Below are 1051197 nucleotides of genomic sequence, written 5' to 3'. Positions count from 1 at the left end.
TTCACTTCTGCTCCCAGGGCCAGAAGCAGTCTAACTTCCTGTTTATGTTCAAAAGAGTGTAAAATATTGAATTGGTTGATAAAGCTTATGTCATGGTCCAAAGTGTAAAATGGTTTAGAGCAGAAGTTTCCAACCTGGGGTTCATGGATCCCTTGCTTAATGGTATTGGTCCATGGCATAAAAAAGTTGGGCCTGCTTACTTAGAGGGATATGGGGCGTATGGAACTAACTTGGTTGGCTTGGATCATTTGAGTCAAAGGGCCCCTTTTCCCTGCTGCATGACTCTACGACTTTATGACTACTCTCAAGGCCTTTCCTCTTTTCATCAGTTCATTGAAGATAATGAAAGATAGGGATGGAGCAAGTCTGCCCAACCCCTTGATGACTGCGGTCTTATACCAACCCTCCACGGTTTTAGCACCAAGATAAATCTTCCCAGTTGTTGTACTTCTGCTGTTGTGTAGGAAAATTCTCTCCATTACATCACTTATTTAAAAATAAACATTTGCTCTATTTGTCACACGAACTTCGAAACACACAGTGAAATGGGCCATTTGCTTCAAATCAAGTCAACAAGGATTGTGTTGGGCAGCCTGAAAGTGTCGCCATGTTCCGGCACCAACACGCCATGCCTACAGCTCATGAACCCTAACCCTAAATGTACATCTTTGCAATGTAAGTGGAAACTGGAGCACTGGTAGGAAACCACCACAGTCACAGAGAGAAAGCTCTTTACAGACATTGTCAAAGTATACAACTCTGAAATTCTTCTTCTCCAGACAGCCACGAAACCAAGAAAGAAAAGAGACAGCATGATCATTAACCCTCAATTCCCCTTCCCACACACATAAATAAATGAGAAAGATCGGGCAAAAAACACCGAATATTAAAACAAACATAAGACTGGAAAAAAGGTCCACACTCCAAGTTGATCTTACATCTGGGGCCATAAAGTGTCACACTAACTGCTATGCTACCATGCTGACCCAAATTTGTATCGTCCTTTTCTATCTTCTTAGATCCCCATCCTTGAGATAGTGTAGTCAGTGAGATATTAGCCTGTCATCTGAAGCAAGGCGATAATTGTCTCCAGTAAAACCTCCTGGCTCAACTCCTGAATGTTTTGGATTTTCTCTGTTTCTTTTTTTCTATGCTCCCTGTACTACATGAGTAACATTTTAATCTGGTTCAGCATTTAGAATTGAATGGAGTACATTATAAAACCTCAGCAGAGCTTGCACAGATCTGTGCTTCAGCAATTTAGATGCAAAACCCAACACTGCATTTGTAATTTCAATTTCTGCACCAGTTTGCATTCACATTAAAAAGTGATGGGTTTCTTGTGTTGTACTGAATGAATCCAAATTGTTTTATATTTATGAGATGTTTTCCACCAGTGGGTAGAAAACCTTAAATTCAGTGCTTCCTTTGTAAATTTAGCTGTATAGTATTGTAGTATGTAATGTCCTTTTCTCCATAATAATTTATATCTCCATTTGGAACATACTGTTCAATAATTCATCTGCTCTGCTGCTCGACAATTATTGGGTTGGCCCAAATACATTAACCATTCTGTTCAGGGGATTATGTTATCACTGGGTTCAAAACCTCATTGGGGTGAAAAGTGAGTGAAAAGAACTAATTCCTTGACAGAATTCTGCAGAACTATTAAGTCTGACTAAAACAAATTGGATTTAGCTCTTAAGAAGGTCTACTTATCAGTATGGATTGGGCGCAGTGCATCTTGCTGTTTTAACAAAGTTAGGATTAATCAGTCAGTGATCATTCATTCAAATAGTATAACAGGGAACTGTTTATAGGTTTGAATCATTGCAATGATTTATCAATTAGAGATGGTTGAAAAGAAATGATTCCCAATTGGTGACAATGACCTTAGCTATTTGATTTATTTTAACTGTAGGGTATGTTTCTGTGCTTTGAAACAATATGTTGTGGAGATGCTTAAAGGGTAATGTGATTTACAGTAAATCCTACAAAGAAATTGATGCCATTTCATCATTCTATGTCCTGTGTTGTTGAATGTGATCGCTTGTTAATATAATTTAACTAAAGTAACAAATATGTCATTAATATTAACATAGTATATTTCTTTACAGTGCTCTATAAGAACAGAAGACTATAAGACAAAGGAGCAGAATTAGGCCATTGATCCTATCAGATCTGCTCCGCCAGTCTATCGTGGCTGATTTATTATCCTCCTCAACCCCATGCTCCTGCCTATTCCCCATAACTTTTCATCTCTTACTAATCAAGAATCTATCAACCTCTGCTTTAAATATATCCAATGGTTTTCAGAACCTTGGGGTGAACTCCATCTGGTCCAGGTGACATATCTACCTTAAAATCTTCAGCTTCCCAAGCACCTTCTCCTTAGTAATATGACTATGCTTTCTTATTCCCCTGACCCACTACCACTTTCCTGTGATTCCTATTAGTAGTGGAATTTTAGTCCTCCACTCCAGTCCAGCTATTCAGCCTGTTTCCTTTCTCCTCACTACCATAGTCACACACTGGTCATTTTAACTTATGCAGCTGTGTCCCTCATACACAGCTATCCTAATTTAATAGTCAGTGAGTGTCGAACTAGAGAATACTCCAATTCGTACGATCTGTTATCATGTAATTTATTTCCCATGGTTGAAGGGTTGGAAAATTGGCTTCTATAACTTTCTCTGTTTGGCTGGAATTTTATGGTTGGTACATAAGCTCACATTTACAGCATGTCTATCTCCCATCATCAATTCCAGCAAGCTTCCAAGACCTCTCGAATGACTTCCACCACTAATCCTGACCACAAAGTACCTGCTACTTAATTGGTTCCAGCTGGGTTTTGCTCAGCATGAGCTAGCTAGAGTTGGCGTATTTCACAAAACTAAGCACCGTGCAGATGTGCTGAGGTAATGAAGAGTGTGCTTCAAGCTGTGTGTTCACTAACATTATAATATTAACATCACAGCACAAGTCACTTGGAAGCCTGCTTCAGGATCTCAATTTCCCTTTTTTTATTCCTGCCCAGTTTAACCTCTCCAAGGTTTCCTACACCATTTCCAGAAGAGATAAGGGGAGAAAATCTGCAGTTCAGCTGTTCCCCATGAGGTGGCCACAGACTCTCACATTTCAGAGTGTAGCTCTTCCTAGAAACACCTTCGTTGAAATGAAATATTCTTATAATTAGCTGTCTCTGTCCATGAAAGATCAATATGTGTCACCCAACTGCATGGTGTAATCACCCAGGATAGGGTTTACTCCGTACTGGACTCAATAGTTATTGGTTCTACATTAGGGATTTAACTGATAAATGTAAACTAATCACTTTGATTGCAAAAATTTTGCATCTGTTTGAATAATTTTTCTTAATTAGTTGAACATCACTCCTCAAGGTTGCTTTTCCAATTCAGCTAATTGTCAAAGAATGGCTAGGTGTTAAATAGACCATCTCTATCTAAAAAGGAATTCTATCTAACTATCTAAATACTGAGGGATGGTATCTATCTTTATCTTATAAATTGAGTACAGAAAAAGTTATACTTCTGGAAGAATAATGGAAGGAAATGCAACATCAGATAATTGGCATTTTGTCATCTCGTCTTACACTCTTCCCCCAAATCAATCTCTTCTTTCTAATAACCTCATGTATTCTCCTTTATGTTGTCACCCTAAAGAAAATTGTGATCAACAACATCTACAAATGAATGCTTTCACCACATGTAGGAACATGTGGGAACATTGACCCTGGACCTTCACTGTTATCCAAACCCAACATTATGGATAAGGACAATGAGTGGGCTTATAACATACTGATCTGGCACTGCCTGTCCTGATGGAGGGTCTCAACCTGAAACATCTGCCGTTTATTCCTTTCCATAGATGCAGCCTGACCTGTTCAGCTTCTCCATCATTTTTGTGTGCTGCTTTCGATTTCCAGTATCTGCAGAATCTCTTGTGTTTATTACTGCCTGTTATTGCCTGCATCAGGTTAATTTCTGTCTTTTTCCAAGAGTCAAGATCTGTGGAATTTGTTGTTGTATCACCTTTCCCTCCGTTCTTATTTTTACACTCACACACAGGGTTGTGTGCCAAAGTCTTCTCAACAAGGTTTACAGGGTATATGATTCATTGGCTGCCCATCTGGTCCTGCATGATTGGTGCAGCTTGGTGTCAATTCACACATACACTGCACACTGAGCACAACGGATAACTCACTTCTTTTCAGCGCTGTACAGCTAATGAATACATTAGCTATTTCCTGTGCGTGCCAGATTTTATAGTTTTATCCATTATGTGGAGTGCCTGTCAGAAGGTGATACTGAGACACAAATTGTGTTTTGGGGCTTGTATCTAAGGAAAGATGTACTGGTCCTGGAGAGAGCCCAGCAGAGGTTCACAAGTATTATCCTGGAAATACAAGGCTTAATGTATGAGGAGTGTCTGAGTCAATGATGTTCAGAAGGACGAGGGTGGGATATTATTGAAACCTACTGACTGCTGAAAGCCTGGATCAAGTGGGCATATCTTCTTGACCTTTTGGTTTTCAAGCAGGAGGTGTCAGAAAAGTTACCACAGGGATAAATGTCTTGTGGCAGCCAAGCATTCACAGCAACTTCATGTTTTGATCTGTGTATAGAAGATGTTTCCATTAGTAGGAAAGCATGGGGTATGTGGGCACAATCTCAAAATAAAGGGACGTCATTTTAGAACTAAAATGAAGGAGATATTTCTTCAGCCCGAGGGTGAGAAAACTATGGGATTTGTTGCCACAGACAGCCATGGAAACCAAGTCTTTATGTGTATTTAAGGTAGAGATTAATAGGTTCTTGAGTGGTAAGGGCTTAAGGGTTATGGTAAGAAACAGGATGAATGGGGTTGAAAATTAATCAGCCAAATCTGAATGATAGAGCATATTGAATATGGCCAAATGGCCTAATTCTGATCCTATATCTTATAGTCTTATGGTGCAGATGTTAGTGACTTTTTGTGGCAGGTGAATATGGTGGAATGTTTGCTGAGTGTATGGTTGATCATTGTCTACATTATTAACATTATTAAAGACTGGAGACTTATTTTTTTGGAATTATTTTATTTTCTGCCTCTAATGTTTTGTCTCTTTGAGGATTGTGGCACTTTTATCATTCAGCTCAATACTTCTTTATAAATATTGTCAAATATAAAGTCTATAAAGGCAAGTCAAATACTTAGGAAGACAGGAAGAACAAAAACACAATTACTGAATGAGATGGATAGGAGATTTTATTCCTTGCAACGTTTGCAGTGCAACTCTAGATAAAGTTGATGGACAAATGACTGTGAGTTTTAATTATGAAAACAGAAAATGCTGGAAACACGCAGCAGGTCAGGAAGCATCTGTGGACAGAGAAACAGTGTTTACATCCCAGGTCGAAGACCTGCTGTCACAAATGTTTCCGATATGTTTGGAATGGAATAAAGGAATATCTCACTTCCAGATGACGCTGTTGCCAATTATTCTGAAAGAATGCACACAGGGAAAATAGCACTGCTCTTGAAAGTCTCTCATATACTGGTTGATTCACCTTAACTGCAGTGATACCTCCTCACCCAGAATATCCTGATAACCTTTGAATGGAGACAAAACCAGAGGCAGAGTATAACCTTTCAGAGCTGTCAATCTTCATGTTCTTCTTTGGCCTTCGTTGATCAGAGTTGACAGCGGATATTGTGTCCTAGCTGTCTAGATACTCAAGCCAGGGCAGTAAAATATGGAGAGCAAACTGTTCCCCATGTAGCAAGCTCCCCCTCTTCACACATCTGATGAACTCGAAGGAACGGACGAGACCAAAACAGTTTGTCACCAGCAGTGTTGCAGGGGTTGCCAGAAAGTGGTGAACTCAGTGTAGGACTGCCTTAGGAACTTCAGCTTGGGACTTTTCCCTCAGAGTTTACTCCCAAAGCCTTCCCCTTGAGTGGGTATAGCCGCAAGGCAGCGGAGGTTTGAGATCCGAGTTTTCCTTCTAGATGAACTGCCAGCCACAGCTGACAAGCCCCATCTGCCCGAAGCGACTGGTTTTAAGACATCAGTAACCTGATTTTGCCCCTTCTACCGGTTCCACCAGGCTTAGTAGCTATGCCTTACGTGAAGGCCAGAAGCTGGTTGTCAGAGGCTATTTGAGGCACACGCCATTGGGAGCAATTAATAAGTAGTGAGAGCTTATCTCCATTACGACCCCCCTGCTATAACAACCTTAAGCAACCAATCTTAATTCCAGTGCTTCTGTTATCCAGTGATACTTAAAATGATAATATTGCTTTAAATTGATAACATATATATTTTAAATATATAGATATGTAGCGTGATATGATAGCATAGTTGTTTGCACCACTCTTTACAGTGGCAACTGTAGATCAGGTTCAATTCTACTGCTGTTTGTAAGGAGTTTGTACGCTCTCCCGTAACCACCTGGACTTCCTCCAGGTTCTCTGGTTTCTTCCCACGTTCCAGAGATGTATTGTTAGGGTTAATAAGCTGTGGGCATGCTATGGTGGTGTCGGAAAGGTGGCCACCCTTGTGGGCTGCCCAAACACATCTCCAACGCAAGAGACATAGTTCACAGTTGTACATGTGACAGACAAAGCTATTCTTTCTCTAAAAATTGTGTATTTCATCTTGTTTAAATTAATTGTGTCTATCTAATCTCCAAGGCAGGGAAACTGCATTCAAATCGATGTGGATTCTGATCCTTTAACAGTTCTGGCTGTTGTAGGAGGGGAGAGGTGGATTCCCCACTGCATTGCTAAGCAATCCCAGCACAAATGGACTCTGTCGACAGTGTCTAAGTGGAGTCCAGCAGTGAGGTAGTAAGACTGATACAGTAGCATTGCTCCCTCAGTCCTTTCCTGACACATGGCAGTTTCAATTAAATCTAGGCAGGAATAACTTACCTTGGAGCAACTGTGCTCTATTGATTCCATGAGGAGATTTCATCTGCAGCCAGTGTTTAATTTGGCCCTGTAAAAAGAGAGAGAGAGAGAGAGGAGAGGAGAGAGAGAGTGTGCGTGTGTGTGTGTTCGTGTTCGTTCATGAGTAATCCATGCACCCTGTAACCAATGGTGATATACTGGGCTGTCACCCGTGATAAATATATCTTTTGGAAGATTTGCCCTGGTTGGAATTTCCCATTAAAAGATACATTAGAATTGTCATTAAAGTGTCACGGCATATGGAAGGTAATTCAACCAAGATTTCAAAGGTTATTTTTTCTCTCTCTCAGTCTTGCATTGGTGTTGTTGTCATTGTTTATTTTGCACACATGTAAGTTATAATTTATGCTAATTTATGTTTATGTTAACTTACGTCTGTCCTCTTGTAATGTACTGCCGCTGCAAAATGCTAATTTTCATGACATTTATACTCAACAACAATAAACACGAACTTGAAAAGTTCACCTGAATGCCTCAAAGCAAAACTCCATATTTTATTTATTTAATTATTTAGAGATGCATCACTTCTGGCCCAATGAGCTGCCCAGTTATACCCATGTGACCAATTAACCTGTACATCTTTGGAATGTGGGAGGAAACCAGAGCACCCAGAGGAAATCCACACAGTCACAGAGAGAGCATGCAAATTCTTTATAGACAGCAGTGGGTAATGAACCCTGGTCATTGGTACTATAAGCATCACCCTAACCACCGTACCACCCCGCTCTGTGTACATGAATATATTTTGGAAGAGTAAATTTGAAATGCATGCTCTCATTAGAGAAGAAAAGCAATGACAAAGTACCAAAGGAAAAATCCCAAACACATGTTCCCTGCCAGAAGAAGTGTCATTTTCTTTTCTGAATCTGGAAGCTGACAACCACACTTCAGTCCCTGCCAATGGATTTCCTCGAGGTGTTTGTACTGAAAGCTGCACATTCTGCACTGTTTCCTTTAGGCATTCATGGTCTAAAAAGACCATGAAATTGGGGCTGAGAGGAAAAGTGGATCAGCCATGATGAAATGGTGGAGCAGACTCGATGGGCTAAATGGCCTAATTCTGCTCCTATATCTTATGATCTTATGGATGACGTAGGAGATAATGCTTTATTAACAATCCAAATTATGTCTCTATGTCCATCCAGGAACTGAAGAAAGTGTTATTCGTACAACAGTTATACCCCTCAGTGCTGTATCTGGCGTTGAAAATAGAGTCATAGAGACAGAACACTACAGCACAGAAACAGGCTTTTTGGTCCATCTACACTGTGCCAACTATTAATCTGCCTAGTCTTATTAACCTGTGCCTGGAACGTTATCCTCCATGCCCTTCCCATCTACGTACATATCCAAATTTCTCTTAAATGTTGAAAACAAATTCGTCCCACCACTTCTGCTGGCAGCTCATTCCACACCCTCACCATGTTCTGAATGAAGAAGTTGCCCTTAAACATTTCATCTTTCATCCTTAACCCATGACCTCTAGTTCGAGTCTTACACAACCTCTAATACCCAAGTATTAGTCAATCAACCAATCAATTTATTACAAAAATAAAGCAGGCTGCTGGTGCAATTCAGCAGGCTGAGCAGTATCTGTGGGGGCAAAAGCATGGTGAATGTTTCACATTATGATCCCCTACAAAAGGGCTGAGAAAGTGGAGGGAAGAGGGCAGTATGGAGAGGTGAGAGGTATGGGTGAGTCAGGGATTGGTAAGTGACATGTGGGACAGATGAGTCATCTTGATGATGGCTCTGGGGAAACTCATGTGGTCAACGAACACATGCAAACTCCACACACAGGCAGGAATGAAGGTCAGGATTAAACTCAGATCACTGGAGCTATGCCATCACAAGAATTAAGCTACAGGCAATAAAATTTTTGAGCCAAAAGGCTCATCAAGAGAATGTTGAAATAGGGAAGTCCAGAGAGAGGGGGGTTGTTTAGTTATGCTGGAAATTTCATCACAACAGCGAGGTGGGTAGACAGTGTCCACGGAGGGAATACTAATTTCTATGGCGTGCTGATCTGAGTCCAAAAGTCCCTGTAATTTCTTAGTCACATGTAGAGCAATTGGCATACCAAGCTGTTGTGCATCTAAATAGAATGCTTTCTATAATGCTCTGACGAAAATTGGTGAGAGTCAAAGGAGACAAATGAAGCTTATTTACCCTCTTGAAGAAGTAGAAACAGTGGTGAGCTTTCTTGATCATGGTGGTCAACATCGTTGGACCAGGACAGGCTTTGGTGATGTTTACCCTTAAGAAACTGAAACTCCAGGGACGCTAACATTTCACTGGGCATTATCCTGTCCTCCTCCTATGAAATTTGACATAAATAGGAGTATTCATTCCTTCAGTAATGTGAAAATCCTGGCGGAAGTTTGGTAATATGACAGTCAATCTAATCCAACATGGACAAGTTATTATACCAAGTGAAATGGAATGCCTTAATCTCTAGGCATAAACTAGGTGATAAGTCAACAGTTAGGAACTAAAATGAAGAGGCCTAAATCACAATCTTATGTTAGATATCTGTCGATTTTGGTACAGCAAGAATTGGGATTGGTAAAACGATTCGGTGAAATATGAAAGTTTAATTTAAGCAAAATCCTTTTCCTTTTGTTTGTGTATGTAGTTCATTGCCTTTCAGATTTTCATGGCAAGCTGGCTTTCTCGGGTATTGGCTGTTCTGCAGTAGTTGCCTGAATGGGTGAGCATCACAGTTGAAAGTCATTCTTTTCCTCATGTGACGCTGACAGAAATATCTAAAAAAGACTTGAGCTTTCTGGAAAATGAAAACGCAGTCTTTCCAGGTAAGGCAGAGATTCACTTGCACTTCTTCCAGCCTGGTCTACTGCTCAATGTGATCTCCTCTGCAGCAAAGAATCCGAATGCAGAGTGGGGGCCGACTCACAGGTAACCTAACTCAATCTACAGCAATGGCTCTGAGATTCTATTTGCTTGCCGTGTTAGTTCAACATCTCACTCCCACTATGACCTCTCTACACTTTTATAATGAGGCCCAATGTAAACTCAAGGAAGAACTCCCTATTTTTCCTCTGCACATGTTGGAATCACATAAGACCATACTGTAAGACATAGGAGCAGAATTAGCTCATTCAAGTCTGTTCCACCATTTCCATCATGGCTGATTTATTATCCCTCTCAATTGCATTCTTTGGACTTGTCCCCATGACCCTTACTAATCAAGAACCTAACAGCCTCCAATTTAAACATACCCAATGGCTTGGCCTCCATAGCCATCTGTGGCAATGAATTCTACAGATTCACCAGCCTCTGGCTAAAATAATTCCTCATTATCCCTTTTTTAAAGGGATATTCCTGTATTCTGAGGCTGTAACTTCTGGTCCTAGACTGCCCCACTATAGGAAATATCCTCCCAACATCCATTCTATTTAAGCCTGTCAATATTCAATAGGTTTCAATGAGATCCCCATTTTTCACCTGTGCTTATGCAACAAGATTGACCCTGAGATTCAAGTTGCCTGCCGTGTTAGTTCACCATTCCACTCTCACTCCAACCCCACTAAACGTGGCCTCCAACACGAACACAATCAGTCCCAATGTAAACCCAAGGAAGAAAATCTCATTTTTCCTCTGCATATGTTGCAGCTTTTGGGTCCAGTATTGAAATCACCAACTCAGATAAAATGCTATATTTTTCTTTTTATAATAAGACTGGTTAGTTATGCTTCAGTTCTTCTCTCTATTCGTGTATAGTGCTCTGCTGGGCATCTCCCAGTAGAATAGACTATGGCTACGTCCACACTAGACCGGATAAATCCATAACTGAAGCTTTTTCTCTTCGTTTTGACCCTCCGTCCACACTGAAACAGTGTTTTCCTCCCCCGAAAACGGAGCTTTTCTAAAACGCTCTCCAGCGTGTTTAAATCTGAAAACGCCGGTTGGGCGTTGTAGTGTGTACAGGGTAACCAGAGGTTTAAAAATACCTATTGTCCCTTTCATCAGTGAAGAGACTATGGCTGTAGGAAATGTTTCCAGGGTGTCCCCTCTGTGGGAGTGGGGAAGGTGTTGGTGGGGCCACCCGGGGGTCTGTGTGTCCGTATGTGTAGCTATTGTAGTGGCTGTGAGGCTGGTATTGTGGCGGTGAAAAGTACTGGGGGGGAGCCATCATACTCCTCATCATTGCAAATTCCTCTGTAACAGAGTTAGTCAGTTATTCAGTGTTCGTTGTCAGCCGGGTCATACTGTCCGTGAACTCCCTGTCGGTTGCCTCCATACTCTCCAGTACTTGTTTTTTTAGCTTTAAGTCCTCCTGTGTGAGAGCCAACAGCTGTCCATCGTTTGGCAATTTCCTTTTAAGTTTTTCTAGTCTGTAACTGGACAAACGCACACCAAGTGTACAATTTCCTCTTCGCTTGTTTTCTGTAGATGTGTCCTGCGCATGCCCAGTAGGAGGAGATCCGTCCAAATACCCGTTTTTAATGTGGACGGAGGTATTTTCAATCACGCCTGGTGTGGACGCCTATTGTTTTTACGCGAAACCGGCGTTTTCAAAGTTATCCAGTCTAGTGTGGACGTGGTCTATACAACGTCAGCCCAACTTCACAACATTATCAACACATTACACCAACAAAGAAGCTCAACTGGCAATCACTATACCATTTCACCTGATTGCAGATATTCCTTTGTTACACCCATTGCCCTCTCCCACTTTGCATTCTACCTTAATATATTTGCTTTGTTTTTCTTTCAGACCTTAGCTGAATCATTTGCTTTCCAAAGGTACAAATGCAGCCTGATCTGCTGAGTTGTTCCATCATGTGCTGATCTTATTTTAAGCTTTCTGCAGGTTATTTTTCCACATAGCCTGGGGAAAGTGGCTAGGTCGTGGGGTAAACACAATAGATTAGTGCTTGACCCTCGTGTAGTGGCAATACCGCTTAGACCAAAAGAACAGCAGAAGATCTTCTCGAACGTAAGAGATGCTGCAGCGTTTGGACCTCCTGAGCAACACACACAAAATGCTGGAGGATGCTGTCTGACTTGCTGAGTCCCTGCAGCATTTTGTGTGTGAGCACCTTCTTGATCTGTGTCTTCCTAGATCATTTATTTAAATGCAAATTAATTAATTGATTAATTATTCTTATTCAGTGGAACACTGAAGGTGCTTAATGCTAGTATTTTATCAAAGATTGCTTCAGTTAGTGCACTACATAGAGAGACATGAATAGGACTAATAATAAAGCACTTGCCTCCACATTCTTCCAGATGTATAATATAAGAAAATCAGCCAAAGTGAAGAGGTCCATGTATAGGAAATACATAGAAACTTAGAAAACCTACAGCACAATACAGGTACTTCGGCCCATAAAGCTGTGCCAACCATGTCCTTACCTTAGAAATTACCCAAGTTTACCCATAGCCCTTTATTTTTCCGAGCTCCATATACCTGTCCAGGAGTCTCTTAAAAGACCCTATTGTATCCACCTCCACCACCGTTGCTGGCAGCCCATTCCACGCACTCACCACTCTCTGCGTAAAAAACTCACCCCTGACATCTCCTCTGTACCCACTTCCAAGCACATTAAGACTGTGCCCTCTCGTGCTAGCCATTTCAGCCCTGGAAAAAAGCCTCTGACTATCCACACAATCAATGCCTCTCATCATCTTACACACCTCTATCAGGTCACCTCTCATCCTCCATCGCTCCAAGGAGAAAAGGCTGAGTTCACTCAAGATGTTCTCACAAGGCATGCTCCCTAACCCAGGCAACATCCTCTGCACCCTTTCTATGGTTTCCACATCCTTCCCATAGTCAAAGTCTATTCCCAAGGCAGAGCAATAATAGTCACAACATAAAAAACATGATCTGGCTATCCTTCAGACCACAAGACAAGGGAACAGAATTAGGCCATTCAGCCCATTGTGTCTTCTCTGCCATTCCATCATGGCTGATTTATTATCCCTCCTAACCCATTCTCCTGCCTTCTCAGTAACCCTTGACATCCTGGCTAATCAGAGGAGCCTGTCCCTGTGCCGTACTGTTCTATGTTCTATGTCCTATGTCCCAGCATCTGCAGTCCTGAGCATCTCCAACTTTCTAACGTAGCAAGATGAGATCTCACTTGTGTATAAGCACGTCCGGCATGCATGAAAAGAGAACCTTAAGGTGACTCACTGTTGACGTGATACAGGGAAAAGTGTGAGCTAAGCACTGAGAACGCACCGGGAATGTGGAGAAAACCAGGGCACCCAGAGGAAACCCATGCAGAGAGAATGCACAAGCTCCATATAGACAGCGGAAGGAATTGAACTCCAGTTGTTGATCAAAGCATTTTGCTCACTGGTATGCTGTCATGCTTCCAACAGCTTCTAGTGGATAAACAAACAAAAGTTTTTAAAAATATGTGGTTTCTCATAGAAGGCCACATTTTTTAACTGCTTTATCCTGTGGATCTTTTCTGGATGCTTCAATACAATGACATTTTATATAAGAAAGACTTGAATTTCTAAAACCTTTCACGACCTTGGAATGTCACTAAGTGCTTCACTGTTGACGACGTACATCTTAAACCATTGTTGCAAACGGTAATAGCAGACATACAGCAGACTATTCATGCACAGCAACCAGATAATCTGTCTCTAACATGGTTGATTGTGAGGAGAAATATTGGCTGGGACACCAGAAATACTTCAACACCTAAAATAGTGCACAGGGACCTTTGTGCTTACCTGAAATGATTAATGCAGTATCGTTTTATTACCTCATCCAATAAACACCAAGGTTGGCTTTTAAAGGCCTGTGGATTGTAAGCAAATGGAAAGAATAGAAGAGGAATATCCTGACTACACAAAATGCTGGAGGAACTCAGCAGGTCAGGCAGCATCTAAAGAAATAAATAAGCCGTCGATGTTTCGGGCCAATACCCTTCATCAGGAGGAATAGATTCAGACTGGGATGTTAGGAAAAGATGAATTTCAATAAGGTGACACCGAAGAAGGTGTAGGAAATCCAGTGGGGACAAAGTATTGATTAAATAGAAGGCAGGGGATTGCATGGTAGCTTAGCGGTTAGTGCCACACTTTTCAGGGGCAACTGTAAGGTTGGGGTTTGATTCCAACTGTTCTCTGTAAGTAGTTTGTATGTTCTCTCTGTGATCGTGTAGATATCCTCTGGGTGCTCTGGTTTCCTCCAGCATTCCAAAGGCACGCCGCTAGGTGCGCCACCATAGAGTCACGGAAAGTGCAATGCTATTACAGCCTGAGGGGTCTCAGAGCTCAGAGCTCAGTTCAGAGCATGCTATGTAACTCTTGTGTATATAACTTCTTATGTGCAATAAGGAATTTGTACATTCTCCCTGTGACCTGATGGGTTTCCTCTGGGTTTCCCCCGTTTCCTCCCATAGTCCAAAGATGTTCCAGTTAATAGGTTAATTGATTATTATAAATTCTCCTGATGAAGCTAGGGTTAAGTAGGTGGATTGCTGAATGGTGTGGGTTGTTGGGCCAGAAGGGCCTGTTTCCCACTGTATCTCTAATATAATGATACGAATAATAAAGGTTAGTGATTTCCGAACATGCCATATTGCCGTCAGAAGTGTGGCAACACTAGCATCATCCTCACTGATTTGATTTGATACATTGCACGATCTATTCCAACCTACACGTAAAAATAAAATGAGTCTCCATCATTGAAGTGAAGTTTTATTTGGCATTCTAATTTACCTAAAGGGACAAGTTAAACCTGCCTTACACTATTAGCGTTATTCCTGAAACTCCAAATACACTGATGTTTGTTGCAAAATGACTCAGACCCTGCATTTGTAGCTTGGCACTCAGATCAAAGACTGTCTTTTTACCGAAACCTGCTTTGAGAAAGAGCCCTGTTGTTCACCCTTTGATACAAGCCATAGGTTACAGCTGTCAACACACATGACATTTTGTTGGATATGGTAACGGATTAATGTAGGGCTTCATTCAAACTTGTTGAAAATGGCCGTGTAATAGTATTTTAAGTGGAATCTCCATAAAGTTATTTATCTTCTTCAGCATTCTTGGCTGTTTTTAATTAAAAAATAAACCAATATAACAACATAATACAAAAATTGATTTAGCTCTCATGAAATTTAAGATATTTTGTAAAACTAAAGCTGACAATGATAAATGCCTGTAAATTAGCACCGTACAATCTGTGGCCACTTTATTAGGAACCCCCTGTACTTAATAAAGTGGCCACAGAGTTATTTTGTGGTCTTCCACTGCTAGATCCCATCCTCTTCAAGGTTCAACATGTTGTGTGTTCAGAGATGCTCTTCTGCACACCACAGTTATTTGAGTTATTGTTGCCCTCCTGTCAGCTTGAACCAGTCTGGCCATTCTTCTCTGACCCCTCTCATTAACAAGGTGTTTTCCCCCACAGAACTGCCGCTCATTGGATGTATTTTGTTTTCCACACAATTCTCTGTAGCCTCCAGAGATTGTTTTGCATGAACCTCCCAGGGATCAGCAGTTTCTGAGATATTCGAACCACCTCATCTGGCACCAACAATCATTCCACGGTTGAAGTCACTTAGATCACATTTCTTCCCCATTCTGGTATTTAGTCTGAACAACAACTGAACTTCTTGACCATGTCTGCATGCTTTACGCATTGAGTTGCTGCCATATGATTGGCTGATTAAATATTTGCATTACGAGCAGGTGTACAGCTATCCATAATAAAGTGACCATTGAGTGCATGTTCTGCTTCAACACATCCTGTAGCAGATTCGATCCTTCTTTTCCACTCCAACACTGTTTTCCCTGATCCTTTCCGGTCCCGTTCCTTTCCTTCTTCCCCCAAATTGGCAGTGGGAATGAGATATTTTGAGTGGGCAATGATATCCATTGAGTAACATCCTGCTTATCATGTGACCTTATTATTTTCTAACCTATTGTGCTTTCACTTTCAACAAATTTGGGTGATGGTCTGGATTCAGGAGCATTCTAAAGAAGGTGGATGAGCTTAGAGCATGGATTGATACCTGGAACTATGATGTTGTAGCTATTAGTGAAACATGGTTGCAGGAGGGGTGTGATTGGCAACTAAATATTCCTGGATTTTTTAGATTATGAGAACACTCAGTCCTCTTTTATTGTCATTTAGAAATGCATACATGCATTAAGAAATGATGCAATGTTTCTCCGGAGTGATATCGCAGAAAACAGGACAAACCAAAGACTAACACTTACAGAACCACATAATTATAGCATATAGTTACAGCAGTGCAAAGCAATACCATAATTTGATGAAGAACAAACCATGGGCACGGTAAAAAAAAGTCTCAAAGTCCCGAGTTGATCGACTCCCGAGTCCCCAATAGTGGCAGCAAAAGGGAGAAACTCCCTGCCATAAACCTCCAGGCACCGTCAACTTGCCGGTGCCTTGGAAGCAGCCAACCACAGCCGACACTGAGTCCATCCATCTGAAAACTTCGAGCCTCCGACCAGCCCCTCCGATACAGCCTCCCGAGCGCCATCCTCTGCCGAGCACCTTCGTTCTCGCTCTGGCCGCTGAAACAAGCAAAGCCGAGGATTTCAGGCCCTTTTTGCTCTGGAGATTCTGGTTACCACACAGTAGCAGCGGCAGCAAAGCGGGCATTTCAGAAGTTTTCCAGATGTTCCTCCATACTCTCACGTCTGTCTCCATCAAATTAGGATTGTGCATGGTCCCCTACTTGACAGATAACAGATATTCATCATCGGAAAGGCTGCGCGCGCTGCCGTCGCGTCGCCATCTTCTCCTCCTCCTCGTTGCTTCAGGTGTGATAGAATTGGAGGAGCAAGAGGGGGAGGTGTTGCATTGCTTGTCAGAGAAAATATATTGGCAGGATAGATTAGAGGACTCTTCTAGGGAGGCTATTTGGTGGAATTGAGGAATGGGAAAAGTGTAGTAAGGCTTATAGAGATGTATTATAGACCACCTAATGGGGAGCGAGAATTGGAGGAGCAAATTTGTAAGGAGATAGCAGATATTTGTAGTAAGCACAATTTTGTGATTGTGGGAGATTTTAATTTTCCACACATAGACTAGGAAACCCATTCTATAAAAGGGCTGACAACAGGAATTCTGCAGATGCTGGAAATTCAAGCAACACACATCAAAGTTGCTGGTGAATGCAGCAGGCCAGGCAGCATCTGTAGGAAGAGGTGCAGTCGACGTTTCAGGCCGAGACCCTTTGTCAGGACTAACTGAAGGAAGAGTGAGTAAGGGATTTGAAAGTTGGAGGGGGAGGGGGAGATCCCAAATGATAGGAGAAGACAGGAAGGGGAGGGATAGAGCCAAGAGCTGGATAGGTGATAGGCAAAAGGGGATACGAGAGGATCATGGGACAGGAAGTCCGGGAAGAAAGACGGTGGGGGGGGTACCCAGAGGATGGACAAGAGGTATATTCAGAGGGACAGAGGGAGAAAAAGGAGAGTGAGAGAAAGAATGTGTGTATAAAAATAAGTAACAGATGGGGTACGAGGGGGAGGTGGGGCCTTAGCAGAAGTTAGAGTATAAAAATAAGTAACAGATGGGGTATGCTCTGTCCGCCAGAGAAAGCAGGATCTCCCAGTGGCCACATATTTTAATTCCACATCCCATTCCCATTCTGACATGTCTATCCACGGCCTCCTCTACTGTAAAGATGAAGCCACACTCAGGTTAGAGGAACAACACCTTATATTCCGTCTGGGTAGCCTCCAACCAGATGGCATGAACATCGACTTCTCTAACTTCTGCTAATGCCCCACCTCCCCCTCGTACCCCATCTGTTACTTATTTTTATGCACACATTCTTTCTCTCACTCTCCTTTTTCTCCCTCTGTCCCTCTGAATATACCTCTTGCCCATCCTCTGGGTCCCCCCGCCTCGTCTTTCTTCCCGGACCTCCTGTCCCATGATCCTCTCGTATCCCCTTATGTCTATCACCTGTCCAGCTCTTGGCTCTATCCCTCCCCCTCCTGTCTTCTCCTATCATTTTGGATCTCCCCCTCCCCCTCCAACTTTCAAATCCCTTACTCACTCTTCCTTCAGTTAGTCCTGACGAAGGGTCTCGGCCTGAAATGTCGACTGCACCTCTTCCTACAGATGCTGCCTGGCCTGCTGCGTTCACCAGCAACTTTGATGTGTGTTGCTATAAAAGGGCTGGTTGGTTTGGAGTTTGTAAAATGTGAGCAAGATGGTTTTTTGCAGCAATACATAGAGGTACCAACTAGCGAAGGGGCAGTGTTGTATCTCCTGTTAGGGAATGAGATAGGTCAGGTGATGGAGGTATGTGTTGGGGAGCACTTCGGGTCCAGTGATCACAATGGCAGTAGTTTCAATATAATTATGGAGAAGGTTAGGACTTGACCCAGGAGTTGAGATTTTTGATTGGAGAAAGGCTAACTTTGAGGAGATGCGAAAGGATTTAGAAGGAGTGGATTGGGACAATGTGTTTTATGGGAAGGATGTAATAGAGAAATGGAGAAAATTTAAAGGTGAAATTCTGAGGGTACAGAAACTTTATGTTCCTGTTAGGTTGAAAGGAAAGGTTAAAAGTTTGAGAGAGCCATGGTTTTCAAGGGATATTGGAAACTTGGTTCGGAAAAAGAGAGAGATCTACAATAAATATAGGCAGCTTGGAGTAAATGAGGTGCTCAAGGAATATAAAGAATGTAAAAAGAATCTTAAGAAAGAAATTAGAAAAACTAAAAGTAGATACGAGGCTGCTTTTGCAAGTAAGGTGAAAATAAATCCAAAGGGTTTCTACAGTTATATTAATAGCAAAAGGATAGTGAAGGATAAAATTGGTCCCTTAAGGAATCAGAGTGGACAGCTATGTGCGGAGTCAAAAGAGATGGGGGAGATTTTGAACAATTTCTTTTCTTCCGTATTAAAGGAGAAGGATATTGAATTTTGTAAGATAAGGGAAACAAATAGGGTAGTTATGGAAACTATGATGATTAAAGAAGAGGAAGTACTGGCACTTTTAAGGAATATAAAAGTGGATAAGTCTCCGGGACCTGACAGGATATTCTCTAGGACCTTGAGGGAAGTCAGTGTGGAAATAGCAGGGGCTCTGACAGAAATATTTCAAATGTCATTAGAAATGGGGATAGTGCCAGAGCACTGGCGTATTGATCATGTTGTTCCATTGTTTAAAAAGGGTTCTAAGAGTAAAACCTAGCAATTATCGGCCTGTGAGTTTGGCGTCGGTGGTGGGTAAATTGATGGAAAGTATTCTTAGAGATCGTATATATAATTATCTGGATAGGCAGGGTCTGATTAGGAACGGTCAACATGGATTTGTGTGTGGAAGGTCATGTTTGACAAATCTTATTGAATTTTTTGAAGAGGTTACTCAGAAGGCTGATGAGGGTAAAGCAGTGGATGTTGTCTATATGGACTTCAGTAAGGCCTTTGACAAGGTTCCACACGGAAGGTTAGCTAGAAAGGTTCAATCATTAGGTATTAATATTGAAGTAGTAAAATGGATTCAGCAGTGGCTGGATGGGAGATGCCAGGGAGTAGTGGTGGATAACTTTTTGTTAGATTGGAGGCCAGTGTCTAGTGGTGTGCCTCAGGGATCTATACTGGGTCCAATGTTGTTTGTCATATATATTAATGATCTGGATGATGGGGTGGTAAATTGGATTAGTAAGTATGCGGATGATACTAAGATAGGCAGTGTTGTGGATAATGAAGTAGGTTTTCAAAGCTTGCAGAGAGATTTTGGCCAGTTAGAAGAGTGGGCTGAAAGATGGCAGATGGAATTTAATGCTGATAAATGTGAGATGCTACATTTTGGTAGGACTAATCATGATAAATGGTAGGGCATTGAAGAATGCAGTAGAACAGAGGGATCTAGGAATAATGGTGCATAGTTCCCTGAAGGTGGAATCTCATGTGGATAGGGTGTTAAAGAAAGCTTTTGGTATGCTGGCCTTTATAAATCTGAGCATTAAGTATAGGAGTTGGGATGTAATGTTGAAATTGTACAAGGCATTGGTAATGCAAAATTTGGAGTATTGTGTACAGTCTGTGGTGGCCAGTGCTATCATGGTTGCTGTTGTGTGCTGGGGCAGCAGGCTGAGGGTGGCAGACACCAACAGAATCAACAAACTCATTTGTAAGGCCAGTGATGTTGTGGGGATGGAACTGGACTCTCTCACGGTGGTGTCTGAAAAGAGGATGCTGTCTAAGTTGCATGCCATCTTGGTCAATGTCTCCCATCCACTACATAATGTACTGGGTGGGCACAGGAGTACATTCAGCCAGAGACTCATTCCACTGAGATTCAACACAGAGCGTCATAGGGAGTCATTCCTGCCTGTGGTCATCAAACTTTACAACTCCTCCCTTGGAGGGTCGGACATCCTGAGCCAATAGGCTGGTCCTGGACTTATTTCATAATTTACTGGCATAATTTACATATTACTATTAACTATTTATGGTTCTATTACTATTTATTATTTATGGAGCAACTGTAACGAAAACCAATTTCCCCCGGGATTAATAAAGTATGACTATGTCTATTACTAAGACTAGTTCTGCTCACCGAATTAAAAGAAAGATGTCAACAAAATTGAGAGAGTACAGAGAAGATTTGTGGGTTTCATCTCCTAAGTTACAGAGGAAGGTTGAACAAGTTTGGTCTTTATTCTTCAGAACGTAAAAGGTTGAGGGGGGGGACTTGATAGAGGTATTTACAAATATAGAAACATAGAAACATAGAAAATAGGTGCAGGAGTAGGCCATTTGGCCCTTCGAGCCTGCACCGCCATTTATTATGATCATGGCTGATCATCCAACTCAGAACCCCGCCCCAGCCTTCCCTCCATACCCCCTGACCCCCGTAGCCACAAGGGCCATATCTAACTCCCTCTTAAATATAGCCAATGAACTGGCCTCAACTGTTTCCTGTGGCAGAGAATTCCACAGATTCACCACTCTCTGTGTGAAGAAGTTTTTCCTAATCTCGGTCCTAAAAGGCTTCCCCTCTATCCTCAAACTGTGGCCCCTCATTCTGGACTTCCCCAACATCGGGAACAATCTTCCTGCATCTAGCCTGTCCAATCCCTTTAGGATTTTATACGTTTCAATCAGATCCCCCCTCAATCTTCTAAATTCCAACGAGTACAAGCCCAGTTCATCCAGTCTTTCTTCATATGAAAGTCCTGCCATCCCAGGAATCAATCTGGTGAACCTTCTTTGTACTCCCTCTATGGCAAAGATGTCTTTCCTCAGATTAGGGGACCAAAACTGCACACAATACTCCAGGTGTGGTCTCACCAAGGCCTTGTACAACTGCAGTAGTACCTCTCTGCTCCTGTACTCGAATCCTCTCGCTATAAATGCCAGCATACCATTCACCTTTTTCACCACCTGCTGTACCTGCATGCCCACTTTCAATGACTGGTGTATAATGACACCCAGGTCTCGTTGCACCTCCCCTTTTCCTAATCGGCCACCATTCAGATAATAATCTGTTTTCCTATTTTTGAAACCAAAGTGGATAACTTCACATTTATCCACATTAAATTGCATCTGCCATGAATTTGCCCACTCACCCAACCTATCCAAGTCACCCTGCATCCTTCGCACAGCTAACACTGCCACCCAGCTTCGTGTCATCCGCAAACTTGGAGATGCTGCATTTAATTCCCTCATCCAAGTCATTAATATATATTGTAAACAACTGGGGTCCCAGCACTGAGCCTTGCGGTACCCCACTAGTCACCGCCTGCCATTCTGAAAAGGTCCCGTTTATTCCCACTCTTTGCTTCCTGTCTGCTAACCAATTCTCCACCCACACCAATACCTTACCCCCAATACCGTGTGCTTTAAGTTTGCACACTAATCTCCTGTGTGGGACCTTGTCAAAAGCAAGGGGGATAGATAGAGTTGACGTGGATAGGCTTTTTCCATTGAGAGTAGGGTAGATTCAAACAAGAGGACATAAGTTGAGAGTTAAAGGGCAAAAGTTTAGGGGTAACATGAGGGGGAACTTCTTTACTCAGAGAGTGGTAGCTGTGTGGTACGAGTTTCCAGCAGAAGTGGTTGAGGTAGGTTCGATGTTGTCATTTAAAGTTAAATTGGATAGCTATATGGACAGGAAAGGAATGGAGGGTTATGGGCTAAGTGCAGGTTGGTGGTACTAGGTGAGAGTAAGAGTTTGGCACGGACTAGAATGGCCGAGACGGCCTGTTTCCGTGCTGTAATTGTTATATGGTTATATCTCACTTTCATCACTGGATGAGTAGAAAACCTCCAACACTTCCTGAACCATCCCATTGACTAACCCTCACTTGTGCGTTCCTCTCTATGCCAAACAGATCCTTTTCTCCCAGTAGAAGGAAAGCCAGTGAGCCTCTGGCGAGCAAGGAAAATGCTTCAATGGTCACTTCAAAATCAGCCTGAAGAAATTAAACATTACTTCTGAAAGCTGGGAAGACATTGCATTCCATAGATACACCCGGAGGAAATCTGTTCAAGAGGGAGCTGCGACTAATGAGAGCGACCTCCACTGTGCCTCAGAGAACAAGTGGCAGCTGTGCAAGGAGAGACTGAACAACCAAAAGATCCAACCACAGTCACCACTTACTCTTGCCTACATTGCACCAGAATATATGGATCCTGGATTGGCCTCTATGGCCACATGGGGACCCAACAATAGACAACCCCTGAGGGGAACATCAGACTCGACTCCAGTGACCGTGATATTACTGCTATAAATCTGCTACATCTGCGGATTTTGAAACCAGTGATGTGAAACTCTGCAGAAACTGCCCATTTCTTTTTTTCAATTTGTGCTGTTGAAAATCATTAAGCCCAGTGGAGAACGAGCCAAGGTGTCTGTCCTTCTCAGAATGGTGGAAACCTGGCAGAGTTGTGGATTATTGACAAGGATATGATCAGAAGAGTTGTGAACATTTAATCCACACACTCATTTCTATGCCAGCAAAGCACAAGAAGCTGCGCCTAATGTGTGTTGTTTCCATCCAAGAAAACCTTAGATTGTGCAGCCACCAAAAGATAACCCCTCAGGAGATGTTCATACACAACTCAAGTGATCACACCTCTACTACTCCATTACCTTGTGCGAATAAACTATACCTCCCAACTCCCTGCTCAATAACCTTTTTTCTTCTCTCTTGGCATGATCATTCTGACCAACTCTCTCCCTGAGCAATGTCCCCAAAGTGCAGCACCCCTACCTGTCCCAACTGCATTTCCTCACTGAGTCATACACAACTATCACATGGAAACAGGCCTTTTGTCTAGTTGAGTTTCTGCCAACCATTTACACGAATCTTCCATTCTTCCCATTTCCCCGAAGACATAAACCTGCAAACTGAAATTTTCTGCACCTTCTTCATAGGATATCTGGCCACATAGGTGTAATTGGCAGAATGGCCACATTCACACTTCCACTCCACTCCCCAGTTCACATATTAAACACTGCCACTCGGCTTCAACAAGCCAAAATAAAATTTCCACCCTTGAACCCATACCTTTGTCAGAGAGAATGGGTTGCATCTTTCACAATTTATGGACATCCCGAGGCTTTTCTTGAACAGATAATGAAGTAACTGCACAATGTAGTAACATAGAAAAAGCTGCATTCCAATTTCTGCTTCGGAAGCTCCCAATAACAGCAAATCATGTCATTGGCATTGATTGAGCGTTAACTACTCATCTGGTCATTAAAGATAATTACTCTCCTTGTCTTTGAATTAAAATTGTGTGATCTTTTCCATCCTGAGAAAGTGGAAGAGGGCTCGCTCGACTTCGAGAGTGCAGCACTCCCCCGGGCAATACAATGATGCTTCAGTTCCAATATCTGGATTGAGACTTGGACTCAGAACTCACAGGGGCAAGAGGGGCACCAACTGAGCCAGAGCGGATAATGAGAGACAAGGTATCAGGAACATTGAGCTAAGTAGAAGGGAGAACATGAACTCTGACACACCATGAGCAACTTAATGGCTATTTTTAAATTTTGAGACACAACATAGTAACAGGCTCTTCCAGATGAATGAGGACATTCTGCCAATTACACCTATGTGGCCAATTATCCTCCTAATCTGTGCTTCTTTAGAATATGGAAGGAAACAGGAGAATTTGGAGGAAACCCATGTGGTCACAGGGTGAACATACAAACTTCTGACAGATGTGGTCAGAATTGTACCCAGGATGCTGGCACTCTAATAGTGTTTATGCTAACTGCTAGGCTACAATGGCACACCATCTAATTGCCTAATATTACAGGTGAGCTCTCCTTCTAACACAGTGAGAATATATGAGTAACACGTGTAAAAATGCTGGTGAACGCAGCAGGCCAGGCAGCGTCTATAGGAAGAGGTACAGTCAACGTTTCGGGCCGAGATCCTTCGTCAGGACTAACTGACAGAACAGATAGTAAGAGATTTGAAAGTGGGAGGGGGAGATCCGAAATGATAGGAGAAGACAGGAGGGGGAGGGATGGAGCTAAGAGCTGGACAGTTGATTGGCAAAAGGGATGCGAGGCTGGAGAATGGAGAGGATCATGGGATGGGAGGCCTAGGAAGAAAGATGGGGGGGGGGATATAATCAACTTTCCAGCTCTTAGCTCCATCCCTCCCCCTCCTGTCTTCTCCTATCATTTTGGATCTCCCCCTCCCCCCCCCACTTTCAAATCTCTTACTATATCTTCTGTCAGTTAGTCCTGACGAAGGGTCTCGGCCTGAAACTTCGACTGTATCTCTTCCTATAGATGCTGCCTGACCTGCTGGGTTCACCAGCATTTTTTGTGTGTGTTGCTTGAATTTCCAGCATCTGCAGATTTCCTCGTGTTTGCAAGAATATATGAGTATTTTTTTCAATTGTAAGAATGTCAAAAATAGCACAGCATAGGATTAAAGTGAGAGAGAGGAATTTTGAGGGTGATCTGAGAGGTAAGTTTTTACACAGAGAATGGTTGATAGCTGAGACATGGTGGTCGATTCAGTTGTGTTCAAAAGGAATGTAGAGAGACATATAAGAATACAGGATACAAGAGTGCTGTAGAAGGGCAGAAAACTCAGCAATGGGTGTGAAAGATCTGCAGGAACACACAAAAAGCAGAAGGAACTCAACAGGTCAGACAGCATCCATGGAAACGAATAAACAGTCAACGTCTCAGGCTGAGACCCTTTGTTAGGACTGGAAAGGAAGGAGAAAGATGCCAGAATAAAACAGTGGGGGGACGGGAAGGAGGATAGTTAGAAGGTGATAGGTGAAACTGGGTGGGTAGGAAAGGTAAAGGGCTGGAGAAGACGGTCCAAAGGCCTGTTTCCGTGCTGAACAGCTATGACTCTTATGGGAACTTCATTTCTGACAAAGGGTCTCTGATTTGAATTGTTCACTATGTTTCTCTCTGCACAGATGCTGCCCAAACTGCAAAGTATTTCCAAAGTTTTCTGATTTTATTTGGGATTTCCAGCATCTGCAGTGTGTTATCTTCCTGATCCTGGCTTGCTTTTCTGTAGCTCAGTTTTTGTCTGCTGAGGGGTGCAACCTAACCTGGTGGGTTATCCCAACATTTTCCTTTACATCAGAGTTTTGCATCTCACAGCTTTTATTCTTTTCCTTTCACACTCACTCTGTTTAGACGTCCTCCGGACTGGTGAATGGCCATTAACAAGCCTTCATTAACTTTTGCTTGTCAGCACTAATCTGTGTCATTCATTTTCTCTTGATTCCGCCCTATCGATGACACACACAAAATGCTGCTGGAACTCAGCACACCAGGCAGCATCTATGAGAGAAATAAAGAGTTGATATTCCCGGCTGACACCCTTCATCAGGACTGGAAAAGAAGGGGAAGAAACCAGAATAAGAAGGTGAGGAAGAGGAAGAAGGACAAGCTGGCAGGTGATAGGTGGAAAGAGTAGAGAGCTGAAGAAGAAGGATTCTGATAGGACAGCCTAGTAAACCATGGGAGAAAGGGAACAAGAAAGGGTACCAGAGGGAGGAGATGGGCAGGTGAGGAGAAGGGGTAAGAGGGGAGTCGGAATGGGGAATGAAAAAGGAGTGGAGGGGGAGAAGGGAAAAATTGCTAGATGCTGGAGAAATCAATGTTCATGTCATTGCGTTGAAGGCTACCTAGCATTTTGTGTGTGTTACTCTGGATTTCCAGCATCTACAAAATCTCAACAGACATAGAATGCTGGAGGAACTCAGCAGGTCAGGCAGCAGCTATGGAAAAAGAGCAAACAGTTAACGTTTCCGGCCGAGACCTTTCTTTAGGACTCTAGAAAATCTCACGTGTTTATAAGGATGTTTTGTTCTCTCAATCCCTTCACCTTCTTGGCTGGAGTTCTTCCTCTTACCAGTGGTGAAGCAAGTTTATTGCCCCAGCCATTGCCTTAATTTCTCTCCCCATGGTTGCTGCAGAAACTTCCAGGATTTTCGTTTTTTATTTCAAATTTCCAGGAACTACCTATTTTCTATAGCTATTGGAATTTTATTCCTGCCCCCAGCCCCACCCCACTCCCCATGTTCTGATGCATTTTTTTACTGAGCAAGGGCCCTAGGTAGAATCAGATGCTGCAGCTGATAGGCTGTAGGCAATTACAAATAAGAGAAAATCTTCAGATGCTGGAAATTTAACCAACACACACAAAATGCTGGGGTAGGTCAGCAGGCCAGGCAGCATCTATGGAAAAGAGTACAGTTCGACGTTTCGGGTCAAGACCCCTCGTCTCAGTCCTGTTGAAGGGTCTTGTCCAGAAACGTCGACGGAACTCCTTTCCATAGATGCTGCCTGGCCTGCTGAGTTCCTCCAGCATTTTATGTGTGTTGACTGTGGGCAATTGTTTGCTGTGAGGGCACCTTGATATTTGCCATTTGCTGAAGAACCTCTTTCAGATTCAATCTGTTCGTGCTTTTATCTGCAGCACGTTGAAGAGTTCAAGACCTGTAAGCTTTCTGCTAGAGTCATCCAAATTATAGACTTGACATCAGAAGCCTATGATTTTCACCTGTTCGAGAGGTTAGAGTTTTATAAGTATTTACAGTAATCTTGGAAATTGAATGTTACTTTTATATTGAAGTAAATTAAATCCAACCAAGGCTGTAATTCTGTGGTTGGCATAGAGTGACTTTGTTTTGGATTAAACTGAGCTTACTTACTTATTATGGCACGGAAGGAGATTGTTCAGCCCATTGACTGCCTGCTGGCTCCCATAAGAGCAATTCTGTCAGTCCCTTCCTTGTTTTCCTGCCTCTTGTAAATTATTCTCTTGCTCCCACCTATCTACTCATGGCGTCACGGCAGCATAGCGGTTAGCGCCATGCTATTGCAGCTTGGGGCTTTCCAGAGTTTGGAGTTCAATTCCAGCACTGTTCTATAAGGAGTCTGTATGTCCTCCCCGGGGAATGCATGGGTTATGTCCGGGTCCTTTGGTTTCTTCCCACAGTTCAAGGATGAACAGGGTAGGTTAATTGGTTATTGCAAATTGCCCAGTGATTAGATTACCGTTAATCGGGTTTGTTGGAGATAGCTGGGGCAGGATGGCTCGAATGGCCAGAAGGGCCTACTTTGTGTTGTATCACTAAATAAATAAAATAAATAAATACTATTACCCTTCTACTCCATGCCATTTCCCTACAGTAAGAAACAATGTTACAGTAGCCAGTCAATCCAGCAACACATCCCTGAGATGCTCCTGGCCAAACCCAGACAGTAATAGCCATGCCTTCAAATGGAGCAAGTTATGAGTGAATTTGAGATGTTACCATTCAAAAGCAAGACAGATACTTATGTTTACAAAGAACACACAGAACGTGCAACACACAAGCATTTACAAGTCAGGCATCATCTATGGAGGGTAATAGTCGATATTTTGGACTGAGGTCCTTCATCTGGACTGGAATTTGCATAGTGTATTGCTAACACCTGGTATCCACCATTATTCATTTCTGTTCTGATCTTTGTTAGCACTGCTGTTCATTGACTTAACCACATCGTCTCTCCTTCACCTATTGCTCCAGTGCTTACAAACCCAAATTGGCTCCCTGTTCAGCAATGGCTCAATTTTATAATTTTCCATCTTGTTTTTAAGTCCCTTCATGACCTCACCCTCCTCTACACCTGTGGTCTGTTCCAGCCCCCCAGTCCCATGAAATATCCCAGATTCTTTAATTCACCCAAACTTAGGGAGTCAGACAGCAGAGGAACACACTCTTCAAATCACAAATCTCTGCACACCATCAAACACCTACTTACAATAATCCTACATTACTTGGAATTTAATCTCCTCACATCCTTATCAACAAGACCCATATTAGAGTGGTCAATTAAGTTATCAGCAGAACAAGCCAGGAATGGAGGGTTTGAGGAGTAGAACTGAAGACAGGAAGTACAGTAGGGCTGGAGAAGGTTGGAGAATCTGAGATGACATAAAAGAATCAATGATGTATCACATTGCCATTCCAGTGGTCTGACATATATTGAATACATCAATTGTATGTGAGTGAGTTTCTCAATCAGATGATCACTCAATTCCAGGGACTTCAGCATCAATCTTACACTGGCATTTCTATTGAGGATGGTTGGCGGGTTGGAGATAGGTCTCTCCCAAAGGAGGTTCAAAATGTTCCTTTCCTCTGCTAGCCTATATACGTGGGCAGGGTGCAGCACCTGCTTATCCCTCCGATCAAAGTCACAAGAAGCCACGAAAGCAGGTGATGGATGGTCGTATGAGCAGCTGGCACATAACTCGAATCCTGGTTATGTGACAACTGACGCCAGAGAGATATTCTCTGAAGAATACTGATAATGGCTGGAGTCACCATCTTGTAAAGACGCTACCTAGAAGAAGGGAATAGCAAACCACTTCTGTAGAAAAATTTGCCATGCAAGGACCATGATCACCAACATCATATGACACAGCACATAATGAACAAACTATTGAGCTGACATCTTTAAGACCATAAGACCATAAGTTATAGGAGCAGGTGTAGGCCATTTGGCCCATCGAGTATGCTCCGCCATTCAATCATGGGCTTTAAAAAAGATGAAAAAACATTTTCTCTCTTCAAGGAGGAGCACAAAAGCCCAAAATCAAGATCAAGATCTTCCCCTAGACTATCAGAGTTTTAAACAAGTCACCTCTTTCACATCCCCTGCCCAGTGGTGCTGCCATGTTCTCAGACTCTTATTTCTCTCTCACTGGGCTATTCGAATTTTCTTAGCATTTCTTTTCCCATGATATCAAACTGCATTACTGTACTTTGTATCATTCTGTAGTTCTGTGCTTGTCGCTGTATATATTGTTGTATTTGTTATTACCATGTAGAGTATACATTACGCTGTGAGCTTCATGCAAGCAAGACATTTCATTGCACCCTGGTGTAAGTGACAATAGGCTAATCTGAAACTGAATCTGAATATGAAACAGAAGGCATAAAATCCAGGGGCCAACATACTCAGGAGGATGCAAGAAATCCATTGGAATCACTTTGAAAAAGGTTTATATTCTCCCTGATATTCTGCCAATTTTTCCTCAACTAATACTTAAAAGCAGATTACCTGATCACTACCCATGAGCGCACACTCTGCACAAATTGAGTGCCAGGTTTTTTACATTTTGGTAGGGATTGGAATTCAGAAGTTGTTTATTGGCTAGAGAGCGATTTGAAAGCTCTTATGAACTTAACTACGAAAGACATATACCGAATATTATTTTTACTTTTCCTTTCAAGGAAGCGTGCAAGTAGCCAGAAGATATTCTTGGCTCATACTCATAAGAGGAAGTAAAAGTGAAAGCCAATCCCAGTGGATATGTTCTTTATTTCTACTAGTGGCTGAATTGTGGTAGATCTTTCTGACAGGGTGACTGTATATAGGACATCTCAGTAGCCTAATTAGACCTCATAATACCATTACTGACAAAAAAAAGAGTCCTGATTAATTTCTCCTACCTGTGTACTTACGTAATGGAATAGTGAAAAATATTTTAAGTATAATTAATATCTATTCACTGGAGTATTTTTGTGACTACAGTACTGCATTCAAACACTGGGCAGTTAGGAGCCATTCAGTTGCATCAGGAAAAGATAACTTTTTACTACTTATTACTAAAAGTAGCATACTCATGGCAATAATATTTTAACTTAGAACATAGAACATAGAATAGTACAGCACAGTACAGGCCCTTCGGCCCACAATGTTGTGCCAACCCTCAAACCTTGCCTCCCATATAAGCCCCCACCTTAGACTTCACTAGTGTATCTGCCTCTACCACTGACTCAGGCAGTGCATTCCACGCACCAACCACTCTCTGAGTAAAAAACTTTCCTCTAATATCCCCCTTGAACTTCCCACCCCTTACCTTAAAGTCATGTCCTCTTGTATTGAGCAGTGATGCCCTGGGGAAGAGGCACTGGCTATCCACTCTATCTATTCCACTTACTATCTTGTACACCTCTATCGTGTCTCCTCTCATCCTCCTTCTCTCCAAAGAGTAAAGCCCTAGCTCTCTTAATCTCTGATCATAATCCATACTTTCTAAACCAGGCAGCATCTCCTCTGTACCCTTTCTAATGTTTCCACATCCTTCCTATTGTGAGGTGACCAGAACTGGACACAATACTCCAAGTGTGGCCTAACCAGAGTTTTATAGAGCTGCATCATTACATCGCGACTCTTAAACTCTATCCCTCAACTTATGAAAGCTAACACCCCATAAACTTTCTTAACTACCCTATCCACCTGTGAGGCAACTTTCAGGGATCTGTGGACATGTACCCCGAGATCCCTCTGCTCCTCCACACTACCAAGTATCCTGCCATTTCCTTTGTACTCTGCCTTGGAGTTTGTCCTTCCAAAGTGTACCACCTCACACTTCTCCGGGTTGAACTCCATCTGCCACTTCTCAGCCCACTTCTGCATCCTGTCAATGTCTCTCTGCAATCTTTGACAATCCTCTACACTATCTACAACACCACCAACCTTTGTGTCGTCTGCAAACTTGCCAACCCACCCTTCTACCCCCACATGCAGGTCGTTAATAAAAATCACGAAAAGTAGAGGTCCCAGAACAGATCCTTGTGGGACACCACTAGTTACAATCCTCCAATATGAATGTACTCCCTCCACCACCACCCTCTGCCTTCTGCAGGCAAGCCAATTCTGAATCCACCTGGCCAAACTTCCCTGGATCCCATGCCTTCTAACTTTCTGAATAAGCCTACCGTGTGGAACCTTGTCAAATGTCTTACTAAAATCCATATGGATCACATCCACTGCACTACCCTCATCTATATGCCTGGTCACCTCCTCAACTTCACAGTTTATTTTTTAGTGAGTTAATCAATTATCAGAAGTAGTAACGCATGACATTCACAGTACTTCCACCGGAATGATTTCATCACTTGGAGAGAGATCACCCTTTCTGGATGGGAAGCCCAGGATTTACAGTGCAAGTCCAACAGATGCCATTTGACAGCCACAGGGCCACTGGATATTTTTGTCTTTCATGGTTGGAAAGAGCAGAGGCAAAACTCAAGCACTGCAGAGGTCTCCGAATGGTGACTTGGGAGACTTCCAGAAGTAAGCTGGGTCAAGGAAGAGGTTAAGGGGAATTTTTATGAGCTTTGCAAATGGAAGGGTGATGGAATTAGCTATGGTTGGGTTGTTTTTGGGTACAGGTGTTCAGACATTCTCTGGAGGGCTATTCCTACCCACTTACCCCATATTAATTTTGGTAACCTCTGTCTGTGATAGTCACAACAAATATTTATAATGACTCTACAATTTAGGAGCAAGGGTAGGTTCATCTAGTCCATGCCAAACCATTTAAATTTCCTATTCTTGCCAGGACCACAGCCCTCCATACCCTACCATTCATGTACCTATCTAAGTTTCTCTCAAATATTGAAGTCAAGCTCCCAGTTTGGCAAAAGAATAAATCAAGGAAGGTAGTGCACCCGTGGCTGACAAGAGAAATTAGGGATAGTATCAATTCCAAAGAAGTAGCATACAAATTAGCCAGAGAAAGTGGCTCACCTGAGGACTGGGAGAAATTCAGAGTTCAGCAGAGGAGGACAAAGGGCTTAATTAGGAAGGGGAAAAAAGATTATGAGAGAAAACTGGCAGAGAACATAAAAACGGACTGTAAAAGCTTTTATAGATATGTAAAAAGGAAAAGACTGATAAAGACAAATGTAGGTCCCCTGCAAACAGAAACAGGTGAATTGATTATGGGGAGCAAGGACATGGCAGACCAATTGAATAATTACTTTGGTTCTGTCTTCACTAAGGAGGACATAAATAATCTTCCAGAAATAGTAAGGGACAGAGGGTCCAGTGAGATGGAGGAACTGAGCGAAATACATGTTAGTAGGGAAGTGGTGTTAGGTAAATTGAAGGGATTGAAGGCAGATAAATCCCCAGGGCCAGATGGTCTGCATCCCAGAGTGCTTAAGGAAGTGGCCCAAGAAATAGTGGATGCATTAGTGATAATTTTTCAAAACTCGTTAGATTCTGGACTAGTTCCTGAGGATTGGAGGGTGGCTAATGTAACCCCACTTTTTAAAAAAGGAGGGAGAGAGAAACCGGGGAATTATAGGCCGGTTAGCCTAACGTCGGTGGTGGGGAAACTGCTGGAGTCAGTTATCAAGGATGTGATAACAGCACATTTGGAAAGCGGTGAAATGATCGGACAAAGTCAGCATGGATTTGTGAAAGGAAAATCATGTCTGACGAATCTCATAGAATTTTTTGAGGATGTAACTAGTAGAGTGGATAGGGGAGAACCAGTGGATGTGGTATATTTGGATTTTCAAAAGGCTTTTGACAAGGTCCCACATAGGAGATTAGTGTGCAAACTTAAAGCACACGGTATTGGGGGTAAGGTATTGGTGTGGGTGGAGAATTGGTTAGCAGACAGGAAGCAAAGAGTGGGAATAAACGGGACCTTTTCAGAATGGCAGGCGGTGACTAGTGGGGTACCGCAAGGCTCAGTGCTGGGACCCCAGTTGTTTACAATATATATTAATGACTTGGATGAGGGAATTAAATGCAGCATCTCCAAGTTTGCGGATGACACGAAGCTGGGTGGCAGTGTTAGCAGTGAGGAGGATGCTAAGAGGATGCAGGGTGACTTGGATAGGTTGGGTGAGTGGGCAAACTCATGGCAGATGCAATTTAATGTGGATAAATGTGAAGTTATCCACTTTGGTGGCAAAAATAGGAAAACAGATTATTATCTGAATGGTGGCCGATTAGGAAAAGGGGAGGTGCAACGAGACCTGGGTGTCATTATACACCAGTCATTGAAAGTGGGCATGCAGGTACAGCAGGCGGTGAAAAAGGCGAACGGTATGCTGGCATTTATAGCGAGAGGATTCGAGTACAGGAGCAGGGAGGTACTACTGCAGTTGTACAAGGCCTTGGTGAGACCACACCTGGAGTATTGTGTGCAGTTTTGGTCCCCTAATCTGAGGAAAGACATCTTTGCCATAGAGGGAGTACAAAGAAGGTTCACCAGATTGATTCCTGGGATGGCAGGTCTTTCATATGAAGAAAGACTGGATGAACTGGGCTTGTACTCGTTGGAATTTAGAAGATTGAGGGGGGATCTGATTGAAACGTATAAGATCCTAAAGGGATTGGACAGGCTAGATGCAGGAAGATTGTTCCCGATGTTGGGGAGGTCTAGAACGAGGGGTCACAGTTTGAGGATAGAGGGGAAGCCTTTTAGGACCGAGGTTAGGAAAAACTTCTTCACACAGAGAGTGGTGAATCTGTGGAATTCTCTGCCACAGCAAACTGTTGAGGCCAGTTCATTAGCTATGTTTAAAAGGAAGTTAGATATGGCCCTTGTGGCTACAGGGGTCAGGGGGTATGGAGGGAAGGCTGGGTTCTGAGTTGGATGATCAGCCATGATCATAATAAATGGCGGTGCAGGCTCGAAGGGCCGAATGGCCTACTCCTGCACCTATTTTCTATGTTTCTATGTTTCTACATGCATTGCTTGTTCTGGCTTTTCATTTCACACTCTCATAGTCATCTGAGTGAAGACGTTTCCTCTCATGTTTTCCTTAAACCTTTCACCATTCACACTTAAACCATGACTTCTCGTCGTAGTTCCACCCAACCTCAGTGGGAAAAGCCTGCTTGCATTTAACCCCTCATAATTTTGTATATATCTCTCAAATCTCCTCTTAATCTTCTACATTCTAAGAAATAAAGTCCCAAACTATTCAATCTTTCCTCATAACTCAGGTCCTCAGACCCAGCAACGTCCTTGTAAATTTTCTTTCTACTCTTTCAAACTTATTTACACCTTTCCTGTAGGTAGGTGATCAAAACTGCAGACAATACTCCAAGTTAGGCCTCACCAATGTCTTAAACAACTTCAACATAACATCCCATCTCCTGTACTCAGTGCTTTGATTTATGAAGGCCGTGTGCCAAAAGCTTTCTTTATGACCTTATCTACCTATGATGTCACATTCAACAAGCTACACACAAATAACAACAGACCCAGCACTGATCCCTCCACTAGTCATGGGCCTCCAGTCAGAGAGGCAAGCATCTGCTGCCACTCTCTGGCTTCTTCCACAAAGCTAACGTCTAATCCAATTTACTACCTCATTTTGAATGCCATGCTACTGAACCTTCTTGACCAACATCCCATGTGGGACCTTGTCAATGCCTCGCTGAAGTCTGTGTAGGCAACGTCTACTGCTTTGCCCTCATCAACTTTCCTGGCAACTATCTCGAAAAACTCCATAAAATTGGTTAGGCATGACCTACCATGCAGAAAGTCATACTGACTATCCTTAATCAGTCCATGTCTATCCAAATACTCATGCATCCAGTCCCTTAGAATACCTTTCAATAACTTTCCCACTAATGACGTCAGGGTCACCACCTATAACTCCCTCATTTACTCTTAGAGCTTTTCTTAAACAGCGGAACAACATTGGCTATCCTACGATCCTCTGGTATCTCACATGGCGCTGAGGATGATTTAAATATCTCTGTTAGGGCCCCGGCAATTTCTGCATTTGCTTCCCACAAGGTCCGAGGGAACACCTTGTCAGGCCCTGGGGATTTATGCACCCTAATTTGTCCCAGGACAGCAAACACCACCTCCTTTGTAATCTGTATAGGGTCCATGAAGTCAATGCTGCTTTGTCTCACTTCTATGGACTCCATGTCCATCTCCTGAGTAAATACAAATAAAAAAAATTATTTAAGTTCTTCCCCATCTCTTTTCACTCCACATATAGATTACATTCTGATCTTTCAGTAGAAAAATTTTGTCCCTTGCAATCCTTTTGCTGTTAACATATTTGTAGGATCTCATAGTATTCACCTTTACTTTTTCTGCTCCGGCAACTTCATATCTTCTTTTAGCTCTCCTGATTTCTTTCAGAAGTGTCTTCTTGCAATTCTTGTACTTTATAAGTGCCCCATTTGTTCCTATCTGCTTATACCTGCTATATACCTCTTTTTTTTTTCTTAACCAGGGCCTCAGTATCTCTTGAAAACCAGGGTTCCCTACACCTCTCAGCTTTACCTTTTATTATGACAGGCACATACAAGCTTTGTACTCTCAAAATTTTACGTTTGAAAGCCCATGACTTACCAAGAACACTTTTGCCAGAAAACAGATCCCAATCCACTCTTGCCACATCTTTTCTGATACCATCAAAATTGGCCTTTCTCCAATTTAGAATCTCAACCCGCAGACCAGACCTAGCTTTTTACATATTTACTTTGAAATTAATGGCATTGTGATGACTAGGTGCAAAGTGTTCCCCTACACAAACTTTTGTACTTGTCCTGTCTTATTCTCTAGTATCATAATAGTAGATGAAGTATCACACACTGTCTCATTGGGACTTCTATGTACTGATTAAGGAAACTTTCATGAACACATTTGACAGACCCTATCCCACCTCGTCCTTTTACAACATGAGAGTCCCAGTCAATATGTGCAAAGTGGAATTCACCTACTATGACAACCCTAAGTTTCTTGTAGCAGTCTGCGATCTCTCTGTAAATTTGTTCTTCTAAATCCCTAGGACTGTTGGGTGGTCTGTAAGATAGCCCACATGGTCACACTTAACGTGGTTATACTTTCTTATTACTCAGTTCTACCCATAATGCCTCATGGAGTTCTCCAGTCTGTCCTGACTGAGTACTACCACGACATTTTCCCTGATAAGCAATGTCATCCCTTCCTTTAATCCCTCCCACTCTGTCGCGTCTAAGACAACGGAACCCGGAATATTGAGTTGCCAGTCCTGCCCTCCTGCAACCAAGTCTCATTAATGGCTACAATATCATAATTCCAGATGTTGATCCATGCCCTGAGCTTATCTGTCTTTCCTATGATACTTCTTACATTGAATTATGCAGTACACAGCTCAGAACATTAGTTACATCATGCTCAATCTTTTCATTTTGGACTTTGTTTGAGGTCTGTCTCTACAATCTCTCCAATATCTGTTCTGGCACTCTGGTTTCCATCCCCCTGAAACTCTAGTTTAAACCTTACCTTGCCGCACTAGCAAACTTTCTCACTGGGATATTAGTCCCCTCCAGTTCAGGTGCAAACCAACTCTGTAGTCATGTGTTAGACTGTTTAATCTTCCTATTTCTGGCCTCACTGGCACGTGGCATGGGTAGCAAACCTGAGATCACAACCCTGGAGATCCTGTCCTCTAACTTAGCATTTAACTCCCTTAGCAGATCCTTATTGCTCTCCTGCCTAAGTCATTACCATGACCTCTAGCTGTTCAACCTCCCACTTAAAAATTCTGAGGTCTTGATCTGAGATATCACAGATCCAGGCACCCAGGAGGCAACGTACCATCCAGGAATCTCATTCCCCAAACTAATGAATCCCCTATCACCAAAATCGCCTCTTCAATCTGCTTTCCTTCTGCTTTCCTTGTGGAGAAATTACTTTAGTCAGAGGGTGGTAAATCTGTGGAATTTGTTACCATGAGCAGCTGGGGAGGCCAATTCATTGAGTGCATTTAAGACAGAGATAGGTAGGTTCTTGATTAGCCAGGGTATCAAAGGGTATGGGGAGAAGGCAGGGGAGTGGGGATGACTTGAAGAATTGGATCAGCCCATGATTGAATGGCGGAGCAGACTCGATGGGCCAACTGGCCTACTTCTGCTCCTATATCTTATAGTTGTAGAACCAGGGAACTGACCTCTTGAACTTTCCTCTCCCAAAAAGTATCCAAAGTGGTGCTCATTCAGCTTTGTTTTTTCTTAAATGAAAGGCCTAAAGCTGCAAGGATTACTCCAAGAGCAGCCTCAGCAACACCATGAATAGTTAAAACAAACTGTATTTCAGAACTCTAAGCCTGTTACGATAGAAGACAAAATGCCTTTTTCGTTCTTTTTGTGATTCGTGCACAAGAGCACTTAGATGCCTCCGAAGTCCATTTCTATGCCGCATTCCTCCATTTAGATAATAATCTGGCTTTTGATTCCTCTTACCAAAGAGCATGACCTCACACTTCCTCACATTAAATGCCATTTAGCAAGATTTTACTCAATAATCCAACCGATTCACATCCTGTTGCAGAATCCCAGTATACTTATTGCAGCCTGCCCTCCTATCTATTAGCATATGATCATTCCAGTTAATGTACATTAATTTTCAATTTAAGAATTTCTGTCCTTCCTGAACCCCTGTCCAGCACCATGCACAAATACTCCATCCTGTGGGTTTCCACTGAATGAGGATGAGTTTAAGTCTACAATCGGACCATTGTGATCTCATTTCTCTCAGCAACCATTCTTTTAAAAACCCGGTGAACCACCGCTTTAATTTCGTCGCACGGCTAGAGTAGGGTTTCCCAACCTGGGGTCCATGGACCCCTTGGTTAATGGTAAGGGTCAATGGCATAAAAAAGATTGGAAAACCCCTGCTCTAGAGTTAGATGCAGTGGTCAGTAGATGTACTATTTCTGGCCTCTTGGAAAAAAAACAGACCAGGCAAGATTCCCTCATCCCATTGGCCACCATTTTCCATTGTTGACAAATAAGGGTGAAAGGGTTGATCCTGAAAGGCGGCAACTTTGCCAATTTATCAGAGGAGGCCTTCAATTGCGAGGACCAGATGGAAACTTCAAGGTCATGAGGAGAGGTTATTTGACCCCTCTTATGGGTAAGAGCACAAACCTCTGCATATCCTTAAATGACTTTTCAATTGCCTTGTTCCTTCCAGACATGGATGTCTTTTTTCCCCATTGCTTGGCAACCTGGAAATAATAGCTTTGAAACCTGCTGGTAAGTGCGTCAGTAGTGATGTGGATAAGTTGAGCATGAGTAAGGTACTGATTCCCATCACTCCACCAGCGCAAAGTGGACGTATCCCCATACTTTAATCTGGTGAACATCTGTCACCAAACAGCTGAGTCATAGGTAACACAAAAAATTCTGCAGATGCTGGAAAGCCAGAATAACGCACACAAAATGTTGAAGGACCTCAGCAGGTCAGGCAGCTATGAAAAGGAATAAAGAATCGATGTTTCAGGTCAAGACCCTTCATCAGGACTGAAAAGGAAGGGGGAAGAAACCGAAATAAGAAGGTGGAAAGGGGGGAAGGAGTAATGATAGAAGGTGGGTTATAAATAATGCTCTTAGCAGCATGTATTGGAACATGCGTTTCAGAAAAATTTTGTAAAAAGGGAAATAAAAGATAGAGAGTACCCTCTGCTGTTTAGCTCCGTATACAGTGCAGTGTAATGTACTAGAGCCATTGGCCATTAGTAGAAATGTTCCGAGCTTAAGGCTCTTTCTTTCATACATTTGAACTATAGATTGCCTCACGGGCACTGGCTCCCTAGTCCTCTGGTTACAGAGAGAGTGAGTTAGCTGAAACCAGACCTTCCATTAACACGCTCGATTTGCCTGCTTTTATGCAACATTAGAAACCACTCAGGCTTGTCTGCTGTGATTAAAATCCCCCAAGTGCTTAAAGAAAAAAAAATCTCAAAGTTAAATAAAAATAAAGAGCATGTCAAGAAAAGGATTCATAATGACAAGCAACAGAGCAGAAACTGGTTAAACTTAACTCATGATTTTACACCTGTCATAACGCCAACAGGTGGTGATGCTACGCTACAAAACAATCTGCCTCTCAGAACAGATTGTAGCACAAAAGCAGATCTTTGTTTTCAGTGGATGGACTCAGCAATGAGCTGTTTAATTTCTCTGAGTATTAATTAGAGGCCTATAATGGTACTTCAGAAAACGCAAGTTACTAGTACAGTTTGGTAATTTTCAAAGTTATTCAAAATGGGCAGCACAGTAGAGTACTGGTTAACGCAACATTGTTACAGGTCGGCGACCCAATTTCAATTCCCACTGTTGTCACTAAGGAGTTCGTACTTTCTCCCTGTGACTATCTGGGTTTCCTCCAGGTGCTCCAGTTTCCTCCTACATTCCAAAGTTGTACAGGTTAGTAAGTTAGTTGGTGGCATGGGTGTAGTTGGGTGGCACGTTCTCATTGGGCTGGAAGGGCCTGTTACCGTGCGATATCTCTTAATAAAATAAAATAGTGAACCAACTCCCTCATCAGCATCTGAATTTGTGACTGCAGCCTCAGCTGCAATTCTTGGGAACAGAAATCCAATCATTTTTGGATTACTCAAGGACTCTTAGCTAATGATGCTTTGAAAGCAGGAAGCAGGAAGTTGCCCAAGATATTGGAGACAAGTTAGCAAATATCCAACTTTATTTTATTTAGAGGTTTAGCACACAATAAATCCTTCTGGGCCTTCGAGGCTTGCCACCTAGCAACCCCGATAACCCTGATTTAAGCCTAACCCAATCACAGAACAATTTACAATGACCAATTAACCTACCCTATACGTTTTTGGACTGTGGGAGAAAACCAGAGCATGTGGGGAAGACCCATACATTCCACAAGGAGGATGTACAAACTCCTTACAGAGGATGCCAGGATAGAACTCTGAACTCCAACTATAATAGTGTTGCTAAAATACTTTGATACCTTTCTTTTCTTCAGAGGGATGTCAGGATCGCTGTGGAGTCAATGCAGTATCCCAGCTTAAGTTCAATTCTGTAGTTATTGTCAAGTGCCTGTCTGGGATTTGCAACTCTGAACACGTACGTGAAAAAATACTACTTCTCCTTTCAAATGCAGTTACTCTATGTTTCCTGACCCCTCTTCCATCATCCACTGATCAGCCTCCCAATTACAAGCAAACAGACATAGACACAAACACACACACACATACGCACGCTCACATAATCACATACATACACACACGTAAACACACTCACACACACATACACACACACGCATACACGCATTAACACACTCACATAATCACACTCACACACACACATAAACACGCTCACATAATCACACTCACGCATACACATAAACGCATTCACATAATCACACACACACATATAAACACACTCACATAATCACACACACACACATATAAACACATTCACATAATCACACACACATATAAACGCACTCATACACATATATGTACTCTGATTCTCTCTCACACATACCCACAGACACACACACACACACACACACACACACACACACACACACACACACACATACACACACTTACACTCAATTTACCAGACATTATGTCAGGAAGAATCTTACCAGTCTTTTCTTTATTTGCCGTTTCATGTATTTATAACTAATCAACATTTCCTTATTAATCGTGAAAGAATTAAAGAGAGAAGGGAAATGGATGGTAACTTAATTCACATTCAGTGATTGATCCATTACATAATGTACTGGTTGGGCACAGGAGTACATTCAGCCAGAGACTCATTCCACTGAGATGCAACACAGAGCGCCATAGGAAGTAATTCCTGCCTGTGGCCATCAAACTTTACAACTCCTCCCTTGGAGGGTCAGAAACTCTGAGCCAATAGGCTGGTCCTGGACTTATTTCCATCTGGCATAATTTACATATTATTATTTAATTATTTATGGTTTTATATTGCTATATTTATACTCTATCCTTTGTTGGTGCACCTGTAACGAAACCCAATTTCCCTCGGGATCAATAAAGTATCTATCTATCTTATTCAGGTCACAATGATCTGGTTGATATCAGCTGGTGGGGAATAGCTGGTGAGGAAGGTTAACTTGCGAAACCCAAGTTTTAACCAGTTTCTTCGGCTTGTATCAAGTCTTATTGACAGGTACAGGACCACATTAAGTCCATCTATCACCTTGCAGTCTACCGAATTCCACAACAATTTTCTTCTTGGCATCCTAGGTTTAGATTCAAAGTGAAGCTGGTAGTGAATTTGTTACACAAGGAAGTATTTAAGCAGCAGTATGGTGAAGATCATTTTGTTGTCCTGAAGCTATCTTAGCCTATCTTTTCTCAGTCTTTTCCAGCTACTACATGGTGAATCTGCAAAGTTAGGGGCTACAAGAGGCTCTCATCATCCTATCCATCCATGGCCTAGGAGCAAATAAGCATTCTGCCCTTAAACCTACTTCTCTGAAAACTATAAAAAGGGATATAAATATGAAAGAGCAACACACAAAATGCTGAAGGAACTCAGCAGGTCAGACTGCATCTATGGAGGGGAATAAACTTTCAATGTTTTATGCTGACACCCATTATCAGGACTGAAATAGAAAGGGGTAGAAACCAAAATAAGAAGCTTAGGATGGAGAAGGAGTACAACATGAAAGTTTATGATAGTAAATATGAAATATTCTACATATAATATTATTTCAGAAAAAAATACTCTATTTATGAACAAACGTGAAAGTTTAATATATCACCCAAGTCTGGTCCACTGCTTTTGGGAGATTAAAATCCATCCCAAAACAAACCTGATTTGTTATTTTTGGGTAGTGCAGGAAATCTATGTGGACCAAGATCGGTTTAATAGATAATATCCCTTTACTGACTGCAACCTGTTGAAAACAACTGCCCTTATGGAAATTAGCCCAATTGCATTCAGCAGGAATTTATGAGGGAAAATTCAAGATTTTTGAGTGATGCACCAATATTTGCAGATGATGCAAAAATTGGCAAAGTTGTGGAAAGTTAGGAGGATCATCATTTAGCAGGGTATAGATCACTTGGACAATGCCCAGAAAAATGGCAGACAGAGTTTAACCTGGGTAGGTGTGACTTTGGATGGTCAAAAGCAAGATGAAAGTTTACAGAAATGACAGAACTCTGAGGAGTATTAGTGTACAGAAGGATAAATCCCTAGCAATTTGAAAATGATAAAGAAGGTCTATGGCATACTTGCTTTCATTGGTCAAGATGTAGAATATAAAAGCTCAAAGTTCAAAGTAAATTTATTATCAAAGTACATATATGTCACTATACACTACATTGAGATTAGACAATAGAACATAGAACATAGAATAGTGCAGCACATTACAGGCCCTTCGTCCACAAAGTTGTGCCGACCCTCAAACCCTGCCTCCCATAAAACCCCTCACCTTAAATTCCTCCATATACCCGTCTAGTAGTCTCTTAAACTTCACGAGTGTATCTGCCTCCACCACTGACTCAGGCTGTGCATTCCACGCACCAAACACTCTCTGAGTAAAATATCTTCCTCTAATATCCCCCTTGAACTTCCCACCCCTTACCTTAAAGCCATGTCCTCTTGTATTGAGCAGTGGTGCCCCTGGGGAAGAGGCGCTGGCTGTCCACTCTATCTATTCCTCTTATTATCTTGTACACCTCTATCATGTCTCCTCTCATCCTCCTTCTCTCCAACGAGTAAAGCCCTAGCTCCCTTAATCTCTGATCATAATCCATACTCTCTAAACCAGGCAGCATCCTGGTAAATCTCCTCTGTACCCTTTCCAATGCTTCTACATCCTTCCTATAATGAGGCGACCAGAACTGGACTCAGTACGCCAAGTGTGGCCTAACCAGAGTATTATAGAGCTGCATCATTACATCGCGACTCTTAAATTCTATCCCTCGACTTATGAAAACTAACATCCCATACGCTTTCTTAACTACCCTATCTGCCTGTGAGGCAACTTTCAGGAATCTGTGGACATGTACCCCCAGATCCCTCTGCTCCTCCACACTACCAAGTATCCTGCCATTTCCTTTGTACTCTGCCTTGGAGTTTGTCTTTCCAAAGTGTACCACCTCACATTTCTCTGGGTTGAACTCCATCTGCCACTTCTCAGCCCACTTCTGCATCCTATCAATGTCTCTCTGCAATCTTCAACAATCCTCTACACTATCTACAACACCACCAAACTTCGTGTCGTCTGCAAACTTGCCAACCCACCCTTCTACCCCCACATCCAGGTCATTAATAAAAATCACGAAAAGTTGAGGTCCCAGAACAGATCCTTGTGAGACACCACTAGTCACGACCCTCCAATCTGAATGTACTCCCTCCGCCACAACCCTCTGCCTTCTGCAGGCAGGCCAATTCTGAATCCACCTCGCCAAACATCCCTGGATCCCATGCCTTCTGACTTTCTGAAGAAGCCTACCGTGTGGAACCTTGTCAAATGCCTTACTAAAATCCATATAGATCACATCCACTGCACTACTCTCATCTATATGCCTGGTCACCTCCTCAAAGATTTTCCAGCAGATAGTTGCAGATAAATAAAGACAATAGAATTTATGAAAAACTATAAATAACAAACACTGACAAACAACCAATGTACAAACGAAGGCAAATTGTTCAAATCATTTTTAAAAAGTAAATAAATAATACTGAGTTGTAGAGTCCAGGAAATTGAGTCTATAGATTATGGAGTCAGAGTTGAGACAAGTGAAGTTATCCATGCTGGTTCAGGAACCTGATGGATATAGGGTAATATTTGCTCCTGAACTTTTTCTGTGTGGGTCCTAAGGATTCTGTACCTCTTGCCCAGTGGGAGTCAACAAATCATACGACCCCTAAGTCCATAAGATACAGAAGCAGAATTAGGTCATTTGGCCCATTGAGTCTCCTCCGCCATTTCATCATGGCTGATCCAATTTTCCTTTCAACCCTAATCTCCTCCCTTCTCCCTGTATCTCCTCATACCCTGATCAATCGAGAATATATCTTTGCCTTAAATTTACATAAAGACTTGGCCTCCACAGCTGCCTGTGACAAAGAACTCCACAGATTCATCACTCTCTGGCAAAAGATGTTCTTCATCATCTCCATTCTAAAAGGATACCTCTCTATTCTGAGGATGTATCCTCTGGTTTAGACTCTCCCACGATAGGAAGTATCCTCTTCACATCCACTCTATCATGGCCTTTCACCATTCGATGGGTTTCAATGAGGTCACCCCTTATTCTTCTGAATTTCAGTAAATACAGGCCCAGAGCCATCAAATGCTCTTCATATTACAAGCCATGCAAACCTGGAATCAACACACATCAAAGTTGCTGGTGAACGCAGCAGGCCAGGCAGCATCTCTAGGAAAAGGTACAGTCGACATTTCAGGCCGAGACCCTTCGTCAGGACTAACTGAAGGAAGAGTTAGTAAGAGATTTGAAAGTGGAAGGGGGAGGGGAGATACAAAATACAAACCTGGAATCATTTTGATGAAACTCCTTTGAAGCCTCTTAGTTTCAGCACATCCTTTCTTAGACAGGGGGCCCAAAAATACTTGCAATACTCCAAGTGAGGCCTCACTGGTTCTTTATAAAGTCTCATAGTTATATCTTTGCTTTTATATTCTAGTCCTCTTGAATGCTAATATTGCATTTGCCTTCCTCATTGCACACTCAACCTGCAAATTAACCTTTAGTGAATCCTGCACAAGGACTCCCAAGCTCCTTTTGCACCTCAGTTGTTTGTATTTTCTTTCTATTCAGAAAATAGTCAACCCTTTCATTTCTTCTGTCAAAGTGCATGACCATACACTTCCTGACACTGTATTCAATCTGCCACTTCTTTGCCCATTCTCCAAATCTAACTCCTTCTGTAGCCTCTCTACTTCTTCAGAGCTACCTGCCCTTCCACCTGTCTTCATATCTACTGCAAATATTGCTTCAAAGCCATCAATTCCATTGTCCAAATCATTGACATATTCTGTAATAAGATTTGCTCCCAAGACAGACTCCTGTGGAACACAGCTAGTCACTGGCAGCCAACCAGAACAGGCTCCTTTATTCTCACACTTTGCCTTCTGCCAATCAACCACTGCTTTATCCATGCTGGTATCTTCCCTGTAACACCACGGGCTCGTAGCTTGTTAAGCAGTCTCATGTGTGGCACCTTGTCAAAGGCCTTCTGAAAATCCAAGTACACAACATTAGTCAATTCTCCTTTGTCTATCCTGCTTATTATTTCTTCAAAGAATTCCAATGACTTGTCAGGGAGGATTTTCATTTGAGAAAACCATGCTGACTATGGCCTATTTTATCATGTGCCTCCAAGTACCCTGAGACTTCATCTTTAGTAATCGACTCCAACATCTCCGCAATCATTAAGGTCAGACTAATTGGCCTATATTTTCCTTTCTTCTGCCTCTCTTCCACCTTGAAGAGTGGAGTGACATTTGCAATTTTCCAGTCTTCCGGAACCATTCCAGAATCTAGTGATTCTTGTAAAAGTATTACTAATGTTTCCATAATCTCTTCAGCCACCTTGTTTAATACCCCGGGGTATACATATTCAGATCTGTGTGGTTTATCTGTCTTCAAACCTTCAAGTTTCCCAAGAACCTTCTCTCTGGTAATGGTAACTTCACACATTTCATGACCCCTGACACCTGAAACTTCCACCATACTGCTTGTCTCTTCCACGCTGAAGACTGATTCAGAATATTTATTCAGTTCATCTGCCATTTCCTTGTCTCGCATTACTACCCCTCCATTATCTTTTTCTGGCAGCCTGATATCGACACTTGCCTCTCTTTTACACTTTATGTACCTGAAGAAACTTTCGGTATCCCCTTTAATATTATTGGCTAGCTTATTTTCATATTCTATCTTTACATTCTTACTGAACTTTTTTAGTTTCCTTCTGTTGGTTTTTAAAAGCTTCCCAATCCTCTAGCATCCCACTAATTTTTGCTCTATTATATGCCCTCTCTTTGGCTTTTATGTTGGTTTGACTTCTCTTGTTAGCCACAGTTGAATCATCTTGCCTTTAGAATCCTTCCTTCTCTTTGGAATGTATATATCCAGTGCCTTCCGAGTTGCTTCTGGGAATTCCAGCCATTGCTGCTCTGCTGTCATCCCTGCCAGTGTTCTTTTCCAATCGATTCTGGCCAGCTCTCTCATGCCTCTGTAATTCCCTTCACTCCACTGTAATACTGATACATATTTGAATTTAGCTTCTCCTTCCCAAATGTCAGGGTGAATTTGATCATATTTTAATCACTTGCCGCTAAGGGTTCTTTTACCTTAAGCTCTTTAATCAGTTCTGGTTCATTGCACAGCACCAAATCCAGAATCCACCAACCTGATTCTCCCAATCTACCCACATATTGAAATCACCCATGACTATTGTAACATTGCCCTTTTGACATGCATTTTCTATCTCCCATTGTAATTTGTTTAGTCATAGTCATAGTCATAGTCATACTTTATTGATCCCGGGGCAAATTGGTTTTCGTTACAGTTGCACCATAAATAATAAATAATAATAGAACCATAAATAGTTAAGTAGTAATATGTAAATTATGCAGTAAATTATGAAAAGTCCAGGACCATCCTATTGGCTCAGGGTGTCTGACCCTCCAAGGGAGGATGTTTACCACATCCTTACTACTGTTTGGGGGTCTGTATATAACTCCCATCAGGGTCTTTTATCTGTGCAGTTCCTTAGCTCTGTCCACAATGATTCAACATGTCACCTTTTTCTAATGAGTTGGTGTCATTTTTTTTTACCAACAGAGCAACACCGCCCCCTTTGCCTTCCTCCCTGTCATTTCGATACGATGTGTATCCTTGGGCATTGAGCTCCCAGCTGTAACCTTCATTCAGTGATTCTTGCAACGTCATACGTGCCAATCCGTAACTGTGCTACAAGTTCATCTACGTTATTTCATATACTGCGCACATTCAGATACAACACCTTCAGTCCTGTATTCACCCTTTTCAATTTTGTCCACCTTTTATATGATAATATGAATTGATTATGAGGAACAAGGACATGGCAGACCAATTGAATAACTACTTTGGTTCTGTCTTCACTAAGGAGGACATAAATAATCTGCTGGAAATAGTAGTGGACAGAGGGTCTAGTGAGATGGAGGAACTGAGGGAAATACATATTAGTAGGGAAGTGGTGTTGGGTAAATTGAAGGGATTAAAGGCAGATAAATCCCCAGAGTCAGATGGTCTGCATGCCAGAGTGCTTAAGGAAGTAGCCCAAGAAATAGTGGACACATTAGTGATAATTTTTCAAAACTCTTTAGATTCTGGACTAGTTCCTGAGGATTGGAGGGTGGCTAATGTAACCCCGCTTTTTGAAAAAGGAGGGAGAGAGAAACCGGGGAATTATAGACCTGTTAGCCTAACATCGGTGGTGGGGAAAATGCTAGAGTCCGTTATCAAAGATGTGATAACAGCACATTTGGAAAGCGGTGAAATGATCGGACAAAGTCAGCATGGATTTGTGAAAGGAAAACCAAGTCTGACGAATTTCATAGAATTTTTTGAGGATGTAACTAGTAGAGTGGATAGGAGAGAACCAGTGGATGTGGTATATTTGGATTTTCAAAAGGCTTTTGACAAGGTCCCACACAGGAGATTAGTGTGCAAACTTAAAGCACACGGTATTGGGGGTAAGGTATTGGTGTGGATAGAGAATTGGTTAGCAGACAGGAAGCAAAGAGTGGGGATAAACGGGACCTTTTCAGAATGGCAGGCAGTGACTAGTGGGGTACCGCAAGGCTCAGTGCTGGGACCCCAGTTGTTTACAATATATATTAATGACTTAGATGAGGGAATTAAATGCAGCATCTCCAAGTTTGCAGATGACACGAAGCTGGGCGGCAGTGTTAGCTGTAAGGAGGATGCTAAGAGGATGCAGGGTGACTTGGATAGGTTAGGTGCGTGGGCAAATTCATGGCAGATGCAATTTAATGTGGATAAATGTGAGGTTATCCACTTTGGTGGCAAAAACAGAAAAACAGATTATTATCTGAATGGTGGCCGGTAAGGAAAAGGGGAGGTGCAACGAGACCTGGGTGTCATTATACAGCAGTCATTGAAAGTGGGCATACAGGTACAGCAGGCGGTGAAAAAGGCGAATGGTATGCTGGCATTCATAGCAAGAGAATTCGAGTACAGGAGCAGGGAGGTACTACTGCAGTTGTACAAGGCCTTGGTGAGACCACACCTGGAGTATTGTGTGCAGTTTTGGTCCCCTAATCTGAGGAAAGACATCCTTGCCATAGAGGGAGTACAAAGAAGGTTCACCAGGTTGATTCCTGGGATGGCAGGACTTTCATATGATGAAAGACTGGATCGACTAGGCTTATACTTGTTGGAATTTAGAAGATTGAGGGGGGATCTTATTGAAACGTATAAAATTCTAAAGGGATTGGACAGGCTAGATGCAGGAAGATTGTTCCCGATGTTGGGGAAGTCCAGAACGAGGGGTCACAGTTTGAGGATAAAGGGGAAGCCTTTTAGGACCGAGATGAGGAAAAACTTCTTCACACAGAGAGTGGTGAATCTGTGGAATTCTCTGCCAAAGGAAACAGTTGAGGCCAATTCATTGGCTATATTTAAGAGGGAGTTAGATATAGCCGTTGTGGCTAAAGGGATCAGGGGGTATGGAGAGAAGGCAGGTACAGGGTTCTGAGTTGGGTCATCAGCCATGATCATACTGAATGGCGGTGCAGGCTCGAAGGGCCGAATGGCCTACTCCTGCACCTATTTTCTATGTTTCTATGTTTCTAACTCATGCTATTGGCTCCAATTTTGCCTCATCAATATCCTCTCCTCACTACACATTGCCTCTACTTGTAAATCAGCTACTTCCTCTTTAGCACTATCATCCACTTTTCCTACAATACTTCTTGCATTTGAATATATGCAACCCAGGACACTAGTTGTCCCATGTTCAACCTTTTGATTCCTAACTTTGTCTGAGGTCTTACCAACATCTGCCTCCACATCCTCTCCATTAACTGTATGGCACTTTGATTCCCGCCTCCCTGCATCTTTCGTTTAAACCTCACCGTGCATCATGTTGCCGTTATATAAAACATTATTTCAGCTGCATTTGTGTCACAGAGAGGATGTGGAGTCATTGGAGAGGATTCAGAAGAGGTTCACCAAACACTAACAAGAGAAAATCTGCAGATGCTGGAAATCCAAGCAACACACACAAACTGCTGGGGGAACTCAAGCAGGCCAGCTAGCACTTATGGAAAAGAGTACAGTCGACACTTCAGGCCGAGACCAAATTCTGTCTGGGTTAGAGATTACGAGCTGTAAAAAGAGGTTGAACAAACATAGATTGTTTTCTCTGGAGCATCGGAAACTAAGGGGACACCTGATAGAAGTATGAGATAGGATAGGCAGTCTGAGTCTTTATCCCAGTGTAGTAATGTCAAGTACTAGAAGAAAAAAATCATAACTTTATGCTGAGAGAGTGAAAGGAGATTTACAAGAGAAATATTGTTTCACAGAGTATGGTAGGGTGCCTGGAACGTGCTGCCAGGACAAATGATAGAAGCGGATTTAATAGGCATTTTGGAAAGACACAAAATGCTGGAGGAATTCAGCAGGTCAAACAGCGTTTAGGGAAATGAATAAATAGTTGACGTTTCAGGCCCAGGCCTTTCTAGACTGGAAAGGAAGTGGGAGGATGCCTGAATAAAAAAGGTAGGGGTGGGGTGGAGGAGAAGGAGAATAGGTGATAGGTGAAGCCAGGTGGGCAGGAAAGATAAATGGCTGGAGAGGAAGGAATCTGACAGGAGAGGAGAATTGACCATAGGGGTAAGGGAAGGAGGGTGGGACCCAGGTGGAGGTGATAGGCAGGTGAGAGGAGGTAAGAGGCCAGAATGGAGAATAGAAGAAGAGAGGAGGAGGAGGGATTTTTTATACCAGAATGTAGACAGATACATGAACATGCAGAAGATAGAAGGACAATGCATAGACAGTTGGAATTAGTTTGAATTAGCACAATGGTTGACACAGATGTTGGAGGCCAAAAGGCTTGCTCCTCTGCTCCACTGTTCTAATGTTGACAATTTGACTATCGGACAAAGAATTTGCCTTTTTTCCCCCCTGCTTCTGTTGACTTGGGCACTGCGGACAATTCAATTCATGCTCCTCACATTGTTAGAGGTGTAGGTAGAAATACTGATTACCTCATTCGGAGTACAGTAGTCCTTTAAAATCACCACAAAGCCTCCTGCCAGGGTTACTGAATGCACGCAATTACTTTATATGAACAGTCGACAAGAAGCTGAGTTATATCTTAGGCAGTAACTAAGTGTGCACAATAAATAAGAAGGGATGCACAAAGGACAAGGGTGTTCGAGGGACTGCTTGCAAAGTCTGACGGTTCAACAATCGCATTCCAGCTTCCCGGAGGTCAGTAATAAGGAAGGCAAATGCAGTGTTAACATTCATTACAAGGGGATTAGAACATAAAAGCAAGGATGTAATACTGAGGATTTATAATACGTTGGTCAGACTGAACATACTGCAGAATATAGTGAGCAGTTTTGGACCCTTTATTGAAGAAAGCATGTGCTGGAGAGAGTCCAAAGGAAGTTCATGAGAATGATCACAGGAATGAAAGAGAGGAATGTTTGATGCCTCCGGGCCCGTACTCACTGGAATTTAGAAAAATGAGGGGGGATCTAGGCCTATCAAATATTGAAAGGCCTGGATAGATTGATGTGGAGAGGATGTTTCCTACAGTAGGGGGGTCCAGGGCAAAGAAGGAATAGCCTCAGAATGTAAGGACTTCCCTTTAGAACAGAGATGAGGAAGAATTTCTTTAGCCAGAGGGTGATGAGGCTGTGGACTTCATTGTCCCGGATAGCTGTGGAGGTCAAGTCATTGGCTATGTTCAAAGCAGAGCTTGATAGGTTCTTGACTAGTAAGGGTGTCAAAGATTACAGGGAGAAGGCAGGAGAATGGAGTTGAGAAGGATAATGAATCAGCCATGATAGAGCAGAAACATTGTGGAATAGCCTAAATTCTGCTCCTATGCCTTCAGATCTTATGCTCTTGTGGGAATCCCTGCAGTCACAGGGAGAACACACAAACTCCTATGTCCTCTGGTCTTATCGCCCTATGCATGATAGGAGTCCAACCAACTGGTACACTGTTCGTTAATGTGACCAAGAAAGATCCAAACATATCGGATATATCAATTCATGTGAAAATCACAGGGAGCATGCACTGCATCAACGGGGACATCAGTCACCCCAGGCGTAGTAGAAGTGTTGAGAGACAGATTGAAATGTAGTCAGATACATAACTTTAGCTGTGCAAAGGAAACTTTCTGGAGTTTACAATTAAAGTTTAAAATGCCCTTGGAGTTCAAACACACTGTTTTAAAGTTCATTTTATTGCAAGGTACGAATGAATTGGCCTGTTCTGTTAGTTCCAAATCCAAAGTAAATTATCTGAGTATGTATATGTGACTAGATACTACCTTGAGGTTCATTTTCTTGCAGCTAGAATGAAGAAGTGCAATAGAATCAATGAAAAACTACACACAAAGACTGACAACCAACCAACATGCAAAAGAGGGCAATGTATGTAAACACAAGCAAAAGCAAATAATAAGTAAATTAGTAAGTAAAATAAAAATAAGTAGTGCAAAATAATGAACAGAGTAAATACTGAGTTAGTGACAGCAACACACATCAGAGTTGCTGGTGAACACAGCAGGCCAGGCAGCATCTCTAGGAAGAGGTACAGTCGACGTTTCAGGCCGAGACCCTTCGTCAGGACTGAGTTAATGAGTTGTATTATCCTTGAACATGAGTCCATGGGTTGTGTTCAGAGAGCAGTTCAATTTTGAGATGAGTAAAGTTATCCACATTGGTTCAGGAGCCTGATGGTTGACAGGGAATAACTATTCCTGAACCTAGTGGTGTGGAACCTAAGGCTTCTGTACCTCCATCCCAATGGTAGCAGTGAGAAGGGAGCATGACTTGGATAGTGGGGGTCCTTGATGATGGTTTTCTTATCGCAGCGCTCCTTGTAGATATGGTCCTTGTAGAAGCAGTGGATGTGCAACATCCACCACTTTTTCTTCTCCGAGGATCGTCACCTTGTCATGGTAGAGAAGCTTGTGTGGCCTGAGTTCCTGAGAGAAATGTTGTATGGATCTTAGCTCCCAGTAGGGTCAAGCAGGAGGTTTCAGAAAAAGAGTAAGCTAACTAAAACCTCAATGGTTGAGCTGGCAGGAGATGATGACATTACAATGGCAGTAAAGGCACAGCAAGGTAGCAGCAGTGAAGGGTCCTCAGTTATCTTGAATGCCGTGCCACTGGACCATAACCCCAATCAGTCAAGGACCGTGTGGTGTCTGCCCATGTATCAGCCTTGGAAAAATATCGGACTGGACCTGAGTGATCACACCACCATCCACCAACTTTTCACAAGAGTATTATGAAGTTCAAAGTACATTTATTATCAAAGTATGTATACTTTATGCAATCTTGGGATTTGTTTCTGTACAGGCATCTACAAAACAAAGAAGCATTAGAACAAAAGAGGACCATCAAACACCCAGTGTGCAGAGAGAACATAAACAAATCATCCAAACAATAAAAGTAAATAAAGAGCAGTCAGAACTGAAGCTGATGAAAGTGATTCCAAAGCCCTTTAGTTGCAGGCCACAGCCTCAGTTCAGTGCAGCGATGAGTAAATTCGTGGAGCAGTGAGCTGAACTAGCTCATCCGTCACCTCTGGCCCCAACACCCTGATCCTTTCAATCTGACCCGGCACTTGAATCGTACAAACCTCGGGTCATTCGTTGCTCTCCGACCTGGGCCTTGTCACTTCAATATGCTGTCAGGCCCGAGCCCCGCCTCCCCAATTCGGTCCATTCCGATTCGGCTCAGATCTTAAATCGAAAAAACCTCAGGTCTTTCCTCACTCTCAGGCCTGGGGTCAACCTCGACTCTGCCTCACCTCAATTCGGCTGCATTGAATTGCCTTAAGTCTGCTTCAGCAATGGCCACATATTGGCTCATTCCCCATTGTCTGGCCTGGGCTCCAGCACTTTGATTCATCCTGTACTTGCTTCACTGGAACTGTCCTGCACCTTCACGACTTCAATTCACATCCGCAAAAATGACAGGTCGTACAGACATTGCAAAAGCTCATCTCCTACAGGGAAGTTACAGCCTATTGTTTGCAGTGACTGTTTACCAGAAACAGCGTGATTAATGAAGTGTTTAGTTGATTTCTTCGTTTTATTTGCCATCAGCAAGTGGTCCCTGAGCATCATCTCCGCATGGGTGGTCCCAAGCCTGGCTGTGAAAGCAGGAGGTTTGGGCAAGACCACAAGACCATGAGACATAGGAGTGGACTCAGTCCATTGAGCCTATCGAGTCTTCTTCGCCATTCCATTGTAGATGATCCTGGATCCCACTCCAACCTCACACACCTGCCGTCTCTCCATATCCTCTGATGCCCTGCCCGATCAGGAAATAATCAACTTCCGCCTTAAATATATGGACGGACTTGTCCTCCACCGCAGTCTGTGGCAGAGCATCCACAGATTGACCACCCTCTGGTTTAAACAAAATTCCCCCTTCTCTCTGTTCTAAAGGATCGCCCCTTAATTTTGAGGCTGTGCCCTCTAGTTCTGGATATCCCACCACAGGAAACATCTTCTCCACATCCACCTTATATAGTCCTTTAAACATTCAGTAGGTTTCAATGAGATCCCCCGCATTCTTCTAAATTCCAGTGAGTACAGGACCAAAGCTGCCAAATGCTCCTCATATGTTAACCCCTTTATTCCCGGAATCATCCTCGTGAACCTCCTCTGGACTCTCTCCAATAACTACACATTCTTTTTGAGATATGGGGCTCAAAACTGTTGCCGATACTCTAAGTGTGGCCTGACTAGTGTCAGCCCCCATCATGTAAAAACCAGGAACTACAGAAACAACAACAAAAGCTCCAAAGACCTCATCCCAGGGAGAGGAAGGATCTTCACAGGGCTACGCCTGGGGGCAACTTGAAAGACTGGCCCAGGATAGAGGAATTGGGCGATCTGCTACCTGCAGACTATGCTCCAGCAGGGCTGATGGGCTTAAGAAGAAGAAGAAGAAGAAGAAGAAGAATCTGCTCAAATTCCTCCTTAACTGAATGGAAGGAGGTGTGGTGGGAGTCATCCGTCTAACTCACTGGGATCACTTCAGAAATTGATTCTGGTCCAAACTGGCAGTGGTACTGAAAAAACATGGATATTTTACGGCTGTTAACAGCAGTACATCGTGCTCCAAGGCAGCAAAGTGGGAAGCACTTAAAACAGGGGTCCATAATTAGCAATGCAGAAGGAAGGTAAAAAGACTAACTACCAAGATAATTACTGTTGGGAAGCAGCATATGATGACAAGGGAGGAGAATGTATACACTATAAATGCTTTAATGATGGATCAAACAGAGATTGCCCTTTACAGAATGAGTCAACATTTTTACAAAGTGTCAACTGAAGTAGGGAAACTGTTCACATATCAATTGAAATGAGCAGCTTCAGTGGCAGTTACACCAGGGATATAAAGTTAGGAAAATTCCATCCACAGAGGTTGCTGCTATGATTGCATAAGTCTGAAGAGGGAAGTAGTAATGTGATCTGGGAATTTGGTCCCAAAAAGCTGACTTAAATCAAATTTTATTATAGTAAGGTTCAATTCCAGGCCAATCAGCTGGAAATAATCAGATCTTAATTAAAAACACAATTGTTTTTAAATGCTTTAAAAAGCATTTTAAAGAAGGCTATGGACTCCTTGTGCTGTCTTTTGGCAAACAACAAGGGTGACAATATGCTTGCAGTAGAGAAAGGTGAAATCAAACCTGATTGTTCCTCAGTAACACGTCCTGGAAAGTGCTTGGAAGCTGTGAATGACATAACTCAGCCTGGTTGACTTCCAGTCAATTACCAATCCAGCACATATTTGTGAATAATTGAAACATTGGGTATTGATCACTGAAGCCTTCAATGGAGAAGTGGAATGCATATGGCAGGGAGAAAGGTCCTTAACCTAAATAAGGATACCCCTGATCTGTAATGACCCGAAGTGAAAAGAAGGGTGCTTTTGACTTACAGGGTTTGATGCTTAACCGTTTACCCAATAATAAAGTCGCTTTTCATAAACAATTTCCCCATTCTGTTTCAGTCATACAGTTATAGAGTCATGGAGTTATAGAGCACTACAGCCTGTTAGCCCATGCTGAACTGTTATTCTGCCTAGTCCCATCAACATGCACCTGAGCAATAGTCCTCCATGCCTTTCCCATCCAAATTTTCATAAATGTTGACATTGAACCCGTCTACCATTTTTGCTGGCCGCTCATTCCACACTCACCCACCCTCTGTGAAGCAGTTCCCCTTAAATATTTCACTTTTCACACTTAACCTGTGCCCTCTAGTTGTAGTCTCACCAAATATCAGCAAAAAAAAGCTTGCTTGCCCTCAGCTATCTATACCTCTCATTATTTTGTATAGCTCTATAAAATCTCCCCTCATTCTCCTGCACTACAGGGAATGAAGTCCAAACCTGCTCTATATTACACTATAACTTGGGTCCTGGCTAAATTCGTGGCTAAATCCTTGTAAATTTTCTCTGTATTCTATCAAGCCTACTGATATCTTCCCTCCAGGAAGGTAACCAGACCTGCACACAATACTCCAAATTAAACCAACATCTTATACAACTTCAACATAATATCCCAACTCCTGTACTTGATATTTTGATTCAGGAAGGCTAAAAGCTCTCTTTATGGCCCTATCTCCCTGTGGTGGCACTTTCAACGAATTAAAGTGTGGAAACTGATAGGAAAATGCCATTTTCTCATTGAGACCAATAAATATTGACAGCGCATGAGCTCCCAAGGGTTTCCATATCTTAGATGTGTGGATGCATTTGTGCCTATTATACCATGTGCTAGTTATCTGAGAAGGATTGAGACACATATTTATCATGAGTACAGCATTGTGAATATCTATGAGGCCACTGATTGTGACGATCATGTTGCAATCAGTCAGTACTTCCATGGGTGTGACACTTTGCAACTATGCTCGAATTGTGTATTTCAGCCTGTGTAAATAGGCACAGTTTGTATTTGATTTATTGGATGTGTTAGGGTATCTTCTGGAATTATGGAACATATCAAACATTAATTTTAACAGCAACCAGTCTTCTGATCTGAATGTGGATTGTAGATTGAATTTAAAATGCAGCTCAGAACAATGGTGTTCTTGGAGCTGCCAACTGGGGTTGATTGCAACCAATACAAAAAAACATTGACCTGAGATATCTGCATATGTATCAATGCAGCTCAGATTATAGCGGTGATTAACATTCAATTTGGGGTGTCTTGAGTGTTGATGTGAAGATCTAGATGTTTAAAAATCATATGTAACTCAAAGGAAGCAAAATGAATGCATTGTAGCAATAGAATAGTCCTGTTGTTACCTTTGATATTTATCATATAAAAATGTGATGTAATATTGGGTAAGGGAGAGTCTGTCCTGTGACTCCAGATGCTATCAGCTTGTATGCGCCAAATAAAGCTTTTTATACTACCAGTTCTGTGTCTCTCTGGTGGCTTTCGTTGACAGTCACAATAGGCAGAGACTGGCTAAATTGCCAGACATGGTCAAATAGGACTAGCTTACATAGGTATCTTGATCAGCATGGATCTGTTGGGTTGAATGCTTGATTCCCTGAATCTATTACTCTATATAACATGCCTGTTTTTCAAGGTTTGATTTAAAGACTCAGCCAACCTCATGAGTGCATAGATCCACAGATAGCAAGTCAATGGATAATGGTGACCAGGTGAATATTGAAATTAGCCTAAACAGTTAAGGGCAATTGGCCATGCTGCAGTTACTCCAAGTTCATGTCCAAAGTTCACCGTTCACTGGTAGATAGTCTTTTTACCTTCCTTCTGCATTGCTAATTATGGAGCTCTGTTTAAGTATTTCCTACTTTGCTGCCTTGGAGCACAATGTACTGCTGTTAACAGCCATGAAATATACATGTCTTTCAACATCACTGCCAGTTTGGACCTGAACCAATATCTGATGTGACCCCAGTGAGCAGCTCCAAGTCATGACAGCTGACTCCCACCACACCTCCTTCCATTCAGGTAAAGAGGAATTTAAGGGTAATTTCCTTCCCATCTGCTATCAAAGTTTATGAACCCATGAACACCACCTTTTTGTTTCTCTTTTGCATTATTTATTTTTTTTTGTAACTTATAGTAATTGTGATGTCTTTACACTCTACCAGCTTTAAAATGTTAAAATATAAAAACAATCTATTTTGTATCATATGCCAATATTAATAAATCTGATATGTGGTAACATTTTCAAACCAATTGATTACAGAATATCTGATTTATATTTATAGAAACCAGATATGAGGTACATTTTCATTAATAATAAATCCAAATCAGCATCTGTACTACAATAAGTGAATTTCTTGGCAAAATCTCAGCTATTAATTTTGTGGGGACAACATGTAATTTTCTGAATAAGGAATATTCTGCTTTACTTCTGTTCCTTAAAGGTTTCTTGCTGCAGAAGCTCCAGCTTGAAAAGCCCTTTTGTCATCTGCCTGCTGATTTACTGCTGGGTTCATTTCCATGTGTCACCATGATACCCAGCATTGAAGCCGCTCTGCTGAACTGCTCTTGCACTCAGTAAGATGATTTGAGGTCTGCAAGCTGCAACATCTGTCAAGGTCACTTGATCAAAGTCGAAGCAAAACTTTTCAGTGGGGAATGAGGTTTTAAATCTTTTCCTTTTGTTAATTGGCTGCAGCCTCCCAAATCCTTTTTATTGAAACGGATCACTAGCAGAAATTCTTCTTCTCTGGTTTGGTCCAATTTCCCACCAACCTGTGACCACAGATGGTTGTTGTACATTCTAAAGTTTTGTTAAGCCGACATTCAAGGTCAGTGGATGCACACGGTCACCTGCTGCCCCTACCTGATTTCAGGCTGGGCACCTTTCACCCTTCAAAGGCACAAGAAGCTGCAAATGCAGGGATTTGGACCAACGCACCATAAGGCTGGTGGAGCTAAGCTGTCCAGGCAGCACTTATGGAGGGAAATGGTTAATCAATATTTCAGGTTGACACCCTCAGGTGAAGTGTCTCGACCTGAAATGTTATCTGCTCATTTCCCACCTTTCAACTTTCGCCTGGCTTGTAGCTAAGAAATTAATTGGTCATAAAATTTTCACGCTCCATTTCAAATCCCTCCGTGGTCTGGCTACCCCGCTTTGCTCATTTTCTATTTATTTTTCTAATCCTGCATCGTTCCACAACTGGTAGCCAGCCCTTCAGAGGATGAAACCCTAAGGTCAAGAATTCTTACCCTCTTTACTTCTTGTAGTATAAATAAACATGTAAGCATGAAGTTATCCTCTTCAGTGGGAAATACAGAAAGATATAAAACCATCAGACCATAATATACACTTCTTTTACACAGAGAATGGTGAGTGCGTGGAATGGGCTGCTGGCGATGGTGATGGAGGCAGATACGATAGGGTGTTTTAAGAGACTCCTGGATAGGTACATGGAGCTTAGAAAAATAGAGGGCTTCGGGTAAACCTAGGTAATTTTTCAGGTAAGAACATGTTTGGCACAGCCTTGTGGGCCGAAGGGTATGTATTATGCTGTAGGTTTTCTCTGTTTCTATATAGGAGTAGAATTAGGCAATGTGGCCCATCAAGTCATGACTGATCCTTATTTTCCTTTCAGCCCTAATCTCCTGCCTTCTCCCTGTATCCTTTTATGCCTGACCAATCAAGAATCTACCAACCTATGTCTTAAATTAACATAAATACTTGGCTTCCACAGCTGCTTTGGCAATGAATTCCACAGATTTTCCACTCTCTGGCTAAAAGATTTCTGCCTCATCTCTTTTCTAAAAGGACATCCCTCTATTCTGAGGCTGTGTCCTCTGGTCTTGGACTCTCCCAGCACAGGAAACATCCTCTTCACATCCACTGTATTGAGGCCTTTCAACATTCGATAGGTTTCAATGACGTCGCCCTTCATTCTTCTGAATTCCAGTGAGTAAAGGCCAGAGCTATCAAACACTCCTCATACATGCCTTTTAATCCCAAACGATTTTTCTGAACCTCCTTTGAACCCTCTTCAATTTATGCACTTCCTTTCTTAGATAAGGTACCCGAAACTGCTCACAATACTCCAAGTGAGGCTTCCTCAGCGCTTTATAAAACCTCAACATTACATCCTAACTTTTACCTTTTAGTCCTCTTTAAATGAATGCTAACTTTGCATTTGCCTTCCCTACCACTAACTCAACCTGCAAATTAACCTTTAGGGAATCCTGCACAAGGATTACTTAAAGAAAGAGTATTACTTTAATGGTAATAGATCAGGAACTGTTGATATACAAAGGGATCTGGTGTCTTTGTAATGGGGAAACAAATATGTATGTGTGCAGCATGTAGTTAAAAAGGGCAAATTTAATGGAAGATTTTATTGGAACTGGTTTTGAGTCAAGGTGCAAGATGTCTTACAAGGTTTTGGTGACATGTGGAATAGTAACTGCATTTTCAGTTTCCTTATGTAAGAAAAGATATTGTTGCCAGGAAAGGAATTCACTGTATATTCATCAGGCTGATTCCTGGGATGATGTGCCTGTTGTATGATGAAAGATTTGCATCAACTAATTCCCTAGAATTTGGAAGAATAAATGCAGATCTTGTTGAAACATACAAAACTCTGACAGAGCCCGACAGGCTGAATGCCAAGAGGATGTTTTCCTTGGGTGAATGGTCTAGAACTAGGGGGTCATCTTCCTGTGATATGGGGTTAACCATATTGGACTGAGATCCTGATGAAGTGCCTCGGCCTGAAACATCGTTTATTTACTCACCTCCATAAATGCTGCCCGACTTGCTGAGTTCCTCCAGCATTTTGTGTGTGTGATTTCCAGCATCTGCACAATCTCGTACATTTAAGACTGACATTATTTTTTATTAATTAGAGATACAACGTGGTAGCATGTCCTTCCAACCCAATGAGCTCACAATGGGCTAATTGCACCAATGTGACCAATTAACTTAACAACCTTTGGAATAAGGGAGGAAACTGGAGCACCCGGAAGAAACCAACGTGTTCATGGGGAGAAGGTACCAATTCCTTACAGACAGCGGTGGAATTGAAACAGGGTCACTAGTGCTGCAAAAATGTAGCGCTAACTGCAATGCTATCATGATAAAGAAATCTTTCCCCACTCCCAGGTTGATGAAACTGTGAAATTCTCTACAGCAGAAGACAGCAGAGGACAATTTACCAAACATATTTAAGAAGGAGACATATGGATTTCTGGACACAAAGGACATCAAAAAATATGGGGAGATGCAACAGAAAACTTGTCTGACAAATCTGTTGGAATTCTTTGAAGAAATAACAAGTAGGATAGTCAAAGGAGAATAGGTTGATGTTGTGTACTTGGACTTTCTGAAGGCCTTTGACAAGGTGCCATACATGAGGTTCTTAACAAGCTACAAGCCCATGGTATTACAGGAAAGATTCTAGCATGGATACAGCAGTGGCTGATTGGCAGCAGGCAAAGAGTGGGAATAAAGGGATCCTTTTCTTGCTGGCTGCCAGTGATTAGTGCTGTTTCACAAGGGTCTGTGTTGGGACCGATTCTTTTTAGAACATAGAACATAGAGCAGTACAGCACAGTACAGGACCTGTGGCCCACAATGTTGTGCCGACCCTCAAACCCTGCCTCCCATGTAAGCCCCCATCTTAAATTCCTCCATATTCCTGTCTAGTAGTCTCTTAAACTTCACTAGTGTATCTGCCTCCATCACTGACTCAGGCAGTGCATTCCACGCACCAACCACTCTCTGAGTAAAAAACCTTCCTCCAATATCCCCCTTGAACTTCCCACCCCTTACCTTAAAGCCATGTCCTCTTGTATTCAGCAGTGGTGCCCTGGAGAAGAGGCACTGGCTATCCACTCTATCTATTCCTCTTACTATCTTGTACACCTCTATCATGTCTCCTCTCATTCTCCTTCTCTCCAAAGAGTAAAGCCCTAGCTCCCTTAATCTCTGATCATAATGCATACTTTGTAAACCAGGCAGCATCCTGGTAAATCTCCTCTGTATCCTTTCCAATGCTTCCACATCCTTCCTATAGTGAGGTGACCAGAACTGGACACAGTACTCCAAGTGTGGCCTAACCAGAGTTTTATAGAGCTGCATCATTACATCACGACTCTTAAACTCTACCCCTCAACTTATGAAAGCTAACACCCCATAAGCTTTCTTAACTACCCTATCCACCTGTGAGGCAACTTTCAGGGATCTGTGGACATGTACCCCCAGATCCCTCTGCTCCTCCACACTACCAAGTATCCTGCCATTTACTTTGTACTCTGCCTTTGAGTTTGTCCTTCCAAAGTGTACCACCTCACACTTCTCCGGGTTGAACTCCATCTGCCACTTCTCAGCCCACTTCTGCATCCTATCAATGTCTCTCTGCAATCTTTGACAATCCTCTACACTATCTACAATACCACCAACCTTTGTGTCGTCTGCAAACTTGCCAACCCACCCTTCTACCCCTACATTCAGGTTGTTAAAAATCATGAAAAGTAGAGGTCACAGAACAGATCCTTGTGGGACACCACTAGTCACAATCCTCTAATCTGAATGTACTCCCTCCACCACCACCCTCTGCCTTCTGCAGGCAAGTCAATTCTGAATCCACCTGGCCAAACTTCCCTGGATCCCACGCCTTCTAACTTTCTGAATAAGCCTACCGTGTGGAACCTTGTCAAATGCCTTACTAAAATCCATATAGATTGCATCCACTGCACTACCCTCGTCTATATGCCTGGTCACCTCCTCAAAGAACTCTATGTTATATATCAGCGATTTGGATAATAGAATTGATGGCTTTGTTGCAAAGTTTGCAGATGAAAGGATGTGCTGACGTTGGAGAGGGTACAGAGAAGATTCACTAGAATGATTCCGGGAATGAGAGGGTTAACATATGAGGAACGTTTGTCCACTCTTGGACTGTATTCCTTGAAGTTTAGAAGAATGAAGGGAGACCTTATAGAAACATTTCGAATGTTGAAAGGCTTGGACAAAGTGGATGTGGCAAAGTTGTTTCCCATGATGAGGGAGTCTAGTACGAGAGGGCATGACTTAAGGATTGAAGGGCACCCATTCAGAACAGAAATGCCAAGAAATTTTTTTAGGCAGAGGGTGGTGAATCTATGGAATTCGTTGTCACGGGCAGCAGTAGAGGCTAAGTCATTGGGTGTATTTAAGGCAGAGATTGATAGGTATCTGAGTAGCCAGGGCATCAAAGGTTATGGTGAGAAGGCGAGGCAGTGGGACTAAATGGGAGAATGGATCAGCTCATGATAAAATGGCAGAGCAGACTGATGGGCCGAATGGCCGACTTCTGCTCCTTTGTCTTGTGGTCTTATGATAGGTGGAGGGGCAGGTAGTTTTGAGGAAGTAGAGAGGCTATAGAAGGACTTAGGCAGATTAGTAGAATGGGCAAAGAAATGGCAGATGGAATAAGTGTACAATCATGTATTTTGGTAGAAGAAATGAAAGGGTTGACTATTTTCTAAATGGAGAGTAAATACAAAAAACTGAGAGGCAAAGGAACTGAGGAGTCCTTGTGCAGGATTCCTTAAAGTTTAATTTTCAGGTTGAGTCTGTGGTGAGGAATACAAATGCAATGTTAACATTCATTTCAAGAGTATTAGAATATAAAACAAGGATGTAATGTCGAGACTTTATAAAGCACTGGTGAGGCCTCACTTGGAATATTGTGAACAGGTTTGTTCTTCTTATCTTAGAAAGGATATGCAGAAACTGGAGAGGATTCAAAGGAGGTTGACAGGAATGATTCCAGGATTGAATGTCTTGTCATATGAAGAGTGTTTGATGGCTTTAGGCCCGTACTCACTAGAATTCAGAAGAATGAGGGCTGATCTCATTGAAACCCAACAAATAGTGAATGGCCTTGACAGAGTGGAGAGGATGTTTCCTATGGTGAGATAGTCTAAGACCAGAGAACACAACCTCAGTTTAGAGGGGTATCCTTTTAGAATAGAGATACAGAGAAATTTCTTTAGTCAGCGAGTGGTGAATCTGTGGAATTCTTTGCCACAGGCAGCTGTGGAAGCCAAGTCATTATGTATATTTAAGGCAGAGGTTGATAGATTCTTGATTGGTGAGGCCATGAAGGGATATCAGGAGAAGATAAGAGATTGGGGCTAAGAGGAAATGTGGATTAGCCATGATGAAATGGTGGAGCAGACTCAATGGACTAAATGGCCCAATTCTGCTCCTATATCTTATGTTCTTATGGTCTATGAAGGAATATGGCACTGGGATGCAAAATTCATCAATGACCCTATTGAAATGAGGATCAGATACAAAGGGGTGAATCACCTCCTCTTGTTCCTAATTCTATGATTCTCTGAGCAATGGAATATGTTATACTCAGTGTCTAATCATATCAAAGTCAAGCATCAGCCATTGCATTAAGTCATTTCTATTTAAATTAACTTTACCATTATCCCCTTGAGGCATAAATAAATATTGGCTTCAAGTATTAAATTTTAACTTATGCAAAATGATAGGAAATGCGCTAATGGTGTGTCTAACATCTAAATTTCTCAGTGTACCATACCACCTGAACTCTGAGAAATAAAATTATTGACTACAGCCTTTTCTGCAATATAAGGGATGGATGTAATCTGCAACATTGGAGATGTATGTCTATCCCAGGATCTCTATACCTTCTGCCCAGGCTTCTGCCCTGGAGAGGTCACTCTGGTGCCGCTGTTCCCAGCAACAGAACCAATCAGTGACCCATAGTGCGCACTCCTTTGTCCAGCGAGACAGATAGATGATATGATGATCATCATCACTTCCTCTGTAGCTGTAACACTTTATTCTGAATTGTTGCTGGTTTTCCCCTTGTTCTACTTCAATGCACTCAGTAATGATTTAATCTATAGGAACAATATGTAAGACACGATTTTACAGTGTACCTGTATCCGTACTTGTGTCAATAACATATATACTAATGCTAATACAATAAATCCACAAACAATATCCCATTTGTGTCATGTCACAGGAAAGGCATTTAGGTAATAAAACAGAAAATGGTGCAAGTACTCAACTGGTCAGGCAGCATCAGAAGAGATATAAACAGAGGTAAAGTTTATGTTGATGCTAAACTTTTCCAGTATTTTCTGATTTATTTTAGATTCATTATACCAGCAGTGTTTTGCTTCAGGCTTTTGCACTGTGAAATCTAATTTGTGGAATGCGGTTTCAAAACTGGAGAATTTTCCAAAATCCTATCGAATTATGAAAGTATTATGTCCTCAACATATGATGGCTCCACCTGTAATATTTATATTCAGTGTTTATGAATTATCGATGATGTTTGAATTCATGATTTTTATTTCCTCAGTTAACATGTATTTCATTAGAAAGTGTATTTACTATCCATACAACCGGGGAAATTGGGCAATGAATATTAAATATTTTGGCAGGATGTCATGCAGCCATTATTGGATCAGTGGAACTGGTTCCCCTGACGGAGTTTCCCATTCATCCACTTAGATTAAGGCTGTAACTAGCGCCTAGACTCAGCACCAGGCCAATAAAGAATGACACTTTCTTTAACTGGTGACATATGATGTTTTATTAATGAACAGACAAGATTGAAATGGTATTACTGTGCTTGGCTGACCTTGCTTCAACCCTGTGAGACTAAAGGCCCAGCGACTGAAATAACATATGCCCCACTGTAGAGTCGCCTGGCAACATGTCAGTTAATCATTATCATCTTTTCTGTTTTTAAGAGATAATGACTTGGGCCATTTATATGCCCACTTACTAGCAATGATCTCAAAAGGAGCTCTAACAATTTTTACAACAGGAAAAAAGGAACATGTTTTACAACAGAGTGATACTATTTAATTTTTATAATGGTTAAAAAATATACCCTTAGCAGACTAGGTATTATACCAGTTCTATTAAGCGGTGAGATCTCCCTGTCATCTGTCTTCATTGCAAAGACAAGTATTTATAGAGAACAATAAACACCTAGGATTTGTTGCACAGAAATAATCTGATCAAGGGCACAGTGGATAAATAACTGTAAGGCATACCCCATATGTTATTTCAGACTTGTGATTCTTTTTAATTCATATGCCATCTTACTGTGAAATTGTAAAAAGAAATTGTCAGTGGCAAACTAGGGATTGGGATTGTGTGGGGACTGAGCAATTAAAAGGTCACATGGCTGGATTAGCGCAATGCTATTAATGCTTGAAGCATCCGAGTTCAAAGATGAATTCTCTCGTCCTATGTAAGAAAGTTTTGACACTCTTCCTGTGAGTATGTGGGTTTCCCCTGGATGCTCAGTTCCTTCCCACAGTCCAAAGACATACTGGTTAGTAGGTTAATTGCTCATTGTAAATTGTCCTGTGATTAAAGGCTAGGATTAAATAGGTGGATTACTGGGCAGCATGGCTCTTTGGACCGGAAAGGCCTCTTCCATGCTGCATCACTAAATAAATAAAATAAAAACTGAATTCCCTACTTCGAACCAGGAGTCTTGACATGATGCTGGTTATGGGAAGAGCATCTCAGGTCCAGCTGGACATGAAGGGAAGACAGGGTATGGCAGGGGTGATTTTGGGGTGGAGCTGCCTGAGGGATGGATGATGATGTTAATGTCCTGTCCTGGGGTTGGAGGACTATGTAGAATGTGGCACGGGTGGGAGGAAGGGAGGAACGGAGTTTGTTTCACTGCTGTTTGCTTTGTGGCTTGTTGTGTTCTGTATTGTGCTGCCAAGCAATTGTGGGAATGCTGCTGTATGTTGGTACCAGAATGTGTAGCGACAATTGTGGGCTGCACATCTTTGGGTGTGTTGGTTGCTAATGCAAGTGATGTCTCAATGTACATATGATGAATAAATCTGAATCTGAGAATGATGAGCATAGTTAGTCTGGAAAGGCTGAGGGATGAATTTAAGCCAGATGTTGGCGGGGTGAGTGCAAACTTCACCTAGTGAAGGGTGGAGGTAGATACGGGGAGAGGCAAAGGGATGAGTGCTGTGTTTGGGTTATGGAGATATCTTAGTGAGGACAGAAAGGGGTAGTCAATCTTGGAGTCACAGGCAGGAAAGGCTATGAGGTTGTCTGGGGAGAAGCAAGTCTGAGGGAAGGTTGGTAAGTGCAGAAATTAGGGTGAAACTCAGGGCTAGGGCAAACAGAGCTGGGATGAATGGGGAGAAGGTTGACTGTGATGCTGATGCTGGAGGTAAGTGGGAAGGTAAAGCAGGTGGAAGAACAAGAATATTGATATTTGCTTTCACTGAGAAGAGGCACCTGAGCCATGAAAGGTGGCTCATATCTGCCAGGGTGGTAGATTTTGATCAGAAGTATGTCTATGCAACTGGGAGAGTTTGAAGCTTTTATGTTCTGGTGATACACTGTGAGGTTCATTTTTTTGAACTTTTCAGTAAAGAAATCAATGATGCAAAAGTCGCTGGTGTTTGACTATGGGTACACACATTGGTGTACAGTACTTCAGTGATCACAGGTGAGGGTGATACTGGTTTTGGAACGGAAGCAACAAAATTTTAATATATTTTCAAGTGTCCTATAAATTAATTTCGATCCAGCAGTGATCTTGCCAAAGATGAGTTGTAACATAACAGCAAGGTAGATTGAGAAGAGTGTTGGTGTGATGATATAAACTCGATTGACTCCATTCTGCACTAGCATCAGTGCGAGGGGATGCTTGGTCAGATCTGCAGTTTGCATGTCATTGTGTAGCAGACCAAGATGATAGATTTTAGAGCATAGCCAAAGTTGAGAAGGATTCTTCATAATCCCTCCTGATGGACAAAGTAGAAAGCTTTTGTAAGGTCAAGAAAGATCATGAACTGTTCATTGGTACGTTTTGCAATCTGATGTTTTAATCCAAGGTTCTTTCAGCAGTCAGGAAAAAGACACAAAACATGTTGCTTCAGCACTCTACTGGCTTTCACACACTTAGTTTGTGTTTATCTGTGTTCCGTTGTTTGTACTTTTATTTTATGGATATCTTGTGACTGTCTTATAAGGATGATGTAATGGTCTTGCTGAGGTCACATGATGTAATTTTCCCACTAGTGAGGTCACATGATGAACTGTTCTCAACAGGTTTATAAAAGGAAGACCCCTGGTGACGCAGTTAGTTTTCAGTTAGATTGTCAGTCAGATACTCCGCTACGCTGCTTATTAATCTCATGACTCAGTATAGTTTTAAAACTGACTTTTACTTTCTATTGTAAGGTACAGGATTGTTGGGCTGGCAGTTTCACCAATAGCTGCCAGGTTTGTTCTTGTACCTTTTCAGTAATATTGGAGAGTGAAGACAGGAACCTGAAGGAGTCATTTGGTGGTTTTGGAGAGGATCGACCATTACTGAATTCGTTCAAGTAAGAGTTATCTGCATGAGATAACCTCTGCTAAAGTAGAAAAGGTTGTGCAGTATCTAGTCTATTCTACAGAGAAAAAGGTCAGTGCCTTTAAACCGTTTTATTTCCATCGTCGTGAATCCTGCGGACAAGGCAGGTTCCGGCTGGGATTGGCAGTAACATTGTGTCTTTGAGGAATTCTTTACTTCAGGAAGGTCTCTCCTAATTGACTGTATAAATCTCTTGGTCTCTCAAATTTACCATTTGAAGAACTGGGTTTGAATTTACTACTTTAAAAACTGTTTTCGCATTTACCACTTTAAGAACTAGTACTGAATTTAGCAGTTTGTTGAATGGCCGCATAGCAGTTTACTTCCGGTTAAGATTTTCGTTTGTTTATTTTTTTACTAATATTGAGCAGAGTTTAATAAACGTTTGTTTGTTTTTATAAAACCTGACTCAATTCTATATTTATTGTTGCTGGTCACGTGACAATGCTCAGCTGGTTTGTGTGTGGCTCTACCAGCTTGAGTTTCTTTTGTACGGATATATTTTTCTAAAATAGCAATATAACAGTTCCTCACTCCTAACTCCCATCCAATGATGTCGAAGCCAAAACTACGTTTTCTGTCAGACAAATTGGAAGAGGGAGTCCTTATCACTTTTGTTGCATGCTAAAGCTCCCACCTTGTCTGCAATTAAAACAAGTCCATACATTTCGCAACCATGCTCTCCAACTATGCCAATTACATTCTTCTTGGATTTGTTAGACAGAAAAGATCATGACCACTGTAATTCTTAATGACCAGAATCCATGTGATACCACAAGGAACTCTTTGGCACTGGGAGGTGGAAGCCTCAGATGAGCTTCCCAGTAATTATTCCTGTGGCTGACACAGTGAGATCCCTGTAATTACTTCCATTTACGTATCCATTAATGCGTATTTTATTCCAAATGTGTATTTTAACTCTAACTCTATTTTTATATAATTCTTTATAATTATTGAATGTTTTTGCTTTTGTTACAAGTCATGCCAACACACCAGAGCAAATTCGTAAAACGTAAATGCATATGGTGAGTGAAGCTGATCCTTGAACCTTCTTGAAGATGCTGACAATTATGACGTCTTTACGGTCCTTTGGGATGTTCTTTTTTCCCCAGCTGAGATGGTGTATGAATAGCATAATTTTAATTAATACTCTATATATCATATAAGTTATCAAATAAACATTTGAAAATTCTGTGATTAAAACATGAGCTGAAATATATATTTTCATTCTTTATTTTAAAGTCTTGCATTTTTGAAATGTTGTTGTAAGAAAATTACATTGCACATGAAATAAACACAAGAGGTTCTACAGATGCTGGAAATCCAGTGTAACACACAAACAAAATGCTGGAGAAACTCAGCAGGTCAGGCAGCATCTATGGACATGAGTAAACTGGCAATGTTTCAGGCTGAGACTGTCTTTCAGCCCTGAGATCAGTCCATAGATGCTGCCTGACCTTCTAAGTTTTGAGAGTACTACACATGGAGCATTTTTTTAGGAGAGTATAAATTCATGAGCACCGGTTCTTGCTTGAAACATAATTAAGTATTTCTTTAGACATCGTTCAACAAGGCACTATATGTATGGAGTACTTCATCACAAGGCTAGTTCATAATTATTTGGAATTCAAGTCAGTCAGGGTGATTTCGCATAACTGCACTGAAGAAGGCAACAACGTCGGAAATGTACTGAATCATTTGCTGAACCACTGGGATTTCCACACTAAACAGCAGACTTGCAGAAACCTCAAAGCTGATGTCAATTTCAGAAAGCAATGAAGATGAATGTCAATAGCTGAGCTGTCATTTCTTTAGCGATATCCATGCTTCTGCTCGTTTATCTGCCATCCAGTTTCAGAAGAAGATTCCTTTGGGTATACGGAGATACGTGAAGACAAAAGAGACTGCAGATGCTTGAATTTACAACAAAAACAGAATGCTGGAAGAACTTAGTGGTCGACAATATTTTGAGTTGAGACGTTGCATCAGGACAAAGTTCTCTCTCTCTCTCTCTCTCTCTATTCTTGAATCATTGAGTGTGTGCCTTCAGGCTTGTGTACTTTCTCCCTGATGGTAACAACGAGAAAAGGGCATACCCTAGGTGATGGGGGGGGGGGGGTCTTTAATTCCTCAATGATGGATGCTGCCTCTTTCAGGCATCACTCCTTGAAGATATCCTGCATGCTTGGGATGCTAGTGCCCATGATGGAGATGACTAAATTTACAACTTTCTGCAGCTTAATTCGACGCTGTGCAATGGACCCCACCCCACTTATCAGATAGTGATGTAGCCAGGTAGAACGCTCTCCACAGTATAATCTGTAGGCATTTACAGAAGAGTCTGAGGTACCTAGAAGAAGGTCAGGGGCTAAAAAGGTGAATTCTATTTGGAAAAACCTCAGGCAAAGGCTTGTGCTGTGTAAGGATTATGACTGGCTATTTTGCAACCGATACTGCAACTGACCAATTGCCCCTTCTTGCACACAAAACAGTAGGCTAAAAATTATTGAATGCACTAAATGTGTGGTGTAGTAGCATATACGTTGAAGTCTGGGTCTGAAATTCGTTTCCACAGAAGCCACTGGAATTGAATTTTCAAAGTGGAGTTCAACCTTATTATATTGTGCATTTAGCTCATCCAACACAGGATGGATTTTAGTGCATTTACAAGCAGAAACCTCCAGATTGCGTATTTATCTGCAAATAGGGCCATCACACTCCAGATGTCACAGAAAGGCAGAAACAACAATAGCAATTTCATGCTTATGTCATCTGATTAGGAGCTGGAAATTTACAAGCACCTGTTAATCTGCAGGTTTCCTTCAGGGAGTTCCAGTTACAGGAATTGGATTTTGTGGTCTTAAAGGTACAGGCCCCATGAGATGTTGCTGCATCTTATCAGCTTAATAATCGATGGTGCCTTTTATGACCTTACCCTCACAGGGGCAGATTTTAAATTCATGTGATTGCATGAACCAAAAATGGCCTCAAGAATTAAATAATTGATGCTGCACAAAATTAAAGGAAACAAACAACAGGAAGATATAAAAGCGGATGTCCATTACAGAAACACTCAGTCAATATCCTGCCTCTCTGCTACAGAGGAAAGTCCAGTGGAAAAGTTACTCTAACAATACTTTTTAACATTTTTCGTCTAGCTTAGAACTTATGCTTTCACTTCTATGAAGTGTTTAATTTTTCTCCACTATTATCAAACTTTTTTCTTTCTCTTGAACACAAGAGATACTGTTGATGCTGGAAATTTAGAGCAACACACACAAACTACTGGAAGAACTCAGCAGGTCAGGGAGCATCTATGGAAGTAATATTTAAGGATAAAACCCTTCATCAGAACACTTCTTTCCCTTGCTCTTTTTACACTTGTTCCTGCTTCTCTTCTGCCAATAAAAAAAAGGATCTATTAGAATGGGATTTGTTAAGGTCATACAGGGATGTTAGGTATGGGGAACTTGTAATCCTTGTTAACAGCAACATAAACATGGCAATTAAAATCAAAATCAAGTTTATTGTCAGATGCACAAGTACAGGTGTAATGAGAAATCATGCAGCATCAGATGCACAACGTCCACAATAAAACAAATTATACATCTCTTTAAAAGAATTAGTTCAAAATTTCAAAGTTCAAAGTATAATTTATTATCCAAATATATACAGTGTATGATGTGGCAGGACCTCTACCAATGGAAATGTAAGGCTCCCCTTCCCTCTACTAGTCTGCAGGTCACTCTTGGACAAGGTGTAGCACCTGCTTGCCCCCCCCCCACACCCCAATCAGGGTCACGTGAAGCCATGGGAGCAGGCAGTGGATGGTCGTATGAGCAGCTGGTGCATATCACAAGTCCTGGTTATGTGACCGCTGACATCAGGTAGACAATCTTTGAAGAGTATAGATAATGTCTGGTGTCTCCTGTCTTGTGAAGACACCGCCCAGAAGAAGGCAGTGGCAAGCCACTCCGTAGAAACATTTGCTAAGGACAATCATGGTCATGGAAAGACCATAATTGTCCACGTCATATGACATGGCACATAACCAACAAATGAACGATCCAGGGGATTCTGGTTAATTGGAACACATCGGGATCAGTACATTTCGGGCCAGTTAACTGACTGCCCAGATAGCCAAAGTTTCATGGAACTAGATAAAAAATATAAAAAGGACAAGCTACTGTGTAATTGAGTAACAAATTTATGTATTTAAATAAAACGAAGAACAAATTAGAACAGTACCAATGCCATGCATTATTTCCTAATAGTAATCAACAGAGGAATTCATCTGCTGTGTTCTTTTGATGGACTGTAAATGAACAAAATCAGCGCAGGCACCTAAAGCAGACAGTATAATGCAGACCTTCATACAATGCTTTCAATGATTGCATCCTCCAAATCTTCATTTTCATTGTAACATTCAAGATGATTTTTGATACCTTCATAATTCCTAATTTGTTGGAGGTGTGGAATCGTTTCATTTTCACTCCCAATTGTTTCCGGCATCTCCAAGCCTGAATGATTGAAACCACAGTGAGCAAAACAGTTCCGAATTGCTTTTCTGTTTAATTCTTGCCAACTACCGGTGACAAAAGTTACTGTTTTTTTTAAACATAAACCTATGCAACTGACGCTATATAAAAACTGATTGCTCTAAGCATGGTGTAGTATCCAATGGTCATGCAAATACATGCAACTGAAAATAGCCAGAAATTGTTCAGCAACAGTCTCCTGCCCCAATTAAGCAGCACATTATCCCACATAAATGAAGGGAAACCTGGTTAATGAACTGTTGCCCGATTAACTGATGGCCCAATTAACTGGAATCCATTGTATATGTTACCATATACTATCTTGAGATTCATTTTCTTGCAGGCATTTAAGGATTTTTAAAAAATCAAACGAATTTACGAAAAGCTACAGTACTGCGCAAAAGTCTTAGGCACATATATGTAGTTATTTTATGCATTGCACTGTACTGCTGCTGCAGAAAGAACAAATTTCATGACATATGTAAGTGACGATAAACCTGATTCTAATATGGCTCTCTGTTGTGGACTGACTGTGGCAAGGGGGCAGGGAGAGGGGAATCATGGTTGGGAAAAGGCAAAAAGAGAGGGGAGGGAGCAGGAAGCACCAGAGAGACATACTGTTATAAACCGATTGACATTGCCTGTTGTCCCAGGGCTGGGTGTGTCTGTACCTGCTCCACACCAACACCTCCCCCACCTCTGGTACTCTTTCTGTGCCACCTGTCCCACACCCTTCTGCAGTGCTCCCCCCTCACCATTCACAACATCCTTTGCTCCCGCCAAATTTACAAACTCGCTCCCTGCTCCACATTGACAAATATATATATTTATATTGCTATATATGTGTGCCATACTGAAGTAGTGGTTAGTGATTTACAGGATAGGCCAAGAGCAAATAGTTGAAAAGAAGTAGTTGTTCTTTAATCTGGTGGTGTGGAACTCCGATGTCCTCCTTCCCGACAGTAGCTGTGAGACGATATTATTGGCCTGATGGTGTTCATCCGTCATTCGTCTGGATGGACTTGATGGATCGAATGTCTACGTGATGATGGATATCATCATAATCTGTAAATGGAGCCTGTTCAAAGTAGATGGTGACCCGGAAGGCCTCTGAAAGGAGAAATAGACTCTAACTTCAGGCTACCGTCCAGAATTATCCTGGACTCCCCATTATCCTAGTCATTAATCTGCTTCTAACAACCCAGGAGAGATGCCATTGACCTAGAAAAAGAAACACCAGAACATTAAAAAATACAATTAAAGACTTTTTCTGCTTTTTCCATGCATTGATTACAGTACAAATACATTTAGCAGTACGCCCACTGACCTGAATTAAATGTAAACAAACTGTACACCCAATTTCACTGTTTGGTTTACGATAATTGATAGCTTCGTCAGTAATAGCATTAAAAGTAAATTAAATGATTCATTTTCCTAGTTTACCATTGCTTAACATTTCCCCATAGGTGTTCCCTGCTAACTTTAATTCGTTCCATTTTCAAATGAAAGGGTGATTGAGTTAGATTAGTATTTACTTGAGCCTGTCACAGGCCCTTCTCTTCAATGTGAATGGAGCTCGAATGTCTGGAGATGTCCTGCCTCAGTAAATGCCTTCCACTTTTTGTGGGGTTTTCCATTCTTGGGCATTGGCATTTCTATACCAGACCATAATAACATGGTAACCTCTGCTGTGCAACTACCAAATTTGTCAAAATTTCGGATGACATGCCAAATCTGTGCCAATTTCTAAGAAATTCAGGGTGCTGCTGTGCCTTCTTTGTAATGGTACTTCTGTGCCAGTCCCAGAACAAATCCTCTGATATGGAATTTGATATTACTGACCCTCTCCACCTTCAGTCCCCCAGTGAGGACTGGCCCATAGACCCCTGACTTCTTCATCCTGTAGTCAATAATCCACTCTTTGGTCTGCTGATGTTGAATGAGAGGTTGTTGCCATGACACCGTTGAACTAGACTTTCAATCTTGCCCCAGATGGAATATTGGAAGAACTCAGTGCCATATGCAGCGACTGTGGAGACAAAAGGTGCATGTCAATGTTTTGGGTTAAGACCCTGGGTTAAGCTTTGATCTCTCGCTGTGTTTTTCAGTCACTTTTAAGGCCCTCAGAGCTGATAGCACTCAGACAGTGGAAAATCAAGATCAGGATCTTACCACTGGCAATTTGAATTTATTCAGCAGTCCTTTGTCTGCACTCGACTTGCTTGACAAAATGCTCTTTGGATGTCAGTAGTTAACCCCCATGTAGCCAGCACAAGTTCCTTCAGCTGCTGCCTATTTAGTTCTGTTTTACAGCAAGCAACAAGTAGTTTGGTTGCTTCATCTCATGTTCCTACCATCCACTAGGTGAAATCCAGAATGTTTTGTTCTGAAATGTAGAGATGAAATTGGACCCTTTCAGTAGTGTGAAATGTCAGCATTCTGGTAAAGGGCAAAGTCTAATTTCACTCTCCATAAATTCAGATTAGCCCTGAAGGAATCTCAGCCCCTTGCATCTTCAATCTAGCTCAGTTATCCCCCTCAAAAGTCCTTTCTCTCAGCTGCAGCATTTTCCCATAACAATAGCTTAGCATTTCTATGCTGCTCTTAACTTGGCAAAACAGGTGCTTTATAATGAGATTAATATACAAAACATAGCACAAACCCAATGGGGAAATATTGGACACCATGATTACAAGCTTGATCACTTAGGTTAATTTCAAAGAAAATCCTAAAGTACAAAATGGTGCAAAGATTTGGAGAGATTTAGGGAGGAAATTCCAGAATTCATGGTTTAGGGTATTCAGCCCATCGAATCTGCTCTGCTATTCTATCATGGCTGATCCCGGATCCCACTCAACCCCATGCACCTGCTTTCTCACCATATCCTTTGAAGCCAATACTGATCAGGAAACGACCGACGTCTGCCTTAAACATACCCTTGGACTTGGCCTCCACTGCAGTCTGTGGCAGAGCATTCCGCAGATTCATGACTGTCCTCCTTACCTCTGTTCTAAAAAATCGCCCTAAGTTTTGAGGCTGTGCCCTTTAGTTCTGGATACCCCCACCACAAGAAACATCCCTTCCATAGCCATCCAGTCTAGTCCATTCAATATTCAGTATGTTTCAATGAGATCCCCACACGTTCTTCTAAATTGCAGTGAGTACAGGCCCAAAGTTTCCAAATTCTCCGCACATGTAAACCACTTCATTCCTGGAATCATCCTCGTGAATCTCCTTGGGTGTCTGTCCAGTGACTATACATTCTTTCTGAGATACGGAGCCCAAAACTGTTCACAATACTCTAAGTGCAGCCTGATTTGTGTCTTATCAGGTTCAGCATTATCTCCTTGCTTTTATATTGTATTCCCCTTGAAATAAATGCCAACATTGCATTTGCCTTCTTTACCACAGGCTCAACTTGCAAATTAACCTTCTGGGAATCTTGCACGAGGCCTCCTAAGTCCCTCTGCACCTCTGATGTTTGAAGCCTCTCCCCATTTAGATAATAGTCCGCATTGTTGTTCCTTTTACCAAAATGCATAATCATACATTTCCCAACACTGTATTCCATCTGCCACTTTTTTTTTTGCCCATTCTTCCAGTTTGGCCAAGTCCTGCTGCAATTGCCTTGCTTCCTCAGTACGACCTACTCCTCCACCTATCTTTGTATCATCTGCAAACTTAACCACTAAGCCATCAATCCCATTATCCAAATCATTGACAAACAATATGGAAAGTAGTGGTCCCAATACTGACCCCTGAGTAACACCACTAGTCACTGGCAGCCAACCAAAAAAAGGCCCCTTTTATTCCCACTCACTGCTTCCTTCCTGTCAGCCATTGATCGATCCACGCCAGAATCTTTCCTGTAATGCCACAGGACTTTATCTTGTTAAGCAGCCTCTTGTATGGCACCTTATCAAATATCTTCTGAATATCCAAGTAAATGACATCCACCACCTCTCCTTTGTTCACCCTGGTTGTTACTTCCTCTAACAGATTTGTCAGGCAGGATTTCCCTTTACAGAAACCTTGCTTGTTGCTTATTTTATCATTAGTCTCCAAGTACACTGAAACCTCATCTTTACTAATAGACTCCATCACTTTCCCAACCACTGAGGTTCGGCTAACTGGCCTATAACTTCCTTTCTTTTGCCTTCCTCTCTTTTTAAAGACATTTGTAAACTTCCAGTCCTCCAGGACCATATCAGAATCAAGTGATTCTTGAAAGATCATGACAAATGCATCCGTTATCTCTTCAGCAACCTCTCTCAAGACTCTGGGATGTAGTCCATCTGTGCTAGGAGACTTATCCACCTTAAGACCTTTGTGTTTGCCTAGCACTTTTTCCCTTGTAATAGCAATGGCTCTCTCTCCTGCTCCCTGACACTCACAGACCTCTGGCACACTGCTAGTATCTTCCACAGTGATTTCAGATGCAAAGTACTTCTTAAGTTCATCTGCCATTTCTTTATCCCCTATTACTACCTCACCAGCACCATTTTCCAGTCGTCCAAAATCAATTCTCACCTCCCTTTTATTCTCTATATAACTGAAAAATCTATTAGTATCCTGCTTTATATTATTGGCTGGTTTGCCCTCATATTTCACCTTTTCCTGTCTTATAGGTTTTTTAGTTGCTTTTTGTTGGATTTTAAAAGCTTCCCAATCATCCAACTTCTCATTCACTTTTGTTACTTTACATGCCCTTTCCTTGACTTTTATGCAGTCCTTAATTTCCCTTGTCTGCCACGGGTGCCCAGCCCCGCCATCTGAGAACAGCTTGTCTTGTGGGACATATCTATCCTGTGCCTTGTGAACTATTCCCAGAAATTTCAGCCATCTCGGCTCTGCTGTCATCCCTGCCAGTATCCTCCTCCAATCCACCTGGGCAAGCTCCTCTCTCATGCCTCTGTAATTCCCTTTATTCCATTGTGATACTGATACATGTGAGGTATGCTTCTTCCTCTCAAGCTGCTGTATGAATTTAATCGTATTATGATCACTGCCTGCCAAGGTTCCGTTACATTAAGCACCTTAATAAAATCTGGGTTATAACACAACACCCAATCTAAGATAGCCTTTCCCCGAAAAGGCTCAAGCAAAAGCTGCTCTAAAAAGTCATTCAACACCAACCTGATGTTCCCAACCCCTTGCATATTGAAGTCCCTTATTACAATTGTGACATTACCCTTATGACATGCCTTTTCCAGCTCCCTTTGCAATATCAATCCCACATCTTGACTACTATTTGGAACCCTATATATGTTTCCTATAATGGTTTTTTCACCCTGGCAGTTTCTTAACTCCATCCACAAAGATACAACACTCTCTGTCACCTCTTTCTAAAGATGTAATTCCATCTCTTACCTACAGAACCACGCCACCTCCTATGCCTTTCTGCTTGTCCTTTTGATACAAAATACTTTCTTCGATGTTGGCTCCTAAATCTGCACTTCTTTCAGCCATGACTCAGTGAAGCCCACAACGTCATACCAACCAAACTCTAAGTGCGCCACGAGTTCGTCCAGCTTGTTGGAAATGCTATGCACATTTAAATACAGCACCTTCAGTCCTGCATTCTTTGCCTTTTCGAATTTTGTCTCTGTGGTACAATTTAATTCTTTGTTCTTTCTGCATTTGTACCCAATCATTGGCTATTCCCTCTTTTCATTCATGTTACACCCATCATCTACTTATAAACCTGCTGGCTCATCCTCAGCTCTATCATATTGGTTCCCATCCCTCTGCCATATTAGTTTAAACCATTCCCAACAGTTGAACTGCAGCGGTCAGTGATGTCGCAGTGAAATTCAGTGGTGCAGAAGGATGAAGAGGGGATGACTGCAGTATCATCAGACTATTACAGAATGATTTTTGTCCTTTTTCATATCACTTTATAACTTTTTTCCCTTTTTGTTTCTATGCTGTACTCTATAACTCTATGAATTTAGACCATAAGATTTACATTCCAAATTCCAGAAGACATATATTCAAGAGAGTGACCTCTCACTCCCTCTCTCTCTCGATGGTGAGTGAGAGTCTGTTAGTCCTCAAATCGGTGAACTTGACCAGCGAGCTGTTAGCCTCCCCTCTTGTGTTTGCAGGAGCAATACCTCTCTCTCCCTCGTTAGTAAGAGAGAGAGCCTGTCTGAGATGTTGAAGTGTGGGGATGGACAGTAATTTTCAATGGTCTCCAGATCATGGTGACTTGAGGACTTTGCTACTGTTTGCATGGTAGGTGGTGGGGTTCATGATTTCTGCTGGAGCAAGCTGGCAGGGGCTGATGTTTTGGCTGCTGCTTGTGCGTGGGATGAGGAGTGGGGGCTTTGGGGTTCTTAAGTTTTCTATCTTTGTTTTTTTTTCCCTGTTTCATGGATGTCTGTAAAGAATAAGAATTTCAGGTTGTATATTGTATACATTGAACCATTGAATACGGTTAGGGTTAGTGATTTGTGGGCACGTTATGTTGGTGCCAGAAGCATGGAGACACTTTGGGCTTCCCCCAGCACAATCCAGACTGTGTTAGTTGTTGATGCAAAATGAAATATTTCACTGTATGTTTCAAAGTTTTTGTGTATACAGTATGTGATAAATCTAAAGCTAATAATTAATTTTTAATCTTCAAAATATAAATCTTAATTTTTAAAATTTTGATTTTAATCTTAAAACTTTAATCCTTAAAATTTAAAGGTACTCTTTAAAAAGAATGGTTGAATTTGACCACTTCCATGTGCAAGGGGCAATGTTTAGTTAAAGCTGAAACTATTTCTTGATTTTCCAATGGGAACACACAAGATATTGCTGATTTAATCAGACCATAAAATTCACAGGTTCAAGCCTTGATTGGTACTGGTGACACGACCAAATCAGAACAGTAATGAGGATATCCAGAGTCCCCCATCAAAATCAGAGAAAATTACGTAACTCTTGCCACCAATGAGTAAGCATTGGAGATTGAACATCCCTCCCAGCTTTAATATGGACTGCAGGCACTGGTGAAGGTCGCAAATAAAGGCTGGCACTTCAATAAATACCAAAACTGCCAGCATTGCTTTAATTGGACTTAAAGTCCCTTTCAGTGAGATAAGGAGAGAATGGTTCCTTTTAGAATGTGAAGTAAAAAGGATCAAGAGATTTTCCTCTTGCAGTTAGACAGTGAAAATGGCCTTTTATGTGTCCCTTTATGAAATGAAGATAGGATTTCAGTTAGAGAGACTCAGAATCTTATCGTGCTATTCCAGTATTTGGTTCTCTTGAATTAGCTTTAGAGTTAACATGTTTACTTACTATTAGATAGCTCATACACAGGACTTCCACTCCTGGCAATTATAAGTGAAAGTAATGTTGAAATCCATCATTAAGACCATAAGACAAAGGAGCAGAAGTCGGTCATTCGGCCCATCGAGTCTGCTTCGCCATTTTATCATAAGCTGATCCATTCTCCCATTTAGTCCCACTCCCCCGCCTTCTCATCATAACCTTTGATGCCCTGGCTACTCAGATACCTATCAATCTCTGCCTTAAATACACCCAATGACTTGGCCTCCACTGCCGCCCGTGGCAACAAATTCCATAAATTCACCACCCTCTGGCTAAAAAGAATTTCTTCGCATCTCTGTTCTGAATGGGCGCCCTTCAATCCTTAAGTCATTCCCTCTCGTACTAGACTCCCCCATCATGGGAAACAACTTTGCCACATCTACTCTGTCCATGCCTTTCAACATTCGAAATGTCTCTATGAGGTCTCCCCTTATTCTTCTAAACTCCAAGGAATACAGTCCAAGAGCGGACAAAGGTTCCTCATATGTTAACCCTCTCATCCCCGAATCATTCTACTGAATCTTCTCTGTACCCTCTCCCACGTCAGCACATCCTTTCTTAAAAAAAGAAACCAAAACTTCCCACAATACTCCAAGTGAGGTCTTACCAGTGCCTTATAGAGCCTCAACATCACATCCCTGCTCCTATACTCTATTCCTCTAGAAATGAATGCCAACATTGCATTCGCCTTCTTCACTACCGACTCAACCTGGAGGTTAACTTTAAGGGTATCCTGTACGAGGACTCCCAAGTCCCGTTGCATCTCAGAACTTTGAATTCTCTCCCCATTTAAATAATAGTTTGCCTGTTTATTTCTTCTGCCAAAGTGCATAACCATACACTTTCCAACATTGTATTTCATTTGCCACTTCTTTGCTCATTCTTCCAATCTATCCAAGTCTCTCTGCAGACTCTCTGTTGCCTCAGCACTACCGGCCCCTCCACCTATCTTCGTATCATTAGCAAACTTAGCCACAAAGCCATCAATTCCATAATCCAAATCGTTGATGTACAATGTAAAAAGAAGTGGCTCCAACACGGACCCCTGTGGAAAACCACTGGTAACCAGCAGCCAACCAGAATAGGATCCCTTTATTTCCACTCTCTGTTTCTTGCCAATCAGCCAACGCTCTATCCACGTATGTAACTTTCCCGTGATTCCATGGGCTCTTATCTTGTTAAGCAGCCTCATGTGTGGCACCTTGTCAAAGGCCTTCTGAAAATCCAAATATACAACATCCACTACATCTCCCTTGTCTAGCCTACTTGTAATTTCCTCAAAAAATTGTAATAGGTTCGTCAGGCAGGATTTTCCTTTAAGGAAACCATGCTGAGTTCTGCCTATCTTGTCATATGCCTCCAGGTACTCCGTAACCTCATCCTTGACAATCAACTCCAACAACTTCCCAACCACCGATGTCAAGCTAACAGTTCTATAATTTCCTTTTTGCTTCCTTGCCCCCTTCTTAAATAGCGGAGTGATATTTGCAATCTTCCAGTCCTCTGGAACCATGCCAGAATCTATCGACTTTTGAAAGATCATCGCTAATGCCTCCACAATCTCCGCAGCTACTTCCTTCAGAACACGAGGGTGCATTCCATCTGGTCCGGGAGATTTATCTACCTTTAGACTATTCAGCTTCTGGAGTACTTTCTCTGTAGTAATTGTGACAGCACACACTTCTCTTCCCTGCCACCCTTGAGTGTCCGGTATACTGCTGATGTCTTCCTCAGTGAAGACTGATACAAAATACTCATTCAGTTGCTCTGCCATCTCCTTATCTCCCATTACAATTTCTCCAGCATCATTTTCTATTGGTCCTGTATCTGCTCTTACCTGTCTTTTACTCTTTATATACTCAAAAAAGCTTTTAGTATCCTCTTTGATTTTATTTGCTGGCTTCCATTCATAGTTAATCTTTTCCTTCCTAATGACCTTCTGAGTTTCCTTTTGTAAGCTTTTAAAAACTTCCCAATCCTCTGTCTTCCCACTAATTTTTGCTTCCTTGCATGACCTCTCCATTGCTTTAACTTTGGCTTTGACTTCTCTTGTCAGCCATGGTTGCATCCTTTTTCCATTCGAAAATTTCTTCTTTTTTGGAATATACCTGTCTTGCACCTTCCTCACTTCTCGCATAAACTCCAGCTACTGCTGCTCTGCTGTCCTTCCCGCCAGTGTCCCTTTCCAGTCAACTTTGGCCAGTTCCTCTCTCGTGCCACTATAATTTCCTTTACTCCATTGAAATACCGACACATCGGATTTTGACTTCTCTTTCTGAAATTTCACAGTGAACTCAATCATGTTATGATCACTGCCTCCTAAGAGTTCCTTCACCTCAATCTCTCTAATCACATCTGGTTCATTACACAACACCTAATCCAGTACAGCCGATCCCCTAGTGGGCTCAACAACAAACTGTTCTAAAAAGCCATCTCACAGACATTCTACAAATCCTCTCTCTTGAGATCCAGTGCCAACCTGATTTTCCCAATCCACTCGCATGTTAAAATCCCCCATAATTATCATAACACTGCCCTTCTGTCAAGCCTTTTCTATTTCCTGTTGTAATTTGTAGTCCACATCACTGCAGCTGTTTGGAGCCTGTATATAACTGCCATCAGAGTCGTTTTACCCCTGCGATTTCTTAGCTCAACCCATAAAGATTCTGCACCTTCCGATCCTATGTCACCTTTTTCTAATGATTTGATATCATTTCTTACCAATAAAACCACGCCACCCCTTCTGCCTACCTTCCTATCCTTCCGATACACCATGTATCCTTAGACGTTCAGCTCCCAGAGACATGCATCCTTTAGCCACGTCTCAGTGATGGCCACAATATCATACCTTAAGGACCCATACCATCCTCTCTTCTCGATGCTGCCATTGAGAAGGAGGTACAGGAGCATTAAGGACCACTCTACAAGGTTCTGGAATAGTTATTACCTTCAATCATCAGGCTCCTGAACCAGGTAAATAACTTCATACTTGGCATACCAGTTTCCAGTCATTGCTCCCCCAGCTCCTCTCCTCTCCCTTGCTGACTGATGCATTTGCCCCTCCTGACATTCTGTCCTACCAACTACCTCATTAAGTTAACTTTATTGATTTACATACAGTACTCCAGAAAAATGATTACAGGTCCATTGCATGCGATATCAAAATTTATAAATGATAATCTAAATTGTTTGTGTGAGTGAGAAATCAAAAGAAACCAAAAATAACTCAGAATTGTTTATCTTATTTAGATAGTACTGTGGCTTTTCTGTGGTCCAATTCTGTTATAAAGATAAAGTACTTGGCCATGAATTCTCAGACTCGCAGACATTGGGCCTCTTACCTCCAGTCCCTGACCCAGGCTTGCAGACCTCTGATACAATATCACAGGGGGAATCATACAATCTCCCCACAATCAGGGCCTAGATCTCTGGTGCTATGAGACAGCAATGCAAATTATTGAGTCATTATGGTATCCTCGAACTGGGACAGCTATAGGAGAATATTCCCCGGATTTTAACATAGATATAGAGATCCATGCGAGTCTGGAGGTCGAGACCTGGAACTCAAAGTCAAATTCTGGGGTCGGCAAGTCCTGGGGTCAATATTCAGAGATCAGCAAAGTCCAGAGGTCAAAGTTCAGGGTAACAGACTGAAGTCAGTGAGCCTGGAGGTTGAAGCCTGAATATCGATGCCCCAGGGAGAGCATGTCAGGAGGTCAGAGGTCCGTGAGATTTGAAGCTGGAGGCCATTTGTCTGCGGGTCTGAGAGTCTGGCACCAAATATTGGTGGTCAGAGGCCCAAAAGTGGTTTGTCCTGCAGATGGAGGCCTGTCTGTGTGTGTGAGTGAGTGGGAGAGTGCGAAAGGGGCTTGCTTTGCTGGTGTTGTTCATTTTGTTGTCTGCAAGATGTGATGGACATGCTACGTCAGTGCTGCAATGTGTGTTGACACTTGTGGCCTGCCCCCAGCACATTCTTAGGTTGTGTTGGTTGTTAACACAAACAACGCATTTCACTGTATGCTTCAATTCACACATGACAAATGAATGAATCAGGATAGTTTGAATAGGAATATAATTCCTACTTAATGGGCTCTAAGGTTTGTTTTGGTGGATTTCCATTAGACCAGAAGACCATAAGACATAGGAGCAGAATTAGGCCATCTGGCCCATCGACTTTCCTCCGCCATTCAATAATGGCTGACCCTTTTTTTCTATCTCCTCCTCAACCCCAGTTCCCGGCCTTCTCCCCCTAACCTTTGATGCCATGTCCAATCAAGAACCTATCAATCTCTGCCTATAATACACAGAATGACCTGGCCTCCACGGCTGCATGTGGCAACAAATTCCACAAATTCACCACCCTCTGGCTAAAGAAATTCCACCACATCTGTTTTAAAAGGGTCCCCCTCTATACTGAGGCTGTGCGCTCTTGACCGAGACTCTCCCACCATGGGAAACATCCTTTCCACATCTACTCTGTCTTGGCCTTTCAACATTCAAAAGGTTTCAATGAGATCCCTCCTCATCCTTCTGAATTCCAGCAAGTACAGGCCCAGAGCCATCAAACATTCCTTATATGATAACCCTTTCATTCCTGGAAACATCCTTGCGAATCTCCTCTGGACCCTCTTCAATGCCAGCACATCTTTTCTAAGATGAGAGGCCAAAAACTGTCCAAAATACTCAAGGTGAGGCCTCACCAGTGCCTTATAAAGTCTCAGCATCATATCCTTGCTCTTGTATTCTAGACCTCTTGAAATGAATACTAACATGGCATTTGCCTTCCTCACCACCGACTCAACCCTCAAATTAACCTTCAGGGTGTTCTGCACTAGGACTCCCAAGTCCCTCTGCTTCTCAGATTCCTGGATTTTCTCCGGGTTTAGAAAATAGTCCACACATTTATTTCTACTACCAAAGTGCATGACAATGCATTTTCCAACATTGTATTTCATTTACCACTTTCTTGCCCATTCTCCTAATCTAAGTCCTTCTGCATCCTACCTGTTTCCTCAACACTACCTGCCCCTCCATCAAGTTTCAAAGAGCAATCTGCAAGAAATTGGATCAAGAATAGATGACGGTCCTGCTCTGCTATTTAATATCGTGCCTGATCTAATATTTCAGTTTACATGCTATTCCCAATTAACTTGCTTTTCCCTAGTGTCCACAAAACTATTGCCTTGTAAAGGATATCATTGACTCCAAGGTAAAAATAGACCATTGGAAAATGGCCATTTTCAATGAGATGAGAGCAGGTCTTGGACTCAAAGCGTGGCTGGCAAAAAATGTAATTGAGGAATACCTGTCTTTTAAAGGAGCATGTTTCAACCACTATCTTAGGACGTTCCGATGAGGGAGAAGGATAAGGAAGTTAATGCCAGAGATGGACAGAAAAATAAAGAGTATATTACAGATGCCAGGCAATTAGCACAAGTGAAAACCAGGTTAGTTGTTGGGGAAGTTCAGAGGGGAAGTGAAAAAGGAAATGTGAGAGGCACATTGGATGTTTGTTGGTTTTTGTTATGCATTTATTTTGTGGATTCTATTGAGTTTCTTTGTTTTGCAGCTGTCTACAAGAAAATATATCTCAAGACTGTCCTTGGTATACTGTACATACTTTGATAATATATTTACTTTGAACTTTGAGAGCATAATAAAAGTAAAAAAATAAAAAATCTTCTACATGCATCTGTATGGAAAAAGTCTGTAAAAGCAGAGACCGAAGACAAAATCTATCCTTGGAGACAGAAGGTAGGATTGAGGCAATGGAAAAGGATTTTACATCAATCTTCTGGAAAAAGATGCTCCAGGAGTCTCTGTAGGACAGAGGTTCCCAGTCTGGGCCCACTGACCCCTTGGTTAATGGTAGGGGTCCATGGCACAAAAAAGACTGGAAACCCCTGTTGTAGAGGATAATGTCTTTTGAGATTCAAAATGTTCTTACAGAAACATCTGCATGATGTTTCTGTAAGAACATCTTGAATCTCAAAAGACATTATCCTCTTGAGATTACAAAAGGAGCTGCTAGGAAAGCCATCTCAAAATCAGAATCAGATTTATTAACATTGAAATTTGTTATTTGGAGGCAGCAATACAGTGCAAAAATACACAATTGCGACAAATCACAAAAATAAGTAAACAGTGCAAGAAGAAGGAAAAACAAGATGGTGTTCATGGGTTCATGGGCTATTCGGAAATCTAATGGAAGAGAGAAAGAAGCTGTTTCTGAATCATAGAGTGTGTAATCTTCGGGCTCATGTACCCTCTCTGTGATTATAGTAACAAGAAGAGGACATATCCCAGAAGGTGAAGGTCCTTTGCAAGGAATGATGCCTACTTGAGGCATCATCTCTCGAAGATGTCCTTGATGGTGAGGACAGTAGTGCCCATGATGGAGCTGGCTGAGTTTACAACCTCCTGCAGCCTCTTGTGTTCCTGTGTTTGGAGCAGTCACTATGCTCTCTAGCATACACCCGTAGAAATGTGTAAGAATTTTCACTTCACCTAGAGTGAATAAGTCATCCGGTCCAGATGGTAAACATCCTAGGTTACAGAAAGCAAGCTTGTAGAGGGCTTTGCTATAATCTTCCAAACAACTTAGAGGATTATCTTTCCAGATATGCTGGAAAACTTTAAATATATATAAAAAAAAGAGTAAGGATAAATTCAGTAACCACACACCATTCAGTTTGACTTTTGTGGGGGGAAAATGTACTTGAAAAAACATTCAGCGACAGAAGTACTGGTGAAACGAGCAGACAAAATAAAATTTCATAATGAGAGGTGTGAAGTGTTACTTTTGGTAGGAAGAGTAAGAAGAGACAGTATAAATTGGAAGAAATAATTCTAAATGTGATAAAACAATAGGGAGATCTGGAGGTAATATGCAGCATTGTTGAAAAGTGAAGGAAAGGTATAGAAAGTGGTTTCAAAATAGTATGAAAGATCTGAAGCTTTATATATATAGTGAGGTATAGAATACATTAATAATGCAGTCATGAACTTTAATAAAATATTAGTTTGGCCACAAAATAATTCCAAACAGACCTCAGTTGTATGAAGAAGCTGGGGTTATTCTTTAAATACAGGAGGTTGCAGGGAAATCTCACAGAGGTACATAAAATCATGGTAGGTATAGACAGAATGATTCTTAAGGTTGTCATAGCTGGGGGAGGTAGCAGGGGATAAGCTTCCATTACCTACTAAATGCTCTCAATGACGTACACCTCACAACCAAGTCCAGGTCCTGGCCTTTGCTGGTGGCTTAGCTACTAAGCCTGCTGGAACCATCTCTACTGACAGGAGAAGGAGCAAAGGTATGTTATTGGTGGCATAAAACCAGCCATTTTGGGCAGATGGGTCTGTGGTTGGCAGCTCATCTAGGTGAAGGAGAACTCTGATCGCAAACCTCCGCTGCCTCGTGCTGTACCTACTCATGAGGAAGACTTCGGGAGTAAACCCGGAGGGAAAAATCCAGAGCTGGGGTCCCTAAGGCTGGCAATTCCTGTGCACTGCTGGTGCCAAACTTTATCGGCCTCTGCCGTTCCTTTAGGGTCACCAGATGCGTAGAGAAGGGGAGCTTGATACATGCTTAATAGCTTGGTCTCAATATTGCACTGCCCAGGCTTGCGAATCTACTCAACATCAAGGTTAAACCGGACAAACAGAGACCTCAGATAGACAGAGTAAATAGAGAGAAACTGTTTCCACAGGACGACTGGTCAAGAACTAGGGGGCACATAATGAATGTGATTGGCAAAAAAATCAAATGTGCAAGAAGGAATTTGTATAGAGATTTTGGAATGCTTTGCCTTTGATGAAAGCAGCACATTCAATTCAGAGCTGCACTTAAAAGGGAGCTGGATAAGTTTTGGAAAGAAAGTCCATTCAAGGCAATAGAGAGAGGAAGGGGTTAGAGGGACAAATTAGATCGCTCTTACATAAAGCCATTGCAGACCAGATGGACTGAATAGCCTCCTGTGTTGTGATTTCATAAATATAATCTGCCAAGTGGAGAAGGGGATTCCAAAAATCTACATCACTTTGGATGAGAAAATTTCTCATTACAATTCTTATCTTGTTAGCCTTGGTTTCAGATTCCCAGTTAGAGGAAGCAGATTTCACTCTCTAGTAAACCTTTAAGAATGTTCTACATTTCATTTTCTAAACATTAGGAAAATGTAGTTTTATTATACACAGCCTTCTCATCCCAAGCTGACCAAGTTCATCTGTATCCTTTTTTGATCAGACAAAAATGAGCACGGCTTCTGATACCGACTCTCAAAATCCCTTTGTAAGTGCAACAAGGTTACCTTAGACTTGTACTCTGACTTCCTTACAGTGAGGCTTAATATTCAATTTTCTTTCTTAATTGCTTGCTATATCTGTATGTTAACTTCTTGTGGTGGTTTCCAAGGATCAAAGATTCTTCCAAATGTCAATGCGTATAGTTGCCCTCTTCGAGAAATATCATCTTCAATGCTTCCCTCCAATATTCTGTAAGATTCAAGGTTCAAGTTTGTTTATTGTCATTCTTCAGAACATGAGTGTAAAGGAGAATAAAATGATGGCTACTCTGGATCTGATGCAGCACAAAGAAATACAGGATGCATAAAGAAGATCATAAAATACACAATAAATATAAATACTTAAGATTAGTTTACAGGCATAGACTGTTTGTATGTACATAAAGTGATGTTTGGTACAGGAGTATTTGTACATTATGTGATTCTGACAGAAAAGGATAAACTAGTAGTGGTGGGATGGGTTAATGGGTGGAAGTTTTCATCATCCTGATGACTTGAGGGAAGTAACTGTTTCTATGACTGGTTGTCCTGGCATGGATGCTCATCGTCTCTTCCCTGATGAGAGTGGGACAAGCAGTCTAGGAGCTGGGTTGGTGGATCCTTCATGATATTGCTGGCCTTTTTCCAGCCCTTTTTGCATATTGGTGGGTCTGGTGATGCGTTGGTAGTTTTAATTACCCGTTGTAGAGCCCTCTTATCTGCCACAGTGTAGTATCCGTACCACACAGTGATGCAGAATGTTAGGGTGCTCTCTACCACATCTGTAGAAGGTCATGAGTATTGATGTGCAGCTTCCTTCATCCTCCTCAGAAAGTAGAGGTGTCAGCAACCTTTCTTGACTGTGGAGTATATGTTCTGAGACCATGAGAGGGTATAGCTTCAGATATTGCCAGTTGCAACTTTCTTGCCACTTCTGGTGCAAGCCCTTCTGTCAAGTTTAGTGGTGACATATTGCATGGGATCTATAGCTTATTTGAATGGGTGTTTCAGACTTCAAATGCCAAATGTTAACTGTTTGAGAGCTGGTCCTGGCTCTCTGATTTCTTTCATAAATATAGCTGCGGCCCTCTGACTAAAAGCCAGACCAGATTTTCTTTTTCACTGTGATGTCTGCTCTTACCCCCACCCTTCACATCATTTCATGGAGTAGACAAGGGGAAATGAGAGGTTACTCATCATAAAACATGGAGTAGGAAGGGACTATGGATCCTTTTGATCTTGTTCTGCCTTTTGTAGCTGGCAACTCACAAAGTGATATCCCAAACCTTTATCTTCCCTTCCGTCAGTAAGTTATAGTGGGCATGCGTGGATCATGTACACTCAGTGGCCACATTATTAAGTACACCTGTACACCTGCTCATTAATGCAAATTTCTAATCGGTCAATTACATGGCAGCGACTCAGTGCATCGGAGCATGCAAACATAGTCAAGAGGTGCAGTTGTTTTTCAGAGCAAGCATCAGAACGGGGAAGAAATGTGATCTAAGTGATTTTGACCATGGAATGATTATTGGTGCCAGATGTTGTGTTTGAGCATCTCAGAAAGTGCTGATCTCCTGGGATTTTCACGCACAATAGTCTCTAGATTTTACAGAGAATGGTACAAACCTCCCCTCCCCGCCCCCCCCCCCCAAAAAAATCCATTGAGCAGCATTTAGAAACATAGAAAATCTGCAGCACAATACAGGCCCTCTGGCCCACAAAGTTGTGCCGAACATGTCCCTACCTTAGAAATTACTAGGCTTACCCATAGCCCTCTATTTTTCTAAGCTCCATGTATTTATCGAAAAGCCTCTTAAAAAACCCTATCGTATCCGCCTCCACCACTGCTGCCGGCAGCCCATTCCACACACTCACCACTCTCTGAGTAAAAAACTTACCCCTGACATCTCCTCTGTACCTACTCCCCAGCACCGTAAAACTGTGTCCTCTTGTGGCAACCATTTCAGCCCTGGGGAAAAGGCCGCTGACCATCCACACGATCAATCCCTCTCCTCATCTTATACACCTCTATCAGGCCACCTGTCATCCTCCTCCGCTCCAAGGAGAAAAGGCCGAGTTCACTCAACTGTGGGTGAAAATACCTTGTTAATGAGAGGAGTCAGGAGAGAATGGACTGTGTCAAGCTGACAGGAAAGTGACACTAGCACAAATAGGCATGCATCACAACAGTTATCGTCCCCTTGGACCACAATGTTGTACCAAACTAATTAAACTAGTAATTTAGTAAACTAGTGGTTTAGTAATTAAACTAGTAGAAGCCCGAAGGCACACACTCAGTGATTCAGAAACAGCTTCTTCCCCTTTGACATCTGATTTCTGAATGGACATTCAACACAAGAACACTATCTCACCACTCTGTTTTGCACTACTTATATTAATTTAACTATTTAATATACATTTATATACTATCTATAATTCAGTTTTTTTTCTATATTCATCATGTATTGCATTGTACTGCTGCAATGGAAGAGGACTGGGAGACTTTTAAGGAGCAACAGAAGTTAACTAGAAAGGTAATACGGGGGGGAAAAGATGAGGTGCAAAGGTAAGCTAACCAAGAATATAAAGGAGGATGGTAAAAGCTTCTTTAGGTATGTGAAGAAGAAAAAATTAGTTAAGACCAAAGTTGGGCCCTTGAAGACAGAAACGGGTGAAATTATTACGGGGAACAAGGAAATGGCAGACGAGCTGAACAGGTACTTTGGATCTGTCTTCACTAGGGAAGACACAAACAATCTCCCAGATGTAATAGCGACCAGAGGACCTAGGGTAACAGAGGAACTGAGGGAAATTCGCATCAGGCACGAAATGGTGTTGGGTAAACTGATGGGACTGAAGGCTGATAAATCCCCAGGGCCTGATGGTCTGCATCCCAGGGTACTTAAGGAGGTGGCTCCAGAAATCGTGGATGCATTGGTAATCATTTTCCAATGTTCTATAGATTCAGGATCAGTTCCTGCGGATTGGAGGGTAGCTAATGTTATCCCACTTTTTAAGAAAGGAGGGAGAGAGAAAACAGGCAATTACAGACCACTTAGTCTGACATCAGTGGTGGGGAAGATGCTGGAATCAATTATAAAAGATGAAATAGCGGCATATTTGGATAGCAGTGACAGGATAGGTCCGAGTCAGCATGGATTTACGAAGGAGAAACCATGCTTGACTAATCTTCTGGAATTTTTTGAGAATATAACTATGAAAATGGACATGGGAAAGCCAGTGGATGTAGTGTAACTGGACTTTCAGAAAGCCTTTGATAAGATCCCACATAGGAGGTTAGTATGCAAAATTAGAGCAAATGGTATTGGGGTAGGGTACTGACATGGATTGAAAATTGGTTGGCAGACAGGAAACAAAGAGTAGGGATTAATGGGTCCTTTTCAGAATGGCAGGTAGTGACTAGTGGGGTACCACAAGGCTCAGTGCTGGGACCGCAGCTATTTACAATACACATTAATGATTTAGATGAAGGGATTAAAAGTAACATTAGCAAATTTGCAGATGACACAAAGCTGGGTGACAGTGTGAAATGTGAGGAGGATGTTATGAGAATGCAGGGTGACTTGGACAGGCTGGGTGAGTGGGCAGATGCATGACAGATGCAGTTTAATGTGGATAAATGTGAAGTTATCCATTTTGATGGCAAGAACAGGAAGGCAGATTGCTATCTGAATGGTGTCAAGTTAGGAAAAAGGGAAGCACAATGAGATCTGGGTGTCCTTGTTCATCAGTCACTGAAGTAAGCATGCAGGTACAGCAGGCAGTGAAGAAAGCTAATGGCATGCTGGCCTTCATAACAAGGGGAGTTGAGTATAGGAGCAAAGAGGTCCTTCTGCAGTTGTACAGAGCCCTGGTGAGACCACACCTGGAGTATTGTGTACAGTTTTGGTCTCCAAATTTGAGGGAGGACATTCTAGTTATTGAGGGAGTGCAGCATAGGTTCACGAGGTTAATTCCCAGGATGGCGGGACTGTCATATGTTGAATGATTGGAGCGACTGGGGTTGTATACACTGGAATTTAGAAGGATGAGAGTGGATCTGATTGAAAAATATAAGATTATTAAGGGATTGGACACGCGAGAGGCAGGAAACATGTTCCCAATGTTGGGGGAGTCCAGAACCAGAGACCACAGTTTAAGAATAAGGGGTAGACAATTTAGAACGGAGTGGAGGAAAAACTTTTTTACACAGAGGGTTGTGGTTCTGTGGAATGCTCTGCCTCAGAAGGCAGTGGAGGCCAATTCTCTGGATTCTCTCAAGAAAGAGTTAGATAGAGCTCTTAAAGATAGCGGAGTGAAGGGATATGGGGAGAAGGCAGGAAAACGGTACTGATTGTGGATGATCAGCCATGATCACAGTGAATGGTTGTGCTGGCTCGAAGGGCTGAATGGCCGACTCCTGCTCCTGTTGTCTATTGACAAAGTTAACAAATGTCATGGCATATGCCGGTGATATTAAACCTGGTTCTGATTTTGACTAAAGGAATCCCTTTTGCCTCCACAATATCTGCATGCTCTCATTCTCTGCACATTCAAATGCCCATCCAAAAACCTCAGAAACATCAGTAACACTTTTAGGTACCCAGCACTCTCTGTGTAAAAACTTGCCCTGCATGTCTCCTTTGAACTTACCCCTTCTCACCTTAAATGCACACTCCATTCTTTAAGAGACAGTTCCACCATGGGAAGAGGTTACTGGCTGTCTAGTCTTTCCAGGTCTTCCATCACTTTTCAAACTACTATCAGCTCTCCCCTCAGATGCTCCATGGAAAAGAACACAAGTATTCCCAATCTCTCTAAAGATCCTAATCCTAATCTCTAATCTCTAATCCAGACAGTATCCAGGTAAACCTCTTGCACACTCTCTCAAAGCCTGTGCATAATTCGTGTGATGGAATAACAAGAACTGAATGCAATTCTCCAGATACAGCAAACTAGAGTTGTACACAACAGCAATATTATTCCCTGACTCTTGAACTCATTCCCTTAAGTAATAAAGACAATGATACCATACACTATTTTCAAAGGTTTCAATAGGTACATTTAATGGCAGAGAAATGTATACAATATACATCCTAAAATACTTTTTCTTCACAAACACAGAGGAGTGCCCTAAAGAATGAAGGACAGTTAAATGTCAGAACTCCAAAGCCCCCCCACCTCCCCCCTCCCACGTGTAAGCAGCAACAAAGCAAAGATCCCACCCTCACTCACCAGCAAAAAAAATATTGGCGCCCCCCCCGCCCCCACCGAGCACTCAAGCATGCAGCAAAGCATCAATAAAGACACAGACTTGCAGTACCCCAAAGACTACTCGTTCACCCAATACTTGACATACCACAAGCTCTCTCTCTCTCCTTAATAAGGGAAAAAGAGATGTCTCCATTTCACAGCAAAAGAGGAAGAGAAATAACAAACAACTCGCTTATTTACGATGTTAAAAGTCCGAGCTTTTTCCGAGCTCTGTGCCCAAAGAACTCGGGTCTGGGCACACAGCTAGAGATCTTCCGAATCCCACAACACACCGACTTCCTGCAGAGGCACTGACCTCGAGTCTTCCCGCCTCCAGAGCCACAACATCCCGAAACTCCAAAGGTGAGCTAATCTTCTAGGCCACGCCCTTGGCATATCGAATAACGGCCAGTCGTGACCCCGAGAGTAGGTCCCATTCCTGCAAAGACCCACCATCAACCTTTCTGCAGCATCTCTTGCAAAAGGTACGCTGTGAAAACAAGTGAGCCAAGCATCATCAGTGATTTGTTCGAAAGAACTGTTTCAATCCAGAAGCATGCAAGAAAAGCTGGAAATGGCATTTTAAGAAGGGAATACTTCCCCAAAGACCTCTTCTGCAATCATTATGCTGTCCAAACATGTTTTACCTAGTTTCTTATCGCAAACAGGAGAAAATCAGTAGATGCTGGAAATCCAAGCAAATGCTAGAGGAAGTGAGCAGAACACGCAGAATCTGTGGAAAAGAGTAAATAGTCGACGTTGTGGGTCGAGACCCCTTATCAAGACCTGTTGACTGTACTCTTTTCCATAGCTGCTGCCTGGCCTGCTGTGTTCCTCCAGCATTTTGTATGTGTTACCTATTTTCTTTGTTGTTTGTAAATCTTTCTTAACTGTAAATATATTTGGATTATTTAGTGTTATAATAGTTCAATCTTCCAAATCAACAAGTGATTCATTGGGAACTCTGTACACTCTCCATTGAACAATTCATCACACTCAGGATAACTGTTAGATTTGAGTTATATTAATTCTACCCTGCAGCTGATAAAAAATGAAGTGTCTTTTTCTTCGCTTAATATAAAGAGCGAACTTTAGAAGGGGAAAAATAACCCCCAATTTCCACATTTAACCTGAAGACTGATTGCATGCATGCAATTCTCCTGACATCTGCTATTATTTATTAACTTGTACTAATTGTTTAATTGGACAGAACTACCACGCACTTTTGAGGTTTGTTCACAGCTGTGAGATTTCCAGCTACCATGGAAAAGAGGAAGGGAACTCAAGAGCAAATGGAGCAACTGGTAGATGGGTATAAAAGAAGAGAAGAAGATATATTTACATGTTTGTGTATTGGACATACAAGGATGAATAATTCCCTATACAGAATGAATATGCATGAAACTGGCATCTGTAGGGAGTGATCTGTCCAGAAACAGTGCAGCATATATTGTTTGACTGCAGGTGCAAAGGAAACATCTAATTGCTAAATTATGATCCTTGGAATAGACACATTTTTACATGGAAAGTTTGTTAGGATATCACTGCTACAGTAATGTATATAAGTGCATATTTGTCTTTCTGAAAAGCAGTAGACTTTATGATATTATTTGATTTTTTTGGGGGTGTGTGGAATTTAGTGGATATACTTCCTGTCTCTTTACTCCACACTCCAACTCAGTTGGTGGTAGTAATGCACCTGATGTTCATCTGCCAGCTGCCATTAAACCTTACAAAAAGAAGAAGAGCAAGTGAAGAAGCTGACTAAAACTCCAATTACTTTGCATTACTCACAACTATTATTCTTGCTGTTTGATAGGACAGGCTTGTTCATAGCCTGCTTGCTGAGTTTATCAAATGACAACAAAACATTTGAGGCTTTGGTTGCCTTTGCCTGATAAACAACAGGCAAAAGGACCAATTGCAGTACCGGCAGGCTCTTCAGGACAGTAAGACCTGCGCACTGAGCCTAGAGACAAAGGCTGAGCTTGTTTGGAACTTCAGGAGCTTTAAGCTGTACCTAAAACATTGAGTGAGGGTCTTCAGGCTCCTGTAACTCTTCCCTGATAGGAGCAGTGAGAAGAGTAATGTTCACCAGTTTCCAAATCAGCTGCTTAGGTCCTTCTAGCCTCGAGCAGCATGGCAGAGACTAACGAAGCAGACCTGCAGCCTGCTGCAGATGTACTTCAGATATCCACAATAGATCTGGAGGAACCTTTGCATAAAAACCAGACAGGGGCTCCACCAGCGCTGCTGCACTGTGACCCTCCATAGAATGATACACCCCAGTGGCTTCGTATGCAGTATGATACACATTGGGTGTCGGCGGAGGGGAAAGAGGATGGTGATGAGAAAGGAAAGCTGTGAGGGTGATGAACACTCGCTGCTCACATCACGTCTCAGGCCACATTCCCAGGTTTGCAGAAAGTGAGTGCATGCAAATATGTGTGGCGGCGATTCACCGCACTACCCCAGCCCTTTCTCCCACTACTACTGATGCAAAGCAGTCCAGCAAACAATACACCATCCATTTCAGTCCAGTTCATTCATCAACCAAGAATGGACTTGTTAATGGTGAAAAGTAACAAAACGTATGTATTTCAGTTGGAGGACAGGAATATCTTAGGCTCTCATCTATGTGCCATTGGGAAGCACATTTTTTAATATATTTGCTCATTTACTGAATGTTACTAGAAAGCCAGCACTAACTGATAGTAACTAAGCACAAGGGCAGTGCGGTCGCATAGCGGTTAGTGTTACACTTTTACAACGCCAGCGATCAGTGATCGGAGTCCAATTCCTGCTGTTGACTGTAACGAAGTTTTACATTCTCCACATTACAACATGGTTTCCTTCTGCTGCTCCAGTTTCTTTCCACATTCCAAAGACGTACTCATTAGGGTGGTAAGTTATGGACTTGCAATGTTGATGCCAGAAGCATGGGGACATTTGCCATCTGCCTCCAGCACGTAGTCGTCATGTTTGTTGTTGGTGCAAATGACACATTTCACTGTATGTTTCGATGTTTCAATGTAACTGTGAAAATAAAGCTAATGATTACCTGTAATCTAATTCCTCTACATTAATGATCGTTATGAAGTTGGTGGTGGGTAGTTTCCTGAACTATTTCAATCCACAATGTTGACAGGAACAAAGTTCCAAAATATAGAGCCGGTGATACTGAAAGGATAGGAAAGTACCTACCATGCGGGTTAATGTGTAAGCTGGCAAAGGAATTTGCTGTCTTTGTCCTTCTATATAGCACTATCATGTTTCATTCAAAGAAAACCTTTCTCGTCACACGAGGTGATGTAAATCCCTTTCATTTGGTGAGACCCCTGTTCGAATATCCGACATGCTCTTGGTTGATGACCTTGGATTGTGGAATCAGGAAAGTCTTGACAAAAGCCTGCCCATTGTTGGGATGTAATTGGCCATCAGTTCATGAGGCAGGCAGCTGTGTGACAGCCTAAGGTGGTAGACAAGTAGAGGGTGCCGTCAGGGTAAGAAGGGATTTGTGTGGAGTTCCCTCTTATGCTAGAATCTGTCTCTCAGAGAAGGCATTTGCCTCTATTTTGGTAGAGAGCATGGAGAACAAGATGAGGCAAAGTTCAAGGGGTGCAGCATTTTACCTTAGATGCCAGACTTGTCTAAGAGCAGAATGTGATGGTTATGGCAAGATGTGCATGGATTCATTTGACAGCAATGTTTGTTCCACAGAACTAGCCACTCTGTCACACTGTTATAGAAAAAGCCAATGTCACAATGCCCTGCAGCATCATCCCACTCTCCCCTGAAGGTTGACAGATCTGTTTTCTTTGCATCGCAAATGTGCTTGAAAGACCTGTCAGAACATTGCAACCTCTCCCAGCATGCAATAATTATCTTTCCCATTGACAGCTCCCCAGAGCAGAACATCTGTGACCAGCACACCAGCGCATGGAGAGGACAAGTAAGCATGCCCTTTATTCCGGTGTGTCTCAGGAGGACTCATGTCCTTTGAGGATATTTCATCTGTGGCAACCAAAGTACGTGCAATGAACTTCTGTCAGCGATCAACGATATGTATCAGTATTTGCAAGGTAATAATGTCACAGCCTCATTTTATGAAGATGATTGTCTTTCTCTTATTTTAAGATGAAGTCTCTGCTTTTGAATTATAAATACAAACAGATTCTGCTGAGTCCCTCCAGCATCTGTTGCCTGCTCTGGATTTCTAACATCTGCAGAATCTTTTGTGTTTATGATTTGTTGCTCTTCTTATCCTGGCTTCCTCTCCAGTACTGATGAAGAGTCTCAGCCCCAAATATCGACCCTTCATTCCTTTCCATAGATGCTGCCTGACCAGCTGAGTTACTTATCTGTTATATAAAATAAAGGCATCTGTTAGTCTTGCGAGACCATGGATCTGCACCTGGAAAGTTTTCACTCTTCAGAGCGCAGGCCTGGGCAAGGTTGTATGAAAGACCAGCAGTTGCCCATGCTGCAAGTCTCCCCTCTCCACGACACTGATGTTGTCCAAGGGAAGGACATTAGGACCCATACAGCTTGGCACCAGTGTCGTTGCAGAGCAATGTGTGATTAAGTGCCTTGCTCAAAGACACAACATGCTGCCTCGGCTGGGGCTCGAACTCACGAACTTCAGATTGATAGTCGAATGCCTTAACCACTTGGCCACGTGCCCACGGGCCCATATATGTTATGTATGATTACATATGAGTTATATCTGCATATAGGAGGAAGATTGAAAATATGGCTGAGTGGCGTCATAACAACAACCTCTCACTCAATATCAGCAAGATCAAAGAGTTGATTATTGACTTCTAGAGAGGGAAACAAGAGGTCCATTGGCCAGTTCTCTTCGGAGGATCAGAGATGAAGAGGGTCAGCAACTTTGAATTCTTCAGTGTTATCATTTCAAAGGATCTGTCCTGGGCCCAGCAAATGAGTGCAACTATGAAGAAAACACGGCAGCATCCTTACTGCCTTAGGAGTCGGCAGAGATTTGGTATGACATCTAGAACTTTGACAAACTGGTATGGAGCCACCAATATCCTTGAATGGAAAATCCGGCAAAAAGTAGTGGATTCAGTCCAGACCAGCACGGATAAAGCCATCCGAACCATTGAGCACATCTACATAAAATGCAGTCAGAGGAAAGCAGTATCCATCATCAGGGTTCCCCACTACCCAGGCCTAGCTCGCTTCTCACTGCTGCCATCAGGAAGAAGGCACAAGAGCCTTAGGACTCACACCAGCAGGTTCAAAACCAGTTACTCCCCTCAACCATCAGGCTTTTGAACAAAAGAGGATAGATTTACTCATCCCATCATTGAATTATTCCCACAACCAATGGACTCACTTTTAAGGATACTTCATCTCATGTTCTCGATATTTATTACTATTTATTTACATCTGCATTTGCACAATTTGTTGTCTTCTGCGCTCTGGTTGAACACCTTAATTGGGCAGTCTTCCACTGATTCTGTTATAGTTACTATTCTATAGATTTGTTCAGTGTGCCCACAAGAAATTGAATCTCAGGATTGTATATAGCGATATATGTGTACTTTTATAATAAATTTATCAAAAACAGGTTTGTTATCACTAGCATGTGTCGTGAAATTTGTTAACTTAGCAGCAGCAGTTCAATGCAATACATAGTAGAGAAGAAGAAAAAAAAGAATAAAATAATAATAATAAATAAATAAATTACCATATACATATATTGAATAGGTTAAAAATCATGCAAAAACCAGAAGTAATACATATTAGAAAAGTAAGGTAGTGTTCAGAGATTCAATGTCCATTTAGGAATCTGATGGCAGAGGGGAAGAAGCTGTTCCTGAATTGCTGAGTGTGTGCCTTCAGGCTTCTGTACCTCCTACCTGATGGTAACAGTGAGAAAAGGGCATGCCCTGGGTGCTGGAGGTCCTTAATAATGGATGCTGTCTTTCTGAGACACCGCTCCTTGAAGGTATCCTGGGTACTTTGTAGGCTAGTGCCCAAGATGGAGCTGACTAAATTTACAACCATCTTCAGCTTCTTTCGTTCCTGTGCATTAGCCCTCCCCTGACCAGACAGTGAAGCAGCCTGTCAGAATGCTCTCCACAGTACATCTATAGGAGTTCATGAGTGTGTTTGTTGACATGCCAAATCTCTTCAAACTCCTAATAAAGTATAGCCGCTGTCCTGCCTTCTTTATAACCGCATCAATATGTTGGGACCAGGTTAGGTCCTCAGAGATTTTGACACCCAGGAACTTAAAATTGCATCCTGACATAGGTGTTTGTGTTGTCCAGGTGGTCTAAGGCAGTGTGAAAAGTCATTGAGATTGCATCTGTCGTTGACCTTTTGTGACGATAGGCAAATTGTGATGGGTCCAGGTCCTTGCTGAGGCAGGGGTTCCGTCTAGTCACGACCAACCTCTCAAAGCATTTCATCACTGTAGATGTGAGTGCTACTGGGCAATAGTCATTACGAAAGCTCACATTATTCTTCTTGGGCACTGGTGTAATTATTGCCTTTTTGAAGCAAGTAGGAACTTCCACCCATAGCGGTGAGAAGGTGAAAATATCCTTGAATACGCCTGCCAGTTGGTTAGCAAAGTTTTCAGAGCCTTACCAAGTACTCCATCAGGACCTTCCAGCTTGCGAGGGATCACCCTCTTTAAAGACAGCCTAACATTGGCTGAACAAAGTTCAAAATTACTTTGAACTTTGAGTTCCTCTAGCATTGTGTGTGTGTTGCTCTTTATATTTGAATTATACATGATTTGGTTCCCAGTTTGTTGAAGGGTCTCCTAATGTCCTACTCGCAGGAATGCTGAGATATAACTGTTTCACAGCTTCCTCCTTGCTGGCTGTTATTGTTCTGTAATCCATAAAGGAGCTGGTCTGGTTTGCTTCCTCTTCCATTTCTGCTGCACATTATTCTTGTTGAGAAAAAGAGTAGACCCCAGTGCAGGGTTAATGGGAAATGTTAACTGAATGGATGAAGCACCTTTGGCAGGGATGAGACAAAGAGCATTTGTGTCTGCGTGGATGATAAATGAGGGGGAGAGGAAGGATATAAAAAGTAAGGGGCAGTTAATGTTCAGGCAGTGGAAAGACAAAGAATATTTGTTTATGGGTGAATGCTAAATGATGGGGAGAGAAGGGTATAGAAATTAAAAGGCAATTAATGTTCAAGTTCAATTCTCATTCAACCATACATGAATATCGTCAAACAAAAGAGTGTTCCTCGAGGACCAAGATACAACACACAGATACCAACAGCACATAGCACATTGCACAAATAGCACATATGGTTATGAATTCATAAAAACATATTGTTACAAAGGAAAAATAATAAGTCTCTGAGTAGCATGACTATAGTCCCAGTCGAGCTTGTCTTTCCACTGAGTAGACACTGCAGAGCAGCAACAATGGGTGGAGCCAGGCGCCAACCAGGCACGACTCCAGCATGCCTCACAAAGACTCCATTACACCACCTTGGCATCCCCTCCCTTGGTCGGCTGCGACAGGCAAGTCCACAGCTTCATCCTAGTCCTCACAACAACGGAGTCAATGTAGCTTCCTACCATCAATCTTTCCAATGAACCAGTGAACCAAACTTGCAGTACACCACATTTCCAACATCCAGCAAAGTCTTGAGATCCCGACAAAAACATCCAAGACAATCACTCGCACTGCACACCATAACGGTGTGCAACAATTCCAGGCAACTGCACAACAACGTTAAGCAAAAAGTCCAGCTCCATTGCTATTGAACAACTCGCTGATGGGATAGTCCTGCAGTACTTGATGTTTCTAGTATCCAGCAGTGATTTGTATTCTTAAAATAAAGATGTACAGGCTGAATAAAATGCATCCTTGATTGGGCCCAGAGTGGTTGCTGCATCTGAGTACACCGCCATCTTACAGGAATGAGGGCTAATGTGGTAGATCAGTAATATGATTTGGGTGGGAGTATGTTGATCCACACAGCAAGACATAGGCAAAGGTCCATTTGTTGACCTTAGTTTTCTTAACCAGCATAGGTCATTGAAGTATTTCCTACTGAATTCAGGCACATGCAAAATGCTACAATGCCTTGATCTCCGGCCATACCAAGTAAATATCTTACTCCAGTTATAAGTCAGAAACTCTGCCCTGGACGGTCCCAAGCCTGGCTGTGAAAGGCAGAGGGTTGGGCATGGGGCTAGCAATTCCATCCTGTAAAAACCCAGAGCTACAGAAACTTCAACAGTAGCTTCAAAGACCTCATCCCTGGGAGAGGAAGGATTTTCGCCTAGAATATACACCTGGGGACAACTTGAAAGACTGGCCCAGGATAGAGGACTCTATCACATTGCTTTTGATGGCCTATACCCCAATAGTGGTGATGGACAGAAGAAGTCAGAAGTCAGAATACTACAGAGCAGTGCAGGCTCTTTGGCCTATAATTGTTGTGCCTACTCCACAATTATTCTTACTCTTCCGTCCTACATAGCCCATATTTGTCCATTTCTTTTTCTTTCATATATGTGCCAATGTACAAGTCTCTTAAATGTTCCTAATGTGTCAACCTCTACTGCCATCCCCAGCAGTGCACTCCAGGCACTTGCTGTGTTTACTCTGTGTAAGAAACAAATCTACATCTGACACTTCCCTAAACTCTCCTCCACTCCCTCCAAAGGATGTCCTCTGGTATTAGCCATTGCTGGCCGGGTAAGGGCCGGTTGTCCACTCTACCTATGCTTCCCAATTACTGGAAAAGGCCATTCCAAATTTTTAACATCCCCAGAAGAACCTTAAGGTAGAAATGAATGCAGCCTTTTGCTAGACCTGAATTTAAATCTCTTCTTTCCAGCTCTTTCAAACCCCATCTTCAGATCAGAACTTTAAATGGCAATCGAGAATGTCATTTTAGCTAGCCGTATATAGAATGTCAAATCCAGAAGTAAAAATTTAGGAATGAATCTGTGATAAAATATCACAGGCAAATGTATCAAACGTCATTCTGACTATCTCATGCATTGTTACAACCCCTCCCCATCACACTCAATATGTTTGTAAGTTCATGTCAAGACCTAAGATTGAGTATTGAGAATTAAACAAAAGAAAATGTCCAAGATTGCTAATGGGACAGCCAGGAAACTGCATGACAAACAACAACATCATCTACAACATATATCCATTTTAATACAGTAAAATGTTCCTAGATGCTTCATAAGCACATTAAAAAACATAGTCCATATAAAGACAGGCTTGTCAGAGGAGTAGGTTTAAGTGACAATCATTGACTTTCCTTTTTCACAGTTCTGAAGAAAGGTATTCAGTGTGAAACATCAACTGTTCCTCTTTCTACACACACCATCTGAGTCTTTACAGCTTTGTCTGTCTTTGTTATAGTAGGTTTAAATAAAAGCTTAAATAAACAGTGAGGGTGACAAAAGTGGACATTTTTCCAGAAATAAGCAGTTGCAAAGAACTCAAAAATATGATGTTTTCTGACATTGTTAAAATTGAATTAGAATCCCTTTACTTCCTTCAAGATTACCATGTAAAACTTGTTCTGGACTGGAAACTTCCTATTTTGCTCAATCAAGATTCAAGATTGTTTATTATCATTCTTCACCACGTAAGTGTAAAGGAGAATAAAATGATTCTTTTTCTGAATCCAGTACACTAGAAAAAACACAATAAATATAAAGAACACAATAAAAAAATTTTAAAAATCAAAACAAATACAAATATAAAAACAATCCTACAAAAACACAATGGACAAGTAACTGTTACATACGTAAAGTAGACTGATTGGATGTACATTAAGTGAAACTAGGGTATATGTATGTAGTGGTGGTTTCCAGTAAGACAGATGCAGCAACTTCTCTGGGTCCAACCAAAGGTGTTATTGTCATTTTAAATGTCTTCTTTATGATTGCAAGACACAGCTGGACCTGAAGAACTTTAAGAACTGCAGGTCTACCACAGCAGCGAGTTGTTCGATAGTGGGGGACCTGGAGGAGATGGATTTGGTGTGGACCATGCTGCTGCCTGCTATAGAAAAGCATCAGAGTCAGTGTGTGAAGATGTTGTGCAGTCAATCAGCAAGTGATTGTCTTGGATGTTTATCTTGTGATCACAAGACCCTGTTGGACATTGGTAAGATAAAATACTGCAAATCTGGTTCATCGGTTTATCGAAGAGACCGATGGTGGGGGAGCTGCATGGACTTGGTTGTAGTGCAGGCTAGGCTCCATGCCACGGTTTCACCTCTTGCAGCCACCCAGGCAAGGATACGCCAGAAGTAACCTGGCACAGCGTAATTCTGGATGGGGTGCTGCCCTCCAGTGTTTGCTCAGTGGAAGACAATCTGGATTGTGTGGCTGTGGACTGCTGCAAACTTCTTCTTGCTGACAACATCCATGCATCATCAGTCTACAGGATATAACATTCAGGGACTTGGGCTATGTTATATTTTTTGTGTAACTGTGTGCTTACTATCTTATATGTGCTGTATGTGCTGTGTATGACTGTCGGTACTGTGTTTTGCACCTTGGCCTCAGAGAGCCGCTGTCTCCTTTGGCTGTATTCATGGATATTCATGTATAGTTGAATGACATTAAACTTGAACTTGCTGTTCATATTGAATTAGAGAAAAAGAGTTGAAGGCTTAAAATGCAAAGCATTACCAAAACAGAAAAAAAAATTAGGAAATAAATCAAGATTTTATTTTGTTTGAAAAGATTGCTTATTTGACCTAGAAGGAAAGATTAAAAGGGATATAATATTCAGAGTGATATAGAAAAATTGGATTTAGATAGGCATAGAGTCTTGATTTTTGTGCAAGAAAAAGAACATTTTTATTTATTCAATCTTAGGACAGTCAAGGAAGCAAGGGAATACTAATGAAATGAGGAAATGATTACTGCCATAAGATAGAGTCAAAGGAGAATGCAGATGCTGGAATCCAAAGAAGCAAACAATCCTCTGAAAGAACTCACTGGATCAAGCAGCACCTGTGGGAGGAAACAACTGTCTACATTTTGGGTCTAAACTCTAATCTTGACCGTGAGTAGAGAGGGAAGATGGCCAATATAAAGAAAAGGGGCAGTAGTTACACAAGAACCATTGGATGATTGGTGGATTGTGGAAGGGGGAAGGATGGGCTAAGGCCTGGTGGATGACTGGAAGACTGTACAAGGGTGAAGGATGAAGGGACAAGACCTGGTGGATGATTGGTCGACTGTGCAAGGGTGAATGATGAAGAGATGAGGCCCGTTGCATGATTGGTGGACTGTGGAAAAGTGAAGGATGATAGGATAAGGCCCATTGGATGATTGGTGGACTGAGGAAAGGTGAAGGATGGGGATGAGGCCTGGTGAATATTTGGTAGACTGTGGAAGGGTGAAGAACAGATCAAGCCAGATATGAAAAAGGGGAGAAGTAGAGTTGGGCAGCAGTGGATAATAAGTGGAGGCAGACCATAAAAAAGGCAGAAGGAAACAAAAACTTAGTTTGTAGTTTTGATCCAAAACGACAACAAATCCTTTCTTCCCACATATGCTTTTTGATCCATTGAGTTCCTCCAGCAGTAAAGCACAGGCTGCAGGTTTTAAAAAAAGTTAAAAAAAAACAGACAACAAATCATGTTTGGGCGCTGACTTGGTAAAGGGGCTTGTAAAGGATGTCAGGTTCATATCCTGCAGGCAGAACACACAAATGTTGCAGTAGCATATTGTTATCCTTGTAATATCAGAGTTTGAAAATGGGTGACTGAATTAAAATACACTCTTATTCATCCAACTATCTGGCCTTTTATGCACAGCCTATTAAAAAAACTCACTTTCCCTTTACTAATTGCAATCCAAGCTTTGCAAGGATTGATAAGCTGTCCTGATTTAAATAAAATGACCACAAAAGGACCACAACCTTGCCATTGGGTTTGGAGACTTGCATGCCTGAATGACCCAGAGGGCTATGCTGGCTTGAGTCAGGGATTTATGTTTTGGCTCTTTGTAGGGTCACCCATGCCAAACCGGTCAAAGGGTAGAGGCCAGACTAAGAGTGGTCCACCGGTCCTTAAGGTTCAAGGATTCAGCTGAGGGAAAACAATCCTGGCTAGTCAAACAAAACTGATATGGAAACATCAATGAAGAATCCTTTCTATATCTGTGTGTGACGATACTGAGGCTCGACACAGGACTTGCATGGCTTTGTTCTTTTGTAATGTGCCATGTTGTATGACGTGAGTGATCATGATCTTTCCACAACCATGATTGTCCTTGACACGTTTTTCTACAGAGGTGGTTTGCCATTGCCTTCTTCTGGGCAGTGTCTTTTCAAGACGGCTGACATCAGCCATTAATCAATATGCTTCAGAGACTGTCTGCCTGGCATCTGTGGTTGCACAACCAAGAATTGTCATACACACTAGCTACACAGACAATCTTCCACCACCAGCTCCCATTTGTTCACATGACCCTGATGGGGGGGCGGGTGGTGGGGAGTGGGGAGGGGATGGATGTTGCTTAGCAGGTGTTACACCTTGCCCAAGAGTGATCTGCAGGCTAGCGGAGGGAAGGAGTGCTTTACATTTCCTTTGGTAGAGATGTATCTCCACCCGGCCACGCATTGCGTACAGTAGTGAAGACTGACAGGAAGCTACTGGCATGATGAAGGAAGCCCTAAACTCCACAAAGGTGGAGGACCTTATGGGCAGTAAGTACTACAAAAGAACATTCTTATGAGTGTAAATAGATGTTAAAACGTGGGTGATATGCAGGGATCTCAATGAAGGACTATCAAAATGAGGAGGCCTACAAGTCTGCAATCAATGGCCAATTCTTCATGAATAGCTGGATAGGCCAATCACTGATGATCACTAGTGTGTTGGCACGTGGCCAAGTGGTTAAGGCATTGGACTAGCGACCTGAAGGTTGTGAGTTCGAGTCCCAGCCGAGGGAACGTGTTGTGTCCTTGAGAAAGGCACTTCATCACACATCACTCTGTGACGAAACTGGTGCCAAGCTGTATGGGTCCTAATGCCCTTCCCTTGGACAACATTGGTGTCATGGAGAGGGGAGACTTGCAGCATGGGCAACTGCTGTTCTTCCACACAACCTTGCCCAGGCCTGCGCCCTGGAGAGTGAAGACTATCCAGGCGCAGATCCATGGTCTCACAAGATGATCACTAAAGTTTCCTTACTAGTGCAAATTCTCTAGACATGAATTAGTCCATGCTTGGAGTATATGGAACATCGACCATTGCAGCACAGTACAGGCCCTTCAGCCCATGACCTTGTGTTGACCCTTTAACCTATTCTAAGATCAATCAAACTCCTCCTTTCCCATTTTCCTATCATCCTATCTAAGAGCTCCTTTAATGCCTCTGATGTATCTGTCTCTACAACTCCCTTGGCAGTGCATTCCTGATATTCACTACTCTCTCTGTTTAAAAAAAGCTTGCTTCCGACATGTCCCCATACTTCCCTCCAATCCCCTCTTTTCATCTTGCACACCTCCATCAAGTCTCCTCCCATTCTCCTTCGCTCCAAAGAGAATGTGCAGTAGATTGGTTCTGTTCAAGCATGCAGTCATTGCTTTAGAATTAAACCTCTTTGTCAAAAAAAAAGGAAAAAGTTGTGTGCTTTATCCAAAGGAAAGTGCCATAAATCCAGTAAATGCTGTTCAATTCGAACCCAGGCATTAACTCTCCAGTGTCTGTGGCATGAGGTTGGGTCATGCCAGGCCAAGAGGAATAATCATTTGATCAGCTAATTAGGAATGGTGAAGCCAGCACATAGAGAGCCCTGCATCCAGCTGGCTGCTCCGCACAGCAACATCACAGTCCCCACCGACATTGGGACGTCAAGCACTGGATCTCAATTATTGATATTGGTATTGTCACATAACCATATAACAATTACAGCACGGAAACAGACTATCTCGGCCCTTCTAGTCCGTGCCGAACTCTTAATCTCACCTAGTCCCACCGACCTGCGCTCAGCCCATAACTCTCCATTCCTTTCCTGTCCATATAGTTGTCCAATTTAACTTTAAATGACAACACCTAACCTACCTCAACCACTTCTGCTGGAAGCTCGTTCCACACAGCTACCACTCTCTGAGCAAAGAAGTTCCCCCTCGTGTTACCCCTAAACTTCTGCCCTTTAACTTTCAACTCATGTCCTCTTGTTTGAATCTCCCCCACTCTCAATGGAAAAAGCCCATCCACGTCAACTCTATCTATCCCCCTCATAATTTTAAATACATCTATCAAGTCCCCCCTCAACCTTCTATGCTCCAAAGAATAAAGACCGAACTTGTTCAACCTTTCTCTGTAACTTAGGTGATGAAACCCAGGTAACATTCTAGTAAATGTAGCTAGGTACAACGAAACTCTTCTTGTGCGTACTGTGCATACAGATCAACTCATTACATAGTGTATTGAGCTAGAATAAGGTAGCAGAATAACAATGCAAAGTGTAAAAGCTACTGAGGGAGTGTAGGGTCCTGCCTTTAATAAAGTCAGGGCCATCCATGTGAAGAGCTGAATAAGCATCTGCAAAAAAGAACATCAGTACCAGGAAAGGGAGAGAGTAAGGCCTTGGCCAACGATCATCAAGGATACTGAATATCAGACGTCCGGACTGTCTGTCTGCAGGCATTATGGATGCATTGCTTCTGATTGTCCAAAGTTCCCTACTTCCTGGAAAGCTCCCGATGTGTTGGAATAATCACAAACGCAAGGTCTTTTTTCAAGAAAAGGGAATGCAGAAAGCAGGAAATGATATCCTAACTTGCTAATTATTTTTGATTAGAAAAATTAGCAGTTCATTATTAAGAAAATAGCAACAAAACAGAAAATCAAAATGCAAGCAATATTAGCATGGTTTTATGAAAATTATGTCTGACAATTATATTAAAGTTCCTTGAGGACCTGATCAGCAGACTGAGTAAAACAGGACTAGTAGATGTAAATGCATCTGGATTCCAAAAAGAATTTATGAAGGTATTACATAAAGGATATTTCCCAAAGGTAATGCTCATAGTATCAGAGATATTTTATTAACAAGGAGTGAAGGTTGACCAACAAATAAGAAACAGAGAGTTGGAATGCAGGATTATTTTCAGAATGGTGAAAAAGAACTAATGTGATGCCATTGCGATCAGCCTCAGCTCCCTACAACACTGGATTCATGAATTACATGCAACAGACATACCATCTTAAGTTTCTGATTCAGAGCCAAGGTCATAATGTTGGGCCAAGTAACTGTTTCATGCTGTATATTCCGTATCACTCCTGTAAGTAAGAAAGGTAAAATTAAAAAAGGAACTATTGATCTCATAAATGTGTTCTTAGCAAACAGTTGACATAAGAAACCGTTTACTAAAAATATATATACATATAATTAACAGCTGGATTGGATTGCATAATTAAGTAAAATATCCTTGAATCATGTATCATTTATTATATAGAATGTTAGTTCCAAACTTTCCCACATACCTTCAAAAGTACTTTGATGTATTAGGAAGGGCTCCTGGAAGAATGGCAGGGATGAATTTGGACCTTAAAATCCTGAAGGGCGAGAATCGATTTGAGCACTGAGGGAATCAATTATATCAGGAGTCTTTTTTTATTCATCAAAGGACTCAATGTAACTAATGCTCAACTGCACAGTCAGACAGAATGTGTAATAGTATTGGGGCACTGGATAACTAGATGAACAACTACTTAATCAATATAAATGACATACAATGATACAATACAAATGTGAGTTTGCTTACGTTGGAACTGGGTGAGTCTGTTTCATAATAATTGCTGCAGCTTGCTCTTTACAATGGAGAGGACCAGTAGACATAAAATACAACAGATGGAAAGGATAACTGTGTGAGAGCAAAGGATACTCAGAACAAGTAGTTTGAACTGAATAACTAGGTAAACATGAGCAAAAAGAATAAATGCGAATAACCTAACATTTCTGTCCACCAATGAACACAACAGGCATGAGATGCCTTTTCCCTAATTAATTTCAGAAATGGCATAGTTAGTTCAAATTGGATCAGTACCCTGCTAAAATTGCAAAGCCAAAGGAAACTACTGAGATTGCTCAGAAGAATCATAATGACTTAAAGAGGCATCTCAAGAAAGGTGCAGCTGTTATGCGCAAAAGAACTGATGAAAGTTCATTGACCGGAAACATCAGCTGTTTCCACTTCTACAGATGCTGGCTTACCTGATGGGAGATTTGAGCTTTTTTTTCTGTTCTTATTACAAGACCTTAAGGAGCAGAATTTGGCCACTTGGTCCATCAATTCTACTCCACCATTATTTTACGGCAGATTTATTTTTCCTCTTGATGCCATTCCCCTGCCTTCTCCCCATGACCTTTGATGTCCTTATTAATCAAGAGTCTATCAACTTTCATTTCCAATAACAGCCTCCACAGCCAGTTGTGGCAATACATTCCATAGATTCACCACACTCTGACTAAAAAAGTTCCCTCTCATCTCTGTTTTGAAGAGATATCCTACTATTCCGAGATTCTAGATTCTATCCCTAGATCTCTAGGTTCCTAGATTCTATCCCGAGATTCTCTCACCATTGGAAACAACCTTTCCTTGTTCAATATATCGAGGTCTTTCAAAATTCGGTAGGTGTCAATGAGATTCCTCCTATTTCTTCTAACCTCTAGTGAGTACAAGCCTAGAGACATTAAACGCTCCTTATACATGAATCCTTTCATTCCCTGGATAATTCTTGTAAACATCCTCTGAACCTTTTCCAATGCCAGCACATTCTTCCTTAAATATAGAGCCTAACAATGCTCACAATAATCCAAATATGGTCTGACCAATATCTAATCAGCTTTACCTTCTTGCATTTGTATTATAACCCCCTCAAAATGAATGCTAACATTGCATTTGGCTTCCTCAAAGAATTCCAATAGATTTGTCAGGCAAGGTTTCTCCTTAAGGAAACCATGCTGACTTTAGCCTGTTTTATCATGTCCCTCCAAGCACCCTAAAACCCCATCCTTAATAATGGACACCAATATCTTCCCAACCACTGAAGTCTGGCTAATTGGCCTATAATTCCCTTTCTTCTGCCTCCCTCCCTTCTTAAAGAGTGGGGTGACATTTGCAATTTTCCATTCCTTGGAAACCGTTCCAGAATTTTGTGATCTGTGAAAGGTCGCGACTTATGCTGGTACAGTCTCTTCATCTATCTGCTTCAGAATCCTGGGGTGTCCATCTGGTCCAGGTGACTAATCTTCCTCAAATCTTTCAGCTTTCCAAACACTTTCTCTTTATTAATAGTAAGTAGATTCTCTTCTGCCTTCTGACTATCCCAAATTTCTGGTATGTTGCATGTGTTTCCACAGTAAAGACCAGTGCAAAATCCTTATTCAGTCTGCCCGCCATTTCTTTGTTCCCCACTATGACCTCTTCCCTGTCATTTTCTAGTGGTGTGATGTTCACTCTTGTTCCTCCTTTACTCTTTATATTTCTTAAAAAAAACACTTGGTACCCCTTTTATGTTATTGGCTAGATTACTATATGTCATCTTTTCTCTCCCTATTGCTATTTTAGTTATCTTCTGTTAGTTTTTAAAAGCTTCCCAATCCTCTATCTTCCCACTAATTTCAATTAACATCAAGAAGGTATTGTTATCTCAAAGAAGCTCCAGCAAATGTTCAGGCTGGATTTCACAATCACTGTGATTAGCTACATTTTAAGCCTTTATTGTAACAATAAATCCAGAATAAGATCGTGCCAACGCGCAAAATCACTAAGGGTGACACCTTCCAGAAGGTTAATGAAACCACTTTTTTCACCTCGTTTTCCTTTCAGATGTGGTTCTGCTACTGCTAGAGCCTGTTATCTACATTTTGGTGGTGTCTTTTTTGGGCCAATTGAAGGATCTGGTGCTATGCTGTCTCTGAGAAGGATCTGTGAGGCTTCTAGCAAAGTGTGCATCTTGAGGCCAAGAAGCCTGAAGACTGGGCGTTAGCCCATGATTGACTCCATTTCTTGTGGAACTCGCCAATTACAGTACTGAGTACTGAAATCGTCAGGGCGGGTGTGGAAGGCGAACAGGAGTTTATCGCCATCTTACAGCCTTGCTGCTGCCTGAGAAAGGCATCTGGGTGTGATGTTCTCTCTCTCCCTCTCACTCACTGCTCCCAAGGGAAGGTCCCTGCCTTCAAATGAGCTCTCTTTCCCTCGACGCTGTCAGAGGATAGTGCCGAAGTCCTGGATCTTGGGCAAGGTTTAATCAATGCGATGTGTGGATTGCACTGTGATGTGTTTCTGGTTTCTGCTTGTTCATTTTTTTTTTGATGCTATTTTGGGCAATTTTGATTGGGGCAGCCTGATTGTAACAAACACTGAGCTGAGCTGAATATGCCTGGACTCTTTCAATATTGTGTTTTTTGCTTGCTCTTTTTGATCCCATTTGTGTGTGTGAGGGGGGCATTTGATTTTTTTTTAATGGGTTACATAGTTTTCTTTGTTTCGTGACTCTGCGGGGAATATGAATCTCAGTGTTGTATACTGCATGCATGCTTTGATAATAAATATACTTTGCATCTTTGAATCTGTGAATATAGTCTTTTAATCAAGCAGTGTGAGGATTTGAACTTTTGTAGCAAAATGGCACAGGTTTTAATTTTCCATTCTTAAACAACTTCAGTTGCATAACATCACCTTTTAATAGCCTAATTTAACACCCTGGAAAAGGTTTCACTGCGAATGTAACAGTTCTTCCTGTAGAAGCAGTGTGTGGTTTATGTTTAGAGATAACGGGTGCTTTGGGATGTGAACCATCCAATCAGGGGAGCGGGTTTTTGTGTTGTGTGCCTGATGCCGGTGCGAGCTAGGGTCTTTTGTTCAGTGGAAGAGGAAGAGAGAAGATGCTGGAGAGAATCGGTCAAAGGATTAGACCCGATGGGGGATTTGATGGAGCAAGTTGAAGAGGTCTTCCAAGGATCGTTGAATCTGACTTTTAGAAGAGCTGAGCTCCAACTTGTGCACACTTGACTGTTTAATTATAGTGGGCCGTTTTTGTTCTTTTTTTCATTTCTTTTATTTACTAAGCCTTTAGATAACAATCATAAATATAATTCCTTCAATTGTATGCAGTTTATGTCTGTTATTTCTTGGCACTGTAACAGGATTGTAAATTATATATCATCCACACATACCGGGATTTGGGGTGGGAGAGCAGTCCCAATCGCACGGATTTGGCGGGACTGGAGTGTGCATTCCCTAGACGTACACATCGAAGGAAACTTGGGGGGAGGGGTTCACTAGAAACCATCAATAATGAGGAGCTCAGTAGCTTTGTTATTAATGACCTGTATAGCCAGGGTTGATTGGTGTTTCCAAATTAGCCCAATCTGACAGCATGGCTTCTTTAATCATTAGTATTATTTGCCACATGTGCATCAAACATTGAAGTGTGCAGTGAAATGTGTTGTATGCATGAAATCAAATCAGCAAGCATTTTGTTGGGCAACCATTTGCAAAATCAGTATAGCAACCCTCATCTCATTACCCCTAACTGTATATTTTTTTGGAAAGTGGGAGGAAACCCATGGGCAGAATGTACAAGCTCCTTACAGACAGCGGTGTGAATTAAACCCCAACTGTCAATCGCTGGCATTGTAAAGTGATATGCCAGCCATTACGTTCCCATTCCACTTTACTTCACCATGTACCAGCTTCATGACAATCACTGGAAATACTAGGAGATGCTGTAGCTTGTCTTTCCATGGATAACATTGGAGAAATGCATTGAATGATTGGACCCTGCATCAGAGGCCTCTGCTGAAATAAAACACTATGTTTTTTAATAGAAACATTATTTAGTGTCACGCAGGTGAGAAACTGCTAGAAAGTTCAGCAGTCTAATGAACAAGGAGGCAATTAAAAGAGAGGGAGAGTACGGCGCGAGCTGAGACACGAGCTGGGAAGTCACCATGGTAACAGCTCAGAGCGGTTGAGCTAACGGATGCTGGAATTTTAGATGGATTATAAAAAGTTGATCCTTCAGTCTGATAACGGCAGAGGAGACGCGACACGAGAGAACAGCGGAAGCTACCCGAGAAACCACTGGTGGAGTTTAAGACCACCACGCGGGTGGAGGCGATGGACCAATTAATTTCGACCCGTGATTACCAGTGTGGGTAAGAGCTTGCCTGTGGGGGTCTGCTGGTGGTGAACCCGTGCCGTGGGTTAGTAGACCGTTCTCTAGAAGGGGCTCTGTCCACCTGTGTCTGTGTGGGGGTAACACAAAGTGACTCTGAAGACTTCAGAAGCAAGAACAACTAAAGCTGCCAACTTGAACATCAACTCAATTAACTCTCTCTCTCTCCATCAATTCAACTCAACGCAACACAAAGTGAACTGAACTGCTTAAACTTACCTGACACCGTAAGACTGATATTTACCTCCTGGACTATTATTTTTATATCCACACACATATTTACGAATATATATATAATAGTTTATAACCTGTATCATATTATTCGGTTTGATGATATTAATTCGTAGTAGTAATAAATATAGTCCTAATTTATAGTAAACTAGACTCCAGGTGTGTTCCATTTCTGCTGGTCCTTTTCAACCCGTCACGGTGTTTCTGACATTAAGAACAAGTGAAGTATTCCAAACAAAACAAACCTTCTTCTTTATTTTTTTATTTGTTTCAAAGATACAACACAGTAACAGTCCCAAGAAGATCTGCAGATCCTGGCAATCCAAAACAACACACACAAGATGCTGGAGGAACTCAACAGGTCAGGCAGCATCTATGGCAATGAATGAAGGGACGAAATGTCGACTGTTTACACCTTTCCATAGAGGCTGCCTGGCCTGCTGAGTTCCTCCAGCAGTTTTTGTGTGTTGCCATGGTAACGGGCCCTTCTGGCTCAACAAGCCCAAGCCCATGCTGCCCAATTACAACCATGTGACTAATTAACCTACTAACGCATACATCTTTGGACTGTGGGAGGGAACCGGAGCACCGGGAGGAAACACATGCATTCACGGAAAGAACATGCAAACTCCTTAAAGACTGCAGCAGGAATTGAACCTGGGTTTCTGGCACTGTAATGGCTTCACACCAACTGCTTCACTACTATGCATAGAATTCACCCTCTCCATTCAATAAAATCCAGAAGGATAACAGCAGCCCCAGGTCCACATGGTCAGTTGGAAGCAGTGCACTTAAACAAGATGCCCGCATTTTCATGCCACATACATACACCTGCATTTTCCTGAGTAGAATAATAGACCAATTCAGAATCAGAATCAGGTTTACTACCGTGAAATTTGGTGACTTTGTGGCAGCAGTACAATGTAATACATAATAATAGAGAAAAAAACACGAATGACAGTAAATATACAGTTATATATATTTGAAATAGTTAAATTAAATAGGTAGCGCAAAATAAAAAATGGCAAGTCGTGAGGTAGTGTTCATGGGTGGCTCAATGTTCATTCAGAAATCAGATGGCAGAAGGGAAGAAGCTGTTCCTGAATTGTTGAGTGTGTGCCTTCACATTTCTGTACTTCCTTCCTGATGGTGGTAATAAGAACAAGGCATGAGCTGGGCAATGGGGGTCCTTAATGATGTTTGCCTTCTTTTTGAGTCATTGCTCCTTGAGGATGTCCTGGGAACTGTGGAGATTAGGGCTCATGATGGAACAAAATAAGTTTACAACTCTCTGCAGCTTAGTTCGATCCTGGACTGAAGCATGACAGAAATGTCATTTCTTCACTCCTCTCAGATGTTCATGGGTACTATGACCAAGGTAAGTCATTATCCTCTCTCTGCCACAGTTCAATGAACTGAACAATGACTAAGGGACCATACATTATCTCTGATGAAATGTGTGTATGTTTCTAATTAGCATGGTCATTGAATCATTGCGAGACCCTGGCAAAATAAAGGATGGCAGATAAATTACATCTCATTTCGCTTCCTATTGATGATATTGTAATGGTGGTCTTTAAATTGCAAACCATTGATTTCCCAGTCTTGTTGAGACAGTGACAGAAGCTGTGTTGATACCAATTGCATCATTTCCTTTAACATTTCATTAAAGTTCACTTGACAGAGCTCTGAAAGATGATCACTTATTTTTATAGCTTTCTCAGTTGAACCTTGAGTGACACCAAAATAAAGTGAAAATGGGAGATCCATAGTACACTAATGAAATTTTGCAGGTACTTACAACCCTTACTCATCCAACCTTTTATAGCACCACCATAGTTATATATAAACCCTTAAGTGTGGACAGTTTCTATTTTAAGGATAATGTTCCATTATTAAAATTCTAGCAAATACAAATGCAGAGAATTCTGGGGATAATCACAGGTCAGAGAATTAATGAAGAGAGAAAGAAAGTTAATCTGAGTCTCCATGCAATTGACAAAGAAATACAACTTAATAGTGATCATTTCAGTCAAGGTTTAAAATATGTTTTTATTAATTCTTCTACATATTAAAAGTAAAATTTCTAACAAAAAGACTGGAGATCTTGAAATTATTTCTGAGTCAGAAATAAATTGATTGACATATCAACCCATGGCCTCCTCAACTGCCCCAATGAGGTCACGCTCAGGTTGGAGAAGCAACACCTTACATTCTGTCCGGGAACTTTGATTTTTCGAACTTCTGGTAATTCCACCTCCCCATCTCCACCATTCCCCATTCCTGTTTCCCTCTCACCTTATTGGCTTTCCTGCCCATCACTTCCCTTTGGTGCTCCTCCCCCTTCCATTGTCTTCTACCTTCTCCAATCAGATTCCCCCTTCTCCAGCCCTTTATCTCTTTCATAAATTGACTTCCCAGCTTTTACTTCACCCATCCCCCTCTCCTGGTTTCACCCATCACCTACTACTTGAAGGTCTCATCCTTTTTTCCAGTCCTGATGAGGGTGCTCGGCAAGAAATGTCAACTGTTTACTCTTTTCCATAGACGCTGCCTGACCTGCTGAGTTCCTCCAGCATTTTGTGTGGGTTCCTCAGATAAAATGTCCTCTTGTCTCTTTTTGACAATATTCCTAGGCCAAGCCTCAATGCCACCTCAATGGTAATGTTTCCTTTTTCTACATCAAGCAGTTACGTATCTTCTCTAAATTAGATTGGAATTTAATAGTTTATTTATAGGCCGTACCGTGTCATGCATTGGAATCTATGAGAACTGCCTCAGATACACAGAAGGATTTGACCGGAAATATGAAGTGGACAAGCATGCTGAGTGACGGGTGTTTGTGATCCAAAGGTTCTTCAGAAGGCAAGAATGAGGTATAAAACACCAGAGGCTTGCAGGTAAGTTAAGAGGGGGTAATTTCAAATGTGATGTGATTGGCAAATTTGTTTGTTTGTTTGTTTGTTTGTTTGTTTTTTTACACAGAGTGTAGTGGATGTCTGGAATCCGTTGCCTGGGACGATAGTAGAGGTAGGTACATTATTGACTGTTAAGGGACGTTTAGAAAGGCACAAGGATGTGTGGAAAATGGAAAGAAATAGACATTGGGTAGGCAGAAGAGAGTAGTTTAGTTGGTTCCCAATTTAATTGACGTTGTCAGAGAGCCAATTTCCATGCTGTGTTCTATGTAAAATTATTATGTTCTATATAAAATTTATAGCTTTTGATCATTTTATTAAGGGTCACAAGAGTGGAAAACAAACAAAAAAGAGGAGCCAAGAGAATAAGGGAAAGAACAAAAGAAAATGCAGCTGATATTGTCTCATATTTAGACTAGAGATAATGAAATTCCAGTGATAACAATGAATCTATAATATAGCCAGACTCAAGGGGTGTGACACCTGCTACTGAAAACTAAGTTTCTAAAAAAAAGAAACAACTGCATCACAATTATGAGAAAATTCACTGAATATTTACATGTATATAGGTGATTATATAAAAATACAAGCAAGCAGAGGGAAGTTAAACTACAAGGAAAAATACAAGAAAAATATCAATTCTATACCTCATTTAAACATGGGGGAGAGAGAATGCTGGTGAAAGAAAAAGAGAGTGATAATCAAAGGGAGAGAAAGAGTGATGGAAAAGAGAGAAAGGAAATAAGAGAGTAATGGAGAAATCAAAAAAGAAAGGATGAGTGAGAATGATGGCAAGAGAGAAAGAAAGAGTAATAGTGAAAAAGAAAGAAAGTTTAAAGGAAAAAGGTGGAAACAGCAAAACAGAATCAGATTTATTATCATTGATGTATGTTGTGTATTCTGGTGTTTTGTGGTAGCGGTACAGTATAAAGACAGAAAGATATATGAATTACCAAAATAGATGAATGTTGCAAAAAAAAAGGAATAATGAATAGTCTTCATGGGTTCATGAGCCATTCAGAAACCTGAATGGAGAGAAGAAGCTCTTCCTAATTTTCCTTTACCCTACTTGCCAAGGCCTTCTCATGCCTCCTTCTTGCTCTCTCAGCCCCTTCTTAAGCTCCTTTCTTTCTACCTTATATTCCTCAGTAGACCCATCTGATCCTTGCTTCCTAAACCTCATGAATGCTGCTTTCTTCCACCTGACTAGATTTTCCACCTCACTTGTCACCCATGGTTTCTTCACACTACCATTCTTTACCTTCCTCACCGGGACAAATTTATCCCCAACATCCTGCAAGAGATCCCTAAACATCGACCACATGTCCATAGTACTTCTCCCTGCAAAAACTTCATCCCAATTCACAGCCGCAAGTTCTAGCCTTATAGCCTCATAATTTGCCCTTCCCCGATTAAAAATTTTCCTGTCCTATCTGATTCTATCCTTTCCCATGATAATGTTAAAGGCCAGGGAGCGGTGATCACTGTTCCCCAGCCTCAGCCTCAGAGAGAACTGTGACCTGACCCGGTCAAAATATATTTTTTATTTGTAAACAATATATTTACAATATTACTCAAATATTACTGAAATATTAAATACACAACACTTCTCCCTGCTTAGCTATAAGCTCACACTCAATATAGAATGCATGTCAACTATAAACACATGATACTGTAAATAATGCATCTGTTATCTAGACATCCACAGCACAGTCAGTCAGTTTTAACTTGTCCTGTTCCAGCTGATAGTGACTGCAGAAAATGGTTCTGACAGCTTTGAATACCTTTCTTCTGGACGTGTTTGCATCGTTAAAAGTGCATGGCAAGCTGCTTGCTCTGCTGATCGATCCCAGGCCACCAGAAAAAGCTTTGAGCCAACACTTTCATTTAGACCATACTTAGATGATCAGCAGGTAGGTCCACCAGCACTTTAGCTGTCAGCTTGAGATAGCACAGCAACTCTCAATCCCCACCTAGGCAGCCTCCATCAAGGGCAAGTTTATCCCACCACTGCTAAAATGGGGCAACTGCAATTTCTCTGCATATTCTAGATATTTTTTTATGGTCATGTAGACCTGAAGCTGTGGGGGGTCTTTTCTTGTTTCCCTTAGGATCATTTCTGCCATAATAGAGATACTTTCAAAATACATCAGGGAGAATACGTCAAGAGGAGTGTCATCTTTTGTGAACTTCTCAATTACTTCCTTTTCCAAAGGGCGAATGGGACAACCCATCACCATTTTGATGGTTAGTTGTCCTCTTGAATTCAATCTTGTACTTGTCTCGGCCAAGAAACAGAGCCCGTCTCTGCATTCAAGCTGCTCCTGTTAGTGGAACACCCTTCCGTGGATTGAAAATGGACACCACTGGTTGATGGTCAGTAATGAGAGTGAACTGTCTCCCATGCCAGCACTGGTTGAAACATTTTACACCCCAAAAACCTCACCCAAGGCCCCTCAAGGTCCATAATTTTTCTCAGCTGTGGTAAAGGATTCTAATGCAAAGCTGAGGGGGTGTTCACTTCCATCACTCACAACATGCAAATTGGCTGAACCTAAACAGAAAGCAAGGCATCGCAGGCAACCTTCATTGGATGCTGTGGATCATAATGCATGAGTACAGTGACTGACATCACCATTTCCTTTACCTTTTGGAAAGCCACCTCACACAGATCTGTCCACTGGCATTTCTTCCTGATATGTAGTAACAAATTCAAGGGGTGGAGCAGAGTAGCCAGGTCTGGAGGGAACCTGTTATAGTAATTGACAAATCCTTAAATGGACCGTAACTCTGACATGTCCTTTAGCCTTGGGGCATCCACCACTGCTTAAATTTTCTCTGCACGCTTGTATAATGATTGTGCGTCAATGGTGTGACCACAGCAAGTGACTTTTGGTTTAAAAAGTTCACAATAGTTACATCATGCTCTGAACCCATAATCTTCTCACCTTTTTAACACTTTCTTGAGATCTTGTAGATTTTTGCTGTCATCCTTATCAGTAACAATAATGTCACCTAGGTAACTCTGAGAGTCTGGGCAGCCTCGAAGCAGTTGGTCCATAGCTTACCGCCAGAGTGCAGTGCAGATGCTATTCGAAAAATAAATTAGAGCGATAAAGCCCTTTGTGAATGTTTACGGTGACAAACACTTTGGACTCTTTTTCCATCTCCATCTGTAGGTTGGCCTTAGCTTTTGCCTTTTTGTTGGGTTTGTGGAACAATCTATGTTCCGTGCCTATTCTGGTATCTGTCCCCCACTTTTCCTTCGCTACATCGACGACTGCATTGGCGCTGCTTCCTGCACGCATGCAGAACTCGTTGACTTTATTAACTTTGCCTCCAACTTTCACCCTGCCCTCAAGTTTACCTGGTCCATTTCTGACACCTCCCTCCCCTTTCTAGATCTTTCTGTCTCTGTCTCTGGAGACAGCTTATCCACTGATGTCTACTATAAGCCTACTGACTCTCACAACTATCTGGACTATTCCTCTTCTCACCCTGTCTCTTGCAAAAACGCCATCCCCTTCTCGCAATTCCTCCGTCTCCGCCGCATCTGCTCTCAGAATGAGGCTTTTCATTCTAGGATGAGGGAGATGTCTTCATTTTTTAAAGAAAGGGGCTTCCCTTCCTCCACTATCAACTCTGCTCTTAAACGCATCTCCCCCATTTCACGTACATCTGCTCTCACTCCATCCTCCCACCACCCCACTAGGAATAGGGTTCCCCTGGTCCTCACCTACCACCCCACCAGCCTCCGGGTCCAACATATTATTCTCTGTAACTTCCGCCACCTCCAACGGGATCCCACCACTAAGCATATCTTTCCCTCCCCGCCTCTCTCTGCATTCCGCAGGGATCGCTCCCTACACAACTCCCTTGTCCATTCGTCCCCCCCATCCCTCCCCACTGATCTCCCTGCTGGCACTTATCCGTGTAAGCGGAACAAGTGCTACACATGCCCTTACACTTCCTCCCTTACCACCATTCAGGGCCCCAAACAGTCCTTCCAGGTGAGGCATCACTTCACCTGTGAGTCGACTGGGGTGATATACTGCGTCCGGTGCTCCCGATGTGGCCTTTTATATATTGGTGAGACCCGACGCAGACTGGGAGACCGCTTTGCTGAACATCTACGCTCTGTCCGCCAGAGAAAGCAGGATCTCCCAGTGGCCACACATTTTAATTCCACATCCCATTCCCATTCTGACATGTCTATCCACGGCCTCCTCTACTGTAAAGATGAAGCCACACTCAGGTTGGAGGAACAACACCTTATATTCCGTCTGGGTAGCCTCCAACCTGATGGCATGAACATTGACTTCTCTAACTTCCGCTAGGCCCCACCTCCCCCTCGTACCCCATCTGTTACTCTTTTTAATGCACACATTCTTTCTCTCACTCTCCTTTTTCTCCCTCTGTCCCTCTGAATATACCTCTTGCCCATCCTCTGGGACACCCCCCCCCCGTCTTTCTTCCCGGACCTCCTGTCCCATGATCCTCTCGTATCCCCTTCTGCCTATCACCTGTCCAGCTCTCGGCTCCATCCCTCCCCCTCCTGTCTCCTCCTATCATTTTGCATCTCCCCCTCCCCCTCCAGCTTTCAAATCCCTTACTCACTCTTCCTTCAGTTAGTCCTGACGAAGGGTCTCGGCCTGAAACGTCGACTGCGCCTCTTCCTATAGATGCTGCCTGGCCTGCTGCGTTCACCAGCAACTTTGATGTATATGGCCTTAGCTAAGTCTGTTTTGCTGAAATGTTTCCCTTCAGAAAGGTTTACAAAGGTATCCTCTATCCTGGGCAGAGAGTATTGATCTGTTTTCAGTATTGGGTTGATGGTGACCTTAAAATCACCACAGATCATGACACACCCATTCTTCTTACAAACAAGAGAAAATCTGCAGATGCTGGAAATCCAAGCAACACACACTTCGGCAGGACTCTTGGCCTGAAATGTTGCCTGTACTTTTTTCCCCCACAGTTGCTGCCTGGCCTGCTGAGTTCCTTCATCATTTTGTGTGTGTTGACCCATTCTTCTTAGCTACTGGAACCACTGGCATTGCCCATAACTGAAGAAATACAAGGAACTGAATGGGCTTATAAAGCTTGGATGTGACCTTTTCATTTACCACTGTTTGATATGTTTGACTTTTTCATCCTTGAACACTGCTGTGGCCTCATTCAGTACTTTTCTTGATTCACTTTTATTTGACTCTATTGCAGGTGACATGGCATGCAAATGCTGGTTGGATTTCTAATCAAGATGTAGTTTTCTCAGCCACACGCATCCCCACAATGCTGGCCCTCCTGTTTTGACCACATAAAGCCCAATATGGCTTGTTGGTTACATAGAAACATAGAAAACCTACAGCACAATACAGGCCCTTCGGCCCACAATGCTGTGCCAAACATGTACTTACTTTAGAAATTACCTATGGTTATACATAGCCCTCTATTTTTCTAAGCTACATGTACCTAACCAGGAGTCTCTTAAAAGATCCTATCGTATCCACCTCCAGCACAGTCGCCGGCAGCCCATTCCATGTACTCACCACTCTGTGTAAAAAACTTACCCCTGACTTCCCCTCTGTACCTACTTCCAGGCACCTTAAAACTGTGCCCTCTCATGTTAGCCATTTCAGCCCCAGGAAAAAGATTCCGACCATCCACATGATCAATGCCTCTCATCACCTTATACACTTCTATCAGGTCACCTTTCATCCTCCGTCACTCCAAGGAGAAAAGGCCAAGTTCACTCAACCTATTCTCGTAAGGCATGCTCCCCAATACAGACAACATCCTTGTAAAACTCCCCTGCACCCTTTCTATATTTTCCACATCCTTCCTGTAGTGAGGTGACCAGAGCTGAGCACAGTACTCCAAGTGGGGTCGAACCAGGGTCCTATAGAGCTGTAACATTACCTCTGCCTCTTGAACTCAATTCCACAGTTGATGAAGGCCAATGCACTGTATGCCTTCTTAACCAGAGTCAACCCGCATAGCAGCTTTGAGTGTCCTATGTACTCAGACCCCAAGATCCCTCTGATCCTCCACACTGCCAAGAGTCTTACCATTAATACTAATTCTGCCATCATATTTGACCTACAAAAATGAACCACCTCACACTTATCTGGGTTGAACTCCATCTTCCACTTCTCAGCCCAGTTTTGCATCCTATCAATGTCCCGTTGTAACCTCTGACAGCCCTCCACACTATCCACAACACACCCAACCTTTGTGTCATCAATAAATTTACTAACAGATCCCTCCACTTCCTCATCCAGGTCATTTATAAAAATCACAAAGAGTAGGGGTTCCAGAACAGATCCCTGAGGTACACCACTGGTCACCGACCTCCATGCAGAATGTGACCTGTCTACAACCACACTTTGCCTTCTGTTAGTAAGCCAATTCTGGATCCGCAAAGCAAGGTCCGCTTGCATCCCATGCAAACATACTTTCTCACTAAGCCTTGCATGGGGTACCTTATCAAATGCCTTGCTGACATCCATATACACTACATCTACTGCTGTATCTTCATCAATGTGTTTAGTCACACCCTCAAAAAATTCAATCAGACTCGTAAGGCACGAACTGCCTTTGACAAAGCCATGCTGACTATTCCTAATCATATTATGCTTCTCCAAATGTTCATAAATCCTACCTCTCAGGGTCTTCTCCATCAAATTACCAACCACTGAAGTGAGACTCACTGGTCTATAATTTCCTGGGCTATCTCTACTCCCTTTCTTGAATAAGGGAAAAATGTCTGCAACCCTCCAATCCTCTGGAATCGCTCCCATCCCCATCGATGATGCAAAGATCATTACCAGAGGCTCAGCAATCTCCTCCCTTGCCTTCCACAGTAGCCTGGGTTATATCTCCTCCAGTCTCGGTGACTTATCCAACTCAATGCTTTCCAAAAGCTCCAACACATCCTCTTTCTTAATGTCTATATGCTCATGCTGTAAGTCAACCCTACAATCACCAAGGTCCTTTTCCATAGTGAATACTGAAGCAAAGTATTCATTTAGTACCTCTGCTATCTCCTCCGGTTCCATAGACACTTTTCCACTGTCACACCTGATTGGTCCTATTCTCTCACATCTTATCCTCTTGCTCTTCATATACTTGTAGAATGCCTTGGGGATTTCCTTAATCCTGCTCACCAAGGCCTTCTCCTGGCCCCTTCTGGCTCTCCTCATTTCATTCTTAAGCTCCTTCCTGCTAGCCTTATAATTTTCTAGATCTCTAACATTACCTAGGTTTTTTGAACCTTTTGTAAGCTTTTCTTTTCTTCTTGACTAGATTTTCAACAGCCTTTATACACCATAGTTCCTGTACCCTACCATCCTTTCCCTGTCTCATTGGAATGTGCCTATGCAGAACAGCATGCAAATATCCCCTGAATATTTGCCACATTTCCCTGAGAACATCTGATCCCAATTTATGCTTTCAAGTTCCTGCCTGATAGCTTCATATTTCCCCTCACTCTAATTAAACACTTTCCTAACTGGTCTGTTCCTATCCCTCTCCAATGCTATGGGTAAAGGAGATAGAATTGTGATCACTATTTCTAAAATGCTCTCCCACTGATAGATCTGACACCTGACCAGGTTCATTTCCCAATACCAGATTAAATACAGCCTCTCCTCTTGTAGGTTTATCTACATATTGTTTCAGGAAACATTCCTGAACACTCCTAACAAATTCTACCCCACTTAAACCCCTCGCTCTAGGGAGATGCCAATCAATATTGGAGAAATTAAAATTTCCCGCCACAACAACCCTGTTATTATTGCATCTTTCCAGAATCTGTCTCCCTATCTTCTCCTCAATCTCCCTGTTACTATTGGGTGGTCTATAAAAAAAACACCCAGCAGTTATTGATCTCTTCCTGTTCCTAACTCCCACACACAGAGTCTCAGTAGACAATCCCTCCATGACTTCCTCCTTTTCTGCAGCTGTGATACTATCTCTGATCAGCAGTGCCATGTCCCCACCACTCCTGCCTCCCTCCCTGTCCTTTCTGAAACATCTAAAGCCTGGCATTCTAAGTAGCTATTCCTGCCCCTGAGCCATCCAAGCCTCTGTAATGGGCACAACATCAGAGCTCCAAGCACTGATCCACGCTCTAAGCTCATCCGCTTTGTTCATGATACTCCTTGCATTAAAATAGACACATCACAAACTATCAGTCTGAGCATGTCCCTTCTCTATCACTTGCTCATCTTCCCTCTCTCCTATCTACAAGCTTTTTCAATTTGTGAGCCAACCGCCCCTTTCTCCATCTCCTCAGTTTGGTTTCCAGACCCCAGCAATTCTAGTTTAAACTCCCCCCAATAGCCTTAGCAAACCTCCCTGCCAGGATATTGGTCCCCCTTGGATTCAAGTGCAACCCGTCCTTTTTGTACAGATCATGTTGTTGTATTTCACTGTTACAGATATCACTCCCACAGGAGTTATCTCTTCTGTAGTATAAGTTCTTAGTTGGATATCAGTATCTTTGAAATGCCATTCAAACTCATTTTGTGGAATGACTGAAATAGCTGAGCCAATGTCCAATTTCATTTTAATTAATTTGCTGTTCACTTCTGGTGCGTTATATTGCTTGTTTCCTGTTAGTTTTCACATTATAAATCTCAAGGCTACTCAGACCGATATCGGTCTCATTATCTGATTTTTCATCAACAGCATGCAGAGTAGTGCTCTTTTTGAAACTGCAGCTTGATATTTCATTTATTTGCTTCCCTATGCAGTCCATTTAATTTCATCTGCCTGCCATGCTCTTTGTACAAGTCCTACTTAGTTGTCATTTCTACAAGTTCCACCTTTATGCCTGCCTGGTTTGGCCTGGTGTATGTGAGTCCCTGCCACAACAGGAAGACAATTTATTCAGACAGGCCATTTTCTGCTTCGACCCTGCAGTTTTTTTTCACGCTCACTTTCAGTCCTGACTGCAACTCAATTGTGTCGCTGTTTGCTACTTCCATAGATAGTGATTTCAACTGCTCTTTTGAATGTGAGTTGTGCTTTCAGTAAGGTGCTGTTTTTGAATGCTTTCTTGTAAGATTCCTTAAATGAAATAATCTCTCAGTGCATCATTAAGTCCATTACTGTACTGACAATGATCAGACAATTTATTCAGTTCAGGCATGTACACTGAAATGGACTCAACTTCCTATTGATTCCACTTATAAAACCTAAAGTGTTCTGCAATCCACAATGGTTTTGGTCCTTACCTGCATCTTTCATGATATCAGCAAAGATCATGTTGGTTGGTTTAGTTAGAGCAGTCAAACTTCTAAGCAAACTGTAGGTAGTCAGCAAAACTGGCATTCGTTTCTCAACGGCTATTTCATTTGCTTTAAAATACTGCTCAATTTGTTCAGTATACAATATTCAGTTTTCTCTTGTGCAATCGAAAACATCTGTCTTTCCGCTGTAGCCAGCCATTTTTTGTTTTTTTATTTATGGTTATTATCACCCAGTATTCACTGTTATGAACCTGTGAAATTTGCCTGTTTTCTACCCTTTTTTAAAACTTGTCCATCTCTTCCCTTCCAAAGAGCACATGCTGCTCTGAAGAAAAAACATGTGCTGTGCTTTTTTGTAACTTGAACAACTCGTTGCACTTTTTTGAAGCTGTGCCTCAAAAGCTATGTATTCACCTCGGGTTCACTTGAAACTTTCGCTTCGTCACTGAACGTTTTACAACTCTAAAACATAAAACTGAATGAAAAGCATGGAGTCAGGAGATGTGTGTCTCAGTTTTGTTTTTACTTTAGCAAGGTGTCCACTTATGATGTGGTGGCTTAATGATGTATGCCATTCATATACTTGTACATATAACTATAATGTATTATTTAAATGAACAAAGAATGCTTTATCAAACAATATATTAACAATATTGCTCAAATATTAAATGTACTACAATAGTAAATACAAAAGTTCTGATTACTTAATGGTAAAGGAATAGTAAATTACTTCTGAGACAGAAAGGTGTGATTTGGCAAGTAGTAAGACCATAAGACCATAAGATATAGGAGCAGAGTTAGGCCATTTGGCCCATCGAGTCTGCTGCACCATCTCATTATGGCTGATCCATTTTCCCACTCAGTCCCAATCTCCTGCCTTTTCCCCTTGATATAATGACTAATCAATAATCGATGAACCTCTACCTTAAATATACCCAATGACTTCGCCTCCGCAGCCACCTGTCACAATGAGTTTCACAGTTTCACCGCTCTCTGGCTGAAGGAATTTCTCCTCACCTCCGTTCTATGGACACTCCTCTATTCTGTCTCTATGTCCTCTGGTCTTAGACTCCCCCACCAGATGGAACGGCCTCTCCGCATCCAGTGAGTAGAGGCCCAAAGCCACCATATGACAAGCCATTCAATCCCAGAATCATTTTTGTGAACCTTTTTGAACCCTCTCCATTGTCAGCACATCCTTTCTTAGATAAGGAGCTCAAAACTGCTCACATTACCCCACGTAGTAGTAGTACAATCACTCCAGTTGAGTATGATATTCTCCTTAGGGGCTGTCTATTGGTAGGTCTTCAAATGGCTGTAGAGTCCAATCTGGGATCCACATATTTGCATAGTATGTGGTGGCTGTGGTTAGTGTTTGGGTCTTTTTGGTTGTACAGTCTTCCTTTATGCAGCTAAGGATTGTTCTCTGCAGAACAGCTTGGTCTCATGTAACTCTGCTTGCTCCTGAGCAGACTTCCCCCTGGTCCATCTACTGAATGCAATATCTTCCCAGTTTAGATCAATATTTTGATGTTGACTCGTAGTCATTTCATTTGCCCACCAGGAATTCACTGACTGTCCTTCAACCCGGAGGACAGAATCTGTTTGGGGAGTAGTGAATCAGGTGTTCGGGTGACATGATTGATATATAGATAGGTAGGTAGATAGATAGATATACTTTATTGATCCCGAGGAAAATTGGGTTTCGTTACAGCCGCACCAACCAAGAATAGAGCATAAATATAGCAATACAAAAACTACAAACAATCAAACAACAAAATGCAAACTATGTCAGATGGAAGTAAGTCCAGGACTGGCCTATTGGCCCAGGGTGTCTGACCAACCACGGCAGGAGCTGCAAAGTTCGATGGCCACAGGCAGGAACAACCTCCTGTGATGCCCAGTGTTGTACCTTGGTGGAATATGGCCGGAGTCCAACAGCAAAAAGTTCAATATCCGGTCTACAAACACGTTCTTCGATTGTAATATGACCCGGATTGCACCATCTGTTGTTAACCAGAACAGTAAGCCCCCAACTCCTTTACGCTTACCGCTCTCAGTGCACTTCCGGTCAGCCCGAACAGTCTGGAGGGCATATCAGCGTTGGTATTGCCTTATCATAGTGGAGAGATGCTGTTCATTTTTGCTCGTCCAGTACGCTGGTGTCAGTGCGAAGGGTCTCGGCCCGAAACGTCGACTGTACCTCTTCCTAGAGATGCTGCCTGGCCTGCTGCGTTCACCAGCAACTTTTATGTGTGTTGCTTAAAATTCCAGCATCTGCAGATTTCCGTGTGTGTGTGTGTGTGTGTGTGTGTGTGTGTGTGTGTGTGTGTGTGTGTGTGTGTGTGTGTGTGTGTGTGTGTGAGATCAGTGCAAACTTGGTGGGTGAGTCGGAATGACAGTGCTCCCTTCATCTTGTTCTCCTTGACCTTCTTGAGGCGGGTTCCCGAGAAATAGGCATCTGTAATGCATTCTACACATCAAGTACACTGAATCAGAAAGGAATCACAGATGAGCAGAGTGTATATTTAGTGCAGAGCCACTGACAAAGAAGCTTTCCAGGACAATGAAGAGTGCTCTACTGGAATCTTAACTTAAACCTTTCTAGATGTTGGAGGGATATTTGTGGATTGGAAGGTAAGCCATTGATTGCAGCTTGTGCCTTGTTTTTGTATCCATTGTGTTGATACGACTTGTCCAACTAAGACCCAGCTGAGAGATAAGCCAGAAAAAATACTGTTGCAGGATGTAGGGATTGCCTTTGAAGATAATGAATACTTGCATTTGTCTAACCTTCACAACTCTGTTATCCCAGAGCATTTTAACTAATAAAGTTATTTGAAGTCGAGGTGCCTCTACAATATAGAAGTCATGACAGCCAGTTTGCATACTGGGAGATCCCATATTGTAGCAATGGAATAAATCATGATGGATAAAAACAGACGGGGACTCCAGGGATGATCTATATTCCAGAGAGCACTGCCCTGTCTGGTTTCAGACTAGTGCTGCACTATCTTTTATGTTTATCTCAGAAACCGAATGAGGCCATGGTTTTATACGCAGCAATATTGCACTCAATTATGAAAATTATTTCCACTTATAAAGCTCCTTCAAAAAAAACACTTGGATACAAGCTATCAGGGTCTGGCAACTTGTTTGCATTTATTCTATTAGGTTTCCAACACTTACAAAATGCTGGAGGAACTCAGGAGGTGAGGCAGCGTCTGTGAAAAAGAATAAACAGTTAACTTTTCGGGCTGAGACCCTTCACCCGTCCTGATGAAAGACTTTGTCCCAAAACATCAATGCTTTATTCCTTTCCATACATGTGAAATCTACTGAGTTCATCCAGTATTTTGTAATGTCCAGTCCTGAGAAGGGTCTCACCCAAATCATCGACTCTTTACTCCTTATTATGGACGCTGTCCGTCCTGCTGAGTTCATTCAGCATTTCATATGTGTTACTCCCTGGTTTCCTTGACTAAGTAAGTCTAGGGAAGACAACCTCTGGCCCCACCAAACTTGTGAGACTGGGGCGTGCTCCATCCCACCCCAAACCCCAGTTTGTGTGGATGCTGTCACATGCTACCCTGTTAAAAATTAATGCCATGAAATAACAGGCAGTACACGGCATACAATTAAAGGAATTATATTTATGAATCTTAACTAAAGGGTTAGTAGAGAATAACAAAAAGAAAAGGGACCATTCTAATTAAACAATTGAAATGTGCACAAGTTGGAGGTCATCTTGAACTGCTCTGTCACTCACGCTGTGGGCCCTCGGTCAACATGAACGCACACACCACCTTCCGAACGTCGCTCGCAGTCCATCTCAAACAGACGTGTCTCCCACCAGATCGTACGCTACGACCGGTTCTCCTCGGCGTCTTCTCTCTTCATCTCCTGCGGAACAACAGCCCCAAGCACAACCTTAGTGTCCCTTACCAGAGAAAACCTCCCCTTCAATTCGACCATCCTAATTGGATGGCCTACATTTCTCCTCATCTCTTATCTTCAACAATAACCCAAACATCAGCTGAAAACAAGCAGCTCTCACCAAACAGCACAAAATGAAATACATACAGAATAACGGTAAAACGTATGAACCAGGGCATTACACTGCATTTCCAGAATCCGCAGAATCTCTTATATTTAAGTTTTCCAATACTTTACCTTCAAGATAGGGACTTAGACAAGTTCTTCCTTTGAAATGAACCTCTGACCATGTCTGCAAGCTTTCATGCACTGAGGTGCTGCCCCGTGGTTAGCTGATCCCATTTATTATCCACGTATTATTTGCAGTATCCCTCACCTGGAAGATGGTTGGTAGTGGTTTTATATTCATGTAAATTATCTTCCATTTCTCATTATGAATTCACCATTCTCTTTCTCCAGGGATTCTTTGGTTACCTTAACTACCCTTCAGTTTTAATATCAATGGAAACTCTTGCAATATGTTTTTATATTGGTCTCATGATCAATTTAATTCCTTTTTACTTTTATAGCCCTCAGCAGCAACCAAGGGTGGTTCATCATTCGCATGCCTCAGAGGCCACTTTATTAGGTACACCTGCACACCCTTAATCCAAGTATCTAGTCAGCTAATCACAAGATAGCACCTCAATGCATAAAAGCTTGCAGACATAGTCAAGAAGTTCAGTTCAAACATCAGAGTGGGGGAAGAAATGTCACTTTGTCTATGAAATGATTATTGGTGCCAGGCAGGGTGATTTGTGTACCTCAGAAACTGCTGATCCTGCCACTCTCTAGGCAAAAGAGCCTTGTTAATGAGAGAGGCAGAGGGGAATTGGTAGAGTGGTTCAAGCTGATAGAAAGATGATGGTAACTCAAATAACCATGTGCTACAACAGTATTGTGCAGAAGGGCATCTCTGAATGCACAACGTATGGAGCCTTGAATTGGATAGACTACAGCAGCAGAAGACCATGAACATACACTCTGTTGCCACCTAGTAATGTGACCACCAAGTATAAGGTGCTGCTTTCTGAGTGTAGTTAAGAAATAATTGCCCCGTTCATCCATTGACCTTTCCTTTCCTTTAGCCTGTATCCCCAGCCTACTCCAGACAACCCTTCATTTGCAATGTTGTTGTTGCCCTTTCTTAAATTGAAGACATTGGTTTTGGATACGAGGTGTTCATAAATGTGGTAGTTTGTTCAAAGAAGGAGGTGGACAAAAAGTGGGAAACTATAAGCCATCTGCTGCTGGGTAGATATGGACATTGACGATCGATAACCTAGTACAAATAAGCTAGTCCTTTGAAAATCTAAATCAAATGTGCCATAGCTTTATGAAGGGGAAATCATATTTGACAAAGTTTCTATAGTTTGTCTCTGGATATAACAGATATCATCAATGGAGCGGAACCTGCAGATACAGTGTACTTTGATTTCAGTAAGGTAATCCAAAAAGGTGCTTATAAGAACCTAATGTAATTATTGAACGATCTTGGGTGAACTCTGCTAACCACTATTAAAGACTGGTTTCCACATACAGTCCTGTGCAAAAATCTTAGGCGCATATATATAGCTAGGATCCCTAAGACCTTTGCATAGTACTGTAGTAATTTCATGTATTGCACTGTACTGCTGCCACGACAAAAAACAAATTTCATACATATGTGAGTGATGACAAACCTAATTCTGATATGGGTCTCCGTTGTGAATTGAGAGTGGGAAGGGGGCAGAGAGAAGGGAATCAGGATTGGGATAGGGGAAGAGAGAAGGGGGGGGAGTGGGAAGCACCAGAGAGACATTCTGTAATGATCAATGAACAAATTGTTTGGAATCAAATGACCTTGCCTGGTGTCTCAGGGCTGGGTGTGTCTGCACATTCACTACTCTCTGGCCTTGGCACTCTTTCTCTGCCACCTGACCCACAACTCTCCAGCAGAGCTCTATCCTCACCACTCCCAATATCCAGTGCTCCCAGCAGGATTTCAAACTTGCTCTCCACTCTACGTTGGCAAATATAGTACTGTGCTAAGCTCTAAGGCATTCTAGTTGTACTGTATATATGTGCCAAAGACCTTGGCACTGTATTTTATTTGTCAATATGGTGTGGAAAGCAAGGTTGTAGGTGTTATTGTGAGTTCCAAGAAGTAGGTGTTTTTTTGGACTGGAAAGACATAGTTAGTGGTATGCCCCTGGGCTTCAATAGTTATAGTAATGACATGGTGGAGGAGGAGGAAGCAGAGTCCAAGGCACTAAGTTTGCTGATGACATGAAAGCAAGAGGGAGGGGATGCCACATTAAAGATAGTTGGACAACAACAGGATATAAATGGGCTGGCTGGGAGGGAAACAACTTGGCAAATAGAGTTTAACGTTGGAAAGTGTGAGGTATTGGTATTAGTATTAATACTGTCACATGTGCCGAGATACAGTGAAAAGTTTTCCTTTCATATTGTTCACACTGACTGGATCATTACACAGAGCACTGAGGTAGTTCAAGGTAGAATAACAATAAAGAATAAAGTCTACCAGCTACAGAAAAAGTGCAAAACAGGTAAACAATAAGTTGCAAGATCATGAAGAAGTTGATTATGATGTAAAGAGTCCAACTAATTGTACCAAGGAACTATTTGATAGTCTTGTAACAGTAAGGTATAAGCTGTCCTTTGAGCCTAGTGGTACATGCTTTCAGGCATTTGCATCTTCTGCCTGATGGAAGGTAAGAGAAGAGCGAATATCCAGTGAGGGTGGAGCTTTTGATTATGTTGGCTGCTTTACTGAGGCAATGAAAAATATAGACAGAATTCATAAAGGAGAGGCTGGTTTCCAGGATGTGCTCAGCTGTGTTCACAGCTGTCTGTGATTTCTTGTCATTACGTCGAGAGCAGTTACCATACAGAGTTGTGATAGAATGGTTTCTATGGCTCATTGATAAAATTGGTAAGGGTTGATAGAGACATGCCAAATTTCTTTAGTCTTCTGAGGAAACAGAGACATCGGTGGTTTTCGTGTTTGCTTGGGACACGGGCTATTGGTGATGTTCATTCCTACTTGAAACTCTCAGTCTCAATGCCATTGATATTGATAAGAGCATGTGCACTACCCCCTTTCTGAAGTCAAGGACCAGCTCTTTAGCTTTTGCTAACTTTGAGGGAAAGGTTGTTGTCATGACACCATGTTACTAAGCTCTCTATCTCCTTCCTGTACTCCAACTCATCATCATTTGAGATACAACCCACTATATCTCCAAACTTATTGATGGAGTTAGATGAGAATTGGATCACATAGTCATGAGTGTACAGGGAGTAGAGGAAGGTGCTGAGGACACAACCTTGTTGTGCATTGTTTAGAATAATTGTGATCGAGTTGTTGCTGTCTATCCCTGCTAAATGCTGTTGGTCAGAAAGTCAAGGATCCATTTAAGGAGGGATCATTGACTCCCAGGGTCCAAAGTTTGGTGATGAGTTTGCTTGGAATTATGACATTACAGGCGGAGCTGTAGTCAATAAACAATAGTCTGACATAGGTGGCTTGATACTCCAGGGATGAGAGTAGTTCCAGGGAGATGGCATCCGCTATAAACCTGTTTTGGTGGGAAGCAAATTGCGGTGGGTTGAGGTTGTTTAGTAAACTTGAGTTAATGTGTGTCATGACCAGCCTCACAAAGTACTTCATGATGATAGATGTCAGAGCCACTGGGTGGTCCAAGTTTCAAAGTAAATTTATTATTATGGTACAGATATGTCACTATATACAACCCTGAAATTCATTGTCTTGTGAGCATACTCAATAAATCCATAGAATAATAACCATAACAGAATCAGTCAAAGACTGCACCAACTTGGGTGTTCAACCAGTGTCCAAAAGACAGTAAACTGTGGAAATACAAAGAGAAATAAATAGTTCTTAAATAAATAAATAGGCAATAAATATCGAGAACATGATTTAGATTTTAGATTTAGATTATGAGGACACTCCGTCCTCGTTTATTGTCATTTTGAAATGCATGCATGCATTAAGAAATTATACAATGTTCCTCCAGAGTGATATCACAAAAAAACAAGACAAACCAAAGACTAATACTGACAAGACCACATAATTATAACATATAGTTACAGCAGTACAAAGCAATACCATAATTTGATAAAGAGCAGTCCATGGGAATGGTAAAACAAAGTCTCAAAGTTCCGATCAACTCCCAATAGACCCCGATAGCAGGCGGCAGAAGGGAGAAACTCTCTCTGCCATAAACCTCCAGGCACCGACAACTTTCAATGCATTGGAAGCACCCAACCACAGCTGACTCTGAGTCCGTCCGAAAACTTCGAGCCTTCGACAAGCCCTTCGACAATGAGCACTGAGCACCATCTCTGCCGAGTGCAACAAGCAAAGCCGAGGATTCAGGGCCTTCCCCTCTGGAGATTCTGAATCACACGGTAACAGCGGCAGCGAAAAAGGCTTTTCAGAAGTTTCTCTAGATGTTCCTCCGTTCTCTCACGTCTGTCTCCATCAGATCAGGATTGTGCACGGCACCCTACTTGACAGATTACAGATATCATTCGCTGCGTCGCGCCGCCACCTTCTCCTCCTCCTACATGAGATGAAGAATCCTCAAAAACAAGTCCATTGGTTGTGGAAACATTTCAATGATGGGGCAGGTGAAGTTGAGTGAGGTGGTCCCCTTTGGTTCAAGAGCTTGATGGTTGAGGGTAATAACTGTTCCTGAACCTGGTGGTAAGAGTCCTGACGGCAGCAGCGAAAAGAAACCATGTCCTGGTTGGTGGGGATCCCTGATGATGGATGCTGCTTTCCTGCCACAATGTTTCATGAAGATGTGTTCAGTGGTGGGAAAGACTTCACCAACAATGGACTGGGCCATATCCACAACTTCTTGTAGAATTTTCTGTTCAAGGACATTGGTGTTTCCACACTAGTGGTGATGCAGCCAGTCTATGTACTCTCCACTGCACATCTATAGAAGTTTGTCTACTTTTCAGTTGTCATGTTGAAACTTCACAAATTCCTAAGGAAGTTGAGGTGCTGCTGTGATTTCCTTGTAATTGCTCTTACATGCTGGGCCCAGGAAAGGTTCTCCAAAATAATAAAGCCAGGGAATTTAAAGTTGCTGACCCTTTCCACCTCTGATCCTCCAATGAGGACTGGCTCATGGACCTCTGCTTTCCTTCTCCTGAAGTCAATAATCAGCTCCTTAGTCTTGTTGATACTGAGTAAGAAGTTGCTGTTATGGCTCCCTTCAGCTATATTTTCAATCTCCCTCCTATATACTGATTCATCAGTACATTTGATTCAGCCTACAACAGTAGGCATCATGAAATAAGGCTTTGGAGCTGTGCTTAGCCACACAGTCATAAGTGTAAAGCGAGTAGAGCAGGGGGCTAAGCACATAGCCTTGTGGTGCATCTGTGCTGATGGAGATTGTGGAAGAGATATTGTTGCCAATGTGAACTGACTGGGGAGTTCAAGTGAGGAAATCGAGGATCCAATTGCACAAGGAGTTATCTTGGATCTTATTGATTAATTTTGAGGGGATGATGGCATTGAATGCTGAGCTGTAGTCGATAAACGACATCCTGATGTATGCATCTTTGCTGTCCAACTGTTTCAGGGTTGAGTGAAGAGCAAATGAGATGGCATCTGCTGTAAACCTATTGCTTCAGTAGGCATATTAGAGCAGATCTGAGTCACTTCTCAGGCAGGAGTTGATATGTTTCATCACCATCTTCTCAAAACACTTCATCACTGTGGATGTAAGTTCTACTGGATGATAGTCATTGAGGCAGGACACCTAGCTCTTCTTGGGCACCGGTATAATCAAAGCCTGTTTGAAACAGGTAGGTACCACACTCTGCAGAAGCAAGAGGCTGAAGATCTCAGTGAACACTCTAACCAGTTGAGCAGCACAGGTCTTTAGTATTCTGTCAGGTTCCCCATCTGATCCGAATGCTTTTCATGGGTTCACATGCATCAGCCTTACAGACTGAAATCATCAGGGGATGTGGGCATTTGTGATGTTTCCTCTATGCTTTGATGGTTAAAGTGAGCATATAAGGCATTGAGCCCATGTGGAAGTGAAGCCCTGCTGTTGCCTGTGTTGCTTGATTTAACATTATACAGTAAGTGGTGATAGTATTCAAGCCCTGCCAAGTTTCTTCCAGAATTGCCACTTTGCCCATGAGAAGGCTTTCCAGAGATTGTACCTGCGTCTTGTGACTTTCTTGGTCGCCAGACTTCTTCTTCTGATCTGGCCCTCAGCAGATTGCGATCTCATTGCTCATGCAGTGCTTCTGATTGAGAAAGACTCTGAACGATTTCTGTGGGGCCATGCTCATCTACAACTGTTTTAATGAGGTCTATGACAGCCATAGTGTATTCATTCAGGGGGTAATCAATAAGTTACACTATCACGTGTTTATTAGCTACCCAGTGGTCTTCTCAAAGCAGGTGGAAATCACAGACTGAAGTAGACAGAGGTTAAAAATGTCTGCAAGCACCCCTACCAGATGATATATACAGGATCTAAGGACAAGGCCAAGGGTGCCATTTGGGCTAGATGCTTTCAACAGGTTTACCCTTCAGAAGATTGATCTTAAATCTGCAATGGTGACTATAGGTTCAAGTGCGTTGGAGGTAGTCAGGATTGGTGGTTACATATTCATTCCTATATGCTCAAAAATGCATAGAATGCACCAAGCTCATCGGAAGGGATGTGCTGCTGTTGGTAATGCTGCTGACTCCTTTTTGAAGCCTGTTATGCCAAGTAAGCCCTGCCACAGCTGACGGGGTGGCATTGACTACAAGTTGGCAGTGGAGCCTGGTGACTCCTGGTCATGTAGTTCAGTAGGAGGAATCAACAGTCACGGTACTGAGGTGGTCAGTCCAATCACTTTACAGCACCAGCGGACACTACTGACTGTAAAGAGTTTGTATTTTCTCCCTATGACTACATGGGTCCCCTCTGGGTGCTCCAATTTTCTCCCAGATTCCATAAAAGATGTACAGATTACGGTTAGGATCAGTAAGTTGTGGGCATGTTCTGGTGGTGCTGGAAGCATGGTGGCACTTGTGGACTGCCCCCATCATTATGTTCGGAATATGTTGGTTCTTGATGCAAAAACAATGCATTTCAATGTGCTTAGATGTTTCAATATACTTGTGACAAATAAAGATAATCTTTCACCCTCAGAGTGTTGGAGAGGCCACACTTGGTGCTCTGCAGTTTCTGTTCCAATATTTGAGAGACCGTAACAGCACTAAAAGTCATCCAGGCAATGTTCGCTAGGACAGTTCCTGGGATGAAAACACAATCTTTGGATGAATGGATAAAAATGTTGTGTTGGTGTTCATTGGAGTATTGAAGAATGAAGGCTGGTCTTATTGAAGCATCATCATGGGAATGACAAGGCAGAGGTGTTTCTGTTGGTGGGAGAATCATGAATGGAGTGACGTGGTAACAAGAAAAAGAGTGGTCAATTAAAACTGTGGTCCGTGCAAACTTTCTCGCACAGTGGGACAGTGAATCTGTGGAAACTTCTTTCTGGAAGGTTGCGGTGGCTGGATCATTGGGGGTTTTATAAAGGATGTAGGTATTTTGTTTTGAATGATTGGGTATTTGAGTGCTATAAACACTGGGAAGAGGAGCTGAGGCTTGGGGCAGAGCAGCTTAATCATATGGGATGGACGGACAGGCTTAAGGTGCAAAATGGTCTACTTGTCATCAATGTTCTTGCATTCTTTATTGTAATGTAATATCTTAAGATATCTAATGGTGTTCCATTGTTTAAGAAGAGCTCCAAGAGAAAGCTGGAAATTACAGGCTGCTAAGCCTGATAACAGTAGTGGATAAGTTACTGGAAGTTATTCTGAAGGACTGTACAGATTTAGGGATTGTTAACATGGCTTTGTGCATGGTAGGATGTGTCTAACCAATCTTTAAAAACTTTTGTGGAAACATTATTAAAAGGCAAGGCAGTGGAAATGGTCTACTTGACTTTAGCTAGGCCTTTGATAAAGTCCTGCATGGGAGTTATGTCAAAAAGGTTCAATCATTTGACATTCAGGATGGGAGAATTTCTACCACCATAGAAGCAACAGAGAAAGCGTCAAGATGGCTCTGGATAAAGAGGGCAGATCATGGGTTGCTGTTAGGGCACAGACCGGGTTCTGGTCAACCTGGTCAGGTCGCCTGGTCGAGGGTATATGATGTTGAAAGACCTGAAACACCAGACAACCCCAGGTGACATCACTGATGATGTGCCCTAGCTTAGCATCTTGCAGATGTTTCTGTAAGAAAGAAGGTTCAACATGGGCTTCATGGGAGATGCCAGAAAATGGTAGCTAATGGTTGCCTCTCTGACTGGAGGCCTGTGACTAGTGCTGTGCTGCAGGGTTCGGTGCTGCGTCCATTGTTGTTTGTCATCTAGATCAACAATCTGGATGATAACGTAGTAAACTGGATCAGCAAATTTGTGAAAGACACCAAGGGTGGGGGCATGGTAGACAGCGAGGAATGTTATCAAAACTTGCAATGAGGTCTGGACCAGCTGGATAAATGTGCTGAAAAATGGTGGATGGAATTTCATACAGATAAAGAGTTACACTTTGGGAGGCCAAACCTGAGTAGGACTTACTTGGATGAGAAAATCTACAGATGCTGGAAATCCAAAACAATACACACAAAATGCTGGAGGAACTCAGCAGGTAAGGCAGCATCTATAAAAAAGAGTAAACAGTCAATGTTTCAGGCCGAGATCCTTCATCAGGACTTACATTGTGAGCGGTGAGGTACTGAAGAGTGCGGAAGAACAGAGGGATCTGGGAATATAGATCCGTAATTCCTTGAAAGTGATGTCACAGTGAGAGAGGGTTGTAAAGAGAGCTTTTAGATCATTGGTCATCATTAATCAAAGGATTGAGTACAGAGGTAGGGATGTTATGTTGAAGTTGTATAGGATTTTGGTGAAGCCTAATTTGGAGTATTTTGTGTAGTTCTGGACACCTATCTATCGATATGATTGAAAAGAGTGAAGAGAAAATTTACAAGGATGTTGCCAAGATTTGAGGACCTGAGTTGTAAGAGAAGGTTGAATAGTTTAGGACTTTATCCCCTAGAAGATTGAGAGGGATTTGATAGAGATATACAAAATTATCAGGGGTGTAGATAGGGTTAATGCAATCAGGCTTTCTTTCCACTGAGGTTGGATAAGACTCGAACTAGCGGTCATGGCTAAGGGTGAAATGTGAAATACTGAAGTGGAACATGAAGGGGAACTTCTTCATTCAGAGGGTAGTGAGAGTGTGAAATGAGCTGTGGGCAGAAGTGGTGGGTGTATGTTTGATTTCCACATTTGAGAGAAATTTGGATAAGTACATGGATGGGAGGGGTAAGGAGGGCTATATTCCTGGTGCATGTCATCGGGACTAGGTAAATTAATAATGGGCTGAAGGGCCTGTTTCTGTCCTGTACTGTTCCATGGCTCTTTCACTGTGTAATCTTACACCAGTATTAGCAAACTACGTTTGACACAGTGCCATCTACAGAAATACTTGTTATTGACTGGAGTGTCTAGATCTCGCAATCAAACCCTTTCTGTTAAGTTTGAGCACACCCTTCTATGTCAATGGCAAGAGTGCCAACCACATATTCCCCGAGTCAGGGGAAGTTGGTTCAAGTTTATATTGCTGTGAAAAGTCAACAACTATCTTCTTTCTCAATAATGGTGCAGCCATTGCCTCACAGCATCAGAAACCTGCATTCAATCCTAATGCCAGGCGCTGTCTGTGCATTCTCCCTGTGACTGCTTGTGTTTCCTCTGAATGTGCCAGCTTTCTCACGCACCCCAGGTTGGTCAATTGCAAATTTCTCCAGCTTGTCGGTGAGTGATAGAATCTTGGGAGAAATTGATGAGAATATGGAGATAATAAAGTAATGTGATTAATGTAGGACTAGTGTAAAATGGTCAGTTTGTACTCAATGGACCAAAGGGCCTGTTTGCATACTGTATCTCTTCGTGGACTGGGAATGTCTAAAAACTGGGAAGACATTGCACTCTATAGATACACCTGGTGGAAATCTGTTCAAGAGGGAGCTGTGCCTAATGAGAACAACCTCTGTGTTGATGCAGAGAAAAAAATGGAAGCTGCAACAGGAGAGACTGAACTACCAAAAGACCCAACCACTAACCAGAGCCGCCTTTTCCCCTTTCCCACACTGCACACTGTGGATCCTGGATAGCCCTCCTCCACAGCTATAGACAATCCCTTAGGAGAACATATACTCAACTCGAGTGTTCACTCTGCTAAATTCCTCCCTGACTCTAAGACCAAATCTGCATTTTTTTAGGTTTTAATGCAAGTAAAATAGTCTTTTTCATTATTATTTAATTGTAACAGCACGATCATTCAGCCACTGAGTACATTCTACAGTGATGAAGAGAAGCACACTCAGTCCATTCCCTTACTCCTTCCCCATAGTAGCGTGATCATTCAAGTTGAGAATGATGTTCTCCAAAGAGGTTGTCTATTGGTGCATCCTCAACTGGCTGTAGTGGTCGATCTGGGAGCCATATATTAACATAGAAACATAGAAACATAGAAAATAGGTGCAGGAGTAGGCCATTCGGCCCTTCGAGCCTGCACCGCCATTTATTATGATCATGGCTGATCATCCAACTCAGAACCCAGCCTTCCCTCCATACCCCCTGACCCCTGTAGCCACAAGGGCCATATCTAACTTCCTTTTAAACATAGCTAATGAACTGGCCTCAACAGTTTGCTGTGGCAGAGAATTCCACAGATTCACCACTCTCTGTGTGAAGAAGTTTTTCCTAATCTCGGTCCTAAAAGGCTTCCCCTCTATCCTCAAACTGTGACCCCTCGTTCTGGACCTCCCCAACATCGGGAACAATCTTCCCGCATCTAGCCTGTCCAATCCCTTTAGGATCTTATACGTTTCAATCAGATCCCCCCTCAATCTTCTAAATTCCAACGAGTACAAGCCCAGTTCATCCAGTCTTTCTTCATATGAAAGACCTGCCATCCCAGGAATCAATCTGGTGAACCTTCTTTGTACTCCCTCTATGGCAAAGATGTCTTTCCTCAGATTAGGGGACCAAAACTGCACACAATACTCCAGGTGTGGTCTCACCAAGGCCTTGTACAACTGCAGTAGTACCTCCCTGCTCCTGTACTCGAATCCTCTCGCTATAAATGCCAGCATACCGTTCGCCTCTTTCACCGCCTGCTGTACCTGCATGCCCACTTTCAATGACTGGTGTATAATGACACCCAAGTCTCGTTGCACCTCCCCTTTTCCTAATCGGCCACCATTCAGATAATAATCTGTTTTCCTATTTTTGCCACCAAAGTGGATTCGGGTGGAATCGCTTAATGGAGAGCACCTGTGCGTGACATGGAAAGGGTGATGCACGGGCAGCCACCAGACGGTCTGTGCCAGGATCCAGTAACAAGACAAATGGGGACCCTTCACTGCCATTGTGATGTGCCATCATCTTCCACCAGCTCCACAACTGAGATCATGGTTGGATTTCTCTTTGTCTGGAACCTCCTCCTTGATCTTACTGTTATGGATGACCCCACCAGGAGCTAAGTTCCAGAGGCACCACTCAGGAACTTACAAGCCTCTTCAGCACTACAAGGTGATGATCCTCAGAGAATATTTCAGCCCATTGATTAGGGAAATGAGGAAAGGTCATCTTTCTCCATAGCCTGTCCCTCAAGATCTATCTAGATCTTTATTGAAAGTTTCAAATAACTCCGTTTCCACCAGCTGTATAGGGAATGAGTTCTCATTAAGAGCCACATCTCCACAAAAATAAACTTTTCCTCACATCTATCCTCTAACTTTTACCAAATAATTTTAAACTGTGCCTTCTAGTCTCCAAACAATCCATTTTTGCCAACAGCATAGGAACTGAAAATCTAAAGACTGTGAAATTAAGGCAAGGAATATAAAAGGTATTTATTCCATTACCATCAATGACCATACTGATGCATTATGCTGGGTCATGATAATCGAGCCCATTAAATTCTACAGATTTGTGTAAAGCTTAAAGGGGATAGTAAAAAGATATCCTTAAACAGTGTTGTTACAAAGTGGTATGATCAATATACTGTCAAAAGGGAAATGCTAGAGATACTCAGCAGGTCAGGCAACATCTCTGAGGGGAGAAACAGATTAACAACCTGTCCTGAAAGGTCATCATCCTAAAATATTAATTCTGTTTCTCTCTCCACAAATAGTACTGATGAAGGGTCTCGGCCCAAAACATCTAATCTTTATTCCTTTCCATAGATGCTGCTTGACCTGCTGAGTTCCTCCAGAATTCTGTCTGTGTTACACTGGATTTCCAGCATCTGCAGAATCTTTTGCATTTATGTTCCATTTTTGTTTCAGATTTCTTACATCTGCTGTATTTTTTAAATTATTAATTATTGAAAAGGAGTTGTGCAGTTCCTAAAGTGGGGAAGCATTGGAAAAGTTTGAAGAAGACCAAAAGGATAGTGCTACATCACATGACCTATGTGCGGCATATCCCTGTCATAAATTTTCTTTATAATGTAAAAATTCAATAATAGATTAGCATCAAGCAACAAGCCTCCACCATCCCTTGTGTCCAGAACAACCTCCTTGCTTTTTTTGATCTGTATCTTTGTGATATTATTTTCCAACAAATGCAGGATTTAAAGATTAATGTTATCCAATGCTGATTAATCTTAAAGGAGCATTTAAAATAATGTTTGACAAAGATCTTTTTATTTGCTTATGTAAAGACAGCTCAAAGGCATAAAAAAGGAATCCCGGTTTGCTTGTTTAAGCTTTTATTGTGATAAATAGACATATTTTTCAATTCTGCATTGATTTCCTGCCTTATCATCGCACTCGCCCACTCCTCACCAGTACAAATTACTTACATGGTCATATTCATGAAACTGGTATCTCTTGAAAGAGTGCGATAAAGATTGGAAGAGGCATAGGATGTAGATAAGAATAATTAAATCCGATTAATTAAATAATTGTTAAAAAAAAACAATGGAAGATTACAAAGATTTGTGTACAAATTATCAGACAGAATTGTGTAAATATTTTCCTTGAATGGCAAATACGCAAAGTGCTTAAGATCAGGTTATTAATGAGTAACTTGTACTGGGACATTATTGTAAATCAAGAAATCTGTCTCCAAGATCAGTGAAATTGATATATTAATCCAAAGTCCCTCAGAATGACTTTTAAAGGTTATGCATGATTTACCTTTCATTTATAAAATTTAATGTTGAAATAATTATTGTTTAACTGTAATGTTTCTTTCTTCCTAAAAGGGTCCGATGTTAGATTGTGATTGCTGTTTAAAAATAACACCAGAAAAGATTAAGGGTCACTGAATAGGTTGTGCTCTCTTTGCCTCTGATATATAATGGGTTCCAGTCAAGCATATAGGAAGTGGCAATTCTAATAAAATATTATTATTGTATTTTAGAGACTGATTTTAAAAATTCAGGAGAATAAAAATTATGAGAATTTTCATTGCTCTGCTTTATATCAATTATTTGATATTAAATGTCTCGTAAATTTAGTTTACAATAGAGGATACCTTATAGACTGGATATCTGCATACAGTTATAAAGTGTGAATTGTGAATATTGTTTTAGACACTTCTAGGAATATTGCTTGCCTTGTGCCTCAAAAGAATAATGTAAATAGAATCATCTTCAGTTTTATCTTGGATATCTAGAATAAACTGGCAGTGAATGAAGAGTAAACTTAAATCTCTGGATTAAGAGGCAACATGAGAAATGTCACCTTGGTCCTCATGATGGTTTTTACATATATCTGTACCAAGTCGTGTATTAATCATCTAGGCAATATGAATTTCTTTCTACTTGGCTGAAAAGGATAAATGTAGATATTTTACATCATGCACCTCTTTCAGCCAGAACATACAAGGTTATTGTCAGTGCATAAAAGGACTTTCTTCTATACCACCACAAGAAAGTGATCAATATAGCCCTTCAAACATTTCTTTCCCGCAACACAAAGGTGAGATAATTAAAGAACTGCACATATACTAAGAAAACACTTGACATTCTTTGGCTGGGGAGGGATGATTGTTGGGCTACATATACCTAATCAAAAGCCATATAAAACAGTTTAGTTCTCAAAATGTTTGCTATGGTAAAAAGTGAAAGTTCGTTCTTAAAATCATATTGATTAGCAGATCAATAACACACCCTACAACACCACTCCACCAACATGTACTCTATCACTTCCTCTCATAGTCACATTTTGTACAGGCACTCCTGCACAGTGCATCATTTTATGTACATGAAATTAATCTATGTATATAAGTTGTCACATATATTTTATATTTATTGTGGTTTTTTTTATTATTGTGTTCTTTACCTGCTGCAGCAGATCCAGAACAACAATTATTTTGTTCTTCTTCACACTTGTGTACTGGAAATTACATTAAACAATCTTTTATCTTAAATCTTGAAATTATACAAGGAGGTCCTGGGTCCATCATACGGTCCATTAATATCCAATTTTTCTCATCCTATTCTTATCCCTGTACTAAGTGAAATCTTCTTGTTTACATATTTATTCAGTTCCCTGTAATGATATACCATTGAACAAACTTCCATCACAGTTGAAGGTGGTGCAACGCAAGAAAATCTGCAGATGTTGGAAATCCAAGCAACACATACAAAATGCTGCTGGAACTCAGCAGGCCTGGCAGAATCTATGGAAAAGAATGAACACTTGATGTTTCAGGCCGAGACCTGTCATCAGGACTGGAGAAAACAGATGAGAAGTCAGAGTAAGAGGAGAGGAAGAAATACAAGGTACGAGGTGATAGGTGAAACTGGGGCAGGGGAGGGGTGAAGTAAATAGCTGGGAAGTTGATTGGTGAAAAAGATAAAGGGCTGGAAAAGGGGGAATCTGATAGAAGAAGACAGAAAACCATGGAAGAAAGTGAAGGAGGAGGTGCATCAGAGGGAGGTGATGAGCAGGTAAGGAGATAAGGTGAGAGAATGAAATGGGGATGGGGAATGGAGAAGGTGGGGGGGGGACATTACTGGAAGTTCAAGAGATCGATGTTCATGTCATCAGGTTGGAGGCTACCCTGATGGAACATAAGGTGTTGCTCCTCCACCCTGAGTGTGGCCTCATTGCAGCAGTAGAGGAGGCCGGGGACTGACATGTTGGAATAGGAATAGGAAGCACAATTAAAATGGGATATCCCACTGTTTCTGCTGGATGGAGTATAGGTACTCGTCGAAGTGGTCTCCCAATCAACATCATCATGATGGTACATTGCATTAAAAAAAAATCTTCACTTGGCTTTTTAGACAAGTGTACACAGGTTACTAATTCTCATGTCAATGGAATTAAGTTCCCCTGGTCTTCCACTTCATGATTTCCAACACTCCAATAAATTTCTCCTGCACTTACTCCGCTCTACCTCAACCTTTTCAATCTTTCCACCTAAATGAAATCCTACATTGTGGATACCCCTCGCCAACAGACACTTCTCCCACCTGTTATTCATATTGAGACTGTGACACCCCTTTTAGTACTTCGAGGCCTTAAGTGGAACAATTCTCTGGAGAGTGGTTTATGGATGTACTTTATAGTTCCTTTCCTTTTGTATCCAATATTTCTCTGTATAAGCTCAAGGATCTCATAAGATTTTTGAAACTTTACCTTCTCCAACTGGCTAACCCTGTCTAACCATTCTCCCTCATCTCTTTATACTTCTCTCCACTTTGAGCCCTGATGCATCTTTGACCGAAAACATTGACAACTCCTCTCCATTATGAATGCTGCTTGACCCTTTGATTCTTTCCAGAAGATTGTAGCTTCGGATTCCAACATCTGCAGTCTCTTGTGTCTCAATTGGCTAACCTTTCAAGGCCACATTCTAACAGTTATGCCCAGGTACCCTTAGTTTTCCCTGTTCCTTTTCCAGCTTCCAATCTGAAGATTCAGTTTCTATGATCACTTCTTGGTCTTCCTAGTAAACTGCAATGCTTCCACTCTTCGGTATTTAATTCCATCTCTTTTGTTATAGTCTACTATGCTAGATTGTCTAAGTACTTAAAATATGTATTTCAAAGGCCTAATTAGTTCACTTCTGCTGAATTTTTCCTTGGACCCTGAAACATAGAAAATTTGGTTCACCTAAGGTGCGGGAACAAAGTTAACATTTCAGATTGGTAACCTATCATCAGAACTGGCCAGTGCTATTGAAAAGTGAACATGGAACATTAGCTGTATTTCCTTCTGTTATCTGTGATCTGGTCTGCTGTGTGCTTCCACTACTTTCTCTTTTTATTTCATATTTCCAGAATCAGCAATATTTTGGTTTGGAAGTTTGAGTTAAGATTGGTTCCTGGGGATACCCTTTAAAGACAAGCACTTTGTTCTGCAGGTAATTGGTCACTGATGATTTGTCAGAAATTGCAAGGATTTCAGCAATATCTCCTAATCTAACTGCATATTATAGATTTGAATATTCCATGGATAATTGCCTACTAGGCAGAGCAATAAATCTTGGATTCACATTTCCACTTCTCCCTAACCCTCTGGCAGGTAAATTGTTTGCTATTTTGCATGCCACCCAGACTGATTATTCCAAACATTCATACATTGAAGAAGTACAAAATGAAAAGCAGTAACATAATGCAGAATATAGTGAAACAGTTGCAGAGGAATCACAGTGCAAGTAGGCAAATAAGCTGCAAGGGCAATAATATGATAGATCGAGAGATCAACTGTTCATTTTTATTATACAAATGAGAAGGTGTCCATTAAAGTGGCTTAAAACAGTAGGGTAGAAACTGTTCATGAATCTGGTGGTGTGCTTTCAAGCTTTTGTATCTTCTGCCCAATGGGAGGGGGTCAAAGAGAGAATGATTTGGGTGAGAGGGATGTTTGATTGTGTTGGCTGCTGCTCTCCTGGGGCAGTGGGAAGTGGAGACAGAGTTGCTGGAGGGAGGGTTAATTTCCATGATAAACTGGGCACTGTTCACAATTCTCTGCAAATCCTTGTGGTCTTGGGCAGAGCAGCTGTCATACCAACCTTTGATGCATCCACACTGAATACTCTCTATGGTGCAACTAGAAAATTTAGAGAGGGTCATCAGTAACATGTGGAATTTCCTTAGCATATCCTGGAACCAATAGGAAATATTTATTGTCCTTTGCGAAAGAGCATGTGGAAAGTTACCTCTCCCAAAGTCTCATCTTACGTATTTGATACTTGTGATGTAACAAGGTCAGAGGACAATTGTATTAATAGTTGGTGTATTAGGGCTTTCCTACCACTGGGCTGCTAAAATAGAACTTTTTTTTTCATTTTTCAGGATTCAGGATTCAAGTTTATTTATCATGTGTGTACATCAAAGCAAACAAGTGCAGCTAGCCCATGTGTGGGACCACCTATTCTGATGCCACAGAAGCAAGTCTTCTTCATAAGAAGAAATCATCTTCTGAACATTTCAGAGACAATGACAGAACACCCTGACCTTTAGCATAGCTTTGGGCAAGGATAGGAGCAGATGGTATAGGAAAGTACTTAATTGGGCAGGTTGAATTATCATGTTATTAGGCTGGAACTCAGGAGTGTAAATTGGGAACAAATATTTTCATGGAAACATGGAGGTCTTTTAGGGAGCACTTTCTGGGAGTTCTGGATAGGTTTGTCCCACTGAGGCAGGGAAAGGATGGTAGGATGAAGGTACCATGGTTTCTCAAGAGCAGAAAACACCTGATCAAAAGGAAGAAGGAAACAAGGATCAAATAGGGTTCTTGAGCATATAAGTTTGCCAGGAAGATGCTTGCAAAGGGATTTTGGAGAACGTTGGTGAGTAAGATTAAGGAAAACTCCAAGGCATGCCGTGGAGTAGGAAGAGATAGGTAAGGTCCTTCTCGAATACTTTGCTTTGGTATTCACCTACGAGAAAGACCTTGATGAAAGTGAGATCAGCATAGAGTGGGCTAATATGCTGGAACTTTTGAGTTCAAGATTGTTTATTGCCATCTCCAGTACACTAGTGTAAAGACAAACAAAATAATTGTTACCCCAGATCAATGCAGCACAAATTAAAACACAATAAAATAAAGAATACAATAATAAAAATACAATAAATCTATGTGAATACATAGATAGCTTATATACATAGATTATTTGATGTCCATAAGGTGATGCAAGGCACAGGAGTATCTGTACATAAGGTGACTGACAGGAAACGATAAAATAATGATGCTTCGGAGCATGGAGGAGTGGGTTGGTAGGTGGAGGTGTTGATCAGCCTTATTGCTTGTGGAAAGTAACTGTTTATGAGTCTGGTGCTCCTGGCGTGGATGCTACATAGCCTCCTCCCTGATGGGAGTGGGATGAACCGTCCATGAGCAGAGTGGGTGGGATAATCAAAATGTTACTTGCCCTTTTCTGACATGTTTCTGCATATAACATTAGGATAGATAAGTCCCTGAGTCTGAACAGAATATATAGCAGGTTACTATGTGATATTGCTAAGCCTTTTTCTATTATCTTTGCATCCTCACTAGCCACAGGAATAATACCAGATGTTTGGAGGATGTTACTCCTTTGTTCAAGAAAAGTAATAGGGATAATTGTGGGAGTTATAAACCAGTGAGTCTTACATCAGTGTAGGGAAAACTATTGAAGAAGATTCTTAGAGACTGGATTTCCGGACATTTAGAGAAGTGCAGTCTACTGAGGGGTAGTCCACATTGCTTTGTGGGGAAAGGGCTTGTCTCAAGAGCCTGATTGACTTCATCAAGGAAGTGACCAAACAAATTGATGAAGGTAGAGCAGTGGATGCGGTGTATATGGATTGTTGTAAGGCTTGTGCACAGAAGGCAGAGTGTGGTAGTAGACGGAACTTGTTCTACCTGGAGGTCTGCAATAAGTGGTGCTCTACAATGATCTGTTGTGGGCTCCTGCTCATTATGATTTTCAGAAATGACTCAGATGAGCATGTGGATGAGTGAGTAATTAAGTGTGCAGATGACATGAAGGTTGAAGGTGTTGTGGATATTGTATAAGGTTATCATAGGGTACAATGGGACATTGATAGGATGCAAAGGTGGTCTAAGAACTGGCAGATGGATTTCAATCTGGAGAAGTGTGAAGAGATACACATTGGAAGGTCAAACTTGAAGGAAGAGTACAAGGTAACTAGCAAGGTTCTTAGCAGTGTGGAGAAACTGAGGAATCTTGGGGTCCATGTCCTTAGATCCCTCAGATTTGCCATGCAAATTGATAGGGTGGTTAAGGCGTATGTTACGTGGGTTTCCATTAATAAGAGGACTGAGATCAAAAGCCATGAGGTAATGTTGCAGCTCTATAAAACAGTAGTTGAAAGGAAGGAAGTGGAAGTTTTAGAGAGAGTGCAGAGGAGATTTACCAGGATGCTGCCTGGATTAGAGAACATGTTTTATCAGGAAAAGTTGAGTGAGCTCGAGCTTTCTTCTTTGGAACAGTGGAGAGGTGACTTGATAGAGGTGTATTAGATGACAAGAGACGTAGGGGTGATGGAAAGACATACTTCTGGGACATTTAAGAGACTCTTAGGTAAGCACATGGATGAAAGAGAATGGAAGAGTATGTGGCAGGGAAGGGTTAAATTGATCTTGGAGTAGGGTAAGATATGTCCAACACCTTCAGATGCAGCTGCCAAGGGATAATGTGGAGATGATGAAGAAGCTAGTGACCGATCCCTGTGGAATCCGAAAGTGCAGAACAAACAACCTTTTCTGCCTTTGCTTAGCTCCCATTGGATGGTGTAAGAATAGAGCAGAGCACCTCTAAAGTGGATGATGCAGATGAGACACTGGAAGAACATGGTGCGATCAATTGTGTCAAAGACTATGAGAAAGCAAAGATGAAAAAGGAAAATGTGCAGCAGTGACAGTCCCAGAGGATTTCACTTGTGACTTCAGTGCAATGCTGGGTGTGAAATCCAACTGGACAGATTTAGATATGTAGTTGTGAGCGAGGATTTTTTTTTTTGGGAGGTGACAATAAATTCGAGGTCACACCTCACTTTTCTTTTAAAAATAGAATACCCAGAATTGTGCTCTGTATTGCAAATGTAAATCCACCAAAAATCCATAGACAACTTGTTTTGACATATTGTAAAACGCTCTTTAAATAAATCCCAGCGCATGATTAGTTTCATTCAGAACCACTTCACATTGAATGAGATTTCGGTGAATGATCGAGAAAACACATAGATATGGACCTTCCTGTGTACCAGATCCTTTGCCATATTATATATGCATTCATAGCTCAATCATATGTAGCCTTGTACCTGTATTTCAATCTATCGGTCGACCTTTAGCCCATTTTAAGGGTTCCCGGTGGGTGCTCTGTTGGACCAATCGCTTGCTCATAGTTAATGTTGCCCGCATATCTATCATATGTGTGTAGAAGAATAATTCTCATGTATATGAATAAAGCGGGTAATTACTCGGACGTGTGCTGAGAGCTCACACAAATCTCTCTCTGTCATCACTCCTCCTTCCATCGTCCACCCCCTCTCATACCCCCCGCCACCACTTCCCCATCGTCCTCAACTGTTGCCGAGCTAAACCTTACTTTAAAATAAAACGTGGATCTTGAAAATGTGAGAGAGAGGGGAAGAGAGAGAGAGAGAGAGAGACAGAAAGGCAGATTGCAAGTGTGGATGTGTCTGCGTGGGGGGGTTATGATGTGAGTGTCTGCCTGGTGTATGTGTGTGAGAGAGAGAGAGATAAAGATAGGGAGAGAGAGCGAGAGAGAGAGGGAGGGAGAGAGAGAGAGAGAGAGAGAGAGAGAGCGAGAGAGAGATGACTGCGAGTGAATGGCTCAGTCAGTTCGGCTCTCTCTGAATGGCTCTGTCAATTTCCCCGAGTCCGAGCAGAGCGCAGGCGCCGGGACCTACCCAAACATCTCAAGGTGTACTCATCGCGTTGAAGATGGCGACAATTTGAGGTTGGAAGGTTGGGGGGGGGGGGTTAGTGATGGCCGAGGGGAGGGAAAGAGAGAGAGAGTAGAGGGCGAGTGAGGAGAAAGCAACAGGGGTCAAAGCACGAGGATGATACCCCAGGATCAGGACAAGGACACCGGCGGAGGCAGGCAGAGGGGAGAAAAAACGATGATCGCGGTGTATTCCTAAAGGATCGTGCTCCTCGCACTAATAGTGGGTGCGCGTTGGACATTTTTTGAAATCTATCAGGTAGCCTGCAATTTGGGGAAAGGGAGGGGTGGAGAAAAGGGAGTCTATCCATAGTGGGAGTGGAGAGAGAGAGAGAGAGAGAGAGAGGGGAGAAGGAGGATTTATTTATTTATTTAATTACCAAAAACATCTCCCTTTTTGTTTTTGTCCAGATGGAGGATGCATTCTCCAACAAAATGCAATGGATTATTTTTGACCAGGAGATGAGGGGCAATTTGCGCCCCTCTTTTGCAACTCACCACACAGCCATACTGCAAAAGTGACATTGGGAATTAGGAGAAATTGGAAAGCCACCCTATTTCCCCACCTTTTTCCCCCCTCCAAAATATGATCAGGGGTGCTTGGATGTGTAATGCCGTCTTGAAAATCTGTTTTGCACCCACAGCGAACGAGAAACCCTGCGTCGATACACAGAGGGCAGAGAGATGGCCAATGTCTTTAGCGTCTCGGCTTATTTTCGCCCTGGTCTTGTCTGATTATTTTTGCACTTGTGCTGGTGCGAGATTGAGGAGCGGGGAAACGGCGGGGAGAATCTGGAGTGACCCCTCGGGGAGTCGTAACCTGGCCACATCACACGCGGGGGATCAGAGACAGGGGAGCGGTCACTGTGATCCCTCGCTAACCAATTTGACTGGACCTGTCGAAGACTTGGAATCAGTCTGTCGATTTCCCAAGGGTTTGGAACGCGCTTGCCTGTGGTCTTATTTCAGTCATTTTAGGCTCTCTTTTTGCCACTCTTACACCGTTGCTGATCTTTTGCGAGAATATGTCAACCCGAACGGGTTAAACTGCAGTTTGGATATGCGGATTAGAGATGATGGAGAGGCCCTGTCTGTCTGCAGCGAGTGTATCAGGGCTTATCAGATGGAGGACCAACATGCTCAGGAAAAATTTGAGGAATTCGAGTTACTGCTACACAAGTACATGGAATCGGGCTACTCGGTCAGATCTTGTCCAAGCGACTGTATGGTAAGGTTAAAATATTGAACTGTTGTTCGTTTCTTCATTTAAGATTTAGCCTTTTAAGGTAAAATGGTAGGATCTTTGGGGCAGTAAGATACGTCTTTTTGTCCACTGTTGTAATTTGCTTCTAAATCTTAGGATAGAGCTAAAGCCCTTACAGTGGAAAGTCAGAAACTGTCACAGGCAGGTAGCAGCCAGTTTGGATTTTACAAGGGAGAAGGGGGAGGGATTATACCTGGGGAGAAAGATAAAGACTTTCCATTGGAATGAGATCCTGGGAAAGAGGGCAAAGGAAGGCCTGTGACAGATGTTATTTAAGGTCGACTCTCAGGGTTTGAGTATGTCTGTGTGTGTAGGAAAAATAAGATGTGAAATCAAATTCTGTACAGAAATGCCTATAATATGGTTACAGAGATGGAAAAGGCTGAAAGTAAGAATAGATAACAATCTTTACTAAAGGTTTATTTTGATTTAACTTTTATGAAGTTCGTCTCCTTCACATGAGCAACCTATCAAATGTATAACACTAATGTTTGTGTTGCTTTCAACGTGATGGCATATTATTCTGTTTAGAAAAAGTGAATGGTGTGAGAAGTGTTGGCAAGTTATTGGGTTGCCAGCATCACAAATAGGACTCAGTTTAAAAAGCAGCAATGAAAACAATGAGTGCTGTACATAAAAACATAAATGGATTGTGAGCTGGTTCTGAACAGGTTGCTATGAAACTTTCTTTTTAAGCACTGTTTTTTTCTGATTTGTGATGTCAGCTGTGAGAAATAGGAAATGTGTTGCATGCAGATGTGATAGAGATGGGTCCTAGAACACAGCTGAGGAAAATGTATTGGTTTCTCCTTTGAGATGGAGGAGATAATTTCTTTAAAAGTTGAAATTACTGGGAAAATGCAAACTCAAGATATCAGTTATATTTTTCTAATTTTTTTTTCTTTCATTAATTAGCACCCATCTCAGATGGTCTGTTTTATCTAAAACTAGTTTTGTTACAGAATAGGCTAAGTGGCCGTAATCATCTGTACTGGAATTTGCTGCTACTAGACTTTCAGGATATGAATGACTTTGCAGAACTTGAACAGGGGAACATGTGGCAGAAAGAAGAGTAAAGTTTCTTTCAGCTGGTTGATGCATATTCACTTTGCGTGGCAGTATCCATGTTCTGTACAGTACAAGAGCACAAGATGTCCAAACAATGATCTGTAGGATCCTTTTGGTGAGCCAATACTGAACACCTGACAAAACTATGAAGAAAAGATAGATTGTGATGTTGCTCATCAGTCTCCAATGTCGATTCTTCACCATGTTTGTCACGTTGGAGTTCATGCCTTCCAGTAAACTTGCATGGCCGGGCTCACTTTATGAGCAGCTTTGAATGCCATACCTAAGGAGGGATGTTCTGGAATTGATGGGAATCTTGACGAGATTTACAAGAGGTATTTGATGGCTCAGGGCCTGTACATGCTGGAGATTACAAGAATGAGGAGAGATCTTTTTGAAACCTACCAGATACTGAAAGGCCTAGAAAGAGTGGATGTGGAATGGAGGTGTCTAATAGTGTACGATGAGAGGGCATAGCTCCAGAATATAAGGACATACAATTAGCACAGAGATGAGACGAGATTTCTTTAATTAGAAGGAAATGAATCTGTGGAATTCATTGCCACAGATGGCTGTTAAGTCTTTGGGTATATTTAAAGCAGAGGTTAATAGTTTCTTGATTAGTATGGGGAGAAGGCAGGATAATTGGGGTGAGATGGTAAGTACATCTGCCGTGATCAAATGGCCAATCATGGGGATCTCAAAGGTAAATTCTTTACACAGAAAGTGGTGGGCGTGTAGAATGCCCTGCCAGGTGTGGTGGTAGAGGCAGATATATTAATGCCAATTACAAAACTTTTAGACAGGCACATGAATCACATGGAGGGCTATATTGGAGGGAAGGATTAGATTGATCTTAGAGTAATTTAACTTTGTGCACCGAAGGGTCTGTATTGTGCTGTTGTTCTATGTAGACTGAATAGCCTAATTCTGCTCCTGTAGCTTACCATCTTTTGGATCCTATTTCCCCATCCACTCCCCTCTCACTAAAATACCTCCGCACCAAGTCAACCAGTACTTTTTTTAGAGCCTCACCAATGACTTGCATGTTTGTTACCAGCTCAAATCGTTTGGCTGCCCTTTTGATTCCATATGTGTTTGGAGCAATTCTGAGTTGATTGAAGTTGCAGAAATCTACAGGGGGTTGTGTGCCAGGTGCTGAAAAGCTTTCAGCTGAACTTAGTTCTTCTGCACAGAACATTTGATTCCAGGCAGGCATGCTTGTAGGGATTCCCCTTGAAGTGCAGCATGGCTGGCAATACAAGGTGATACACACCCGGCAAGGATGAGCAGTCTGTGTCTCTATTCATAGAGGGAAGGTGGCTGAAATGTGGTGTTCTAGAGGGATTTGGCATGGTGAGAGATTTTAATAAGAGAGAGTGCGGAGACAACGATTCCACTTGGGGAGAGGACATAACTGAATGTCAATATAAGATGGTTCACAAAGATACTTAACAAGGAATTATGAAGAAATCTAAGTTTATATAAATATACACACATATACACTCAGTGGCCACATTATTCACTTTATTAGTTACACTTGTACACCTGCTCATTAATGCAAATATCTAATCAGCCAATCACGTGGCAGCAACTCAATGCATAAAAGCATGCAGGCATGGTCAAGAGGTGCAGTTGTTGTTCAGACCAAACATCAGAATGGGGACGAAATGTGAACTAGCTGACTTTGACTGTGGAATGATTGTTGGTGTCAGATGGGGTGGTTTGAGTATCTCAGAAACTGCTGATCTCCTGGCATTTTCATGCACACCAATTTCTAGAGTTTACAGAGAATGATGTAAAAATAAATAAATAAATAAATAAATAAATAAATAAATAAATAGATAAATAGATAGATAAATAAATAAATAAATGAGAAGCTATTCTGTGGGCAAAAATATCTTGTTAATTAGAGAGGTCAGAGGAGAATGGTCAGACTAGTTTAAGCTGATAGGAAGGTGACAGTAACTCAAATAACATGTGTTACAACAGTGCAAGAGAGCATCTCTGAATGTAGAAAACTTCAAAGCTTGAAGTGGATTCACAGCAGCAGCAGAAGGCCTCACTGGGTTCCATTCCTGTGCCGAATAAAGCGGCTGCTGAGTGTAGATACATTTAAAGTGAAGTTGGACAATATATGAGAGATAAGGAACTCAAATGTTGGACTGATGAACTTACCAAATGAAAGATGGAAGGAGTATCAAGTAGAGCATGCATGTGCTGGCTGGACCAATTAGTTGTTTTTGTGTCTATCTCTGGTTAATCATTCCAAATAATTAACGGGGGCCATTGGGACTAGAGCAGAGTTCTTAAAGAAGAAGGGGAGGGTATCAAGGAGAAATGTCAGGCTGCATGCAGCATGATGTCTGGAAATATTTTCTCCTACCTGAACGTCGGCAAAGAACGGTATCTGAGGTATCTATGCTTCAGTCTGCTACCTGCTGCAGTCACAACTGCAGCATTAATGCAGGGCAGGGACTGCATTGGCAGAGGCTGTCCAGGTGTCAGGAGCAATGAATCTTTAATAACCTGACTCCGTTCAGGGTAGTCTTGAAGATATTTGCAACATCCCACACTAAGTGTCCACTAGATAAGGAAGATCAGTGATGTCCTGCATTAAGGAAGAATGAATGCATTTTATTACTTCTTGCCAGAAACCAACTGGCAAGGATCATTCACGTGTCTGCAGATATTTTCCCCATGGTGCCACTGATCGCAAACACATTGCTTTCGGTGCACAGCATGCAAGCCCTAGCAGACAGTGGAGCAATAAAGGACTGCTTTCCTTCAGCGTCAAGCTGGAATGTGACTAAGGATAGTGAATAATACGGGTCTGTGGCCAGCACTCTGGCAGCAGGCATGATGTCTTTATTCTGCAGCAGTGCACTGCACTAAGAGTCACTGGCAAACCAAATGGTAGCTAAAACAATGAAAAAGGTACATCCAGTGCCAATGTTGCTGAGGATTCTGGTGGATAACCTACACATACACTCAGTGGTCACTTTACTAGGTGCACCTGTACACCTGCTTGTTAATGCAAATATCTAAATAACCATTCGTGTGGCAGCAACTCAATACACAAGAGCATGCCAGCCTGGTCAAGAGGTTCAGTTGTTGTTTAGACCAAACTTCAGAATGGGAAAGAAACCAAGATCCAAGGATCAGCTACATACATGTACATGTATTAGGAATTTGCTGTGGTGTATTGGCACGATGTACAACAGAAAACAATAGCATGCAACAATTATAAGAATAAAGAATGATATAAAAATAAACTTAGAGGTTAAAGTACAGATATTGAATGAAATGTGCATAAATACATAAATACAGTATGTATTTGCAACGTAAACAACATTATAAAAAGTGGTTTAAAGTGTTTACAATGCAGTGCAGTGACTGAGGCAATACACGGAGGGGGTGGGAGCTAACTAGAATGATTGATCAGATTAACTGCTGGGGGAAGAAACTATAAAGATGGCCTGAAATTTTTCTTTTAATAGCCCCATAGCACTTTAAATTGTCATTAAATTTTGTCCCTAATTAATCAAATGTGTTACCAAACCATGATTTACATTGATACAGATGCAAAACACTGATCGTGATCATCAAACTCTTGCTTTAAGTCTGTTTTTGATTAATACCTGGCTAAAAATACATGATGTTCTCAAGCAAGGAACAAATGGAACGACCTAAGCTGATGAGCACAGGTGATGAAATGATCCCATGGAGCTTAGTTAACTTCATCGGATATTGTAAAATGTGCTTGTATTGATATAATGATTGTCATTTTTCCTTTCAGAATGTGAGTTAAGTCATTTTAAAGTGTGGTCAGGGTTGTAGCATCACTTAGCTAGCTGCATGGAAGGGTGGGTCTTAGAGGGGTGTGGGCCGAACACAAGAAATTGGGGCTAGCTGGGTGGGCACCATGGTCAGTGTAGACTTGTTGAGCTAAGGGGCCTAGATCTGTGCTGTCTTATTCTGTGATTAATTTAGGAAAATGTAATCAAAGTGACTTTGACTGTGGAATGATTGTTGGTGCTTGACAGAATGGTTTGTGTATCTCAGTAACTGCTGATCTGGGATTTTCAACGTACAATATTTTCTACAGCATGGTGTGATAAGGCAGAACCATTCAATGAGTTCTGTGAGTGAAAGCGCCTTGTTAATGAGAGAGTTCAGTGGACAATGGCCAGACTGGTTTAAGCTGACAGGAAGGTGACAGTAGCTTAAATAACCACGTGTTACAACTGTGGTGTGCAGAAGAGCATCTCTGAATTTAAACCATGCCAAACCTTGAAGTGGATGGGCTACAGCTGTCAAAGACCACAAATATACACTCAGTGGCAACTTTATTAGGTACAGGAGCTGTGCTTGTGGGAAGCATGCCTTCTGTACCTATAACCAGCTGAAGAATGCCTCTCTTTCCCTGACTTGCTGAGGGACGTTTCTGCTGCCTACTCTGTCCTGAACGAGCCTTTCAATTCATGTTAGTCTGCTCCATGATCCATTACTCACATGAAGAGGGCAGAACCCTGTCAATTAGCAGCTGCAGGAGAGAAGGAGGAGGAGAAAAAGACAGTGGGGGTCAACAAGAGGAATGCCGTCTGTCAGGATTGTCCATGAAGAACACATCCAAGTAAAATATAGCACACTTACTGTCCTTTCCTTCCCTACGTCTAAAGATCGTTTCATCATCAGAACTTCAGAGGTATTTACAGCCCAGAAGGATTCCATTTGGCCTAACCTGTTCATGTTCTCTAAAAAAAAAGTTGCTCCAGGTAATTTCATTCTTTACCTTTTGGTCTTATGGCAGTAGGGTCACAGTCCTTGAAAGTCCATTTTTCTTCAATTCTCACCTCATCCCTCGACAACCTTGAATGTATGTATTAGTTATTTTGAGGAGTAAGTCTTGCTTTCACTGTATTTAGACCTCTCATAATTTTATATAAATCTCCCCTTAAGCACTCTGCTCTGAAAAAAATAACTCTCCAAGGCAATCTTTTCGAATAAGCAAATAGCCCAACCAATATATCCGTAACATCGTTGTAAATGTATTCTATAGTGTCCTTGGTGCAATCACATTTTTCTATGACCTGAAGCGATCCTCTAACTGTGGTCAGATCATTATTTGCATAGTTCTAGTCTAACCACTATGCTTTTATATTCCGAGCCTCACTATATTAGGCAAGCATCTATTGTCTTGGTACCTACCCTTGCATTCTTATGTTTCCTATAGTGGAGAGTCTAGGACCAAAGGGCACAGTCTCATTCTCAGAATATAAGATCAAAGATGAGGAACAGTTTCTTTAGCCAGAGGATGGTGAAGGAGAATGGGGTTGAAAGGGATAATAAATCAGCCATGATGGAATGGCAGAGAAGACTCGATGGGCCAAATGTCCTAATTCCGTTCCTATTCTTATGATCTTATCTTTCTTTGACTAACTTGCCCTGCTACCTCCAAGGATAAACTTTATTCCTTTGAATTATCCCATTATTTATTTTTTCCTTTGAAGTATCCAATTATTTACTGTCTATTTCTTGTTTCCCTCCCCAGAAGCATTACTTTTCATTTTCTACGCTGTGCTTTCTGCCACTTTTCTCCTACTTGACCATTTCATGGACAGCTAGCGAATACCTGCATCTTTTTCACTATCAACCACCATGTACATTTTTTATTGTATGTCCAAACTTTCTTATCACATTTCATACAATTATTTCTGAATCCTTTCACCATACGATGAACAGATGATAATTCAGCTATAAGTCTGATTATCCTGCAAAATCTGACTCTTATCTCTGAAACACCTTTGAAATATTACCCTGTACCATTTGTGATTGAAATAATTCTAAGTTTACATGCCATTTCACATGAATTCCATGGGTTTTACTTTATGTATACCATCATCTGGGACCATGCCAAATGGCCAGATGACATGCCCGTAGACCACATCAAGTACATTGCCATTTTCAGGCCTCCTTTTAAACACCTCAGAATTTTAAACTTAAGTCAGTTAGACACATCCTTCACGTAACAAAATCACGCTAATTCTCATTGTTAACTTGGCCCTTTCTAGATAATAATTACTGTTCTACGTCAAAACATTTTCTAAATATTCGTCCATCACCATTGCTATGATCTCCATTCCTTCCCTTAAGAGCCCGAGGTATATTTTATCTGGACCTGGCGATTTACTATTAAAGATTCTTAATTCCTTGATACCTCCCTTTTTCTAGTAATTGACTTACTCTTTAATTGCAATGTTTGTATTGTGCTGCCTTATCTGTCAAGTAATGCAAACTGTTCAAGCAGAATATTCCCTTTTTTTTGCCTCACAATCAGGTTTTATTTTCAGTTTATGATAAACATGTCTCTTTATTATTCACTTTACCTTGATTCTTTGATTTATTTTTCCAGGCTTTTTTTGTGCATTCTCTTTGCTTGCTAACTCCCTATTGAATTTCACCCTGGCACATTTTATAATCTCCTAGGGTTTTGCAGATTTGCACTCTCAGTTCCTGACATAAACTTCATTTTTTTTTATCCTCCCAAGTACACCTTACTAGAAAAACTCATCATCATTTTTACTGGTGACATTAGTGCACAACTCTTCACCATCTCCCCTTTGAATGCCTCCCACAGAGATTGGTTTGCCTTCAACAAGATATTTCTAGATCAGCTTGTCACATTACAGCCTCATAAAGTTTCCTGACTCCAAATAAGAACTTTTACTGTTTACCAACTGATCTGTTCTTCTACAACTATGCTAAATCTAACTGAAGACCACCCAAGTACTCTTCTACTGATGCTCTTCCAAGTGCAGATTTTATTGTTTCTTTTTTGAAAACTTTCAGTGCTGCCTCCTTTACTATGTGTCAAGCAGTAATTCAAAGAATTTTCTTCATTGCTCCTTAAGAGCTCTACCCCCATGATACATTTTCTCACCATTTCTGTCCCAGCTAGATTAGCCATACTTCTAATTATTGTTTTTTTTTTGGTATATCTCAGAACCTTTTTCTATATATTTGCTTCTGCATCTCTCTATGAACTTGTCATGGCCTACAAAAAGTTCAGAATGAGGGAAAATCTTATTGAAAACTATTGAATATTGAAAGGTCTGGACAGAGTGGATGTGGAGAGGATGTTTCCTACAGTAGGGGAGTCTAGGGCCAGAGGTTACAATCTCAGGATTGAGGGATCTTCCTTTAAAACAGAGGTGAGGTGCAGGTTGATGGGAGTAGGCAGTTTAAATGGTTTGGCATGCACTAGATGGGCTGAAGGGCCTGTTTCTGTACTGTATATTTTAAATCTCTATGAGGAGGAATTTCTTTAGCCAGAGGGTAGTGAATCTATGGAATTCATTGTCACAGACGGATGTGGAAGCCAAGTCATTGGGTATATTTAAAGAAGCAGTTAGGTTCTTGATTAGTAAGGGCGACAAAGGTTATGGGGAGAAGGCGGGCAAATAGGGTTGAGAGGGATAATAAATCAGCTATGATGAAATGGAGGAGCAGGTTCGATTGGTTGAATAGCCTAATTCTGCTCCTATGCCTTATGGTCTTATAACACATAGATGGACATGCAACTGCCCTATTTTTGGTTCCTTAATTTAATCCATATTTTAATATCTCTAAGCAGTATTTTCTACCAGAGCTAAAAGTTTTGAGTAAATATTGTTACCCACACCACTGTGTTACGTACAGTGCCTCTTTGTGTAAAACCCTATAACCAACAATCTTGAACTTCTAGTTGTCCTTTAAGTTAAAATTGTTTGTTTCCCTTTTTGAGCCTTTGTTTCCATGTCTTCCAAAGTACAACAATTTATCCCTGACTATTTATCAAGCTCCGACTCTCTCTCAACTAAAACTACTCTCAGGTTCCTATTCACTTGCTAAGATCGTTCAATTCTTAGCCATTGACACTAGGACATTTTCCAATGAGACTAAACACATGAGATTCCACTGGAAATCCGTAATAACAGGCACAAAATGCTGGAGGAGCTCAGCAGGTCAGGCGGCATCCATTGGCGGAAGAAACAATCAAGGAGTCATGGCCCAAAACCGCAACTCTTCTCCTTGGATGCTGAGTTCGTCCAATATTTTATGTGTGTAGTTGCAATGAGTCAATTGATCTTGGTTCTGTTGAGACTCAACCTATTTGGCTTACAGGATTTTCACCTTCCCAAGGATGTGTAACGTAAGGATCCAAATCCTCTGCTCCATCTCTCCAGCCATGGAGCAGGCCACGGTATGCTTCCATTTCTGTACTTACCAGGACATAGTGCAAACGGAATAGTAGAGATTACAACCTTTGATCCCTGAATTTTTCATCCGATTCCCAAATCTATCTAATCAGCCTTTATTTATTTAGGCTAGGACCTCTGACTTTTCTCCCTTCCTCCTCTATAATCTTCCTGATCCATGTACCATCCTGCAATCATGCCTGTGGCTTCAGAGCAGTCAGTCTTCCCACCCGACAATCAGATCCACTGCCACCATATCCCTCTTATGCTGCACTCTCTTCAGGGTCATCTCTCCCACCACACTGAACAGATCCACACCCATTCTGTCTTGGTCTCGGTCTTGAGGTCACCTCGCACATCTCTCCAATGGAAGAATAAAGAGCACTACAAAATAAACTTAACAAAACAAAATTATAAATTAAATCAAACTCTAAAATGCTGTCACAATTTTTTTTTTAACTCCCCACACAGTTCCACAATGCCCCTGTACAGTACAGCCACAGTGTCTTTCGTGTGATGACTGTCGAGAAGTGAAGCAGACTGCAGATAGTTCTGGAGGAGAACCATCTGCAGTGAGAGGGATCAGTTATAGACTACATGGTCTGGGCATGAGAGGCACCATCCTGATGTGGACAATTGACAAACAATAGCTAATGTGCTTATGGCACGGCGAAGGTAGGGGGACAATGATTCTTCTGAGGGAGGACAACATTTAATGCTTCCTGGAGATACTGTCACTTTCCTGGAGCAGTAGCTGACCATTCCTCAGCATTACACATAAAATGCTGGAGGAACTCAGCAGGTCAGATAGGATCTATGGAGGGAAATATATAGATAACGTTTTTGACCAAGATCTTATATCAGTATTAGAGATGCAGAAGGCAAAATAAGAAGGAGGGCATAGAAGAAGTACAAACTGGCATATGATAGGTGAGAAACACACACAAAATGCTGGAGGAACTCAGCAGGCCAGGCAGCATAGTGGAAAAAAGTACAGTCGACATTTCAGGCCGAAACCCTTCACATCACCTGTACTTTTTTTCCACAGCTGCTGCCTGGCCTGCTGGGCTCCTCCAGTATTTTGTGTGTGTGTTTTCCTTGGATTTGTAGCATCCGCAGATTTTCTCTTGTTCGTGAGACCAGCTGTGCAGGAAGTTGTGTGGGTGGGGGAGAGGGGATGTTATGAGGACCTGGGGGCTGATAGATGAAGGATGTAAAGGGTTGAAAAATAGGGAAACTGACAGGAGACTAAAGAGAAGGAGGAAGATGATGGGCTGGGTGAGGATGGGGGAGGAGAAGGATCACCAGAATGGGGAAAGAAAACAAAAAAGAAGTGGGCGGTGGCTGGGAAACAGGGAGAGGTGCTTACCTGAAGTTAGATAAATCGATGTTCATGCTGTTAGATGAGAGACTGCTCCCAGATGGAATATGCAGTCTTGCTCCTTCTACCTGCATTAGTCAGAGGAAAGATTGCTGGATGGATGTAAGAGTCTGTAAGTCCCTTTCCACACTGCACTTCTCATTTGCCCAGACTTGCCCGCAGCACTGTGATCATCCTCTGTAGATAGCACGCAGTTCTTCACTGTTGCCGTGGGCTTCATTGGAAGCTGCTTCTCAGCTGAGTCCTGGTGTGTGTGTGTAACAAGAGTTAGCGAATGCAACTGTGCTGGCTGATTACTAAATTCTGCTCAAAACACGGTGGCAGGCGCTGTGTTGGGCTTAGTGCTGGACTGCTGCACACCCCTTGTCAATGCAGACCACAGCATCCACTCCAACAGAGGGGAATTTGTTTTTTATTTATTTCCAGATACAGCATGGTAACAGGCCCTTATGCCCAACAAGCCCATGCAGTCCAGTTACACCCATGTGACCAGCTAGCCTGGTAACCCATACGTCTTTGGAATGAGGGAAACATAGAAACATAAAAAATAGGTGCAGGAGTAGGCCATTTGGCCCTTCGAGCCAGCACCACCATTCAGTATGATCATGGCTGATCACCCAACTCAGAACCCTGTACCTGCCTTCTCTCCATACCCCCTGATCCCTTTAGCCACAAGGGCCATATCTAACTCCCTCTTAAATATAGCCAATGAACTGGCCTCAACTGTTTCCTGTGGCAGAGAATTCCACAGATTCACCACTCCCTGTGTGAAGAACTTTTTCCTAATCTTGGTCCTAAAAGGCTTCCCCTTTATCCTCAAACTGTGACCCCTCGTTCTGGACTTCCCCAACATCGGGAATAATCTTCCTGCATCTAGCCTGTCCAATCCCTTTAGAATTTTATATGTTTCTAAAGAAAGTGGAAGAAATTGGATCACTCAGAAAAAAACCATGTGGTCACTGAGTTAACAGACACATTCCTTACAGATACCAGGTCGCTGGCGTTGTGCTAACCACTGTGCTCTGTGCCGTCCATAGTTTTTATCTGATCTATTTTTTTTATCCCCTCACTCTGGACTTTGAGCCCCTCAGAAATGGTGTTCCCAAAGTTTTAGATTACACCCATTGTGAATCAAGACCCAGACTGTTGATGAGGTTTTGAAACAGTGATGCTCTGAACTCACTTTGATTACTTTCCTGCTGTTCTTCGCTGCCGGCCTTGTTTACAGCACCCAGCTCAAAAAATATTTATTCATTTCTTTATTTAGAGGCACAGCCCAGGACAGACCTTTCCAGCCCTTTGAGTTGCACTGCCCAGCAACCCCTGCTTTAACTGCAAACAAACCATTTACAAGGACCAACTAACCTGCCAACCAGTACAAGTTTGGACTGTGGCAGGAAACTGGATTATTCAGAGAAAACCCATGCGTTCCAAGGAGGAGACATTCAGACTGCTTACAAACGCACATTTTGACAGAGGTGTAACCAAAAGATTTTTACTCCTCACGTATGTGAAGGACGTAAGTAATCAAGTCAATTCCACACTGTCAATTCAATTCAATTCAGATGACGTCAGAATTGAACTCTTAACTCTGATCAAAAACTATAATAGTGCTGTACTAACTGCTGCTTTACCGTGCAAAGAGACACAAGAGACTGCAGGGGTCTAGAACAACAGATAATCTGCTGGAGGAATTCAATGAGTCAAGCAACATTGGTGGGGGTAGGGAAAGGCATTGTTGATGTTTCAAGTTGCAAACCTGCATCAGGACTGAGTGGAGAAGGGAAATGGCCAGTATAAAGTGGAGGAGGGCAGAGCTGGTAGAGGAGCCCATTGCAATTGGTAGATCAAGGAGCGGTAGAATAATGATAGGCAGGTTAGTGCTAGGTAGTGGAGGGGTTCAAGGATGGAGCTGAGGAACAGTGGTTGGTGAGTGATAGATAGAGGTAGATAGATTGATAGAGAGAGAGAGAGAGCGCACGAGAGAGAGAGAGAATTGTTACTGAGAGGCAGATGAAGCAAGGAGGGGAAGGGTGTGTGAAGACTTGAGACAGCAGAGCTACTAGTTCTGGACTCCATTGAAAAGGTGAGAATGGGAACCATAGTCTGAGTCTAGGACCAAAGGGCACAGCCTCAGAATAGAGAAGAGGATGGATTTCTTTAGCCAGATAGTGGCGAGTTTGTGGAATTCATTGTCACAGATGTTTGTGGAGGCCAAGTCATTAGATATCTTTAGAGTGGAGTTTGATAAATACTTCATTACTAACAGCATCAAAGGTTATTGGGGAGAAGGCAGGAGAGCATGTGTGTGTGTGTGTGTGTGTGTGTGTGTGTGTGTGTGTATTGATGAGGGTGGGGTGGGGGTGGTATTTGAGGGAAAGGCGACAGAACTGGGAAGATGAGGTTGTGGTGTGTGGCAGAGTTTGACTGGAAGTTCCTCAACTTAACTGCCAGGTTGTGATAGATGTAGCATGTAAATCAGCAGAAAACTTGGGGTGAACGGGATGTGAAGTGGAAGGCTGGATGTGAAGATATGAACGTTGTTAGTAGCTTCAGTCTCGCCAAAGGCAATGTCCAACATCCTATTGCTAGCCAACAGAAACTCACTTGACTCCCTTCATTCTGTTCCCTGAGCATTAAAGATGAGGAAGAGATATTGCTGTGATCATCAATCAATCTGTTTGGTTGTCATGGCTTTTGTGGTGGAATGGCTGTCTGAAATAGGAGTGAGGTGTGCATCTGGAAGAGAAAATGTATGAGAAGGTATTTGGTGTAAGCCTGAATGGTAGAGACAGTTGTTTATCGAAAGGAAGTGTGAGGAATCAATCATTGACTGAGGCTGGTGCTGTTATTGCTCTCCAAGGTGAGGTTATTGAGTTTATTTTGTAACGCCACATCCTGCTTTTGACCTTCTCAACTATCTGTTTCTTCTGGCTTGTGACTTGTGCAGAAAGAATATCTCTCCTCCTCACCCCTTCTCCATCAAATCATGGGTTAAGGGTGGAAGGTGAAATGATGAAGGGGGTCCTGAGTCACTGATTGACCACTGGGTTGCCGAACATGTGAACATAAGGCATAGGAATATGGTATTTAGCCCATTGTGTGTGTGTGTTTTTTTAAATAGAAAACAAGCTATAAAATTTCTTGCAGTCTTTCTAGGACACCCTATGCTTCCTAGATTTGTATGGGATTTATACGCAGAATGCACTCTAGAGAGACCACAAATCCTGTGTGGATGAGCCTCTCAATGCAGTCACAGCCATCTGCTATTCTAGGGGTGAAGTCTACAACACAGAACTCAATCTGTGTTATCACTCTCTCCATATATTTACTTATTGCAGTTCTCTCCCATTATTGTGCATTAAGATGGGTTATGTAACTAAACACATCTCCATTGAGATTATGTTGGACTGTCTCACTTCCAACATGACGCTGCCTCATTCCCAGATTTTCAAGGTGATGTTTGCATCTGTAGCCATGAAAATAAGACAGCAGGCAATTTAATGAAAGACATAACCAATGATTTGGTTTGATATCAAGCAGGCGCTGTTCTACATTCAGGAAAATACAGCATTACATGGCTGATCCTTAGAAGTCAAATTTGTAGGCCAAGCATCATTATGTTATAGAATTGAACAGCTGGGAATTGGTATTGATCAGGGATATATCTTGCTAGTAACCTGTATTAAGCAATAACACTTAATGATAATTCAACCTGATGTTAGAGAGTTCAGTTAGTTAAGCATGCAAGTTTTGAAATGTATTGTGTGATCAGATGCAAGTTTGCTTTTATGATAGATTTTATAACCTCTCCCCAAATTTCTGTGTATTCAGTGACGCACAGCCTATTTTGCAAAGTATAAGGTCACATGAAAATAGGACCAGGAATAGGCCACTCAGTCCTTCTAGCTTTGCCCATCATTCAATTTGACCATTGTTGGTCTACGGTGGTCTTAACTCCTCTTCTGTGCTTGTTAGATCTTTCAAATATTTAACCATCACCACCTCAGATCTGTCTAGTGTCCTGACCTGCACCAGTCACAAGATCAGAGAACTCCTGAGAATCACTGGCCTCTGACAGAAGCAGTTTTGTGTGACAGGCTCTTCAGCCCAGCTTGTCTGTATTGTTCGGAGAGCTCAAAGATCAAAGTTCAAAGTAAATGTATTATCTAAGTACTTACAGGGAATAAATACAATAGAGTTTTACAAAAAAAACTATAAATGAACAAATACTGAGCAGCACCAATGCGCAAAAGAAGACAAACTTTATAAATAAAAATAATGCTGACAGCATGAATTGTAAAGAGTCCTTGAATGTGAGTCACAGGATCAGTTGAGAGCAGTGGTGGATGAAGTTATCCACAAAGAATCGGGACCCTAACGGTTGTAGGGTAATAGTTGTACTTGAACCTGGTGGTGTGGGACATCTAAGGCTCCTGTACCTCCAACCTTATGGTAGTGGCAAGGAGAGGGCATGATATGGATGGTGATAGTTAGTCCCATCTGCCCATATTTGCCCCATAGCTCTCTAAATCACTCTGATCCGTATACTTAACTAGATGGCTTTTAAATGTTGCTATGGTACTGACCTGATTAGCCCCTTACTTTGTAGCTCTGTCTACAAAATGTGAAAGAAATCTATGACAAAATTTGACAAAAGAACACTGAAACTTAAAAATCAACTTTGGGGTATGTGGGATGGTGCATTGATATTCACATTGGAGTATAATTAGTTGCATGAGGCTCAGTCCTCACTGACTTTTCCAACTGAAGTGCACATGAAACAGCAGGCTTTTCATGTGGTTGGCAAAATGTAATCCGTGCTGGGACCTCAACTTCTTACAATGAATATCGAGGAAAGTGCAAAAAAAAAGTATGGTCGCTAAGAATGCTGATGATGCAAAGACAAATCGAGAAGTTCTGAAGAGGCCGTGAAGGGCTAAAGCTGAAGAACATCTCTGAATGTGTAACACATGGAACCTTGAAGTGGATGGGCTACAGCAGCAGAAGTCTATCAACATGCACTCAGTGGCCACTTTATTAAGTACAGAATATCAGACCATTGCTGGGTCTCGACCCAAAGTGACAACCATCTCTTTGCCTCCATAGACACCACTTGACTCAGTGAATTCGGCCAGCAAATTGTTTTCAACAATATACAATATTGCCTGCTGATTGAAATAGGATATAGATGCATTGAAAGCAGTTCAGAGAAAGTTTGCAAGACTGATGCTTGAATGGGTGGGTTGTCTTCTGAGGAAAGGCTGGATTTTTATCCGCTGGAGATAGAAGAGTGAGCGGTGGTGTGACTGCAGGATCCTGACCTTGTGGATGTGGATAGGAACTCGGGATCGATGGATTTAAAAATAAAGAGTCATCTATTAAACATAGAGATGACGTGACTCATATTTCCTTTCAGAGGATCTTGATTCATTGGAGCTCAGATGCTGACCAAAATAGTCATTGCACAAGTTTAAGGCATGGTGACAGATTCTTGATAAGCAATGGGATAGGAGAATACCTGGATAGACACAAAGGGTACTTCATGTTATAGGCGGATCAAATGTGATTTTGTTGAATGAAGAAGCTGGCTTGAGGGACTGAGTGGCTCCTAATTTGTATGATTTTATGTTTGGCTGTAGGAAGACTTGGTAGTCCTCAGGTTTATAAAGAGACACAGAAATATTGTTGAATAACATAAATATGTAAATAGGCACCTCAGTAGCATAGTGATAAGCGTGATGCTATTACAGTCCGGGGCGTCAAAGTTCGAAGTTCAGTTCCGGCATCCCCTGTAAGCAAGTTTGTACGTTCCTTCCCTTGTGCATGGCTAGTTTCCTCTCACAGTCCAAAGACATGCTGGTTGGTAGGTTAATCGGTCATTGTAAATTGTCCTGTGATTGAGCTAGGGTTAAGTCAGTGGGTTGCTGGGCGGGTGTGGCTCACAGGGCCGAACGGTTCCATTCTACGCTGTATCTCTGAATAATTGTGTTCAAGAGACAAATACGAGGAAATCTGCAGATGCTGTGTGTGTTGCCTCAAGAGACAAATAAAACTACAATATATAGTTCTGGGGTGATAAAAGTTTATCTCAATTGTCCTTTCAAATATTTATACTTATAATATAATGGTTGGCTTGGAGTTGGAAAGTGGGTGGGTTGGGTGCTTTCCTTTCTAATTTTTCATTTTTAATACGGGTGACTTGCTCATTTGTTAAGACATGTATTATTGCTATTTTTGTCTGTATTGCAATGATCCTTCTATTCACACTATTGATTGTTTTTTCTTCTACGCTGTAGTTTATAGAAAATCATAAATAAAATATTTTTTAAAAAGAGACAAATAAATAGTTTATGGAAAGGGAGAGTACCAATCAATATGATAAAAAATAAGAGAGAAGGCTGATTTTAAAAAAATATATCAGAATATGGCTTGGAGGGATCTGGGTGTGTTTTGTTCTGTGTGTCTGCAGGTAGCTGTTAGTAGTTAGTCCCCTGTTGTACTCTAGACTTTGCAACAGCTTTCTGACTAATCCTATTCCAGCTATTTCCAAGTCTAATGTGGCCAGATAGTGGTTATAATGATGTCGGGAACTGGAAGATGGAAAATATAGTTGGAAGGGGGTGGGTCTGGTAATAGTATTGATTCAGCCTATGTCTGTACAGGATCTGAGGCTGGGAGCCACAGTACAGTGAAAGGAAACATGTTCAGAACTCAAGGGAGGAATACCAGAAGACCACTTGGGAATGGGGTACGGTAGCATAGTGATTATTATAATGCTATCACTGCACCAGCGACACAGGTTCAATTCCCACCACTGATCGCGAGGAGTCTGTACGTTCTCCCTATGACCACGTGAATTTTCTCCAGTTGCTCTGGTTTTCTCCCACATTCCAAAGATGAATGGGTTAATAGGTTCAAAGTTCAAAGTAAATTTATTATCAAAGTATGGGGTATGTTACCTATTAGTACTACCCTGAGATTCATTTTCTTGCAGATATTTATAGTAGTTATGATTATTATTTTGGTTATTATTTTAGATTATGAGAACATTCAGTCTTCTTTTACTGTCATTTAGAAATGCAACCATGCATTAAGAAATGATATAATGTTTCTCCGGAGTGATATCACAGAAAACAGGACAAACCAAAGACTAACACTGACAGGATCACATAATTATAACATATAGTTACAGCAATGCAAATCTGTACCATAATTTGATGAAGAACAAACCATGGGCACAGTAAAAAAAGTCTCAAAGTCCCCAAGTCGATCGACTCCTGAGTCCCCAATAGCAGGCGGTAAAAGGGAGAAACTCCCTGCCATAAACCTCCAGGCACCGTCAACTTGCTGATACCTTGGAAGCAGCCGACCACAGCCGACACTGAGTCCATCCGTCCAAAAACTCCGAGCTTCCGACCAGCCTTCCGATACAGCCTCCTGAGCGCCATCCTCTGCCTAGCGCCTTCGACCTCGCCCCGGCCAGTGAAACAAGCAAAGTCGAGGATTCGGGGCCTTCTGCTCCGGAGATTCCGGTTACCACACAATAGCAGCGGCAGCGAAGCGGGTATTTCAGAAGTTTTCCAGATGTTCCTCCGGACTTTCATGTCCATCTCCATCAGATCAGAATTGTGCACAGTCCCCTACTTGACAGATTACCGATATCATTCACCGTCGAGGCCGCGCGCACTGCCGTCGCGCCGCCATCTTCTCCTCCTCAATAGAGTCAATGAAAAACTACATACAAGCTAAGACGGACAAACGACTAACATGCAAGAGAAGGCAGATACTAAATACATACATACATACATAAATAATGAGAATATGAGATGTAGAGCCCTTGAAAGTGAATCCATAGGTTGTTGAATAAGTTCATTGTTGATGTGAGTAAAGTTATCCACAGTGGTTCAAGAACCTGATGGTTGAATTGTAATTTCTGAACTTGGTGGTGTAGGACCTAAGGTTCCTGTACCTCCCGTACCTTAAGACCATAAGACATAGAAGCAGAATTAGGCCATTTGGCCCACTGAGTCTATTCTGCCATTTGATCATGGCTGATTTATTTCCCCTCTCAATTTCATTCTTCAGCCTCTCTTCATGTCCTTTGCCACCTTTTCCTATAAAAAAAAGTACCACTGGGGCCCCAGAAGCAAATGAAAAGAACCAGGCCAGGTTTAGGCAAAGTTCTGGCCTCATTATCACTTCTAAATTTCTCTTAAGTTCCCTTCTTGAAACTTTTACCTATCTTTTACCCTCCATTTGCAAACTACCCCTCAGAGCTTTAGGTCACTATATCACTTCATTTGATACAGTGTTGAATTTTCTTCAGTAACACTCCCATGAAGCGCCTTGTTTCCCTGTCTGGTGGAGAGACAGGAGAGGCAGCAGTACCATCTCTGTTGTAGAGAGGACCAGTACTCAAGCCGCGAGGAAGCAGGCCAGCTGAGGAGGAGATGCTGGAGGTGGTGTAGCGTGGCAGCATGGCATCTGTGCTCGTCAGGTGGTGGTATCTCCTGTCGATGCTGCCCTCCAGTGTTAGATGGTTGGAATTACAGGTTGGACTGCCAGGAACCGTCAACTTGGGTGATGTCGTTCAGGATCTTGGACAAAAAATGTGCTTTCTTGCATGACTATGTTCTTTTTTTCTTCTTACTCATTATTTTGAAAGGGCATGCACTGCATGTTTTTCACCTTGGCCCTGGAGGAATGCTGTCTCGTTCAGCTGTATCCATGGTTTGAATGATAATTAAACTTGATTTGATTTGATTTTATTTGTGCCATTTTTATCCATTGTAGGTACTACGTAAACTTAGGTAGCCGATTTTTGAGATAGTACTGAGGAACAATGATTGTGGCAACTCACACAAAATGCTGGAGGAAATCAGCAGGCCAGACAGCATCTATGAAAAAGAGTAAACAGTTGACATTTCAGGCCAAGAACAATTGTGATTGTCTAGTTGTAAAATTGATTAAAATGGTTTAACTGTAACAGTTTGTGATTGGCTCGGTCAAAGAGAGTTACCAATGAGCAATGTCGGGCACTTGATTAACTGGGATATGATTGAAAACACTATTGTCCCAGAAACTGGGAATGAGTAAAGACATAAAGAGAAATAAACATGATTATAGTTCCAAAATTATAACAATTTTGTGATGTTAATTTTTGTTCTATACTATGCATGGCAATTAAAAGAATAGACCCCAACAATGAGTTTTCGGCTGAAACCCATTGACCAGATTTAGAAAATTTAAAAATAGACTCGGGGATGGTTGTGAATGACAGGAGAAACTAATCTAATTAAGAGTGTCTGATGATGCTAACAATGACTGCTTGATAACTGCTGGAATAATGTTGCTGCTTTGAAATCATCCCACATTTTTATTCTCTGTATTTTTACACCAACTGTGATTATTTTTTGGAGTGTTTCATTCAGTTTCAGACCCACTCTTCAGCAATAGGATGACTACCATCAGGGTCACAAGAACAGCCATAGTGAGTTTGGTATGAAATAGTTTCCAGTGAATTGACAGGAAATTATATTGCTGATTATTGCATTATTATTCAAATATATTGCAATTAAGGGTCATCGTGAGTTTCTCTGGCTGATGTAATTGTAGAGCTGCTTTGAACAATTATATTTACAATCAAATCTCTATTGATTATTAGAAATGATGAATAATATTTGGTACATGATACCATTCAATTGGCCGACAGCCACATTTGTCAACTTCTGGCTCCTTTGTAACAAGGGTTTATACCCATTTATTTATTGAGATAGAGCACAGAATCCGGCCCTTCAAGCTGTACTGCCCAGCAACCCCTGATTTAACCCCAGCCTAATCACAGGACAATTCACAATGACCTACCAACCAATACACCTTTGGACTGTGGGAGGAAACTGGAGCAGCTGAAGGAAACCCATACGGCCATGGGAGAACATACACACAATGGTGAGATAAGGTTAAAATAATAGTCAGTTGTAAATGTACAGAAAATAACCTTCCTTATGTTTTTAATACGGCCCACCAATGATTTGCCATTGAGAACAAAAATGGAAATCAACATCTCACTTCAGTGTAAATATGATCCAACCCCAGTTTCTAGTACTATTCGCAAAGCCTGCCTTGTTTTTAATCTTCTGCCCATGTCTTAGTTAAAGACCCTTTACTAGTTTAACTCTTTACTAGTTTAATTTCTCATTCAGAAACAATCCTGTTTTAAAATTCTCAGCTTTGTGTTACCCCTCTATGGCCTTATACCCTCCCGTTTCTCTGAGCTTCTCCAGATTGATAGCCTTTCAAAACATCAGCATCAATCCAATTGTGGCCGTTGATGCTTTTCCAGTCTTTATCACTTCATCACTGTGGATCATGCCTTTAGTCACTTAGCTCCATTGTTCACTGGTCACAGAGTATGCAGCATGGAAACAGGCCTATCACCCAGTGAGTCCATAGCAACCACCCACTGCCCATCTGTACTAACCCCACTTTATTTCCCTCACATTCCCAATAGCTACTACCCCAGCCCCCACCACCCCGCCAGATCCTACCATTCACCTACACTCCGGGGACTTTTCACAAGGGCCAATTAACCTGTCAGCTCGCACAAGTTTGAGACGTAGGAGGAAACTAAGGCATATGGAGGAAGCCCACATGTTCAGAAGGAGAGCATGCAAACTCCACATGGGGGATCAAGTTTGACTCAGGTTGCTTATGCTACAAGGTGGCAATTCTACCAGTAGTGCCAAAGTGCCTTTTCCACTATACCATCATCTTTTTCCTCAAAATGCTCAGCCTCTTTACCCCCAACTCCTGCTTTCAAATGCTACCACTTGGACCAAACTTTTCTGTTGGTTGACTATCTTTTTATGTGGATCAGTGTCAGATTTGATGATGCTCCTGCAAGGTGTTCAACGACTATTTTGTATCAAAGATACAACATAAATATAAGTTGTTATTATTGCTGGTATTAATATTTCATGGATCTTGTCAGCCCAAATTTCATTTTGCTATAATAATCAGAGCAATTAGTTGTAGAACAAGAATGACTTAAACAGTTGTGCTTTAAGAGAACTTGTTAGGCGTGCTTTATAAATGGAAGTATTTCAAAAATTATTTTTTCTATATGTCTTTTAATATTATATCTTCCCATATAAGGGTGGCACGGTAGTGTCGTTGCAGTGCCAGTGACCCAGGTTCAGTTCCATCTGCTGTCTGGAATAAGTTTGTACATTCTACCTGTGACAACGTGTGTTTTCTCTCTTGGCTTTGGTTACCTCCCACATCCCAAAGACGTACGGAATGTGGGATTAGTATGTTGTAGGCATGATATGTTGTCACTGCAAGCATGGTGACGCGTGGGCTGCCCCCACAACATCTCAAGCCATATTGGCTGTGAAGCAAATGATGCATTTCACTGTATATTTCGATATACATGTGACAAATAAAGATCATCTTTAATATTTAATGTCTGTACCTTAGATCAGCTATATTTGATGCTCATGGCTGGATCTATACAGCACTGGATAATGCCACAGACTGCCTGTGCATAAGACTCTGTGTAATGCAGTCCTGATCATGTAGAGATCTGTATTATGCTCAACAATGGCATGAGACGTACTCTCTTAAGCATTCCTGGACTGGAGGATAACTTGCTTCTCCATGCTGGTTTCATTTGTTCCAAAATGGCTGATAAGTCTCGTGCATTATCTGCAGACTTAACAACTAGTGGGGGAAAGAGGTTCTTGGCATAATGTTTGGGAAGGTGGGGACACCGATGCCTGAATTGAGCACCAACTTCCAGTGGTGGGGAGATCACGTGCACAAAAACAGCAGTTTATTTCTTCCATCAACTTGCTTGGCAGTGTTACACCTCTCCTGAAAGAAACATAAGGTGCTCAATGCCTTGTGAGATGCTCCTTCAGCATTCCTATTGGCCATGGGCCAGCAATTCCCATGAGCTAATGAAGATGTTATATTTTCCCAAGAGGAACATCATTGAAGTGTTTTTTCTTCAACTCCTGAAAATCTCTTACTATGAGGAAGCTGAAAGTAGACGTCCTGATTTAGACATGTGGATGACATGACCCACTCAGTAGAGCTAGCTAAGTATGCCAGAGCCTTGAAGCTGAGGATATTAGCTAACATTGGTTTTCTTATCCAGTTAGTCAGTTTTTTGGAGTCAGAATTAGTGGAATCTCTCTTGTGTTATGAGATGTGAGCTATAAGTCATCCATGCTACAGAAGAATTTGAGAGAGGATCACCATTGTCTGGTAGACCATGAATTTTGCGCAGTTTGAGTACTTGCTCTTCCCATACACTTTTCCTGGGACACCCAAAAGCTGTGCTGGTGTACTGGAGACAATAGTGAGTTTTGCACTTGAAGAAAGCCTTTGCTGAAAGGTAGCACCCAAGCTAAGGGGAGAGATCCATGTTTTCTATGTTCTTAGTGTGTCATGGGGACAATGGCAAGAGAGCAGATTGATAGAGCATTTCTGCCTGAACGTCCTCCATGAAAGGCCCATTTTCTCATACGATTCGGTAAATAGGTCAATGGTGACTTGAATCTTGGCCTTAAGTGAGCAAATGCACATTATCTTTGTAGTGAAACGGGTGTGACTTTGGTTCTGGAATGGAATTAAACAAGGATGAACAGTTTCCTCTTTGACTGTATGGTCGATGGCTGTGTTTAGTATTGTGCAGTATCCAGTATTAACTTTATGCAACTGTCACTGACCATGTGCACAACTGGACAATGTCCAACATTGCCCGTGTTCTGCACCTTATTTTGGTTACACTTAGTGGTCACCTTATTAGGTACGCTTGTACCTCTGATTGTTAATGCAAATACTAATCAGCCAATCATGTGACAGCAACTTAATGAATAAAATCATGAAAGCATGGTCAAGAGGTTCAGTTGTTTGTTCAGACCAAACATCTGAATGGGGAAGAAATGTGATCTAGGTGACCTTGACCATGGGTTGGTTGTTGGTGCCAGACAAGATAGTTGCCATATCGCAGAAACTGCTGATCTCCTGGGATTTTCATGCACAACAGTCTCTAGAGTTTACAGAGAATTGTGTGAAATACAAAAAAAAAACATCCTGTGTGTGGCAGTTCTGCAGTCAAAAATACCTTGTTAATAAGAAAGATCAGCGAGGAATGGACAGACTTGCTATAGCTGACAGGAAAGTGTTAGTAGTTCGAATAGCCATGTATTCTGCACAACAGAGCATCTCTGAATGCACACCACATCGAACCTTGAAGAGGATGGGCTACAGCAGCAGAAAATCATGAGCATACTGTACACTCAGTGGATACTTTATTAGGTATGGCAGATACCTGATGAAGTGGCCACTGAGTATATTATGCATGGTATTAAGAGAAGATGGATATTTAAAATAAAATGAAATTTTGGAAAATACTCAGCAGGTCTATTGAAGATTTTCAGACCATTCATCTCATCTCCAAACATTGAATGTATTATATGCTGGAGATTTGAAATAAGATCTATTTTCATCTCCAGGATGTTAAAGATTTTGCTTCCATCTGGATGGTTGATGTTAAATCATAAGATATTGGAGCAGAATTAGGCTATTCGGTCCATTGAGTCTGCTCTGCTATTTGATCATGCTGATTTATTTTCCCTCTCAAATCCATTCTCCTACCTTCTCCCCATAGCCTTTGACCCCATTACCATCAACCTCTGCTTTAAATATACCCAATGACTTGCCCTCCACAGCCATCTGTGACACATTCACCACTCTCTGCTGAAGAAATTCTAAGTTCAAAGTAAATTTATTATCAAAAATGTATATGCCACTATATACTGAAATTAATTTTCTTGCAAGCATTCACAGTAGAGCAAAGAAGTACAATAGAATCAATGAAAAACTACACACAAAGACTGACAAATGGCTTATTCTTCCTCGTCTCTGTTCTAAACGGATGCCCTTGTAATCTAAGGCTGTGCTCTCTGGTCCTAGACGCTTCCATTACAGGAAAGACATTCCCATGTCCACGCTATCTAGGCCTTTCAAATTTCGATAGATTTCAATGAGATTCCCCCCCCACCCCCATTCTTCTAAACTCCACTGAACACAGGCCCAAAGCCATCAAGCAATCCTCATATGTGCAGTCAACTAAAATACAACATCTTGTTGAACTGGTGATGTTCTACATTATGGTGATATGAACGAATGGTGTCAAACTGTGTATTTCATTCTAGTGCATTTGTGCTGCATGTCAGCTATCTCCAAGCCCTATAATTCTGTTTGATCATTGTTTAGGTCTCTAAATATGAGAAGGAGCAATGTCTTTCACAGTGAACTGCCCTTCAGTTTCAAAGAAGGAATTCGCTGTGATGTTGATGTCAAAAGTTCCAATATTAATAGAAGGAGACTTCACTCACTAGGTAAAGGTAGTGTTTTCCATATTTTGTTCATTATCCCACCCAATTCATTGGAGTTTGAGTCACAAACATTCTTCTGTTAAAGTGGAACACCATGCCAATACCTGCTGCTGAATCTCTGACTATCTTCCCTACCGTGCCTATCAGAATTGGGCAGGATTGCAGTGATACTGTTACCTCTCATTCTGAAGGAGTGTGTGGCCTCAACGCTACACTTCCCAATCACAGCAGGGATCCATTATGTAGAGAAACACAAAACCACTTCCAGCCATGCTGTGGCACACCCCACTGGCGTTCTCAGTTAAAGAGAGCTTTGTTGCTGTGAACGTTAGGACAATTAAAGAGCCAATTGAACCAGTGCTGGAGCAGATTACTGGGCAAGGATCAAAGATCAATGTTATTCACCATTTACACTTACATGTATTAGGAATTTGTTGTGGTGAGCTGGCACGACATGCAATATACAAAACAACATTCAACAATTATAAAGTATAAAAATTATATAGAAATGAAGTTAAAAGTACAGATACGGAATAAAATGTGCAAAGTTATAGTAAATAAATACCAGCATGTATTTGCGATACAAATAACATAATAAGAGGTGGTTTAAACTGTTTAAAATGCAGTGCAGTGACTGAGGTAGTAGATACAGGTGGATGGGGGAGGGGTGCTAACTAAAATGTTTGATCAAATTAACTGCCTGGAGGAAGAAGCTTTTGAGATGGTGTGGTTTTTGTTGTGGGGGGGGGGGGGTAATTGATAAGTTCGTGCTCTAAGGTAGAAGGGGATGAGTTATACAGCTCTCATTACATGCATGTGCAGTTCAACTCTTTGAGTGAAAATGCAGAAAGTTTGAAATTAATAACTCATCTCCTTCTACCTTAGGCCACGAACTTATCAATCACCCCTGCTGTGGACCACTTTCTGGAGGTCCAAGCCACCGACTTCTACAAAGAAGGGATCCGTATGTTCCACGACTGCTGGACTAAGTGTGTAAATATAGGAGGGGACTATGTTGAAAAATAAATGTGCTAGGTTTTCTAAAATTAACTCCTTCTACCTTCAGCCACAAACTTATCAATCACGCCTCGTAATAGATCTATAGTGCTTCCCGGAAGGAAGCTTTAGGAAAATGCAGTTTGTAGAATGGGTAGCGCCTACATTCTGTTGCTAGAAATGACAGCAATCTCAGGCTAAACAGAAATTAGAGGAGCCACACCTATCATTCCACCTAGCTAGTCTACAATCTGACCACATGAACATAGAATTCTTCAACTTCTAGGCAAACTGCTTTCCCTTTGTCACTTTTCTCTCTCCTCCTGATTTACCTCAGTTCCATTCACACTGTCTCTTCTCCTCTACCCACCCCATCTACTCATCAACACCTAATCCTTCCACAATGTCCCCTCTGTTCTTACTTGCCTCTTCATCTCCCCCATAATTCCGCGTGCTCTACCTTCCTACCCTATCTGGTTCCATTATCTGTAGCCCATTGTCACCTACACCTACCACATATCGGCTTCAGTCACACCCTCACCTGGATCCAACTGCCCATCATTCCCCTACCTGGATCTACCTGTCAATTGCTAGCCCTTGGTTGACCCTTTCCCTTCACCTCTTCATACCAGCTACTCTATCTTTAAGCCTCAATCTGAAACATTGACTGCCCATTTCCTCTAGAGATACTGCCGGACCCACTGGATTCCTCCAGTATCCTCTGTGTTGTAGGAGTCTAAGAAAATCTGTAAATAGTGCTAAGGCTGTTTCTGGACAAGCTGACTATTTCACAAATCACTTTGTGAACATGGTCTAACATGGTCACATTAGCAACTCTGTCAACACTGGACAATTTTGAGGTGTCAAAGTTTCAGTCACACACTATGTACTTAAAGTGTCAGATACATATATGCAAACTCGAAATAAGTGGGCCACAGGGGAGACTATCAGAAGTATCCTTGGATTTCCATTCATTCTCCTTATTCTCATCTTTCTTTCTCTTCTTCCATTGCTCTTTTTAAATATTTCTCTCATTTGCAGTCCAGCTTGCTGTAATTTTTCAACCCCATTGGGACTCTCAGTAAATGCTAAGTTATCTCACTGATGATTAAAACAATAACAGCTGTTAAAGCCTTGTAAATGAAAAGTAACATTAATAAAAAAAAGGTGCTGGGAACTTTTTATCACAGAGAGAAGACTGCACATTTCATTGTCTTCCCCTTAAATGGACAGTCCGGATTTATTTAATCGTGACCATCTAATATTCGCAGTGTCTTGTAAATGAAAAGTAACATTAATAAAAAAATGCTGGCAACTTTTTATTACAGAGAGAAGAATGCACATTTCAAAGCCTTCCCCTTAAATGGACAGTCCGATTTATTTAACTGTGACAGTCTAATATTGTCAGTGTCTTACGGTATACCCTGCAGTTGCTCTCCATCTCTGTTGTAAATCTCAATGGTGATCTTATTAATTGGTACCGTTAATAGTCTGGTTTCTCACCTCGCCTCACTTTGTCTCCCTAGACCTGGAATAAGTTCTTATTTGAAGCTGTCTGTTGCTACTCTTTTATAGAGCCCTACCGGGACAAGGTAGTCATCTTAAGCCATTAGCACCAATAACTATGGTGAGGATTCCTTTAAACAATGTGGAGTTGCCTCTTCATGCTCCCCCAGGGGGAAAGCAAGTGAGAGCGGATAATGAGGCAATGTGTTTTCGACACCAAGGCTGAAACAGTGGTAGCTGAGCTAAGCATTGCACACGAATGCCAACCTTTTCCCCAGAGATTGCTACATGTAGCGGGTGCAAACACATGGAAACCTGCAGAATTGTTTGAGCACTTACTTTGTCACTTCGAGCACGCCACTCATCTTCTGGTGTATACTCTGTATTGAGTGCAGAGCTTTTAAATTGATTTATTGATTCACTTAGTGGGGGTTGATAATTTGTAGTTAGTTACGTATTTCAGCATTGACTAGGTCCTCTCTGTTTGACTGGCAGACATTTTAATGAGTCTTTTTCCCTGATACTGCCCTTTATTTAGAAATCTAAATTATCTGCAACATTTCTATGTCAGTTCTCATCACTCTCAGAAAAAGATTGAAGATTAAAAATATGTGTTGAGCTGTCAGTCTCTATCTTTGCTGCATACATTTCATCCATAATCTGCTCCCACATTCTTCCAAATCACTGGTCAACAGTATGCCCTCAGTCCACCTCTGTGAGATCTTTATTTATCTCCCTGTCATTCACTTTAGGTCATTTTCGCTCTGCATTTATCTGCTTCTGAATCTCTTTCCTGTGAACCCTTGACTACACAAGGCAGATCTTCACAGCAAGGACTGGCAGACGGGAGCTTCATGTACTGACTGATGTGGAAGATGACGGGATCGGACTCCTGCCCTCTTTCAAAGTTCAAAGTAAAGTGGTTACCAAAGTTCACATACGTCACTCTATACTACCCCAAGATTTGCTGACTTGCAGGTATTCATGGTAGAACAGTAGAATCAATGAAAAACTGCATGCAAAGACTGACAAATAACCAAGGTGCAAAAGAAAACTAACTGTGCAAATACAAAAAAAACAAACAGATAACAAACAACCAAGAAAAAATTAAAACATGAGTTGAAGAGTCCCTTGAAAATGACTTCATAGGTTGTAGAATCAGTTCAGTGTTGAGGTGAGTGAAGTTATTCACATTGGTTCAGAAACCTGATAGTTGCAGGGTAATAACACCTTTCAACAGCCCAACGTTTCCCTCCACCCCACCCCCTGCAACAATTAAATGTCCACAACAAGGCCCTAGAAAATGTGGACAACCTTCTCTCTCACAGGAGCCACCTATCAGCAAAACACCATCATTGGTAATAAAATTCACCTCACATTCCCTCCTCTTTTTGCTGTTTGAGGACTCAACTTGATTTGCCTCAAAACTAAAAAGACCTGGCAAAAGTATACAGAGGGATATTAGTTGAGAAGATCAGGACCTCATATCCAGAACAAAGCTGTCTTCTATTAGGAAACAGTAGTGATTCCTGTTATCCTGTATAATTTTAAGACATGAACTGTCTAAACAAGCACCTCAAGGCACCGGGGATGGGGAGGTGCGGGATGATGCCTCCAAAGCTATTTCTATACAGCAAAATCCTTAAATTTTTGTGCAGTAAATACATGAATATGTAGGGAAAACTCATAAGATCAGACAGCATCCGTGGAAAGAGAAGCAGGCCAGAGCTAATATCTGTGAGACCATTGAGGAGCTCAGTATCTGCAGGCCTGAGTCCAGGTCTGCTGAAGGCTGAAGTCTGGAGGCCTATTTTGGGGTTAACGGGCTGTCTATGTGCTTGGGTAGGAAGGAGAAGCTACTCTTGTCTTGTTTTTTTGCTATTGTTGTTTGTTGCTTGTTGTGTTCTGTGTTGATTTACACTGTGGGCATGTTCTGCTGGCACAGGAATGTGTGGCAACACTTGCAGGTGCCCCCTAGCACTCTCTCGGGTGTGTTGGTTGTTTATGCAAATAACACATTTCACTGAATGTTTTGATGTACATGTGAAAAATACACTTGAATCTTGAATTTTGAAGAGTTCCTGTTTTAGAGACCCAATCTCACAACACGATTTTCTCTTGACTGGTGTTTTGAATAAATGAGATTTATAAACAACCCACTTTTGCTTAAAAGTTATTAGGAATCAATAATCTTTCACTAACCTTGCCTTTGATCTCTATTACAACCTCAAGGTAATCTCAACTGTGCCCCACCCGCACTGCAGTCTCTCATAGTGATGATTTTCTCTTTGTGATGGTCACAACTTCATGAATTTGTAATAAACGTGCATAAGATTATTGACCAGATTTCTGCAGTTGATATTTATATTCTAGAATGCATTCTGTGAGCATCTGTACAGTCTGTGAAAATGTACTTTGTAGTTACAGGCCTGAAAATCAGTAGCCTTGCTCTAGAACATCCAACTTGCCAATCAGTGGTTTGGGGAACTTCCAGAGCTGCAATGTTGCCAGACTGGGTGTCCAACATCTGCACATCTGTTGCATATTCAGTGGAATCAGGAGCTGTCACGTTCTGAATCTTTGATCAACATGCTTTCTTTTTATTCACTCCCAGAGGATATCTGCCTCATCAGGCATTCTATGGGCTGCACATGTATCAGAGAATTGACAGCTGTTATGTTTGTAAGTGGCAAAACACCTCCATCACTTTTCCTGTTGAAAGGAGACATCAAGTGGGCTAGACTAGCAGCTTTTCAGTATGTGACAGAAATTCAGCTAATATAAAAGGTGGCATGTGATACCTGAACAACATTAGGATTTTTTTGTATCAGTTCTTGGCCTTCAGGGGAATCAGCTTATGCTAAGATCCAAGCATGGTGTGTTTGCTGCCATTATCGTGCCTCGGCATATAGTAGTGTGATCACTGTCGAGTATGATGGTCTCCAAGGGATGGTCTTTTGGTGGGTCCTCAATAGATTGCTGGCTGTGGAGGCTGATCTGGGATCTGCATAACCAGGGTGGATGGGTGAATTCCCTTAATGGAGAATGCCTGTGTGTGGCTTTGTTTAAGGTGGGGAGGTGGTCCTTGACAGATCACGGTGAAGGTCCAAGGGCATGGAATACAAGGCAACTGGGAACCGGTCCCTGCTGCAGCCTTCCTCCTCCTTTACTGCCATTGTGATCTGTCATCATCTTCACAATAGAGGACTTTGTTTGAAACCTCCCCCTTTTGAACTTACTGCCATAGGTTACCCTATGAGGAGTTAAGCACCAGACGGCTGAACTCCAGACGGCGTCACTCTCGGGATCAGGAACTCTCAAGCCTCTCCATCGCAACAAACTACCGATCATCAGAGAAGGCCACAGCAAGTAGTTGCTTCAGTGCCCACATTATTGGAGCATTGGATGGGTATGAGCAGAAAAGGAACCATGGCTGTTGCCAATATCAGAAAACATTGTGTCATCCTCCCTAATCATCTTAACATTAGTTTATTGCCCCTCTTGCTTGCCACAAATTTCACCATTATGCCTTCTAGTTTAAATACAATGAAACAATACATGTAGAGATGTGTGAGGGCTTGGCGTGTATCCAATTGCTTGCCTCAAAGATATAAAGCAACTGGATAAAAACACAAATGGATCTTGGTTGAAATGCAGGAATAACAGAGGACAGGGTCTTCATGCTCAGAACAAAGCTGTCTTCCCCTTCTACTTCTGAGTCATGAACTATATAAAAACTATCTCAGCAATATCTGTGCACAATGAGCCCTAGTAGATAATTGAAGTCTTTATCCTGGTTGATTTGTCCTACAGGAAAGGTGAACTCTTATCTTCACTTTGCTGCCATTTCCAGCCCAATTCTCCTCCTTATTTGCCACTGGTCCTTGTTGGTAATAGATTATTTGGTAACTCTTCATTCATCTGGCATCTATCTTCTTTACTAGAGTGTTGCCTTCAATCACCTTTCACTCCCAATTGCTGTGGGATATCCAACTCTTTGTAATACATTGAGCAGCAATGCTATGAACAAGTTGTCCATTCCATAAGACCATAACACCACCAGACATAGGAGCAGAAATAGGCCATTTAGTAGTCTGCCATAGTACTATCATGGCAGATTTATTATCCCTCTCAACCCGTTATCATACCTTCTTCACGTAACCTTTGACACCTTTACTAATAATGAACTTTTCAACCTCCCTTTAAATATACCCAATGACTTAGCTTACAGAGCCATCTGTGGCAATGAATTCCACAGATTCACCACCTTTTGGCTAAAGAAATTCCTCCTTATCTCTGTTCTAAAGGGACATCCTTCTATGCCCTCTGGTCTAGGACTCCCCCAATATAGGAAGTATCCTCTCCAAGTCCACTCTATCTAGGCCTTCCAAATCACCACTGCTTCCCCTTCTGAGGCAAATGGTCAGCTGTAGGAGCTGCAAATTCAGCTAGATTTTGTGATTTTCAGCCAATTTCTCCAGACAAGATTCTCCAGCTCCTGGAGCCCATGTAAAAGGAAGAAAAGGGTTGCATGGTAAAACTCAGCACATTTCTCTCCAGAAATATTGCAAACAAACATCCCTCTGCTTGAGGCCAATACCACTTCAGTTTGATGAAGGGTCTCTTTAAGCACTCATCCAGGTACATTTATGAGGAGGCGTTTACCCCTTCACCATGTTAGAAAGTGAACTCCAGGCCTTCACATTTCACTAAGCACAATAATGTTTTCTCACTAAACCTTTTACTGATTAACTTCAAGCTTAATGGTCCAACCTGGATGAGCTTCCCAGTTTGGATTGTGCGCAGTTTTCCCCAAGTGAACATTTAGAAGGCTAAGCCATTGTCTTCAGAGCACAGACAAACACTGCAGTGATGCTTTTGATGGTAGCCCTTTCCTCAAAGATCTGAACCAAACTACTTATAACATCACATCCAAAGATGCCTTGATGAAGGGTCTCACCCTGAAATGTCAACTCTTTATTCCTCTTCATGGACGTTGCCAGACCTGCTGAGTTCTTCCAGCATTTTGCGTGCGTTACTCTGGATTTCTAGCATCTGAAGCATCTTTTGTGTTTACCACTTCAGTTTTGCCTGCTGTATTAAATCGGGATCGACATTCAGTGATTTTCAATTAAGTCCAATGTGATTTCCTCTGCCAGTAGATATTGAGTGAATATTTGGTGGCTTTGTGCAATCTGTTTGAAGAGCTGCAGTAATAATGAGAAGGAGCCCAATATAGGCTGTTTTATAGGGCAGCAAAAAACCATTATAACCATATGTTACACGGTTTGGCTGGGTTGTATAAGGTCCAGCAGTATGAAGGAGAAAGCACATTGATATAAAAATGAACTGAAATATAAAATGTCAGCTACAACAATTATTAATAGAGTTTTATTGTCTGTGAACAGTAGGTGTCACATTTATACAGTTCTTGACCTCTGTAAGTTTAAGTAATAATGTATATGTTTGAATCTCACACTGTAACTCATTAACACTGTAATAGGCCTAGGCAAACCTCAAATTATGCACCCTATTTCAAACACCGTAATTGCATTTGTAGTTATACAGTACTGCGGTTCCTTGATGAATTATTTTGAAGAGCAAGTAAGAAAAATCCAGCACCTTGTCTTGTCAGACTGCAGGTCCTGTTTCTCGCTATAAACTGATCATTAGTGCGAACTGAATCCATTACTGTCTGATTGCTATTTGTGCCTCTTGGTCAGACGCTGCCTTCCAGATGAAAGTGATTAATATAATCACCAATTTAATAGGACAGACAAAAATTATGCACTTCTGAGACCTGTTCCTGTCATGCTTTGTTTGTGAGTGTCTGTCTCCTTGACTGCCTTTCCCTCTATCATGCTTCAATGTTGTCTGCTTCTTTTTTTTCTCTTTGCCATCTTATTGCCTGGGCTCCAGCATATTTGAAATAGAGAAGCGTCTGTTCATCCGTCGATGTAGATGTCACAATTCCTGATTCTCTAGTCGTTCCTTTCTCTTCTTCCCTTTCCTGTCTTTACATCTTAGTATGTTACCTTTCGCAAGGTTACAATATAGGAAAGCTACAATGACCTGTCAGGTCAGCGTAAAAGGTTATTGGCTGCAGTGCACCATCACTGCAGGGCGTGTGTGCGCCCAAGGCAAAGCAGTGGACAGGAAAAAAAAATCATTGCCCACCCAGCAAACTATGTTTTACAAATCTCCCGTCTAGAAAGCACTATAGGGTTATCAAAACAAAATCTGTATGCCATCTTAAAAGGTTCTTCCTCCAGGCAGCTAGTATGATCAACTATTCTAGTTAGCCCCCATTTACCCCCTCTATCTGTGACCCCCATCTCTGCTCTATAAACACTTTAAACCACTTTTAAAATGCTGTTTATATTGTACGCACATGCTGGCATTGAAGTATTTATGCACATATTATTCCATGTCTGTATTTTAACCTCTACTTTTATATGATTCTATATTCTTTAGAGTTGTTATTTTATGTTGCATGTCGTGCCCTGACCAACGCCCTACTGCAAATTCCTAATACATGTATTTAGGTAATGACGCTGGTCCTTTCTTCCTTTTTAGTTTTATTTTATCTTCTGTGTCTGTTTCTGCAGCACCCTTCCTTCCTCCGCTGAATACTTTGCAGCCTCCATGTGAGGATGATACAGAGATAAAGGTGCAAGCACCAGAATAACTACAATGACCAAAAACAACAATTACAATTCTCTGTAGTTGGAATTTTCTCCTGAGAGTCGGCCATGATATCACCATCCAGCTAAATAAGCAGGTTAACACTTGCGCAGGCAGAGCTATGGCTATCTAGTCTCTTCTGAGAGTTCAATCTCTACGGGATGTTGGCATTCACCAACTATGTTCTTAGCCTTTTAACACTTTGCATAACAACATCATGGATGGCATGTTTGAAGTACAAATCACAACTTGCAATGGGTGAGGACCACGCTATTTATACACATGTGGAGAGCTAATCAGCCTCCGAAATTCCTGGCCAACCTTTATCGATGTGCAACAGAGGGCAAACTGACATACGGAATGACAATGTGGTAGTCTGGCTGCAGCAAAACAGATCACAAAGCTCTCCGATGGGTGTTTAGGATGGCTCAGCACATTATTGGGGCTCAACTACCAGACCTGGAGACAATCTGCAACTCTCAATGCCCAAAGCGTGTCATAATATCATTAAAGACATATCTCATCCTGACACTGTTCGATCTCCTGTCATCTGGTCAGAAAGCAGAAATATCTTAGCCAAAAATGTAAGACTGAAAACAGCTTCTTCGCAAGGGCTGAATAGTGCTATATCCTGGCTTGCCAATGGCCTTTGAGTTTATGGACTATCAAAGTCACTTGTTGCATGTAAATATGGGATTTTTAAAAAAAACGTAATTCATACATTGTGTTTCATGGACTTAAGTTGCACCACAATCTCATCTTTTGAACAATGACAATAAAGTTCTATTCTGTTCTATAATGTTAATGTTTATTAAGCAATGTCACAGTCTACCATAATTGTAGGTCTTGAGTTTGTCCAGGATAAAGGAATTGCCGAAAAATAACTGCAAACACTTCCCACCCAGCAAACTGTCTTTTTCAAAATCTCCCTCTGGAAAGCATTTTAAGGATTTCTTCCTCCAGGCAGTTAATCTGATCAACCATTCTGGTTAGCCCCCACCCCCATCCCCACCCCCTCCATCTACACCATCAGTCATTGCACTGTAAACACTTCAAACAACTTTTTAAGTTATTTAAGCCTCACTTTTATTATTTCTGTTTTTGCTTTATTTTAATTTAACTATTTAATATACGAGTTTGTATATATACTTGCTGTAATCGATGTTTACTGTATTTTTTCTATATTATCATACTGCATTGTACAGCTGCCACTAGGTTAACAAATTTTATGACATATGCTGGTAATATTAAACCTGATTCTGATTATAATGCTCACTACATTGTAAGTACATGTTGCTGTTTATGTATTTATCCACATTTTAATCCACATCTGCACATCAACCTCATAACTTTATTTTTATAAAATTCTTTATTTGTTATAGTTGTTGAATAATGTCGTGTTTTGCTGCATGTTACACCAACAAACCACAGCAAATCCCCAATGCATGTCAATGAGTATGGCGAATAGTGTTGATCCTTGATCCTTTACAAATTTGTATCTTTGACAAATTTTACAATATTATTAATTATATTATTCAACAATTGTTTGCCAGGATTTTACTTGCCACTTTAAATCTTTGATCAGAGCACTTATTTCTGATAGTTGACCTATATTGCCTTGGAAGCTAATTGTGTGTATAGCTCTCTCGACCAGGAGCTGGATAGATGTAGAATGAAGTTCCAGGGGTTTCGAGCAATAATCGGGGCTTCTGTTCCAATGTAGCAGTCAGAAATCAGAGGTAATTTTTTTTTAAGATGAAAGATTGAAACTGATCACTCACTGCCCTCTGGCAGTTGTTGAAGGAGAACAAGGGACATTGGTTAGATGGCACTTGGAATATGGTGAGCAGGTTTGGGCCCTTGATCTAAGAAAGGATGTGCTGGCATTGGAGAGGATCCAGAACAGGTTCACAAGAATGATCCCAGAAATGAAGGGGTAATTTATGGGGAGAGCTTGATGGTAATGAACCTGTACTCACTGAAGTTTAGAAGAATGAGATCGATCTCACTGAAATCTATCTAATATTGAAAGGCCTATATAGAGTGGATGTGGAGAAGATGTTTCCTACAGTTGGGAAGCCTAGGACAAAAGGGCACAGCCCCAGAATACAAGGATGTCCCTTTAGCACAGAGAAGAGGAGGAATTCCTTTAGAGATGGCGCTGAATCTGTGGAATTCATTGCCACAGAGGGCTGCGAAGATCATGTCATTGGGAATATTTAAAGCGAAGGTTGATAGGTTCTTGATTAGTAAGGTTGTCAAAGGTTATGGGGAGAAGGCAGGAGAATGGGGTTGAGAGGGATAATAACTTAGCCATGTTCTGACCAATATCTAACCTTCAACCAACACCACATTAGATTATACCACTGCTATTGTGCTGCTCCTTCTGAGAGTAATGTGTTAATTAGCTGTTATGTTTTCTACATTATAACATCTTATACACCTTAAAAATCCTTCACTTGCTCTGAAATGCCAAACATCCCAGGGCCTTTTCTTTGTTTCAATGGACACAATGAATAATTGAATACCCAATTATCAAATGCATCCTGGCCAAGGGACTAAGGCATGTTGTTACATGAGCTAACAGGGACTCCACAGAGGGTAGTCAGAATGCTGCAGAAGATTGAGCATTGTGATTTAAACACAAGAGGTTCTGCAGATGCTGGAAATCTAGAGTAACACATACAAATCCTGGAGAAACTCAGCGGGCCAGGCGGCATAAAGTGTCAAATTTTAGGGCCGAGACCCTTCATCAAGTCCTGATGTTTACAGCGACTCTTTAATCCTCTCCACAGATGCTGCCTGACCCGCAGGGCAATGTGATTTTCTTTCTTATTCAATCCAGCTACAATGTAAATGGGAGGCAGTGTTCAATTAAGAGGAAGAAATGGCACACAGATAGTTAGATGTACAGATGCAAAATCATCAAGTGCCAGCAGGTAGCTAAAGAGACCATTGAAATTAGACTGCTGGAATATTGAAAAGCCACAAAGCAGAAACACAAAATTAAAACAGGAAGTTCTGTGGATAAACAGCGGGTCAGTCAGCATCTGTGGAGAAAGAAACAGAGCAATTCTGAAGCAGGGTCATTGTTTTGCAAAGATTTTTTAAGATTAAAGATTAGCTTTATTTGTCACATGTACATTGAAACAAGCAGTGAAATGCATTGTTCGCATCAAGTCAAAATTGCTGGGGGCAGCCAGCAAGTGTGGCTATCCTGGCACCAACATAGCATGCTCACTACTCACCCTAAATCTAACCTTTGGAATATGGGAGGAAACTGGAGCACCAGGAGAAAATCACAGGGAAAACATACAAACTTCGCTACAGATAGCAATGGGAAATGTACCTTGATCTTACAGCAGGCAATGTACTAGCATTACGCTAACCACTATGCGACTTAATCCCCCATGGAATTGAAATTTTAATTATTTAATTAAATGCCAGGGTCCGGGATATTTCTGATTGTGTCCAAGATATCCTGAAGTGGGAGGGTGAGGAGCCAGAGGTCGTGGTACATATAGGTACCAATGACATAGGTAGGAAATGGGAAGGGGTCCTGAAAGGAGAATATAGGGAATTTGGAAGGGAGTTGAGAAAAAGGACCGCAAAGGTAGTAATCTCAGGATTACTGCCTGTGCCACGCAACAGTGAGAGTAGGAATGCAATGAGATGGAGGATAAATGCGTGGCTGAAGGATTGGAGCAGGGGGCAGGGATTCAAGTTTTGGATCATTGGGACCTCTTTTGGCGCAGGCGTGACCTGTACAAAAAGGACAGGTTACACTTGAATCCTAGGGGGACCAATATCCTAGCGGAGAGATTTGCAAGGGCTACTGAGGTGACTTTAAACTAGAATGGTTGGGGGGGGGTGGGAATCAAATTAAAGAGACTAGGAGAGAGGAGGTTAGTTCACAACAGGGGGATGGGAACCAGTACAGAGAGACAGAGGGGTGTAAAATGAGGGTAGAAACAAAAAATAGTAAGGTGAAAAGTAAAAGTGGCAGGCCGGCAAATCCAGGGCAAAAATCAAAAAGGGCCACTTTTCAACGTAATTGTATAAGGGCTAAGAGAGTTGTAAAAGTGAGCCTGAAGGCTTTGTGTGTCAATGCAAGGAGAATTCGTAACAAGGTGGATGTATTAAAAGTACAGATTGTTATTAATGAATATGATATCGTTGGGATCACAGAGACATGGCTCCAGGGTGACCAAGGATGGGAGCTCATCATTCAGGGATATTCAATATTCAGGAGGGATAGACATGAAAGAAAAGGAGGTGGGGTGGCGTTGCTGGTTAAAGAGGAGATTAACACAATAGAAAGGAAGGACATAAACCGGGAAGATGTGGAATTGATATGGGTAGAGCTGCATAACACTAAGGGGCAGAAAACGCTGGTGGGAGTTATGTACAGGCCACCTAACAGTAGTAGTGAGGTTGGGGATGGTATTAAACAGGAAATTAGAAATGTGTGCAATAAAGGAACAGCAGTTATAATGGGTGACTTCAATCTACATGTAGATTGGGTGAACCAAATTGGTAAGGGTGCTGAGGAAGAGGATTTCTTGGAATGTATGCGGGATGGTTTTTTGAACCAACATGTCGAGGAACCAACTACAGAGCAGGCTATTCTAGACTGGGTATTGAGCAATAAGGAAGGGTTAATTAGCAATCTTGTTGTGAGAGGCTCCTTGGGTAACAGTGACCATAATATGGTGGAATTCTTCATTAAGATGAAGAGTGACATAGTTAATTCAGAAACAAAGGTTCTGAACTTAAAGAAGTGTAACTTTGAAGGTATGAGACGTGAATTAGCAAAGATAGACTGGCAAATGACACTTAAAGGGTTGACAGTGGATATGCAATGGCAAGCATTTAAAGATCGCATGGATGAACTACAACAATTGTTCATCCCAATTTGGCAAAAGAATAAATCAAGGAAGGTAGTGCACCCGTGGCTGACAAGGGAAATTAGGGATAGTATCAATTCCAAAGAAGAAGCATACAAATTAGCCAGAAAAAGTGGCTCGTCTGAGGACTGGGAGAAATTGAGAGTTCAGCAGAGGAGGACAAAGGGCTTAATAAGGAAGGGAAAAAAGATTATGAGAAAAAACTGGCAGGGAACATTAAAACTGACTGTAAAAGCTTTTATAGGTATGTGAAAAGAAAAAGATTGGTTAAGACAAATGTAGGTCCTCTACAGACAGAAACAGGTGAATTGATTATACAGAGCAAGGACATGGCAGACCAGTTGAATAATTACTTTGGTTCCGTCTTCACTAAGGAGGACATAAATAATCTTCCAGAAATAGTAGGGGACAGAGGGTCCAGTGAGATGGAGGAACTGAGGGAAATACATGTTAGTAGGGAAGTGGTGTTAGGTAAATTGAAGGGATTAAAGGCGGATAAATCCCCAGGCCCAGATGGTCTACATCCCAGAGTGCTTAAGGAAGTAGCCAAAGAAATAGTGGATGCTTTAGTAATAATTTTTCAAAATCTTTAGATTCTGGACTAGTTCCTGAGGATTGGAGGGTGGCTAATGTAACCCCGCTTTTTAAAAAAGGAGGGAGAGAGAAACCAGGGAATTATAGACAGGTTAGCCTAACATCGGTGGTGGGGAAACTGCTAGAGTCAGTTATCAAAGACGTGATAACAGCACATTTGGAAAGCGGTAAAATTATCGGACAAAGTCAGCATGGATTTGTGAAAGGAAAATCATGTCTGACGAATCTCATAGAATTTTTTGAGGATGTAACTAGTAGAGTGGATAGGGGAGAACCAGTGGATGTTGTATATTTGGATTTACAAAAGGCTTTTGACAAGGTCCCACACAGGAGATTAGTGTGCAAACTTAAAGCACACAGTATTGGGGGTAAGGTATTGATGTGGATAGAGAGTTGGTTGGCAGACAGGAAGCAAAGAGTGGGAATAAATGGGACCTTTTCAGAATGGCAGACAGTGACTAGTGGGGTACCGCAAGGCTCAGTGCTGGGACCCCAGTTGTTTACAATAGATATTAATGACTTGGATGAGGGAATTAAATGCAGCATCTCCAAGTCTGCGGATGACACGAAGCTGGGCGGCAGTGTTAGCTGTGAGGAGGATGCTAAGAGGATGCAGGGTGACTTGGATAGGTTAGGTGAGTGGGCAAATTCATGGCAGATGCAATTTAATGTGGATAAATGTGAGGTTATCCACTTTGGTGGCAAAAACAGGAAAACAGATTATTATCTGAATGGTGGCTGATTAGGAAAAGGGGAGGTGCAACGAGACCTGGGTGTCATTGTACACCAGTCATTGAAATTGGGCATGCAGGTACAGCAGGCGGTGAAAAAGGCGAATGGTATGCTGGCATTCATAGCAAGAGGATTCGAGTACAGGAACAGGGAGGTACTACTGCAGGTGTACAAGGCCTTGGTGAGACCACACCTGGAGTATTGTGTGCAGTTTTCATCCCCCAATCTGAGGAAAGACATCCTTGCCATAGAGGGAGTACAAAGAAGGTTCACCAGATTGATTCCTGGGATGGCAGGACTTTCATATGCTGAAAGACTGGATGAACTAGGCTTATACTTGTTGGAATTTAGAAGATTGAGGGGGGATCTTATTGAAACGTATAAAATCCTAAAGGGATTGGACAGGCTAGATGCAGGAAGATTGTTCCCGATGTTGGGAAAGTCCAGAACGAGGGGTCACAGTTTGAGGATAAAGGGGAATCCTTTTAGGACCGAGATTAGGAAAAACTTCTTCATACAGAGTGTGGTGAATCTGTGGAATTCTCTGCCACAGGAAACAGTTGAGGCCAGTTCATTGGCTATATTTAAGAGGGAGTTAGATATGGGCCTTGTGGCTAAAGGGATCGGGGGTATGGAGGGAAGGCTGGTACAGGGTTCCGAGTTGGATGATCAGCCATGATCATACTGAATGGCGGTGCAGGCTCGAAGGGCTGAATGGCCTACTCCTGCACCTATTTTCTATGTTTCTATGTTTCTCTTTTCACAGATGCTAACTGCTGTGCCATTTTCCTCAGCATTTTCTGTTTTATTTCTGCTGTATTCGAGCCATTTTCTCAGGCAGAGGAAGCTGTAGTTCAGTAGGTCTAACCCCAGCTGAATTCTGTGCTCAGTTGTAGGCACTGCACTTTCAGATCTGTGGGCCTTGGAGAAGATTCAGCTCAGATTCACCAGATATATGTCAGGACACAGAGCCCTACATTGTGAGGCAGGTTTTTAAACATGGCTCAGTGAATGTTTGAGGAGATGGCCTGCTCAGTGTGTTTAGAATCTTAAAAGAACACTTTAATTCTTCTGCAACTCATTGGTATGTTCTTCTAGTTCATAAGGATTGTTCCTGTGTTTGGAAATCCCTTATCATTTGTCATTTTTTTGTAATTCAGAAACCTTTTATAATTCAGAAATCAGAAATTGTCTGTGAGTGCTAAATGTGTGTTAAGAGTTATTTGTCTAAATTTAAATGTGTATCATTAAAAATAAAATAAACTGTTTAAACTATTTGTTAGCTGCAAGTATCTCATCCTTGATACAGAAGGGAGACCAACCAGTTAAGCAGTGCGTACTGGGAGCTAAACCCAGCCACAGAGACGAAAGGGGGTGGAAGCTTTTGCAGCAAGCAAGAGTTCATGATCCAATGGGCCACTTGAGAAAGAAATTAGGAATTAATCAAAGTTTTATGGAAATTCGCAACCCTAATACAGAAGAGCTGCAGTCACTAGGTCAAAAATTCATTAGGTCAGTGCAGAACAAAGATGTGAAAACAACCCTGTCGATCTCATAAACATCATAGCTCCTGCACCTTGTTTGTCTAACCTGCACTGCACTTTCTCTGTAACTGTAACACATTATTCTGCATTCTGTTTTTACTTTCCTTTTGTTGCACTTATATAAGACCATAAAGCCATAAGATAGAGGAGCAGAATTAGGCCATTTGGTCCATCGAGTCTGCTCCGCCACTTTTTTATGGCTGATCCAATTATCCTTTCAGCCCCAAGCTCCTGCTTTTTCCCCATTTCCCTTCATGCCCTGATCAATCAAGAATCTGTGAACTTCTGCCTTAAATATGGATAAAGCCGGCCTCCACAGCTGTCGGTGGCAATGAATTCCACAGATTCACCACTCTCTGAGTAAAGAAATTCCTTCTCACTTCCATTCTAAAAAGACCACCCTCTATTCTGAGGCTTTATCCTCTGGTCTTAGACTCCCCTTCCACAGGAAACATCCTCTCCACATCGACTCTATCAAGACCTTTCACCATTTGGTAGGTTTCAATAAGGTCACGTCTCATTCTTCTGAATTCCAGTGAATACAGGACAAGAGTCGTCAAACGTTCTTTGTATGACAAGCCATATACTGTATGGAATAATGACTCTGGTTGGAATGTAAACAGAATACATTCACTGTATCAGAGTACACATGACATTAATAAAGCAATTACCAATTACTTACCACACATTGAGAGGATTGAGAGAGTTATGGACGGAAGTCTCATGGTAGCCATCTACTTTCGAACTGTCAAAAGTGTCCTTTCTCCTCGCTCATGGAAATGTAAAGGATCTTTAAGACAGTATTTCAAAGAATAGCATGAGGCTTATCAAATTATAACCTAATTTTCCCAGGTGAGTGCAGCTCTGGGGACTCTTGGTATGTCCATTCACATAATCATTCCCATTCTCCACCACCAGCTCATATTGGGTGTAGGTCAAGTTTATTGCCATTAAGCTGTATACATGAATATCACCAATTGAAACAACATTCCTCTGACCAAGATGCACAACGCAGTACTTATAACTCACATGCAATACATAAGGTATTAATACCACAAATAAATTAACAGATAATACAGGAGGGACATTTATGACACAAGTCAAAAAGTATACAGTGTAACGCGACTGGCACTTCATATGCGATGAGACCTGGGTGGTGGCAGGAAGTTCAATAGACTCATGGCCTAAGGAAAGATGTTCTCCGTCCTAACAGTCCTTGTCCTGATGATACCATGAGGAAGGGAGAGGGGAGGGAGTTAGAAGCATCAGAGAGATGTTCTATAATAATCAATAAACCAATTGCTTGAAATTAAATGACCTTGCCTGGTGTCTCAGGGCTGATTGTGTCTTCACCCATGTCACCCCCAGGCCCTAGAACTCCTTCTCTGCCACCTGTCCCACATCCTTCCTGCAGTGCTCCACACTCCCCATTCCCGACACCCTTTGCTCCTCCCAGATTTACAAACTCGCTCTCTGTTCCACGTTGACAAATGCAATACTGTGTGAAAGCCTTACACACGCTTGCTATAGATATGTGTCGAAAACCTTTATACATTGCTGTAAATATGTTGCTCATTGCCAGCAAAATGTTGCTTCTCCCTGACAGACACAATCACAAAGAAGACATGCCAGCATCATTAATTTCTTAGAAGATTAAGCAGGTTTGGGATATTTGGCACTGAACAGGCTAACAAACCTCTACAGGTGTACTGTTGAAGGTATCGTGGATTGGTATGGCAGTCTGAATGTTCAGGAACAGAAGGAGCTGCAGAATATTGGACTCAGCCCTTTACATTGCTGACACATCCCTCCCCACCACTGATAGTATCCACAGGAGGCACAGCCTTAAAAAGGCAAAACCTATCACCAAAGATCCCCACTATGCAGGTATATTCTCAGAGCTACCATTGGTAGGAGATACAGAAGCTTAATGTCCCACACCAGCAATTCAAGAGCAGCAACTTTGCTTCATTCATTCAGTTCTTGAACCAACCTGCACAATCCTAATCACCACCTCAGTATGGCAACATTGTGTTCACTTTGCATTACAAAGGGTTTTTTTTGTTCTCGCTATGTGCTTTCTTGTAAAAATTGTCTGTAATTGATGGTTAATTTATATATTTTTCCTTGCGAATACATATATCTGATGCAATGTGCCTGTACTGCTGCTACAAGTAAGTTTTTCACTGTACTTGTAAGTGTGGCACAGTAGCGTAGCGGTTAGTACAACACTTTTCAGTAGGTGACCCGGGTTCAATTCCCGCCGCTGCCTGTAAGAAGTTTGTACATTCTCCCCGTGACCGTGTGGGTTTCATCCAGGTACTACTAACTGGACGGGAAAGGCAGTTTCCCGGAGCAGATAGCCTTCACCACATTGCGTCCAGATATAAATATATGGTCTGACACCAGTAGAGAAGTGGTTATTGGTGAACTCACAGTCCCCTGGGAAGACAACATCGATGAAGCCCATGAGTGCAAGTTAACCAAATATGCAGAATTAAGATCAGAGTGCAGATACAGGTCTCATGCTATCCATTCGAAGTAGGCTGCCGTGTGTTTATTGCATTCACTTTCCAGAAGTGGCTGCGTGACCTTGGCTTCACTAGAAGAGAGATCAAGTCAACCAGCAGGGCTGCAGCTGAGGCAGCAGAGAAAGGATCAGCATGGGTGTGGACCAAGTACGTCCAGAGGGGCAGATAGTCAGACAGTGTATACGTATCTTGCAAACCCTTCAGTAGTTGCATAGACACCTGGAGAGTAGACTATCTGTTGGATGGAAGTGACCAACAACTCTGATAGAGGCAGATGCCAAGTTTTTAAGCTCACCAGTGGGAGGTGGTGCTTTAGCACTGCTGGCCCACCACCTCGAGGGAGTCTTGATCATAAGCGGGCCGAAACTCCTGAAGACAGGTGGCAGATCAACTGATGATCCCACTGGTGATAGCACAGGACAGTTAACATCTTAGTCCATGTGTATTTTTTTAACTCTTAACTCCCACAGTCCAAACATAACTGGTTGGTAGGTTAGTTGGTCATTGTAAATTGTCCCGTGATTAGGCTGGGATTAAATGGGTGGTTGCTGCCAGTGAGACTCAAGGTGCCGGAAAGGCCTATTCTATGCTGTATCTCAATATGTGTATAATAAACATAACTTCTGATGTTACACTTTGCATCACATTATAATAACTACACTACAAATTGTACTTGGTTATCTGTAGCAAAAAATAGGATGTTATGACTGGTGCTTTATACATACACATCAGTTTTTTGTCTTTTAAATAGATGAGCTGTAGATCAGCTGTGATGTAATTCAGTGGAAAAGCAAACCCCAGAGGGTGAACAAGCTACAGCTGTTCTTAATCTTCTGACCTTCCCATTCTGTAAGAGTATAATATCAATAGCAATAACATATGGAATGAAGTACAGAAAATATCCCTCATAATGATAGCCCTAAAGTTTTCTTTTATGGAGAGACGATCACGGTCTCTGCATAAAAGCTTCAGTTCACTTCTGCTACTGATTTTGACTTTATGTTTATAACTGCATTTACTAGAAAGCAAATGTCCATGAAGACCAGCTATAACTTTCTTCACAGATGCGGATTTACATTGAAAGGTGCAATAATAGTATGATTTCCACCCAGACCATGCATTCAGTCGAACTGGTAATCAGGTCAGTGAATCAAACCTTACTCTATACCAACCTGCACTACGACCTTCTGCATGGATTACCACTGGAATCAGAATCGGAATCAGGTTTATTATCACCGGCATGTGACGTGAAATTTGTTAACTTAGCAGCAGAAGTTCAATGCGATACATAATCTAGCAGAGAGAGAAAAAAATAATAATAATAATAAATAAATAAAACAAAACATACAAAACCTACTACCCATCCCACAATCCATTTGACCCAATCCTGTCAGGAAGGGGTGGAGGAGCATCATGGCTAGGACTGCCAGACTAGGTAATGGCTCTTCCCCCAGGCTGTGAAACTAATGAATACCCTGCCACCACTGAGATCTCATCACTGGGGCAGCAAGCTGTTTACTGTTTACTGTATGGTTTACTGGTTACCTGTGCTGTGCACTTCACATGCATTTTGAATTATATTTTATTAAATTATTTGTGGTGATATTTTGTTTCACGTGCTGTGTGTGCTATATGTATTGCAGGTGTACTGTCATCCAGAGGGATGTTGTTTCGTTTGGTTATATATATGTACAGTCAGATGGCAATAAACTTCAACTTGAACTTGTACCTGAAAACAAATTAAAACACCTATAAATAGGAGCTTAGCTTTTTAATGGTTATTGTGATTGTGAAGTTACATTTTATGCAGTGTTAAAAGATCAGGGGGACATAGGATCAATAGTTAGATAAGAACTGTATGTTCGTGTTTTGAACCATGGTTTATGATAAAATGACAGAGTTGTCATTGATGAGAAGAAAATATCTTAAGAAAGCTGTGTAGACACCAAAGGATGAACAAGACCAGGGGTAGGGAGATGGGAACTGTGCACAGTGCTTCCCATTGTCTCTCCCAACAGTGGGTGAGATAAGAGTTAGAAAATGATTCAAGTGTGATTGGTTGGAGCAGAAGAAATAAAGAATATGTACGGGCAACTGATGGAAGTGAAAACGTTCCATTTATTTGGCTATTGTTCCTAATTGATCACTGGTCCCTTGGCCGTCTTTCCAGACCTTAAGGAGAGCTTGTCTCTTGGCTGTAGAGCTCAGGTTAAGATACTCCACACAAATATGATTCAAATGACCCGTCCACCCTTTTTCTGCTGTTTGCTGGGATTTGGAAATAGCTGTATGAACAGGGTCTGGGACAATCATTCAGTTGGGTAGTTGTCAAGTGTCTGCTCCAAGAGTACATGGCTATCAGCCAGGCAGCGAGGACACATCGATAGATATTTTTATATAATCGGGTGACTGAAGAACAGGATTATTGGGAGTGTAACTGTAACTTGCCACTGCCTCATATCTGGCCTTGTCTTCAGCTAACATTGTTAATGGGCTAGATTTTTCCAGTTCAAAGCACTCCAAGAGAAGATTAATGATTAGTTTTAGTTGTCACATGTACAGTATTGTGCAAAACTCTTAGACACATACATATATAGCTAGGGTGCCTAAGACTTTTGCACAGTACTGCATTTGTCACGTAGTGTGGAGAGCGAGTTTGTAAATCTGCGGGGGAATGGAGTGCCATTGAAGGGGTGTGGGACAGGTGGTAGAGAAGGAGTGCGAGAGGGCTGGGGGGGGGGGGGGTGGCACGGGTGCAGGCACACCCAGCCCTGAGACAGCAAACAAGGTCAATTGATTCCAAACAATTGGTTTATTGATTATTGCAGAATGTCTCTCTGGTGCTTCCCACTCCCTCCACTCTCCATTCCCCTTTTCCCAACCATAATTCCCCTCTCCCTACTCCCTTCCCACACTCAATCCACAATAGAGACACATATCAGACTCACATATGTCATGAAATTTGCTTTTCTTTTGCGACAGCAATACTGTGCAATACATATAATTACTACAGAACTGTGCAAAGGTCTTGGGCACCCTGAAGGCTTATGCACAGTTCTGTATATTGAAACTTACAGTGAAATGTGTTGTTTGCATCAAATCATATCAGCAAGGATTGTGACGGGGTCAGCTCGCAAGTGCCCCCATGATTCCAGTGCCAACATAGCATGCCCACAATTTGCTAACTTTAGCCCAAACTGTACCTCTTTGAGATGTGAAAGGACACTGGAGCACAGAGAGGAAACCCACATCTCACAAAGAGAACATACAGCGATAGGAATCAAATCCCATCTGTGAATGCTGGCACTGTAAAACGATTGTGCTTGCTGCTCCTCTAGTGTGTCACCCAGTATTAAGTGAGGATTCCAACACCTATGGAATAATTCAGCTACTTGTTGTCACTGGGAGAGACTCTTTGCTTCAAGGAGTGTAGAGAGCCCTATAGGGTCAGTCTCAGTCTCTACTTCTCTGATTTTACTGTCTCCACAAGGTAAGTTAGTTTGAAACGGATATAAACCCAGACCAGCTGTGGTTTATCTTGGTAAAAAATACTTCTCAGGAAGCAAAGTCTGCTGCAGGAAGTCTCTCCCCGAGGCCCTGTCCTAAATATTAGGTATGGGTCCATTATTATAATAGATAGAATAGCTTGTGATGATATTGGTGCAATGCAGCACTTACCCAGTCTTAACAAAGAAATACAAGACTGCAACTTGAATATTGGGTCGGTATAGTCAGTGACCTAAAGGCCTATACCTAAAGTTCATCCCCTTTAATGCAACCGAGGTAGGTCACAGAGCCTTAGAATACCTTTGAGATTATTGCCAATTTCTACCACATCTCCAGGTCTACCTTATCTGTGCTGGGGCATAGATAGGGTCATGCACAAGTATTTGTATCAGGGTAACAGAATCAAAAATGAGAGGCCCCAGGCCACGGAGAGAGGGGGAACATTTAAGCGTAACAACTTCTTCTCTCAGAGGGTGATGCTTGTATGAAATTTGCTGCCAAAAACAGTGGTAGAGATGAGAACATTTAATAGACATTTGGACAAGTACATGGATTGGAAAGGTCTGAGGAATACGAGCCAACACAGTTTAGATGGGATCTTGGTTAGCATGAATACATGGGCCGAAGGGGATTTTTCCTTGCTGTGTTACTCTGTGATTCCATGACCCTCTTTAGTTGGCAACAGCAGTCTGAAACAAGCCTCTCAATCTTAAATATGAAAAGATCGACGTTTTTTGGACTGGATTCAATCCCATCCCGGATTCACCAGCTTTTGGCAGAGATGTCACGAAGAATACTTCCTGTTAACAGTCCTGAATGGCCAACCTAATTTCAAGGTTGTACCTCTTGCTCTGGATTCTGCAGGCAACAGAAATACTTTCTAATTAACCTATTAGTTTCTATAATAATCTAAAACTCATTAATCCTACCATTCCTTGATCTATTAACTTAAGTATTCTCATAATTTCGAAGTCAAAAGTTTAAACTGAATAACATTCATTCTGCTTTGGTGGTAGTCCAGGGTTATGAAACAATGCAGTTTGTATGGAGGAATGCATGTTGTTCAAAAGGACACCTAGGGTGCACCAAGTTGATCTTTGTACTGCTGATATTCCCCTGGTAGATTGCTCTCAGAGACACATCCAATATTAACCTCCCAGCCTTTATATTCATCTTTAAAGACTGCCTCCATCATTAAGGACCTTCAGTAGACAGGACATGCCCTCTTCTCATTACTGCCATCAATGATGATGTACAGGAGCCTGAAAACATAACAGCTCCCTCCCCTCTGCCATCACACTTCCGAATGGTGAATTAACCCACAAACACTACCTCATTTTTTGCTCTCTTTATGCACTACTTTTTTAGTATTTCTTATCTCGACTTATTGCACTTTATTTATGTATTGCACTGTACTGCCCCCAAACAACGAATTTCACGATTACAAGCAGTGATAATAACATGACTCTGATTCTGAATTTACCTGCGAGGACTTACAGATGGAGCTTGTCAGCCTGAAGAAATGTCTATGCCCACCCCAAACCTTAGAAGTTATTGACTGGATATTTAATTATTTAGATATTCAGATATTTAGAACCACTTTGTATTGTAACTGATTGGTTCGTTTACTCTATGCCATGTCAATGACGTAGGTGATCATGGTCTTTCCAAGACCCTGATAATTCTCGGCAAATTTTTCTACAAAAGTGGTTTGCCATTGCCTTCTACTGGGCAGTGTCTTTACAAGACAGGTGACCCCAGCCATTATCAATACCCTTCTGAGATTATCTGCCTGGTGTCAGTGCTCGCGTAACTAGGACTTATGATATGCACCAACTGCTCATATGACCATCCACCACCTAGTCCCATAGCTTCATGTGATCTTGATCCGGGGACTAAGCAGGAGTTACACCTTACCCGAGGGCAACCTGCAGGCTAACAGAGGTAGGAGCACCTTACACTTCCTTTGGTAGAGAAGTATCTGTAATTAGTTTATTAGTGTCATATGTACTGGAGTAAAGTGAAAAACATTGTCTTGCATTGCACGCAGATCATTCCAAACATAAGTGCATTGAGGTAGTGAAAAATGAAAAGCAGTAATGGAATGAAAGATATTATTTTACAGTTACAGAGAAAGTGCAGAGAAGGTAGACAGATAATGTGCAATGGGCAAGGCAACGTAAATTGAGAGATCAAGAATTCACCTCAATTGTACAACAGGCCAACCAAGAATCCTCAAGAAGTAGTAACAAGGTAGAAGCAGTCCTTCAGCCAGGTGTTGCATGGGAATCCCTTGAATGCATTCCCTCAGAACTCCATCAAGAGGGAACAGAATCATTGTTGTTGTAGAACAGAGGGATTTCGCTGTTTAAGTACGTGGTTTGCTGAAAGTGGAGCCACAGATAGACAGAGTGGCGATGAAGGCTAACGGCAGACTGGCTTTCATCAGTTGGGATGTCATGTTGTATTTCAACAAGGTGCTGGTGAGGCTGCATTTGGCAGATTGTGTTCAGTTTTAGTCAGGCTCAGATTCATTTATTTATCTCGTGTACATTGAAACATACAGCGAAATGTGTCATTTGTGTTAACAACCAACACACCCAAGCATATGCTGGGGGTAGCCAGCAAGTGGGGGGGGGGGTCATATCCTTTTTCAGGCACCAACATTGTATGTCCAATGTTCAGTGGAACGATACAAGCAGCAATAACAACAGCAAAACAACAAAGAAACAAATCCCTTCCCCACCCTCCCTGCTACAGTTCTGTCCAAAATTCTTAGGCACATGTATATAGCTAGGGTGCCAAAGACTTTTGCGCAGAACTGTATATTTGTTAAAATAGGAAGATGGCTGTGAGACAGAAATAAGTGTACTTAGCTTTGTATTAGCTCAGTAATATTGTGTCATTGGGTAACTGGAAAGACATAATACACTGTACTGTGCAAAAGTTTTAGGCACCTTAGGTAATATATAGATGCCCAAGACTTCTGCATAGGACTGTACCCATCAATTCACATTCACTGAAAGGCCTCCAACCCTAGTTCAAGTATCTCCAAGCCTCCAGTTCTTGGCCCCAGACTCTCAGACTCACAGACGTCAGGCCTCCAACTTCAGACTTTGCCCCAGCACTCGTTGATCATGACCTTGAGTTCCAGGCCTCTACCTCTGAGCTCACACAGTAGTCGTCCAGCTAGAGCAAGGGTCTCCAAGCTTCTTTATGCCATGGACCCCGACCATTAACTGAGTGGTCCGTGGACCCCAGGTTGGGAACCCCTGTGCGAGAGGAAAGGTGGTACAGGACGGGAAAGAGTATAGAAGAGATTTATATGGCTGCTGCTGGGACTTACAGAGAGAAGTTCAAACAGGCTTGGGCTTTTATCATTGAAGTGTACGAGATGGAGAAGTGATCTTACGGAGGTATATAAAACCAAAAGGGGCTCAGATAAAGTGAATACAATGAGATCTTTGCCCAGGATTGGAGAATTCAGAACTCAGGAGCACAGATACCAGGTGAGAGGGTAAAGATGTAATGGGGATCTCTGGGACAATTTTTTTTTACATGAAGTGTGGTATACAAAATGAGCTGTTTTCGCAAGTCTTTGAGGTAGGTACAATAACAACTTTTAAAAGATAGCTGGACATCTCCGTGGATAGGAAGGATTAGAAGTTTATTGGCTGGTCAGTGGGTGGGGATCTTGGTTGGCAGGAAGAGATATGTTTCCATGCTGTCTATCCCTATAACTCTAAGATTCAGTGCTACCATTGTACACAATCAGTTTGATGTCGAAACGCTGGTCTCTCTGCAAAGGATATGACACAACCACCGCCCCCCCCCCACCCCAACTGTGTTTTATTGTCCAGATCTTGCTCTAGCAGTAAAATTGCTTGGCCATTGATTAGGAAGCATATTTGCAGGTGAGCTCTGTAATCTCTCCTGTTCTGAGAATCACATACAAATTGCTCGAGGAACTCAGCAAGTCAGGCAGCCTGACCTGCTGAGTTCCTCCAATGTTTTGTGTACATTGCTCAAGATTTCTAGCATCTGCACAATCCCTAGTGTTCAGTTCTGAGAATCACTCAGTGTAGTTCCTCCCTAAACAATTCCCTGCTCCTCCATCTTGTTAAGTGCTGTTTCTCTTCATAATTCCACAATCAATATGCCTTGCTGCTGGTGTTGAGATTTGCAATGACTGCCTGCAACAATGGACCTTACTTACAACTAGCTGTGTGTAACTGTCCATAACTGATGCTGCTGGCAGGCATAATCTCATTTGGTGTATGTAAAGGTGTTCTTAAATCCGTGACCTTCTGTGGCAGAGCAGCGGCATCACCATTTTGCAGAATGATAGCAGACCGGTTGTGACTGGGATTATTTTTCTCACATTTAGTTGGCAGGCAGGAAGTTTTTTGTTTTCCATTTGCCATGCTGTTTTTTCAGCACCTTGGGAGACGGTTGGAAGTCCAACCCCATTTTTGGGGCACTCTCAATTCATGATGTTATGTTGTTACATTTTGTAATTTCAAAACATTAAACTAATTCAGAGGAAGGCTGGGAATATGGGTCTAACGTCAAGTTCACTTTAAATGAGGTGCGCATGTATCATATCACGTGGTAGAGTGATGACAGATACGATTCATGTATTTATACTTAATGAATCCCATAATGAATTATTTAAATGAACAAAAATGCTTAATCAACGACATATTTACAGGATTTCTCTAATATGACTGAAATATTAAACACACAGCGCATGTTCTCATGGGTACAACCAGCAGTGATGCCCAACTCAGTTATAACTCTGATGATACATCAAGCCTATCTCTTCCAGAGCTATTCATGGGTGGAACCAGTATTGGAACCACACCCCTTGATCTGTCTCTGTGGTGGACTGATTTCCTGTTTTAAAGTGTATCTTCTTCTTCTTCTAAGCCCCTTGGGGCTGAGGATAGTATTGTTCCATTCCAGTTCCATGGGTACCAAGCCCTGTGCATGAACTGGAGGTTCTTCCACAAATGGGGCAGTTGCTGGGTCATTGGGATGGGGCAAGTCTGCAGGTAGTTTGAGCTGTCGTGTGCTCCCTTCTACTGACTACACATGGTCAGAGCAATCACATAGGTTTTTAAAGGTGAAAGGCGAGATATTTAAGGGAAACGTGAGGGAGAACTTCTTCACAGAGAGTGATGTAAATATGGAGTGAGCTGCTAGAAGAAGTGGTGGTTACGGGTTTGATTGAAGCATTTTAAAGAAATTTGGATAAGTAAATGGATGGGAGGGGTACGGAGGGCAATGTTCCAGCTGAGTGTTGGTGGGACTGGTGAGAATAACAGTTTGGCATGGACTAGATGGGCTAAAGGACCTGTTTCTATGTTGTGGTGCTATATGACTTTATGACTCTATGAGATTTTCTCCATTTTAAGTGATCAAGTGCCAAATGTCAGTGACCAATTTTTATTTTCTCCAAGAAGGCTTCAGAGGTTCCCTGAACGCACATTTCTGCCCCACCCCCCCCCCCATCTTCTTGTATATCTCTTATCGTAATGAAGCTTGAACTACAGTGTTTGATTTGGCCGTCTGATGCCACTTATGGAAGATGTAGAGCTGATTGTCCACAATAAAAGTCTCCGAATGCTGGATGTTGGCCTGGGTGAAGATATTGACACTTGTTTACCTACCTCGGCAATGAATCAGGGCAATTTTGTGGTGACGCCTCTTCTCCAGCTCTTTGAGGTATGTGTTGTAGGTAGACTGTGATTCTAAAGCCCACAGGAAGGTAAGGATCATGAGTTATGTTCCAAATTTTAGATAAATCTTTGATCACTCTCTTCCTCAGTTGATCGAAGGTCAGCTGATGCTCAGTCACACAGCTGAATTTTGGCATCAGTGTCTACTTTTGCTGAGAGGTGACTCCTGAGCTGTGGGAGGTGACCCACATTTTGTAGAATCTCATTGCAGATATTCTTCGGTATTCACCAATGAGAGGGAACTTGATGATGGTGAGGACAATATGAGTGAGGTTGATGTTCTGGAGCATGTTGATATTAAGGGAGAGGAGGTGTTGGAGTTATTAAAATACATTAGGACAGATAAGTCCCCGGGGCCTGACAGAATATTCCCCAGGCTGCTCCACAAGGCGAGAGAAGAGATTGCTGAGCATCTGACTAGGATCTTTATGTCCTCGTTGTCCACGGGAATGGTACTGGAGGATTGGAGGGAGGCGAACATAATCCCCTTGTTCAAAAAAGGTAGTAGAGATAGTCTGGGTAATTATAGACCAGTGAGCCTTACGTCTGTGATGGGAAAGCTGTTGGAAAAGATTCTTAGAGATAGGATCTATGGGCATTTAGAGAATCATGGTCTGATCAGTGATAGTCAGCATGGCTTTGTGAAGGGCAGATCATGTCTAACAAGCCTGATGGAGTTCTTTGAGGAGGTGACCAGACATATAGATGACGGTAGTGCAGTGGATGTGATGTATATGGATTTTAGTAAGGCATTTGATAAGGTTCCACACGGTAGGCTTATTCAGAAAGTCAGAAGGCATGGGATCCAGGGAAGTTTGGCCGGGTGGATTCAAAATTGGCTTGCCTGCAGAAAGCAGAGGGTCATGGTGGAGGGAGTACATTTGGACTGGAGAGTTGTGACTAGTGGTGTCCCACAAGGATCAGTTCTGGGACCTCTATTTTCGTGATTTTTATTAACGACCTGAATGTGGGGGTAGAAGGGTGGGTTGACAAGTTTGCAGATGACACAAAGGTTGGTGGTGTAGATGGTGTAGAGGATTTTTGAAGGTTGCAGAGAGACATTGATAGGTTGCAGAAGTGGGCTGAGAAGTGGCAGATAGAGTTCAACCCGGAGAAGTGTGAGGTGGTACACTTTGGAAGGACAAACTCCAAGGCATACAAAGTAAATGGCAGGATACTTGGTAGTGTGGAGGAGCAGAGGGATCTGGGGGTACATGTCCACAGATCCCTGAAAGTTGCCTCACAGGTGGATAGGGTAGTTAAGAAAGTTTATGCGGTGTTAGATTTCATAAGTTGAGGGATAGAGTTTAAGCATCACGAGGTAATGATGCAGCTCTATAAAACTCTGGTTAGGCCACACTTGGAGTACTGTGTCCAGTTCTGGTCACCTCACTATAGGAAGGATGTGGAAGCATTGGAAAGGGTACAGAGGAGATTTACCAGGATGCTGCCTGGTTTAGAGAGTATGCATTATGATCAGAGATTAAGGGAGCTAGGGCTTTATTCTTTGGAGAGAAGGAGGATGAGAGGAGACATGATAGAGGTATACAAGATATTAAGAGGAATAGATAGAGTGGATAGCCAGCACCTCTTCCCCAGGGCACCACTGCTCAATACAAGAGGACATGGCTTTAAGGTAAGGGGTGGGAAGTTCAAGGGTGATATTAGAGGAAGGTTTTTCACTCAGAGAGTGGTGGTGCATGGAATAGACTGCCTGAGTCAGTGGTGGAAGCAGATACACTAGTGAAATTTAAGAGACTACTAGACAGGAATATGGACGAATTTAAGGTGGGGGGTTATATGGGAGGCAGGGTTTGAGGGTCGGCACAACAATGTGGGCTGGAGGGCCTGTACTGTGCTGTACTATTCTATGTTCTATGTTCTATATTAATTATTGTGGTGAAAGATTATTGTAGTATAGCCAAATTGGTAGAGGACTTTCATCCTGTGATGTATTCCATAAACCACATCTGAGAAAGAGAAAATCAGCATATGGAGCTCAGAAGCAAGTGTTATTTAATTTGATAACTGGCCTTGTTCCTGGGGTAGTGATGATGGAGGCTGGACAGATGCCTGCCTAACCTGTAAATTACTTTCAACCATTGGGAAGATTGGAGGGGAGGTACAGTAAAAAAAAAACTAGGTAATGATAGAGATCTAGAAGATAATAAGGCTAGCAGCAGGGAGCTTAAGAATGAAATTAGGAGAGCCAGTAGGGGCCATGAGAGGGTCTTGGCAGTCAGGATTAAGGAAAACTCCAAGGCATTCTACAAGTATGTGAACAGCAAGAGGATAAGAAGTGAGAGAATAGGACCAATCAAGTGAGACAGTGGAAGTATGTGTATGGAACTGGAGGAGATAGCAGAGATACTTAGTGAATACCTTGCTTCAGTATTCACTACAGAAAAGGCTCTTGGTGATTGTAGGGATGACTTGTAGCAGATTGAAAAGCTTGAACATGTAGATATTAAGAAGGAGGATGCGCTGGAGCTTTTGGAGAACATCAAGTTCAATAAGTCACCAGGCCAGGGCCAGACAATGTACCTCAGGCTACTGTGGGAGGCGAGGGAGGAGATTTCTGAGCCTCTGGCAATGATCTTTGCATCGTCAATGGGGAAGGGAGAGGTTCTGAGGATTGGAGGGTTGCGGATGTTGTTCCCTTATTCAAGAAAAGGAGTAGCGATATCCCAGGAAATTATAGACCAGTGAGTCTTACTTCAGTGGTTGGTAAATTGATGGAAAAGATCATGAGAGGCAGAATTTATGAACATTTGGAGTGGTATAATATGATTAGGAATAGTCAGCATGGCTTTGTCAAAGGCAGGTTGTGCCTTACAAGCCTAACTGAATTTTTTGAGGATGTGACTAGAGCATTAGATGTAGTATATATGGATTTCTGCAAGGCATTTGATTAGGTGCCCCATGCAAGGCTTATTGAGAAAGTAAGGAGGCATGGGATCCAAGGGGACATTGTTTTGTGGATCCAGAACTGGCTTGCCCACAGAAGGCAAAGTGTGGTTGTAGACGGGTCATATTCTGCATGGAAGTCAGTGATCAATGGTGTGCCTCAGGGATCTGTTTTGGGACACCTACTCTTTGTGATTTTTATAAATGACCTGGATGAGGAAGTGGAGGGATTGATTAGTAAATTTGTTGATGTCACAAAGGTTTGGGGTGTTGTGGATAGTGTGGAGGGCTGTCAGAGGTTACAGAGTGACATTGGTAGGGTGCAAAACTGGGCCTAGAAGTGGCAGATGGAGTTCAACCCAGATAAGTATGAGGTGGTTCATTTTGGTAGGTCAAATATGATGGCAGAATATAGTGTTAATGGTGAGACTCTTGGCAGTGTGAAGGATCAGAGGGATCTTAGGGTCTGAGTCCATAGGACACTCAAAGCTGCTTTGCAGGTTGACTCTGTGGTTAAGAAGGCATATGGTGCATTGGCCTTCATCAATTGTGGGATTGAGTGTAAAAGCCAAGAGGTAATGTTACAGCTATATAAGAACCTGGTCAGACCCTACTTGGAGTACTGTGCCCAGTTCTGGTCACCTCACTACAGGAAGGATTTGGAAACTATAGAAAGGGTGCAGAGATTTACAAGAATGTTGCCTGGATTGGGGAGCATGCCTATGAGAATATGTTGAGTGAACTTGGCCTTTTCTCCTTGGAGCAACGGAGGTCAAGAGGTAACGTGATAGAGGTGTATAAGATGATGGGAGGCATTAATCATGTGGATAGTCAGAGGCTTTTTCCAAGGGCTGAAATGGCTAGCACGAGAGGGCGCAGTTTTAAGGTGCTTGGAAGTATGTACAGAGGAGATGTAAAGGGTAAGTTTTTTACGTAGAGAGTGGTGAGTGCATGGAATGGGCTGCTGGCAACTGCAGTGGAGGCCGATACAATAGGGTCTTTTTGGAGACTCCTGGACAGGTACATGGAGCTTAGAAAAATAGAGGGCTATGGTAAGCCTGGGTAATTTCTAAGGTAAGGACATGTTCGGCACAGCATTGTGGGCCAAAGGGCCTGTATTGTGCTCTAGGTTTTCTATGTTTCTATGTTTCTAAGGAAGACTAAGAAGAGATTCTATATCCTTGTATTGCATTGGGACTGGGTCTGGAATCAATTAGCTACTTGTGCTGCTGTCACACTGCTGGTAACCTGGAATTAATCGTGATTTCGGACTCTCTGTGTGGAGTTTGCATATTATCCCTATGACCTTATGAGTTTCTCTCAAGTGTTCTGATGTTCCTCTGCATCACAAAGGTATAGTGTGCTGATTGGTAGGATAATTGGCTGCTTAAAATAACCCCCAGTGTAGCTCAGCTGTGGGAGAGTCAGCAGAGAGTTTCATGGACATTTTTCCTTTTTGCCTTTCTCCTAGTTTCTGACTGAAACTTCCTGCCGGGGGGCTCTGGGAGACACAGGAAATCCATAATGCATTGGAATTAAGTTAATTCCATTTGTAATTTGCATCCTTGGACAAGAATATTAGAGGATAAGCTGCAGTAGCCAATCTTGTACAGTTCAACTGATCTATGTGCAGCTTTAGCTTCATGGCTGTCAATCTTCCCAAGCAAAGACCTGTCATATTGAAATCATATTGCTCACCTGTACAGTGGATTGGCTCTTTAATCCATGTCTAGTCAATGGATCGTCTCCAGCGACATTAAAGGCTTGTTTGTTCATTATGTGCCATGTTGTACAAAGTGAATGATCATGGTCTTCCCATGAGAGTAAGAGCTCGGCACGGACTAGAAGGGCCGAAATGGCCTGTTTCCGTGCTGTAATTGTTATATGGTTATATGATTGTTCTCGGCAAATTTTTCTACAGGATTGGCTTGCCTTTGCTTTCTTTTGGGCAGTGTGTTTACAAGCTGGGTGACCCCAACCATTACCAAAATTCTTCAGAGATTGTTTGCCTGGTGTCAGTGGTCACATAACCAGGACTTGTGATATGCATCAGCTGCACATATGACCAAACACCACCTGCTCCTATGGCTTGATATGATCCTGATTAGGTGGTACGGGTGGGCTTGCAGGTTCTGCACCTTGCCCAAGGGTGACCTGCAGGCTAGCAGACAGAAGGAGTGCCTTCCACCTCCTTTGGTAGAGATGTAACTCCATCTTGGCCATCCATGACATTAAAGGACTAGAATGGTTGGGGGTGGGAATCAAATTGAAGAGACTAGGAGAGAGGAGGTTAGTTCACAAATAGAGAAAGCTAGTAGACAGTGTGTGAGGGAAGATAGGCAGAGGACAGAGAATGGGAGCACTCAGACCGAAGATGTAGGGGAGAAGGAAGAAAAAGATAACAAAGTTGTTTGCTCCATTAGAAATGAACAGAGCGTCAGAGGTGGAGAGTTTCTTAAATGCATCCATTTTAATGCTAGGAGCATTGTAAGAAAGGTGGAAGAGCTTAGAGCATGGATTGATACCTGGAAATATGATGTTGTGGCTATTAGTGAAACATAGCTGCAGGAGGGGTGTGATTGGCAACTAAATATTCCTGGATTTCATTGCTTCAGGTGTGTTAGAATCGGAGGGGCAAGAGGGGGAGATGTTGCATTGCTTGTCAGAGAAAATATTACAGAGGAGCTTTGGCAGGATAGATGAGAGGACTCGTCTAGGGAGGTTATTTGGGTGGAATTGAGGAATGGGAAAGGTGTAGTGATGCTTATAGGGGTGTATTATAGACCACCTAATGGGGTGTGAGAATTGGAGGAGCAAATTTTTAAGGAGATAGCAGATATTTGTAGTAAGCACAAGGTTGTGATTGTGGGAGATTTTAATTTTCCACACATTGACTGGGAAGCCCATTCTGTAAAAGGGCTGGATGGTTTGGAGTTTGTAAGATGTGTGCAAGATAGTCTTCTGCTGCAATTATATAAAGGTACCAACTAGAGAAGGGGCAGTGTTGGATCTCCTGTTAGGGAATGAGATAGGTCAGGTGACAGAGGTATGTGTTGGGGAGCACTTCGGGTCCAGTGATCACAATACCATTAGTTTCAATATAATTATGGAGGAGGATAGGACTGGACTCAGGGTTGAGATTTTTCATTGGAGAAAGGCTAACTTTAAGGAGATGCCAAAGGATTTAGAAGTAGTGGATTGGGACAATTTGTTCTATGGGAAGGATGTAATAGAGAAATGGAGGTCATTTAAAAAGTGAAATTTTGTGGGTACAGGATCTTTATGTTCCTGTTAGGTTGAAAGGAAAGGTTAAAAGTTTGAGAGAGCCATGGTTTTCAAGGGATACTGGAAACTTGGTTCAGAAAAAGAGAGGGATCTACAATAAATACAGGCAGCTTGGAGTAAATGAGGTGCTCGAGGAATATAAAGAATGTAAAAAGAATCTTAAGAAAGAAATTAGAAAAGCTAAAAGAAGATATGAGGCTGCTTTGGCAAGTAAGGCGAAAATAAATCCAAAGGGTTCCTACAGTTATATTAATAGCAAAAGGATAGTGAGGGATAAAATTGGTCCCTTAGAGAATCAGAGTGGACGGCTATGTGCGGAGCCAAAAGAGATGGGAGAGATTTCTTTTCTTCGTATTCACTAAGGAGAAGGATATTGAATTGTGTAAGGTAAAGGAAACAAGAAGGGTAGTTATGGAAAGTATGATGATTAAAGAAGAGGAAGTACTGGTGCTTTTAAGGAATATAAAAGTGGATAAGTCTCCAGGTCCCGATAGCAGGGGCTCTGACAGAAATATTTCAAATGTCATTAGAAATGGGGATGGTGCCAAAGGATTGGCATATTGCTCCTGTTGTTCTATTGTTTAAAAAGTGTTCTAAGAGCAAACCTAGCAATTATCGGCCTGTGAGTTTGACGTCAGTGGTGGGTACATTGATAGAAAGTATTCTTAGAGATGGCATATATAATTATCTGGATAGACAGGGTCTGATTAGGAACAGTCAACGTGGATTTGTGTGTGGAAGGTCATGTTTGACAAATCTTATTGAATTTTTTGTTGAGGTTACTAGGAAAGTTGACAAGGGTAAAGCAGTGGATGTTGTCTATATCGACTTCAGTAAGGCCTTTGACAAGGTTCCACACGGAAGGTTAGTTAGGAAGGTTCAATCGTTAGGTATTAATATTGAAGTAGTGAAACAGATTCAGCAGTGGCTGGATGGGAGACGCCAGAGGGTGGTGGTGGATAACTGTGTGTCAGATTGGAGGCTGGTGTCTGGTGGTGTGCCTCAGGGATCTGTACTGGGTCCAATGTTGTTTGTCATATATATTAATGATCTGGATGATGGGGTGGTAAATTGGATTAGTAAGTATGCAGATGATACTAAGATAGGTGGAGTTGTGGATAATGAAGTGGGTTTTCAAAGCTAGCAGAGAGATTTAGACCACTTAGAAGAGTGGGCTAAAAGATGGCAGATGGAGTTTAATGCTGATAAATGTGAGGTGCTACATTTTGGTAGGACTAACCAAAATAGGACATGCATGATAAATGGTAGGTCATTGTAGAATGCAGTAGAACAGAGGGATCTAGGAATAATGGTACATAGTTCCCTGAAGGTGGAATCTCATGTGGATAGGGTGGTGAAGAAAGCTTTTGGTATGCTGGCCTTTATTAATCAGAGCATTGAATACAGGAGTTGGGATGTAATGTTAAAATTGTATAAGGCCAAATTTGGAGTATTCTGTACAGTTCTCGTCACCGAATTATAGGAAAGATATCAATAAAGTTGAGAGAGTACAGAGGAGATTTATTAGAATGTTGCCTGGGTTTCATCTCCTAAGTTACAGGGAAAGGTTGAACAAGTTGGGTCTTTATTCTTTGGAGCGTAGAAGGTTGAGGGAGGACTTGAGAGAGGTATTTAAAATTATGAGGGGGATAGATAGAGTTGACGTGGATAGGCTTTTTCCATTGAGAGTGGGAGAGATTCAAACAAGAGGACATGAGTTGAGAGTTAAAGGGCAAAAGTTTAGGGGTAACATGAGGGGGAACTTCTTTACTCAGAGAATGGTGGCTGTGTGAACGAGCTTCCAGCAGAAGTGGTTGAGGCAGGTTCGATGTTGTCATTTAAAGTTAAATTGGATAGATATATGGACAGGAAAGGAAAGGAGGGTTATGGGCTGAGTGCAGGTCAGTGGGACTAGGTGTGAGTAAGAGTTTGGCATGGACTAGTGGGGCTAAGATGGCCTGTTTCCAGGCTGTAATTGTTATATTGTTATATGGTTAAAGGCAGATATCTTATATCTGCTGAGGTAGAGGCATATCACTGATGAACCAATGTAAATTAATCAGCATTAGCATGGTAGTGTGGTGAGCACAAAGCCTTACAGCACTAGAGATCACTGATCAGGGTGCATTTCCTATTCCAGTCTGTAAGGAGTTTGTACTTTCTCCCTGTGACCGCATGGGTTTCCGCAAGGTGCTCTAGTTTCCTCCCACATTCCTAAGTGTTAGCGAGATATGGGAATGCTATGCTGGTGCTGGAAGCGTGGTCATATTTGCAGGCTACTCCCAGCATAATCCCTGGACTGCGTTGGGTGTTGATGCCAAACAACACATTTCACTGTATGTTTCAGAGGGATAATAAATCAGCCTAAGACTTTTGCACACTACTGTGGTAATTTTATGTATTGTTGTGTACTGCTGCCTCCAAAAAAAAACTAATTTCATGACATATGTGAGTGGTGATAGACCTGATTCAGTTATGGGTCTCTATTGTGGACTGAGAGTGGGAAGAGGCAGGGAGTGGGGAATCACGGTTGGGAAAAGGAAAAAGGGAGAGGGGAGGGAGCGGGAAGCACCAGAGAGACATTCTGTAATCATCAATAAACCAATTGCTTTGAAGCAAGCAACCTTGCCTGGTGTGTCAGGGTTGGGTGTTTCTGCACCCACGTCATCCCCTGCTCCTGTCACTCCATCGCTGCCACCTGTACACACCCCTCCCGTGGTGTTCCACCCTCGCCATTTCCAGCATCCTTTGCTACCACCAGATTTACAAACTCACTGTCCGCTCAACATATAGTACTGTGCAAAATTCTTAGGCGCCCTAACTATATATATGTGCCCTAGACTTTTGCACAGTACTGTATATGTGACAAATAAACTAATCTTTCTTTCTTTCTAACTTATGAAACTGACCTCAGGACTAAAATATAAATTTAGTATCCGGTTACAACAAAATCTTTAGAAAGGTACCACCTTATCCAATGGATCACCTAACCTCTCCAGCATGAGAACTAGTATCTGTATTATTCCTTCTGATCTGAAGTCTTGTTCCTAATCAGAATCTGTTTTTGTTTGTGCCTGGATTACTAATGGGGCTGCATTCCTTGCAGCAGTTGATACAGGGAGAAAGAAAGCAAGAGGAGGAAGTAAAGAAGGATTGGAGGGAGCAGGGTGCTCCTAATGTGGCCTTCTATATATTGACGAGACCTGATGCAGGCTGGGAGACCGTCTCGCTGAACACCTACACTCTGTCCGCCAAAGAAACCAGGACCTCCCAGTGGCCACACATTTTAATTCCACGTCCCATTCCCATTCTGAAATGTCTATCCACGGTCTCCTCTACTGTAAAGATGAAGCCACACTCAGGTTGGAGGAACAACACCTTATATTCCGTCTGGGTAGCCTCCAACCTGATGGCATGAACATTGACTTCTCTAACTTCCGTTAAAGCCCCACCTCCGCCTTGTACCCCATCCGTTATATATCTATTTATTTAATTCTCTCTCTCTCTCTCTCTCTCTCTCTCTCTCTCTCTCTCTCTCTCTCTCTCCTTTTTCTCCCTCTGTCCCTCTCACTAAACCCCTTGCACATCCTCTGGGCTTCCCCCCTCCCCCTTTCTTTTTCCCTAGGCCTCCCGTCCCATGATCCTCTCATATCCCTTTTGCCAATCAACTTCCCAGCTCGTAACTCCATCCCTCCCCCTCCTGTCTTCTCCTATCATTTTGAATCTCCCCCTCCCCTCCCACTTTCAAATCTCTTACTAGCTCTTCTTTCAGTTAGTCCTGACAAAGGATCTTGACCTCTTCCTATAGATGCTGCCTGGCCTGCTGCGTTCACCAGCAATTTTTATGTGTGTTGCTTGAAATTCCAGCATCTGCAAATTTCCTCGTGTTTGCATTGGAGGGAACATCTTTTTCTAAGAAATGAGAGTCAGATTACACAAAACAAATGACCCAAAACAGAAAAGCTACCTTAATAAAGTTCATTGAGAGATAAGATTTGGTTTAGGATGGTGGAGAGAAATAGGTAACTCTTTACAGAAATGCCTCAGGGTATTTTATCCCATGTGGGATACTTCTTGCCTGTCAGAAAGGAAATTCAATTATATTCATTTCAATTGCATTTAATTCTTGTCTCCCCATTGTAGGAAGATGTAGGAAAGGGTGTGAAAGAAGTTCGCTGGGGATTTATCAACTACCTGGATTAGAGGGCGTGTATGATAAGGAGAGATTGGGCAAACGGTTTGTTTTCACTGTAATGGGGGAGGCTGAGGGAGGAACAGATAGGAATTTATAAGACTACGAGAGGCATAGAAAGAGTAAGTAGCCAGTACCTTCCTCCCAGGTTTGACATGCATAATACTGGAGAGCATGCATACTAGGTGGGTGGGGTTAAATTCAAAGGTGGTGCATGAGGAAGTTTTCTCACAGAGTGGTGGGCACCTGGAATGCATGCCAAGGGTCGTAGCAGAGGCAAATGCGATAGTGGCATTTCAAAGGCTCTAAGAGACAGTATATACAATCATATGCACAGAGTGGAGGATTATGGACATTGTGCAGGAGAAAGGATTAGTTTAGTTAGCCATTTAATTGGAAGAAGATGCAGGATTACATCATGCTGCAGTGAAAGAGAGCCTAGGTTCAGTACTCAGACTCTAGGTGGAAAAGGGGGAGGTCATAGGCCTTCCTTTGTAGAAGGAATGGGGCAATTTAGAAATCATAGAAAGTACAGTACAGTAACAGTTCATTCGGCCACCAGACCATTTAAGCTGCCTTGTCCCATCAACCTGAACTTGGATAATAGCCATCTATACCTACCCCTATTATCCATGCAACTATCCCAACTTCTCTTAAACATTGAGATCAAGCTTGCATATACCACTTGCGCTAACAGCTCGTTCCACACTCTCACGGCCCTCTGAGTGAAGAAATTTCCCCTCATGTTCCCCTTAAGCTTTTCACCTTTCACCCTAAACCCATGACTGGTTGCAGTCCCACCCAACCTCAGTGGGAGAAAGCCTGCTTGCATTTACCTTCTCTACACCCTTTAAGTCCTTAGACCTTACTTTCAATTGCCGCTGAACTTGATAACTTGCAGTTTTAAGATGAGAGAATGGTGGGATGACTTTCTGTTTCTGGGTAGGCTGATGATGCCCACCTCTCTACGAGTCAATACCACCTGTCTTTGATCCTCTAGAAGAAGGGTTTCAGATCAGAATCAATGAGGATGTGGCTTGGTGTCATGCAGTAGCCCTCTGGACAGATGGTGTCTGCATACTTATAATCCTGTATGAGTATAATCAAAAATTATTGCAACACCATACAGTGAAGTTATTACGGAGTGAAGTGGAATAGACAGCAACGCTCTTGCACCATCCGTTTGTCATCCACTCTAATGGCAAATAGGCTGTTTGGAACTGATTTTTTAAAAGCTGCACAAATACTTCCAGTTGGCTCATCTACTTCCATTAGATTTTATGCTAAAACCCACACTAAAATGAATGCAAGTGGGGAAGGAACTCCAGTAATCAGGACTGGAAGCAGCCCATAGAGATGAAAGGGACGATATCAATCAAATGCTTTTTTGCTGATACTGCATCCCAATGATTCTAGGGATGCATTGTAAATTTCTGTTTCATTCCTCTTCTTACTTGCCTGGGGAGAGTCCAATTAAACTGAATGCGTTCTTAAAAGTTCAATTTTTTTAACCTTTCCTTTTATTTTAAAGAATTAAGTTCACCAGCTCTATCCTTGATATTAATTTTTCTTGAACCAGCAGTCTGATTTGAAGAGAACAGCTTTTGTTTTACATCCTTGACATAAGACAAGCAACAGTTCAGGTTAAAACAGAGCAGTCTACATTTTCAAGCAAGACATCTGTTCAAGTACTCTCTCTCTCTCCAGACACTAAACAGACATTGTATTCAGTGACAAAGAGATATTGTCTACCTCCAACCTCGAAGGATGCTGCGTGCAGATTTGCAGGTGTTACGTTGTTGATTCCATCTACCCTAGTCATATTGCCGTAGAGAGATGAAACACTGAAAGACCATAAGCCATTGGAGCAGAATGAGACTCTTTGGCCCATCAAGACTGTTCTGCCATTCCATCATGGCTGATTTATTATCCTTCTCAACACCATTCCCCTGCCTTCTCCCCATTACACTTGATGCCCTTACTAATCAAGAACCTAACAACCTCTGCTTTAAATATACCCAGTGACTTGGCCTCCACAGCCATCTGTGGCCATGAATTCCACAAATTCACCACCCTCTGGATAAAGAAATTAGAAATCATAGAAATCATAGAAATCTACAGCACATTACAGGCCCTTCAGCCCATAATGTTGTGTCGACCATGTAACGTACTGTACTCTAGAAACTGCCTAGAATTTCCCAAGCGCATAGCCCTCTATTTTCCTAAGCTCCATGTACCTATCTAAGAGGCTCTTAAAAGACCCTTTTTTATCCAATTCCTCCTTACCTTTGTTCTAAAGGGGCAGCCTTGTATTCTGAGACTGTACCCTCTGGTCCAAGACACCCACAGTATTCGAAACTTCTCTCAATGTCTTCTCTATCTAGGCCAGGGGTTCCCAACCTGGGGTGCATGGATCCCTCAGTTAATGGTAAGGGTCCATGGCATAAAAAAGGTTTCAATTGGATCGCCTTCATGCTGAAACAGATCTTCTGGCCCATCGGGTCTGTACCCACCATTAAGCACCCACCTCCGGTAATCCTACATTCAACCCATTCTTTTTATTCTCCACACATTGTTCATTTATTTATCTAATGAGATACAGTGTGGTGTAGGCCCTTCCGGCCCTTCGAGCCACGCCGTCCAGCAAACCCCCCACTTAATCCAAACCTAATTGACAATGACCAATTAACTTACCAACCGGTACGTCTTTGGACTGTGAGCAGAACAGCAGAGCACCCAGAGGAAAGCCATGCAGTCACGGGGAGAATAGGCAGAAGCTGGAATTGAACCTGGGTCTCCTGTACTGTAAAGCATTGTGCTAACCAGTATGCTACCATATCTTCTACTTAGCTCCTCTTGTCCCACCTCCCAAAAAGATAGCCATACTCAGAACCATACCAGGGCAATTTTCAGTTGCTAATAAACCTACCAACCTGTGAACCAATGAGATGTGAGAAGAACCTGGATTATTCAGTGGAAATCTACATGGTCTTAATGAGAACGTATAGATTCCATACAGACAGATCCTGAGGTGAGGTTTGAAACCTTGATGCGATGAGGAACCAGCTTAACACGATTCATTGAACCTGGTGGGTGTTGCAGAGTAACTAGATAATACTTTCTAAACAAAGTATGCATTTGTGTACAATGGCTACTATTGCCCAGCCTGCATTGAACAATAACTAACTTAATTCCACATATAAAATAGTTAAATGCTTCACGATGAACCAGATATTTCACTTCCTGCTTTGGTATTTGAGAGCTCCTTTAATCTGGTTGGCTGTTTAGCAAGCTCGATGTGTCCTTTGTTCTTGGAGTCTGTAACATTCCTTCAAGCATAAGGATATTAACCTATTGCCTCTAGTAGCATGCCAATCTAGCAGCCATATTAAGAAATCTGAGAGATACCAAACAGGATTATAATGAACATTTTAATCATTTTACATGTGGGAGTGAGCTTTTGCTGAATTATCATATTTTTTGTTATCTTTGCTTGTGACAATTTAAAATCATGAAACTTCTATCCTGGAGTGAGAGGTATAATGCTCCACATGTAAAATTAACTTTTCCGAGCCAGGAAGGATGTTCGTTCCAACTATGAATAATAACGCCATTAAAAGCCATTAAAATTAATGAGGTTCTGTTGCAGTAAGAGCTCCTCAAACCTTACAGGCATAATGCTAAAATTATGGTGACATTAACCTTCGAGGCACATGTCAAAATATTCAAAACAACGAAATTCACCATCTGTAAATTGGGATAGTTGATGTAACAGATAGATAATCTATAATACAGTCATTGGCCACTTTATTAGGTACACCTGTACAGCTGGTCATTAATGCTAATATCTAATCAACCAATCATGTAGAAGCAATCAAATGCATAAAAGCATGCAGACATGGTCAAGAGGTTCAGCTGTTGTTAGGACCTAAACATCAGAACGGGGAGGAAATGTGATCTAAGTGACTATGACCATGGAAAAATTTTTGGTGCCAGGCAGGATGGTTTGAGTATCTTAGAATATGCTGATCTCATGGGATTTTCATACAGAACGGTTTCTAGGGTTTACAGAGAAAAGTGTGAAAAACAAAAAAAGAAATCCCATGAACAGTAGTTCTGTGGGTGAAAATGCCTTGTTAATGAGGGAGGTCAGAGGAGAATGGCCAAACTGGTTCAAGCTGACAGGAAGGCCACAGTCACTCGTATAAACACATATTACAGCAGTGGTGTTCAGAAGAACATCTCTGAATGCACAACATGTTGAACTTTGAAGTGGGTAGGCAACAGCAACAGAAAACCATGAACCTGCACTCAGTGGCCACTTTATTAGATACCTAATAAAGTGGCCTCTGAGTGTATATTTTTGCATTGAGTGGATATCGTAAAGAGAGCTTTTGGTGCATTGGCCTTTATTGATCAAAGTACTGAGTATAAGAGCTGGAATGTTATGATGAGATTGTATAAGGCATTGGTGAGGTCGAGTTTGGAGTATTGTGTTCAGTTTTGGTCACCAAATTACAGGAAGGATAATAATAAGGTTGAAAGAGTGCCGAGGTTTACAAGGATGTTGCCGGGACTTGAGAAACTCAGTTACAGAGAAAGGTTGAAACATAGAAACATAGAAACATAGAAAATAGGTGCAGGAGTAGGCCATTCGGCCCTTCGAGCCTGCACCGCCATTTATTATGATCATGGCTGATCCTCCAACACAGAACCCCGCCCCAGCCTTCTCTCCATACCCCCTGATCCCCGTAGCCACAAGGGTCATATCTAACTCCCTCTTAAATATAGCCAATGAACTGGCCTCAACTGTTTCCTGTGGCAGAGAATTCCACAGATTCACCACTCTCTGTGTGAAGAAGTTTTTCCTAATCTCAGTCCTAAAAGGCTTCCCCTCTATCCTCAAACTGTGGCCCCTCGTTCTGGACTTCCCCAACATCAGGAACAATCTTCCTGCATCCCTTTAGGATCTTATACGTTTCAATCAGATCCCCCCTCAATCTTCTAAATTCCAACGAGTACAAGCCCAGTTCATCCAGTCTTTCATCATATGAAAGTCCTGCCATCCCAGGAATCAATCTGGTGAACCTTCTTTGTACTCCCTCTATGGCAAGGATGTCATTCCTCAGATTAGGGGACCAAAACTGCACACAATACTCCAGGTGTGGTCTCACCAAGGCCTTGTACAACTGCAGTAGTACCTCCCTGCTCCTGTACTCGAATCCTCTCACTATGAATGCCAGCATACCATTCGCCTTTTTCACCGCCTGCTGTATCTGCATGCCCACTTTCAATGACTGGTGTATAATGACACCCAGGTCTCGTTGCACCTCCCCTTTTCCTAATCGGCCACCATTCAGATAATAATCTGTTTTCCTATTTTTGCCACCAAAGTGGATAACCTCACATTTATCCACATTAAATTGCATCTGCCATGAATTTGCCCACTCACCCAACCTATCCAAGTCACCCTGCATCCTCTTAGCATCCTCCTCACAGCTAACACTGCCACCCAGCTTCGTGTCATCCGCAAACTTGGAGATGCTGCATTTAATTCCCTCATCCAAGTCATTAATATATATTGTAAACAACTGGGGTCCCAGCACTGAGCCTTGCGGTACCCCACTAGTCACCGCCTGCCATTCTGAAAAGGTCCCGTTTATTCCCACTCTTTGCTTCCTGTCTGCTAACCAATTCTCCACCCACACCAATACCTTACCCCCAATACCGTGTGCTTTAAGTTTGCACACTAATCTCCTGTGTGGGACCTTGTCAAAAACCTTTTGAAAATCCAAATATACCACATCCACTGGTTCTCCCCTATCCACTCTACTAGTTACATCCTCAAAAAATTCTATGAGATTCGTCAGACACAATTTTCCTTTCACAAATCCATGCTGACTTTGTCCGATCATTTCACCGCTTTCCAAATGTGCTGTTATCACATCCTTGATAACTGACTCCAGCAGTTTCCCCACCACCGACGTTAGGCTAACCGGTCTATAATTCCCCGGTTTCTCTCTCCCTCCTTTTTTAAAAAGTGGAGTTACATTAGCCACCCTCCAATCCTCAGGAACTAGTCCAGAATCTAACGAGTTTTGAAAAATTATCACTAATGCATCCACTATTTCTTGGGCTACTTCCTTAAGCACTCTAGGATGCAGACCATCTGGCCCTGGGGATTTATCTGCCTTCAATCCCTTCAATTTACCTAACACCACTTCCCTACTAACATGTATTTCGCTCAGTTCCTCCATCTCACTCTGTCCCCTACTATTTCTGGAAGATTATTTATGTCCTCCTTAGTGAAGACAGAACCAAAGTAATTATTCAATTGGTCTGCCATGTCCTTGCTCCCCATAATCAATTCACCTGTTTCTGTCTGCAGGGGACCTACATTTGTCTTTACCAGTCTTTTCCTTTTTACATATCTATAAAAGCTTTTACAGTCCATTTTTATGTTCCCTGCCAGTTTTCTCTCATAATCTTTTTTCCCCTTCCTAATGAAGCCCTTTGTCCTCTTCTGCTGAACTCTGAATTTCTCCCAGTCCTCAGGTGAGCCACTTTCTCTGGCTAATTTGTATGCTTCTTCTTTGGAATTGATACTATCCCTAATTTCTCTTGTCAGCCACGGCTGCACTACCTTCCTTGATTTATTCTTTTGCCAAACTGGGATGAACAATTGTTGTAGTTCATCCATGCAACCTTTAAATGCTTGCCATTGCATATCCACCGTCAATCCTTTAGGTTAGGACTTTATTCCCTGGAGCGTAGAAGAATGAGGGGAGATTTGATAGAGGTATATAAAATTATGTTGGGTATAGATAGAGTAAATGCAAGCAGGCTTTTTCCACTGAGGCAAGGGGAGAAAAAAACCAGAGGACATGGGTTAAGGGTGAGGGGGGAAAAGTTTAAAGGGAACATTCGGGGGGGCTTCTTCACACAGAGAGTGGTCGGAGTATGGAATGAGCTGCCAGATGAGGTGGTAAATGCAGGTTCTTTTTTAACAGTTAAGAATAAATTGGACAGATACATGGATGGGAGGTGTATGGAGGAATATGGTCTGTGTGCAGGTCAGTGGGACTAGGCAGAAAATGGTTCGGCACGGCCAAGAAGGGCCAAAAGGCCTGTTTCTGTGCTGTAGTTTTTCTATGGTTTCTATGGACATTTTGGCTGCACTGGTTAAATTCTTCTCCTTGGCTAACTAGAAGTGGTAAGAACTACACCATGACTGGGCTTGACTTGGATGTTCACTTCTTCAGTTGAGGAGCTTCAAAAGTAGGATTAGGTGAAGGTCATGAGACATTCCTTCCTAAGTTAGATCAGGTTCAAACCCCACAACATCAGCCCCTTTTTTTCATTCCTCAACTCTGTCATCATGTAACAATTTGGAAGATTGGAACTGAGAAAAGTACATCAATTTCTATGCACTATATCAAGCAGGACCATTTACTCTGGAAAGTCAAGTTTGAAGACAGAACACAAGGCCGATGGCAGGATTCTTAGTAGTCTGGTGGAACAGAGGGATCTTGGGGTCCATGTCCATAACTCCCTCAAGGTTGCCATGCAAATTGATAGAGTTGTTGAGAAGGTGTAAGATATGTTGGCCTTCTTTTAATCAGGATATTGAAGTCAAGAGCCACAAGGTAATGGTGCGCTCTTAAAATTCTGGTTAGGCTTCACTTGGAATATTGAGTTCAGTTCTGGCACCTCATTATAGGAAGGATATGAAAACCTTGAAGGTATACCAGGATGCTGCCTGGACTAGAGAACATGCGTTATGCAGATAGGTTGAGTGAGCTTTTCTCCTTGGAACGAAGGAGGATGAGAAGTGACTTGATAGAGACATAAGAGATGATAAGAGGCATAGATGGAGCGGATAGCCAGCGACATTTTTTCCCAGGGAAGAAATGGCTAATACAAGGGAACATAATTTTAAACTGATTGGAGAAAAGTATAGGAGGCCGTCAGAGGTAAGTTTTTAACACAGAAAATAATGAGCGTATGCTGCCAGGGGTGGTGGTAGAGGTAGATATCATCATCATTATGCTGTATCATATGGCATGCGCAATCATGGTCCTGACCATGACTGTTCTTGGCAAATATTTGTGCAGAAATGGTTTGCCATTTCCTGCTTCTGGGCAGTGTCTTTACAAGAAGGAAGACGTCGGCCATCAGCAGTACTCTTCAGAGTATAAGGCAGATCTATTACATTCTTTAAGAAAGTTACATGGATATTAGAAACATCAGGGGCTATGTAGGAGGGAAGAATTAGATTGATCTTTGAGTAGGTTAAAAAGGTCATCACAACATTGATGTGGGCCAAAGGGCCTAGACTGTGCTGGAATGTTCTATGTCTAATGTTTTTATTTTGTTCTATTTACCAAGAAGAAGCTGCAAGTCTGCATGGTTACAAAGTGTTACCTGTCAACATGTTTCACATTTACGAAGGACCCTGCCAAATACTCACAACTTTATAGTCCTTTAATTACTTATCACACATGCACATGTCAGGAAGAATGTCAAACAAGCAACAAAAGGTACCTGGGAGGCAATCAGAAAACAGGAGAAATCTGGCTGTATTTTGCATGGATAGTTGTGGAATACCATATTTTCAGATTCCACAAACAGGCACATACAAACCTGAAAAAGATAATATGGCAAGAAAGATGCTATAAAGAGGAAGGTTTTTTAGTTCAGATAGAATCAAATTTCCACATTATGATAGTTTTGGTCTCTGTAAACAAACTCATTCCACATTCAGCTTTACAACGAAGGAATGCATGATTGGCAGCACCTCAAGGAAATTCCTGGAATGATGGGCTGGAGTTAAGTGGAAACTCCCAAAATTATAGTGGGCTGAAATTTATGTAGAAATCACCCCTTCAAAATAGTCTGCAATCCAGAATAAGGATTTTTGAGGCACCAGAATAAAGAGGATTTAAGATTATAGTTCTGTGGTACTTTTAAGAAACGCGTTTTGAATATCTTCTGAATCCAGCACGTTCTGATAAATTTCCAAGCCTTTGAAGAATTTTATTTCTGCAGGATAATAAATATATTGAATAGATTTACATCAAACCCTGTAATTCTTTTAAAAGAAGCCAGATTAATATGTCACTATCAACAAGAATGACAGTAATAACAGTATGGATGGAAATGATCAAATGCTCACAATATGAAAATAAATTTGCAAAACGATGGCTCAGAAACTGCTGTGACAAGGGACATGTCAAACCAATGGAATAGGATTAGATAGCTATTTTGAGTTGTGCACAATTTATTTTGGAGGGGAGCAGGAGCAGGATTAAACATACTCTCATCCATTTCACATAGATTATCCTAACAGTTCAGCTGGTTTAGCCGATGAGTAGTGGGCACAGAGGCTGCAGGATTGAGTCCTGTTTTTAAGTGAAAGGAAATGCATTTTAGGAGCTTACTTTATGAAGGCGGGTTATAGAGTATGTCCTGTATTCCCTTTGAATTTATATTGTGTTTCACTTTATTCAGTTGTGGCCCCACCCTTCCACCAATGCATAAAAGCTTTTCATTTTTGTCATTAAACCCCCTTTCTTTACTCAGGGGGTCTGCCTCTCTGTGTGAAATCTGTAGTGTTGTACATAATCCAAGTGTAATGTTTAAACTATTAAGGATTGTTTTTAAGGTAGAGATAAGCAAGCAGGCTTTTTCCCACTGAGATCAGATGGGGTTACTACTAACGGTCATGGGTTAAGGGTGAAAGGTGAAATGTTTAACAGGAACATGAGAGGAAACTTCACTCAGAGGGTTGTGAGAGTGTGGAACGAGCTGTCAGTGCAATTGCTGCATGTGAGATCAATTTCAATGTTTAAGAGAAGTTTGGACAGGTACTTAGGTGGTTGAGGTATGGATAGCTATGGACCTGGTGCAGGTCGATAGAAATAGGCAGGTTAAATGGCTTGGCACTGACTAGATAGTCTGAAGGGCCAGTTTCTGTGCTGTACTTTTCTATGATTCTATTAGGTACATGGGGTACCTAATAAAGTGGCCATTGCTGTAGCCCATCCACTTCAAGTTTCAACATGCATTCAGAGATGCTCTTCTGCACACCACTATTGTCACGCGTAGTTATTTGATTTACTCTCATCTCTCTGACAGCTTGAACCAATCTGGCCAGTCTCCTCTAACTTTCCTCAAGAACAAGGTGCTTTTGCCCACAGAACTGTCACTCACTGGATTTTTTTTTTTTTTGTTTTTGGACCATTATCTGTAAACTCTTGAGATTGTTCTGCGTGAAAATCCCAGGAAATTTGAAGTTATTGAGATACTCAAACCATCCCACCTAGCACCAACAATCATTCCACGGTCAAAGTTACCTAGATCACATTTCTTCCCCATTCTGATGTTTGGTCTGAACAACAACTGAACCGCTTGACCATGTCTGCAAGCTTTTATGCACTGAGTTGCTGCCACACAATTGGCTGATTAGATATTTGCATTAACGAGCAGGTGTACAGGTGTACCTAATAAAGTGGCCACTGAGCGTACCCTCGGAGTGAAATGAGCAAAGGCAAAGGATACAGTCAGCAGTGTTAATGTTTGATTTTAAATCATCTCTTGTCTGAGCAGCAAATAAGATATCATGCATTGCATTTAGAAAATGAATGTTAGATATTCAGAATTCTCTCCCCCAAAGGGCTATCAACAATTGGAGTTTTCAAAATTATTAAATTATGGTCAGGGAACATGGAGTAATAAATTAAGCCAGACCAAGTTTTTTCAGACTACTGTTCAACTAAGGTCTAATCAAACAAGGCTGTGAGAGATTATTTATAGATAGACTTTCTGCTATTTCACAATAGCACCCCAGCACACTGCATAAACTGAACTGTTCTGAAAGGCAAGTAGAGCATTCATGAACAGAAATTAAATGGCCAATGAATGTGCTTCTTTTGTTAGTGGTGAGGCACGTATGTTACCAGAATGGTAAAACGCCTTCATATGCCTATCACAGCTGGAGGAAGGAATGCACTTCCTATGATGTCATACCACATGACACTGGGATATCGCCTGTATTAATTAATTGATCCCATGACATCGTAATTAGTGTCAGCTCCCCATGAGGTAAAGGAAATTAGCCAAGGATTCCATTTTATTGCCATATTGTGGAGTGCACAGGTGTGCACATTGGAGTACGGAAAAGATTGGGCTCAGCTCAGAGACAAAATTATCACAGCACAGAAAGAAACTATGCCAAATATTTCTTAAACTAGGTATCAAGGATTTTTCCACATGCTGCTTATCTTAACCTGAAAGCTATTTTCTTAAAAGCTGCCATGCAATAATCTATTGAAAGCAGCGGCTGTATTCCTCCATCCTTACAGGCAGTGAGACCCAGATCATAAATACTCTCTGCAGAAGGAATGATATTCTGCAAAACTCCCATTGTCCCTGTTGCTCATTACTTTGTTCCTCGTCCTTGAACAAACTGCTAACATGAATAGCTTCACTCTAGTTGCTGTATCTTGTCATTGAAATCCTTCAGCCTTGGAATTATTTCATTAAATCTTTTCCACACCCTCTCTATCACTTTACATTTAACTTAAAATGTGGTTATCAGGATTGGATGCAAACCTCCAATCATGTCCTCCCCACTCTAGAAAGGTTCATAATGGACTCCCTGATAGTGCATTCAATTCATGAAGCCCAGAATCCTTTATATTTTATTGACTATTTTCTCTCTCAAAAGATCCTGCCACTTTCTAAAATATACAGTATTCATGCCTGTACTGATCTTTGAGTTGAGTTGTTCTCCAGTTTTGGCTGGATCAAATTCCATTTCAAAGTCAAGATTATGGTCATATGTACAAGTACTTGCATGCACAGGTGCAATGAAAACCTGCACCAGTATCGCTGGCACATCACATTAGAGACAAAACATTCACAAGGAAAACAAAAATAAACATAAGTTATTTAAAATTATATATGAACGAATACACTTAGAACAGAAATTCCATTTTTAGTGCAAAGAGATTATAGTGGTGGGATGATGAAGTCTTGAATAGGGTTGTGCAGATTGTTTCAAGAACAATGTGGTTGAAGGGAAGTAGATGCTCTTGAACCTATGGTGTGGAACTTTGGGCTTCTGCACCTCCAGCCAAAAGGTTGTTGTAAGAAGATGGCATGGTCCAGAAGGTGAGGACCTTTGATGATAGATGCTGCCTTCTTGGGGCAGTGTCTCATTTACATATTTCCAGCAGCGATGTGAGATGTGCCTGTGATGGACTGAGCTGAGTCCACTATGCTGTGTGCATTCAAATTGCCATTCCAGCCCATGGTGCAACTGGTCAGGATACTTTCAACAGGACATGAATTGAAGTTTGTTAAAGTGTTTAGTTATATGCTTACTGTACCACCAATTTTGCAGTCATTTTTAATTTAAAAGATTTTTCTGGACTTCCATATCCAAGTAAAGGATTGGTTCATTTGGCTCTTTGAAACTCTTGTTTCGGGAGTCTATAATCATGCCTTCTTCTTGGTTCCACTGGAATGTTGAAGTCAGGAATGAGATGTGGGTGAATTGGAATTGCTGCTTTGCCACTGGGCTCAATGCTAAGGGGCCCTTAGTAGAAGGACTGGATGTGGATTCCCTTTGCCTCCAATTCTTCAACCCCTCGCCATCTACGGCTGTGGTTTGGCCTCACACATTTAATAGGTACTATCAATCAAGGTTGAACTTTAAGTGCAGGCAAATGTTTTTTTTTAATTCCATTCAATCTTAATGTTTTAATTAATTTCTAGCATCATAAAGATGTTTATAAGTAACTATGAATTTTTAATATTTTAATCTCTTGCTTAAATTATTTAAATCATTTGATCCGTTTTCAAAATATATTTGTTCATCAGTGATACCGAATAGCAATTCAAATTCCAGTTTTTATTAGTTATAGTTTTTCATAAACTCCATTATATTTCTTTATTTTCATGTAAATGCCGGAAAGAAAATCTCAAGGTAGCATATGGTGACATGCACTCAATGGCCACTTTTTAGCTACACCTGTGCACCTGCTCATTAATGTGAATATCTAATCAGCAATTCATGTGGCAGCAATCAATACATAAAGCATGTAGACATGTTCAAAAGGTTCAGTCCAAACGTCAGAATGGGGAAGAAATGTAATTTAAGTGACTTTGACCATGGAATGACTGTTGGTGCCAGGCAGGATGGCGTGAGTACCTCAGAAACTGCTGAGCCTCAGGGTTTTTCAGGCACAACAGTCAATAGGGCTAACAGAAAAACAAAAATCATCCGGTGAACAGCAGCTCTATGGGTGAAAATCAGAAAGGTCAGAGGTGAATGGCCAGCTTGGTTCAAGCTGACAGAAAAATGGCATCCGTTAGTCTTGCGAGACCATGGATCTGTGCCTGGAAAGTTTTCACTCTCCAGGGCGCAGGCCTGGGCAAGGTTGTATGGAAGATCAGCAGTTGCCCATGCTGCAAGTCTTCCCCCTCCACGACACCAATGTTGTCCAAGGGAAGGGCATTAGGACCCATACAGCTTGGCATCAGTGTTGTCGCAGAGCAATATGTGATTAAGTGCCTTGCTCAAGGACACAACACGTTCCCTCGGCTGGGGCTCGAACTCACGACCTTCAGGTAGCTAGTCCAATGCCTTAACCACTTGACCACGTGCTCACACACGGAAAATGACAGTACCTCAATTAACCACATGTTACACATGTCAAACCTTGAAGTGGATGGGCTACAGCAGCAGAAGACCACGAACATACACTCAGTGACCATTTTTTTAGGTACAGCGTGTATCTAATAAAGCGGCCACTGAGTGTATGTGCTTTGCTAATAAATTTACTTTGAAATTTGAACTTGGAGAGCAGTGGTTTGGGGACAAAATCTGCAGGCTGAAGTCTAGTTGCTTCTTGCAGACCCTCCATGTCATGGAATGGCCATGGATAGCTTCTGTCGTATTGAGCTTGATCCAACCAAAAATGTGTATCAACATAAGCAATAGTCCTTGTACTGAGTACCACACACTTCCAGTCTGAAGTGCAATGTTTCACCACATCTCTCCACTTTTTTTTTAAATCCGTGCTGCCTGCTTTGGTATTCACTGCATGGCAAAGATGCTCTGTCCAGCACATAAAAGAAGAGCAGTCATCTGAGCAAAAGATGTGAGGAACTGATAATGAAAGTTTTCTATGGGTAAAAAAGAAGAAACTACTTGCAGGAAATAAAAAAAATGCTGCAGTACGGTTGCAGTGCAGTGGTTAAATTGCCAGACTAGTAACTGACAGACCTGAACTAATAATACAGAGATCACATCCCACCATAGAGACCGTGGAATTTAAATTATCTGGAAGGCTGTGTGAATATACAGCATCCGGTCTTATTATTGATGTCCATGACTACTAGATTGTAATTAAAAACTGATTTAATTCATTAATATCCTTCAAAGTAGAAAATCCAACATCCTTATCCGGTCTGGCCTACCTGTGACTCCCAAACCATCCAGTCTGGTTAATTCTAAAATACCCACTTAATTGGTCCAGCAATCACACAATATTGCTACATTTAAACTGACTGGGCTTTCTCAGTCAATTAATAGTCTATCTCCTGAGTCCAGGCTGAAGACAGAGTGCCCATCCTATTTTACTTCACAAGCAATGGTGATTTCAATTGTTGTTTCTAAAATTCAATTTTAGAGGTAATATACTGTACACTATCATCAGTTTCTCAGTAAATCAGGAGTTCCCAGCCTTTTTTATGCCATGGACCAACACCGTTGAGCAAGGGGTCCTTGGACCCAGGTTGGGAACCCCTGCAGTAAAGCAAAAGTGAAGCTAGAGGAGCATAAACAAAAATAAATGCTGGAATTACGAAGAAGGTTAGGCAGCATCTGTGGAAGAGAAACAGAGTCAACATTTCCACAACCACCGGGTCCAGGAACAATTATTACCATACAACTATCAGACTCCTGAAACAGTGTGGATAACTTCACTCACCTCAACAGTGAACTGATTCCACAACCTATAAATTCATTTTCAACGACCTATAGCTCGTTATCGATATTATTCATCTTTAATTGCATAATTTGCCTTCTTCTGCATGCTGGTTACTTATAAGCTTTTACTTATGAATAGTTTTTCATTAAGTCTATTATACTTCTTAATTTTCTTGTGAATTCCTGGAAGAAAATGAATCTCAAGGTAGTGTATTGTAACATAGAAGTACTTTGATAATAAATTTACTTAGATTTTAACTTTCACTTTGAAAGCCCTTTCTTGAATTATTCTGACAAAATGCCTGCAGTCTGAAACATTAACTCCCATGCTGTCAGACCTGCTGAGTGTTTCCAATACCCTTGTCGAACTGGAAATAATTTCAGAACTTTCGGTGCTGAACATATGACTCCTGCAAGATATATTCCTGAACAAGTAGCACTTCTAGGTTCCCAGCATCTGAAGTTCTTTTGACTTTTGTTTACTGTTGAAGTTAGGGGAGATTTCATACAGTAGATACAGGAAACTGACAGCATAAATTAGGAGATACAGCTTCTTTTGGCACGTGGGTCATTGACTAGGGAACCTAGATTTAAGACAATTCACCAGAAAAAAAACATAGTGGGGGAAAGAAATCAGTAGTGTTGCTTTTATGCAGTGAGATTCTTTGCAACGGAAACCACAAGAGTGGTAAAAGCAGGTTTATTAGTAACTTGGAAAAAAAAAGAAAATATCACAAGTCTTCACAAAGGTAAAACAGGTGAATTAATTGAACTGGTTTTACAAAAAAACCGTAATAATGTTGTTAGTTGACTGGCTGATCAGGGCTATAAGGTTCATTGTCTCTGTCAGCTGGGAATGAGAAAGAGGGAGCTGAGTGACCCAAGGGGATATTAAATTAATTGCTTCAAATGGTGCCCACTTCCTGCACTTCCAAAGGAAAAAAAATGCTCACAGAGAGAAGAAAAATAAGGGCAGTTGATAATCTACAGAGGAATGTTTTTGTGTCTGAGGGAAATTATGTCCTATTAACGGATTTGTAGTCTTGTTAAAAATGGAACACCACAGAGTGTGTGCAACAGGATATGTGAATCCCCGAGGATGGCAATGTAACCAGGCAACACCAACCAGTAACATTAATGCATGAGACCCAGTGTGGAAGTGCACTTCTCTGTTAATGAGATCCACCAACTCCAACCAGGTACATCTGTTGTAGCAAACAAAGCAAATAATTATTCTCACTGCAGTTGTCTGGGTCCTCGGGGGGGAAAAGAGGAGTACAGGCATCAAGGGAATTTTATCCAGACGTTTGGAGTGACAAATATTAGAGAGAGAAATGCATTATACACAGTAGGCAGTGAGTTGTCCTGCTAATCCTTCCTATCTCTTATTACCACAGCAATTTACTTCAGATGTACTTTTGTCCGCTGTATAGCATCCTGCTCCGACTGAAACACAATTAAAGGGTTAGCATCATCATGGTGAAAGTGCTTGGCCTACCATTTATAATTTGTACGCAATCAGAATAAGCCCCATCATAACACACAGCTATGTGTGACATTACTGTGACAACAATGACGCAAGCCGTACCTTATTTTTCTCCCGCCTCATATCAAAATAGATCGCCAAATGTTGTTTCTGCAGTTACTTTTTCTCTTTAACCGGAGAAAGGTGTGATGACCAAGACCCACAACAATCACAGTTATAGTTTCAACTACAAAAAAACCCCCTGAGAATTAAAAGAATAGCCGATTAATTTTAAACTCGGTGCCTCTCTTTCATTGAGCTAATTGGGAACAACAGTCGCACAGATTTAAAGAATTTGATTAATGGAGGTTGAATTTTAACTGGAGTATATATAGAATTATATAGAAATTAATGCATTGATTTAACCAGTCCGAGATGGTTTTTATGTTCAATTAGGGTAATAGTCCTGATCTAGGATGTCCATCTTCCTCACAAATCTCTTTAGACTGCTTTCCTTCATTCGGGGCTAAACATTGACAAGATTTATGCTTTAATCATTACTGAATTCTGTTGCCTGCAAAATGTACGCATAGACAAAAAAACTTCAGAATCAGAATCAAAATATGTCATGAAGTTTGTTGTCTTTGTGGCAGTAGTGCAATGCAATACATAATAGTAGAGATAAAAACCTGTATTACTGTATGGAGTATATAGTATATATAATTGTTAAATTAAATAAGTAGTGCAAAAATAGAAATAAAAAAGTAGTGAGGTACCGTCCATGGGTTAAATGTCCATGCAGAAATTGGATGGCTGTACCTGAATCACTGAGTGTGTGCTTTCAGGCTCCTGTACCTCCTTCCTGAAGATAGCAATGAGAATGAGTCACATCCAGGGTAATGGGGATCATTAATGATGGATGCCGCCATTTTGAGGCATTGCTCCTCAAAGATGCCGTGGAATACTACAAAGCTAGTGCCCACGAAGTTTAAAACTCTCTGCGGCTTATTTCGATCTTGTGGAGTAGCATGCCCCACTCCCCATATCAGATGACGATGCAGTCAGTTAGAATGCATGGTACATCTGTAGAAATTTGCGAGTGTCTTTGGTGACATACCAAATCTCCTCAAACTCCTAATGAAATACAGCCACTGTTGTACCTTCTTTGTAGCTACATCGATATGTTGCATCCAGAATAGATTGTCTCAGATGTTGACACCCAGAAACTTGAAAATGCTCACTCTTTCCACTTCTGATCCCTCTGTGAGGGTTGCTGTATGTTCCCTCATCTTACCCTTCCTGAAGTCTACCCCTGTCTGAAAGAATCTCTTCATTTAATCCTGTCTGTGTATTCATTCTGTACTAGTGAAAATCATCTCACCAGGTAATTGCACAGAGTTCCTCCCAATCCGAAATTAATAGCTGGCAAATGAAGGTATGAAAAACCAGGTACACTGATATTTCTGCTAGGCTGCAGATGTTGTGGCAACAAAGCTTAAAAAAATCTCCATGTCTTTTTATATTTACTGTATCTCATTTCTTCATAATTTGAAACAAACTCTGTCAAGCCATCCTGAGAAGTATTGTTTCAATGAAAAGTCAAGCAATCTTTCAAAACAATCTTCTTGTCTCTCACATCCGTCAGCATCTGCACTTGACCCAGATGCTGTCACTTGTGGCACCCACCGGTTTACATTCTATTTGTTTTGCTGTTTTATCAGGTTATAAAAGAGTAATTTTGAAGGCAATTTGAAATTGTGTTATTCTAAACATCAGCAAAAATAGTCTCTTTTTATAAGTTCAAAGCCTCCTGCAAATCACTACCTCATACAGTATTTAAGTTTGCAAAATCTGCCCTTTCTTGAGGACATTGACATAGGTTGGGGACTCAAAGATCCCCTTCATTTCCTAACATTGCACCTAAGTTTTAGCTCACTATTTCAGACTGTCCTTTTGGTGGGTTACTTGACCATGAGGAGTGTTAGAACTGAGCCCAGTCTTGTTCTCACTCAAGATTACCTCGTGCTTTCCAGTACTGCTTTTCCACTAACACCTGTGAGAGGATAGCTTCTTCTCTTTGCACTTGCCATGAGAATACCTGTGTAAATGTTTTTGGAACTCAAGATATGATGCCAGATCAGAGCATTTCACAAGGGCTAAGACCAGGGTTTACTGACTATCTTGATTCTGCAGCGTATAGTGCATTTAACAAATATTCAATTGTAACAGACCTACCGAAGCCTATTTAAAACCCGAAGTAGATTCGGATACAGCTTCACTGAGCACCTACGCTCTGTCCGTGAAAAAAAGTTGGATCTCCCAGTGGCCACCCATTTTAATTCCACTTCCCATTCCACTCCATAAGACCAAAAGATATAGGAGCAGAAGTAGGCCATTCAGCACATCGAGTCTGCTCCGCCATTCAATCATGGGCTGATCCAATTATTCCAGTCATCCCCACTCCCCAGCCTTCTTCCCATACCCTTTCATGCCCTGGCTCATCAAGAACCTATCTATCTCTGCCTTAAGTACACCCAATAACTTGGCCTGCACAGCCACTCATGGCAACAATTTCCACAGATTTACAACCCTCTGACTAAAGTAACTTCTGCACATCTCTGTTCTAAATGGACGTCCTTCAATCTTGAAGTCGTGCCATCTTGTCCTAGACTCCCTTACCATGGGAAATAACTTTGCCATATCTAATCTGTTCAGGCCTTTTAACATTCGGAATGTTTCTATGAAATCCCTCCTCATTCTCCTGAACTCCAGGGAATACAGCCCAAGAGCTGCCAGAATTTCCTTATACGGTAACCGTTTCATTCCTGGAATTATTCTCATGAATCTTCTCGGAACCCTCTCCAGAGTCAGTACATATATCCAAAACTGCACACAATACTTCAAGTGTGGTCTCACGAGTGCTTTATAGAACCTCAACATCATATCCCTGCCCTTATATTCTATACCTCTAGAAATAAATGACAACATTGCACTTGCCTTCTGCACCACTGACTCAACCTGCAGGTTAACTTTTAGGGTATCCTGCACAAGGACTCCCAGGTCCCTTTGCATCTCAGCATTTTGAATTCTCTCCCCCTATAAATAATAGTCTGCCTGTTTATTTCTTCCACCAAAGTGCATGACCATACACTTTCCAACATTGTATTTCATTTGCCACTTCCTTGCCTATTCCCCTAAACTATCTAGTACTCTCTGCAGGCTTTCTGTTTCCTCGACACTACCCACTCCTCCAACTATCTTTGTATCATCGGCAAATTTAGCCTCAAATTCATTAATCCTATAGTCCAAGTCATTGACATACATGGTAAAAAGCAGCAGTCCCAACACCGATCCCTGTGGAACTCCACTGGTAACTGGCAGCTAGCTGAATAGGATCCCTTTATTCCCACTCTCTGTTTTCTCTCGATCAGCCAATGCTCCACCCATGCTAGTAACTGCCCTGTAATTTCATGGGCTCTTATCTATAGTTTCCTAGCTCAGGTCTATAGTTTCCTTACTGCTGTCTCCCGCCTTTCTCAAACAGCAGAGAGACACTTGGAATTTTCCAGTCATCCGGTACAATGCCTGAATCTACCGATTCTTGAAAGATCATTGTTAATTCCTCCGCAATCTCTCCAGCTACTTCCTTCAGAACTCGAGGGCGCATTCCATCAGGTCCAGGAGATTTATCCACCATCAGACCATTAAGCTTCCTGAGCACCTTCTCAGTCGTAATTTTCACTGCATATACTTCACTTCCCTGACCTCCTTGAATGTTGGTTATACTGCAGATGTCTTCCACGGTGAAGACTGACGCAAAATACACATTCAGTTCCTCAGCCATCTCTGCGTCTCTCATTACAATATCTGCAACGTCATTTTCTATTGGTCTTATATTTACCCTCAACTCTCTTTTACCCTTTATATACTTAAAAAAACTTTTGTATCTTCTTTTATATTAGTCACCAGCTTCCTTTCATACTGATCTTCTTAGTTTCCTTCTGCAAGTTTTTAAAAGCTTTCCAATCCTCTGTCTTCCCACTAACTTTGGCTTACTTATATGCTCCCTCTTTTTCTTTTACTTTGGCTCGATTTCACTTGTCAACCACGGTAGTGTCCTTCTTCCATTTGAAAATTTCTTCTTTTTGGAATATATCTGTCTTGCACTTCACTCATTTTTAGCAGAAACTCCAGCCATTGTTACTCTTCTGTCCTTTCTGCTAGTGTCCCTTTCCAGTCAACTTTGGCCAGTTCCCCTCTCATGCCATTGTAATTTCCTTTATTCCACTCAAATACCGACACATTGGAAATTAGTTTCTCCTCAAATTCAAAGTGAACTCATTCGTATTGTGATCACTGTTCCCGAATCATTCCTTAACTTTAAGCTCTCTTATCACCTATAGATCATTGCACAACACCCAATCCAGCTCAGCTGATCCCCTAGTGGGCTCAACAACAAGCATTTTGTAAAAAGCCATCCCTTAGAATTCTACAAATTCTCTCTCTTGAGGTCCAGTACTAGCTGGGTTTTCCCAATCCACTTTCATGTTAAAATCCCTAATGATTATCATGACATTCCCCTTCTGGCATGCCTTTTCTACCTCCTGCTGTAATTTGTAATCCACATCCCGACTGCTGTAATTTGGAGGCCTGTATACAACTGCCACTAGTGGCCTTTTCCCCCCTCCATTTCTTAACTCGACCCATAGAGACTCTACACCTTCCGATTCTATGTCACCCCTTTCTAATGATTTAATATAATTTCTTATTCACAGGGCCATACCACCCCCTCTGCCTTCTAACCTTTCTTTCTGATACACCATATATCCTTGGACGTTCAGCTCTCAATGGCAGCCATCCTTTAGCCAAGGTTCAGAGGTGGCCAGAACATCATACTTGCCAATCTTTAGATGAATTTCAAGATCATCCATTTTATTTTTTATGCTGTGTGCATTCAAATAAAACACTTTCAGTCCAGTATTTGTTGCTTTCTGTTTTAACTGCACTGTGCTTCTATTGCCCTGTAACTCATGCCACTGGCTGTGATTATGCCTCATCTCCTGCTTATCTTTCTATCATCTCTGTTGCACGCTATCTTTGATTTATTTCTGTTTCCCCCTTCCTCAGCCCTATCACTCTGGTTCCCATTCCCCTGCCAAATTAGTTTAAACCCACCCGAACAGCTCTATTAAACCCGCCTGCTAGGATATTGGACCCCTTTGGGTTCAGGTGTAGCCCGTCCTTTTTGTACATGTCGTACTTTCCCCAGAAGAGGCCCCAATGATCAAGGAACCTGAAGCCCTGCCCCCTACACCAGTCTCTCAGCCGCACATTAATATGCCTGATCATGCTATCCTTGAGCTCGTTAGCATGTGGCACGGGCAGAAATCCTGAGATTACTACCCTAGAGGTCCTGCTTTTCAGCTTCCTACACAGCTCCCTGAATTCTCCCTTCAGGACCTCCTCCCTTTTTCTGCCAATGTCGTTGGTACCAAGAATTCTGGCTGTTCACCCTCTCCCTTCAGAATACTCTGCACCCGATCCACACATCCCGTACCCTGGAACCTGGGAAGCAAAACACTATGCAGGTATCTCTATCAGGCTGACAGAACCTTCTGTCTGTTCCCCTTACTACGGAATCCCCTATGACTACTGCATTCCTCATCTACTTCTCTCCCTTCTGCACCACTGAACCAGGCTCAGAGCCAGAGACCCAATCGCCGTGGTCATCCTTTGTCAGGTCACACCCCCCAACAGCATCCAAAATGAGATAACGATTACTGAGGGGGATGACCACAGGGGTGCTCTCTACTATCTGATCTCTTCCCTTCCCTTCCCTGACAGTCGCCCACTTGTCTAACTCCTGCAGCCTCGGGGTGACTAACTCCCATAGCTGCTACCTATCTCCTGCTCACTTTCCCTAATAAGCTGCAGGTTGTCAAGCCGCAGCTCCAGATCCCTAACATTCTGATGTCTATCCAAGGCCTCCTTCACTGTCGTGATGAAGCCACACTCAGGTTGGAGGAACAGCACCGTATATTCCTCCTGATGGCATAGAACTGATTGCATAAACATTGATTTCTCAAACTTCCAGCAATGCCCCCCCCTTCCCCATTCTCCATTGTCTTCTCCCTCTCTCACCTTTACCCCTTGCCTTCCCATTACCTCCCTCTGGTGCTCGTCCCCCTTTTTCTTTCTTCCTGGGCCTTCTATCCTCTCCTATCAGATTCCTCCTTCTCCAGCTCTGTATCTCTTTTGCCAATCAACATTCCAGCTCTTAACTTCACCTCTCCCCCTCCCGGTTTTACCTTGTGTTTCTCCTTCCCCTCCTGCCACCTTTGAACTCCACTCCTCATCTTTTTTTCTCCTGTCCTGCTGAAGCATCTCAGCCCAAAACGTTGACTATACTCTTTTCTTTAGATGCTGCTCGGCCTGCTGATTTCCTCCAGCATTTCGTATGTGTTTCTATTGAAATCTTTGCTTTTTCTTAGTCATAGAGCCATTGACACAGCTCAGACACAGGCCATTCAGCCCATCTACTATTCTGCCTAGACCTACAACTGGACCATAGCAGTCTACACTTCTCCCATTCATGTACCTATCCAAATTTCTCTTAAATGTTGCAATCAAACCCACACCTACCATTTCCGCTGGAAGCTAGTTCCCGAGTCTTACCACATTCTGAGTGAAGAGGTTCACCCTCATGTTCTTGGGAATAGGGTCCTAATCTATTCAAACTCTCTCTGTGACTCGGTTCCTCAATTCCCAACAACATCCTTGTAAATTTTCTCTGCACTCTTTCAATCTTCGTCACATCTTTCCTGTAGCTAGTTGACTAAAACTGGACACAACACCCAAAATTGGGCCTCACCGATGTCCTATACAATTTCAACATAGCATCCCAGCTCCTCTGCTTAATACATTGATTTATGGAGGTCAATGTGCCAAAAGCTTTCTTTATGACCCTATCTACCTGGATGCATTAGTGATAATTTTTCAAAACTCGTTAGATTCTGGACTAGTTCCTGAGGATTGGAGGGTGGCTAATGTAACTCCACTTTTTAAAAAAGGAGGGAGAGAGAAACCGGGGAATTATAGACCGGTTAGCCTAACGTCGGTGGTGGGGAAACTGCTGGAGTCAGTTATCAAGGATGTGATAACAGCACATTTGGAAAGCGGTGAAATGATCGGACAAAGTCAGCATGGATTTGTGAAAGGAAAATCATGTCTGACGAATCTCATAGAATTTTTTGAGGATGTAACTAGTAGAGTGGATAGGGGAGAACCAGTGCATGTGGTATATTTGGATTTTCAAAAGGCTTTTGACAAGGTCCCACACAGGAGATTAGTGTGCAAACTTAAAGCACATGGTATTGGGGGTAAGGTATTGGTGTGGGTGGAGAATTGGTTAGCAGACAGGAAGCAAAGAGTGGGAATAAACGGGACCTTTTCAGAATGGCAGGCGGTGACTAGTGGGGTACCGCAAGGCTCAGTGCTGGGACCCCAGTTGTTTACAATATATATTAATGACTTGGATGAGGGAATTAAATGCAGCATCTCCAAGTTTGCGGATGACACGAAGCTGGGTGGCGGTGTTAGCAGTGAAGAGGATGCTAAGAGGATGCAGGGTGACTTGGATAGGTTGGGTGAGTGGGCAAACTCATGGCAGATGCAATTTAATGTGGATAAATGTGAAGTTATCCACTTTGGTGGCAAAAATAGGAAAACAGATTATTATCTGAATGGTGGCCGATTAGGAAAAGGGGAGGTGCAACGAGACCTGGGTGTCATTATACACCAGTCATTGAAAGTGGGCATGCAGATACAGCAGGCGGTGAAAAAGGCGAATGGTATGCTGGCATTTATAGCGAGAGGATTCGAGTACAGGAGCAGGGAGGTACTACTGCAGTTGTACAAGGCCTTGGTGAGACCACACCTGGAGTATTGTGTGCAGTTTTGGTCCCCTAATCTGAGGAAAGACATCTTTGCCATAGAGGGAGTACAAAGAAGGTTCACCAGATTGATTCCTGGGATGGCAGGACTTTCATATGAAGAGAGACTGAATGAACTGGGCTTGTACTCGTTGGAATTTAGAAGATTGAGGGGGGAACTGATTGAAACGTATAAGATCCTAAAGGGATTGGACAGGCTAGATGCAGGAAGATTGTTCCCGATGTTGGGGAAGTCCAGAACGAGGGGTCACAGTTTGAGGATAGAGGGGAAGCCTTTTAGGACCGAGATTAGGAAAAACTTCTTCACACAGAGAGTGGTGAATCTGTGGAATTCTCTGCCACAGCAAACTGTTGAGGCCAGTTCATTGGCTATGTTTAAGAGGGAGTTAGATATGGCCCTTGTGGCTACAGGGGTCAGGGGGTATGGAGGGAAGGCTGGGGCGGGGTTCTGAGTTGGATGATCAGCCATGATCATAATAAATGGCGGTGCAGGCTCGAAGGGCCGAATGGCCTACTCCTGCACCTATTTTCTATGTTTCTATGTTTCTATGTACCTGTGACACCACCATCGGTGAATTATGGACCTGTATTCCCAGATCCCTCATTTTACCACACTTCAGTGGCCTACTGCTCACTGTAATAGACCTACCCTGGTTGGACCCACCAAAGTGCAACGTCTCGCACTTGCCTGCACTAAGTTTCATCTGCTGTTTTGTATAACTCTATAGGATCTCCCTCATTCTTCTATACTCCAGGAAATTAAGTCCTAACCTATTCAACCTTTCCCTATAACTCCAGTCCTTAATTCCCAGCAAGGCAACATCCTTATAATTTCTTTTTCTGTGACACAGAACAAATAAAAGAAAGTAGTGGTTTATCAGTCTTCTTCAGAAGCTCTGTGGAGGTTGTTGGGGTAGCAGGTCTAAATCATTGCAAGTTGTCCAGATATTCCATCACTATTAGTTTGGAACTGAAACAGAAATATGACTTTGAGGTTTACTGCCTTATTACTCATTCACAGCTTACAAATTGCGGGGAAAAATGTTGTTAGCCATGGTTCTGATGGTAAGAGCATCACTGCTGAAACAGAACCAGTTGAAGTCCCACTGCATTGAGCCCCTGATGCAGGTTGACATTTCAGTAAGGCACGAGAGGAGAACTTGCCGTGTTAGAGGTGCCAGGTTTTGAAATGAGGTCATTCCTGTCTCTCAGTTAAATGTTAAAATATTGAAGAGGAGCAATGGAGTTTTTATCAATACGCTGGCTGATATTCACCATTGAACTTACATTAACAATCAAATATCTTTTCATTGCAGAAACTGACTGCTGGTTTTTATTTGTCTGGTCTTTGACACCCTTTGCAACCAAGAATCTATCAACCTCCACTTTAAATATGCCCAGTGACTTGGCCTCCACAGCTATCTGTGGCAATGAATTTTCTATTTACCATGCTCTGGTTAAAGAAATTCCTTCCCATCTTTGTTCTAAAGGGAGGGATATGTGTGGCTGTGCCCTCTGGTCCCCTACTAAAGGAAACATCCTCTCTATATCCACTCTGTCTCGGCCTTACAATATTTGATAGATTTCATTGAGATATCCTCCCCCACATACACCCCCTCCGTTCTTCTAACCTCCAGCAATTAAAGATCTAGAGCCATCAAATACTCATAATACATTAACCCATTCTTTTCTGGGATCATTTTCATGAACTGCCTCTGTACCCTCTCCAATGCCAGCACATCCTTTCTTCGATAAGGGATCCAAAATTATTCACAATACTCCAAGTGCAGTTTGGCCAATGCCTTATAAAGTCTCACCATAACATTCCTGGTTTTATAGTCTCATCCTCTCGAAATGAACGCTAACATTGCATTTCATGATTCAGGTTTGTTTAATGTCATCTCCAGTACATAAATGTAAAGGAGAATGAAATAGTTTTTACTCTGAATCTGATGCAGCACAATAAAACACAAATAGATAAAGAACACAATCGTAAAACACACAATACATGCATAAGATAACTTATATACATAGATCGATTACATGTACATAAAGTGACGCTGGGTACAGAAGTCTGTACAGGTGACTGACAGAAAATGATAATGTAGTGGTAGTTGAGGATGCGGAGGGATGGGTTCATGGGCGGAGGAGATGATCCATCTTACTGATTGGGGAAAGTAGCTGTTTTTGAGTCTGATGGTCCTGGGATGGATGTTACGTAGCATCCACCCTGATGTGAATGGTGAGACAAGCAGTCTATCAGCAGGGTGGGTGGTATTCTTCATGATATTGCTGGCCTGTTTCTGGCACCTTCCTGTATATATGTCCTTGAAGGTGGGTATGCTGGTGCAGGTGATGCACTGGCCAGGTCTGACTACCTGTTGTAAAGCCTTGCAGTCTGCTGCAGTGTAGTTTCCATGCCAAGCAGTGATGAAGCTCTTTACTGCACATCTGTGAGTGTAATCCAACTCCCTTCAGCCTCCTCAGAAAGTGGAGGCATTGCTGATTGTTCCTGATTGTGCTCTGGGACCATGAGAGTTTGTGCAAAATGTACACTCCCAGGAGTCTGCCACTGCTTGCAGTTTCAACTGCTGTGCTGCCAATGTAAAGATGTGCATGAGTGATGCGAGTTCTCCTGCAGTCAATAACCATCTCCTTTCATCTTGTTGACATTGAAGGAAAGGTTATTTGCTTGGCAACCACCGCATATTGAGTGTACTATTCCCCTCAACCATCCACCCCTCACACTCACCCCTTTATTTTGGCTCCAACCTATCTCCAAAATTTAAGTGCACCTGGACTTTCATTCAATCTCAGCACATCCAATTAAATTGGAAATGTCAATTTTACTGCAATATTTGGAGAGACAGAATAATATAGTCAGACTCGTAATTTTTTATTAACCCTTGGAACCTTGTTTTATTGCTTCTACGTATGCTTTGCATTCTCCACTCACTGCAACAACGAGGGCATGCAGAAGACAACAAACTGTGCAAGAACAAAAATAATAATAAATAAATAAGCAATAAATATCAAGAGCATGAAATGAAGAAGTGTCCCTGAAAGTGAGTCCATTGGTTGTGGGAATATTTCGATGATGGAGCAAGTGAAGTTATTCCCTTTGGTTCAAGAGCCTGATGGTTGAGGGCGAGTAACCTGGTGATGTGAGTCCTGAGTAATGTCATGGCGGCAGTAAGGAGAGAGCATGACTTGGGTGGTGGAGGACCCTGATTCCTGCAACAGCGTTTCATGCAGATGAGCTCGATGGTTAGTCATGGTGAAAGGTGTCTATGGAGGCAGGCAAGCAGGCTAGCTGGTTATGGAATTAATGTTTTTCTTGATAATTATCTGGATGACTTCAACAGGAGTGGAGTGGCCAACATTACAAAGTGTGCAGATGACCAAATTTAGGGTGTGGCATACCACAAGAAGGAAATTTATAGCATGCTATAATTTGAATCAACCATTCAATAGGAGGAAGGAGAGGAGGCTGTCCATGAGTGGAAGAGGCTAAAGTGCTCAGACCTGGCAGATGAGTGTAAGGAAGCTGGCTGGAGGACCATCATCTACCCTGTGGACGTAGGACGCCAGGGCTTCACCGGTGCCTCGACAACAAGGTTACTCTGTGATATGGCAGTGATTGGAGCGAGGCTCAGGAGGGCCATCAGAGGCTTGGCTGAAGAGGCAGAAAAGGGCACCTTTTGGCTGTGGCTGTTTGGGGAACCGAATAACCCCATTGGAAGCTGCAGAGTGTGGCAGGGAGGCGCCCCAGTCACTGCTCAGCCACCAGCAGATGTCGCGGGACTAAGGAAGCGGAAATGTCAATGAGCGGTGGTTCCTGGCTGATGACCTAAAGACACTGTTAGAGGTGTGGCAGGCAGCAATGCCAAGCATGAAATAACATCTTTCTGTAGATCTCATTGAGAGGCTGGTAGAATAGTCATGCAGGGGGCAAATTGGTTTCATTGCAGCAACAGGAAGGAGTACAATTTGGCTGAAAAGACAATGAGAGCACAATATAAATGAAACAGTCTGAATGATGTGTTGGAGCAGAGCGATTTGGATGGACTGATGATATAATATTAACAGGAAATGTTGAGTGAGAGGTTAGCAAAACTCATGGGATCTTGAGCTTCATAAGTGGGTGAAAAATACAGAACACAGATTACATTGAACCATTGTGAAACAGTAGCTAGTTCACATTTGAAAGTACTGACTAGAGTGGTTCCAGAGATGAGCAATATTGGCTATGAGGTTGAAGCTGGATTTGTTTAGTTTGAGCAATGAAGGTTGAAAGGAGATTTGTTACAGTACACTTGATAAGTTGTGCTGGGTGATAGAAAGAGGCTGTTTCTCTTAACAGTGCTACAAGGACCCGGACATACAGATTTAAAGCAACAGTCTAAAAATATAGGAGGGATGTTGGTAGTTGTACAATGGAACTCTCTGTGAAATATGGAAACAAAATCAGTCGGAGTTTGAAAGGGAATTGACTGGGTGTGTGGAATATAATTTGCAGGGTTACAAGAAAAGAACAGGGGAATGGGTCTTTCTGTATGGCCCTTCAAGGAGCTAGCATTAATTCAATGGTTAGGATGGTCTCCTTCAGCGAGATAACAACTCTATGATTTTATAAATCAATACAGTTAAACTTGACCACCAATTGATTCTTCCAGCTTCCTTTAATAACATAAGAAACTCCAGAGTCAATTATCTCTCAATAGTATCATCAGAGGTAACAATGGCTTGAGACATGCTCCGTGTGAATAGGTCTTTTCGGTTTGGAGTGGTAGATCAGGAGTGGTGAATTAATAGAGATGTACAAGACGAAAGGAGGCATAGATTGAGCGAATAGCCAGAGACCTTCTCCCAGAGTAGAATAGCTAATAAGTGGGGGCATAATTATAAGGTGATTGGAGGAAAGTATGGGGGTGGGATGTCAGAGCTAAATTTTTACATAGAGAGTGGTGGGTGTGTGGACTACCCTGCTGGGGTAGTGGTAAAGGCAGATATATTAGGAGCATTTAAGAAGCTCTTAGATAGACACATGGATGATAGAATAATTGAGGGCTATGTAGAAAGGAAGGGCTAGAGTGATCTCAGAGTAGGTTAAAAGGTTAGCACAACATTGTGGGCCAAAGGTCCTGTACTGTGCTGTAATGTTCAATGATCTATGCTCCATATACAAAAAGACTCAAAAATCTCCTGAAAGAGTATTGGATTACAATATGCCTCTTGACTGCGTTGTATTAGCTACTGAGCTGGAGATCTTACATGTGACTAAAAGCAGCCAACAGCAATTTCAAAACAAATAGAGGAAATACACTCAGTGGCCACTTTACTGGGTTCCTCCTGTACCTAAAAAAGTGACCACAGAGTGTCTGTTCATGTTCATGGTCTTCTACTGCTGTAACCCATCCACCTCAAGATTCAATGTGTTATGCATTCAGACATGCCCTTCTGCACACCACTGTTGTAATGCTGTTTATATGAGTTACTGTCGCCTTCCTGTCAGCTTGAACCATCTGGCCATTCTCCTCTGACCTCCCTCATTAACAAGGCATTTTCTCCCACAGAACTGACACTCACTGTACATTTTTTTTTGTTTTCGCACCATTCTCTGAAAACTCTAAAGACTGTTGTGCGTGAAAATCCCAGGAGATCAGCAGCTTCTGAGATACTCAAACCACCCTGTCTGGCACCAACAATCATTCCATGGACAAAGTCACTTAGATCACATTTCTCCCCCATTCTGATGTTTGGTCTGAACAACAAATAAATCTCTTGACCATGTCTGCATGCTGTTATGCATTGAGTTGTTGTCATATGCTCAGCTGATTAAGTACTTGCATTAATGAGCAAGTGTACAGGTGTACCTAATAACGTGGCCATTGCGTGTGAAACTGCAGTGAAACCTCTTCAAGAAACAGCGGGGTGCATTGTCCAGAGCAAGTAACTAAGTGAACGATGGTTATATGGCAATTGCATGGGTAAGCCAAAACAGATAAGCACCATGATGATGGGGAACTTACCCAATCATCTTCCTTCTGGCTACATTTTGCATGTCCACACTTTTCAGTCTTGATATTATTTAATTTTAATTGCTTTTATTCGGTGAGATAACCAGCCCACCAACAACACTTAAGGCATCATAAAGAGGTTGCCTCATTGATTTGGCCTGGGGGGTTTTATGAAATTGACCTGAAAGTTGGCAGGAGGGACTTTGAGAAAGGATTGAACAGCTTGAGAGCCGATTACACCAACAAAGGGATAATGACCTTTTAAAGTGCAAGAGACTGTTAAAATGATGGATTAAAAATCTTTATCTCCTAACCTCTTATGTAACACTCGTGTGAGATTAGATGGGTCAGGACTGAGTGCTTCTGGTATGATTGCCAAGAGTCAGTGAGTTTACTGAAGATTCAAGGGTGGGAGAATTTTGTAGGAATGGAGGGTCAGGTATATTGTTGTCATAGGCATAGGTACACAGTGTATACTATTAAAATTAAAATTAAGTGTATACCATTAAAATTAACGCTTGCAGCAGCAGCCGCACAGCACATCATGAGGACAAACACATGTTAACATCAACTTTATTAAGCACACTTGTAAATTCTATGAAACTTTCAATGCTTTGTATTCCAAGGACAAGCCCTCAGAATTGAGGGATCTCCATTTAGAACAAAGATGAGGAGGAATTTCTTCGGCCAGAGAGTAGTGAATCTGTGGAATTTATTCTCACAGGTGGCTGTGGAGGCAAAGTCATTGGGTATATTTAAGGCAGGGGTTGATAGATTCTTGATTATTCAGGGCATGAAGGGATACGGTGAGAAAGCAGGAGATTGGGGCTGAGAGGGAAATGGATCAGCCATGGTGAAGTTGTGGAACAGACTCGATGGGCCAAATGGCCTAATTCTGCTCCTATATCTTATGGTCTTATGGACTTTCATTCAAAATAAACAACACCATTGTAAGATTGAGAGAAGAAAAATATAGTCTGATAGTGTTAATAATTTTCAAGTTGGTTCAAGTACCTAATGGAAGTGGGAGGCAGATACGATAGGGTGTTTTAAGAGACTCCTGGATAGGTACATGGAACTTAGGAGAAAAGAGGGCTATAGGTAACCCTAGGTAATTTCTAAAGTAAATACATGTTCGGCACAGCATTGTGGGCCAATGGGCCTGTATTGTGCTGTAGTTTTTCTATGTTTCTATGGGACAATGTTGTTAAATGTTGAGGTGTGGGTCTTCAGTCTTCTGTACCTCCTGCCTGATGGCAGCGTCAAGTAGAGGACAAAACCTGGATAATGGAGGTCCCTGATGATGGATGTTCTGATGATGATGATTGTAGAGGCTTTTCAGTGTTTTCATTTTAAAGATGCATAACTTGAAGATGTGCCATGTAACATATGACACATGGGAAATCTTGGATTTTTTTTGTATTAATGTGATGGGAGTAATCTCTGTACTCAGAGGATATTTGAGCTTGTGATTTCAGGGTTTGGTTGGATCGGCTGGAATTGTTCTGAAAAAGGACACTTATTTGAAGTCTGCAACAACCCAGGGACTGAGTTCAATTCTCATCTATACAGAGTCTGCACAATCTCCCTGTGCCTGAGTGTGTTTCCTAAGGATGCTCTTGTTTCCTCCCACATCCCAAAGACGTACAGGATGATCGATTAATTGTCCACAATAAATTGTCCCTGGGATGTAGGTGAGTTTACAGTCTGATACGAGTTGATGAGAACACAGGGAGAATACACTTGGAGTACTGTGTCCAGTTCTGGTCACCTCACTATAGGAGGGATGTGGAAGCATTGGAAAGGATACAGAGGAGATTTACCAGGATGCTGCCTGGTTTACAAAGTATGCATTATGATCAGAGATTAATGGAGCTAGGGCTTTACTCTTTGGAGAGAAGGAGGATGAGAGGAGACATGATAGAGGTGTACAAGATAATAAGAGGAATAGATAGAGTGGATAGCCAGCACCTCTTCCCCAGGGCACCACTGCTCAATACAAGAGGACATGGCTTTAAGGTAAGGGGTGGGAAGTTCAAGGGGGATATTGGAGGAAGATTTTTTACTCAGAGAGTGGTTGGTGCGTGGAATATACTGCCTGAGTCAGTGGTGGAGGCAGATACACTAGTGAAGTTTAAGAGACTACAAGACAGGTATATGGAGGAATCTAAGGTGGGGGCTTATATGGGAGGCAGGGTTTGAGGGTCGGCACAACATTGTGGGCCGAAGGGCCTGTACTGTGCTGTACTATTCTATGTTCTATGTCCTATGTTCTATAAAAAATGAGGTTAACGTAGATGGGTGGTCAATGATTGGTGCAGATTTGGTGGGTTGAAATGCTTGTTTCAGTGCAGTGTCCTTTGATGACTGTTTACATAATGCAAATAGAACAAGTTGCTCCCATCAGTGAGTTCAAGAACCAGGAGGCACAGATCTGGACATTAGGGAGAAGAGTGAGAGGGGAATGAGAGAATAGATTAGGTGTGAATGTTCCTTAATTATGGCTTTCTAAATGCAACTGAATGGCTTTTTCCGGAAAATATACTTTTAGGCTAAGATAGAAAGTAGGGGGAATTGGAATGCTGATCCAGGAGCTAGCTTTGAGCTTTCTATATTCTGTATTGTTTTCCATAATTCCTTATGATATAGAAAAAACCCATCAAGTCTATACCAGGTCACAAAATAATTCCAGTCCCTGTAACCTATTTTACCCAACACCCTATCAAGGATAAAGGGTCAATTTTATTTGCCATATATTGTTTCGAAATCTTCTGTGCGAAGGAGGTGTAATAGGCAACAAAAACAATTACATTCAACAATTATAAGAATAAAGAGTTATATAAAAATAAACTTAGAGGTAAAATCAATGGCCATCCCTCAGATTCTACTACTCACTGAGGGCGATTTACAAAGGCCATACACGACCTGCATTTCTTGGAGATGCCTGAGGAAAGTGATGCAGCTGGTCATAGAGGAAGGTGCAAGCTTCATGCAGAGATCTCTGGAGATCAGGACTGAACCCAGGTCGCTGATGCTGTGAGACAGCAGCTTTACTCACAGTACCACTGTGTCACCAGAGTTGATGAACTGAGTGGCCTTTGTCTGTGTCCCAATGCTACTCGACATCACTGTTTCATGGGTACAATGATAACTTCCACTTATATAGCATTATTAGTGTAGTAAAACACTATTAAGTGCTTTGAGGTGAGGGTTAGTATACAATATTTTTCAAAAGAAAGTGCACTAGGGCAGATATAATGAGCTGGGTATTAAGCAACAGAATATACTTCAAATATATGAAAGGGGAATGTGAGAATTTTGTTTTGAACAGAGTGGGAATGAATGGAGACTCACTGCATGTAAAGCTGGGGAAACAAATGAATATTTCAGTCCAGTGACCTTCTTTCGTGAGACAGTTTAGGCGAGTGCACAGGCAGGGTAAATGGGGAGAAATGGAACAAAATGGCTGTGAAAGAGTGGAAGTCAGGTGATCTTGATGATAATGAACGACCAAAGGAGACGAGATGGGCTTCAAAGCGAGAATGGACGGCCATTCACCTGAAGTGTTAATTCTTCATCTGTATACGGATGCTGCCGGGCCCACAGAGTATATTCCAGAGTACCAGTTTAAAAGCAGCTGCCACACTATAGATTTGGCATAAACGAGAGCAGCAGAATCATTACCAACAGCTGCTGCGCAGAAAAAGGGTGGCAGTCATTATGACCTGATACTCAACACCCTGCCAGAACCATCACACACTTGGTGGGCTGCGTGGTCCTTCTCTGTTCGTCACTGCTGGCCCAGGGGGACTTTATTTGAATTTTATGAGATAAGGCTGTCAAATTGCATAGCTCTCCATGAATTTTTATAGCCAGCAGCCATCGGAAATTGTGCCAAGAAGCTATGCTGTTGTGTCTCTATCATATCGACGCAGTATTTGGGTGGCAAGGTAGTGTCGTGGTTAGCATTATGCTATTACACCACCAGCAACCAGGCTTCAATCCCCACTGCTCTCTGTAAGGAGTTTGTCCATTCTCCCTGTGGCCACTTGGGATTCCTCCGGGTGTTCTGGTTTCCTCCCACATTTCAATGACGTGCAGTTTAGTTGTTTTTTTAGATTAGATTATGAGGACACTCAGTCCTCATTTATTGTCATTTAGTAATGCATGCATTAAGAAATGATACAATGTTCCTCCAGTGTGATATCACAGAAACACAAGACAGACCAAGACTAAAACTGACGAAAACCACATAATTATGACATATAATTATAACAGTGCAAAGCAATATCGTAATTTGATGAAGAGCAGACCATGGGCACGGTTAAAAAAAAAGTCTCGTAGTCCCGATAGCCCCATCATCTCATGCAGACGGTAGAAAGGAGAAACTCTCCCTGCCATGAACCTCCAGTGCCGCAAACTTGCCGATGCAGCACCCTGGAAGCACCCGACCACAGTCCGACTCTGAGTCCATCCGAAAACTTCGAGCCTCCAACCAGCCCTCTGACACCGAGCACCGAGCACCATCTCTGCCCAGCACTTATTTAACTATGTATTTACGTTTATTTTGAGATTCAGCGCAGAACAGTCCCCTCTGGCCCACCGAGCTGTGCCACCCAGGAACCCACCTATTTAACACTAGCCTAATCACAGCACAATTTACAATTTACGATGACTAATTAACCTACCATAAGACGATAAGACATAATGGCAGCATTAGGTCATTCAGTCTATCAAGTCTGTTCCTCCTTTTCATCAACCTCATGCTCCTGCCTTCTTGCTATAGCCTTTCATGCCCTGACTGATCAAGAAACTATCAACTTCCACCTTAAACATATCCATGGCTGCCATTGCAGTCTGTGGCAGACCATTCCATAGATTTACTCCTCTCTGGCTATCCTCTCTCGTTGCCTCCAGCCTGTCAGCCATTCCACTATCCATGACAGTATCTTTCCTGTAACGTCATAGGACTTTATCTTGTTAAGCAACCTCATGTGTGGCATGTTATCAAACGCCTACTGAAAATCCATGTAAATGTCATCCATTGCCTCTCCTTTGTCCATCTTACTTGTTACATACTGAAAGAACTCTAATAGATTGGTCAGGCAAGATTTCCCTCGACAGAAACCATGGACACTTTCACTTATTTTATCATCAATCTTCAAGTACCTGAAACATCATCCTTAATAATAAACTCCAACACTTTCCCAACCACTGAGATTAGACTTACTGGCCAATAATTTCCTATCTTTTGCTTTTCTCCCTTCTTAAAGAGTGGAGTGACATTTGCAATCTTCCAGTCCTCTGGGACCATGCCAGAATCAAGTGATTTTTGAAAAATCATGACTAATGCATCTGTTATCTCTTCAGCAACCTCTCTCAGGACTCTGTGATGTAGTCCATCTGACCTAGGTGACTTATCCACCTTAAGACTTTTGCGTTTGCCTAGCACTTTTCCTTTGTAATAGCAATGGCTCTCACTCCTGCTCCCTGACACTCACAGATCCCAGGCACACTGCTAGTGTCTTCCACAGTGACGACTAATGCAAAGTACCCATTAAGTTGAGCTGGTATTTTTCCCCCCATTACTACCTCACCAGCATCATTTTCCAGTGATCTAATATCAACTCCAACATCCTTTTCACTCCTTATAGAACTGAAAAAACTTATAGTATCCTGCTTTATGTTATTGACTAGTCTGCCCTTATATTTCATCTTTTCCTTTCGTATAGCTTTTTTAGTCTCCTTTTGTTCAATTTTAAAAGCATCTCAATCATCCAACCTCCTACTCACTTTTGGCACCTTATATGGCCTTTCCTTTATTTTTACTCAGTCTTTTTGACATATCTATCTTCTGAACTATTCCCAGAAACTTCAGCCATCATCCCCACCAGTATCCTCCACCGATCCAGCTGAGCAAGCTCCTCTCTCATGCCTCTGGAATTCCCTTCATTTCATTGCGATACTGATAGATGTGAGTTATGCTTTTCCCTCTCAAATTGCAGAATGAATTCAGTCATATTATGATAATTGTCCCCTGAGGGTTCCTTTATGTTAAGCTCCCTAATAAGATCTGGGTTATATATACAACACCCAATCTAAGATAGCCTTTCCCTGAGTAGGCTCTAGCACAAGCTGCTCTAAAAAGCTATCTCATAGGCATTTAACAAATTCCCTCTCTTGCATTCTGACACTAACCTGCTTTTCCCAGTCCCCTTGCATATTGAAGTCCCCCATTACAATTGTGTCATGACACTTATTACATACCCTTTCCACCTCCCTTTGCAATCTCCCCACATCTTGGTTACTATTCGGAGGTCTATATATGATTGCTATAATTTTTTTTACCCTTGCAATTTCTTAACTCCACCCACAAATATTCAACATTCTCTGACCCTATGTCACCTCTTTCTAAAGATGTAATTCCAACTCTTACCAACATGCCACACCATCACCTATGCCTTCCTCCTTGTCCTTTTGGTACAAAGTATATCCTTTGATTTTAAGCTCCCAACTATAGCCTTCTTTCAGCCACGACTCAGAGATGCCCACAACATCATACCGACCAAGCTCTAATTGCGCACGAGTTCATCCACCTTATTCCGAATGCTACACACATTTAAATACAGCACCTTCAGTCCTGCATTCTTTGCCCTTTTGAATTTTGCCTCTGTGGTACAATTTAACTCTTTGCTCTGTTGGCATTTGCACCCAATCATTGGCTTGTCCTTCCTTACATTCATATTACACCCATCAGCTACTTGTAAACATGCTAGCTCATCCTCAGCTCTGTCACACTGGTTCCCACTCTCCTGCCATATTAGCTTAAACCACTCCCAACAGATCTCTTAAATTTTCCCACAAGAATATTGGTCCCACTCGGATTCAAGTGCAAACTTTTCCTTTTGTGCAGGTCCCACCTGCTCCAGAAGAGGTCCGAATTGTCCAGAAATCTGAAACCTTGCCCCCTGCTCCAATTCTTCAGCCATGTATTAATCTGCTATTCCTATCCTCACTGTCATACTAGATCTAGTATTAGGTATCGAACTGAGTCAGGTCACAGGTCTCTCAGTGGATGAGATTCTGGGGGACAGTGAGAACCGTTCCCTGGCCTTTAGCATTATCATGGAAAAGGATAGAATCAGATAGGACAGGAAAATTTTTAATTGGGGAAGGGCAGATTATGAGGCTATAAGGCCAGAACTTGGAAATGTTAATTGGGATGAAGTTTTTGCAGGGAGATGTACTATAGACATGTGGTCGATGTTTAGGGATCTCGTGCAGGATATTAGGGATAAATTTGTCCCGGTGAGGAAGATAAAGTGAAGGAACCATGGGTGACAAGTGAGGTGGAAAATCTAGTCAGGTGGAAGAAGACAGCATACAAGAGGTTTAGGAAGCAAGGATCAGATGAGTCTATTGAGAAATATAGGGTAGCAAGAAAGGAGCTTAAGAAGGGGCTGAGGAGAGCAAGAAAGGGGCATGAGAAGGCCTTGGCGAGTAGGGTAAAGGAAAACCCCCAAGGCATTCTTCAATTGTGTGAAGAAAAAAAGGATGACAGGAGTGAAGATAGGATCAATTAGAGATAAAGGTGGGAAGATGTGCCTGGAGGCGGTGGAAGTGAGCAAGGTCCTCAATGAATACTTCTCTTCGGTATTCACCAATGAGAGGGAACTTGATGATGGTGAGGACAATATGAGTGAGGTTGATGTTCTGGAGCATGTTGATATTAAGAGAGAGGAGGTGTTGGAGTTATTAAAATACATTAGGATGGATAAGTCCCTGGGGCCTGACGGAATATTCCCCAAGCTGCTGCACGAGGCGAGGGAAAAGATTGCTGAGCCTCTGGCTAGGATCTTTATGTCCTCATTGTCCACGGGAATGGTACCGGAGGAGTAAAGGGAGGCGAATGTTGTCCCTTTGTTCAAAAAAAGTAGTAGGGAGAATCCGGGTAAATATAGACCAGTGAGCCTTACGTCTGTGGTGGGAAAGCTGTTGGAAAAGATTCTTAAAGATAGGATCTATGGGCATTTAGAGAATCATGGTCTGATCAGGGACAGTCAGGATGGCTTTGTGAAGGGCAGATTGTGTCTAACAAGCCTGATAGAGTTCTTTGAGGAGGTGACCAGGCATATAGATGAGGGTAGTGTAGTGGATGTGATCTACATGGATTTCAGTAAGGCATTTGGCAAGGTTCCACATGGTAGGCTTATTAAGAAAGTCAGAAGGCATGGAATCCAGGGAGGTTTGGCCAGGTGGATTCAGAATTGCCTTGCCCGCAGAAGGCAGAGGGTCGTGGTGGAGGGAGTACATTTGGATTGAAGAGTTGTGACTAGTGGTATCCCACAAGGATCGGCTCTGCAGGCAGATACACTAGTGAAGTTTAAGAGACTACTAGACAGGTATATGGAGGAATTTAAGGTGGGGGTTATATGGGAAGCAGGGTTTAAGGGTCGACACAACATTGTGGGCCGATGGGCCTGTACTGTGCTGTACTATTCTATTTTCTATGTTCTATGTCACATGGCACAGGCAACAATCCCTAGATTTACTACCTTTGAGGTCCTGCTTCTCAGCTTTCTTCCTATCTCCCTGCATTTTTTTTTCAGGACCTCCTCCCTTTTTCTTCCTATGTCATTGATACCAATATGTACCACAACTTCTGGCTGCTCACCTTCCCTTTTCAGGATACTATGGATGCGTCCAGAAACATCTTGGACCCTGGCACCTGGGAGGCAAACCACCATTCATGTTTTCGTTTTTGTGTCCTCAGAATCACCTATCTGTCCACCCTTACTATGGAGTCCCCTATCAGTGTTGCCATTTTTTTCAGTTCCCTACCCTTCTGAGCCACAGGGCCAGACTCTGTGCCAGAGGCACCGCCGCTGTTTATTTCCCCAGGTAGGTAATCCACCTCCCCCCACCCCCCAACAGTAAAAACCAGTACGTCCTTGGACTGTGGGTGGAAATTGGAGCATCTGAAGGAAGCTCACACAGTCAATGGGAGCAAGTACAAGCTCATCTCAGACGGTGCTGGAATTGAACTTCAAACTCTGATGCCCTGAGCTGTAATAGAGTCAGGCCAACCGCTACGCTAATGTAGCACCTAGTCACATGGGTATAATTAGGTGAAGTGGGCTCATTGGTCTGTAATAGCTGTTACAATGCTGTATCTCTAAATAAAATAATTATCTTGAATTTGTTGAAACACTTTCCCTTGCACATGTGCTGTTTCTGGTCTTTGAAGCCTGAATTTATTAACATCGGAAAGAATGTTTGCATGGACGGAGAAGTGTTAATAACAGAGGCAGACTTAAGCAGGGGACATATGCAGCCGAATGTGTGGTTTTGAATTCCTTCAGGTGGCTGGTGAAGATTGTCAGGAATATCAACGCGATACGTGGTTGCACCATCCAATACTCCAGAAGGCTCGGTAGCTCCACGTTGCTTTCCACTCCCCTCATTGGTTTGAGGCTCCCTTGCCACCAGCCAGTCAGCAGCTCTGCATTGCATGCCTAGCCCCTCATTGGTTTGAGGCTCCCTTGCCACCAGCCAGTCAGCAGCTCTGCATTGCATGCCGAGCTCCTCATTGGTTTGAGGCTCCCTTGCCACCAGCCAGTCATCAGCTCTGCATTGCATGCCGAGCCCCTCATTGGTTTGAGGCTCCCTTGCCACCAGCCAGTCAGCAGCTCTGCATTGCATGCCTAGCCCCTCATTGGTTTGAGGCTCCCTTGCCACCAGCCAGTCAGCAGCTCTGCATTGCATGCCGAGCTCCTCATTGGTTTGAGGCTCCCTTGCCACCAGCCAGTCATCAGCTCTGCATTGCATGCCGAGCCCCTCATTGGTTTGAGGCTCCCTTGCCACCAGCCAGTCAGCAGCTCTGCATTGCATGCCGAGCCCCTCATTGGTTTGAGGCTCCCTTGCCACCAGCCAGTCAGCAGCTCTGCATTGCATGCCGAGCCCCCTCATTGGTTTGAGGCTCCCTTGCCACCAGCCAGTCAGCAGCTCTGCATTGCATGCCGAGCTCCCGTCTGGCTGGCGATGCTGTCACTCGCGATGATTTAAGCGGCTGCTGTTACTGCAGTTGCAGCTGCTGCCGTGCCATATGAAGTCACGGAACAGGGTTCAACTGCGATTTGAAGGGCAGTGATTTGGAGAAAGGTGTTTGATTACAGCTAGATGATCTTCAGCTGCAATGCCCAATAATAATAAATAGCCATAACCAGTTTATTGACCCTACAAAAGTAAACTTTTATTTAAGACCTGTGCCTAATTAATACATTACAACTGTGTCACTGCTTATTATAAATATTTGGAAGCATGATTGAATGGTGCAGGTGGAGTGTTTCTGTGAGGTGGTATTATGATTTCATTCCATTCATTCGGGACAAAGTCATGCAGATTAAATCTGTAAAAATCACATTACATCTGGTAGGGTAGAATCAGATTTTCCTCACAAAAAAAAACATCTTTCAGAAGGTCAGAAAATTCTAACATATCACAAAACGTTTTGAAAGTAAAGACCTCATCTTCATGGAAAACTTCCAGCTTAAAGGAGTACAGCTTTCATTCATTATTAAGGAAAGATCAGCTAATTATTTCTGTCTGTTTGCCAAACATTCAGTACGATGATGCGCAGTACAACTAAATGCGTAGCTGCATTTTGTAAATATTACCATGACAAAATAGCCACGGGTGTTTTAACCGATCACAGAAACAGTGTCCCTTTAACTAGTAACATTTCAAAGCACAGAGGGGAATATGAGCTCCGACCCCATTTGCACTCACGCAGATAGCAATGATACAGAAAATGTTCTTTCTGCTGAATTATTTAATTTTTTTTAAACTTTAGACATTTATGTATATTTCTGAGAAAGCAAGACTTTGTAAACAATCTCAGAATTGAACTTGTCTCCTCTTTCTGTCATCTCTCTGTGTCACAAGAAATTCTACATTTAGACCTTTGTTACTATGAACTCTCCCAGACTCTATAGTGTATGAAAAATTGATAACGGCATAGAATACATTGCAGAGTAACACAATGTTCCAGGAAATCCTGTTCTTTCACAGCTTGTTCCATTTACCGAACAAAACTTGAGAGCTTTTCCTTTCATGAATCCTTGACCAGCTGGCATCTGTAATAATTCAATATTGGGGCCATGGTTATTTGTTGAGATACAGTGTGGGATAGGCCATTCAGGCCCTTCGAGCTGTGCTGCCCAGCAATCCCTCAATTTAATCCTAGCCTCATCACTGGACAAAGTACAATGACCAATTAACATACCAAGCAGTACATCTTGGAGTGTGGGAAGAAACTGGAGCACCCAGAGAGAACCCACACAGTCATGGGGCAACGTACAAACTCCTTACAGGCAGTGGCGGGAATTGAATCCAGGTCGCGGGTACTGCAAAGCATTGTGCTAAACACCACGCTAAGTTGTGTGGCTGATAGTAGTGAGAAAAGCTTCAGGAAGTTGTCCTGGTCTCCAGCAAAAAAAAAACAGCAAATACAATACAAAAGGCTTTTCTTTAATAGCGGAGGCATGGGACCTGAGAGCAGGAAGGTTACTCTGGAATTTTATACAGTACTTACTAGAATACACCAGAAGTACTATATGCATTTCTCGTCTGCATGTTATAGTAAGAAGTATTACTGCATTTGAGAAGCAGAAGAAGTGATTGAGAAGGATGCTGCTGGCATTGGAAAATTGCAGCTTTGAAGAAAAGTTGGATCAGCTGCACTATCTCCCTTAACAGAGGGATCAAAAACCAGATAGCAACAGGTTTTAAATAATTGATAGACATATTAGATGTCCGGAACTCACTGCCTTAGAGGATGGTGGAAGTAGAAATTGTCAGTGGATTTAGAAAGCATTTGGTAATTTGGATCAAGAGGCATGATCTGTAAAAGTACTAATCTAATGCTGGGAGGTCACATGAGGCTGGGGAGCTGAACCAGCACAGAGAAAATGGGTTTGTGTATTGTCTGTGCGTCTACGACTCATTGATTTTTCTTTGTATAAAGTGTGAGATATTTCCATACTGGGATTAAAGGCAGAAAATCCTGGAAATCAGAAGACCAGGCAGCATCTATGGAGAGAGGGAATCTCCACATATATTACCAGATCTGGTGTATCTTTCCAGAGTTTTCAGATTTCCAGAATCAACATTTTAATTTCCTTTTTTTTTGCCTTTCCACAGCATAGCCTCTGCAGCCACATTCCATGTAGATCTCATAATGGAATCAAATGGAGGTTCTACACAACATCAGATTCAATTCACCAAGACAGGTTACATTTAAGTGTACCTGCCTTTGAACAGTATCATAAAGCTATGAGTATTGCTGAGGTATGATATGTTTAGCACAGAGTACAGTGCCCACTCAGTGCATGTCCATGTTTTGTGGCCTTGGCAAGGAAAGGGAGGGGTACAGCTTTATACTTAAATGTCGAGGCAGAGTAATTCATATGTTCCTGGGAGTAAGAAGAAACCATTGTCATCCATAGCGAACACATACAGTCAATATCTCCAGTCTGAGGATCTTTGACCTCAGAGTTGATGAGATGGACTCTGAGATTCAGGAGGGGGAGGACCTTACATTACAATCTGTCCACCAGCAGGGAAAAGAGAGTCTGTTTCCAAGGAAGCATGGTTTGAGGATCCAGAAAGTAGTATTGAAGGAGCCTCAGCCATTGCAGTTGTCATTTACTTTCATTGAATTGATGAAAGTAAAGTTAAAAATTGGCTAGGATCCACATTCAAAGGACAATCACAAAGATAACCTCTGGATTGTCATATGAGCTATTGCAACGTAGCAGAAAAGCAATGAGAACCGAGGACTGGATGTATGACTTAAAGTTCAAAGTTCAGGGTTCAAAATAAATTTATTATCAACGTATGTAGAGTATTAAAGTCATCCGTTAGTCTTGCAAGACCATGGCTCTGCACCTGGAAAGTCTTCGCTCTCCCGAGCGCAGGCCTGGGCAAGGTTGTATGGAAGACCGGCAGTTTCCCATGCTGCAAGTCTCCCCTCTCCACAACACCAATGTTGTCCAAGGGAAAGGCATTAGGACACAGCTTGGTGTCACAGAGCAATGTGTGGTTAAGTGCCTTGCTCAAGGACACAACACGTTGCCTCGGCTGCTGCTCGAACTCACGACCTTCAGGTCACTAGTCCAATGCCTTAACCACTTGGCCACATGCCCACACACGTCACCATATACTATCCCCGGATTCATTTTCTTGCAGACATTCATAGAAAAGCAAAGAAATGCATTAAAATCAATAAAAACTTCACACAAAGCAAGACTGACAAACAACCAATTGGCAAAAGAAGACAAAGTATGCAAATACACAAACAAAAAAGCAACTAAATAAATCTGGAACATGAGTTGTGGAACCCTTGAAAGAAGTTCATAGGTTGTGGAATCAGTTCAGTGTTGAGGTGCGTGAAGATTCGGGAATCTGATGTCTGAAAGTTAATAACTATTCCTGAACCTGGTGGTGTGGTGTAAGGACGCGGTACCTCCTTCCTGATGGCAGCAATGAGAAGGGAGCATAGCCTGGATGGTGGGGGTCCTTGATGATGAATGCTGCTTTCTTATGTTAGTGCTCCTTGTAGACACAGGGAAAGGAGTTTCCATTCATGGAACACTAATATCAATACTGAGAAAAGAGGGAGATGCTTCATTGGCGAAAGCTTCACTTGCACCTTATTGTCTGCATGCATTGTACTTTTCTCTGTAACTTTAACATTTTATTCTGCATTCTATGGTGGTTTTCCATTGTGCTTCCTCAATGCATGAATCAGATCTGTATGGATGGCATGCAAAACAGCGATTTTCAATGCATCTTCATACATGTAGTAATAATGAGCCAATTTACCAATTTACCATTTTGGTTGGGGTCGGTGTCCAAGCAAACTAAATAACTTGGGCAGTGGATAAGGCTTTAAACTAGGTAGTTACTGAGCAATATTATGAAGAGGGGAAATTTAACCGGAAAGGTTGACGTGGTGATGCAAGAGTCCAAATAGATTAAGTAATCAAGTATCTTCCAAGAAGAATAAGGGCATATAACCACTTCTTTTAACACCAGAGCAGAACAAAATTCCAGCTTCTTTATCTGAATTTGTGTGGCATTCATAGCAAGGTGGATAAATTAACAATACAGGTAGAAATAAATGAATATAATAATCTTAAAGCCATCACAGGGACATCTTTGTAAATTGGCCAAGGTTGGCATTATATATTCCAGGATACATAACTTCTAGGGCAGATAGTCAAGGTGGAAAAGAGGAGGAGCAGACCTGGTAATAAAGGAAAAGATTAGAACAATTGAGGAAGATAAACACAAGAAATTCTGCAGATGCTAAAAATCCAGAACAACACGTACAAAACGCTGAAGGCACTCAACCGGTCAGGCAGCATCCATGTAGAGGAACAAAGAGTCAACAATTTGGGCCAAAACCTTTCATCAGGTCTGAAGGGGAAGGGATAGAAGCCAGAATATGAAGGTGGGGAGAGGGGAAGCAACGCAAGCTAGAAGGTGATAGGTCAAATCAGGTGAAGGGGCAACGATTTAAGAAGATGATAGATTAAATAGCTAAAGGGCTGAAGAATGAATTGATTAGCAGAGGAGAGTCGACAGGGGAGAAAGGGGAGGAGGAGTGGCATCAGAGGAAGGTGATAGGCAGGTAAGGAAAAGTAAAGAGGTAAGCAAAAATGGGGAATGGAAGAAGAGGGAAGGTGGAGGAGAAGAAATTCCCAGAAGTTAGAGAAATCGATGTTCATACCATCAGCTTAGAGACTACCCAGATGGAATATGAGATGTTGCTCCTCCAACTTGAGAGTAACCTCATCATGACAGTAAAGGAGACCATAGATTGATATGTCAGAATAAGAGAGGGAGAGGAAGATAATTGGGAAAATGAAAAAGAATCTAGTTGGGTAGAAATATGAAAGTGTCGTGGGGGAACAGAACACATTAAAGGGAGCCGTATATTTGGTATGGGCAAACCAATTTAGCAATATAATTCTCAAATAGAGTGCATATGCATTAGTTTTCTACAACAGTTTGTTGAAGCTGCAATAGTAAAGCATATCTTTTTAGATTTTCTATTATGGAATGTGAAATAATTAATTTATAATGTGTTAGTTAAAAAGCCTGAAGAGAAGAGTGATCTTATTATGGAATTTTATATAAAGTTTGAAAGATAGAGTCATAGAGAACTACAGCACAGAAACAGGCCTTTCGGCCCCTCAGATCCATGCTGGACCATTTAAACTGCCTAGTCCTATCGAACTGCGCCCAGAACATAGCCCTCCATTTCCCTCACATCCATGTACCTATCCAAACTTCTCTTAAGTGTAGAAATGGAAATCACATCCACCATTTGCACTGGCAGCTTGTCCCACATTCTCACAATCCTCTGATTGAAAAAGTTTCTACTCATATTCCTCGTAAACGTTTCACGTTTCACCCTTCACCCATGAGCTCTGGTTGTAAACTCACCCAACCTCAGTGGAAAAAGTCTGCTTGCAATTACTCAATCTATACTCCTCATAATTTTGTATACTTCTATCAAATCTCCCCTCAGTCTTCTATGTTCTAGGGAATAAAGTTCCAAACTATTCAATCTTTCCTTATAACTCAGTTTCTCCAGTCCCAGCAACATGCTTGTAAAGTTTCTCTGTACTCTTTCAGTAAACCGTTTTGGAAGTATGGAACCTGGTCATAAACCTAAACAAATTAAACTGCAAAAGCATGAGATGTGAATTGGTTATAAGAACATAAGGCCATAAGACATAGGATCAGAATTAGGCCATTCAGCCCATTCAGTCTTCTCTGTCATTCCATCAGTGCTGATCCCAGATCCTATTCAACCCCATACACCTGCCTTCTCACCATATCCTTTGATGCCCTGACCGATCGGGAAACTATCAACTTCCACCCTAAATACATCCATGGACTTGGCCTCCCTCTACTGCAGTCTGTGGCACGGCATTCCACAGATTCACCACTCTCTGGCTAAAAAAATTCCTCCTTACCTCCATTCAAAAAGGTTGCCCCTCAGTTTTGAGGCTGTGCCCTCCAGTTCTGGATACCACCACCATAGGAAACATCCTCTCCACATCTACCCTAGCTAGTCCTTTCAATATTCAGTAGGTTTCAATGTGATCCTCTCACATTCCAGTGAATACAGGCCCAAAGCTGCCAAATGCTCCTGATATGTTAACCCCTTCATTCCTGGGATCATCCTTGTGAACCTACTCTGGAGTCTCTCCAAATGACAACACATCTTTTCTAAAATATGGGGCTCAGGCTGTTGGCAATACTCCAAGTGCAGCCCGACCAGTGTCTTATAAAGCTTCAGCATTATCTCCTTGCTTTTTCTGTTCTATTCCCCTTGAAATAAATGCCAACATTGCATTTGCCTTCTTTACCACAGGTTCAACCTATGGTAGTTTAAGAAACTGCATTAAAATATGAAAGTGACTGAGCAAAGTCTAACATTTAAAGAATTAATACATTTACCCTATGATGCAATAAGAGCTCATAGGAAAAGTGCCTCATCTATGGATACCAGGAAATGTTACAATTAATATTAGAGCAATGGCAAAGAATTATGATGCCAAAGAAGCAGTAAGCCTGGGGGGCTGGATGAGCAGGTCATTTTTCAGCTGCAGAAAAGCTGCAGGGAATATCAACGTGACATGTAGTTGCACCACCCAGCGCTCCAGATGGCTGAATAACAACACCCCTCTGCACTGGTCCAAGGAACATTCATCAACAACCAGTCAGCAGCTCTGCTTTGGGTGCTGAGTTCTTGTTTGGCTAGCAATGCTGTCACTAGTGTTGATTAAAACTGAGGAAGAGCAATACACTGAAAAGTAGAACATGAAAGCAATCTACCTAGAAACATAACACACAGCATAGAAGTTTCTACAGCTGCTTGAAAAGGAAATGATATGTTAAAGTTAATATGCAATATGAGATAGACTACAGATTGAGATGGGATATCTATACCAGGGAATAATGATGGAGGGACTCACGAGAATCAGGAGATGCCACCTATCAGAATCAGAACCAGATTTAGTATCAACGGTATACATTGTCAAACAGGTGTAGAAATTAAAGACCGAGTTACTTTAAGTAACCATAAATATCAGGGGTGATTGATAAGTTCGTGGCCTAACCTAGCACATTTATTTTTCCTACATTTACACACTTAGTCCAATAATCATGGACTATACGGATCCCTTCTTTGTAGGTCAGCGTCTTGGACCACCAGAAGTGGTCCACAGCAGGGGTGATTGATAAGTTTGTGGCCTAATGTAGAAGGAGATGAGTTATTAACTTCAAATTTTCTGCATTTTCATTCAGAGTTGAACTGCATGTGCATGTAACGAGAGCTGTATAACTCATCTCCTTCTATCTTAGGCCACAAACTTATCAATCACCCCTGCTGTGGACCACTTCTGGAGGTACAAGATGCTCTCGTTACATGCACATGCAGTTCAACTCTTTGAGTGATAATGCAGAAAGTTTGAAGTTAATAACTCATCTCCTTCTACCTCAGGCCACGAACTTATCAATTACACCTGCTGTGGACCACTTCTACAAAGAAGAGATCCGTATGCTCCACGACCGCTGGGCTAACTGTGTACATGTAGGAGGGGGCTATGTTGAAAAATAAGTGTGCTAGGTTTTCTAAAATTGACTCCTTCTACCTTAGGCCATGAACTTATTAATCACACCTCGTTTTGATATATATACATATTAAATAGTTAAGTTAAAATAGGTAAGTTCAGAAAAAAAACAGAAATAAAAAAGTAGTTAGGTAGTGTTCATAGTTTCAATGTCCATTTAGAAATCGGATGGCAGGGGGTAAGAAGCTGTTCCTGAATCACTGAGTGTGTGCCTTCAGGCTTCTGTACCCCCTTTCCGATGGTAACAGTATGAAGAAGGAATGTCCTGGGTGGTTGGGGTCCTTAACGGAGGACACCACCTTTCTGAGGCACCGCTCCTTGAAGATGAATTGAACACTACGGAAATTAGTACCCATGATGGAGCTGACTATCTTGAGAAACACACACAAAGGTGTGGGAGGGTCTCAGCAGGCCAGGCAGCATCAATGGTGGTAAATGACCAGTTGATGTTTTAGGTCATTGGGATGAAGGGAATTCTTTGTGTCTGTTTTTATGGGAAGAAACTTAGGAAAACTCCTGGAAAGGATGGAGAACAGGTCAAGGGAAAATAAGCTCAATGAAATTAGCATGAGTTAAAGTAATATCTAATAAAGTAATAGAACTTAAAAATCCTGCCTTTTGATCACTGGTGGGATCACTGTACTGCTGGACAGGGTAGCTGTCACTTTACCCAGAGAACTTTACCCATGTTTCCTGTGTTTTGGATATGGACTTGGATTGTAGACTTTCTTGCACGTCTTCTAGTTTTTATATTCTGTGTTTTTCGCCTGATCTTTGTGCAGGGGAGGAGTATTCGGGTGTCGATGTTCCTGTTCCATTTTTGTTTGTTTTTTTTATGCGGGGAGGAGGGATTTGGGGATTGATGTTCATGCTGCCATTCTTTTATTTTGCTTTTGTGGCTATCTGGAGAAGAAAAATTTCAAAGTTGTATGCTTTGATAATAAATGAACCTTTGAACCTTTAAGATAATATTTGACAAAGTAATAGATAGTGGATGCAACGATTGGCATATATTTTCAAAGTACCTCCCATTGAAGGGAATATAACAAATATAACCCTGCTATTTGAGAGTAAGAGTGAAAAGGGGAAGCTTTAGAGCAGTTAGGTGGATATACAATAGAGAGGAAATGATGAAATTCATTATTAAGGAAGTGGTGACAAGGCACTGACAATATGATAATGGAATTGACAGAATACAAATGGATTCATGAAAGGAATATCATGTTTGAAATGGAGTTTAGTTAAGGGAAGAACCACTGACCCACCAAGAGAGATTAAACAGTTTAGGCCTTGACAGAGGGAAATGGGCAGTTTACATTCAGTTCAAGACTCTTCATGTAGATTGAAAAAAGTAGAACATCTATTTTCCTAGGAGGCTAAAGAAAAGTAGCAAGTGCCTCTGATGCTGACCAATTTTTGTAGATGAAGCATAGAAAGCATCTTTCTCAGATGCACCCAGCACGGAATGACAACTGTATTGCCTGAGAAAGCATTCTTCTCCCAAGAGTCCATCATTTAAGAATATCAATCTCAATGACATATACAAATTCCTTTCAGACTTTTACAGATGATGTTTCTCTGGGCTAAGTTATCTTGAACGAATAGCTTGCATCAGCCATTCAGTACTGGGCAAAGGACTTCCTTTAAGCAGAAAAGTCATTGAAATATTCTCCACAACAGTGTTGCTAAGAGATTAAAGGGAAAGATAGTATTGGACCAGTCATAGGCTATATTCAGCGATATTTGGATACTTAGGCAATCAAAGGATTATAAGCTGGTGCAGTAAAGTTTTGCAGAGGTAAAAGATGATCTTCTTGAAAGGCCTAGTTTGACTCTATTTTCCTCATTTTTACTTTTATTTTTTAATTTAGGCATACAGCACAATAACAGGCCTATCCAGCCTCACAAGCCTATACTGCACAATTAGGCCAATGTGACCAATTAATCTACTAACCCATATTCTTTGGACTGTGGGAGATAACCAAAGCACCCAGAGGAAACCATGCGGTCACGGGAAGAATGTATAAACTCTTACAGACAGTATGGAATTGAACTTGGGTTGCTGGTGTTGTAAGACATAGAGCATAGAACATAGAACATAGAATAGTACAGCACAGTACAGGCCCTTCGGCCCACAATGTTGTGCCAACCCTTAAACCCTGCCTCCCATATAACCCCCCACCTTAAATTCCTCCATATACCTGTCTAGTAGTCTCTTAAATTTCACTAGTGTATCTGCCTCCACCACTGACTCAGGCAGTGCATTCCACACACCAACCACTCTCTGAGTAAAAAACCTTCCTCTAATATCCCCCTTGAACTTCCCACCCCTTACCTTAAAGCCATGTCCTCTTGTATTGAGCAATGGTGCCCTGGGGAAGAGGCGCTGGCTGTCCACTCTATCTATTCCTCTTAATATCTTGTATACGCCTATCATGTCTCCTCTCATCCTCCTTCTCTCCAAAGAGTAAAGCCCTAGCTCCCTTAATTTCTGATCATAATGCATACTCTCTAAACCAGGCAGCATCCTGGTAATTTCTCCTCTGTACCCTTTCCAATGCTTCCACATCCTTCCTATAGTGAGGCGACCAGAACTGGACACAGTGCTCCAAGTGTGGCCTAACCAGAGTTCTATAGAGCTGTATCATTACTTCACGACTGTTAAACTCTATCCCTCGACTTATGAAAGCTAACACTCCATAAGCTTTCTTAACTACCCTATCTACCTGTGAGGCAACTTTCAGGGATCTGTGGACATGTACCCCCAGATCCCTCTGCTCCTCCACACTACCAAGTATCCTGCCATTTACTTTGTACTCTTCCTTGGAGTTTGTCCTTCCAAAGTGTACCACATCACACTTCTCCGGGTTGAACTCCATCTGCCACTTCTCAGCCCACTTCTGCATCCTATCAATGTCTCTCTGCAATCTTCGACAATCCTCTACACTATCTACAACACCACCAACCTTTGTGTCATCTGCAAACTTGCCAACCCACCCTTCTACCCCCACATCCAGGTCACTAATAAAAATCACGAAAAGTAGAGGTCCCAGAACAGATCCTTGTGGGATGCCATGAATCACAACCCTCCAATCGGAATGTACTCCCTCCACCACCACCCTCTGTTTTCTGCAGGCAAGCCAATTCTGAATCCACCTGGCCAAGCTTCCCTGGATCCCATGCCTTCTGACTTTCTGAATAGGCCTACCATGTGGAATGTAATAATGACATCATAGCTAAACTCTATGCTACCATACTGCTCAATGTTTTTTTCTTCAGTACCCTTAAAATTCAATCTTTTGTGACTGAGAAATCACCATTAATGGCTTTGAGTAAAAAAATAATTTCTTTAGGCCTCTTTGTTTGGATGTCTTGCTGAGATATGTACAGTGGCATTCCACTCTTCATAGTCTTGTTTCTTCGATCGTTGATATGGCTGAATTCTAGTTTCTGGGGTATTATGAGATGTAAAGGACCATTCTGCCTAGAATTGATGAAAATGGCCATTGCTGAAGGTGAGAACCAATGCTTTCTTTTCAATCTGTGCACAATTTTTCTTGCTTTGTGTTAAAGTGAAAGAAGCTTTGAGTATAGGTCCCTGCGACTTGTACCCATATCACTGACCCAGCACTGTGAGCAAAGGTACTGTAGGAAAGTCTTATTGCTCTTTTTCTCAGAGTGAATCAATAATGACCCACTGCCCACTGCTGAGACTCACCCAACACTTCACAACTCATGTTCCCTGTGTTGTTTTCATTTGCACAACTTGTCTTCTTTCACATAGTAGCTGTTTCTCAGTCTTTGTTTATGTATAATGTTCCTACATAAAATTCTTCTGTATCTTTTTTTCCTGCAAATGCCTGTAAGAAAATAAATCTCAAGGTAGTATATAGTAGCAAGTATGTACTTTGATAATAAATTTACCTTGAATTTTGAACGTATCATATGATCTCTGTTGTAACCCATCCCAATAACAAACCTCATATATGATGAGGACACGCAGTCCCCTTTTATTGTCATTTAGTAATGCATGCATTAAGAAATGATACAATGTTTTTCCAGAATGATATCATGAAAACACATGACAAACCGACTTAAGAACTAACAAAAACCATATAATTATAACATATAGTTAAAACAGTGCAAAGCAATACCGTAATTTGATAAGAAAAGACCATGGCACAGTAAAAGTGGCAAAGTCTCTCGAAAGTCCCATCACCTCACACAGACGGTAAATCTCCAGCGCCACCAACTTGCCGATGCAGCATCCTGGAAGCATCCGACCACAGTCTGACTCCGAGTCCGTCCGAAAAATCTGAGCCTCCGACCAGCTCTCCGACACCAATGCACCGAGCACCATCTCTGATGAGTGCTTCGATCCCAGCCCCGGCAACGGGCGATATGCAAAGCCGAGGATTTGGGGCCTTCGTCTCTGGAGATTCTCGATCGCACAGTAGCGGCGGCAGTGAAGCAGGCATTTCAGAAGTTACTCCAGATGTTCCTCTGCACTTCTCATGCCTGTCTCCATCAAATCCGGATTGTGCACAGCCCCCTGGTTACGCATAATTGATATTCATTTAGAACAGCCGCGCACACAGCGTTGCGCCGCCATCTTCTCCTCCCTTCCTCATTAACTGAAGGAAATATATTGATCATAAGACCATAAGACACTGGAGCAGAACTAGGGCATTCAGCTCATCGAGTCTGCTTCACTATCTCATCATGGCTGATCCCAGATTCCACTCAACCCCATACACCTGCCTTGTCGCCATATTCTTTGATACCCTGACCAATCAACTTACGTCTTAAATATATGCACGGACTTGGCCTCCACTGCAGTCTGTGGCAGAGCATTCCACAGACTTACTACTCCCAGACTAAAATAAATCCTCCTTACATCTGTTCTCAAAGGTCACCCCTCAGCTGTGAGGCTGTGCCCTCTAGTTCTGGATACTCCCACCACAGGAAATATCCTCTCCACATCCACTTTATCTAGTCCTTTCAACATTCAGTAGGTTTCGATGAGATCCCCACACATTCTAAGTTCCAGTGAGTACAGGCCTAAAGCTGCCAAACACACCTCATATGTTAACCCCTTCATTCCCGGAATCATCCTTGTGAACCTCCTCTGGATTCTCTCCAATGAAAAACACATCCTTTCTGAGATATGGGGCCCAAAACTGTTCACAGTACTCCAAGTGCAGCCTGACTATTGTCTTATAAAGGCTCAGCATTATCTCCTTGCTTTTATGTTCTATTCCCCTGGAAATAAATGCCAACATTGCAGTTGCCTTCTTTACCACAGGCTCAACCTGTAAATTAACCTTCTGGGAGTCTTGCATGAGGCCTCCTAAGTCCCTCTGCACCTCTGATCTTTGAACCTTCTCCCCATTTAGATAATAGTCCGGACTATTGTCCCTTTCAGCAAAATGTATTATCATACATTTCCTAACACTGTATTCCACCAGCCACTTTTTTGCCCATTCTTCCAATTTGTTTAAGTCCTGCTACAATTGCAGTGCTTCCACAGAAGTACCCACCTCTCCACTTATCTTTGTATCATCCACAAACTTTGCCACAAAGCCATCAATTCCATTATTTAAAACATTGACAAACAATGTGGAAAGTAGCAGTCCCAACACTGACCTGTGAAGAACACCACTAGTCACTGGCAGTCAACCTGAAAAGGCCCCTTTTATTCCCACTCACTGCCCCCTGCCTGTCAGCCATTCCTCTATCCATGCCAATATCTTTCCTGTAATGCCATAGGATTGTATCTTGTGAAGCAGCCCGTGTGTAGCACCTTATCAAACGCCTTCTGAAAATCCAAGTAAATGTTGTCTATTGCCTCTCCTTTGTCCACCCTAGTTGTTACTTCCTTGAAGAACTCTAACAGATTTGTCAGGCAGGATTTCCCTTGATAGAAACCATGCTGGCTTATTTTATCATTTGTCTTCAAGTACCTTGAAACCTCATCCTTAATAATAGACTCCAACATTTTCCCAACCACTGAAATTAGACTAACTGGCCTATAATTTCCTTTCTTTTGCTTTCTTCCTTCTTAAAGAGTGGGGTGACATTTGCAATCTTTCAGTCCTCCAGGACCATGCCAGAATCAAATAATTCTTGAAAGATCATGAACAATGCATCAGTTATCTCTTCAGCAACCTCTCTCAGGACTCTGAAATGTAGTCCATCTGACCTAGGTGACTTATCCACCTTAAGACCTTTGAATTTTCCAAGCACTTTCTCCTTTATAATAGCAATGGCACTCACTCCTGCTCTGTGACACTCACAGACCTCTGGCACATTGCTGGCATCTTCCATAGTGAAGACAGATGCAAAGTACCCATTAAGTTCATCTGCCATTTCTTTGTCCCCCATTACTACCTCACCAGCACCATTTTCCAATGGCCCAATATCAACTCTTACATCCCTTTTACTCTTTATATGACCGAAAAAAACCTGATATATTGCTTTATATTATTGGCTAGTTTGCCTTCAAATTCACTTTTTCCCTTCTTATAGTATTTTCAGTTGCCTTTTGTTGGATTTTAAAAGCTTCCCACTCACTTTTGTTACCTTATAACCCCTTTCCTTTGCTTTTATGCAATCCTTAACTTCCTTTGTCAGCCACGGTTGCCAACCACTACTATTTAGAACTTCTTCCTCTGTGGGCATGTCTATCCTTCACCTTGCGAACTATTCCCAGAAACTTCAGCCATCTCTGCTCTGCCACCATCCCCGCCAGTATCCTTCTCCAATCCACCTGGGCAAGCTCCTCTCTCATGCCTCTGTAATTCCCTTTATTTCATTTGCGATACTGATAAATCTGACCTATCATCATCATCATCATCATCATAGCTTGTCACACCAGACAGCCAGCCACTCTAGTGTTGTTTGGTTGATGTTGAGCAGGTCAGTGTCAGCTAAGTCAGATGAGAGTGGGCAGTTGCGCAGAACGTGTTCAATATTCTGCACCCTTTCGCCACACTCACAGGATTCGCTGGTCCTTAAACCCCACTTCACCATATTGTCTCCCGTCCTGCAAACCCCCACTCTCGCTCTGCTGAGAGTGCACCACTTCCGTCTGTCAAGCAGTGCCCCGTCTGGTAACATTTCTGTGGGGTCTTGCACTGTATTGTTTGGTGGGGTTCTGGCTTCTGTGTGTTGCCAGAGGTCAATCCTGTATGTTTGGGGGGGATGTTCCGTGCGGTAGTTCCTCCACTTTAGCAAAGTTTTTTCCTCGATTTTAGGCGGTTGGAAACCGGCACATGATGATGTAGTGGGTGCCGTGGATCCAAGTTCTGTTTACTTTTTTTCAATCTGACCTATGCTTCTCCCTCTCAAATTGCAGTATGAATTCAATTATATTATGATCACTGCCTCCTAAGGATTCCTTTATGTTAAGCTCCCTAATAAGATCTGGGTTATTACACAACACCCAGTCTAAGATAGCCTTTCACCGAGTAGGCTTAAGTACAAGCTGTTCTAAAAAGCCATCTTCTATGTATTCAATAAATTCCCTCTCTTGCGATGCAACATCAACCTGATTTTCCCAATCCTCTTGCATATTGTGTCATTACCCTTATAACATCCCTTTTCCAGCTTCTTTCCAATCTCAGCCCCACATCTTGGCTACTATTAGGAGGCCTATATATGATTCCCATAATGGTTTTTTTACCCTTGCAATTCCTTACTTCACCCACAAAGATTCAACATTCTCTGACCATATAGCACCTCTTTCTAAAGGTGCAATTCCTCTTACCAACAGAGCCACACCACCCCCATGCCTTCCTGCCTGTCTTTTTGATATGAAGTATATCCTTTGATGTTAGACTCCCAACTATTGTCTTCATACGACTTAGTGATGCCCACAGCGTCATATCAACCAATCTCTAATCGCACCACAAGTCCGCACACCATATTATGAATGCTACACACATATAAATACAGCACCTTCAGCCCTGCATTCTTCACCCTTTTCAATTTTGCCTCTGTGGTACAATTTGATATTGAGGCAAGTTCTGATCGGAACCTGCCACCATATTGTACCTTTCCAAGAAGGCCTGACTTCTGTAGCATTTTGCAGTCACTGCATGTTTGCAATCTGTGCTACCTTTTCTTCAACAGGTTATAATCCATCCGCATCCATCTTTAGGTCCCAATCCATGTCTTCATTTTGCAGGAATGCAGATTTGGTCCATTTCGAAATAACAATGTGCCTTCTAGAGCCACTGGAGAACGTTCAAGCACTTTCAAGTGCTCTTCCTCAGTGACACTGGCAATCAGTAAGTCCTTCTGATGGCATAGATGACGGTATCAAGTCGGTTACACTTTGGAAGATCGTAGGATCTCATTCCACCCAGCATGTTAATTCATGTTTGACAGCCTTTGAGTATTTATTATCAGGTAGTTTAGGCTTACTATGTCCTCAACATACAGGATATGCATGGAACAAGTTAAGCTTGCTAAGATGTTTGTCCCTGCCAAAAACACTGGTATGTTGGCAAAGGGTACTGTTCATCAGCACTGATCTGGTCCAGGCGATTTTATAGTCACCATAGAGATAGACAGTTTTGTCAGAACTTGGAACTTCTGCTGTTGGCATCAACCAATTATTTTATTTCACTTTTAACTTTCCTGCTCTTCCTTTACATATCTGTGTCCTGTTGTGCTCGAGTGACTCCGATCATTGCGACGCTCTGCCATAATAACTGACACTTTGATTTTTGGCCCATATGAAGAGTAGCGTACATCAGCCTTGAATATATTTAATGATTGCACATTCCAAGTTACCTATATAAAAAATGCAAAGATTTTCAATTCTCTAAGAAAAGATATTTCTCCTCAAGTGTGCTAATTGACAGACCCCTTTTTTAATCTGTGCAGTGTCAGTAACCCAAAATGCATTATGTAATTACACACTCAAAATGCTGGAAGAATTCAGCAAATCAGATAACATCTACGCAGGGGAATAAACAGTCGACATCTCAGGATCAGGACTTCATTTCTCCAGTATTTTGCATGCTTTGCTCAAGATTTCCAGAATCTCCTGTTGTTGTATTATAGCAGATGTACAGTTTTTCTGCTTCTCAGATTCAGTTCCTTTAGCTCAAAGGAACTAGGTTCCAGAAGTGATATGAAGGTACAGTTGCAAATATAGATCATCATTAATGCTACCAACTGAGGATACAGATTGTTTCATTGTGACTTTCAAAAACCCAGGCTGACCATCCTATGGACTGATGGCATTGGGTGAATACTGGCTGAATTTACTCAAACACAACAAGACACAGATATGTAAAGAAAGGTTTTGGAAATTAAAAGTGAATTCTTAAATGCCTCCTTTCTCAATCGTTCCTTGTGTAACAAGATTTCCATCCCAGAAATCAAATTAGAGAATTTACACAACACTGCTCCTACTCTCTCTCAGTCTCTAGGTTTCAGCAAAGCCCTCTATAATTGTTTACATTTGTGCCCCCACCGCTTTGAATTAAAGACTAATATAGCATTTGGCTTCCTAATGGTTCCTGGTTATTAACTTTCTAAATCTTGTGTACCAATACTCCAAGAGTTGTTAATGGATTTTATCAACCCTGTTTGATTTATTCTTTCCTGTGATTATGACTGTATTTACAATGAAACTGGCTCTTTAAAGCACTGAACATTAGTTGTACTTTGGTCTGTATGCTGCCTTTTGTTGCTTGGCCCAATTGAGTTGCCCAGCTGTAACTTTGTGTACTTTGCACTTAAAGACTGAAGATGTTGATAACAGACAATAGAGGCTCTCTTTGTCTGTTGATGAAATATTAGCCTGCAACGGAAGTCCCCTGTTTCCCAGTACCATTCACAATTTTAACCACACAAAACGTATCCGGGAGGTGCGCTAAATCTGTTGATGGAAAATTTGGAACTGTGTGTTTCTAAGCTCAGCTAGAAAGTAAACATTAATTGTAATTTCTTTTTATTTGGCAAGAAGCAGAGTCAGAATCAGGTTTATTATCACTGACATGTGAAATGAAATTTCTTTTGTGGCCGCAGTACAGTGCAAAGACATAAAAACCTATTATTTACAAATATTTAATAAAACAGTGCACAAAATGAATAACAAGGCAGTGCTCATCAGCATTCCTAAGGCATTGAGTGTGAGTTTTCAGGTTTCTTTACCTCCCTCCTGATGGTAGTAATGAGAAAATTGCATGTCCTGGGCGGTGAGTGTCCTTAATGATGGATGCTACATTCTTGACTCTGTGTTAGGGCAAAGGAAAAAAATACTTGCATTTATTTAGCAACATTTGGATTCTCAGGCACAGACAGAAAATAGATTGCATGCTTCCTACAGATTTAGTTTGTTATTGTCACATGTACCAAGATATAGTGAAAAGTTTGTCCTGCGTACTGTTCATACAAATCAAATCATTACACAGTGCATTGAGCTAGAATAATGTCCAATAATAACGTTGTGGAATAAAGTGTAAAAGCTACCAGAAAAGTATAGTGCAGGTAAATGGTAAGTGCAGGATCAAAACAGTTAGATTGCGAGGCCAAGAATCCATTTTAATGTACAAGGTCCATTCAAGAGTCATACAACAAGGGGATAAGAGCCTGGTGGTGTGTGCTTTCAGGCTGTCAGGTGGTTACACACAACAGCGGATGAAGTTCTCCTTTAAGGATTGTCATAGAGAATGCTACCCCAATTTATGCATAGCAAGCTTCCACAAACAGCACCATGTTAATAATTGGATCACATATTTTAGTGATATTAGTTGAGGGACAGATATTGGCCAACATTCATTCCAATATGTGCTCCAGTATTGTCACAGTGCTCACTGTGACTACCAGGCTGGATTATTTAAGTCGCACAGTTTGGCATTTAGTTTAGTTGGTCCCATGGCTTGAGATGTTTGATGTTAACATGGGGTAATGTTCAAAGCATCAGTACTAGCCACAGTAACTCCAGGGTTGGAAAGAAGATCAACCCACCGTTAATGCCAGAAATGTTTTTTGAAAACTCGAAAATGTTTACTGATGTGCAGTACTGTGGAGAGCATTCTGACAGGCTGCATCGCTGTCAGGTATGGGGGATGGGTGCTTCTGCACAGGATCGAAAGAAGCTACAGAAACTTGTAAAATTAGTCAGCTCCATCCTTGGTACCAAGTTCCAAGACATCTTCAAGGAATGGTACCTCAGAAAGGTGACATCCATTATTAAGGAGCCTCAGCACCCAGGACACACCCTCTTCTCATTGCTACCATCGGGAAGGAAGTACAAAAGCATAAAGGGACACATTCAGTGATTCAGGAACAGCTTCTTCCCCTCTGCCATCCGATTCCTAAATGGACATTGAACCTATGAGCACAACCTCACTTTCCTTTTTTATATTATTTGTTTTTGCACAATTTTTAATTTAACTATTTAGTATACATATATACATTTGCTGTAATTGATTTACTTAATTTTTCTATATTATCATGTATTACTTTGTACTGCTGCCACTAAGTTAGTAAACTTCATGACATATGCCGGTGATATTAAACCTGATTCTAATTCTTGTCGACCCATGATTCTATGTTTAAGTACAGTACAGGCATCCATTGGTCAGATTCCACCCTACATACTGCTGCAAGGGTTGTCCCAGAAGTTCCAAAGAATGAGTGGCGATTTCACTGAATTATATGAAACTCTTAAGAGATTTGACAAGACAGATACAAGGATGATGCTCCCTCTGGCTGTGGTGTCTAGAATCAACGGTTCCAGTCTCCAAACAAGGGGTTGGCTTTCAGGACAAAGAAATATCTTCACCCGAGTTGCAATGAATACTTCTGAACCATATTCTCTGCCATGGAAACTGGTGAATGCTCAGTTACTGAGTATTTAGACAAAAGAAATTGGGCCAAATGATGGGCCAAATGACATAATTCTCATGGTCTTATGGTCTTACACCTTTATAGGCATTTAAAGATAATTTATACTCACTAGCCACTTTATTAGGTACCTACTATCCTTAATAAAGTGGCCACTAAGTGTCTGGTCATGGTCTTTTGCTGCTGGAGCCCATCCACTTCAAGGTTCGATGTGTTGTGCATTCAGAGATACTTTTCTGCACACCTCTGTTGTAATGTGTGGTTATTTGAGTTACTGTTGCACTCCTGTCAGCTTGAACCAGTCTGGCCATTCTCCTATGATCTTTCTCATTAGTATGGTCTTTTTCACCCATAGAAATGCTGCTCACTGAATGTTTTTTGTTTCTTGCATATTCTCTATAAACTTTAGAGACTGTCGTGTGTGAAAATCACAGGAGATCAGCAGCTTCTGAGAAACTCTAACCACATTTGTTGGCACTATCAGTCATTTCCCAGTCAAAGTCACTTAGATCACATTTTTTCCCCATTCTGATGTTTGATCTGAAAAACAACTGAATCTCTTGACCATGTCTGTATGCTTTTATGCACTGAATTGCTGCTACATGATTGGCAGATTAGATATTTGCATTAATGAGCAGGTGTACAGGTGTACCTAATAAAGTGGCTGTTGAGTATAAACAGGTCAATGCAGGAAATGGCACTGAGAGAAAAGATCAAGCACACTCAAACACCAGGAGCTAAATGTTGTATTCTTGTTATTGTTTCTGATGTTTTATTACATGATATCTCTTGCAGGAGCTAACTTGATCCTTTGTTTTCCACATCCATTCTTCCCCTGTATCTTCCCAACAAACAATTCTGTTGGCCTCCTGTTTTTGCAGAAATGTAGATATATTCGTGGAACACAATGTCCAAACATTAGGACAAGCTTGCAATTCCATGAGAGCTAAGCAGGAATTGATTTAGGGATTGGTCGGCAGCATCCAGCTGCCTGCTTATTTCTCAAGAAATGGATAACTGATAATAAGATCAGGTGGACATATATTTGTCCTGCCTGGTTTGTTTTTCAGGGTTGCTTTTAATGGGCACCATGGTAGTATAACGGTTAGCATGATGCTGTTACAACTTGGGGCATTGGAGTTCAGAGTTCAGTTCTGGTGTCCTCTTTAAGCAGAGTGCGTATGCCTCCCCGTGGAAGGCATGGGTTTTCTCCCAAGTGCCCCAGTTTCCACCCACAGTCCAAAGATATACCAGGTATGTTAATTAGTCATTGTAAATTGTCCACGATTAGGAAAAGGTTAAATCGGGGTTGTTGAGAGTTACTGGGGTAGTGCAGCTTGAAGGGTCTATTCCACCCTGTATCTCTAAGTAAATAATATAAGTCTATACAGTTTAAAATATGTCTTAGAATCTTTTTTTCAGGTGTAGAGTCATCATAGCCACTGGGTCTGTAAAGATGTTGCAAGGGTTTTGTGGGGCCAAGAGGACACTAATCAACCAAAGCCTGAATAACTTTCTGCCATGTCGACATGAAATGCTTCAGAGCAGCTTCAGCTGTTTGTTGCTTGAAATTGACTAGTTAAATGTAAAAATAAGACCAAAACCTGCCAATGTTTCAGACCTCCTATCTATATCCGTGAGGTCAGCTGCCATTGAATGTTACGGCAGCAATGTCCAAATGGGTACTACCATCACCACCGAGCTAAAAGAAAACAACCTGATTCCCGATGCTAAGCTCATCAATAATCCAGCCTGACACTGGTGCTGTATAGGGGATATGACACGTTGCTGGAGATGGTGTCTTTCAGAAGAGGCATTCACCTGCGGTAGTGTCCACCTACTTAGGTGGACATAAACGATCCCATAACACCTGTAGAGGAAGAAAAGGTGACTTCCCTCAAGAACTGGCCCATATGTACCAATACCACTGAACAGCAGATAAGTTGGTCATTAGCACACTGCTACTTGAAGTTACTAATGATCATATTTCTATCATTGTATCATAGAGCCATGCGTTACGAAAACAGGCCCTTCAGCCCACCAAGCCACTGAATGCCCAGCACTTATCCCATTTCATTCTCCCCATCAACTTCCACTGGATTTTAACACTCACCTACATACATAAGAGGGGGAATTTACAGAGTGAAACTATCATCCTAATGTGCATGTGCTTGCGACATGCGAAGGAACTGGGAGACCAAATAAATTCCACATGGACATTACCTGAGATCAGAATTGAACCTGGAATGCCAGAGCTGTGTAGCAAAAGCTTTACTAGTTCTGCTCCAACGTGTTTCCAGTACCATAATGGTGACTATACTTCAGCAGTGCATTGGCTGTGAAATGCTTCTAGTTGCCTTGAGATTGTTCAAGAGGCTTCAGAAATTCTTTTGATATATTCTTCCATTAAATCCGGACCTCCTATCTGAATTAACTATTTGGTTTAAATCTATAAGAGGCATATCAGGGGTTAAATCCGCTACCTTCTGTTACCCCTGAAAGTCACCTTTGCATCTTTGGTTTTAAAAGGAATCATGAGGCATAACATCAACTGAGTGACTCATTGATGACAATAGGTGAGGTGCCACCATAATTCACTCATAAGTCATGAGTTGTCTCTGCTTATAAAGAATGGCTATAACTTAATACCACAGGTGTGATATCTTATTGCAGCTGCCGGAAAGTAAAGCTTACAAGATATGATCCTGGACATTTTGGATAGAACACAATTGTACAAATTAAGGATTTTTTTATTGATTATTCCTGGGCAAATGCTGATGGCTCATGAGCTTTTCCTGAACTCATAATCCATTCTCTCTGACAGTGTATTAGGAAGGTTCATTAGATACCTGCTGTCTGGGTTTTTGCCAACAGGATGTAATTACAGTCTCATTCTTTCTTGCTACTCATGCTGCAGTGTCAATCCCATTCTATCTCAGAGTTGCTCAGGCTCTCCAATGAGGAATGGCTTTTTCTGTAAACAGCCATTTCCTGCTTCTTAATCTTGCCATCTCTCTTCCTTGTGCCACTGAAGAAGAGTGGTATCTGTTGTGAAATTTGTTTTGTGGCAACAAAAGCTGCAATATGTAATAATTTAAAAACTATAAATTACAATAAGATATGTATATATGTAGAAGGAAAGTAGTGAGGTACTGTACTGTATATGGGTTCATTATCCCTTCAGATGTTTGATGCTGCAGGGGAAGAATCTGTTCCTAAAATGTTGAGTGTGTGTCTTCAGATTCCTGTACCTCCTCATGCTATCATGGCTGTGAAAATATACTGCAAAATAGCACAGAAATAGGTCCATCCATCCCTTGCATTCATCCCAACAATGATGCCTGTTTTTGCTAATCCTATTTGCCTGCATAGGCTTGTTTTCCCTCAATGCCCTTTCTATAAAACTGTGTGTCCATATGCCTTTCAAATGCTTCTATTGTTTGCATGATTTGTGTTTGTTTTCCCTCTTTCTCCACTCATTGGGTGTTGGTCATTTTTTATTTGGGTTGTTACGGGTTTCTTGCTTTGTGGCTGCCTGTAAGAAGATGAATCTCAGGGTTATATAATTTATACGTTTGAAAGTTTTCAACTTCCTGCAGCTTTTTCCAATCCTGTTCAATGGCCCTTCCACACCAGACGATGATACAACCAGTTACTTCTCCATAGTACTTCTGTAGAAATTTGCAAGATTCTGGAGTTAAGCAAATCCAATACTGAAGTAAATAAGAAAGACACACAAACCCACATGTTCTGAGAGAGGGAATAGGGTGAGAAGGAGGATTGCACATGCAGGAAAAATAAGACAGCTTTAATTTATACGTGTTTCACCCAACTCTGTCTCACTCTCCATTGTTTCTACACTATCAAATTGGATATTAAATTGAATCATTGAATTTTATTCACAAGAGGAGGCTATTCAGTCATTGCGTCCAAAAACAGACTTGAAGTTACTCCTGTTTCCCAGCCCTCGGTCCACAACCCTGTAAGTTACAACTCTTCAAGTGTTCGTCTAGGTACACTTATGGGGAGGGCTTTCGTGAGCTCTTACCTTCGTCACCATGCTAGGCAGGGAACTCTAGATCTTCACTTCTCACTGAATGCAATAATGTTTCCTCAACTTCTTGCTAAACATTTTACCAATTAAAGCTTAACGGTCCAAACTGTATGAGCTTTCAGTTTTCGATTGTGCACAGTTTTCCCCAAGTGAACATTTAGAAAATCAAGCCATTGTCTCCAGACCACAGAGAAATGTTGCTGTGATACTTTTGATGATAGTTCCTTCCTGAAAGATCTGAACTGAGCTATTTATAACATAATATCCAAAGATGTCCTGTTGCAGGGTCTCAGCCTGTATTCCTTTCCGTAGATGCTGCTTGACCTGCCAAGTTCTTCCAGCATTTTGTTCTGTTACATCACATCCGAAGCCCTGTGTCTGGTCCGATTTCTTTTTTACCTTAACAATGTTTTACTGCATTCCATCAAATCTCTCATCCATGTCATTGCGATCTTCACTGCCACCTTTACAAATGCTTTCCTGATTAGCCTGCCACCTTATATCCTGCTGTCTATTTGCCATCAAGATCGAGTCACTGCTTTCTCCTTTATTGCCAAATCCTGTTCATACATCAGCGCTCTCCTTGTTCATCCACATCAGTTACCCTTCAATCCTCTATTCCCTTATGTTTAACATTATAAAAGACATCCTAACTGAGACAGCATACATGGAGGGCTCCTGTCAGTACCAGCTCTGTAATAAAGCTTCTCTGCTAATCTTCATGTGCCATTGAAGTGTGATGGTATTGGGTTCCCTGTACACAAATGCCCTGAACCCAAAAGAGGATTTTAAGCCCTATCTGATATAAATATTTGATAGTGAGCCTCACTATAGGGAGGTTATACTGTATCTACCTATTTATCAAAGACTAACTTGGTCAGTACAGCAAGGTCTATCTGCCTAGACCCCCTGTTTGAGTGGTGAGTTCCCCTCCACCTCCACACAACCAAGGCAGAGATACTTCCAGCTGACAAAGTAGTTTAAACATAGTTTATTTTATTTTAATAATAACACATTTAAATTTAGACAAATAGTTTTTAGCACACATTTAACACTCACAGAGAGTTTCTGATTCATTAAAGATTTCTGAATTACAAAAGATTTACAAACTACAAAGGATTTTCAAACACAGGTACAATCCTTACAAACTAATTGTGGGTTGCAGACAATTGAGTTATCCATCGCAGGAACCAAAGGCTGAAGAATGAATTCCAGTTCTTCTTTCTGATCATTTTCTATCATTCTTCTTGTCATTCCTAACAACCCCAATGCTTTCTAATATTTATACTGTTGCTACTAGATGACAGCATCTGCACGTCATATTTTCCAGATACCTTTGCTGGGACTAGGTAATTCTCACAGATGATCTAAAAGCTTCTGCGGACAATTGCAGAAATAACTTAGCTGTAGTTGCCCGGAATAATGCAGGCCAATTAACAGTAGAGCTACTAGGACTTGATGTTTCAATCCCATCAAGTCCTAGTAGCTCTACTGTTAATTGGCCATGCATTTGGCCAATGCAGACAAGAAGACACATAGTCACCTCACTTTGCATACCACATCCCTTAGCAGTGAAGCCTGGTGTCCTTTTAACTTTAAACAGATTACTGCTTGCAACTTACATTGAGAATTGACCAAGGAATATTAGGCAGAAGTTTAACTTTATTACAAATAACCCCGACCCTTTGAATGCTCATCTGTATAAATCCCAAGGTAAATTCAAAACTATTTCAATATATAACTATTTCAACTAAATATTAAGCTCTTTATTAGAGCTAAGGACCCCTTAATATTATGATTTTAAAAGTAATGTCCTGCCAAAGTAAGTAGTCTATTTCCATGGCCTCGTTCACAAAAAGATATAAGCTAATTGTTTCTCTATCTCTATTCTTGTGCTTCATTGTGTCTGGGCAAATGACCCCAATGAAATGGTGTTCAGTTTTATTCCAGTTTTCTAGTGTTAAGTTCATTCCTACTAGATCTAGCCCAGAGCATTTTCAAAGATCTGTAGTTGTGTAGAATCAATCTATAAACGTAGGCTTAATATTGGCAAGTGGTTGGAGAAACTGGCCTAAGGACATATATCAATGCAATCACCTTGCCCTCAGTTCTCAACTGATGTAAATAACTACAACTTCAAAGTCTCTCAGCTTACAGCCAAATCATTTCAAATAACAGACTGAAATCAGAGTTAGATCAGAGGTTTCCCACAGCAATCCTGTCTCTGTACCCATGATGAACAGAATACCAGCTAAGTAGTGACACAGGAGACTGCAGATGCTGGAACCTAGAGCAAAACAAAGATACTGGAGGAACTTGGTGAACCAGGCAGCATTTGTAAAGGAAAATGAATAGTCAATAGTTCATGATGAAGCCCTCCATCCAGTCCAAGAGAAGGGGTTCAAACTGAAATATTAACTATTTTCCTCCATCTACAATGACTTTAGCATCTTGTTTTTCACACCTTTCTGACACGTCGGTTCATGGCTTCCTTTACTGCTGTGATGAGGCTACCCTCAGGTTGGAGGAGCAACACCTCATATTCTGATGGTACGAACATCGATCCTGCATCGACTTTCGGTATTTTTTCTCGCTTCTCTTCCCTCTTCTTCCATTTCCCACTCTAGATCCCCTCTTACCTCTTTTCTTCTCCTCACATGCCTATAAATCTCTGCCTGGTATCCCCCTCCTTCCCTTACCTCACTGTCCACTCTCCTATCAGATTCCTTCTTCTTCAGCCCTTTATCCTTTCCACCTATCAACTCCCAGCTTCTCACTTCATTCCCTCTCACCTAGTTTCACCTATCACTTTCTAGCTTGTACTGCTTCTACTCCCTCCACCTTCTTATTCTGACTTCTTCCCCCTTCCTTTCGAGTCCTGATGAAGTGTCTTGGCCCAAAACATTGACTGCTTGTTCCTCTCCGTAGATACTGCACAACTTGCTGAGCTCCTCCAGCATTTTGGATACATTACTCTTGTTTTCTCATTCCAGAGGATATGTGTATCACAAGAACCTGGAAAGAAGCAACACAATGGAACATATCCACAGTAACCTTCTTACTTTCGTAATTGATGAAATAATTTTCTTGTCAATACATGCACTTTTGCTTTTCTTTTGAACGTTGTAAACGTTTGGTTTGAATTTGTTTTTGTGGGATTGGAGGGTTCATGGAGAAGTAACTGACAGAGGAAATTGACCAAGGAGCACTTCTAAAAGAAAGCAGCATTCATTATCAAGGACCCCCACCGTCCAGACCATGCTCTCTTCTCACTGCCACCATTGGGAAGGAGCTACAGGAGGTTTAGGTCCCACAGCATCATGTTCAGGAAATTATTACCTATCAACCATCAGGATCTTGAACCAGCATGGATAATTTCACTCACCTCAACACTAAAGTGATACCACAGCCTACAGACTCACTTTCAAGGACTCCTCAGCTCAAGTTCTCAGTATTATTTTATTCATTCGTTCGTTTATTCATTCATTCATTATTTGTTGCCCTTTTGTATTTGACATATTTTGTCTTTTGTGCATTAGTTCTTTGTTTGTCTTTGTGTGTAGTTTTTCATTGTTTCTTTGTACGTGCTGTGAATGCCCGCAAAACAATGAATCACCGATTAGAATATGGTGACATATACATACGTTGATAGTAAATGTATTTTGAGCTTTAACTTGGAACTTTGAAATTTTGTATGGAGAAACTTTCATAGATCACAGTTCATTTCCCTTTTCAGAATGTTACTCAGTAACCTTGATCCAATGGAGTCTATTTGAAATGTAGTTCCTGCAATAATGGATGTAGTGTGAGTCTAATTCATAAAGAGGAAGCTGCCATAGACAGTAACCTGATACTAACCAGTCAATGTCGCCAGTAATTTGGATTTCACCTATTGCTAGTTCACTGGAAATTAATTCCATCTAGCAACAGTACTAAGTCAAGCAACTCCACAAATCAAAAACCTCAAATTGGCTGAAGACCTTAAGACATGGGAACAAAATTCGATTATTCAGCCTATTGAGTCAAAGTTATCACCTCTTTATCATTGTAAAATATTATATTAAGTCATTGAGTGGTGTCATGTTTCCAAACGAGAATGAGCCAAGTGAGAATAATGAGCAGTGAGAGAGAGAGAGAGGGGGGGGGGTGGAGAGAGAGAGTGAGAGAGAGAGACTGATTGTAAAGTGCTCCAGATGCTGGAAATCTAAGCAGTCAGAAGGATCACATGTGCTCCATGGGGAAGTAAACAGGGTTAAGTAATGCATTTCAGGTCAAGGACATTTACTTTGTTTCCTTCTGCTGGATATTATCTGCCCTGAGAGTTCTCCATGCCTTCTGTTTTTTCTGCATAAGGAAAGTATTCAGTCCACTGTGCCTGGTTAACACTTTGCAATAACTAACCATTCAGTCCCATCCTTTCTCTGATTCTCATAACCATGGAAGATATTTCTATTTTAAAAAGTGTACATTTTCAGAAGTAGACTGAATCTACTTTCGACATCTATTAAACAGGCTATTTCAGATTAGAGTGATATCAACATCTGCTCATATAGAGCAGAATTTGGCCATTTAGCCCATACAGTTTGCTCTGCCATTTCATCATGGCCGATTTATGATCCCTCTCAACCCCATTCAGAATCAGAACTATTATCACCGGCATGTGTCCTGAAATTTGTTAACTTAGCACCAGCAGTTCAATGCAATACATAATATAGAAGAAGAGAAAAAAAAAAAATAATAAATCAATCAATCAATTATAGTATACGAACATAGAACATAGAATATAGAATAGTACAGCACAGTACAGGCCTTTCGGCCCACAATGTTGTGCCGACCCTCAAACCCTGCCTCCCATATAAGCCCCCACCTTAGATTCCTCCATGTACCTGTCTAGTAGTCTCTTAAACTTCACTAGTGTATCTGCCTCCACCACTGACTCAGGCAGTGCATTCCATGCACCAACCACTCTCTGAGCAAAAAACCTTCCTCTAATATCCCCCTTGAACTTCCCACCCCTTACCTCCTCTGTACCCTTTCCAATGCTTCCACATCCTTCCTATAGTGAGGTGACCAGAACTGGACACAATACTCCAAGTGTGGCCTAACCAGAGTTTTATAGAGCTGCATCATTACATCGCGACTCTTAAACTCTATCCCTCGACTTATGAAAGCTAACACCCCATAAGTTTTCTTAACTACCCTATCCACCTGTGAGGCAACTTTCAGGGATCTGTGGACATGTACCCCCAGATCCCTCTGCTCCTCCACACTACCAAGTATCCTGCCATTTACTTTGTACTCTGCCTTGGAGTTTGTCCTTCCAAAGTGTACCACCTCACACTTCTCCGGGTTGAACTCCATCTGCCACTTCTCAGCCCACTTCTGCATCCTATCGATGCCTCTCTGCAATCTTTGACAATCCTCTACACTATCTACAACACACCACCAACCTTTGTGTCGTCTGTAAACTTGCCAACCCACCCTTCTATCCTCACATCCAGGTCGTTAATAAAATTCACGAAAAGTAGAGGTCCCAGAACAGATCCTTGTGGGACATCACTAGTCACTTATAATATTATATTCACATATAATGAATAGATTAAAAATCATGCAAAAACAGAAATAATATATATTTAAAAAGTGAGGTAGTATTCACGGGATCAATGTCCATTTAGTAATCAGATGGCAGAGGCGAGACTCTGTTCCTGAATCGCTGAGTGTGTGCCTTCAGACTTCTGTACCTCCTACCTGATGGTAACAGTGAGAAAAGGGCATGCCCTGGGTGCTGGGGGTCCTTAATAATGGACGCTGCCTTCCTGAGATACTGCTCTCCTACCTTCTCTCCATAATGTTTGATGCTGTTGCTAATCAAGAACATATCAAACTCCACTTTAAGTATACCCCCAGTGACTTGGCCTCCACAGTCATCTGTGACAATGAATTCCACAGACACTTTACTTTCTAGATAAAGAAATTCTTCCTCATCTCTTTTCTAAAGGGGCATCCTTCTATTCAGAGGCTGTGCCCTCCAGTCCTAGACTCCCCCACTATAGGAAACATCCTCTCCATGTCCACACTATCTAGGCCTTTCATCATTTGGTAGGTTTCAATGAGAATCCCCCTCATTCTTCTGATCTCCAGCTTGTAAAGGCTCAGCGCCTTTAACTGTTCCTCATAGATTAAGCTTTTCATTCTCGGGATCATTCACACGAACCTCCACTGGACCCTCTCCAATGACAACATTGATAAGGGGTTTCAGAGGTAAGCAATGTTGAGACATCCCAGTGTCTGAGATGCCTTCCATAGCTCATTGAAATCAAAGTAGTGGACATCACATCTGCGATGCTACAATGACCAATGACTTGGAGACGTGGCAGAAGCCTCCATTCAGAGAGAAATTTGTGCATGAGGGCAGACAATGGAATGTACCTCAGTGCTGGAAACCTCGGAAGACAAAAATCGGGAGGAGAAGATGGCGGCGTGACGCAGCTCGCAGCGGCCACTCGGGTGGTGATGTCCGTTATTTGTCAAGTAGGGTGCTGTGCACAATCCTGATTTGATGGAGATGGATGTGAGAGCACGGAGGAACATCTGGTGAAACTTCTGAAATGCCTGCTTCGCTGCTGCTGCTACTGTGTGGTCCAGAATCTCCGGAGGAGAAGGCCCCGAGTCCTCGGCTTTGCTTGTTGCTTGGCGTCTGGGGTGGGGTCAAAGCGCTCGGCAGAGGATGGTGATCAGAGAGGCTGTGTCGGAGGGGCTGGTCGGAGGCTCAAAGTTTTCAGGCGGACTCAGAGCCCGCTGCGGTCGGGTGCTTTCAATGGTGCTGCATCAGCAAGTTGGCAGCACTTGGAGGTTCATGGCAGAGAGAGTTCCTCCCTTCTGCCGCCTGTGTGAAATGATGAGTCTATCGGGACTTTGAGACTTTTTTTTACTGTGCCCATGGTCTGCTCTTTATCAAATTACGGTATTGTTTTGCACTGTTGTAACTATATGTTATAATTATGTGTTTTTGTCTTGGTTTGTCCTGTGTTTTCTTGTGATGTTATTCTGGAGGAACGTTGTATCATTTTTTAATGCATACATTATTAAATGACAATAAACGAGGACTGAGTGTCCTCATAATCTAATCTAAAAAAAGACTAAGCATGCAAATGTGTCATTCATCTGGGAGCCTGTGTTGGATGTAGTGTCCCTGAAGAATCTGTGCTTCACTGATGAATATGTTTTTGCATCCTAATCTCAAGTCTCTAACACACCTTGGGTGTCAACCAACACCACGACAATGCCTCCATTAATGGAATGTTGCCATTGGGGTTACTACTGAGGATACCATGGAATCCCCGTATACGATCTTATAGAATTATCTTGCACACTAGGCAATCTACACTAGACAATCATCTCTGTTAGTTCAAACATATGCTGTGTACTTTGGAGGGCTTCTCAGCATTTCTGAAACTGTCTGCTTGGATCTCTCTCAATATCAGAAAAGTGTCTCTTTAAATTGTGAGGAAAACTGCAAGCTGGCATAATATCCACCTATATCTACTGAAACTGTTCCACCTTGCCCGCATTATGGGGTTGTGAACTCTGATTTTTTTTTGGAAGTAGTGGAATTGTGCACTGCATTATGAGTTAGGTATGCATTAGCTGCAAGGAAAATGTCATGTGTGCCAACATGGCCCCTGCATAGAAGTGCATGATGCAGTTTCAAACAACACTATTTAACATGGGAATGATTGTTAGTTGCCCTACTCCAGACAAGGTCATATTTTGCCATCAGCACTTTAAGATTAGGCTTCTAGTCTTCTGCAATTAATAATGTTAATCAAAGGATTAATATAGGCCAGGGATCTTAAAAATTAAAGATTAGCTGTATTTGTCACATGTACATAAAACATACAGTGAAATATGTCTTCACATCAAATCAAATCAGTGAGAATTGTGCTGGGCAGCAGCCAAGTATCGCCACACTTCCAGCGCCAACATAGCATGCCCACAACTCACTAATCATAACCTATACATCTTTGAAATGTAGGAGGAAACCCATGCAATCATGGGGGGAATGTACAAACCCTTTACAGTCAGCGGAAGGAATCACACCTCGATCTTAAAAATGGCACTGTGAAGTGTTGTTCTAACCACTACGCTATTGTGACATCCTCTGGTTAACCTATGGTTAACCTCCCCATTCCTCAGTCCAGTGCCATCAGATTTTCCTATATCCACCTGATAAAGCAGATCAAGCAACAATTTAATACATCAACTTATTGCAATAATAGAGAAGATAAATAACACAATATTCTTTTCATGACTGAACATTGTCTAAACTTACCCTGAAAAACAATGTCTGTTTTTGGGTTCAGTTCACTCAAGGGGTTTGGCTGAATCCTGTGATCATCCTTTGTACCCATCAGTACAGGTTTCCCCCGCCATCCAAAGGTAGAGCGTTCCTATGAAACGGTTCGTAAGCTGGAATGTCGCATAGAGCAAGTGAAATCGGCAATCGCTTCTGATCTGGGCAGACATTTATGTGCTGGGTGGCACCTAATTAGTTAGCTTGTTTATTTCGGCTTTTTTCTTAAAGACGTGCTGGGTGCCTCCGGGCTACCGCTGCATTCTCCACGAATCGGTATCTGTCCGTGGCCTGGGGTTTGGGGTGGTGGGACACTGAGGTTTCGATTGTTATCCTTTCCTCTTCCAATTGCATCAGCTCTTCATCTATCAGTTCTTGGTCTTGGGATGGCAAAACCTCTTCAACATCATCTTCGTCAACTTCCACAAGCCAAACTCACTTCGTCCTTACTTCGTTCACCACGATCGAAACGCTTAATTATGTCTAGTTTTACGCTAAGTGTAACACCCTTATGAACTCTTTTAGGCTTTTCCGATACCTTAGAACTCATCTTGCTAATGGCTGCTCACAGGCACATGTTTAAGCAATGCCGGCGAGAATGTTGTTCTGAATCCGGGGGAGAGTGGCTGCTCGGGGCGCACGCTGCCTTTTTTCACGCGCTAATTTTTTCGTAACAGTGAAAACACCTTCTGCTGGCGAAAGCAGGGAACTAATGTAGGTCTTTTGTAACAGCTAGGTTTTGTAAAGCGAACGTTCGAAAAGCAGGGGACACCTGTATTTCCCAACTTTCCATCCAACCAACCATTCAAGCTGACCTTTTGGTCTCTGGGTCCCCAACCCCTCTGACTTCAGACTGTTTACGCTACCTCCATCCTCTGCCATTAATTTAATTCATCCTCTCTGTCACAGATCATTCAAAATCCTCTCTCATTCTACTTATTTTCCTCACTGATCAAGCCTGGTTCACTGGTACTGAACTCTTCAACCATGCTTTTGCCCTACCTCCCAAATCTCTGGACTTAGTCTAGATTCTGCATAGTGCATTTTCAAAATGTGAAAGTATGCAGTACTCCCCATGACCAAAATAACTGTACGGTATATTCAGGCACATTCCTCAAATTGTGCACACTCTCAGCAGAATGTCAAGTTTCATTTATTAGAGTTATTTTTCTGGAGTGATAGTACACAGCTTTCTGATACAAAGCCAAGCATGCTATCCACTGGGCCACAGTCAAAGTTATAGAGCTATGTCGTATGGAAGCAGGCCCGACAACCAATTTGTCCGTGCTGACCAAGATGGTTATCTGAACTAGTTTCATTTGTTTGTCCGTGCCCCTGTGAACCAGTGGTTCCCAAGGGAGGTGATATCAACCCCTGGGGGCAGTGGGGATTTCTAATATGAAGATAAAGGGGGCAGTGGAAGTTACAAGGGTGGCAACTGAGAGTAATAGGCTTAATTTAAGAAATGAATTATAAGCATTTGATCCTCAGTGCCTCAGAATTGATTACAATGATCACATAATCACCTCATTCCTTGCTCTTAGACTTTCTGAAAGCACATTATAGTTGTTGAAAAGCCATAATAAGACCTTAAGATATAGGAGTGGAATTAGGCTATTTATTCATAGTCATAGTCATAGTCATACTTTATTGATCCCGAGGGAAATTGGTTTTCGTTACAGTTGCACCATAAATAATTAAATAGTAATAAAACCATACATAATTAAATAGTAATATGTAAATTATTCCAGGAAATAAGTCCAGGACCAGCCTATTGGCTCAGAGTGTCTGACCCTCCAAGGTGGGAGTTGTAAAGTCTGACGGCCACAGGCAGGAATGACTTCCTATGACGCTCAGTGTTGTATCTCAGTGGAATGAGTCTCTGGCTGAATGTACTCCTGTGCCCAAACAGTCCATTATGTAGTGGATGGGAGACATTGTCCAAGATGGCATACAACTTGGACAGCATCCTCTTTTCAGACACCACCGTCAGAGGGTCCAGTTCCATCCCCACAACATCACTGGCCTTACAAATGAGCTTGTTGATTCTGTTGGTGTCTGCTGCCACAGAACACAACAGCAAACATGATTGCACTGACAACCACAAACTCATGGAACATCCTCAGCATCGTCCGACAGATGTTAAAGGACCTCAGTCTCCTCAGGAAATAGAGACGGCTCTGACCCTTCTTGTAGACAGCCTCAGTGTTCTTTGACCAGTCTAGTTTATTGTCAATTCATATCCCCAGGTATTTGTAATCCTCCACCATGTCCACACTGACCGCCCTCAGGTCTACCACCAGCTCCTTAGTCTTTTTCACATTAAGCTGCAGATAATTCTGCTCACACCATGTGACAAAGTTTCCTACCGTAGCCCTGTACTCAGCCTCATCTCCCTTGCTGATGCATCCAACTATGGCAGAGTCATCCGAAAACTTCTGAAGATGACAAGACTCTGTGCAGTAGTTGAAGTCCAAGGTGTAAATGGTGAAGAGAAAGGGAGACAAGACAGTCCCCTGTGGAGCCCCAGTGCTGCTGATCACTCTGTTGGACACACAGTGTTGCAAGCACACGTACTGTGGTCTGCCAGTCAGGTAATCAAGAATCCATGACACCATTTGGCCCATCGATCTGCTACGGTGTTTCATCATGGCTGACCTAATTTTTCTCTCAGCCCAAATCTCCTGCTTTCTTCCCTGGCCAATCAAAAAGATGTGACATTTCTGTATTTGGCATATCATGAGAAATCTGGACTGAGGAAATGTGTTATTTCCAGGCATGGCGTGCACATTATTGCCATTCACTACTGTAGTACAGTGTTAGCTAGCACGATTTCTACTCAAATCACGCAAAGATGTAATTCCTTTGCATTAGGATATCATGTTCAATAGGGTAAAATTCAGAATTTGCCCTTTCAGTCACTTTGTGAAAACCTTCAGAAATTGAAAACACTTCAAAACATTTTTGCCAACAGTTCACAACAAAACATTGATGGTTCGCGTGCTTCATAAAACATTTCATTGCTCATTGTTAAATCTGGAAAGCCCCATACAATTGGAAAGAACTGATTCTGCCAGTAGTAGGGGTGGTCCTGAGTACAGTTTTGCAGAATTCACTGGACCAAAATAATTAAAGTGATTCCACTCAACAACAACTCGGTTCAAAGAAAAATGGTGAAATGTCTGAGAATGTGAAAAACACATTGACACAGAATTTAAACGCAAACAACAGTCCTGACGAAGGGTCAGGACGAAAGGGTCAGTCCTGACGAAAGTCCAGTGTCTGAGATGCCTTCCATAGCTCATTGAAATCAAAGTAGTGGACGTCACGTCTGCGATGCTACAGTGACCAACGACTTGGAGACATGGCAGAAGCCTCCATTCAGAGAGAAATTTGTGCATGAGGGCAGACAATGGAATGTACCTCAGTGCTGGAAACCTCGGAAGACAAAAATCGGGAGGAGAAGATGGCGGCGTGACGCAGCTCGCAGCGGCCACTCGGGTGGTGATGTCCGTTATTTGTCAAGTAGGGTGCTGTGCACAATCCTGATTTGATGGAGATGGATGTGAGAGCACGGAGGAACATCCGGTGAAACTTCTGAAATGCCTGCTTCACTGCTGCTGCTACTGCGTGGTCCAGAATCTCCGGAGGAGAAGGCCCCGCGTCCTCGGCTTTGCTTGTTGCTTGGCGTCTGGGGTGGGGTCAAAGCGCTCGGCAGAGGATGGTGATCAGAGAGGCTGTGTCGGAGGGGCTGGTCGGAGGCTCAAAGTTTTCAGGCGGACTCAGAGCCCGCTGCGGTCGGGTGCTTTCAATGGTGCTGCATCAGCAAGTTGGTAGCGCTTGGAGGTTCATGGCAGAGAGAGTTCCTCCCTTCTGCCGCCTGTGTGAAATGATGAGTTTATCGGGACTTTGAGACTTTTTTTTACTGTGCCCATGGTCTGCTCTTTATCAAATTACGGTATTGCTTTGCACTGTTGTAACTATATGTTATAATTATGTGTTTTTGTCTTGGTTTGTCCTGTGTTTTCTTGTGATGTTATTCTGGAGGAACGTTGTATCATTTTTTAATGCATACATTTTTAAATGACAATAAACGAGGACTGAGTGTCCTCATAATCTAATCTAAAAAAAGACTAAGCATGCAAATGTGTCATTCATCTGGGAGCCTGTGTTGGATGTAGTGTCCCTGAAGAATCTCTGCTTCACTGATGAATATGTTTTTGCATCCTAATCTCAAGTCTCTAACACACCTTGGGTGTCAACCAACACCACGACAATGCCGCCATTAATGGAATGTTGCCATTGGGGTTACTACTGAGGATACCATGGAATCCCCGTATACGATCTTATAGAATTATCTTGCACACTCGGCAATCTACACTAGACAATCATCTCTGTTAGTTCAAACATATGCTGTGTACTTTGGAGGGCTTCTCAGCATTTCTGAAACTGTCTGCTTGGATCTCTCTCAATATCAGAAAAGTGTCTCTTTAAATTGTGAGGAAAACTGCAAGCTGGCATAATATCCACCTATATCTACTGAAACTGTTCCACCTTGCCCGCATTATGGGGTTGTGAACTCTGATTTTTTTTTGGAAGTAGTGGAATTGTGCACTGCATTATGAGTTAGATATGCAATGGCAGGCATTTAAAGGTTGCATGGATGAACTACAACAATTGTTCATCCCAGTTTGGCAAAAGAATAAATCAAGGAAGGTAGTGCACCCGTGGCTGACAAGAGAAATTAGGGATAGTATCAATTCCAAAGAAGTAGCATACAAATTAGCCAGAGAAAGTGGCTCACCTGAGGACTGGGAGAAATTCAGAGTTCAGCAGAGGAGGACAAAGGGCTTAATTAGGAAGGGGAAAAAAGATTATGAGAGAAAACTGGCAGAGAACATAAAAACGGACTGTAAAAGCTTTTATAGATATGTAAAAAGGAAAAGACTGATAAAGACAAATGTAGGTCCCCTGCAAACAGAAACAGGTGAATTGATTATGGGAAGCAAGGACATGGCAGACCAATTGAATAATTACTTTGGTTCTGTCTTCACTAAGGAGGACATAAATAATCTTCCAGAAATAGTAAGGGACAGAGGGTCCAGTGAGATGGAGGAACTGAGCGAAATACATGTTAGTAGGGAAGTGGTGTTAGGTAAATTGAAGGGATTGAAGGCAGATAAATCCCCAGGGCCAGATGGTCTGCATCCCAGAGTGCTTAAGGAAGTGGCCCAAGAAATAGTGGATGCATTAGTGATAATTTTTCAAAACTCGTTAGATTCTGGACTAGTTCCTGAGGATTGGAGGGTGGCTAATGTAACCCCACTTTTTAAAAAAGGAGGGAGAGAGAAACCGGGGAATTATAGGCCGGTTAGCCTAACGTCGGTGGTGGGGAAACTGCTGGAGTCAGTTATCAAGGATGTGATAACAGCACATTTGGAAAGCGGTGAAATGATCGGACAAAGTCAGCATGGATTTGTGAAAGGAAAATCATGTCTGACGAATCTCATAGAATTTTTTGAGGATGTAACTAGTAGAGTGGATAGGGGAGAACCAGTGGATGTGGTATATTTGGATTTTCAAAAGGCTTTTGACAAGGTCCCACATAGGAGATTAGTGTGCAAACTTAAAGCACACGGTATTGGGGGTAAGGTATTGGTGTGGGTGGAGAATTGGTTAGCAGACAGGAAGCAAAGAGTGGGAATAAACGGGACCTTTTCAGAATGGCAGGCGGTGACTAGTGGGGTACCGCAAGGCTCAGTGCTGGGACCCCAGTTGTTTACAATATATATTAATGACTTGGATGAGGGAATTAAATGCAGCATCTCCAAGTTTGCGGATGACACGAAGCTGGGTGGCAGTGTTAGCAGTGAGGAGGATGCTAAGAGGATGCAGGGTGACTTGGATAGGTTGGGTGAGTGGGCAAACTCATGGCAGATGCAATTTAATGTGGATAAATGTGAAGTTATCCACTTTGGTGGCAAAAATAGGAAAACAGATTATTATCTGAATGGTGGCCGATTAGGAAAAGGGGAGGTGCAACGAGACCTGGGTGTCATTATACACCAGTCATTGAAAGTGGGCATGCAGGTACAGCAGGCGGTGAAAAAGGCGAACGGTATGCTGGCATTTATAGCGAGAGGATTCGAGTACAGGAGCAGGGAGGTACTACTGCAGTTGTACAAGGCCTTGGTGAGACCACACCTGGAGTATTGTGTGCAGTTTTGGTCCCCTAATCTGAGGAAAGACATCTTTGCCATAGAGGGAGTACAAAGAAGGTTCACCAGATTGATTCCTGGGATGGCAGGTCTTTCATATGAAGAAAGACTGGATGAACTGGGCTTGTACTCGTTGGAATTTAGAAGATTGAGGGGGGATCTGATTGAAACGTATAAGATCCTAAAGGGATTGGACAGGCTAGATGCAGGAAGATTGTTCCCGATGTTGGGGAGGTCTAGAACGAGGGGTCACAGTTTGAGGATAGAGGGGAAGCCTTTTAGGACCGAGGTTAGGAAAAACTTCTTCACACAGAGAGTGGTGAATCTGTGGAATTCTCTGCCACAGCAAACTGTTGAGGCCAGTTCATTAGCTATGTTTAAAAGGAAGTTAGATATGGCCCTTGTGGCTACAGGGGTCAGGGGGTATGGAGGGAAGGCTGGGTTCTGAGTTGGATGATCAGCCATGATCATAATAAATGGCGGTGCAGGCTCGAAGGGCCGAATGGCCTACTCCTGCACCTATTTTCTATGTTTCTATGTTTCTATGTTTCTATATGCATTAGCTGCAAGGAAAATGTCATGTGTGCCAACATGGCCCCTGCATAGAAGTGCATGATGCAGTTTCAAACAACACTATTTAACATGGGAATGATTGTTAGTTGCCCTACTCCAGACAAGGTCATATTTTGCCATCAGCACTTTAAGATTAGGCTTCTAGTCTTCTGCAATTAATAATGTTAATCAAAGGATTAATATAGGCCAGGGATCTTAAAAATTAAAGATTAGCTGTATTTGTCACATGTACATAAAACATACAGTGAAATATGTCTTCACATCAAATCAAATCAGTGAGAATTGTGCTGGGCAGCAGCCAAGTATCGCCACACTTCCAGCGCCAACATAGCATGCCCACAACTCACTAATCATAACCTATACATCTTTGAAATGTAGGAGGAAACCCATGCAATCATGGGGGGAATGTACAAACCCTTTACAGTCAGCGGAAGGAATCACACCTCGATCTTAAAAATGGCACTGTGAAGTGTTGTTCTAACCACTACGCTATTGTGACATCCTATGGTTAACCTATGGTTAACCTCCCCATTCCTCAGTCCAGTGCCATCAGATTTTCCTATATCCACCTGATAAAGCAGATCAAGCAACAATTTAATACATCAACTTATTGCAATAATAGAGAAGATAAATAACACAATATTCTTTTCATGACTGAACATTGTCTAAACTTACCCTGAAAAACAATGTCTGTTTTTGGGTTCAGTTCACTCAAGGGGTTTGGCTGAATCCTGTGATCATCCTTTGTACCCATCAGTACAGGTTTCCCCCGCCATCCAAAGGTAGAGCGTTCCTATGAAACGGTTCGTAAGCTGGAATGTCGCATAGAGCAAGTGAAATCGGCAATCGCTTCTGATCTGGGCAGACATTTATGTGCTGGGTGGCACCTAATTAGTTAGCTTGTTTATTTCGGCCTTTTTCTTAAAGACGTGCTGGGTGCCTCCGGGCTACCGCTGCATTCTCCACGAATCGGTATCTGTCCGTGGCCCAGGGTTTGGGGTGGTGGGACACTGAGGTTTCGATTGTTATCCTTTCCTCTTCCAATTGCATCAGCTCTTCATCTATCAGTTCTTGGTCTTGGGATGGCAAAACCTCTTCAACATCATCTTCGTCAACTTCCACAAGCCAAACTCACTTCGTCCTTACTTCGTTCACCACGATCGAAACGCTTAATTATGTCTAGTTTTACGCTAAGTGTAACACCCTTATGAACTCTTTTAGGCTTTTCCGATACCTTAGAACTCATCTTGCTAATGGCTGCTCACAGGCACATGTTTAAGCAATGCCGGCGAGAATGTTGTTCTGAATCCGGGGGAGAGTGGCTGCTCGGGGCGCACGCTGCCTTTTTTCACGCGCTAATTTTTTCGTAACAGTGAAAACACCTTCTGCTGGCGAAAGCAGGGAACTAATGTAGGTCTTTTGTAACAGCTAGGTTTTGTAAAGCGAACGTTCGAAAAGCAGGGGACACCTGTATTTCCCAACTTTCCATCCAACCAACCATTCAAGCTGACCTTTTGGTCTCTGGGTCCCCAACCCCTCTGACTTCAGACTGTTTACGCTACCTCCATCCTCTGCCATTAATTTAATTCATCCTCTCTGTCACAGATCATTCAAAATCCTCTCTCATTCTACTTATTTTCCTCACTGATCAAGCCTGGTTCACTGGTACTGAACTCTTCAACCATGCTTTTGCCCTACCTCCCAAATCTCTGGACTTAGTCTAGATTCTGCATAGTGCATTTTCAAAATGTGAAAGTATGCAGTACTCCCCATGACCAAAATAACTGTACGGTATATTCAGGCACATTCCTCAAATTGTGCACACTCTCAGCAGAATGTCAAGTTTCATTTATTAGAGTTATTTTTCTGGAGTGATAGTACACAGCTTTCTGATACAAAGCCAAGCATGCTATCCACTGGGCCACAGTCAAAGTTATAGAGCTATGTCGTATGGAAGCAGGCCCGACAACCAATTTGTCCGTGCTGACCAAGATGGTTATCTGAACTAGTTTCATTTGTTTGTCCGTGCCCCTGTGAACCAGTGGTTCCCAAGGGAGGTGATATCAACCCCTGGGGGCAGTGGGGATTTCTAATATGAAGATAAAGGGGGCAGTGGAAGTTACAAGGGTGGCAACTGAGAGTAATAGGCTTAATTTAAGAAATGAATTATAAGCATTTGATCCTCAGTGCCTCAGAATTGATTACAATGATCACATAATCACCTCATTCCTTGCTCTTAGACTTTCTGAAAGCACATTATAGTTGTTGAAAAGCCATAATAAGACCTTAAGATATAGGAGTGGAATTAGGCTATTTATTCATAGTCATAGTCATAGTCATACTTTATTGATCCCGAGGGAAATTGGTTTTCGTTACAGTTGCACCATAAATAATTAAATAGTAATAAAACCATACATAATTAAATAGTAATATGTAAATTATTCCAGGAAATAAGTCCAGGACCAGCCTATTGGCTCAGAGTGTCTGACCCTCCAAGGTGGGAGTTGTAAAGTCTGACGGCCACAGGCAGGAATGACTTCCTATGACGCTCAGTGTTGTATCTCAGTGGAATGAGTCTCTGGCTGAATGTACTCCTGTGCCCAAACAGTCCATTATGTAGTGGATGGGAGACATTGTCCAAGATGGCATACAACTTGGACAGCATCCTCTTTTCAGACACCACCGTCAGAGGGTCCAGTTCCATCCCCACGACATCACTGGCCTTACAAATGAGCTTGTTGATTCTGTTGGTGTCTGCTGCCACAGAACACAACAGCAAACATGATTGCACTGACAACCACAAACTCATGGAACATCCTCAGCATCGTCCGACAGATGTTAAAGGACCTCAGTCTCCTCAGGAAATAGAGACGGCTCTGACCCTTCTTGTAGACAGCCTCAGTGTTCTTTGACCAGTCTAGTTTATTGTCAATTCATATCCCCAGGTATTTGTAATCCTCCACCATGTCCACACTGACCGCCCTCAGGTCTACCACCAGCTCCTTAGTCTTTTTCACATTAAGCTGCAGATAATTCTGCTCACACCATGTGACAAAGTTTCCTACCGTAGCCCTGTACTCAGCCTCATCTCCCTTGCTGATGCATCCAACTATGGCAGAGTCATCCGAAAACTTCTGAAGATGACAAGACTCTGTGCAGTAGTTGAAGTCCAAGGTGTAAATGGTGAAGAGAAAGGGAGACAAGACAGTCCCCTGTGGAGCCCCAGTGCTGCTGATCACTCTGTTGGACACACAGTGTTGCAAGCACACGTACTGTGGTCTGCCAGTCAGGTAATCAAGAATCCATGACACCATTTGGCCCATCGATCTGCTACGGTGTTTCATCATGGCTGACCTAATTTTTCTCTCAGTCCAAATCTCCTGCTTTCTTCCCTGGCCAATCAAAAAGATGTGACATTTCTGTATTTGGCATATCATGAGAAATCTGGACTGAGGAAATGTGTTATTTCCAGGCATGGCGTGCACATTATTGCCATTCACTACTGTAGTACAGTGTTAGTTAGCACGATTTCTACTCAAATCACGCAAAGATGTAATTCCTTTGCATTAGGATATCATGTTCAATAGGGTAAAATTCAGAATTTGCCCTTTCAGTCACTTTGTGAAAACCTTCAGAAATTGAAAACACTTCAAAACATTTTTGCCAACAGTTCACAACAAAACATTGATGGTTCGCGTGCTTCATAAAACATTTCATTGCTCATTGTTAAATCTGGAAAGCCCCATACAATTGGAAAGAACTGATTCTGCCAGTAGTAGGGGTGGTCCTGAGTACAGTTTTGCAGAATTCACTGGACCAAAATAATTAAAGTGATTCCACTCAACAACAACTCGGTTCAAAGAAAAATGGTGAAATGTCTGAGAATGTGAAAAACACATTGACACAGAATTTAAACGCAAACAACAGTCCTGACGAAGGGTCTCGGCCTGAAACGTCGACTGCACCTCTTCCTACAGATGCTGCCTGGCCTGCTGCATTCACCAGCAACTTTGATGTGTGTTGCTTGACACAGAATTTGCTCTGTATTTGGATGAGTCAACTTCGTCAGGCAACTAATTTTTGCTTCTTGGTTAAGTTCTTTTCATAATAGATGAAAGCATGATTGAAGAGTTGTTATTTGCAGGGGGACCAGAAACAGATATAAAGGGGGAATCGTTATTTTCTGTTGTTGAGCAATTTTTCGAAGAGAAGAACATTCCGCTCACCAGCATACTTGCTTGTGCAGCAAACGGGACAGCACCAATGACAGGACTGAACTTTGGGGTTATTACTTTGGGGATATTACATTCACTGTGTAATCACAGACAATATCTTGTCACAAAAAAAACCTAAGTGATTGGCTGCACCAATGATTAAATACTGCTATCACAGCAGTAAATAAAATCAAGTCCCATGCTCTCAATTCTTGACTATTTTGAGAGCTTTGTATTGAGGATGATGAACAGTTTGAACACTTGCTGGTGTACACAGAGGTCAGATGGCTCTCAAAAATGTCTGAAACACTTTTATGCGCTTTTTGAAAATGTGATCAAATTCTTTGAAGATTCAAATGCTTCATTCAGTAATCAACTCAAGAATATTAGGCATGGCATTGCTTATTTGTCAGAATTATTCACAAAGTTTAATGAAATCAGTCTTTAATTGCAAGGAAATTATGTAAACCTCAAAAAAGTCAGATCAGTTGCCTCCACATTTCAGTCCGAGTTAACTCCATTCATGTGTCACTTTGCCATAACGACCTTTTCCAGTTTCTGAGCTTCTCTGAGTTGGAAGAGAAAGAGAGAACACTAGATAATGATCTTTCAGTATATTGTGCCCACCTGGGTGAGCTGCATATGACATGTTAGAGAAATTTTAAGATCTTCTCTTGATCCAAGTTCCAGATTAGGTAATAAATCCATTCCTGAACGCTTGTGATGAGGAAGTAACAGGAAGGATGGATCTCACTGCAAACTGACTTTGAGCTGACGCCTAGGTTCAAAAATCATAGCAGGACTTTTGATGCAGAAAATATTCTCTGAATGTTATCTTGCACTGTGGAAAAAAGCCAAGATACTCTTTGTTGCCTTTTCAACAGCATATTTAGTGGTGTGCTGTTTCAGTACAGTCACCCATCAAAACAACAAAACAGACTGCAAATTACTGAATGGGATGTGAGACTCCTTTTGAGTGACAGTCAGCCTAATGTTGAGAAGCTGATATGACTGCACCAAGCCCGTCCACCTCATTGAAAGGTGAAAAAGCAATGAAGTACTGAATAGTTGGACTACTAATGTACACTCCAAAATTGTTGATGAAATTTGTTTTTATTGTAATTAAATAAAGAAATAATATTGTTCGTAGCTTTAAATAGATTTTTTTTTAAATTGCTATTATTTGCCTCTGCTTTAAATTAGCAGTTCTTATTTTCTTTCACTCTGCATCGTATATCAAGTTCTTTATAATTTTTACATAATGGCCAGAAAGAGAGCTTGAGTGGGGAGGGCGAACACTGGTGATGTGTTCTAGGAGCCAAGGGGGTGGTAACCCCAAAAATGCTTGGGAACCTTTACCCATCCAGGTACCTGTCCAATAGGCCTCTAAGTGTTACAATGGTACCTGACTCTACACAGAGAAGATTAGGTAGCAGTAACAAACATCCTCTTCCTGAGATTTTGCTCGATACATTCTTTCTTTTGAGGTACTGATTAGCAGTTTCTGATCTTAGTTATGTTTCCCTGTTTCAGTGATGATTGGTAATTTATTTGGATCAAAGGTCAAAGTTCAAAGTAATTTTAATTATCAAAGTACATATATGTCACCATCTACAACCCTAAGATTTATTTTCTTGTGGGCATACTCAATATATCCAATAACAATAATGGAATCAATGAAAGACTGCACTAACTGGGTGTACAACCAATGTGCAAAAGACAACAAACTGTGCAAATACAAAAAGAAAAAATAATAAATAAATAAATAAATAAACAAACCATAAATACCAAGAGTATGAGATGAAAAGTCCTTGAAAGTAAACCTGTTGGTTGTGGGAACATTTTTATGATGAGGCAAGTGAAGTTGAGTGTGATTATCTCCTTTGGTTCAAGAACCTGATTGTTGAGGGGTAATAACTCTTCCTGAACCTGTGGTGTGAGTCCTATGGCTCCTGTACATTCTTCATGATGGCAGCAGCGAAAAGAGAGCATGACCTAGGTGGTGGGGGTCCCTAACGATGGATGCTGCTTTCCTGTGACAACGTTCCATGTAAATGTGCTCAATAGTGGGGAGGGCTTTACCCTTGATGGGCAAATAACTTTTGAAATATATAAATCTTTCATTGTCTTTTACCTGATCTTGACATTGTTCATAATCTGAAAATTAAACAGAATCAAAGCTGTCTCCTTTCCATCATTGTAAAATATTCTATTAGGTCATCGCAAGAGCCCAATTGTAAAGTGCTCCAAATATTGGAAATCTGATACACTCAGCGGGACAGGCTGCGGATCATTATAGGAAGACAAGAGCAAAAAAGAAGCAGCAGCAGGTCATCATCCCACTGACTCCATTCTACCACTCATCAAGGTCAGAATTAGCTTGAAGATAGGAAGCAGAGAATGGTGTTTGAATGTCGATTCCCCAGCTGGAGGGCTGTGACGAGTGGGGTGCCCCAGGGGTCAATGTTAGGACCTCTGTTATGGAAATGATTTGGATATGAATGTACATGGCACAATTAGCAAATTTGCTGATAATACAAAATTAAGGCACCTTGCTGATAGCGAAGCAGGTTACAATGAAATTCAAAGAGATCAGTTAGAGACGTGGGCTCAGGATGGCAAATGGATTTCAACATGGATGAGTGTGAGGTGAAGTATTTTGGACAGCTAACCAGGGTAGGACTTACACAGTGAATGGCAGGGCACTGAAGAGTGTTATGGAACAGAAGGACCAAAGAGTACAAGTGAACAGTTTACAGCAAGCAGAGTGGCAAAGAAGGCATTTAGCATGCTGGCCTTCATCAATCAGGCTAGTGAGATTAGGAGTAGGGATATCGTGTTTATTTATTTATTTAGAGATATAGTGCACTTACTTAAGGTTTTGGTGAGGCTGCACTTGGAGTACAGTTTGGGTCACCCTGTCCTGGGAAAGACATTTTCAAGCTGGAGATGGTGTGGAAGAGATTTACAAGGATGATGTCTAGATTAGAGGACCTGAGTTTTAGGGATAGGTTGGCCACGTGGATCTTTATTCCCTTGAGCACAGAAGAATGATGGGTGACCTCAGAAATTTATAAAATCATGAGGGAGATGGATAAGGTGGATGGGGGTCATAGTCTGTTCTCCAGGGTTGGGGAGTCCAAAGGTAAGGATGCAATCAAAGGTGTCTGAATCAAAGCTGTCCAAATTGGCAGAATCAAAGGTGGTGACAAATCAGCGTATGGGAGGGAAGTCAAAACTCTGGCTGAGCGGTGTCACAACAACAATCTCTCTCACAATGTCAGCAGACCAAGGAGCTGATTATTGACTTCAGAGGTCCATGAGCCAGTCCTCATTGGAGGATTAGAAGTAGAGAGGGTCAGCAACTTTAAGTGCCTCAGTGTTATAGTTAAGAGGATCTGTCCTGGGTCCAGCATGTAAGTGCTATTATGAAAAAAGGACAACAGCACCTCTACTTTCTTAGAAGTTTGAGAAGATTCGGCATATCATCTAAAACTTCAACAAACTTTGATAGATGTGTGGTGGAGAGTATATTGACTAGTTGCATCACACTCCTGAATGGAAAAGACGACATAAAATAGCGGATACAGACCAGTCCATCACAGGTAAAGCCCTCCCCACCATCGAGCATGGCTACAGTACTTAAAACACTGTTGCAGAAAGCAGCATCCATCATCAAGGACCCCCACCATCCAGGTCATGCTCTCTTCTCACTGCTACCATCAAGAAGGAGGAATAAGCTCTTGAACCAGTGGGGATAACTTTATTCATCTTCACTAACCCCATCACTGAACTGTTCGCACAACCTATGGACTCACTTTCAAGGACTCTTCATCTCATGTTCTCAATGTTTATTGTTTAATTATTTATTGTTTATATTTTTTTCTTTCTTTTTGTGTTTGTGAGTGTTGTTGTCTTTTGTCTATCCTGTTGAATGTGGTCTTTCATTGATTAGTGTCATTGAGTCATAGCACACTACAACAAAAAAGCTTTGGTCCATCTAGTCCATGCCAAACCATTAATCTGCCTAATCCCTTCGAGTGGCACCTGGTCTTTTGCCTTCCATACCCCTCCCATCCATTACCTATCCAAACTTCTCTTAAATGCTGAAGTTGAACTTGTATCCACCACTTGCACCGGCAGCTTGCTCCACACACTCAGCGAAGAACTACCCTCACATGTTCCCCTGAAATATTTCACCTTTCATCCATAACACATGACCTCTACCTTTAGTCATACCGAACCTCGGTGGGAAAAGCCTTTTCAGCTCATCACTTCTGCCCCTTACTATGAGACTTTTATCACTGGTTCAATCTCCAAGGCCGGAAAAACATCCTTCCCGCGTCCAGCCAGACTAAAGCTGTAAATAATATTACTGGTACTGTTTTAATAGACACCTTTACATTGTTAGTAACACTTCCAAACAGCTGTATTCAAATCCTTTCATAATAAAGGTCGTGAAACCATTTGCCTTCCTAATTGCTTGTTTTTTGCGACTTCTGTAGAGCCATATCTAGGTCATTTAAATATCAACATACTTAACTTCACAACATTTTAAACAAATAATTATTACCTAGTATCAGATAATAGGAGTTGATACCAGTCAAAGCCGACCAACCTGAGAAGAATCCATTTGTTCCCACTTTTCTATGTGAGATATTTTCAAAAGTCTTCAGTAAATGCAAATACTCCACATCGATTCATTCTTCCTTGACTAATCTGCTGGTTACATTCTTATAAGAGTCCAGCAGATTCATCAAAACTTGTGAGTCATTCTTTTCAGAAATCCATGCTGACTCTGCACAATCCTATTCCTTTCAATGCATTCTGTTATTGCTCTATTATTGTAGATTCTAGTATATTCCCTGCTGGTGATGGTGGGTCAATAGTTACTGCCTCATCTCACTCCCTCATTATTTTCAACTCTATGGTCATTTCTGCTTTCCTATATTCAAAAGAAAAATTTCAAAACCCAAACAAAAAAATGGAAGTTAACAACCACTATCTCTAAAGCCACCTTTCCAAAACCCTGAGATTGAACTTATCCAACCCTTGTGAGTTATTAGTTTTCTGCTTTTCTAGAACTATTTTTGTCTACTAATTTTTCCTTCAATTCTTCAATTTCAGTTTTCAATATTTCTGGTAGATGTTTTGTGCTTTGTTATGTGATGACGGACGCGAAGTATTTGCTTACTTCCTCTGCCATTTCCTTACACCCCATTATAGATTCTCTCATCCAGCCTCAGCTGAGAGAGAATTCTTCCATATTTCTATGGAGAGATAGACAGTTTTAAATAATACATTTCCATTCAACGACACATTATCAAATCTCTTCTGCATGGATATAGTTTACCTAGAGAGTTTTCAGTATTTTCTGTTTTCTCTGCATAAAAGAAGGCATTTGGTCTTTTGTGACCCGGATTTGAAGAAGTTCAGCATTTGATCCTATTCCTCTGTTTCTTCCTCATAAACAAGCAGACTTTTCATTTTTTTTTTAATTATGTGTTCCCTTTTGAAAGATAACATTGAATCTGCTTTCAGCACCTTTTGAAGCAGGGTAATTCTCACCACAACGACTGTGAAAAAAAGATCCATCTCCTCTTTAGCTTTGTTGCCATCCCTCTTAAAAGTGAGCTTTCCAATTAGTAAACAGCTTTACCAATCAAAACAGTTTCTCAATTACCTGTCAAAATGGCTCGTTAAAAAAATACTGCTATTAAATTTCTTAATCTTCTCTCTTATTGGGAGAATAATTTCAACTCTCTAGTTAACTGAAATCCACCACCCTTACACTTCTATTTTGGTAAACTTCTTCTGTGCCCTCCACAAAGCTTTAGAATAGCCCACAAACATGGTTTCCAGATTAGCCAGAATATTTCACCTGAGGAGTAGTCTTGCCATTTGTAGATTTAGCACAAGAGAGGATGGTTGCAAGAAATAATTCAGGAACCCTAATTAGATAGATAGATAGATAGCTAGATAGATAGGCACACTTCATTGATCCTGAGGGAAATTGGATTTCATTACAGCTGTACCAACCAAGAACAGAGCATAAATATAGCAACACAAAAACCACAAACAATCAAACAACAATATGCAAACTATGCCAGATAGAAATAAGTCCAGGACCAGCCTATTGGCTCAGGGTGTCTGACCCTCCACGGGCGGAGCTGCAAAGTTCGATGGCCACAGGTGGGAACAACCTCCCATGATGCCCAGTGTTGTATCTCGGTGGAATACGGCCGGAGTCCAACAGCAAAAAGTTCAATATCCGGGCTACAAACTCGTTCCTCGATCGTAATATGACCAGGATTGCACCATCCGTTGTTAACCAGAACAGCAAGCCCCCAACTCCTTTATGCTTACCGCTCTCAGTGCACTTCCAGTCATCCTGAACAGTCTGGAAGCCCTCCATGGAAAAGTCTTGGTCACGTATGTTCTCGTGCAGACACGTTTCAGGAATTAATTCAGGAGAGAAAAAAAACTGAGATCAATTGTAGAATAGTAAATAGAGAGTCTGAGATATTAGATGCTTTCAGTAATCACAAAAAGAAAAAGCAACAGCACTCATGAAGTGTGTGCTTATAATGCTAAGGCCGTGCGCTGAGGAAGGGTGGTCAGGTAGGAGTTGACTCAATTAAGGTCTGGTAGAGCCAATGTGTTTCTTTCATTAAATGATTCTGGAGAAAGAAATTCAATCTCTTTCTCCGGGATGGTGGTGGGTGAGGATAGGAGAAGAACGAATTTACCTGAGGTAATTAGCCATTCAGATTCACATTCATTTATTTATCACATATACGCTAAAAGAAAAGCATTCGCACAATGGTCAGCAGAACACCATGGAACACAACAAGCAACAGGAAACACCAGCAAAACAAGTCCACATACTGTACCCACATGGGCAGCCCTCCACCCCCCAGGACAGATTAAGACCACCATGTACATAAACATTACACTCCTGATGTTTAACTGAGGTTGGAAAGAAGGCCAAGAATATCTTCAGAAGGTAAGTTGCAATTGAGAAGGCTTTGCTTGTCTTTATTGTCGCAGTTGTTCCTGGAGTTAGTGGAAGATTTGGCCAGGTAATAAACAAACAGTAAAACAGGGTACAGTGATTTAATTGCCCAAGCATTCCAGATATTTATAGAAGAAACATCTTCCTGTGTTATTACTAATTATTTTGCCAACTTAAATAATAGGATTACTAGTTTGCAGTGGTATATATTTTGCTTAAAGTTGAAATGAAAACAGGCAATTATGGGGACATACAGTAATTCGTCAGCTTCTGAAAATAGAAAAATTGTTAACATTTCAGTGAAAATCCTTGTCAAAACTCGCAACTTGCTGCTGACAAAATATCATCTTATTGTTTTTCGGCTCAGATGTTGATGGATCTGCTGTGCTTTTACTTTGTAATTGTAATATTACTTGCATTCTTCAGCTCTGTCAATGAAATACACAATTTTTTTTAAGGTGGAGATTGGCTTCCATGCAGATCCCTGATGGACCATTAGAACAAGGGATTTCTTAGCCTTGCTTATGAGAATGTGAGCTTTAGCAGTATATTTAAGGGACATGATTGATTTATTGATTACATTTCAGCTGTGCGCAATGACCAAGCAGGTCGTTTTTTGAATTGGCATAGCCACTAAAAGGCACTTAACCGCAGAGTTGCTCACTGGGCTCGGAAACTATTTTTGGCATCTTTGTTTCCAGGATAGGAATCATTGATTGAGTACTGTAAATATCACTTTCAGACAGCCAATACGGGGCACTTGTGTTGGAGATACTGGTAAGGACAAATGATTAACTCTGTGAGGTATTAAGAAGCAGAAATGTTCAAATCCTGAATTTAACAATCAGTTTTCATTTTCCACCGATGATGAACCAGTTGGTCTAGCTTCTCCGTGGATTGTCACCTTGTTGTGGTGGAGAAGCTTGTGTGATCCTGTGATCCTGAGAGCAATGCCGTCTGGAGCTATACTCCTGGTAGTTACACCCATGGCGGTAAGGTCGAGGGTGAGGTCCCTGACAAAGAACAATCCAACCAAGCCCTCAACGGTGGAATAGGAGGACGAAGTTACTTCGAACTCAACGGCTGTGAAGGCGGATGAAGGCTGCAACAAATCCATCAGCTCCAATCACCGTGGTTTCCATGCCATTAGAATCAGTTGGTTGATTTGTGAAGTATCGTGTGCTTCTGGAGTGCAACATCAAGTACACGTTAAACAAATACACGCACAGGCGTCTTCGCTCTGTGGGCCACTTCTTCAGAACGAAGACCATCATCCTCGACCTCGAGGGTAGCCACCACGACAGGTTGATCTAGAAATTTGATCAAGAAGTTCTGATTATGTCAGCTTAATGTAGCTATAAACAAAAGGTGAATTTTTGACTCAGGTGATGGCACTCTGATAATATCAAGTTCAAGTTTAATTGTCATTTTGCCATACACTAAAATAAACAGCGTTCCTCCAGAGCCAAGGGGCAAGACACAGTACAGTCACACACAATACACAGCACAGATAGTTACGACAGCACATACAGTTGCAAAATTAATATTAGCCCAAGTCCTTGAGTGATTTGGCCTGAAGATCGGTGGTGCATGGGATGTTGGCCTGGAGCCACGTCTCTGCAAGAACAAGCAAGCAGCAGTTCCTCATCCCACACTGGGTCAGCCACAGATGAGGGCAAATTAGTTTGTCTGACATTGGTTCAGCCCAAGATGAACGCAATCTACCTTGTCTTCTAGGGAGAGGACACTGGGGAGCAGCACTGACAGGAGAGCTGGCCGACAGAGGGCAGCCCCCGACCCAGCATTGATTCTGGCATGTCCACCCTGCACCCATGTTCTCTCCAACACTGCCTCCTCTCCTAAGTGCCCATAACAGGCGATGGCTCAGCATGAGGGCCTGGTCCACAAAACAACCGAGGACATGCAGCCATCAGTCTCACCAGTGAATCAATAAACTCGACTTATTGCATTTTGTATTACCAGTGTCCTGCGGGGAAAAGTATTGAAGAGACACACTTGCACCACTTGTTGGACTCAGAGAGGCTGCAGTCACCAAGTGCGCCACCATCTTAAATTGCACATGTGCTTCAAATGTATTTTCCTTGCCAAATGCACATTAAATGGAAAAGGAGAGAAGGGGAAGGGGAGATAAATTACCGGAAGTTAGAAAAATCAATGTTCATGCCATTAGGTTAGAGGCTACCCAGACAGAATATGGAAGGTATTCAACAGAGTGGTCCGCCATTCTACATTGTGTCTCACCGATGTAGAGGAGCCATACCAGGAACACCAGATACAGTCAATAATTCAGGCAGAGTCATAGGTGAAAGGTTGCCTCACTTGTAAGGACTGGTTGGGTTCCTGAATGGTGAGGCATAGTGGCACATGCAGGTATTTGGCCCACTTGCAGGGATAAGTGCCAGGAGGAGATCACTGGGGAGGGAAAAGTGGACAAGGAAGCCATGTAAAGAGCGAACCCTGTGGAAAGCAGAGTGTGAGGTAAAAATGTGTCTAGTGGTAAGATCCCATTTCAGAAAATGTTATTTAAGCACTGAGATGTGAAGAAATGTTTTCAGCGAAAGGGTAATGAAATCATTGGAATTCTTCACTGATCCCACTGTTGAGGTTCACTCACTGAGTATATTCAGGCCAGATCTTGGGATGCCAAGTGAAAAACTGGAAATATGGTTAATGCTGGAAAGGAACCCTGAATTAAAAGATCAGTTATGATCTTTTTGAAGGCAGAGCAGGATCGAGGGAACCAAATGATCTACTCCCACGTGCATTCCTTGTGGTGTTCTGTTATTTAAAACCAACATATCCATGATCCTCTGAGATCCGAACTTGAGATCCTGATCTACATCTCAGCAAATGCCAGCTTTCAGTCCTGGTTTTCTTTGACAGCACTTGAAAGTTATTGTGAGGAACCGAGAGAGAGAGAGAGAGATGGAAATTGGTAGAAAGGGAAGAAAAAGGAAAAAAAAGAATTGCATTTGTACAGCACCAAAGATGAAACCGCATTGATAGTGATATATAATTTAAGTCTCTATGTTCCTTGACCAGACAGAGACATCACTATTTTGCTGCTGATAGGTACTCAGCAAGATATCATGTACGACAATGAGCTGATTTCTATTTAGTAATGCTGTTCATGGGATAAATACTGGTTGAAACTCCCCTGATTTTCTGGGATAATGTCATGAGATCCTCTATCATTATCTGATTGAGCTGATGGGACCACAGTAAATGACACCATGACTCTGTGCCCACTTTCCTCTTCGTCTAAGAGGTGAGAATTTTCTCTTGGAAACAACTCGGAGGCGAAAGTCATTCCATTCCTCATTCCCTTCTCATTTGCCTGTCCAGGGTACAGCAATAATAGAATGAAGGACCAGATTAATGTATTAAAAGAATAAACAAGGGGATATAATTCTGAAAGTGGCACAGTGGCAAATCTACTAGAGCTGATGCCTGGCACTCTGTGTTCAGTCCCAGTCTCCATTTCTAATTGTGTGAAGTTTACATATTCCACTGGGTGTTACATTCTTCTCACATGTCGCAATGCTGTGCGGCACCTAATCTGTAGGTGAGAAAGCAGAGAAATGATAAGAATGCAGAGAGAGTAAAATTGAATTATTGCAAATGGGTGTTTGGTGGTCAAAGCAGACTTGGTCAGACAAAGAGCTTGTTTCTGTGCTCTATGTCGCTAATTCAGAAAGAACTGTGAGGATAGGTGCAATGGTCACTAAAGGTGGTAGGGCAAGGTAAGAAAGCGATGACCAAAAATGTAAGGGATTCTAAACTTTATAAAATGTAGCCAAAGAGGACAAGTGCAAAGTTGTCAAGAAGAACCTTGACTGAACAATCTTTCAGCTTTCATTGGTGTACTGTGTCCTGTTTGTCATAGTCATAGTCATACTTTATTGATCCTGGGGGAAATTGGTTTTCATTACCGTTGCACCATAAATAATAAATAGTAAGAAAAACCATAAATAGTAAAATAGTAATATGTAAATTATGCCAGGAAATAAGTCCAGGACCAGCCCATTGGCTCAGGGTGTCTGACCCTCCAAGGGAGGAGTTGTAAAGTTTGATGGCCACAGGCAGGAATGACTTCCTATGACGCTCTGTGTTGTATCTCGGTGGAATGAGTCTCTGGCTGAATGTACTCCTGTGCCCACCCAGTACATTACGTAGTGGATGGGAGACATTGTCCAAGATGGCATGCAACTTAGACAGCATCCTCTTTTCAGACACCACCGTCAGAGAGTCCAGTTCCATCCCCACAACATCACTGGCCTTACGAATGAGTTTGTTGATTCTGTTGGTGTCTGCTACCCTCAGCCTGCTGCCCCAGCACACAACAGCAAACATGATAGCACTGGCCACCACAGACTCATAGAACATCCTCAGCATCGTCCGGCAGATGTTAAAGGACTTCAGTCTCCTCAGGAAATAGAGACGGCTCTGACCCTTCTTGTAGACAGCCTCAGTGTTCATTGACCAGTCCAGTTTATTGTCAATTTGTATCCCCAGGTATTTGTAATCCACCACCATGTCCACACTGACCCTCTGGATGGAAACAGGGGTCACCTGTTTCCAAACGGGGTTTTGGAAAAGATATAAGGTCTTTGGAAAAGATGCTGAAGAGATTTACTACAAGGATTGCAGGAATGAGAAAATATAGTTCTATAGATACACTGGAGAAGACGGGTTTGTCATCAGTGGAACAAATCAGATTATGGGAAATTCTGATAGAAGCATTTAAAATCATAAAGGAAATGAGCAGAGTAGATGTAAGAACGCTTAGATAGAGGGGCCAGGAACAATGGGATTTAAAATGAGGTTGATTGGTAAAAACATCAAAATTAACCAGAGAGAGGAAGAATTAGGCAGCGACTGGTTAGAATCTTGATTACAGAGAAAGTATAATGTTCAATGTGGCATCAAAAAGGGAGCTGGGTAAATATCCAAAAAAAAGTCTTCAGATTTTTGGGGACTCATGGAGTGTTGGTGGATGAGATAAGCAAGACAGCTATTACAAAGGAATGATATTGACTTTCTGGGATGAGTGGCTTCCTTCCTAGTAACTCCTTGAATATTGTTTCAATGGAAAATAACTAAGGCAAGAAATAAGAACCAGAATCAGGTTTGTTATCACTGACATGTTAAGAGATTTGTTGTTTTGTTGCAGCAGTACAGTGTAAGACAAAATATTACTATAAGTTAGAATACAGATGAATAAATAGTGCAAAAGAGGAATAACAAAGTAGTGTCCAGGATTTTGAGAGTGCTTAGTGATGGATGCTGCCCACTTGAGGTGCTGCCTTTCGGAGATGTACTCAAAGGTGGAGAGGCTTGTGCCCGTGATGGAGATGGCTCAGTCTACAACCGTCCTCAGCCTCCAATGATCCTGTGCATTGGAGCCTCCATACCAGGCAGTGATGTAATCAGTAAGAATGCTCTCCCTATACTTCCGTAGAAATACATCTCCTCAAACTCCAAATAAAATATAGTCTTTAACTCAGTGAAATACTGCCATATGAAACTGTATCACCCAATCGGTCTTTGCTGCCTAGTTAGTGTCATTCAACCCAATGCAGATTGGGGGACCGCTTCGTCAAGCACCTCCGCTCCGTCCGCCACAACAGACAGGATCTCCGGGTAGCCACCCACTTCAACTCTGTTTCCCATTCCCATTCAGATATGTCCATACATGGCCTCCTCTACTGCCATGATGAGGCTAAACTCAGGTTGGAGGAGCAACACCTCATATACCATCTAGGTAGTCTCCAGCCCCTTGGTATGAACATAGAATTCTCCAACTTCCGGTAATTCCCTCCCCCTCCCTTCCTCTATCCCTATGTCTCCCTGCCCCCTCCCCCAGCTGCCTATCACCTCTCTCATGGTTCTGCCTCCTTCTACTACCCATTGTGTTTTCCCCTATTCCTTCTTCACCTTTCCTGCCTATCCCCTCCCTGCTTCCCCTCTCCCACCCCTTTATCTTTCCCCTTACTGGTTTTTCACCTGGAACCTACCAGCCTTCTCCTTCCCACCCTCCCCCACCTTCTTTATAGGGCCTCTGCCCCTTCCCTCTACAGTCCTGAGGAAGGGTTCCTGCCGGAAACGTTGACTGATCGTTTCCACAGATGCTGCCCAACCTGTTGAGTTCCTCCAGCGTGTTGTTAGTGTCATTCAGATGCATGGGAGGGATACGTCTGTAAGGCGTAGCCTGGGAAAGAGGAGATCAACCAAAATCCTATCCTTATGATGGCTCCCCCACCCCAGCCTTGGATTAAAACTCCAGCCAGGCTTCTCATGTTACCACAGCCAAAACCTCAATAAATAACAAAGAAATCCTCTGCCTCATGCCTCCCCTGTCCTCAACATTCAGTACAGGCCCCAATTGCCTACTTGATGCAGTGAAGCAAAATTGTACCATGTTGGTGTAAGCTGAGGAAATACAGCTGTTTTCTGTTCTAACTTATCAATCAAGCAAGGCGTATTATGTCACAGATCTTAGACTGGCACAAAACAATAAAGATCCTGTATCAGCTATTTGCTAGAGCTGTCTAATTATTCCTATTCTCCAGCTTTTTCTTACAACTCTGTAATAGTTTTCCTCGTTTATTTATTCTGTTTCCATTCAGGAATGGTTTATAGGTGAAATTCCTGTCTGTGTTGTTGGCTAGCCTTCAGGTAATGTCGGCAAGGTACATCTTTTCATCTGATGCATTATTCTTCATCTCTTCTGATCATCCAAGGTCAGCAGAGAGCTTTTTGACATTTCTCTAGGGAAAAAAAAAGTACACACAAGTATTTTCATTCATATTTAAATGACTCTTTTGTTTACAGTATGACAAAAGGATACATTCAAAATATTCTTCATCCAACAGACAAACCACTGGCTTTGACAAAACAAATATTCTTCTTCTTAAGCAAAGATAACTTGTTTCCATACTGAATCTGCAGGTAATGAGGAGGCTGATGAGGTCTTTGTGGAAACCGTAGACTCTGTCACCATAGTCCGGGTCTTTGAGAGAGTGCGATTGTTGTTCTACCATTTGCACTGGGCTTCTGTGTGGTCCTGGCATATAAATCTGAGTTTCTTGTGTTGTACTGAATGTTCCTTCTCGATTGTGAGCATGTGGGCCAATAATTCTCATGGATCAGTGAGGATGTTACATGTCTTCAGACAGAATTCGAAAAATTCTCAAATCCTTATCTTTTTTCACCTGACAACCTCGTCCTCTGATGGAGCTTGGAATAAAGTCTTTGTTGCTGAAGTGCAAGAGTTGTCCAAGACATATCTTGGAGACATTTGATTGAACTGCTCAGGAAACATTGGATTACGTAGAGGAAGAGAAAGGTTAAAGGAGTGAGTGGGGACTGTCAGCTCTTTTTGCATGTCACTGTCCTGAGAAGACATTATTTCATTGTTTATTCTTTCCTTCTTTCTTTTTGCAAGTGGCGATGCCAGGAGGGAGAGTGGAATGCTCCTCTGGCAGGATGTGGGAAGGCAGGAAGACCTCTAGTGTCCCTGATGACTATCACAGCAAGAAGTACGTCCAGCTGCAGCTTCTAACAGACCATGTTAAGGAGTTGGAGCTAGAAGTGGATGAATTCTGAGGCTGAGGGGTTGATAGACAGGACAAAAGGGGATGTAGTTAAACTCAAGGTACAGGACCCAGGTAACTGATTGACTGTCAGGAGGGGGAAAGGGGTTTGGCTGTCCATGCAGAGTACTCCCTATGCCCATTCCCGTCAGCAACAGGTATAGGGTAGAGGAAAGCCACAGCAAATTAGGATGGATAAATCCCGAGGGCCTGACAAGGTGTTCCCTTAGACCTTGCGGGAGACAAGTGCAGAAATTGCAGGGGCCACAGCAGAGATATTTAAATCATCCTTAGCCATGAGAGAGGTGCCAGAGGATTGGAGGATAGCTAATATGGTTCCGTTGTTTAAGACTTGGGGATGATCAACGTAGCTTTGGGTGTGATAGCTCATGCCTAACCAGTTTTATAGAGTTTTTCAAGGGAGTTACCAGGAAAATTAATTAAGGGAAGGCAGTGGATATTTTCTACATGGATTTTAGCAAGGCTTTTCATAAGGTCTCAGATGGGAAGTTAGTTAAGAAGGTTCAGTTACTTGGCATTCAAGATGAGGTAGTAAATTAGATTAGACATTGACTTTGTGGGAGAAGCCAGAGTGTGGTAGTAGATGGTTGCCTTTCTGATTGGAGGCCCGTGACTCATGGTGTGTCACAGGGATTGGTGCTGGGTCTGTTGTTGTTTGTCATCTATAATACATGACCTGGTGATCATGTAAATTTGCTGACGACACCATGACTGGGGGTGTGGTGGACTGGGAAGAATGCTATCAAAACTTTCAGTAGGATTTGGACCAGCTAGGAAAGTGGGCTGAAAATAGCAGATGGAACTTACTGCGGACAAGTGTGAGGTATTGTGCTTTGGGAGGACAAGCCAGTGTAGGAATTTCACAGTGGATGGTAGGGCACTGAGGAGAGCAATGGGGCAGAGGGATCTGGGAATTCAGATCCATAATTCCTTGTATAAAGTGGTGTCACAGGTACTGTAGATAGGGTCATAAAGAAAGCTTCTCTGCATTGGCCTTCATAAGTCAATGGATTGAGTACAGGAGTTTGGATGTCATGTTGAAATTGTATTAGAAATTGGTGAGGCCTAATTTACAGTATTGAGTCCAGTTTTAGCTACCTAGCTACAGATGAAAGATGTACATAAGAAAGATGTAAATAAGATTGAAAGAGTGCGGAGAAAATTTACAAGGATGTGGTCAGGACTTGAGGATGTGAGTTCTAGAGAAAGTTTGAATAGCTTAGGACATTATTCGAATGTGTGTTCTAATGTTCTAATGCTCATTGTTGAGGTGAGTGAAGTTATTGATGCTGGTTCAGGAGCCTAATGGTTAAGGGGTAATAACTGTCCCTGAACCTGGTGAAGTGGGACTTAAGGCTCCTGAACCTCCTTCCAAATGGTAGTAGAGAGATGAGACCATGGCCTGGAAGGAGGGTGTCCTTGTTGATGGGTACTGTTTTCTTGTGGAACCACTCCTTGGAGATATGTTCAATGGTGAGGAGGGCTTTTCCTGTATTGGGTTGTCGTGTATCCACTACTGTTTTGTTGAGTTTTCCCTTCTTGGACTTTGGTGTTTCCATATCAGGCCATGATGCAACCAGTCAGAATATTCTCCACTGTGCAACTATAAAAGTTTGTCAAAGTTTTAGATGACATGCCGAATCTGTGCAAACTTTTAAGAAAGTAGAGGCACTGTCATAATGTAATGAACTTACATCCTGTTCCCAGGGCAGATCCTCTGATATGATAACACCAAAGAATGTAAAGTTAGTGCCCCTTTCCTCTTCTGATCCCCTAATGACGACTGGCTCATGGACATATGTATCATGACCACATACGAATCCATCACTGTGCTTTATTGTGAGGGCTCCCTTGGTTCAATGCCTGACTGAAGTTATTTCCAGCTTCGAGTCCTCTCAAGAAAGTTGAACACAAAATTCAAGGCTGACTCACGATGCATAAATGAGCAAAATGCTGCACAACTTGAGGAAATAAACCAAGGAGACTAAAAAAGATATTTTGGTACTCTTGCAAAGAAGGGATGTGTTTCATTGCACATTCACACTCAGAATGCTGGAGGAAGTTGGCAGATCAGGCAGCATGTATGGAGGGCAATAAACAGTCGCGGTTTCAGGCTGAGACCTGGCATACAGTAGATGCTGGCTCACCTGCTGAGTTCCTCCGGCACATGATGTGTGTCACTCGAGATTCCCAGCATCTGCAGAATCTCTTGTGTCATGGCAATATTTATCCATTGTCAGTGAAAGTAAAAAACAAATGATTTAATAATAATGACTTTGAGCTGTCAGAGCTTGGCATCTTCAAATTGACAACGATACTTACAATAATCCTGCAATAACTCCAATCAGACACAACGTAAAGCACCCCAGATTTTGACACTCTATTGACGTGCACAATATTTGTACAAATATGAAGAGGATTTTCTGGCACAGAGAGGTAAAAGAAAGATTACAATTACCCCACTGTATCTCAGCAGGAGATAGTCTTAAAAGAGCTGAGGGAAGAAAAAGAAATCAGAAAGCTGTGTTGAATTCCTAATTCGTGAAATATTTATAAAAGATAATATTAATATTTGTCAATACATCAACTCACATGTGAGATAGAGTGATTGGAAATCCAGTATGTGAAACCTACCATTGTGCTCTCTAACTACTGTTATTGTTATTGTCTCCTGCAATAGCTCCTCCAGTGGAAAATCAGTCAGATGTATAATCTGTTAGTAAGTGTTGTACTTGAATACCATTGATAGTTGCAAGTATGCAAAGCCTAAGAATTGCACAAAACTGTTTTGCACAGGTGATAATTAATTTAATGCTAAGTTAACCAAGTCCACACATATTTCTGAATTAAGGGCAACTGTTAGTGAACTGTGGACTTTTGATGCAAGAGATCCCTCTAGCCTAGTATTGTTTCTTCAGTGTCCAAATAATCCAAATGTCATCGATAGGGTAGTAGAGCAAAGTTGACTATTCATTTCCGAGATACTATCAAGAGGCAGTGCTTCAAGAAGGTGACATCTGTCACTAAGGACATGCCCTCGTCTTGTTACTACCAGTGAGGAGAAGACTGAAGATCTACACTCAACATTTCAGAAATATCTTTTTCCTGTCTGCCATCAGTTTTCTGAATGGTTCATGAACTCATGAACACTACCTCGTTACTCTTTGTTGCACTATTTATTTACATTTGTAACTTATAGTAATTTTATTCCTTTGCACTGTACTGCTGCCACAAACAAATTTCACATATTTAACTCAGTGATAATATTTCTGATTTCAAAGAACAGCAATTAATAAGGCTGCAGGGTCAGACTCATCTCTCTTAGAGTCAGAGAAACAGTGTTGGAGCCTTGGTGCCCAAGCAAACCTGCAGTTGACTAGACCCTTACCTCATATACCAGGTGGTTCCAGCAGATCTCCTCAAAATCAGGTGAATAGAAAAGCCAACAGAAGTCTTCAAAGACGTGCACCGTTCCATATCTATCAGATCTTTCACTGATGATCTTGGAAGAAAGGAGCCTCGATATACATACTGCATCCAGGTTTCCATCACTGTCAGAAACTTTGTCATCCGTTTCCTTTGTTGAGATATCAGGATCAGTTTAATATCACTGGCATATGTCATGAAATTTGTTTGTTATGTGGCAGTAGTACATTGCAATACATAATAATATTGAACTGTAAATTATACTAAATATAGATATATATTTAAAAAGTTAAATTAAATAAGTAGTGCAAAAAGAGAAAATAAAAGTAGTGAGGTAGTGTTCATGAATTCAATGCCCATTTAGAAATCTAATGGCAGAGGGGAAGAAGCTATTCCTGAATCATTGAGTGTGTGCCTTCAGGCTCCTGTACCTTCTCCTTGGTGGTAATAATGAGAAGAGGGTATGTCCTGGATGATGGGGGTCCTTAACGATGGATGCTGCCTTTTGGAGGCATCACTGCTTGAAGATGTCCCGGATGCCAGGGAGGCTGATGCCCATGATGCAGCTGACTGAGTTCATAACTTTCTGAAGCTTTTACCGATCCTGTGCTGTGCCAGTCCCCGCCCCCAATAACAGATGGTGATGCTGCCAGTTCGAATGCTCTCTATGGTAAACCTGTCAAAATTAGAGAGTGGCTTTGATGACGTACCAAATTTCCTCAAATTCCTAATGAAATATAGCCGCTGTCCTGCCTTCCATTGATACATTGGGCTCAGGAGAGATCCCTAGAGAGGAATGTGAAATTGCTCATCCTTTGTACTTCCGATCCCTTGATGACGACTGTGTGTGTGTGTGCCCTCGTCCTACCCTTTCTGGAGTGTGAATATGTGATATATCTGATATTTGAAGGTATATATGATGCTTGCTGCTGCCATGATGAAGCTCTGCTGGTTGCTTGGTGGTAATTGGGACATCTCCATTCACATTTGGAATTGACACTTGATTACATTGTCAGGCTCACAAAGTGCTTACAAACACCTAAGATTTAAAAAAAAAATGACAGAAATACTCAACAGGACACGTGGCATCTGTGGAGAGAGAAGCAAAGAAAATGTTTCATATCAATGACCCTTCATCAGGACTCAGAAATATTGGAAACAAGGATACAGAGAAGGGTAGATGTGGATAGAACAAAGAGAATGGCTATGATAAGTAGATAGACTGGAAAATGCAAGTGGTGGCTGTACCAGGTAAGAGGAGGTGAAAGTTCGTTTATTGTTGATCTTTTGCAAAAGAATACATAAATAGACAGAAACAATTGGAAAAAAAGGAGGGAGAAGTCTTCAAATCTGTTTCTTTCTCTGTAGGTACTAACTGACCACCTGACTATTTCTATCATTCATTGTTTTTATTTCAGATTTCTTGCATTTGCAATACTTTGCCTCTGTTTGAAGCGTGAGGTGTTCAATTTAGGCAAATGCAACTAGGGCACAATTATATGTAATGAATGGAGCGATGTTGAGAAATACAGAGGGGCAGAGAGATTGTGGAATGTACAGTAAGCTAACAGGCCCTGCATAGAACAGGACAGTCCAGGAACAGGCCCTCCGGCCCATGAGGTCTGTGGGAACCATGATGCCAATTTTTCTGCACATAGTTCATTTCCATCTATTTCTTTCCTGCTCATGCGTCTATTTGAAAGCCTCTTAAAATTGTTATTGCTCCTTCCTTTATTATCTTAAAAAGCAGAAAAAAGCAGAAAATCAGAACATGGAGTTTTGTTAGAACTGTATATAACACTTCAAGGCCACATTTTGAGTATTGTGTACCATTCTAGTTGTCATGTGATGGAAAAATGTGTGATTGTCCCAGTAATACTGCAGATTCTCACTGCAGAGGGAATGTTGCCCAGATGCGAGAAATTAAGCTATAAGGAAAGGTTGTATGCGCTGTGTTTGTTTTCTTTGGAGCAGAGACAAATGAGTGAAGACTTAATTAAGGTGCATAAAATAGAAGGAACCAAGTAGAACACGCTGGTGCTTTACGCCGAACATACTGGTGCATTTCTACACTGCCATCAGAGAGAGCATCCTCACATCAGACATTACTGCCTGGTTTGGTGCAGCAGCCTCTCACAGTATGCAAAAACTACAGCAAACTTGCAGGACGGCAGAAAAGGTGATTGGCTGCAGTTTACCATCGCTGCAGGGCTTGTATGTGTCCAGGACAAAGAAGCTGGCAGGAAAAATCATTGCAGACACTTCTCATCCAGCAAACTGCATTTTCCAAAATCTCACTTCTGGAAAGTGCTATACGGCCATTAAAACAAAAACTCCAAAACTTCACACCATCTTAAAAGTTTCTTCTCCCAGACAGTTGTTAATCAATTATTCTACTTAGCTATTGCACTACAAACACTTTCAACCACTTATTTTAAAATGCTGTTTCTGTAGTAAAAATATGCCGGTATTTATGTATTTATGCACATTTTGTTCCATATATGTACTTTTAACTTTATATAATTTTTGAATGATCTTTACAATTGTTGAATCTTTTTTTGTCACATGGAGCGCCAACATCCCACAGCAAATCCCTAATATATGTAAATGCATACAGTGAATTATGTTGATCCTTGTTAAACTTGATCATTGATCCCAGACATAATAAGGTTATATTTCCCATAGTTGCGAGGTCGAAAACAAAAAGCAGGAATTTAAAGTGAATGGTAGATGGATTGAAATGAAAGTGAGGTCAGGAAATCACTACCTGAATGTATGATAGAGGCAGAGACTGACAGCACATTTGTGAGGAACCTAAATATGCTCATGAAGAACTGTGAAACTCCTTTTCACTGAGCATCTCTGGAAAGCCTAACAGCCACTTGACTCCGTGGCGAGAAACCCACCTTTCCCAGGCTCTGTATGTTTAGGGTGTTTACTGCTTTGGTCCCATCAAACCCATGAGGTTGGGATGTCTCAGCCACCCAAACCCCGGTTTGTGTGAATGCTGTGTGATTTACTGACCCCCTGCAATCACCCATCAGCAAGAAATAACAGAGAGTACACTGCATACAACTATAAAGTACACTGCATACCATTATAAAGAATGTATATTTATGAACATTAACTTAACCAAAGAGTTATTAAAGAAAAGAAGGAAAAAGCAAAATGGGACAATTATGATTAAATAGTCATATGTGCACATAATTTGGAGCTCATCTTGAAGTTGTCTGTAATTCACGCCCTGGGCCTTTGGTCTACTTGAAAACCCACACTACCTTCCAAATGTAACTCGAAATCCATCTTGAACAAACGGGCTCTCCAACGGGAGCATTGGTCCTTCCTCCTCGAAGCCATTCATCTGCACAAAGCACCTTGTGCAACAGGGATGGCATCCTCAGCCATCTTCCCTCCTGTCTTCTCCCAGCTCCTGCCAAAAAGACCTCGACCCACACCCGTGTCTCTCACAAAAACTCTCCGCCCAGCATTCTCTAGAACCTTCTAGCAGTTCCACCATCCTGACTGGTTGACAGCACATTCCGAAGTTGAACAACAAAGCCCCTCAGCTCAAACCCAAACAGACCGAAAGCAGAACAAACTGCTCTTATAGAACTGCTAAAATGAAAGACCTACACCACAGCAGTAACAAAATCTTAAGCGGGGCATTACAACTGTAACTCACAGTGTATGGCATACTGATGCAGCTAGTAGAGCTGCTGCCCCTTAGCTGCAGTGACAAAAAATTCAATTGTGATCTGTGCTGCTGTCCATGTGGAGTATGCATGCTCTCTCTGTGGCCACATGGACTTCCTTGGGATGCTCTTGTTTCCTCTCGTATCCCAACAATGCAGAGGTTAGTAGGTTAATTAGTCCATGCATGTAAATGAGTGGCAGAATTTGGAGGAAGGATAAAACGGGCTTGGGTTAGGATTAGTACAAGTGTGGTGCTTAATGGTCAGCCCGGACTCAGTGGGTCAAAGGATCTGGTTCCTTTCTGTATAAGTGAATTTAAATGGAGTTGCCAGATGTTCTTCAAACAACACAGGCATGATGGGGGCCGAACAGACTTTTAATATGTTGTAATTTTTCTATGATTATTCAATGCATGGATGTCCAATGCAAAGTCAGCATGGATTTGTGAAAGGAAAATCATGTCTGACGAATCTCATAGAATTTTTTGAGGATGTAACTAGTAGAGTGGATAGGGGAGAACCAGTGGATGTGGTATATTTGGATTTTCAAAAGGTTTTTGACAAGGTCCCACACAGGAGATTAGTGTGCAGACTTAAAGCACATGGTATTAGGGGTATGGTATAGATGTGGATAGAGAATTGGTTGGCAGACAGGAAGCAAAGAGTGGGAATAAACGGGACCTTTTCAGAATGGCAGGCAGTGACTAGTGGGGTACCGCAAGGCTCAGTGCTGGGACCCCAGTTGTTTACAATATATATTAATGATTTAGACGAAGGAATTAAATGCAGCATCTCCAAGTTTGCGGATGACACGAAGCTGGGCGGCAGTGTTAGCTGTGAGGAGGATGCTAAGAGGATGCAGGGTGACTTGGATAGGTTAGGTGAGTGGGCAAATTCATGGCAGATGCAATTTAATGTGGATAAATGTGAGGTTATCCACTTTGGTGGCAAGAACAGGAAAACAGATTATTATCTGAATGGTGGCCGATTAGGAAAAGGGGAGGTGCAACGAGACCTGGGTGTCATTGTACACCAGTCATTGAAAGTGGGCATGCAGGTACAGCAGGCGGTGAAAAAGGCGAATGGTATGCTGGCATTCATAGCAAGAGGATTCGAGTACAGGAGCAGGGAGGTTCTACTGCAGTTGTACAAGGCCTTGGTGAGACCACACCTGGAGAATTGTGTGCAGTTTTGGTCCCCTAATCTGAGGAAAGACATTCTTGCCATAGAGGGAGTACAAAGACGGTTCACCAGGTTGATTCCTGGGATGGCAGGACTTTCATATGAAGAAAGACTGGATTGACTAGGTTTATACTCGCTGGAATTTAGAAGATTGAGGGGGGATCTTATTGAAACGTATAAAATTCTGAAGGGATTGGACAGGCTAGATGCAGGAAGATTGATCCCAATGTTGGGGAAGTCCAGAACGAGGGGTCACAGTTTAAGGATAAAGGGGAAGCCTTTTAAGACCAAGATGAAGAAAGACTTCTTCACACAGAGAGGGGTGAATCTGTGGAATTCTCTGCCACAGGAAACAGTTGAGGCCAGTTCATTGGCTATATTAAAGAGGGAGTTAGATAAGGCCCTTGTGGCTAAAGGGATCAGGGGGTATGGAGGGAAAGCAGATACAGGGTTCTGAGTTGGATGATCAGCCACGATCATACTGAATGGCGGTGCAGGCTCGAAGGGCTGAATGGCCTACTCCTGCACCTATTTTCTGTTTCTATGTTTCTAATGCTGTCCTCCCTTCCTGAATTATCCCATTTTCCCAGTCCTGACTTCCACTTCCACATGATCCAACCTAGTTCTTCAACTCCATGTTATGCAATTCTGCTCTCCCATCTATTTTGACCACCCTCTACTCTGCCACTCCACATTTTCCAACTCCCCTCCTTCTCCTACTTGACATTAACCCATCCTATTCTCCAGTTCCACTGTATCCAATACTGTAGCACAAACAAAAATGACTGCAGATGCCAAAAATCTGGAGAAAGTCAGAAAATTCTGGAAATACTCTGCAGGCGAGGCAGTGCTGGAGAAATGGAAATAGTTTTTCAGGTTACTACTTCAGGCTGATGATCTTTTATCAGAATCAATACCAGAAATATTAGCCTGAAGGAGAAATGGTACCTTGGACTAGAAGAAGCATTGACCTAAAACTTAACCCTAATTTTATCTTTATAGATAAAATCAGCCTGGTTTGCTGACTGTTTTTACCGTTTTCTTTTTATTCAGTACTCACTTTCTACATTACCCATTTTCCATTCTCTCTTTCAACATTATTTAATGCCTCCCAGTCACCAACTATATAATACTGCTTTTTATTCCCCTTCAGCCTTGATGCAACCCTAATCTCTCCCACCCCTTTTGTCAGCATTGCCTACTTGCTGTGTCTAATCAGTCTTCCCTTTATTTTAACACAAGTCAGACTCTCCCCTTGCACCGAACACACCTGTGAGATGATCACTCGCACCCCTACAAGGACAGTATACCTTGCCTGCCTGTGTAAGCTTTTTTATGAGCACTTGTTTCATCCACCAAGTTCCTTTCTTGCACAACTTTGAAAGGATTGGTTTCTTAGAGCAGTTCTCAATCATAGTCAAAGTAAAGGAAGCTTTATTTATTTTTTGTTAATTAATTTGTAGTTGAAAGTTCCAGGCATCTCTGACTCCATTTCCTGTGGGTTTCTATGGCAACACTATAGAACCTCTGATTGCTGCCAGGCCATTGTAATACAAATGAAGAGGGATCACAGTGCCGCATTCTGATTATCTATTTAGAATCCTATTGGGAAAAGCTCTGTGCATTCTGGCTGTTGACAAAATCTGACTGCTGTCCAGTTGACGCAGCGTTTGTGTGAATGCACATTTTAAGAAGAAATCTTCATTGGCCCTCTTCTAAGAAACTGACAAGATAATTTTCATTGGCGAATTGGATTAATTTTGGGCAAAACAATGATTTGAAATCAATCTTCTTTGTGTGGATCTGGAATGTAGATGTTATCTTAGTATTCTCTCTTTGTACTGAAACAGTTGCCCAGCAAAGCCTCTCATATAATCTCTCTCAGCTCATTTTCATTACTGTAGTGAGAAGGTACTGGAGTTGATCCTGGTGCCCCAGGTTAGGGATGAGGAATGCCCATGTCTGGGCAAGGGGTTGCAGATGGTCTGGGGATCATCTCTGATTCTGCTCCACTGTAGTTTAGACTTGCAAGTGAGAAATGGTACCTTGGACTAGATGTGTAATGAATTGAACAACACCACATGTGTCAGGGGAGAAAGTCTGGGGAAAATTATTTTAAGTTGTGTGCTTGAGTGCTGGCCAATTACTGCTCAATGTTTCTATCAGTGATCTAGCCCTGTCTTTGCATCAATGATGTCAGTGTGGACAGGAGAAGGATTGATGTAGTTAAACTTTGATTAGATGTACTCAGTATCTGCATCTGGCAAACTAGCTGCACACAACAGGACAGGAGAACCCAGGGTCAAACAAGTGCTGCATCAGCTTATTTCACCTTTTATCTAATTGACAGCATGCTTAAAAGTTAAGTACAGCAAACTGGAAAAATCTCAGGTCATAGTGAACGGATGCAATTGTAGGCCACTTTACCCATTTTGTCTGCTCTGCTGTGCACTAAATACGTAATAGATCTTCTACCTTCGTACCATCTCCTTGCACAATCCCTCACTTCCTGAATTCTTTATTTTCAAGTTTGCCCTGAGATAGAAGGTGGCCACTCAACCAAGTCGACACCAAAGCTCAGACCAAGTGCACCGATAACATGCACCCACTCACTTCTCTCTCACACACTCATCAACTCTACCCTGATGCTCCAGCCAGCCACTTATACTTGGTGGAATTTACAGAAGCCAATTAACTATCAGCAAGCGTGTTTTTGATACATGGGAAGAAACTGGAGCACCCAGGAGAAACCACATGGTCGCAGGAAGTGCACGCAAGCTCCAGGCAGCCAGCGCTGGAAGTTAGGATTGAGCACAGCTTGTTGGAGCTGCAAGACAGCACCACCATCTCCTGCCTCACTATCCAAAAATTTATCAGCCTCTGTCTTGAATGATTGAGCAGCCAATCCGTTGAACTGAAAATTCCAAACATTCACAGCTGTAAATTCAAAGATTCAAAGTAAATTTATTATTAAAGAATGTATAAATTATACACTTTGAAAGTTGTCTGCTACAGGCAGCCACAAAACAAGAGACCGGAAAAACCCAATCAAAAAAACCCCAAAAACCACTATGCAGAGAATGAGAAAGAAGAAATACACACATCATGCAAGCAATGGAAGCAAGCCAACAGCATCCCAAACCAGACTGAGTCCCAGGTCTGCTCCTGGAGCAGCCAGAGTATACCCGTGCCAAGCCTCGGTCCCCAGTTCATCACACCAGCGAGGCAGAAATGCACAGCAGCCAGATCAGTTCACAGCCTCAGCACCATGGAGAAAGGAATAAACATACACGGAAGAGCGAGCAAAATCAACCCAACCCTTGGGGTTCCAGTCTATCTGGGCTGATATTTAAATTGTCCCAGCACCGGGTAGTGCCAGGCTCTAGGACCCGAATCCAGCTGCCTCTATATGCGTGGGCTGCCCAGCCCGAAGCCGTTTGCAATCTCACCAAATTGGCTTGGCACTTGGAGCGATCCAACCTCACACCCACTTTAGGCGGATGGGCATCGAAACTCTTCTGCATCGACTCCTCTGCTAGTGATATGAACTCTGCTCTATGTACAGCTCAAACACGCTGAGCCTTGCAATGTTCCAGCATGGCTCATCCCCCGAACCAGCCTTGCCTCCACCTCTCTCATCACTGTCTGCATTGATACTTCACCACAATTTGCTTCAGAAAAGATGCTATAAGCACTGTTTTTAGTCAAATCTCTTGCCTTATAATCTACCAGTAAGCTGTTGCAAGGCGGGAGGAGAGTGAGCAGCGCACCGCGCGTGCGCAGCCCTCTGGTGAAAAATGATATCGTATCCGTTAAATAGGGGCCGTGGACAATTCTGATTTGATGGAGATGGATGTGAAAGCACAGAGGAACATCTGGAAAAATTTCTAAAACGCTCGTTCACTGCTGTCATTACTGCGCGGTTGGGAATCTTTCGGAGGGAAAGCCTCAAAATTCCCGGCTTTGCCTGCTGTTGGCGACCAAAATGGAGGTCGAATCATTCGGACAGAGATGGCACTCAGTACTTGGTGTTGGAGAGATGATCAGAGCTCGAAGTTTTCGGATGACTCAGAGTCGGACCGTTGTCGGGTATGGCAGGGAGAGCTTTTCTTCCTTCTCCCGTCTGCGTGAGATGTGGGACATTTGAGAGACTTTGAACTTTTACTGTGCTCATGGATTTCTTCATCAAGTTATGGTATTGCACTGTTGTAACTATATGTTATAATTATGTGGTTTTGTTAGTTTTTTCAGTCTTGGTCTGTCCTGTGTTTTGTGATATCACACCGGAGGAAATATTGTATCATTTCTTAACGCATACATTACTAGATGACAATAAAGAGGACTGCGTGTCTTCATAATCTAATTTTCAGTAGCACCATCTTAACCTGGAAACCATTTGATGAAATTGATGAAATTTCTCTTCGAATCCCAGTCCAAAATGACTGATCCCTTTGTGACGGTATTGGGTTCAGAGTCCATATATCCCTAAACTCAAAAGGAGATTTTAAGCCATATTCAATACAGGTAACTGCAGGTACTATCACTATAGGGAGACTATACTGTATCAACCTTCTCTTCAAAGACTAGCTTACTTCACTGACTAGTCTGTATGGCGAGGTCTAGTTGCCAATACCAAGGGTTTGAATGGCTGCTTCCCCCTCGCTACCAAGGAGATACTCCACTTAACAAAGTAGTTTCAACACAGTTTATTTTTAATGATGCACACTTAAATTTAGGCAAATAGTTTTTAAACACACATTTAAAACTCAGAGATGATTTCTGATTTATAAAAGATATCAAAATTACAAAAGGTTTATGAATTACAAAGGATTTACAAACATGGGTACAATTCTTATGAACTAAATGGAGAACAAGCTGTCCATTGCAGAAGGCTGAGGAATGCATTTTAGTTCTTCTTTCTGTCAACTTGTCTTTCTGTTATTCTCTTTGTCATTCTGAACAATTCTTACAATTCCTAATAATAACTTTATAATATTTATACTGTTTTACTACTAATCAGCATTATTTGCATGTGACATTTTTCTGATACCCTTGTGAGAACAAAGTATTTCACACAGAAGTCAAAAAGCTTCTGGCGACAGAGATCCTAAACACCCAAGATTAATGCCGTGACAGCTGCCTCTCTGAGTACAGAAATATACAAATTATTAATTATTCACAAATACCTTTGACCATGTTTGATGTGCTAAGTAACAAAATCATTCCAGTCTGCAAGCTTCCTTGTACTTAGTCACAATGGTGCAAATAACTTGGCCAGTGTTGTCTGGTTTGATACAGGCCAATTAGCATCACCACATTGTTTTACATTGAATAAGTATGAACTGATAATACCTCTTTGTTTATTTGTTTAGAACAAGAGGCTGAGCAAGGATTATGTGTGAGAAGTTTAACTTTGCTACAAACAGCTCTGATCCTTTGGAAAGGTCATGCCACTGTGATAGAAAACTGAAATTAGCAATACACTTCTCAGGCCCTGAAAAGTGAATATCTATAACACCTTATTCCAAATGTTCCAGACTGTCAGGCAGGGATATCCTCATCTGTTCTGAAATTAGATCTAAATAGGAAATGTAAGCATAATTCTATTCAGGCTACTCTCATTCAACTCCCCCAGCCCCAGAATGAATCTTGTCCCCTTCCTTACACATCTTCCCAAGGGTAAGATACTCCATTCTTTCAGTAAAGAAACCAAAACTGTAATAATTCCAGGCTTGAGGGAGTTTAGTTACCTGAACTATAACTTTGACATTGACTAGTCATAGACTAAGAAAGCGGAGACTACTCTCCTTGGAATAGAGAAGATTGAATAAGCAAATCAGAAAGATGTACTTAAAATCACCAAGCCAAGGGACAAGATTGTTAGTGAGAAACTGTTCCCACTGTCAGAGGGGAAGGAACCTGAAGATGAAGAATGAAGGCCGCTGACTGAAGAGTCTAAATGATAGGAAATTCTTTTTGATTAGCATCTGGATTGTAGATTCATGGGAAGAAGGAGAGGCAAATTAAATCATGGGTGGTCCAAAGGGAATTAAGGACATGTTTAACATTAAAACATTTGCAGCGCAATGGGGTGAAAGTGGAGGAGTTAAATCAGCAGCTTTGCTCTTCCAGAGAATTGAGACAATCTTGATAGACTGAATAATCAACTTTGTGCTGTGGCCAGGCTGCAATTTTATTTAGAAAACTCCACACAGTATTCCAGGAGTAGTGTTCTCAATCTCTATGTAATTGCAGTAAGACTTGTCCACCTTTCTATTCAAGTCACTTAGCAATAAAGTTTAACAAATCATTTGCTTTATTGAATGCTGTACCGGCATGCTTCCTTTCTGTGCTTTGTGTAAAAGAAGTCATTCAGGCCCCTCTGAATGCAACCATTTTAAAACAACATTAAAAAATACATCCACTTTTTCTTTTATGGCTGCCAGTTTCATTCTTTCCGTGTTTCACTTCATCTGTTATGTTCTTGACCTGTTCACATTTCTTTGCAGACTTTCCTATCAGCCAAGTTTCTACACTGGCTTTGTAACATTAGCAAAAGCTGATAAATTGAGCTCTGTCAGCATGGAATCATTCTGCAAAGTGGTAGGCTATTGCTCAATGTACTCTCAGTGGCCACTTTATCAGGTACACCTGTACACCTCCTCATTATTGCAAATATCTAATCAGTCAATCACGTGGCAGCAACTCAATGCATGAAAGCATGCAGACATGGTCAAGAGGTTCAGTTGTTGTTCAGACCAAACATCAGAATAGGGAAAAAATTTAATCTAAGTGATTTCGACTGTGGAATGATTGTTGGTGCTTGACGGGGTGTTTTCAGTATCTCAGAAACTGCTGATTTCCTGGGATTTCCACACACAACAGTCTCGAGTTCCTAGAAAATGATGAGAAACATGAAAACCATCCAGTGAGCAGCATTTCTGTGGCTGATAGTGCCTTGTTAATGAGAGACTTCAAGGGAGAATGGTTAAACTGGTTCAAGCTGACAAGAGGGCAGCAGTAACTCAAATAACCATGCGTTACAACAGTGATATGCTGAAAAGAATCTCTGAATACACAACACATTGAACCTTGAAGTGGATGGGCTGTAGCGACTGAATACTATGAGCAAAGTACTTGATAAAGTGGCCACTGGATTTACTTTAAATGACCATGTGATTCAAATTTGCTTTTTAAGCCTGCTTTGAGTTTTAAGATTGGTTTTATTTGTCACATGTACCTTGAAAAATACAGTGCAATGTGTCATTTGCATTCACCCCCAACACAGTCTGAGGATGTGCTGGGGTCAGCCTGTAAGTGTCGCCATGCAAGTGTCGCCATGCTTCCGGTGCCAATATAACATGCCCTCAATCTTCTAACACTAACATGGAGAACATGGGAAGAAACAGGAGCATCCAGGGAAATCCCATGCAGTCACGGGGAGAACATACAAGCACCGTACATACATTGTACGGTGGCAACTGAACCCCAATCACTGGTACAGTAAAGCAGTACAATGAACAGTATGCAACCATGACACCGTCTTGCATAACGTGTTTATTTACTTGGAGATATATTGCAAAATAGGTCCTTCTGGCCCTTCGAGCCCCACCAACCAGCAACCCCCCGATTTAACCCTAAACTAATCATTGCACAATTTACAATGACCAATTAACCTACTAACTTCTAAACACTAACCTTATTCAAAGGAAGACACAGGAGTCTGGGAAAAAGGTCCAGCTTCATCTCTACCTTAAGTGAGACATATGCGTATCATGTGATAGTGTGAAGGTGTGTGCAATGAACGTATTTTTACATATAACCCAAAATTAATTAAGCAAACAAGAATGCTTAATATATATATATATATGTACACACACATATACAGGATTACTCAAATATTATTGAAACATTAAATACACCAAAGACGGTGGGAGGAAACTGGAGCACCTGGAAAAAGGACTTGCATTCCACATGGAGGAGGTATAGTCTTAGAGATGGTGTCGGATTTGAACTCGGAACTCCAATGGCCCAAACTGTAATAGCTTCGCACTAACTACTACACTACTGTGGCATAAAAACGTAGCGAAGGAAAATAGGAAGTATTCAGTTAATCCTATCCTTAAGTCTGTTAATCTGATCAACTACATTTGTACCTCAGCTTCACTGAATTGTCCTGATTCCAACTCCTTTATACTTTGAACTGATAAGAGCTAATGAATCTCAGTTTTGGTATCTACAGTTGACCAGTATTTCCAGAATAGTTTACCTTCCTTACTTTTGTTATACTTCCATGGGATTTTGGCGTGCCGGGGCGGAAATAGGCTCTAAACAGGAGATGTAAAGTGCTCCTTCCCCCCTATTAGCCTACAAGTCACTCTTGGGCAATGTGTAGCACCTGCCTAGCCCCCTGATCGGGGTCATGTGAAGCCATGGAAGCTGATGGTGGATGGTCTTATGAGCAGCTGGTGCATATCACAAGTCCTGGTTATTCCTCCACTGATGCCAGGCAGCCAGTCTCTGAAGAGTATTGATAATGGCTGGGGTCACCTGTCTTGTAAAGACACCGCCCAGAAGAAGGCGATACCAAGAAAGTTCTGTAGAAAAATTTGCCAAGAATAATCATAGAACCATAAGACATAGGAGCAGAATTAGGCCACTCAGCCCATCGAGTCTGCTCCGCCATCCCATCCTGGCTGATTCCTGATCCCACTCAGGGTCATGGAGAGACCATGATTGCCGACATCATATGACACGGCACATTACAAACAAACCACAGGATATCCAAATGCAGTAATGAGAAGGTGACCGTGTACGTTTCCTCCAGGTGCTCCGGTTTCTTCCCACAGTCCAAAGAGGGACTGGTTGGTAGATTAATAGGTCATTGTAAATTGTCCCATGATTAGGCTAGGATCGGGGATTGCTGGGTAGTGCAGTTTGAAGGGCCAGAAGGGTTTATTCCATTCAGCACCTCGATAAATAAATAAATATTGGAAACGAGGAAATCTGCAGATGCAGGAAATCCAAGCAACACACACAAAATGCTGGGAGAACTCAGCAGGCCAGGCAGCATCTATGGAAACGAGTATAGTCGATGTTTTGGGCTGACACCCTTCAGCAGGGCTTCAGCAACTGACTAGATTACTGCTACTTCTGTGTTCCCTCGCTTGTCTTTTACTTGTCTCCTCACTCCGAAAACAGGGTGACAAATAAATACTGCTACCTAGTAGCTTCTGTGAAATAGTTTTGATGCTGACCTACAGTGCTGACTGTGTGGAGTTTGTAGGTTCTCACTGGGACTGTTCTCGTCTATGCAAAGCACCTGCTGATATTTTCCTATATTAAAAATACCATTTCAATGTCAGTTGAAATGTCATAGCAATCATTCTGTCTGGTATGGCAACTGCTCTGCAAGTGACCACAGGAAACTACAGAGAGTGGACACAACTCAGTACATCACAAAATTAGCTCCCCTCTAAGGACTCTGTCTATATTGCTCACTCCCTTAGTAATGCAGCCAGCATGATCAAAGACCCCAACCCACCTCAGACACTCTCTTCTCCTCTCTGCCACCAGGCAGAAAATACAAACACTTGAAAGCATGTAACACTAGGCTCAAGTCAGCTTTTATCCCACTGTTATCAAACTCTTGATACCTCTTGTAGAATAAGATGAACTTCTTGCCTCACAATCCACGTCATTATGATTTTGTACTTTATTGTTCACCTGCACTGCACATTCTCAGTAGTTTTTACACTTTGAGCTGCTTTGTTATTGTTTTATCTTATTCTAGCGCAATGTGCTGTGTAGTGATGTGACCTGTATGAACAGTTATACAAGACAGACTTTTCACTGTATCTTGATACATGTGACAATAGTAAACCGATACCAATATCAATACCAAATGTTAGATGGGGTGAATGAAAGAGAAAGGAATAAAATGACAACATTCTGGGCTTGTACTTGTTGGAGTTTAGAAGAATGGGGGGTTGGTGGTCTTTTTGAAACCGATAGAATATTGAAAGGCAGAGATAGAATAAACGTGTAGATGATGTTCCCAATTGTGGGGACCTCCAAAACCAGAGGGCATATCCTCAGCATAGAAGGACATTCAGCGATGACGTGGAATTTCTTTACCCAGAAGGTGATGAATTTGTGAAATTCATTGCCATAGATGGCCATGGGGGCCAAGGCGTTGGGTACATTTAAAGTGGATGTTGATAGGTTCTTGATTAGAAAGTGCAGCTGTTACGTTTTGTAACTTCAAAACACTAAACTAATTCAAATGAAGGCACGAGAGTAGGAGATGTGGCTCTAACTTTGCACTTACTTTAAGCGAAGCACGCACGTATCATACGGTAGCGTGAAGACATATGCAATTCAAGTATTTATACATGTAACCCGTAATGAATTATTTAAATGAAAAAGAATGCTTAGTCGGCCAATATATATATACAAGATTACTCAAATATAACTGAAATATTAAATACACAATAGCTTCAAAGGTTACAGGGAGACAGCAGAAGATTGGAATTGAGAGGGATAATAAATCAGCGAAGATGGAATGGTGTAGCAGATACGATGGGCCAGATGGCCTAATTCTGCTCCTACATCTTATGGTCTTACAGTCTTGTTCTTGTAACTTGCACTTCTACCAAACTTGACATTGAAGCAGACATGAATTTGTGGTGCAGGTTGAAGCTGCTTTGCAGTTATTGAATGACTGGTGTGTTATGCGTTAAGGTATAATTGATGGATCATGTGGGCACAGTGTTGGCACTCGCGCTGCACACATTGTTGAAAAATTTAAACTTACAACAATTGTAACTGTTTACTTTCCAGGCTAGGAGTTGTTCAACCTTTCTCTGTAATTTAAGAGATGAAACCCAGGCAACATTTTAGTAAATCTCCTCTGTACTCTCTCAATTTTATTGACATCTTTCCTATAATTCGGTGACCAGAACTGTACACAATACTCCAAATTTGGCCTCATCAATGCCTTATACAATTTCAACATTACATCCCAACTCCTATACTCAATGCTCTGATTAATAAAGACCAGCATACCAAAAGCTTTCTTCATCACCCTATCCACATGAGATTCCACCTTCAGGGAACTATGCACCATTATTCCTAGATCCCTCTGTTCTACTGCATTATTCAATGCCCTATCATTTACCATGTATGTCCTACTTTGATTAGTCCTACCAAAATGTAGCACCTCACACTTATCAGCATTAAACTCCATCTGCCATCTTTCAGCCCACTCTTCTAACTGGCCTAAATCTCTCTGTAAGCTTTGAAAACCGACTTCTTTATCCACAACTCCACCTATCTTAGTATCATCTGCATACTTACTAATCCAATTTACCACTCCATCATCCAGATCATTAATATATATGACAAACAACATTGGGCCCAGTACAGATCCCTGAGACACACCGCTAGACACTGTCCTCCAATCTGACACACAGTTATCCACCACTACTCTCTGGAGTCTCCCATCCAGCCACTGCTGAATCCATTTTACTACTTCGATATTACTGCCTAATGATTGAACCTTCCTAACTAACCTTCCGTGTGGAACCTTGTCAAAGGCCTTACTGAGGTCCATATAGACAACATCCACTGCTTTACCCTCATCAACTTTCCTAGTAACCTCTTAAAAAAATTCAATTAGATTTGTCAAACATGACCTTCCACGCACAAATCCATGTTGACTGTTTCTAATCAGACCCTATCTATCCAGATAATTACATATACCATCTCTAATCAAAATTCTGGCGGAACTCCTCAAGTCAGACAGCATCGAAGAAGGAGAATAAACAATGTTTTAAATCAAGACCCTTCATCAGGACTGGAGAAGAATAAGAAGGTGGGGCGGGTTGAGAGGAAGAATTGGAACCTAGTCAGTTAAAGGTGAGATCAGGTGAGGGGGAAGGTGGATGGGTGGGGGAGGGCGTATAAAGTAAGAAATTGGCAAGGGATAGGTGGTAGAGGGAAAGGATACTCCTTTCTGTCCCACCACCTTTTTATCCTGGCTCTGCCCCCTTCTTTTCTGGTCCTGATGAAGTGTCTGAGCCCATTGGCTTCAACAGCACTGGGCGATGTCATTCCTAAATTTATCTAATTTCTTATGATGTTATTTCTGTTTGTCGAGTGAATCAGCAGAGTTGGAAGTAGTTAGTGGATATGTGGAGTGTCGGCTGTAAGACACCTTCGTCCATCCAGCAAATGGCTCTATCTGGTATAGAGAGACTGGGAATTTAGCCAAGACATCAATGTAGAACACTGTCTCATGACTTAATGCAGAGAGGAAGAAATGAATGAATACCCATTCAGAGACTGATAGGTGCCCTGTGTCATTAACAGAATGTTTCCTATATATCAGTGAGACCCGACATAGATTAGGAGGCTACTTCATTGAGCACCTACGCTCCACCCGGCAGAAAAAGCGGGATCTCCTGGTTGCCACCCATTTCAAATCTCCATAAGACCATAAGACATAGGAACAGAATTAGGCCATTTGGCCCATTGAGTCTGTTCCACCATTCAATCATGCCTAATTCTTTTTTTTACCTTCCTTAGCCCCATACCCTTACCTTCTCTGCGTAACCTTTGATGCTATGTCCAAACAAGAACCTATCAATTTCTGCCTTAAATACACCCAACGACCTGGCCTCCACAGCCGTCTGTGGTAAAAAAAAAATTCCACAAATCCATCACCCACTGGCTAAGGAAATATCTCTGTGGTTCTGTTTTAAATGGATGCCCCTCTATCCTGAGGCTGTGCCCTCTTGTCCTACACTCCTCCACCATGGGAAACATCCTTTCCACATCTACTCTGTCTAGGCCTTTCAACATTTGAAAGGTTTCAATGAGATTCCTCCCCACCCCCCATCCTTCTAAATTCCAGCGAGTATAGGCCCAGAACCAGCAAATGTTCCTCCCTTTCATTCCTGGAATCATCCTTGTAAATCTCCCCTGAACCCCCTTCAATGCCAGCACATCTTTTCTTAGATAAAAAGCCCAAAACTCTTCCCAATACTCAAGGTGAGGCCTCACCAGTGACTTATAAAGCCTCCCCTGCTCTTATACTCTAAACATCTAGAAATTAATGCTAATATTACATTTGCCTTCCTCACCACTGACTCAACCGGCAAGTTAACCTTTAGGATGTTCTGCACAAGGACTTCCAAGTCCCTATGCATCTCAGATTTTTGGATTTTCTCCTAATTTAGAAAATAGTCTGCACATTTATTTCTTTTTCTACTAAAGTGCATGACCATGCATTTCCCAACATTGTATTTCATTTGCCACTTTCTTTCCCATTCTCTGAATCCGTCTAAATCCTTCTGCAGTCTACCAATTTCCTCAACACTACCTGCTCCTCCACCAATCTTTTTTTTATCATCTGCAAACCATCTATTCCATCATCTAAATCATTGATATACAGCATAAGTAGAAGCTGTCCCAACAACGACCTCTATGGAACACCACTAGTCACAGGCTGCCAACCAGAAAAAGGATCCTTCTATTCCCACTTACTGTCTCTAACCAAACCGTCAATACTCTAACCATGTTTATAACTTCCCTTTAACACCATGAGTTCTTAACTTGATAAGCAGCTTCATGTGTGGTACCTTGTCTAAAAATCCAAATATATACAATCTACTACATCCCCTTTATCTATCTTACTTGTAATCTTCTTAATGAATTCCTACAGATTCTTTAGGCAAGATTTTCCCTTAAGGAAACACAGCTGATTTTGTCCTATCTTGTCCTGTGTCACCAAGTACTCCATAATCTTATCCTTAACAATTGACTCCAACATCTTCCCAATAACAGAGGTCAGGCTAGCCTGTCTATAATTTCCTTTCTGCTGCCACCCTCCTTTCGTAAAGTGTGGAGTGACATTTGCAATTTTCTCGTCCTCCAGAACCATGCCAGAGTCCAATGATTATTTAAGGATCATTACTAATGCCTCCACAATCTCTATCATTACTTTTTTTCAGAACCCTTGGGTTCCTTTCATCTGGTCTGAGTAACTTATCCACCTTTAGGTCTTTCAGCTCTTTGAGCACCTTCTCCCTTGTAATAGTAACCGCACTTACCTCTCTTCCGTCACAGCCTTCAACCCCTGGCACACTGCTCGCGGCTTCCACAGTGAAAACTAATGCAAAATACTCATTCAGTTCGTTTACCATCTTGTCCCCCGTTATTATTTCTCTGGCTTCATTTTCTGGCATTCCTATATCCACTCACACCTCTCTTTTATTTTTTTATATACTTGAAAAGGCTTTTTCTATCCTCCTTGATATTTTGTGAGCTTGCTTTCATTTTTCATCTTTTCCCTCCAAATAATTATTTTTGTTGCTTTCTATAGGTTTTTAAAAGCTTCCCAATTGTCTATCTTCCAGCTAATTTTTGTTTTGCTGTACGCCCTCTCTTTTGCTTTTACATTAATTTTGACTTCACTTGCCAGCAACGATTGTACTATTTTTCCATCTGAGTTTTTTTTTGTTTTTGGAATACATCTATCCTGCAGTTTCCTCATTTTCCCCAGAAACTCAAGCTATTGCTGCTCTGTTGTTATCCCTGTCAGCGTCTCCTTCCAACTTATTTTGGCCAACTCCTCTCTCATACCACTGTAATTTCCTTTACGTCACTGAAATTCTGCTACACAAGACTTTACTTTCTCCCTATCAGATTTCAAGTTGAACTCATTCGTATTACGATCCCTGCCTCTACCTCTGACTTCTCCCCTTCCTTCCCAGTCCTGATGAAGGGTCTTGACCTGAAACAGTAAAAGGCTGTTTACTCTTATCCATAAACGCTCCCAGGCCTGATGAGTTCCTTCAGCATTTTGTGTGTGTTGTCTCCAACAGAATGCTCTTAATGTATATCAATGGGAAATGGTTAATGATGTAATTCATGAAATTGTCGATCAGTTGATCATCTTGTCAGCCAAATTAAACAGCAAGCAGGACTTTGCCACCAGGTGAGCGATCTGGTCATTTTTCTCACTGGCAATTGGCAATTCCCATTTCACAAAAAAAAATGGCCAGATTCCAAAAGTCTGCCGAGCCATTTTCTCTCTTTTCTACTTGATTTTTCATAGTAAACAGTAAAAAAATAATACAATTGGCACTGATGCCAGACTTAAAAGGCATTTAGTCAGTGTGTGGGAGCTTTTCATTGCACCATATTTCTGTGATTATTTGTAATTAACAGCTAATTGTTTTCTAGCAGTTTGCTTGGAGTCTGTATAAAAACTAATGAACTTTCTGCTATAGGTTGTAAAATTTGCCTTTGGATGGTGCTTTGCAGAACCTGAAGACTGTCCAAAGCACTTCACAATGAAGGAATTTGCCAGAGTTCCTAGAGGGCGAAACAAACAGGGTCAGTAAAAGGAATCTAGAAGATGCAAACGATTTGAATTTCTAGAAAGTCACTGACAAAATGCTGCACTTAGTTTTCAGTACAAGGATACATAGAGCAAATATAGAGAGGAGAGTAACTAAAGACAACAAACAGAGGAATGGGATAAATGGCTCTTTATCAGATTCACCGCAAAGTATCACCGGAATACACACAAAATTCTGGGGGAATTCAGAAGGCCAGGCAGCATCCATGGAAAAGAGTAAACAGTTGATGTTTCGAGCCGAGACCCTTCATCAGGTCTGATGAAGGGTCTCAGCCTGTAACGTCATCTATACTCTTTTCCATAGATGCTGCCTGGCCTGCAGAGTTCCTCCAGCATCTTGTGTGTGTTGCTCAGAATTCCAGCATCTGCATATTTTCTCTTGTTTGTGATTAGTATCATGGGAATGAGTGCTGGGAGCTCAACCATTTATAATCCATAATGATGACTTAGATGAATGGATGGGTAGAATTGCATCATGGCCTGGTTTGGAAACACACAGCAATGTAACCAATGACCTTTCTTGTTGCTGTAGCAATTAGATGTGCAGTCCACAGCCTCCTGTTGTGCCATGATGAAGCCACCCTCAGGGTGGAGGAACAACACCTTATATTCTGTCTGGGTAGCCTCCAACCTGATGGCAAGAAGGCGATTTCCCCTTCCAGTTAAAAGCAAATTTCCCTCCCCCTCTTGCCTCTTCTATTCCCCACTCTGGCCTTTTACTTCTTCTTATCTGTCTATCATTTCCCCCCTGAGTCCTCTCCTCCTTCCCTTTCTCCAATGGTGCACACTTCTTTCCTATCAGATTCCTTCCTCTCCAGCCCTTTACCTTTCCAACCCACAAGGCTTCACCTATTACCTAGCTATCCTCCTTCCCCTTCCTACCACCTTTTTATTCTGGCATCTTCCGCCTTCCTTTCCAGTCCTGAAGAAGTGTCTCAGCTCGAATCGTGGACTGTTTGTTCATTTCCATAGACGCTGCCTGACCTGCTGAGTTCCTCCACTGTTTTGTGGGTGTTGGTACGGAGCGGTTGTGTGTGTGATCAGCGTAAACCTCACAATATTGATTGTGGAGGAAACAATGTCTGCAATACCTGTGACTATACAGGAAGGTTGTTAGTCTCTCTTTAGTTAGAGATGGTAATTGCCAGGCACAAATATTCATCAACTTATGCCCGAATATTAGTTGGTGCAAGAACAAACAGATATGCTGGAAATGTGAAAAATAGTAGGTGAACACTGCTCTGCAGAGCTCCTGCTGTTAAGTCTTAGTTTCTGATAATTGAGCTCCAGGTATTCGCTTTTAGACTTGGATAACTACTCCAGTGTAGAGAAATTTGCCCCACTACCATCCTGGTTTATGGGGATAAAGTTTTCTCCCTCTCTGCATTACTGAGACTGGTAAAATATTTAGCTTTTATTCCTTTATCTCAGAGAAACCAGGTTACAAGCCATTGTTGCACAAAAAAAAGAACTAATTCGATTCTTATAATGAAATTCATGGGACTTCCTTAATCTTTCCACTCTGCAGCTTTAAGCTGAGCCAGGATTCCCTGACTAAGAAGACCATTAATTGAAAAAGAAATTTTTTTTTGCTGCTGGGAGAACATGTACGTTTTGTCTTTTACCATGAGGGAAATGCTTGCATATGATGTTGTGGCATAATGACATATGCCATTCACATACTTTATGTACATAACCCGCAATACAAAGAGTGCTTAGTCAAACTATCTGTTTACAATATTACTCAAATATTAAATATGTAACACTCCTCCCTGCCTAGCTATAAACTGTGTATATAATAGATTTATTGTATTGTATATTGTAGGGCCGGCTGGTGGTGTAGTGGACATTGAGACAGATGGTCCTGAATTTGAGTCCAGCCTGCTCCCAACCTGGGCAGCAGCAGTATCTGTGTGGAAGAAAGGCTTTGCAATCTACTTACATACAGTGTCTATAAAAGGTATTCACCCCTTGGAAGTTTTCATGCTTTATTGCTTTACAACATTGATCACAGTTGATTTAATTTGGCCTATTTTGACACTGATCAACAGAAAAAAAGATTCTTTCGTGTCAAAGTGGAAACAGATCTCTACAAAGTGATCTAAATTAATAACAAATATAAAACATAAAATAATTGATTGCATAAGTATTCAGCCCATTCAAGTCAGTATTTAGTAGAAGCACCTTTGGCAGCAATTACAGTCTTGAGTCTGTGTGGATAGGTCTCTATCAGCTTTGCATAACTGGACACTGCAATTTTTCCCCATTCTCCTTTACAAAACTGCTCAAGCTCTGTCAGATTACATGGGGATAATGAGTGAACAGTCCTTTTCAACTCCAGGCACAAATTCTCAATTGGATTGAGGTCTGGACTTTGACTTGGCCACTCCAGGATATTAACTTTGTTGTTTTTAAGCCATTCCTGTGTAGCTTGGACTTAATGCTTGGGGTCATTGGCTTGCTGAGAAAACAATTCTTCTCCAAGTCACAGTTCTCTTACAACCTGCATCAGGTTTTCCTCCAGGATTTCCCTGTATCTTGCTGCATTCATTTTACCCTCTACCTTCACAAGCCTTGCAGGGTCTGCTGCTGTGAAGCATTCCCACAGCATGATGCAGCTACCACCATGCTTCACAGTAGGGATGCTGTGTTTCTGATGATGTGTGGTGTTTGGCAAACATAGTGTTTAATCTGATAGCCAGAAAGCTCAATCTTGGTTTCATCAGACTTCTTCCAGCTGACTTCAGAGTCTCCCACATGCCTTCTGGCAAACTCTAGCTGAGATTTCATGTGAATTTTTTTAATAGTGGCTTTGAAAGCTGCAACTGTTGAAGCACCTGGGCAACAGTTGTTGTATGTGCTGTTTCTCCCATCTCAGCCATTGAAGCTTGTAGCTCCTCCTGTGCTCTCATAGTTCTCTTGGCAGCCTCCCTCACTAGTCCCCTTCTTTGCATGGGTCACTCAGTTTTTGAGGATGTCCTATTCTATGCAGCTTTACAGCTGTACCATATTCTTTCCATTTCTTGATGATCGACTTAACTGTACTCCAAGGGATATTCAGGGACTTGGAAATTTTCATGTATCCTTCTCCTGGCTTGTGCTTTTCAGGATCCTTTTCCCAGAATTGCTTGGAATGTTCTTTTATCTTCATGATGTAGGTTTTGCCAGGATACTGATTCACCAGCAGTTGGACCTTCCAGATACAGGAGTACAATCAATTGAAACACCTTGACTGCACACAGGTTTATATATAGCTAGAGCACCTTAACTAATTATGTGACTTCTAAAACCAATTGGCTGATGACTTGGTGTGTCATATTAAGGAAGGGTGGGTGGGGGGGGGTAAATAATTATGCAATCAATTAGTTGTGTTTTATACTTGTGATTAATTTAGATCATTTTGTAGATCCGTTTTCACTTTGACATGAGAGTCTTTTACTGTTGATCAGTGTCAAAAAGAAGCAAACTAAATCCATTGTGTTTCAATGTTGTAAAACAATAAAGCATGAAAATTTCCAAGGGGGCGTGAATACTTGTTATAGGCACTGTATCTTGTCACAAAAACCCTATGAACAACTACAGAATCCATAGGGTCACCATGATTCGATGATGACTCACACTCAACAAACAGCATATAGTATACTATACAATACAACTACTATACACACTTCCACAACATACTAAGTTTTAAATTGTCCCAATTAGGCTTAAATATTTAATCACTGTAGAGCGTTTCTTACTCCTACTTTTACTCTTGTGGAATAACTTCTTTCCTGACAAGGTTGGGGGTGGGGGTGGGGGGGAGGTGGTTTCTCTGCTTGGAACTTTGGTGAAACTTGTAGCTGTGAAACAATCTCAGGTTTTGGGACCTCCTCCGTGTTGGTTGTAGGAGTTGACTCTGGGACTGTGGGAAGTGGTTCTGACAGCTCTGGAGCCCTTTGTTTTCTCACAATTGACTCTGCACTCCTCAACTGATCGATATGTCATCTCCAGGTGACATCAAACACAATCTCCAATGTGTAGGAGAAGGGTCCAGTTCTCTCCTTAATCTTTCCAACTCCTCGCTTTTGGTCACCGCTGTAGACTCACACCAGAACTGCTTGTCCAGGAGTGAAACATCAAACCTCCTTGTTTGAGGAGCCCTCAATATTTCTCAGCTGTTTGTCCTGCATATTCCTTCTGAGATCGGATTTGAGCAGATCCAAGTGTGCAAGGGACAACCCGGATTCAGCATAGCTGGTGAGCTGTTGGTTAAGGAGTGTGCTGCACTGTGATATGCAAGGACAAAATAGGTGAGCTTCTGATGCACTGTCAGAGTAGCGTGTTCTGCTGACATTCTTCGCCGTGCATTCTTTAGACTCTGGACAGACCTTTCCACCAAGCCATTTGTAACTGCATGGCATGGTGCAGATGTAATATTTCATTTTCGAGAATGACTGAAACTGTTCCACTACAAACTGTGATCCATTGTCACTAAGTGGTCTGGAACACCAGTCCCTAAAAAAGAGGATTCTCAACACTTCGACGTTGTGTGAGGCTGTAGTGGAGGCTAATAGGAACACATCTGGCCACTTTGTAGCTTCATCCACTACTCTTGACATGAAATAGTGACTATCCTTGTCTCCCCATAGATCCTGCCTGGCCTTCTGAGTCACTCCAGCACCTTATTTAATTATTTGGAGGTACAGTGTGGTAACAGGCCCTTCAGGCGCTACTAGCCCTTGCCACCCAAGTACACCAATGTGACCAATTACCTTGCTAACTCGTATGTCTTTGGGATGTGGGAACAAACTGGAGCACCCGGCAGAAATCTGTACAGTTACAGAGACTATGGAGTGGGAATTGAATCCAAGTTGCTGGCACTGTAAAGCATTATGCTAACCGCTACACTACAGTGCCATCTTGTGTGTTGCTACTGAATTCTGTTAATGCAGGGAGGGTCTGTAATATATCAGTGCCTGTCTTATTCAAAACGGGTTTAAATCCACAGAGAGAAAAACAGAACCGATAGTTCAAGTGAATGATTTTTCATCAGAACAAGAAAAAGTTAAAAATAAAATATTTTAAGCTGCAGAGAAAGAAGAGCTGTGGAGTGGTGCTAACTAAAGGAAAGTGTTGAAAATCAGTCAATAACAATAGGTTGGCAAATCTTTCGATCCAGTAACACTATTTATTTTAGCTCAAGGTACCTAATATGAATAGGCAAGTGAATAAACGGTGGCTGTGTGCTTAATTTTTAGACTACTGGGCTCTTCTCTTAACTCATAGATCTAACATGGAGATGTGAGAGCTTAGATATTATCTGAACAGTTTGATTTATAACTGTATGCCTGTTGTCTATCAGATTTTTGGTATGAATATTATGTAGGATAATTCTGAACATCAGTAAATATCTCTTTACAAGTTTAGGTTGGTGAGCATTTGCCATAATTTTTAACCATTAAATCTCAATTTATTTTCCGATAGGTCCATCATATACAATATTTCTTTCTGTTTTTTTTTGTTATGGTTGTTTTACATTTGGTTGGCAGTCAGCACCAATTAAGTTCAAAGTTAAACTGCATTTATTATCAAAGTAAGTATACCTCATACAAACTTGAGGTTTGTCTCCTTACAGCCAGCTACAAAGAACCCCAGTAGAACCCATTAAAAGTAAGACAGTCAAACACCCAATCTGCAAACAAATCATGAAATAAACAAAGCATACAAACAATAAAAGCAAGCAAATTGCATTTAGCACTGAAGTGAGTCACAGACACAAAGCCAGGCATCGCTGCAGCTGATTCAGGAGCTCATCATTGCAAGCCACAGTCTCAGGTCATGTAGCAAAGAGATGAACTGGTCTGTCCCTTGTCTCTGGCTCCAACACTCTGATGGCCACATAGGCTCAGTGGCCACTTTAGGACCTGATGAAGGGTCTCCCAGCCTGAAAAGTCGACTGTTTACTCTGTTTCCATAGATGCTGCCTGGCCTGCTGAGTTCCTCCAGCATTTTGTGTGTGCTGCTTGGATTTCCAGTGTTTGCAGATTTTCTCTTCTTTGTGCTCCTCTGACCTCTCTCATCAACAAGGCATTTTCTCCCACAGAACTGCCGCTCACATTGTTTTTGTATGTTTTTCACACCATTTTCTGTAAACTCTAGAGACTGCTGTGAGTGAAAATCCCAGGAGATCAGGAGATCTGAGATACTCAAACCATTCCGTCTGACACCAACTATTATTCCATGATCAAAATCACTTAGATCACATTTCTTCCCCATTCTGATATTTGGTCTGAACAACAAATAAATGTCTTAGCCATCTCAGCATGCTTTAATGTATTGAGTTGCTGCCATATTGTGTACAGTTTTGGTCACCGAATTATAGGAAAGTTATCAATAAAACTGAGGGAGTACAGAGGAGGTTTACTAAAATGTTGCCTGGGTTTCATCTCCTAAGTTACAGAGAAAGGTTGAACAAGTTAGGTCTTTATTCTTTGGAGTGTGGAAGGTTGAGAGGGGACTTGATAGAGGTATTTAAAATTATGAGGGGGACTGATAGAGTTGACGTGGATAGGCTTTTTCCATTGAGAGTGGGGGAGATTCGAACAAGAGGACATGAGTTGAGAGTTAAAGGGCAAAAGTTTAGGGATAACATGAGGGGGAACTTCTTTACTCAGAGAGCGGTGGCTGTGTGGAACGAGCTTCCAGCAGAAGTGGTTGAGGCAGGTTCGATGCTGTCATTTAAAGTTAAATTGGATAGATATATGGACAGGAAGGGAATGGAGGGTTATGGGCTGAGTGCAGGTCGGTGGGACTAGGTGAGAGTAAGAGTTCGGCACGGACTAGAAGGGCCGAGATGGCCTGTTTCTGTGCTGTAATTGTTATATGGTTATATGGTTATATGAATGGTTCATTCGATATTTGCATTAATGAGCAGGTGTACAGCTATACCTAATAAAGTGGCCACTGAATATATTATAGGACCAGAGTGTACAGCAGGCTACAGGATGTGGAGATAACAGAAATCATTCCCTGAAGGGTATTGAGGAATTATGAAAATTTCATGGGTATTGCTTGGTTGGCAGACTTATTAAATTCAAATTCCCTTGGTGGAATAGGAGCTCAGTCTTTGTTGGTCCCTACTTGCAATGCATCCTAGGTCTGCCAGAGTCAGAAACAGAGTAAAACTTCATCCATAGTCATCATCAAATACTTCTGGGTCATACATGGTCTATGTTAGTTCAAAGGTTAAGATATTTACTCACATTTGGGAAAACACAGACTTATTATAAATAGTCAGCATGGCTCTGTGTGAGCAGGTCATGTCTTCAAATTCAAGTTCAAGTTTATTGCCATTCAACCATCCACATGTATACAGCTAAACGAAACACCGTTTTTCTGGGGCCAGGCGCAAAACACAATACATATAGTCACACACAGCACATACCTCTAAGATCCAGCATATACAGCCATAAAATATTAACACATGTGATTGAGTTTTTTGAGGAGGTGACAAAAATGATGTTGAAGGTAGGACAACAATCCTACTCTCAGCAATAAACTTTGTCACCTTCTCAAAAAATCCAGTCAAGTTTGTAAGGCATCTCCTGTCCCATACAAACCTATGCTGACTATCCCTGCAGAAGTTTTGCACACTTGGGCTTTGATAACGCACTCAAAGGTAGACCGATCCATAAGATTCAGAGCAGTGGGATCCATAGCACTTGGTCAAAGGGATTCAAAATTAGCTTGGTCTTGGAAGAGAGAGTAGTAGTGAAAGGGTGTTATTCTGACTAAAGGTCTGTGAACAGTGGCATTCATTTAGAATCAGTGCTGCCACCTCTGGTGTTTGTGATAATATAAATGATTTGCAGGAAAGTGTAACTGAGTTGATTGGTAAACATGCAAATGACACCAAAAATGTGGAGTTGTAGATAATGAGGAAAATTATTAAAGGACACTGCAGGATATAGATCTGTTGGATTATATAGGCAAATGGAGCTTAATCCAGACAAATGCAATGTATTGTACTTGGGGAGTTCAAATGTAAGAGAGAAGTATACAGAGGCAGTATTAGGAGCAGGTATAATTAAATTTTAAAAGTCACTCAGACATATACATGGATAGGAAAGGTTTAGAGGGATGTGGGCAAAATGCAAGCAAATGGGGCTGGCTCAGGAGGCACTTTGGTCAGGCTGGGTAGGTGGGCTTGGTTTCATGCTGTATAACTCTATTATTCCGAGCCTCAACGCTCACACCAACAGGTTCAGGAATAGTTATTACCCCTCAACCATCAAGCTCTTGAACCAAAGGAGATAACTTCACTCAACTTCGCCTCATTGGTGAAATGCTCCAACAACATGTAGACTCACTTTCAAGGACTCTTCATCTCATGTTCTTGATTTTTATTGCTTATTTATTTATTATTCTTATTTCTTTCTTCTTGTATTTTCACAGTTTGTGTCCTCTGTATACTGGTTGAATGGCCAGGTTGGTTTGGTCCTTCACTAATTCTATCATGGTTATTATTATATTACGAATTTATTGAGTATGCCCACAAGAAAAAGATACTCATGGTTGGAAGCGTTGACATATACTGTATGTATTTTAATAATAGGTTTACTTTGAACGTTGAAATTTGAACTCTAAATGACGGGACATGTAGGAGTATAGCTGTGGAGAGTACTCTTGAATAGTAAGTCTATAGTATGCTGAACGCACCAACACAGGTGAATAATGTGGTAAAGAAGTCATATGGCATGCTAGCCTTTATTGGTTGAGGGATGTCGGGAAGTTATGTTGCAGATGTATAACAGATTAATTAGAACACATTTGGAGTATTAAGCATAGTTCTGGTTGCTGAATTATATGAAGGATCTGGAGGTTTTGGAGAGGGTGTAAGATGTTACCTAGATTAGAGAGTATGAGCTAATGGCAGAAGTTGGACAAACTTGGATTGTTTTTTTCTGGAGTAGTAGAGGTTGAGAGTCAACCTGATGGAGCATACAATGTCAAAAGAGGCATGGTTAGTGTTGATATACAGTGTTTTTTTCCCAGGGTAAAACATACCAGAGGGCATAGGCTTACAGTGAGCGGGAAAAAGTTTAAAGGAAGTTAACAAGGCAAGATTTTTTTAAAAAACAAAACACCTGGAATGGGCTGCCAGGAGAACTAGTGGAACTAAATAGAAACATAGAAACATAGAAAATAGGTGCAGGAGTAGGCCATTCGGCCCTTCGAGCCTGCACCGCCATTTATTATGATCATGGCTGATCATCCAACTCAGAACCCTGCCCCAGCCTTCCCTCCATACCCCCTGATCCCCATAGCCACAAGGGCCATATCTAACTCCCTCTTAAATATAGCCAATGAACTGGCCTCAACTGTTTCCTGTGGCAGAGAATTCCACAGATTCACCACTCTCTGTGTGAAGAAGTTTTTCCTAATCTCGGTCCAAAAAGGCTTCCCCTTTATCCTCAAACTGTGGCCCCTTGTTCTGGACTTCCCCAACATCGGGAACAATCTTCCTGCATCTAGCCTGTCCAATCCCTTTAGGATTTTATACGTTTCAATCAGATCCCCCCTCAATCTTCTAAATTCCAACGAGTACAAGCCCAGTTCATCCAGTCTTTCTTCATATGAAAGTCCTGCCATCCCAGGAATCAATCTGGTGAACCTTCTTTGTACTCCCTCTATGGCAAGGATGCCTTTCCTCAGATTAGGGGACGAAAATTGCACACAATACTCCAGGTGTGGTCTCACCAAGGCCTTGTACAACTGCAGTAGTACCTCCCTGCTTCTGTACTCGAATCCTCTCACTATAAATGCCAGCATACCATTCGCCTTTTTCACCGCCTGCTGTACCTGCATGCCCACTTTCAATGACTGGTGTATAATGACACCCAGGTCTCGTTGCACCTCCCCTTTTGCTAATCGGCCACCATTCAGATAATAATCTGTTTTCCCATTTTTGCCACCAAAGTGGATAACTTCACATTTATCCACATTAAATTGCATCTGCCATGAATTTGCCCACTCACCCAACCTATCCAAGTCACCCTGCATCCTCTTAGCATCCTCCTCACAGCTAACACTGCCACCCAGCTTCGTGTCATCCACAAACTTGGAGATGCTGCATTTAATTCCCTCATCCAAGTCATTAATATATATTGTAAACAACTGGGGTCCCAGCACTGAGCCTTGCGGTACCCCACTAGTCACCGCCTGCCATTCTGAAAAGGTCCCGTTTATTCCCACTCTTTGCTTCCTGTCTGCTAACCAATTCTCTATCCACATCAATACCTTACCCCCAATACCGTGTGCTTTAAGTTTGCACACTAATCTCCTGTGTGGGACCTTGTCAAAAGCCTTTTGAAAATCCAAATATACCACATCCACTGGTTCTCCCCTATCCACTCTACTAATTACATCCTCAAAAAATTCTATGAGATTCGTCAGACATGATTTTCCTTTCACAAATCCATGCTGACTTTGTCCGATGATTTCACCGCTTTCCAAATGTGCTGTTATCACATCTTTGATAACTGACTCCAGCAGTTTCCCCACCACCGACATTAGGCTAACCGGTCTACAATTCCCCGGTTTCTCTCTCCCTCCTTTTTTAAAAAGTGGGGTTACATTAGCCACCCTCCAATCCTCAGGAACTAGTCCAGAATCTAACGAGTTTTGAAAAATTATCACTAATGCATCCACTATTTCTTGGGCTACTTCCTTAAGCACTCTAGGATGCAGACCATCTGGCCCTGGGGATTTATCTGCCTTCAATCCCTTCAATTTACCTAACACCACTTCCCTACTAACATGTATTTCGCTCAGTTCCTCCATCTCACTGGACCCTCTGTCCCCTACTATTTCTGGAAGATTATTTATGTCCTCCTTAGTGAAGACAGAACCAAAGTAATTATTCAATTGGTCTGCCATGTCCTTGCTCCCCATAATCAATTCACCTGTTTCTGTCTGTAGGGGACCTACATTTGTCTTTACCAGTCTTTTCCTTTTTACATATCTATAAAAGCTTTTACAGTCAGTTTTAATGTTCCCTGCCAGTTTTTTCTCAATCTTTTTTCCCCTTCCTAATTAAGTCCTTTGTCCTCCTCTGCTGAACTCTGAATTTCTCCCAGTCCTCAGGTGAGCCACTTTCTCTGGCTAATTTGTATGCTTCTTCTTTGGAATTGATACTATCCCTAATTTCTCTTGTCAGCCACAGGTGCACTACCTTCCTTGATTTATTCTTTTGCCAAATTGGGATGAACAATTGTAGTAGTTCATCCATGCAACCTTTAAATGCTTGCCATTGCATATCCACTGTCAATCCTTTAAGTGTCATTTGCCAGTCTATCTTAGCTAATTCACGTCTCATACCTTCAAAGTTACCCCTCTTTAAGTTTAGAACCTTTGTTTCTGAATTAACTATGTCACTCTCCATCTTAATGAAGAATTCCACCATATTATGGTCACTCTTACCCAAGGGGCCTCTCACGATAAGATTGCTAATTAACCCTTCCTCATTGCTCAAAACCCAGTCCAGAATAGCCGGCTCTCTAGTTGGTTCCTGGACATGTTGGTTCAGAAAACCATCCCGCATACATTCCAAGAAATCCTCTTTCCAAGAAATACCATAACAAAGTTTCAGAGGTATTTCAATAGGTACACAAACGGACAGGGAATACATAGATATAGACCATGAGCAGGCTGAAGTGATTAGTTCGATTTGGCATCATATTTGGCACACATATTATGAGCTGAAGGACTTGTTCTTGTAGTATTCTGTTCTATGTATTCCTGTCAGTTCTATAAGGAACTCTAGATCAGATATGGCCTGGTTCAGATTCTAAAGAATGTTCTCTTCAAAGCAGTGACATAGAGAGATGACTTATGCAATTTTCCTGCTGTTCTAATGTCCAGTTACGTTCCAACATTCTGCTACAGCCATCTGGAAACTTGTGAATCTGCTTGACAACAAGTCTGCCCACTTCTAAAAGCACAGTAATTACCGATAATATGATTGAGTTGCTGTGAGCCATAATAGCATACCATAAAGTTGATGGAGGTATAATTCCTAAAATAAATCTTCTGGTTCTGCCAAGTTTTTTTAAACACTCTCCTTATCTTTTATGACTGGGGTGGAAATGAGGCAGATTTTGATCTTTAGCATTTGAGCCATAGACATTCTGTGGGTGGGACACAAGTGAAGAATTATGGTGGGAGGATGATAAATAGTAGAAGGAACACAAGTAGATAATTATGGTGGAGGTACTTAAGGGCAACACAGTAGCATGGTGGCTAGCGTCATGCTACAACAGTGCCAACAACCCGGGTTCAATTCCCACCGAGTTTATACATTCTCCCCTGACCACATGGGTTTCCTCTGGGTGCTCCAGTTTCCTCTCAGATCCCAAAGACTTAAAAATTACCAGGCACTAGGTTTAATTGGGAGGCACAGGCTTATTGGTTTGGAAGAGCCCGTCACCATGCTGTATCTGTAAATATTTTTTTTTTAAGTAGCAATAATGTATCCTCTTGAGTGATATCCTATCCAACAACTTGGTACTGTGCTACATGTAAGGACCCAGCTAAAGGAAGGATGTGATTAAATTGGAAAGGGTACAGAAAATATTCACAACGATATAACCAGGATTGAAAGTGTTGAATTATAAGGAGAGATGGAATAGGCTGGGACTATTTTTTACAGGAGAGATGGAATAGGCTGGGACTATTTTATACAGGAGAGATGGAATAGGCTGGGTCTATTTTTTACAGGAGAGATGGAATAGGCTGGGACTATTTTATACAGGAGAGATGGAATAGGCTGGGACTATTTTATACGGGAGAGATGGAATAGGCTGGGACTATTTTATACGGGAGAGATGGAATAGGCTGGGACTATTTTTTACGGGAGAGATGGAATAGGCTGGGACTATTTTTTACAGGACCATTGAAGGCTGAGGGATGATCATGCAGAACATATAAAATCATGCGTGATATATATACAATGGCATGTCGCAATCTTTATCCCACATTAGGAGAATCAAAAACTTAAAGGCATAGATTTACTGCAGAAGGGGAAAGATTTAAAAGGGACCTGATGGCAAACTTCTCCACACAGAGGTGAAAAGAGGTTAAAAACATAGACCGTAAGACCATAAGATTTAGGAGCAGAATTAGGCCATTTGGTCTATCGAGCCTACTCTGCTATTTCATCATGGCAGATGCAGTTTTCCTCTCGGCCCCAATCTCCTGCCTTCTCCCCGAATCCCTTCATGCCCTGACAGGTCAAAAATCTATCCACTTCTGCCTTAAATATATGTAAAGACTTGACCTCCATAGCTGCTTGTGGCAATGAATTCCACAGATTAGCCACTCTCTGGCTAAAGAAATTCCTCCTCATCTCCATTCTAAGAGGATGGCCTCTATTCTGAAGCTGTCTTCTCCGGACTTTGACTCTGCCATCATAGGAAACTGCCTTTCCACATCCAATCTATCAAGGCCTTTCACCATTCAATAGATCTCAATGAGGCCACCCCTGATTTTCTGAATTCTAGTCAATATAGGCCAAGACCATCAAACGCTCTTCACATGACAAGCCGTTCAATCCTGGAATCATTTTCGTGCTCCACAAGTGAGGCCTCACCGGTGCATTATAGAGTCTCAAAATTACACTCCTGCTTTTATATTCTAGTCCTCATAAAATCAATGCTAACATCACATTTGCCTCCCTCACCTGGACTCAACCTGGAAATTAATGTTCAGGAAACCCTGCACAAGGAAACCCAAGTTCCTTTGTACCTCAGTCTTTTTTTTTGTATTTTCTCTTCATTTAGAAATAGTCAATACTTTCATTACTTCTACCAAAGTGCATGACCATACACTTCCCGACATTGTATTCCATCTGCCATTTCTTTTCCCATTCTCCTAATCTGTCTAAATCTTTCTGTAGCCTCTCTACTACCTCAAAGCTATCTACGCGTCCACCTAAATTCTTATTGACTGCAAACTTTGCTACAGAGCCATCAATTCCATCATCCAAATCATTGACATGTAACATAAAAAGAATCAATCCCAACACAGACGCCTGTGGAATACCACTAGTCACCAGCAGCCAGACAGAAAAGGCTCCTTTGATTCCCACTTTTTGCCTTCTGCCAATCAGTCACAGCTTTATCCATGCTAGAATCTTTCCTGTAAAACCATGGAGCGTAGCTTGTTAAGCAGCCTCATGTATGGAATCAAACAATCCTCCTTTCTCTATCCTTCTGGTTATTTCTTCAAGGAATTCCAACAAATTTGTCAACTAAGATTTTCCCTTGAGGAAACCATGCTGAGTATGGGCTATTTTATTATGTGTCTCCAAGTACCCTGAGAACTCATCCTTAATAGTCGACTCCAGCATCTTCCCAACCATTGAGGTCAGAATAACTGGTTTATGGTTTCCTTTCTTCTGCCTCTCTCCCTTCTTGAAGAGTGAAGTGACATTTGCAATTTTCCTGTCTTCCGGAACCATTCCAGAATCTAGTGATGCTTGATAGATCATTACTAATGCCTCCACAATCTCTTCAGTCACCTCTTTCAGAACCTTGGTGTGTACATTATTTGGTCCAGGTGACTTACTTACCTTAAGACCTTTCAATTTCCATAAGACATAGGAGCAGAATTAGTCAATTTGGCACATCAAGTCTGCTCTGCCATTCAATCATGGCTGATCCTTTTTTCCTTTCCTTAACCCCACTCCCTGGCCTTTCCCCCATAACCTTTGATTCCATGTCCAATCAAGAACCTATCAATATCTTCCTTAAATACACCCAATGACCTGGCCTCCACAGCTGCCTGAGGTAACGAATTCCAAAAATTCACCAACCTCTGGCTAAAGAAATTTCCCTGCACCTCTGTTTTACCTACTATCAAAACTTTATGTTTCTTGCAACAGTCAGCGACCTCGCTACAAATTTGCTACTCTAAATTCCATGGACTGTTGGGTGGTCTATAATATAATCTCATTAACATGGTCATACCTTTCTCATTCCTCAGTTCAATCTATAAACCCTCACTAGATGCATAAGTCACATGTATCAGTATTGCAGTGGAATAAAGGGAATTAGAGGCATGAGACAGGAGCTTGTCCAGGCAGATTGGAGGAGGATAGTGCCCAGGATGATGGCAGAGCAGAGATGGCTGAAGTTTCTGGGAATCATTCACAAGGCACAGTGTAGATATGTCAAATGTCACAGAAGAAGTTTGTCAAATGGCAGGGGTAGGCCACCATTCCTGACAAGGGAGGTTAAAGACTGCATAAAAGCCACAGAAAGGGCACATAAGATAGCAAAAGTGAGTGGGAAGTTGTATGATTGGGAAGCTTTGAAAATCCAACAAAGGCAACCAAAAAAGCTACAAGAAAGGAAAAGATGGAATATGAGGGTAAACTGGTCAATAATATAAAGTAGGGTAATAAAAGCTTTTTCTGTTATATTGAGATTAAGAGGGAGGTTGGACCACTGGAAAATGATGCTAGTGAGGTAGTAATAGGGGACAAAGAAACAGCAGATGAACTTAATGGGTACTTTGCATCTGTGTGGAAGACAATAGCATGTGCCAGAGGTCCGTGTCAGGGAGCAGGAGTGAGAGCCATTACTATTACAAAGGAGAAGTTCTAGGCATACTCAAAGGTCTTAAGGTGGATATGTCACCTGGACCAGACAGACTACATCCCAGAGTCCTGAGAGAGTTGCTGAAGAGATATTGGATGCATTAGTTATGATTTTTTAACAAACACTTGATTCTGGCATGGTCCCGGAGGAGTGAAAGATTGCAAATGTCAATCCATTTATTAAGAGGAAGGAAGGCAAAAGAAAGGAGATTATAGGCCAGTGGTTGGGGAAGTGTTGGAGTCTATAAATAAGGACGAGGTTTTGGGGAACTTGGAGACGAATGATAAAATAGGTCAAAGCCAGCATGGTTTCTATAAAGTGAAATCTTGCCTGACAAATCTTTGAGGAAGTAACAAGCAGGGTGGACAAGGGAGAAGCAATGGATGTCATTTATTTAGAATATCAGAAGACATTTAATATGGTGCCACACATGAGGCTGCTTAACAAGATAAATCCTATACTGACATGGATAGAGGAATGGCTGACAGGCAGGAGACAGCTAATGGGAATATAGGGGGCCTTTTCTGCTTGGCTGTCAGTGACTAGTGGTGTTCCTCGGGGGTCAGTATTGGGATTGCTGCATTTTACATTGTTCGTTAATGATTTAGATAGTGGAATTGGTGGCTTTGTGGCAAAGTTTGCGGATGATACAAAGTTAGGTGGAGGGGTAGGTAGTGTTGAGGAAGCAATGCAATTACAACAGAGCTTAGACCAATTGGAAGAATGGGAAAAAAGTGGCAGATAGAATACAGTGTTGGGAAATGCATGATAATGCATTTTGGTAAAAGAAACAATCGTGCAGACTATTATCTAAAAGGTTCAAAGAAGGTTGAAGCATTAGAGGTTCAGAAGAACTTAGGAGTCCTTGTGCAAGACTCCCAGAAGATTATTTTTCAGGTTGAGTCTGTGGTAAAGAAGGCAAATGCAATGTTGGCATTTTTTCAAGGGGAATAGAATATTAAAGCAAATCAATAACGCTGAGCCTTTATATGGCACTAGTCAGGCTGCACTTGGAGTATTATCAACAGTTTTGGGTCTCATATCCCAGAAAGGATGTGTTGTCATTGGGGAAGAGTCCAGAGGAAGTTTACAAGGATGATTCCAGAAATGGAGGGGTTAACATATGAGGAGCATTTGGTAGCTTTGTGCCTGTACTCATTGGAATTTAGTAGAATGCGGGGGGGGGGGGGGGGGGAATCTCATTGAAACCTACCGAATATTGAAAGACTAGATAATTTGGACGTGGAGAGGATGTCTCCTGTAGTGGGGGAATCCAAAACTAGAGGGCACAGCCTCAGAATTGAGGAATGACCTTCCAGAACAGAGGTAACGAGGAATTTTTTTTTAGCCAGACAGTCATGTATCTGTGGAATGCTCTGAGACAGACCGAAGTGGAGGCCAAGTCCACGGATATATTTATGTCGGAAGTTGATCATTTCCTGATTGTTCAGGGGATCAAAGAATTTGGCGAGAAGGCAGGTGTATGGGGTTGTGGGATCCGGGATCAGCCATGATAGGCTGGTGGAACAGTCCCAATGGCCTAATTCTGCTCCTATGTCTTATGGTCTTATTGTGTAGAGGAGCTCTTCAGTCTGTCTGACTGAGCACAGTGACATTTTCCATGACTAGTAACGTCACCCCTCCACCTTTAATCTCTACCACTCTGTCATGTTTAAAACAATGAAACCCCAGAACAATGAACTGCCAGTCCTGCCCTCCCTGCAATACACACAAAATGCCAGTGAAACTCAGCAGGCCAGGCAGCATATCTGGAAAAGAGTATAGTCAACATTTCGGCCCCAGACCCTTCAGTAGGGTTTCGGCCCGAAATGTCGACTATACTCTTTTCCATAGATGCTGCCTGGCCTGCTGAGTTCCTCCAGCATTTTGAGTGTGTTGCTTGGATTTCCAGCATCTGTAGATTTTCTCTTGTTTGTGATTGCCCTCCCAGCAACCAAGTCTTACTAATAGCTATATTTTCATAATTCCATGTGCTGCTCTATGCCCTAAACTCCTTTCCCACAATACTCCTAACATTGAAATATATGCAGATCTAAATATTAGGTGCAGCATGCTCAACCTTTTGATTCCTCCCTTTGTATGTAAACTCAACAACCTATTTAACACCAGCCTAATCACAGGACATTGCCAGTAATGTAGAGGCATCAACACTGGACTTCAAGGCGAATGGTCCTGTGTTTGAATCTGGTAGGCTCCTTTCCATCTTTGTGGGTTGAGTGCTGAGCTAGCAACTCGGTCTCGTTAAAAAAAAAGCTGTCCGATGCACCGCAAGGCATGAGAAGGAACAACAACAATCACAGGACAATTTATAATGACCAATTATTCTATTAACTGATATGTCTTTGTTCTTTGGAAACCAGAGCACCTGGTATGTGGTCACAGGGAGAGCATACTACCTCCTTGCAGATGGTGCCGGAATTGAACTCCAAACTCCAATGGCCTGAGCTGTAATAACATTTTCTAATAATATTGTATAATATTAAACATAATAGTAGCTGTGGTGGTGTAATAGAATGCAGATGCTTAAAACTGGGGCACAAGCAGTCCACTGAAGGAACTCAATGGGTTGAGCAGTGTCTGTGGGAAGGAAGGAATTGATGACGTTCGAGGTCAAGATCCTACGTCAGGACTGAGAGTTGAGAGGGGAGCTAACCAGTGTAAAGATAGCGATGAGGCAGGGCCCAATAGGTGACAGGCAGACTATAGAAGGGTGAAGGATAGTGGGCAAATGGAGCCAGGTAGGGATGGAGTCAGGTGAAGGCAGACCCAAAAAAGACAGGTGGGGGGGGATGGACATGGAAACGGCTGGAAGGTTGATAAGTGGGAACATAGCAATTACACCGGGTCCAGAATTTGCAGACAGGTGGAAAATTAACTGTCCAGCGCTGTTCACCACAGGACATACTTTGCCAATCAAAAATCAACACCATACTTTCTGGACCATATATCCTCAGTGGCCACTTTGTTAGGTACCTTCTGTACCAAATAAAATGTCCAATGAGTGTATTTTCAGTGTGAAATCTGTAGTATTGAGGTGCAATCCAAGTGCTATGTTTAAAGGAGTCCTTTAAGATAGAGATAAACTATTCCCTTGGATGGGAAAATGATGTTGGAATTGTTTACTCCATGAGGTCCAGGAGGTACCTAATAAAGTGGCCACTTTATGTTCATGGTCATGGTCTTTTGTTGCTGCAGCCCGTCCGCTTCAAGGTTTGACATGTACATTGAGAAATGCTCTTCTGCACACCACTATGGTAATATGTGGTTATCTGAGTTACTCTCACTTTCCCGTCAGCTTGAACCAGTCTGGCCATTCTCCTCTGACCTCTCTCATTAACAAGGTGTTTCTGCCCACAGAACTGGATGTCTTTTTTTTTTGTTTTTCACACCATTCTCTGTAAACTCTAGAGACTCTTGTGCGTGAATATCCCAGGAGATCATCAGTTTCTGAGCTACACAAAACCACCCCATCTGGCACCACCAATCACTCCACGGTCGCAGTCACTTGGGTCACATTTCTTCCCCATTCTGATGTTTGGTCTGAACAACAACTGAACCTCTTGACCATGTCTGCATGCTTTTATGCTTTGAGTTGCTGATTAGATATTTGCATTAATGAGCATGTTTTCAAGTGGCCACTGAGTGTACTTATGAACTGCTCTATTCAAGGGTTGTCTAATGTGCTATCATTTCTGGTCAGTGTTAGAAGTGTAATAAACGATTTTCAGATCCATGGAACTTATCACCTTTAAGTCAAGTAGCTGAATCCAGGTTCAGTTAAAAGGTGTAGGTCTGGATACCTCTCCGGACATGGAGTGTTGGGGAGATGGGTTTAATTCATCTCAAGGAGCAGTTCAGGAATTCTCATCCTGTCATGACCCAGTCCCAGATTACTTCAACCGGCCTAATTAAAAGTGATGGGTAGGTTTCCAGTGGGAGCCCAGCGTCAAGAGGGAGACTGCTGTTGCCATGGAAATAAAAATCTGGCTGTGCTGAGCAGGAAGTCTGCTACAGCATACAAAGGAGTGGCAGACATGGTTCAAGGCACGCTGGATGTCCAGGGAGAGTCAAACTAAGAATAAGCCTCAGTGACTTCAGTGAGGCATCAGTGACCCTGAACAATGAAGAGGGGCTGCCATAAAAAGGCCTGCTTCCTCCTGTGTGCCGATAAGTGCGCTTCCTGTCAAAGCAACAAGGCCTACATCTGGCCTCCATCTGGTGGTCTCAAGGTCGGTGATGGCCTGGACAACAGGCAGTGTGGTTAGAGACAGACCCCACCCTTGCACCCCTCTCCCCGTGCCAGTCTGGCAGAAGCCATCTAAACCCATCCCCATGACATGACCTTAAGGAAGCCTTCTCTCAAGGTGTTATGTGCAGAAGGAGAGGGTGTGGGAAAATAGTGGAGATATAGAAGTTTGTTTTTTGGACTGTTTTTCTCATCCCTTGTGTGCAGAAATGTTTGCTCTCATTCAGGTTCATGTTGTGAACGGGAGCTTGCATTATACTTAATTCTGAATTTTGTTCGAGGGATAGGGAGCAGCTCTCTTCTCACACTGTTGATTCCGATCGCTGCATATTCCTGTTAACCTAATTTTTTTTAATATACAGTATTTCTGTTTTTGCACATTTTTAATCTATTCAATATACATAATTGATTTACTTGTTTATTTATTATTATTATTTTTAATTTGTTTTTTGTTTTTTTCTCTCCTAGATTATGTATTGCATTGAACTGTTGCTGCTAAGTTAACAAATTTCACACCACATGATAATAAACCTGATTCAGATTCTGATTCCTTTAATCTTTCTGTGGGAATGCCGGCAACAGGCCACTGTGCAATTATCTGCATTTCGACAGTTGGAAACACATTACTGGACAATTTAGTTATAAACTCTCACATGTGCACTGAGATTGGTTTCTGACATTCGTACCAGACAACTTTTAGCTACAGATGAGCTCCATTTTCCGTGGGAATTCTATACATCTGCCATTAAATCTTTAGGGCAGGACAAGGCCCACTCTGGATTAGACGGAGCAGCTGTTTAATTGCAAGAAGTGAAAGACTAATCAGGAAATTAAATAAATTGTTAGGAGGAGCCAATACCATTGAATGAAGTTATCACATGGGGATTATTTTGTTTTGCTTCTGATCTGCATGGGTAGCATAACCATACAACTACACCACCCCCATCAGCCGCCTGACAAATATCCCAGACCCAATCCAGTATCGAACAGCCCAATATCCCAAGTCCTACAAACACCATCCAATATTCCAGCACCTTAAATATCCCATTATCAATAAACTTCAACCCAATATCCAGAGCCCAGAAATGCTACATCCTGGACTGTCCCAAGTCTAATGTGCCTACAGACTTACAGATCTTCATCCACATGGTCCACAGTCCTCCACACCATCTGACAGTCATGAAGTGCCACATGCCTCTCTGCTAGGGTTTTCTCAAGGTAGGGAACAGAGTGCCAAGGTTTCTCATTGGGCTGGGCCCTACTGCATTGTTAATCAAATTAAGCAATGATTACAAATTTTAATGGAAGTGTTCATTCAGCAAACTGATTGCCCACGGCTGTTGGTCAGTTTGCAGATCCCAATTATAGTCTCAGTGACCCCAGAGTTGCAACCTGCATAGGTTTTCAATTTCCTTTCACAGTACAGAGAACCAGAGGAGGAACAACCATTCAAGCTCCCTGCTGCAAACACAGTCCTACTTCTGGCTGACTTCCTCTATAATTGCTGGTTACTTGAGATGACTCGACACTAGACATAATTTACCAGACGTGGATTGTGCATAAGTACAAATTGCCCTTAATTTAGAAGTGGATTTGAGCTTACCACAACACGCAGTGGGAAATACTACAGGAAGGAAAATTGCTGCAAGTAATGTTTGTCAAAATAACTTGTGACTGACTTGCTGTGTGCTTTTGGCTGCACTCAGTTTTTATTTTGATTAATGGTGCAAATGGTAAGTGATATTGCAATTACTTGGGGCCCAGTTCTAGCAAAGCCACGGTAAAGTTATATGCGTTCCCAGTGTTTAAGTAAAGGAAGAGACTAAAGAGATTTTCCAGTTGTTTCCTCTCCTTCTGTAGTCATCATCTCATTGTTAAAGCTTTAAGAACCCAATGGCTGGCTCCATTGGTTACTCATATTTGAGCCTAGTGAATAAGTAATGACAGGCCAAGGGAAAACTGGACGTTGGAAATCACAACCCAGTTCGACTAGCATCATTAGAAGTAAGAAACAGTTCGCCCCATTGATGGCTGTCTGTGAGGTTTATTAATCATATTTCACATTTGGTTACTCATATAATCATATTTGCATGGGACAACTATCAGGATAGGAAACTGTTTCTTCCCCCAGGCAGTAAGACTATTGAACTCCTGCCACTACCTAGGTCTCATCACGTACGAAGGGCCAGTTGTGTTATTCTGTTTAGTTTTTAACTTAAGTCATAAATACACCTTATTATTTGTTAATTTATTTGTGGTAATACTACTTCATGTGTTCTGTGTGTGAGTTATACGTATAGTGTTATGTACCTTGGTCCGGAGGACCATTGTTTCATTTGGTGGTATGACTGAATGCCAGAAAACTGAACTTGAACTGCAACCTGATATTTAAGACTAGCGAACAACTAATGGGATGTGGTTGGAGAACAGGCCGTAGCAAATCACAGCGTAGTTAGGTTAGCATCTGTAGAAGGAGGAGACTGTTTAGCCTATCGAGTCATTAACTGTAAAGCAATCCAATAATTTCCATTCCCCTGTAAATTAACCTCCTAGAGTGCCCACTTCAGGACCCCATGGAGTATTATTCTTTGATCAGTATCTTCAGTGATTCCTGAAACACACACGCTTAAATCTCACCACAGCATCTATAGTTTTTGAACCCAGAATATAATTAAAAAGCTAATAAAACAACTGAAGACTGGTTCATTAACATGCTTTGAGAAATGAAATCTACAACCCTTAGCCAATCAGGTTTATATTTGACTCTCAGCTGCCCACTGAAATGGGCCAGCAAGTTATTTTGATTCAAAAGTGAATAGAAATGGGCAATAACTACAAACCTCGCCGGAGAAGCCCACACCCTATGAAAGAATTTAAGGAAAGCTTTAGTGTAGTGTAGAAGAGATGTAGTCAGTACTATACTATGAAATAAAGGCATTTAATTCAATCCCTTTGTGGCATCCCTGTGAATATCTTTTGTTCTAATTTATGGTGACGAAGCATTTAATGGAATCTGCATTTAGGTTATTACATTTTTTTATATGTTCTTAGAACTATAAACTAAAAATCCCACAGCGAGGGTGACAGGGCATCTGGGATTTGTATGGATAGAGCCACCAACCATGAATCTTCTTAACAAATCAGATTGGAGGACTTTAAAATTCATGGAAAGGAAATGACAAAAAAAAACTCAGGTGGGGAGAATTCAATGCAACATCGGAAGAAAAATGAAAAAAAACAGAATGCTGAAAAAATTCAGGCAGCATCTGGGTAAAGGGAACAGTTACTGTTTCAGTTCTGAACAAAAATTAAAGGAAGTAAGCGGAAGTGAGGGAGGGAGAGAGTAGAAAACGGAATGGGATAGTTATTCAGGTTGGAGGAACAACACCTTATATTCCGTCTGGGTAGCCTCCAACCTGATGGCATGAACGTTGACTTCTCTAACTTCTGCTAATGCCCCACCTCCCCCCCGTACCCCATCTGTTACTTATTTATATACACACATTCTTTTTCTCTCCCTCCTTTTTCTCCCTCTGTCCCTCTCACTATACCCTTTGCCCATCCTTTGGGATTTACCTCCTCCCCCTTTTCTTTCTCCCTAGGCCTCCTGTCCCATGATCCTCTCATATCCCTTTTGCCTATCACCTGTCCAGCTCTTGGCTCCATCCCTGCCCCTCCTGTCTTCTCCTATCATTTTGGATCTCTCCCTCCCCCTCCCACTTTCAAATCTCTTACTAGCTCTTTCAGTTAGTCCTGACAAAGGGTCTTGGCCTGAAACGTCGACTGTACCTCTTCCTAGAGATGCTGCCTGGCCTGCTGCGTTCACCAGCAACTTTTATGTGTGTTGCTTAAATTTTAAATGTTTTCGTTCTCCAAGTTATAGGAATGTTAGTGTATTAATTAGCGCAATCACCTTACAGCATCGGTAATCACAGATCGTGATTCAATTCCCCCCATTATCTGAAATGTTTTGTATGTCCTCCTCGTGGTCACATAGGCTGCCATCAGGTTCTCCAGTTTCCTTCTACATTCCAAAAGACATACGGTAGGGTTGGTGAGTTGTGGGCATGCTATGTTAGCACCAAAAGCATAGTGATACTTGTGTGCTTCCACCAGCATATCCTTAGACTGTGTGGGTTGTTGACGTAAATAGACACATGTAACTGTGACAAATAAAGCTAATCTCATTTTCCTATATAGGATGAAACATGGCACTAGTCTCATTGTTACCCTGATGAAAGTTAGTAGTACTTGGAATTTTCTGTCTCTTTGGGGTCAGGAGAATAACTCCAATGTTTTACTGCTATCCTGCCCCTTTAAGACCATGGCTAGGACATTCAGTAAGTTTGTAAGAATGAGTTGAGAGGCAATTTTATGCTTTTGGTACTTAATTCTTCCCTGGAATGCAGACTGAGCAGCAGAGCCGACTTTTATCACCCACTGCTTATTGCTTGAACTGCGAATAGAGTTAAGATTCAATCGTGTTTATAGGTCTGAAGATATACATAGGACCAACTTCCCAACAATCCAGCAGTGAATCAGATAGTTTTTACAACAATTCAGTCATTTGAAGTTTATTGATACCAATACCAATGTTACATTTTAATTCCTTAACCATAAATTCCCCATGCGCTGCGGTAGAACTCTTTTTAAATAGTTGGGGAGATTAGATGGCATGGTAGCTTAGTGGTTTGTATAACTGCTTTACAGCATCTGCAATCACAAATTGGGATTCAATTCGTGGCGACAAGACCCTGATTCTGCCCCAGCACAATCCTTGTGGATATGATTTCTTGCGTGGCATGACAGTGTAACAATCCAGGTTCAATTCCCAGTGCTGTCTGTAAGGACTTTGTACATACTCCCCGTGACCACGTGGGTTTCCTCCAGGTGCTCTGGTTTACTCCTACATTCCAAAGACATACGGATTAGTAGGTTGGTTGGTCACAAGCAAGAGAAAATCTGGAGATGCTGGAAATCCAAGTAATACAGTCAAAACACAAATACGAGGAAATCTGCAGATGCTGGAAATTCAGGCAACACACACAAAATTGCTGGTGAACACAGCAGGCCAGGCAGCATCTATAGGAAGAGGTACAGTCGACATTTCAGGCCGAGACCCTTCGTCAGGACTAACTAAAAGAAGAGATAGTAAGAGATTTGGAAGTGGGAGGGGGAGGGGGAGATCCAAAATGATAGGAGAAGACAGGAGCGGGAGGGATGGAGCTAAGAGCTGGAAAGTTGATTGGCAAAAGGGATACACGGCTGGAGAAGGGAGAGGATCATGGGACGGGAGGCCTAGGGAGAAAGAAAGGAGGGGGAGAGCACCAGAGGAAGATATAGTGAGAGGGACAGAGGGAGAAAAAAGAGAGAAAAGGAAAGGGGAAAATAAATAAATAAATAAATAAACAAACAAACAAACAAATAAGGGGTGGGGTAAGAAGGGGAGGAGGGGCATTAACGGAAGTTAGAGAAGTCAATGTACATGCCATCAGGTTGGAGGCTACCCAGATGTTGGAGGCATAAGGTATTGTTCCTCCAACCTGAGTGTGGCTTCATCTTGACAGTAGAGGAGGCCATAGAATACACACAAACTGCTGGAGGGACTCAGCAGGCCATGCAGCATCTATGGAAAAGAGTAAATGACGTTTTGGGGTGAGACCCTTCATCAGGACTGGAGAAGGCCAGTCCTGGAAATGCCACTGGTTACTTGTTTTCCATGGATGCTGCCTGGCCTGCTGAGTTCCTACAGCATTTTATGTGTATTAGATTAGCGGTGCAGGCTCATTGGGCCAATTACTGTGCTGTACGTCAAAATAAAAGCAATTTTTAAAAATGAATCTCAGGGTTGGAAAACAGGGCAAAATCATTGGGTTTCTCTCTCTTTTGTGCTGTAAAAGGGTGAAGGATTTGATAGAAACCCTATTTTGGAAAGCGATTGCCATCAATTCTTCCAATGTGATTGGATTTCCTTTCCAAACCCTTATATTTATAAAACACTTTCCAATTATCTTCATTCATTGCCATTCATTATATGTTCCCAGGAGCAACGATCAAGTTCCTGAGGCCTCTCACCTGCTTCTGGAATAGACAATCTGGATCAGCACGGTACAAATTTTCCCAGTGGGATATTTTGAAGTCCAGCTTTTTAAATACACCAAGGGATTTTGCAGAGCCTTGTGCAGCAGAATGATATTTTCAATAGATTTTTTTTAAACCTCCTTTCAATATGCTGTACCGTAGTTATGCAATTCACAAATGCTCCTCAGGCTATAGCAGAATTAACTGTTCTCCAACAAAGCCCCACCACTGCTACGGCTGTTTGGATTAATCACCTGCGGAAACATTATTCATTATTATTTTCATTGTATATTTTATTCAGATCTCCTACCTGCAGTGTTTTTATTCTGAATTTATTACAGGGTGATTTTTAATTCAAGACTGAGTGATGTGGTATAAGCATCTTTGAGTCCAAAACATTGTGGGCAGCAGCAATAGGTCCTCTATTTTAAGAAAAAAAATATTCAGCATCCTTGCTGCAGTAATCTGCATTCAACCAATTGTCCATCTGTGATGAGCTGATTATCTTTTTTGGAATGGGGGGGCAGGAAGAAGGTGGTGGGGGCACAGTCCATTCTGTGCTGAATTTATGATGGTATCTTGTTACCTCCAGCAAAATCCAATGCATTCTTTGACGCTCTCTAGCATTTCTCAACTTCGGGTCATACAGAACACTGCTGTGTCCTAATCCATGTAGATCTGGTCAGGTATAAAATTAGACTCCAGCACTATTGGAACAACAAATAACCTGCTGGAGGAGCTCAGCAGATCAATAGAGCAACTCAGCAGATCAGTCCGAATGCTGGGTTTTGAATTAAAATGATGACAGTTCCTGTACCCCCACATTTGCTGCTCGGCTCACTGGGTCCTCCAACGGGTAGTTAATTGCTCCAGCTTCCAAAATTTGGATTCACTTGTGGGTTCTTGCATAATTTGGTTGTTGGATAGCTAAATTCGAACTTGCTCATCTTCAGCATCTTTCAGTTCTTGTTGATCTAACAAAACCATTAAACATAGAAGCAAAATTAGGCCATTTGGCCTGTCAAATGTCAAATGTCTTTTGGATTTACAGTGCCTCGATTTTAATTGGTATCTTTTTCCCCATAATCACCTCCAACCCTAAGATGCCCGACACCCCCATACTCTTCCAGATCTAACTCCTTATACATCCTCAGTTTCAATCTCTCTCCCATTGCTCTCAGCCACCACTTTTATCCTGCTTTAAATCTGCTCTTTGACCAAGCCTTTGCTCATCTGCCCTGACATCTCCCTACTTGGCTCAGTGCAAAATTGTGTTAGCCCATGTTCCTTTGAAGCACTTTGAGACGTTGAATCTGTTAAAGGCACTAAATAAATTAATGGATATGTTGTAAGGACATGTCCCTTGCTTGTGCAAATTTGTGGGTCGATTTATTCAAGTCCTTAAAATATCAAAAAGTTTTGATGGAAGAATTTCAGCAAAAAAAAGGTATCCAGTTAGAGAATGTGAATAAAAGGAAACCAACTTAAACTGAGAGCTAAGTTTTTTTGGCTTGGAAATCTGGGTTAATTGAAATTCTCAAGACTAGAAGACAAAATTTCATGGTGCAAGGATATTGTTGACTCTCGTGCTGAAGCAAGAAAATAGATATGATGTTCAGATCAGGTGTGATTGAATGAAGTGCAAATTCAGTGGCCAGTTTATTAGGTACTGCTGTTAATGTTTACATTAACCTGCTCATTAATGTAAATATCAAATCAGCCAATTATACAATTATACAAGTCAATGCATAAAACCATGCAGATGTGGTCAAGAGCTTCAGTTGTTGTTCAGGCCAAACATCAGAATGGAAAAGAAATGTGATTTAAATGACTTTAAATGTGGAGTGATTGTTGGTGCCAAATGGGGTGGTTTGAGTATCTCAGAAACTGATGATCTCCTGGGATTTTCACACATAACAGTCTCTACAGTTTACTGAAAATGGTGTGAAAAACAAAAACCCATTCAATGGATGGAAATACCTTGTTATTGAGAGGTCAGAGAAGAAAATTAGCAGACTGGTTCAAGCTGACAGAAAGGCGAGAGTAACTCAAATATCCATGCATTGCAACAGTGGTGCTCAGAAGAGCATTTCTGCATGCGTAGCACATCGAACCTTGAAGTGGATGGGCTACAGCAACAAAGACCATGAGCATACACTCAGGGCCACTTTATTAGGTACAGGAGATACCAAATAAAGTGGCCACTAAAGTGTTGGTGGTAGGCAAATATCAAAAGACTAAAAAGGCAGAATCTCATGGTATAAGAATATTGTTGAATCTCGAGCCGAAGCAAAAAAAATAGAATTGTCGTTCAGATCAGGTATGATTGAATGAAGTGAAAACCTGACTCTCAGCTGTCTCTTGGCACAGTACTCAGGTAAACCTTGAAATGAATGGGGTAGACCAAATGAATTAAATAGCTAATGTATGTATGACACTGTGCTATTTTAGGAGCCCGGTTGGAAACTTCAGAGGCTTATTACCTGTCACTAAAGCAACCAAGAATTTGTACTTCAAGAATGAGATCTGAGCTTTGACGTGCTTTTAAAGTTGAAATTTGAAGTTCAAACTTGAAGTTGAAATGAGGAGATCTTTGCTTTGATGCTGTCATTTTTGCTTGGGATTGTCTGCTTTAATATGAAAAGGGTAGGATCTACCTTAAGGAGCCTACTTGCCAAAGATTTTTAAATGGCTGTCTAACTTTCAGCCCCATAGGACAGGAAGGAGAATCCAATTCTTCATCCTCCTTCTTCAGCCCCTTACCTCTTCCAAATATCCCAACCCAGCTTCTTATTTCAGATCCCCTGCCCAACCCACCCACCCACCTTAACCCTCACCTGGTCTTAGCTGTCACATGCCCGCTTGTACTTCTTCCCCTCCCCCTACCTTCTTATTCGGGCTTCTGTCTCCCAGCTTTCCGGTCTTGATGAAGGGTCTCATCCTGAAGCTGGTTACTCCCTTCCATAGATGCTGTCTGACCTGCTGTGTATATCCAGCATTTTGTGTGTGTTGAAGAGGAGTCCGGGTGCCTGTCGAATCATCAAATTGATTTTAGATGCAATGTTCTAGTATATAGATGGCTATTTTTTAGTTATCCCTCTACTAAACCCATCTTGTAGAACTGTGAGTGAGAGCTACATCCACTATGCTGTTTTCAGGTATTGGCTACTGTCAACAAAAAGAGCTTTATAAGACCATAAGACACGGGAGCAGAATTAGGCCATTTTGCTCATTGGATCTGCTCTGCCATTCCATCATGGCCGATTTATTATCCCTCTCAACGCCATTCTCCTACCTTCTCCCCATAACCTTTGACTGACTGATTAATCAAGAACCTGTCAACTTCCATTTTAAATATACCCAATGACTTGGCCTCCGCAGTCATCTGTGGCAATGAATTCTACAGATTGACCACCCTCTGACTAAAGAAATTCATTCTCATCTCTGTTCTAAAAGGGCATCCTTGTATTCTGTGGCTGTGTTCTCTGGTCCTAGACTCCTCCACAATAGAAAACATCTTCTCCGCATCCACTCTATCTCATCCTTTCAGTGTTTGATAAAATCTCACAAAAATAGTATCAGAGGAAACAGTCTCCACAGTAATCCACATAAAAATTGCTGGTGAACGCAGCAGGCCAGGCAGCATCTATAGGAAGAGGTACAGTCGACGTTTCGGGCCGAGTCTGGCCTGCTGCGTTCACCAGCAACTTTTATGTGTTTTGCTTGAAATTCCAGCATCTGCAGATTTCCTCGTGTCCACAGTAATCCAATGCCTCTCACCCCTTTTCTGATACAATTACTCCCTCTCCCCTAAACACAACAGATTCTTCATGTTGCTAGAAATCCTGAGGAATACACACAAAGTATTGGAGGTCAGGCAGGTCTGCAGGCCAGGCGCCATCTATCTGAATACCAATGAAGGGTCTCAGTCCAAAACGTCGTCTGTTTATTCTGCTCTATAGATGCCGCCTAACCTGCTGAGTTCCTTCAGCATTTTGTGTCTGTCCAACCCTCTCTCCTCTCTTTTCTTTTTATTTCACTTCTGAAACTTCCCCTGGGGCTTCTGTTGCAGCAAGAGAAACAGCCTTTGCTTCAAATGAATGTGCTACTTGAGAAGGTTTGGCAGATACTGGAAGCTGGCCTAATTAATATTAACAAGGCTTGAGTGCCAATTTAAGGCTGGTGTCAAAAAAAGAGACACATATAATTTATAAACCAATGCCCCTCTTCTCTCCCCCCTTTCCTTAAACTCCCTGCCCTTTAGTAAGGTGTAAAGATTGCAGATGAAATATTGGCTTTTACTGCAGGAGGGATGGAGTTTAGAAGTTAGTTAAGTACTGTACTTCTGTAAATGTACTGAGCTTTGCACATACCATACTCAGATTACAGTATACAGTTTTGACCTTATCATTAACAGGATATTTGTGCCCAGGAGACAGTGGAGAGATGGTTAATTGGATTTATTCCTGGAATGAAGTGGATTGTCTAAAATGAGATTGGGCCTGTACTATCAGAAATTCAGTATGAGGAATGACCTTATTGAAAAATATAAGATTCTGAGAGGGCTTTAAAAGTAGATACCAAGAGAATGCTTCCTCTCATGGGAACATCCTGAATTAGGGACCATTGTCTCAGGATAAAGGAACATTTAAAGGAATGAGGTGATGGGAATTTCTTCTCTTAGAGAATTGTGAATCTTTGAAATTCTCTGCATCAGTGATTGCTGGTTGACTGAAGCAGAGGGAATCTTCTAGACGAAAGAGCAAAATCAATGGGTTAAGGAGATCAGCGAGGAAAAGGAAGTGAACTCAAGAGATTCTTCAGATTCCGGAAACCCAGGGCAACACATACAAAGTACTGGAGGAACACAGCAGGTTAGGCAACATCTATGGAGAGGAATAAACAGTCAAGGTTTTTGGTTGAGACCCTTCGTTAGAACTGGAAAGGAAGGATGAAGAAGCCAAAATAAGGTGGTGGGGGGAGGGAAATGAGTACAAGCTAAAAGGTGATAGGTGAAGCCACGTGGATGGGGAGTGGATCTGAATTGAGAAGCTGTGAGGTGATGGGTGGAAGAGGTAAAGGGCTGAAGCAGAAGGAATCTGATAAGAGAGGAGAGTGAACCATGGGAGAAAGGGAAGGAGGAATGGGCAACAGAGGGAGGTGATGGGCAGGGTTCGCACCATCAGGTTGGAGGCTACCCAGACGAAATATGAGGTGCTTCTCCTCCAGCCAGAGAGTGGCTTCGTTGCTGCAGTAAAGGAGGCTGTGGACTGACATGTCGGATTTGGAATGGGAAGTAGAATTAAATTGGGTGGCTGTTGAAGTCTGCAGTCACTTCAGCAGTAATCGTATTGAATGCTGGTGCAGCCTTGAGGAGCTGGGTGGTTTACTCCTGTACCCCTGTACCTATGTTTTAAGCTTATGTTCCCCACTGACCCTTCTGTCATCTTCAGAGCAGAAGACATTCCAGATCTAACACTGTCAAACTTATTAGACTCTCAACTTCTGCAGCTCACAAATGGCCTCAAAGAAACATAATCCAAGCTAACGTTCCTTTGATGCACTATTGGTGTTGCTATCTGTTAAGTGGGACATTAAACTAGACTCCTCTTGCACACCCCCTCACCCATGGATATAAAAATCCCATGGCAATACTTTGGAAGCGAGCAGCTGAGTTCTTTCCTGACAAAATTTGTCTCTCAGCAAACTAACTTCAAAGTTCAAAGTAAATGTTATTATCAAAGTACATTTATATTACCATAGATGACCCTTAGATTTATTTCCTTGTGGGTATGCTCAAAAAATCTAAAACATGGTGGTTATCACAGGATCAATGAAAGGACATCCAACAAGGGTGTTCAACCAGAGAGAAGAAGATAACACGCTGTGCAAATGCAAATATAAACAAATAACAATAAATGCTGAGAACATGAGATGAAGAGCCCTGGAAAGTGAGTCCATGGGTTGTGGGAACACCTCAATGATGGTGCAAGTGAAGTTGAGTGAAGTTAAAGCAACACACATAAAAGTTGCTGGTGAACGCAGCAGGCCAGGCAGCATCTCTAGGAAGAGGTACAGTCGACGTTTCAGGCCGAGACCCTTCGTCGACTGTACCTCTTCCTAGAGATGCTGCCTGGCCTGTTACGTTCACCAGCAACTTTTATGTGTGTTGCTTGAAATTCCAGCATCTGCAGATTTCCTCGTGTTTGAGTGAAGTTATCCCCTTTTGTTTAAGAGCCTTATGGCTGAGGGGTATTAACATTTCCTGGACCTGGTGGTGTCAGTCCTGAGTCTCTTGTACCTTCTACCTGATGGCAGCAGTGAGAAGAGGGCACGATCTGTGGGCTGGGGTCCCTGATGTTGGATGCTGCCCTCCTTCATCCCTAGAAAACAGTTGGGCAGCCCTGCTGTACAAGTATCTGCTGCCGCCCTCCCAAGTAATTATATTGCAGAAACATTTAAATGCTTTTGGAACATCTGCAATTGAAAAGGATGTTACACGTGTACCTTCTTGCTTGTTTTACCTAATGTGTATCTTCTAGCCAATTGTCAAAATCATTCTGTAAACTGATCACTCCAGAGTCAGTCATGTCAAATGAATTGTCGCATGCAAAAATATGGCGAGGCATGCGTATGATGAAAATCTTGCTTACAGTTCTCTTTCCCCCATTTTGCAGAAACCTTCTCCTCCCCCAGCAACAATCCTTCTATTTGTTTATTTTGTTTTTGTGGAGATACCTAAGGTTGTTATAGCCAGGGGGTGGGGTAGTGGGGATAAACTCTTACTACATATTAAATGCTCCCAATGGTGTACGCCCTAAATAGCCTCTGACACCAAGTCCAGCTCCTGGCCTCAACATGCTCCTTAGCTACTGAGCCCAGAAAAACCATTTCTACTGACAGGAGAAGGGGCAAAGGTGGGTTACTGTCTCCTTAAAACCAGTCGCTTCAGGCAGCTGGGGTTTGACAGCCATAGATGGCAGCACATCTCAGAGAAGGAAAACTCTGAACTCCAACCTCCACTGCTTTGCAGCTATACTCACTCATGGGGAAGGCTTCAGGAGTAAATTCCAAGGGAAAAATCTGGAGATGTCATCCCTAAGGCGGCCCTGCACTGAGTTCAATGTTGACTGGCAACTCCTGCAATGCAGCTGGTACCAAACTATATTGGTCTCTGCCGTTCCTTTGGGTTTATCAGATCCATGGAGACGGGGAGCTTGCTACATGGGCAACAGCTTGCTCTCAATATTTCACTGCCTGGCTTGCATATCTAGGCAGCTAGGTCACAGCAACTACGTTCGACCCTGACCAATGGAGGCCTCCAAATTGAGATATAGCATGGAATAGGCCCTTCTGACCCTTTGAGCCACACCGCCCAGCAACTCCCCAATTTAATCTTAGCCTAGTCATGGAACCATTTACAATGGCCAATTAACCTACGAACCAGTAAGTCTTTGGACCATGGGAGGAAACCCATGCGGTAACGGGGAGAACACACAAACACCTTACAGGCAGCAACGGGAATTGAACTCGGATCACTTGTACTGGAAAACGTTCTGCTAACCACTACGCTAGCGTGAGCTAATGTGTCCTCCATGTCAGCTGCCCACTAATGACTTTCTTGCTGTTGCCCCTAGCTGCGCATTACATTTGCTGTGCCGAGGATTTTCCTGTTCCATTGCAAAACTGGAACTCCCACTTACATTCTGTATCAGGAAAAATGCTATTGGACTGAAGTATCCGTGTTAGGCAGGAGCTATAGTCGCAAATAATAGTGTAAACATCATCCAGAAAGTCACACAGCTGCAGCATCTCCTCCATATCCAAGTGCTTTGTAATTACTCACAGTGAGTGTTCGACCTGCTAGTATGGATCATCAAGGATTGGGGATCAAGACACAACTTTGTTCACCACATGCGTTTACATGCATTAGCAATTCGCTGTGGCGTGTTGGTCAGAGCGTGACATGCAATAACAAAACAACATTCAACAACTATAATGAGTAAAGAATTATATAAAAATAAAGCTAGAGGTTGAAGTACCAATAAATGTCCATAAATTCACTAATACCATCATGTTCTGAGAAACAGTGTAGTATATTGATTTAAGCTATGGCTGCTTTTACTGAGTTTCCTGAACCTTTAAATCCAACTCATGAGGCCATGAAACTGGGGCTTTCTTGTTTATTTATCACACTTGAAGCTGGCCACAAGAAATGTTTACTGCTGTAAATTGTCATTAACTTGGAAAAGCAAATTTATTAGCATGAGAAATCAGCTGTGTGAAGATCAAGAAGAGCACTGATTTTAACACTGCGTTCCTGTACATGGTTCTAAGTCCATAATCAGGTTCGCAGACGGCACCGTGGTGGTTGGCCTGGGGGATGACGAGACGGCCTACAGGGACGAGGTCCAGCACCTGGCCGCGTGGTGTGCCGATAACAACCTGGCACTTAACACCTAGAAGACTAAGGAAATCATTGTGGACTTCAGGCATGCTAGGATCCACATTCACGTCCCCATCTACATCAATGGAGCTGTAGTGGAGTGTGTATCAAGCTTCAGATTCCTTGGTGCCCACATTTCCGAGGATCTCACCTGGTCCCTGAACTCCTCCACCCTGATCAAAAAGGTGCAACAGCGCCTTTATTTCCTGCGGAGCATGAAGAAAACTCACCTCTGTCCCAGGATACTGACGGACTTCTACCACTGTACCATTGAGAGCATACTCACCAACTGTATCTCAGTGTGGTATGGCAATTGTCCCGTATCAGACCACAAAGCACTCCAGCGTGTGGTGAAAACTGCCCAGTGGATTATCAGCACTCAATTGCCCACCATTGAGAACATCTACCATAAACGCTGCCTGGGCAGGGCGAAAAGCATTATCAGGGATGCATCTCACCCTAACCATGGACTTTTTACTCTCCCCCCATCCGGTAGGTGCTACAGGAGCCTCCGCTCCCGCACCAGCAGGCACAGGAAGAGCTTCTTCCCTGAGGCTGTGACCCTGCTGAACCTCACATCACAGTGCTAAGCAGTATTGCACCCATATTGTACTGTCTCAGTACTTTTATATTTGTGTGCTGTAGCACTTACTTTTTATTCCCAGTTATTTTGTAAATAGCACTATTCTTTGCATTTCTGGTCAGATGCTAACTGCATTTCATTGGCTTTGTATCTGAACTCGGCACAATGACAATAAAGTTGAATCTAATCTAATACTCTACCCTCAGGGTCAGTGGTAGACACCTCAGCACTCATGATGAAATCAGAGTAATGAGCATGAAGGTTGACAAGGAACTGAGTGGGCAGTGAGGGGGAGGAAGTCAACACAGAGTTGAGCACTGAAGACCAAAACTTGTGATCTTAATCCTGTTCATTCTTGTTCTAGGAGTGTGTTCTTTACCAATACTATTTCAACTGATATTTACTTACGGTATGTTATTGATTGGTAAGCATTTGTCAACATCAATATGTGCCATGTCATATAAGGTAGACCATCATGGTCTCATGACCATGACTGTTCTTAGCAAATTTTTCTACAGAATTGGTTTGCTATTGCTTTCTTCTGGGCAGTGCCTTTACAACATGGGTGAACCCCCCCCCCCACACACCCACACACACACACACACCCATTATCAATACTCTTCAGAAATTGTCTGCCTGGGGTCAGTGGTCACATAACCAGGACTTGTGATATGCACCAGCTGCTCTTATGACCCTCCACCACCTGCTCCCATGGCTTCCCGTGACCCTGATCGGGGTGGGGGCATGGGGGTAAGCAGGTGTTACACTTTGCCCAAGGGTGACCTGCAGGCTAGTGGAGTTAGGGAGTGCCTTACACCTCCCTTGGTAGAGACGTATCTTGATCCTACCACCCATGGCAAGCATTGGAGCCTTGAAAATTGATGATTTTATGCAAGATGGTTCATCTGCACAGTTATTCCTGATCTGCAGATTATAATCGGAAGAGATAACAAAGCACAGAAAGCTCATGTGTTTCAAGGTATAGGTCTGAGGATAATATTATTGAATTGCCTCAAAGCTCATGACCAGTCGGTTGTACTCCTCTCTCAGGAGATGTGGAAGCATTTCATACTCATTTCTATTGAGTGCAGCATGGTGGATAACCAGGCGGACCCAGCATAGTGTGCTCAAAGTGCTGGAGGAACTCAGCTAAGAGAGTTGATAGTTTATCAATTTTAAGTGTTTGAAAATTAATGTGAATTCTTAGTAAAAATCAGCATTTACTTTGGGCAATAAAGAGCCAGTGTTTCAGCTGAGACCTTTCATCAGGCGTGGAGGGGAAGGGGGAAGAAGCCAGAATAAGAAGTTGCGGGAGGGGAAGGAGTACATGCTGAAAAGTGATAGGTGAAGCCAGGTGAGGTGAAAGGAAAGTGGGTGGGGGAGGGGTGGATTAAGTGAGAAGGCAAGAGGTGTTAGTTGGGGAAGGTAAAAGGCTGAAGAAAAAGGAATCTAATAGAAGAGGAGAGTGGATCATGGGAGAAAGGGAAGGAAGAGTGGAATCAGAAGGAGATGATGGGTCTGTGAGGAGAAAGGGGGACCTGGGTTCAATTCTGATTTCTGGTGTTGCCTATATACTTACTTCCTGTGATCATGTTGGTTACATCTGGGTGCTCTCGTCTCCTCACATATTGCAAAGATGCACAGGTTGTTCAGTTAAATCCCTGCTGTAAATTACCCCCCGGAGTGGTGGGTTGCAGAATTGTCGAGGAGTCGGTGGGTATTTGACAGAGAATGCTTTACAGGGAAAATAAGTGGGGTAATGGGATTGCTTTGAAAGCTGGCATAGACTCAATGGGGTTACTATCCCTCATAAATTTCGTAAAGGAATATGATAGATATGGCATAGAAACTGAATGACAGAGGCCAAATTTATTCTTTTCCACTTCCACATATCAACCAACCGGGTACAGGCTTCTGGCTGCCCATAATGTTTTAGTTACAGATTTCAAATTATGTCTAATAAAAGATTAAAGAAGAGCTTAGATTTTCACCAAGAATTCACATTAATTTTCAAACACTTAAAATTGATAAACTATCAACTCACTCAGCTAACAGGAACACCCTTTGACTGAGATCAATGTAGTTATTAACATTTTACATCGGGAAATCATTCTAGTCTGAGATCCAAGACTTTGTTCAAACTCTTATTCCTCGTCTTTTGAAATCTGAAGTCAGAGCATTGAATACATTTGTAGCACATGACAGAAAGGATTTCCACCATTTACTTTGCCCAGCCTAAAAAGAATCACAGTTAGTCTTTGTTAGTCGACTATTTAAAGTTCCCAGCAGAACTGAGATTCAAGTGGCTAGTGTGATATTGGGTATGAAGGAACATGGTTGCATTTGCCAAAGCCTCTTTATTGTAACTCCAGGATTTTTGTGACAGGATTTCCTCAGGGATGTGCTTTTCACTGTACTGTATGTTTGTTGAATATGAACCAATGAGTTTTCTGTCATGGGCTGCCACTGCAAACTTCAGCAAAGCCTGGGGTCCACAACTCAATGTACCTCCCATGCCCAACGATCAGACTGGGGGGTTGCAGGCCAAGAGTTTAAATGTGAGTGTGATAAGAACAAGAAGCCCTCATTAGATCTCCAACTGATGCAAAACTCTGATATGATTATTTTTGCATGATAAATTTAACATAGAAAATCCATAGAGACACATCTTCAATTGCTTGGTTCTGAAATAGACAACACTATACAATCTAGAAGGAGGTGCCTCTCCTCCCTCCCTTTCTCCCATGGACAATCGTCCTCTCCTGTCAGATTTCTTCCTCTTCAATCCTTTACCCCTTCCACCTATCACCTCTCAGCTTCTTACTTCATCCCCTCCCCCACACACCCACAATCCCCCTCACCTGCTTTCTCCTGTCACCTACCAGCTTGTACTCCTTCCCCTCTCCCGCCTTCATGCTCTGTCTTCTTTCACTCTTCCTTTCCAGTCCTGATGAAAGGTCTTGAGCTGAAACATTGACTGTTTATTTCCCTCAATAGATGCTGCCTGACCCGCTGAGTCCCAAACATAAATGTGTGTGTGTTTTTCTCCAGATTTCCAGCATTGGCAGAATTCCTTGCATTTATGACTGTACAACCTAATTTCTGGACTAGATTTTTCACTCAGTTCAACAGCAATCTTCTCACCACATCCCCCATGATTAGTTAGTGACTCCATCGAATTTGGCCCCACCTCTTCCAGTGATAAAGCATATATTGGTATCCTACATCAGGTTTAGACTGACAAGCGGTACTAATGTCTGTGACACATAAGTGGTAGATAATGTCCCCACACTTAAGGGTTTCATGATCCAATTTCTGCCAAGAAAATGCCTGACTAATTCATAGAATCATAGAGATATTTGGCATAGAAGAGGGCATCCAGCCAAAACTAGACATTAAATTAATCCCACTTGCAGGCTGCCCAGCACGATACTCACTGATTTGATTTGACGCGAATGAAACACTTTGCTGTGTGTTTCAATGTTTCAATGTACGTGACAGATAAACCTAATCACTTTAGATCTCTTTAATCTCTCGTTTTCCAGCTCTTGCCCATAGCTCTGCAGGTTTTGCTTCTTCACATCCTCATCCAGGTACTTTTTAAAACATAGTTAGAAGTTACGCCACCACCACCCTTTCCTTAAACTTCAATGGCATCACTCAGTTAGGTCTTCACCATCTATGCTGGGTGAGGGTGGGGCTGCAGGGTCACCAGTAACAAAACGCCATTTTCACAGATGCTGGAAATCTAGCACAACATGCACCAAATTCTGGAGGAACTCAGCAAGTCAGGCAGCATCCACAGAGGGGAATAAACAGTCAATGTTTCAGGCCAAGACCCTTCATCAGGACTTTGTGTGTTGCATATTTTCACAAGCACAGGACTCATATTTGTTTTTCAACAAGGATTAAACGCAGTTGGAGTCATACAGCAAGAAAATGGGTCTTTTGGCCCATCTGGTCCATGTTGGCCAAGATGCTGATGCAAGTTGGTTCCATTTACCTGCATTTGGCCTATCCATGTACCTGCCTCTTAACAGTTGTTGTTGTTCCTGCTTCAACCAGTTCCTCCATTAGTCCATTCTATATAAACACAAGCCTCTGTGGAAACAAAGGCAAATAGGACTAACTCAATTAGGCACCTTGGTTAGCATTCATGAGATGTGCTTAAGAGCATGTTTCTATCCTGTACCACTCCACAACCCTGTGATTCTAGGAATTATCAATTCGGTTGTCACCTGCCTCTGGTGCTCCCCCCCCCCCTTCCCTTCCTTCCATGGTCTTCTGTCATCTCCTATCAGATTGCTCCTTCTCCAGTCCATTATCTCTTTCACAAATCAACTTCCCAGCTCTTCACTTCACCCCACCCTTCCCCCACCTTCTTGTTCTGACCTCTCCCCTTCTTTTCCAGTCCTGATAAATGGTCTCAGCCTGCAATGTCGACTGTTTGCTCTTCTCCATGGAATGCTGCCTGACCTGCTGAGATCCTCCAGCATCTGTTCTGTTAATACTTGTGCACATGATTGCAAAATCTACCAACATGAGCACCTCATCTACAAGTCTTAAAGCTTTATAAAATGAATAACAATGTCTCTCCTGGAGCACACAGAGTCCTTTCATTCAAGCCATCTGCCTGTTGCATTGTTACTGAGGATAAAGAAAGACATGAAACCGTTATTCATTATGGAAGTAAGATGTTAATTGCTGTCCTTGAGTCCGGACCATAATGACTCCCAATACTGCATTTAGCTGGACTTTATCAAAGAGAAAGCAAGGCAAAAAAACAGGGTTAATTTTACATTATTGGCTTGGAGCCTAACTCATTGGCTTTCCCTATTGGGATCTCCAGCAGCTAATTTTAACGAAGGAGAACTTGTGGGCTGTGTCCCTGCAGTTTCCCAATATGTGCAAGCAGTCTTTGATGTTCCCTGTTGGTATTGCAATCTTGAAAGAGTACCTGAGAAGTAGAAAAAGAAAGTTATTTATGAGTTATTGCAGCTCATTTGAAGTAAAAAGGGTGAAAATGTAAAACAATACTGCTCTAGTTCCCAGTAATTCAGGCCACAGCCGACATCACTGCCATCTAAAGCCATGGTTCCCACTTCCAAAGCTGCAAACTCTCTTACCTTCCTTTGCATTTCTGTCATAATCGTGGTGTATGCTCCTGCGTAGAAATCCAGCCCATGAGGGCCAAAGGGTAAGATGGGCAACAGGTCTGAATCACCTCGGTCACAATTCATCAAGCCGCAGAACTTTCTGTGACCTTTTCGCACTGCTCTTCCCCTCTGGTAGCTGGCCAGCCTCTCAATCCAGATGGCTTCCTGGAGGGAAGCAAAATGGGAAAAATTGTTAATGATGACCTGTAGTTAATTTTCTTAGGACTCCTACGTTCTAAGTACTTCTCGCCACAAACAGTGTGCCAACTCCTCCTTTTACATGCAACAACCCACCTTCAACAACCTCTCCACTGCATGTGTATTGGCAGAATAATCTGGCTGGCTCTTACTTCAACCCAGGCTCTTTCTCTGTCACCAGTCTGACCCTCTCAGGCTGAACCAGACTAACCACAGCCTCCTGATAGTGGTTAACTGCAAACTTGCTTCAGTTCTTGTATAAACGACAATAGACCATAAGAGCATAAGACATAGGAGCAGATTTAGGCCATTTGGTCCATTTCTCATGGCTCTCAACCACCATTCTCTTGCTTTCTCCCCGTAACCTTTGATGCCCTACTAATTAAGAACCTATCATCCTCCACCTTAAATATACCCAATGATTTGGCCTCCGCGTCTATCTGTGGCATTGAATTGCACAGATTTACCACCCCCTGTCTAAAGAAATTCCTTCTCATCTCTATTCTAAAGGGACATCCTTGTGTTCTGAGGCTGTGCTGTCTGATCCTGGACTCTCCAACTAATAAAAACATCCTCCTACATTCATATTATCATGGCCAATCAATATTCAGTAGGTTTCAATGAAATATACCCCCACTCATTCTTTTAAACTCCAGCAAGTATAGGCCCAGGCTCATCAAACGCTCCTCATATGTTCAACCTTTTATTTGTAGGGTCATTCCAGTAAACTTTTTCTGGACTTTCTCCAAAGCCACATATCCTTTCTCAGATATGGGGCTCAAAACTGTTCATAGTACTCCAAATGTCATTTGACCAATACTTCATAAATCCTCAGCATTATATCCTTCCCTTTCTTTTCCAGTTCGCTCAACATGAATGCCAACATTGCACTAATCTTCCTTATTACTGACTCATCCTGCAAGTTAACCTTTAGTGATTACTGCATTACAACTCTTTGTCCATTTGCACCTCTGATTTCTGAATTCACTTCCCTTTAGAAAATAGTCTATACCGTTATTCCTTCTACCAAAGTCCATGACAATATACGTCCCTACACTATCTACCAATGGCCACTTCTTTGCCCACTCTCCTATCTATCCAAGTCCTTCTGCAGTGATTTGTCAACACTATCTGCCCCTCTGCCTACCTTTATATCATCTGCAAACTTGGTCACGAAGTCATCAATTCGTCATCCAAATCATTAACATACAACCTGAAAAGTAGTGGCCCCAACACTGATTCCTGTAGAACATCACTGGTCACAGGCAACCAACCAGAAGAGGCTCCTTTTATTCCCACTTTTTCCCTTCTGCCAGCCAATTAATCTTCTGTTCAACTACTGATACTGCAATAACAACTATTACTTCCACTTGTAACATAATGAAAATATTCTGATATCTTTACAAAAAAAATGTTATCAAGTAAAACTTGTCACTAAGCTAGTTAAAGAGATCTTAAAAACGCAAACACGAGGAATTCTGCAGATGCTGGAAATTCAAGCAACACGCATCAAAGTTGCTGGTGAACGCAGCAGGCCAGGCAGCATCTCCAGGAAGAGGTACAGTCGACGTTTCAGGCCAAGACCCTGATCTTCGGACAGATTACCAAAAGCCGAGTCCAAGAGTTGGAGAGAAGAGTTCAGCCTCAATTAGCAGTGCTAAAACCGTGTGTATAATAGCCACTGCACCTAACGCACTTCCAAAATTTGCTTCCACATTAAGTTGTAGGAAGTGTGTTAATTTGTAGCATAAGTTAAAGAAGCAAATCGAAGTTAAAATAACTGTATTTGACAGAGGTATGAAATAAAATCAGAAAGTGCTAGAGAGACTCAGCAGTCAGGCAGCCTCTGTGAAAGGAGAATCATAAAAACATAACAAACAGGAACAGAAATAAGAAATAGAAGGGGAGAGCCAGCCTTGGATAGCTAAGGAAATAAAAGAAGGCATTAAACTAAAGACTCATACAAAGTTCCCAAGAGTAATGGGAAACTGGAAGACTGGGTGAACTGCCAAGCTAGTAACAAGGAACTGAAAGGTAGATTATGAAAGAAAATTAGCAAAAATATAAAAACGAATTGTAAATTTTTTTATAATAATATGAAGTGGGAAAGGGTGGGTAAAGTGAACATAGGTCACTTGGAAATGAGAAAGGAACATTAGTATTTGGTAAAATGGAAGTGGGCGAGGTCTTGAATGACTACTTTGTGTCAGTTTTCATGGCACAAGATGTTTCTAACATGCCAAACAGATATTATGGATACAATGGGAGCTCAGGACCTCGACATAATCATTGTCACTAAAGAGGTAGTGATAAGTAAACCAGTGAGCCCAAAAGGACGAGTCCTCTGCTCCTGATGGGATGCATCCCAAGGTACTGAAAGAAGTAGCGGAAGTTATAATAAATTCATTTGTTTTAATTTACCAAAATTATCTGGATTCTGAGCAGGCCCCGGCAGACTGGAAGACAGCAAACGTCACGCTACTTTCAAGAAGGATATATGTGCCTTAAAAAAGTACCGTCCAACATTAAGGACACCCCATTACCCAGGACATGCCCTTTTCTCATTGCTCCCACTAGGAAGGAGGTACAGAAGCATGAAGACACAAATTCAGTGATTCAGGAACAGCTTTCTCCCTCTTCCACCAATTTCTGAATGGACATTAAACCCTTGAACACTACCTCACTATTCGTTTATTTCAGTCTTTTTGCACTACTTACTTAATATAGCTTATATATATATATATATATGTTTACTGACATTCACAGTTTCTCTATTATGTATTGCATTGTACTGCTGCGGCAAAGTTCACAAATGTCATGACATCTGCCGATAATATTAAACCACTCAACCTGATTCTGATAGGCAAATGGTAGGTAACTATAGGCCAGTTAGCTTAACACCTGTAGTCAGGAAAATACCTGTAGCTGTTATTAAGGAAGAAATAGTAAGACATCTGGATAGAAGTGATTCCATCAGGCAGACACAGTGTTGATTCGTGAAGGTCGGGTCCTGTTTGCTAGAACCTCCTGGAGTTCTCCAAGAATATAATGAGTGCAGTGGACAGAGGGGAACAGATAGATGATGTAAACTTTGATTTCCAGAATCATTTGATAAGGTGCAGCATTAAAGACTTGCCTAGAAGGATCACACTAAATGGACATCCTTAACTAGTTCAGCACAACATTGTGGGCTGAAGGTCCTGTACTGTTCCATGTTCTTTGTTTTACATAGGAACAAGCCCTTCTACTTATTGAGTCTGCACCGACCATCACACACTGATCACGTTTTATTCTTCCTACATTCTACGTTAATTCTTTCCAGTTTCTACCACTCACCCAAACACATTGGCAATTTCAAGTAAACCAATTAACCTGCAACCCCTATGTCATTGGGAGGAAACCAGAACATCTAGGGAAAAGCCAGGTCACAAGGAGAAGATGCAAAATTACATATAGGCAGCAGCACACAAACCCTGGTTGCCGGAGCTGGAGAGGCTGTACCATTGTGCTAACCCAGTTAGTTTAGTCACAGAGTCATAGAGCATCACAGCACAGTAACAAACTCTTCAGCTTTGCTAGTCCATGCTGAACTGTTATTCTGCCTAGTCCCATTGACCCACACCTGGACCATAGCCGAAAAGATCACTTCCATCCACGTACTTATCCGAATTTCTCTTAAATGTTGCAATTGGACCCATATCCACTACTTCTGCATGTAGCTTGTTCCATACTTGCACCTTTCTGAGTGAAGAAATTGCCCCTCAGGTTCCCCTTAAACATTTCACCTTTCACACTGGGCCTATGTCCTCTAGTTCTAGTATCTCTCAATCCCAGTGGAGAACATTTGCTTGAATTTATCCTATCTATACCCCTCATAATTTTGTATACCTCTATCAAATCTCTCCTCATTCTCCTACACTCCAGCGAATAAATTCCTAACCTATTCAACCTTGCCCTATAGCTGAGGTCCTCAAGTCCCGGCAACATCCTTGTCAATTTTCTCTCTACTTTTTCAGTCTGTAAGTACAGAAGGTGACCAGAACTGCACACAATACTCCAGATTTACCCTCACTAACATCTTATACAACTTCAACATAACATCCCAACTCCTGTACTCAATACTCTGATTCATGAAGGTCAATGTGCCAAAAGCTCTCATCAGAAGTCACATCAGATGTTATTAATTGCCTTTGATCAGACCTCCTTTCATACAGGTGCAGCACGGTAGCATAGCGGTTAAAATAGCGCTGTTACAGCATCAGCAATCTGCATTCATTTCCAGCTGCTCTCTGTAAGAAGTTCGTAAGTTTTTCCCATGACTTTTCCCTTAGGTTTCCTCCGGGTGCTCTGGTTTCCTGTCACATCGCAAAGACATGTGGCAAAGTAGGTCAATTGGTCAGATGGGTGTAATTGAGCAGCGTAAACTCGTTGAAGTAGAAGAGCCTGTTTTGGTGCTGTTTCTCTAAATAAATAAATACCGTGCTGGAACTCAGTTGAAGGGATTCAAACAAGGAGATGACAAAATTCCAAGGTAGGAACACCATTTAAGAAGATTCTAAACGAGCACTTGGATTGCCAAGGACTGAGGCTGCAAACCGTGTGATGGTAAATGATGGTCAACCTGAACACGATGAGCTAGTAAGTCTCATTCTGAGCAGTTTGACTTCACGCCATGGCTCTTTAGGATCTGGGTACCATGGGCATTGACTTGGAAGGTAGCAATACATTTCTAAAAATCCTGAGAGGAAAGTAAAGGGGGAACTGGAGAGGTAGTTTACAAGGAAGAAGGAGTAAAGTTGATGCCTTCATTACGGAGAAAACTTACTTCCCTTTTGCAAATTTGTTTAATGCATCTCCACTTCAGCCTATGACTACTGAGGCTTAATTTTAGAACCAGATTCTATTGATACTCGATCACAGAAGCTTTAGATCATAAGGCCCTTTGGTTTTTCTGCCCCTTAATATCTAATTGAGTTCCTTTTTTTTTTAGTTTGATTAAGGAGACACCACTCATTGAATGCTTCTTATTTTCCATTGATTTGCATTTAGATTTCTCCCTAATAAGGAGCTCACTCAGAAGTGGCTGTGTCTATTATATCTCATTACTGGAAAACACAGAGGCTTGGTACAACATTAATTACAAGATTGTCATTTTGCTTCCACAGAATATTTGCACATATAACACAGTATATAATAATGAAGTATGAATTATATACAAGAAAAGAAAATGGAATGGGGTTAACATTGATGAGACATCACTTCCCATTAACTCTTAATGTGCCATTGATGTGGAATTGACCTTTATCACTGGGTATTTGTTCTCATCAGCAAATCTTCCTGTTTCACTGGATTATACTGGATCAGGAATGAATGATCAGCTGGGTAATTAGAAAAGGTTTTTCAAGTAAATACAACCTATAAAATATTGAAAGGCCTAGAGGGAGTAGACGTGGAGAGGATGTTTCCTATAGTATGGCAGTCTAAGACCAGAGGGCACAGGTGTCCTTTTCGAACAGAGATAAAGAGGAAATTCTTCAGCTAGAGGGTAGTGAATTGGTGGAATTCATTGCCACAGACAGCTGGGGAGGCCAAGTCATTGGATATACTTAAAGTGGAGGTTGACAGGTTCTTGATTAGTAAGGGTGTCAAAGGTTAAAAGAAGAAAGCAGGAGAATGGATTGAGAGATATAATATATCAGCCACAATCGAATCAATTGGGCCAAGTGGCCTAATTCTGCTCCTATATCTTATAGTCTTATGGTCTAAAAGTACATCTTGCACACCCACACCTGCCCATACACCTCCTTCCTCACCTCCATTCAGGGCCAAAGGCCCTGGGAGGCAACATTTCACCTGTGAATCTGCTCGGATTATCTATTGTGTCCAATGATCCTGATGCAGCCTCCTCTACATTGATGAGACCCGTCGTAAATTAGGAGACCGCTCCATCCACCAGAAGCGGAACTTTCAGGTAGCCAAACATTTAAATTGCAATTCCCATTCCTGTTGCAACATGATAGTCCATGGCCTCCTCTTGTACCAGGGTGCAGGAGCAACGCCTTGTATTCTGTTTGGGTAGCCTCCAACCTGATGGCATGGATATTGATTTCTGCTTCTGGTAAAAAGTTTATTCCCCAACCCCCTCCTCTATTCCCCACTCTGGCACTTCACCTCTTCTCACCAGCCAATCACTTCCCTGCATCAACACCTCCTTCCCTTTCTCTTATGGTCCCCTCTCCCCTCCTAGCAGATTCCTTTTTCTCCAGTCCTTGACTTAAAATGCTTTTTAAAAAAGGAGGGAGAGAGAAACTGGGGAATTATAGACCGATTAGCCCATCATCAGTGGTGGGAAAAATGCTAGAGTCAGTTATTAAAGATGTGATAACAGCACATTTGGAAAGCGGTGAAATCATTGGACAAAATCAGCATGGATTTGTGAAAGGAAAATCATGTCTGACGAATCTCATAGAATTTTTTGAGGATGTAACTAGTAGAGTGGATAGGGGAGAACCAGTGGATGTGGTATATTTGGATTTTCAAAAGGCTTTTGACAAGGTCCCACACAGGAGATTAGTGTGCAAACTTAAAGCACACGGTATTGGGGGTAAGGTATTGATGTGGATAGAGAATTGATTGGCAGACAGGAAGCAAAGAGTGGGAATAAACGGGACCTTTTCAGAATGGCAGGCAGTGACTAGTGGGGTACCGCAAGGCTCAGTGCTGGGACCCCAGTTGTTTACAATATATATTAATGACTTAGACGAGGGAACTAAATGCAGCATCTCCAAGTCTGCGGATGACATGAAGCTGGGCGGCAGTGTTAGCTGTGAGGAGGATGCTAAGAGGATGCGGGGTGACTTGGATAGGTTAGGTGAGTGGGCACATTCATGGCAGATGCAATTTAATGTGGATAAATGTGAGGTTATCCACTTTGGTGGCAAGAACAGGAAAACAGATTATCTGAATGGTGGCTGATTAGGAAAAGGGGAGGTGCAACGAGACCTGGGTGTCATTATACACCAGTCATTGAAAGTGGGTATGCAGGTACTGCAGGCGGTGAAAAAGGCGACTGGTATGCTGGCATTCATAGCAAGAGGATTCGAGTACAGGAACAGGGAGGTACTACTGCAGTTGTACAAGGCCTTGGTGAGACCACACCTGGAGTATTGTGTGCAGTTTTGGTCCCCTAATCTGAGGAAAGACATCCTTGCCATAGAGGGAGTACAAAAAAGGTTCACTAGATTGATTCCTGGGATGGCAGGACTTTCTTATGATGAAAGACTGGATCGACTAGGGTTATACTCTCTGGAATTTAGAAGATTGAGGGGGGGATCTTATTGAAACGTATAAAATCCTAAAGGGATTGGACAGGCTAGATGCAGGAAGATTGTTCCCGATGTTGGGGAAGTCCAAAACGAGGGGTCACAATTTGAGGATAAAGGGGAAGCCTTTTAGGACCGAGATTAGGAAAAACTTCTTCACACGGAGAGTGGTGAATCTGTGGAATTCTCTGCCACAGGAGACAGTTGAGGCCAGTTCATTGGCTATATTTAAGAGAGAGTTAGATATGGTCCTTGCAGCTAAAGGGATCGGGGGTATGGAGGGAAGGCTGGTACAGGGTTCTGAGTTGGATGATCAGCCATGATCATACTGAATGGCAGTGCAGGCTGGAAGGGCCGAATGGCCTACTCCTGCACCTACTTCCTATGTTTCTATGTTTCTATCCCACCCACCTGGCTTCAACAACTATCACCTTCCAGCTAGCCCCCTTCCCCTCTCCCTCCCTTTTTTATTCTGGCATCTTTTCTCTTCCTTCTCAGTCCAGAAGAAGTGACTCGGCCCAAGGCATTGACTGTGTATTCATTTTCATCGAAGCTGCCTGACATGCTGAGTTCCCCCAGCATTTTGTGTGGGCTGGTATACGTTCTGCTCCAGTTTTCAATTCCAGTGAATTTGCTGTCCCAACCAGTGACCAGTTTCTAGAAACATATCTCTATTTAATTATCATTAGAAAGGTCCCCATTGACTTGTACAATTAGGGGTGAACAATAAATTCTCTTCTGTGCAAGATGGGATTGAATTTCTGGGTAGACTTTAGAAACTCAGCCATTCAATCCATCTGGTGGTCAAAGGCTGCAACTACATTGTGACATTTCAAGTTGCAGAACTGGATGGAAAATGTCTGCATTAACAGGGGTGGATAAGTATATAACAATCCCAAAGTACATCAAAATAGAAAAAGCTTTGACGACCACCTAACCAATGTATCCAGCTTAGTCGGTTGTTAACTATGGAAAAAGTTATGAATATTTCTGACATACAGAGTTACGAAAATCCTTCATAATGTTTAAAAATATTTTAAAATCTAAAGCACAAAAGATATGTCATATGCCTATAAACATTTACTTACAGACATTTTATAAACAAAATTGAATTGATTACTATTTCCTTCAAATGAAAATGAATAAAAATACTGCTGATGCGGGACACTGAAATAAAAGCAGTGAATGTTAGGAGTACTCAGGTAGCATCTGTAGAAAGAGAAATATTTAACACTTCAGTTCTGGGACACTTTGTGGGAACTGAGATAGAGGGAAACAAGTTAGTCTTGGGAGCAGAGAAGGTAAGGGAGTGTTGGTGATGCCCAAGTTTCAGGTTACTTGTCACTAACTCCCCATCAAACTCCTTCTCTGAACCTTTGACCTGTGGCCTGCTGTGCTGTTGCAGCAAGGCCCAAAGCAGTGCTGAGGAATAAAATCTCGTCTTTCATTGGAATGCAGTGTAGTGCGCAGGGCTCAGTAATGAACTCCTCAACCTTGGATAACCAACGTGGTCTTTCTGTGTGTTGTCAGGAATGGTTACTTGTGTTTGCCGTTCCTCTTTCCCTCGATTATTTCATTTGTATGCTCGGGCCTGCCGGGCATGTCCCAGTAGACCAGACTGAACAACGTTACCCAGACTTCACAACTTCAGCAACGTGCTCCACAGACAAAAATGCTGAATTGCCCAGCACAACCTATTCTTAGTACTACCATCAGAGAAGAGGTATAGGAGCCTGAAGACACACACTCAACATTTTAGGAACTGTTTCTACCACTTCACCATTAGAATTCTGAACGGTCCATAAACCCATGAATACTACCTGACTGTTTTGCTCTTCTTTTCAACTACTTACTTTTAATTTATACATCTAATTGTCATTTATAGCAGGCGTTATGTATTGCAATGTAGTGCAGCCACCAGACAACAAATTTCATGACATGTATCAGTGATGACAAACCAAATTCTTACTCTGATTATGGTTGCATTATTTTATCCCGTCACAAGCTTTCCCTCTGTTTCACCCATTGCGCTCGCCCAGCTTATCTGCTACTTTGTTTTCTCCTCTTTGTCAGTTCTGACAAAAGGCCTTCAACTTAAAATGTTAACTCTGTTTCTCTGATGCTACCTGACCTGCTGAATTTTTTCAGCATTTTCTGTTTTTATAACTGCTTACCAGAATACTTCATGCCTGTCCCCTCTTTTAAAATAATTTGGGAAGCCATAGCAATGCCAAATTTAGACTGGTATAGCACGTTTGTACAGATTACTCATTTTTAGTGATGGGGGAACTACCACAATTCCATGCACTCTCTCTAGTCTCCATGTCAAGCACCAGAATGCATTCAGAAGAGGAACGTAAATGTTGACTGCAACATCTATCTTTGCTGGAGAGCTGGAACTTTCTGACAGTTACACGCAAAAGACAAATAGATAATTGCTGAGAATTCCCTTACAAAACCTAATGCGTCAGGATTACCAACAGAAGATAGCAAATATTAATCGAAAACAAAGACCATGATAAAAAGAGATGATAAAGTTTACTGCATGGTTTACGTGGATTTTAAATAATGTAAAGAAAGTTAATTCTAGTAATCTGCGAGAATGCAATATCCACCATTCCATTTCATTAATATCTGCGTAAATCAATTGGACTAAATGCCCCATTACTGGGCAGCTAATTGAATAAGTCCAATATTTATGCAGAATAAGTGCCGTGACAGATTAGCCACAACTGCATTTAATCTAGTGCACAAGTTGCTACCAGTAAGGATCATGCAACTCTACAAAGTGAATTCACACAGAAAATATCAACCGTAGAACACAAGGAGCAAAATCTGTTCAAAGGCTATTTGAATGTCCTACAATTGTCAAAAACCTAAAATTGTAACAGTCACCACCCATAATCCATTAGAAACTCTCTGTATCTCTGAAAGTAATCTCTTCTTTTAAAACTGATCACTTAAAAGTGACTCTTTTATTTTCAGCAATCCTTCCACTGCAGTTTCTCAGGCACCAGCTTCTTTCTGTAATATTTGTAAGATGTTCGGTGCACACAGTGAGCAGTAGCCTAAGTTACATGGCTGAGAGAGAAGGTGCATCAATGCCCACTTCCTTCTGTCCTTGGCCAGTGTTTATACACGCACACATAATTCAACAATTTCCTCACAGCATGGCGGCATGGTACGCAGTAAAACAGGAACCACGTTTTTATTTAATTGCTCCTCAGTTCAAGACACCAGGTAAGCCCAAACTGATGCTCCAGCAAAAACTAACTAAAACAGGAGAGACTGCAGGAGGGCGCTACAGCAGGTAGTTAATACTCCCCAACGCATCACTGGCACCACCCTGCCAGCCATCACATATATACAGTAAGCTGCCAGAAAACGGCCCGCAATATCACCCACCCTGCTTATGAACTGTTTGTCCCACTCACATCAAGGAAGAGGCTACGTAGCACCCATGCCAGGACCACTTGACTCAAAAACAATTCCTTTCCCCAGGCAGTAAGGCTGATCCACACTTCCTCCCTTAACTCCCCCCACCCACTACTTTATCATTTCCTGTCAGAATGCCCTCGTGTAGAGATACCCCTGTACCTAGTATCACTTCATGTACTGTACAATCAGTCTTCAGTCTGCATGTAAGATAAAGCTTATGTATTTATATTTATTGTTTTTAGTGTGTTCCTTATGCCTATTGTGTTTATTTATATGCTGCATTGGATCCAGAGTAACAATCATTTCATTCTGCGTTACACTTGTGTACTGAAGAATGGCATAAACTATCTTGGATCTTGAACTTAAATCTTACACTAGATATCCTACTGGTGAGCCAACCCTGTTAATTTGCTTCCCTGTCTAATGCTACATTAGCTGAGGTTTAACAACCACTCTAATGGCCCAGAATTTAGAATGCATAACCATTACAAATCTGCCAAGATTTTAAAAAAACTAAATTCATTTTAGTTTTGTTGAGTTTTATCTCAAAGATAAAGATAAAATCAAGAAGGCATAACTACACAACCCAGTACATTGTGTTCATAATTTCACAAGTGCCTTCGTTTCGAGCTTTGCTCCTTTTTGAGGATGTTTGACCAACTGACTTATCCTTAAACTTTTTCCTCGTGTTTGGTGATGGTCCTTCTGTAAAAATTGAAATGCTTTGTGATTCTTTGTTATATTTGCAAGCTATTGTATCGCAGTAATAATGTAATAATTGTACATTTAACTTAAAGTAACCAATAAGCAATTATCAAGGTAATAACAGCCAAAACTGCTGTTTACATTTTCTTGGCCTTTTAGAATGAAACAGTTGCAGGGATGAATCTTTCTTGCTATCGTTTGAAAAGCAAATGCTTCCTGAATATTACATATGGAGAACACACAATTCATCCGCTGCTGGAAACCTATCAGTTCGAAACCTGTCTAATCTCAACCGTCCGTCACAAAAAGCGGGATTTCCCGGTGGGCACCCATTTCAATTCTACTTCTCATTCCCATTCCAACATGTCAGTCCATGGCCTCCTCTACCGGCAGGATGAGGCCACACTCAGGTTGGAGGAGCAACACCTTATATTCCGCCTGGGTAGTCTCCAAACTGATGGCATGAGCATCAGTTTCTTGAACTTTCGGTAATTGCCCCCTCTGCTGTCCTTCACCATTCCTCATCCCCTCTGACACCTTCTCTTCTTACCTGCCCATCACCTCCCTCTGGTACTCCTCCCCCTTCTCTTTCTTCCCTGTTCTTCTGTCCTCTCCTATCAGATTCCCCCTTCTCCAGCCCTTTATCTCTTTCACCAATCAACTTCCCAGCACTTCCTCCTCCTCCTCTCCCAAGAAGGGGTAGCACCTCTGGTGAAGGGGCTTGACGTGCCCATTTTGGGGCAGCTCCCTCATCTTTGGTCCCCTCTGGACACTTAGTCCCCACCTGTGGCTCCAAGTAGCTGTCTGCATCGACAGCGGCCACACCCCAATACACCGCTTCGGCAGGAGGGCTAATCCGGGTGAGGGTAGCCGGCGGCCTCGTACCCCGGAGAGAAAGGGATACGGCTGCCCTAACAGCTCCAGTGGACTGGCCGGATGAGATCTACGGTGAGGTCCAATGTCCAGGAAAGCATTACTGCAACACTGCATGGAGAGCGAAGGGCGTGACAAAACCTGGAAGAACTGCAACCAAAGAAAGCCTCAGTCCATGATGCTTGTTCATGCCACTGGACCCTGCCTTCTGAGGTCGAGAGAGTGAAACTACCCATGTGCAACAGCTTTTCCACTTTAAAAACTCTTCAGCACAGATTTCCTGTCACTGTTGGACACGATAGACAACCATCACCTTAAAACTGCTAATAATCAAATCAATGTGACTAAGTCTGGAAGCATCAAAGGAATTAGGCATTTTAAATGGTTCAGCACAGACTTGGTGGGCTGAATAGCCTCTTGCTGTTCTTTTCTATGACTTTCACTGATTTGTAGACAAAGCTGCTTACAGAGTAAAGAGACGTGAGCAGTCGTAAGCCATCTGGTCATTCGGCAATGATGAAGGAATGGGATGTGAAAGAGAGCTTGCGTCATGTGGGTTCTCATCTCTTATTTCTCTTTTATCTTTGATCTTCTAGATATTGGAGGTGTCGGAGCTTAATTTTCTGTAATGCACATACATGCTGACTTCAATACTGCTGCTGTTGGAATACAAATTCTAGGATGCTGGTGAATGTCAAAAGTTCAAAGGTCAAAGTCAATTTATTATCAAAGTACAGATATGTCAATATATACTCCCCTGAGGTTCATTGTCTTGCAGGCATTCATGGTAGAACAAAGAAATACGATAGAAGCAATGAAAAACTACACACAAGAACTAAAAATACAACTAAAAGACAAACTGTGTAAATACAAAAAAAGCAAACAATAATAGTAAATCATACTGAGAACATGTGATGTAGAGCCTTTGAGAGGGAGTCCATAGATTGTGCAATAAGTTCAGAGTTGAGGTGAATGAAGTTATCCATGCTGGTTCAGGAACCTGATAGTTGAAGGGTAATAACTGTTCCTGAACCTGGCGGTGTGGGATCTAAGGCTCCTGTACTCCTTCCTGATGGCAGCAGGGAGAAGAGAGCATGGCTTGGATGGTGGGGTCCTCGATGATGATTGATGCTTTCTTGCGGCAGCACTCCTTGTAGATGTGCTCAATGGTAGTCGGTCGATTCTATGCCACTTACAGCACGATATCCTGCTGTCTCACTTCATCAGCCCAGTTTCCTGAGGGCCAGTGAAAATGTCACCTGTCAAAGAAAACAATTTTGGTGCAAGAGATCTAAACTACAAGACTATCACAGCATTAGAAAGTAGCTTTATATTATAAATACAGCAGATTCTGCAGATGATGGAAATCTTGAGCAACACACACTAAATGCTGGAGGAACTCAGCAAGTCAGGCACCATCTGTGGCAGGGGTTCCCAACCTTTTTTATGCCATGGATCCCTTCCAGTAACCCAGGGGTCCTTGGAGCCCAGGTTGGGAAACCCCTGATCTATGGAGAGGAATAAACAGTCAATGTTTCGGGCCTTATGTGATGCTCTGTGTAGGATTCTTGCTTGCTGTTTCATTTTCTTATACAGATGCACTCTCATTTCTCTGCAGAACTGTAAACCAAAATATGTCAATACCTGTGGGAAGGGGAAGGTAAAAGACGCCTCTGATAGGCAACCTAAGCACTGCATTTCCTCTGGACTAAGTGCATTGGTGTGTAACAGCGCTGTGACTGTCGTGGCAATGTGACTGTGATCAGAATGAGCTAATAGCAGGTGGCTGGCACTGGGGACACATGGCATGAATGCAAATAAGCAGAACGATGATATCATGGGTTTAAGCTGTACGTGTTCCTCAACATTAACACTGAGTTAGAGTCAGAATTGGCATCAACTAAATTCAAGTCCGCTTTGCATTTGGAATTAAATGCTTTCAGAATGAGGTGTGGACGATCTGTTACAAAGTACTCGTGGCAATAATAACACGGACTGGTTTAGATCCCGCTTCTATCTACTTTCCACAAAGAAAAACCTTTAGTGTGGTACTAATGAAGCACAACATTATTGAAGGAGCAGTCTTTTGCATGAGACAGAATCAGGACACCAACTCTGTCACTGGAATATAGTAGATTCTGGGCACTGTGCCTGCATTAAAAGCTGAATGAGATGATAAAAAAGAACAGTGGTGTTTTCCTTGATGTCCTAGCAAGTATTCATTCATCAATTAATAATAATTTATCTAGTCCTATTACATGACTGTCAGTGGGTGTTGACCACGAGCTAATTGACTTGTGTTTCCTATAGGGCAGCATTATCTAAAAGCACATTTTGGTTACTACACTATGACATACCAGAGAGCTACAGCACAGACAAGGCTGCTCTGTACTTGACTCTCTGCTCTGTACTCTGTGCTCTAGCAGGGTGCCACAGTTGAGAATTTTCACAGAACCTTTCAAAAGGTTTTAATAGGCACATTTAATATGTGTACAATATACATCCTGAAATAATTCTTCTTCGCAAACGTCCACAAAAACAGAGGAGCGCCCCAAATAATGAATGACAGTTAAATGTTAGAAACCCAAAGCCCCCCCCGCTTCCCCCTCCCATGCATAAGCCGCTGCAAAGCAACGACTCCCCCCTTCCCCCACCAGCAAAAAAGCATTGGCAGCCCTCCCACTGAGCACTCAAGCATGCAGCAAAGCATCAATAAAGACACAGACCCCAAAAACTACTCGTTCACCCGGTAATTCAACATACCACAGGCTCTCTCTCTCCCTAATAACGGAAAAAGAGGTGTCCCCATTTTCCATTCTACCTGATTGAAAGTTTCACTGACATAACCCTCATGCCCAGGATCTGAGATGAATGCAACAGGGAAGCATACTGCTGACAGAAAGAGTGACTAAATCCCCGCAAATATTTTTACCCAGTTCTTAATTAGGCTCTGTAGACTTTTTAACAACAATGTGTGGGTAAGAAGTGGCTCTGCAATTTTTAATGCAGAATGGTGGCTTGTTGGTGGTTAAAGTGTGCAGGTAACTCCCCAGCCTTCTGCTGCTGGCTAATGGCTCTTTTCGTAGCCATGAATCTGTTCAATGCTGTTCTTTAATCTGCACGCCCCACCCCCAGCTCTTCTTCATTCACTCATGTCCTTGCTCCTCTTTTCTTTTCTCCTCTTCACTGGATCATGACCACCGACCACATCGTCTGCCTAGTGAGCATTGCTGTTTTGCTTTAAAACATTTTTCCTTGTTCTTTTCCCAAGCTCCACTCCTTCTCGCAACACACATCGAAGTTGCTGGTGAACGCAGCAGTCCAGGCAGCATCTCTAGGAAGAGGTACAGTCGACGTTTCGGGCCGAGACCCTTCGTCAGGACTAACTGAAGGAAGAGTTAGTAAGAGATTTGAAAGTGGGAGGGAGAGGGGGAGATCCAAAATGATAGGAGAAGACAGGAGGCGGAGGAATGGAGCCAAGAGCTGGACAGGTGATAGGCAAAAGGGATATGAGAGGATCATGGGACAGGAGGTCCGGGGAGAAGGAAAAGGGGGAGGGGACCCCAGAGGATGGGCAAGGGGAATAGTCAGAGGGACAGAGGGAGAAAAAGGAGAGTGAGAGAAAGAATGTGTGTATATAAATAAATAACGGATGGGGTACAAGGGGGAGGTGGGGCATTAGCGGAAGTTAGAGAAGTCGATGTTCATGCCATCAGGTTGGAGGCTACCCAGACGGAATATAAGGTGTTGTTTCTCCAACCTGAGTGTGGCTTCATCTTTACAGTAGAGGAGGCCGTGGATGGACATGTCAGAATGGGAATGGGAAGTGGAATTAAAATGTGTGGCCACTGGGAGATCCTGCTTTCTCTGGCGGACAGAGCGTAGGTGTTCAGCAAAGCGGTCTCCAAGTCTGCGTCGGGTCTCACCAATATATAAAAGGCCACATCGGGAGCACCGGACGCAGTATATCACCCCAGCCGACTCACAGGTGAAGTGTTGCCTCACCAGGAAGGACTGTCTGGGGCCCTGAATAGTGGTAAAGGAGGAAGTGTAAGGGCATGTGTAGCACTTGTTCCGCTTACAAGGATAAGTGCCGGGAGGGAGATCAGTGGGGAGGGATGGGGGGGACGAATGGACAAGGGAGTTGTGTAGGGACCAATCCCTGCAGAAAGCGGGGGGGGGGGGAGGGAAAGATGTGCTTAGTGGTGGGATTCCTTCTCTCTCGCTCTCGATCCTCCCTGCTTCCCACACGCATTGCCACACCAACACTCTCACCAGTTCACATGCTTAATTTTCTGTTCGGGCAAAGGAACCAAACATTTTCAGGTACAGCCAGGCCAATCTGCTCTGCCAGCCCAACACAGATCAACCTGTCCTTGCAAATGACAAGTTGTGATTTACTGCGGGATGAGATGCAAATTAAATATCCAAGAAGCATTTGGTTGAGGTGAGGTTAGTGGAGAAACTGCAAAGTAATACGAACAAGTACTCCATTTTTTTAAGCATGATTGAGAAAGAACCTATAAATATAACTTTGAATAGAGATATGTGATGTAAATTTAAAGAGGAAAAAAAATCTTTGTAATTATTCCCTTTTTGCACTCTTTGTTACAAAGGCCTGATTATACATTGAGAGCACTGCCGCCAATGATTGCTGGATAGTGATCAGTAATCTTGTGGTGTTAGTTCATCTCTTCCTATCGCTAGTTGTCGAACTCTGAGTGCATCATTTCAAAACACTTCTGGAAACCTACTCTTTAAAATTTGGACTATATATAGGGTTACTTAATGCCTGTTGATGTTGATTACTTTTACAGTATATAATTTGGTATATTCGATCACATTTATTTCTACATAATGTTTGTCTTATGATTTTTAATCTTGTCTCTTATTTTGTAACTATATTGACTTATCTTTACTATCAATGTAAAACACTTTGTACCTGCATTTTAACGTATGAAACTACTACTACGTCGACTCAGGCCTAGGGGTCCGGCATCGGGCACGATGACGGACTCTCCACTTCTCCCACTCCCTCATCAGTGTGTTCAGTTCACCTACATTAGCCGCGCCACTGTCTTCTGGGAGCGTGTTGACCATAGTCTTGGGAGGGCACCCAGGGTTCATCCTCCTGTGCTTGGGCTCCCAGATGATGACTAGGCTGGCAGGTAGCTCGGGGTGACGTAGACAGTGCCCCGCTAGTTGCAGTCTTCTCACCTCAATTTTGATGGTGAGCATCGGTAGGTCGTCATAGAGCTCGATGTTCGTCATGTGCTGTTGCCAACACACGTCGAGAGCCATCCGGAGCATTCGTGTATAGCAACCATCCAGAGACTTTCGCATCGTCTTGGTGAGTGTCCACGTCTCGCATCCATACATGAGAATGGACTCTGTGACTGCTATGAAAATCCTCTTTTTAAGTCAGGTTCGAATTCCAGATTTCCTTTATGTCGTTCATAGCCCTCCACGCCAGCGTCTTCCATAACGTATGAAAGGTGCTACATAAATAAAGTTATTATTATTATCATTATTATTATCTGAGCTGTTCCAGTTTGAGAATAGGATCCTCTAATCTGTGATTAATTTCCTGTCACTTGGAAGATTCCAATCCTCCAGCTGTGAATGGGTAGAAATGGACAAACTTTCTATATGTGTGCAGTAGAGAATGTCTCCAACATGAGGAAGACTGGCTTCAGCTCGGCCTGGTACAAAAGGAAGTGGATTCGGTCCTGTGCATCATGGGTAAAGCTCTCCCAACCATTTGAGCATATCTGCATGAAACACTATCCTAGGAAAGCAACATCCATCATCAGGGGTCCTCACCACCCAGGTCATGTTCTTCTCTTGCTGCTGCTATCAGATAGAATAAACAGGTGCTTCAACACTCACACAACCGGGTTCAAGAACAGTTACTACCCCATAATCATCAGGCTCTTGAACAAAAGGGGATAACTGCTCTCACTTGGTCATCCATTTGCGATGTTTCCACAACCAATGAACTAACTTTAAGATCTCCTTATCTTATTATTTTTGCTCTTGTTATTTATTACTATTTATTTATATTTGCGTTTGCACAGTTTGTTGTCTTCTGCACTCTATTTGACCTTCCACTGATCCTGTTATAGTTAAGATTCTATAGATTTGCTGAGTATGTCCAGAGGAAAATGAATCTCAGGGTTGTATGTGGTGACATATATGTACTCTGATAATGAAGTAAAATTTACTTTGAACTTTTGCTTTGAAATTCTGCACCTAGGCCTCCAGTATTTCAAAACCAACCCTGTATGAATAAGAATTGCTTGGAGTGCTTCAGTGCAGGCTGGGGCTGGTGCTGAATCAACAGGAAGTGGAAGAACTTAACTTGAAAAATAGGTAGGTCTATGTGACAAAGCTCTGTCAAGCACACCTCCTCTGCGGATTCTGGTCCAGACTTATCAAGTGACCTCATACCTCACCCCTAACTTGTTTTAGAATAAGGAGACCTAGTGAGGAGTGGAGATTGAGGTTTCTCCAAGAACCTACAGTATTCAACACTCTCAATAATCACATGGCACCGATTGATGTCTCCTGGTGTTTGATTTTTATTTAGAGATCCAGCAAGGTGACAGCCCTTTCCAGCCCAATTCCACCAATTAATCTGCTAACCCATACGTCTTTGAAATGTGGTGAGAAACCACAGCGCCCAGAGGAAGCCCATGTGGTCACGGGGAGAACATACAAAATCCTTACAGACAGCGGAGGAATTGAACCCAGGTCGATAGCACTGTAATAGCTTGACACTAAACACCAAGCTACCCCTCGACAGCATTCTCCCTTGCTCAAAACATACACAAAGAGGATAATTACATTTTAATCTCATTGCGTTTAAAATGCTAGCGTTTCTCTAGGCATTGCATTTTGAAAAGCATGTTACTGTATATCGTTTGATATGTCTATGAGTCATGGTGGAATACTGTTTAAGCTCATCTTGGTTTTATCGAATTATTGAGCATCAAGGTATATTGGACTGAAGGGCATACAGTTGATTTCCCTCCACTGGGTCTTCCCTTGCTCTGCCGTGGCAAGACGGCAGCCAATATTAAGTATGTTAATAGCAGTTCAGTTTGTATTTCAACCAATCATTCCTTTCAATCCAAACTACACACGGCTCACCCCACTTAGTGCTGAACATAATGTTTATGCTGTTAATTATGAAAGCTGTCAATTTTCAAGCTTGCACTGTTTGGGTATGCATTACATACTTACACATGCTTTCCAAGGGTGTTCCAACTGTGAGATAATCATTAACATTTCCTTTCCAGTTCTCCTATCTGTGTGTTCATTAGCAGAGATTGGAAACCACAGGAAGGGCGAGTGGGCTGGGTAGGGGGATTTGAAAAGGACTTTTTTTTGTCTCAAATCCAGCTGGCCTGTAATTTGCATTGAACACCAATTAGCAATTTTATCTGCATAAAACTGACAATTATGAGTGTTTGAATCAGGCAGGGAAATAGAAGCAAGAAAAAAGAGCTTCAGCTCCTGACGTAATTGCATTGTCTGTCTGATTGGCTCACAGCCAGTAGCCCTGGGTTTGTACATGGGTGGTCCAAGGCAACTGGGTACATCAGCAACAAGAATTTACCATTCGGCTCCTCAAGTCATGCTTTGCTATCCAGTTTTAGATCCGGTTCTGGATTCTGCAGACCTATTCACAGCCTCAGTGAAACTGTGCACCACAGCGTTACACTATGAGATGGGAGTAACTGGTTTTGATATCATGGTAGCATTTGACCAAGCTGGGGAAGGCTCTATGTGCATCAAGGGGAAAACACTCCATTAGTTGGGCACATACCCCCTACAAAGGATGGTGGTTGTAAATTTTGGGGGATCAATCATCCTTGCCCCAAGGTATGACTGTTGGGGTTCCTCAGGGCAGTGTTCTGGGCTCAACCATGTACAGCTGCTTCTTCAATGACTTTCCTTCTTTCACAAAATCAGAATTAGGCAGAATATTATTTGTTCTTGTGGCACTTCGTAAATCAGTCATAAAGACCAAGTTTTATGCCCCATCCTTGACTTCCTATGGATCAATACCACCAGATCCAATCCAACCCTGAACATACATTCCATACAGCGGTACAGTATATATCATCTACAAGCGTGCACTACAGCTACTCACCCAGGCTAATCTGAGAGTACCTCCTAAACCCCCATCTCAACCATTAAGAGGGACAAAGGCAGCAGGCACAATGGAGCACTGCCACCTGCAGTTTCCTCTCCAAAACACATCCTGATCTGGAAACATATCCCCGCTTTTTTTCATTGTTGGATCTAAATCCAGGGACTCCCTGCCCAGTAGCACTATGGTTCTACCTTCAGAATCAGAATTATTATCACTGACATATGCTGCGAAATTTGTTTTGTGCCAGCGGTACAGTGCAATGCATAAAAAAATTGCTATAAATTTAAATAAGAATTTGTTTAAAACGAATATAAAAAAGAGAACAAAAAGTGAGGCCACAATAAGAAATGTACAAAAAAGCTATTCGTGCAAAAAGAAAGCAAAATAATGAGGTACTGTTTATGGGTTCATTGTTCGTTCAGATGGCAGGGTGAGGAAGTGTTGGGTGAAGGAGATGTTCCTAAAACGCTGAGTGTGTGTCTTCAATGGACCAAATACATCAGGTCAGAAGATAGCCCACTATTAGCTACTCAAGTGTAATGAGTGATGTGCAGTAAATGTGGGTCTTGACAAAGGATGCTAGATCTGATATAGAAATTCCTTGCCTCAATTGCAATAAGGCATATTCTCACAATCAGCATGCTGAGATGATTCACCGGATTGATTCTGGCGAGCTTTTGTTGCTGGTTTATAGTTTGAAGAGAGATTAATCAGATTAATCCTATAAATTTCAGGAGTATGAGCAGTGATCTCACTGAAATGGACACATTTTTTACAGGCCTATGGTTAGATGTGAATTTGATAAGGCAATCACGAATCAATGGTCACTATGCTAAAATCTTCTTCTTAGGCAATCCCTCGACTCAAGGATGGCCTGCTTCTCTTCCAGTTTTGTGGGTTCTGATGTGGCTGATGAAGATAGTATAGGGACAATGGACTCATCCTGAGAGTAAGCAAATGGGTGGGTAGATTGTGAGGTGGTCTATTTGTATTTTATAAATTCCATAGGCCCATCTGATAAATCCCTCCTCAAACGATACACCAGCTGCAAAATCTCATCAGAACCTTGCACACAGAATGCTGGAGGAACCCAGCAAGCCAGGCGGCCACCTATGGAAAAAAGTACAGTTGGCGTTTCGGGCGGAAACCCATCAGTAGGACTGGAGAGAAAAAGCTGAGGAGTAGATTTAAAAGGTGGGGGGGAGGGGAGAGAGAACCACCAGGTGAGAGGTGAAACCTGGAGGGGGAGGGATGAAGTAAAGAGCTGGAAAGTTGATTGGTGAGATGAGGTGAGAGACAGAAAAGGGGATGGGAAATGATGAAGAAGAGGGTGGGGGGGCATTACCACAAGTTCATAAACATCAGAAATTGATGTTCATGCCATCAGGTTAGAGGCTGCCCAAACAGAATATGAGGTGTTGTTCCTCCAACCTAAGTGTGGCCTCATCACAACAGTGGAGGACGCCATGGATGGACATATCGGAATGGGAATCGGAAATGGAATTAAAATCGGTGGCCATTGGGAGATTCCGCTTGTTCTGGCAGATGGAGGGTAGATGCTTGACTCACCGATGTACAGGAGGCCACAGTGGGAGCACCGAACTCCGTACATGACTCACGGGTGAAGTGTTGCCTCACCTGGAAGGACTGTTTAGGGCCCTGGATGGTAGTGAGGGAGGAGGTGTAGGGGCAGGTGGAGAGAGGAGGTGTAGGGGCAGGTGGAGGGAGGAGGTGTAGGGGCAGGTGGAGGGAGGAGGAGAAGGGGCAGGTGGAGGGAGGAGGTGAAGGGGCAGGTGGAGGGAGGAGGGGAAGGGGCAGGTGGAGGGAGGAGGTGAAGGGGCAGGTGGAGGGAGGAGGTGTAGGGGCAGGTGGAGGGAGGAGGTGAAGGGGCAGGTGGAGGGAGGAGGTGTAGGGGCAGGTGGAGGGAGGAGGGGAAGGGGCAGGTGGAGGGAGGAGGTGTAGGGGCAGGTGGAGGGAGGAGGTGTAGGGGCAGGTGATTTCCAGCATCTGCAGATTTTCTCTTGTTTGTGGTTTTCTCACTGGAATCAATCTGGTTAGCACATCTATAGCAAGTACATGCTTTGTTATAACTGAAGCAAGGTCAGTACATTAAACAAACTGCCCTCCCCGCTATTGACTCCATCAATGCTTCTTGCTGCCTTGAGAAAGCAGCCAACATTATCAAGGACGCCTCTTATGTTAAACATTCTCTCTTCTCCCTCCTTTCATTGAGGAGAAGATGAAAAAAAAACTTGATACCACAAACCATCAGACTCAAAGACAGATTCTGTCTGTTGTTAGAAGAGTATGAATGAATCGTCTCTCCACGACACTGAGTCTATGAAGACTGCCCCAGCTGCTGTACTCGGTACTCGCTAATATGATGAACTAATGCTGAGGTTTGGGGCCTGCTCCACACTGCTCCTGGATTCGGATTTAAGGACCCATTTTGGTTTGGATGTTGTTGCTCGCCTCTTTATTTTGTATAATCTATTTTTTCCCCTTACTCTGCGTGCCAGGTGTTGGTCCTTATTTTTTTTTTAATTGGGTTATTTCAGGTTTCTTGCTTTGTGGCTGCCTGTAAGCAAACAAATCTCAAGATTGTATAATTTATACATTCTTCGACAATAAAGGTACTTTGAAACTTGGAACCTCTCATACGCTAAGGGTGAACTCTTGATCTCACCGCCTCTCTCATCTTGGTACTTTCCCTTTGCTTGCCTATCTGTACTGCACTTCTTCTGTAGCCATAAGATGATGTCAGAGTGGCACACAGCAGTTAATGTTACGCTTTTACAGCCCAAGGCATCAGAGTTCTGAGTTCTATTCCGATGCCGCCTGTAAGGATTTTGTATCTTCACCCCGTGATCGCATTGGATTCCTCCAGGTGCTCCAGTTTCCTCCCACAGTCCAAAGATGTTCTGGTTGGTAGGTTAATTGGTCATTGTAAATCGTCCAGTGATTGGGCTAGTGTTAAATAGGCGGGTTGCTGGACTGTGCAGATCATCTCCTTATGCTGCATATCCTTGGGAAAAGCTGTACTTGTGAAGACGGAAATTGAATAGAGTTGCAGAGAAAATGGTGCTTTTGGAATGCTGAAAGGAGAGGGGAAGATGAATCCAATGCTAAAATCCCTCTGGAGATGATAGAAATGAAGAAGGAAGATCTGTTGAGTATGGAAGCTAGTGGGATGGAATGTGAAGACCAGGGAAATCTAGCCTTGGTCTAGCTGAGAGGAGAAAGGGTGAGGGCAGAAGTGAAGGAAACATTTGACACAACTGAGAGTCCTGTCAAGCATGGTAGAAAGAAAAGATGTCTCACAGGCACTGGTGCAGTAAGTCTCAAGTTCAAGTTTCAAGATTAGTTTTCATTCAACCATTCATGAATATAGCCAAAAGAAACAACATTCCTCCAGCGCCAAGATGCAAAACACATTAACAACAGCTGGCAGCACATAGTACATACAGCACATATGTTTACGATTTCAGAAAAACATACAGTCACAAAGAGAAAAATATATATCATCCAAATCCCCGAGTTGTCCTGGTCCAATTTATTCACCCACCAAGTGAACACCAGAAGGTAGTACTAAGTGAACACTGGAGGGCACTACTGAGTGAACACCAGAAGGTAGTACTAAGTGAACACTAGAGGGCACTACTGAGTGAACACCAGAAGGTAGTACTAAGTGAACACTAGAGGGCAGTACCCATCAAACACCAGAAGGAAGTACTAAGTGAACACTAGAGGGCAGTACTGAGTGACCACCAGAGGGCAGTACTAAGTGAACACTAGAGGGCAGTACTGAGTGACCACCAGAGGGCAGTACTAAGTGAACACTAGAGGGCAGTACCGAGTGACCACCAGAGGGCAGTACTAAGTGAACACCAGAGGGCAGTACGGAGCGAACACCAGAAGGTAGTACTAAGTGAACACTAGAGGGCAGTACCGAGCAAACAGTACGCAACAAGCCCAGGCAAGAATACAGCAACAGTACACAATAAGTTCAGGTTCATTGCTATCAGGCACCTCACTGTTCGGATAGTCCTGCAGTACTTAATGTTCTTAGTATCCAGCAGTGACTTGAAATCATAAAAGAGATGCACAGGATGAACAAATACACCTTTGATTGGGTCCGGAGTGGTCACTGAGTTTGACCATCTTACTGGAATTAAGATCACGTACTGTAGATTCAATCTGTTCTCCCAGTTGTATCAGATCGCATACAGTGGAGATTATGAAACTGGGAGAATGGAATGGAGTCCCCACAGGAAGCAGGGTGGGGGGGTGCAGGGGGTATTCACCTGGCAGTTGGAGAGGTTGTGACAGATATTTCTCTGACCTATTCTTTGAGGTGGAAGTGAAGATCTAAATGAAAGAGAAAGGAGCTCGATATGGGCCATCTGAGAGTGAGAGCAGAGCGGGAAAATGTTTGTGTTGAGCAAGAGAACCTTTTCGGAGGACCTCATCCTTCAAGACGTGGAAGCATTTTATCGGAGCCATTCCTGAGTTTGCAGCTTCTTGGCAGCTGCTGCCTATCCTCACTGGCATGTAAATTGAAGCTTGACTTGTCACACAGGCACAAAGTCTGCTTCAGTGATGTGTTGCAGAGAGATGACGCCATTCAGATCATGCCCTTTAAGTGCTGCGTGTGTAACTCAGGAAGTGCATTGGCATGGGGTGAGAGTGTTTTCTCTCCTTGTACTGAATAGTCCAGTGTTCCAAAGAAAGTTCTGTACAGCACAGAAACAGATTCTTCAGCTGCATTGGTCAATGCTGATGTTTATGCCATGTATCAGAGCTCTCCTAACCCTATTTTGTTTTTAATCATGGAAATCTAATTTCTCCATAAGTGGATCAAATCACAGAAACTTATGATCTACATCCATAGGTCCCTGAAAACTGCCACACATTTTGAAGGCATATGGTGTGCTGGCCTTCATCAGTCAGGAAATTGGGTGCAAGAGCCACAAAGTAATACCGCAGCTCTCTAAAACTCTGATTAAATCACACTTGCAATGTTGTGCTCAGTGTCTGGTCACCTCATTATAGGAAGGATGTGGTAGCTTTGGACAGGATGCAGAGATTTACCAGGATGCTGCCTGGATTAGAGAGCATGTCTTGTGAGGAAAATATGAGTGAGCTGGTGCTCTCTCCTTTGGAGTGACGGAGAATGAGAGGTGATCTGATAGAGGAGGTGTTTTCGATTATGATGTACCAGAGGACATCCATTTAAGTTGAGTAGATGAAAAAATTAAGGGAGATACCAGAGGTTTAAGATGGTGGTGAATATCGGTAGCTCACGTTGAGGTACTCAGTGTTGCAATGTTCAGCGACCTTTGGAATTAGCTTGCAGGCTAATTGCCAAGCTCAGCGAACACCACAAAATCGGATATCAGAGGTGTCTTGTTTCCACAGAGTGGTGGGGGCCTGGAATGCACTGCTCAGGCTGGTAGAGACAGTTACAAAAGGGACGTATAAGGACTCTTAGGCACAAGGATAGAAGAAAAATGGAGGGTTATGAGCTGTGTAGTAGGGGATGGTTAGATTAATCACTGGGTAGTTTTAACTTGGTGGCACAACATCACTTCCATCAGCACTCCTCTCCACAACTGCTCACACGTTCCACGTCTGACCCACTGACTGATTAAAGAAGTTCCTCCCTGAATTCTCTGTCAGAGATTGTGAGGTACAAATGTGAACAGGCATCAACCAAACCAGCAGCAGCAGGCATTGGGTTCTGCTACTTGAGGTAGGATCAGCTCACAGAAAAAAAGCCTGGGCCAAAATTTTATGGAGCTGGGCTGGGCAGCCCCCTGTACAGTCTATTCCACAATGCAACAGAGTGAGTTCTGCAGAGTGACACTTGTCACCAATGCTCCTCCACCCAACCACTAACTATTATGCATTCTCCCTATACTTCACTTTCCTTTTTCTCTTCCTAATTTCCTGACTCAGTCTCCTGTCAGTGTCACACACCCATGCAGCAGCTTGAAAACACCATCCCTGCCTTCAGTAATGTGATGACAAGGACATTCCACGGTTAACTGGCCAAGCGTCTATGTCAATACTACACCAACAAACTCACAGATCCTGCTCGACCTCGTAGAGTTAGTCCACGGAAGAGTGCAGCCTAGGAATACGCCCTTCGGCTCACAACATCTGTGCTAGCTATGACGCCAATTTAAATTGCACATCTGCCTGCAAATGGCCCGTATTTCATAAACCTCTGACTTTGTTCATGTGTCTCTCTAAATGTCTCTTGAAAAATGTATCATATCTAAATGCCTCTTAATCATTGCTATCATACTGGGCTCCCTCCAGCAGTTTGTTTCTTGCTCCATAAGTTAATGGGTATCTGTTGAAGACAGGGCTTCCATTAACTAACAATGTGTTACTCCAGAACTAACCAATGATTGCTGACCCGGAAATGTTAAGTGAAAACCAAACTCAAAGTTCAAAGTAAAGTTATTATCGAATAAATATGTCACCATACACAACCCTGAGAATCATGTTCTTACGTGCATTCAAGGTAGTTTATGGTGACAAATACAGTACAGTGCAAAAGTCTTGGGCACATATATATAGCTAGGGTGCCTAAGACTTTTGCACAGTACTGTAGTAATTTTATGTATTGCACTGTACTGCTGTAAAAGAAAACAAATTTCATGATATATATGTGAGTGATGAAATCCTGATTCTGATATGGGTCTCTATTGTGGACTGAGAGTGGGAAGGGGGAAGGAAGAGGGGAATCATGGCTGGGAAAAGAGGAAGTGAGAGGGGAAGGGGGAAGGAAGAGGGGAATCATGGCTGGGAAAAGAGGAAGTGAGAGGGGAAGGGGGAAGGAAGAGGGGAATCATGGCTGGGAAAAGAGGAAGTGAGAGGGGAAGGGGGAAGGAAGAGGGGAATCATGGCTGGGAAAAGAGGAAGTGAGAGGGGAAGGGGGAAGGAAGAGGGGAATCATGGCTGGGAAAAGAGGAAGTGAGAGGGGAAAGGGGAAGGAAGAGGGGAATCATGGCTGGGAAACGAGGAAGTGAGAGGGGAAGGGGGAAGGAAGAGGGGAATCATGGCTGGGAAAAGAGGAAGTGAGAGGGGAAGGGGGAAGGAAGAGGGGAATCATGGCTGGGAAAAGAGGAAGTGAGAGGGGAAGGGGGAAGGAAGAGGGGAATCATGGCTGGGAAAAGAGGAAGTGAGAGGGGAAGGGGGAAGGAAGAGGGGAATCATGGCTGGGAAAAGAGGAAGTGAGAGGGGAAGGGGGAAGGAAGAGGGGAATCATGGCTGGGAAAAGAGGAAGTGAGAGGGGAAGGGGGAAGGAAGAGGGGAATCATGGCTGGGAAAAGAGGAAGTGAGAGGGGAAGGAGCAGGAAGCACCAGCAGGACATTCTGTAATGATCAAATAATCCAATTATTTGGAATCAAATGACCTTGCCTGGTGTCTCAGGGCTACCTATGTCTGCAGCCGCGCCATTTCCTGCCCCTCGCACTCCCTCTGTGCCACCTGTCCCACACTCCTGCCATGATGCTCCACCGTCACCATTCCCAGCATCCTTGGCTCCCGCCAGATTTACAAACTCACTCTCCGCTGCATGTTGACAAACACAGTACTGTGCAAAAGTCTTAGGCAGCCTGTCTATCTATCTTTCTATCTATATACCTCAGACTTTTGCACAGTACTGTACGTATTTTGATAATAGATTTACTTTGAACTTTATGTTGGGTTTGCAATTTCTGGGTCAGCAATCAGGTTTAAAGCATAGGTCAAACATTAAAATGAATCAAGTGAGTTTGCATTGGAAATAAAGTAGGATGTTCCAGGTCTGTCAGCGCAGACCCCGAACGGGTGCATTCCCATCGAATACATCCTCTGGCTAATGCTGAGTTTCATAGCATTCAGATTAATTAAGCATCACAAGACTCTGCTTCATTTTGAGATCTGTCCCTGCTGAGTTATTAGACACTGTCTTGCATTTTCTGTTGCTTTATCACCCTTTCATTAAAACGATAAATTTAGGTCATGTCTGCTGCAGCGGGCTGTCCTAATTGGCATCCATCATTACACCATTCTACTCTGCATATACAAACCAGACGTAGTGTCTCAAAATACAATGCTTTTTTAAGTAGGTCTACTTAACAAATAAAAATATTGCATTTGGAAATAATTCTCTTCATTTCCTTACAAGAGAAGTCCTCAGAGAGCCATCATCTTCACTGGCTGACCTTCGTTTACAATGAAGAATCCAGTCTTCTCTTTCCCCTCCTGTCTTATCTCCTCCCTCCTGTTTTGACATTGCTGATTAATTCTAAGCTATGGCTGCCATAGACCATGGTTCCTCATAACCGGGGGAGCTAGTGGGGATGAGCTCCAACTGCCTATAAAATGCTCCCATGCTCAAATAGACTCTGACAACCAAGTCCCGCTCCAGGTCTTCATGTGTGCCTTAACTACCACGCCCAGCGGAACCACTTCTACTGACAGGAGAAGGGGCAAAAGTGGGTTACCATCTCCTTAAAATGGCAGCTCATCTAGGAGAAGGAAAACTCTGATCTCAAACCCCCACTGCACTGTGGATATGCCCACTCATGAGAAAGGCTTTGGGAGTAAACCATGAGGAAACATACAGAGCTGGAGTCCCTAAGGCAGTCCTATGTTGAGTTCAACACTGACCAGCCACTCCTGTGATGCCAAACTGTTCCTTCGAATTCATCAGCTGTGAGCTGAGCGGGAGCCTGTTTCATGGACAACAGTTTGCTCTCCATACTGTACTGCCCTGGCTTGTGTATCAGGTAGACAGCTAGGATGCAATATCGATGGTCAACCTTGTCCAGTGGAGAGCCTCGTGGCTGGTTTGAAGTCTGAGCTCAGGCTGTAGTCCTGCATCTGGATGTCTTAACAGTATGGAGTCATGGAGCTGTGTGACACACAGATTGGGTCCTTCAACCCAGCTGATACATGTCGAACAAGATTTCCAGCTAAGTTAGTCCCATTGGCCAGCATTTGGTCCATTTCCCTCTTAACCGTTCCTATCCATGTACCCGACCAAATACCTTTTAGATGTTGTTAAGGAACCTGCTTCAGCCACCTTCCCCTGGGAGTTCATTCCATGTACTAACCTCCTTCTTGGTGAAAAGAATGCCCTCAGGTTCCTGTTAAATCTCTTCCCTCTGACCTTCAGCCAATGCCCTCTCGTTCTTGATTTCCAGCCCATCTGGTTCTATCTCCTCCCCGTCTGGTTCCACTTATCAGCTACCAGCCCCTATCCCCCATCCCACCTCCCCTCCTTCCCCTTGTACTGTTACTAAGAATCTTTCCTCTTCCATCTGAGCCCTGATGCAGGGTCTTGACCCAACATGTTGACTTACACTTTGTGCTTCCACAGATGCTGATTGCTCCTTTTATTGCACCTTGGCAGTGCGCTTGGCAACTTATAGATAGATACCTTATTGATCCCAAAGGCAATTACAGTGTCACTGTAGCATTGCAAGTGCAAAGGTTTACAAACATTAGAAGAGAAGTAAGAAGGATAAAAAATAATTTGCCTCAAACAGCCTAACAGGAAGGGGTCATCACTTCTCCGCCTATAGTTGACTCATTTTAAAGCCTAATGGCCGAGGGTAAGAATGACCTCATACAGTGCTCTTTGGAGCAGCACAGTTATCTTAGTCTATTATTAAAAAGACTACTACTTAGTCTATTACTAAGAGTGCTCCTCTGTTCAGCCAAGATGGCATGCAGAGGGTGAGAAACATTGTCCAGAATTGCCTGGATTTTCAGAGGGCACTTTGTTCTACTACAGCCTCCAGTGTGTCCAGTTTGACTCCTATAACAGAGCCAGCCTCTCTAATCAGTTTATTGAGCCTGTTGGCATCACCCGTGTTGATGCCATTGCCCCAGCACATCACCGCATAGAAGATTGTACTGGCGGCAACAGACTGGCAGAGCATGTGAGGGAGAAGCCCGCAAACTCCAAAGGACCTCAGTCTCCTCAAGAAGTAGAGGTGACTCTGGCCCTTCTTGTACACAGCCTCTGTTTTGGTGCTCCACTCAGGTCTGTCATCCAGGTGCACCCCCAGCTACTTGTAGATCCTCACCACATCCATATCCTCACCATCAATAGTAACAGATGCAGTGCATTGACTATATCTCAGCAATTAATACCGTCATTCCCAAAATCCTGATTGAGAAACTGCAGAACCTGGGCCTCTGTACTTCCCCCTGCAATTGGAACCTCAACTTCCTAACCAGAAGGCCACAGTCTGTGCAGATTGGTGATGACATCTCCTCGCTGATGATCAACACTGGTGCACCTCAGGGGTGTATGCCTAGCCCACTGCTCTACTCTCTATATACCTATGACTAGCTCGTGTTCGTGTTCGTCCATCGTTGTCGATGATGACCTCGACACCAATTGATGGTGTCGAGACTAGCGCGTGATTTGGATTTAAGTGAGGGAGAGTTGCACAGCGTCAGCCTCACTCTCTCTTCCCAATTCCCATCTGGATCCAGTGGCAAGACAGAGTCTAGATGGCTGGAGATGGGACTAGGCGCAGTGGATGACCAAGACATCTTCTGTGTCTAATCGTGCTCTATGCATTCCACGACGCTTGCAGAGACCGCCTTCTTGACCGTTGGACCTTCCATTGGTCTCGTCTGCTCAATCTGCCGGAGTCTGTCTTCACATGCTGGGATAGACAATTCTGTATGGCTAGGCATACTTCAAATACCATCTATAAATTTGCTGACAATACAACCATTTTTGGTAGAATCTCAGGTGGTGACGAGAGGGTGTACAGGAGTGAGATATGCCAACTAGTGGAGTGGTGCCACAGCAACAACCTGGCACCCAACGTCAGTAAGACGAAAGAGCTGATTGTGGACTTCAGGAAGGGTAAGATGAAGGAACACATACCAATCCTCATAGAGAGATCAGAAGTGGAGAGAGTGAGCAGTTTCAAGTTCTTGGGTGTCAAGATCTCTGCGGATCTAACCTGGTCACAACATATCAATGCAGTGATAAAGAAGGCAAGACAGAGGCTATACTTTATTAGGAGTTTGAAGTGATTTGGTAGGTCAACAAATACACTCAAAAACTTCTATAGATGTACCGTGGAGAGCATTCTGACAGACTGCATCACTGTCTGGTATGGAGGGGCTACTGCACAGGACTGAAAGAAGCTGCAGAGGGTTGTAAATCTAGTCAGTTCCATTTTGGGTACTAGTCTACAAAGTACCCAGGACATCTTCAAGGAGCGGTGTCACAGAAAGGCAGCATCCATTATTAAGGACCTCCAGCACATAGGCCATGCCTTTTCTCACTTTTACTATCAGGTAGGAGGTACAGAAGCTTGAAGGCACACACTCAGTGATTCAGGAACCGCTTTTTCCTCTCGGCCATCCGATTCCTAAATGGACATTGAACCATTGGGCAGTACCTCACTTTTTTAAAAACATACAGTATTTCTGTTTTTTGCATGATTTTTAATCTAATCAATATACATAGAGTATATAAAGTATACTGAATAAAATTTATTTATTTATTTTTCTTCTTCTATTTTATGTTTTGCATTGAACTGTTGCTACTAAGTTAACAAATCTCACGTCACATGCCGGTGATAATATACCTGATTCTGATTCTGATTAGTCTTCCTAAAATCCATCAGCATCTCCTTTGTCTTACTGATGGTGAGCTGCAGATGATTCAGCTTGCACCATTTGACAAAGTCCTCCGCCAGGGCTCTGCGTTCATCCTCCCATCTTCCCTTTATACACCAAACTATTGCAGAGTCATCAGAGAATTTCTGCTGATGACATGACGTGTATCTAAAGTCCGATGTATACAAGGTAACAGGAAGGAAGTCAGTATATTCCCCTGTGGAGCCCCAGTGCTGCTTACAGCCATGTGTGACAGCTCTGAAGCCGCATAACTATGGTCCGCTAGTCCATGGAAGTGCCAACCTGCACGGAATGGAGCTTCTCCCCAGCATTGAGGGCTGCATGGTATTGAAAGCACTTGAAAAATCAAAAACTATGGTCCTCACTGTGCTTCCCTGTTTATCCAAATGGGAGTAGGCTCTGTGATGACAGCAACATTGGCTCCAACGTGCTCCTGGTAGACAAACTGCAGGGGATTGAGGGCTGATCTGACCAGGGGTAGGACAGCCTCTCTGAGGTCCTCATGATGTGTGAGATCTGGAATCACTAGGCAGCAGTCATTCAAGACTTCCAGTTGGCCCTTCTTGGGTACACAGTTGGGACCCCTTTCCAGACTAAGACTCAGACCGAAAATGCCTTGGAAAACTCCAAATTTCTGCTCAGCACACTCCTTCAGGACCTTGGGGTTCACATCATCCGGTCCCAAAGCTTTGCCATGACAGAGTTTTCCCAGAGCCCTTCTCACCTGCTCAGCAGTGAAGGTGATTTCATGATGACTGGGGAGTTGGTGAAAGGTGGGACTGGGGGTATCATTTTGGTATCATGACATGAAGTTGTGTTCCACCTGATGCCCATCCGTCGATCATTTGACAAGCTAATAGCAGCTTAGTGCTATGTCCTGAAAAATGAAGCAATTTGTTCCTTTTCATCCTACCCTTGTACTTGGAGGGAGCTATTGAAATCTTTCTAATTAGGATCATCCATTAGCACAGACTCATGAATTTTCACAACATGGAAATAGGCGTTTTGACCCAACTCATCTATCCCAGCCAACATGTATTCCTCAGCCTGCCCCATTGCTTGTATTTCGCCCATATCACACTGAACTTTTCCCATCCATGTACCTGTCCAGGATCTTTTTTAACTTTGCAATCGTAGTTGCCTCTGCCATTTCCTCTGACAGCTAATTCCATATACCTACCTGCAGTACCTCTGTGTAAATGATTTGCCCCTCACATCACCTTTAAATATTTCCCCTTTCATTCTTAATGTTTGCTGCTTGCTGTTGTGTGCTGGGACAGCAGGCTGAGGGTAGCAGACACTAACAGAATCAACAAACTCATTCATAAGGCCAGTGATGTTGTGGGGATGGAACTGGATTCTCTCACGGTGGTGTCTGAAAAGAGGATGCTGTCTAAGTTGCATGCCATCTTGGACAATGTCTCCCATCCACTACCTAATGGACTGGGTGGGCACAGGAGTACATTCAGCCAGAGACTCATTCCACCGAGATGCAACACAGAGCGTCATAGGAAGTCATTCCTGCCTGTGGCCATCAAACTTTACAACTCCTCCCTTGGAGGGTCAGACACCCTGAGCCGATAGGCTGGTCCTGGACTTATTTCATAATTTACTGGCATAATTTACATATTACTATTTAACTATTTATGGTTTTATTACTATGTATTATTTATGGTGCAACTGTAATGAAAACCTATTTCCCCCGGCATCAATAAAGTATGACTATGACTTAAATCTATGGGTAAAGGACTGTGACCATCCATTGTATCTATGGGTTTCTACACTACCTTTTCACTGTGGGTGATATTGATTCATAATCAGAATCAGAATCAGGTTAATTATCACTGACAGATGATGTGAAATTCAAGGTTTAAAGTAAAATTTATTATCTGAGTACATACATGTCACCACATACAACCCTGAGATTCTTTTTCTGTGGGAATACTATGTAAATCTATAGAACAGTAACTATAAACATCAGGAACTTTTAACTGTAAACAAGCCGTGCAGATGCAGGTGTAAATAAACAGCAGTAAATAACGAGCATGGAGTAACAATATAACAGAGGCCTTTAATGAGTGTGGTTATCCCCTTTTGTTGAAGAGCCTGATGGTTGAGAGGTAGAAACTGTTCTTGAGCCTGGTGGTGTGAGCCCTGAGGCACCTGTACCTTCTACCCGACGGCAGCAGCGAGAAAAGAACATGGCCTGGGTGGTGAGGATCTTTGATGATTGATGCTGCTTTTCTATGGCAACGTTTCATGTGGATGTGCTCAATGGTTGGGAGTGTTTTACCCGTGATGTACTAGGGAAGCTTGTGTTTGTGTTGGTGCCAGCTAATTCTACAAAGCCCGACAGTCCCTTTTGATCCTGCACATTAGAGCTTCCATACCAGGCAGTCGTGTGACCAGTCGGAGTGGTGTCCACTGTACACCTGTAGAAATTTGCTAGAGTCTTTGGTAACATACCAAATCTCATTGTGTAATTCATCTCAACACTTTTCCTGGTGCAAACTCAGCATCATTAAAGCATTTTCTGAGATCAAACACCATCAGGCTTGAAAACATCAAATGAAATGCAGCAAGTGGTCACTTTCAAAATATATCACCTCCTATCTCATTTTCCTTTAATCTTGTGTTTCTGTGCGTTAATCACTGCAGTGGGCGAAGTAAACACACAACAGATAGTAGGTTACAGAATTTGAGACTAACCTGGGAAATGCATAAGCCAGCCAAACATACGTTTTATTCCAAATCTTTCTTGAAACAATCCAAAGCTAATTCTGTTGTTATAACCCTTCCAGATACATAAATCACTCCTCTTTATCCTTCTTTCTTCAAATAATAACCAATCATGCTTCTATTCTATGGTATTTCATTATTTTTCCATAAATACCTACAAGAATATAAACCTCAAGGTTGATATGGTAACATACACATACAGTACTATGCAAAAGTCTTAGACAGAGACAGACACACACACACACACACACACACACACACACATACATACATACATATATATATATATATATATATAGAGAGAGAGAGAGAGAGAGAGAGACAGAGAGAGAGAGAGAGAGTGTGCCTAGGACTTTTGCACAGTACTGTATTTGTCAATGAGGATCAGAGAGCAAGTTTGTAAATCTAGCAGGAGCAAAGGATGCCGAATGCGAAGGATGGAGCACCGCAGGAGGGGTGTGGGACAGTTGACAGAGAAGGAGTGCCAGGGCAGGGAATGGTGCCGATGTAGACACATCCAGCCCTGAGACACCAGGCAAGGTCATTTGATTCTAAACAGTTGGTTTATTGATCGTTACAGAATGTCACTCTGGAGCTTCTGACTCCCTCCTCTCTCCCTTCCCCTTTTCCCAAATACGATTCTCCTCTCCTTGCCCCCTTCCCACTCTCAGTCCACAATAGAGACCCATATCAGAATCAGGTTTATCATCGCTCACATATGTCATGAAATCTGTTTTTTTTTGGTGACAGCAGTACAGTACAATGCATAAGATTACTACAGTACTGTGAAAAAGACTTAGCTACCCTAGTTATATGTATATTACCTAAGAGTTTTGCATAGTATTGTACTTAGAAAAAATTTACTTTGAACTTTAAAGTGTGGGATAACCAAAGTTAATATACAGCATCAGCATAACATCCGACCTCTTATCTGCTATACCCCTAGTGATAAAGGCAAGCGTGCCATATGCCTTCTTTACCACTATATCTACTTGTGTTGCCAAAGGTTCATACAAAGGTATGAACTTTGACCCCAAGTTCCTTAAGTATATCAATGTTGAATTATTTGCCTTTTCATCTATTATGTACCAGTCTTGCATTTTAGGCAATTATTTTTTCGACCTCTTCTACCTGCTTTCATTGTTATTCTTTATTTGTGTTTTATTGAGTGCACTGATTCAAACCTGGAACTCTTTGTCCAGGTGAAGGGTCTCGGTGTGAAACATCGATGCTTTATTCCTTTCCACAGATGCTGTCTGACCTGCAGAATTCCTCCAGCATTTTGTGTGTGTTACACTGGATTTCCAGCATCTGAACAATTTCCTGTGTTTACTCTTTATCCAGCAAAACTTTGGATGGATCTTCATCCCACGGACTGATTCGGTTCTCTAGCCCCTACTCTAGGGCTATTAGGAATGAACAGTGAATTCCATCCATGCTATTCTTACTTTATTCACATCCATGCATGAGTTTTCAAACCATTCTGTGTGGAAGAAACCTATGTGGCATGAGTGTTAGTAGCAGGGTAAATAGGTGGTACTTCACTGCGAGAGATTGATCTTCCCTTAATTCAGTTGATTATCTAGTCACACTCGTGGTAATGATATAGTGAAGTATTTATGCATCAATCTATCTGTCATTTTTAATTATGTATTTTCTTGTAAATAGAAACCAGAGCCAACTTGAAACCAGCATTTTCACCATTGAAGCAGTGATGTTAAATTTATCTCAATATGTACATTGTCTGGATCAATATATTTTCATTATATCCTCTTAATCTCGTTATTTGCTCGATCATCTCAGTTAAATTACGAATACCCATCTATTTCTTCAATTTTGAGACTTGTCTTGTTGCCGTGGAGATAATTAGCAGCATTGTACTGTTAATTAGTGTGAAGTCTTTCATTAGAACCTGGGCCGAGTCAACATCCCATCTGTTGATTGGCTCAGAAGAGCTGATGTTTTTAATTATTTAGCATACTGCACCAGTATTGTGTTTTGGTTACATTCATTCATGGGAATTGGGCATGGTTGCTTATTCTACCACATCAAGGGAAAGGACAATACATGACTCACATACTGCGCGTGTGATTATACTCTTTCATGAAAGCTGAGGGCGGAGTTGATGTACACAAATCTGACACATCTGTCTGTTGTGTATTTAATACTTAAGTAATATTTAAGTAATATTGTAAATATATTGTTTGATTAAGCATTCTTTGTTATTTGCATAGTTCATTACTGGTTATATGTAAAAGTATGTGAATGGCATACGTCATTATACCACCACGACATAAGTGTGCGCCTCTCTAAAGTAAAAACAAAGCATACATGTTTTCCCGGGCTCCTGTGTTTTGCTTATGATTAATTTCTGGGGTTACAAAACATAACAGTGGTGACAGGTTTCAAAATGAACCCGATATGACTGCTCACCTGTTGAAACGCAGCATGACGTTCGAGTTAAACAAAAAGATGTAGCATGTTTTCTTCAGAAGGGGAGAAAGAGACATTAGAGCTTTTTTTAAAAAAAAGCACAGCACCTTCTTTTTCCTTGAAAGGGGGAGAGAGTCAAGTTAAAAAAAATGTAGAAAACTGATGAAATTCATGGGTTCATAAACAATGTACTTCTGATAATAATAAAAAAAAATTAAGAAGCGGAAATAGCTGGCTATGATGGAAAGATAGACGCATTCAATTGTACAAAAGATAACTGGGTGATGTACACTGAATGATTTGAACAATATTTTGAAGAAAATGAAACAAGCCAATGAAAAGTGAGTGCCAGTGTTACTGAGTGTAAAAGGTGGAAGAAACTACAGTATGCTTAGAAGTATAACTTTTCCAACCAAACCAGCCAAAGTAAGCTTTGCTAATATCATGAATGTAATGCAGGAACACTAGAAGCAAAACCATTGTTGATTGTAGAATAGTTTGGTTTTCATAAGCAGAATCAAAGGGAAAGGGAGTCTATTACACCTTGAGAGGCTGATTTGAAGAGATTGACTGAGTATTGCAAGTTCACTGATAGGCTTAATAATGAACTGACAGATCAATTTGTGGAATGTTACAAGAAAGTATTCAAAAACAGCTGCTAACTGAAGCACAACTCACATTTAGAAGAGCAGTTGAAATTGTTGTATGAATGGAAACAGCAGACAGAGATGGAACTAAGTTACAGTCAGGAATGAAAGTTAGCATGAACAGAACTGCAATCTCTAAAGAAAAACCTACCTGGCCAAACAACTGGTGATACCATTGTGGGAAGGGCTCAAATTCACCAGACCAATGTTGGTCTAAAGTCAAAACTTGCGGAAAATGCAACAAGTAGGACACGTACAAAGAACATGTCAGGCAGACAAAATTAAATGGACTGCACAGGGAAGAGGATAAGATAAAAAGTCAAAGAGCTCTAATCTGTGTTGATGAAAAATCTGAGAAGGAGGCAAGAGACTCAAGACTAGGTAGCCTTGAAGTTTACAATATGAAAGCTAACGAGACAAGCAACATGGCTTATACCAGAAGTGAAGGCCAAATTAATTAAAATGGAATTGGAAACTTGCTCAACTGTTCCAGTCATTGCACAAAATGCATTTGAATGGTATTTCAAAGATATGAACGGGAGCCTACAGATATCCAATGAAGAACTCATACTGGAGAAAAGATAACTCCTCTGGGAATGACATTCATAGCCATGAAATGCAACAAACAACAAGCCACATTGGGCCTGTCTGTGGTAAAATAGGAGGGCCAGAATTGTGGGGACATAATTGGCAGAGACAACTAGAGAACCATCCACTATTTGCATGCCACATCTCTGGCAACGGGTCAACTGAAAGTGAATTAAGAAAAGTACTAGATGATGCCACAACAGTGATCAAGATGGCTTTGTAAAACTCAACATATCAAAGGTAAAATAGTGCTAAATGAAAATGGCACACCCAAGTTTTGCAAAGTCTGTTCCTTATACCATCTGTGATAAAGTAACTAGTGAGCTAGATTGAATGGAGGCTGAAGGAATTCTTTCCAAGGTTGAGTGGAGTCCATGGGCAATGCCAGTGGTCCCAGTAGCCATGAAATATGATCGGGATCTGTGGTGAGTTTAAGGTCACCATTAACCCAGTACTGAAAGTAGATCAATACCTTCTACCCAGGACAGAGGATATTTTTGCAAACCTTTCTGGAGGAAAACCCTTCAGCAAAGTGGACTGAGCTGAGGCCTACCTACAGATGGAGATGGAAGAAGAGTCTGAAGTGCTTCTCAACATAAATACTCGCAAGGGGCTTTACTGCTAAATTAAGCTTGTTTCTGGAGTAGCTTCTGCACCTGCACTCTGCCAGAAAGCTATGGACCAGGTGTTGCAAGTCTGCCCAGGCACTCAGTGTTACCAGTAAGGATGACAAGGAACATCTACAACATCTCAGGACAGCGCTAAAAAGAGTAAAAACTTATGGGCTCAGAGCACAATGCAACAAGTGCCAATATTTAAGCATTACTTACCATGGTCACACAATTAATGCACAAGGATTACACGAGTGTGCTGAGAAATTTCAAGCAGTGAATGATGCCTCAAGGCAAAATGATGTGTCAGAGTTGTGATCGTTTTTAGGATTTGTTGATTACTAGAGCAGGTTCTTGCCAATCCTGGCTTCTGTGTTCCACCCCTTGAACTCACCACTGTGGAGCAGGAAGAAATGGCAATGGACAAAACAGTGTGAGCTGGCTTGTTAAAAGATAAAAGGAAATAGAGACATTAGACACTGTACTCACACATTATCATCCACATTGTCCAGAGAATCTTGCCAATGATACTTCACCTTATGGGGTAGGTGCAGTTATATCACGTATTTTATGATGGAAGTGAACACCTCCAAGCCTTTGCATCATGTTCCCTTAATACAGCAGAGAAAAATTGCACACATGTTGACAAGAGGCCTTGAGTCTGGTTTGGGATGTAAAACGTTCCAACCAGTACTTGTATGGGAGGGAGTATACTCTCAATACTGATCATCAACCACTGGTGTCCATTTTCAGTCCATAGAAGCTTGTTCTACTAACAGCAGCAACACAAGTGCGGAGATGGGCTCTGTTTCTCAGAGGACACAATTACAAATAATCATGGAAATGCTAATGTATTGTCCTGTTTATCTTTGGAAAAGGAAATAACTGAAAATTTCACAAAAGAGGGCACTCCTCTTGACATATTGTCCCTAAGGCAAATCAAAATTCGCCCTGTAATGTCAGTGATGATCTTAAGGGAAATCAGAAAAGATCCCACTCTTTCTCAGGTCTACGTGGGCACCCAAAATGGCTGGAATGTGCAGCAGAAACTCCTGTTTTAAGCAGCTCTGGGATGGACTTGCCCTTGACAGAAGGTGCCCATGTGGGGATTGAGAGTTTTGTACCATCCAAGCTGAGTGCTAAAGTATTGGACGAGCTGCATGCCCGTCATTTAGGCGTGGTTAAAATGAAAGCATTGGTTCAAAGCTTTGTCTGGTGGCCTGGGATATATCAGAGATCGAACAGCTGTTCAAGATGCCAACATGTCCAGAAGAGGCCAAGAGCAGTGCCTCTCCATCCTTGGGATTGCATTGCCTTGGCAGAGGATTCATGTGCATTTTGCCAAACCATTCATGGGCACAGATTTCTTGATAGTTGTGGCTGCAGCTAGAAAGTGGGCAGTAGAGTTCCAAATAGCCTCCACGACAGCCTCATACACTGTTAATGTGTTGAGAAGCCTTTTTTCAAGGTCTGAAGTTCCAGAACATTTAGTCAGTGATAATGGACCGGTCTGTTGCAGAACAGTTTCAGTCATTCCTGAAAATGAATGGAATAAGACATATTACATCTACACCGTACCACCCAGCTACAAATGGCTTGTTGGAAAGATTTATCCAGAATCACATCAGTGCAAACAATGTCAGCAGAAGACACTACACTATCACTGAATCAGAAGCTCGCCAGTTCACCCCTTGCATATTGCAGTGCCGCACACTCCACAATCAACAGCTCACCATCCGGGCTGCTTCTGCTTTGTCCCTTGTGCTCATGTTCCGATCTCCTTAACCCCAATGTCAGTAGGAGTATGCAGGACAAACAGCTGAGGCAAATCGAAGATTCCACAAACAAAGAGAATCGATGTTTCACTCCTGGACAAGCAGCCCTGGCGAGGGACCACAGTGGTGATCAAAAGTGGGTACTTGGAAGGATTAAGGACAGAACTGAACTACTTTCCTGCACAGTGGAGATTATATCTGATGTCATCTGTAGATAGTCATAGTCATAGTCATACTTTATTGATCCTGGGGGAAATTGGTTTTCGTTACAGTTGCACCATAAATAATAAATAGTAATAAAACCATAAATAGTTAAATAATAATATGTAAATTATGCCAGTAAATTATGAATAAGTCCAGGACCAGCCTATTGGCTCAGGGTGTCTGACCCTCCAAGGGAGGAGTTGTAAAGTTTGATGGCCACAGGCAGGAATGACTTCCTATGACGCTCTGTGCTGCATCTCAGTGGAATGAGTCTCTGGCTGAATGTGCTCCTGTGCCCACCCAGTACATTATGTAGTGGATGGGAGACATTGACCAAGATGGCATGCAACTTAGACAGCATCCTCTTTTCAGACACCACCGTGAGAGAGTCCAGTTCCATCTCCACAACATCACTGGCCTTACAAATGAGATGACACATCAATCAGTTGAGGAGAGCCAATGCTTTCATTTTAACCACACCTAAATGACTGGCATGCAGCTCGTCCAATACTTTAGCTCTCAGCTTGGATGGTACAACAACTCTCAATCCCCACATGGGCAACTTCTGTCAAGGGCAAGTCCATCTCAGCGCTTGGTTATGTATGTACTTCTCTTTGCCACTCTCGCATAAAACTGCGACCGGTTAATCACAGCTGTTATAAATAGTCTCTCCCATCTCAGCCACTGAAGCTAGCAACTCCACCAGAGTTGTCACAGGTCTCTTGGTGGCCTCCCCCACCAGTCCCCTTCTTGCACAGAAACTCAGTTTTTGAGGATGGCCTGCTCTAGGCAGATTTACAGCTATGCCATATTCTTAACATTCCTTGATGATTGACTTAACTGTACTCCAAGGGATATTTGACGACTTGGAAACCTTCTTGTATCCATCTCCAGCCTTGTGCTTTTCAACACCTTTTTGCGGAGTTTCTTGGAGTATTCTTTTATCTTCATGAAATAGTTCTTGCTCAGACATACACTGGACCTTCCAGATGCAGGTGTACCTTTTGCTGCAATCAATTGAAACACCTTAACCGCACACAGGTCTTCAAAAACAGATCTCCATCGAACTAATTATGTGATTTCTAAAACCAATTGGCTGCACCAGAGATGATTTGGTGTGTCATATTAAAGGGAGAGGGGGTGAATACTTATGGAATCAATTATTTTGTGTTTTATATTTGTAATTATTTTAGATCACATTGTAGAGATCTGTTTTCACTTTGACATGAAAGTCTTTTTCAGTTCATCAGTGTCTAAAAAGCCAAATTAAATCTATTGTGATTCAATATTGTAAAACAATAAAACTTGAAAACTTTCGGGGGGGGTGGAGGGTGGAGTTGAATACTTTTTATTGTCAGTGTAAGTTGAAATGCATTCTATATTGAGTTGAAATTTATAGCTAAAGAGGGAACAGTGTTTTGTATTTAATATTTCAGTAATATTTGAGTAAAATTGTAAATAATTGTTTTATAGTCAGTCACAGTCATAGTCATACTTTATTGATCCCGGGGGAAATTGGTTTTCATTGCAGTTGCACCATAAATAATTAAATAGTAATAAAACCGTAAATAATTGAATAGTAATATGTAAATTATGCCAGGAAATAAGTCCAGGACCAGCCTATTGGCTCAGGGTGTCTGACCCTCCAAGGAAGGAGTTGTAAAGTTTGATGGCCACAGGCAGGAATGACTTTCAATGACACTCTGTGTTGCATCTCGGTGGAATGAGTCTCTGGCTGAATGTACTCCTGTGCCCAACCAATACATTATGTAGTGGATGGGAGACATTGCCCAAGATGGCATGCAACTTGGACAGCATCCTCTTTTCAGACACCACCGTGAGAGAGTCCAGTTCCATCCCCACAACATCACCAGCATTCTGTATTGTTTACATAATTCATTACTGATTATATGTAAAAGTATGTGAATTGGCATATGCCATTACACCACCATGACTTAAGTGTGTGCTTCTCTAGAGTAAAATGAAGCATAATGGTTTCCCGGGCTCCTGTGTTTTTCTTGTGGTTAATTTCTGGGGTTGCAAAACGTAACAGTGGTGACAAGTAAGTTTTATAATGAACCCGATATGACTGCCCACCTGTTGACATGCAGCATGACGTTGGAGTTAAACAAAAAGTTGCAGCATAAGTTTTCTTCAGAAGGGGAGAAAGAAATATTCGAGCTTTTTAAAAAAAGCGCAGCTCCTTCCTTTTCCTCGGAAAGGGGAGAGAGAGAGAGTCAAGTTAAAAAAAAGTAAAAATCAGACGAAATTCATGGGTTCATAAACAGTAAGTACTGTATGATAATAATCATAAATTTTTAAAAAGCAGAAGTGGCTGGCTCCGTTGGAAAGACAGACACATTCAATTGCACAAAAGTTAACTGGGTGATGTACACTATGACATGTGTGTGCACCTCACAAAACAAAGCGTACATGTTTGCCCGGGCTCTTGTGTTTTTGTTTTTTAAATAATTTCTGGAGTTACATAACGTAACAGTGGCAGTGGCAAGATCTTAGGATATCATATTCTGACAACATCCCTCTTTGTTGCTCAGCATATATCCAAGTTGAAGGATCAAGCTGTGACGTGGACAGACAGCAAGATAAAAGCAAATGGATGCAAGACGGGTCAGTATTGCCCTGTTGTGGAGCATCTTGGAAAGTGATGCAAATGCATCTGTGCTCATCACTGCAAAGTACAACCTTTCTTGATCTTTATGCACAAATACTTCTCAGCCAGGGCTAAACAACTAGGGGTGTATCTAGTGTGGTAGTTCGGAAAAATTACTATAGACTTTACAATGAATAAGAGGCCCTGTTTTTCTGTATTGATGTCAGCCAGTTCTTAATAGGCAAGAACTGGCGCACATGGTGCCAAAATGATTGTGGTATTTGCACTCAAGTTTAATCCCTCAGCTATTTGCATAATAATTTGCTGATACTGTACATGCATTTTGGGAGTGTTTTGAGGTGTCACCAGATACAAGACTCTGTGAATAACGAAGAGCTGTGGATAAGAATGTGGAAAGAAAGAGTCAGGAATCCAGAAATTATTGTTGAGACCACAAAAATAAATTCACTTACCAATAATCTGTAGATTAAGTATTTGTTTGGATACTGCCAAATTTGTAATGACCAGTGTGCGTAAAAATCTTGCGCTGTGCAATTTGTTGCCCAGTGGCAACAACATGTGCACGCTGAATAATTTCTTCAACAACGTGTATAAATAAGCCAGTTCTAAAATTTGCAGACAAATCATCCCAAACTCTACGTTGTCAACACTGCCTGCATCAGAAACCCGAAAAGGAAATGTGATTGTGTACGATCGTGAAACATGCTTAACATTCCAGCAAGGTAGAGGATGACAGCCTTGTGTGAGCAGTTTAAATTCCTTTGTGTGCCAGTAGCAAAAGATGTGTGTGTGCGCACATGCACACACCTTAGAGGAAACAATGCTCCCAAGTGCCAGCACAGCATCTGGCATTGGAACTCAATGCCAGATGTGGGGTGAGAGTGGCAATCTTAAGCTCAAAACAGCTGATGCCATTCCTTTTTATGTATTCATCAATTTCATGTGACGAACTCAGTGGATCAGGCAGAAGCTGTGGAGGAGAGGAATAGTCAACATCTTGGGCTGAAGCCCGATATCAGGATTTATACAGACTGATACAGAATCTCTTCCCTAAATGTCAGTGATCCCTCTGCCTCCACAGATGCTGCCTGACCCACTGAGTACTGCAGTTACTTACTCAGCTAATTTATTCTGGTTTACGGAATCTTGTCTTTAATTTAACTTGCATTCAGTTTGAGAAGAGTTAAAAATCTCCAAAGTACAGTACAGTGCAATAGTCTGAGGCGATTATATATGGTTCAGACCTTTGTACAGTACTGTAGTAATTTTATATTGCACTGTACAACTGCCATAAAAAAAACTAATTCCATGACATATGTGAGTGATGATAAACCTGATTCTGATATGGGTCTCTATTGTAGATGGAGTGGGAAGGGGGCAGGGAGAGGGGAGTCGTGGTTGGGAAAAGGGGAAGGGAGAGGAGAGGGCGTGGGAAGCACCAGGGAGACATTCTGTAATGATCAATAAACCAATTGTTTGGAACCAAGTAACCTTGCCTGGTGTCTGAGGGCATCATTCCCCACCCCTGGCTCACCACTCCTTCTCTGCCACCTGTCTCCTCACCCTTCCCACAGCACTCCACCCTTGCCATCACCAGCATGAGGGAGGGAGAGGGAGATATATATGCCTGAGACTTTGGCACAGGACCGTAACTACAAATTTCATCTTTCCTGCAAGCTCAGATTGACCACGAGGATTTGATGTTAAGTTTGAAATTTATTTAGTTATTTACTTAGCCCTCCGAGCCATGCTGCCCCTGCAACACCACAACCCCAATTAACTCTGACCTTATCACAGGACAATTTACAGTGGCGAATTAACCAGCCTAGTATATTTCGGGACTGTGGGCGGAAACCGGAGCAGCAGGGGGAAACTCACACATTTCATGGGGAAGTCAAATAGAGACTCCTCACAGAACGACTCTGGAATTCAACTCCGAGCTTCGCAATGCCCCGAGCTGTAATAGTGTCCATGCAGACCGCTATGCTACAATGGCGACTGTAATACCAAATCCAAGTGAATTTGACCTCTGTGTAATCAACCCAAAAGGCCATGTGCTTTTATTAGTGTCCTGTATAACTGTCCAGCAACTTGTGGGTGGTGGCTGTCAAGATCAGGCAGGGGTAGAGCACAGAACATGGAACACGGCAGCACAGTAAAGGCACTTTAGCCTATGATGGTACTGAACTTTTGAGCTAGTCCAAAACCAATCTAACTCTTCCCTCCTATATTGTCCTCCATTTTTCTATCATCCACATGCCTAAGAGTTTCTTAAATGCCCCAAATGTGTTTGTCTCTACCACCACCCCTGTAAGAGCATTATATGCAGCCATCACTCTCTGTTAAAAAAAAACATACCTCTGGAATCCCCCTATACTTCCCTGCAATCACCTTAAAATGATGCCTCCTTGTCAGAGTCATAGAGAAACACAGGACAGAAACAGGCCCTTCAAACAATCTAGTCCATGTCAAAAGCATTCAAACGGCCCACTCCATTTGACCTGCACCTAGACCATAGTCCTTCATACCCCTACTATCCAGGTACCTATCCGAACTTCTCTTAAACTTTGAAGTCAAGCTCGCATGCAGGACTTCTGCTGGCAGATCATTCCACACTCTCATGACTCTGAGTGAAGAAGATTCCTCTCATGTTCCTCTTAAACTTCTCAACTTTCATTCTTAACCACGACCTATGGTTGAAGTCCCATCCAACTTCAGTGGAATAAATCCGCTTGCATTTATCCTATCTATACCCGTCATAATTTTGTATACCTCCATCAAATCTCCTCTTAGTCTTCTTTGTTCTGAAGAATGCAGTCCTAACCTATTCAATGTTTTCTTATAACACAGGTCCTTCAGACCCAGCAACATCCTTGTAACTTTTCTCTGTACTCTTTCAACTTTGTTTACATCTTTCCTGTAGGTAGATGACCAAAACTACACATGCTACTCCAAATTAGGCTTCACCAATGTCTTATACAACTTCAATATAACATCCCATCTCCTGTACTCAATACATGGACTTATGAGGGCCAGTGTGCCAAAAGCTTTCTTTACGATCCTATCTACCTGTGATACCACTTTCAACAAATTATGGACCTGTTTTCCCAGATCCTATTTATTCCACTATATTCCTCAGTGCCCTACCGCAAGGTCCTACTGAAGTGCAAAACCTCACACTTGCCTGTATTAAATTCCATCTGCCATTTTACCACTGATGCACATCCCTCTGCAAGCCTTGATAACCTTCCTCACTGTCCACTACACCCCTCCAGTATTGGTGGCATTTGCAAATTTGCTTATCCACTTCTCCACATTATCATCCATATCATTGATAAAGATGTCAAACAACAAAGGACCTAGCAACAATCCCTGCAGCACACCACTAGTCACAGGCCTCCAGTCAGAGAGGCAACCATCTACAACTACTCTCTGGCTTCTCCCTCTAAGCCAATGTCAAATCTAATTTACTACCTTATCCTGAATGCCAAATGACTAAACCTTCTTGACCAACCTCCCATGTGGGACCTTGTCAAATGCTTCACTAAAGCCCATGTAAACAACATCCACTGCCTTGCCTTCATCCACATTCCCGGTAACTTCCCCTCGAAAAACTCTATAAGATTGGTTAGAAATGACCTTGTTTAGCCATTTCTGCCATGGGGAAAATTCTCTGGCTCTCCACTCAATCTATACCTCTTATCATCTTGTAAATCTCTATTAAATCACCTCTCCTCTTTTGCTCCAGAGAGAAAAACCCTAGATCACTCAACCTATCCTCACATTACATACTCTCTAGTCCAGGCAGCATTCTCGTACATCTTCTCTGCACTCTCTCTCGACAGCTTCCACATCCTTTTTATATTGAGGCAACTAAAACTGAACACAATATTCCAAGTGTGATCTAACCAGGTTTTATAGAGTTGTGACATTACCTCACAGCTCTTCAACTCAATGCCCTGACAAATGAAGGCAAGCGCTCCATAAAGTAGGCAACTTATCTTCAGGAAGTTTCTGAGCTACACAGGTAATTGACAATCCACAGGGGACTAGCTTCCAATTGGGAGATTCCACCCTGAATGCACAATTGGCAAACTCTGGTGGCTAGCTGATCTTCTGGGATTTGCTCAGTAGCTTCCCCACCCCTAAGGGTGCAAATTCCCAGTGGCTGCTCCTGCTACGATGATGATTGACTCTGTGAGAGGAAGGTGATTCACCGTGCCTGTCAACTTCCAATAAGCTGCCGCTACCAGTGACTATGTACCACATTGTGTTGCAAGAGAGACGAAGTGTGTGTGAATAGGAGATGTACCTGTCATTGTATGGTGGCAGCGTGTAAACACTGTGAGATATAATTTAAAAAGTGACAGCTGAGACAAGCCTGAGAGCACAGCCAAGCAAATCATGTCTTCTGGATTTTGTAAGGCAGTGAGTGTTGGGGGGGTGGGGTACGATGGTGTGATGAGAGACTCAGTGGTTTGTGGTGCATTTATGCCTGTCAGACTGAGTTCCAGTCTCCCTGCCAGCATTTACTACAGTAACAATCTGCATCCCCTTTAAAGGGAGTGGACCCATGAAGTAGGACAGGTTAGGATTATCTGACGCCAGCCACTCACAAGACAGTGCGCCTGCTGAGACAAAAAGCCAATGAGCAGCACCATGCACATTGGCTACGTTCCATAAACAGAGAAATGAGCAGGCAGTGTAAGGTTAGCATGGTGCCTGCATCTAAACAAATGGTAGTGGTTGTCACGTTCGTGTCCACTTTTCAGAAGCTGACTGATCCAGCTCTCATCCTCTCTGAAACGTGTCCTGCCAACGAGAAAAACAATGAAATACTTTAAACATGACAAAAATGGTAAAAGTATAATAAGTGTCTGAAGAGCTTTAAAAAAAAAGCTTTCATTTAAAAAAAAACATAACCTCTGTTTTTTATTTTGTAGATGGAACAAAGAATGCTACTAAATTAATGCATTTATTTAAAGCATAGCATATTGTGAGACAGAATTTGAGACATGGGTTGTCTGTTTCACACTCTGCGGGATTTAATAGAAAGTTATAGTGGGTGTTAGCAATATCTGAGAACAAATTCTGAAGGCTTGCTATTCGCTCTTTGTCCTTACAAGATTTCAATCAGCCAGGGCTTGTAGTTCTTGATTGTTCTCATCTTGTAACACTGGCTTCACCCACCCCCCCCATCTGCACCTTTTAAAGTTTGTTATAATTAACGACAGCACCAATAAAACTTTGCTTAGAAGTCCTCTCTTGTCAACAGTTATTTTAAGGAGGGTGTAGTCAGAGCTTATAAATGGGATCTTGGAACTTCCCTATTATAAAGAGTGAATAGCTGTGGCATATTCTTGGAAGAAGTTTTAGAGCAGGTAAAACATGAACTTGTCAACTTCTGAGGATGCCGGAATCATAAACACTGTTAATGAGATAATTCCTGGCAAAAGCAATTGGCAAACACGGTAAGGGTGTTGGTGCAGACTAGGAGACTGGAAAATATCCAAAACAATTAAGTATTTGTAAAGTACCATAAGTTTGATTGCAGATGCATTTTTGGATTGGTATCTGGATATAATTATAGGAAACATTATTACGCAGAATTGATCAAAATGTATTTTTTCACTATCTCTAGGCTTTGCAAGTTTTGTTCCAAAGTCTTTTATGGCAATTTGCATTCTTACTGATTTCTATTTCCTGGCAATGTTGTAACATTTGGCACATTGTCAGTAATACCACATGCAACCTGCTAGTCATTTATAAATGGCTTTGAGTCTAGCAAGCATCTGCCACACTCTAGATGTCACACCCTGGATGTCACCACACACTTTAAAGTGCCAAAAATAAATTTAAATAGAAAGACGATGTTGGACTAGAAATTCTGCAGAACAGAGAAAGGCAGCATCAAACTAAAAGGGCACGGTATTGATCTGTTGGAACAGAATTCTACGGAGCATAAGAATTACTTTGGTTTCTTGAGAAATGAATTTTGTTCATGAAACTATGTACAGTAAATGCAACACAAATACGAAAGAGTAGATGTTTTTCTTTGTAATAGAGTCAACAGCTGCAAACATTTTTACCTGGTGTAGGTGGGCCAAAGGGCCTGTTTCTGTGCTGTACTTTTCTAAATGAAACATTTAATGTGCCATCAAGCCAATACATTCTATCTACAAAGCACTAACGGCACTCATGCAGCCGCTTTGAGCAATAAAGCCGTCAACTGTTTGGTAGAACGTCACCACTCAGTGTCCAGTGGCAGGAAGACCTTACATTTCAGTCCTTCCCCACAAAGCCCCCCACAGAATTTTCACAACCAACACACACAAAATGCTGGAGGGACTCAGCAAGTTGGGTAGCATCGATGGAGAGGAATAAACAGTCAAAGTTTTGGGCCAAGACCCTTCATCAGGACTGGAAGGGAAGAGGGAAGAAGCCAGAATAAGAAGGTGGGGAGAGGGAATATAACCTGGCAGCTGATAGGTGAAGCCTGGTGAGGGGGAAGGTGCATAGGAGATGAAGTAAGAAGCTGGGAAGTGATAGGTGGAAGAGGTGAAGAGCTGATGAGGAAGGAATGTGACAGAGGAGGAGAGTGGACCATGGAAGAAAGGGAAGGAGAAGGGGCACCAGAGGGAATTTATGGGCAGGTGATGAGAAGAGAAGGGCGAAGGGATCCAGAAAGCAGATGGAAAAAGAGAGAAGGGGGAGGTAGTAGAAATTACCAGAAGTTAGAAGACATGACGTTCATTCCATTGGCTTGGAGGCTACCCAGACAAGATACAGGTATGAGGTGTTGCTCCTTCAACTGAAGTGTGGCCTCAATGTGGCGGAACAGGCTATGCACTGACAAGATTTTCACACATTTTACAGGGAAACGTCTTTCTGCTACTTGCTTCACCAAGTAGTTCCTTGTATAAAACCACTGAGCATCAGCAAACTGATGCCATCAAAGAGCTAGTGAGCTCAGAACCATTTTTAGTCTCTCCTTACACATACTGTTCCTGCGAAGAGTCAGGTCAGGCTAGCAACTAAATACTTATACACCATAACATTTACTAGCAATGTCACAAGATATGCAGGTTTTAGAAGTTCATGAGAGTAATTACCTTCATAATAAAACACAAGAATATAAAAAATAGGAGCAGGAGTAGGCCACTCTGGCCCTTTAAACTTTACCCACTATTCAATATAATCATAGCTGATCTGCCCCATTCCTCATAGCTTAGGTACCAGTTCTCCCTCGCCTTTGTTTCCCTGATCTTACAAAAATATGTCTAAATAAAACTGGAATAAGGAGAATGAACACCTTGATTAACATCCCATTTTTTAAATAATTTAGTGAAAAATATGAGGAAGGAACTGGAAAAGTTTGTAAATCTATGGCATTCAGTATGAATCCGAATGATTCAGAATCTCTTCTTCGAGCTCTGTGCATGCTTAGATCTCAATTTGGCTCACAGTGTGTGACCAATAAATTATTTATTCATCTTTTGTGACTAAAGAACATGGTATTTTTCCATGAAATGTTTAAGGTGGCTTTGGGGAAAACTCTTGACAACTTTCCAATTTTCTTTTCAGCAAAAATATGCAGTGGTCACCTCATTCTCTTAGAAGAGTGTTAGTGCCTGTTAACAGAGCCACAGGTGCATTGCCCGTGCCAGGTAAAATGATTAGTTAAAATAACCCGAGAAAATATGCAAGATAATAACAAGTTTCCAAGCGCATATATACAGAATTTACTGGAGTGGATGAGAAAGCATCAAATCATGGACGGTATAAAATAAGATACCACATTTAAGTTTGTTTATTGTCATTCTTCAGTACACAAGTGTAAAGGAGAATGAAATAATTGCTTTTCTGCGATGCAGCATAAAACACACATTAATCATGAAGAACTCAATAAAAAGGACAAAAGTATATATATACATAAGAGCAATCCTATAAAACACAATGCAACACACACAAAATGCTTGAGGAACTCAGCAGGTCTGTCAGTGTCTATGGATATCAGAATCAGGTTTAATATCACTGGCATATGTTGTGAAATTTGTTTAGTGGCAGCAGTACATTGCAATACATGATAATAAGGGAAAGAAAATAAATAAGTAAATCAACTATAGAACTATAGTAAGTATGTATATATATATATATATATCTGTATTAAATAGTTAAATTAAAAATAATGCAAATACAGAAATAATATCTTAAAAAGTGAGGGAGTGCTCGTGGGTTCAATGTCCGCTTAGGAATCAGAAAAAAAATCAACATTTTGGGCCGAGACCCTTCTTCCGAACCAAGGCCAACAAACATTGTGCAAGCAACCGTTATACACTGTACATAGACTGATTGTATGTACCTAAAGTGATACTAGGGTGAAGTGAATGTAGTGGTGGCAGGGTGGGTTAATGGGTAGAGGCGTTGATCAGCCTGTTGGCATTGAAACAATGCTAATGCTTACTGACTTATTAAACTAATTAAAATCACTGGCTTGAACTGTTGCTGAATATTTTTGACACCTACTATATAACAGGTGTTAAAACAGCAACCTTTATTGGTTGTTCAGTAGTTAAACTCTAAATATTAGGAATGGCTGTTTGTTATTATCTTGGATAGCTAGGCTTCAGTTCTACAAATCTCTTAGTACTGTATTTAAATTTACAAAGGGGATTTCCTACACTCAGCTCATACAGGTGCCATGTACTGTAGCTCAGGGAGAATATAGCCTATTAAAGCATGGAAGGCAGCCCGTGCGCCAGACTGTTACCACATCTTTAAGCTGAGCACCGAGAACATTCTGTATTGGCACAGCTTGTAGTTCAATGATTAGCCCAGCACTACTTTTACAGCTGAAAACTGATCTCTCTCCCTTCCAGTGAATGTGGGAGGTGTTTCTCTGGATGTTCCAATGATTTAAACTCCTTTCTTTGAATGCTTGTGATCATCTTGATTCCAACATGCTTCTCCTCATCTGCCGTCCCTTCATGCGGGCTGGGATGTGATATCAAATTGGGTTAAAAAAAGAAAGGCATTATCTTTCTGATTTCCAAACCGTGTCTGGCCCACGCACTTTTCTGAAGAGAGAGCTATGAAAACTGCCTGGTGCCCAGCTGTGCTCAACTTTCCCTCTGATTCTGTTCTTACAGCTACACGGACCAAACATTGCTCTGAGCAGGAAATTTTTAAACGGCCTGACAACTAAACAGCACTTTATAATAACATTATATAAAAGGAAATTCCAACTGCGCAGCAAGAGGCTATGTGCATGGGAGCATTTCAGTTACTGCCACATAGCTTAAAGGGAACAGTGGTTGTGTTGGGAATTGGCTTCAATGACTATCTCTTGAAAGTTGGAAGCACAGGCTGATGTCTTTGATGATTTTATTGCCAGCAACATCGGCGCCAATACTCCAACTACTCCACCCACACACAAATACTGTACAAGAGTCTTAGGCACATACTGTATACATAGCTAGGATGCCTTAATACTGTATTTGTTAACGTGGAGCGGAGAGTGAGTTTGTAAATCTAGCAGAGGCAAAGGTTGTTGGGAATGACAAAGGTGGAGTGCCACAATAGTGATGTGGAACAGGTGGCAAAGAAAGATTACCGGGGGTAGACGGTGGCACAGGTGCAGACACAACCAGCCATGGGACACCAGGCAAGGTCATTTGATTCCAAACAATTGGTTTATTGATCATTACAGTATGTCTCTCTGGTGCTTCCTGCTCTCTCCCCTCACCTTTCCCCTTTTCCCAACCATGATTCCCCTCTTTGTGCCCCCGTCTCGCTCTCAGTCCACAATAGAGGCCTATATCAGAATCAAGTTTATCATCATTCACATATGTCATAAGATTTGTTATGTTTTTACGGCAGCAATACATAAAATTACTACAATGCTGTGCAAAAGTCTAAGACTTCTGCTCAGTACTGTAAACTCTCATAACTTTCTTGTTAAATGCTCAACAACTACCTTTGTATTTCCAACGAAGTTGTTAGTTGATACTTTTGAAAATTATATTCCATAAGCATACTTGGAACTGCTTGAAGTTCACACGGTGTAGGATGCTTGGTGTTTAGGATATTTTAAAGGCAGGGAACTCTTCTACAGACAACCCCTTTGAGACCTACTGTAATGTGACTGGGCTAAAGAACAGAGAGTATATAGACCAGGAATGTCTGTTGGAATATAGGATGGTAGTGTTGGAATAAGCTCACAGCAGGATGTTTTAGAAGTTATTATGTCATCTGATATGGACTGATGCTGAAGGCCCTCCTTTTGTTTGTCATCCATGTCCCTTCATTTCCTTTATTTCTTTAATATGCGTGTGTCTATCTAAAATCCTCTTAAACTCCACCTAATTCCCTAATTTCCCTTTGTGGTAAACCATATATATGTTGTAACTGGGTTAACTGTCTGGACGCGCCCCTCTGCTGACTGCCCCTGTGGCTCCTCCCACAGATTCCTGAATAAAAGTGATTTCGTCTTGCCCCTCCCCCTCGGTCCGGGGGCAGACACTCTCCATGGAGGTCGTATTGTACAGCGAATAAAAGCCTTTCAGTATTTTACCCAACCTCAGTCTTTTGGAGTTATTGAAGGTGTTTCACCCTTCTAACCTTATGAACTATTTCCAGGCATCTACCACTGTCTGAGTAAAAAGAATTTGCCCCTTTAAACTTCTCCCCCCCCCGCCCCCAATCTTCAATGCACGTTCTCTAGTGTTTGACATCTCTACCCTGGAAATATAGATTCTGACTGTCTTCCCCATCTAGACATCTCATCATTTAAAAAAAACTTGACACTCTAAGGAGAACAAGGCAAGTTGCCTAACCTGTCCTTATAACTCAAACCCTCTAACCCAGATAAAAAATTGTTCACCTTTTCTACAACCTCCACATCCTTCCTATAACGGTCAACAAGGACTGAACACAATACTCCAAGAATGGTTTGACTGAAGTTTTGTATAGCTCCCTACCAATGAAGGCGAACATGCCATATGCTTTTACAACCTTACCCACTTGTGTAGTCACTTTCAGTGAGGTGTAGACTTGGACCCCATGATCCCTCTGCACCTCGGTATAGAGGCTTACAATTAAGCATATACTTTCTCCTTCATTTGATCTGCCAAAGTGCAACACCTCATGCTTGCCTGGATTAAGCTCCAAACATCACTTCCCTGTAGCCATGTCTGTAGCTGATCTATATTCCTCTGTATTCTTTGATAGTTCTTTACACTGTCCACAACTCCACCAATTTTAGTATCTAATATGCACATGCTAATCCATCCATCTACAATTTCATCCAAATCACTGAGATATATCACAAACAACATGAGGTCCCACACCAATCCTTGCAAAACACCATTGGAAGTGGGCCCCAGCCAGAAAGACAGCCTGCCGCCCCTACTCTCTGTCGACAATGGGCAAGCCAGTTCTGAATCCAGACCTACAATTTCCCCTGAATCCCATGCATCTTTATCTTCTTAATCAACTACTATGAGGGACCTTGTCAAATACCTTACTAAAGTCCCTGTAAATAATGTCCACTGCCTAATCCTTATTAAGCACCTTTATCACCACCTCAAAAAACAAAGCCAAGTTTGTAAAGTATCCCCTGCACTACACAAAGCCATGCTGACTGCCCCTAAGCAAGCCATGCCTTTCCAAATAAACATAAATCCTCTCCAATCAGCAGCTCTCAAATAGCTTACCCAAGGCTAGCTGTATTATCCATATTTCCCTTATTGAACAAAGGTACAGTATTTCCAGTGCTCTGGGACCTCATCTATTGCTAGTGAGGACACAGAGATCTTTGTTAAATCTCTTCTCTTGCTTCTTTCAATATTCTGCTTGGTAAGTACTGAAACTAAGTACTCATTTAGTACCTCAGCTATTTCCCTCCTTTATTATTGAATGGAACTATCTTCTCTTTAGTTATCTTCTTTTTCTTAATATAAGCATAAATGCCTTGGGATTCTCCTTGATCCTGCTCATCAGATGAAATTCACGGCCCTGTCTGGCCTTCCTAATCACCAACTTCAGCATTTCCCTGATAAAGGCCCAGTCTGATTTTAGCCTTGTAAACATTGTATATGCTTCCCTTTTCTTCCTGACTAAATTTAGGACCTAGTTTCCTGTACCTTGCCAGCTATGTGCTTACTCCTAACTAGAACATTGCCAATCCTGAACTCTGAGCAGCTCGCCTCAAAGTTCAAAGTAAATTTATTATCAAAGTATGCTTATGTTACCATATATTACCTTAAGATTCATTCACTTGAATCATTTACATTAAAAAAGAAATACAATAGGATTTTATGAAAACCTGTAGATAACCAAAGACTGACGAACCCCAATGTGCAAAAGAAAACAAACTGTGCACATAAAATTAATACCGAGCACTAAAACGAGACCTTGAAAGTAAGTCTGTCGGTCAGTCGGTTGAAAGTAGTGGTGAATGGAGGTATCCATGCCAGCTCAAAAGCCTTTTGGTTGTTGAGTATCAACTGTTCCTGAACATGGTGGTGTGCTACCTCTATCCGATGGTAGGAATGAGAAGAGGGCATGGTCCAGATTGTGGGGTCTTTGATAATCGATGCTGCTTTCGTGTGCAGCGTTCCATGTCAATGTACTCAACGGCAAGGAGCACTGGACGCCTCAGAGTGTCCACACTTCAGGGGTCAGAAGTGGAAAAGGTGAACAGTTTCAAGTACCTGGGTGTCAATAGAGAATCTAGCCTGGGCCAAACATATTGATGCAATTATAAAGAAGGCACAACAGCAGCTATATTTGATTAAGAGTTTGAAGAGAATTTGTTTGTCAATGAAGACACTCACAAATTTCTACAGTTCTACTTTGGGGAGCATTCTAACTGGTTGCTTCACCATCAGGTATGGAGGGGCCACCGCACAGGAGTGGAAAAGTCTGCAGAAAGTTACACAGTCAGCCAGCTCCATCACGGGCACTAGATTCCCCAGTATCCAAGACAGCTATAAAAGGTAATACCTCAAAAAGGTGGCACCCATGATTAAGAACCCAATCATCCAAGACATGGCCTCTGCTCATCGCTACCAGCAAAGAGTGACATGCACTCAATGCTTCAAGAGCAGCTTCTTCCCCTCTTCCTGATGGACAATGAACCCGTGAACACTTCCTCGGTACTTCTCCCTCTCTTTTGTACTATTTATTTAATTTATTTCTATATATACTTCCTATTATAATTTATAGTTATTATTACTATGTATTGCATTGTACTGCTGCTACAAAACTACAAATCTCATGACATATGCCAGTGATTTTAAACCTGATTCTTATTCTGACTTTCTGTAGACATTGGTGCTTCCAGTTAGGATACTCTCCATTGGGCATCCATAGAAGCTTCTGAAAGTTTTTGGTGACATACCAAATCTATGCAAAATTCAAAGAAAGATGAGGTGCTGCCGTATTTTCTGTGTTAATAATTCTTAGGAGCCGGTCCCAGGACAGACCCTTTGAAGCAACTCCCAGATGTTGTGAAAAGGAATGAATTGCCAGTGTCGCCAGTGTGACTTTGAATTGTTTTTTGTGTCTGGGCTTAGAACACTACAGCGCTGTACAGGCCCTTTGGCCCACAATGTTGAACCAAACTTTTTGTAGATGTTTGCAAACACCTGAAAGTATATCGGTTCACTGAAACTCTATTAAAGAAGAAATAACCCTTCTTCATTCTTATGCAAATGAAGTAACATTGGCCACTAAAAGTTCTGCTCAGCTGGATTGATTTCATTTTGTTGGTTCTGCATGTCGATGTGCTGTCTGCTGGAAATTAAAACAGGAAATACTGGAAAGACACAGCAGCTCAGGAAGCATCTGTGGAGAGAGAAACTGTCTTAATGTGTTAAGACGAATGCCACTGTCATGAAACTCACTCCATTTTCCCAATTTCCAGCATCTGCAGTTCCTTGATGTACCTGAAGTGAGGTTGGGCTCTCTCGCTCCACCTACAGCACAACTGCTGGCAGAGCGACAGATATGGAAAGCCAAATTAATTATTAGGAGACAAAATAGCAAATTCACTCGGCATGGAGCCACTGCCAGTGCTCCAGGCAATGCCTCAGCAATCAAAATAATCTGCTGCTTGACTGATTTCACACTTTTCAACTGGTCTGTTTCTTTGCTTTTCTGTGACCATCACCCTGCTTCCGTAGCCAGTTCCATCGGAATTACTAAAGTGATTTGTAGTCGGTCAGTGTGCAGTTTTGCTCTCTGTTGCACCTATGTCATCTGAGCTATCAACACCCCTCACTCATTGCCAACCCCCACCCTGACTGCACACCACTCACAGTGGGTGCCTCCTCAAAGGAACCCGCATCTTGGATATCCTCGGTGTAATTACTGGAGCTTCCTTGCACCCATCATCTGGCATGAAATAGAGTCATCAAACACTGCAGCAAAGAAAGAGGCCCTTCAGCCCATCTAGTCCATGCCAAACTATTAATCTGCCTATTGAGCTGCACCCAGACCGTAGCCCGCCCATCCATGTACCCGACCAAATTTTTCTTAAATGCGGAAATCGAACTTGTATCCACCACTTCCACCAGTAGTCCTTTCCACACTCTCACTAGCCACTGAGTGAAGAAGTTCTTAATGTTCCCCTTAAATATTTCACCTTTCACCTTTAACCCATGACCTTTAGTTCTAGTCTCACTCAACCTCAGTGCAAAAAGCTTGCTTGCATTTTCCCTGTCAAATCTCCCATCATTCTTCTATGCTCCAGAGAGTACAGTCCTAATCTTCGCATTCACAAATCTCCCACTCAATCCTCCAACAAAGGTGGCATGGTAGCGAAGTAGTTAGCACAATGCCTCACAATTCCAGCAACCCCGGTTCAAATCCCTCCCCTACCTGTAAGGAGTTTGTATGTTCTCCCTGGGGACTGCAGGGGTTTCCTCCCCCAGCCCAAAAAGATGTACTAGTTGGTAGGTTAATTGGTCATTGTAGATTGTCCTGTGATTAGGATAGGGTTAATTCGGAGGGTTGCTGGGTGGTGTGGCTCGAAGGGCCGGAGGGGCCTGTTCTGCACTGTATCTCAATAAACAAATAAACACAATGGCAGGAACTCAGGCTAAATTTTAATCCTCCCCATTCAGAGACCATGCTATTGTTCTGGGTGTTAACCTTAGCTCAGTCAGAGGCCATCCAAGCCACGCCCTGGTCGTTATGGTATGGGGTAGTCTTCTGGGTTTGGCTGATAGTTGGAAGGCAAAACTTTTCCAGATTTCATCAACAAATCTAACGCTAATTACATTTGTCTGGTAGTTTCTGAGTTTAAACATCACACAGCAGTTTGTTTTCACATGATCTAATTTATTCATTATACTCACCAGCAAACATTCATCTCAATCACCCACTCAAAGCAGCAGCAGCAAGGCTTTTCATAGTCCTAGCTGACTACTAGTGAGCTTTGTTTCCCTTAGCATCCATCATTGGCTAAGAATTAAATGAAGGGTTAAAAGCAGCTTGTGGAACTGAACTTGACAGATGATGCTGATAGTCACGAGACCCACAACACCAATTCTTTAGTCAATAAAGCACAGCAGTGCCTCCACTTCCTGAGGATATTGAGATGAGCAAGGCTCCCCACCCCCATTGTAACCACATTCTACCAGAGCACCGTCGGGAGAGCCCTGGCCAGCTGTACTACCGTCTGATATGGGATCTGTGAGGCATCTGACCACAAGACCCTACAACGGATTATGAGGCAACTGTGGGAAACATCAGTGTCTCTCTCCCACAACCCCCATCCATGACATACACCAGAAGCCCTGTATTCACAGTATGGCCAAGGACCCCTCTTATCCATCTCACAATCTCTTTGATCTCCTGCCATCGGGCAGAAGGTACCACAGCGTACGAACAACAATTGTTAGATTGGGTAGCAGCATCTTCCTTCCAGCTGTGAGTCTTTTGAGCACCTGCTATCACCCAGTACATACTATTTATGACTGCATCAATAACAGTAATACGGTTCTATGTTTAACTATAGGTCATGTATGTACTGGTATATCCACAGAATAATTTATATATGTTAATATTATTTTATGGGCTGTACATGATAAATTGACTGTGTTTCAAAACTTGGTCCCTGAGAAATGTTGTTTCATTTAGCTGTATACATGTGCACAGCTGAATAACAATAAATTTGAACTTTAACTTGAATGTTTATTATCCACTGGACCCACATTATAAGCTGCATATTGCTCAGTCCTTAAGTGTCTGAGCCCAAAAACATCCAGCGGGACTTGTTGAAGCAATTTAAATGGGTTTCAGGCACAGTCTCACCCTCAGAATGAATGATTTAAAATTAGGCATTCATGCTATGATCAATCTGAAACGGATGTCATTGTTTGGCTATAAGGCCTTTTCTATTCATCATTCTTCTCCACTTTCTAAATATCAGCTATAAACAAACAAACATATAGGGCGCAGATTTCTTGTAATAATGTGAATTTCTGCAGGAAAGTCCTGTTAGCTGATTCTGACACATGCAACACAATTTGTTTAAAGCTAAACACTGTTTTGTCTCAAACTAACAATTCCTACTCAGTGTTGCTCATGTACGTGCAATGTATGCAAATAATTATGGGAAATGTTATATAGTGATGCTCCAGATTTGTTCTGTTAGCTATGACAGTTCATCCTTTGCCAGTTGGGGTTCTGTTCACTCCAAGCAATTATGAGGATCATATTGTGGAATCATTAATGGGAGAGTCTAGGACCAGAGGGCAGAAGACATCCCTTTAGAACAGAGATGAGCAGGAATTTCTTTAGCCAGATGGTGGTGAATCTATGGAATTCATTGCCACGGCTGTGGAGGCCAAGTCATAGGGCATATTTAAAACAGAGGTTTATAGGTTCTTCGATAGACCATAAGACCATAAGATATAGGAGCAGAATTAGGTCATTTGGCCCAGCGAGTCTGCTCCACCATTTCATCAAGGCTGATCCACTTTTCCTTCGATCCCAATCTCTTGCCTTCTTCCCGTATCCCTTCATGCCCTGACCAATTACGAATCTTTCAACCTCTGCCTTAGATATACATGAAGCCTCGGCCTCCACAGCAGCCTGTGTCAAAAAACAAATTGCACAGGTTCACCATTCTCTGGCTAAAGAAATTCTCCTTATCTCTATTCTAAAAGGACGCCCCCTCTATTCTGAAGCTGTGCCCTCTGGTCTTAGATTAGTAAGAGTGTCAAAAGTTACGGGAAGAAGGCATGAGAATGAGGTTGAGGGAGATAATAAGTCAGCTGTGATCAAATGGCAGAGCAATTCAGCAGGCCAAACAGCTTAATTCTGCTCCTACCCTACGTGTAATGGTCAAATGGAATCACAGAGAGGCCACAACTGCCCAGTGTCTACTTCCCCCATAATAGACCTTCCAATCCTTTCTCCCTTCCTGGAGCTTACCTGAGGCACATAACATTTCCCAGTTGTCACCGCTAATTTATCATCCTATTAAAGGTTAACAAACTGAGGCCCTAGAATACCTCTCGTCACTTAATGTGTTAGCCTTTGATTAATGTCGTTTGCTGACGCAATAAGCCCTCAGGCTACAGAAGGAGCTGTCTGATAATATTAGCATCATTTGAATTATCACTGACCTCCCACATGGTGCATTGACTTGAGAGTCAGCAGACCAGCGGGAAGGCAGACAAGTGGAAGCACCATTTCACGGCCATCTCGGAGCTCCAGAATTGGGTCTTTGGTCAATAAATAAAAGCTGTTTACGAATCCAGTGAAAATGCTATGAACTGCCCGTCTGGTTAACAGTGTTATGTTACTAAATTCACCATTTGTCATTTGGTGACAAATGGCGCGCATTCTGCTTTGTCTTTTCTTGGTGTACCCCCACTGAGAAAATCCCATCTTAATCTCTAACAGCTTATCCATTTCATGGTACACCACTGAAAGCTGGTCCAGTCTCTGTAGTAATATGATTTTCATGATCTCCTGACTGATGTCTCAAATCTCAGCCAATCCAAAACACTGCTGGTATACCCTAATCTCATCAAGTCCCATTCACTCAGTGCTCCTGTGCATGGTGACAGAGTAGCCCATCATCTGTCGACATCTTTCCACCGATATACACTCAGTGGCCACTTTATTAATACCTCCTGTACCTAATAAAGTGGTCACTGAGTGAACATTCGTGGTTTTCTGTTGCTCTAGGATACATAGGACCTCTTCTGGGGTAGGTGGGACATGTACAAAGGGACGGGTTACACTTGAATCCAAGGGGGACATATATTCTTGGGGGCAGGTTTACTAGAGCTGTTGGAGCGGCTTAAACTAATGTGGCAGGGAAATGGGAACCAGGATGATAGAGCTGAGCATGAGCCAGCCAGTTTACAAGTAGAAGATAGGTGTAACATGAACGTAAGGAAGAACAAGTTAATGATTACATACAACTGCAGACAGAGCAAAGAGTTAAATTGTACCACCAAGGCAAAATTCAAAAGGGCGAAGAATGCCGGACTGAATTAGAGATTGAATGGTATAACGTTATGGGCATCACTGAGTCATGGCTGAAAGAAGGTCATAGTTGGGAGCTTAACATCAAAGGATATACTTTGTATCGAAAGGGCTGGTAGGAAGGCATAGGCGGTGGTGTGGCTTTGTTTGTAAGCGATGGAATTGCATCTTTAGAAAGAGGTGACATAGGATCAGAGAACATCGAATCTTTGCTAGTGGAGTTAAGAAACTGTAAGGGTGAAAAAAACATTACGCGAGTCATATATAGGTCTCCAAATAATAGCCAAGATGTGAGGTTGAGATTGCAAAGGGAGCTGGAAAAGGCATGTAATAAGGGTAATGATACAATTGTAATGGGGACTTCAAATAAACAAGGGGATTAAGAAAATCAGGTTGGTGTCAGATCACAAGAGAGGGAATTTTCTCAATGCCTATGAGATGGCTTTTTAGAGCGGCTTGTGCTCAAGCCTAGTAGGGATAGGGCTATCCTAGATTGGGTGTTGTGTTATAACCCAGATCTTATCAGGGAGCTTAATGTAAAAGAACCCTTAGGAGACTGTGATCATACTATGATTGAATTCATACTCCAACGTGAGAGGGAGAAGCATACTTCACATGTATCTGTATTGCAATGGAATAAAGGGAATTACAGAGGCATGAAGAGGAGCTTGCCCAGGTGGACTGGGGAAGGATACTAGTGAGGACGACGGCAGAACAGAGATGGGCTAAAGTTTTTGGAATTAGTTCATACCTCGCAGGATAGATATGTCCCAGAGAGGAAGAAGCAGGGGTAGGCAACCATGGCTGACAAAGAAAGTTAAAGACTGCATAAAAGCCAAGGAAAGGGCATATAAGGTAGCAAAAGTAAATAGGAAGTTAGATGATTGGGAAGCTTTTATAATCGAACAAAAGGCAACTAAAAAAGCTATAAGAAGGGAAGAGATGAAATAAGAGAGCAGACTAGCCAATAATATAAAGCAGGTTACCAAAAGATTTTTCAGGTGACTAAAGAGTAAAGGGTGTTGAGAGTTGATATTGTACCTCTGGAAAATTATGCTGGTGAGGTAGTGTAGCCCCCTGGCCACCCTGACGGTCGCTCGGCTCACTGTCATCTAGGGAAACAGCCCTCGGCCCCGCCAAACTGGGTAATAGTTTGTGTGGATGCTGTGTGATGTACCCCACCCCGCCCAAATAACAGACAATACACCAGATACGATTAAATGCTTTACAGTTTATAGATATTACTGGAACTATATAATTAATAGAGAATAAAATATAAAAGGAAAATAAAAGGTGCCACACTTATCAAAGTTCAATCTCTTCATGCACAGTTGGAGTTCGGGACCCTTCTTCTTCACCCTGCGACCCCTTGGACCGCCTCAACCGGCCGCCTGGGACCAACAACAGTGGTCGACCAGACGCTCCACACAAGTCCGTCTCTGTCCCCACTCCTTGCCGAACGCCCCGCTTGGGGTCCGACCCCGTTAGCGACTCACAGCACCCGCTCCATCCTCTGTCTCTCTCTCCTGCCTTCTGACCCAAAACCCTGCGCATACAGTATCTTCAGATACACCAAAAACATAACAACTATCCCAATTGGTTCATTCGTCCTCATACCAATAGATAATACAAAACAAACTGCTAGCGGGAAGGACTTTCTCAGCGTTTAACATAACAAAGAAGCATTCCTAGGTATAACATAACAAAGAAACCATTTTAATTAGCCTACACAGTAACATAAACGACAAAACTCCCTTACAGTAGCAATGGAGGACAAAGAAATGGCAGATGAACTAAATAGGTAGTCTGCATCTGTCTACACTGTAGAAGACATTAGCAGTGTGCCAGAGGTCCGTGAGTATCAGGGAGCAGGAGTGAGTGCCATTGCTATTACGAAGAAAAAGTGCAAGGCAAACTCAAAGGTCTTAAGGTGGATAAGTCAGCTGGGCCAGACGAACTGCATCCCAGAGTCCTGAGAGAGTTTGCTGAAGGGATATCAGATGCATTGGTCATGATCTTTCACGAATCACTTGATTCTGGCATTGTCCCGGAGGACTGGAGGATTGCAAATGTCACTCTACTCTTTAAGAAAGGAGGAATGTTAAAGAAAGGAAATTATAGGCCAGTTAGTCTAATTTCAGTGGTTGGGAAAGTGTTGGAATCTATTATTATGAGGTACTAGAGACTAATGATAAAATAAGTCAAAGTCAGCATGGTTTCTGTGAAGGGAAATCTTGCCTGACAAATATGTTAGATTTTTCCGAGGAAGTAACAAGCAGGGTGGACAAAGGAGAGGCAGTGGATGTCATTAACTTGGATTTTCAGAAGGTGTTTGATAAGGTGCCACACATGAGGATGCTTAACAAGATAAAATCCTATGGCGTTATAGGAAAGACACTGGCATGGATGCTGGAATGGCTGACGGGCAGGAGGCAGCGAGTGGGAATAAAGGGGACCTTTTTTGGTTGACTGCCAGTGAATAGTGGTGTTCCTGAGGGATCAGTATTAGGGCCGCTACTTTTCACATTGTTTGTCAATGATTTAGATAGTGGAATTGATGGCTTTGTGGAAAAGTTTGTGGATGATACAGAGATAGCTGGAGGGGTAGGTGGTGCTGAGGAAGCAATGTGATTGCAGCAGGACTGGGCAAAAAAGTGGCAGATGGAATACAGTGTTGGGAAATGTACGATATGCATTTTGCTAAAAGGAACAATAGTGCGGACTGTTACCTAAATGGGGGGAAGGTTCAAACATAAGATGTGCAGAGGGATGTAAGAGTTCCTAAGACTCTCTAAAGGTTAATTTACAGGTTGAGTCTGTGGTAAAGAAGGGAAATGCAATGTTGACATTTATTTCAGGGGGAATAGAATATAAAATCAAGGAGATACTGCTGAGCCTTTATAAGACACTAGTCAGGCTGCACTTGGAGTATTGTCAACAGTTTTGGGCCCCATATCTCAGAAAAGATGTCATTGGAGCGAGTCCAGAGGAGGTTCACGAGGATGATTCCAGCAATGAAATGATTAACATATGAGGAACATTCAGCACCTTTGGGCCTATACTCACTGGAATTTAGAAGAATACGGGGGTTCTCATTGAAACCTACAGAATATTGGAAGGACTCAATAGGGTGGATGTGAAGAGGATGTTTCCTATAGTGGGGGTATCCAGAACTAGAAGGCACAGCTTCAAAATTGAGGGGCGACCTTTTAGAGGTAAGGAGGAATTTTTTTAGTCAGAGAGTAGTAAATCCGTGGAGTGCTCTGCCACAAACTGAGGTGGAGGCCAAGTCTGTGGGTAGATTTAAGGCAGAAGTTGATTGTTTCCGGATCGGTCAGGGCATCAAAAGATATGGTGAGAAAGCAGGTGTTGAGTGGGATCCAGGATCAGTCATGATGGAATGGGGGAGAAGACTCGATGGGCTGAATGGCCTAATTCTGATTCTATGTCTTATGGTCTTATGGTATTCCATCCTCTTCAAGCTTAGATGTGTTGTGCATTTATAGATGCTCTTCTGTAACTGAACAAATCTGGCCATTCTCCTTTGACCTTTCTCATTAACAGGGCATTTTCACCTACAGAACTGCTGCTCATTGGATGTCTTATTGTTTTTCACACCATTCTCTGTAAACATTAGAGACTGTTGTGCATGAAAATCCTAGGATATCAGCAGTTTTTGCGATACTCAAACCACCCCGTCTGGCATCAACAATCATTTCAGGGTCAGAGTTATTTACATCACATTTCTTCCCCCATTCTGATTTTTGGGCTGAACAACAACTGAACCTCTTGACCAAGTCTGTATGCTTTGATGTGTTGAGTTGCTGCCACACGATTAGTTGATTAGATAGTCGCATTATCGAGCAGGTGTACAGGTGTACCCTATAAAGTGGCCAAGAGTCTAAGTGTCAGGTATTAGTCCGTGTCTGTTGGAGACATGTTCTGGGATTAAAGGGCTTTGCACATGCGTGGGTGGGAGGGAGAAATGGAGCTTGCCTTTTGCTCTTGTTGTTTGTTGCCTGTTATGTTCTATGTTGCTCTGCTAGGCATTCTAAGTATGATATGTTGTTGCCAAAATGTGTGGTGACACTTGTGGGCTGCTACCAACACTCCTTTGGGTGTGTTGATTGTTAACACAAATGACACATTGCACTATATATTTTGATGTACACATGACAATTAAACTTGAATCTTGAACCTTGAAGCTCTTTCAGTTCTGGTTACTAGCTTGTTGCCAAACCATTGGTGATTATAGCAACCAAGATCCTAAATCAGCCAGCTTCTCTCCTAAATAAAACTGACATTTCTCTGCTTTTTAGAAAGTGTCAATTGAAATCTAGCTTTTTCATCTGTTTTAATATCAACTTATTAGGTTCTGTGTCAATTTAACTTGATAAAGCTTCTCTGAAATGCATTTGGATGTTTTACCAGATTAACCACGCTTTAAAAGTGTTATTTATTATGGTTGAATGAACATAAAAATTGTGGTCATGGACGTAATGTAACATATGGTAATAATATGAATTCTATTGGAATAATTAGTAAAGATTACTAACAAATGCAAGCAAAGGGTTGGTGGCTCTTAGACACATGAAATTGCTGGGAATGAAGGCATAAGGATCACGTACCGGCAGAGGAGATTTAGTTTATTCCTCATAAACTAAAGGCTTGTTCCTGTGTTGTACTGTTCTATGTTCTTTGCTCTATGTTTCTGGCAATGGAAAGGCTGAATATTCAGGTAGTTTTGCATGTGACGGTGACCTTCTCCAACCAAGAGCATGGGTCATTGGCGATACTAAAAAAAATTACACCATGTTTTGGAAACAGACGTCTGCTGCAGGACTCACAGATACCTGTCAGTGAACTTGAATTCAGGCCATTACACATCACTTGGGTGTTACATCGCATACAATATACATGCCATATAGATGTGCATACAGTCTCACACAAACTCCTCTCCCACATCTCATTTAGAATTTCACAAATTCTGGAATCTGACACCAGCATCTTGGTCTGATACAGTGTAACACACACAAAATGTTGGAGGAACTCAGCAGGTCAGGCAGCACCTAAGGAGTGGAATAAACAGTTGCCGAAGCTCTTCAACAGGACTGACAAAGTGATTGGATTCTCCATAAGGAAAGAGAGGGTCTGTTGCTTAGCTTCACAGCTCCTTGCAGACAGCACTGGAGATAATTGCTTGAGAGAAGGTAATCCAAAAAATGAGAAAAAATAAAAAATAATTTGTGGTTTATTGTACAGACTCATTCTCAGAAATTGGGAGGGTAGTATAATCCAACAAGAAGAATGAGCTAGTATTCCTGCACGGAATATTGAATAGAAACTGGCCCTTTCAACCCAACAAGTCCATGGCAACCAAAGTTCCCACCTAAGCCATTTTCCTGTATTGGGCCCATATTCCTCTAAAAAAAACTTTGCTATCCATCTACCTGCCCAAGAGCCTTCCAAATACTTTTACTGTACCTGCCTCAAATACTTCTACTGAAAAATTTATCCATATACTGACTACTTTTTGAGTGAAAATTTTTCCCTCTTAGGTTCCTAGTGAATCACTCCCCTCTCACCCTAAACATATCCTCCAACTCTCTTGATTTCCTCAACCCTCAAAACAATACGGTGTACCCTGACACTGTCTATGCCTCTCGTGATTTTTACACCTTTGTAATATCACCTCTTATTCTCATATGTTCCAATGTAAAATTTCAAGTCAACTCAACCTCTCTCCTTAACTCACTCTCTTAAATCCCTTGAACGTCCTCTCTGTACTCTACCCAGTTTAATAACGTATTTCTTACTGTATAGTGACCAAAACGAAACACAATATTCCAAGTGCAGCCTCAGCAATGTCTTATACGGCGCAATGTAACATTCCAACTCCTATAGTCATTCAGCTGACTGATGAAGACCAGTATTTATTGCTGCCGTCCACCTGCAATGCCACTCGGGGAATGGTGCACTGATGCTCCTGGGTTTCTTTGTTCTACTACTCTAACTGGCCTTGGCAAGTACTTTGATAAATTTGTGAAACTCATGTATGGCGTGCAGTAGAAAGTCAGACCCATTCATTTTCTGTTCAAAATAGAAGAGCCTCATTTGAAACAAATCGGGCTTACACCTTGGTTCAAGATTTAAACAAAGAGTTTTTCACAATGCTCAGTGCAGTAATTGTGATGAAATAATCAGTAAAAGAGAGAGATTTGGATGTCTGAGAGGTATTTTTTAACTATACGTTACACTTGCTGGCATTTAGGGCAACAATGGAAGTCCTCCATCTTCATGGCAGTGTTCAGGGCTTCTTTCATCACACCAGTACCTTCCTCTCAGTTTTCTCTCCGGGTTGTTGAGGCACGCAAGCTTCCAAACCACAATAAACTCATAAGCCATAGGAGCAGAACTAGGCCACCCAGCCTATTGAGTCTGCTCCACCATTCCACTAGGACCGAACCTCTTCTTCCCTCTCCTCAGCCCCACTCCCCAGCGCTCTTCCCATAACCTTTGATGCCATGGCCAATCAACAACCTACCAATCTCCGCCTCAAATACGTAACTACCCACTGGCTAAATAATTTTCTCCACATTTCTGTTTTAAATGGATGCCCCTCTAACCTGAGGCTGGGCCCTCTTGTCATTAACTCCCCCACCATGGGAAATATCCTTTCCACATTTACTCTATATAGGCCTTTCGACATTCAAAAGGTTTTCAATGAGATCCCTCCTCATCCTTCTAAATTCTAGTTAGTTCCTCATATTCCTGGAATCATCCTTGTGAACCTCTTCTAAACCCTCTACAATGCCTCTACAATGCCGGTACATATTTTCTTGGATAAAGAGCCCAAAACTGTTCATAATATTCAAGGTGAGGCCTTACCAGTGCCTTATAAAGCCTCAGCATCACATCCCTGCTCTTACATTTTTGTACACTCTTGAAATGAAAGCTATTATTGCATTTGCCTTCCTCACCACCGACTCAACTTGAAAGTTAATCTTTAGGGTGTTCTGCACAAGGACTCCCAAGTCCCTTTGCATCTCAGATCTTCGGATTGTCTCCCGGTTTAGAAAATAGTCTGCGCATTTATTTCTTCTACCAAAGTGCACGACGATGCATTTTCCAACTTTTGTATTTCATTTGCCTCCTTCTTGCCCATTCTCCTAATCTGTCTAAGTCGTTCTGCAGCCTACCTGACTACTTGCCCCTCCACCAATCTTTATATCATCTGCAAACTTGACAACAAAGCCATCTTTTCCTTCATCTAAATCATTTATATACAGCATAAAAAGAAGCGGTCCCAACATCCTTCTAAGCTGTAGTGAGTACAGGCCTAGAGTCACCAAACGCTTCTCATACATTAACACTTTTATTCCAGGGACCATTCTCATAAACCTCTTCCTTACCCTTTCCAAAGCTATTTGGACTTCTGCCATTACAAGCCCAATTGGAACCATGGAGACTATAATTTAGAAAGAGTTTGGCTTTCCCTTCCACAGAGTGCCAGCAAAAATGCAGTGACAGTGCTTTCTAAAACAGCATCAAAGAATATGATTCAGATTTTCAATGGTTTAATAACATCATTAATCCTGTTGTCCAGGCTTCCTTTAAAGCTCTGGATGAGAAAAGGATTTGTCTGTGTCAGTCAAAGGGAATGGAGCTTTATGTCATGTGGATAAATGCACTCTCCATGCAAACTAATCTGTCTAACAAATATTTTGTATGAATTCATGCAAGAAGACATAAAAATGTTCTGAAGATCATGGAGAACAAATGATTTAGAGAATGAAGAGCAAAATAAAAATTAACATTGGTGAAAAAATAACTTTGCGGAGTTCATGGGACTGGCAATATACATTCCAAGTTTGAAGGAGGTATCTTTGAATTTCGTCAATGGATTGATTGACATCTTCCAAAGTTCCATGGAATCCAGAATAGCTCCCATGTATCAGAAAGCACCAAATATGAGCTCTGCTGTTTGATGAAGGAGTCAGACTTACACAGGGATCTACAGAAAAGTTAGTTTTATGTCAGTAGCAGAGAAAATGCTGGAACCTATTATACTTTATACAGTGATATTCGATTCTGCGCTTCCCGATCCCTGGATTACAAATATTAAATATTTAAAATAGTAAGAATGAGTAAATATTAAAAATTTAAATTATAAATTTTTGGAGGGTTCGGCCCGGATCCAGGTCAAGATCCATTCAGCAGTCTTATCACAGTTGGAAAGAAGCTGTTCCCAAATCATCCGTACGAGTCTTCAAGCTCCTGAGCCTTCTCCCAGAGGGAAGAGGGACGAAAAGTGTGTTGGCTGGGTGGGTCGCGTCCTTGATTATCCTGGCAGCACTGCTCCGACAGCGTGTGGTGTAAAGTGAGTTCACGGACGGAAGATTGGTTTGTTGGATGTTCTGTGCTGTGTTCACAATCTTCTGTAGCTTCTTTCGGTCTTGGACAGGACAACTTCCATACCAGGTTGTGATGCACCCTAGAAGAATGCTTTCTACGGTGCATCTATAAAAATTAGTCAGGGTTTTAGAGGACAGGCCAAATTTCTTTAGTTTTCTCAGGAAGTAAAGGCGCTGTTCGGCCTTCTTGGCAGTGAACTCTGCTTGGTTGGACCAAGTGACCAAATGACCAAGTCATTTGTAATATTTACTCCGAGGAACTTAAAGCTTTTGACCTGTTCCACTTGCACACCACTGATGTAAATTGGGTCATGCTACTCCATCTGAAGTCAACAACCAATTCCTTCGTCTTGCTGACGTTGAGGGATAGGTTATTGTCTTCGCACCATGCCACCAGGTTCTTAATTTCCTCCCTCTACTCAAACTCATCATTACCCGAGATACAAGAAGAGCACTCTGATACAATGCAGGTGACACACATATTACAAGGAAGTTGCATGCTGAGGAAATAGTCTATATTGCAATGTTCTTTAATGCAAAGCATCACTGCCTGTATATACACCAAGAACCATAAGATTAAAAAAAATGTGGGGTTTTTAAAACATAAATTCCATGGAAGAAAATGTTATTTTGTATTCAAACTTTTGAATAGTGACTTGTGAATTCTGTAAGACCAAGCTTCTGTGACTCAGGGAGGGCCTGCAATATGACCGGACAGAGTTAACATGGACTTCTGATAGGAAACAATGGATAACAATTCTGATATTTTTGATGCTATGTTTAAATTGGTAAAGTGGTTTATTCTTGCCATATGTACCGAGGTATAGTGAAAAACTCTGTTTTGAATGCTATCCATACAGATCATTTCATCATTTCAGATACTACAAACTACAAAGAAAAAGCAATTAGCAGAATGCAGAATAAAATGTTACAGAGTGAGCAGTTTCAAGTTTCTTGGTGTTAAGATCTCTGAGGATCTAACCTGGTCCCAGCATATCGATGCAACTATAAAAAAGGCAAAACAGTGGCTACATTTCATTCAGAGTTTGAAGAGATTTGGTTTGTCACCTAAAACACTCGAAAATTTCTATAAATGTATCATGGAGAGCGTTTTGACAGGCTGCTTCACTGTCTGGTGTGGGGGGGGGCACTGCATATGACAAAAAGAAGCTACAGAAAGTTGTAAAATTAATCAGCTCTATCTTGGGTAGTGGCCTTTGTAGTATCCAAGACATCTTCAAGGAGTGGTGCCTCAGAAAGGTGTCGTCCATTATTAAGGACTGCCATCACCCAGGACATGTCCCCTACTCACTGTTACCATCAGGAAGGAGGTACAGAAGCTTAAAGGCACCAACTCAGTAATTCAAGAACAGCTTCTTTCCCTCTTCCATCTGACTCCCAAATGGACATTGAACCCATGAACACTACCTCAATTTTTATAATATTTCTGTTTTGTACTGTTTTCAATCTATTTAATATAGATGTTTACTGTAATTGATTTAGTTATTTGTTTTCTTCTTTCTGTATTATCATGTATTGCATTGTACTGCTGCTGCTAAGTTAACAAATTTCATGACACATGCCAGTGAAAACAGCCTGATTCTGATCCAGATACAGGGAAAGTACAGTACAGACAGTCAATAAGGTGCAAGATCATGACGAGGTAGACTGTGAGGTCAATAATCTTATAACAGTGCATAGAAACTGTCCTTGAGCCTGGTGATATGTGCTTTCAGGCTTTAGTATCTTCTGCAAGAGTGAAAAGAGTATGTTCAAGCTGGATAGGTCTTTGATTATCTTGGCTGCTTTACCAAGGCAGCAAGAAGTGTCGACAGAGCACAGGTAGCGATTTGCTGTATTAGACTTCTTCAATGAAATATCACAAAGGGGGCCTGAAGTGTTGAATCAGGTTCACAGGTCTGGCAAGTGGGACAGGAAATGCACTGATTTCGAATAGGTATATTAATAATTTATTTACAGACAATAAAAATTTGACCAAACATTCATGTTCTCCAAGTTACAGACACTACAAAGCTGAATACTCAACAGATCTACTTAGTTAAAAGTGCGCACAGAGCATACCTTCCCAAGGGTCTCACCCTAAACAAAGGAAGAAGAGAGCAAGCCTCTTCCACGTGCTACTTTATATACCTAGGACACTGTATTTGGAATGGGACACCAGGCAGTTGTCCAATGGGAAAAGCAGCTGCAGCTTCTAAACTAACCAATCACAATGGAAACGACATTCGACAAACAGAATAAGGCACGCTCCCACAGGGTGGGGCCATTAAGCAAAATTAGTGCACCTGTGATTGAGGAAATATACAGCTATGTACTGGGACTCCAGGAGGAACTGTCTTGCTCATCTCAGGAGCTTCTACATCCACCAGTTGGAGCATTAATTGAATTATAATCTGATTTGTATTGCTTCTGGCATTATGGTAGCCTTTCATTATTGCCGTTGGTGTTAGACTTCTTTACAAATTTACAGTTTATGTGAGACGTCCACCTGAACCTATCCTCATCCAATATTCACAAATAATTGAAACAAATTAGGTGTCACCCATGGAATGAGAGCTAGTTCTACTGAGCCAACAGTGACACCCAATTTGTTCTACATGTGAGTGAATATTGGGCAAAGGCAGGGTAAATATCAGATGCTCACAGTGGGAAAGCTGGCGTTTGGACAGCTGTGTGGAGGGCCGCTGCAGATGTGAAAATATAGCATGGGAGGGTCCATGTTTTCAGGCCTAAAAGAAAATACTTGTCAGGATAGGGAAAAGCCAAGAGCTGAATATGAGAAGTGAGCAAATCTACTGTGAAGAAGTTTCAAAACATCAATGGAACCTATTTGGAAAGAAAAAAAAAATTGGATGAGTACTTGAGTTGGTTTCAAACCAAATAAGTCTGATATAGGGAGTTTAAGTAGTCATACACAGGGTCCCTGACCCTCTTAGTGAAAGGCTCTGCTGTAGTGATATTCTGTGGTTCTCATGACCCAGGGTGCCATGGATCAGTTCTTGCTCACCCAGAAAAGGTGTCTGTTGTCCAAAAACTCTTTGCATTGCAGAGCCAGAGGAAAAGTCCTAGTGTTCTACCAAGTGGGACTGGGTAGGGGGGGAGGGGAGAGGGAGTGGATTTGATAAATGGAGATGAGGAAAGGAGGAATGTTGATTGAGGAGGAAAGTGATGTTGTTGTGAGTGTGGACTAAGGAAGGGAGGTTAGGTTGAGGGGAATGTAATTTGAAGAAGGAAGGTGAAGATGGAGGGAGAGTGTGGATTGAGGAGGGGAGCTGACGTTGAAGGAACTGTGGATTGAGGAAGGGAGGGGAGGTTAGGAAGAATGTGGATTGTGGAAGGGAGGGGAAATTGGTGCAATGGGGTTTTGGGAGCAGTGGTCATTTGGATACGGACTTAGGGCTTGTTGAAGATAGGATCACATGTTGAGCATAAATAATCAGGATCTTGCAGATTAAAGTTGGCATTTGAGGGAGAGTGGCTGATGGGGCCTTGCAGTGGAGCCGGTCCTGATGAAGGGTCGGAACGTTGACTGTTTACTCTTTTCCACAGATGCTGGCTGGCCTGCTGAGTTCCTCCAGAATGTCGAGTATAGGGCCTTGCAGTAGCTGGTTGAACATTCAGATAATGGATCCAGGGTTGAAACTAATGTGGGATGGTGAGTGGTGATGGGGGTGAGCATTGAGCAATTACTTACAGAAGGACCCACGTGGAAGATAATGACCAGCTCACATAACTACATCAAAGCAAGATTTTCTTTTTGTGCTGTGTCTGTGCCTCTTCTGAGCAGAAGAACTGGGCATAATTGCAGGTATCACACAGCTTGTCACAGCTACATGTCCCCAGTGGTTTTCTTCCATTTGTGGGTCATTTACACCGACGAGCCCCCAGCCCCCTCCCTTCCTCAATCCACAGTTCCTTCAACGTCAGTTCCCCTCCTCAATCCACACTCTCCCTCCATCTTCACCTTCCTTCTTCAAATTACATTCCCCTCAACCTAACCTCCCTTCCTTAGTCCACACTCACAACAACATCACCTTCTTTCCTCAAGGAAGGAAAACAGAGCTAATGCTTCAGTTGAAGGCTCTTGGTCAGGATTGGGGGGAAGGTCAGAAAAGAAGCTCGTCACGCTTCCTGGAGGGTGGGGAAAGTGAGATGATGTGTCTGATAGGGTGGAGCAATGGCTATAAACTTGAACCAGGTTACTGAGAGCATGGGAGCAGTTAGAGGGTGAGAAAAATAGAGAACAACTGCAGGACTGTGATATGCAGAGCAGGAAGGTGTTCCCTCTGGATTAGGCTGAATGTGTCCTCCACCTCAAAAGGGGGTGTGGGGGGTAAAAAAAGGAGAAGGAGAAAACAGCTAACACATCTAGCATCTAGATGCTAGGTGTACCTAAATTTCTCAGTCAGTAGGTGGTTAGGCGGGAGGTCTGGTGAATCTACAGAAATATACAAAATATTGGGCTGTCCCAGGCCTAAAATTCTGATGTCCAGCAGCACAGCAAAAAGACAAACCTGGGCAGAAGTCTGTGACTTGTTTCTGTTTCGAAAGATGGTAGTCCCGATCAGGGCCACTGATGTAAGCACCGCAAGGAGCTGGTGGTAGATCTGAGGAGAGCTAAGGCACCGGTGACCCCTGTTTCTATCCAGGGGGTCAGTGTGGACATGGTGGAGGATTACAAATACCTGGGGATACGAATTGACAATAAACTGGACTGGTCAAAGAACACTGAGGCTGTCTACAAGAAGGGTCAGAGCCGTCTCTATTTCCTGAGGAGACTGAGGTCCTTTAACATATGTCGGACGATGCTGAGGATGTTCTACGAGTCTGTGGTGGCCAGTGCGATCATGTTTGCTGTTGTGTGCTGGGGCAGCAGGCTGAGGGTAGCAGACACTAACAGAATCAACAAACTCATTTGTAAGGCCAGTGATGTTGTGGGGATGGAACTGGACTCTCTGACGGTGGTGTCTGAAAAGAGGATGCTGTCCAAGTTGCATGCCATCTTGGACAATGTCTCCCATCCACTACATAATGGACTGGTTGGGCACAGGAGTACATTCAGCCAGAGACTCATTCCACCGAGATGCAACACAGAGCGTCATAGGAAGTCATTCCTGCCTGTGGCCATCAAACTTTACAACTCCTCCCTTGGAGGGTCAGACACCCTGAGCCAATAATCTGGTCCTGGACTTATTTCCTGGCATAATTTACATATTACTATTTAATTATTTATGGTGCAACTGTAACGAAAACCAATTTCCTCCGGGATCAATAAAGTATGACTATGACTATGACTATGACAATCCAGTCTGTAGAAACAGAAAGAAGATAAGACTCATGGAGAGGTGTTGCTACAGACTGTGACAACTCCACATGCTTTCCCATATGGAAATTCTGGAAATGTCTTTCCATATTTTGCATATTCACAGCTCAATGGGAAGAAGAGTCTCCACAGATAAGACCATAAGATATCATCATTGTTATGTGCCATTTTGTAAGATGTAGGTGATCAAAGTCTTTCCATGACCATAATTGTTCTTGGCAAATCTCAAGGTTGTATAATTTATTCATTCTTTGATAATAAATGGATCTTGAATCTCAAATCTTGCTGGGCAGTGCCTTTACAAGACGGGTGACCTCAGCCATTATCAATACTCTTTTGAGGTTGTCTGCCTGGCGTCAGTGGTCACTTAACCAGGACTTGTGATATGCACCAGCTGCTCATACGACCATCCAGCACTTGCTCCCATGGCTTTACGTGACCCTCATCAGGAAGCTAAGCAACTGCTACCTATTGCCCAAGGGTGACCGCAGGCTAACAAAGGGAAGGAGTGCCTTACACCTCCTTTGGTAGTGATGTATCTCCACCCCAACATAGGAGCAGAATTAGGCCACTTGGCCCATTCCATATTTTATCCCTCTCAACCCCATTCTCCTGCTTTGCCCCCCAATAGTCCTTGATGCCCTTACTAATCAAGAAGCTATCATACTCTGCTTTAAATATACCCGTTGATTAGGCCTCCACAGTTGCCTGTGGCAAAACCTTACATATCTAAGTTATTGAGGCCCTTTTATAACCTTTGTAGTTAGCTCCCAAACTCTTTGGGTATGTCTGTGTATTTCCTGTCTTCTGTCCTTCCACATGCAACAGGAAACCCAATAAAATCCTTTTGTTTACTCGACTGATGTTGGAAGGAGCATTGTCAAAACCAAATTTGCATCATGCAGAAATGAATTAAGGTTGGAAATGAGTTTACAAATTAATTCCACATTGAATTTACTAGTAAGCATTTGTCAATTCAAATATTTCATATTTCATTTACCTGTCCTTAAACATAAGAATTAATTAATGCTTACTAGTAAAATATTTATGATTGTAATATTATTACTTGTATTTAAAGAATAAATTGAGAAATAATCCATCATACAAAACCATTCTTTTTGCAGTAGCCACATCATAATTAACTAGTTTAGAATTGATTATTTGATCAAGTTGCAAAGACTTATTAGGTCAGAGGAGCATGAGATGTAATATTGATTGTAATCAAGTGATATTAGGCTTTTAAGTTGATCTAACTGAGCTCACTAAAGGATGGAGAGGCACAATTGCACTTCCCTTCACACAGTTATAGGAGTACAGCGCAATGACTTTATGAGGGGACGTGCAGTTAGGTCCCATCTATGAACTCCATGAAGTAAAACATAAGCCTGCTTAAAAGGTTAAATGCAGTCTACTCTTTCAGGAAGTTGGGAGAATGGTTGGGTTGCGTTAGGAATGAAGTGCTGAAAGGAAGAGGAAGTTAGTTCACCAAGTGAGAAGGGGTGTGAAAGACCAGCATCCTGCTCTTGCAGCGACCATTTCTAAGTTGCATTGGCCTTTTTCTAAGCAACCTGCAACATTGTAGGGTGGTAACTCTGTAGAATTCATTGGCACTGTCGGCTGTGAAGGACAAGTCATTGGCCATACTTAAAGCAGAGGCTGGTTGGTTCTTGATTAGTAAGGATGTCACAGGAGAATGAGGATGAGAGAGATAACAAATCAGCCGCAATTAAATGGTGGAGAAGACTTGATGAGCCAAATGGCTTAATTCTGCAATATGATATGGTCTTCTGGTCTTATGGTCTTATTACTATTAAGTAATAATACTAATCGTTTTAATAAGATGATTGTAGAATTCTTACAAAAATAATGGAGGCTAGATTATTGGAGGTATTTAAAGAGGAAAAAGATAATTTGAGAGCTTGAGGAATGGAGAGTCACAGGGAGGAGTTGAGGCCTGGGGCATGTCGGCCATGATCATATTGACTGACAGGCAAGCTCAAAAAAAGCAAGTGGCCTACGCCCATTATTCCTGGTATTTTCTTGCATGTTATTATATATCTGTTATAGGACCCTAGTGAGCACACTACAAATATTGTTAAACAGACAGTACATGACCTAGCCGTACTAAGGTTCTAATGGTGTTTTGGAGGTGGAGGTGCTCTGCCATTTTCTCATCTGTCACGATATGATGCCTGTTAGGTAGAGGCAGCAAAACTGGCCCTCCATTGGGAGTGGAGCAGCCACAGAAGAAAATTGGTAAGTTGGTTTATTATTGTCACACCTACTGAAGAACAGTGAAAAACTTGTCTTGCATACTGTCTATACAGATCAATTCATGAGAACAGTGCATTGAGGTGGTACAAGTTAAAACAATAACAGACTGCAGAATAAAGTGTTACATTTTAAGTAAAGTGTGGTGCAGGTAGACAATAAGGTAGATTGTGAGGTCAAGAGTCCATGTTATTGTACTAGGTAGCCATCCAATCAGTGCTTCTATTCTTAATATTCAGTGCTGTAAAGTACAAGTTTCTCAACATCAGGATTTCTCAAGATTCGTCTTAATAATGAAGCACTTCAATGCTCTGTGCTCAGCCTGGGGACACTGTTATAATTACCTTGATTCCTGTGATAGCAAGAGCCACACAATGTTCTGGCAACTTTGTGACTTGCCATTTCTCTGATTTCCTAGCCGGACATTGACAAAATTGCCTGTTAAGGTGATTCATTTTGTTCCTCGCAGTCTGTAACTTCTTTGTGTTCCAGGTGTAATTTGTTATCCCAGAAATGGAAAAATAAGTGAAAATGTGAAAATATTGATTTCTGTCTCAATCCTGGAAGGAAAGAGGTGAGCAAGTTCCTGCTACATTTACCTGAGCTGCTTGCATTAGGCTGTTGAGCCTGTGCTTTAGAAAGCTGTAGATGGTGGAATAATCAGGGAGTTAATGTGATGAGACTTTTTGATGAGGATGGAGTGGACCCAAATGCTGGGGTATCCGAAGCAAGGTTCAAGACGTGGTATCAACCTGGATCTGAGCACGTGAGAGAGAATAGCTTACAGCAGGGGTGGCCAACCTTTCACATTCCATGCGTCAATTTTTTCACGCACGAGTTCAGATGCGATTTTTTTTCATGCACGAGTTCTATATTAACATATTTTTACATGAATTGAATGGGGGTACAAGAGTTGTATGGTGCATCTGAACTCATGAGTGAAAAAATTGACGCATGGAATGTCAAAGGCTGGCCACACCTGGCTTACAGGGAAATAATTGGGGAAGCATCAAATGGGAATGAACTAAGAAATGGCATAAACCTTTGGCCAAATGGTCTCTTTCTAAGTCATAATTGTTGATTTCCTACAATTATTCGGTAGTTTCATGATAATCATCACTGATGATTGCTCTCTTTATGTCCAGATTTACTTAATCATTTGAATTTAAAAGTTCCCAGTTTTCACTGTGGGATTTGAACTCAACTAATGCAATAATTTAACCCCTATGTTAATCTACTGTAAAATATTTCAGCAACTGGCACACATGGAGGAACAAAGGGTGCATATCATTGTTTGCTAGTTTGGAAGAGTAGTCATTTTGGTGGTTTAGAACTGAGCAATACAAGAGAATGTCTTTTTCACTGAATGGGAAAACTGTAGATAACAGAGACCAAGTTGAGAAAGTAGGAGGTCATTCACCTTGGATCTGAGAAAAAGAAATAGAACATTTCTCCTTAATAATGCACAAAAGAACTAAATCCAGTTGCATATTGATATTGTTCCCCTTACCTCAAGAAAACAGATAAAAATCCTAAGCCATGTCTCTCATTATATACACATCAGAAACATATAAACAGTTAAACTAATGGAAAAGATGCATAATCTTGACTTTTCTTCTTTTAAATTAAGAATATTGAAGGCAATATTTTAAAATGGTGCAAACAGCCATGAGGAAAGATACAGAGGAACTACTTTCTCTGTTGGTAGAACCTAGAATGGGAGGGTCATAATCATTAATTTAGAGTTGAATTATTATTCAGTGTTTTTTTTGATGTAATACGTTATGGGTATCGACTCCTTACCCCAGGAATCAGATGAACTGCCCAAGCACAAGGCTTCCACATTTTAGGGCAAGTTTTAATAGCCAAATAACCTACCAACCCAAACGGAATGTAACAGGAAACAGGAACAAATTCCACACAGACGGCAATAGAAGTGACAATTCAACCAAGGTTATTGGAGCTTTGAGGCAGCAGCTCTACTAACTATACCACTGTGCCACCCAAAAATTGGCAGCAGAGGGATAATATTGTCCAGGATGGTGTGAAAGCTATTTTTCTTTAAAAGTAGTTTTAGTCTGTAGTGTTCATCTGAAGATTTAAATAGCCAAGTTTCATGTTCCATCTAAAGCTGGTGTAGAAATAGTACAGTACCTTATTGAGATGTCAACCTAAGCTAAATGCTCAAAATTGAGGCATGAATCCATAACTTCTGGCTGAGATTCAAGGGTGCGACTCCTAAGTTTTTGCTTTAGGTGTGTTAGTGTTTATTGTTTGAAGTTGGCTCAGTATTGCATGAGTCAGGTATTTATGAATTCAAGATTCACTGTGAAATGTTTGAGCTCCTAATCTTCTGCAGATTATTATATTGTTAGACAAGATGTATTTTAGGTGAGGCCTTAAGCCAAGGCCCTGGATACCTAAGTAAATGGATGAGAAGGATCTCTTGGCACTGAAGAGCAGGAGAGTTCTCAGAAAGCTTGCCTTTCAGTTTGGGTCAGGGCTGACCAGTTCTGATAAAAACTTATCAATCTTTAACATTAACTGAGCTTTTCTCTCTTCTCAGACATTGTCTGACTTGCTGGGTATTTCTACCGTTCTCTTGTCTTTTTCAAATTTCCAACAACTGCAGTGTTTTTCATTGATAAGTTTCGAACTCTTTATTTGACTCAGTTGTGATCAGTACACTTCATCAGGCCAGAATACTACCATTAGCATCATTCTGTTGCTACTTCTCAGTCACCACCCTGTTAAAGACCTTCATTTTGTTGTCTCCACACCTCCCCTACTCTGTAATCTGAGACATACTTTTGCTTCTCTGAAGTATGATGGAAGATCTTCAACCTTGCCTCTTTCACCATTATTTCCAAAGTTTTCTGTATTTGTTCAGAGTCCCAGTGTCTGTCTTGCTTTCCATATTCTCCTTGTGTAGTGACCAATGTTCCCCCTCACCAATACCAGCAAATGCCAACCACTGCCAATTTATCAATTTGTTACACAATGTATGGTAATTAATTGGATTGGAAGTGCTATCTTTGTATTTGTGTAAGTGACTACACTTCAGATGGAGGTCCCACCTTAACCCCTAATCCTCCTCTCTGTGGCCACCTCTTCAGTAACATAGTCCTATTTCCCATGAATCCGCGAATCTTGGTGAAATGGCTTCAGCATCCAAATCAGTTTTTATGCTTCTCATAAGGAAGGAAACCTCAATAATATTTTAAAGATTAGAGATCAGATGAGCTTTATTTGTTCCATGTATATCGAAACAATGAAATGCAACGTTTGCCTTAACAACCAACACAATCTGAAATAGTGCTGGGGCTAGCCCACACGTGCCTCCATGCTTCCAGCACCAACACAGCATGCCTGCAACTTGTTAGCCCTTACTAACCTGCACATCTTTGGAGTGTGGGAGGAAACTGGAACACCCAGAGGAAACCTACGTAATCGTGGGGAGAATGAACCAATTCCTTACAGACAGCATCGGGAAGGGAGGATGGATCGATCTTGTAATTTGTTTGACATTGAGGGACAAATGTAATACCCATTCAGTGCATCAGAAATTGGGTAAAATCCACTTTCCAGATATTAAGACCAAAGCAGCCATAGAGTTTAAATTCAGTTAGTTAAGTAATCTGGAATTTAAAAGATAGTGTTATTAATAATAAAGTGACTGGGATTGGATTGTAAAACACATCAAGTTCATTAATATCCTTCATAGATTGAAATTTAATGTCCTTGCATAGTACGTGACTCCAACTGGGATTCATGGAAAAGTATATGTCCCTTAACTGCCCTCTGAGGTAGGGGCACAATAGATACTGGAATATGGAGCAACACACAAAATGCTGGATGATCCTCCAGCGTCTTGTGTTTCCTCTGAAGTAGCCCAGAAAGCCTTTCAGTTGCTGGTGATGCTGAACATTGTGGGCGCTGTAAAGTGTGACGAAACTTGTGGGCTGCTCTCAGCACGTTCTTAGAGCGTGCTGATTGTTAACACAAATGATATATCTTACTGGGTCTTTTAATATCGTCACCATCATTAGTTGCCGTGTTGTATGACGTGGGCGATCATAGTCTTACGACCATGATTGTTCTTAGCAAATATTTTTACAGAAGTTATTTTCCGCTGCCTTCTTCTGGGCAGTGTCTTTACAAGATGGGTGACCCAAGCCATTATCATAACCAGGACTTGTGATATGCACCAGCTGCTCATACGACCGTCCAGCACCTGCTCTTATGGCTTCACGTGACCCTGATCAGCGGGATAAGCAGGTGCTACACCTTGCCCAAGGATGACCTGAGTGGAGGGTTCAACAATATACAATCACTTGTTATCCACCCCCAGACTACATCTGAGTACTAGATGAAACAAATCACACTGCAACAGTTTTGACATTATTTGGCAATCTCAGGTCTTGGATTATGGAGATTTAACAGCCTTGTTCGATTGAAGCAAAATTATGGATTCTCATGAAGGAAAGCCAATCTTCCTCTACAATGTCTCTTCATTAAGTGTACAGCTCAGGGTGATAATGATTGAACTACAGAGAGGATCTTTATGACAACCTCCTGTAAGATGTAACTAAGCCTTGCTAATATGAAGGACCATAATTTTAAGCTGATTGGAGGAAAGTATAGGGTGGGATCTCAGAAGTAAGTTTTTACACAGCAAGTGGTAAGGGCGTGGAATGCAGTACTGGGGGCGGTGGTAGAGGCAGATACATTCGGGATGTTTAAGAGACTCTTATATCAGCACATAGATGATAGAAAAATGGAGGGCTATATAGGAAGGAAGAGTTAGATTGATCATAGAGTAGATTAAAAGGTTGGCATAACATCATGAACTGAAGGGTTTGTACTTGCTGTAATGTTCTATGTTCTAAGCTCTTAATGTCATTGGTGAGGTAAAATGACTGAAGTCGCATGTGTCATGTAGGATTGAAAGGAGTATTATAATTGACCTCACTTCTCGTGCATTAGGAAGTCAAGGACTCATTTTCCCCCATCTCTGAAATCTCTGCACAGCTAATGAATCTCCTCTTCTTCATGACTGCATAACCTTGTTCCACCATTCACACCAGTGACTGCAGCTGCCTTAGGATCCCCACATGCCTCCCTAAACTTATCCAGTTCTCCACCCTTTTTTCGCCATATTCCCCAAAACCTGCCGAACATTGTCTTCTTTGTATGAGTGAAAAAGTTTATGAAGTGCCTTTGGAAATTGCTACAGCTAAGAGCACTCTATTGCTGGTGTTGGCAAGATTGGCAATGATGCTGTTTATCATCAGTACCTCATCACCATCCAGGCCATAATCTTTTCTCACATAAGCTCCCGGACATCAGGAAGGACGTACAGGAGCCTATGTCACACATCACCTGGTTCAGGAATACTTTTGCCCTACAAACAACGGGCTCCTAAACCGACGTGGCTAACTTCATTCACCTTAACTCTGAACAGATTCCACAGCCTATAACTCACTCGCAAGGAGTCTACAACTCATGATCTCAATATTTTTTATTATTTATAAAATTTCTTCTTTTACACATGAAGTTTCCATTTCTGATCTCTAATATCCACTATGTACATCAGTGGTCCAATTCTTGTAGCTATCCTACTAGATATCCACTTGTCTTCTCAGTAATCACCCGCTAGGACTTCCTGTTCAATCTCAAAGCTCCTTGCTGCTTCACTTGGCAACTGGCTGAACTGTTTATTCTACACTTCCCTCCACAGGTCTGATTTCAGGAGGTCTATGCGAGATCTCAGATTCCTGTTCATGAACAGCATTGCAGGTGTTTCATTTGTCATCGCTTGAACGGAGTTCTGATACACAATAAGAAAATTGTCCACCTTGTGCCGTCGAGGAATGTTCTCCTTGTCCATCATTTTCATGGACTTGTTGAAGGTTTGAATAAACCTTTCAGCTAACCCATTTGTTGCTGGGTGGTGAGGAGCTTACTTGAAATGTCTGATGCCATTTTTCTTCATGAACAGTCGGAATTCTTTGACGTTTATTGTGGTTCGTTGTCACTCACAATTTGTTCTTGTAAGCCACTTCTGGTGAAGGTAGTCCTCAGAGCGGAGATAATGTTTGCTGAAGTGGGTGACTTCATTGGTATAATCTTCGGCCACTTCGAATGAGCATCCACAGCAATCAGGAACTAACAGTCCATGAATGACACAGCAAAGTCAATACATACTCTTTGCCATGGTGATGGCGGCCACTCCCACGGGTGCAACAGTGCCTGTGGGGAAGCATTTTGAACTTTTTGGAATCCTAAACAGCTTTTGGCCAAATCTTTAATCTTATCTATTCCCGGCCACCACACATAGCTCCGGGCAAGACTCTTCAGTGTGTCTGTTCCCTGGTGTCCTTCATGCAGATTTTCTAGCACTCTGGTATGCAGTTTAGAGGGAAGTACAATATAAGATCCATACATCTGGGTTCTTTGACATACCGACAGTTGGTCTCATCTCACTGAGAACTCTGCAAACATAGGGTTACCATGAGCTGCCAATCCTTGCATGGTGATTTCATAGACATTTGACAATGTCAGGTCATTCCTTGTTTCCCGTTATGTTTCGGAATTTGTTACCGGCAACTGGTCCACCAATGTGGTGTGGAACTTTTCTGCTGGGTGGCAATATGAAGAATTTTCTTCAGTGGCCAATAGTGCAAGACATGACAAGTCATTAGCGTTGTTGTATTGCTTGGTAACTTTGAGCTCAATCTCACAAGAGTGGGCTCCTAAGAACATTGCCCAATGTTTTAGGGCAGCAGTTATCACTGGAATTCCCTTCCTGGGACTGAAAATGGACACAAGGGGCTGGTGATCTGTCACTAGTGCAAACTTTTGACTGTAGATGTAGTGGTGGAACTTCTTTATTCCCCATCCTAGACTAAGGGCCTCTCAGTCAATCTGTGCATAGTTGTGTTCTGTGCTCACCAGTGATCTTGAAGCAAATGCAATCGGGTGCTCAGATCCATCTTATATAATGTTGTCAGTACACTGAAGCAGGGACCCAATCGCAGACCAAATACTGTGCACACTGATATTTACTGAGTAGCAAATCCTGAGGGGCAACAAAGTCGGCGTCAAAGTTCAGACGGAGATCAAAAATTCCAGAGAAATCCGAAAACCAGAATTGAGAAACAGGCAGAGTCGATATTCAGATGGACAGAGTTCAGAATCAAATGCTGGAAAGGCTCAGGAAAACTCACTGGCACAATCTGGCAACAAACAAGTGAAAACATAGAACTGAAGTACACTGAGCAATAAACAGGGAGGCAGATGATAGGTGGAGCACAATGAGACAGAAGTGGCAGCAAAACAGGTAATAATGAGAAACAGGTGAGAGGCGGAGTACTCAGTAATACAGGGTCTGGAGTAGAACAGGAGCGGGGACAGGAGCATATGGGGCATGTAAACAAACAAGAGCTCATGGCAGTATAAAACCACAGACTGATGGCTAGGGGGAAAACACACAAAAAGACAAAGTTCAAATGGAGGTACTGACAAATATGTGACAAAACGGCTCCAATGCCATAAGGGGATGCATTGTACCCCACTCTGATGGGCAGTGATGGGTCATAATGGGTGAGCATTTCATCGGATGTTATTAGTCTCTTTGTTTCCTGAAATGCTTTTTCACAACTTTCTGACCATTCGCACTTTGCTCCTGTCTGTAACAGTGCGTTCGACGGAATTAGCAATGTTTAGGAGAAACTGGTGATAGTAGTTTACAAGGCCCAAATATAGCCTGAGATTTTTCAGGTTAGGGTGTCTGCAACACTGCTTCAATCTTCTCTTGTGACTTAAGCAAGCCTTGCTTGTCAAAGACACGTCCACAATATGAGATTTCATTCTTGAAAGACTCACATTTCGCTCTCTCTTTGCGCACAGACCATATTCGCTCAGCCTGGTAAGCACTTTACCAAAGTTCTGGAGAAGCTCTTCCTCATTTTTGTCAGTCGTAATGATGTCATCAAGGTAACATTGTGTTCCTGGGAGCTCTTGGTCCATTACTCTTTGCCAAAATATGCTGGACCTGATGCAACACCAAAGATGAGATGATCATACTGGAACAGTCCCTTGAGTGTGTTGATTGTGAGGACTTACTGCTTGACTCCTCAATCTCCACTTGCAGAAAGGCTTGTGACAAGTCAATCTTTGAAAACCTCTCCCTGCCTGCCAAAGATGCAAAAGTGTCTTCTGTTTGTGTCAGGGGATACTGCACCGTACGCAGCACCAGGTTGATGCTCACCTTGAAATCCCCCCATATGCGAATGGCTTCAGCCTTCTCTTTCTTGATCACTGGGCTAATGGGCATGGCCCAATTGCTCCATTCAGCCTTGGAGAGAATTCCAGAAGCATCCAATCTCTGAAGTTCAGCTTCTACCTTAGGACATACATAGTGCGTAAGGCACTGGACAGGCTCTATGAAATCTTGATGTTGCTGTTTCATCCAGTTAATTTCTGGTCTTCATACCTTTGAGTTTACCAATCCCTTTCTCAAACAACTTCTCATTAGCATTAAGTAGCAGTGCCAGTCTCTGGTTACTGCTTCTATTCGGGCTGCTGTTGCTTGTTGCCACACTGAAAGCTTCGATTGAGTGCCAGTCTAGTTGGATTTTTCTCAACCACTCACGTCCGAGAAGTGCTGGCCCTCCACTTTTCAACACAAAGCTCTAACTGCTGTGTTTGGCCTCCATACCTCACCTTCACTTTCAGTTTTCCTTTGGGGCACACTTTTTCACTGAGATATTTTCCAATGGTATCTTAGAAAACAGCCTGTTGTAGTCAAGCTCTGGAATTATGGACAAAGCTGACCCTGCATCCAGCTTCATTTTCAATTTTACACCAGACATATCTATTGTGATCCAGATAATTTTGTGATCTGCTTCTGTTATACTATGCAGTTTCAGGCATGTCAGTTCACCTTTGTCAGACTCTATGTTGTCTGATTCTGTTTTACATTCAGTAACTTTATGCATTTGCTGACGTTTTATGTTTTGAGACCTTTCACTCAGTTATGCTTTTTGTCTACGTTATACATTCTCTCTACGTGACCTTGTGATATTTTCTGCAGACTTTTTCTTTGAACTAACACTCATTTACATCATGGGAGGATTCGCCACATCAACAACATCTTTTGCCTTTTTGCACCATTTGGGAACATTTTGTGCATTTCACCTGCCAACCTCCTTTTCTATAATTCTGCTGCATCCTTTGTAAAAGGAATTGCAACAATTTCATCAAATGTCTTGCTTGCTGGCTTTGTAAGGGTTACTAAGTTGCATAAGAGACCGAATTAGCAGGTTTCTTCCAGGACTTTCAATAAAAGCAGGCACTCTAAGAGAAATAGATGGGCAGAAAGAAAAACCAATGAGAGAAGGAAAAAGGAACCAAAAGACAAAGTAAGAAATAAAAATCTCTTAACAGTAATTTACTACATATAGAAAAGAAGTAGCACACACAAAATGCTGAAGGAACTCAGCAGGCCAGGCCATGTACTATATGGAAAACAGTACAGTCGACATTTCAGGGCGGGACTCTTCAGCAGAAGGGTCCAGCTGAAGGGTCTTGGTCCAAAATGTTGACTGTAATTTTTTCATTAGAAGCTGCCTGGCCTGCTGAGTTGCTCCAGCATTTTGTGTGTGTTGCTTGGATTTCCAGCATCTGCAGATTTTCTTTTGTTTCTGTACAGAAAAGAAGTGGTGTATTTTAAGATGTTCCCATTTGAGCCAGAGAAGCTCAGTGCATTATGGAAATATAAATCACTGTTATGAAAGTCCTCAGAAGTTACAATTCCAACTTTCTACTGTTAGATTAATTGATAATTCATGTGCAAATGCAGTAATTTTGTGAGACTCTGAAAGTGGTGTTGAACGTATCTTGCCGTTTTCACAAGGGAAGACGTAAGAATGGCACAAATTTGTCACATTTTGTGACAATTTACAGGGTTTAAGTCACTGGAGGATTTATTAATTAATAATACAAGGCAATGTTAACCACTGTCAGTACAGCCTTGGAATAAAGGCCAGGACTAACTTGCTCACTGGTACAGGGAGATATTTACATTTGAACAGGCAAGGCTTTTGGGGACCAGTAACATGTCTGCATTGTACTGTTTAAATAATAACCCATTATTTTTGTGAAAGAGAACATTCTGAATAAATTTTAACATGAGCCTGTCACAGCTCCAGAGAGTAGTAGATGTTCACATTGTGAGCTAGAGAAAGGTCGTAATCATTGCTTTCTCCTTACCTTGTTTCATATTTGATTATGGTGCAGCTTTGTGGGTAAGCACCACCAGGAACTGAGATCTACCTCTCCTCACTCGTTTTACTATAGATTCTGATGGCCAGAGCAGAGGTATTTTTAACGCCAACAAGCCAAGCTAATACTGGTTCAAAGTCTTTAGAAGTGGGGCAATAGAATTTCAGCATTATAACCTTCCCGTGAAATAGAAAGGAACTGAAATTTGAAATGGAGGAGAGTGTGTAAATACTCTTTGAGAGATTGTAGATGTTGGAATCTGGAGCAATGAATGCTGCTGGTGGAACTCAGTGAGTCAAGCAGCATCTGTATAGGAAGAGGAATTGTCAGTTGTTTCAAGTTGAAATTCTGCATCAGAACTGTTATAAGTCTTCGTCCTGACGAAGGGTCTCGGCCTGAAACGTCGACTGCGCCTCTTCCTAGAGATGCTGAGAGGAATTGTCAGTTGTTTCAAGTTGAAATTCTGCATCAGAACTGTTATAAGTGTTATTGTCATCTAGCCCTGGCGAATTTCTGCGCCCTGTTGTATTTCCCCACAGGAAACAGGCAACACCTGCATTTTTTTCCCATTCTCCCCTACCATCCAAGTGAAGCAGTGATTCACAGTAGCATAACACCTTCCTGCACCAGCCATCAGGGGTCAATTCCCACTGCTGTCTGTAAAGAGTTTGTACGTTCTCCCTGTGACCACATGAGTTTCTCCCAGATGCTCTGATTTCCTCCCAAATTCCAAAGGTGTACAGGTTAGTAAGTTGTGGGTTTATGCTTTATGGGTGCCAGAAGCATGGTGACACTTGTGGGCTACCCAGGACATCCTCAAATTGTGTTGCTCGTTGACACAAACAGCTTATTCTACGGTATGTTTTGATGTTTTGATGTACAGGTGACAAATAAAATTTATCTTTATAATCTTTGTAATGACCTACCTTCATATTTGTAGAATTTCTTCCGGTTCAGTACACAAATTATGGTCTTTTCAAAACTGCAGAAGCCAAACACATATTGGAATGTTCTGTTCAGTTTGCCAGGGAGGCCTTCGGCAGACTGAATTTTGAGATGGCTCCCCCCACACCCCCACTATTCTAATCAACTTTTACCGAAGCACCATCAGAGTGTTCTGCCCAGCTGCATCACTGTCTGGAGTGAGAAGAATTGTGAGGACTGCTGAGAAGATGATCGGAGTCTCTCTCCCACCCATCAGAGATATTTATCAGGAGCACTGCGTACACAGGGTCCTTAGCACTGTCTATGATCTCTCCTATCCATCCAACAATCTCTTTGACACCCCCCCCCCCCACCACCATCTGGCAGGAGGTACTGTAACGTTAGGACAAGAACTGTTCGGGTGGGAAACAAGTTTCTTTCCCAAGCCCTAAGACCAATGAACTCCCTGCCACCACCCCAGTCTCATCACACACAAAGCACAAGTAGAGTTTTACTGTTTACTCTTTAACTTGTGTCATAAATACGCCTTATTATTTGTTCATTTATTTGTGGTAATATTACTTCATGCGTTATGTGCGTGAGTTTTATGCACTGTGTTGTGCACCTTGGTCCAAAGGAACATTGATTTGTTTGGAAGTATAGATGTGTACAATTGAATGACAATAAACTGAACTTAAATTTGAGTTGCCTGGCACTTTATTTCACCATCCCAATGCCTCTCCGACTATCATGTCCTCTTGCACGGCTTCAGTGTAAGCTTAAGGAAGGGCATCTCAGCTGGGAGTAAACAAGTTACGGTTATTAATATTGAGCCAATGGTTTCTGATAATGACTCTGTCCATTTTATTTAGTGATACAGTGTGAAGTAGGTCCTTCTGGCCCTTCAAGCTCTGCCGTCCTAGCAACCCCGACAACCCCAATTAACCCTAACCTAGTCACGGAACAAGTTACAAATATCAGTTAAACTACCTGGTACTTCTTTTGACTGTGGGAGGAACCCAGAGGGCCTGGAGAAAACCCTGCATTCCACATCCTCCCTGTGGAATGTGTGGGTTTCCTCCATGTAATCCTGTTTCCTCCAAATCAGAATTAGCCAATTCTGATGAACAGAAATCAACTGGAAGTATTCTGAACAACAGTTCCACGTTGTTGTTTTTTTCTTCCTCTCACCCATGTCCGCGTGCACCTCCTATTTACATTTCTTCCAGACAGATCAGGTGCAATTAGCAAGCCTTCACCACTTTCTCTCAGCCGACACCAACACCATCTGTGCCTTCAGGCTCTCTCAGTTTACAGCCGATTAAATTTGGGAAGTCATGTTGCAGCTGTATAAAAGTTTAATTAGGCCACAGTTGGAGGATCATGTGAAGTTCTGATCACTGATTACAGCAAGGATGTGGAGGCTTTGGAAAGAATATAGTAAAGGTTCACCAGGATGTTGCTTAGATTAGAGAAGTTGGACAAACTTAGATGGATTTTCACTGGAGCGTCAGAGGCTACGCGGCAAACTACAGAAGTATATAAAATGTACAAAAGGCATAGTATAGATAGGTTAGATAGTCAGTGTCTCTTTCCCAGGATGCAATGTCAAATAATAAAGGGTATAGGTTCAAGTTAGGTGGGAGGAGGGTGATTAAAGGAGATATGCAAGGCAATTTCTTTAAATAGATAGTGGCAAGAGTGTGGATCACACTAGCTGGAAACAAGAGAAAATCGGCAGGCGTCAGAAATCCAAAGCAACACACACAAAATACTGTCGGCTGGGGTGATATACTGCGTCCGGTGCTCCCGATGTGGCCTTTTATATATTGGCGAGACCCGACGCAGACTGGGAGACCGCTTTGCTGAACACCTACGCTCTGTCCGCCAGAGAAAGCAGGATCTCCTAGTGGCCACACATTTTAATTCCACATCCTATTCCCATTTTGACATGTCTATCCATGGCCTCCTCTACTGTAAAGATGAAGCCACACTCAGGTTGGAGGAACAACACCTTATATTCCGTCTGGGTAGCCTCCAACCCGATGGCATGAACATTGACTTCTCTAACTTCCGCTAATGCCCCACCTCCCGCTCGGACCCCATCTGTTACTTATTTTTAGACAGACATTCTTTCTCTCACTCTCCTTTTTCTCCCTCTGTCCCTCTGAATATACCCCTTGCCCGTCCTCTGGGTCCCCCCCCCTTGTCTTTCTTCCCGGACCTCCTGTCCCATGATCCTCTTGTATCCCTTTTGCCTATCACCTGTCCAGCTCTTGGCTCCATCCCTGCCCCTCCTGTCTTCTCCTATCATTTTGGATCTCCCCCTCCCACTCCAACTTTCAAATCCCTTACTCACTCTTCCTTCAGTTAGTCCTGACGAAGGGTCTCGGCCTGAAACGTCGACTGCACCTCTTCCTAGAGATGCTGCCTGGCCTGCTGCGTTCACCAGCAACTTTTATGTGTGTTGCTTGAATTTCCAGCATCTGCAGAATTCCTGTTGTTCACAAAAAAATACTGCAGGAACTCAGCAGACCAGGCAGCATCTATGGCAATGAGTACAGTCGACTTTTCAGGCTGAGACCTTTCAGCAGGACACTAGCTGGTGCCAGTAGGGTTGGTGAAAGCATAGTTATGTTTAAGAGCCATTTAGACAGGCACGTGAACATACAGTGAGTAGAGAGGTTTGTGTACAGTTTAATTTGGCATCATGGTCCACAGGCATCGGGGGCTGAAGGATCTGTCCCTGTGCTGACCTGCTTTTTACTGTATGTATCCTGTCACAGGTACTCCCTGTGTTCTCTGTGCTCAGCCTCTTTCTCTGCAGCTTAAAATATACTTGACATGTAATTTTTTAACAGTTCTGATCATTGACCTGAAGCACAGATGAACAAAAAAACACTCCACATCTGGGAGCAGCAAATGCTGGAAATACTGGACAGGTCGGGCGCATTCTGTCAAAAGAGAACAAAGTTAACAGTTCAGGTTGATGACCCTTTGCCAGAACTGGTAAAAGAAAGAATGAGCACTTTGTACAATAGGCATCCCTCTAATGTTATGTCCCTTTTTTTTTGGCTTATTTCATTTTTATACATGTCTGAGCTGGTATGTTCTTGTTGATTTCATTGGTTTTTTTTGGAAAATTTTGAAAATAAGGTATTAAAAAATAGAGATCAGTTGTAAAGTACAGATAAAAACAGACCTCCTGATGTTATGTTAAGAAAAATGCCTGTGATTTGCAGCAACTAGAAACTGCTATAAACATTGCAAAGAATTGTCATCGACCAGTCATTCTGAGAAATCAATGATGGCAATTTTTTTTAAAAAAAGGAAGCCCTTGCAGCAGCTCTTTCATATTCTCCTTATATTGCAAAATAATATGTGACCAGGCAATTAATTTTTTGAAATGTATGGCCTGTAAAAAAAATTTTAAAAAGGAAGAAAGAAAACAAGTTAGTTTTCAATATCCTTGAAGGTTGGGGGTAGGGGGAGTGAGGAGTTCTGTTTCTGTGCTGTAGTGTTCAAATATTCAATAACTCAATGACAAAGAGATTATCTCTGAGAAAGTGATAGCAAATGCATTTCTGTGGCTTTTCAAAACAGATACTGCTTCTTTGTGCAGCTTCTGGCTGGTCTGTAGGAAATACCCAGCAGGGTTGACGATACCATTAGAAAACCTGAACAAAAATCACAGATGGATGACCACCAGAAAGGGAATGAGAGAAAAAGCATGGGAGAATTCAACACTGAGTTCGGCAGGTTGCTACATGTCAACCTGGCATCGGGCATTATTGTACCGTACAGGGGGCCACAGGCAGTTTGATCAGAATGTGAGTGGAGTGGGGAATAGTGGCAGGCAAGCAGGAAGCTCAAGCTCACTCCACCAGACTGAACACAGGCATTTCAGAAGGTGATCACCCATCTCCATTTAGTTACTTCAATGCAGAGGACACCCCATCATGATCGAAAATTTAATTCATGGCTCTCATCAGAAGAGGTGCAAGTGATTTGCTGCTTTACCTGGAAACACTGTTTGCACCCTGAGATGGTGGGGAGGGAAAGCGTGAACGGGCAGACATTGCGTCTCCTCTTGCTACATGGAAAAGAGCCATAAGGTGGGCAGTGGATGGTGGAGACTGGACAGCAGACCAAGGAGTTGGAAAGAGAGCGATTCATTCAAAACCTTGAGAGTAAGTGACACATTTCACTGCATGTTTCGATTTACATGTGATAATTAAATATGAACCTGGATCTGAAAAGCAGAAGGGTTGGAAATGTATGATGGATGTGAAATCTTGCTGAAGCTAGCAGAAGTTGTGAAGGGTGATCCATGAATGCAGAGGGTGTTGGAATGAATCTTAAGGACCAAGGTGTTCTTGCTCTATCTAGGAGGTGAGGGTGTGAAAGCAGAGGTGTGACTCATTGAAGAGGTGCAGTCAGGGGCTCTGCCCACTGTGGTAGAGGGGAATCTGAAATTCAGGAAAAACAAAGGTATTTCAGAAGTACCTGTGCAAGAAGTCTCAACGTCAGTGCAAATGTGACGGAGGTGGAGGAACTGGGAAAATACAAAGGAATCCTTAGAAGTACACATATGACATGGTGGTGTAACGACATATGATATTCACATGCTTTAGCATATAATCCACAATGCATTATGTAAACAACAGAGGATGCGTACTCAAACAATATATTTGCAATATTACTCAAATATTATTGGAATATTAAATGTACAACTCTTCTCCCTGCTTAGCCATAAACTCCAACTCAACACAGAATGCATCTCAACTATGTACACCGTATGCGATATAGTACAACAACTATACAGACATCTGCGGGTATAGTAAATTTCAAATTGTCCCATTCAGGCCTAAAGATTTAATCACTGAGGAGGATTTATTTCTTTTATGGGTCTTTCTTGATGGGGTGGGGGTTGTGGGGGGGGGGGTCACTCTGATTGGCAGGAGAAACAATCTCGGGTTCTGCAGCCTCCTCCATGGTGGTTGTAGGAGTTGACACTAAGACAGCAGGAAGTGTTTTTCAAGATATTAGCAAAGCTCATTTTGGCTGGTTTGGTTGAAGTAGTTAAGCTTAAAAGCAAACTGTAAGTTTTTCCACCCAATGCACTCATCAAAACTGCCACTCCTTTCTCATTGGCTATTTCATTTGCTTCAATATACAGCTCAATTTGCTCAGTATACATGAGCCAGATATCTGTTGTGCAATCGAACTTGTTTACCTTTCTGATGTAGCCAACCAGTTCTGCTTTTTTAAAAAATATAACCATTATCACCCAATACTCACTGTTTATGAATTCATGAATTTGTCTGTTTCCTGCCTTTTTAAAACGCAACCGTGTTCTCTCTCTTCTTTCCAAAGAGATATCTGCTGCGCTGCTAGTTTTAGTTGATTGTTTCTTGCTGCACTTTTTTTTTCCTTGAGCATCTCACTGTGCTTCAACAGGTAAGCAGTCATCTTGGGCTCATTGAAAACAAAATTTGTCACCATTGTTATGTTTTGGAACTCCAAAACAAAAACTAATTGAAGGTAAATACACAGAAGGTAACTCATGTAGCTTTGTTTTTACTTTAAGTGAGGTGAGCCCTTTTAATGTGGTGGCTGAGTGATATATGCAATTCAGGTGCTTTTACGTACGACCCACAATGTATTATGTAATTATTAAAGAATGCTTAATAAAACAATATATTTATAAAATTATTCAAATATTACTAAAGTATTAAATGCACAACACAAGGTGGAAGAATATATTGTCAAGATGGCTGTTGGAGTCTTTGGGCTTGTAATTAACGCTTGAGCTGAAGATGGAGTGATCCAGAAAGGGAAATGATGACATTGAAAGATATAAATAATACACACAAAATGCTGGAGGAACTTGACAAGTGGGTAGCACCTTTGGAGAGAAATAAACAGTCCATGTTTCAGGCCAAGAGCCTTCATCAGGACCGGAAAGGAAGGAGAAGGTGGGGGGAGAGGAAGGAGTACAATGTAGAAGGTAGGGTGAAGCCAGGTACTGTAGGTGGCTGGGACAAAGGGATTGAAGTGAGATGCTAGGAGGTAATTGGAGGAAAAGGTAAAGAAAATGAAAAGGCTGAAGAAAAAAGAATCTGATAGGCGAGGGCAGTGGACCAGGGGAGAAAAAGAAGGAGGAGGAGCACCAGAAGGAGGTGATAGGCAGGTGAGGAGAAGAGACAGCGTAAGGGAAGTGCCAGATGGGAATGGAAAAGGAGATGAGGGAGCGGATTACCAGATGTTGGAAAAGATCAACGGTTTCCCGCTCTTCAGATGCTGGCTGACCTGCTGATTATTTCCTGCAGCATTCTTCTCAATTTCATTTTCCCTACCCTTCCCAATATCAGAGGTCTGTACAGCTGATTGCAGGGGGCCATTTTTCCATAAGTAGATTTTATAAGAATATTTTATTCAAGTATTCTAGCCCTCGTGATCCTGAACTTATTCTGCATTTATATCAATATCTTGTGCGAGGTCAGCAGCACACACCATGGTGTACTTTTCATCTCCCCTCACCATGAAATGCTGAGACCACTGGTAACTCAATGATGTTCCATACAAATTGCGCAGTAATGTAACTGTTAGTGCAAAGCTGTTACAGCATCAGCAACCTGGGTTCATTTCCTGCCATTGCTTATAAGGAGTTTGTACTTTCTCCCCGTGACCACATGGGGTTTTTTTTGGGTGCTCTTGTTTCCTCCCACATTCCAAAGATGTACAAGTTAGTTGATTAATTGGTCACATGGGTGTAACTAGACGGCACAGACTGTTCAGGCTGGATATGTCTGTTACTGTACCGTATCTCTGAAAATCTATAGTAAGCATACTTGAGCTATAGAACCTGAGGCAGCACACTTTATCATGACTGAGCTATGCATAACTTTGTTCATGCTGAGTTGCTCATTTACAAATTGGTTATGATTAAAATATAGTCTAAATTTCTCCCCTCTGATCAAGATGCACCATATTTCAAGTTTATGAATTAAACAAATCATTCATTTGTAAATTTATTAGATAGAAGGTAAATGGTAGCAAAGTGGTTTACATAATTGAACTAGAAATTCAAGAGAACTAGTCTAATCTTCTGGAGATGTGAATTCAAATCCCGCCATGGCAAATAGTCAATTTAAATTTACTTAATAAAATAAATTGGGAATTAAAATGCCAGCAGCCTACATAGTGACCATGTAATTCCTGGTTAATTGTAAAACCCTTCTCATTCACCAGTGTGCTTCAGGGTAGGCATAAGCATTGTCCTTATGTGACTTCAGGCCACAGCAAGGGGGTCGTCTGAAGTGGTCCAGCAAGTTGTTTGAAACCACTGTGTGTAAGTCAAGAAGCCAATTTGCCACTAGGTCTTCAAGGCAAATTTAGAATGATGCACAATACACAATGCATTAAAACAAACTCTCCCATCAATTATCCCAAAAAAACTTTTTTGAAAAAGGTCTTTCTTTATTTTAATTTATCACTAATTCTAGTGATATAATTTCTAATGTAATTAGAATAAATAAATTTTCTAATGTAATTTCCATATAAGTAAAATAACCATTTTTATATTCATTCAGCGTATTGTAAATTAGATACTGTTTTTTATGTAGATATTATCATTAGTAGTTTCATTTAAAGATTTATCTGTGAGTCAGATCCAAGATCAATCATTGGTAATTGCCTCCCATCCATCGCTGTCTCTGCACTTCTCCGGGAGATGCAGTCCTGGCCTGTGAAAAATTATCTTCACATCATACTCTCGGCCAAAGCCTTGTTTTTGTTATGATGTGATTATAGAAATAATTCATATTTGCATTAAATTCAGTGTGCACGCCAAATTGAGAATGAATTCTGGCGGCCTTTGTCAGGTAAAACCTGTGATCAGATATTGGGGTGGCACGCTAGCATGGTGGTTAGCACAATGTTTTACAGTGCAGGCAACCCCAGTTCGATTCCCAGCACTGCCTATAAGGAGTTTGTACATTCTCCCCTTGAATGTGTGGGTTTCCTCTGGGTTCTCTGACATCCTCCCGCAGTCCAAAGACGTACCGGTTGGTAGATTAATTGGTCATGGTAAACTGTCCTGTGATTAGGCTAAGGTTAAATTGAGGGTGGCCGGATGACAGTGCCGGAAGGATCCATAGGGCCTGTTCCACGCAGTATCTAAATACATACATACATACATCCATCAATCAATCAATCTTTAAGTCTGGCAGAGCCATTGTGCCAAATATTATTGACTCCCTTCTCAACAAATTGTAATTGAACAGCTTAGTTTCCTTAAAATCCTGATAATGATGAGCATTTGTTATTCCAGTGAGAGTACAGGCGAGAGAGGAGTGTTTTGCTACTTTTGTTTCATTGTTTATGTTTAGACATCAGAAATAATTATTGTTTGTAGAAATTTATATTTCTCAGTACAAATGTTGCATTGTCTCATTGCTTGGAGTATAACAAATTATGCAAAAACAAAATGACATAAGGAGCTTCTTTAAAAGATGTTTCAGATGAAAGCTATTATAATGCATTCTATTTCCAAACAAGACTGTGGCTGACAAGGCCACATGATTAAAACACCTGCTCTCTGTTTAATTTATATATCAAAATCATTGCAATGGCTGAGCAAATCATTAATTATTTTTCCACATTATTTCACTGAAGATTTGTATCTTTGTCACACTTGCTCACCCACAAGAAGCAAGAACAGCTTTCTTTTTTTGCAACAGGATGCAAGTTACCCCAGTGCCACATGCACTACAAAATTTATACTGTATATTGTGAGCTGAAAGCCCAGTCCATTCTTTGTCCAGTCTGGGCTTATACTCACTGGAGTTTAGAAGCCTGAGGGGTGATTCATTCAAACCTATCAAATGTTGAAGGACCTAGATAGAGTGGATGAGAAGAGGATTTTTCCTACAGTGAGGGATTCTAGGACTAGAGGAATAGCCTCAGAATAGAGGGACAATCATTTAGAAATGAGATGAGGAGGAATTTAGTTAGCCAGAGGGTAGTGAATCTGTGGAATTCATTGCTACAGACAGCTGTGGAGGCCAGGTCATTAGGTATATTTAAAGCAGAGGTTGATAGGTTTTTGCTTAGTCAGGGTGTCAAAGGTTATGGGGAGAAGGCAGAAGAATGGTTGAAAGAGATAATAAATCAGCCATGATGGAATGATAGAGCCCACACAACAGGCCAAGTAGCCTAATTCTACTCCTATGTCTTGCAGTCTTATGGAAGCAAGTTTTAGAAACGAAAATGAAAATTTGTTTTTATCGCATATTCCACATTGTCCCATCAAAGACAAACTTCACTCCCCCATCACTGAACTTTCCCACTGAACTGGACTCACTTTCAAGGACTCTTCATCTCATGCTCTTGGTATTTACTGCTTATATAATTTATTATTATTGTTGTTTTTTCTTTCTTTTTGTATTTACACAGTTTGTTGTTTGTTTTTTTTGTTGCAGATTGGTTGCTGTCCATTCTGTTGGGTGTGGTCTTTCATTGACTCTATTGTGTTTCTTGCATTTACTGTGACTCCCCACAAGAAAATGAATCTCAGGGTTGTATATGGTGACTTCCATAATAAATTTACTTTGAACTTTGAATTTTGAACTTCTTTCCCCTGCTGCCTTAGCTCTAGAAAGGCAATTAAAGAACAAGGAGATGGTAAACCAGAAGTGTGAGAACTAGAAAGAATCACAGAAAATATCAGCACAGGTCTGGGCAGAATGGAGCTAACTGGATAACTTCCCAACAATTACGTTTGAATTAATATTTTAGAATTGAGCAGAGTGCATTTGATGACTGTCCATCAGTCATTATGTTTTTGAAGAAACTATCCAGTTTCCATGGGGTTACATTGTAGTATGATTTTGTGATTTGCTTCGAAAATCCTTTGCTGCATAAATAGATTTTTTTCTGCTGTTAAATGGTGTTAAGCATTACTGAGAGAAGGGGGGAGAATGGGATTGAAAAAAAACTCAGCCAGGATTGTATGAGAGCAGAATTGATGGGCTACTCTTATATCTTATGAGGTCCTATGAGGTGTGGTCTAAAGTTTTTTTCTTTTTCCATATGTTTCCCCAAATCTCCAACTCAATGGCGGATGTAGTGGTATTACTGTGTAATGCACAATGGCCTAGTTTGTTCCAAACAATTCTCCTGACATGCCAATGTAAAAGTCAAAGTAAATTTATTATCGAAGTACGTATACATCACTATATACACCCCTAAGATTCATTTTCTTACAGGCATACTTAATAAATCCATAATAGAATAATAGCCATAATAAAATCAATGTAAGACCACGCCAACCTGGGTGCTCAATCAACGCGCAAAAGACGATAAGCTGGGCCAATACAAAAAGAAATAAACAATCATAATAAATAAACAAGCAATAAATATCGAGCATGTGAGATGAAGAGTACTTGAAAGTGAATCCATAGGTGAGTCAATGATGGTGAAGTTGAGTGAAGTTATCCCCTTTGGTTCAAGAACCTGATGGTTGAGGGGTAATACTTTTCCTGAACTTGGTGATGTGTCCTGAGGGTCCTGTACCTTATTTCTGAAAGCAGCGGCAAGATGAAAGCATGTCCTGGATAGTAGGGGTCCGTGATCATGGATGTTGCCTTCCTGTGACATTGTTTCATGTAGATGTGATCAGTGGTTGGGAGGGCTTTACCTGTGATAGACTCGACTGTATCCTCTACTTTTTGTAGGATTCTCCATTCAAGGTCATTGATGTTTCCATATCAGTCTGTGATGCAGACAGTCAGCATAGTCTCCTCTACACATCTACAGACATATGTCAGAGTTCCAGATGCCATGCTAAATCTCCAAATCTTCACAAGCGCTGAAGGAAGTGGAGGTGCTGCTATGCTTTCTTCTTTTCTTTTGATTTTCATATCACAAGTTCGTGCATGTACAGGTGACATTGCATTCACAAGAAAAAAGACATAAATTACACACAAATTTTACAAGAAAGAAAACAATTAAATTTAAAGTAAATCAAAGTCCATTTAAGTGCAAACTTGATGAAAGTGATCATAGTGTTGGTAAACTGCAGTGATTAAGGTTGTGCAGGTGAGTTCAGGGACCAAATGGCTGAAGGGAAGTAGCTGTTCTTGAACCAGGTGGTATGGAACTTCAGGCCACTGTACCTCCTGCCTGATGCTAGCTGTAAGAAGATATCATGGTCCAGATGGTGGGGATCTCTCAGGATAGATGATAATGCTGACGCGAAGCAATGGTTCCTGCGGATACTTCTGATTGTGTATTGTGCTCCATTAACAAGTTTGCGATGTTTTCTTCAAGGCTTTAAACAAAGACTTTGTTCTCTGTTCTTTGAGCTGAATTTAAAGATTTCACAGCACCATTTAGAGGCACTGCAGCAGCATTATGCCTTAAGTCCCCGCCAATATTTATCCATGATATATCGATGCCACTGCTTGTGGGATCATGCTGTATGCAAAATGACAGCATGTTTCTTACAAGACTTCAGGTGTAGTTCCTTAACTATAAAGTGCATTGGGATCTTGTGAGCTGGGGAAACACAATATGAAAATCAAACGATGATTTCGTTCCTTCAAAAGATAATGTTTACAATGTCTTTGACCCAGCAGTTAGAATAGCAGAATTACTTCAGTTTTTCTGAGGGTCCCTGTGCTCATGGGAGCAAACTGAAGGGCGACTTAGAACTTGAGATCAAAGTAATGGGTGATTTATTTTAAAAAGCAGTGTGCATCAGGAGACCAGTCAAAGCTGATCCATGAATTTAGTCGAGCTTTTACATTCTCTGTTGATGAGATCACCAGTAAAACAATTTGATAATAGAATGGTGGCTTCAGGAGGATTTAATTAAGTAACAGATTAGGTCCTGATAACAGAGGAAAATGATCATCTACATTTCTAACAGTAAATCCAATTTTCTATTACAACAATGGGTGCACACGAGAACATAATTAATAAAGTTCCTGAAACTTGTGTGTTGTCGCTGCTGCATTCCACGTCTCCACTCCAAGGCTTTGTCTGCAGTTCCCTTTAACCATATTAGCACCATACACATTCCTATTTATTAGTTGTTAGGCGCACTTTTCTTTCAACTATCTTAAGGCCCACCGTTTGTCGGGGTCGGCCATGGATGTTGCATCTCAGCTGTCTACGTGATACACCAGCCAGGGCAGTACGATATGGAGAACAAGCTCATGCAGCAGTCTCTCCCTCCTTCGAATCCAAAGGAACTGCAGAGACCGATACAGTTTTGCACCGGTGGCATCACAGGAGTTGCCAGTCAGCATTGAACTCAACATCGGACTGTCTTAGGGACTCCAACTCTGGATTTTTCCTCAGGGTTTACTCCTGAAGCCTTCCCCATGAGTGGGTATGGCCACAAGGCAGCAGAGTTTGAGATCAGGATTTTCCTTCTCCTAGAGGAGTTGACAACCACAGCTGGTGAGCCTCATTGGCCTGAAGTGACCGGTTCTAAGGCACCAGTAACCTGCCTTTGCCCCTTCTCCAGTCAGCAGAAACGGGTTAAGTAGCTTAACCACACATGAAAGCCAGGAGCTGGACTTGGTTGTCAGAGGCTACTTGAGACGCACACCATTGGGAGCATTTAATAGGTAGTGAGAACTCAGCCCTCGTTTCCCTCACCCCCACCCTGGTTATAACAACCTTAGGAACCTCATTCACCTATAACGGAGGTAATCGTACAAAAGCAGAATATCATAAACATAAGAGATTTTGCAGATCCTGGAAATCCAGAGTAATCACAGACAAAATGTTGGAGGAACTCAGTAGGTCAGGCAGCATCTATGGAGGGGAATATAGAGTCAACATTTCAGACCACGAGTCCTGACCTGCTGAGTTCCTTCAGCATTTTGTGTGTCACTCACAAGAACAGTGTGTTTGTAGAATAATTAGTGGGATTTGGTGTCAATTAGTTCCTTCTCCTCCAGCAGATAAATTAGGAATGAACTTTAGCACTAGTGGAAAAAGCATTGGCACAAGCTTTCTGGGCACCACGAGGTTCCTTCCATAAGAAGCAAAGGTGAAGAGAAGCAAGATGACCTTGCTTCTTTCAAACTTTGCTTTTAGAAACTTCTATCAAGAAAGATATCCTGAAGTGGGAGGGAGAGGAGCCAGAGGTCGTGGTACATGTAGGTACCAATGACATAAGTAGGAAAGGGGAAGATGTCCTGAAAGGAGAATATAGGGAGATACGAAGGGAGTTGAGAAGAAGGACCACAAAGGTAGTAATCTCAGGATTACTGCCTGTACAACGCTACAGTGAGAGTAAGAAAGCAATGAGGTGGAGGATAAATGTGTGGCTGTGGGATTGGAGCAGAGGGCAGGGATTCAAGTTTTTGGATCATTGGGACCTCTTTTGGCACAGGTGTGACCTGTACAAAAAGGATGGGTTGCACTTGAATCCTAGGGGGACCAATATCCTGGCGGGGAGATTTGCAAAGGCAACTGAAGTGACTTTCAACTAGAATGGTTGGGGGATGGGAATAAACATAGAAACATAGAAACATAGAAAATAGGTGCAAGAGTAGGCCATTTGGCCCTTCGAGCCTGCACCGCCATTTATTATGATCATGGCTGATCATTCAACTCAGAACCCCGCCCCAGCCTTCCCTCCATACCCCCTGATCCCCGTAGCCACAAGGGCCATATCTAACTCCCTCTTAAATATAGCCAACGAACTGGCCTCAACTGTTTCCTGTGCCAGAGAATTCCACAGATTCACCACTCTCTGTGTGAAGAAGTTTTTCCTAATCTCGGTCCTAAAAGGCTTCCCCTTTATCCTCAAACTGTGGCCCCTTGTTCTGGACTTCCCCAACATCGGGAACAATCTTCCTGCATCTAGCCTGTCCAATCCCTTTAGGATTTTATACGTTTCAATAAGATCCCCCCTCAATCTTCTAAATTCCAACGAGTACAAGCCCAGTTCATCCAGTCTTTCTTCATATGAAAGTCCTGCCATCCCAGGAATCAATCTGGTGAACCTTCTTTGTACTCCCTTGAAGAGACTAGGAGAGAGGTTCACAAATAGAGAAAGCTAGTAGACAGTGTGTGAGGGAGGATAGGCGGGGGACAGAGATCGGGAGCATTCAGACCGAAAATGTAGGGGAGAAGGAAGAAAAAGATAACAAAGTTGTTTGCTCCATTAAGGATAAACAGAGAATAAGAGGTGGAGAGTTTCTTAAATGTATATTTTAATGCTAGGAGCATTGTAAGAAAGATGGATGTGCTTAAAGCATGGATTGATATCTGGAAATATGATGTTGTAGCTATTAGTGAAACATGGTTGCAGGGGGGTGTGATTAGCAACTAAATATTCCAGGATTTCTTTGCTTCAGGTGTGATAGAATAGGAGGGGCAAGAGGCGAAGGTGTTGCATTGCTTGTCAGAGAAAATATAACAGCGGTGCTGTGACAGGATAGATAAGAGGACTCGTCTAAGGAGGCTATTTGGGTGGAATTGAGGAATGGGAAAGGTGTAGTGACTTCTATAGGGGTGTATTATAGACCACCTAATGGGGACCGAGAATTGAAGGAGCAAATTTGTAAGGAGATAGCAGATATTTGTAGTAAGCACAAGGTTGTGATTGTGGAAGATTTTAATTTTCCACACATAGATTAGGAAAGCCCATTCTGTAAAAGGGCTGGTTGGTTTGGAGTTTGTCAAACGTGTGCAAGATAGTTTTTTGCAGCAATACATAGAGGTACCAACTAGAGAAGGGGCAGTGTTGGATCTCCTGTTAGGGAATGAGATAGGGTAGGTGACAGAGGTATGTGTTGGGGAGCACTTCGGGTCCAGTGATCACAATACCATTAGTTTCAATATAATTATGGAGAAGGTTTGGACTGGACCCAGGGTTGAGATTTTTGATTAGAGAAAGGCTAACTTTGAGGAGATGCGAAAGGATTTAGAAGGAATGGATTGGGACAATTTGTTTTATGGGAAGGAGGTAATAGAGAAATGGAGGTCATTTAAAGGTGAAATTTTGAGGGTACAGGATCTTTATGTTCCTGTTAGGTTGAAAGCAAAGGTTAAAAGTTTGAGAGAGCCATGGTTTTCAACAGATATTGGAAACTTGGTTTGGAAAAAGAGAGGGATCTACAATAAATGTAGGCAGCTTGGAGCAAATGAGGTGCTCGAGGAATATAAAGAATGTAAAAAGAATCTTAAGAAAGAAATTAGAAAAGCTAAAAGAAGATATGAGGCTGCTTTGGCAAGTAAGGTGAAAATAAATCCAAAAGGGTTCTGCAGTTATATTAATAGCAAAAGGATAGTGAGGAATAAAATTGGTCCCTTAGAGAATCAGAGTGGACGGCTATGTGCGGAGCCAAAAGAGATGGCGGAGACTTTGAACAATTTCTTTTCTTCAGTATTCACTAAGGAGAAGGATATTGAATTGTGTAAGGTAAAGGAAACAAGAAGGGTAGTTATGGAGAGTATGACGATTAAAGAAGAGGAAGTACTGGCACTTTTAAGGAATATAAAAGTGGATAAGTCTCCGGGTCAGGACAAGATATTCCCTGGGACCTTGAGGGAAGTTAGTGTGGAAATAACAGGGGCTCTAACAGAAATATTTCAAATGTCATTAGAAACGAGGGTGGTGCCAGAGGATTGGTGTATTTCTCATGTGGTTCCATTGTTTAAAAAGGGTTCTAAGAGTAAACCTAGCAAATATCGGCCTGTGATTTTGACATCAGTGGTGGGTAAATTGATGGAAAGTATTCATAGAGATGGTATATATAATTATCTGGATCGACAGGGTCTGATTAGGAACAGTCAACATGGATTTGTGTGTGGAAGGTCATTTTTGACAAATCTTATTGAATTTTTTGATGAGGTTACTAGGAAAGTTGATGAGGGTAAAGCGGTGGATGTTGTCTATATGGACTTCAGTAAGGCCTTTGACAAGGTTCCACACAGAAGGTTAGTTAGGAAGGTTTAATCGTTAGGCAGTAATATCGAAGTAGTAAAATGGATTCAGCAGCGGCTGGATGGGAGTCGCCAGAGAGTAGTGGTGGATAACTGTGTGTCAGATTGGAGGATGGTGTGTGGCGGTGTGCCTCAGGGATCTGTACTGGGTCCAATGTTGTTTCTCATATATATTAATGATCTGGATGATGGGGTGGTAAATTGGATTAGTAAGTATGCAGATGATACTAAGATAGGTGGTGTTGTGGATAATGAAGTAGATTTTCAAACCTTGCAGAGAGATTTATGCCAGTTAGAAGAGTAGGCTGAAAGATGGCAGATGGAGTTTAATGCTGAAAAATGTGAGGTGCTTCATTTTGGTAGGACTAATCAAAATAGGACATACATGGTAAATGGTAGGGCATTGAAGAATGCAGTAGGACAGAGGGATCTATGAATAATGGTGCATAGTTCCCTGAAGGTGGAATCTCATGTGGATAGGGTGGTGAAGAAAACTTTTGGTATGTTGGCCTTTATAAATCAGAGCATTGAGTATAGGAGTTGGGATGTAATGTTGAAATTGTATAAGACATTGGTGAGGCCAAATTTGGGGTATTGTGTACAGTTCTGGTCACCGAATTATAGGAAAGATGTCAATAAAATTGAGAGAGTACAAAGGAGATTTACTGAAATGTTGCCTGGGTTTCATCTCCTAAATTGCAGAGAAATGTTGAACAAGTTAGGTCTTTATTCTTTGGAGCGTAGAAGGTTGAGGGGGGACTTGATAGAGGTATTTAAAATTATGAGGGGGATAGATAGAGTTGATGTGGATAGGCTTTTTCCATTGAGAGTGGGGGAGATTCAAAGAAGAGGACGTGAGTTGAGAGTTAAGGGGCAAAAGTTTAGGGGTAACATGAGGGGGAACTTCTTTACTCAGAGAGTGGTAGCTGTGTGGAACGAGCTTCCAGCAGAAGTGGTTGAGGCAGGTTCGATGTTGTCATTTAAAGTTAAATTGGATAGATATATGGACAGGAAAGGAATGAAGGGTTATGGGCTGAGTGCAGGTAGGTGGGACTAGGTGAGAGTAAGAGTTTGGCACGGACTAGAAGGGCCGAGATGGCCTGTTTCTGTGCTGTAATTGTTAAATGGTTATATGGTTATGAAGATCGAAATGATTAATTTGGCCCTTTAATATCTCTTCCACAATGTCTCAAAACACATACAGTAAACCATCAAACACTTGCCTAGCCAAGGGGTGGTTGTAATACAGGAGAGACAGCAGCCTCTTTGTACTCAAGTTCCAACAAATAGCAATGTGATAATGACATAATTTGCTTTTCAGTGATACTGAAATATTGAAGCGGAAACCTCTTGATTCACTGATGAGAATGGTGCCAATTGAGCTAGAGCTGACTCTACATTCAATTGTAATGGCACAGACTGAAATACTTGGCCCATTAAATCAGTGCTGGCTCCTATTGACCAATTTCATATCACTTCCTTCCTCATTCCCCCACCCTCCCCCCATTATCCTGAAAATTATCCTCCCTCGAATGCCTACCTAATTCCATTTTAAATGCATGGCTATTTCTGTTTCCGTCACCTCTTTTGCCTGTGAATTCCAGATGAAGATCATTTATCTTCAACCTCACAACTGATCTGCTGTGTCATAGCCACTTTTCTGCAGTGAAGTAGCCTCATAACCCTTGATTTCCTTTATTTGTTATGTGCTATGTCATATGGCATGGGTGATCATGTTCTTTCCAAGACCACAATTGTTCTTGGCAAATTTTTCTAGAGAAGTTCTTTGCCATTGTCTTCTTCTGGGTAGTGACTTTACAAGATGGGTGACTCCAGCCATTATCAATACTCTTCAGGGATTGTCTGCCTGGTATCAATGGTCACATAACCAGGACTTGTGAAATGCACCAGCTGCTCACACGACCATCCACCACCTGCTCCCATGGCTTTGTGTGACCCTGATCTGGGGACTAAGCAGATACCACACCTTGCTCGAGGATTATCTGAAGGCTAGCAGAAGGAAGGAGCATCTCACACCTCCTTTGGCAGAGATGTATCTCTACCTCACCAACCATAGCATCTCAACAATCTACCAAACTCTGTCTCAAATAAATTTAGCGACTAAATTCCTCCTGGACAGAAGATTTTGAAGATTTGTGATGTAGGTGGAGAAATGCCTTCTCTGTCTTAAATGGCTGACTCCTTATGCTGGCAATCATGACCTTTGATTCTTAACACACAAGCCTCTGGAAACCAATACTGTAACTATCCTCTTAATCTCCATAAAGAGTTAATGGGAATTGACTCTTTCCCATTAAGCTCTCCTCATGGGACAAACTCACAATCTGCAGAATTAATCTACTGAGGTTTTGCTGCATTCTCTCTGTCACAAGGATGTACTTAGTGAAGAAAGGAGACTAGAACGAAATATAATATTTTAAATATTGTATCATCCCTATCAGGCTTATTATCACTGACATAGGTTGTGAAATCTTTTATTTTGAGGCAGCAGTACAGTGCAATACATTAAAAAGTATATTATAAGTTACAATAAGAAATATAAAAACAAATAAGTGGGGCAAAAAGAGAACAATATAGTGAAGATGTGTTCATGAATACATGGACTGTTGTGAAGGGATCGTACAGTATGGCCAAGTGAAATAGGAATTGATATGAAAGGTGAGGTGAGTAATGAATTAAAAGTATTATATATGAATGCATGGAGTATAAGAAATAAAGTAGATCAGCTTGAGGCACAGTTGGAAATTGGCAAGTATGATGTTGTGGGAATAACAGAGACATGGCTTCAAGTGGACAGGGCCTGGGAAATGAATATTCAAGGATATACGTCCTATCGAAAGGACAGATTGATGGGCAGAGGGGATGGAGTGGCACTGTTGGTGAGGAATGATATTCAGTCCCTTGCGAGGGGGGACATAGAATCAGGAGACGTAGAGTCAGTATGGATAGAACTGAGAAATGCTAAGGGTTGAAAGACCCTAATGGAAGTTATCTACAGGCCCCCAAACAGTAGTCTGGATGTAGGGTGTAAGTTGAATCAAGAGTTAAAATTGGCATGTCGCAAAGGTAATGCTGCAGTTGTGATGAGGGATTTCAACATGCAGATAGACTGGAAGAATCAGGTTGGAACTGGACCCCAAGAAAGGGAGTTTGTGGAGTCCCTCCGAGATGGATTCTTAGAACAGCTTGTACTGGAGCCTACCAGAGAGAAGGCAATTCTAGATTTAGTGCTATGCGATGAACCTGATTTGATCAGGGACCTTGAGGTAAAGGAGCCATTAGGAGGTAGTGACCATAATATGATAAGTTTTAATCTACAAATTGAGAGGGAGAAGGGAAAATCGGAAGTGTCAGTATTACAGTTGAACAAAGGGAACTATGGAGCTATGAGGGAGGAGCTGGCCAAAGTTCAATGGAACAAGACCCTAGCAGGGATGACAGTGGAACAACAATGGCAGGTATTTCTGGGAATAATGCAGAGGGTGCAGGATCAGTTCATTCCAAAGAGGAACAAAGATCCTAAGGGGAGTAAGGGGAGGCCAAGGCTGACAAGGGAAGTAAAGGACAGTATAAAATAAAAGAGAAGAAGTATAACATAGCAAAGATGAGTCGGAAGCCAGAGGATTGGGAAAATTTTAAAAGCAACAGAAGATAACTGAAAAGGCAATACATGGAGAAAAAATGAGGTACGAAGGTAAACTAGCCAAGAATATAAAGGAGGATAGTAAAAGCTTCTTTAGGTATGTGAAAAGGAATAAGATAGTGAAGACCAAAAGTGGGCCCTTGAAGACAGAAACAAGTGAATTTATTATGGGGAACAAGGAAATGGCAGACAAGTTGAACAGGTACTTTAGATCTGTCTTCACTAGGGAAGACAGAAACAATCTCCCAGATATAATAGTGGCCAAAGGACCTAGGGTAATGGATGAACTGACGGAAATTTATATTAGGCAGGAAATAGTGTTGGATAGACTATTGAGTCTGAAGGCTGATAAGTCCCTGGGACCTGATGGTCTGCATCCCAGGGTACTTAAAGAGGTGGCTTTAGAAATCATGGATGCATTGGTAATCATTTTCCAATGTTCTGTAGATTCAGGATCAGTTCCTGTGGATTAGAGGGTGGCTAATGTTGTCCCACTTTTCAAGAAAGGAGGGAGAGAGAAAACAGGGAATTATAGACCGGTTAGCCGGACATCGGTGGTGGGAAAGATGCTGAAGTCAATTATAAAAGATGAAATTACGACACATTTGGATAGCAGTAACAGGATAGGTCCGAGTCAGCATGGATTTACAAAGGGGAAATCGTGCTTGACTAATCTTCTGGAATTTTTTGAGTATGTAACTATGAAAATGGACAAGGGAGAGCCAGTGGATGTAGTGTACCTGGATTTTCAGAAAGCCTTTGATAAAATCCCACATTGGAGGTTAGTGGGCAAAATTAGGGCACTTGGTATTGGGGGCAGAGTACTGACATGGATTGAAAATTGGCTGGCTGACAGAAAACAAAGAGTAGCGAATAACGGGTCCCTTTCAGAATGGAAGGCGGTGACCAGTGGGGTACTGCAGGGTTCAGTGCTGGGACCGCAGCTATTTACAATATACAGTATATTAATGATTTAGATGAAGGGATTAAACGTAACATTAGCAAATTTGCCGATGACACAAAGCTGGGTGGCAGTGCGAAGTGTGAGAAGGATGTTATGAGAAAGCAGGGTGACTTGGACAGGCTGGGTGAGTGGGCAGATGCATGGCAGATGCAGTTTAATGTGGATAGATGTGAGGTTATCCACTTTGGTGGTAAGAACAGGAAGGCAGATTATTATCTAAATGGAGTCAATTTAGGAAAAGGGGAAATACATCGAGATCTAGGTGTTCTTGTACATCAGTCACTGAAAGCAAGCATGCAGGTACAGCAAGCAGTGAAGAAAGCTAATGGCATGCTGGCCTTCATAACACGGTGAATTGAGTATAGGAGCAAAGAGGTCTTTCTGCAGCTGTACAGGGCCCTGGTGAGACAACACCTGGAGTATTGTGTGCAGTTTTGGTCTCCAAATTTGAGGAAGGACATTCTTGCTATTGAGGGAGTGCAGCATAGGTTCACAAGGTTAATTCTCGGGATGGCGGGACTGTCATATGCTGAAAGATTGGAGCGACTGGGCTTGTATACACTGAATTTAGAAGGATGAGAGGGGATCTGATTGAAACATATAAGATTATTAAGGGATTGGACAAGCTGGAGGCCGGAAGCATGTTCCCACTGATGGGTGAGTCCAGAACCAGAGGCCACAGTTTAAGAATAAGGGGTAGGCCGTTTAGAACGGAGTTGAGGGAAAACTTTTTCACCCAGAGAGTGGTGGATATGCGGAATGCTCTGCCCCAGAAGGCAGTGGAGGCCAAGTCTCTGGATACTTTCAAGAAAGAGATGGATAGAGCTCTTAACCAATTTCCCCCGGGATCGATAAAGTATGACTGTGACTAAGATAGCGGAATCAAAGGTTATGGGGATAAGGCAGGAACTGGATACTGATTGTGGATGATCAGTCATGACCACAGTGAATGGCGGTGCTGGCTCAAAGGGCTGAATGGCCTACTCCTGCACCTATTGTCTATTGTGAAATCTGATGGCAGAGGGGTAGAAGCTGTTTCTAAAATGTTGAGTATGTGACTTCAGGTTCCTTTGCTTCTTCCCTGTTGGTAGAAATGAGAAGAGGGGATATTCTGGATGTGAGAGGCTTTAATGATTGATTCCTCCTTCCTGAGGCACCACCTTTTGAATTTGCAAGTGCAATTAATGGAGCTTTATCTTACTGGAGTGAGATGTCTCTCATCTTGACTCCCAAATTCCCTTGTAATAAAGATCCACATAGGGCTTGCCCTCCAAGTTGCTTGCTGTACCTTATATGATTTAGTATATCTGTCATGTTCTTCACTCGCCCAATCAACATCCTCCTGGAGCCCCTCTACATAGTCCTTACAATCTACACTTCTGCCTACCTTTGCCTCATCAGCAAATAATACATTTGACTGCTTCATCTAAGTCGCTGATATAGATTGTGAATGCTTGGGGGTCTTGCATAGATCCATGTCGCACACCACTAGTCACAGCCTCCCAACAAGAAAATGACCCAGTTATCCCTACTCTGTTTTCCATCTACTAACCAATGTCATAGATTTATGACCTGGCCACCTCTGTCTTGGATGGCTGACTCTTTATTTTGAGACTGATTTTATATTCCCCATTGAAAGGAAATCAATAAGAGTAAGTTGCGTAGGAAATCAATGATATGACATGTCATTCTTCAAGATCAAATCAAAAGTCAAAGTAACTTTATCATCAAAGTATGCATATGTCACCAGACATAGCATTAAGATTCATTTTCTTGCCGGCATTAACAGGAAAATAAAGAAATACAAAACTACACACGCAGAATGCTTGAAGACTCAGCAGCTCAGGCAGCATCCATGGAAATGAACATTCGACACTTTGGGCCGAGACCCTTCTTCAGGACCTGAAATACAATAGAATTTGGGGTGGTGCGGTAGTGCAGTGGTTAGCATAGTGCAATTACACATCCCAGTGATGCAGGTTCATTTCCCACTGCTCGCTGTAAGGAGCTTTACATTCTCTCTGTGACCATGTGGGTTTCCTCCAGGTCGGTAGGTTAATTGGTCACTTGGGTGAAACTGGTCAGTGCAGGCTCATTGGGCTGAAGTGGGCTGTTAGCATGCTCTATCTCTAAGTAATAATTTATGAAAAAACAATACATAAATTAATGATTGACAAACAACCAATGTGCAAAGAACAAATATATATATGTATATATATCTGAGAATGTGAGATGTAGTGTACTTGAAAGTGAGTCTGTAGGTTGTGATGAGTGAAGTTATCCACTTTGGCTCAGGAGCATGATGGTTGTAGATTAATAACTGTGGGACCTTAGGCTCCTGTATCTCCTGCCCGATGATAAGGGAGCATGGCCTTGATGGTGGATGTTCTTGATGATGGAAGCTGATTTCTTGTGGCAGTGCTCCTGATAAATGCATTTGCTGATGGGGAGGGCTTTGCCTGTGATGGGCTGGGCTGTATCCGCTCCACCTCTGATCCCCGAATGAGGACTGGATCATATACGTATCTTCAGATTCTCCCTCCTTTAATTGATATCAGCTCTTTGATTTTGGTGACATTGAGTGAGAGGTCGTTGTTGTGGCTCCATTCAACCTCCTATGTGCCAACTCATCATCACCTTTGTTGTAGCACATGGTTCCACATCCTTTGAGAATGGACTCCATCAGTGCAGTATATTACCCAAAAACCCATGCATTTTGTGTTCTTTTTTGGGAAAGTTTTAAGTCCAAGATCAAATACATCACCTAACAAACACACATTCCAAGTCCAACATTTGATATCTATGAAACTACTCAAGTGAAACCAACATACTGTAATTCTACACTCCGTCCAATGGTACTAGGGTAGCATCTCAGCTCGGAGAGCCACTGTCCCACAGCAACACAGACACTGGTTCAATCCTGATCTGGGAAACTGTCTATGTGGCATTTGCACATCGTCTATGAGACTGTACACACTGATTTCTTCCCACATATCAATGATGTGTGTGTTGATAAGTTAATTGATTGATGTAAGTTAGCCTAAGGGTGTAGGTGAGCTGTAGAATCTGGGAGTTGTTCCAAAAGACTGTTGAGGGAATTAAAAATGGGGATTAATGTGTGTTTAGAGTAAATGGTTGCTTGGCAGTCAGCATGAGGTCACTGGGCTGAAAGGCCTGCTTCTATGCTGTATCTCTCTGTGACTCTATGTTCTTTCAATAGTCTTGCTGCTACTCTTTTCCTGTGGCTACCACAGCAACAATGATAAATCCAGTTAGGCTCAGTAATCCAGGCTCTGGATTCTTATTTGGTAGGAGACAATCAAGAGCAAATATATACTGTTCAGATCTGATTCAGTGCTTCCCATAATTTCCACTGACAATGGGCCAAACTGCCTACTTCAGCATTGACCAAACCTTGGTAGTTTCACTGTTGGGTTGGAGGCTAGATGATTCTTCTGCACAGAGGTTTCCTTCAATGCTCAATTCCTGGATGCCAAACTTTCTTGTGCACCAAGGTCTAGTCAGGTGTTTGGAGGAAAGACTTCTGAGTGATTAAGTAAAGTGGTGGAAAATTTTTTAGATCTCTAGCAATGAGTTTGAATTATATTGATCTATAGCTTTAAAATGAGGAATGAGTTATTTCTGCATGCCATGGTATGGTTGTCGTTCAACCATAAGCATTCATACAGCCTTTGGAGCCAAGTCACAATATCTGTCATCACACACAGCAAACGTAGTTAACATCCAGCACCTACAGTCCCTGAGTGGCATAGCCTGATTCAATTATACTTTGCTCTTTAACCAGACAATACCTGTTTTACATCATAGAGACTGATTAATGCCTATCAAAAAGAATAAGGTGTTTATGATATTTGGAGATCATAGACGTCAAGCGTAAGACAAAGAAAGTAACCATTTTATTACTCCATCAGAAGATAAAATATAACCTTGGAAAGCAAACATCTGCAGTGTATTAAATTAAATATTGTATGCAAATATTTGAAATATTTTATTTCCCATTTGATCATTTTGGGGTTAGCTTTGCTCCAAATTTAATTACATCTGAAAGCTATAGAAATAATTGTGCTCTGATATTGCTTCATAGTTTGTGTAAAGTGCAGATGTGTTTGATGCAGTTACCACGATATTTAAATTCCATTCAACTGCTCAAGAGAATTCTTGCAAAAAGTGTCCAGCTACAAGATTGTCCAAGTTTCACAACCTTCACAAAAGTGCTGTGATGTTGAATTACATGCCATTAAAAATTGTTCATCCATGGACTTAGATCTAGTTCTTGCCTGAAAATAACATTGTTGGATGTCTTGACAGTGTGCAGCCCAGAACTCAATCTAACTTTAACAGAAACTAGTTTCTATAACACTTGTATGCAACAGAACAACAAATTGACAACATTTCTTATGTAGTCTACGAGCATAGACAATGATGGAATAAAATATTTTCTGTTTCTGCACTTGATTCGAGAATCCAACCAGTAAATCCTATGTTCCAAGTGTGAGTAAGTGTTCAATAACCATGCTCTAATCACAATAACAAACACATTCCACATTTGCAGTATTCTCCCTTCATAATACCTCCATCAAGGCAACACTCACCTGGGACTTGTTTCCATGGTGGTCATGTATCAGTAATTTCTTCAAACATCAGTCTAAACTATAATCTGTGGCAGAATTTTAATCCCATCCTCTGGGCCTGAATTAAATTTCAGACCCAACAGTTGATTGGATGCTGGCTTTTGGCTTTCTGACTGCCCCACCTAGAATCCTCCTTGTGTCCAGTTTGTTTTTCGAGTTTTCCTGGGGAGTGTTAGTAACCAAAATTTTTTCATTAGTAATCGAAGATATGATACTTAAAATCCAGGCTTGATGATGCAAACCATGACCCTCCTGAAAACAATGTGCAAGTGTTCGATGAGGAAACTTGTGATGGCACTTGGTATAGATTGTCACCATTTTGACAAGGTGCCCAAGATGAAATGTGATGTGTGCAAGCATACAAAGCAGAGGTATCGCCGATTACAGGTAAAACAGATTAAGTTACAGTGTATTCTAGACACTTTTTAAATCAAGGATCAAGGAACAACTTTAAGGAACAACATAGTCAAACGTTTGTAGATTTAGATTAGATTAGATTAATATATATTACAAAGGGTAGATTTATATATATTAGGAACGACATTCAACTATTATAAAATTAAAGAATTATAAAAAAAATAAAGTTAGAGATTAAAGTATGGATTAGGAATTAAATGTGCATAAATACATAAATACCATCATGTATATACAACGTAAACAGCATTGTGAAAAGTGGTTGAAAATGTTTCCTATGCAGTAAATCACCAGCCACTGGTGTAGTAGCATCTGCACTGGACTTCGAGGCAAGTGGTCCTGGATTCACACTCTCCATCTGTGCTGGGTTGAGTGTTCAGCTAGCAACTCGGCCTCATAAAAAACAGTCATGACTGCTAAAGAAATGGCACGGTTGCCAACCAAAAGATCAAAGACATAGGAGCGGGATGAGGCCATTCAACCCATCGAGTCTGCTCCACCTTTCCATCATGGCTGATCCTGGATCCCACACAAACCCATGCACCTGTCCTCTCGCCATACCCCTTCATGCCTTGACTGATCAGGAAACTATCAACATCCACTTTAACTATACCCATGGGCTTGGCCTCCACTGCAGTTTGTGGCAGAGCATTCCACAGATTCTCTACTCTCTGGCTAAAAATAAAATTCCTCCTTACCTCTGTTCTAAAAGGTCGCCCCTCTATTTTAAGATTGTGCCCTCTAGTTCTGGATACCCTCACCATAGAAAACATTCCCTCCACGTCCACCTTATCTAGTCCTTTCAACATACACTAGGCTTCAATGAGATCTCCATGTATTTTTCTAAGTTTCAAGCCCAGAGCTGCCAAACACATCTCCCCTTCATTCCCGGAATCATCCATGTGAACTTCCTCTGGACCCTCTCCAATGACAACACATTCTTTCTGAGATATGGGCCCAAAACTGTTGACAATATTCCTAGTGCAGCCTGACTAGTGTCCTATAAAGCCTCAGTATTATCTCCTTGCTTTTATATTCTATTCCCCTGGAAATGAATGTCAACATTGCAATTCCTTCTTTACCACAGACTCAACCAGTAAATTAACCTTCTGAAAGTCTTGCACGAGGACTCCAAAGTCTCTCTGCACCTCTGACGTTTGAAAATTTCCTCATTTAGATAATAGTCAGCAATATTGTTCCTTTTATCAAAATGCATTGTCATACATTTCCCAACGCTGTATTTCATCTGCCACTTTTTGCCTATTCTTTCAATGTGTCTAAGTCTTGCTGCAATCGCATTGCTTCCTCAGCACTACCTACCCCTTCACATATCTTTGTATCATCTGCAAACTTTGCCACAAAGCCATCAATTCCATTATTTAAATCATTGACAAACAATGTGAAAAGTAGTGGTCCCAATACTGACCCCTGAGGAGCACCACGAGTCACTGGCAGCCAATCAGAAAAAGCCTCCTTTATTCCCACTCGCTGCCTCCTGCCCGTCTATCCATACCGGTATCTTTCCTCTATCAATGCACCACGAGGAGCAGAAAGGAACAACAACAACAAACTAATAGAAAGAGGTGGAAGGTCTAACTGGAGTAGTTGATCATACTAACCACCCAGAGGAAGAACCTTGAAAGTTTTTAAACTTTTAAATTATTATGTTTTAATACCCCTATAGCACTTTCCAGAAGGGAACTTTTGGAAAAGGCAGTTTGCAGGGTTGGTAGTGTCAGCAATACTTTTTCCTGTCCACTTCTTTGTCCTAGACATATACAAGTCCAGTTATGATGATAGACTGCAGCCAATGACCTTTTCAGCCAATCTGACAGCTTGCTGTCGTTCATCTGTTTTTCGGACAGCAAAGCTCTGCAGAGGTTAGTGCTTCTTACTCACAGCTCTAGGGACCTTATTTCCATTCTGATCTTGTGGCCTGCCTGGAAGGAGTCTGCATGTGCTCCCTGCGGCTGTCACGTCAGTACTCCTGTTTCTTCACAACATCCTAAAGGCATGCTGGTTAGTTGGTTTACTGGCCATTGTAAATCTTTCATAGTGTAGGTGGGCTGACTGTAAGGATTTTGTCCGTTCTCCCGGTGACCACATGGGCTCCCTCCACATGCTCCGATTTACTCCCACGTTCCAAAGACCTTTGGGTTGGAAGGGTAAACGATCACATGTGTGCAACTGTACGGGCACGTGGCCAAGTGGTTAAGGCATTTGACTAGCGATCTGAAGGTGGTGAGTTTGAGCCCCAGCCGAGGCAACGTGTTGTGTCATTGCTCTGCGACGACACTGGTGCCAAGCTGTATGGGTCCTAATGCCCTTCCCTTGGACAACATCAGTGGCATGGAGAGGGGAGACTTGCAGCATGGGCAACTGCCTGTCTTTCATACAACCTTGCTCAGGCCTGCGCCCTGGAGTGTGAAGACTTTCCAGGCGCAGATCCATGGTCTCGCAACTGTACGGCATGAATGTCTCTAAATAAATTAGTCAACAATTTGATGTGTTCTGATATATTTTGCACTCCTGTTTTCACGTGACATTACCCACTTCACCAAACAGCTCTTGAAATGATGCCCACTATTTCCGATCACAGTGCTCCATGTCTTGTAGCAATGGCCCCTCTTCCCCAGTGTCTAAGGAGAAGTACCGGTGTTAGAAGAGATTCTTTCAGAGCTGTCTGTCAGACACTATTACCTACTCCTTAGTTCTTTAGCAAGCTTTGCCGCTGTAGTTAGACATATAAGGCCTTGAAATTGTGCAGTCTTATCGTAGGTTATGACGCATTTGTATCAAATCACCTTGTCAGCTTTTAGTGGAAGTGTCAATCCAGGCAAAGAAATTCAAACAATCAACGAAATCTAAAAGCAGACGCTTTACTGCTGCCAGAAAACAACTCATTTCATGTCATATAAGTCAGTGTTAATAAATCTGATTGTGATGATCCTGCTTCTAAATCGTTGGACTGCAACTCCTGGCCTGGTGCCCCCTCACCATAGTTGGCCCCTGCAGTGCACCCACATACACCCTCATGTGGACAGAATGAGGAGGCCGATTTCACTGACCCTCCAGACATATAAATCTAGCAACAAGATCCAGAAGGCAACAGGGCAGTGGACGGTTAGTGCAGAGTCCTCATTAAGGGCAGTGTTCCACCACTCTCTGTGTATAAAACCTATCTCTGAATCCCTCTACGCTTCCATCTAATCACTTTAAAATTATGCCCTCTTATATTAGCCATTTCCATCTTGGGAAAATAGATGCTGGCTGTCCACTCTATCTATGCCTCATGATATTAATCAGCATTTTAATTGGGGTTCTCTTTCTAACTTACCTGATTTTACTCTTGCGGATTAGCGAGAGTCACACAGTATCAAAAAAGAGTCTTAGACTCGTTGTGTCTGTTCTGACCATGAAGCACCCAATTACACAAACCCCATTTTATTCCTCCAATATTCCGATCAATTTTTCCCAGATTCTACTATTTGCCTAATACCGGAGGTTGTTTTACAGTGACCAGTTGACCTATGAACCCATACATTTTGAGGACGTGGGAAAGAAAAGGAGCATCCAGAGGAAACACATGTGATCAAAGGGGAACTGTGCAAACTCCACACAGACAGATGGTAGCTCAGGGCCCATCGGAGCCGTGAATCAGCCGGTCTACCAGCTATTACACTATGCTGCTTTGAAATGTTTATTAAGTTGTTTCTATTACAATTACCAACTATTTTTGGAGCACTTAGATTATTTCATGCAGTTCTGGCCAACCCCCTTACAGAAAGGATGTAGGGACTTTGGAAAGGGTATAGCAGAGGTTTACGAGGACGTCTGCCTGGATTAGCGGGTATGAGCTGTATGGCTAGTTTGGACAAACTTGAGTTTTTTTTTCTCTGCAATGTCAGAGACTGAGGGAAGACCAAATAGAAGTTTATAAAGTCCTGAAAGGCATAGAAATGGGAGACAGTTAGAATCTCGATGTCGAAATGTCAAATACTGGAGGATGTGCATTAATGGGAAGGGTAAAGTTTAAAGGAAATGTGAGGGGCAAGTTCTTTATGCAGGTGCCTGGAATGGACACCAGGGATAGTGGTGGAAGCAGTTACGGCAATGGCATATTGAGGATTTAGATGGACACATGAATGTGCAGGCAGTGGAGGGATATAGATCATTTGCAGGCAGACGAGATTTAGTTTAATTCTGTAATGCATTTGGCACAGACTTCATGAGCTCAGGAGCTCGTACCTGTTCTATGTTCTTAATTTTATCTGAAAACAAAACACGCTGATTTCCATACCATTTTTACACCTGTCCGAATATCCTTCTCAATTTCCCTATTTTGGGCAAGCAATTGGCGGTATAATAACCTCCTTAAATGCTGATTCATGCCATCTTTATGCACAGTTGCATTTGACAGACAAGGCAGACATAAACACAGTAGGCTGTACTTCCACCCCCACACATAGTGTTTGGCAATTTCATCTGACGAAGATCAGAGTCTGGATAAGACAGTGAATTTCTTGTGACGGGATTTCATGGATCCAACCAGAGGTATTTCACAGAGGAAAATCTTTGAAGGGAAACCCACAAGCGGCCTGGCAGGACTTTTCTGAGTAAGCGTTTGAAGGGTTTGACAGCGCTGTGATTGCGTGGAGCCCATTAGGGAAATCGTGTCAGATTCAGTAGCACAAGACTTTCACCAAGCATGAATTATAAATGCAGAGAAAAGCTTGGAACTAGAAAAGACCATTCATTTCATTAGCCCGTCTTTTCATGGACAATCTATCATGTTACGTGTCATATCTATGCCCAGTCAGTGGCAGCTTGGTATATTTTGATTTATTTGCACAGTAACACACAAAGATCAGCAATTGTGGGCACCATCCGACCCACTGTACATTTAATATGACAGTCTAAGTTCAAAGTTCAAGGTAAACCTATTATCAAGGTATGTACGTCACTATATATTACCTTGAGTTTCATTTTCTCGCAGATATTCACAGTAGAACAAAGAAATACAATAGAATCTATGTAAACTACACACAAAGACTGACAATGTGCAGAGAAGATAACCTGTGCAAATTAAAAATATAACAATAGTAGCAATTACAGTACTGTACAAAAGTCTTAGGCACATATCTATAGCTAGGGAGCCTAAGACCTTTGCATTGTACTGTATTTGTCAACATGGAACAGAAAGTGAGTTCATAAATATGGCGGGAGCAAAGGATGTTGTGAATGGTGAGGCTGGAGTGCGACAGATGGCAAGAAGGAGTGCCAGGGGTCTGAGATGGTATGAGTACAGACACACCCAGTCCCGAGACACCAGGCAAGATAACCTAATCCCAAACAATTAGTTTATTGGTCATTACAGAATGTCTCTCTGATTCTTCCTGCCTCCTCCACCCTCTCTTCCCTTTTTCCCAACCATGAATCCCTCTCTCTGCCCCCTTCCCACTCCCAGACCCATATGGACAGACCCATATCAGAATCACCACTCACAGATGTCATGATTTTTTTTTTTGCAGCAGTACAACGCATTACATAAAATCACAACAGCACTGTGCAAAAGTCTGAAGCACCCTAGCAAAGTATATGTGCCTAAGACTTTTGCACAGCGCTGTAAATAAGTAACACTGAGAACATGAGTTGTAGAGTCCATAGGTTGTGGAATCAGTTCAGAGTTGAGGTAAGAGAAATCATTCATGCTGGTTCACGTCAGAAACTCCAAGTACATGTTTGGATGGGCCTGCTGGATTGGTTGACAAAGAAATGCACATTCAAAGTAAAGAATAATACAAACAACTAGAGCCAAATTTTTGCACAACCCACATCTAGTTTCCAGAAATTCTGGCCTTTGTCTGGTATCCTCTGAGCAACTTGGCATCAACCAGCAAAGAGGCCAAAACACTGACATTATGTTGAGAAATTAGTTCAGAGAATCTTCATAACTAATGACACAGAAAATAGTCATTTGAGTTATTATGTTAATACCAACTAAGAAAGTCATCTAAAGTTACTTTCAGACTGTTGGTTCATTATTTCATACGTCAAGGCACATGTCTTTACTTGCTCATTCAAATACATCTTGGAATTGGAACTGGCTTATTATTGTCACATGTTTCAATGTTCAGTGGAAATTATGTCTTCCATACTGCTCACACAGATCAGATCATTCCACAGTGCTTTGAAGTAGAACAATGTAAAAGATGACAATGCAGAATAAAGTGCAACAGCTACAGAGAAAGTGCAGTGCGGGTGAACAGTAAGGTATAAGTTAGTTTGTGAGGTCAAGAGTAAATAACTTAAACACAATAATTTTAAAATTCTACCGATCTTTCAGTTGGTCCCAGAAACCCATCACCCTCTGAATAAAACAAACACAGTAGCATAGCGGTTAGTGCAACGCTATTGCAGCTTAGGGTGTCAGAGATCAGAGTTCAATTCTGCTGCCATTTGCAAGGAGTTTGTATACCCTCCCCATGATCTGTGTGGGCTTCCTCGGGGCGGGGGGGGGGGGGCTCCCATTTCCTCCCACAGTCCAAACACATAACGGTTAATAATTGGCCATCGTAAATTGTCCCACGATTAGGCTGGAGTTAAGTAAGTGGGTTGTTCGTTGGGCCAGAAGGGCTTATTTTGCTCTGTATCTCTAAATAAATAAATTAAGATAAATAAACAACTCTTCACTTCCTTTCTAATTCTCCCACTAATTATTTTAAATCCTTGCTTAATGATTTTCTCTATAGGAAATAGGCTTTTCTAATCCATTCTGTTTGGCCTTCCTTAATTTTACAAGCACAAGTAATTCTTCCTTGGATATGTTCTGTCGGAATGTTATCATTCTGCTAATTAACATTTCTAATTTTATCACACCATTCTAGATTAACACGTTGTTGTGTTTCATTGTACAGGTAATATATTGGAAATATCACTGAGCCCATGCAGAGCGAGGACTTATGGTCCTATGCTGTTGCTGGCCTTTGTCTCCAAAGTTCTTCCTATAGACACAGTTGTGTCTTGGGTTTGGATTTTGGAATGGAGTACAAAAAAAAGAGAAAGAAGGACATCATGTATCAGGAGAAGGTGCCAAAGGAGGAAATAGAGGCAATGTACTGTCCATGGAGAAGAAGTCTTTTCATCTCCTAGCTTTCCTCTATTTCAGTACTTAAGGGATTTTGTTTCCCCTGAGGAGACTTTCACTGAGCTTTGTCACCTGCTGTAGCTGCAGCTCAGTCCTTGAAGCAAAACGTGAATAATGAAACCCCTTGTTCATCCTGAGGCTGAGATGCTCAGCTGTGTAGACTCCACACAACTAGTACTTCACTGTAATGGTTCTTAGATTGAAAGTTAACCCAGAGATTGACAAATGGCACAGCTTCTCCTACCACCTTTCATGCAAGTCAAGGCAAGAGGACGAAATGTGCCACTAATATAGATATATTCTATAGATATAATTAGATATTCTATAAATATAAAACAAAAGAGAAATACAGCAAAATTGCATTCCCTAGTGTAACGATACTGAGAAGCTTGATGGAGGCAAGCCAGATAACATGGCATGTGCAGATCGTCCCATGATAGACCAATTATACTTGAATGCTGGAGTTCAGCATTCAGAATAGTGAGAGATGGCTTAATTGAAACATATGACATACTCTTGACAGGGTAGTGTGCTGAGAATGCTTCCGAGGAAGGGAGGTGGCTAATTTAAAACCAGGAGTTATTGTTTAAAAGTAAAGGGCAACCGATTTCAGACAGACAGGACTGTTAAAATAAATGTCTGATAAGATAAACACAAGTAATTCTACAGATGTTGGAAATCCAAATCCAGAGAAACACACACACACACACACACACACACAGAATGCTGGAGGAACTCAGCAGGTCGGGCAGCATCAATAAATCAGGACTAGAGTGCCAATAATAAACCAGTTCCAACCAATTCCAATTCCGAGATGTATTTGAATGGACAAGTAAAGATGCGTGATGCAAGGTGTACTGCAGACGCTGGAAATCTAGAGAAAAGCACGCAATGTGCTGGAGGAGCCCAGCAGGGCAGGCAGCATCTATAAATGGGAATAGCAGTTGATGTTTCAGCGGAGACTGTCACGATGTTCAGTTATGGCCCAAGTGCAGAGCGAGAGACACTGAAGTGGGTCGATGTTTCACAGATTTTAATGCAAAGAGATTTAGAAAACAAGAAATACTAGGCTAATCGGGGCCATTAACTAAAACCCTCAAATGGAAAACAAAGCCAACACTGTGGCTGAAAGGAATAACTAAATATAAAGGAATACCGCTAGTCTTCAGCGTCAGTTGACTTAACAGTCCAATTTCTCAGGCAAGGCCGAATGCAAACAGGCAGCGAAACATTGCTGTGCTTTGCTCAAGTCTTGACAAGCTCTACAACAAAAAGAATGGAGTTAAATACCATCATAATGAAATAATAATTAGCTGACATGTGCATATTCACAAGAACATTTGCCGTATCTGCTGCACTGCTGAATCCGTGGTTGTGACAGAGACCCTTTTTCAGTAAAGTTGTGTGCCTTCACTTATGAAATAATGAGCCATGACTATCAGTCCTGATGAAGGGTCTCGGCCCAAAATGTCAACTGTTTATTCCATTCCATAGATGCTGCCTGACTTCTGAGTTCCTCCAGCACTTTGTGTGTATGTTATCTAATGATACTGTTGATGCTTTGGTTTTTATCTTCCAAAATTCTCAAGATTCAAGGAAAGATCTGTTACATGAAAAAATAACAAATGTAATTCCTTTATTGAAAAGGTTGGGAGACAAGAAGTAGGAATCAATAAACTTAACTTCTCTCGAAGGGAAAGTGTTAGAATCTATCATTAAATTAATAACAGTGGGGCACTCAGAAAAAGTTAAGGTAATCTGCCAAAGTCAATTGGAAATATCTGATGACTAAATTATTGAAGTCCTTTGAAGAAGTAACATGAGTTGTGGGTGAAGAAAAATCATCAGACACAGATTTTCAGAATTCATTTGATAAGGAGCTCATTTAAGAGTATGGCACGAAATGAAAGCTAATGGTGTGGGAGTTAATGTATTAGAATGGACAGAAGATTAGCTGTCTAACAACAGGAAACACAGTGTAGGCATAAATGTTTCCTTTTTGGTTATTAATATAACATGATTAGTGCATCACAGGGATTGGTACTCAAGTTTCAAAATAATGTAATTCTGAATAATGATCTGGATAAAAGCACCAAGTATTTGGTTGTAAAACTTGCTGAAGATAAAAAGTAGGAAAATAAGTTGTGAAGAGAACACAAAGAGGTCAAAAATGGAAATACTCTGATTGGCCAGTTTATTAGGTACTTTGTAAAAAGTGGACACTGACTGTATGTTTGTGATCTTCAGTTGCTGCAGCCCATCCATTTCAAGGTTCGATGTGTTGTGCATTCAAAGATGCTCTTCTGCACACCAGTGTTTTAAATCATGGTTATTTGAGGTATAGTTGCCTTCCTTTCTGCTTGAACCAATCTGTCCTTTCTGTTCTGACCTCCCTCATTGACAAGGTGTTTTCACCCACACAGATCTCACTCATTGGATGTATTTTTTGGTTTCTCGCACCATGTTCTGTAAACTCTAGAGATTGTTGTATGTGAAGATCCCAAGTGACCCGCTGTTTCTAAGATACTCAAACTACTCTGTCTGGCACCAGGAATCGTTCCACAGTCAATGTCACTTAGGACAGATTTCTTCCTCATTCTGATGTTTGGTCTGAACAACAACTGAACCTCTTGACCATGCCTGCATGCTTTTATACACTGAGTTGCTGCCACATGATTGGCTGACTGGATATTAGCATTAATGAGCATATGTAGAGGTGCACCTAATAAAGTGGCCGCAGAGTGTCGGTAGGTATGTTTTATCGGTAATTAAAGATGTAGCAAAATGGAAACTTGTCCGTTCTGGCTGGAAAGAAAGGTATTTGGTAGCTTACTAAATGATAAGTAAAAGATGAGAACATAGGAGGAGCCCTCAGTAGGAAAGTTAACAGAATGCTATCATTTGTTGATAATGGTATGGAATTCAGAGTAGGTTTGTTTTAGTTGTATTGAGCAGTGATCAGACCTCATCTGAAGCACAGTGTACCATATTCATTTCCTTATATAAGGAATTTATTCAGTGTGTTGAAAGCAGTTCAGAGGCAGTTATCAAATAGATCGTGTGGAATAGGTAGATTGTCTCACGAGGAAAGGTCAGACTGAGTATTGTATCTGTTGGAGTTTAGAAGAATGAAGAGTAACTTAATTGAAACATGTACCATAAAATCATAATAAGTCTTGACAAATTAGTTGTCAAAAGGATATTTCCCTGGGTGTAAATCTAGAACCAAGGGTTTCTGATTAAAAATAAAACATTTATATTTATTTATGCTGCATTCTCTGGAAGTCAGAATTCAACATTAAGTTTATTATATGCATAAACACACATATGCATAGTTGAAGAGAAAAACTTATTTGCAGCAACATCATAGACACAGAGCATCAGATACACATCATGCTCAGGAAAACCTTCAATTACATTTAATATTACAAAACTATACAAGAAAGAACAGAATTAGAACAAAAGGAAAGACAGTTGTAGTGCAAAGTGGACAAAATGTGGTGATGATTAGGGTTACACACACAAAATGCTGGAGGAGCTCAGCAGCCCAGGCAGCATCTATGGAAAGGGAAATAGAGTCGGGCCAGGATGCAGAATCTCTTCTGTTAATGATTCAGGTTGGTTCACAAATCAGATGGTTGAAGGGAAGTCACCGTTCTTGCGCCTAGTGGTGTGGGACTTCAGGTTCTCCTACCCAGTGGTAGCTGTTAGAAAATGGCACGGCTCAGATGGTGGGGTTCTTTGATGACAGCTGTTTCCTTCTTGAGGCAACGCTTCATGTAGATACAACTGGCGAATGCACAATATTAAAAACTGATTGCATTTTCTTTAAACATACCAAGCTGGAGATATGGGTGCATTTGGGACAACTCCTGAACTGAGTAAACTCAAGAGCATCAGTCACCTTTTGTGCACCTTTCCTGGGATTTGGAATATAGGAAGATGAGCAGTTAGTGCAAGTGAATCAAACTAATTTCTAACCTAGTGATTTCAGTCCTTTTTTAAAATTTCCATGTGAAGCAGGGAGCCCAAGGATGAAGTGACATGTACGTTGAGTGCTTTCCTTGAGCCTCTGGTTCCTCACACTAATTCACTGTTGCTTATGTGTTTTATTATTTTCCAAGATTTGCAAGTGTCACTGGCAAAGTAAGCATTATTTGGCAATTTGTGCAGCAATAAAATGGCATTTTATTCTTTGCTGGCATATGTATACAACAATTCTGTGGCAGCTGCTGGGGCAAAATGACTTTCTTCAGTCATTCTGGATAGAGCACTACAGGAAAGGAATGATCTTGAACTGTTGGCACATTGTCCTCTAGTGGAGAGCACTGGAACTAGGGAAACAAAACAGTTTTTCATTTTGCTTCTTCAGGAACAACCCTGGGACCGGGGTCAAATTTCATCTCCTGACCATACATAGTGCCCTAAGACCATAAGACCACAATACATAGGAGCAGAATTAGGCCATTTAGCCCATTAAGTCTGCTCTGCCATTCCATTATGATTGATTTATTCTCTCTCTCAATCCCATTCACCTACCTTCTCCCTTTAAACTTTGATATCTTTACCAATCAAGAATTTATCAACTTCTGCTTTAAATATACCCAATGACTTGGTCTTAACTGCCACCTGTGGCATTAAATTGCACAGATTCACCACACCTAGCAACAGATATTCCTCCTTATCTCTCTGCTAGGGGAGCATCCTTTCCACATCTACTCAATCTAGGCCTTTCAATCGTTGATAGGTTTCAATGAGACCTCCACTCATTCTTCCAAACTCCAGCAAGTATAGACCCAGAGCTTTCAAGTGCTTCTCTGACCTTAACCCTTCCATTCCTGGGGTCATTCTCGTGAGCCTCTTCTGGATTCTCTTAAACGCTAGCACATCCTTTCTTACATAAGGTGCCAAAAACTGATCAATGTACTCCAAGCACAGTCCAACCAATGCCTTATAAAACCGCAGCATTACATCCTTGTGTTGATATTTTAGCTCTCTCGAAATGAATGCTTTCCTTGCCGTTTACTGCAAGTTAACCATTAAGGGATCCAGCATACGGACTCCCAAGTTCCTTTGCTCCCCTGATTTCTGAATTTGCTCCCAGTTTAGAAAATAGTCTATGCTTTTATTCCTTCTATCAAAGTGCATGGCCATACATATTCCTACACTATATTTCATCTGCCACTTCTTTGCCCATTCTCCCAATCTGTCCAAGTCCTTCTGCAGACAGCAGTGTAGATGTTATCTGGGTGATTGCCTTCATTGTTTTTCATTTCCTAAATTGCCTTTTACGTATTTGTTTACTTTCTTGAGAACTTTCCTGTTTTCCATAAACACTTACTCTGGTTTTTGAACTGCTGTTTTCTGTAGGAAATAAGTACAAATAGTGATAACTTCTGTAGGTTATTGTAATCTGCAGTCACTAATTCCCAAGATGTATTAGTACCATTTCTTTGCAGGTATTCTTAAACAATTATCTTCATCAATGAGTGGGCAAAGATAGGACCATAATGATGTAATGACAACAAGTTTACCTCCATGCCAATGAAACAAAAGAGCTGGCCATTGACTTCAGAAAGGGAGGTGGTGCACATGCTCCTATCTACATCAACAATGTGGAGGTTGAGGGGGTTTGAGAGCTTCAAGTTCCTACTTGTGAACATCACCAGAAGCCTGCCCTGGTCCAACCACTTTGATGTTGTGGCCACAAAATCTCACCAAAGTCTCTACTTCCTCAGGAGGCTAAAGAAGTTTGGTTTGTCCATGTCAACCCTTACAACTTTTATTGATGCCCATTAGGAAGCATTTTGTCTGAATGAACAAGGGTTTAGTATGGCAGCTGCTCTGCACATGGCTTTGTAGGAGGGAAAAGATGAAATATGAAAGCAAGATAGCAAACGATATCAAAGTGGATAGTTTTTTCAAGTATGTAAAAAGTAAAAGAGAAATGAGAGTGGATATAGGACCGCTAGAAAAAGAGGCTGGGGATATAATAACAGGAGAAAGGACATGTCAGGTGAACTAAATGAGTCAGTCCTCACTGTGGAAGACACTAGTAGTGTGCCAGATGTTGAAGGGCGTGAAGGAAGAGAAGTGAGTGCAGTTACTATTATAAGAGAGTAGGTGCTCAAAAGGCTGAAAGACCTAAAGGTGGATAAGTCTCTTGGAGCAGATGAACGGAATCCTAGGATTCAGATAGAGGTAGCGGTAGAGATTATGGAAGCATTAGTATTGATCTTTCAAACATCATTGGACTCTGGTATGGTGCCAGATGACTGGAAAATTGCAAATGTCACTCCATTCTTTAAGAAAGGAGGAAGGCAGCAGAAAGGAAATTGTAGACCAGTTAGCCTGACCTCAGTGGTTAGGAAGATGTTGAAGTCAATTGTCAAGGATGAAGTGATGGAGTACTTGGTGACACAGGACAAGATTGGACAAAGTCAGCATGGTTTCCTTAAGGGAACATCTTCCCTAATGAACCTGTTGGAGTTCTTTGAGGAGATTACAAGTAGGATAAAGTGGATGCAGTGGATATTTTGGAGTCTCAGAAGGCTTTTCCAAGATGCCACGCTTGAGGCTGCTTGCCAAGTTACGAACCCGTGCTATTACAGGAAAGTTACTGGTGTGGTTAAAGCATTGGCTGATTGGTAGGAGGCAGCAAATGGGAATAAAGGGATCCTTTTCTGGTTGACTGCCAGTGACTAGTAGTGTTCTGCAGGGGTCAGTGTTGGGAGTGCTTCTTTTTATGCTGTATATCAATGATTTAGATGATGGGATCGATGGCTTTGTTGCCAAGTTTGCAGATAATATGAAGACTGGTGGAGGGGCAGGTTGCACTGAGGGAACAGGTAGGCTGTAGAAGAACTTAGACAGGTTCAGAGAATGGGTAAGAAAATAGCAAATGGAATACAATGTTGGAAAGTACATGGACGTGCACTTTTATAGAAGAAATAAATGTGCAGACTATTGTCTAAATAGGGAGGAAATCCAAAAATCTGAGATGCAAAGGGACTTGGGTGTCCTTGTGCAGAATACCTTAAAGATTATCTTGCAGGTTGGGATGGTGGTGAGGAAGGGAAATGCAATGTTTAGTATTCATATTAAGAGGTCTAGATTACAAGAGTAGGGATGTGATGCTGAGGCTTCACCTTAAGTATTGTGAACAGTTTTGGGCTCCTCATCTGAGAAAAGATGTGCTGGCCTTGGAGAAGGTTCAGAGATGGTTCACAAGAATTTTTTCCGGTAATGAAAGTTTTATCACATGAGGAATGTTTGATAGCTCTGGTTTGTACTCACAGGGATTTGTAAGGATGAGGGGGGATCTCATTGAAACTTTTTGAATGTTGAAAGGACTATATAGAGTGGAAAGGATGTTTCCCATGGTCTGGGAGTCTGGGACAAGAGGGCACAGCCTCAGGATAGAGGGGTGTCTATTTAAAACAGTGATGAGGAGAAATTTCTTTAGCCAGAGGGTGGTGAATTTGTGGAATTTGTTGCACAGTCAGCTGTGGAGGTCAGATTGTTGGGTGTATTTAAGGTAGAAGTGGATAGATTCTTGATTGGACACAGCATCAAATGTTACAGGGAGAATGCCAGGGAGGGGAGAAAAGGATCAGCCGTGATTGACTGGAGCAGACTCGATGGGCCAATGACCTAATTTTGCTCCTGTGTCTTATCATCTTGGAGACTATAAGAAACTGTAGAAACTGCAGAAAGTAGCAAACATGGCTCAGCACATCACAGAAACCTGTCTCATTTTAACCTCTGTCTATGATCCTTGTTGCCTCAGTAAAGCAGCCAGCACTATAGAAGACCCCAGCTACTACACATTCCCTCATCTCCCAAGATACAAAAGCCTGAAAGCACACACCACCAGGCACAAGGACGGCTTCTAACCCACTTTTATCAGACTCTTGAACAGACCTCTATTATGGTTATTATTCTATTATCGACTTATTGAGTATGCCCGCAAGAAAATGTATCTCAGGGTTGTATATGGTGACATATATCTACTTTGATAATAAATTTACTTTGAGCTTTGAACTTTTAATAAGATGGACTCTTGATCTCACACTCTACCTCATTATGATCTCACATTTTATCATCTGCCTGCATTGTATTTTAGTAGCTTTTACACTTTTATTCTGCATTGTTATTAGCTTACCTCAATGCGCTATGTAATGATTTGATCTGCATGAATAGTATGCTTGATAAGTTTTTCATTGTATCATGGTATTTGTGACAATAAACCAATACCAATAGACTCCATTTACAAGCACTTGGTTTTGACCCGAAACATTGGTAATTCCTTTTCCCCTGCAGATGTTCCCTGACCCACTGAATGATTCCAGCAGATGGTTTGTTGCTCTAGATACCAGCATCTGCAGTCTCTTGTGTCTCTGAGAGATGCAGATGCTGGTATCTAGACAACAAACCATCTGCTGGAATTCAGAAGGATAACCCTGATAGAGCCACTCAGAAAAACATTAGATGCCAAGAAAGTTATTCTGATGGGGAAAATTTTAAAGAAAGTGTGCAAGATAGGTTTTTACTCATAGAGAGTACTGCGTGTTTGAAATCCACTACCAGGGGAGGTGGCAGAAGCAGATGTGAAAGCAAACTCTAGGAGACAAAAACAATTCAAACTTCAAAGGAAATTTCTTTTCAAAGTACAGGTACCTTGAAATTTATTTTCTTACAGGCATTCACGGCAGAGCAGAGAAATACAATAGAGTCAATGAAAAGCTACACACACACACAAAGAGAGATCAGCAACCAATGTACAAAAGAAGACAAGTTGTGCTAACAAAAAATAAATAACTAAACAATATTGAGAACACGAGTTGCAGAGTCCTTGGAAGTGAGCCCATAGAATATGAAATCAATTCAGAGTCGAGGTTGAAATTATCCACTTGGTTTCAGGAGCCTAATGGTTGTAGGGTAATAACAATTCCTGAATCTAGTGATGTGGGACCGAAGGCTCCTGTATCTCTCTCCTGATGGCAGCAGCAAGAAAGGAGTGTGTCCTGAATAGTGGTTATCCTTGATGATGGTACTGCTTTCTTGTGACAGTACTCCTTGTAGATGTGCTCAGTGGTAGGGAGGGTTTTTACCTGTGATGGACTGGCTGTGTCCACTACTTTTTGTAGGATTATCCATTCATAGGCATTGGTGTTTCCATACTGGGCTGTGAATACACTCCTCTGTGCACCTAAATAGTGGTTTGTTGAAGATGCTTGGCATTTAGACATTTCAATAAATGGACAAGAAATAGAGGGGTGTAGAACGTGCAGGCAGACAGATGGGTTTAGTTAGGCAGGCATCATGGCTAGCCCAGACATGGTGGGCCAAAGGGACAATTACTGTGCTGTACTGGTCTACGTTATATGTTCTAGCGGCTAGCACAGACAGAAGCAAATTGGAGGAAGCTGACAGTCTTGCAGTCCCCTGGATACTGCTGCAAGCAAACTAGACCAAAATTACAAACTAGTCCTGCAGTTGAAATACTCTGAAAATGTTATGCATAACTTAGACTCTGAATTCCCTGCCATGAATACTTCAGGGCTTTTATTTTATTTTATTTTATTGACTGATTGATTGATACCTTGTGTGCAGCAGGACCTTCTAGCCTTGGAGCCGCACCGCCCAGCAACTGCAAATTTAACCCTTGCCAAATCACAGGATAATTTACAATGACAAATTAACCTACCGGTACGTATTTGGTTTGTGGGAGGAAACCAGAGCACCCAGAGGAAACCCATGTGATCACAGGGAGTATGTATAAACTCCTTACAGGCAGGGGTGGGAATTGAACCAGGGTCACTGGTACTGTAAAGCTTTATGCTACTATGCCACCGTTTTAAATTGTCTTTATTTTTAATGACTATTATACTAATATTTCAATTACTTTGTTATGTTCTGAATTTTATCTGGCATTCTGTAAAAATGCTTAAATGAAAATTTGTACTCATTACTCCTGGTTTGAGATCTGCAAGAGATCTTTACAGTAATATGATTGGCTGCTCAGTCTGCTTGATGACCTAGTTTCATACATGCAAGAGTTCTTGAATATGATCAGCTGTTCAGCCTGCTTGATGACCTGGTTTGTTATCTGTAAGAGACCTTTAATATGATTGCTATTCAACCTTACTTGGTCTCTATAAGAGCCTTTGACATGATGGTTGCTCAGTTTCCTCGATGGCTTGGTTTGCTAACCGTATGAGTCTTTTCATATGATTGGCTGTTTAAGTTGTTAGATGACCCGGTTGGATCTTGGCTAGGGTTTTTTAACATGATGGCTGCTCATCCTGTTTATTGCCCTCACAGTTCTTAGAGGCCAGAAGTCTTCTGGAACTGGTGTTTGGTAGCAGCACTCATTTTTTGTTTTTAAAGTGAAATTCTCATCACAGCATACTTAATATTTGCTGAAGGGTTTGCAGTAGCCGCTGTCACTTCGATACCATTGCAAATTCTGGGCTCTTATCGAAACGCCAGGTGTTTTCACTCAGTGTACAACACATGCCAGTTCTAATGATTATCCTTGATGGAGATGGCAAAGGCTCGGGCCTGTGCCTCAACTTTCACTGTGTGATGCTTCTTCCCTGCCATCCATCTGTGCACTGTCTTCTGTCCAATGTTTAGACGTTATTACGAAAATCCACTCAAAATTAGTTCAAACCAGGGAACATGTCTACAGGGACAAGAATCCTACTCATTACCTATGCCTATCTACATTATTCATCAGCTAATGTAGACCACAGGTGGGAATCAGAATGATGCTTTACCCATAGATACACAAGAGACTGCAGATACATTGATAAATTGGTGTGTTATTGCCACATGTACTGAGTTACAGTGAAAAACTTTGTTATGCGCATCATCTGTACAGAACATTTCACGCATCAGTACATTGAGGTAGTACAAGGGAAACCAATAACATAATGCAGAGAAAGTGCAGTGTAGGCAGACAGTAAGGTGCAAGACCATAATAAGGTAGATTGGTAGGTCAAGAGTCAATTTTATCGTACTGGAGGACGATTCAATAGTCTTATAACAGTGGGATTGAACCTGTCCCTGAGCCTGATGGTACATGCTTTCGGGTCTTGTAGTCCTCTGCCTGATGGGACGTGGGAAAAGAAGTAATCGTTGTGGAATGAGCTTCCAACAGAAGTGGTTGAGGCAGGTTCGATGTTGTCATTTAAAGTTAAATTGGATAGCTATATGGACAGGAAAGGAATGGAGGGTTATGGGCTGAGTGCAGGTCAGTGGGACTAGGTGAGACTAAGAGTTTGGCACGGACTAGAAGGGCCGAGATGACCTGTTTCCGTGCTGTAATTGTTATATGGTTATATGGTTATAATCTCCAGGGTGGATGGAGTCTTAAATTATACTGGTTGCTTTACCAAGGCAGTAAGAAATGATGAAAGAGTCCATGGAGGGGAGGATGGTTTCTGTAATCTTCCCAACTCTCTGAAGTTTCTTGCAGTCTTCGGCAGGACATTTATCATACTAAGCAATGGTGCATCTGGAACATAGAACATAGAATAGTACAGCACAGTACAGGCCCTTCGGCCCACAATGTTGTGCCGACACTCAAACCCTGCCTCCCATATAAGCCCCCACCTTAAATTCCTCCATATAACTGTCTAGTAGTCTCTTAAACTTTACTAGTGTATCTGCCTCCACCACTGACTCAGGCAGTGCATTCCATGCACCAACCACTCTGAGTGAAAAACCTTCCTCTAATATCCCCCTTGAATTTCCCAGCCCTTACCTTAAAGCGATGTCCTCTTGTATTGAGCAGTGGTGCCCTGGGGAAGAGGTGCTGGCTATCCACTCTATCTATTCCTCTTATTATCTTGTACACCTCTATCATGTCTCCTCTCATCCTCCTTCTCTCCAAAGAGTAAAGCCCTAGCTCCCTTAATCTCTGATCATAAGATGCTTTGTATGATGCACCTATAAAAATTGGTCAGGGTCAAAGGGTCATGCCACATTTCTTTAGCCTCCTGAAAAAGATGATCTGCTTTATCAATCCAGATAAAGGGACTCTACCTGAAATGTCAACTATCCATTTCGCTTCCAAGATGCTACCTGCTCCACCGAGTTCCTCCAGCATTTTGTTTTACTTCTCTCCCAATTCCAACATCTGCAGTATCTTTTGCTTCCATAGCACCTAGAGACATGGTTTAACAATATGTAGTCTGAAGTTCAAGTCCCAGCACGGCTGCAGTGCAATTTAAAATCGGATGAATAATCTAGAGTTGACAAAGAATAGCTGATCTAAGAAATGAAAGCCATGAAGCCATTATTTTGTCTTAAACTTCAACCTGGTTCACATATATCCTTCATGGGAGTTAATTAATGTCCTGATGTGTCCTGATGTAGCAATCTTTATTGTCTAGGTGTTCCAAAGTTAAATGTTGAGCCAAGGTGATGGTCTCCACCATGGACCTGCTTAGCAAAGTTAAGTTGTAGTGGATCAAGATTATCTGGTGGCTAGAGCCGATATCATGACCAGCCTCTCAAAGCCCCATCTCAGGTTCAGCTGCAGAATCAGACTGAGATTTATTTGTCACACGTACATCGAAACATACAGTAAAATGCATCATTTGTGCTACCAGCCAACACACTCAAAGATGGGGCAGCCCACTAGTGTCGCCACACATTCCAGTGCCAACGCGACATGCCCACGATGTTCAGCAAAACAACATAAGCAGCAGCAACAACAAAAACAAAAAGCAAGGCAACAGTTCCCTTACAGATGAACAAATTTCCATTATATTACTAAATTCATAAGTCTGAAGTACATGCAAGCATTAATTCCTACGAACAGTGCAACTAGTTTTCTCTCCATCCACCTTTAGTAATTGTTCAAAGTTCAAGGTAATTTTTTTATCGAAGTACAGTATGTGCTTACATGTCTTATGCATTCATTACAAGATTGTGGAGATATGGTTACCATGGAGTCATAGAGCAACACAAAATGGAAGCAGGCCTTTTGGCACATCTGGTTCATGCCAACCAAGTTGATCACATTCATCTGTGTTTGGCCCACATCCCTTTAAACTTTTCTTATCGACGTATCAAGTGCCTTTAATGTTGCGAATGTCCCTGCTACGATCACTTCCTCTGCCAGCTCATTCCATATACTGACCACCTTCTGGGTGAAAAGGTTGCCTCTCAAGTTCCTATTAAATATCTAGCCTCTCTACTTAAACCGAAGTCCTCTTGTTGATTTTACAACCCTGAGAAAAGACGTACACGTTCACCCAGTCAGTATCCCCCTCATGAATTTAGACACCTCAAACAGTTTTCCTGCATCTTCTGATTTAGGGACATCTTTAAAAATTAAATAAATTTTTACCCAGGAATGTCCTATGTGTAACTCTGGGTCCACAATAACATGTTTGACTATTTAGTGCCTTCTGCAAAAGGAGACTCTGCGGTTCTGTTCAGGACACACAGGGAAGTAAACACCACTCCCAGAAAGTGATTAAAAAGCAATCAATATGTGCTGACTTGACAGGGACAAGTAAACAGAGCAATGGACTCCTGCAAAGGATATACATGAAGTATTGTAATACCTGAATTGTCATTACTAAGACTAGCTGTACCTCTTTGAACTCCACACCATAAACTAAATTTAGATTGCATAGCTGCTTCTGTTGCCCACACATACCTGAGGAAGTTAAGATTTAAGAAGTGAGACATCTAGTTCCAGTAATTAAAAAGGTTGAATTGGTGGAGAATAATTACAACTTGCTCTAATTGAGGGTTGAGAAACTGTTACAATCATATCATCAGTGATTTTAAAGAAGAGGAAACAGGGAACAGTTTATTACTTGCTGGACTCCGGTATTTATTTGTAAAAGGGCAGAAATCCTAAAAATAACACTAAACAAGGATGAACAGTCCTGCTGATTTTTAAGTCATTTTGCTTTGTACTATTGTCTACCTGCAGACAGAAGCTAATAAAGGGTGAAACATATGGGTCCATTCCCAAAAATGAAGGAATTACACTCGGTGACTAATTTATTAGGTACCTCTTATACCTTCTGTACCTAATAAAGTAGTCACTCAGTACATTTTCCTTCATTAGGTATCTCATGTACCAAATAAAGTGGTCACAAAGTGTATATTTGTGGTCTTCTGCTGCTGCAGGCCATCCACTTCAAGGTTAGGCATGTTGAGAGTTCAGAGATGCTCTTCCGCACAGCACTGTTGTAACATTATATTTGAGTTGCCATCACCTTCCTGTCAGCTTGAATCAGTATGGCCATTCTCTTCTGACCTCTCTCAATTACAAGGCTTATTTTACCCACAGAACCGCTGCTCACTGGATTTTGTTTTTGTATTTCACACCATTCTCCGTAAACTCGGGAGAATATTGTGAGTTAAGATTGTGAGCTATTGTGAGCTAAGTTAACAAATTTCATGGCATATGCTAGTGATAATAAACCTAATACTGATTCTGAGTGAGAATCCCAGGAGATCAGCGGTCTTAGAGACTCAAACCATGTCACCCGGCACTAACAATCATTCTTCGGTCAAAATCATTCAGATCACATTTCTTCCCTAGTCTGATGTTCAGTCTGAACAAATGAACCTCTTGACCATATCTGAATCCTTTTATGCATTATGCTACTGCCACATGGCTGGCTGATTTCCATTAATGAGCAGGTGTACAGGTGTAGCGAATAAAGTAGCCAGTGAGTAAATGAATCTATTCCTTCAAAATAAGGAAAATAATTGCAATTGAAAAAGGGGGCAAATTAAAAGGTGATTAGGAAATTGAACTGTTACAGATTAGATCTTGGTGTCATGTTCTCGTTGGTTGAAGAGGGAGGTCAGAGAAAACTGTTGTTAAAAGATTCATACTGCCTTCATGGATATGCGTCTGTTTAACATTGCAAGGAAATTACTTTATTAGAAAAAAAACTTATTCAACCTCCAAAAAAGAATATTAATCAACATTCCCTTCAAAGAAAATTACAAAGGAACATGATTCTGGGCTGGTGTTGTTTTTTTTTTAATAAAAGTATTATCAAAAGCACATTTGCGCAAGCTTTATGAATTTTTGTTTAATTCTGTTCATCTTTATTGAGGTTTAACAGTAGCTTACTGTTTGCGTAAATATATTGCAGGACAGATGCAAGCCTTGCAATTTCCTGGGAGTAAGCCAATTAAGCTTGGACAAACAATATGCTTCCCCTTCATTATGTTTCCCCTGCACTCGTATTCCCAGCTAAATTGGCACGGTACCAAATCAGCATTATGTATGACAGGTGCTATGAGTTTAAATAGGGAATTAGAAAATTTTTGAGGATGCTGTTTTATCATAATTTCAGAGTTGCTTTTTTTTGCGCTAGGGTTTAGGCTCACCACAATATGACAGAGCAGGCAGAGGTGGTGTGTGGGGGTGGTGGATGTGAACGTGATATCCAGGACTTCTGCAATTTCTAACTGAACTGTGACGAGTATCCAGCAGTAAAATTGTCTATTTTTGCCGACCTGGGATACATCTGGAGAGAATATTTTATGGTCTGTAAAATTAGAAGTGAAGATCTGCTACTTAGAGGGATGTCACTGCTAATTGTGGTGTTGGAAGTGTTTGGAGGTTGTGATACTGACAGTGCTTTAACACCCTATGTATTTAGTGTCCGTGCAGTCCTAAGATTTCTTTGCAGTGATGTTATGTGTGAAGTCCACATCTGGTAAAAGCACCCCAGCAGATTCCTGAATAAAATTGAGTGTAGTTTCATCTCATATGATTCCTGATTTAGACCATATCTGGATTTAGGCCACATTTTGCATTATTAGGCTAGCATCGGGGTAAGTAAAACTCTTCAACAAGCCATCTCAATGTAATGCAAATGTCCGTTGACTTGCAATTATAGAACACCTCACCATGGAAAAAAGGTCCTTCAGTCCATCCAGTCCATGCTGAACTATTATTCTGACTAGTCCCATCAACCTGCAGTTGGACCATAGATCTCCATAAACCTCCCATTCATGTACTTATCTAAACACCTTGCAAATGTTGCAATCAAAAATGTATCCACACTTCTGCTGGCAGCTCAATCCACACTCTCACCACCCTCTAGTTGAAGAAATTCCCTCAGGTTCCCTTTAAATGTTTTACCTTTCAACCTTATCCTATGACATCTAGTTCTACTCTCACTCAACCTCTGTGGAAACAATCATGTTTGCATTTACCCTATCTATGCCCTTCATAATTTTGTGCACCTTTAACCAGTCTCCCCTCCTTCTCCTACACTCCAGGGGAAATAATCCTAACCTATTTAACCTTTCCCTATAACTCAGGTGCTCAAGTCTCAGCAAATGTTGCCTAATGCACAGCACTGAGGTACTCTGAGACCACAGGTTATTATAATAGTGGATAAATCACTAAGACTAGACTAGCAGCCAGAAGTCAGGACAATTGATCCAGAGACTTGAATTATATTCAAGTGATTGAATAAGAAATGGAATTTTTTTTAAAAAACTAGTCTCAGTAAAGTTACCATGAAATCATTGGATTTCTCGTAAAAAATAACTATCTGATTCCCTCTTGCTCTTCACACACACACAAAAAACAATTGCCCTTATCCAATAAATGCTGGAAGAACTCAGGTCTGTCAGCATCTATGGAGAGGAATAAAGAGACTGCGTTTCAAGCTGAGATTTTTCATCAGGACAGGGTCTTGGCCAGAAACATCAGCTCTTTATTCATCTCCATAGATGCTGACTGACCTGCTGAGTCCCTTCAGCATATTGTGTGTGATTCTCTGGCTTTCCAGCATCTACAGTACTTGTTGTGTCCTGATCTAGTCTTGCCCACAAGAGGCACCAAGCCCATCAGTCCAGTTGAATCTTAACTACTTCAGTTCAAAGATACCCATGGATGGGCAATAAATGCCAATATTTCCAGCAATAAGACCATAAAACATAGGAACAGAATTAGGCCATTCAGCCCGTCAAGTCACTCCGCCACTTCATCATGGCTGATCCCAGATCCCATTCAACCCCACATGCCTGCCCTTTCACTGTATCCCTTGATGTCCCAATCAATCAGGAATCTTTCAAATTCCACTTTGAATACACCCAAGGACTTGGCCTCCACCACAGTCTGTGGCAGAGCATTCCACAGATTCACCACTCTTAGACTAAAAAGTTCCTCCTTACTTCTGTTCTAAAACGTCACCCTTCAATTTTGAGACTGTGCCCTCTAGTTCTGGTTACACCTACCACAGAAAACATCCTCTCCATATCCACCCTATCTAGTCCTTTCAACATACAGTAGGTTTCAATGAGATCCCCAAACTTTCTTCTAAATTCCAGTGAGTACAGGCCCAAAGCTGTCAAAAGCTCCTCATATGTTAATCCCTTCATTCCCAGAATAATCCTTGTGAATCTCCTCTGCACCCTCTCCAATGAGGATACATTCTTTCTGAGATAAGGGGCCCAAAATGGTTGATAATACTCCAGCTGTGGCTTGACTAGTGTATCATGAAGCTTTAGCATTATCTCCTTGTTTTTATATTGTATTCACCTTGAAATGAAGGCTAACATTGCATTTACCTTCTTTACCAAAGACTCAACCTGTAAACTAACCTTCTGGAAGTCTTTCATGGGCCTCCTAAGTCCCTCTGCACCTCTGATGTTTGAATTTTCTCCCCATTTAGATAATAGTCTGCACTATTGTTCCTTTTACCAAAAGGGATTATCATACATTTCCCAACACTATTCTATCGCAAACACAAGGAAATCTGCAGATACTGGAAATTCAAGCAACACACACAAAATACTGGTGAACGCAGCAGGCCAGGCAGCATCTATAGGAAGAGGTACAATCGACGTTTCAGGCCGAGACCCTTCGTCAGCATTTTGTGGGTGTTGACTGTATTCTATCTGCCACTTTTTTGCCCATTCTTCCAATGTGCAATATACACATCCAATGAATGAATATAAATACATTTATTACAATATCCTATTTTTATTGATTGTATTCGTAGTACTATCTTGAATAAATCATTCCTAGCTATAAAGGTTACAAAGGACACAAAGGTTGGTGGTGTTGTAGATAGGGTAAAGGATTGTCGAAGATTGCAGAGAGACATTGATAGGATGCAGAGGTGGGCTGAGAAGTGGCAGATGGAGTTCAACAGGGAGAAGTGTGAGGTGGTACACTTTGGAAGGACAAACTCCAAGGCAGAGTACAAAGTAAATGGCAGGATACTTGGTAGTGTGGAGGAGCAGAGGGATCTGGAGGTACATGTCCATAGATCCCTGGAAGTTGCCTCAAAGGTAGATAGGGTGGTTAAGAAAGCTTATGAGGTGTTAGCTTTCACAAGTCGAGGGATAGAGTTTAAGAGTCGCGAGGTAATGATGCAGCTCTATAAAACTCTGGTTAGGCCACACTTGGAGTACTATGTCCAGTTCTGGTCGCCTCACTATAGGAAGGATGTGGAAGCATTGGAAAGGGTACAGAGGAGATTTACCAGGATGCTGCCTGTTTAGAGAGTATGCATTATGATCAGAGATTAAGGGAGATAGGGCTCTACTCTTTGGAGAGGAGGAGGATGAGAGGAGACATGATAGAGTTGTACAGGATATTAAGAGGAATAGATAGAGTGGATAGCCAGCACCTCTTCCCCAGGACACCACTGCTCAATACAAGAGGACATGGCTTTAAGGTAAGGGGTGGGAAGTTCAAGGGGGATATTAGAGGAAGGTTTTTTTACTCAGTGGTTGGTGCATGGAATGCACTGCCCGAGTCAGTGGTAGAGGCAGATACACTGGTGAAGTTTAAGAGGCTACTAGTTAGGTATATGGAGGAACTTAAGGTGGAGGGTTATATGGGAGGCAGGGTTAGAGGGTCGGCACAACATTGTGGGCCGAAGGGCCTATAATGTGCTGTACTATTCTATGTTCTATATACTACTCAGTTTTCTAAATATACTGGAAACAACTGAATTGAAATGAAAGAGTAGTAAGAGCAGGCAGTGCTTACTATTAGTTGAATGCATAGAGTGATGCATAAAAAATAACCACGATTTCCTGTTGTCACGATGGGGGTGCTGGGAACGGACCCAAATGCGAGACACAGACACTGAAGTACAAGGAACAGGACTTGACTGGAGTAGGGATGTGACAGGATTCAGGCACGGAGCAGGGACAAGAACACAAACTTGGGCGAGGGAAAGCAGGACCAGGACTAGGAACCATGGACTAGGAGACAAGGCTTCGACTCCAAGCTCGAGACTGGACAAGGATCCAGAACCTGGGTCTTACCTCAGGCTTGGACCCCAGAACCAGGCAAGGATATGACATGGCTTCAGGACAGGACATGGCTGGGGTCTAGAGGCCAGAGCTTGGAGACAGGCTGGGGTCTTTGTTCTTGAGGCTGGGGCCTTGGGTCTTGAGCTTGGCTTGGGATCTTCAAGGCTTGTGTTCTTGGAGGAACTCCTGGGCAAGACATGGATCTTCACCCCACAGAGGCAAGTACAGGGAGGGACAGACCCAACCGCAGGGTAACGGCAAAAGGCCTGCTTACCCGACAGAGGCAAGGGACCAGAAGGGACAGAACCAACCACAGGATGACAGCAATCACAGCCTGGCTTACCCAACAGAAGCAAGAACAGGAAAGGAGCTCTATCCAGGTTGGCTCTGAGTCTCAGGGCAGCCAGCAACCTTGGCTGGCTACAGAAATGGCTGAATCCAAACTACAATGACTGCTCCAATGAGTGGCAACAAGGCTTCATGAAGCAGTGGTCCTCCAACCAGGCCTAGAGATCACAAATGGTTTTACTAGTCTTCCATCAGCAGGCTTCTCCAAGGGGGACTGACAAGACAAACCAGCAGCCCACACTCAATCCCAAGGCTACTTATATTCCAAGCCTCAAGATGGGAATCAGGTGCCTATGATTAACTCAACCAAATGAGGGACAGCTGGAAGACCCAGAGTCCTGAGTCCACGGACCGGACCGTGAACCGGAATGCGGACTTCACGGACCGGACCATGACACCAGGAGTTTAGTTGTTTGAAGAAGTTAAGACAATTTTCCTCAAATTGTCATGGATATTTTGGACTGGTGATCAATCTAGGAGTTAGCATGACTAGCTATTGCAAAGCATGGTGAATGGGTAGAAATGGACAGTACTGTGCAAAAGTTTTAGGTATATATATATAGCTAAGGTATCTAAGTCGTTTGCATAGTACTGTATTTCTCAACATGGAGTGGAGAATGGGTGTAGGACAGATGGCAGAGAAAGAGCGCTGAGGTATGTTGGTGGTGTGGGTGCTGACATACCCTGTCTTGAGACACCAGACGAGGTCGCTTGATTCCAAACGATTGGTTTATTGATCATTACAGAATGTCTCTCTTCTACTTCCCACTCCCTCTCCTCTCTCTTCCCCTTTTCCCAAAACAATTACCCCTCTCCCTGTTCCCTTCCCACTTCCAGTTCACAGCAGAGACCCATATCAGAATCATGTTTATCATCATACACATACAATGAAATTTGTTTCTTTTGTTGTGGCAGCAGTACTGTGCAAAAGTCATAGACACCCTGCCTATATTTATGTGTACTGCACTTGCCTTCTGCTTCTGGTTAGGAAAACAAGCTGCTCCCATAAGGAAGAACGTTGCTGACTTTAACCTTTGTCAAAAGTTCAAAGTAAATATTTTATCAAAGTACGTATATGTTACCATGTACTACCCTGAAAAGTGAATGGCTGAAGGATGTCACTGCTAATTGTGGTGTTGGAAGTTTCTTGCAGGCATTCACAGCAGAACAATGAAATAGAATAAATTCAGTGAAAAACTGCACACCAAGACTGACAAACAGCCAATGTGCAAAAGAAGACAAGCTGTGCAAATAGATAAAAATAAGTAATAACGATGGTAAATAAATATTTCTGAGGACATGAGTCCACAGTTGTGGAATCAGTTCAGTGCTGAGGTGAGTGAAATTATCCACACTGGTTCAGGAGCCTGATGGTTGAAGGGTAACAGTTGTTCCTGAGTCTGACTGGGTGGGACGTAAGGCTCCTCCTGCCTTCGGTGTGGGTGCACAGTATGTGGCAAGGTTAGATGTTAGCTCATGTGCTGTGCTGACCACTGGATTCAAGACATGACTCCATTGAGGGAGCTCAGCCTTTGCTGAGCTGAGCAGTTGAGTATACTTCTTCTCAGGTCCCTCACCCACCGTGGCTAGTGAAGGTGCTCATTTGAATGGGGTTGCCAACATGGGAGATGAAAGTGAAGGTATCCCTGGGGTTCCCTTTAAAAATCATTATCCATATAATTAATTAATATTCATTAGTCAGACATGTTTTAAATGAGTTCATAATTAATTTATTTTAAAATTAAATTTTATTTTGAATATTTCTGAACTGTGCTAAAAAGTCACTGACCATCAGGGATAATAAGGAAAAGCTAGAAAGTTCTTAGACAGAATCAGCTCTCAAAAGCTTCTGAGGACAGAACAGGCCATCTGCCATCTGACACCTAGCTGATTCTCATAGACCACTCCACCCCACCCCACCCCCACCTCATGGGTTGCCCATGGGATTAAAGCTTTGAGCAAGAGTCAAATATGATTCAGACCAATAAAATTGCAGTTGTTTGCGGACGGGATTAGGTGTGCACTGAGGTATTCACTTTTTTTAATTTCATGTATCATCTGTCCAATGAGCATTTAATGTAGCTCAGAAATCAGTCGTTTTATTTCAGACTGGAACATTTTGTCTGGATGTCATTTTCAGTGAGAGAGGACTGCCAGTTGTGTAAGTGCTACAGATGCTTTCTTCTCTCAGGTTGAACCAAAGCGGTGAACAGCCAATATGCAAGCACAATGAGTATTATACAAAGCCAGGTGGTAGGTGTTGATTAAAAGTAACAATGAACTACTGCTCATGCTGTGAGTAAATTTTGGCTTTATAGAGCCTGTTCCAAATTCTGTTCCCTTCTGAGAGCTTAACAACTAGGAAATTTCATATCATACAAGTTACATTCTTTTCAATGGGTTTATTTCCTATCTATTTCAAGTACATGAATTTTAATGTCAAATTACAAAGTACTCACACGAATTCACCATTATCAACTGGAATGATTTTTATGTCAATGCCTCTGTGTATTCCCTTCTTTGTCAGGATTTTAAAATGCAGCCTTGGTGCCTTGTAGTTACTTTTTAGCTTCTTTCTTTTTTGCCCTTTGTGTTTTTAACTTTGGTAGTAGTCTTTAATTTCCATTCTACATTCTGTACAGTGAAAACAGATGGAAGAATAATAGTAACATTGAGAATTGTGAGGGATAATGGATTGAGTACAGTAGGCATTAAATACTATAAGACCATAAGACGTAGGAGCAGAACTGGGCCATTCGTCCCATGGAGTCTGCTCTGCTATTCCGTCATGGCTGAATTATTACCCCTCTCCACCCCATTCTTCTGCCTTCTCCCCAGAACATTTGACTCCCTGATTAATGAGGAACATATCAACCTCTGCCTTAAATATACCTGATGACCTGGCCTGCACAACGGTATCTGACTGAATTCCACAGATTCATCACACTCCGGCTCCAACAATGACCACTCTGCTTACACCTTCTTTCTTTTTATTGACCCTGTACTGATTTCAGCCTGCCAAGAGAAAGCTGAAAGCTTCTGAGCTCTTTTTAAACTTTGCCCTGCGTTAACATCGAATGACCTCTCACACTGATTTCAGCCCGCCGAAAATACCAGTTTGAAAATTCTCCGAATGTGGTGTCAACTTTGATTTGACAGTAACATCAATCTATCTGAGTCATAAAGTCATAGGTTAAACTCCTGCTCCATAAATCTGAAAACATAAATTCTGTTACCAGCGAGAGAAAATCAGCAGATGCTGGAAATCCAAGCAACACACACAAAATGCTGGAATAACTCAGCAGGTCAGGCAGCATCTATTGAAAAAAAGTACTGTCGACGTTTAGGGCCGAGACTTTTCAGCAGTCTTGTCAAAGGGTCTCAGTCCAACATGTCGATTGCATTTTTTTCCATAGATGCTGCCTGGCATGCTGAGTTCATCCAGTATTTTGTTTGAGTTACGTAAATTCTGCTGATTATTTTGTGCTGTAGAGTCTTGTAGAAGAGGCAGTAGAGTGAGGTGCTGTAGCAATTTACATCTATCCTCTTAGAGGGAGGCAAATGATTCTATGGGATGATCTGAGATTGAACAATATACACAAGAAGCTGAAGGAACTCAGCAGGTCGGACAGCATCTGTGGAAACAGTCGATGTTTCAGGCCAAGATCCTTCATCAGGACTGAGAAGGAAGGGCGAAGATGCCTGAATAAGAAGGTGGGAAGAGGGGAAAGAGGCTAGCTGAAAGGTGATAGATGAAGCCAGGCGGGTGGGAAGACCAAGGGCTAGAGAAGAAAGAATCTGATAGGAGAGGAGAGTGGACAATAGAAGAAAGAGAAGGAAGAAGGGACGCAGGGGGAAGTAATAAGCAGGTGAGTAGAATGAAAGGTCCGAGTGGGGATAGAGGAAGGAGGGATGAAATTTATTCACCTGAAGGAGAAATCGATATTCATGCCATCAGGTATGTTCTCTCGACACATTGGAAAATGTTTTAAGTGTGAACTATGACAGCAAAATCAATCACTTCTTCTGGATAGAAAAGGTTTAAGGGGGATGTGGACTAAGTATGGACCAATGGGATTAGCTTTGTTTTTAGTATTGGTATTGCTTTATTATTGTCAAATGTACCAAGATACAGTGGAAAGCTTGTCTTGCATACTGTTTATTCCAAACAAATTATGACACAGCTTTGAAGTAGAAAATAGTAAAACAATACCAATGGAGAATAAAGTGTAAAAGCTTTTGAAAAAGTGCAGTACAGATAAATGATGAAGTGTGAAATCATAATGAGATGGATTATGAGGCCAAGGTTCCACCTTATTGTACTAGAGATCTGTGCAAGAGTCTGACAACAATGGAATTGAAGCTGGCCTTGAGCATGGTGGTACATGCTTTCAGGCTTTTGTATCTTCTGTGAGATGGGAGTGAAGCGATGATAGAATGTCTGGGTTGGTTTGGATGAAACACGGTCGTAGGAAAGCAGCAAACATCATCATCATCAAAGGTCCTTACCAACCAGGACATGCTCTTTTCTCACTTCTCCCATCAGGTAGAAGGTACAAGAGCCTGGGGACTCGCACCACCAGGTTCAAGAACAGTTACAACCCCTAAACTACCAGCCTCTTGAACAGAAGGGTCAACTACACTCACTTGCCCATCTATTGAGATGTTCCCACAACTAATGATCTCATTTTAATGACTCTTTGTCCTGTTATTTCATGTTTTTGTCATTTGTTTTTACTTATTTATATCTGCATTTGCACAGTTTGTTGTCTTCTGCACTGGACTTGATCTTTCATTGAATCTTGTTATAGTTACTATTCTATAAATTTTCTGAGTATGCCTGCAGGAAAATCCTTTGGGTTGTATGTGATGACATGTCTGTACTCTGATAATAAAATTTACTTTGAGCTTTGAGCTTTGATTACACTGGCTGCTTTACAGGGGCAGCAGAAAGTATATACAGTGCATGGAGGGGAGCTGGTGGCGTGATCATTAAGCCTTTTGATCAGCATGAACACGTTGGACTGAAGGGCCTATTTGACCCAATATATACAATGAATACTAAAGGGCTGTATGACTCTTTGAATCTGGGTAAATTGCTTTCTTTCTATGGCAGAGCAAATGCACTTTAGAAAACATACTTCATTGGTCATGAAGTATCTTAAGGCTTCCTGAAATTAAGATTAAAAGTACAAAGTTCAGAATAAATTATTATCAAAGTATGTATATGTCACCATATGTTACACTGAGGTTCAGTTTCTTGCAGGCATTCACAGTGGAACAAACAATAAAATAGAATCAATGAAAAATTATAAACAAAGACCGACAAATAGCCAACGTACAAAAGAAGACAAACTGTGCAAATACAAAACAAAAACAATAAATAATTAAATAAATACATACATAATATGTATACATAGATAGATAAATAAATAGATAGCTAAATAGACAAGTAAATAAATAATTGATACCATGAGATTTAAAATCTTTAAAAGTGAGTCCATAGGTTGACGAATCAGTGTCGAGAGTTGTGTAATTATATTTTTCTTTCTTTCTTAAATGGCAGATTTTTCTGAGGAAAATCAACTCTGGTCAGGTGGCATTTTCCAGTTTTGAAGATGGTGCAGAATAGATTAGGGTAAAAGCAGAGATTAATGAGAGTTATTACAAGAAGAGACAAGAGAAAACAGGATTGTTTTCATTCAAGCAAAGTAGGTTAAGAGGTGATTTGATAGATGAGTCCAAGATACAATTACTCCCAAAAATGAGCAAAGGCTATCTCCACTGGTCAGTGCATTGGTTACTGCAGGATGTAACTTTAAGACAAATGGAAAAATTGACTGGTTTGGACAGTGTCTATATTTGGAATTGTGACACGGAAAGCCCTATGCTTGGCTTTCAAATGAGAAGCTGCTAAATATTTGAGAAAGAAATAAATTGAAAGGACACGTGGAAAGGGCAAGTCATTACCACAAAATAAATAGCATTCTTAGCAAAATGGCATCGGCATAATAGGATGAACAGCTTCCTTTTGTGCAGAGGAAATAGTGCTTCTACCCACAATTAATCCTGCAAGTTCTAGATTGTTTCCTTATTAAGTGAGGAATAGTTATTTGGATTGATATCAAGCTGAGACTGAAAAATTTCCATTTCCGTCAAGTTCATCCCATCAAGCTGCAATCAGAATTCCTGTTCCACAGGAGGGATATGACAAATGAACGGCAGAAGAATTAATCCATAAAAACAATGGGCAATGCAGTGGGAAGGGAAATACACTGAAGTAATTTTGCTCTCTACTAGACCTACTCAACAGGCCAGAACTCTACAATTCCTTCTTACCATTCTCGGCTAGGTTGTTGGATGTATTTAAGGCAGAGATTGATAGGTTCTTGATTGGACATGGCATCAAAGGTTATGGGGAGAGGGCCGGGAACTGCGGTTGAGGAGGAGAAGGAAAAAGGATCAGCCATTATTGAATGGCAGAGCTGACTCGATGGGCCAGACGGCCTAATTCTGCTCCTATGTCTATCTCACCATCCAGGAAATGCCCTCTTATCATTACAACCATCAGGGTGGAGGTCCAGGAGTCTGAGATTGCACACAACATGTCAGGAACAACGTCTTCCCCCCTGCCATCAGATTTCTGAACGAACTACGAGCCTATGAACACTGCTTCACTATTCTGCTCTCTTCTCCACTAAATATTTTTAATATATTTCTTATCGGGACTTTTACTAATTTTTTAAGTACTGTATGTGATGGATATTCACATTCCAAGATCTAGGAAGCTTATTGCTAATCTCAACTTTCTAGGGCAGCAGCATGATCTTTCCAAATGGGTCAGGGTTGTTAGTGGCAAAGTTAAACTTCTAACACATATTCTTTGCTCAGATTTCTGTTGTAAACAAGAACCAGTGTTCAGTTCTCAATGTTAATGGCAAGTAGTAATCATTTTGAAGTTAAAGGAACAGCTTTGCAAACAACAGTGTTACAGAAGAAGAGCTTCTGGCCCACAGTGTTGGGGAGGTGAGGGTAGAGCGGTGGCTGCTGAGGTGACCTTGTACAAGTTGGGATATTTGTCTATTCAGAGAGTCATCCCTAGGAGCATTAATTGCGAGTATTTAGACCTTTGTCGCCAAAAACTGTTAGGTCATTTGTGTGAACTTCTTTGTCCTAGCCAAGGTATCTCAAAAGCATCACATACAGATGATGTCATCTAGTAGAAAATAATATAAGCATTAGAATGCATCGAGGGTTTTTTGGAATGGCAAGGAGAGTGACAGAAAGACAGGGTGACAAAAAGAACTATAATTCATTCCTCAGCATTTGGTTTCTGCCATAGACAACTCATTGGGCCCCTTGTTAAAACAGGACAAAAAAGGGATGCAGTTTTGTTCTCTCTAGGACTGAAGGTGAAGGAGAAGGAGTGGATAGAATGAAGGAAATGTCTGTGATAAGGTGAGTCAAAATTGCTTAATGGGGGCATTTATCAGCACAATGACCTTCTTGGTCCGTGCAATATGTTGTTAGTACGAATGTTGTGGGAATGTAGGCAATCGGATAAGAATAAACTCAGCCAACATGATACAATGATTCTAAAAAAAGCTGGAAAACCTGAGTGGGTCAAGCAGCATCTATGGAAAGATAAACAGTTAACATTTCAAATGAAGAACACTTCATCACACCTGAGAAAGATAGGAGGGCACTGGGTGGAACTATCTTGTCATGCTTTCCTATATTCATTAGAGTCATATACATATACTATATATATGTGTGTGTGTGTGTGTGTGTGTGTGTGTGTGTGTGTGTGTGTGTATATATACATACATATACACACACACACACACACACACACACACACACACACACATATATATATATATATATATATATATGTAGCCTGGAGAAAAATACACACGCAAGACAGCAAATACCTTTTCGGGTCTTAAAATGATGCAGCACAGAGTGTCATAGGAAGTCATTCCTGCTTGTGGCCATCAAACTTTACAACTCCTCCCTTGGAGGATCAGACATCCTGAGCCAATATGCTGGTCCTGGACTTATTTCATAATTTACTGGCATAATTTACATATTACTATTTAACTATTTATGGTTTTTATTACTATTTATTATTTATGGTGCAATTGTAACGAAAACCAATTTCCCCCGGGATCAATAAAGTATGACTATGACTAAATTGCTTTATCTATTTCAAATGTTTTATTGCAAAAAGAGGGTATCAAAATAAAAACAACAAAATAAATTAAAACAGTTCCCACTATTACAATCTCAGTTTAACTTCAGACCATACCCTTTTTACGTATGCAGTATGAAAATAATTAAAACAAAATATACAGAACCAATATGGTAGTGGCAAATGTTTGGAACACACGTGCTTAACTTCCAAACACATATAGGCTAGACCTTGAATTGAGTTCTCCTCCCTCACGCTAGTAAGCCAATTAAGGAACTTTGCAATCACGCAATCCAGCACTGATCAATTTACTCGCGAAAATCTGAAACTTCCACATTTAAAGCACTTCAAATTACTAATATTCTAGATTTACAAACAAGTATAAATGAATTTACATGGATATTATCAAATATTAATCAGCTTTCCTCACCAAACTTGGGAAAAGCGTTCGAACGTCATCCTTTCTAGAACAAGGCAATTCTTCATTCTACTTCACCCATGCAAAATGACATCACCATTTTCTCTTAAAGGCACAGGCAGATATTTTAGCATTACCAAGATGAATACATAAGTGCACTTTAGCAATAAAAAATGATTTTAAACAGTCACCTGGTTACATACAGTATATAACATAAACACATAAGATTCTACAGATGCTGGAAATCCAGAACAATACATACAAAAGACTGTAGGTAGTCAGCAAGTCAGGCAGCATCTATGGAGAGTGAAAGTTTCAGGGCTAAGGCCCTTCATCAAGACAGGAAAGGAAAACGAAACAGGCCAGGATAAGAAGGTGGGTCGGGGAGGGGGGTTGGTGGGGAAGGAGTACAAGCTGACCGGTGATAAGTGAATCCAGGTGAGGAGGAATGTGGGTGGGTGGTTGAGGAGCGTGAATTGAGAAGCTGGGAGGTGATAGGTGGAAGAGGTCTGAAGAAGAAGGAATCTGATAGGAGAGGAAGAGAAGGAGGAGGGGCACCAGAGGGAGGTGAGAGGCAGGTGAGGAGAAGAAAGGAGATAAGAGAGGAGCCAGAATGGGGAATTGAAAAAGCGAGAAAGGAGAGGGAGTAGAAATACCAGAAGATGGAGAAACTGATATTTGTGCCAACATGTTGTTATTATATTCTTAATGTGTATTTACCAAGCTCCTCCCAAAGCGTCAAATTCAAGTTCCCATGTTTTCCCAGCTTGAGGCTGAATAGAATTATTACGGTAATTAGCTGCTCTTCACATCGTAAACAGACATTAAATGTAATCCCTATTAACCAGTATGTTAAACATAACTACATTCTAGTGAAAACTTTTCAGTGTTGTTTGCATTTTGCATTGATGGCTTTGAATCTTCACATGAGTTTTGCAGAACTTAGAATGTTTAATGCTTTGCAATGATTATGCAGATAATCATTGTGACATTTGAGATATTATATCCAAGATATTTATCAGGAGTGCTGCATACGCAGGCCACTTAGCATTGTCAAAGATCCCTCCCATCCGTCCCACAATCTCTTTGACCCATTGCATCAGGCAGGAGATACCATAATGTTAAGACAAGGTCTGTTTGGATGAGAAACAGCTTTCTCCCTCAGGCTGTGAGTCTACTGAATACCTTGTCACACCCAGGTCAAGTATAAAGTGCCAGTAACACTATACTGTTTAACTTTGTAACTTGCGTCATAAATGCAACTTATGCTACATGCCAATCTTCTGGAATATATTACTTTATTATTTGTTAGTTTATTTGTGGTAGTATTAATTTCTGTGTTATGTGTATGAGTCATACGTACTGTGTTGTGCACTTTGGTCCAGAGGAACATCGTTTCATTTGGCGGTATACATGTATACGGTTGAATGACAATAAACTTGAACTTGAATTTTTATGAAAAGATGGTATAAGGGTAACAGGCCTGAGCATTAAATATTTGTTAGTATGACTGGACATGGCTTAGGTGTCGCTTCCCTGGCAAGTTTCATTTCTAAGAAAAACTTTTCTACTCTTCTTTTCTCCACGGCAGCAACGAGTTGGACTTGATCAGCTTTAGGAATTTTACTTATCTTTGAAGGGGCTGCGCTCTACGCGTAAGGGATATGCTTTGTTTCCTTCCTCTAAACCAGAGCTGCTCATGATAGTTTGACCACTCGTATCCCAAATTCAGCCCAGATCAACTCATTCTGAGCAAACTAGAAATGATTCCAAAATGTTCCATTTGAATGGTTTTGTTTATGGACAAACGGAAAGTGTAGGTGATTAAACAGATTGTGAGTGTTGGCTGCGCTTATTTACTCCCTGAATCTGGAAATCACTCCACTGCCAGAAATGAATCATACAATCTAGACCATTGGTTCTCAACGTGTGGGCTATATGCACTCCAGGAGCCCATGCCAGATTTCATTGGGGCCGCAAATAAAAAACAAGAAACTGGGGGCCACAGGAGATTCTGAATGGGCCATGATAATTATATTGTTTTAAAGAAATATTACCAAAATATATTAATTTTAGAATGTCTGAGAAGAAGAATTATTTCAGGATGTATATTGTACAAATGTATATATTTCTCTGATATTAAATGGAACTATTAAAATAAAAGAATAAATAAATATATGTAATTTAATTGGAATCCTGAGTAAAATAAATGGGAAAGTATGCTAGATAATGCAAATGAGACAGGAAGACTACTTAACCTGTGTGTGGGAGGGGAGCATTTGTTATCTCTGGCCCTGCTTGACGATGCACAAATCACTGTTTACATCCTTCAGGGTGGCCCAGTGAGCCCCGCTCTACATCCACCCCCAAATCACTGATTATAGAGTGAGCAGGCTGGTGTGACCCAGCAGGATACCCTGCAACGTGCTTCGCTAATGCATGCAGAGGTCTGATGCTTATCAAAAGGTAACTGTCTTATTTGCCTTGCGGTATTTCTAAGTGATAAGTAGCTTGGAGAACAAATTGTCACTGCTAAGTCTGACATATTTTAGCTGTCAGATATTTTTGAAAAGCTAAATTTATTAAATAAAGAGTTATAAGGAAAACACAGCAATCTCATATCATGCGAAGAGGCTATCACCTCTTTCCTTGGAAAACACAAACTTTTCCGCAGCAATATTGGACGTCACGGGATTATGCAATTTCCTTCACTGGCCACTCTTATAATAGAATTGCAAGGTGATGATCTGATATCATATCTTGATCATTTGAAAAAACTGTGCACTGATTTGGAATTTTGGTTCAGAGACCTTCTCGAGATGCATATTCCAGATTGGGTGGTGGATCCCTTTGGGGTGAATTTGAATGATGTTGACACCACACTGCAAGAATGCCTTATGGAGCTGCAGAATGATATAACAGCTCAAGCAAAATTTCTAGATAAGTAGTGATATTCAAAATAAGTTTCCATAGCTCTGGGAGAAAGCAAAGTTGTTTTAATTGGATTTCCCACCCCCTACCTAGTTGAATGTGGCTCTAGTCAAGCTCTTCACCTGCTATAAAAAGCTTGCAACCATCTTGATATTGTGAAAAGAGGTGATTGTAAGTTATCTTTAACCAAGTTGCAACCAGAAATTCAAAAATTCACTAGTTTGCATCACAAGGATCTCACTAAATACCCAAGGTAACAATATTATGTGCATTTCAGTTGCTGTTTGTGAGAATATTATGTATATTATAAATAAAGAATCCTATTCAGAGCTTTGAAATAGTTTTATTTTTCACATATATCTGTAACATTATATTTAACATATAATACTCTCTATAACCTGTTAAAACATAAATATTGACCGTATGTTAGTATAATTAGTACAGTTGATCAAAAAGTAACTTTAACAACTAACAGAGACTATGGTGCATGGGGCCACAGAGATAAATGAAAGTCTCAAGAGGACCACAGGCAGATAAAGTTTGAGAAACACTGATCTAGACTAAAATTTTATTGCAATATTAATACAATGATTTACTGTTCACTTTTTATGAGACCATTACAAAGTAAAAGACCCATTGGGATTGACTGAAAGAACAGAAAACTTCCAGTACCTCAACTGGAATTCAGTCCTTTAAAAAACAATGTTAAAAGTTAAGCAACACATATAAAATGCTGGTGGAACGCAGCAGGCCAGACAGCATCCATAGGAAGAAGCACAGTCGACGTTTCAGGCCAAGACCCTTCGTCAGGTTAAAAATTAATTTTCCTGTTCATATGTCCCTGGTGTGTTGCACTATGTTCTTTACATGGTCTCATCAAAACACTAACTTCTGCTTCTATATCAAATGCCTAGAGTAAAGGGAGAATTTCTGGGCAAATAACACGTCAATTATTTATTAAGACCATAAGACATTGGAGCAGAACTAAGCCATTCGGCCCATTGAGTTTGCACCACCATTCCATCATGGCTGAGTTATTTTCTCTCTCAACCCTATTCTCCTGCCTTCTCACTGTAAACGTTGATGCCCTGGTTAATCAAGAACGTATCAACTTCTGCTTTGAATATACCCAGCGATTGCACCCCCCCCCACAGCTAAAGAAATTCCTCCTCATCTATGCTCTAAAGGGACAGCCTACAATTTAGTGCTACCATAAAGGGAGAATTGTTGGCAATTAACAGGCCAATTATTTAATTGTTATATGTATATTTGTTCTTTTGGGGCACCTAGGCACAACTCGAGTAGCAGCAGTGCTCTCAATGGAAAGGATTAAATATTCCATTTTCTGCCTGATACAGCTATAAAGCACAACTGCTTCCAAGGTCAGTACAGTCAACAAAGATGTCTTAATTCGTTTAAACGAACTATCGCTACTAAGAACTGACAGAAACAACACCAATTGCGGTTGGAAGCACCCACATAGGATATCTCAGAGGAAGCGCAGTTGCAGAGCAGGGTTACAAATGCATTTAAGGAAACAGGGTTTTAAACTCCCTATACTGACTATCTAGCTGGCAAACGTGCGGTCTCTGTTGAATAAAATCGATGATCTCAGAGCCAGGGTGCTGAATCAGAGGGACATTAGGACCACGTGTGTCCTTTGTTTCACGGATCCTGGTTAACCCCCTCCGTACCGGACGCAGCGATTCAGATCGACGGGTTTACTATATAGCATCAGGATAGATCTCAAGAGCAGAGGTATCAGTGCTGTCCCAATTCTGCTCACCAGACCTGGAATACCTAGCAGTGAAGTGCCGTCCTTTTTACCTACCACAGGAGTTCTCCGGGGTCATTTTGGTAGCAGTGTACATTCCACCTCAGGCCAATCTCAGGCAGGCTTTAGATGTTCTGAGCAATGGAATCAACATGCACGAAACAGCACACCTGATCACCTTCACCATCGTTTTGGAAGATTTCAACCAGGCCAGTCTGAAAAAAAATCACTAACCAATTACCATCAACAGATCACCTGCAATACCAGAGGAAACAACACACTGGACCATTGCTACACCACCACCAAGAATGCCTACCATGCTATTCCACGCTCTCACTTCAGGAAGTCTGATCACCTGGCTGTACTTCTACTCCCTGAATATAGGCAGAGACTGAAGACTGCAGCACCAGCAGTGAGGACCAAGAAGGTTTGGACACGGGAAGCACAGGAGAACTTACAGGACTGCTTAGAATTGATTGATGGGACTGCTTTGAATTGATGGACTGGACTGTATTCAGGGATTCATCTTTGAACCTGGATGAGTCTGCTGCAGTTGTTACTGACTTCATTAAAACCTGTGTGAATGAGTGTGTGCCTACAAAGTCTTACTGTACATTCCCAAACCAAAAGCTGTAGATGAACCAGGAGGTAAGTCTTCTGCTGAAGGCTAGATCTGTGGCATGCAAGACTGGCAACCCAGGCCTTTACCAGAAAACCAGGTATGATTTGCAGAGGGCTATTTCAAGGTTCAAGGGCGAAGAGACAATTTCAAATGAGGTTGGAGGCAACATCGGATGCACGGCAACTCTGGCAGGGTTTGCAAGACATTACTTCCTACAAATCGAAACCCAATAGCATGAATGGCAGCAATGCTTCACTACCAGATGAACTCAACGCCTTCTATGCCCGCTTTGAAAGGGAGAACACAATTACAGCTGTGAAGATCCCTGCTGCACATAATGACCCAGTGATCTCTGTCTCAGGGGTCAATGTTAGGCTGTCTTTAAAGAGAGTGAACCTTCGCAAGATGGAGGGTCCTGATGGAGTACCTGGTAAGGTTCTGAAAACGCGTGCCAACCAACTGGCGGGAGTATTCAAGGACATTTTCAACCTCTCACTGCTATGGGTGGAAGTTCCCACTTGCTTCAAAAAAGGCAACAATTATACCAGTGCCTGAGAAGAATAATGTGAGCTGCCTTAACGACTATCGCCCGGTAGCACTCACGTCAACAGTGATGAAATGCTTTGAGAGGTTGGTCATGACTAGACTGAACTCCTGCCTTAGCAAGGACCTGGAGCCACTGCAATTTGCCTATCGCCACAATAGGTCAATGGCAGACACAATCTCAATGGCTCTCCAAATGGCTTTATACCACCTGGATAACACAAACATCTATGTCAGGATGCTGTTCATCAAATATAGCTCAGCATTTAATACCATCATTCCCACAATCCTGATGGAGAAGTTGCAGAACCTGGGCCTCTGTACCTCCCTCTGCAATTGGATCCTCGACTTCCTAACCGGAAGACCATAATCTGCGGGGATTGGTGATAACATATCTTCCTCGCTGACAATCAACACCGGTGCACCTCAGGGATGTGTGCTTAGCCCACTGCTCTACTCTATATACCCATGACTGTGTGGCTAGGCATAGCTCAAATACCATCTATAGATCTGCTGACAATACAACCATTGTTGGTAGAATCTCAGGTGGTGACGAGAGGGCGTACAGGAGTGAGATATGCCAACTAGTGGAGTGGTGCCACTGCAACAACCTGGCACTCAACGTCAGTAAGATGAAAGAGCTGATTGTGGACTTCAGGAAGGGTAAGATGAAGGAACACATACCAATCGTCATAGACGGATCAGAAATGGAGAGAGTGAGCAGTTTCAAGTTCCTTGGTGTCAAGATCTCTGAGGCTCTAACCTGGTCATAACGTATTGATGTAGTTATAAAGAAGGCAAGACAGTGGCTATGCTTCAGTAGGAGTTTGAAGAGATTTGGTATGTCAAGAAATACACTCAAAAACTTCTATAGATGTACCATGGGGAGTATTCTGAAAGGCTGCATCACAGTCTGGTATGGGGGATGGGGGGGGGGCACGGGGTGCGACTGCACAGGACCGAAAGAAGCTGCAGTGGGTTGTAAATATAGTCAGCTCCATCTTGGGTACTAGCCTACAAAGTACCCAGGACATCCTTCAGGAAGCAGTGTCTCAGAAAGGCAGCGTCCATTATTAAGGACCTCCAGCACCCAGGGCATGTCCTTTTCTCACCATTACCATCAGGTAGGAGGTACAGAAGCCTGAAGGCACACACTTAGCGATTCAGGAACAGCTTCTTCCCCTCTGGATATTGAACCCTTGTACACTACCTCACTTTTTTAACATACAGTATTTCTGTTTTTGCACATTCTTTTAAACTATTCAATATACCTATACTGTAATTGATATAATTATTTATTATTTTATTATTTTAATTTTTTTTCTTTTCTATATTATGTATTGCATTGAACTGCTGCTGTTAAGTTAAGAAATTTCACGTCATATGCTGGTGATAATAAATCTGATTCTGATTCTAAACCATTGATCATCATTGCGGTGTTTCAGTATGTAACTCAAAAATATATTATTTCAGTTAATCCTATTCCACTTTGGTTCATCATTAATTTTCATTTTCAGATTCACCATTCATGAAGAGCATGTATTGCCTATTTTTTTTCTTTTCAGCGTCAGTGTGGCATTTCAGACTTGGCCTGTAGTAATTTTATCTTCTCATCCCAGCCTATATATGTTTCTTACCTAGGTATATTTACCCATGCTCTTTGACCCAGGTGGTTACACTCTAATCAGACAACAGTGTCTTGTCTGACTCACTCTGCAACAGCTTCTTAGCTGGCCTCTTCTGATTCATCTCCCTGTCTAGATCAGCATCCCTGTCAGATCTGGATAATTTGCAACAAAGTCCAAGTCATTGATGTAAATGTCAAATAGCAACGTCACCTTGGACAATTTGGAACATCTTGGGACATCTAGGGTCATCTTGAGACCACGTCATCTTTGAGAACAAAAAAGAAACTTGCACTTCAGAGTCACAGGAGCACAAAGTATTCAAAGGGTTGGTGGGGTGGAAGACCGTCTACTACCAAACTGATTCAACCACGGAGGAAATGTCTGCTTGCTCAGGTGGTTACCTGCATGGATACTGCAGAGCAAATGGCCTCTATCAGCCTATAGATTTCCATAATACCAAGACGTGCACTTAGTAATCAATTATTAGATACAGCGTGTATATAATAAAGTGGATACTGAGTCTGATATGTTCTATGAGGAGCCTAAGGCTAGAGAATATAATGATATAAAGTTTATAATCCACCATTGAAAACATCAGAGAATCTATCAATAAAAGGGGCTTAGAAATCAGTTATAAAATTAAAGTAGTTGCAATATTATAAAACTTGCACTGGTGAGTGGTAATTAAATGGGACTTCTGAGTCACTCAAGGATCTAACTGAGCAAATCTCGTATTTCTCTGGCAGTGCAGATAAAAGTATTCCTGATCTTTCAACACCCATCCATCAAGTCTACTGGATCTCCTAATAAGCCTCAAATACTAGCATAAGACAAAAGCATTTGGCTGTTCATGACATATCTTGTGCTAATCCTTTTCTGTAAGCTTGACATTTAAAGTATGTTAGTGTCTGGAAGCCTTTCCAATTGGCACATGCCAGAACATTGAAAGCAATGTATTGGAGCCATGATAGCCACATGTTTTCTACCAGTGACACCCAGGACTTTAAGGAAGAATGCCAAGAATAGCACATGACATTATGCCTTATTCTCTCAAATCTTTCCGATTAGTTTGTAACACAGTAATTTCCCAAGGGAAAGACAGATTTGATAGCCAGAATCAAATTCTGACCACATCTATTTTCATTTGGCTCGATATTTGTCTTATGTTTTACTCCTTCCGAGATACTAGGATAGGTGTCTCTACCAGCCACTTGCAGGATTTTATCTCTGCAGTTATTGCCATAGCACATAGCATTCAATGAAATATCATTGATCTTGCCAAACTCCAGAAAGCATTTGAGAGGTTATCTCAATGCCATGAGGTCCTCATGTTAAAGGGTACACAACGGTGTCAATAAGTGTCTTATTGCACAATAATACCTTCTTTCATGGCTAGTTATTATGGGAACTTCTGGCCTAAGACTCTTTTGGAGTGTGATTTGTGTAGCAGTCTATGCCACTCAATCACTGTTAAGATTCCCAGTAGGACAAAAAGTGCAAGACAGAGGTGCAAGAGTTCACTCAGAATAATTAGGAAGAATGAGGAAATCAAAAAAGTATGTAGACCCAAAATTCAAGATTAACCCCAGCCTTTACTAATACAGATTTCTTAAGGGTTCAGGAAAATATTGACGGGTCTGGCAATGTCTACCTATACTTCACACAATACTACTCACCTGAGTCCCAGAGAACTCCGACCTTCCCCAGGTTTTACTCAGAATCATCAGCTTTGTAGCGGTCCAGGTGTGCTGAAAATTCTTAGCCTTACCAGAATTACCTGAGGGAGGAGAAGATGGCGGTGCGACGCAGCGTGCGCGACCTCTCCGGTGAATGATATCATATTTGCAAGTAGGATGCCGGGCACAATTGTGATATGATGGAGACAGACGTGAGAAACGCAGAGGAACATCTGGAGAAACTTCTGAAATGCCCGGTTCACTACAGCTGTGCAATCGAGAATCTCCAGAGGGGAAGGCCCCAAATCCTCGGCTTTGCCTGTTGCTGGCGGCCGGGACCGGGGTTGAAGCGCTCGGCAGAGATGGTGCTTGGTGTCGGAGGCTCAAAGTTTTTGGACGGACTCAGAGTCGGACTGTGGTCGGGTGCTTCCAGGATGCTGCATCGGCAAGTTTGCAGCGCTGGAAGCGCATGACAGGGAGAGTTTTCTTCCTTCTCCCATCTGTGTGAGATGATGGGACTTTTGAGAGACATTGAGACTTTTTTTTTACCGTGCCCATGGTCTGTTCTTCATCAAATTACGGTATTGCTGCACTGTTGTAACCATATGTTATAATTATGTGGTTTTTGTCAGTTTTTCAGTCTTGGTCTGTTTCTGTGATATCACACTGGAGGAACATTGTATCATTTCTTAATGTATACATTACTAAATGACAATAAAAAGAGGACTGCGTGTCCTCATAATCTAATGTCTGCTAGTGAAGACCATCAACTTCACTCAGTGATTGAGAGAATCTGAACTCCACTTGAATTCAGTGACATAGTGAGTTTAGAAGATCAATACTTGGTCCTCAGCTCTGGAGGAAATTGATCAGTAAGCTAATAAGGCACCCATCTTCCAACCAAAAAAAAAGCAGGTACTTATACATTCTTTGATGATAAATGTACTTTGAAAGTTGCAGGTCACCAGGGTAGTCAATCCAGCTCAGAAAAACAGGCCCTTTGGCCCAAATGGTCTATGCCAATCAAGATGCCCCATTGAAGCATTTGCTAGCATTTGGCCCATAACTTAAACTTTCCCCATGCAGGTACATATCCAAATGTCTTTGAAAGGACAGGCATCAACCATTTCCCCAAGCAGCTTATCCTTTTCAGAAAAGTCAAAAAGCTGCTTCTTAATTTTCACATAAGTCTTTTCTCTGTCACCAGCAGAGGGACAAGAACATTTAGTCACTGCACTCCAGCCATCTTGGTTTAAGAATGGTAGAGATATATTGCACATTTGCCCCCTGTGAGTCTGTCAGTACCTCCAGTTGAACTCTGTCTTTTTGTGTGTTTCCCTCTAGCTGTCAGTCTGTGGTTTTGTATTGCCATGTGCTCCTGTCCCCGCTCCTGCTCTACTCTGGCCCCTGTATTACTGAGTACTCCGTCTCTCATCTGTCTCTCATTATTACCTGTGTCTCATTGTGCTCCACCTATTAATTGAGTAAGAAATCCCGAGATACAAACAAAGTCAGAGTTCAGGCAGAGATCAAAACATCCAGAGAAATCCAAAAATCAGAATCAGGCAGTTTCAATATTCAGAAAGATAGAGTTCAGATACAAATGCTGGAAAACTCACTGGCATAATCTGGTGAAAACACAGGACTGAAATACGCTGGGCAATAAACAGAGAGGCAGATGATAGGTGGAGCACAATGAGACACAGGTAATAATGAGAAACAGGTGAGAGACGGAGTACTCAGTAATACAGGGGCCGGAGCAGAGTAGGAGCACATGCAATACAAACCACAGACTGACAGCTAGAAGGAAACACACAAAAAGACAGAGTTCAACTGGAGGTACTGACAGAGTCTTACTGTTTATTGTGGTGGCTCACCAGGATTTGATTATGAAACATTTACTGTGTCTCTATACTAGATCTTTTCTACAGGCCAAGTTTCATGAGGTAGCTGAATCGGTGAATGTGTCCCTGGAAAAGCTGAACCAGCCAGTATGGGGGCCACAAAAGACTGCAAAGGCCTCTACAGATACTGCCATTGAGTTCCTCCAGCAGTGTGTGTTATTTTTTGAGGCATCGGAGGACTCCTCAGATATAATTGGCATTTAAGAGGCTATTAAACACATGAATATTTAGGAAATGTTGGATTATGGATCATGTACAGGCAAAAGTGATTTAATTTAACTTAGAATGAGGCTTGGTGCAGATATCATAGGCCAAATAGCCTGTTCCTGTGCAGTGCATATGTTCCATGTTCGATGGCTGATCAAGTGATTGGGATTGCAAAGTATGACTCATTGTGAACAAATACCGTAGCATAGTGGTTAATTTCCTGGACTGGTTTTCAGAATGAATGGGTATGATGACATAATGGTTAAATTGTTAGATTAGTATCTAAAGTCTTGGACTATTGACCTGGAAATATGAGTTGAAATCTCACCATGGCAGCTGGTGAATAGAAAGCTCACATCAGTAGCAAGAATTTTTCACCGATTGTAAAAATCCATCTGGTTCACTAATGTTTCTCGGCAAAGGAGGTGTGCTGAAAGCAAACTGCCAGAAATATAAAGCAAAAACAAGAAATGCTCGTTTCTGAGAGTAAAGGTCATCAGCTGGAAACATGAATTCTATTTCTCTCTTCAGTATTTGAGCACTTTCCGCATTTATTTACAGTTAATGGAAACATGGCATATTCCCATAATAAATAAATAAATAAGCAGCTCAGAAGATTGCTTCCCCCTTTGACAGAAGCCTCCTGAAAATCTGCAATAACCCAAACGCTGAGTAGCTGAGGGTGGTGCTTAGAGATGGATCAATTTCTATGGTGTATTTCTGCTCAGTCCAAGTCTGCGGCGTGACCCATTTCCATCATCCAAGCCGGCTCTAGATCACCACAGATTGAATGCACACTCAATTAAGCAGCATCAGGCAAAGGAGCAACAAAAAAAAATGCCCAATTTCTTCCTAAAGTCATGGGAATCAGAGAAATTTACAACACAAAGATTATATTTGGCCCATTGTGTGCATGCTAGCCAAAAATGTACTTAAACCTCACTTTCTTCATTTCCCTCCGTCATCCATGTACTTCTGAACCTCCCTCCACCTCTCTTTCAGAGGGTGAGTTCAAACCTCTTCTAATACTTCTGCCAATTATCTTAACATCAGTGACCTCTTAGCTTTTGACCCCTCTATTAAGGGAAATAGTTTCTATTTATTTATCTAAGCGCCTCGTACTTTACACAGTTAAATCTCACCCAGTCTCCTGTTCTCTAAGAAAATAACCCCAGCCTAACCAGTCTCTCCTCGTATTTCTCCAATCCTCATCACATCCTTGTAATTCTCTTCTGCATCCTCCCTAGTGCTATTGTATCCTTCCTGTGGTGTGGTATATTGTGGTTCCAATTCATCAGTAAGCAGCAGGAAAGTTGCAACACCACCTACTTTAAGTAAGTGAACATCACTCCAGGAAGCCACAGGGAATTCTCCAACATCTAATGACACTTCCTCTGTACAGGAATTAACTGAAGATAGGAACAGATTTAACAGAAGTGTGATTAGTACCATCTGCTTATGTGGATAATAAAGCACAAGAACAGACCATATGGCCTCTTGTCTGTTGTATTTAAAGATCTTCTTTCTTTGGGCTCACCATGTTGTATCTCTACAATGAGCCCGCACCACCCAATTACACACACGTGACCAATTAACTTACTAACCTGTATAACCTTGGAATGTGGGAGGAAACCAGAGCACGTGGAGGAAATGCACGGGTCACGAGGACAACATAGAGACTCATTACAAACTGTGGCAGGATTGAACCTGTTCGCAGGCACTGTCATAGGGTTACACTGGTCATCACAGTAGCAAGCCTCCCCAATTTAAAAATTGGGAAGGTGATATTCTAGATTAAGTGGCCACTTTATTAGGTACACTGGTACACTGGATCATTAATGCAGATATCTAATCAACCAATCATGTGGCAGCAGCTCCATGCATAAAAGCATGCAGAAATGGTCAAGAAGTTCAGTTGTTGTTCAGACCAAATATCGGAATGGGGAAGAAATATAATCTAAGTGACTTTGATCATGGAGTAATTGTTGGTGCCAGACAGGGTGGTGTGAGTATCTCAGAAGCTGCTGATCTCTTGGGATTTTCACACACAACAATCTGTAGAGAATATAGAGAATGGTGCAACAAACAGAAACTATCTAATGTGGCAGTTCTGTAGGTGAAAACGCCTTGTTAATGGGAGAAGTCAGAGGAGAATGGTCAGAATGATTTCAGCTGACAGGAGGGGAACCGTAATGCAAATAACCATGTATTACCACAATGGTGTGCAGAAGAGCATTCTTGAATGCACAATACTTCAAACTTTGAAATGGATGGACCACAGCAGCAGAAGACCATGGACATAGAGTGAACCAACCTATCCATCTTATACTTTTGAAGATTCTTGGAACTGTAACTCATTGTGAATCACAGCTTCCACTCATTATTGTTCACTCTTAAAGCATTTGGGTGAAGACAGAGCATTGACTTCCAGTGATATGCTGCTAGAAAGCATAACAGGTTCCAATCAGCATTTAGAGATGGGACAAATGGTGGAAAAGCTTCTATATCAGGGGTTCTCAACCTGTCTCCATGAACCCCTTCGCTTAATGGTATTGGTGCATGGCATTAAATAGGGTTGGGAATCCCTTGATCTATTACATGTTAAGTTTTCAAACCGTTATGTTGCAGAACAAGGAGAGCTCTCTCTCTCTCTCTCTCTCTGCATTTCTGCCTTAGTCTGATTGCAAGGTGCTATCTGGTATTGTTTTTCATGAATACTATTGTATTTTTTTATTTTCCTATGTATGCCTGCAAGAAAATGAAAACTCAAAGTCATATATGCCGACATATATGTACTTTGATAATAGATTTTCCTTTTCTTTGACTTTGGGAAGTTCTGAGACAAATTTATGATTTGATACTTGCTCTTTTAAACTATTAAGAGATGTCAAGGTGGCAGGGAAATGGGCAGCCTTAACAAGTGCTTCTTTAAATTTCAGCAACGCACATAAAATGCTGGAGGAACTGAGCAGGCCAGGTAGCATCTATGGAAAAAAGCACAGTCAGTGTTTCGGGCAGAAATCCTTTGGCGGGACTGCAGAAAAAAAAACTGAGAAGTAGATTTGAAAGGTGGGGGGAGGGAAGAGAAAAACACCAGGCGATAGGTGAAACTTGGAGGGGAGGGATGAAGCAAAGAGCTAGGAGGCTGATTGGTGAAAGAGACAGAAGGCCATGGAAGAAAGAAAAAAGGGGGGGGCATTACTGGAGGTTTGAGAAACCGATGTTCATGCCATCAGGTTGGAGGCTACTCAAACGGAATATAAGGTGTTGTTCCTCCAACCTAAGTGTGGCCTTATCACAACAATGGAGGAGGCCATGGATGGACATATTGCAGTGGGAATGGGAAGTGGAATTAGAATAGGTGGCCACTGTGGAGGATGGAGAGTGGATGCTCATTGAAGCGGTCTCCCAATCTACATCAGGTCTCACCAATATACAGGAGGCCACACTGGGAGCACCAAACACAGTATATGACCCGAACAGATTCTTTAAATTTCATCTGCTTTCTCAGGTTGTTACCTGCATGGATACCGCAGTGCAAATGACCTCTATCATCCTATAGATTTCCATAATACATGCGCTCAGTAAGCAATTAGTAGGTACAGGACATGTATAATAACGTGGCTATTGAGTCTAATATGTTCCATGAGGAGCCTAAGACTAGGAACTTAATGATATAAAGTTTATAATCCACCATTGAAAACATCAGGGAATCTATCCATAACAGGGACTTAGAAATCAGTTACAAAATTAAAGTGGTTGCAACATTATAAGATTTTCACTGGTGAATGGTAATTAAATGGAATTTCTGAGTCGCATAAGGATCTAATTGAGAGAATCAAATATTTCTCTGGCAGTGCTGATAAAAGTAATCCTGATCTTTCAACAGCCATCCATCAAGTCTACTGGATCTCCTAATAAGCCTCAAATACTAGTACAAGGTAAAAACATTTGGCTGTTCATAGCATATCTTGTGCTAATCATTTTCTGTAAGATGCCCAGATGGCAAGGAAGTGGGCTACCTCAACAAGTCCTTTAAATTTCTTTCAATTTGCACCAGCACCAACCATGTTCTTTCTTGCATAATTATTACGACAAAGAGTAAGGCCAGTTGGGTCATTGAGTCCATGCAGGGATTTCCTTATAGTCTTACACTATTCTCTCTTCCAAGTCGATTTACTCTCCTATTATTCATTTTTATTGTGCTATTTATCTATACAAAGGGGCAAATTATAATTGCCCAGTAACCTACCAGCATATCTTTGGATCCAGGTGGAAACCAGAGCAAACCTCACAAACCCACAAACACTAAAGCTAAGTTTAAGTTATAAATCTTGAATCGTAAACTTTAACCCACACAGTCACGGAGAGAGAATGCAAAGTCCACAGAGGTAGCACCAGAGGTCAGGATTGAATTAGATTACTTGAGGCTGCAGCACCGTATCAGGGACTAGAGGTTTAATTGCCGAACATACAGTCGCGTCTTATGTGCAGGGGTTCCCAACCTGGGGTCTACAGATCCCTCGGTTAACGGTAGGGCTCCATGGCATAAATAATGTTGGGAACCACTGCCTACATGCCATGTGATCAGCACATTCTAACACCTAATGGAAATCTGAAATCCATGTTTCTGTGTGAGTGACATGTTTACATAAGGCGATGAACACACAGCAAAGCAGATTTGTTGCTGCAATATTAGCATGGGAATTCACAACAGCGCAGTAGTGTGGGCCTTGTCAATTAAAATAGCTCCCAACAGAAGGAAGTCCCACCGTAACCTGTAACTATATTTTACGTAATTCCTTATTCTTTATAATTGTAGAATGTTGTCGTTTTTTGTTGCATGTTGTGACAACACATCACAACAAATCCCTAATGCATGTACTGTACATGGCAATAACGTTAGAAAAACCTAAAAACCTGCAAAAAGTAGTAGATAGAGCCCAGTCCCTGACAGGAAAAGCCCTCCCCACCATTGAGCACAGCTGGAAAGAGCAGTGCTACAAGAAAGCATCACCCATCATCAAGGACTCGCAGCAGCCAGCCCACATTCTCTTCTCTAGGATAGGTACATGGAGTTTAGGAAAATGGAGGGCTATGTGGTCGGGTATTCTCGGCAGTATTTAGAGTAGGTTACGTGGTCGGCGCAATATTGTGGGCTGAAGGGCCTGTAGTGTGCTCTATGTTCTATAAAACGGACTTGTTGTATTCTATAATACCAATGCCCAACAGGATCTTGTGATCACAAGAAAAATGTCCAAGACAATCACTTGCTCCATTTGTTAGACTACTCGCTGCATTTGTGCTCCGATTACGATGCCTTTCCGTAGCAGGCAGCAGCACAGTCCGCACCAAGTCCAGATCCATTGCTTTCACGCAACTCGCTGATGGGGTGGACCCGAAGTACCTGATGTTCTTGGTAGCCAGCAGAGTCTTGAAATTGTTTAAAAAAAAAGAAATAGAAGATGAATAATTGCAGTTTTGGTTGGACCCAGAGTTACCACTGCGACCATGGACTCTGCCATCATAGCAGATGTATCAGTAATTTTAATGTTATACATACTATCGATTCAAATTTGCCAGAATGCTTCCAGCAGCAATTCCTGATGAGAACAGCAGCTTTAAGGGAGCATGTTAAGAAGGGGTAGGGCATTGGCACAATCACATTCTTCCCGTCCTGTAGCAGTCAAAGCTACAGGCAATGCTTAATGTGTGTGGCCTAACCAATGTTTTATAAAGTTGTAACATGATGGAATCAGAATTGGAATTGGGTTATCTTTTTTCACGTGTATTGAGATAGCGTGTAAAGGCTTTCTTCCATATTGTTCATGCAGATCACATCATTACACCATTACACACTGAGCTAGAACAGAGTAAAACAGCAACAATGCGGAATAAAGTGTGATAGCTACTGAGAAAGTGCAGGGCAGGTAAGCAGTAAGGTGCAAGAATATAACAAGGTAGATTGTGAGATCAGGAGTCCAACTTATTGTACTAGGGAATAAATCAATATTGTTATAACAGCAGGATAGAAGCCGTTCTTGAGGTGTTTGCTCTTATATTCCATGCCGTGACTGAAGGAGGCTTATCCGTTTGCGTTGCCACTTTCGGGGATCTAGGTACTTGTACCCTCTAGGCTCCTCTGTTCATCACTGTTTGCCAGGATCCTACCATTTACTGTATCTGTTTGCTCTCCCAAAATGTGTTTGTTAGGATTATATTCCATTTGCCATTGTTGTGCTCACTTTGCAATTTATCTACACCATACTGTAGCCTTCCACAACCTTCCATACCGTCTACAACACTACACACTTACTTATCATGACCCCTGCATTCGCATCCGCATAGAACACAAACATTAGAAGTCCTAGCACTAACCCCTGAGGTAGAAATCTGGCCACAGCCTTCAGATCAGGAAAGCAACCCTCCACCACAACCTCTGCCTTTTATTACCAAGCCAGTTTTGGAAACAGTTTGCCAACTTGCCTTGGCTGTGACTTTCTGGGACTTGTGATTGTAAACAAAAAGACATAAAGGATGAACAGTTGCACTTTTGGTTGAACCCAGAGTAGCCACTTCTAAAGCGAAAGAGTTATCAGGACAGTCAACCAAAGGCTTGCTCAAAGAGGTAGTTTGTAATAAATATCATATCAGAAACTTAGAGAATTCCAGAGCTCATTAAATTAGCAGTTCAAGCCAGGATATAGCTTAAGATGGAGCAATTTTGGAGCATGGGCGGACTAGGGATTGGAATTAATCATATCAATCTAATAGCTTGTTTTGTTGAGTCTATTTTTGTCTTCACTAGCTGGTATAATTTACACATAATTTATTTTCTGTGTGTTAGACCATGAGACATCGCAGCAAAATTAGGCCATTTGGCCATTGAGACTGCTCCACTATTCCATCACGTCTGATTTATTATCCCTCTCAACTCCATTCTCCCGCTTTCTCCTCGTAACCTTTGATGTCCTTAATAATCAAGATCCTATCTGCCTCCACTTTAAATGTACACAGAGAGTTGGTCTAATGATATAGATGACATGAAATTTACTGTTTTGCAGCAGCAGTAACGTGCAATGGCATATAAAATATTATAAATTACAAATAAATAACAGCGAAATAAGAAAAGAAAATGGAATAAACCGGTAGTGTTCATGGGTTCATAGACCTATCAGAGATCTGATGGCAGAGGGGAAGAAGCTGTTCCTAAGTAATTGGGTGTGAGTCTTCAGTCTCCTGTCCTTCCTCCCCAAATGTGGTCATGAGAAGAGGGCAGATCCTGGTTCATGGGGATCGTTAGCGATGAATGCCCTCTTCTTAAGGTACTGCCTCTTGAAGATGTCTTTGATGGTATGGAGGGTTCTGCCCATGATGGAGCTGGCTGAATGTATAACACTCTACAGCCTTTAGTGACTCTGTGCAGTGAAGCCTCCATGCAATCAATCAGAATGCTCTCCAATGTACTTTTATTGAAATTTTGCGAGAGGCTATGGCAACATACCAAATCTCCCAGGCTCCTAACAAAATAGGGTCTGAACTTTTGTGTCTGCAAGCAAGTTTCTTATTGCATCTTTATTTGTGCACATGACAATCAACTTGACTTACAGGGATGGACGAGGAATCTCATCAGTCTTTAGGCTCTGCAGCAGATTGTAAAACAATGGAGAAATCAAACTAGGGAGGGATTTGAAAACAGTGAAATGCTTGAATCTGAAGTGTTGCTTAACTGATTGAGCAGGCTAGTTTGTAATGAGAGAAGTGATTCAGGAAAGGAAACTCAAGTGCAGCCTGCATTCTGGCCATCAGTTTTTTGGTTGATCTCAAGCTTCAAGGCTAATAGAATAAGGGAGGACAGCTAGGGTGTAGTGTGAGCCCAGAGGTAACCGATGGAGGATTTCAGTGACAGCTCGCCTGAGGGCAGGCTGGAGCCAGGGAACCTTTCAGAGTTGGAAATAACCATTGTTAACGATGGCAAGGATATGTGCCTGAGGCTTAACTCTGGATCAAACATGACATCAAGGTTGAGAGGAGTCAGGTTCAGTTGTAGGAAGCTGCTAGTGTAAAAGAATGAGCTGCTGGCAACGGAACCTGAGTGCCGAAGATCTTGAGTGCCATTTTTGATCAACTTGTTATTTAGCTGGAGGAAATTTCAGCAAATATCAGACATTGGGCAAATTTATTACTCAGAAAAAGAAGTAGTGTCAACAGGTGGCGTGGTGAGGTGAAACTGAAAGTCCTTGTGAAAACTGACACACTACATCCTTGAAAGGCATTGCTAAGTAGTAGTGTGTCACTGAGATCTATACCCTGTAGCCACTTTATTAGGTATGCCAGTATACCTGCTCGTTATTGCAAATATCTAATCAGCCAATAATGTGGCAGCAACTCAGTGCATAAAAGAATGCAGACATGGTCAAGAGGTTCACTTGTTGTTCAGAGCAAACATCAGAATGGGGAGAAAATGTGATCTAAGTGACCTTGACCATGGAATGACTGTTGGTACCAGGTGGGGTGGTTTGAATATCTTTGAAACTGCTGGGTTTCCTGGGATTTCATGGGATTTCCTGGGACTGCCTCTAGAGTTAACAGAGAATGGGGCAAAACAAACCCAAAAAAAAAACATTCAGAGAGCAGCAGTTTGTGGGCAAAAATATCTTATTAATAAGGAAGGACAGAGCAGAATGGCCAGACTGGTTCAAGCTGACAGGAAGGTGACAATAATGCAAATAACCATGCATTACAAAAACAGTGTGCAGGAGAACATCTCTGAATGCCCAAGATATCAAATCTTGAAGTGGAAGGATGACAGCAGCAGAAGACTCAAGAACATAAAGTAGCAGGGGCTACTTTATTAGGTACCTATTAGGTTCTTACTATGTACCAGGAAGTACCTAATAATGTGCAGCATAGGACCAGTGATTGAATGGAAGAAATGTTATGGTTGTGGGAAGAGATGTCTTTGCTGATTACTTTCCACCCCTAGACAAATGAGAGTGCAATCCCAGCCAGAATGAAGGTGATGCCGAGGAGCTAGAGGGCAAGGAGGAATTGAATATGACAATTATACAAGTAGCATTCCTCATAATATGAAGTTATATCAATGTACTTGAAATTCGAGCTGATAAAAATTAAATATTTAACATTGGGAGGATGCCAGATGCATAAACATAAAAGAAAAATATAAAAAGGTTTTTGAATATTGGAACAGAGGTAACAAAGTCATAACTATGCAAGCAAGGAGTTCTACAGATTCAAGATAAAGATTAGCTTCATTTGTCACCTGGACATTGAAACCTCAAAACATACAGTGAAGTGTATTGTCACACACACACAAAATACTAGAGGAACTCAGCAGGTCAGGCAGCATCTATGGAAAGGAGTAAGCAGTCAATGTTTTGGTCCAAGACCCTTCATCAAGATCTAATGAAGGATCTTGGGCTGAAATATCAACTGTTTACCCTTTTCCATAGATTCTTATTGACCTGCTGAGTTCCTCCAGCATTTTGTGTGTGTTACTTTAGAATTACATTATCTGCAGATGTTTTCGTCTCAGTGTATTGTTCACATCAAAGCAAATCAGTTGGGATTCTCCTGGGCAGCCAGCAGTTGTCACCATGCTTTCATTCCAATGTGGCATGTCTACAGCTTTCTAACCTTAACCCTAACCAAATGTTTTTAGAATATGAGAGGAAGCTGGAGTACCTGGAGGAAACCCATGCATTCATGAGGAGAATATCCGAACTCCTTACATTCAGCCATGTGAATCAAATCCCAATTGGTGATCATTTGCACTGTCAAGTGATTGTGCCAACCATTGTGCTCATGTGTTGCCCCATTGGGAGAATGATAAACAAGTAATCCGGGGTCAATTTTGTGAAGTCAAATATGTTACATTTGAAATGCTCAGCAGGTCAAGCCACAACTAATCCAAACAGAAACACAGCTAATAAATCAGGTTAAACCCCTTCATCTGTATGACATTAACTCTGTTTCTCTTTCCACAAATACACACTGACCTGCTGACTGTTTCCAGCATTTTCTATTTTTGTTTAGATTTCCAACAACTGAAGCTTTTTGTTTGATTTTCATGAAAAATAATCAGAAAGGCTTGTGGAATGCTGGGTTCTGTATCTAGAGGAAGAGAACAAAATGTGATAGGATGTTATTGTACTTATATTTAGACCACTCACTATGTACCATTCCAGGCATTGACACCTAAAGAAAGAGATATTGGCCTTGGAAAGAGCATACTATAAAGTTACTAGAATAATGGCCGGACACTTAAATTACTAGGAAAGATCACCTGAACCTGAACGTTGAAGGGTTAAGAAGTTATTGCATTATCAAACAGGTTTTCAAAATATTGAAGGTTACTCACAGGATAGGCAGCAAGTAACTATTTCCGTTGTTTGGAAAGTTGGTGACTGGGAGAAGGGGGAATAATATGGAAGTCTGGTTTTCAACTGTGAAGTTCATAGTCTGATCTTTTTTTTCCAGAAGATGTTATAAATAAGGATCTTCCCCACAAATAATTCAAGGGCAATTAGATTCAAGGTTGTTTAATGTCATTTCCAGTACACAATTGTAAAGGAAAATGAAATCATTGTTACTCCTGATCCAATAGCTTATATACATAGGTTGATTGTATGTCTATAAAGTGATACTAGGCACTGGAGTGTCTGTACATGAGGTGACTCTGACAGGAAATGATAAAGCAGTGGTGCTGGGGCGTGTGGAGGGATGGGTTAGTGGGTGGAGGTGTTGACCAGCCTTACTGCTTGGGGAAAGAACTACTTTTGAGTTTGGTAGTCCTGGTGTGAATGCTATGTAGCCTCCTCTCTGACGGGAGTGGAATAAACGGCCTATGAGCAGGTTCAGTGGGATCCTTCGTGATATTTCTGGCCTTTTTCTGGCACCTTTTTGTACATATGTCCATGAAGGCAGGTAGCCGGATGCCAATGATGAGTTGGGCAGTTTTGTCTACACATTATCGAGCCGTCCTGTCTGCTGCTGTGCACAGTTTCCTTACCAGGCAGTGATGCAGCTTGTTAGGATGTTGTCTACTGCGCATCTGTAGAATGATGTGATTATTGACTCTCTTTGGCCTCCTCATAATGTAGAGGCTTTGGTGAGCTCTCTTGTTTGTGTAGGATATGTTCTGGGACACATCCTACACAAACATGAGACAGTTAGTGTTTGTAGCTGTGGTTATTTAAGAATATTAGGAAAATGATGAAGTCATGTAAAATCCGCAATACAAGAGGCCATCTGGCTCATCATTTAAGTTTGTTAGTTAAAATCCTGGTGCCAAGACAAACTCCATCTTCTATCACTAGCTCCAAATCCTGCACATTACAGCTCATCAAGTACACTGTAAGACCACCTTAAATTTGGTCTTCTTTCAGGCAGTGAGTTTTGGATTCCTACCAAACACTGGGCAAAATTTCTTTTCTTAGTTCCACTCCACTTCTTCCACGAATTAACCTAGTGTGCATATTGCATTATCCCTCTGTTTTGGTGAAATATGTCATTCCCACTTACTTCATCTTGTCTCCTTGCAATTTCACACCGCACAACTAAACTATCCTTCAGCTCCTCTATTCCAAAGAAAAAGCTAGAACCTTTCCACTCTTCCCTTGTACCTAAAATGTTCCAGTCTTTTTGAATAAGAGAAGCTGGACCTGGTGCTAATTTCAAAGCCAAGGTACACATCTTGAAATCAATTAATCATGTTTAGGATCCCAGAGGAACTTTGTAGTGATGAACATTAGTGGTTAAAGACATTGTTCAGTGAAGACTTCATATTTTGTTATCCTGAAACTTTAAGTAATATTGCAGTGTTGTGGATCACTGTTAGTCCCATAAACCATCTGTATTTCATATCATGGATTCACACTAGACATACAGGTGGATTTATATTGATCCAAATGGCCATAGTGTTGTTGCCAAAAAGCAGTGTGCGAGAACACCGATGAATCATGAGGGGAAATGATAAGTTGAATCAAATTAAGCACATATTACCTTTCACTCCTCCTGTTGAGTTGATCACGCAGTTGCGCGGCAAATGAGAAAAGCAAATTATATCAAAGTATACATAGTTCTGCAATGCTAAAGTGTGAATTAAGGGAGAATCATCCAGCTGAGAGCACAGAATATAGATACTATTTTATTTTACTTGGCTGTGTAGATTACAAATATAGTATCTCAGCTTCCAAAGGGTGTGCATGCTAAACTCAATACTGAAACTCGCTTGAAAATGTACATGCAATTTTTGGGATAAAATTCTATTGCCTAGAAATTGGAGTGCAGCCTCTTCTGATAGACTTATGCTGCACATTACGCTGATGGCGAAAATGGTCTCGTGGATAAAGTTTGCACAATCAACAACAGGGTTGTACGCATTGATTCATAAGCCAATGGGACTTGTACAGCTTCTTTCAGGAGGTGAATATGGAACTCCTAGCTCACATCATTCACTTGCTGACTGCTGGAAAGGCAGTCGGTTCATAATAAACCTTTCTCCAAGGTTGTGGCTAACCAGCTTCAGAAAAGGCTGCCAAGAAACTGAGGACAAATGCAAGGGAGGGATAGAGGAACAATCCCTCACTTCTTTTGGCACTTCTCCATGGAATCCAGTGGACCAATTGAACTGAACACATTTCACATCACTACCCAGGTACAGAAGAAACAAACTGACAGGATTTGTAACATCTTGCACTGAGGATAATTGAAAGGACGCACTCTGATGCTTGTGCACATGAATAGACTATTGAAAAATGAATCTGCTAATGTCAGTGAGTGAAACCCTGAGCCATATGCTCATTACTAATCAGCTCGGGGTTTGTGGTGTTGTTCTTGAAGCTTAATAAATCAAAGTTGAAGGTTGAACCTCACCAATATGATTCAGTAATGACATCTGCAGGTGTGAAATTGGCAAATTTTAGCTGAGCAAAGGGGAATTGAGCACTAAAGCTACCAGACCAATTTGCTCAGAGTCAGCAAGCCCAAGGAGTTGATTATTGACATAAGGAGGAAGAATCAAAAGATTCATGAGCCAGTCCTCTTTGGAGGATCAGGGGTGGATAGGGTCAGGTACTTAAGTTCCTTGGTGTAATCATTTCAGAGAACCCGTTCTGGGTCCAGCACATAGTGTAACTTTGAAGAAAGTATGGCAGTGCCTCTACTTCCTTAGGAGTTGTGAAGATTCGGCATGACATCTAAAACTTTGACAAACTTCTATAGATGTGTGGTGGAGAGTACATTGACTGGCTGCATCTCATCCTGGTATGGAAACACCAATGCCTTTGAATGGAAAATCCTATAAATAAAGGATACAGTTCAGTCCTTCATGGGTAAAGCCCTCTCCACAATTCACGACATCTGTTCCGAGCATTGTCACAGAAAAGCGGTATCCATGATCAGGGACCCACACCACCCAGGTCGTGCTATCTTCTCACTGCTGCTATCAGGAGAAAGGTACAGGAGCCCCAGGTCTCACAGTGCTAGGTTCAGGAACAGTTATTACCACTCAACCATCAGGCTCTTGAAAGAAAGGGGATAACTTCACTAAACTTCACTTCACTTCCACCATTACTGAAATGCTCCCACAGCCTATGGACTCACTTTAAAGGATTCTTTAAATTCTTGATATTTATTGCTCATTTACTAAGTATTATTATTTATTTATTTTTGTGTTTGCACAGTTTATTGTCTTTTGCATACCGGTGCACACACGGCCGGTGTGAACTTTCATTGATTCTATTAAGGTTATTATCTAATTATAGATTATTGAATATGCCCACAAGAAAATTAATCTCAGGGTTGTATATCAGAAACAGGTGTAATATCACTGGCATATGTCACGAAATTTGTTGTTTTGCAGCAGCAATACATTGCAATATAAAATAATTTTTAAAAACTATAAACTACAGTAAGTAATATATATACACATATTTAAAAAGTTAAATTAAATAAGCAGTGCAAAATGAGAAAAATAAAGTAGTGAGGTAGTCTTCATGGGTTCAATGTCCATTCTGTAATCTGATGGCATATGGTAACATATAAGTACTTTGATAATAAATTTACTTAGAAATTTGAATTTTGATGGTGTCAAGTGATGCAGAAATTACCTTTAGCCTAATCTAAAATGGGTATGTAGGATCAGTATAGATCGGTAAAAGATCAGCACAGAGATGTGAGCTGAAGGACCTGTTTACATGCTGTATAACTCTATGGCTCCATGTCATATGTACCTTCTCCAGGAAGACAGTTATTGATTCAGGCACAAAAAAAATGTGGGGCCACCAGTAGATTTGACTGTTGATGACATCACAGCTGAGACAAATGGTGACTTCTCATTTCCTATGTTGAAGGTAGCCCAATTCTCCTCCAGTTTAGACTTAATTTAAGCAAACCATTCAGATATTGATGATCTCTTTGTCCTTTTCATCTCTAAAACTGAAGGACATGATGTAAGATTGTATCTTACAATCTTAAACTAATAAACTAATATGGCAGAGGGATAGGAACCAGTATGATAGAGCTGAGGATGAGTCGGCAGGTATACGAGTAGATGCTGGGTATAACATGAATGTAACAAAGGGCAAGCCAATGATTGGGTACAAGTGCAAAAAGAGCCAAGAGTTACATTGTACCACTGAGGCAAATTTCAAAAGGGCTAAGAATACAGAACTGAAGGTGATGTATTTAAATACGCATAGCATTTGGAATAAAGTGGGCAAACCCATAGCGCAATTAGAGATTGGTCGGTATGACGTTGTGGGCATCACTGAGCCGTGGCTGAAAGAAGGCCATAGTTGGGAGCTTAACATCAAAGGATATACTTTGTGTCGAAAGGACAGGCAGGAAGGTGTGGTTCTGTTGGTAAGAGATGGAATTACATCTTTAGAAAGAATTGAAATAGGGCCCAAGAACGTTGAATCTTTGTGGGTGGAGTTAAGAAATTGCAACGGTGAAAAAAACATTATGGGAATCATATGTAGGCCTCCAAATAACAGCCAAGGTGTGGGGTTAAGATTGCAAAGGGAGCTGGAAAAGGCATGTAATAAAGGTGACAATACAATTGTAACAGGGGAATTCAATATGCAAGGGGATTAGGAAAATCAGGTTGGTTTTGGTTCGCTAGAAAGGGAATTTGTTGAATGCCTTGGGGAGAAGCCTGTGCTTAAACCTACTCGGGGAAATGTTATCTTAGACTGGGTGTTGTGTAATAACCCAAATTTTATGAGAGAGCTTAACGTAAAGGAACCCTTAGGCGGCAGTGATCATAATATAAACACGAGGAATTCTGCAGATGCTGGAAATTCAAGCAACACACATCAAAGTTGCTAGTGAATGCAGCAGGCCAGGCAGCATCTCTAGGAAGAGGTACAGTCGACGTTTCGGGCTGAGACCCTTCGTCAGGACTAACTGAAGGAAGTGCTAGTAAGAGATTTGAAAGTGGGAGGGGGAGGGGGAGATCCAAAATGATAGGAGAAGACAGGAGGGGGAGGGATGGAGCCAAGAGCTGGACAGGTGATTGACAAAAGGGATAGGAGAGGATCATGGGACAGGAGGCCCAGGGAGAAGGAAAAGGGGGAGGTGGGGAAAAAACATTGACTTCTCTAACTTCTGCTAATGCCCCTCCTCCCCCTCGTACCCCATCCGTTATTTATTTATATACACACATTCTTTTTCTCTCTCTCTCTCCTTTTTCTCCCTCTGTCCCCCTCACTATACCCCTTGTCCATCCTCTGGGTTTCCCCCCCTCCCCCTTTTCCTTCTCCCTGGGCCTCCAGTCCCATGATCCACTCCTATCCCTTTGGCCAATCAACTGTCCAGCTCTTGGCTCCATCCCTCCCCCTCCTGTCTTCTATCATTTCGGATCTCCCCCTCCTCCTCCCACCTTCAAATCTCTTACTAGCTCTTCTTTCAGTTAGTCCTGACGAAGGGTCTCAGCCTGAAACGTCGACTGTGCCTCTTCCTAGAGATGCTGCCTGGCCTGCTGCGTTCACCAGCAACTTTGATGTGTGTTGAGTGATCATAATATGATTGAATTCATACTGCAAATAAAGAGGGAGAAGTATAACTCAAATGTATCAGTATCGCAATGGAATAAAGAGAATTAAAGAGGCATGAGGGAGGAGCTTGTCCTTGGTGGATTGGAGGAGGATGCTGGTGAAGATGATGGCAGAGCAGAGATAGCTGAAGTTTCTGGGAATAGTTCACAAGGTGCAGGATAATATAGGTCCTACAGAGGAAGATGTTCCCAAATGGGTAGGCAACTGTGGATGACAAAGGAAGTTAAGAACTGCATAAAAGCCAAGGAAAGGGCATATAACGTAGAAAAGTGAGTGGGAAGTTGGATAATTGTGAAGCTTTTAAAATCCAATAAAAGACAACCTAAAAATCTATATGAACAGAGAAGATGAACTATGAGGGCAGACTAGCAATAATATAAAGCAGGATACCAAAACTTTTTTTCAGTTATATAAAGAGTAAAAGGGAGGTGTGAGTTGATATTGGACCACTGGAAAATAATGCTGGTTGAGGTAGTAATGGGGGTCAAAGAAATGGCAGATGAACTTAGTGGGTACTTTACTTCTCTGTGGAAGACACTAGAATGTGCCAGAGGCTCATAAAGTGTTAGGGACCATGAGTGAGTGCCATTGCTAATACAAAAGGGAAAGGTGCTGGCAAACTCAAAGATCTTAAGATGGATAAGTCACCTGGGCCAGATGGACTACATCCCAGAGTCCTGAGAGAGGTTGCTGAAGAGATAATGTTGGCATTGGTCATGATCTTTCAAGAATCACTTGATTCTGGCATGGTCCCAAAGGACTGAAAGATTGTACATGTCACTCCACTCTTTAAGAAGGGAGGAAGGCAAATAAAAAGGAAATTATATACCAGTTAGCCTAACCTCAGTGGTTGGGGAAGTGTTGGAGTCTATTATAAAGCATGAGGCTTTGAGGTACTTGGAGACTAATGATAAAATAGATCAAAGTCAGCCTAGTTCCTGTAAAGGGAAATCTTGCCTGTCAAATCTGTTAGAGTTCTTTGAGGAGGTAACAAGCAGGGTAGACAAAGGAGAGGTAGTGGATGTCATTTACTTGGATTTTCAGAAGATGCTTGATAAGGTACCACACAAGAGGTTGCTTCACAAGATAAAATCCTATGGAGTTACAGTAAAGATACTGGCATGGATAGCAGAATAGCTGGCAGGCAGGAGGCAGTGAGTGGGAATAAAAGGGGCCTTTTCTGGTGACTAGTGGTGTTCCTCTGGAGTCAGTATTGGGACTGATACTTTTCATATTGTTTGTCAGTGTTTTAGATTATGGAATTGATGGTTTTGTGGCAATGTTTCTGGATGATACGAGGATAGGTGGAGGGGTAGGTAGTGCTGAGGAAGCAATGCGATTGAAGCAGGACTTGGACAAATTGGAAGAATGGGCAAAAAAAGTGGCAGATGGAATACAGTGTTGGGAAATGTATTATATTGCATTTTTTGGTGAAAGGAACAATAGTGCTGACTATTATCTAAATAGGGAGAAGGTTCAAACATCAGAGGTGCAGAGGGACTTAAGAGTCCTCATGCAAGACTCCCAGAAGGTTAATTTACAGGTTGAGTCTGTGGTAAAGGAGGCAAGTGCAATGTTGGCATTTATTTCAGGGAAATAGAATGCAAAAGCTAGGAAATATTGCTGAGCATTTTAAAAACATTAGTCAGACCACACTTGGAGTATTGTCAACAGTTTTGGGCCTCATATCTGAGAAAGGATGTGTTGTCATTGGAGAGGGTCCAGAGGAGGTTCATGAGGATGATTCTGGGAATGAAGGGTTAACATATGAGGAGCATTTGGCATTTTTGGGACTGGAATTTAGAAGAATATGGGAGGATCTCATTGAAACCTACTGAAAGTTGAAAGGACTAGACAAGGTGGATGTGGAGAGAATGTTTCCTATGGTGGGGGTATCCAGAACTGGAGGGCACCCCCTCAAAATTGAGGGGTGACCCTTTAGACAGAAGTAAGGAGGAATTTTTTTTAGCTGGAGAGGACTAAATCTGTGGAATGCTCTGCCACAGACTGCGATGGAGGCAGAGCGGATATTTAAGGCAGAAGTTGGTCGTTTCCTTGATTGATCAGGACATCAAAGAATATGACAAGAAGCCAGGTGTATGTGGTTGAGTGGGATCTGGGATCAGCCATGATGGAATGGGGGAGCAGACTCAATGGGTTGAATGGCCTCATTCTGCTCCTATATCTTATGGTCTTGTGGTCTTTTGTACTATCAACTGAATAGGCCAGGATTCTCAAGCCTGCGAGACTTTTCTTTGGGATAGTCTGAATGATGATGCCGAAAAAGTATTATTTTCGAATTTGTTTGACAGCTGAAGTCCAAAACCAAAGATGTTATTAAGGAACAAGAGTGGGAACTACAAGTAGGAAGAAGAAAGGATATAACTAAAATAGAAATGGTGCAGAAAAATTCATGAAGTTGTCACCAATAGTTTTTGCTGGACAGTAAATCATGGTCTCTTGTTGGGGGCGTTGCTGTTGCTTGCTTGGTGGGTTGTGGGCTCTGATTGTTCCTGCTGAAGTAAGTGGGAAAGGGGGAGGGGGGTAGGGTTGATGCTTTGCTGCTGCTTTATGCATAGGAGGGAGAGGGGGGCTTTGGGGTTCTAACATTTTTCTGTCATTCATTCTTTGAAGTTCTCTTCTGTTTGTGTGGGCGTCTGCGAAGAGTAAGAATTTCAGGTTGTATGCTGTATACATTCTCCGATATTAATTGGATTCATTGAACCATTGAAATTGGATTGGATGGTATTGTTCTTACTGGAGTGGATGAGATTGAGGAATGACTTTATACAGGTTTATAAAATTATGATGGGCATGGGAGATAGCATAGCCTTTTCCCCAGGGCGGCAGGATCTAAAATTGAGAGGAGAAAGACTTAAAAGGATGCTTTCACTCAAAGGATGAGGGATGTGGGGAATGAGCTGCTAGATGAGATACAGGTTCAAGTACATTTAAAACACATTTGGACAGGAACATGGATAGGAAAGGATTTAAGGACTTGGGCCAAGTGCAGGGAAGTGGGATTAGCTTGGATAGGCATCTTGGTCAGCATGACCAAAGGGCTTATTTCAATGCCATATAGCTATAAATCAATGCACAGATGTGGATTCCTAGACATTTATCCACTGTCTTGTTAATAAATACAAAATATAAAAATGTGACATGACCTTCATCAATTTTGCAGTGGAAGGAGACAGAAATTGGGAAAAAAAAACCCAGATCATGATGATGGCTCAGAACTCACCATAAAAGCAGACAGATATCGCTAAAGAACAAAGAAGAAATGCATACAGAATATTGTGATTTTCTGTAAATGTACATGTGAGACCACACAAGAGGTTGTTACACATAAAAAAAAACCGGAAATGTTCAATGGGTCATGCTGTAGCTGCGAAGAAAGAAATAGACTTAATGTTTTGGTTCTATGATTCTCAACGTAAAGTTCTTCTCTGCTAAAAATCTGTTGATGATGGTTTGACTTTAAATATTAACTCTCTTTCTCTTCCCTCTGATGTATCCTAACCCGCTGAGGGGTTTAAACATTTTGTTAGTGTTTTTTTTATTTCCGCATTCTGTATTATGTTATTTTTATATTGTCACTAGGTGGTTACACAACATCAACTAGGGTAATTAATTATTATGGATTGAGAATTAATTAAAAGCCAGGAAACAGATTAGAATTCTATAGGGCATTTTTTCTTTGCTAGATTGTAAGCAGTGAAGTGCCATGAAGAGCAGTCCTTGGATATGAACTACTTACAGACTGTCGCTGAAGTTTAAATGGGCCAAGTGTTACGTATCCAAGTTTATTAGCAATGCAAAGATAGAAGTGGTAAAAGTAAGCTGCTGGAGGAGGCAAAGGCGGTATGAGCGAAGTAAACACAATGAGATTGAGTAAGGTGATGGTAAATCAGGATAATAAAATAAAATGTTAAGTTATCTTTAACGGGAAGAACAGAAAAGTAGTATTGATTGTGTTCAACGAGATTCCGACTTCCAAGGTCATTAGCGTACCGGTACAAAGCAAACAGGTTTGCAAACTTTTGCTGTAAAGTAGAACATAGAAGAGTACAGCACAGGAATAGGCTATTCAGCCCACAATATTGTGCCGAGCCAGATGAAAAGGAAATCAAAAAAACACCAAGCACTAATCCCTCGTACCTACACCACGTAGGGAGTAGGAGGTGGTTAGGTGCTTGAAAAGACGAAGTGCTTAGGGATGGTGAAATGCCAGTTTAGACAGTTTAACTGTTAGTTTGCAGCAAGCAAGCAATGGAAATTTAGTTGTGCACCACGATGAAGAACAAGCTGCCAGTGCAAGTGGCAGATGAGGGTTCGATTTCAACATTTCAGAGAAATTGGAAGAGGTACATGGATGGGAGGGGTGTGGAGAGCTATGGTCGGGTACGGCATGGACTAGATGGACTGAAAGGTCAGGTTTTTTGCTGTAGTGTTCTATGACTCTATGGCTCTATTGTGGTCTACTGAATGAGCATTGTATGATGAAACATCTTCCCTTCATTGCCACTTGATTACAAGGAAGCTGGATGGCACTGTTGTGCATATACAGTCTTCTCTGTGTATTAGCATACTTGATGCCCAGAGGAACCGAAAGGAAATTTTTGGACTTGTGAAAATCAAAGAAAGCCACATTTTCATTTGGTCTTGTTTTTCTTTGTGAATTGATTGTGTAGTCAACAAAAATGAGATGGAACATCATTGAATTTCGAAGCAAATCTTGCTTCAATTATGCCCTGGTGGGATTACACCTGGAACACACTGTACAGTTTTCCTCTCCTTACCTGAAGAAAGATATACTGTACGTGACTGGGAAAAGCTGCAGCCAATGTTCACCTGATCAATTTTTTGGTATAAAAGAGCTTGCCTGAGGAATGAATGAGCTCAGTTAACCTCGTGAAGATCTGAGAGCTTAATATAGTGAATGACTTCAGAACAAATAGTCAGAGCTCATAACGCCAGGTTGATTTTTGGATTGTGAGGACCAAAATTATCTTCAAACAACGTAATTCCTTAGGATTCTCTGTCTCAAAGAGCTATAGAAACTCACTTTGTTCAGGCATTCAAGACCAAGATAAGAAGATCAGAAGAGAGTACAGGAAAGTGAGCTGCCTGGCCTATAGCTGTTTGTATTTCTTACGGAGCTCACGGAAATCTAGGTCTCTCAGGTAAAAGCTGTCAAAGAGACTGCTGAAGGGAGATCTTGTTTTAAATTTGAATCTCTGTTAAAGAAAGGTGAAGGGCTAGGAGATAGTGAAGTGTACAAAGCCAGCCACTAATGATTGTGTTGGCACAAAAGACTGCAAAGGCTCAAATCTGGAGCAGCACACAAAATGCTGGAGGATATCGGCAGCATCGATAGAGGGAAAGGAATTGTCCGCATTTTTGATTGAAACCCTTCGTCTTGACTCAGATGACCTGAGAGACCAGGATTGAACGTAGGTCACCAAAGTATAAGGCAGCAGCTCTACTAGCTATGCCACTGTGCCACTAGTAGGGCTATCTGCAAATAATTTCACCTGACTATAATTTCCATACTGTTTTCTTCTACCACTTTGGCTCCCATACCCCCCAGCCCCACTTTTAATATGCAGCCATGACAACATGATAAAAATGATTTCCTAACATGATCACAAATGAAATGTTGAATAACTGAAGGATGCCAAGTGTGGACACCATATAGAGGAGGGCATGAGGAAAGGCACTGGCAATTGCAGACCTGCAAAGCCAACAGCAGAAGGAGAGAAATTATTGCAAAAAGAATCTGACGGACACAGTGGATGAAAAACACAAGAAATTCTGCCGATGCTGGAAATCCAAAGAAACACACACAAAATGCCAGAGGAACTTAGCAAACCAAGCAACATCTATGGAAATGAATAAGCAGTCAACGATTCAGGTTGAGACCTTTCATCTGGACTAGTAACTTGGAAAGCTGTTGGTAAATCAGAGACAGCATGGCTTTGTCAAGGACATGTCTTGTCGGTCAAAGCAATCAGAATGATTTTCTTGAGAACATAACAAATTATAATGATGGGGGTAGGGCAGTAGATCTACTTATTTATTGGGAGACAGCACAGAATAGGCCCTTCTGACCCAACAAGCCTCGTCACCCAGCAATCTCCCGATTTAACCCCAGACTAATCACAGGAGAATTTATAATCACCAATTAAACTACCAACCAATCCGTCTTTGGACTATGGGCGGAAGCTGAAACACCTGGAGGAAACCCTCCTGATCACAGTGGGAGCGTACAGACGGGAACTGAACCTGGGTCGCTGGTATTGTAAAGCGTTGCGCTAACGTTACTGCGCCGCCCAATGACATGAATGATTTGTATGTCGATGCAGGACATGTGATCAGTAAGTTCACAACTGACACAAAAATTGGTGTAACTGTTGACAGTGTGGACAGGAGCCTTCGGCAACCTAGTGATACTTATGTGTTGATGAAAGGACCTGAAAATGGCAGATGGAGGTTAATCCAGATAAACATGAGCCGATACATTTTGGAATACTCATAAGGCTTCAACAAGCACCATGAAAGATGAGATCTGAGGAAATATTGAAGAACTATGTGCTGATCCAAAAATCTGTGTCAGTGGTAATGCAAGTAAGAAGGCACATGGAATATTGGCCTTCATTCATCTTGGCAATGTATACAAAATCAGGGAGGTAATGCAGGGGTTAGACCTCAGATGGAGTAGTGTGTGCAATTCTGGCCACCACACTACAGGAAGGAGGTGCTAAAGGGCGCAGAGGAGATTCACCAGGATGTTGCGTGGGGTGGAACATAAGAGGACGTTAAGAAGGAACGTTATTGAAGTATATATAATGATGAGAAATATACATAGCACAGACTATCAGAGGTGGATAAAACAAGAGGACAAATATTTAGGGTAAGGGGTAAGAAATTTAAATGAAGTCTGAAGGGGACTTTTCTCACCCAGAGGCTGCTGAGTGTCAGGAATGCACGGCCTGAGAGAGCATTGGAAGCACAGTTGCTGACATCATTTAAGAAGTGATTCATTGAGCATTTGGATTGCTTGGGTATAGAAGGTTACAGGTTAAATCAGATATCCCACCTCTCCTGGAAGTTCCGGGAGTCTCCCGCATATTGATAGTGGCTCCCTGATGCCCCAAAATAATATACAATATCCCGGAAATCAATTTTTTTGAGAGGGAAAGTGAGCATCCTGATTGGTCTCTCTTCGTGCAAAGAGTGGTCCCCAACCACCAGGCCACGAGGGAACGATATGATTTGGTGATATGAAACGATATATGTCAGCTGCACCTTTCCTCATTCCCTGTCACGCCCACTGTTGAACTTGAACGCACGCGAGGTCATCAGTGACCCAAGACATGCAAAGGAGTGGGGCCGTGACCCAGTTGTGAATGTCCCCGGTGAATCATCCATGTCAGCGCAGGAAAAAGATCAACTCCTCGAGCTTGTAAATGATGGTGGGCTGAAAAGTATGTTTGACATAACATCTCTGCCGGCATTCTGGATCAAAGTCAAGGCTGAATATCCTGAGATAGCCACAAAAGCACTGAAAACATTGCTTCCGTTTCCAACATATCTCTGTGAAGTGGAGTTTTCTGCAATGAATGCAACGAAAACTAAATTGTGGAATAGACTGGACATAAGGAACCCATTCGAGTATCACTGTCTCCCATCACCCCTCGATAGGACCGTGTTGTTGCAGGAAAACAAGCCCAGGATTCCCACTGATTCAGCGATATTGGTGTGTTGCAATGATTTTATATGTTCATACGAGGAAAATATGCATTGTGTGTTTAATATCCAAACGTTACTTAAAATTTTATGATGCTATTGACTTATAAGTGACTTATAATTCAGTGGTCGCCAAGCTCTGGGCTGCGAAGAATACAGCTGATTGCCAATTGCGTTGCCTCTGATCTGGGCCGACATTTACGTGCCGGGCGGCACCTAATCAATTAGTTTGTTTATTTCGGCTTTTTTCTTAAAGATGTGCTGGGTGCGTTCTGGCTACCGCTGTACTGCTGCATTCTTCGCGGCCCGAAGGTTTGTGACCTCTGTTATAATTGACTTTTCACTACATTCATGCGAGGAAAATATGCGCTGTGTGTTTAATATTAAATTCATTAGATAAACCCCTTTAGAAACGAAATTGAGTGTATTTGCCACTTACAAGTGACTTATAGTTGACTTACCACCTATATTCCGGTCGCGTTTAACACCAACCCCTCCCCCGCCCCCTCCCCCCCCTGGGGTCAGCCGGTCCGCAGTGCAAAAAAGGTTGGGGACCCCTGATTTAAACTAGCTGGCTGGCTGCCAAGGAGCTACGCTATTGATGTCCTACGTGATGAGGCCAAGCTCCCTGTAGACTTGCTTAAATTTGTAATAGAATAAACATGATAATATAATATAAGTACATATTTTAATGTCACATTTCCTACATATACCCAACTTGGTTTACAGATTAGACAAAATCACTAAACAAAGTATTCCATACACCTTTGGAGGTCGATGGGGGGGGGGGGTGGATATGGGATTGCAGGGGGTGGGGGTGCTACCTCCCTGAAATGAGTTTTTGCAGGGTGGGATGTCTGAGTTAAATGCTAGAAGATGAACTTAATTGGAATGGGTGCCCACTGGTCAGCATGTCCATGGTGGGCCGAATAGCCTATTTCTATCCCGTATGACTCTTCACTCACTTCTACTTACAGCAAATATTTGCCTCAAGTGACAATAAGATATTAGCTTTATTTTGATTTTAAAAAGATACAAATATTAACAAACATGTTGTAATGCGTTCACCAGCAACTTTGATGTGTGTTGTTGTAATATGCTCCTGTTTTTCAGTCATATAAAGTGAATTCTAATGCAATCATGCAAGACATGAATCACACTATGAGTCAGCATAATTTAAACAAATTAATAATGGTTCACTTTATCTCAAAGACTTTGGATTCCATTCTTTCCCTTTATCACCAAGAGGCCGATGTTAGGATAGCCTGCTGTTGGATATCATAATCCTTATGTCAGTGATCCAAATGAACTTATTCTTCACTGGGTTGTGTATTGAATGATCAGTTTAATTTTATTCAGAGTGTCTGTTGTGCAATGAAAGTGGCCTTCTTAACAGAGAATGTGTTCAGGGAGCACTTGAGACCACAGAGGGGGGAGCATGGAGAGTAGATCTCACAGAACTCCTGTCAGAGAGTGGAGGAAAGGTCAGCGTATCTTGAAGAGACTTTGCAGTGGAGTAATACAAGGGAGACACGAGACAGCAGATACTGGAATCTGGAGCAATAGTCAGTCAGCTAGAGCAACTCAGTGGGTCATGCAGCATCTGTGTGTGGGGGGTGGGGGAGGCAAGGAGTTACCAACATTTTGAGTTGAAACTCTGCATCAGGATTTATGTCAGTCTTTGTTATATGTGGTTTTTCATGAATTCTAAATTACTTCTTTATTTTCCTCTAAGTGATTGTAAGAAAATTAATCTCAAAGTTGTAGAAGACAATAAGACCTGTGAGCAAATTAGGCCATTCAGCCCATCAAGTCTGATTCACCATTCCATCATGTGTGATTTATTAACTCATTCAATCCCATTCTCCTGCCTTCTTGCCATAACCTTTAATGCCCTGATTAATCAAGAATCTATCAACCTCTGCCTTAAATATATCCAATGATTTTGCCTGCACAGCCACCTGCGGCAAAAAATTCTACATATTCAACAAACATCTGACAAAGTAAGTTTTACCTCATCTCTGTTCTAAATGGACTTTCCTCAATTCTGAAGCTGCGCCCTCTGGTCCTAAACTCCCCCACTATAAGAACCATCCTCTCCACATCTACTTTATCCAGATCATTCAATATTCAGTAAGCTTCAATGAGATCCCCCATCATTCTTCTAAACTCTAGCAAGTACAAGCCCAAAGCCTTCAAATGCTCCTCATATGATAAACAAGAGAAAATCTGCAGATGCTGGAAATCAAAGTAGTACACACAAAATGCTGGAAGAACTCAGCAGGCCAGGCAGCATCTATGGAAAAGAATAAACAGTCAATGTTTCAGGCCGAGACCATTTATCAGGACTGTGAAGAAGAGATGGTAAGTCAGACCAAGAAGGTGGGGGGAGGGGTGGAAAAAGTATAATGTGGTAGACGTTAAGTGAAACCGGGAGAGGGGGAGGAGTGATGTAAAGAGTTAGGAAGTTGATCAGTGAAAGAGATAAAGGGCTGGAGAAGGGAATCTGACAGGAGAGGACAGAAGGCCATGGAAGAAAGGGAAGGAGGAAGAACACCAGAGGGAGATGATAGGTAAGTGAAGAGATAAGGTGAGAGAGAGAAATGGGAATGGGGACCGGTGAAGGAGATGTGGTGTCAATTACCAAAAATTGGAGAAATCTCACATGATAACGCTTTAATTCTCGTGAACCTCCTTTGGACTGTCTCCAATGCCAGCACATCATTTCTTAGATAAGGGGCCCTACACTGCCTGCAATAGTCCAAGTGCGGAGTTTTGACCATATGCTGTATATAGTATACATACATTGATAAAAACTTTACTTTGAGCTTATGTAGGATTTCAGCCCAAAATATCAGCAATTCTTTTCCTCATACAGATGTTGCAGGACCTGCTGAGTGTATCAAGGAGCTTTCTTGTCAACACAGAACGCAGCACTGTACAGGCCTTTTGGCCTACAATGTTGTGTCACCCTTTTTATCCTACTCTAAGATCAATCTAGCCCTTCCTTCCTACATAGCCCTCCTTTTTCCCATCATCCATGTGCCTAACTATGAGTGTCTTAAATGCTCCTGATGTATCTGCCTCTACCAACTTCTCCTGGCATGGTGTTCCAGCATTCTCTGTGTAAAGAACTTACCTCTGACATCCCATCCACACTTTCCTCCAATCACCTTTAAATTATGTCCCCTTGTATTAGCCATTTCCATGCTGGGAAAACGTGTGTGGCTGTCCGTTCATTCTATGCCTCTTATCATTTCTATTGAGTTCAAAGTTTAAAGTAAATTTATTTTCCAAGTACTTAATGTGTATCTCACCATATATGTCACCTTGTGACTCATTTTCTTGATAGCATAATAATTTCTACAATGACATCTGATTTTCTCTTTGTCTACTTTAAAAAATCATCAAGTTTACAGCTTCACTGATAACTAGTTCTGCAAGGTTTTTTCCAATCATTTATAGGATGAGTCAAAGTAATTACACTTAACCAGTCTTGGTGTCACCCACAAACTTGCTGGTCCTGGTTGCCACATTATGATCCAAATCATTATTATAGATGCGATGAGGACCCAGCACAGATTCCACCAACACACCCCTAATCACAGGGCATCAGTCAGCAAAGGAACCAGCTATAACCACTCTCTGGCTTCTTCTGTTAAGTCAACGTAGGATCCAGTTTACTACTTCATCCTGAATGCCAAGTGTCAGAACCTTCTGAACCAGCCTCTCATGTAGAACATTGTCAAAGACCTTGCAAAAGTCCATGTGGACAATGTCCACTGCTTTTCCTTCATCAGCTTTTCTGGTAACCCTCAAAAAGATTGATTTGACATGTCCTATCACACCCAAAACCCTGTTTGACTATGCCCAATCAGGCCCCTTCTATCCAAATATTTATATATTCTGTCCCTTAAAGTATCTCCAATAATTTACCCACTACTGATGACAGGCTCACCTGCCTATAATGTCCCAACTTATTCTTAGAGCCAACCTGGAGCAACAGAACAATGTTATCTATCGTTCAGGCCTCCACTACCTCAACCATGGTGAAGAGCATTTTAAATACCTTTGCCAGGGCTCTCACAATTTCCGTACTAGCCTCCCACAAGATCCAAGGTGACAGCTTTTCAGGACCTAAGCACTTATACACCCTAATTCTCCTCAAACCAGCAAGCACCTCCTCTTCTATAATCTGTAAACATTCCATGACCTCACTATTGTTTTGCCTTGGTTCTATAGACTGTCCATCTCTCAAGTAAATACAGATGCAAAAAATCTATTTCAGATCCCCCACATCTCTTTCAGCTTCATGCATAAACGACCATGTAGAACTTCAAGTTGACCAATTTTGGCCCTTGCTATCCTTTTGCTCTTAATATATCATTGGAAGCCCTGATGATTCTCATTCACTTGTCTGCCAGAGCAACATCATGCTTTCTTTTAGTCCAGCTGATTTCCCTCTTAAGTGCTTTCTTGTATTTTTTAATACTCCTCAAAAGCTTTGATTGTTCCTTATTTCCCATTATTCCCTCCCCATCTGGTTCCACTTCATCACTCACCAACCTCTATCTCACCCTTGCCTGTGGTGCTGCTAAATACTTCCCTCTACACTCAATACTAATGGAAAGTCTCGACATGAACCCATCCTTTTGCCTCCACAGATTCTGAATGATGTACTGAGTTCTTCGAGTGTTCTTTTATTTTTCTGTTCAAAGAATACTGCGAATAATCTGGTCACTATATTGCAGAAAATTGGAAGGGCACAGTGGAGATTTATAAGGCTAATGCCAGGATTAGAAATCGCTGGCTTTCGAAATCAGAGTTGTTTTCTCTGGAACAAGGAGAGCTGAGTGGAGAATTGAGATGTTTAAAAGTACAAAAGACCCATTGAATAATGGGAAAGATCTGTTTCCCTTAGCAGAAGAACAAAACCTATGGAGCATAAACCTGACACATTAATAAAGAGATGAGGAAAATTGTTTCTGTCCAAAAGAATTCATTGCTGGAAAGAGTCAGCAGCCCTAGTAAAAAGCACTTAAATGTGTATCTGAAAACCTGGAGTTTGCAGACTTCCATTACAAGAAAAGAGGATTAGTTGAGTTATGAGAATGGACAAGCTGGGACTGTTTTCTCTGGAAGAAAGGAGTCTGAAAAGTGACTTAATCGATGGATATATAATCATCAGGGGTAGGGGAGCATAGAGTTAAGGTGAGATAGTCAAGATTTAAAGGTGACTTGAGAGACAGGTTTTACATACAAAGGCTGGTGGGTATATGGAATGAGCTGCCGGATGAAGTGATACAGATGGGTATGACTACAATGTTTAAAAGACACTTGGACAGGTTCATGGATAGGAAAGATTTATGGGGATATGGACCATGTGCAGGTAAATGGGACTAGCTCAGCTTGGCATGTTGGTAGGCATGGATGAATTTGATCAAGGGGCCTTTTTCTCTGCTGTGTAACTGTATGGCTTCCATAATACTTCTTTAACTGGCACAGACACAATGGGCCAAATGTTACCCTTCCATGTCACACATTCGCTGTCATTTTATAAAAATGATAAGTAGCAATTAGACAGATTGTCATTGGCCTGGTTTCAGTGGACAGGAGATACCAAGCCAACTTGACACATTTTTAAATTCCAGTGTGGGTGCTGAAATGGAAAAGCTTAGTCAGAAGCACAACTAGTTCTGATATAAGTCTTCAGCATATCAGCTGGGTTTTTCTCAAATCCCATTGATTTTTACATTTACTGCATTTACATTTACATTATCAGCAAAGCCAGCAATAATAATTACAATAGTAAAGTTGATGTCTGGTGGTCTATCTAGTTTTTTCCATCTTAATATCACATGGATTGAGTCAAATTGGATGCAACAAAGCTGGGCGTACAGAGGTGAAGTTTGGTGGAAGACACTTGGCTGAGATGCATTGTCCTTCCAATACTTTTGGCTGTACAATCAGCCAAGTTTTCAGTCTTGGCCATTGTACTGGTATCCTTGATTTTGCCATCATTAAGGATGGTAATGTTCGTGCAGCTTTCTAATAGCTCTTTAACTCTCCAACACAACATATGACAGGATATGGCAGAACGATCAACTCTGTTGTTTTTGGCTCTGTGCACAGCTTGTGTTCTACCTGCATGCAGTCTTCAGTGATACCGTCAACAGATTTGAACCTTGCTTTTAGCTTTGCTTATCACTGCTCTTATCACGTTCATCTTCGGTCCTTATGGCTGGTTAATGGTTTAGTGGCGATAATATAATGAGTCTGTTGACTCGAAGTTACAGACTGTGCAGAACAATACTATTCTACTGCTAACGTTGACAGCAGACAGAGCCACTTGGATACCCCGTTATCAGCTGTCTGAATCCGGGCACATAGTGATGCCCTCTGTTGCTCAGGGCTGACCATGGATGTTGTATCGCACCTGTCTACATGATGCAAGCCAGTACACAACCCAGGGCAATACAAGCTGTTGCCTAGGTAGCACACTCCTCCATTCCTCCATCTCCATGCAGCTGACGAATTGATGAATCTGAAGGAACAGCAGAAACAGATACCATTTGGCACCAGTGGCATCACAAGAGTTACCTGTCAGTGTTGAACTCAACAACATAGAGCTGAGAGACACACACACACACACACACACACATACACACACACACACACACACACACACACATATGAACTTTGAAGTTTTAATTGTGGGTCTGCTATGTTGGTGCCAGAAGCATTGTGAGCTGCTCCCAACACAATCCTTGCTGATTTGATTTGATGCAGAACAACGCGCTTTACTGCATATTTAGGTGTACACAGACATCCCACCTCTCCCGGAAGTTCCGGGAGTCTCCCACATATTGATAATGGCTCCCTGACACCCGGAAATTATATACAATATCCCGGAAATTGATTTTTTTTGAGAAAGAGAGGGAGAGGGAGAGCGAGCATCCTGATTGGTCTCTCTTCGTGCTAAGAGTGGTCCCCAACCACCGGGCCACAAGGAAACAACATGATTTGGCGATATGAAATGATATGAGTCAGCTGCACTTTTCCTCATTCCCTGTCACGCCCACTGTTGAACTTGAACGTACGTGAGGTCATTGTTCACACGAGGTCATTACGCATGCTTCATCCATGTCAGAACGGGAAGAAGATCAACTCCTCAAGCTTGCAAATGACGACGGTCTGAAAAGTATGTTTGACGTAACATCTCTGCCGGCATTCTGGATCAAAGTCAAGGCTGAATATCCTGAGATAGCCACAAAAGCACTGAAAACATTACTTCCATTTCCAACATATCTCTGTGAAGCAGGATTTGCAATGAATGCAACGATAACTAAATTGCGGAATAGACTGGACATAAGGAACCCCCTTTGAGTATCACTGTCTCCCCTCGCCCCGCGATGGCACCATCTTGTTGCAAGAAAACAAGCCCAGGGCTCCCACCGATTCAGCGATATTGGTGTGTTGCAATGATTTTGTATGTTCTTACAAGGAAAATATGTGCTGTGTGTTTAATATCCAAACGTTACTTAAAATGTTATGATACTATTGACATATAATTGACTTATCACTATATTCATGCGAGGAAAATATGCACTGTGTGTTTAATATTAAATTTGTTAGATAAACCCTTTTAGAAATGAAATTGAGTGTATTAGCCACTTATAAGTGACTTATTGTTGACTTATCACCTATATTCTGGTCGTGATTAATACCCCCATCCCCGGGTCAGCTGGTCTGCGGTGCAAAAAAGGTTGGGGACCCCTGCTAAGTAGACCTATCAGTTTTCTCTGTGGGCGGGCTTTACAGTCGACCTCAAAAATAATGACAGTGTTGCTCGCTGCACTGTTTGCAACAGTGACTTTTCTTTTGCCCATGGAGGGTTAAAATGTAAAAGACATGTTGAGGTGAGTTGAACAAGTGTCATCCATTCATTAGCATAGCTAACGTTATTTAAACTAGCTGGCTAGCTGCTAAGGAGCTACACTATTGATGTCCCACGTGATGAGGCCAAACTCCCTGTAGACTTGCTTAAAGTTGTAAAAGAATAAACATGATAATATAATATAAGTACATATTTTAATGTCACATTTTCTGCATATATCCAACTTGGTTTACAAATTAGACAAAATCACTAAACAAAGCATTGCATACACTTTTGGAGGTCGATGGGGTGGGGGGGGGCGCGGGATATGGGGTTGTGGGGGGCGGGGGTGCTACTTCCCTGAAATGGTGGTGCTAACTCCCTGAAATGAGTTTTTGCAGGGTGGGATGTCTGTGTACATGTGATAAATAAAGCTAATCTTTAAAAATTGGCATGCTCCTGGTTAACTTTGTTGGATCCTCTTTGTAGTTTCAATGCCCTGTTCCAAAATACTTGGATTACTACAGCTGTGCACTCCTTCTCAGCTGTCAATCCTGTAATTTTCCCGCTTTATCTCCCTGTTCAGAGAACTGTTGCCTTGCTCAAAACAGAAAACACTTACTGTTGTCATGTTAAGATTATTCTTTGACATAGTTATTTCACTGAAGCTTTCTTGAGAGTGGGAAAGTTTCTGCCTGTATTTACTGGGTGGTTTTCAGGGATGCTTTGTGAAGGGCAGATCATGTCTAACAAGCCTGATAGAGCTCTTTGAGGAGGAGACAAGGCATATAGATGAGGGTAGTGTAGTGGATGTGATCTATATGGATTTTAGTAAGGCATTTGACAAGGTTCCACACGGTAGTCCTATTCAAAAAGTCAGAAGGCATGGGATCCAGGGAAGTTTGGCCAGGTGGATTCAGAATTGGCTTGCCTGCAGAAGGCAGAGGGTCGTGGTGGAGAAAGTACATTCGGATTGGAGGATTGTGACTAGTGGTGTCCCACAAGGATCTGTTCTGGGACCTCTACTTCTCGTGATTTTTATTAATGATCTGGATGTGGGGGTAGAAGGGTGGGTTGGCAAGTTTGCAGACGACACAAAGGTTGGTGGTGTTGTAGATAGTGTAGAGGATTGTTAAAGATTGCAGAGAGGCATTGATAGGATGCAGAAGTGGGCTGAGAAGTGGCAGATGGAGTTCAACCCGGAGAAGTGTGAGGTGGCACACTTTGGAAGGACAAACTCCAAGGCAGAGTGCAAAGTAAATGGCAGGGTACTTGGTAGTGTGTAGGGGCAGAGGGATCTGGGGGTACGTGTCCACAAATGCCTGAAAGTTGCCTCACAGGTAGATAGGGTAGTTAAGAAAGCTTATGGGGTGTTTGCTTTCATAAGTCGAGGGGTAGAGTTTAAGAGTCGCAAGGTAATGATGCAGCTCTATAGAACTCTGGTTAGGCCACACTTGGAGTACTGTGTCCAGTTCTGGTCGCCTCACTATAGGAAGGATGTAGAAGCATTGGAAAGGGTACAGAGGAGATTTACCAGGATGCTGCCTGATTTAGAGAGTATGAATTATGATCAGAGATTAAGGGAGCTAGGGCTTTACTCTTTGGAGAGAAGAAGGATGAGAGGAGACATGATAGAGGTATACAAGATATTAAAAGGAATAGATAGAGTGGATAGCCAGCACCTCTTCCCCAGGGCACCAATGCTCAATAAAAGGGGACTTGGCTTTAAGGTAAGGGGTGGGAAGTTCAAGGGGGATATTAGAGGAAGGTTTTTTACTCAGAGAGTGGTTGGTGCGTGGAATACACTGCCTGAGTCAGTGGTGGAGGCAGATACATTAGTGAAGTTTAAGAGGCTACTAGACAGGTATATGGAGGAATTTAAGGTGGGGGTTATATGGGAGGCAGGATTTGAGGGTCAGCACAACAATGTGGGCTGAAGGGCCTGTACTGTGCTGTACTATTCTATGTTCCATGTTCTATGCCTTGTCTGATTTTTGGAGGAACCTTTAAAAGGCAGTATGAACTAATATTAGGTAGGTTCTAAATCAGGCAGCCATGCTGCTCCCTTTAGCATCACACTGGGTTACTGTTTCCAATAAAGTAATTCCTACCCCAAGCAATCCACTTCCATGAGCCACAGACCATTCTGGAGATGACAGCATGGCCTCAGTATAAAGTGGCTGCACTTCCCAGAATTTCCCTGTTTAAAATTTCTTTCTCTTGATGGAATTGAATCACAGTGTGAACTGACATTGCAATTCAGCTCTCAGCATCTGCTGCCGACTAATTCCAGAGCAGTCATGTTCAGTTATCAGTCTTCTTTTCTCAGGGCTTCCTAGAGAATCTCTGTACTGAATTAAGGAAACAAGTCATGCATAGCTCTGAGGACACCAGAGAAATAGGTTTGTTCAGCTGTCTGTGATATGCAGAGGTTTCAACTGCCATAGCTCTAACTTCTGATCTTCATTTCACAAATCTCTCAGCCCCTCTTCCCTCTGTTAAAGATGCTCCTCAACATTTAACTCACTCCACCAAGTTTTTTTGTCAACAGGATATTTATTTTGATGGCTCACGCCATTTCCTCTGATTATGTTGTGAGAAGCATCTTGTGATACTTTATGATATTAGAAGTTACATGAATTCAAAATATTGTTTGTGTGTGCAACATATTGTAGCCAGGAGTGCAATAAATAAGGAATAATTTGTAATTATTATACAGCAATACTCTTGGAGGGCATTGTTCATAGTGAGTCACAGGATGTCGTAAAGCTTGATGCCTGAAGGGCGACAATCAATGTGTGACAAGTATATAAGAAACCATTTTTACATAGTGTAAGCTTCAAAAATGCTACAAAATCAAAGAAATCAGACTAAAAAAAAATCACTAAAAGTATCTTTTCTGAGGTAAGTTGTGTTAGATTATCTCCGCAAACAGTGAAGGGGCAAGCAATGGTGAGGCGAGTTCGGGGGATGAGTCGAAACGGCGTGTCGCAGAATTGTTGCAAATGGAGTTCCAATACCCATATAGTTGGACCGGGAGTGAGGCTGGATCACTCTGGGCACGAAAGGAGAAGTCAGGGCCCGGGAACAAAGTTCCAATGCCCATATAGTTGGCCCGGGAGTGAGGCTGCATCACTCCGGGTGCCGAAAGGAGAAGTCAGGGTCTGGGCAGGGGAGATTCAGTGCTCGTACAACTGGCCAGGTGCGAGGGTAGATCGCTCTAAGTGGCAAGCAGATTTGAAGAGCTTGAGAGTGGCTTTGGGCTGGGCAATGAAATTTGGGCCTGGAGCGAGTTGCTGGGTGGCGTGGTGTAGGCCCGAAGCCTTTCGCAGCAGTAGTGACTGGGTCTTTGTGCAAGGCACAATATGCTGCTTGGAAAATGTAAATGCCGGCCCAGATCAGAGGCGAGAGCAGATTTTGCTCACTCTCCACGATGTTCTCTCCTCTTCCCAGAGCACCGAAGCCTATCATCAATTGGTCAATTTAAATACCAGCCCAAATACACTGACAAGGCGGGGTGTCAAGATCTGGGACGAAAGCCAATTTTGCTTGTTCTATGCGATGGTCACTAATCTCTCCGTGACGCTGAAGCTATGAAGACTGCCCCAGCTGCTGTGCTCCATGCCCGCTAATATGATGAAATGATAAGCGAGGCTTTGGGCCTGCTCCAGGCTGCTCTGGGGTTCGGACCTGAGGACTCAACTTTGGTTCAGAATGCTGTAATTCGCTTCAATTGTTGGCACATTGTATGTTTTTCTTTTCATTCTCTTGTGCATTAAGTGGAAGTCTTTTATTTTTATTTTTATTCTTTTTTTCTTTAATTGGATTCTCTCAGGATTCTTGCTTTGTGGCTATCTGTGAACAAGCAAATCTTAAGATGGTATAATTTATACATTCTTTGATAGTAAATGTACTTGAATCTTTGTATGACAATTAGTAAATGAAACCAAGCTTCCATTGGTGACAAAAGTGATATTGATTCAAATATATGACAGTCAGAGAGGATGCCTGTGATAATGTGACCAGGTTTTTGCTGTGGTTACATTAGCCAAAGGTCAGTGAGCAGACCTAGTCATCCTCCTGTGCATTCCCTGCAGCTGCAACACTTTCTGCAATTCGGCAGTAGCAATTGACCCCAAGGCCTGGTTGAAGCAGTCTTCCCATGGGCAAAGGAGATTGCATCCAGCAACTATACCTCAGCTCGACTAGCTGAGGTAGATCATTGTTGTCAAAGGCTTTAAACTGGTTTTAAGTGTCTCTGATGATCAGAGGTATTTTTTAAAAGTTCAAATTAACTTCGTTAATTAAAAATTTTTTCAAAACAAAATAAACATTAAAAATCTTTAATTACTACATATTAATTATGAAGATAAATGAATAAAAATTAAATAAACTACTGTTATTTTCATCAAAGTCAAAGAGTCAAAGTAAAATTTATTATGTATATATGCTATCATATACTATACTACCATGATAAATTTTCTTGCAGGCATTTTCAAGAAAATAAAGAAATTCAATAGAATTTATGAAAAATTATACGTAAAAAGATTGACAATCAATATGCAAAAGAAGACAAATTGTGCAAATAAAATAGATATATAAATAACACAGAGAACTTGAGTTTCAGAGTCCATAGGCTGTGGAATAAGTTCAGAGATGTGCTGAGTGAAGGTATCCACAATGGTTCAGGGCCATGATGATTATAGTGTAATAACTGTTCCTGAACCTGGTGGTGTGGGACCTAAGGCTTCTGTACCTGCCCAATGGTGTAGTGAGAAGACAGCATGGATGGTGGGGGTTCTTGATGATGGATGCTGCTTTCTTGTGACAGCACTTCCTGAAAAAATGCTATCAAGATCCGTGACCCGATTCAAATGAGTGGAATTTTCTGTTGGATACAAAGTCCATCAGCTGCTCAGCTCAGTTTTGAGAGCCGTGGCAGAGGAAGGTCAGAGGAGCCAACATCTGACCCTTCTCTGTCTGACCACCTCATTGCATGGTGTGGCTGTTGGTGTCAGAGGTAAGCTGTCCAACATTCTATTCGCTTTAGAATTTTTTGGTCCAATTGCTGGATTGAATACAGATGACAGCAGTGCACCAATGATCTTAAAAATCTGGATTAGCCCAGAACCTGTGGTATTTGTTATGTGGAGTGCAAATTTCATTTTGCTGAAATCACCACGAGGAATGAGGAGGAATTTCTTAAGCCAGAGTGTGGTGAATCCGTGGAATTCATTGCCACAGATGGCTGTGGAGATCTAGTCTTTGGGTATATTAAAGTGGAGGTTGATATGTTCTTGTTTAGTCAGAGTGTCAAAGGTTATGTGGAGAAAGCAGTAGAATGGGGCTGAGAGGGATAATAAGGCAACCATGATGTGGAACATACTTGACAGACTGAATAGTTGAATTCTGCTCCTATGCCTTAAGGTCTAATGGAATTCAGCCCAACTTGTAGGCCTAACTTCAAGACTAACATTCGTTATGTTGAAGGTGGGTAGTTCAGCAGGTAGTGAATGTGCATCTGATAATATCCCATCTCTGGCAGTGGATGAGATTACCCTGTGCAGGTCTGCTCCCTGACACCTAAAACTCCTACACATTGCTGGGAATCAATTGAAGCAGTTCTTCAAAGCAGCACTTCAAAAGATAAGTTTAAAATCTGGAAGAATATACTTCTAATCCTTCTGGTACTCAGCTTTCCTCAGACATTTACCTGTGCATTTCCTGAAGATGAACTTTTGCAACTCTGCTGTAGCAATTTATCTTGATGCCAATTTGAGCCTACACATACAAAATTAAGTCATGATTGAATGGTGGAGCAAACTGGATGGACTGAATGACCTAACTCTGCACCTATGTTTTATATTCAACCCATCCCTCAAGGCTGGTTGGCTTCCCTGTCGGGTCCTTGTCTTGCTTTCATTAGATCTGGATATAGGTAATCTGGATTAGAGCTTCTTTCAAATGTTTTAAACATTTCCTCCAACCCTGGTAACCCCTACTTGGACTGAAAAATCAATCAAAAAATACAAATTAACAACAGCACAGAAGCAAGGTGGCAAGTTGCCACGCAATTTGTGACTCTCCTGATTTATCTTAAAGTACACTAAATGGCCACTTTATTAGGTTTATCTGCACTCCTGCTTCTAAATGCAAATATCTAATAAGCCAATTGTTTGGCAGCAACTCAATTTTTAAAAGCATGGTCAAGAGGTTCAGATGCTGTTCAGACCAAATGTCAGAATTGGGAAGAACTGTGATCTAAGTGACTTTGACCATGGAATAGTTGTTGCTGCCAGAGAATGTGATTTGAATATCTCAGAAACTGCTGATCTCCTGGGATGTTCACACACAATAATCTCTAGAGTGTACAGAGAATGGTGCAAAAAAAAAAATCCATTGAGCAGCAGTTATGTGGGAGAAAATGTTTTTTTGATTGGAGAGTTTAGACGAGAATGGTTGAAGCTGACAGGAAGGCGACAGTAACTCAAAAAGAAGTGTTACAATAGTGGTGTGCAGAGCAGCAACTGTGAATACAAAACATGTCAAACCTTGAAGTGGATGGGCTACCACAGCAGCAGAAGAGTATGAACACTCAATTTAGAGTACAGGAGTTACTTAATAAAGTGGCAACTAAGTGTACATTTATATGAAAACATGCATTTAACCTTAACCTTTTACACTACCCCAGATCATTTGAAGGAACGTTATCAAGCAAGTGTTAATATTGGGATAATGAAGGAAGCATTATGTCATTTAACATTGGTAATTTTTAAACACAAATGGAAAAGTGAGGGGAGGGGGTTGAGGAAGATCAAGCACTGAAGGCTGAAGGCATAGCTAACAACAGTGAATGAAGAATATTCTAGAAACCTGCATAGATGGGAAAAAAAATCAATACGCAGATAGATTGGAAAAATCTGGCTGGTGCTGGATCCCAAGAGAGGAATGTTGTAGAATGTCTATGAGAGGTCTTTCTGGAACATCTTGTAGTTGAGCCTACTAGGGGAAAGGCAATTCTGGATCGGGTGCTGTGCAATGAACCAGATCTGATTGGGGAGCTTAAAGTGAAGAACCCTTAGGAAACATTGATCACGTAAAGTTAGAATTCACCATGTAGTTTGAGAGAGAGAAGCCGAAGTCAGATGTATCAGTATTATAGTGGAGTAAAATGAATTACAGAGAGCGGAACTAGCCAACATTGATTGGAAGCAGACAATAGCAAGGATGATGGCAGAGCACCAACGGCTGGAGTTTTTGGGTGAAATTCAGAAGGTGTAGGATACAAACATCCCAAAGATGAAGAAATAGTCTAAAGGGAGAATGAAGCAATCGTGGCTGACAAGGGAAGTCGAAGACAGCATAAAAGCAAAAGAGAGGGCATATAATACAGTGAAAATTAGACCATAAGACATTAGAGCAGAATTAGGCCATTCAGACCATCAAGTTTGCTCCACCATTTGTTCATGGCTGATTCATTTCCCACTGAACCCCATTCTTCTGTCTTCTCCCCATAACCTTTCACACCCTGACTAACCAAAAATCTGTCAACCTGTGCTTTAAAAACACTCATTGACTTGACCTCCACCACTGCCTGTGGCAACAATTTCCACAGATTCATCACCTTCTGGCTACAAATATTCCTGCTTATCTCCGTTCAAAATGGATGTCCCTCTTTTCTGATTTTGTGCCCTCTGGTCCTTGACTCCCTCACTAAAGGAAACATCCTCTCCACATCCAGTCTATCTATGCCTTTCACCATTTGATAGGTTTCAATGCGATCCCTCACCTGATTCTTCTTCTTTCCAGTGAGTACAAGCCCAGAGCCAGCAAATGCTCCTCATATGAAAAACCTTCCATTCCTTGGGTTATTCTTGTGAACCTCCTCCGGATACTCTCCAATTTCAGCTCATCCTTTCATAGATAAGGGGCCCAAAGCTGCTCAGAATATTCCAAGTGAGGCCTCATGAATGCCTTATCAAGCCTTAGCATTACATCCTTGTTTTTGTATTCTAGTCCTCTCAAGATGAATGCTTTTACCTTCCTCACCACTGACTCAACCTGCAAGTTAACCGTCAGGGAATCCTGCACAAGCACACCCAAGTCCTTTTGCACCTCAGTGTTTTTTTGTATTTTCTCTCCATTTAGAAAATAGTCAACCCTTTCATTGCTTCTACCTAAGTGCATGATCATGCAGTTCCCAACACTGTATTCCATCTGCCACTTCTTTGCCCATTCTTGTAATTTGGCTTAGTCCTTCTGCAGCCTTGTACTTCCTCAAACCTACCTGCCCCTCCGCCTATCTTTGTATCATCCACAAACTTGGCCACAAAGCTATCAATTCCTGCATCCAAATCATTAACATACAACATAAAAAGAAGTGGTCCCAATATTGACCCCCACTGAACACAACTAGTCACCAACAGCCAATTCAGAAAAAGCTCTATTTATTCCTACTCTTTACCTCCTGCTAATCAGTCACTACTTCATCCATGCTAGAACCTTTAATATCATGAGCTCGTAGCTTGTTAAGTAGCCTCATGTGGGCAATTTGTCAAAGGCCTTTTGAAAATCAGAGTACACAACATCGTCTGATTCTCCTTTGTCTATCTTGCTTGTTATTTCCTCAAAGAATTCCAACAGATTTGTCAGGCAAGATTTTCCCTTAAGGAAACCTGCAGACTTTGGCCATTTTATCATGTGCCTCCAAGTATCCTGAAACCTCATCCTTAACAATCGACTGCAACATCTTCTCAACCACTGAGGTCAGACGAACTGGCCAATAATTTCCTTTCTTCTGCCTCCCTCTGTTCTTGAAGAGTGGAGTAAGATTTGAAATTTTCCAGCGCTCTGGAACTATGGCAGAATCATTATTAATACCTCCACAATCTCTTCAGCTTCCTCTTTCAGAACCCTCTGGTGTAGTCCATTTGGTCCAGGTGACTTGTCTACCTTCAGACCTTTCAGCTTTCCAAGCACCTTCTCTCTAATAGTAGCAACTGCCCCTTGAATTTCTCGAACTTCTAGCATACTACTAGTGTCTTTCACAGTGAAGACTGATGCAAAGTACTTAATCATTTTGTCCACCATTTCATTATCCCCCATGACTACTTTTCCAATCTCATTTTCGAATAGTCTGATATGTACTCTTGCCTCTCATTTACTCTTTATATATTTGAAAAATCTTTTAGTGTTGTCTTTGAAAGCATTACCTTCATATTTCATCTTTTCGCACCTTATGGCTTTTTTAGTTGCCTCCTGTTGGTCTTTATAGACAGAGTGCATGGAGGGAAGCTAAATTCCATGATGTTCATCAACAATTCTCTATAGTTTCTTGTGGTCTCAGGCAGAGCAGTTGCCATACCAACCCATGATGCATCTGGATAGGATGGTTTCTATGGTGATTTGATAAAAATTGGAGATGGTCAAAGGGGATCTGCATCCTTCAAAAATAGCAGCATTTGTGAGTTTTCTTGGCCATGGCATTTATGTGGTTAGATGAGAACAGGATATTGGTGATGTTCACTTTGAGGAACTTGAGGTTTTCAACCCTTCTGACCCCAGCACTGTTACTGTAGGCAGACATTTCTGTATCTCCCATCCCACCTTACTGAAGTCAACAACCAGCTCTTTTGTTTTGCTGATATTAAAGGATATTCTCATGATCATCATGCTACTAGGCTCTCTACAGTCTTCCTGTATTCTAACTCATTGTTACTTGAGTTATGACCCACTATAGTAGTGTCATCTTCAAACTCATAGTGTTAGAGGCCATCATGGGTAAAGCCCTCCCTGCCACTGAGCACATCTACATGAAACATTGTTGCAAGAAAGCAGTATCCATCATCAAGGATCCCCAACATCTAGGCCACGCAGTCTTCTCACTGCTACCATCAGGAAGAAGGTACCAGAGCTTCAGGACACATACCATCTCATTCAGCAATGGTTACTACATCTCAACCATCAGACTATTGAACCAGGGTGGATATCTTCACTCAACTACATACCAGTGATAATCTGTAATGGCAACTTAACCTACTGAGTGTTGAACCTTTGGGATGCGGAAGAAAACTGAGGCACCCAGGGGAAATCCACTCAGTCACGTGAAAAATGTGCAAACTCTGAGCAGACCATACCATGGATCAGCTTTCACTCTCAGCCACTTCAGTATTCAAGATTCAAGTTTACTTATCACGTGCACATCAGAAAATACAATGAAATGTGTCATTTGCATTAACAGCCGACACATCCAAGGGTATGCCAGGGGCAGCCCTCAAGTATTGCCATGCACTCCGGCACCAGTCCCACCTTCACTTGAGCTGTGAAGCAGCAGTTCTACCAGTCGGAGTCAGAGCAGCAGGCCCTTCTTGTTCATGTCAGCCAAGATGACCATCTAAGCTAATCCCATTTGCTTCTGTGTTGCCCATGAAGGGGTCTGAACTTGGAATTTTAAAATATTGGCACTGCTGGACTGGAAAATAGTATGGGTCAGCAATCTAAGTCATGAACCATGTAACAAAGCCAGCGGAGGTAGCCTTCACAATCAGTCGTATGGGATCAGAAGCCAAATCCAGATCTGTTTGTACAACAATTGATTGACATATTCAAAATCTCTTCCCCCGCACCCCCCCCCGGGTAAGTGAAATGGTGGGAGCATGCCCCACATTGTTATTAAAGTGATTTATCTGCAAGAAGGAGAAAGCAGGAAGGAGTCAGCAGATGGGTGGAAGAATATGGAGAATACCAATGGCGCATCAAGCAGCAGGGAATGGGAGACGAAGGGAGAAAAATGGGATAAAAGTACATAATATTTAGAGGGAATTTAACCGCACAAAAATTGATTTTGAAAGCAATGTAATTGGAAGTGCCTAAAGCAGTATATTAAAGAAGCATTTACATTTGGCCATGAATGCAATGTAACTGTTTAATCACATAATTTTTAAATACAAGGTTTTACTCCCTGCTGACAAGATGTGTGTGGAACTTATATAAACAATATGACGGTCTGACAAATATTAATGAGCTTTCCGTCCTACAATTTTTCTTTGAAATTTTGGCTGCAATGTTGGCACAACATGCTCCAGTACCCAAGGACAATGGAACAGAGGCAATATGAGAGATGTAAGGAAAGAAAAGCTTCTATATAAAGGATTTGTTTAAGGAAGAACATTCGGGCTGATTATCCAAATGAATGAGAAAAACAAATCTTTAATGAATTTTATGGATAATCCCTGATGGAATGTTAAGTTGATACATTTAATGTGTGTAAATGCTGCTGATATTGTTTAGGTTGTAATGTCAGAATCAGAATCAGGTTTAATACCACTGGCATATGTCCTAAAATTTGTTGTTTTGCAGCTGCAGTACAGAGAAATACATAAAATACCTATAAACTGCAAAGAGAAGTATCTGTATAATTTTAAAAAATAAAGTAGTACAAAAGTAGTGAGGTGTGAGGTTGGTTCATCGTTCATTCCTGCGTATCTCCTCTCTCTGCGTGTCCTCTTCCTTCCCTTTCTCCTATGATCCATTCTCCTCTCCAATCAGGTTCCTTCCTCTCCGGTCCTTTATATTTCATACCACTTGGCTTTACCTGTCACCTTCTAGCTGTTCCCCTTCCCTTTCCCCCGCATTTTTATTCTTGCATCTTCCCCTTTCCTTTCCGGTCCTGAAGAAGAGTCTTGGCCCAAAACGTCGACTGTTTATTTCCGTAGTTGCTGCATGACCTATTGAGTTCCTTCAGCATTGTGTGAGTGTTACTTCAGATATCTGATGTTCCAATATGTTTTTCCTCAGTCATCCAAAGGTTGTGTTTGTGTGGTGAAGGTAGTGGTGAATCTAATATCCAACCAGGACACTCCCAGCTTCTTTATAGACACCTAAGACACCTATAAGATACTTAAAATAGGTTTTCTAATCCTTCCAGTTCAGTTCATGAAATTTCACAATGCCTAAGTTGTCTAAGGAAGGGTAGTGGCTTCCCTTTTGGGATCAATAATTTAGATGAAAATGTGGATTGGTGATTCTGCAAGTTTGCAGGTGACACTAAGATTGGTCATGTTGCGCACAGTATAAAAAGGACTATTAAAGAATACAACAGGCTAAAACTCACTCTCCTCCAGCTGCTCCAGCTTTCTCACACATTCCAGAGACAAACGGGTTAGTAGTTAATAGATCATATGTGTGTCATTGGGCAGTGTGGATTCATTAGTTCAGAATGACCTGTTGCCTTGCTGTATCTTTAAATCAATAGAAATAAAAAGGAACTGACCCATACAAAACTGCTTCAGTAGTTTCATACAAAAGCTGGTCCCGTCAAATCTTCCAGCCACTGTAGCACAAACTGGCAGTGTGTTGATTCCATGAATAATATATATATATATATATAGGCATCTGTTAGTCTCATGAGACCATGCATTTGTGCCTTGGAAGGTTTCCAGGGTTCAGGCCTGGGAAACGTGGTATGGAAGACCAGCAGTTGCCCATGCTGCAACTCTCCCCTCTCCACACCACCGATGTTATCCAAGGGAAGGGCATTCAGACCCATACAGCTTGGCACCGGTGTCGTCGCAGAGCAATGTGTGGTTCAGTGCCTTGCTCAAGGACACAACACGCTGCCTCAGCTAAGGCTCAAACTAGCGACCTTCAAATCACTAGACGAATGCCTTAACCATTTGGCCACGCGCCAACACGTGAAAAATTATTCATGAATAATAGAAATACATCAAAAACAGGTTAAGACATTGGTTATCCAAGTTTCTTTCATTCAATTCCCATTAAATTAATCATTGTCTGACATCCATATACTTTTGGCTTTTCAGTTATTTTGGAAAATGTCCACTATTGTTTCATGTGGGCTTTATTTTAGGGTCAGAAAGATTTTCTGAAGGGCTGTTGACTAAATGTCAGATGGTGAGGAGGAAGGGGGTCATGCTGGACACACATATCAGAATGAATTATCCCACCAGCATTTTTGCTGCTCCTGACAACAAAAGTGTTTAAATAAGCACAGGCAGCCCTCCGGTTATTTTTCTTCTCTCCGTCCTCCAGAGCTACCCACTCACCTTAGAGATCTATTGTGATAAACGTATAGAACTGCAAATTCTGGAATACAAAACAACCTTAGAAATTCTGAAAGAACTCAGCCTGTCCAAGTAGCATCTGTAGAAAGAGAAATCAAACAAAGTTCTGGGTCAGAAAATCGAAAATCTGTTCTGAGGAAGGAGTAATGACTTGAAATGTTGACTGGATTCTCTTCTCTCCCAGATGTTGCCTAACTAGCTGATTTTTTTTCTGCATTTCCCATTTGGTTTGGTTCAGAATGCTGTGTTTGCTTCAATTGTTTGCAAGATTTGTATTTTTTTTCTCTTGCGCATTGAGTGTAAGTCTTTTATTTTTATTTTTAATTCTTTAAGTGGATTCTTTCGGGTTCGTTGCTTTGAGGCTAGCTGTCAGCAAGCAATCTCAAGGTTGTATAATTTATACATTCTGTGACAACAAATATATTTGAATTTTGAATCTTTAAATCTAGTTTGTTGTCATATGTGCGAGTACAGTGAGGTACATTGATAAACTTCACAAACATGTAAGTTCAGACAACACAGAGAACATAATTAAAGTTCAACATAAATTTATTATCAAAGTATGTATGTGTCGCCAAATATTACACTTAGATTAATTTACAAAATACTGGAGGAACTCAGCAGGCCAGGCAGCAGCAATGGAAAGAGTACGATCGATGTTTCGGGCCAAAGCCCTTCATCAGGACTGGAAAAAAAGACGTGGAGTCAGAGTAAGAAAGTGGTGGGAGAGGGAGGAAGAACCACAAGGTGATAGGTGAAACGGGAAGGTGGGGAAGGGTGAAGTAAAGATCTGGGGAATTGATTAGTGGAAGAGATACACTGAGAAGGGGGGGATCTGATAGGAGAGGACAGAAGGCCATGGAAGAAAGAAAAGGGGAGGGCCATCAGAGGGAGGTGATAGGCAGGTATGGAGATGAGCTGACAGAGGGTAACTGGAATGGGAAATGTTTAAGGGTGGAGGGTATTACCTGAAGTTTGAGAAATTGATGTTCATGCCATCAGGTTGGAGGCTGCTTAGACAGGATATAAGGTGTTCCAACTCCTCCAACCTGAGTGTGGCCTCAACGCGATGGTAGAAGTGGCCACAGTCTGACATGTCAGAATGGGAATGGGAAGCAGGATTAAAATGGGAGGCCCCTGGAAGATCTCACCTTTTCTAGTAGACAGAGTGTAGGTGCTCAGCGAAGTGGTCTCCAAATCTGTGTTGGGTCTCCCCGTTATACAGGAGGCCACACTGGGAGCACTGGATACAGTAGATGACCCCAAAAGACTCATGGGTGAAGTGTCACCTCACCTGGAAGGACTGTTTGAGGCACTGAGTGGTAGTGAGGGAGGAGGTATAGGGGCAGGTGTAGCACTAGTTCTGCTTGCAAGGATAAGTGCCAGAAGGGAGATCAGAGGGGATGGACGAATGAACAAGGGAGTCACAGAGGAAGCAACCCCTGCGGAAAGCAGAAAGCAGGAGGGAAAGATATGCTTGGTAGTGGGATCCTGCTGGAGATGACGGAAGTTATGGAGAATTATGTGCTGGATGCAGAGGCTAATGGGGTGGTAGGTGAAGACAAGAAGAACCCTATCCCTGGTAGGGTGGCGGGATGATGGGGTAAGAGCAGACGTGCGTGAATTGGAAGGGACGCCGTTGAGGGCAGCATTGGTGGTGGAGGAAACAAAGCCCTTTCTTTGAAGAAGGACTACACCATCTTAGTTCTGGAATGAAAAGCCTTATCCTGAGAGCAGATGCAGCGGAGATGGAAAAATTAACAGAAGGAGATGGCGTTTTTACAAGCAACAGGGTGGAACGAGGTATAGTCCAGGTAGCTATGGGTTTATAATAAACATCAGTAGATAAACTGTCTCCAGATAACGAGACAGAGGCATCAAGAAAGGCGAGGGAGATGTCGGAAATGGACCAGGTAAATTTGAGGGCGGGGTGGAAGTGGAGGCAAAGTTGATAAAGTTGACAAGCTCCACATGAGCACAGGATGCAGCACCAATGCAGTCATTGATGTAGCATAGAAAAAGTTGGGGAGATATAGGGTTGTCAGAGGTTACAGCGGGGCAACGATAGGATGCAGAACTGGGCTGACAAGTGGCAGATGGAGTTCAACCCAGATAAGTGGTTCATTTTGGTAGGTCAAATTTGAAGACATTATATAATATTAATGGTAAGACTCTTGGCAAGTGTGGAGGATCTGAGAGATCTTGGGGTCTGTGTCCATAGGACTCTCAAAGCTGCTGTGCAGGTTGATACTAGAAGGCGTATGATGTGTTGGCCTTCATCAACTGTGGGACTGAGTTCAAGAGCCATGAAGTAATGTTACAGCTATATAAGACCTTACTTAGATCCCACTTCAGTTCTGGTCACCTTATTACAGGAAAGATGTGGATACTATAGAAAGAATGCAAAGGAGATTTACAAGGATGTTGCCTGGATTGGAAAGCATACCTTATGAGAACAGGTTGAGTGCATTTGGTCTTTTCTCCTTGGAGCAACAGAGGGTGAGAGGTGACCTGTTAGAAGTGAAAGAATGAATGAAATTTATTTCGGTCAGTACAAACATAAAAAAAAGCATCATTTTCAACAATGATTTTATTAGGACAAAATTACAACAAAAAAAATAGATATTCTTTAAAACAGACCAAAAGGGTGTAGGCTGAAGCTACAGCTTATTACGCCTACCCCTCTTACTTATACAACAACATATCTGGCATCAATCATCATATCAAAACAAAAAAATTGATAATCCTTTAACACAAAATCCAATTCCAAGTATCATTTATTTACATTACTCCCATTCATTTAAAATCATGTATTTTATATTTGTTCAATAAATTATTTTTACATTTTTTTAAACTTGTTAAGTGTGGTGCATGGTTTTAAATTCTCACTACAACTATTTCATAGATTCACCCCTCTGACTGAAATACAATGATTTTTTTACATTTGTTCTTATCCTTTGTTTTTGAAATATACATGTCTCTCTCAAATCATTAGATTAGATTATGAGAACATTCAGTCCTCTTTTATTGTCATTTAGAAATGCATACATGCATTAAGAAATGATACTATGTTTCTCCGGAGTGATATCACAGAAAACAGGACAAACCAAAGACAAAACCACGTAATTATAACATCTAGTTACAGCAGTGCAAAGCAATACCATAATTTGATGAAGAACAAACCATAGGCACGGTAAAAAATGTCTCAAAAGTCCCCGAGTCCCCGATAGCAGTGGCAAAAGGGAGAAACTCCCTGCCATAAATCTCCAGGCACCGTCAACTTGCCGATGCCTTGGAAGCAGCTGACCACAGCCGACACTGAGTCCATCCATCCAAAAACTTCGAGCCTCCGACCAGCCCCTCCAAGACAGCCCCCCGAGCGCCATTCTCTGCCGAGCGCATTCGACCTCACCCCGGCCGCTGAAACAAAGCAAAGCCGAGGATTTCGGGGCCTTCTGCTCCAGAGATTCCGGTTACCACACAGTAACAGTGGCAGCAAAGCAGGCATTTCAGAAGTTTTCCAGATGTTCCTCTGTACTCTCACGTCCATCTCCATCAAATCAGAATTGTGCACGGTCCCCTACTTGACATAACAGATATTCAACACCAGAGAGGCCGCGCACGCTGCCGTCGCGTCGCCATCTTCTCCTTCGAAATCATGTTGACTTTCTCTCATTTTAAACAAGTGTATAAGGTGATGAGAGGCTTTGATTGTATGGATAGCCAGAGGCTTTTTCCCAGGGCTGAAATGGCTAACATGAGGGGACATAGTTTTAAGGTGCTTAGAAGCAGGTACAAAGGGGATGTCAGAAGTAAGTTTTTCCAGACAGAGAGTGGTGGGTGCATGGAATGCACTACCAGTGATGTTGGTAGGTCTTTTAAGAGACTCTTAGATAGGTACATGGAGCTTAGAAAAATAGAGGGCTATGCAATATGGAAATTCTATGCAGTTTCTAGAGTAGGTTACGTGGTCAGCACAGCATTGTGGGCTGAAGGGCCTGTAATGTGCTGTAGATTTCTTTGTTCTATGTTCTATACCAGTTTAGCCTTGGAACATAGACTGTTCCCTGTAGCCGACAAACAGGCAGGCATAGCTGGGACCCATGCAAGTGCCCCTTTTATTTGAAGAAAGTGGGAGGAGCTGAAGGAGAAATTATTAAGAATGAGGACAAGATGGGGGAGAGTGGTGGTGGGGGGGAACTGGTTGGATCTGGTGTCCAGAAAGAATCGTAGAGGTTTGAGGCCTTCCTGGTGTGGGATGAAGGTATATAGGGACTAGACATCCAATTTGGAAATAAGATGATCGGAGCCAGGGAACTTGAAATCATCGAAAAGATCAAGAATGTGTGAAGTGTCACGGATTAGGTAGGAAGGGACTGAACCAGGGCAGGATAAAACTGAGTCAAGGTATGCAGAGATAAGTTCAGTGGGACAGGGAAAAGCAGAAACAATGGGTCTACCTGGACAGGCAAGTTTGTGGATCTTGGGTAGGAGGTAAATGAAGGGCACTTCATCTTTTTTTCCAGTCTTGGTGAAGGGTCTCAGCCCAAAAAGTTCACAGTGCTCTTTCATACATGCTGTCTGGCCTGCTGAGTTCCTCCAGCACTTCAGTCTGGATTTGCAGATTTCTCTCATTTGGGCTTAGATTCATTTTCTTGCAGACATTCACAGTAAAACAAAGGAATACAACTGAATCAATGAAAAACTGGAGATAAAGACAGACAAACCACCAATGTGCAAAAGAAGACAAATTGTGCAATCTGTTATACATAAATTAGGCAAGGCAGTGAAGAGAGAAAGAACAGAATGGCCAAAACAAGACAATAGTGTAAAAGAAACTTCAGCAACGTGTCCATGGTAGTGCAATGGGAGTCTGTAGTGTTCCATTGCTGAGGTAGGATTAGAGTTGTGCAGGTCATTTCAAGAACCTTATGGTTGTTGGCAAGCAGCTGTTATTGAACCTGGTGATGTGGGACTTCAGGCTTCTTCACCACTTGCCTGACAGCAGCAGCAAGGTGGAGGCATGTCCCAGGTAGAGGGGTTCCTTGTTGAATTAGTTGTTACTTCAAAGTGCTGGTAATTTCTGTCATCCCACAGTATATATGGCTATCTCAGGTATGTTTGTTTCATACTGTCCACTGATCCCTCAGTTAACAGTAGGGGCCATGTCATTAAAAAAATCTGGGAACTCCTGTACTAATCCATTAAATTGGCTTAAATATCATAATCATAAACACAAGAGATTCTGCAGATGCTGTAAATCTTCAGCAACACACACAAAATGTTGGCAGAATTCAGCAAGTCAGGCAGCATCTATGGAGGGGAATAAATAATCTTATTGAAAGATTGGATTCGGGCCAAAAAGGCAACTGTTTATTCCCCTCCAGAGATGTTGTCTGACTTGCTAAGTTCCTCCAGCATTCTGTTTGTGTTGATAAATGAGCCATAATTTTTCTGAATCAATAACACAATGTATTCAGTTTTTCACAAATTTCCAGAAGTAAATTACATATAGATTATGACATGTTTTTTGCTGCACCACTGACCAAAAAAACAGATGTTTGTATGTTATCTTGGCAACTGAAACAGACTAATTATCAGGTGAATAATTTAAATTGCAGATTTATAAATGGCATAAGCAGGTTTAATTGTGGAATGGAAATATGTAATTTACACCAACTGCTTGTGTTCACAGTTCAAAGCAAATTTACTATCAAAGTACATGTATATCACAATATACTACCTTGAGATTCATTTTCTTACAGGCATCAAGAAAAACAGAGAAATACAATAGAATCAATGAAAAACTGAAGACAAAAACTGACAAACAACCAATATGCAATATGCAAATGTATATAAATACATACATACATGGTAGTGTAATGGTTAACACAATGTTTTACAGTATAGGCGACTTGGGTTCAATTCCTGCTGCTGCCTGTAATGAGTTTGTGTGTTCTCCCTGTCACTGCTTTGCTTTCCTCCGGGTGCTTCGCGTTCCTCCCACAATCCATTGACCTACCAGTTGGTAGGTTAGTTGGTCATTGTAAATTGTCCCTTGATTAGGCTAGGAGTAAATTAGGGCATACAAAGAAGCAAAAATTAGTGGGAAGACAGGATTGGGAAGTTTTTAAAAGCTTACAAAAGGAAACTAAGAAGGTCATTAAGAGGGAAAAGATTAACTATGAAAGGAAGCTAGCAAATAATATCAAAGAGGATACTAAAAGCTTTTTCAAGTATATAAAGAGTAAAGGACAGGTGAGAGTAGATATAGGACTGATAGAAAATGATGCTGGAGAAATTGTAATGGGAGATAAGGAGATGGCAGAGGAACTGAATGAGTATTTTGCACCAGTCTTCACTGAGGAAGACATCGGCAGTATACCGGACACTCAAGGGTGGCAGGGAAGAGAAGTGTGCGCAGTCACAATTACGACAGAGAAAGTACTCCAGAAGCTGAATAATCTAAAGGTAGATAAATCTCCCAGACCAGATGGAATGCACTCTCGTGTTCTGAAAGAAGTAGCTGTGGAGATTGCGGAGGCATTAGCGATGACCTTTCAAAAGTCGATAGATTCTGGCATGGTTCCGGAGGACTGGAAGATTGCAAATGTCACTCCGCTATTTAAAAAGGGGGCAAGGAAGCAAAAAAGGGAATGATAGACCTGTTAGCTTGACATCGGTGGTTGGGAAGATGTTGGAGTCAATTGTCAAGGATGAGATTATAGAGTACCTGGAGGCATATGACAAAATAGGCAGAACTCAGCATGGATTCCTTAAAGGAAAATCCTGCCTGACAAACCTATTACAATTTTTTGAGGAAATTACAAGTAGCTTAGACAAGGGAGATGCAGTGGATGATGTATATTTGGATTTTCAGAAGGCTTTTGACAAGGTGCCACACATGAGGCTACTTAACAAGATAAGAGCCCATGGAATTACGGGAAAGTTACATACGTGGATAGAGTGTTGGCTGATTGGCAAGAAACAGAGAGTGGGAATAAAGGGATCCTATTCTGGTTGGCTGCCGGTTACCAGTGGTTTTCCACAGGGGTCCGTGTTGGGGCTGCTTCTTTCTACATTGTGCATCAATGATTCGGATTATGGAATAGATGGCTTTGTGGCTAAGTTTGCTGATGATACAAAGATAGGTGGAGGGGCCAGTAGTGCTGAGGAAACAGAGAATCTGCAGAGAGACTTGGGTAAATTGGAAGAATGGGCAAAGAAGTGGCAAATGAAATACAATGTTGGAAAGTGTATGGTTATGCACTTTGGCAGAAGAAATAAACGGGCAGACTATTATTTAAATGGGGAAAGAATTCAAAGTTCAGAGCTGCAACGGGACTTGGGAGTCCTAGTACAGGATACCCTTAAGGTTAACCTCCAGGTTGAGTCGGTGGTGAAGAAGGCGAATGCAATGTTGGCATTCATTTCTAGAGGAATAGAGTATAGGAGCAGGGATGTGATGTTGAGGCTCTATAAGGAGCTGGTGAGACCTCACTTGGAGTACTGTGGGCAGTTTTGGTCTCCTTATTTAAGAAAGGATGTGCTGACGTTGGAAAGGGTACAGAGAAGATTCACTAGAATGATTCCGGGAAAGAGAGGGTTAACATATGAGGAACGTTTGTCAGCCCTTGGACTGTATTCCTTGGAGTGTAAAAGAATGAGGGGAGACCTCAAAGAAATATTTCGAATGTTGAAAGGCATGGACGGAGTGGATGTGGCAAAGTTGTTTCCCATGATGGGGGAGTCTAGTACGAGAGGGCATGATTTAAGGATTGAAGGGCGCCCATTCAGAACAGAAATGCGAAGAAATTTTTTTAGTCAGAGGGTGATGAATCTATGGAATTTGTTGCCACGGGCAGCAGTGGAGGCCAAGTCATTGGGTGTACTTAAGGCAGAGATTGATAGGTATCTGAATAGCCAAGGCATCAAAGGTTATGGTGAGAAGGCGGGGGAGTGGGATTAAATGGGAGAATGGACCAGCTCATGATAAAATGGCGGAGCAGACTCAATGGGCCGAATGGTCGACTTCTGCTCCTTTGTCTTATGGTCTTATGGTCTAAATTGGGGCACTGCTGGGCAGTGTGGCTCGAAGGGCCAGAATAACCTATTCTGTGCTGTATCTCAATGAGTAATGAACAAACACATGAAGAAATAGAAATAATACTGAGAACATGCAGAGTCCTTGAAACTGAGTCCAGAGCTTGTGCCTTCTTTCGGTGATTTTAGATGGTTCATGGCGGCTTAGCAATTAAGTCTCTCAACAAGCAACCAGACTTTTGAACTACTGATCGAGGCACACGTTCAAATCCTACTATTAGAGCTGGGGATTTAAATTCAAGTAATTAAATAAATCTGGAATTTAATAGCAAATCCCTGTTTTGGTAACAGAATACACAAAATTACTGCTTTGTCTGGAGAAAAAACGTCTGATTCACTGATGTCAGTCTGGAAAAGAAATCTGCCGTTCATTCCTTGTCTAACTTCTATGTGACTCCCAATGGCCTCATCATTTCAGGGACAATTACAGATGAACAACAAATGGTGGAATTGATTACAATATTCACATCCTGTGAAGAATTGCATCTATGAAAAAGACATTACTTTTATTTCCATACTTCCATATTTGAACCATTTGTGAAGAAGCCCAATTTGTAACTTTGTGATCACCCATGTCCATCACTCTGCTAAAGTCAAAGGATCAACCCTTGTGCAATGAGGAATGTAGAAGAGCATGCCAGGAGCTGGGGTGGGTATAGGTAAAGTTGAGGTGCCAGTTTGGTGAAGCAGTGGCACTGGTTTGCACCATATCAAACAGTGAGTTTAGTTGTCAGTAGACCATGCTAAACGATCACAAAACATGTAAATCTAATCAAATCTCTGCAGTTCTAGAACATTCAGTAATGAATAGTGGCAGTCAAATGAACAGCTGAGATGGTGGGGTCTCCCATAACATCACCAGCTTCAATGAGACACAGCTGAAGCAATTGTGCCTCAGAAGTGATAAGGAGCTGACCCACCCATGCCCCTTAAACATCGCTAAAGCCAGCCCTTGCCTAGTTCAATTGACAGTGCTAGAAACAGCAAAGGCTGTGATTCCTGGCAAAAATCCCAGCTTCTGTGTGATCTGCACTACTAACCAAGGAATTATGCTTCAGTTACAAAATTGGAATCTATCCAGCAATATGGAGAATTGCACCAGTTTGTCTCATTCAAGGGGAGGGCAATTCCAATCCATCTCATTAACAGCCCATTAGTCAATCATCAGTAGCATGATGGAAGATGCTGCCGACAACATGATAAAACCTGTTCAATACAAAAGCTGCATAGAACGTATAGAAAGAGGTCCTTTATCCCACAATGATATTAATCCAATTTATCTCATCTGTCTGCACATGGTCTATATCTCTGCATTCCTGCCATTCAAGGAGTGTCTGATAGCTTGAGTCTGTATTCACTGGAATTTAGAAGAGCGAGCTGAGGGGAATCTCATTGAAACCTACAGAACATTGAAAGGCCTAGATAGAGTGGGTATGGAGAGGATTTTTCTGATAGTAGGGGAGTCTGGGACCAGAGGGCACAGACCCAGAATACAAAAACTCCCTTTAGAACGCAGATGAAGAGGAAGTTCTTTAGCTAGAGGATGATGAATCTGTGGAACTCATTGCTATAGATGGCTATGAAGGTCAAGTGAATGGGTATATTTAAAGAAGAGGTTGATAGGTTCTTGATTAGTGAGGATGTCAAAGGTTACGAGAAGAATGAAGTTGAGAGGAGTAGTAAATTAGGCATGATAGAATGCTGGGGTAGACTTAATGAGTCGAATAATGACCTAATTTACTGCTATGTTTTATGGTCTTATGTTCTTATGGTTCATGTTCCTGTCTGAATGCTTTTTAAGCATTCCAATCATCTCTGCTTCTGCCACCTCCCCGGCACTGCAATTACCATTCTCTGTGCAAAAAACTTGCCTTGCACATCTTTAAAATTTCTCCCCCTTTCACATTAAACCTTTGCCCACTAGCATTTGATAGTCCTACCCTAAAAAAGACTCTACCTACCCATTCTACAGTGTGCCGCTCTTAAACTTCTGCTAGGTTGACCCTCAGCCCCAGTGCTCCAGGTCCGGAAAGGAAGCAACTGAAGAAAATGGCTCACCATCATCTCTCAAGCATAATTCGAGACTGTGAATAAATGTTAGCAGCCAGAAGAATTAGAAACATAAGAGCAAAAGAAAGGGAAGCAGGATGGAGCTTTTACCTCAGTGCCACTTTCCTGTCTTAGCTTATACTCTTTAATGATAACTTCTAAATTTCAATTTCATACTTGAACTGAGTGTCCAGAGCACGACTGGGGAGAAAACTCCGAAGATTCCTTTGAAATTGTTGGGTGAAGTAATTTTTCTCATCCCACTGTCTTGAAAGGTGGATTCTTTATTCCAGAATGTTATCCCTGCTCCAAGATATTTTAGCCAGGGAACATCAATTTCATGCTGTCATGTTCCAAGTCATAATGTGCTTCTCTCTTACTCCCTTAAATACACAAAAGTATGTCGCCTTTATTACCTCTGCTTTATATGACAAAACTGCCATTGCAGGTTTTTAGAACTCTGATTATACCACATTTTACAATATTTTGTTCAGTTCTGGTCACCTCATTTTTGGAAGGATGTGGAAACAGTATAGAGAGTGCAGAGGAGATTTACCAGGATACTGCCTGGACTAGAGAGCACGTTGAATGAGGAAAGGTTGAGCAAGCTAGCCTTTCTCCTCCAGAGTGAAGCAGGATGTGGGATGGTATGTTAGAGATGTAAAAGATGATGAGGCCTAGATGGAGTGGGCAGCCAGCAGCTTTATCCCAGGGTGGAAATGGTTAAATGAGAGGATGTTTACTCTCTCTTTTGCATGTATATCCTTAAGAAGGGATACCAAAACTGTAAACAATATTCCGGATGTAAATTCAACAGGGCTTTCTCTAATTGGAGCAGGATGCCTCAACTCCTGCACTCGAGTCTTCCTGTAAAAAAGACCAATATACCATTTCCTTTCCTAATAACTCTCAGTACTTGAATGGCAACTTTCAACAATTCAAGTACAATTAATTACCTCTGAACACCACCTTTCAGTCTCTCATCACTTAAAATATACACCACCTTTTTATGTTATCTGCCAAAGTGGAAGACCTTAAATTTTTCCACATGATAGTTAGCTGCTGTAGCTTTGTTTTTCCCTTAACCTGTCTTTATCCTCCTGTCTCCATCCTCTTGGGCCCTCTTTAAAGGCTGCCTTTGCATCATCAGCAAGCCTGCAAAAACTATTGTTAAACTTGTCATCCAAGGTATTGCTATAGATGGTGAGCAGGTTGGGCCCCATCCTCATTCCCTATGATATTCCTATTAGTGATAGCCATCCACCCCAACACTTTCTACTCCTCTTTTCCTGTCCTTTAACCAATCCTCTGTCCAGCTCAATATATTACCCACAATACTGCATGCTCTAATTTACATTAATAATCTTTTTTGCACTAAGCAATAACAACTTCAAAGACAGGTTTTTTTTATATTTAGAGACGCAGTACAGTAACAGGCCCAACAAACCCATGCCACCCAATTATACCCACGTGACCCAATTAACCTACTAACCTTTTGAATGCATATATCTTTGGAATGCAGGAGGAAATTTACATGATCATGGGAAGATTGTGCCACCCTCAAGTTAAATTAATCGAATATGATTTCCCATTCAGAAATCCATGTTGACCCTGCCAGATCTTATCCTCATTTTCAAGGTGCCCTGTTAACATTTCCATAATATCAATTCCAACCAGGGAACACACACCAGTCCTCATAGAGGGATCAGAAGTGGAGTGGATGAGCAATTTAAAGTTCCTGGGTGTCAAGATCTCTGAGGATCTACCCAGGGCCCAACATAACGATGCAGCTATAGAGAAGGCATGGCAGTGGCTATGTTTCATTAGGAGTTTGAGGGGATTTGGTATGTCACGAAAGGCACTCGCAAATTTCTACTGACGTACCGCGAAGAGCATTCTAATTGACTGCATCACCGTCTGGTATGGGAGTGGTGGTGTGGTACTGCACAGACAGGATCAAAGTCAGCTGCAGAGAGCTGTAAGTTAGTCAGCTCGTCATGGGCACTAGCCCCTGTAGTATCCAGGATATCTTCAAGGTGCAATGCCTCAAAAAGGACCCCCAGCACCCAGGATATGCCCTGTTCTCAATGCTACCATCAGGAAGGAGGTGCAGAGGCCTGAAGGCACACACTCAATGATTCAGGAACAGCTTCTTCCCCTCTGACATCCGATTTGTGAATGGACACTTAAACATGAACAACATCTCAATACACTTTTTTTATTTTTGCACTACTTATTTAACTGTTGTTTGTCCATCATCGTCGTCGATGAAGACCTTGACACCATTATGATGATGATGGTGTCAAGACTAGCACATGATTTGGATTTAAGTGAGGGAGAGTTGCGCAGCGTCAGCCTCACTCTCTGTTCCCAATTCCCATCTGGATCCAGTGGCAAGACAGAGTCGAGACAGCTGGAGATGGGACTAGGCGCAGTGGATGACCAGGACGTCTTCTGTGTCTTGTCCTGCTCTATGCGTTCCACGACGCTTGCAGAGACCGCCTTCTTGACCGTTGGACCTTCCACTGGTCTCATCCGCTCAGTCCACCGGAGTCTGTCTTCACATGCTGGGATAGACAACTCCCTATCTCACCGAGGGTTTGAGACCCGTCGGCTACCCTCACCTGGTTTAGCCGGCTTGTCGAAGCCGTTGCCCGGGGTGTGGCCGCTGTCACATGCAAACAGCTACGGGGAGCCACAGGTGAGAGCTGAGTGCCAGGTGGGGACCAAAGGTGGACTAACCGGCCTGAAAAGGACGTGACATGTTCCCCCACCAGAGGTGCTACCTCTCCCTGACACCCCATACACTCCAACATTTAACTATTTTATATATACACACACACACATAACACTGAAATATATATATACTTACTGTAATTCACAGTTGTTTTTCTCTATTATTCTGTATTGCGTTGTACTGCTGCTGCAAAGACGACAAATTTCATGACATATGCCAGTCATTTTAAACCTGATTCTGATTGTGATTTTCCATCCTACTCTCATTCCCTGATTTATCTGTCTCTCCTTCCTTAAGTAGTAGGGCTACTGTTGCTGCCCTCCACTGTCTGAGAGTTCCTATCAAACTTACCCAGCTTCAGTGTTGCTTCAATTGAATCAGAGTTCACCCTTCCACTTTGAAATGATTCATGAAAACCAACAAAGAGGAATGAAACACTTTAAGGAAAGGACTTCCCCAACTGAAATTTTAAAAAAACTCTTTTGCCACACCAAAGTTCAGGCTTGTAATCCATCAATTCCAATATTATTTTTACCAAATATGATTATTCAAAAGACAGACATTAGAATGCACTTAGGTAAAAGAGAAGGAAAACTAGCTCCGTTGGGTCCAAAATTGAGCTGAATGGGCTTTAGTATTCTTGGCTGTAATGTCACGCTACAATAAATTACTTCAAGCTTTGGAGAATAAACTTAGCTTAAGGGCATGGGTCCTTATACCTGACCACGTGATAGTTTTATGCTTTGAAAGTGCTATCCAATATTAATGCTTTAGAAGAAGTGCATGAAGCCATCCAGCCTCACGGTAGGGTAATGGTGAGCACAATGCTCTACGGTACCAGCGGCCGGGGTTCAATTCCCGCTGCTGTCTCTGAGCAGTTTGTACGTTCTCCCCATGGCCGCGTGGATTTCCTGCGGGTGCTCTGGTTTCCTCCCACATAGGTTAATTCGTCATTGTGAATTGTCCTATGATTAGCCTAGAATCAATTCAGTGGTTTCTGGGTGGCATGGCCCAAAGGGCCTATTCTGCACTGTATCACAATAAATAATGAAATAAATAAATATGCCATTAGACTTATGGACTTTTGTTAAATATGTTTTTTTTCTCTCTTTTCTGACCTCTGACCCCCCAACCCAAATATCCCCTCCTTTGATCTTTTAGGCAGTCTACAAAGCATGGCTGTGTTCGGAGTATTTCAAAGCCTCACAACTTCTGTGTCCTCGCAGGATTCCTTGTAAGCAATACTGCCTGGAAGTCCAGGCCCGATGTCCATTTATTCTACCAGACAACGATGATCTAATCTATGGCGGGTTGCCAAGCTTCATCTGCACAGGTACATATCTGACAGCAATGTGCAATAAAGGTGATATAGCTCTAACTTAATGCTTGTAATATTTGCAAAAGTATCTTCTAAGTGCTTCAATCACTACCTCCAACGTCCCTAAGTACAGCCAGCATCTTCATATTACTCCTGGACAGAGATTTGCAGCAGATTCCTCACAGTTGATCATAACCTCCTCCCCACATGCAAAACATTCAAATGAATATTAAATCAAATGCAATGTACTTCCGATGCCTGGAATCTAAAATTACATGCTGGAAGAAATTAGCAAGTTGCTTTCTAAGTTCTTATCCTCAAGTATTTCCTTCCACAGATGCTGCCTGTCCAGATTTCTCACATTGAATCAAAGCTGAGAACTCGTATTAGATTAGTCATGAATTGTACCTATTCCTACATTCTTATTATCACCCAGCTTTCTGAAAGTAGAAATAAACGCCAGAGATTATCACTCTGCAAGTCAGGCAGTATCGGTGGAAGGCAGTATAGTAAATGTTTCAGATCCTCCTGGACCACTAGTCAGAATTTTCTAATGAGGATCCAGGACTTGAAATGCTAAGTGTTTCTCATACATTAGTGCTGCCTGAGCTGCTGAGGGTCTCCATCATCTTCTATTTTTACCCAGTTCCGTCCTTTGCCTCAGCTCATCTAGTCTGAAATTCTCATCCACATCTTCCCAACCTCTAACCTGTAGACTTAACTATTCCAATACACCACTGGCTATCAATCTGGTCGCTGTAACCCTGGAACTATCCAAAAATTCTAAACACAAGAGATTGTGTAGGTACTGGAAATCCAGACCAACACACACAAAATTCTGGAGGAACTCGGCAGGCCAGGCTGCACCAATAGTGAAGAATGAAGTGCTGAGGTTTCAGGCCAAGTCTTGCTGATAGATTCCTTTTCATAGAGGCTGCCTGACCTGCTGAGTTCCTCCAGAATTTTGTGGGTGTTACTCTATTATCCAAAATTCTTTGTTTTATATCATATCTCAACCCACATTACCATTGCTCTTGTGTTCCTTATACCTCTATTCTTGCTGGTCTCCATTTATAGGCATCCATTAGTCTCGTGAGACCATGGATTTGCGCCTTGGAAGGTTTCCAGGGCGCAGGCCTGGGCAACATGGTATGGAAGACCAGCAGTTGCCCATGCTGCAAGTCTTCCCTCTCCACGCCACCGATGTTGTCCAAGGGAAGGGCATTAGGACCCATACAGCTTGGCATCAGTGTCGTTGCAGAGCAATGTGTGGTTAAGTGCCTTGCTCAAGGACACAAAACGCTGCCTCAGCCAAGGCTCGAACTAGCAGCCTTCAGATCACTAGACAAATGCCTTAACCACTTGGCCACGCGCCAACACTGGTCTCCATTAGTTTAAGCAAAACTTTCATTTTAAAATTCTTGCTGCTGCTTCTGAAGGTGGCCAGAGTCTCATTCTTGTTCATTCGGTACACAACCACTTGGGATGTTGTTACTCATCCAGGTTTGACTTCTTGAGCTACCAAGTTCCTCAGCTCTGTAATTCTTTTCTAATATTTCCACATGCAACCCCCCTCCCCACCCACCCCACCTGGCTTTTCCCCCATTTAAAGCGCTGTTTAAAAGCTACCTCTGTAATTAATATTTTGGTCATATCTCTTTAAGTACATTATTGTCAATGTTTTTATTAAGTAATATCCTGTGAAGAACCTCAGAAAATTGTTGGTATGTTAACAATGGTATCTAAATTAAGATTATTGTTGCTGTTAACTTGAATAATTCCAGCCTACGCTGTGTTAACCCAAACAAGTGCAATTCCCAGCAAGGATCAATGGATTCTATTTTAGTTTATCTCACTCAGTTGAAGTTATGAGTTTTAAACTTAAATATAGCACTCCAGATCTGCATTGGTTCAACCTCATTTCATGCCTTGTCTTTAAAGGTTTTTCTAAAGCAAATACGTTTAGTGAAAAGCTGTCAAGTCAATCAGAATTATCGTCACACTTAGAACATAAGACATAGAACTTACAAATAAGGAATATCTAAAGAAAATGCTGTTAATAATTCTCAACATGATCCCACATCAGATGAAAATCAAAGCAAAACTTCAAGTGATGGACGTCTACAATACAAACAGAAAATGTTGGAAAATTCAGCAGCTTAGGCAAGAATTGAGTAAAAAGAAGCAGTTATGAAGTCAGGGTGGTGTTGTAAAGTCAGGCTGCATTGTTCGTATAGTCAGCTAGATGATATATGACCCAAATTTCACATTGGCAACCTGCCATACAGACCAAGGAGTTTAACTAACTACTTAATGGCTACATCATCTTCACCTCTAATTGACACTCTGTCGAAAAGAGAAAGTGAGTAAGTTGCAAAGAGTGTGGGATCTGACAGTGAGAGGAAATAAACAGAATGCCTATAAGAAGCTAAGATGATGTGGCCATTAAATAGGCAGCTAAGCTCCTTTGTCTGCCTGACAAGTTGCCATGTGAAACTTGGGTGATGCTGGCTGTACAAACTATAATAGTATGACCATACAGCATCATCTAGACTTCATAATGTTCTTTTGCTACAAATGTTGCCTGAGCTGCTAAATTTTCCAACACTTCCTGTTTATATTAAAAAGCTGCAATCAGGAAGAATGCATAGGAGCTTTAGGACTCACACCACCAGGTTCGGGAACAGTTATTACCCCTCAACAATCAGACTCTTGAACCAGAGGGAATAACGACACTCAACTTCACTTGCCCCGACATTGAAATGTTCCCACAACATATAGACTCACTTTCAAGAACACTGCATGCCTTGTTCTTAATATTTATTGCTTATTTGTTTTTCTTTTTGTATTTGCACTGTTTGTTATCTTTTGGACACTGGTTGAATGCCAAGATGGTGTGGTCTTTCATTGATTCTATTATGGTTATTATTTCATAATGGATTTATTGAGTATACCCACAAGAAAATGAATCTCAGGGTTGTTTATGGTGATATATATGTACTTCGATAGTAAATTTACTTTGAACTTGGAACTTATATATTTTAGGTGAATGAGTTCTTCACGGCCTTCCAGCTGGGTACAGGTATCGATTATAACCAACGTTTTGAGGACAAACTCTGCCATCTTCATCAGGGATGATGCCTGGGCACGTCTAGTCCAGTGGTGTTTATACCCCCGTCGTCCGTCCCTCCTGACTGGATAGTCCTCATCCAATCATGTTTCCCCTCTCCCACCTTGCTTACAATAGAATTCCAGTTCTTTCTTGGAGCGTGACCTTCATCTTCATTAAATTCTTTTCCTCTAGTTTTATTTCAAAGGCTTCTTTTACCAGGCAGTCCCAAAAGCCATTGGCACGGCACAGAAATTTTGTGCCAAAATCAATCCCATTGCCATTGTGAATGCAGAGTTCTGCTACGACCGATTTTTCTGGGTAACCTAAACAGATACACCTTCTGTGCCCTTTGATGTGGGTTTCCACCATCTGTCCTATCTGGCCGATATATGCTGCTCTGCATTCACAGGGAATCCTGTAAAAGCCAGCCGACCTGAGTCCCAGGTCATCATTGACCCATATAAACTGTAATATGAGCTTCCTTATGGATTTGTCAATGGATTCATCCGGTATTTCTTCAGGATCATGACAATCCGTCCAGAAATCATGGAAATATAGGGGAGACAGGCAGTAGTGATGGGTTCCTCCTCATTGTTATGTTTCCTGATTTTTCTGTCAGCCCTTTTACCTCGTGAAGGAAACTAGAGGAAAAGAATTTTAACAAAAACAAATGCCTCGCTCTAAGAACTGGAATTTGATTGTAAGCAAGGTGGGAGAGCGGAAGCCTGATTGGAAGAGGACTAACCAATCACGAGGAATGGACTATGGGTGTATAAATACCACCAGACTAGATATGCGCAGGCATCATCCCTGAGGAAGATGGCAGATTTTGTCACTGAAACATCAGTTGTAAATACCTGTACCCGACTGGAAGCTTGTGAAGTGTTTCTTCAACATATATGCCGGGAAAGCGCTGGATCTTTTTTATATTTCAGGAGTCCATCATCTGAAGTTATTGTTTGATTTTCATCAGATGTGGAACCATGTTGAGAATTTCAAAAAACTTTTCCTTACATACTTCTTACTTACCTTAGTTTAGATCTCATTCTTGATTACTGAAGGCTCGATGGTTTATAAAACGTTTCAATACCATATAGAGCATGCTGAACAAAAACAAAATTTCATTTTAGTTTTGGTGCTTCTAGCTTTTGAAGTAGTAGATACCTTCTCATTTGTTTACAATCAATTGAACAAGATGTGATGCTGGAGCACCGTGTGTGAAGTTCAGCACTCTGCAACCTCAGTGATGTAAAAAGAAGCAGTAAGCAAGATAAATTCTGCAGATGCTGGAAATCCAAAGCAAAATATATACACAAAATGCTGGAGTGACTCAGCAGGTCAGGCAGCATCCATGGAAATGAATAAACAGTTGATATTTTGGGCTGAGATGTTTCTCCTGGACTGAAAAGGAAAGAAGATACCAGAATAAAAAGATGGGGGGAGGGTAGGTGAAGGAGGTTAGCTAGAAGGTGAGAGGTGAAGCCAGATGGAAAGGAAAGGCCAAGGGCAGGAGAGGAAAGTATCTGATAGAAGAGGATAGTGGACTTAGCAGAAAGGGAAAGAGGAAGGGACCCAGGCAGAGGTAATAGAAGAGGTAAGAGGCCAGTGTGGGGAATAGAAGAAGTAGTATATGGAGGAATTTGTTTTTTACCAGAAGATTTTCATCAGGTTGGAGGCTACCCAGACAGAATATAAGGTGTTGTTTCTCCACACTGAAGGTAGCCTCTTTGTGGACTAAAAAGAGAAATCGATATTTATGCTATCAGGTTGGAGCCTACCCAGCCAGAAGCAGAAATCAATATTCATGCCATCAGACCAGAATGAAAATGAGCTTGTACCACATAATTCAATGAAATATGGAAGTGACATGAATTTAATATTCCTCACTGTTCCTTCACAATCCAGCTGACTATGGGGACTACATTTACGGGATGACAGTTTTACTTCTTGGGTCATCAATCAGAAACACTTAGTAGCCACTTTATTAGGTACACCTTTACACCTGCTTATTAAGACAAATATCTAATCAGCCAATCATGTGGCAGAAGCTCCAAGTATAAAAGCATGCAGACATGGTCAAGGGGTTCAGTTGTATCTATTTTGTTACATAGTTCTGATGAACACCATTATCAAGGATATAAGTGTATTATTTCACACTTGCCTGGATTAGGTTCTAGTTAATATTTTTTCTGCCCAACTGACTGCAATACTTATATCTTCCTACAGTCTCACTGTCAACCAGTTGAACAGTCTTCTCATCATTAACTAGAGTACAGTGTTGCGTATTGAATATTTCAGTAATATTTGTGTGGGCACTTGGCCAAGTGGTTAAGGCATTGGACTAGCTACCTGAAGGTCATGAGTTCAAGCCCCAGCCGAGGCAACGTGTTGTGTCCTTGAGCAAGGCACTTAATCACACATTGTTCTGCGACGACACTGGTGCCAAGCTGTATGGGTCCTAATGCCCTTCCCTTGGACAACATTGGTGTCGTGGAGAGGGGAGACTTGCAGCATGGGCAACTGCTGGTCTTCCATACAACCTTGCCCAGGCCTGTGCCCTGGAGAGTGAAGACTTAACGGATGCCTTTAATTTGAGTAAAGTTGAGTAGGCATTTTTTATTCATTTAAATAATTCATTATAGGTTATATGTAAGAATATATGAATTGCATACATTATGGTGCTACCACGTGATACGTGCGTGCTTCGCTTAATGTAAAAACAGAACCTGTTCTCTTAGGCTCTCATCTTTTTCTTGCAATTAGTTTAGTGTTTTGCAACATCACATGAGTGAGGAGAATACGCAGGGAGCTTTGCAAAGAGGTTCAATTTCAGTTCAATTTCTAATCTCAATTGAAATGAATGTGACATATTCTGGGTCACTCTGTAGCAGAATGCCACCATTTTAATATTTTGACGAGCATGATGACTGACAAGTAAACTCGTTAAACTCAACAACAGTTTTTATTGCAACAAGCACAAAAACAAACTGGGCACTGTGACCCGGGGAGAGAACCCACTCGGTCACGTTACACACCCCGGTTACAGTCAGGGTGGCCCACAAACTCCCATGTAAATAACTGTATAATCCAAGCTAAAATGTAACAATAAATGAACTTGAACACCCCACCATAATCCCATGAAAGCATTTTAACACAAGAACAATAAATAGCACTGGTCATTATCAATACTGAGGTGGGCTGTCGACCACACCCTCTGGAGTGCCACACTACCCCCACCTGAGGTGGCAGCCATCCCTGTCAATCCCAGAGTGCACAACAACGTCCAAAAGTCCCGGTGGTGGTCAACGTTGGGGGGTTTCTGGAGCTCCCCCCAGGGGAAGCACTCTTTAGTGAGGCAAGAGGCAGGGCACCCAGAGCATCACTTCCTTCCTTCCGCCTCGCTGGACCGGTGGTGGCCAAGTGCTGATACGGTGCCAGCCAGTCCCGATGCAGCACGACCGCCTTCTGCTGCTCGGGCAGCCACATCCGATATACCACATCAGAGATGTGGTTGAGCACCTCTCCTGGAATAGTCCCTTCTTCTGGGAGGGGCTGTAGATCCATAATGGGGCCCCCACCACATATTGTTGCACTGGGGCCCTAGACTGGTGGCCCGGCCTCTTCTGGGACGTGCAAGCGTCACAGCAGTGCACGAACAACTCCTCGTCCTGCCTGTACCCAGTCCAGTAGAATCAGTTTGCCCAACGTCTTTGCAACCCCGAAATGGCCTGTGCACCAACCACAGCACCGCAGTGCAGAGCCCTGGGGGGACCACAAGCTGCAGGAGATGTCTGTCACCATCGGACAACTGCCACTGCCAGAACAGCAACCCACCGCACATCCCCAGCGGTCCCCACTGAGAGAATAGGGCTTTGGTCTCTGGATCCAGGGTGGAGCTCTCTGCTCACTCAGCCGCCATCCCGCGCTCAGCCATCCCTCACCTAGGCCAGCACAGGATTGCTCATCCGCTCGCTGCACAGCTGCTGGTCAGTGGTGGCAAGGCCCACCTCACCACCAGCTGCCACCTGAGGCATCATCACCATCACTCATCCCTGGTTCTGCTGTGTTGCCTTGGGCCGTTGCTGTTGTGTTGCATTGCAGCGGGCTGCATGACTGGTGGTGGTTGTTGCTGTGCCCGCCTAGTCTGCTTTCTGGAGCGGCCCTGCCGGAGATCCACGGCTTCTGTGCCAAGGTAGAGTGTTGCCCCCGGCACATCCACATAAGCCCCCCAAGTTGGACAGCAAGTCCAGCCCAATGATGCAGGAGTCCCGGATGTCGGTGAGCCACACCTCGTGCTCCTCCGTGTTTCTCCCCGCTGCGATGCGCAGCCACCTCTTCCCTCCCATCACCGCACAGTCGCCAGTGACCGTCGCCAGCTGGACCATTGTCACTGTCCACCCAGGCGGGGACGGCTGGTCCGTATTGTGGGGGACACCTGGATGGATGGTGGTTATGGTTGATCTGTGTCCACCAACGCACGGCATCTGATGCCCTCCACTACGCACTCCACAGGCCTTGATCGCCACCCAAACGGCCTGCCCGGAGAGGTGACAATGGAGGGATTCTGCTGGAGGTTTTGGGCATTTCCCGAAGGCTGCGCTGGGCTCTGGTGTGGGGTGGTCCTGAGCCACGTGGCCTGCCTCGCCACCCCAGTAGCAGAAGTCAGTCCATGGCATACAGCAGGGCCAGCGTGGCGCTGGTCGGACCTGTCTCACAGGATCCTCCACGTCAGTTTCCTCCTGCGCCTTGGTGACACAAGTCTGGGGTCGCAGCATGCCGGGCGATTCTCCAGTGCTTTAAGGGGCTAAAATTGCTTCTGCCCTCTCTGCCTGTGCCAGTGCCTTGGTCAGCGATGATGGTGATGTCAGGCAAAAGTGCTGCCGAAGGCACTCCGGTGTCAGCGCCTTTACAAAGGCGTGAGGACAAGCTGTTCCTCAGCCACGGTCGGGAACTGGGGGTAGCCATGCCGAGCACAGTGGTGGAGGTCTGCTGCTGTGAATGCCCCTAAGTATTCTTCCACATGGCGATGTCTGCTGCCCAGTTCTTCCCTCATTGCTTCCTCTAATGGCCTCAGCTCGAAATGCCATTCCAGCACCGCAGTTAAGGACCCTTTAGTCAGGCTGCTCAGCCAACAATAGGTTGAGGAGGGCCCGCAGGGCATCCTAATCTGATGCCAGGGCAAGATGTACTGCCATCTCGCTGAGGCTCCACTTGTCATGCCATGCAGCAAGCTTGACTTGCACCAGGTAAGGCTCCAGGCGGCTGGTACCATTGTATCTGGGGCGCTTCATGAGTGGACCTAGTGGCGTGAGTCGCTGAGGCCCGTTGGTCTTCCCCTTGCTCTGGTGGCGTCAGTGGTGCCTGCCATTTTGCCCATCCTTCCAGGGCTGCGGTGTCTTGGGTTCCCCAGTACAAGTCGCAAGGAAGGGGGGCGATGTCCCCGGGTTGAGGAGCCTGGATACACTCACTCCATCGGGGTTCCCTGGGAAAGCACGATACTCGGTTCCCAGTCCCTCCCTCTGAGTCCCACCTTCATAAACCTGTCCTGGTGTGCGGAATATATTGAGGCATACTGCTCACTCCCTTGACTTATTCCCCGGGTCTTAATGCACTCTACCCAACGTCATTGGGTGCATTTAAGGCAGAGATAGATGTGTTCTTGGTCAGTCAGGGTGTCAAAGGGTATGGGGAGAAGGCAGGGGAGTGGGGATGACTGGAAGAATTGAATCAGCCCATGATTGAATGGTGGAGCAGACTCGATGGGCCAAATGGCCTGCTTCTGCTCCTATATCATGGTCCTATGGTGTTATGGTCATAGCTCTTCAATCCCCTCGTCAATTTCTAATCCCACTCCTGATGCCAATGTGTCGAGAATTTGGTCCAAAATGAGAGACAGGTAAGCTTGTTAAGCTCAACAACCATTTTCACTGCAACAAGCACAAAACCAGACTGAGCACTATGACCCAGGGAGAGAACCCACTCGGTCATATACAGACAGGGGAAGTGACTATTGCACACACCAGTAACAGTCAGGGTGACCCACAAACTCACAGGCGAATAACTATGACCCAAGCTCACAGTAAATGATGCTGGTCCTTAGGAATGCTGGGAGGTCTTTTGACCATGCACTCCACTCCCTCCACTGAGCACCACAATATGACCATTTCCATGCTGAGTGAAACATATTAATTTAAAACTCCGCAAACTTGTAGATTACTTCTTTGATCTGAACATGTCACAACCAATATTCCCTCTAATTTCCATTGGTCAGTATACGCAAAAATCTTGTGCTGTCCAATTTTTTGCCCAGTGACAACAGGTGCACGTTGAACTGTATATAGAGGGATATTCATTTTAGCAGCTAGCAAAACACCATCAATAAGAACTTTGATCTCCTCTGGGTTTGATTGTTTTCACTTTCATTCATCTGTACTCTCGTGTACAATGATGAAATATGCTTAACATGCCAAAGCGGTAGAGGGTGACAACCATTTATGTGCAGTTTAAATTCCTTTGTGCATTTGTAGCAGTTTTCAGAAAAAAAACTTTTCATTTTCCTATTACTTATCATGAAAATCATCATTTGGTCATGAAATCTAAGGTGGTCATTTGGTCCATTGTGTGAGTACAGATTTTCATTCAGTCTGCCACAAAAGGCAGGATCTCCCATTTCAATTTAACTACTAATTCCACATTCGAACATCATGACACAGTACTTTGAGTGCACATCCAAAGACTGTGTAAATGTGAAGACGCATTCTGCGTCTTCCATTAAAAGCAATAAATCCCAGATCTCAATGACCTTGTAGATATTTCTTTTTTCTCACCTTCTCTCCATTCTTATCAATCATTTTAAATCTCTGTCCCTTTGTTTTGTACTCTGCTTCCTTTGGATATAGGTTATTCCTGTTTATTCCATCTAAGTCTAAGCCGAATATAATATTATGCAATTGACTTAAGTCTATATTCTGTCCTAAAGGCTACAACTCCAGGTTTATTCAATCCTTTTACAACATCCATGTACATCTCCACTACACCTTGTCAAATGTAATCACTTCTCCTACAATTTGAAGATTTAAACTCTGGTCTGAATGTTATCTACAGTTCTGGCATGCCCTCCCTGCTCATCTGTTCTTTGTCTCATTAGTAAAAGTGTCCTGTATATCTTTTTAACAACTTTATTAACCTACCCTGTTATCTTTGAGGGTCATAAGGTATTTCTCCTCCTCAAGATGTGGCATCCTTCCATTTATTATTTCCTTTCTTTGTAACTCTTCAAATACTTGCCTGGATTCGTCCAGTTAACTTTTTTTTTACCCCAACTAACACCAATAAGATTGAAAGAGTACAGAGAAAATTCACAAAGGTTTTGCCAGGACTGTTGAATTGGTGAGGACTTTATCTCCTGGAGTGTAGGAGAATGAGGAGAGATTTGATAGAAGTATACAAAATTATGAGGAGTATAGATAAGATAAATGTAAGCAGGCTTTTTTCACTGAGGTTAGGTGAGACTAGAACTAGAGATCAGGGATTAAGGGTGAAAGGTAAAGTATTTGAGGGAACCTGAAGGGGAACATCTTCACTTAGAATGTGATGCAAGTGTGGAGCAAGGTGCCTGTGGAAGTGGTGGAGAAGTTTGGATAGGTATATGGATGGGAGGAGTGTAGAGAGCTATGGCCAGGTACAAGTCAATAGGACTAGGCAGAATAGAAGTTCGGTATGGACTAGATGGGGCCAAAGGGCCTTTTCTGTGTTATAGTCCTCTATGACACTCTAACTTTATAACCAGAAAACTCATATCTTCCTAAGGTCAAAATCTTCCATCCTTTCCATCTACCAAATAAGCAGTTTTTTACCATTAACAAATCTCTGCAAAATGATCCTTACATTTAGGTCTAAGTCATTAATAAATACTACAACATCAAGATTCAAAGTATTAAACCCCATGGAATTTCACTGCTGACTGCTTTCCCATCACTGAAACAAGGGTTTGGGGTGCCATGGTAGTGTAGTGATTAGCAGAGCACTATTACACCTCTGGGCGTTCTGGAGTTCAGAGATAAATTTCAGCAGCCTCTGTAAGGAGTTTGTACATTCTCCTCCCCACCCACTGTGGAATGCATGGATTTTCCCCAAGTGTTCCAGTTTCCTCCCACAGTCCACGGACGTGTGGATAGGTTAATTGGTCATTATAAATTGTCCCTTGATTAGGTTGGGGTTCATCAAGTTTGTCAGGGGTTGTTGGGGCAGAGTAGCTTGAAGCACTGGAAGGGCCTACTCTGCTCTGTATCGCTAACTAAGTAAATAAGTTTGTCATAAACCTCTGCTTCCTGCTACTGGGTCAGGATTGGATCTGATTTGCCACTCTCCCTTGGGTTTATAACTTTTGGATGAGCTCATGGTATGATATAATTTGTCAAAAGCCATGCGAAACCCAGGTAGAATGCATTATATACCCTGCCCATATCCATCCTCCCCATAATTTCCTCAACTAAGTTAATGAGAAACAATCTCCCCTTAACAAGTTCACATTGACTTGCATTCAATACCTTTCTAAATGACAATTTATATCGACCTAGAATAGGCTCTACTTATTTACACACCACAGAAGTGATTAATTACCCCACTAACTACCTTATAATTGCTTAATTTATATCTTCTTCCCTTTTTAAACAATAGTACAAGTTTAGCAGCCCTCCAAACCTCAGGTACCCTACCTGTAGCAAAAGAGGGTTGAAACATCTTGGCCAAAGCTCTTTCTACTCCCCCCCCCCTTCTCTTCTTATTCTGGCTTCTACCCCCTTCTTTTCCAGTTCTGATGAAGGATTTCAGCTCAATACGTCAACAGTTTAACCCGCTTCATTAATGCTGACTGACTTGCTGAGTTCCTCCAGCACTCTGTTCCTGAGAATGAGGTTTCCTTTACACCACCATTGATTCTGCACTCACTTGCATTACCTCCATTTCCAGCACATCTATACTTAACCCATCCTCCCACTGTCATCGCAGGGAGAAGGTTCCTCGTGTCCTCATCTTGCACCTCTTCAGCCCCCATATCTAAAACATCATTCTCCATAACTTATACTGCTAAACACATCTTTCCCTCCCAATAACACCACCCGCCCCCCCACCACCACCACTCTTCTTTCTTAGGATTCACTCTCTTTGTGAATTCCTTGTCCAGTTGTCCCTCCGCACTGATCACTTTCCTAGCACTTAATCCTGTAAGTGTAGTAAGTGCCACACCCGCTCATACGCTTCCTGTCTTACCACCATTCAGAGCCTCTAAAAGTCCTTCCAGGTGAGGTGACACTTTGCTGGTGAGTCCACATGACATGGTTGCAGAATTAGGCCATTCAACCCTTCGAGTCTGCTCTGCCATTCTATCATGGCTCATCCCGGATCCCACTCAAACCTACACACCTGCCTTCTCGCCATATCCTTTGATGCCCTGATCAATCAGGAAATGATCAACTTCTGCTTTATATATACACCAAGGGCTTGGCAGCCTGTGGCAGAGCATTCCACAGATTCACTACTCTCTGGCTAAAAAAATTCCTCCTTACCTCGGTTCTAAAAGGTCCCCCCTCAATTTTGAGGCTGTGCCTTCTAGATCTGGATACTCCCACCACAGGAAACATCCTCTCCATATACATCTTACTTAGTCCTTTCAACATTCGGTAGGTTTCAATGAGATCCCTCACATTCTTCTAAATGTCATGAGCACACGCCCAAAGCTGCCAAATGTTTCTCATATGTTAATCCCTTCATTCCCAAAATCATCGTCGTGAACCTCTTCTGGACCCTCTCCAAGACAACACATCCTTTCCGAGTTATGGGACCTAAAACTGTTAGCAGTACTCCAAGTGTGACGAGTGTCTTATACAGGCTCAGCATTATCTCCTTGCTTTTATATTCTATTCCCCCTGAAATAAATGCCAACATTACATTGGCATTAACCTTCTGAGTGTCTTGCACGAGGGCTCCAAATTCCTTCTGCACCTCAGATGTTTGAACCTTCTCCCCATTTAGATGACAGTCTGCACTACTGTTCCTTTTACCAAAATGCATTATCATAAATTTCCTAACACTGTATTCCATCTGCCATGTTTTTGCCCATTCTTCCAATTTGTCTAAGACCTATTGCAATTGCATTACTTCCTCAGCACTACCTACATCTCCACCTATCATTGTATCATCAGCAAACTTTGCCACAAAACCAGCAATACCATTATTTAAAACATTGACAAACAATCTGGGAAGTAGCAGTCCCAATACTGACCCCTGAAGAACACCACTAGTTCCAACCAGAAAAGGCCCCCTTTATTCCCACTGGCTGCCTCCTGCCTGTCAGCTATTACTCTATCCACGCCAGTATCTTTCCTGTAATGCCACAGGATTTTATCTTGTTAAGCAGCCTCATGTGTGGCACCTTACCAAATGCCTTCTGAAAATCCAAGTAAATGACATCCACTGCCTCTCCTTTTTCCACCCTGCTTGCTATTTCCTTGGAGAACCCTAACAGATTTGTCAGGCAAGATTTCCCTTTACAGAAACCATGCTGACTTTGACTTATTTTATCATTAGTCTCCGAGTACCCTGAAACCTCATCCATAATAATAGACAGCAACACTTTCCCAACCACTAGGGTTGCACTAACTGACACTTCCTCCATTCTTAAAGAGTGGAGTGACAATTGCAATTTTCCAGTCCTCTGGGACCATGCCAGAATCAAGTGATTCCTGAAATATCATGCCCAATGCAACTGTTACCTCTTTAGTAACCTCTCTCAGGACTCTGGGACTTAGTCCATCTGGTCCAGGTGACATGTCCACTTTAAGGCCTTTCAGTTTGCCTAGCACTTTCTCCTTTGTAATACCAATGGTATTCACTCCTGCTCCTTGACACTCGCAGACCTCAGACCTCTGGCACACTGCCAGTGTCTTCCACAGTGAAGGCAGATGCAAAGTACCCATTAGGTTCATCTGCCATTTCTTCTCCCCCATTACTATCGTACCAGCATCAATTTCCAGTGGTCCCATATTAGCTCTCACCTCCCTTTTACTCTTTATACGGCTGAAAATCTTTTGATATCCTGCTTTATATTATTGGCTAGTTTGCCCTCATATTTCACCATTTCCCTTCTCATAGCTTTTTAGCTCCCTTTGTTGGATTTTAAAAGCTTCCCACTCACTTTAGCTACCATATATGCCCTTTCTTTGGCTTTTATGCAGTCCTTATCTTCCCTTGTCAGCCACAGTTGCCTACACCTGCCATTTGAAAACTCTTTCTTCTGAGGGATATATCTATCCTGTGCCTTGTAAACTATTCCTGGAAACTTCAACTACCTCTGCTCTGCCATCATCCCTGCCAGTACCCGCCTCCAATCCACCTGCCTCTGTAATTCCTTTTATTCCATTGTGATACTAATACGTCTGATTAATGCTTCTCCCTCTCAAATTGCAGTATGAATTCAATCATATTATGATCACTGCCTCCGCAGGGTTCATTTACATTAAGCTCTCTAATAGGATTTGGGTTATTACACAACACCCAGCCTAAGATAGCCTTTGCAAGTAGGCTCAAGTAGGCATTCAACAAATTCCTTCTCTTGCGATCCGACACCAATCTGATTTTACCAATCTCCTTACATATTGAAGTCCCCCATTACAATTGTAACATTAACCTTATTACACACCTTTGATGTTAAGCTCCCAACTATGGCTTTCTTTCAGGCATGGCTCAGTGATGCCCACAATGTCATACCGACCAATCGCTAATTGTGCCATGAGTTCGTCCACTTCATTCCAAATGCTATGTGCATTTAATTGCAGCACCTTCAGTCTGCATTATTCACCCTTTTGAATTTTGCCTCTGGTACAATTTAACTCTTAGCTCTGTCTACATTTGTACCCAGTCATTAGTTTGTCCTTCTTTACATTTATGTTATATCCATTATCTACTTGTAGACCGGCTGGCTCATCCTCAGCTTGATCCTACTGGTTCCCGTCCCCCTGCCATATTAGTTTAAACCACTCCCAACAGCTCGAGTAAACCTACCCACAAGAATATTGGTCCCCCTTGGATTCAAGTGCAACCCGGTCCTTTTATACAAGTCTCACCTGCACCAGAAGAGGTCCCAATTATCTAGCAACCTGAATCCCTGCCCCCGGTCCAATTCTTCAGCCGCCTCATTAAGTTCCTATCCTCACTGTCGCATGGCACAGGCAGAAATCCCGAGGTTATAAGGTTGCTAGGAAGGAACTTAAGAATGGAATTAGGAGAGCCAGAAGGGGCTATGAGAAGGCCTTGGTGAGCAGGATAAAAGAAAACCCCAAGACATTCTACAGGTATGCGAAGAGCAAGAGGATGAGCCGTATGAGAAAAGGACCAATCAATTCTAGATGGTAGAAATGTGTGCATGGAGTCAGAGGAAGTAGGGAGGTACTTAATGAATACTTTGCTTCTGTATTCACCAGGGAAAAAGACTTTGGGAATTGTGGGGATGACTTAGAGCAGACTGAAACGCTTGAGCATATAGACATTAAGAAAGAGAATGTGCTGGAGCTTTTGAAGAGAATTAAGTTAGACAAGTCATCAGGACTGGATGAGATATACCCCAGGCTACTCTGGGAAGTGAGGGAGGAGATTGCTAAGCCTCTTGCAATCATCTTTGCACCATCAATAGGGACGGGAGGAGTACTGGAGGATTGGAGGGTTGTAAATGTTGTTCCCTTGTTCAAAAGAGGGAGTAGAGATAACCCAGGAAATTATGGACTAGTGAGTCTGACTTCATGGTGGGCAAGTTGTTGGAGAAGATCCTGAGAGGCAAGATTAATGAACATTTGGAGAGACATAATCTGATTAGGGATAGTCAGCCTGGCTTTGTCAAGGGCAGGTTGTGCCTTACCAGTCTGATTGAATTCTTCAAGGATGTAACAAAATACATTGATGAAGGTAGAGCAGTGAATGTAGTGTATATGGATTTCAGTAAAGCATTTGAGAAGGTTTGAACCTTCGCCCCATTTATCAAATTTGAACCACAGGGGGACCAATATCCTTTCAGGGAGGTTTGTTAGTGCTGTTGGGGAGGCTTTAAACTAGATTTGCAGCGGGATGGGAACCAGAGTGCCAGAGCTAACAGTGTGGCTGGGGTGAAAATAAATTATGTTGAAAGTTTAAGCAAATAGGGGAAGGCGGATGAGTTGAGGGCGTGGATTGACACGTGGAATTATGATGTTGTAGCAATTAGTGAAACTTGGCTACAGGAGGGGCAGGACTGGCAGCTTAATATTCCAGGGTTCCGATGTTTCAGATGTAATCGAGGCAGAGGAATGAAAGGTGGGGGAGTAGCATTGCTTGTTAGGGAAAATATTACAGCAGTGCTCAGGCAGGACAGATTAGAGGGCTTGTCTACTGAGTCCTTATGGGTGGAGCTGAGAAACAGGAAAGGTATGGCCACATTAGTGGGATTGTATTACAGACCACCCAATAGTCAACGAGACTTGGAAGAGCAAATCTGCAGAGAGATAGCAGGCAACTGCAGGAAACATAAAGTTGTGGTGGTAGGGGATTTTAATTTTCCATACATTGATTGGGACTCCCATACTGTTAGGGGTCTAGATGGTTTAGAGTTTGTAAAATGTGTTCAGGAAAGTTTTCTAAATCAATATATAGAGGGACCAACTAGAGGGGATGCAATATTGGATCTCCTGTTAGGAAACGAATTAGAGCAAGTGACAGAAGTCTGTGTAGGGGAGCACTTTGGTTCCAGTGATCATAACACTATTAGTTTCAATTTGATCATGGACAAGGATAGATCTGGTCCTAGGGTTGAGGTTCTCAACTGGAAGAAGGCCAAATTTGAAGAAATGAGAAAGGATCTAAAAAGCATGGATTGGGACAGGTTGTTCTCTGGCAAAGATGTGATTGGTAGGTGGGAAGCCTTCAAAGGGGAAATTTTGAGAGTGCAGAGTTTGTATGTTCCTGTCAGGATTAAAGGCAAATTGAATAGGAATAAGGAACCTTGGTTCTCAAGGGATATTGCAACTCTGATAAAGAAGAAGAGGGAGTTGTATGAAATGTATAGGAAACAGGGAGTAAATCAGGTGCTTGAGGAGTATAAGAAGTGCAAGAAAATACTAAAGAAAGAAATCAGGAGGGCTAAAAGAAGACATGAGGTTGCCTTGGCAGTCAAAGTGAAGGATAATCCAAAGAGCTTTTACAAGTATATTAAGAGCAAAAGGATTGTAAGGGATAAAATTGGTCCTCTTGAAGATCAGAGTGGTCGGCTTTGTGCGGAACCAAAGGAAATGGGGGAGATCTTAAATAGGTTTTTTGCGTCTGTATTTACTAAGGAAGCTGGCATGAAATCTATGGAATTGAGGGAATCAAGTAGTGAGATCATGGAAACTGTACAGATTGAAAAGGAGGAGGTGCTTGCTGTCTTGAGGAAAATTAAAGTGGATAAAACCCCGGGACCTGACAGAGTGTTTCCTCGGACCTTGAAGGAGACTAGTGTTGAAATTGCGGGGGCCCTGGCAGAAATATTTAAAATGTCACTATCTACGGGTGAAGTGCCGGAGGATTGGAGAGTGGCTCGTTGTTCCGTTGTTTAATAAAGGATCGAAAAGTAATCCGGGAAATTATAGGCCGGTGAGTTTAACGTCAGTAGTAGGTAAGTTATTGGAGGGAGTACTAAGAGACAGAATCTACAAGCATTTGGATGGACAGGGGCTTATTAGGGAGAGTCAACATGGCTTTGTGCGTGTTAGGTCATGTTTGACCAATCTGTTGGAGTTTTTCGAGGAGGTTACCAGGAAAGTGGATGAAGGGAAGGCAGTGGATATTGTCTACATGGACTTCAGTAAGGCCTTTGACAAAGTCCCGCATGGGAGGTTAGTTAGGAAAATTCAGTCGCTAGGTATACATGGAGAGGTGGTAAATTGGATTAGGCATTGGCTCGATGGAGGAAGCCAGAGAGTGGTGGTAGAGAATTGCTTCTCTGAGTGGAGGCCTGTGACTAGTGGTGTGCCACAGCGATCAGTGCTGGGTCCATTGTTATTTGTCATCTATATCAATGATCTGGATGATAATGTGGTAAATTGGATCAGCAAGTTTGCTGATGATACAACGATTGAAAGTGTAGTAGACAGTGAGGAAGGTTTTCAGAGCCTGCAGAGGGACTTGGACCAGCTGGAAAAATGGGCTAAAAAATGGCAGATGGAGTTTAATACTGACAAGTGTGAGGTATTGCACGTTGGAAGGACAAACCAACGTAGAACATACAGGGTTAATGGTAAGGCACTGAGGAGTGCAGTGGAACAGAGGGATCTGGGAATACAGATACAAAATTCCCTAAAAGTGTCGTCACAGGTAGATAGGGTCGTAAAGAGAGCTTTTGGTACATTGGCCTTTATTAATCGAAGTATTGAGTATAAGAGCTGGAATGTTATGATGAGGTTGTATAAGGCATTGGTGAGGCCGAATCTGGAGTATTGTGTTCAGTTTTGGTCACCAAATTACAGGAAGGATATAAATAAGGTTGAAAGAGTGCAGAGAAGGTTTACAAGGATGTTGCCGGGACTTGAGAAACTCAGTTACAGAGAAAGGTTGAATAGGTTAGGACTTTATTCCCTGGAGCGTAGAAGAATGAGGGGAGATTTGATAGAGGTATATAAAATTATGATGGGTATAGAGTGAATGCAAGCAGGCTTTTTCCACTGAGGCAAGGGGAGAAAAAAACCAGAGGACATGGGTTAAGGGTGAGGGGGAAAAAGTTTAAAAGGAACATTGGGGGGGCTTCTTCACACAGAGAGTGGTGGGAGTATGGAATGAGCTGCCAGACGAGGTGGTAAATGCGGGTTCTTTTTTAACATTTAAGAATAAATTGGACAGATACATGGATGGAAGGTGTATGGAGGGATATGGTCCGTGTGCAGGTCAGTGGGACTAGGCAGAAAATGGTTCGGCACAGCCAAGAAGGGCCAAAGGGCCTGTTTCTGTGCTGTAGTTTCTATGGTTCTATGTTTTATGGTTCCCCATGCCAGGCTCCTTCAGAAAGTAAGGAGGCATGGGATTCAAGGAGACCTTGCTTTGTGGATCCAGAATTGGCTTGCCCACAGAAGGCAAAGGATGATTGTAAGTGGTTCATATTCTGCATGGAGGTCAGTGATCAATGGTGTTCCACAGAGATCTGTTCTGGGACCCTTCCTCTTTGTGATTTTTATAAATGGCCTGGATGAAGAAGTAGAAGGGTGGGTTAGTAAGTTTGCTGATGACACAAAGAGTGGGGCTATTGCGGATAGTCTGGAGGGTTCTTGGAGGTTACAACGGGACCTTGATAGGATGCAGAACTGGGCTGAGAAGTGGCAAATGGACTTCAACCCAGATAAGTGTGAAGTGGTTAATTTTGGTAGGTCCAATTTGAAGACAGATTATAGTATAAATGGTAAGACTCTTGGCAGTGTGGAGGATCAGAGCGATCTTGGGGTCCGTGTCAATAGAACACTCAAAGCTGTTGAACAGGTTGATAGTGCTGTTAAGAAGATGTATGGTGTCTTGGTTTTCATCAACCGTGCGATTGAGTTCAAGAGCCGTGAGGTAATGTTACACCTGTATAAGACCCTGGGCAGACCCCACTTGGAGTACTGTGTTCAGTTCTGGTCATCTCACTACAGGAAGGATGTGGATACTATACAGAAAGTGCAGAGGAGATTTACAAGGATGTTGCCTGGATTGGAGGGCGTACCTTATGAGATAGGTTGAGTGGACTTGGCCTTTTTTCCTTGGAGCGACAGGGGATGAGAGATGATCCGATAGAAGTGTATGAGATGATGAGGGGCATTGACCATGTGGATAGACAGAGGCTTTTTCCCAAGGCTGAAATGGCTAACATGAGGGGGGTATAGTTTTAAGGTGCTTGGAAATAGGTACCAAGGGGATGTCAGTTGTAGGTTTTTCACACAGACAGTGGTGGGTGTGTGGAATGCACTGCCGGCAGTGGTGGTGGAAGTGGATACAATAGGGTCTTTTAAGAGCCTCTTAGATAGGTACATGGAGCTTAGACAAATAGAGTGCTATGTGTGAGGGAAATCTAAGCAGTTTCTAGAGTAGGTTACATGGTCGGCACAACATTGTGCTTCTCAGATTCCTTCCTAACTCCCTGTATTCTGTTTTCAGGACCTCTCTCCCATTTTCCAACTATGTGGTTGATACCCATATGTATCACGACTTCTGGCTGCTCACACTCCCTTTTCAGAAAATTGTGAACACGTTCAGAAACATCGCAACTGGGAGGCAAACATAACTACAGAGTCTCTTATTACTGTTGCCATCCTCTTCTGTTCCTTACCCTTCTGAGCCACAGGGCCAGACTCAGTGCCAGAGGCATGGCTGCTGTTGCTTGTAATTTCAGTTACAGCTATTCTGTCATTTTAATTGTAATGGGGAATATTATGAAGAGAGAATAATACGGTTAGTAGCTTTGGCCAATTTAGCAATTATTGGTGGAGAGCGCCAGCCCTGTGTGCAGACATATTGTCCTAAAGTGCATAATGCTTCTCACATCAAAATAAATTGATACCTTATTCATCAATATGAAAAAGAGCAGAAGACATTTGAACATGGGATATATTTTAACTGAGCTTGGAAGATATCTCTATTTTCCAAATGAAAAAACCAGTAATCATTCTTTTTATAATATCGTTTTTCCACCCATTATGATGTAGTTTCCTTGCCAGCACTATACATTATGCATGGGATGGGCAATGAGCTGCTTTCCTTTTTATACACAGCACAATATTTATTGAATTGCAAAAACTGGTGGATGCACAAAGCAAAGATTTTTTTTAAACACAACAGATTGTTCATATGCTGGAAATCCAGAGGAACGGACACATTTTGCTGGAGGAACTCAGCAGGTCAGGCAGCATCTATGGAGAGGAATAAACAAAGACACTAGAATAAAAAGGTAGGGGAGGGGAGGAGAATGGAGATAACTAGAAAGTGATAGGTGAAGCCAGTTGGGTGAGGAAGGGAAAGGGCTGGGGATGAAGGAATCTGATTGGAGAGGAGAGTGGACCACAGGAGAAAGGCAAGGAAGAGGAGACTCACAGAGAGGTGAGAAGAGATAAGAAGCCAGAGTTGGGAATAAAAGAAGAGAGGATAGGGAAGAAATTTTTTACTGGAATGAGCAATCAATATTCATGCCAGCAGGCTCCCCAGACAGAATATAGGGTCTTGCTCCTCTACCCTTTATCAGGATGAGGAAGGAAGGTGGAAGAAGCGTATTTCCATAGTCCAGCACTGAAATCAATCCTCCAACATTGTTTTTTTGGATGCTGCTTTCACATTTAAATCACAATGGCTTGGGTAAATACCAACAACTCTGAGCATGATCTTTGGAGCAATGCAAGGGAAGTTGGACCAAGTTGGCTTCGAGGCACTGGTCCAATCACGTTACTCAGAGTTCAACAGTGGACAGAGTCACCTGCAAAGCAAGTAAATTACTTGACAGTTTTTCCCAGGACTGACCCGACTGCCAGATCCCCAGCACAACACTCTCCCTAAGTCTGTGTGTCTGATTTCATAACTCACCTTTTCCATGGAAATTCTGATTTCTATTTGTTTCTGATTCCCTTAAGTGCAGGTCTCCCACTCCCAATATCCACAGACTTCTCCAAGCACAAATGGCACAAAGTGCAAAACACTATTCAATTTTATGATTGGCTGCCAGTGACTAGTGGTGTTCCTCAAGGGTCAGTGTTGGGACCACTTCTTTTCACATTATATGTTAATGATTTGGATGACAGAATCGATGGCTTTGTGGCCAGGTTTTCGGATGATACAAGAATAGGTGGAGAATTAGGTAGTGTGAGCAAGCAGGGAGTCCGTAGAAAGACTTAGACAGATTGAGAAAACAGGCAAAGAAGTGGCAGATGGATATGGTGTAGCAAAGTGTACGGTCATACACTTTGGCAGTGGGAATAAAGATGTAGACTATTTTCTAAACAGAGAGAAAATTTCAAAATCTGAGGTGCAAAGGGACTTCGGTGTCCTCATGCAGGATTCCCTAAAGCTTAACTTGCAGGTTGAGTCAGTGGTAAGGAAGGCAAACGCAATGTTAGCCTTCATTTCAAGATGACTAGAATACAAGAACAACGATGTAATGCTGAGGATTTACAGGTACTGGTCAGACTGCACTTGGAGCATTGTGATAAGTTTTGGGCCCCTTATCCAAGAATAGATGTACTGGCATTGGAAAGGGTGTGGAAGAGGTTCACGAGAATGATTCAGAGAATGGAAGGGTTTGGTTGGCTCTGGGCTAGTACTTGCTGAAATTTAGAAGAATGAGGAGGGATCTCATTGAAGCTTTATTGAATATTGAAGGCTTAGATGGGGTGGATGCGCAGAGGATGTTTCCTATAGTGGGTGTGTCTAGGACCACACGGAACAGCCTCAGAATAGAGTGATGTCCACTTCGAACAGAGTTAAGTAGGCACTTCTTTAGCCAGACGAAGATGAATCTGTAGAATTCATTGTCTTCGACAACTTGGGGGGTGGGAGGCAAAGACATTGAGTATATTTAAAGCGAGGCTAATAGGTTCTTGATTAGTCAGGGTGTCAGAGGTTATGGGGAGAAGGTAGAAGTATGTGGTGAAAGGATAATAGATCAGCCATGATGAAATGGAACAAACTCATTGGGCCGAATGGCCTGATTCTGCTCCTATGTTTTATGGTTTTGTAGTCTTATCAAATGAAAAGGCTTGAATAATAGCCAGAGAGAACAGTGTAAGGATTAGGCAAATTTCAGAATTCAGTGAAAGAAGAACCAAGAAATTTATAAGGAAATGTATGTAGCTAATGTAATAAAATACTTTTTAAAAAGATCACTAAAAAATGATTAGCCAGTGTTAACATGGTCTCTTATGGACAGAAACAGGAGGAATTACATTGGGGAATTAAACTAAGACACAGAAAGCCTCTCAGGAAGAATAGAGAACAAATATTGGATGAACTAGCATTCATAATAAAACATATCAGAGACATTAATTGGACTGAATATCAATTAACTGCCAGGTCTTTATTGCAAGAGAGGACCATAAGACCATAATGCACAAACAAAATTAAGCCATTCGGCCTATCGATTCTGCTCTGCCATTTTATCATGGCTGATCCATTTCCCTCTTAACCTCATTCCCCTGCCTTCTCCCTTTAGCCTTTCATGCCCTGACTAATCAAGAACCTATCAACCTCTAGCTTAAGTACATCAATGAGTTGGCCTCCACATCCGCCGTAGCAATGAATTCCACAGATTAACCACCTCTGGCTAAAGAAATTCCTCCTGATCTCCATTCTAAATAGACATCCCTCTATTCAGCTGCTGTTCCCTCTGGTCCTAGACACCCCCAACATAGGAAAAATCCTCTCTACATCCACTCTATCCAGGCCTTTCAACGTTTGATAAGTTTCAATGAGATCCCCCTTCATTCTTCTAAACTCCAGCAATTACGGACATCAATCGCTCCTCATACGATGACGTTTTCATTCCCCGAATCATTTTCATGAACATCCTCTGAACCCTTTCCAATGTCAGCACATCCTTTCTTAGATAAGGGGCCCAAAACTGTTCACAATACTCCAATTGCATCCTTACCAGTGCCTTCTAAAGCCTCAGCATCACATACTTGCTTTTGTATTTTTGTCCTCTTGAAATGAATTAGATTAGATTAGATTAGATTCAACTTTATTGTCATTGTACTGAGTACAGATACAAAGCCAATGAAATACAATTAGCATCTGACCAGAAGTGCAAAAGTATAGTGTTATTTACAAAATAACTGTAAATAAAAAGTAAGTGCTACAGCACACAAATATAAAAGTACCGAGACAGTACGATATGGGTGCAATACTGCTTAGCGCTGTGATGTGAGGTTCAGCAGGGTCACAGCCTCAGGGAAGAAGCTCTTCCTGTGCCTGCTGGTGTGGGACCGGAGGCTCCTGTAGCGCCTACCGGATGGGAGGAGAATAAAAAGTCCCTGGTTAGGGTGAGATGCATCTTTGATAATGCTTTTCGCCCTGCGCAGGCAGCGTTTATTGTAGGTGTTCTCAATGGTGGGCAATTGGGTGCCAATAATCCACTGGGCAGTTTTCACCACCTGCTGGAATGCTTTGCGGTCCGATAAGGGACAATTGCCATACCACACTGAGATGTAGTTGGTGAGTATGCTCTCAATGGTACAGCAGTAAATGTCATCAGTATCCTGGGACAGAGGTGAGCTTTCTTGATGCTCCGCAGGAAATAAAGGTGCTGTTGCTCCTTTTTGATCAGGATGGAAGAGTTCAGGGACCAGGTGCGATCATCGGAAATGTGGACACCAAGGAACTTGAAGCTTGATACACGCTCCACTTATAGCTCAGTTGATGTAGATGGGGATGTGAGTGTGGCTCCTAGCATGCCTGAAGTCCACAATGATCTCCTTGGTCTTCTGGGTGTTAAGGGCCAGGTTGTTGTCGGCACACCACGCGGCCAAGTGCTGGACCTCATCCCTGTAGGCCGTCTCATCATCCCCTCTGATCAGGCCAACCACTGCGGTGTTGTCTGCGAACTTGATTATGGAGTTAGAACCATGTACAGGAATGCAGTCATAGGTGAAAAGGGAGTACAGAAGAGGGCTCAGCACACAGCCTTGAGGCACGCTGGTATTCAGGGTGAGAATGGAGGAGGAGAGGTTGTCTAACTTAACAGACTGGGGACTGTTAGTCAGAAAGTCCAAGGTCCAATTGCAGAGGGATGAACTGATACCAAGCTGGCGAAGTTTGGCGATCAGCTTGGAGGGGATCACAGTATTGAATGCCGAACTAAAGTCAATGAACAGCATTCTGATGTAAGAGTTGGGGCTGCCCAGGTGGGACAGGGCAGGATAAAGTGCTGTGGAGATGGTGTCCTCTGTAAACCTGTTGGTGCGATAGGCAAATTGATGGGGGTCCAGGGTAGAGGGCAGACAGGATTTCAGATGTGATAAAACCAGTCTCTCAAAACACTTTACAATGATGGGGGTGAGTGCAACTGGGCGGAAGTCATTCAGGCCCGTGGCAGTGGAATGCTTTGGCACTGGCACGATGGTGGTAATCTTGAAGCTTGTGGGGACAACTGCCTGGGCCAGAGACAGATTGAAGATGTCTGTGAAGACCATGGCCAACTGCCCTGCACAGACTCTGGCCAGGTATTCCATCCGGACCAGCTGCCTTCCGTACATTCACCCTGCTCAGGGTGGCGTAAACAGTGGAGGTGGAAAGTGTGAGAGGCAGTTCACCAGGTGGGAGATCCGCTTTGAGGGTGGCCTCCTTGTTCTTTCGGTCAAAATGAGCGTAGAAATAACTGAGCTCATCAGGGAGGGAAGCAGAGCTGGAAGGGGGCACAGTACTAGGTGGTTTGAAGTCTGAAATAATCTGTATGCCATGACACATGCACCGGGGGTCCAAGGAGTTGAAATGCTCCTCGATCCTCTGTGTGTGTGTTTAGTCTGAGAAATTCCCCTCCTCAGGTTGGTGGTATCCAGACCTGAAGGCTGAATCTCTGGCTTTGAGCAGGAGGCGAACCTCTCTGTTCATCCATGGTTTCTGATTGGGGAAAATTTTTATTTGTTTTTGTGACGTCACTCTATCTACACACTTGTTGAGGTGCTCAAGGACAGAGTTGGTATATAAATCAATGTTAATCTGAGAGTCTGTGGTAGCATGGGCAGCAAACGCACTCCAGTCTGTGTGCTGGAATTGGTGCTGAAGAATGCTAACATTGCTAACATAAAATTAGAATACGAGAATAAAAAGGCCTTAATGGAATTAAACTGTACATGGTCCTGGAATATTGTTCATGGGTTTGATCTCCCAACTTAAGTAGAGTTATTCTTGTCACAAAGAGAGGTTCAGCACAATGAGTTCTTGGGCATTGTATCAGGCAGATTGATTCTACACTATATCAAAGAAAATTTTTGTACCATTTCCTGTAAACTCAAGAGACTGTTGTGCATGAAAATCCCAGGAGATCAGCAGTTTCTGAGATACTCAAAGCACTCCCTCTGGCACCAACAATCATTCCACGGTCAAAGTCACTTAGATCACATTTCTTCCCCATTGTGATGTTTGATCTGAAAAACAACTGACCTCTTGACCATGCTTGCATGCTTTTATGCATGGAGCTGCTGCCACATGATTGGATTGGCTGATGAGATATTTGCAATAATGAGCAGGTGTACAGGTGTACCTAGCAAAATGGTCACTGAGTGTATACACACTCTTGAATTCAAAAAGAATGCAAGCCAGTTTCACTGAAACTTAAAATAGCTTTAAGGCTTAACAATATAAGTAAAAGATAATGCTTACCCGTTCAAAATATAATGTCAACAACTTTGGGCGAAAATGAGAAAACATTTCTTCACCAAATATGTAATGAAATTTTGCAATATTCTAACTAAGAAAAGGTGGATTCTCTGTTGCTGAATATTTTCAAGACAGACACTTTTTGATGTTGGGGGAATGAAGGAACATGGGATTAGTGCAGGATGATACTGAGGGAATTGATCAGCCATAAACTGATTGGGTGATGGATCAGTCCCAAGTAGCTGACATTTTAATGTGTCAATGTTCTTGAAATAAAGAAGTACGGGAAGGCAATTTGCAAATGTGATCTTAATTTTGAAGATCTCTTTCACTGTTTGTATGTGTTGGCTTTGCATTAGTGATTATTTCTGTCAGCATTTTACCCCTCGTTTCTGATTGATGAGCTGCAGGGAATTGTTTCCTCGGGATTGGTAGCCTGCTGCATTCGTTCAAAAATTAAGTGTGAACCCGGTCAGTGTTACTCTTTTCCATAGAGATTCAAAGGTAAAACCTTAGCTGAGCGCTCCCAATGGATGCTAAGGTTGCCCCTCCCTTCCGATCAGTTAACTTAGCTACCGTGAACTGATATTGGGACATTCTTATCTGAGTTTGTCATTAAATTCAGATTTACAGTAGATTCACACTTACTTATCATTACATCAAAATATGTAGTTAAATACTTCATTTGTGTCAACAACCAGCATAACCAAGGATATGTCATGGGACCCTGCAAATGTTGCCACACGTTCAAGAGCCAACATAGTATGTACGCAATGTTCAGTAGAAAAACACAATCAGCAACAAACAACACCACAAAACAATACAGTACCAGCAAAACAAGCCCTTTTCCCATTCCCCCCCCCCGCACCCACCCACCCACCCATTAATGGACCCAGACAGGCCTCCAGCCCCTGGGTCTTCATTCTTTGTCCCCGGATTCTCAAACTCACAGATGTCGAGCCTCTAACTTTGGACGTCACCACAGGATTTTGATCACAGGTTTGACCTTTGGGATTTGACTTCCAGACTTGCTCAGACCTTCGAATCAATTGACCTAGTTAATACACAGGGTCAACAAGAAAACAGTAAATATGTGAAAAGGGTATTCAATTATCTTGTCTCCTTATTCGTTGCTGCACTTTGCAATGTAGTTGAGCTTGATGTGTGAAGAAGTAGGCTGACTGACACAGTAATTACAGATAGCCCAGGGTTCTGGCGCTAAAGCGGGGTTTCCCAGTGTGGGGTACATCAACCCCTTGGTTACTGGTGGAGATCCATGGCATTAAAAAGGTTGGGTACCCCTGCACTAAAGGAATCTTACTCTGTGGAAAGAGGAACAATTAATATTTCATGTGGAAGAATTTTCACCTATTACATTAAGTCTGTACTCTCTGAGACACCTGATGCCATGAAAATTCTGACAAAGGGTCTTCGATTTGAGACGTTAACTCTGCCTTTCTTTCCTCAGATGTTATCCGAGCTGCTGAGTATTTTCATGTATTTAGAGACAGAGCACAATAACAGGCCCTTCCAGCCTAATGAGCCTGTGCAGCCCAATTAACCAATTGACCAATTAACTCAAGCGACCAATTAACATTCTAACCCGTATGTCTTTGGATTGCGAGAGGAAATTGGAGCGTAAAGAGGAACCCCACAGAGTCTCAGGGAGAATGTACAAACTCCTTACAGACAGTGACAGGAATTGAAGCCTGATCTTCAGATCGCTGGCACGGTAAAGCCTTACGCTACTATGCTGCCCTACAGGTAGCATTTACAGCTTTTATTTTCAGCATTCCACTTCTACGTTTCTTTTAATCTGCAAATGCTCACCCTGCTTTTATTTCTGATTGCACTATCAGTTTGTGTGTGAAAGCATCGCAAACTTCCAAGATTCTGTTATTAACATGAAATATTTTACAGTTTTGATGGCCCAGTTATGTCCTGAATGCATTTCTTATGCCAAAGTATCTGCGAGATTTTAAATTAGCCTCATCAATAGTAAGGTTTAGTAAGTATACTAAATTTTGCTGGATGTCTATAAGACTATAAGGCATAAGAGCAGAACAAGACTGTTTGACCCATCGAATCTACTTCAGCATTCCATCATAGCTGATTTATTATCCATCTCAACCCCGTTCTCATGCCCTTTCCCCATAAAACACCGATCGGGTGATGGAACAGTCCCAAGGAGCTGAACGTTTTATGTTCCAGTGACCTTGAAATCAAGAAGCACAGGAAGGCAATTTGCAAATGTAATCTCAAACTTGGAGTATATATGTGTTGGCTTTGCATAAGTAGCACTTTCTGACAGCATTTTGCCCCTCTGTTCCTGATGGATGAGTTACAGGGAATTGTTTCCTGGAGGTTGGCAGTCTGCAGCATTTCTTCAAAAATTAAATGTGAATCTGAGCAATCAATGTTACTCAGTTCACAGCGATCCAAAGGGATAACATTAGCTGATCACTCCCAATGAATGCTTAATTATCAAGGCACACTTACTAATCAAAACACACTTACTAACACACTTAATTATCAAGAACCTGTCAACCTCCACTTAAGATATACTCAATGACTTGGTCTCCACAGCCGTCTGTGGCAATGAATTTCACTGATTCACCACCCTCTGGCTGAAGAAATTCCCCCTCATATCTGTTTTAAAGGGAAGTCTTTCAATTTTGAGGCTGTCCCTCCAGTACAGGACTCCCCCAGTATAGGAAAAATCCTCTCCAGGACCACTTCATCTAGTCCTTTCCATGTTCAGTAGGTTTCAATACAACTCCCCCTCCCCAACCATCATTCTTCTCAACTCCGGCGAGTATAGGCCCAGGGCCAGCAAATGCTCCTCATACATTAAACCTTTCATTTTTGAGATAAATCTCATAACCCTTTCCAATACCAGCACATCCTTTTGTAGATAAGGGGTCCAAAACTGCTCATAATACTCCAAGCACGGTCTGACCAATGCCTGATAAAGCCTCGACATAACATCCTTGATCTTATATTCTAGTCCTTTTGAATGACTATTATCTCATTATGGAACACCAGCACAAAACAAGTAAAAATCACCATAAACAATTGTCGCTCACTAATCATGGAAAATATATAAAAAAGTGACTCGCTGCGTTCCTCTTTAGTTTGCGAGGCCCTCTATTGGTCAGGGTCGACCATGGACATTGTGACCCAGCTGTCTAGATACACTAGCCAGGCAGTACGATATGGAGAGCAAGCAATTGCCCATGCAGAAAGCTTCCCCTCTCCACACAGCTGATGAATCCAACCAAACGGCAGAGACTGGCGCCCTTTAGTACCAGCGGCATCGCAAGAGTTGCCAGTCAGCATTGAACTTAACGTAGAACTGCTTTAGAGACTCCAGCTCTGTATTTTTCCTCGGGGTTTACTTCTAAAGCCTTCTCTGTGAGTGGGTATAGCTGCAAGGCATCAGGGGTTCGAGATAAGAGTTTTCCTTCTCCTAGATGAGCGGCCAACCATGCCCGAACAGCCTCATCTGCCCAAAGCGACTGGTTTTATAGCATCTGTTACCTGTCTTTGCCACTTCTCCTGTCAGCAGAAATGGTTCCACCACACTCAGGAACTAAGCCTCACATGAAGGCCAGGAGCTGGACTTGGTTATCAGAGGCTATTCGAGATGCACACCATTGGGAGAATTTAAAAATCAGTGGGGGCTTATCCCCACTACCTCCCCCCACTATGACAACCTTAATTTAAGTTTACTAATGATAAAATCACACTCTGCACAGAATAAGCCTATTTGACCACTTCTGCCGTGCCAGCTCTTTGAAAAGGAAATCTGATTAATGAAACTTTCTTACTCAGTTCTCTGAATTAGAATTATATTAATCCAGGTCATTTTTGAAGGTTCCTTTTGAAATATCCTTTCAGGAAGGGCATTTCAGATTGTAACATCTCTTTACACTATAGCAACTCGCTGCAATGAAAAGTTTTTCCACATATTAGTCATAGAAACAGTCCCATCAACCCATCTAGTTCATGCCAGCCTGATTTTCTGCCTAGTCTCGTCTACCTACACCTGCACAATAGTCCCCCATGCCCTTCTCATCCACATGAATATCCAAACTTCTCTTAAATTTTACAATTGAACTTGCACCCATCAATTTCACTACCAGCTCAGTCCACACTCACACCACCCTCTGAGTAAACTTGCTCCTGGTTCTTTTCTCATCATTCTAAATATGTGCTTTCTGGATTGTTTGATGTCATGGAAACTAAAGTTTGAATGCATCAACCCATCAAGTTTACTCATTAAATATGTCATGTTCAAGGAAATTGAAATGTGAAAACTTAATATCTAAGACATAGGGCCAGAGTTAGACCAGTCCATTTAGTCTGCTCTGCCTTTTCATCATTGCTGATTTTTATTCCTCTCAACTCCATTCTCCTGTCTTCTCCCTGTAACTTTTGACACCCTGACTAATCAAGAACCTTTTAATCTCTGCTTTAAAGATATTCAATGACATGCCCTCCACAGCTGTCTTTGGCAAAAAAATTCCACTGATCCACCACCCTCTGGCTAAAAAAATTCCTCCTTATCTCTGTTCTAAAGGGATGTCCTTGTATTCTGAGTCTGTCCCCTCTAGTCCTGGACTCTCCCACTATAGGAAACATCCTCTTCAGCTCCACTCTATCTTCAATATTTGATAGGTTTCAATGAGATTCTCCATCATTCTTCTGAACTCCAGCAAGTACAAGCCCAGATCTATCAATGCTCATGCTGTACATTAACCCTTTCAATCCCTGTGTTCCTTCTCATGACCTGCATCTGGACCCGCAGCAATGCCATATTTTTTCATTATTTCTTGCCATAAGTAGGCAGTCCAAGGGATGAAATAACAGAATGTCTCAGCAATTAAAAATGCAAAAAGCTGAATTAAATCATTGCTGTAAGGAATGAGATTTCGTCACCTTGCATTTTGCCAACTCTAAGATGTGAACGGAAGCACATACTCATTCCAAAGAAGCCCTAAGCTACTTTAGATATTTATGGGGTTGAGTTATTCTCTGATCTTGGCAACTTACTTGCAAATGTTTCATCACCTTAAGAGGAGACATCATCAGTGTGCTGTTAATTGTGGTGTGTCTTCTTCTTGTTTTACGGCGGTTGGCACCCAGCTTAATGGTGCATGACCGCATGATGAGGATATCTCATTGCTGATTGGTCTACAAAATCCAATGTGGGGACTGCAGCAAATATTACATTGGCCAACCTGGGAGAAAACTATCCACAAAGATCCATGAACATCAACTGGCTGTAAAGTAGCATGACCAACTCTCCCTAGTCTCTATGCATGATGATCAAGAGAGGCACAAATTCATCTGGGCATCAGTGAAAGCCATGGCACAAGCAAACATGCAGCATGCACGAGAATTCCTAGAAGCAAGATATTCCATAAATAATTCGGTAAACGGAGGTGCAGACCTTGATCCTATTTATGAACCAATGCAGACAAAATTTCACACCACAACACGCGAAGTTCACCATGCAACCAATCAACAATGAGATCTCCTCCTTACATCACAATTGAATTTCCATAATGACAACCAATCATCTGCTTGATAAGTATATAAAGGGCAAGCATTTGGAGGACATAACAGAATTAACAGTGTGCTGATGATGTCTCCTTGTATGGAGACAAAATGTTTGTAAATGCATTCCCAAGATTGGAGAACAACTCAACCCAACCAGCAACCACACGAGTTACACTTCTTCCAAATTAGGCATTTATATTTATTGTGATATCTTTTATTATCATGTTCTTTATCTTATTGTCTTTTTAAAAGTTGCATCAGATCAGGAGTAACAATTATTTTATTCTCCTTTACACTGTGTACTGGAAAAAACTTTGAACAATCATGAATATTGAATCTAATGCTGGAATCCAGTTTAAGATGGTACTGGTGATGCACAGTGACAGCTTGCTGGCAGAAAATACAACTACTAGCTAGTTTATTACTCACAATCAAAAGCCTGTAATTTCCCTTTTGGAGTTGAGCTTTTGAACTACCAGTACAACCAGGCATTTTTGTTGTATGAATTGAAGTCTCAAAGGTTCATAGATTCATTTGTTATCAAGTATACATCTCTGAAATTCTTCAGTTCTCTGGGTAGCCATGAAATTAGACAGGAAGAGAAAGGCAGCACGATCATTGACCCCCAAATCCCTCCTCCAGCACAAAAAATATGGACAAAATGGATCAGGCACATTGACCCCCAAATCCCCCACCCCACACAAAAAGGCAAGAAGACCAGGCGAGAAAACACGGAATGTAAAAAACTATAAGACTGAAAAAAAAGTCTATAGTTCAAGTCCATATCCAAACCACAGAAAAAACCTGGGCAACACCCTCTGGACATAGTGGCAGGCTCTCCCCTCTCTGGTACAAAGCAACCAATCAAAAGGAAAGCAAATAGGTGTATTCTGGTCATAGGTGCAGAATTGTTGTGACATGGTGCGTAGGGGCTCAGTCGAGGTGGTGGGAGCCGGGCCAGACTGCGGTGAACAAGTCAATGTTCGGCTGCTGTAGCACACTTGGAGACAATTCAAAGTGGCAGATCTGAGGCAAAGTAGAATCGAGGTGGCAGGGCCCAGGCCCAGAGCATATCAATACAGCAGGGCCCTGAATCCAGGAGCGATGAATGATCCAACGTTTTTCCAATTTAAGCACCAGGCCAGTTTGAAAAGGTCAGGGTGTAGGAGCCAGAGGCGAGGACGGGCCCTGCTTAGCTTGGCACTCCTGAGGTTTACTCATCTCTGCACTGAACTGAGGCTGCAGCTGCTGGATCAGTTCTGACTGGCTTCGTGGCTGTGTACTCACTTTCATGAACTTCAGTTCTGAATTTATTTGCTTACTTTCTTTGTTGGCATGATTTGTTTACTTTTTCTGCACATTGGGTGTGTTTTTTAAATAGGTTCTATTGGGTTTCTTTGTTTTGTGGCTGCCCGTAAGGAGACAAATCTCAAGGTTGATTTCAACCTCAAATCTCAAACATAGAAGCAGAATAAGGCTATTCAGCCCATCGTGTCTGTTCTGCCATTTCATCTTGGCAGATCCTATTTTCCTCTCAGCCCCAATCTCCTGCCTTCTCAATGTATCCCTTCATGCCCTGACCAATCAAGAATCTATCGACCTCTGCATTATATATACATTAAGACATGGCCTCTACAGTTACCTGTGGCAAAGAGTTCCTCAGATTCACCATTTCTGGCTAATAACATTCCTCCTCATCTCCATTCTAAAAGGACACCCCTCTATACTAAGGCTGTGTCCTCTGGTCTTAGACTCCCCCACCATAGAAAACATCCTCTCCACATCCACTCTACTAAGGCCTTTCACCATTTGATAGGTTTCAATGAGGTCACCTTCATTCTTCTGAATTCCAGCGAATACAGGCCCAGGGCTGTCAAACTCTCTTCATATGACATGCCGTTTAATCCTGGGATAATTTTTGTGAACCTCCTTTTAACCCTCTCCAGTTTCAGCACATCCTTTCTAAGATGAAGGACCCAAACCTGCTCACAATACTCCAAGTGAGACCTCACCAATGCTTTATAAAGTTTCAACATTACATCCTTGTTTTTATTTAGTACACATACATTGATAATAAATGTTCTTTGAACTTTGAACTCCTGTGTCCTCTAGTTCGTTACACAGGGCTGGAGTTAATCAGCGAGTTGGAGTTTGAGGCATTGTAACTTGACAACTTCACAAACGGTACGACTTGCACAATGCGCGTGCAATTAAACACTACCTGTAATTATTTAACTAATAATACCAGCAGCACCCACAAAATGCTGGAGGAACTCAGCAGGCCAGGCAGCATCCAGGAAAATAGTACAGTGGACGTTTCAGGCTGAAACCGTTTGGCAGCATTTACAGATGCTGTCTTGACCATTTCCTTTGTATTGATACCCAATCTCTTGCCATTGTACTCAATAAGAATGGAAAAGAAATCAGTGAAAAGAATGTATGTGTTTATACAGAGTATAATTAGTTGTTATGTTTTATCTCCCTGTCATTCATTTACAAATCTTCCTGATAAAATGTTCAAACAAAATTTCTTATAAATGTATGTATATGTTACCATATACTACCCTGAGGTTCATTTTCTGGAGAACCATTGTCTCACTTGGCAGTATACATGTCTGTAGTTAAATGACAATAAACTTGACTTGACCTGACTTGATTTTCTTGCAGGCATTCACAGTAGATGCAAAGCAACACAATAAAATCAATTAAAAACTACAGACAAACAAAGGCAGGAAAAACAACCAATATGCAAAAGAAGACAAACTGCAAATACCAAGAAAAACAAATAATAAGAAATAATATTGCAGAAGAAGAATATCTAGAAGTTTTGTGAGCTGCTTGCAAAATGTCGCCATGTGTCACCAGCACCATATTGATTCCTATTCACTCTAAAGTGGCAGTAATGCACTATCATTCTAAACCTCTCTTAAGGTCAGCACAAGCAATCCAGTAAGATTTTCTATTGGGTAATTCCCGCTCTTTCTTTCATTACATTTTGTTACTAACACACATCCACAAATCTTGATATCATAATTTCTTCGTGAAAACAGTAGAAATATACACTCTTTCTCTGAGATTAATGAAACTCTATTGCCTTAAACAATCTACTTCAATGTTCTTGAATAATTTGTTTTGAGTAAACAATTTTTTTCTTTTTTTGCCTTTATATAACAAATCTCATCTCTTACACTGTTAACAGCTGTGTTTATAAAATGGTATTCCCTCATGTGTTTTAATGTTTGAATAAAATAGCCTCACAGAGAAACAGGCTTCTTTTTATTTCCAAATTGGTTTTAATCCAGCAACTCCCCTCCAGAGAAAGTGTTCCTCATGCTAATTACAGATGCCATTGAGCATCAATTTCCCTGTCAAAAGAATATTTTTGTCTTTGTGCTTACACTTGGCTATTCTGCTATTTTTGCTGTGACGTAATAGTCTATTTAACCTATTTTCTTGCCTGTTCCCTGTACCCATCTATTGCATTACTTCTGTTTCAAACATGTCATATAACGTTACTCAGGTGGTCTTTTAGGATTGGGTCCTGATCCTAATCACTAAGCTTAATTTTTTTTAAATACTTCTGTATTTTTTTCTTTTTATTCATCCTCCAATTACGCCAAAGAACTTGTTACTTTTCCAACTTTGATCATTGGTATTCTTTTTAAGCACCTTACAGTTCCTCGCAACTTGACAACACTGTTTGTTTTGGTTAAGTAGGGAGTGCCCACAAATTACAATATACTTACAGGAAAGTGAGACCGTCCATCTTGAAACTTAGCATTTTCCCTGAAAATAAATCAAATGATGGAGAAGAATACACTAGAATCACTCATTATTCCTCAAGTATATCAAAGGATGTCACATTCTGTTCAGAAGAGTATTAAATTTCTCTTGTCTGTAGAACATTTGATTCCTATTCTGAAGCCCATACCATATAGTGATCACTATGTGAAGAGTTTTATGCCCACTGGCTAAATTCTCCCTAAGCTACTTCAAAGTAAGTTTGTTATCAAAGTACATATATGTCAATACATATATATGTCACCATATACAACCTTAAGATTTATTTTCTAGTGGGCATTCCCAGTAAACACAAAGAAACAATAGAATCAATGAAAAACTGCACCCAAAGAAAGACAGACAACCAATGTGCCAAAGAAAACTAACTGTGCAAATGAACGAAAAATCAATAATAAACAAATAATATTGAGAACATGAGTTGTTGAGTCTTTGAAAGTGAGTCCACAGGTTGTGGAATCAGTTCTGTGTTGAGTTGAGTGCAATTATCCATGCTGGTTCAGGAGCCTGATGGTTGAAGTGTAATAACTATTCCTGAACCTGAAGGTGTGGCATCTAATGCTTCTGTACCTACTGCCTCATGGTAGTAGTGAGAAGAGAGCTCAGCCTGGATGGTGGGGGTCCTTGTTGATGGATGTTGCTATCCTGAGGCAGTGCTCCTTGTAAATTTGCTTGATGGTGAGTAGGGTTTTTCCTGTGATGGACTCGACTGTATCCACCACTTTTCATGGGCTTTTTCTATTCATGGGCATTGGTGTTTCCATACCAGGCCATGACGCATCCAGCCAGGATACTCTCCACAGTGTATCGATAGAAGTTTGTCAAAGTGTTAAATGACATGCCGAACCTGCGCAGACTTTCAAGAAAGTAGAGTTGCTGCCATGCCTTCTTTGTAATGGCACTTACTTTTTCTACTCCTAAACGTTGTTAATTTTTATTCCACGTCTTTCTTTCAAGGTTGGGCATCATCAAGGAGTAAAGAGCACTACAGCACAGACACAGCTTCTTCAGTAAAATAAATCCAGGCCGCCACGGTGTCCACCTAGCTAGTCTCAATTTCCTGTATTTGTCCGACATCCCTCCAAGCCTTGTCCTCCACCTACAATACCTATCTATGTTTCTTGAATAATACTATTGTGCCTGCCTCGACCACTGCCTCTGGCAGCTCATTCAGTATACTCACCCCACCCTCTGCATGAAAAAGCTACCCCTCGAGTCCCTTCTAACTCTTTGCTGCCTCACCCCAAATCTAAGCCCTTATAGTTTGGACCAAACGTTTATTTTGTCACTGTAACCTAAATCTCTCACAATACTTATATGATGCCAATAGTCCCACGATTTATCAACTGGACACAGTTCCAGAACCTTTGATATTTGAATTTCAAGTTTATGAGTCCAGGTCCAACTGACAAGTTGATTAACACACACATACACACAATTGATATTTCAGGCCAAGATCCTTTACCAGGACTGGAAAGGGAGGGGGAAGAAGCCAAAATAAGAAGGCAAGGGGAGGGAATGGTGTACAAGCTGGCAGATGACAAAGCCGGGTGGGGGGATGGGGGGGATGAAGTGAGAAGCTGGGAAGTGACAGGTGGAAAAGGTAAAGGGCTGAGGAAGGAGGAATCTGATCAGGAGAAAATTGGACCAGGGCAAAGGGAAGAATGCACCAGAGGAAGGTGCTAGGCAGGTGAGAAGAAGAGACGTTAATATTGTGTCATTGAGGTTTGAGTCTCAGATAAAAGGCTAAAGTGAAACTCCACCCGCCTCCTCAACATGTCAGGACTCAATAAAGAAAGGCATGAGCTCTTCTAACACATTGAGGTCCAATTGTACCACCAACAATACAGTATATTACTGAATTATTGATTCATTTGATGTTCAGTGTACGGCATATCACGAATAATAGGCCATTGGGTACATTAATTGGCCCCTTCATCACGTGTCCACTGGAGGTTCAGAGGCCTGTTTCAGGGTTGGCAGACACTCGTGTGGGTGTGTGGTTGGGAGAGAGGACAGGGGTTTGTTTTGCTGTTGTTGCTTTGATGCTTGTTGTGTTCTGTTTCATTCTGCGTTGTTCTGCCAAGCATTTTGGGTACGCTATGTTGGCGCCGGAATGTGCGGTAACATTTGAGGGACACTTAAATTATGTTGGTTGTTAATATAAATGACACAATTTGCTGTCTGTTTTAATGTACATGTGATAAATAAATCTGAATCTGTATCCCATTTTGAATATGTATATGAATATAAATATGAAGGTATGAAAGAGATTATACATAATTGAAACAACACACATCAGAGTTGCTGGTGAACGCAGCAGGCCAGGCGGCATCTGTAGGAAGAGGTGCAGTTGACGTTTCAGGCCGAGACCCTTCGTCAGGACTAACTGAAGGAAGAGTGAGTAAGGGATTTGAAAGTTGGAGGGGGAGGGGGATCCAAAATGATAGGAGAAGACAGGAGGGGGAGGGATGGAGCCAAGAGCTGGACAGGTGATTGGCAAAAGGGGATACGAGAGGATCATGGGACAGGAGGTCCGGGAAGAAAGACAAGGGGGGGGAACCCAGAGGATGGGCAAGAGGTATATTCAGAGGGACAGAGGGAGAAAAAGGAGAGTGAGAGAAAGAGTGTGTGCATAAAAATAAGTAACAGATGGGGTACGAGGGGGAGGTGGGGCCTTAGTGGAAGTTAGAGAAGTCGATGTTCATGCCATCAGGTTGGAGGCTACCCAGACGGAATATAAGGTGTTGTTCCTCCAACCTGAGTGTGGCTTCATCTTTACAGTAGAGGAGGCCGTGGATAGACATGTCAGAATGGGAATGGGATGTGGAATTAAAATGTGTGGCCACTGGGAGATCCTGCTTTCTCTGGCGGACAGAGCGTAGATGTTCAGCAAAGCGGTCTCCCAGTCTGCGTCAGGTCTCGCCAATATATAAAAGGCCACATCGGGAGCACCGGACGCAGTATATCACCCCAGTCGACTCACAGGTGAAGTGTTGCCTCACCTGGAAGGACTGTTTTGGGCCCTGAATGGTGGTAAGGGAGGAAGTGTAAGGGCATGTGTAGCACTTGTTCCGCTTACAAGGATAAGTGGCAGGAGGAAGATCAGTGGGGAGGGATGGGGGGGACGAATGGACAAGGGAGTTGCGTAGGGAGCGATCCCTGCGGAATGCAGGGGGGGGAGGGAAAGATGTGCTTAGTGGTGGGATCCCGTTGGAGGTGGCGGAAGTTACGGAGAATAATATGTTGGACCCGGAGGTTGGTGGGGTGGTAGGTGAGGACCAGGGGAAACCTATTCCTAGTGGGGTGGCGGGAGGATGGAGTGAGAGCAGATGTACGTGAAATGGGGGAGATGCGTTTAAGAGCAGAGTTGATAGTGGAGGAAGGGAAGCCCCTTTCTTTAAAAAAGGAAGACATCTCCCTCATCCTAGAATGAAAAGCCTCATCCTGAGAGCAGATGCGGCGGAGACGGAGGAATTGCAAGAAGGGGATGGCGTTTTTGCAAGAGACAGGGTGAGAAGAGGAATAGTCCAGATAGCTGTGAGAGTCAGTAGGCTTATAGTAGACATCAGTGGATAAGCTGTCCCCAGAGACAGAGACAGAAAGATCTAGAAAGGGGAGGGAGGTGTCGGAAATGGACCAGGTAAACTTGAGGGCAGGGTGAAAGTTGGAGGCAAAGTTAATAAAGTCAACGAGTTCTGCATGCGTGCAGGAAGCAGCGCCAATGCAGTCGTCGATGTAGCGAAGGAAAAGTGGGGGACAGATACCAGAATAGGCACGGAACATAGATTGTTCCACAAAGCCAACAAAAAGGCAGGCATAGCTAGGACCCATACGGGTGCCCATAGCTACACCTTTAGTTTGGATGAAATGGGAGGAGCAAAAGGAGAAATTATTAAGAGTAAGGACTAATTCCGCTAGACGGAGCAGAGTGGTGGTAGAGGGGAACTGATTAGGTCTGGAATCCAAAAAGAAGCGTAGAGCTTTGAGACCTTCCTGATGGGGATGGAAGTATATAAGGACTGGACATCCATGGTGAAAATAAAGAGGTGGGGGCCAGGGAACTTAAAATTATTGAAAAGTTTAAGAGCGTGAGAAGTGTCACGAACATAGGTTGGAAGGGATTGAACAAGGGGGGATAAAACCGTGTCGAGGTATGCAGAAATGAGTTCGGTGGGGCAGGAGCAAGCTGAGACAATAGGTCGGCCACATTTAATTCCACATCCCATTCCCATTCTGACATGTCTATCCACGGCCTCCTCTACTGTAAAGATGAAGCCACACTCAGGTTGGAGGAACAACACCTTATATTCCGTCTGGGTAGCCTCCAACCTGATGGCATGAACATCGACTTCTCTAACTTCCGCTAAGGCCCCACCTCCCCCTCGTACCCCATCTGTTACTTATTTTTATGCACACACTCTTTCTCTCACTCTCCTTTTTCTCCCTCTGTCCCTCTGAATATACCTCTTGCCCATCCTCTGGGTTCCCCACCCCCTTGTCTTTCTTCCCCGACCTCCTGTCCCATGATCCTCTCGTATCTCTTTTGCCAGTCACCTGTCCAGCTCTTGGCTCCATCCCTCCCCCTCCTGTCTTCTTCTATCATTTTGGATCTCCCCCTCCCCCTCCAACTTTCAAATCCCTTACTCACTCTTCCTTCAGTTAGTCCTGACGAAGGGTCTCGGCCTGAAACTTCGACTGCACCTCTTCCTACAGATGCTGCCTGGCCTGCTGCGTTCACCAGCAACTTTGATGTGTGTTGCTTGAATTTCCAGCATCTGCAGAATTCCTGTTGTATACATAATTGAAAGGTACTTCTTTAAATCACATAAAATTTGATCTCAGGTAGTCTACTTTCTGAGTCATTTGTACTTTGTCCCCAAACTTGAATAGATTTTTGTCCTTTTACAGTTTCTAAAATATCAGTTCTTTAATCATCAGTTGTCAATAATCATTTACTGGCCTGAGGGCATATGTTTCATTAAGAATGAATACATATGTCATTTGATCAAGTCTATGTCCCTCATTGGGAATTGTTAGTATTCACTTAATTTAAAATGCATACTCAGTACATTATGTAGATTAGAATGAATACGAACAATTGAAAATTACATCTGTATGTCATTAAAACGGTACCGCATAAGATATTGACCACAAATGTCAACAGAAATAATAGAGTATAAGACAGATGAGTGCACCTGAATGTTCAATTAAACTCTTCATAAATCCCATACATACTACAGAAATTGCAGTCAATTAAAATACCTTTATTTTAATATATACCAAAATTATATTTTTACACACCCTGCTGAATGCATCTTTTCCTGTTACATCCAATTCTGAAACAAAGAAGATGAGAATCAGTCCCCACACAAATGTCTCTCACGTTACTTGTCTAAACCTGCCTTTCCATGGAATTCACAGCAAAGTTTAGTGCTGACAAATCTTGGACTTCAGTGGCAGAGGAAATGGATCAATGTCCGTGATCATCAGGAAGATAGCCAAACATTGCGTCCTCTCCCTTTCATGCCAGTTATTTTATACAGTTACCCTGAGATTGCATTTAGCAAATTTCTTTCAAGATTTGGCTGGCCTCATGTTGTGTCCCAGCAGCAAGGAGGTGGCAGCTGCAGTCTCGGACAGCAGCAATCAGGGACCATCTTTATGCAGTAGTCAATGAAGATCACCCTAATGAGTTTTTTAAGTATATCTCCTATCAAGTTAGTATTTTTTTCAGTATTAATGGTACAAGCAGCAATCAGCAATAAATAAAGATGTAATCCACTGCACTTCCACTGATGGCTTCAAAATTACTCGGTGGCCACTTTATTAGGTATACCTCTACACCTGCACATTAATGTAAATATCTAATCATATGGCAGCAACTCAATGCATAAAAGCATGCCGACAAAGTCAAGAGGTTCAGTTGTTCAGACCAGATATGTCTCTTTGACCATGGAATGATTGCTGGTGCCAGATGGGGTGGTTTGTGTATCTCGGAAACTAATGATCTCCTGGAATTTCTAGAGTTACAGAAAATGGTGCAAAAAAGTAATTTTAAAAAATCCATTGAGCAGCAGCTCTGTGGGCAAAAATGCCTTGTTAATGAGAGAGATCAGAGGAGAATGGCCAGACTGGTTCAAGCTGACAAAAAGGTGACAGTAACTCAAATAACTACACATTACAACAGTGGTATGCAGAAGAGCATCTCTGAAGACACAATATGTTGAACCTGATGGGCTGCAGCAGCAGAAGACCACCGACATACAGAAATACTCTCAGAGACTACTTTATTATGTACAAGAGGCACCTAATGAATTGGTCACTGTTGTGTCTGTACACAACTACATATATATTAAATAAAAGCATGGACAAAGGAGATGGCTTTAACTGGTGTATTCACATTGCAGCAACAGAGAGAGAGACAGAGAGAGAAAGAACAATGCACATGCACAAATAACAGGTAGTGCTAAGGGAGGGGGGAAGTCACTGTTCTAAAATAAATAGATCCATACATTACAGTCACTGAGTGTATATTCATATGTAAACTATCCTTCCAATTCTAATGGTTCATCCCATCCACATTGATAGACTAAACAGATCTACTTCTGATTTTTGGGATCGATTCTTTTGCTTTTCAGCTCTTCCTTTGAAACTTTAAAATCAAGATCAAAGTATTGAGTACCAGAGTTGGGATATTATGGTGAAGTTGTATAAGATGTTGGAAAGGTCCATTTTGGAGTATTGTGTGCAGTTCTGGTCTAAGATTGAAACAGTGCAGGGACAATTTACAAGGATGTTGCCAGGACTTGGGGATCTGAGTTATAGGGAAAGGTTGAATAGGTTAGGAATTTACTCCCTGTAGCAAAGGAGAATGAGGAGAGATTTGGTAGATAATGGGGAGTATAGATAGGGTAAATCCAAGCAGACTTTTTCCACTGCGGTTGGGTGAGACTAGAACTCAAGGCTATGGGATAAGGCTGAAAGGTGAAATGAAGAACATGAGGGGGAACTTCTTCACTCAGAGGGTGATGAGAGTATGGAACGAACTGCCAGGAGAAGTGGTGGATATGGGTGCGATTTCAACATTTAAGAGAAGCTTGGATAAGTACATGGATGGGAAGGGCATGGAGGGTTATGGTCCAGCTGCAGGTTAATGGGATTAGGCAGAATGATAATTTGGCACAGACTAGATGGGCTGTAGGTTTCTATGACTGCATGACTATACCATCTTTTCAGAATCTGCTGTTGGTCTCCCTCTTGCCGTGGCAGGAGCGATTCCTCGCTCCCTTGCTAGAGAGCGAAAGCCTGTGGTATGTTGAACTGTTGGGGTGAACAGTAGTTTTTAATGGACCTTAGATCATGGTCTCTGTTGGGGGGCTTTGCTATTCCTTGTACGGCTGGTGGTGAGGGGGGGCACGGTGCATTTTGCTGAGGCAGGTGGGGGAGGGAGTGGAGAGTTGATACTTCTACTGCTGCTTCTGCGTGGGTGGGGAGGGGGGGGCTTTAGGGTTCTAACATTTTCCTATCATTCATGCTTTGGGGTTTTTCCTTTTGTGTCGAGGGTGTCTGTAGAGAGTAAGAGTTTCCGGTGGTATACTGTATACATTCTCTGATATTAAATGGAACTATTGAACCACAGAATCTCTTCCTATTTTTCCTTCACTCTCACTCCTTCATCTAGCTCGCTTCATGTTCAGCTCTCGCCTCCTTGTTTCCCGTGCCCATGCCCAGTTTGCTTGCGAGAAGTTAACCTTTAATCTCTAATATTCTTTGACATCTATATATATTGCTGATCCGTGTTGAGCCAACTGATCTTAGCCAGAATAGAGGAATGGAATTTATGATTTTGTTCAGAGGCCTTTGGCCAGGAAATGGGGAACAAATGCAATGCCATTTCTAACCTCTGATGCTGTTGATACAGACCTGAGTCAACTTCAGGATGGGATTGCAATGCAGTGTTCTGTGCAGTGAAATAACAAGTTGGCTGTTAGCTCCTTATATTCTTCCTTTTCATATGCCAGAGTATTAGTCAGATGGAACAAGCCGCAGAGTTAATGTGAACCCCTAGTCGATGCTAGCCAGTGACAGCAGCCTCGCCTAACCTTGCAGGCAAAAAGCCAGCTGGTGCTGCAGTAACAGCCATTGGCTTTGCATTCTTTCTGGCCATCGAACATACCATGATGCTTCAACTCTGGCAGCATCAACATAGCAGCAGATGCCTCAAGATTTCCTTGTATTCTAGCCGGAGAAAAAGAAAAACGCTATGCTCTGTAACTCCATAAATTAATCAAAAGAAAAAACACTGCATAACCAGGATAAACGTGTACTCTTCATTTTTACTTTAAGTGAGATGCATACATATGACATGATAGGGCAATGACATGCATATGCCATTCCCATACTTTTACATAAAACTTGTAATGAATTATTTAAACAAAAAAGAATACTTAATCAAAGAATGTATTGACAATGTTACTCAAATATTACTGAAATATTAAATACACAAGTCATGTCTTACCAACTGGATTGTTTTTTTTTGACAAGGTGACGAGAGATTGATAAGGGTAGGGCAGAGGATGTTGTCTACATGGATTTTAGTAAGGTGTTTGACAAACTCCCTCATGGGAGGCTAATCCACAAGATTAGCATGCATGGGGTTTGCGGCAATTTGGCTGTTTGGATTCAGAACTAACTTGCATATAGAACACAGAGGGAAGTGGTCAAAGGGGCTTACTGTATTTGAGCTGGAGGTCTGCAATTAGTGGTGTTCCGCAGGGATGTGTGCTGGGATCTCTGCTGTTTGTGATGTATGTACATAAATGACCTGGATGAAAATGTAGATGGGTGGGTTAGTAAGTTTGCAGACGATACCAAGATTGGTGGAGTTGTGGATAACTTAGAGGACTGGCAAAGAATACAGCACAATATAGATCAATTGCAGATATAAGTAGAGAAATGGCAGATGGAGTTTAATCCAGATAAATGCGCGGTGTTGCACCTTAGAAGGGCAAATGCGAGAAGACTGTATGCTGTTAAGGGCAAGACTTTTAACAGTGTTGCTGAGTAGAGGAACCTTGGGGTCCAAGTTCATAGCTCCTTGAAAGTGGCTACACAGGTCAACAGAGTGGTTAAGAAGGCTTATGGAATGCTTGTTTTTATTCATTGATGCATTGAGTTCAAAAGTCAGGAGGTTATGTTGCAACTTGATAGAATTCTGGTTAGGTCACGTCTGGATTATTGCATAGAGTTCTGGCCGCTCCATTGGAGGAAGTAGGTTGAGGCTTTTGGGAGGGTGCAGACGAGGTTTAACAGGGCATGTGCTATCATGGGACACTGGGGTTTCTCCAGGGTGGTGCTGGCTGAGGGGAGATCTGATAGAGGTTTATAAAATTATGAGATCCAAGCGTGAGCTCAAGGGATGACCCAAGAACACCATAGCTGGTGAGTTGTTGGTTGTGCTATGGTGCTGCATTACAATATGCAAGAAGGAAACTGCTGAGATTCTAATTCAGTATCAATGTAGTGTATTCTACTGACGTTGCTAACAGTGTTCTCTTTATACTGTGGACAAACCTTTCCGCTAAACCATTTGTAGCTGGCTGCAGTATGTCTTATTCCATTCCTTTTCAGGAATGACTGAAACTGTTCTACAACAAACTGTGGTCCATTGTCACTATGTGTTCTGGAACATCAGTCCTTGAGAAGAGACTCCTGAACTAATCAACAGTGTGCAAGGCTACAGTAGAGGCTTTTGGGAACACTTATGGTCACTTTGTCGATGCATCCATTACAACCAAGAAATTTGTGCTCATGAATAGACTGGCAAATACATATGAGCCCTCTGCCATAGCAATGCAGGCCATGCCGAACAGTGCATGGCAAGATGCTCGATCTGCTGATTAATCCCAGGCCACCAGACAAAGTTTTGAGCCAATGCTTTCATTTTGACCGCACTTAGATGACCTACATGTATAGTAGTCCCTTCTCTTAGCTTGAATGGTAAAACAACTCTCAAACCCCACATAAGGGAAACCCCCCCCCCCATTAAGGGCAAGTTCATATTGGTGCTGGTAAAAATGGGGAATCTGGAATTCCTGCTACACATTCCAGCCATTTTGGGTGGCCACGTAGACATGAGACAGTGTGGGGTCTTTTCTGGTTTCTCTTTAGATCATCTCTGCCATAATAGGGAGACTCTCCATTTGCATTAGGGAGAATGCATAAACAGGAGTGTCCTCTTTTGTAATTGTTTCGGGTATTTCCTTATCCAAAGGTAAACAGGAACAATCTATTAGCATTTCCATGATTAGTTGTCCTCTTGAATTCAGCCTTTTAATTGTGTCCTCTGAAGGGATACATCTCTGTATTCATGCTGCTGCTGTTAGTGGAACACCCTTCCTTGGATTGAAAATGGACACCAGTGGTTGATCAGTAATGAGGGCAAACTCTCTCCGGTACAGGTACAGGTTGAAATGTTTTACACCCCAAACCAGACTCAAGGCCCTCTGCCAATCTGTAAGCAATTTTTCTCAGCAGTGGTAAGGGAATATGTTGGCTGAACTGAGGCAAGGCCCGCGACCCATCGCCAAGAGCAAGGAAGTCCCGAGGTACAATCGACTTAAGTGCTGGGCCAATTTGAAAAGGTCGAGAACAGGCCAAATCGCGGCAGTGGGGTCATGGGCCCAGAGCTTACTGAAATGATTGAACCCAATGTTAGAATGACCATTTAGGTCCTGGGCCAGATTGAAGAGGTCAAGGTGTCGGAGCCTGAGGTTGGTGTCGGGTCATTTCAGCTCGCTGCTCCACTCTGCACTAAACTAAGGGTTTGCAGACGAACTGTCTTTGTAGATTCAGTTCAGAACACTATATGCTTATGTTTATTGTTTGTATGAGTTTTTAAATATCTCTGCACATTGGGTGATCGACAGTCTTTTTTTAATGTGTTCTTTTGGGTTTCTTTGTTTCATGGCTGCCTATTAATAGACTAATCTCAAGGTTGTAAAATGTATACTTACTTTGATAATAAATATACTCTGAACTTTGAACATTGTTCTGTTTTGTAACTCCATAAATTAAGAAAAACACGGGGAAACTGGGATAAATGTGTACTCTTCACTTTTACGTAAGTAAGATGCACTTATATGATGTGGTGTTGTAATGGAGTATGACATTCACTTGCTTTTACATATAACACATTTCAAATTATTTAATCAACAAAGGATGATTAATTAAGCAATATATTTACAATACTACTCAAATATTATCGAAATATTAAATATAAAACAAAACACAGATGTGTTTTGCCTCTTGACTCTATGCCCTAACCTGTGGAGGGAGGTCTGGGTGCAAGGACTGGCCTAATGCTCTTCAGTCAATGCCAAGGTAAGTGAAGATATTGAAAGGAAGGTGTGCTATGACTTTATATTGCTTCTGATTGAGTTCTTTGGGTTCTTTTTTGTGCAATAGGGCTACTGGAAAACCATATAACCAATGCAGAGCCAGAATGCTGTGATGTCAGATGGAATACCTGTGATCCATCCTGGGATAAAGGTTACAATATATCTACCAAATCCATGGACTCCCTGTTGCATCATAAGTCTTCACTGCCCGTTTCAGCAGCACCTCGACTGTGCAACAGCAGACTCAAGCTGTGTGTTTTGGTATTAATTCTTCTACACACTGTGGTGACATTTTCTGGGTTTCAGAACAATAGCAGAGTTGGCATGGAGACAGTAAGTGCACTGGATGACAGTTCTGCGAGTGAAGAGTAGAAAAAGATGTCTTCTTCCTTTCTTTTTTTGTTTCAACAGTTCGTACAGGGCCATGGTACTGAACAGCAAAGAAGCTCGAGGAGTTTACAGAAGACCACCTAATCAAAGAGTTGGGCTGCGGGCAGCCATGTGTTACAGTGCACAGCAAGGCTTAGAAGAAAACAAATCTGGCCATGGCAGATCCAGAAATGCTTATCTGCTCTGATAAGGAAAGATGGTTTAAAATGTTAACTGATACAACAAGGGTAAAATTAATTTGGGAAAAGCATAGCTGTCTCTGGGACAGATACTAGAAATAGACAGTAAATCTAACTCCATCTGTTCCACACGCCACTAAGAAGGTTTAGGATGTATAGGCGCACTGAACAATTTCATTACAAGATTTTTTTTCTTTTGCCTTCTCAATTTGTAAGCAAGCTAAACTCTAATACGGTAGCCTTCAACAAGTTCTTTGTGGTGTTTACTCCTACAAACACAACTTAGTTGTCCCAGGGACAGATAGCAATAATCCTGTGCTTGAACCAAGAATGTTTTGCATATGTCAGGAAGTTGGATAAGTGTCTGAATCCCTGAATCCCCAAACAACTCTGGTAATATTTCTCCTCATGACTAAACCCAGTGCTGATCTGTCATCTCATTTTTAACAGCTAGTTAAAAACTGTTATTTATTGTCATGAGGAACACCAGCAAAGGAACTGTGAACATCTCAGTTGCAGGAAAGGTAGGCAAACATTCTAACACTCTATGATTGGTAGATTGGTGGAGCTGCCATTAATGCAACCTCCTGCCTACCAATGTCCATAAAATGTGCTTCCTCAACTCTTAGCATGATGCTGGGCATAGATATCATGGCTACCCATCTCAAGACTTTGGAAATAAATAGCAGATGTGTGCCCTAGAGGTAGCTTATCACCTTATGAATGCTATGAGTATTGATGAAAGTGGGGTGGCACTGGAAGTGGGTATAGGTGGGGTTACTTGGGTACTTCCATTTTAAGAAAGAAACACCAAAGGGTATTTGAGTCCGTTTCAGAGCGATGTAGTAGTAGATATGTGTGTCCTACCTACTGCCTGTAAAAGCCTGGGAATGACAAATGGAACTCCAGAATGCCGGTTTGATACCAGTGCAAAACCATTGCAAACGGTGATCTAAGGTTCCCCTGACCCACAACATGTGTCTTCGGATGCAGTGCATGGTCAAAAGTAACATGGCAGCAGCCAAATGAACTATTAAAATACGAATGTATGCTTTTATAAATAAAAATAATCATAGATAACAAAGGCAAAAACGTAAGATTTTATAATACATTTTCAGTTAAACTGTTGTTTCTAGTGTTGCGTTAGATTCTTAAGAACCTATGATTCCACTGTGCCCTGCACTTCCACTGAATCTCAGCACTTGGGGAATTTGAAATGGGTATTTCCATCACTAAGAATACCTGATGAAGAGCTAAAACCCATAGTGCAGGACATTGCCTAAGTTTTACACAATAAAATACTAATGAAAAATATAACAAAACAGCCACAGAAATTAATATAAGGGAGTTAATATCTTCATGCCAATATAATGTGCCCCTTTTAATTGACATTTCTTTGCAGTTAATTGATATCTGTTTGTTGGTAACAAGTTTAGACATTCTTGGTTCAATTTTTAGAATGTGCAGGCCTACAACAGAAATCACAGATAAGTTGTCATCAAGCCAAGTGAGGCCTCAAGGATGTTTGGTGTAGAAATTCAAATGCATTACTGATGATTTCAACAGGTTGGAGGTTGCCGTCATTCACCTGGCTTGGGGTAGCCATGATATACCGGGCTTGGAGTAGCCATGTTGTTCCCTGAATTGGGAATTGAAATAATGCACCATATCACTGGCTGGGAGTAGCCTGATTTGATGTTCCTGGTTTGAGGTTAGCCATCATGTACTAATCACAATGCTTGGCAGTAGCTATTATGTACCTGATTTTGGGGATAGCTATGATGTACCTGGCTTCGGTTTATTTATAATGCACCTGACGAGGAGATTCTTGATGGTCACTCTGGATGGCAAAATAGGAAATTTCCTCTCCTCCAATATTGGCGCTCCTCATCTTGAAAAGCAAAAAATTTGTTCTCCCTTCTCATTATCATACAAAACTGAAGGAACTCACAGGAGTAATGCACAACGAAATGCAGATCAGTTGCCATCAAGAGCAGCTTTCAAGCAAACCGTGAAATGAAATGTCTTGTTAGCACCAGAATTATACCATTATTTTGTTGGGGAGCTGCAGGTTCTAGCTTCTCTTTAATGCAATCAAGCAAAGGGTATGATATATCAAAGCAGATCCATTTATGTAATTGTGTTTTGGATGCCAATCACTTGATTTTTGTGCCATTAATAGATAGCAAATGGAAGCAGTAATCAGGACCAGTTTATTCATAATAATCTTGGTGATCCATAGTTATTCAAAAAATTCTTATTGTTTTTCTGGCATGAAGTAAACTCTCCTGCCTTGTTTTAGGGTAAAAGCTTCTGTGACACTAAATTGGCACCTGAAGTCCACTGGACCAGGCTATTACCATGATTTAATAGAACATCATCTTCCTCTGAATCTTACCAGAGCAGCACAAGGTGCAGTTGGTTCCCAGATGCATGTTGCAAAGTGAAATTGCAGTATGCTTGCACAGAAATTCATCCCTGGACTGTATGTAGCACAAAGGTGGACTCTGCTCTGGAAATTATTCCATTAACTACAATAGAATGAATTTCAGAGGCAAGCAGGTATATACACACATAAATGCTACTATAATGCACATGTTGTATTATCAACTGAAGAAGCAGTTCTCTGAGATCTTCTTTCAATAATGAATGTTTCCTTTTTTCTCTCTTGGATCCCCCTTGGACATTTTTTCAATTGCATTATTTATTGCCACATAATAATGCCCATTAAATTTCTTCTGCTCAGCTACTCTCACTCATCCCATCCCTGCCTTACTCTACAGATATATGTAATAATTTGTTCCCCTCCACCCATTGTGGTACATCAGGTTGCAATCTTACTGTTTCTTTAGCATTTGTCTGTTTTGTTACGAGGCCAAGTTGCCAGCTTGACACTCAACCCAGCATGGATGGAAAGCGTGCAAGGATGTGTCCAGATTCAAACCTGGGACCAATTCGCCTCGAAGTCCAGTTCTGATGCCACTACACCATTAGCCGGTTATTCTACTGATATCCTAGCCTTAACTGTCTCCTGGATCAGTCCACAACAATGGTCTCACACTTAGGTAGATCCTGATAGTGGTCCCAATTTTCCATTCTTCTTTCATCCAGGATACTCCTCTGTCATACCAGTTGGAGTTTAACCTCACTAATCTTACATCCATTCCCATCGCACAACCAGCTTCCCTGCGAATACATTGCACAACATCTCCATAGCATCCAATAACGTGTAGTAAACATCTTACGGTACACACGCGTTGTAGATTACCCCATTATCGTGACTGAAAATTTGTTGTGGAGAAATAATCACCTTGCACTTTAAAACCTGGAAACTGTAAGTGTCAGCTTCAGGTCAACTCTGTGTCATTTCATATCATTTGAGTAAAAGTTTGGCTATGTTATGCTCAGTATTTTATCCAGGTGACAAAATAAAAGCTGGAAATATTCATCAGGTCAGGCAGCAGCTATGGAAAGAGCTAATACTTCAGGTGCAGGACCCTTTGTGAAGACTGTGAAAGAAAGTTAGCTTTAAGGAACAGAAAAGTGGAAAGGACTGCAAGGTCCAAGGAAGGATATCTGATAAGTTAAGGTCAGGATAAGATGCAGATGATAGAGTCATAGGTTAATAAGAGCAATTAAAGAGCAAAAATATAAACTTAAAATTAGTGAAATGCGGAACCATCGGAACTGTGCTGCAGGTTAGGCTGCGCTAATGTAGAGAGAAATACAGAGCTAATGTTACAGATGGAAGACCCATTGCAGAACTGGCCAGTTCTGATGCAACTTACATGAAATTGTAGAACTTAATGTTAAATCCAGGAGGCTACGTCATTACCAGATGGAAGAGAAGGTGATTTGTCAAGCTTATGTTGTGACTCATGCAGGATACCACAGACAGACAGGTCAGAGTCGGAATGAGATGTACGGTTAAATGGTAGGTGACAAGAAGCTCAGGGTCATCCTGCCAACTCAACATAAATGGCCTGCAAAGTGAGCACCCATCTCCATTTGTTTTTTGTCATTGAATGAGACAATATAGTGAACATTAAATACAGTGCACTAGATTAGAAGAAGTGCAAGCAAATTTAATTTTACATTTAGAAAATTGTTTACATCTCTGGGCAACGGGAAGGAAAGAGGTATAAATAAAGATGCTGCATTTCTTGCAGATGAATGGGAGTATGCCATGGGAAGAGCAGTAGCTGGTGTAGTTGAAAAAAAAAGGACAAGTGAGTTGCAAAAGGAATGGTCCCTTCAAATTTTTGAACAGTGAGCAGTGGGGACTTTGTATGTGGTGACAAATTCTCACTGGTGTTGGCAGAAATCGTGGAGGATGTGAAGGTTAGTGGTGTGGATGGGAGAACCATGTAAGTTCTACATGTGTTCTGTACAGGGGGAGAGCAGGTGAGAGCAGAAGTGTGGGACATACATGAAATGGAGTCCAGTGCTTGATCAGCTATGGTAGTGCAGGAAGGAGACATGATTCAGAAGGAAGACGTCTCCGAGGCATATGTGTAGCAAGTATCATCATCAAAGTAGACATGTCAGATGGCACAGCAGCAGCAATGGAGTGGAGTCCTTATAAGAAGCAGGCTGAGAGGAAGTAACCTTGAGATAGATGTGAAAGGCTGTGGGCTTGTTATGGATGTTTATCAAGATGAGATTAACCTAGTGCCTGAATGCGTAGATAGTGTTAGGTGAGCGCCAAGCAGCCAGACTTGAGGTGAAACGGATGACTGGGATGGAGTAATGGAGTGAGAATTTTGATGGTCTAATGATATATGACAGCATTTGTTGAGCACACGTGCATGGAGGATGCTCTGTACTTGGGTCCTGTTTCAAGTTTGCCTCAGTGCCATGGTCAGGCAGTGATAGTAAGGTCTGATGGCTATTTCAGTTGTGGATGTCATTGTCTAGAGGCAGTATTGGGTCAGATTTTAACTTTATATTTCTACCACACTTACCTAAATCTAACCCATGAAGCTCTTTGCTCCTCATCATCGCTGCTCAAGTCTGGTCACAAATGTGTGTATTCAGCCTTTATCACAAAGTGAACATTGACACCTTTCCTGATCTTTCTGTATCTTCCCCATTTTAGACAAGTCATCTTATTCACCTCCTCCCTTTGGCTTTTTAGTCACCAGCTTTGAGTTCCTTCTATTCGTTATTTTCTTTTCCCAACATCACTGCATTGAGGGAGAAGTATTTCTCTTCTGGTGATTTTAATACCTATTGTCAAGTACCAAATTTTCATCTTAAAGAACTGCTCAATCTTCCCTAGAGCTCTTGCTCCATCTCAACTCTCATGTCTCTATTGGTAGCTACTCTTTGGCAAAGCTGGAATCCACGGCTTCAGTCTTCCTTAATTATTATCTTGAACATAGAGCATTGGCATGTATGTAACCACCATAGGTATCCATCACCCTCTTGTGACACATAAGGTGATGGATACCTGTAATGGTTACATATAAGATAATGCTTTTTAAACCCATTTGACTCATTGACTTTGGAATATACTGTTGGAAAATGACTGAGATGGGAGAGAGTAGATTTGCCTGCTGCCAAAGATATTCTTTTAGAAATATATTCATTTATAGGTGTGATCATTGTTAAAAAGAAAACATTAATATTTCATGCTTATTTTCTTTGAAATTATGGTGGTCAGCCATCTTCGTGATCAACTTGATGAAAATTAGCAGCACAATCCCATCGGATAGGGGCATTTAGGATTCTTTCCCAAACAATTAAAAGTGATTTTAATCAACACCCAAGGGCATTTGAATGAATTATAAACTGTAGAAAGTTTGTAATAACCAAGAGCTAAGGTAGTACAAGTAGAAATTATTTGGAGAAGGTTTATTCCCCCAAAACAGATGCTGAAGCATGAAGAGTTCAAAGATGTTTTAATCTGAGTGATGTGAGGTGTGAGGATGTTGAAATGGTTGAGTCAGTCTGTGATTTAGGACAAGTGGATCTTACCAAAGAGACAAAGTGATTGCATCAGTGATTTTCCTTATAATCAATCAACCAGTTCTCCTTTATAAACTGCTTGTGTTATCAAATGTCAAGTTAAAATTACTTGCAGGTCTATTAGAGAATAGACGTTACATAAACGAGAGAAATCTGCAGATACTGGAAATCAATGTAACACACACAAAATGCTGAAGGAACCCAGCAGGCCAGGCAGCATCTATGGAAAAGAGTAAACAGCTGACGTTTCAGAATGAGGCCCTTCATCAGGACTGGATGAAGAGATGGGAAGTCAGAGGAAGAAAGTGGGGAGAGACGAGCAAGAAGGGGAAGGGAATGGTATGGACTCCTGTCATATTGGTGAGATCCGACGTAGATTTGAAGGCCGCTGAGCACCTATGCTCTGTCTGGCAGAAAAAGTGGGATCTCCTGGTGGCCTCCTATTTCCATTCAACTTCCCATTCCCACTCAGGTTGGAGGAGCAACACTTTATATTCCGTTTGGGTAGTCTCCAACCTGATAACATGAACGTTGATTTATCAAACTTCCTGTAATTGACCCCCACTCCATCCTTCACCATTCCCCATTCCTGTTTCGATCTCTCAGCTTACCTCCTTACCTTCCCATCATCTCCCACTGGTGCTCCTCCCCTTCCCTTTCTTCCATGTTCTTCTGTCCTCTCCTATCAGATCCTTCCTTCTCTAACCCTTTTATCACTTTCACCAATCGACTTCCAAGCTCTTTACTTCACCCCCCCCCCCGGTTTCACCTATCACCTACTACCTTGTGCTTCCTGCTCCCCTCACCCCCTTCATATTCTGACATCACTTTTTCCTGTCCTGATGAAGTGTCTTGGCCCGAAATGTTAACTGTTTACTCTCTTCCATAGATACCGCCTGGCCTGCAGAGTTCCTCCAGCATTTTGTGCGTATTAGATGTTACATAATTCACAGTGAGAATCATCCATTAAAGTCAGCTGAAGACAACGTGATCTTCCTGATGTATGTGATCCCTCCACCCACTTCTTATGGTTATCATCTCACCTCACCCGGCTACTTTCATACTCCTCTTCTTTTGAATACTTTCACCTTCACCCTCCAGCATTTGATTGGCTGGAAACTCTGATGGTTTGGCACCTACCCTTTTAGTTAGTCTGAATTGCGAGCCAGGATTCCATTGTGCAGGCAGGGTTTGCAACCAGAATCAGTAATCTGGATTGGGGGCGAACACATATGTGGTAAGAATCAGGGCCAAATTCTGGAAACACCGAGGGTCAGAAATGTGGATGGGTTTGCGACTAAGGCCAGGAGTGCTTGCGTATTTCCTGCTTCCTTTAAACTCACTGGAGGGTCCAATGAAAAAAAAATATTATGCTACTGTGTAACATAAAAAAACTGAAATAAACATGTGTTTGAATGTTAGGGGTGACAATCAACAGTCTGGAAAATCTGCCAACCTAGCACCAACATGATGACGGATTCATACATGCATCTGCTGCTCGTTCCATCCCGGACATCCAGATGTCTTCAGGCATCAGTATAATAATCATATTATTGTATAGAGTCTATCATTATTATGTCAGTGTGCCATGAAAGTCTTTCCTTTTGAGGTGATAAAATGGGCCAAAATGTATGGCTTGTGGGTTGATGCATAATCTGTGCAAACTCATTTTTAGCCTTTTGCAGTATTAGAGATACTTAAATGCAGAAATAATCTAAACATGGAGCTTTGGAGTTTTTATTTAGTCTAAAATGTTTCCTTTACTTCTAAATCCTAATCTCTAAACATTGCTTTTCCTAGTGCCTTTCTCCCCTGTCCAGCAGAAGACAACAGAGCTCCAGAAACTGCTTCTCCGCATACCCAACGCCTTTGGTTTTTCTCAGATTTCTTGAATATATGCCATCCCACAAAAGGTTCATCATCTAGCTGGGAATACTCAATGATGGGCAAATTGAACCAGTTACAACCATTTGACTTTGCACTCTCTCTGCCGTTAGATCATTATAAGAGAGGCAGCTTTGAATAGGTACCAATATTAGGACATCAAAAGCATTGCCTCCCTGTGACCTCAAACCTCTGTTGTTGATCTCATCAGTGTTTAAACATTGCTACAGGTTAAAGCAGAATGTTCATGATCTCTGAGTCCAATTCAAACTTAAGCTGAAATTCTGACTCCATATCTTAAATACCATTGGTAAAAACCTACCAGCCCCTCTATAGGAGTAGCAGGCTCCATTCCTGCTGCTGTTTAAATCCATATCTATGTCTTAGCACAATCCAAACATGATATGCTATTGCTATTTTGTCAACTTCCAAACTCCATGTGTTAAAAACTCTGCAACTCTGCTGCTCATAGTTTATCTCATATGCTGTGAGATTTGTTGTTCAGCGGTATTAATACAGTAAAAATCATAAAAAATTATGACAAGTTACAATCAATTAATCATTCAATCAACCAATAAATAAATAAATAGTGTGAAAGAGGAATAGAGAGGTAATATTCATGTACCATTCAGAAATCTGATGGCATAGGGGAAGAAGATGTTCCTAAAACATGGAGTGGGAGTCTTCGGGGTCCTGTACCTCATCCCAGATCATAGTAATTAGAAGATGTCATATCCAGGACGGTGGGGGTCACTCATGATGGATGCCACTTTTTTGAGGTGTCACCTTTTGAAGATGTCCTCTTTGAAGTGGCAACTTGTGCCTGTGGTGGAGCTGGCTGACTCTGCAGCCTTTTTCAATACTACGCACTGGGGCCTCCATGTCAGGCAGTGCTGCAACCAGTCAAAATACTCTCTGCTGTACCTAGAGTATGTAGAAATTTGCTAGAGTCTTTGGCGACATACCAAATCTCCACAAATTCCTAATGAAGTAGAGACACTGGTGTCCTCTTGTCGTGGTTGCATCAATATGTTGGGCCTAGGGTAGATCTTCTAAGATGTTGATGCCAAGGAACTTGAAGCTGCTCACGCTTTCCACCAATGGCCCCTCAAGGATGTCTGGTGAGTGTTCTCCCAAGTTCCCTTTTCAGAAGTCCACAATAAATTCCTTGACATTGAGTACAAAGTTTTTTTGTGACGCCACTCAACCAGCAGAACTATCTCACTCCTACATGCCTCATCACCAAGATTTAATTCCAAAGACCAGCTTAAAAATCTTGACTCAAGCAGTACTAAGAGAGCACCAGACCATTGGAGGGATTGCCATCTGAATGAGGTATTACGTCAAAGACCCTATAAGACCTTTCATGTAAATTAAAATATCATATGATATTATCCAAAGAGAAACAGGAATGCTCTCCATTTTACCCCGACCAATATTTATTCTTCAATAAAATCAAACAGATTACTTGTTCATTACAATTTCAATATTTGTAGAAGCTTCTTATGCAGTACTTGACTTTCCTATTCCTCTATTATACCAATGACTGTTTGAAGAAGTGCTCAATTGATTGTAACTTGCTTTGGAGCATGAGGACGTGAAACGTATTTTATGAATTCAAGTTTATATCAACGTCCATTTCTTCAGGACCCCAGATTTAAAATTTACATCCTTCTGCCTGAACACCTCCTTGCACTCAACCTAGAAATCTAAATCTTCAGCCATGCTATTATGAAATATTCAGTCATCTCTCAATGACTATCATAAATAATAATTGTGGCAATATTTTCATATATATAAGCAAATATGATAAAGCTGTATCAATAAAAAATTCAGTGAGGTGCATTTAAAAAAGTGAATATGAGTATTTGGTTAAAAAAAAAGCTTGCTATGACCCCAAATAACTCGGCAACCTCTTTCCCAAGCAGTATCATGCCCACTAAGATTCCCAGAATCTAAACATTCCCATTCTTTCCCCTTCCTCATATCACTGCTCAAGCTACATTCTGAATTTCTCCAGAATCAAAGTCAGATTTGTCATCACTGACTTAGATGATGTGAAATGTGATGCTTTGCCGCATCAGGACTGTGCAAAGGCATAAAATTGCTACAGATTACAAAATTAAATATATAGTGTGAAAAAAAGGAATAATGAGCTTGTGTTCATGGACTATTCAGAAATCTAATGACAGGGAAAAGAAGTGGATTCTGATTTGCTGAGTGAAGTATTTCTTTATTTGTTGAGCTACAGTGCAGAACTGGTCCTCTCAGTCCTATGCGCAGCACAGCCCAGCAACACTTGATTTAACCCGAGCTTAATCATGAGACAATTTATAATGACCAATTAACCTGCTAACTGGACTGTGGGAGGAAACTGGAGCACCCGGAGAAAGCCATACACTCCACGGAGAGGTCCATAAGACCATAAGACATAGGAGTGAACTAGGCCATTCAGCCCATCGAGTCTGCTCCACCATTCTCATGGCTGATCCCAGATCCCACTCAACCCCAAACACCTGCCTTCTTGCTATATCCTTTGATGCCCTGATCGATCAGGAAATGATCAACCTCCGCCTTAAATATACCCATGGACTTGGCCTCCACCGCAGTCTGTGGCAGAGCATTCCACAGATTTACTATTCTCTGGCTAAAAAGAAGAAGAATAGTGTTTCTGGTCTAATCAAATTTTTTGAAGATATTTCCAAATATTCATTAATTGAGAAAATATTCCCAATTTTATTCCATAATGACATGTTTTATTTATGGCATGTTTTATTGCATCATGGCTGATTTATTTTTCCCTAACATCCCCATCCGAGACTCTTCCCCATAACCTTTTTGCCCTTATGAACCAAAAACATCTCAGTCTCCACTTTAACTGTACCCATTGACTTGGCCTTTACAGACATTTGTGGCAATAAATTCCACAGATTCCCCTCCCTCTGGCTAAAGAAATCCTCCTCATCTCTGTTCTGTGGGATGTCCTTTTATTCTGAGGCTGTGCCCTCCTGTCCTAGGCACTTCCACTGCAGGAAACATCCTCTCCATGTCCACTCTATCCAGTCCTTTCAATATTTGGTGCTTTTCAGTGAGATCCCACCCCCTGTACCCCTCCCTCACACACACACACACACACACACACACACACACACACACACACACACACACACACCTACCCACCCTCGTATTTTTCTAAATTCTAGTGAGTATAAACCTAGAATCATCCAGCACTCCTCATGATGGGATTCATCCCTTGGAGAGAAGATGGCATGTCCCAGATGGTGAGAGTTTTTAGTGGTGGATGCTGCCTTCCTGAGGCACCACCTCAATGGCCTCCATGTCCTCAATGGCAGGGAAGGTTATGCCCATGATGGAGATGGCTGAATCAACAACTACCATGAGCTTCTTGCGCTTCTGTGCATTGTTGCAAGCAGTCACAATGCTTTCCACCATACATCTACTGAAATTTGGACGAGACTTGGGTGAAGTACCTAATCAGAAACCCCTAACAAAGCAGAAATACTGGTATGCCTTCTTCACAGTTCCAAGAATTTTCTCCTCGCATGTTAAAGTTACTGTTTTCTTACACAGTTGAACTGAACATGGCATAATATAATTGATTAGTTTGTTATATTAAAATTTTAGTTTAATATGTCAAGGCAGCCTGCTTGCTACCTGTTCCTTCAGTTCACATACTTATTTAACCCTGCCACTAGAGGGAGTACTTATGTTAATTGACTATTTTTAATTCAGCAAGTAACATTCCTGTCCTGTCAACAAATAACACAACATAAAATATAGGCAAAATATGAGTACATATTTTTTGGGACACATAAGGAGATCAAATTAACTTCTGGGTTAACCAGAACCAAGACCTGGATAGAGCTCAATATGATCAGGTAACCAATTTCTTTGTCTACTAATCTATTGATTATCATCAAGGGCAATTGGATACATAAACTCAAATGAACTTCTGGCATTGAGACACAAGAGACTGCAGATGCTGGAAATCTGATTTTCAGGTTGCAAGGTCACAGAATTATTTTATTCCTTTCTAGACTAATACTAGACTCCACTAGAAAGAGGAAAAAAGTTACAATTTAATATTAAACAAGTGGCAACAGAATACTTGGAAAATGATTATAGGATTGCAAGTGTCAACAAGATTTATGAATTAGAGATTGTGTTTGACAAATCGGTGAAGGTTATTTTGACTTTGTAACTAGAATAATAGTTAAAGGAGGAGCAATGATTAGGCATATACGGGCATTCAGAAAATCCTCAATAAGTTTCCACAGAAGAGATCAAAAAACAAAAACAGAATCAGAATCGGGTTTACTATCACTGGCACATGTTGTTTTGCAATAGCACAGTGTGATATATAAAAGATTACCATAAGTTACAAGAAGAAATACATAACTAAATAGTGCCAAAGGAGAGCAATATAGTGATGTAGGGTTCATGGGTTCATGGGCCATTCAGAAATCTGATAGCGGAGGAGAAGAAGCTGTTCCTAAAATGTTGAGCATGTGCCTTCAAGCTCCTGTACCTCCTCCCTGATGGTAGTAATGAGAAGAGGGCTTGTCCTGGGTAGTGAAGGACCTTAATGATGGATGCCACCTATTCAAGGCACTGCCTTTTAAAGGTGTCAGTGGTCAGGAGACTAGCACTCACGATAGAGCTGGTTGAGTCGACAACCATCTGCAGTATTTTTCAATCTTATGCATTGGAACAACCAGTCAAATACATCTCGAATACTATGCATCACTTAGATATGTTTTGTAGACAGAACCAGGTACATCTGTCGAAATTTTCCAGAGGTTTTGGTAACATACCAAGTCTCCTCAAGCTCCTAATGAAGTATAGCTGCTGGCGTGCCTTCTTTGTGACTGCATCAATATGTCGCACCCGGGATAGATCCTCTGACATTTTGAACCCAGGAATCTAAAGCTGCTCAATTAGATATTAGGAATAATGTACTGGTGAAGATTGAGGGCTGGTTAATGTACAGAGAGAGTAAAAATGTTGGGGCTGGGAGGCCTTGATCAGAAAGGTGCTGCAGGAATCGGTTTCACTAATATGGGTGAAATGGATGAGGAACCAAATGAAGTATATCCAATTGTGCTTGTAATACCAAGAAGTAGATATTTTGAGGTGGATTTAGAGAGGCTTCAGGGGATAGAAGCAGAAGCAATGAATATCCAAGAACATGACAGACAGAATGTAGTATTGAAAAATGGGAGATCATCCACTTTGGTAGCAAAATTGAGTATTTTTGAACGGCAAGACTTTGTGAAATGCCTGCAACTGGAAAGATATAGTTGTCATTGTAAATGAATCCCTGAGAGTTAACATACAGGTTCAGGCAAACAGATCTTCATCCAAGCATACAGTCATTGAGATATGGATATAAGCCCTTCAAGCCTAGCTGTTCAATGCTCTCCAAGAAGTCTATCTGAGCTACTTGTCTGCGTTTAGCCCATATTTCTCTAAAGATTTTCTGTCCATGTACCTGTCCATACATGCTGTAAACATGTAATTACATCTGCCTCACTGCATCCTCTGGCAGCTTCTTCCATCAACCAATCACCCTCTGTGTCAGGAAGTTGGCCCTCCAGTTCTCTCCTAATCTTTCCTTTCTCACCTTAAATCTGGTTTCAGACTCGCCTACTCTGGGAAAAAGATTATGACCATTCACCTTATCTATGCCTTCCTGATTTTATGTACCTCTATAAAGTGATTCCTGAACCTCATACACTCTAGGGAAAGAAATCCCAGCTTGTCCAGCTTCTCCTAATTACTCAGCTCTCCAGAACCACTAACATCTTGGTGAATCTTTTCTGCACCCTTTACAGCTAAATAATATCCTTCCTTTTGAGTGCTAACCAGAATTACACATAATATTCCAGGTGTTGTCTCCCCAGAGGTTCGTACATTTTCAACCTGACGTCCCTACTCTTGTTACTCAATGGCCTGACTGCTGAAGGTCCCGTCCTCAATGAAGAATACCTTCTTCACCACCCTGCCCACATGTGTCACAATTTTCAGGAAAGCTAAGTACTGTGCAAAAGTCTCAGACATGCTAGATTTTTTATATGGTTTCAGATGGTCTGGCCTCCACAGAGCCCTGATCTCAACATTATCGAGGCTGTCTGGGATTACCTGGAGAGACAGAGCCAAGTGGGACAGCCAAAGTCTGCAGAAGAATCCTGGCAGGTTCTCCACAACGCTTGGAACAACCTATCAGCCAATTTGCTTGTAAAACTGCATGACAGTATATCAAAGAAATGGATGCAGTTCTAAAGGCAAAGGGGGGTCACACCAAATATTGATTTGATTTAGTTATTTACTGTTTACTGCTCTTTATGGTAACTTTTTTGATGTTTAGAAACTTCTCATTTCATTAGTTATGAAAGCAGCTTCGCTTTACAGAATTTTTTAATGTGCCTGACTTTTGCACAGTACTGTATGTACCTCAACACCTCTCCTGTCCTAAAATCTGAGTTGTCGTCTAACTGTAATTAAATGCAGTTCTAATCTGATTGCAGCTGGAATGTCTTATAATGATCTAGTTAAGGAAGGATATCAAAGAACATAGAACATTACAGCACAGTACAGGCTCCTTGGCCCAGCATGTTGTGCCAGCCTTTTAACCTACTAGAACATCAGTCTAGTCCTTTCCTCCTCCATTTTTCTATCATTATTTTCTATTTTTATATTCTTACAATATATTGCAACAAAGGCTCATCAGATTGATTCCTGGCACGCAGGGTTAGTCCCAGGAGAAGAGAGTAGGCAGGATAGGTCTGTGCTCTCTTGACTCCAGAAGAATGATAGGTATCCCTTTTGAAACCTGCAGAACCCTGTTTGACAATGTTCCACTTGACTAGGGTGTCTAGGAGTCAAAGTCAAAGTCTCAAAGTAAGGAGCAGCCTTTCCAGGAATGAGGTTAGAAGAAATTTCTTCAACCAGAATCTTTGGATTCCTATATCTAAAAGTGCTATGGAGCCACAGTTGATGACAGCCCTTTATGGGAACCAATGGATTTGGGAGCAGGAATGTAAGTGGTGTTGTGGTAAATCATCAGCTGTGATTTTATTCAATGGCAAACTGAAGGGTCTATTCTTGATTCTATTTCTAATGTAAACTTAATGTGGAAACAGCAATAAATAACAAAAGGCTTCAACTTTTATTACAGAGGTCAGGAGGATGGCAGATGTGGGAATGAAAAGATTGACACTGATCTGCACTGATAGCAAGGTTAGGATACACTGTTGGGGCAGAATCAGGGAAATTTTCTGACCCTGGTATCCCGTTGTTTTGATACACAATGATAGCATCAATACCAGAATTTAAAATAAAGAAGTGTTTCATGCCATGCACACTGACGAGCACAAAAAATTAATTAAAAGAAATACTGATGTACGTGTAAACCAGAAAGTTAGGCATATTCATTTGAAAAGTATCAAGCCCCTTCAGAAATAAGTAAAGGCATTTCTATCTATCACATCTAATCCAATGGACAGTGCACAATGTACATTCTTGTAGATCTGCCCAGTTAATTTACACCACTTAGGGTAAAGTTATGAATAATGCTTTCAAAGATAATATCAGTATCCCGGATCCCACCCCTGATTTTTGGTTTAATCCTCAAACACCTCAACTCCTTGTGGTGTCCTGTTACTGCTTTGATGACGGTATGCCAATGTAGTTTGTGTAGAGGGAGAATATTCACAGATCATGCTGCTTCTGTATTAGATTCTGATGCCTTTTGTGTATTCTTTAAGACTGAAAGTTAGGATGAGAAGTCCATTTCCCACTACAGATCTCCAGAATTCCTCCATAAGTTCGTTTCCACCTGCCACGAAGAGCTTTTCTCCATCGTAAATATTGTCAGTGATTTCATCGTTTATAGACCACCATCCAAGTGACTTCCCAAAATGTACCACTTTCTGTTTTGTTCTAGAGAGCTGAAGGAAGGGAGTAATGAGAGGGAGGAGGGGGGAAGGTGCACCAATAATGGCGTTGCAGGGGTACGGCCCTGCCCAGAGTGGAACTTAGCCATAGGGACCAAGAAGATCCCAGGTGCGATTCTCATGCTGCGGTATCGTCCCAGGGAGCTTACCAATGTGATTCTTTTCCATTGTGTGTGATTTCAAATCCATGGTTTTGTGATTCCATTACTGTAAAAGATTACTTCTGGGATTGAGATGAAATGTCCTTTAAGGAGTGCGTTTGCAGTTCTGCACCATGTCCAGATATACACAATAAGAATTTCTATTTTCTTCGGAGTGTACCATAAATAAAGGCATGTTCAACATGGTCTAAGCATTCCTCTCCTTTTTTTGTGTGCAATATTCAGAGTTCTGATATTATTTATACTCCAATCCCTACAGTATCAAGTATCCAATCTTTAGACCTCAACAAATTAATAAGAATTCTTATTTCTTTAATAGATAAAGAGATAAATAATGTGTAGTGTGTGGAACCAGATGATGGAATCCAACTCCATTTCCTGCTCATTAACCAGTTAAGCAAACCTACCTCCCCTACGTCGACTCCGTCTACACTTCCTGCTGCCTCAGTAAAGCAGCCAACAGAATCTAGGAACCCTCCCATCCTATTCATTCTCTCTTCTTCCCTCGCCTGTCAGCCAGAAGACAAAATAAAAAAGATTGAGAGTATATATATCACCAGGCACAAGTACAATTTCAATGCCTCTGTTATCAGACCTCACATAAACTAAAAGAACTCTTAATCTCCCAATCAAACTTGTGAGGCCCTAGCATTTCATTGTCTCCCTGCACTGCACTTTCTCTAACTGCAACACTATATTCTGCATTCTGGTTTTCTTTTCACTATCTCCATGTACTTATGTCTGGCATGGTCTGCCCTGGATGGCGTGCAAACAGAAGATGTTCGCTGTATCTCAGCATGTACGAAAATAATAAATCAATACCAATACTAACAGTTGATTTCGGCCAGTTCAGAAGCAGAAATGCGACTGGTCGCCTAGTCCCGAAGTTAGGAGATGAAAGATAAGTCAAAGTTTTGCTTCTGATCACAATGAGTGACTATCTGGAAATTGAATCGTTTAATATCACTGATGTATGTCATGAAATTTGTTGCTTTGCAGGAGCATTACAGTACAATACCCAAAAGAAAGATATGTATAAATAGATAATTAGTTCAAAAAGAGAACAAAAATAGTGAAGTATGGGTGGGTTCATTGTCCATTCAGAAATCTGCCGGCAGTAGGGAAGAAGCTGTTTCTAAAGCATTGAGTGTGTGTCTTCAGACTCCTGTACCTCCTCCCTGATGGTAGTAATAAGAAAAGAGCATGTTCTGGGTGATGGGGGTCCTTAACGATAGATGCCATCTTTTTGAGGCATTGCCTTTTGAAGATGTCCTTGATGCTTGTGGAACTGTATGCTTTACCAAGCATAACAATTATGTGTGCTTGCAACACCCTTCCCTAATATTGTAAGTATCCTGACAACACCCATTCAAAGGCTCATTTTATTGTCAAAGTATGCATGTACAATGCAACTCTGATATTTGCCTTCTCCCGATAACCATGAAATACAGAAAAACCACGGGAGTCCTTAAAAGAAATCACCCCCCCCCCGCCACATGGAAAGGAAAATTGAAACAAAACTCTCAAACCCCAAACCCCCCCACCCCTCCCTAGGACAAAAACCAACAGATTCCCCATCCAGAAGATGACAGTCAGAACATCAAAAACCATAAACCCCCAACCCCCTTCCTCTCAAAAAAAAGCAACAACATCAAAATCCTAACACCCTCCCCGCAAAGAAAAGCAGCAACAATAGCTTCATCTCCCCAATCCATCTCCCTCCCAAATAAAAACAATGACAATAACAGTGTTGAGTGGGTGATGAATTAGCAGACAATATTAACTGAAGCCTGTCCCTCTTCTTCCCTCCTTAGACAGCTACTCAGGATCAAGGATAACTGCTTACACTCTCATTCTCTTGGTTCTGACTTGGCTGATGAGATGTAAATGCCATTAGGACCTCATCAGCCAAATCAGTAAGCACTAGATGAGGCACGTATGTGCTTCATGAAGCTGTTGAGTCAGAATAAGTTTTGGGTATTGTGCACTCCTCCCATGTTTTATGAATGGCCTGTGATTGCTCCACATGTATTTACATAAGATGCTCAGTTCCTTCCTGAATTCTCCTTCTACATTCTGAAACATCAAAGACCAGTGATTCACTAGAGTTTGTGAAGATGTTACACCTTTTCTTTAAGGAAATTTCAAGAATGTGCTTAGGCATTATCTTTCTACTCAAGACTTGGACCCGAATACTTGTTTCACAAATCTGATATTAGTCTTATAGACATTATGACCTGTCTAAGTATGATCAGAGCTCTGGTTTCTTCCATCTTTGCATTAGGTTTGGAGAAAATTGTAAAGACATAATTTCTCTCCATTGGTATTGAATTGGTTTATTATCATGACATGTACCAAAATAGAGTGAAAACTTTTGTTTTGCATTTCATCCAGACAGAACATGTCATACATTATTATACCAAGGTACTAAAACAAAACAATGCAGAATATAGTGCTGCATGCAGTGAACCACATTCTGCAGATTATTGGTGTTCCTGAAATATACAGGAGGCTGGGAGTCACAGATGTTCCACAGACTGTTGAACTTAGCACCACCTTTGAGGTCTTGGATCTTCAAATAGAACTAATTTCCTCAGGTGGTCAAATGCTGAGCTGATGCAGTAGATAACATTGGGAGAAAAGGAAGTGAGAGGAGGACAATGGCTAAAGAAGAGCCTCCTTTTCTTTGATCAAAAATGAGCCCTTATTGTTTGTTTTGTTAATATCTTCATTTCCTGGCTTCATTCTCCTGCAGACTGAAATCAGTGTAAGAGTAATGAGTGACTTAAGAGGCTAAGATATTGCTATGATCAAAGTAATGATTTATATGTCCTAGAAAGGTGGCTATAATCATCATGAACTATGAAAATAAGCAAGTTAACTATTTATTTTCTGTTCAAGCAACTGGAGAGATGACAAAAGAGAATAAAGAAGATCTACAATGGTTTCTCTTCCCTTATTATACTATACTATCTGTGGATGTATCCAAGTCCAAATCGGATGCCTTCCCCTTTCTTAGCTACATGCTCACTCTCAGTAATATCAAGAGAATACTCGGGCTTAGTTTACACTGATGTTATGCAGCTCTCCCTCAGCACCATTCTTCTCATTGACCTCCATGGTCTCCAGAAGGTGCTTGTTAACAATAATGGGCAACTCAAGATTTGTTCCAAGACACAGAGACAGCCAAAGCATTATCTTTTACCATAACAACCAACTCTGCCCTGCCCAGCCACCACTTACATTCCCCTACCCTGGAACACTAATTTGCCTGAACCAAGCCTCATATTTAACCTGTGGCTGCTCTTCCAACACCATGTGCTGTCTGCCACAAAACCAAGTAAATTTATTATCAAAGTACATATATGTTAGCATATGCTGCCATGTTATTTATTTTCTTGCAAGTATTTCCAAGAAAATAAAGAAACACAAAAGAATTTATGTAAAATTATACATAAACAACCAAAAATCTTAACAATCCCTTCTCATTTCCTCTCTCACAGTTCATAGCTTATTTCACTCAAGTAATTTTATAATTTTAAAATTTTAAAATGAAGCGGAGATGCTTCCGCCTCAGAATCAAAATCAGATCTATTGTCATTGAATTCGATTACATGAAATTTGTTTTTTGGTGGCAACAGTACAATGCAAATGTATACAAGTTACTATAAATTATATATATAAATAAATAGTGGGATTAAAAAAAGAGAATAATGAGGTAGTGTTTATATTTTCATGGACTTTTCAGAAATCTGATAGAGGCCAGGAGAAACATTGAATGTGTGTCTTCAGGCTCCTGTACCTCCTCCCTGATGGTAGTAACAAGAAGAGAGCGTGTCTCAGACAGTGAGGGCCTGTAGCAATGGATGTGCCTTTTTGAGGTACCGTCTTTTGAGGATCTCCTCACTGGTGGAGGGGCTTGTGCCCATGATGGAGCTGGCTGAATCTACAACCATCTGCAGTGTCTTGTGATCCTGTGAAATGGACGTTCCATACCAGGCTGTGATGCAGCCAGTCAGAATGCTCTCCACCATATGTCTATAGGATTGTCAGGCAGTGAGTTCCAAGCCCCAACGCCACGAAAAATATCTCTGACTGCATCTTTAGAAAGCCCTCTAACTATTGATATCTGAACTGGGGAAATAGGTCACTGTCTTTCACATTATATAGGTTTTCATACTCAATTACATTGGAGGATCATGAAAACTACGCTGCACCAGAAAGCAGGGTATAGAATCATGAAATTATAATGGCACACGTTAAAGCCATTGAGCTGATTCAGTTTTACCAAGCCGAATAATATTCTGGCAGTGGCAAGAGCCAGCAATCAGCTCCCTTTTAAGAGGTACAAACATGATGCTCAATTAATGGCATATCATATTAGTTGGTACACATTCATCCTAAAATTATCAATGGATGGTCACAGACTAAAGTGGAAAAGATTTTCATAGATGCTGCCTGATTACTTAATATCTGACATATGATATATACCAAAAGCTTGCGTAATTTTTGGGGGTAAAGTTGATTGGTTGTCTTTAGCATTTGTCTTAATGCACCAGCAAACTTCTGAGATTTCATATCTTCATAATATCGTACATCAAAATATTATCAACCCTTCTATTCTCCCAAGGTAACTAAGAGGTATTGAGTAAGTGGTGGTTCACCACATTTAAGATGGGCAATTCAGAGAAAACTAACTTTCCAAGCATGCCTACCCCTGTTTCCATTCAAAGTTATAAAGTACTTTAGCTCTATTTCCCTTATGAAAGAGTAAGTAATTTTTATTAATTCATTACCAAATGTGCCTGGAAGAATTCACAGTTTAAATTTCTTAGACTTAGACATCCCATGATTCACTGAGATCATGTAGAATTTCCCTTTGGCTGGAGTATATGAACCTTCCCTAGCCTGGTAGTTTAATTTTGAGCTCAATTATTCAGTCTGTGAGGCAAGTAATTACTGCAGAATTATTATTTGAACTCATCATGAATAATGCACTCTGACAAATAACAAATACTGTAGCAGGTTTTAACTCAATCATGTTTCCAGCAGAGAAACTGTAGTTGAACTAAGTCTGGGACCATGTCCAAAATTTTCCTGCTTTAGAAAGCTCCATTGCACAAACACTGAGAACTGCGGTCACTGACCTAAGCTAATGTTTCACATCATCCATTAATAATGTGTGAAAAGATATTTAGAAACATCAACAAATAAAAGACATTTGCCTCAACATTTCTTTACACATTGCTTTGTATGTTTTTACACTTTTGTAACAACTTGTCTGGCAACATTTTTCAGTATTGATTGATGTCAGAAATCAGGTCATAAAGTTGAAGAGCAGAATGGTGATACAAAGGGTATCTATTGGGCAAAACACTTGAATTGGTCAAATACAAAAAAAAACTCACTAAAAAGAAAATAGAACATAATTAGTTTTCCCAGTTAACTTAGTTCCCCTTATCTGTTGTCTGCCCTAAATTGCTTTAACTAGGGTCCTAAAGGAAATAATTATTCAATCAAATGAAGCAATACCTAAGTGAATGTAGTAGCCTCCAAATTGATAGCATGAACATTGTTTTCTTTAACTTCCAGCAATTTCTTCTCCTTCCCCTTTCTCTCCATTCCCATTTCCCTCCCTGGCTCCCCTCTTACCTTCTCATCTGCCCATCACCTACCACTGATGATCCACCTACTCCCCTTTCTCCCATGGTTCAATATGCTCACCTAACAGATTCCTTGTTCTTCAGCCCTTTACCTCATCCACCTATCACTCCCGAGCTTCTCACTTTACACATCCTCCCCCACCTACCCATCTTGCCCCTTGCCTGGCTTCTCTTATCACCTGCCAGCTTGCAGTCCTTCCCCTCTTCCCACCTTCTTATTCTGGATTCTGATAAAGGATCTCAGCCTAAAATGTCAACTGTTTATTCCTCTCTGGATTTCCTCCATCATTTCGAATGTATTACTCTATGTTTCTAACATCTGCAGAATATCTGTGTTTATAAAGCGAATGGATTCAGTTGAATCTGGTGAAGCAGCTGAATGAAGTTTAGGAAAAAAAAACAATATCCCAGTGGGAGTTCAATTACAGATTAGCTTTATTTAAGATTGAAACATCGAAGCATATAGTGAAATGCTTTCTTTGTGCCAAATCAAATCAACAAGGACTGTACTGTGAGCACAGTAACCCTAACCCTAACCCTACGCTTTTGGAATGTGGGAGTAAACAAAAGCACCCAGAGGAAACCTCCATAAAAACTCCTCACAGACAGAGGCAGAAAGTGTTTGCACTGAATGCCACGATACAGTGCCGTCCTCCAGCATATTCCTCATTAACAGGGTTAAATGCACAGTGGTCAAGCAGGAGAAATACTCAATAAATGGTTTTGAACAATGCAGCTGGATCTAAAATCTTGAATTCCATTGCCCCATAGTCAGTGGGAATACTTTCACCAGGAGGAGTCCAGCAGTGAAGAAGCTGCCTTTCAAGGGAAATTAGTAATGAATAAATGCATTAAATAAATTATTTTACACTCCTATGCACTCCGCAAAAGCATAAAAAGCTGCAGGTGAAAACAGAAAATGCAGGAAATATACAGTAGATACGTGACGGGGAAACAATGTTAATTTTTCAAGTGAAAGGTTTTCTCTTAGACTGGAAAAGTTAAAGTAAAAGATAGCTTCAAGGTGTAGATAAAGGAGGGGAAGGAAAAACAGAAAGGGACAGCATATGATTGTTCAAAACATGGAAGAATGGGAAAAAGACGCAATAAAGTTATTAGTGATAGCAAAAGGAGCAGCAGAATAGGAGAAGATTAATAAAATTTGACTTTACCACTGGAAGACCAGATAACGAATGCTGTAGTTGTGACATACAGAGCCAGATCTGCTGTTTGGACAATTTAGACACCGGTTCAGATAAAACCGGAAAGGCGGGGTGTTGGGATCAGAGGCAAGTGTCAGGCCGATTTCACTCGCTCTTCCGCCATGTTCACTTCTCTCCATGGTGCTGAGGCTGTGAGACTTCCCCCGGCTGCAGTGCTTCACGTCCATGAGCTTCGTGGCAATTTGCCCCACTAATAGGACGAACTGATACCGAGGATTTGGACATACGGATCTAAGGGCTCAATTTGGTTTGAAATGCTGTTGCTCGCGTCTATGGTTTGCATGATTTGTGTTTTTTTTCTCTTTCTCTGTGCATTGGGGGTTGATCTTTACTTTTTTAAATTGGGTTCTTTCAGGTTTCTTGCTTTATGGCTGCCTGTAAGCAGACAAATCAAGGTTGTATAATTTATACATTTTTTGATAATAAATGTATTTTGAATCTTTGAGTCTTTGAATTACAATTTTCTGCTCTGCAGGCATTGCCTGGACATCCTGCTGACTTTTCACCAGAATAAATACACACTGTGGAATACCTAGTGCCAGTGGCTCTTTCAAAGCTGCTGATGATTCATAAACCTTTACATCCACTGAGAAGGAACATTGCCCAGCGGCAAAGCAGAGAGAGTGGCAGTACTGCCTGGTTGTCAGTGCCCTGGGGATCGTAGCGCAGTGGGGAAATGAGGATATCCTGTAATAAATTGCAGTCAGTAAAGAGATGACAAAGCTTTCATTATGACCATAATACATAGCAGCAGAATTAGACCACCTGGCCCATCGAGTTCAATCATGGCTGATTTGTTTTCCCTCTCAACTTCAGTCTCCTGCCTTTGCCCTGTAAGCATTGGCTAATCAAGAGCTCTGCTTTAAATGCACCCTATGATTTGGTCTCCACATCCACCTATGGCAATCATTGCCGCAGATTCACCATCCTCTGGCTAAAGGACTTAATTCTCATCTCTATTCTAAAGAGATGACCTTGTAATCTGAGGCTGTCTTCTCTGGGTTTTGACTCCTCCTCTTTGGGAAACATCCTCTCCATGTCTACTCTATCTAGGCTTTTCAATATCCAATAGGTTTCAATTTGATCCACCTCATTCATCTGAATTCCAGCAAGCCATGTGTGCCCTGAACTGGAGAAGAAGAAATTTTCAGTGGAGTGCCATTCCTTTTTCCTCTGGCTACTGACATGTGGTTTCACATTACAAACAACACACACAAAATGCTGGTGGAACGCAGCAGGCCAGGCAGCATCTAAAGGAAGAAGTACAGTCGACGTTTCGGGCCGAGACCCTTCGTTAGGACTAACTGAAAGAAGAGATGGTGAAAGATTTGAAAGTGAGAGGGGGAGAGGGGGATCCGAAATGATAGGAGAAGACAGGAGGGGAAGGAATGAGGCTAAGAGCTGGAAAGTTGATTGGCAAAAGAGATACAAGGCTGGAGAAGGGAGAGGATCATGGGACGGTTGGCCTAAGAAGAAAGAAAGGGGGAGTGGAGCACCAGAGGAAGATGGAGAGCAGGCAAGGAGTTATTGTGAGAGGGACAGAGAGAGAAAAAGGGGGGGGGGGGAATAAATAAATAAATAAATAAATAAATAGGCGATAGGGTAAGAAGGGGAGGAGGGGCATTAACGGAAGTTAGAGAAGTCAATGTTCATGCCACCAGGTTGGAGGCTACCCAGACGGAATATAAGGTGTTGTTCCTCCAACCTGAGTGTGGCTTCATCTTTACAGTAGAGGAGGCCATGGATAGACATATCAGAATGGGAATGGGACGTGGAATTAAAAATGTGTGGCCACTGGGAGATCCTGCTTTCTCTGGCAGACAGAGCGTAGGTGTTCAGTGAAACGGTCTCCCAGTCTGCGTCGGGTCTCGCCAATATATAGAAGGCCGCACTGGGAGCACCAGACGCAGTATATCACACCAGCTGACTCACAGGTGAAGTGTCGCCTCACCTGGAAGGACTGTCTGCGGCCCTGAATGGTGGTAAGGGAGGAAGTGTAAGGGCATGAGTAGCACTTGTCCCGCTTACAAGAATAAGTGCTCTGAGGGAGATCAGTGGGGAGGGATGGGGGTGATGAATGGACAAGGGAGTCACGTAGGGAGCAATCCCTGCGGAAAGCAGAAAGGGGGGGTGGAGGGAAAGATGTGCTTAGTGGTGGGATCCCGTTGGTTTTCAACCTGTACTTGACACTATATTACATATGGGTGTGGATTCATTGAATCTCTTCTTGTTTTCATAAAATGCTGTTTTGGCATAAAATTTCAATTTCTCCTCATTTGCTGCCTCATACTAGATTTCCTGTTAAGGTGAAGTCTGAGTGCGAATAGGCTGTGAAACAACTTGTCCATGTAAGTTTGACAATTGCAACAATGAGAGCCAAGCCAGGGTCTTCAATACTGGAGATTGTTTTCGGCATTATGAACAACACTCAGAGAGAGATACCCATTTGTACATCAGGCTATAAAGGGTCGTAATGAAACACCTACTGTATATGTCAACATTATCCCATTTCCCAATTCATCCCCTAATTTGTCATTTAATCTTAATTCCTTAATCTTGTTATCTTTAAGTTCCTAGGTGTCAGCATCTCAGAGGCCCAACATATTGATACAACCATAAAGAAGGTCCACCATCAGGAGTTCGAGGAGATTTAGTATGTCACCAAAGACTCTAGAAAATTTCTACAGATGTTCCATGGAGAGCATTCTGAATGGTTGCATCACCATCTGGTACGGAAGCTCCATTGCTGAGGATTGAAAGAGCCTGCACTGTGTTGCAAACTTAGCCGACTCCATCACAGGTACAGGCCTCCCTATCACCAAGGACATCTTCAAAGGGCAGTGCCTCCAGAAGGCAACATCTATCATTAAAGGTTCCCACTGCTGTGCATTTCAGATACCAGTAATATTTGAGTAACATTGTAAATATACTGTTTGATTAAGAATTATTTGATTGTTTATATAACTCATTATGGGTTATATGCAAAAGTACGTGAATGGCATACGTTATCACGCCACCATGCCATATTTGTGCACCTCACTAAGGATCAAACGAAGTGGACACCTTAATCCCCGATTCCGTGTTTTTCATTCAATTCGTTTTGGAGCTACTGAACATAACAGCCATGACCAGTAAGATTTAAAATGAACCTACCTGTAGAAGTGCAGCATGCTTTTTACTCCACAAGGGGGAAGAGAATTAAAAAGAAAACAGCACAGCACATTTTTTACTATGGAAGTGCAGTGAGACATTTGAGTTTTTTAAAAAAGGTAGAAAACAGATGAAGTACACAGGTTAATAAACAGTGAGTACCGGGCGATAATGATAACAGCAGTTGAGAAATTAGTGCACTTGGCTACGCCCATACCTCAGGTTTTACCAGCTTGAGCTGAGCAAAAAATTTTTTTTAAATATTATTAATAATGAAGCAGAGATGGCTGACTACATCATAAAAATAGACGTGCTTGATTGCACAACAGATAATTGGATTTGGTATACTGAACAAATTGAGCAGTATTTTGAAGCAAATGAAATAGCCAATGCAAAGGTAATGCCAATTTTGTTGGAGTGTAATAAGTTGAAATGTATATAGAATGCTTATGAGTTAAACTGCTTCAAATAAACCAGTCAAAATTAGCTTTGCTGATATTGTGAAAGTAGTACAGGAACATTTAGAACCAAAGCCATTGTTGATTGCAGAATGCTTTAGGTTTCATAAGCAAAATCACAAGGAAAGGGAGTCCATTTCAGTATACATGGCTGAATTCAAGCGATAGTCTGAGCATTGTCAGTTCAGTAGTGATGCACTGAGGGATTGTTTAGTTTGGGAATCTTACAGGAGAGAATTCAAAAATGGCTCCTAAAGCGCAACTCGGCTTTAAAAGGGCAGCTGGAATTGCAGTACTAATGGAAATTGCCGTCAGAGATGCAACTGAGTTGTGGTCAGGAATGAATGGGAGCGTGAACAAAATTGCAACATCCAAACAGAAAACTGCCTGGTTGAACAAATTCTGTCAACATTGTGACAGGGCAGGTTTAAAGGCGAAACTTGCAGAAAATACAACAAAGTAGGACACATAGAAAGAGCATGCTGGGAAGACAAAAATAAACAAACTGCACAGGGAAGAGAAAAATATGAAACATCAAGTTGCAGTTTAAAAAAGACCACTAATCAGAATCATAAACTGCATTTGAATTGAACTGAATTGACTTTATTTCTTACATCCTTCACATACACGAGGAGTAAAACTCTTTATGGTATGTCTCCATCTAAATGTGCAATCATAGTAATTTAGAATAATTTATAATAAATAGAACAGTCAATGTAATATAGAATACGCTCAAGTCAGCGTGAGTTCATCAGTCTGATGGCCTGGTGGAAGAAGCTGTCCCAGAGCCTGTTGGTCCTGGCTTTATGCTGCGGTACCACTTCCCGGATGGTAGCAGCTAGAATAGATTGTCGGTGGGATGGCTTGGGCCCCCAATGATCCTATGGGCCCTTTTTACACACCTGTCCTTGTAAATGACCTGAATCATGGGAAGTTCACAACTACAGATGCGCTGGGCTGTCCACACCACTCTCTGCAGAGTTCTGCGACAAAGGAACGTACAGTTCCCATACCAGGCAGTGATGCAGCCAGTCAGGATGCTCTCAATTGTGCCTCTGTAGAAAGTTCTTAGGATTTGGGGGTCCAAACCAAACTTCCTCAACCGTCTGAGGTGAAAGAGGCGCTGTTGTGTCTTTTTCACCACACAGCTGGTGTGTACGGACCACGTGAGATCCTCAGTGATGTGGATGCCAAGGAACTTGAAGCTGTTTACCCTCTCAATCCAGATCCATTGATGTCAATAGGGGTTAGCCCGTCTCCATTCCTCCTGTAATCCACAACCAGCTCCTTTGTTTTTTTCGACATTGAGGGAAAGGTTGTTTTCTTGACACCACTGTGTCAGGTGACTTCTTTCCTGCAGGCCACCTTGTTATTGTTTGAGATAAGGCCAATCAATGTTGTGTCGTCGGCTAATTTAATTAGTAGATTGGGGCTGGTGGGTGGCGATACAGTCATGGGTATACAGGGAGTAAAGGAGGGGACTCAGTACGCAGCCCTGAGGGGCTCCTGCTTTGAGAGTCAGAGGGGAGGAGGTGAGGGAGCTCACTCTTACAACCTGCTGGCGAACTGACAGGAAGTCCAGGATCCAGCCGCACAAAGCAGGTTCAAGGCCAAGGTCTCTGAGCTTCTTGTCGAGCCTGGAAGCAACTATGGTGTTGAATGCTGAATTGTAGTCCAAGAACAGTATTCTCACATAAACATCCTTCTTCTCCAGATGTGTAAGGACGGTATGTAGAGCAGTGGCTTTTGTGTCAGCTGTCGATTGGTTGTGTCAGTAGGTGAATTGTAGGGGGTCCAGTGTGGGTGGTAGCAAGCTGCAGATGTAATCCTTGACCTGCCTCTCAAAGCATTTGCTTATTATTGAGTTGAGTACGACAGGACACCAGTCATTCAGGCATGTTACCTTGGTCTTTTTTGGTACAGATACAATGGTGGTGAAGCAGGAGGGCACTACACTGGGAGAGGGAGAGATTAAAAACGTCCGTGAACACACCTGCCAGTTGTGCTGCACTCATCCTGAGTACTCGCCCTGGGATGCCGTCTGGTCCTACAGCCTTGCGACTGTCCACTCTTTGGAAACATCTGCATCCCTCAGCCTCAGAGATGACCAGGTTGCAGGTTGTAGCAGTGGCTTTCCTCGGAGGCTCAGAGTTAGTGACATCAAACTGAGCATGAAAGCAACTGAGCTCGTCTGGGAGAGAGGCCGCGATGTTGGCATCACCACAACATTTGGCTTTGAAGTCTGCGATGGTATGCAGCCCTCGCCACAAATCACGTGTGCTAGTCGTTGTGGATCTTGACTCAATCTTCTCTCTATATTGTTGTTTTGCGGCCTTGACTGCTTTGCGTAGATCATGCTGCTTTTCCTGAGCTCTAGTTGATCGCCAGCGATGTAAGCCCGATGTCGCTCTGTAAGTGCTGCTCGCACGGAACTATTGATTCAGGGTTTCTGGTTTGGAAAGACCCTGACTGACTTCTGGGAGGACAACATCATTGATGCACTTCCAGATGAAGCACATGACTCCATCAGTGAACTTGGAGACATCCTCATCATGGAAGACATTCCAGTCATGCTACTGATAAAAAATCCGAAAAAGATCAGAGTGAAACAGATTGGGTAACCTTGAGATTTACAATGTGAAAGCTAAAAGGAGACACGCAATATGGCTTACTCCAGAAGTGAACAGCAAATTAATTGAGTGGAATTGGACACTGGCTCGGCTGTTTCAGCCATTGCACAAAATGAGTTTGAATGGCATTTCAAAGATATTGAATTAAAGCCTGCAGACATCCAACTAAGAGCTTATACTGCAGAGAAGATAGCTCCTGTGCGAATGCCATTCATAACAGTGAAACACAGCAACCAACAAGCCACAATGTGCTTGTACATGATAAAAGCAGGAGGGCCAGCTTTGAGGGGCCATGATTGGCTGAGATAACTACAACTTGATTGGAGATCCATCCATCAGTTGTATGCCACATTCCCTGCAATAGAGTCAACTGAAAGCAAATTAAGAAAGGTACTGAATGATGCCATAGCAGTGCGCAAGGATGGCATTGGAAAGTCAGACTTATCAAGGGTAAAATAATGTTAAATGAAAATGCTACATCCAAGTTTTATAAAGCCCGTCTAGTTCCCTTTACCATCCGTGATAAAGTAGACAGTGAGCTAGATCAGATGGGGGCTGAAGGAATATTTTCTGAAGTTTGACTGGTGCCTATGGACAATACCAGCGGTCCCAGCAGCCAAGAACAATGGATCTGTTAGTATCTGTGATGATTTTAAGGTCACCATCAATCTAGTACTTAAAGTAGATCAGTGCCCTCTTCCCAGGATAGAGGATATTTTTTGCAAACCTTTCTGAAGAAAGACACTTCAGCAAAGTGGATTTAGCTGAGGCCTATGTGCAGAAAGAAACAGAAGAAAAGTCCAAAGTGTTTCTCACCATGAGCACTTAGATTAGATTATGAGAACACACAGTCCTCACTTATTGTCATTTAGAAATGCATGCATGAATTAAGAAATGATCCAGTGTTCCTCCAGAGTGATATCACAGAAAAACAGGACAAACCAAAGACTAACACTGACAGAACCACATAATTATAACGTATAGTTACAGCAGTGCAATGCAATACCATAATTTGATAAAGAGCAGACCATGGGCACAGTAAAAAATAGTCTCAAGGTCCCGATCGACTCCCGAGTCCCTGATAGCAGGTGGCAAAAGGGAGAAACTCCCTGCCATAAACCTCCAGGCACCGACAACTGCCGATTCATTGGAAGCACCCGACCACAGCCGACACTGAGTCCGTCCGTCCGAAAAATTCGAGCCTCTGACCAGCCCCTCCAATACAGCCTCCCGTGTGCCATCCTCTGCCAAGTGCCTTCAACCTCGCCCTGGCTGCCGAAACAAGCAAAGCCGAGGATTCGGGGATCTGGACCACACAGTAGCAGCAGCAGCGAAGCGGGCATTTCAGAAGTTTCTCCAGATGTTCCTCCGTACTCTCACACCTGTCTCCATCAAATCAGAATTGTGCACGGTAGCCTACTTGACGCAGAACAAATATCATTCACCGGAGTGGCCATGCGCGCTGCGTCGCACTGCCATCTTCTCCTCCTCCTTACAAAGAGCTTTACCACTATAATAGGCTTATTTTTGGAGTAGCATCTGCACCTGCACTCTGCCAAAAAGTTATGGACCAGGTGTGCAAGGCTGCCAGGCACTCAGTGTTACCTGGATGGCATCTTTGTTACTGGTGAGGATAAAAAGGAACATCTCCAAAATCTCAAGACAGTGTTAAAAGGATTAGAAGATTATGGCTTAGAGCATGACACAAGTGTGAATTCTTTAGACCAAGCACCACTTATTGTGGTCACACCACTGATGCATAAGGATTGCATAAATGTGCTAAGGAAATTGAAGCAGTGGTGGATGCCCAAGACCAAAGGATGTGTCATACTTGTGGTCCTTTTCAGGATTTGTCAATTACTATAACAGGTTCTTTCCAAACCTGGCTATTGTGCTCTGCCCTTTGAACTCATTATTACAGACAGGGGGAAAAATGGCAATGGTCAAAGCAGTGTGATGTTTGCCACTGTACTCATACATTATGATCCACTTCGTCCAGTGAAGCCTGCCTGTGATGGTTTACCTTTTGGTTTAGGTGCAGTCCTGTCACATGTTATGAGAGAGGGAAGAGGATGCTCCATAGCCTTTCCATTATGATCCCTTAACACTACTGACAAAAATTATGCACAGAGGGGCCTTGAATATGGTTTAGGATGCAAAACGTTTCTACATGATCTTGTATGGGAAAGCGTTACCTTCATTACCGATCATCAATCACCAGTATCAATTTCCAGTCGGAAGAAGGGTGTTCCACGAACAGCAGTAGAGATGGGCTCTGTTCCTTGAAGGATACAATTTCTTTTTTTTTTCACAGATTGAAATTTAATCAGATTTTTATTTCCTAGCCCTAAATCTCTCAATATAAATCCCATATGTTTGATGATTTTACTTTTTTCTTCTGAAAACATTGACTCCCTCAGTGACAGGGTTCAGTTAATTGCACTCTGGTACCTTTTCAAAATGGCCTGAACGTCAATAAGTGGCACAGAGTTTGACAGTGAAACACAACACAGCTAAACCTGGTTTTCCTCTCGACCCACTATCAAAACACACCCAATTTCAATATCAAATTCAGGAGGACAACTAATTATGGAAATACTGATGGATTTTCTCATTTACTCTTGGAAATACCTGAACATTTTTCGAAAGGGGTCACTTCTCTGAACCTATTTCCCCTAATACAAATCAAAAGTCTCCCTATTACGGCAGAGATGATCCAAAGGGAAACCAGAAAAGACACCACACTGCCTCGGGTCTACGTGGCAACTCCAGACCCCCCATTTTCACTAGCACCGCAATGAACTTGCCCTTGAAAGGCATTGCCTTAGGTAAGGGTTGAGAGCCGTTGTACCATCCAAGCTCAGAGCTAAGTGCCATTCATCTAGGTGTGTTCAAAATGTAAGCATTGCCTTGAAGCTTTGTCTAGAGGCCTGGGAGAGATCAGCAGATCAAGCAGTTTGCCATGCACTGTTAAGGATGCAAACACACCCAGAAGATGCCAAGAGCAGCACTTCTCCATCCCTGATGAGCTGAGAAGCCTTTTCTCAAGGTCTAGTGTTTCAGAACACTTAGTCGGTGACAATGGATCATAGTTTGTTGAGGAACATTTTCAGTCATTCCGGAAAAGAAGTGGAATAAGACATATCACATCTGCACCGTACCAGTCAGCTACAAACTGCTTATTGGAAAGGTTTGTTCAGAGTCTAAAGATTGGACTTATAGTGTCAACGGAACACACTACATTAACACCGAATCAGAAGCTTGACAATTTCCTCCTTGCATATTGTAATACAACACACTCCACATCCAATAGTTCACCAGCTATGCAATTCCTGCATCTTACCTTGAGTTCACACTTGGATTTCCTCAAACCCAGTCTCAGAAGCCGTATACAGGACAAACAGCTGAGACAAATTAAGGGTTTCTCAAACAAGGAGGTTAAATGTTTCTCTCCTGGACAAGCAGTCCTGGCGAGGGTCTACAGAGGTGATCAAAAGTGGGTATTTGGAAAGATTATGAGTGGAACTGGACCACACTCCAACACAGCGGAGATTGCATCAGATGTTAGCTGGAGATGACACCGATCAGGTGACAAAAGCAGAGTCAATTGTTAGAGAAGAAAGGCATCTAGAGCTGTCAGAACCACTTCCTGCAGTCTCAGAGTCAATTCCTAAAACCACCACTGAGGAAGCCCCAGAACCTGAGATTATTTCACAGCTACAAGTCTCACCTGCCAAGCAGAGTGACCCCTCCCTCTCCTTTGTTGGGAAAGACGTTATGCCACAAGAGTGAAAAATCCACTACAGTGATTAAATTTTTAGGCCTAAATGGGACAATTTAAAATTGAAAATTACTATGTTGTGGATATCAATATAGTAGTTACTGTATATAGTATACATATAGCACATCCAAACATACACAAAGTATATAACCCTACACTATTTGTGTATGTGTATATATATATACACACACATATTTTTCTAGTCATCTTATATACACAGTATAAGATGATTAGAGAGCAATACGTTACATATTTGAGTTGAGATGCATTCTATATTGAGTTGGAGTTTATAACTAAGCAGGGAGAAGTGTCGTGTATTTAATATATCAGTAATATTTGAAAAGTATTGTAAATATATTGTTTGATTAAGTATCCGTTGTTTACATAATTCATTATGGTTGTGTGTAAAAGTATGTAAATGGCATAGGGCATCATACCACCACGTCAGATTTGCATTCCTCACTAATTTACAAACGAAGTGGGCACTTTATTCCCCGGCGCCATGATTTTCTTTTCATTAGTTTTGGAGTTGCAAAACATAACGCTCACTATCCAGGACATGCTCTCTTCTTATTGATACCATCAGTGAGGAGGCATAGAAGCCTGAAGACACAAACTCGATAATTCAGGAATAGTTTCTTCCCCTCAGCCATCAGATTTCTGAACGGTCCATGGATCCATGAACATTACTTCAATATTCCTCTTTTGCACTCTTTATTGTCATTGTTTTAAGTTAAAGTGATAGAGTCATAGTACATTACAGCACAGAAACAGGTCCTTCAGCCTATCTAGACCATGCCAAACAGTTGTACCTATCCAAATGTTTCTTAAATATTAAAATCAAACCTGCATCCACCACTTTGGTTGCCAGCTTGTTTCACACGATCACCACCCTCCAAGTCAGAAGATCCCCCTCATGTTTCCCTTAAATATTTCACCTCTCACCCTTAATGTATGACCTCTTGCTCTCGTCATTATTTCATGTCTTGCACTGTACTGCTGCCACAAAACAACAAACCTCGTGACATACAAATGTCAGTGATAGTAAACCTGTTTCTGATTCCGATTCTGACCTCTACAATTAAGCAAAGTAGTTTTGCCTCAGTCATTGTTAGAGGTTTCTACATCAAATATAATTTTCAGCCATTCTTGACTATTTCAGAAGGTTACATAAATATTGCTGCACTATGTGTGTGAAAAATTAATGAACTTCAATTCAAGATGTATTAGCTCTAAGTGAACAACTGAGGGAGTCAAGGGAAGTTATAAAACAGTTATTTTACTTGCATGGCTAAGTATAACATTTTATAGAAAAACGTTCTATTTTATGATGTTTCTTAGACATCGCTTCACATACAACTTTGATCTTCCATGACTCTTGTTACTTCACCAAATGTGGTCTGAACATCAGTCCCATCATCACAATTATCTGATATACCAGTTGATCAGAAAATAACGATGCACTTAGTCACAGAATCCTCTCCAGGTCCAACAAATGGTGCAATTGCTTGTCTTGCACATTTTTCTTATGAACTTGAACTTGAAAATGTACTGCAGCTACTGCTCTTGAATGAGCTAAATTTCAAGACTGTTCCCTCTTCGAAAAAGAGCAGAAAATTCACCCTGTTCAACTTCCTCTTCAAAGTCAGTTTTGTTTTCATGCAACACACACACACACACACACACACACACACACACACATACAAAATGTCAGGCATCATCAATGGATGGGAATAAGCATCCAATATTTCATCAGGGCTCTGGGCTTCAGGTGGAGATCAGGTTGCTTGCTCCGGATTTCCAGCATCTGCAGAATCTCTTTTGTTCATACTTCATTTTTGTGACTTGTATAGTTATTTTTTTCAATCATTACAGGTCTTGGAAACCACTAATGTTTTAAATAATACTTTTTATAAGATTTGTACTTTTTAGCAAACTTGTGTAGGTGGTGGTTCATCCCCACTCACTGGCAGAAAGTGGTATAACAGCTAAACTAATGGTTTATCCCTTTTCTCATTTCTCATTGGAGAACATTACCCACATGATGTCATTATTTTAATATGTAGCCTATCAATTAGTTTATCTCTATCTAAGCAATTTCTTATCTTATCTATAAAAGTGATGGGAGATTTCAGCAGCACCATCTTTTGTTTCTTTATTTTCGTTTGCTTTCACCATTCGTTTACCTCTTGGTATAATTTTGCAGCTCTTTCTTTAATTTGCTTAATATTTGTTTTTTTTGTACTTTAAAATAAACAGTAATCTTCAAATTAAGATTACTCATTATTCTTATCTTCCGGAAGAACCCTAAAGATCAGAAAATAAACAGAGATCCAACAATGAGTTCAATCTTGACTTTACAGCAGTTATAGCTATACTATATGATTCATCAAAAACTTCTCAAGGACTGGCCTATATTCCATACTTTGGATGAGCCAGATCTATTGTATTTTTGCACAACAAAGCATAAGTCTAACTTTCCTCAATGTTTATTGAACTCTAAAGCAAATGCAATTCTGGAGTAAAAGCATTATGCATACTGTTCCAAACATGACTAAGGTACTATGAGCATCTCCAAAATAATAATAAAATTAGACAATGCTAGTAATACTGCAGTTGAACGGAGAGCATCAAGGCCAATAACATTTTATGCTGCTTCTAATACTTCCTGATTGTATTTTGGATATCCGGCCTCTTCTCCTTTTGTAATTAGAGGATAACAGATTAAATGGAGGTAATGTGAAATGTCAGAAGCCTTAGTATCTTTAACATTGAAAGCATGCCAGTCAAAAGGCAGTTTGGATGAGTTTAGCCATATACTTTCCAGTCCAGGGAAATCATAAGTCATAATAGATTGGAATCTGATATGACTTTCATTGAGACCATAGGACATAAGAGTAAAATTAGGCCATTCAGCCCATCAGGTTCACTCCTCTATTTGCTCATGACTGATTGATTATTTTTCTCTCAACCCCATTCTCTTGCTTTCTCCCATAACCTTTGACATCCTTACTAATCAAGAACATAACAATCTCCACTTTAAATATATCCAATGACTTGCCCTCCGCAGCCGTCCATGACAATGAATTCCACAGATGCACCACCTTCAGGCAAAAGAAATTCCTCCTCATCTCTCTTCTAAAGGGACATCCTTGTATTCTCAGGCGGTGTCCCCTGTTCCGAGACACTCCTCATTAGAAACATTGTCTCCATATCATATGTTTCCTATGGTGGGGGAGTCTAGGACCAGAGGGAAGGGCCTCAGAATAAAGGGACATAAATTTATAACAGGGATGTGGAGGAATTTCTGTCGTAGTAGGGTAGTGAATCTGAGGAATTCATTACCACAGACAGCAATGGAGGCCACGTAAATGGATATATTTAAAGTGGAGGTTGATAGTTTCTTGATTAGTAAAGGTGTCAAAGGATACAGAGAGAAGGCAGGAGAATGGGGTTGAGAAGGATAATAAATCAGCCATGATGGAATGGTAAAGAAGACTTGATTCTACTCCTAAATTGCCTTATTCTGCTCTAATGTCTTATGGTCCTAAAGTCTTATCCTTTCCATCCAGGCCTTTCAATATTTGGTACAATTCTACGAGATTCCCCCTTCATTCTTCTAAAGTCCAACAAGCACAGGCCTAGAGCCATCAAACATTCCTCAAATATTAGCCTAATCATCCCCACGATCATTCTAGCAAACCTCCTCTGGAAGATCTTCAATGCTAGCATATTTTCCTTAGATATGGAGTGCAAAACTGCTCACAACACTCCAATATGTTCTGTCCAATGCTTCATAAAGCCTCAGCATTACATCCTTGCTTTTGTATTCTAGTTCACTCGAAATGAATGCTAGCATTGCTAACATTCCTCAGTACTGACTCAACTTGCAATTGAATTGTCAGTGAACCCAGCACTAGGAATCCAAAGTCCTTTTACATTCCACTTTCTAAATTATCTCCCCATTTGTAAAACAATCAATAGAAGCTCCTGGTCAAGATGGCGCTAGCGAACGATGATTCCTCAGGTGACATCTTTCAGATAGCCAATCTCTTCAATTATTTCACTTTCTCTATGTTTTCTGCTTGTTCTTTGTCTTGATTGTGTTACTGCATCTCTTGGAACCTGTGATGTGAAGTTTGGAATTCAATCGAATGATCTTGCGTTCTGCTGTGTCCGAAGGGGATTGAGAGCACAAGCTGGCTCATGGAGAAGACCAGAGACAGGGTCCTGAAGCGGACCAAGAACAGGAGCTGCTTCATAGAAAAGACCAGAGACGAGGTGCGGGGTCATCTCAAAGCAGCGTAGAAGATTGAAAATCGAGGTGAATGCGGAGGAAGTCAATGGTTACTCTCAATGGAAGCTATGGGGCTGGTCACCCGGCCTGCGGCATTAGCCTTCAGATCCAGCATGGCGGTTACTCTTCGCAGAAGAACTCAATTTGTGCGGCTGCTCTCCTCGAAAGCTGACAGAACGAAGCTCTCGATATTCTGAGATTTATATGATTTTTGGACTGTACTTTCTGTTGGTCTCCTTCAGTTTTTGGTGTTTTTTTTTTCTGATTGCTGATTGGTGGAAAGGCAGTATGTTACTTTTTATGCAAGGAAGGACTTGGGGATTAGGGGTCTGATGTCCTTGTTGATATCTTTCTGTGTTGGTAAATCTGCTAGTGTTTGTGTGTGTGAGAGAGGGTTGATGCATCAATAGTTTTGATGCTATTGTCATTTTTTTCTGAGAGGGAAGGGGCTGTGAATTGGATGTTATTGTCACTGTTTTTTTGCAAGAGAGGGGGTTAGGGGATAGGGGTTTGCGAGTTTTGTTTCTTTCTCTTTTTCATGTCAGGGGTGTGGGGTGATGTCTTTTCTTTTCAACAACTCCCAAGGATTTTCTGCATTTTATGGCTATCTGGAGAAGATGAATGTCAGAGTTGTGTTGTACATGCATACTTTGACAATAAAATGAACCTTCAAACAAGCAAGTCACAGTTATTTAATATGAAAAAATGAAACTGCTAAAATGATAGTGGAGTAATAAATCATAATCAAGTCAGAATATAAATGACTTAATATATCTTTAAACCTATTGAGTATGATTGGTTGCCATGATAGTGATCAATCACAAACAAGAGAAAATCTGCAGGTACTGGTAATCCAAGCAACACACATAAAATGCCGAAGGAACTGAGCAGGCCAGGTACAATCTATGGAAAAGAGTAAACAGTCGACTTTTCAGGCTGAGACCCTTCATCAGGATTAGAGAAAAAAAGATGAGAAGTCACAGTAAGAAGGTGGGGAGAGGAGATAAAGAAATACAAGGTTGTAGATGATAGATGAAACCGGGAGGGTGAAGTAAAGAGCTGGGAAGTCGATTGGTGGAACAGATAAAGGGCTGGAGAAGGGGAGAGGACAGAAAGCCATAGAAGAAAGGGAAAGGGGAGGAGCACTAGAGGGAGGCGATAGGCAGGTAAGGTGATAAGATGAGAGAGGGAAACCTATTCCCATTCTGGCATGTCCCTCCTTGGCCTCCTCTACTGTTGTGATGAGGCCCACATGCAGGTTGGAGGAGCAACACCTTATATTCCGTCTGGGTAGCCTCCAACCTGATGGCATGAACATTGATTTCTCGAATTTCTGGTAACACCCCCCTCCCTTCACCATTTCCATTTCCCTCTCTCACCTTAACACCTTACCTGCCCATCACCTCCCTCTGGTGCTCCGCCCCTTACACTGATTTCTCATCTTTACTTCTCCAGTCCTCATGAAGGGTCTTGAGCCGAAACGTCGACTGTACTCTTTTCCATAGATGCTGCCTGGCCTGCTGAGTTCCTCAAACATTTTGTGTGCCTTGCTGCAATAGTGTAGCAGTTAGTGTGATGCTATTACAGTTCGGAGTTCAGTCCCAATGTTCTCTGTAAGAAATCTGTATGTCCTGCACGTGGAATTATGGATTTGCCCTGGGTCCTCCAGTTTCCTCCCACAGTTCAAAGGTGCACTGGGTAGGTTAACTGGTTATTGCAAATTGCCCCACGATTCGATTAGAGTTAAATCGGGGTTGTTAGGTGTTGCTGGCGGTGCGGATTGAAATGCCTTTTCAAGATAGTCTTCTTAGTACATATGCTGTATTTCTCATTAGCAAATTTGTTCTTAATTTATTTAAACTTCATGGAGCCATTTCTTTATTTGACACTTTCCCTTCCTCTCTGAATAATTATTAATGTAGATTCATTTGTAAATTCCACCAATTTCTACTCAAGACGTCTGAAGTCACATTACAGATGCTTTGGTATTTTTGATATGTAATTACTGTAGTAATATCGAAATTTTTTTGGTCAGCTGGGGGTCATCACCCATGATTGGCAGCTCACCTAGGGGAAGGAAAACCCTGATCTCAAACCACTGCTGTCTTGAGGCTCTCCCCACTCGTGGGGAGTAAGCCCAAGGAAAAATCCAATGCTGGAGCCCCTAAGGCAGTCCCACAGGTATGGTGAGAAATCTGTCTTGTTTAGTCTTTCAAAGAAACCAGATTCATAGCCTCAGCTTGGTATAGTTTGTACTTATGTTGGAGGGAGACAGAAACTAGAAAATTACACTCTGTTAACTTAGGAAAGTTTCAAAGGTATTATTTACAATAATGTAATAGTGCACTTAAATATATTCATGGTAATCAGGCAAATTGTCAACATTCTTCTATGAATGTGAAGTCATGCTTGGCAATTTATCGGAGTGGTTGGTTCTGTGGTTAAATGGAAACTGATGGATGTAGATTAAAGTATGGCGTTTGATAAGGAGTTCTAGTGTTAAATAAAAGTTCTTGGTATAGAAGCCTACCCTGGCAAGGATGGATGATTGGCTATCTTAAAGGAGAATAGGCATAACTGAGCCCTTTTCCTCTGCTTAGCAAGATGCAATGTGTAGTGTGCAAAGGAGCCTCGACTTTCTTAATTTATATTAATGACTGTGATGAGAACACCAAAGATCTGGTTCCTAACTTAGCTAATGGCACTGATAGGTAAGAAACTATGTTATGATCCAGGCTACAAAGAAATATAAACAAGTTAAATAATTGGGAAAAGATGAGGAAAATGTACTCTAAAGAGATGAATCAGCATATAGAAGATTGAAAATCTGGCTGAATGGTGCCACAATAACCTCTTACCCAACATCAGAAAAACCAAAGAGCTGATTATTGGCTACAGGAGGAGAAAACCAGAGCCAGTCCTCATCAAGAGAGGATCAGTGTTAAATCCTCAGTGTTAACATTTCAGAGGATCTGTCCTGTGCCCAGCAGGTAAATACCATTACAAAGAAGGCACAACAGCGCCTTTACTTTCTTAGAAGTATGCAAAGATTCAGTATGTCATCTAAGGCTTTGACAAACTTATAAATACACAGTGGAGAGTGTGCTGACTGGTCACCTCACAGTCTGGTATGGAAACACCAATGCTCTTGAACAGAAAACCCATAAAAAATTGTGGATACGGCCCAGTCCATTACGGGTAAAGCCCTCCCCACCACTGAGCAAGGAACAAGGAACACTGTCACACGAAAGCAGTACCCATCATTAGGGACCCCCATCATCCAGGCCAGGCCCTCTTTTCACTGCTACCATCAGGAAAAAGTACAGAAGGCTCAGCACCCACACCACCAAGTTCTGGAACAGTTATTACCCCTCAACCATCAAGCTCTTGAACCAGAGGGGATGACTTCACTCAACTTCATGCACCCGAACACTGAATTGTTCCCACAACCTATTGACTCACTTGCAATAGGACCCTTCATCTCATGTTCTCAATATTTATTGCTTAATTATTTTTTTTTTAATTTTGCATTTGCAGAGCTTGGTTGCCTTTTGCACCTTTGTTGCTCGTCTGTCCTGTGCACAGTTTTTCATTGATTCTATTGTGTTTCTTTGTATGGATTGTGAATCTCAAGGCATTACATTGTCAGATACTGTATATATGTACTTTGATCATAGATTTACTTTGAAATTTGCTTTATTTGTCACGTGTACATCAAAACATACACTGAAACTTGTTTATTTGCATCAAATCAGATCAGTGAGGATTGTACATAGCAGTCCATTGCAGAACATTACTGACCTTTACCATGGTATCATCACCTCTCAATCGCTGACCCCAGCTACATCTCTTCAAACGTGCAGACATTGACTCAGGTCACAATATATTGAATACTCTGGGAACGACACTAACCACAAGATACTCTGTACTATTCTGTGAACCACAGATTATTCAGCTTACTCACCAATGTTCAGAACATCATTATAAACATACAGGAACAGACCCTATCAATAATATATTTAATACACAGGGACAGACATAGTCCACAATAAATACACTAATCGGACTCAGACTTCAACTGCAATATTTCCATCAATTATACAGCAACCTTAGCCACAATTTATACAATATTCTTAAACCCCATTAAATTCTAAACTCAGAAAATGACTCAACCCATAAGACCATAAGACATAGGAGCAGAATCAGGCAACTCAGCCATCAAGTCTGGTCCGCTTTTCCATCATGGCTGATCCTAGATCCTGCTCAACCCATAGACCTGCTTTCTCGCCATAATCTTTGATGCCCTGACCGATCAGGAAACAATCAACTCCTGCCTTGAATATACAGACTCTGCAACCATCGCAGTCTGTGGCAGAGCATTCCACAGATTCACTTCTCTTCAGCTAAAAAAATTCCTCCTTACCTCCATTCTAAAAGGTCACCATTGTTGGGAACTTAACATCAAAGGATTAACCATTAATTGACCGTAATTTAACCAGTCCTTGTGCAAAACTCCCAGAAGGCTAATTTAAAGGTTGAGTCTGTGGTAAAGAAGGCAAATGTGATGTTGGCATTTATTTTAAGGAGAATAGAATATAAAAGCAAGGAGATAATGCTGAGCCTTTATAAGACACTAGTCAAGCCGCACTTGGAGCATTGTCAACAGTTTTGGATCCTACATCTCAGAAAGGATGTGTTGTAATTGGAGAGTCCAGAGCAGTCTCTGGGAATGATGATTCTGGGAATGAAGGTGTTAACATAAGAGGAGCATTTGGTAGCTTTGGTCCTGTACTCACTGGAGTTTATGGGGGGATTTCATTGAAACCTACTGAATGTTGAAAGGACTAGATAGGATGGATGTGGAGAGGATATTTCCAGTGGTGGGGGCATCCAGAACTAGAGGGCACAGTCTCAAAACTGAGGGATGACCTTTTAGAATGGAGGTAAGGAGGAATCTTTTTAGCCGGAGAGTGGTGAATCTGTGGAATACTCTGCCACAGACTGCAGTAGAAGTCCTGTCCATGCTTATACTTAAGGCACCAGTTGATCATTTCCAATCAGTTAGGGCATCAAAGGATATGGCGAGAAGGCATGTATACGAGAATGAGTGGGATACGGGATCATGATGGAATGGTGGAGCAGACTCGATGGACTGAATAGCCAAATTAGGCTCCAATGTCTTATGGTATTATGGTCTGATGGACTCCTAAGCCCCTCTGCACCCTTATGTTTGAACCTTCTCTCCATTTAGATGATAGTCTGCACTATTATTCCTTTTACCAAAATTGCATTATCATACATTTCCCAACACTGTATTCCATCTGCCACTTTTTGCCCATTCTTCCAATTTGTCTATGTCCCGCTGCAATCACATTACTTCCTCAGCACTACCCAGTCCCTCAACCTATCTTGTATCACCCGCAAACTTTGCTACAAAGCCATGAATTCCATTATCCAAATTATTGACACATAACATAAAAAGAATCAGCCCAACACTGACCCCTGAAGAACACTACTAGTCACAGGCAGCCAAGCAGAAAATGCCCCCTTTATTCCCACTTGCTGCCTCCTGGCAGTCAGTCATTCCATAATCCATGCCAGTATACTTCCTGTAATGCCTAGGGATTTTATGTTGTAAAGCAGCCTAATGTGAGGCACCTGATCAAATACCTTCTAAAAATCCAAGTAAATGATGTCTACTGCCTCTCCTTTGTCCACCCCGCTTGTTATTTCTTTGAAGAACTCTAACAGAGTTATCAGCCAGCTATGCTTTGACGCATTAGTCTCCAAGTACCCTGAAACCGCATCCTTAATAATAGACTCCAACAATTCCCAACCACTGAGGTTAGGTTAACAGGTCTATAATTTCCTTTCTTTTGCCTTCCTCCCTTCCTAAAAAGCTAAGTGTCATTTGCAATCTTTCAGTCCTCCGGAATGATGCCAGAATCAAGTAATTTTTGAAAGGTCATGATCAATGCATCTGTTAACTCTTCGGTGAACTCCCTCAGGACTCTGCATTGTGGTCCATCTGGTCCAGGTGACTTGTCCACTTTAAGACTTTTCAGTTTGCCTAGCACGTTTTCCTTTGTAATAGCAATGGCACTCACTCCTGCTTCCTGACCACTGGCACAGTGCTGGTGTCATCCACAATGAAGACAAATGCAAAGTACCCATTAAGTTCATCTGCCATTTCTTGGTACTCTATTACTACCTGACCAGCATAATTTTCCAGTGGTCCAATAACAACTTTTACTTCTCTTTTACTCTTTAGATAACTGAGGAAACTTTCAGCATCCTGCTTTATACTATTGGCTACTTTTTCCTCATATTTCATCTTTTCCTTTCTTATAGCTTTTTCAGAATCAGAATCAGGTTTATTATCACTGGCGTGTGTCGTGAAATTGGTTAACTTAACGGCAGCAGTTCAATGCAATACATAATATAGAAGAAGAGAAAGATAATAATAAATAAATAAATCAATTACAGTATATGTATATTGAATAGATTAAAAATCATGCAAAAAACAGAAATAATATATATTTAAAAAGTGAGGTAGTGTTCAAGGGTTCAATGTCCATTTAGAAATTGAATGGCAGAGGGGAAGAAGCTGTTCCTGAATCACTGAGTGGGTGCCTTCAGGCTTCTGTACCTCCTACCTGATGGTAACAGTGAGAAAAGGGCATGCCCTGGGTGCTGAAGGTCCTTAATAATGGACGCTGCCTTTCTGAGACACAGTTCCTAAAAGCTGCCCTGGGTACTTTGTAGGCTGGTACCCAAGATGGAGCTGTCCAAATTTACAACCCTCTGCGGCTTCTTTCTGTCCTGTGCAGTAGCCCCCGCCCCCCCCCCAACCCGTGCCAAACAGTGATGCAGCCTGCAGAATGCTCTCCACGGCACATCTATAGAAGTTTTAGAGTGTATCTGTTGACATACCAAGTCCCTTTAAACTCCTAATGAAGTATAGTTGCTGTCTTGCCTTCTTTATTATTGCATCGATATGTTAGGACCAGGTTAGATCCTCAGTGATCTTGACACCCAGGAACTTGAAACTACTCACTCTCTCCACTTCTGATCCCTCTTCGACGATTGGTATGTGTTCCTTCATCTTACCCTTCCTGAAGTCCACAATCAGCTCTTTCATCTTACTGACGTTGAGTGCCAAGTTGTTGCTGTGACACCACTCTACTAGTTGGCATATCTCACTCCTGTACACCCTCTCGTCACCACCTGAGATTATATCAACAATGATTGTATTGTCAGCAAATTTATGGATGGTATCTGAGCTATGCCTAGCCACACAGTCATGTGTATACAGAGAGTAGAGCAGTGGGCTAAGCACACACCCCTGAGGTGCGCCAGTGTTGATGATCAGCGAGGAGGAGATGTTATCACCAATCTGCACAGATTGCAGTCTTTCAGTTAGGAAGGCGAGGAGCCAGTTGCAGAGGGAGGTACAGAGGCTCAGGTTCTGTAACTTCTCAATCAGGATTGTTGGATTGATGGTATTAAATGCTGAGCTATAGTCGATGAACAGCATCCTGACATAGGTGTTTGTTGTTCCTGGTGGTCTAAAGCCATGTGGAGAGTTCACTGAGATGCATCCGCCGTTGACTGTGGTGGCGGTAGGCAAATTGCAATGGGTCCAGGTAATTGCTGAGGCAGGAGTTCAGTCTAGTCATGACCAACCCCTCAAAGCATTTCATCACCGTGGATGTGAATGCCACCAGGCAATAGTCATTAAGGCTGCTCACATTATTCTTCTTAGGCACTGGTATAATTGTTGTCTTTTTGAAACAAGTGGGAACTTTCACCCCTAGCAGTGAAAGGTTGAAAATGTCCTTGAATACTCCCGCCAGTTGGTTGACACAGGTTTTCAGAGCCTTACCAGGTAATCCTTCTGCCTTTCAAGGGTTCTCCCTCTTTAAAGACAACCTAACATTGGCCTCTGAGACAGAGATCACAGGGTTATCAGGTGCAGCAGGGATCTTCACAGCTGTAGTTATATTCTCCCTTTCAAAGCGGGCACAGAAGGAATTGAGTTCATCTGGTAGTGAAGTATCACTGACATTCATGCTATTGGGTTTCACCTTGTAAGAAATAATGCCTTGCAAACCCTGCCAGAGTTGTCGTACATTCGATGTTGCCTCCAACCTCATTCAATATTGTCTCTTCACCCTTGAAATAGCCCTCTGCAAATTATACCTGGTTTTCTGGTACAGACCTGGGTCACCAGACTTGAAGGCCACAGATCTAGCCTTCAGCAGTTGATGTACCTCCTGGTTCATCCATGGCTTTTGGATTGGGAATTTACAATAAGTCTTTGTAGGCACACACTCATCCACACAGGTTTTAATGAAGTTGCTAACAACTGCAGCATACTCATCCAGGTTCGAAGATGACCCTCTGAATACAGTCCAGTCCATCGATTCAAAGTAGTCCTGTAACCACTCCTGTGCTTCCCTTATCCATACCTTCTTGGTCCTCACTACTGGTGCTGCAGTCTTCAGTCTCTACCTATACTCAAGGAGTAGAAGTACAGCCAGGTGTTCAGACTTTCCGAAGTGAAGGCGTGGAACAGCATGGTGAGCATTCTTGATGGTGGTACAACAGTAGTCCAATGTGTTGTTTTCTCTGGTACTGCAAGTTATCTGTTGGTGGCAATTGTTTAGCGATTTTTTTCCAGACTGACCTATCTAAAATCCCCCAAAACGATGGTGAAGGCATTAGGGTGCACTGTTGCATGCATGTTGATCCCATTGCTCAGAACATCTAAAGCCTGATTGACATTGGCCTGAGGTCGAATGTATACTGCTACCAAAATGATCCCAGAAATCTCCTGCAGTAGGTAAAAAGGATGGCACTTAACTGCTGATACTCCAGGTCTGGTGAGCAGAATTGGGACAGCACTGATATATTTGTGCACCAAGAAGAGTTGATCATGAGGCATACTCCTCCAGCTCTGCTTCTCAGAGACTCTATAGATCTATCCTGATGATGTAGAGTAAACCCTTTTACTATAGTTGCCTTTTGTTGGATATTAAATGCTTCCCAATCATCAAACTTCCCACTCACTTTTGATACATTTTGCCCATGTTACTCACTATGCCCTTTCCTTGGCTTTTATACAGTCCTTAATTTCCACTGTCAGCCACAGTTGCCTACGCCTGCCATTTGAGAACTTTTTCCTCTGTGGGACATATCTATCCTTCGCCTTCTAAACTATTCCCAGAAACTTCAGCCACCTACGCTCTGCCATCATCCCCGCTAGTCACCTCTTCCAATCCAGAATCAGAATCAGGTTTATTATCACTGGCATGTGACGCGAAAATCATTAACTTACCAGCAGCAGTTCAATGCAATACATAATCTAGCAGAGAGAGAAAAAAATAATGATAATAATAAATAAAATAAAACATAAAAAATAAACAGGTAAATCAATTATGTAAACACAAGGAATTCTGCAGATGCTGGAAATTCAAGCAACACACATCAAAGTTGCTGGTGAACGCAGCAGGCCAGGCAGCATCTCTAGGAAGAGGTACAGTCGACAAAGGGTCTCAGCCCGAAACGTCGACTGTACCTCTTCCTAGAGATGCTGCCTGGCCTGCTGCATTCACCAGCAACTTCGATGTGTGTTGAATCAATTATGTATATTGAATAGATTTTTTTTTAAATGTGCAAAAACAGAAATACTGTATATTAAAAAAGTGAGGTAGTATCCAAAGCTTCAATGTCCATTTAGGAATCAGATGGCAGAGGGGAAGAAGTTGTTCCTGAATCGCTGAGTGTGTGCCTTCAGGCTTTTGTATCTCCTACCTGATGGTAACAGTGAGAAAAGGGCATGCCCTGGGTGCTGGAGGTCCTTAATAATGGACGCTGCCTTTCTGAGGCACCGCTCCCTAAAGATACCCTGGGTACTTTGTAGGCTAGTGCCCAAAATGGAGCTGACTAGATTTACAACCCTCTGCAGCTTCTTTCGGTCATGCCAAATCTCTTCAAACTCCTAATAAGTATAGCTGCTGTCTTGCCTCCTTTATGATTACATCAATATGTTGGGACCAGGTTAGGTCCTCAGAGATCATGATGCCCAGGAACTTGAAGCTGCTCACTCTCTCCACTTCTGATCCCTCTATGAGGATTGGTATGTGTTGCTTCATCTTACCCTTCTGAAGTCCACAATCAGCTCTTTAGTCTTACTGACGTTGAGTGCCAGGTTGTTGCTGCGGCACCACTCCACTAGTTGGCATATCTCGCCCCTGTGCGCCCTCTCGTCACCACCTGAGATTCTACCAGCAATGGTTGTATCATAAGCAAACTTGTAGATGGTATTTGAGCTATGCCTAGCCACACAGTCATGTGTATACAGAGAGTAGAGCAGTGGGCTGAGCACACACCCCTGAGGTGTGCCAGTGTTGATTGTCAGCAAGGAGGGTATGTTATCACCAATGCATACAGACTGTGGTCTTCCACATTTGCAAGCTCTTCTCTCATGCCTCTGTAATTCCCTTTATTCCATTGCGATACTGATACATCTGACTTGTGCTTCTCCCTCTCAAATTGCAGTATGAATTCAATCATATTATGATCATGCCTCCTAAGGGTCCCTTTACATTAAGCTCTCTAACTAGATCTGGGTTATTACACAACACTCAGTCTAAGTTAGCCTCTCCCTGAGTAGGCTCAAGCACGAGCTGCTCTTAAAAGCCATCTCGTTGGCATTCAACAAATTCCCTCCCTTGCAATTGAACAGCTACCTGATTTTTCTCATCCCTTTGCATATTGAAGTCCTCCATTACAATTGTATCATTACCCTGATTACATACTTTTTCCAGACTCCCTTTGCAGTCTCAACCCTATATCTTGGCTACTATTTGGAAGCTTATAAATGATTCCCATAGTGTTTTCTTTACTCTTACAGTTTCTTAACTCCTCCCAAAGACTTGACATTCTCTGACCCTGTCACCTCTTTCTATGGATGTAGAAATTCCATCTCTTACCAACAGAACCACAGCACTGCCTATACATGCCTTCCTACCTGTTCCTACCTTCGATTTTTAAGCTCCCACCTATGACCTTCTATCAGCCACGACTCAGTGATGCCCACAGCATCATACCAACCAATCTCTAATTGTGCCATGAGTCCATCCACCTTTTTCCAAATGCTATGCGCATTTAAACCTAGAGCATATAAGGGGCTTAGCAGAATAAGTTCAACACTTGGGCATGAATTCTATCTAGAATACATTCAAAATTCAGACAATAACCCTAATCATAATATTTCCAACACTCACACAGTAAGCCTAACAATATATTCAGCAATCAAACACTGACAATAAATTCAACATTTGTATAGGAGCCATAACCCATTATTTTCAACTTTCCGGTACTGATTTTAACCACTGAAGATGTCCTGACGTACGGTCAGCACTCAGACGCTGTCTGTAACCACAATTTATTCCACAATCTTATGCTGACCTTCACTATTATATATTTATTGTTCAGATTGTAACCAAAGCGACAGTATAGAAACAATCAGACAATTTCCTAACATTAACAACAGGAATTCTGCAGATGCTGGAAATTCAAGCAACACACATCAAAGTTGCTGGTGAACGCAGCAGGCCAGGCAGCATCTGTAGGAAGAGGTACAGTCGACGTTTCAGGCCGAGACCCTTCGTCAGGACTAACTGAAGGAAGAGTGAGTAAGGGATTTGAAAGTTGGAGGGGGAGGGGGAGATCCAAAATGATAGGAGAAGACAGGAGGGGGAGGGATGGAGCCGAGAGCTGGACAGGTGATAGGCAAAAGGGATACGAGAGGATCATGGGACAGGAGGTCCGGGAAGAAAGACAAGGGGGGGGGGACCCAGAGGACGGGCAAGAGGTATATTCAGAGGGACAGAGGGAGAAAAAGGAGAGTGAGAGAAAGAATGTGTGCATAAAAATAAGTAACAGATGGGGTACGAGGGGGAGGTGGGGCCTTAGCGGAAGTTAGAGAAGTCGATGGTCATGCCATCAGGTTGGAGGCTACCCAGACGGAATATAAGGTGTTGTTCCTCCAACCTGAGTGTGGCTTCATCTTTACAGTAGAGGAGGCCGTGGATAGACATGTCAGAATGGGAATGGGATGTGGAATTAAAATGTGTGGCCACTGGGAGATCCTGCTTTCTCTGGCGGACAGAGCGTAGATGTTCAGCAAAGCGGTCTCCCAGTCTGCGTCGGGTCTCGCCAATATATAAAAGGCCACATCGGGAGCACCGGACGCAGTATATCACCCCAGTCGACTCACAGGTGAAGTGTTGCCTCACCTGGAAGGACTGTTTGGGGCCCTGAATGGTGGTAAGGTGGTTAAAATAACTCCCTTGTCCATTCGTCCCCCCCATCCCTCCCCACTGATCTTCCTCCTGGCACTTATCCGTGTAAGCGGAACAAGTGCTACACATGCCCTTACACTTCCTCCCTTACCACCATTCAGGGCCCCAAACAGTCCTTCCAAGTGAGGCAACACTTCACCTGTGAGTCGACTGGGGTGATATACTGCGTCCGGTGCTCCCGATGTGGCCTTTTATATATTGGCGAGACCCGACGCAGACTGGGAGACCGCTTTGCTGAACATCTACGCTCTGTCCACCAGAGAAAGCAGGATCTCCCAGTGGCCACACATTTTAATTCCACATCCCATTCCCATTCTGACATGTCTATCCACGGCCTCCTCTACTGTAAAGATGAAGCCACACTCAGGTTGGAGGAACAACACCTTATATTCCGTCTGGGTAGCCTCCAACCTGATGGCATGACCATCGACTTCTCTAACTTCTGCTAAGGCCCCACCTCCCCCTCGTACCCCATCTGTTACTTATTTTTATGCACACATTCTTTCTCTCACTCTCCTTTTTCTCCCTCTGTCCCTCTGAATATACCTCTTGCCCATCCTCTGGGTTCCCCCCCCCCTTGTCTTTCTTCCCGGACCTCCTGTCCCATGATCCTCTCGTATCCCCTTTTACCTATCACCTGTCCAGCTCTTGGCTCTATCCCTCCCCCTCCTGTCTTCTCCTATCATTTTGGATCTCCCCCTCCCCCTCCAACTTTCAAATCCCTTACTCACTCTTCCTTCAGTTAGTCCTGACGAAGGGTCTCGGCCTGAAACGTCGACTGCACCTCTTCCTACAGATGCTGCCTGGCCTGCTGCGTTCACCAGCAATTTTGATGTGAATTTCCTAACATTACTTAGATTCTTTCACTTGCCTCAATATATTCCAGACATAGGTACTTAACCATAATATTTCTATCAAGCAGGCATTGATCCAAGTGAAAATGTCTTCAATTCACAGGCATTGATCTTAATTTAATTAATTTCAACAATACATCCCAACACAATACCAGCACCACTCAGTGAAGTTAATAACAATATGTTTGGCAGTGGCTGACCTGAACCACAATGTATTCAACATTCATGTAATGTATTCAGCAATTAATCAGGATTTACTCAGCACTTGGATACCAACTCAAGCCCCTTGTCAGTACCCAATGACCTTCACCAGAACAAATTCAATTCCCAGGCTCTGGACCAAGACAAAATATAATTCAATATTCATTTACAAGCTCTCACATTCAAACAGAGAGGCTGAACATAATATTTCCATCACAAAGATATCTGCCCTTACCATGCTATGTTATCAGACTTTTACCCTCAAGTAACACACATAAAAGTTGCTGGTGAATGCAGCAGGCCAGACGGCATCTCTACGAAGTGGTACACAGTTGACGTTTCAGGTCAAGACCCTTCGTCAGGACTAACTGAAAGAAGAGCTAGTAAGAGATTTGAAAGTGGGAGGGGGAGATCCAAAATGATAGGAGAAGGGGGAGGGATGGAGCCAAGAGCTGGACAGTTGATTGGCAAAAGGGATATGAGAGGATCTTGGGACAGGAGGCCTAAGGAGAAAGTAAAGGGCGAGGGGGGGGAAACCCAGAGGATGGGCAAGGGGTACAATGAGAGGGACGGAGGGAGAAAAAGAATGTGCATCCTCTGGGTTTTCCCCCTCCCCCTTTTCTTTCTCCCTAGGCCTCCTGTCCCATGATCCTCTCATATCCCTTTTGCCAATCAACTGTCCAGCTCTTGGCTCCATCCCTCCCCCTTCTCCTATCATTTTGGATCTCCCCCTCCCACTTTCAAATCTCTTACTAGCTCTTCTTTCAGTTAGTCCTGACGAAGGGTCTTGACCCGAAACGTCAACTGTACCACTTCGTAGAGATGCCGTCTGGCCTGCTGCATTCACCAGCAACTTTTATGTGTGTTGCTTGAAATTCCAGCATCTGCAGAATTCCTCGTGTTTGGACTTTTACCCTGTTTAGTATTCACACTGACGTTAAACACAATTTTCACCACTGACACTAACCACAATATATTTAGCATACTTTAACTACAACGTATGCAAAGTGCAGATGTAGAAGTCATATATTTATGATAGTATCAACAATCTGCTGTAATTGAAACTCAGTTATTGATTCTAACTACTATAATTTAAAGAAACAGACACCGATGATTAATACTTCATTTGGAGTTTGGGGAGATTTGTCTTCATCACGAAAGGCTCTTGCAAATTTCTATAGAGGTATGGTGCAGAACATTATGACTGGTTGTATCACATGCTGGTATAGAACCTCCTATAAACACAATCACAAGAGGCTCCAGAGAGCTGCAGAACCTTCCCTACTATTGAGGGGATCTTCAAGAGGTAGTATCTCATGAAGGAGGGATCCATCAATAAAGAACTTCACCATCTGGGACATGCCCTCTTGTCCTACCACCAGGGAAGAGATTCAAGGGCTTGAAAATAAACACGCACATTTTAAAAACAGCTCTTTTCCTCCATTGTCAGATTTCTGAAAACAAGAAATTCTGCAGATGCAGAGCAACACACACAAATGCTGGAGGTACTCAGCAGTCAGGCAGCATCTATGGATCTTAACAAACAGTTGACGTTTCAGGGCGAGATGCTTCTTCGTGACTAGAAAGGAAGGGGTAGATGCTAGAATGTCCACCATTAAAAAGTAAGGAAAGGAGGACTAGCTAGAAGGTGATAGATGAAGCCAGATGTGTGAGAAGAGTAAAAGTCTGGAGAAGAAGGAATCTGATACAAGAGGAGAATGGAACATGGGAGAAAGGGTGGAAGGAGAGGCAACAGGGGGAGGTGATAGGCAGGTGAGAAGAGGTAAGAGGCCAGAGAGGGGAATAGAAGAAGAGAGAAGGGAGATGGAAAAAAATTACTGGAAGGATAATTCAATGTTCATACCATCAGGTTGGATGCTGCCTAGACAGAATATAAATGGTCCATGAACACAAGCTCATTATTTATCATTTGCACTATTTATTTTTTTTAAAACTTTAAGTAATTTTTATTTCTTGCACTGTACTGCTGCTGCAAAACAATTAATTACATGACATGTCAGAGATAATAAACCGGATTCTGATACAAACACTCAGCTATTTAAACTATATGGAACACCAATCACTCATTTTATCCAGTCTGTTTGATAAAGACACACTTAAACCAAACTAACATATTTGCTTAATGGACGCTACCCTAAACATAAAATACTCATTATTCACTCACCAATGCTAAACCTACATGAATACCACCGACCAACGTTTACTCTCTAGCCACAATATGCTCAACAGTCTCATTGACAATAACCACAAAGTATTCACTGGTCAGACACCAACCAGAACCACAATATGTTGAACCCTCAACGATGGTCTTAACCACAAGAGGTTCTGCAGATGCTGGAAATCCAGAAAAACATACACAGAACGCTGAAGGAACTCAGCAAGTCAGGTAGCACCTATGGAAAGGAATAAAGAGTCAACTTTATGGACTGAGACCATTCATCAAGACGGGAAAGTAAGGGATAGAAGCCAGAATACAAAGGTGGGTGAAGTGGAAGAAGTATGAGCTTGGAGGTAATAGGTGAATCACTTCATTTCTCCTTCCCTCTTTTTCCTTTCCCTATTCTGGCTCCCCTCTTACCCCTTCTTGTCTCCTTGCCTGCCTATCGCCTCCCTCCTGTTCCCCCCATCACATTCCTCCTTCTTCAGCCCTTTATTTTTTTCTACCTATCACCTCGTAGCTTCTCACTCCCCCCGCCAACCAATCACCTACCTTGCCACTCACTTATCTTCACCTATCACCTTCCAGCTTGTACTCCTTCCTCTCCTTGACCTTTTTATTCTGGATTCTTCCTCCTTTCTTTCCAGTGCTAATGAAGAGTCTCGGCCCAAAACATCGACTCTTTATTCCTTTACATAGATGCTGCCTGACCTGCTGAGTTCTTCCATCCTGTTATGTGTGTTACTCTGGCCTTAACTGTTATTACAAACACATATCAATTAAATAAAAGCATGCACGCAAGGAATGGCTTTAACTGGTGTCTTCACATTGCAGAGAGAGACAGAGGTAACAATGTGCATGAGTAGACAATAGCACATCCACAGACAACAGATCAATATATAGTGCTAAGGGGAGGATCAATGATCTAAAAGAAATAGATCCATACATTACATTAACCAGAATTATTTTTAACATTGAGATGCAAATTTCAACAACAAAATTTGCATCGATCACTCAGTGACTGAACCATATATTCAACACACTTTAATCTGACACATAAGAGATTGTAGATGTTGGAATCTGGAGAAGAAAATAAACCACTGAAAGAACTCAAGGGTCAAGCAGCAACTGTGGAGGCAAAGGGACAGGCAGCATTTCAGGTCAGCTGTATAAAGGAAGGAGCCAGTATATTAGAAATGAAGGTGGGGGGCGGTGTTAAAGAGAGCTGATGTGATAGTTCGATACAGGCAAAGGGGGGTGTTGGGTGGATGAGATAGGAATGGCAAGAGAGAGGAGAACCAGATAGATTGGTATGTGGGTAATGGGTAACTGGAACCAGGTGAGGTAACGATAATGGAACTGAGAAGCTGCTTCTGCTTGGAAGTCATTTCAGCTCCCCTTCCCACTCCCACACCAACTTGTCCACAGTGACACCAAACACAAACTAGAAGATCAATGTACCAATTTCCTCTTTCTTAACCTACAAGTCAATGGACTGAATATTGAATTTTTCCACTTCACTCTTCACCCAGAGGGTGGTGAAAGTGTGGAACAAGCTGTGAGCGGAAGTGCTGGATGCATTTAAAAGATGTTTATATAAATATATGCACGAGAGGGTTATGGAGGTCTATGTTCCAGATGGGACTAGGCAGAATTACAGCTCAGCATGGACTTAATGGGCCGAAGGATCTGTTTCTATGCTGTAGAGCCCTATCACTCTACGACTATTTCAGGTAACTCACACCCCCTATGTTCCCATTCCGCTCTTACTGCTCCACCCTGTTTCTCTTGCCTTTGTTCATATTTTCCATTCCTCCTCCTTGCTACCAAAGTTCATCACCTTCCCCCACCTGGTTCCATCTGCTTATCACCACGTACCTTTTCACTTTTAGTTTTCTCCAGGTTCACCTTCCTACTCCCTCGCAGTCTGCCACCTGGCCTTATCTGTGCACCTATCACCCTCCGAATTACTCCTTCTTCTCACTTCCACGCACTGATTATCTTCCCTATACTCTCTATCCGGATGCATGGTCCAACCCAAAATATCAGCTGGCCCTTTGCTTCCATAGATGCTGCCTGATTTGCTGGCTTTGTCCAGCAGTTCTGTTTTTTTTTAACTCAGGTATTGCTCCCAACAACAACATAGCCAATAGTGGAACATGATACCAACAATATCATATTGAATGACTTGGTGTAGACAATAACCAAAATACTGTCTATTCAACACTCGGACACCTAGAATAATACGCTTCTCTGTAACCGTATTCACAATATACACTCAGTAGCCACCTCATTGTACACCTGCTCATTAATGCACATATCTAATCAGCCAATCATGTGGCAGCAATTCAATGCATAAAGGCTGAGGTCGAATCATTCGGATAGAGGTGGCGCTCGGTACTCGGTGTCGGAGGGCTGATCAGAGCTCGAAGTTTTCGGAGGACTCAGAGTCGGACTGTGGTTGGGCATGGCAGGGAGAGTTTTCTTCCTTCTCCCATCCGCGTGAGATGAGGGATTTTCGAGAAACTTTGAACTTTTTTACTGTGCCATGGACTGTTCTTCATCAAGTTATGGTATTGTTGCACTGTTGTAACTATATGTTATAATTATGTGGTTTTGTTAGTTTTTCAGTCTTGGTCTGTCCGGTGTTTTTGTGATATCACACCGGAGGAATATTGTATCATTTCTTAATGCATGCATTACTAAGTGACAATAAAAGAGGACTGTGTGTCCTCATAATCTAAAAAAAAATCATGCAGATATAGTTAGTTGTTTTTCAGAGCAAATACTGTGTCAGGATGGGGAAGAAATGTGATCTAAGTAACTTTGACTGTGGAATGATTGTTGGTGCCAGTTGGGTTGGTTTAAATATTTCAGAACATTCTGATCTCCTGGGATTCTCACACACAACAGACTCCAGTGTTCACAGAGAATGGTGCGATGAAGAAAAAATCATCCAGTGAGTGGCAGCTCTCTGGCCGAAAGTCCTGTTATTGGGCTGTAAACACAAAATACTCTGCAGATGCTGGGGTCAAAGCAACACATAGAAAAAAAAAATAGGTGCAGGAGTAGGCCATTCAGCCCTTCGAGCCTGCACCGCCATTCAGTATGATCATGGCTGATCATCCAACTCAGAACCCTGTACCAGCCTTCCCTCCATACCCCCTGATCCCTTTAACCACAAGGGCCATATCTAACTCCCTCTTAAATATAGCCAATGAACTGGCCTCGGTTCTGACGAAGGGTTCCAGCCCGAAACGTCGACTCATCGTTTCCACGGATGCTGTCCAACCTGCTGATTTCCTCCAGCGTGTTGCGAGTGCTGTTACTGGGCTGATTCTCTAAATACTTTTTTGGAAAAAGAAACAGAGAACAGCACAGCGACAAGTTCCACACATCCCAATGTTGTGCCAAATGACACCTAATCCATTCCGTTTGTAAGTAATCCATATCCCTCTATTCTCAGTATATTATCCTGTTATCCAAGAGATTCTTAAGCACCTCTGTTTTCCCCTTTCATGGACACACCAACGTGAGAAAAACTTGTCCCATGCATCTGCTTCGAACTTCTGCACCCCCCCCCCCCACCACTTCTTATTTATGCCCTCAGGCATTAGATATTTTAACCCTGGGAGCAAAGAAACCAACTGTATCTCTGCCTCTCATCATTTTATAAACTCCTAACAACTCATCTCTCATCTTCCTTTGCTCCAGAGCAAACAGGACTATTCACCATCCAGGACATGCCCTCTTCTCATTACTACCATCGGGGAGGAGGTACAGAAACCTGAGAACACACTCAATGTTTTAGGAAGATCGTCTTCCCCTCTGACATCAGATTTCCAAGCGGTCCATGAACCCATGAACACTATGTCACTACTTCATTCTCTTCTTGCACTATTTAATTATTTTATATATTTCTTATTGTAACTTACAGTAATTTATCATGTTTTAAACTATACTGCTGTTAAAAAAACTACGAATTTCATGAGTGACAGTACAGTGCAAAAGTCTCAGGCACATATATACGACCTGGCTTCCACAGCTGCCCGTGGTAACAAATTCCACAAATTCACCACCCTCTGGCTAAAGAAATGTTGCCGCATCTCTGTTTTAAATGGACTCCCCTCAATCCTGAGGCTGGGTCCCCCTGTCCTAGAGTCCCCCACCATGGGAAACATCCTTTCCACATCTACTCTATCCAGGCCTTTCAACTTTCGAAAGGTTTGAATGAGATTCCCCCTTTATTCTTCAAAAATCGTGGAAGTAAAGACTCAAAGTCATCAAACGCTCCTTGTATGAAAACCCTTTCATTCCCAGAATCATCCTCGTGAACCTCCTCTGAACCCTCCCCAATGCCAGCACATCTTTTCTTGGATGAGAAACCCAAAACTGTTCATAATACTCAAGGTGAGGCCTCACCAGTGCCTTATAAAGCCTCAGCATCACATCCCTGCTCTTGTACTCTAGATCTCTTGAAATTATTGATAACATTGCATTTGCGTTCCTCACCACCGACTCTACCTGCAAGCTAATCTTTAGGTTGTCAAGTCCCTTTGCATCTCAGATTTTTGGATTTTCTCCCCATTTAGAAAATTGTCTGCACATTCATTTCTACTACGAAAGTGCATGACCGTGCATTTTCTAACATTGCGACTTTCTTGTCCATTCTCCTAATCTGGCTAAGTCCTTCTACAGCCTACCTGTTTCCTGAACACTACCTGCCCCTCTGCCAATCTTTGTATCACATGCAAACTTGGCAACAAAGCCATCTATTCCATCATTGATATACAGCGTAAAAATAAATGGTCCCAAAACCGACCCCCTGCAGAACATCACTAGCCACTGGCAGCCAACCAGAAAAGGATCCTTTTATTCCCACTCACTGCTTCCTATCAATTAGCGAATGCTTAAATCATGTTAATAACTTTCCTGTAATACCAAGGGCTCTTAACTTGGTAAGCAGCTTCATGCGTGGCACCCTGTCAAAGGCCTTCAGAGAGTCCAAATATACAACGTCCAATACATCCCCTTTATCTATCCTACTTGTAATCTCCTCAAAGAATTCCAACAGGCTCATCGGGCAAGATTTTCCCTTAAGGAAACAATGCTGACTTTGTCCTATCTTGTCCTGTGTCACCAAATATTTCATACTCTCATCCTTAACAATTGATTCCAACATCTTCCCAACCACTCAGGTCAGGCTAACTGGTCTATAATTTCCTTTCTGCTGTCTTCCTCCTTTCTTAAAGAGTGGAGTGACATTTGCAATCTTCCAGAACCATGCCGGAGTCCAATGATTCTTGAACGATCATTACTAATGCCTCCACAATCTCTACCATTAGCTCTTTTAGAACCCTAGGGAGCAGTTCATCTGCTTCAGGTGACTTATGTACCCTTAAATCTTTCAGCTTTTTGAGCATCTTCGTCCTTGTAATAGTAACTGCACTCACTCACATCTTTCAACATCTGGCACACTGCTAGTGTCTTCCACAGTGAAGACTGATACAAAATACTCATTTGGTTCATCTGTCATTTCCTTGTCCCCCATTATTATTTCTCCAGCCTCACTTTCCAGCAGTCCTATATCCACTCTCATCTTTTATATTTTTTACATACTTGAAAAACTTTTTTACTATCCACTTTGATAATGTTTGCTAGCTTTCTTTCATATTTCATCTTTTCCCTCCTAATGATTCTTTCAGTTGCTCTCTGTAGGTTTTTAAAAGCTTCCCAATCCTCTATCTTCCCCCTAATTTTTGCTTTGTTGTATGCCCTCTCTTTTGCTTTTACATTTGCTTTGACTTCCCTTGTCAGCCACAGTTCTACAATTTTGCCATTTAACTATCGATTCATTTTTGGAATTAATCTATCCTACACCTTCTTCATTTTTCCCAGAATCTCATGCCATTTTGACTTTTGCACAGTACTGTATTTGTCAGAGCAGCAGAGATCTAGTTTTGTAAATCTGGCGGGCACAAAGGATGTTGGGAATGGTGAGGGTGGAGTGCCGCAGGATGGGTGTGGGGCGGGTGGCAGAGAAATTGAAATATCTTGATTGTCATTGCATAGTACAATTTGTCATGCACCAATACAGCGAAAATGAGTTTGCAACTCTCATACTCAATGCTATAAAACAACAAATACAATAAATAAATGAGAAATAAAATCAAGTAACCAGCCAGTACAAGCAATGGCCAGCAGTACAAAAACACAACTCAGATGCATGACAGCCATAAAACCAGTATTAAAGTAGCAATATAACAAATTTTTGGATGATGCTTGATCGATTGGTTCAGAGCAATTATAGCTCTGGGGAAAAAGCTATTTTTCAGTCTGGAAGTGTGGGCATAGAAAATCTTATAATGTCTGCCAGACGGAAGAAGTTCAAACAGATGATTGCATGGGTGTGTATTGTCCTTACAGATGCTTGTAGCTTTCCTTAGGCAGCGAGAGCTGTAGGTGTCCTCCAGGGCTGGGAGCTGTGTCCCGATGATCTTCTGTGCACTAGAGACAAACCGCTGAAGTGCTTTCCTGTCAGCTGCTGTACAGCTGAGATACCACTCAGAGATGCAGTATGTTAAGATGCTCTCTATGGTGCAGCAGTAAAATGTCACCAGCATCTGTTCAGGTAGACCAGCTTTCTTCAGCGTCCTGAGGAAAAACAGGCATTGCTGTGCTTTCTTAACTATTGTTGTGGTGTTAGTGGACCATGTAAGGTCTTCTGAGATGTGTATTCCCAGAAACCTGAAACTGGACACTCTCTCCACTAACAACAGGAATTCTGCAGATACTGGAAATTCAAGCAACACACATAAAAGTTGCTGGTGAACGCAGCAGGCCAGGCAGCATCTGTAGGAAGAGGTACAGTCGATGTTTCAGGCCGAGGCCCTTCGTCAGGACTAACTGAAGGAAGAGTGAGTAAGGGATTTGAAAGTTGGAGGGGGAGGGGGAGATCCAAAATGATAGGAGAAGACAGGAGGGGGAGGGATGGACCTCCTGTCCCATGATCCTTTCGTATCCCTTTTGCCTATCACCTGTCCAGCTCTTGGCACCAACCTGATGGCACGAACATCGACTTCTCTAACTTCTGCTAAGGCCCCACCTCCCCCTCGTACCCCATCTGTTACTTATTTTTATACACACATTCTTTCTCTCACTCTCCTTTTTCTCCCTCTGTCCCTCTGAATATACCCCTTGCCCATTCTCTGGGTCTCCCCCCCTTGTCTTTCTTCCCGGACCTCCTGTCCCATGATCCTCTCGTATCCCTTTTGTCTATCACCTGTCCAGCTCTTGGCTCCATCCCTCCCCCTCCTGTCTTCTCCTATCATTTTGGATCTCCCCCTCCTCCTCCAACTTTCAAATCTCTTACTCACTCTTCCTTCAGTTAGTCCTGACGAAGGGTCTCGGCCTGAAACGTCGACTGCACCTCTTCTTAGAGATGCTGCCTGGCCTGCTGCGTTCACCAGCAACTTTTATGTGTGTTACTCTCTCCACTATGTCTCCGTTAATGTAGACTGGAGCGTACTTGTCATCCCGTAACTTTCTAAAATTGTTAATTAGCTCCTTAGTCTTTGCTGTATTAAGAGACAGGTTGTTCTCTGAGCACCAGCTCACTAAGTTCTGTACCTCCACTTTGTACGCTGATTTGTCTCTGTTGGAGATCAACCCGATCACTGCAGTGTCGTCTGCGAATTTCACGATAGTAGTGGTGTTAAATGCAGGTACACAGTCGTAAGTGAAGAGGGAGTAGAGTATGGGACTCAATGCACAACCTTGTGTATTGAGAAGGAGTGCTGGGGCGGAGCACCACAGGTGCAGACACCCAGCCCTGAGACACCAGGCAAGGTCATTTGATTCCAAACAATTTGTTCATTGATCATTACAGAATGTCTCTCCGGTGCTTCCAGCTCCCTCCCCTCTCCCTTCCCCTTTTCCCAACCATGATGCCCCTCTCCCTGTCCCTTTCCCACTCTCAGCCCACAATAGGGATCCATATCAGAATTAGGCTTATCATCACTCACATATGTCTTGAAATTTGTGTGTTTTTTTTTGCAGCAGTACGGTGCAATACATAAAATTACTACAATACTGTGCAAAGTTCTGAGGCAGTCTAGCTACATACATGTGCCCAAGATTTTTGCAGAGAACTGTATGTCAGTGATAATAAACCTGAATTTTATTCTGAATCTCTAAAGGTGGACACATATAGCAAACACACAGACACTAATGTTAATTACAATATTTTTCTAATTCATACTCTAACCACAAGTACAACGTTCTCATCACTCAGGCACTGACACTAAACCACAATCTACTCAACATGCACCTTAACCACATTACTTTTGTCTTTCAGTCATTAATTCTCACCTTAATATAGGCATTACTCAGATACCAACTCCAGCTACAGTATTTCTATCACTGACACACTGATCATCTCATTAATAAATTCAAATCTCACTGTCACTGAACACAATACACACTCAGTGGCCACTTTATTAGGTACACCTGTACACCTGCTCATTAATGAAAATATCTAATCAGACAATCATGTTGCAGCAACTCAACGCATAAAAGCATGTTGACATGGTCAAGAAATTCAATTATTTTTCTGAACAAATATCCGACTGAGGAAGAAATGTGATGTAAGTGACTTAGACCATGGTTATCGGTGCTAGATGGGGTTGTTTGACTATCTCAGAAACTGCTTATTTCCCAGGATTTCCATGCACAGTAGTCTCTAGACTGTGGCAGTTTAGTGGGCAAAAATGCCCTTTTAATGAGAGAGATCGGAGGTGAATAGCCAGACTGGTTCAAGCTGACAGGAAGGTGACAGGAGCTCAGATAACCATGTGTTACAACAGTGGTGTGCAGAAGGACATCTCACACAACACGTCAAACCTTGAAGTGGATAGGCTACGGGAGCAGAAGACCAGAAACATACACTCAGTGGCCACTTTTTCAGTACTTTTTCCTGACCTAATAAACTGACCACAGAGTGTATATTCAGCACAAAGATACTGACCATACCTAATATACCATCAGCACTCTGATCCTAAACAACACCTAGACATTAAACACTTAACATTCAGACACTGTCTTCGTGCACACTCAGTGAAATTTAACAATGTAGCCTTAACCATAAAGTGTTTAACTCACAGGCACTGAACCAAGTCCCAAAGTACTAAACACTTAGACATTAAAGCAAACAACATTAATGAAGTGAATCATGCCATAACGTGTTCAACAATTGGACGCTGAACCTACCCATGACATATGAGACAGTGGCCCTAGCAATAGTTTCTATCAATCATGCACAGACCAGTCTTCAGCACTCTGAGGCTCTGTAACCACACAGTCCAACAATGGAACTGAACATTTATTTCCATTACTCAAGCACTGACACTCAGCTCTCTATTTATTTGATAGTTATCACTCAGACGCTCACCAGTACCTCATACCTATCACAGACTATTGAATGGTTCCATAGGACTGTAAGATGGAGTCCCGACTTCACAATCTACCTCATTACGATCCTGCGCCTTATCGCGGCACAATAGCATAGCAGTTAGCACAATCAATTTACATTGCAAGCAATTATCAATCAGGGTTCAATTCCTGTCTCTGTCTGTAAGTTTTCAAGTTCTCCCTATGACCACATGGGTTTCCTCTGGGCGTTCTAGTTTAATCCCACATACCATAGATGTACAGTTAATTAGGGTTAGTAAATTGTGGGCATACTGCGCTGGCGCTGGAAGTGTGGTGACACGAGTGGGCTGTCCCCAGTGTAATCCTCGCTTCTCTCTGTATATTTCGATGCTTCAATGTACATGTGACAAATAAAGGTCATCTTTATCTTTACGTGCACTGCACTTTCTCTGTACTGCAACACTTAATTCTGCATCTGTTATTGTTTTACCTTGCACTGCCTCACTGCACTGTCTAATGAACAGACCTGTGTGAACAGCGTGCAAGACAAGCCCCGCAGTTCAATATACACTGAGTGGCCAATTTATTAGTAACCTCCTGTACTTCTCCTGTACCTAACAAATTTCTCAGTCTCTAACAGCATCTGAGCTAATCCCACTGACCTGGTTTCACCTGACCAGCAAAATGACTCTTCCTCAACTCTGCCTGCAGTTTAACAATCTTCCCTCCTTGTAAATTCTGATGAAGAGTCTTTCACCTGAACCATCGGCCGTTCCTCTTCCCACAAACGTGATCAGACCTGCTGACTACTTCCAGCATTTTGTTTTCATTTTAGATGCCCAGCATCTGTAATTTATATTTAATTTAAATTACCGGAATACCAGTGAACAGGCGGCACCAGTTGGATCTGTTGACCCTAAGGCTATTAGTGAATCAGAATCAGGTTTATCATCATTGACATATGTTGTGAAGCATATGTCAGTTCATTTCTGAAACCTACCTCCACTTTCTCAATCACTCTGCCTCCGTCTCTGCAGAAAAATTGTCTACCGGCGTCTTTTATAAACTTACTGATTCACATGGCTATCTGGACTACACTTCTTCCCACCGGTCTCCTGTAAAAGTGATTTCCCTTTTCTCGGTTCTTTTGTCTGTGGAAGGGCATTCAGGACATCACCAACTACAGGACAACGTCACCTGACTGTGCGAGTGATGCCACCCTCCCAGATGCGCTGAACAACTTCTACGCTCATTTTGAGGTGGAAGCTGACGTGGCGGCGAGGAAAACCTCCCCTCCTCCAAACGACCAGGTGCTGTGTCTTACCGTGGCCGATGTGAGGAGAACCCTGTCAACCGGCGGAAGGCTGCTGGACCAGACAATATTCCTGGCAGAGTGCTCAGAGGATGTGCAGACCACCTAGCAGAGATTCTCACTGACATCTGCAACATCTCCCTGAGCAGTGCTGTTGTCCCTACGTGCCTCAAGGCCACCATTGTCCCCGTGCCGAAGAAGTCTTCAGTGTCCTGCCTCAACGACTACCGTCCCATTGCACTCACATCCATCATCATGTAGTGTTTTGAGAGGCTCGTCGTGAGGCACATCAAGACCCTGCTGCCCCCCTCACTGGATCCCCTGCAGTTCGCGTACCATCCCAACCATTCAACAGATGATGCCATTGGAATCACCGTCCACCTGGCCCTAACCCACCTGGACAAAAAAGACACGTACGTTCGAATGCTGTTCATAGACTTCAATTCAGCATTCAACACAATCATTCTGAAAACTGAGCCTACTGGGCCTGAACACCTCCCTCTGCAACTGGAGCCTAGACTTCCTGACTGGGAGACCTCCGTTAGTCCGGATCGAAGGAGCATCTCCAACACCATTACACTGAGCACGGGGCCCCCCAGGGTTGTGTGTTCAGTCCACTGCTGTTCACTCTGCTGACCCACGAATGTGCTACAACACACAGCTTGAACCACATCATCAAGTTCACCGATGACACAACTGTGGTGGGTCTCATCGGCAAGAACGATGAGTCAGCATACAGAGAGGAGGTGCAGCGGCTAACGGACTGGTGCAGAGCCAACAACCTGTCTCTGAATGTGAACAAAACAAAAGAGATGGTTGTTGACTTCAGGAGGACACGGAACAACCACTCTCCACTGAACATCGACGACTCCTCCGTAGGGATCGTTAAGAGCACCAAATAAGTGTCACAAAAAGGGATTGGGGGTATGGAGAGAAAGCAGGTACAGGGTTCTGAGTTGGATGATCAGCCATGATCATACTGAATGGTGGTGCAGGCTCAAAGGGACGAATGGCCTACCCTGCACCTATTTTCTATGTTTCTATGTTTCTATACAGACACTGAGCCTAACCACAACAAATACTACATTCACACAGTGAAGCTAACTTCAGCTCTCCTGGTTCAACAATCACAGAAGTGCAACTAGTACAGAACAGAATCTCATTAGAGTGCAAAACTGAAAGAAGTGTGGATTACCTTCAACTACCTTCAGTCATTGTCTTCTGATTAATGAATTTTAAGGTGCAGTCACCATAATGTTTCCAGCAAACTAACACCATGGATGAAGGCTGCCACAAACCCTCCTCCAATCAGCCACAACTTAACAGAACAAGAAAAACAGCATCCTTCATGCTTCAATCTGACCACCAGGGGGCACCAGAGTCCTCCAGACTTAGACATTCCTCCTCCCCTGATCATGAGCTGAATATTTTCACCTGTGTATCATTTTCCTTATCGGAATGCCTGTGCCTGGTTTTGTTTCTCTATTTATGCTGCCTCTGGCTTGTTCGTCTTTGCACAGTCTTGAAGTTACCCATCCCGTGTGCAGAGATTTTAAAGTCCCAGTTGTGTTCTCTACAAAATAATCCTCAAGTAAAGATTCTTCATTCAACTCCATCCTTGTCTCTGGTCTCCTCTACACTTGAGTCCACCTGGTCTATATCTCTCCTGGCAGTCCACGAGTAGGAGATACGGAACTTTGTCATAACAACCCCAGTTCAGCTCAGCCTGGCAACCACCCCTGTTACAGCATCACAGCTTTGGTTATTTTCTATTTCATTCTTTCCTTATTTTGTTAATATCTTCCCTTGAATATTTATTTACTTATTTATTGAGATACAGTGTGGAGTAGGCCCTCCAGTCCTTGAGCCGTGCTGCCCAGCAAGCTCTCAATTTAATTCTAGCCTATTCACAGAACAACTTACAATGACCAATGACCAATTAACCTACCAACCAGTACATCTTTGGTCAGTGGGAGGAAACCGGAGCACCTGGAGCAAACCCATGCGGTCACGGGGAGAGCGTACAACCTCCTGACAGGTAGCAGTGGGAATTGAACTTAGACTGTCTGAACTGCAAAGCATTGTGCTAACCACTACACTACCATGTGTTCTGGAACAGCTTCACAAATACCAGGCACCATCTAAAATCATTGTCAAATGGCTTGGAAATGAATCCTTTGGCCCACTAAATCCACGCTGATCATTGAGCATCGACCTGCCTTCCATCTCATACAAACCCTATTTTATTTCCCCTCAGATTTCACTCAAACCCCACCGAATTTCAACATTCAGCCACACACTTGAGCCATTGATAATAGCCAGTTCACCTGCTAACCTACATGTTTTACAAACACAAGAGATTCTGTAGGTGCTGAAAATCCAGAGCAACACACACAATGCTTGAAGGACTCAGCAAGTCAGGCAACATCTATTGAGGGGAATAAACAGCAAAAGTTTTGGGCTGAGACCCTACATCATGACTGGAAAGGAATGGAGAAATGGCACTGGGGTGGGGGGAAGGAGGACAAGCTGGCAGGTGATAGGTGAAGCAAGGTGAGGAGGAAGGGTGAGTAGGGGAGGGAGGATGAAGTGAGAAGCTGGGAGGTATTAGGCGGAAAAGATAAAGGGCTGAAGAAGAAGAAAACTGATGATAGGAGAGGAGAGTGGACCATGGGAAAGTGGGGAGGAGGAGAGGCACGAGAGTGAGGCTATGGGCAGGGAAGGAGAAAGGAAGTGGTTGGATCTCTCTCAGAGTTTACCTTTGTGGCTCAGATGGGAAGGGGGAAGAAGAGGCACAGTGTGGTGATAGGGGATTCATTAGTTAGGGGAATGGACAAGAGGTTCTGGTGGGCAAGAACAAAATTCCTGAATGGTATGTTGCCTCCCGGGTGCCAGGGTCCGGAATATATTGGATCAAGTCCTCAGCATTCTTAAGTGTGAGGGTGAAAAGCTGGAAGTTGTGGTCTATGTAAGTACCAATGACGTGGGTAGGACAAGTGACAGGGTTATGCACAGGGAGTTAGATGCTGAGTTAAAGGGCAGGACCTCCAGGGATGTGGCACATGCTAGTGAGGCTAGAACTAGGAAGATTATACAATTTAGTACATGTCTAAGGAGTTGGTATTGGAGGAAGGGCAGAAGATTTTTGGATCATTGGGTTCTCTTCCAAGGAAGTTGAGACCTGTACGAAAGGGACAAGTTTGCACCTGAACTGGAGGGTGACTAATATCCTATTGGGAAGGTTTGTTAATGCTGCATGTGGGGTTTAAACTAGAGTTGCAGGGAGGTGACATGTAGCTGAGGTTGTGGAGGCAGATGTTGGTAAGACCTCAGACAAAAGTAGGAATCAAAAGGTTGAGTATGGTGCGACAAAATCAAAACGGGTGAATACAGGCCTGAAGGTGGTGTATCTGAAAGTGTGCAGTATACGGAGTAAGGTAGATGAACTTGCAGCACAGTTACGGATTGGCAGGTACGATGTTGTAGGCATCGTGGAATCACGGCTGAAAGATTATAGCTTGGAGCTTTATGTCCAAAGATACACATTGTATTGAAAGGACAGGCAGGAAGGCATTGGGGGTAGTGTTGCTATGTTGTTAAAAAATGAGATCAAATCATTAGAAAGAGGTGACATCGTATTAGAAGGTTTTGAATCATTTTGGGTAGAGCTAAGGAACTGCAAGGGTAAAAAGACCCTGATGGGAGTTGTATACAGACCCGAAAACAGAAGTAAAGTTGTTGCCTACAAATTACAATGGGAGATAGAAAATGAATGCCAAACGGGCAATGTTACAATAATCATTGGGGACTTCAATACACAGGCAGATTGGGAAAATTAGGTTGGTGTTGGATTATAGGAGGGGAGATGTCTAGATTGCATACAAGATGGCTTTTTAGAGCAGCTCATGGTTGAGCCCACTAGAAGATCAGCTATTCGGGATTGGGTATTGTACAATGAATCAGAATTGATCAGAGGGCTTAAAGTAAAAGAACCCTGAGAGGAAGTGATCATAATATGATCAGTTTCACCCTGAAACTTGAGAAGGCCAAGCTAAAGTCAGATGTGTCAGGATTAAGTGAAGTTAAGGGAATTACAGAGGCTTGAGAGAGGAGTTGGCCAGAAATGATTGGAAAAGAGCAGTGGCTGAGATCGCGGCAGAGCAACAATGGCTGGACTTTCTGGAAGCAATTCGGAAGGTACCGGATATACATATCCCAAAGAGGAAGAAGTATTCTAAAGGCAAAATGACACAACCATGGGCAATAAGAGAAGTCAAAGCCAACATAAAAGCCAAAGAGAGCAAAAATTAATGGGAAGCTTTTAAAAACCAACAGAAGGCAACTAAAAAAGTTATTAAGAAGGTAAAGAAGGAATACAAAGTAAATCAGCAGAATAATATTAAAGAGAATACCAAAAGCATCTTCAACTACATGAAGGGTAAAAGAAAGGTGTGAATGGATATTGGACTGCTGGAAAATGATGCTGCAGAGGTAGTAATGGGGGACAATAAAACAGCGGACAAACTGAATAAGTATTTTGCATCTGTCTTCACTGTGAAAGACACCAGCAGTATGGTAGAAGTTCCAGGTGTCAGGGGGCACGAAATATGTGAAGTTACCATAACTAGAGAGAAAGCTCTTGGGAAACAGAAAGGCCTGAAGATAGATACGTCACCTGATCAGATGGTGTACAATACAGGGTTCTGAAAGAGGTGGCTGAAGAGATTGTGGGGGTATTAGTAATAGTCGTTCAAGAATCACTAGCCCTGGAATGGTTCTGGAAAACTGAAAAACTGGAAATGTCACTCCACTCTTCAAAAAGGGAGAGGCTGAAGAAAGGAAACTATAGGCCAGTTAGACTGACCTCAGTGGTGGGGAAGATGTTGGATCAATTATTAAGAATGAGGTCTCAGAGTACTTGGAGGCACATGATAAAATAGGCCATAGACAGCATGGTTCCCTCAAGGGAAATCTTGCTTGACAAATCTGTGGGAATTCTTTGGAGATTTTAATTTGTAAGTTGAGTCTGTGGTGAGGAAGGCAAGTGCAATGTTCACATTCATTTCAAGAGGACTAGAGAATAAAAGTAAGGATGTAATGTTGAAATAATATTAACCACTGGTGAGGCCTCACTTGGACTATTGTGAGCAAATTTGGGTGCCTTATCTTAGAAAGGATGTGCTAAAACTGGTGAGGGTTCAAAGGAGGTTCATGAAAATGATTCCAGGATTGAATGGCTTGTCATATGAAGAGCGTTTGATAGCTCTGGCCCTGTATTCACTAGAATTCAGAAGAATGAGTGGTCACCTTATTGAAACCTATCGAATGGTGAAAGGCGTGGGAGTGGAGAGGATGATCATGGTGGGATAATCAAAGACCAAAAGACACAGCCTCAGAATAGAGGGGGCTCCTTTTAGAATGGAGATGAGGAGGAATTTCTTTAGCCAGAAGGCAATGAATCTATGGAGTTCTTTGCCACAGGCTGTTGTGGAGGCCAAGACTTTATATAGATTTATGGCAGAGTTTGATAGATTCTTGATTGGTCAGGACATGAAGGGATATGGATGAAGACAGGAGACTGGGGCTGAGAGGAAAATTGGATCTGCCATGATGAAATGGCAGAGCAAACTCGATAGACCAAATGACCTAATTCTGCTTCTGTATCTTATAGCCTTATTTCAGCTTTGGAAATGAAATTGCATTTAATTCCACTGGTAGATGATGGATGCAAAGAGCTCTCTTAATTAAAGTTATGCCATATTCTAGCTCTGAAGCCTTTAGAATTCAGCTGAGTCTGTACTAACATAAACAGCCTCTTTTCTGTGGCCTCTGAAATATGTTTTTCATAAGCTTTCAAAATAGTCACAGAAGTAAAAGTCATCCAAATTTAATATGTTGACTTTAAAACTCTAAACTTATAAACATACATGTAATGATTAGTAAAGAAATATAAGATAATTATACTATTGCTTTCATATCTGTCCTAGTCTGTGTCATTTCTTAGAATCCTTGCATTTTGTTTTGGAATGACCTAAGAGGGCAGGCATCATTCATATGAAGGTGAAGCAGTATCTATGGAAAGGAAGAAACAGTTGACATTTAGGGTCTACAAAGCAAAGCAAGGGGCTAACTAGGTAAATAGTAGACTTAAACAAATTAAACAAACACGTCCTCAAACCCGACCTCCGCTAATAGCGGATAAAATCCACGAAGGGAATGTATGTGTGATCAGAGAGAGAAAAAAAATAGTTACATTAAATGAAAATATTGAATGAAAGATCTCCAGGTCTGTTCAAATTTAACTGAAGTATCATAAAGATTACTTCTGATTTTTTTCCAAATTTAGACACATTATCATTTGAGAAAACCTAAAAAATGTAGTTGGGGCATTAATCTCCTTCCAATGTTGTAGATTTTTTTTACAGTAGGTTTTTTTTGGGGGGTGGTTTCTGGGTTTTTTTTCTCGTTCTATCGATATATATGGAAAATGAGTATACAACTATATTACCTTGTTATTTTATAACTAACTTACATTGTTTGCATTGTTTTTTTGTATTAATATTACTTGTATATTTATATCTTAACAATGTATTGGTTGCTATATGATTTACCTTTTGTGTACTAATTCAATAAAAAGATTTAAAAAGAAAAGACATTTAGGGTCAAGACCCTTCATCAGTCCTCATGAAGGGTCTGGGCCTGAAATGTTGTCTGTTTATTTCTTTTCATTCAGTAGATCCTGCCTGATCTGTTCAGTTCCTCCAGCATTTTGCAATGTGTTGCTCTGGATTTCCAATACCTGCAGGATTTCTTGTGCCTCGGATGAAGGTCGTCCTTTTGTCTGTGGATTTGCGTATACATTTTCTGTGTGTGGATGTATATCTTTTTGATACATGGCATAATAATTTATAACGACATTCTTTATAACATTATTTACTGAGTAATGTCACGTTTATTAGTAGCATCTGAATTTAATTAGTCAAGTGCCTCCAGAGGTGGAAGCCAAGGAGCAAGTATGGCTGCAATTTATCGCAAAGTAAACTGGCATCCGAGACAGAGGTAAACATGTTTTTTTTGGCCAACTCTGCAACCAGTCTTCCTGCAGGCCAGAAAAGGAACTTGGCTAAATTCATGCTGAAACATCTGAGGAATTTGTACAAGTGCAAACTTGACCTAACTAACAAATGCAACTCTAAAGCAAAAGCCACATTATTGTCCAGAGTACAATTCCCAGTACCAATGGGGAAAGAAGATTGATATACTGTTCATACTTAGCAAGATGGCAAAATTAATTGTTATTAAGTATTATTCTATGCTTAGGAGTATGACAGATTTATATTTTAATATAATGTTCAAAAATAACAGTAACCACTTGTAGAGGCGGCCATGGACTGATACGTGGGAATGAGAATGGGAAGTGGAATTAAAATGGTGGCCATGGGAAGATCCCACTTTTTCTGGTGGACAGAGCGTAGGTGCTTGGTGAAGTGGTCTCCCAATCTACGTTGGGTCTCACCGATATATAGGAGGCCACGTTTGGGAGCACCGGATACAGAAGATGACCCCATCAGATTGGTGAAGTGTCGCCTTACCTGCAAGGACTGTTTGGGACCCTGAATGGTAGTGAGGGAGGAGGTGTAGGGGCAGGTGCAGCACTTGTTCCGCTTGCAAGGATAAGTGCCAGGAGGATCAGTAGGGAGAGACGAACGGACAAGAGAGTTGCATAGGGAGCGATCCCTGTGGAAAGCAGAAAGTGGGAGGCAGGGAAAGATGTGTATAATGTGCTGTAAGCTTTCACTGCTAATGTAACGTAATGGCCTCTCTGTAATGATAGAGACAGAGGAGATCAAGAAAGGGGAGAGAAGTGTAGGAAATGGACCAGGTAAATTTTAAGGGAAGGGTGGAAGTTCGAGGCAAAATTGATGAAGTTGACGAGCTCAGCATGGGTGCAGGAAGCAGCACCAATACAATCGTTACTGTAGTATAGGAAAAATTGAGGGGTGACATCAATGTAGGGTTGGAACATAGACTGTACCATGTAGCCGACAAACAGGCAGGCATAGCTGGGACCCATGCAAGTACCCATGGCTACAGCTTTTGTTTGAAGGAAGTGGGAGGAGCCAAAGGAGAAATTACAGAGAGCTGAGGTCAGGTTCCGCCAGACTGAGGAGAGTGGTGGTGGAGGGGAACTGGTTGGGTCTGGTGTCCAGAAAGAAATAAAGAGCTTTGAGGCCTTGCTGGTGGGGGATGAAGGTGTATAGGGACTAGACATCCATGGTGAAAATAAGATGTTCAGGGCCAGGGAACTTGAAATCATTGAAACAACATGTAGAAAAGACTTTCAAATAAAGGAGCAATGAAGATTAGAGCTGAGTGTGTGGTCAGAAATGGATCAGGTCAAAGACCATGGATGGTTGTGTGACTAGTGAAGAGGGAACGCCAGAGACAAGCAAAAACCTGACAGAATGTAGTTAATGGATAAGTGGGGCAGGTTTGGTTAAATACAGAATGTTGTATAAATCGATGTATTGCAATGTGATAGGGAAAATGGGAGAGGATTGCAATATTATGATCCAGAGTTTCAGATTTCAGGATCATTGGGACCTCTTCTGGGGCAGGTGGATCTGTACAAGAGAGACGGGTTACATCTGAACTACAAGGGGACCAATATCCTTGCAGGGAGGTTTGTTAGTGCTATTGGGGGGGGGGGTAAACTAGATTTGCAGGGGGATGGGAACCAGAGTACCAGAGCAGATAGTGGAGCAGGGGTGAAAATAAATGATGTTAAAAGTTCATGCAAAGTCACAAATAGAAGAGTTGTGTGTGGTGGTAATAATCTTCTGAGGTGTGTCTATTTCAATGCAAGGAGTTTGTGGGGAAGGCTGACGAGCTGAGGGCATGGATTGACACATGGAATTATGATATTATAGCCATTAGTGAAACTTGGCTACAGGAGGGGCGGGACTGGCAACTTAAAGTTCCGGAGTTCTGATGTTTCAGACGTGATAGAGGCAGAGGAATGAAAGGTGGGTGGGTAGCATTGCAAGTCAGGGAAAATATTACAGCAGTGCTCAGCCAGGACAGATTAGAGGGCTTGTCTACCGAGGCCATATGGGTGGAGCTGAGAAACAGGAAAGGTATGACCACACTAATGGGGTTGATTATAGACCACCCAATAGTCAGCGAGAATTGGAGGAGCAAATCTGCAGAGAGATAGCAGGCAACTGCAGGAAACATAAAGTTGTGATTGTAGGGGATTTTAATTTTCCGCATATTGATTGGGACTCCCATACTGTTAGGGGTCTAGACGGGTTAGAGTTTGTAAAATGTATTCAGGAAAGTTTTCTAAATCAATATATAGAGGAACCAACTAGAGAGGCTGCAATATTAGATCTCCTATTGGGAAACGAGTTAGGACAGGTGACAGAAGTGTGTGTAGGGGAACACTTTGGTTCCAGTGATCATAACACCATTAGTTTCAACTTGATCATGGATAAAGATCGATCTGGTCCTTGGGTTGAGGTTCTAAACTGGAAAAAGGAAAAATTTGAAGAAATGAGAAAGGATCTAAAAAGTGTGGATTGGGACAGCTTGTTCTCTGACAAGGATGTGATTGGTAAGTGGGAGGCCTTCAAAGGAGAAATTTTGAGAGTGCAGAGTTTGTATGTTCCTGTCAGGATTGAAGGCAAAGTGAATAAGAACAAGGAACCTTGGTTCTCAAGGGATATTGGAACTCTGATAAAGAAGAAGAGAGAGATGTATGACATGTATAGAAAACAGGGAGCAAATAAGGTGCTTGAGGAGTATAAAAAGTGCAAAAAAACTTAAGAAATAAATCAGAAGGGCTAAAAGAAGACATGAGGTTGCTTTGGCAGTCAAGGTGAAGGATAATCCAAAGAGCTTCTACGGGTATATTAAGAGCAAAAGGATAGTAAGGGATAATTGGTCCTCTTGAAGATCAGAGTGGTCAGCTATGTATGGAACCAAAAGAAATGGGGGAAATCTTAAATGGTTTTTCTGAGTCTGTATTTACTAAGGAAACTGGCATGGAGTCAATGGAAATAAGGCAAACAAGTAGTGAGGTCATGGAACCTCTACAGATTGAGGAGGAGGAAGTGCTTGCTATCTTGAGACAAATTAGAGTTGATAAATCCCGAGGACCTGACAGGGTATTCCCTCAGACCTTGAAGGAGACTAGTGTTGAAATTGCAGGGGCCCTGGCAGATATATTTAAAATCCTGATATCTATGGGTGAGGTGCCGGAGGATTGGAGGATAGCTCATGTTGTTCCGATATTTTAAAAAGTCTCTAAAAGTAATCCAGGAAATTATAGGCCGGTAAGTTTGACGTCAGTAGTGGGTAAATTATTGGAAGGAGTACTAAGAGATAGGATCTACAAGTATTTGGATAGACAGGGACTTATTAGGGAGAATCAAAATGGCTTTGTGCATGGTAGGTCATGTTTAACCAATCTAATAGAGATTTTCGAGGAGGTTACCAGGAAAGTGGATGAAGGGAAGGCAGTAAATGTTGTCTACATGGACTTCAGTAAGGCCTTTGACAAGGTCCCGCATGGGAGTTTAGTTAGGAAGATTCAATCGCTAGGTATACATGGAGAGGTAGTAAATTGGATTAGACATTGGCTCAATGGAAGAAGCCAGAGAGTAGTAGTGGAGGATTGCTTCTCTGAGTGGAGGCCTGTGACTAGTGGTGTGCCACAGGGATCAGTGCTGGGTCCATTGTTATTTGTCATTTATATCAATGATCTGGATGATAATGTGATAAATTGGATCAGCAAATTTGCTGATGATACAAAGATTGGAGGTGTAGTGGACAGTAAGGAAGGGTTTCAAAGCTTGCAGAGGGATACAGACCAGCTGGAAAAATGGGCTGAAAAATAGCAGGTGGAGTTTAATACAGAGAAGTGTGAGGTATTGCACTTTGGAAGGACAAACCAAGGTAGAACATACAAGGTAAATGGTAGGGCATTGAGGAGTGCGGTAGAACAGAGGGATCTGGGAATACAGATACAAAATTTCCTAAAAGTAGCGTCACAGGTAGATAGGGTCGTAAAGAGAGCTTTTGGTACATTGGCCTTTATTAATCAAAGTATTGAGTATAATAGCTGGAATGTTATGATGAGGTTGTATAAGGCATTGGCGAGGTCGAGTTTGGAGTATTGTGTTCAGTTGCGGTCACCAAATTACAGGAAGGATATTAATAAGGTTGAAAGAGTGCAGAGAAGGTTTACAAGGATGTTTCCGGGACTTGAGAAACTCAGTTACAGAGAAAGGCTGAATAGGTTAGGACTTTATTCCCTGCAGCGTAGGTATGACGGGTATAGATAGAGTGAATGCAAGCAGGCTTTTTCCATTGAGGCTAGGGGAGAAAAAAACCAGAGGATATGGGTTAAGGATGAAGAGGGAAAAGTTTAAAGGGAACATTAGGGGGGGCTTCTTCACACAGAGAGTGGTGGGAGTGTGGAATGAGCTGCCAGATGAAGAGGTAAATGCAGGCTCACTTTTAACATTTAAGAAAAACTTGGACAAGTGAATGGATGAGAGGTGTATGGAGGGATATGGTCCAGGTGCAGGTCAGTGGGACGAGGCAGAAAAATGGTTCGGCACAGCCAAGAAGGGCCAAAAGACCTGCTTCTGTGCTGTAATGTTCTATGGTTCTGTGGTTCTATGGTTCAGAGCTAATAAAGAGATAGATGACGGCTTCATAAGGTTGCTGCATGAATTATTTGGTTGGTGAACAATCTCTCTTTAGCGTTTGCTCCCTATTGGCAGTTGCCAAATAGCAACTCCACATTTATCAGCAAGTGGCTTCCTCTGCAATTTTGTGCTTACCATTAAGCCATAAACCATGGAACTATTAAAAGAGACTCCAAGTTAATTGTAGTTTGCTGTTCCTTCTGCTTCTGGAGGATAAATGAGCATTCAGGAGCATTTAATGAAAATTTGTGTGTGATGCCCATTGTGTTTGTAACAATGGAACCCATTCCCACTATCAATTAAATACATGTATAGTCACTGATGATAAGAAGAAAGAACTCTGTTGATGTTCCAAAACACTCTTAGCCTTTTGTATGTGTGATCTGAGGACAGACCCATAGTTTGTGGCCATGTGATTAATGAGCTAGATTTTCCCATATAAAAACTAATGTCATCAGAAAGAATATTTTCCAGAATGGGTAATGTTGATTTTCTGATTTGTCTCATTCCAGTATTAATACAAATAAACATTTCGTAGCTATTAGCAAGGTTTTGCAGTAATGTCTACTCTCTGGTTTATGAACTGTGATACTGAATGAATGTGTCAACGGGAGAACAACCTTGGGAATATTGTAGCTCTTTGAAAACCATTTCAGACATACTGTATGAAATATAAAGTCTAAATTAATGATGTGATGGAGGAGATGATGAAGACTGAGGAACAATTCCAGATTGTTTTAATGCTCCTGATCTCTGAAGCAGGTGGCAAGTCTGGGTTGTGTTATGTTTTGTAACTCTGAAACATAAATCTAATTGAAAGCACATAAAATGGGGTGGCATAATGACATATGCCATTCACCTAATTCTATATTACCCTGTATTGAATTATTTAAACAACAAAGAATGCTTGATCAAATAACGTATTTACAATTTTACTCAAATATTATTAACATATTAAATACAGAACACTCCTCCCTGCTTAACTATAAACTCCAACTCAACATAGAATTCATCTTAACTTATTTACACAATACATAACTACTATATTGATATCTACAGCATCACAGCAAAGTAAATTTTAAATTGTCCCATTCAGGCCTATGGACTTAATTGCTGTGGAGGATTTCTTACTCATGTGAGATAATGCCTTTCCTGACAAGATGGTGGGGGGGGGGGGGCGCAGGGGAAGCATTTTGCTTGGCAGAAGAGACTTGTGGCTGTGAAACAATCGCAGTTTCTGGGGCCTCCTCCATGGTGGCTGAATTCTAGTGAATCCAGGTCCACAGCCATCAGATGCTCTATATATGACAAGCCATTCAAACCTGGAAGCATTTTTGTGAATTTCCTTTGAACCCTCTCCAGTTTCAGCACATCATTTCTTAAATAAGGGGCCCAAAACTGCACACAATACTCCAAGAGAAGCCGCACCAGTGCTTTATAAAGTCTCAACATTACATCCTTGTTTTTATATTCTAGTCCTCTTGAAATGAATGCTGACATTGAATTTGACTTCCTCACCTCAGACTCAACTTACAAATTAACCTTTAGGGAATTCTGCACAAGGACTTCCAAGTTCCTTTATACCTCAGTTTTTTTCACTTTCTCTCCATTTAGAAAATAGTCAACCCTTTCACTTTTCTACCGAAGTACATGCCCATACACTTCCTGCACTGTATTCCATCTGTCATTTCTTTGCTCATTCTCTGACTTTGTTGCATCTCTACTTCTTCAAAACTACCTGCCCTCCACCTATCTTCAAATCATCTGCAAACTTTGCAAAAGAGACACCAATTCCATTATCCAAATCATTGACATATAACATAAAAAGAATCAGCCCGACACAGACCCCTGTGGAACACACTAGTCACAGACAGCCAACCAGAAATGGTTCCCTTTATTCCCACATTTTGCCTCCTGCCAATCAGCCACTGCTTTATTCATGCTAGAATCTTTCATGTAATATCATAGGATCATAGTCTGCTAAGCAGCCTTGTGTGTGGCACCTTGTCAAAGGCTTTCTGAAAATCCAAGGAAACAACATTAACCAATTTTCCTTTCTCTATCCTACTTGTCACCTCTACAAAGAATTTCAACAGAATTGTCAGGCAACTTTTTCTCTTGAGGAAACCATGCTGACTCTGACCTGTTTTATCATGTGCCTCCAAGTACCCTGATACCTCATCCTTAATGATCGACACCAACATCTTCCCAACCACTGAGATTAGACTAACTGGCCTTAAAGTTTCATTTCTTCTGCCTCTCTCCCTTTTTGAACAGTGGAGTGACATTTGCAATTTTCCAGTCTTCCGGAACCATTCAAGAAGTTAGTGATTCTTGAAAGATCATTACTAATGCCTCCTCAATCTCTTCAGCCACCACTTTCAGAACACTGGGGGTGTACACCATCTGGTCCAGGTGACTTATCTATCTTCAGACCTTTCAGTTTCACAATGACCTTCTCATTCTTCTAACTTCCCACTAATTTTTGCTCTACTATATGCCTTCTCCTTTTTTTTTATGTTGTTTTTGACTTCCCTGGTTATCTTTCCTTTAGAATACTTCCTCCTCTTTGGGATGTATATATCCTGTGCCCACAGAACTGCTTCCAGAAACTCCAGCCATTGCTGCTCTGCCATCATCCCTGCCAGTGTTCTTTTCCAAACAATTCTGGGCAAATCCTTTTTCATATCTCTATAATTCCCTTTACTCCACTGTAATACTGATACATCTGACTTTAGCTTCTTCTTCTCATATTTCAGTGCAAATTCAATCATTTGATGATCACTGCCCCTAAGGGTTCTTTTACCTTAAGCTCTCTAATCAATTCTGGAGAGGTTCTAGACAATTACAAAACTAAAATGCAACATCCTTATTCAAATAAAAATTGAGGCAGGAGGGAACCGTATGCTAGCTAGCATATGGACAGGATGGATAAATTGAAAATATATTTGGATGGCCTGAATGAATTTAATAACTTGCAACATTAATGATTGCTTTTCATTATAAGGCAGCATGGGATTGATCGGAGGTAATATATGAATAAGGGAATAACTAACTAATAGAAAACAGAAATGAAGATAAAAAGATCAACTTTATTTAATAAATGGGTCATTGTCAGATTGACAATGGGGAAAAATTATGAAGTTACTCACTTTGGATGGAAGTGAGAAGACGTAAATTATGATTTAAATGGATTGAGACTGAAAAATGTTGCAACATAGTAGGATGTTGAGCTCTCTGTACTTGAAACACAGAGGTTCAGCTGTTTCGGCAAGAAATTAGGAAAGCTAATGGAATACTGACCATTAAGTGGTGTGGAGTGGCAAAGGCAGGGAAAACCTGATGCAACTTTGCAGGTCACAGCTGAGATCTACCTGGATTCCTACATACAATTTTGATCTCTTTTAGGAGATTACTAAAAGTGATATAGAGAATGTTCACTAGGTGATTTCCAGGAAGAAGGGATGATGTATATAGTTGTGTTTGTACACATTAGAGGCTAGAAATTTGAGATGCAGCCTTATAGCAATGAGTGAGCTTCGGAGAGAGATTGATAGAGTAGACACTGAGTGCATGTTTCCCTTAACTGAGTGAAAGAATTCTGAGTTAGGGGACTCACATTAAGATGGATATGAGGAATGTTGTGATGCTGAACAATTCTCTATCACACTTAGTTGTAGCAGCAGAATCATTGAATATGTTCGAGCGCTATGGGGAGAAAGTGGGAAAGTCATGGTAAGGCCAACACTGGATCTGCCATGACCTTATTGAATGATAGAACAGACAGGAAGAAGAAAATACTGCACCCACTCATTCTAAACGTTTCACAATAAACAATCAAATGGAGGGACTCAGCAGGTCAAACACCCTGGGGGGGGGGGTGAGAGGAGGGGTCGATGGCAGAGGAGTGGAAGAACAACTGTCAATATTACAGGTCGCAACCCTGCATCAGGACTTCTCTAGTGTCTTATTGTATATCTCTATTTTAAATGTGTTCCTGATCTTTAAATCTGTGTTCTCCACTGCCTGTGGACAAAACTCATCACATCATTGAGACTGGACAGTCTCTCTTCTGGTGGACTTTTTCTATACTTTTCACTGACACTCAGCATAATCAATGGCCCCACTCGCCCTGTACATTTTCTCTTCTTCCCTCTCCCATTGGGACAAGAGACAAAAGACAGAATGCATGTTCCTCCAGACTCAAGGTCAGCTTCTATCTCACTGTCATCAGTCTCTTGAACAGTCCTCTTGTAAGATAAAATGGACTCTTGACCTCACAATGTAGTCATTCTGATCTTGCACTCTATTGTTTATCTGCACACTGCACTCTGTAGCTGTTACGCTATATTCTGCCTTTATTTTTACCTTGTTCTACCTCAATGCACAGTGTAATGATTTTGGTCTGCATGAACGGTATGCAAGACAAGTTTTTCACCGTACCTTTGTACATGTGACAATAATAAACCAGTACCAATTTAAACATGAAGATTAGCTTTATTTGTCACGGTTACACAAAAACATACAATGAAATGTGTTGCTTTTGACATCATCGTAGTCTGTGGATTGTGGTGGGAACAGCCCTCAAATGTCATCAAGTTTCCAGTGCTATCACAGCATGCCCACAATTTACTAATCTTCACCCTAACCGTACATCTTTGGAATGAGGGTGGAAACCGAGGCAGATGGAGGAAACTCACTCAGGCTCGGAGGGATCATACGCCCAATCAGTGATCGCTGGTGCTGTAAATTTAAAGTAGCCCATCAGGGAGAGAGATGGCCGTTGAGAATGCCTTCAACTCATCTTTCATTTGTCTCAGATCAAGAGCCCAGTCGGTTTAATCTCTCCTCAGACTACAAACCTGTTACACCTGGAAACATTCTGGTGAACCTTCAATGCAATCCCTATATTGCAAGTATATCCTTTCTTTGGTAGGCAGATCAAACCTGTACACAACTACCAAATGCTGTCTCACCAGGGATCTGTAGAGCTGGAACAAAGCGTCTCAAGTCTAGCCTTGACAGGATGGGGAAAATTTAGAGCAGGCGTTCCCAACCTGGGGCCACAGACTGCTTGCTTAATGGTATTGGTCCAAGGCATAAAAAAGGTTGGGAACCCCTGGTTTAGAGGGATGTGGTCCAAACACAAACACATGCATTACGTTAGATGAGTAGCTTGGCTGGCAAAGATGAGTTGGGTGAAAGGGCCTGTTTCCAAACTGTGTTATCCTATGACCTTGTGACTGATAATGAAACTTGTTCTAAAAAGTAAATGTGTCTAAGCAGTTGATAGCACCTATTATTTGACTAGATATTATTTCATTCTTGATTACTTGCCTGATTGTTACCCCCAATGCTCTTGACATGAGTTGGCAACAGCACATGACGAACATCGAGCTCTATGACGACCTACCGATGCTCACCACTAAAATCGAGGCGAGAAGACTGCAACTAGCGGGGCACTGTCTACGCCACCCCGAGCTACCTGTCAGCCTAGTCATCATATGGGAGCCCAAGCATGGGAGGATGAACCCTGGGTGCCCTCCAAAGACTATGGTGAACACACTCCTAGAAGACAGCTGCGCGGCTAATGTAAGTGAACTGAACACACTAATGAGGGAGAGGGAGAAGTGGAGAGTCCGTCATCGTGCCCGACGCCGGCTCCCTAGGCCTGAGTCGACGTAATAGTAGTAGTACCCCCACAAGAAAGTGATTGTATGTATATTTCAGATAAGGGAAGTATTAGCTCCACTCCACTTGTCTGACAGAGCTAAGTGGGCATAATTGGAAAGATTAATCTCAAGAATTGTTCATTTAACTGGAACTGGACAATGCTGATTTAAAACACAAAATAATCTGCAGATGCTGATTTACCTGGCTGGCATGCCTGCGCAATAGTTAGCGCAATGCTTTATCACACCAGCGATTCATGATCGAGTTTCGGTTCCCACCTCCCCACTGTCTGTAAGGAGTTTGTACGTTCTCCCTGTAACTGCGTGGGTTTCCTCTGGGTGCTCTGGTTTCTTCCCACATCCCAAAGATGCTTGGGTTAGTAAGATGTGGGCATGTTATATTGGCGCCAGAAGCACGGCAAGACTTGTGGGCTGCCCCCAGCAGATCCTCGGAGTGGTTTGGCTGCTGACACAAATAACCCATTTCACTGTATCAGAATCAGGTTTAACACCACCAGCATATGTTGTAAAATTTGTTAGTCTTGTGGCAGCAGCACAATGCAACATGTCATAAATATAGGGAAAAAATTATATATATAAAATAACTGTAATTTAGTTTTTTTAACATATATATGTATGCATATTAAATAGTTAAGTTAAAATAAGTAATGTGAAAACAGAAATTATAAAATGTGAGAATTATAATGTGAGGTAGTGTTTATGGGTTCAATGTCCATTTAGAAATCAGATGGCAGAGGGGAAGAAGCTGTCCCCGAATTCCTGTCTGTGGCTTCAGGCTTCTGTACGCACCCACCCCCCCCAGTCAGAAGAGGGCATGTCCTGGGTGGTGGGGGTCCCTAATGATTGACACCACCTTCCTGAGGCACCACTCCTTGAAGATGTCTTGGATACTACAGAGGCTGGTGTCCATAATGGAACTGATTAATTTTACAACTTCCTCCAAATTACTTCAGCCTTGTGCAGTAGCCCCCACCCCCATGCCAGACAGTGATACCGCCAGTCAGAATGCGCTAAGTGGTGCATCTGTAGCAGTTTTCATGTGTTTTAGGTGACAAATCTTCTCAAACTCCCAATGAACTATAGCCACTGTCTTGCTTTCCTTATAGCTGCATCAATATGTTGCAACTAGGTTAGGTCCTCAGAGATATTAACACATAGAAACTTGATATTGCTCACTCTCTGCACTTCTGATCCCTCTATGAGGTTTGGTATGTGTTCCTCATTTTACTCTTCCTGAAGTCCACAATCAGCTCTTTGGTCTTGTTGACAGTGATTGCAAGGTTGTTGCTATGACACCACTCAACTAGCTGGTATATCTCAGTCCTGTACACCCTGTGATGAAATCCTAAGGTTTATCCATTATGGACTGTGCCTTTAAGAACCCTGCCTATGGGAAAGAGAAAGCTGTACAGCACAAACAGTTTGTTACAGACAGAGAGAGAGGTGAAGGCAGCTTACAGTTTGTTTGGGATTTATGCATGGACACTGCCAGCTTCTGAGTTCCTACAGAGAGAGAGGGGAGGAGCTACATGATGGACAGCTGGTGATCGGCACAACAGAATTTAAACTAGCGTAGTTACTTGATTTGCAGGACATGCAGATGCACCAAGGTGTGGCGAAATTACCACTACACTTTCAGGTACCCACGAGTGTTGGACTAAGGATCGATTAAGAGGAATCGATCTGTGATTATTAACGTGTGAAGGAGCAACCCTGTGAAGTCTACCAGTGTGTCTAACCCTTGCTTGGGTTGGTCGATTATCACTTGAAGACGGAGCTCTTAAGCTGGTCAAGTTTGGCTAACTTGGAAGTTTGGGAGGACGACGGGAAGAATCGACGGCATCTGCTTACTTAGATAACAAATCACCTCTCTCTCTCTCTCTCCTCAATTCTACTCAACTCTATATCACGAACTGAACTGACTTCATTTACATACCATCATAAGACTGTATCAATTACCACCTAAGTTTGAAGAAGTTTGGGTTTTGTATTTATACATCTATATATGCGTAAACTCTGCTAACCTGTTTGATTTATCTGGTCAAACACAAGGAAATCTGCAGATGCTGGAAATTCAAGCAACACACACACACAAAATGCTGGTGGAATGCAGCAGGCCAGGCAGCATCTCTAGGAAGAGGTACAGTCAATATTTCGGGCCAAGTCCCTTCGTCAGGACTAACTGAAAGAAGAGATAGTAAGAGAGTTGAAAGTGGGGGGGGAGGGGAAGATCTGAAATGATAGGAGAAGACAGGAGGGGGTGGGATGGGGCTAAGAACTGGAAAGTTGATTGGCAAAAGGGATGAGAGGCTGGAGAAGGGAGAGGATCATGGGACGGGGGGCCTAGGGAGAAAGAAAGGGGGAGGGAAGCCCAGAGGATGGGCAAGGAATATAGTGAGAGGGACAGAGGGAGAAAAAGGAGAGAGAGAATAAAATAATAAATAAATAAATAAATAAATGATGGATGGGGTACAAAGGTGAGCTGGGGCATTAACGGAAGTTAGAGAAGTCAATGTTCATACCATCAGGTTGGATGCTACCCAGACGGAATATAAAGTGTTGTTCCTCCAACCTGAGTGTGGCTTCATCTTGACAGTAGAGGAAGCCGTGGATAGACATATCAGAATGGGAATGGGACATGGAATTAAAATGTGTGGACACTGGGAGATCCTGCTTTCTCTGGCAGACAGAGCATAGGTGTTCAGCGAAACGATCTCCCAGTCTGCGTCAGGTCTTGCCAATATATAGAAGGCCACATTGGGAGCACCGGACGCAGTATATCACCCCAGCCAACTCACAGATGAAGTGTTGCCTCACCTGGAAGGACCGTCTGGGGCCCTGAATGGTGGTGAGGGAGGAAGTGTAAGGGCATGTGTAGCACTTGTTCCACTTACAAGGATAAGTGCCGGGAGGGAGATCGGTGGGATGGGATGGGGGGTACGAATGGACAAGGGAGTCGCGTAGGGAGCGATCCCTGCGGAAACCGGACGGGGGGAAGATGTGCTTAGTGGTGAGATCCCATTGGAGGTGGCGGAAGTTACGGAGAATTATATGTTAGACCCAGAGGTTGTTGGGGTGGTAGCTGAAGACAAGGGGAACCCTATTCCTAGTGGGGTGGCAGGATGATGGGGTGAGAGCAGAGGTGTGTGAAATGGGAGAGATGCGTTTGAGAGCGGAGTTGATGGTGGAGGAAGGGAAGCCCCTTTCTTTCAAAAAGGAGGACATCTCCTTCGTCCTGGAATGAAAAGCCTCATCCTGGGAGCAGATGCGGCGGTGACAGAGGAATTGCAAGAAGGGGACAGCATTTTTGCAAGAGACAGGGTGGGAAGAGGAATAGTTCAGGTAGCTGTGAAAGTCCGTAGGCTTATAGTAGACATCAGTAGGTAAGCTGTCTCCAGAGATAGAGACAGAAAGATCAAGAAAGGGGAGGGAGGTGTCGGAAATGGACCAGGTAAACTTGAGGGCAGGGTGAAAGTTGAAGGCAAAGTTAATGAAGTCAACGAACTCAGCATGCATGCAGGAAACAGCGCCAATGCAGTCGTCGATGTAGCGAAGGAAAAGTGGGGGGCAGATACCAGTATCGGCTTGGAACATGGATTGTTTATCTGGTTTTATGTTACTTTATTATGTAGTTACTAATAAAATAGAGTTAGTTAACAGCCAAACCAGACTCCAGATGTGTTCCATTTCTGCTGGTTCTTTTAACCCGTTACGGGATACGTAACAAAATTGGGGGCTCTGCCGGGATACAAACAAATTTTTTTGGAGCTATTCTAAAATTGTCTCGGGACTTTTGATTTGTTTGAGTGGAAAATCAGCAGCAATGGAGGTTGAGGTTAGCAAGTTTCTGGCAGAACCAACCCCTGATGCTTTGGAGGATGCTAAGAGGGTTCTGCTGGTGGAAACTGCTCACAAGTTAAAACTTAAGGTGAACACTAGAATGAGGAAGGCTCAGATTCAGGCATTAATAGCGGAGCATTATATATCCAAGGAAAAATTTGAAGAGGATGTGTTGGAAATGTTTGCTGAAAGGAAAACAACTGAGGCTGAGTTTCAGATATAGCATGAGTGGCACCTAAAACAGCTTGAGGCTGAAGAGGCAGAAAAACAGAGAGAGTTTGAGAGGGAGAAATGGCAGCGAGAAAGGCAAGGGTCAGGCTGTGGTAATGAGCTGTTTGTACCATTTAATGCCAGCCAAGGATTTAAGTTGGTACTTCCATTTGATGAAGCAAAAGTTGATAAGTACATCCTGCATTTTGAAAAAGTGGCCCAGAATCGGCAGTGGCCAAGGGATCAGTGGGCTGTCCTGTCACAAAGTGTGATTAAGGGGAAAGCTCAACAAGCGTATTCTGGTCTGACACTTGAAGAGTCAAATGGATTTAGCACAGTGAAAGATACTGTGTTTCAGGTTTATGAGTTGGTTCCGGAGGCGTATAGGCAAAGGTTTTGAGATTTGAGGAAGTCTTGGAACCAAACGTATGTGGAGTTTGCCCATGAAAAATAAGTGTACTTCAATCGTTAGTGTACCTCAAAAGGGACGAATGAGAATTTTAAAAACTTAAGAGAGTTGATTTTGATTGAAGAGTTTAAAAGCTGCGTCCCTGCTGAAATAAGGAAATACTTAGATGAAAAAGAGGTTGCGAACCTTTCAGCATCTGCTCGGTTAGCAAACAAATTTGCCTTAACCCATAAGGTTAAGTTTTTCTTGAATAAGAGCTACCAAAAGTGTAACAGAGATAACTCACAGGTTAAACCAGAAAGTAAGTCGGGAACTAGTGACAAAAGTAAGGAGGAAGGAAAGCAGTCAAAAGAAAAAATTTCCAGTTTTATGTGTCACTTTTGTAAGAAGCCCGGTCACGTGGCATCTAATTGTTTTACTCTGCAAAGGGAAAAAGGAAAATAAGATAATCCCAAATGCTTGTGTTCAGTCGGTTGAGACACCGCTAAGGAAAGAGGGGTCTGACTGAGTTCAGGCGGGATTGGAACGGGTTATTTCAAATGGGTTTGTGTCTGTAAAGGAGGGGTCAACCCCGGTCCCTGAGAGAATCTGGCTAGATACTAGGGCTTTTCAGTCACTGACATTGGTCAGTGTTTTTGAATTTGGTGACGAAATGAAAACTGATGAAGTGAATACTATCAAAGGTATTGGAAAGGGGACTGAGTCCGTGCCTTTGCATAAGGTAATTTTGAAATGCGATTTGGTATCAAGACCCGTTAAGATAGGGGTACGATTTGAATTATCGATAGACAATGTTGTTGTATTGTTCGGTAATGACCTTGCAGGTGGGGATGTTTATCCGGCAGTGCTGCTACGAGCCAACCTGCTGCTGACAACCCACAAATAGATAGTGATATTTACCCCGCATGCGCAGTAACCCGAAGCATGACTAAAAAGTCTGCTGATGTAGATAGTTCTGGGCGGGGGGGATGGGAGTGGCTCAGACCATGACAGATTATCAGAGACTTTTCTACCTTCCATGTTCCAACAGGACTTAGCTGATAAGGCTGAGAAGAAAGGTTTATCTTTGTCCAGAAAGGACTTTATAAAGGAACAAAACCAAAATCCTGAAATTGTGGCTTTAAAAGGAACCACCCTCTCTGATAATGAGATTCAGGGGGAGCCAGTGGGATATTACCTTAAGGAAGGGATATTAATGAGGAAGTGGAGACCATCTACGGTGCAACGAGTGAGGATTGAGCCATTGTGCATCAGGTAGTGGTCCCAAAAGTTTACAGGGCTGAAATTTTAAACCTGGCCCACAAAATGTCTTTAGGTGTGCATTTTTGGAGTGAAGAAGGCAGTGAATCGGATTATGAAGGATGAAGGAATTCTACTGGCCTAATGTAAGGAAAGATATTGTGACTTTTTGTAGAGGCTGTCACACTTGCCAAGTTGTGGGGAAACCTAATCAGGTCATCCCGAAAGCCCCACTTCGGCCGATACCTGCTCTTGGTGAACCTTTTCACTGAGTCATAGTGGATTGTGTTGGCCCACTGCCAAAAACTGCAGCTGGCCATCAGTATTTGTTAACTATTATGTGTGTTGCCTCCAGGTTCCCCGAAGCCATTCCTCTCCACAACATTAAGGCTAAAACTGTGGTGAAGGCTCTCATCAAGTTTTTTACTATGGTAAAGATAGAGATTCAAAGAGATTCAATCCGACCAAGGCAGTAACTTCACCTCAGGGTTGTTCCACGGATGGTTGGTGAACTGAGAGTTAAGCAAATTGTATCATCTGCATATCACAGCGCGACAGCGCGTGCGGAAACTTCGGTGATGAATATCTGTTATTTGTCAAGTAGGGGACCGTGCACAATCCTGATTTGATGGAGACGGATGTGAGAGTACGGAGGAACATCTGGAAAACTTCTGAAATGCCTGCTTTGCTACCGCTGCTACTGTGTGGTAACTGGAATTTCAGAGCTGAAGGCCTCGAAATCCTCGGCTTTGCGTGCTTCAGCGGCCGGGGAGAGCTCGAAGGTGCTCGGGAGGCTGTATCGGAAAGGCTGCTCTGAAGCTCGGAGTTTTCGGACGGATGGACTCAGGGTCGGCTGTGGTCAGCTGCTTCCAAGGCATCGGCAAGTTGACGGTGCCTGGAGGTTTATGGCAGGGAGTTTCTCCCTTTTGCTGCCTGCTATCGGGGACGCGGGAGTTGATCGACTCGGGACTTTGAGACATTCTTACTGTGCCTATGGTCTGTTCTTTATCAAATTATGGTATTGCTTTGCACTGCTGTAACTATATGTTATAATTATGTGGTTCTGTCAGTGTTAGTCTTTGGTCTGTCTTGTTTTCTGTGATATCACTCCGGAGAAACATTGTATCATTTCTTCATGCATGTATGCATTTCTAAATGACAATAAAAGAGGACTGAGTGTTCTCATAATCTAATCTAATCACCCAGAGTCCCAAGGAGCCTTGGAAAGATTTCATTCTACTCTTAAGACAATGGGTAAAACATACTGTGTGGAAAATGGTAAATACTGGGATGAAGGTGTGCATTTAATTTTGTTTGCTCTCAGACACTCGATTCATGAACCATCAGGGTTTAGCCCATTCGAACTTGTTTTCGGGCACAGGGCCAGAGGAGGTTTAACTTTACTCAGGGAGCAGTGGTCTAATAAGGAGGTATGTGTAAGTGTGCTCAGTTATGTTTTGGAATTCAGAGATAGACTTAACAAGGTTTGTGACCTTGCAAAGCAGAACTTGCAGAACTCTCAGAGGAAGATGATGGTCTGGTATGACAGAAAAACTAGAGAACAGATATATCATGTTGGGGATAAGGTTCTGGTTCTGTTCCCACTCTTGACCAACCCACTCCAAGTGCAATTTAGGGGACCATACCAGATATTTTAAAACATTGACTCTTTGAGTTATGTTGTTAAGACTCCCGACCAAAGGAAGGCTACTCAAGTGGTACACGCTAATATGATAAAGCCTTATCATAATTCAGAGGCAGCATCTGTGAGTACTGTTGTGAAAACAAGTGGAGTCGTGGAGAATGGTAACGAGGTATTAGATAATTTTAACAAGTTAAGTATAGTCTCAACAAGGCTCAGGAATTCCGTTGTCCATCGTCTGGAGCCTGACCAGCAAAATCAATTGAAGGGATTAATTAGCAAGTATGAGGATTTGTTCCCTGATGTTCCGAAGTAGTGCACAGCTGCCATGCATGACATAATTGTAGGTCAAGTTGACCCAATTAAGCAACATCCCTACAGAATGAATTTACGAGTAAAATGGGTGAACAAGAAACTGGATACATGCTGACGAACGGTATCATTAGGCCATCTACCTCAGACTGGGCGTCACCCTGCGTTATTGTGCCTAAACCAGATGGCAGCATGAGATTCTGTACTGATTACAGGGAAGTTAATGCAGTGACCAAAACAGATGGTTATCTTATTCCGAGAGTGGATGACTGTATTGATAAGGTGGGAAAGCCTCAATACCTTACAAAGATTGACCTGTTAAAAGGGTACTGGTGTATTCCCTTGACAGAAAGGGCTAGAGAAATCTCTGCATTTGTCACACCATCTGGACTGTATGAATATAATGCTTTACCCTTTGGAATGAAAAATGCTCCAGGGACATTCCAAAGAATGATTAATTCTGTGATTTGAGGTTTAGAAAATACAGAGGCTTATATTGACAATTTGGTTGTATGGAGTGACATGTGGGAAGAGCATATCTCGGCAGTAGAGATGCTGTTTGACGGGCTTTCCAAGGCCAATTTTACTGTTAACCTCGCTAAAAGTGACTTTGGCCGTGCCACTGTTACTTATCTGGACTATTGTAGTAGGCCAGGGCCAACTGGCTCCTGTGCAGGCCAAGGATCAAGCTATTGCTGAGGTTCCTGTTCCAACAGGCAAGAAAGCTTTAAGAAGATTTTTAGGTATGGTTGGTTACTACCGTAAGTTTTGTAAAAACTTTGCAGATATCACTCTCCCACTAACGAAACTACGAGGGAAGAGTGAAAGATTTGTATGGAGTGAGCTTTGCCAGGAGGCCTTTGAACCACTAAAAACTATTCTATGTTAACAACCTGTGCTCAAAGCACCTGATTTTACAAAACCATTTTCTATAGCGGTAGACGTAGTGACAAAGCTGCCGGGGCAGTATTGTTACAAAAGGGTGATGATGACATTAAACATCCTGTAGCTTATTTCTCAAAGAAATTTAATGAGCACCAGAAGAATTATTCATCTGTTGAAAAGGAGTTGCTATCACTCATTTTGGCCTTGCAACATTTTGATATCTATGTATGTCCTGCGCTGAAACTGCCTGTGATTTACACTGACCATAATCTATTAGCGTTTCTGAGTAAGATGAAAGATAAGAACAGAAGGTTACTAAACTGAAGTCTGATCTTGCAAGAATATGACATGGAAGTGTAGCCCCCCGGCCAGCCTCAGGGTCGCGCGGCTCGCTGTCGTCTAGGGAAACAGCCCTCGGCCCCGCCAAACTGGGTAATTAGTTTGTGTGGATGCTGTGTGATGTACCCCACCCCGCCCAAATAACAGACAATACACCAGATACGATTAAATGAGCTTCAGAGTAGCCTCTCCGATACAGCCTCCCGAGCACCTTCGACCTCTCCCCAGCCGCTGAAACACGCAAAGCCAAGTGCTGCTAGGCTTCCACAACAAATTAACTCTAACTGTATGCCTTTGGATTGTGTGAGGAAAATGGGTCAAGTAGCTTAATTCTGCTCCTATATCTTATGGAAACCAGAAAACCTGGAGGAAACCCACATGGTCATAGTGAGAACATATGAACTCCTTACAGCAGGAATTGAACCTCTATCCTACAGGTGATGTTGTAAAGCAATTTGCTAACCATTATGATACTGTACCACCGAGTACAATAGCTGTCATCTTATCCTGAAATAGTGCCCCTATTTCCAGGTTTTCCCTGTGAGAACAAACATACATCACCATCTACTTTGTCACTTCAACAAGTCTTATACTTTTTAACGGGATTATCTCTCATTCTTCTGCACTAAATAAGTTTAGACCCAAGCATGTCAACCTTTCCTCAGATGACAATGCTTTCCATCCCCAGGTTCACCTTGGATTCAGCCCAGTCCAAGATCAGGTGTGTGGCAGGTGTGGTGATAGGGTGTGCTGGACAGAGCATTGTCTGGTGGTAGATAGATTGTGGCAATGATTTGGATTAGGTGAGTGGCTATTGCTTGGCCAAGAACAAGAGTCAAATGGAGGCATAATGTGTCTGAAACAGGACAGAGTAGGATGTCTCTAGAGGTTGAAGGGTGAGTTCGAGGAGGAGTTTAAAGTGGGGGGGGAGGGGAAGAAAGAGTACCAAGCACTGTTGTTACATAGTAAGGGGGAATATCTCCTTCTCTCAGATGCATAAGTATATTTGAAATGTACACTCACTGAGAGACATCACATATATGCACAATGTTTTGAGTACAGACCATCATATCAAGCTTAAAGGCCAGATGAAGAAACTGAAGAACAGCTTCTTCCCCACTGCTCTTAGTCTTCTGAGCAAATCACCACTTTCACATCCCCTTCCCAAAGGTGCCACCACATTTTCAGACTCTTAATCCTACCTCCCTCTCTTAGTTCATTATTGTCACTTTCATTGTGGTCTCATGACCATGAGAGTTCTTGACATTTTTTTCTACAGTAGCAGTTTGCCATTGCCTTCCTCTGGCCAGTATCTTTACAGGATGGGTGACCACAGCCGTTATCCATACTCTTCAGAGATTGTCTGCTTTCTGTTAGTGGTCGTATAAACAGGATTGTGATAGGCACCAGCTGCTCATACAAACATCTACCACCTGCCCCCATGGCTTCATGCAACCCTGATCGGGGGGGGGGGGGCTAAGCAGGTGCTAAACCTTGCCCAAGTGCAGCCTGCAGACTAGCGTCTTACAGCTCCTTTGGTACACTATCTCCACAGCACCAGCCATACTGTCACTTTATCATTTCTTTTAGCACTACAATATTTGCCTTCTATTATTTAGAGCTTGTCATATTTAGATTAGATTAAATTATGAAGACATGCAGTCCTCTTTTATTGTCATTTAGTAATGCATGCATTAAGAAATGATACAATTTGTTCCTCCAGAATGATATCACAGAAACACAAGACAAACCAAGACTAAAAAAACTGACAAATACCACATAATTATAACATATAGTTACAACAGTGCAAGAAATACCGTAATTTGATAGAAGAATAGACTATGGGCATGGTAAAAAGTCTCAAAGTCTCTCGAAAGTCCCACATCTCACGCATCCTGGAAGCACCCGACCACAGTCCAACTCTGAGTCCGTCTGAAAACCGAGCCTCTGACCAGCTCTCTGACACAGAGCACCGAGCACCATCTCTGCCGAGCGTTTCGACCTCAGCCCTGGCAACAGGCAATAAACAAAGCCGCGGATTTGGGGCCTTCCCCTCTGGAGATTCTCGATCGCACAGTAGCTGCGGCAGCAATGCAGGCATTTTAGAAGTTTCTCCAGATGTTCCTCCGTGCTTCTCACTGCTGTCTCCATCAAATCAGGATTGTGCACGGCATCCTAGTTCACAAATATGATATCATTCGGAGTGGCCGCGCGCACTGCGATGCGCCACCATCTTCTCCTCCCCTTTGTTGTTGTATTTATTAATAGCATGTATCCTGTATGCTTCACCAGGGCAAGAAACTTCACTATATGTAACAATAACCAAATCTGAATCTGAATCTGAATCCTGAAAATTACTCTTTTATTCCCACGTTCTGTGCGCAGGGCTCAAATGCAATGCCTAATCTTAGTAGCCCAATTTATTTTAAATAGCCTCATTTCTGTAAATCCACTGGCCCACTCATATTTACCCAATCTCTTGAAGCCTCAAAACACTCCAATTGATTTGTCAAAACAATTTCCTTTAAATCTATTTTGACCCATACTCGAAGATTTAGCTACAGCTTCTTTCTCTCCACCATTAGATTTCTGAACAGTCCATGAACTCTCATTATTCCTTTCTTTTCTGCACTATTTATTTATTTTTTTATAATTTATAGATTTTTATGACTTTGTATTGTACTGCAGCCACAAAATAACAAATTGTATATCACATATCAGTGACAACACCGTTAGGGCATATTCTGGAGTTAGGGTATGTAACAAATATTAAGTTCAACAGCGGCCATTCCTCAGATCTGAATGTGGATTGCAGATGAAATTTAAAATGCAGCTCTAAACAATGGTCTTCCTGGAGCTGTGGACTGGAGTTAATATCAAACCACAATACCATTCATTTTGGGTGTCTGGAGTGTGGGTGTAAAGAAGGAGGTGTGAAGCAATATGTAATTCAAAGGAAGCATTGTAGATACATTGTAACTATAGAATTGCCCTGTTATTAGCTTCAATCTTTGGTTTATAAAGATGTCATGAAATATTGGGTCAAGAGGCATCTTCATCCAAGAGTGCCTCAATATGATGTCTGCTGTTCATTTTTGTTGAATAAAACATTTCCATAACCACTAGATTCAGTGTCTCTCCAGAGACATTGTCCATGTTATAACAAATGCCAAGATGGTGTAACAGTTAGTATGATGCTATTACAGCTCAGGGCATCAAATTTTGTGTTCATTCCCTGCATCCTCTGTAAGGAGTCTCTGTATGTCCTCCCCATGGAATGTGTGAGTTTTCTGTGGGTCCTCTGGTTTCCTCCCACAGTCCAAAGATGTACCGGGTAGGTTAACTGGTCATTGTAAATTATCCCATGATTAGGTTAGAGTTAAATCAAGGTTGTTAGGGTTGCTAGGATGGCATGGGTCTATTCTACAATGCATCTCTAAATAAAAATAAAATAAATAATACATCAGATTCTTATTCTTCCCAATCATGATTTTGATTTTCTAAGTGCTTTGATGTCAGGCTAACTAGTCTATAATTCCCTTTACCCATTTTTCTACATTCCTGAATGATATCTTGCAATTTCCCACCCTTTAATCCAAGAGCATATTTCCATAATCTATGGAAATTTAAAACCAATTAATCCACTGCAAAAACCCTCCTTATCAATGGAGGCCAAATTCAATAGTTTTACTGAGTTTTAACTCACTCATTATTATCGTAATTCTTTACAAACTTGAATTTCTTAAAGATTCTCTCCCTTAGATACAAAGCATGTACTTCTTTTTCTACCATTTTCACATTCCCCTTATAACTTTTCTCTCTTTGCCTGCAAGGGACACAATTTTACTGTTGCTAGTTACACGTTACATTCCTCTGAAGGATTGTTACAGTCTGTTTTCATTTCATACAGGTATAAGTGTTATTTTCTCTCTCCAATTCATTTCCATTCTTTCCACATTTCCCAAGTGCCCCCAACTCTCAAGGGAGACTCAGGTCTTCCCTCAGCCTACTTTTACTTTTGTTTGCCAATGGATGCACAGTAAATCGACAGTACTTCACACCAAAGGAATGTATATAAATTCAGAATTATGAATTATGCATCTAGAAAAGAACAGTGTTTTGATGTTTGCTAATGCTTATCAGCCGGTTAGAGAAGGAATGTGATACAATCACGATAAAAGGAATGGGAATCAAAGGAGAGACAGCAGGGAAGTTATAGGGGATGTGGGGAAGATAAAGGGTGCAAAGGTGAGGGAGAGGCAAGAGAAGATGGTCACCGAGACATAAAGAGAAAAGGACACACACGGAGAAAGGAACATGACAGAGGGTATACACGGACGACCGATAAGGAGACAATGCACAATATCTTCTGTTTCCAGTTTACCCACCCGAAATGTTATTTCTTTAAAGAGGTACTTTATATGTCAAACATGGAAGTGTCCTTATACTGCTTTTTTAATAGTGAAAGCAACATATTGAGCTATGGCATCTCTGACTAACACACACAAATATGCAGGGCTTTAGCCCAAAACATCAACCATTTCTTTTTCATCGGATGACCAGCTGATTTTGTTTATTGCTGAATTTTTGAAGGTTTTATAGAGAAAGTTGATCATCAAGAATCAGTGAACAGGGAATGTGGAGAGGTTATTCACTGATTGCTCCCCTTCCACATTAGTGGATGTTGTCAACAGTGCAATTGCTTGGCACTTAATAATAACTTACTTCCTAATGCCTCTTATGGGCTCACCAGCACCTCCTGATTCCAGACCTCATCATAGCCTGGAGCCAACGAGTGAGACATGAGAGCGCCTGAAGAAGTTGTCCAGGACAACCAGCTGATTCCAGCCATCTGCTTAAGCTATGACTTTCTTTTCATCATAAGGTAAAAGTTGGAATGTTTATGTACAATATTTAATTCCATTCCTAATTACACCCTATCCTTGTTATATGAGTCTTCAGACTATACAGATTCACAGTTATGCGAGGAACCTATTTCTACCAACATCTCCTTATATACGTCCAAAACTCATAGTTATGCGAGGAGCCCAACTTTCCTGCCAATACAAGTCACGTGCACACGCTTCACAGTCTCACTGTCGGGGTGAGAAGCACCACTTTTCCGCCAATACAAGTCAGGAGTCAGGTGCGCGCGCCTCACAGTCTCACTCCCGCCAGTCTCGCATTGGTTTTGGCAAGGCGTGGATGTGCGATCTTGCGCTCTTCAACTTCCGTTGGTTTTACCTGTGGTGCAGTGATTTTCTGCTTGAAATATTTAACTGTGCCTCCTAAGCGTCCAATGTCATGTCCTGGGCCATCGGCCGAGCAGCAGAGAACCACTTTAAAATTTGAAAAAAATTTGGAAATTATAAACAGCGGCATCAGGTAAAGGTAACACAGCTCTGGGACACTACTGTCAGGAACAGAATCTTGCCTTTAAAGTTCTTTTGTTGCTTGACAATGCGCCAGCCCATTCTAAACATTTGGACATCATTCATCGTAATATAACAGTGCGTTTCCTGCCACCTAACTCAACATTGCTGATTCAACCACTCAACCAAGGTGTGATCCACATTCAAGGTGTATTTTTTTTACAGTGAACTATCTCTCAGGTGCTGCAAGCAACAGATGATTTTGAAAATCCTGAGAGTTTACCAACAGTGAGGGAATGGTGGAAGTCGGAACACTTGGCACAAATGGCGATGGACATGGACCCAAGTTTAGAATGGAATCAGCATTTCAGTTGTTCCCTGCCGTCAACCCTTCTTCCCTACAAGCAAATTTATGCTGAAAAACAAAATGTTGCCAAGCAAAGAACCCTCACCACTTTCTTCAAACCGGTGTCATCTCCAGCTGCCGGCAGTTCTAAGAGTTCTTCGAGTCTTCCTTCACTCCTTGCTGTGCTTGATGATCCTGATGACCCACAACCGTTCACCTTATCCATGTAAAGCTGCCCGACACCACAACAACCACTCATCTCCCAGAGCGAACATACCTCCCACTCTTGGTGAGTACTGTACACCCTAGTATGTTAAATTTCTATGATTTATTACATTGAATATTACCTTAAATTAATGAAATATAATACGAACGTTGCCTTGTGGTACTGCATTTGTGTCGTATTGGTACAAAGATGTGAATAAATAACAGATAAAACATATTTAGGAAGCCCTCTGGAACGCAAACCTATTTTCTCCATTTAAGTAATTATTCACATTATGCGATTTCACATTATGCGATTTCACATCATGCGTTGACTACGAGGAACATATCCCCCGCATATAACGAGGATAAGGTGTACTCAATTTCATGGAAAACTACAGATAGGAATTGATATACAGGTTTCCTCCGCCATCCGAAGGTACAGTGTTCCTATGAAACAGTTCGTAAGCCGAAATGTCGTAAAGCGAAGAAGTAATTACCATTTATTTATATTGGAAAATTTTGTGAGCGTTCGCAGACCCAAAAATAACCTACCAAATCATGCCAAATAACACATAAAACCTAAAATAACTGTAACATATAGTAAAAGCAGGAATGATATGATAAATACACAGCCCATATAAAGTAAAAATACTTTTCCACAATGGTTACTGAACTGTTCTCCGTAGCGAAAATCTCACGCAAGCGCTGTTGGCAAAAACACGGCGCAAGCGCTCTCCAGTAACCTTTAAGCTATGGAGCTGCCTATCGTACCAAACAACTCGTAAAAATACACAGCCCATATAAAGTAGAAATAATGTATGTACAGTGTAGTATCACTTACGGGAGTCGGGAAGACAGCGCCGAGCACACTGATAATGTTGTGTTAGGCTGAGTCGGATTTTGGATGGTGCAGTGGCCCCTACGCTCCGGGCCGCCGAGCGATACATTGCCACGAAGCATGCAGGGGTCCAGCGGTAGCCAGGAGGCACACAGCACAACTTTAAGAAAAAAGCCGAAATAAACATGCTAATTAATTAGGTGCCGCCCGACACGTAATTGTCGGCCCAGATCAGTGCCGATTTCCGATTGCGTCGTCTCTGATCTGGGCCGACAATTATGCGTCGGCGGCATCTAATTAATTAGCGTGTTTATTTCGGCTTTTTTCTTAAAGATGTGCTGTGTGCCTCCAGGCTACCATTGCATTCTCCGCGAATTGGTATCTGTCCGTGGCCTGGGGGTTGGGATGGTGGGACACTGGGGTGTCATCTCGTCATCGTCTGTTTTCATTAGAGCAGGCAGCTCATCTTCTCCTATGATGGCCCGCCTTGATGTCGAAGGTTAAGGTTCGTCGTCTGCTGTGGCTGATGTGGAAGGCTTGCTTGATTACTGAGCCTCGCGCATTTTTCTATCACACAGTTCTTTGTAAGGTCTCAAACCATCCTGCAAATGTCTCCTAAACCAATGTACCCTTTCAAAATTAAAGTCGTACTTTATCATTACTCATTCGGTTTCGATTGTTATCCTTTTTTCTTCCAATTGCATCAGATCTTCATCTGTCAGTTCTTGGTCATGGGATGCCAAAACCTCTTCATCATCATGTTCGTCAGTTTCCACAAGCCAAACTCACGTTGTCCTTACTTCGTTCACCACGATTGAAACGCTTAATTATGTCTAGTTTTACACTAAGTGTAACACCCTTACGAGCTCTTTCAGGCTCTTCCGATACCTTAGAACTCATCTTGCAAACGGTTGCTCACAAGCACGTGTGTAAGCAATACCGGCGAGAATCCGGGGGAGAGCAGCTGCTCGGGTCGCGCGTTACCTTTTATCGTGCGCTGATTTTTTCGTGCGCTGATTTTTCCCGCACGCTGCTTTTTTTTCGTAACAGCGAAAACACCTTCTGAAAGCGAAAACAGGGTACTAATGTAGGTCTTTCGTAACAGTGAGGTTTCGTAAAGCGAACATTCAAAAAACGGGGGACACCTGTATAACAAATATCAACATAATAACATAGGGTGCCACGGTGCTGTAGTGGTGAGCACACAACACTATCACGGCTTGTAATATCTGTAAGAAGTTTATGCGTTATCTTGTTGACCACGTGGCCTTCCTCTTGGTGCTACAGTTTCCTCCTAAAATCCAAAGACATACTGGTTAGTAGGTTAAAATGGTCATTGTAAATTGCCTTGTGATTAGGCTAGGGTTAAATAGTTGGGTTGCTAGGCAGCTCAGCTCATTAGGCTGGAAGGCCCTGTTCCCTACTGTAGCTCTAAGTAGATAAATAAACAAACAAATGAATAAATAGACACTCCTTTTACAAAACTTCTAAGCAGCAATCATCTCCAAAAAGAGGAAGTTTAACCATCTGCACATGGCATTCAATGGAACTGCCATTCCCATTTTTGCACCATCAATACCCTGGGCCCATATTTGATCAGAAACTTAAATGAACTAGCGACATAGATAATATGGCAATATTGTGCAGGCAAGGAGCTGGGTGCCCCACAGCAATTGACATACCACGTCATTATCACTGTCTGCAAAATATAAGGCAGGACCATGATGAAGCATTTTGCATTAGTTTGGATAAGTGCAACCCTAACATCAGACTCTGGTTCAACCATCTGGTTCAAGAGCCTGATGGGTGAGGTGTAATAACTGTTCCTGAACTTGGTGGTGTGGGGACAGAGGCTACTGTACCTTCTTCATGATGGCAACAGGACCTGGGTGGTGGGGGTCCCTGTTGATGGATGCTGCTTTCCTCAACAACACTCCATGTAGATACGCTCAGTAATGGGGAGGGCTTTACCCTTGATGGCATAGGATTTTCTGTTCAAGGACATTGGTGTTTCCATACCAAGCTGTGATGCAACCAGTCAATAAATTCTCCACCACACATCTATAAAAGGCTGTGAAAATTTTAGATGTCATGTAGAATCTTCGCAAACTTCTAATGAAGCAGAGGTGCTGCTGTGCTCTTTGTTTCTCTTTGGAAGAGGAAGAGAGATGGTTGAGTTAAAATAAAGGCAGAAAATGGACAAAATTCATGGGTTCCTAAACTTTGAATACCAGGTGGGAATAATAAGAAATAAAAACCAAGCAGCAAACAGGGTCAAGGTGGAACCAGTGTACGTAGCTCTCTGGGTCAACATCTTCCAGATGGCAAATGAAAATAGCTTTTTCACTTCTTTTCTGTCTGTTTTTCAACTTAATTAAGTTTCTTGGACTGTTACAAACCTGCAATTTACAGCTTGGAGCGATCCAGCATATTGCTGGCTCCGAGAAGATTCTGGGAAACGAACACGTACTCAGACCGCCTCGATGCAAAGAAACTTCAAGACAGGATGCAAGCCGATGTTTGACTCCACTTCACCATTTAAAGTGTCCAGCAATCTCCTATTGAAGCATCAAGGAAGATTGAGATATCGAGGTTAATGTGGATGCTGAGCAAGAATTTCGGCACCGACTGCCTTCCTTTTGATTGCTGCTGGAGATGCAGTCTGTGAGCGGCCTATCGTTGTGTGGCTCACTGTGGTAGACGGTAGGCCTCTATTCCTCATGTGGTATCCCTCTATTTCAATGAAGGTTGGTGATATCCGAGGATGATATCATGGTTCTGTGTTTATGAATTGGACTACTGCATTTATGGACTGTGGACTTTTCCAGACTTATGGTTTTCATATTGTGTGTTTGTTTTTTTCCTGTTCCTTTTCTATTTTGTTGTGCGAGGGGAGGGTCTTTGATGGTTGATGTTCTGTAAGTGTTTGGTTAGTTTTTTCTGTGAGGGAGAGGTTGTTTGGGTGTCGATTTTCCTGTTCTGTGTTGGGTGGGGGGAGGGGATTGAGGATCAGGATGCCATTCTTTTTTGTATGGGGCATGTTTGATGTTTCTCTCTGAAAGATTTACATGTTCTTTCCTTGTTTCGTGGTTATCTGGAGAATACAAATTTCAGAATTGTATATGGATACTTGCTTTGAGAATAAATGAACTTTTGAACCTTTGAACCTTTGAAAAGGCTGGCTACATTAGAAAGAGAAATAAGTTTGATTGCACAAGAGCTAACCAGGGACACACATGGAACAAACTCAGCAGTATTTTAAAAGAAATGGAATAGCCAATGAGAAGCAAGTGCCAGTTTTCCTGAGTGCAATGGCAGAAGAGCATACCATTTGCTTAGAAGTTTAATTTCTCCATCCAAACTAGCAGAAATGAGCATTGCTGATGTCGTGAACATAACGCAGGAACATTTCTAACCAAAGTCGTTGTTCATTGCAGAATGCTTTAGTGGATAACTGGAATCAAAAGGAAGGGGAGTCCAATCACAAACAAAAGAAAATCTGAAGATGCTGGAAATCTAACGATCACACACAAAATGCTGGAGGAACTCAGCAGACCAGGCAGCATCTATGGAAAGGAACATAAACATTTCAATGTATGTGACTGAACTGAAGAAATTAACTGAGTACTGAGAGTGTTTAGTTTGTGGAATCTTACAAGAAAGCATTCAAAAATGGCTCCTAACTGAAGCACATTTAAAAGAGCAGTCAAGATCACTGTTTTAATGGAAACAGCAAACAGATGCAATTGAGTTGTAGTCAAGAATGAAAATGGGCATGAACAAAATTGCAACATCCAAACAGAAACCTGCCTGGCCAAGCAAATTGGAGTACCGTCATGGAACAACCTCACATACACCAGACCAATATGTGTTGAAAATGCAACAAAGTAGGACACATGTCGGGCAGACAAAAGTAAGTGGACTCCACAGGGAAGAGAAAAAGATAATAGGTCAAGTTGCACTTTCGAAAAAAGCACTAAACTGCATGTGGAAAAATCGGATAATGATGAGACTGACACAGGATTGAGATTTGCAATATGACAACTAACAAGACACAAGCCATATGGCTTACACCACCCGAAGTGAATGACAAATTAATCACAATAGAATTAGACACTGACTCAGCTGTCTTAGTCATTCCACAAAATTAATTTGAACAACATTTCAAAGGTACTGAAATGAAGCCTGCAGATATCTAACTAAGTACTTACACTGGAGAAAAGATAGCTCCTCTGATAAGGACATATGCATCAGTGAAATACCACAACCAAGTCACCTTGGGCTTGCATGTGGTAAAAATAGAAGGGCCAGTATTGTGGGGCCTGATTGGCTGAGACAACTACAACTTGCTGGAGATCCATCCACCAGTTGCATCCTACATCCCCTGCAAAAGAGTCAACTGAAAATGTATTAAGAAAGGTACTGGATGTTGCCAGAGTAGTGTTCAAGGATGGTATTGAAAAACTCAAATATGTCAAGGGTAGAAACATAGAAACATAGAAACATAGAAAATAGGTGCAGGAGTAGGCCATTCGGCCCTTCGAGCCTGCACTGCCATTCAGTATGATCATGGCTGTTCATCCAACTCAGAACCCTCTACCAGCCCAAAATGGTGTTAATTGAAAATGCCACAACAAAGTTTTACAAAGCCCCATCTGGTGTCGTTTACCATCCATGATAAAGTAGCCAGTGACCTTGATCAGATGGAGGCTGAAAGAATACTTTCCAAGGTTGAGTGGAGACTATGGGGAACACCAGTGGCTCCTGAAGCCAAGAAGAATGTTTCTGTCAGGATCTGCTGTGATTTTAATGTCACTGTCAACCCAGTACTGAACGTAGATCAATACACTATGCCCAGGATAAAAGATAAGGGAATTAAGGGTTATGGGGAAAAGACAGGTAGGTGGAGCTGAGTTTATGGACAGATCAGCCATGATCTTATTGAATGGCGGGGCAGGCTCGTTGGGCCGGATGTCCTATTCATGCTCCTGTTTCTTATGTTCTTATGTTCTTATATCATTGCAAACCTTGTAGAAGGGAAACAATTCAGCAAAGTGGACTTAGCTGAGACCTCCCTAGAGATGGAGATGGAAGAAGAGTCTAAAGTGCTTTTCAACATAAGCACTCACCAAAGGCTTTATTGCTATAATGGACTTATTATTGGAGTAGCATCTGGCAGAAAACTATGAACCAGGATCTGCAAGGCTACCCAGGCACTCAGTTATTATCCGTAACATAAGGTTAACAAAGAACAGCTACAAAATTTCAAGACGGTGTTAGAAAGATTATAAGTCTATGGGCTCTGAACATGATGCGACAAGTGTGAATTCTTTAACCCAGGAATCACTTACAGTGGTCACACCACTGACTCACAATAGTTACATGTTTGCTGACAGGATTCAAGTTGTGGTGGATGTTCCAAGACTGAGGACGTGTCACAGTTGTGTCCTTTTTAGGATCTGTTAATTACTATAACATGTTCCTGCCAAACGCGCTTATGGTGCTCCACCCCTTGAACTCATAACTACAGATTGGGAAGAAATGGCAATGGGAAAATCAGAGTGATGCAACTTTCCAAAAGGCAAATGAAATGGTGATGGCAGACATTATGATCCACATCATCCATTGAAATTTGACTATGACACCTTGCCGTAAGGTCCAGGTAAAATCATTTCATATTATGATTCAAAGATTCAATGTATATTTATTATCAAAGAGTGTATCAATTATGCAACCTTGAGAACTATTTGCTTACAGGTGGCCATAAGGCAAGTAACTTGAAAGAACCAAATTAAAGAGGAAAAAAATAAAAAGACCAACACCCATTGAGCAAGAGAAAGGGGTAAAAAACACAAATCACGCAAACAATTGAAGTGAACAACAGCATTCCGAACCAAATTGAGTACTCGGATCCAAAACCCAGAGTAACCTGGAGTAGGCCCAAAGCCTCACTTATCAGTTTATCATATTAATGGACATGAAGCACAGCAGCCAGGGCAGTCTTCATAGCCTCAGTGCCCTGGAGAGTTGAGTGATCATTGCTGAGAGCGAGTGAAATCGGCCTTCACCTCATATCCCAACACGATGTCTTTTCAGGCTATCTGGGCCGGCACTTGTTAACCAAACAATAGACAGCGAAAGGCTCCAGCACATTGGAGAGAGGAGTGAACATTGCAGAGAGCGAGCAAAATTAGCTCCGCTTCTGATCTTGGCCGACATTTAAATTGTCTAAACAGGGGATCGTACCTCACACTGAGACCTGGCTACTGCGAAGGGCTTGGGGCCTAGACCACACCGCCCAGCAACTCACTCTGGTCCCAGAATTCACCACCCAGCCTAAAGCCACTCTCAAGCTCTTCAAATCAACTCAGCACCAAGAGTGATTGAACCTTGCACCCAAGCCAGTGGTACGGGCATCCAATCTCCTCTGCCCCGACTTCTCCTCTCTGAATGGTTCACTTCATCGGCAGCAATTCTGCAACACAACATCTTGGCTCGTCCCCCAGACTTGCCTCGCCATCACTCACCTCTTTACTGTGGCGAAAATTTAACACAACTTACACCTGAAAAGATGCTTTCAGTGATGTTTTTCTCAAACTTTCTGCATTTTTTAACTACAAGTGAGCTGTCGCAGATAGTGCCATCTTAACTGCAAATTGAGTGATGAAAGTGAAGGCCCATAACCTTTCAATCACATTGCCTTCCCACTACAGAGAAAAATGATGCACAGATTGGTGGAGAGGCCTTGAGTCAGGTTTGGGGTGTAAACGTTTTCCAGTACTACTTGTAAGGGAGAGAGTATACCCTCATTACTGTTCATCAACCTCTCATGTCCATTTTCAATCTATAAAAGGGTTCTCCATCGACAGCAGCAGCATGAATGTAGAGATGGGCTCTGTTTGTTGGGGACAGGGTTACAAGACCAAATTCAAGAGGACAAATAATCATGGAAATGCTCAAAGGGAAAAACCTCAAAAATTTACAAAAGAGGGCACTCCTCTTGACGTATTCTCCCTAATGCACATCAAAATTATCTCTATTACAACAGGATGAACCAAATGGAAACTAAGAAAGACATAACACTGTGTCAGGTGTACATGGAAATCCAAAATGGCTAGAATGTGCATCAGAAATTCCAGTTTCCCCATTTTTATCAGCACCAGGATGAACTTGCCTTTGGCAGAGATTGCGAGTTATTGTACCATCCATGGTGAGAGCTGAGTGCTGGAGGAGTTATGTGACAGTCATCTAAGTAGCATCAAAATGGAAGTGTTGACACAAAGCTTTGTCTGGTGGCCTGGGATAGATTAGCAAATGGAGCAGCTTGCCATGCACTGTTTGGAATGCCAACATGTTCTGAAGAAAGCTATTTAGAGCGTGTCAGAACCACTTACTGCTGTCCCAGATTGAACTCCTGCAATTAGCACAGCGGGGGGGCCCCCAGAAAAGGGGATTGTTTCACAGCCACAAGTCTCACCTGCCAAGCGGAGTGACTTCTCTGGTCAGGAAAGATATTATCCCAGAGGAGTAAGAGTAATTCTCCAATGCAATTAAATCTTTAGGCCTGAGTAACACAATTTAAAATTCGCTATGCTGTGGATATCTATGCAGTAGTTGTATTAAATTTTATATTGTTCATGATAATTGAATGACGACATATGAAAAGGGTTTGATGGCTCTGGGCCTGTACTCACTAGAATTCAGAAAAATAAGGGATGACTTCATTGAAGCTAATCAAATGGTGAAAGGCTTTGATAGAGTGGATATGGAGAGGATGTTTCTTAAGATAGGAGATTCTAAGACCAGAGGACTCCACCTTAGAAAAGAAGGGTGTCTTTTTAGACTGGAGATGAGAAGGGATTTCTTTAGGCAGAGAGCGGTCAATCTGTGGTATACTTTGTCACAAGCAGTTGTAGAGGCCAAGTCTTAATGTATATTTAAGACAGAGGTTGAAAGATTCCTGATTGTTCAGGGCATAGAATATAGAACATATAACTTACAAAACATACAGCACAATACAGGCCCTCCGGCCTACAAAGCTGTGCCGAACATGTCCCTACCTTAGAAATTATTAAGGTTACCCACAGCCCTTTATTTTACTAAGCTCCATGTACTTATCCAAAAGTCTCTTAAAAGACCCAATCGTATCCGCCTCCACTACTGCCGCTGGCAGCCTATTCCAAGCAATCACCACTCTGCGTAAAAAAGACTTACCCCGACATCTCCTCTGTACCTACTTCCAAGCACCTTAAAACTATGCCCTCTCATGCTAGCCATTTCAGCCCTGGGGAAAAGCCACTGACTATCCACACAATCAATGCCTCTCATTATCTTGTACACCTCTATCAGGTCACAACTCATCCTCTGTCGCTCAAATGAGAAAAGGCCGAGTTCACTCAACCTATTCTCATAAGGCATACTCTCCAATCCAGGCAACATCCTGGTAATTCTTCTCTGCACCCTTTCTATGGTTTCCACTGTTACCTGTCCCGTGAGCATGATGTAATTCTCTCGTGAGCATGATGTAATTCTCTCGTGAGCATGATGTAATTGTGTCATGATAGCAGGGTGATGTGATGTCACATGATGGCATGTTCCAACTGGAATAAAGGGGAAATAATATCTTGCTGTGTAGGTGTTTTTGTTGGGAGTCACAGTTGGTGGTTATGCAATCACAGAAGGAGAGAGAGAGCGAAGAATTTCCAGCTGTCGGTTGAACTGAAAGAGTTGGGTAGAAATCAATGGCGTTCTGTGTGTCTCAAAGAGATTGATGTGAATTGTGGCACACACTTTTGGTTAACCCCAAAGGTCAGTTACTTCGAGAAAACTTACACTTCGTAGTATCTTCGGACAAGGCATTTCTCGGCTGGAATCTGCATCAGCAGTTTTGTCTTTTCTTCATTGCTGGTTCAGGAAGGCTCTCCTCTCATTTATTTCATAAATCACTTGGACTCTTTGAACTACCACCTTAAGACTGTGCTTAAGTAAGACCTGTTAAGAATTGTCTTTATGTTCGACCGTTTGATAACTATAGACACATAACACTGTTAACTTCCGTTTAAGTTAGTTGTTTGTTTACTTTTCAATATTTTTGAGTAGAGGTTAATAAATTTTGTTGTTTATTTATAAAAACCTGACTTAATTTCATATCTATAGCTGCTGGCACATAACACCACGTCCTTCCTGTAGTGAGACAACCAGAACTGAGTACAGTACTCCAAGTGGGGTCTGACCAGGGTCCTATATAGCTGCAACGTTACCTCTCAGCTCCTAAACTCAATCCCACGATTGATGAAGGCTAATGCACCGTATGCCTCCTTAACCACAGAGTCAACCTGCATAGCAGCTTTGAGTGTCCTATGCATTCGGACCCCAAGATCACTCTGATCCTCCACACTGCCAAGAGTCTTACCATTAATGCTTACCATTCTGCCATCATATTTGACCTACCAAAATGAACCATCTCACTCTTACCTGGGTTGAACTCCATCTGCCACTTCTCAGCCCAATTTTGCATCCTATCGATGTCCCGTTGTAACCTCTGACAGCCCTCCACACTATCCACAACACCCCAAACCTTTGTGTCATCAGCAAATTTACTAACCCATTCCTCCACTTACTCATCCAGGTCATTTATAAAAATCACAAAGTATAGGGGTCCCAGAACAGATCCCTGAGGCACGCACCGCTAGTCACCAGCTTCCATGCAGAATATGACCCATCTACAACCACTCTTTGCCTCCCGTGGGCAAGTCAGTTCTGGATCCACAAACCAATGTCCCCTTGGATCCCATGCCTCCTTACTTTCTCAATAAGCCTTGCATGGAGTATCTTATCAAATGCCTTGCTGAAATCCATATACACTACATCTACTGCTCTTCCTTCATTAATGTGTTTAGTCACATCCTCAGAAAATTCAATCAGGCTCATAAGGTACGACTTGCCTTTGACAAAGCCATGCTGACTATTCCTAATCATATTATGCCTCTCCAAATGTTCATAAATCCTGCCTCTCAGGATCTCCTCCATCAACTTACCAACCACTGAAGTAAGACTCACTGGTCTATAATTTCCTGGGCTATCCCTACTCCCTTTCTTGAATAAGGGAACAACATCCGCAACCCTCCAATCCTCCAGAACCTCTCCCATCCTCATTGATGATGCAAAGATCATTGCCACAGGCTCAGCAATCTCCTCCTTCGCTTGCCACAGTAGCCTGGGGTACATCCCTTCTGGTCCCGGTGACTTATCCAACTTAATGCTTTCCAAAAGCTTCAGCACGTACTCTTCCTCAATATTTACATTCTCGAGCTTTGCAGTCCACTGCAAGTCATCCCTACAATTGCCAAGATCCTTTTCCTTAGTGAATACTGAAGCAAAGCTTTCATTAAGTAGCTCCGCTATCTCCTCCAGTTCCATGCACACTTTCCCACTGTCACACTTGATTGGTCCTATTCTCTCATGTCTTATCCTCTTGCTCTTCATATACTTGTGGAAGGCCTTGGGGTTTTCCTTAATCCTGTCCACCAATGCCTTCTCATGGCCCCTTCTGGCTCTCCTAATTTTCCTAATTTCATTCTTAAGCTCCTTCCTGCTAGCCTTATAATTTTCTAGATTCCTATCATTACCTAGTTCTTTGCACCTTTCATAAGCTCTTCTTTTCTTCTTGACTAGATTTACAACAGCCTTTGTACGTAGTGGATCTTGTACCCTACCGTCCTTTCCATGTCTCATTGGAATGTACCTACTCAGAACCCCACACAAATATCCGCTGAACATTTGCCACATTTCTTCCATATGTTTCCCTGAGAACACCTGTTTCCAATTTATGCTTCCAAGTTTCTGCCTGATAGCCTCATATTTCCCCTTACTCCAATTAAACGTTTCCCTAACCTATCCCTCTCCAATGCTATGGTAAAGGAAATAGAATTGTGATCTCTATCTCCAAAATGCTCTCCCACTGAGAGATCTGACACCTGACCAGGTTCATTTCCCAATACCAGATCAAGTACAGCCTTTCCTCTTGTAGGCTTATCTCCATATTGTGTCAAGAAACCTTCCTGAACACAGTTAACAAACTCTACCCCATCTAAACCCCTCACTCTAGGGAGATGCCAATCAATATTTGGGAAATTTAATTCTCCCACCACAACAACCCTGTTATTATTACTCCTTTCCAGAATCTGTCTCCCTATCAGCTCCTCAATGTCCCTGTTACTATTGGGTGGTCTACAGTGGACCCCAACCACCAGGCCGCAAAGCATGTGGTACCAGGTCGCGAGAAAACGATATGATTTGGCGATTGGAGTCAGCTGCACCTTTCCTCATTCCCTGTCACACACTGTTGAGTTTGAATGCAGGTGAGGTCATTACCCGCGCGTCATTCATGTCAGCGCGGGAAGGAGATCAACTCCTTAAGCTTGCAAATGACAGCGGACTTAAAAGTATGTTTGACATAACATCTCTGCCGGCATTCTGGATCAAAGTCAAGGCTAAATATCCTGAGATAGCCACGAAAGCACTGAAAGCGTTTCTTCCATTTCCAACATATCTCTGCAATGAATGCAACGATAACTAAATTGCGGAATAGACTGGACATAAGGAACCCCCTTCGAGTATCGCTGTCTCCCATCAACCCTCGATAGGACTGTCTCGTTGCAGGGAAACAAGCCCAGAGCTCCCACAGATTCAGCAATATTGGTGTGTTGCAATGATTTTATATGTTCATACGGGGAAAATATATGCTGTGTGTTTAATATCCAAATGTTACTTAAGATGTTATGATGCTATTGACTTAAAAGTGACTTATATAACCATATAACAATTACAGCAGGTGAACAGGCGATTCTGGCCCTTCTAGTCCGTGCCAAACGCTACTCTCACCTAGTCCCACCGACTTGCACTCAGCCCGTAACCCTCCATTCCTTTCCTGTCCATATACCCATCCAGTTTTTCTTTAAATGATAATATCGAACCTGCCTCTACCATTCCCACTGGAAGTTCATCCAATACTTACTTCAAGCTCCCCTGTCCTCCCCTGATAATTGACTTATCACTATATTCATGCGAGGAAAATATGCGCTGTGTGTTTAATATTAAATTCGTTAGATAAACCCTTTTAGAAATGAAATTGAGTGTATTAGCCACTTATCACCTATATTCCGGTCGTGATTAACACCACCCCCCCCCGAACAGAATCGGCAAAAACGATTTGTGGGAAAAAATCGACACATACACGCACGCGCACTGGTGCCCGCACAAGGCTTCATGGTCATTGTAGTCTTTCTCTGGGTAAACACAACGTAGTTGACTGCTACTCTTGTACGTTGGCAACCCTCCCCCCCTCCCCCCACCCCCCCCGCCCCCCGGTCAGCCGGTCCGCTAGAATATTGTCAATATTGAACCGATCAGCAGTGCAAAAAAGGTTGGGGACCCCTGGTCTATGGAGTCTCTGTGTGTGGAAGTTAGGAATAGGAAGGGGTCAATAACTCTACTGGGTGTATAACTTCCTCCTTTTCTGCAGCCGTGACACTATCACTGATCAACAGTGCCACACCCCCAACTCTTTTGCCTTCCTCCCTATCCTTTCTGAAACATCTAAGGCCTGGCACTTGATGTAGCCATTCCTGCCCCTGCAATGTCTCTGTAATGTCCACAACATCATTTCTCCAAGTTCTGATCCACGGTCTAAGCTCATCTGCTTTATTCATGATACTCCTCGCATTAAAATAGACACATCTCAAACCATCGGACTGAGCGCATCCCTTCTCTATCACCTGCCTATCCTCCCTTTCTGAAGGGATACGGGGGGGAAAGGCAGGAATTGGGGCTGAGAGGAAAACTGGATCAGCCATGATGACATGGCAGAGCAGACTCAATGGGTCAAATGGCCTAATTCTGCTCCTATATATTATGGACTTCATTAAGTTCATGTTCCTTGTGTTTTTGTTTACTTCCTTTTGTTTTACTGTTTGTGTGATTTGATCAAAGCAGTTCAGCACTGAACAGTGTCCGGAGCTGTGACCTGCAATGATTGGCAAGTGCTGAACTGATTCTGTTGCTGTGGCCTGCAGCCATCACGCTCCTGAACGGCTTCACTCATCTCACTGGCTCCATGACTGTGGACTCACTTTCTGGGAATCAGTAGTTCACACTCCTTGTGCTTTTGTCGACTTCTTTTCTGCTATTTGTGCAATCTAATCTGGGTGCTTCAGCACTGAACTGACTCGACAGCGATTGGCACAGTGCCAAGGACTCAGTCTCAGGGACAGAGATTAGTGTCATTTGTTTACTTTTTATCATTTGCACGGTTCGTTCTTTTTTTTAATACATTGGGTATTTGATGGTCTTGTGTGGGCTTTTTCTTTGAACGGGTTCTCAGAATCAGAATCAGAATTATCTCATTGCCAGTATGTGAAACATAACAGAATTGATTGTGGTTCATTGCCAAGCATAAAATGCAGGAGAGACGACACAATAGCAACTGTAGTCGCGTGCAATCGCGCTACTAAAGAAACACATGGAGGCAGAGAGAGCCGAACTCAGAATGCCTTTACTGATTCAAAATCGCGCGCTTAAATCTCCCCTCCCATGGGCCCCTGCGACCCGCGGGGCGGACGTGACGTCAGACTGTCCCCGGAAGGTCCGCCACAAGCAGGTAGTTCCAAATGCACTACTGCGTGTCTGCCCGTGGCTCCCGATGGCCGTTCGAGTCCTGCGTGTGCGGGCCGCCACTCTACCCCCCCCACCCCCCAAAACGTCCATCGGGGGAGTGGAGCCCCCAGTCTGTGCGGCTTGCCTGGGTGGCCGGCCTCGCCGGCGCGGTGTGGGTACCCTCACTGGTTGCTCAATGTCCAAGTGTGCCAGATTGAGGCGATCCACTGTAAAAGTCTCTTCCTGGCTGCTCACCTCCACGACACACGTGGGCCGCCACACACCTAACAATTTGCAAGACAATAGCGCAGCCATGAGCAATAACCATTTAACAGAATGGCCACATGCGCACATGTCAATAATCAAACTTAAATAAATGTGAACATATGGAACAGACTCAAGCAACACACATCAAAGTTGCTGGTGAACGCAGCAGGCCAGGCAGCATCTATAGGAAGAGGAGCAGTCGACGTTTCAGGCCGAGACCCTTCGTCAGGACTAACTGAAGGAAGAGTGAGTAAGGGATTTGAAAGCTGGAGGGGGAGGGGGAGATGCAAAATGATAGGAGAAGACAGGAGGGGGAGGGATGGAGCCGAGAGCTGGACAGGTGATAGGCAGAAGGGGATACGAGAGGATCATGGGACAGGAGGTCCAGGAAGAAAGACGGGGGGGGGTGGGGGTGACCCAGAGGATGGGCAAGAGGTATATTCAGAGGGACAGAGGGAGAAAAAGGAGAGTGAGAGAAAGAATGTGTGCATAAAAAAGGAACAGACTAATATGGAACAGACTAAATAATTAGCAACAGAACAATGAGAGCAGGATAGACCCCTTGTTATACAGGGACATTTAGGATATTACATCCGAGTGAGTTTAGTTGAGAAGTTGGATAGCTACAGCATAGAAGCTTCTGAGGTGACGTTTAGTCCTGGTGGTGATGGACTTGTAGTATCTCTCTGATGGGAATTTAGTGAATAGGTGACTGCTGGGGTGGATGGAGTCAGCAGTAATATTTTCAACTTCTTTCTTCGCTCTGGCGATGAACAGGTCTTTTAATGTCAGTAGCCGATAGTCTATGATATTCTCTGCTGAACAGACCACTTGCTGCAACCTGGCCTTGGAGAGGGAGGAGATGGTGGGAACCAAACGGTGATGGAGGCGGTCTCAATGATGGTTGAGTAAAAATTCATGATATGCCTTGAGATGTTAAGTTTCCTAAGCTGGCATTGGAAGAACAATCTCTGCTGGGCTTTCCTCATGATGAGCATAAAGTGCTTGTCCCACTTCATTGTATTGGTAATGCTAGTCCCCGGGAATTTGAATAACTCGACTTTGAACTTTGGACGTATACTGTGTTGTGACTTTGAACTAAGTCGGCATAGAGACACTGAAGCCAGTGGATACTGAAGTCTTTATTCAACCCAATAAGCAACCATCATTGTCGAGACACTCTTGGAAGAAGAGGTCTGCCTGACCCAATATTACATAGCATTTTTACATGCTGAAGATCAAAGGTAACAGCAGGACAATTCTACAGTTACAATATATCTACAATGCTTCCTTTAAATTACATATAGTTTTCACACACTCTGTCTTCACACCAGCGCCCCAGACACCCAAAATGAATGATAATTCCCCTGAGCCTTTGTTTCTCGAGCTGCATTCATACATACTCAGACATCTCAAATGAATGGCTGTTTCCTGGTTTGCAATCAATCCCAATCTGCAGATCATAGTTCTGAGCTGCGTTTTAAATTCAATCTGTAATCCACCTTCAAATGTGCTGCTTCCTCCTTTAAGAAATGAGGAAGGCAGCAGAGAGGAGATTATAGTCCAGTTAACCTGACCTCAGTGGTTGGGAAGATGCTACAGTCAATTGTTAAAGATGAGGTGATAGTGTACTTGGTGACACAGGAAAAGATAGTAGAAAGTCAGCATGGCTTTCTTCAGGGAAAATCCTGCCTGTTGAACTTGTTGGAATTCTTTGAGGAGATTACAAGTAGGATAGATAATTGGGAAGCAGTGGATGTTGTATATTTGGACTTTCAGAAGATCTTTGACAAGGTGCCACACATGAGGCTGCTTACCAAGTTAAGAGCCCATGGTATTACAGGAAAGTTACTAACATGGTTAGAGCACTGGCTGCTTGGTAGGAGGCAGTAAATGGGAATACTGTAAAAGGATCCTTTTCCTAGTTGGTTGCCAATGACTAGTGGTGTTCCACAGGAGTCGATGTTGGGACCACTTCTTTTTATGTTGTATATAGTGATTTAGATGATAGAATAGATGCCTTTGTTTCCGAGTTTGCAGATGATACAAAGTTTGGTGGAGGGGCAGGTAGTGTTGAGGAAACAGGTAGGATGCAGGACTTAGACAGGTTAGGAGAATGGGCAAGCAAGTGGTAAATGAAATACAATGTTGGAAAATACATGGTTATGCACTTTGGTAGTAGAAATAAAAATGTGGACTATTTTCTAAAAGGGGAGAAAATCCAAAATCTGAGATGCAAAGGGACTTGGAGTCCTTGTGCAGAACACCCTAAAGGTTATCTTGCCGGTTGAGTCAGTGGTGAGGAAGGCAAATGCCATGTTAGCATTATTTCAAGAGGTCTAGAATACAAGAGCAAGGATGTGATACTGAGGATTTATAAGGCACTGGTGAGGCCTCACCTTGAGTATTGTGCACAGTTTTGGGCCCCTCATCTTGGAAAAGATGTGCTGGCAATGGAGAGGGTCCAGAGAAGGTTCACAAGGATGATTCCAGGAATGAAAGGGTTACCATAAGAGGAACATTTGATGGCTCTGGGTCTGTACTTGCTGGAATTCAGAAGGATAAGGGAGGATCTCATTGAAACCTTTTGAATGTTGAAAGGCCTGGACAGAGTGGATGTGGAAAGGATGTTTCCCATGGTGGGAGAGTCTAGGACAAGAGGGCACAGCCTCAGGATAGAGGGGCGCCCTTTCAAAACAGATGCGGAGAAATTTCTTTAGACAAAGGGTGGTGAATTTGTGGAATTTGTTGCCACATGCAGCTGTGGAGGTCAGGTCGTTGGGTGTATTTAAGGCAGAGATTGAGAGGTCCTCGATTGGACATGGCATCAAAGGCTGCAGGAGGAAGGCCGGGAACTGGGTTGAGGAGAAGACAGGAGAAAAGGATCAGCTATGATTGAATGGTGGAGCAGACTCGATGAGCCAGATGGCCTAATTGTGCTCCTATGTCTTATGGTCTTCAAATCTGAAGACTGTCTGCTGTTGAAATTAATATTTGCTATATACTATAACTCCAGAATACATCCTAACAGTTGTATATACTTCGGTAATAAATTTACTTTGAAGTTTGAAGATTAGGATTAGTGTAAATGGATGGCTGGAGGTCGGTGTGGGATGGGTGAGCTGCTGTGTCTCCTAATGCCTCTATTCCTCAGATGTATACAAAAGGACAGAACTCAATGTGGCCTGCCAGACTGGTTTTGTCTTCAAGTACTCTGAAGAGTACTGGGGCAGTGAAGGTGGTAGTGAACCTCATCATCCATAGCAGGCTAGTGGAGAGCAGCCAGTGAGTAAGTGGGGCCAGTGAAGGAGTGGAGTTTTGAGGCTTTGGTTCGAGAGGTTTTGGCAGTTAGATTGTGCAATCAATTCAATCAAGATTTGAACAGCTCCGACTAGGCAGAAAGCAGTTGATTAGGCAATCAAGATTTGAATAGCTCAGACTCAGCAGAAAGCAACTGATTGGGCAATCGAAAATTGAAAAGCTCAAACAAATAAAAAGAGGGGTAGCTCAAGCGGAGCGGCCAGTGGAGAGCAGCGCTTTGAGACTTTGGCTCGAGAGGTTTTGGTGAGAAGAGGCGGAGGGTGAGCTTGCTCCCACTGAGGTAAGGCCGGATAAGTTTCTCTAATTAATCTAATTAACTTAGCAGTAGTTAATAGAGGCAGTAGATAGGGCATTCCAGTGCTCCGATTGTAGGATGTGGGAAGTCAGGGACAGCACAATTGTCTCTGATGACTACACCTGCAAAAGGTGCATCTAGCTGCAGCTCCTGTCAAACTGAGTTAGGGAACTGGAGCTGGAGCTGGATGAACTTCGGATCATTCGGGACGCAGAGGCAGTAATAGATCGAAGTTTCAGGGAGACAGTCACCCCTAAAAGTCAGGAGACAGGTAACTGGGTAACTGTCAGGAGACGGAAGGGGAATAGACAGAAAGAGCAGAGCACCCCTGTGGCCGTTCCCATCACAATAAGTATATTATAACCACATAACAATTACAGCACGGAAACAGGCCATCTCGGCCCTTCTAATCCGTGCCGAAATCTTACTCTCACCTAGTCCCACTGACCTGCACTCAGCCCGTAACTGTCCATTCCTTTCCTGTCCATATAGAATATAGAATATCTTTATTGCCATTGTTGTGGAGCAATGAAATACAGTTTAGCAGCTCAACGTTTTGCAGCATAACAAAGAATATATACATAAAATAAACTCTAAGACCTCAGGAGTGCAGTCCAAGATTAATAATTTATGGATTGGAGGGGGGCGGGTAGGACTATTGCACGCCTGCCATTCCTGGAAGTGTGATGCATTTAGCTGCCGCCGTCTTAGGAGGGGGGCAGGAGAAGGGAAGGGGGTGTTATACATTTCACTGCTTGTGGGTAGAAGCTGTTAAGGAGACTCTTTGTTTTCATCCTTAATGCTCTGTATCTCTTCCCAGAAGGTAGAGGGGAAAACAGGTGATGTCCAGGATGAGTGGGATCCTTTGAAACACAAGTAGCCTTCTTTTGAAGTCTGCCAGTATAAATGTCTCTGAGGGAGGGTAATGTTGTGCCAATAACCCGCTCTGCTACCCTCACCACCCGCTGCAAGTCCTTCCTGTTCTGTTCTGTGCAGCTGGCAAACCACACTGCACAGCAATACGTCAGGAGGTTCTCTATTGTTGTCCGATAGAAGTTGATCAGCAGGTGATGAGGGAGGAGAGCGTGCTTTAGCTTCCTTAGGAAGTAGAGCCTCTGTTGGGCCTTCCCCACCTGATAAGAGATATGGGCAGTCCAGGTGAGGTCAGCCAAGATGTGGATGCTGAGGAACTTGAAACTCTCTACTCTCTCCATCTCTTTCCCGTATATGTGCAGAGCAGAGTGCTCGACGCGCTTTGATTTCCTGAAGACTACTATCAGCTCCTTGGTTTTTGTGATGTTCAAGTCCAGGTTATTATGACAACATCATTCTGTCAAATGTTGTACCTCCTCCCTATCCAATTTAACTTTAAATGACAACATTGAACCTGCCTCAACCACTTCTACTGGAAGCTCGTTCCACACAGCTACCACTCTCTGAATAAAGAAGTTCCCCCTCATGTTACCCCTAAACTTTGGCCCTTTAACTCCCAACTCATGTCCTCTTGTTTGAATCTCCCCCACTCTCAATGGAAAAAGCCTATCCACGTCAACTCTATCTATCCTGCTCATAATATTAAATACCTCTATCAAGTCCCCCTCAACCTTCTACACTCCAAAGAATAAAGACCCAACTTGTTCAACCATTCTCTGTAACTTAGGTGATGAAACCCAGGTAACATTCTAGTGAATCTTCTCTGTACTCTCCCTATTTTGTTGACATCTTTCCTATAGTTCAGTGAGCAAAACTGTACACAATACTCCAAATTTGGCCTTACCAATGCCTTGCACAATTTCAACATTACATCCCAACTCCTATACTCAATGCTCTGAATTATAAAGGCCAGCATACCAAAAGCTTTCTTCACCACCCTATCCACATGAGATTCCACCTTCAGGGAACTATGCACCATTATTCCTAGATCCCTCTGTTCTACTGCATTCTTCAATGCCCTACCATTTACCATGTATGTCCTATTTTGATTTGTCCTACCAAAACGTAGCACCTCACATTTATCAGCATAAAACTCCATCTGCCATCTTTCAGCCCACTCTTCTAACTGGCCTAAAACTCTCTGCACTGAGTCCAGATTGTTTTGTATACAGTTGGTGGGGACCACATACCAGGTACAAGTTGTAGTGGTCGCATCTCTGACACCAAGACTGGACACTCAGCTCAGAAAGAAAGGAGGGAAAAGAGGAGAGCAGTAGTGATAGGGGATTCAATAGTTCGGGGGACAGATAAGAGGTTCTGTGGGAGAGATCAAGAATCCCGGATGGTCTGTTGCCTCCCTGGTGCCAGGGCCCGCGATATCTCGGATGGAGTTCTTGGTATTCTCAGGAGAGAGTGTGAGCAGCCAGATGTCGTGGTCCACGTGGGGATCAATGACATAGATAGGAGTAGGGATGAGGTCCTGAAGAAGGAATATAGCGAGTTAGGAAAGAAGTTAAAAAGCAGGACCTCAAGGGTGGTAATCTCGGGATTGCTGCCTGTGCCATGAGATAGAGAGGGTAGGAACAGGAAGTTATGGCAGATGAATGTGTGGCTAAAGAGTTGGTGCAGGGGGCAGGGGTTCAGATTTCTAGATGATTGGGATCTCTTCTGGAGAAGGTCTGACCTGTACAAAAAGGACGGGCTGCACCTGAACTGGAAAGGGACCAATATCCTGGCGGACAGGATTGCTAGAGTTGTTGGGGAGGGTTTGAACTAGTTGGGCAGGGGGGTAGGAATTAGAATGTGAGTGCAGAGATTAGGGTAGAAGGACAAGGGCATGATGCTATGTGTTCGGATTTGGTGAGGAAGGACAGGCAGGGACGAAACACAAATGTAGCCAGTTAGAGGGGTTGAAATGTGTCTACTTCAACATGAGGAGTGTTAGGAATGAAGGGGATGTGAACTTAGAGCATGGATCAGTACGTGGTACTACGATGTTATGGTCGTTACTGAAACTTGGCTGGGGGAAGGGCAGGATTGGCTGATGCAGGTACCGGGGTCTAGGTGTTTTAAAAGGAATAGGATGGGAGGTGGAAAAGTAGGGGGAGTAGAAATACTGGTCAGGAATAGTATCATGGCTATAAAAAGGGAGGATGCTGCAGAGGGAGTGACCACTGAGTCGGTGTGGGTGGAAGTCAGAAATAAGAAGGGATCAATCACTGTGCTGGGAGTAGTCTATAGGCCCCCAAATAGCCCCTCGGACACCGAGGAGCAGATAAGCAGGCAGATTTTAGAATGGTGCAGGAAATACAGGGTTGTAGTTATGGGTGATTTCAACTTCCCTCATATTGACTGGCACCTCCTGACTGCAAGGGGATAGATGGGACTGAAGTTGTCAGGTGTGTTCAAGAAGGATTCCTGACACAGTATGTGGACCGTTCGACGAGAGTAGAGGCCATACTGGATCTAGTTCTGGGTAATGAACCTGGTCAGGTGGCAGACACCTTGGTGGGGGAGCATTTTGGTGAGAGTGACCACAACTCCCTTAGCTTCAGCACAGCTATGAAAAAGGATAAAAACAGACAAAATGGTCAAGTGCTTAACTAGGGAACGCCTAACTATGAAGGGAAGAGGCAGGAACTAGCCAGAGTAAATTGGAAACAGATATTCAAGGGTGAAAGCACAGAAGTAATGTGGAGGAAGCTTAGGGACCACTTGTGCTGGGTTTAGGATAGGTTTGTCCCAGTGAGACAAGGAAAAATTGGTAGGAAAAGGGAACCCTGGCTGACGAAACATGTGAAGCGACTTGTCAAGAGGAAGCAGGCGTATGTTAGATATAAGAAGCAGGAAGCAGGAGGGGCTCATGAGAATTATAGGGTAGCCAGGAAGGCGCTTAAGAAAGGACTTAGGAGAGCTTGATGGGGACATGAGAAGGCCTTGGCATGTAGGATTAAGGAGAACCCCAATGCATTCTATGCGTATGTGAAGAACAGAAGGATGACAAGAATGAAGGTGGGGCCACTAAAGGATAAAGAAGGCAACATGTGCCTGGAGACGAAGGAGGTTGGGGAGGTCCTAAATGAATACTTGGCTTCAGTATTCACAAGCGAAAAGGATTGGGGTCGAAATAGAACAGGCCTGTGTGCTGGACAATGTGGAGATTAAGAAGGAAGAAGTATTGGATCTTCTTAAAAACATCAAGATTGATAAGTCTCCAGGGCCGGACGTGATATACCCCAGGTTGCAGTGGGAAGTGAGAGAAGAGATAGCTGGAGCAGTAGCTATGATCTTTGAATCCTCTTCGGCTGCAGGGGAGGTGCTGGAGGATTGCAGAATGGCAAATGTAGTTCCCTTGTTTAAAAAGTTAATAGGGAGAATCCTGGGAATTATAGACCGGTGAGTCTTGCGTCGGTGGTATGCAAACTATTGGAAAGGATTCTTAAAGATAGGATCTACGAGCATTTGGAGAAGTACAGTCTACTCAAGGATAGTCAACATGGCTTTGTGAAGGGAAGGTTGTGCCTCATGAACCTGATAAGAATTTTTTGAAGAGGTAACAAAAGAAATTGATGAGGGTTGGGCAGTAGATGTGGTCTACATGGATTTTAGCAAGGCACTTGACAAAGTCCTCCATGACACACTCATCCAGAAAGTCATGAGGCATGGGATCAGTAGAACATTGGCTGTTTGGATAAAAAATTGGCTTACAGGAAGAAAGCAGAGGGTAGTAGTAGAAGGAAAGTATTCTTCTTGGAGGTCGGTGACTAGTGGAGTGCCGCAAGGATCTGTCCTGGGACCCTGATCTCTGTGATTTTTATAAATGACCTGGATGAAGAGGCAGAAGGATGGGTGAGTAAGTTTGCGGATAACACGAAGATTAGAGGAGTTGTGGATGGAGCTGTAGGTTGTCAAAGGTTACAAGAGGATATAGACAGGATGCAGAGTTGGGCAGAAAAGTGGCAGATGGAGTTCAATCTGGATAAGTGTGAGGTGATGCATTTTGGAAGGAGAAACTAGAAGGCTGAGTACAGGGTTAATGGTCGGTTACTTAAGAGGGACCTTGGGGTTCAAATCCATACATCCACAGGTTGATAGGATAGTTAAGAAGGCCTATGGGATGCTAGGCTTCATTAATAGGGGGATTGAGTTCAAGAGTAGAGAGGTCATGTTGCAACTCTACAAATCTCTGGTGAGACCACACTTAAGAGTATCGTGTTCAGTTCTGGTCACCTCATTATAGGAAGGATGTGGAAGCCATGGAGAGGGTGCAGAGGAGATTTACCAGGATGTTGCCTTGGTTGGAAAACAAGTCTTATGAGGCAAGGTTAGCAGAGCTGCGACTTTTCTCTTTGGAGTGTAGAAGGATGAGAGGGGACTTGATAGAGATCTACAAGATTATGACAGGCATAGATCCGGGTGGATAGCCAGTACCTGTTTCCCAGGGCATGAATAGCAAACACCAGAGGGCATATGTACAAAGTTAAGGGAGGGAAGTTTAGGGGAGACATCAGGGGTAAGTTTTTTTATGCAGAGGATTGTGGGTGCCTGGAATGACTTGACAGGGATGGTGGTGGAGAAAACATTAGGGGTATTTAAGAGCCTCTTGAACAGGTTCATGGATGAAAGAAAAATGGAGGGTTACAGGGTAGTGTGGGTTTAATACCTTTTTTTGAGGATATGGGTTGGCACACATAGAGGGCCGAAGGGCCTGTACTGTGCTGTGGTGTTCTAGTGTTTCTCTGAGTTAAGGGAATGGTTCAGATTGTTTCAGAGCTTCACTGTGAGCCTTAAATATTTGGAGGCAAGTTAGTGCAGCAACTTACTGTACTGTATTAAAAGAACTTTGCAAATACACAACCTTCCACATGCTTCAGTGGTTGAGGGAATGATGTTTCAAAACTCAGCTTCAGAATACTGTATGTGGATAACACTCGTCATACCTTCACAAGATAGATTTCAGCGGAAAAGGGCACTCACCTTGTCCAGGACAACAAAGGCTAGCAGATACCAATGCCCACACGGAGAACAGCTGAAGTTAAAGATTATAACCAAGAGGAAATCTGCAGATGCAGCCTGTCCTGCTGAGTTCGTCCAGCATTTTGTGTGTGCTGCATGTTAAAAATCTTTTTTTTCCTCAGCTATATTATAACTTACCTCAGCCCTAAAGCAGCTGCAGGAAAAATTGATCTGAGATGATTCCTGCGGCATGTTTATTTTTATATATTCAGAGACAATTGTAACTCAGCATGTGGGGAGTTAGCTGCACGGTTTCCCCAGCATAGGGCATGGTATGCTGGTAACAGGCTGGGTATCGAGTCACTTAGCACTTCGACGCAGGACAAAGGCTCCGGAAGTCGCAAAAATGATCACACCAATGATGCGACCATGCATTTTCGTCCGATTCGCATCAGCTAATTGTGCATTTGTAAACAAAAAAAAGCTTTTCTTTCCCCAAAGGTTTCCTGTAAAGTTGCGCCGGTTTACTCCATGGTTGACGTCGACGTGCAAGCATTTTATATCGAATAAAATATGCACGTTGACCTTTACCTTCTTTCCAAAATCAATGCCCTCATCCCCGCCGAACGAAGTTGAAAATAATATTGTTCACCGAATTGATCTCTTAATGGACGGAACAATTGACCAATAGGGAAACGGAGCCAATCGTGAGGCGGGCTGTTGCTGATTTGATCGACATGTGCCTCAGTCAGTCTCCCTGAATTGACCACCACTCACTTGTGAGCGACTTCAGCGTAGTAAGGTGCTGCTGAGAACAAATCGGAGTTAAGAGAAAGTCAATTACATTTTGTGTTTTAGAATTTAAAAAAAAACTTCTTGGTTTGTAAGTTCTAAAAATGGCAACGAAAAGTTTCGAGGGAAAACTTTTAAACTGCGAGAAAAACCTTTCCAAAACTTGCAATTGCAGGAAGCAGTGCAATAACTGTGGTATCTTCCTGAGTTTCTTTGTGCTGTCGCTGTGCCTTCACCTGGTCACTCTAGTTTGCTACTTGGATCTCCGATCCGAGGTTAGACGGGAACTGAGGCTGCAGAGCAGGAGCGAGGTTTCAGGCGCACCAACACCGGATGGTACCCGTCCTAAGAGCAAGCCTGAGTGGGAAACGCGATCAGCTGCTCCTGCCGCTCCCGAGGTGAGTGGGGTCCCTTTCCCAATCTGCTGACACCGTCCCTGGAATGTGGCACTGTGTTTTCTGAATGGAGCTTTAGTAATGCAATTCAGAGTCTTTTTGATGTGGGCTTTTATTCAGCTAAGTAATTTGTTTGCAGCATTTATACAATTAGATTGGAATTTCCATGATCAAAACAATCAATAATCTACTGCACATGAAATTCCTTTAAAACGAGCTCTGAGGTTTACTTAATCATTTGGAATGTTACTGCAATTTTATTGAAACGTAGCGTTTATTGGAATATTTCTAAATCGTTTTCTAAGCTTTGCTTTAGTTCGCCTTTTGAATGTTCCCATCCTCCGGCTCCAGAACTTGTCATCATCAGATATTCCTTCTCGCGGACAGGCACTTTTGTTTTCCTCCATTACATACTCCTTTTGTGTAACCAGCTAGAAGTCGGGTTGTTTCTTTTTTACTTTTGCTACTCAGTTTTTCTGGAAAAGTGGCTCAGTTTCCGTGGAGAAATGCCAATATGTGGACTTTGGAAGGAGTGAAGAGGAAAGGACCTTGAAGCTCCTCCGGACGTGGATGCAAACTCTGTGGGTGCAAACTCACCTGATGTCAACGTAGGCAGCATTTAAAGAAATGGAAAAGGGTTTGCACAAGGGCTGGGCGAGTTGCTGTCTCATAGCTCCAGTAAACCGGGCTAAATCTTCCCCGCTGTGGCGTTTGCACCTTCTCCCATGTGCCTGCATCACTTTCCTATGTGTTCCAATCTTGTCCCCCATCCCCATCCCAAAGAGGTGCGGGTTGCTAGGAAGTTAACCATAGTGAAATAGCCCTGAGCTCGCGTGGTAGAATCGGGGAGGAGGGGGGTCTAAGGAGGATAAAAGGAGATTGGTTAGACTTAATACAAATAGATGCGTTGAAGGTCACATGAACTTGCTGGGCCAAGAGGCTGTTTCTCTAAGTTCCTTTGCAGAGATGCTAGGAAACTACACAATTGATATTGTTCTTTTCTTCACCCCCTTTTTTTAAGAAGGGAAGCAGGGGTAAGCTTGGTAACCACAAGCCAGTGAGTTGTTTATCAGTGGTATGAAAATTATTGGAGAAAAGACAAGGATTTATCACAAAGCAGAGGAAATCTGCAGGTGCTGGAAATCCGAGCAACACACACAAAGTGTTGGAGGAACTCAGCAGGCCAGGCAGCAGCATCTATGGAAAATAACTACAGTTGACATTTTGGCCTGAAACGTTACTGGCCTGTACTCATTTTCCATAGGTGCTGCCTGACCTGCTGAGTTCCTCCAGCATTTTGTGTGTGTTGAAGGATTTATGTACATTTGGAAAGGCAGGGGCTGATGGGGGTTGGTCGGGGGCAGTCCTGCCTTATTAATATGACTGGATTATTTGAGGAGATGATAAAGATTGATGAAAGCAGGATAATAGACTTTGTCTGCATGGACTTTAAAAAAGCATGTGATAAGCCTTTTTGGTTGGTTGATTCAGAATGTTACGTGGACATCAGGCTAGCTGGCTCAGTTTGGATCCAAAAGTGGCTTGGTGACAAGTAACGATGAAGCATGCTTTTTTTTTGTTTGAATCTTGTGACTCGTGGTGTACTACAGTGATCAGTGTTTAGACGCGAACTGTTTGTAATGTATATGAATGTTAAATGCAGTGGGTATGATTAGTAAGTATGCAGGTGACACGGGTGTTGGTAGAGCTGTGAATAGTGCGGAAGGTTGTCTAAGGATAATGATATAGTTTGGATGGAGAGTTGGGCAGAGTTTAATCCTGGCAAATGTGAGGTAATGGAATTTGGGAAGTGAAATAAAGGGATAACTTCTCAGTAAATGGAAGACATTAAGGAACAGAGATCTTTGGGTTCAAGTCCTGTGTTCTGTCCATGTTTTCCTACATAGGTCGGAGCACAGAATATAAGAGTTTGGAGTTTATTTGGATCTTGAGGAAACACATGGAATGTGTGTGTGTGGGGGTTGTTCTGCTTGCTACACTACAGGAAGGATGTGAACCCTGTGCAGAGAAGGTTGCCCGGAGTGGAGGACTTTAGTTATAAGGAGAGATTGGATATACGGCCTTTGTTTTCTCTTGAAGAAGCAGGGGTGGGCACTGACTTGTTAGTACACCAGCTTAAAAGAGGCACAGAAAAGTTAGATGGTCAGATACTCTACTGTCATAGTAGCGGTATAGATTTAAGGGGAGAGGGAGGAGCATTAAAGGAGATTTGAGGAGAGCATTTTTTTTTCTACCCAGAATGGCTGATATTGGGAACTTGCTGCCAGAGGAATTGGAGATATCAGATATGGTCACTGCATTTAAGAGTCAACTAGACAAGCACTTACATAGACAAAGCAAAGCAGGATATGGATACAGAGTTAATGCAGGCAATTGAGATGGTCTGTATAGACTTGATGGGCATAAGGGGCAGTTTTTCTGTGCAACGCTATGACTGTATGGCCCTAAGACGGAGGATCAGCAGAAATCTGGGATGCAGCAAGATTTGGTTGTTTGAGAAAGGAGGGGGGAGGGGAAGAAGCATCATGGAACTTTTTACTGAATTACTCAACAGAAGAAAACACTGATATATGAACTTGCCAGAGAACTGAACAAAAGGGAGCCTCCACACTGTACCTCAAGGCTTCATTGTGCTTCTCCATTTCCTTGCACTAACATTCAAAGAAACCACATCCGAATCTTGGTGTCGAAGCTGCCAGGAACTGGGTTAGAGACCATTCCAGCTGTAGCAAATATTACAGTAGAAAGGAAACGTACCACTCCGTTGCTGGTTTGCTCTTAATTCTCCAGAGTCTCCTTTCCTTGTACACTTTAGTTATTTTTCTTCTCCAAATATGTGTAAAAATACTAAAGTGTCCCATGTTAGATATGTTCAGTTTTTGAAAGTAAAAACAATGTTCAGAGTTGCAAAGATTTTTAATTACAGAAAAATGATGCCCTACGATTTACTTTGTTTTAGCAATTTTTTTTATGCTTCTTATTTTGGAGATATTTTCAAGTTTTCAGAGTTGCTAATTGCAGGAATCCACATCTGAGAGCATATACGTGGTGTTAATCCCACTAAGGTGAAGGAATGAGATCTGTGTGATGTACAGACAATAACTTGCTATTTCTGAGGTTACTTGGCACAACTACATGTTGACAGACTGTAGCAGATCAATGCAATCACAGGCATTTAGAGTAAACAAAAATTGTGAACAACTTTTTCTGTGGTCCACTCTTCTCTCATGTCAGATTCCTTCTTCTCCGGCCCTTTCCCCATCACCTCCCAGTTTCTTACTTCATCCACCCTCCACAACCCACCTGGCTTCACCTATCACCTTAAAGCTTGTACTCCTTCCCTCCCCCCGGACCTTATTCCAGCATCTTCCTCTCCTGTACCGAAGAAGGGTCTCAGCCCGTAAAATGGACAATTTATTAAATTCCACAGATGCTGTCTGGCCTGAGTTCCTCCAGCATTTTGTGCGTCTGTTGCTCTGAACTTCCAGCAATGGCAGAATCTCTTGAGCTTAGGTTGAATAAGCGTACATTGTTGAAGGCTGTTCTGTGGTTGTGTAATTATTGGAGTAGAAGATGTTTAACTCTTTTGAGATGCTTAACTCCTCCGGACTTAACAGGCTTCCGCTAGAAGGGTTTGGCAGTAAATCAACAGAATGATATTTTGATTAAATTACCTCACTGATAAAATCAATGCTTAATCTTCTGAGGCAAAATTAATACAAGTAGTCCTGATCAAAACCCAATTTGCACAGGGGATGTTGTGGGAAATAGTTCGGCAGTACTGCAGTTATGGCCCTCAAGTAAGGGAGGGTAACTCTTGTAAAGTGGTTTCTGTTGCAAGAGGCATAGATAGATAGTGGTTGAAAATAAGATCAGCGGTAGCTAAGGTGCACAGCAATAATGAGAAAGAAATCCTCACTTGTGCAAGATACTGTAATAAAGGCAGGAAATGCTGGAACTACACAGCAGGCCAAGATGTATCTGAGAATATAGACATGTTTTGGATCTTTCATCAGAAATGGAAAGAGGAGAGAAAATGTTGTAGACCCAGAGTGTTGGCGGGAGAATTAATAGATTGAAGACAGCTTAAATAACAGGAGGAAAGTTGACCCAACACAATAGGAAATCACTTTATTGAAAGGTCGTTGTAAATGAGAGAACTTCACCCAGAGAAAGGTTACTGCATTTCAAGAAATAGATGGGGGAAACTATGTTATAAATAATAGACTTGTATTTGATAAACAAAGTAAATTGGATTTTGTGAAAATTGATTAATAGCAGTCATTAAGACAGATTTCAAATAACTTGATTTTATGAGAACTTTCACCCACATTTGGTATGATGTTTTACTTGCTGGAGATTGTAAATCATTTTTTTTTTAAATAATTATTGAAGACGAGAAGTCACAATATTTTTAAGAGGAGTAGGAAAAATTCGAAGGAGAGTACCGAACTCAAGGAATGACGTTTGAACAGTGTCACTAACTGAGGTGATTACATTGTTTTCCTCTCTGCCGGTGACCTGCTGAATATTACCAGTATTTTCTGCTTTCATTTTTCTTTCTGTATCGCTGTTCTGAAGTTTCAGATTTTATCCCAATGTATCGGTCCCTGCCGTTCCTTTGGGCTCGTCAGATGCATGGAGAGGGAGATCTTGCTATGTGGTCAACAGCTTCCTCTCCAGGTGGTACTGCCCGTGCTTGCATATCTACACAGCTAAGATGGAACTTCCATGGTCGACCCTGACCAACCTAATCACATAGCTGTTGGTGCATAGACAACATTGTAGGTGAATTCATGCTTGATTCACTCTGCAAGCACGTCAGAACAGAAGGTCAGAATTGGATTATTGTCACTAGCATATGTCGTAAAATTTGTTGTTTCGCGGAAGCAGTGCGGGACATAAAATTAGTTTGTTACAAAAATAAGTGTAAAATAGTGCAACAGGCGAGTAACGCGGTGATGTTCACAAGTTCATACATCGTTCTGAAATCTGATGGTAGATGGAAGAACCTGCTCTTAAAACATTGAGTGTGAGTCTTCAGCTTCTGCACCTCCTCCCTGACGCTAATAATGAGAAGAGGGCGTGTCCAGGGTGGTGAGGGGCCTGATTGACGAATGCTGCCTTCTTGAGACACTGCCTCTTGAAGATGTGCTCAGTGAGAGTAAGAATTGTGGGCTGAGTTTATAATCCTTTGCAGCCTCTTGTAATCCTCATTGTGGTGCAACAAATCAAATGCTCTCCACTATACATCTGCAGAAGGAGTCTTTGACGTACCAAATCTCAAACTCTTAATGACGTAATGTTGTGATGGCATCAGTATATTGGTCTAAGGTGAGAAGCTGATACCCAGGAAGTTGAAGCTGCTCATCCTTTCCACACTGACCCCTCAATGAGTACTGCTGTTGTTCCGACTTCCACTTCCTGATCCACTTTAAGAAGAATGTATAGAAAGTGATGAAGAAGCCCATGCAATAGATACATTTAACATTCCTCAGTTTGATTCATTAATAACTAGATTGCCTGGTCATTGACATCATTGCTGTTTTATGCAGGTTGTTAATTTTGTTGGACTTCAGTTTACTTCAGGTATCAAAAATACTTTGAGACACCTTGGAATATCCTGAGGATATAAAGTGTTTGATAGAAATGTGGAACAGGAAACAGGCAACTTTTCAGGTTGGAGGTCTGGCAAAGACATTCCAGTGTGAAACATTGACTGATCCTCTCTTCACAAACAGTGCCTGATCAATTATGCATTTGCAACAGATTCCATTTTGATTTCCTTCAAAATCCAGGATCACTAATGTCCCCATTGCTCCCTACCAGTGTCTGGGCTGAGTAGTATGCCTTCAGTGCCTGGAGTCGCTGTCCTGTATCATTAGTGCTAACAATGATGGGATACTGCCCAGTTCATCATAGGTAAAGCCCTCCTGACTACTGAGCACATCTGCAAGCAGCGTTGTCACAGAAAAACTGTATCCGCCACCAAGGACCCCCACCGTGCAGGAGCAAGGAGTTGCAGAAGCCTTGGGTCCTATACCACTAGTTATTATCCCTGAACCAGAGTGGTTAACTTCACTCACCCCAACATTGAACTGATTCCACAACCTATGGACTCGGTTCAAGGACTCTACACCTTGTGTTTGCAACATTAATTATTATGATTATTATGCATTTTTTGTATTTGCACAGTTTGTCTTTTGCATATTGGTTGTTCGTCCATCTTTGCAGTTTTACATTGATTCTATTGTCTCTTTGTGTTTACTATGAATGCCCACTAGAAAATGAATCTCAAGGGAGTATGTAGTGGCATATACAGCATATACTTTGATAATAGATTTGCTTTGAACAATCATTGATCCACCTTCATTAATAGTATCATTTGTAACCTTGACAGTGTCTTCAAATAAATTTCTGAACAAAACAATCTGTTTCAGTTTGGTTCACTGAAACATTTGATGCACATTTTCCAAATAGCAATGTGCTGAAACCTCAATTGTAATGCCTGAAATATGAAGGGACACATCAATTCAGCTATTTTAAATGTGAGCATTTGTATGTTTGTATGTTGTGTATATTGATATAACTTTTGTTTACTGTCTAGCTCTTCCTTCAGTTAGTCCTGACGAAGGGTCTCGGCCCGAAACATCGACTGTACCTCTTCCTAGAGATGCTGCCTGGCCTGCTGCGTTCACCAGCAACTTTGATATGTGTTGCTATACAAGTTAATAGATCATTCTTTAAACCATGTGATTTAGATGTTCAACAGACAAGGTTATTAACGACAGTATCTTTTATTAATAATGTTCATTTAGAATAGTAAACCATCCTAATTTATTTCATATGATCTTTTCCCGAGGGTAATTTGACATAGGAATGTAAAGTGAAACTTTTGTCAGTGTTGTAGATTATGGGGGTATACTGGCAGCTATGAGATTGGGGTTTAATTTCTGCTACAGTCTGTAAGAAGTTTGTACATTCTCCCTCCGACTGCATGGGTTTTCTCTGGGTGCTCCGGTTTTCTCCTACATTCCAAAAGACGAAGAAATTAGATTTAGTAAGTTGTGGGCATGGTGACTCTTGTGGCTGCACGTGGCTCATCTTGCTTCACAAAGCAAAGTCCACAATGCAGGGCCTGAGCTGTCAAGCAAAGCCACAGGGTTGGAGTAATTAAAGTCACAGAGCACAATGGAAGGATATAACTATCTGAGGATTGTACAGGACAGAAACGAAGCCTTCAGCCTTGTTTCCGTGTCAACCATTCTGCACTAATCCCATTTACCCTTCTAAACCTTGGAGATTCAAGAACTTACAGGCATAGGTATCAGCAGAGGCTGGCATCTGAGGTACAAGTGGGCAGCTGGAGGAACTCATTGTGTCAGGCAGTGTCTGAAGAGGGAAGTGAACCATCGAGAAGACAGTTCAGATGAAGAAGTGCTACCTGGCCCTTTGAGTTCCATCAGGAATTCATGTTTATTTCCGGTTCAAGTACAGTGGCATACAAAAGTTTGGGCACCCCTGATCAAAATCTCTGTTACTGTGAATAGCTAGTGAGTAAAAGATGACCTAATTTCCAAAAGGCACAAAGTTAAAGATGACACATTTCTTTAATATTTTAAGCAAGATTACTTTATTATTTCCATCTTTTGCAGTTTCAAAATAACAGAAAAGGAAAAGGGCCTGAAGCAAATGTTTGGGCACCCTGCATGGTCAGTACTTAGTAACACCCCCTTTGGCAAGTATCACAGCTTTTAAATGCTTTCTGTAGCCAGCTAAGAGTCTTTCAATTCTTGTTTGGGGGCTTTTCACCCATTCTTCCTTGCAAAAGGCTTCTAGTTTTGTGAGATTCTCGGGTCATCTTGCATGCACTGCTCTCTTGAGGTCTATCCACAGATTCTCGATGATGTTTAGGTCGGGGGTCTGTGAGGGTCATGGCAAAACCTTCAGCTTGCGCCTCTTGAGGTAGTTCATTGTGGATTTTGAGGTGTGTTTAGGATCATTATCCTGTTTTAGAAGCCATCCTCTTTTCATCTTCAGCTTTTTTTACAGACGGTGTGATGTTTGCTTCCAGAATTTGCTGGTATTTAATTGAATTCATTCTTCCCTCTACCAGTGAAATGTTTCCTTTGCCACTGGGTGCAACACAAGCCCAAAGCATGATCGATCCACCCCCGTGCTTAACAGTTGGAGAGGTGTTCTTTTCATGAAATTCTCCACCCTTTTTTCTCCAAACATACCTTTGCTCATTGTGGCCAAAAAGTACTATTTTAACTTCATCATTCCACAGCACTTGTTTCCAAAATACATCAGGCTTGTCTAGATGTTCCTTTGCAAACTTCTGACGCTGAATTTTGTGGTGAGGACGCAGGAAAGGTTTTCTTCTGATGACTCTTCCATGAAGGTCATATTTGTGCAGGTGTCGCTGCACAGTAGAACAGTGTACCACCACTCCAGACTCTGCTAAATCTTCCTGAAGGTTTCTTGCAGTGAAACGGGGGTTTTGATTTGCCTTTCCAGCAATCCTACGAGCAGTTCTCTCAGAAAGTTTTTTTGGTCTTCCAGACCTCAACTTGACCTCCACTGTTCCTGTTAAATGCCATTTCTCAATTACATTACGAACTGAGGAAACGGCTAACTGAAAATGCTTTGCTATCTTCTTATAGCCTTCTGCTTTGTGGGCATCATTTATTTTAATTTTCAGAGTGCTAGGCAGCTGCTTAGAAGAGCCCATGGCTGCTGATTGTTGAGACAAAGTTTGAGGAGTCAGGGTATTTATAAAGCTTCGAAATTTGCATCACCTGGCCTTTCCTAACAATGACTGTGAACAAGCCATAGCCCTAACTAGCTAAATAAGGTCTGAGACCTTGGTAAAAGTTCTCTGAGAGCTCAAATCTCTTGGGGTGCCCAAACTTTTGCATGGTGCTCCTTTCCTTTTTTTCACTCTAAAATTCCTCAAAACAAAAATAATACACTAATCTTGCTTAAAATGTTGAAAAGAATGTTTCATCTTTAATTTTGACTTTTGGAGATCAGTTCATCTTCTACTCACTTAACTATTCACAGTAACAGAAATTTTGACAGGGGTGCCCAGACTTTCGCATGCCACTGTACATGCCTAGACTTTTGTAAAGCACATAGAACAGTACAGCTGAATACAGGCCCTTTGGCCCACCATATTGTGCTGATCTTTTAACCCACTCTAAGATCAATTTAATCCTTTCCTCCTACATTTTTCTGTCATCCATGTGCCTCTCTAAGTCTCTAAAATGTCTCTAATGTGTCTCTCTCCACAACTAACCCGGCGGTGTGTTCCATTCATTTACCACTTTTGTTTTAAAAAAAACAACCTACCAGTGGCTTTCCCCTTTGTACTATTGTCCAGTCACCCTAAAGTTATGCCCTCATAGGCCATTGCTGACCTGGGGAGAAAAGAGCTGGTTGTCCACTTTATATATGCCTCTTATCACCTTGTACACCTCTATCAAGTCGCCACTCTTCCTCCTTTGCTTCAAAGAGAAAAGCCCTGTCTCTCCTCACAAAACACAATCTCTAATCCAGGCAGCACCCTGGTAAATGTCCTCTGCCACCTTTCTAAAGCTTCCACATTTCTATAATGAAGAGACCAGAACTGATCGCAATGCTCGTGTGGTCTTTTTTTTTCTTTACACGGTTCCTTCAGCCTATCATCTTTTCCCTGTCTCAGTAGGACAAACCTATACCAAACTCATGCAAGTGCTCCCTCTATACTTCCACATTTCCATCATACGTTTCCCTGAGTAGACCTGTTCGCAATTTATACTCCCAAATTCCTGCCTAATAGCATCACAATTTGCCCTCCACAATTAAATGCTTTCCCTAACAACTGCTCCTTATCCCTGTCCAAGGCTAAGCTAAAGATCAGGGAGTTGTGGTCAATGTCTCACCTACTGAGAGATCTGTCTCTCAACTAGGTTCAGTGGTTAGTACTGTTATGTCATCAGCAACAATGAATATAGCATTGAGTCAGGTTTTATAAACAAACATAAACATTTATTAAACTCTGCTCAACAAAAGTAAACAAACGACTAACTTAACTGGAAGTTAACTGCTACACGGCAATTTAACAAACAGCCAAACTCTGGAACAGTTCTTAAAGTGGTAAATTTGAACACAGTCTTAAAGTGGTAAATTCAAAAGTCCAAGTGATCTATACAGTCAGTAAGGAGAAACTTCCCTGAAAACTGATTTCTTTGAAGAAGTGACGTTACTGCTGATCCCAGCAGAGGGATGCCTTGTCCGAAAGATTCACGACGAAGGAAATAAAACGGCTTAAAGGAACTGACTTTATTCCTGGAGGGTGAACACTACACAAACCTTCTTGATCTTGCAGGGGTTATCTCAGATGCAGGCCACTTTTCCTGAACGAAGATTCAATAAGCTCGATCCTTTATAAAACCACTGAACGACACCAACTTTACTCAGTCTTTCAGGTTCCCGTACTTTGGTAAGGTCTTCACTCTCCAGTACTAGACTGTAAAGGTAATACAAAGGTGCAACAAACAAGAACTGGCAGAGATTGGCGAAACTGCCGGCACAACGTTTTTACCTTACAATAGAAAGTAAAACTCCACTTTCAAACAAAACTGCTTCATGAGACAAATACGCAGCAAAACTAACTGACGAATTAACTGACGAACTAACTAACGAATTAACCATGTGACAACAGGGTTTTCCCTTTACATACCTGTTGGAACATGTCATCATGTGATCTCACTGGCGGGAAAATTACATCATGTGACCTCACACTGGCAGGGAAAATTACATCACCCCACCATCACAAGACAATTACATCATGCTTGCAAGATACTCCATTACATCATGGTCATAAGACAGTTACAAGATACCCACGAGGTAAGTAACAGTGCTAGGTTTAAAATAAATAACAGTAATTGTTTCAAGTGTAAGGGATGATGTTCACAGCAATGGTCCAGTACTGTGATAATGTTTTCAACTCTACCATATGTGTTTGTTTGCTTAAATTGTGTTATAATTATATTGCAGATTATTCCACAGCAGCCTAGATTACATTCGATGATAGCCATTTCAGGAATTGGGTGATACTGTGAAGCTACATCTCTTAAGTCCCTTATGTTCAATACACTTCCCCCTCTTCTCCCCAGCCCCCACTCTGCCTTTCTTAAAGTTTCATAGATGCATTCATTAATTACTGAGAGAGGCAGATCTAACTTTCCAAAAAAGACACATCTTTCCTTTCATAAAAATCCTCAGTATAAAAGCTTTTGCTTTGTACAGATGACACTCCCTCCCTTACTACTGAATAGGAAATGAACAAATTTTCTCATGTTTTGTGTTCCCTCCTGGGAGTCATTAAGAAATATAACTTCTCCCCTTTTTCAGCATAACATAAACCAGGTAACCCAAAAGGAAGTTGGGTGGGGTGGGGTTGCTAGTTTGGCTTTAGCGGGTGCAAAGGCAGTGTTAGGTGAATGTATTTTGCTACTTACAGTACACTGTATTGGCCCACCTAACACACACCAATAAGCCAGAATCAATAATGAAAAACACAGGAACTTTTAAGTCAAGAAGTAAAGAATGGACTTGATGGAATTCTGAAAAAACGAATTTCTCACGCAAACACGAGGAAATCTGCAGGTGCTGGAAATTCAAGCAACACACATAAAAAAAAAATGCTGGTAAATGCAGCAGGACAGGCAGCATCTATAGGAAGAGGTACAGTCGACATTTTGGGCCAAGACTGTTCGTCAGGCCTAACTGAAAGAAGAGATAGTAAGAGATTTGAGAGGGGGCAGGGCAGATACGAAATGATGGGAGAAGACAGGAGAGGGAGGGATGGAGCTAAGAGCTGGAAAGTTGATTGGCAAAAGGGATACGAGGCTGGAGAAGGGAGAGGATCATGGGACGGGATGCCTAGGAAGGAAGAAAGAGGGAGGGGAGAACCTGAGGAAGATGGAGAGCAGGCAAGGAGTTATTGTGAGAGGGACAAAGAGAAAAAGGAGAGGGGGGAGGAAAAAGGAATAAATAAATAAGGGATGGGGTACGAAGGGGAGGTGGGACATTAACGGAAGTTAGAGAAGTCAGTGTTCTTGTCATCAGGTTGGAGGCTACCCAGATGAAATATAAGGTGTTGTTCCTCCAACCTGAGTGTGGCTTCATCTTGACAGTAGAGGAGGCCGTGGATAGATATATCAAAAATGGGAATGAGGCGTGGAATTAAAATGTGTGGCCACTGGGAGATCCTGCTTTCTGTGGCAGACAGAGCGTAGGTGTTCAGTGTTGGGACTCGCCAATATTTAGAAGGCCGCATCGGGAGCACTGGACACAGTATATCACCCCAGCCGACTCACAGGTGAAGTGTCACCTCACCTGGAAGGACTGTCTGGGACCCTGAATGGTGGTGAGGGAGGAAGTATAAAGGCATGTGTAACACTTGTTCTACTTACAAGGATAAGTGCCGGGTGGGAGATCGGTGGGAAGGGATGGGGGGGGACTAATGGACAAGGGAGTTGCGTAGGGAGCGATCCCTGCGGAAAGCAGAAAGAGAGGGGTAGGGAAAGATGTGCTTAGTTGTGGGATCCCGTTGGAGGTGGAGGTAAGAGTTAATTTGTGGACTTGCCTTTATGTAGTTGCCTCGCCACTTTGCAAAGTACCTTTCAGTGCATGGATTCCTTTTTGAAATGTAGTCATTATGATTCACAGCAAGTCAGTTTAGGAAACATGAAGGGCATAAGATCATAGAGCACCACAGCACAGAATCAGCCATCTAATCCATAGTGAACTCCTATTCTGACCTACACGTTGGCCACAGCCTCTCCATCCACGTACTTATCCAAACTTCTCTTGCATGTTGTATTTGAACCTGATCCACCATTTCTCCTGGCAGCTCATTCCACACTCTTGACATTCCCTGAGTGAAGAAGTTTGCCCTCAGGTTCTCCTTAAATATTTCACCTTTCACCCTTAACCTGTGATTTCTAGTTTTAGTCTCACCCAACCAGGGGGAAAAAGCCTGCATGAACTTGCCCTATATATACCCCTCATAAATTTGTGTACCTTTATCAAATTTCCCCCAATTCTCCTACACTCCAGGCAATAAAGTCCTTGTTTCCCTATTACTCGGGTCCTCATCCCAGCAACATCTTTGTAAATACAATGTACTCTTTGAATATTATTGATAATTTTCCTGTAGTTGGGTGACCAGAACTGCACACAATACTCCAGATTTGGTCTCATCAACAACTTGTACAACTTCGACATTACGTTGCAACTCCTGTGATTTATGAAGGCCAGCCAGTGTACCAAAAGGTCTTTTTGCAACCCGATCTACCTGTGATGCCACTCTCAAAGATTAATAGATCTATATTCCCATATCCCTTTGTTGTACCGCACTTCTCAGTGCCCTACCGTTCACTGTGCAAGACCTACCTTGGTTGGTTCTACCAAAGTGCAACAACTCGTACTTGTCTGCATTAAATTCCACCTGTCACTTTTCAGTCCATTTTTCCAGCTGGTCCAGATCACGTTGCAAGCTTTGATAACTTTACTCACTGTCCACTATGTCTCCATTCTTGGTGTTATCCATAAATCTGTTTGATTCCCTTTACCACATTGTTATCTAGATCATTAATATAGATGATAAACAAAAGCTGAACCAGCACTGATCCCTTTGGCACTCCACTAGTCACAGGCCTCTAGTAAGAGATACTGTCATCTACTATCACTCTTACCCACCATCACACTCTGTCTACTCCACTAAGCCAATATTGAATCCACTTTACTAATTCATCCTGATGCCAAGCGCCGTAAACTTCTGGACAAGCCTCCTATGTGGACTTTGTCAAAGGAACGGAGAATCAAAAGTGACAAGAAACTGAAAGTTCAGAGTCATCTTTGCAGACTAAATGCAGATGCTCTGCAAAGTGATTACCCCAATTTGCATTTGTTGTTTTTTCCCCATTGTGCAGGAGACCAGATTGAGAACATTGAATGCAGTACTCTGGACTGGGGAGAGAAAGTACAAGTTCTGGAAGGACTGGATTGTGGGAAAGGTAGAGGTGAAAGCACATCTTGCACAGGGAAGATAATGTATAGGAGCAGAATTAGGCCATTCAGCCCATTGAGTATTTTCCATGATCCAGTCATGGCTGAAATGTCATAGGAGATTTATGTAGTTAAATGAGTTGACCATGAAATCACAGAGGGAAAGTATCTTTGAAATGCTGATAAGGGAGCGGAAAGGAAAATGCCTGTAGGTGGAATTTTGTTGGAGCTGGTGGAATTTATGAAGGATGATCCACAGAATGTCCATTGAAAGTGAAGGCTGTTGGAGTGATAATAGAGTGAGCTATCACTCTAGAGTGGGCATGGAATAGATGAGATGCATTCAAGTGCTCTGTGGTAGAGGAGAACCCAGGTTCAGGAAGAAAGCTCAGAGGTGTCATATGGAAAGTCTCATTAGAGGAAACTGTGGATGTAGGAGAAGAAAAAGGAGAGAGCATGAAATTTTGTTACTAGCCCTTGGGAGAATCTAGGACCAGAAGGCATAGCCTCAGACTTGAGGGATGCCCCTTTAGAACAGAGATGAGGGGGAAACACACACAAAATTCTTCCTGGCCTGCTGTTCCTCCAGCATTTTGTGTGTGCTGCTTGCATTTCCCGCATCTGCAGATTTTCTCCTGTTAGAGAAGAGGGGGGATTTCTTTAGCCAGTTGCTGGTGAATATGTGGAGGCCATAATCAATGGGTATATTTAAAGCAGAGATCGATATGTTCTTGATTAGTCAGGGTTTCAAACGTTATGGGTCGAAGATAGGGGAATGGGGTTGAGGGGGAAAATCAGACATGATGGAATGGCAGAGCAGACTCGATGGGCTGAATGGCCCAATTCTATGTTTTTATGGTGTGATGTAAACAGGGAGATGCAGAAAAGGAAGCGAGGAGTCAGAGATGGGTAAATGGAAGTGAGAGCAGAGTGGAAATTTACAAGAAAAAGTTCTGAATCAATGCAGGAAATAGCACCTACATAGTCATCAACGTCTCTTTCTGCGCCCTCCTTATCATCGATGAGATAGTGCGGAGGCACCATCTGCTTCCCGGACCTTGTTGCTTTTGGGTGGGACATGCACTTGTACTTTTACTGGTCAGGAGCAGAAGCTATTGACAAGGAATTGATACTTATTATTGCTACGTGACAATAAAATTTATAGAACTGGCAAAGATGGCCTGAGTCCAATGCCTTGCATTCATTTCAGTGCTGGATATATTCATTCCTCTGATTTTGTGGATGTCAATGGAACAGAATAGAGGCTAATATCAGAGCTGAATCCATTGGAGGGGGGAGGGTTAACTCTCTGCATCTTATCCAAGGGAACGAGCAGCATACACACAAAGTGTCAACTCTCACCTCTGTAATGTTTTTCAGCTCAGTGGATACCTCAACCTGAAAGCCTTGTGCACTCTGTCAACAAAACCTTGATTTATTAAGCTAAAATTGGAAAGAAATAGTATAAAAGCTCAGCAGATCAAACATCATCTGAAAGAAAAAAAACGTGTAAAGTTTCAGGTCAGTGGCTTGCACATCTTTTATTAAAATGAGAGCTCAATCCCACACTATTGCCCTGCAGTAACCCCTACTTGCTGTATTCATCACTAGCCTACTAGTCTTATTCTCCAGAGAATTTAACTGTATTGTTTCAAGCCTCCCCTATTTAAATATCTCTGGTAATGGTTTCTGTGTTAAAAGTTCTATGTAAATGATGGCATTATTAGTGCATGCAGATCAATTGCTAGATTTTATGAATTAAGCTTTGAAGGAATTTTTTTGGCAGTGATGGCCAGCATATAGTCCCTGCACAACAAGCTGTGTGAGCTGAGAGCCATAATCTCCTACCAATGGGAAACAAAACACTGTAACATATGCCTTACTGAAACCTGGTTGTCAGAGGAGGTATCAGACCAAGCCGTCGAACCCATTGTGTTCTCTGTGTTCCGAGCAGACAGGTCTAAAGACTGCACTGGGAAAAGTAAAGGTGGGGGAGTATGTTTCATGGTGCGACCCAGTTAGTGCACACACCCTCAAATCCTTTTGCTCCCCAGATCTGGAATGCCTTATGCTGCTATGCTGACCTTTCTGGTTGCCTAGCGAATTCATGTCTGTTATTATTACAGCTGTGTACATCCCACCACAGGCCAATATCAACCTGGCTCTCAATGAACTACACAAAACCATCAATATCCATAAAACCACACACTCAGAGCTTACCCGATGTGCTGGCAGAACATCGAGGTGAGCACACGGAGAAGAAGCATACTCGACTACTGCTACTGTCCCTTCCACAACACCTGCAAAGCACTTCTCCGCCCTCCGTTTGGAAAGTCTGACCTCTCCTCCATCTTGCTCCTGCCCACCTACAGGCAGAAACTGTAACAGGATGCGGCCATGGTGAAAACTATGCACTGCTGATCCAACCAATCAGGCTCAATGTTACAAGACTGCTTTGATAATGTCACCTGGGAGGGATTTCGAGCTGAGGAACATCTACGAATACATGGAGCTGGTCACAAGCTCCATTCAGAAGTGCATTGAAGATACTGTTCACCAAATATCGGTCCAGGTTTGTTTGGGTGTGCCTTGGATAAATAGTTCAGTGCGTGTTGCTCTCAGAGCTAGGGATAAAATCTTCACCTCCGGAGAACAACAGGAGCTCGAGAGGCCACTATGCGTACCGCCATCAAGGTGGAATAATGGCAACACGGATAAAATTCAGTCACAACGTTGTGACAATGACACGCGTAGAGCACGGCAAGGACCGCACGCTATCACGGAACTCGAGAGAAAACACAGCAGTACAGCCAACGTTGCTGCCTCACTCCCCGATGAGCTAAATGTTTTTTTTAACGTTCGATTCGAGGTTGACAAGTCTGTCTGAACTCCTGAGCAGAGCTGCTGACGAGACTTGCACCTTGGTCATTGCTGAGGCTGAGGTACATAGAACATTCCAATCTGTCAACAGCTACATTCTCCTCAATGTGTGCAGAATGGCTTACTGGTAGACATTTTTAACCTCTCCTTCTCCCAGTGTGTAGTGCTGTCCTGTTTCAAATCATCCACCATTATTGCTATACCTAAGAAAACCAAGGTAGCATGCCTGAACGATTGGCACTCTGTCGCACTCACCTCAATTATAAGCAAATGCTTTGAGAGGCTGGTTAAAGACTACATCTGCAGCGTGTTACCACCCACACTGGACCCCCTACAGTTTGCCTACCAATGGAACCGGTCAACTGATAATGCCTTAACCACAGCACTACACACTGTCCTCACTCATCTGGAGAAGAGGGATGCATATGTTAGAATACTGTTCCTGGACTACACTTCAGCATTCAACATAATTCCCTCCAGCCGACAGGAAACTTGGGGACCCTGGCCTGCACACCACCTTGTGATACTGGATCCTGGGCTTCCTATTGGATTGCCAACAGGTGGTAACGATGGGCTCCCTTGCCTCTGCCTCTCTGACCCTCAACACAGGTGCCCCCCGGAGTTGTGTCCTGAGTCCCCTCCTCTACTCCCTTTGCACCCAGGATTGTGTTGCCACACACAGCTCCAATCTGCTGATGAAATTCATAGACGGCATGACTTTGATCGGCCTTATTTCTAGCGGTGATGAGACAACCTACAGAGGAGTGGCTGACACCCTGACACAGTGGTGCCAAGATATTAACTTCTCCTTCAATGTCCAAAAAACAAAAGAGCTGATTGTGGATTACAGGAAGAACAGAGACAGGCTTGCTGTGATCAACATCAATGGGTCTGCAGTTGAGAGGGTGAGTAGCTTCAAGTACCTCGGTATACACATCACCAAAGATCTGACCTGGACAGTACACACAGGCTTTGTGGCAAAAAAAAAAGCACAGCAGCGTCTCTTCCACCTCAGGTAACTGAAGAAGTTCAGCATGAGCCCCCAGATCCTCGAGGCCTTCTACAGGAGCACCATTGTGAGCATACTGACTGGCTGTATCACTGCCTAGAACAGGAACTGCACCAACCTCGGTTGCTAGGCGCTGCAGAGAGTGGTACAGACAGCCCAGGGCATCTGTGTGTGTGAATTTCCCTCCATTGAGGATATTTATAGCAGCAGGTGCAGAAAGAAGGCCTGGAAGTTCATCGGGGACACCAGTCACCCAAACCATAAACTGTTTCAGCTGCTTCCGTCTGTCAAATGGTACCACAGCATTAAAGCCGGGCCCAACAGGCTTCTTTCTACAAGCCATTAGACTTATAAATTCACATATCTTTACATTGCAGCAGAGTCATAACACAAAGATATTTACTCCCTCACGTTATGGGACAGATGTGAGAACTAAATAAGGGGGAACGTCGACCCAGACCATGAGAGGCCTGCGTCGGGCATTTTCATGCCTTATAAGGCGCAGATTGTAAATCTGCAGATTGGAAGTAAATAAATTCAAATATCAGGTTAAGTGAAAATAACATGTCGCTGTAGAGTCATATAGCATGATTTGCAGTTTGTCATTTGATTTTTGTCTATTTATAGTTCATACATTTATTTGTATTTCTTTCCCTGTAAATGTCTACACAAATGAATTTTAAGTAATATATGGTAACGCATGTGTACTTTGCTTATACTTTTTTTATTTTGACTTTGACTTTGCTCTTGAATTCCCTGTCTGAATAAATACCTGAATATATTTCTTTCTTCCTCTCAGTGTTGATGCTATAGGTCAAGGACCCAGGAGGGAAACTGAGTTTGTCTGGTGCATGGATCAGAGGTTGCACTCTGATGTAGATTTATTGACTTAGACTCTGGGAATTCATGTATCTTCTTCCCTGTGGCGCAGGTCTCGCCGTCTCTTTGAGTTCAAATGCAGCCACTCCTTGGTCAGACTGGGGAAGTCCCATGTTAGCCGAAATTTCCCATAAATATCTCAAGGATTTCTCAAGATAAGAAAGTTAGTTACAGAAACACAAACATCTTCAGGAGTTATAGAATGAATTAGAAGCTACTTATTTGGTAGTATAGCTGTGAGTGCAAGGCGTTTGTACGTTCTGTGACTGTGTAGGTTTCCTCCGGGTGCTCAGGTTTCCTCCACATTCCAAATACATATGGAGCAGTAGGTTAATTAATCACATGGGTGTAATTGAATGGTGGGCTCATTGGAATGGAGAGGCCTGTTACTGTGCTGTATCTCTGAATAAAATGAATACATTCAATAAACAATCAGTTTTCAATAAAATCTGCTTAATGTGACATCCTGGCAGCACTCAAACTGTTTTAATGTAGTTGCTGGTTCACAAGCACTTAAGATATTGATTTTGGAAACTGGTAAGTCCATCTATTTTCACTTGTAAAATGCTTTATAAAAACTGTGTAGCATCCATTGATACTTTTAAGGCATCAATATTAGCTGTATCAGTTGGAAGACAAAAGCAAATGTTCACGCTAATCGACCCTGATTGAAATGATTTGTTTCGGACTTGTGGAAAGCTGGTTTATGGATAGTTCCCTGGAATTAAGTCATGATGTAGCCTGAGGCCTGCTGGCAGCAGGAAGTATATTCTCCACATGGATGCTAATGCTTCTGTCCTGGCTAAATCTGTTTCTTGCATCAACACTTCCAGGCATGGAGGCTTTTATAACTTAAGCACAAGGAATTCTGCAGTTGCTGGAAACCCAAGGCAACACACACAAATACTGGAAGAACTCAGCAAGCCAGGCAGCATCTGTGGAAATAAATGTTTTGGGCTGAGATCCACCTCCTTTAGGAGTCCTGAAGAAAGGTCTTGGCCCAAAACATCAGCTTGTATAATGTGGTAGATGATTGGGTCAGAGCTGCTGTGTTGTGGCAGTGCTCCATGTAAGTGTACTCAGTGATGAAGAGGGCTCCACCTGTGATGTACTGGACTGTATCCACTAATTTTTGTGCACTTCCTATCCCTGGGCATTGGCACATTATTTAAACAGCATCTCTGGGGGTCGGAGTGGGTGGGTGTTGAGGGAATTGTAAACATTTTGGGTCAAAACCCTCCTTTAGTCCTGATGCAAGATTTTGACCTGAAATGCTGACAATTCTCTCTCCGAAGTTTCGGGCCGAACCCCTTCTTCAGGACTGAAAAGGAAGGGTTGAAGTCAGAGCAGGAAGGTGGGGGGAGGGGAGGAAGATGTACAAGGTGGCAGGTGATAGGTGAAACCAGGAGATGGGGAGCGGATGAGGTAAAGAGCTGGGAAGCTGATTGGCGAAAGAGATAAAGGGCTGGAGAAGGGGGAATCTGATAAGAGAGGACAGAAGACCATGGAAGAAAGAGAAAGGGAGGGGAATCAGAGGAAGGTGTTGGGTGGGTAAGGAGATGAGGTAAGAGAGGGGAAACAGGAATGGGAAATGGTGAAGGGTGGTGTGGGGAAATTATCAGAAGTTCAAGTTAATCGATGTTCATGCCATCAGGTTGGAGACTACCCAGATGGAATATAAGATGTTGTTCCTCCGACCTACATGTAGCCTCATCGTGACAGTAGAGGAGGCCATGGACTGACATATCAAGATATACTTTCGCCCTCCTGGCCTCCCTTTATATATGATATGTCAATTAATGGCCACACTCGGGTTGGAGGAACAATACCTTGTATTCCAACTGGGTGGCCTCCAACCTGATGGCATGAACGTCGATTTCTCGAACTTCTGGTAATGCTCCACCTCCCCCTTTCAACATTCCCCATCCCCTGTGCCCTCTCTCACCTTATCTCCTTGTCTGCCCATTGTGCCCCTCTGATGCTCCATTCCCCTTCCCTTTTTCTTTCGTCCATGGGCTTCTGTTTTTTCCTGTTGGACTCTCCCTTCGCCAGCCCTGTGTCTCTTTGCCTGTCAATTTTCCAGCATTTCACTTCATCCCTCCCCCTCCCAGTTTCACCTATCACTTTGTTTCTCTCACCCCTCCCCCACCTTTCAAATCTACTCCTCAGCATTTTTTCTCCAGTCCTGCCCAAAGGAAAAAAATCGACTGTACTGTTACATAGATGCTGCCTGGCCTGCTGAGTTCCTCCAGCATTTTGTGTGCGTTGCTTGGATTTCCAGCATCTGCAGATTTTCTCCTGTTTGTGATTTGGATACCACCTTACTACTGTTTTCTATTTACTTTTTTTGCACTACCTCTTTAATTTAACTATTATTTGTGTGTGTATATATATTTTTCATTCAGTTTTCTTTACTCTCTAATACGTATTGCATTACACTGTTGCCGCAAAGTTAACATTCCATGTAATACTGTATGTTGTTATTAAATGTGATTCTGAACTGTACTTCCTCTAACTGTAATACTTTATATTCTGCATCCTTTTACTGCTTTTTCGCTTGTTGTACCTTAATATACGTTTGTTTTGAAATGATCTGCATGAATGGCTTACAAAACTAAGTTTTTCACTGTATCTTGGTATATGTGACAGTAATAAAACAGTTGGAGTCCCAAACCTGATGAAAATTTTTACTTTGTTATTGTCTCACCAAGTTAATTAAAGGAAAAGATCTATTGCTCTGCATTGTCAAGAACCATGCAGGTTCAAAAGGTGGTAATAGCAAACATCTCATGTATTTCAGTAAAGGCTGATTTATATTTGTGCATCAAATGTACGCCATAGGTACAGCATAACGCCGTACCTATGCTGTACTCTACGCTGAACCCCACGCCGTAGCCTAACGCGCGCCTCTCCCAAAATGTAACTACGCGTCAAGGCAACGCAGATCACAAGTGTGATTGGTCTGCTTGGTAGCATCGCATTTCATCCTAAGCTGCAATAGGGCGACTGAAGGGCAGGGAAGGAACTCTGGCTGCAATGCCTTCCATAAACTTTACAGACCTCCGAAATTATGGAGGACCCTGTGCTTGACGCCAGTTTGTAGCTAGCTGCTACAGCCTGTTGACTTCCACCTGAAGCTAAAGCTCGAATGGTGATTGCCAGTCTCTGAGTATACTGTGCGTACACTGATGCGAAATACATGGTTGGAGACAATGAACCAAATCGTCAAATGTACCTGCCGCCATCCGAAAATATTTGAAATGCATTCCCTTATCCATGTCTCTCAGTGACCAGACAAGCACAGAAAATTCACCCTCCTTCAGTTTCAGTTGCCATTGTTGACGTTTGAGTTTCTTTGTGTTGAGTTTCAACACGAAGAAATGCAACACAGTGGCATAGAAACCCCACCGCTAACTAGCATTTTGGCAGTGAATTGCAGAGTGATGCAGACACACCAACGAACAAGTATAAATGCTCACAACGGCGTAGCCCACTTGCGTAGGCTATGGCGTAAGCTACTACGCACAAGTATAAATCAGCCTTAAATAGCTTTGCCAACTGTCCTGTGTTTGCTGAGACATCCCGTATATTGGGCTAAATTGGTTTGTCCCATACGCCCTTGTCCCTTATTTTCCCCTGCTAACGTAGAGCGTTCCTATGAAACCTTTCATGCCAAAATGGCGTAAAGCGAAGAAGCAATTACCATTAATTTATATGGGAAAAATTTTTGAGCGTGCCCAGACCCGAAAAATAACCTACCAAATAACATATAAAACCTAAAATAACACTAACATATAGTAAAAGCAGAAATGATATGATAAATACACAGCCTATATAAAGTAGAAATAATGTATGTACAGTGTAGTCAGGAAGATTAAGCCAAAACTGATTTGTGAGGGGAAAAAATCAGCACGTATATGCATGCGCACGTTACGCATGCGCACACAGGTGCCTGCACAAGGCTTCATGGTCATGGTAGTCTCTCTCAGGGTAAACACAAGTGTCCCGTATTTGACTGCTACTTTTGTCTCTTATTTGGGAGTGAGAAAGTTGGCAACCCTAGCCTTAAGCTTTTCTCATGCTTCACACTTTGAAATGCATGGTTTCCCGAGAGCAGCCTTGCATGTAGTACATCCTCCTGCCCCCCCCCCCCCATTAGCACTCCCATTCCTGTAAAAGCTCGGCTCCAGTACATCAAAGAGGGAATGCTTTTTGTTACAGTGGCAGTACTGCTGTGGAGGTTGAACACAAAGGCCTGCATGGATGTTAAACTTGAATAGAGTACTTGGGATGCTCAGAGAGAAGTTCAAAGAATCCAAGTGCAATGTAAATTTATTATCAAGGTGTGTATACCCTGTATTACCTTGGGGTTTATTTTCTTGCAGGCACCCAGTGGAAAATAAAGGGATACAGTAGAGTTCATGAAAAACCACACATAACAAACATTCGATCTGCTAAAGAGGATAAATTGTGCTAAATAATAAAAATGGCAAACAAGAATGTGATTTGCAGAGTGCTCAAACGTGAGTCCATAGGCTGTGGAGTTATTTCAGTGCTGAGGCCAGTAAAGCCACGGTGATCGAGGAGACTGAGGGCTGTAGGGGGAGAGAGCAAGAAATCTGCTGCCATCTCCCTTTTATCCAGGATAAGGATGGCATAGTAGTGTTAGTGATTGGGGTTCACATCCTGCCACTCTCTGTAAGGAGTACTGTACGTTCTCAACAAGACCATGTGGGTCTACTCCAGGTGCTTTAGAGACAAGGAGAGGTTTACACCAATTTTTCTTTCTTAGAACCTAAGATAAGCAACACAAATTTGAACCACTGAAGCTTGCTGAAATCGAAGACAAATTACTGACTTGGTGAATCTCCAAGTGCTAAGATGTGTGCACATGGATGTCATGTTCAGACAGTGGCAATCAGGCACAACATCCCAAGATGCTCAGCCAGTCTGTCAAGTACCACATGCAGTTGAGCCTGCAGGCACGCATTAGCCACTTCGGATCCCACAAAGCTAGGGTGTGCATGGGGGTAGGAGGGAGTTATCCACAGCAGTGAGAGACTGCAAAAGAAGAGAAAATATTAACAATCTGCTGGAGCAATTCAGCAGGTCAAGCACAACTACTGAAGCACTGTAGCATAGTGGTTGGCATAACATTTTACAGAGCCAGCTACCCAGGTTCAATTCCTGTTGCTGCCTGTATGTATATATGTTCTCCCCATGACCATAATGGGTTTCCTCCGGGTGCTCCAGTTCCTTCCCACCTTCCAAAGACGGTTGGTAGGTTAATTGGTCATTGTAAAATGTCGCGTGGTTAGGCTAGGAATAAATCAGGGGATTGCTGGGGGGGGGGCGCAGTTCGAAGGGCTGGAAAGGCCCATTCCACGCTGTATCTCAATAAATAAATAAATTTTGTGAAACTGTCATCAATTCACTGTGCAGCTTGCTTTTATTTCTCAATTTATTCACGCGTGCAAGGAGAACAGTTTAGCCCTTCACCGAGCAGATCTGAAGCCTCAGTTCAGAATTGTCAGTTTTTATACAAATATTGACCCAGTCAGAAACATTGTGCACGTTCAAAATCCTCATTGCATACATTTAGAACAAATCACAATGCATTCTTCAGCTGTTAGTAACCAATAAAAACTAGACGTTACAGCCATTTATACACTTGTGTTAGTAAAAGAATTGTCGAACAGTTAGTGCGTGCTGTGCAATCCTTTGTTTGATTCTTTGTCATACTGTACAGAGAGGAGATCAGCTCGAGGCCCTTGCTCGCTGCACAGTGTCTGCATGCTATCATAACCCTCGCCTTGCAACAATTTCCACAAAAGGAATTATTAATGTTTCGGGTCACATTCCTGAACCGTGGCCAATAACCAGGTTTTCCTACAGCAGGGAGCATTTCAATCCCAGTGCTGGCACCTGGACACATTGGTTTCTCTCTCTCTCTCTCTCTTTCTCATTTTATTCCCTATCTTGCTGGTTGTTTTCTTCCCTTTGCTCATTTAACCACTTCTCACAGCTTTGGAGACCAGCGACACCATACTGATGCACTTAATCGCAGCACTCTGCAGAGAGTGGTGTGGGCAGCCCAGCGCATCTGTAGTTGTGAACTTCCCATGATTCAGGACATTTACAAGGACAAGTGTGTAAAAAGGGCCCGTAGGATCATTGGGGACCCAAACCATCCCACCCATAATCTATTCCAGCTCCTACCATCCAGGAAGCGGTACTGCAGCATAAAAGCCAGGACCAACAGGCTCCGGGACAGCTTCTTCCACTAGGCCTGTTCTGTTTATTATAAGTTACTATGATTGCACATTTAGATGGAGACGTAACAAAGATTTTTACTCCTCATGCATGTGAAGGATGTGAGAAATAAAGTCAATTCAATTCAAATTCATTAACCATTTTCATTTTTTTCTCTCCACGTTCTTATTCATTTCCAGCACTCATCTACACAATTTGAGTATATTTACAGTGGCCGATTAACCTACCCGCATCCAAATCTTATAGAGGGGGAGGGATGAAGGGGAGAGGAGTGGCATTACTAGTCAGGGAAAATATCACAGCTGTGTGTAGACAGGACAGCCCAGAGGGCTTGTCTACAGAGGCCATATGGGTGGAGCTGAGGAATGGGAACGGTGTGACCACACTAATAGGGTTGCATTATTGACCGCCCGATAGTCAGAGAGAATTGGAGGAACAAATCTGTAGAGAGATAGCAGACCGATGTAAGAAACTGAAAGTTCTAATAGTAGGGGATTTTAACTTTCCACATATTCACTGGGACTCCCACACTGTGAAAGGGCTAGATGGCTTGGAGTTTGTCAAATGTGTTCAGGAAAGTTTTCTAGATCAATATATAGAGATACCAATGAGAGAAGATGCAATACTTGATCTCCTATAAGGGAACCAGACAGGTCAGGTGACAGAAGTATGTGTAGGCGAGTTAGTTTCAAGTTAATTATGGATAAGGATAGGTCTGGTCCTCGAGTTGAGGTTCTAAATGGGAGAAGGGCCAATTTTGTGGAAATGAGAAAGGATCTATGAAGAGTGGATTGGGATAAGTTGTTTTCTGGCAAGGATGTGTTCAGTATGTGGAAGGCCTTCAAAGGCGAAATTTTGAGAGTGCAGAGTTTGCATGTTCCTGCCAGGATTAAAGGCAAAGTTAACAGGTATAGGGAACCTTGGTTTTCAAGGGATATTGGCGTTCTGGTTAAGAAAAAGAGAGAGGTTATAGCAGGTGTAGGCAACAAGGAACAAATCAGGTTACTTGATGAGTATAGAAAATGTAAGAAAATACTAAAGAAGGAAATCATGAAGGCAAAAAGAAGACATGAGTTTGCTTTGGCAGATAATGTGAAGGTAAACCCGAAGGGTTTCTACAAGTATATTAAGAGTAAAAGGATGGTAAGGGACAAAATTGATCCCCGGAAGATCAGAGTGGTCGTCGTCTGTGTGTGGAGCCTCACGAGATGGGGGAGATCTTAAACAGTTTTTTTTGCATCAGTAATAATAATAGGCATCCGTTAGTCTTGCGAGACCATGGATCTGCGCCTGGAAAGACTTCACTCTCCAGGGCGCAGGCCTGGGCAAGGTTGTATGGAAGACCAGCAGTTGCCCATGCTGTAAGTCTCCCCTCTCCACGACACCAATGTTGTCCAAGGGAAGGGCTTTAGGACCCATACAGCTTGGCACCAGTGTTGTCGCAGAGCAATGTGTGATTAAGTGCCTTGCTCAAGGACACAACACGGTCCCTTAGCTGGGGCTCGATCTCACGACCTTCAAGGAACTAGTCCAATGCCTTAACCACTTGGCCACTTACTCAGTATTTACTCAGGAAATTGGCATAGCGTATGTGGAAGGAAGGGAAACAAGTAGTAGTGTCATGGAACATATAGAGATTAAAGAGGAGGTGCTTGCTGCCTTACGGCAAATAAAGGTAGATAAATCCCCCAGGCCAGACATGATATTTCCTCGGACCTTGAGAGAGACTAGTGTAGAAATTGCAGGGGCCCTGCAGAAATATTTCAAATGTCCTTAGCCATGGGTGCGGTGCCAGAGGATTGGAGGGTAGCTCATGTTGTTCCATTGTTTAAAAAAGGCTCCAAAAGTAAACCAGGTAATTACAGGCTGGTGAGCCTGACATCAGTAGTAGGAAAATTATTGGAAGGTGTTCTGAGAGATCGGATATGCAAGTATTTGGACAGCCAAGGGCTGATTAAGGATAGTCAGCATGGCTTTGTGTGTGGTAGATCTTGTTTAATGAATCTTGTGGAGTTTTTCCAAGGAGGTTACCAAGAGAGTAGATGAAGGAAAGGCTGTGGATGTTGTCTACGTGGACTTTAGTAAGGCCTTTGACAAGGTCCCACATGGGAGGTTAGTTCAGAAGGTTCAGACACTAGGTATCCATGAAGAGGTTGTAAACTGGATTCAAAATTGGCTGTGTGGGAGAAGACAGAGAGTGGTAGTGGATGATTGTTTATCAGACTGGAGGCCTGTGACTAGTGGTGTGCCTCAGGGATCTGTGCTGGGATCATTGTTGTTTGTTGTCTACATCAGTGATCTAGATGATAATGTGGTAAATTGGATCAGCAAGTTTGCTGATGACACTAAGATTGGAGGTGTTGTGGACAGCGAGAAAGGCTTTCAAAGCTTGCATAGGGGTCTGGATCAACTTGAAAAATGGGCCAGAAAATGGCAGATGGAATTTAATGCAGAGAAGTGTGAGGCTTTGCATTTTGGAAGGACAAATCAAGGTAGGACATACACAGTAAATGGTAGGGCACTGAGGAGTGTGAAAGAACAAAGGCATCTGGGAGTTAACACATAATTCCCTGAAAGTGGCATCACAGGTAGACAGCGTTGTAAAGAAAGCTTTTGGCATCCTGGCATTCATAAATCAAAGTACTGAGTATAGGAGATGTGATGTTATGGTGAAGTTGTATAAGACATTGGTGAGGCCAAATTTGGAGTATTGTGTACAGTTCTGGTCACCTAACTATAGGAAGGATATCAGTAAGATTGAAAGAGTGCAGAGAAGATTTACTAGGATGTTGCCGGGTCTTCAGGAGTTGAGTTACAGGGAAGGATTGAACAGGTTACGACTTTATTCCTTGGAGCATAGAAGAATGAGGGGAGATTTGATAGAGGTTTACAAAATTATGCGGGGTATAGACAGAGTAAATGCGAATAGGCTCTTTCCACTTAGATTACGAGAGATAAATACGAGAGGACATGGCTTTAGAGTGAAAGGGGAAAGGTTTAGGGGGAACTTCTTCACTCAGAGGATGGTGGGAGCGTGGAACGAGCTGCCATCTGACGTGGTAAATGCGGGCTCACTCTTAAGTTTTAAGAATAAATTGGATAGATACATGGATGGGAGAGGTCTGGAGGGTTATGGACTGGGTGCAGGTCAATGGGACTAGCGGAATAATGTTTCGGCACAGACTAGAGGGGCCGAATGGCCTGCTTTCTGTCTGTGGTGTTCTATGGTTCTTTGGGAAGGAGGAAAGTCTCTCGCACCTCATGGGTACAGTGACTGTTCGACTCCATGCAGGCTGCATCCAAGGTCAGAGTTGAACCCAGGTTTCTGGAGCTGTGTGATACCAGCCATGCCAATGTGCCACCCTGAACTTCATCCCACAAGAGATTCTGCAGAGGCACGGGAAATCCAGAGTAACATAGCGTTTCAACCTGAAATGGCGAATCTTTATTCTTTTCCTTAAATGCTTCCTCCAGCGCTTAGTTTGTGAGTGAACTTCATCCCAAATGGATGAAGTGGAATGTTGTGTATTTAATGGGTACACTTCCTCACAATACCTAAATATAGCTTTAGATACAAGTTTCCTTTTTTAAATAAAAGAGTCACTGAGAATTTAATTGATATCTGTAAATTGTTGTTTTTCCACTTGCCCATATATTTTCTGTAGGCTTTTGCACTCCTACTTCCTTTGTAGTAACAATCTGCAGAATATTTAATAGCTGTCTTCATAAGACAATCGATTTACAGCTCCTTAAGTATTCAGAGGGATAAATTGTTCGACAACATGAGCCAAATTAAAGTTCTGTCCAAATTTATTACCAAAGTACGTGTATGTCACCATATACGAACTTAATAATTCAACTTCTTGCAGCCATTCACAGCAGAACAGGGGACTACAATAGAATCAATTTTTTAAAAACTGCACACAAACAAAGACTGACAAATAACGAATGTGTGAAAGAAGATATACTGTGCAAATAATAAAAATGGGAATGCCGAACTCTGAACTCAAAGTGCCTGGAAAGACAAGTTGGGAAAAGGCAGGGAAAATAAAGCTTTACATTACAATTATAAATTTTAAATAGACAAAAATGAGCAATTAAAGAAGTAATGGGATTTTAATTTTTACCCAAAGGATTTGATTGGTGCTATTTAGGAATTATCATGCATTAACCGGAGAAGCTCTTACTCTTTTTATTTCCTTGAATATGTTCTATTAGTGTCAGGTAGGTATAGGAACCTTACACAGCACATTATATTTAAATGGTAAATCTGTCAGTAAGGGACCATTATGAAGCATTCAAAGAAATACAGCTTTCACTTTCCTGGTTTCTATGTTTAGTTATGCTGGTGCAGCTGGTGAAACTTTGTCAAGATTTCCATTGAATAAGTTGAATGGTGTTGACTTCATTATTTCGCCCCAGTGTGTAGTAATCTCTCCCGATTGCCAGATGAGGCTATACTAGTCAACAAGGAAAAGTTACAAAGGAAAATTAGGAAAAATGACTTGTTTGACCTACTGTGAACAATGGGTGCAGTAAATATAGGTGCAATTGATTTCCATTTAGATTTGAGCATTTCTGCCGCTGTCAGTAAAGAGTCTGTATGTTCTCCCTGCGGGCGCATGGGTTTCCTCCCTCAGCCCAAAGACGTAGCGTTTGGTATGCTAATTGGTTGTTGTAAATTGTCCTGTGATTATGCTACGGTTATATCGGGGGTCTCTGGACAGCATAACTTGAAGGGCAGGAAGGACCTGTTCTCTGCTGTAGCTCAGTAAATACATAAATAAATGAAATTATTGTCACTGGGTCTAAATGCTGAACCTACCTACCCATCAGCACTTTTGGAATACTTTCATTGGAAGGACTGCCACAATTGAGAACTTGACTCTAGGACAATAAATAATGATGCCCAGTTTCTGAAAAATTCAAAGGTAATTAAAATGAAATATCACCATATCTGTGGATGATTGCTTTTTCTCTGGTTCTGTGGGTTATGACGAGACAGAAGAATCCTCAGATTGTGCAAGTGTGGCTGGTTGTTTGGGATACCAGAACATTTCTTCTGCTGTTTCTTTTGGGATTGGGTCTGCATTAGTATCCTGGTTTGCATATTATCATCAAGCAGGTGTTTGAAGTAAATTTATTTTCAAAGTACATATACGTCAACATGTATAATTCTGAGATTAATTTTCACAGTAAGTACAAGAAACACTATAGAATCAATGAAAGTATCCAATTGGATGGACAACAACCTTTGTGCAAAAAAACAAGAAACTGTACAAATACTAAAAAAGAGAAACATTGAAAAAAAATCAATAAGCAATAAATATCGAGAACTGGATTTACTTTCAAGGACTCTCTCTCTCTCTCTCTAGAACATGACGTGCAGAATACTTGAAAGTGGATCCTGGTGAAGGTTCTCAGCTCAGCAGGTCGACTGTCCGCTCCCCTCCCGCCACTTTCTTCCTCTGACTTCTCATCTCTTCTTCCAGTCCTGATGAAGGGCCTCAGTCTGAAACATTGACTGTTCACTCTTTTCCATAAATGCTGCCTGGCCTGCTGAGTTCCTCCAGCATTTTCAGTGTGCTAATTTGGATTACCGGCAGATTTTTTCATGTATGTGAAATGAATTTATGACAGACTAATGACGTAACTAAGCAGAAAGTTTATACAAATGGAGCTTATATTCTTGTAACCTTTCTTTGAATAGTTAATTATGTGGGCAGTGGGAAAGTTATCGCTCTTGTGTTTGTCTAACTTGTTACTGGAGATTCACTGTCACTGGACCCTGTCACTTTTCAATGGCAGGGTCCTTCAAAAGTCTTCCTTAACCTGGTTCAACTTCACTTGCTTTTTTGGTAATTGAAGTCACTGAAAATGAACGTCGAGAGGTGGGAGGACATTGCAAGCGATCGCTCTCACTGGAGGCTGGAACTATGCAGGGGTCTAAAAAGAGGAGAAGAGAAGCTGAGGCTTGCTGCTGAAGAAAAGAGCACTCATCGGGAAAACAGCACCAAGACAACACTGGAGGACAGTGCCTTCAAGTGCAATCGTTGCAGCCGAGACTGTCACTCCCATGTGGGCCTCTAGAGCCACAACAGACGCTGCTCTAACACAGTCTGAAGCGAGACTTTCCAGGCGCAGATCCATGGTCTTGCGAGACTAATGGATGCCACCACCACTATTTATCTTATTAAGCATGGGAAAGGTGGGCAGTCCTGTCGTATGTTTGTGTGCAAGGTGGGGGTCAACTTGGATGAAGGGTTGGGGTGGGGCCTGGTTTAGAATTTTCTATTTATGGGTGTGGAGCTGCTTGTGACTGCGTGGGGTATTGCTAAGGGTAGGTGGGGTTGTATAGCTTTGATGTTCAGTGTTAATGAATCAGAATCAGGTTTATTATCACCAGCATGTGACGTGAAATTTGTTAACTTAGTAGCAGCAGTTCAATGCAATTCATAATCTAGCAGAGAAAAGAAAAAAAATTGTAAATAAACATGTGAATCAATTACATATATTGAATAGATTTTAAAAAGTGCAAAAACAGAAATACAGGTGTCCCCCGCTTTTCGAACATTCACTTTATGAAACCTCACTGTTACGAAAGACCTACATTAGTACCCTATTTTCGCTTTCAGAAGGTGTTTTCACTGTTACGAAAAAAAAGCAGCGCACGATAAAAGGCAGCGCGCACCCTGAGTAGCCGCTCTCCCCGGATTCGGAACGGCATTGCTTTAACATGTGCCTGTGAGCAGCCGTTTGCAAGATGAGTTCTATGGTACAGTATCGGAAAAGCCTAAAAGAGCTCGTAAGGGTGTTACACTTAGCGTAAAACTAGACATAATTAAGCGTGACTAAGTAAGGACTAAGTGAGTTTGGCTTGTGGAAGCTGACGAACATGATGTTGAAGAGGTTTTGGCATCCCATCACCAAGAACTGACAGATGAAGAGCTGATGCAATTGGAAGAAAAAAGGATAACAATTGAAACCGAATGAGTAATGATAAAGTACGACTATTTTTGAAAGGGTACGTAGATTTAGGGGATATTTGCAGGATGGTTTGAGTGCTTACAAAGAACTGTGTGATAGAAAAATGCGCGAGGCTGAGCAGTCAAGCAAGCCTTCCACATCAGCCACAGCAGACGACGAACCTCGACCTTCGACATCGAGGCGAGCAGTCATAGGAGAAGATGAGCTGCCTGCTCTAATGGAAATAGACGAGATGACACCCCAGTGTCTCCCACCCCAAACGCCAGGCCACGGACAGATACCAATTCGCAGAGAGTGCAACGGTAGCCGGGAGGCACACAGCACATCTTTAAGAAAAAAGCCAAAATAAACATGCTAATTAATTAGGTGCCGCCGACACGTAATTGTTGGACCAGATCAGAGACGACACAATCGGAAATCGGCACTGATCTGGGCCGACAATTACGTGCCAGGCAGCACCTAATTAATTAGCATGTTTATTTCGGCTTTTTTCTTAAAGATGTGCTGTGTGCCTCCTGGTTACCGCTGCACCCCTGCATGCTTCGCGGCAATGTATCGCTCGGTAGCCTGGAGGGTGGGGGCCACTGCACCACCCAACCTGCGACAACTCAGTCTAACACACCATCATCCGTGTGCTCAGCGCTAGCTTCCCGATTCCGGTAAGTGATACTACACTGTACATACATTATTTCTACTTTATATAGGCTGTGTATTTTTACGTGTTATTTGGTATGATTTGGCAGCTTCATAGCTTAAAGTTTACCGGAGAGCGCTTGCGCCGTGTTTTTGCCAACAGCACTTGCGTGAGATTTTCTGCCGACGGTGCTTGCGTGAGATTTTCGCTACGGAGAACAATTCAGTAATGATTGTGGAAAAGTATTTCTACTTTATATAGGCTGTGTACTTATCATATCATTCGTGCTTTTACTATATGTTACTGTTATTTAAGGTTTTATGTGTTATTTGGCATGATTTGGTAGGTTATTTTTGGGTCTGCGAACGCTCACAAAATTTTCCCAGATAAATAAATGGTAATTGCTTCTTCGCTTTATGACATTTCGGCTTACAAACCATTTCATAGGAACGCTGTACCTTCTGATGGCGGGGGAAACCTGTATTTGCATATTTTTTTAAAAAGTGAGGTAGTGTTCAAGGGTTCAATGTCCATTTAGAAATCAGATGGCAGAGGGGCAGAAGCTGTTCCTGAATCGCTGAGTGTGTGCCTTCAGGCTTCTGTACCTCCTACCTGATGGTAACAGTGAGAAAAGGGCATGTCCTGGGTGCTGGAGTTCCTTAATAATGGACCCTCCTTTCTGAGACACCGCTCCCTGAAGATGTCCGGGATACTTTGTAGACCCAAGATGGAGCTGACTAGATTTACAACCTTCTGCAGCTTCTTTCGGTCCTGTGCAGTAACCCCTCCATACCAGACAGTGATGCATCCTGTCAGAATGCTCTCCACAGTACAACTATAGAAGTTTTTGAGTGTATTTGTTGACATACCAAATCTATTCAGGCTCCTAATAATGTACAGCCGCTGTCTTGCCTTCTTTACAACTACATCGATATGTTCGATCAGGTTAGATCCTTAGGAGTTTTGGCACCCAGGAACTTGAAACTGCTCTCTCTCTCCACTTCTGATCCGTCTACGAGGATTGGTATGTGTTCCTTCATCTTACCCTTCCTGAAGTCCACAATCAGCTCTTTCATCTTACTGACGTTGAGTGCCAGGTTGTTGCTGCGTCACCATTCCACCAGTTGGCATATCTCACTCCTGTACGCCCTCTCGTCACCACCTGAGATTCTACCAATAATGGTTGTGTTGTCAGCAAATTTATAGATGGTATTTGAGCTCTGCCTAGCCACACAGTCATGTGTATATAGTGGGTACAGCAGTGGGCTAAGCACACACCCCTGAGGTGCACCAGTGTTGATCAAGGAGGATATGTGTTACGAGAATACACATAAAATTAAGATGTTTGCTGGCCTGGGCTAGCATCAGTGGCATCAGCAGTTGGTCTGCCACCTGCCCTCAGGGGAAGGAGAGATAAGGAACAATGGAGCAGCGTCTGGAGATGTGTAATGAAGGGATGTGGGAGGGAGAGCTGTCTGGAGCGGCTCCCCCCTTTGAACCCTGAACTGTTTGAAGTGATGGACAGGCGATACCCCAGCAGGGGGATAAAAAGGGACAGGTTCGCTAAGACAGACACACACGCCACCCGAGGTAACGAGACCCTGGAAGCGGTGCGCTTCTCACGAGTGGGTGAGAAGTACCGGACAACGACAAGGGTGGAAAGGTACGATCAGCGGGAACCCGGTGTGTGTCCGCCCTTGCCTGGGTGCCGGGTTCACTGCAGAGGATCGACCGCATCTGGAGGAGGGGTCACAGTCGGTGACCTCAGGTGACATCACCAAGGACCTGCCCAAAAGCTGTTTGTGAGCCATCTCGCTGGTCTGTGAGCCATCCCGCTGGTCTGTGAGTGAAGCAGTGTTCTGAATGATCAGTTGTTCCTATTCTGTCTCTCTTCCCCCACCTTGTCCATCGCCATGGCAACGATTACTGCGAACTGAACTACAAACTGGACTGAACTTTGAGTCATTTTGAAATTGGTCATTTACCCCTAGACAACGATAGAGCTTGATTGATGCTGTTATCTTAATTCTGTGCACATGTGTGGTTATCATTGTTGAATTGTTGCATTTATTATCCTTTCGATTACTGTGTTGCTTGTTTCTTTAATAAAACTTTCTTAGTTCTAGTACTCCAGACTCCAACTGAGTGATCCATTTCTGCTGGTTTGGCAACCCAGTTACGGGGTACGTAACATATGTTACCACCAATCCGCACAGATTGTGGTGTTCTGGTTAGGAAGTTGAGGATCCAATTGCAGAGGGAGGTACAGAGGCCCATGTTCTGCAACTTCTGAATCAGGATTGTGGGAATGATGGTATTAAATCCTGAGCTATAGTCAATGAACAGCATCCTGACATAGGTGTTTGTGTTGTTCAAGTGGTCTAAAGTCGTGTGGAGAGCCATTGAGATTGCGTCTGCCGTTGACCTATTGTGGCGATAAGCAGATTGCAATGGGTCCAGGTCCTTGCTGAGACAGGAGTTCAGTCTAGTCATGACCAACTTCTCAAAGCATTTCATCACTGTCAATGTGAGTGCTATCAGGCAATAGTCATTAAGGCAGCCCACATTATTCTTCTTAGGTACTGGTATAATTTTGTTGCCTTTTTGAAGCAAGTGGGAACTTCCGCCTGTAACAGTGAGAGGTTGAAAATGTCCTTGAATACTCCCGCCAGTTGGTTGGCACAGGTTTTCAGAGCCTTACCAGATGTGAATGAATGGGAAATATTTTCTCTTATTTCTTTAGCTTTTGTCTTTTTGAGGGAAGGATTGTATGTGAAGAATGGAACTGCCTTTCAAAAAATATCTTGTTACTCAATAACTTCTAGGAGCTAAAATATTCATTAGACAAGTGAGCAAACTGATATTTAGGGTCTGGATTATTTCATGGAATTGATGGATTAAAGATTATTTGACATCTGTACATTGAAGCATGCATGTGTCATTTGCATCAATGACCAACACCTTCTGAGGATGTGCTGTCGGCATTCCGCAAGTATCACAATGTTTCTGGCAGCAACAAAGCATGCCCACAACTTACTAACCTATACTACTTCGACTAGATCAGGTGGATGTGGAGAGGATGTTTCCTATGGTGGAGGTATCCAGAACTACAGGGCACAAAGGTAAGAAGGAATTTTTTTAGCCAGAGAGTAGTGACACAGACTGCTACAGACGGCGGTGGAGGCCAAGTCCGTGGGTATATTTGAGGCAGAAATTGATCGTTTCCTGATCGGTCAGGGCATCAAAGGATATAGCGAGAAGGCAGGTGTATGGGGTTGAGTGGGATCTGGGATCAGCCATAGTGGAATGGTAAAGCAGACTTGATGGGCTGAATGGCCTAATTCTGCTCCCATGTCTCTGAAAGGAAAGCAGAGTAAAATACATTGCTTCTAAAGACTGACTGTAAAGATTAAAGATAAAGATTAACTTTATTTGTCACATTTACGTGGAACCATACAGTGAAATGCATTGTTTGCTTCAAATCAAATCAGCGAGAATTGTGCTGGGCAGCCTGCAAGTGTTGATAAACCTCTGGTGCCCACACAGCATGCTCATAACTCGCTAACTCTAACTGTTTATCTTTGGAATGTGGAAGGAAACTGCACGAAATCCATCTGGTCATGGAGAAAATATACAAACAAAATTCCACATGGCTGATGGTGAGTATTGAAACCTAATTGCTGGTGCTGTAAAAGTGTTATCCAAACTGCTACATGAAAATTGCTATAGCAACTATAATGATCTCCAGATATTGCAATTGAAGTATTTCCTGCTATTGTCATGTAGGAAAATAGGCAGTTTGCTTACGGAAATTATGGAGTTCAAACTGCAACAACGAAGAGATGCTAGGGCAGAAAGTTACAAATAAATAATTACAGTTATTGGTATTTTCACATTTAGTGGGGTGGTAATCGGAAGATTGGGTTTTGATTCTGCTGTTGTCTGTAAGCAGTTTGTATATTCTCCCTGTGACCATGGGAGTTTCTTCCTTTGGGATTCCAAAGATGCATGCGTTGGGGTTAAGGTTAATAAGTTGTGAGCATGCTATGTTGATGTGCTGGAATCATGACAAAACTTGCAGTCATAACTGACACGAACACAATCCTCGGACTGTGTCAGTTGTTGGCACAAATGACTAAACTCACAGTATGGTCTGATGTTTTAATGCACGTGATAAATAAAACTAATCTTTATCATTAACAACAGAATATGTAGATTAGACTACATTAGATTAGATTCAACTTTATTGTCATTGTGCCGAGTACAGATACAAAGCCAATGAAATGCAGTTAGCATTTAACCAGAAATGCAAAGAATAGTGTTATTTACTAAATAACTGCGAATAAAAAGTAAGTGCTACAGCACACAAATATAAAAGTACTGAGACAGTACAATATGGGTGCAATACTGCTTAGCGCTGTGATATGAGGTTCAGCAGGGTCACAGCCTCAGGGAAGAAGCTCTTCCTGTGCCTGATGATGCGGGAGCGGAGGCTCCTGTAGCGCCTACCGGATGGGAGGAGAGTAAAGAGTCCATGGTTAGGGTGAGATGCATCCTTGATAATGCTTTTCACCCTACCCAGGCAGCGTGTATGGTAGATGTTCTCAATGGTGGAAATTGGGTGCCGATAATCCGCTAGGCAGTTTTCACCACACGCTGGCCACTAATCAGAAACAGTGAGAGGGACAAGTGGGAGCCGTCCGTACAATTGTTGTGAGACTATGGTATAGTACGTGATGGACTCTCAACGTCAGAGTCTACCTCACTGCAGACAGTCAACCTGCACTGCACTTCCTCTGGAAATTTATACATAATTTCGCACTCTGATTTCCCGTGTTGTGAATCTGATCTTAGTTATCATGTCTTTTACATTTTAACCCACCATGGGCAATAGAAAAGTCACTGTTGCAAACAGTGCGGCGAACAACACTGTCATTATTTTTGAGGTTGACTGTAAAGCCCATCCACAAAGAAAACTGATCCGTCTACTTAGCATGAAGAGAGACCAATCAGAATGCTCGCTCTCACTCTCCCTCTCCCTCTCAAAAAAACTGATCTGCGGGATATTGTGTATAATTTGCCGGCATCAGAGAGCCACTATTAATATGCGGGAGACTCCCGGAACTTCCGGGAGAGGTGGGATGTCTGACAATGGGAGCCGCCTGTAATGATTCAAAATTCACAAGGATGGTCTAAAAGCTTCTGAAGACAAAGAACCCAGACAAACAAAGTTAGTACTGTGTTCTCAAAGATCCCAAATATTGATAGATCAACCATGCTTGTGACCGTGTTTGATATGCTAAGTAACTCCAGTCAAGATGGTGCCTGCGTACAATGCTCCTTTGGTCAACATCTTCTGGTTAGATCATGAAACCATATATTTCGCCTTCTTTGTCTTTTATGTTTGTTTTTTTGTCTTGGATGTGATTCTGGAACTGTTGGAAACTGTGATTTGCTGTTTGGAGACTGTTTGGGTGTTCCAGTGCTCTGCGGTCTCCGACAAGATTCTGGAAGGCAGAGTCACCATGAGTAAACCTCATGGTGGGCAGTCTGCGCGACGGCACGCAAGCCGATGTTTGACTCCATTTTGCCGATTAACGCTTCCATTGTTTGAGGTGAATATGGAAGTTTGGAGATTGTTTGGGTGCTTCAGTACTCTGTAGTCTCTGAGAGGATTCTGGGAGACAGGCAGCATGCGCAACCTCTGCTGTAGGTCAAGGTGCAAGCCGATGTTTGACTCCATTTTGTTGATTAAAGCCTCCATTGTGCATTGATTGAAGCGATGAGGAAGATTGAAACATCGAGGTGAGTGCTGGCTGCCTATCTTCTGATCGCTCTGTACCAGTGAGGCCTGTTGCTGTGCCCGGATAATGTTGCCCAGGCTTTCTGCATTTCGGATGTGGACTCAGATTACAGTCAAGTCGAGTCAAGTCACTTTTTATTTTCATTTTGACCATAACTGCTGGTACAGTACACAGTAAAAACGAGACAACATTTTTCAGGACCATGGTGCTACATGAAACAAGACAAAAACTACACTGAACTACGTTAAAACAACACAAAAACAACACTAGACTACAGACCTACTCAGGACTGCATAAACTGTATAAAACAGTGCAGGCATTACAATAAATAATAAACAAGACAATGGGCACAGTAGAGGGCAGTAGGTTGGTGTCAGTCCAGGCCCTGGGTATTGAGGAGTCTGATGGCTTGGGGGAAGAAATTGTTACATAGTCTGTTCGTAAGAGCCCGAATGCTTCGGTGCCTTTTGCCAGATGGCAGGAGGGAGAAGAGTTTGTATGAGGGGTATGTGGGGTCCTTCATAATGCTGTTTGCTTTACGGATGCAGCGTGTGGTGTAAATGTCTGTAATGGCGGGAAGAGAGACCCCGATGATCTTCTCAGCTGACCTCCCTATCCGCTGCAGGGTCTTACAATCCGAGAGGGTGCAATTTCCGAACCAGGCAGTGATGCAGCTGCTCAGGATGCTCTCAATACAACCTCTGTAGAATGTGCTGAGGATGGGGGGTGGGAGATGGAGTTTTCTCAGCCTTTGCAGAAAGTAGAGATGCTGCTGGGGTTTCTTTGCTATGGAGCTGGTGTTGAGGGACCAGGTGAGATTCTCTGCCAGGTGAACACCAAGAAATTTGGTGCTCTTCACAATCTCTATGGAGGAGTCGTCGCTGTTCAGCGGAGAGTGGTTGCTTTTCCGCAGTGTTATAGATTTTTATATTCTGTGTTTTTTGCCTGATCTTTCTTAGAAGGGAATTTGAGGCTCGATGTGCCTGTTCAGTTTTTGTTCTTTTTTTTGTGCAGGGAGGTGGGGTTTAGGGGTTGATGATCAAACTGGCTTTCTTTTCTTGCTTTGTTTCATGGCTATCCAAAGAAGAAGAATTTCAGAGTTGTATACTTTGATAATAAATGAACTTTTGACCCTTTTGAATGATATCAGTCTGGTCTGCAGGCACCCTTGGATTCAGTTCGCATGGTAACTTAGGCCACATTGCCTGTTTTAATATAGGCCAATTAATAGAACCCCATTGTTTTAAGTTTGGCTGAAGCACACAAGAATGTCTCATGGTCACATCACCTTGCAAACCATATATTTTGAACAGTCAGCTGCCTGCTGCGGGCAGCAGCTGAGATATGCAGTCAGCACTGCTCATTTGCAAAGATGTCATTTTAGCTTCAAACAGATCCCAGCTGGCAGTTTACATTAGGAGTTGAAGACTGGATATCGATTATCAGATGAAGATTAGCTTTATTTTTCAAATGTACTTTAGCATCCACTGGTTGGGGGAGGTTGAAGACCTAATTAACAAAGTATATTTGTGATAAAAGAAGTCAAACTCTACATTTGAGTCTCGGCCCAAAACATCGACTGTACCTCTTCCTACAGATGCTGCCTGGCCTGCTGCGTTCACCAGCAACTTTGATGTGTGTTGCTTGAATTTCCAGGATCTGCAGAATTCCTTGTGTTCGCAAATGTAGAGTACTCATTTGTCCTAAAGGGCAACAAAGCTGAATAGAATAGTGGAAGTTGTGTTAAACTATAACCTGCCGAGGTCTGGCATATCTCTTGCTCAGTTTAATGGAGTGCATTCCTGTTTGGGATTGCTATTATTCAGGTAGAAGGCAGTGGATATATGAACAGTGGATGGATGAAATCCGATCTCTTTCTCTGCCCCACCCACGCTGTCAATACCTTGACCTTGCGCCTGCCTCTGGACTGCAAATCAACCCTTGACAATAGAGGTGCGAAGTGCTTCTTCCCTGCTTTCTGAAGGTCATCAGTTTTCCAATTGTGACAGTGCACCTGTAATTACCCTTTAAGTTTAGTCTATCTTTTTATAAATGTATCCAATGTTTTGATAGAAAAGTGACATATTGCTGTACAATCTTTATCCTTGCCTGTTGAAATAGCCACAAAGCCTGACTGTAAGAAGGCTGAGAACTTTGTACAAATTAAATTACAATGCTATTTGCCATAGAACTTAGAAAATAGAACAGTACAACAGAGGAACCAGCATTTTGTGTGTGTTGCTTGAATTTCCAGCATCTACAGATTTTCTCGTGTTTGCAACAGAGGAACAGTTACTTTGGCCCATAATGTTGTGTCAAATGAATTAAATTTGTATCATTTATTTTATCTTTGTTGGCTCGATTTAGTAACTTTTCTGGTTATAAATTGATAATAAGAGTGAACTATTTCCCCTAAATAAGCAGGTTCCTATTTATGGATGTTTACCATTTAAATTGGTTACTGACTCTTTTACATATTTAGAAACCGTAGAAACCATAGAAACTACAGCACAGAAACTGGCCTTTTGGCCCTTCTTGGCTGTGCCGAACCATTTTCTGCCTAGTGCCACTGACCTGCACACGGACCATATCCCTCCATACACCTCCCATCCATTTAGGGGTTAAAATCACGAAAAAGCATAAAGATTTATTTAAAACTAATTTTTTACCTTTAATTGATCAGATTAAACTTTTGTTTACTAAATGGTCACCAATGTCTCTGTCATTGATCGGTCGGATCAAAGCTATCAAGATGATTATTTTGCCTAAATTTTTATATGTATTTCAAACAGTACAAATTTTTATTCCAAAATCCTTTTTTGATAATATTGATTCAAAAATGTCCTCATATATATGGTAGAACAACAACCCTAGGTTAGGTAAAAGACATGTACAGAAATCTAAAAAAAGAATTGGGGGGGGAGGTGGGTGTTAGCTCTCCTGAATCTTAGATTTTACTATTGGGCAATTAACATTCGATATTTAAAATTTTGGTTGTGGGACTTGGATGTAATTTCAAGTCCACATTGGGTAAATCTTGAATGTAATTCTTTACAAGGGTTTTCATTGGGTTCTATTTCAGGGACTTTGCTTCCTTTTACTCTTTCTAAGTTGTGTAAACAAATAGATAACCCAATAGTTAAATATACTTTATGTATATGGTTTCAATTTCAAAAATTTTTTGGGTTGAACCAATTTATTTTAGCAAGTCCTATTATATCTAATTTCTTTTTTCAACCCTCCACTATGGATTAAGCATATTTAGATTGGAAAATCAAAGGTATAGTACGATTTTGTGATTTATTTTTGGATAATTGTTTTATGTCCTTTGAACAACTATCTAATAAATATAATCTGCCTAGATCTCACTTTTTTAGATATTTACAGGTTAGAAATTTTTTAAGTACTGTTTCTCCTAACTTTCCAAATTTATATTCAATAGATATTTTGGAAAAAATTTTAGATTTAAATCCTTTTCAGAAAGGTGTTATAGCAATTATTTATAATACAATTATGAATATATGTCCTGATGTATCTAATAAAATTATTCTGATTGGGAAAGAGAACTTAAGATCACTGTACCGTTTGAAAAATAGGAAAAAATTCTTCAATTACTTAACTCATCCTCTATATGTGCTAAACATGTGTTGATACAGTTTAAACTAGTGCACAGGGCTCATATGTCCAAAGATAAATCATCTCGTTATTACTCTTATATAAATCCTATATGTGATAGATGTCATTCCGAGATAGCTTCTTTAACTCATATATTTTGGTCATGTCCTTTGTTGAAAAAATATTGGGAAGATATTTTTGATATTATCTCATCTGTTTTGAACATTGATTTACAACCTCACCCAATTACTGCTATTTTTGGGTTACCAATGATAGAATCAAATCATTTAACCTCTTCAGCTTGTTGGATGATTGCATTTCTTACATTAATGGCGAGAAGATCCATTTTGCTGCATTGGAAAGAGATTAATCCTCCTACCACATTTCATTGGTTCTCTCAAACTAGGCTGTGTTTAAATTTGGAAAAATTAGAAGTGTTGTTTATGATCCCTCTATTAAATTCGAAAAGACCTGGAGGCCATTTATTCAACATTTTCATATGACGTAATTTGAGCTTTTCCAAACTTATTTTATTTCTTTGTAATATTGGTTGAGAGGAACGGAGTCGTCGACACCAAGGTTTCCTTTTTTTTATGATGTTACATAACAGCCCATGTCTTCTATTTTAGTTTAGTTAATTTACACTGTTTAGATTTTTTTTTGGGGGGGAGGGTTATAGTTTTTTTTTGTTTTTCATGACTTTTTAAAGATATTTTTCTTTGCTTTATATTGTTCATCTCTATCCTATATGATTGGGAGTTTTATCATTTAAGTGTCAACTGGCTTTATAATTAACTATGCCAATGTATTCCTAATAAATTTGTACCATTACTATGCTATGTGTATTATTATGAAACTAATAAAAAGATTGAAAAAGAAAGAAATTTGTAATCAAATTGCCAACTAATCTAATAACCTTCTGCTTAGCTAAAAGTTGCTAAAAATCCCTAATATATCTGCCTCTCCCATCACTTGGGCAGTGCATTTCAGGCACCAACCACTCCCTGTGTATATCAAAGAAACTTGCCCCTCACATCTCCCTTGAACTTGCCCCCTCTCACCTTAAGTACATACCCTCTGGATTTAGACATTTCAACCTAGGAAAAAGTTACCATCTGTCTTCTCTATCCTACTCCTACTCTTATAAACCTCTATCAGATCTCCCGTCAGCCTCTGCCACTCCAGGGAAGACAACCCAAGTCTGTCCAACCTCTCGTTATAACACGCACCCTGTAAACCAGGCAATATCTTGGTAAATCTCTTCTGCACCTGCTCCAAAGCCTTGACATTTTTCCGATAATGGGGCAACCAGAAGAGTATGCAATACTCCGGAAGTGGTGTAACTGAAGTTTTATAAAACTGCAACAGAACTTCCTGGCTTTTGAACTCTTTGTCTTGACGGATAAAGGCAAGCTTGTAATATGCTGCCTTAACCACCATATCAACAAATGTAGCTTCTTTAAGGGAGCTATGAACTTGGACCACAAGATCCCTTTGCTCATCAGCACTTTTCAAGGGTCTTGCCAGTGTGCATATGATGTATCAAATTGCATCACTTCACATTTGGCTGGGTTAAACTCCATCTTCCGTTTCTCTGCCCACATCTGCAACTGATCTATATCCCGCTCTGTTCTTTGCCAGTCCTTTATGCTGTCCACAACATCCAGAGTCTTCATATCATCTGCAAATTTACTAACTAACCCATCTACATTTTCATCCAGTTCATTTACATGCATCACAAACATCAGACGTCCTGGTATAGATCACTATGGAACACCACTAATCATAAACCTCCAGCTAGAGTAAGTCCCTTAAACCAATTCACTCTGTTTTCTATGGGCAAGCCAATTCTGAAACCAATCCACCAATTCACCATGGACTCCTGCATCTTGGTCTTCTGGATGAGCCTCCCACAAGAGACCTTGTCAAATGCCTTACTAAAATCAAGTGAGATAATAACTACAGCTCCACCTTTATCTATCATCCTTGTCACCTCATCAAAATACTCAGTTAAGTTAGTAAGACACGACTTGGCCTGCACAAATGATGCTGGCTCTCCCTAATTAGACCATGGTTTCCCAAACACTCATAAATCCTATCCCCAAGAGTTGTCTCTGTAACTTCCTTGCCACTGACGTGAGACTCTCTGGCTTCCAGGATTATCTGTGATGAGATTATTTTTATGGTTCATCAATAATAGGTAAGGGTTGACGGGAGCATGTCAACTTTTTCTTATCCTGCAGAAGAAATGGTCATTGGTGAGATTTCATGGCACGTAGCCCTGGAAGCTGAGGGCCCAACTCTCCTCCCAGCCAGATAGAAATATTCCTGTGGAACTATTCTGATTAAGCACATGGGTGTCCTTGTCAATATTTACTCCTCAATCAACACTTCATAATGGAGGTCATCTGGTCTTCATTGTGGTGTGCTTTGGTTGTCCTTTTGCAGTACAAAGAGGAACTGCATAGATAGAAGAACTGCATGAAGGAGATGCAACTGATTATTCTGGGAATTGACTTAAATTAAGCATATATTGTAGAGAGTTGCAATAACCTAACCAAGTGCTAGTTCCTTAAGCTTGTAGCAACTACCACTAACCATAATGTTTCATTTGATAGCTAGTATACAGGTTTCCCCCACCATCCGAAGGTAGAGCGTTCCTATGAAACGGTTCGTAAGCTGGAATGTCGTAAAGCGAAGAAGCAATTACCATTTATTTATATGGGAAAATTTTGTGAGCGTTCGCAGACCCAAAAATAGCCTACCAAATCATGCCAAATAACACATAAAATCTAAAATAACAGTAACATATAGCAAAAGCAGGAATGATATGATAAATACACAGCCTATATAAAGTAGAAATACTTTTCCACAATCATTGCCAGCACTGTCCTCCGTAGCGAAAATCTCACCCAAGCACTGTTGGCAAAAACACTCTCTCCAGTAACCTTCAAGCTATGAAGCTGCCAAATCATACCAAATAGCACATATAATACACAGCCGATATAAAGTAGAAATTATGTATGTACAGTGTAGTATCACTTACCGGAATTGGGACAGCGCAGAGCACACTGATGATCGTGTGTTAGACTGAGTCGTCAGAGTTTGGGTGGTGCAATGGCCCCCACCCTCCGGGCAGTGACTCGATACCGATCCGCGAAGCATGCAGGGGTGCAGCGGTAGCCAGGGCGCACCCAACACATCTTTAAGAAAAAAGCCGAAACAAACATGCTAATTAATTAGGTGCCGCCTGGCACGTAATTGTCGGCCCAGGTCAGAGGCAACGCAATGGGCAATCACCTCTGATCTGGGCTGACATTTACGTGCTGGGCAGCACCTAATTAATTAGCATGTTTATTTTGGCTTTTTTCTTAAAGATGTGCTGTGTGCCTCCCAGCTACCGCTGTATTCTCCACAAATCGATATCTGTCCACGGCCTGGGGGTTGGGGTGGTGGGACACTGAGGTATCATCTCATCGTTGACTTTTTCCATTAGGGCAGGCAAGTCATCTTCTTCCATCTCTGACTGCCTCGATGTCAAACATCGAGGTTCGTCGTCTGCTGTGGCTGATGTGGAAGGCTTGCTTGACTGCTGAACCTCGCGCATTTTTCTATCATACAGTTCTTTGCAAGCACTCAAACCATCTTGCAAATATGACCTAAAGCGACGTACCCTTTCAAAATTAAAGTCATACTTTATCATTGCAGTGAAAATCTCACGTAGTTGCTTCACGTTCAGTTCCTGGACGACCTCACTTTCGCTATTGAATTCGGTTTCAATTGTTATCCTTTCCTCTTCCAATTGCATCAGCTATTCATCTATCAGTTCTTGGTCATGGGATGCCAAAACCTCTTCAACCTCATCCTCGTCAACTTCCACAAGCCGAACTCACTTTGTCCTTACTTCGTTCACCACGATCGAAACGCTTAATTATGTCTAGTTTTACGCTAAGTGCAACACCATTACGAGTTCTTTTAGGCTTTTCCAATACCTTAGAACTCACCTTGCTAATGGCTGCTCACTGGCACGTGTTTAAGCAATGCTGGCTAGAATGCTGTTCCGAATCCGGGGGAGAGTGGCTGCTTGGGGCACATAGCACGCTGCTTTTTTTATCGCGTGCTGAAATTTTTTGTGCGCTGCTTTTCTTCGTAACAGTGAAAACACCTGTTAGCGAAAACAGGGAACTAATGTAGGTCTTTCATAACAGTGAGGTTTCATAAAGCGAATGTTCGAAAAGCGGGGGACTCCTGTATGAGTAACATACATGCGTCCAACACCATAAATAACAATAGTCCATGTGTTTCGGAGAGGGTAGGGTAGGGATGGAACATGGAACACCAATCAGTACAGCACAGTGCAGGCCCTATGACCCACAATTGTTGTGCTGACCTTTTAACCTATTCCAAGATCATTTTAATGCTTCCCTCCCACATAGCCTTCCATTCTTCTATCATCCATGTACCTAGCTAAAAGTCGTTTAAACTTCCCCAATTTATCTGTCTCAATTACTCGTGGCATTGCATTCCATCCAGTTACCATTTAAAATAAATTGACCTTTCCCACGCCCACATATTCCTCCATACACTTTAAAATGATGCCTTCTCATATTAGCTATTTCCATCCTGGGAGAAGGGTATTGGATACCTATTCGATCTATGCTTCTTATCATCCTATACTCTTCTATCAAGTCAGCTCTTATCCTCCTTCACTCCAAAGAGAAAAGGCCCAGCTCACTCACTCAAGTTCCCCTCATAAGACATGCATTCTAATCCAAGCAGCATCCCAAGGTCCTGTAGGAGTGTGCTGAGCAGCCATGCGGAGTTCTCCAGTGCATTTTCAATCTGAGTCTCAGATTGGAAAGGGTCCCGACTGTGTGGAAAAGATGACGTATGGTCCAAGTGCCCAAAAAGGACCAACCAAATTTCTTGACTGGCTACCAGTGGCCCTGACCTCATGCATCGTGAAAACCTTAGAGAGGCTGGTCCTGGCTCACTTCCAACCACTGGTCAGATCAACCTTCAATCCCCTGAAGGTTGCCTACCAGGAGCACAAAGGAGTCAATGATGCTGTCATCTACCTGCTGAATAGAGCCTACTTCTGTTGGGATAAGCAGGGTAGCAATGTGAAGATCATGTTTTTTGATTTCGCTTGTGCCTTCAATACCATACAGCCCTCATTACTGGGGGGAAAGCTCCGTTCAGTGCAGGTTGGCACTTCCATTGTCTCCTGGATAATAGACTACCTGTCTGGCTGACTAATTTGTGCAGCTTCAGAGTTGTGTCAGACATGGCTATAAGCAGCACTGGGACCCTACAGGGGACTGTATTTGCTCCCTTCTACACACAGATTGGCTTCCTTCCTGTTTACCTTGTATACCTTGGGACTTTAGATACAACAGGTCATCTGGAGAAGTTATTTGATGGCTCAGCAATAGTTGGGTGTATAGAGGATGAATACAGGGCCCTGGTGGAGGACTTTGTCAAATGGTGCAAGCTGATTTATCTGCAGCTCAACATCAGTAAGACAAAGGAACTGGTGATAGACTTTAGGAAGATTAAGACAGCACTGCTTCCTGTTACTATTGTTGGTGAGAATGTGGATGTGGTGAGGACCTACAGGTAGCTGGGGGTGCATCTGGATGACAGACTTGAGTGGAACATCAACACAGAGGCTGTGTACAAGAAGGGCCAGAGTCACCTCTACTTCCTGAGGAGACTGGGGTCCTTTGGAGTATGCAGGCCTCTCCTTCACATGTTCTACCAGTTCTTTGTTGCCAGGATAATCTTCTATGCAGTGGTGTGCTGGGGTAATGGCATCACCACGGGTGATGCCAACAGGCTCAATAAACTGATTAGAAAGGCTGGCTTTTTTTTATAGGAGTCAAACTGCACACACTAGTAGAACAGTGGTCCCTATGGGAAATCCTGGCAATTCTGAACAATGTTTCTCACCCTCTACATGCCACTTTGGTTGAACAGAGGAGCACTTTTAGTAATAGACTTACACAACTGTGCTGCTCCAAAGAGCACTATATGAGATCATTCTTACCCTCAGCCATTAGGCTCTATAATGAGTCAACCTGTAGCCAGGGAAGTGATGATCCTCTCCTGTTAGAGTATTTGAGATAACTTATTTTTTATTGTTTCTTATTTCTCTTCTAATATTTATATATCTGTGTACTTGTAATGCTACTGTGACACTGTAATCTCCTTTGGGATCAATAAAGTTCCTATCTTTCTAAGTCTCATCTGCACCTTCAGCCAAAGCATCCTCATGTTCCTGTGGTAAGATGACCAGAACTGAAGACTCCAAGTGTAGTCTACCAGAGTTTTATAGAGCTGCAACATTACCTCGTAGGTCTTGAACTTAGTACACCAACCAATGAAGGCCAACACACCATACATCGCCTTAACAACCCTCTCAACTTGCACGTCAACTTTGAGGTTGGGCAATTTTGCTGTAATCCTAAATGCCTAGAAAATTGTCTGTATTGTAATTTTCTGTATTTGAAGTCATGCCTTGTCTGCATATGATCGACTTTTGCTTATTTCGATGACCCAACAGAAATGCTATCTGATGAATTGTTATTGACCTGATATTGTTTCTGTCTTTGTAGCTGCTGCCCACCCTGTGGTGTATCTCCAGCATTTTCTGTTTGTCTATTGCAATTTATCCCAATTTTTCTGCTAAAGTTATTGACAAGGATCCTGAATTTTACCTGTAAGTTTCTGCTGTCATGAACATGAAGTACTCGAGCTGCTTTTATAAATAAATCTCTTTAGTTGATTTGAAATCTGTGCTACTTGAGATATGATATTCGTAAGTTTCTGGGAATGGCTTCTTGATGTTGGCGCAGGTCGGCTGAGCACAGAAATTCTGCAGCACCTGAATCTGCTTGGAAACAGCTTCTGATTTATGGGGATATTCTGAGAAACTGGAACACTCAGGTTTCAGTTTCCTGATAAAAGCGAGTTGGAGAAGGTGCATATTTATATTATTAGTTCAAAATGAAGAATATGATTCAAACTGATTTACCATAAAGAGAAGTTAGACCAGTGTTCTAGCAGAGATACTGCATTTTTTTAGGAGTTAATTTGCGTTGCCATTGGCACACGAAGAAGAATGTTTGTTTTGATGTGCTGCAGGGGATGGGTGTTTTCTCACATTTTGAGCAGAACCCAGCCAGCATAAAATTGAGCTCCTTCGCTCTCTCTGTTGTAGCCAGCCATTTTAGTTCCACTTCTCATCCCACAGGGACTCGTGTGTCCATGGCCTCCTCTACTGCCAGGTTGGGGTTTCATGCAGATTAGATTAGATTCTACTTGATTGTCATTGTGCCCAGTACAGATACAAAGCCAATGAAATGCAGTTAGCATCTAACCAGAAATGCAAAGAATAGTGTTATTTACAAAATAACTGTGAATAAAAAGTAAGTGCTACAGCACACACATATAAAAGTACTGAGACAGTACAATATGGGTGCAATACTGCTTAGATCTGTGATGTGAAGTTCAGCAGGGTCACAGCCTCAGGGAAGAAGCTCTTCCTGTGCCTGCTGGAGCGGGGGCTCCTGTAGCGCCTACCGGATGGGGGGAGAGTAAAAAGTCCATGGTTAGGGTGAGATGCATCCTTGATAATGCTTTTTGCCCTGCCCAGGCAGCGTTTATGGTAGATGTTCTGAATGGTGGGAATTGGGTGCCGATAATCCGCTGGGCAGTTTTCACCACACGCTGGCCACTAATCAGAAACAGTAAGAGGGACAAGTGGGAGCTGTCCGTACAATTGTTGTGAGACTATGGTACAGTACGTGATGGACTCTCAACGTCAGAGTCTACCTCACTGCAGACAGTCAGCCTGCACTGCACTTCCTCTGGAAATTTACACATAATTTCGCATTGTTTTCCAGTGTTGTGAATCTGATCTTAGTTATTGTAGAGGTACTGAAATTGGTGATATAAAGGTCTCAGTTCATCATGACAAGCAGGTATTTTCCCGGAGAAACCCTCGGTAGAGCCTCCCCAACTGAAAATACACCAGTGTTTTTGCCCTGAGCAAAGATAACAGCAGGTGATTCTAAATAATTTCAATAGCTGCAATTGCATCTACAATACTTAAATATTCTGAGTCTGATGATGCCTTCTCTGAATTCCACATCTACAATGGGAGCCGCCTGTAAAGAGTCAAAGTAATTCACAAGGATGGCCTAAAAGCTTCTGAAGACAAAGAACCAGATAAACAAGGTTAATGCTGTGTACTGAAAGATCCCAAATATTGATAGATCAACCACACTTGTGACCATGTTTGATATGCTAAATGACTCCAGTCAAGATGGTGCCTGCATACAATACTCCTTTGGTCAACATCTTCTGGCTAGATCATGAAACCATATATTTTTCTTTCTTTGTCTTTTATGTTTGTTTTTTTGTCTGGGATGTGATTCTGGAACTGTTGGAACCTGTGATTTGCTGTTTGGAGACTGTTTGGGTGTTCCAGTGCTTTGCGGTCTCCGACAGGATTCTGGAAGGCAGAGTCACCATGACCAAGCCTCATGCTGGGCAGACTGCGCGACGGCACGCAAGCCGATGTTTGACTCCATTTTGCCGATTAAAGCTTCCATTGTTTGAGGTGAATATGGAAGTTTGGAGATTGTTTGGGTGCTTCAGTACTCTGTTGTCTCTGAGAGGATTCTGGGAGACAGGCAGCATGCGCAACCTCTGCTGTAGGTCAAGGTGCAAGCCGATGTTTGACTCCATTCTGTTGATTAAAGCCACCATTATGCACTGATTAAAGCGATGAAGATTGAAACATCAAGGTGAGTGCTGGCTGCCTATCTTCTGATCGCTCTGTACCAGTGAGGCCTGTTGCTGTGCCCAGATAATGTTGCCCAGGCTTTCTGCATTTTGGATGTGGACTCGGACTACAAACCTTTTTTTCTGCAGTGTTATAGAGTTTTATATTCTGTGCTTTTTGCCCGATCTTTCTCAGAGGGAGATCCGAGGGCCGATGTGCCTGTTCAGTTTTTGTTCTTTTTTTTGTGCAGGGAGGTGGGGTTTGGGGGCTGATGATCAAACTGGCTTTCTTTTCTCTCTTGGGTCATGGCTATCCAAAGAAGAAGAATTTCAGTCTTCCCTTGGCAGCTCATGGAGTAAGGCGCATTTGTCGCGGCTCCATCTTTTACAACTTACTTTCCACTGTTAGATTTGTTTAAAGGTTGAAGATTTATTACTTTTGCTGAAGAATTTACGATTCAACTACAACGGCTGATACTCGATCTGGAATTGAATTAAGAGGTGGCAAAACTTTTCCCAATGCTGAACCAACAAAGAAATCAGAGGAAGAGCCTATTTCAGAAAGAATGTTCTCTTTAATAGAAGCTATAAGTGCTAAGATCAGTACGGTGGACACCAAGATCGATAAACTGACGAATGCTAATGAAAAGCTTGAAAAAACTATTTTCACTGTTCAGGAATCTTTGAAGAATCTGGAAGGTCAATATCAGATGCTTAAACAGAGCACTCATAGAATTGAAAGAGAACAGGAGTCAATAAGTCAAAGTGTTAAAGAACAAGAATTGAAGTTGTCTTCTATGGAAAAGAAAATTAATGAGGTTACTTCGGAGTTATCAAGAACTAAGAAGAAAACAATCGATCTGGGAAGCAGAAGTCGCAGAATGAATTTACGCATACTGGGTTTGCCTGAAAATACAGAAACTGGTGACCCATTAAAGTTCTTTTCAAACATGTTACATTCACTTTTTAGTGAGATTCTTGAAGCTGTCCGATACTGGACAGAGCCCGTCAAATTTGACGTCCTAAGCCTTCAGCCGAAATAAAACCTTGTTCTATAGTATAATGTCTGCATTATTTTACAACCAAAGAAGCTATTCTTCACGATGCAAGGAAAAAGGATAAGCTAATTTATAACGGAGCAAAGATTTGTATAGTTGAAGATTTTACCCCAGAAATTTATGCTGAAAGAATTAAATATTGGGAAGTCATGGCTGAACTTTATACAATTTACTGTCGTCCCTCTCTGCGTTATCTGGCTCGTCTGATAATTTCTCCACCTAATTCTTGTTCAAAAGGGATTGACTCCCCAGAAGACGGTTGGAAATTTATATAGGAGTTTAAGCCCATTTCGTAAGCAATTTGAATAGTTAATCCTTAGCTGGGAGCTGTTTGTAGCGGCTTCGATTAAAGTCCGCTCCATGTTTTATGAGTGCCCAGACATGGACTTGGTTGATTTTCTTAGATCTGTTGTTTGCTTTAATAGTTATTATAGTTTTGGATTTAATATATATATATATATATTTACTTATTCTTTCTCTGATTTGTAAGTCCTTAACATTAGTTGTACTATGTTAGTTGGTTGGATTTATCTTTTTTGAATACAGGGTTACGTATTTTAAATGAATCTAAGATGGCTGTTGTTAGTTCAGTGTTAACTATTGTTAGACATAATATGAAAATATTTGGAATTTGCTTATTTCTTTGTATCCTTTGTTATGTGTTTTTGGTGGTGGTAACGTATTACCTTGTAAGCAGGGGCTGCTATCTGGAGACCGGTCAAGGGTCATTAGAGTAGCCTGCTGTCTGCCTATTGGATGGTTTCCGGGCTTTTGGGGGAGGGGAGTGAGTCTATTAGATTAGGTTTTTTTTCGACTGGGCAGTCCTGAGAGGTTTTTTTTGCCAGTTATCTTGCTTTTCTTTCTGACCGAGTCATGCCTTGTTTTCTCTTCGGATTTAGTTTGCGCCTGCGCATTAGCTTACTTTATAAAACTTTAAATTAAACTTTAAATATGGATCTTAATAAAATTAATATAATATCTTCGAATCTGAATGGTATGAACCAACTTATTAAGCGCAGAAACATTTTTAAGAAATTAAAAACACTTCATGCGGATATTATTTTTGCGCAGGAGACTCATACCCGTAGGCAGGATGAAGATCGTTTTTTTAAATTTTGGAAGGGACCCTTATTTCGTTCTTTAACAGTAAATAAAGTAAGAAGGGTATCTATTTTCATTAATTCTAAAATCCCTTTTGTACATTTTAACACCGTTACTGATTTAATTGGAAGATATTTAATTGTTACTGGTCTGTTATGTGGTCAAAGGGTGGCTTTGGTGTGTGTTTATGCACCTAATATAGATAGCCCTGAATTTTTTAAGAAGCTATTTTCTGTGCTGCCGAATTTAAATGAATATAAGTTGATTATGGGCGGTGACTTTAACTGCTGTCTCAGTCCATCGATTGACAGATCACCTGCCAATCCGTCGCTTCCTAATAAAGCTGCAACTTGTATTAATTCTTTTTTATTAGAATACAGTCTGGTTGATATTTGGAGATATATGTATCCTAAAGATAGGGATTTTTCTTTTTTTCACATGTATACGATAAATACTCAAGAATTGATTATTTTTGCTGGACACGCAATTGGTGCCCTCTGTTGCTGATTGTGCGTATGATGTCATTGCGTTGTTGGATCATGCACCCATGGAATTAACTTTGTAGTCTCTGGTAATATACTGAAGGTAACTCAGTGGAGATTTAATGCTATATTGCTACAAGGTTCAACCTTTTGGAAGTTTTATGAAAGAGCAAATTTGTCTATTTTTTGAATTAAATACAACTGAGGGAATGTAAAAATTTGGTTATTTGGGACACAATGAAATCTTTTCTTGGGGGACAGATAATTTCATACTCAGTAGGTTTAAGGAGGAAAACCAATGGCCGAAATTTTAGTAATTACTAATAGGATTAAAGAAATAGACAAAGTTTATTCAGTAATGCCTAGTGAAGGAAAGGGTGAAACTCTAAACACAGCATGATTAGCTTTTGACTTTTGCCATTGAGCAGCAACTTCTTAAATCTAAATGTCAATTTTATATACATGGGGACAGGTCAGGCAAATTATTGGCTGGTCAATTAAAAGCAACTATGGCTAGAAGACAGATCCTGAAAATACGAAGACCTGATAGAACTGAAACGGTAGATCCTTATGAAATTAATAAGGTATTTATAGATTTCTAGCTAACCTTTACAAATCTGAATCTTCGGACAATATTACTTTTATGAATAGATTTTTGCAAAAATTCAATATACCTAAAATTTCTATCCAAGATATGAATACATTAGATGCACCTATTACAGTGGTCCCCAACCAACGGGCCACGGACCGGTACCGGGCCGCAAAGCATGTGCTTCCGGGCCACGAAGAAACAATATCATTTGGTGATATGAAGTGATATGGGTCAGCTGCACTTTTCCTCATTCTTTGTCACGCCCACTGTTGAACTTGAGCGCACACGAGGTCATTATGCACTTGAGGTCATTACCCACGCGAGGTCATCAGTTGGTATGAGTAAAAAACAAATGTCGCTTGAGAAATTCTTTGTAAGAGGTAGAAGAGAACATAAAAGGTCTAACGATGATGATAACGCAGAGGCAGCTGGGGCAGACACTGCAAAAAAAAGAAAGCTTCCTTCAACAGAAAATACGATGAGCCATACATAAAATATGGCTTTATTGCGACCGGTGACTCACACGCTCCCAGCCCCCTGTGTGTGATATGTGGAGACAAGCTGTCTAATTGCTACAGAGATTTCCTTCAGGAAAAAAGTTACCACTGGCAGCACACTTCAGTGACGAGGAGTGGATAGCAAAACTCACTTATCTGTGTGACATCTTCAACCTGCTCAATGAACTCAATTTGTCACTTCAGGGGAGAATGTCAGCTGTCTTCAAGTTGGCAGTTAAAGTGTCTGCTTTCAAAGCAAAACTGGAACTGTGGGGATGGCGAGTGGACAGGGGTATATTTGACATGTTCCCAACATTAGCTGGGATTCTGGGAGAGACTGAGGCTGCACCGTCTTCCTCACAGCTGGTGAGTGGACACCTAACTTCGGTATCGACAGAATTCGAGCGTTACTTCCCAACCGCAAATGACCCAAGACATGCAAAGGAATGGATCCATGACCCATTTGTGAGTGTCCCCAGTGAGTCATCCATGTCAGTGCGGGAAGAAGATCAACTACTTGAGCTTGCAAATGACAGTGGGCTGAAAAGTATGTTTGACATAACATCTCTGCCGGCATTCTAGATCAAAGTCAAGGCTGAATATCCTGAGATAGCCACAAAAGCACTGAAAACGTTGCTTCCATTTCCAACATCATATCTCTGCAAAGCAAGATCTTCTGCAATGAATGCAGCGAAAACTAAATTGCGGAATAGACTGGACATAAGGAACCCCCTTCGAGTATCGCTATCTCCTATCACCCCTCGATGGCACCGTCTTGTTGCAGGAAAACAAGCCCAGGGCTCCCACTGATTTACCGATATTGGTGTGTTGCAAGATTTTATATGCTCATACGAGGAAAATATGCGCTGTGTGTTTAATATCCAAACGTTACTTAAAATGTTATGATTCTATTGAGTTATAAGTGACTTATAATTGACTTATCACTATGTTCATGGGTGGAAAATATGCACTGTGTGTTTAATATTAAATTCGTTAGATAAACCTTTTTAGAAATGAAATCGAGTGTATTATTAGCCATTTATAAGTGACTTGTAGTTTCACCTATATTCCGGTCATGATTAATACCCCCCCGTTGGCCGGTCCGCAAGAATATTGACAATATTAAACCGGTCCGCAGTGCAAAAAGTGTTGGGGACCCCTGCTATAGACCAATCTCTTTACTGAAAGTGGATTTTAAAATCCTTTCTAAGATTTTGGCTAATAGACTTGAGAGCATTTTACCTGGTGTTACTTCCAATGATCAAACTGGATTTATTAAAAATAGGTATTCACATTTTAACATTCAAAGATTATTAAACATTATTCACTCCTCTCCATCTAAAGAATCTGAATGTGTTTTCTCTCTTGATGCTGAGAAAGCTTTTGATAGGGTGGAGTGGTTTTACTTATTTGAGGTTTTGGAGAGATTTAATTTTGGTTCAGGATTTATTTCCTGAATCAGCTTAACCTATCAAGCCCCTATGTCTGCGGTTATAACTAATAATCAAAAATCTCCTTACTTTAGATTATACAGAGGTACTCAGCAGGGATGTCCTCTTAGCCCTTTATTATTTAACTTGGCTGTAGAACCCCTTGCTATTGCTCTTAGTGATTCCAATACTATTCAGGGTATTAAGAGAGGGGATAAAGTACACAAGGTTTCGTTGTATGCAGATGACCTGTTAGTCTATATTTCAGACCCTAGGAAATCTGTTCCTTCTATGCGATCTATATTTTCCAAATTCAGTGGTTTTTCTGGATATAAATTAAATTTACATAAAAGTGAGTTATTTCCCATTAATAATCACTCGGATCAATATCATCAAGTACCTTTTAGCATTGCTAAAAATTACTTTACTTATCTTGGTATTAAAATTACTAAAAATTTTAAGGACCTGTATAAATACAATTTTCTCCCATTAATTGATTACACCCAACACATGCTTTCTAAATAGCCACCTATGACGTTATCATTAATAGGTCAGATTAATGCTATTAAAATGATAGTCCTACCGAAATTCTTATATACATTTCAGGCAGTTCCTACCTTTGTTCCTAAAATGTTTTTTGATAGAACAGACTGTATAATCTTATCTTATATTTGGAATAATAAAAATCCTAGACTGAGTAAACCTTTATTATTACAGAAGGTAAAAAAGGATGGTGGTATGGCTTTGCCAAATTTTAGAATGTATTATTGGGCAATTAATATTGGATATATTACTTTTTGGATTCATTATTCAGACATACATGAATGTCCTTCATGGTTGGATTTGGAGGAAATCTCAGTGAAGGGGTTCTGTTTGGCCTCTTTACTGGGAGCTGCTCTTCCCTTCTTGTTTTCTAAGATTAATAGACAAGACTGTAATCCTATTATTAAACATACTTTAAGAATTTGGTTTCAGTTTCGTAGATTTTTTGAGTTAAATAATTTTGTTCTTTCTGGTAATATCCATTTCAATTTTTTTTAAGCCATCAATTTTAGGTAAGGCCTTTTTAATTTGGAAAACCAAGGGAATAACAACTTTTTCAATTTGTTTTTAGGGGGTTGTTTAATGTCTTTTTCTCAGTTAGTGGATAAATATGATTTATCTAATGTACACTTTTTTAGATATTTACAAATTAGGAATTTTTTACATGGTTTGCTGCCAAATTACCCTTCTGCTTATCCACCTAATATGACAGATGCTCTCTTTCAGCTTAAACCACTTCAAAAAGGGTTGATAGTTATAATTTATAAACGGCTATTGAATTTACGAATGATATCTAATGATGAAATTAAACGTGCTTGGGAATTAAAATTTCAAGAGTCATTTTCAGATAAATCAACAGAGTAAAATTTTTCATTTGGTTAATAACTCATCTATTTGCGCCCGCCATTCCTTGATACAGTTCAAGATAGTGCATCGGGCCCACATGCCAAAGGATAAACTAGCACGTATTTTTTCCAATATCAATCCTATTTGTGACAGATGTAATAGTGAGGTGGCCACTTTAACTCATATGTTTTGGTCCTCCATAAAGCTAGACAATTTTTGGAGAGATGTTTTTGAAACGTTATCAAAAGTCTTGGATCTAGACCTACAACCTGATTTACTTGGGGCAATATTTGCAATTATCCCATCGGAATCAGGAAATATTCCTGTTTCCGCTCAACGTATGATAGCCTTTTCAACTTCATTGGCTAGGAGAGCGGAAGGATTCTAATCCACCTACTGCCTTTTATTGGCTTTCCTCCATTATGTCCTGTTTCCCCCAGGATCAATAAAGTATGACTATGACTGTGAATATTTAAGTTCAGAGAAAATAAGAAGTCAGACATTTGATCCATCCTTTAAATTTGAGCAAATCTAGTGACCTTTTATTCATATTTTCATTTAATTTGATTTATTACTTTTCCAATTTTTTTTTCGAAGTTTTAGATTTGATCAGAAAGTCTTTCTTTTTTTTTGGTCGTATCCTCAGAATGGACTGCCCAGTCCCTTTCTTCCCCCCTTTTTTTGTATAGTGTAGTGTTTTTTTTTCTCTTCATTTAAAAACGTAAAGATTTTTTGCGCTCCTTGAATTCATAGGAGGAGAATTAGGTGTCTTTATAATTATATACTACATACTAGCTTAACACTATGTATGATTTTGATAATGCCTATTTCACTTTCTGTTTGTATTGTTATTGATATATATATTTGAGATAATTCTCCTTGTTTGTATTTATGCTCCTTTTAAATCAATAAAAAGATTAATGAAAAAAGAAGAATTTCACAGTTGTATACTTTGATAATAAATGAACTTTTGATAATAAATGAGCCTTTTGAATGATATTAGTCTGGTCTGCAGGTGTCCTTGGATTCAGTAAGCATGGTACAAAATAGTTTAGGCCAAGTTGCCTGTTTTGATATAGGCCAATTAATAGAACCCCATTGTTTTAAGTTTGACTGAAGCACACAAAAATGTCTCATGGTCACATCTCCTTGCAAACCATATATTTTGAACAGTCAGCTCCCTGCTGTGGGCAGCAGCCTGAGATATGCAGTCAGCACTGTTCCTTTGCAAAGCTGTCATTTTAGCTTCAAACAGATCCCAGCTGGCAGTTTACATTAGGAGTTGAAGACTGGATATCGATTATCAGATGAATATTAGCTTTATTTTTCAAATGTACTTTAGCATCCACTGGTTGGGGGAGGTTGAAGACCTAATTAACAAAATATATTTGTGATAAAGGAAGCCAAACCAAAGCAAATGTAGATTGTTCATTTGTCCTAAAGGGCAATAAAGCTGAATAGAATGGTGGAAGTTGTGTTAAACTATAACCTGCCGAGGTCTGGCATATCTCTTATTTAGTTTAATGGAGTGCATTCCTGTTTGGGATTGCTATTATTCAGGTAGAAGGCAGTGGATATATGAACAGTGGATGGATGAAATCCAATCTCTTTCTCTGCCCCACCCACGCTGTCAATACCTTGACCTCGCGCCTGCCTCTGGACTGCAAATCAACCCTTGACAATAGAGGTGCGAAGTGCTTCTTCCCTGCTTTCTCAAGGTCATCAGTTTTCTATTTATGACAATGCACTGTAATTACCCTGTAAGTTTAGTCTATCTTTTTATAAATGTATTCATTACTTTGGTATAAAGGTGACATATTGCTGTACAATCTTTATCCTTGCCTGTTGAAATAGCCACAAAGCCTGACTGTAAGAAGGTTGTGAGCTTTGTACAAATTAAATCACAATGCTATTTGCAATAGAACATGGAAAACAGAACAGTACAACAGTGGAACAGTTACTTTGACCCATAATGTTGAGTCAAATGAATTGAATTGGTAATCAAATGGCCAACTAATCTAATAACATTCTGTTTAGCTAAAAATCCCTAATATATCTGCCCCTCCCATCACTTGGGCAGTGCATTTCAGGCACCAACCACTCCCTGTGTATATCAAAGAAACGTGCCCCTCACATCTCCCTTGAACTTGCCCCCTCTCACCCTAAGTACATGCCCTCTGGATTTAGACATTTCAACTCTGGGGAAAAAGTTACCATCTGTCTACTCTATCCTACTCCTACTCTTATAAACCTCTATCAGATCTCCCGTCAGCCTCTGCCACTCGAGGGAAAACAACCCAAGTCTCTCCAACCTCTCGTTATAACACGCACCCTGTAAACCAGGCAATATCTTGGTAAATCTCTTCTGCACCTGCTCCAAAGCCTCGACATTTTTCCGATAATGGGGCAACCAGAACAGTATGCAATACTCCGGAAGTGGTGTAACTAGTGTTTTATACTTTATACTTTGTTGTCACCAAACAATTGATACTAGAACATACAATTGTCACAGTGATATTTGATTCTGTGCTTCCCGCTCCCTGGATTACAAATATTAAATATTAAAAATAGTAAAAGAATCAGTAAATCTTAAAAAATTAAATTATAAATCATAAATAGAAAATAGCAAAATGGAAAGTAAGGTAGTGCAAAAAAACTAAGAGGCAGGTCCGGATATTTGGAGGGTACGGCCCAGATCCAGGTCAGGATCCGTTCAGCAGTCTTATCACAATTGGAAAGAAGCTGTTCCCAAATCTGGCCGTATGAGTCTTCAAGCTCCTGAGCCTTCTCCCGGAGGGAAGAGGGATGAAGAGTGTGTTGGCTGGGTGGGTCGTGTCCTTGATTATCCTGACAACTCTGCTCTAACAGCGTGCGGTGTAAAGTGAGTCCAAGGACGGAAGGTTGGTTTGTGTGATGTGCTGCACCATGTTCACGATCTTTTGAAGCTTCTTTCGGTCTTGGATAGGACAACTTCCATACCAGGTTAGAAACAGAGAAACATAGAAAATAGGTGCAGGAGTAGGCTATTCGACCCTTCAAGCCTGCACCACCATTCAGTATGATCATGGCTGATCATCCAACTCAGAACCCTGTACCAGCCTTCCTTCCATGCCCCCTGATCCCTTTAGCCACAAGGGCCATATCTAACTCCCTCTTAAATATAGCCAATGAACTGGCCTCAACTGTTTCCTGTGGCAGAGAATTCCACAGATTCACCACTCTCTGTGTGAAGAAGTTTTTCCTAATCTCGGTCCTAAAAGGCTTCCCCTTTATCCTCAAACTGTGACCCCTCGTTCTGGACTTCCCCAACATCGGGAATAATCTTCCTGCATCTAGCCTGTCCAATCCCTTTAGGATTTTATACGTTTCAATAAGATCCCCCCTCAATCTTCTAAATTCCAGAGAGTATAAGCCTAGTCGATCCAGTCTTTCATCATGTGAAAGTCCTGCCATCCCAGGAATCAATCTGGTGAACCTTCTTTGTACTCCTGCTATGGCAAGAATATCTTTCCTCAGATTAGGGGACCAAAACTGCACACAATACTCCAGGTGTGGTCTCAGCAAGGCCTTGTACAACTGCAGTAGTACCTCCCTGCTCCTGTACTCGAATCCTCTTGCTATGAATGCCAGCATACCATTCGCCTTTTTCACCGCCTGCTATACCTGCATGCACACTTTCAATGACTGGTGTATAATGACACCCAGGTCTCGTTGCACCTCCCTTTTCCTAATCATTCAGATAATAATCTGTTTTCCTGTTTTTGCCACCAAAGTGGATAACCTCACATTTATCCACATTAAATTGCATCTGCCATGAATTTGCCCACTCACCTGACCTATCCAAGTCACCCTGCATCCTCTTAGCATCCTCCTCACAGCTAACACTGCCGCCCAGCTTCGTGTCATCTGCAAACTTGGAGATGCTGCATTTAATTCCCTCGTCTAAGTCATTAATATATATTGTAAACAACTGGGGTCCCAGCACTGAGCCCTGCGGTACCCCACTAGTCACTGCCTGCCATTCTGAAAAGGTCCCGTTTATTCCCACTCTTTGCTTCCTGTCTGCCAACCAATTCTCTATCCACATCAATACCTTACCCCCAGTACTGTGTGCTTTAAGTTTGCACACTAATCTCCTGTGTGGGACCTTGTCAAAAGCCTTTTGAAAATCCAAATATACCACATCCACTGGTTCTCCCATATCCACTCTACTAGTTACATCGTCAAAAAATTCTATGAGATTCGTCAGACCTGATTTTCCTTTCACAAATCCATGCTGACTTAGTCCGATGAATTCACCGCTTTCCAAATGTGCTGTTATCACATCTTTGATAACTGACTCGAGCTTTTTCCCCACCACCGATGTTAGGCTAACCGGCCTATAGTTCCCCGGTTTCTCTCTCCCTCCTTTTTTAAAAAGTGGGGTTACATTAGCCACCCTCCAATCCTCAGGAACTAGTCCAGAATCTAAAGAGTTTTGTAAAATTATCACTAATGCATCCACTATTTCTTGGGCTACTTCCTTAAGCACTGTGGGATGCAGACCATCTGGCCCTGGGGATTTATCTGCCTTTAATCCCTTCAATTTACCTAACATCATTTCCCTACTAACATGTATATCCATCAGTTCCTCCATCTCACTAGACCCTTTGTCCCCTACCATTTCCGGAAGATTATTTATGTCCTCCTTAATGAAGACAGAACCAAAGTAGTTATTCAATTGGTCTGCCATGTCCTTGTTCCCCATAATCAATTCACCTGTTTCTGTCTGTAGGGGACCTACGTTTGTTTTAACCAATCTTTTTCTTTTCACATATCTATAAAAGCTTTTACAGTCAGTTTTTATGCTCCCTGCCAGTTTTCTCTCATAATCTTTTTTCCCTTTCCTAATTAAGTCCTTTGTCCTCCTCTGCTGAACTCTGAATTTCTCCCAGTCCTCAGGTGTGCCGCTTTTTCTGGCTAATTTGTATGGTTCTTCTTTGGAATTGATACTATCCCTAATTTCCCTTGTCAGCCACGGGTGCACTACCTTCCCTGATTTATCCTTTTGCCAAACTGGGATGAACGATTGTTGTAGTTCATCCATGCGATCTTTAAATGCTTGCCATTGCATATCCACCATCAACCCTTTAAGTATCATTTGCCAGTCTATCTTAGCTAATTCACGTCTCATACCTTCAAAGTTACCCTTCTTTAAATTCAGAACCTTTGTTTCTGAATTAACTATGTCATTCTCCATCTTAATGAAGAGTTCCACCATATTATGGTCACTCTTACCCAAAGGGCCTCTCACGACAAGATTGCTAATTAACCCTTCCTCATTGCTCAATACCCAGTCTAGAATAGCCTGCTCTCTAGTTGGTTCCTCGACATGTTGGTTCAAAACACCATCCCACATACGTTCCAAGAAATCCTCTTCCTCAGCACCCCTACCAATTTGGTTCACCCAATCTATATGTAAATTGAAGTCACCCATTATAACTGCTGTTCCTTTATTGCACGCATTTCTAATTTCCTGTTTAATACCATCCCCAACCTCACTACTACTGTTAAGTGGCCAGTACACAACTCCCACCAGCGTTTTCTGCCCCTTAGTGTTATGCAGCTCTACCCATATCGATTCCCCATCCTCCTGGCTAATGTCCTTCCTTTCTATTGCGTTAATCTCCTCTCTAACCGGCAATGCTACCCCACCTCCTTTTCTTTCATGTCTATCCCTCCTGAATATTGAATATCCCTGAACGTTGAGCTCCCATCCCTGGTCACCCTGGAGCCATGTCTCTGTGATCCCAACCATATCATAATCATTAATAACAATCTGCACTTTCAATTCATCCACCTTATTACCAATGCTCCTTGCATTGACACATAAAGCCTTCAGGCGCTCTTTTACATCTCTCTTAGCCCTTGTACAATTATGTTGAAAAGTGGCCCTTTTTAATGCTTGCCCTGGATTTGTCGGCCTGCCACTTTTACTTTTCTCCTTTGTACTTTTTGCTTCTACCCTCACTTTACACCCCTCTGTCTCTTAAGCCTTCTCTCTGCTCCCGGCTCACTCTGCAGCCTGCAAACTCCACTGTCCATTGTATAAGGCTCTGTTCCTTTTAAATCTTCCGCGCTTCACTGCCCGACGTCACTCACCTGCGCAGTCCCGCCTCTCTGAACGCCGATGGAAAAAAAACCGAAAAATTCAAAAATGTCTTCCTCCGCACTCCCGCTCCGATTCTCAGACTTCCTTCTCCGAATTAAACCCGAAGCAGGACTTCTGTCCTTTTAAATCTTCCGCCTTCACTGCCTGACGTCACACGCCTGAGCAGTCCCGCCTCCCTGAACGCCGATGGAAAACACAAACCGGAAAATTCAAAAACGGCTTCCTCCACACTCCCGCTCCGATTCTCAGACTTCTCAGACTTCCTTCTCTGAATCGTGATGCACCCTAGAAGAATGCTTTCTACGGTGCATCTATAAAAATTAGTGGGGGGTTTAGGGGACAGGCCAAATTTCTTTAGTTTTCTCAGGAAGTAAAGGTGCTGGTGGGCCTTCTTGGCAGTGGGCTCTGCTTGGTTGAACCAAGTCAGGTCAGTTATAATTTGACCCCAAGGAACTTAAAACTTTTGACCTGTTCCACTTGTGCACCACTGATGTAAATTGGGTCGCGCGGTCCGCTACTCCTTCTGAAGTCAATAACCAATTCCTTCGTCTTGCTGACGTTGAGGGATAGGTCATTGTCTTTGCACCATGCCACCAGGTTCTTAATTTCCTCTCTGTACTCAAACTCATCATTACCCGAGATACGGCCTACAATAGTTGTGTCATCAGCAAACTTATATATTGAGTTTGATGGAAACTTGGCTACATAATCATGGGTGTACAGTGAGTACAGCAGGGGGCTGAGTACACAGCCTGGTGGGGCACCAGTGCTCAGAGTGATTGTAGAGGAGAGCTTGTCCCCTATTTTTACAGCCTGGGTCCTGTCTGTGAGGAAGTTGAAGATCCAGCTGCAGATCTGAGTGCTAAGGTCCAGGTTCCGGAGCTTAGGAATCAGTTTATTTGGAATGATGGTATTAAAGGCAGAGCTGTAGTCAATGAAAAGGAGCCTTACGTATGCATCTTTATTCTCCAGGTGTTCTAAGGAGCAATGTAGGGCCAGAGAGATAGCATCTGCCATTGACCTGTTGCTCCAGTAGGCGAATTGCAAAGTGTTGAGGTTGACCGGTAGGCTGTGGTTGATGTGTGCCATAACCAATCTCTCGAAGCATTTCATAGCAATTGATGTCAGAGCCACAGGTCGATAGTCATTCAGGCATGCCACCTTGCTCTTCTTCGGCATTGGGATTATCGTTGCCTTCTTAAAACAGGAGGGGATCTTAGACTGAAGCAAGGAGCAGGCGAAGATGTCAGCAAACACTTCGGCTAGCTCGCTTGCACATGCCCGGAGAACCAGACCTGAGACGCCATTTGGGCCCATCGGCCTGGGCTTCCAACTTGGCTCGTTATTGCCCCTTGGCGCCCTTAATGGCTTTCTGGAGTTCACAGAAAACTGAAACATAACTTCCTGGCTTTTGAACTCAATGTCTTGACAGATAAAGGCAAGCTTGCAATGTGCTGCCTTAACCACCATATCAACCAGTGTAGCCACTTTAAGGGAGCTATGAACTTGGACCACAAGATCCCTTTGCTCATCAGCACTTTTTTAGGGTCTTGCCAGTGTGCATATGATGTATCAAATTGCATCACTTCACATTTGGCTGGGTTAAACTCCATTTTCCGTTTCGCTGCCCACATCTGTAATCGATCTATATCCCGCTGTATTCTTTGCCAGTCCATTATGCTATCCACAACATCTAGAGTCTTCATATCATCTGCAAATTTACTGACTAACCCATCTACATTTTCATCCAGTTCATTTACATGCATCATAAACATCGGACGTCCTAGTATAGATCACTATGGAACAGCACTAATCATAAACCTACAGCTAGAATAAGTCCCTTAAACCAATTCACCCTGTCTTCTATGGGCAAGCCAATTCTGAAACCAATCCACCAATTCACCATGGACTCCGGCATCTTGATCTTCTGGATAAGCCTCCCACAAGAGACCTTATCAAATGCCTTACTAAAATCAAGCTAGGTAACATGTTCAGCTCCACCTTTATGTATCATCCTTGTCACCTCATTAAAATACTCAATTAAGTTAGTAAGACACGGCTTGCCCTGCACAAATGATGCTGGCTCTCCCTAATTAGACCATGGTTTTCCAAACGCTCATAAATCCTATCCCCAAGAATTCTCTCCAGGGACTTCTTTGCCACTAATGTGAGACTCTCTGGTTTCCAGGATTATCCCTGGTTCTGTTTCACACAATGGAACATCAGCTACTCGCCAGTCCTCCGGGACCTAGCCTGTGGTCAGAGAGGACACAAAGATGTTGATCAAGACCTCAGCAATCTCTTTACTTGTATCTGTCAAGAACCTAGGGTATATCCTATGAGGCCCTGATGACTTTATCCATCCTAATGTTCTTTCACAGATCCAACTCTCCTTCCTCCTTTACTGTGAAATGCTCTAACATATTAATACCCTCGGCACCGATCTCCATTTCCTCCTCATTCTTCTCCTTGGAAAATACTTGGTATACATCAGTGTGCAGTCTCTTGTGTTGTTACAGTGAGGCCCAACATAGGAAGAATATGTCTTGCCTTCCACCTGGGCACATTGCAATCTGCTGGACAATACAGAATTTGACAACTTCAAGTAACTTGATTTTGACCATAAGACATAGGAGCAAAATTGGCCCATTGAGTCTCTTTGCCATTTGATCATGGCTGATTTGTTATCTTTCTCAACCCCATTCTCTTGCCTTCTCTCCCGTACCCTTTGATGGCCTTACTAATCAAGAACCTATCATATACCCAGTAAGCTGGCCTCCACAGCCATCTGTGGCAATGAGTTCCACAGATTCACCAAGCTCTGGTTAAATATATTTCTCCTCATCTCTGTTCTATAGCTACAGCCTTGTACTCAGAGCCTGTGCCTTCTGATTGTAGACATACTCACTATAGGAAACATCCTCTTCATATCCACTCTTTCTAAGCCTTATGGCAGAATGGTGTTTCTGGATTTCAGTTTGGCATTCAGCACTATTATCCCACAGACATTGATAGGCTAACTTCTACTCTTCAGTACACCTCTGTGCATTTGGATGTTAGACTCCCTCCCCATCGTCCCCATGGGTGCTCCCCAGGGCTGTGTGCTGAGCCCATTGCTATACACACTGCTCACACTTGACTACACAGCCAAACAGCCAAGTAATCACATTGTCAAGCTCACTGATGACATGCCAGTGGTGGTGCTTATCACCAACAACGATGAGCCAACCTACAGAGAGGAGGTGGAAGAGCTTGAAGCCTGGTGCCAGGCAAATAGGACAAAATTGAAGCCAGCAGGGTGAGCATCGGTGCATGAGGGATGAAAATCAAAAAGTGTAGCAAATACAGCACTCAAAGTGGATGATCTTGTTGCACTATTACAGATTGTTGGGTATGATGTTGTAGCCATCACTGAACCATGGCTGAAGGAGGGTTGTAGTTGGGAGCTGAATGTCCAAGGTTACACGTTGTATCAGAGGGATATGAAGGTAGGCAGAGGGGGTGGCGTGGCTCTGCTGGTAAAGAATGGCAGCAAATCAGTAGAAAGATGTGACATAGGATAAGAAGATGTTGAATCCTTGTGGGTTGAGTTAAGAAACTGTAAGGGGAAAAGCACCCAGTTGGCATTTATATACGGGCCTCCCAACAGTAGCTGGGATATGGACCTTGGGTTACAACAGGAAATAGAAAAGGCATGTCAAAAGGGCAATGTTATGATAGTCTTGGGAGAGTTTAACGTGCATGTCGATTAGGGAATATAAGGTTTGTAATGGATCTCAAGAGAGTGAGCTTGTTGAATGCCTACGAGATGGCCTTTCAAGCAGTTTGTCGTTGAGCCCACTAGGGGATCAGCTGTACTGGATTGAGTGTTAGGTCGTGAACTGGAGGTGATTAGGGAGCCCTGAAAGTGCTCTTAGTAGCCAGTGATCACAGTATGATTGAGTACAACTTGAAATTTGATAGGGAAAATGTAGTCTGATGTAGCAGTATTTCAGCGGAGTAAAGGAAATTACAATGGTTTGAGAGAGGAGTTGGCCAAAGTAAATTGGAAGGAGCTGCTGGCAGGGATACCAGCAGAGCAGCAATGGCGTGAGTTTCTGGGAAAAACGAGGAAGTTGCAGGATAGATGTATTCCCAAAAACAAAGAAATTCTCAAATGTCAAAATAGGACAATTGTGGCTGACAAGGGATGTCATAGCTAATGTACAAGCAAAAGAAAGGGCATATATCAGCAAAAGTTAGTGAGAAGACAGAGGATTGGGATGCTTTTAAAAGCCTTCAGAGAGCAACTGAAAGAATCATTTGGAAGGAAATGATGAGATATGAAAGCAAGCTAGCAAATAATATCAATGTCGATAGTAAAAGCTTTTTCAAGTATGTATAAAAAAAAGAGATGAGAGTAGATATAGGACCGCTAGAAAATGAGGCTGGAGAAATAATAACAGAGGACAAGAAGATGGCAGATGAACTCAAAATGAGTATTTTGCATCAGTCTTCTTTGTGGAAGGCACTAGCAGTGTGCCAGATGTTGTAGTGTGTAAAGGAAGAGAAGTGGGTGCAGTTACTATTATTAGGGAGAGGGTGCTCAAAAAGCTGAAAGAACTAAGGATACGTAAGTCATCCGGGCCACATGAACTGCACCCTAGGGTTCTGAAAGAGGTAGCAATAGAGATTGAGGAGGATCAGCCATGATTGAATGGCAGGGCAGACTCGATGGACTTAATCGCCTAATTCCACTCCTAGGTCTCAGGGTCTAAATACCATCTTCCTTAATGACAACAAGAAAAAGGAGATGGCTATTGACTTCAGGAGAACTCATACTACAATTCCAACCCCCCCCCCCCCACACTGAGCAGTGCACAGCAGTGGAAATTGCAAGCAGTTAGAAACTCTTGGGAGTGCACATCACACATTACCTGTCATGGTCTCAGAGCACATCCTGCACAGTCAAGAATGCTCACCAACGCCTCAACTTTCTAAGGAGGCTGAAGAGAGCTGGACTATGCTCATATCATCCTACTGCATGGTATGGAATCTGCACTGCGGCAGACCAGAAGGCTCTACAACTGGCAGTCAAAACTGCCTAACGCATCATTGAGAACAGCCGACCCGCCACCAAAGATGTATATGCAGAAAGGTGCCAGAAAAGGGCTAGTAACATCATGAAGGATCCCACCAATGAGAATACTCACTTGGTTCCAATGAGATTCCATTCCTCCCCCCACCCCCCCCCATCTCAATTCTTATAAACTCCTGCGAGTACTGTGAACTTCCTGGACACTCTCCTGAACTCTGTTCAATAATAGATATTGGATGCTGGCGCTGTGGAACCACTGCTTAAAAAGTGGGCACTTTTTTTTTATTTTGTCAAAGTTCTGTTGATATGTAGTGGAAAGTATATGGACTGGTTGCATCGCAGCCTGGTATGAAAACGCCAATCCCCTTGAATGGTAAATCCTACAAATTAATGGATACAGCCCAGTCCATCACGGGTAAAGCCCTCCCCACCATTTGGCACATCTACACAGAGCACTGTCACAGGAAAGCAGCATCCATTTCAGGGAGCCTCACCACCCAGGTCATGCTGTCTTCACACTGCTGCCATCAGGAAGAACATAAAGAAGCCTCATGACTTGCACCAGTAGATTCACGAACAGTTATTGCCCCTCAACCATCAGGCTCTTGAGCCAGAGGGGATAACTTCACTCTACTTCACTTGCTCATCACTGAAATGTTCCCACAGCCTATGGACTCACTTTCAAGGCCTCGTTGTCTCATGCTCTCAATACTTATTGTTTATTTATTAATTATTATTTTATTTTTACTATTTTTTTTGTATTTGCACAATTTATTGTCCTTTTCACACTGGTTGTCCACCCCCTTGGTGCTGTCTTTCATTGATTCTATTAGGGTTAGTTGATTGATTATGTCCACAAGAAAATGATTCTTAGGATTATATATGGTGATATATGTACATTGATATTAAATTTACTTTGAACTTTGATTTTTAAAAATCTTTCTCCCATTGCGAGAGTGGGAAGATTATGCTGGCTGCTTTACTGAGGCAGTGAGAGGTATAGACAATGTCCATTGAGGTGAGAAATATTTCCTTGATGTACTGAGCTGCGTCCACAGGTCTGCGGTTTTTTTGCAGCCATGGGAAGATCAATTACCGTACTAATCTGTGATAAGAAGATTTTTATGGTTCATTGATAATAGGTAAGGGTTGACGGGAGCATGTCAACTTTTTCTTATCCTGCAGAAGAAATGGTCATTGATGAGATTTCATGGCCCGTAGCCCTGGAAGCTGAGGGCCCAACTCTCCTCCCAGCCAGATAGAAATATTCCTGTGGAACTACTCTAATTAAGCACATGGGTGTCCTTGTCAATATTTACTCCTCAATCAACACTTCATAATGGAGATCATCTGGTCTTCATTGTGTGCTTTGTTTGTCCTTGTGCAGTACAAAGAGGAACTGCATAGATAGAAGAAATGCATAAAGAAGATGCATCTGATTATTCTGGGAATTGACTTAAATTAAGCATATACTGTAAAGAGTTGCAATAACCTAACCAAGTGCTACTTCCTTAAGCTTGTAGCAACTACGACTAACCATAATGTTTAATTTGATAGCCAATATATAAATCACATACTGTGTCCAGCACATTATCAATGGCCCATGTGTTTCAAAGAGGGTAGGGTAGGGATGGAACATGGAACACAGATCAGTACAGCACAGTGCAGGCCCTATGACCCACAATGTTGTGCCGACCTTTTAACTTACTCCAAGATCATTTTAATGCTTTCCTCCCACGTAGCCTTCCATTCTTCTATCATCCATGTACTAGCTAAAAGTCATTTAAATTTCCCCAATGTATCTGTCTCAATTACTCGTGGCACTGCATTTAAAATAAATTGACCTTCCCCACCCTCACATATTCCTCCATACAGTTTAAAACGATGCCTTCTCATATTAGCTATTTCCATCCTGGGAGAAGGGTATTGGATACCTATTCGATCTATGCTTCTTATCATCCTATACTCTTCTATCAAGTCAGCTCTTATCCTCCTTCACTCCAAAGAGAAAAGGCCCAGCTCACTCACTCAAGTTCCCCTCATAAGACATGCATTCTAATCCAAGCAGCATCCCAAGGTCCTGTAGGAGTGTGCTGAGCAGCCATGCGGAGTTCTCCAGTGCATTTTCAATCTGAGTCTCAGATTGGAAAGGGTCCCGACTGTGTGGAAAAGATGATGTATGGTCCCAGTGCCCAAAAAGGACCAACCAAATTTCTTGACTGGCTACCATCCAGTGGCCCTGACCTCATGCATCGTGAAAACCTTAGAGAGGCTGGTCCTGGCTCACTTCCAACCACTGGTCAGATCAACCTTCAATCCCCTGAAGGTTGCCTACCAGGAGCACAAAGGAGTCAATGATGCTGTCATCTACCTGCTGAATAGAGCCTACTTCTGTTGGGATAAGCAGGGTAGCAATGTGAAGATCATGTTTTTTGATTTCGCTCGTGCCTTCAATACCATACAGCCCTCATTACTGGGGGAAAGCTCCGTTCAATGCAGGTTGGCACTATCATTGTATCCTAGATAGTGTCTGGCTGACCAATTTGTGCAGCTTCAGAGTTGTGTCAGACATAGCTATAAGCAGCACTGGGACCCTACAGGGGACTGTATTTGCTCCCTTCAACACTCAGATTGGCTCCCTTCCTGTTAACCCTGTATACCTCGGGACTTTAGATACAACATGTCATCTGGAGAAATTATCTGATGACTCAGCAATAGTTGGGTGTATAGAGGGAGGACAGGAGGATGAATACAGGGCCCTGGTGGAGGACTTTGTCAAATGGTGCAAGCTGATTTATCTGCAGCTCAACATCAGTAAGACAAAGGAGCTGTTGATGGACTTTAGGAAGATTAAGACAGCACTGCTTCCTGTTACTATTGTTGATGAGAATGTGGATGTGGTGAGGACCTACAGGTAGCTGGGGGTGCATCTGGATGACAAACTTGTGTGGGGCATCAACACAGAGGCTGTGTACAAGAAGGGCCAAAGTCACCCCTACTTCCTGAGGAAACTGGGGTCCTTTGGAGTATGCAGGCCTCTCCTTCACATGTTCTACCAGTCCTTTGTTGCCAGGACAATTTTCTATGCAGAGGTGTGCTGGGGTAATGGCATCAACACAGGTTATGCCAACAGGCTCAATAAACTGATTAGAAAGACTGGCTCTGTTATAGGAGTCAAATTGGACACACTGGAGGCTGTGTAGAACAATGGACCCTATGGGAAATCCTGTCAATTCTGGACAATGTTTCTCACCCTCTGCATGTCACTTTGGTTGAATAGAGGAGCACTTTTAGTAATAGACTTACAGAACTGTACTGTTCCAAAGAGTGCTATATAAGATCATTCTTACCCTCGGCCATTAGGCTCTATATTGAGTCAACCTATAGCCGGGGAAGTGATGACCCCCTCCTGTTAGAGTGTTTGAGTTAACTTATTTTTTTATTCTTTCTTATTTCCCTTCTAATATTTGTATATCTGTATACTTGTAATACTATTGTTACACTGTAATTTCCCTTGGGATCAATAGAATATCTTTATAAATCTCATCTGCTCCTTCACTATAGCATCCACATCTTTCTATAGTAAGATGACCAGAACTGAACACTCCAAGTGTAGTCTACCAGAGTTTTATAGAGCTGCAACATTAGCTCGTAGGTCTTGAACTTAGTACACCAACTAATGAAGGCCAACACACCCTACACTGCCTTAACAACCCTACCAATCTCCACGCCAACTTTGAAGTTGGGGAATTTTGCTGTAATCATACGTGCCTAGAAAATGGTCTGTATCTTAACTTTCTGTATTTGAAGTCATGCCTTTTCTGCATACGATCGACTTTTCCTTATTTCGATGACCCAACAGAAATGCTATCTGATGAACTGTTATTGACCTGATATTGTTTCTGTCTTTGTAGCTGCTGCCCACCCTGTGGTGTATCTCCAGCATTTTCTGTTTGTCTATTGCAATTTATGTCAATTTTTCTGTTAAAATTATTAACAAGGATCCTGAATCCTACCTATAAGTTTCTGCTGTCATGAACATGAAGTATTCAAGCGCTTTTATAAATAAATCTCTTTAGTTGCTTTGAAATCTGTGCTACTTGAGATATGATATTCATAAGTTTCTGGGAATGGCATCTTGATGTTGGTGCGCAGGTCGGCTGAGCACAGAAATTCTGCAGCACCTGAATCTGCTTGGAAACAGCTTCTGATTTATGGGTTTATTCTGAGAAACTGGAGCACTCAGGTTTCAGTTCCCTGATAAAAGCAAGTTGGAGAAAATGCATATTTAGTTAATTAGTTCAAATGAAGAATATGATTCAAACTGATTTATCATAAAGAGAAGATAGACCAGTGTTCTAGCAGAGATACTGCATTTTTTTAGGAGTTAATTTGCGTTGCCATTGGCACACAAAGAAGAATGTTTGTTTTGATCTTTTTGTATTCACCAATCAATGATAGTAGTGTGAGTGAGAGTCGCTGTTTATCTTACATTTTAGCATGGTTTATTAACATTAGATCTACTGCAGGGGATGGGTGCTTTCCTATGTTTTGAGCAGAATGCAGCCAGCATAAAATTGAGCTCCTTCGCTCTCTCCATTGTGGCCAGCCATTTTAGTTCCACTTCTCGTCCCACACGGACTAGTGTGTCCATGGCCGCCTCTACTGCCAGGTTGGGGTTTGGTGCAGATCAGAGGAACACTTCATATTTTAACTCGATAATCTCAAACACAATGGCATCAACATTGGATTCTTCACCTTCTACTAACCACTCCCTTCTATTCTTCTACCGCCTCTGCACTTTGCGTGTTCTTATCTATCTGGCCCCATTATCCCTTCTCTTTCACCTACCCGGACCTCATGATCTACCCCTCACTTCACTCTCCTCTTTCTCCTTCCCCTTTATTCCTTTTACTTTTGTAATTTATTTTTTATTGAAGTTCATCATCAAACAAACATTTCCATAAGATGTATTTCAGACATTGTACATATATATCATATAATCATATTTGCCACAAATCTCCACATAATATTTATCTGAGGTATACACCTATAGAAAAGAGAGGAAAGAAGGAACAAGCAAAAGGAGAAAACTATATACAAGTAGGGAGTGATCCTTTTTTTAACAACATATTCATTGATTTGTGAGAATAAAATCAGGCCTATGAGGTGTTATGTAGTTGAACCATTTTTCCCAGTATGAATCAAATTGTTCCAACTTATGATTAACAGATGCGGTTATCTTTTCCATTTTTAAAGTTTTCATTGTAATCTCCATCCATGCGTTTAAAGTTGGGCTTTGCTGTGGTGACCATTTCCTGGTAAGTCTTTTTTACCAGCCACCAGCAGTATATTCATTAAATATTTATCTCTTTTCAACCATTCTTGAGGTACATACCCAAAATATATGGTCTTACTTCCTAAGGGTATTTCACATTTAAAAATGTCTTGTAGGGTATCGTGTATCCCACTCCAATAGTTTTTGATAACGGGGCAATCCCAGGAAATATGAGAATGGTTTGCATTTTGATTTCCACAATTTCTCCAGCAAACAGGGAGTTACTATCATAATGGGATTTCTGAGAGGGTGTAATAAAATATCTTATCAAGTTTTTCCACCCGAACTCCCTCCATTTCTGTGAACCGGTACACTTCCATTGATACCTCCATATTATTGTCCAGTCTTCCTCAGATATAATTATCCATCCTTCCTTCTCCCATTTTGTTTTAATGTATGAAGTCGAATGTGTTTTAAAATTTGACAAACCCTTATACACGCTTGAAATGATTCTACTACCATTATCTGAATTATATGCTTTTCTAAATAGCTCTATCAGACATGTACTTGCCTCGGTTACATTTTTAACCTTCCTATTAACATACTGTTGCATCTGTAGATACCGATAAAAGTCTTGTTTTTCTAATAACTGTTTCTCTTTGAGCATTTCAAAACTGAACAGTGTCCCTTCTTTCACTATATTGCAAAGAACTGTTATTCCTTTAGCTGTCCAGTCCTTAAATCTAACATCCAGTTTATTCGGAGTAAAATCCGAGTCATATGCACACCATTTAAGAATTGCAATATCTCCCTCTAGTTTATATTCTTTTATAATAGTTTTCCATATTTTAAGAGTCCAGTTCACCCATGGATTATCAATAGTATTTATGTACCTTTGTAGGTTGCTATCAGCCAAAATTGCCTGTATGGGGATGGAAAGTACCCCCTCCTCAATGTTTTTCCATTGAGCGCCATATGATGGGTTGCACCAGCATATCACAGCTCTCAGCTGTGCTGCAAAATAATAATCACCAAGAGAAGGTAGGCCCCATCCCCCCTTTTCCTTGGCTAATTGCAAAGTTTTGAGACGAACTCTAGGCCTTTTACCTTGCCATATATATCTTGATAACATTTTGTTCCATTCATTGAATTGATTCTGATTAATCTCTATTGGTAGGGTCTGAAAGAGATATAATAGTGTGGGCAATATATTCATTTTAATAGATACAATCCTTGAAGTGAGACTAAAAAAAAGGAATTAGGTTCCATCTTGTTATATCTTCCTTAATTTTTATATATATATAGGCTGTTAATTGCATTCTGATAATTTTGACAAATCTTTTGGCACAATGATGCCCAGATATTTGAAAGACTCTGTTTGACATGCCTAGGGATATCTACCTTCAATTTCTCTTGGTGGGCTACAGTTATATGAAAGTAATTGGTTATATCGATGTTGATCTTGTATCCTGATAATTGACCATATTGTTCAAAGGATTGCATCAAATTAGGTAAAGATTTGGTTGCCCTAGATAGATCAAAATGTCATCCGTGTAAGAGGCCGATTTATGCTCTGTCCCTTTAATAGTAATTCCCCTGATATCTTCATTTTGTCTGATGTATTGAGCTAATGGTTCCAGATATAATGCGAAGAGTAGCGGTGACCATGCACAACCCTGTCTCGTGCCCCTTTCTAGGGTAAAACTATTAGATAAATATCCATTGATTTTAATCCTAGCAGTAGGGTGGTCATAGAGGGCCTGTATAGTTTTAATAATTGTGTCATGGAAACCAAATCTATGTAAAACTCTGTAAGGAAAATTCCTATTAACCAAATCAAATGCCTTTTCAGCGTCCACGCTTATCACTATTGCTTCGATTTTATTTTTTTGTATATGATCCAAAATGTGTAGTGTCCTTCGTATATTGTCTTGTGTTTGGTGTTGTTGTATAAAACCTGTCTGATCCTTATATATCAATATGGGTAGAAACTCTTCTAATTGTTTGGCCATGATGGAGGTAAATATTCTATAATCTACATTAAGAACAGATATTGGTCCAAATGACCCACATTCCATTTTATCCTTGCCTTCTTTCGGTATAGCTGAGATTATCACCTCCTTCCAGCTGGGTGGCATTTGTGCCTTTTTTAGAGCCCAGTTCAGTGTGGGGAGTAAGACAGGAATTAACTTATTTTTAAATTCTTTGTACCACTCTGCTGTATACCCATATGAACCTGGTTACTTGCTTAATTTAAGCCTACTAATTGCAGCTTTTAGTTCAACTTCAGTTATGTCAGCAGTCATCGTTCTATTTTGTTCGTCGCTTAAAGTGGGTAACTCTGGAGAATTCAGGGAAGTGTCAATTTGGGTTATGCTTCTCCCTGAAACTTTGGAATACAGGTTTCCTCCACTATCCGAAGGTAGAGCGTTCCTATAAAACGGTTTGTAAGCCGGAATGTCGTAAAGTGAATAAGCAATTACCATTTATTAATATGGGAAAAATTTTTGAGCGTTCCCAGACCCCAAAAAATAATCTACAAAATCATGCCAAATAACACATAAAACCGAAAATAACAGTAACATATAGTGAAAGCAGGAATGATATGATAAATACACAGCCTATATAAAATAGAAATACTTTTCTGCACTGTCTAGCGCAGCGAAAATCTCACGGCAGCACTCTCAGCAGAAACACGGCGCAAGTGCTCTCGGCAGAAACATTCTCTCCAGTAACCTTTAAGCTATGAAGCTGCCAAATCATACCAAATAACGCATAAAAGTACACAGCCTATATAAAGTAGAAATAATGTATGTACAGTAGCCAAACTCACTATTGCCGTATTTATTGTTGATGGTTCAAAGCCTTTAAAATCGTTCACTGCTTCGGGACAGTTTCCTCCAAACGCCATTTCTCATCGAGACTGTTAGCCTATCGAGACCATCTCCAACGTTGGCGATTGCCAATTTTATATTGTATTCTTTCCAGATCTCTGGGAAAGACGCTTCAGAGTTGCCCTCTCTGTCAATGGTACTTACAATAAAACGCATCACATATTGCGTATAGTAAGCCTTAATTGTGGCTATTAGGCCTGGTCGCACGGCTGCAGCAACGATGTCATATTCGGCGGTAAGGACATAACACGAATGTTACCGCCATACTCGGTAATGTCAGGTGGATGAGCAGCACAATTATCCACAATCACAAGACACCTATTATCGAGGTTATTTTCTCTACAGTATTTTTCAACAAAAGGACTAACGTATCCACTCATGTACTCAGAAAAAAGCACTTGGGTATTCCAACCACTTGGGTGTGAACGGAACACAACGAGAAGTGTTTTCTTATCAACGCCTATAAGTGCCGTCGGATTTTCTGAATGCTACACTAGTAGAGGTTTAAGGACAGCATCACCAGTGGCAATAATAATAGGCATTAGGGTAAACCTGTCCTTCGATGCCTTGTGTCCCTTAGCCTGCTTTTCTTCTATGGAAATAAATGTCTTGCTCGACAATTTTTTCCAATAAATTGCAGTTTCGTCACAGTTAAACACTTGCTTATACGAATAACCACTTTCTGTAATTCTTTTCTTCAACTCTGCTGGAAACTTTTCGGCAGCTTCAGTTATCAGTTGAAGCACTCTCTCCGGTAAATGTTAAACTATGAAGTTGCCTTCGCCTCAGAAACCGATCAAACCACCCATGACTACCTTCAAATTCCACTTTCGCAACATTTTCATCACCATCGTCCAGTGCTTTCAGTTTCAGCTTATTAAAAAGACTGACTGGTTTCTCCTTGAGTATAAGAAAACTTAACGGAACACCATGCTTTGTACACCCATCAATCCACTCAAGCAATAGACTTACCATTTTATCCATTATTGGATGCGGACTAAGAGAGACCACTTTGCTACGAGCAGAACCAACAGTAACATTGGCAGCTTTTAAAATTCTTTCTCTCTGCGTATAAATAGTGCGAATGTGGACGCAGGCAAGTTCAACGTGCAGACAGTGTCCTTACTTCGTTCACCATGATCGAATCGCTTAATTATGTCTAGTTTTTCGCGAAGTGTAACACCCTTATGAGCTCTTTTAGGCTTTTCTGATACCTTAGAACTCATCTTGCTAACAGATGCACAAAATAAATCGAGATAAAGCACGTGTTTAAGCAATGGCGGCTAGGATGCAGTTCCGGGGAGGAGCTTGGCTGTTCAGGCGCTCGCTGCCTTTTTTCGTAACAGTGAAAACACCTTCTGTTAGCGAAAACAGGTAACTAATGTAGGTCTTTGGTAACAGCGAGGTGTCGTAAAGCGAACGTTTGGAAAACGGGAACCACCTGTATAGAGTTTTGTAAAACACTTCAAAAGCTTCTTGAATTTCACTTAGCTTATTTTTTTTTTATCATTTTTGTTCTTGGATCCCTAATTCTATGAATTGTATTTTTTGCTATCTTTTTCTTCAGTTTCCACGCCAGTATTTTCATTGACTTCGATCCACTTTCATAATGTCTCTGTATCAGAAACATTAAATTTTTCCTGATTTCTTGTGTAGCCAAACTATTTATTTCATTCCTAATTTTTAAAATTTCCTCTAATGTATCCTGTGCCAAATTCAATTTGTGATTTTTTTTAGTTCCTTCAGCGTATTTTATAATTCCTTTAATGTTTTTTTTCTTATATGAAGATATCACTATAATTTTCCCTCTTAAGACAGCCTTCAGTGTATCCCATAGAATGGGAGGCGAAACCTCTCCATTATCATTGAATTCTAAGACCAATTTATTTTTTAATTTGTTCCTTAAAGTAGGGATCATTGAGTAGACTTGAGTTTAGTTTCCAAATAGTATTCTTTGGTTGTAGGTCAAAATCAACAGATAAATATATAGGTGCATGGTCACTTACATCTATTGTCCCAATTCTACAGGTGTTTATTTTGTCTTTGTCTTTTCCAAATGTTATGAAATAGTCTATTCTTGTATATACAGAATGGGGGGCAGAATAATGAGAGTAATCCCTTCTGTCAGGGAAAAGGTCCCTCCATATATCAATTAAACCGACATCCTCAGAAAGTGTATTAACTCTCTTACGTAAGGATTTGTTTCATAGGTTTTTCTGTTGGAAGTGTAACAGCCTTTGCCCCAACTGACTCCCATTGCCTGGGGTGTACAGCCAATGCAAATGCTTTGGTGCAGATACGGTATGAGGCGCCCAGTGTTCAGCCACGACACAAACATCAAACGATATACCAAGTGGGAATAAAGAATTATACTTTATAGCAAGTTTTGGTGATGGGTTAGTAGCAACAACTAAAAGAAATGGCGCCACATAAGTAACTAATCAGTCTTGTGCACATAATATTTTAATACGTTGGAGCTCACGCCTCCGATTCCATCCACAACGTCCTACCGAGCCTCTGACCACCATCCAATCCACCGAGGTCCAGTATCTGCCGCCCTGGAACCGCTGTCCATTCCCCGCACGTCCGTCCTCTCTGCTCACCTCCCAAAAAAAACCGTGCTCCTCAATTCAGCACACATATACAGGATAATATAACATGACTTCCACTGGCTAACAAATGAATACAATTTCCGTTATCACTAAGTATAACCAAACATTGCTGTTACAGAGAACCCCTTGCTCAGCAGTTAACAGTACGAGAAGTCATTTTAGTATAACACTTCAGAGAAGCCATTTTGGTAACAAATGATTAACAGTTAACAGTTCAGCTAATATTACTGAGAACCCTACAGAAGAGTCTAACTTTGGTTGTAATTGTAAATTTAAGTCTCCCCCACATATCAGGAGACCTTCTGTTGCCGTTACCATAATATTAGTAATTTTCTGAAAGAAACCAATATCACTTACTGAGGGTGTGTATGTATTCAATAGAGTAACTGAATTTCCATCTATATTCCCCCTTACTTGAATATATCTGCCCATTTCGAATACTTTTTCAAAATTTAGCTTGCTTGAGATAAGAATAGCAACTCCTCTCCTATTTCCTGATTTATATGAGGAGAAAAACAAATTAGTGAAGCCCCATTCTCTTTCATTTTCCATGCTCATTATCACTTAAGTGTGTTTCCTGTTAAATATACTACATGGGCTTGTTCTTTTTTTCATTTTGGATAGAATTTTACTGCGTTTGATTGGATTTAACAGCCCATTGACATTAAAAGAAATGAATTTTACTTTGTCCTTAGCCATGTGTATTTATCTGTCAATATATCATTGAAATTAGCAGGTTAAAACTTAATCGATCTATTCCCTGAACAAATAAGAACCAAGAAACACGATTAATTAAAAAAAAGGCAACGAAGGTGTGATTCCAGGCTGCGGTCTCTAGTATATGACCCTGGTTTGAGCTAGAAGAAACGTCTAGCCGTGGGGGATAGCCCTTCCTCCCTGTGAGTTGGGGGCCCCCATTACAGTACCCATAAAAGTAAGTGATCAAGTCTATGTCCATTACACAGAAAAGGTTTCCCTGTGTATTCCTCCCATATATATATATTCTCATTTAGGTGGGGAAAAAGGAGTGAATGAATGAATTTAAAAAAATTGAGTAATTTAAAATCCACATTATAATAAGTATTTCTTGAAATAGGTATAGCACTGTCTATTTTTGCTTCCGTTTATCTTATCAACACTTTTAAAGTTAGCCAAACCTTATGGCTGTTCTGGAGAGGGTGAGGGCTGTCTTCAGAAAACTCAGTCTCTTCCTGATATTCTCTTGCCCTCCTCCGGTTCCCTGCTTTCTCGGTTCTCTTACTATTTCCCAAGCAGATCGGGATAACTGCTCAGCCAGGCTTTCCCTCAGTTTGATCATGCTGACAGGTAGCCCTCTGTTCCTCATGTCTGAAGTCGCCTCTTCCACTGTCTGATACAGTTGCATACCATCTTCATAAAACACCCACAGTTTAGCAGGGTACGGAGTTTGGAATCTAATCTTCCCTTGCTTTAATATTCGCTTTACTGCAGAGTATTCTTTACGTTTTTGCAGGACCGCTGGGGTTGGGGGGGGGGAGGGTAATCTTGATCGAAATATATTAATTTCCCGTCCAAAAACACCTTCTTCTTGCCCCAGGCCCTTCGTAGAATCTCCGCTTTGGTATTGTATCGAAGGAATCTAATTACTACTGAGCGTGGCTTACCTTCTCTGTCTCCAGTAGGCCTCGGGACGAGCGCACGATGCGCCCTCTCAATTTCAAGCTCCATAGTGGAGGGAATCTCTAGCGTGTCCCGCAGCAACTTTCCTACAAACTCCATCATAGACAAACCCTCCACTCCTTCGGGAACATTGTATATCCTGATATTTTTCCATCGTGATCTTCCCTTCTGGTCAATCAGTTTACCTTCTTGTTGATTTAATATTTTTATCATCCTACTTAGTATCCGTTCCACGTTTTGCATGTGATCTTCCACCTTCTGAATTCGAGTCTCTGCCACCGCTATTTTTTGGTTGATGTTGGCGAGCTCTGACTTTATGTCATTGAGTTGCTGTTCTATATCTTTTTGGAATCCCTGTATCTCTTCCAGAATCTTTATCATATTTGCCACTTCGCCTGAATGAGGCCCATCATCAGCCTCACTAGCATGTGTTTGGGTAGGAGAGCCGCACGTCGCACCTCTCTCATCCATAGGATCCACAGTGATGCTTTATTTAATCTCCATTCTTTTTCCCCATTCTTGACCCCTTATCAATTCAGATATTTTCGAAAGATCTTATATTTGATGGATTAACGGGGCAATATATGCGTTTTCCCGGAGGAGCCGTTGAATTAAACTGCCATTCTGAACGATGATGTCACAGGAACCTCTAGTTCCCCTTTATTCCAAGGCCCACTGTCCACTCTTATCAAGTCCATCTTCTTCAGCCCTTTACCCTTCCATCGATCATCCCAAAGCTTTTCACGTAATTCCTGCTGTCTCCACCCCCCACCTCCCAACATTTTCCTCTCATCTGAATTCAACCATCTACTGTCAGCTCCTCCTCCTCTTCCTCCTTCTACCCTTTTACTCTGGTTTCTGTCCTATTTCTTTCTAGTTCTTTTGAAGGTTCTCAGCCCGAAACACAGGTGCTTCATTTGCCTGCACAGGTACTACCTGCTGATTTCCTTCAGCATTTTGAGGGTGCTACATCAGGCTGCCTTTGTCCATTTGACACCAAATATCCAGTTAGGTTTCTCATTGTAGCATCTCCTTTAGAACACCTTGTCCCACCTTTAGATAACTTGGCGACATGGCATGGCATAGGGTAATGTGGAGGTTTGCAGGTAAGATGAGCCCAGTCTTTGATTATCAAACTGTGTTTAGCTATCTGGCTGCAGAGTGTTCCAACATTTACAGTGCCAGTTGTAAGATTGGAGTTCACTTCCAGCCTCTGCCTGTAAGGAATTTATAGTCTCCCTGTGACCCTGTGGGTTTCCTCCAGGTACTCTGGTTTCCTCCCACATTCCAAAGATGTACAGGTTCAGGTTAGTGAGTTTTGGCATGCTACAGTAGCACCAGAAATATGGTGATACTTGAAGGCGCAATCCTTGCTGATTTAATTTGATACGAGCAATGCATTTCTTTGTTATGATGTACATGCGGCAAGTAAAGCTAATGTATTTGCAGTTTTAACATTAAAATTTTATGTGGTGAGTTAGAGAAATAAACAAAAAAATCCTGTGGATCTCTATTGAAATAAAAGATTAAGCATTACACTTTTGCTCTCTACTTTTTTTGCTCCGTCAATGCTATTCCATTGAAACATCTGACATCAGACAATGAATATTCAATATGAAATCCATTTTCAACTTCTGCCAATAAAACATCTTGTGCCAGCGTATCACAGACCTAGACAGCACGCAGGCATGGATTGATCAGTGATAAATAAAGCACATTCCATGAGAGTGCCAGGCAAAGATCTCTGCCATGGAGACAATCTCACCGTTCACCCCAGATATTCCTTGGTTTTAATTTCAGAGAGTTCGCAACCATCAACATCTTGATGAATTACCAGGAACTCGTCTGGCCAGCATATTAATCTTTTTGCTAACAGAGCAAATGAGAAACTCGTCACCTGACAGCCCAAAGCTTTTGCACCACCTACAGAGCATGTTAGAAGTGTAATTGATTATCCTTCAGTTGTTGGGTTATAGAGTCATAGAACACTACAGCACAGAAACAGGCTCTTTGGCCTTTCCAGTCTGCACTGAATTATTCTGCCTAGTCCTATCAACCTGCACCTGAACCTTAGCCCACCATATTGCTCCCATCCATGTACTTACCAAACTTCTCTTAAATGTTGAAATTGAACCTACATCCAACACTTCTGCTGGTAGCTCATTCCGCACTTGTACCACCCTCATGTTCATCTCAAATATTTCACCTTTCACCCTCAACCTATGACTTCTAGTTCTAGGCTCACTCAACCTCAGTGGGGGAAAAAAATGCTGTTTGCATTTGCCTTATCTATACCCCTTATAATTTCTATAAATTCTCCCCTCATTCTCCTATACTCCAGCGAATAAAGTCCTGATCTATCCAATCTCTCCCTACAACTCGTAAACCAGCGAGTTGTTTGTTATGTCTGCCCACTTGCTGGTGAAAAACAGAGACACCCTTTTCTCCCTTATTAGGGGAGAGAGAATCTGCGGTATGTTGTATGCCGGATGAAATGCGAAGTCTTTGGGGTAACTGCCGGCTGCTTTACTCACACTGGTACCAATGCTTGTTTTTTTTTGCCGGTGGGGAGAGGGGGATTGTTGCTCGTTGCTGCTTACCCGTGGGAGGGAGGGGAGCTTACGTTTATCTGTCGTTCATTCTTTGAGGCACTTCTCTGTTTTCGTGGAAGTTTGTGAAGAAAAACTATTTCAGGATGTATATTGTTGACATTTCTCTGACATTAAAAAGGACCTTTGAACGTTTGAATTCAGATCCTCTAGTCCCGGCAACATTCTTGTAAATTTTCTGTACTCTTTCAACTTTATTGATATCTTTCCTGTAAGTAGGTTACCAGAACTTCATGCAATATTCCAAATTAGGCCTCACCGCCATCTTGTACAATTTCACCTTAACATCCCAACTTCGAAATACAATACTTTTGGTGTACGAAGGCCAATGTGCCAATAGCTTTCTTTATGACTGTATCTACCTGTGACATTACTTTCAAGGAATTGTGGGTCTGTATTATGGATTAATATAGATCCAACAACAGTCAGGATGCTCAACAGCATCCATGACAAAGTGACTGGTTCAACTGGGGCCACTTCCCCTTCTGTGAATTTTCAATTCCTCTGCCATTGGTATACAATTGTTGCAATGTGAATTGCAGTGATATTTCTGAGGCAACATGATCATTACCTCCCAAACTCATGACGTCTACAAATGGAAATGACAAAAGAACTGCAGGTTTCCCTCAAGTACCACACTATCCTGATTTGGGAAAAAAGCAACCTTCATCGCAACTGGGTCTAAAAAGTTGAACTTCCTTCCCGGGGTAATTTAAGAAGTTGCTCACCATGACCTTCGCAAGGAAGTTTGATGGGACATGCTCTATAAAGAAACGATGAAAGTAGATCATGTTAATTCAGTGAAAAGTAGAGTCTATTGTAAAATTATGTAAGAACATTTTGAATATGTCTCTCAATTCTTTCCAGCACTGACCTATTGGAACCAAATACAGAAGATGCTGGAAGCATTTCACAGTTCAACAAGTATCTACGGAGGGGTGAAAAAACAGAATCAACATTTTAGATTTAAGTCTCTTTAGCAGATAGTTTTTGGGGTATGACTGGAATACTGAATTTCTTAGCTGATTTTTTGTTTCTTTTTTGAATGAACTAATTGTGATCCCTTTGAATAGTGAAGAACTCCATTATTATGTCTTGTGCCATCAGTATGGTACATGGAAATATATATATTTTTTATTTTATGAAGCAATGTGAGATTTTATGAGACTAATGCTAGGGTGTTTTTCTCTATAGTGGACTGAAATGAGGAATAACAGATCCATTTTGTAATATAAAGCTTGAGTATTGCAAATTAGGGATAGTTAGCATGCCATTCCGTGTGGGAAATCACGTCTCTTGATCTTGACTGACATTTTTTTTTGAAGAGATGACCAAGAGGATGGATGAGGGCAGGGTAGTAGACATTATCTACACAGACTTTTAACAAAGCCTTTGACAAAGATTCATAAGGTAGGTTGATGTGGAAGGTCAAATAATATGGAATTTTGAAATGAATTGAATTGACTTTATTTCTTACATCCTTCACATCAGTAAAAATCTTTACGTTACGTCTCAGTCTAAATGTGCAGTGTGTAATTTACAGTAATTTCTAATAAATAATATACACAACAAGACAGTCAATGTAGCATAGAAATCCAATGGTATGAACATGAATTTATCAGTCTGATGGCCTGGTGGAAGAACCTGTCCCAGAGCCTGTTGGTCCTAGCTTTTATGCTCCGGTCCCATTTCCCAGATGTTACCAGCTGGAACAGTTTGTGGTTAGGGTGACTCGTGTCCCTAATGATCCTTCGGGCCCTTTTTACTCACTTGTCTTTGCAAATGTCCTGAAATCTACTGATGCGCTGGGCTGTCCGCACACTCTCTGCAGAGTCCTGCGATTAAGGGAGATACAGTTCCCATACCAGGCAGTGATGCAGCCAGTCAGGATGCTCTCAATTGTGCCCCTGTAGAAAGTCCTTAGGATTTGGGGACCCATGCCAAACTTCTTCAACCGTCTGAGGTGAAAGAGGTGCTGTTGTGCTTTTTCCACTACACAGCTGGTAAGTACTTTCCACGTGAGATCCTCGGTGATGTGTATGCTGAGGAACATAAAGCTTGTTCACCCTCTCAAGCCAAGATCCATTGATGTCAATAGTGGTTAGCCTGTCTCCATTCCTCCTATACTCCACAACCAGCTCCTTTGTTTTTGCAACATTGAGGGAGAGGTATTGTCAGCAAATTTAATTAGCAGATTGGAGCTGTGGGTGGCAACATCGTCATTGATACTGGGTGAGTTAATCAATTGTATTCAAAATTGGCTTGGTGTAGGGGAATGTTTACTGGTAGAGGGAAAAATGAATTCAACTAAATACCAGCAAATTCTGGAAGGAAACATCACACCGTCTGTAAAAAAGCCGAAGATGAAAAGAGGATGGCTTCTATAACAGGATAATGAACCTAAACACACCTCAAAATCCACAATGGACTACCTCAAGAGACGCAAGCTTAAGGTTTTGCCATGGCCCTCACAGTCCCCTGACCTAAACATCATCAAGAATCTGTGGATAGGCCTCAAAAGAGCAGTGCATGCAAGACGGCCCAAGAATCTCACACAACTAGAAGACTTTTTCAAGGAAGAATGGGCGAAAATCCCCCAAACAAGAATTGAAAGGCTCTTAGCTGGCTACAGAAAGCGTTTACAAGCTGTGATACTTGCCAAAGCGGGTGTTACTAAGTACTGCCATGCAGGGTGCCCAAAACCTTTGCTTTGGGCCCTTTTACTTTTTTGTTATTTTGAAACTGTAAAAGATGGAAATAAAAAAAGTTTTCTTGCTTAAAATATTAAAGAAATGTGTCATCTTTAACTTTATACCTTTTGGAAATCAGTTCATCTTTTACTCGCTTAGCTATTCACAGTAACAGAAAGCATGCCACTGTATATTGTGAAATTTATTGTCTTGTGGCAGCAGTATAGTGCAATACATAAAAAAAACTATAAATTATAATAAGAAATGTATAAAAAAAGTTAACCAAGTAGTACAAAAAAGAGCAAATATAATGAGGTAGTGTTCATGGGCGTTGGATTATTTCTGTTTAGAAATCTGATGGCTGAGGAGAAGCTTCCTAAAACACTGAGTGTGTGTCTTCAGGGTCCTGTACCTCCTCTCTGATGGCAGCAATGAAAAGAGGGCATGTCCTGGGTGAAGGAGCCTTTACTGATGGATGCCACCATCTTTTAAAGATGCCCTCGATGCTGAGGAGGCTCGTGCCCACGATGGTGCTGGCTGAGTTTCCAATCATCTGCAGCTTCTCCCAATCCAGTGCAGTGGCCCCTCCATACCAGATGGTGATATGACCGGTTAGAATGCTCTCCAAGGTACACCTGCAGAAATTTGCTCGAGTCTTTGGTGACATTGAACCAAGAACTCCTTCCCAGTGTGTATTTTTCTGCATGGACCTGGGTCCTGAACTAGGACATCACCATTGCGAGGTTACACTATTTGTGTATGTTTGAAAACGTTCTTGTGACATTGATGTTTTTCTCTACATGCAACAGCACCAGTGAACCATCTTTGTTAAAGCTTCAATTTTTATTAAGAATCTAATGAGTTCTCTGGGCACAGGGTTCCGGAAAAGCAACACAACAGACTTTTAATATCATAAATCAGCAAGTTGTTTGTTGTGCCTCCCCTCTCACTGTGAAATGGGGACACCTCTTTTTCCCTTATTGGGGGAGAGAGAGCCTGTGGTATGTAGAATTATTGGGTGAACGAATAGTCTTTGGGGTACTGCAAGTCTCTGTTTTTATTGATGCTTCGCTGCACTCTTGAGTGCTCGGTGGGGGGGTGCTGATGCTTTTTTTACTGGTGGGAGGGTCATAGCTTTACTGCTTATGCGTAGGAGGGTGGAGTTAGGGGGGCTTTGGGGTTCTAACATTTAACTGTCATTTATTCTTTGGGGCACTCCTCTGTTTTTGTGGATGTTTGCAAAGAAAAAGAATTTCAGTATGTATATTGTATACATATTTAATGTACCTATTGAATGAGACCAGGAAATAGATACTGTAAGTTTAAAAAAAACAATAGTTTTCATTTACTTAACTTTGAATGGAAGAGATTTGATTCAAAATGATTATTTTGTGTGGTCAACTAATTTTCAATTGCATTTTGCTAAGTGCTGCAAGCTATCACTCTTGAATACATTGGAGTTCTTTTTTATTCCAGAAAGAGATTTGCTGTAAACCGTTGACTAATTCTGATGGCTCTTGGCAGCCGTTGTTCAGAGTCAGGTCTATTATCATTGACATATGTTTGATTAATATGCAAAGATATGAGTGGAACTTGAGCTTATAATCACTCCTGAGAACAAATTCAGCTTTCAGTGCAAATTGTAATCACTTTGTCAATTGCAGGGGACAAATGTAAAGCAATCTTTGTTCCTGTGTGTTTAGAAGTGATCAGTGCGTCACAGCATCCCACAGAGGATGAGTTGCACCTGTGAGCAACAATGAAGTTGGCAAATTTCATGCAATATAACGTTAATTCCAAGTGCACACATTCCTGTCCCAAATGGCCATGTTGCTCTGCACCCCTGTGGTTGTTGAATGAAGTGTTGAGTAGGAGAGGATGTGTTAATATTAATTATTGGATTAAAATAACATATTCTCACACTGAATAACAAATTCTTGTCCTGTAATTGAGTAGTGAATCTGGCTCCAGTTACACCACCTGAACCATCTTTGCTTTGCATTTTTAGTCATGCACTCACAGGTGTTGGCATAAGGTTTTGTGTTTGAAGTATGGCGCTTGATTCCACTGTCAGTTCAAGTTCAAGTTCGCTGCCTTTTAACCATGCAATGTAGACAGCTAATCAGAAATATCATCCCCTTTGGGCTCAAGGTACACAACGCAATGCATGTAGTCACAAACAGTACAGTCAGAAAATATGTTAGCACAAGTCCTTAAGTGGCATGGCCTGAAGATTAACGGGTTGGCATAAAGTGTGAGGTGTATGTTTATGTTACTGTCACTGTTATAATAAATATGTAAACCAGTAACAATAAAAGATGTAAAATGACCAGTGCAGGATGACGGTGTGTCTGTGAGTTGGGGAATGGGGGAGGGAACGACAGGGCATTCAGACTGGGTGTACATGTGTGCTGGGTGGTAGCAGGGTGTTAAGTAGTTTACCAGACTGGGTCGCCATGGTAGCATAGTGGTTAGCGTAGTGCTCTTTATAGTTCCTGGGTTTCAGATGTTGGAGATCAACTCCAGAGTCATCAGTAAGGAGTCTGTACATCCTCCTGGTGAAGTGTCTGGGTCTGTGGGTGCTGCAGTCTCCTGCCACAGTCCAAAGATGTTAGTAGGTTAATTGGTCATTGTAAATTGTCCCGTGATTTGGTTAGTGTTAAATCGGGGGATTGCTGGGCAGCTCAGCTTGAAGGGCCGAAAGGGTTAGTGTTACTCCGCGCTGTATCTCTAAATAAATAAATAAGCTGGCAGTTCTGGTCATTAAGCTGTGGTACCTTCTGCAGGAGGTCAAGGGTTTGTGGGAAGCATCCTCAGCTTAAGAGACCTTTGACCTTATGCCACTGCATGTTGTCCTCGAATACTCTATTTATCTTGCTAAGCACATTAGAGCTGGGGGTCAGATGTCACTGGGATATAGGTCAGGTCTGGGAAATATTAGCAGTTCAATTTCCCAGCTCTGCAATTTGCCATGGTATTACAGGGAAGATGTACATAAAAAGCTCCCACAACAATGTGATCCTGACATCATAATCTCTCTCCTTTAGATGCTGTCTGAAGGCTGAAGTTCATAGGCCATACTGAAGTTGTGTTGTACTGATGGCGATCTAATTTTATTTACAGAACTGCAAGCTAAGCACCCCTCACAGCCCCACCACCCCGACAGATGTGCAGTGCGATGCAATAGCCTTGCGCACCTGTATATTCTGCAGCTAAGGTGCCTAAGACTTTTGCACAGTACTGTATTTGTCAATGTGGAGGGGAAAGCAAGTTTGTAAATCTGACAGGAGCCACGGAAGTTGGGAATGAGGAGGGTAGAGCGCTACGGGAGGTTTATGGGACAGGTGGCAGTGAAGGCGTGCCAAGGGCAGTGGATAGCCTGTATGCAGACACACCCAGCGCTGAGACACTACGCATTGTCTTTTGATTCCAAACTATTGGTTTATTAATCATTAAGGGATGTCTTTCTGGTGCTTCCCATTTCTTCTCCTCTCCTTTCCATTTCCCCAAATATGATTCCACTCTCCCTGCCCCCTTCCCACTCTCAGTCCACAATAGAGACCCAAGCACAGAGATCAGAATCAGGCTTATCATCACTCATGTATATCATGAGTTTTTTTTTGCAGTAGCGATGCAGGAACCCTAATATATAAGGCTATAGAAAGTTACAGTATCAACTGTTGACCTATAAGTTCAAATCTCACCATGGTAGCTAATCCAGTTAAATTTGGATATTTAAATAATTAAGTCTAGCCTAAAAATACTGTAGTGACTGTAAAACCTGAGGTTCACGTAGAGAAGCAAATTGTTTGGATTTGGAGAGCTTGGAGAGTGGAATCTGTTGATATTGTCAGCTCTATGTGACACCTAGACCCATTCCAATGTGACTGACCTTTAAGAATCTTCTCAGTTCGAGAGCGGTTCGAGAGCAGTTGGGGATGAGCATTAAATAGCAGCCATAAATAAATGAATTAAAGAAATCCAAAAATGATTGGCTGAATAACTTCAGAAATTATGGACTTATTTCCAGGGCAACAGTGCAAGCAGCCTTGGAGAAAAAAATGTATAGAGAGCAAGAGAGAAGAAAAAAAAACAAAAAAAACAAAACACACATACATATAGGGCAGTATTTTTAAAATTTGATGAATTCATAGATTGGTTAACAATTGGAAAATGCACCTGCTCATTCAATGAAAGTCAATTCCTCCAGAAAACCCACATATTTGAATCTCGTGCTGAGAGTTGCAATTGTACCTTTAAAAATATAATACAGCTTCTTCCCTGTTCCTTTCCAGTCCTGAAGGTTTCTGGCCTGAAATGTCAACTCGTTATAGGTGACCTGTTCAGCTCCTCCAGCATTTTGTGTGTGTGTGTGTGACACACTGAATTCTAGGTAGACTTTTGCCCCGTTTTCTTCTGACACTTATAAGTAGGGAAGGCATGGGAGAGGGCAGGGAACTATAACACAATATCCAGCGAAAAACGATGAAAGCACTTAGAATATAATAACCCCCCCACTCCTATATTATAACCAGTAAGCCCTGTTCCGCATTGGCTGTTGCTTCCTAATCTAGTTCCTCTGCTTACATCCCAACTCAGGTGACGATATTGTCATTGCTCATCTCAAGTGCCGACCTATCCATTGGCTAATACTTGCTATCCTTTCTCATCCACTCCCCCCACGATTGTACTGCAACTGGCAGATGAATTCCCACCTCTCCATTGAGCACCTCTGCAGGGAGTGGTGCCACAAATAAAGAGACCGTAAGACCATAAGATATAGGAGCAGAAGTGGGCCATTCGGCCCATCGAGTCTGCTCCGCCATTCAATCATAGGCTGATCCAATTCTTCCAGTCATGCCCACTCCCCTGCCTTCTCCCCATACCCTTTGATGCCCTGGCTAATCAAGAACCTATCTATCTCGGCCTTAAATACACCCAGTGACTTGGCCTCCACAGCAGCTTGTGGCAACAAATTCCACAGATTTACCACCCTCTGACTAAAGTAATTTCACCGCATCTCAAAGGACGTCCTTCAGTCCTGAAGTCGTGCCCTCTTGTCCTAGAATCCCCTACCATGGGAAATAACTTGGCCATATCTAATCTGTTCAGGCCTTTTAACATTCAGAATGTTTCTATGAGAACCCCCCTCATTCTCCTGAACTCCAGGGAATACAGCCCAAGAGCTGCCAGACATTCCCCATACGGTAACCCTTTCATTCCTGGAATCATTCTCGTGAATCTTCTCTGAACCCTCTCCAATGTCAGTATATCCTTTCTAAAATAACGATTCCACAACTGCACACAATACTCCAAATGCGTTCTCATGAGTGCCTTATAGAGCCTCAACATCACATCCCTGCTCTTGTTTTCTGTACCTCTAGAAATGAATACCAACATTGCATTCACCTTTTTCACAACTGACTCAAAAGACTCCCAGGTCCCTTTCCATCTCTGCATTTTGAATTTTCTCTCCCCATCTAAATAATAGTCTTCCTGTTTATTTCTTCCACCAAAGTGCATGTATTTCATTTGCCACTTCTTTGCCCAACCCACACTTCTGTCTCCATCCAGCCCCCCACCCCCGACCAACTCTCTCCATCCAGGCCCCACCAACCCTCTCCATCCAGGCCCCACCAATTCTCTCTCCATCCAGGCCCCACCAACTCTCTCCATCTAGGCCCCACCAATTCTCTCTCCATCCAGGCCCCACCAATTCTCTCTCCATCCAGGCGCCCCCCCCCCACTTCTCTCTCCATCCAGGCCCCCTCCACTTCTCTCTACATCCAGCTCCCCCCGCCACACTTCTCTCTTCATCCAAGCCGCCCCCACCTTTCTCTGTCTTTATCCCTCAGTTTCTCCATCTTTCTCAATCTCTTTCTGTCTTCCTCCATGTCTCTCTGTCTCTCAATATCTCTCTCACTCTCTATGTATCTCCTATCTGTGTCTATCTATCTATATATCGCTCTCCCTCTCTTTCTCTGCCTCTTTATGCCTATTCTTTTGCACAGTGCTCATCTCAGTCTTTGTACATTTTTTCCATTGATTCTATTTAACTACTTTGGTCTTCTGTGCATACGAGAAAATGAATCTCAATGTAGCATATGGTGACATAATATGTATTTTGATAACAGGCTTTGATTGGAGGAATGAAAAGTTACACTATGCCCATGAATAAATTGCTTTAAATTTGACCAACACGCAAGGGTTAATATGGAATGGATGTTTCAAGGGAGATTCACAAATGAAGTCGCTCTGATATTAAAGAAGTCTGGAATAAATTTTTGCTGTTTTCCTGTTATTTACTCTGCTCTTTTCTCCTCGCTGGTCATTCATTATGTTTGGTTTCACAGCAAGCTCTATGTCACTATTAACTTGTTAGCCGAGACTGAAAGAAACATATAGACTGTGAAGCTTAAACTCTGTTGGGTATATAATATATCTGTCCTTATGGTACAGAGACAATTTATTTTCCAACTATTTGTTTAGTCTTTAATAGAATACACATGCACACAGAGCAGCCTCAAGCCTTAGATTTGTTTTTGCAAATCAAAAAAATGTCACGCAATTACCAGAAATAGAACCACATACTGTGCTTGATGCCGAAGTTCTGTTTCAAGGTTCTTAATCTTTAATTTTACTGGAATATCTATATCAATTTAAAAGGAGATAGAATTACAAGTTGAGAATCACTGCTGGTAAATAGTTGTTAATTCCCATGACAGCAGATGCCATTAGCTTTGGTTTACATGCTCTGTCTTGCGTCTTGTCCTTTGGGGTTTTGGTTAGTTAGTTGTATGATAGAATGCTTGCACCTGCTAGGGAAATAAAAATTCACTTCACCAGCTTCAAAATTGTGCTTTTATAAAAATCAATACAATCTTAATTTAATTTAGATTAAAGTAACTTCATCCTGGTGTGACTTGAAAATCTGTAATCTTGTTCACAGCGTGGAAAGACTATGTTCATAAGGTTTTGGATTAGATTTGAAATCCTGAATAAGCATGGACTAATCAGGCTGATTGGGCACTGAAGTTGTGTGCGTTGCATTGGTGGAGATGTCATTTTATAGATTTAACTGCACCCCCCCCCGCCCCACCAACCCTTAGATGGATAGAGAAGTTCCATGGCAACTTTTCAGAGAAGCATAGAGAATTTTTTCTCCTGCTGCCAAAGGCAATATTTATCTGTCATTAATGTCGGGAGCTAGATTCTCTTGGTAATTTTCACATTTATGAAAATTCATTGGACAAATTGTATTCCACTGTTCCCATGCTGTTTAAGTCACTTCAGGTTTGAAGTGTCATGCCCTTCAGAGACATTCAAGACGTTGTGAAAAGTGTAACATAAAGCCTTTCTATTTCATTGTGCTCGCAAAAAAATCTAAACAGGGTGTTCAATCAATTCCCTGCTTGTGCCTGTGCTCACTGGAATTTAGAAGAATGCCGGGGCGGGAGGGTGTTGGGGGGGTGGATCACATTGAAACCTACCAAGTGTTGAAAGGACTAGATGGGTTGAATGTGGAGAGGATGTTTCCTATGGTGAGGGTATCTAGAATTAGGGGGCACAGCCTCAAAATTGATGGGCAACCCTTTAGGACAGAGGTCAGGAGGAATCTTTTTAGCCAGAGAGCAGTAAATCTGTGGAATGCTCTGCCACAGACTGCGGTGGAGGCCAAGTCTGTGGGTATATATAAGGCAGAAGTTGATCATTTCCTGATCTGTCAGGGCATCAAAGGATATGGCGAGAAGGCAGGTGTATGGGATTGAGTGGGATCCAAGAGCAGTCATGATGGAAAAGAGGAGCAGACTCGATGGGCTGAATGGCCTAATTCTGCTCCTATGTCTTATGGTCTTATGTGGGTGTCATTCTTGCCTGAGTCACCATTCTGACCTCAAGGTCTAATCCAAGGTATAGAAATAATTAGAATTTCACGAGTACAGAAAACGAGCTGGACGATGACACATTTTTAAAAAATGCATTGAAGTATCCCACAATTATATAAGAAGATAGGATTAATAGGAGCAGGAGATGGCCATTCAGCCCCTCAAGTTGGTCCTCCATGCCATATGATCGTGGTTGACTAGTAATTGGTTTATTATTGTCATATGTACCAGGATACAGTGAAAATCATTATTTTGCATGCCATGTAGCTAGATCATTCCAAAAGAAAGTAGATCATGCAAGTACAATGGGAAAAACAATTACAGAATGCAGAATACTGTTCCATTTATAGAAAAAGTACAGTGCTAATAGACAAATAAAGTGCAAAGTCCATGATGTGGTAGACATTCATCTTTATCGTACAAGAGCTCTGATTGAGAGCTTTTATATGAATGTAAACCTACATTTGGTTTGTAGATATTAATTACTTTACTTTTAAATTTAATTTTGATTGAATTCATGTAACCACTGCTACCTTTACCATCAATATTCTCGGTAATATTCTCTGAAAGTGATTCCAGGATAACACACAGATCCCCTCTTTATGAATATACGTGGTCATTCTAACCATTATGGAAATGTATTTTTGTTTGACAATAAACTTATGATTTGGCAGGTCAGCTGGTGTCATTGGCTGAGAAAGTCTAATAGAGAATGATTTAAGCTAAAAAAAAAATCTGTTGTATTTTTTAAATTGCAAGTACCTGCAAGAAAGTAAAGTTCAAGGTACGAGGGGTGATTGATAACTTCATGGCCTAAGGTAGAAAGAGTCAATTTTAGAAAACCTAGTAAATTTATTTTTCATCATAGTCCTCTCCTACATGTATACACTTAGTCCAGCAGTCGGGGAGCATACAGATCCTTTCTTTGTAGAAATTGGCATCTTGGACCTCCAGAAAGTGGTCAACAGGAGGGGTGATTGTTAAGTTTGTGCCCTAAGGTAGAAGGAGCTGAGTTATACAGCTCTCATTACATGCAAGTGCAGTTCAATTCTGAGTGATTATGCAGAAAGTTTGAAGATATTAACTCATCTCCTTCTGCCTTAGTGTGGAGCATGGCCAAGTTGTTAAGGCGTCGGTCTAGCGATCTGAAGATCGCTAGTTCGAGCCTCAGCAAGGCAGCGTGTTGTGTCTTTGAGCAAGGCACTTAACCATACATTGCCCTGTGACAACATCAGTACCAAACTGTATGGTTCCTAGTGCCCTTTCCTTGGACAACATCGGTGGCGTGGAGAGAGGGGAGACTTGCAGCATGGGCAACTGCCGGTCTTCCATGCAACCTTGCCCAGGCTTCAGTCAACATCGAAAATTGACGGACAGCCAAAGAGAAGAGATAGTACATATAATCACAGCTTCCTCGTATACTGCATTTATCTCAAAGGAAATGAGGCAAGTTTATTTTTGTGGCAAAAGTATGGAGGTTGTTAAAGGAGAAGAGTGATGACACAAGAATAACAGCAGCAAGAAAGCCGGGAAAGGTATTATTCCTCCCCAGTCCAGGAGTCTCTAATTGCCACTACTGAATCCACAAACTTTGCTGAGCAGAACTGAAGCAGTAAGTTTTGTTTAAAAACAGTCAGTTTGAACAGAACATGCCAATTCTAAAAAGGGCAGAACACTGGACATAGAACAGTACAGTACTGGACCAGGGCTTTTGGTTCATGATGTTGGCGCCAAACATGATGCCAAATAAACTGACTCTTTCCTACCTGTATATGATGCACATACCTTCCATTTCCTGCATATTCCTGTGTCTGTTCAACTGCCTCTTAACACCATTATCATTTTTGCTTCCCTGGTATCTAGTTCCAAGCATTTACCTTTTAATATGTAAATAACAATTGCCCTGCTCAGTTCTTTTAAATATTCTCCCTTTCCAGTACCTGATTGATATTCCTACTCTGGGAAATGAATTCACAAAAATCTACCAAGAGTTTCTGGATATTTAAAAAAAATTGGATTACTTTGCATTGTGTAGAAATCAAATGTTGTCGATTCATTGCAGCTGCTGAATAAGGCCATGCTTCTGATTGTAAACGCATGATAAATAATTCAAACTGAAGGGCTTTTCTAGACTGTGGCATTCGTGTTAAACTGTAGAAGAAAAGAATTGTGTGTGTGTTAGATGCTCTTGTTAAATGAAGGGGCTCAGAATAGAGAATTGTTTCCCTCAAAGAGAATGCAGAGGTGTCAAGGCAATATAGAAAGGCTTGTGAAAATGGGCAAAGAGATGGCTCACGTGATATAAGTTTGAAAAATGTGGAGTCATGCACTTCAGCTGAACAAATATAATTCAGATTTTTTTTAACTGGTGAGAGACTGAAAAGTATAGAGATTTTGAGATTTTGTGTGTCCCTGTGTACAAATCATTTAAAGCTGGACGGCAGGTCCAGCAAGCTTTAGGAATGCTATTGGTATTTTGGCCTCTGTGGCAGGAAGATTTCAGTACAAGAGTGAAGACAATTTCCAATAAGAATATAATTTTGTGTATGGGTCTGGTCTCCCATCCTGAAGATAAATTTGCAATAGAGGGAATGAATGGTTCACCTGATAGTTTCTTAGAACAGGGTTGTGAGTGGTGTGGTGTTTGGCGGGGTGGGCGCTGGTGGATGTCAAATAAGAGATTTAGCAGCTTGGATCTATATTCTTTAGAGCTGAGAAGTGTGAAAAGCAATCTCACTGAGGCATGTATAATTGTAAACAAGAAAATCTGCAGGTTCTGCAAATCCAAGCAGCACACATAAAATGCTGGAGGAACTTAGCAGGCCAGGCAGCATCTATGGAAAGGAGTAAGCAGTTAACATCTCAGCCCGAAACATTCCTCCAGCGTTTTGTGAGTTGCATGTGTACTTACTATGGGTCTGGACAGAGTAAATGTGGGGATGATGTTTTCCCTAGTTTCTGTGTTCCAAACTATGATCACAATCTAAAGATAAGGGGTCACATGGTTGGGATTCAAGCAGAATTATTTGAGCGTAGGTTCTAGTATTTGTCGAGAGATCCTGTAGTGGCCCAGAGAGGGTCCGGGGATGCCTGAGGTGAAAGAGGTTTGAATGATTTGGCTCATTGTGTTGGATGCATGATATTGCAGAATCCAGATAACTTTAACCACTTTTTTGGTGATTTTTCTGAACAACTTTGGTAATGGTGGTACCTGCTAAAAGCAGATGATAAAGAAATGAGTGTAAATCATTATCTTCTATCCTGCACTACCATCAACACCTACAACATGCCAATTAGTTAATCTTGGGCCCTCACCTTTTTGTTTTGTAAGACACTTTAAGGCAATCTGAGAGCTGCCTGCATGATCTATCCCTATAGAAACCATAGAAACTACAGCACAGAAACAGGCCTTTTGGCCCTTCTTGGCTGTGCCGAATCATTTTCTGCCTAGTCCCACTGACCTGCACACGGACCATATCCCTCCATACACCTCCCATCCATGTATCTGTCCAATTTATTCTTAAATGTTAAAAAAAGAACCCACATTTACCACCTCGTCTGGCAGCTCATTCCATATTCCCACCACTATCTGTGTGAAGAAGCCCCCCCTAATGTTCCCTTTAAACTATTCCCCCCTCACCCTTAACCCATGTCCTCTGGTTTTTTTCTCCCCTAACCTCAGTGGAAAAAGCCTGCTTGCATTCACTCTATCTATACCCATCATAATTTTATATACCTCTATCAAATCTCCCCTCATTCTTCTACGCTTCAGGGAATGAAGTCCTAACCTATTCAACCTTTCTCTATAACTGAGTTTCTCAAGTCCTGGCAACATCCTTGTAAACCTTCTCTGCACTCTTTCAACCTTATTTATATCCTTCCTGTAATTTGGTGACCAAAACTGAACACAATACTCCAGATTCGGCCTCACCAATGCCTTATACAACCTCATCATAACATTCCAGCTCTTATACTCAATACTTTGATTAATAAAGGCCAATGTACCAAAAGCTCTCTTTACAACCCTATCTACCTCTGATGCTACTTTTAGGGAATTTTGTATCTGTATTCCCAGATCCCTCTGTTCTACTGCACTCCTCAGTGCCTTACCATTAACCCTGTATGTTCTACCTTGGCTTGTCCTTCCAACGTGCAATACCTCACACTTGTCTGTATTAAACTCCATCTGCCATTTTTCTGCCATTTTTCCAGCTGGTCCAAGTCCCTCTGCAGGCTCTGAAAACCTTCCTCACTGTCTACTACACCTCCAATCTTTGTATCATCAGCAAATTTGCTGATCCAGTTTACCACATTATCATCCAGATCATTGATATAGATGACAAATAACAATGGACCCAGCACTGATCCCTGTGGTACACCACTAGCCACAGGCCTCCACTCGGAGAAGCAATTCTCTACTACCACTCTTTGGCTTTTTCCATTGAGCCAATGTCTAATCCAATTTACCACCTCTCCATGTATACCTAGCGACTGAATTTTCCTAACTAACCTCCCATGCGGGACCTTGTCAAAGGCCTTACTGAAATCCATGTAGACGATATCCACTGCCTTCCCTTCATCCACTTTCCTGGTAACCTCCTCGAAAAACTCCAATAGATTGGTCAAACATGACCTACCACGCACAAAGCCATGTTGACTCTCCTTAATAAGTCCCTGTCTATCCAAATGCTTGTAGATTCTGTCTCTTAGTACTCCCTCCAATAACTTACCTACTACCGACGTTAAACTTACTGGCCTCTAATTTCCCTGATTACTTTTCGATCTTTTTTTTAAACAATGGAACAACATGAGCCACTCTCCAATCCTCTGGCACCTCACCTGTACACAGCGACATTTTAAATATTTCTGCCAGGACCCCTGCAATTTCAACACTAGTCTCCTTCAAGGTCTGAGGGAACACCCTGTCAGGTCCCGGGGATTTATCCACTTTTATTTTCCTCAAGACAGCAAGGACCTCCTCCTTTTTGATCTGTACAGTTTCCATGATCTCACTACTTGTTTCCCTTAATTCCATAGACTTCATGCCAGTTTCCTTAGTAAATACAGACGCAAAAAACCTATTTAAGATCTCCCCCATTTCCTTTGGTTCTGCACATAGCCGACCACTCTGATCTTCAAGAGGACCAATTTTATCCCTTACAATCTTTTTGCTCTTAATATACCTGTAAAAGCTCTTTGGATTATCCTTCACTTCGACTGCCAAGGCAACCTCATGTCCTCTTTTAGCCCTCCTGATTTCTTTCTTAAGTATTTTCTTGCACTTCTTGTACTCCTCAAGCACCTTATTTACTCCCTGCTTCCTATACATGTCATACAACTCCCTCTTCTCCTTTATCAGAGTTGCAATATCCCTTGAGAACCAAGGTTTCTTATTCCTATTCACTTTGCCTTTAATCCTGACAGGAACAAACAAATTCTGCACTCTCAAAATTTCTCCTTTGAAGGCTTTCCACCTACCGATCACATCCTTGCCAAAGAACAACCTGTCCCAATCCACGCTTTTTAGATCCTTTCTGATTTCTTCAAATTTGGCCTTCTTCCAGTTGAGAACCTCAACCCTAGGACCAGATCTATCCTTGTCCGTGATCAAGTTGAAACTAATGGTGTTATGATCACTGGAACCAAAGTGCTCCCCTACACAGACTTCCGTCACTTGTCCTAACTCGTTTCCTAACAGGAGATCTAATATTGCATCCTCTCTAGCTGGTCCCTCCATATATTGATTTAGAAAACTTTCCTGAACACATTTTACAAACTCTAAACCATCTAGACCCCTAACAGTATGGGAGTCCCAATCAATATATGGAAAATTAAAATCTCCTACTACCACAACATTATATTTCCTGCAGTTGCCTGCTATCTCTCTGCAGATTTGCTCTTCCAATTCTCGTTGACTATTGGGTGGTCTGTAATACAATCCCACTAATGTGGCCATACCTTTCCTGTTTCTCAGCTCCACCCATAAGGACTCAGTAGACAAGCCCTCTAATCTGTCCAGCCTGAGCACTGCTGTAATATTTTCCCTAACAAGCAATGCTACTCCCCCTCCTTTCATTCCTCTGCCTCGATCCCATCTGAAACATATATAGGTACCAATGACATAGGTAGTAAAAGGGATGAGGTCCTGAAAAGAGAATATAGGGAGCGAGGAAGGGAGTTGAGAAAAAGGACCGCAAAGGTAGTAATCTCGGGATTACTGCCTGTGCCATGCGACAGTGAGAGTAGGAATGCGATGAGGTGGAGGATAAATGCGTGGCTGAGGGATTGGAGCAGGGGGCAGGGATTCAAGTTTTTGGATTATTGGGACCTCTTTTGGCGCAGGCGTGACCTGTACAAAAAGGATGGGTTACACTTGAATCCGAGGGGGACCAATATCCTGGCAGGGAGATTAGCGGGGGCTACTGAGGTGACTTTAAACTAGAATGGTTGGGGGGTGGGAATCAAATTAAAGAGGCTAGGCGTGAGGAGGTTAGTTCACAACAGGGGGATGGGAACCAGTGCAGAGAGACAGAGGGGTGTAACGTGAGGGTAGAAGCAAAAAGTACAAAGGAGAAAAGTAAAAGTGGCAGGCCGACAAATCCAAGGCAAGCATTAAAAAGGGCCACTTTTCAACATAATTGTACAAGGGCTAAGAGAGTTGTAAAAGAGCGCCTGAAGGCTTTATGTGTCAATGCAAGGAGCATTCGTAATAAGGTGGATGAATTGAAAGTGCAGATTGTTATTAATGATTATGATATGGTTGGGATCACAGAGACATGGCTCCAGGGTGACCAGGGATGGGAGCTCAACGTTCAGGGATATTCAATATTCAGGAGGGATAGACATGAAGGAAGAGGAGGTGGGGTGGCGTTGCTGGTTAAAGAAGAGATTAACGCAATAGAAAGGAAGGACATAAGCCGGGAAGATGTGGAATCGATATGGGTAGAGCTGCGTAACACTAAGGGGCAGAAGACGCTGGTGGGAGTTGTGTACAGGCCACCTAACAGTAGTGGTGAGGTCGGAGATGGTATTAAACAGGAAATTAGAAATGTGTGCAATAAAGGAACAGCAGTTATAATGGGTGACTTCAATCTACATGTAGACTGGGTGAACCAAATTGGTAAAGGTGCTGAGGAAGAGGATTTCTTGGAATGTATGCGGGATGGTTTTTTGAACCAACCTGTCGAGGAACCAACTAGAGAGCAGGCTATTCTGGACTGGGTTTTGAGCAATGAGGAAGGGTTAATTAGCGATCTTGTCGTGAGAGGCCCCTTGGGTAAGAGTGACCATAATATGGTGGAATTCTTCATTAATATGGAGAGTGACATAGTTAATTCAGAAACAAAGGTTCTGAACTTAAAGAGGGGTAACTTTGAAGGTATGAGACGTGAATTAGCTAAGATAGACTGGCAAATGACACTTAAAGGATTGACGATGGATATGCAATGGCAAGCATTTAAAGGTTGCATGGATGAACTACAACAATTGTTCATCCCAGTTTGGCAAAAGAATAAATCAAGGAAGGTAGTGCACCCGTGGCTGACAAGAGAAATTAGGGATAGTATCAATTCCAAAGAAGTAGCATACAAATTAGCCAGAGAAAGTGGCTCACCTGAGGACTGGGAGAAATTCAGAGTTCAGCAGAGGAGGACAAAGGGCTTAATTAGGAAGGGGAAAAAAGATTATGAGAGAAAACTGGCAGAGAACATAAAAACGGACTGTAAAAGCTTTTATAGATATGTAAAAAGGAAAAGACTGGTAAAGACAAATGTAGGTCCCCTGCAGACAGAAACAGGTGAATTGATTATGGGGAGCAAGGACATGGCAGACCAATTGAATAATTACTTTGGTTCTGTCTTCACTAAGGAGGACATAAATAATCTTCCAGAAATAGTAAGGGACAGAGGGTCCAGTGAGATGGAGGAACTGAGTGAAATACATGTTAGTAGGGAAGTGGGGTTAGGTAAATTGAAGGGATTGAAGGCAGATAAATCCCCAGGGCCAGATGGTCTGCATCCTAGAGTGCTTAAGGAAGTAGCCCAAGAAATAGTGGATGCATTAGTGATAATTTTTCAAAACTCGTTAGATTCTGGACTAGTTCCTGAGGATTGGAGGGTGGCTAATGTAACTCCACTTTTTAAAAAAGGAGGGAGAGAGAAACCGGGGAATTATAGACCAGTTAGCCTAACGTTGGTGGTGGGGAAACTGCTGGAGTCAGTTATCAAGGATGTGATAACAGCACATTTGGAAAGCGGTGAAATGATTGGACAAAGTCAGCATGGATTTGTGAAAGGAAAATCATGTCTGACGAATCTCATAGAATTTTTTGAGGATGTAACTAGTAGAGTGGATAGGGGAGAACCAGTGGATGTGGTATATTTGGATTTTCAAAAGGCTTTTGACAAGGTCCCACACAGGAGATTAGTGTGCAAACTTAAAGCACACGGTATTGGGGGTAAGGTATTGGTGTGGGTGGAGAATTGGTTAGCAGACAGGAAGCAAAGAGTGGGAATAAACGGGACCTTTTCAGAATGGCAGGTGGTGACTCGTGGAGTACCGCAAGGCTCAGTGCTGGGACCCCAGTTGTTTACAATATATATTAATGACTTGGATGAGGGAATTAAATGCAGCATCTCCAAGTTTGCGGATGACACGAAGCTGGGTGGCAGTGTTAGCAGTGAGGAGGATGCTAAGAGGATGCAGGGTGACTTGGATAGGTTGGGTGAGTGGGCAAACTCATGGCAGATGCAATTTAATGTGGATAAATGTGAAGTTATCCACTTTGGTGGCAAAAATAGGAAAACAGATTATTATCTGAATGGTGGCCGATTAGGAAAAGGGGAGGTGCAACGAGACTTGGGTGTCATTATACACCAGTCATTGAAAGTGGGCATGCAGGTACAGCAGGCGGTGAAAAAGATGAATGGTATGCTGGCATTTATAGCGAGAGGATTCGAGTACAGGAGCAGGGAGGTACTACTGCAGTTGTACAAGGCCTTGGTGAGACCACACCTGGAGTATTGTGTGCAGTTTTGGTCCCCTAATCTGAGGAAAGACATCTTTGCCATAGAGGGAGTACAAAGAAGGTTCACCAGATTGATTCCTGGGATGGCAGGACTTTCATATGAAGAAAGACTGGATGAACTTGGCTTGTACTCGTTGGAATTTAGAAGATTGAGGGGGGATCTGATTGAAACATATAAGATCCTAAAGGGATTGGACAGGCTAGATGCAGGAAGATTGTTCCCGATGTTGGGGAAGTCCAGAACGAGGGGTCACAGTTTGAGGATAGAAGGGAAGCCTTTTAGGACCGAGATTAGGAAAAACTTCTTCACACAGAGAGTGGTGAATCTGTGGAATTCTCTGCCACAGCAAACTGTTGAGGCCAGTTCATTGGCTATGTTTAAGAGGGAGTTAGATATGGCCCTTGTGGCTACAGGGGTCAGGGGGTATGGAGGGAAGGCTGGGGCGGGGTTCTGAGTTGGATGATCAGCCATGCTCATAATAAATGGCGGTGCAGGCTCGAAGGGCCGAATGGCCTACTCCTGCACCTATTTTCTATGTTTCTATATTTCTATGAAACATCGGAACCCTGGAATATTAAGTTGCCAGTCCTGCCCCTCCTGTAGCCAAGTTTCACTAATTGCTATAACGTCATAATTCCACGTGTCAATTAGTTATCCATTTGGCTAGCACATATGCTCAAAACCATGGCACATGATTTATTGCCCTTATCTTTGGATTCAATCTTGCCTGCCCCAGTCTTGCTTAAAATTGCAGTTGTGATGAAGTTAAATCATAGCTTTGTCCGGCCATTTCAAATGCAGTTCTTTGTTGAGTTCCATTCATCTGAATACTATGGAGTTCATGTCATTCATCAAATTTCTCCCTTAAAATCTACAGATACTTCTAACTACAAATATTGTGCAATCTTACCATCATCTTTTCAATTTTGATCATTCTGGAGTTTTACCTACATGATCTTGGGATGTGTAAGGGAACTAGCTCTAGCTCATCTGGATAAAATTTACTTGGTCAAATGAGAAACATGTGGAGTCCACACAGCCAGCACCAGTGGACATGATTAGACTCATGGTACTAAAACCATAAAGTCTGGTAGCTCTACTAGCTGTCCCATTGTGCTGTCTGAGTTCAATTAAATTTTAATTATATTACTTATTTTTGTATAAACATATGTTAGGTGCAAGAGTATCATATTTTCCTCTTCTTAGATCTCTTATTCTCAATTATTTTATTGCATTTTTTGTTCTGCCTCATCTTCAATTCATTGTATTTGCTCAGGATTCAGATCTTTTAAACAAAAATGGCCAGAAGTGCCTTTAACATCTCTTACAGCTGACTCCATCACCCCTTTTGCCAACTGATGGAGAGCTCAGCAAGCCAGGTAGGATCTATGGAGGAGAAGAAACATTCACGCACAACACGCTGGAGGAACTCAGCAGGTTGGGCAGCATCCGTGGAAACCAACAGTCAACATTTCAGACCGAGGTCCTTCATCAGGTCTGAAGAGGGAGGGGGCAGGAGCCCTATAAAGAAGGTGGGGGGAGGGTGAGAAGGAGAAGGCTGGTAGGTTCCAAGTGAAAAACCAGTCAGGGGAAAGAGCAAGGGGTGGGGGAGGGGAAGCAGAGAGGGGATAGGCAGGAAAGGTAGGGAAAGCACAATGGGTAGTAGAAGGAGGCGGAACCATGAGGGAGGTGATAGGCAGCTGGAAACTGGGATGGGGGAAGGGAGGGGGAGGGAATTACCGGAATTTGAAGAATTCAGTGTTCATGCCAAGGGGCTGGAGACTACCCAGACGGTATATGAGGTGTTGCTGCTCCAACCTGAGCTTGGCCTTATCATGGCAGTAGAGGAGGCCATGTATGGACATATCTGAATAGGAATGTGAAGCAGAGTTGAAGTGGGTGGCAACCGGGAGATCCTGTCTGTTGTGGTGGACGGAGCGGAGGTGCTCGACGAAGCGGTCCCCCAATCTGGGTTGGGTCTCACCGATGTAGAGGAGGCCGCACCGGGAGCACTGGGTGCAATAGATGACCCCAACAGACTCACAAGTGAAGTGTTCCCTCACCTGGAAGGACTGTTTGGGGCCCTGAATGGTGGTGAGAGAGGAGTTGTAGGGACACGTGTAGCACTTACGCTTGCAAAGATAAGTGCCGGGTGGGAGATCCGTGGGGAGGGACGTGTGGACCAGAGAGTTGCAGAGGGAATGATCCCTGTGGAAAGCGGAGAGGGGTAGAGAGGGAAAGGTGCTTAGTAGTGGGGTCCTGTTGAAGGTGGCAGAAGTTGCGGAGGATAATGTGCTGGATCCAAAGGCAGGTGGGGTGGTAGGTGAGGACAAGGGGAACTCTGTCCCTGTTGTGGTGACGGGAGGGTGGGGTGAGGGCTGAAGTGTGGGAAATGGAGGAGATGTGGGTGAGGGCATCATTGATGACAGCAGAAGAAACATTGAGTCTTGATGAAAAGTCTCATCCGAAATATTGACTGTTTATTCCCTTCCATAGATCTTGCCTGATTTGCTGAGTTCTTCCATTTTGTATGTGCTGCTCAGGATATCTAGCATTGACAGAATCTCTTGTGTTTATTTTGTGTGATTTGTTTGGTTCAATACAGATTCAAATGCTCTTTTAAATAAAATTTAACATAGTTTTTTGACTTTTGTTGCTTTGGTCTGGGCATTAACAATAAGAGGGCATAAAGCTCAGGTGAGAGGTAGAAGTTTTAAAGGGGATTTTTGTTTACACAAAGTGTAGTTCTTATCTGCAACTTCCTGTGGAGGCAAACACAGTAACTATATTTAAGAGGCATTTATATACAGGCACTTAAGTAGACAAGGCATAAAGACCTAACGCAAGCAACTGGGATTGTTTGGTGGGTGTCCTTAATGATGGATGCCACCTTTTTGAGGCATCGCCTTTTGAAGATGTCCTCGATGATGGGGAGAAGTTCTCCATACTGGCTGAATGTGGTGGGCTAAGGGGCCTATTTCTGTTCTTATACAACCCTATGACTTTATTTTTTATTGAATGCCATCACAAAACCCTATATCTTTCCTCAATAATAGTATCTTCAACACTTACCTCATGTGCAAGTCTTGTGAAGCTGCTTGATGCTGCGTTATTGCCCAAAATCAATTCTGTCATTATCTGGTCTATCTTGTCTTCATTGGTGGTCAGTCTCCAAGTCCCTGATCTGTCACTCTGGCTGTAGTGTTAAGCCTAGCATTGCGTGCCTTCCATCAACTCACCTCTTGGATTCCAAGCACTGTAATCAAAGCAATGGTCTAACTTCAGAAAATTTACCTGAATAGGCTGAGAGAAACCAATGTTTTTGATGGCTTTATTTCTGCTGAATTTTCTGCTGCTAGCCTCTTACTTATCTGTCATAGTGTGCATTTTAATATGTTAACTGAATCTTTTATTTTTAGGGCTTTTTAATGTAGTATACTGATCCAGCGTTCCCACAGGGATGTTAGTCTAAGTAAATTTGGCACTAAGTCCCACAAATTTAGACCGAGGTTACAGAAGAAGGATCGGAAGTAGGTTTTATTATCTCAAAGATAGGAGAGGAGTGTAGAGATTTAGGCTGGGAATTGAACTTCCACGGAAGCTTCAAGTTCCTGTGTGTCAGCATCTTTGAAGGCAGCTTCAAGTCAACATCTCTGAAAATCGATCCTGGACTCAACATATTGATGCAATTACAAATAAAGCTATATTTCATTAAGGGGTTGAGGAGATTTGTTATGTCACCAGAGACTGTCGCAAATTTCTACAGATGGAGAGCATTCTGGCTGATTTCATCACTGTCTGGTATGAAAGCACCAATTCTCAGAATTGGGAAAAAACTACAGAGGGTTGTAAGCTCGGCCAGCTCCATCAAGGGTTCTAGCCTTTCCACCATAAAGGATATCTGTAAAAGACAATGCCTTGAGAAGGTAGCATCCATCATGAAGGATGCTCACCATCCAGGACATACCCTCTTCTCATTAGTACCATCAGTGAAGAGGTACAGGAGCCTGAAGACACACACCCAGTCTTTAAGGAACAGCTTCTTTCCCTCTGCAATCAGTGCTTTTTTTTTTGCACTATTTATTCTTCCATATATTTTTATGGTAACTTATAGTAATCTTTAGGTATTGCATTGTACTGTTGCCGCAAAACAACACATTTCAAGACATATCAGTGATGATAAACCTGACTCTGATTTTGAAAGCCAAAACTCCTATGTGTCAGAACCCGCTTTTCCAGAATTTACAAAGCTAGTATTCCAAAGGTCCACCCATCTTGGGCCCCAAGATTGGCAAAGTTATGTGGGAAAACTTCCCTGTTTTTATTAGATGAATAGCTTTGTTTTTCTGGGATGCACTTGTACTCCTTATGTGATTGATGTTACTATTAACTATGTACACTGCTTTCTCTCAAAGAACGTTTCTGTGGCAATGGCTTGACTACTATAAGACATTTACAAATACGAGTAATCTGTTAAATAAATTTGAAATATGTGATGTTTTGGCTTTCTATTAGTTCCTCTCTGGTGTTTAATCTTTTGCTGCTGTAATCGGTGATTTATGTATTTGGCTCACATATCAATATTTTTACCAGTATTTTTAACCTTAATATGTTACTGGAGATCTGATTTGGTGCAAGCATTTTATACAGCTGACTTTGATAATTAGATGCTTACCTTGTAAATGAAGTGAGGAAAGTCTCCCAAGTATCAGAAAGCAACAAGAAGAAAATCTCCATATTACATAGAACATAGAATAGTACAGCACAGTACAGGCCCTTCGGCCCACAATGTTGTGCCGACACTCAAACCCTGCCTCCCATATAAGCCCCCACCTTAAATTCCTCCATATACCTGTCTAGTAGTCTCTTAAACTTTACTAGTGTATCTGCCTCCACCACTGACTCAGGCAGTGCATTCCACGCACCAACCACTCTCTGAGTAAAAAACCTTCCTCTAATATCCCCCTTGAAGTTCCCACCCCTTACCTTAAAGCCAAGTCCTCTTGTATTAAGCAGTAGTGCCTTGGGGAAGAGGCGCTGCCTATCCACTCTATCTATTCCTCTTATTATCTTGTACACCTCTATCATGTCTCCTCTCATCCTCCTTCTCTCCAAAGAGTAAAGCCCTAGCTCCCTTAATCTCTAATTATAATGCATACTTTCTAAACCAGGCAGCATCCTGGTAAATCTCCTCTGTACCCTTTCCAATGCTTCCACATCCTTCCTATAGTGAGGTGACCAGAACTGGACACAGTACTCCCAAGTGTGGCCTAACCAGAGTTTTATAGAACTGCATCATTACATCGCGACTGCCCATAAGATGCATAAGTTATTCAGAGTTAGGGCAGCTTATACTCCTCAGAAATCCTTGGAGTATCCTCAACTTCTTAAATGACTGGGCTGTGACATCATCAGGGGTTTAAGGAAGGCCAGAGAGAGTTGCGCCAACTCACCACTCTCTGCGTAAAAAAACTTACCCTGACATCTCTTCTGTACCTACTCCCAAGCACCTTAAACCTGTGCCCTCTTGTGGCAGCCATTTCAGCCCTGGGAAAAAGCCTCTGACACGATCAATGCCTCTCATCATCTTATACACCTCTATCAGGTCACCTCTCATCCTCCGTCGCTCCAAGGAGAAAATCCGAGTTCACTCAACCTGTTTTCATTAGGCATGCTTCCCAATCCAGGCAACATCCTTGTAAATCTCCTCTGCACCCTCTCTATGGTTTCCACGTCCTTCCTGTAGTGAGGCGACCAGAACTGAGGACAGTACTCCAAGTGTGGTCTGACCAGGGTCCTATATAGCTGCAACATTACCTCTCGGCTCCTAAACTCAATTCCACGATTGATGAAGGCCAATACACGGTATGCCTTCTTAACCACAGAGTCAAACTGCGCAGCTGCTTTGAGCCTCCTATGGACTCGGACCCCAAGATCCCTCTGATCCTCCCCACTGCCGAGAGTCTTACCATTAATACTTTGGTTTGGTTCAGCACATAGTGCTCTCGGTTGAGGGAAAATAAGGCAGGAAAGGGACAGAGCCAAAACTATCTAGTTGTAGGTCAGTGGGTGTTGAGACTTTAGATGAAGCTAATCATTTTAATAGAGATATAGTCATTGAGCACTACAGCATAGTAAAGGCCCTTTGGCCCGCGTAGACCATACTGAAGTGTTATTCTGCCCAGTATCCTTGAGCCACACCTGCAACATAGCCCTCCATACCCCTGCCATCCATCTACTTATCCAAACTTCTCGTAAATGCTGCAATCAAACCAACATAATCCTCTTACGGTGGCAGTTCGTTCCACACTCTCAGCATCCTTTGAGTGTAGAAGTTTCCCTTAAGGTTCTCCTCAAATATTTCACTTTTTGTCCTTAATCTAGAACCCAACTTCAGTGGAAAAAGCCTGCTTGCATTTCCGTTATATATACCGCTCATAAAAGGGAAGACATGAAAACAGTGCTGTAATTCAGCTTTAACAAGGAGCGTAGTGCAGATGTTAACTGGGTGGATTGATCAAGAATCACATTGAAAAATCAATGTCTCTTTTTGGTTTAAAATTTCAGTCATGAAAATATATGGATTATAACAGAACATGTAGCTTTAAATTAAGCAATGTATCATCATTTTCAAATGAATAGACTTTACACTCCCACTTAGTTGTTTCCTTAGAAGTATATTACAAGTTTTACACCTTTTGTTATTCAGGCTGGCTTTTAAATATTAATCCTGAAATTGGAGTATGTAAAACTGTGCAATCTCCAAAGCTTCCAAATGAAAAGATAGAACTAATTTGCATGCTTTCTGCATCAAACTTTTCATTAGACTCAGTGTCACTATTGAGGTCCTGCTTATTTCATGCCTAAATTTAGTATTTTTATACCATTTGCATTGTCCTTTGAATGGTGGAAAATCTTTACTGGACCTCTTCTCATTTTAGTAGTGTCCTACAGCTTGGAAACTGGCCATTTTGTCTGACTCATTCATGTCGACCATTTTGCTTACCCGAGCAAATCCGATTTGCCTGCATTTAAACCAGGGCTTTCCCAACCTGGGGTCCACAGACACCTCAGTTAATGGTAGGGGTCTGTGACATTGAAAAAAAAGGTTGGGAACCCGTGATCTAGGTCTTTGCTGTCCATGTACCTGTCCAAATCAACTTTAAGCATTGTAATTGTATCTGCACTTGCATTTCTTCTGGGCAGTTCGTTCCATGTACCCACCACCCTCTGTGTGGTTAAAGTTGCCATTGAGTCCCCTTTTCCCACCCTCTTACCTTAATCAGATGCTCTCTAGTTTTTGATTCACTTTCACTGGGGGGGGGGCGCGGGGGAAGAGACTGACTAATGCCCCTCAGGATTTCATACATCTATACAAAATCATTCCTTAGTCTCCACTGTTCCAAGGAATAAAGTCCTTGTCTGCCCAATCACTTCCTATGACTCAGGCGATTGAGTCCTGGCAACATTCTTGTGGAAGGGTTTAGAGTCATCGTGTGCTACAGCACAGAAGCAAGCCCTTCGGGCTATCTAGTCCGTGCCAAACAATGAATCTGCCTAGTCCCATTGAGTTACACCCAGATCATAGCCCTCCTTGCCCCTCCCATCCATGTACCTATCCATTTTCTCTTAAATGGGGAAATCAAAACTGCATCCTCTACTTGTGCTGGCAGCTTGTTCCACACTGTCACCACCCTCTGAGTGAAGAAGTTCCCCCTCATGTTTCCCTTAAATATTTTCCCCTTCACCCTTAATTTATGACCCTAGTTCATTTTCATGTTTGCATTTTGCCAATCTATACCCCTCATAATTTTGTATACCTGTATCAAATCTCCCATCATTTTCCTACATTCCAAGAATAACGTCCTATCTTATTCAACCTATACCTATAACTCAGGCCTTCAAGTCCTGGCAAAAACCTTGTAAATTTTCTCTGCACTCTTTCAAAGTAGAGTCTCCCTTATTTATTGAGATATTGCATGGAATATGCCCTCCTGAACCTTCAAGTTCTCCAGCAACCTCCCGATATAACCCTAGCCCAATCACAAGACAATTTACAATGCCCATTTAACCTACCAACTGGTGCATCTTTCGACTGTGGGAGGAAGCTGGAGCCGCATGGTCACAGGAAGAACATACAAACCCCTTTCAGACAGCGGTGGAAATTGAACCCAGGTTGCTGATACTGTAAAGCATTGTGCTAACCACTGTGCTAGCACTTGGGTAACTAAATGAACCTGGAGAATTAGCACAGCTTTTAAAAAAAAACTAAAAAAGAACCTTCAAACAAGTTAAATCACTCTAGACTAAATATAGTTGTATCTACCAAAGGTATATGATATGATACAATGCTAATGCAATGAGAATGTGGGGATCTTGTCTTTTTTTAAAAAAAAGAAGTCAAACAAAAATTAAGGCAGATAAGAGGCTTTGACTGACAGTTGAATCATTAATGGTGTTTTAGTCCAGGGCAGCTGTAACTTATAACTGTGAGTAAAATGAGAGTAGGTTAAGTAACTTATAAATGTTGTATAAACCTGTATTATATTACATTAAATATTTCAAAATCTGCAAACAGTACAATGTCTTTTTTATACTGAAGGATTAAGGTTTGTAAGACTCCTGGACTTGATTAAAGATTTATTACTTCTTGGAACTTTCCTGGAGGTTAAATGTGAAAGAGATACTTATACAAGTATCTATTAAGGGATTAAGTGAAGTTCATCGTTGTTGTTAGGTCGCATCTGGAATTCCCAGTTGGCAGATGATTTCCCACCACGCTGCTCTGACATATTGGGAAATCATGTATTCGGCAGGTCACAGCAGTGGTTTGCCTTTGCCTTCTGCCGGGTGAGTTTAACGAGTTCACTACCTCTTGCAGTGGATAACCAGGACATCTAAGTGCCTTGTCGTGCTCTTAGCACTCCACAAACACCTGTTGGCTTACCTTCATGACCATTGGACCATTAATCAGTCTCCTCTGCTCAATCTGCCAGGGCCAGACTTCACACGCTGGGATAGGCAGTTCCCCTACCTCACCAAATGTCGAGGACCCATCGGCTGCCCTCACCAGGTTTACCGGGGTGTGGCTGCTGCGCCTGTTACAGCTAGTCGGAGCCACAGGTGAGAGTTGAGTGCCAGGTGGGACCAAAGGTGGATGAGCTGCCCTGAAAAAGGGCATGGCAAGCCCCCCACCAGAGGTGCTACCCCTCCCTAGACACCCCGTACACAAGTGATGTTAGATGAGACAATTCAGACTAAGAACCTTTGAGTGTTGGATCAAGTACTGAAGGTGGTATGTGGAATAGTCATGAGCCCGGACAGGATAGGTTGAATGTGAAGTGGTCTTTGAGGAGCAGGCAGAAAGCAAGTGCACAGAGATACTTTTATACCTTACACTTTATTGTCGCCAAACAATTGATGCTAGAGCGTACAATCATCACAGCGATATTTGATTCTGCTCTTTGTCCTCCCTGGAGTACAAATCGATAATAAATATTAAAAATTTAAATTATAACTCATAAATAGAAAATAGAAAAGGGACAGTAAGGTAGTGCAAAAAAACTGAGAGGCAGGTCTGGATATTTGGAGGGTACGGCCCAGATCTGGGTCAGTATCCGTTCAGCAGTCTTATCACAGTCGGAAAGCAGCTATTCCTAAATCTGGCCGTATGAGTCTTCAAGCTCCTGAGCCTTCTCCCGGAGGGAAGAGGTGTTTGCTGGGTGGGTTGTGTCCTTGATTATCCTGGCAGCACTGCTCCGACAGCGTGAGTCCAAGGATGGAAGATTGGTTTGTGTGATGTACTGGGCTATGTTCACGAACTTCTGCAGCTTCTTCCGGTCTTGGACAGGACAACTTCCATACCAGGTTGTGATGCACCTCAGAAGAATGCTTTCTACGGTACATCTATAAAAATTTGTGAGGGTTTCAGGGGACAGGCCAAATTTCCTTAGCTTCCTCAGGAAGTAAAGGCGCTGGTGGGCCTTCTTGGCAGTGGACTCTGCTTGGTTGGACCAAGTCAGGTCATTTGTGATATTGACCCCGAGGAACTTAAAGCTTTTGATCTGTTCCACTTGCGCACCACCGATGTAAATGGGTAATCCACTACTCCTTCTGAAGTCAACAACCAATTCCTTCATCTTGCTGACATTGAGGGATAGGTTATCGTCTTCGCACCATGCCACCAGGTTCTTAGTTTCCTCTCTGTACTCAAACTCATCATTACCCGAAATACGGCCTACAATTGTTGTGTCATCAGCAAACTTATATATTGAGTTCGATGGAAACATGCAAGACAGAGATAGCAATGGAAGCGTAAGCTTCTTCCTAACTGAGTTGTATGTATGCTGTGGGTGCTTTTGGCAGGATAACAGTATATATTTGAATGCTAAAGACATGATGATCCCTCCAAGAGGCCCACAACCTTGTTGTGGTTTGGAGGTTTGCGTGCCTCAATGACCCAGTGAGCTATGTGGGCTGAAGTCAGGGATTTATGCCTCGGCTCCTGGTAGGGTCACCCATTCCAAACAGGTCAAAGGGTTGAGTTGTTGAGAGCCTCCATCGGTCAGAATTGAACATGAATATTGCATCCTAGCTGTCTAGATATGCAAGCCTGGGCACTACGATATGAAGAGCAAGCTGGTTGCCCATGTAGCAAGACCCCCCCCCCCATGCATTTAATGAACCCAAAGGAACTGCAGAGACCATTACAGTGTGGTACCAGCAGCATAGCAGGAGTTGCCAGTCAGCATTGAACTTAATGTAGTTCTGCCTTTGGGACTCCAGCTCCTGATTTTTCCCTTGGGGTTTACTCCCAAAGCCTTCCCCATGAGCGTGTATAGCCACAAGGCAGTGGAGATTTGAGATTGGAGTTTTCTTCCAATATTTTTTATTTATATATGAATACAGAGTACAGGAAAAAAATCATATGTCAATACATTAAGCTAAATCACATATAAAGACTCCTTATCCGATATTCATACAAGTCAATTAGTAACATTGAAAAATAATAATTTTATTCTATAAAAAAAATCTAACCCACTACCAAGACCAAAGCTGATTAGTAGGAAAAAAAGAAAAAAGATTGTTAGTCATCACCTGTGCTTTAACAGCAAATCAAAGGTTTTTAAAATAATTCAGAAAAGCCCCCCACAATGTTTGAAAGTCTTGATTAGATTCAAAGATTGAACATCGAATCTTCTCTAAATTTAAACATGACATCATCACGTAATCATTGGGCGTGAATAGGAGGGGCCACATCTTTCCATTTAAGCAAAAGCATCCTTCTGACCATAAGAGACATAAAAGCCAAAAAGTACAAATCAGATGGCTCCAAAATAATATCCTTTCCTCCAACAATACCACATAAAGCAGTCAAAGGATTAGGCTTGAAATTTACTTTAAAGTATCAAAAAGGTTTGAAATACTTCTTTCCAATATTTTCCAAGACTCAGACATGTCCAAAACACATGAATGAGTGAAGCTTCTCCATTATTACATTTATCACAATGCGAAGATATATCTAATTAAAAACAAGACAACTTATCCTTAGTCATATGGGCCCTTTGGACCACTTTAAATTGAAGGAGAGAGTGACAGGCACATAACGATGAAGTGTTGACCAATTTAAAAATTTGATTCCAAGTTTCCTCAGAAATTTAAGTCTGTAAATCTTGTTCCCAAAGATTTTTAATTTTATCTAAAGGAACACTTCTCATTCCCAACGGCATATTATAAATATTAGGTATAGATCTATTATAAAAAGGTTTCAGATTAAAAATTACATCCAGTGGATTCTTATCAGGACTTTTAGGAAATGTACTTATTTGAGACCGTAAAAAATGTCTTATTTGTAGATATCGAAAAAAATGAGTTTTGGGTAAACGGTATTTAGTTGACAATTGTTCAAACAAAAAAAAAGACTTTCCTCTACAAACAGGTCCTGAAAGCATTTAATATCTAATCTATCCCATTCTTTAAAAGCCACATCAAACATAGAGAGTTTAAAAAAATAATTAGATAAAATGGGACTCGAAAGAGAAAATCTCAATAAGCCAAAATATTTTTGCAGTTGTATCCAAATCCTCATAGTGTGTTTAACTACCAGATTATCAGTTAACTTACTCAAAGACAAAGGAAGTGAGGATCCAAGAAGAGAAATAATAGAAAATATATTAACAGAGTTAGCTTCTAAGAAAACCTACATTGGCAATCCTCACGATTTATGTAATATAACCAAAATGTAAGATTTCTTATATCAACTGCCCAATAATAAAATCTAAAATTTGGTAAGGCTAATCCTCCATTCTTCTTGTCTTTCTGAAGGTGAATTTTATTTAATCTAGAACGCTTATTCTTCCATATATAAAAAGATACAATAGAGTCAAGAGAATCAAAAAAGGATTTATGAATGAAAACCGGCAAGGCCTGAAAAAGATATATAAATTTAGGTAATATATTCATTTTGATAGAGTTAATTCAACCAATTAATGATAACAAAAGAGGCAACCAATTTAATAGTATTCTTTTTACATGATTCGATAGAGTAAGAAAATTTTCTTTAAATAGACGCTTATAATTTTTAGTAATAGTTACACCTAAATAAGTAAATTGTTTTTTTACAATTTTAAAAGGAGGGTTAGAATTTGTTGGTATCAAATTGTTCAAAGGGAAAAGTTTACTTTTATGTAGGTTTAATTTATAACCTGAAAACTGGCTAAAACAGGAGAGTAAAGAAGAGATTGGAGTTTTCCTTCTCCCATATGAGCTGCCAACCAATGCTGGTGAGCCCCATTTGCCTGAAGTGACTGATTTTAAGGCACCAGTAACTCACCTTTGCCCCTTCTGTCAGTAGAAACAGTTCCATGGGGCTTAGTAGCTAAGCCACACATAATGGTGAGGAGCTGAACTTGGTTGTCAGAGGCTATTTGAAGTGGAGCCTTTGGGAGCGTTTAATAGGTAGGGTGAGCTTGTCCCCATTACCACTACCCTGGCTATAATAACCTTAAGGAACTGGTCAAAGGGTAAGACCATAAGACAAGGGAGCAGAAGTCGGCCATTCGGCCCATCGAGTCTGCTCCGCCATTTTATCATGAGCTGATCCATTCTCCCATTTAGCCCCACTCCCCCTCCTTCTCACCACAACCTTTGATGCCCTGGCTACTCAGATACCTATCAATCTCTGCCTTAAATACACCCAATGACTTGGCCTCCACTGCTGCCCGTGGCAATAAATTCCATAGATTCACCACCCTCTGACTAAAACAATTTCTTCGCATTTCTGTTCTGAATGGGCGCCCTTCAATCCCTAAGTCATGCCCTCTCATACTAGACTCCCCCATCATGGGAAACAACTTTGCCACATCCACTCTGTCCATGACAGAGGTCTGACTAAGATTTGTCCAGTGGTCCTCCAGGTTTGGGGGTTCAGCTCAGGGTTAACAACCCTGGTAGGTAAAACAAAAATGTTATGGAAACAGCAATGAAGAATACTTCAACTTAGTGCGACGGTATTCCTGAGTCTCCACCTGGGAATTGCATGACTGACAGTAGTGAAAACCACGAGGAAGCTACTGACATGAAGAAGGAAGCCCTGAACACCACCAGAGATAGAGGTCCTTCATTGCTGCCCTAAATGCCAACGGTGTATCAGGCAAAAGTGAAGACATGATTGTTCCAAATTACAGGTTTGGAAAAGACATGAGACCTTGCAATGGGAATCATCTGGCCTGAAATTTCAATTCAACATGGCTTCATGCTTTAATTGCTATCAGATAGGACAATTGCAAAAATTCTTCAAGAAGGTGATTGCAAAGGTATGCAGCCGCTCTGACAGGATATTATTCAAATAAACTGGATTAGAGAATTTACTATACAGCTGTAGCGTTGGTTATCTATTACTGGCTTCCTTACCAATTACAGTAAGTATATATATGTTAAAAATAGTTAAATAAGTAGTGCAAAAATAGAAATAAAAAAGCAGTGAAGTAGATTTCATGGGTTGAATGTCCATTCAGATATCTAATGGCAGAGGGGAAGAAATTGTTCCTGAATCATTGAGTGTATTCTTCTAGGCTCCTGTATCTCCTTCCTGACGGTAACAATGAGAACAACAGTGATGGGAGCCCTTGATGGATTCCACCTTTTTGAGGCACCGCTCCTTGACGATGCCTTGGATACTATGGAGGCTAGTGCCCATGGTGGAGCTAACTAAATTTACAACTCTCTGCAGCTTATTTTGATCCTTCACGTACCAAACGGTGACGCAGCCAGTTAGAATGTTCCCTATGATACATCCGCAGAAATCCGTGCGCCTTTGGTGATGTACCAAATTTCCTCAAATATCCTAGTGAAATATAGCTGCTGTTGTGGCGTCTTTGTAGCTGCATCGATATGTTGGGTCCAGGTTAGATCTTTAGATATTGATACTCAGGAACTTGAAATTGCTCATGCTTTCCAGTTCTGATCCCTCTAAGAGGACTGGTGTGCGTTCTATTGCTTTACCCGTTCTGAAGTCCACAATCAGTTGAACTTACAGACGTTGAGTGTAAGGTTGTTGCTGCGACACCACTCAACTAGCTGATGTATCTCACTCCCGTACATCCTTTCCTCACCATCTGAAATTCTGCCAGCAATGGTTGTTTCATCAGCACATTTATAGATGGCATTTGAGCTTGTGCCTAACTGCTTTTTATCTTAACTACAAACATTAAGCCCACACGATAAAGTTAGAAAAGCAATCGCATGATTGTGTTAATTAACTACCATAAATCCCTTCATCTGGACTGGAAAGAAAGAAAGAGGGGTATGGTAGCTTACTGGTTAGCACAGCGCTTGACAGTACCAGAGAACGAAGTTTATTTCTTCTGCTATTCTCTCTCTGACTATGCGTGTTTCCTCCGGGTGCTTTGGGTTCCTCCTACAGTGCAAAAACGTGCTGGTTGATACGTCATTGCAAATTGTCCCATGATTAGGCTAGGATTAAATCGGGGGATTACTGGACAGAGCGGCTCAGAGGGCTGGAAGGGCCTGTACTGCATGATAGCTCAATACATAAGTAAATAAATGAATAACTTTAATAAAAGGTGGGTGAGGAGGGAATAGGTTAGAGCAGGACTGGTGGTGGATAAGCAAATCCAGGCTAGAGGGTGGGGTGGCTGATAGGTGGGTGAGAGGAAGAGGAGTGAAAATGAGATAAGAAGCTGAGAGGTGACAAAGGGCTAAAGAACATGGAATTTGAAAGGAGAGGACAGTGGACCATAGAATGAAAGAAAAGAGGTGGAGAGGGGAACCAGTGGGAGGTGTGTGTGGATTATGGGCAGATAAATAACGTAGGGGAAGGGTTAGCAGGAAAAAATAAAAGTTGGAAATTGAATCCAATCCAGTTGTTACCTGACACTCAAGCATACTGTATGTGAGGTAGCTACAAAGAGTCCTGTACAAATCGGTGAATAATGGCCATGTGTGAAAGTTATGAGTCTATTATTTTTTCTGAGCCGCAGTATTGCTGGTCAATTTGTCACTATAGTGCTGATTACTAAAAAAAGGTATAACACAGAAATCAACTACCTATCCTCTTTTGTTCTCTGCTCACAGTTCGCAAGAGTAACGTCAGTGTGACCACTTCCCTCTCCCTTCACCATTGGTTTCAGCATCACAGTTTATTTTTCATTTGACGTGCTGAACCAATCTACTTTGAAAGCCAATATTGAATCTATCTTCACAAATTTCAGATTACTCTAGATGCTAAACTATTGCTGAAGTCAAATAGATTTTCCTTAAATTGGCCTTAATTCTGTTGCAAATTACCTTGATTCTGTGCTCTCACATTCCTGAAATCTCCAATGCTAATACTTAACCTTTTTATTCTGGCTAACCTGCTGTCGATTGGATATTGATTTCTCCTTCTGGTTAAAAAAATTCCCTCCCTCTGCCTCTACTTTTGTTCCTCACTCTGACCTTTGACCGCATCTCAACTACCGATCACCTCCAACTGGGTCCCCTCTTCCTTCTTTCTCTTATGGTCCATACTCCTCTCATATCAGATTCTTTCTTTTCCTGACCTTTATTTTTAATACCCAACTGGCTTCACCTATAACCTTCTAGCTATACGGACATAAGACATAAGGAAAAAAAAAGAAAATAGTAAAGTTGTTTGCACCGTTAGTGATAAACAGAGGGTAAGAGGTGGAAAACTTCTTAAATGCATTTATTTTAATGCTAGGAGCATTATAAGAAAGGTGGATGAGCGTAAAGCATGGATTGATACCTGGAAGTATGATGTGCTAGCTATTAGTGAAACATGGTTACAGGAGGGGTGTGATTGGCAACTAAATATTCCTGGATTTAATTGCTCCAGGTGTGATAGAATTGGAGGGACAAGAGGGGGAGGTGTTGCATTGCTTGTCAGAGAAAATATTACACCGGTGCTGTGGCAGGATAGATTAGAGGGCTTGTCTAGGCAGGATATTTGGGTGGAATTGAGGAATGGGAAAGGTGTAGTAACACTTATGGGGGTATATTATAGACCACCAAATGGGGAGCGAGAATTGGAAGAGCAAATTCGTAAGGAGATAGCAGATATTTGTAGTAAGCACAAGGTTGTGATTGTGGGAGATTTTAATTTTCCACGCATAGACAGGGAAGCCCATACTGTAAAAGGGCTGGATGGTTTGGAGTTTGTAAAATGTGTGCAGATAGTCTTTTGCAGCAATACATAGAGGTACCAATGAGAGAAGGGGTAGTGTTAGATCTCCTGTTAGAGAATGAGGTAGGACAGGTGATGGAGGTTTGTGTTGGGGAGCACTTCGGGTCCAGTGATCACAATGCTATTAGTTTCAATATAATTATGGAGAAGGATAAGTCTGGACCCAGGGTTGAGATTTTTGATTGGAGAAAGGCTAACTTTGAGGAGATGCGAAAGGATTTAGAAGGAGTGGATTGGGACAATTTGTTTTATGGTAAGAATGTAATAGAGAAATGGAGGTCATTTAAAGGTGAAATTTTGAGTGTACAAAATCTTTATGTTCCTGTTAGGTTGAAAGGAAAGGTTAAAAGTTTGAGAGAGCCATGGTTTTCAAGGGATATTGGAAACTTGGTTCAGAAAAAGAGAGATATCTACAATAAATATAGGAAGCATGGAGTAAATGAGGTGCTCGAGGAATATAAAGAATGTAAAAAGAAGCTTAAGAAAGAAGTTAGAAAAGTTAAAAGAAGATATGAGGTGGCTTTGGCAAGTAAGGTGAAAATAAATCCTAAGGGTTTCTACAGTTATATTAATAGCAAAAGGATAGTGAGGGATAAAATTGGTCCCTTAGAGAATCAGAGTGGACAGCTGTGTGTGGAGCCAAAAGAGATGGGGGAGATTCTGAACAATTTCTTTTCTTCGGTATTCACGAAGGAGAAAGATGTTGAATTGTGTAAGATAAGGGAAACAGGTAGGGAAACTATGATGATTTAAGAAGAGGAAGTACTGGCGCTTTTAAGGAATATAAAAGTGGATAAGTCCCTGGGTCCTGACAGGATATTCTCTAGGACCTTGAGGGAAGTTAGTGTGGACATAGCAGGGGTTCTGACAGAAATATTTCAAATGTCATTAGAAACGGGGATGGTGCCGGAGGATTGGTGTATTGCTCATGTTGTTCCATTGTTTAAAATGGGTTCTAAGAGTAAACCTAGCAGTTATCAGCCTGTGAGTTTGATGTCAATGGTGGATAAATTGATGGAAAGTATTCTTAGAGATGGCGTATATAATTATCTGGATAGACAGGGTCTGATTAGGAACAGTCAACATGGATTTGTGCGTGGAAGGTCATGTTTGACAAAGCTTATTGAATTTTTTGAAGAGGTTGCTAGGAAAGTTGACGAGGGTAGAGCGGTGGATGTTGTCTTTATGGATTTCAGTAAAGCCTTTGACAAGGTTCCACACGGAAGGTTAGTTAGGAAGGTTCAATTGTTAGATATTAATATTGAAGTAGTAAAATGGATTCAGCAGTGGCTAGATGGGAGACGCCAGAGAGTAGTGGTGGATAACTGTTTGTCAGATTGGAGGACGGTGACTAGTGGTGTGCCTCAGGGATCTGTACTGGGTCCAGTGTTGTTTGTCATATACATTAATGATCTGGATGATGGGGTGGTAAGTTGGATGAGTAAGTATGCAGATGATACTAAGCTAGGTGGTGATGTAGATAATGAAGTAGGTTTTCAAAGTTTGCAGAGAGATTTAGGCCAGTTAGAAGAGTGGGCTGAAAGCTGGAAGATGGAGTTTAATGCTGATAAATGTGAGGTGCTACATTTTGATAGGACTAATCAAAATAGGACATACATGGTAAATGGTAGAGCATTGAAGAATGCAGTAGAATAGAGGGATCTAGGAATAATGGTGCACAGTTCCCTGAAGGTGAACTCTCATGTGGATAGGGTGGTGAAGAAAGCTTTTGGTATGCTGGCCTTTATAAATCAGAGCATTGAGTATAGGAGTTGGGATGTAATGTTGAAATTGTACCAGGCATTGGTGAGGCCAAATTTGGAGTATTGTGTACAGTTTTGGTCACCGAATTATAGGAAAGATGTCAACAAAATAGAGAGAGTACAGAGAGGATTTACTAGAATGTTACCTGGGTTTTATCACCTAAGTTACAGAGAAAGGTTGAACAAGTTGGGTCTTTATTCTTTGGAACGTAGAAGGTTGAGGGGGAACTTGACAGAGGTAAAATTATGAGGGGGATAGATATAGTTGACGTGGATAGGCTTTTTCCATTGAGAGTGGGGGAGATTCAAACAAGAGGACATGAGTGGAGAGTAAAAGTGCAAAAGTTTAGGGGTAACATGAGGGGGAACTTCTTTACTCAGAGAGTGGTAGCTGTGTGGAACGAGCTTCCAGCAGAAGTGGTTGAGGCAGGTTCAATGTTGTCGTTTAAAGTTAAATTGGACAGCTGTATGCACAGGAAAGGAATGGAGGGTTATGGGCTGAGTGCAGGTCAGTGGGACTAGGTGAGAGTAAGAGTTCGGCACGGACTAGAAGGGCCAAGATGGCCTTTTTCCATGCTGTAATTGTTATATGGTTATACATAGGAGCAGAATTAGGCCATTCAGCCCATCGAGTCTGCTCCACCATTCAATCATGGCTGGATCCCAGATCCCACTCAACCACAAACTCTTGCCTTTTCTCCATAACCTTTGATGCCCAGACCAATCAGGAAACCTTCAATTTACACTTTAAGTATACCCACGAGAAGGTGTCTGTGGCAGAGCATTCCACAGATTCACTACTCTGTGGCTAAAAGAAATCCTTACCTCTGTTCTAAAGGGTCGCCCCTCAATTTTGAGGCTGTGCTGTCTAGTTCTGAACACCCCAACCACAGGAAGCATCCTCTTCACATCCACCTTTCAACAGTCGATAAGTTTCAGTGAGATCCCCCAGCATTCTTTTAAATTCCAGTGAGTACAGACCTATAGCTGCCAAACACTCCTCATATGTTAACCCATTGATTCCTGGAATCATCTCTGTGAACCTCCTCTGGACTCTCTCCAATGACAACACATCCTTTTGGAGATACGGGGTTCAAAACATCCACCGCCTCTCCTTTGTACACCCTGCTTGTTCCTTCCTCGAAGAACTCTAACAGATTTGTCAGGCAAGATTTCCCTTAACAGGAACCATGCTGACTTTGACTTATTTCATCATTAGTCTCCAAGTATCCCAAAACCTTATCCTTAATAATGGACTCCAAAACTTTACCAACCACAGAGGTTAGGCTAATTGGTCTATAATTTCCTCACTTTCATCTTACTCCTTTCTGGAAGAGTGGAGAGACATTTCCAATTTTCCAGTCCACCGGAACCATGCCAGAATCAAGTGATTGTTGAAAGATCATGACCAATGCGTCTGTTATCTCTTTTGCAACCTCTCTCATGAACTCTGGGATATAGTCCATGTGGTCCAGGTGACTTATCCTCCTTAAGATGTTTCAGTTTGCCTTACAGTTTTCCCTTTGTAATAGCAATGACACTCACTCCTGCTCCCTGACACTCACGGACCTTTGGCACACTGCTAGTGTCTTCCACAGTGAAAACAGATGCAACATACTTAAACACGAGGAATTCTGCAGATGCTGGAATTTCAAGCAACACACATAAAAGTCGCTGGTGAACACAGCAGGCCAGGCAGCATCTCTAGGAAGAGGTACAAGACCCTTCGTCAGGACTAACTGAAAGAAGAGATAGTAAGAGATTTGAAAGTGGAAGTGGAAGGGGAAGGGGAGGGGGGTATCAGAAATGATAGGAGAAGACAGGAGGGGGAGGGATGGAGCTAAGAGCTGGACAGTTGATTGGCAAAAGGGATATGAGAGGGTCATGGGACAGGAGGCCCAGGGAGAAAGAAAAGGGGGAGGGGGGGAAAGCCCCAGAGGATGGGCAAGGGGTATAGTGAGGGAGACAGAGGGAGAAAAAGAAGAAAGAGAAAAATAATGTGTGTATATACAAACGTAAATAAATAACGGATGGGGTACAAGGGGAAGGTGGGGCATTTGCGATGACAGTACCTCTTCCTAAAGATACTGCCTGGCCTGCTGCGTTCACCAGCAATTTTTATGTGTGTTGCAACATACTTACTAAATTTATCTGCTATATCTTTGCCCCCCATTACTACCTCACCAGCATCATTTTCCAGTGATCCAATATCAACTCTCACCTCCCTTTTACTCTTTATATAACTGAAAGAACTGTTAGTATCCTGCTATTTGCTCGTTTGCCTTCATATTTCATCTTTTCCCTTCTTCTAGCTTTTTAGCTGCATTTTGTTGGATTTTAAAAGCTTCCCAATCATCCAACTTTCCACTGACTTTTGCTACCTTATATTTTCTTTCCCTGGCTTTGCTGCAGTCCTTAACTTGCCTTGTCAGCCACAGTTGCCCAGTTGCCTACCCCTTCCACTTGAGAACAACTACTTCTGTGGGACATATCTGTCCTGCGGCTTGTGAACTATTCACAGAAATTTCAGCCACCTCTGCTCTGCTGTCATCCCCGCCAATATCCCCCCCTAATCCACGTGGACAATCTCGTCTCTCACACCTCTGTACATCCCTTTATTCCATTGCAGTACTAATACATCTGACTTGTGCTTCGGCCCCTCAAGTTGCAGTATGAATTCAGTCATATTATGATCACTGGCTTCTAAGGGTTCCTTTACCTTAAGTTCCCTAATAAAATCCGTATTATTTCACAACATTCAATCTAAGATAGCTTTTCCCCAAGTAGTCTCAAGCATAAGCTGCTCGAAAAAGCCATCTCTTGGGTATACAACAAATTCCTTCTCTTGCGATCTGACACCAACCTGATTTTCCCAATCCCTTTGCATATTGAAGTCCCCCATTACAATTGTGGTATTACCTATATAACATGCCCTTTCCAGCTCCCGTTGAAATCTTAACCCCACATCTGGTCTGCTATTTTATCCTTTGATATTAAGCTCCAAACTATGACATTCTTTCCGCCATGACGTCATACTGACCAATCTCTAATTGCGCCACAAGTTGATCCACCTTATTCCAAATACTACATGCATTTAAATACAGCACTTTCAGTCCAGCATTCTTCTCCCTTTCTTCTCCATGTACCTATCTAAGAGTCTCTTAAAAGACCCTATTGTATCCGCCCTTACCAACATCACTGGCATGCATTGCACGCACCCACCACTGTCTGTGTGAAAAACTTACCTCTGACATTCTCCTTGTACCTACTTCCAAGCACCTTAAAACTGTGCCCCCCTTGTGTAGGCCATTTCAGACTTGGGAAAAAGCCTCTGGTTATGCACACAATCAATGCCTCTCATCATCTTATACATCTCTTATCAGGTCACCTCTGATCCTCCGTCGCTCCAAGGAGAAAAGGCCGAGTTCACTCAACCTATTCTCCTATCCTGGATTGTTGCTACTCCATCCAGGCAACATCCATGTAAATCTCCTCTGCACTCTCTCTATAGGATCCACATCCTTCCTGTAGTGAGGTGGCCAGAACTGAACACAGTACTCCAAGTAGGGTTTAATTAAGGTCTTGTATAGATGTAACACTACCTCACTGCCCTTGAACTCAATCCCACAGTTGATGAAGGCCAACACACCATATGCCTTCTTTACAACACTGTCAACCTGAGCAGCAGCTTTGAGTGTTCCATCGACACAGACTCCAAGATTTCTCAGACACTCCATGCTGCTAAGGGTCTTACTGTTAATAATATATTCTGTCTTCACATTGGACCTGCTGAAACGAACCACTTCACACTTATCTGGGTTGAAGTCCATCTGCCACTGCTCAGCCCAATTCCGCATCCTGTCAATGTCCCACTGTAACCTCTAGCCTATCCATAACACCTCCAACTTTTGTATCATCAGCAAGCTTACTAACCCACCCTTCTACTTCCTCATCCGGGTCATTTATAAAAATGACAAAGAGGAGGGAATCCCAGAACAGATCCCTGCAGAAAACCACTGGTCACCATCCTCATGTAGAATGTGAACTTTCTACAACCACCCTTTGCCTTCTGTGGTCAAGCTAATTCTGAATCCACAAAGCAAGGTCTCTTTGGCTCCAGAGCCTCATTATGAGCCTTGCATGGGGAACCTTATCTACTTGTAAACCTGCTGGTTCATCCTCAGCTCTGTCATACTGGTTCCCAGCCCATTGCCACTTTAGTTTAAAGCACTCCCAACAGCTCTAGCAAACCTGCCTGAAAGGATAGTGATCCCCCTCGGCTTCCAGTGCAACCCGTCCCTTTTGTAGAGGTCAAACTTGCCTCAGAAGAGGTCCCAACGATCTAGAAATCTGAATCCCTGCCCCCTACTCCAATTCTTCAGCCATGCAATTATCTGCCACCTTATTCTATTCCTATCCTCTCCGCCGTGTGGCACAGGCAGCAATCCCGAGATTACTACCCTTGAGATCCTGCTTCTCAATCTCCTTCCTAACTTCCTGTATTCTGAATTACATTTAACCTTTTGATTTATTTTCAACACAATATCTCATCTTTACTCAAACTCTAAATGAACAGGTATAAAGTTTTTTGTGTTATTTATTTAGTTTTAGGACTTATGTGAAGATCTGATGATATTTTAGGTCACATTTATGCAGAAATAGTGAAAATTCTACAGGGTTCACAAACTTTCTAGCACCACTGTATATTCATGTAACCCAAGTTCACTCTGTTTCCACTCATTTTCTATATTATGTTGGCTTTTTTCCATTTTTCATGATAAGATGCATCTCTTTGCATTTCTAATTATTACATAAAATACAAAAGCAAAGATGTAATGCTGAGGATTTATAAGACATTGGTCAGACCATATTTCAAGTTTTGTGAATAGTTTTAGGCCCCATACTTGAGAAAGGATGTGCTGACGTTGGAGTGTGAGCAGATGTGGTTTATTTGAATGGTCCCTGGAATGAAAGGATTAATGTATGTAGAGCACTTGATGGCTTTGGGTTTGTACTTGCTGGAGTTTAGAAGAACGAGGGTGGATCTCATTGAAAACTTCTGAATGTTGAAAGGAGTAGACAGAGTGGACGTGGAGAGGATGTTTCCAAAGGTAGGAGAGTCTTGGATCAGAGAGTACAGCCTCAGAATACAAGGATGTCCCTTTGGAACAGAGATGTGAAGAAATTCCCCTAGCCAGAGGGAGGTGAATCTGTGGAATTTATTGCCGCAAATGGGTGGGAAGATAAGTTACTGAATTAATTTAAAGTGAAGTTTGATAGGTTCTTGAATAGTAGGGCACCAATGGTTATTGAAAGAAGGCTGGAGAATAGGATTGAGGGGGAAAATAAATCAGGCATGATTGAATGGCAGAGCAGACTTGATGGGACAAATGACCTAATTCTGCTCCAAAGTCTTGTGACCTGTGAATGCCAATTTGAAATCCATTACTGCCTCCCACAGTATTTACTGTTGGTTCGATTTTAATGACAGCTTATCAAATATCAACATCAAACCAGCAACTTGCAGGTTTGGCTTGATTCCACAATAAGCAATTCACAATTACTTATTCCTATCAGTGTTTTAACTTGAGAATAAATTATGGAGACATCTACAATTATCCCAATGATAGTCAAAAATGAGAATTCTTGTGTATTTCAAAGTTCAGTTAAGGAGGTAAATTTGATATAGTACATACATCTTCCAAGTTCCAGAAAGAGGGGAAAAAAAGCAACTGTTAGCCTCGTTATTCTTCTGATTTATGTCTCATAGGTTCTGTGATAAAATTTGATTGGGTTATTACTGTCACATGTACTAATGTACAATTTAAAAAGCTATTTTGTATACCATCCATACAGGTCAATTCATTACAGCAGTGTATTGAGGTAGTACATGGTGAATCAGAATCGAGTTTATCAGCACTACCATACGTTGTGAAGTTTATTTCATGGTAACAGTACAGTGGAAGACATTAAAAATTACTGTGAGTTGCAAAACAATAGTATGAAAGTGGATTTGTGAGGTAGTGTTGAAGGGTTCATGGTCCTTTCAGAAATCTGATGGCAGAAGTGTAGAAGCTGTCCCTAAAACGTAGAGTGTGGGTAGCTGGGCTCATGTACCTCCTCCCTGATGGTCATAATAAGAAGAGGGCATTTCCTGGGTGGTGAAGGTTCTGAATGATGGATGCCGCTACATTATAAGAAAACCCCTCCAGGAAGATAAGGGTGAGGGTTGTGCTGGCTGGATAATGAAACTGGCTAAGCCTATAACCCTCGGTAGCCTTGTTGATTCTCTGCTTTGGAATTCTGTACCTAGCGATGATGTAATGACGCAGAATAGTCTTCGCTATATATTTTGCTGGTGACTTTGATCATCTACCAAATCTTCTGTCATTCCTAATGAAATTTAGCCCTTGGCATGTCTTCTTCATGATTGAATCAATGTGTTGGTCCTATGAAAGATCCTTTCAAAGTTTGAAAAGATTTTCAATGTTCAAATTTATTATCAAAGTATGTATACATATACAACCTTGAGGTTTACCTTCTTGCAGGCACTCATAAAACAAAGAAACAGTAGAAATTGTTAAAAAAACACAAAAAGAAGATAACTAATTTACAAAAGAGGACAAATCAGACATATAGTTTTAAAAAAAAAGTAAACAACACATGGAAAATGAATTACAGAGTCCTGGAAGTGAGGACACAGCTTTGGAGCCAGCTCAGAGCTCAGGCGAGCGAAGCCTGTCCAGGAGCCCGATGGCTATAGGGCAACATCTGCTCCCAAACCTGATGCTGTGTGACCCAAGACTTCTGTGCCTCCTGCTCGATTGTAGTAGTGAGAAAAGATGGAGACCAGTCAAACTCAGACAAACGCCGCTGAACATCTGTCCATTTCCACTCTTGACCACGATGATTTTAATCTTGCTTGACACATTAATTGGTGTCGAGTAATGGAGCCAAGTATGTGTTTACCTTCGACTATCAAGCCTCAATGCAACAGCCAAACCTTCAATCTTGAGTGTCTATCACTGAATTTCCCCAAGGAGATCAGAAAAGTGCCAGTTAGTTTAGTTGGTTTAAAAATACATCCCTTGGAGGAAAATTACAACTGCGAACAGCTGATTCATATACAATACCTATAAAAAAGTATTTGTCTCAAGACCCCCCCCCCCACCTCCCCTAGAATTTTCATGTTTTATTGGTTTACAACATTGAATCAGAGTGGATTTAATTTGGCTTTTTTTTTGACACTGATCAACAGAAAAAGACTGCTTTGTGTCAAAGTGATCTAAATTAATTACAAATATAAAACACAATATAATTGATTGCATAAGTATTCACTAGTATTTAGTAGATTCACCTTTGGCAGCAATTACAGCGTCTGTGTGGATGGTCCCTATCAGCTTTGCACATCTGAACACTGCAATTTTTCCACATTCTTCTTTACAATGCTGCTCAAGCTCTTTCAGATTGCATGGGGATCGTGATTAAACAGCCCTGTCAAGTCCAGCCACAAATTCTCAATTGGATTGAGGTCAGGACTTGGCCATTCCAGGACATTAACTTTGTTCTTTTTAAGCTTTGGTTTTACGCTTGGGGTCATTGCCTTGCTGGAAAACAAATCTTCTTCCAAGTCGCAGTTCTCTTGGAGACTGCATCAGGCTTCTCTCCAGAACTTCCCTGTGTTTTGCTGCATTCATTTTACCCTCTTCCTTCATAAGCCTTCCAGTGCCTGCTAAGCATCCCCACAGCAAGATGTAGCCACCAACCTGCTTCACGGTAGGGACGGTGTGTTTTTGATGATGTGTGATGTTCGGCTTATACCAAACATAGCATTTAGTCTAATTGCCAGAAAGCTCAATTTTGGTTTCATCGGACCATAGAACCTTCTTCCAGCTGACTTCAGAGTCTCCCACGTGACTTCTGGCAAGTCCTAGGCAAGATTTCATGTGAGTTTTTTTCAACAGTGGCTTTCTCTTTGAAACTCTCCCATAATGGTGTGACTGGTGAAGCACCCGGGCGACAGCTGTTGTATGAGCAATCTCTTCCATCTCAGCCACTGAAGCTTGTAACTCCTCCAGAGGTGTCATAGGTCTCTTGGTGGCCTCCCTCACTAGTCTCCTTCTCGCACGCTCACTCAGTTTTTGAGGACAGCCTGCTTTAGGCAGATTTAGAGCTGTGCCATATTCTTCCATTTCTTGATAATTTATTTAACTGTACACCAAGTGATATTCAGTGACTTGGAAATTTTCTTGTATCCATCTCCTCGCTTGTGCTTTTCAATAACCTTTTTGTGGAGTTGCTTGGAGTGTTCTTTTGTCTTCATGGTGTAGTTTTTGCCACGATACTGACTCACCAGCTGTAGGACCTTCCAGATACAGGTGTATTTTTGCTACAATCAATTGAAACACCTTGATTCCAAAAACAGGTCTCCATTTAACTAATTATTTGACTCCTAAAACCAATTGATGATTTGGTGTCATATTAAAGGGGGGGTGAAATGTTAAACAATCAATTATTTTATAGATCACTTTGTTGAGATCTTTTTTCACTTTGACATGGAAGTGTCTTTTTCTGTTGATCAGTGTCAAAAAAGCCAAATTAAATCCACTGTGATTCAATGTTGTAAAACAATAAAACACGAAAACTTCCGAGGGAGAGTGAATCCTTTTTACAGGCACTGTATCATAACTTTCAAGAATTGGCGGGAAAATGGCTTGCTATAAATTGAAATGAGAAATTCTGCAGATACTGGAGTTTAGAGAAAAAAACGGAAAAAGCTGGGTCTGCCGTAGGATAAGTCAGTAGAGGGGGAGAGAGATTTTAGGTTGCTGAATCTTCATTGGAGTTGGAAATGTGAGAAATCAGGATCAGTTTCTCATTTCATTACAAAAGGTGACACCTTCAGTAGTGTAGCATCCCCCCCCCCCCCCCCAGTACTGAACTGAGGTAATTGTAATCAAGCTGTGAACAGGGACTTGAAACCAGTACATTTTAGTAGGTTGTGTATGTGTGTGTGTGTGTGTGTGTGTATATATACGCATGCGCACGCGTGCATGAGTGTTTATGTGGTTTTAATAAAAAGAACATGTTATTTTTATATGAGCTAACATCAGAAGTCTCAACCAATGCAACATGCTTCTCCTGGCATTGTACATGTTTTGGTTCTATCTTATGTAGCCCAGGAAAAATACACACTCAGGACAACAAATGCTTTTTCAGGTATTTAATTCCTTCATCTGTTTTAGATGTTCAAATGCAGGAAGAGGGTATCAAAATAAAAACAACAAGTTAGACTGAAAAAAACACAGTTCCTGCTGTTATCATCTCAGTTTAATTTCAGTCCACACGCTTGTGTATCAACTAGTAACAACTAGAATGCAGTAACAAATAAATAGAGCAAAATATACAAAACCAATATGGCAGTGGCAATTCTGAAAAACATACAAACAGCTTTAGAGTCCCACCAACCCTGTACCTTATATACAACATTAAAGACATGAATAAATACATCTCATTTTAACGAAGAGGTATTCTCACTTTGGCACACATGTGCTTAATTTCCAAACACGTATAGGCTAGACCCTGAAATGAATTCTCCTCGCTCATGCTGTGTGAGCAGAGATTAACATATTCACATTACTCTGCTACATTCACACTCAGACATGAAAGAATAAAGTAAGACAAAAATAAGCTTTTACAAAAACTTTAACAATATATTGCTTTGCACTTAAATTACCTAGAAAAACTAACCTACTCGGCCAGTAAGGAACTCCGCACAACCACACTATGCAGCGCTGATATATTACTTGCGAAAATCTAAAGCATCCATGTGTAAAACATGTCAGATTTCCAGTATTGATTTACAAACAAGTATAAACAAATTCAGAATCAGAATCGGAATCAGGTTTGTTATCACCGGCATGTGATGTGAAATTTGTTAATTTAGCAGCAGCAGTTCAATGCAATACATAATATAGAAGAGAAGAAAAAAAAAGTAATATATGAATAAATCAATTACAGTATACGTATATTGAATAGATTAGAAATCATGCAAAAAACAGAAATACTATATATTTAAAAAAGTGAGTTAGTGTCCAAGGGTTCAATGTCCATTTAGGAATGCTGTTCCTGAATCACTGAGTGGGTGCTTTCAGGCTTCTGTACCTCCTACCTGATGGTAACAGTTGGGAAAAGGGCATGCCCTGGGTGCTGGAGGCCCTTAATAATGGACGCTGCCTTTCTGAGACACCGCTCCTTGCAGATGGCCTGGGTACTTTGTAGGCTAGTACCCAAGATGGAGCTGACTAGAGTTACAACCCACTGCAGCTTCTTTCGGTCCTGTGCAGTAGCCCCCCCCCCCCACCACCATACCAGTGATACGGCCTGTCAGATTGCTGTCCACGGTACACCTATAGATGCATTTGAGTGTATTTGTTGACATACCAAATCTCTTCAAACTCCTTATGAAGTATAGTCACTGTCTTGCCTTCTTTATAACTGCATCAATACGTTGGAACCGGGTTAGATCCTCAGAGATCTTGACACCCAGGAACTTGAAACTGCTCACTCTCTCCACTTCTGATCCCTCTATGAGGATTGGTATGTGTTGCTTTGTCTTACCCTTCCTGAAGTCCACAATCAGCTCTTTCATCTTACTGACGTTGAGTGCCAGGTTGTTGCTGTGACACCACTCTACTAGTTGGCATATCTCACTCCTGTACACCCTCTCATCACCACCTGAGATTCTACCAACAATGGTTGTATCATCAGCAAATTTATAGATGGTATTTGTGCTATGCCTAGCCACACAGTCATGGGTATATAGAGAGTAGAGCAGTGGGATAAGCACATACCCATGAGGTGCGCCAGTGTTGATCGTCAGCGAGGAGGATATGTTATCACCAATCCGCACAGTTTGTGGTCTTCTGGTTAGGAAGTCAAGATCCAATTGCAGAGGGAGGTGCAGAGGCCCAGGTTCTGCAACTTCTAAATCAGGATTGTGGGAATGATGGTGTTAAATGCTGATCTATAGTAGATGAACAGCATCCTGACATAGGTGTTTGTGTAGTCCAGGTGGTCTAAAGCCGTGTGGAGAGCCATTGAGATTGCATCTGCTGTTGATCTATTGTGGCAATAGGCAAATTGCAATGGGTCCTGTTCCTTGCTGAGGCAGGAGTTCAGTCTAGTCATGACCGACCTCTCAAAGCATTTCATCACTGTAGATATGAGTGCTACCGTGAATTTACATTGATATTATCAAATATTATTGACCTTTGCTCACCAGACCTGGGATATGCAGCTCCCAGCACTCAATGTTCATTCTAGAACATTGTAAATCTTTTTACTCCGCATGTGCATAATGATGTCTTCATTTTCTCTTAAAGGCACAGGCAGCTATTTTAGCGTTACCAGGGTGAATGCATAAATGCATTTTAACAACAAAAATAATATTCAACAGATACACTTAGTGTTAGTCATCAAGTTTTTGTTAAATGAGGGGTTCCCAACCCTTTTTTTTAATGCCACGGACCCTTACCATTAACTGAGTGAATGTGGATCTCAAATTGAGAACCCCTGTGTTACGGGATCACAAGACTCCAAAGTGCTAAGCAACTTTGGCACTGACAGGACCAAAGGGAATATAGAGTGGTAGGAAGGCATCTTGAAGGAATGAGTGATCCAAGGTCAGTTGAAGTGAAAAGCAAGTTGTAATGCCATGAAAGTAAGTGAAGCATCTGTCATCGGTCAGTCTGTCTCTTCCTGCACAACAGATTTATCTGCTTTTACTCTTTCTTTTAAGTGATATTTCTTCAACAGAAATATAAAAGCCAAGTTGAGCATCAAAAATGCAGATCAGGCTGGGACACGGAATGTAACACAGATGTGAGCTCTTAATTGCTAAAAATAAAAGACAACAGCATGCATAAAGACAAAATCTGTGCAGAAAACCAGCTTTGGGGAAACTTTTAAATGGACCAAAATTTATGTGAAGTTTATGTCCTTAGTTTACAGTTGTAGAATAGCTATGAGGTTTTGGTTAGTTTAAGCTAGCATTCGTATCCGCTCAGATCAGTACTCTAATGAAATGAATACTGAGTTTTAACTGGACACTATCTAAATAAAAAAAAGTAAAAGGCGTACTTTATGTAGATATGGATTCTCATATGCACTGAGAATTTTTAATTTCATTCAAAGATCAGTATACTGATGTCACTATTATATACCTTTGTACATAAAGATCTATAGACATTACAAATTACCTTTGTGCAATTAAGTTGAAGTATGATCCTGGGATTGAATATATCCATTGAGTTTGTCCAAAGTGATCATTTCGTGTTTGATATATGTTGTCATAAATATTGTCCTTCCCTGATTCTATGATTAAAACCACAACCACATCAGGCTCCTGAACCAGAGTGGATAACTTCACTCATCTCAACTCTGAACTGATTCCACAACCTATGGACTCACTTTGAAGGGCTCTACAACTCATGTTTTCAGTATTGATTAACTTCTTTACATTTGCACACCTTGTATTCTTTTGCACATTGTCAGTATTTGTATGTAGTTTTTCATTGATTCTATTATATTTCTCTGTTCTATTACAAATACCTACTGAAAATGGATTTCAAGGCAGTATATGGTGACATATATGTTCTTTGATAATAAATTTACTTTGAACTTTGAAAACCATAGATTGCCATGTTTTTAACTGCCAGTTCAGGGTTCAGTTGAACAAAAAACAACAGGAGTTAGCTATTTAGATCATCAAGCTTGTTTTGCCATTCATTGAGATCGTACTCTTCTATTTTCAGATTCTGTGTACCTGGTTTTCCCCATTTCCTTAGCCCCTTTGATGAACAAAGGTTCATTTATTATCAAAGTATACGCTGAAATTCTTCTTCACCAGATTGCCATGAAACCAAGAAAGAAAGGAAGTATGATCGTAAACCCCCAATTCCCTCCTCCTCGCACAAAAAAAATGGAGAAAGATGGGTGAAAAACAGAATACAAAAAAATCTTAAGACTGTGAAAAAATAGTCCACAGTTTGAGTCCACAACCAAAACGCAGAGAACCTGGGCAACATTCTCCTTCTCCTTAGCAGAATGATCTCACCAGCAATAAGAGGCAGTTTACCTTCTGATAGTAGAGCGATTTCACCAGCGATAAAAAGATGGTCTCCTCTCTCCAACAACAGAGCGGTCCCCTTCTGATTAAAAAGGCATGCAGCCATTAATTCAATCTCCCTCATCACTTTAATTGGCGAACAATGGAAGCTTTAATTGGTGAAATGGAGTTGAACATAGGCTCGCAGCCTTCTCACCATGAGGTCCCTGCGTACTGCCTCAGCCTCTCGGAATCCCCTGCAGAGCACTGAAACACACAAACAGCACATCACAACCTCCAGTAATTCCAGAATCATGTTCAAAATGAAAAAAACAACGTAAAAGACATAAAAGAAGTGAAATATATGGTTTCATGATCTATCCAGAAGGTATCAACCAAAGGAACAGCTTCTTCCTGTCAACCATCAGATTTCTGAGTGAACCCTTGTACCTCACTATTTTTTCGCCTCTCTTTTTGCACTACCTAAGTACTTTTTGAGGATTTTGAAGAGAGCATACTTATACTCCCACCTTTCTACAGAAGTGCATTAGAAAGCTTCCTAATATACCGCATCACTGAATGGTACGCGGGAAAGTTCTTTAATGGATAGTCAAAACTGGCCAACACGTCAGCAGCAACAGCCTACCCACTATCAGGACATAGATAGATAAAGGTTCCAGAAAAGGGCCAGTAATATCATAAAGAAACCCACCCATCCTGCTCGTGGACTCTTTGTCCCACTGCCATCAGGGACGAGGCTACGGAGCATCTGCGCCAGGACCACCAGACTCAGGCTACGTCCACACTAGACCGGATAATTTTGAAAACACCGGTTTGGCGTAAAAGTGATAGGCGTCCACACCAAGCGTTTTTGAAAATACCTCCGTCCATATTAAAATGGGTATTTGGGCGAATCTCCTCCTACTAGGCATGCGCAGAACACATCTACAGAAAACAAGCGACATGTTTGATGTCGAATCTCACTGTGAAAGTGTGCGTTTGTGCAGTTACAGACTATAAAAACTTAAAAGGAAATTGCCAAATGAGGGACAGCTGTTGGCTCTCGTGCAGGAGGACTTAAGACAAAAAAAAACAAACACTGGAGGATATGGAGGCAACTGACAGGGAGTTCAAGGACAGTATGACCCGGCTGATGATGAACATTGAAAAACTGACTAACTCTTTTGCATTAATAAAGCACCTTGTTAAATGTATAAAACATGTCTGCATCAGTGTTACCTTGTATTTCCATACAACGCTATATTAGGCTGTTACACATCTATTGTCAGAGAAGTACTTGCATAAATAGGTAAACCACCTTCATACAAGCAAGGACAGAAAACAGGGCAACGTGAGTATACTTATTTATTCAGTAAGCTATGGGTCAAAGTATTTGGTGAGTACATTTCTAACTCTTCTGGCTTCAGTCTCGTTGCCGTCTGTTCTGAAATTGTTAGGTTCTGTGGGGAGTTGGCATTCAAGAAAACAATGAAATGCCGTGCTACCGCCACCATCTGTTCCGGCAGGTCATGACAGCGTTTTTAGAAACCTCTGGTTACCCCACCCACACTGCCCTGCATAATCGACGTTTTCAAATTTATATACACTGGAGGGCGTCTTAGAAAAGCTCCGTTTTTGGGGGAGGAAAATGCCGTTTCAGTGTGGACGGAGGGTCAAACCGAGAGAAAATGGTTCAGTTACGGATTTAACCGGTCTAGTGTGGACGCAGCCTCAGAGACAGTTACTTTCCCTAAGCAATCAGGCTGATCAACACCTCCACTCACTAACTCACCTCTCCACATCCCCTAGCACCGCTACTTTATCATTTCCTGTCAGAGTCACCCTATGTACAAATACTCCTGTGTATGGCATCACTTTATGGACAAACAATCTTGTATCTTATGTATTTATATTTATTGTGTTCTTTGTCTTACTGTTTTTTGTGCTGCATTGGATCCGGAGTAGCATTGTTTTGATTTCCCTTACACTTGTGTACTGGAAATGACATTAACACTCTTGATTTTTCTTTTGCATTATGTATTGCAAATTTCTGCTGCTGCAAAGCAACACAGTTCATGACATTTACCACTGATATTAAACCTGATTCTGATATATTGAGGAAATTTACTTGACATGGCAGATCCGATCCAAGGACAATAAATCTTTCTGGCTGGAGGCACAAGGGCAGTGATGCTTGGATATTGGGCAGAAGAAAAGATAAGCTTCTAGAGGAACTCAGCAGGCTATGCAGCATCTGTGGTCAACGTTTCAGTATTTTGCATCAGTCTTCATTGTGGAAGGCACTAGCACTATGGGGAAGGAGGCAGAAGTGAGTGAGGTTGCCATTGCTAGGGAGAAGGTGCTCGGGAAACTGTAAGGTCTGAAGGTAGAGAAGTCACCTGGACCAGACGGTCTACACAACAGGGTTCTGAAAGATGAGGCTGAAGAGATCGTGGAGGCATTAGTAATGATTTTACAAGAATCACTAGATTCTGGAATCTTTCTGGAAGACTGGAAAATAGCAAATGTCATTCCACTCTTCAAGAAGGGAGAGAAGCAGTTAGTCTAACCTCAGTGGTTAGAGTTAATTGCTAAGGATGTGGTTTTGGGTACTTGGAGGCACATGATAAAATAGGCTGAAGTTAGTAAGGGAAATTCTTGCCTGACAAATCTATTGGGATTCTTTGAAGATGTAACAAATAGGATAGACATAGGAGAACCGGTTGATGCTGTGTACTTGGATTTTCAGAAGGCCATTGACAATGTGCGAAAAGTGAGACTGTTTAACAAGTTAAGAGCCCACTGTATTACAGGGAAGATACTAACATGGATAGAACATTGGCTGGCCTGGAGACAAAGAGTGGGAATAAAGGAAGCCTTTCCTAGTTGGCTGCCAGTGACTAGTAGTGTTTCATAGGTGGTGTTGGGACTACTTCTATTTTACATGATATGTCGATGATTTGGATGATGGGATTGATGGCTTTGTGGCCAAATTTGCAGACAATATGAAGATAGGTGGAGGGACAGGCATTACTGAGGAATCAGAGAGGATGCAGAAGGAGTTAGACAGATTAGGAGAATGGGCAAAGATGTGGCAGATGGAATACAGTGCTGGGAAGTGTATGGTCATACACTTTGGTTGAAGAAATAAAGCATGGACTATTTTCTAAATGGAGAGAAAATTCAAAAATCTGAGGTGCAATGGGACTTGGGATTCTTCATGGTGGGATTCCCTAAAGGTTAATTTGCAGTTTGAGTCAGTGCTGAGTAAGGCAAATGCAATGTTAGCATTCACTTCAAGAGGATTAGAATATAAAAGCAAGGATGTAATGTTAAGGCTTTATAAGGCACAGCTGAGGCCTTACTTCAAGTATTGTGAGCAGCTTTTGACCCCATATCTCAGAAAGGATGTGCTGACATTGGAGAGAGTTCAAAGGAGGTTTATGAAAATGATACTGGGATTGAAAGTCTTATCATATGAGGAGCATTTGATGGCTCAGGACCTGTACTCACGGGAATTCAGAAGATTGAGGGGGAATCTCATTGAAACATATTGAACGTTGAAAGTCTTTGATGGAGTGGATGTGAAGAGGATGTTGCTTATGATGAAGGAATCTAAGACCAGAGCACACAGCCTTAGAATAGAGGGGTGTCCACTTGGAATGGGGAAGAAGAGGAATTTCTTTAGCCAGAGAGTGGTGAATCTGTGGAATTCATTGCCACAAGTGTCTGTGGAGGTGATATCACTGGCTAAATTTAAGGCAGAGGTTGATAAATTCTTGATTGGTCAGAGCATGAAGGGATATGGGGAGAAGGCAGGAGATTGTGGCTGAGAGGGAATTGGAGCAGACTTGATGAGCCAAATGGCTTAATTTTGCTCCTATATCTAAGGTCTTAAATGCTGACACCCAGGATCATGAAACTGCTCACCCTTTCCTTTGCTGATTGCTTGATGTCTCCCCCCACCGCTCCCCCCCCCCCCGTCTTACCCTTCCTGAAGTCCGAAGTGTTTTAGAGCAAAACAGTGTTCTGGAATAAAATTAGGTGCTGATCTACATAAAGTCAAGTGACCTGCGATCTGGAAGAAGAGGAGACTTTTAAAGAATGCATTTTAAAGTATTTTTTGAATCGAGAGAGGTTTAGGAAAGCAATTCCAGTTCTTTTCCCCTTGCTAGCTCTAGGAACAATTGGCCATGGTGAAGTGATAATATTCAGGATTGATCAAGGTGGTCACTTGGAGGAGTATATATTCCTAGTGGGGTTTATGGGACCAGTAAAAGTACAGCAGTAATGAGGAACAAGACTGAGGAGAGATTTGAAAATGGGGTGACAATTTCAAAATGAAAAGTTTGTTTAGTCAATCAGCTCAGTATTGATGAGTTAATCTGGGAATGGTCTGAGTTAAGACGTGGACAGCAATTTTAGAATACTACAAGTCCATTGACAGTAGAACAAGGGGGAGCAAAACAGGAATGTTTTGCAATTGTCAAAACTAGAGAAATAATAAAGGCATAACTAGAGTGGGGTTCAGTGAATAGGGTGATATGGTGGCATAGCAATAAGCAATAACGCTATTGCACTGAAAGCAACCCGGGTTCGATTCCTGCCGCTGCCTTTAAGGAGTTTAATTGTTCTTCTCATGACCACATGGGTTTCCTCCTGGTGCTCCAGTTTCCTCCCATATTCCGGAGACATACGGGTTAGTAGGTTAATTGGTCATTTGGGTATAATTGGGTGGCATGGGCCCAGTGGACTGAAAGCAACTGTTACTGCGCTACATCTCTAAATAAAGAAATAACAACTTAATGACCTGAGGTCATACCAGATTCAGATTATCTTGTAGGAGTGGAGCTGGTATTAATTGTGGTACAGATTAGTTTAGTACAGTGAAGGAAATTGGGGAGAAAAAAAATTGAACTTTTTTTGGCACATGATAAACATCTGGAGAGTGCATGCAACGTTGTCAAATACTTGTTGTGGTGGTATGTTATGCCCACCCTTTATAACTCTCCGCATTATGTCTATATTAAGATTTATTATGTCTCTATCTGGTTACAGTTCTTAAATAATTCAGTTAGGAATTATTTCAAAACAATACCTTGAAGGTTTTTGAATTATCAACATTCTTCTACAGTGTTGTTTCTCACCAAATTTTGTATTGTAAACTTTAACCAACCATGTTTCAGTTTAGACCACTGATATAATAGTATGAACACAGTGAGCAGCCTTCCAGTACTTGCCTCTGGCTTAATTGTCTTTTGTTTTTCCTTCTTGGCATATTTGTATTTGTTGATAACCCTTCCATATCACTTCTCCCCTCTTTCCATTGTTGCAGGTCTTGACACCTCACATCATGTTGGTCTTTTATTCTGTTTTAGTTCTCCTTCCTAAGGGCTCTGACTTGTGTCGCCACTCATTTCCAAAGGGGGTTGCCAGGGCTGGATCTTCTGCAAGTGCTACTCTGCAAGTCCATTCTAACTTGCACTGTTGACGAAAGGGTTATTATGAGGAGTTTGGTACTTCGAAGAGCAATAGAACGTAGAACCCCACAGCACGAGAACAGGTTCATCCACCTGTAATATCGGTAAAAAATTAATATAATCCTATCTGCCTGCACATACCCTATATCATTCCATTCCCTGCATGTTCATGTGCCTATTGAAATGCCTTTTAAACACCACAATTACGTGCATTTCCATCACCACCCATGACAGCAAGTCATAGATGACCATCAATCTGGTTGAAACAAAAGGTTGCCTCACACATGTCCTCTAGTTTTTTATATTTGTACCCCAGGGAAAGGGACCTTTGATTCTCTGCCCTACCTATGCTGTCATAAGTTTATACATGTCTTATCAGGCCATTTCCTCATTCTCTGATGCTTAGAAAGCTACCTAAGTTTATCCAACCTCTTCTTGCAACTAATACAATATTGGTATCCTGACAACACACATCAAAGTTGCTGGTGAACGCAGCAGGACGCAGAAGGGTCTCGGCCTGAAACATCGACTGTACCTCTTCCTATAGATGCTGCTTGGCCTGCTGCGTTCACCAGCAACTTTGATGTATGTTGCTTGAATTTCCAGCATCTGCAGAATTCCTGTTGTTTGGTATCCTGACGAAGGGTTTCGGCCCGAAACGTCGACTTTACCTCTTCCTAGAGATGCTGCCTGGCCTGCTGCGTTCACCAGCAACTTAGATGTGTGTGGCTTGAATTTCCAGCATCTGCAGACTTCCTTGTGTTTGGTAACCTTTTGATTCCCTTTCTTGTGCAAAGTCCAGCAAGCGTTCATGGGATGAGCTTAGTCCGGTCCCATCACAAACAACAGAAAATCTGCAGATGCTTGAAATCCAAGCAACATACACAAAATGCTGGAGGAACTCAGCAGACCAGGCACGCAGCATCTATGGGAAAGAGTACAGTCGACATTTCGGGCCGAGACCCTTCAGCAGGACTGGAGAAAAAAAAGAGTAGAGTCAAAGGGTTGGGGGAGGGGAGGGTGAAACACAAAGGATTGGTAAAACCGGGAAGCAGGGGGTGGGGGGTAGCTGAAGTAAAGAACTGGGAAGTTGATTGGTGAAAGAGATACAGGGCTGGAGTAGGGGGAATCTATAATAGGAGAGGACAGAAGGCCATGGAAGAAAGGAAAGGGAGAAGGAGCACCAGAGGGAGTTGATGGGCAGCTGAGGAGATAAGGTGAGAGAAAGGGGGATGAGGAATGGTGAAGGAGTGGGGGCCATTACTGGAAGTTAGGAGAAATCAATGTTCATGCCATCAGGCTGGAGGCTACCCAGATGGAATATAAGGTGTTGCTCCTCCAACCTACGTGTGGTCTCATTGCAACAGTAGAGGTGGTCAACGATAGACATATCGGAATGGGAATGGGAAGTGGAATTAAAATGTTTGGCCATTGGGAGATCTCGATTTTTCTGATGGATCCTTATCTTTTATCTTCTCACATATCTCTACTGCTCTTGAGACAATGGGATAATTTTAATATTTGTGTTATGGCTCTATATTTTTGTCCACTGCATAGATTGGCATTTTGTAAATAAACCAATATTAGTATATAGAATTGACTGTTCAAACTTCATAAGGCCGATAATAAATGTACTGACATAGTGGGTACTTGGCTTGACATTGTAATGTCAGTGAGATCAGATCTATTAGTCCCTTCGTAATGATACTATGAAGCTTGTGTTTCTTCCAATGACTGCATCTCCTACAGTACTGTGCAAAAGTTTTAGGCACATGCCAGGGTATGTACAGTACTGTATTTGTCAACGTGAAGCAGAGTGAGTTTGTAAATCTGGCAGGAGCAAAGGATGTTGGGAATGGTGAGGGTGGAGAACCACGGGATGGGTATGAGACAGGTGGCAGAGAAGTGCCAGGGGCAGGGGATGTGGTGTGGGTACAGACGCACCCAGCCCTGAGAAACCAGGCAAGTCAGTTGATTCCAAACAGTTGGTTTATTAATCATTACAGAATGTCTCTCTGGAGCTTCCCAATTCCTCTCTTCTCCCTTCCCCTTTTCCCAACCATTATTCCCCTCTCTCAGTCCACAATAGAGACCCATATCAGGATCTGATTTATCATTACTCACACATCGTGAAATTTTTTTTTTTTGCAGCAGTACAATGCAATACATAAAATTACTACAGTACTGAGCAAAAGTTTTAGGGGCCTTAGCTATACATACTTTCACTATGGACAGTGAGAGACTACATTTATATGCACTGTAACCATTTTATTAGGTATACTTATGCACCTTCTCATTAATGCAAATATCCAATCAGCTGATCACATGGCAGCAACTCAATGCATAAAAACATGCAGACATGGTCAAGAGATTTAGTTGTTGTTCAGACCAAACATCAAAATGGTGATGAAATGTGCTTGAAGTGACTTTGACCGGGGAATGATTGATGCTGTTCGATGGGGTAGTTTAAATTTTTCAGAAGTTGCTGATCTCCTAGGGTTTTCATGCACAACAGTGTGCAAAGTTTGTAGAGAATGGTGCAAAAACAAAAAAAAATCTAGTGAGCAGCAGTTCTGTGAGCAAAAACATCTTGTCAATGAGAGACTTCAGGGAAGAACAGCCAGACTCTTCAAGATGACAAAAAGGCAACAGTAGATCAAATAACTGTGCATTACAACAGTAGTGTGCAAAGGAGCATCTCTGAACACACAACACATGAGGCTACATAAGAAGATCACATCCCATGAAGTTACAGGAAACATATTGGCATGGATAGCGGAATAGCTGGCAGGCAGGAGGCAGCAAGTGGGTATAAAATGGGCCTTTTCTGGTTGGCTGCCAGTGACTCTTGGTGTTCCTCAGGGGTCAGTATTGGGACCGCTACTTTTCACATTTTGTCAATGTTTTAGAAAATGGAATTGATGTGTTTCCTGTGGTGGGGGTATCCAGAACTAGATGACACAGCCTCAAAATTGAGGGGCGACCTTTTCAAACAGAGGTAAGAATAATTTTTTTTTTAGCTAGAGGGTAGTGAATCTGTGGAATGCTCTGCCACAGACTGCGGTGGAAGGCAAGTCCGTGGGTCTATTTAAGATGGAAGACAATAGTTTCCTAATTGGTCAGGGCATCAAAGGATATGGCGAGAAGGCAGGTGTATGGAGTTGAGCGGGATCCGGGGGTCGGCCATAATTCTGCCCCTATGTCTTATGGTCTAACACTTTGAATCTTGAAGTGGCTGGGCTGCAACAGCAGATCACCGTGAACAAAGGGTGTTGTACCTAATAACGTGGCTCTGAGTGTGAATAGTCTTTCACAAATTTAGGAAATACCTATACATGATTGAAAGTCAAAATCAAAAAAAGCCATTTTGAAGACCCAGTGGCAGGCCTCCCGGTCAGGGGAGCTGATTGCCATCTTTACCCCTGAACAAATTCTCTTTCCACACCCCTCCACTTCCATCAACACGTAACCTCACTGCCAGAATTAGATTTTAATTTATCTGACTATATAAGTGCTGACATTCCTATGAACACTAACCTGTCTTAACAAACAATTCTTACTCAGATGTCTTTAGAATCACATTTCAATCAGCACAAAGCCCAAAGCATAATTATTTCAAAACAACTGCCAAATTATGAGTACATGTCAGGACAATAAAGGGAGCTTAATTCTGATTATAAATACACACAAAATGCTGGAGAAATGCGGTGTCAGGCAGCACCTATGGATTCTAATGAAGGGTCTCTGCCCAAAATGTTGTCTCAAAAACTACTCTCCATAGAAGCTGCCTGACCCGTATTTTGTGTGTTTGTTATTCTGGATTTCCAGCATCTGCAGAATCTCTTGTGTCTCTGATTAGTCATCTTGGCAATGATTACTTCCGTCATGTTCATAACTGTGTCATACCACTAAGATGTCAGCATGTGTAGACACAGCAGCTTTTTGAGGGCCAACCAAAGGTGTTTTTTTTTATTTTGAGACATTAAAAAAAAGGGGGAGGCTGGTCACTGGGGCCGCAGGGGAAGAGTTGTTCTGCTGGGCGGCAGGAGGAGCTGGTTTCGGTTAGAAGGAACTAACCTGGTCGCAGGCCATATTGCTGTCTGCTACTTGAAGGTGCCAGGTTTGGTGCGCAAAGGTAGCCTGCAGTGAAACCATGAGTGAGAGCATCTTGGATATTTCTTTTATGAGCACAAGGTCCTGTTGGACATTGATTCCCTTGTTAGGAGATGAGACTGGAGGTGAGGCAGCAGTGTCACCTCTGTTGTAGCATGGACCACAACAGAGAAAGGACTGCAATGCTGGAGGGACTAGATAGGCTGGATGTGGAGAGAATGTTTCCTATGGTGGGTGTATCCAAAATTAGAGGGCACAGCTTCAAAACTGGGGGGCAACCCTTTAGAACAGAGGTAAGGAAGAACTTGTTTAGCTGGAGAGTAGTAAATCTGTGGAATGCTCTGCCACAGACTGCAGTGGAGGCCAAGTCAGTGGGTCTATTTAAGGCGGAAGTTGATAGTTTCCTGATCGGTCAGGGCATGAAAGAGTATGGTGAGAAGACAGGCGTATGGGGTTCAACGGAATTTGGGATCAGCCATGGTGGGATGGCAGAGCAGAATCGTGGGGCCAAATGGCCTAATTCTGCTCCTGTGTCTTATGGTCTTATGGACTGCTGGGAACCACCAGTTTGAGGGACTTGACACTCAGGGTCTTGCACTAAAAATGTGTTTTCTGGCATAATTTTGTCCTTTTTTTCCCTCTCTCACTATTTTGAATGTGTGTGTAAGTTTTTGCACCTTAGCCGCAGAGGAACACTGTCTCGTTCAGCTGTTTCCATGTTTGGTTTGAATGATAATTAAACTTGATTTTGATCTAGTCATGGACTCCAAAATGTTAGTTGGGGGAAGGAAAGGAGGTGATGAAATATGCTGGAAGTTTCTTTATGTTTACAACCAGATATTTGAGTGGTGATGGGACAAATAAATTAGCAGCCTCCCAAATTTGCCCTTCATTTAATAATATTTTGGCTGATCTCATTCTGAGCTTCCTTGTCTTCCTCATTCATTCCCTAGCTGATCAAATATTTATCACCTGATAATTATTCAAATACTCTGCTAACATAGGAGGAAAGTTCCATGCACTTAGAGAGGAAAAATTCTGGCTTTATAAGCTGATCCTTTATTCCCACGGTATCCTCTCTAAATCCAGATTTTGGAGATTTTTCAGGACCTTGTATGCTTCAGTCCTGTTACCCATCACTCTTCTAAACTCCTGCAGCTACAAGCCTAGGCTGCCAAAATTCCGTCATGAGTCAACAGGCCCAGTTCAGGAATTAGACAAATAAATCATCCTTGAACTGCTTTCAACACATTAACATCGCTTCACAAATAAAGTATTCAAGCTTCTACGGTGCCTCGGCCTTTGGGCAATAACTTCCTTTCGGTTTTCCTGCCAATATGCTATACAGTAGATTCTGGTTAATTGGTCCATCAGTTCATCTGGACAGCCACGTATTTGAGACAACTCTTAAGGAACAAAAGCTAATCAAGAAAATAGCTGGGATTCCCTTTGTTTATCTGGGACACAATGCCATTTAATTGGGACAGGAGACAGCTACCAAACACAGTGGCCGTTAGACACAACACAGTGCTTAGACCGTAAGACAGAGGAGCACAATTAGGCCATCTAGCCTATTGAGTCTGCTCTGCCATTCAATCATGGCTGATCCTTTTTCCCCTTTCCACCTCAACCCAGTTCCCAGCCTTCTCCCTGTAACCTTTGATGCCATGTCTAAACAAGAACCTATCAATCTCTGCCTTAAATACACCCAACAACCTGGCTTCCACAGCTGCATGTGGCAACAAATTCCACAAATCCACCACCCTCTGGCTAAAAAAATTTCTCCGCATCCCTGTTTTGAAAGGGCGCCCCTCTATCCTGAGGCTATGCCCTCTTGTCTTAGACTCTCCCACCATGGGAAACACCTTTTCCACATCTACTCTGTCTGGGCCTTTCAACATTCGAAAGGTTTCAATGAGATCCCCCCTCATCCTTCTGAACTCCAGCAAGTACAGACCCAGAGCCATCAAATGTTCCTCTTATGGTAACCCTTTCATTCCTGGAATCATCCTTGTGAACCTTCTCTAGACCCTCTACAATGCCAGCACATCTTTTCCAAGACGAAGGGCCCAAAACTGTTCACAATACTCAAGGTGAGGCCTCACCAGTGCCTTAAAGCCTCAACATCACATCCTTGCTCTTATATTCTAGACCTCTTGAAATGAATGCCAACATGGTATTTGCCTTCCTCACCATCGACTCGACCTGCAAGTTAATCTTCAGGGTGTTCTGCACAAAGACTGCCAAGTCCCTCTGTATCTCAGATTCCTGGATTTTCTTCCCGTTTAGAAAATAGTCCGCACATTTATTTCTACTACCAAAGTGCATGACCATGCATTTTCCAACATTGTATTTCATTTGCCATTTTCTTGCCCATTCTCCTAATCCGTCTAAGTCCTTCTGCAACCTACCTGTTTCCTCAACACTACCTGCCACTACACCAATCTTCATATCATCTGCAAACTTGGAAACAGAGTCCATCATCTAAATCATTTATATGCAACATAAAAAGAAGTGGTCCCAACACCGACCCTTGTGGAACACCACTAGTCACTGGCAGCCAACCAGAAAAGGATCCTTTTATTCCCACTCGCTGCCTCCTACCAATCAGCCAATGCTCAATCCATGTTAGTAACTTTCCTGTAATGCCAAGGGCTCTTAACTTGGTAAGCAGCCTCATGTGTGGCACCTTGTCAAAGGCCATCTGAAAGTCCAAATATACAACATCCACTGCATCCCCTTAATCTATCCTACTTGTAATCTCCTCAGAATTCCAACAGGTTCGTCAGACAGGATTTTCCCTAAAGGGGACCATGCTGACTTTGTACTATCTTGTCCTGCATCATAAAGTACTCCATCACCTCTCATCAGTGAGATGAAAAAGCTGATTGTGAACTTCAGGAAGGTTAAGACGAAGGAACACAAACCAATTCTCACAGAGGGATCAGAAGTGGAGAGAGTGAGCAGTTTCAAGTTCCTGTGTGTCAAGATCTCTGAGGATCTAACCTGGTCCCGACATATCAATGTAGTTATAAAGAAGGCAAGACAGTAGCTCTACTTTATTAGGAGTTTGAAGAGATTTAGTATGTCAGCAAATACAATCAAAAACTTCTATAGTTGTACTGTGCAGAGCATTCTGACAGGCTGCCTCACTGTTTGGTGTGGAAGGGCTACTGCACAGGACCAAAAGGAGCTGCAGAGGGCTGTAAATCTAGTCAGCTCCAACTTGAGTTCTAGCCTACAAACTAACCAGGACATCTTCAGGGAGCGGTGTCTCAGAAAGGCAGCGTCCATTATTAAGGACCTCCAACACCCAGGGCATGGCCTTTACTCACTGTTACCATCAGGTAGGAGGTGCAGAAGCCTGAAGGCACACATTCAGCAGTTCAAGAACAGCTTCTTCCCTTCTGCCATCCGATTCCTAAATGGACATTGAATGTTTGGACACTACCTCATATTTTTTTTAATAAGCAGTATTTCTGATTTTGCACGTTTTAAAAAACCTATTCAATATATGTATACTGTAATTGATTTACTTGTTTATTATTATTATTTTTACTTTATTTATTATTATAATTATTATTTATTTTTTTCTCTCTTCTATATTATGTATTGCATTGAACTGCTGCTGCTAAGTTAACAAATTTCACGTCACATGCCGTTGATAATAAACCTGATTCTGATTCTGATTCCTTAACAATTGGCTCTAATATCTTCCCACTCACTGAGGTCAGGCTAACTGATCTATAATTTCCTTTCTGCTGCCTTCCTCCTTTCTTAAAGAGTGGAGTAATATTTGCAGTTTTCCAGTGCTCTGCCTCCACGCCAGTGTCCAATGCTTTTTGAAGATTATTTCTAATGCTACCACAATCTCTAATGCTACCTCTTTCAGAACCCTAGGGTGCCGTTCCTGTGGTCTGGGTGACTTATGTACCTTTAGGTCTTTCAGCCTTTTGAGCACCTTCTCTTTTGTAACAGTAACTGCACTCACTTCTCTTCCTTCACACGCTACAACATCAGGCATACTGCTAGTGACTTCCACAGTGAAGGCTAATGCAAAACACTCATTTAGTTTATTTGCCATCTCCTTGTCCCCCATTATTATTTTGCCTGCCTCATTTTCTAGCAGTCCTATATCCACTCTCATCTCTCTTTTATTTTTAACATACTTGAAAAAACTTTTACTATCCATTTTGATATTATTTAAGCTTGCTTTCATATTTCAGCTTTTCCCTTCTAATGACTTTTTAGTTACTCTTGGTAGGTTTTTAAAAACTTCCAATTCTCTATCTTCCCACTAATTTTTGCTTTGTTGTATCCCCTTTCTTTTGCTTTTACAATAGCTTTGACTTCCCTTGTCAGCCACGGTTGTACTATTTTTACTATTTGAGTATTTCTTCATTTTTGGAATACACATGTCCTGTACCTTCCTCATTTTTCCCAGAAATGCACTCCATTGCTGCTCTGCTGACATCCCTGCCAGCATCTCCTTCCGATTTACTCTGATACCACTGTAATTTCCCTTACTCCACTGAAATACTGCTGCATTAGACTTTACTTGCTGCATTAGACTTTACTTTCTCCCTATCAAATTTCAAGTTGAACTCACTCATATTATGATCACTGGTTCCTAAAGGTTCCTTTACCTTAAGCTCCCTAATCGCCTCCAGTTCATTACATAAAACCCAATCCAATATAGCTGATCCCCTAACAGGCTCAACACCAAACTGCTCTAAAAAGCTATCTCTTGGGCATTCAATAAACTTACTCTCTTGAGATCCATTACCAACCTGATTTTCCCAATCAACCCGCATGTTAAATCTCCCATGACTACCATAACATTGCCCTTTTGACTCACCTTTTCTATTTCCTGTGGTAATTTGTGGTCCACCTCCCAGCTACTGTTGGGAGGCCTGTATATAAGTACCATCGACGTCCTTTTACCCTTGCAGTTTCTTAACTCAACCCACAAGGGTTCAACATCTTCCAGTCCTATGTCACATCTTCCTACTGAATTGATGTCATTCTTTGCAGTAGAGCCACACCACCCTCTCTGCCTACCTTCCTATCTCTCCAATATAATGTGTAACCTTGGACATTCAGCTCCCAACTACAACCATCCTTCAGTCGTGATTCAGTGATGGCCACAACATCATACTTGGTAATTTCAAGATCATCCACCTTATTTCTTATACTACGTGCATTTAGATACAATACCTTTGTACCGTATTTGCTATCCTTTTTGATTCTGCATCCCTAATGATTTGTTACTTAGCCTGTTGGCTGCATCTAAGTCCCATCACCTGCCTGCCCTTCCTGACAGTCTGACTGCACACTACCTTTACTTTTTTTACCATCCATCCTATCCTGAGTTCCATCACTCCAGTTCCTACCCCCCTACCAAGTTAGTTTAAACCCTCCCCAACAGCTCTAACAAACCTGCCTGCAACAATATTGTTCCCCTCGGGTTCAGGTGCAACTCGTCACTTTTGAACAGGTCATACCTTCCCCAGAAGAGATCCCAATTATCCAAGAACCTGAAGCCCTGCCCCCTGCACCAGCTTCTCAGCAATGCATTGATCTGCCAAATCATCCTGTTTCTACCCTCACCGGCATGTGGCACAGGCAGCAATCCAGACATTACCACCTGGAAGCTTTCTACCTAACTCTCTAAATTCTCTTTTCGGGACCTCATTGCTTTTCCTTCCTATGTCATTAGTACCAATATGTACCAAGATATCTGGCTGCTCTCCCTCCCTCTCCAAAATATTGTGGACACGATCTGAGACATCCCAGACCCTGGCACCTGGGAGGCAGCATACCATCTGGGTGTCCCATTTACATCCACAGAATCTCCTGTCCGTTCCCCTCACTATTGAGTCCCCCAACACTACCGTTCCCTTCTTCTCTCTCTTTCCCTTCTGCACCACAGGCCCATGCTCAGTACCTGTAACTCAGTGACTGTGGTATTCTCCCGGGAGGGCATCCCCCACAAAAGTATCCAAAGCAGTATACTTGATTTTGAGGGGAATGGCCACAGGGGTGCTCTGCTCTAACTGCCTATTTCTATTTCCCCTGGCGGTCACCCAGCTACTCACCTCCTGCAACTTTGGGGTGACTACGTCCCTGTAACTCTGATCAATTATCTCTTCGCTCTCCCGTACAAGCTGAAGGTCATCCAGTTGCTGCTTCAGGTCCCTAACACGGTTTTCAAGGAGCTGCAGCCGGATGCACTTCATGCAGATGTAGTTCCCTGGGAGACTTTGGGTCTCCCAAGACTCCAACATCCGGCGTGAATTACACATCACAGCCATTTGATAGTCATAGTCATACTTTACTGATCCCGGGGGAAACTGGTTTTTGTTACAGTTGCACCATAAATAATAAATAGTAATAAAACCATAAATAGTTGCGCATTAGTTGTAAATTATTGTAAATAGTTGTAAATTATGCCAGTAAATTATGAAATAAGTCCAGGACCAGCCTATTGGCTCAGGGTGTCTGACCCTCCAAGGGACCCTCCATTTAAGTGGTACAGTAAGAGGGGAAAACGACCAAAAAGAGCTTAGAGCAAACAGTTTTTAAATAGCCTCGGTTTTGTTTGTTTGTGTTCCAAAAGGCGATGATTTTTGTCACTGATAGTTGTTGAGAATAAGCAGCACTGGTCAATTCAGAACTGTTTTGCTCATTGGGGTTTCAATTATTCAGGCTTGGAGATGCCAGAAATGGCCAGGCGCGAAAATGAAATGATTTTGCACCTCCAGCAAGTTAGGATCTACTATGAATTTGAAGTTATCGACAGTTACCTTGAATGTTACAATAAAAATGAAAATTTGGATGATGCAAACTTCAAAAGCATTGTTTGAAGGCAGTGCAGTATTTGCGCTAGGTGTCTGTGCTAATATTGTTCATTTGTCTTCAGTCAAAGTTACCTAGCAGGGTGTTGCTTGTCCGTTGCATCCGACGATGACAATGAAATGTGTGCGGGAACATTTTTAAAGTGGAAAACTAATTGTACAGGGACAGTTCCACTCTCTTGGCCTTGGAAGTCTGGGTTCAGCTGTATGAATAGTTGTCACAAACTCATGCCTTTCTTATAGATAACCATAACTTCTGTGTTTCAACATGCCTTTCACTCCTGCAAAACCGCCTTCTTGGCTGTTAGACCTCACTGTTGATCTCCTCCGCCCAACTCCACTGCAGCTGGCTTCACATGCCAGAATAGGCAGGTCCCTATTTCACCAGGCTCGCTGGCTACCCTCAAATGGTTTAACCCATTTGTCGAAGCGGAGTACCGGCTTTTGGCCACTGTTGCATGCAAACAGCTTACTAGGAGCCACAGGTGAGATCTGAGTGTCCATTGGGGACCAAGGGTGAGGGAGCTGCCGGGGAATGGACAAAACAAGCCCCTTCTCCTGAGGTGCTACCACTCCCTGGATACTCCATACGTGGCAACGTATGCTGGATGAGTATCTCTGGCGATAACTTATAAGAACTTATACACCATTATGAACATTGACTTCTCTAACTTCCGCTAATGCCCCACCTCCCCCTCGTACCCCATCCATTATTTATTTATATACACACATTCTTTCTCTCTTTCTCTTCTTTTTCTTCCTCTGTCCCTCTGACTATACCCCTTGCCCATCCTCTGGGTTTTTTCCCCCTCTCCCCCTTTTCCTTCTCCCTGGGCCTCCTGTCCCATGATCCTCTCATATCCCTTTGCCAATCACCTGTCCAGCTCTTGGCTCCATTCCTCCCCCTCCTGTCTTCTCCTATCATTTTGGATCTCCCCCTCCCCCTCCCACTTTCAAATCTCTTACTAACTCTTCCTTCAGTTAGTCCTGATGAAGGGTCTCGGCCCGAAACGTCGACTGTACCTCTTCCTAGAGATGCTGCCTGGCCTGCTGCGTTCACCAGCAACTTTGATGTGTGTTGTTACACCATTTTATAGTCCCCTACCTATGAAAAATATATCATAAACTTAAAAGAAGTGCATCAAAAATGTACTTGTTGTTGGGACTCAGGGACCTGAGTTTAAGGGAAGGGATGGATAGGAGAGGACTTTATTCTCTGGAACACAGGAGAATGGGAGGGGAGGAGCGGGTGTTCCTTGTACAGGTATACAAAATTATGAGGGGTATAGATCAGATGAATACATGCAGACATTGCTTCCCCCTCAGGTTGGGTGAGACTGGAACGAAAGGTGCAAACACGAGGAAATCTGAAGATGCTGGAATTTCAAGCAACACACATAAAAGTTGCTGGTGAACGTCCTGACGAAAGGTCTTGGCCCAAAACGTTGATTATACCTCTTCCTAGAGATACTGCCTGGCCCACTGCTTTCACCAGAAATTTTTATGTGTGTTGCTGGAACTAAAGGTCATCGGTTTAGGGCGAAAAGTGAAATTTTAAAGGGAACCTGAGGGGGATCTTCACTAAGAGGGTGGTGCAAGTGTTGAACAGCCTGTCCGTGGAAGTGAAAGGTGCAAGTTCAATTGCAACATTTAAGGGAAGATTGAATGGGTAGATGGATGAAAGGGATATGGAGGGCTGAGGTGCAGGTGAATTGAACCAGGCAGAAAACCAAGCCAGCACAGACTGGATGGGCTGAACAGCCTGTTTCTTTCTGTAGTGCTCTATAACTGTATCACTTTAATCCAGAGTAGAGTGTTACGTACCCCGTAACTGGGTTGCCAAACCAGCAGAAATGGATCAGTCAGTTGGAGTCTGAATTACTAGAACTAAGAAAGTTTTATTAAAGAAACAAGCAACACAGTAATCGGAAGGATAATAAATGCAACAGTTCAGCAATGATAAACACACATGTGCACAGAATTAAGATAACAGCATCAATCAAGCTCTATCGTTGTCTAGGGGTAAATGACCAAATTTCAAAGTGACACAAAAGTTCAGTCCAATTTAGTTCAGTTCGCAGTAATCGTTGCCATGGTGATGGACAACGTGGGGGGAGGGAGAGAGAGAACGAGAACGACTGATCATTTAGACGCGGCTTCACTCACAGACCGGCGATATTTGCTCACAAGCAGCTTTCGGGCGGGTCCTTGGTGATGTCACCTGAGGTCACCGACTGTGACCCCTCCTCCAGATGCAGTCGATCCTCTGCAGTGAACCCGGCACCCAGGCAAGGGCGGACACACACCGGGTTCCCGCTGATCGTACCTTTCCACCCTGTGCGTTTAAGGTCCGGTACATCCCACCGACTCGTGAGAGGCGCACCGCTTCCAGGGTCTCGTTACCTCGGGTGTCGTGTGTGTCTTGCCTTAGCGAACCTGTCCCTTTTTATCCCCCTGCTGGGGTATCGTCTGTCCATCACTTCAAACAGTTCAGGGTTCAAAGGGGGAGCAGCTCCAGACAGCTCTCTCTCTCCCGTCCCTTCATTACACATCTCCAGACGCTGCTCCATTGTTCCTTATCTCTCCTTCCCCTGCGGACAGGTGGCAGACCACTTGCTGATGCCACTGATGCTAACCCAGGCCAGCAAACATCTTGATTTTATGTGTATTCTCGTCACACTTTCCCCCTTTAAGGATTTTTACCGGGAGGTAAAAATTACAAACATGACTACATTATTGGATACACACACAAATTATCAGCTATTTGGCTAATACAGAGAATTTGAAGTTGTCAACACCTTGACAGACAGTCAGCGATCACATTTTCCGTGCCTTTTATGTGTAATTTTTATATCAAATTCCTGTAGCATCAGACTCCAACTTAGCAATCTTCTGTTTTTATCTTTCATAGTGGCCAAAAACACTAATGGGTTGTGGTCGGTGTAAATTACCAGTGGTTTCCGTGCCGGGCAAATATAAACCTCAAAATGTTGTAATGCTAGTATGATGGCCAGTAACTCCTTTTCCACAGTGGAATAGTTCCTCTGATGGGTATTAAATTTCTTAGAAAAGTAAGCGACTGGGTGCTCAACCCCCTCTTTGCCTGTCTGCAACAGCACCGCCCGGGCAGCTTCGTCGCTAGCATCTGTTGCTAGGGAGAAGGGTTTTGAAAAATCAGGCGCATTTAGCACAGGATGGTGACACAGAATCGCCTTCAGACTCTCGAAGGCTTGTTGACAAAGGTCGTTCCACACAAACTTCGCATTCTTTGGCAAAAGCTTAGTGAGAGGGAGAGTAATATCCGCAAAGTTTTTGCAAAACTTCCTGTAGTACCCCACCATCCCCAAGAATCTTCTCAGGGCTCTCTTGTCTGTCGGGGTGGGGACCTCCGAGATAGCCCGCACCTTAGCCTGCATCAGAGCCAGCTGCCCCTGTCCTACCACAAATCCCAGATAAGTGACCTTTGCGTGGCCGAACTCACTTTTTGCGAGGTTCACTGTCAGGGTGGCTTTGGACAGCCGTTTAAATAGCTCCCCCACCGCCACAATGTGCTCCTCCCACGTGTCACTCCAGACCACTAAATCATCAATATATGCTTCTGTGTTCCTGAGTCACTTTATTACTGAATTAATCATTCTCTGGAAGGTCCCTGGGGTGTTTTTCATGCCAAAAGGTAGAACATTATACTCGTACAAACCGGAGGGGGTGACAAATGCGGAGATTTCTCTAGCCCGGTCGGTTAAAGGGACACATCAGTATCCTTTCAGCAAATCGACCTTGGTGATGTACGTAGCTCTCCCCACTTTACCGATGCAATCGTCTACCCTTGGGATGGGGTAAGCATCAGTTTTTGTGATGGCGTTCACCTTTCTGTAATCTGTACAGAATCGGTTGCCCCCATCGGCTTTCGGGACAAGCACGCAGGGAGGCGCCCATTCTGACTTGGATGGCCTAATAATATCTGTGGCTAGCATGTACTCAATCTCTTTCTCCACTAGTTTGCCCTTCTCCAAGTTCATCCTATAGGGGTGCTGTTTAATAGGCTGGTCTGAGATGACCACAACATCATGCACCGTCCCTTTGCATCGCCTCGGGACATCGGGACATACATCTGTGTGCCGTTTAATTAACTTTATCAATGGCCCGCTTTGTTCAGGGGTTAGGTGAGAGACCTTGTCAGCAAGATTAGCCAGAACAATAGAGTTCTCCAATCGGTTCGGCACCATATTCACATTTTCAAGATGGGTTTTTTTCGTCTCATTCGACTCTCCAGTCTCAGTAATTTCCGTGATAACACCAACCGGGTTTTCTTTCTGATCGTGGTAGGCTTTTAACATGTTAATGTGTACCAACTGTGTGGGTTTACGCCTGTCCGGCGTTTCGATAACATAGTTCAAAGGGTCTATCTTCTTAGTTACCTTGTACGGACCGTGGAATCTCGCCTGAAGGGGGTTGGCTACCACTGGGAACAGAACTAAGACCCAATCGCCCACTTGGAACTCTTTTTCGCGGGCAGGCCTATCATACCATTTTTTCATTTTAGTCTGGGAGTGTCGCAGATTTTCTTTGGCAAGGTCACAGAACCTTTCCAGCCTCTCACGAAATTTTAAAACATAATCAATCACATTAACTTGAACTGCCGGACTGGACCACTGCTCTTTTAGTAAGGTCAGGGGTCCTCTGGGCCGATGACCAAAGACGAGCTCGAATGGGCTGAACCCCAATTGCTCTTGAACCGTGTCCCTCACGGCAAATAGCAGGAGGGGCAAAGCATCATCCCAGCTCCTAGCGTTTTCTTGACAGTAAATTTTAATCATTGTCTTTAAGGTGGCGTGGAATCGTTCCAACGCCCCTTGTGACTCAGAGTGGTATGCGGAGGCCAAAATCTGCTGTGCTCCCATCTCATCCAACATCCGTCGGAAGGTGTGAGATGTGAAGACACTCCCCTGATCCGACTGGATTTCCCTGGGCAGCCCTACCGTAGTGAAAAATTTCACAAGCGCCTTTACCATGGCGGGCGCCTTCACGCTTGCCAGGGGCACCGCCTCCAGAAACCTGGTGGCGGCGCACATCATAGTCATCACATACTCCCGCCCACTCGCAGTTCTGGGCAGGGGACCGACAAAATCCACAATGACTCGGGAAAAAGGTTCCCCGAAAGCGGGTTTCGGTCGAAGGGGCGCTTTAGGCAGGACCTGATTTGGCTTCCCTACTACCTGACATAAATGACATCGCCTACAGTATTCAACAATATCTTTCCTCATGTTTGGCCAGTAAAAGTCTTTCATAATTCTGTCGACTGTCTTCCTCACCCCAAAATGTCCACCGAGGGGTACCTTGTGGGCCAGGTTAAAAATCTCGCCCCTATAAATCTTTGGCACTACCACCTGGTGTACAACTCCCCATTCCTCATCTGCGGGCACAGTAGGTGGTCTCCATTTCCTCATTAGTACTCCCTGCTTTACATAATAGCCTACTGGCTCCTTTTTTAATTCTGCCTCGGAGAGAGCTGCCTCTGCCAAATCCATCAGCTCCTCGTCCCGCTCCTGTGCCTGTATAAAGTCCCCCCGGCTAATGCTAAGTCTGCCTCAGCTCCCTCACTTCCTCTTGTTTCATTTCGTTCCGTCTTTTCACTTTCTATTCCCACCCCCCCCCCCTGTACAAGGCTGGCAGAAACGTTTCAGCTAACTTTATGTCGGCCTCTGAAGCTTTTCTCGCCATCCGCCGAGTTACTGCGCAAACGGGATAAACCTGCGAGTCCACGGGCGGGGCCTCCATGCTGGCAGGCTGACTTGTCAGCCTCACGGCGGGGAACACAATTCCTCCCGCGAGGTCATTTCCGAGCAAGACTTCCACGTCTTTCATCGGTAATTCGGACCTCACCCCGATCGTGACTAGTCCAGAGACCAAGTTGCTTTGTAAGTGTATCTGGTGCAAAGGGACTGACTCTGTCCCTTCCCCAACACCTTTGACCTCTACCTCCCCAGTCTGGGTCTCTGAGCTAAACTCTAATACACTCTTCAGTATTAGTGACTGGCACGCTCCCGTGTCTCTCCAGATCCGCACTGGAACTGGTTTTAACCCCTCCTTCACTGACACCAATCCGGCCGAGATAAACCTCTCGCGCCCTTCCTGGACTTTGGCAGACCTGATCGTCCCTAGCGGTTCGCTTAACAGCTCGATACAGCCATTCAAAATCGCTGTTTTTCCTTTTCCCGTCTCCTTCTTTGGGGCAAAGCACCTGGACGCAAAGTGTCCGACTTTCCCACAATTATAACAGACGACCCCAGGAGACTTCCTACCAGACTGCTCCCGGTCTACCTTATCCTTTTCACTAGTACCCGGTTTACTTTCTGACTTTTCCGGCGGACTCTCCCCGCCGTCCTGACTACCCTTCTGGTAGCCTTTACTCGGGGCAAACTTCACTTTATGCGTCAACGCATACTCATCCGCTAACTTAGCAGTTGCGGCTAACATGGCTGCCTCTTTCTCATCGAGGTAGGGTCTCATACCCTCAGGGACACAACCTTTAAACTGCTCAATCAGGATCAGCTGCAGCAGTCTGTCATAATCCCCCTCTACCCCCTTTGAGGCGCACCAACGCTCACAATATGTCTGCATCTCACGGGCAAACTCCAAATACGTGTGGTCCCACTGCTTCCTCGCATTCCGGAACCTCTGCCGGTATGCCTCCGGGACCAACTCATAAATCCTGAGGATGGCCTCTTTTACCACCTCATACCTCTGGGCATCTTCCACGGACAAAGCGGAGTAAGCTTCTTGGGCTTTCCCTTTCAGTACACTCTGAAGTAAGACAACCCACTTATCCCTCAGCCAGTCCTGACTTATAGCCACTTTTTCGAAGTGGAGAAAGTACCGATCCACGTCGGTATCGTCAAATGGGGGAACCAGCCTAACCTCCTGGGTCGCCCGGAACCCTCCACCTTGGTTCGGCACGAGCCCCTGCTCGGCCCTTATCTTTAACTTCTCCAGCTCAAATTCCCTTTCCCTCTGTTTCCCTCTCTCTTCTCGCTCCCATTGCCTCTCTTTCTCCTCTCTCTCCAACTGTCTCTGTCTCTCTTTCTCTTCTCTCTCCAACTGTCTCTCTCTCTCTTTCTCTTCTCTCTCCAAGAGAGACTGTCTTTCTCTCTCTTGTCTTTCTACCTCTCTCTCCTTCTCTTCTCGCTCCAACTGTCATACCCGGAACTCGTGCTCGAGTCTCAGTTTTTCCAGCTGCACCTGTACCGTGTCTCCAGCAGGTTTTTCAATAGACACCACCCCCAGCTCGCCTTGGGGAAACACACCTTTAGATACATAGTGCTCTACAATAGCTCTGTGTATCTCCTCTCTCTTCATTGTCGACTTCACCTTAGCAAGATTCAACCGTTTGGCCACAGCTACCAATTCCGATTTCCTGGCATCCTCTAATGCCTCCAAGGTCGACGCCTTTATAATTTCCTCAGCCTCCATTTCTGCTGTTTCTCTTTTCTTTCTTTCGGGAATTTTAACCCAATCAATTTACTCCGTCCCAAATTTAGCGTTCAAAATCGTGGACGAGAACCCCACTTATGTTACGTACCCCATAACTGGGTTGCCAAACCAGCAGAAATGGATCACTCAGTTGGAGTCTGGATTACTAGAACTAAGAAAGTTTTATTAAAGAAACAAGCAACACAGTAATCGAAAGGATAATAAATGCAACAGTTCAGCAATGATAAACACACATGTGCACAGAATTAAGATAACAGCATCAATCAAGCTCTATCGTTGTCTAGGGGTAAATGACCAAATTTCAAAGTGACACAAAAGTTCAGTCCAATTTAGTTCAGTTCGCAGTAATCGTTGCCATGGTGATGGACAATGTGGGGGGAGGGAGAGAGAATGGGAACAACTGATCATTCAGACACGGCTTCACTCACAGACCGGCGAGATGGCTCACAAGCAGCTTTTGGGCAGGTCCTTGGTGATGTCACCTGAGGTCACCGACTGTGACCCCTCCTCCAGATGCGGTCGATCCTCTGCAGTGAACCCGGCACCCAGGCAAGGGCGGACACACACCGGGTTCCCGCTGATCGTACCTTTCCACCCTGTGCGTTTAAGGTCCGGTACTTCCCACCGACTCGTGAGAGGCGCACCACTTCCAGGGTCTCGTTACCTCGGGTGTCGTGTGTGTCCTGCCTTAGCGAACCTGTCCCTTTTTATCCCCCTGCTGGGGTATCGCCTGTCCATCACTTCAAACAGTTCAGGGTTCAAAGGGGGAGCCGCTCCAGACAGCTCTCTCTCTCCCACGTCCCTTCATTACACATCTCCAGACGCTGCTCCATTGTTCCTTATCTCTCCTTCCCCTGAGGGCAGGTGGCAGACCACTTGCTGATGCCACTGATGCTAACCCAGGCCAGCAAACATCTTGATTTTATGTGTATTCTCGTCACAAGAGCAAATGAGAGTCAATGATCTTTCGGAAATTATCCTCCTGACTCTTCAGCAGGATTTTCATTTGCCCTTGAAAGTGTCATGTAAGATGCCTCGAAATAGCCAATGTGCAGTGTGGTGTACAGTGTTACTGATCGGAATAAAGGCAGCTCTCGATTACCCGTAGAATAAGGTTTTTTTCTCTGAATTAAAGAGCCTATGCTCAAATGCATTCATTGTCTTTGCTGATATTTGTGACTTACAGGGTAACTTGTGACTTTAACAAACCTTAACAAACTTCTATAGATTGACGGTGGGGACTGTCACGGCCTGCTATGGAAACACCATAACCCACTAAATAGGAGATAGTCTACAGGAAGTGGTGAATGCAGACCAGTCGGTCGCAAACAAAGCCGTCCCTTCCATTAAGCACATTTACATGGAGAACTGCCACAAGAAAGCAGCATCCGTTATCAAGGACTGCCACCATCCAGGCTATGCTGTCTTTTCGCTAGCACCGGGTAAAGGAGCCTTAGGTCCTGCATCACCAGTTTCAGGAACAGCCATCAGTCTCAACCAGCCTGGATAACTTCACTCACCGCAACGTTGAACTGATTCCATGACTGACAGACTCTCTTTTTCAGTCTTGGGCAAGTCATGTTCACAGCATTATTTATTTTTATTCTTTGTACAATCTGTCTTTTGGGGATGTGTCAGTCTTTGTTTATGTATATCTTTTCCATAAATTCTGTAGTTTTTCTTTATTTTCCTGTAAATATCTGCAAGCAAATGAGTCTCAAAACAGCACATGGTAACATCTACAGTACCTACTTTGATAATACATTTTACTTTGGCTTTGGCTCAGTTGCACGTACTTTGACTGCTTACTGTGGTGGTCAGGGTAATTTTTACTCTTGGCTTACTTTCCTCGGGATTACTCCAGGCTGAGTTCTGACAAACAAGAGTTTCCTCCTCCTTGCTGTATGAAGTGGATCACTCAAACTTGTTGCACAAGGAAAGAACACTTCTCAACTCTTTCCTCTCCCCTGTATTTTAGGAAACTCCTTAAAAAAAAAGACTTTGCTTAACCTAGTTATTCGTCATTTATCCCAATATTTCAAGTAACTTAGTAATGTTTTATTTTTTGATGTTTCTAAGTAGCAGTGTAAACTTTATTATTGCATTAAAGGCATTATTAAAATACTTAGAAAAGTTAAAAATGCTAGTGTTTTCAGCTCTAAAATAAAGCCACAAATTCTGGAAGTAATGGGTTAGGGAGGATTTGCAAGATTCAGAATAAGGTTAATATCACTGACATATGTCAGAAAATTTGTTGTTTTCCAGCAGCAGTACAGAACAATATATAAATATACTACTTCTTACTGAATTGCCCTTATTTCTTACGTCCTTCACATACATGAGGAGTAAAAATCTTTATGTTACGTCTCCGTCTAAATGTGCAATGTGAATTATGGTAATTTATAATAAATAGTAAGTACAACAGGACAGTCAGTGGAAACATTGCAATTTATATGTAAGAAAAAGTGTGAAAGGAGTGCAAACTAATGAGGTAGTGTCCATGGACCATTTAGAAATCTAATAGTGAAGGGGAAGAAACCTTTTATAAAACTTTGAGTGTGTGTCCTCAGGTTACTATAACCGCTCTCTGATGGTAGTAATGAGAAGACAGCATGTCCTGAGTGGTGAGGGTCTGTAATGATGAATGCCACCTTCTTGTGGCAGGGCTCCATGTAAATTTTTACAGAAGTGGGAAGGGCTTTGCCTGTGATGGACTTAGGGTGTGTCCAACACTTTCTGTAGACTTTTCCATTCCTGGTACTGGTGTTTCCATACCAGAGCATGACACAACCAGTTAGGATACTCACCACGGTGCATCCATAGAAGTTTGTCAAAGTTTTTGGTGCTGTGCTGAATCTACACAGACTCCTAAGAAAGTAAGGGTGCTGTCATGACACTTACTAGCTGTTCCCAGGACAGATCCTCTGATATGTTCATGTCAAGGACTTTAAAGCTACTGACCTTCTCTGCCTAATGAGGACTGGCTCACGAGGATGAGCTGTTTGGATTTTTTTTTTTGCTGATATGTAATTTCTCCATGAGCAAAACAGATTGACCATTCTCAAACTAGCTTCTGTCACCCTGAAAATTTGGTAGGGTGTTCTCCATCATAAGTTACCCTTGCAACATTGGTGTAATTTCTACATTAGAGCAACAGGGGTTGTTGAGATCCCCTATTCGGCTTTCCTTGTGGAGCCTCGTAGGAGTCATTGGGAAAATTGACTTCCAGAAGTAACATAGTCTTAAAAATACCACAGGCAAGCGAAGTACAATTTTTCCTTCTTCCTTAGTATACCTTTTCCACTGCCTAGCAAACTCAGCCCTAAAAGCCTGTTTCATAAACTATCCCAACTGTAAAACTTATTCTTCTGTTTTCCCTCCCCCTGCTTGCCCTCACCAAGGTCCCTACCCCTAACTTTCACTGTTGCTTCTGACTACTGCTCTTAGTGCAAACCATGTCAGCCTGATGCAAGGTACCCTTCATTGTACATTAGAAAACCAGGCACTGGTCTTGTATTATAAACATTGTGTCATACTATATCAAAATATTAAAGCATACAAGTGAAATGCGTCGCTTGTTTTGTGATTGTGCTGGACACAGCTTGTGAGTTTCACTGTGCTTTGGGTGCCAACATAGCATACCCATACCTATGGACATCCATCCCATCTTGGTAGTCTCTAACTTAATGACATGATCATCGATTTCTCCTTCCAGTGATTTTGTTTTCCTCTTCTATTTCCCCATTCTGACCTCTTAATTCTTCTCATCACCTCCCCTGATGCCCCTCCTTCTTCCCTTTCTCCCATGGATCTCCTATCAGATTCATTCTTTCCCAGCCCTCTACCTTTCGCACCCACCTGGCTTCACCTATCACCTTCTAACTTGTCCTCCTTCCCTCCTGCCCACCTGCCCACCTTTTTATTCTGACGTTTTTCCCCTTCCTTTCCAGTCCTGATGAAGGCTCTTGGTCTGAAACGTCCATAGATGCTGCCTGACCTGCTTGGTTCCTCTAGCATTTTCTGTGTTATTATAGATTTCCTTATTGGATTTATTGTTGAGTTCCAAAGAATTCCTCATTGAAACTGGACTGGTCAAAGAACACTGAGGCTGTCTACAAGAAGGGTCAGAGCCGTCTCTATTTCCTGAGGAGACTGAGGTCCTTCAACATCTGCCGGACGATGCTGAGGATGTTCTACGAGTCTGTGGTGGCCAGTGCTATCATGTTTGCTGTTGTGTGCTGGGGCGGCAGGCTGCGGGTAGCAGACACCAACAGAATCAACAAACTCATTCGTAAGGCCAGTGATGTTGTGGGGATGGAACTGGACTCTCTCACGGTGGTGTCTGAAAAGAGGATGCTGTCTAAGTTGCATGCCATCTTGGTCAATGTCTCCCATCCACTACATAATGTACTGGTTGGGCACAGGAGTACATTCAGCCAGAGACTCATTCCACCGAGATGCAACACAGAGCGTCATAGAAAGTCATTCCTGCCTGTGGCCATCAAACTTTACAATTCCTCCCTTGGAGGGTCAGACACCCTGAGCCAATAGGCTGGTCCTGGACTTATTTCATAATTTACTGGCATAATTTACATATTACTATTTAACTATTTATGGTTTTATTACTATTTATTATTTATGATGCAACTGTAACGAAAACCAATTTCCCCCGGGATCAATAAAATATGACTATGACTATGACTATCTTTTTTGCTCTATTGCAATCACCTTCTTTGAGTCCACCCCAACCAACTCCTTTAATTCTAGCAACTGTCAAGGAAGTTCAGCTGTGAGACAAATGGAATGGACAATTTCACACAAGGACTGGCTGTTTCAACACCATTAAAGTCCTCCCTCCAGCAAACAAATTCCATGTTGCAAAAAGAGCACTGATTTCATAGAAAGCAGTTTGCTGTTTCTTCTTTATTGAGTCCGCTTGCTCCTTATGTATCTACTTGCTTGCTTACATTGCTGGCTGTATTGGCCTCCCCTTGGTTGTCCATAAAATGTGCTTTAAAATGAGATGGCAGTTTGGAGCTGCCTCATTGATAGATCAAAGCATTAGTCAGGTTGTTCGGTTTTGTGTGCTTTTAAAACATCTGGTCTTCTAATTTTTTTTTAAAGCCATTGTTTTGTGTGGTGTTTAATTTGCACGAAGGGAGAGCATTTTTTGAAATACAGGAGGACATGAGGAACATAATGTATGAGGTGTGTTTGATGGCTCTGGGCCTGTACTCACTGGAGTTTAGAAGAATAATGGGAAATCTTATTGAAACCTATTTAATTTTTAAAGGGCTAGATAGAGTGGACAGAGAGAAGATGTTTCCTATAATGGGTAAGTCGAGGACCATAGGGTATAGACTCAGTATGGAAGGAAGTCCGCTTAGAATAGAGATGACAGGAAGTGGTGAATCTGTGGAATTTATTGCCCTGAATGGCTGTGGAGGAGTCATTCGCCTCCACATATATAAACTAAAGGTTTTTGATTAGTAAGGATGTGATAGGTTATAGGGAGAAGGCAGGAAATTGGTATTGAGAGGGGTGTAAATTAGCCATGGTGGAATAGTGAGCAGATTGGATGTGCAGAATGGCCCAATTATGTTCCCATGTCTAATGGTCTTGCAATTATTTGACTAACAATTTAAAAGCTTCCACTGTCCCACCATATCAGCTGTGGAAAATGAATTCAATTCATATTGACTTAGGAACTATAACAAGTTTCAGTAATGATGACCAGAAAACCCCCTGGATTAGTGTATATCAAAAAAAATCTGGTTCACTAATGTACTTCAGGAGAGAAAACATGCCATCTTTATCTTGGACTGGCCCAAATATCCTAAGCCTCAATCATAAATTCCTAATCTCCCAATCTTCCTTTTACCTCACCTCAATAATAAGCAAATACTTTGAGAGGCTGGTTGAGGACTACACCTGCAGCTTGCTACCACCGAAACTAGACACTCTACAATTTGCCTACTGATGCAACTGATTGGCAGACCCACTGTTCTACATACCATCCTTACACATCTGGCGAAAAGATGCTTATGTGAGAATGTTGTTCTTGGACTGCAGTTCAGCATTCAACACCATGATTCCATCCAGGCTTGACAGGAAGCTCAGAGACCTCAGCCTTGACCCTGCCTTGTGCAGTTGGATCCTGGACTTCCTGTCAGATCGCCAGCAGGTGGTAAGAGTGGACTCCCTCACCTCCTCCCCTCTGACTTTCAATGCAGGAGCCCCTCTGGGCTGTGTATTGTCCCCTCCTTTACTCCCTGTAAACCCATGATTTTGTCGCCACCACAGCTTCAATCTGCTAATTAAACTTGCCAACGACACTACATTGATTAGCCTAATCTCAAACACCAACGAGGTGGCCTGCAGGGAGGAAGTCGTCTCTCTGACACAGCGATGTCAAGAAAACAACCTCTCCCTCAATGTCACAAAGCAAAGGTTGTGGATTACAGGAGGAATGGAGATGGGCTAACCCCTATTGACATCAGTGGATCTGGGGTTTAGAGGGTAAACAGCTTCAAGTTCCTCAGCATCCACATCACCAAGGACACACCAGCTGTGTGGTGAAAAAGGCACAACAACACCTCTTTCACCTCAGACGGTTGAGAAAGTTCGGTATGGGCCCCCAATTCCTAAGAACTTTCTACAGGGGCACAATTGAGAGCACCCTAACTGGCTGTATCACTGCCTGGTATGGGAACTGTACCTGCCTTAGTCGCAGGACTCTGCAGAGAGTGGTGCAGACAGCCCAGCGCATCTGTAGTTGTGAACTTCCCATAATTCAGGACGTTTACAAAGACAGGTGTGAGAAAAGGGCCAGAAGGATCGTTGGGAACCCGAGCCACCCCAACCACGGTCTATTTAAGCCGCTACCATCCGGGAAACGGTACCACAGCATAAAAGCCAGGACCAACAGGCTCCGGGACAGCTTCTTCGACCAAGCCATCTGACTGATTAACTCATGCTGATTGAGTGTATTTCTATATTACATTGACTGTTCTATTTATTATAAATTACTTTGATTGCACATTGCACATTTAGATGGAGATGTAACGTAAAGATTTGAATATATTCCAGATGGCATCAGATTTACAGTACAATACAGCAATATGCCTGACATTACAATATTTATGTAATGATCTTTATGGAGATGGATACATGGTATTCTTGGCACCTGAGCTGCTGAATGATTTCCACCTTTGAGCAATGTCATAGTGTAGTTCTAATCATGTGCTGTGTTCTACGGCAGCTGGAGCAGTAGAATCTGCTGCCAGGTACAGTGTGCTGAGCCAAAGTTAATTCTGGACCTCTTGACTGACAGGTGCATAATAACTCTTGAAATTATCCCAGTTGGCTTAAGTAACATGATCAATGCTTCATTTTGCTTTCAAGTTTCCAATGGTAAACTAGGTGGGAGTTGACCCAAGAAGCAGTCAGATGCCATTCTCTTGGTTGAATGTTGGATAGTGCAAGCTGTTCATCGACACTAGCAAGACAACCTCTGCTACATGGTGGTACAGTCCACCATGGAAAAGAGATGCATGAAGCCATCTTTATGCAGAGAAGTCTCTGCAAGGAGAGAGGACTAACCAGATCCACATTGACGTGGCCACACAATCGCTCAGAGACCTCGAAAGGAGCCAGTGATACCCAAATGTGACGGTTAATGTTTGCCTGCTGACACACAGTTCAGGCTGCACTTCGGTCTTCATAAGGTCATGGCACACAAAATATAAAGCAACCAGTTTCTTTGCAGCTTTCCCACTTGGATGCAAGAGGCCGTGAAAGGAGTATGCCTCCAGTTTGCAGGCACTAAGGGGCGGGGGCAACAGGTTGAGACATCGCACGGCGGAGAAACTCCTGCATCCCCGAACTTGAGATCAGCCAACCACAGGCCCATGGCCGCTGTCCTGTAAGTCTGAACCTCTGGGTCCATAGGTAGATCAGCTGCCATTCTGGCATAGTCAACCCCGGCGTATGGCATTGATGCTGACCCTTGAAGACGCAATCAGCCACGGCATTATTTTTCCCTTTGATGGGCTGGATGCCAGTTGTGATTTCCGTAATGTAGGCCCGGTAGCGTTGCTGACTTTACACCATAGAAGGGAAGCACAAGTCCAGCAGCTCATGGAGTGAAATAGTGATGGAAATTCACCATTAAGTAAAAACTCTGGCACTGATTTGGTAATGCGAGGAAGGGTAAAGTCCATAATAGTGGTGACTTTTGATGGTAGGTGTTTTGCTCCTTCTGCAGAGATTCAGTTGCCGGGACACTCAGCAGTAGCCAACCCAAACCGGCATTTGATGGGGCTAATAAATAGCCCATGTTGGCATAAGCACTTGAAAAGTGCACAGAATGTGGTAAGTGTTCGGTTTTGGATGTGGTAGCAACGAGAATGTTGTCCAGGTAAACACAAAGAAAATCTAAATCTTTTAACAGAGACTGTTAGTCACTGGAAACTCTGTGCTACGAGCATCGCTCTGAAGGTGTATCCATAATGCAAGAAAGCGGCAAGGACCCCACCATCTATGACATGCTCTCTTCACACTGCTGGCATCAGAAAGAAGGTGCAGGAACCTCAGGATCCACACCACCAGGTTCAGAAACAGTTATTATCCCTCAACCGTCAGGCTGCTCAACCAGAATGGATAATTTCCACAACCTATGGACTGGCTTTCAAGAAATCTACAACTCGTTCTCAATATTTATTATTTATTTATTTATTATTCTTATTTTTTTCTTCTTGAACCAGAGCATGGATCAAGCACCCTTCATGTCATGTTCTTGATATTCATTGTTTACTTATTATCTTTTTTTTGTATTTGCACAGTTGATTGTCTTTTGCACGTTGCTTGTTTGTCCATCTTCATGCAGTTTTTTCAATGATTCTTTGAGTTTCTTTGTATTTACTGCATATGCCTGCAAGAAAATGAATCTCAGGGTGGTATATGATGACATATACGTATTTTGCTAATAAATTTACTTTGAACTTTGTATTTAGTAATGTTGTGGGAGCTCATTCATGTGTAGGGATATCCACAAGTTGGCTGTTCTTAACTTTTTCATTTCCAACAGCAGGTTTTTTTAAGACAACTAAGATCATGATGATTTGTGTTTTATTTTCCTGTTGTCATGCACTCAGTAATTTACTAGACAGAGACTGTTCAAAAAAATATCTCTTGAGACCCTTGTTCTAGTCAAGATAAAACTTCCTCTATCTGTCTGTGAGAGACTGAAAGCAACACAGTTCCCTGGGGCAGTGTGATTGACTGTTATCAGTAGGAAATGCGACTCATTCCTATCCTTGCCCAGCTGCCCATTTCTTTGCTGTGTTGTTGATGTTCCTTTTCGTGCCTTGTGGCTCATCAGGTGATTTTTTTTTTGCCATTTCCTTAACAATTTTTACAAGGCTGAGCGGCTAGCTTGAAGCTCAGCCCAGCATGGATGGAAAACGTGAAAGGAGCTGGGCAGATTCGAACTCAGGACCATTAAGCCTCAAAGTCCCCACTATACCACTGGCCGACTTCTCTGTTCTTGGCCATATATTTGAATAATGGTGAGATTGCATCCTTAAGAATAATAGACTTGAAAGGTCTGAAGGCAGGAGGTTGCTGGAGCAACTTCATTTCAAATCTCCCCTCAATTTATGAGATTATTGATGCGTCTGATCAATATAATCTATACTATGTCAGACATCCCACCCTGCAAAAACTCATTTCAGGGAGGTAGCACCATCAATTTGCAAGAGATTCCCGGAACTTCTGGGAGAGGTGGGATGTCTGCAATAGAGTAGCTCCTTAGCAGCGAGCCAGCTAGTTTAAATAACGTTAGCTATGCTAATGAACGAATGACACCTGTTAAACTCATCTCAACATGTCTTTTACAGTCTTAACCCACCATGGGCAATAGAAAAGTCACTGTTGCAAACAGTGCAGCGAGCAACACGGGCATTATTGTTAACCCCTATTAGGCAGGGGTACAATTTAGCATAGTCTGGGGTGATGTACGTTTTATATTTTATTTATTTGGAACACTCTCCCATGACACTCACACACTCTCTCTCTCTCGCTCTCGTGGTCTTTCTTTCGCTCGCTCTCTCTCGCTCTCTCTCTCTCTCTCTCGCGTGCTCGCTCTCTCAAAAAAAAGATTTCCGGGACATTGTATATAATTTGTAGGCATCAGGGAGCCACTATTAATATGCGGGAGACTCCCGGAACTTCCGGGAGAGGTGGGATGTCTGGTATGTAGAATCAGAACTAGATTTATTATCACTGATATATGTCATGAAATATGTTGTTTTGCAGCAGCAGTACAGTACAATACATAAAAATCTACAAATTACAATAAGAAATATATTAAAAATTAAATTAAATAAGTAGTGCCAAAAGAGAGCAAAAATAGTGAGGTGATGTCATGGGTTGGTTGATAGCATTCTCGACTGTGAATTGGAATAAGTCCCACTGCAGAGATTTGAGCCCAAACATCCAGGTTGATGTTTCACTACAGTCCTGATTGGGGCATTCATGTTATCTCTTCTTGGATCGTGTGTAAAACTAAGGCCAGTGATTGTGAAGCATTGAGTCATCATTGCTGTTGCGTGGATTGTGGTGAAAATTTAGAGCAATTACAGAAGCGTTTGGAAAACACATAGGGATGTAGTGAGTTGTGAAATACAATATCTAAACACAGGACATGGATCCCTTTATGAAAATGTGATAGATTGATAGATATTTTAAGTTATGTGTGGTGAAACGTAGAATACCAGGGCACAGTATAGTCCCTTTGGGTCACAATGTTGTGCCGACAATTTAAGCTACTGTAATGTCAATCTAACCCTTCCCTCCCACATTGTCCTCTGTTTTTCTGTCATCCATGTGCCTATTTAATAGATACTGTGGATAACCTCTATAACTCTGCCTCTACCCCTGCCTTTGGAAGCTTGTTCCACACACACGCAACTCTCTGTGTAAAGATACATCCCCTCCCCTACTTACATCCAATCACCTTGAAATCATGTCCCCTCATATTAGCTATTTCTACCCTGGGGAAAAAAGACTTCGGCTGTCCACTTGATCCATGTCTCTTATTTTGTACACCTTTAGTGGGATAAGTAGATCTTGCAAAGTTTTTTGAACTGGAGATTTTAAAATGTACTCCCACCAAGTACTGTATGAGTTATGGACAAAAGCTGTTTTGTGCTTGAGGCTTTAACCTAAGCCTCACTATGTGTGGGCAGCCACACTCAGCATGAAAAAAGAGTTCTGCAAAGTTGATACCACACAGGTTATCCACATGTCACTAGCAGCTGCCAGATCTGCAACCTGATAGGATAAAAAGAGGACAGAGAGAAAGCAATAACTTGGAGTCCAGTTAGAAGAGTTTGTTTACATTATCAGGGTCACTTCATCAATATAAGTATACATTCCCTCCCCCCCCCCCATTGAATGGAAACAAAGCAGAAAATGTTGGAAGTGCTTAGTAGATCGGTCAGCTTCCGTGGGGAGAGGAACAGTTAATGTTTTGGATCAAAGGTTGGAGAAGGATTGGAGAAGTGAGAGAACAGGAGCTTGTTTTAAGTTGCAGAGAGGAATAGTTAGGAGAGTGTAGTGAAGTTGTGTGTCAGGGAAGTGGAAATATCAAAGGCTGAACTGAAGTGACCCAGAATTGTTGGAACAGGGAACTCTGGTTTGTTACGGGCAACAGAGAAAATGTGAGAAGGCATCATGTTGCTGCAGTCTCTCCTATTATTAACTCTGTACCTTGATTGCATTTACAAAATTTGTTCCACATTCTCTGATTGATTGTGTTAAATGGGGGCCTCAGTCTTAAAATGCTTCACATTTCAGTTGACACACTATCAGGCTGGTAAATTCCAAATTATTTGCTGTTGAATTAAATAATCTCATCCCTTGGTGTTTTTTTTAGAGCAGAGGTTCCCAACTGTTTTTATGCTGGAAACCCCTGTTTGAATGTGAATCTATTTTGGCACAGCTGCTGGTGTGCCTTCTTCATAGTTGCATCAATATGCTGGGCCCAGGATAGATCTTCAGAGATGTTGACATCCAGGATATTGAAGCTGCTGACTGTTTCCACTGCTATACCCTCGATGAGGACTGGTATCTGCTCTCTAACTTCCCTTTCTTGAAGTCTACAGTCAATTCCTTGGTGTTATTGCAGTTGAGTGCAAGATTGTTGTGACACCTCTCAGCCAGCTGATCTATCTCATTCCTGTATGCCACCTCATCACCATTTCAAATAATTCAAAGAACAGTTGTGCCACTGGAAAATTTATAGACTGTATTTGAGCTGTGCCTTACTACACAGTCACGAGTGTAGACAGAAGAGAACAGCAGTCTAAGCATGCATCCTTGAGGTGTGCCTGCTATGGATGTCATCAAGGAAGAGAAGCTATTTCTGACTCGTGCTGACTGTGGTCTCCCGATGATGAAGCCAAGAATCCAATTGCAGAGTGAGACCTCTGCCTCTTTCTGAATGGGATTCATTGAAGTACTAATAACTGTCTCTGAAGTTGTATTTGTTTAAAAATTGCAACTTTATATGTCCACAAACTTTAGAAATTAGAAGTAAAAGCAGAAGAAATGTTGGACCATTTTGAACAGCTGGGAAAGGGAAACAGAGTCACACCCAAAATCTGTCATTAGGGTATATTTGTGAAAGGTTGCCTTTGGAAATGACAGCAGTGAGTTTTCTGAGATGGAGTTGGTGGGAATCAGGATACTGTCATCACCAGTTTCCTTGGAGGTTTTCTTCCACATCCAGTTTTTCTTGGATCCAGAGTAGAAGTCAGCCTGACTCATTGGCCTGTCTTCCTGTCTGTAGTTAGCACTTGGAGAACCTATGGCTAAAGATTCTACAACAGCTGTCAGGGTAGGGTAATGAAAGGGATCAATGTCCACCCTCTCCACAGCCACCTTTCATTTCAAAAGGAGGATTACCTCACCCTGGAAAGTGGGAGTGCTGAGGGATAGAATCCAGTACCAACATCCACCTACACACCTAAGCCTACAAAAACTGCTGAGAAGGTATTCAAAGTTCACTGTAAATTTATTATCAAAGTACATATATGTCATAATATACTTCCCTGAGATTCATTTACTTGCATTTACAGTAGAACAAAAAATACAGTAGAATCATTGGAAAAAACTCCACAAAAGACTGACAACCAACCAATGTGCAAAAGAAGGCAATCTGCAAGTAGGAAAAAATATAATAAATAAATGAACAAGCAAATAACTCATGTTGACTTTGCCATCTTCCCCCTTCATTTCCAGTCCCAAAGGAGGGTCTTGGCCCAAGTTGTCAACTCTTTATTCCTTTTCAAAGATGCTGCCTGACCTGCGTAGTTCCTCCAGCATTTTGTGTGTGCTACAGTATATAGTTAATGCTGAGAACATGAAGGGTCATTAAAAGTGAATCCATAGATTGTGGAATTGGTTCGGAGTTGAGGTGAGTGAAGTCATCCATGCTGGTTCAGAGGTCTGTTGGTTGTAGGGTAATACATGTTCTTAAACCTCATGGCGGGGGACCTAAGGCTCCTGTACTCCCTTCCCAATGGCAACAATGATAAGAGAGCATGGCCTGGATGGTGGGAGCCATTGATGATGGATGCTGATTTCTTGTGGCAGTATCCTTTTCAGAACTTACCTTTGCCCTAATGCTGCCTGTGCATTTCCTCAACTGCAAGATTCCTAAATGAAGTGAAAACCTTAAATATTTTAGCCACCAAGCTGTCCTCAGGAGTTAGTAATCTCCGTTTTAGCCGAGGGTGGATTATCTCTATCCTAATTGTTTAAAATATAGAAATGTGAGGGTTTGAGATATTTGCAATTCATTTGCACTTCAGCTACATCCAATCCATTAATTTTTTGGCTGCCTGCTCAAACTTCATTAACTCTGTTCTCCTCGTCACAGTTTACTTGACCTGCGGGCTCTTGCAGGGTTTCCTCTTGCACCATTGCGGGCATTTTACATCAGCTCAGGAATGCGTGGTGACACTTGCCGGCTGCCCTCAGCACATCGTTAGATTGTGTCGCTTGTTAGTGCAAATAACGCATTTCACTGCATGTTTCGATGTACAACAAGCGAATCTGTATCTTCTCTTTTTTTGATTCTATGTTTTTGTTTTCATTTTTTTGTTCTCCATGTACTTTTCACATCAGAACATTCCTTCTGGCGTTTTACAAATGCCTGGTCATTGTATTCTTTTTGTTTTCGAATGCACACTGAGGTGACTTTCTCCTTTAATTTTTATGCTTTTTTTGTTTGAAACCATATGCAGAGGAAGAATGAAATTGATTTTTGCAAATTCTGAATAAATTAGATCAATATTAAAGCAAGAGACTGCCCAGTCTGTCCTATTCCAGCTGGCTAACACTGCACTCAGTCGTGATAGCACCGCCAGTGTCTTTGTGTAGCTTATAGTTTACTCATGCACAGTTGATTATGAAGTAAAGTCAGAGAATAGTTGAGTGCATTTGAGATTCAGAAAATGGGATGTTTTGAAATCCACTTGGAAAGTAACAAGCTAAAAGTACAAGCAGAAATGGTACACGCTGTAGGAGTTCACACTTCTCAGCTACAGTAACCTTTAAACTACTGTAATTTTCAGTTCAATATTCTAGAATTGGAAGGTGCTGAGTGAGAGCTCGGCCTAAAACTGAAATGACATTAACCCTCTGCTTTGTTAGCCTGTTCTCTATCTCTTGTACAAACGGCTGAAAGAAGAATCAGAATCAGGTTTAATATCACCGGCAAATGTCGTGAAATTTGTTAACTTAGTGACAACAGTACAATGCAATACATGATAACTATAGAAACAAATAATTGAATTATAGTAAGTGTGCATGTGTGTGTGTGTGTGTGTGTGTGTGTATATGTATATAAAATAGTTAAATTTAAATTTAGTAGTGCAAAAACAGAAATAATAAGAATAAGTGAGGGTACTATTCATGGATTCAATGTCCACTTAAGAATCGGATGGCAGAGGAGAAGAAGCTGTCCTTGAATTGCTGAGTGTGTGCCTTCAGGCCTCCATCCTGATGGTAACAACAGGACGAGGGCATGTCCTGAGTGATGGGGGCCATTCATAATGGATGCTGCCATTCTCAGGAACTGCTCTTTGAAGATGTCTTGGATACTACAGAGGCTAGTACCCATGATGGAGCTGACTAATTTTACAACTTTCTTTTGATCCTGTGCAGTAGACCCTTCCCCCCAGCCCATACCAGATGGTGATGCGGCCAGTCAGAATGCTCTCCACAGTACATCTGTAGAATTTTTCGAATAGAAATTACAGAGTTTTGGAGAAATCTTAATTGGATTTGCTATCTGGTGAAAGATGTGATAGTAGTTGGTGTCCTGTTTTGCTATCTAAGGAGATTGATGAACCTCTCCTAGAACATCCTCCACAGGATTACCAGCTCTGTAGATATCAACAGATCAGATTCTCCGAAGCAGATTCCTAGGTACATGCATTATTATGTAACTGCTTGGCTTGCCCAGCTCACGTTCATCTGGGGAATCAGCCTGCAGCCCCACCAAACTAGGTAAGAAAGTTTGTGTGGATGCTGTGTAATGTACCCCCAACACTAAATATCAGACAGTACTCCATATGCAACTAAATGATAGACTTTATGAATCTTAAACTGAATATAGGGTTAGTAATGAAAATAAACAAAACAAAATAAAAAGGGCCAAAGTCAAAGTCCCAGCTGGGGCTCACTCAGTAGGCACTCTTCCACCATCGATTGCCTCTGAATGTCAACAACCTTCGGACCCCCGCTCAGACTCCACCCCGTCCGGCGGTCTACCAGATTCCTCCATTTGCGTCTTCTCTCTTCTTCTCTCCCTCCCCTTCGGGCAAAAGCCCGTGAAAGCAACTGCTTCCAGAATCACAAGACAGGGCAACAAAATCCTGATTGGCTAACATGCATCAACAGTCCGGTTAGCTCCAGCCATAACCCAAACATGGCCGCTACAGAGGAACCATTACTTTAGCAGTGAACATTACAGGACGTTACACATGTTTGGTGCCGTGATCCAGGACAAACTAATAATTTCCCCACCTTTCATTTAGTCAGCATCCTGCTTTCCTGCCTCAACATTTAGTTCAATGCATTGATAAAATGATTGTAGTCCCAATACCATCATCCTTTGTTTCTTTTGCTCTCACAATATACCCTTTTTTGCCATCTTTTCTGTCATCTCTCAGACTGTTTCCTCCTTTGTTCTTCTCCCCTTCTCTGCATTTGAGAATCTATCCACATTTCAGATGCAAGGTCTGAAATATATGGTGATAATGTTGCAGTCTCTCATATCTTGCGGCACTGCTCCCTCTGTCCAGCACTGGCACAGTAGTTCATGCAGGTGGTTTAGCAAGACGCCCTTTGCACATTTGATGGCCTCTGGTGGAATGCCATCCAATCCTGGTGCCTTCCCAGTGGGCAGGCTGTCGCTGACTTTACTCAGCTCTTCGGCAGTTGGCAATGCATCAAGTTCCTCCATGGCAGGCAGGCATTCCACGGCATCTTGCGTGCTGTCCGAGATGCTGTTTTCTCTGGAGAAGAGTTCAGAGTAATGCTCCACCCATCTCTCCATCTGCTTGCCTTTGTCATTGATGGTCTCACCTGTTATGGTTTTCAGTGGTGCTGTCTTGCTCAGGGTTGGCCAGAGGAGGAGGCTGTTCAGCCCATTTGAACTGCAGGGGGAATTTTTACTACTCCTCTTCCTCTCTCCCTATTTCTCTGTTCCGTACAATTGAAGGTCTCGTCACATGAATATTAACACACCTTTGATTCTTTTTCTGTCGTTTACTCACAAAGAAGAGCTCGTTTTCAAATACTATTTAGCCAGCTGGCATAATTTCTGATGCCGAAGGAAATTGGTGTAACTAGAGCATTAGAATCAGGATTAGTATTACTGACATGTTGTGAACTGTATCGTTTGCAGCAGCAGAACATTGCAATACATAAAAAATGCCATAAATTATATTTAGAAATATGTGTATGTATTTGTGTGTGTGTGTGTGTGTGTGTGTGTATATGTATATATATATATATAGTTATATGTATGTGTGTAAGATATGTATGTATATATACACATACATATACAGTACTGTGCAAAAGTCTTAAGCACATATATATAGTTCGGGTGCCTACAATCTTTGTACAGTACTGTATTTGTCAATGGAGAGCAGAGAGCGAGTTCCTAAATCAGGCGGGAGTAAAGGATGTTGGAAATGGCGAGCGTGGAGCAGCAGAGAAGAGTGCTGGGGTGGGGGGGGGCAGGGGGCACGGGTGCAGACACACCAGCCCTGAGACACCAGGCAAGGTCAATTGATTCCAAACAATTGAATTATAGAATGTCTGTCTGGCGCTTCCTGCTCCCTCCCATCTCCCTTCTCCTTTGTCCAACCACGATCCCCCCTCTCCCTGCTCCCTTCCCACTCTCAATTCACAATAGTGACTCATATCAGAATCAGGTTTATCATCACTCATGTCATTTTTTTTTTGCAATAGCAGTACAATGCAATACGCAAAATTACTACAGTACTCTAAGTCTGAGGCACCTTAGCCATATACACTGCATGTGCCTCAGGATTTTGAGTAGTACTGTATATAATTACACAAAATAAATCGTGCAAAAATAGTGAGTTAGTGTTAATGGGTTGGCCATGCCATCACAGAGAGAAGGTGTAGGCAGCACCGAGGTCAGGATCGAACTGGGGTCCCTCAGAATCAGCAAACACTAACAACATAAGACATCTGTGTTGATTACCTTTGAAGTGGTGGATGCTGAAACAATCATACTGTTCTGTTTCTGGACAACCTTCAATACCAGGTTTTCAACACTGAACTTATTATATATTTTTTGTATGTTTGTTTCACCAGGCGCACATAATAAATTATTTACCCATTGGTGATCTGGCACAACGTCATGGAAGTCAAGTCCAGGTGATTCATCGGATGAAGCGAAGCCAACCCAAAGAGCCAGGAGAAAAAGGTGAGTAACTAGTCAAAGGGGATGGAGGTGAGAGCATGGGTAGAGGTACAGACTTGGTTTTAAAGGATGACAGACAGCTACAAACTTAAAACAAAATTCCCAAGAATCCTTATTAAAATTCTTATAACCATATAACAATTACAGCATGGAAACAGGCCATCTCGGCCCTTCTAGTTCATGCCGAACTCTTACTCTCACCTAGTCCCACCGACCTGCACGCAGCCCATAACCCTCCATTCCTTTCCTGTCCATATAGCTGTCCAACTTAACTTTAAACGACAACATCGAACCTGCCTCAACCACTTCTGCTGGAAGCTCGTTCCACACAGCTACCACTCTCTGAGTAAAGAAGTTCCCCCTCATGTTACCCCTAAACTTTTGCCCTTTAGCTCTCAACTCTCAACTTATGTGTTGAAGTTTTATAATGTGCATCTTAATTGCATTGCTGTCATTATTTAACTGGGATCCATTACTTACAGAATTTTAAAAGCATGCCCTGTAACTGAGTGGCAGTATCTCTGATTATTGAACTTAATACAGGATCTAACGTTATTATTGGATGTGGTCTTAACAACAATAACAGGAAATATTTGCACTTCAAATGAAAATGATCACTCCTATTCCATCGAATTTTCTTTGTATACTTCCGTGCTTAGCCAGTTTTTTGCACTGAGTCTACCATAGTGAATATTTGCTGAGAAAGGCTTTAGGATTAGGATTATGAAGACACGTAGACGTCTTTTGTTGTCATTTAGTAATGCACGCGTTAAGAAATGATACATTATTTCCTCTGGTGTGATATCACAAAACACAGGACAGACCAAGAATGAAAAAAACTGACAAAACCACATAATTATAATATATGGTTACAACAGTGTAACAATACCATAACTTGATGAAGAAGTCCATGAGCACAGTAAAGTCCAAAGTTTCTCAAATGTCCCACATCTCACGCAGACGAGGGAAGGAAGAAAAACTCTCCCTGCCATGCCAACCACAATCCGACTCCGAGTCATCCCAAAATTTTGAGCTCTGACCAGCTCTCCGACACCGAGTACTGAGCGCCATCTCTGTCCGAACGATTCGACCTCCTTCTCAGTCGCCAAAAGCAGGGAAGGCCGGGGATTTTGAGGCCTACCCTCCGAAAGATTCCCGACCACACAGTAACGACAGCAGCGAATGGGCATTTCAGAAATTTCTCCAGATGTTCCTCTGTGCTTTCACTTCCATTCTCCATCAAATCAGAATTGTCCACAGCCCCTATTAAACAGATACGATATCATTTTTCACCGGAGGGCTGTGCACGCACGGCGCGCCACCATCTTCTCCTCCCGCTCTGTATTTTAATAAATTATCCAGGGGCACACATGTTCCAGCTCTTCAAGAACCACGGCAAAAGGAAGTAGACAAAAGTTTCACTGCCCTCTTAGAAGGCAGCATTGTGCTCTTGGATGTTATATTTAAATCGGGGATTGAACTAGCCCTGAGAACATATTTGTGGGACTTTAACTATCTTAGTTTCAGTGGACTATCATCCAGCTATCCAATTTTCCTCTGCTTAAATTAAATTAACCTGATACTCCAAGTAGCTGATAGTAATTTTGTTATATTTGCTAGATTTTAACTATATTGTTGCAGAGTTAGATTTTACAGAAATCGATCTCATTACATGATCTCAAGTTCAAGTTATTGGCATACATGCACAGGGTACATATTAATGGCATGAAAGCTTATTGCAACAGCAGCACATTACGTTACATCAAGAGGACAACACAATTAACATAAACTTTAGTTAGGCAAATTATGCATAAATATGTGCAAAAATAAACAACAGAACAAATTAATGACAGATATAAATAAGAGTGAAAAAAATACGAGGGGTGATTGATAAGTTTGTGGCCTAAGGTAGAAGGAGTCAATTTTAGAAAACTTAGCACAATTATTTTTACTACATTTACACACTTAGTCCAGTGGTCATGGAGCATACGGATCCCTTCTTTGTAGAAGCCAGCATCTTAGACCTCCAGAAAGTGGTTCACAGCAGGGGTGATTGAGAAGTTCGTGGCCTAAGGTAGAAAGAGATGCGTTATTAACTTCAAGCTTTCTGCATTTTCACTCAAAGAGTTGAACTGCATGTGCATGTAACAAGAGCTGTATAACTCATCTCCTTCTACCTAAGGCCACAAACTTATCAATCACCCCTGCTGTGGACCAACTGGAGGTCCAAGACGCTCTCGTTACATGCATGTACAGTTCAACTCTTTGAGTGATAATGCAGCAAGTTTGAAGTTAGTAACTCATCTCCTTCTACCTTTAGGCCACGAACTTATCAATCACCCCGGCTGTGGACCACTTCTACAAAGAAGGGATCCATATGCTCCACGACCGCTGGACTAAGCGTGTACATGTTGGAGGGGACAATGTTGAAAAATAAATGTGCTAGGTTTTCTAAAATTAACTCCGTCTACCTTAGGCCACAAACTTATCAATTACTCCTTGTACATATCCCAATGCAGAGTTGAATTTATTCAGGTTGGTTTAAGAACTTGTTGGCATGGGGAGGAAATTATTGAAGAACTTTAAGGTCTAGATCTTCAGGCCCCTGTACTTTCTGTCCGATGGCAGCACTGAGAAGAGGTGTCTGTTGGGATATCCAAGCATTTTATTCTGCCAATTGCACCTGAATGGAAAGATAGTATTCTTGTGCAAACTGTGTTGAATTCATATTGGCTGGGTAGTCTAAATAACTTATTGCCAGAGAGGGATCTTTCAATCCAGGTGCCAACCAAGAGTTTAGATGGACTTTCTGAGTCCAACTTGTAAATGAGATTTACTTTCATCTAATGCAGTTGGATATTCTGTCCACATGGTGTCTCCTTAATCACACTCGACAATAGATTGACCCTAGCTTATAATATATAGAACATTGGAAGTGACTGAAACTTCTTTGAAAATTTTCTCTTGTCTGGAGACGCCTGTTTTTCCAGCATCCTGCAATTGAAAACCTTTTTTCTTGAAGAGTGGATGTAGTAATGACCTTTCCTTGGCATTTTGACACTTGACACTTGACTTTCAAGTAGATTCTTCCAATCTTGAGTTACATTCACGAACAGCTGATTTCAGTATCAGAAACCACTTTGTTTGGCATTGTTCCTACCTCTCTCCCACTTGGTCACCTCTTGTTCTAGCATCTACCATCCCCAACATCTTCCTGCCCAGTCTAAGAGAGGGGTGAGAGATGATCTCTATACAGATGTGGCTTTAGCATCAAATCAGACTGGCAGATCTACTCTCAGTCAATGTGTAAACTTGGCTGGTTCATATCCTGTGCAGGCACCCAATAAGCTTGACCAATATCTGACATGCACTATGAATATACACCATTTCGTGTGTGCTGATAACATTCTCTCCAAGGTGGCCCAAAGTGAGCTCTGGGAGATTTACTTAGTTCTAGGAGGCTGTCACATAATTGGGGATCTCTACTGAACTTTATATGAAACTATCACATCCCCTTTGTGCAATGGTTTTGGATGGTCAGTATTCTTCTTATTTCAAGTCAAAAATTGGAGTAGGCCATTACTAGTGGAGTTAGAAAAGACCAGTTGGTCTGCTGAATCCTCTCCTTTCTCACCACATGAAAATCTGTCCCAATGTGGATTGTAGTCCATTCTCCTGTGTGAGGTAAGAATCCCTATATGAAACAAAACAAATTCAGCGTATTTAATCATCCTGTCATCCACAGACTCCACAAACATTTCCTTCCACAGCAAAGCAACTACAGTCTCTTGAGTGATCCAGCATTTTGCACATGGCAAAGTCACTACCTTGCTCCCACCTAAACAGTCATCAGCTCCTATTGTTGTGCCTTGAATTTCGAGATTTTTATCTCATCCATTCACCAAAGTCATGGATCCTTCTGGTGACAGAGCAACTGCTTTAGTGAATGATGATCTCTGCATCCCAGAGTGCTTAAGGAAGTAGCCCAAGAAATAGTGGATGCATTAGTGATAATTTTTCAAAACTCTTTAGATTCTGGACTAGTTCCTGAGGATTGGAGGGTGGCTAATGTAACCTCACTTTTTAAAAAAGGAGGGAGAGAGAAACCAGGGAATATTAGACCCGATAGCCTGACATCGGTGGTGGGGAAAATGCTAGAGTCAGTTATCAAAGATGTGATAACAGCACATTTGGAAAGCAGTGAAATCATTGGACAAAGTCAGCATGGATTTGTGAAAGGAAAATCATGTCTGACGACTCTCATAGAACTTTTTGAGGATGTAACTAGTAGAGTGGATAGGGGAGAACCAGTGGATGTGGTATATTTGGATTTTCAAAAGGCTTTTGACAAGGTCCCACACAGGAGATTAGTGTGTAAACTTAAAGCACACGGTATTTGGGGTAAGGAATTGATGTGGATAGAGAATTGGTTGGCAGACAGGAAGCAAAGAGTGGGAATAAACGAGACCTTTTCAGAATGGCAGGCAGTGACTAGTGGGGTACCGCAAGGCTCAATGCTGGGACCCCAGTTGTTTACAATATATATTAATGACTTAGATGAGGGAATTAAAAGCAGCATCTCCAAGTTTGCGGATGACACGAAGCTGGGCGGCAGTGTTAGCTGTGAGGAGGATGCTAAGAGGATGCAGGGTGACTTGGATAGGTTAGGTGAGTGGGCAAATTCATGGCAGATGCAATTTAATGTGGATAAATGTGAGGTTATCCACTTTGGTGGCAAAAACAGGAAAACAGATTATTATCTGAATGGTGGCCGATTAGGAAAAGGAGAGGTGCAACGAGACCTGGGTGTCATTATACACCAGTCATTGAAAGTGGGCATGCAGGTACAGCAGGCGGTGAAAAAGGCAAATGGTATGCTGGCATTTATAGCAAGAGGATTCGAGTACAGGAGCAGGGAGGTACTACTGCAGTTGTACAAGGCCTTGGTGAGACCACACCTGGAGAATTGTGTGCAGTTTTGGTCCCCTAATCTGAGGAAAGACATCCTTGCCATAGAGGGAGTACAAAGAAGATTCACCAGATTGATTCCTGGGATGGCAGGACTTCCATATGATGAAAGACTGGATGAACTAGGCTTATACTCGCTGGAATTTGGAAGATTGAGGGGGGATCTTGTTGAAACGTATAAAATCCTAAAGGGATTGGACAGGCTAGATGCAGGAAGATTGTTCCCGATGTTGGGGAAGTCCAGAACGAGGGGTCACAGTTTGAGGATAAAGGGGAAGCCTTTTAGGACCAAGATTAGGAAAAACTTCTTCACACAGAGAGTGGTGAATCTGTGGAATTCTCTGCCACAGGAAACAGTTGAGGCCAGTTCATTGGCTATATTTAAGAGGGAGTTAGATATGGCCCTTGTGGCTAAAGGGATCAGGGGGTATGGAGGGAAGGCTGGTGCAGGGTTCTGAGTTGGATGATCAGCCATGATCATACTGAATGGCGGTGCAGGCTCGAAGGGCTGAATGGCCTGCTCCTGCACCTATTTTCTATGTTTCTATGATAGCCGAATGGAACCAGAAGGACTAGAATTATCTTTCTATGGCTCCTTTTATTAGTTTCTAAAAAAAAATGCAAAATAAATGACTGATGGTAAGAAACCCAACTGGAAAGGACAGACTTGTTCTTTCCAAGAAAGCACTGATTGTGACAAAATACTTTTTGATTGCATTTTGGCTGGCATGTGAGAGAGAGATGACGCATATAGTCATAAAACACAGTTAAACGGAAGTCATGAGAGACAGCAGATGTTGGAATCTTAACAAAAGAAAAACAAACTGCTGGAAGAGTTCTGCAAATCATGCACATTGTTGGTGGCAAAAGGGTAGTTAGGTGAACATCTTTGAGTCAGATTGCTGCATTGGATGGATATCATAGAGGGAAGATGTTCAGTATACGTAAGTGAGCTGGAGGAGTGAGATGGGGTTGGTATTTTCGTTAGTGCACTACCAACGGGGAATAGATGGTGCTGTTATTCTAATTTGCACTTGGCCTCACCAAATTTGCATCCGGCCATACATAGTGCAATCATGTTGAGTATGATGTTCTCCTAAGGGGGTACTCCCTTAACGGAGAACAACTGTGTGTGAGTTATTTAACATGGGGAGGCTGATGCACAGTCAGCTACCAGATAGATCAGGTCAGTGTCCAGTGACCTTGAATGCAAGATGTCTGGAGACCCTACACTTTTGCAGCCCTCCTCCACCTTCACTTCCGTTGTAAGGTGTCGTCGTCTTCCACCATTTCCATCATTGAGGTCTTGGTTGGATCACTGTTTGTCTGGAACCTCCCCCTGTAGAATGCTGGGGACAGACCAGCTGGTTGAGGGAATGGGATGGGGGAGACATAGAAATGATGTGCTGCTGGAAGCTCAAGGTGGCCATTGTAGACCAAGCACAGGTGCTCCACAAAATGGTTGTCAAGTCTACCCTTGGTCTCACTGATGTAAAAGAGGCCAAATTGAAAGTAGCAACTGCAGTAGACAAAGTTGCAGGAACTGACTCTCTGGTTCACCACCATCTGCCCCCTTCCCACACACCTTCTTATACCTTCCACTCTCTGGTTCCATCTGCCCATCATCTCTCTCTTATCTGCTTCCTCATAACCTTCTGCCCTGTCTCCATCCATCCCCATCCTGTCCCGCAACCCATGTTTTCTTTGTATCATCCACCACCTTCTGAATTAAACCTCTCCCTTCATCACCCTGCTCCTCACACATCTTCCCATCATCACCCATGTCACCTAGTCCCATCTATCACCTATCTGCTCCGGTCTCACTCCTCTCTTCCACTTCTTTTACTGGCTATCTTTCCTCTCTACTCTCAGTCCTGATGCAGGGTCTCAACCTGAGATGTCAACTATCCCTTTGCCACTGTGGATGCTGATTGACCTGATGAGTTCTTCCAGCTTTTATTTTGTTAAACAGGAGCTTATTATGAGTATGTCAAACACCCCAAATAATGGAACTATGAATAACTGATCTTTTTACCATTTCAGAAGTATATGACCTTATTTCAGATTATATGAATGAATATGAAACAGCTTTATGCTGTGGCTTGTTATTCTATTACACAGTAGCCTTTAATTATAGATTGTTACTCAGTAAGCACCATTTGTAGATTTTCACTTGGAACTCTTTTCCAAAACAGAACAAACCAAGTGCAGAGAAGGAAAGCTAATCTTGAAAATGCCACATTGTCAACATCTCTGAAGATCTGTCCTGGCCCCAACATGCTAATGTAATTATGAGGAAAGCATGCCAGTGGCTATATTTCATTAGGAATTTGAGGAGATTTGGTATGTCACCAAAGACTAGCAAATTTCTACAGATGTACCACGGAGAACATTTTGACTGGTTGCATCACCCTCTGGTGTGAAGGTACCAATGCACAGGAGCAGACAAAGCTGTAGTAGGCTGTAAACGCAACCAGTTCCATCATGGACACGAGTCTTCCCACTATCAAGGAAATCTTCCATCTGCATTGCTTCAAAAAGATGTCATCTATTATTAAGGACCCTCAACCTACAGGGCATGCCTTCTTCTCGTTATTACCTTCAGGAAGGCGGTACAGGTGCCTGGAAGTTACACACTCAACATTTTAGGAACAGTTTCTTCCCCTCTGCCATCAGATTTCTGAAATGGTCATGAACCCAAGAACACTACCTCACTTTTTGCTCTCTTTTTGCATTACTTTTTTTTCTTTCTTACTGTCGCTTATCGCAATGTTTTGTGATGCACTGTACTGCTGCCACGAAACAACAAATCTCATTATGTATCAGCGATAATAAATCTGATTCGTGAAGATGATACATTCTTATATAATATATAGATATGTTCATTACTTGACTTGGGTCAAGTATTCACATTTGTAGATGATACCAAAAATGGAGGAATGGTGAACTGTGAGAGGAATATCTGTACTTTTCAGGTGGGAGATGACAATGAATCCAATGAAATCCAAAACATTATATTTTAAAAGGAAGTGAGGTTGTATTCAGCAGGGTCAATTCCAAAAGCAGCAGAACATTGACCATAGAACAGTACAGCACAGCAGCAAATCCTTTGGTCCACAATGTATGTTCCAAACACAATGCCAAATTAAACTAAACTTCTTCTCCATTCACATAATCTATTTCCCTCTATTCCCTGCATACATGTGTCTATCTGAAAGTCTCTTAAACGGCTACCAGCACAATTACAGAATGCATCTGGGCATATATACTGTATATTTTCTGTTGAAAGTGGGGGGGGCAAGTTGAGAAAGTTGTTTAAAAAAATACAAATTGATTAATTAGAGTACAGGGACAGGTAGATCATGGTGATTTTCTTTATAAAACATTGGTTTCAGGTATTGTGTCCAGTTCTGGATGCCACACTTCAGGAAAGATATGAAGGGTTTGGAGAGGTGCCAGGTCTGAATCCTTGGAGAAGGATCATTTTTTGTAATGAATTAATGATGCACTTATGACAGTTTGCACGCTGTATTACTCCATGACTTTGAGCTTAATTGCCTTGGTAATAGATGCTAAAATTGGCCAATACCGTAAGTACATCATGAACTCACCGCAAAAGTGACTGCCACATCTTACATGATAGCACACTGGACTGGAGACAAAACACATGCCTATTCTAGAAATCTGTTCATTGTCATTTGCATGTGTCATGCAGATTACATGCCACAGTTGGTAACGTGGTTCAACTGCTGTCAACGCTGTCTTATTTGTGACAAGTGGCCACATGCAAGAATTGCTGGCACTGAAACCCATTTCTTGTGTAATTAGGAAAGAAGCAAGGACATAATTTAAAAAAAAACTTTAGGCTCCATTAGCTTTCCAAACCATCAAAATGAATTAAGCAATTTCTATTCAAGCTTTTGTCAACCACCACTGTGCAAAACTAATCTTGTGTCAAATTCTCGTAACGACACTGATATATTTTGATTTAGGAAAGGGAAGTTGCGGTAGAACCTTATTTATCTGGATCCAAGGACTGATAGAGTTGAGAGTTACCATAGGTCTGAGATCCAGGGTTGGGGGAGCCGGGGGGAAGTAAATTAGAATAAGAGCAATTGAATTTTTTTTAGATTATGAAGACACGTAGTCCCCTTTTATTGCCATTTAGTAATGCATGCATTAAGAAATGATACATTATTTCCTCCGGTGTGACATCACAAAAACACAGGACAAACCAAGATTAAAAAAACTGACAAAACCACATAATTATACATATAGTTACAACAGTGCAACAATACCATAACTTGATAAAGAAGTCCATGAGCACAGTAAAGTTCAAAGTCTCTCAAATGTCTCACATCTCACGCAGACGGAGAGGGAAGAAAAACTCTCCCTGCCATGCCGACCACAATCCGACTCTGAGTCATCCGAAAACTTCGAGTTCTGATCACCTCTCCAACCCCGAGTACCGAGCGCCATCTCTGTCCGAGCGATTCGACCTCTTTCTTGGTCACCAAAAGCAGGCAATGCCGAGGATTTTGAGGCCTATCCTCCAAAAGATTCCCAACCACGCAGTAACGACAGCAGCGAATGGGCGTTTCAGAAGTTTCTCCAGATGTTCCTCTGTGATTTCACGTCTGTCTCCATCAAATCAGAAATTGTCCACAGCCCCTATTTAACAGATACGATGTCATTTTTCACTCCAGAGCTGCGCGCGCATGGCATGCTGCCCTCTTCTTCTCCTGCCTACAACATAGGAGTACATTGGGGAGGAAGGTAAGGTAAATGGTGGATGTGATAATTACAGGGAAGCACAGAAAAATTGCATTAGAATAGCAAATTAGATGAGAGAAAGGAATAACTCTAAAATGAGTAAAAGTTTCTGGGTTCCTGTATAATGTGAGGGAAGTAATAAGATCCAAGACCATTGGTTAATTATTGTTAGATGTACTAAGGTAAATCCATTCATACGGATCAATTCATTACACCGGTACATTGAAATAACAGCATGCAGAATAGTGTTCCAGTTACAGAGAAAGTGCAGTGCAGGTACATAATAAGATGTCAGGTCATAACGAGTAGGTTGTGAGTTCATGGTTACAACTTATTTTACTAGGGAACCGTTCAGTAACCTTGTAACAGTGGGATAGAACTTGCATCTTTGAGCCAGGCAGGATGGGAAGTGCTTTCACGCTTTGTATCTTCTGCGTGATGGGAGTGGGGAAAGGAGAAAACGCCTGAGATGGGTGCTGGCTGCTTTACCAAGGCAGTGTAAAGAGTGGACAGAGTCCATGGAGGGGAGGCTGTTTTCTGTGATATGCTGAGCTGCGTCCACAGTTCTGCAGTTACTTGTGGTCATGGACAGAGCAGATGCCATACCTAACCATGATGCATCCGGATAAGGTGCTTTATATGGGGCATCGATAAAAGTTGGTGAGGGTCAGAGGGGACTTGGCGAATTTCTGTAGCCTCCTGAGTAAGTTGAGATGCTGGTGAGTTTTCTTGGTTGTGGTGTCAATGTGATCGGACCAAGATGGGCCTCAGGTGATGTTCACTCCTAGCAACTTGAAGCTCTCAGTCCTTTTGACCGCAGCACCATTGATGTGGACAGGAGCAAATGTACCAACCCCCTTCCTGGTCAACGTTCAGTTCTTTTTTCTTCTGACAATGAGGGAAAGCTTTGTGCCATGACACCATGTCCCAGGGTTCTCTACCTCTTTCCTGCATTCCAACCCATTGTTACTTGAGATCCAGCCCTATATAGTGGTATCATCTGCAAACTTGTAGCTGGATTTAGTGCAGAATCTGGCCACGCAATCATAGTGTACAGGGACTAGAGTTGGAGTCTGAGGTTGCAACCTGGTGGAGCACCAGTGTTTAGTGTATTTATGCAGGATGTGCTGCTGCCTAACCTTACTGATTATGGTCTGTTGTCAGGGCCATTGAGGGAGCTGAGGGAGTAATTGTCTCCGAGGTCTTGGAATTACAGAAATAAAGGCAAAGCTGTAGCAATAAATAATAGTCTAATGTAGTTGTCTTTACTGTTCAGATGCCTGAGAGATGGACCAGGAAGATGGTATCCACTGTAGACTAGTTTCGGCAGTGGGGAAATTGCAGTTTTTTTGAGGTTGTCTAGGAAGCTGGAGTTTATGCATACCATGAACAGTCTCTCGAAGCACTTGATGATGGTGGATATCAGAACCACTGGGCTGTAGATGTTAAGACATTTTATAGAAACCACAGAAAAACTACAGCACAGAGACAGGCCTTTTGGCCCTTCTTGGCTGTGCTGAACCATTTTCTGCCTAGTCCCACTGACCTGCACACGGACCATATCCCTCCATACACCTCCCATCCATGTATCTGTCCAATTTATTCTTAAATGTTAAAAAAGAACCCGCATTTACCACCTCGTCTGGCAGCTCATTCCACACTCCCACCACTCTGTGTGAAGAAGCCTCCCCTAATGTTCCCTTTAAACTTTTCCCCCTTCACCCTTAACCCATGCCCTCTGGGTTTTTTCTCCCCTTGCCTCAGTGGAAAAAGCATGCTTGCATTCACTCACCCATCAAAATTTTATATACCTCTATCAAATCTCCCCTCATTCTTCTACGCTCCAGGGAATAAAGTCCTAACCTATTCAACCTTTCTCTGTAACTGAGTTTCTCAAATCCCGGCATCATCCTTGTAAACCTTCTCTGCACTCTTTCAACCTTATTAATATCCTTCCTGTAATTTGGTGACCAAAACTGAACACAATACTGCAAATTTGGCCTCACCAATGCCTTATACAACCTTATCATAACGTTCCAGCTCTTATACTCAATACTTTGATTAATAAAGACCAATGTACCAAAAGCTCTGTTCATGACCCTATCTACCTGTGACGCCACTTTTAGCGAATTTTGTATCTGTATTCACAGATCCTCTGTTCTACTGCACTCCTCAGTGCCTTATCATTTACCCTATATGTTCTACCTTGGTTTGTCCTTCCAACGTGCAATACCTCACACTTGTCTGTATTAAACTCCATCTGCCATTTTTCAACCCATTTTTCCAGCTGGTCCAAATCCCTCTGCAAGCTTTGAAAACCTTCCTCTCTGTCCACTACACCTCCAATCTTTGTATCATCAGCAAATTTGCTGATCCAGTTTACCACATTATCATCCAGATCATTGATATAGATGACAAATAACAATGGACCCAGCACTGATCCCTGTGGCACATCACTAGTCACAGGCCTCCACTCAGAGAAGCAATCCTCCACTACCAGTCTCTGGCTTCTTCCATTGAGCCAATGTCTAATCCAATTTACCACCTCTCCATGTATACCTAGCGACTGAATTTTCCTAACTAACCTCCCAAGTGGGACCTTGTCAAAGGTCTTACTGAAGGCCTTTATCTTGTTTTTATTAACTACTGGGATAATAGGCATTCTTTTCAAAGCAGGTAGAAACCACAGATCAAAGTGGGGAGAAGTTAAAAATATCTGCAAGTATCCCTGCCAGTTGATCTGCATAGGATCTAAGGACATGGCCAGGGATGCCCTCCAGATGAGTTGCTTTCTGCAGGTTCACTCTCTGGAGAACCAAACTTACATCCGCAGTGGTGAGTGGTGGCTGTGGGTTTAGTAGTATTGGAGGCTGTCAGGTTGGGTGGTGATATAGCAGTCCTCCGCTGTTCTAAACATGCATAAATTATGTTAAACTCACCAGGATAGGATGTGCTGTTGTTGGCGATGCTGCCTGACTTTTTGCAGCCTTTAATAACACATGGTTCTTGCCGTAACCGACAGCTGGTCTGGGTCTTGAATTTGGACTGAATGTTGGCATCTTTGATAGCCTTATGGAGGCCATAACTCATATTTTTGTAAAGGTCAGGGTCACCTGACTTAAATGCTGCAGACCTAAACATTGGAAAGGAGTAAATCTCGTGGTATATCTGTGGTTCCCATTTTGGGAAGACCCCAGATTGTCCTCTTCGGTACACAGTCCGCAACACACTTGCTGATGAAGCAAACAGGAGGAAATCTGCAGATGCTGGAAATTAAAGCAACGCACATAAAAACTGCTGGTGAACGCAGCAGGCCAGGCAGCATCTACAGGAAGAGGTACAATCGACGTTTTGGGCTGAGACCCTTCGTCAGGACCCAGTCCTGATGGAGGGTCTTAGCCCAAAACGTCAACTGTACCTCTTCCTATAGATGCTGCCTGGCCTGCTGCGTTCACCAGCAGTTTTTATGTGTGTTGCTGATGAAGTCTTGGATGGTAATGATCCCAATCCTTTGACTGCCATGTTTGATATAGTTGAGGATACCAAAATTAAAGCCATCTAATTTCTGGGTATTAGCCTTTATGTCTCTTATGGCCAGGAGGGCGATCTGGCTCAAGAGGAAGGAGGCCACTCATGATCATTGGCTATCTGATGTTATGTTGTGCCTTAATATAGAGAAGCTTTGTTGTTCGATTTCTGATTCTAAACATGATTTTCTAATGTTATGGGGACCCTTTCTGAATTATTTTCATAATCTTTGAATTGTTATTAAAGTATGGATCTGAACCATTATTATTATAATATCATATGATAAGGTATTTTTCTTTTTTTCTTTTTTTTACCAACCAGCTCATTTTGGTAGTGGGGGTTGATGTTTTTTAATAAAATACAATTACTTTATTTTATTTCATTTCATAATTCAGTCTTTTTTTCTACATGATTGATTTGGAATATGGGATACTATGATCATAATACTGTGATTTAAATGTAATGTAATTTGTATTATTTGCTTGTATCCTTATGAATTTTGTATTTCTATTCATGCAATTTATATAATAACAATAAAAATATTGAAAGAGATGGTAAGACTAGGCTGGCAGTTGAGTCTTTCAATGTGGATCAGTCCATCAACTCAAAGAAGCTGTGAAGGATTTCACAAGGAATTCTGCAGATGCTGGAAATCTAAGCATCACACATCAAAGTTGCTGGTGAACGCAGCAGGCCAGGCAGCATCTCTAGGAAGAGGTACAGTCGACGTTTCGGGCCGAGACCCTTCGTCAGGACTAACTGAAGGAAGAGTGAGTAAGAGATTTGGAAGTGGGAGGGGGAGGGGGAGATCCAAAATGATAGGAGAAGACAGGAGGGGGAGGGATGGAGCCAAGAGCTGGACAAGTGATAGGCAAAAGGGATACGAGAGGATCATGGGACAGGAGGCCCAGGGAGAAGGAAAAGGGGAGGGGGGAAAAACCCAGAGGATGGGCAAGGGGTATAGTCAGAGGGACAAAGGGAGAAAAAGGAGAGAGAGAGAAAGAATGTGTGTATATAAAAAAATAATTTAATGGGGTACGAGGGGGAGGTGGGGTATTAGCGGAAGTTAGAGAAGTCAATGTTCATGCCATCAGGTTGGAGGCTACCGCCCACTAGGAACAGGGTTCCCCTGGTCCTCACCTACCACCCCACCAGCCTCCGGGTCCAACATATTATTCTCCGTAACTTCCGCCACCTGCAACGGGATCCCACCACTAAGCACATCTTTCCCTCCCCCCCCCCTCTGCTTTCTGCAGGGATCGCTCCCTACGCGACTCCCTTGTACACTCATCACCCCCATTCCTCCCCACTGATCTCCCTCCTGGCACTTATCCTTGTAAGCGGAACAAGTGCTACACATGCCCTTACACTTCCTCCCTTACCACCATTCAGGGCCCTAGACAGTCCTTCCAGGTGAGGCGACACTTCACCTGTGAGTCGGCTGGGGTGATATACTGCGTCCGGTGCTCCCGATGTGGCCTTCTATATATTGGCGAGGCCCAATGCAGACTAGGAGATCGTTTTGCTGAACACCTACGCTCTGTCCACCAGAGAAAGCAGGATCTCCCAGTGGCCACACATTTTAATTCCACATCCCATTCCCATTCTGATATGTCTATCCACGGCCTCCTCTACTGTAAAGATGAAGCCACACTCAGGTTGGAGGAACAACACCTTGTATTCCGTCTGGGTAGCCTCCAACCTGATGGCATGAACATTGACTTCTCTAACTTCCGCTAATACCCCACCTCCCCCTCGTACCCCATTAAATTATTTATTTGTATACACACATTCTTTCTCTCTCTCTCCTTTTTCTCCCTCTGTCTCTCTGAATATACCCCTTTCCCATCCTCTGGGTCCCCCCCCCCCCCGTCTTTCTTCCTGGACCTCCTGTCCCATGATCCTCTCGTATCCCTTTTGCCTATCACTTGTCCAGCTCTTGGCTCCATCCCTCCCCCTCCTGTCTTCTCCTATCATTTTGGATCTCCCCCTCCCCCTCCCACTTTCAAATCTCTTACTAGTTCTTCCTTCAGTTAGTCCTGACGAAGGGTCTCGGCCTGAAACATGGACTGCCTCTTCCTAGAGATGTTGCCTGGCCTGCTGCGTTCACCAGCAACTTTGATGTGTGAAGGATTTCATCTGTTTCTTTAGATCAGTACTGTACAGCTTTCTATATGGGATCCTCCCATTTCAAGTTCATTTCATTGCAGGCTTGGTAGCCATCTACGATGGTTGTATAGCAATGGTCAAGGGTGTTTGAGGCCCCTGATGGTACAGGAGACCTGCTGGTAGTTTTTCAGTAAAGCACTCTTGAAGTTAGGATGTGCATACATGTACTGATGAATATGACAATAAACTTGACACCATTTTACTGATTTTGTGCATCCTGATGCAGCTTCTTGTGTTTTTGTACAAAAATTGTTCCCAGTATTTTAATGTCATCGGAGTAGTTGGTGAGAATATTGACACATCCAGGGCTCCAACATCCTGTCACTTAATCTTGACCTGCACCCTTATTGGCTTCCAGAAAATCGTTGGATCTTAGTGGTGTCTCCTGTTGGCCAGTCGCCTCCACTTCTTATATAATGCTGTTCCAGTTTCCAATCTTAATTTTTCTCCAATCTTCCATTTTTATTTGGCAGACAGGTTATTTTTCAACGCACAGGCAAAACAAAAATTATGTTCAAATGTGAGCAAACTCTGCAACACACATAAATGTTGCTGGTGAACGCAGCAGGCCAGGCAACATCTCTAGGAAGAGGTGCAGTCCATGTTTCAGGCCGAGACCCTTCGTCAGGCCTAACTGAAGGAAGAACTAGTAAGAGATTTGAAAGTGGGAGGGGGAGGGGGAGATCCAAAATGATAGGAGAAGACAGGAGGGGGAGGGATGGAGCCAAGAGCTGGACAGGTGATAGGCAAAAGGGGATACGAGAGGATCATGGGACAGGAGGTCCGGGGAGAAAGACAAGGGGGGGGGGACCCAGAGGATGGGCAAGGGGTATATTCAGAGGGACAGAGGGAGAAAAAGGAGAGTGAGAGAAAGAATGTGTGTATAAAAATAAGTAACAGATGAGGTACGAGGGGGAGGTGGGGCATTAGCGGAAGTTAGAGAAGTCGATGTTCATGCCATCAGGTTGGAGGCTACCCAGACGGAATATAAGGTGTTGTTCCTCCAACCTGAGTGTAGCTTCATCTTTACAGTAGAGGAGGCCATGGATAGACATGTCAGAATGGAAATGGGATGTGGAATTAAAATGTGTGGCCACTGGGAGATCCTGCTTTCTCTGGCAGACAGAGCGTAGGTGTTCAGCCAAGCGGTCTCCCAGCCTGCGTCGGGTCTCGTCAATATATAAAAGGCCACATCGGGAGCACCGGACGCAGTATATCACCCCAGCCGACTCACAGGTGAAGTGTTGCCTCACCTGGAAGGACTGTTTGGGCCCCTGAATGGTGGTAAGGGAGGAAGTGTAAGGGCATGTGTAGCACTTGTTCCGCTTACAAGGATAAGTGCCAGGAGGGAAATCAGTGGGGAGGGATGGGGGGGATGAATGGACAAGGGAGTTGCGTAGGGAGCGATCCCTGCGGAATGCAGAGAGAGGGAGGAGGGAAAGATGTGCTTACTGGTGGGATCCTGTTGGAGGTGGCGGAAGTGCTTAGTGGTGGTGAGCAAACTCTGCTTTGTGTTTTGGACTTGACCACACAGAATGGTTTCAGTGTACCAAATGCATAGGAGAGAGGCATTGCAGTCCCACACCTCAACTCTTCAGTTAAAATTATATTTGATTAATGCAAACAGCAAGCTACTACTTTTAAATTTAAAAATGGAAATTTTGTAAAAACGATTTAAAATTACATTAATTATCTGGAAATGTTGAAATTTTGTGTTTGACAATATGCAAGGGCGTTTCTTGGTTGGTGAAAATTTGCTTCTGTTTATAATAACAGGCTAATGAGACGATTGACGCAAGAGATTCTGCAGATGCCAGAAATCTTGAGCTACACGCATACACGCAAATGCTGGAGGGCCCCAGCCAGAATTATCGACTGTTTATTTCCCTTCATAGATATTGTCCGTCCTGCTGAGTTCCTCGAGCACTTTGTGTGTGTTGATGAGCCCATTGGGCTTACACTGCCTCCCAGGGCTGCAACCCTGCCAGTCCCACCACCCTTCTTCCAGCATCCCGCAACTCATTCTCTCTCACACCTGCTCATCAACTCCCTTCGCCGTTCTCTGTGATTTTCCCCTGCCATCAACCCACAAGAATTAGCCAACTAACCAGAGTAGCCAGATGAAAGTCATGTGGCTACAGAGACAACAGGCAAATTCTGCACGCACAGCACCCCAGGTCAGGATAGATCCCAACACCCTAGTGCTGTGAAGCAGCACCCCAATCTGCTGCACCACTACCTCCAAGCATGTACTGCTGAGCTTCATAAAGTATTGATCAGACCACATTTCGCATATTGGAATCAGTGTGGGGCCCCATATCTTACAAAGGATGTGCTGGCATCTGGCAGAGTCCAGAGGAAGTTTACAAGCGTGATCTTGGAAATGAAAGGGTTAATGCATGATGAGTATTTGATGGGTCTAAGCCTGTAATCACTGGAATTCGGAAGAGGGGATCTCATGGAAACCTACCCATGAATACAGCCAAACAAAACAGCATTACTCCAGGACCAAGGTACAAAACTGTACCAACAGTCACACACAGCACTGGGCACTTACTGCACACGTAAGATATCAATAAAATACAGTCACATGAAAAAATACATAGTCCAAGACCCCGAGTCCATGAATGTTCCAGTAGTCTGCAGTTGAACACAATACTACTTGTCTTCGCACACTGGGGGCAGCATGGACACTGTGCCGCAGCGACTCTGATGCCTCTTTCCTGGGTAGCTGTATACCGCAGCCTGAGGCCTACTCCTCGCTATGACCCGGGCCACTCAGCCGCACCCCCCGCCATCTGCCAGTGGATCTGTGACTCAGACTTGCAGCTTTGCATATTAATCGTGTCCAACAGGGTCTTGCGATCACAAGAAAAGCGACTAAGACGATCACCGCTGCGACTGAATGTGTCGCCATCTTACTGGAAGTGTTTCAGCTAGTGAGGTGAGCCTGGACCAGAAGGCACAGCCTAAGAGTAGGTTGTCCCTTTAGAACAGAGGTGAAGAGCAATTTCTTCAGCCAGAAAGTAGTGAATCTGTGAAATTCATTGCCACAGGTGACTGTGGAGGCCAAGTCATTGGGTAGATTTAAAGAAGAGATTGATAGGTTCTTGATTATTAACAGTGTCTAAGGTTATGGAATGAAGGCAGAAGTTGTTTGAGAGGGAAAAGAAGTTAACCATAATTGACTGACAGTAGACTCAATGGCCTAACTCTGCTCCTAAGTGATATGGTCTTATCGATATTTGACCTTTCAATTCACTATACTGTACATGAATGGAGCTTAACCTATCTGGAGTTACATTGGTCAGAATGAAAGGAAAATCCTCTTCCCCCAGTGAGCTTCCATTCAGTCCTCAGTTGTGATTTTGTTGTAAACTGCATCAGTACATATTCTGTCGTGTATTCTGTCCATAATGACAGACAAGAAAAGCTTGTTTAACTCAACTGCTGGTTTTATTGCAACAAGCACAAAACAGACCCGGCATTATGACCCAGGGAGGGAACCCACTCAGTCTCATACAGATGGGGGAGATGATTATTACACACCCCAGTTACAGTCAGGGTGACCCACAAACACACATGCGAGTAACTGTATAACCCAAGCTAAAATGTAACAATAAATGAGCTTGAACATCCCACCATAATCCCACAAAAGCAATTTAAAAGAAGAACAATAATGATGCTGGCCGATAGGAATGCTGGGGTGAGCTATCGACGCCCTCCCCCCCCCCCCCCGGAGCGTTACACTGCCCCCACCTGAGGGGTCAGCCATCCCCAGCAATCCCAGCAACCGGAGTCCACAACAAAGTCAAAGAGTCCCAGTGGTGATCGACACTGCTGCCCGGGGTGCTATGGGGTGTCTGTAGCCACACACTCCCATGGAAGGCACTGTTTGGTGAGGCAAAAGGCAGGGCATCTTCCTTCCTTCAGCCTCCCCAGCCGGTCCTGGTGCAGCACGATGACCTTCCTCTGCTCAGGCACCCAATATACCACATCAGAGATGTGGTCAAACACCTATCCCGTCCCCTTCCAAGGGCTTCCAAGCTTGGGGGTAGTCTCTTCTTTCTGGAGGAGTACTTGTGGTATTGGTGCCCTAGCCTAGTGGCCTGGCTCCTTCTGAGACATGGAAGCGTTGCTGCAGTGCGCAAACAGCTCCTGTTCCCCAGGCCAACAGAAGCGTTCACACAGCTTGCCCAACGTCTTTGTGACCCCAAAATGGACAGCCCGCACCGGCCCGTGCACTGACCGCAGCACCATGACACTGCGGGGTGTGTCGCACGGCGGCGGGCATGCGAAACCGCTGGAGGTTGTTGCTGTTCCTGCCGGATCGGTCTTCTAGAGCTGCCCTACCGCAGAGCCCCCCCCTGCCACATCCACACAAGCCTCCTAGTGCGATAGTAGGTGAGGCCAATGATGCAGGACTCCCAGCTGTCGGCTAGCCGCGCCTCGTACTCCCCTGTGTTTTTCTCCACTGTGATGCGCAGCCTCCTCTTCCTCCTCATCGCTGCACGGTCGCCGGTGACCATAGCCAGCTGGTGCCGTCGTTGTCCACCCAGGCGGTGGACACCCAGGTGGATGATGTTGATAGTTGACCCTGTGTCCACCAATGCACGGCACCTGATGCCCTCCACTATGCAGTCCATGTATAAGCCTTGATCTTCACCCAAATGGCACACTTGGGGAGGTGACAACCGAGGGATTCTGCTGGAGGTCTCGGGCGGTGCTGCCTGTTTGGCGTTTCCCGATAGCTGCACGGGGTTGTGGTGTGATGCTGGTGCGGGGCAGTCCCAGGCCACATGACCTGACTTGCCACGCAGGTAACAGAGATCGCTCTGTGGCACGCAGCAAGGCTGGTGCAGCGCTAGTCAGAACTGTCTCACAGACCCCTCCTTGTCAGTTTCTTCCTCCGCCTCGGTGACACAAGACTGGGCTCGCGGCATGTGGGGTGATGCTGGAGAGCCTTGGGGGCTAAAATTGCTTCTGTCCTCTCTGCCTCTGCTAGTGATGATGGTGATGCCAGGCGGACATGCTGCCAAAGGCTCTGTGGTGTCAGGACACTCACAAGTGCATGTAGGGCAAGCTCGTCCTGGGCTGTGGGAAGGAATTAGGGGTAACCATGCCGAGCACAGTGGCAGAGATCTGCTGTGAACGCCCCCAGACTTTCTCCCTCACGGGTGCTGCCTGCTGCCCAGTTCTCCCCTCATTATTTCATCCAATGATCTCTGCCTGAAACGCTGTCCCAAGAATGCTATGAGGGCCCTGTGGTCGAGCTGTTCAGCCAGTATTATGCTGAGGAGGGCCCGCAGGGCATCCCCCTCCAGCGCCAGGGCAAAGTGGACCGCTGTCTCGGTTGTGCCCTGAGGCAAGTTTGACTTACATCAGGTAAGGCTGCAGGTGGCTGGTACCATTTTATCTCGGGAGATTTGTGGCATGAAATACTGAGGCCTGTTGGTCTTCCTCTTGCTCCGGTGGGGTTGGTAGTGCCTGCCCATGTTGCTCATCCTCCCATGACTGTGGCGACTTGGGTTCCCTGGTGCGGGATATGAGGGAGGTGGGTGATGTGCTCCACCAGCTGGGGAACCTGTGTATGCTTGCACCATTGGGGTTCCCTGGGAAGTCAATGTGCTCTGTCCCCAGGTCATCCGTCCATCTCAGCATCCCATCTCCGGGATGCGGAGGAAAGCCTACTGGTCGTTCCCTCAACTTATTCCCCGGGTCTTCAGGCACTACATCCGACGTCGTAGCTCTTCAATCTTGCCATCAATTTCCAATCCCACTCTTGCCATCAATGTGGCAAGCACTCGGTCCACGATGACAGATGAGAAAAGCTTGTTTAACTCAACTGCCACTTTTATTGTGACAAGCACAAAACAGTCCGGGTGCTATGACTTGGTGAGAGAACTCACTCAGATTTTCACACACCCTGGTTACAGTCAAGGAGATCCACCAACACACATGTAACTGTATAACCCAAGCTAAAATGTACCGATAAATGAACTTGAACATCCCACCATAATCCCACCAAAGCATTTTAACACAAGCACAATTAATAGTGCTAGACACCAGGAACGCTGGGATGGACTGTCAACCCCTTCCCCCACCCACATTCCCCCCCCCCCCAAGTGCTACAATATTCTTGACAACTTGCTTTTCCCAAGATTCTCTAGAAACGCTTTTACGTTGCTACTCATGCAACAGTGCAACTGTGCAAACTTATGCAGTACATACATACAAATTTGAAAATCACTTTCTCTGGTTTCAATGTATGAAGATACAACTGCAAGTTTGAACCTTCATTACCAGAACTGGAAATATGTCAAGAATTATATGGAATGCTAGTCAATATCAGTTCACCACCTCTGGATAATCTGATTTTAAATAGACATTTATAAAATACTTTTATAATTATCTTCATAAACCTTTGCCATTTTCTTGATATATTAAAATGACATTATAATAAAAGGATTAAGTTAATGTTCTTGTGCCTAAATGAACCAGTTTAAATTTGGAAGCTTTCCTGAAACCTCAAAAATGAACCTCATTAGTGGAGTCAGATAACAATAACAAATTCACTCTGGGGGATTTGAGGACAGAATCTTCCTTCAGGACAATGATTTTATAGCTTTTGTGGAATTACATTTGATGAGGGATTAACATAAATGACAGTCTTATGTTGCAATTATGTAAAGTTCTGCTGAACCGTGGCAAACAGCAAAAGTCTATGTTATCAAGAAGCAGCTCCTGTTACAGTCAAACTCCTGTAATCCAACAAGCTCATGAGGTTGGAGGTTGCCTGACTGCCAGATACTCCGGGATATTGGATGCTTTTCACAGCCCTAATTCATTTTTACTTAGATGTTATGCAGTATTATGATAAATGGCATCAACACAAGAAAATCTGCAGATGCTGGAAATCCAAGCAACACACATAAAATGCTGGAGGAACTCAGCAAGGCAGGCAGCATCAATAAAGCAAGTAAGTAGATGACATCTAGGCCCGTAATATTGACTATTTACAAAGAATATTAGATATATAGGAGCAGAATTAGACCATTTGACCCATCGAGTCTGCTTCACCCTTTCATAATGGATGATTGAGTTTTTCTCTCAGCCCCAAACTCCTGCTTTCTCCCCGTATCCCCTCATGCCCTGACCAATCAAGAATCTATCAACCTCTGCCTTACACATACATAGAGACTTGGTCTCACATCTACCTGTGGCAACGCATTCCACAGATCTCATCACTCACTGGCTAAAGAAATTCCTCCTCATTCCATTCTAAAAGGATGCTCCTCTATTCTGAGGCTGTGTCCTCTGGTCCTGGACTCTCCCACCAAAGGAAACAGCCTCTCCACATCCACTCCATCAAGGCCTTTCACCAGTTGATAGGTTTCAGTGAGGTCACCTCTCCTTCTTCTGAATTCCAGTGAATACTGGCCCAGAGCCATCAGATGTTCTTTTTATGACAAGCTATTCAGTCCTGAAATCATTTTGGTGAACCCTCTCCAATTTCAGCACATCTTTTCTGAGATAGGGAACCAAACCTGCTCATATAATGTCCAAGCGAGGCCTTACCAATGCTTTATAAAGTTTCAACATTACATCCTTGCTTTTATATTCTAGTCCTCTTGAAATGAATGCTAACATTCATTTGCCTTCCTCACTACAGACTCAACCTACAAATTGACCTTTAGGGAATCCTTTACAAGGACTCCCAAATCCTCTTATGGCTCAGTTTTTTGTGTTTTCTCTCCATTTAGAAAGTTGTCAACCCTTTCATTTCTTGTACCAAAGTGCATGATTTTACACTTCCCAACACTGTATTCCATCTGCCATTTCTTTGCTCATTCTCCTGATCTCTCTGTCCTTCTGTAGTTTCTCTACATCCTCAAAGCTACCTGCCTCTCTTCATATAGCCTGCAAACTTTGCAGCAAAGCCATCTATTCCATTATCCAAAGCATTAACATATAACGTAAAAAGAATCGGTCCTAACACAGACCCCTTTGGAACATCACTAGTCACTGGCAGCCAGTCAGAAAAGGCTCCCTTTATTCCCATTCTTTGCTTCCTGCCAATCAGCCACTGCTTTATCCATGCTAGAATCTTTCCTGTAATACTATGGGTCTATAGCTTCTTGAACAGGTTCATGTGTGGCACCTTGTCAAAGGACTTCTGAAAATTCAAGTACACAACATCAACCGATTCTCCTTTGTCAATCCTGCTTGTTATTTCTTCAAAGAATTCCAACAAATTTGTCAGGCATGATTTTCCCTTGAGAAAACGATGCTGACTATGGCCTATTTTATCATGTGCCTACAAGTACTCTGCGACTTCATCCTTAATAATCGACACCAACATCTTTCTCACCACTGAGGTCAGACTAATTGGCCTATAATTTCCTTTCGTTTGTCTTTCTCCCTTCTTTAAGAGTGGAGTGACATTTGCAATTTTCCAGTCTTCAGGAACCATTCCAGAATCTAGTGATTCTTGGAAGATCATTGCCAATGCCTCAACAATCTCTTCAGTCACTGCTTTCAGAACCCTAGCGTGTACCCCATCTGGTCCAGGTTCCTTATCTATCTTCAGACCTTTCAATTTCCCAAGAACATTTTCCCTATTTATGGTAACTTCACACATTTCATGCCCCCTGACACCTCGAGCTTCTACCATACTTCTAGTGTCTTCCACAGTGAAGACTGATGCAAAATACTTATTCATTTCATTCACTATTTTGTTGTCCCCTAATACTATATCTCCAGGCACTGTTTTCCAGCAGTTCAATATCCACTCTTGCCTCTCTTTTGCACTTCATGGATCTGAAGAAACTTTTGTTATCCTCTTTAATGATATTGGCTAGCTTGCTTTTGTATTCCATCTTTACTTTCTTACTCACTCGTTTAGTTGACTTCTGTTGGTTTTTAAAAGTTTCCCAATCCTCTAACTTCACTAATTGTTGTTCTATTATACGCCCTCTCTTTGGCTTTGATCTATCTTGTTAGACATAGTTGTGTCATCTTTCCTTTAGAATACTTCTTCCTCTCTGGGATGCATGTATCTGTGCCTTCTGAATTCCTTCCAGAAATTTCAGCCATTGCTGCTCTGATGTCATCCCTGCCCGTGTTCTTTTCCAATCAATTCTGGCCAGATCCTCTCTCATGCTTCTGTAATACCCTTTACTCCATTGTAATACTGATACATCTGACTTTAGCTTCTCCTTCTCAGATTTCTGTGTCAGTTCGACCATATTATGATCACTGTCCTCTAAGGGTTATTTTACCTTAATCTCGCTAATCAATTCTGATTCATTGCAGAACACCCAATCTAGAATAGCTGATCTTCAAGTGGGCTCAACCACGAGCTGTTCTAAAAAGCCATCTCGTAGGCACTCTAGAAATAACCCCTCCTGTAATTCTGCATCAACATGATTTTCCCAATCTTCCTGCATATTGAAGTTACCCACGACAATTTATAACATTGCCTTTCATGCATTTTCTATCTCCTATTGTAATTTGTAGACTGCATCCTTACTACTGTTTGGGTGTCGGTATACAACTCCTATCAGTGTCTTTGTACCGTTGCAGTTCCTTAGCTCTATCCACAATGATTCAACACCTCTGACCCTATGTCACCTCTTTATAATGATTTGATTACATTTTTTACCAAGAGCAATGCCATCCCCTCTGCCTTCCTGCCTGTCCTTTCGATACAGTGTGTATCCTAAGGCAATAAGCTCCCAGCTATAAACTTCAGCCATGATTCCATGATGCCTACATCATACCTGCCGATCTGCAACTGTGCTACAAGTTCACCTACCTTATTCCGTATACTGTGTGCATTCTGATACAGCATATTCAGTCCTGTATTTACCCTTGTTGATTTTGTCACACCATGCTTAACCTTTAACTTTGTGTGAGGTCTTTCCAACATCTGCCTCCACAACCTCTCCACTAACTGTTCTGGCACTCTGGTGCCCATTTCCCTGCAACTCTCATTTATACTCCACCGTGCACTGTCAACAAACCTTCCCACTAGGATACTAGTCCCCGTCCATTTCAGTTACAAACCATCCCTTCTGTACAGGTTCCACCTTCCCTGCAAGAGAACCCAAAGATCCAAAAATCTTATGCCCTCCCTCCTACACCAACTGCTTAGCCACGTCTTAAAGTGCATAATCTTCCTAGTTCTGGCCTCACTAGGACATGGCATGGGTAGCGATCCTGAGAGCACTACCCTGGTGGTCCTGCCCTTTAACTTAGCACCTAACTCCCTGAACTCCCTATGCAGAACCCCATCACTCATCCTACCGTGTCATTGGCACTCACATGGACCACCACTTCCAGCTGTTCTCTGAGATATCACAGATCCTGGCACCCAGGAGGCAACATGCCATCTGGGAACCTCGTTCTCACCCACAGAACCTCCTGTCCAATCCCCTAACTAACGAATCCCTATCGCCACAACGTGCCTCTTTCTCCCCCTTCCTGTCTGAGTCAGAGAGACAGACTCAACGCCAGAGACCCGACAACTGAGACGTTCCTCTGTTAGGTCAAACGCCCAACAGTATCCCCCTGTTGTTGAGGGGGATGGCCATGGGGTACTTGGACTGGCTCCCTTTCCCCTTCCTCACTGCCACCCATTTTCCCATGTCCTGCACCTTGGGTGTAACCGCCTCTCCATATGTCCTATCTATCACCCCTTCAACCTCCTGAATGATCCAGAGTTCATCCAGTTCCAGCTCCAACTCCTTAATTCGGTTTGTTATAAGCTGCAGCTGGATGCACTCCTCACAGTTGTAGTAGTCAGGAATACCGCAGGTCTCCCTGACTTCCCATATCGTGCAAGGAGAGCATTACACTATCCTGCCTGTCATCTCTACCTAACAGAGAAGATATAAAGAAGGGAAGGAAAAAAACTTGAGCTTTGCATTCTCTGAATGAAGCCTCTCTTCACTGAAGCATCGAAGAATTAAAGCCTCAAGAGTACTGCCTATGTCCACTGAGCTTACTCTTGCCTTCCTTTAATTTGCTCATACTAATTAATCTCAAAAGCCAATTGACTACTGGCCAAAGCTCTATTTTGCTGCCACAAACCGCTCCATACTCTTCTCCATAGTCGCTGCCTGGCTGGCTGAGTTCCGCCAGCATTTTGTGTGTGTTGCTTACAATTAATAGTTGTCACTCTGACCAGCCGCCTGTGTCGAGTGTTGTGCTGCAAGGATCAGTGGTGGATTTATTGTCATTAATCATCTGTTAGTGATTTAGGCGATAATGTGGTAAACTGGACTAGCAAATTTGCAGATGACACCAGGAGATGGGTGGGGGGATGGTGTGGTGTGTCTGTGTGCAGTGGATTGTGAATGAAACTAACAGAAAGTGCAGTGAGATCTCGACCAGCAAAAAAAAATGGGTTGATAAATGGCAGACAAGTGTGAGATGTTGCCTTTGGGAAGACAAATCAGGATAGGACATACAGGGTTACACCATGATCAGTAAGGCACTGAAGAGTGCAGTAGAACGAAGGGTTCTGGGAATACAGATCCATAATTCTTTGAAGTTGGTGTCACAGGTCATAAAGAGAGCTGTTGGCTCATTGGCCTTTATAAAGCAAAGTATCGAATCCAGGAGTTGGAATGTTATGTTGAAGTGCAGTAGAACAAAAAGTTCTGGGAACTTTTCTCAAAATAACATGTTGGGGAGGTCTAATTTTGAGAATTGTGTGCAGTTCCGGTTACCTACCCACAGGAAGGATATCAGTAAGTTTGAAAGAGTGCAGAGAAAATTTGCAATGATGCTAATATGGGTTGAAGCTCTGAGTTATAGGGACAGCTTGAATTGGTTAGGACTTTACTCCCTGCAGCGTAGGAGATTCAGGAGAATTTTGATAGAGGCATTAAAATTTATGAGGGGTTTAGAGAGGGTAAATATATACAGGATTTTCTGCTGCTGTTGGGTGGGACTGGAATTGGAGGTCACAGGTTCAGGGTGAAAGGTGAAATAATTAGGAGGAATCTGAGGGGCAACTTTTTCACTCAGAAGGTGGTGTGAGCATGGAATGAGCTGCCAGCAGAATTGATGGATGTGAAGTTTGAATAGGTACATGACTAAGAGAGGTATGGAGGGCTTCAAAGCTCAATGTCTTCACATTGCAAGTAACATAGGCTCATCCATTGTACTCTGTCCTGCGGCTGAACTGTCATTTGTTAAGACTAATTTTGGTGAGTAATAACCAAATCTTTATTTTGTATTCAGAAATGTAATAAGGCAACTGTTACTGTAGTGTGATTGTGTAGAGGTAAAAAAAAACAGGTTGGCATGGGTTACAGGGGCCAAAGGGCCTGTTTCTATGCTATTTTGCTCAATGGCCCTAAATAAAAATGAAACTGGTAAATTTAAAAAGAGCAAATGAACTTGGATCTTGTGTGGCTTAAATCATCAGCTGGTGAGGCAAATGTCAAACAATTAAGGTTTCAATCCATAGCCAGAAAATGTTTGGTACGAACTTTAATATTTTTTTTTACTTTGGTTCCCCTCAGTATTGCCATCCGCTGTAGTGCTGAAACATCCTTCCTCTCAATACACACTCTTAATTGCCAAACAGACCCTGTTTGGTGTGTTCCCACTGCAGATATGAACTGAGCCTCTGTGGGTCAGTTGTCTTGTCTGGCTCTGTTCACGCTGACTGAAATTTTAATTTGGCAAAGAGTATTCGGATCAATCAAACTTTGTGATATTCTCCAAAAAATTACCATTTGCTTCAGTAAATAAGTGTTATCCTCTGAAATTTGGTTTGTGAAATAAATAGAACACAAAATGCTAGAACTCCTCAGCAGCTCAGGTAGCACCTACATAGAAACGGAACTGGCATTTCCAGTCAAAGAGCTCTATCAGAAAATCAGTTTGCATTTAGGGAAGGATGGTAACAGAATTAGACTGGCTATGCATCAGACCTCTAAATAGTAAGGTTGGGATATTATTTCATCTATTAAGAACAGGAAAGGATGATCTGAGAAAGTCCTAATCATAACAGAGATTAATGGAGAGAGCAGCTCTCAAACAGTCACATAGCTCTACAGCACAGAAACAGGCCCTTCAGCCCATCTAGTCCATTCTAAATTGTTATTCTATTGATCCACACCTGGACCATAGTCCTCCATACACTTCCCATCTGTATTCTTATCCGAACGTCTCTTAAATGTTGAAATTGAACCTGCATCAATCACTACCACTGGCAGCTTGTTCTACACTCTCACCACCCTCTGACTGAAGAAATTGCCCTTAAATAGTTCATCTTTCATTCTTAACCTTTAACCTCTAGTTTTAGTCTCACCTAATTTCAGCAAGAACATTATGGCAGAAAAACAGAACGAAAAACCTGTGTCTTTTAGAATCACTCTAATGCCAAGAGCATCAGTTTTACTCTTGCAGACACTGTGGAGAATATTTGGAGAATCAAGCCTAACTCCGGGATGATGGCTGCAGAACATTTTGGAAGTGAAGGGTAAACAGCTGGAAGTCATGGGTAGATAAAGCGATGAGGTCCTGCAGGTTAATTATGAGCAAGTAAAGAGATAAAGCAGCGGGACAATCTTTGATTACTCCTGTGACACAGTGAGTATGAGAAGGTGAGGAACAGGGCCAGATGTGTGGTTGAAGTCAGGGGCCGGGAACAGGATCAGTCTGCGCAGGGTAGTTGGTCAGATGGCTGCTGTGAATTTCCGCAAGTGTGTTGGGGAATGATAGAGCTTGTGGGGATCTGGGCAAAGTAGGTGAAGGAGGAAATTAATGGGTGTGGAATGGAATTGTTCTGTGAGCCAGTCTTGACTGTCGACTCATTGGACACACGGCCTGGTGTGGAAACACCAATGCTCTTGAACAGAAAGGCCTATGGAAAGGATTTGGCCCGGTCTATCACAGGTGAAGTCTTCTTCACCCTTGAGCACATCTACACAGAGCACTGTCTCAGGAAAACGGCATCCATAGTTAAGGACTCTCATCATCCAGTCCATGCTCTCTTCTTGCTGCTCCCTTCAGAAAGAAAGTACTCGAGCCTCAGGCCCCATATCACCGGGTTTAGGAACAGCTATTTTTTTTTCTTTCTGTATTTGCACATTGATTGTCTGTCCCATTGGGTGTGGTCTTTCACTGATTCTATTGTGTTTCTTGTATTTACTCTGAATGCCCACAGGAAATTGAATCTCAGAATTGTATATGCTATTGTAAATATACTTTGATAATAAATTGAATTGGAACTTGGAAGTTAATTCATCTCTTTCTGTTTCAGAATCAGAATCAGGTTTATCACTGTTAAATGTCATGAAACTTGTTTTGTGGGACAATATTTGAAATATACTATCATGTACAAGAAGAGATATATCAAAGCATTAAGTAAGTAGAGCAAAAAGAGAGCAAAAATACTGAGGTTCACGGGTTCATTGTCCATTCAGAAATCTGATGGCAGATGCAGAGAAGCAATTCCTAAACGATGAAAATATTCAGTCCCTCATAAGAAAACATGGAAATATGAAATGACTGTCAGTGGCTTATTTTTCCTGAAACTGATGCCACAAGCTAACACATAATAACATCTAGAATGTTGGACACTTACACAGTGCTACATATCTGAAAATCACTTAATTCCTGAGAGGAGTGTGATTGTGATTACGATTATTTCCAGGCCAAGTTGCTCCACTCCCAAAACCTCATTGGGCATTGCACATCTCAAATCAATTTTGCACCAGTGATGTAATGTCCTTGCCAGTCATGCATGGAGAAGAAGAAGAAGAAAGCTGAGTGGAGTCATTGGGCCGCCGTCATGACAGCATTTTTGTAGCAGGCTTTCTTATTTTTACGAGGCCAAGTTGCTAGTTCGACGTTCAACCCAGCACGGATGGAAAGCGTGCAAGGGAGCCAGTTGGATTCCAACTCGGGAGCCTTCACTCCAAAGTCTGGCGCTGATGCCACTATGCCACCAGCCGGCACAGTCATGCATGGAAATTGGATCATATTGTTCCAAGGATTCCCCCGATTTTCATAATTCTGCTCCATCTGCAGCTATGCTGCGTAAAAGTGCTGACTGAGCACTTACCAATGAGCATCCATTGTGCAATGTTCAAACCCAGTTCTTTTGCTTTTAAAATAGAAGAGCAACAGAAATGACTTGTCTGCTCCTTGAACTTCCATTAGGCATTCAGTTGCTGGAGCAATAAACTATCTGCTGGAGAAACTCAATGCATCATCTGTGGGAAGAAAAGAGTGTCAATGTTTTGGGTTAAACCCCTGCATTTCTCTCTTTCTAATTATAAATGCATAATTATTGAGTCCTCCCTTGAACTCTGCACAGTTTAACAAGGTACACACTCAGAGTGTCACGATAGCCTTGCAGTTAGTGTGCCTCTTTACCACGCCAGAGATCAGCGATTGGGGTTCAGTTTCTGCCTCTAGCTGTATGGGGTTTATAAGTTCTCTCCATGACCATCAGCGTTTCCTCCAGGGTACTGCGGTTTTTTGCACTTTCCAAAGATGTTTGTGTTAGGGTTAGTAATTTGTGGGCATACTATGCTGGTGCCAGAAACATGTTGACACTTGCAAGTTGCCCCCAGCACATCCTTGGACAGTTTTGGTCATTTACACAAAAGGCAAATGACCTGGCAATTTCTGCCTAGGATCTGAGGGAACACCTTGTCACAGGGTATGTTTAAAGCAGAGCTTGATGGGTTCTCGATTAGAAGGGATGTCCCAGGTTACAGGGAGAAAGGGGTTGAAAAGGAGATTAAATCAGCCATGAACAAATGGCGGAGCAGATTCAATGGGCTGAGTGGCTTAACTCTGCTCTTATGTTCTATGTTTAAATCCTCAGCGCTGGCTCAATCCCTAACTTGAATATACAGTACATGATTTCCATCAAACTGAGAGATAAAAGGCACTAGGGAAAATTATACAGCATACTTAATCTTCTGTTTCTCAATGTCTTTATTCACTCTGGCATAAATATCAAAGCTGAGGACCTAAAACTCTTTATGTATTCTATATGGATACAACATTTATTTATAGGAACCCACCAATCTGGCTCCAGGATTATAATCAAAGCAGCGCCACATTGAATTCTTAGAGAACCTCAGAAGTAGGAAGAAAAGTAGGCCTTTTGGCTCAAGGCTTCGTCAGCATTCAATGTGATAATGGGTGATGTGCTCTTGGTTTCAGGGTTTTTGATTTGTAAAGGGGTTAAGGGTTATGAGGAGAAGGTGGGAGAATGGGGGTTAAAAAGAAGTAGCCACTATTGAATGGTGGAGCAGACTCACTGGGCTAAACAACCTAACTCTGCCCCTATATCCTATAGTCCTAAAGACTGAAAATTAGAGATGACAATGCATTGAAGTATATTTGTCTTTAGACCTAGATATCCAATGTTTAATATAAAGATACTTGAAAGCACGGTCACAAATAGGACTTGCTGTGCATTTTTCTACGCTAAAGAGACTTGATCTTGCTCTTCGAGCCAGCTTATTTGTGTCTTATTTCTCCAAGATATGTTTAATTTTGATTTTCCAAAGATAACGCAATCCCGATGTAAGGCAGGCCTAGTGATGAGAAGCATCTTGAATCACTTAATCTTCCTACACCGCCATGCAACTTTGAAATATTTATATATAGTTTGATCCAAAAGCATTTAAGCAAAGTGTTCTGAGTTGAAAAACACGAAACAGCTGTAAAACTATTGCAATACATAAAAAATAATAATTTGCAATATTTAGAGACTTATTCAAAGTTCAAAGGAAAGTTACTATCAAGGTCACCATATATAACCCTGAGAATCATTTTACTCAATAAATCCATGAAAGACCAAACCAACTTGGGCAGTCGATCAGTATGCAAAAGATAACAAACTGTGCAAATACCAAAAGATAGAAATAATAGTAATACATAAATAAACAATAAATATCGAGGACATGAGATGAAGAGTCCTTGAAAGTGAGTCAGTAGGTTGTGGGAACAAGTGAACAATGATGGGGCAAGTGAAGTCGAGTGGAGTTATTTCCTTTGGTTCAAGAGCCTGGTGGTTGAGGGGTAATAACTGTTCCTGAACAGGTGGTGTGAGTTCTGAGTCTCCTGTACCTTCTTCCTGATGGCAGCAGCGAAAAGAGAGCATGACCTGGGTGGTGGGGGTCCCTGATGATGGATGCTGCTTTCCTGCAACAATGCTCTGTGTAGGTGAGCTCAATGTAGGGAGGGCTTTACCCGTGATGGACTGGGCTGTATCCACAACTTTTTGTTCAAGGGCATTGCTGTTTCCATATCATGCTGTAATATAGCCAGTCAGTATACTCTCGACTGCATGTCTGTAGAAGATGGTCAAAGTTTTAGTAGTCATGCCTAATCTTTGCAAACTCCTAAGGAAGTAAAGGTGCATCTGTGCCTTCTTTGTAATTATGTAGTGAACCCAGGACAAATTCTCTGACATGATAACACTGAGGAATGTAAAGTTGCCAGCTCTCTCCACCTCTGATCCCCCAGTGAGAACTAGCTCATTGACTTGGTTTCCTTCTCCTGAATTCAATAATCAACTCTTTGGCCTTGTTGTCATTGTTCTGTCATCACTCAGCCATATTTCCAATCTCCCTCCTATATGCTGATTCATCGCCGCCTTTGGTTCAGTCTTTGTCAGTGGTGTCGTCAGCAAACTTGAATACGGCATTGGGACTGTGGCCACACAGTCATGAGTGTAAAGCAAGTAGAGCAGGGACTAGGCACACCCAGCCTTGATGTGCACCTTGGCTGATGGAGACTGGAGGAGATGTTGTTCCCAATTAGAACTGACTGGAGCCTGCAAGTGAGGAAATCAAGGATCCAATTGTACAAGGAGGTATTGCGGCCAAGGTCTTGAAGCTTATTGATTAAAAGGGATGATAGTATTGAATGCCAAGTGTAGTCCATAAAGAGCATCCTGATGAATGCATTTTTTGCTGTCCGGATGTTCCAAGGTTGAGTAAAGAGTCACTGTGATGGCATCTTCTGTGGACCTTTTGTGCCAGTAGGCAAATTGGACCAGATATAAGTTGCTTCTCAGGCAGGAGTTGATATGTTTCACCATCAACCTCTCAAAACACTTCATCGCTGTAGATGTAAGTGCTACTGGATAATGGACATTAAAGCAGGTTACCACATTCTTCTTTGGCACTAATATAGGTGAAGTCCGCTTGAAGCAGGTTGATACCTGGGAGGTTAAAGGTCTCAGAGAACACTCAAGACATCTGATCAGCACAGGTCTTTAATACTTGGCCATGTACCAGATGCTTTCCATGGCTGACCCTCCTGAAGGCTGCTCACATTTCAGCCTTAGAGTCTGAAATCATAGCTATGGGAATTCATGGTCAATGTAGGAATTCGTAAGTCTGGATGTTCTGACAGGCCTTCATGTTTAATTTGAGCTACAATTGGATTGGCTATACTTTTAAACGGCTTCCTTTTCACAGTGATTGTGATGGTGCAATGAAGTGAGATTTTTCTCTTGTTTATTTTAAACAATGATAATTAGATATGCAAATTTTCAACAAAGTATATTAGCATGTTATGCAAGGACTATAATGCAGCAATTACCACAAGAATGCAATATTAATCAATTTGTGTGAAATAGGAGCAGAAGTAGGCATTATTATCAGGCTGGGTAACAGCTTCTTCCCCCAGGTTCTACCCAACACCCTGTCTGAACGCCCTATTGTTGCCCAACCCCACCACTCTCCAACTCTCCAACTGACAGACACACTCTCATCCTGCACTGGTCATCTTTTATTTTGGCTGTTTTACATATTGATACAACTGCTTCTTTTATTATAATAGTGTCAGTAACATGACCTTACATAGACATGCAACTCGTAATTCATGTCAGCCTGTCAATCTTCAGGCTATGCCACTCAGGGGCTGTTATAAATATTATTGTGTGATACTATGTGCTGGATTGTAACCGTGTGTGCTGTGTGTGAGTATATGTATTGTGGCCCTAGAGGGAGTATCTTTAGTTCAGCTGTATACATGTGTATGGTTGAATGGCATTAAACTTCAACTTGAACACACTGTCTCTTGAATAAACTTGTTGCCTTATTCCCACTTCCTTTGATTTGTTTGTGTTGTCTAAACATTTTATCTTAGTCCTGAACATTCTCAGGGAGTGAACATGCTATGCCAACTAAGAGTGGAGAGCATCAAAGTGTCTCCTCATTTCAGTGCTGTGTGTCCAGCTTCTTAGCTGTAGACTGTAAAACCTTGTTCTAACCTTTTGAGCTATCTGCTCGTGATATCGACCCTATCATGCCAACTAAGGATTTTAAAACCTGCAATTGAGGTAACCCTTCATCATACTTCAGAAAATGCAGGGCGATTATTTTTGTCTTTCGCGCCTAACAGGACGTCAGTTCATTTTAGGAATCAGCCAATCAGCTTATGTTGCACTCTTTTTAAAGCAAAACAATACCTAGCACTCCTGGTGTGGATCCACCAAAATCTTCTGCAGTTGCAAGAGAGATTTCCTTATTCTCATTGTCCAAGCCTCTTGTAACAAAGGAGAATGTAACAATGGCCTTTCAATTGCTCATTTGCTTTGTGAATTCCCTAATCATTTTGTGCAGCGTCTTTTTACTAGTCACTCATGTATATTTAAAACCATTTTTAAACCTTTAAATGGATCGTTTGAACAGCAACAGTTTATTTCCCTCCATAAGTACTTCCTGACTTGCTGAGTTCCTCTAGCATTTTGTGTGTGTTGCTCAAGATTTCCAAATCTCCGGATCTCTTGTGTTTATCATGTGATGTGTGTCAATGTTGTAGTTTATTTCCCACTCCCTTCATCTTCCAGCATCTGCAGATTTCCTCGTATTTACATCCATCTAGTTCTTTTCCAACAGCAAATTTTAATTCATGCTTTTTTTCCTCTAATTAATTGCTCATTGAACACTTAGTTTCCCTTTCTTTATTGGTATTTTATTTCATCTTTTGTAGAATAAGACACAAAATATTTAACACTTCTGCAATTATAATTCCACATTATAATTTCCCTTGCCTTTTATAATTTTTCTTGCCTTTGTCTTCAAAGGATTAACTACTGTAGAATCCCTGTAGGAAATCCTGATGGTTCAGTATCTGGCTCACAAGGTGATGTTTCCTGCAATCTCCTTGAACTCGCAGGGGCTCCCTTACCATTCAATCTCACCAGAGTCCCATTTCCACACTCCCATTAAACTCGACATGTCCCTGTTTACCACATTCCCATTAAACTCACTGTGCTCCTATTTCCTCTACACCCTTGAAATACCAGGGTGTTGTTTCCAGTGCTCCCTTTAAACTTATCAGAATGCTAGGGAAAGCCAAAGGGAATTGAAAGTGTGATGGATATCTCCATGTTTCAATAACAACTATATGGAAATCTGACAGTCTGGCGTCTCCAAAATTTCAAGTGTGCTGGATTATTGGAGTTTTGCTGTCCTCGCTTGCAGACCCCAGTCACTTCAGATTGGCAACAACATCTCCTCCACAATCTCTATCAACACAGGTGCAGCACAAGACTGTGTGCTTAACCCGCTGCTCTACTGGCTTTACATTTATGACTGTGAGGGTAAGCACAGCTCCAATGTCATTTGCAAGTTTGCTGATGACACCACTGTTGAAAGCCAAACTAAATGGTGGTGACAAACCAGCATTGAGGAGGGAGATTGAAAACCTGGCTGAGTGATGTCACAACACCAACCCCTCACTCAATGACAAAAGAGCTGATTATTGACTCCAGGAGGAGGACATTGGAGGTCCATGAGCCGGTCCTCATCAGGAGATCAGAGGTGAAGAGGGTCAGCAACTTTATATTACCTGGTAGTATCATTTGAGAGGACGCGTCCTGGGCCTTGCATGCAAAAGCAGTTACAAAAAAAAATCTGGCAGCGCCTCAACTTCCTCAGGATTTGCCAAGATTCAGCGTAACATCTAAAACTTTGACAAACGTCTATAGATATGCTGTGGAGAGTATATTGACAGGTTGCATCACAGCCTGCTGTGGAAATACCAATGTCCTTGAACGGGAAATCCTACAAAAAGTAGTGAATACGGCCCAGTCAGTCAAAGGTAAAGCCGTCCCCACCATGGAGTTCTCAGTGCTTGGAGCGAATAACTAATTGAATTGAATTGAATGATCTTTATTGTCATTATACATAGGTACAATGAAACTCTGTTTGGCTTCCTCTCAGGCAATTAAATAAGGTGGTAGATAAAAACAAGACAGTAATAGAAAAACAGTGTTACATAGATAAGTAGCAGAAAATAAGTCGCAGCAGCACCAGCATATCACAGTAATGCACAAAGTGCCGTTAGTGCAAGTATTTGAGTCCCTGTGTGTCCATGTGTGTGCTCACAGTTTCAGTCATTGTTCTGTGGGAGTGGTGTGATGGAGGCCACAGCTCTGGGATAGAAGCTGTTCCTCGGTCTATTTGTCCTGGCTTTTAGTGTCCGGAACCTTTTGCTGGACGGCAGCGGGTCAGACAGGGAGTGGCCGGGGTGCGTGGTGTCTCTGGTTATGCTGATTGCTTTCCTCCTGAGTCTGCTGGAATAGATGGTGTCCAGTCCTGGGATGCTCCCAGAACTAAATTAGTTAAGCAAATAAAGCTGATTTGGAGTCCAGAAAGCTGAAGTTTATATCAAACTTTATCTAAAAATCTGAACTTTCCACAGTGTAATAAATATTCAGGAGAAAATCTGACATATGTTAACACTCTTGCAAAAAATGCTGTGTAAATGGCAGTGGAATTTCTGCCTGGCAAAATATAAAATAGAATGTTTTGAAGTAAGCAAGCTAATGTCGTGTGTGGAGAGTGAGAGACTAGGGTGGAACAAAGGAAATAATTGGACTGGAATAAGCTTTCATGAGAAGCAGCACTGCGGATCACAGTGTGAACAGTCTGACTTGGATTTGTCTCTGGATTGAATGAGTAAGGTTGGAAGACTTTTCTTTAAATATTTTGCTCACCTGGAAACTTTGGTGAATCACACCAAAGCCCTGCACACCATTATCAGCAATATATCCCAGGACCAATCTCGTGGCAAACCACTGATGCCATGCACACATGTGGCCATCAGCTGATCACCAGCTCTGACCCTGGACCATGCTTAGTATGGTGACATTCAGGACAGGGCATCTTATGGGGACTGTTCTAGCCAGGAGCAAGTAGCTGAAGAGAAAGATAAATCAAAAGCAGAGAAATTATGCTAATTTGTACAACTAAGTGGAGCTTGAACTCGAGAAAGCAAAATTGTATTTATTGTGTTAGGCTCCACAGTAATGATGTTACTTACCTGAGCCCTTAGCTTCTGAGTGGAACATAGGCTTCCCCATCCCCATTACAGACATCCCACCCTGCAAAACCTCATTTCAGGGAGGAAGCACCATCAATTTGCGGGAGACTCCCGGAACTTCCGGGAGAGGTGGGATGTCTGTAATAGAGTAGCTCCTTAGCAGCTAGCCAGCTAGTTTAAATAACGTTAGCTACGCTAATGAACGAATGACACCTGTTAAACTCACCTCAACATGTCTTTTACAGTCTTAACCCACCATGGGCAATAGAAAAGTCACTGTTGCAAACAGTGCAGCGAGCAACACTGTCATTATTTTTGACCCCTATTAAGCAGGGGTACCCTTTAGGGTAGTCTGGAGTGACGTACGTTTTTTATTTTCTTTTTTTGGAATACTCTGCCATGGCGCGCACGCGCTCTCTCTCTCTCTCTCTCTCTCTCTCTCACACGCGCTTGCTCTCTTGCTCTCTCTCACGCTCTTTCTTGCTCGCTCGCTCTCAAAAAAATTGATTTCCGGGACATTGTATATAATTTGCGGGCATCAGGGAGCCACTATTAATACGCGGGAGACTCCCAGAGCTTCCAGGAGAGGTGGGATGTCTGCCATTGTCCTCTGAAGTTGATGGTATGGCTGGAGTTCATCAATGTTTCTGTAATCCATTGAATCCACTGTGCAAGGTGTTGGTCTATACAGCTTCACCAGAGGCTTGTAAGCTGGCCTTACCCATTTCTACCTCTCTCAACTGGGACTTTGAGAGGTGACGGTAATGATGTTATCACTCATTAAAATTGTTGGATCCTGAGGCTTTTGCGATCCAAAGCTTCTTTGTGAGTCACGAATGAGGCATAAAATTTGATGTTTATGGCCATTTTATTCAGTATTTCAAGAGCAAAGAAAGAGAGGCCAAGAGAAAAAATCAGGGTGGAACAATCCCCAGGGCCTGACGAGATGTTTCCTTACAACCTGTGGGAAGCAAGTGCAGAAATTGCAGTGGCCCTGGCAGAGCCACTTAAAACATTCTTAGCCACATGCGAGGTGCTGGAGGATTGGAGGATAGTTAATTTTCCATTGTTTAAGAAAGGCTTTAAGAATAAGCCAGGAAATTATGGGCTGGTGAGCCTGACATCAGTAGTGAATAAATTATTCCAAGGGATCAGATAAATGAGTATTTGGATAGGCATAGACTGATTAGGGATAATTGCATGGCTTTGTGTGAGGTAGGTCATGTCCAACCAATCTATAGAGTTTTTTGATGAAGGCAACATAGTGTATGTTGTCGGCATGGACTGAAATAAGGCTTTCGACAATATCCTGCATGGAAGGCTGGTTCAATTGCTTGGCCTTCAAGATCAGGTAGTAGATTGGATTAGACATTGGCTTTGTGGCAGAAACCAGAGAGTGGTAGTAGAGAGTTGCCTCTCTGACTGGAGGCTGTGACTAGTAGTGTGCCACAGGGATCGGTGCTGGGTCCGTTGTTTTTTGTCATCACTATCAACAATCTGCATGATATTGTGGTAAACTGGATCAGCAAATTTGCATATTATACCAAGACTGAGAGAGTAGTAGACAGTGAGGAAGACTATCAGAGCTTGCAGAGGGATCTGGACCAGCTGTAAAATGGCAGATGGAATTTATTGCAGACAAATGTGAGGTGTTGCACTTTGGGAGGACAAACCAGGGGTAGCTCTTTCATGGTGAGCAGTAGCGCACAAAGGAGTGCAGTGGAACACAGCGATCTGGGAATACAGATCCATAATTTCTGAAAGTGGCATCGCAGGTAGATAAGATTGTAAAAAAGCTTTTGGCACATTTGGCACATCGTAAGTCAAAGTATTGAATACAGGAGTTGGGATGTTATGTTGAAATCGCATATATTGATATTTCAATTGACACCAATAAACAATTTGCTGGATAAACTCAGTGGGTCTAGCAGCATCTGTGGAAAAGAAGCAGAACAAAAAGTGGATGGGCAGGAGAAGGATCAGAAGGGGAGAGGGGTGCCGGAAACAACGAAGGCGATGGTTACCTGAAATTGGAAAATATACTGTCCCTTTCTGCCCCCTATCCCATACCAACCCTGACCCCATCACCAATCCCTGTCTCTTTGTCTTCTGCTTTCATCCACCTCTATTCCACATGCGTCTCATATTTATAAACATTTATCAGGAGTTAAAAACGATGGTGTAGAAACTCCAACATCTGCTATTGAGAGTGGATTTACTTGGATTTACTCCCAACTATCATTGCTAAATTGAAGTATCCCTTCACACCCATCATATTTGGCCGCCACAACTTAACAACATCCAAATCTGGAAAAGCTTCTTTGATCAAAGGGAGAGGTTAAGGGCCTGAGCACAATGTAGACTTTCAATCAATGAATGCAGCTGCAGTCATGCTTATTTGCTATCTGGCTGTTGCATGTGCAGGAAGAGGGGAAAAGCGCAAAAGTAGTAAAGAGATTAGGGTTCATTTGGCATACATTCAGTATTGATAATTGCTTTCAATTTTAGGCTTAGCATCTGCTCAGTGTCGTGAGATTTACCAGGCCAATGTTGTTGTGTACGAGTCATATTGTGTAACAGAGATCTCTGGAATTAAATTTGCGTTAACATGTCATGGAATACAAACTATCCAAGTAAAGAGTAGCTTTTAAAAGGTTTTGCATGTGCAAAGAAATAATTGGATAAAGCTTGTTAAACCTGGTAAGGCTCTCTGTTTTTCACTATGAGATATCTCTTAAAGCTTGCCCCTTTGGCTAAGCTTTTACTTATCTGCCCTAATGTCTCATTCTATAGTTCACTGTCAAGTTTTGTTTGATATTGCCTTTGTAATATAATGCCTCTATCTCACCACAAACCTCAAATCCACAAGATGACTTGTATGATTTTCTTACTGAAGCTCCCTTCTTTTGCCTTCCATTAAGTGAGAATAATCTTAACTTCATTATGGTTCACTAGCTCTAAGCCCTATAGCTTGATAACAAAAAAAATCCAAGCCAAGCTTTACCAGATTTCACTGCCCCAGATAATCATTTGTAAGAATATTATCCTGCCCTTCAAATCTCTTCAGACTGAATTCATTCAGCCATATTTCCCAGGATCATCACTGTACTCTCTCACCAGCTGCAGACCTCAACAATGCTCTTTTTTTGGCATTCTTTATACCATTATTACATTAAAAGCTTCCCTATCTGAAGCTATGCCTTTATTTTTCCATTCCCCTCTCAATACAAGCTCACTGCTCTGCAAACTATTCTCTTATTCAGAAAAACTAACTCAAATGACCTAGGACGGCCTGCTGCTCTCTCAGTTAATTCACCAAGATTAGCTTAGAGGTTCTGAGGTCAGTCTACCATCAGCACTGGGAATGTTGGATGCGACAGAAAAAAACAAAATTAAATTATGTTTGAACCTCCTCGGCCAACATGTGCTTTTTGAAAGGATAGCACATTTGACTAACTTAATAGAGATCGTTAATGAAGTGTCAGAGAGGGTTAGTGAAGTTACTGTGGCTTATGTGAATACGGCCTTCAAAAGGCAGTCCTGAACGCAGACATCCCACCTCTCCCAGAAGTTCCAGGAGTCTCCCACAAATTAATAGTGGCTCCCTGATGCCTGCAAATTATATACAATGTCCCGGAAATTGATTTTTTTGAGAGCGAGCGTGAGAGAACGCACAAGAAAGAGCGAGAGAGCGAGCGCAAGAGCGAGAAATCAAGCGCAAGAGAGAGTGTGCGAGAAAGCAAGCACGAGAGCGCAACCACGAGCGAGAGAGAGCGAGAGAGTTCCAAAAAAAGTCAGAGTGGCAGAGTATTCCAAACAAAATTATAAAACGTACGTCACCCCAGACTACACTGAAGTGTACCCCTGCCTAATAGGGGTCAATAATAATGACAGTGTTGCTGGCTGCACTGTTTGCAACAGTGACTTTTCTATTGCCCATGACTGTAAAAGACATGTTGAGGTGAGTTTAACAGGTGTCATTCGTTCATTAGCATAGCTAACGTTATTTAAACTAGCTGGCTAGCTGCTAAGGAGCTACTCTATTGCAGACATCCCACCTCTCCCGGAAGTCTCCCGCAAATTGATGATGCTACCTCCCTGAAATGAATTTTTGCAGGCTGGGATGTCTGTGAACGTTGTGAAGAGGAGGGAAGGAGTCCTTATTTGGTAAAGTGTTTCCAATGGAGTGTCCTACAGATTGTTGTTGAGTCTTCACTTTTACACAATTTATGTTAATGAATTGGGTGAAATTGTACTTTATCCAACTTTTGTAATAGATCCTGCTTTAATGGCAACAAAATTTAGGGTGAAAATTAGGAGTGTGTGTGTGAGCATATGCATGGAAGAGAGAGAGGCAGTGGTAACTGTCAAAGAGCCAAATAAAGATATATAACTGTCTAAGCACTGGAAATGGAAGCATTATTAAGTCAGAAAATGCGAAGCTACTTGATTTGGCAAGAAAAGCAGTAGCTATGATGTACAGAGGTCTTGCAGTGCCAATTCATAAAACACCAGAAGTAAACATGTAGATACAGCAAGATGGGAAGATATTTTTGGGTTTGGTGAGATATTGAGTCACGAGGATTGGTCTCCAAAATAGATAAGCTCACCTTACTGTTACATTTTCAAGATTTGATTTTGGGGATGAGGGGTTTGTTGTGAGGAAAGATTGTATGAGATTGAATAATAGTACTGAACCTATAAAGAATGAAACATGAGCTTATTGAAACATAGAAGATTCTGAGTGGGCTTGTTGGGATATATGGTGGAGGAGCCCAGAACCTTGGGGCATAGTTTCAGATTTAGAAGAACACCCATTTGAGACAGAAACGAGGATACATTTTTTCCCTTCAAATAGCCATGAATCATTATAGTGTTCCACTCCACGGAAAGGAAGACACTCAATTTTTGAATAATAAGTATACAAGCTGAAACAGACAGATTTAGAGACAACAGGGGAAATCAAACGTTATGAGGAACTGACAGAAATGTGGAGTTGAGGCCAAGATCAGTGAGCTGAATAGCAGAACAGACACCAAGGACTGTATGGCCAACTCTGTCCCTCTGAATATACCTCTTGCCCATCCTCTGGGTCCCCCCCCCCCACTTGTCGTTCTTCCCGGACCTCCTGTCCCATGATCCTCTCGTATCCCCTTTTGCCTATCACCTGTCCAGCTCTTGGCTCTATCCCTCCCCCTCCTGTCTTCTCCTATCATTTTGGATCTCCCCCTCCCCCTCCAACTTTCAAATCCCTTACTCACTCTTCCTTCAGTTAGTCCTGACGAAGGGTCTCGGCCTGAAACGTTGACTGTACCTCCTCCTACAGATGCTGCCTGGCCTGCTGCGTTCACCAGCAACTTTGATGTGGGTTCTGGTTCCTCTCTCTGGTTTTATTATGTTTTTGTGATTTCATTTATACCTCCACAAATCTGAGAAGGTAAAAGCTGAGGGGTTGTTTCCCAGTGACTGTATTGTCTAGAACCAGGGCACAGCCAACGGCTAAGGGACTGCCTGTTTAATACAAAATGGTCAGATATATTTATACTGAAAGGATTGTAGATACGTGGGGCTCTTCAGCCAAAGGCTGTCAGTGCTCAATTATAGTTGTAAACATAGTTGATCACATTTTTTTATTTGAAGGGAATCAAGGGACACGATGATGAGAAAACTGAGGCAAAAATTCAATCATTATCTTATAAAATAGCAGAAAAGACACACGAGTCATTGTAGCTTATTCTTGCTTCTTATGTACTTTTATGTTGGAGCACATATTAGACTTGCAACCATTTAAAGCCAATGGGATGTGGTGACACCGTGAGTACAAATTTTGCTCAAGGTCAAAAGAGAGAAGTATGAGTAGTGATTTCTCTGACCACCGGAAGAAAATTGTAGTGTTTACCAGGAATCAGAATCACTGTGACAGAGGGGAATATTCAGTCTGTTGAGTCTATGCCTGCTGTTTACTGAGCAATCCTGTCAGCTACCTGAAGCCCTGTATATTATATTCTCTCATGTCTGTCAAAATCCCTTTAAAAAATCTTGGTTGACTAAGTGCCACCACTCTTACATGTGAAAATATCTTTAGTCCTATATCTCTATTTCACTTCGCATTAGATCTGTATCCCTGTTCTTCTCAATGGCAGCTACATCTCTTTTATTTTACTCTATTTACTCTAAATCCATCATAATCTTATACAATAGACAGTTTACTGTAAGAACTGAGCAGGTCAAGCAGCACCTCTGGAAAGGAAAGGAATTGTTGACATTTTGAGGAGATTTGGTACCCTAGCAAATTTCTGCAAATGTACTGTAGAGAGCATTCTGACTGGTTGCATCACACTCTACTATGGGGGGTGGGGGGGGGGAAGAAAAAGCTTCAGAAGTTTGCAAAGTCAACCATCTCCATGAAGGGTACTAGCCTCCCCACCATCGAGGACATCTTCATAAGATGATGCCTCAAAAATGCAGCGTCCGTCATTAAGTACCATCATCACCCAGGACATGCTCCCTTATAATTACCACCATCAGTGAGGAGGTACAGGAGTCTGAAGACAAACACACACAAAATATTTAAGAACAACTACTTCTTCTCCACCATCAGATTTCTGAACGGACAATGAACCAACCCATGAACCCTACCTCACTAGTTTTGCTCTGCTTTTGCACTTTCTTTTGGGACTCAGTGGCTCATGTTCTGTGAATTGTTTGTTTTGTTACTATTTGCACAATTTGTTCTTTCCTTTTCGCACTTGGTACTTACGACTCTCTTTATGGTGTATGTTTTTTTTTGTGAATTCTATTGTGTTTCTTTGGTTTGTGGCTGCCTGCCAGAAGTTGAATCTCAAGGTTGTATAGGGTTATACATACTTTGATAATAATTGTACTTTGAACTTTACTAAAGTTGCCCGCTGAGTGTAGGTCGGTGATATAAAATCTGATTCTGATTCTGTGTTGTTGCATCAATGATTCATTTCTGCCCATTGCATTCCTCCAGCAGAATAGGATTTGAAATCAGAGTTATTATCACTGATGTAGGTCATGAAATTTGTTGTGTTGCAGTACAGTGCAATTCATTACAATAAGAAATACAAAAAAGTGGAAAGGAATTCAAAATAGTGAGGTAGTGTTCATGGAACACAAGAAATCTGAGAGTGGAGGGGAAGTGTGCCAGTCTCTTGTCTCCCCAGGACCTTGTACATCTCTTCAATGGCATTCTTTGCTCCAAAGATGACAGCTCCACTTCTCTAGTCTAATCTTCTCTAACCTGGAACCATTTTTGGTAAATATTTACTGTTAGCATATAGAAAAGAAGCTTTTCTCAGCAACGAAAGTGCTGCTAACAAAAGGGGACTGACTCAAAACAATGGACAGAAGAACTGGGGTTACTGTGAGAATTCATTTGCTTTCTGTGATGCCATCGGGAATACAGTAAGATGTGGTAACTTTAAAAAAAGATCATAAATCATTGAAAGAAAAAAAATTGCAGGAATAGTAGTACTGGGAACTGGAACTGATTAGACTATACTTTTAGGTCACAGGCCAACTTCTGTACTATATTTTTCTTAAAAGTAAAACTTATTTTAAGTTGAATTTAGTTGAAAGTAAAACTTATTTTCAGAGTGCATACCTGTCACCACATACAACCCTGAGATTCTTTTTCCTGCGAGCATACTTAGCAAATCGATAGAATAGTAATTAAATCAATGAAAAAGCAAGGGCATAGGAGACATCAAACTGTGCAAATGCAAATATAAACAAAGAGTAATATATAACAAAAGCATGAAATAACAAGATATAGAATCCTTAAAGTGAGATCATTGGTCATCTATCTCAATAGATGAGTGTAGTTATCCCCTTTTGTTTAAGAACCGGATGTTTGTGAGGTAGTAACTGTTCTTGAACCTGGTGGTGTGAGTCTTGAGTCACTTGTACCTTCTACCTGATGGCTGCAGTGTGAAAAGAGCATGGCCTGGGTGGTGAGGATCTTTGATGATGGGTGCTGCTTTCCTATGCCAGTGTGCTCAATGGTTGTGACGGCTTTACCCATGATGTACTGAGCTGAATACAATATCTTTTGTAGGATTTTCTACTCAAAGGCATTGGTGTTCCATACCAGGCCTTAATGCCCAGTCAATACACTTTAAACTACACATCTATAGAAGTTTGTCAAGGTTTTTGATGTCATGCCGAATCTCTGCAGACTCCTGAGGAAGTAGAGATGCTGTCGTGCTTTCTTTGCAATTACATTTGTATAATGGTCCAATTCAAGTCCTCTGAGATAGTGACACCTCAGGAATTTAAAGTTACTGACCCTCTCCACCTCTGATCATTCAATGAGTACTGGCACATGGACCTCTGGTTTCTCTGTCCTGAAGTCTGTAATCAGTTCCTTGGTTGTGTTGACATTGTTGTTATGACACTACTCAGCCAAATTTTCAGTCTCCCTCCGGAATGCTGATCCCTCACCACCTTTCATATGGCCCACAACAGTGGTGTCATCAGCAAACTTGAATATGGTGTTTGAGCTGTACTTAGCCTCACAATCATACAGGTAAAAACAAGTAGAGCAGAGGGCTAAACACACAACCCTGTGGTGCTCCTGTGCTGATGGTGATTGTGGAGGTGATGTTTTTGCCAATCCGAACTGACTGGGGTCTGCAAGTGAGGAAATCCAGGATCCAGTTGCACAAGGCCCAGTTCTTGGAGTTGATTGATTAATTTTGAGGAGATGATGGTATTAAATGCTGATTTACAATTGATAAAGAGCATCCTGATGTATGCACCTTTGCTGTCCAGATGTTCCATGGTTGTGTGAAGAGCCAATGATTTGACCTCTGCTGTGGACCTGTTACTCCAGTAGACAAGTTGGAGTGGATCGAGCTCGCTACTCATACAGGAGCTGATATGTTTCAACACCGGCCTCTGAAAACACTTCATCATTGCGGATTGAAGTGCCACTGGGTGATCATCATTGAGGCAGACTACCACGCTCATCATGGGCACTGGTATGACTGAGGGAAGAGTACTGCTTTGACTGTCAGCTTGTTGAGTTCAGGATTATCAATAGTTCTATAAGTGAAGAGAATATGCAGGCTTGATTCTGGCGGGGGGTACCACACACTGCTGAAACAAGAGGCTGAAGTTATCTGTGAACACACCAGCCAGTTGGTCAGCACAGATCTTCAGTATCTGGCCAGGTACTCCATCTGATCTTTATCAGTCCTGATGAAAGGTCTCTGCCCAAAACATCGACTGCTTACTCTTTTCCTTAGGCTCTGCCTGGCCTGCTGAGTTCCTCCAGTATTTTTTGTGTGTTACTCCATCTGGACCAGATGCTTTCCTTGGATCTCATTAGATAGCATGCCATTTGGGAGAATACTGCTTTGAATGTCTGCTTGCTGAGTTCATGATTATTAGTAGTTCACCGAGTGTGGAGAATTTGCATGCACATACAATTATTGGTTTGAGTAGGAATTGAGATGTGGCCAATTTTCTTTCAAATATATTCTATGAGGGAGATGTTCGAAGGGGTTTTAGACAGGTCCCAGATCCCAGCTCCTCAGTCATCATTGGGCATGAGATCAGTGCATAGGGTGAGATCTTAAAGAAGTTCTTTTCCAAGATTGTATTTGTGGAGATTGCACCAAACTTAATGTTTCCATTAACAAACTGAAAGCAACACTGATGCCTGTCAGTGTGACTAACCGTCATAACTATGTTTTGAGAATGCATGTCACACATATTTCAAGTCTGACTCCAGGAATTAATGAAAGGGCAGGTTGCAACTTGTCTGATGAGTCAACAACTGGTTTAGCAAAATAGTTTAATTTCTGAAAAATATTCTTTTTTCGTGGTTTGCAATAGGCACTTAGTGGCCACTCTGTTATGTACAGGAGTGAACACATTGTATTCTTCTACTGTGGTAGCATATCCACTTCAAAGTTCAACATGTTGTGCATTCAGAGATGCTCTTCTGCACACCACTGTTGTAGCACATCATTATCTGAGTAACTGTCAGCTTGAACCAGCCTGGCCATTCTCCCTTGACCTCTCTCATTAACAAGCTGTTTTCATCCACAGACCCGTCGCTCACTGGATGTTTTTGTTCATTTTCTTTTGCACCATTCTCTGGAAATGCTACAGACTGTTGTGCATGAAATGTACTACAGGGTCTTGCAATCACAATAAAAATGTCCAAGACAATAATTTGTTGGACCGTGTACCATCCCTGACGCCTCCCTTCCTGGGTGGCTATTACAGGCTGCAACACAGAGCGCAACAAGTACAGCTCCACCACTATCAAGCAACTCACTGTTGGGGTAGATCCTCAGAACCTGAGGTCCTTATTCAGCAGGGTCTTGCAGTCATAAAATAGGCGTAAAAGGACAAACAATTACACCTTCGTCTGGACCCAGACAGGCCACTGCAACCGAGCGTGCTGCCATCCTACAGCTTCCTAGAAGGTTATAAAATCATAATAGGTGATGTTTATAGTCTTTTCCCCAGGGTTGGGAGAACAACCCTAGGGGACACAGATAGAAGAGAGATTTTAAAATGACCTGAAAGATTGCTTCTTCACACAGAGGGTAGTGAGTACTTGGAATGAACTGCCAGAGGAAGCGGTTGAGATGGGAAGTTGATCTTGGACGACTCCAAGGCATTGTAGGCCCTTCGTCTCTTAGAGTTCCCACTCCACAGCTACACCCATCAACTGCCACAGGAGCAGATTGTGAATGGTTTTCTAAAGTTGGCGCTATTCCCTCTGACACTCTTGCCTTCTGAACACCTTTGAGGATGAAGAACCTCATGATATTCACCTTAATCATTTGCACTGGTGTAGGAGGGAGTGAATAAGATGATTCATAATTTTCTAACCTGAGTTATAGGGAAAGGTTGAACAGGTTAAGATTTTACTCCCTGGAGCGCAGGAGGATGAGAAGAGATTTTATGGACATATACAAAATTATGAGGGAAATAGATAGTGTTATGGTACGCACCTAACCACGGCAGGTTCTGGGTTTAGACACTCCATTGCTCCGGAGTATGGATCGCTGGCGCAGTACCTTTAGAGATTCAGGCTCGCTGCACTAATTGGTGGCCATGTTCTGGCACCAGGATTTTAATACCTGAACTCGGGTTCGATGCTCAATCAGCAACTCAACTTCAGTTCAATTTGCAATTGCATGTTTTGATTTCTGTCTCACTTTGGATTGTTGTCCAGCAGCATCTAGTCAAGAACCCTGTTTTTTGCCTCAGCCTCGAAATCATGTCTCGAGCTTGGTCCCAGGTACTCCAGCACTTGCTTCCTTACCATCCTCGCCTGGGCCTCTTGCAGAGCTAAATGCAAGGAGGGTTTTTCCACTGAGGCTGGGTGAGAAGAGAACTAGAGGCCGTGGGTTAAGGTTGAGAGGGGAATATTTATGAGGAACCCGAGGGAGGTCTTGTTCCCTCAGAGGGTGGTGCATACGTGGAGCGAGCTGCTAAAGAAAGTGATGAAAGCAGGTTTTATTTCAAAATTTAAGAGAAGATTGGATAAGTATGTGGATGGGGGGGGTGTGGTCTGGAGGGCTTTGCTCTAGACACTGGTTGGTGGGGCTGGTCCGAATATAGACCAAAAGGGCCGTTTCTTTGCTATGGTGCTGTATGATTTTAATTGGCTGCTGAAATTTAATGCCTGCTTTACATCTTACATAATGAATCAACAATTAACTGTAGCGCAGTGTGATAGATGCTGAACTACATTGAGTAAGAAATGCATGGATAATACACAGAAGTGTTCAACGCTTTGGATGAAAGCTGATCGAAATGGTGCAACAGTACTGTCGTCCTAGCAGAAAGGAATTTGTGTTCAGTTGTTGAAATTCAAAGGATTTATTCTCACAGTCGGTCTATGCACAGTTACTCATGCAAAGGAGCTATTTATGCAGCAGACAGTCCAACTTTTAGAAGGAGCAGGTGTCCAAGACTGGTATTGGAGTCAATCATCCCTGCTTTCTCTGTAGTCTTCCAGTAATGTTGATAAATGCTCAGTTATCAAACGTGACATATATTGGTAATCTTTGGCCGTAAATGTCAGAAACCCAATACGATCTGGACGAAGTTCACAGACAGCTAAAAGGTTCAGTGACTTCTGGTTTTAATTTTTCTTTTGTGAAACGTTCCCTTAAGCCGCAGGACATAGAGATTTCTGGTCCTTTAACCTAAATTTATATAATGCGATTCTCACAATTACCTCAATTACCTCAGCCTTAATAAATGTATACAGCTTGAATTTTTTTCCTTTTGGGCTAATAACTGAGAGGTTAAATGACTACGAAATGTAAACCGAACCTTAATAAATGCAGAATTTTTATATGAATTCCACTGGTCTTAATGTCTTAAATACCCTTTAATGTATTTTTCTAACATTCTCTCTGAGATTTCCAAAAATAGTCTTTCCCATTGAGGTTCCAAATTTTCATATCAAACCCTCTGTTGGCATGTTTTCATTTGACAGGGATCTTAGCATGGAATTCTGAGCTGTTTTGTACCCTTTATGATCTGCACATCTGCTTGGAATGGAATACATGTCTAACTAATACCTACCTCTTCAAACCCTATGGTGCTCCCGTTGCTGCCGCACTCTAGTGTTTGCTTGGTGCAAGACAAGCCAGATGGGTGGGTGGTGTGTGAGTGAGTGAGTGAGAAAGGCCAAGTGCAGAGGGGAATGCAACAACAATAAGACCATAAAATATAGGAGCAGAATTAGGTCATTCCACCCATTCCATCATGTCTAATTTATTTTCTCTCTCAACACCATTCCCTTGCCTTCTCCCCACAGCCTTTGACATCCCTTAGTAATCAAGAACCTGTCAACCTTCATTATAAATATACCCAATGTCTTGCCCCGTCTGTGGCAGTGAATTCCACAGGTTCACCATAAAGCAATAACAAATGTGGTGGTCCTTGGACTCAACAACCATCAGCTTAAGAGTAAATGAGGGGAGAAGCACAGTCTGTGCCTCTTTCACCAATTCCATGTGTGCAGTTGCAAAACACTAGAATAAAAATCTTTGTATTGCTTGCCTTCTCACATCTTTGATTTACAATTACTCAGAGGGGAAACAAGCTGTTTTTCATGAGCTGTTCGGGGATCTTTGCAACATGCAATTAATATCTTTTCACTGCCAGTGGAACATTTACGGTCTCATAACAGCAAATGTGATTTTTACGTAAATCAATGAACCGATAACACATTTTTTCCATGTATCAAATAGCTAAACATGTTGGAACAGCAGTAAAGATGTTTGTTAATCAGAACTTCTCTCTCTGATTTGATTTGTTTTCTTTTCTAGGTAAAAGCAAAAGCAAAGGGAAAGGTAGGATGAAAATGGTTATCTTTTGATAAATTCTGCACAGGGTTTGGAACTTTGAAACTAAAATCTGTATTCCCCTCTATTTACCTTGGATTACAATTCAGAAATGGAAACTGTTATCATTGCCATCAAAGGAATCATCAAAATTCAAGCTATGTTTTCTGCTCACACCCACCCGTCCTGCCAAAGGGATACCTGCATTATTTAAACTGTGCTGAGAAATTGGATTCAGTTCCAGAGAATGGTACAGAATACAGTGGTCTACTGAAATACAAATTTTGGTTACTAGAAGCAAGCTATTCTTCAAACAGAAAGTTCAGGAGCAATCCAGCAAAGATGGTCAAGCCCATGACAGATTTTGACAAGAATAAGTCAGAAACTGTTTACAGTGGTCAGTAACCAGGGATTTAAGGCATTCATCCTAACAATTGTAAATCACGTTTTTTTATATGCAGCAAATTATTAATTGTTTGAACAGGCGAGGAATACAAATTCATAAATAATTTCCAAAGTGGAAATGGATAATTACTTGAAGGGGTAATGTTTGCAGAATAATAAAGGAGGTTAACTGAATAACTCTCTGGAGCTGTTTACAGGCTGGGAGGATGATTTGTATCTTAAAATCCTAATGCTTCTCAGTGAGTCCTGAGTTACGGTCTGCAGAGGGATCACATATTACAAGGTTACGAGGAGGTAACTAAGTGCAAGGAAGTAAAAATATGCAAAAACTTATGTAGATTTTGAGGCTTTTCTTTGCTGGAATGATATAGATTGTGAGACAATGTCACAGAAGCCATTAAATTATAAATGAAAACAATAGTATAGATTAAAGCAGACTTTTCCCAATAGTTCACGGACTACAGGTAAAGGGCTTCAGAAAGCAGCCAAGAGAGGAAAACTAACATAATCTGTGAAAATGCAGTACATATTTCTCTGATAATGTGTGTGTTCATCTTTGCAAAATTGCCTAAATTTGCATTTTACACTAATAAAAATATGCCAAAACATATACCAGAATCCTTCACTATTGATAATGATAATATTTCTCAGTGCTGCAGGTTTCCAGTGGAGATTTTCATGCTTATGAGCTGGGAATACTTCCACTCCCATCTGCAATTAGAATAAATAATACAATTATTAAGCTCCCACAGTTTTTGAATCCACTTATGAATAGTTTTTACACAAATCGTTTCTTCCAACTCCTGAGGGTACTGACTCATGTTGTGCCATGGGACAATGGATTCTTTATGTGTGAGCCAAGGCAGTGAGAATAAATGAGATTGTATGGTCATGGTTAATTTTTAACCCAACCTTATCTATGTTCTTGCTCAACAGTCTTGGGCATTATTTCTAGTGAGGGTTGTGAATGAGAAATCAGTGTTCCAGTATCTTTTATTGAAGATGACTCCAACCCAAAATCTTTTATGCTCAGTTGTTCCTCCAGTCTGTAAATACTACATCACCTAGCATGGGGTCTGGGACACAAGCAAAATACTACAAAAGCCAGAATTCAGAAGTAAAATCAAATCAGAAACACTGGAAAGATTCAGCAGGTGGGACGGTATCTGTGGGGAGAACTGACATTACAGTTCAGTGGCATTTCTTCAACCCTTGGCCTGGTCTGCTTGCAAATATCAGATTGAATTTATACAGAGTCCAGTTTTACTTCATTATTATTGTTAATCATTATTTGTTTGTCATTGCACATGTACCAAGATAGAGTGAAAAGCTTTATGTTTGCATACATTCCACACAGATCATTCTATATATAAGTACAAAAAGAAAACAGTAACAGAAGGTAGAATGTTGTAATATACCGATACAATATTGAGTCATATAGCAGGAAACAGGCCTTTGGGCCAACTCTTCTCTGCCATCTGTGTTGCCCAGCAAGCTAGTCCTATCTGCCTGTGTTTGGTCCATAATCCTCTAAATGTCTCATGTCCATGTACTAATCCAGGTGGTTAGCCCACTCACCACCTCTCGAACTGAACTATCAATACTGCTTCAAGAAACCCCCTTAGACACATGTAACAAATTCTTCCCCATCTAAACCTTTTGCACTAAAGAGTTCACTGTCCATGTTGGGGGAGTTCCAGTCACTCACAATAATAACCATGGTTTTGCTGCTTTCCATAATCTGCCTATACCTTGGGTATTTGGGGATCTGCTGTATAAATCATCATAGTGATTAGATCTTTCTTCTTTTGATTCCTTCCCATATGAATTCAGTCAATCAGCCTTAATTTCTTCCCCCCTGAGTGCAGCTGTGATATTGTTCCTAACTTGTCATGCAACCCCTTCCCCTCCTTTATCCCTCCCTCCCTCTTCTCAAACCCTGGAACTTTAAGCAGCCATTCCTGTCCCTTTTGACATGACATTTGGCCCAATGAGTTTGTGCCATCCAATTAACCCATATTTCTTTGAGAACTGGGAAGAAATCAGAGCACCCAGAGGAAACCCATGCAGTCACGGGGAAAATTTTTGAACTCTGCGGCAGGAATTAAAACTGGATCTGTGGCGCTGTAATAGCTATTCTACCAGAATGGCCACCATGAAAACTTGTTCTGTCTGTCTGTTTCCCTTGCCTCTGCTGGCAGTCACTCTCTAACGCCTGCACCTCAGGAATAACCACTTACTGAAACTCTGATCTGTAATACTCTCAGCTTCCTATACAGTACTCAGTACATCCACCATCAGCTCCAATTCCTTACATGGTTATTGAGGAGATGTAGTCCTCAGGGAATATCCCTGTACTCCCACGTCATACAGGAGGAACACACCGTCCTTACTGCATTTGTTCTAAAAGTGAAAAGCAAAGCTAAACAGATCTTATCAGTCTCACTTCGCAGCCTCCTCTTGCTGAAGGATCTCAGGGTTCAGCTCCCCACTCTTACAGCCCATTTTGAGATTGGCTGCTTCACTTAACCTTACTTTTTAAACATAAAGGTTAGCTTTGCTTGTCATGTGTTCATCGAAATGCATTGTTTCAATTCTGCAAAGGTTGGGCTGGGCGGCCCGAAATTGTCGCCACACTACACAGCATGCCTACAATTCACTAACCCTAACTGTACCTCTTTGGAGCATGGGAGGAAACCAGAGTACCTGGAGGAAACCCATGTGGTCACAGGGAGAACATGCAAACTCCTTATTGAATCCTGATCTTACAGCGGCCACTGTTAGCAGTGTTATGCTGACCACTAGGTTACCATGCCACCACTACTTAAAGTGCCCTCCAATTAGCTAATCAGTAAAGTTTACCTTTTTATAGGTTCCTGCTCTGACTCTCGCTCCTGACTCCTGTAGAAATTAAACCATATAGTGTTACATTATACAGAAACGCATCCCCGATGGTTAACAGGGGCAAGATGGAGAGGGGAAGGGCCATCAGCTGTGGGTGACTAAACACTTGGATGAGGAAGCAAGTTTTAAAATGATTGTTTTCAGAGAAAGAGAAAACAAGGGTCAACTAGACTTAGATGTGACAATTTAAGAATAAATTACTCCACACATCCATTTTGCCTTGAGGAACTCTGTTGCCGTGACCAACTGAAGCAGCAAATTGCAGATGTCCCACAAGTGCCTGTAGTTTTCGGATACCTCTTATTTGATTTTTCTGAAGTTGGTGAAAAACTGGGGTTTTAAGTAAATCTGGCCTCCTCTCATCTCTTGACTGTTATTAATAGTGTTTTCTCATGGGAGGTATAGATGTGGAATGTGGTGTGTAACATCGGTCTCATTTCAATTGGGATTTAATGATGCAACCAGCATGGGGCCAGAATAATTTTAAATTGGCAATATATTCTGTCAGCTTGACAAAATAACAAGATAAAACCAATAGTCAAGACATTTTTATTATGTATTTGTGGATCTATGCAACTCCAGCAACTTTTCAATGCCACTGCCAAAATATCCTGTAAGATGCTTCACACTGATTTGAAGCATTTACCATAAAAATCAATCTCTTGTCAATGTGATGTTGTTTTTCCAGAGAATCTGGATCACTGATGTCTTTCAAATTCAGTTCAGTAACTCAAGACACTGCTTGCTAATGCGGACCCTGTCCTTGTTATTCATCAAAGAATCCACCCACTGCGGAGGCTCTCTCTCCTCCTGTCGGGCAGAATATACAAAATCGTGAAAGCACTTACCACCCAGCTCAAGGACAGCTTCTATCCCAGTTGTCAGACTCTCGAACGGATCTCTTGTAAGAAAAGATGAACTTTTGACCTCACAATGTACCTTGTTATATTATACACTCGGGCATTTACCTGCACTGCAATTTTTTCAGCAGTATTTATACTGTTTTTTACCTTATTCTACCTCAAAGCACTTTATAATGATTTGATCTGTGTGAACAGTATGCAAGATAAACTTTTCACTGTTTCTATTTACATATGACAATAATAATCAAATTCCAATACCAACTCTCTCCATTATATTGCAGGCAAGAAAATGGGTCCGCCTGGTGCACAGGGGCCGCCAGGTCCTCCAGGCCCCCCCGGACCGCAAGGCCCCCCGGGAATCCCAGGAATCCCTGGAATACCAGGAACAGCAGTGTTGTCAGCTCCTGGACCACCAGGTCCACCTGGTCAGCCAGGACCTCCTGGACCACCAGGGCCACTAGGTAAGTCAGTAACGGTTTGGTGAGCTGGAAATCTGACAGAAGAAAGAAATGGCAGGATGTCACAAGTTCCCCTCAAGGAGAACATAGCTAACGGGTGGTGAAACTATGGCATGCAGCCCAAGATGGCACATGACAAAAATTGCATTCACATAGGGCATGCAGTGCCACTCCTCGATTCTTTAAACCCCACACAGAACAAAAACGATACGTGACGGTTTTGTTTTTCTCTGCCAAACAAAGCAGCAAATATTTTTTTGCATCCGGAGAACAGTGAGATGTTTTCACAGGAAACGTCCCATGGCAGCTTGGCGCCAGCTGGACATTTCCGAGAATACATGACATTGAAGGATACGTTTTGAAATCCTTACGGACTGGGTGTATACATCAGTATTGGTGACCTACTGGTGAAATTAGTGTTATTCACAAAGCTCTCAAAGCAACCAAATAGAAACCAGATATAAAATCATTGTCATCGTTAGTGCAGCAACAAAAATCTCACTGAGAGTAAAGTGTGTTTATTTTCTTTTCCTTGATGTTTATATGAATATTGTTACATACCCGTGAACTGGGTTGCCAAACCAGCAGAAATGGATCACTCAGTTGGAGTCTGGATTACTAGAACTAAGAAAGTTTTATTAAAGAAACAAGCAACACAGTAAACGAAAGGATAATGAATGCAACAGTTCAGCAATGATAAACACACATGTGCACAGAATTAAGATAACAGCATCAATCAAGCTCTATCGTTGTCTAGGGGTAAATGACGAATTTCAAAGTGACACAAAGTCCAGTTCAATTTAGTTCAGTCCGCAGTAATCGTTGCCATGGCGATGGACAACGTGGGGGCGGAGGGAGAGAGAGAACGAGAACGACTGATCATTTAAAACGGCTTCCACTCACAGACCTGCGATATTGCTCACAAGCAGCTTTCTGGCGGGTCCTTTGTGATGTCACCTGGGATCACCGACTGTGACCCCTCCTCCAGATGTGGTCGATCCTCTTCAGTGAACCCGGCACCCAAGCAAGGGCGGACACACACCGGGTTCCCGCTGATCGTACCTTTCCACCCTGTGCGTCTAAGGCTGATCCCGCGATCAGCCATCCAAGAGCTTTCCACCGACTTGTGAGAGGCGCACCGCTTCCAGGGTCTCGTTACCTCGGGGTGTCGTGTGTGTGTGTTGCCTTAGTGAACCTGTCCCTTTTTATCCCCCTGCTGGGCTATCGCCTGTCCATCACTTCAAACAGTTCAGGGTTCAAAGGGGGAGCCGCTCTAGACAGCTCTCTCTCCCGTCCCTTCATTACACATCTCCAGATCGCCTGTCCATCACTTCAAACAGTTCAGGGTTCAAAGGGGGAGCCGATCTTGACAATACCCAGACTGATGGCTCCTTCATTAACATCTCCAAATGCTGTTCATTTTGTTCCTTATCTCTCCCTCCCCTGAGAACAGGTGGCAGACCAACTGCTGATGCCACTGGTGCTAGCCCAGGCCAGCAAACATCTCAATTTATGTGTATTCTCGTCATAATATGTACCAAAGCTTACAATTTCACAATCACATTTTTTTGTTGTATATGAAATGCAATGACCATAGCCAGTCAGCAGTGTAGTGGCACTTTGTGGCGAGAGATCCCGGGTTCAAATCTGGCCGACTCCTTGTACACTTTCCATCCGTGCTGGGTTGAGCGTCGAGCTAGCAACTCAGCCTAGTGAAAAACAGACAAATGCCAAGGTTGCCGCCCAAGGCGAGGAGAGGAATTTAATTAATAACAATGACAATACTATTCAGAAATTATGTTACTTTTCAATTGTCTTTAAAAGATAAATTTTAATATTTTTTAATATTTTAATAATAATTGTAAGAAAGATGTCAATAAAATTGAGAGAGTGCAGAGGAGGTTTACCAAAATGTTGCCTGGGTTTCATCTCCTAAGTTACAGAGAAAGGCTGAACAAATTAGTTCTTTATTCTTTGGAGCGTAGAAGGTTGAGAGGGGACTTGATAGAGGTGTTTAAAATTATGAGGGGGATTGATAGAGTTGACGTGGATAGGCTTTTTCCATTGAGGGTGGGGGAGTTTTAAACAAGAGGGCATGAGTTGAGAGTTAAGGGGCAAAAGTTTAGGGGTAACATGAGGGGGGACTTCTTTACTCAGAGAGTGGTAGCTGTGTGGAACGAGCTTCCAGCAGAAGTGGTTGAGGCAGGTTCGATGCTGTCATTTAAAGTTAAATTGGATAGATATATGGACAGGAAGGGAATGGAGGGTTATAGATCGAGTGCAGGTCAGTGGGACTAGGTGAGAGTAGGAGTTCGGCATGGACTAGAAGGTCCAAGATGGCCTGTCTCCATGCTGTAATTGTTATATGGTTATATGGTTATTTTTTAATAGAATGCTTCATTTATACATGTAACCAAGCAACGACACTCGTTCCTTTTCCTTTAAAAAGATATAACCATGTAACCATATATAACCATATAACAATTACAGCACAGAAACAGGCCATCTCAGCCCTTCTAGTCCGTGCCGAACTCTTACCCTATCCTATTCCCACCGACCTGCACTCAGCCCATAACCCTCCATATCTTTAATGTCTATATATCTATCCAATTTAACTTTAAATGACAACATCGAACCTGCCTCAACCACTTCTGCTGGAAGCTCGTTCCACACAGCTACCACTCTCTGAGTAAAGAAGTTCCCCCTCATGTTACCCCTAAACTTTTGTCCTCTAATTCTCAACGCATGCCCTCTTGTTTGAATCTTCCCCACCCTCAATGGAAAAAGTCTAACCACGTCAACTCTATTAATCCCCCTCATAATTTTAAACACCTCTATCAAGTCGCCCCTCAACCTTCTACGCTCCAAAGAATAAAGACCTAACTTGTTCAACCTTACTCTGTAACTTAGGAGATGAAACCCAGGCAACATTCTAGTAAACCCCCTCCGTACTCTCTCAATTTTATTGACATCCTTCCTATAATTCGGTGACCAGAACTGTACACAATACTCCAGATTTGGCCTTACCAATGCCTTATACAAATTCAACATTACATCCCAAATCCTATACTCAATGCTGTGATTAATAAAGGCCAGCAAACCAAAAGCTTTCTTCACCACCCTATCCACATGAGATTCCATCTTCAGGGAACGATGCACCATTATTCCCAGATCCCTCTGTTCTAAAGCATTCTTTAGTGCCCTACCATTTGCCATGTATGTCCTATTTTGATTAGTTCGAACAAAATGTAGCACCTCACATTTTTCAGCATTAAACTCCATCTGCCATCTTTCAGCCCACTTTTCTAACAGTCCTAAATCTCTCTGCATGTTTTGAAAACCTTCTTCATCATCCACAACACCATCTATCTTAGTGTCATCTGTATACTCACTAATCCAATTTACCACCCCATCATCCAGATCATTAATATATATGACAAACAACATTGGACCCAGTACAGATCCCTGAGGCACACCACTAGTCGCCAGGCTCCAATCTGACAAACAATTATCCAAAACTACTCTCCGGCGTCTCCCATCCAGCCACTGCTGAATCCACTTTACTACTTCCATATTAATGCCTAATGATTGAACCTTCCTAACTAACCTTCCGTGTGGAACCTTGTCAAAGGCCTTACTGAAGTCCATATAGAAAATATCCACTGCTTTACCCTCGTCAACTTTCTTAGTAACCTCATCAAAAAATTCAATAAGATTTGTCAAACATGACCTTCCAAGCTCAAATCCATGTTGACTGTTCCTAATCAGACCCTGTCTATCCAGAAGTACTTTCCATCAATTTACCCAACACTGACGTCAAACTCACAGGCCGATAATTGCCAGGTTTACTCTTAGAACCCTTTTTTGAACAATGGAACCACATGAGCGATACGCCAATCCTTCGGCACCATTCCTGTTTCTAATGACATTTGAAATATTTCTGTCAGAGCCCCTGTTATTTCTACACTAACTTCCCTCAAAGTCCTAGGGAATATCTTGTCTGGACCCGGAGACTTATCCACTTTTATATTCCTTAAAAGTGTCAGTACTTCCTCTTCCCTAATTGTCATACTTTCCATAACTACCCTACTTGTTTCCTTTACCTTCCACAATTCAATATCCTTCTCCTTAGTGAATACCGAAGAAAAGAAATTGTTCAAAATCTCCCCCATCTCTTTTGGCTCCGCACATACCCGTCCACTCTGATTCTCCAAGGGACCAATTTTATCCCTCACTATCCTTTTGCCACTAACATAACTGTAGAAACACTTTGGATTTATTTTCACCTTACTTGCCAAAGCAGCCTCGTATCTTCTTTTAGTTTTTCTAATTTCTTTCTTAAGATTCTTTTTACATTCTTTATATTCCTCGAGTACCTCATTAACTTCAAGCTGCCTATATTTATTGAAGATCTCTCTCTTTTTCTGAACCAAGTTTCTAATATCTCTTGAAAACCATGGCTCTCTCAAACTTTTAACCTTTCCTTTCAACCTAACGGGAACATAAAGATTCTGAACCCTCAAAATTTCACCTTTAAATGACCTCCATTTCTCTGTTACATCCTTCCCATAAAACAAATTTTTCCAATCCATTCCTTCTAAATCATTTTGCATCTCCTCAAAGTTAGCCTTTCTCCAATCAAAAATCTCAATCCTATCCTTCTCCATAATTACACTGAAATTAATTGTATTGTGATCACTGGACCCGAAGTGCTCCGCAACAAATACCTCCGTCACCTGCCCTGTCTCATTCCCTAACAGGAGATCCAATACTGCCCCTTCTCTAGTTGGTACCTCTATGTATTGTTTCAAAAAACTATCCTGCACACATTTTACAAACTCCAAACCATCCAGCCCTTTTACAGAATGGGCTTCCCAGTCTATGTGTGGAAAATTAAAGTCTCCCACAATCACAACCTTATGTTTACTACAAATATCTGCTATCTCCCTACAAATTTGCTCCTCCAGTTCTCAGTCCCCATTAGATGGTCTATAATACACCCCTATAAGCATCACAACACCTTTCCTATTCCTCAATTTCACCCAAATAGCCTCCCTAGATGAGTCCACTAATCTATCCTGCCAGAGCACTGCTGTTATATAATCCCTGACAAGCAATGCAACACCTCCCCCTCTTGCCCCTCCTATTCTATCACACCTGAAACAAAGAAATCCTGGAATATTTAGTTGCCTCTCCTGCAACCACGTTTCACTAATAGCTACAACATCATATTTCCAGGTATCAATCCATGCTCTAAGCTTATCCACCTTTCTTACTATGCTCCTAGCATTAAAATAGATGCATTTAGGAAACTCTCCCCCTCCCACTCTCTGTTTATCCTTAATTGAGCAAACAGCTTTGTTATCTTCTTCTTCTTTTTCCCTTACATCAATCTTTCCTCTCCTAGTCTCCTTAATTTGATTCCCTCCCCCCAACCATTCTAGTTTAAAGTCACCTTAGTAGCCCTCGCAAATCTCCCGGCCAGGATATTGGTCCCCCTAAGATTCAAGTGAAACCCGTCCCTTTTGTACAGGTCATGCCTGCGCCAATAGTGGTCCCAATGATCCAAAAGCTTAATTATTAATCCAAGATACTTAATTATTGTTACCAATTCATTAATCAATGAGAATCTCTGCTCAGAATTACCATGACCCTTCTCCCCTTCCCTGTCCCACCCACCTTCTCTCTCATCTGGCAACCTGTCAGCTTGTACTCCTTCCCCTCCCCTCCCCCACCTTATCATTTGAGCTTCTATCCCCATCCTTCCCAATGTTGATGAAGGGCATCAACTTATTCCCCTCCATTGTTGCTGCCTGACCTGCTGAGTTCCTTCCACATTTTGTGAGTGTTGCTCAAGACTTCTAGCATATGCATATTCTGTTGTGTTTTTCCAAAATTGGTGAAAGGTCAAGAACGTGAAGTTGTATCTCCATCTCTCCACAGTGCTATCTCACATTCAAGCATTTCAGATTTCCAGCATACATGGTAATATGCTTTTAAACTGTAGACCTTGGGACTTTTTTGACAGATCTTTCTAAGTGCTTCTTTTAATGTCATTAGAGATTTTGACTGACTTTCCACCTCACACTGTTTCCCTTCCACTTTTCAGCCTGACCCCAATTCCCCAATTGTCGCCAAATACTCTCCCTCTCTACGGCTCTGGGCCCCAGCCTGGTCCTCTGTCCAATCACACTTCTCTATTCAATTCTGTCTGCAACCCACCCCTAACCTGCAGCTAGCAACTAGCTTTCCTTCCTCTGCAATGGTGGCAGAGAGCAGACAAATCGGACTAAAGCTTCACTGTTAGGGCACCTGCACAAAGCAGACATTGCTGTACTACATCTAGAGCATAAAAACCTCTGCTTGACGTTCCATTGTTTCTCTCCTGTTCAGAAGCCAGCTGAAATTCCTTGCAAAACCACTTCCTTAAAAAAGATCCTTAATTATTGTCGGCTGTGGTCGGCTGCTTCCAAGGTATCGGCAAGTTGACAGTGCCTGGAGGTTTATGGCAGGGTGTTTCTCCCTTTTGCTGCCTACTATCGGGGATTTGGGAGTCGATCGACTCGGGGACTTTGAGACTATTTTTTTTTTTACTGTGCCTATGGACTGTTCTGCATCAAATTATGGTATTGCTTTGCACTGCTGTAACTGTATGTTATAATTATGTGGTTTTGTCAGTGTTAGTCTTTGGTCTGTCTTGTTTTCTGTGCTATCACACTGGAGAAACATTGTATTATTTCTTAATGCATGTATGCATTTCTAATTGACAATAAAAGAGGACTGAGTGTTCTCATAATCTAAATCTGATTCATTCATCAATGAGGATTAATGAGCAAAAACCATTTAGGATCTAAAACTGAGAAAACAGATATACTACTTTAATGAAGCTGCAACAGCTGGAGAAAAATTTTGTTATTCATTTGGCAGCCTTTTTTCATTTGTAGTTGGCAGAGCTGTTTCTATTTTTCACTCCTGAACATATTCATTCAGACCTAGTAAAATGTTACGAAATGAGCATCATGGAATGTGCAGCTGCCTCCTCAGTCACCCAGTGACCCAGGTTCAGCATGCTGTCTGTGTGGACTATGCATCTTCTCCTTGTGACAGCATGGGTTTTTTTCCAGGTGCTCTGCTTTCATCTGCATCCCAAAGACGTCAGGTGGGTTGGTTGTTTGGTCACTGTAAATTCCACCAACCTCCTGGTATAATTGTTATAGTAAAGTCTGAGGAAAGTTGTTGAGTATAGATTACAGGGAAAATTCGATGGGCTGAAATGTCTTTCTAGGAGGTCGTAAACATGCAGATGATCTTATGTCAGTTAATGTTTGGAAATTAATCGACTGAATTCCACATGAGAGTCTAGAAGAGTGACTGATACACTTACAAAACTTCCCAGCAACCCTTTAACTCTGCTGTTAATCTAGCTGGGACTTTCTTACCAGTAGAATGACTAGGCATCGGCAACTTGATTTGGTCAACAACAAATTGAGAGAATAGTAAATCTAATGCATTTCCCAGCAAATAAACTTGATGTTTCATGAACAAACTTTATTGTTTAAAACAAATAACATTCTCAACTAAGGAAACAACTGCATGGGGCAGTGGTGTGAAGAAATTTTTTAAGTCTTCTAACAAATGGTCACTGCAATATGAGTGAAAATAAATCCTTCTTTTAAAATTCATGTAGTGTGGGGATTACTGAGAAGGTTAGTTGATATCACTCATGCCTTATTGCCCTTAAAAGGGATGGTGTGAGCCAGCACATGGATATGCTGTGATCCTTCTAATGAAGTTATTCCTACAACAGTGTTCAGTAGGGAATTTCAAGGTTTAGACTAAATGACAATGAAGGGACGGTAGTCTATTTTGCAGTCAGGAAACGCTTCTATGAAATGGGATATTTCTTACTGGTGATGTTTCAAATGTGGAAATTAGGTTACCATTGTCTCCCTTTTAATACTCCTGGGGTATTCAATAGTCAAACTATATTTTTTTTATCAAACTGCATACATGTCTACATGTCACCATGTACTACCCTGATAGTTATTTTCTTGCAGGCGTTCACATTAGAGCAAAGAAATACGATAGAAATCAATGAAATACTACACACAAATAAAGACTTGACAAGCAGCCTAGGTGCAAAAATAGGCAAACTGCGCAAATACAAAAGAAACAACAACAATCAATAGTAATAAATAAATAAATCTGTAGTTTTGTTCAAGTTTAATTGTCATTCAACCATACACATGAATACAGCCAAATAAATCTGTGTTCTATCAGGGCCAAGGTGCAAAACACAATACCAACAGTCACACGCAGCACATACAGTTATGATAGCAAAAAAAAATAGGAAAATTGTCCAAGACAAACATTTGCATTATTTGTTGGACCATGCACCGCCTCTGGTTCATTTCTCCCTGGGTGGCTGTAGCCGCCAGCGACACTGTGCGCAAGAAGTCTAACTCCAATGCCATCAAGCGACTCACCACCAGGACAGAACTGCAGCACTTGATGTTCTTAATATCCAACAATGTCTTGAAATCACACAAAAGACGCTAAGGACAAACGATTACACCTTTGTTTGGACCCCAAGAGGCCGAGTGTGCCCCTGTTGATGGATATATAGATAAATAACGCTGAGAACATGAGTTGTCGGGTCCTTAAAAGTGAGTCCATGGTTTGTGCTCAGTGTTGAGGTTCAGTGTTTTATGGTACAGAAAGACATCACATTGAGAACACAGAGAACTCCTGCATTCATTGTTGTCTTGAAAGGAAAATAATACAAGAAATTCATCTTGTGTAAGTTATTTTTACAAACCTCTTCCAAAGGCTCAGTATCCTATAATCTGGTGAAAGCCCATAGTAATGTTCGTGCTCAGTCTGGATTAAACATTGCAACACGTATCAATGGCATCATCTAACTTAATTTGCATATTCTAAGTCCTGCCCCAATATCCAGAATGGCAGAACACCAGCTAAACCTGTTGAATTTAAACAGCTGGGTGGACAGGGCTGAATTCTACTTTTGGAAATGATATGCGTACTTAACCAGGTTGGAAACAAAGTATGGCAATATTCACGTGGAATAATTCAGAAAAGAAAATGGAAGTAATTTTATGTATTACCATATGACTGTATTTTTCAGGTACTTTGGACAAAGCTTCAGACAGTCGGTCAGCAGTAAGTATACTTTGTTAGCACACTTTTCTCATGTGTATTCTAGTCGATTGTTGGGGATGTGGGAATCATTGACAAAGGAGGCATTTACTATTAACTTATAGATACCCTTCAGCTAATCATGATGCTCACCTTTGTGGAGTGATTTTAACACAGCAACAAATGAGGGATAGTTTAAGACCAGTGTGGCCAATATTCTGCAAGCAAACTGCAGTGACATTACCTTTTGCTGCTGATTCCACTATCTATGGTCTCTTGTGCCTCTGGATGCTGTCTTCATCCTCCAAATAGAGGGGCACCCTTTTAGAATGGAGACGAGAAGAAATTTCTTTAGCTGGAGAGCAGTGAACCTTTGGAATTCATTGCCACAGGTGGCTGTGGAGGCCAACTCATTGAGTATATTTAAGGCAGAGGTTGTTTAGTCAGGACATGAGGGGATAAGGGGAGAAGGCAGGAAATTAGAGCTGAGAAGAAAAATGGATCAGCCATGAGGAAATGGTAGAGCAGACTCAATGGGCCAAATGGCCTAATTTGACTCCTATACCTTACATTCTTATGGTCTTATTGGTATGGATCATGGTTTATTTTCATGTCCTAAATTATAAAGTTATGGAAGTATGAGAAAAGCTCAGCTGAAGTAAAATGTTTCTGAAGTTTAAGACATACAAAATAAGAAAAGTGGAGTAAAGCATCAGTTATTGGATGGATGGTTGAATTCTAAGGGGAAAAAGCTGGACAGATGATCTTAGAACTCTTGTATCTATTTGGCTGAATAGTTTACTTTGGAGTTTTAAACTTAGTATATTTTAGCAGATGATTTTGAGTTTATCCTCCAGAATATTAAATCCTAGTCTTACATTTTCACTTTGGATACCCACTATGGCTTTGCATGAGTTTGCCTTTTGTGCTCCAACAACATATCAAGGAACTCATGGACTTCTTTAACATTAAGTATATTTGATTGCTATATCTCTAGCTTCCTCAGCCAGAATTGATTCATTTCAGTGAACTCCTGGTAAGCCACTTAATCATTCTCTATAAACTTCAGGTCATAGAGAGATACAGTGTAAAAACAGGCCCTTCCACCTACTGTATCAGTGTCAACTGCCATGCCTCTCTATAACTACTCCCTCTTGGCTACATTGTTCCAGCTCCCTCTACGCCCTGCTCATTCAAGTACCTCTTCAGATACCTTTTAAAAGTTGTTATTGTTCCTTCTTCCGCCACCTCCTCTGGCAGCTCGGTTTGGGAACCAACTGTACTTTGCGATTAAAAACTCGACCTTCAGCTCCCCTTTCAATCTCCACCCTCTCACATCAGACCTGTGCCCTCTAGTTTTAGACAACTCTATCATGGGAAGTAGGTGGCTGGTTGGAGGTACGGATGAAAGTCACTCCTTCCCTCTGCTAACCTGTAGGTCACCCTTGGGCAAGGTGTAGCACTTGCTTAGCACCACCCCCCCCCCACCCGATCAGGGTCACATGAAGTCATGGGAGCAGGTAGTGGATTGTCGTATGAGCAGCTGATGCACATCACAAGTCCTGGTTATGCGACCACTGGTGCCAGGCGGACAATCTCTGAAGAGTATTGATAACGGCTGGGGTCACCCATCATGTAAAGGCACTGTCCGGAAAAAAAGCAATGACAAACCACTGCTGTAGAAGAATTGCCAAGGACAATCATGGTCATGAGATTGCCCACGTAATATAGCACGGAACATAATGATGATGATGATCATGGGAAAAAGGATCTGGCTACCCCATCTATGCCACTCATAATTTTATACACCTTTATTTTGAAATCTCTCTGCCTCTTTTTCTCCCCAGACCATCCAATCTTTTCTAATAACTCAAGCCATCCAATCCAGACAAAATCCTGTGAATCTTCCTTGCATCCTTCAAGCACATCCTTCCTAGAGTGTGGAAACTGGAACTGCACACAGTGCTCCAAGGGCAGCTGACCAATCTCTTGTCCAACTGTAACCTGATGTCCCAATTCTTGCACTCAGTGTCTCGGCTGACGCAGGCAAGAATGCCACATGACTTCTTTGTCATCCTTTTGCCACTTGCTGGGAAATATGAACTTGTACCTTTTTCTCTCTTCAGCAACACTTCCCAGAAGGGTGCAGCCGCTCACTGTGTGTACCCTGCCTGGGTTTAATTTCTCATCTAAAACTCTACATCGTTCAACAACCTTTCATCGAGTTGTGACCACCCACCAATCACGTATAAGCTGACTGTCTTGTGTTTGCTCCCAACCTAACAATGCCTCCATCTTAAGCTTCTTGTCCTTGTTTTAAAATCCTTCCACTGTCTCACTCTTCCATGCTCAATCCTAAGGTAACCACACTTAGACTCCTACAGCATGAAAACAGGCTCTTCAGTCCCATTGGTTCATGCTGACCACAGCATCCTCCCTGCTAATTCCAGTTGCTTGCATCCAGGCCTGTAACCCTCTAAGCCTCTCCCCTCCATCTACCTATCCAGATACCTCAAATGTTTCAATTGTACGCCCCCATATAACCAGTTCCTCTGGCACTCATTCCAGGTACTCACTATTCCCTGTGTAAAACTCAGACCTTTTTAAAATCTCTCCCCCTTATATCAGTGGCCTCTAGTAGTGACATACCAACACTGGGGAAAAGACTATGACTGTCCAACTTATCTATAAAGGCATCCGTTAGTCTCATGAGACCATGGATTTGCACCTTGGAAAGTTTCCAGGGTGCAGGCCTGTGCAAGGTTGTATGGAAGACCAGCAGTTAGAAGGGCATTAGGACCCACACAGCTTGGCACTGGTGTCGTCGCAGAGCAATGTGTGGTTAAGTGCCTTGCTCAAGGACCCACACGCTGCCTTAGCCAAGGCTCGAACTAGCGACCTCAAATCACTACACGAACGCCTTACCACTTGGCCACGCGCCAACTTATCTATGTCCCTCACGATTTTATAAACTTCTAAGAGGTCACCCCTCATTTTCCTATGTCTCAATCTTTGTACAATTCTCAAATTTAATATCTTCACCATTGATGGCTGTGTTTTCAGCTTGTAAACTCTAGAATATCCCAAAAAAAATTGTCAGTCTTTTCTTTTTCTTCCTCAATGAAACCACTGCTAAAAGCCAATGTCCTACCAAGTTTCTGTTCATCTGCCTAAATATTTGATGATGCTCAATGAAGTTGTTAAGTGTTTAATTCACTGCTTTGATATGCTGTAAAAGTGTCATTTTTTAGTTTAGAGTGGCAAAGTGGTAGCAGGCCCTTCCAGCCCAATGAGCCCACGCCACCCAACTACATCCAAGTGAAGAGTTAACCCACTAACTGGTACGAAGGAAATGCATACGGTCATGGGGAGAATGTACAAATCCTTACAGACAGCAACAGGAATTAAACCTGGCAGGGCACTGAAAACCTGTGCTAACCAACCGTCGCAAGTGTTCCAGGACATCTTCAATCTCTCATGGATTGAAGTCGGAGGTCCTCACCTGCTTCAAAAGGACAATGATCATACCAGTACCGAGGAAGAGCAGAGTGAGCTGCCCCAATGTCCAGCATCCGGTTGCACTCACATCCACTGTGATGAAATGCTGTGAGAGGCTGTCATGGCCTAAGTGAGGACCTGGACCTGCTGTAATTTGCCTATCGCCACAATAGGTTTAGAGTGGATACTTTCTCAGTGACTCTCCACTGGCCCTTCGATCACCTGGACAATACCAAAACTTACATCAGGCTGCTGTATTTTGATTACAGCTCAGTGTTCAACACAATCATACCCACAGTTCTAGTCAACAGGTTCCAAAGCCTGGGCCTCTGTATCTCCCTCTACAACTGGATCCTTGACTGCCTTATATAGCAAATAACCTTCCTCCCCACTGACAATCAACATTGCCGCTCTTCTAGGATGCATACTTAGCCCACTGCTCTGCTCTGTCCACACCCAGCTCAAACACCATCTGTGTATCTGCTGATGACACAACTATTGCTGGCAGAAGTTCAGATGGTGACAAGGAGGCGTACAGGAGTGAGATAGATCAGCTGGTTGAGTGGTGTTACAGCACCAACCTTGCTGTCAGCGTCAGTAAGACCAAGGAATTGACTGTGGCCTTCAGAAAGGAGAAGTTGAGGGAACATGAATCAGTTCTCATCAAGGGGTCAGCAGTGGAAAGGGTGAGCAGTTGCAAGTTCCTGGGTGTCAGTATCTCTGAAGATCTTTATGGGCTTAACATATTGATGCAATTACAAAGAAGGCAGGACAGCAGGTATATTTCATTAGGAGTCTGAGGTGACTTGGTACGTCACCAAAGACTTCAGCAATTTTCTACAGATGTACCGTGAAGAGCATTCTAACTGGTTGCATCACCATTGTACAGGATCGGAAAAAGATGCAGAAAGTTGTAAACTCGACCAGCTCCATCATGGATATTAACCTCCCCAATATCAGAGTCACCTTCAAAAGCCCCAATGCCTCAAAAAGGGCTCCCATCACCCAGGACACACCCTCTCCTCATTGCTACTGTCAAGGAGGAAGAACAGAAGCCTGATTCTAATTATGATTCATTGGTGCTACAGCCGTGTTAATGCTAACCGCTACACTACCATGCCACTGGAAGTGGTTGCTGCTGCTGTTCCTCTGTCTTTTAGGAACTTTTAGGATTAAAACAGCCAAAGCTAATTTCATGTAGGAACAGAGAGATGAAAAGATGTGTCAATCTTCTCCTCTTATATACTGCAGATGTACTTTGGTCCATTTGCTAAAAGGTTTGCGGAATGTAAAGCAATTGTTATATTATCACAGTACTTTTCTTTCTGTGCTATTAAAGCCCTGTCAGAGTACACCCAGTGGCCACCTTAATAAAGTGTGCGTGGTCTTCTGCTGGTTCAAGGTCAGAGGTGCCTTTCAGCTCACCACTATTGAACCGTGTTACTTGGCTTAATGCTGCCTTCTGCTCAGCTCGAGCCACTCTGTCCATTCTCCTCTGACCTCTCTTTATTAACAAGGCATTTTCGCACGATGCTATTACAGCTCAGGGCATTGAAGTTCAGACTTCAATTCCGACATCTTCTGTGAGGAGTTTGTACATCTTCCCCGTGAAAGTATGGGTTTTTTTCTAGGTGATCTGGTTTCCTCCCATAGTCCAAAGCTGTCCTGGTTGGTAGGTTAATTAGTCGTTGTAAAGTGTCCTGCCATTAGGCTGGGGTTAAATAAGTGGGTTGCTGGGCAGTGGGGGTTGTTGGTCCAGAAGGGCCTATTCCATTCGCTGTAAACTCTTGACACCGTTGTGTGCAAAAATCCCAGCAGATTAGCAGTTTCTGAGGTATTCAACCTACCCTGTCTGTCATCAACAATCATTCATCCACAGTCAAAGTCACTTACATCAGATTTCTTCCCCATTCTGGCGTTCGGTCTGAACAACAACTCAACCTCTTTGACCATGTCTACATGCTCTTAGAGATTGAGTTTCTGCCACGTGATTGGCTGATTAGATACTTCCATTGACAAGCAGGTGTACCTCATAACGTGGCCACTGAGTGTTTACTTGTTAATATCTGAAATGATGCCATGTCACCAGCTCTAGCTGACATTGAACAGATGGTCCAGTTGCTCAACTCACTGGGGACTAGCATGGTCTGTCACAGTGGTGTCACCTGTGTGTCTTGTGACCCACTGTTAATCATCTCAGGCAGACAGGTGCTAAAATGATGCCAGCTGAGGCCTGGTTAGAGGTCACTGGATGCTTGTGCCAGGTGATGTGTAAAGATAAAATATGCCAAGCTAATTGCAATTTTGTCCTCTGCTATGTTCTGAGTATCAAACTGCACTGATGTAGCCAAATTCTTTCAGCTGAATGAGAAATCAGGTTTATTATCACAGATTTTAAATCTGTTGTATTGTGTGCAGTGGTACATAAAAACTTGCTATAAATTACAATAAAACTAAGTAAATAAATAGTATGAAAGTTATATTAAAGTAGTGTCCTTGGATTCATGGACCATTCAGAAATCTGATGGCAGAAGAGAAGATGTTCCTAAAACATTTTGTGTGGGTCTTCAGGCTCTGGTACCTCCTTAGTGACGGTAGTAAAGAGAAGATGGCATGTCACAAATGGTGAGGGATCTTAATGATGGAAACTCTCTTCTTTACTTTATACTTTATTGTCACCAAACTATTGATACTAGAACATACAATCATCACAGCGATATTTGATTCTGCACTTCCCGCTCCCTGGATTACAAATATTAAATATTAAAAATAGAAAAAATTAGTAAATATTAAAATTTTAAATTATAAATCATAAATAGAAAATAGAAAAGGGAAAGTAAGGTAGTGCAAAAAAACCAAGAGGCAGGTCTGGATATTTGGAGGGTACGGCCCAGATCCGGGTCAGGATCCGTTCAGCAGTCTTATCACAATTGGAAAGAGGCTGTTCCCAAATCTGGCCGTACGAGTCTTCAAGCTCCTGAGCCTTCTTCCGGAGGGAAGAGGGACGAAAAGTGTGTTGGCTGGGTGGGTCGTGTCCTTGATTATCCTGGCAGCACTGCTCCGACTGCGTGCGGTGTAAAGTGAGTCCAAGGACGGAAGATTGGTTTGTGTGATGTGCTGCGCCGTGTTCACAATCTTCTGCAGCTTCTTTCGGTCTTGGACAGGACAACTTCCATACCAGGTTGTGATACACCCTAGAAGAATGCTTTCTACGGTGCATCTATAAAAATTAGTGAGAGTTTTAGGGGACAGGCCAAATTTCTTTAGTTTTCTCAGGAAGTAAAGCATCGCCTTTTGAAGATGTCCTCGACGGTGAGGAGACTTGTGCCCGTGAAGGAGCTGGCAGAGTTACAGCCCTCTGTGCACATTTCAATCCTGTGCAACCGGACAGAATGCTCTCCACAGTGTATCTATAGAAATTTGTTAAGAGTCTTTGGTGACATACCAAATCTCCTTAAGCTCCTATTGGCATGCATCATTATATGTTGGGCCCAGGATAGATCCTGTGAGATTTTGACACCAAGGAACATGAAACTGGTCGCCCATTCCACCACTGACCTAGCAAAGACAGCGTCTGATGTAACCAATTCTCCATTACCACAGCCAAACATATATTCTTTAAATGTAAGACTATATGATGAATGCACCAACATGATTAATTCATCATTGTTACGTGTGCTGAGTTACAATGAAAAGCTTTTGCTTGCGTGCCATCCAGACAGATCTTTCTAGATGTGAGTACATCGAGGCAGTGAATAGGAAAACGGAATGCAGAATAGGTAGATAAAATGAAAGAGCCATAGTTAGATAGGTTGGGAAACTGGAAGTTCATCCTTCAGCAAGCAGGAGGTCCATTCAACAGTCTGATAACAGCAGGATCAAAGTTTTCTGAGCTTGGTGATACGTGCTCAGTTGCTGGGTGATTATAACTCCCCCAGCCCTCATCAAAAGCTCAGTTTCACATTGGAATTTACTTAAAAGTCATTATTGTTATCTCTTGTAACTCTAAAACATAAAACATAGGAGCAGAATTAGGCTGTTCAGCCCTTTAACTAATGAAAGAAAAAGTTGAAACTCGTGTACATTTAGTTTCTTTTTACTTCAGTGAGGCGCATGCATATGATGTAGTGGCATAATGACATAATGACACTTACTTCTTCGTATAATCTGTAATGAATTATGTAAACAACAAAGAATGTTTAACCAAACGATATATTTGCAATATTACTCAAGTAGTACAGATGTGTTAACTATACAACTTATAATTTATGGTTAGCTATAAACTCAAACTCAATGTAGAATGCACGTCAACTATATACACAATGAGATTTACAGGGAGGTATTGTTTACTGCTTGGCATTGCTGCCTGCCACACCTCCAACAGTTTTCTTAGGTCAGCTGCAGGGTCATCGGTCAGCGACCATCATTCATTGGTGTTTCACTCCCTTAACCTTAGTACATCTCCTGGTGGTGGAACAGTGGCAGTGACATCTCTCTTCACTTTCTGCAGCTTCCAATGGAGTTAATTGGTCCCCCAGTTTCCGCCCTTCCTTCTCAGCCACAGCTGAAAGCTGCCATTTTCTGCCTCTTCAGCCAACTCTCTGTCGGCCCTCCTGAGCCTCACTCCAGTCACTGACATATCACAGAGTAACCTTGTCGTTGATGCGCCAACAAAGCCCCAGCATCCTACCTCCACAGGGTAGATAATGGTCCGCCAGCCAAAAACGTGCCCATGTAACTAAGAGGAATTAGTGGAAGAGCAGGCAGTTTGCTTAGAAGTTGAACTGCTCCAACCAGACCAGCCAAAATGAGCTTTGTTGACATTGTAAAAGTATTGCGAGAACATTTAGAATGAAGCTATTGTTGATTGCAGAGCACTTTAGGAAAAAACAAAAAAAAATCCAGCGATTGGGAAAAAACAAAGTTCCACTGAGCAACAGTTCTGTGGGTGAAAATATCTTGTTAATGAGAAGCCAGAGGAGAATGGCCGGACCGCTTCAAGACAACAGTAACTCAAATAACCATGTGTTACAACAGTGGTGTGCAGAAGAGCATCTCTGAATGCGCAACATGTCAAGCCTTGAATTGGATAGGCTACAGTAGCAGAAGACCAAGAGCATAAACTCACTGGCTCCTTCATTAGTTACAGGATGTATCTCATAAAGTGGCCATTGAGTATTTATTTAAATAAATCAAACACACTCTTCCTCAAGGCATTCTGTGAAATGCAAATCATGTTATTGTTGGCTACCAAACAGCAAGAATTACAAAACAAAAAGCACCAGCCTCTGCAAAGGGATAATTACGTTGCAGAGGAATAATACTCTTCCTGAAAAAGTAGCCAGCTGATTGAACTCTTGTTGAAGTGTCAAGTCCAATCTATGTTAACAGACAGCACTTGGGCAGGTTGTCTCACATAAACTGAATATGAAAGGTATATGTTGGAAGACAATATTAATACAATCCAGATGATCTGGTGGGTAAACGTAACATTAGACATTGTGAATAAATGCAGACAAGAAAGATGCTGTGCTGGATACCTAATATTTCCTGCCAGAAGATAAGTTTGGCTGGGAGTATGGCAGGCTATGAAGAGGGTTTTGGAGATCTAAAAGTGCACCAATTGCGGACATGATGTGAAAATATCTTATTGCTTATGTTGGATTCCATAATGATAGCCAATGCGATTGGCAAGCTCCTGTTTGTCGATCGTATTCCATATGAGATGAGGAGAGAAGTTTGGAGATTCTACTGGTAGCCACGGAGTTAAGCTTGAAGGGAATGAGTTGTTCTATGTCTAGATGTCCAAATTGATCAGGTCTTTCCCACCTTTGCTCTTCTCATGATAAGACCTGAAAATGTAAGGGAAACCTGAGTTAATGGGTCTATCTTATAGATGTATAGTGTTGTAGAGGTTTGGAGTGACTAGGAGGAGGCACTGAAAAACCTTGTTTTCCAGTGACAGCGAGGCACACCCTAAAGACTAGACAAATATGATAATGCTATGATAGCAATAGATTGTCTCACTGGCCACAGAAATGGACATACTGCTTGGCAAGGAAAAAAAAAACAACAGTAATCCAAAGTAATCTCTTTTCATTGAAACTAGAATTGGTTTATTATTGTCACATGTGCCAAGATATAGTGAAAAGCTTGTCTTCCATATTGTTCATATAGATTAACATGATAACACAGGTAGAAAAAGATACGGCAATAATAATGCAGAAAAAAAGTCTAAAAGCTGCAGAGGAAGTGCAGTGCAGGTAAATGGTAAAGTGCAGGATAATAACAAGTAGATTGTGATGCAAGAGTCCACCTTCTCATGCAATAGGTGCATTTAAGAGTCTGATAACAGCGGGACGGAAGTTGTCCCTGAGCCTAGTGGTAGGTGCTTTCAGATTTGTGTATCTTCTGCCCAATAGGAGAGGGTAGAAGAGAGAACATCGGGGGAAAGGGGAGGCCTTTGGTTATGCTGGATGCTTTATTCGGGCAGTGGGAAAAATAGATGGAATAGGCATTGTCATATCAGGGGTTCCCTGCTGCTTAAAGTGCTGACTCCCTCTAGTGTCCTGTGGAGTTTGAAATAATGAAGAGGTGCAAAGATGAGGGTATTATATATGTGGCAGGACCTTGTGATCTCTTACAACAGGGGTTCCCAACCTGGGATTCATGGACCCCTTAGTTAATGGTAAGGCTCCATGGCATAAAAATGGTTGGGAAACGCTCTCTTACAAAAACAGAGATATTTACTGAGCCAGGTGACTTCCTTTTGTATCCTTACAAGAATCTAAGCCTTAAGTAGGTTAGTTGCTGATTCTTATCTGCTTCGCGGTGCAATTAGATTGACATCTGAACATTATTACCTGGCTTCAGTTTCATAATAAAAATATCATTCAATTGCCCTTGTTGATTTTGGCAAACAACAGATAGAAAAGGTGAAGTTGTTGGAATTGAGAACAACCTTAATGCTATTCCACATAGAGTTATGTGATATTGCATCAGATTGCTTCAGGTTTCTTCCTCTTGTATACAACGTTAAAATATAAATAATGCCTTAATTTTACAAAGAGGGAAACTGCAAACGAAGCTGAAGATGGAAACATGAAAATTCAATGCTCAAATGTGCAGTGGCTCATTAACACCTAAAAGGAAAGATTAGCATCATATGTTGTCAGAGAGGAATTAAATGAACAGAAAACAGACAGAAATTAAGTGGATAAGAAAATGGATTCGAGTGAAGTGAGTTTCATTTCCTGAGAAGGGAAGTTAACCTTCCTATTTACAGCGTTTGTTTAACCATTTATCATTGTTACAAGTCTTTCTGCTTTTAAGTTGCTGTGTTTGAGATGACGAGATTTTTTTTTCCCTAACATAATATTGTAATTATTACTTGCAGATGGAAGTTGTCCACCTCCAGGGTCATGACTCAGTGATTCAAGTTAAACAAGGTAAGATTTAAATTCATGAAATTATAGTATTATTAACATTGGGAGTCAGTGAGCTGATGCAAGGTATCATTTTGTCATTTTGAGCATCTTTTGTCAAAAGCAACCTATGATCTTTCTGTATTCTGTCATTTACACAGTGTAATGCAGATTGCAAGAGAAAATCAGATTATTAGAATCATAGAAAAGTACAGCACAGAAACACCTCCTTCAGCACATCTTGTTCATGCAGTACCATTATTGAATAATGTTTTGCCATGGTACCATCTCGTCTAGTTGCCCCTAGATAGTGCTTATGATATCCCCTTGCATTTCTCTGTGTCTTATATTGGGCCACACACTGAAGTGTATCTGGAACTTTTCCCTGAGTGTATTATATAGTAGTTGATTGGTAGGTTTTATCAGGAGTATTAGCGTAGACATCCTGAATGAAGACAAAATCCAGAAATAGCTAAACCATTAAATAAAGTGTTCTCTTCAATACATAAATTGTTTCTTTATGAAGCAATTTCCATGATTGCTCAGTTTTATATAACAAATTTAACATGGAGAACATCGTAAGGTTCTTAATGGAGGAATGATCATAAAAATTGATAAGATATTTGGAAGGATGACCAAAAGTATATTTGGAGGAAGAGTTTATAACGGTGATCTTTAAATCAGAGAGAGAAGGAGAGAGACAGAAGGGAGGAAGAGGTGAATAGTTGAGAGAATTATTGTACTTTAGACCTTTTAACAGAGGGATTAGCTGTAATTTGCAAAAGAGATAATTAATTCAGGCAACATCATTCACTACCAGCATTAATGTTGATCAGAGACCCTTCCCATCCCCCCTTTCCAACTTATTCTGCTGTTTGTTTGTCACTCCCTCCCTTAATTCTTCCTCCAAGTCAGCTTCCTAGCCTCCTGAAAGACCCTCTTACAAGCCTGCCTCTTCAGCAGAAACCTTTAGTCTACTGCCTTCTTTGGCTCGGCATCTATTTCTGTCAGCTTATGGTTCTTTGAGGTGCATTGGGAATATTTTCAACATTAAGATCGCAGACATCCCACCTCTCCCGGAAGTTCCAGGAGTCTCCCGCATGTTAATAGTGCTCCCTGATGCCTGCAAATTATATACAATATCACAGAAATCAATTTTTTTGAGAGTGAGCAAGAGAAAGCAAGAGAGACCGTGCGAGAGAGAGCTCGTGCGTGCAAGCAAGCGAGAGAGAAAGCAAGTGGGAGCGCTTGAGAGCACGCGAGCGACCACATGAGAGAGAGAGAGCGCGAGCAAGAGCGCGCCATGGCAGAGTGTTCCAAAAAATATATAAAACGTACGTCACCCCAGACTACACTAAAGTGTACCCCTGCCCAATAGGGGTCAAAATAATGACAGTGTTGCTCGCTGCACTGTTTGCAACAGTGACTTTTCTATTGCCCATGGTGCGTTAAGTCTGTAAAAGACGTGTTGAGGTGAGTTTAACGGGTGTCATTCGTTCATTAGCATAGCTAACGTTATTTAAACTAGCTGGCTAGCTGCTAAGGAGCTACTCTATTGCAGACATCCCACCTCTCCCGGAAGTCTCCCGCAAATTGATGGTGCTACCTCCCTGAAATGAGTTTTTGCAGGGTGGGATGTCTGAGATCATTGGTTGAATGAAAACCTTCAAAAGCAAGGTGCTCTTAGACAATTCAACAGTTAATCCATTTAGCAGGTTAAATAAATAAACATGGATTAATATTTCTAGTTACTGCATGAATTTTGTTTACACTGCTTGTCATTGTGATGTATCATTTGGTGACATAAGGTGAAGGATCTGTCAAAAGCTGGTAACGGCTGCTTAGTAACTGGAATGCATTCTCTTTGAAACTATATAAAGCAAGTGCATTAGACTGAATAGCATTTAATCCCTGGCCACTTTACAAAGATTTGCAAATCTCCAGTTATCCTTTCATGTCAAAAGTAAATCTTCCTAAGCTACTGTGGTGGATAATTATATGTTTAAAAATTAGAAGCATAAAGGGTAGATTTTTTTTTATTAAGTATGAGCCAGCTAACTCATCAGTGATTGACTATTATAATCCACCTACTGCTAACCAAGAGAAGTGGTGTAAAATGGGAATGAAAGTAGAAGCATCCAAGCTAAGCATCTCACTCTTTCTCTATTGCAAAACAACCGGAGAGTTTAATGCCATTCACCGTTAGCAGTGTGTAACTCTCCAGTGACCCATGTTGGGAGACAGAGACAATGAATTATTACACCCTTACAAAAGTGACTTTCAACATCCTTCTGTTCATCTCATAAAAACCGATAAATCTCCATCTCTGTGGCTTTTGTAAAATTCTTGTATTGGAATCTCAGTTGCGAATGAGATGTTGGGGATGCTAGTTATAAATGAAAGTGGGAAGGATTGTTTTCCTGTTACACTGGCCATTCTCTCCATTATTGAAATAATTACTGTAAAGACATTTAAAGCATTACAAAATGTTCCATATCTAACTCTTAATTTTACTTCAAAGTAAATTTATCATCAAAGATTCCTTTTCTTGCAGGCATTTACAGAACCTAGTAATACAATACACACAAACAAAACTGACAGACAACCAATGTGCAAAAGAAGACAAACTGTGCAAATAAAGGAAAACAAATGAAATTATAAATAAATAAACAAGTAAAACTGAGAACATGAGTTGTAGAGTCATTGAAAGTGAGTCCTTAGGTTGTAGAATCCATTCAGAGTTTAGGTGAGTGAAGTTATCAACGTGGGTTCAGTAGCCTGATGGTTAAAGGGTAATAATTGTACCTGAACCCGGTGGTGTGGGATCCAAGGCTCCTGTACCTCCTTCCTGCTGGCAGCAGCAAGAAGAGAGCATGGCCCAGATGGTTGGGGTCCTTGGTCATGTATGCTTTTTTGTGGCAGTGCTCCTTGTAAAATGTCAATAGCGTTGAAGGTTTTTCCTGTGATGGGCTGGGCTGTACCCACTATTTTTTGTAGGTTTTTCTATTCATGGGCATTGGTGTTTCCATACCAGGCTGTGATGTAACCTAGCAGGATACTCTCCCCTGTGCATCTGTAGAAGTTTGCCAAAGTGTTAGATGACATGCCAATCTGCAAATTTCTAAGAAAGTAGAGACACTGCTGTGCCTTCTTTGTAAGGCACATACATGCGGGTCCCAGGCCAAATCCTTTGATATGACAACACAATGGAATTGGAAGTTACTGACCTTCACCACCTCTGATCTCTTAATGAGGACTGGCTTATGGGCCTCCAATTTGTTCCACCTGTAGTCAATAATCAACTGTTTGGTCTTGCTGACATTGAATGAGAGGTTGTTGTTGTGACACCACTCAACCAGATTTTCAATATGTCTCCTATATGCTGATTCATCACCACACCACCTTTGATTCAGCCAGTAACAGTGGTGTACTCAGCAAACTTGAATATAGCATTGGACCTGTACTTACCTTCACTGTCATAAGTATAAAACATGCAGAGCAAGTGGCTAAGAACGTGGCCTTGAACTGGTAATGGTACTGGATTTAACTCTTAACACTTCCTACTACTTCTCTGGTATTCCACTGTTTCTTTCTCTTTTCTTAAATCTCATCAGTCAGAAAGAATCTTCACTCTTCACTGTTGCTCCTGATGACCCTCCAAAGCTCACGGCAACATTATTACATCACACTTCCATCAGTGCACATTACACGCAGAAAGCTGAGAGCGAAGAGTGTGGTGAGTGTGTGGTGGTAAAGTCAGAAACATTGGGGCCATTTAAAAACTCTTAGACACAGTACCGTGCAGAAGTCTTAGGCACATATATAGAGCTAGGGTGCATAAAACTTTTGCACAGTACTGTATATTGGTTACAATAGGAAAGTGGCTGGGAAACAAATAAGAATATTTAGCTTTGTATTTGTTCAGTAGTATTAAGTGCTATTCAGGAACTGGAAAGACATAATATACAGTGCTTGGCTAAAGTCTTAGGCACCTTAGCTCCATAACTATATATATATATATATATATCCTGGTAACTATCAGCTTGCTGTTTAGAACCATAGAGTCTTACTGTACAGCACTGAGTTCCCAGTAGGGCTAACGCAAGAGTGGAGAGAGGTATTCTCAAGGACAAACACGGGGAGATAAAGAATGCGTTCCCAAAGCAATATTTTCAAAGTACAGGTTTCCCCCACCATCCGAAGATAGAGTGTTCCTATGAAACAGTTCGTAAGCTGGAATGTCATAAAGCGAAGAAGCAATTACCATTTACTTATATGGGAAAATTTTGTGAGCGTTCGCAGACCCAATAATAACCTACCAAATCATGCCAAATAACACATAAAACCTAAAATAACAGTAACATATAGTAAAAGCAGGAATGATATGATAAATACACAGCCTATATAAAGTAGAAATACTTTTCCACAATCATTGCTGCACTGTTGTCCATAGCGAAAATCTCACGCAAGCGCCATCGGCAAAAACACAGTGCAAGCACTCTCGGCAGAAAATCTCACGCAAGCACAGTTGGGAAAAACACTCTCTCCTGTAATCTTTAAGCTAGGAAGATGTCAAATCATACCAAATAACATGTAAAAATACACAGCCTATATTAAGTAGAAATAATGTATGTACAGTGTAGTATCACTTACGGGCATCGGGAAGGCAACGCCGAGCACACTGATGATGGTGTGTTAGGCTGAGTCGTCGCAGGCTGGGGTAATGCAGCAGCCCCCCACCCTCCAGACCGCCGAGCGATACCGATCCGTGAAGTGTGCAGCGGTGCAGCGGTAGCCAGGAGGCACACAGCACATCTTTAAGAAAAAAAACGAAATAAACATGCCGATTAATTAGGTGCCACCCGATACGTAATTGTTGGCCCAGATCAGAGCCAATTGTCGACTGCGTCACCTCTGATAGAGATAGAGATGCTTGCTGCATTCACACCCTGGGGTTAGGAGAAAAAGCTGCTTTTCTTAAGGGTAACTGAGTAATTATCCTCTGCAAAACAGCATCTGAAAACATTGAGAGTGTATGTGTGCCCAGATGCCTGATTTCATTGGCACGTGCATCAACTAGACCCAGACCATTCAAATTTGCTTATTTTTGTCATGCTGGGATTGAGAAATAAAGACGGAAAGTGCTGAAGATGTTCAACAGGTCAAGTATAATGGAGAGAAGCAAGGCCAGTGAACGTATTGTGGATGATCAGCCATGATCACAGTGAATGGCGGGGCTGGCTCAAAGGGCCGAATGGCCTACTCCTGCACCTATTGTCTATTGTACATTAGCCACCACCTAACTCTCTCCGCCAATCCTGTGCAGTGTTTCTTTGTTAGCTATATTTAAGAAAAACAAGACTATACTAGAAACACGCAGCAAGTGCAATAAGGTGGCAGAAAGTAAAAAGCAGAGCTCATAATTCAGGTTGAAACTTCATCAGATCTTTTTCCTTCGATATTATCCCACCAAGGTGTGTTTTCAGAATTTTCTATTTGTTTCAGATTTTCGCAATGCTTTGATTTTCAAATAAAAGTTTGATTAAAGCAAAATATGATAGTTTAGAGCACAAACATGACCCCTGTGGTGATCCAGCCATAGGAGATATTTCCCCCACCCTCACCTCCCTACCCTCCTACTCCCTACCCGCTAAAGGTCTCTGGACTGCTGTATTCTGTAATTGGTTGACTTTATAGATCCAGTCTTCGAAAACAGGTGCTACTTGTCAGTATGCAAATCAAAGTTAAGGAGATCCTGTTCATTTTTCTGACTCTTGTTACCGCTCTTCCAATTAATCTCTGATCAAATTACAACTCGAGAGAAGCATGGGTCGAATCTGATCCGAGCCATCAGACTTGGGTTCTGAGAGATCTGCTGATGATTGTGGCCTGACGTGAATTTGATGCGGCAGTGAATGATTTTTACATGCCTGTTGTAGTGCTTAAGGGATTCCTTTGAGTTGCTGAAGGCACAAACAAATGGACAGAGGCAAAGTATAACTATAAACTATAAAAAGGCTAATTCTGTCCCTTTTCTATAGCTGCTGTACCTTTAATACATCCCCTACCTTTAAGGTATATAAGGACCATCTTTTCTGGTGGCTTGATCCAGTGATGGTTGCAGCTTGCCACCCCAACCAGGCACTCTTGGGATCAAGTGTTTCCTGTAACTTCCATGGTTAGGATCACCCATTTCTGCAATTACTTGACATGCAGTTTTCCCTTTTGTGGTAAAATGATCAGCTGGTTTTCTCCAGATCAAACTTTTAGTGTCCACAGTTCTCAGCTGCAAGGAGAGAGACCATGCCACTATTACAATCTCTATGGACTCATTCCCTTCTCATAACTTGAATTTGCTCAGGTTACCAAATGCCATCTGTACAAGATAATAGGAACAGAATTAGACCATTCAGACCGTCGAGTCTATTCAGTCACTCAATTATGGCCGACTTTTCCAACCCCATTGTCTTACTTTCTCCCTGTAACCCTTAACCCCCCCGCCCTTAACAATCAAAAACATATCAATTTCTGCCTTAATTGCACCTAGTGACTTGGCCTCCACAGGTCTGTGTAGCGACAAATCCCACAGATTCACTACTTCCTAGCTGAAGAAATTCCTCGTTGTCTCAGTCTCTTTATTCTGTGGCACAAACAGCGACTTGGGTTCAGCTCCCGATGCTGTCTGTAAGAAGTTTGTACTTCCTCCCCATGACTGTGAGGCTTTCCTCTGGGTGCTCCGGTTTCCTCCCACATTCCAAAGGTGTGCCAGTTGGTAGGTTAATCGGTCATTGTAAATTGTCCCATGAACAGGCTGGGGTTAAATCGGGGATTGCCGGGCGGCATGGCTTGAAGGGCCGGAGGGGCCAATTCCATGTTGTACCTCAATAATTGAAACAAATGGAACATCTGCTCTAGCCAGTATCTCCATACAAATGGTAATCCCACATGATTTCCAGAAAACACTGCTTGAATATTACCTAGTAATTGAATGCTTAGAAATTACACAATAAAAAAAGACTAGAATTTGAATTTTATTTATGCTTATTCCTTGACCACTATTTCCTCTGAACCCATGTTGAATGTCCCCAAACTTGTAACTCTAAAATCTCCAGTGATGTCAGATTAAAATATCCCACAAAAGTTTCTAATATGTTTTTTTACGGTGCTGCTGTCCTTTAAGGTGGAAATATTTCATATTTTCATACTACTGCACCCGGAGGGATGTAACTAGTGCCCCATCAGTTCATAGCCCTCAATTACATACAATGTACTTGAATATCCTGGGGGTGGTAGCAGAGAGACGCATATCCAAGTCTGCAGATGACGGGGAAGTGGGTAGGAGAGCATGTTTAAGACTTTGCAACTGGAGGTGGATACGGTGAGTGAACAGGAGAAAACATAGCAGTAGAGTGTAATGTAAGACGTGAGCTCATGTGCCTAATGGCATGCTATTATCTCAATGGAGAAAGGATGAAGCTAAGTTTTCTTGTGCATTAAATGCAATAAATTAGGTAGGTGCGGCAAGTGGTTAGGAAGACAAATAGCTCTTTGGCCTTTATTATAAGGGGTGTGGTGTTTAGAAATGAAGCAGTGTTATCAGAATTATGCAGAGCACTTGTGACACTTAAGACATGCACTGCAGAAAGTCTTTTTCCCATCATTAGAGAAACAATGGCATCAGAGGTAGTCAAAGAGAAATACATTAGACTGACTCACAGGACAAGAATATTGACCTATTGTAACATATACAAACTGTTGGAGGAACTCAGTAGGCCAGGTAACATCTATAGAAAGAAATAAAAGAGTCAACGTTTCAGGCCTGATCAGTCCAGATGAAGGATCTCGGTTCCAAACATCAACTCTTTATTCCTTTCCATAGATGCTGCCTGACCTGTTGAGTTCCTCCAACACTTTTAGTGTGTTGCTCTGGATTTCCAGCATCTACAGAATCTCTTGTGTTTATGACCTATTAGGAGTAGGTATAGAAATCATAATGTATATTCCTGAGAGTTTAGAAGAAGGTGGGGTGATCTTACTGCCATATGTGATATCCTGGAACAAATGGAGAAATCTGGAAACACCCAGCAGGTCAGGCAGCTTCTGTGGAGGAAGAAATAGATTTAATATTTTGATTCACTGTACATTTGAGCCTATCATTCAGATGAATTTCATTACTGCATGCATGGATCCTTTTTTTTAAAGCCAATAAACCATTGTTTTAACAATGTTAGCTTAGTTTCTTTTTATTTTAGAACTTTGCTGCATATTTTTCCATGTATTGAGTGACTGCCCTTCTCACGATGAGATCTCATAGGTGGTGTTCTGGCCGACTGGGTTCGATCGTCGCTGAATCATAAGGTCTTCCGATTACACAGCCGAAGTGGACAGTTGGAGGTACTTGCGGATGGCACCTACTTCATCTATAGTCAGGTAGAAGTGAGTACGGTCTTGGACCTAATGACTAGTTGCGGGCAAGTGCTGGGTTTGGTGGTAGACATGGGTATATGTATGTGGGTAGGGTTTGGTGGTTGTCACTGGTTTTGTGTTGATGTCACTAACACAGGTACAGATAAATACATCCCATCCCGTCATTCCAATGTGGAAATGGTCACTATACATCTCATTGGTATCTGTTTACTCCCAGTTGTACAAGGATTAAGCAAATCAACATAGTTCATTTTCCTGCCGTACCGTCATTGAAACTATTTCTCATTAGATCAAATAAATTCCATTTAATTGTAAAGGTTTTTAACCATTTGCTCATGGCTTATTACATTCTTCCCCATTTCATTCCAGTTGTAAGTGGCCAGTGTAATTCAACTGTGGTAAAATCATAACAATCTGAAATGTATACCCAAGTACAAAAAAGATCACCGATTTACAAACTGGGATCAGGACTAGGCCACCCCACCTCTCAAGCTATCTCTGTCAATTAATAAGATTATTGCTGATCTGATTGTCTCAGTGGTACATTCCTGATTACCCCTGGTAACTTTTCATCCCTTTGCTTATCAAGAATCTATATACTGTATCTCTACTTTACAAATACAGATATCCCCCGCAATCCGAAGGTAGAGCGTTCCTATGAAACGGTTCGTAAGCCAAAATGTCGTAAAGCGAAGAAGCAATTACCATTTATTTATATGGGAAAAATTTGTGAGCGTTCGCAGACCCAAAAATAACCTACCAAATCATGCCAAATAACACATAAAACCTAAAATAACAGTAACATATAGTAAAAGCACGAATGATATGATAAGTACACAGCCTATATAAAGTAGAAATACTTTTCCACAATCATTACTGAATTGTTCTCCGTAGCGAAAATCTCACGCAAGCGCTGTTGGCAAAAACATGGCGCAAGCGCTCTCCAGTAACCTTTAAGCTATGAAGCTGCCAAATCATACCAAATAACACGTAAAAATACACAGCTGATATAAAGTAGAAATAATGTTTGTACAGTGTAGTATCACTTACCGGAATTGGTTCCACGCCGAGCACACTGATGATGGTGTGTTAGACTGAGTCGTCGCAGGTTGGGTGGTGCAGTGGCCCCCACCCTCCATGCCGCCGACAGATAACCGAACCGTGAAGCATGCAAGGGTGCAACGGTAGCCAGGAGGCATCCAGCACATCTTTAAGAAAAAAGCCGAAATAAACATGCTAACTAATTACGTGTCGGGCGGCACCTAATTAATTAGCATGTTCATTTCGGCTTTTTTCTTAAAGATGGGCTGTGTGTCTCCCGGCTACCGCTGCATTCTCCGTGAATCGCGGAGTGGTGGGACACTGGGGTGTCAGCTCGTCGTCTGTTTCCATTAGAGCAGGCAGCTCATCTTCTTCTATGACTGCCTGCCTCGATGTCGAAGGTCGAGGTTCGTCGTCTGCTGTGGCTGATGCGGAAGTCTTGCTTGACTGCTGAGCCTTGCGCATTTTTCTATCATACAGTTCTTTATAAGGAAGGACTCAAACCATCCTGCAAATATCCCCTAAACCTACGTACCCTTTCAAAATTAAAGTTGTACTTTATCATTGCAGCGAAAATCTCACGCAGTCACTTTCGGTCCATTCGCTACTGCATTCGGTGTCGATTGTTAACCTTTCCTCTTCCAGTTGCATCAGCTCTTCATCTATTAGTTCTTGGTCATGGGATGCCAAGACCTCTTCAACATCATGTTCGTCACCTTCCACAAGCCAAACTCACTTAGTCCTTACTTCGTTCACCACGATCAAAACGCTTAATTATGTCTAGTTTTACACTAAGTGTAACACCCTTACGAGCTCTTTTAAGCTTTTCCGATACCTTAGAACTCATCTTGCAAACGACTGCTCACAGGCACGTGTTTAAGCAATGCCGGCGAGAATGCCATTTCGAATCCGGGGCGCGCAGCGCGCTACCTTTTATCACGCACTGATTTTTTCACGCACTGCTTTTTTTTCATGAAAACACCTTCTGAAAGCGAAAACAGGGTACTAATGTAGGTCTTTCGTAACAGTGAGGTTTCGTAAAGCCAACGTTCGAAAAGCGGGGGACACCTGTAATCATTAGTCCAAGTGAAGGGTCTCTTCCCAAAATGTCAGCTGTTTATTCCTTTCCATAGCATTTTGTGTGTGTTGCTCTAGAGTTCCAGCATCTGCAGAATATCTTGTGTTCATAACATCCTGTAAAGAAATGGTCCAAAGATTCATGACTCTAGAAGAGGAAAAAATAACTCAACTATGTCTTAATTGCGTAATCTCTTAGTTGTGAACAGTGTTATATATCCACATACAAATTATCCACTGCTAACTGATACTTAGAAAATTCAGACATATCTCTCTGCAGCCTCATGTTCTTTCTTGGCTCAATATTAAAATCTGTGCCTTTGGGTAATTATTTTCTCTGTCTATATCAGAATTGACTACTTGCACTGTAACTCATCATCTGTAATATTGCCTTTCTTCCCTCTTCTTCCCCAATACTGCTGCCCTTTGCAATGCTTCACACCTCTTGATCACTACTGAGTAGATCACTATCAACATCCCCATGGCAACCCTGGTCTCAACCTAACACAATTATTCCCTTTGTCCTATCCATTCCTCCACTACCTTTTCTGCATCTTAAATCTAATTTGTTTTCTCTCATTCCCAACTCTTAACGAAGGGGAGCGATGTGAAAACAGACCATACTAGCAAGGGAATTAAACCACACGTGCCAACGTATTACACAAAAAGAATGCGGAGTTGAGGATACAGTCCAACCAGCTGCAATGGTGAAACAGGAATAGAAACATAGAAACATAGAAAACAAACAGCACAGTACAGGCCCTTTGGCCCACAAAGCTGTGCTGAACATGTCCCTACCTTAGAACTACCTAGGCTTTACCTATAGCCCTCTATTTTTCTAAGCTCCATGTAGCCATCCAGGAGTCACTTAAAAGACCCTATCATTTCCACCTCCACCGCTGCCGGCAGCCATTCCACGCACTCATTGCTCTCTGCGTAAAAAAACTTACCCCTGACATCTCTTCTGTACCTACTTCCAAGCTCCTTAAAACTATGCCCTCTCATGCTAGCCACTTCAGCCCTGGGAAAAAGCCTCTGATGATCCACACGATCAATGCCTCTCATTATCTTGTACACCTCTATCAAGTCGCTCCAAGGAGAAAAGGCCGAATTCACTCAACCTATTCTCATAAAGCATGCTCCCTAATCCAGGCAACATCCTTGTAAATCTCCTCTGCGCCCTTTCTATGGTTTCTACGTCCTTCCTGTAGTGAGATGACCAGAACTGAGCACAGTACTCCAAGTGGGGTCTGACCAGGGTCCTATATAGCTGCAACGCTACCTCTCGGCTCTTAAACTCAATCTCATGATTGATGGAGGCCAATACACCGTATGCCTTCTTAACCATAGAGTCAACCTGCGTAGCAACTTTGAGTGTCCTATGGACTCTGACCCCAAGATCCCTCTGATCCTCCACACTGCCAAGGTTCTTACCATTAATACTATATTCTGCCATCATATTGGGCCTACCAAAATGAACCAGCTCACACTTATCTGGAGGATGTAATAACAGAACTGTAGCATGGAGGCAGATTTGAGGCTTCAGTGAGTGAAACAGAAGACAAGGATTGCAAATGGGCATGTTAACTATTTAAAAATGAACAATGAAACACTAAACAAGTCCTTGTGTAAACTACACAGAACTACATTACAGACATTCAGTCACCCTTTAACTTAACATGTACTCCATTAAATCTCCCTAAGTTATAAAACTGAGAAACTAAGCATGCTACAAAAGAATACTTAATTAAACAAACACAGGGGGCCTCATCTTTCCCAGTGGTGCCTTGAGGCTGGTCACGACTTCACCTTGAAGTGGACCGCAGAGACAAAGGAAAGAGGCCATGTCACTTGCACGTCCTATTCTTACACCACCCCGAGATGCCCAGAACTGAAAACCGGTTCCGTGGTGCCCAAGGCAACCGATGGGAGAGAGTGGCCACATCCTTTAAACGGCCAATCATCGACCAACACGACGGAAACGGCTTTCAACCGGCAAATTAGCCAGCCCCACCCATGACAAGAATACTCTGAAAAGAATAAAGGGACAGCACAGAGGCAACTGGACTTGCGAAAGATAATTCATATTTCAGTAATTAACTGCAACTCATTGAAGATTAATAGATAAAATAGTTAAGAGCAAACTGGTGAATATGGTCCATTGTATATTCTGAAGTCTTTGAATAAGGACTCACACAGGAGGTTGATCAACCAGTTAGACTGCCCAGAATCTGAGGTACAGATTGACTCAGATTTGCAGAGATTGATACTTGAACCCAACTAATCTGAATCTGTATCAGTGATGTGGCTAAGGAGACAAAATAACACATTCCTAAGTCTTTTAAGAGAGAGATGAAAGATAGTGCAAGGCAAAGGATTTTAGTAATGGATTATGTAAGAAGCAAGACAAAGTATAACACAAGCTATCAGTGTGAGGAGCAGAAAAATTACCTGAAATTCCATATCTGAAATGTAAGCATTTAATTTGCTGCAAGGGTTTCATTCACCGAAGTGGTTAAATTCAGCATCGAGTCCAGAAGAACTGCATCTGGTGGGAAGGTGAAGTGAAGTCCCTTGAATTTGTTTTTGTTGGAACAGAGTAGCTGGCTGAGAACTGAAGGTTTAAAGTGGAGTGAGGAGTATTAAAGTGACAGGTACTTGGATATTCATGCCCTTGCTTCCTGACTGAGTAGAATTCATCCCATCTACATTAGACTTTGCTAGCTGAGGTTATGGGGTGAGTATATCAATAAATGGTGAGAAAGGAAAGCTTTAAAAGGAATCCAAGGAACAACTTATTCTTCAGAGATTGATGCATATATGGAATGAGTTGCTATTGTTCAGGTACAATAACTACATTTCAAAGATGCTTGACAGGTACATGGATAGAGAGAGGTTTAAGTGATATGGGCCAAATAGGTTTAGACACGCATCTTGGACCTATTTGGCCAAAGACCCTGCTCCTGTGCTGTATGATTCTCATTCTTTAGAACATAGAAATTACAGCACAGTACAGGCCTTTTGGCCCATGATGATATGTCAACCTTTTAACCTATTCGAAGATCAATCTAATCCTTCCCTCCCTCAGAGCCTCCTATCTTTCAATTCTCCTTTTTCTTTTGCTGATTTCAATCAAGACAACTGTGGTGTTGATGGAGTACTCTACTGCAGTGAAGGGTAAAACGGGGTTGGATTCATTGACTACAGTGAGAAAGGATCTATGGGATATCCTAAAATGAGCCAAGATTAATCCAGGTCCTGGGGCTCTGAACAGTTACATAATCTGCCATTCATTCCTTGGCTGAACTTGGAGATAAATAATTAGAACAGTATAGGCCCTTCAGCCCACGATGTTGTGCCAAGCTTTTAACCTGATCTAAGATCAATCTAACCCTTCCCTCCTACATAGACCCCCATTTTTCTTTCATCCACATGCCTACCTGAGAGTCTCCTAAATGCCCCTAGTGTATCTGCCTACAAAGAAGGTTCACCAGATTGATTCCTGGGATGGCAGGACTTTCATATGAAGAAAGACTGGATGAACAGGGCTTGTACTCGTTGGAATTTAGAAGATTGAGGGAGGATCTGATTGAATTGTATAAAATCCTAAAGGGATTGGACAGGCTAGATGCAGGAAGATTGTTCCCGATGTTGGGGAAGTCCAGAGCAAGGGGTCACAGTTTGAGGATAAAGGGGAAGCCTTTTAGGACCGAGATTAGGAAAAACTTCTTCACACAGAGAGTGGTGAATCTGTGGAATTCTCTGCCACAGGAAACAGTTGAGGCCAGTTCATTGGCTATATTTAAGAGGGAGTTAGATATGGCCCTTGTGGCTACGGGGATCAGGGGGTATGGAGGGAAGGCTGGGGCGGGGTTCTGAGTTGGATGATCAGCCATGATCATAATAAATGGCGGTGCAGGCTCGAAGGGCCGAATGGCCTACTCCTGCACCTATTTTCTATGTTTCTATGTTTCTATCCCTCTAGCACTTGCCCTATACATTCCTCCGTTCACCTTAAAATGATGCCCTCTCATATTAGCTATATCCACTCTGGGAAAAAAGGTGCTGACTGCCCTCTCTATCATCACATACACCTTTATCAAGTCACCTCTCGGCCTCCTTTGCTCCAAAAAGCAAAGACCTAGCTTGCTCAGCTGGCACAGAAGAAGAGTTGAGGTCTGGGCCTGGAGTAGATCAACCATATTGATTTTGAATCATAGAGCAACAGGTGACCTACTCCTGCTCCTATTCTCTTGTGTTATTGCTACTGGCATTAATAGAACCGTGAGATTAAATGCTCTGAGAAGTAAAGTAAAAAATCTAGGCGATAGTTGCCTTTGATCAAGAAGGTTGAATTCTGTGGAATAAAGATGCCAAGCTATTGAAATAGAGATCTGTGTTTGACAGAATGAAATAGGTCATTGCCAGAGGCTTAATTCACTGTTTCGTATCTGCTTGCCACAGTTAACAGCTACCCACTCATCCTAAACTAATTCTGTCCCTAAGGGATGGATTATTGTAATCCTGACTAAATGCCTTTGATAACTCAATACACAGTAATTCCTATGCATGTCTGTCCTTTATAAATCTGGATTCATCAAAACCTGTCCTGTCCAAGAACATTAAGTTTAGGAGGAAGCAAGCTAACCCTTTGAGCCTGCACTTCAATTCTTCAGTGATCTTCCTGTCTAGCTCCAAGTTCCTCTTATTTCAGTATTCCTTGATTTCTTTAATAGAATTTCATACACTTGGTATGGTTTGAATGAGCTCAGCAACTGAATGTCCACAGCTCTCGAAGATAGAGAATTCTCAAGGTTCATCACTCTCTGTTTGAAGAAAATTCTCCTCACTGCAGTGCTAAGTGGTTTATTCTGGGGCTGAACATAAAGCAGTAGCACAGTACAGCTCCATCAGCCCACAAATTGTGCCAACTTTTTAACCTAATCTAAGATCAATTTAACCCTTCCCTCCCATGTCGCCTTACATTTTTCTTTTATCCATGTTTCTTTCTAAACGCCCCTCATGTATCAGCCTTTACCACTACTGCTGGCAGTGCTTTCCGAACAGTTACCGCTCTTTGTGTAAAAAAAAACCTACCTTTGACATCTCCTCTTTATTTTCATCCAATCACCTTAAAATTAAGTCCTCTCGTATTAACCACTCTGAGGAAAAAAGCACTGACTGTCCACTCTGTCACATTATTCGCCTTTATTAAGTCACCTCTCATCTTATACCCATCTGTGCCCTGTGATTCTAGCCAGGGAGGACTTCCACCCTGCCGACCCCTAGAAAACATTGTATGTTTCAATGAGGTAGTCTCCTGTGCTTCTAATCTCCAAGTACTGAGACTAATCTATTCATAGAGGAAATATACCCTCAGTGGAATCAATCTAATCAATATTTGCTGTACTCTCACTCTAGCATTACTTAGTTTCTTTTAAATAAAGAGATGAAAATCTATATAAATACTCCAGAAACAGTCTCACCAAGGACGTAAAGTGCAGATTCACAGGTTAGAAAGGCTATCAAAGAATACGGAAGAAGGAAAGAGAACAGAGTTGAGAGGAAAAATGAATTAGCCATGATTAAATTATAGAACAGACTCGATGGGCCAGATGGCCTAATTCTGCTCCTGTAGCTTATTGTCTTAAATAATTGTGGTTAAATATCTTGGTTCCAGTACCCAAACCCCCTCACTAGAAAAGCCAACACACCATTTGCCTTCTTAATGGCTCACAGCACCCAAGTTCGTTTTCAGCGAATTGTGAAGAGGGTCATGCATGATCCTTTAAGTGTCAGTATTTCTCCATTTCTCACCATTTTGAAAAAATATTCTGCTTCGTGCACCAAAGTGGATGACCCCACATTTTTCCACATTTGTTTCAGCCAGCCATGTAGATTGCGAATATCCTCTTGAAGCCAGAGACACAGAATCTCCTTCCTGTGGTCATGCCACATCTGGATGATCATCTACTGTGTTCAGTTGTTGAGAAGCTCCAGTCTGTCTATCAGTGCCCTAGTGACAAAGCTCCATATTTTCTGACTATCCAACTGGATCAAAGTTATATTTCATCTATCCTGAAATAGTTATCCTCTCAAGTGCCTAAAATAAAAAAAAGAATCGAAATTTTAAGCAGTGTCTCAGTCTAAAACATTGACCATTACTTTCCTTCTGTAGATTGTCTTTTGGTTCCAGACTCCCGCATCCAAAGTCTATTGTATCTTCAAAATCAAGTCTGGGCCAAAATCTGCTAATGTAACAGACACACTGTTGAAATTTGTTTGGAGGGTCTTTCACTGTGGAAAAAGTTCAATATAAAAAGCTGTTGGTGTCAATAAGGGAGAACAGCTATTGTAACTGTGTAAAGGTGCAGGGATAACCTTGTCAGCAGTAGGTTCAAAAAAGTCTAGAAAACCATGTAGGAAGGGTGTTTGCTTTTAAAATATAAAGTGTATATATAACATGCCAGTAAAGCTGCTTATACGGTCTTTCGAGCTAGGGGGCAATATGTAGGGATTGACAAAACCTATAACAGAAGAGAAAGTATTGTCTGTTGCAACAGCTTTTATAACATTACTAGCAGTGGTTGCGATGGCTTCAAACTTCACTCCTCAAATTGAAAACAGCAAAAATGAAGAATGTTGGCAAACATTACAAAGATGAAACTTAACTAAAGAACTTGGCTGACCTTTCCTGTATGTGATTTTGATGTTCATTATATATTTGTGCACTTTAGGATTTATTGAAAGATGATCGTAAAGTAACTGGAGCTCTGATAATTACTTTGGAATGTTTTCATGATAAACAGTGTGTTTGAAACATAGAAACATAGAAACATAGAAAATAGGTGCAGGAGTAGGCCATTCGGCCCTTCGAGCCTGCACCGCCATTTATTATGATCATGGCTGATCATCCAACTCAGAACCCCGCCCCAGCCTTCCCTCCATACCCCCTGACCCCCGTAGCCACAAGGGCCATATCTAACTCCCTCTTAAATATAGCCAATGAACTGGCCTCAACAGTTTCCTGTGGCAGAGAATTCCACAGATTCACCACTCTCTATGTGAAGAAGTTTTTCCTAATCTCGGTCCTAAAAGGCTTCCCCTCTATCCTCAATTTGTGACCCCTCGTTCTGGACTTCCCCAACATCGGGAACAATCTTCCTGCATCTAGCCTGTCCAATCCCTTTAGGATCTTATACGTTTCAATCAGATCCCCCCTCAATCTTCTAAATTCCAATGAGTACAAGCCCAATTCATCCAGTCTTTCTTCATATGAAAGTCCCGCCATCCCAGGAATCAATCTGGTGAACCTTCTTTGTACTCCCTCTATGACAAAGATGTCTTTCCTAAGATTAGGGGACCAAAACTGCACACAATACTCCAGGTGTGGTCTCACCAAGGCCTTGTACAACTGCAGTAGTACGTCCCTGCTCCTGTACTCGAATCCTCTCGCTATAAATGCCAGCATACCATTCACCTTTTTCACCGCCTGCTGTACCTGCATGCCCACTTTCAATGACTGGTGTATAATGACACCCAGGTCTCGTTGCACCTCCCCTTTTCCTAATCAGCCACCATTCAGATAATAATCTGTTTTCCTATTTTTGCCACCAAAGTGGATAACTTCACATTTATCCACATTAAATTGCATCTGCCATGAATTTGCCCACTCACCCAACCTATCCAAGTCACCCTGCATCCTCTCAGCATCCTCCTCACTGCTAACACTGCCACCCAGCTTCGTGTCATCCGCAAACTTGGAGATGCTGCATTTAATTCCCTCATCCAAGTCATTAATATATATTGTAAACAACTGGGGTCCCAGCACTGAGCCTTGCGGTACCCCACTAGTCACCGCCTGCCATTCTGAAAAGGTCCTGTTTATTCCCACTCTTTGCTTCCTGTCTGCTAACCAATTCTCCACCCACACCAATACCTTACCCCCAATACCGTGTGCTTTAAGTTTGCACACTAATCTCCTGTGTGGGACCTTGTCAAAAGCCTTTTGAAAATCCAAATATACCACATCCACTGGTTCTCCCCTATCCACTCTACTAGTTACATCCTCAAAAAATTCTATGAGATTCGTCAGACATGATTTTCCTTTCACAAATCCATGCTGACTTTGTCCGATCATTTCACCGCTTTCCAAATGTGCTGTTATCACATCCTTGATAACTGACTCCAGCAGTTTCCCCACTACTGACGTTAGGCTAACCGGTCTATAATTTCCCGGTTTCTCTCTCCCTCCTTTTTTAAAAAGTGGCGTTACATTAGCCACCCTCCAATCCTCAGGAACTAGTCCAGAATCTAATGAGTTTTGAAAAATTATCACTAATGCATCCACTATTTCTTGGGCTACTTCTTTAAGCACTCTAGGATGCAGACCATCTGGCCCTGGGGATTTATCTGCCTTCAATCCCTTCAATTTACCTAACACCACTTCTCTACTAACATGTATTTCGCTCAGTTCCTCCATCCCACTGGACCCTCTGTCCCTTACTATTTCTGGAAGATTATTTATGTCCTCCTTAGTGAAGACAGAACCAAAGTAACTATTCAATTGGTCTGCCATGTCCTTGCTCCCCATAATCAATTCATCTGTTTCTGTCTGCAGGGGACCTACATTTGTCTTTACCAGTCTTTTCCTTTTTACATATCTATAAAAGCTTTTACAGTCCGTTTTTATGTTCCCTGCCAGTTTTCTCTCATAATCTTTTTTCCCCTTCCTAATTAAGCCCTTTGTCCTCCTCTGCTGAACTCTGAATTTCTCCCAGTCCTCAGGTGAGCCACTTTCTCTGGCTAATTTGTATGCTTCTTCTTTGGAATTGATACTATCGCTAATTTCTCTTGTCAGCCACGGGTGCACTACCTTCCTTGATTTATTCTTTTGCCAAACTGGGATGAACAATTGTTGTAGTTCATCCATGCAACCTTTAAATGCTTGCCATTGCATATCCACCGTCAATCCTTTAAGTGTCATTTGCCAGTCTATCTTAGCTAATTCACGTCTCATACCTTCAAAGTTACCCCTCTTTAAGTTCAGAACCTTTGTTTCTGAATTAACTATGTCACTCTCCATCTTAATGAAGAATTCCACCATATTATGGTCACTCTTACCCAAGGGGCCTCTCACGACAAGGTCGCTAATTAACCCTTCCTCATTGCTCAAAACCCAGTCCAGAATAGCCTGCTCTCTAGTTGGTTCCTCGACATGTGGGTTCAAAAAACCATCCCGCATACATTCCAAGAAGTCCTCTTCCTCAGCACCTTTACCAATTTGGTTCACCCAGTCTACATGTAGAATTGAAGTCACCCATTATAACTGCTGTTCCTTTATTGCACACATTTCTAATTTCCTGTTTAATACCATCTCCGACCTCACCACTACTGTTAGGTGGCCTGTACACAACTCCCACCAGCGTCTTCTGCCCCTTGGTGTTACGCAGCTCTACCCATATCGATTCCACATCTTCCCGGCTTATGTCCTTCCTTTCTATTGCGTTAATCTCTTCTTTAACCAGCAACGCCATCCCACCTCCCCTTCCTTCATGTCTATCCCTCCTGAATATTGAATATCCCTGAACGTTGAGCTCCCATCCCTGGTCACCCTGGAGCCATGTCTCTGTGATCCCAACTATATCATAATCATTAATAACAATCTGCACTTTCAATTCATCCACCTTATTACGAATGCTCCGTGCATTGACACATAAAGCCTTCAGGCGCTCTTTTACAACTCTCTTAGCCCTTATACAATTATGTTGAAAAGTGACCCTTTTTAATGCTTGCCCTGGATTTGTCGGCCTGCCACTTTTACTTTTCTCCTTAGTACTTTTTGCTTCTACCCTCACTTTACACCCCTCTGTCTCTCTGCACTGGTTCCCATCCCTCTGTTGTGAACTAACCTCCTCACGCCTAGCCTCTTTAATTTGATTCCCACCCCCCAACCATTCTAGTTTATAGTCACCTCAGTAGCCCCCGCTAATATCCCTGCCAGGATATTGGTCCCCCTAGGATTCAAGTGTAACCCGTCCCTTTTGTACAGGTCACGCCTGCGCCAAAAGAGGTCCCAATGATCCAAAAACTTGAATCCCTGCCCCCTGCTCCAATCCCTCAGCCACGCATTTATCCTCCACCTCATCGCATTCCTACTCTCACTGTCGCGTGGCACAGGCAGTAATCCCGAGATTACTACCTTTGCGGTCCTTTTTCTCAACTCCCTTCCTAGCTCCCTATATTCTCCTTTCAGGACCTCATCCCTTTTCCTACCTATGTCATTGGTACCTATATGTACCACGACCTCTGGCTCCTCACCCTCCCACTTCAGGATATCTTGGACACGATCAGAAATATCCCGGACCCTGGCACCAGGGAGGCAAACTACCATCCGGGTCTCTGGACTGCGTCCACAGAATCGCCTATCTGACCCCCTCACTATCAAGTCCCCTATCACAACTGCCCTCCTCTTCCTTGCCCTACCCTTCTGAGCTACAGGGCCAGACTCTGTGCCGGAGGCACGGCCACTGTCGCTTCCCCCGGGTAAGCTGTCCCCCCCAACAGTACTCAAACAGGAGTACCTGTTGTTAAGGGGCACAGCCACCGGGGTACTCCCCATCACCTGACTTTTCCCCTTCCCCCTCCTAACCGTGACCCACTTGTCTGCCTCCCGTGGCCCCAGCGTGACCACCTGCCTTCCACTCCTCTCTATCACCTCCTCACTCTCCCTGACCAGACGAAGGTCATCGAGCTGCAGCTCCAGTTCCGTAACGCAGTCCCTTAGGAGCTGCATCTCGATGCACTTGGCGCAGATGTAGACGTACGGGAGGCTTGGAGACTCCAGGGCCTCCCACACCCGACACCGAGAACAGCAAACTGCCCTCTCACTCATAATGCCCCTCTCCTCAAATAACAACAGAAAATGAATGTCAAACCTTCCTCGCCTCGCCCGCTTCTGCCTAAGCCCGGTGAGCTGAAGCCCTTAGGTCTTCACTCTGCTCCCGGCTCACTCCGCCGCCCGCAAACTACGCTGCCCGCTCTATGAGGCTTTGTTCCTTTTAAATCTGCCGCGCTGCACTGCCCAACGTCACACGCCTGCGCAGTCCCGCCTCTCAGAAAGCCGTTGGAGAAAAAAAAAACGAAAATTTCAAAAATGTCTTTCTCGGCACTCCCACTCAGACTCTCAGACTCCTTCTTCGAATCTTTGGCAAGACTTGGGACACTAGAAGTTGAGTTGCAAAATATCTGATCCTCTAAAATGTGTAAGATTCACAAAAGCCACATTTCCTGAGCTTGTCTCTAAAAGTTTGCCATTAGGTGGCAAAAACTAATCAATAAGCTTCAAGACCTTGGCCTCAATGCCTCCTTGTGCAAATGATGCCTCGTTTTCCTCACTTGCAGACCCCTACAAATTTGGATTGGCAACAACGTCTCCTCCACAATCTCCATCAGTACAGCTGCACCACAAGGCTGCGTGCTTAGTCCCCTGCTCTACTCATTTATGATTGTGTGGCTAAGTTCAGCTCCAATTTCATATTTAAGTTTGCTAATGGCACCACTTTCATTGGCTGAATCAAAGGTGGTGATGAATAAGCACATTGGAGGGAAATTGATGATCTGGCTGAGAGGTGCCATAACAACAACCTCTACTCAATGTCAACAAAACCAAGGAGCTGATTATTGACTTCAGGAGGAGGAAACCAGAGGTCCATGAATCATTCCTCAACAGAATCAGAGGAGGAGAGGGTCAGTACCTTTAAGTTCCTCGGTGTTATAATTTTAAAGGATCTGGCCTGGGCCCAGCACATAAGTGCAATTACGAAGAAAGCACGGAAGCGCCTCTACTTCCTTAGAAGTTTGCAAATATTTGGCATGACATCTAAAACTTTGACAAACTTCTGTAGATGTGTAGTGGCACGTATACTAACTGGTTGCATCACAGCCTTGGGACAGGAATACCACTGTCCTAGAACAGAAAATCCCTCAAAAAGTAGTCGATACAGTCCAGTCTATTTTGGATAAATCCCTCCACACTATTGAGCACATCTACATAGAGCGTTGACACAGGAAAACAGCATCCATCATCCAGGACTCACACCACCTAGGCTGTGCTCTCTTCTCACTTCTGCCGTCAGGAAGAAGGTCCAGGAGCCTCAGGATCCACACCACCGGGTTCAGGACCAGTTATTACCACTCAACCATCTGGCTCTTGAACCAGAGGGAATAGCTTCACTCAGCTTCTCTCGACCCATTATTGAACTTTCCCACAACCTATACAGTCACTTTCAGGGTCTCTTCATCTAATGTTTTCAATATTTTTTTAAACTTTTGCATTTGCAGTTTGTCTTTTGCAAATTGGTTGTTTGTCCATCCTGTTGAGAGAGGTCTTTCATTGATTCTGTTTTGTTTCTTGGACTCACTGAGTATGCCTGCAAGAAATCGGATCTCAGGGTTGTATATTTTGACATATATGTACTGTCATAATAAACTTATTTTGTACTTTGTCATTTCTTAAGAACTGGAGAATAAGAAGTTAAAAAATGTACCCATTGCTTTTGTACTTCTTAGCCATCTGCAGAAGCTTTGCATTTCAAAGGTTTCAAAGGTACATTTAAAGACAGAGAAATGTATACGATATGCATCCTGAAATGCTTTTTCTTTGAAACCATCCACAAAATCAGAGGAGTGCCCCCAAAGAATGAACGACAGTTATATGTCACCGCCCCCCCCCCCAGCTCCCCTCCCTCCCACGCATAAACGGCAGCAAGCAATGATCCTCCGTCCCCCCACCGGCAAAAAAAAGCATCGGCACCCACCATCGAGCACTCAAGCATGCACCAAGGCAACAGCACAAACACAGACTTGCAGTACCCCAAAGACTACTTGTTCACCCAGTATTCGACATACCACAGGCTCTCTCTCTCCCTAATAAGGGAGAAAGGGGTGTCTCTGGTTCACAGCAAGAGGGGAGACATAACAAACAACTGGCTGGTTACAATGTTAGAAGTTTCCGAGCTTTGTGCCCAAAGATCTCAGGTCTCTGGGCACACAGCTATAGATCTTCCAACTCCCACAACAGACCAACCTGCCGGGACACCGACCTCCGATCCACCCGTCTCCAGAGCCACAAGATCCCAGCCCTCCAAAGGCAAGCTGAGCTCGTATGCCGAGCCGTTGGCATGTCAAATAACAGCCAGTTGTGAAACCCTGAGAGCGGGGCCCATTCCCCAAAGAACCGAAGTCAGTGTGTAACTCCAGGTCAGGGTCTTCAAAAGAACCCTGAAAGGGAAAAATGGAGATATTAAAGACAGAAGTAGAGCTGTTTCTGAAGATGCAAACAAAGGAGTCGCCATTAGGCAGCATTGTCTCCTCATAAACTCCGGTCTTGATGTTGTTTTCTCTCCTGAAAATTTTGTTCCTGATTCGAGATTGTTTAATGTCAATTCCAGTACAGAACTGTAAAGGAGAATGAAATAATTGTTACTCTGAATCCGATGCAGCATTTAAAAAAATGCAAGTAAGGTAGAAATCCCAATAATAAAAAAAACAATAAATAACAACACACACACACAAAATGCTGGAGGAACTCAGCAGATCAGGCAGCATCTATGGAAATGAATAAACAGTCAATGTTTCAGGCTGGAAGGAAGGAGGAAGATGCCAGAATAAGAGGTGGAGGGAGAGGGAAGAAGACTAGCAGAAAGGTGATAGGTGAAGCCAGGTGGGTGGGAAAGATAAGGGGCTGAAGAAGGAATATGATTGGAGAGGAGAGTGGACCGTGGGAGAAAGGGAAGAAGGAATGAGGGGTAGGTGATTGGAGGTGAGGAGAAGTCGTAAGAGGCGGAGTGGGAAACCGAAGAAGAGGGAAGGGGGAAGGAAAGAGTTAGCAGAAGGAGAAATTGATGTTCATGCCATCAAGTTGGAGGATACCTGGACAGAATATGAGGTATCACTCCTTCACCCTGAGAGTGGCCTCACCGTGGCAAAAAGGAGGACATGGATCGATATGTCAGAATTGGAATGGGAATTAAAATGGTTAGCCACTGAGTAATACTGCTTTTGGCTGATAGAGTGGAGGTGCTCGACAAAGCAGTCCCTGAACATACAACCAATGTAGAGGAGGCCGTGTCAGAAACGAGGGACACAATGGACAACCCCAGCAGATTTGCAGGTGAAGTGTTGCATCACCTCAAAGGCTGACTTGGCCCCTGAATGGTGGCAAGGGAGGAGGTGAATAGGCAGCTGCAGCATTTCTGTCACTTGCAGGAGTATGTGCCAGGAGGGAGATTAGTGGGGAGGGATGAATGGACAAGGGAATCATGAAGGGAGCGATACTTGCAAATATCAGAAATGTGATGAGGAAAGTAAAGATGTGTTGGGTGGTAGGATCCCATTGAGGTGGAGAAATATCCCTGTTAAGGCAGCAGAAAGATGGGGTGAGCATGTTTACATATATATATACATACATACACACACATACACATATATATACACACATAAAGTGACATTGGTGCAGGAGTCTCTGCACATAAGGTGACTCTGGCAGGAACTGATAACATAGTGGTTGTGTGGAGCTCCCATCCACTCTGCTTAAGACTGTCACAGACCCTCTTTCCAGCCGTCCCAAAATGTATCTTTACAAACCAATGAGGACCTGCCTTTTTGATTCAGGTTTTGGTTTCTGCCACTTTATTCCTCCACTATGCCCTGTCATCCTTTACTATTTTGAGGAAATCCATTAAAACAATTGTATTTAGACTTTTACATACACTATAATGAAATAAAATGCTCCAGATCTTTGAAGTTATATTAAACTTCCAGTTTAATAACTTAATGATCTGGAACACAATTCCAAGAAATAGCGGGATTTTAAGAAATAGGATATCACTTAAAATAAAACAAAGTTGTGCAATTATTTAACTGCAATTCGAGAGTAGTTTTGTGTTGGGTCAAAAACCAAGGCTTGTACAAGTGACCATTTATCCTGCTTGTGCATACAATTGTGCGTTACTGAATAAGTTGGAACTTAAAAGGGTTAGCTAGACAGACTGCTGGAAACCAGGATGACTTCATTCTCATCACTGTGGTAGGTAGACAAAAAATCAAGGTCATGACAAGGTAGAGAGGTCACAAGTCCATCTTTTCAGAATCTGAATCTTACCATGCAAGAGGCCTTTTCAGGAGCGTTTTCTGGATTTTGTATCTTCTGCCTGATGGGAGAGGGGGAGAAAGAGAATACCCAGGGTGGGTGGGGTATTTGATTATGCTGGCTAATATACTGGGGGAGTGATAAGTATAGACGAACTCCATAGAGGGGAGGCTGTTACCCATGATACAGTGCGGAGTAGGCCATTCTGGCACTTTGAGCCCTGCTGCCCCAGCAACCCCACAATACCAATTATAGGCATCTGTTAGTCTCATGAGACCACAGATTTGCGCCTTGTAAGGTTTCCAGGGCACAGGCCTGGGCAAAGTTGTATGGAAGACCAGCGGTTGCCCATGCTGCAAGTCTCCCCTCTCCACGCCAGCGATGTTGTCCACGGGAAGGGCATTAGGACCCATACAGCTTGGCACCAGTGTCGTCGCAGAGCAACGTGTGGTTAAGTGCCTTGCTCAAGGACACACGTGCTGCCTCAGCCAAGGCTCGAACTGGTGACCTTCAAATCTCTAGGCGAATGCCTTAACCACTTGGCCACACGCCAACACATACCAATTAACCCTGACCTAATTATAGAACAATTTACAATGACCAATTAACCTACTCGTTATATCAAGAAACCAGCGCGCCTGGGGAAAACCCACACATTCCGTGGGGTGGGATCACAGAGACCCCTCAGAGACGGTGGTAGAATTGAACTCCGAAGTATGGAACACCCTGAGCTTAATTGCGTCACGCTAACCACTACACTACTGTGACGCAAGTGATGTGCTCAAATGACGTAGCCAGGAAAGCTCACCAACTCCTCTACTCAAAGACATTTGGCTTGTCACTGTCGACTCTTACCAGATTTTGTCAGTGCACCATAGAAAGAATTCTGTCAGGATTCCCAACGGTTTAGTATGGCAGTTGCTCTGTACATGACTGCAAGACACAGCAGAGAGTTGTGGGGACAGCTCACCACGTCACAGAAACCAATCTACCCACTTCGGACTCTGTCTATACTTCTTGCTGCCTCAGTAAAGCAGCCAGTATAATCAAAGACCCCACCACCCTGGACATCCTCTCTTCTCCCCTTGCCCATTAGCAGAAGATCGTCGTCGTCGTCGTCGTGGCTGTCCCTCGAGGTCGAGGATGATGGTCTTCGTTCTGTTGATCTACTTATGGGCTCTCAAGTGGCTTATGAGTCCAATCTTGAAGCAGAAGATACAAAAGCCTGAAAGCATGCACTAACAGACTCAAGGACATCTTCTGTCACACTGCTATCACACCTTTTAACAGACCTCTTGTTCAGTAAGATGGACTCTTGGCCTTACAATCTCACCCGTTATGATCTTGCACTTTATCAGTTACCTGCACCACACTTTTACACTTTATTCTGCATTGATTTAACTTATTCAAGCTCAGTGCACTGTGTAGTGACTTGATCTGTATAAACCGTATGTAAGACAAGTTTTTAACTGTATCTTGGCAGACGTGACAATAATAAGCCAAGCCAAACCAAACAGGTCAGCAAATATCTGGTTGTTGTTTCGTATGGCAGGTGGTTTTTCTCTTCATACTGCCAACTGGTTTTTCTGAAGCCACTCCTGCTCGTGGACACATTGATGGACCGCGGCAAAGCTGCCTTGGATCTTGGTGAGAGGGCATGTTTGGAGCTTATAGAGTCTAGTATACTTTTCAAACACGGCTGACTCTGGTCTCCGTGAACACGGACCTTTTTATTCTGGGCGACAACTGAGCCAGTATATATTGAAAAGTTCAACTGATTCAAGATGAAGTGTGGCCCTGGTCTGTCCGTTCAGGAGCTGGGGTTGGATCAATCTTCGTCTGGCATCTCATCCACAGCCGTTGCAACATGGATGGCCCTGGGCTGGCATTGCTTGATGGAGTCCTTGAAGCCTGCAAGCCTCCACACGATGTCAACGTGTTGATCCAGGTCATGGAGGTGGTTGTTCTGTGAATAAGTATGGACTGCTGTTTCTTCAAGATGTGAAGTTGAAAATGTCAGTACACACAACTTGTGCATGGCACACAACATTTGTGCTCATTTGACAGAAAAAAACACATTTCAGAGAGCAAAACCTCACATGTAGGGTAAAGTTCCCGACAAGTTCTAAAGCATCCAGCATTGTGGGTTTTTGTGGTCTGGAAGTAGCATGTTGGTTATTTGCTGACTGTGAGTCCTTGCTGCTGTTTGTGTTTCCAGATTGTGGAAAATACCTAATTCCCAAAGAAAATTAAGCCTCTGATTTATTGAGCAGCAATGCCAAATGGAAAAATTGAGGGTGCTTTATTCCCTGATCTTGACATTGCTTGGTTTGGCAAGTATAAAATGAGAAAAGAGAAAAGTAAATCAACTTTTAACCTTTTGTTCCTGTTAGCTATCAGTCAAATCGAACTATACTGTTTGCATCTGCCAGTGACTAAACCGCTTTATAAAGGAATTGAGCCACGTAGCTTGGGGTTGGTTTAACAATACACATTTATAGGGTGAGTTTAATCTCCACGCGGGCAGGGTTTTGGGATGGTGGAAATAGTTCTGAGATGACGATAGGCTAAGCCCAAGGCACCCAGAAAGTGCTTCCGCAAAGCAGGTGTTCCCAATCTGGTGTCCAAGCACCCCTCAGTTAATGATAAGGCTCCATAGCATAAAAAAGATTGGGAGCCCCTGCCCCAGAGTGAGGGATAATGGCCTAGCAGCAACTAAATGCTAAGTATTCTTTCTGAAAGATTATTATTTCAGAGAGAAATACAGTTGGTAGAAAACGAAGTTGAAAATAGAACATCCTATTATTTGTTCCCATCTTTAATAGTTGTTTCATTTGTGATCTGCCAACAGTGGTACCGAAGCCAATGTAGTAGCACTGCTGAAGGTAGTGTTGATGTACTGATGTACAGAGAGGGCTGATCCTAACCCCAGCAATATTTCAAAAGTTGATATCTGCCAATCTTCTTGCTTTAATTAAAAAATACTGCTCCATGCGTTTATTTCAGCCAAACATACAATTATAATACTCCCTCTGCACAACGCACCTGCAAAAAGGTCAGGGCATTGCTATTTGGATCGACAATACAGTCAGTGGCCGCTTTATTAGTTACCTCCTGTGCCTGATAAAGTGGCCATATGTTTCTGGTCTTCTGCTGCCGTAGCCCATCCACTTCAATGGTCAACGTGTTGTGCATTTAGAGGTGCTCTTCTGCGCACCTCTGTTGTAACGCCTGGTTAATTGAACTACTGTTACCTTCCTGTCAAATTGAACCAATCTGACTATTCTCCTCTGGCCTTCCTCATTAATAAGGTGTTTTCTCTCACAGGCTGCTCTCTCACTGACTGTCTTTTTTATTTCTCGCACCATTCTCCATAACCTTTAGAGATTGTTGTGCATGAAATGCCCAGGAGATTAGCAGTTTCTGAGATACTCAAACCACCCTATCTGGCACTGACAATCATTCCATGATCAAAGGCACTTAGATCAGATGTCTTCCCCATTCTGATGTTTGGTCTGAACAACAACTGAATCTCTTGACAATGCCTGCATGCTTTTATGCATTGAGTTGCAGATACATGATTGGCTGATTAGATATTTGCATTAGCGAGCAGGTGTACATAATAAAGTTGCCATTGAGTATATATTGTTTAGACCAAAAACTGTACCTCATATCAGAGTCTTAATTATAAACTGATTGTTTTCAATATTAAGTACGTGGTTCACATATTGTTCTTTGTTTTTCTCAGGTTTACTACATTAACTTTACTGACTTCGCAAGTCACGAGATACTTGTAGACGACAAGCCATTCTTGCAGTGTACGCGCAGCATTGAAAACCGCAAGTCAAAGTTCAATACCTGCTACACAGCTGGTGTGTGCCTACTGAAAGCCAGGCAGAGGATTGCAGTCAAGATGACGTACGAAGATACAGTCATAAACATGAGCAAGCACACAACGTTCTTTGGAGCAGTGAGACTCGGAGAATCCCCATAGGTGTGGGAAATAAGGGAGTCGAGTACAGAAGTGAAAACCGAAAAAAAAGGCAGCATCCTTAAAGAGGTCATGCAAAATTTATATTGAAGTACAGCATAAGTTAAAGTTTATTTCATTTAACCAAAACAAGTTGATTCCCATTTTCCTGATGTACTTCCATGAATGAGCATGAATTACATTGAGTTGTATCAAGAAATTACCTAAACTGGCACAACTCTGTCAGCCTTGTATCAAGGTCCCAGCAATCTGTTCTCCTTAATGTCTATAACAGTGACAGGAGTATTATTAATGAGTTGATTTCCCCAGTCCACATTTCTCCTAGAGGACTGGAATAACTCAATTTGTTCTGCAGCACCCTTGCAGAATTAATGGACATTTGGCTGGTGCTGACGGCACGCATCTCTGCTTTCATCTTTGCAAGTGGAACGAACTAAAGACAAGTGGGTCCTAAGGACGGGACTTGTGAATGATCAG

The 1051197-nt window shown here is 42.1% G+C and overlaps 2 protein-coding genes across 2 annotated transcripts; both read left to right on the top strand.

Moving 5' to 3' along the window:
* Nucleotides 1–150650: 150650 nt before the first annotated feature.
* On the top strand, nucleotides 150651–647480 carry LOC134353407 (NALCN channel auxiliary factor 1-like). The gene is made up of 4 exons (XM_063061433.1): nucleotides 150651–150701; nucleotides 151098–151914; nucleotides 599093–599264; nucleotides 646576–647480. The coding sequence occupies exons 2-4, from the start codon at nucleotides 151273–151275 to the stop codon at nucleotides 646878–646880; spliced, it is 1119 nt and encodes a 372-aa protein (XP_062917503.1). The 5' UTR covers nucleotides 150651–150701; nucleotides 151098–151272; the 3' UTR covers nucleotides 646881–647480.
* A 120506-nt stretch (nucleotides 647481–767986) lies between these two features.
* Nucleotides 767987–1050857, top strand: eda (ectodysplasin A). The gene is made up of 8 exons (XM_063059824.1): nucleotides 767987–768280; nucleotides 945101–945212; nucleotides 996311–996334; nucleotides 1000779–1000958; nucleotides 1010101–1010135; nucleotides 1021006–1021057; nucleotides 1029348–1029469; nucleotides 1050478–1050857. Exons 1-8 carry the CDS (start codon nucleotides 767987–767989, stop codon nucleotides 1050721–1050723), a joined length of 1065 nt encoding a protein of 354 aa, XP_062915894.1. The 3' UTR covers nucleotides 1050724–1050857.
* The last annotated feature ends 340 nt before the right edge of the window (nucleotides 1050858–1051197 follow it).

Source organism: Mobula hypostoma, chromosome 10 (genome assembly GCF_963921235.1).
Source record: "Mobula hypostoma chromosome 10, sMobHyp1.1, whole genome shotgun sequence".
In the NCBI taxonomy this organism is placed as follows: Eukaryota; Metazoa; Chordata; class Chondrichthyes; order Myliobatiformes; family Myliobatidae; genus Mobula; species Mobula hypostoma.
This window is presented reverse-complemented; position numbering and strand designations above follow the sequence as displayed.

Coding starts and splice junctions, on each gene's coding strand:
- eda (XM_063059824.1), top strand. CDS start 767,987: ATGGCAACGAAAAGTTTCGAGGGAAAACTTTTAAACTGCGAGAAAAAC. Junction 1,010,136..1,021,005: donor CTTCAGACAGTCGGTCAGCA/GTAAGTATACTT, acceptor TATTACTTGCAG/ATGGAAGTTGTCCACCTCCA. Junction 1,029,470..1,050,477: donor TCATCTATAGTCAGGTAGAA/GTGAGTACGGTC, acceptor TGTTTTTCTCAG/GTTTACTACATTAACTTTAC.
- LOC134353407 (XM_063061433.1), top strand. CDS start 151,273: ATGATCAGGGGTGCTTGGATGTGTAATGCCGTCTTGAAAATCTGTTTT. Junction 151,915..599,092: donor CTTGTCCAAGCGACTGTATG/GTAAGGTTAAAA, acceptor TTGATCTTTTAG/GCAGTCTACAAAGCATGGCT. Junction 599,265..646,575: donor GCCAAGCTTCATCTGCACAG/GTACATATCTGA, acceptor TTTGTGCAATAG/GGCTACTGGAAAACCATATA.